The following is a 1,036,143-nucleotide window of genomic DNA, read 5'->3' on the forward strand; positions in this document are numbered from 1 at the left end:
AGGACATCACACACATCCATGCCCGAGGCAGGATTCGAACCTGCGACCGTAGCGGTCGCGCGGTTCCAGACTGTAGCGCCTAGAACCGCTCGGCCACCCCGGCCGGCTACCAATGACAGATAATTTGTTCCGTACAGGTATCATCAGAAATACCGCCTAAATTGTGATCCTTCTTCGAGATTGTCTGCTGCATTCGGAAGCTGTGCGCTAAAATGATAATCTTCTGTTATTAATATTAGAGTAACTAAACAGCGTATCTACTTGCATTTGAAATTAAAGCATCTCTCAGCTGCATGCTGTCATTCCATTACTTCACAAGTATTAATAACCAGACTATCTAAAAGCCAAAAGAAGGTCAATTAAATAACTATCTTACAAACATTAAAATGCATGATTCTAAGCTGCGCCAATGTTTTAATTAAAACCGTGAACAACATACACCTAAAACTATTCACTGCGCCGGCTGTTAAAGCTCTATATCAACCATATATTCATAAAACCGTCTGGATAAAAATCCGGTATTGAGAATAACTAAAAGAAACTGTGGGAACCTGGACAGAAAATTCCGGAAATCAATCCACAGCCACAACGGAAACGAGGTCTGACAAACTGAGGAAGAAAACCAACGAAGAATTACAAATACCTTTGAACTGTTTAGCAGCAAATAGAGCACAGCGTAGAGCGATGCGTACAAAGAATTGGCCTGGGCGCCAAACAATTGAGTGGTTTAACCGCAAACGGCACTGGAATTACTAAACGACTGATGGCGACATGCAGCTGAGCCAATGCAACTAAAGCACAGCAGATGGCGCTAGTGTTTTAAGTTATGGACAAGGCTAATACGGAACTGATTAACCTGTTAAGAAGGATAAAATTAGACTAAAATTAAAATTGTTGAACATTTAATGGTTGTACCTGTCAGTTCAAAGTTTCCCACAATACTGTTTAGTTATTATGAAGACGAGATTTTCATTCAAACGATTTTATGTTATGTGGTTGACACAAAGTTTTGTAGCCGGCGCAGTGAACTTCGTTTGTCAGTTTTACATAATCTGATGGTGCCTAATCACAGCGAAACGCATTATTTTTAAATAAAAATAACTTTGCAAATGTGACTTGTATTTTCAATATAATTAACTAATTGACCATTATCATGTTTATAATATGTCTAACTGGCGAATTGATAGATTGGTGTTACCCATGGAGGTTAAAAAGGAAGGGAGTTGTCATTACGTTACAAGTATGAAGCCGGCGTCCCCCTTCCTATATAGTCCAAAACATCAGGTTCACCTCATTTATACCGCCATGATTCACTGCAATGATACTTCCTCATGACGTCACATTGACACACCGGTGTCCAGTTTTAACCTTTGGGGATATCTATCGAGTTTTGTGGTCGTGTCATAAACAACATCTGGTGCTTTGATTGTGTGGAGACGTATTTATTTCATCAAAAACGCCACCTCACATCGTTTACAGATGTACTAATTGATCCGATCGTAATCTAAAGTTTATAGGAATCACATTTCATTGGTAAGTGGAGCCGTTCTAGCAACAATTTCATTTGTTTATATGGATTTACCTTTATTTTTTCCTCCGGCATCCGTGCCATACTGTATCAACGGTGTCGTCCCTGCATAACACACGGTCACCTAACCGCGCTGACTGTTGGTGCAGCATCTCATGCCCTAAATTCCTCCCACCAATAACTGTTCATTGTTTACATTTCCTTCCTATTTTTTAAAGGTTCTGGCTAGAACAGCCGGAGACATCGGTCGTGTGTGTGTGTGTGTGTGTGTGTGTGTGTGTGTGTGTGTGTGTGTGTGCGTGCGTGTGTGTTTGTGTTTGTATTTGTGGGCGCGCACTTTGCTCCCTTTCTTAAGAAATATTTGACCGAAAACTTATGTAGACACTCTTTTCGTCGTACCTGCTTGCTAGTTGGCCCGTGAGTAGCAATCTATCTACTTCAGGGTATAGTTATTCCTTCACGAAGTTTGTTGTAAATAATCCATGTCACTTCGACAGGAACAATGATGTACATAATTAATAAACCAGACGAAAAAAATGAGTATCATTAGCCGCATCAAGGCTCTCTGTAGCACAAACAAGGATCGCAATGCTGCAACCAAAAGTTTTGATGAGTTACCTAATGATATAAAATACTTGACAAAGAGTAAAGTAAAATTTGAAACTCAACTGAAGAGTTTTCCCTTTGACAACTCCTCCATTTCGCAGAGCACTGCCTGTTATTATAATCCGTAAACGGTAATGGGTAAGAATTACTGACTAAGGTCTGTATATCTTTAATTTAAAAACAAAAAACTGATAAATGATCAGCAAGGAGGCATATTTACAAAAAAGTAATGTAATTTAAAATTAGTTGTTCCACATAATTATGATTTATCAAGCAAGCGATGCATGTTACATGAAACTAACTAGCTATTGGCCGCGGGGCATAATGGGAATTAGTATGGTTTGACTTAGCGACGAAGCCCACTTTCATTTGGATGGTTTCGTCAATAAGAGAATCCGCATTTCGCGATGGAGAAGTTTCTTCATCCTCGACCGATGACTGTGTGGTGTGCAATGTCCAGTCACGGAATGATCGGTGCGATATTCCTTGTTGGCGCGGTGTCTCCCGAACGGTACGTGAAGGTTTTGGAAGATAATTTCATCGCCATTATCCAGCGTGACCCTGATTTCGACAAGATGTGGTTCATGCAAGACAAAGCTCGACCCCATGGCAGCAGGAAAGTATTCGATATCCTGCAGGAGCACTTTCGGGACCGCATTCTCGCTCTGGGGTACCCAGAGGCCACTGGCATGGGCCTCGACTGGCAGCCGTAGTCCCCAGATTTTAACACATGCGACTCCTTTTAGCGGGTCTATGTTAAAGACAAGGTGTACAGCAATAACCCCAAAACTGTTGCTGAGCTGAAAACAGCCATTCAGGAGGTCATCGGCAGCATCGATGGGCCACGTCATTCCCAATGATGGCAGGCCTATCGAACATGTCACAACCTAAATCCGAATATTAGTGACGATTAGATGTTGAATGAAGTGTGCACACTCCGTAGTTTGTAACTAATTTTCGTTTTTTGTCATATAATTCAATAACTGTCACCCTGTAACACGCACCATGTACAGACTTACAAACGCTGGAAAACTCAAAATGTAATTCCAATGTAAAATGAAGCAGATGATAAAAGTAGACGTACATTCCAATTGCGATACGTTTGGTTATTCCTGAAAAACGTACAGTTACTGGCGAGAAATATTCAGAGAGAAAGAAGCAAATACCGTACTGTTGGAAAAGCCGGCCTATATATTGCACTGATTAGGCAACCATTGCTAAATAACTGACTTACATACATGTTAAAGCAAAATATCCATTTTACAAGGTCTAAGCGTTTGAGACCATTCCCTTGATCACATTTACAAATACAATATTGCGCAATGTTGGAGCATGTTTAAAAAAAATTATATCTTTTTCATCACTGAGTGACACATAGTAGGTAAAATTTCAGCGTGAGAGGATGTGTAAACTACAGTGAGACTAATGCACTGACAGTCTACTAAACTGAAAACTCTATTCTGCATGAAGGTATTCCTTTACATAGTTCTGTTTCTTTGACATTTGAATAATCATTCATTTTGTTGACATGCGTAAGATACGATAGCATGCCTTGCTTCTTTCCTCGTTGCACACGTTTAAGGGCTAACAAAGAACACGTAGGTGTTTTTTTTTTTCTTCTTCTTCAAATGTGAACATGTGAACAATGTGCATACGAAATGAAAGCTGAAAATACAACAAACAAGAAACAGTACCAGCAATCAAGTAAGCATTGTTTCACAGTTCCAGCTTCATTTGCTATCGATGCAAATACAGTAGAAATGGAATTAATGATTACGAAAGCATGCGTCTCACATCACTTCCTTCCCTTCTTGGTTATCTGAAATATATAAACATAAGACAAGCTACACTAACGAGGTCAAATGTCTCGTATTACTTGAGCAAGTAAGCAATCAAGAGCAGAAAAAGGTTGAAAACTGCATTGAATAAAACTTCCGGGCTGAGAGCCCGTGGTCGATCCATAATTTTTTTCTTCCTGACGTTTCGTTGCCAACTGCGGGCAAAATCTACCGAGGTGAGTCAGCGATAGTCGCTGACTCACCTCGGAAGATGTTGCCCGCAATTGGCAACGAAACCTCAGGAAGAATTAGTTTTACAGATCGACCACGGCCTCTCAGCCTGGAAGTTTTAACTAATGAAGACGCCGGCCGTGAAAACCTACACGTTATGGTTGAAAATTGCGTTCCTGGCACTATGTTATTCATGCCAGCATAGTAATTTTCAGTGTTCAAAACAGTTGTTGCGTCCACACGACAGAAATAATGAAGAAGAAGCAATCGTAAACAGTGCTCAAAAATGTTCAAATGTGTGTGAATTCCTTAGGGACCAAACTCCTTAGGTCATTGGTCCCTAGACTTACACACTACTTAAACTAACTTTAACTTATACTAAGAACAACAAACACGCTCATGCCCGAGGGAGGACTCGAACCTCCGGCGGGAGAGGCCGCGCAGTCCGTGACAGGACGCCTCAAACCGCGCGGCCATTCTGCGTAGCGTAAACAGTGCTCCGCTAATGTTTTGGGCTATTTAAGATGGCAGCAGGCTCCGCCCACTCTGGCTGCAAAACAAATTACAGCGTAAGTCTACAGGGCCATCTCACTTCTTTTGTTTTTTTAACTCCATTTCGTGACGTTCAACCTTTAAACATGAGAAAGTTTATCGACGCCTTTAGATACGGTATAGTATACGATATTAAGCGGGTAAGATTAGAATATAAACCAAAATATATGGAATTTATTATAAGCTGATCAGAGGTACTAATTGTTCAGATTTCATTTGAAATTCTATATGTGATCTTTACGTGTAGGCGTGTACAATTTATTTTTGCTTTTATGCAGGTCTTCAAAGGAAATTAATCGAAACTGGATATAGGTCAGTTTTAATTCACATATATCCGTGTAGGCATACTACAGTATCAAAACGAAACAGTCACAAAGTGTGACAGATCAGTTATTGCTACGTATCGATTGCTTATATCCCATATACGAAAATTGTGTGTGGTTACGTGGCAAAATCTTATGAAACTGTGCCGGGGCTTACCACGGACCAGTACAATGTCTCGTTGCATTCATAAACATAAACAAGGAAGAAAATTTCGGGAACACTCCTCTCAAGTTGAAAGGATTTAATGCGGTAGTTATTAAATAATTATTGATGCAAAGGTAATCTTGACTATACAATTCCTTTAGAGGACTTTTCTTGCTGCATCTTTAGTGTTCAGAGAGTCTTTATAACAATTAAGAGCACTACGTTATGACAACAGTTCAGAGACCAATGCCCTCACGTAAGGCTGTGTATTTCAGAAAATTACCCACCTTCCTTTCATTTATGGTACAGCTGTAAACGATATTATAGGCGATATGAATGTGAGAAGGAAATTAACTTAACGCTAAAGGAGAATCAGAGATAAAATGATATACATAATTATCTGTAACTAATGTCCGGAATAGATTAAAAGCAATGAGTTGCTTTCTGGTGGGGAAACTTAAAACTCTTAGACAGTATCCTAATAATAGTGTTACAGCGTTCCCTACTGTTGTGTTATGACATTTCACTTTCACAATACCAAAGACTGTGAGAATTTGTGAACAGTTCCTCTTCAAGACTCAGTTAACCTCTTCTTTCAGTGTGATCATGCAGCAGCTACTTCCGTATGAAATCTCAACTACGGAATTTGTGGGTGAACTCTGCACACAATAGGGTACCTAGTATCTGACCTTGGGGGGCGCGGAATAGAACAAGAACTCGCATCACTTTCGCGTAAAAAAATTGTTTAGATCAATGAGAATGGCGCAGTAGGTTTGGTTCTGGATGCACTTCATAACAGCATCTATTACAGGCGCCGCATTCCTTCAAACGATGCAACACTGATACGTCTGTTTGTGTGGCAGATTGCGAGTTTGTCAAGGTCATTTTGTGACCCGCTACTAAGGGACGCTCATGGGTACACCACACGCCGGGTATACAGTCGTCTTCCGAACATCAGCCAGATATTGAATCATTTCATTTTATGACTGGACACACCCCTAAACCTCAATGAATACGTACATTAGTGTAGGAAACGTCCTCTATCGGGCTGCAAATCCCCACTAATTCGTCTGGATGCAGACCGAGGAACTTTGCGCCGTCGTTAGACGCAGTAAAATATTTAGAATTATTCCACTTATTACTGAACATACGAATCGTTGCTGCTTTTTCTGCGTCGACTGGCGGCTAGGTAATCCGGAGAAAAATCTGTTGATTCCATCAACAAAGTCTGCTGAGGACGCATCATCAGCTTGTAGTGGAAGTCGATGAAACCTTGATGTGGTGGTTGTGCCGCCCACTGGCGAGGTAGGCACACGCTGTCAGCAGCTCGGCTCTAAGATATGGACGACAACGACTTGTGTGTTTTGATTCATACGCCGTTTCGGGGAGTACTCATCCCTCCAAGATCACTGTCCGCGGTGTCTTCTCAGGTTGACAGAGATGTTGGATGCAGAGTAGTCGTGCTGGATGAACCTGGACTGCTGGTTCGGTAGCCATCAAGATCTTTGCGACACTGGAGTTCAGGTAATCTTCTGCCCTGGTCCGGAATCTTGTTGGTAGACCCATGGACTACCTATCAGCGCTGGATTCTGTGCTGACGTAAGTACCGTACTCTCTCAGCCGTGGCTGACCATCACACAGGGCAGCAAGTAGAAGATAAACACTGGAACAATCTCACACATAAGAGGTTGCCATACTATAGCGTGAGAATCGAGTGTAAACGTAAGAACGCCATCGATCGTACTGATCGAGTGATAAAAGCTAGTGGGGCGGAGTATTTATGTCGCCGCGGACAGGCTCTACTCTAAATCGCCATTCGTATTGGCCGAATTGATTCTACTCTTGGAGAGTTGTCAGCGGTCTTCAGTTCAGCTACATTTGCTGAACAAATTTTTTGCAGGGTCTTTGCTTCTTTGTCAAACTCCAGCTAGACGTTGCTGCGTCGTATTTAGTGCCTCTTATGCAGTGTTTCGGGTGTAACGAAGGCAGTTCGGTCTGCTGAGTTGTTCAGTCTCTCTTAAAAAGGTCGAGGTGGCCGTCTTCCTGACGCAATAACTTAAGCATTGTGTAACTGTAGATTTAGGATCCCCTGAGCATTTGATGTTCACATGCCCAGCCCGAGTGGAAGCTAGGAGACATAAACCCCCTGGGGCGAAATGTTACTAATTAATAATGTCAACACATTAAGTTTTCTCAACATAGTAACAAACGATATATGTAGGAATGAACCAAAGAAGTTCACAGTAGGTATTAGAGGCAGCTACACATTTGAGAGACTTCAGCAGAAGAGATCGCGTATGCTAATGATGAGGTATGAAAGGACGGCAGTAATAACGTTGAGAGAAAATTTCAAGGTCACAAGTATCGAAAAAACACTGTGCGATCAGTGCTATGTTGTGTTATGTCTGGTAATAAGAGCGTATGTAGTTTGATATGAATACTCGTACATTAGTTCTTACTGATAGTATGATATTGTAATTTAGAGTGAATCAGGAGAAGGTGGCAATCAATGAATGATGGCTGTTTGCTCGTGTTACTTCACTGTCTCAAGAGAGCAGGGCACCCAATGATCCACAACTTCCTTGAGTGCAAGTCTCGAGCGGCAGGTGCAGTTCTAAACGATATTTTTCGTCTTTGGGAGTAAAAACCTGTGGCAAGTATTAAAATTTATGTTGTAAAATAATCGCAGATGTATTTAAAAACAATAAATCTGACTTTTATGTTTTTTACCAGTTCTAATGGTGTTTTCAGCATGTACTCTATATCTTGAAGTTGAAGTATGCGTGTGTCCGGTTGCTTCCCGTTCTGTTTGGTGCCTTGCTGTATTGCCACTTGCATCCCCCCTCCCGTTATCTGGGAAAGAGAGAAGAAAGCCTCCATTCACCAATGGAGACACACAGAACTGGTGGCATTAACTGTTTTACAGCTTCTGAGGAGTATGGGAAACCATATTGGTCATTTGTAACGATTGTGCCGGCCGAAGTGGCCGCGCGGTTCTGGCGCTGCAATCTGGAACCGCGAGACCGCTACGGTCGCAGGTTCGAATCCTGCCTCGGGCATGGATGTGTGTGATGTCTTTAGGTTAGTTAGGTTTAACTAGTTCTAAGTTCTAGGGGACTAATAACCTCAGCAGTTGAGTCCCATAGTGCTCAGAGCCATTTGAACCATTTTTTTGTAACGATTGTGTTGCAAAGCAGTAAATTTCAACCACAAAACAGTAAGTACAATACAAACTTTTATTTTGTAATACTTGGTCATAAAATACATAATAAAATTGGTGATGATGTCAAACTTATTTTGCCATTTTCGGTGTGAGATGCAACTTGTAACAAAGGAAGCTACTACGGGACATAATTTGTCACATACGTAGGTTTTCAGTTTGAAGAAATCTTGCCAAACACTTGTGATTAATCTCGTTTTGAAAATCTCAAAATATTACGTCATAATTTTCTGTAGAAGCAATAAGTATGGCCTCTTCCGCCGAGACATATAAAAATAATCGTGATGACGCTATGTTTTGCCGAGTCGCTCAACAACTAGACATTGAATTATCAATACAATTTTAAATGCTTCAGCATAGACGTACAGGCATAATACGAGGGTCTTCCATAAGTAATGTAACACATTTTTTTCTCGTCCAATTTCATGAAGTTCGTTCGGATAGGAAAGGGGGGAGGGGGATATACGAGCCTTTAAAATGGCGTCTGCAACAGAGGTGCGTTCCAAGCAGAGAGCTGTTACTGAATTTCCTTTGGCGGAAAACTAAAGCATCGCAAATAGGCGCTTAGAGAATGTCTGCGGAGACCTGGCAGTGAACAAAAGCACCGTGAGTCAGTGTGTAAGGCGTCTGTTATCAACCCAAAAAGAATTACGTTCCTTTTACTTGCAGTGCACCAACTACGCGCACTTTGTCATTTCTCTCTTTCGCCCATGCTGCGATAGACCAGTGCGCGCTACTACACTCTCCCGCTCACCAAAGCGGTCTCTCGGTGAACATGAATTAATTGCATCCATAGGGGATCCCACGCGGAAGTGCGGCCGGGCCAGCGGAACTTGTCGCAGTCTGCACTCCCCCCCACTCCCCCGCGGTGGAGACGGAAGCGGCAGTTAATGGAATTGGAGAGCTCTTGTGCGCGCCGCGTTATCTTAATCCGCGCGACGGCGAAGAGGGGCCACGTATGCTGTTATCTCGTATCGAAGGAGCAGCCTGGTCTCAGCCGCGTGACATTAAACGGCGCTCAGGGGTTTCCACATGCGTCACTACGCTCGCCTGCAGACAACAGCCAAGACACTCTTCTAGAGATACCTGTGTAAAATCGCAGTACGGTGTGTTTCTTCCGCGAAAATGTGTCTTCAGTACCAATAATAAAAATGAAAAACCTTCTTGTCTGTCTACTCGAAGACACTAATCTCCGAAACTACTCTACGAATTTTCGTGTGTGTAGTTGTCACAGGTAACTTCACCGTAGCTTGGGGCAATGTATAGGTTTTGTTCATCAAATTCGGAAAAGAAAAAGACATCGTAATTTAAAATTTTGTCCACAGTAATATTACATAATACGAAACTTACTCTGTTACGTTTCCACGACTAAACCGCTCAACCAAATTTGGTGTGGAGACGAGGAAGAACATAGGCTACATTTGAAATTAAAAAATCGACAAAAAAAGTAAAAAAAAGATTCCACATCTAATAGGGTGAAGAATGGAATGGAACATTCTCTTTTGCGACAGTGAATATAAGCCATGTTAAAAAAATTGTTAAATTTACTGCATAACGCACAAGTTGTATAGTGTATAGTACTGTAATAGCACCATGCGCGCTCCTGCCCATGCCTCTGTGTACACATCGCTCGACAGCGACGCTGCTAATGCAGACTCATCGTGCATTGTGACAGCCTGTTGGGAAGGGGGTGGGGGGGGGGCGAGGGCAGAAGACACATCGCGTGCTGTGTTTGCCCGAACAGGCAGAAACATGAGGACCTACTTGCAATGATACTCGAGCTCAGCCATGGGTGACAGCTAGTACAACAATATGATATGCACCATTTTATTTTATGAAGGTGGTGTTCCAAATTTTGTAAGTACACTACTGCCCATTAAAATTGCTACACCAGGAAGAAATGCAGATGATAAACGGGTATTCATTGGACAAATATATTATACTAGAATTGGCATGTGATTACATTTTAACGCAATTTGGGTGCATACATCCTGAGAAATCAGTACCCAGAACAACCACCTCTGGCCGTAAAACGGCCTTGATACGCCTGGGCATTGAGTCAAACAGAGCTTGGATAGCGTGTACAGGTACAGCTGCCCATGCAGCTTCAACACGATACCACAGTTAATCAAGAGTAGTCACTGGCGTATGGTGACGAGCCAGTTGCTCGGCCACCATTGACCAGACGTTTTCAATTGGTGAGGGATCTGGAGAATGTGCTGGCCAGGGCAGCAGTCGAACATTTTCTGTGTCCAGAAAGGCCCGTACAGGACCTGCCACATGCGGTCGTGCATTATCCTGCTGAATTGTAAGGTTTCGCAGGGATCGAATGAAGGGTAGAGCCACCGGTCGTAACACGTCTCAAATGTAACGTCTACTGTTCAAAGTGCCGTCAATGCGGACAAGAGGTAACCGAGACGTGTAACCAATGGCACACCATACCATCACGCAGGGTGATACGCCAGTATGACGATGACGAATACATGCTTCCAATGTGCGTTCACTGCGATATCGCCAAACACGGATGCGACCGTCATGATTCTGTAAACGGAACCTGGATTCATCCGAAAAAATGACGTTTTGCCATTCGTGCACCCAGGTTCGTCGTTGAGTACACCATGGTAGGCACTCCTGTCGGTGATGCAGCGTAAAGGGTAACCGCGGCCATGGTCTCCGAGCTGATGGTCCATGCTACTGCAAACGTGGGCGAACTGTTCGTGCAGATGGTTGTTGTCTTGCAAACGTCCCCATCTGTTGACTCAGGGGTCGAGACGTGGCTGCACGATCAGTTACAGCCATGCGGATAAGTCATCTCGACTGCTAGTGATACGAGGCCGTTGGGAACCAGCGCGGCGTTCCGTATTACCCTCCTGAACCCACCGATTTCATATTCTGCTAACAGTTATCGGATCTCGGCCAACGCGAGCAGCAGTGTCGCGATACGATAAACTGCAATCGCGATAGGCTACAATCCGACCTTTATCAAAGTCGGAAATATGATGGTACGCATTTCTCCTCCTTACACGTGGCATCACAATAACGTTTCACCAGGCAACGCCAGTCAGTTGGTGTTTGTGTATGAGAAATCGGTTGGAAAATTTCCTTATGTCAGCACTTTGTAGGTGTCGCCACCGGCGTCAGCCTTGTGTGAATGCTCTGAAAGGCTAATCATTTGCATATCACAGCATCTTCTTCCTGCCGGTTAAATTTGGCATCTGTAGCACGTCATCTTCGTGGTGAAGCAATTTTAATGCCCAGTAGTGTAATTAAAAAAGTTACAGCTCCACCAGCAAGACCTGCTAATAAATAGAGCTTTATTACAGCCAGATCGTCACGAAGCAACTTAAAGTCGTTTATAACGACTTACGTGACAATGTCAAAACTTTGGCGTCAATACGTACTTTTTTTTTAATTTAATCTTCTGGCTAGGGCCCGCCGTCGGGCACACCGTTCGCCTGGTGCCGGTCTTTCAGTCTGATGCCACTTCAACGACCTCCAGTCTATGATTATGAGGACAGCACAATACCCAATCCCTGGGCGCAGAAAATTCCCAGACCCAGCCGGGAATCGAACCCGGGCCCAGAGGACTGACAATCCGTCATGCCTACCATTCAGCTACCGGGGGCGGACGTCAATAAGTACTGCAACAATTTTTTTTTTCTGAAAGCATGTTGGTTCTATCCAGAATTCCAACAACATATTATTTCCCATTATTTTGGCTACAAAACCCTGTATTGCAACATGATCTTCGTCAAATGCGATGGCCTTACGCCACCTTACTGGCCTGTATGCCCTCATGTTACCACTCTACTGGTCGACGTCGGATCCAATGTCTTGCTGTACCAATAAACTCCCCATCATCTACATACTCATTCCCACGCAGTGCGTTATTCATTAGGCCAAACAAATGGAAGTCGGAAGGTGCGACATGCGGGCTGTAGGGTGGATGAGGATGAACAGTCCAGTAAAGTTTTGTGATCTCCACTCTGGTGCGCAGACTTAAGTGAGACCTTACGTTTTCATGGAGACGGAGAAGTTTGTTTACATTTTTGTGGTGACGAACACGCTGCAGTCGTTTATTGAATTTCCTGAGGGTAGAACAATACACTTCAAAAAAATACACTTCAGAGTTGATCGTTCCACCTTGAGGGAGTACATCAAACAACCACTTCAGAGTCCCCGAAGGCCGTTGCCATGGCTTCAGACGTTGAGTGTGCTGCTTTGCACTTGGATAGTGTGGCGCCACTCCATGGATTGCCATTTTGTTTCTGGTTCGAAGTGATGAACCCATGTTTCATCGCCTGAGCTGACGTTCGACAGAAAATGGTGACGATCAGCCACCTAACGTGCAAGCAACACCGCAAAGCCGGCCGTTGTGGCCGATTCGGTTCTAGACGCTTCAGTTCGGAACCGCGCTGCTGCTACGCTCGCAGGTTCGAATCCTGCCTCGGGCATGGATGTGTGTGCTGTCCTTAGGTTAGTTAGGTTTAATTAGTTCTAAGTTCTAGGGGACTGTTGACCTGAGATGTTAAGCCCCATAGTGCTCAGAGCCATTTGAACCATCTGAACTCCTTCGTTGCTTTTTATGGTCTCCTATTAGGAGGCGAGGAACACAGCGGGGTCACACCCTGTGTGTACCCTAACTGATGGACGAGTGTGTCAGCACTACCAATAGTATTTGTGGAGCGAGGTGTTTGATTGTGATTCGCCTATCACCTCGAACGAGTGTATCCGCACGTTCCAACAATGCAGGAGTCACATCTGTATGCAGCGGCTGGTACGCGGGAAATCGGACAGGTTTGCGCGATGTTGTTGCGATGATAACACACGTCTCGCCCAACGACTCACCGTGCTTTTATTCACTGACACGTCTCTGTAGACGTTCTGCAAGCGTCTGTGAACATCTGCGATGCTCTGGTTTTCCAACGAAAGGAGCTCAATGGCAGCCGTCTGCTTGGAGCGCATCTCCTTTACAGACGCCATTCTGAAGGCTACATTTCGGATCGCGACATGACGGAACTTCAAGAAACTATAGGGGCTGGAACCAGAATATTCCAATATGAGCCACAACAAATTCCACATTTTTCCAACGTACACTGGCAGAGAAAAAGATGTTCCATTACTTACTGAACGCCCCTCATGCATTTGATCCATACTATTACACTGGCCGGCCGCGGTGGTCAAGCGGTTCTAAGCGCGACAGTATGGAACCGCGCGACCGCTACGGTCGCAGGTTCGAATCCCGCCTCGGGCATGGATGTGTGTGATGTTATTAAGTTAGTCAGGTTTAAGTAGCTCTAAGTTCTAGGGGACTGATGACCTTAGAAGTTAAGTCCCATAGTGCTCAGAGCCATTTGAACCATTTTTCTCCATCAAGTACCAATGCCGTCAGTTACCAGCTTTCCTTTCCCTCATAATTCTTCTACAATCCTCAGCCAACGGTAATTCCCATTCTCTTTTGTCCAGTTGTTTGGTTTTCTTGATCTTCTGAGCTGTAGTTCGATTGGTCAGCGTACATACTTATTCGGACACGAACCCGGCAATGCTTTGCAGTTGCCAAATATGTATGGCAAATGGATGAATGTCTAACCATCTACTCTCAACCCCGCTCCCCCTCCCATCTCTCTCTCTCTCTTTCTCTCTCTCTTTTTCTGTCAATATTCTTCTCTCCATATATTCTTGCATATCTCCACCTCCCTTTCTCTCTGGCCTCCACATCCTCCCCCCTTCTTCTCTACGTCCATCTCTTCCTATCCCTAACCCTTGCTCAATCTCTCTCTCTCTCTGTCTTTATCTCTTCGTTTCCTCTCTTCATTTCCTCCTTCCCCCACCCACATCTCGGTATATTATCTTCTTCCCTCCCTCTGACCTTCTTTATGGTTACTGCAACCAAAACCTTGATTGGGAACTGAAGTCACTTAGAATGAATAAGCAGCTGGCCGCATGTTGCCGAGCGGTTCTAGCTGCTTCAGTCCGGAACCGTGTTGCTGCTACGGTCACAGATTGGAATCTTGCCTCGGGCATGGATGTGTGTGATGTCCTTAGTTAATTAGGTTTAAGTAGTGCTACGTTCTAGGGGACTGATGACCTCAGATGTTAAGTCCCATAGTGTTTAGAGCCATATGAACCATTTTGAATGAATAAGCAAATAGGGGGACATCTCTGGTGTACTGGGTACCAGACAGTCCTGTCCAGCTGCTGGATCTGTGGGGATAGGAGCTTCAATGACAGTATTTCGCATGATTTTAATCTACAAACGGGTAGTATTACGAAATTTTGGACGATTCAGATTCGGTAGTAGTATTCATAAGCCGATGAGCCAGATATATAACTTCCCTTTTTTTTTTTTTTTGTTGAAATCGACTGTGTGGAAGAAAGCAAAACAGTATATAAGGAGAAAGAATATACAGGGTGAGAAGTATTTAAACCGACAAACTCTGGGAGGTTGTAGGGGACATCAAACCAAATATTTTCCCCTGTCATTTTTTCCTATGAGGAGTATTTAAATCGGTAGAGCAAGATTCTCTGGCGGCAAATTAATTAAACCAACAAACACTTTTCCATTTTTTTAAGACCAATAGACAACACATTAACACAACCCAATTTCAATTACAGTACATTTTCAGAACTGCCTCCATTGACAAGTAAACAAAGGTTACGCCGTCGGATCATGTTCTGCCTGACACGTTCAAAAACCCCAGGATTATCCTGAATTGTTCCTACTGCTGCTACTATCCGGACAACCAGATCCTCTTCTGATGCAACAGGAATTGTGTAAACAGGGTTGGGCATCTCTCCCCACACAAAAAAGTCCAGAAGGGACATATCTGGGGATCGAGCACACCAGGGTACAGGACCACCTGTGCCAGTCCACGTTACTGGGAACCGTAGGTCCAGGAATCGACACACACGATGACTGAAATGTGGCAGCGCCCCGTCATGTTGGAACCACATGCGTTGTCTTATAGGGAGCGGGACGTCTTCCAGCAATTCTGGCAATGCTCTGGGTGGATAATCAACTGGTTCCAGGTTGTGGACACGCTGTAAGTGAATTGGACGTAACAATTGCTCTCGAAGGCCTGTTCCTACATTCGTCTGGTTCGTCCCCATGTTACGTGCAATTGCACGAGTGCTGATTGAAGGATTCCACTCCACATGCTGCAAGACAGCTTCCTCAAATTGCGGCGTTCTTACACTGCGACGGCGTCCCTGTCCAGGTAATCTACTAAATGACCCGGTCTCAGGCAGACGTTGGTACACAGCAGCAAAGGTCGTATGATGCGGGATACGGCGATTAGGATATTGTTGTTGGTAAACCCGCTGTGCAGCTCGTCCGTTGTGGTGCGCTACGTAGTATGCACCAACCATATCAGTGTACTCACTCCATGTGTATCGCTCCATTAGTAAACAGGGACAGTGCACTACTACGCTGGTGGACAGCAGTTTCCTACAACTGAAGAGCGTAATACGCCCTCTAACAACTGAAGAGTGTAATACGGCCTCCGACGGTTTAAATAATCCTCATAGAAAAAAATGACATTAGGGAAAAATATTTGTTTTGATGTCCCCTACAACCTCCCAGAGTTTGTCGGTTTAAATACTTTTCTCCGTGTATATGGGAGAAATAATTTGTCTAATGATTCAACTGCCCCTTCATAGTAGTAAAAAGTGACTACGAGAGAGAAAACGAAACTGCACATTTTCACAGCACAGAATTTACATTTCGTAATCAGTTTCAACAAAAAACATGCACATTGATGTTTAAAAACATATATCGTCTGTGTCCGTGTGAGCCTAAATGAGAGTGTCGTGTAAAAATTTCAAGTAAGTTGGTCAAGAACTTTTCGAGATTTTTGGAAAAAAACTTTAAACAACGTCTTGTCTTTATATAGAGGTACAGATAAACATCCTAGATTCAGTAATGAAAATTTCACGCGTGGCTTCTCAAGGTGTTGTGGGTGCATAAAACTCAGTGGTAGTGGCAGCAGAATCACCCTGAGGCAGCTTAACTCGCGACGCACAAATTACTCAAATTATATTCGCTCAGTATTTGAGAATTAGAGCACTTAGCGACGTCCAGTAAACTCATCGCACAATTTCGAACCTTTCCCAAACGTTTTCTGGATGACACGCGCTAGAAAATAATGGAAAGGAAAAGTTAATCACTTACTACGTCTTCGGTGTTCATTCAGGTAAGCTTCGGCAGCAGACATAACGGTTTAATTTATTGTTTCTGTACTAGTGACTCTATTCGCAACACCTTTTGCAGACAGTATCCATTTATAATACAGGATGTATTTGCAAAATTATCTCATTGTACGAGACATACTTCTGGGGATATACCCCTTTGCATATGGGAGGGAGCATCTACATCAACATTTATACTCCGCAAGCCACCCAAAGGTGTGTGGCGGAGGGCACTTTACGTGCCACTGTCATTACCTCCCTTTCCTGTTCCAGTCGCGTATGGTTCGCGGGAAGAACGATCTGCCGGAAAGCTTCCGTGCGCGCTCGAATCTCTCTAATTTTACATTCGTGATCTCCTCGGGAGGTATAAGTAGGGGGAAGCAATATATTCGATACCTCATCCAGAAACGCACCCTTTCGAAACCTGGACAGCAAGCTACACCGCGATGCAGAGCGCCTCACTTGCAGAATCTGCCACTTGAGTTTGCTAAACATCTCCGTAACGCTATCACGCGTACCAAATAACCCTGTTACGAAACGCGCCGCTCTTCTTTAGATCTTCTCTATTTCCTCTGTCAACCCGACCTGGTACGGATCCCACACTGATGAGCAATACTCAAGTATAGGCCGAACGAGTATTTTGTAAGCCACCTCCTTTGTTGATGGATTACATTGTCTAAGGACTGTCCCAGTGAATCTCAACCTAGCACCCGCCTTACCAACAATTAATTTTATATGATCATTCCACTTCAAATCGTTCCGTACGCATTCTCCCACATATTTCACAGAAGTAACTGCTACCAGTGTTTGTTCCGCTATCATATATTCATACAATAAAGGATCCTTCTTTCTATGTATTCGCAATACATTACATTTGTCTATGTTAAGGGTCAGTTGCCACTCCCTGCACCAAGTGCCTATCCGCTGCAGATCTTCCTGCATTTCGCTGCAATTTTCTAATGCTGCAACTTCTCTGTATGCTACAGCATCATCCACGAAAAGCCGCATCGAACTTCCGACACTATCTACTAGGTCATTTAGGGGGAAGAGGTGGGAGGCGGTGTTTACTGGTTGATATATTAAAATAGTTACAAATTATACCGATTTGCCGCTTCCACGCGCAGACCAGTACAGGCAGACACGGCAATTCGGCCGTACGGACAACGGCGTTTGTAGTGGCAAGCGACGGCAACGTACTACGCCGTCGCCGTAACCCTGTTAAAACGCTTATCGAAGAGCGAGTGATTTGCCATACAGCAGGATCCGTAGCGTGTAAAACGAACGCGTGGGAAGATTACTACTGACTCGGGCCGAGTCGGACTCCAACAAGACAAAATTGTGAGGCCACTCTGTGTTTCAGATACCTTATTTGCCATTTTTCATGTTATATTTTGAACGCTATACGCAGGCTGAATCAGCTGATATCGTGAGCGGTAACGTAGAGAACTACTGCAATGCACCGGGAGGCAATTCCTACAATCGGCGGGCAGATAGTGAGTATGGCCGTAAGTTCTGGAGTTACGCTGGTGGTGTGAGAAACCGAACTATACGTGGTAGCGAATCTACCTACTGTAGACGCCGGGGACCACCCGACAGTTTGGCGTGAAACAACAGTTTTTTCTATACCAAATATTAATTATTAGCTGCATCCGGTCACGTTTTGCAATGGCTCAGTGGACTTAAATGGGAAACAAAGGAAAGAGAAAACACACGTTTTTAGTATACCCCTCTCTGGTGACCACGTTCTCCACCTTTCTGTGGCCATCTTCTCCTCTCCCCTCTCTCCATCTCCTCCTGCCTCCTCTTTCTCCCTCTCTCAGTCCATCTCCTTCTTCCCGTTTTCAACATCCATTTCTTCGCATTCCTTAGTATATCTCCTCTTCACCTTTGTCTCTGACTTTGAGCCTTGTTTATTGTTGTTGAAGATTCAGATTCTGTGGTATTATTCTCATTGTAAACCAATCAACCCGATACTGCTACGGTCGCAGGTTCGAATCCTGCCTCGGGCATGAATGTGTGTGATGTCCTTACGTTAGTTAGGTTTAAGTAGTTCCAAGTCTAGGGGACTGGTGACCTCAGATGTTAAGTCCCATAGTGCTTAGAGCCATTTTGAACCAATAAACCATAAAAGTACAACTTTTCTGTTTGCTAACAACATGCAATGGGTAAATAACTTTCAGAGAGTAACGATTCTGAAAAAAACATTTACATTTTCATAACTTTTCTCGTTTTGTTAATGTATACCATACGGCGTTCCAGAAGGTATATAAAAACACGTGAGTATTCGAATGCTATGCTATTTCAAAATTTCAATGCATTCCTTGAAGACCTTTTGGAGACTTGAGATTTTGGAGAAACAAACATCTACGTTTTTACTTATACAGAAATTATAAATGTTCCTAACCGCAAATCTTCGAAAGTTTATGCCTGAATGCTTTGAGACTTTGACACAGCGTTTTAATGTACCAACTTTTTTTAAATACATGTAATGTATAACTTTTAAAGGTACATGAAAACACGCCTGTAGTCTGTCTTACAACGTTAGGTCAAAATTTCGAAGTAATCGGTTAAAAACTTTCAGAAGAAACGAACATTTAAATTTTTATTTATCCATATTAGAATCCATTTATGATATAATAATTGCTAGGTGCAGTCGAACAGTCACTAAAGTTTCTTTACTGTTATAACACTGTCCAGTATTCTAATTACAATAAGAAATGATGGTGTGTTCGCTGTCGACAAAGCATCAATTCTTCCGATGTAGTACAAAGTTTGTTGGTGATCCTTGTTGGGCGACAAGTAAGTCACTTGGCGATGGGATGTGCTTCTGATCTGAATTTCGTGTCAGCCATACTCTCGGTTTTCAGTTTCCTACGAAATTAACTGTTATCTTACGGTCCTTAGCAGCAATAAAAGGTCCGTAACGACACCCCAAACTGGTCTTTGAAGTAGATTTGCTACTTTCAGACCGTTTCCAGTTCACTATTGTATCTGATGCGACAGATGACACCAAGTTGGTAGAGAAGATATAGGAGAAACGCCTACGCGTCGATTCGCAAAGGTAATCTGAGAAAGTTCGAGTAGCTGTCGTGGCACACATTTTCAGCTGTCCACATCGAGGTATAACATCAACACCTGTCGACTGCTGAGGGTTTCTATTAATTATCATTTATTCTAGAGAAGCTGCACGGTCATCAATGGTATCTGTTTTTTTTTCGAGAACAGTTGCTATCTTCATATGTATAGTTAAAGGCTACCCGGCCATTGACCTTCGTCTGTGCGAATGCGCACAGGTTGCCCGAACTCTTACGGCAATCGTCACCTTAGTTGGCGCGAGTATTGAATGGATGGGCAAATATCTATTAGGTACATTACGTATGTATATTGTGGACAGTTTGGGATGTGGGTCTCACGGAAAACGTACAAGGGATAAGTCACTACAGTCGCGCTATTAATATGTGTCCTCGGTGGTTCAGATGGATAGAGCGTCTGCCATGTAAGCAGGAGATCCCGGGTTCGAGTCCCGGTCGGGGCACACATTTTCAGCTGTCCCCATCGTGGTATATCATCAATACCTGTCGGCAGCTGAGGATTTCAATTAATTATCATTTAATCTGAGAAAGGTTTATCTTTTTCTTGCAGTCTCGGGGAAAACGCAGGCTCAGTGCTTCTGTACAGCCCCTACGTTACCTTCTACGGACTCGTGGCTATTCTAAGATCCGCGGAAGTTTAGTGATCGAATGGATCCTCACGATGTGCAGGAGGATTAGCCAGCCATAGTCAGGGGTGTTGCGAGGAAGGCTACATTTCCGGCGCGTTTCTTTTCGACCGCCTCTGACTGCGCTCCGCCCCCCCCCCTCCGCCCCCTGCTTTCATCAAGGTCGTCACGACCGAGATGCCGACACAGCAACGCTGGTTTCCGTAGGCCTCAGCATAACATCCTGTACACGGACAGGGACAGCGTCCGGGGAACGTGAAGCAAGCCGCTAGCCTGGAGGAAGCTTCAGTCGGCACTCGACGAGTTCCCGCGACTTGACGTGTAGCTACGAGAGCAGGGTGCTTTCACAAGTAATTGCATAAGACGTGCGATTACTCTCTTTGCCATAGAAGGGTTCTTCAACTTTTAATATGAAAAATTATTGGGCATATTGGTTAGATGACGATAAATTTCACTTTAGGGTAGGTAAAGTAACCATAGAGGCAATTCTGGCTTTGCAGTTGATACTGGAAGCAAGACTCACGAAAAATCGAGACACGTTCATAGGATTTCGCAACCTGGAGAAAGCATTCGACAATATAAAATGGTGCAAGTTGTTCGAAATTCTGAGAAAAGTAGGGTTAAGCTATAGGGAAAAACGAGTAACACACAATCTGTACAAGAATCAAGAATAACAGTAAGAGTGGGAGATCAAGAATGCTCGGATTAAAAAGGGTATGCGAAAGGGATGTAGTCTTTTGCTGCTCACTCTATACATCGGAGAGGCAATGACGGAAATAAAAGAAAGGTTCAAGGGTGGGATTAAAATTAAAAGTGAAAGTATATCCCTGGTAAGATTCGCTGATGATATTGCGATCCTAAGTGAAAATGAATGGTTCAAATGGTTCAAATGGCTCAAATGGCTCTGAGCACTATGGGACTTAACATCTCTGGTCATCAGTCCCCTAGAACTTAGAACTACTTAAACCTAACTAACCTAAGGACATCACACACATCCATGCCCGAGGCAGGATTCGAACCTGCGACCGTAGCAGTCGCGCAGTTCCGGACTGAGCGCCTAGAACCGCTAGACCACCGCGGCCGGCGTGAAAATGAAGAATTACAATATGTGTGGAATGGAATGAACAGTCTAATGAGTAGAGAATACGCATTGAGAGTAAATCTAAGGAAGACGAAAGTAATGAGAAGTAGCAGAAATGAGAACAGCGGAGAACAGCGAAAAACTTAACACCAGAATTGGTGATCACGAAGTAGATGAATTAAGGAATTATGTTACTTCAGCAGCAAAATAACACATTACGGACGGACCAAGAAGGACACAAAAAGCGGACTAGGAGGACATAAAAAGCGGAATAGCACTGACGAAAAGGGCATTCCTGGCGAAGAGAAGTCTACTGGCATCATAGGCCTTAATTTGAGAAGGAAATTTCTAGGAATGTATCCTTGGAGCATAACATTGTATGGTAGTGAAACATGGACTCTAGGAAAACCGAAACAAGAGAATCTCAGCATTTGATGTGTGGTGCTACAGACAGTAAACTACCCCTCCCTTTCTTGGTGCTGCTACTGTCCACGATGGTGAAGTCTTTTCAGAAGATTCGAGAGAAGTAAGATACAATAAACTTTTTACTTATCTCGCACAACTGGCTCCAGTTCTTCATGTCTAGGGGGTCTGACACTTGAAGCTGAAATTCTCAGATTTTAGGTTCTCATGGTTGAATTAATCCAAATAATTTCGAAGAATGTATTTGCAGAATTTTTGTTTTCGCGATAATTTATTGACTTACATTTTACTATATTGCACTGTCTTTTGAATTTTCATATTAACAAAGCCGAAATTACATTGTTCGTCCACACAACAAAAATAAGTCTGATCACATCAGGCATGCTTACTACTACTACACTCTGCGGTAATAATAATTTTTCTTGACAAATGAATTTCTAGTAGCTTAGATTATTATTTTGTAAATGACTCCAGAAATAAACATAATAAACAGTACTAGATTGCGTATTTAATAATAGAAATTTTAAGTGCACCATATATTTCGTAATTTTAAATGTTCCTAAAGAAAACAATTTTAACTGTACATTCGGTGCTTGTACATATCGATTGTAACAACGAAAATAAAGTAATTCTGTTTCATAAATTATAGCTTGAAATATGACGCATTGTGTGTAAAATTATATGAAATATTTCAGAAAAACAACTGAGATAATATTACCCTGCTCAAAATTCGAAAAATATTTCTGGTATCGACTACTACTGATCAGGAAAAATAATGCTAGGCGAGGATGTCCCTTTACAAGACGAATGATGAAAATAAGGGGGACTGATAATGTAAGGAATGAGGATGTTCTCCGCAGAATCGACGAGGAAAAGAATGTATGGAAAAAACTGACAACAAGAAGGATTAGGATGATAGAACATCTGTTAAAAAATCAGAGAATAACTTCCATGGTACTGGAGGGAGCTGCGGGGGGTAAAAACTGTAGAGAAAGTCACAGATTGTACTACAGCCAGCAAAGTGCTACTCTGAGAGAAGAGGTTGTCGCAGGATAGGAATTAACATCAAATCAGTCAGAAGACTGATTAAAAAAAATAATGAAAAATAAATAAAATAAAATAAAATAAAATTGATATCTATGCGTACGGAGTGGTTTGATGTGGAACGACCAAAGACAATGAAATGCGAGTAAGTCAAATGCCAGAGAGATTCACTGGAAGAAACTTCAGGAAATGTAGGCCATCAACATAGGAAGTAGAATGAAATTTTCACTCTACAGCGGAGTGTGCGCTGATATGAAACTTACTGGCAGATTAAAACTGTGTGCCGGACCGAGACTCGAACTCGGGAACTTTGCCTTTCGCGGGCAAGTGCTCTACCGACTGAGCTACCCAAGCACGACTCACGCCCCGTCCTCACAGCTTTAATTCCGCCAGTACCTCGTCTCCTACCTTCCAAACTTTACAGAAGCTCTCCTGCGAACCTTGCAGAACTAGCACTCCTGAAAGAAAGGATATTGCGGAGACATGGCTTAGCTTTCATATCAGCGCACACTCCGCTGCAGAGTGAAAATTTCATTCTAGAAACAACCCCCAGGCTGTGGCAAGCACGTTGCTTCTTCCTGCGTATATCTTGCCTAATGAACATGAACATAAAATTAGAGGTGCTCGAAGCCACACGGAGTCTTAGCAGCAGTGGTTCTTCCCGCGAGCAGTACGCGACTGAACTAGGAAAAAGGGCGAAGTGACACTGCTACACCATTTACCCTCCGCCACACACAGCAAAGTGTCTTACGGAGTATAGCTGTAGATGGAGATGCAGATAAGTTTTGACACCTGCCTAAAGAAGTGTAAACAGAGAATTTTTGTGCTGCACGCATTTTTACCTCATTCATTCCTGCTTTGACGTTGTAACATTTCTGTTTCTGGGAGCCATAATATTCAGTGTCGCGCATCACTTCTTAGTCGTGAGAAAACGCATTAACAGACTCATGGCGGCAGAGAGAGCGATGTGCGTACGATAGACGATGGGAGTACCACTTTCTTGAGAAACTGCGCCAGTTTGGTAGTCGTGCAGCCCGACTGGCTGCCGCAACAAAAGGTGAAAGGATTACCCTCGAGCCATTACACACACTTTGTTAAAGTGAATTAAGATCTCGTTGACGTGGGACAAATCCTCCACCCGCTCCACACTTCATTTAAATATGTATTTTTAACGACATTGGAATAAAGAAGATTACCTAACACTGTCAGACGTATTGGAGGCGATCTCAGAATGTAATCACGGTTGTCCTTCTTATTACAGCAGTTTATTCTTCCAGATCGCATAAAAATACACAGTGATTGCTAATTTCAGCAAAATGAAATCGCCGTTTTCAGATCATTTGTATAGGAAATTTTTTTACAGTGCCAATCCATTTTGTCGACTGTTCACATTAATTGGATACAGCTGTAATGTACATAAACAAACAATTAAAAAAATTATAACATCAAACCATCATAAAATGCACACAAATTCGTCATAGAATAAGAGAATAGCTGTGCGAACAGTGCATAATAGTCACAAAAAAATACATAAGACGTGTATAAAATCCTTCCATGTTGTGTCCTCGTTGACATCTGATAACAATCTTATGAGGCAATCAACTGAATACATTGTGTTTTGAAGTGCCACCAGATGGCGGCTATTTTTCACAACATGAGATTATATCTTCGAAACAGAATGTAAAGAATTTTATATTTTTTATATTCTTTATACATATGATAACACACCTGGTTTTTCAAGTATATATGTCAAGAAAATCATTACAAAAATATATATTTGTGTATCGTATATCAGTGTTATGGTTATTGTACCAGATATATAAAGTGGTAGACCGTTAATGTTACAACAACGAATTCTTGGTATATAGAGATTAAACGTATAAAAACTGTGTTGTGTGACTTTATTTCATGCAAGTGTAGAATCTTGTGTAATGTGTCTCCAATCATCACCTGATGTGAGCTGAGTAGGTTGAGGTCTAGGTTAAGGTCCAATGCATGAAGTCTGTTATGTGAATCATCGTCTAGGTTGCTATATATGTTACATATTGACTGACTGTACAAAAGTTTCGGAACAGACTCCATCTTTAAACTTAAAAACAGGGAGAAGGGCTGCAAGATAGAACCATAAAAGCACCGCAGGCGGCACGTCGTTGGTGAGCTTTATTTTAATCTAGTGCAGCACCTCCCAGCGTGATGTCATGGACAGTTATGTAACAGATAAGAATATATTTAAAAAACTGGCACTGCAGTACTCAAAAAGACCATTCCAAAGCTTACAATACCACGTTTCAGATCGTATTACTATCGATAAAAGTACCAACATCGTAGTATATGCCACATAATAATACTTACAAGTTGCGCTACGTTTTCACAAAGTACACTGTCCTTACCTCATTTGACGCGGTAGCGATAAAGTAGGCCATTGCATACAGCAATAGGATTAACATGACAAAATAACACCCTGCGTAGGTAATGTGAAGGTTCTACTGTGACTTTGTTTAAAAATCATTATTGTAAGCACAACTTCCACTAACGGCTTAACTTGCCCTATGGTAGGCAACATTTGTATTATTACCTCTCAGTTTTATAAAGGTTCGTTAAAATAACTTAGCAGGTATAACTACTGAAAGAGCACATTACAGGGGCGTGTACACTGCAGATCATAAATCTCTTAAATTGATTTTCAGTCTTACTACGCAGTATCATGTTACATAGTATTCAGCACAACGTCTTAGTTGAAGTTGCTATAACAAAAAATGTTTATTAAAAAGTCTTTTCTAGCTGACTGAATGTAATGTGAGAACACATAAACAGTAAAACTCTTACATAATATTCTAGCATTAATTTAGTATACTAGGATGATGTGATACATAGCCTGAGGTCCAAGTTGTACATAGTGGCACACCAACAAAGTGCAATACAGAGCCCAAGGTATAGGTTATGGTCCAGTGCATAAAATTCATTTTTCTGAGCAAATGGCTCTGAGCACTATGGGACTTAACTTCTGAGGTCATCAGTCCCCTAGAGCTTAGAACTACTTAAACCTAACTACCCTAAGGACAGCACACGCATCCATGCCCGAGGCAGGATTCGAACCCGCGACTATAGCGGTCACGCGGTTCCAGGCTGTAGCGCCTAGAACCACTCGGCCACTCAGGCCGGCTGTGATTAACATGTATCATATTATTACAACATTGATTTACAATACCTCAGTTTGACATGACCATAAGAAATATATTACTGGGCTGTGTGGAATGCAATCCTAAAACCTCTTATATCACATCAGGTTTCTAAACACATTCCATTATACTTAGCCTAAGGACTAAAATGTAGTTCTTTATGACATTTATTGTCTTATTGAAGAACGTAGTAAAATAGACTATAGCCTACAACCATCACTCATGTGATGATATTGGTATCATGTATGAGGATCATGCGATATGTAGCCTGATGTCTAGGCTGAATTTGTAGCATAATAGAAAAATGCTGTACATAACCTGAGGTCTAGGTTTAAGTAATCTCGCTAATACTGTATTACATGAAGGTTAAATGGTATAATATACAAGACCTTGATTATGGCAGGTAACACTACAAAGAAACTGCACATCTAGTAAATCGTACCAAGAAATAGCCACTCTGTAATTCGTACATAGCTATGTCTATGTTGTTCCTGGTACATATACTGACATTATTAAAATGTGAAACAACTCGTATGTTATGAGCATAAACGGAATACGTAGCAGACAACCTCTTGTCGTAAAATGTCCAGTGCTTGCTGCAGAAACATAAAACTGGCAAAGTGGTAATTTGTTAGAAGATGTCATCGAAAATACTGAAAAAAATTTTTTTTCATGGCTTCTAGTTGATCGTTTAATATTCTGATGGGCAGTCTTTTATTATTGCAATAAATCTGCAGGTTTTCTAATATAGTTTTCTATGTTTCGGAACTTTATGCAAAACTTTCATATTTTGTTTGATGTCTGTGATTTTATATTTCGTATTCTTCATGCGTAGTTCAGATACAGATTTAATTTGCGAATTAGTATGCTCTCGTCTTGTCTTTCGAATATAAAATTTATTGCTATTACCACATTCTAGTTTATATATACGTACGAGTCGTTGTACTTATTTTTACTATCGGTTGTGTGGTGGTTTGATCTCAAGTGTCTTACACGCCGTTTAAAATGAATTTTCACTGTTTAGAACATGTCCAGCTTACGGAAACAGATGTGTTACTGTATACTGCGATGTAACAAGCATCTGTGAGCGATATTTGTATGGACATGGCGTTTTGCACAAGGTGTATTATATTTTTAAATATTTTAGTTATGACAAATATGTGGGAAAGTGCTGGTTTTTATCCAGTTGCAATTAATACTGACTTAAATTCAGTGTCGAGAGTGTATAATAAACGTACACATGTGTTTTTGAGGATTTATCGCCACAACCTTCTTCTACTACTTCAATCCCTTCCTCTTTCTTCCTCTTGCCTTTCTTCGTCCTTCTGCCTTCTTTCATTTCCTCACCCGGCGAAGTGACACAGTTCCTAAGACATTGGATTCGCGCGCGATCAACCAGAATTAAGTTGTCCGCGCAGTTCCTAAATCCCTTAAGAAAACTGCTGTGTTGGCTTTTCGGAAAGTTCTTGTCCCGTTTCCTGCCTAGATATTATCCGAAACATGCTTATGGCTGTACTCGAATGATCTCGTCATCAATGAGATGTAAAGCAATAACTTTCTTTCCTCCCCATTCTTCTATCATTCGTCCATGCTTCCTTTCCTTCTTCTTCACTCCTTTTCCTTTTATCGTCTTTTCACGTTGTTCTTATTTGTGAGGAACTGTAGATAGTCAGTCTGTCTTTATTATTCGCGGTATTAAACAGTCATAAACAAGGAAATGTGCGATAATACTCTTCAAATTCCACTTGTTTATCGTTAGATCCTAACGCCAAGGGAAGTTTAAATGCGTGTGACAAACTGCATCTTTTAACAGTGAAACAAAGCACCAAACGAAGAGAACGGTGGAAGGGTGCATGATTGTTGCACATATACGTGTCTTGGATAGGGAAAAACATGCAACTCTCTATCACTAACACACCAGTAACAAAAAGGATATTAAACAACATATAATAAATAATATAAATAATTGGCAGTGCCTTACCCCTTACCATGTTAGCAAATGTTAGCATTACTAACGAGGTTGTCTCAGAACCAGTTTCCAAAAAGATGACTACATTAGTCCGCCCTAGGCTATTTTTACTTAATTTGGACAGTTGTTATTAACGTCGCACATAGGATGGTGAATACCTTTTGTCATGTAGATTCAAAATTTGAAATATCAGTTCTCATTGTGTACCACATAGTCCCAGCATTCCCCCCTTGCACTCAATTTGATAAAATAAATTATTAACTTCGATAGCTTATTAGATGTTCAAATGTTCAAATGTGTGTGAATTCGTAGACTTACACACTACTTAAAGTAACTTACGCTAAGAACAACACACATACCCATGCCCGAGGGAGGACTCGAACCTCCGGCGGGAGGCGCCGCGCAGTCCGTGACAGGACGCCTCAAACCAGAGGGAACTAATTAGATCATTGAATCATTGCTTCTCTACTCTTCCTGAGTCATTCACCATTTATTCAGCAACGTACCTCTTTCATCATTACAACTTCTAATACCGAGCGAGGTGGCGCAGTGGTAAGACACTGGAATCGCATTCGGGAGGACGACGGTTCAATCCCGCGTCCGACCATCCTGATTTAGGTTTTCCGTGATTTCCCTAAATCACTCCAGGCAAATGCCGGGATGGTTCCTCTGAAAGGGCACGGCCGACTCCCTTCCCCATCCTTGCCTAATCCGATGACACCGATGACCACGCTGTCTGGTCTCCTTCCCCAAAAACCAACCAACCAACCAACAACTTCTAAATACATACTGATATAAATGTGAACATAAATGACATTCAGACGTCATGCTTCTACATCTACATCTACATCTACATCTACATCTACATCTACATCCATACTCCGCAAGCCACATGACGGTGTGTGGCGGAGGGTACTTTGAGTACCTCCATCGGTTCTCCCTTCTATTCCAGTCTCGTATTGTTCGTGGAGAGAAAGATTGTCGGTATGCCTCTGTGTGGGCTCTAATCTCTCTCATTTTATCCTCATGGTCTCTTCGCGAGATATACGTAGGAGGGAGCAATATACTGCTTGACTCCTCGGTGAAGATATATTCTCGAAACTTGAACAAAAGCCCGTACCGAGCTACTGAGCGTCTCTCCTGCAGAGTCTTCCATTGGAGTTTATCTATCATCTCCGTAACGCTTTCGCCTAAATGATCCTGTAACGAAGCGCGCTGCTCTCCATTGGATCTTCTCTCTCTCTTCTATCAACCCTATCTGGTACGGATCCCACACTGGTGAGCAATATTCAAGCAGTGGGCGAACAAGCGTACTGTAACCTACTTCCTTTGTTTTCGGATTGCATTTCCTTAGGATTCTTCCAATGAATCTCAGTCTGGCATCTGCGTTACCGACGATCAACTTTATATGATCATTCCATTTTAAATCACTCCTAATGCATACTCCCAGATAATTTATGGAATTAACTGCTTCCAGTTGCTGACCTGCTATATTGTAGCTAAATGATAAGGGATCATTCCTTCTATGTATTCGCAGCACACTACACTTGTCTACATTGAGATTCAATTGTCATTCCCTGCACCATGCGTCAAATCGCTGCAGATCCTCCTGCATTTCAGTACAATTTTCCATTGTTACAACCTCTCGATATACCAAAGCATCATCCGCAAAAAGCCTCAGTGAACTTCCGATGTTATCCACAAGGTCATTTATATATATATATTGTGAATAGCAACGGTCCTACGACACTCCCCTGCGGCACATCTGAAATGACTCTTACTTCGGAAGACTTCTCTCCATTGAGAATGACATGCTGCGTTCTGTTATGTGGGAACTCTTCAAACCAATCACACAATTGGTCTGATAGTCCATATGCTCTTACTTTGTTCATTAAACGACTGTGGGGAACTGTATCGAACGCCTTGCGGAAGTCAAGAAACACGGCATCTACCTGGGAACCCGTGTCTATAAGTGTTAGAGCCCTCAGTGTCTCGTGGACGAATAGCGCTAGCTGGGTTTCACGTGATCGTCTTTTTCGAAACCCGTGTTGATTTCTACACAGTAGATTTCTAGTCCCCAGAAAAGTTATTATACTCGAACATAATTCGTGTTCCAAAATTCTACAACTGATCGACGTTAGAGATATAGGTCTATAGTTCTGCATATCTGTTCGATGTACATGCTTCAGACATGATTCGTATACCATACGTCTTACATCCTATATAAACTTCCATGAACCGATTCATAACTACCTAACTCAACATCTCAAATACATATTCCTTCGTCATCCATTAGTCACTTTCATTAATCACTGCACAAAAACCATCAGCTGTTGTTTAGCTACAATTCTATACAGTTTGCTTGCTGTTTCATTTGCTTAGAAAACATTCAACAGCCTAGCTCGCATAGAATATATCTTTATCAAAGACAACCGCTTTCGACAGACTTTGGTGTAATCATCAGGTCTTAAAAATCTTAATACCTCGACCTGTATGAGACAAAAGTACATTTATCTTTACGTAAGGGGATGCGGACCCCTTACAAATCTTTGTATTAAAGTTTATAATTTCAGAGTTATCAGGAGGCATAAAGCACAAATGTCAAGAGTAGCTGCTCGGAACAAAAGTAAGATAAAAGAACATCTGCAAAAGCATGAAAACCATTTTTCATAAATTGCAATGATACCTATGACATAAATCAGTTTTCTATTTTATCAAAAGAATCAATGATGTTTTATTGTAAAGACAAATATGGACTAAGGTTTTTACGAACTCATATAACAGACAGTCTTATCACATCATCCTCAGATTGTAGATAGCGTAACTGCTAGGTATTAGTCTTTTTTTGACAGTTCATATAATTCTATCGATGGTTTGCACTACAAAAACTCAAACTAGCCAATATTTGAAGTGTGTCACAGTATGAGTATTTACGTTTTAAAGTAATATGAAAGGAGAGGTACTTTTGGGCTTACAAACCAGCGAATAAATCGCATAATGGTGAATTAAGGAAATCTTGTTTCTGCTACAGATTAAAGCTAAGGCATAATTTGCAAATTAGCTCGCGCCAGTGCCATCTCTACGTGTTTTTAAACACCCAGGGGTAAATGCTAAGCATTAAAACTAGCTGTAGAATGCAAAGCAGCTTTCTTGAAAACTCTCGTGTCTTGCATCAGGCTAAGTACCGGCTTTTTGCAGCTGCCGCTTCTGATGCTATGGTATTCTCAAGATATTGCCTCGGCACCTAGCCAGATCGTTACTTTCTACGACTTGGCAGCTGACCAGCGCAATTTCTGTGCAAATTTTCTTTCCAATATCGTGCCAGATGCGCTTAATATATCTCGTATCAATGATTCCACTGGCCGTCTGATTTGACCTTTAGTTTGAGTAAACTTGATGCAGTGGCTCTGAGCACTATGGGACTCAACTGCTGTGGTTATCAGTCCCCTAGAACTTAGAACTACTTAAACCTAACTAACCTAAGGACATCACACACATCCATGCCCGAGGCAGGATTCGAACCTGCGACCGTAGAAGTCCCACGGTTCCGGACTGCGCGCCTAGAACCGCGAGACCACCGCGGCCGGCCTTGATGCAGTCTTCCAATTTAAGTGTCGTACTTATATGGCTTCATGGTTCTGACTAGTTCCATTCTGTGACAGTATAGGCAAGAAAATAATGTTATTTACTGTTACTATTGACACTTTCTTGGCGTAATGAGCGTTCTGTAAGGTTTGAAGTTTGCAACCGGATGACACAGACATCGTGCCGATATTTCGGCTGACAATCACACAGTCGTCTTCAGGTGAGTTTCACTCTGGCGTTTGCTGGTGCACGTCGCTGACTTTATACCAAAAATTGATGCTGTGGCTCACGCACGTGTGTACCGCTGCATGACCGCCCACTGTTGAGCTAGCACCGTCTGTAGAATATTGTTCTATCTGAGGGGAGCAACTGTGATATTCCATGTACGCCCTCGGACGAACTGTGGGCCCACCGAGTTTACATTCAGTGGTCAAAATAATAAAATCAACTGTCGCTAGACGTGTTATTAGCTGTAATGATTTTTGTCTTTCTGAAGCTATTGAAGAAGGAACCAAGTCTCGTGGCTTATCAAGTTGAAAGCGACTATCAAGATTAATAAGATCTTCCGCCAAACGCATTTCCAAAGGTTCCTTAATAATTACATCTCAGAAGGCTCTCGTCAAGACCATGATTTTCGTTGGAGAGAGATCCACATAATATCTTGTAAAGATACAGTGCTCGTCTATGGCTGGCTTACTCTGCTAAACAAACACCTTGGACAAATCACAAAAAATACCAGCTGGTCATATTTTATTATTTAAAGTTGGTAATCTTTGGTGAGTGATCTATAAATAGGATTCTTGGTCAAACAACTCTTCTGGAATTCAAACTGTGATGCGCTAAGTAAATTGTTCCTACTTAAATGTGAAACTGCTCTTGAGAACATTACTTTTTCAAATATTTTGAAAAAAAAAACGTAAGGAAATTAAACGATAATTATTTTAGCCAGTTCTTTAAAGGAGACGTGCTCCGCGCAGTCCTGCAAGCAGCGGGTACTGTACACCCTCCATCGTCATTGAGAAATAGGTGGGGAACCATGTGGAGCGTGTGTAAATGAGGAAATCGACCTTGAGGGAAATGCTAGGAGAAATGTAGACTCTTTATATTCCTTTTCGATTTATAGATCAGTTACATCAGGCCGCAGATCAGCGCAAACTGAGTACTGGAAGCTTTTTCATTTTCCCCTTCAGTTGTGCTACGGATCCAGATTTTTTCCCCAAAATGAGTGGTGCTCCACCTGTAGACACACAAACTCATAAATTCAGTAAGAAAGCTGTATTTTCCATATTTTCTTCAAGGTTGCTACGAATGTCACAACTCTATGCCTGCGAGATCTACACTTCCAATTGATTTTCTTGAAGTGGACATGAATATTCAGATGTAACTACCACGTATTCTTTTATTACATTTCTATCCGTGAAGGAACTCAGGCACTTTGTTAAAAATAATGCAGTTTTGTAGCTCAACGTAACGGCACACTCACTTGATTTTTCTTTGTCTCCAGAGAGGTTCCTTTTAAGATTTAAAACCACCTGTACAGACTCAAATCCTTCGAATTTTCCGTTTCCGTATTTTTTGACGTGGCAGGACGTTTAGTGCCTTCCTGAAAGTATTCAACTTCTTACAATGCACTAACAAGGGGAGGCCATGACGTTTGGAATACGGATTTACTTCAAACATTGTACGCCTTTAGTAGGCCATTAAAACAACATAGTGTGCAAGCAATAAGGTACACAACTCTGGTATTTCCGAGAAAATCTCGAGAGAAGTTTTACACATTTATTGTGTAGCTGATGTATCTGTGCTAAAAGGCCGGCTGTAAGGAGTACATGCGGTCAAGTAGTTGGCATTCGCGCTTTTCAAGAGGGTTGTGGAAGAGGCGACGGTTCGAAATCGTCATGTCATTAATTATTTGCAGTAGTCAAAGAACAGCGAGTCACCGTCATTTTTGTAGTCCAAGTGTAAATCCTGTGATAGTCAAAAAATTTGCACCTACACTATTCGTCCGTGCTACATTAGCAACGTATCACCTCCACGCAGGTTAACTGCCAATTGCGGCCTGCCTCGGTGTCTGCAGCTCGAAGCGTCGAAGTGCAAAGTAGCTCCGGGTGTCTTAAAATGTAATTAAAATATTAAATAGACAAATAAGATGAAATTCACTAAAAATTCATGGAAATACACGCGAATTTTTTAAAATTATATAACCTCCCATATGGCATATAAATTAAATAATCTGACCAGTGATGAAAAAAGCATAGATTAAAAATTGTTTGAGCGGGAGTCGAACCATTTCCTCATAGACGTTCGCCTTACGGAGTTCGAACGTTAACCACTTGTTCACTGCCGACTCGTACGTTCATCACCTACTCACATATACATAAGGAACATAACAGACGCGATTTCCTCGGAACTGCCGGAGTAGTGCACCTTACTACTTCACATTATGTTGTTTTAATGGCGTACTAAAGACGTACAAAGTTTGAAGTAAATCTGCGATCCCAACGTCACGTCCCCCCTTGTAAGTATCTTGCGAAACCACCGTTTTTTATGTAAAATGGTAAGAGTCCTCGCACGAATTTCACAGTTGCCACACTCCCCACCACGCCGCAAGTGTTCTGGCCGCGAACATAAGCAGGCGCGAGTGCAACGCTCAAAATCGGCAAGTTGTTAAGCCCTGATTTAAGCCTTTCTTGTCACCTTCCTTATAAAGATGATGATGATGATGTTTTATTTGTGGGGCGCTCAACTGCGCAGTCATCAGGGCCCGTACATAGTCCCAATTTTTATACAGTACAATTTTTTTACACAATTCAATGTAGCCACTGTCAGGAATGATGATGATGATATGATGAGAACAACACAAACACCCAGTACTCGGGCAGAGAAAATCCCTAACCCGGCCGGGAATAGAACTCGGGAGTCCGTGATCCAGAGGCAGCAATGCTAGCCACTAGACCACGAACTGTGGACTTCTTATAAAGAGCATATTTTTGTCTCATACACGAATGCATGGTTTCGCGGAGATGTGTACTGCTAAAATTCTCTTGAGCTTCCAGCCGCGTCAAGTGATCTGAAATCTACGTGGTTTTGGGCGAGTATTCCTCGACCGTTGTCAAGTGGTGACTGTCTTCTGGTTGCTGCTATCGTCCTTACCTAGCCGCGCTGCCTTTTGTGACGTTACTGGTGCTCGCTCCAGCACCATGTAAGACTCTCTGTTTTCCGCCGCGCCTGCTTCAACCTAACGGTGGTCTGGTACCATGCCATGCTCAGCTGCAGGCCGCCGCCTTTATTGAGGGTGTTGTGACAAATTGTCATCTAAATCGCTCTTTTTATTACGCTATCCCAGAAACTAATAGTTTCTATAATAACAGATGTCTCGTCGAATGATATATGATGTCCGTTTTCTAGAGCTTGGTTTGCTATCGCCGATTTCTCAGGGTGCCGTAGGTGAAAAAATCGCCCGTGTTCTAAGCACAGCCCGTCCGTCATAAAACTGTTCACACCTACACGACATTTTACATACTCTGGCGTCCTAAGGCCTATATCGTCTTTCACAGGCATCATAAGTTGTCGAAGTTTTGCTCATGTCATGAATACCGAGTTGATTTTATGCCTCTTTTATAGCCGGCCACTCTTTCCTGTTTCTGAGCCACGCCGCTCGGGGTAGCCGTGCGGTCTAAGGGCGTCTTGTCACGGTTAGCGCGGTACCCCTTCCCCCCCCCCCCCCTTCCGTCGGATGTTCGAGTCCTCCCTCAGGTATGAGTGTGTGTGTTGTCCTTATCTTACGTTAGTTTAAGTTAGATTAAGTAGTGCATCTAGGGACCGATGACCTCAGCAGGTTGGTCCCATAGTCCTTACCACAAATTTCCAATTTACTGAGCCACAGAATGGCAAAAATTCTAGCTGTTCCTAATACTTCTCGGGATCCGTTTGCTTACATGTTTTCGGAAAGATGGCTTGTGATATCTGGTAGCCGTTTTCATTGAATACTTTCCGTAAGTCGCTCAGTTCCTTCGGCAGGCCTTCAGCGTATGAGACAGCTTCCGCTCGATCCTACAAGGGCCTCAGAAAAGAACGTTCCTGCAACGGCTGGTGTTCGCTGTTAGCGTGTAGATATTTTTGTGTGTCTGGAAAAGTTGTTAGTTCTAATGATGCATTACATGTATGACTAACGATATTAATTATTGAGTTTGAAAAAGTTTTCAGGAGTTCTTGATTTTAGCCTTTGGGCAGCCGGTTGAATAACATATAGGGTAGCCTTCGGACAGGTTAGGTTTGAGACAGCCATTGATGGGTCTCAATATCTCTTAAAAGTGCGACGTTAACTCCCTCAGCACGAGCGGTTATGTACGAGGCAGGAGCAGCATACTCGCTAGCCGAATAGCGAACTACCGGGTGGTTAAAATGGTTCAAATGGCTCTGAGCACTATGGGACTTAACTGCTGAGGTCATCAGTCCACTAGAGCTTAGAACTACTTATACCTAACTAACCTAAGAACATCACACACAACCATGCCCGAGGCAGGATTCGAACCTGCGGCCGTAGCGGGCGCGCGGTTCCAGACTGTAGCGCCTAGAACCGCTCGGCCACTCCGGCCGTCGGTGGTTAAAATTAAGGTGCAATTACTTGTACAGGTCCATTGTGGGCTGTAAGTATCGTGTGGCAGTGAAACTTGGTGAATGCGCTATTGCGCTAATGCGGAACGATTTTACTCTGGAAAAAGCCCAGCTCTGATTTTGGCCACAAGGTGCAGATGTGGTACTGTACGGCATCTCGTTGACTTCTTCAGTGGTCATGTTGAGAAAATCACTAATAATACACTACTGGCCATTAAAATTGCTGCACACATAGACAACGTGCTACAGACGCGAAATTTAACCGACAGGAAGAAGATGCTGTGATATGCAAATGATTAGCTTTTCACAGCATTCACACAAATTTGGCGCCGGTGGCGACACCTACAACGTGCTGACATGAGGAAAGTTTCCATCCGATTTCTCATACACAAACAGCAGTTGACCGGCGTTGCCTGGTGAAACGTTGTTGTGATGCCTCGTGTAAGGAGGAGAAATGCGTACCATCACGTTTCCGACTTTGATAAAGGTCGGATTGTAGCCTATCGCGATTGCGGTTTATCGTATCGCGACATTGCTGCTCGCGTTGGTGGAGATCCAATGACTGTTAGCAGAATATGGAATCGGTGGGTTCAGGAGGGTAATACGGAACGCCTTGCTTGACCCCAGCGGCAGTCGAGATGACAGGCATCTTATCCGCATGGCTGTAACGGATCGTGCAGCCACGTCTCGATCCCTGAGTCAACAGATGGAGACGTTTGCAAGACAACAACCATCTGCACGAATAGTTCGACGACGTTTGCAGCGGCATGGACTATCAGCTCGGAGACCATGGCTGCGGTTACCCTTGACGCTGCATCACAGACAGGAGCGCCTGCGATGATGTACTCAACAACGAGCTTGGGTGCACTAATGGCAAAACGTCGTTTTTTCGGATGAATCCAGGTTCTGTTTACAGCATCATGATGGTCGCACCCGTGTTTGGCGACATCGCGGTGAACGCACATTGGAAGCGTGTATTCGTGATCGCCATAATGGCGTATCACCCGGCGTGATGGTATGGGGTGCCATTGGTTAAACGTCTCGGTCACCTCTTGTTAGTACTGACGTCACTTTGAACAGTGGACGTTACATTTAAGATGTGTTACGACCCGCGGCTCTGTCCTTCATTCGATCCCTGCGAAACCCTACACTTCAGCAGGATAATGCATGACCGCACGTTGCAGGTCCTGTAGGGCCTTTCTGGATACAGAAAATGTTCGACTGCTGCCCTTGCCAGCACATTCTCCAGATGTCTCACCAATTGAATACGTCTGGGCAATGGTGGCCGAGCAACTGGCTCGTCACAATACGCCAGTGACCACTCTTGATGAACTGTGGTATCATGTTGAAGCTGCATGGGTAGCTGTACCTGTGCACAACGCCATCCAAGCTCTGTCTGACTCTATGCCCAGGCGTATCAAGGCCGTTATTATTGCCAGAGGTGATTGCTCTGGGTACTGATTTTTCAGGGGCTATTCACCCAAATTGCGTGAAAATGTAATCACATGTCAGTTCTAGTATAATATATTTGTTCAATGATACGCGTTTATCATCTGCATTTCTTCTTGGTGTAGCAATTTTGATGGCCAGTAGTGTAAAATGAACATTATGCTTTTCTCACGTTGGCCTTTTCTGCCCACGTCCCGTTCCTAATCCGTTATATATTGACATTTTCCTAAAAGTCTTTCTTGCATTCTCAGCGCCACATTTTCACCTGCGGCCCAAAACTAGAAGTAATTTTTTTCCTGCGTAAATCGGTTCAGCATTAATGCACTAGAATATCTACCGAGTTTCGCTGCCATACCATAATTACAGCCCACACTGGACTTCAGTGAGTAGTACTTTAATTATTACCACGCCGTACCATTGCCGCTGTTTCTACCATTTTCGATGTAGCATCTCAATATGAGCCTACAACGTCGCAGAGGGTATTTTCACCACTGACTTTAGCGTTGGTTTTGCCGCAGTGCCGCTTATACGTCAGTGCTTTGTTAGCTAAGCTACACGTGGACACTAATGACGTGTGCTACTTGTTGCTTCTTTGTTTTTCTTTTAGGAAGTATGGCGGCCACGACGGTGCGTATGCCGTCTCGCAGCCAGACGCCACTCAAGACGCTCAACAGGGGGACCGGCTTCCTGCGGGCGCACCGCTCCGTCACCACAGGTGAGTACAGTGTGTCGGCCCAACGCCAGCTGCGCATTCTACTCTCTGTCTTCCAGCGACTGTCAAAACACCGACAAGGAGACGGCACGAGCGTGGGGTCGGGGATTTGTCCGAAATTTTGTGTGGTGATAGAGGACCCCGAACACCTCACGTGGTTAAAATATTAGGACGCACTAGCCGGAAAATCCCGGGAAAAATAGATCCAAAGTTTCTTAAGTGCCTTATGAGTATAAAATGTTAGTCCATTGCCGAGCCGCCGTCTGGCCTATAAGTTTAGGGCTCTGAGTCTTAGCCAGAGGTCTCGGGTTCTATTCCTCCTCTGGCACTTTTGTTTCTTCTATTTCATTTTCTTTTGTTATTCCACCAATTAATCAGAAAGTTTCCCAAACCTATATTATCTTTAACAAAGTAGATACGTTATTGAATAAAAATTATTTTCTTTTTGTCCGACAACACAATTCATGGCGGTGGGTTTTCCATTTTTCATTTTAAAGTGTATAAGGAGAATCATTGGGTTTTTAATCAGCATAACAAATTCGATTGCTAAACACTCAATTTTTATACATATAATAATTATAAACAAGAACCGCAGTGGTAATTATCGTAAAAACAAACAAAGCAATAATTTTTGCGACATCTTGCACAACATATAAAAGCGGATTTTTTACAATCACAGGGCGTTTGCAATAACTCTGTACAAAAAATATGCCCCATTAACATTTACGAAAATGTTTTGAGTTTCTGATAATTTTGAGGCAAACCAGTCATATTGAACCATGTCTCGGAATATTGGTGACGATAACTGATGGTGAATTATAGAATGAATTTTTATACAGTCTTCCCGGGAATTGATTCACGATTCTCCTGTGACAATGCGCTGCAATTTTGCAAGTAACAGAAGAAAAAAAATGTGCCGAGGGAGGAATCGAACCCGAGACCTCTGGGGTAATGGTCCGACCGCTAACCATGTAGACCAGACGGCGGCTCGGCAGTGGACTAACATTTTAAACTCATAAGGCACCTAAGAAACTTTGGATCTATTTTTCTCGGAATTTTTCGAGTAGTGCGTCCTAATATTTTACCCACGTGAGGTGTTAGGCGTCCTCTTTCACCACAAAAAATTTCGGACAAATCCCGAACCCCACGGTCGTGCCGAGATCTACAGGGTGGCTGTATAGTCGGTACCTATTCCTAACAGTGAATATTTCAGAAAGTGTACAACTTATCATAGCTTTATTTCTACTGAATACATTATTAGGGTGTATCATTTGGTTATCAAGTTACATTTCAACGTACGCACCCTCAGTCTTCTAGGAACAGAATCTATGGCTTCTCTTGGCACATCATCTGGGGCGTTTACAAACACTTTATAGATATTTTGTACAAGACTGTTAATATCTTTTGGTTTTAAATTTTACTGTTGTTCCTCAGCCTAACCCCAAATAAAGAAGTCGCATGGCGTTGGATAAGGGCAGCGTGCAGGCCATTCTGCCGGTGCCGGGCGGCCAGTCCATCTGCTAGGGAAATTATCACCATTCATTTGCTCACTGGTATTGCATAGCAGAAGGGAGGCAATTTCTACCAAAGAATAAAACAACTGATTTGGAATAATGAAGCTTCAGAGAGAGCAAAACTCCTTATGTATAAGAATTATTACATCCCTATTGTCACCTATGGTGGAGAAACGTGGACAATGACAGAAAGGGACTGGAGCAGACTGCAAGCAGGGGAAATGAAATTTCTCAGAGCAGTTAAGGGAAAAACAAGAATGGACAGAGTAAGGAATGTAGAGATTAGAAAGGACCTCAAACAAGAAAGTATGAGAGAAGAAATTGAAAGAAAGAGATTAAGATGGTATGGGCATGTTAAGAGGATGCAGAGACTCCCCAAAATTATGGAAGAACTAAAGATGGGTGGGAAAAGGCCTAGGGGGCGCCCAAGCACACAGTGGAAAATGTGAGTGAGAATATCGGTAGAAAGGACAGGTGTGACCTGGCTGGCAGCAAGTGGAGGAAGGAAAGTGGTGGGAGGACCGAGCCAAATGGAGAGGACTCATCAGCACCCAGACCCGGCAGTAGCTGGAGCGGGATTCGGATATAGATAGATATTGCATAGCGGGGCGGAGCACCATCTTTATGAACAGTTCAATTTCCCTATTCTTGTATCATGGGCTATACATGCATTCTAAGGATGTCCAAGTATCGTGGCCCCATTCATGGTGCGCGCAGCACATATAGGCCAGTGAATCTGTTTGCCGTCATCCCACACCAGGCGGTTAGCACCGGTCTTGACTGCATTTTACACCCGTTATATTTGGATCCAAATTTGGCGAATAAGGATAATTGTGACGGTTCACAAAATCTCTAGCATAAAGTACCGCTTCAGCAGACCATAGGATACTGTCGTACGGTTCGAGATAACCATCATCCCACCCAACCACAATCTCACAGAATTCTATTCTCCTGTCGTAGTCCTCATCGAACAGTTGTTGCACGTAATTTGCTTCCAAGGTGGAAAAAAAATAGCTCATTTTCAAAATGGTCATTACCGTGTGACGTGACAATCCCGTTTCCCTAGCAGCTTGTGTTGTTGACTTCGAAAGCTCTGTTCAAAGATGAACTGAACACATTCACATTGTCCTCAGTGTTGAGAGTTTTTCAGATCGAATTGCATGTCTCACACTAATAGTTGTCATTAATTTCTTATGACAGTTTTTATTGTCTTAGGATTGCATTCCTACCTCGCTCTTGCGTCCACTATCTCTGAACTTGCGTCACCGGCAGCGAAACATGGCGTCAATCTTAGTTCTGTCTTCTATCGTTACTGCACCAACCAAGTTTTTTATTTTACTCTATCATCCTTTGAAATCATAAATGGTGACCCTTACATTAACCAATGTTATTACACGCCTGCAGGGTCGTACCTAGATGTATCACGGATCCCACATCACTCCACCTGCACACACTGCACATCATTACAGAGCCTCCACCAACTTGAACAGTCGCCTGCTGACATACAGGGCACATGGATTCGTCAGGTTGTCTCCATACTAGTACACGTCCATTCCATCCTCGCAATACAGATTGCAACGAGACTCGTCCAACCAGGCAAGATGTTTCCAGTCAACAATCGAATGTCTGTTTTGACGGGTCCAAGCGAGGCGTAAAGCTTTGTGTCGTGCAAAGGATAGACGAGTTGACCTTCGGCTCCGAAAGTCCATATCAATGATATTTCGTTGAATGGTTCGCACGCTGACACTTGATGGCCCAGCATTGAAATCTGCAGCAATATGCGAAAGGGTTGCTGTTCTGTCACGTTGAACAATTCTCTTCTGTCGTCATTGGTCCCCTTGTTGCAATATGGTTCAAATGGCTCTGAGCACTATGGGACTTAACATCTGAGGTCATTAGTCCCCTAGAACATAGAACTACTTAAACCTAACTAACCGAAGGACATCACACACATCCATGCCCGAGTCGGATTCGAACCTGCGACCGGAGCAGTCGCGCGGTTCCGGACTGAAGCGCTTAGAACCGCTCGGCCACTGCGGCCGGCCCCTTCTTGCAGGATCTTTTTCCGGCCGCAGTGACGTCGGAGTTTTGATGTTTTAACGGATTCGTGATATTCAGGGCACACTCGTGAAATGGTCGTACTGGAAAATCCCGACTTCATCGCTACCTCGGAGACGCTAATCCCCATCGCTCGTGCGCCGGCTATAGCATCACATTCAAACTCACTTAAATCTTGATAACTTGCCATTATAGCAGCGGTAACCGATCTAACTACTGCGCCAGACACTTGTTGTCTTATATAGCCTTTGCCGACCGCAGCGCCATTTTCTGCCTGTTTACAAATGGTTCAAATGGCTCTGAGCACTATGGGACTTAACTTCTGAGGTCATCAGTCCCCTAGAAATTAGACCTACTTAAACCTAACTAACCTAAGGACATCACACACATCCATGCCCGAGGCAGGGTTCGAACCTGCGACCGTAGAGATCGCGCGGTTCCAGACTGTTTACATACCTCTGTATTTGAATACGCATGTCTATACCAGTATCTTTGGCGCATCATTGTAGATCCTTAAAGCTTTTGTTAGATGACTCGAGTAACCTAAACCTGAACGGTTTTTCCTTATCAAAATAATAAATAATACAGTAATTCGTAGACCTACTTCAATTTTAGATGAAGTGAAGTTTACGTCTTATGCGGCAGACTTTAGTGCATCTTGTAGAAAGTGAACTCTTCATAGAATCAGTCAAACGCTTGCAACACTGAATTTACGCACTGTACTGTGAGACTTAAAATGTGGGGAACGCCCAGGATGTAAGCTCGTAACTTCGTTGGGCGGTTAGCGGCAGGCCGGATCCCCAAGCAGTTATTTGCTTTAATAAACACTCGAAGCTGCTACGCCAGCCTACTGATTAAGCTGTAGGGGCGAGCCACGGAATTCCTGAAGTGCTGTTTTCACGTCTCGCGCTGCACACTCGGAATACTAATGTCGCACGTCGCCGGCGTGTCGTCTCGGTTCTGAACGTCGTTTCACGCCATGCTGTCGCTTCTAGATTGACTCCCTTTCAAAAACGAGCCGCCGGCCGCGGTGGCCGTGCGGTTCTGGCGCTGCAGTCCGGAACCGCGGGACTGCTGCGGTCGCAGGTTCGAATCCTGCCTCGGGCATGGGTGTGTGTGATGTCCTTAGGTTAGTTAGGTTTAAGTAGTTCTAAGTTCTAGGGGACTTATGACCTAAGATGTTGAGTCCCATAGTGCTCAGAGCCATTTGAACCATTTGAAAAACGAGCCCATGGGTCTCGCCCATTAAACTGGAGGTAGCACGTAGGTTGGTTGATCTGGGGGAGGGGATCAAACAGCGAGGTCATCGGTCCCATCGGATTAGGCAAGGATGGGGAAGGAAGTTGGCCGTGCCTTTTCAAAGGAACCATCCCAGCATTTGCCTGAAGCGGTTTAGGGAAATCATGGAAAAACCTAAATTAGGATGGTCGAACGTGGGTTTGAATCGTAGTACTCCCGAATCACGTACCATATTCGTAGTATTGATAGTGACTGTTGTCTGAGAAGTTCTGCTCTGCCTTACAGTTTATTGCATCGGCCGTCTGATTTTGCATCATTACTTTGTCTGGTGTCAAGGATCTGCAGAAAAATCAAATACGGAAAAAAATTCAGGTACCTTCCGACTTGGCTGCACTAATTGTTGTGAATATTTTCCCATTTTATTTTTTGCCATATTTAACTTCACAATATTAGAGCCATCAGGTTCTCCCTTGCATTTAGACAGGCATTTTACATATTTTGCATTACATGTGGGGACCGATGACCTCTGCAGTTTGGTCCCTTTCATCCCTAAACCAACCAACCATTACATGTGCGGGAGGTGGACAAAGATATGCAAACACCACAAATGTAGCACATTATTACGCCTAGTACGAGTAGGAATGCCGCTGACTTTGAAACCAGCTTCCAGTCATATCGGAATGGGTAAACACAGGGCCTGTGTAGTTTCCGAGGTAATCATATACCTTTCTTCCTGCAAAACAGTGCTAAATTTAGGTAACGCTGAAGAAGGTGAATAGTGATCATGCATCCTTATCTTCAGAGTAGAGCACGAAGTGTCAATAACATTGAGATCTGGCGACTCGGGTGGCAGGGCAGACGACAACTCACCCTGGTGCTCGAAACCAGTCCAGGACCATGTGAACTGTGTGAATAGGGCCCCGTTCTCTTGGAATACAGCGACGCTATTGAGGAACAAACGTTATGCCATGCAATGGTCCTGATGAATCAAAATGGTCGCATAACCATTTGCAGTAATGTGACCTTGTAGCATACCCATGAGGCCCATGAAGTACCACGATATGGCTGCCCAGATCATCAACGAACCCGCACTATGTTTCACTCTTGGGACCTAACTTCGGCCAGAAGTTGGAAACACTGTGAAACAAGGTTCATCTGGCCAAATTACTTTCTTACATTACGTCAGAGTCCAGGTTTTATGGCTCAAGCACCACATTTTCCTACGGGCGTTTGCATCACTGATGATTGGTTTTGTAATTTCTATCTCTCCGTGGAATTCTCTAGTTATGGAGCTCTCTTCGTGTTGCTTTGGTGGTGACACGGTTCGCGAGCGCGACCTTCAGTTGCGCAGTGACTTTTGCACGTGTCGTGTTCTCAGTCTTCGTCACAATCGTATTCAGTACCGATTCATCACGATTACGCACCACACACTTTCGCCCGCGTTGTGACTTTGTGTATGATGTTTTTCCGCTTTCCCTGTATGCGGTATAAATATTTAATACGGTGCCTCTTGAAACACCAAACACTACGGCCGCCTCGGCCACACAAGCACACTTCATACGAGCTCCAACGATTTGTCCGCGTGCGAATTCACTTAGCTCCGACGTAACGCACTCACAACTACACAGAACGTAGTTCCGACCTCGACTGACACTTGCAACCTATTGAGCACATCGCACCGATTTCATTAGTAGTCAGGTACAACAATGCAGGCTTGGCTAGCACCTTCATTTATGTTCAAATATGCATTTCTCGCGATGTGTCCCCTCCACCCTCCTGTATTATGTGAACCAAGTTTTAAATTACATTTCCAATAAAGGACAGCGTTCAAGAAATACAACAGTGCATAGAAACACAGGGTTTACATTCGTTCGTGAGAAATACAGCAATAAATACAGATCACCGAGCGAGGTGGCGACACTGGACTCGAATTCGGGAGGACGACGGTTCAATCCCGCGTCCGGCCATCTTGATTTAGGTTTTCCGTGATTTCCCTAAATCGCTCCAGGCAAATGCCGGGATGGTTCCTTTCAAAGGGCACGGCCGACTTCCTTCCCCGTCCTCCCCTAATTCGATGAGACCGATGACCTCGCTGTCTGGTCTCCTTCCCCAAAACAACCAACCAATAAATACAGATCACAGGAAGGTAGGTTTAAACTATGAGCGCTAGCAGCTATGGAGATGACAAAGTGGGAGAGAAACGTGATAGTGATAAAACGCTGTTGATAGAGATAGGGGAAAACGAAGTAATGTGACTGATTGAGAAATGAAAAAAAAAAGCGTAAATTGGAAAATATGAGAGCATTTGTTTTACGCTTTGACACAGGAAATAGTAGCGTTACACGTTAACCATTACAAATGGTTCAAATGGCTCTGAGCACTATAGGACTCAACATCTTAGGTCATAAGTCCCCTAGAACTTAGAACTACTTAAACCTAACTAACCTAAGGACATCACACACACCCATGCCCGAGGTAGGATTCGAACCTGCGACCGTAGCAGTCCCGCGGTTCCGGACTGCAGCGCCAGAACCGCTAGACCACCGCGGCCGGCTTAACCATTACACTAGGTGAAATAAATTATTTCCCCAATCGTACCCCAAACTACAAGCTGTGAGCTATAGCTTCGGGCATGGATGTATGTGATGTCCTTAGGTTAGTTAGGTTTAAGTAGTTCTAAGTTCTAGGGGACTTATGACCTAAGATGTTGAGTCCCATAGTGCTCAGAGCCATTTGAACCATTTGAACTGATGACCTTAGAAGTTAAGTCCCATAGTGCTCAGAGCCATTTGAACCAATCTGTGAGCCATAACATATTTCTGTGGATGCTGAGAGAACCCTGCCATTCTATGAATGATAGTATGCCGTGATGTACCAGTACTCCATCAAAAACTATAAATAAGTGCACAATTCTCTCGTAGGCAGATTGTTGTAATAATTAAACTATTTTACATAAATAAAGTTCCTTATTTCAGAATAAAATTCAGTCGTCAATTGCGCAATTAGGAAATCTGTTTCGTTTTACCGGTTTCAAGAGACTAATCTGTCGTCTTCAGAAGTCTACAAAATTTGAGATATTAGCACTTGGACTTACATGTATGTAGAGTATAAATGTATTACAAAAATTTACATAATATCATAATATTATTTTTTATTAATTATTATTAATCAATAAGTAATGTGACGCAATACTGATCCTACGACTTATCTTGGAAGATAGAAAAGGCAAAGCTACATTTATACCATTTGTAGACTTAGAGAAAGCTTTTGGCAATGTTGATTGAAATACTGTCTTTGAAATTTGAAGGTAGCAGAAGTAAAATACAAGGAGCGAAACGCTATTTACAACATGGCAGTTATAAGAATCGAGAGGCATGAAAGGGAGGCAGCGGTTGAAAAAGGAATGAGACAGGGTTGTAGCCTGTCCCCAATGTATGTTGCACAAGCAGTAAATGAAACTAAAGAAAAATTTAGAGTAGGAATAAAAGTTCAGGTAGAAGAAATAAGAACTTTGAAGTTTACTGATGACATTGTAAATCTGTCAGAGCCAGTAAAGGACTTGGAAAAGCAGCTGAACGGAATGGACAGCGTCTTGAAAGGAGGACATAAGATGAACATCAACAAAAGCAAAACGAGGATAATGGACTGTAGTCGAATTAAATCGGGCGATACTAAGGGAATGACGTTAGGAAACAAGACACTTGAAGTAGTAGATGAGTTTTGTTATTTGGGCAGCAAAATAATTGGTGGTGGCCGAAGAAGAGAGTATATGAAATATAGACCGGCAATGGCAAGAAAAGCATTTTTGAAGAAGAGAAATTTTTTAATATCGTATTTAGGGTTAATTGTTACGAAGTCTTTTCTGAAGGCATTTGTCTGGAGGTATAACCATATATGGAAGTAAAACATGGACTATACACGGGTTAGATAAAAAAGATAAGCTTTCGAAATGTGCTACAGAATAATGCTGAAGAGTAGATGGGTCGAGCGAGTAACTAATGAGGAAGTACTGAATAGCATTGAGGAGACAAGAAACTTGTGGCACAGCTTGACCAAAAGAAGGGATCGCTTGATAGGACGCATTCTGAGACATCAGGAGATCACCAGTTTAGTATTGGAGAGGTGGGTGGCAGGCTAAAAATCGTAGAGAGAGACCAAGAGATGAGTTCAGTAAGCAGATTGAGAAAAATGTAGGCTGCAATACTTATTCGAAGATGAAGAGGCCCGAACAGGATGTAGTAGCATCGAGAGCTTCATCAAACGAGTCTTCGGACTGAAGACCACAACAACACAACTTAATATTTTGACGCAGCAGACGTCAATATATTCTTCACAGAAATATAATGCGTCAAAAAATGTACATATTCTGTGAGATAGTTATAAATACAGACTGGTAATATACAGTAAGTGAAGCTCATTTATTGCATAGTCAAGCTGTGGTGCTAGCAGCAAGAAAGATATTAAAAAGGATATAAAAAGTATAACTAAGGTTTATAAAAGGATGCTGTGTATAATAAATACGAAAAACATGCGTCTTTGATTCACATAAGCTATTGCTGATATTAATGCCGAAATTATATTGGGTAATTTTCATCTTTTCATATGAAAGAGATGCTGTGCAACCAAAGTAGTGTCTATTTTTCGATGCTAGCTGATCTTTCAACGAAGCCTTGGAATTTAAGCGGGAACGTTTTTATACTACGAACTCTCCAAAGAGGTTGATTTTGGTGTCGTAGTCAGCTATATATGTTTCCTTATTAAGTAAAAATGGAGGAGGAAGAGTGTGTTTCTCGACTGTTCTGTGAAAGATGACTTACATGAAAGCAAGCGCTCAAGAAAACGGGTCTTAAATGCCCTTAATGTCTGTTCTACATAATATCTTCAACGTACATTACAATGAATTTTATACACCCCAGACATGAGAAATTTGTTAGTTGTAGGTTTTTCATTGTGTACAAAATGCAGCTTCATTTTATTATTGAGGGCAAAGAACACAGATATGTCATATTTTTCAAATAAATTAGGTATACGGTATGCAATGTCAAATAGAAATGGGATTGTGATCTATTTGTTAACAGTACGGTTACCTAAACATTATGCAGTGTTAACGCAAAATCGCAGGATCCTAGGGGTAATAGCTTGAGTAGTGTATTCACAGAGTATGGAATGAAAATGCTACCTGTTCACTTCTGGGTCCTTAATAACACAATTAATAATGTTGCACTTATGCAGTAGATGATCTATCAGTTTCTAAATAGATATTCGTCTACAGAATATCAGGAGTTGTCCAGAATGAACTTTTTCACCTTACTAAGAAAATTAGCTTTTATATGTCAGGCATTCAATATCAATTGCGATCATGGGTATTACTATTCCTTTTGGACTCCAATGGATTACTGACAATACATTTCACGAGAGAAAATGTGTAGTCTCATGCTGTAGTGAAAGTAAGCAGCATGACTCACCTCCCGCCCTGACAACCTTTTTCCTCCAGTACCACTCTCGTACCCTTCAAACTTACTTAAACAATTGTCTACATTGTGTGAGCACCAAAAATTGATCTTACGACTCGCAATTGTGCAATTAAGATTTTATTTCTTAAAGAATTTATGAATGAAAATAAGCAAAGCATGTTGGTTTACTGGTTTGTCTCTCCAAGGCTTGAAATAACACGAAGTGCAAAAATCGATGACCCGAGTTGTTGAAGCTTTATGTGCCTATTTACACATCGCTTACATCTTAGAAGAAGAGTTCGCGGATCTGCCGTGTGCCTAAATCCGCTACCCCCACACAGCTGCCGCATGCGCACGGCGTGCTGTACTGAAGGCAAGTCGAATGCGATGTCACACGAATGCTGCCGTTCGAAGCCGAAGCTATCACTCACACGTCTGGCTTCGAGTAATGAAAACGTCCGCGCGCTTCACACATCCCTCGGCGTCCTGACAAAGTGAGTTCTTGAAGAAAGAATGCGGAATATGGCAACCTGGCACAGTGAGCACGTCAGTCTTTTAACAAACAATGTTAACTGATACAGTGCCTTTTTGATATCATAAGTGAAGATTGTCACAGCAGGAACAAACGAGATACAGCATTAAACCAAATATGGTGTACGACGATGAATGTAGGTCGCAGAAAACGATGGAGGAAATTAAAAATAAGATAAAAATTCTGCATTTACAGAGAAAGACATGTCATTGAGATCTCAGACATAAGTGGCGCTGGCAGTGTCTGTGTTAACGTAGCTAGAGTATAGTGTTTTGACTGACCTCGAATGACAGCAGCATGAAATCTTAGAGTAGAAGATAACTTGTTGGAAAAGTAATCGTTTTTCTCATCGAAGTTAATTTCTGTCGCACTAGGTCTAGTAGCAACCGACAACTGTATGAGCTCCCCCTCAATTAATTACGAGATAAGTCCTCTGAAAGGTGCTACTTTCGAAAAAATGTCGAGATTCCTCTCTTCTCCTGCCCGCTCGTCCATTTCTTCACCCATACTGACCGTTTTTAGGTTTGCACATCTCAATCGATAAAAATGGAACCCTTATAGGACCACTTGGTTATCCGTTTGTGTGTCTACCTGTCTGTCCGACTGTCAAAAACTCTCCTTCTCTGGAACTGGTTGACGTAGCTGGCTGAAATTTGTGTCACATTGTCCTTCGGTCATGTAAAACACTTAAGCTTCTAAGTCATTGGACATACGGTTATTATGTCACACGTTTTGATACAAACTCACTCTTCAGAAGCTACACGGTACTTCCCGTTGGCCTAGAGTCATGAAATTTGGAAAAAAGCAAGGTTTCACAGTACAGCCAAAGGAAAAAATCCGATAACTGTAGATTTGTAAGTGTATCACATGAACAAAAAATTGTCGCTTTTTATCTGGCTGTCTGGCTCTCCATCCGACTGTTAAGACCTCTTCCGTGCAACATACACAATATTGTGTTTCTCATGTACAGCTATGAGGGTGTTTTGACAAGTCTGGAAAATTTCATTTAACAATGTAACATTTTTGTTGTACCTTTATGGTTGTTAAGCTTGATTATTCGACAGATCATATACAGAATTTCAACAATGTGCAACTTACAGTTCATTGTTGACAGCCGTCTAAATTGATCAGTGTGTCAACTGTGTCTGAAAATGAAGAAAACCGAGTTTCTTTCTGGTAGTAAACATTTTCATTTGGAAGGGTTGGCCTGCCGCACAAATAAAAACATAATTGGATGAAGTTCACTCGGACTCTGCCCCATTATTGAAGGCCATTTACTTTTGGAGTAGTGAATTTAAACGTGCTCGGACATGCACCGAAGATGAAGCACGCTCTGGCCATCCGATTGAGGTCAACACAAAAAAGAAATCATCGACAAAATCCATGATATGGTAATGCAAGACCGCTGAACAAATGTTCATGAGATTGGTGAGAGTATAGGTATCTCAGTGAGGGAGTGCATAATAGCCTGCATAAAAAATTCGCTACGAAGTGGATCACTGTCGATCAAAAGCGCGCCGACTGCGGTGGCCGAGGGGTTCTAGGCGCTTCAGTCCGGAACCACGCGGCTGCTACGGTCGCAGGTTTGAATCCTGCCTCGGGCATGGATGTGTGTGATGTCCTTCGGTTAGTTAGGTTTACGTAGTTCTAAGTTTAGGGGACTGATGACCTTAGATGTTAAGTCCCATAGTGCTTAGGTTTACATATAAGTCTAGGGGACTGATGACCTCAGATGTTAAGTTCCATAGTGCTTAGAGCCATTTGAACCATTTTGATCAAAAGTGCATCCAGCACATCATTTCAACACACTGTCTGGCGATGTTTGATCGCAGTCCGCAAGACTTTCTACGTGTATTTGTGTCTGTTGATGAAACCTGGATCCATCATTACAGGCCAGAATCAAGACGGCAGTCAGAACAATGGACAAAAGCTGGCGTAAGTGGACCGAAAATGCACCGAAGAAGGCAAAGATCATTTTGTTTGTTGGTAAGATGATAGTCAATGTATTTTGGATTTCCAAAGAATAATCCACGTAGATTACTTAAAAAAGGCAGAACCATAAATGAACACTATTATGCTTCATTGTTGAAACTAATGTTCGCTGAAAAAAGGCCAAGCTTGGCGTGCAAAAATTGCTCTTTCACCAGGATACTGCACCATCCCACACATCAAAGATAGCAATGCCGACAGTGTAGGAATTGGGCCTTGAATTGCTTCCTGATCCACCGTATTCAGCAGACTTAGCCCCAAATGAATGCCTCCTGTTTGCTAACATGAAACTTTGGCCTGGTAAGATGAAATTTTCATCAAATGAGGAAGTAATACTTCCAGTGACCGAGTATTTTGCAGAGTTTGACGGCACATACACTACTGGCCATTAAAATAGCTACACCAAGAAGAAATGCAGATGATAAACGGGTATTCATTGGACAAATATATTATACTAGAACTGACAGGTGATTACATTTTCACGCAATTTGAGTGCACAGGTCATGAGAAATCAGTACCCAGAACAACCACGTCTGGCCTTGATACACCTGGGTATTGAGTCACACAGAGCTTGGATGGCGTGTACAGGTACAACTGCCCATGCAGCTTCAACACGATACTACAATTCATCAAGAGTAGTGACTGGCGTATTGTGACGAACCAGTTGCTCAGCCTCCATTGACCATACGTTTTCAGTTGGTGAGAGATCTGGAGAATGTGTTGTCCAGGACAGCAGTCGAACATTTTCTGTATCCAGAAAGGCCCGAACAGGACCTGCAACATGTGGTCGTGCATTATCCTGCTGAAATGTAGGGTTTCGCAGGGATCGAATGAGGGTGGGTCGTAACACATCTGAAATGTAACGTCCACTGTTTAAAGTGCCGTCAATGCGATCAAGAGGTGACCCAGATGTGTAACCAATGGCACCCCATACCATCACGCCGGGTGATACGCCAGTATGGCAGTCACGAATACACGCTTCCAATGTGAGTTCACCGCGATGTCGCCAAACACAGATGCGACCATCATGATGCTGTAAACAGAACCTGGATTCATCCGAAAAAATGACGTTTTCCATTCGTGCACCCAGGTTCGTCGTTGAGTACACCATCGCAGGCGTTCCTGTCTGTGATGAAGCGTCACGGGTAACCGCAGCCACGGTCTCCGAGCCGCTGCAAACGTCGTCGAACTGTTCGTGCAGATGGTTGTTGTCATGCAAACGTCCCTATCTGCTGACTCAGGGATCGAGAAGTGGCCGCACGATCCATTACAGCCATGCGGATAAGATCCTGTCATCTCGACTGCTAGTGATGCGAGGCCGTTGGGGTCAAGCAAGGCGTTCCGTATTATCCTCCTGAACCCACCGATTCCATATTCTGCTAACAGTCATTGGATCTCGACCAACGCGAGCAGCAATGTCGCGATACGATAAATCGCAATCACGATAGGCTTCAATCCGACCTTTATCAAAGTCGGAAACGTGATGGTACGCATTTCTCCTCCTTACACGAGGCATCGCAACAACGTTTCACCAGGCAGCGCCGGTCAACTGCTGTTTGTGTATGAGAAATCGGTTGGAAACTTTGCTCATGTCAGCGCGTTGTAGTTGTCGGCACCGGCGCCAACCTTGTGTGAATGCTGTGAAAAGCTAATCATTTGCATATCACAGCATCTTCTTCCTGTCGGTTAAATTTCGCGTCTATAGCACGTCATCTTCGTGGTGTAGCAATTTTAATGTCTAGTACTGTATTTTCCAATGCTGTGGTAAGAGCTGGAGAATCGCTGAACCAAGTGTATATCCCTCGAAGGAGACTATATCGAGTAGTAAGATGAGTTGTTTACGAAACAAACTTCTTCCTGCTTTCTTGTCAGCCGCAGGAAACACGACTGACCCCTTTAGTGTGTGTGAGAGAGTGGTACAAGACGAGTAGAGGTGAACACTTGCGGGTGCAGGGCAGCCTCCCCTAACCCACTCCCTCTCTCCTCCAGCGCTGACGTAGCTCTCGTTCCAATCCAGTGCCCGCGCTGCGGAATAGTTGTCCCGCCAGGAGTTGGACGACGAGCTGCGGCCGCCTGCAACTTGGCCGGCACATCAAACGGCGGACCTACCCCTGTTCCAGAAACCAGATGCCTCATCGAGCGTGCGGATTGTTCCACGGAAACGGCGCGCACACCCTTCAAGTTTTCGCAGCCGCTCTAGCCAATCCAGCCTGGTATGAATACTGAAATACCTTCTTTCGGGTCCAAGACTAATTATCGAATTGACACTGTCAGTCATCCAATCCTTTTTTTTTTCACGCGCTTAAACGTACGCCACTGTTTCATACCTTAACAATACATTGATATTAGTTCAATTTTAATTTTTTCCTCAAAGTTTGCTACTCTGAGCTTTTGTTTAGTCTTAACACTGAAACAAATGATATTTTAGAATAACGAAGTAGCTGAATTTTTGCGTTCACACGCTGCTGACATTTTACACTACTGGCCATTAAAATTGCTACACCACGAAGATGACGTGCTACAGACGTGAAATTTAACCGACAGGAAGAAGATGCTGTGATATGCAAATGATTAGCTTTTCAGAGCATTCACACAAGGTTGGCGCCGGTGGCGACACCTACAACGGGGTGACATGACGAACGTTTCCAACTGATGTCTCATATACGAAAAGCAGTTGACTGGCGTTGCCTGGTGAAACGTTGTTGTGATGCCTCGTGTAAGGAGGAGAAATGCGTACCATCACGTTTCCGACTTTGATAAAGGTCGGATTGTAGCCTATCGCGATTGCGGTCTATCGTATCGCGACATTGCTGCTCGCGTTGGTCGAGATCCCATGACTGTTAGCAGAATATGGAATCGGTGGGTTCAGGAGGATAATACGGAACGCCGTGCTTCACCCCAACGGCCCGTATCACTAGCAGTCGAGATGACAGGATCTTATCCGCATGGCTGTAATGGATCGTGCGGCCACTTCACGATCCCTGAGTCAGCAGATAGGGACGTTTGCATGACAACAACCATCTGCACGAACAGTTCGACGACGTTTGCAGCAGCATGGACTATCAGCTCGGAGACCGTGGCTGCGGTTACCCGTGACGCTTTATCACAGACAGGAACGCCTGCGATGGTGTACTCAACGACGAACCTGGGTGCACGAATGGAAAACGTCATTTTTTCGGATGAATCCAGGTTCTGTTTACAGCATCATGATGGTCGCATCTGTGTTTGGCGATATCGTGGTGAACTCACATTGGAAGCGTGTATTTGTGACTGCCATACTGGCGTATCACCCGGCGTGATGGTATGGGGTGCCATTGGTTACACATCTCGGTCACCTCTTGATCGCATTGACGGAACTTTAAACAGTGGACGTTACATTTCAGATGTGTTACGACCCGTGGCTCTGTCCTTCATTCGATCCCTGCGAAACCCTACATTTCAGCAGGATAATGCACGACTGCTTGTTGCAGGTCCTGTACGGGCCTTTCTGCATGCAGAAAATGTTCGACTACTGCCCTGGCCTGCACATTCTCCAGATCTCTCACCAACTGAAAACGTCTGGTCAACGGTGGCCGAGCAACTGGTTCGTCACAATACGCCAGTCATTACTCTTGATGAACTGTGGTATCGTGTTGAAGCTGCACGGGCAGCTGTACCTGTACACGCCATCCAAGCTCTGTTTGACTCAATGCCCAGGCGTATCAAGGCCGTTATTACGGCCAGAGGTGGTTGTTCTGGGTACTGCTTTCTCAGTATCTATGCACCCCAATTGCGTGAAAATGTAATCACATGTCAGTTCTAGAGTAATATATTTGTACAATGAATACCCGCTTATCATCTGCATTTCTTCTTGGTGTAGCAATTTTAATGGCCAGTAGTGTATTTCTACCGTGTGAACGCCGTCATTTGAAATGCATAGTGTAATGTTAGCGTTCTGTTTTGTTTAATGTGAGACGACATTACTGGACGTAACGTGAAAGACACAGATGTTATCCGAATATGTTATTAGTGCAACGTGACGCATCATTTAGGTATTTAAGGGTAATATTACAAAGCAGTGTGAAATGGGATGAACGCCTAAAATCGGTAGCAGGAAAGGCTTATTTAAGATTTCGAGTTGTTGCGAAGGTTCTAGCAAAGTACGAGGTGCATTCAAGTTCTAAGGCCTCCGTTTTTTTTTTTTCTCAGGACTGGAAAGAGATAGAAACATGCACATTGTTTTAAAATGAGGCCGCGTTCATTGTCAATACGTCCCAGAGATGGCAGCACCGTATGGAAGATGGAATTTTACCGCCAGCGGCGAGAATGAGAACTGTTTTAAATACTTAAAATGGCGACGTTTTCCTTACTTCAACAGCGTGCAATCATTCGTTTTATGAATTTGCGTGGTGTGAAACCAATTGAAATTCATCGACAGTTGAAGGACACATGTGGTGATGGAGTTATGGATGTGTCGAAAGTGCGTTCGTGGGTGCGACAGTTTAATGAAGGCAGAACATCGTGTGACAACAAACCGAAACAACCTCGGGTTCGCACAAGCCGGTCTGACGACATGATCGATAAAGTGGAGAGATTGTTTTGGGGGATCGCCGAATGACTGTTGATCAGATCGCCTCCAGAGTTGGCATTTCTGTGGGTTCTGTGCACACAATCCTGCATGACAACCTGAAAATGCGAAAAGTGTCATCCAGGTGGGTGCCACGAATGCTGACGGACGACCACATGGCTGCCCGTGTGGCATGTTGCCAAGCAATGTTGACGCGCAACGACAGCATGAATGGGACTTTCTTTTCGTCGGTTGTGACAATGGATGAGACGTGGATGCCATTTTTCAATGCAGAAACAAAGCGCCAGTCAGCTCAATGGAAGCACACAGATTCACCGCCACCAAAAAATTTCGGGTAACCGCCAGTGCTGAAAAAATGATGGTGTCCATGTTCTGGGACAGCGAGGGCACAATCCTTACCCATTGCGTTCCAAAGGGCACTACGGTAACAGGTGCATCCTACGAAAATGTTTTGAAGAACAAATTCTTTCCTGCGCTGCAAAAAAAACGTCCGGGAAGGGCTGTGCGTGTGCTGTTTCACCAAGACAACGCACCCGCACATCGAGCTAACGTTACGCAACAGTTTCTTCGTGGTAACAACTTTGAAGTGATTCCTCATGCTCCCTACTCATCTGACCTGGCTCCTAGTGACTTTTGGCTTTTTCCAACAATGAAAGACACTCTCCGTGCCTCAGCGATTTTCCAGTGGTCAAAACAGACTCCTAAAGAAGCCTTCGCCGCTGCCATGGAATCATGGCGTCAGCGTTGTGAAAAATGTGTACTTCTGCAGGGCGATTACGTCGAGAAGTAACGCCAGTTTCATCGATTTCGGGTGAGTAGTTAATTAGAATAAATTCGGAGGCCTTAGAACTTGAATGCACCTCGTACTGTAAGTCTATAAAGACCCGGATCAGTCAAGTGAACAGACGGGGAAGGTGGAATGTTCGTACGAAACAGGGAATGTGGTTTGTCTACTAAGTGACAGTCACCAATTAACAGAAACGTCTTGTATTTTTCTTTGCCTTAATCCATTAATAACAATAAGCATCGTGTAACTTTAGTTTTCTGCCGGCGCGTAAAATGTTCAAGCAACTTGCGGCAGTGCAGCCGTACAGTCGTGCCTCTGATTTTCAAGGCACAGATTTCAACGAGAGATCATCGTGAAAGTAAATTCAGACTCTCTGAAGGCGGGGTGTTTTCGAACAAAACACCATAGTAAGGCATATGCAGAAAGACAACGCCCACAATTAAAGCTGATAAACGTCAGAAACTATCGATAGTGAATGCTAATTACCAATGTATGAGGAAGTAGCGTTAACTCTGACCCTCTGTTGTTTGACCAGGAAGAGAGCAAGATTCTAATCAGAGTTTTTCTGTAGTAACCTCCTCCTTTATTTATAAGGTCTCATGCTAATTTAATCTCAGCTTCTGTTTTAATAACACTGCTCCAGTGGTTGGAAGAGCACGCCTGAATCTGTGTGTTTTTACATTCCACAGTATTGTGGTTCTTAGTCAGCGCTGCCCCGCCTACCAACGGTTTAAATTTCGCCGCATAGCGATCTCTCGTATCATTTGTCGTTTTTTCACTGAAAATGACGGAGGGAGGGGGGAGGGGCGATGTTCGCACTTATAAATATCGTTTGCTTGTCGAAGACGTCATCCCTCCGGCCGGAAGTTATTTAAGTACTCAGTGAACTTGACTGTTTCCTATTACTTATTGATGTACCAGCCCCGAAAATTATTCACGTACATCTAGTGAGTGATACATCAGCACATTTCGGAAGAGACATATGCGTCAGTATGCGAAAAAGGCAGAACATGGTAGCTGATGACCTTCTGTTTACTTGCCAAATTATTATTAATTTTTAATGCTTACTCAAAAATATTAAATAATCGCTTGAAAGTGATAACATATGCATTTTTGGGAGAACGATAAAGTGGGTGTAGGAAAGGACGCTCGTGCAGGTGTAATATTTTAAGCATCAAGAGAATTTTAGAAAAAACTACATGAAATCAATTTAGAAATACTTGTTGCTTTCATTGACTTCGAAATAGCTTTTGACTCGGTCATTATAAATAGATTACGAGCAATAATGGACAAGCTAGGACACCCCATGCATCTTATACAGGTAATTAGAAACATATGTCAAGACACCAATAACAGATAATGTAGCAATAAAATGAGATTTCAGACAGGGAAGCACCACTTCACCGTCTCTACTGAACATCTATGTTGAAGATCTTATGAGAAACTGGAAGAAGGAAAGCCATAAAGGTGTACAGATAAAAGGAACTACCATCTAAATACTGTGCTGTATGCAGATTATGTAATTGCATTACAAAACGCAGGTGTATACTTACAACACTGTGTGTGTAAGTTACATCATTTGGGAAAACATTTCAATTTAAAAATATCTGCTGCTAAAACAAAACTTATGGCCTCCTACAGAAAATTTCCAGTTCGATCTAAGATTCCTGTCGAAAACAAGATACTTCGGCAAGTCCTCAGTTTGTTATTTAGGCAATGACATAAGTATGGACATAGACATAGAAACGAAAACTAAAAAATTTCAAACACATATGTGGAACTAAAAACAAAACTTTAAAAAATAAAGTTAGCAGGTACACAGAATTGAAACCCTATGAAACAATGGTATTGCCTGCTCTTCTTATGTCAGTGAATCTTGGATTGAGAGAAATTGAGATAAAAATAACATACAGTCAGTCTAAATGAGATTTTTAAGAAGTGTAAAATGTTTCTCAGGCAGGGACCACATAAAAATTATGAATCTCTGCGGAATTGGGAACTTATAATTTAAATGAGGAGATAGAAGAACACTGGGAAGAATGGAGACAACACCTCAAGCGAATGGATGAAGACAGAATTCCAGTCATTGTAAACAAGTGCTGGTCCTCAGCAAGAAGAAATAAAGGACGGTCGAGAAAGAGAGAGTATTAAGTATTTGTAGTCGAAAGAGGCATGTTGTCTAAAGACTGAAATGCAGGAAAAGGAGGACCTCTAATTCTGACGCATAATTATATCCGTTTTATATTCTGGAACAGTGGTTTGATGCATGTGTATGTCACAACGCTGATGTAACCAACTCTCGAGTACAGCACCAGAGTTTGTAGATGTTATCAAGTAGGCATAACAGCAGGCACTATAAGAGAGTAACGAGGCGCTGCTCGGATCGTAATGTGCCTGTAGAGTAAAACGAGGAATTGACAACTCAGGCATATTACTGAAAGATGCGGGTGAAGCACAGATAATCCTGAACATAAAGTGGAGGGTTGCAAAGACGCTGTGTAGTGCAGAAGGGGAGTGCAGGGAGAGCTGTAACGAGCGGCTTGGCGAGAGGGAGCGTCCCCACTTTGGCGTGAAACGAGTTGTGGGGAGTCGACCCCACGACCCTCCGCCTGGGGAGCCCTCTGTTTGAAGTCGGGACCCTGCCGACTGCTGCTGCTAGGGGCGGCCAGAGACGCTTACCTTGCTCGCTGGGGAACGCTTCCGTCGGCTAGACACGCCCTCCAGCCTACTGCAAGCTGTATCCAGCTCCTATTGGGAAGACGCGGCAGTCCAGGGAGCAGGAACCAAGGTAAGCAGGCAGTTCGGGCTGAGAAGCACGAATTCCTCTTTTCTCGAGCCATGGACGAGGGGAACACGCAGGAATTACGTAACTTTATTTTTTCATGGGTGTTAATTAAAACTTTCACTGTTCCTCATAGAGGCATATTTCATTCTCACACAGTACAAGCTGATTGATTTTATACTGCGTTAGCTGTGAAATACGAGGATGGTTTGATAAGTCTAGTAAAAAAGCAAGAAAAATTTTTGTTTTGTAAAGAACTCACTTTGCTTCTCGATATAGTGTCCTCTCAGGAATATACATGTGCTCCAGCAAGTCCCAGATATTTCTTCCCATAGGAGAAACAAATTCGGGCACTCTCTGCAAAACACTCATTGACAGCTTCTATCACGTTCTCATTTGATGAAAATTCCTTCCCAGCAAGCCAAAGTTTCAAGTTAAGGAACAGGAAGAAGTCACCTGAGACTAAGTCTGGTGAAGAGGGTGGGTGAGGAATCAATTCAAATCCCAATTCATGCACTTTCGCCACTGTTATCGCTGATGTGTGGGATGGTACATTATCCTGGTGGTTGAGCACATTTTAGGGTGCCAATCTTCGTCTTTTTTTCAACTAACTTTTCAAATGATCCAACAAAGAGACCAGTTATGATTCTGTCTTTTTCCAAGTAATCTAAGAAGATTATTCGTTTGGAATCCGAGAAAACAATGACCACCATCTTACCTGGTGACAAAACAGTTTTTGCCCGAGGGAGGACTCATACCTCCGCTGCCACAGTTCGCCGCCCGTCATGTTTGATCAATCTACACAGACTACGACGTTCGTCGTCTGTAATGAGATGTGGCCGTCCAGTGCCATGACGTCTGGACGTGGTTTGACGTTGGTTTCACCAAGCGTTGAAGACACTCACCACAGAACTCTTCGGACACCCGACAAATCGTGCAGCTTCCGAAATAATCGTACCGAGCCTTCGAACATCACAGTCTACCCTCGGTCAAAATCAGATAGATCGCGCGACTGCCCCTTCTACACACGGAGAGCACGCTCATTGATACTACATGCACTAAATTTGGAAATTTATGGTAATATCTTGTGGGACCAAACTGCCGAGGTCATCGGTCCCTAAGCTTACACACTACTTAATTTAACTTAAACTAACTTACGCTAAGGAGGACACGCACACCCGTGCCCGAGGGAGGACTCGAACCTCCGACGGGGGAAGCCGCGCGGACCGTGGCAAGACGCCCAAGACCGCTCGGCTACCCCGCGCGGCACTATTTGCACTGCGCAAGTGTCTGACTAGCACTCATTCCTCACCAAATGATGCTCCTGTCGCCTTGACGGGTTTATATCGACAACAGGTCTGTGGTTATAATGTTCTGGCTGATCAGTATATATACGCAGACAAATGATTGATTTAGTACGGTATAGATGATCTACGAAAGAAATTACACTTCAGCATTTTGAGCTATACATCGGAGAACATTTTCTTTGCCTGTTGCGCAACTTAACCCTTTTAGTTGAAATTAGCGTACTTAGTTCATGCGAAGCTTATAACGATCTAAATATTTTTATGCAAAGCCCCACTTCCTATCTAACTTCCACCCGCGCGCCGAGCAGAAATGCAAATAGCAGTGTACGAACCACAGCGTGATACATCTGGCTTAAGAGTCTGCGTAAACGCTGGTGGCTCCATTTTGAGTCATGAATACGTAATGTTTGTCTGGGGCTCTTAACTTGGCGAACGTGCGTCCCGGCTGGCACGCTATGCGTGCTTCGCGGGCTGTATATCAAAGCGAGGCTGTGGCACGCCCTGGAGAACGACAAAAAAGAAAATCTTTTCTTGAGTAATGAGGGGTCGTGGTTCCGTGGGAAACCGCAATGACAATATCTTGCCTGTTTAAGGGCTTCTTCAAAATGCAACGTTTCTGTGAGATTCCTGTTTGTTATTGACTGTCAGTGAAAGATTAGACGATGATGGGCAAGAAAGACGTTGATAAGTAGCATAAGAAGGACATCTTTACTTTGTTGTTCCTCCGCTATAAGGAGAAGTTTCGTCAATGTCTTACATATACAGGGTATTCGGAAATTCCCGTTACAAACTTCTAGGACTTGTAAGAGGGGAGTGAGTACACAATAATTTGGAAAGGAACTCATAACTACTGTTTCCGTTCTACGACGGTTTCAACTTAACTGTGTAACGAGTCAACGTCTCCTAAGGGAAAGAGAAAAGTCTCAGAGTTGCTTGTCCTGGTGGGCAGTAGTGTAGAAAATAAGACGTGTACTATGTGAGGTGTACTGTGTCAACGTCTGCCTTGCTGCGAAACCTATACAGTGCCTGTGCATCTCCGATAAACACGGCTCGGTACGCGTTTTCGAAATACATAGACATGCTTCTTGTTATGGCGAAGCGCGAGGTAACGGGAGAACTAGTAGTCGGCTGTATCACGAATGTTTTCAGCAGCGTAGCACACCATCGTGCGAACTTTTGCCCAAGTCACGCAGCGGCTCCGAGAAACAGGTACCTTCACCGTGAGGAGGTGGGACTGTGGTGCTCCACGGTAACGCCTAGCGCCGGAATTTGATGTACTGAATCGCATTGAAAACCCCGTCAACGAGTACTCAAAAAATTGTGCGTGCAGTGGGTGTTAGTCACAGTATCGTCTGGGACGTTCTGCATGTGCAACAATTACATTTATACCACTTACAAAGGCTGCACGCTATGGGTCCAGCCTATTTTCCTCAACGCGTTACCTATCGCACCGCTGCACCGACACACACCTTTTTCCACGTCGAGTTCTAAGAAAAAAGGAAGATAGGGGTTAACGTCCCGTCGGCATCGAGGTTATTAGAGACGGTACAATCTCGGATTGTGCCAAGGATGGGTAAGGAAATCGGTCATGCCCGTTCAAAGGACACATCGCGGCATTTGCCTGGAGCGATTTGGGGAAATCATGGAAAACCTAAATCTGGATGGACCGTAGTCCTCCCCAATGGCAGTCCAGTGTGCTAACCACTGCGCCACCTCGCCTGGATCGTAGAGTTCTGTTCACAGGTGAATGAATGTAAGTTCACTGGGGTCTGTGTTCTGAATTCGGGAAACAACAATGTCTGGGCAAACGAAAACCCTCGTGCGACGCATGTTCAGGGATTTCAGCATACCACCTTCCACTCAAGCTAACTGGTCCTGCATACAAAACGTATTGGATGCGTTCTTGAAAACTGTGTCACCGAATTTCCGTCAGGAAAAGTGGTTTCAGCATGATGGTGCACCATCACACTGCAAAACAGACGATATGATGAAAGATGGGCAGGCAAAGTTTAATTTCCAGACTCCTGTAGACGCAAAGGAAGATCTGCTGGCACTAATTCTGCCACTGCACTAGAAATTGAAGAGACACCAGGTGGGTGGAGAGAGTGTACCAGAACAAACTCCGTAGATACAATGTTTGTAACAACGTTGCTGTTCGCCATATCGAGCCATTGTTGTATTGCATCACTACTGTTCTGTACGTATATTATGCTTTTTTTTTTGTTTTGGAATAATGTAATCACGTAACGTTTAAGTGTTAGTACAAACAAATGTGCTCAAGTGATAAATAGGTGTTTCGTTAGGTTTCCTTTCTAACTTTTAGCTACTATTTGTAATGTGTCACGCCCAATTCTATTCCTCAAGCAGAAGTGTATGAATTAAACGTCTGAATTGAAACCGTTGTAGAAAATCAGAAAACTTGCGTTACACCTTAATTAGCACTGCCACCTCCTCATGCTTGTGTACAACGCTTCCAACGATTTGCCTATTGTTGGAAGCAGAGCTGGAAATCTACTTGCTGATTCGTGTTCAAAATTAGATGCGATTCCACGTGAATCTATTCTGTAGAGACAAAACGCCCTCCTTTAAACCTGAGTCATATTTTCTGGAAGAGGAAGAAATTGCTATGGGCTAGATCAGACGAGTAGGATGGCTGGGGGACAGCTGTCATGTTTTTGCCACGAATTCCCTCACAGTGAGGCGTGTAACATCTTCTGTCACTCTCAGCAGAAATTCCGTGTGACTGTTTGACCACATGGAAGAAATTCTTTATAGACAGTTCCATGAATGTCAAAAATAAATACATAAATAAATAAATTATTAGCGTTGACAAGATGCTGCGGCCTTGGCGCTCTTGTTTGGGCCACAGAGAGGACGAAGTCTCCCACTACAAAAATTGCTGTTTTATTACAGCGTCGTAAACTTACACCCATTATTTATCGGCAGTTACGACCGATGACAGGAAATGGAGATAATCTCGAAGAGTCGTTTGCAGTTCAGTGCACACCTGAACATCATAGTTGGTCGGCTTTCAAAAGTCGAAGAACCAAATTCGCTGCCATTCGTCTCATATGAGTTCATTGGCTGAATTGCGTTCAAACAGAGTGTAAAGTAGTAGCTATTTCACAAACATCATGCCTTCTATTGCTGTGGATCTCTTCACGCACTGTCGCTATCGTTTTCGGAGTTTTGCATGTACACGATCGGCCCGCTTAAACCACTCCAATGTTCTTTCTGGGCTCGAAGATTTCTCATAAAAGCCTCTCCTAGCAGACAGTGGGTTCCAGTTACAGATTTGCAGGGTGTCGAACAAAACTTAATGTAGATTCTTTTTTCCGTCCAGTCAGCCACCTATAACTTTGCAGACACTTTAGAAAACCATGCAAAGAAATCAGAACAACATTCACTCCCAGTAACGCCACGTGGCAGACTGGCCATTGAAAGACACAACTAGAGACGCCTAGCGGCAGAAGTTTGCACTGATGATTAGGTACCACATTCAAATTCTCGGAAATTTTGCTAAACATATATAGTGTCGTCAGGCGTATTTTCTCTGATGTTTCAGCAGATATTGGCAATTCAGCTTTTTAACTGTGTTAAGCCGTCGGCATACGGACCGTGCATCCGACGTTGAGCGTTGAGCGTGCCGAGGTTCTGACGTCATAGCGTGAAATAGCATGTTCGGGAGTCTTTCCGAACGTGCAGAGCAGTATCTGGCGTGTCAGATATTCTGAGCGTGCGTCTGAGCGTTGACCAGTGAGATGGCACAACGCCACCTACGTCACAAGCGCGAGAGTTGCGAGGCGCCATATTGGCATTCATTTCAATCCTATATGTATATATGCCGTTTCTGAGCACCAGCTAATTGAGAGTCACTGTAAAACCCGTTGTTAGTTGTGTGATTCGTTACAATAAAATAATGAGAAAAATCGAATTCGTGGCAAAAGAATTATTGTAACTTGCGTATTATGAGAGTAGGCTATTTGAAGGCAGCGACACACTGAAGATCCAGCCAAAACGCATTGTTCGTGGTACAATTTTTTATAATTAAATTTCAATTAGTAACGTAATTATCTACGATTAACGTTTTCAGCAAGGCGTAATACTATGTATGACAACTACGCGCGTGTTGTTTGTTTAGTGTAATGAGCAGCGTCTTTGCCCGATAATGAGTTTTTGTTGGGGCGGTGGTTCGCGTCCAAACACATCAAAATTTTTTTCCTAACATTCGCGTTTTTTTAGGTTCTGATACTCAATTATTACTTTAATATAAGTATATGCTATAATATTTGATGTTATGTAAATACAAGTTCACCTTTTTTTGAGGGGTGACTTTGTTCGATTGGCTTAATCTACAGGACAGCTTGCGCTACTTGTATAAAGATATTTTGCTCCTTTTTCTTTTACGCTTCGTAATTCACATGTTGCAGAGATTCTGCTACTGGGTAGGGACAGTGATCAAGTAAGACTGACCTTGGGGTTTTACTAAAATGTGGGAATGACGAAATAATGTTTACCTTATGCAGAGAAGTATTCCAAATTTGTACCGCACTGTTTGTGTTGTAACTTTTATAGGCCTGTGTCCTTACTGATTGGTCATGGTACTTTCCTTTTCGTGGACGATGGAGGAAATGTGCGTTTTAATAGAGCTAACGTGGGAATTTTACGCGCGCCCGTTGAGTAAACAGTGTCATTTACGAACAAGAAACATCTCTCAACTGCCGCCGGAGTGCGTTGCGATCGCGTACACCACGTTGGGGCCCACGTACCGTTCCTGAGCGTTCAGCAGCTCGTTGAACTTGGCACGCTCGACATTAACGTCCGACAGCACGGTCCGTGTGCCGACGGCTTAACTAAAGTCAGCACAAGCGAGCAGTGCTCATCAAGTCTTTCACTCGATGTCCAATGTTGACGGAAAGCGTCCGTTTGTTTCCCGTTACAAATAAAATTATATTTAAAGCGGAATTTACATCTGCAGTCGACAGAGCGGTCTCAAATTAGTCTAGTGCGATATTTGTTTCTTCGATATATATTGTCAGCGCCAGTAAAACACGAAAAATAGGCGTCAGTCCTGTAGTGACAGCAGCGCCGCATGCTTGGCGGTAGCAGCGGCCCAGGGCATGCTATCGCTGCAAGAGTACTGGTTATTCTTTGAGTTTTACTGTTTCTGTTAATAAACACCGATAAAAAACGTCGAACTAGAGTAATCTGGGACCTTCCAGTCGAATGGGCCTTAAAATTCCGCTTTAAAAATTACTTTGTTTGTAACGGGAAACAAGCCGATGTTTTCCCTCGATACGGGACGTCGCACGAAATACTTGATGAGTTTTGTTTTTATTGTCCAGCTGCACAATGCAACACCGAAATTGAAGTTATCTGTTGAAACACCAGAGAAAATGTATCTGAGGACTGAAGAGAGAAACCCTTTATGTGTGAAAAGTTACTCTAATTTTATAGGTCCCTTTTACGAAGACGGATGAAATGGCAAATACATTTGACAGCTGGTCTATTCGTGGACCTAAGAACTACTTTAGGAGAAAAAAGTCCTTTTAAAAAATTGTATAGTGTATTTGTTCTCGGATAAATGTATTTATCACATTCTGTTAATATATGTGCCACGTCCTCATCAATGAGTGAAGAATAGTAGCATGGACAGTGTTAATTTCAATAGCTGTCTCGTTTTATTAATATTCATGTGACATGATCTTACCTTTTAGTAGTAACATTATCTTTTCTCGTGGGGGCCGTATTCGGAAACCAAGGGTTGCGTGGAATCTGTTGTTGAATTTCCCAATACAACGTGCCTTTGATGTTACGGTCCGTGTCCCGTTTTGCATGACTGGTAAGTGTGGTATGAAAATCACTGTATGGTAGGGGTATTTCCATTAGACGTAGATGCTGCGCCATTCTTTGCCAGGTGGTCTGCACATTCGATGATCCTGATACCAACATGTCCCAATACCCGTTACAGATGAATCAGTTGACACTGCAGCTTTACTCTTTTGGGACTTCTCAGTATATCGTGTGCCATTGAATTTACAGTTTTTCATTCTGCTGCCAGCGGTATTACATAGCCGTCCATAATTGCGGAAGTGTTGCCGGCGCAGAATTTTGTGCAGGAACTGACGTCTCATAAATGTTCGATGGGATTCATGTTCGTCGATCTGGGTGGCCAAATCATTCGCTCGAATTGTCCGGAATGTTCCGCAAACTGATGGCAAAATCCGTCGTTTTTGGGAAGAATGGAGTGCATTAATGGCTGCCAGTGATCTCCAACTAGCGTCGTAATAGTGGAATTGTCAAATTGCTTTCACGTCGTAATTAACATTTAATTTTAACAACCTGATGACAACAAATGGTTCAAATGGCTCTGAGCACTATGGGATTTAACATCTGAGGTCATCAGTCCCCTAGAACTTAGAACTACTTAAACCTAACTAACCTAAGGACATCACACACATCCATGCCCGAGGCAGGTTTCGAACCTGCGACCGTAGCGGTCGCGCGGTTCCAGACTGTAGCGCCTAGAACCGCTCGGCCACTGCGGCCGGCTTGACAGCAACATTTACTTTCTTATTAAAACAGGGACAGTTACAAAACAGTCTATTAACGACGCAATATGGGCGTCACATCAATCTAGTCGTACCTGAAAATGGCGATAAAGCGAAAACACTGTGTCGTAATTGTAAATAAAGATTACTTGTTATAAGCAGCTATTTGGTGTATCTACTGTAACAATAATGACTGCTTCCAGTCAATCATCGGTTCAGTTGGACCAGAGGGTCTAGTCCACTGCATGTAAACACACCCACCCCATTATGAGGACAACACCGGCCTAAAAGAGCACCTTGTTGGCAACTGGGGTACATGGCTTCGTGGGATCTGCAGCATACTCCAAATCTACTGTCAGCTCTTATATGGCTTCGTGGGGTCTGCAGCACACTCGTATCCTGCCATCAGCTCTTACCAACCAAAATAAGGGCTCATCTGACGAGGCGACGGTTTTCCAGCCCACTTGGGTCACGCGCCCAGGATAGACGCTGCATACGATGTCGTACTGCTAACAAAGGCACTCGCATCGGTCGTCCGCCACCTCAGTCCATTAACGCCACATTCCACGGCACTGTCGTCACGGATACGTCGTCGTAAGTCTCACATTGATCTCTGCGACTGTCTCACGCAGTGTTGCTTGTCTTTTACCACTGACACCTCTACGGAAACGCCGCTGCTCTAGGTCATTAAGTGAAGGTCGTAGGGCACTGCGTTGTCCTTGGTGTGAGGTAATGCCTGAAATTTGACACTATGGATCTCGGAATATTGAATTCTCTAACGATTTCCGAAATGGAATGTCCCGTGTGCCTAGCACCAGCTAGCATTCCGCGTTCAAAGTATGTTAATTCCGGTCGCTGATAATCACGTCGGAGACCTTTTCGTATCAATTACCTGAGTATAAGTAATAGCTCTACCAATGCACTGCCTTTAAAACCTTCTGTACGCGATATTACCGCCATCTGTGTATGTGATTATCGCTATCCCATGGCTTTTATCAGCTCACTTTATTGTAGTGGTGCAGTGTATTTCGCCGACAAATTATCTCCTACAATTATTCACTAACCGTCATATACTTCGGTTATTTAATACAATGTGTTTTGTTATATAGGCAGACAAAAGTCTTGTTTGTTTCATTAAGTGTCATAACTGTAACTGGTGAAATGGGCTTTGCTTGTAACTAATAAAATAAAGAAGTAAAATATTTATTTAAAATGAAAAAAAAAATCATGCAAGAACATAACTTCTTTAAAAAAATGTACATCGGCTGTGGACCCAGGCACTGAAAAGATCTAGACTGGAAGACATGAACGAGCGAGGTGGTGCCGTGGTTAGAATATTAGACTCGCATTCGGGAGGACGACGGTTCAAACTCGCGTCCGGCCATCCAGATTTAGGTTTTTCCGTGATTTCCCTAAATCGCTTCAGGCAAATGACGGGATTGTTCCTTTGAAAGGCCACGGCCGATTTGCTACCCCATCCTTGACACAATCGATCGTACTTATTGACGGAAAGTCATCAAATAAAACAGAAGTGATCTCTGGCGTTCCCCAAGGTAGTGTTATAGGCCCTTTGCTGTTCCTTACGTATATAAACGATTTGGGAGACAATCTGAGCATCCTTCTTCGGTTGTTTGCAGATGACGCTGTCGTTTATCGGCTAATAAAGTCATCAGAAGATCAAAATAAACTGCAAAACGCTTTAGAAAAGATATCTGAATGGTGCGAAAAGTGGCAGTTGACTCTAAATAACGAAAACTGTGAGGTTATCCACGTGAGTGCTGAAAGGAACTCGTTAAACTTCGGTTACCCGATAAATCAGTCTAATCTAAAAGCCGCAAATTCAACTAAAAACCTAGGTATTACAATTACGAACAACTTAAATTGGAAGGAACACACAGAAAATGTTGTGGGGAAGGCTAACCAAAGACTGCGTTTTATTGGCAGGACACTTAGAAAATGTAACAGACCTTCTAAGGAACTGCCTACACTACGCTTGTCCGTCCTCTTTTAGAATACTGCTGCGCGGTGTGGAATCCTTACCAGGTAGGAGTGACGGAGTACATCGAAAAACTTCAAAGAAAGGCAGTACGTTTTGTATTATCGCGAAATATTGGAGAGAGTGTCTCAGAAATGAACAGGATTTGGGCTGGACATCATTAAAAGAAAGGCGTTTTTCGTTGCGACGGAATCTTCTCACGAAATTCCAATAACCAACTTTCTCCTTCGAATGCGAAAATTGTAAGTAGGCTGTTTAGGTAGCGCTCTGTATGAAAATCACTGACTGTGCTGTGTGCAGTCTGTGGCTGGTTTGCATTGTTGGAATATTTGCTATTGTAGTGTTTGGCAGTTGTATGTGAACAGCGCGTAGCGTTGCGCAGTTGGAGGTGAGCCGCCAGCACTGGTGGATGTGGGGAGAGAGATGGCAGAATTTTGAGAGCGGACGATCTGGACGTGTGTCCATCAGAAAGAGTAAATTTGTAATACTGGATATCATGTAGTGATGACTTTTGAACATTATTAAGGTAAATACATTGGTCTCTATCAAAATCTTTCATTTGCTAACTATGCCTTCAGTAGTTAGAATCTTTTATTTAGCTGGCAGTATTGGCGCTCGCTGTATTGCAGTAGTCCGAGTAACGCAAATTTTTGTGAGGTAAGTGATACATGAAAGGTATAGGTTACTGTTAGTCAGGGCCATTCCTTTGTAGGGACTATTGAAAGTCAGATTGCGTTGCGTTAAAAATATTGTGTGTCAGTTTAGTATTGATCAGATTAAGTAAAGAGAGAAATGACTGAGTACGTTCAGTTCTGCTCAGCTGTTTGAAAATCAAATAACGTAAGAGGTTTATCAGCACAGTAATTCATTAATTTCTCTAAGTGGATGTTTCAAAATATTTTGTTGACATCGACCTACATAGGGAGGAACTATCACCACGATAAAATAAGGGAAATCAGAGCTCGTACGGAAAGATATAGATGTTCATTCTTTCCGCGCGCTATACGAGATTGGAATAATAGAGAACTGTGAAAGTGGTTCGATGAACCCTCTGCCAGGCACTTAAATGTGATTTGCACGGTATCCATGTAGATGTAGATGTAGAATCCGAGCTTGTTCTCCATCTCTAACGACCTCGCTGTCGAGGTACGTTAAACCCCATATTCTTTCAATCGTTCTTGGAAGGTATTACGCCAGTAAAAAAACTGATGAGTTAGAAAAACGTCAGCGCTACCTGATGCCTCGAAGCAAGTTGGAGACAATTATCTGCGCCACACAATATACGACTGTCATACTGGAATTCCATCTAGAAACTGTAGCCGCCCCGGGTGACAGCCCCTTCCTTATAAGAGGGCCGCAGTCGCAGCTGACTTGGGGGCCCACGTCCTGTTCTGTCCTGGCTACACGGCGCCTAATTCAGCGACGTTTGCGTTCCCAAAAAGCGTAACTCCAGAGGGGGGCGACGCGACAATGCGCAGAAAAAAAATTATAATTTCCAGACTGCGAAGCGCGCCCATTGTTACTCCCCTGTATAGCTGGCCGTCTTCCTGTGTGATCACTACGCCTGCGGCCTGTTGTTTTCTTTTGTACGGCGGGGCAGAACTCATTTCGTACGTCGTGCGCGATGTGCGTCTCGTGTCGTTGCCCGGAGCTCTGTCATCTTTCAGCACTGAAGTAGTGTCTCAGGATTCTTCGTCCGGACGGGTGAAGAGCCTCGACAGTTCAGGGAGTTCTGATGTAAGGCAGGAGTGAGAAACACGGAGCATTTGAGAAAGTCGATCTCCAACGTCTTGCAGTCCATCGAGGGTAACAGTACTGGAAAAATGAATACACTGACGACATGTGGAGGACCCTCATGAGCAATGTGAGCGCAGGATAACAACAGTGGATAGATTTGGGGAAGCCCTCTGCGAAGGATGTTGTGTAACAAATTCTGGTCGACAGTAGCACAGTACTGTTGTCTATGAGAGCTCGCTATGGAACGCAGGCGTGTGTAAGTTTCCTGGTCAGTGTGATTTGTCGTATATAGGAAATACTTTACGTATAGTTGAAGAACATTGCGCGGAACATCCATGCTAGGGTTGGCCACTGCGTGCCAACCTGCACATGAGCACGTTGTGCTGCGAGCGTGCATGCCAAGACTCCGACTGCCTCAGCTTTGCTTGATCTTTCTAAGAACTACATGGTGCAGCACGACCTTTGATTTAGCATTAAGGTTCAGCGTTTTTTGACCGGTACACATTCTTCAGTTCGGCAGAATCATAATGTCATCAATGTTTGCTCTTCACTGTTTGTGGCTGCTAGCACAAAAAGTGGTAGTCCACGGATCTCTCACCACATGCCTTTAAAAATGATTGGGAATGGAAGAAGTTTGCGAATTCTTAGTATCTATTATGCACTAGCATAATCGACTGGTTCCATAAAGTTGCTTTGGAACGAGATTGCCACATCATACAGAAAGAATTTAAAGATTTAGTTGCCAATAGAAATGGAAATGAACGTTTTGCGTCATTGGCCGGGAGGCCCCTTACGGGGCAGGTCCGGCCGCCTTGGTGCAGGTCCTATTACAGCCGACGCCACATTGGGCGACCCGCGCGCTGGATGGGGATGAAATGATGTTGAAGACAACACAACACCCAGTCCTTTTTTATTCTTTTTTTACAATTCGCGACGATTACCACATTTTTATTCTTTTTTACTTTTTTATTTTTTTATTTTTGTATAAGTTTATTTTTTTGTAATTGTACATTTTTCTCTACCACCTTTTTTATATGGAAAAAGGCGTCGTTCAGTTACGACAAACAAAAGTAGAATGTACATCCGTAGCAACAACAGAACAAGAGTTCCTTCTAAACTATGAATAGAATTCGAAACTAATAGCATGATGATAGATAATAAAGAAAGAAAAATGTAACCAAATCCCGCACGCCATTCCATGTGCATGGCTCATCTGCGTACAGATTCCATGTTCCAAATTGATAAAACATTTCGCAGCGTGTGGAGCTCCATGGCGGCGGTCATCCTCTGCCCGGTACTCCCCAACTGTGAGGGGGGTTATCGAAGACACTGCGCAAATAGTTCGCAAATAGTTGTCGGTATCGGGGTGTACACTCAAGTGTGTTATGACTGTCCTGGAGAAATTGCCAGTAATCAAGTACCATTTTCTCATCATCTCGAAAGAGGTAGTATATGGACATGCCTTTAAACCATGTGTACCCTCTGGACAAAGGAGGAGCCGTGGCTCAACTGTGCGAGGCGCGATACGTAGGTAGCAGGCGAGGATCCTCTGCACTAGCAGCCATACCTCTAACGCCGATCCACATGTTAAGCGGTGTTCGTTAGTATCCACGAGGTGGCAACGTGGGCAAAGGGGGGAATCCGTCATCCCAATAGCGTGCAGCCTTTGTCGTGTTGCAACCTTCCCGTTCACCACCTGGTACCACGCGGCTCGTACTCGCGTGGGGAGGAACGGCTTGTGGACCGCTCTCCACACTGCAGGCCATAGGGTGGTCGGGCTTTTCCTCTCAATCATATTGCGAGGGATGGACCTTAGCAGCAGCCTGTAAACGTCTCTCGCCTTGGGAGTGCGAGTGTTGGGGAGGTATGGGTGCACGTAACTATACTGAAGAATAAATGCCGAGAGGTGCTAGAGTGAGGGTGTAATGTGCGCAATCGTGACAGGTGGCAGAAGAGACGCCGGCAGCAATTCCTCTAAGAGATGTCCCGTAAGGGAAGCATCTTTGTGGGTCCACAATTTCATCATTGTGCACAAGTATAACGCTGTAGCTCTCGCTCGTACATTTATAAGTCCCAGTCCGCCATCACGCGGGGGGAGGGTGAGTGTTTCGTAGCGGACTTTGAATAGGTGTCCGGCGGTAAGGTAATATCCAAACGCTGCTTGCAGTCTGTGTGCCATCGCTGTCGATATCGGTAGGACCTGAGCCATGTGGATCATCTTAGTCGCCACGTGAAGGTTGAGGTATTCCACACGCTGTAGGAGGTCCATCTGTCGAAGTAGGTTCCGGCGAACTTCTGTGCGTATTGCTTGTAGTAATCGTGCATAGTTCATGGCAGCCGTGCGGCGCACATCCTGTGTAAATGTTATGCCCAAGTACCGGATCTTGTTGACTAGAGGGAGTGGGGCTAAAGCGTCCTCCTGTAGACCTCTCCCAATGGGCATCGCTGCCGACTTGGTCACATTCATGAGGCTACCCGCTGCCAATCCATAGCGATTGATCCATTGTATCACCGGGCGTACCTCGTCACCAGATCGGACAAGTAACAGAAGGTCATCAGCATATATCCTGCAGTGAAATGTGTGATCCCTCAATGACATGCCCGAGAGCCTGTTTTTCAACCCTCCGACAAGTGGTTCGAGTGCGATCGCGTAAAGGATCATGGAGAGTGCGCATCCTTGGCGAACTGACCGTCGGATCGGAAAGGGATCCGCAATCCGTCCATTCACCAGTACACGGGATGCAGCTCCACGGAAAAGGCGCTGAAAGATGTCGAGAAAGTCAGGCGGGAAGCCGATGCGGGCCATAACGAAGGAACTTGTGGTGAACTCTGTCGAAGGCGTGGTCGAAATCAATGGAGATCAGAGCAGCTCGAAGGCGACAGGATGTGGCGATAGCTATTAAATCCCTGCATTCGCTAGTTGCCGTTTGAATGCTGGTCACTCCACCCTGTGTCGTTTGCTCCATGGAGAGGAGTAGGGGCAGAACCTTCTTTATGCGGCTGGCGAGTATTCGGGCGAAGATTTTATAGTCCGCGTTGAGCATTGTAATTGGCCTGTAGTCCTCGACCGTCCGACCTCTGGAAGGCTTGTGTATCGGTATGAGGAGACCTTCCACGAATCCAGGTGGCACGTGGGAACCGGGGGTCATCAGTTCTTGGTACATGGTGATCCATCGGGGCATCATTAGATCGCGGAAAGTCCGATAAAACTCGAGCGGCAGTCCGTCTGGCCCGGGAGATTTGTTGAGTGCTCCCTTGTTAAGCGCGTCCTCAGTGTCGTCCCGTGTAAGTCCAGCTAACAGCGTCGCCGCTGCTGCATCGTCGAGGGTGTGCGACACGTGCTGCAGTATGTCGTGCCCATCCGCTTCCTCTGTATTTACCTCGTCGTAAAACCGGCGATAGTGATCTACAAAGGCTTCTGTAACCGCCGCCTGAGTCATTACGACCGTACCACCTGGCAATATGAGGTCCGTGATCAGCTGCTGTCGGCGTCGGCGGCTGTCGAGCACGATGTGATGCATAGACGGGTTTTCTCCTTCCGCTCGGTCTTGACGTCGCGATCGCACGACGACCCCTTCCAAACGTTTCCTCGTAAGCGACAATATTTTACCTTTAATGCGGCGGCTTTCAATTTGTCGGTTTGGAGATGGTGGTTGGCTGGAGAGTTCGCGGAGCATCGTGTAATAAAAGTCCAATGTGTGACGATGCCACGCTGCGATATCTTTTCCGAACTGTGTGAGCACACGCCGAAACGCTGGTTTGGCACATTCCACCCACCATGCTAGAGTCGAAGGGTATCGGGGAAGACGACGTTCGCAATCCATCCATGTGTTGGCGATAATCTGACGGCATTCCGGGTCTTGAAGATGTGCCACATTCAGCTTCCAGGGTCCTCGGCTGCACCATATCCGCTGCTGCTGTAGAGTGAGTGTGCATATGAAAGCGCTATGATCGGAGAAGGCAAGCGGCCAAAGTTCGGCGTCCAACACTCCCGGCGCTAGAGCTCGTGAGACATAAATGCGGTCTAGGCGACTGGCTGAGTGACTAGTAAGATATGTCGGCCCGGGACGGTCACCGTGCACTGTCTCCCACGTGTCGGTGAGAAGCATATCACGAACCAGGAGCCGAAGTTCTTGACAAGTCGAGAAATGAGGGACTTGGTCTTTGGGGTGGAGCACACAGTTAAAGTCGCCGCCGAAGATATATTGATCGAAGCGACTGATAAAGAGAGGGGCGATATCCTCCGAGTAGAACAGCGATCGTTCGCGGCGTTGGTCAGTTCCTGATGGAGCGTAAATGTTAATGATGCGCGTGCCCAGTGCTGTGATCGCCAGCCCCCTTCCTGACGGAAGGTAAGTCACTTCTTCGATGGCAATTCCGTCTTGCACTAGTACTACCGTACCGCTGCCATTTCGGTCCGCCGGTGACATATACGTCACATAACCGTAGAAAACGGGGAGGACCGCTATATACACTTCTTGCAACAGGGCAATGTCAACATCCGAAGAACGAAGCATCTCACGCAGCAACTGGATCTTCACTGCCGTTCGTATCGTGTTGAGGTTAATCGTGGCGATACGATAAGCTTGTTGCCGAACCGCAGGTGCTAAGTTATCCATTAAGACTGGAATTACCTATGACGCTTCTGACTGTATTGACACCTCTGCATCCCCCCAAACCTCACCTGCAGTCCTTTCTAGAGAGCCGGCGCCAATGGCGTGGGCCCTGTTGGCGTAACTTGCCTGGTGCCGTCGTCGTCGTGGTCATCCGCCCACGTCGGGGAACTCAAAGCCAGATCGGTTTCCCTAGCTTCCTCAGGACACGGCATGGGTGCTTGCACTCCAGAAGGTGGTGGGCAACATCTGTCCTGCGTATCGGCATCCGATTTTGTCACTGTAGATAAGTGTGGTTTGTCCTCAGTTCCGTTCGGTGGTGCCACACTGCAGCAAATGGCGGCTGCCTCTGTGGTAGCGTCGTCATTGAAGGTGGAGTCTTCGTCCTCTGGAGGCTGTGTCGCATCCCGTTCGGAAGTTGCTCTACGCCTCCGCTTCCGTCGCCTCGGAGAGCGTTGCTTCCTGGTGTGTCCTTCTGTGTCAGACGATGGCAAAGATTCACGACGTTCCGGCACAAAGGCAGCCGTAGGCACAATAAGCGAGTCTACGGCCATGCTGTCGTCATGTATCTTGTTATCCGTCGACGGGGGCGGCTGCATCGGAGTTGAATCCGTAGCTTGTGGAACGGGTGTGTCGTCATCGCCCTGTATTGGAGGATGGAGCCGCGACCCAACAGTGGATGTCGGCTGTCGTGGTGAAGTGGTAGCTGTCGTGAGGGCTGCTGCATAAGTCACGGGAAGCAGCGTCGGCTGCGACGGCGGGTCCGCGGCAGCCGGCGGCAGTTGAGTGATTCGACGTTGGATACATTCGGATCTGAGGTGTCCCTCCTTCCCACAACCAGAGCAGGTCTTCGGTTGCCCGTCGTAGATGACGATGGCACGGCAGCCACCGATAGATATGAACGTACATGTCTTTTAAGTTCTATTCGGACCTTGCGGAATCCGTTCAGCACAGGATATGTCTGGAATTGCGTCCATTTTTCCGCAATATGATCATGCACCGTGCCGTAGGGGCGCAGCGCTGTCACGACGTCCTCCGCCGGTAGTTCGAAAGGAAGTTCGAAAATTCTGATCGTGTGAAGTCCCATGCCAGAATAATCGACGTGCACAGTTCCCACATTGCCATCAGCATGGCAGAAACGGAGGCCCTGTTTCGTTTCCCGAAGGATCCGTTCACATGTTGCGTCGTTGATGATCTTGACATATACGATACTGCTCACAATGGACAAGTGAATGCCGAGAATGTCGGTCGCCGGGATTTTAACTTCTTCTCGTAGAAATCGTTCGACTTCGAGTGCTTTGGGCCGTGCAAATTCGTTGCGGAACGTAAATTTGAGCGTCGATTTTCTGTACTGGTGCTCCATAGTGATCTATATGCTGAGAACGGCACGCGCGAAACGGCCGAGTACGATGTAAACAACACTAGCGCTCGCTCCGCGGCAGAAACACAAACAGCGCGTCCTCAGTGCAGCACAGCCAAAGGCCAACTATCCTTGAGCGGAGAAAATCCCCGACCCAGCTGGGGATCGAACCCGGGCTCCTTAGGACAGCAGTCCGTGACACTGACCATTCAGCTATCAGGGCAACAGGTGCCAATGAAAGAGCACGAAAACACAACGATCGACACATGGCATCCATTGTTCTGTATATCAAAAAACACGTTGTGTTAAATTTGCAGGCATGGAGCACATGACGAAATCGGTGGTATGTATAATAAATTTTCTAAAGTCGACGGCACTGTTTTGTCAGTTGCAACAGTTTTCGATGCAACAGAACGAAGAGTATGCACACTTTATATATATTACTGCGAAAAACGTTGGTTAAGTCGAGGAGCGTGCTTGAAACTATTTTTCGATTTAAAAACCTGTATTGTTGAATTTGTGAAGGAAAAAGGAGAGCAGGAACGAAAATTAGAACACTCAGAATGGATTTTAGACCTTGCCTTTTAAGTCGACTTGACTGCCCACAGTAACGTAGCAAGCTCAGAAGAAACTTGTTTCTGGTTTGATGGGGACGCATTTAAAAAGAAAATTGCTTTCTGAAAGGTAGAAATTCTGACAAAACACCACCTTCCATTGCCCTAAGCTCACTGGAATTAAAGAAAGCGCAAGGTCCGAAGAATTTATTGTGTCCTTGAAATAATTACAAGGACAGTTTCCTAAACGTTTTGAGGAAACTGTGAACCGAACATCTGTTTTCGAACTGTATTAGAGACCATTTGCCGTTTCAATTGAAAGCGCATCCGTGCAAATGCAGAAGAAACTGACTGGTCAGCAAAAAGTTTAATTCTTTTACATTACAACTTTCCAAGAGATCTACACTGTTTTCCGAAGGAAGAGTTTCCACGTCTTCATAATGAGGTAGCGGACGTGAAAAAATAGTTTGGTCAACACATTCGTGTGAAAGACTTCTTTCATATATGGAACTAAGTCAGTCATGTTTATACGGCAACCTGAGTACGAAAATGTGTGAAACTGTCTATCTCTGTCCGTGTGACAACAGTTTGTACCAAAGAAAAATTATATTGTGTGTTCAGCACGCAAAAAATAATGAAATAATACTGAAAATTTGTTTTGTTTCAGATCTGCTGCGAAATATGAAACCAAGTCATACGTGACAGCATTGCCATATAAATACAATGCATTCATAGTTCCCCCTTTTTCCCCCTCCTTACAATCAGTGGGTTTGACGTGCTGGTGTGCAGCCAAGCGAAAGAGCGAGGCACATGGGCAAGAGCATTGCTCGCATGCCAAATTCGTGGACGTCCCTATCTACGCTATATCCGCGAGCTACCGCCTGGTAAATTTACTGTGGTCGACCACTGTATATAAGCAAGCCATGTCGTGGTTCACAAGAACGTCCAAATTTTAACATTTGTGTTGCAATATTCACGATAGCCACTGAAATATGTTTGATGAATAATTCAGTTTATTGTGATGATGATTTGCACATTGACAAAATGTAGAATCTGGCACTGGCAGTGATTTTATAGACAAGAATACTGTCACCTAGTCGACCAGAATATTAAAAACAACCTCCACCACAGAGGAGTCACAGGAGTGTATATCTCAGCCGCGCGGGTGGTGTTTTTTCCACTCCATGTACTCCTACACACCTGACTTGCACTCACTGGTATAAAAGGTGCACCCACTTGCATGGGACCTATGTTAGAAATTGAAGACACACTGACAGCTGCGAACTACCGGGAACCCCCCATACTTGATGTCTTCCCCGACGCTAATATCATCTTTCAGCAGTATAATTGTCCGTGTCTCGGAGCCAGAACCGTGCTACAGTGTTTAGAGGAGCACTCTAGCGAACTCACGTTGATATCTCGGCGAACAAATTTGCCTGATTTATATCCTATGGAACCCATCTGTGTCGCTTTTGGGTGCCATCACTTCGTATGCAAATAAGCGGCTTGTTATTTACGCGAATGACATAACTTAGACTTCTAATTCCACATACCTCTACAAACCTACCTGTCGTATTCGTGATAAGCTGAATCAGTGATGTGTTTCATTCCAAAGGCGGACAACGAGCTATTAAGCATGTATCATAATGTTTTGGCTCATCAGTGTATGTGTACATCTCCTCCTAAACCACTGGACCGATTTCAACCAAACTTGGACACATATTTCTTACTGTCAGGCTACAATTGCTACGGGGGTAAGAACCGCCTGCCTATCATACTTCAGTAGATATTGCGTCATAAACAATGAGATGCGTGAAAAACTGCCACATCTTGCATGACTTCTAAATTTATTACTTCCATGGTACTAACTACATTTGCATTAAATTTCGCAGACAATATCCACATGTGCCGCTAAATGCATCTACAAAATTATGTCGTGGCCACACATAGTCCAAAAGATATGACATCATAAACACTGACATGCATGAGAAACTGCCGCTTTGTGTATTAGGTTTAAATTTGTTACTTCCTTGCTACTAAATCTATTCACAACATATTTCGCCGACAGTACACACATATGCCGCTGAATGTACCTATGTAAATATATCATTGTACAATCAAGAGATATGACGCCATAGACATAGAGAGCGTGAAAAACGCCGCGTCTTCCATAAGGTTTTAATACATTTATTCTTTACTACTGAGACACTCCTACAGTCCAGTCAACTTACGGAAATCTGTGACACCTGGCAGCGCATTAGAAAGCTTTCAACTTTAAAGCCCAAAATACTTTAGGCGAAAACAATAGCTGTGTGTAGAACCATGAAGAGGCCTTGCCTAGAGACGTTTACAAAATTGCATTTTAGACATGCGAAAAGCTGTGCCCAGAGTGCAGAAACTGTACACCACGCCGGCCACGGTGGCCGAGCGGTTCTAGGCGCTTCAGTCCGGAACCGCGCGACTCCTACGGTCGCAGGTTCGAATCCTGCCTCGGGCATGGATGTGTGTGATGTCCATAGTTAGGTTTAAGTAGTTCTAAGTTCTAGGGGACTGATGATCTCAGATGTTAAGTCCCATAGTGCTCAGGACCATTTGAACCTGTACACCACAAACACAGTTCATTTTTTACTTTCATTTCTAATAGAAAAATGCCAAAATGAATATCCAGACCATGACGAGTTTGTCAGCTAGTTTTAAAATAATGTACATCTACATCTACTCTGCAAATCACATTTGAGTGCCTGACAGAGGGTTCATCGAACCACCTTCACAATTCTCTGTTATTCCAATCTCGTATAGCACGCGGAAAGAACAAACACCTGTATCCGTACGAGCTCTGATTTCCCTTATTTTATCGTGGTGATCCTTCCTTCCTATGTAGGTCGGTGTCAACCAAATATTTTCGCATTCAGAGGAGAATTTTGTGAGAAGATTCCGTCGCAACAAAACACGCCTTTCTTTTAATGATTTCCAGCCCAAATCCTGTATAATTTCTGTGACACTCTCTCCCATATTTCGCGATAATACAAAACGTACTGCCTTTCTTTGAACTTTTTCGATGTACTGCGTCTGTTACATTTTCTAAGTGTCCGGCCAATAAAACGCAGTCTTTGGTTAGCCTTCCCCACAACATTTTCTGAGTATTCCTTCCAATTTAAGTTGTTCGTAACTGTAATAGCTAGGTATTTAATTGAGTTTACGGCTTTTAGATTAGACTGATTTATCGTGTAACCGAACGAGTTCCTTTTAGCACTCATGTGGATGACCTCAAACTTTTCGTAATCATTTTGCAGTTTGTTTTGATCTTATGATAACTTTATTAGACGATAAACGACAGCCTCATCTGCAAACAACCTAAGACGGCTGCTCAGGTTGTCTCCCAAATCGTTTATATAGGTAAGGAACAGCAAAAGGCCTATAACACTACCTTGGGGAACGCCAGAAATCACTTCTGTTTTACTCGATGACTTTCCGTCAATTACTACGAACTGTGACCTCGCTGACAGGAAATCACAAATTGAGTCACATGACTGAGACGATATTCCATAAGCACGCAATTTCACTAAGAGCCGCTTATGTGCTACCGTGTCAAAAGCCTTCCGGAAATCCAGAAATACGGAATCGATCTGAAATCCTTTGTCAATAGCACTCAACACTTCATGTGAATAAAGAGCTAGTTGTGTTTCACAGGGACGATGTTTTCTAAACCCATGTTGACTGTGGCAATAGACCGTTTTCTTCGAGGTAATTCATAATGTTCGAACACAATATATGTTCAAAAATACTGCTGCATATCGACGTTAACGATATGGGCCTGTAATTTAATGGATTACTCCTGCTACCTTTCTTGAATATTGGTGTCACCTGTGCAACTTTCCAGTCTTTGGGTACGGATCTATCGTCGTATATGATTTTTAAGTATGGAGCTAATGCATCAGCATACTCCGAAAGGAACCTAACTGGTATAAGTCTGGAGTCGTGAGTAAACCAAAACAGAAATTCAATTCATTCATTTTTGGTTCAAAATGGTTCAAATGACTCTGAGCACTATGGGACTTAACTTCTGAGGTTCAAATGGTTCTGAGCACTATGGGACTTAACTTCTGAGGTCATCAGTCGCCTAGACCTTAGAACTACTTAAACCTAACGAACCTAAGGACATCTCACACATCCACGGCCGAGGCAGGATTCGAAGCTGCGACAGTAGCGGTCGCGCGGTTCCAGACTGTAGCGCATAGAACCGCTCGGCCACTGCGGCCGGCCATTCATTTTTACCCCCAGTTTGGGAACCACTAGAGTCAGAAATGTCCAAGCTCCCTGGTGGAATAAAAACACCAAAACACGAACCGTAGGTGAGTGTAGAAATGTAAAGTGTTAGAGAGGACTAGGCTGTGTACAGCAGACCACTGTACAGGCGCGCTGAAATGGCAAGTGCGAGTTTAAAGTTGCTCCAGCCTGGCTGTGGGAGCAGGCAGTATTATGCCAGAGAGGCCCGTGTCAGTTGGCGGGCAGAGGCGCTTACGACAGGCTGGACGTGAGAGCGCAGCGGCAGTGCGAGTGCCAGAGTCGCTTCTGGCGAGATGTGCTGCCGCGGGCTGGCGATGAGAATTTAGGGCGGCCCTGGGAGCCGTGCGCCGCGGGTAGCGGGCTGCCAGGGGCGCGGGACATCGCGAGGCCCGGCGCAGTCGTAAAACGGCACTCCCTGCGGGCGGCGCGCAAGTATTGTAAGAAAGTACTAGCCAGCCGGCGAGGCCCTGTAAACTTCGTGCTGCATCCTCTCCATTATTCCCCACTTCCTTGTTGCACGCAAAACTCTCGGAATTGGATGTTCCCATTTGACGCAAATGTGCATCTCATCTACACGTGCGGGAAGTTCATCGTCACGGTTTTAACTTGAAATATTGCCTGTTGCACAAGCTTTAAAACTTGTTGTACTAGCTTAACCTCGTTCCTTGTAAATTATTTTCATTGACTTGATATATTCTTCTTCTACCTCCTCTCCTCTCTTGGCTTCTTCCGTTCCTTTACTTTGTCGGCCTTTTTATATAGATTTTATCAATTGGTGATAGCTGGTGACCAGATTCACTCCCTGACGCCACCACTGCTCCGGGAAGGAATTTGTTTACCGCTTCTGACTGCATCTAGAGTTAATGCTCCACTGAGCAAGTTTTGCAAACGTTTCCGCACCGTGTATCTGAAGCGGAACCTGAGTACCAGCTCGATATTCACCTAGTTGGATGCGGGAAACCGCCTAAAATCCACATTCCGGCTTGCCCTCATCGTTCATCCGTGAGGTACATTTGATCCAGGGAGGGCTCACCTCTCCGAATCCCAAAAGCGACACGTTAACGCTCTATGCTGTCTAGTAGGTTATTATAGACCTGTTATATGATTATTTAAAACCGTGGCCCGAAGACTGGTTTGACGCAGTGCTCTTATCTCCACTATCCTATCGCAGGCCTCTTCGTCTCTGGATAACTACTACAACCTACATCCGTATGAACCTGCCTGCATACTGTATTCATGCCTTGGTGTCCCTCTACATATTTTAGCCTCCATTACCAAATTAACTAGTTCTTGATGCCTCAGCAAATGTCCTCTCAACCAATCTCTTCTTTAAGCTGTGCCATAAATTTCTTTTTTTCTTCCCAATTCGATTCAGTGATTTCTCATCAGTTATTTGATTTACTCATCTACTCTTCAGCATTCGTCTGTAGCACCACGTTTCAAAAGGATTCAAACAAATACCTTAATAAAAGTTAAATGTATTTTGTTTTTTAAGATATTCCTCTTATATCCCATCTATTTTCCCGTCATTAGTTATTTTGTTCCTCAAACAGGAAAACTCCTGTACTTCTTCCACTTTCCTATTTCGTAACCTAATTCCTCCAGCGTCGCCTGATATAATTTTACTACATTTCTTTACCTTTGCTTTTCTTTTGTTGGTGATCATTTTGTAATCTCTTTTGGAGGCACATTAATTCCGTTCATTGTTTTTCCATGACCCTATTTGGTTCTCTAGCAGAATTACAAGTACCATGTCTTCCGCAAACCTCAGAGATTTTATTTCGTGTCCCTGAACTCTTAATTCCGGTGTTGGCGAGGAGTTGAGAGAAAGTAAAATGCGCCTTATGATCCGGGTAGTTCCTTCTGTCGTTAGCCGACTGATTCCTTGACACAACACGATTTTTCTTTCTATCTTCCCTGCAAATCCCATGAATTTCCCTACAGTCGGGACCACACTGCACTCGACGTTTATCGCGGCTCTTGGTGTGATCCTGGCGCCGTCGGATACCGCCAGACGACCGCCGCCGTGCTTTACTGCCCTCTGTTAATTGCGGACATGCTCTACGGTCGAGTCTCTCTCTTTAACGGCGAAGCCGCGTCTGGGGGTGCCGGCAGCTGAGTTTATGGCAGGGATGGTTGCAGCTATTAGCTGATTACCTCCAGCACTGAGCGGTCTGGAGTGCGCTTTACGGCGCCGGCACCTCGGTGTCGACGCCCGACGAGTCTGCACTGCGTCACAACAGCTACGGCAGTGGTTGGGGAGGTGACAGACGAGGTCGACATGGTCGAATGTCTGTCAGTTGCGTTCCAGGCTCTTTGCTCAGAATTAATAGAATGCTCCGGACTATTATGCCGTGGTAGAATGGATCTCACCTTTAAACCCCACGTTTCGTCCCCACATGCGGAGGGCATTTTCAAGAGGGATCGTAGTTTCTTTGAGTGTCTGATTCACACCTTGGCTGGCTACTGACTGCAGCAAAATTCCGTTTACGCGTGCGTCCGCGCAGTGGCGAGACGTCACATGTTTTCAATACCCGAGTGCAACTGGCCGTTGTCGATTGCCGTCGCCCGTTGTTGCCATTAATCCATAGTGGTAATACATACCTTCTTCAGAATCGCGATTCAAATTGAGCCGCAGTAAAATTTGCTGTTTTGAAGAGCGCGCCGCAGCGCGTAGTGTATAGCAGTCGCCTTCCGTTTCTGGCGGTGGCGCCGCTGTGGCAATCGCAGCTTTGGTGTCTCCCTCTGGTGGGAAAGGGGAAAAGTTGTCTGTTCACGTGCATTTAAGGGGCGCTATGAGCTCGGTAGTCTCCTACCTTACCCCCACAGGCCGTCCTCCTCCTCCGTGAATCCCGTCGTCTCTACCGTGCCTTCCTCCGCACGCGTGACCCGGACACACTACGACGCCACCGGCAACTCCAGCGACACATTCGTAATTTGCTCGCGGCTAAGAAACGCCGGGACTGGCGACAGACATGCACCCGTTTAAATGCTACCCTACCAATCAACTCGTCCAAGTTCTGGTCGGCCTTCCGTCGCCTTACCGGAACTAAACCCTCCCCCTATTATCCTCTTCTCCATGATGATCACCCTTTCCCTGACTCCCTTAGTAAGGCCAATCACTTTGCCTCCTACCTCTCCGATGTATTTTCCATCCCCGATGATCCCCAGTTCGATTACTCCCTCTTCCCGGATATCCGCGATCGAACTGACACCTCTGTCCCTCCCCTCGCTCCTGGTTTCCAGTACTTGGACAACATTGCACACACGGAACTCAATGCCCCTATCACTACATAGGATCTCATTGCTACACTCCGCACAAAACGCAACACCGCTCCTGGTCACGATCGTGTCACCTACCGTCACCTTCGTGAAGTTCCTGTCTCTTTCCTCTCCACCCTGGCCAGGCTCTACAATGTAGTCCTGTCCACCGGTTACTACCCCGACCTGTGGAAAACCTCCCGTATCCTCATGTTCCTTAAACCCGGCAAACCGCCGTCCGCCGTCTCCTCCTACCGTCCCATCAGCCTTACCTCGGTCTTCAGCAAGGTCCTGGAATCTATCCTCACCCGACGCATCCACCAGCATCTCCGCCAGCACCGCCTCCTTCCCGTTACCCAGTGTGGCTTTCGGCCGTCCTTCTCTTCCGACGACCTTCTCCTTCACCTCACTCATCTCCTTTCCGAACAGCTTAATTCCCGTCGCTCCGCAATCTTCCTCTCCCTGGACCTTGAACGTGCATATGACCGCGTATGGCATTCCGGTCTCCTCTTCAAGCTCCAAACCTTCGCCCTTCCCATTAACTACGTCCGTCTGATCGGCTCCTTTCTCTCCCGCCGTCCTTCCTATGTCACCGTCCATAACACAGATTCCTACACCTTTTTCCCCTCTGCCGGTGTGCCCCAAGGCTCCGCTCTCTCCCCCCTTCTGTACCTTTTGTACACGGCGGACATGCCGCCGCCGTCAGCCCCCGTCCACCTTCTCCAGTTTGCCGATGACACCGCCTTCCTTGCCCTTGCCCCACCCTACAGCGCTCCCAACACCTTCTCCAATCCCATCTTGACCGGTTCACCGCTTGGTGCAACCAGTGGTTGCTCAAGGTCAATCCCTCCAAAACCCAGGCGATCATTGTAGGCAAAACCACCCCTTCCTTCCGCCTTCTTGATTTCTACATCACCATCTATGGCCGTCCTATCGCCCTCACTCCCACCCTTAAGTACCTTGGCGTCACCCTCGACCGTCGCCTCTCCTGGACTCCCCACCTCCGGACAATCCAAGCCAAGGCACGCTCCCGACTCAGTCTCCTCAAGCTCCTCTCCGGCCGTACGTGGGGTCTGGACCCCTCCACCATCCTCCACACCTATAAATCCCTCATCCGCCCTATCCTTTGTTATGCCCATCCGGCTTGGATCTCCGCCCCCCCCTCCCTTTTATAAATCCCTCCAAATCCTTGAACGCCATGCTCTCCGCCTCGCCTATCGCATCCGTCTCCCCTCCCCCACGCGGATCCTGTATGATCTCATCCCCTTCCCTCACCTCCTCCTTTTCCTTGAAAGGATACGGATCCTGTACACCTCCCGTCAACTCGACCCTCCTCACCCGCTCGTCTCCCCGGTCCTCACCCACCCCCACCCGCTGCCGCGCCTGTATTCCCACGACCCACCCGGTCTCCATCTCTCAACCCTCCTTACCCTCTCCCAAGGTGGCTTCCGCCAGCTCCCCCTCCCTGATGATGTCCTCCTCCCCTGCATCTACCCCTCCTATCAACTTTGATCCTCCCCCCCCGACCTCCTGTGTCCTTTCCTTTAGGCACCCTCCCTCCCCCCTTTCCCTTCCCTTCTCTTTCCTTTCCCCCCTCCCTCCTACCCTCTCCCCCAGGCTTCCCCTCCCCCTTCCTCACTCCCCCTCTCTCCTTTGCCCATTGCATCTCTGCTCTCCCCTTTCCTCCTCCTCCACCTCCTCTCTTGGCAGGTCCCCGGACTCGTACACGCTCAGTGAACATTCGCGCGCCGGAGATCATCGCCATCAGTGTCTAGTGTGTGTGCATCGTTTTGTGTTTTGTGCAGTTACAACTCAACTGTTCACATGTGCCGTCGCCGTTCTCCGTGTTTTGTGCGCCGTGTCTACCAGTGTGAGTGTTTTTATCGTCCAACGTGAACGGCTTCTTGTTTATTGTTTTTTGTATCTCCATTTTTTGCCCGCCGTTTTTTGTATTGTCTGTATCACCTCTATGTCATGTTATTGTTCCACTTAAGGCTGAAGAGCAGCGTACTATGCTGCTGACAGCCCGCCTGTATAGGTGTTTAAAATTACAATAAAGGAAAAAAAAACTCGGTAGTCGGTCAGTCTGAGTCGCCGAGTCTGGTTAATTGGTCAGCCAAGTTAGTCTGGGTCTGTCTCTCGTCCGCATTGGTGACGCGGTTAGTGTCTGTCCGTCGTCCGGAGTGCTAGTATGTGTTAGGCTACCAGTCTGCTCGAGTTGGCTCAGGCAATGGTCGTTGGCGGTTGGATCGATCGGTTGGTCGGTCGCGTACTGGGACGCAAGATGACTTGTTGGCCTTGAGCGTCGGCGCATGTGAGGTCCCCACATGAGTCCAGTGGCCGCGCCGTATAGCGAGGCATAGTGGCTTCGCGGCCGACACGAGAGCAACAGGAGTCAACCCACAGCATCGGACTGGCCGAGGCGAGATGCGACGCCGTGAGACGGGAGATCGGCGCGCCTTCCTGCGTCCGTTGAAGCGGTTGACAGAGGACGGTTCGGGAGAGCGATGGGGGGTGCTGCGCCAGGTCTTCGCCAGAAATCGCAGTTTATTAGAAGTGATTGGAGATATGTTGTTTCATTTACTTGTTACATTCTACTTATTTTCTCGGTGAGGTCACCAGCCGCTTTTGGGGTCGTCCCACCATCCTTCTCCGTTGGCCCACCCGCGGGAAGGTGGTTATTCGTGAATTGGGTGGTCCGTTTTTCCCTTGTGGAGTTGGGGAGGGTTAGAGCAATCTGCGGTTCGGGTTGTTCAGTAATCCCCCTGTCAATCTGCCATACGTTAATAGCTGCCTCTGTCGTGTTTGTCGGATTCGGTGTTAACGAATTCATAGAGTTAGGGTGTAAAGGCCGAATTCCTGAAATGTTTTTATCTTGCCTATCACCTTGCGAGGAGGTATGTGTGTAATGTAGAGCATGTTGTACATTTTATGTGAGTCTGAATTTCATGGGTTTTATTTAAATAGTCTTTTTTGTAAAGTTGCCACCCTTCCACCGTAAGAGTCCTTTTAAAAACAAATTGCACTTTCGGTGGCAAATAATTTCTTGGTGTGAGTGTTTGTACCATTTCCATCCCTCTTATGGGGTGCGTAGTTAATGTGTTTGTGTGAGTTGTTAAAATTTTTAGTTTAAAGTAATCTGGCGTGTTGCAGATTTGCACCAGTGTAGTCTTTCAGAGGTTGTTGTGAGCGGTCGTGACTTCGGCCGTGTTGAAAGGGAGCGGCAAGGTTCTCAGCCCGAAGGCTCATACAGTCAATATTGTTCTTCCTGCCTCTAAATAAAATCGTAACTTGATATTTCGAGAGTGCTTTTCTGCTTACAAATTTTAAATCTGTGTTTGAAGAGGCTTTTATGAATAAAATTCCCATTTGTTAAAGGTAATTTCATTTTCATCAGTTACTCCCTGGCAACTACTTCCACGCTCACCTAGTGTGATTAAATGTGTTAATGTTCGTGATGGATCGCTAGTAAATAAAGTAAATTCTTTAAGAAATGATTTTGAAAGTAAATTCACGGTTCACAAATGTCATTCAGTTCCACGCCCTTTTCCTTCCTACTGAAATTCCTACGTGTTTTACAATCTGTATGGTCTCTCTGTGTAGTCTTGTATGGCATCCGGTTTTGGCTGTCAGTACTTGAGTTCTATAAAAATGAATGTGGTTGTCTTTTGGCTGCAAAGGATGTTCCGGAACAGCTGATCTGTCAGTCTCCTCTATTCTGCAATTGCTCCTGTGCTGTTTTTTTTTCCACAACTACAAGGAATCCTACAAATTCTTGTTTCTTCTGGCGGTTTACGAGCATCGTTGGCCTAAAAAGCAGGAAAATTTCTATTTCACCAGCGCTTGTGCATCACTATGATTAATGCGCGGTTGCCTTGACGCTCTTTTTACCGCTGCGGACGAATAACCATTTTTGAGCAATACATTGATGAGATGTTTTAATTTCGCTTCAAGGTGCTCTGGTTCGCATGTGTTCCTTCTCCTATCCGCCAGCGTTTTCATGATGCCTCGCTTTTGTTGTGGATGGTGGTTCGAATCCCGGTGTAGGTGTAGGTAACGGCTGGTGTACGTGGATTTTTGGTAAACTGTGTGGCTCAAGCTACCATGTTCTTCCTTGACAACATTTAATATTGCGCCTGCTTCCTCCTACATTGTAAGATTAATCCCGCTGAGACGGTTGTGAAAACGACCTAGTTGCTCCGTATCGTAACTCCACAACACAAATGTATCATCCACCTACTGGAACCAAATACTCGGTTTCTTGTTGGCAGTTCCTAGTGCCTGCTCCTCGAATTTTGCCATACATAAATTCCCTATAGCTGGGCCTAAGGGGACTCCCGTAGATATGCCATCCGTATGTTCATAGAACTTATCGTTTCATTTGAAGTACGCGGTTGTGAGGCAATACTTAAACAATTCTGCAATATCTTTGCTGTTTGATACGTTCATCCTTTCTAGTGCTTTGATGAAGACAAGCACAGCGTAGCGCACTCGTGTTGCTCGCATAGATGACCGTAAAACTTTATGTAGTCGGTGTACTACAACACATAAACTAATCTTGTTGTAATTGCTGGCCATTAAAATTGCAAAACCGTCAAGACTGCACACGACATTCGTGAAACTGGCATGGAGCTTACATGATTGGATAATGCATACGATTAGCATCTCTGCTCAAGTACATAAGATTAACGCTACCTGCGTTCTGTACATAACAGTGGCTGCGAACTTAGGGATAATAACCCCCTCAAGTGTAAAAGAAAACGTTCTAAGGAACAGAAACCAAAAGGATCCGTTTTGTTTGTCATGAAACTCAGATGTTTAGGACGGGTTGTAGGGACAGAGCATCGAGTGACATTATACTGAGTGCACTATCCGAAAATTACCTCGAGCAATTAAGCAGAGAACAGACTCGTGGAGATAACATCTTGGACCTACTGATAACAAACAGACCCGAACTTTTCGACTCTGTACGTGCAGAACAGGGAATCAGTGACCATAAGGCCGTTGCAGCATCCCTGAATATGGAAGTTAATAGGAGTATAAAAAAGGGGAGGAAGGTTTATCTGTTTAACAAGAGTAATAGAAGGCAGATTTCAGACTACCTAACAGATCAAAACGAAAATTTCTGTTCCAACACTGACAATGTTGAGTGTTTATGGAAAAAGTTCAAGGCAATCGTAAAATGCGTTTGACAGGTACGTGCCGAGTAAAACTGTGAGGGACGGGAAAAACCCACCGTGGTACAACAACAAAGTTAGGAAACTACTGCGAAAGCAAAGAGAGCTTCACTCCAAGTTTAAACGCAGCCATAACCTCTCAGACAAACAGAAGCTAAACGATGTCAAAGTTAGCGTAAGGAGGGCTATGCGTGAAGCGTTCAGTGAATTCGAAAGTAAAATTCTATGTACCGACTTGACAGAAAATCCTAGGAAGTTCTGGTCTTACGTTAAATCAGTAAGTGGCTCGAAACAACATATCCAGACACTCCGGGATGATGATGGCATTGAAACAGAGGATGACACGCGTAAAGCTGAAATACTAAATACCTTTTTCCAAAGCTGTTTCACAGAGGATGACCGCACTGCAGTTCCTTCTCTAAATCCTCGCACAAACGAAAAAATGGCTGACATGGAAACTGGAATCACTCAACAGAGGAAAGTCCACTGGACCTGACGGGATACCAATTCGATTCTACACAGAGTACGCGAAAGAACTTGCCCCCCCTTCTAACAGCCGTGTAACGCAAGTCTCTAGAGGAACAGAGGTTTCCAAATTATTGGAAAAGAGCACAGGTAGTCCCAGTCTTCAAGAAGGGTCGTCGAGCAGATGCGCAAAACTATAGACCTATATCTCTGACGTCGATCTGTTGTAGAATTTTAGAACATGTTTTTTGCTCGAGTATCATGTCGTTTTTGGAAACCCAGAATCTACTATGTAGGAATCAACATGGATTCCGGAAACAGCGATCGTGAGAGACCCAACTCGCTTTATTTGTTCAAGAGACCCAGAAAATATTAGATACAGGCTCCCAGGTAGATGCTATTTTTCTTGACTTCCGGAAGGCGTTCGATACAGTTCCGCACTGTCGCTTGATAAACAAAGTAAGAGCCTACGGAATATCAGAACAGCTGTGTGGCTGGATTGAAGAGCTTTTAGCAAACAGAACACAGCATGTTGTTATCAATGGAGAGACGTCTACAGACGTTAAAGTAACCTCTGGCGTGCCACAGGGGTGTTACGGGACCATTGCTTTTCACAATATATATAAATGACCTAGTAGATAGTGTCGGAAGTTCCATGCGGCTTTTCGCGGATGATGCTGTAGTATACAGAGAAGTTGCAGCATTAGAAAATTGTAGCGAAATGCAGGAAGATCTGCAGCGGATAGGCACTTGGTGCAGGGAGTGGCAACTGACCCTTAACATAGACAAATGTAACGTATTGCGAATACATAGAAAGAAGGATCCTTTATTGTATGATTATATGATAGCGGAACAAACACTGGTAGCAGTTACTTCTGTAAAATATCTGGGAGTATGCGTGCGGAACGATTTGAAGTGGAATGATCATATAAAATTAATTGTTGGTAAGGCGGGTACCAGGTTGAGATTCATTGGGAGAGTGCTTAGAAAATGTAGTCCATCAACAAAGGAGGTGGCTTACAAAACACTCGTTCGACCTATACTTGAGTATTGCTCATCAGTGTGGGATCCGTACCAGATCGGGTTGACGGAGGAGATAGAGAAGATCCAAAGAAGAGCGGCGCGTTTCGTCACAGGGTTATTTGGTAACCGTGATAGCGTTACGGAGATGTTTAATAAACTCAAGTGGCAGACTCTGCAAGAGAGGCGCTCTGCATCGCGGTGTAGCTTGCTCGCCAGGTTTCGAGAGGGTGCGTTTCTGGATGAGGTATCGAATATATTGCTTCCCCCTACTTATACCTCCCGAGGAGATCACGAATGTAAAATTAGAGAGATTAGAGCGCGCACGGAGGCTTTCAGACAGTCGTTCTTCCCGCGAACCATACGCGACTGGAACAGGAAAGGGAGGTAATGACAGTGGCACGTAAAGTGCCCTCCGCCACACACCGTTGGGTGGCTTGCGGAGTATAAATGTAGATGTAGAATTTTGTAAAACTCTAATATTGTTAGAGTAAGTTATCAATAACATTTTTTTTCTCGATTATAATGGCACTAGTGCGTGATAATGCGGTGGAGATGACAGCTAGTCAAACAAATGTATAAACAATATCATTCTCACATACTTCACCCACGAGAGACGTACGTTGTGTTTCATGCCATGCATCTAAGACAGTAAATGTAATATGTATACGTTACAAATTCTAAGCATCTCATGAAAATGTCTTCCGCAGATAGTAGATGGTTCCTGCAATATACCTTAAATTGCTTCATTATTGACGTCGCTATAGATAAATGAACTGAATGACAGCACCACACGACGGTAACTACATAATGGCACTACAATACTAGACACAGCAATATCATCATTATTATTATTAGTGCAGTGGTCAGACTCAAAACATTGACAGCGTACAGTTTCCCATTTTCTGACAGTTCAGAATTCAGCAGTCCAGCAATCAAGTGATTTATAAAAGCATAGTGCACACAAAATTTAACTTGGTTGTTTCTGAATGGGGGTGCAGGGTATGGGAGAGGCAAATATATCGCTAGGGTCAGGAGTGGTGCAGAGAAAACGAAAACGTGTTTTGTAGGAAGTGTCTGCACTCACTGAGGATAGTTAGCTGCTAAAAGAAGAGGTTTAGCTTGCGCGCGTGCGTGCGTGCGTGTGCGCGCGCGCGCGCGCTTGCGTGCGTGATCGCGCGCTTGCGCGCGTTCTTGCGTGCGTGCGTGCGTGCGTGCGTGCGTGCGCGCGCGCGCGCTCGCGGGTGCGGAATGGCGCGGAGGGGGGGGGGGGGTGAATGGGGAGGCGGGGGTCTGGCTAATGTTTGATTGCTCTTAGAAGTAGTGGTCTAGCAAAGGTTGGGAACCTCTGGTATATAAAGAATAATTAAGCGGTGCGTTTGTCATTCAGATATCACATATGAATGTTGGTTGTTTGTGAGCAGATCGTGTCAGAGCTGGCTGGCTTCGGGAATTTTGCCGCCCCGTGCGGAATTTTCAAGCGCCGCTCTCCCCCTTCCACATCAGCCTCGCCGCCCTCCTTGCTGTTTTAGGCGTAGTCAACCATTTTCACATCGTCATTCATCCATGACGTCTTCTTTTCAGACACCACACTTTATTTTCACATACCGTACGTACTCATAGGTCTTTTTGACGCGATAACTCTTTAAGACCAGAGTCAGGTATTGGGTACCAGTCAGTGAAACGGAAGTGAAACGTTTGCAGTGTTATACATTTTGAGTTATAACATCAAAATTAAGTTATGTCATTCACAGAGTTTATAACTAAAACCTGTTCACTTTTTATCGTTCCCTGAACAGAAGGGAGCGTGCTGTGCGAGACCTGCAGCACGGTTGAGTGCTCCATTGTCGATGGTATATCGTCGTCGCTTCTGCTGTACAGAGTCGAAGGTCATATGACAGAGTGTCACGAATGTATAAATGCTTGACGTGTTGAAAATCAATGTATTAATCGCCAGTACCTATTTACTACATAAAGGAAAAACGGCTGTGGTCGACTACCGATAAGGCGTGCTTTCCTACATGCCACGACCATGAATTACGGCTCAAAACAAGCAGTTTTGAAAGCACGTTCATTTATTGTAGCGAAAGTAACGGTTCTATGCTAAATAAAGTTGTTGGAACGTAAACAGTATGAAATACGATGATACTGGATAGACAGTTTGTACATTTTTATTTGCTTCAGCTTCAAAATAACGTGTGACAGGTTTCTCCGTATAATCTTAAATATTAATATCTACTGATTATGGCTTCGACACCTAGAAAATAAAGGGAGTGAGGGAAATCTTAAAAGAAGTTACAGACAAAGCAGAAAAATTAATTTAGAAGACCGTCAGAAGTAGGAAAACCATGTAAATCATAATCATGGCAGATCCAAAGGCGAGTAAGTGGTGGGGGAGAATGCAATGTATCTTCCCACATGTAAATGCCTCTTAATCACTACACCTTGGTTCCAAAGGTTGTCAGCCGACCAGAGTGGCCGAGCGGTTCTAGGCGCTACAGTCTGGAACCGCGCGACCGCTACGGTCGTAGCTTCGAATCCTGCCTCGGGCATGGATGTGTGTGATTTCCTTATGTTAGTTAGGTTTAAGTAGTTCTAAGTTGTAGGGGACTGATGACCGCAGCAGTTAAGTCCCATAGTGCTCAGAGCCATTTCAACCACTTTTTTGCCAGTACTGCAATTGCAGTCTTTGCTATTTTGAAAGGGCACGGCTGCAGCACGTCCACTGTTATCAAAATACTGAATTTCCAGACACAAAACACAAGATTGTATGGATGATTTGTATTTACAACTTATTCTCACACTTCATTTACACGAAACTTTCGTTGTCGTGTTTAATTCGTTCTTTTGGGGCCATTTTAAAATTTAAGATTTTACCGGTCATAAAACCTGCCATCCCATCCTGGGTGATGGCGCGGTTCCCCACGCAGCACTCCACTAAGGCCTGTATGTCGAGTGCTGTCGTCAGTAAATATTGACGAGATCCTGATTATAAAAAGGTTCTTCTTCAAATTAAATATAGATCGCTCCTTCCATTTTGTCAGCATCAGAAACTTCAATCAAATTGTGAGCCGTAATTCTCTAAATAGTCAATCATCAACATCTATAGCGATAAACACCGGAAATACTATTTTTCTTTAATTCGCTCCGTTTTGGCAGTGTACCACATTGTGCAGCCAGGTCTTGAAAGAAGGCTGCAGCGAGAAGTCTGAAACGTCAGACCAACAGATCCTACACGAAGTCTTTTTCCATCGACGATAACGGTCCTCAAAGCCTTCGTTCGTAACTGACAGTTTATTCTGTCGACTCACCGTCTGCAAGTGCGTTCTTTGCGACTGTTGCCTCCTCTGGCAGGTAATTAATCTCCTCTGCTTGCTACGGTCTCCCAACGGGAAGTGTCGTAGGCACGAAAAGAAATGTAACCGCGCCACGCACTCCTAAATACCTGACTCGTAAATCCTTCACTCCCCCTGGAGCACGACTGACACAGGAACAGCAGAATCTCTAGCGTCTCAGCCACGCGTCCCTCAGGACGCCCCAGGAAAGCTCTCAGCTTCTGTCCGCAGAAAACCTGCGCTCGAAACGTCTCCTCTTTATCCGAGCGACTCCAGGACAGTGTTAAATATTCATGCATTTCCACGGATCAACGCTGCCGACACGGTTTTATTGGGTTTTGCCTCCATCACGGAAATTCCCATTGGGTCGAACCACTGTTTTAGCATCACAGTCCTGTTGCCAGCCGTTGCGGAGAGTGTAATGTAGGCAGTCATTGATGTGCGGAAATAAGTGAGTAGTGTTGTACCAGCTTTTTATATTAAGAAATATTACGTGATTAGTATGTGCAATAACTGGTGACGGAAAGTGAGTAAACAGTGTAGCACTAACAGTTTGCGTTATTTGCAAGAATGTATAGAAAAGACAATATTGTACACTTGATATAAATCGAATAAAGCTGTGCCTTTTTAGGCACACTAGCCCCTTGTTCGGGAATGTAGAAGTCTCAATCACCATCCAACCATCTTCACTTAAATTTTCCGTGATTTCCCTAAATTACTTCAGACAAATGCCGGGATGATTCCTCTGTCTGCATCCTTGGCAAACTAGACCTATAACTATGTAAGTGCCCGTATGTATAAATTATGCCTTTTTGTGCTAACATTGTAATGTCACCCACTTGCCCAATATCCTTGTAAAAATGATCCTCACTACTACTACTTGTACAGGTGCGACTAAGGTCATCTGTCCAATCGAAAATCCGTACAATCCTGAAAATGAGAAAGAAATGCAATACGTGAATTACATTATATACACATGTATGTTATATTTATTTTGATATAAATATTGACTAAATTTTTTCTTAAAAAAAAAGAGGGAGTTTTAGGAATGAAATAATGTGTAAGTTTCTTCTGCGTCAGATTCGTATACCGTTGATGGGCAACACAATCGCGGAAGCGTTTCATCAGCATTAGTTCGGCCGGAATAGTTTCCGACTGGCGTTCCAGACAATTATTTTGAGTCACTGCCCCATTGCCTCCGTTTGTGTCATAATTTCTTCAGATTCGGCGCCAATTTCGTAGCTAATCCGTCATCACATTGTACACGAACAAACGGCTATAATTTCGTCAACGGGAATCACAAAGTAATTAGTGTCATTTTATTTCGCAGCCATTCATTGACATCTATAACACTTCAACCTCAGAATCTTATCCATCGGACACCCGTACTTAATGCTGAATTGACCACTAGATGGAGTAGTAACTGGGCGCCCGCGTCCCACCTGTCTGGCCCGTTGGTGTGGCCTATCGGCAAAACATTAGTAGAAGTGACGCAGTCTTATGACACAGTTGAGCGCGCGATGCCGAAGAGTGCGGACAACGGAACGCGCGCGTCCGAGCCAGCCGGCTGGGTCGCGTCGGGGCCGGCCGCTGGCCGGTCGGTGGGCCCTGCCCCGCCGGCCGTCCCGGCGGCCGCTCCCCACAGGACGGATACAACGGCGACGACCCCTGCAACGACAACGGATTCTGACAGGCAAGATAATGAGGACAGGACCTCGACGAGCGATATGCGAATGCAGAGCGGAGGACACCGTACGTCAAACCCCTGTGACGAGAGGAATCAGCTAACACAGAACGATCGGCAACAACGGGAACTAATACGTGAAATACAGCACATGATTCTGCAAAGTCAGGAAGTATACGACAACCGGACTAGTACGGTTCCCACTTCACAGCCTGAAGAACAAGTAGGCGACGTGGAACAATTTTCTCCACCGGAAGACGACGACGAAATGGAGGGAGTCTCCTCTGAAGAAGATTGGACCATGCAGCCCACCGACGGAGAGGGCGATTTTACACTAGTTCGCCAAAGAAAATGACTCAACGCTTCTCCTAAGCAGAACAACTCTCGGAAGCGACAACGTCCAGAAGAACTGAAAACTTCCAACCGTTATGCGGCTATTGCGACGGAAGATACTACGGATGCTCCAGAGTGTTTGGACCAGACGCGTGGCGTCAATCTCGAAGCAGATAAAGAGGGGACAGATGGCTCTGGCCGTAACTTACTACGCAAAGTCCCGCCCGTTACTATTTACCATACCAAGAACTACATGGAACTCAACAAGGCGCTGAAAGCGAATATTGACGGCAGTCTTAAGGCCATCTACCAACGAGACAGGATCAAATATCATTTTGACTCCTACGAAGATCAACGGCGGGCCATCAATTTCTTTGTGTCGAATGACATCCACTTTTGTACACATCAGGCCGCAGAGGACAAGGACCTCAAAGTGGTTGTCAAACGTCTACCTGCCGAAGTTACGGAAGAAGAACTGAAAGACGCACTGATAGAGAAGGGTTTTCCTGTCATCAACGTCCACCAGTTTAAAAATTGAGACGACAACACGAAGGAATTACGACCTCAAGATGCTTACTGTGTCACGTTGCCAGCCCAAAAGGAAAACTACAAGATTTACGACATCAAATACCTTCTATATACTAAAGTCGTTATTGAAACCTACAACAGACAGGAAGGACCTGTTCAATGTCGCCACTGCCAGCGATTCGAACATACGGCTAATTATTGCAGCTTGCCTGCTCGCTGCGTTCGCTGTGGAGGGCAACACCGATCTTCAGCCTGTACTCATCCCCGAGGGGCTCCGCCTAAATGTGCTGTGAAAAGGACCATCCTGCCACATGGCGTGGCTGCCAGAAGTACCAGGAACTTCTCAGGAAATACAGACAACGGTCTTCCCCGCAGCCCTCTCAACGGAGGACTCGTGTAATACGAAACTCCAACCTGACGCCACACCCTCCGCCCCATCGTCAGCAACCGCCACAAGAACAGCCGGCGGCGACACGGCAGCCAGTAACACAGCCTCCTCCTGAAGCACTTCCACCTCGACAGCACCACCAGCATTATTCATACGCCCACGCAGCATCACCACGCCGACCGGAACCGGAAACCTACGTCTCACCAGCTCATTTGATGGAATCCATAGCTCCAGCGCTCTCTGATGTCGCGAAACTTCTCACCGCCGTGCAGCAACAACTAGTGGGGATACTTTCTTTAATCGAAAGTGTATTGACGGCCTTTGGAACACCTTAAGATGGATCGCCCTGGGACCACGAGAAACCTGAAAATCTGTATATGGAACGCTAACGGAATGAAACACAAGAAAACAGAATTCACTGAATTTTTACAACGTCACAAAATCGACATCGCACTTGTATCGGAGACGCACCTTCGTCCAACAACTGAGCTCAGATTTCGTAACATGTACGTCTATAGAACGGACAGACAAGGCCAACGAGGTGGAGGGACCGCAGTTCTGCTTAAAAGGGAACTGCGGCACCATCATGAAACACTACCACACCTCCAACATCTGGAGGCAACAGCAGTAACGGTTCGATCGGCGACAGGCAACATCACTTTCATTGCGGCGTACAACAGCCCTGGTAAAAACCTGGTGCCAGACGACCTAAGGAGTATCTTCACCAATTTTGACAAAATATTCCTCGGAGGTGACCTCAACAGCAAGCACGTCGCTTGGAATTCCCGGCGTACGAACCCTCGTGGACGAACTTTGATTGCCATGGAAGAAGAACTGGGCATCACAGTCCATGGCCCACGAGAGCCGACACGGATTCCTTACGTCGATCGGCAAGAAGCAGACGTCCTAGATATTGCTATCATCAAAAATATTGAGACGAACCTCCAGCTCCGCACCGTCGACGATCTTTCGTCTGACCACCGACCTGTTATCAGCATAGTGGAACACGCAACGGCCAACCTTCCGCCCCCAACCTCACAAACTCTGAACTGGGGTCAATTTCGGACATATCTTGACAACAATATCTGCCCGACGCAGGACGTTTCAACACCGGAAGCCATCGACATCGCGGTACAAACTTTAACGCAGAAGATAAAGGCAGCCAAACGGAGGGCAACTACTCACACGGTCTACCCTTTAGTAGCTTTCGATGAGTTCCCGCCTCTACTCCAAGAACTGAAGACACAGAGAAACAAGAGTAGGCGACGTTGGCTCCGCTATAGAAACCAGATCGATCGACGAGAAACACACGTCTTAACACGAGAACTGCACAGGAGAGTGGCCGAGTGGCGACAGCAGGTCTGGGAAGATAAGATGGATGAGTTCTTACTTCGAACCAAGAACGAATGGCAGGTAGTCAAGAACATACGACACCAGCGGCCACCTAAACGAGCCATCAGAAGACCAGATGGCCTCCTCTATGACGAACTCGCCCAGGCGGAGCTGTATGCTACGACTTACCAAGAACAGATGTCTACACCAGCGACCCCCATGAACGACGTCCGCCTGCAAGAACAGGAAGCCGTCGTTACAGCAGAATGGACTGCTTTTCGTGCTGCGCCTGTGCAGAGCCGCCCACAACTCACCACACCAGCAGAGATCCGTAAAATTATCCGGAAGACTCGGAATAATGCGCCGGGCAACGACTCCATAAGCAACACCGATTTGAAACAGTTGCCCAGGAAGCCAACTGTGCTCCTTACCCGAATTCTCAACAGCTGTCTTCTGCAGGTATATTTTCCTACGGCATGGAAGACGGCTCGAGTAGTACCAGTACCCAAGCCAGGTAAAGACCCAGCAGAACCCAACAGTTACCGGCCAATTAGCCTCTTGCCGACCCTTGGCAAGGTGCTCGAGAGAGTGCTGTTGAAGAGGCTCCATGACACGCTTACAGCGCATGATGTTATACGACCTGAACAATTCGGTTTCAACGACAAGTTATCTGCCGAACTTCAACTTTTACGGATCACCGAACGGATACAAGAAGGATACAACAAGCAGCACTTCACGATTGGTGTCTTCCTTGACATCGAAAAAGCTTACGATAAGGTGTGGCGGCCCAACCTTATCGTCAAACTGCATCGCACTACCCCTATTGCGGATTGTTACATTAGACTCATAGACAGCTTTCTGCAGGACAGGAAACTGTATGTCCGAGTCGACGACAAAAACTCCGAAATGAAACTGATCTCCGCAGGAATTCCGCAGGGCTCTGTCATTTCGCCTCTGCTTTTCAACTTATATATAAATGACATCCCAACAGTCCCCCTTGTTACGGCGAGTTTTTATGCGGACGATACGGCTTTTCTGACAACTGGACGACACTTGGACCAGCTAATCGCTAGGATGCAACGGCAACTTGCTGTAATGGAACGCTGGGCGCTGCAAAATAAGATAACGATCAACCCGACGAAGACGGCAGCCATTCTGTTCACACGGAGGAAACCAGTTCTGAACGACAGACTCCAAATAGCTGACCAATTTATCCCGTGGTCGCCGGGAGTGAAGTATCTCGGTGTCTACCTTGACAAAAAATTACTCTTTACGCAGCATATTGACGACAAGAAGACGGCAGCCCAGAAGATGGCCAGGTCATTGATTCCGTTCCTGAAGAGTAAGGATCTCAAAATGGTTCAAATGGCTCTGAGCACTATGGGACTCAACTGCTGAGGTCATTAGTCCCCTAGAACTTAGAACTAGTTAAACCTAACTAACCTAAGGACATCACACACATCCATGCCCGAGGCAGGATTCGAACCTGCGACCGTAGCGGTCTCGCGGTTCCAGACTGCAGCGCCAGAACCGCGCGGCCACTTCGGCCGGCTAGTAAGGATCTCAACCCTAAGACTAAACTCCACTTGTATAAGGCAACAGTGGAACCCACAATGTTGTATGGCTCCACCTCGTGGGGAACTACATGCGTCTCCAACTACAACAAACTCCAAGCGCTGCAAAACATTTGCTATCGATGGATCACAGGAGCTCCATGGTGGACAAGAAACGTCGACATCCGCACCGCACTCCACGAGACCACTATACAAGAGAAGGTCCATGACAAGGCTCTAAGAGTTTTTGACAAGATCGATGCCCTTAGGGACGAAGTTCGACATTTAGAATCGGTAGGAACGGTAAACCCTGCAAGATGGCACAAGTATCGAGTACCGAAGTCAATAACGTTTCACCCCCCATAGGCAATCTGTCATAACACGAGGAAGCAGTCACACATAACAGCCTTGACACATTTCACCCTCCACAGGAGATAGACATCACCAAAGACAGCAGGCTAAAGGACCCATTGCGTGCCCAAGCCTAACTGAATGTGTAATAAATAAAGTGTTTTCCTTTTATCCTTACATCCCATCCTAGAAGAATAAGTCATCAAGGATGATCTCTTCAGTCCACACCACACACATATATATATATAAAGTCTTATGACTATGTACTGTAGTGCCAACATTTTAAGTTTGATAAGGCCAATATCTGGCATGTTTTAATTTAATTTTATATTGTGAAATTTATAAAGAAGGCTACATTACTATAGCCGAAACCTAGGTAAATTTTCTTTGCTTATGCAACTGGGGGCTGAAATTTAATATAATTGCTGTACAGTAGTTTCGGTAATTAGAGGAATGATCGATCATATCTTGAAGTTAGATGGAAAACAGTGGTGAGGTCAAATGAAAACGAGAACGTTAATCTCGATTCTTCTTTTGTGGTTTTTCTAGTAAGTCCATATTTCATTTTTTCCTTCCATTCACTGCATTTTATCCACAACAACACAAACTCAGTATCGCACTATGCAAGCACTTATTACAGCTATTCTACGCTATAGAGCAACTACTTGGTGGTAAGATCCACAGTTCGAAGAGACAATTGAAGTTACTTCCAGCGGAGAGTAGTTGGTGTTAGAACACAGCACCAGTGTTCCATCACTGGAAATAAGTTTGCACATTTCATCAGTATTGAATTTACCCTTCAAAATATCCTCCGATTTTAATCTCAGAATTAAATAAATCAAGTATATATGTTCGACTTTATCAGTAAGACGTTAAAGTCAATTACATTAACGGGTAAACTGACGTAATACAGTTTAAAGTTGCTTAAATGAGCAGTTGATGGAAATATGCAGTAGAGCGGACTGTTCTCAAGATAACTAGTGACGTTGTCGACTTGAGTCCTTGTTGCCCTGGGTTGCCCACCATTATTTTTAACGATGCCCCGGGAGCGCTTGTGAACGTGTCCCGTGTGTCTTTGCCGGTCCGTTGTTAGACTGTCTGGGTGCATAACAGCCAATATAATTCTGTGCACAACTCTTCTACGGAGCAGCAGGTTTGCCCATTTGTAACTGACTCGATTCGCAGTCAGGGCAGTGGAGCATTGACGCTACCGTGTTGCCTTAAAGGTAATTTATCTTTGGACGCATATACGTTATCAGCAGAGAGGTTAATAAGCAGTTTCCGTTAAAAAATTATCTGTATCTAGTGGTGGTTTACTTTCCATAGCTCCGTGTCAGTGATGTCATTTTTCGGTTTTTTCGTACTCCACTTTTCTTGACTTGCTCGCACATCGCACATAATGTCACGGAGTGCTAATAACGACTTGTTGTGGACATGCAGAACAATCTCCAGCTTGCATATAAAGGCCTGCAGGCGTATCAAAGGGCTTTGATATTAAGGTAAGTGTTCATCAGGGAAGCGTGGGAAGTTCCTTACCGTCATAATTTTGTAATGAATTATCGAACCGCAAAGAAAATTTCGATTACGCGATAAGTCATACAAATCTGAGGGCTGTAAATTCAAATAAATACTTCGGGATTACAATTACAAATAACCTAAATTGGAACGATCACATAGATAATATTGTGGGTAGAGCAAACCAAACACTGCGATTCATTGGCAGAACACTTAGAAGGTACAACAGGTCTACCAAAGAGACTGCTTACACTACGCTTGTCCGCCCTATTCTGGAGTATTGCTGTGCGGTGTGAGATCCGCATCAGGTGGGACTGACGGATGACATCGAAAAAGTACAAAGAAGGGCAGCTCGTTTTGTACTATCGCGAAATAGGGGAGATAGTGTCACATGATACGTGAATTGGAGTGGCAATCATTAAAGCAAAGGCGTTTTTCGTTGCGACGGATCTTCTCATGAAATTTCAATCACCAGTTTTCTCCTCCGATTGGGAAAACATTCTGTTGGCACCTACCTATATAGGGAGAATGATCATCACGATAAAATAAGAGAAATCAGGGCTCGCACAGAAAAATTTAAGTGCTCGTTTTTCCCGCGTGCCGTTCGAGAGTGGAACGGTAGAGAAACAGCTTGAAGGTGGTTCATTGAACCCTCTTGCAGGCACTTTATTGTGAATAGCAGAGTAATCATGTAGTAGTAGATATAGATGTAGAAACACAAACCAACACTGTGCAATCTTTATTAAGCTGATAATGTAGCCATTATATCCAATACACGTAGAAAATTCAACCGAACCTTGAAGAAAGGCACTAGAAACAAATTGCTTAGGCATTAATAGCCCACACTAGCCTTAGATATCAAGGTTGTGCTGCCACACATCCTAGAGTTCAACATTTTAAGTATCTGGGACCAGTAATATCACAGGACTGATCAGTTAAACATTGGTTGGAACAGTGAAGCATGCTTTCAGGAGTTCAGTGTAGAGCAAAACTGCTCACAGAAAGGCAAACTGTATAAAACAGCTGTAAGACCGGTGTTATTGTATGGCAGTGCGATCGGGCCATCATAAAAGATTCACGAACAGAAGCTCCATTCACCAGAAGTGGCGCATGTAGAGATGAGCAGGAGGAGTATAACTGAGAGACGGAGTGCGCAAATGGTTAGTTTCAAAGTCTTCCCCACAGTCGAGGCCGAAGTTGTAAGAGACATAACGCGAAGACGCGATGACTATGTTGCGAAGAAGTGCCTTCCCATCGCTAAAAAGAAACGAGGGAGTGTGGAAGAAATCAAACCAGCTGGTTGAGAGTTGTCCGAAGTATGAAGTATCTGAACGTTAGTGAAGATGATGTCTACAACATCGATAGATGGCGTTGCATGATTAGAAAAACCGACCTCAAGTTGTGGGAAAAGCCGAGGACAAAGAATATGTATACCAGGACATAGCACTCAGATGATTCCTACAATCGTTCTCTACATGAAGGTTAACATTAATCAGCTGCAAACAATGGCACCATTACCAGAATGAGATTTTCACTCTGCAGCGGAGTGTGCGCTGATATGAAACTTCCTGGCAGATTAAAACTGTGTGCCCGACCGAGACTCGAACTCGGAGGTACTGGCAGAAGTAAAGCTGTGAGTACCGGGCGTGAGTCGTGCTTCGGTAGCTCAGTTGGTAGAGCACTTTCCCGCGAAAGGCAAAGGTCCCGAGTTCGAGTCTCGGTCGGGCACACAGTTTTAATCTGCCAGGAAGTTTCAATGGCACCATTACTTTATCAGACTTTCATAATTCCAAAACTGAAATACGTGACGGAATAATATTGACGATGTTGTCGACTTATGTTATAATTGGCGAAGACGTAAGAACAATGGTTGCTACAACCTACACAGTACTAGATAAAGCAAACGTGAGAAACGTTCTGGAAAAGTGCATTGCTCTGTGAGGAAAGCGCCTACACCATACAGGGCGATCTCGTCCAGAGTTGTATTCCATCATTTGGAGTACGGAGTGATTATAATTAAACTTCCGTTGCTTTACCCACTGTAGACGACAAAACTATTTGCCATATGGGTACACAAGTTTATAGGAGTGATGTTCAGATTCTGCGCTGCGTGACTTGCCGTTAGGCGGCGGTTTCCGGTACTGGAACTCCCCAAGGACCAAGGGCATGCAGCGTGAACGGCACACGTTACTGTGATCTGCTTCGATAACATGTGATCCCTGCTCTACGGGAGAGAGGTACTTTGAACTCAACTTTTTTGGTGCAACATGTAGCTCCATAACACATTGTTTGTGAGGTCACTCGGATATTTCGTCAAACATTTGGAGATAAACGGAATCATTTCAGGATCGTTACAAACTGCGTGGCCACCAAGATCACCAGATTTAAACTTGTGTGATATCTGGCCGTGAGATTATCTGAACGACAATGTTTACCAATGGGCTTTAATACACGTCAGGCTGAAGATGAGAATAGTGAAGGGGAAGTAACCAACATACTGGGGGTGTTTCAAAAATGACCGGTATATTTGAAACGGCAATAAAACCTAAACGAGAAGCGATAGAAATACAGTTTGTTGCAATATGCTTGGGACAACAGTACATTTTCAGGCGGACAAACTTTCGAAATGGCAGTAGTTACAATTTTCAACAACAGATGGCGCTGCAAGTGATGTGAAAGATATAGAAGACAACGCAGTCTGTGGGTGCGCCATTCTGTACGTCGTCTTTCTGCTGTAAGCGTGTGCTGTTCACAACGTGCACGTGTGCTGTAGACAACATGGTTTATTCCTTAGAACAGAGGATTTTTCTGGTGTTGAAATTCCACCGCCTAGAACACAGTGTTGTTGCAACAAGACGAAGTTTTCAACGGAGGTTTAATGTAACCAAAGGACCGAAAAGCGATACAATAAAGGATCTGTTTGAAAAATTTCAACGGACTGGGAACGTGACGGATGAACGTGCTGGAAAGGTAGGGCGACCGCGTACGGCAACCACAGAGGGCAATGCGCAGCTAGTGCAGCAGGTGATCCAACAGCGGCCTCGAGTTTCCGTTCGCCGTGTTGCAGCTGCGGTCCAAATGACGCCAACGTCCACGTATCGTCTCATGCGCCAGAGTTTACACCTCTATCCATACAAAATTCAAACGCGGCAACCCCTCAGCGCCGCTACCATTGCTGCACGAGAGACATTCGCTAACGATATAGTGCACAGGATTGATGACGGCGATATGCATGTGGGCAGCATTTGGTTTACTGACGAAGCTTATTTTTACCTGGACGGCTTCGTCAATAAACAGAACTGGCGCATATGGGGAACCGAAAAGCCCCATGTTGCAGTCCCATCGTCCCTGCATCCTCAAAAAGTACTGGTCTGGGCCGCCATTTCTTCCAAAGGAATCATTGGCCCATTTTTCAGATCCGAAACGATTACTGCATCACGCTATCTGGACATTCTTCGTGAATTTGTGGCGGTACAAACTGCCTTAGACGACACTGCGCACACCTCGTGGTTTATGCTAGATGGTGCCCGGCCACATCGCACGGCCGACGTCTTTAATTTCCTGAATGAATATTTCGATGATCGTGTGATTGCTTTGGGCTATCCGAAACATACAGGATGCGGCGTGGATTGGCCTCCCTATTCGCCAGACATGAACCCCTGTGACTTCTTTCTGTGGGGACACTTGAAAGACCAGGTGTACCGCCAGAGTCCAGAAACTATTGAACAGCTGAAGCAGTACATCTCATCTGCATGTGACGCCATTCCACCAGACACGTTGTCAAAGGTTTCGGGTAATTTCATTCAGAGACTACGCCATATTATTGCTACGCATGGTGGATATGTGGAAAATATCGTACTATAGAGTTTCCCAGACCGCAGCGCCATCTGTTGTTGAAAATTGTAACTACTGTAATTTCGAAAGTTTGTCTGCCTGAAAATGTACTGTTGTCCCAAGCATATTGCAACAAACGGTGTATTTCTATCGCTGCTCGTTTAGTTTTTATTGCCGTTTCAAATATACCGGTCATTTTTGAAACACCCTGTACCATTCATATGTTTCGGGCTGCACTAGAGTAATCTCTAGCTCAGTTATAGACTGTCGCAGATGCAGACACATGGCCTCACATGACCGTTATCGGAAACATGCGGTGATGTTAAGGTAAACAAGTACCGTGGTGATTAAGGAAAACGCATCGCAGTGTGAATGCTTTCAGGACAGTAATGCATATACTATCAACCGGTTCGGAGTGTCCTTGTAAAATATCACGATAGAAACTCACGGTAAGCCAACCGAAGCGCCGTCACTCTCAGGTTCAATACTATCGTGGTCGACTAATAACAAGTCACAATGTGTGTTTGTTTCTTTCAGTGATTTATTCGTTATTTTTCCTCCGAATATCCTTCCAAATGTTTCCACAAAGTTTCATTGTACTAAGATTATCCGTTTACCATGGAGGCCCTCTGAAGTAGCGAAAGTTTTCTTCTAATCACCCTGTACTTAGGAAACAGAAATAACAGGATACACTGAAAGATCCAAGACGCGCTGCTAGGATCGTAAGCGCATGTGAAGTGTATCACAGAATCGCGGGAATTTTAGAAAAATGGAGACGCTGTTATCGCGGGATTTAGAAAAACTGGTATTCTAGGAAGGCTCTACTGCCGCCATGGCACATCTCGTGAAGTGATCGAAGGGATCATAGAGTAAGGTACGAAAGATGAGGCCGCCTACAGAGTCGTTTATACAGTTATTGCTAAAACATTGACAAAAATAGCAATACCAAAAAATAATTATAGTAGTGTAATTTGGGGAATACATTTAACATATTTAAGTGATTAACATTGTAAGATCACAGGTTCATGTAAGCGCGGATTGAGTCATTGCAAACGTGGAATGCTGGTACGTTAATAACCGGTGTAACCGCCATAATGTTGAATGCAAGCATGCAAACGTGCATGCATTGTGTTGTACAGGCGCCGGATGTCAGTTTGTGGGATGGAGCCCCTGCTTGTTGCACTTGGTCGGTCAATACAGGGACGGTTAAAACTCTTTCGTCCGATATGTGCTCCATTCGAGACAGATGTGGTGATCGAGTAGGACGAGGCGGCATGTCGATGCTCTGTAGAGCAGCGCCGGCCAATTGCTGCTCAATGCGCAAAAGTGTGAAAGTGTTGCACAGTTTTCCGCATCTCAGTCAGAGGGTAAAGCGGAACAGCGACATCCCTGACTAGACACGTATACCAAATGAGCATCGACGGTTCCGATTCGTAGTTTACTCAGTACCAGGAGGACCGAAGCACCTCCAGTCTTGCTTCCCTCTGGCGACTGTAGCCTTACCTCATACGTGCTGAGAAAAAATAACGGGATATGTGTTTTCTCAGCCATTTAAACACGGATGGGAACTGCAATTCTTCTTTACAATAGGCGAAAACACAGTGTTTGCTGTGTCTCTGAATGACTGGCGGCCAGCACAAGTTCACGGCTGAAAGACATTACAATTTATTTCATACAGAAAAGTGTAGCATAGAGAACAGTGAATAACGGTAAGCCAAATTAAGTGAGCCTAAGAAAGTGGATTGGGCACGTCACAGGTTTTTGATGTAAGCCTTATTAATTAATGCCTCTTGACCCTCTTGAACTCTTCGTTTCTTGTGTTGCAATAGTATCTATGTTACTCTACAACGTTCTGTGTTCAGTTTTCTAGAATGACAACCACCGTGCATCTGAACGGCGAGCAAGTTTCAAAATTATATTAAGAACAGCATGATCTGGGAAAGGGTTTTCTGAAGGGACGTTGGAAAAGACTATCTCACTGTTACTGAAGAACATTTTTGTCCCATGAACGTTAGCAAGTGTCAAGAAATCGGCCTTTCCAAAGAAACAGCGACACGACGTATAAGTGTTATGGACAGTGATGTGCACAGACAGTTAATAAATAAGGCTAAGGACTTTGTTGCTTTCGCTGTTGCGTCGGATGAAGCAACAGGTTTCACAGATGCAGCTCAGGTAGTGGTATACATACATGGTGTTGCTAAAGGTTAGGTTAGGTTAGTGTTGTTTAACGTCCCGTCGACAACGACGTCATTAGAGACGGAGCGCAAGCTCGGGTTAGGGAAGGATGGGGAAGGAAATCGGCCGTGCCCTTTCAAAGGAACCATCCCGGCATTTGCCTGAAACGATTTAGGGAAATCACGGAAAACCTAAATCAGGATGGCTGGAGACGGGATTGAACCGTCGTCCTCCCGAATGCGAGTCCAGTGTGCTAACCACTGCGCCACCTCGCTCGGTAGGTGTTGCTAAAGCTCTGCATGCAACAGAGGACGTTTTGGACTTGGTAGCTTTGAAAGGGACTACGACAGGTATAAACTTACTCCAAGCCATCGAGCAAGCGATTGATGGTGTCAGTAAGTAAAATCTTTTCAAAGGAAGCTTGCTCTTTGGGAGAGCCAACTATTGTCTAGAAACAATGTACATTTCCCCACCCTTGGCTGGTCCACGAAAGTGCTAGAGTTCAAGAAAACGTGGCAATAATTGTAAAAATTAAGGAGCAATACCGAGCGCGATTTGTAGATATTTCGAGTGTCTCCTATCATTCGTGGGTTTTCATCACTTTAGGGTGCTCTGAATGATCTAAAGATGGAACTGATCGACTTGCAGTGCAGTACACGGCTCAGGGACAAGTTCTTTGCAGTCCAAAGTACATTTGTACGACAGCAAGAATTTCCACGCCTGCATCACGAATCTGCGAGAGTTATGTCCATGTAGTGATCTACTTATGTGTGTGAAAAGTTTTTCTCCGTAATGGAAATGAATAAATCAAGGTTTTGATCGACTATTAGTGACGAAAAATCTTCGCAACTGTTAGCGTTTATCATTGTGCCGTGCTTTTGTACCTGGCAGTAACTTTATCATCAATAATAGACATCACTTGAATTTCTTAACACCAATAACAGACATGATTTGGATTTCTTTCTTTTTCTAATTTAAAATTGTTATTTACTAATTGTACCTCATCCTACTCAGAGTTACATGGGCAAATAGTGTTACCCTAAAAATTTAGTATTAAACCCATTGTTGACGGTATACTTACGTGCATAAAAATTATCCGTTAATTATTGTAAGGCATGTTTGATACCCTAGCCATGAAGGGTGTTTAGGTACCTATCGTGGGCGTAAAACCAATCCGGCATATTTATGCACCATTTGTTTTTAGTTCTTTTTAGAACCGTGACTTTCGTTGACTGGGTGATGGAATAACGCGATACGTTCCTATTGTACACAATGAAAAGAGCACATGTGCAGAATTTTCGGCCGGCCCTGTTGCAGAGCATGTGGGCGAGCGTTATCCTGTTGGAAAACATCCCCTGCAGTGCTCTTCATGAATAGCAATGCAAGTTGAATCACCAGACTAACGTACAAATTGGCAGTCAGGATGCATGGGAGAATCACGAAAGTGCTCCTAATGCCATACGAAATCGCACCCCACACCATAACTCCAGGTGTAGATCTAGTGTGTCTATCATGGCCGGCCTTAGTGGGCGTGCGGTTCTAGGCGCTACAGTCTGGAGCCGAGCGACCGCTACGGTCGCAGGTTCGAATCCTGCCTCGGGCATGGATGTGTGTGATGTCCTTAGGTTAGTTAGGTTTAATTAGTTCTAAGTTCTAGGCGACTGATGACCTCAGAAGTTAAGTCGCATAGTGCTCAGAGCCATTTGAACCATTTGTCTACCATGCAGACTGATTGGTTGCAGGCCCTCGACTAACCTCCTCCTAACCAACAGAAGATCATCACTGGTACCGAGGCAGAACCAGCTTTTGTCAGAAAACAGAACAGGCCTCTTCCTGGCCCTCCAACGACGTCTCACTTGACACCACTGGAGTCGCAAATGGTGGTGGTTTGGGGTTAGCTACAGGGCGTCTGGGTTGGAGCTGTCCTAGAAGTAACCATTTGTAACAGTTCGTTGTGTCACTTAGCTGCCAACTGCTGCTTAAATTGCTGCTGCAGATGCAGTACGATCCACCAGAGCTACGTGGCCGTCCGGAGCCCGGTCTTCTTGCAACTGTGCAGTCCCGTAACCACCGCTGCCAACCGTCAAATACAGGGGTACATTCCTGCCAAGTCTTCCTGCAATATCGCAGAAGAAACGTCCAGCTTTTTCCTCACGCTATTACATGATCTCGTTCAGACTCAGTGATGTGTTGACAATCGCTTCTTTGTTGCCGTAAAGGCGTGCTTGACCAACATCAGCTCATCACATCCAGTGTCGAATGTGACTAAAGCTCAAGCGCGCTACAGCGTGTACAGTGGTGGAAATATTTATTGTATCATCTCTTACAATTAACAATATTTGTTACAATCATTGAATAACTGAGCTAAATTCGCCTGATTTCTCTTTATTTCTGTCAGAAATGAATGTACACAATTTTTGTCAATTTGTTTTTATTCTTAATTTTTGTTTCTATAAAAATGTTTGTTTTTTGTAATTTAACACTTTCTTGAAATATGAGTGTAAGTGCATATGTCAGCTATTCTATTTCATATTCTGAAATATGAATAGTATTATTGAAAGAAACACTGCATATTAGTGTTGTATTGCCTCATATGAACAGACTGTTGCGTATAATACTTTGTTGCTCCACCACGCGCCTTAATCACCGCTTGGCATCGTGAAGGCATTGAAGGAATTAACTTTTTGATGTACTCCTCACTCAGTTGATGAAACCACATACGGACAAGGGTCTCCGACAGCTCCCGTTTATTCCGTGGCCTCTTTTTGGTGATAGCATTTACCACAATCATCCAACAGTTCTCAACAGGCCACTCTAATAACCGAACCCCATTTTGTCGAAGGAAAGATTTTACCTGAAATGTAGAAGTACGTGATAAATAACCAAGAAAGTAATCAGCTTTGTGTTTGGAAAAGCTCTATGGCGAGGAACGGAGTCATCGTGAAAAGTGCAACTGGAAACATGTCCTAACTGGTCTCTAATGGTTGGCATAAGCGTCCTTTCAAGGATGCTTATGTAGGCATTTGCGTTGACAGTGCCATTGATGAAGTCCAGACGACCCACTCCCTGACTGGAAATGCTTCCCCAGAGACCATCTGTCCTTTTGGGTGTTTCACTGTATGTGTTATGCATGAGGGCAAAAATTCTTCACCTTTTCTTCGACACACGAACACTTTTCCATCTGAGCATGCAGATTAAATTTGGACTCGTGTGAAAAGATTACTTTGTTCCACAACTCTGGTGTCCATGTCGCATGTGCCTTTGCCCATTGTAGTCGCTGTTGTCGCATTATCTTGGTCAATAAAGGCTTCCTTCTAGGACGACGGGCTGAGTGTCCAGCCTCCAGTAGTCTGTTTCTTACAGTTCTACTGGTTACTGAGATGCCGCACATTTCTTCCCAGTCTCGCTTTAGTTCAGTTGCTGACAGGCAACGATCGTTGAGCGAAAGCCTTTTCAATACCCTGTCCTGTTTGGCAGTAGACGGGCTTTTCCGACATCTTCCTTTCTCACGATCAACATTTCCTTTTTCCCTGTACTTTTTCAGTTACCTCGAAATCTTAGACTGATTAAATCCTGTCTTAGAGACTACCTCTCTGGTGTTGAGACCGACGGATAAGCAAGTATAACAACTTTCTTTTCTGACGTTAATTCAACTGACCATCCCGTATTCTCACTACAAAGTCTCAACTCAAAATGGCAGTATAAACACTGGTTTCAGTGTAAAACCAAACGACAACAACAAAGAGTTGTGTATTGTTGGAAAACATGCGCGAAGAAGTCAGATTATTAAGGCAAGAATATGTCAACAACGTTTAGCAACTGTATAACCTGAAGGAAACTGCTGCAAAAGACAAAAAAACGAAGTAATTCATGGCGATGCAATAAATATTTCCACCACTGTATTTAACACAAACCTGATTTGCACTCTTATGCGACTGGCGGGAAATTTGAACAGACAGCATCTTTCAGACGTAGAAACACGTCTACCAACTTTCGTTCACGTCGCACAACTCATTCACATATTTCGCAGGCCATTAAACGTATGGACCTTCTTTTCCCTCCTGGCTATGGTGCCGCAAGAAATTTCCTAGCTGCGCCGTAAAAAACTGCTGCTTTGTTTCCGCCACGAGCCCCTAAATCTGCGGCGCTCCGCGTTATCAGCTGCGAAGGCCGGCGGCCGCGGCATTTACATTTTGGAGCGGCGGCGGCGGCGGCAGTGCCTCATGGCCCGCTAAATCTTTCACAACTCTCCGCCGCGCGCCGGGCGCTGAGTTACGACCGCAGGCCGCGAGCTGTGGGCTTCTTCTCCCAGGCAGGCGGCGGGCCCTCGCCAGCCGTGGCCGGGACGCCGCGGTACATAATGCAGGCGGCGCGACGGGACGCAATCCTACTTTAAACGGGGCCCCGGCAGCCGGCGCCACGCTAATTAAAGCGCTTCGTCTTAATTAAAGAGCGCCTGCCTGCTTACTGTCCGGAAGTGGCTGAGGCGGGTCAGGACGGCCAGCGTGATCCCTGTCTGAGAAACTGTGTGTGTGTGTGTGTGTGTGTGTGTGTGTGTGTGTGCGCGCGCGCGCAAGAGATAGAGAGAGATAGAGAGAGATAGAGAGAGATAGAGATAGAGAGATAGAGATAGAGAGAGATAGATAGACAGAGAGAGAGAGAGAGAGAGAGAGAGAGAGAGAGAGAGTGAGAGAGAGAATAGGCGAGGGAACTCAACTGTGCAGTGGGCGACAAAAACCGGCCGGAGTGGCCGTGCGGATCTTGGCGCTACAGTCTGTAACCGAGCGACCGCTACGGTCGCAGGTTCGACTCCTGCCTTGGGCATGGATGTGTGTGATGTCCTTAGGTTAGCTAGGTTTAATTAGTTCTAAGTTCTAGCGGACTGATGACCTCGGAAGTTAAGTCGCATAGTGCTCAGAGCCATTTGAACCATTTGACAAAACTACGCCAATAGTGGGCCTCCGCGAGTGCTGCTACCTCGTAAGCTGGAGGTCACCTGTTCCAGTCCCTTCTCGTGTATGAAATCTAAATACACTACTGGCCATTAAAATTGCTACACCACGCAGATGACGTGCTACAGACGAGAAATTTAACCGATAGGAACAAGATGCTGTGATGTGCAAATGATTAGCTTTTCAGATCATTGACACAAGGTTGGCGCCGGTGGCGACACCTACAATGTGCTGACATAAGGAAAGTTCCCAACCGATTTCTCATACACAAACACCAGTTGACCTGCGTTGCCTGCTGAAAGGTTGTTGTGATGCCTCGTGTAAGTAGGAGAAATGCGTACCATCACGTTTCCGACTTTGATAAAGGTCGGATTGTAGCCTATCGCGATTGCGGTTTATCGTATCGCTACATTGCTGTTCGCGTTGGTCGAGATACAACGACCGTTAGCAGAATATGGAATCGGAGGGTTCAGGAGGGTGATACGGAACGCCGTGCTGGATCCCAGCAGCCTCGTATCACCAGTAGTGGAGATGACAGGCATCTTATCTGCATGGCTGTACGGATCGTGCAGCCAAGTCTCGGTCCCTCCGTCAACAGATGGGAACGTTTGCAAGACAACAACCATCTGCACGAACAGTTCGACGACGTTTGCAGCAGCATGGACTATCAGCTCGGAGACCATGGCTGCGGTTACCCTTGACGCTGCACCACAGACACCAGCGCCTCCGACGGTGTACTCAGCGACGAATCTGGGTGCACGAATGGCAAACCTTCATTTCTTCGGGTGAATCCAGGGTCTTTTTACAGCATCGTGATGGTCGAATCCGTGTTTGGCAACATCGTGGTGAACGCACATTGGAAGCTTGTATTCGTCATCGCCATACTGGCGTATCACCTTGCGTGGTGGTATTGGGGTGCCATTGGTTACACGTCTCGGTCACCTCTTCTTCGCATTCACGCCAGTTTCAACAGTGGACGTTACATTCCAGATGTGTTACGACACGTGGCTCTACCTTTCATTCGATCCCTGCAAAACCCTACATTTCAGCAGGATAATGCACGACCACATGTTGCAGGTCCTGTACGGACCCTTCTGGATACAGAAACTGTTAGACTGCTGCCCTGGCCAGCACATTCTCCAGATCTCTCACCAATTGAAAACGTCTGGTCAATGGTGCCGAGCAACTGGCTCGTCACAATACGCAAGTTTACTCATGATGAACTGTGGTACCGTGTTGAAGCTGCATGGGCAGCTGTACCTGTACACGCCAACCAAGCTCTGTTTGACTCAATGCCCAGGCATATCAAGGCCGTTATTATGGCCAGAGTTGATTGTTCTGGGTACTGATTTCTCAGGATCTATGCACCCAAATTGAGTGAAAATGTAATCACATGTCAGTTCTAGTATAATATATTTGTCGAATGTATACCCGTTTATCATCTGCATTTCTTCTTGGTGTAGCAATTTTAATGGCCAGTAGTGTATCTACATCATACTCCGCAAGCCACTTAATGATGTGTGGCGGAACCTACTCGTACCACTAACTGAGCCCAGCATCCCTGTTCCACTCTCGAATAGCGCGTGGGAAGAATGATTGTCAACAAACCTCGGTACAAGCTTTAATTTCTCGAATTTTCTCCTCATGGTCATTAACCGAGACGTATGTAGGGGCAAGTAGTATGTTGTCCGACTCTCCGGTAAAGTGCTCTCTCGAAATTTCAATAGTAGGTCCCTCCGCAATGCAAAACGCCCATCTTGTAACGCCTGCCAGTGGAATTTGTTTAGCAGTTCCTTAACGCTCTCGTACCAACTAAACGATTCCGTGACGAAACGTACCGCTCTTCGCTGGATCTTCTCTCTTCTCTCTCTCTCTCTCTCTCTCTCTCTCTCTCTCTCTTCCATTAGTCGTATCTGGTAGGGATCCCACATACATGAACAATACTCAAAAATGGGTCGAAAAAGTGCCTTATAAACCACTTCCTTCGTGGATGAGTTACATTTTCTTAAGATTTTTTTCCTCTAAATCAGAGTTTGGCGTCTGCTTTTCCCACTATTTGTTTTCTATGGATATTTCACTGAAGGTCGCTCCGGATAGTTACTCCTAGACATTTTGCGGCAGATACTGTTTCCAACGGTTTGTCATCAACAGTGTATCTGTGCAGTAGTGGAATTCTTTTCCTATGTATGTGAAATATGTCACATTTATTACGTTCATGGTCAAATGCCAGAGGCTCCACCATTCATCAATTTCTGGAGGTATTTCTGCAAATCGTTACGCTCTTCAACCGTTGCTACTTCGTTGTAGACAACCGCATCTGCTAACAGCCTTAGAGAGCATCCGACGCTTTCTACTAGATCATTTGTATGTGTTGTAAACAGTAACGACCCTGTCACACTTCCTTCTGGTACACTGGAAATTACCTTTACATCAGTCGATTTTGTTCCGTTTAGAGCTACGTGTTGAGTTCAGGATGATTCAGACGTAAAGGACAGATTTCCGTTATTTTTGACACACAAACTACAAAAGACAGAAACACATTGGGCATGTCACTGGACAGAGGGAGGTTTGGGAATGAGCGTATGGCGTCAGTGGCCGGGATTCCCAGGCGGGAAGTTTGGCCGCCAAGTGCAAGTCTTACTGAGGGCGACGCCACATTGGGCGACCTGCGCGTCGACAATGGAGATGAAATGATGACGAGGGCAGAACAACACCCAGCCCCTGAGGGGAGAAATTCTCCGTCTCATGCCGGGAATCCAACACGGGCTCCCGTGCGTGACAATCCAACGCGCTGACCATTCAGCTAATGGGGCGGACTCAGAGGGAGGTTCAAGTTTGTGACACAGTTTCGTTGTTGTTGTTTCTGCATAGCATCACGGTCTTTACACCGCAAGAGAAAACGTTTTGTATGTTGGAATTTTAGCGAAGTCAAACCTTTATTCAAGTGTAACGTGTATTCCACCGCCAATTTAGCTAGAAGCCGCCCCTGCACATTTATGACTGGGATAAAAAAATTTTTTAGAAGCTGGTTGCATATGCAAAGGGAGCAGCACTGACCGTCCACGCACGTCTGATGAAATTGTCCATCGTATCCGAGACGGAGCCCTATGAAGTCCACAAGACGGGCGAACCAGAAACTTCGACTTACTTCAACAACTGTGTGGCGTGTTCTGAAACGACGCCGACGCTTGCGTATGAAACTTTCCAAGTTGCAGTTAGTGCAACAGTTCCGTCCCGGTATCCTTAGCGGGAGGTACGAATTTTGTATTTCAGTTCTCCAGAAATTGCAAAACAGATTTAGATAAGTAATCTGTATGGTCCGAAAATTGCAAATGACCCTAAATAATGAAAAGTGTGATGTTATCCACATGAGTGCCAGATGAAATCCGTTAAATTTCGATTATACGATAATTCAATCGAATGTAAAGGCCGTAAATCCACCTAATAGGTAAAAATTTCAATTACGAACAAGTGTAATGTTTTATCCATCATCAGCAACTGTAGTCGTATATAATGAAATAATAAGCAACCAGTTGCATAAATAAGTTCATAAGCAACTGGTTGCTTATTATTTCATTGTATAAATCACGAATAACTTAGATTGGAAAGAACGCATAGAGAATGTTGTGGGGAAAGGGATCCCAAGACTGCGTTTTATTGCCAGAACACTTAGAACATGCAACACATCTACTAAATAGACTTCCTACACTACGCTTGTTCGTCCACTTTGGGAGTACTGCTTCGTGGTGTGGGATCCTCACCAGATAGGATTGACGGAGTACATCGAGAAAGTTCAAAGAAGGACAGCACGCTTTTTTTATTATCGAGAAGTAAGGGAGAGCCTGTCACGGTCATGATACAGGATTTGGGGTGGGCATCATTAAACCAAAGAGGTTTCTCGTTGCGGCAGGATCTTCTCACGAAATTTCAGTCACCAGCTTTCTCCTCCAAATGCGAAAATATTTAGTTGATACAGCCCTAAGTCCCTACTCAGGAGAAACTATCCTCATAATAAAATAAAAGGAATCACAGCTCGCACAGAAGGTATTTGTGTTCGTTTTTCCGTGCGCTGTTCGAGAGTCGAATGCCAGAGAATTACTGTGAAGATGATTCGATGAACCCTCTCCCACACACTTAAGTGTGATTTGCAGACTAACCATGTAGATGGCAGAGGACACTTTTTTCGAAGGAGTCATCTTTTCGGGCGAATCGAATTTTCATATCTCGGGTGAAGTAAATCACCATAATGTAAGAATTTGGTGGTCAGAAAAATCCTGGAGTTGTCGTCCAACATGAGGGAGACTCACCGGAACTAAATGTGTTTTCACCTTTTCCGGTCACTTAGTTATGGACCTTTCTTTGCTGCGCGGAGTGGCCGCGCGGTTAGAGGCGTCATGCCACGGATTGCTCGACACTTTCCGCCAGACGTTCGAGTCCTCCCTAGGGTATGGGTGTGTGTATTGTTCTTAGCATAAGTTAGTTTAAGTAGTGTGTAAGTCTAGGTACCGATGACTCTGCAGTTTGGTCCCTTACGAATTCACACACACACACACACACACACACACACACACACAAACTTTTTTTGTTGCGGAGGAAACTGTGACTGGAATGTCATACCATGACACGCAGCAAAATTGTTTCCCTAACTTCACAAAAATTCCAGTGATTTCATTTCTAAGCATGACCGCACCCTACCTCACTTTTACCTTGCGGTGCGGCGGTATCTTAACATCATCATTCCTAACCGTTGGATTGGGAAGAGGTGGATACAAGATCTTGTTCATTGTTTTGACCTCCCAGGTCACCAGACCACACGCCTTGCGATTATTTTCTCTGGGGATACATAAAACACAATTTTTTGTCCCACCTATGGCAGCTACTCTTCAACAAATGAGACATAGAATTGCTGAAGCTATCGATTCAATAAACAGCGAGCTGTTGGTTAGCGTGTGGAATGAAATTTACTATCGTTCCGACGTTTCTCGAGCAACGTACGGTGCTCATGTCGAGTGTATGGTATAGTGTATGTGCGAACGTAAAACGTTGAACCTCCCTCTATCCATTGAATGCCCCAGTGTGTTTCTATCTTTCACCGTTTATTTGTAATAAACAACTGAACTCTGTTGGTTTTTTTTAAATCACCTGTAGGTATTCAATGAGTGTGTGTCTGATCTATACATATTCTGCAAGCCACGTTGCAGTTTCCCTTTCCAGTAACGAATGATCCGCGAGAACAACAATTGTCGCTAAACTTCAATATGAGTTAGAATGTTCAAATGGTTCAAATGGCTCTGAGCACTATGGGACTTAACATCTCAAGTCATCAGTCCCCTAGAACTAACCTAAGGACATCACACACATCCATGCCCGAGGCAGGATTCGAACCTGCGACCGTAGCGGTCGCGGGGTTCCAGACTGAAGCGCCCAGAACCGCTCGGCCACACCGGCCGGCTGGATTAGAATGTCTTAAATTTAACTTTCATGTTCTTTTCCTCGGACATTCGTAAGAGGAACAAGGAATATATTGTATTAAGAAACTAAAATATTGCTTGACTCTGCAAAGAACCTACGCTGTAGGAATTTTAAGGGTAAAGGACACTGCGATCCACAACGCTTCTGTTGCAGCGTCTGCCACTGCAGTTGGCTGAGCATTTCCGTGTCGCGTTTGCACTTACTTAATGAAACTGCAACGAAACGCGCTGCTCTTCTTTGGATCTCCTCTGTTTTCTCTAATTGTTCTACCTGCTACGGTTGGTCCAACATGTGTTTTGTAAGGAACCTCCTTTGTGGATGGACTACACTTCCAATGACTAAATGACCTTACCTGTGATTACCTTTATGCGATCACTCCACAAATGGCTGATCGAATACACATCTCTTGTTTACAGTTGTTAGTTCAAGTTGGCGTCATAGTTGCTGCGCTGACGTCGCTTATACGCCTGGAAGAAAATTACTCTCGGAACTCTTTTGTACGCAAAGTAGATACAGCACGAAGAAAATGAGTACAAAATGCAAATTAACTTAAAAAGTACACAAATACTCTAGCACATAAAGTTCCCTGGATAAATAAACTTTAAAAATAGAGGAAATAAAATAAAACAAACAAGATCATGCAAATTTTTTAGTAGTAAGGTAAATGAAGAAGGAAAATGTAAGCAGATATAAAACAAAGAGTTAGATAAGAAAAATCAGTTTTCAGGAATAAAAGAATGCCTTTTTCAAAAATCATAAACACTGAAGAGAGGAAAAAGATGATTAAGAATTGCATGTGATGTGTAGCACTGTATGGCTGTGGAACATGGACAACAGATAAAAAAAATTAAATGAAATCACCTCAGTAATTTCAGATATTGTGTTGGAGAACAGGTTCACGATCATATGTAAAAAAACCACCATCAACCAGTAAGTCCTGCAAAGAACTGGCGAAGAAAGATGATACGGGAACAATAAAGCGTAGAGGACATGAGTGAATTGATCATACAATACGGCAAAAACAGTTCCTTATAAATGCGCTCGAAGGAACATTACACGGGAAGATAGCCCGAGGAAGACCACGGATGGCATTTTTAAATCGACGTGTACACAATGCATACGTCTCTAATTAAAAAAGAAGAAATTATCTTCTAATAATCTTGATGGAGTGCTGCCAACCAGTCGAAAGACTTATGATGATGAAAAGCATATCATAAAATACACTGATGGAAAAAACGTGACCCCAAGGAGTTGTGCGAGATGAATTTCGCGCCAGTCGCGTAAGAGTGGCGCTAGTAGCGCCACTATGAGGCTGAAAATTAGGTTTCTTTAAATACTCGCTGTAACGGTCGTGAGCTTTAGCTATCTTTGACATATGACGTAGACAGTTGATGTTAGACAAGAATGACTTTAACACGACGAAGGACGCCGTTATCGACGGCTTGGTGAGCTTGAACGGGGTCGTGTAATAAATAGGCTTATGAGCTGCTGGATGTTTCTTCTGCGATATAACAGAGACTTGCAGGAATGTATCCAGTGTACATGATCACCTGTAGCGGTGTTTACTCTACCATGAAGACCGGGCTCCGGACGCCCATGTGGCACTACCGAGAGGGAAGACCATTGTGTTCGGCACATGGCTATGGAGCATCATGGTGCATCTGCTGCAGAGATTTGAGCAGCAGTTGGCACCACAGTTACGCAACCAACTGTTACAAATTCTTTACTTCAAGAACAGCTCCGAACCAGACGACCGGTAGAGTGCAAACCACTGACCCCAAACCATCTCCATTTTCGTCTTTAGTGGTGTCAAGCAAGAGCTCGTTGGAGGGCCGAGTGGAGGTACGTTGTGTTTGCCGATGAACGTCAGTTCTGCCTAGATGCCAGTGATGGCTTGTGTTGGTTAGAGGGAAGCCAGTTAAGGACCAGCATCCAACTTGTCTGCTTGCAACACACAATGAACCCACACTTGGAGTTGTGGTCTGGGATGCGATTTGGTATGAAATCAGGAGCACTCTCGTGGTTATCCCAGCAATCTGACTACACATTTGTTCGTCAAGCTGGTGACTTGACCTGTCGTGCTGCCATTCATGAGCAGCATTCCGGGGGTGTTTCCGACAGGATACCGCTCGCCCACACACCGCTGTTGTAACCAACATGCTCTGCAGAGTGTCGTCATGTCGCCTTTAGCTGCTCGACTACTAGATCTGTCTCCAGTCGAGCACGTACGGGACATCATCGGACAAAAACTTCAACGTTATCCACGAACAGCATTAGCTGTCCCTGTGTTGACGGACCAAGTGCAACAGACATGGAATTCCATCCCACAAACTGATCTCCGACAGCTGTGTAACACAATGCATGCACATTTGCATGCTTGCATTCAACATTCTGGTGGCTACATCGGTCATTAATGTACCAGTATTTTACTTTTTCAGTGGCTGACCTTGCGCTTGTAACACGTCCGGGAGTACGAATGGGGGAAGGGGGACCCTTAAATTGGTTCTCGGTTCGGACCGTGCGCCCTGTTCACACCACGTACCTGATAATCCCGCTGCGGTCGTACTGTTCTGCCCCACAGGTGGCTGCTGGCTTGCCTGAAATTATCTATCGAACTATGCAAGCAGGTTTAGGGGAGCCACTCAACGTTAAAACACAACACTGTTCGACGTCTGGTATGAACAACTACACTCCTGGAAATGGAAAAAAGAACACATTGACACCGGTGTGTCAGACCCACCATACTTGCTCCGGACACTGCGAGAGGGCTGTACAAGCAATGATCACACGCACGGCACAGCGGACACACCAGGAACCGCGGTGTTGGCCGTCGAATGGCGCTAGCTGCGCAGCATTTGTGCACCGCCGCCGTCAGTGTCAGCCAGTTTGCCGTGGCATACGGAGCTCCATCGCAGTCTTTAACACTGGTAGCATGCCGCGACAGCGTGGACGTGAACCGTATGTGCAGTTGACGGACTTTGAGCGAGGGCGTATAGTGGGCATGCGGGAGGCCGGGTGGACGTACCGCCGAATCGCTCAACACGTGGGGCGTGAGGTCTCCACAGTACATCGATGTTGTCGCCAGTGGTCGGCGGAAGGTGCACGTGCCCGTCGACCTGGGAGCGGACCGCAGCGACGCACGGATGCACGCCAAGACCGTAGGATCCTACGCAGTGCCGTAGGGGACCGCACCGCCACTTCCCAGCAAATTAGGGACACTGTTGCTCCTGGGGTATCGGCGAGGACCATTCGCAACCGTCTCCATGAAGCTGGGCTACGGTCCCGCACACCGTTAGGCCGTCTTCCGCTCACGCCCCAACATCGTGCAGCCCGCCTCCAGTGGTGTCGCGACAGGCGTGAATGGAGGGACGAATGGAGACGTGTCGTCTTCAGCGATGAGAGTCGCTTCTGCCTTGGTGCCAATGATGGTCGTATGCGTGTTTGGCGCCGTGCAGGTGAGCGCCACAATCAGGACTGCATACGACCGAGGCACACAGGGCCAACACCCGGCATCATGGTGTGGGGAGCGATCTCCTACACTGGCCGTACACCACTGGTGATCGTCGAGGGGACACTGAATAGTGCACGGTACATCCAAACCGTCATCGAACCCATCGTTCTACCATTCCTAGACCGGCAAGGTAACTTGCTGTTCCAACAGGACAATGCACGTCCGCATGTATCCCGTGCCACCCAACGTGCTCTAGAAGGTGTAAGTCAACTACCCTGGCCAGCAAGATCTCCGGATCTGTCCCCCATTGAGCATGTTTGGGACTGGATGAAGCGTCGTCTCACGCGGTCTGCACGTCCAGCACGAACGCTGGTCCAACTGAGGCGCCAGGTGGAAATGGCATGGCAAGCCGTTCCACAGGACTACATCCAGCATCTCTACGATCGTCTCCATGGGAGAATAGCAGCCTGCATTGCTGCGAAAGGTGGATATACACTGTACTAGTGCCGACATTGTGCATGCTCTGTTGCCTGTGTCTATGTGCCTGTGGTTCTGTCAGTGTGATCATGTGATGTGTTTGACCCCAGGAATGTGTCAATAAAGTTTACCCTTCCTGGGACAATGAATTCACGGTGTTCTTATTTCAATTTCCAGGAGTGTATATTCTGAGACGATTAAAGGAAAATCGCAGGTTGCACTGTTTACATACTAAGTCAGAAGTGTTATCTCAATTAATGGATGATTAACAGTCCACAATACCACTCAGACGAGCGTACGCGTAACCGACACGACGCGGGTGATTGTTGATGATGCGGAAGCCGAATGATCGCACGAAAGTTCTTACGCTCGTCATGCATACACAGATATTTGGTACCAGTCCTCCTTGACACTAGTAATGATATGGCATTGTTCGTAAAGTTAATTTTTCAGTTCTCACTTGCACGAGCGTGCGCGTAACCGTCGCGGCGCGGTTGATTGTTGATGATGCGGAACGCGATGACCGAACGCACGTTCTCACGCTCGCAACAAGACACCGGCACTTGACTGCACTCTTTAGTGGTGACTAATTTCTTTCTGATTACATCAGTTCATTCTCGGAGACCGAACACGGCGCGGATGATTGATACTGTACGGTACGAGACGCAACGAGAGGACACACAAGTACGTTATCGGCGGCACTGCTCATCTTTTAATTACTTCTTGACTTACTTTCCTCTGAATCATTTGCTTATTTTATCACTTTACTGTAATAGCACTTGTAGCAACACTTCAATTTCCATACTAACAATGCCTCTCACATGCAGAGCTACTCACTACCTGGAACCGCGAGACAGCTACGGTCGCAGGTTCGAATCCTGCCTCGGGCATGGATGTTTGTGATGTCATTAGGTTAGTTAGTTTTAACTAGTTCTAAGTTTAATGACCGCAGCAGTTGAGTCCCACAGTGCTCAGAACCATTTGAACCTACTACACAACATAACAGTTCCGAGCCCCGCGCTCGTCTCTGCAGACGCGGCTGCCCGCAAAGATACTCCACAACTAAGCCAGCGATATGACAGTACGCTTACACGTTGACATTAAGTTGTGAATTTCAGCATTGAAACATGTTACCCAGTCAAATGCATTGCCGATTTTTTTTTATTCTGCTTTAAGTGTTCCTTGGTGGTGGGATTTTTGTTCCATCAGTGTATTCGCTATTTCCCTTGAAACTCCGTGTATAATTTCTAAGATGCAATAGAAACTTACTTTGAGCGCGAGGTAGGTAATTCTCCGCCCTGCCTCGATGTAGCGGCACGGACACCTGCGGTGGCTTCCATACCGAGAGCGGTGGCGTGCTGTGCCTCGGGGCAGAGTAGCCACCACCTCTGCGGGGAGCCAATATAAAAGCGGGCAGCCGGGCCCGGCTGGTGCGCCGCGCGAATTAATTACGCGGCCGTTCCCTGGGGGCTGTGTTTGGCAGGCACGCAACACCTGCTGCTGTCCCTGTCCGTTCCAGCCAGCGCTGGTACCACACCTCTCTGCAGATGCAGAACAAGTTCGTGGCAGATGGAACTTCCCATTCTGCCATTATTAGGGCTACGTCTCATTCCATCCACTTATGAGGCTCGGGAAGAACGATTCGTTAAAAGCTTCTATGAGCTCTGTGATTAGCGTGATTTTCTCCTCGCGATTCATACGGGAGCGGTGCGTAAGAGGGTGTAGTACACTCCTTCATTAAACACACAAAGCTGGTTCTTGAAAATTCCTCTGGATAGTTCGCGTCTACCTTCATTGATCTGCCACTTTGGTTTTCTCAGCATCTGGCACTCTCCTTTCGATCAAATAAACCGGTCGCCATTTGTGCTGTCCTTCTTTGTATACGTTCAGTATTTGGTACGGGTCCCACTCACTTCAAGACTATTCTAGAATGGGTCGTACAAGTGCTGTTTTTCATGTTGGTATTTCCATTGGTACGAGTTTATGTATCGATTGTCAGTTTTTATTTGTAGTTCACTGCTGCTATTCATGTTTACATACTGTCATTTTATAGTTTGTAGATAATGAATGGAACTGTGGACGCTAGAAAATGGAGCGCCAAGTGGAGAAATCGGAACATTCCTGTTTCAGTTCGGTAAAGGGTTGAGAGAAGCGGAGGCAGCCAGAAATATTGGCGGCGTGTATGGGGATAATGCCATCGGACAGAGCACGGCAAGGAAATGGTCTTCTCGTTTAATGAGGATCGTTTTGACATCGGTGACTCTCCACGTTCACGAAGACCTGCGGGTTTTGAAGAAGATTGTTTAAAGGCATTGATCGGCAATGATGCGCATCAGTGTGCTCGAGAACTTCTTGCTCATCAATAGGTATTCTGAGTCGTAGAGTACGGATGGCCCTCCTAATGAGTTTCAATGTTTAAGTTGAAGGTTCTTGGAGGGGGAAGTTTGGAGATGTAAAAGCTCTTGCAGGGGTGGAGATCAACTTGAACATCTGGTATCGGACTCCTTCCAGCACCAAGTTACTACTACTAGACACCGTAGAACGCGTCCCGCTGAGCTCCCCTCTATTGCGCCAAACTAATTACTCCTGGACCCTGTACCGCACGTCACGCTAAACTCTGCCTTCTGGTTAAGAACTTACAGAGACTGAACTCTTCCTTTTAGTCTACCTTATCTGTCCACTCAGTTTTTAAGAAGATGAAAATGGATTCGCCATTGAAATCATGGTGTTTCAAAAAAGATTTATGCAATTTCGCCAGACAATTACAAAAGTTTGATCAAAAGTAGTCACTATTTAAAAGTATGTTGTTCTGAATAGACAAGACGGGTTGCAGATGCAATAGTTCAATCTGAAGATGATCCAGAGCGATTGAAACATGTAATCAAATTTAAAAAATATGCAACTAAGACGGAACAATAAATGAAAATTATCTTACGTATCTTCTCGTATACAGTTGCTTAACTCTTTAAAGACGAGTCTATCGATTTAGTAAAATTACACACCTGTGTTGGGTGTACTTGGCGGGAAACAGGCATTGGCCAGCCATTGTAGCTGTGGATAGTAATCGAAAGTAACATATGAACCTCAGAGCGTAAGCAGTTTAAATCAAAAAGTGACTGTATTTTAAATTATAGCTGTTAAGTGTACCTGGTATTACTCCATTGACCACGCTGTAGCAGCTGTCTGTATGACATGTGGCGGGATCTCCAGAGAATCATTTGTAAACTGGTGAATATTCGTGCAAGAGCAGTCAACGGTGCGCCCAGTCTCCCAGTGACCCGTGGCCAGATATTGTCAGTGGGTAAGAGAGGCGGAAAACGCATTGGCTATTGCAACAGTCGAACAGTCCCTGTACGAGGCATAACACGTTAGAGCGGCCATCATACAGTTCTGCGTTATCTTGTTGAAGGGCAGCAGTTGAACACTAACTGCACAGATGCAAAACATTTTAGTGCGACCATCGTGCAGTTTTGTTATCTTGTTGAATGTCAACGTCGGGGAGACCTCGAAGATAGGGTAAAGCATCAGCCTTAAAACCTCCGAAACGAAACGGCTGATGTCCAAGTTACCAGCTATGCGAAGCAGAGGTGCTCACGTTATGTACCCTGCGGCATCGTAAACCATCAAACCAGTGCCGGATCCTTACGAGGATAAGGAGTGCAGTCTGCTAAAGTTATTTCTACTTGGAGCCTCCATACATGGATTCATCCATTGTGACGCTGTACGCGAAACTGGGACTCGTCTGAATAGACAATCTGGTGCCACTAAATTGAGTTATCGGCCGCCTTCCTCTATTGCTGCGTTAAGCGAAGCCACAACAATGGTTGTCGTACCGACGGTCGGTGGTGCACCAGGCGTCGTTGCACTGTACACGCACTAGCTTCGCTGCAAACAAGTTCATTTCCTGACAGCCGAGCGAACTATGTCTGTATCAATGTCTGCAGAGGTTTGAGGCTCTTGTCAAAGAAGGTAAAATAGAAATAATGCCATCTAAATTCTGTGTATTAAGGAAGAGCTGAGAAGACCCACGCGACTAGCGCCAGAGAGTATGGACACATTGATGGTAAAATCTTCTTGGATGGTCGGCCGTGTCATGTTTGTCTTCAGTTTCTTCTAGACAACTGACGTTTCCACCCCTTTGCTGGGACGTTCTTCAGGATCTGGTTAATATCGTGAAGAAGATTCTCATGATGCCCACGTAACTGTGAAGAAATTGAAGAGGACTATGACACAACCTAACAACATAGAATATTTTACATGAATGTGTCTACGCTCTTCGGTGCTATCGCTTGTGCTTTTTGAGATCTTCCTCTATACACAGAATGTAGATGCCGTTACTCTATCGACTTCGTTCGATTGCGCTGAACGTTTGATCATTTGCGTATCCAGGCATGTAGCACATTTCGCGCCAATTTGGCGCTTGTTGCAAGCTGCCTTCATGGAACTGCAATTTTAATGGCCAGAAATGAAGTTGTACGACAGCGCCTCTGTAATACCAGCAGCCACCAGTTCCCGCGGGAGCCTGCTCCAAGAAGCAAATCGTGCGTTCAAACGCAATTTGCCCGCCCCTCAGATGTCATCAGTGTAGTGGCTCTGTCTGCGGCTGTGGCCAAATTTGCTCTGCGGCTGCAGATGTTTGTGCTGGCTCTCCACAGGGCTTTGCCCGCCCGCCACGCTACCGTTAACTTGCTCGGCAGCCGCTGTGTTGCGGCGCAGTATCTCGTATCGACGGGAATGCCAGCGGCTGCCAGACGTAGGACTCGGAATACTTGAGCAAACTTCGCCAGAATTCCGTGCGGTATGCGGGGGCTTAGCCGATAGCGTGGCGGTGTTGTATCCATCCAGCGCTGCATTAAAGAATCCGCAGAATTTCACTTTTCTCGCAAGCTGTGCAGAACTAAGCTTCTGGAACATTTAACATAACCATGGTAGTCAGAAAATTTTGGCCTTATTGCCCTTTGTCACTGTCCCCACTGAGTCTCTTGCGTCAACTCCTTGATTATACAGGGTGGTCCATTGATAGTGACCTGGCCAAATATCTCACGAAATAGGCATCAAACGAAAAAAACTACAAAGAACGAAACTCGTCTACCTCGAAGTGGGAAACCAGATGGCTCTATGGTTGGCCCGTTATATGGCGCTGCCGTAGGTCAAACGGATATCAACTGCCTTTTTTTAAACAGGAACCCCAATTTTTTATTACATATTCGTGTAGTACATAAAGAAATATGAATGTCTTAGTTGGACCACTTTTTTCGCTTGGATGGCGCTGTAATAGTCACAAACGTATAAGTACGTGGTATCACGTAATACTCCGCCAGTGCGGACGGTATTTGCTTCGTGCTTCATTACCCGTATTAAAATGGACCGTTTACCAATTGCGGAAAAGGTCGATATCGTGTTGATGTATGGCTATTGTGATCAAAATGCCCAACGGGCGTGTGCTATGTATGCTGCTCGGTATCCTGGACGACATCATCCAAGTGTCCGGACCGTTGGCCGGATAGTTACGTTATTTAAGGAAACAACAAGTGTTCAGCCACATGTGAAACGTCAACCACGACCTGCAACAAATGATGATGCCCAAGTAGGTGTTTTAGCTGCTGTCGCGGCTAATCCCCACATCAGCAGCAGACAAATTGCGCGAGAATCGGGAATCTCAAAAACGTCGGTGTTGAGAATGCTACATCAACATCGATTGCACCCGTACCATATTTCTATGCACCAGGAATTGCATGGCGACGACTTTGAACGTCGTGTAGAGTTCTGCCACTTAGGACAAGAGAAATTACGGGACGATGACAAATTTATTGCACGCGTTCTATTTAGCGACGGAGCGTCATTCACTAGTAGCGGTAACATAAACCGGCATAATATGCACTATTGGGCAACGGCGGTCCACGATGGCTGCGACAAGTTGAACATCAGCGACCTTGGTGGGTTAATTTATGGTGCGGCATTATGGGAGGAAGGATAATTGGCCCCAATTTTATCTATGGCAATCTAAATAGTGCAATGTATGCTGATTTCCTACATAATGTTCTAGCGATTTTACTACAAGATGTTTCACTGTATGACAGAATGGCGATGTACTTCCAACATGATGGATGTCCGGCACATAGCTCGCGTGCGGTTGAAGCGGTATTGAATAGCATATTTCATGACAGGTGGAATGGTCGTCGAAGCACGTTCACCGGATCTGACGTCCCCGGATTTCTTTCTGTGGGGAAAGTTGAAGCACATTTGCTATCGTGATCCACCGACAACGCCTGACAACATGCGTCAGCGCATTATCAATGCATGTGCGACATTACGGAAGGCGAACTACTCGCTGTTGAGAGGAATGTCGTTACACGTACTGCCAAATGCATTGAGGTGGGCGGACATCATTTTGAGCATTTATTGCATTAATGTGGTATTTACAGGTAATCACGCTGTAACAGCATGCGTTCTCAGAAATGATAAGTTCACAAAGGTACATGTATCACATTGGAACAACCGAAATAAAATGTTCAAACGTACCTACGTTCTGCATTTTAATTTAAAAGTCCTACCTGTTACCAACTGTTCGTCTAAAATTGTGAGCCATATGTTTGTGACTATTACAGCGCCATCTATCACAAAGCGAAAAAAGTGGTCCAACTTAAACATTCATATTTCTTTACGTACTACACGAATATGTAATAAAAAATGGGGGTTCCTATTTTAAAAAACCCAGTTGATATCCGTTTGACGTATGGCAGCGCCATCTAGCGGGCCAACCATAGCGCCATCTGGTTTCCCCCTTCAAGGTAGAAGAGTTTCCTTTTTTGTAGTTTTTTGTTTGATGCTTATTTCGTGAGATATTTGGCCCGGTCACTATCAATGGACCACTCTGTATATTTTCCGTTTTCAGTAGCGTAGGTAGACCTGATCAAAGGTATTCTGAAACCTTTTAGTGGATATTAATACGTAGAGCTTCCACCCTTTCCCTTTATGATGGCTAGCAGTCTGGTGGGAACACTTTCAACTATCTATCTGAATGGCTCTAGAGGAATGCCAGTCCATTCTTCCTCACGAGCCAAAACGTCAGAAGCTAGCGATGTTGCACCCTGGGATCTGGAGCGAAGTGGGCATTATAACTCATCCTAGAGGTCATAAGGAATGGAAGTAAAATGAACTGCAAGGTAGCAGCAGTTGGTGATTTCTTTGTCACAACCGGTTTAGCTGCATTGCAACAGTGTCCACAGGTGAAAACAGTGTCACATCAGGACTTCAAGACGCGCCCAACGTTCGTAGTCAAATATCAAGACCGTGAAGAGGGTAAGCCGTCAAAATAAATAAAACAGGACATCGGTGCGAATAGTGCGATGGCGCAAACCACCGCTGGTGTACCATCGATCTTGCAGCTGTTGTCAACTGGGCTGGTGGGGGGTAGAACGTCCTACCACGAGAACACATTACTAACCTTGTGGCAAGCATGGGCGTAAGGTGCAAAGCAGGTACTGTCATTTCTTGTGATCGCACACTCTGTTAAAAACTAAGTCGGCCCCTTTGTAAAGTGCTGGAGACCATCGTGAATCGCGGTGATGTCAGTGTTGTCATTGTTTCTGAATAAAAGTGTCATTTCTGTTCGGCTCAAAGCGTATATCTTTCAACCGCCTTCTGTTCTGTACTGTACTGTAATAGTGCTTTCTACGAGGAGAAGTCAAAAAGTAAAGGGACTTTTGCAATTTCTCGCCGGAGGGCTTGGTAACGCTGCTAGTATCCAGGGCTGAAGTATTGTCGTCTGCAACAATTCTATACAACGTATCACTCTTATTCCCGCGTTAGTCGTTGTATTGCAGCAGACTGTGAAATATGTCAGCTCCATTGTCGATCTGCACCAAGGAGAAAATGAGGGCAGTGATTCGCTTTCTGTCCGCGGAAGGTGTCGGACATGCGGAAAGTGTTCATCGAATGCAAGCGCAGTATGGTGATAGCTGTTCATCGCGAAGCGAGATCTACGTATGGATAGAGCGCCTAAGACAGGGAATAGCTTCTCTATGTGACGAGGAAATATCAACAACTGAGGGCAATTTGGAAGTCATGGAGGGTATGGTTTTGGAAAAGAGACGAATTACAGTGGACGAAATCGCCAATACTTCACACATTAGTCATGGTCAGTGTATTGCACCATACAATAGAGGTTAAATTTTTGAAAAGTGTGCGCAAGGTGGGTAGCAAAGAATTGTCAGCGCAGAATAAGGCGCAAAGGATGTGTAAGTAGCCTGTTTATATGTTGGCAGCGCGATAGACTGCATTAATATCACTATAGCGCTGTGCGCCTTTTGTAAGAGACTCTGTGACTGGTCGGACTCGCAGTTAGAAGTTAATAGTTAGCAGTAATGGAGGTTAGAGGTCTGAAGTGTTTGCGCAAGCAGACGATCTGGACATGTGTCCGTCATGCAAATGTAGTATTGTTAAGGATCATATAATTTTTGAAACTGGATGTCGCGGACGATTATATATTTTTTTGAATCGGATGTCACTTTATTAAGGTAAAATTTGTTAAATACGTTGTTTGCTCTGCAACAAAATCTTTCCTTTACTAACCACATGCCTATTAGTACTTAGAAGCTACAGTAGCTAGTATCTTTTATTTAGCTGGCTATATTGGTGCTTACTGTATCTCTGTAGTTCGCGTAATGAAGATTTTCTGTGAGGTAAGAGTCCTACGCAATTTATAGGTTATTGTTAGGATTTCTTCTAATTCAGGATCATTCTTTTGTGTTACTTATTTGAGCAGTCAGATTGCGTTTGTGTTGTATTTGTCAGGAATAAAAAATGGTTCAAATGGCTCTGAGCACTATGGGACTTAACATCTACTTAAATCTAACTAACCTAAGGACATCACACAACACCCAGTCATCACGAGGCAGCAAAAATCCCTGACCCCGCCGGGAATCGAACCCGGGAACCCGGCCGTGGGATGTCAGGAATAATTCAGGTCAGATATGAAATGATAAAGACAAGCAAAGTGACAGTATGTTCGGTGTCACTCAGTAGTTTAACCAGGTTCACTTGCTTTCAATTTCAATCAGCAGTTTCAGAGTTAAATTAAGAAGTTTCACCTTCCTAGTTATTTCAGTATAATTAAAAATTTAATAAAGGAGTTTCAGATGGACATCTCTTGTAAATATTTGGCCTGTTATGATCGCGGGGGAGATGGATTTTTACAGCAAATCATTACTGTAGATGAATATTCGGAAAGTAAGGGTGCGATCATGGTTTGGAAACATCCATCATTACCAGAAGTTAAGAAATTTAAACATCAGCCATCAGCTGGTAAGATTATGCTAACACTATTCTGGGACATGGAAGGTGTGGTGGCCATAGATTTCACCCTAAGAGGCGAAACAGTGAACAGTGAGAACTATTGTGATGTATTGGAGATTAAACTGAAACCTGCAATCGGATCCAAAAGTAGCAGAGAACTGCAAAATGGTGTCATCTTGCAGCATGATAACGGTCGGCCACATTCTCCCAAACGGACGGTCGAATTAATAAAGGAGTTGGGACTCGAACTGCTGTAACACCCGCCGTACCGTCTGTTCTGGCATAAACTGTCGCCAGCACACCAGTCTGCAAAGATGAAGCGAAGATAGATTAGTTAGCCCTGGATCAAACACGGCTGTCACGAGAGAAGCCAGAGACACGTCCGCAAGCAACACGCCGCCAAAGCTCTCTCTACTGCAAGTATTTAGGCTGGTGCCGCTGACCGGAGGCCCTCACTCGCTCACTCGTGACTGACTCGCACTTCCAGTTTGGCGTCTGGTAGTTTCCTCGCCGAGCGGGCTCAGTTCGCGTCGCAGGTTACTACAGTACATAGCGACCAGATTAGTGCCTATAGCGAGGTTTATACTTACCATCATGAGACTGAAGTTTGTAACAGCGAGATTACCGATATTGTCTGCAAGAGGACTGTTGCTGCTGAGCTTACATTGCAACACATGAACGTTATTAAAGTAGATACTCTCAAGTTCATGTAAATAAAGAACCATATTAATCAACGTGTGCAATTGCATTGTATGAGGGCTATTCGGAAAGTAAGGAACGATAGGCCGCGAAATGGAAACCACAGGGAAAGTCAAAACTGTTTTATTAGCAACGGTTAGCTACAGCTTATAGCTACTTCTCTACAGTCTCCGTTCAGACTTAGACATCTGTCGTGGCGTCGTACCAACTTTTCAATTCTCTCGTTATAGAAGACAGCTGCCAATGCTTTTTGACAATTTTCTACTGTGGACTGCAGCTCGTTGTCTGTGTCAAAATATTGTCTTCATAGCCAGCAGTTCATTTGAGCAGGGATGAACCTCAGGGGTAGCCAATTACGGGCTGTATTGTGGGTGATCAAACAGTTACCATCGAAAACGCTGCAGGAGCATCTTCATTGCCCCTGCAGAGCGCCGCCGAGAACTGTCGTGTAGAACGAACTACATGACAGTTACGTTATGTGGATTGCATAGCTGCAGGCGGAATCTTTCGACAGGCCCTCATTCTTGGCGGGAGACGCTAATTTCTAGCCATCTTTACGTTCTCACTGTGAGTTCAGAACTTAAAAGAGCGATATGATGCGATCGACGGGCGTTCTACACACAGTGCCCATCGCATCTGTGCAAAGCTTCATCAGATTTTCACTGTATTTTCCATTTCGCGACCGATCGTTCCTTGCTTTCCGAATGACCCTCGTAGAAAGAGGATACCGGCTAACCATTGCAACACCCTCTTCCTTGCGATACAAGACTCTACACAGTCGACACCTGGCTCCAACGGTTTCCATGTGTTTGGGCCATTGAAGGAAGCGCTCAGTGGAAGATGATTTGCAACAGATGTAGCAGCCATTGTTGCAGTGCAAAGTTGGTTACGGATGCACCCAAAAACCTTGTGAAACGTTGGACATAGTGTGTTGAAGTGCAGGGAGGCTGTGTAGAAAAATACTGTATGTTTCAGTTTTCTATCATCAGAATAACTACTGCTTCTCTCAAAAGTCCTTTTACTTTCTGACTTTCCCTTGTATGTATTGTCCAACTTTCATTGAGCTACACTATGTGATCAAAAGTATACGGACACCTGGCTGAAAATGACTTAAACTGAACGGTAATGCTGGAATTCAGTATAGTGTTGGCCCACCCATGACATCGATGACAGCTTCCAGTCTCGCAGGCACACGTTCAATCAGGTGTTAGAAGGTTTCTTGGGGAATGGCAGCCCATTTTCATGAAGTGCTGCACTCAGGAGAGGTATCCATGTCAGTCGGTGAGGCCTGGCAGGAATTCGGCGTTCCAAAACATCCCAAAGGTATTCTATAAGATTCAGGTCAGTACTCTGTGCAGACCAGTCCATTACATGGATGTTATGGTCGTGTAAAGACTCCGTCATACACCATGCATTATGAACAGCTGCTCGATCGTGTTGAAAGATGCAATCGCTATCCCCGAATTACTCTTCAACAGTGGGAAGCAAGAAGGTGCTTCATCAATATAGGCCTGTGCTGTGATAGTGCCACGCAAAACAACAATGGGTGCAAGCCTACTCGACCATACCATAACACCACCGCCTCCAAATTTTACTGTTGGCACTACACACGATGGCAGATGACGTTCATCGCGCATTCGCCACACCCACACCCTGCCATTGGATCTCCACATTGTGTACCGTGATTCGTCACTCCACACAAAGTTTTTCCACCGTTCAATCGTCAAATGTTTACACTCCTTACACCAAGCGAGGCGTCGTTTTACATTTACCGGCGTGATGTGTGGCTCATGAGTAGCCGCTCGACAATAAATCAAAGTTTTCTCACCTCCCGCCTAACTGTCATAGTATTTGCAGTGGATGCTGATGCAGTTTGGAATTCCTGTGTGATGGCCTGGATAGATGTCTGTCTGTTACACATTACGACCCTCTTCAGCTGTCGGCGGTCTCTGTCAGTCAACAGACGAGGTCGGCCTCTTCACGTTTCCACTTCACTATCACATCGGAAACAATGGACCTACCCATGTTTAGGAGTGTGGAAATCTCGCGTACAGACGTATGACATAAGTCACACCCAATCACCTGACCACGTTCGAAGTCCGTGAGTTCCGCGGGGCGCCCCATACTGCTCTCTCACAATGTCTAATGAATAGTGAGGTAGCTGATATGGAGTACCTGGCAGTAGGTGGCAGCACAATGCACCTAATATGAAAAACGTATGTTTTCCGGGGTTTTCCGTGTACTTTTGATTACATAGGTATGTTTCTTGGCAGCGACACGTCATTCGAAAGTTACTTTCGATCTTCAGTTTTGCACACCCGTGTACTTTCAAAAACCTGACAGTGCACGTCGCGTTATGTGTTATTGCTGCAGTTTCCCACTTCCCGCAGCGCTGAGAGCGCCGGGAAGCCCTTGGTGTGAGTCGGCCCTTCCACGTCCTCAACGGTGACAGCGTCCCATGTCACGTGCAGGGAAGCACTGCCTTTCCGTCCTTCCCCCTTGCGAGGCGCGGCCTGCCGCAGAAGCGTTCTAATTAGTACCTCGCCCGCCTCCATTATCCCCCGCTAATTGGCTCCGCTCAGAAGTTGCAGCCATTCTTACGGATCTACTGAGGGCCAGATGGAGCCGTGAGTGCTAGCCGGACTGTGGGAGTGCAGCTGATAGCAATGAGAGCTAGGAATGTTGGGAACGGCCGAAGGGGGGGGGGGGAGGAGGAGGAGGAGGAGGAGGAGGAGGGAGGGGGAGGGTAGGGGATGGTAAGTGGAAGGGGAACAGATTATGACAGCATGTCGCATAGGTGCCCCCATCGTTCTCTGAGACGGGTTTGCATTGCTGATGTCTGTAACTGTGATGAAACATTTGTTCGGCAGCACTCCATCATACCTCCAAATATGACCTTTGTCTGCGAAGACCGAGACCTGTTTCCTGACATCGGTAATCAATTGTTGAAATGTGTCTGAATTCCTAAGGGACCAAAATGCTGAGGTGATCGGTCCCTAGTCTTACACACTACTTAAACTAACTTATGCTAAGAACAACACACACACCCGTGCCCGAGGGAGGACTCGAACCTCCGGCGGGAGGGGCCACGCAATCCGTGACACTGGGCCTCAAACCACAGGCCACTCTGCGTGGCAATCGGTAATCTGTCACGTATAGCCTGTCACTTTTCACAATGATATTTTGAGTAGGTTACTACTCTCTATTTGGTAAAGATATTCATTCATTAAGTCACTACAATTTAAGTTACATTCCACAAAAACCGCCGGCCGGTGTGGCAGAGCGGTTATAGGCGCTACAGTCTGGAACCGCACGACCGCTACGGTCGCGTTTCGAATCGTGCCTCGGGCATGGAGTGTGTGATGTCCTTCGGTTAGTTAGGTTTAAGTAGTTCTAAATTCTAGGGGACTGATGACCTCAGCAGTTAAGTCCAATAGTGCTCAGAGCCATTTGAGCCATTTTTGAACCACAAAAACCTACTTCTCTTTATCCATTTTTTTTATGTGAAGTAGCCGCTGTTACACTTTATCAGTAACAATTATTTGTATTCAAACACTTTGATAGCACTTAATACAGTTAACACTATCGAAGATACATGAGACATACGTCAAACTCAATATGTGGAAGAAATTTCTGAGAATTTTGTGCACAGAATTGTATGGTAGTGAATGATGGACTGTGGGGAAAGTCGGAATAGAAGAAAATGCAAGCGTTTGAGATGTAATCCTACAAAAGACTGTTGAAAAAAGGTGGATTGTTGAGGTAAGGAATGAGGAAGCTCTCCACATAATCGGCAAAGAAAGGAACATACGGAAAACACTGACAAGAAGAAGAAATGGATTGATAGGTCATGTGTTAACACGTCAGCGAATAACATCCTTGGTACTAGGGGGAGCTGTGCAGGGTAAAAACTGCAGAGGAAGACAGAGATTAAAGTACACTCAACAAATAATTGAGGATGTAGGTTGCAAATGCTACTCTGAGATGAAGAGGTTGGCACAGGAGGGCAATTGATGGCGGCCTGCAGCAAACCCCTCAAAAGACTAATGACAAAAAAAGAGAGAAAAAGCAGTTCAACTACGCGTTTCAAGGCACAGTGCTGTCATCATCAGGCTTCTGGCGTTCATTAAATAAAATGAAATAAATAAAATACATAGGACATTGAATCCACTTCACACAACGCAACCGCGGCCGCCGGTGGTGGTATTGTGCTATGGGGGACGTTTACCAGGGCTTCCATGGGACTTGTGGTTGTAATCAGAGGCATCATTATATCTGTAGACTGCGTGAACGCTATTACGGACCACTTGCATCCCTTCTTTCTTGAAGTCAGAATCGTGATACAGTGATTTTAGGAGCCTGATTTGAACCAGATGAAATACATCTAGGTAGTTATCAGTTGCCTACTCCCCTTCCACAAACAATCAGCCCGTGATTTACAGGAATTGCGTGACCTGTGCGTAGATATTTAGTTCAAAAATGTGTGTGAAATCTTATGGGACTTAACTGCTAAGGTCATCAGTCCCTAAGCTTACAGACTACTTAACATAAATTATCGTAAGGACAAACACACACACACCCATACCGGAGGGAGGACTCGAACCTCCGCCGGGACCAGCCGCACAGTCCACGACTGCAGCGCCGAGACCGCTCGGATAATCCCGCGCGGCAGACATTTGGTGCCGCAGACCTCCAGCTAGTTGCTGACGAGTCTTCAAAAATGGTTCAAATGGCTCTGAGCACTATGGGACTTAACATCTGTGGTCATCAGTCCCCTAGAACTTAGAACTACTTAAACCTAACTAACCTAAGGACATCACACACATCCATGCCCGAGGCAGGATTCGAACCTGCGACCGTAGCAGTCGCGCGGTTCCGACGAGTCTTCGGGGTTGTATGGTCGAGGTCGAAGAAACGTTTCGGTTTGTGACGTTTCGTCCAGAGCTGCACTGGACATCTTCGTAGCTGCTCCTGGCGACGGATCGCACATAAATACTGTGTAAACTTGGCGTGCTCGAGAATACACATGACCAGCAGAGATGATCTGTGCCAGAGATAAAACTTAACTAGCGCTTGTCGCCTAACAAGGATAAAAATTTAGCTATCGATTCTACACAACCACTAGTCATATACCATAGAGTTTCGTGGCTTCTTCTTTTCTATTAAAATTATCACCATGCTTTTGTAACTCGATGGCTTCTTTATATAGTCATGGAAAGATCTACATTGGAACAACCAAGCGATGTGTGAATACAAGACTGAAAGCACATACAAGTCCTTGCCCACTAGAGAAAACAGAAAAATCTGCGGTGGCGTAGCATGCTGTTCAACTAGGAATTTTGAAGTAAAGTTTGCCGAAAACAAAATTTTTATCTACTGTAACAAACTATTATCCACGACGATATAGAGAAGCATTGAAATTTATAGGCAAAGTGATCATTTTGACAGAAAAGAAAAAGCCATGAAACTTAATGATATGTCGACAGTGGGTCTGCAGAATCGATAAATAAGTTTTTATTCGTGGAGCTATGTTCTGTCTATGCAGCTAATTGAAGGCAGTTTGTTTATTACCATACGGGTTTTGCTTCTTTTATTTGTGAAGCATCTTCAGTGGTCTGTAATACATGTTTCTTTTTATACATACAATAAACGTATTATTTGGTAGTTACAGCATGTTGCTATTTACATTTTTTCGTGTTTTTCTCATGTTTTTAGGTTACAATAAATTTTTGTAGCAAAAATTTCATCATGTGAAATTATCGTTCGGTGTTAATTACGATTTCCAGCACTGTTAGCATATGTGTCTGGTCCTGGAGATGTATTAGTTAGTTTCCACGTTCCAGTGATCTAGTTTCCGGCGTTTTTTCACACACATTTCATTCAACACATCGCATAAACACTTGCACTTTCCATTTTGTGGTCAACATATGTATGTTTTAGGTGTGTAGTGTCGCCAACTGCCGTTGTGCTTTTATCTGTCGTCGTCGTTTGTTTGAATTGTGTGTGTAACCACATTGGTTGTGTGTGGGTGTAGGGGGAGGAAGATTCATTACTTATTTATTCCGGTTCCCTTTCGGATTTCTGTTTGTTATTGTTTTCGTGGCTAGCATGATCAGATAGTTATTGCTTGCATGGGTTTGGTTATTGAGTACCTTCTTTTCCATTACAGTGGCGCTTTGTATGTGAAAGTTTTCTTGCAATGTCAGGAGCTTTTTGTTGTGATTATTCACTCTGATAACTGTCATCTCACGTTCCGTGTTGGATGGTTCGTGTCCATGTCTTATCAGATGTTCGGTGAAGGTAGAATCGCTATTTTGATATTTCCAACTTCTTGTCTGTTCTTTATATCTGGTTTTGAAGTTCCTGCTTGATTTTATACTTGTCAGGCGAAAACCGACTGTTCAGTTTTATATCCGGCGCATACCATGTCTGCTGATCACATGTAAACTCGACCACGCCCATTTTACACAGTGTTTACGTCACTCTCCGACGTCCGACTCGTCAGTCGGCAAGACACAGCGTCGCCAGGAGCACCTTCGAAGATGTCCAGTGCAGCTCTGGACGAAACGTCAGGAGCTGAAAAGTTTCTGTGACCATGGCCATACAGCCTGGAAGATTCATCAGCAACTGTGCTTTCGCCTTCATTGTACGATACTTCCAACTACCATGGACTTGTCGAATCAAAGCCACGCTGAATCACACCTTTGTTTCGTCCCAAAGGTGAACCACTGCGCTGTTATTTTGGTTCTCAGTGTATGTGAAGAAGGAAAATCGTGCCCTCGGTGCTAGGCACTCTCTAGGGCGCAAATGATGAAATACACTGAAGAGCCAAAAAACTGGTACACCTGCCCAGTATCGTGTGGCCCCGCTCGAGCACGCAGAAGTGCCGCAACACAATATGGCATGGACTCGAATAATGTCTGAAGTAGTGCTGCAGGGAACTATGACTCCTGCAGGGCTCTCCATGGATCCGTAAGTGTACGAGGGGGTGCAGACCTTTTCTGAACACACATTGCAAGTCATCCCAGCTATGATCAATAATGTTCATGTCTGGGGAGCCTGTTGGCGAGCGGAAGTGTTTAAACTCAGAAGTGTGTTCAAAATGGTTCAAATGGCTCTGAGCACTATGGCACTTAACATCTGAGGTTATCAGTCCCCTAGGAATTAGAACTATTTAAACCTAACTAGTCTAAGGACATCACACACATCCATGACCGAGGCAGGATTCGAACCTGCGACCGTAGCGGTCGCGCGGTTCCAGACTGAAGCGCCTAGAACCGCTCGGCCACACCGGCCGGCTCAGAACAGTGTTCCTGGAGCACTCTGTACCAATTCTGTACGTGTGTAGTGTCGCATTGTCCTGCCGGAATGCACAATGGACGTGAATGGATATAGGTATACAGGTGATCAGACAGGATGCTTACGTACGTGTCATCTGCCACAGTCGTATGTTGACGTATCAGGGGTTCCGTATAACTCCAACTGCAGACGTCTCACACCATTACAGAGCCTCTACCAGCTTGAACAGTCACCTGCTGTCATGCAGGTCCACGGATTCATGAGGTTGTCTCCTAACCCGTACAAGTCCATCCGCTCGATACCATGTTTCCAGTCAGCAGCAGTCCAATGTCGGTGTTGACGGGCCCAAGCGAGGCGTAAGGCTCTGTGTCGTGTAGTCAGCAACGGTATACGAGTGTGCCTTCGGCTCCGAAAGCTCAGGTCGATGATATTTCGTTGAATTTTCACACGCTGACAGTTTGGCCCAGTATTGAAGTCTGTAGCAATATGCGGAAGGGTTGCACTTCTGTCACGTTGAGCGATTTTCTTCATTCGTCGTTGGTTTCCGGCCGGAGCGATATCGGAGATTTGATGTATTACCGGATTCCTGATATTCACGGTACATTCGTGATATCGTCGTATGGGAAAATCCCCATTTCATCGCTATCTCGGTGATGCTGTGTTCCATCTCTCGTGCGCCGACTATAACACCACGTTCAAACTGACTCAAATCTTGATAACCTGCTATTGTACATCTACATATATACTCCCGCTAGCCACCAAGCGGTGTGTGGCGAAGGGCACTATTCGCGCCAAAGTCATATTCCCCCCCACCCGTTCCACTCGCGGATCGCGCGACCCTTATCTTAACGTATTGTAAGCAATGGTGGTCGTATCGCGATTTGAAAGTTGGTGGTAGTAATATATGCTCTACATTCTCGGCGGAAATCGGATTTCGGAATTTAGTGAGCAGCCCCGTTCGTTTAGCGCGTCGTTTATCTGCAAGTGTGTCCCACTTCAAACTTTCAATGAGATCTGTAACGCTCTCGCGATGGCTAAATGTACCAGTCACGAATCTTGCCGCTCTTCTTTGGACCTTCTCAATCTCTTGTATCAGACCCAACTGGTAAGGGTCCCATACAGACGAACAACACTCTAAGACTGGACGAACTAACGTATTGTAAGCAATTTCCTTTGTTGAAGGACAGCATCGCTTCAGAATTGTACCAATAAACCGCAATCTGGATTTCGCCTTACCCGTTACTTGTGTAATTTGATCATTCTATTTGAGATCATTTCGAATAGTTACACCCAGATACTTGACGGATGTTACCGCTTCCAAAGACTGGTCATTTATTTTGTACTCGTACATTAATGGGGATTTTGGCTTTGTTATACGCAGCAGGTTACACTTACTAATATTGAGAGATAACTGCCAGTCATTACACCTCGCATTTACTTTCTGCAAATCTTCATTGATTTGTTCACAACTATAGTGTGATACTACTTTCCTGTAGACTATAGTCATCGGCAAACAGACTAATGCCGCTGTCAATACCATCAATCAGATCGTTTATCTGAATCGTAAAAAGTAGCGGACCTATTACGCTGCTCTGGGGTACACCTGAAGTTACTCTTGTTTCTGTTGAAGTCTCCCCATTGAGGACGACATACTGCTCTCTGTTTGTTATAAAACTTTCTATCCAACCGCGTATGTCATCGGATTGACCGTAAGGGCGTAGTTTTTGGTGCAAGCAACAGTGCGGAACTGAGTCGAACGCCTTTAGAAAGTCGAGGAATATGACATCAACCTGGGAGCCGATACCTAGAGCCTGTTGTAGGCCTATATCATGCACAAAGAGGGCCAGCTGTGTCTCGCATGACAGCTGTTTCCTAAAACCGTGCTGGTTTCTGCAGATGAGCTTCTCAGAGTCCGGAAACGTCATTATGTCTGAACACAACATATGTTCCGTGATTCTACAACAAATCGATGTCAGTGAAATTGGCCGGTAATTATGTGCACCCGATTTTCTACCCTTTCTACAGATTGCTATGACCTGTGCTTTCGTCCAGACCCGTGGGACTTTCCGCTGTTCCAGTGATCTCTGATAAATGGAGGATAAGAATGGTGCTATATTTGTAGCATAGTCAATATAAAATCTCACGGGAATACCGTCTGGACGACATGCCTTCCTGGCGTCTAAGGATCTTAACTGTTTTACAACCCAGATACACTAAACACTATGTCGGCCATCCTTCCGTTTGTTCGATAAGTGAAAGGGGGAATGGTGTTGCAGTCCTCTACCGTAAACGAGTTTTTGAAAGCTAGGTTTTGATTTTCGGCCTGCAGTTTATCATCATCCGGTACGTTATCCGTACTGTCAGCAAGAGGAGGTATTGAATTATTTGTAGCGTTCGTAGATTTTACGTACGACCAAAATTTTTGGGGTTATTTTTAGAATCTGCAGATAAAATATTGCTTTCAAATTCGTTAAAAGAATCCCTCATTGCCCTCTTGACAGCTGCTTTCATTTCTCATAATTTATGTTTGTCAGCGGGGCAGTGACTACGTTTAAAGCGACTGTGCAAAATTCTCTGAAATTCTGTGCTTTCTCAGCAACTTCCTAATATGTTTGTTGAAAGAAGGTGGATCCTTTCCCTCCCCGATATTTTTGCTAGGCACATATTTCTCTAGCACGTCGTGGACAATACCTTTAAATTCCGACCAAAGAAGCTCAATATCTTTGTGTCCCGCGGTGAATGCTTGGAGTCGACTATGAAGATATTCACTTTTATTTGCTTTCCCAAACAAGAAAACTCTACGCTGGTTTTTTTTTTTTTTTTTTTTTTTTTTTTTTTTTTTTTTTTTTTTTTTTCCAGCTTACGCTGACACAGAAGCCACAACGACATTATGGCCGCTAATACCTTCTTCTAGATTAACTTCCTGAAAAAGTTCAGGTCTCTTTGTTGCCAAGATATCTAGTATGTTCCCATCTCGAGTTGGTTTTATAACCAATTGCTCAAGGTTGCATGTTGAGAGCGCTCCTAGAATAACTTCACACGAGTAGCAGTAACCGATCTAACAACTGCGCCAGACACTTGTTGTCTTATATAGGCGTTGCCGACCGCAGCACCGTATTCTGCCTGTTTACATATCTCTTTAATTGAATACGCATAACTATGACTATACCAGTTTCTTTGCTACTTCAGTATAAAGAAGCGTGGCAATCCCATCATGTCTTGGCTGAAAAGAGCTGGAGCTTACAGAATAAACTCTGCAAGTACTCCAGTACCGTAATTTGTGGACTAAAGGGCAGCGTCCAAAGATAAACCCGTGAATTCCCATAGCGCCGGCGATGATCAACAGGTGATTGTCGTGGCTGAGCGGAGCTAGCGCCGGAGACCGTGAAGTCACGTGGCGGAAAGTCGCTGCCAATATCGTACAGGCTCAAGGACCATCACACTCTCAAAAAATATACAGTACTGTGCTAATCGTTTTACTGACTAAAGCTAGAGCTACATTTCGAGAAGGTGAAGAAGCTGTCCGAAAACGCCGCAGTTTCAATTACAATTACAGTGTAAAATAGTTTGTTCGGAGTTAGATGGGATACTATGTCATCCGGGTCAACGTAAGCCGAATAATACGGAAATTCAGAAAAAAGTGACGGAAATTCGTTAAATGCCATAAGCACATACGCTATATTTTCACGTAAACACACGAATTGCCGACCGCGGTGGCCACGCTGTTCTAGGCGCTGCAGTCCGGAACCGCGCGACTGCTACGGTCGCAGGTTCGAATCCTGCCTCGGGCATGGATGTGTGTGATGTCCTTAGGTTAGTTAGGTTTAAGTAGTTCTAAGTTCTAGGGGACTGATGACCATAGATGTTGTCCCATAGTGCTCAGGGCCATTTGAGCCAAACACACGAATTACAGATTAGTTTCCCATGTTGTGATTGAGGGGGGAAAAACAGCCAATTTTATAGTCTGCAGTAATCAGTAAATTCCTTTTCAGCGAGATTCGTAAGTTGTTTACATGCAGTACGATGATTCCAGCGTTTCACCAACGTTAGTTCGGCCGAAGTTGTTTTCGCCTGGTGTTCCATTTATCCCATTACTTTGTTCCATAATGGCTACAGGTTAAAAGCCAACTTCGTCAGTCAAGCCAGCAGTACCATCGTGTTTGTGTGCAGGTGAAAAACCAGCGATAATTACGTCAGAAATTATACCGGCATTTAACTCGCTAAAAACTATGTCTGAGTGTCGCTTCAGCGAACTCAGACTGGTTGGTATTGGCACCATTTTCGATATTCAGTGAGTAACTGCGTCAGTGGACTCACAAATAGCTCTCGATAGTGGGTCTAACTTTTTGTCGTGGGCTGTACCACCTCCTTCCCTTTCGATGTCATTATATACCCGCAATGACCTGGGCCAGTATAGGTACTGTGAAACTCAATGTTATGAAAACTGGACATGATGTCAAATGGAGATAAGTCCGCCACAATTAAATTATTATTCTAACATTTTTCTGCCTGTTGTCGCATTCGCATTGTTTAATTAATTACGAGAAATCTGCACTTTCTTTAACTTCTCAGTATTTCAGTAAATAATGAGTAATGCAACAATAAATGTGTTTTATTTATATTCATTATACAAGGTACGTGTTTTACTTATGAATCCTGCACATTCATGAAGAATTCTGGAGGCCCACGCTGTAAAGTCTAGCTGCATCGAAATTCTAAACAGAAATAAAATAACCGTCTCGAGGGGCCGCTCTAACACTGCGCTCAATTGCATTTCAGACATTCCAAACAAGGAAATAAGTCCCGTTTCAGCCGCTCACTCTGGCTAACCTACGTTCCAACTAATTACGCAAAAATGTGTAACTTCTATCCTAAGCAAACGACATTTATTTTCCTCTATTACTGAATCCACCTTCGATTCACTCGCACCAGAATTAAATAAAAGGTGAAAGTGATACAGTTTGTTAAGTAAGAGCGTGTTCGACATTACACATAGGTGGTAAAAGACATCGCCATAGTTATTTCATAGTCCAACAGAGGGAACCTTTGTCCTTCATGCAACGCCCATAAAGCAATAGTTTAATTTGAATTCTTAACTAAGATACACAAGAAGATTCATGACTGCAGCTTACGCGTCGCGTTCATAAAAAAATGTTTGATGCCGACTGTCAAACGTTGGTTCATCGACAAATATGAAGACTGGAAACTGGAGGAAGACTATGATCCGAAGCACCACAACAGGTTTTGCAGTGACTGTGAAAAAGAGAAAGCTAGGCGGGGACTGTATTGGCGCTCACAGTCACCTGACACTTATTCTGTTGAAATTGTATGGTCTTACATGAAAAAGAAGTTGCAGGGAAAGAAGATGTTCACTGAAACACCTGTCCACGCAAATTCGATGCATTTGAAGGTCTCTTCCACATGAATACGGGGAAAAGTTGGTTTCAAGCATGGCTCGGAGATCTCAAGCAATTATCGACGCTGCGGGTGAATGGACGTATTATTAATTTTAACTGCATTTTTTCTCTTGTTTATATATTATGTGTGTATATGCTTAATTTAGTGTCAGATATACTTTTTTGCTGACTAACCCGACCGCAATCTTACTTAACAGACTGTATATTGGCAAAGCACAAAGCTCTGCCTCGAATCAATTATAAGGAGGGTCTAATAGCGCTTTTGCGACCATTACAATGTTTATAACAAAGAAGCGGGCCGTTTCAGCGAATTGGAGGAAATGGTGGAAGTGCCAAACAACAAGAGCTTGTATTAAGACATTGCGTGTTGTATGCCTGGTTACATTCAAGGAGAGGAACAGAAATAAATTAAGACAGAACTGTATAGTAAGCGATAAGTATGGATCTAATACTTCCGACATGCGGTACATTCGAAAACACAGTAGATAAAAAGGTCAAACTATTTCTACCTTATTAGTGGGTAAGGACTTCCTTGTGGACGCTACTTCAGGTCTTCCCGGGCCTAAGCGTGTTTGTTCCAGTTTTTCTGTTCTCTGCAGGAGGCGCACATCTCCAATGTATTTGCTGGTCTAGCAATCTGCCATTGCTAGATCTTTACTCTCAATGAGTGGCCAGTGTGTACAACATGAGCCTTCGAACTCATTAAAGAGAAATATACGGGGTGTTCGAAAGGAAAGTGTAGAATACTTTGAGAGGTGGTAGTACTCATTCAAACAAGAAAGATAAACATGGGTCCGAGACGCACACTTTCCGAGATAAACGCTTGTTTATAGGACGGGCTGCGCGACGTTTGGGTGCTGATATTAGCACAGTCGTTGCACTGATGCTCCGTCAGATGTGTCGGCAGGGTACTACGATGTCTTACTCACAGTACTCTACCTACCATTAGGCGGTCTGCAGTCAGTTGTGTGGTTCGAGTCACGTTGAAGACTAAATCAGTTTTCGACGTGTTAGTGCGCACTACTGTACAGTACTGTGAAACCTGTACGCATTATGACGTTTTACCTTCTTCCAAACTGCGGATTCACGTATGTGTTCACTGCTATTGCGCTGTTTGTACGTACAGATGGTGTAGTACATTTAAATTTTCTCTCTTCCACCTCTTGTTAGCAATGGAAGCCCACTACTCGACGTAGCTTGCGAGCCCGTGCCCTCTACGCTGAAAAATATCCATAGCTCAGAGTTCCCCGTGATAAGCTGTTCGGTAGACTTTTGCAGCGTCTGAGGGATACAGGTAGCCTAGCACCTTGGAAGACTGACAGTGGAAGGCCCTGCACAGTCCGCAAGCCTGACATGGAGGAGCGTGTGCTACGATCGGTGAAAGAACCCCTGGGACCAGTGTGCGATGATGATCAGCAGCAGCAGATGATGATGATGTTCGGTTTGTGGGGTGCTCAACTCCGTGGTTATCAGCGCCCGTACAAATTCTCAACATTTGTTCATCCCAATCTCGCCAAGTTGATGAATGATGAGGACAAAAGAAACACCCAGTCATCTCGAGGCAGGTGAAAATCCCTGACCCGCCGGGAATCGAACCCGGGTCCCCGTGCTCGGGAGGCTAGAACGCGACCGCGAGACCGAGCTACTGACAGAATCAGTAGCAGAAGACGTATTTCACTCTTTTATAAGGGGGAGGGGGAGGGGAGGGAGGTACTTGACTAACAATTGCTGTGACCATATCATCTACGGAGTGCTCAGGCCCTAAGGCCACAGGGTCATCGCTACAGACGGCGGTTCTGTCAACGGCTGTTGCAGAAGTGTGCCACAGATCCACTGTTCACATCCAAGATATTATTTACCGATGAGGCAGGGTTAACAAGAGATGGTGTTGTGAATTTCCATAATCAGCATATATGGGCAGATGTAAATCCCCAAGTAATTGAGGAAAGAGGGCGTAAACACCGATTCTCAATCGACTTGTGGACAGGCGTACTTGGCGATAGATTAATAGGGCCATACGTGCCACCACGAAGGTTAACTGGGGAGCATTATCTGGAATTTCTCATTAATGTGTTGTCTACCTTTATCGAGGCTGAACCATTGCACCAACGAAAACAAATGAGGTTCATGCATGACGGCGTGCCTGCACACTTTCGTCACAATGTCCAGGAAGCAGACATTTAAGCAGGACCGCGGGATTACTCGGGGAGGGAGGGGGGGGGGGGGGGAGATCACTTTGGCACGCTAAATCCCCAGCCCTCAATCCGCTAGACTCTTAGTTATGGGGAGACTTGAAAGAGTTAGTCTACGCCACGCCAGTCAACGATGTGCGGACACTACCGGGTCGTGACTTCCATGCGTGCCAGCAGATACAACAACAACAACCGGACATACTTAAAAGGGTGCGTCATAGCTTACATCGGAGGGCTCAGGGGTGCATTGTCATGAATGGATGCCTTGATGAACACCTCTTGTACACACGTCTTTATCGCAGGAAGTACGCGTTTCTGGACCCATGTTTACTGGACTTTTTTTTAATTTGTTTCGATGAGTATTATCACTTTTTAAAGTATTAGACACACACACATTTTCGGATGACTCCAGGTTCTGTTTACAGCGGCCATTAAAATTGCTACACCACGAAGATGACGTGCTATAGACGCGAAATTTAACCGACAGGAAGACGACGCTGTGATACGCAAATGATTAGCTTTTCAGAGAATTCACACAAGGTTGGCGCCGGTGGTGACACCTCCAACGTGCTGACATGAGGAAAGTTTCCAACCGATTTCTCATACACAAATAGCAGTGGACCGGCGTTGCCTGGTGAAACGTTGTTGTGATGCTTCGTGTAAGGAGGAGAAATGCGTACCATCACGTTTCCGACTTTGATAAAGGTCGAATTGTAGCCTATCGCGATTGCGGTTTATCGTATCGCGACATTGCTGCTCGCGTTGGTCGAGATCCAATGGCTGTTGGCAGAATATGGAATCGGTGGGTTTAGGAGGGTAATAAGGAACGCCGTGCTGGATCCCAGAGGCCTCGTATCACTAGCAGTCGAGATGACAGGCATCTTATCCGCATGGCTGTAACGGATCGTACAGCCACGTCTTGATCCCTGAGTCAACAGATGGGGACGTTTGCAAGACAACAACCATCTGCACGAACAGTTCGACGACGTATGCAGCATGGACTATCAGCTCGGTGACCACGGCTGCGGTTACCCGTGACGCTGCGTCACAGGCAGGAGCGCCTGCGATGGTGTACTCAACGACAAACCTGGGTGCACGAATGGCAAAACGTCATTTTTTCGGATGACTCCAGGTTCTGTTTACATTATCATGATGGTCGCATCCGTGTTTGCCGACATCGCGGGTAACGCACATTGGAAGCGTGTATTCGTCATCGCCATACTGCCGTATCACCCGGCGTGATGGTACGGGGTGCCACTGGTTACACGTCTCGGTCACCTCTTGTTCGGCACTTTGAACAGTGGACGCTACATTTCAGATGTGTTACGACCCGTGGCTCTACCCTTCATTCGATCCCTGCGAAACCATACATTTCAGCAGGATAATGCACAAACCGCATGTTGCAGGTCCTGTACGGGCCTTTGTGGATACAGAAAATGTTAGACTGCTGCCCTGGCCAGCACATTCTCTATCTCTCACCAACTGAAAGCGTCTGGTCAATGGTGGCCGAGCAACTGGCTCGTCACAATACGCCAGTCACTATTCTCGATGAACTGTGGTGTCGTGTTGAAGCTGCATGGACAGCTGTACCTGTACACGCCATCCAAGCTCTGTTTGACTCAATGCCCAGGCGTATCAATGCCGTTACTACGGTCAGAGGGAGTTGTTCTTGGTGCTGATTTCTCAGGATCTATGCACCGAAATTGCGTGAAAATGTAATCACGTGTCAGTTCTAGTATATTTGTCCAATGAATACCAGTTTATCATCTTCATTTCTTCTTGGTGAAGCAATTTTAATGGCCAGTAGTGTATATTGGTGTTACACAAACACTACATGGTATTTGCTGCTATGCGCATTATCTTTTACTTGCGCTCAAACTCCCGTGCGCAAATAATACTTTATACTGTAACGCAACACTCCCCATCGTTCGAAGGATCTAACCCTGTTCGGGTTGGGGGATTGGCAAGATACGGACACTGCTCTGTAAATAACGCCGACACGTGGTGCCTGGAAATCGCTGCAGCGCCGCTGTCGCCGTATTTCATTACTGGCGTGCCATTTGCGGCGCTATTTTGTCGCGAGTCCTCCGGCCACTGTGTGTGCCAGTGCGACGCCGGTCATAACCACACGGCGCCAGCTGTCGCCACTCGTATATTTCGAATTATTGCCGCCAGGCGGCGTCGCGGATGAGCAGCTGTGGTGCGCTTCCGAGTCAGTGCCAACCGACTGTACTCTGTCGCACGCGGCAGAATGCTGAACGATGCAAGCAGTTTTTGACGTCTCTCCATAGTCAAAAACGCCGTTACCGTTCCCGTGTCGAAATACGCTGGAGGTATATTTTTGCCAGCGACATATAGTATTCTGGTTCGACGATTCTGATCTAATATTCACACGTTTCGTATATCTATTACAAAACGACTACCAACCCAATTTCATGTTATCTCTACAACGACTTACATGGGCTACAAAAATTTGATTTATCAGTATTTCATATAACTATTGACTGAAAAAATTCAGTAAATTGAAGGTGGAGAGGGGAGAACGGAAAGGGAAGGAATTTATGATGTCAGCAGCATCGGGACTTCATGCAGAATCAGCATTGACGAGACAAAATACGTACCGGACTTGGATTCGAACACAGGATCTACTGCTTACTATGCAGTTGCGTTAATAACTGCACCACCGAAACTTTCCTTCTTCATTGACACCTTCATGGATCCCCCCCCCCCCCCCCCCCTCACACACACACAGAATTGTGAAAAAAAAATTATCGCTTACTTCATTTTCACTGTTGATGCTGTAAACCTTCAGCTTCGGGTAGCGCGTTTTGATTCATTACTTCTTTGCTAATAACTCTATTCGTAACACATTTTACCGAGCGAGGTGGCGCAGTGGTTAGACACTGGACTCGCATTCGGGAGGACGACGGTTCAATCCCGCGTCCGGCCGTCCTGATTTAGGTTTTCCGTGATTTCCCTAAATCGCTCCAGGCAAATGCCGGGATGGTTCCTTTGAAAGGGCACGGCCGACTTCCTTCCCCATCCTTCCCTAATCCGATGAGACCGGTGACCTCGCTGTCTGGTCTCCTTTCCCAAACCAACCAACCGTAACACATTTTGAAGACGGTACTCACATCCACCACACAATGTACCTGCAAAATTAGGCCACTGTACAACATGGAGTTTAGGAAATAATCCGTCATAAACACTGAGATGCGTGACGAACTACGCTTTCTTAAATCTGTGCGTAAGTTACCCAGACTATATACGTCTACTGTCTGCCCCCATAGCCGAATGGTCAGTGTAGATGGCTGCCATACAGAGGACCAGGTTCGACTGGCAGTACTTCTAAGGACTTTTGGCTGGTGGGGACTGGTGATGGCAACTGCGGGTCTACTTGAGTGAGAAATAGCGGCTCCACGGTCAGGAGTCAGTAAAACGTCCGGGAGAGCGATGTGCTGACCACACGTCTTCCATACCGCATGCGCATTTCGCCGCAAGGGAGAGGATGACACGGCGGCCGGTCGACATCTGTAGGGACATCAAGGCCTGAACGAGGAGTTCGTTACTGTACATGCAGTGTTTGACAATGAGAGCACTTTTAGCGATTTGCTTCAAACCTGTAAATTTGTAAACTGACCAGACTTTTTAAGATGTTGGAGGCTTATCAGCTCGATTTCTTAAAGAATGGGGGTGGGGACGAGGGCGAATAGGGAGTGTAGGGGCAGTGGTCATACCCCATCCAGCCTGTCCAGAAACAAGCGTGAATCATCTAGAAGTTTTCCTCACGCTCAGAGTTGGATATACTGTTTTCCCGCCTGTCCCCCTCAACGCTGATGACGCGTCGGCATCAGTTTCATCTTCAGTTTCGGCATTCCGTTTCCAGAAAGCTATCAGTAAACTATTCTTCATCAACTGCTGCTAAGAGTAATCACTGTTAAGAGGAGGGTTTCTTGCAACTTTGGAGCGTTGTCACAGGTCCAAACAGTGATAGCCATCATCTACAGCAAAAAGATGACACATACAGTACCTGATCGAAAGTATACATACAGTACCTGATCGAAAGTATACATACAGTACCTGATCGAAAGTATATGGACATGTGTTAGTAGACACTTATATGAGGCGTGTCCATCCTTGACCTAACTGACGGCTTGAACTCTACTGGAGGCACTTTCCATGATGTGTCTGAACGTCTGTGGCCATTCTTCGTAAAGAGGCGAAACCAGAGAATATAGTGATGTTGGTTGCTGAGGTCTGGAGCGAAGTCAGCGTTGTAACAACGTCCCAAAGCTATTCCATTGTGTTCATACCGTGACTCTGACAAGGGAACCTCCCCATCGCACCCCCCTCAGATTTAGTTATAAGTTGGCACAGTGCCTTGAAAAACTGAACACAGATCAATCCAGAAAACAGGAAGAAGTTGTGTGGAACTATGAAAAAAATAAGCAAAATATACAAACTGAGAAGTCCATGTGCAAGATAGGCGACATCAAGGGGAGTCTGAGCTTAGGAGCGCCGTGGTCCCGTGGTTAGCGCGAGCAGCTCCGGAATGAGAGGTCCTTGGTTCAAGTCTTCCCACGAGTGAAAAGTTAACATTTTTTATTTTCGCAAAGTTATGATCTGTCCGTTCGTTCATTAACGTCTCTGTTCACTGTAATACGTTTAGCGTCTGTGTTTTGCGACCGCACCACAAAACCGTGCGATTAGTAAAGGACGTGCCTCTCCAATGGGAACCGAAAACATTTGATAGCAAGGTCATAGGTCAACCGATTCGTCCACAGGAGAACACGTCTGATATATTCTATACGACACTGGTGACAGCATGTGCGCCACATGACAGGAATATTTTGTCGACCCACCTAACTTCTACACTTTGCGAATGGGTGAAAAGATTCTTCTACCTTGCCCGATTTAGGTTTTCTTGTGGATGTGATAATCGCTCCCAAAAAAGTGATGAAAACATAAGAGTTTGTCACATAAATTGCGACAAATGAATTACCTGAAAATAAAAAATTAACTTTTTACTCGAGGGAAGATTTGAACCATGGACCTTGCGTTCCGCAGCTGCTCACGCTAACCACGGGACCACGACGCTCTTGAGCTGATATTATCCTTGTTGTTGCTATCTTACGCATGGACTACTCAGTTTGTATATTTTGCTTATTTTTTTCATAGTTCCATACAACTTCTTCCTGTTTTCTCGATTGATCTGTGTTCAGTTTTTTGAAGGCCTATCCACTGTGCCAACTTATAACTAAATCTGAGGGAGGTGCGATGGGGAGGTTCCCTTGTGAGTTGGCCGGTGCATTTCAGGACTGTTATTTTCCACAGACTGTTGCCTGATGGATGCTGCTTTATGACAGGGCGCACTGTCATGCTAACACAATCATTGTCTCCAGACTGTCACCCTGCTGTACGCAATACATGATGCTGTAAAATGTGTTAATAGCTTGTGGCATTTAGCGTTTTCGTAATCCCTCTGAGGGGACCGCACCCTAACTAAGAAAAACAGCCCCCTATCGTGAAATTATCTGCTCTTTACGTCACTGGCGCGACACATGATGTCAGGTGACGCTCTCCAGCTGTTTGTCAAACCAAAGTATTTCCTTACGAATGCCACAGGGTATTGCGTGATTTATCTCCCAAAAATTGTTCATCTCCAGTCGTAGTATCCAATCGCATTGCTCTTTGCACTATCTCAAGGATCGCTTAGCATTGATTGTAGAAGTGTGTGGCTAGAAGCTGCTCGACCATGCCGCCCCCTTTCTTTTTAACTCACTACACACGCACGCGAAAAACTTAACATCAGAATTGGGGACCACGAAGTAGACGAATTTAATGAATTCTGCCACCTGTGAGGCAAAATGACACACGAAGGACGAAGCAAGGGTGATGCAAAAAGCAGATTAGCATGGACAAAGAAGGCATTCCTGACCAACAGGAGCCTGGTAGTATCAAACATGCCTTTGAGATGTGGTGCTGTAGAAGTATGTTGAAAATTAGGTCGACTGATAGGATAAGGAATGAGGAGGTTATCCCCAGATCTAGCGAAGAAAGATAAATTTGGAAAAATGGACAAGGCGGAGGTACAGAATAACACAGCAGGGAATGACTACCGTCGTAGTAGAGGGTGCTGTAGAGGATAAACACTATAGGGGAAGCAACGATTGAAACACATCGCCCAAATAATTGCAGACGTAGCTTGCAGTTGCTACTCTTAGACGGAGTTGATACGAGTGATTGGCCGCTTCAAACTAGTCAGAAAACTGATGACCAGAAAAAACTAACTTACAATGTGCTAGTTGGACAGGCGGCACTCGGCAATCAGTCGCACTCGTATTAGTTTTATTACACTTCCATGTCTAGATTTCAGCTACAAACAGCTGTCTTCAAAGAATTTGAGTTACAATCCAACAAACTAGAGGCAGTGCATGTCACCATACGCTCTTACTGGTGTGTAGGCAGAAGGAAACTCAACTACACACCAGTAAGAGCGTATGGTGACATGCACTGCCTCTAGTTTGTTGGATTGCCTCTCGTGACATCTAGTGGTCAATTCCGCATTACAAATAAGTGTACCAACAACGTTTAATAGATAGTGTAAGAAAAACCTGCGAAATGTCATCACAGTTCTCTGAAATATGTCAGCTGGACCTGCGAAAGTCAAAATACTCGTCGGTGCGGCGACGCTGAACCGGCGAGTTGCCAACACAAAACGTCGTTGGCGGGGCTGCCTGTGTCACAAACTGGCTGGCAGCCTGCGGCTGCTGCAGCCGTCGCCAGCCCGTTGTGACGCTAATTGGGCGTGTGGCGCGCTGCACAGGGCTGCCAACGCGACAGCAACAACAACGACGCACTCGTGAAGGGCGCTCCCCCTCAGGGCGGGCAGCCCTGGAGGTAAGCACAGACGCAGACAACGGGGGGCGCCTCGTCTTGTCGCTTGTTATAGTTCCGCTCTCCGCCCTCATTTCGCCCCCACCCTCTGTGTAGTCAGTGCTCTAGAAGTTGTTCCGCGAGGGGAACAGGTGTTGTCTATAGCGTACCGCAGCTGCCAAGAGATCGAACTAACCTGACCTGATTGTGTTTACAATAGTTAGAAAATATTTATTGCTTCAAGTTGATTGTACGCAGCAAACTCCTAAAGCAAGCTTGTGGAATGTGGCGGAAGGTACCTTGAATACCACTGTCATTTCTCCTCTTTCCTGATCCAATCAAGAATGGTCCATGTGAAGAACGAATCGAATCCTGCCTCGGGCTTGGATGTGTGTGATGTCATTAGGTTACTTAGGTTTAAGTACTTCTAAGTTCTAGGGGACTGATGACCTCAGAAGTTAAGTCCCATGTTGCTCAGAGCCTTTTGCACCATTTGAAGAACGAATGTTGGTAACCCTACGCATGATTTTTACCTTCATGGTTTTTCTTAGAGACATACACTGCTGGCCATTAAAATTTGGTACACCACGACGATGACGTGCTACAGACGCCAAATTTAACCGACAGGAAGAAGATGCTGTGATATGCAAATGATTAGCTTTTCAGAGCATTCACACAAGGTTGGCGCCGGTAGCGACACCTATAACGTGATGACATGAGGAAAGTTTCCAACCGACTTCTCATACACAAACAGCAGATGACCGGCGTTGCCTGGTGAAACGTTGTTGTGATGCCTCGTGTAAGGAGGAGAAATGCGTACCATCACGTTTCCGACTTTGATAAAGGTCCGATTGTAGCCTATCGCGATTGCGGTTTATCGTATCCCGACATTGCTACTAACGCTCGTCGAGATCCAATGACTGTTAGAAGATTATGAAATCGGTGGATTCAGGAGGGTAATACGGAAAGCCGTGCTGGATCCCAACGGCCTCGTATCACTAGCAGTCCAGATGACAGGCATCTTATCCGCATGGCTGTAACGGATCGTGCAGCCACGTCTCGATCCCTGAGTCAACAGATGGGGACGCTTGCAAGACAACAACCATCTGCACGAACAGTTCGATGACGTTTGCAGCAGCATGGACTACCAGCTCGGAGACCATGGCTGCGGTTACCCTTGACGCAGCATCACAGACAGGAGCGCCTGCGATGGTGTACTCAACGACGAACCTCGGTGCACCAATGGCAAACCGCCATTTTTTCGGATGAATCCAGGTTCTGTTTACAGCATCATGATGGTCGCATCCGTGTTTGGCGAAATCGCGGTGAACGCATATTGGAAGCATGTATTCGTCATCGCCATACTGGCGTATCACCCGGCGTGATGGTATGGGATGCCATTGGCTACACGTCTCGGTCACCTCTTGTTCGCATTGACGGCACTTTGAACAGTGGACGCTACATTTCAGATGTTTTACCACTCGTGGCTCTACCCTTAATTCGATCCCTGCGAAACCCTACATTTCAGCAGGATAATGCACGACCGCATGTTGCAGGTCCTGTACGGGCCTTTCTGGATACAGAAAATGTTCGACAGCTGTCCTGGCCAGCACATTCTCCAGATCTCTCACCAATTGAAAACGTCTGGTCAATGGTGGCCGAGCAACTGGTTCGTCACAATACGCCAGCCACTACTCTTTATGAACTGTGGTATCGTGTTGAAGCTGCGTGGTCAGCTGTACCTGTACACGTCATTCAAACTCTGTTTGACTCAATGCCCAGGCGCATCAAGGCCGTTATTACGGCCAGAGGTGGTTGTTCTGGGTACTGATTTCTCAGCAACTATGTACCCAAACTGCGTGAAAATGTAATCACATGTCAATTCTAGTATAATATATTTGTCCAATGAATACCCGTTTATCATCTGCATTTCTTCTTGGTGTAGCTAATTTAGTGGCCAGTAGTGTAAATCGATTGACTCTTCCAGGGTCGTATCCCCTTGGAATTTTAACAGCAGGCCACACAGTATTGCATAATACCTCACTTGTAACGTCTTCCATTGGAATTGGATGAGGACGTTCGACACGCTTTACATCTTTCCTGTAGCGTATATTCTGTCTAGTACAGAGTCCTCTGATTCAAGAATTGGACTCCATAATCGTCAAGGTAACCTAATGGAGGGAAGTCCTGCTTGTGTATCATATTTTGTGAGTAGGAAATTGTGGAACACCCCAGCATTTGCCGAAACAAACGTGGGAAACGGCATAAAAGCCACAGTCAGGCTTACCATTATACACTAGCCAGTCACATTAATGTGAACACTCATCAAAAGCCTGAATAAGCACCTTTTGCAGTGCGGGCTGCTGCGATATGTGCGTACAGAAAGTCGATGAGAGTCTGGAAAGGGCCGGCAAGGATTTGGAGGCGTGGCGACTCTAGTGTCGTGGCGAGATGTGACAGGTTTCTCAGCTGAGCATCCATGGCGTGAACAGCCCGGTCGAGGTGGTCCTCCACATTCTCGACTGGGCTTAAATTCGGGGGTCGTGCGGTAGCGTTCTCGCTTCCCACGCCCGGGTTCCCGGGTTCGATTCCCGGCGGGGTCAGGGATTTTCTCTGCCTCGTGATGGCTGGGTGTTGTGTGCTGTCCTTAGGTTAGTTAGGTTTAAGTAGTTCTAAGTTCTAGGGGACTTATGACCACAGCAGTTGAGTCCCATAGTGCTCAGAGCCATTTGAACCATTTTTAAATTCGGGGAGGTTGGTGGCCAGGGGAGTAGAGAAAACTCAACTTGGTGCTCCTCAAACCATACACGTGCAATATGAACTGTTGCATTGTTCTGCTGGTAGATTCCATGGGACCGAGGAAAAAAGAGCTGCATGTAGGGGGGAACATGGTCCCAAGGGTGGACGCGTACTTGTGTTGATTCAGTGTGCCTTCCACAATGACGAGATCGCCCAGGGAATCCCTCCAGCCTGGACTCTTCCGACTAGAGATGGGTCGTTCGCGAACTAACGGTTCCAAAGGAACAGTTCACCAAGATGAACGGAACGAGCGAGGAGCGAATTCTAAGGAACGGTCTTTCATAGTTCACTTCGGTCGCGGCTACTACTGGTACTACTCTCCTGGTCGACGTCGGGGCCAACGTCTTGCTACAGCAATAGTCTCTCCATCCATTGGAACCAACAGATGGAATGTGCGAGATTAGGGCTGTAGGACTGGTGAGGAAAAACAGTTCAGTGAAGTTTTGTGAGCTTCTCCCGCGTGGTGGAGGAATATGTCAGCACTACCAATAGACGTCCAGTTGCGCACCGAGATGCTTCTTGTGATCCGTCGATCACCCCGAGTGAATGTGTCTGCACGTTCCAACACTGCAGGAGTTAGACATGTGTGCGGCAGGCCGCCACGCGGGAGATCACACAGGTTTGCGCAACCTCGTGGCGATGATAACAAAAGCCTCGTGCACAGACTCACCGTCTTTTGTTCACTGCCAGACATTTTGCAAGTGCTTGTGAGTATCTGCGATGCTCGAGTTCTCCGCCAAGAGGAACTCAACGGCAGCTCTCAGGAACGTATCCCCATTACAGACGCCATTTTGGAGGATAGATACAGTGTCGCCACTTGCCAAAACTTCATGAAACTATAGAAGCTCAAGCATAAATATTCCACGATGTCCCACAAGAGCTTCCGCATTTTTTCAACTGAAAATGGCCGAGAAAGAATACGTGTTGCATTGATTATTGAACGCCCCACGTAAAAATAAGTTTTTCATGAAAAAAAAGAGACAGCATTGGTCGTATATTTTAAAATCGATTTTCTGTCACTGAGTGACCATCTTCAGTGCTATATTGTATAACTTAAATTGGGATGCACTGTTGTCACTAAGCTTACGGCGATCATATACGACCAATGCTGTCTCTTTTTTTTTTTTCAAGTAAACCTGTTATCTGGTCGTGGTGCACAGGACAACATGGAGTCTCCAATCAATAAGTTTTTCAGTTGTTTGCATATCAACAGCAGACAGAAACGGTCAGTTTCGATGCGCATTTGTTACTGGTAGGTCTCTCAATCTATAAACAGAAAATCTCGCCAAGTTCACTGTCCTGTGCTATAATAGAGGAAAATCGGTCTTTTATCACGTCCGAGTTACTCTATGAAGACCAGACTAACGGTTTGTAACGGCTTTTCCTCTGACGGCTCTCTCGGAAAGTAATTTTTGGCGCATAGTTCGGTCTAGGGGTAGCGTCTTTGACTCATAATCAAAACGTCTTCGGTCCCGGGTTCGATCCCCGCCACTGCCTAAATTTTGATAAATAATCAGCATTGGCGGCCGAAGACTTCCGGCATAAGAAGTCAGCCTCATTCTGCCAACGGCCTTGTCAAATAGGGCGGAGGAGCGGATAGAGGTTCAGGGCACTCTCTTGTCCTAGGGGTGGGAAATTGCCCCTAAGGCGGAAGAATCAGCAATGATCAACGACATGAGGATGCAGAAGGCAATGGAAACCACTGCATTAAAGACACGTAACGTGTATCCACAGGACATGTGGCCTGTAATTGAAGAAGTGTCATGATGATCTCTCCATTGGCAAAAGATTCCGGAATAGTCCCCCATTCGGAACTCCGGGAGGGGAATGCCGAGGGGGACGTTACCATGAGAAAAAGATTGAATAATCTACGAAAGGATAACGTTCTACGAGTCGGGGCGTGGAATGTCAGAAGCTTGAACCTGGTAGGGAAACTAGAAAATCTGAAAAGGGAAATGCAAAGGCTCAATCTAGATATAGTAGGGGTCAGTGAAGTGAAGTGGAGAGACGGCTCATATACAATATGTACAACAACCAAGAGGGAATAATAAGAGTGGACGATCAAGAACGAAGTGCTCGTATTAACAACGGTGTAAGACAAGGCTGTAGCCTTTCGCCCCTACTCTTCAATCTGTACATCGAGGAAGCAATGATGGAAATAAAAGAAAGGTTCAGGAGTGGAATTAAAATACAAAGTGAAAGGATATCAGTGATACGATTCGCTGATGACATTGCTATCCTGAGTGAAAGTGAAGAAGAATTAAATGATCTGCTGAACGGAATGAACAGTCTAATGAGTACACAGTATGGTTTGAGAGTAAATCGGAGAAAGACGAAGGTAATGAGAAGTAGTAGAAATGAGAACAGCGAGAAACTTAACATCAGGATTGATGGTCACGAAGTCAATGAAGTTAAGGAATTCTGCTACCTAGGCAGTAAAATAACCAATGACGGACGGAGCAAGGAGGACATCAAAAGCAGACTCGCTGTGGCAAAAAAGGCATTTCTGGCCCAGAGAAGTCTACTAATATCAAATACCGGCCTTAATTTGAGGAAGAAATTTCTGAGGATGTACGTCTGGAGTACAGCATTGTATGGTAGTGAAACATGGACTGTGGGAAAACCGGAACAGAAGAGAATCGAAGCATTTGAGATGTGGTGCTATAGACGAATGTTGAAAATTAGGTGGACTGATAAGGTAAGGAATGAGGAGGCTCTACGCAGAATCGGAGAGGAAAGAAATATGTGGAAAACACTGATAAGGAGAAGGGACAGGATGGTAGGACATCTGCTAAGACATGAGGGAATGACTTCCATGGTACTAGAGGGAGCTGTAGAGGGCAAAAACTGTAGAGGAAGACAGAGATTGGAATACGTCAAGCAAATAATTGATGACGTAGGTTGCAAGTGCTACTCTGAGATGAAGAGGTTAGCACAGGAAAGGAATTCGTGGCGGGCCGCACCAAACCAGTCAGTAGACTGATGACAAAAAAAAAAAAAAAAAGTTCGGCTCGTGCGGCAATTTGGACAAAGTCGATACGGTCGGGGCGTTGGACGGCGGCGCTTGTGGCACGCACGTGCCGCGGTCACATTTAATAAGGGGCGAGTGCCCCCACGGTGCCATCAGCGCTTTGCAAATGCTGCCTGTGAACGTGGCTCCTGCACTGGGCAGCGCCTGTGGCAAAATGACGTCACGGCGTTTGCTAGCCGCTAGCGCACAGGTCCTCTTATTTACGCTCTCCTTTTGCGCTGCCTCTGGTCGCCCTTATATGCAAAAACTAATAACGCTGCTTCCGTTTATCTCTCTGCAACGCGTGCGCGGACATGCGACCGCCACTGACATTTGCAGAAGTCTGCGTTGCAGTCTCTTTAATTTCAAGTCTGTGCTGTTTCACACAGACAAAATCTGGAGGGTTGCACAGGGATTTTCCTCTGTATTTTCCGTGCTTTCCGGTGGTCCGTTGCAGAGTAATTTCATTTCTTTTGATTTTGTACTCACATTTATCTTTGTGTCTTCATGTCACTGAAAACATTTGCACAACAATGCAAATGACGTCAGTATGCGCTGCAATATTTACAGGGTGATTTTTTCCCACCGTGTACAAACTCTACGGAGTGATCGATGAGAGAATACGGGACAAAAAGGGTCTAATGAACTTACGTCCGGAAATGCATAGTTTTCAAGCTAGGGACCATTTATTCAATCATAGTTTCACTGCATCATGCAGCTGCAGTTACAGTAGTGTGTATCGTTTCCTCCTAGAGGGTGGTACTGTTCTTCATACCCTGTCATGCCCTAGCGCCCTCTCCTGCCATAGTAATTCGTAATGTTGTGTCCGATTCGCTTCTCTTGCTGACTCACCTTGTAGTGGATGTGGTACACCGTTGTATACAATGGTTCCGTATTCGAATCGAGAGCTTGCCGACATGCCGTTTGCTTACGGAAAGGCAAATCGCAACGTGCGGCTGGCAGCAAGGTTGTATTAGGAGACCTATCCCCGCCGACAAAAACCACAGCATTCAATGTTTGCAACAGCGTTTCGCCGTTTGTCTGAGTCAGGGTCGTTTTAGGATGCAGGAAATCATGAAGAACGTACCCCAAATGTTCGGACACCAGACTTGGAGGAAAATGTGGTTAGCCGGCCGCTGTGACCGAGCGGTTCTAGTCGCTTCAGTCCGTAACCGCGGTGTTGGTACGGTCGCTGGTCCGAATCCTGCCTCGGGCGTGGATGTGTGTGGTGATGTCCTTAGGTTAGTTAGGTTTAATTAGTTCTGAGTCTAGGGGACTGATGACCTCAGATGTTAAGTCCCACAGTGCTCAGAGCCATTTGAACCATTTGAAAATGTGATTAACACTGTGGGTGATGATGATGATGGTTTTTGGGGCGCTCAAGATCGAGGTCATCAGCGCCCATACAAGTTCCCAATCTTTCCAGTTCCAATCTCGCCACTTCCCGAATGATTATGAGGACAATACAAACCGGAGAAAATCCCCGACCCGGCCGGGAACACTGTGGAGGGCGACCACCGTATCTGTACCAGAGAGTTGGCCCTCCAGTGCAGGGTAAGCCAGATGACTTCGTGGAATATTATCCATGTCAGTTATTACTACGATTATCACAGCGTGTGCAGGGCTTACTAGCGACAGGCTTTCCACATCGGGAGCAGTTTCGTCACTGGTTTCTTCACCAGACAGCCACGATTCTGGGAGTTGTGTCATCCATCCTATTCATGGATGAGGCCACCTGTACACCGAGTGGTATCTTCAACTTTCATGACAGTCATCTGTGGGGTAGTGTGTAGAAACCTCATGGTATGGTACAGCGAATCATCAGCATCGGTGCCGGCAGAATGTGTGGTTCTCGATAATTGGACCGTATTTTGGGATCAGTCTTCCTTCCACGTCACCTAACAGGCCGGAACTATCGGTGTTCCTTGCAGGTGACTTTGCCTCCCCTGCTGGAAGAAGTGCCATTGATGATTCGATGGGTTATGTGGCTGCTACATGATGGTGCTCCAGCCCACTTCAGCGTTAACGACCGGACGCATCTCTATCGTGTCTTCCCTGGTCGATAGGTCGGACGAAGGCGTCCAGTTGCATGGCTTGCTCGTTCACTGGACCTCAGCCCGTGCGATTTCTGGTTATATGGCCACCTGAGAAGTATCGTGTATGCACAGCCCATTCCAGACGCGGAGACACTGGAGCAGCGTATCCATGCGGCCTTTGACACTGTTCGGATGCAGCCTGGCCGATGTGAACGTGGCAAACAGAACACGCTGCGGCGCTTATACGCATGCGTTGAGCATATGGTAACCATTTTCGACACGCCGAATACCTTTGTCCCAAAGAGAGATCTTTCCGTTGTTACCGTCTCTGTATAATGTTTGACTTTGTAGACGGAGCCACAACCTCACCTCAGCTTGCAATGCTTCATCACTATCAAAGTGGAGTCGTCAAAGGTGTTCTTTAATTTTTGGAAACAGATGAAAATCGAATGGGGACAAGTGGGGACTGTATGGAAGATGATCGATGACAATGAACCTAAGGCGTTGCATTGTTGCAGATGTTGCGGCTTTCGTGTGAGGTGTGGCATTGTCATGCTGAGAGAGATGGTGGACGTAATCTTCGAATTCGTGCTCTGTTTTCCTAGGCTTCTCTCACGCACACAAATACATTCATGCTCATAAATTAAGGATAACGCTGATACATGGTGAGACAACGCTCTGGTGGGCGGTTTGCGGGTTTCAATCACCTCGGGGTATGACCATGAGCTGCATTTGACCTGCAGTCGTCGCATGGTGGCTCTGGAAGCAGTCCACATACGCAGAGGTGTGTTGGTGCGTGTCAAAGTACGGTGCAGCGAGTAAGTGTGCAGGCGTTTTCAGACGTGCTAATGGTGACTGTGTGTTGAAAATGGCTCAAAGAACACATATTGATGACGTTATGAGCGGTAGAATACTAGGGCGACTGGAGGCTGGTCAAACACAGCAGGTCATAGCACGGGCCCTCCGTCTCCCACCAAGTATAATCTCACGATTATGGCAACGATTCCAGCAGACAGGAAACGTGTCCAGGCGCTACAGTACGGGACGTCCACAGCGTACAGCACCACAAGAAGACCGATATCTCACCATCAGCGCCGACAGACGACCGCGGAGTACTGCAGGTAGTCTTGCTCGGGACCTTACCGCAACCACTGGAACAGTTGTCTCCAGACACACAGTCTACAGACGACCGAACAGTCATGGTATATTCGCCCGGAGACCTGTAAGGTGCATTCTACTGACCCCTGGTTACAGGTGTCAAGAATACAGGACGAGTCCAGGTATAGTCTGAACAGTGATTCTCGCCGGTTTTTCATCTGGCGTGAACCAGGAACCAGTTACCAACCCCTTAATGTCCTTGAAAGGGACCTGTATGGAGATCGTGGTTTGATGGTGTGGGGTGGGATTATGACTGGTGCACGTACACCCCTGCATGTCTGTGACAGAGGAACTATAACAGGTCAGGTGTATCGAGACGTCATTTTGCACCAGCATGTCCGCCTTCTCAGGGGTGCAGTGGGTCCCAACTTCCTCCTGATGGATGATAGCGCACGGCCCCACCGAGCTGACATCGTGGAGGAGAACCTTGAAACAGAAGATATAAGGCGAATGGAGTGGCCTGCTTGTTCCCCAGACCTAAACCCCATCTAGCACGTCTGGGATGCTCTCGGTCGACGTATTGCTGCACGCCTTCAAACCCCTACAACACTTCAGGAGCTCCGACAGGCACTGGTGCAAGAATGCGAGGCTATACCCCAGCAGCTACTCGACCACCTGATCCAGAGTATTCCAACCCGTTGTGCGGCCTATGTACAGGTGCATGGTGATCATATCCCATATTTATGTCGGTGTATATGCGCAGTAAACAGTGGCGTTTTGTAGCACATGTGTTTCGAGACGGTTTTCTCAATTTATCACTAATACCGTAGACTTACATATCTGTGTCGTGTGTGTTCCCTATGCTATTAGCGCCAGTTTTGTGCAGTGCCACATTGTGTGGCACCACATTCTGAAATTAACCTTAATTTATGAGCATGAGTGTAGTTACGTTACGGACAGAGACGTTGACGCTACAATTCGAAGCCTTCTAGCGGCAGAGGGTTGCAACTTGCGTCGGCGAGACGGGAAGTCGACCGAGTAATTTTCATGACAGGTAATACCTGATATCGAGAATAGAATAAAAAATTCGGAGACATTACTGTTCAGCACACCTCGTAGGATGCTAACGAAACAACTGTTTAGTGAACTATGGTTGCAAAATACTGCCACGAATTATTTACAGAAGAATACGAGCCGACATCGGGGAAGATTAGTGTGGATTTGGGAAAATAGCGCTAGTAACATGTGAAACAATACTGACCCTACGAATTATCTTAGAAGGTAGACTAAGAAAGACAAACCAACATTTAATGCATTTGTAGAATTAGAGAAAGCTTTTGAAAATCTTTGCTGGAATATACAGCTCTAAATTCTGGAGATAGCGGAGAAAATACGTCGATTGAAAGGTTGTTTATAACTTGTACAGAAATCAGACTACAGCGGTAACTCAAAGAACACGAAAGGGAAGCACTGGTTGACAAGAGGTACACAGGTTGTAGTTTACCCCCGATGTTCTTCAATCTGTACATTGAGCAAGCAGTGAAAGAAACCTGAGAGAAGTTTCAAAAGGTAGTTAAAATTTAGGAAGAAAAAATCAGGTTTATGAACGACATTGTAATATACAAACGGTATCACCACCGTTTTTTTCCGACTACTTAGTAACTCATTGTTGTATGATATGTTTAAAAATAAGGAAAAAGTGGGTTGCTAAAATACTAGGAAACTTTTAATTTCCTTTCTTCGTATCTCCAACATGTTTTGCTCCTTGATACGGTATCTTTGATAAATAATTGTTCCCGTCCTAAAAGTATATATAATTTCATTTTCCAAGATGTTAAACTTAATACTTAATTTAATCTGAAACATCTCCTTGTTAACAAATAAATTCTCATGATATACATAACTGATTTCACATCCGATGAAATCTTTTATTTAGAGTTTTATTTTTATTCGGCCCCTACTAGCGTATATCATATACTCATAAACATTACTCTCTATATCATATAAAATGTATGTATGGTATGTATGTTCAACATGTCCCCGTAAAGTACTGTATCGATTCCAAACAAACTTGGTACTTATATCACTTGTTATCTGGAAAAAAATGCTGAGATATTAGGAACCAGCTGCCTCTCAAAGTGTGGGGGTGGGGATGAAATCGAGTGTAACGTACCGCACGCAAATCCCATGATTACATTCATCCAAATTTGAGAGTGAGACCACTTAGCAACTTCAATTTTAGACATAATTTCAAACCTTTATGATACGTTTTTCGCTGGCACCCCCCAAAAAATGATGAAATTATTTTATCGGTTACTATATTTTGCAGTTCATACAGTAAAATCTCCGCATTAGGCATGAATTTTTAATCTATTACTTCGTTATTACTAATTCTGTTCGCAACACATTTTGCATACAACATCTAGATACACCAATAAATGTGCCTGTAAAATTATATCATTGTACGACATACATTGCAAAATGGCTGAGCAGGAATGGCTAGAGAACAAATGTAAGCGTATAGAAGCATATATCACTAGGTTTAAGACAGATACTGCCTACAGGAAAATTAAAGAGACCTTTGGTGAAAAGAGAACCACCTGTATGAATATCAAGAGCTCAAATGGAAAACCAGTCCTAAGCAAAGAAGAGAAAGCAGAAAGGCAAAAGGAGTATATGGAAGGTCTATACAAGTGAGATGTATTTGAGAGCAATTTAAGAACTTTAAACATTTTTTTAGGGCAATATTTTGGAAATGAAAGAGAACGTAGATAAATATGACAAGGGAGATATGATACGGCGTGAAGAATTTGCGTAGTCGAAACAACGCCCCGGGAGTAGACAACATTCCCTTAGAGCTACTGATGGCCTTGAGAGAACCACCCATGACAAAATTCTTCCATCTGGTGAGCAAGATGTACGAGACAGGCCAAATACCCTCAAACTTCAAAAAGAATATAATAATTATAATTCCAAAGAAAGCTGGTGGTGACGTTTGTGAAAGTTACTAAACTATCAGTTTAATGAGTCACGGTTGCAAAATACTAACACGAATTCTTTACAGACGAATGGAAAAACAGGTAGAAGCCGACCTCAGGGAAGATCAGTTTGGATTCCATCGAAATGTAGGAACACGCAATACTGACACTGCGACTTATCATAGAAGATTGGTTAAGGAAGGGCAAACCTACGTTTATAGCATTTGTAGACTTTGAGAAAGCTTTTGACAATGTTGACTGGAATACTCTTTAGCAAATTCTAAAGGTGATAGTGGTAAAATACAGGTAACAAAAGTCTACTTAAAATTTGTACAAAAACCAGAGGGCAGTTATAAAAGTCGAGGGCCACGAAATGGAAGCAGTGGCTGAGAAGGGGGTGAGACAGGGTTGTAGCCTATCCAGATGTTATTCAATCTGTATACTGAGAAAGCAGAAAAGGAAACAAAATTTGGAACAGGAATTGAAGTCAAGGGACAAGATATAAAAACTTTCAGGCTAGCCGATGACATTGTAATTCTGTCAGGGATAGCAAAGGACTTGGAAGAGCAGTTGAATGGAGTGGACAGTGTCTTGAAAGGAGGATATAAGATGAACATAAACAGAAACAAAACGAACATAATGGAATGTAGTTGAATTAAATCAGGTGATGCTGAGGGAATAAGTGTAGGAAATGAGAAACTTGAAGCAGTAGATGAGTTTTGCTATTGGCGAAGCAAAATAACTGATGGTGGTCGAAAGTACGGAGGATAAAAAATGTAGACTGGCAGTGGCAAGAAATGAGTTTCTGAAAAAGAGAAATTTGATGACATCAAGTGTAGATACAAGTGTCAGGAAGTCCTTTGTGAAAGTATTTGTATGGAGTGTAGCCATGTATGGAATGAAATAGGGCCATAAGCAATTTAGACAAGAAGAGAATAATAGATTTTGAGATGTGGTGCTACAGAAGAATGCTGAAGATTAGGTGGGTAGATCACATAACTAATAAGGAGGTACTGAATAGAATTGGGGAAAAGAGAAATTTGTGGTACAACCTGACTAGAAGAAGGGATCGGGTGGTAGGACACGTTCTGAGGCATCAAGGATCAAAATGGTTCAAATGGCTCTGAGCACTATGGGACTTAACTACTTTGGTCATCAGTCCCCTAGAACTTAGAACTAGTTAAACCTAACTAACCTAAGGACATCACACACATCCATGCCCGAGGCAGGATTCGAACCTGCGAACGTAGCGGTCGCGCGGTTCCAGACTATAGCGACTAGAACCGCTCGGCCACTTCGAGGCATCAGGGGGTCATCAATTTTGTACAGGAGAAAAGCGTGTGGGGGGGAGTAAAAATGTAGTGGGCGACCAAGACATGAATACTGCATAAAGATTGTGAAAGATGTAGATTGCAGTAGTTACTCGGAGATGGAGAGTCTTGCACAGGATAGAGTAGCATGGAGAGCTGCAGCAGACCAGTCTTTGGACTGAAGACCCTAACAGCAAATACAACAATGACACACAGTTCAGGAACATCACTTTATAAACACTGATATGCTTGAAAAAATGTTTCCTTAAAATGGAGGAAAAATTACCCAGACTGTATTCATCTAGTGTTTGATAGCGAGAGGAACTAACTTGGAACATGATTTCAAACCATTCCTAAAATTTTTCTCGCTTAGTTGCTTAACGTCATATACTTAGCACCTTAACTCATTTGTAAAGTAATGAGAAGTTTGAAGCTTTTTCATACAGCGGAGTTCGATCCTTTAAAGAATCGTGGGTTTACTGGCTACTTACTATTCGGAAAGAAGCACTGTGAGACTAAAAACAGCCTACATCCCACAGGGGTGGGACTGAAAAGAGGGTGACATTGAAGTATAACGCAGGAGCACCTGGAGCAGTTTTAAACGCCTGCAGAAATTTTAACCAAATCTGTTAACGACGCGACTTATTGTCTATACAATAATATTGTGGAAGTGAGATTCCTCGCTACCGTTAGGGATGGGGTATGATGAGAAATGCTGACGTAAAAATGTTCGAAAATGACCTATTGGTATTTACTTCCTGTATTTAGTTGACTTTTTAAAAGTATGAAGTACAGTTTTCGTTCGTTGGAAGGGTGGGGGGGATATTGTGCAGTCCTAAATAATCAACTGCACACTAACCAGCGCTGCGCCGCGAAACGGAACAAAGAAGGCTGTTACCCTCGCGCCAATAGGAAGAGCAGGCAGCACCACACATCCAAGAAGACACGGTTCAGTGCCACCTGTCAACGCTGACTTAACCAACCGCCCATCGCTGGTCGGGTCGTAGTTCGATTGCAGACTTTGAAAAAGTCGCTACTGAGTAATATAAAGACGATACTTAACGTGCGTTCTGCGAGTAGTAGTAGTAGTAGTAGTAGTAGTAGTAGTATTCAAAAGTAATTTATGTAGGAGGCACCGGAACCACATCAAGCCACCTCATAAAGAGAAGTTACGATTCTTTCCTTTTTAGAAATAAAGTGTTTCAATAATCTGTAAATGTTACCTGCCATTGGCCAACGCAACGTCTTCCCTTCTTTGTTTGTGTCATTGCTGGCTCCCACAGTAGCCGACACAACATACATTATTCTTGAAAAGTGACGTCTGCCAAGATCGCTAGTAATTCTTTTTATTAATGTTACTAGATCCTACAGATCTATGTTGTCATCCTAGGATCTTGTAACAGTATTATATGTACGTACTTTTTACAACACTGAAAGTCACATATTATTATAAAATGCGGCAGCACGCTGGGGCATCAGTACAACATATTATATATTTTAATTGTGTGGTTTTTTCTCTGTAACATGCTGCTGTTCCCTGGCACCTTTTAATGTAATTTGACACAAAATGACTATGTGACTTTCAGCGTTGCAAAAAAGCACGTACAGCTAATAATGTTACAAAATCCGATGATGACAGCATAGATTTGTGGAAACCAGTAATCTCAATAAAAAGAATTACAAGCGACCGTGGCAAAGCTGATTTTTCAGGAAGTGCTGTTTGTCTCTTATTTGTGTTCAGTGTGTCGACCAGGTCGCGTGAGTGAGCAACACAACGAGCTAATAATCTTGTCAGTGTGTTTCGAGTCCTCAGATTAAGACACCTGAATACAACAGGTAAATATAACATCCTGTCTGGAGTTGTATGGTGTAAAACAGCAGACAATCAGACAATCAGACATATACGTGTGCAGCGTAAGTGAAATTCACCTATTTTCTTCGGAATCGCTGGATAAGTTTCAGCCAAAGTTGGTTGACATATTACTTAATTTGGAAAGTAATACTGTGGGAGTAAAAACCATCAACCTTGGATTTGGGTGCAGGTTAAAACGGTTCAGATGGCTCTGAGCACTACAGGACTTAACTTCTGAGGTCATCAATCCCCTAGATCTTAGAACTACTTAAACCTAACTAACCTAAGGACATCACACACATCCATGCCCGAGGCAGAATTCGAACATGCGACCGTACCGGTCGCGTGGTTGCAGACTGTAGCCTGGGTGCAGACAGCAGTGATAACAGGGTGGTGGACCGAGAAGGGGGGGAAGGAGGATGTGGACAGGAAAAGGGGGATTAGGAAGAGTGAGAAATGGGGTAGGAGATGGACAGATAGAGCGGTATGAGATGGACAGATAGAGCGGTATGAGATGGACGTGATAGAGGAGGAGAGGAGATGGACAGGGAGAAAGTCAAGGACGGAGGGGGAGGAGACGGACAGACAAAGGAGGGACAGATAGAGGAGAGAGGCAGAAGATGACTCCTGCCGAACAGACCATGGAGGCCCGGAAGTACCGACCGGCCGCCGTGTCATCCTCAGCCGACAGGCGTCACTGGATGCGGATATGGAGGGGCATGTGGTCAGCACACCGCTCTCCGGGCCGTATGTCAGTTTCCGAGACCGGAGCCGCTACTTCTCAGTCACGTAGCTCCTCAGTTTGCCTCACAAGGGCTGAGTGCACCCCGCTTGCCAACAGCGCTCGGCAGACCGGATGCTCACCCACCCAAGAGCTACCCCAGCCCGACAGCGCTTAGCTTCGTTGATCTACATCTACATGATTACTCTGCAATTCACATTTAAGTGCTTGCCAGAACCACAATCATACTATCTCTCTACCATTCCACTCCCAAACAGCGCGCGGGAAAAACGAACACCTAAACCTTTCTGTTCGGACCGAGCGAGGTGGCGCAGTGGTTAGACACTGGACTCGCATTCGGGAGGACGACGGTTCAATCCCGCGTCCAGCCATCCTGATTTAGGTTTCCCGTGATTTCCCTAAATCGCTCCAGGCCAATGCCGGGATGGTTCCTTTGAAAGGGCACGGCCGCCTTCCTTCCCCATCCTTCCCTAATCCGATGAGACCGATGACCTCGCTGTCTGGTCTCCTTCCCCCAAACAACCCAACCCTTTCTGTTCGAGCTCTGATTTCTCTTATTTTATTTTGATGACCATTCCTACCTATGTAGGTTGGGCTCAACAAAATATTTTCGCATTCGGAAGAGAAAGTTGGTGACTGAAATTTCGTAAATAGATCCCGCCGCGACGGAAAACGTCTTTGCTGTAATGACTTCCATCGCAATTCGCGTATCATTTCTGCCACACTCTCTCCCCTATTACGTGACAATACAAAACGAGCTGCCTTTTTTGCGCCCTTTCGATGTCCTCTGTCAATTCCACCTGGTAAGGATCCCACACCGCGCAGCAACCCCCCTGCGGGTCCGGGGATTAGAATAGGGCAGAGGTATTCCTGCCTGTCGTAAGAGGCGACTAAAAGGAGTCCCACCCCCTCAAGGGGGTCGTTAGCGCCTGCGTCCGGAGACGGACGGTTCCACGACCTCTATTTGCGGTCATTTTGCTTTTTCACTTCTCGTTTCTTCCTTCCTTTGGTTGGTTCCTTTCTTTGCTCTTCTCCACCTCACTGTCTTCCTTACTCTTTCCCTTGTCTTCTTCTCCTTGCCTTCTCATTGCCTTCTTCTCCTTGCCTTCTCATTGCCTCCTTCTCCTTGCCTTCTCATTGCCTTCTTCTCCTTGCCTTCTCATTGCCTTCTTCTCCCTGCCTTCTCTAGTCTCCGCCTCGGCGTTTGAGACAGTCTGTCCTCTCTCTCCCTCTCTCTCTTCTTTTTCCTCTTCTTCCTTCCTCCCTGTGCGTGCCTGAAGGCCGACCCACACGTTCGCACGCGTAGCCGGTGACGGGGTAACGCGTAATTCCCCGCCCTGGGTGGACATGTAAGGCACGCGCGTACCCCCTGGTAAAGGCCAGGCCCAGGGAGGGGTGATTGCCTGAGCTGATACCTTCTGACCATGCCGATTGGTCCCTCCGTCTGTTTCTCGGGAGGTGTGACCTGAGGTGTAAACATTCACCTAAGGCGGGAGTGCCCTCTGAGAGGGTCCCCACAAGGAAGGAGCGCGCCATCGGAGACGCTGGCAATCGTGGGGGATTCCTCCGCAATGGATTTCACTCCATCTCTCTCGACTTCTGCCCAAAAACGGAAATATGACCAGCCACCAGTGACAAAAGTACTACCGCCTGCCCCACAGTTCCTCGTCGTTTCTCGCTCTGAGGACGGAAAGGATTTTTCCACTGTCAACCCTTTCGTTATCCAGAAGGGCGTAGATGCCATAGCCGGATCTGTCAAATCTTGTACCAGGTTGCGTAACGGTACCTTATTACTAGAAACTGAGAGCGCCTTTCAGGCACAAAAACTGCTTCGGGCCACACTCCTGTACACGTTCCCTGTCCGGGTGGAGGCTCACCGAACTTTGAATTCGTCTCGTGGTGTAGTCTATACTAGCTCCCTCGACGGATTGACTGACGAGGAGATTCAATCTTCCCTCGCTGAGCAGGGCGTGACGGCTGTCCATAGGGTCATGAAAAAGGTCAACAATGACCTTGTACCGACCCGGACACTTTTCTTGACCTTCGATAGTGTTAAGCTGCCATCGCGCATCAAGGCGGGCTACGAGGTTATTTCTGTTCGCCCCTATGTCCCGACACCTACGCGCTGCTACCAGTGTCAGCGTTTCAATCACACTCGACAGTCTTGTTCCAATGCGGCTAAATGTGTCACTTGTGGCAGGGATGCCCATGAGGGTGACTGTCCACCTCCGTCTCCTCGTTGTGTGAACTGTCAGGGTGACCATGCCGCATCCTCCCGCGACTGTCCTGTCTATAAGGAAGAACGCTGTATCGAAGAAATTCGGGTCAAAGAGAAAGTGTCCACCTCGGCTGCTCGCAAGCTGTTGGCTAGTAGGAAGCCCACGCTGCTCCCAGCGGGGAAATACAGTACTGTCCTCGCCTCTCCTCGGACTACCAGGGGGAGGTGGCAACCCAGACATGCGATCTGACCTTCAGCACCACGGTCGTCCGTTCGGCCAGTGCCAAGATCGCGCGGTCGACGTCTCCTCTTCGTCCTATCACCCCACAGACACCAGCCCCTTCATCAGCTTCTGCTAAGACGAAGACCCAGAAGTCTGATGCACGGGCCTTCAAGAAGGAACCGTCCCGTGCAGACTTCCTACGTACCTCGACCTCCCAGCCTTCGACCGGTACTTCCACCAAACGTCCTTCCAAGAAGGCTCGTAGGAAGCACAGTTCTCCTTCTCCGCCACAGCGCATTTCTTCTCCTGCGCCACCCAGCGGTTGCCGCCCCAGGCCGTCATCCGTTTCGCCTGGCCGCACCGCTGGTAGCCGAACATCTGGCCGTTCACCGGCGGAGGAAGCTCCCCCTCCCGGCCATCTTCCCAAGATGGCCGATGAACCTATAGACCCAATGGACGATGACTGTCCGCCTACTGATAGCGGCGGCAGTGCTCGCTCGAAGCCAGGCCCTCAGCGCCCTTCGAGGTGACCCCTTCTTTCATCTTCCTTTTCTTCTTACGATGGCACTTATTCACTGGAATATTCGCAGCATTCGCTCCAACCGAGAGGACTTGAAGTTGCTGCTCCGCTTGCACCGTCCGCTCGTCGTAGCCCTCCAGGAAACGAAGCTACGCCCATGCAATCAAATTGCCTTGGCACACTACACCTCTGTGCGTTTTGACCTACCCCCTGTGGTAGGTATCCTGGCTCATGGAGGGGTTATGTTGTTGGTCCGGGATGATATTTACTACGATTCCATCACGTTGCACACCGGCCTGCAGGCAGTTGCCATCCGCATTACTCTCCCCACTTTTACATTTTCCATTTGTACCGTTTACACTCCATCGTCATCTGCCGTTACCAGGGCAGACATGATGCAACTTATTGCTCAGCTACTGGCGACTTCAATGCCCACCATCCCCTTTGGGGCTCTCCAGCATCCTGCCCGAGGGGCTCCCTGTTAGCAGACCTTTTCAACCAGCTCAATCTTGTCTGCCTCAATACTGGCGCCCCTACCTTTCTTTCGGACACATCTCACACCTATTCCCATTTAGACCTCTCTATATGTACTCCCCAACTTGCACGCCGGTTTGAGTGGTATGCACTTTCTGATACATATTCGAGCGACCACTTCCCGTGTGTTATCCATCTCCTGCAGCATACCCCCTCTCCGTGCTCATCTAGTTGGACCATCTCCAAGGCAGACTGGGGGCTCTTCTCTTCCAGGGCGACCTTTCAGGATCAAACCTTGACAAGCTGCGATCGTCAGGTCACACACCTCACGGAAGTCATTCTCGCTGCTGCTGAATATTCCATCCCTCACCCTACTTCTTCTCCACGTCGCGTACCGGTCCCCTGGTGGACCGCAGCATGTAGAGACGCTTTACGTGCTCGTCGACGTGCTTTACGCACCTTTAAACGCCGCCCTACAGTGGCGAATTGCATCAATTATAAACGATTACGTGCACAGTGTCGTCGTATTATTAAAGAAAGCAAGAAAGCCAGCTGGGCTGCTTTCACAAGCACCTTCAACAGTTTTACTCCTTCTTCTGTTGTCTGGGGTAGCCTGCGCGGGCTATCTGGCACTAAGGTCCACTCACCAGTTTCTGGCTTGACGGTCGCGAATGACGTCCTTGTGGCCCCTGAGGATGTCTCCAATGCCTTCGGCCGCTTTTTCGCCGAGGTTTCGAGCTCCGCTCATTACCACCCTGCCTTCCTCCCCCGCAAACAGGCAGAGGAGGCTAGGCCACCTAACTTCCGCTCCTCGAATCGTGAAAGTTATAATGCCCCATTCACCATGCGGGAACTCGAAAACGCACTTGGCCGATCACGGTCCTCCGCTCCAGGGCCTGATTCTATTCATATTCAGATGCTGAAGAACCTTTCTCCTGCGGGTAAAGGTTTTCTTCTTCGTACTTACAATCGCATCTGGATTGAGGGACATGTTCCCGCATGCTGGCGCGAGTCTATTGTTGTCCCGATTCCTAAGCCTGGGAAGGACAAGCACTTGCCTTCCAGTTGACCCATCTCGCTTACCAGCTGTGTCTGTAAAGTGATGGAGCGAATGGTTAACTCTCGATTGGTTTGGCTGCTCGAGTCTCGACGCCTACTTACCAATGTACAATGTGGATTTCGTAGGCGCCGCTCTGCTGTTGACCATCTGGTTACCTTGTCGACCTTCATTATGGATAACTTCTTGCGGAAGCGCCCGACCGCGGCTGTGTTCTTTGATTTGGAGAAGGCTTACGACACCTGTTGGAGGGCGGGCATTCTCCGCACCATGCATACATGGGGCCTTCGCGGTCGCCTCCCTCTTTTTATTCGTTCCTTTTTACTGGATCGACAGTTCAGGGTACGTGTGGGTTCTGTCCTATCAGACACCTTTCGCCAGGAGAATGGGGTGCCACAGGGCTCAATTTTGAGCGTCGCTCTCTTCGCCATCGCGATCAATCCAATAATGGATTGCCTCCCAGCTGATGTATCAGGCTCCCTTTTCGTGGACGATTTTACCATCTATTGCAGCGCGCAGTGTACACGTGTCCTGGAGCGCTGTCTTCAGCGTTCTCTTGACCGTCTTTACTCCTGGAGTGTCGCCAATGGCTTCCGTTTTTCTGCCGAGAAGACGGTCTGTATTAACTTCTGGCGCTACAAAGAGTTTCTCCCACCGTCCTTACGACTCGGTCCCGTTGCTCTCCCAATCGTGGAGACAACAAAATTTTTAGGTCTTAAATTTGACAGGAAACTTAGCTGGTCTCCACATGTCATATTTGGCTGCCCGTTGTACCCGTTCTATAAATGTCCTCCGTGTTCTCAGTGGTATGTCGTGGGGAGCGGATCGAACCGTCCTGCTTCGTCTATATCGGTCGATCGTCCGCTCCAAGCTGGATTATGGGAGCTTCGTATACTCCACTGCACGGCCATCCATCTTACGCCGCCTCAACTCCATACAACATCGGGGTTTACGACTTGCGATCGGAGCGTTTTATACTAGTCCCGTAGAGAGTCTTCATGCTGACGCTGGCGAATTGCCACTCACCTACCGGCGCGATATACTGCTTTGTCGGTATGCCTGTCGGCTACTGTCAATGCCCGACCACCCGTCTTATCGTTCCTTTTTTGACGACTCTCTCGACCGTCAATACGGGTTGTTTGTCTCTGTCCTGCTACCCCCTGGAGTTCGCTTTCGTCGCCTCCTTCAACACCTTAATTTTTCACTCCCTGCAACCTTTCGAGTGGGCGAGAGCCACACGCCACCTTGGCTCCAGGCTCAGGTCCGCGTTCACCTTGACCTCAGCTCGCTCCCAAAAGAGGTTACCCCCGGTTCGGTCTACCACTCCCGTTTTGTTGAACTTCGAAGTTCATCAATATGACCTTCATTTATACAGATGGCTCAAAGACCAATGACGGGGTCGGGTGTTCTTTTATTGTCGGGGCACAAAGTTTCAAATACCGGCTCCATGGCCATTGTTCGGTCTTCACAGCTGAGCTCGTTGCCCTCTACCAGGCTGTTCTTTACATCTGCCGCCACCGACATTCTGCTTATGTCATCTGCTCCGATTCCCTGAGCGCCATCCAGAGCCTCAGTGATCCGTATCTGGTTCACCCTTTCGTGCACCGGATCCAACGCTCTCTTCAGCAGCTGGTGGACGTCGGTTCTCCGGTTAGCTTTATGTGGGTCCCTGGCCATGTCGGTATCCCTGGGAACGAAGCTGCAGATGCCGCGGCCAAGGCTGCGGTCCTCCAGCCTCGGACAGCTTCTTGTTGTGTCCCTTCGTCGGATTGTAGCAGGGTAATTTGTCGGCGCATTTTATCGCTGTGGCATGCCGATTGGGCTGCACTTACAGACAACAAGCTTCGGGCCTTGAAACCTCTTCCCGCGGCTTGGACGTCCTCCTCCCGCCCTTCTCGGCGGGAGGAGGTCGTTTTGGCCCGGTTACGCATTGGACACTGCCGGTTCAGCCATCGCCATCTGTTGACGGCTGCGCCGGCTCCGTTCTGCCCATGTGGGCAATTGCTGACGGTCCGCCACATTTTAATGTCCTGTCCGGATTTTAACACACTGCGTATAGATCTTAACCTGCCATGTACTCTAGATGCCATTTTAGCGGATGACCCACGAGCAGCTGCTCGCGTTCTTCGTTTTATCAATTTGACAAACCTCTCTAAGGACATTTGATGATGCTGTTTTTTAATCCTTTGCCTGTCAGTCTGTCTTTTATCGTGTTTTCCCTTTTAGTTGTTGTTTTAAACTTGTGCCTCGCGGTGCATTCTTAACGTAGTCAGGGCGCTAATGACCATTGAAGTTGTGCGCCCTAAAACCACAAAAAAAAAAAAAAAAAAAAAAAACGCGCAGCAATATTCTAACAGAGGACGAACGAGTGTAGTGTAAGCTGTCTCTTTGGTGGACTTGTTGCATCTTCTAAGTGTCCTGCCAACGAAACGCAACCTTTGGCTCGCCTTCCCCACAATTTATCTATGTGGTCTTTCCAACTGAAGTTGTTCGTAATTTTAAATCGCAGGTACTTAGTTGAATTGACAGCCTTGAGCATTGTACTATTTATCGAGTAATCGAATTCCAACGGATTTCTTTTGGAACTCATGTGGATCACCTCAGACTTCTCGTTATTTAGCGTCAACTGCCACCTGCCACACCATACAGCAATCTTTTCTAAATCGCTTTGCAACTGATACTGGTCTTCGGATGACCTTACTAGACGGTAAATTACAGCATCATCTGCGAACAACCTAAGAGAACTGCTCAGATTGTCACCCAGGTCATTTATATAGATCAGGAACAGCAGAGGTCCCAGGACGCTTCCCTGGGGAACACCTAATATCACTTCAGTTTTACTCGATGATTTGCCGTCTATTACTACGAACTGCGACCTTCCTGACAGGAAATCACGAATCCAGTCGCATAACTGAGACGATGCCCCATAGGCTCGCAGCTTGAAGTTGCTTGTGAGGAACGGTGTCAAAAGCTTTCCGGAAATCTAGAAATACGCAATCAACATGAGATCCACTGTCGATAGCGGCCATTACTTCGTGCGATTAAAGAGATAGCTGCGTTGCACAAGAACGATGTTTTCTGAAACCATGCTGATTACGTATCAATAGATCGTTCCCTTCGAGGTGATTCATAATGTTTAAATACAATATATGCTCCAAAACCCTACTGCAAACCGACGTCAATGATATAGGTCTGTAGTCCGATGGATTACTACTACTACCCTTCTTAAACACTGGTGCGACCTGCGCTATTTTCCAATCTGCAGGTACAGATCCCCTCCATGAACCATGGACCTTGCCGTTGGTGGGGAGGCTTGCGTGCCTCAGCGATACAGATGGCCGTACCGTAGGTGCAACCACAACGGAGGGGTATCTGTTGAGAGGCCAGACAAACATGTGGTTCCTGAAGAGGGGCAGCAGCCTTTTTAGTAGTTGCCGGGGCAACAGTCTGGATGATTGACTGATCTGGCCTTGTAACATTAACCAAAACGGCCTTGCTGTGCTGGTACTGCGAACGGCTGAAAGCAAGGGGAAACTACAGCCGTAATTTTTCCCGAGGACATGCAGCTTTACTGTATGATTAAATGATGATGGCGTCCTCTTGGGTAAAATATTCCGGAGGTAAAATAGTCCCCCATTCGGATCTCCGGGCGGGGACTACTCAAGAGGACGTCGTTATCAGGAGAAAGAAAACTGGCGTTCTACGGATCGGAGCGTGGAATGTCAGATCCCTTAATCGGGCAGGTAGGTTAGAAAATTTAAAAAGGGAAATGGATAGGTTAAAGTTAGATATAGTGGAATTAGTGAAGTTCGGTGGCAGGAGGATCAAGACTTTTGGTCAGGTGAATACAGGGTTGTAAATACAAAATCAAATAGGGGTAATGCAGGAGTAGGTTTAATAATGAATAAAAAAATAGGAGTGCGGGTTAGCTACTACAAGCAGCATAGTGAACGCATTATTGTGGCCAAGATAGACACAAAGCCCATGCCTACTACAGTAGTACAAGTTTATATGCCAACTAGCTCTGCAGATGATGAAGAAATTGATGAAATGTATGACGAGATAAAAGAAATTATTCAGGTAGTGAAGGGAGACGAAAATTTAATAGTCATGGGTGACTGGAATTCGTCAGTAGGAAAAGGGAGAGAAGGAAACATAGTAGGTGAATATGGATTGGGGGGAAGAAATGAAAGAGGAAGCCGCCTTGTAGAATTTTGCACAGAGCATGACTTAATCATAGCTAACACTTGGTTCAAGAATCATAAAAGAAGGTTGTATACCTGGAAGAATCCTGGAGATACTAAAAGGTATCAGATAGATTATATAATGGTAAGACAGAGATTTAGGAACAAGGTTTTAAATTGTAAGACATTTCCAGGGGCACATGTGGACTCTGACCACAAGCTATTGGTTATGAACTGCAGTTTGAAACTGAAGAAACTGCAAAAATGTGGGAATTTAAGGAGATGGGACCTGGATAAACTGAAAGAACCAGAGGTTGTAGAGAGTTTCAGGGAGAGCATAAGGGAACAATTGACAGGAATGGGGGAAAGAAATACAGTAGAAGAAGAATGGGTAGCTCTGAGGGATGAAGTAGTGAAGGCAGCAGAGGATCAAGTAGGTAAAAAGACGAGGGCTAATAGAAATCCTTGGGTAACAGAAGAAATATTGAATTTAATTGATGAAAGGAGAAAATATAAAAATGCAGTAAATGAAGCAGGCAAAAAGGAATACAAACGTCCCAAAAATGAGATCGACAGGAAGTGCAAAATCGCTAAGCAGGGATGGCTAGAGGACAAATGTAAGGATGTAGAGGCTTGTCTCACTAGGGGTAAGATAGATACTGCCTACAGGAAAATTAAAGAGACCTTTGGAGAGAAGAGAACCATTTGTATCAATATTAAGAGCTCAGATGGCAACCCAGTTCTAAGCAAAGAAGGGAAGGCAGAAAGGTGGAAGGAGTATATAGAGGGTTTATACAAGGGCGATGTACTTGAGGACAATATTATGGAAATGGAAGAGTATGTAGATGAAGACGAAATGGGAGATAAGATACTGCGTGAAGAGTTTGACATAGCACTGAAGGACCTGAGTCGAAACAAGGCCCCGGGAGTAGACAACATTCCATTAGAACTACTGATGGCCTTGGGAGAGCCAGTCATGACAAAACTCTACCATCTGGTGAGCAAGATGTATAAGACAGGCAAAATACCCTCAGACTTCAAGAAGAATATAGTAATTCCAATCCCAAAGAAAGCATGTTTTGACAGATGTGAAAATTACCGAACTATCAGTGTAATAAGTCATGGCTGCAAAATACTAACGCGAACTCTTTACAGACGAATGGAAAAACTGGTAGAAGCGGACCTCGGGGAAGATCAGTTTGGATTCCGTAGAAATGTTGGAACACGTGAGGCAATACTAACCTTACGACTTATCTTAGAAGAAAGATTAAGAAAAGGCAAACCTACGTTTCTAGCATTTGTAGACTTAGAGAAAGCTTTTGACAATGTTAACTGGAATACTCTGAAGGTGGCAGGGGTAAAATACAGGGAGCGAAAGGCTATTTACAATTTGTACAGAAACCAGGTGGCAGTTATAAGAGTCGAGGGGCATGAAAGGGAAGCAGTGGTTGGGAAAGGAGTGAGACAGGGTTGTAGCCTCTCCCCGATGTTATTCAATCTGTATATTGAGCAAGCAGTAAAGCAAACAAAAGAAAAATTCGGAGTAGGTATTAAAATTCATGGAGAAGAAATAAAACCTTTGAGGTTCGCCGATGACACTGTAATTCTGTCAGACACAGCAAAGGACTTGGAAGAGCGGTTGAACGGAATGGACAGTGTCTTGAAAGGAGGATATAAGATGAACATCAACAAAAGCAAAACGAGGATAATGGAATGTAGTCAAATTAAATCGGGTGATGCTGAGGGAATTAAATTAGGAAATGAGACACGTAAAGTAGTAAAGGAGTTTTGCTATTTAGGGAGTAAAATAACTGATGATGGTCGAAGTAGAGAGGATATAAAATGTAGACTGGCAATGGCAAGGAAATCGTTTCTGAAGAAGAGAAATTTGTTAACGTAGAGTATAGATTTAAGTGTCAGGAAGTCGTTTCTGAAAGTATTTGTATGGAGTGTAGCCATGTATGGAAGTGAAACATGGACGATAACTAGTTTGGACAAGAAGAGAATAGAAGCTTTCGAAATGTGGTGCTACAGAAGAATGCTGAAGATTAGATGGGTAGATCACATAACTAATGAGGAGGTATTGAATAGGATTGGGGAGAAGAGAAGTTTGTGGCACAACTTGACTAGAAGAAGGGATCGGTTGGTAGGACATGTTTTGAGGCATCAAGGGATCACAAATTTAGCATTGGAGGGCAGCGTGGAGGGTAAAAATCGTAGAGGGAGACCATGAGATGAATACACTAAGCAGATTCAGAAGGATGTAGGTTGCAGTAGGTACTGGGAGATGAAGAAGCTTGCACAGGATAGAGTAGCATGGAGAGCTGCATCAAACCAGTCTCAAGACTGAAGGCCACAACAACAACAACAACAACAACAACAACAACAACAACAGGTACAGATCTATCGGTGAGCGAGCGGTTGTATATGATCTGACGGGAACCGGTATTACCACTGTGGGAAGGCCGTTGGCTGATGGAGGGGATGGACTAAAAGAAGACTGGTGTAAATTATTATTTGGGTAATATCTAGTTTCTCATCTAGACGTATGATAAGACACAGACTTTTAACTCTTAATTTCCCAACGAGAACTTTTTTCAGTTTTTGCCGCATTATCGACATATTAAATTAATAAGAGGAATGTCTTCTTTTACGAGAATCTGTTTCATAATCTTGCAAGCCATCGTCTGCTGTTCAAGATATACGCAACAGCGCTTAGGGAACGAGCTACTAATGAATGTTTGCACTGCGGTCGGGCCTCTCTCAGTGACGATGCGGGTAAAAAAAAATTGCCGTGCGCGGAATTTAACGGAGGGCTCTTGCAGGTGCGCCGGTAATTGCTGGAATCATTTTCGCTAACTACGGAGCGCAGAACGGGGGATGCCTGCGGCTGATACACGGCACGTCCGGCCGCACGTCGTGGCAATTAAAAACGGCGGCGGCGGCGGGCCTACCGGGCTGCGCGGTTTTACACGGGCCTGGCAGCGACGCGGCCGGGGACAGCGAGGCAGCGGCTTGAAAAAGGGACGCGGAAATTGTGCCGCGTTCCGCACAAACTAACCCTCCTAGCATCTTTTGGCTCGCATCTTTATAATTAAACTGGCTGTGCGCGGTGGGAAGGGTCCAGTCATTTATTTCTTCCGCCTTTTTTTTATTTATAAAAGCCAAATGAAATTTTCGCCACGTGGTGAAAATACGCTGGTGAACCAAAATATCATAGCCACTTGCTTAATAGAGCATTGGTGCACCTGCTGAAAGCAATACGACAGAGGTTCTACTTGGCATGGATTTGACAAATCCGTGGTACATTTACGGCTCGTGTCGGGCGATCTGGTTGGCCAGAGCACTCGCTCGAATTATCCAGAATGTTCGGCAAACCAATCCGAACAACTGTAGCCCAGGGACATGGCGCGTTGTTATCCATAAAAGTTTCATCGCTTTTTGGAAACAGAAAGTCCATGAATAGCTGCAGAAGTCTCCCATGTTGCCCAGTCCACTCCATGTAAACACAGCCAACACCATAATGCAGCCACCACCAGCGTGCAAAATGCCTTGTAGACAACTTGGATCCATGTGTTCACGGGGTCTGTGCCAAACTCAAACCGTACCATCAATTCTTACCAACTAAAATTGGGACTTATGTGACCAGCCCATACATCGAAGAAGCAGTGACGGAAATAAAAGAAAGGTTCAAGAGTGGAACTGAAATTGAGGGTGAAAGGGTATCATGATAAGATTCGGTGATGACATAGCTATCCTCAGTGAAAGCGAAGAAGAATTACAGCTTTTGTTGACTGAAATGAACAATGTAATGAATACAGAATATAGGTTGAGAATAAATCAAAGAAATAGTAATGGCAAGTAGCAGAAATGAGAACAGCGAGAAACTTAACATTACAATTGGCAATCAAGAAGCTGACGAAGTTAAGGACCTCTACTACCTAGGCAGCAAAAAACTCATGGCGTACTGAGCAAGGAGCACATAAAAAGCAGACTAGCATTGGCAAAAAGGCCATTCCTGGCCAAGAGAAGTCTGCTAGTATCAAACATGGGTCTTAATTTGAGGATGAATGTACGTTTGCTACTCAGCAGTGTACGGTAGTGAAACAAGGACTGTGGGAAAACTGTAAAAGATGATAATCGAAGCATTTTAGATGTGCTGCTACAGCAGAATGTTGCAAATTAGATGGGTTGATTACGTGAGGACTGAGGAGTTCTCCGCAGAATCGGTGAAGAAACGAATATGTGGAAAACGCTGACAATAAGGGATAGGATGGTAGGGCTTTCATTAAGACTTGACGGAATAACTTTTATGGTACTGGAGGGAGGTGTAAAGGGGGAAGACAGAGATTCGAATAGATCCAGCAACAAATAACTGAGGACACAGGTTGCAGGTGCTGCTCCGAGATGAGGGGATTGTCACAGGATAGGAGTTCGTGGCGGACCGCATAAAACCAGTCAGAATACTGGGGAAAAAGTCCAACCGATATGGTTATGTACGGCCCACACTGATTTCTGTGGGCAATTCACGTAGTGTTGCTTATCTGATGACACTGAAAACTTCTCAAAACGACATTGCTCTCGGTCGTTAAGTGAACCCGTCGGCAACTGCATTGTCCGAGGTGAGAGGTAATGCCTGTAATTTGGTATTCTCTGCAATTTCGTCACACTGTAGATCCCGGAATATTGAATTCTGTAACGATTTACGAAGTCGAATTTTCCATGCGTCTAAGACCAGCTACCATTCTGCATTTAGAATTTGTCAATTCCTGTAGTGTGGCCATAATGACGTCGGAAAGCTTTTCACATGAATCACCTTAGTACAAATAACAGCTTCGCCGATGCACTTCCCTTTTATATCTTGTGCACGTGATACTACCACCGTCTGTAAATGTTCCTTTCACTATCCCATGACTTTGTCAGTGTACGAGGGCTATTCAGAAAGTAGGGAACTTTATGGCATCAAAAAAACTTAAGTACAAGAAATACATCGGAAGTTCACTGAGACTTTTTGCGGATGATGCTGTGGTATATCGAGAGGTGGTAACAATGGAAAATTGTACTGAAATGCAGGAGGATCTGCAGCGAATTGACGCGTGCTGCAGGGAATGGCAATTGAATCTCAATGTAGACAAGTGTAATGTGCTGCGAATACATAGAAAGAAAGATCCCATATCATTTAGCTACAATATAGCAGGTCAGCAACTGGAAGCAGTTAATTCCATAAATGATCTTGGAGTACGCGTTAGGAGTGATTTCAAATGGAATGGCCATATAAAATTAATCGTCGGTAAAGCACACGCCAGACTGAGATTCATTGAAAGAGTCCTAAGGAAATGCAATCCGAAAACAAAGGAAGTAGGTTACAGTACCCTTGTTCGCCCACTGCTTGAATGCTGCTCAGCAGTGTGGGATCCGTACCATATAGGGTCGATAGAAGAGATAGAGAAGATCCAACGGAGAGCGGCGTGATCGTTACAGGATCATTTAGTAACCGCGAAAAGGTTACGGAGATGATAGATAAACTCCAGTGGAAGACTCTGCAGGAGAGACGCTCAGTAGCTCGGTACGGGCTTTTGTTAAAGTTTCGAGAACATACCTTCACCGAAGAGTCAAGCAGTATATTGCTCCCTCCTACGTATATCTCACGAAGAGACCATGAGGATAAAATCAGAGAGATTAGAGCCTACACAGGGGCATACCGACAATTTTTCATTCCACGAACAATACGAGACTGGAATAGAAGGGAGAACCGATAGAGGTACTCAAGGTACCCTCCGCCACACACCGTCGGGTGGCTTGCGGAATATGGATGTAGATGTAGATCTAGATACATTTTGTTATATACATCTGAAAGAGCGACTGACATACTATTTTTCCACATAATCACCAAACACCTTGAGGCACTTATCATTGCGGTGGACAAGCTTTGAAAGACCTTCGTCGTAAAATTCTGCCGCCTGAGACTTCAGCCAGTGAGTCACGCCCGCCTGGATTTCCGCGTAGTAATCAAAGCGCTGCGTTGCAAGCCAGTTCTTCATTTTGGGAAACAAGTGGGAATCGCTTGGTGCAAGATCGGTGCTGTAAGGCACATGAGGGAAAATTTCACATTTGAAGGAATTAAGGAGTTCTTTAGTGCGCTTTGCCGTGTGTGGTCGTGCAAAAACAAAATTTAGGACGTCAGGTTTCCTCGGCGTTTGTTTTGAACTGCTCTCCTAAGGCTGTGCAAAGTTTGACAGTACCGGGCAGAATTTATGGTTGCTCCACGTTCGAGAAAGTCAATAAGAAGCAAATCTTTCCTAACTCAAAACACTGTCGCCGTCAACTTCCTTGCTGACAAGGTTTGCAAACATTTTTTGGTTTTTGGGGGGACCTTGTGTGCCCCCACTCCATGGACTGTAATTTTGTCTCGCAATTGACGCGTTTCACCCAAGTCTCGTAACCGGTTACGATTCCATCCAGTAATGAATCACCGTGTTTGTGGTAGGCCTCCAGAAATGCCAACGTTGCCCCCATTCGCTCTTCTTTATGGTGCTCTGTTAGCATTTTGGGCAACCATCGTGCACAAAATTTGTGGTAGCCTAGCTTTTGAGTGATAATTTCAAAAAGAAAAGTCCGTGAAACTTGTGGAAAAGAAAGCAAAAGCTGCGTTATTGTGAAGCGACTGTTTTCACGAATCGTTTCATCAATTTTAGCGACAAGATCGTCTGCCACAATGCTCGGGTGTCCACTCTTCCCTTCATCATGACCGTTGGTTCGGCCAATCGTAAACCGAATGCACTATTTCTTGAAGGAACATTCACTCATTACGTTGTTTCCGTAACTTCACACAGTTCACCATAAATTTCTATAACTTTTAGGTTTTTTGGCTACAAAAACCGTATCACAGACCGCACCTCACAACTGGCGGGATTTGCGACTGCAGCGCACATTTCAAATTCGAATATCGAACAAACCAGACGCGCAGAGACGTTCCCGCTGTCACAGATGGATGCCGACTGAGCTGCCGAGCACGCACATACCAAAATATACGCGATCGGCGCGCACCTAGCGGCGTCAGACGGAAATTTTCCCTACTTTTTGAATATCCCTCGTATGTTAAGCAGGGTGGTCAATAAAGGACACCCTTGTCTGGCTGCTCGTGTCTTTCTTCTCATTCTTGTACTAATTGTTGATCTGAGACACATCACGATATTTTATCGACATACAAAATCTTAACTGACCTTACTAAATGCAGACGATCGGCATACTCTCCTAAAATTTCCCAATAACAAATATCTCACCACTTGTTCGAAGGCCTTTTCGTAATCAGCAAAATCTAGATACATTGGGATATAAATTCTCCATGCTTTTGTATTATCTTAGTTCTGAGTTACAGAGGAAACACAACCCATAAATAATCTACCGTGTCTAAAACCGTTTGGCGGTTCTATAAGAAAAGTCTCTGTTAGAGAATTTAATATTTTGGGTAATATCTTGGCATATATCTTACACCTTAAGTGTAGTAAGCTTATGTGTCTGTAGTTTCTGCAATCATTCCATTCTCCTTTTTAAATGTAGGTGACACCAGTGACCTCTGCAATCCTTCCGGAACAAGGCCGTTTCTCTAGCATAGATAATCGACTTCAAACTGTATGGTATTACTTTTCTTGTTTATGACTGCTAAGATTTTTCCCCTGTTATTAACTTATGAGTGCACGTTCTTAATAGACATGTATGCCACATGTTGTTTCGACAGATAAGCTCTCTGGAGCTGTCGTGTTTAACAACTATTTCTCATTCTACGTACGCGTTTAGGAACCTCTCGATATGAGGCCATCGTCACGTGTAGTTCCCTGTATGGCAGGCTTCAGCCTATCTTCCCCTCGCCCCGACAACACGCTATTCCCAAATGAAGACAGATGCTCCCCTGCTCCCTAGGGACTCCTCGTTTTAACATAATCAGTTAAGGGCGCTGCAGGTTACGCGGGAGATGTCAACCAGCATATTAACGTGACTTTGAGACCCTCTTTCCCTCGCTGAGCCGAGCTGCTACCCCCGCTGGCAACCTCGTAATACATTGCTCACCCTGTAATTAAATTTTGCCGGCCAGTTTCAGCACTACCTGGGGAGGAAGTACCGGCCGTAATTAATGTTTACGTCGTTTCCCCCGCCCCTCCCCATGTTTTGCTGATAAACATTGTCTTCACATTTTTTATCTAACCCCCTATGATATGGAATGGTCGACCACATTTCAACTTGGGATTAACAGGACGTTGTAACTTAAAAAACAGTTTCAGCTGTTATGTGAGTATGAAACATTTAGAATGTTATTACCAAACTGTGAGGATGGTGTCCTGTTAATATATTTCTTACCTGATGCATCAATTTGTGTTTATCGTCAGAAGCGCACAAAACTGAATGCTCTGCGCGCGCGCGCGCGCGCGCGCGCGTGTGTGTGTGAGACAGAGAGAGAGAGAGAGAGAGAGAGAGAGATATGCCTCAAATTTTACTGTTGAAACTCATTTACAAATTATCGCCCACAACGCAGAAGACCAATTCTCTAGTGAATAGATACTAGTGACCCTAGCGTTCAGAAACGGCTGAAATTGTTAAAATTTAGCAAAGCACACCACCCAATGGTATCCCCATCAGATTCTTCACCGAATTTGCTGCTTATTTAACCCCTCTTTAAACCATGCCATACCGTAGATCCCTCGAACAAGTAACCGTCCCCAGTGATAGGTCATACCTGTCTATAAGAAAGGTGGCAGAAGTGATTCAAAAAACTGCCAAACAGTATCCTTAAAGGCCACTTGTTGCAGAATCCTAGAATATGTTCTGAGCCAGAATGTAATTAGGTATCTCGAACAGAATGACCTCATCCATGCCAACAAGGCCGGCCGTTGTGGCCGAGCGGTTCTAGGCTCTTCAGTCGGGAACCGCGGGACCGCTACGGTCGCAGGTTTGAATCCTGCCTCGGGTAAGGATATGTGTGATGTCTTTATGTTAGTTAGGTTTAAGTAGTTCAAAGTTCTAGGGGACTAATGACCTCAAAAAAAAAAATGGTTCAGATGGCTCTGAGCACTATTGGACTTAACTGCTGAGGTCATCAGTCCCCTAGAAGGCAGGATTCGAACCTGCTACCGTAGCGGTCGCGCGGTTCCAGACTGTAGCGCCTAGAATCGCTCGACCACCCCGGCCGGCTGATGACGTCAGATGTTAAGTCCCATAGTGCTCAGAGCCATTTGAACCACTTGTAAAATTGTGTACTTCATAAAACGAAAAGACGTAGTATCCTGTGGCTACATATCAATGACTCACAGCTGAAATTGCTCTTCTCATTATACCTTAATGTAAAAATTTGTAGGCATATGGAATGGAACGATCACACTGCCTCATTCATAGGTAAATCGGGTGGCAGACTTCGGTTCGGGAACAGCGTACTGGAAAATGGCAGTCAATTTACAAAGGTGATTGCGGTCATAACATTTGTGTGTTCCGTTTTAGAATGTTGTTCCTGTGTGTGCAGCTCATACCAGGTGTGACTAAGTATGGGGTACTGAACACGCAAACTGTCCAGTCACATTAAAGTGACCACTACCTATGTTGGATATCAGTGTGCAATAACCGTTCACAGACGGAAATGGAGGGTGTGTAAAATGTATATAAAGCGTGTTGAGGGGACGTGGAAAACAGCTGTTGTTGTCGTAATGAGGAAATAGAATGATTTATATGACCTCCAAAAGGGCGTGATCATTGGCTTTCGTCCCAAGAGAGGTTTCCGAAGTGGCCAAGTTTTTAAACTGTTCACGTGCCGCCTTGGTTTAAGTATACCGCGCATGGCAAAATAGCGCTATCGAAAACCGGCGCTGAGGCAAGCGTGGTGCATCGGGGGTCAGGGTGATCGATGGCTCCAGAGGTGCGTGCAGGCGAATAGAAGTGCAGTTGTTGATCAACTCACCTCGCGGATCGTCGCGCACGCTCCAGCTGCTCTGAAATCCTCCTCACATGGTTTTAAAGAAACTATTCAGTAAAAAGATCTGATTCGTTCGCATCTTGTATCTACATTCGTCAGCTTTATGGTGAAGTGCCTTCATTTCGTTAATGGTCATAGCTATTGCCATATTTCACAATTAAACAAGATACTGCATCAAATTTGAATACGTCTTAATGAAAAATGGGAGTCGCTATAAGGTTATTTTTGGTGTGTATCAGATGTAGACAACATATAGAATTTTTTTTAACTTGGCAAGAGAGCTATATCTACCTCCAATCTTGAGCAAATAAATTGTGCGTAGCACATTCACTTCTATTCATGCACTCTAATCCTACTGTGACAATGAAATATTCATAAAATCCATTATATCTCCTAAACAGTTCAGGATACCGAAGTGAGTTTTTGCTAAATGATAGCATGCAAAGAGGAAAGTGCTTTGCAATATTGTTAAACACTGTGATCTATAGTTATATACGAGTAACTACAGACGTATTCAGTGGATCAGGCTGAAGTGGGGAAGGTCACTGAACCGATAGATAAACCAAAGAAAGGGGAAGACAAACGAAACGTAGAGCCAGCTACTCTGAGATGCAGAAGACTGGCAACAATGGAGATAAATAGTTAAGAGGATTCTGTGAGCGATCATCAAATTACAACTGTGAAAGGTGGATTATTGTTGGTGGTATAAGTGAAGTAATTACACGTTTATTTTTATACCAAGTATGTTCTTTTTCATGTGCTATTGACCTGACTTGTCCAATGTTTCAGGATTCTATCGTGACTGCAACTGCACAATAGTGGGGCGAAACTGGGAAAATTCCATTGTGTTTAAGAAAAAGGAACAAATTTTGACATCGAAAAAAGAGAAATGTTGTTACTTAAGATTGGCCACTGATTACGCTTCTCTGAAAGTAAAAAGGGTTAATGAAGTAGGTGGAGATAAATCGCTCCTTCTGTTGCCGTTTCAGCACGTTCCTGTAACTCAGTGTGGTTTCAATAACGAAGAGCTGGTACTGAAACTTATCAAAGTATCTACTTTCAACATAATTTACTTCCTACATCAGATAATAAAAAATCACATAGTTTTATTCATTAATACATCGTTAATTCCTTGTATAAGCCACTTGTAAGTATTCATAAAATTCAAAATGCATGTTTAACGTATCAAAAGATATTCGATTTGAAACGGTACAGGAGTTCACTTTGAATGGGGGCAGGAGCATAAAGATTGTGCACTATGTTGAGATACAGAAACAAAATCGATTGGCAAGTTTCATTTCTCGTTGTTCATTATTAGAAATGCCCTGGGTTACAGGACTCTGCCGAAATTACAACATGAGTAGCGATTTATTTGCCCCAGACTGCTTACCCTCTTTCTTCTTCAGAGAAGCTTCACTTGTGTCGAATTTTAAGCAATACCTACATTTTTCTTGTTGCCATCTTAAAATGTCCTCCTTTTGCCAAAACACAGGACTGTTTACACAATGTCATCTCAATAACATGCTAATGCTGTCGCAATTGCGATAGAATCCTGAAACAGTGGTTTACTAAACGAGAAACTGAGGATAACAACACAAAGCGTATCCTTGGTGTAAAAACAAACTTGTAATTTATTCACTTGAGTTGTTGTAATACCACACAAATTCTCATTTCACCGTATATCTGTGGCACTTAACAAAACAACATTGTTCTACTCAAAAAGTCTTTACTTACTTGTATACATAGAAAATAAAAAAGTTCTGGATATTAACCATACGGTGAAATACTCTCCCCTTTGTATGCTATCATTTGGCAAAAACTCGTTTCGATATCCCAAACGCTTAGGAGATACAATGGCTTTTATCAATATTTCAAAAAAATGTTCAAATGTGTGGGAAATCTTATGGGACTTAACTGCTAAGGTCATCAGTCCCTAAGCTTACATACTACTTAACCTAAATTATCCTAAGGACAAACACACACAGCCATGCCCGAGGGAGGACCCGAACCTCCGCCGGGACCAGCCACTACAGTCCATGACTGTAGCACCTAATACCGCTCGGCTAATCCCACGCGGCTTTATGAATATTTCATTCTCTCTTTATCGTTAGCATGTAGGCCTGCGAATATAAGTGAATGGACTACATACAATCCATCTTCACGAGAGTGAAGGTGGATATAGATTTCTTGCTAAGTTTAAAGAAAAATTCAATGTGATAGCTACATTTTAAACACAGTACTGCAACAAACATAAACTGATAGAGATCCCTGATATTCATTGGAGTCTACTCGAATTTCGTGGAGTTTCTTACTTAATTGTGAAATATCACAACAACTGTAACCATTAACGAAATCATAACCACTGAGGAATGAAGCTGCAAGATACGAAAGTATCATTTTTTTTTTACGTAATAGGTTTTGTAAATCCTTTGAGCAAAATGGCAGAACAGACGAGGTGACCATGCTGCCGATTTCACTGTGTAGCATATCAGCCACCTGCAGCGGTGAAGTTGGCAAAGAAAATTTGTTCCATTCTAGCTAGATAGCCGGCGATTCTCCGCTGGAGTCGGTGCTGCCACTGTGTACTGCTCCAACGGGTGACATGGAGATATTCTTTGCGCTGCTTTACGCTGCCTCGTGCAAATCAATTTTCTTGTGTGCACGCCCTTAATCTCGGCAGCCCCCTATGTGCTATTCGACAGGAGCAGGCAATGAGCCGACATCACATTTCAACCTCTCGCCTCTTTCATCATCATCATCAAAGAACACGAACATGACATCGAAGTACACACATACACACAGGCAAAAATTGTAGATACTAACACTTACGAGATACCTTTAAACACCCACCTTCATAGTAGGGCGAAGGAAAGATGCCAATGTGCATGAAAGACAAGAAAAACTTTCCCAATTCGGTAGCTAAATCTGCCCTTCGTGGTCTTCAGGCAGCCATACCACACGACCTTTGTTTTTACGTTCAGAAGGACTACATCGCAAAGATCGTATGATTGTTCAACTGGGTGACAAGAGCTGATACCCCGGCAGATGTTATAGGCAGAATATCACCACAAAAAACCAATAACAGGTTATTAAAAGCTGGGTTGATATCTTAGATTCCCAAGCATTGGCCATCATTACCATCTAGGCGCTACAGTCTGGAACCGCGCTACCTTTACTGTCGTGGGTTCGAATCCTGCCTCGGGCATGGATGTGTGTGATGTCCTTAGGTTAGTTAGGTTTAAGTAGTTCTAGGGGACTGATCACGTGCTCAGAGGCATTTTTGAACCATCATGTCACAGTCAACAGAGACATGCGTTGCGTATAGCCAAGGTCATCTGGAATACTACCATTCTGAGGTGTTCCGCAGTGAGTATTGCTTCTCCTTGCGGTAGTCAGATCGCCGCAAATGTGTCTGTAAAAAATATGCTGAGTGGTCATTATATGGAAACCAATTGCATATAATAACAGAACTGTTTCAAGCCGCGTCAAGTGGTTTATTGCCACGAGCTTTCGGCAGAGATCTCCTCTGCCATTGTCAAGTGGATGACTGTTATTTGGTTGTCATTGCCGTGCTTATATAGCCGCGTCGTCGCTCGTAACGTCACTGGTTCTCGGTCCCGCACCATATATGGTAATTGATTGGCGACTCCATGGAGTGTTCTTTGCACCACGACCAAATAGTGGATAGAATTAGAAGGATAATCAGCAATTGTCGTATTTTTTGTTTTGTTTTATTGTCCGCAAAATCGATTTTCGGTCACTTAGTGACCATCCTCAGTGCTGTAATATACAATTAAAATTGGTAGGCACTGGTATCAACAAGGTTAGAGCGATCACTCTAAGCTTGTTGACACCAGTGCCTACGAATTTTAATTGTATATTACAGCACTGAGGATGGTCACTAAGTGACCGAAAATCGATTTTGCGGATAATAAAACAAAGAAACAAAAATACGACCAGTGCTGATTATCCTTCCAATTCGATATATGGTAATGTTTTGGCCGCGCGACCGCCGGGCCCGCTTAAACTCCCTCAACACCGGATCCCACGCTGTACTCAGCTGCAATCCACCGTCTCTATTGAAGGTGTCAGAAATTCTAATCTCTATGGCCTCGTTTTATGCATTCGTATGTAACAGTACTGGTTTGGTAATTTTTGAAGGGAAGCTGATTTCTGGCAAGCATAACAAAGAGGTAGAGAAGCCTGTTGTGATAACCTTCATGACCAGAGCACCAAGTAGCATATGCCAATAACATAATTTTTGCAATTCACTCAATTACAGATTTTTACTGGCTTACCTGGCCCATTGAGTGTGTCTCGGTTGGGATTGGAAGGTATATACTTTCTTATAAGCATCCAGTCTTCTTGAAGAGATACAGACAGAGATACAGACAGAGATACAGACAGAGAGAGAGAGAGAGAGAGAGGGGGAGAGAGAGAGAGAGAGAGAGAGAGAGAGTGAGTGAGTGAGTGTGTGTGTGTGTGTGTGTGTGTGTGTGTATGTGTGGCTGGGTGGGTGGGTGGGTAGGTGGGTGGGAGGGAGTGGGGGTGTGAGTGTCCTTCGAATGGAAGGAAAGCTTAATTATTTAATACCTTTCATGTGAATGTCACCTCCACAAAGTGTAATCAGCATATGACGGTTTTTTTCAAGGTTTAACAGTTTGGGATTCCTCGAGGGTATGTACGAGGAAAATGGTGAACAACAAGAAATGATGGCCTGTGGAAGATGGAATCCTCAAACTATTTACTGTTTGAGCAAATACTGGGGCAGGTAGTGAGCGTCCTGAAGCAAATTACATCCATATGAATAAGAAGATAGGTTTCGATGTACACTACTGCCCATTAAAACTGCTACACCACGAAGATGACGTGCTACAGACGCGAAATTTAACCGACAGGAAGAAGATGCTGTGATAAGCAAATGATTAGCTTTTCAGAGCATTCACACAAGGTAGACGCCGGTGGCGACACCTACAACGTCCTGACATGAGGAAAGTTTCCAACTGATTTCTCATACACAAACAGCAGTTGACCGGCATTGCCTGGTGAATCGTTGTTGTGATGCCTCGTGTAAGGGTCGGATTGTAGCCTATCGCGATTGCGGTTTATCGTATCGCGAGATCCAATTATTGTTGGCAGAATATGGAATCGGTGGGTTCAGGAGGGTAATACGGAACGCCGTGCTGGATCCCAACGGGCTCGTATCACTAGCAGTCGAGATGACAGGCATCTTATCCGCATGGCTGTAACGGATCGTGCAGCCACGTCTCGATCGCTGAGTCAACAGATGGGAACGTTTGCAAGACAACAGCGATCTGCACGAACAGTTCGACGAAGTTTGCAGCAGCATGGACTATGAGCTCGGAGAGCATGGCTGCGGTTACCCTTGACGTTGCATAACAGACAGGAGCGGCTACGATGGTGTACTCAACGACGAACCTGGGTGCACGAATGGCAAAGCCTCACTTTTCCGGATGAATCCAGGTTCTGCTTACAGCATCATGATGTTCGCATCCGTGTTTGGTGACATCGCGGTGAACGCACATTGGAAACGTGTATTCGTCGTCGCCATACTGGCATATCACCCGGCTTGATGGTATGGGGTGCCATTGGTTACACGTCTCGGTTACCTGTTGTTTGCATTGACGGCACTTTGAACAGTGGACGTTACATTTCAGATGTGTTACGACCCGTGACTCTACCCTTCATTCGATCCCTGCGAACCCCTACATGTCAGCAGGAAAATGCACAACCGCATGTTGCAGGTCCTGTACGGGCCATTCTGGATACAGAAAATGTTCGACTGCTGCCCTGGCCAGCACATTCTCCAGATCTCTCACCAATTGAAAACGTCTGATCAAATGGCCGAGTAACTGGCTCGTCACAATACGCCAGTCACTATTGTCGATGAACTGTGGTATCGTGTTGAAGCTGCATGGGCAGCTGTACCTGTACACGTCATCCAAGCTCTGTTTGACTCAATGCCCAGGCGCATCAAGGCTGTTATTACGGCCAGAGGTGGTAGTTCTGGGTACTGATTTCTCAGCAACTATGTACCCAAACTGCGTGAAAATGTAATCACATGTCAGTTCTAGTATAATAAATTTGTCCAATGAATACCCGTTTATCATCTACGTTTCTTCTTGGTGTAGCAATTTTAATGGCCAGTAGTGTACTTTCTGGGGCTACACTTTGTCACTGTGCCGGCGTATAGAGTCTTGGAGTCAGGGCTAGCAGGATCTGGCTTGCTTGCTAGCCGTGCTAATACCTCGCTGGAAGTATGAGTCGGTGGAGGTAGGCGGTGCAGGCTGGTGAGATTACGGGCGCCGCTTAATTGCCTCCCACAGCTCCACAAACAGGTCGCGGCCGACGCCTACGGCACGACGCTGGTGGCGCGTGGAGCAGCGAGATAACGACTGACTGCTTACGGCGCTGCTGCTCTACCCATACACGTTGTTTGTACCACATTTCCCAAACACACTGACCCTCAGTACATTTTCGCTTACCGTCTCGAATGCGGAAAAAGTATAACAGCACAGGTTTGACAGATACACATAATTCCTCCTCCTCTTGGGTGAAAGGTTAAATGCTAAAAGGTGTACAACTTTGCTTCCACCGTTTGCCGATAGGTGGCGACAACGGTAAGTAGTGTGTCGAAAGAAACAGATCGCAGACGTCAGGCAGTTAGCTTGGACCTCTGTCAACATAACTTTCTTCAAATATTAGTCGATTTGTGTCTGCATCATAAATTTGTTCTTGATTGAAAATGTTTTGTTTCAATACGAAGAAAACAGCGGCTGAGTCTCATGGAATGCTCTCAAGTACGTATGGTAATGACGCTATTAGTGAAAGAACGTGTCGTGAGTGGTTTCAACATCTACATCTACATGACTACTCTGCAATTCACATTTAAGTGCTTGGCAGAGGGTTCGTCGAACCACAATCATACTATCTCTCTACCATTCCAATCCCGAACAGCGCGCGGGAATAACGAACACCTAAACCTTTCTGTTCGAGCTCTGATTTCTCTTATTTTATTTTGATGATCATTCCTACCTATGTAGGTTGGGCTCAACAAAATATTTTCGCATTCAGAAGAGAAAGTTGGTGACTGAAATTTCGTAAGTAGATCTCGCCGCGATGAAAAACGTCTTTGCTGTAATGACTTCCATCCCAATTCGCGTATCATATGTGCCACACTCTCTCCCCTATTACGTGATAATACAAAACGAGCTGCCCTTTTTTTGCGCCCTTTCAATGTCCTCCGTCAATCCCACCTGGTAAGGATCCCACACCGCGCAGCAATATTCTAACAGAGGACGAACGAGTGTAGTGTAAGCTGTCTCTTTAGTGGACTTGTTGCATCTTCTAAGTGGCCTGCCAATGAAACGGAACCTTGGGCTCGCCTTCCCCACAATATTATCTATGTGGTCTTTCCAACTGAAGTTGTTCGTAATTTTAACACCCAGGTACTTAGTTGAATCGACAGCCTTGAGAATTGTACTATTTATCGAGTAATCGAATTCCAACGGATTTCTTTTGGAACTCATGTGGATCACCTCACACTTTTCGTTATTTAGCGTCAACTGCCACCTGCCACACCATACAGCAATCATTTCAAGAACGGTGATTTTAACGTCGTAGACCGGCATAGTGGTGGAAGAGAGAATGTTTTCGAGGATGCAAAATTGGAGACATTGCTGAGTGAAGACTTGCGTCAAACTCAAGAACAATTGGCAGGATTAGTGGGACACAGAAAGTCATTTCAGGCTATGGGAATGATTCAGAAAGAAGGAACTTGGGTCCCCTGTGAGCTGAAATCAGGAGACGTTGAACGGCGTTTGTGGTCTTGTGAACAGTTGCTTCAAAGCCAAAAACGGGAGAGATTTATGCATCGCATTGTGACCGGGGACGAAAAATGAGTTCATTACGATAACCTGAAACGCAAAAAATCATGTAGATATCCCGGCCATGCTTCCACGTCGACGGCCAATCTGAATGTTCACGGCTCCAAGATCATGCTCTGCATTCGGTATGACCAGCTCGGCGTCGTGTACTACGAGGTGTTAAAACCAAGTCAAACAATCACAGGTGCCCGTTATCGAACGCAAGTAATGCGTTTGAGCAGAGCATTAAAAAACAAACGGCGCAATACAGTGAGAGGCAGGCTAATAGTTTTGCAGCACGACAACGCTCGACCCCACGTTGCGAAAGACGTCAAAACGTACATGGAGACGTTAAAATGGGAAGTCCTACCCCAGCCACCGTATTCTCCAAACATTGCTCCCTCGCCGGCCGCGGTGGCCGTGCGGTTCTGGCGCTGCAGTCCGGAACCGCGGGACTGCTACGGTCGCAGGTTCGAATCCTGCCTCGGGCATGGGTGTGTGTGATGTCCTTAGGTTAGTTGGGTTTAAGTAGTTTTAAGTTCTAGGGGACTTATGACCTAAGATATTGAGTCCCATAGTGCTCAGAGCCATTTGAACCATTTGAACCATTGCTCCCTCTGACTATCACCTGTTTAGATCAATGGCGCATGGCCTGGCTGACCAACACTTCCGATCTCATGAAGAAGTCACAAACTGGATCGATTCGTGGATCGCTTCAAAAAATGAACAATTTTTTCGACGCGGGATTCGTACACTGCCCGAAAGATGGGAGAAGTAGTGGCCAGTGATGGAAAATATTTTGAATGATACATGTGTAACCAATTTGTTTCGTTAAAGCCTCAAATGTTGGGGAAAACACGGTGGGAGCAAAGTTGTACACCTTGTATTTGTTTTATGTGATTAGCTAGGGGAGAAAGCGTGCGGTGGCGGCGAGTAGTCATCAGATAGTCGTTACTTCGTTTATTTCTTTGTGAAAAGACTCTTTAATTGTCTGTGCGTGCCTTCCACCTACCTTTGCCGTCTGCGAGAGCCTGAAAACTATTTTTGCGGTCAGCAGTAAAGTGTTGGAGAATATATTGACCATACTTTCCAGTCTCAAAGTCCACATTACTCGTTGTGCTTACTGAAAGACGATGTTCCTACTTGCTAGTTACCCAACAGGATCAGGATATATGACTATAAATGAAAGTTTTGGGCTTTAACTGATTGATGTATTCTGTGAAAGTTCACACACAAAAAATATAAGTCTTTGTATTGCAACTAATATCCCCTCCAGAAACAACATTATTAGTAGTTCAGAGGCGACCTCTGTGGTACGTTTCAACACACACAAAATATAAGTATTTGTATTGCAGCTAATACCCCTATCAGAAACAACACTGTTAGCAGTTCAGAGGCGACCTCTGCGGTACGTTTCAACTAAAATGGTCTATCGACCTTACTTCTAATAATCCGAGTTAATTGCTCGCCACAACAGTGGAAAATAATCTCACCACTTGCCACGCGGTTTTGTCAACACTACGAACGGCACACAGACAGTTACTTCCGTGGAATCTAAGCGACCCTGGACGGTGTACAGCCCTCGAGAGGTCACCACCTGCTTTTACCGAAAACGCCTTCAAGTCTGTTCAGTCCTGAGGTCATCCAAGCCCCAACACAAGTAGACATTTGACTGACGCGAACAGATTGATTTCTCAGTGCAAAGTGTCTCGTATTAATTAATATCACTGTCTCGATTGTTAATTTACAATCTTTTTAATTTTCGCATAAATAGAATCAAGCTTGCTTTAGTTACTGAAAATGTTTCAGCTCTACTGCATTTAAATTTTGCCGGCTAGAATTTTTAGAACTGAACCGACAGCAGAACATAAACTCTGAACTCTCTCTTTAAGACGTCTTGTAATCATTGTTATTTACAGTACAGTCTTGAAACATAGTACAGCTGTATTATTCCATGAATGTAACTGAGTGCTGTAATTAGAACTTCTTATTACAAATACAAATGATACTTAATCCACCATGAATAAGGACGTTTACGTTCCAAATTTGATTTTTAGTAAATAACTTGAAAACTAATAGAGGTAGCTTTTTGGTGTCACATATTTAATATTTTTACAAAAATTGAGGCTACAATCGAATTTTCACCTTTCTGAGTCTGATATTTAGCGGCTTCAATTTTTCGTGGAAAGGCCAATTTTAACCAAAATACTGCTCTGATCAAGTTGAGTCTTGTAACTTTTAACTGAGAAGTATATTTGCATGTTCTGGCCAGTTTTCAGCTTCAAGCGGGCAAAGGTTCCAAGTCCGGCACACAGTTTTAACCTGCCAGGAAGTATCATATCATCGCACACTCCGCTGCAGAGTGAAAAGCTCTTACTGGAAACATCCCCCAGGCTGTGGCTAAGCCATGTCTCCGCAATATTCTTTCCTCCAGAAGTGCTAATTCAGCAAGGTTCGCAGAAGAGATTCTGTGAAGTTTGGAAGGTAGGAGACGAGGTACTGGCAGAACTGAAGCTGTGAGGACGGGTCTTGAGTCGCGCTTGGGTAGCTCAGTTGGTAGAGCACTTGCCCGCTAAAGGCAAAGCTCCCGAGTTCGATTTTCGGTCCGGCACACAGTTTTAATCTGCCAGGAAGTTTCATATCAGCGCACACTCTGCTGCAGAGTAAAACCCTTATTCTGGAGTTTTTAGCTTTCTGGTTTTATTATTCAGCGCCATCTTTTTATGTCTAGCGCAAGAGCTCTTTGGTGACGTGGCGCTGGAATTAGCGAACTGGGGTAATCCCTGGGACACACGCTAGCCTCTGTACCTCTTACATAAAGCACTTGTTACGCCTCAAGTGGAATGACGGTAGCGGCGGTAAAATGGGCACAGTCAGTAATTGTTTGTCCGTTACTATCAGAGTGATTCGTAAATACAGGTATCACAAGGCTAATGTTTGCGTTGCATAGCAGTATTTATTGTGAAAGGATCGGACTTCGTGAAACGTATTTTAAATAAACGCAGGTTCTTTTGGTGTTCATGCAGTATGCATTTAAGGCAGCAGCTATGATAACTGATCAGTATCATCCCTGTAATAGTAACACCCATCTTCGTTAGGCGCTCGCCGTTGAAAGGCTGTGTAAGCATTTAACCACTTAATCAACAACCACATGTGAGACTCGTGTCCGGCCAGTGTGGCCGAGCGGTTCTCCGTGCTACAGTCTGGAACCGCGTGACCGCTACGGTCGCAGGTTCGAATCCTGCCTTGAGCATGGATGTGTATGATGTCCTTATGTTAGTTAGGTTTAAGTAGTTCTAAGTTCTAGGAGACTGATGACCTCAGAAGTTAAGTGCCATAGTGCTCAGAGCCATTTGAACCATTTGAGACTGGTGTACGGTATTCGAGCCTGGCCCGTGGTACATCGGTCAGGCGAAATTTAAACTTCACGGGTCTGACACGATTCGCCATTTAATTTTACAAATTATTTGAGTCAGAGTGAGGTTCTTGACTTTAAAATATATGCAATCCGTGATAAGATAAATTGGATGAAAACGCCTTCAAAAGTGTTGTGAAAGTGCTATAACTGTCTATGTTACACAGGTGACACGCTTTACACCTGGGCAACTGATACCCTACACCAAATCATTTATGAAACTATCGCAAAATTATAAAACAAATGGCATTGGTACAGTACGTGCAATAATCGCTGTGGTAATGGCACAGTACGTGCAACAAAAAGAACATGCAAAAATATTTGAATAAAATGAAAGAGGAGGGAATTCAGAATAAGGAGATGAAACCCTCTGTAAAATGGAAAAGTAAGCGAAGTGTCGATACTATGACGACAAAATACAAAAGAGTAGAAATTATTACACAAGGTTCCAATCGTACTTATAAATCGACTTGTGTTATTGAGTAAAAAAAGGGAAGGATTGGAACTGATCGGCAAAAGACCAAATACTGGCATGCGTCCCAAATATGAGAAAATATGTGAAAGAATACAGAAAAAATTTTGAATTTTATCTGTTAGATATTGGTGTTTTCCATTCGTACGTTTTGTGCGACAAAATAAATAACGGGAAAAAAACAAAGTTACGTTGATTATAGGATTGAAATAGCCGAATAATTACTGAAGAATATGACAGACTCAGATTACGAAGGACGAGGACGTATATCGTACTTAGATTTGCTAGAGAGACTGCACGCGGAACATTGGGCACATTTTACGAAGCACACTGACCCAACAGCATCAAAATAAAAGCCATCAAGACTCTGTAACGTTCACACGAAAAATGAAAAACGTAGTGAAAGAAGGTGGCAGTGCAAGAGATGCAAAGTTCCATTACATGTACCGTATATTTCGAACGATATTGCACCCTTGAAGGTCACTGCTTTGTGTTATTGCTTTTTGTAAGAGTGCTGATTATGTGAATTGATTATTTATTCAGGAATTGTAGATAAATGTTACTGATTTATGTTACAATCTACTGTCTGATAATAAATCTTTCGTTGTATTTGTAACACAATTAGTATTCGAAGTTGTAATTACTTATCAAACATTTCACAAAGTTAGAGCAGTTGGATTTTACACGTGTACTTGCATTCCGTAAGTCGTCCGCGATTGGTTCGGCGTCGGAGCGATTTGCCGAACTGTGGAATAGCTCGAAGGGCGGGCGGTCGTCTTTACATTTTGGGCCTAAGCTGTTGGAACTTAAATTTTAGGTTAAGGGGTTAAAACGATGTTAGGACAGAAAATATTAGTAATATTAAACAAAGATAATACAGCTCTGAATCGTATGTAGTTAATCTAAACTGTATAACAGCATCACCTTTTGCTTTTCGTGAGACAGAAAAGATTCTAAAAAGTGATACAAGAAGAACTGAGCCAGACCTATAAATTGTGTCAAAAGAAAATGTAGCGAAAATATTTCGCAGGGATTACAATTTCAACATCTCAGATCTTGGGAGACTGTGAATTCTTTTTCGTAAAGTTTCATTACACAAAGTAGTTACAGGGGTGTTAATTTAAACATGTTTGCAAAGCGCTCAACTGTGAACTGTGATGAAGAATAGCAGCTCAGTTTGTTAAAAAGTTCTTTACTTTGCTCAATGGATTTTATATTGAAACAATTTTCTAATGGAATCAAACTTAATGTTTCAGATACAACCATTAGTTGTACATAACGAAACAGTGATTATGTAAATACTGTACATAACGAGAATGTAGCAGTTAAGGTATGAGAGAAACTTCAAGTTTACCCAAGTACAATATAAGCACGGAGAAAAACATTCATTGTGCTGTGGTGAAGCAAAGGCTAATGATTGCCACAATAAAAGTCGGGTAGATTAAAAGTGATGTGTCGAATAAAACATGGTGCACTTTTATTTTCAAAAGTCCGTCTGGATCACACAGATTTCTTTACACTTTATTACCGGTTTCGGCATACCACCATCTTCAAATCTGTTGTAAATATAAATATTGTGTAAGCGACCAGGTTCAGTTAGTTAAGACTAAATCTATACGGTATTAGTGATGCATGAAATATAAAATATTTATACCCAGTGTAAAGAAATCTATGTGATCAAGACGGACTTGTGAAAATAAAAGCCGGCCGGTGTGGTCGAGCGGTTCTAGGCGCTTCAGTCTGGAACCGCGAGACCGTTACGGTCGCAGGTTCGAATCCTGCCTCGGGCATGGATGTGTGTGATGTCCTTAGGTTAGTTAGGTTTAAGTAGTTCGAAGTTCTAGGGGACTGATGACCTCAGATGTTAAGTCCCATAGTGCTCAGAGCCATTTGAACCATTCTTGAAAATAAAAGTACCAAAAATAAAATGATTACGGACTCATTTACAGACTTCATGTCTTCAATTGAAAACCTGATGCCTTTATCAAGTTGTTAAAAGTATTACGCCATTAGACGCATTCCAGAACTATAAGCAACCATAATACTTTTAAGAACGTGATAATGAGAACATGGCTTTTCGAAAAGTATTGTGTTTTTGAGTTAAAGAAATCCCGCAGTTGGACCACTGGTGCATCATAATCTGCGTAGATGACGATGACTTCACAACCATGACTTCTTGTTTTGTCCCAAGCCAGTTGTCATCTACTGTTATTGCCACCACTACTAGCACCATTACTACTTCAACTTGAACAATTTAAAAATGATTCCAACTATTTGTGTTACTACTGCTGCTACTTTTATTAATGTAGAATTAATACTTCTACTACGACTATAGTTACAACGATTGTATTTTTCTATATAATCAGTATTTGTAATCTCTCTGTCACTCAACATACTGTTGATCAAAATTGCCTATTTTCTAGCTAATATGGTTGAATGTACCTTTTAAATGCAAGAATGCATAAGCGTTCTTTTAAAAGGTGCTCATTTAAATTTACGAACAAAATTTCAGTCATATGGTGTATGAAAGAAATTTTGTGACTGGACTGAGGATTTCTTGACAGGGCGAACGCAGTATGTTATCTTGGATAGTGCGCCTTAGACAGAACTAGAAATAACTTCTTGTATAACTCAAGGAAGTGTACTAGGACCCTTCCTTTTTACCCGCAGACAATATTCATAGCAACTATGATATTCAGGGGGAGTCACTAACGTAGAATAACTCCGAAAGTATGATAGTAGCTGAAAAGTTTGTGGGACAAATGTTGCATGGGACAACGTGGGTCATAATATGACGTTGGTTTTTTATTGCTAAGTGGGGTTCCGTCAGAGATATGAAGGTCAACTTATTTTTTTAAATGGGATGCTATAGTTTGGTACTTATTTTCTGATAGCGGCTATCGAGACGAATTAGATGATGTGTAACAGTAAGGTCTTTGAAGGTCACAAAGGTGGCATGAACGACCGTTTACAGGAGGTGTTCGAAGTGATGACCATTGATATCAATGCAGTGATGCAATCTTCTTATCATGGATTGAGTTGTATTCCTTATCACTTCGGTACCTATCGAAGCACATGCTCTGACAATTCTCTCTCGTATTTCGTGCAAATAGTAAATAGTCGCCCTGCCATTGACATGTAAACACCATTCGACGGTTTTTCAATACAACACTAATAGGAACCGTAAATATCGTCGAATCAAGCGAATGTGAATGATGTATTCCTTCGAAGAACAAGTCGATATGCTTCTCATTTACGGAGAATGCCAACGAAATTCAGTGAGAGCTAGAGACTTAGACGCTGAAAGATATCCGCAACGTACTCACCCTACACGTCGCACATTTAGATATGTGTATGATAAATTGAGAACCACTGGATCTTTAACGCATCGGAAACATATCCGACAAAGGAAAGTTACTAACGAGGAAACGAAAATTGGTACTCTTGCCATTTGTGGTTCGAGATCCTTGTATTAGTTCGCGTCAAATCTCAAGGGGATCTGGCATGAGCCAGAGTAGTGTTGTAAGTGTTCTCCATCACCATAAATATAATCTTTACCATATCAAAATAGCTCTAAGCACGATGGGACTTAACATCTGAGGTTATCAGTCCCGCAGACTTAGAACTACTTAAACCTAACTAACCTATGGACATCACAAACATCCATGCCCGAGGCAGGATTCGAACCTGAGACCGTAACAGTCGCGCGGTTCCAGACTGAAGCGCCTAGAACCGCTCGGTCACCGCGGTCGGCCAGTAGAATGTTGCACGTCACAAAATGCAGGTTAAGTATTAGGTTGGTGCAAAAGTTCGTAGCGTCTTGTTTTGCATGTTGTTATTCCGGTTGCTATGGGTTTACTTATCGGTTAGAATTTATAAAATGTTCCAGGCTATTATTCCGTGGTCGAATGGATTTCACCTTAAAACCCAACGTTTCGTCCCTATCTGCGGAGGACATTTTCAAGGGGGCTAGAGGCTCCTTTGAATGTCCGATTCACATCCTGGCTCCCTACTGGGATAGCAGGGAGCCACCAGGGCGTGAACAAGAGATTCAAGAAGCAGCGGTCCCCTTTCTCCTGCATATACAAGAGTGGGTAAGCTCGCCTGTAGCAGTGACACGATTGTTGTCACTTCGTAGTCATATTATTTTTCGTCTTGGGCATAACTGTAAACATGACATGTAAAAAGCGACCACTATGCTTTCAAAATACGTGTCCATTGGAAAAAATGTAAACAGAACTGAATATTGGAATATACCTCTAAAAGAGATATTTGTACTCATCCAGCGAAAAAAGTCTGTTAATTGGAACTCTGTCGATAAAATGTGTAATTTCCGGTGAAAGTTACTGGCCGAACTATTAATTTGCTCTCGATATGTTGACTGAGATAGGTAGATGCGAGTAAACATGGTGGAAGGGCGGAAATTTCGTTTTAAAAACGAACTAAGTTTTTCACCGTTAATAAAGCTGGAATATAAATCACGGCGTACAGCGAAATCAACTTTTTGCTACGCTCCATTCACTGTATGTTCGGATGAACGATACACTGCTGAATGCAGCAGTACAAAATAACAGTTTTGAAAAACGGATACTGTGCAAATCTGATCTGAGAAGGGATTAAGAAAAGTTAGGGGATAAGCTTTGGACGGAAATACTATCTTCTAGAACAACAGTTTAGCCCTGAGAAGGAAAAGGGATGTTCTAAATAACGGCGCGAGAAATGAACGAGCAAATGGGAATACCATAGACGCTGGCGAAGGGGGAGGGGGGGGGGGCACAAGGAGGACCATAGAGCCCAGTTGGCGCTTGCAGACGACACAGCGATGGTGGAACGGAGGAAGATGCGGAAATAACTAAAAAACTCCAAGCGAGATAGTCTGAAGTTTGCGACTGTATTCTGCCCCACGCGCCGGCCGCTGTGGCCGAGCGGTTGTAGGCACTTCAGTCTGAAACCGGGCGACCGCTACGGGCGCAGGTTCGAATCCTGCCTCGGGCATGGATGTGTGTGATGTCGTTAGGTTAGTTAGGTTCAAGTAGTTCTAAGTTTCTAGGGGACTGATGACCTCAGAAGTTAAGTCCCATAGTGCTGAGAGCCATTTGAACCGAGTAGTACTTAATCGTAAAGACTAAAGGAGATGAGGCAACACAAAAGTAAGATCTTTAGAAAATTATTTTAACCTTAAGCCGTTTTATTTAACCTGTATGTCGTCTACCGGGTTCGGTCATAGACCATCATGACGGTATCTCTGTCAACAGAACATCTGAAAAAAAGTGAAATTCCAATTTACACGAAAATGACGTAACTCACCAAAAATATGGGTGCAAAATTATACCATGTGATTCAGAAGTTTCAAGACTTAACTCAGAACTAGAGATTTATTGGGCATTTAAGTGCAGCGGACTAATATTCTGCAAAATATGATCCTTCAGCATGAACACAGCGCTGCCAGTGCGTCTTCCACTGTTCGTAGCCCTTCTGGAAGGCCTCGGGCGTACCCAGAACAACCACTTCTGGCCGTAATAACGGTCTTTGTACGCCTGGGCATTGAGTCAAACAGAGCTTGGATGGCGTGTACAGGTACAGCTGCCCATGCAGCTTTTACACGATACCACAGTTCATCAAGAGAAGTGACTGGCGTATTGTGACGAGCCAGTTGCTCGGCCACCATTGGCCAGACGTTTTCAATTGCTGAGAGATCTGGAGAATGTGCTGGCCAGGGCAACAGTCGAACATTTTCTGTATCCAGAAAGGCCCGTACAGGACTTGCAACATGCGGTCGTGCGTTATCCTGCTGAAATGTAGGGTTTCGGAGGGATCGAATGAAGGGTAGAGTCACGGGTCGTAACACATCTGAAGTGTAACGTCCACTGTTCAAAGTGCCGAACAAGAGGTGACCGAGACGTGTAACCAATGGCACCCCATACCGTCACACCGACTGATACGCCAGTATGGCGATGACGAATACATGCTTCCAATATGCGTTCACCGCGATTTCGCCAAACACGGATGCGACCATCATGATGCTGTAAACAGAACCTGGATTCATCCGAATAAATGACGTTTTGCCATTCGTGCACCCAGGTTCGTCGTTGAGTACACTATCGCAGGCGCTCCTGTCTGTGATGAAGCATCAAGAGTAACCGCAGCCATGGTCTCCGAGCTGATAGTCCATGTTGCTGCAAACGTCGTCGAACTGTTCGTGCAGATGGTTGTTGTCTTGCAAACGTCCCCATCTGTTGCCTCAGGGATCGAGACGTGGCTGCACGATCCGTTACAGCCATGCGGACAAGATGCCTGTCGTCTCGACTGCTAGTGATACGAGGCCGTTGGGTTCGAGCACGGCGTTCCGTATTACCCTCCTGAACCCACCGATTCCATATTCTGCTAACAGTCATTGGATCTCGACCAACGCGATAAGCAATATCGCGATACGATAAACCGCAATCGCGATAGGCTACAATCCGACCTTTATCAAAGTCTGAAACGTGATGGTACGCATTTCTCCTCCTTACACGAGGCATCACAACAACGTTTCACCAGGCAACGCCGGTCAACTGCTGTTTGTGTATGACAAATCGGTTGGAAACTTTCCTCATGTCAGCACGTTGTAGGTGTCGCCACCGGCGCCAACCTTGTGTGAAAGCTCTGAAAAGCTAATCATTTGCATATCACAGCATCTTATTCCTGCCGCGTCTGTAGCATGTCTTCTTCGTGGTGTAGCAATTTTAATGGCCAGTAGTGTATTACAACATTATCAGAGCAAAAGATGGTATATTTTTACCGAACATCTTATTACAGACAGAAAACGTGGAGAACAGTGACTCTAAGTTAGAGTACAAAGTAGTAAAATAAAAGTGAATCCACGTAACAGCGAAACCAGATACTTTAAAAATAACAAAAACACATAAACCATATTCAAAGTGTACATTGTCTGTTTGTCTTGAAACATTGAGAGGTAGATGAACACAGATAAGCCAAAACACTATGACCACTGCCCACCGCGACGTTGGATGTCACCTTGTGGCGTTGTGGGCACGTGACGTGGTAACAGAAGGCAGTAAGCGGAGTTGACACGGTTCGGGGATCACCCTAGCGGAGATATGGGCTCCAAATGGGGAAATCCATCCAGATACGCGATTTTGACAAAGGGCAGATTATTATTACGCAGAGCCTGTGAAGGAGTATCTCGAGAACGGCGAAGCAGGTCGAATGTTCACGTGCTATTGCCGTGAGCACGTACGGAAAGAGATAGGACAGTGAAACTACCAGTAGGCACTAAATAGTTCGTTGTCCACAACTCTTCACAGAAAGCGGCGTTCGAAGGCTTGTCTGCTCTATAAAGTAAGATAAATGGAGATCTGTGACATCTCTGCCGAAAGACTACAACGCTGGTGCATGCATAATTTTCAGAGCACAGCGTTCATCTTACATCGTTGAACAGTGAGCTCCGCAGCAGACCACCCCTTCGTGTTCACATGTTGACCCAACGACATCCTCAATTACGAGTGCAGTGGGCGCGGCACCATCGGGATTCGACTGTCGAAATGTGTCGGTTGTTCGGGTACATCACACTTTTCTACATTACGTCGCTAGCGGGTCCTCAAACGCCGTCATCGAAATGAACGGTGGCTAGGAACGTGCAGCGCGTCACTGATGCAGGCTGTTGGGAGCAGTGTTATAGTGTTATGCTATGGAGACATTCTCCTGCGCTTGCATAGGACCTGTGGTAGTAATCGATGGCCGGACGGGGTGGCCGAGCTGTTCTAGGCGCCGCAGTCTGGAACCGCGCGACCGCTACGGTCGCAGGTTCCAATCCTGCCTCGGGCATGGATGTGTGTGATGTCCTTAGGTTAGTTAGGTTTAAGTAGTTCCAAGTTCTAGGGGACTGATGACCTTAGACGTTAAGTTCCATAGTGCTCAGAGCCATTCGAACCATTTTTTTAGTAATCGATGACACGCTGACAGATGCGAACCACATCCATCCCTTCATGTTTGATGTCTTCCCCGACGGCGATGCTATCTTTCAACAGTATAATTGTCCGTGGCTCGGAGACAGAACCTTGCTACAGTGATTTGAGGAGAGTTACAGACCAAATGCACCTGATGTAATTTATAGAATTCGTCTGAGTCGCTATCGGGCGCCATGATCGCGTACGTGAAACAGTGGCCCATTATTTACGCGATATACATGACCTGCGGATAGACATCAGATGCCACATACCTCCACAAACCTGTCAACAAATTGCTAGATCCCGGGTTACGTTAGTTGTTTGGGGGGTTCACTGTGATACCCTTGGCGTTGTATCGGCTTAAAAGGGCAGTGGGATATGTTTTTAACGCCATGATCGCGTACGTGAAACAGTGGCCCATTATTTACGCGATATACATGACCTGCGGATAGACATCAGATGCCACATACCTCCACAAACCTGTCAACAAATTGCTAGATCCCGGGTTACGTTAGTTGTTTGGGGGGTTCACTGTGATACCCTTGGCGTTGTATCGGCTTAAAAGGGCAGTGGGATATGTTTTTAACCTTGTAAGTATACATTTGTAATTTTGCGCCCACATTTTTGGTGACTTATGTCACTTTCGTTTGCATTGCATATTTTCAGTTTTTTTTTTTTTTTTAATTCGATGTTGAGAGACATCCATGATTATCGTCTACGACCGAAACCGGTAGATGATGCATAGATTAAGTAAAACAGCTGATGATTAAAATGCGTTTTATAAAGTATTTAACGGCTGTTGTTCTCACCTGATGAAAAAAGGTAAGAAGTTTCTTATCTGCACCTGTTCGCTTAGCCCTCTTTAAGCCCTTGAGGCCACGCCCGGGTTCCCGGGTTCGATTCCCGGCGGGGTCAAGGATTTTCTCTGCCTCGTGATGGCTGGGTGTTGTGTGCTGTCCTTAGGTTAGTTAGGTTTAAGTAGTTCTAAGTTCTAGGGGACTGATGACCATAGATGTTACGTCCCATAGAGCTCAGAGCCAAGCCCTTGAGGGAAGCACCGAGCAGGGAAAAACATCCAAGGGACTGCAGGAAAAGTATGTTCCATTTCGCTGGTGACAGTGCCCTAGGGGAATAGGGAAAACTGCTTAGCAGACAAGGAGACTGTGTTGAGTGATGGAATTGTGCCAATGGGAGGATGTGTCGCTGGAAGTGAGGGACAATGAGCTGCAGGTAACGGAATCAACAGTCCTGTCATAGCGCCCCTTAACTCAGTCACAAAGATGAGTTGATATCTTTCTCGTCCGTCTCTGTTTGCTACAGCCGAAGGATTCACCTTTTAAGTAGCGTCTACGGGGTACGAATTTCAGAACGCTTAAATTTCAGTGAGCGTATTTTGTTAAAAAATTTAAGTCTTGGTCGTAACGAAAAAACACAATATTACGGCTTGTGTATTTGTGTATTGTGTATTGAAACTGGGGACCTAGAAAGGACGGAGAGGCTTCGTCCTGCTGTAGGCCGCAGTGGTCCACAACCGCACATCAGTCCACCCACCCCACCGCCGCCCCACACCAAACCCAGGGTTATTGTGCGGTTCGGCCCCTAGTGGACCCGCCACCCCGGAAACGTCTTATAGCAGACGAGTGTATCACCAAGTGTTTGCGTGGTAGAGTAATCACGGTGTACGCGTACGTGAAGACATTGCTTGCGCAACAATCGCCGACATAGTGTAACTGAGGCGGAATAAGGGGAACCAGTCCGCATTCGCCGAGGTAGATGGAAAATCGCCTTAAAAACCACCCACAGGCTGGCCAGCACATCGGACCTCGACGTTAATCCGCCGGGCGGATTCGTGCCGGGTAACGGTACGCCTTCCCACTCGGGAAGCAGCGTGTTAGTTCGTGCGGCTAGCTGGGCGGGCAAAAAATTACAGCTTGCCTATTACAAATTAGAGTTTTCTGTTTACCATTTTCATTCGATTGAAAATTACTCTCAGATTATGCTTACTACAGAATCAGTACCTTATTATAATGTTAGCCACGTCGTCGTTACAAGGTGTAACATGTCAGCAGTAAAAAATTGATCAAAGCATGGCTATACAGTCTTACTTTGACCAACTTTTTCCCGTTGTCACGTTACTTCGTAAGGTTGATGTGGCCAACATTGTACTTAGGTACCGATTTTGGTGATCACAAATTGTAATTTTATACTTTTTGTTGCGATCAAGACTGTTAAAATTTTTAACAAATAATTCAGGTCGCTGTATCTCCTTGATCCGACGACGTTATTAGAAATGAATTCATTTCATATTCCGACATTAAGGCAACAGTAAATTTAACTGCGAACCTGCCCACCACTTTTACTGACGACAAGGTAATAAAATACATATTTACGCTTCTATGCATTAAATAATCTCCAGCCTTAGCTTTTATAGTGGAGATTTACATGTATGCTTCCGTTTCCTTATTGTGTGGTTGGTGATCAGGCATTCATGCAGTTCTGCTGTAGTCTTTTACACTCTACACCCTCTACATGACTGCAAAGTGATTAGTACTGCGCCACCGCCACCCTCCTCCCTCATTAGAGAATCCACATGTTCTGGATGAGGAAGTCCGGACAACTATAAACTGGCGGATCAAAAGTGGGTTCCTGACTGCGATTCGAACCTGGAATCTTTGCCTTTGGCAGGCAAGTGCTCTACCAACTGAATTATCGATGCACTACTCGCGACCCGCTCTCACAGGTAGTTCTGGAGTGTTAGTCCCGCAAGATATGCAGGATAACTTCTTTGTAGTTTGCACGGTAGGAGAGGAAGTGCGGGTATGTTTTCTCGTCCCAAACGATAATGCTGTGAGGTCGAGTCGTGAGTCGTGCTTGGATAACTCAGTCGGCAGAGCACTTGCCCGCAAAAGGGAAACGTCCCAGCTCCGAACCCGGTACGACTCGCAGATTTAATCTGCCAGGAACTTCCAAATCAGCGCACACTCAACTAAAACTTAAATCCACCCGAGCAGGCCATGGAGGCCCAACGGTACCGACCAGCCACCGTGTCACCCTCAGCCCACAGGCGTCACTGGATGCGGATGTGGAGGGGTATGTGGTCAGTACACCGCTCTCCCGGCCGTGTGTCAGCTTACGAGACCGGAGTCGCTACTTCTCAGTCAAGTAGCTCCTCAGTTTGCGTCACAAGGGCTGAGTACACCCCGCTTGCCAACAGCGCTCGGCAGACCGGGCGGTCACCCATCCGAGTCCTAGCCCAGCCTGACAGCGCTTAACTTCGATGATCTGACGAGAAGCGGTGTTACCACTGCGAGAAGGCCGTTGGCTGCACACTCCCCTACAGAGTGAAAATTCATTCTAGGAGCCTGCACGTGCTCTGCTGCCTCTAACAGTACCGACGTTTCCTAACTTGGCTGACTCCATCACAAGTTAAGAGGCAGCTGCACAGAAAAAAAATTTTCCATCGCGGCGCACATATTTCGTAGTGACTGTCTTGACACCAGAGTGTGTTGGTATACGGCGTTGAATAACTCTCCCGCTAGACCAGTTACCCCGCTTAGCGTAATTTGTGTGACACAATGTGTTTTTTTTAAACTGACAAGAATGTTCAGGATTTCCTCTATGCTGACCTGGTCCTCGCTCACTCCTGAAGGAGGGATACCGACAGTGTGAGTTAGGCAAACACTGTATAAAATATGGGGCGCTCTAGGTGCGGGGCGTAACCTCAGGCTCGAGACGAACGCCGGGGGCGGTAAGTGAATAATCGTGTAGCGGGCGCTCCATTAGCGGCCGGGCCGCGAGCCGCGCAGACGCCACCTGTACGTGGACAGGCTGCCTCGCGCGGCTGTCGGTTTACTGCCGGCGAGGGCCGTAAAGAAGTGGGGACTGAGGAAGAACTGCTGGCTACATTATTAAGCGCGGGCGCAGGCGCTGCGCTGCAGCGCGACAGAGACTCGCGCCCGTGCGGGTAGGCTACCAGTCACGCACACGGGGGCTCCTACCACAGTCTCGACTGAAGCCTAGTTTACACGCCGACACTAGGTTGCAGGCAACTGCGCTACCAGCCACTGCACATGCGCGCCGCGCGTTTGCGCAACTCGTCTGTGAAACTAAACAGTTTCGGCGCGTTCCAACTTTGGCGACACTAGTTGCATGAGTTTTGAGGTTATATGTGTTCGTAGGGTGTAGACAAACTGAAATATGAAGTGGGGAACGGAGAACCATGTTCGCATTTTGGATATAGGTGTTTGTGGGATTTCAGTGATGCTGATTACAAAAATAGGCAACATATTGCTGCTCCTGAGACCGTCATGTGCGAGCAGAACATAGTTTGACAATATCTGAGCTGCAGGGCGTAATTTATTGAATTAGGAGCTCATATACAACTGATTTAAGAAAAATCCAAGCAAATGTAATTCTAGATGTAGAAATGCTCTTGTCTACAAGACTAAAATCCCATCGTTCGAGTTGGCCCACTCTTTTTTAATGAATATTGTTGACAGGATGGAAGGCTACGCAAATCAAGAAGCTACATTCTTTATCCAATATTCGTCTAATTAAAACGTCGCAGCAGTGCTCCCCATTCGCAAATGTTTGAATTTTAAAATACTGCCACTGCACAGATCTATCTTCAAGAGAGTAGTTTGAAAACCATTCTCTTCTTGATGCGGCGTGCTTCGAATAATTACTGCTGTCGATGTTAATAATTATCACTGTTAATAATTATTGGTGTTAATGAAAAAGCGTCATCCCCAACTAAAACCGCATCTTATAGCATGCCGAGTGCTTGCAATGTGATATGTAATTTCAGTTCTGGTGACAGTGCTTCATCCATTACAAAACTTTATTACTTATTGCATAATTAACTCTATTTAGAAGAAACGTTAACAGTTCTGGTGACATTCTAAGAAGAACTTCTTGGGTCTTCCATTACAAATTATTTCAGCAAGGATGCTGAACAACCGAGCTGACCTCTTTTCTCCATCCAGTCATGAATTGAAACACGTTTCGTATGTTTTTCTTATGCAGCGATTCCACGCAACAAGCTTTAACCACATCACAACTCGTGCGCCGTGCAGCTGCCAAAACTTTCATGTCAGGAACGACTCAGGAACCCACAAAACAACAAAACTGATGTATATACTGGTTTCGCCGTGTCTCCATGGAAGACTCTGCAGGAGAGACGCTCAGGAGCTCGGTACGGGCTTTTGTTGAAGTTTCGAGAACATTTCTTCAGCGAGGAGTCAAGCAGTATATTGCTCCCTCCTACGTATATCTCGCGAAGAGACCATGAGGATAAAATCAGAGAGATTAGAGCCCACACAGAGGCATTCCGACAATCCTTCTTTCCACGAACAATACGAGACTGGAATAGAAGGGAGAACCGATAGAGGTACTCAAGGTACCCTCCGCCACACACCGTCAGATGGCAAGCGGAGTATGGATGTAGATGTCTACGGTCAAATATGAAACCATTTGCGTGCAACTCATTCCACGCAACGAGTGACGCAACCCAATGTCGCCGTGTAAACTAGGTTTAACACTGCTGTGGAAGTTCGTTCCGACCGACGGCTGCAGCGACACTAGCGCACCTAGCTGCGAGAAAGCCTGTCGTCTCTTAATCTCGTATGCGCCAACGAGAATATTGTTTGTTTTGGATTCTTTATCTTCGTAATGTATGAAGTTACGTGTTTGCGCACGAAGCGCTAGTAAAATATCAACGGGCATGAATGATCGTAAGTTAACGTGAACAGAGCAAAAACTCTTGAACGAAATGACATGAGCTAACTGCACCTTTCCTGGCGGAGAAAGAGAATTTTTAAACATAGTGAGGATCGACAGAGCATCTGGTGTATTATTCTGTTTTCTAGTCTTCAGGATGCCTGCTGCCAAAAAGACAAATCACGTCTTATCATTCTGTGTGAGATTGCATTCTTCCACCTACAGATAGAAGTAAAATTCAGACTTTGATGTAATACATAGCTTAGAACACATTAGCAGAGATCAAACTATTGCATTAACTGCATGAAGACTAGCAAAAACGGGGTGAGAATCATCTATAAAGCAAGAAAGAAGCCAGAAATAGAAACAGTTTGAATATATAACTAATAAATTAGTAACCAAAACCTTTTTCAAGTACCTGGAAGTAAAAGAGTAATAAAGAATAGTTGTTAGCACAACATTAGTTTCAATAGTGCTATAATAAGTGACAAGAATAACGGAGCAGTGTACACACACTGTAACCAAGATGCTTCGTGTGACTAGGGCCTCCCGTCGGGCAGACCTTTCGCCGGGTGCAAAGTCTTTCGATCTGACGCCACTTCGGCGACTTCCGCGTCGATGGGGATGAAATGATGATGATTGGCGCAACACAGCACCCAGTCCCTGAGCGGTGAAAATCTCGGACCCAGCCGGGAATCGAACCCGGGCCCTTAGGATTGACGTCCTGTTGCACTTAGCTACCGGGGGCGGACTGTAAGCAAGATATCACCACTACTCGTACCTATTCAGCTGCGAATCAAAATGTTCAAATGTGTGTGAAATCTTATGAGACTTAACTGCTAAGGTCATCAGTCTCTAAGCTTACACACTACTTAACCTAAATTATCCTAAGGACGAAAACACACACACACACACAAACACACACACACACACACACACACACACACACACACACACACACACACACACACACACATGCCCGAGGGAGGACTCGAACCTCCGCCGGGTCCAGCCGCTCAGTCCATAACTGCAGCGCCTGAGACCGTGTCGGTAATCCCGCGCGGCTGCAAATCAAAGGATAATAATATAAGTTATAGCAGTTCTGTTTTGAGGCGTTCACTCGTAATAGGTGAGAGATGGCTCAGTCGCTTCTTGCCACATTTTAGACTACTGTCCAGACTCATCACGTTTTGTTATATCCGTTAAGGTGCGCACGTGTTATCGGAAAAAACTGCATCTAGTTGACACAGGCCACTTTGCGTTAACCATGACTTGAAAGTTTTATTAATGACATACCGTGGCATAAGACTTGTACACTAGCAATATTTTAACACTTCTTTCTCCATTCAGAAAAAGCTCTTCGTCAAAGAAAATTTCTACAGTTCACAAAGGCGCAAATACATACTCTCTCTCTCTCTCTCTCTCTCTCTCTTCCCAAGCATTAGTCGCGACTAGCGGGGTCTGCTATTATGGTTAACCGGATTTGGCGCGTTAATTTTAAGGGGTGGCCGGATGCCCTTCCTGTCGCCATCAAATACATATACTACACCTAACAAAAAATTTGAAACAGCTCCCATCCCCTCGGCTCCAACCAATGTTTTCGCGAAATTTCCCACACAGGCAGAAACCTGACTGGGTAAAGCACCCCAAAATATTCCCGTGTTCCCCCACCCCAATCTCGATGGAATTATATAGATGAGAAGAACCGAAAGCTCTACAGCAGGTTGCACTGTCGACTTGACTAGCTATACTGAGACACATTCCACAAAGACCGTAGCCATCAACTGCTTCATTTGTACATCATCGTGTAAGACGCAAAGGACTTGGTACCAGACTTAGAATTTCATTGACACACACACACACACACACAGGGATCTTTCCTTTCTCCACATCGTGGAATATTTCCGCTTCAGCCCCTTAACACATTTCCAGTAGGCGGCAACACTGTACGTAGCCTCCAAAATGGCGTCAGTAACGGAGGTGCGCATCAACTACAGAACTATTATTGAGTTTCTTTTGGCAGAAAACGAGAGCATCGCAGATACTCATGGGCGCTTGCAGAATGTCTACGGAGACCTAGCAGCGACCAAAAGCACGATGAATCGTTGGGCGAGGCGTCTGTCATCATCGCAACAAGGTCACGCAAACATGTTCGAACTCCCGCGTGCGGCGGGCCGGCCTGCAGAAAATTGAAGAAACATCTTCAGCGTGTTCATCGCGACAAAAATGCAAACGTATTTCTCTTTTTCCACGACTACGCAAGGACTCGCCCAAATCTGTGCACCCGAACAGAGATCACAAAACTTCATTAGTCCGTTCTTCCTCCACCAACCCAAAAACCGGATCTCGCACCTTCCGACCTCCATCTGCTTGGCCTAATGACGGATGCACTTGGCGGGAGGCAGTATGTGGCTGATGGGGAGGTTACTGATGCAGTAAGACGTCGGCTCCGATGTCGACCAGTAGGGTGGTACCATGTGGACATGCAGGCCATCCCAGTAAGGTGGCGTAAAGCCGTCGCGTTGAACAGAGATTATGTTGAAAAATAGGGTTTTGTATCCTAAATAAAACCGACCTACTTTTAAAAAAATTTGTTGCTTTACTTATTGAACGCGCTTGGTATTAATTAATGTATTATCGCGCAGTTTTTGCAATGAAGCAATGATGGTTTTCGAACCTACTGAAAGGGACTTTCAGCAGTGCTTTAATAGAAAATAGTGTGGTTTTTCTTTTAAAAAATTTACTTCCATTTCTCCAGTCTGAGAAGTATGAATTTGGCATTTTTGTCTTTATTAATTTTATTGCGTTTCAACGTTCTATTTTTTTCTGTTTCATATTGTCAGTTTGCATGACAACCCAACATTATTCGTGTATTGCTGAAAATATTTCTTGCGGACCACTCTTTGAACAATCAGGGATGAAATATAAAAATGATGAAATTTCAGATCGTTAAATGAAATTTTGGCTTTCATATTCACATTAATAATACCGAGATATATACTTAGCTTACACTGAAAGAAATACGAGGATAATCTCAAAAGTAAGGTCTCCTTTTTTTTATAAGTACATAGACCTGTTTATTTCTGCAATGGTTTACATCAGTTTACAGCTTGAACATTTAGCTATTTTTCGACATAATAACCATTTCTGTCGATGCATTTTTATAGACGCTGTGGCAGTTTTTGTATGCCCATGTCATACCAGCTCGCCGCCATGCTGTTCAGACAGCTATGAACCTCTTCTATCGCCTCATCTTCGGAGCTGAATCGCTTTCCGGCCAAATGTTCTTTTAACCTAGGGAACTGGGCGCCAAGTCAGGACTATAGGGTCGGTGGGTGATTATGTTCCATTGAACCTGTTGCAGGAGAGCAACGGTTTGCCGAGCAATGTGTGGGCGAGCGTTGTCAAGGAGAATGTGTACGCCCTTGCTCAACATTCCTCTTCTCCGGTTCTGAATTGCACGTTTGAGTTTTTTCAGAGTCTCACAGTACCTGTCAGCGTTAATTGTGGCCGCAGCGATTCAGCTCCGGTGACGAGGTGAAAGAAGAGGTTCATAACTTGCACCCCGCGAAAGACTCGCACCCGGCGAACGGTCTACCCGATGGGAGGCCCTAGTCACACGACATTTCAATTTATTCTCACTAAAAACCGTTGGATGGATATCTATTAATCGTTAAAAATACTGTAAGTTTTACGTTATTACTGTCGAATTTAGTTCTTGCGGCAATTTACGCTGTCAAGCCAACCAAACCAGTTACATAAAAAGTAGCAAATCTACAGTATTGCCCCTCTTGGATAAATTTCCTCGAACGACCATGGCGTAAAATTATGTTTCATTGTCTTCGTAATGTAGTAACACTGCTGCAAAACTTTAGCAGTCTTGTAATTGTACGGTGTTGTACTAACTAAAACACTTGTTCTCTCTTCTTTCAGGTGAGTGCCACATTATGGTGGAATAACTCCGAACCATAGCCGTTTCACACACGTATGGTAAGCGCCCGTCTGGAGCTCGTTATTTTCTTAGCAAAAATTATAGTTTTAAGTGAATGTGATCATCTGTAAATTTTCATATTTTGTACTTCCTTCCACTATTCATCATGAAATTACACTGGTAAGTTACATTTTTTTGTCTCTACAAAATTACTCATCGGCTTAACCATAAAAACCAATTCCTTTCATGTACACCCATGCTCATAAATTATGGATAATTGCAGAATGTGGTGCCACACACCGTGGCACTACCCAAAACTGGCGCTAATAGCATAGGCACATAGGGAACGCACATGACACACAGCTTTAAGTCCACGGTATTGGTGATAGGTTGAGAAAACCGTCCCGAAACACATGTGCTACAAAAAGCCAATGTTTCCTGCGCATGTACCCCGACATCAATATGGGATATGATCACCATGCACACGTACAGAGGCCGCACAACGGGTTGGAATACTCTGGATCAGGTGGTCGAGGAGCTGCTGGGGTATAGCCTCCCATTCTTGCACCAGTACCTGTCGCAGCTCCTGAAGTGTCGTAGGGGTTTGACGAAGTGCAGCGATACGTAGACCGACAGCATCCCAGACATGCTCGATGGAGTTTAAGTCTGGAGAACAGGCAGGCCACTCCATTCGCCTATCTTCTGTTTCAAGGTACTCCTCCACGATGCAGCTCGGTGGGGCGGTGCGTTATCATCCATCAGGAGGAAGGGGGGACCCACTGCACCCCTGAACAGGCGGACATACTGGTGCAAAATGACGTCCCGATGCACCTGACCTATTACAGTTCCTCTGTCAACGACATGCAGGGGTGTACGTGCACCAATCATAATCTCACACCACACCATCAAACCACGACCTCCATAGAGGTCCCTTTCAAGGACATTAAGGGGTTGGTAACTGGTTTCTGGTTCACGCCAGATGAAAACCCGACGAGAATCACTGTTCAGACTATACCTGGACTCGTCCGTGAACATAACCTGGGACCACTGTTCCAATGACCATGTACTGTGTTCTTGACACCTGGTTTTACGGGCTCTCCTATGACCACGGGGTCAGTGGAATGCACCTTTCAGGTCTCTAGGCGTATAAACCATGTCTGTTCAGTCGTATGTAGGCTGTGTGTGTGGAGACAACTGTTTTAGTGGCTGCGGTAAGGTCCCGAGCAAGGCTATCTGCAGTACTCCGTGGCCGTTCAAATGGTTCAAATGGCTCTGAGCACTATGGGACTTAACATTTGTGGTCATCAGTCCCCTAGAACTACTTAAACCTAACTAACCTAAGGACATCACACACATCCATGCCCAAGGCAGGGTTGGAACCTGCGACCGTAGCGGTCACGCGGTTCCAGACTGAAGCGCCTTTAACCGCACGGCCACACCGGCCGGCTCCGTGGCCGTCTGCGGGCACTGATGGGGAGATATCGGTCTTCTTGTGGTGTTGTACACTGTGGACGTCCCGTACTGTAGCGCCTGGACACGTTTCCTGTCCGCTGGAATCGTTGCCATAATCGTGATATCACACTTGGTGGCAGACGGAGGGCCCGTGCTACGACCTCCTGTGTTTGACCAGCCTCCAGTCGCCCTAGTATTCTACCGTTCATAACGTCATCAATATGTGTTCTTTGAGCCATTTTCAACACACAGTCACCATTAGCACGTCTGAAAACGCCTGCACACTTACTCGCTGCACCGTACTCTGACACGCACCAACACACCTCTGCGTATGTGGACTGCTTCCAGAGCCACCATGCGACGACTGCAGGTCAAATGCACCTCATGGTCATACGCCGAGGTGATTGAAACCCGCAAACCGCCCACCAGAGCGTTGTCTCACCATGTATCAGCGCTATCCTTAATTTATGAGCGTAAGTGTACTTCGTGTTAAAAATATTTCAGTTATTTAAATACTTCCCTCGAAATTTCTCAAGACTTCTTCTGATATGTAACTCTTGTAAAAAAAAGTGCAATGTGCTGTTAATGGCTGCCATACACGTATCACTCTGGGACCTCCTGACTGCTCGCAACTTTTTATCCTTCACAATTACTTTCGCAATATTATTTCCTGTAAATATTATTTTACTGTCGCGACTCAAAATATGTATTTGCACTATTTGGACACCATTTATTCTTTAAAATTAACCTTCCGCACGTGTCTCTGAGCCATAGCCCGACCGCCACCATTGACCAATAGCTAAAGACTGACTCCAACGTGTCGAAACCGTGTGCAGTTTTCTTGGATTGCCCGACCGTTGGTACGAAACTGTAACGTTCAGAATCCTGTAGCACATTCTTGATGTCGCAGAGTATCGATAATGCTACCCTTATAATGTGCTTTTGGAATATTTGCAACAAATGCTGCCACGTTGCGCAATGTACGCCATGTACTTGCGCACGTTAGGTATATTGTTACATTTCGTATATAAGCATGTTTGACTGTGTAGAGCATAGAGATACACTCCTGGAAATTGAAATAAGAACACCGTGAATTCATTGTCCCAGGAAGGGGAAACTTTATTGACACATTCCTGGGGTCAGATACACCACATGATCACACTGACAGAACCACAGGCACATAGACACAGGCAACAGAGCATGCACAATGTCGGCACTAGTACAGTGTATATCCACCTTTCGCAGCAATGCAGGCTGCTATTCTCCCATGGAGACGATCGTAGAGATGCTGGATGTAGTCCTGTGGAACGGCTTGCCATGCCATTTTCACCTGGCGCCTCAGTTGGACCAGCGTTCGTGCTGGACGTGCAGACCGCGTGAGACGACGCTTCATCCAGTCCCAAACATGCTCAATGGGGGTCAGATCCGGAGATCTTGCTGGCCAGGGTAGTTGACTTACACCTTCTAGAGCACGTTGGGTGGCACGGGATACATGCGGACGTGCATTGTCCTGTTGGAACAGCAAGTTCCCTTGCCGGTCTAGGAATGGTAGAACGATGGGTTCGATGACGGTTTGGATGTACCGTGCACTATTCAGTGTCCCCTCGACGATCACCAGTGGTGTACGGCCAGTGTAGGAGATCGCTCCCCACACCATGATGCCGGGTGTTGGCCCTGTGTGCCTCGGTCGTATGCAGTCCTCATTGTGGCGCTCACCTGCACGGCGCCAAACACGCATACGACCATCATTGGCACCAAAGCAGAAGCGACTCTCATCGCTGAAGACGACACGTCTCCATTCGTCCCTCCATTCACGCCTGTCGCGACACCACTGGAGGCGGGCTGCACGATGTTGGGGCGTGAGCGGAAGACGGCCTAACGGTGTGCGGGACCGTAGCCCAGCTTCATGGAGACGGTTGCGAATGGTCCTCGCCGATACCCCAGGAGCAACAGTGTCCCTAATTTGCTGGGAAGTGGCGGTGCGGTCCCCTACGGCACTGCGTAGGATCCTACGGTCTTGGCGTGCATCCGTGCGTCGCTGCGGTCCGGTCCCAGGTCGACGGGCACGTGCACCTTCCGCCGACCACTGGCGACAACATCGATGTACTGTGGAGACCTCACGCCCCACGTGTTGAGCAATTCGGCGGTACGTCCACCTGGCCTCCCGCATGCCCACTATACGCCCTCGCTCAAAGTCCGTCAACTGCACATACGGTTCACGTCCACGCTGTCGCGGCATGCTACCAGTGTTAAAGACTGCGATGGAGCTCCGTATGCCACGGCAAACTGGCTGACACTGACGGCGGCGGTGCACAAATGCTGCGCAGCTAGCGCCATTCGACGGCCAACACCGCGGTTCCTGGTGTGTCCGCAGTGCCGTGCGTGTGATCATTGCTTGTACAGCCCTCTCGCAGTGTCCGGAGCAAGTATGGTGGGTCTGACACACCGGTGTCAATGTGTTCTTTTTTCCATTTCCAGGAGTGTAGAATAGCTGCGAGCTCAGAGACACAGTGCTCCCGATAGGGGCACGGAAAAAAAAGTATCGACACTTCTTTCTATCGAATGATCTTAGTGATGCTTTATTACATTTTTATTATTTACCTAAAATTTTGTCCGCGTCACTCACAATTTCAGCAACTGAACGTGCGAGCACTAACAGGCCAACATTAGGACGTGCAGTGTATAAATGAACAACATAATGAGTGTACGAAAACATTTGCGGTGCCTCGCCAACCTTTCCAACTTTTCGTTCCCACTTTCTTCACTTGGAATCTCGGTGTTTTTACGATTCGAGTTGACTAATGGTCACATGTTCAATATCACTGCGCCATATTTTGTCCGGAACGCGTCAGTTAGAACTTCGCCTTCACAGTGAACATTTCTTCATTCGACAATGTACGTGAGTCTTGCGACTGTTTAGTAACTCAGTTACTAAACTTGCAAAACACTGGCAGAAAGTATGGAGAACGGGCAAAACATTCCTGAAAAGCTTCCATTAAGATTTCAGTGGGCCACTCATAGCACCATTGATTCGTAAACGACAAGCAGTACTAATTAAATAAGTGAAATGTAAAATTCGTCATGTTAGTGGATTGTTTTCTATATATTTCTGTACTGCAACTACGGTTTATGGTGCTGTTGCAAGAAAAATACACATTTATGCTCACTGGACAACTGACGGGATCTTATGTAACATTGGTGAGAAGCGCTACAAATAAAATAAACAATTCTGTTAACTGTCGTGACACCACGACCTTCAATTTCCTCTGCTACGAGGGGTACTGGTAAGTCCGTGGCTTTTCAAAGTTAAAATGGATGTAGATTAATTCCGATGTTTTAGCATTAAACCCTGTTCTTTACATTATATGTGTAGTAACTCCGTAGCGGTAAGATTGGTTTCTTTTTTTCCGTGCTGTTTGAAGTGAATACAACGCAATAAAATAGAGAATTTAAAGTGAAAAAGGGAACACGGTCCAACAAATTTGTGATGATGTGTCTAGTATATTGGGTACTAACTGCCCTTCCTACTCCACTGTCAAGAATAAGGCTGCTACACTTAAAACAGTGCATTTCAGCACTGAAAAAGAAGGGCGTCCTCGGAGTCCAACTCAAGTCACCGGTTCTGGAAACCCTGGATACTGTTCATTCCAAACATGGATATACACTCGTGATCTAGATCCCAAGCACGGAGACACACACCCAAAGACCATCAAAACACAAATATCAGCAGACAAGTTGCTCACATCTGTCTTCTGAGATAAAGATGCAATCCTACTTATTGACTGCTTACGACATGGTAAAGCCATCACGGAAAAGTGCTATGTTGTACAACTGAAGCAATAATTGGGCTCCCAACGTCTAGGAAAGGTGAAAAAAAGGAATCGTGTCTCAGCAAGACAATGTCCCTCTTCAGAGGCGGCCATCACGCAACAAAAATTGGCAGATCTTCATTTTGAAATCTCAAACATCTACCCCATTCACCTGAGTTGCCCCCCTCACACTGTTGTCTGCTCCCAAACCCCAAGAAACAAAGAAAGAAGATTTCTGAACACAGAGGAACCTAGAAAGGCTTCGGATAATTGGTTTCCAACACAATCGAAATCCTTTTTGTAGATGGGTTAAAGAAGCTAGAACGAAGATGCCATAAATTTGCTGAGCTAAGGGGGAATACGTTGAACAAAAAAATTTTTCATACCCATAGCAGCCCACATCTACGTCTGCGTGATTATTCTGCAATTCATGGAACCACCTTCCAGCTACTTCTGTAACGTTCCGCTCTCGAGCGACGCGTGGGAAAAAAGAACACTTAAATCTTTCCGTGCCAGCGCTGATTTCTCTTACTTTCCTATGATGATCATTTTTCCCTACGTAGCTGGGCGCTAACACAACATGTTCACACTCTGAGAAGAAAGTTGCTGATCTGAATTTCATGAGAAGGTTCTGCTGGACGAAAAACGCCTTTGTTTTAATGACACCATCACAATTCGTGTATCATATCCGTGGCACTTTCTGCCTTATTTCGCGAGAATACAAATCGAGCTGCCTTTCTTTGAACTTTTTCGATGTTCTTCATTAGTCCTATCTGATTGGGATCCCACACCGCTTGGTGGTACTCCAGATGAGGGCGGACAAGCGTAGTGAAGCAGTCTCTTTAGTAGACCTATTACATATTTTAAGTGTTCTGCCAATAAATCGTAGTCCTTGGTTTGCTTTCCCCACAACATTATCTAAGTAATCGTGCCAATGTAAGTCATTAGCAATCGTAATCCCTAAGTGTTTAGTTGAGTTTACAGCCTTTAGATCTGTGTAATTTGTCGTGTAACTGAAATTTAGCGGATTCGTTTTAGTGCGCGTGTGATGACTGCACACTTTTCATGATTTAGAGTCTATTGCCACTTTTTGCACCATACAGACACCTTGTTTAAATGCAATTCGTTTTGATCATATGTTGACTTTACATGACGGAAAATGACACCACAAAAAAAATGGCTCTGAGCACTATGGGACTTTACATCTGTGGTCATCAGTCCCCTAGAACTTAGAACTATTTAAACCTAACTAACATAAGGACATCACACAACACCCAGTCATCACGAGGCAGAGCAAATCCCTGACCCCGCCGGGAATCGAACCCGGGAACCCGCGAATGACACAACAATTTACAAACAATCTAAGAGGGCTGCTCAGATTGTCTCATAAATCATTTATGTAGATGAGGAACAACAGAGGGTCTATAACGCTTCCTTGAGTAATACCAGATATTACATCTGTTTTACTGAGTGACTTTCCGCCAGTTATTAAGAACTGTGACATTCTTAACAGAAAATCACGAATTCAGTCACACAACTGAGGCGATAGTCCTTAGGCACGCAATTTAATTAGAAGTGCCTTGTGAGGAACGGTGTCAAATGCCTTGTGTCTGAAGTATGTGCCGTTTCCTTAGTAACTTCATGTCTTCGAGGTACCACACAGTGCTTTCATGTGCTTCTTCAGCCTACTTTATAATCTTTTTCCTTTTACATCTTTTAGTTCCCTGTAGGACACTCGTTCGGTGCAAACTGAATTTCTCTCGGTCTTGGCAGGAGCTAGCGTGTAATCGCGCAATACCACGCGTATATCGTACAATGTATTGCGCAACACATTGAACGGGTGTCAATATTTTTTGATCTGTAGTCTTCTTCAGTATATTACGCAAACCGTTAACACTGGTCCCAGACGGTGAACGTTATTGCGCAATTGAGAGTATCCTTTTTCCTTGTTTTGGTATTGTTGTTGCAAGCAATGTAAGTGCAAGAATTACTAAATCAGTAGATAGAATGGCGCCTACCAAAACTGAAACTTGGCAGTATTTCGATTATGGAAAATAATTACATGAGGGGTCCCACAAGGTTCCATTTTGGGGCCCTTACTTTTTCTCGTGTATATCAATGACCTTTCATCAGTAACATTACCAGATGCCAAGTTCGTTTTGTTTGCTGATGATACAAACATTGCAATAAATAGCAAATCAAATGTAGTCTTAGATAGATCAGCTAATAAAATATTTGTGGACTTTAATCACTGGTTCCTAGCCAATTCTTTGTAACTAAACTTTGAAAAAACACACTACATGCAGTTCTGAACTTGTAAGGGGTGTCCCACGAGTATATGCCTAACATACGATGACAAGCAGATAGAAGAAGTGGACATTGTTAAATTCTTGGGATTACAGCTTGATAATAAATTTAACTGGGAGGAGCACACCACAGAACTGGTGAAGCGTCTTAACAAATCTCTATTTGCAATGCGAATTGTGTCAGACATAGGGGACATAAAAATGAAAAATGTCATATGGGATTATTTTTTGGGGTAATTCATCAAGCCAAGCTAAAGTTTTCCGGGCACAAAAACGTGCAGTAAGAGTTATAGGTGGTGTGAACTCAAGAACATCCTGCAGAAGCCTGTTTAGGGAACTAGGGATACTAACTACTGCTTCCCAATATATTTATTCCTTAATGAAAATTGTCATTAAAAATATATTTCTTTTTCAAACCAACAGCTCAATTCATGGAATCAATACTAGAAACAAGAATAATCTTCACAAGGATTTAAAGTCACTTAGTCTTGTACAAAAAGGTGTGCATTATTCAGGAACACACATTTTTCAATAATTTGCCATCATCCATAAAAAGCTTAACAACCAATGAAATTCAGTTTAAGAGAAGCCTAAAGGATTTATTGGTGGCCAACTCCTTCTACTCCATTGATGAATTTCTCAGTAAAACCAACTAATATAACTTCTGCACAATTTCAGCGCAGTAATGTGTTCATTGTATTACAGTAGTTGTATTACACGTTTATTACCTTATAAATAAGAAAAAACTTTTTTATTTTGAATTCAGTGCATTTGTATTTGTAAAATGACTCTTTCATATAGTGTTCATTAAAAAATAACTATCATTCCACTTGGGTCCTGTGGAATGGTACATTAGCTTATTTGTTTTAGTTGTAAATATTTGTCATGTATTGTTGTTTTTCTGACATTTTCTACATCCTGGAGGACCTCCTCATTATGGATCAATTGGAATGAAAGTAAATATAATCTAATCTAAACTCGATAGTAATAAAATGAGGTCAAAAATCTGTTTAGAAAATTTTTAGTCTTTGGGAAATACTTCCAACGAGAAAGTGTTTAATAAAAAAACAATCATAACAGCAAGGTAGAATTATTTACTTAACAAGATAATAACAAATTACTTCAAGGTATCGATATTTTCATTTCGATATTTTTGATAGTACGACACTTTGCGTTCGATACCGTGTCTCTACCTTAGGAGCGGCACGGGAAACTAACAGTACACAGTAACATCTGTCTGGGACGAAGCGCCTTTAATCCCAGGGATCTCTCGAGTCGACCCTGCAGCGCCTCCTCGTCAGACTGATGGGCCAATTGGAGCGACGTGTTTTCGACTGAAGTGGAGCGACCGGCGATGGGGGCGGCGCGGCTGGTCGATCCGTCTTGCGAGGCGCCGCCGAGGCCGTGGCGGGCCGGCCAGCGGGCCTTTGTTTCCGCGTGGCCCCACTTTGGCAGCTGCCGCTCACAGAAGGATCTGCAGTTGGAGGCCTGCCCCCTTTCCTTATCAGCCGCTAGTCTATAAAACGTTTGCCTTACTAAGTTCGTATTATAAATTCACTGGTTTCCCACTTCTTTCCACAATTCAGCATCGCTCGTGGAAAATGATCTCGCCCATTTCTCGTATGATGTTCTGCGAGCCATGCATGGAGGACGACAGTTAGATTCAATATTCCTAGATTACCTGAAAGCGTTTGATACGGTACCCCACTATCGACTGTTAACGGAGGTAAAAAAAAAAAAAAATTAAAAAAAAATCCCCAAATGAGATGGAAATCGGTAGACATGTTGTACAAGTATAGAAAACCAAATTATTATAAATTCAGAAAAACTGGATGATTTATTCAAGAGAAATAGCTTCACAGACAGAGCAGCAATTCAGTAATGCACTGTTCAAATGGCTCTGAGCACTATGGGACTTAACTTCTGAGGTCATCAGTCCTCTAGAACTTAGAACTAATTAAACCTAACTAACCTAAGGACGTCACACACATCCACGCCCGGGGCAGGATTCGGACCTACGACCGTAGCGGTCGCGCGGTTCCAGACTGTAGCGCCTAGAACCGCTTGGCCACCTCCGCCGGCTGCGCTGTTCATCTCTGACCCTTATGCAAGCAGTTATTCGGCACAACATTGATTGACAGAATTGCTGGGTGTCTTCCTGATAGATATCGTGCCAAATTTTGTCCAATTGGCGCCTTGGATCGCCAGAATCCCGAGCTGGTTAAAGGGCCCTTTCCGTAATGCTCCAGACGTTCTCAATTTGGGAGAGATCCGCCGACCTAGCTGAGCGAGGTAGGGTTGGGCGAGCACGAAGACAAGCAGCAGAAAATCTCACCGTGTGCAGGCGGGCATTATCTTGTTGAAACGTAAGTCCCGGATGGATTGCAATGAAGGGCAACAAAACGGGGCGTAGAATTGTGTCGACTTATCCTTGTGCTGCAGTCTAATGTGATGACAACTAAGTGGATCATGCTATGAAAAGAAACGGCACCCCAGACCATCATACCTGGTTGTCGGGCCTTATGACGAGCAACAGTCAGGTCATGTACGGAGTCTCATTGACTGGAATGGTATTGTCTTCAGTTATGTTTCCCGCTTCGAACTGGGCCCCGATAATCAGCGAAGGCGCGTCTGCTGACGCCTGGGACAGCAGAGGGGTACCAACCTGTCGCCAGCCACACGGTCCGACAACCAGGACTGATGAAACTTCCTGACAGATTAAAACTCTGTGCCGGACCGAGACTCGAGCTCGGGGCCTTTGTCTTTCGAGGGTGGGTGCTCTACCATCTGAGCTACCCAAGTACGGACGAGTTTCGTTCCGACACACAGTTTTAATCCGTCAGGAAGTTTCATATTAGCGCACACTCCTCTGCGGAGTGAAACTCATTCTGGGAACTAGGAATGACAGTCTGAGTTGCCATTTCTTTTTATAGCAGCTCCCTTCTGGTTTCACCCTTAGAGCCTAGCGGTAGGTTAACGAAGTTCTGCGCCCCACTTTGTTGCCCTTCATCGCTAACCGTCGTAGTCTTACGTTTCAGCGAGATAATGCTTTCCAATCTCTACCTTGCCCAACAGGCTCACCGTATCTCTCCGCATTTGAAAACGTTTGGAGTATTATGAGCAAATCCGTCCAACCAGCTCGGGATTTTGACGCCAATTGGACAGAATTTGGCGTGATATCCCTCAGAAGAACATCCAGCAACTGTGTCAATCAGTGCCAAGCCGAGTAACTGCTTGCATAAGGACCAGAGGTGGACAAACGAGTTACTGACTTGCTCAAATTGTGAAGCTGTTTATCTTGAATAGTCATCCAATTTCTCTGAAATTGTGATGATTTTTTTGTGTACGTATGCATACCAGCTACAGATTTCCGTCCCATTCGGATAATTCCTTCGTGGCGCGCCGTATTTTTTTTTTGTCTTGTAGTGTAATGTCTCAGTTATAGGACAGTTCTCACTTAATAGAACCAAATACGTTGACCTCGACGGCGAGCGTTCATCAGAGACAAGGGTGTCGTCAGGTTTATCCCAGGGAAATGTCACATGACGACACTTGTTCTCTATATACATACCCTGGAACAAATGCGACTACGTACCACAGCGATGCTCGCCTACTTACGGAGCGGCTTGTCTGATATGGTCCATTAATTTGCGCTTGGGGTGAAAAATAGCAGCTTGCTCTAAATGTGGTAATATGTAAGTTAATACTTATCAGTAGGGAAAACAATCCTGTAATGCCCGAATAGAATATTAGTGTTCTAGTACTTGACACAGTTACACCGATTAAATATCTGGGCGTAACGTTGCAAAAATGGTTCAAATGGCTCTGAGCACTATGGGACTTAACATGAGAGGTCATCAGTCCCCCAGAACTTAGAACTACTTAAACTTAACTAACCTAAGGACATCACACACATCCATGCCCGAGGCAGGATTCGAACCTGCGACCGCAGTGGTCGCGCGGTTCCAGACTGAAGCGCCTAGAACCCTCGGCCACTTCGGCCGGCTGTAACGTTGCAAAGAAACATGAAATACAAGGTCGGTAGTAGAGAAGAATGGTCAACTTCGGTGTACTCAGACAATTCTAAGAAAATGTAGCTCATCTGTAAAGGAGACGTCGTGGAGAACAGTTGTGAGACTCATTGTTGAGTGATGGTCGAGTGTTTGATTAAAGGAAGACATCGAAGCAGTGCCCTCAGCACGCGAGTATTACGGAAATGATCCGTGAACTCGAGTGGGAACCCCTGGAGGGAGAACGACGTAATTTTCGGGAAAGACTATCGAGAAAAATTACGGAACCGCCATTTGCGGCTGACTGAAGAACACTGTTCGGCAATTATGGACATACCATCATATACCGAGACGTGGGAACACGTAATTCACTCAAGAACATTGTCTAGTGTCATCCTTCTAGTGGTGCAAGTGTTAAGGTGTGGAGACCCATAAAGCTGCATGGGCGTACTGACCTCCAAATCTCTGACCGCGGTACACTAACGGGTCAGTGTTATTGTGACACTATTCCTTCCCCATGCAGGTCTTTTGAGGGTGCATTCGGCCACGACTTCATTTTTATGGATAACAATGTGTGACCACATCGAACAGCGCAGGTCATGGAACTTTTTGAATCAGACGATATTCAGCGAATGGATTGTCCTGCCCAATACCGCAACTTAAAATTCACCGAGAACGTGTGGGATACGTTGGGAAGAAGTAGATCACGTCCACATGCAGCAAAGACCATCCGATTGTTGTCAACCGCGTTCGTGCAGAAATGGAACGCCCTCCCACAAAAACTCCTTAGCAACCTTGTAGCCAATATGGGAGTATGTTGCAGAGAATTCACTGCCGTCCATGGTGATCGTACACCCTATTAAGAACCATGTCTTGTCTTTTGTAATGTCCAGCGGACCATGATAAATCGCGGTGACTTCAAGGTAATTATAATCGTTGAATAAAAGTGGCGCTTCTGTTCGTTTTTCGGTTATCTTCTGTAGTATACTGAGCAATTCTTTCTGTGTATGGTCCAAGTATATGGAGCTATGGGTCACTTGGCAGTGACACTTTTGTCCTACGTTTTGCACACCAGTGTTCGTACCTACATCTATAACTAGCAGTTGACAGAACTTTTCAGTCCCTGAATCTACATACTCACATAACTTCTTGAAACAAAGGGTATCGTATATTTTTTAACTGTCTTTTGAATTCATAGGGATTCCCAATTTTTGGCTTGTATTGGACGGAAGCTTGTTAAATATTTTCCCCGTGAATCACAGTTTTAGATCAAACTGATTTTTACTGTCAGCAACAAAAATCTCTGAGAAGTAATTGTACTGAAAAAGTGGTCGTAATAAAATATGCTTGAAAAGGTTTCTGTGAAAGGTACAGTTATCCACTTTATGCAATATTCTTACTGTCCGTTTGCGATGATTACAGACGTTATTTACTTTAGGTGTCTTGTTCCAGAAAAAAATGGTCTTTAAGTGTTTCCCTGACTTGTGACCAACTTGCTTTTATCGAAGTGCACATTATGAGAACTAGCTATGCATTGACCGTACTGTTACTGCTGATTTGCGTATTTTTTTGCCTCGGATAGTACAGTCAAGTAAGTAAACTCTGTTACGGAGTGTTTAATGTCATATTATTGACCATTTGCCTCAGATAATCCATTCGTGTAATAAAACATTCATACTTACACTATTCTCATCGTAACTTTGACGACTGATATCTCCTATTCTAATAGTCGATAGCAGCTAAAATTTTTATGGCGTATGTATATTTTGTTGCTCTATTTACTGCGGTATGCATTAATATAATTTGCGCCACGACACATCGTGGCCGTCTCTTGTTAGCTTATTAAGATCACACTGTCAGTGACATTCACCAGAGCTGCGAAGCGCTAAGAGGATCTGCGTTTCACGGTTCTCGGTATGTCAGTTCGGTCTCTGAAAAACAGAGAGCTTAGTGAGTGTTAGAGAGCGAACTTAGCTATAAATAGTGGCGCGAGGCCAACAATATTTCACAGTTCGGTTGAAGTCCATTGAGCGAGTAGACATAGCAGTACAACTCTCAGGACTTGAAGAAGATTACTAGGCTGGTCGTTCAAATTTTGTACATTAAAGGAAATAATAACTAGGCTGAAGGCACCGAAGCCCACCATTAATCAGTCAGGCTGAGAAAACCTGAGACAAGACAGTCTCTATTAACCTTGTCGTCGACGCGATGTTAAATCGCAAACTTTCTTCCTTACTCCTTCCAGCCGAAAAAAAATGGCGCTGAGCACTATGGGACTTAACTTCTGAGGTCATCAGCCCCCTAGAACTTAGAACTGCTTAAACCTAACTAACGTAAGGACATCACACACGTCCATGCCCGAGGCAGGACTCGAACCTGCGACCGTAGCGGTCGCACGGTTCCAGACTGTAGCGCGTAGAACCGCTCGGCCACATCGGCCGGCTTTCCAACCGAGTTCCAGCATTCTGCCTGCTCCTGCCGGTGAAGATAAAATTGGTTTTATAAACATCGTTCTTCGAAGCACCATGCTTTTTAAGCCACCTCTTGTCCACCGATTGCTCGTTCTGTACTTCATTTGAATAAGACCACCACATACTCCCAGACCCTTACCCATTCCGGTTGCTCCCACCTTCATAAACTGGTGTAACCACACTCCCACTCAACCCTCCACAGCATCTCCAAACGTGCAGTTTGTGATCCCCACCACAAGCACGACGAGACCCTCTTAAATTCCTCGCCCCCACTTTCCTTTCCACAATCCCATTCCATTTTACTGTTTACTCCGAGCTGGTCATCAACTAGAGAAACGCAGTAGCTCCATCAACAACCTCTCCAGCGTATCACATCAACTTCACCATCGCAGTCATCGCCATTACCATTGGTCATTCTACTGACATCTGCATTTTTTCCTCCTTTATTCAATTTCAGGTTTGCAATTTTCAAAACCTGTTCCCCTGTCCCGATATGGCAATGAAAATCCAAGACAGAAAAAAATTCTGGTCACAGCCAGTCTTTATCAACATTTCTTCTATTGTAAAATTTTGTGCACTTACAATGCGATGATCGTCTAGGACACCAACCCTGCATCTAGAACATGGGCCTATTTTTTGTCTTGAAATTCAGTCCAATTTGAAACAAATAAGTGAAGTTATAGAACAGAGCGAATTAAAAATCCATTTACTACCTCCAGAAGCAAGTACATCTTTTCTTCCCGTAGCATATTGGTACCATATCCCCTGAAGCGTCCCCTTTTGTTTTCCATTACTTTATGTTTTCCATTAATTGATAACGAACCCTCGTATCCTCTACGGCACGGAGACGTTATTCGGGAGTAGTATTCCTAACACATACAGAGTGGCGCACGAAATGTGTTACCATTTTGTTTTTGAATATAAACTTTATTGTCAATACAATCTGAAAGGAACATAGACTAGAATGAAGAGCCGTCCATGGAGATTTGTTCTAGCTCAGCACATGCTCAATATGTCCACCATTTCGTTTCCTAACTTCTTTCAAACGAACACTGAAGTTAGTGATTACCCTACGGCACATGTCTTCCGTAATTTCACTGCAAGCTTGAGGAATAAGTCTTCTGAGCTCCATTAATCACGTGGACGTTTCGGGAAAATTTTTTCCTTTAGGTACCTCCAAAGAAAAAAAGTCACATGGATTGAGGTCTGGACTATTGGGGGGCCAATTTTGTCCGTCATTGAAGCGACCTGGAAACCTGAATGAAATGATCCACATGTCGAAATGCTCGTGTAAAAACTCCAACACAGTGTTTGCAGTATGTGGCCTTGCTCCACCTTGCATGAATCACTGTTTGTTGAAGGGCAAGACAGTAGCAAGAAGCTGTGGAATGAAGCTATTGCGAAGCATGCTCAAATAACGCTCGCTGTTCACAGTTTCTTCAAAGAAAAAGGGTCCAATAAGTCAGTGACTGGAAATTGCTGCCCACGCTGTAATCCTCGGAGCATAATGTTGTCGTTCATATTTTCTTTGTTAACCACACCGTCTTAATGAAAATGCGCATCGTGTGAAAACCAAACGTTGTTGAGAGTTTCTTGCCTGTCCTCCGTCCACTGAGCATACAGTAGTCTCTGTTGCTTGTGTTCTTCAGTAAGCTTCTGTGCACAGGTCATTTTGTATGGGTACATATGGAGGTCATTTTTAAGAATGAGTTGAACGGAGCTTTTAGATATTCCCAGTTGCACTGCTGCCTTTCTACACGATTTCCCGGCACTTCTCTGTACAGCAACACGTACCTCTTCAATATTCTCCGGCGAACAAACAGGCTTAGGCCGAGGTCGCTGCGCTTCCAATACTGTTCCTTCCTGTACAAATTTATCGTACAACCTGTGGATGGTCTTCTTGCAAGGGACCCATCGTGTGTTAAACTGTTGTCGAAAACGCCTCTGAGTCACAACAAGGCTTTTCGTTTCATAAAAAAGTAACACAATTGCCGATCGCTGCTGTGTCGTATGTCTTCCATTGTCAGCCATTGCTGCTTACTAGTCTGCTAGCGGCAGTATCGTGAATTACACGTCATTTCGTAACTCATTTGTTTTTCCAAGCTCTGCTGGTACTGCTGTAGAGATCCCAGCGGGATATCTAATGAGCGTCGTGAATTGTGAAAGAAACAATTGGCAACACATTTCGTGCGCCACCCTGTATAATCCTACAATCCTCCATTCCCCGGCTCACGTAAGATAAAATTCAATTTTAGAGTTAAGAAACATGTTTTCCTCAGCTGCAGATGTCAGTCCAAAACGTATCGAGACTGGATTAGGGGAAAAAAACAGCGCGTCACACTGGCTTGAATGTCACTCACGTAATCAGTGCGTTGACCCTTCATGTGAATTCCTGCACTTTGTCGTTTTGTGATAGGTTTTTATTGACAGTACCAAGTCTTGTAACCCATGATGATTTTTTTCCATATTGCCGGAGTTCTGCATTTCAGCTAAGTCGCTTCAGGCGTGCACGCTTCGTTGTTTTCTGTTCGGGGATCAAGGTATACGCGACAAACTTAGCAGACACTTTTCTCCAAATCATTCTGGAGAACGCGTTGAACACACGATTTACAGATATTGTTCCACTGCGATTTGTGACACAACGTTGACGCACTACCTGACAGTGCCGGTTCACAACTGCTTAGTCGAATGCACATTTGTTGTTTACAGTCGTTGGTTCAAGCTGCTACCTTAGTTACTGCGCTGATGTCAAGTTATACGCCGGGAATACGACAGCGTCGGAACTATTCGGACGTATGGTGTATGTATTCTTTCCCGTTTCGTTTCCTTAGTAACACCTCCATCTTCTAAAGAGACGTAAACTTGTGGATGTTTTCGCCTTTCGCCTTTTCCAGGAATGGAATTTCTGCCAACATGTGACACTGCACTACAAAGATGCCGCACAAACAGATCTCGCAAGATGTTGCGCAATGTCACTTCTCTGCGCCTTGTTTGTTCAGTGCTTTACGTGCTTCCTTAACAACGGCGCGCAGGTTGAGAACATGAGCTTGATAGAACTTCGTCGCACTAACACACGAATTTATCACCTCCAATGGGCGATAGACTTCGTGTAGAGTCCTGTACCACAAGGAAGCAAGGGAGTGTATGTTGTTCTTGGTGGCCGATATCCTCTTTCTGCAACACCAATGCACACGTGGATTAATGCAGTTCTTTATTTACACAAAATGGAACATTTACTTAAGTTGAACAGAGTCCATGTTTGTAGTAATAGCTCTTGAGTAATCGTCCCACTACAGTCACTAACCCGGTCGCTATGTACTGTAGTAGCCTGTGATGAACTAAGCCTGCTATGCGAGTAAACTGACCGATGCTAGAATGGATGAGTGAGTGAGTGAGTGAGTGAGTGAGTGAGCGAGGTCCTTTGGTCTGCGGTGGCGGCCTAAATGCACGCTGTCGAGAGGGCGTTGGCGGCAAGTTGCTTGTGGATGAGTCTCTGGCCTCTCTCGTGACAGCCATGCTTGATCCAGCGCCTACTAATCGATCTTTGCGCTTCATCTTTGCCGACTGGTGTGTTGGTGGCAGCTCACGCCACCACACTTCGTAATGGCAGCCTAGTTATTTTTCAAAACATTGACATTTTAACAAACACCTACTGCTAACACAAACTTTCATTTTCCATTTTGCGTCTGTTATTTTTGTTTGTTTTTTCGTGTCTTTCTCATTCCTCTAAATATTTTATTTTATTTTAATATTTCACTTATTTTGACCACATAATTATCGGTGGTTTAAAGCAGAAAACATCTAAAGAAAATTCCCCCATATGCTGGATAAAAGTGAGATGTCCTAATTGGAGCGACGTTTTGTTTGTTTTGCTTCCAGTGATTTAAGCAGTACTTACTCATGAGATTGCTCAAAAGGTGAACAACGTTTTAAGAAGTACGTTTACGTTTCGTGAAGCGAATACAGACTTATTTATAAATTGTAGTAGCACGATTATCCCTTCTTGGATGCTCCACAGGAATTTAATACTGTTCCTTTTATAAAGCAGCGTAACAATGTTTGGTAGTTACACTACACCCACTATTTCCACCTCTGCGCCTATAATCCACTAGCCACCTTGTAGTGTGTAGCGGAGGGTATTCTGCTACAACTATCCCCACCTCCCTCCATCTTTCCCTGTTCCTGTCAAATGGTTCAAATGGCTCTGAGAACAAAGCGATTCAACTGCTGAGGTCATCAGTCGCCTAGAACTTAGAACTAATTTAACCTAACTAACCTAAGGACATCATACACATCCATGCCCGGGGCAGGATTCGAACATGCGACCGTAGCGGTCGCTCGGCTCCAGACTGTAGCGCCTAGAACCGCACGGCCACTCCGGCCGGCCTGTTCCTGTCGATAAACCTCCATCTGAGCTCTGATTTCTCCGATTTTGTCGTACTGGACGTTTCACCAGTTGTGTTTGGTAGAAGTAACACGTTGCCTCACTCAACTTGTAACGTACGCTCTCGAAATTTCAGTATTAAAAACCACCGCAACGCTCGGCGCTTTCTTGTAGCGCCTATCAACGGAGTTCCTTTGAAAAACTGAAAGGCCCCCATGTTCTGATTAAACGAACCCGTGACGAAAAGTGCAGCTTTTCTTTGATCTTGCCTCTTTCTCCAATTAAACCGACCTGAGAAAGCTCCCAGGCTGATGAACAATAATCAAGAATGAATCAAACGTCTGGTGAATGGATTAAATTTCCTTGAGTTTCTGGACATAAATAATCAGGCATCTGCTTTTCGTACTATCTTCCCATATTTCGTCAGTCCGGATGGTTATTCCCAGGTATTTTATGGCTGCTATTGTCGTAATGCTACAAACTGCTATTCTGTCTGATTTCCTAACTTTGAAATGGGAACCGATACATAGATCGGAATTATGTAAACTTTTGCACTTACTGGCAGGCCGGGGTGGCCTTGCGGTTCTAAGCGCTACAGTCTGGAGCCGAGCGACCGCTACGGTCGCAGGTTCGAATCCTGCCTCGGGCATGGATGTGATGTCCTTAGGTTAGTTAGGTTTAATTAGTTCTAAGTTCTAGGCGACTGATGACCTCAGAAGTTTAGTCGCATAGTGCTCAGAGCCGTTTTAACTTTTTTTTTTTTACACTTACTGTAAACTGCGGTCATCCTCTAATTTCGATGTATCGTCTGTCTGAAATTGTAATCATGCTGAATACCGTATCATTAAACTTCAGATTATTATGTTCCAGATCAAACTTATTTCCAGAATATCTTGTAGCAACTTGAGATTAACTTAAAAATACTTACGAAATTTCAGGAGAACTTTTCTCTGTATAAATTTGTCAATATTGTAGCAAAGAGCCAGAGAGAATGTTGGCAGGTAAAACAACTGAATAATTGAAATGTAAATCAACTTTTTCGTGTTAACTGTTTACTAAATGTATTTCATTAATTTTTAATCTAAATGGTTCAAATGGCTCTGAGCACTATGGGACTCAACATCTTAGGTCATCAGTCCCCTAGAACTTAGAACTACTTAAACCTAACTAACCTAAGGACAGCACACACATCCATGCCCTAGGAAGGATTCGAACCTGCGACCGTAGCGGCCGCGCGGTTTCAGACTATAGCGCCTAGAACCGCATGGCCACACCTGCCGGCTTTAATCTAAAAATGCATTGTTATCGAAAGCCTGTTTACGCACAATTTCTAAGCATGTTTTACAATAACGACTTCTGTATTAGAATAAGATGAGATTTAAAACTTTTAAATTTAGCTCAGATTATACACTTATCTAAACAATACTGAATAATGTGGTGACTGGTATATGTTATTTATACTATGGAGGCAGCGCCCGCCAATTTAGTATGATTTTAGCCTCCATTGAGTCGGTAATATGTGTTAGGTGTTTCGAAACGTATCATAACGTATTCCTTTATCTGGTGAAAGTAGAAGCAATGAACGAAAAGTAATTTTAAAATGTGTTGCCTTAATCACTGCAGTTATCATGCAATCAGGCTATAAGCGAGTTACACTTCCCACACATGAGTAAAATTCTAAAACTGTTCTTATTTGTGCATTTGCCATTCGAAATTTTACTTCTCGGTGATGCACTTTCGTAGTTGCAATAGAATCACTTGTAGTTTTTTGATTTCGCGAATTTCGAATGGTAGATGCCACATTGTTTTTAGAGTGATTTGTCTCCTATAGAGTGATCGAACGCTAGTTATATTAAAATCACGAAAAGTTTACGAACTAATGCCTCCTCTCTGAAGTTCAGATTTCCTATTTACAACTCACTACAGAAAAAGTATGGAAAGGTGCTCACTATTAACTTTAATACGCAGTATTAATGTTCCATAATAATATTTATTTAATACTTCGTTATGAACAGGCTTTTGGCTTTTTAGTCCATGGTTAGACAACATATTACTAAAAAGACGACACAACTTTAGCAAGAATTCATAGCTGTACCAAGAGTGTAGTACAAAGATATGTTACATTTTATGACAACACCGACTTATAACACACTCATAATGTAGCACCTAAAGATGCTCTGAACAAATATATTTTATCGTACAGCATATTCAAATATTAAAACTATACGAAGCGGTATCAGCCAAATACGTTGTACTAGTGAGTAATGACGCAAGCTACTATGTCATGTGCACAAACCGATAGATGTGATGAACAAGCCGAAAAAAGGGGGAAGGGGGGAGAGAAAGAAGTCTACGGAATAAGGGTGTAGAACAGTTATAACAAGCTTATTATCTAGTGTTGAGAGAAATAATAACTGGCTGCTGCTACTTTAGTAAGTAATGGAACTGTGTTTGGTTATTAAGGACCAGGTCAGAATTCTTTGATTGGTGCTTATTAATGGCCAGAATTTCGAGTAATATTAGTTTTCTGCCTGTAGGTCGTCTGTGGAGAACATCACATTTCACATCATATGAATGACATTCATTCAGAGCATGTTCACCAGAGGTGGGATCTCTCTTTTTCTGTCTCCAGCTCCTTTCATGCTCAGTCAGTAAGTAGCTATGGCCCTACCTGATTGATCCGAACATAACACTCATGTTGAGGGAAAAAAAAAACAGGACGCCTTGAACGACTAGAGGTAGGACATCCATATTCACAGGACATGTACATTAGTATGTTGTGCAGAAATTATGAGCATTTGAACTATATCGGCCCGCGGGTTCAAGGTAAACATCGATATCCCGGCGCAACACCACCTACCGCTAAAATGCGCTTGCGGTTCTCGTTGTCGCTAAACGGAAGGTAATGGATGAGTGTGACTTGAGCAGATGTGCAGGTTGCCTTGTAGACATATTCGCGAACCCCTAGTTACTTTGAAAGAGGGCGCATTATTGGCATCAGAGAATGTGATGCTTCCATTCGGGAAATTGCTGCTTTTGTGGGAAAAAGTGTTTCGGCATTAGAACGGGTGTGTGCAGAATGGTTCGCGGAAGCCCGTAGAACACGATGAAATGGGTCAGGTCGCACTACCCAGATTACTTCCCGAGAAGATGGGCACCTCATACGAATGGCATTGCAGGACAGATATGCGTCCTCCTCAGCTCAGGCGCAACAGTGGTTCAAAAATGGCTCTGAGCACTATGGGACTTGACATCTGTAGTCATCAGTCCCCTACAACTTAGAACTACTTAAACCTAACTAACCTAAGGACATCACATCCATCCATGCCCGAGGCAGGATTCGAACCTGAGACCGTACCAGTCCCGCGGTTCCGGACTGCAGCGCCTAGAACCGCACGGCCACCCCAGCCGGCGGCGCAACAGTGGAACAGTGCATCTGTATCACATAGTATACTATCTGGGGTGACAGTCCATCGCCCATTATTACGGCATGAGTTACATACGCGTCGTTCACTTCACTGCCCACCTTTGACGAGTCTGCAGAAACATGCTAGACGGCATTGGTGCATAGAAAGTCGTCACTTGGGACAGGAATGTCATGAGATAGTGTTTTCGGACAAATCCGGGTTCTGTTTGTTTGAAAATAATAGCCGCATTTTGGTTCGCCGCAGACAGCCGGGGGGGGGGGGGGGGGGCGCGGCGCATCACGACAACTGCATTTCGCACTAGACATACAGCGCCAACTCAAGGTGATATGGTGTTAGGCACCATTGGGTAGAACTACAAGTCATAGTTGGCCGTGTCCAGGGCACTGTGACAAGTGTGACCTGCGTAAAGGCATCCAGCGACCCGTAGCCATATTGGCCACTCCTTCCTGCGTAACACGACAGACGCCATTTTTTCAGCAATATAAAGCACGACCACGTGTTGCTGCACAAACATGTGCCTTCTTGGTGTCACAGGATGTCAGCCTATTGCCCTGGCCCGTCAGATCACTAGACTTGTCGCAAACTGAAAATGTGTGGAATATGGTGAAACGACAGGTGCAGTGTTGTGACTGAATGCCAACCTCAGGTGAAAGCAACATGTGTGGCTACACCGCGGGACGCCATTCGCGCTTTATATGCGTCGATGCTATCACTCATGGGACAAGACATGGCGGACCCTGTGCCTACTAGGGAACAGGACACATGCTGAATCGACATGACTGAAACACTAATCATTTCTGCGGAACATTCTAATGTACCTGTCCTGTGAATATGAACGTCGTGTAGTCGTTCGAAATGTTCTGTTTTTTTCTGAACATTATTGTGATTTGCCACACTGATTGCAGGAAATTCTCTAAATTCCACTCTGTTCTAAAAGTGGAATCTTATTTTTACTGTTGATCAAACGGTAGGCAACAGTATTCCTAGTGGAAAAATCTGGAGTATATTCTCTGCATTTTATTTTCCTGTCACAAACCTGTGAATTGCTACCCACACATAGCACGGGTGTACTACGTCTGCAAGACTGCTTTGCTGTGTTTCAAGTCGGATATGGATCTAACACTGACTTGCATTAATAGAGGTTATGTCGTCTTTCGTCCAAATCTCGTAGTCTAATGATTAGCGCGTTCTGTCTGGGTTACGAGGTTCTGGGATCGATTTCCAACCGGGTCGGAGAATCCTTCGCTGATGCACTGTTTTTTTTGTGTTGTCTGTACCATTTGCCTCTCATAGAAAGACTTGCACCAGACGGCCGAACAAACGCAGCCGGGGCCTCCTGGCCAAGTAATGCCATACGATCATTTCCTTTCATGTTATGTTTGGTTGTGTTAATCAATTCTGCATATACTTACATCGTAGATGATTTAAATGCTACTAGCTTGTATAAACCATAACGACGGAAACGAAACAATAATTGATAATAGGTTTATGGATATTCTTAAATTTTTTTTCCTTTTTAATATATCCCCTGCTTGCATCGGTTTTAAAATAGGAGTAAAATGTGACTGTACGCATTGATCTACCGAATATATTTTTCTGGAAATGATTTTGCATCTCATTCCCGGAACTTCCCGTTTCAAATGTCAGCTCCGGATGGTCGCATAAAAAAAAGGAAGTAATGGTTCCGGCGGCCAACAGTTATCTGGAATCGGAACAAACAGAAACGACCCTGTAGCGACGTAGGGAGAGTCAAGCGGAATGGGATACCGAAAGGGGGGGAGGGGGCAGGGGAGGGGGAAGGGCGTGGCAGTGTAGAGGCGATGTGTGAGGAGGAAAGCGAACGGCGACAGTTTGCACCGGCGATCTCTGCTTTTGATTTACAGTGCGCGCAACTATTTATGGGACCAACACAGGACGAAAATGATACATCGTCTGTGATTGTTTTCACTGTGAGCTCCTAACTCGCCCTGAATTTATCGACTACTATATCGAAGCATCGTGTCCGCATCGCTATTCCGCTCTAAGAACTGCAGATATATCAAACCGCTTTGAACCGGACGTTCCGGCGAACGTAGCATATACTGTGAGTTCCATCCCTCCCTCCCTCCCTCTCTCTCTCTCTCTCTCTCTCTCTCTCTCTCTCTCTTCTCTCTCCTCTCTCCCCCCACCTCTCCCGTGCGCAAGCCATGCGTTATAATTGGAACGCACTGTAACTCGGCAGTTCGATTCGAAATAAAAATCACCCTCCTAAGCCTACTGAAAGCACACCACCTATCTCTGTTATCTACAACACAACGTGCAGAAACGTGCAGAATCTTTAATTTTGTCCCTGGTGGGCGTAATCGTAAATTAAAAAGCACCTATCGGACTGTCGTTGCAAGATTAATTACGTGCTCCAACAGTGCAGTCGTTCGGAAAAATACTGCCTATAATTTTAATAATGGATCCCAAAGTTCAGAAAAGCGTACTGAGAAGCCTAAATAACCTGAGAAGTATTCTTAATCAAGATTTTATTCTACAGTAAAAACGTTAAACGCGGAAACAAGCCCACGCCGGTTGTTACAACGCAGCTTATCTTGCAACACTGCCATTAACTTCATAATTTTGCCTACTAAAAATGTAGATGTATCCTAGGGATCCGCTCCGCCTTCGCACGGGAAGCACTAACGAGGGGAAAACCCCTTTGCACCCCGCTCAGATTTAGTGGTAAGATGGCCCAGTGGATAATCCGTCAAAAACTGAACACAGATCAAGCATGAAAACAGACAGAAGGTGTACCGAACTGTGAACAAGTAAGCAAAATACAAACAGTGAACGGTCCATACTCAACAAGTGCAACATCGAGCGAGACGGAAGAACCGCGGCGTCGTGGTAGTGTGGCCACGGTGTAAAGCGAGAGATCCTTGTCCAAAACTCCATCGTTCCCTTTTTTATTTTCACAAAACTATGAACTTTCCGTTTTGTTACTAACGTGCCTGTTCTCCTTCTGTAACCTTGACAGTTGTCGTACTATACACTGGTTATAGAATACGAGGATTGGAACTTTAATAGTGGCAACTATTTAATTACAGCTCGTACAAATTATATACGTGTTTCAAAGTTTTACTGGCCTTCAAAGTAGTCACCAGCATTGTGTATAACCCGTTGCCAGCGATGTGGAAGTCGTAGGCTACTCTTAGCAGTGCCAGTTGTGTTGACTGTTCGAGCGGCGCGGTCTATTTTCCGACGAATTTGTAGCAGTTCTGAAGCGAATGCTGTGAAGTGTTTCCTTCAGTTTAGAAATCGAGTTGGACTTACGAGGGGTTGCATCAGGGGAGCGCAGTAGGTGGTATAGCACTTAGCAAGCCCCATCAGTCAAACAAATCAGTAATAGCTTGCACCTTACGTGCTTGAGCATTGTCCTACAAAATGATGGACAGGTCATGCAGAAAGTGTCATCACTTCTGTCTCTAAACTGGTCGTAGGTTCCAAAAATGAACGTATGGAAATCACTTGGGGCAAGGTCTGGTGAGTATAGTGTATGAGGAAGACACTCAAAATGCAGGTCTGTGATTGTTACAACTGTTGTACGGGCAGTGTGGGGCCTTGCATTTTCATGTTGCAAGAGGACACCTACTGACAGCAATCTACGTCGCTTGGATTTGATTGCAGGCCGCAGATGATTTTTTAGGAGATCTGTGTATGTAATGCTCCAAAATGCCGCCTTTTTCGTCCCAGAGAGTCAGCATAACCTTCCCTGCTGATGGTTCTGTTGGAAACGTCTTTGTTTTTGGTGATGAGGAATGGCGCCATTCCTTGCTCGCTCTCTTCGTTTCCGATTGGTGGAAGTGAACCCAGGTTTCGTCCCCAGTAATGATTCTTGCAAGGAAGCCATCACCTTCTCGTTCAAAGCGCCGAAGAAGTTCTTCACAAGCATCAACACGTCGTTCTCTCATTTTAATCTGTAAACATGCTGCAATGTCATTCAGTGTCACTTGGCGGTTTTCTTTCACTATGGCTTCAACGACTGCAATGTTCTGTGGAGTCACAACTCGCTGTGCCTGACCTGGACCAGGAGCATCTTCCACTGAAGTCACACCATTTGCGAACTTCCTACTCGATTCGTAAACTTGCTGCTGTGACAAACATGCATCACCGTACTGAACCTTCATTTGTCGATGAATTTCAACAGGTTTCACCTCTTCACTAAGCAAAAACCGAATAACGGAACGCTGTTCTTCCCTGGTGCAAGTCGCAAGTGGGGCGGCCATCTTTATACTGATACTGCGACGGTACGTGTGCATCTACACTATGCTGCCACCTACAGGCCATTCTGCACGCTTTTTGTGGCACGCTTACCAACTTACAGGATAACGGCGCGAAATTTCGATTTATTATTACAAATTTAAGGTTTTTATTTGACTCACCCTCGTATTAAGGCATCAGGGAATAATCTGCATGGCATTAGGGCGAGCTGTGGAGCTGTGGATGGCAAAAAATTGAAATGCATCCAAGAAACAGAGGAAGTAGGGTACAAGTGCTACTCAGAAAGGAAGAGGGGTTGGCGCAGGAGAGAAATTTGTGGTGGACCGATTGCATCAAACCAGTCAGAAGACTGATGACTCAAAAAAAAAAAAAAAACCCATAGCCTTACCCACATCTTAAACTACTATTCCTTTCCCGTCTTCCCGACATCAATTGTTGAAATGTATGTGATTTCCTAAGGCACCAAACTGCTGAGGTCATCGGCCCCTAGACTTACACACTAAACTAACTTAGTCTAACTTATGCTAAGAACAACACACAAAGCCATGTCCGAGGGAGGACTCGAACCTTCGGCAGGACGGGACGCGCAATCCGTGACATGGCGTCTCAAACCACGCGGCCACTCAGCCCGGCCCCAACATTCACTCCAACACCTTCTCCATAGGTAAAACGCGACATCTATAGACTACTTTTACGTACACCCTTCTACACTACAGATCACCTAACACTTTTTCCCCTCAATAAAAAAAAATAATAATAATAATTTTTTCCCAGTGCAGTCGTTCAACTTGTAGTGGAAGTAGAATGAAACATTTTCTTCTTATATAGAAACCTTCGTATAATTCATTCATTTACAAAATTTTAAAATATTTGTAAGTATTTCACCTTTTCTGTTATTATTTTTCGTTTTTGTGTATGCATAAACCCTTTGGCTGAAAAGCGAGTTATTTTCTCGCTGACTGCGCTCTCCATCCGCCTGCATGGAGCGATGGAAATGAAACAGCACTAATGAAAAATAATACTGTCACGAATAGGCTGTGTTTTTCGTGTTCAGCAACCCCTTACATTGCTTTGCGCAAGTAAAGCAAAGCAGTGTATCGGCAGGAAGTTTGGTGTGAGCTTCATTGGCGACCACGTATCTGGCACGCACCGCTTGGCGCCGTGAATCAGAACAAGCGATTTAGCGCGTCCGTCTCCCTGACGTGCCTGCCGGCCGAATTGCGGGCCGACGTCCGCATGTGTCGGCGTTAGCGCCTTATCAGCACGTCGTTAAGCCGGCCGCGCTGTGTGCACGCTGACACACTTTCACGCCTCGTAAGCCGCGCCGCCACCGCCTCACGTCCCCTAACCATGAATCACTAGTTCCCCACGTCTCATTCAATTGCCTGTACTCTCACGTTCATAGCGTTTACCACTGCTATCACAGAGTGAAACTCGATGTAGCAAGTGAACAGCACAACATAATCGTTAAGATTAAAACCATAAGCGTATTCCGACAAACTGTGCGTTGGAATAGTGCCCAACAAAATCACAAAAAATATTTATTGACGCAAATTTTTATTTTTTCTACTGGCTAACCGTCTCCCACTGGTTAACCATCATCAGACCATCCCCTTGAGGACAGTTGTCGCGCTCAGGTGTGTCATGCTAGAACATAAATAAAATAAATCCCTATCAGTAATAATTAAAGAACAAATCCAAATAAATAATCGATACCTAAGTAATGTTTATGTATATTTGAAGCAGCATAATAATAAGCACAAATCATTTGAAAAAGCTATACATGGACATTAACTTTGGAAAAAGCATATTTGTGCCATTAGGTGTACAGCTGTATGTTTACTGTGAATAAAAATACAGTTGTACAGCTGATTCAAATGGTTCAAATGGCTCTGAGTACTATGGGACTCAACTGGTGTGGTCATAAGTCCCCTAGAACTTAGAACTACTTAAACCTAACTAACCTAAGGACAGCACACAACACCCAGCCATCACGAGGCAGAGAAAATCCCTGACCCCGCCGGGAATCGAACCCGGGAACCCGGGCGTGGGAAGCGAGAACGCTACCGCACGACCACGAGATGCGGGCTGTACAGCTGATGGCACAGATATACTTCTTTCAGATAATGTAACAACTATAAAGAGCAATCTATGAAAAGTTATAGAAACATCAATGGATGAACCAATCTTCAATAATTATATAACAAATAGAGAGGGATCAACGAAATAGTTACGTAATAAAGATAAATCAAAAGAATTAAAGAAATCATTACCATGAGGACAAAATATAGAAATCAAAACGGAAAGACCTAAAGCACCTTAATAGACAGGAAAAACGTAAAAAAGATTGAGTCAAAGTCAGTAAGAAAAACAACAGTTAATATAAATAGACAAACCACAATATATTCCAGTCTTAACAAAATTATTATTATTATTATTATTTGTTTTGACTAAAAAACGTGAGCTCCACCAAAATAAACCAATAAGGAAATAAAAACAGAAACAGTAAATATTAGCTTTAATAGTTCCAAAAAAGCCAGTATTGTAAATCGGAAATAAACTATCTCCCTCATTTAAAACAACAACAAACGGAAAATATTCATATCCTCTGCCTCCAAAGCTGATATTTTAATAAGTAAACCTCTGAAATGATTAAAATACTAATTATAGCACTATCAGATGTAATAAATATTAATTCTGTTACATGAAGACGTTCTGTGTCAGTAACAGTTTTCTTTATTATTTTACAAACATTTCTTATTAGTTTACTAACAGGAGCAATAATAGAAAGATTTTGATTATCATGTATTTTATTTCTAGCATTTCTTGGCTGTATATTTGTTCTATTTATCTGTATAACAAGATTTTGTATAAAGTGAAATATTTCAACAAAAATTAGTTATTATAATCTTCATTTTAACAGTAGTAATCATTATTGTATACACATTAATTACTGCAGATAAGTGTTGGAATAAAATACCGATCCAAAATTCTATCCTCAGTTGATACTAAGATCGTCTTAGGGCAGGTTGACTGGATTATTAACTCCGGAAAAATACATTGTGACACGGATTCCATGCTAAATTGCATGTCCCCTTAGAACTGATCGAATCAACCGGTTACTCATGCGTATAGGTTATCACGGATACCGGCAATGACATCCATACCCGCACTGCATTCACAAGCCCCTTAGCCATACCCGCAAGTCTTTAATCATCATCTTCGGATATTAAGGTATTGTAAAATAATTTAACCCATTCGGTACGCTGGAGCTATGAAGTTACAGGATTGCCTTTGCCCTATATTTTCGTCTACTGAAACTGGACTTCATGTAGGCTGAACATGACCACATTTTAATACAGAGTAGTCTGTCATATTCTTCATACGTCCCTCAACAACTTTCTGACGTAATTACTGAAGCCAGTTTACTGCTGTCTCTGCAGAATACTTCAACACTAGTAAATCAAATGAAGTCATGTTATAAGTCGTCACATCTTACGTAATGTTTAATTTTAGCCATATGGGTTCGTTTATTAAATGTACGTTAATCGCCGGCCGGTGTGGCCGAGCGGTTCTAGGCGCTTCAGTCTGGAACCGAACGAACGCTACGGTCGCAGGTTCGAATCCTGCCTCGGGCATGGATGTGTATGATGTCCTTAGGTTAGTTAGGTTTAAGTAGTTCTAAGTTCTAGGGGACTGATGACCTCCGATTTTGAGTCCCATAGTCCTCAGAGCCATTTGAATTTTTTGTACGTTAATCCGCGATGACGTTAAGTCCTTCAAAAGTACTTCACATACCAATGTGACACTATTGCGTTATACACTTGCAAATATTTGCAAGAGTTGCGTTGACAGTATCACCGAATTCGTACCGTATGTTATTGAGACATATGTGAAACATACATGGGAATCAGGCCATGAAGAGAAGATTCTAAGGGATTGTCCTGGAATAGCATTCGTACCGCGTTACGAGCTTGGCACATTGTTTTTTAATTACGTAAGTAACATTTGTTAATAGAAATGAATTAAGAATTACTAAGACGTAAGGCAGCTACTTCCATACGTAGCTACACTCCATACAAATACTTCCAGAAAGGGCTTTCTGACACTTAAATCTGTACTCGATGTTAACAAATTCCTCTTCCTCAGAAACGCTTTCCATAGCCAATCTACATTTTATATTCTCTTTACTTCGACCATCATCAGTTACTTTGCTGCCCAAATAGTAAAACTCATCTACTACTTTGAGTGTCTCATTTCCTAATCTAAGTCCCTCAGCATCACCTGATTTAATTCGACTACATCCCATTATACTCGTTTTGTTTTCGTTGATGTTCATCTTATATCCTCCTTTCAGGACACTGTCCATTCCGTTCAACTGCTCTTCCAGGTCCTTTGCCGTCTCTGACAGAATTACAAAGTCATCGGCAAACCTCAAAATTTTTATTTCTTCTCCGCGGATTTTAATTCCTACTCCAAATTTTTCTTATGTTTCCTTCAAACGAATATTACGGGATTCCGTCCGGAATGGGTAATAATACTAACTTAAACATTATTGTTATTATTATTATTATGTAATATCATGTTATTGTTTTCATTATTACTGTTATTATTACCGACAGCGTGTAATACATAAACAGACGAAAAATAATACTGACTGTCTTTTTATTTTCAATTACATTTTTTCTTGCATCTTTATTATTTTTTGAAGGTAGTTTGTGGTGACAGATTGATTTCTATTGGGGTGGAAAGTCACAGCTTGGTCGTGCATTGTCGAAGGCGAAAAACATAATTTAGATATTTCAGTTGTGGTAATACTGCCCTGTAGCGTTGCCCAAAGTCTAAGTTAGACTGAGTCACATTTAGTTTTGTTGTTAGTCTGTGAAGCGGTATGGAAGGCTTCAGTTAATCCGCGAAGACAATATTATTGCAGATATCTGCTCAGGTCTCACTACTCATGATCTTTCTTTATTGTCGGCTGCAGCTGAATATCACAAATAACCACATCTGCATAAGAAGTCTAACACCTTACGTGCTCGTATACTGCACACTGCATTTTTATCCTTCTTTCCTGCAGAGTTCACGAAACGCGCGAGGGAAAATATAACTCTACGTTTCTTCGTACACGTCGTAATCTCATTGATCCTTTTCTTCTGTTTATTTGCCGAGGTACACTGTGCCGGCAGAAGAGCTGTTTTAAAGTCCTCCAAGAACAATGGTTCCTTCAATTTTCCTAACAGCGTTAAACGAAAAAAAAGTATGATTTTCCGTCCAAACATTTCCACATAAGTTCACTTCGCATCTTCGGAACACTTCTATATTGAGCGACTGTTTACAAGATGTATCATTATGACCTTGTCGGAGTACCTGTTTTGGGATTTAAGACTTCATCTGTTACTCTACTACGATATTTATAAAAACAGAACTTTGATACTATAGAAAGCAAAGACATTGCAAAGAAAGTAGCTAAAACTAATGTGTTTTTTGTCTTTTTTTCATGAACCTAGTCCGAGCCAGCACAAAAACCCTATCTCCGATTTTCTAAGCAAATGGATGACAGATTTTTGCTTTCATACACTCATCCAGACGTTCCCAAATTCAAAAGGATAAACACTACACAACCTATTAAGACAGCTTTGTTATCTTTGGACTGCTACGGTCGCAGGTTCGAATCCTGCCTCGGGCATGGATGTGTGTGATGTCCTTAGGTTAGTTAGGTTTAAGTAGTTCTAAGTTCTAGGGGACTTATGACCACAGCAGTTGAGTCCCATAGTGCTCAGAGCCATTTGAACCATTTTGTTATCTTTGTTACAGTTTTTTATAACTTTGTAGTTACTGCTTTACTATAATCTGATGGAGAGATGATATATCTTAGTAACTCTGATAACCAAGTTTCGTTCAATCTACCGTCCGTGTTTCCTGTAGCTTTCCGCTCAAGATTTGGCAAACCTATTACCATGGTCACAACCTTCAAACTGTTCCATAATGAAATAGACATTCATGAAATGACAATTCATATGTTTTTGAGGACTTGTCATGGAAATTATGAATATGATTAATTTTAAAACGAAGGCTACAGCATGAGATATCGGTACTGATAAGGTTATTACAGACAAAGAATTTAATACTTTTAAACAACACTCCACTTGAACAGTAACAAGTAATGGCGTTTGTATTGTGGTTAGGATGCCGTATTTCACTAAACGTATCGGTAATAGAGCAAAAAGCACGCGTTGAGCTTTATCGAACATCGTTAAACCCCGCATAGAGGCTAGGAACTCGAGAAACAATGCTCGTTACGTAGAGCGTAATTAAATACCGTTATTAGTGTTATGAATGGATATCTACGACATGTTTCATTTTTGTTTTACTGGAAATACGCTCGCAGTATAGAGAGAAATAAAAGAACGGTTTTCAACGTTTGCAAGTGACAAGAACGTGCCGGTTCTCTTTCGCTTGCATCTGTTGTACGCTCTATATATACAAGTCCTAGATGAGGTGAAAGACCGGCAGACAACAACCAGGTGCAAGAGGCGAACACGAAGTATGAGAGCATAGACTTTCGTTGACGGAGACCATTCTAGTAAAATTCTTCTACCTGTGTGCCCGCGTCATGTCATAAAACCGCCAAAGTTTCGGTCGCTGTTACAAGCAGTCTTCATCAGAGCGTGGAGTCTGGCCACTGCTATATATTTATTAAGAGTTTTTTCCCGCAGCTTCATCCGCTTACAAGTATGTCTCATATATAGCATCCTCTCTTCTCTCCCTCTCATCCCCCCCACCCCTTCTCTTTTCATCTCCTTCTCACCCAGTCTCCGTTGGTTTCCTCCCACCCTCTTCTCTCTGTCTCTCTATCGATAATCATTTCTGTCCGTTCGCACAATTCCTTTGTCGGTCTCTTTATCGAAGGGGCACTTCTTCTGAACTGACCCGTAGACCTGAGTCAATATTTGCCTCTCTTGTTCTACTCCTTGATTTTCGTTCTTCCCTTACTACGTTTTTATTGGCTGACTGGATCATGGAATGGTTCAGAGGGCGAGCGGACACACTCGCCCAGCATCGGAACTAAACGGCTCCTGACGGGTGTACAGCCATCAGTATTGAAGAGTGGAGAGTTGTGTTCCAAAGACATACCAAGTTTATGCTAAGATACATGGTTTCAGTAAGATGCGGGAAATACTAATAGGTGATGGTATGAAGCAACTGATGAACGAAGAGCGAAAAGCCAACTGAACTTCCTTAAACTGGACGCAAAGTAATTTAAAAGGGATTTTTAAATTTACTTACGGGAAGATAAAGTCTTCTCGGATTGATAGCCGAGTCAACGCGTCGTTCTCTCACAATATTTCAGCAAGTTCAGGCGAAGATGGCAAGTAAGAAACTTGCTGAATCTGTGCCGGAGAACGACGCATTGACTCGGCTGTCAACCCGAGAAGATTTTACGATCGAGATTCGCCGAGAAAGCCGGCATTCTTACATACGGAACGTTTCTGGAGAAAGACAGTTTCATAAAACAGGAATAAGCTGTAACTGTCTCACATTACTAAAAACGAAATACACTAAACATAAAAATGAACCTCTCAGCTCGTTATGTATGTTATATGATGTATTCATTAATTTTGACATCAGTAGATTAGGAAAAAGGACTTAGGATTGCGGGCTTTCAAATACTAAATGAAATGGTGGCCCTCAACTACGTATCCTCCGACTCAGGGTCGAAACATTGGAAGTTTTGGCTGGTTTCGTCGTCAAGGGGCTGGGATACGTAGTTGCCGCATTACAAGCCAAATACTTCTGAGTGTACAGTATACAATATGAATATGCACAAGAATCGAATGATTGAAGGTTCCTATCATTTGGCAATTGCGAATTTTGAACGTTACATATACATTTACACATGAAACATTGTAATTAAATAAATTCTGCAGGTACTATTTTGACGACTTTAAATGATGAGTACGATAGCAGAAGTACCTTTAAGAATGCCCTTTATTACCGTAAAACACTTATTCTACATCTACATCTACATTTATACTCCGCAAACCACCCAACGGTGTGTGGTGGAGGGCACTTTATGTGCCACTGTCATTACTTCCTTTTTCTGTTCCAGTCGCGTATGGTTCGCGGGAAGAACGACTGTCTGAAAGCCTCCGTGCGCGCTCGAATCTCTCTAATTTTACATTCGTGATCCCCTCGGGAGGTATAAGTAGGGGGAAGCAATATATTCGATACCTCATCCAGAAACGCACCCTCTCGAAACCTGACCAGCAAGCTACACCGCGATGCAGACCGCCTCTCTTGCAGAGTCTGCCATTTGAGTTTGCTAAACATCTCCGTAACGCTATCACGGTTACCAAATAACCCTGTGCGAAACGCGCCGCTCTTCTTTGGATCTTATCTCCTCCGTCAACCCGATCTGGTACGGATCCCACACTGATGAGCAATACTCAAGTATAGGTCGAACGAGTGTTTTGTAAGCCACCTCCTTTGTTGATGGACTACATTTTCTAAGGACTCTCCCAATGAATCTCAACCTGGTACCCGCCTTACCAACAATTAATTTTATATGATCATTCCACTTCAAATCGTTCCGCACGCATACTCCCAGATATTTTACAGAAGTAATTGCTACCAGTGTTTGTTCCGCTATCATATAATCATACAATAAAGGATCCTTCTTTCTATGTATTCGCAATACATTACATTTGTCTATGTTAGACGTCAGTTGCCACTCCCTGCACCAAGTGCCTATCCGCTGCAGATCTTCCTGCATTTCGCTACAATTTTCTAATGCTGCAACTTCTTTGTATACTACAGCATCATCCGCGAAAAGCCGCAACGAATTTCCGACACTATCTACTAGGTCATTTATATATATTGTGAAAAGCAATGGTCCCATAACACTCCCCTGTGGCACGCCAGAGGTTACTTTAACGTCTGTAGACGTCTCTCCATTGATAACAACATGCTGTGTTCTCTTTGCTAAAAACTCTTCAATCCAGCCACACAGCTGGTCTGATATTCCGTAGGCTCTTACTTTGTTTATCAGGCGACAGTGCGGAACTGTTGCTACGGTCGCAGGTACGAATCCTGCCTCGGGCATGGATGTGTGTGATGTCCTTAGGTTAGTTAGGTTTAAGTAGTTCTAAGTTCTAGGGGACTGATGACCACAGATGTTAAGTCCCATAGTGCTCAGAGCCATTTGAAGTGCGGAACTGTATCGAACGCCTTCCGGAAGTCAAGGAAAATAGCATCTACCTGGGAGCCTGTATCTAATATTTTCTGGGTCTCATGAACAAATAAAGCGAGTTGGGTCTCACACGATCGCTGTTTCCGGAATCCATGTTGATTCCTACAGAGTAGATTCTGGGTTTCCAAAAACGACATGATACTCGAGCAAAAAACATGTTCTAGAATTCCACAACAGATCGACGTCAGAGATATAGGTCTATAGTTTTGCGCATCTGCTCGACGACCCTTCTTCAAGACTGGGACTACCTGTGCTCTTTAGCAATCATTTGCAACCTTCCGTTCCTCTAGAGACTTGCTGTATACGGCTGTTAGAAGGGGGCAAGTTCTTTCGCGTACTCTGTGTAGAATTGAATTGGTATCCCGTCAGGTCCAGTGGACTTTCCTCTGTTGAGTGATTCCAGTTGCTTTTCTATTCCTTGGACACTTATTTCGATGTCAGCCATTTTTTCGTTTGTGCGAGGATTTAGAGAAGGAACTGCAGTGCGGTCATCCTCTGTGAAACAGCTTTGGAAAAAGGTGTTTAGTATTTCAGCTTTACGCGTGTCATCCTCTGTTTCAATGCCATCATCATCCCGGAGTGTCTGGATATGCTGATTCGAGCCACTTACTGATTTAACGTAAGACCAGAACTTCCTAGGATTTTCTGTCAAGTCGGTACATAGAATTTTACTTTAGAATTCACTGAACGCTTCACGCATAGCCCTCCTTACGCTAACTTTGACATCGTTTAGCTTCTGTTTGTCTGAGAGGTTATGGCTGCGTTTAAACTTGGAGTGAAGCTCTCTTTTCTTTCGCAGTAGTTTCCTAACTTTGTTGTTGAACCACGGTGGGTTTTTCCCGTCCCTCACAGTTTTACTCGGCACGTACCTGTCTAAAACGCATTTTACGATTGCCTTGAACTTTTTCCATAAACACTCAACATTGTCAGTGTTGGAACAGAAATTTTCGTTTTGATCTGTTAGGTAGTCTGAAATCTGCCTTCTATTACTCTTGCTAAACAAATAAACCTTCCTCCCTTTTTTTATATTCCTATTAACTTCCATATTCAGGGAATTGGTGTCGATGGTCCCAGCAATTAATTAAAATATTTGAATAACAGGGAAACAATAGATTCCTACTTCACGTAATTAGTTATGAACAACAGCATAGCTCGCGAGGTATTCACTTCCAAACGCATACTACGTCTTCACTGCAGAAGCCACGGAAATCTCACAAGTGCACACGTCGGCACTACGAAATGTTTCTAACTCCCGCGACCACACGGAAACTGCTCCGCTCTCCAAGTCTTTCCTGCGACCGTGCGTCGCTCCTTCACGTCCAGCACTCCCCGTGTCCTGTGCGACTGTCCTTCGCGCCGCACTGTTCAGAAATCCCACTCCCATCCAGTCTCCCCATTTACGAGCGCTGTGATTGGCTAGAGCGCTCCCGCCATGTCTTCAAGCCAACGCACACTCACGAACATAATGAAACACATTCGAAATACTGGATTTACATTTAAGTAACTTGAAATTAAATAAATATTCCTACGACAGGACCATTAACACGCTCTAACACACGTTATTAAATACATAAACAAATGAAATAAAAATATATCAAAGGAATAGAAACAAAAGGTAGGCCAGTAGCCTAATGTCTCTGTGCTTTCTAAAACACAGTAAATATTTAACCAATTTATTCATGAATAGTATGTATCGGATGTAAACAAATATATTTACAAGCATGCTGATACCGTTTTTTTCGTGTAACTGTGGAGTACTTATGTACTCGATAGTAATCGGCCACTTTGACCTCCAATAATTTATGTACTATTCAAGTTACATGCCTGTAATTTATACCGATTTACGTTTACACTAATAGCTTTGTAAAGACACGTCGATCGACAAAATCGGATGAACCGTTTAGATTTTGGAAATTCGTTTCTTGGTGTTACTTGTATAATTTATCGTCAGATACTGAACTTTAAACTAATACAGATATTGAAAATCTGGTTACACCATCAGAATCGACGTGCAAACAATGGTAATGTACATGTTTCCTTTTGAGGTATCATGATTCATCTGGTTGCTATTAATTTCTGTACGAACTGCGAAATGTCTGCCATTAAGGTTTCACAGAGTCCGCCATCTTTGGCACTCTCGGCACATAGGTCTCTTTCATCGACACAGCCTCATCAAGGAATTCCCAGTCACGCGGTCGGCTCGCAACCACGTGCTCCAGCTATTGTGCGTCATCATGCTGTTGCTAACGAGCCGCGGCTTTGACGAGCGTACTGTGCGGCCGCCCCAACTCCGAACATGGAATATTTCCAGGGCGCCACAACTAGCCCGTTACCTCACAGGATCTTAATTGCGCAAAGAAACGAGTTGGCTTTAGAGTTAGGCACACCACAATAAACTACTCGCAAATTGTGAAATATTTCTTTTCTTCTTCTTGCTCAACGTTTTTTCTGCAGTGTAATGGGATCCGCCCTTTTGGCTCTACCTCCACTTGGCACGATCTTGCACTTGGTCGGGTTGGAGACCCACTATCTTGAGGTCTATGCGGAGAGCATCTAGCTACCGATGCTTCGGGCACCCCAGTAGCTAGTTTACCACCGACTTTCAGCGTAAACTAGCGTTTTGGTATTGTTTCTGGATCTGCCAGAATTACGTGTCCGCACTACTGTAGAGTGCTTTTCATCATCTTCTCAAGGATAGGTGGCACCCCGTAGCGCCTGCGAATTTCATCATTGCTCACATGAACATAAAGTGTCTGACCAGATGTCTACCGAAGTATTTTGGTTTCCATTACAGCAAATCGTTACTCTGCCTCTTTCGTTGTGGACGAACATTTTGCAACGTATGAGGCAAATGGGCGGATTGCATGTTGGTAATTTTTCGACCTGGTTCGGTCCTAGATCTTCCTGTCACAAAGCACACCGGTCATTGCCCGCCATTTAGAACCATGCATTGCTAACGCGATTTGTCATCTCGGGAACGAGTGAGCCATCGGCAGCGATTTATGAGCCGAGGTAATTGATGATATTTGCCTTCGCAAAATCTATACCGTCGCATCTGTTGACAGGAATTCATTTTTCTTTATACTGAGACACAGTCCCGATTTTTCGAGCCGGTGCTGTCATTAATGAAGTTTTTTTCTTTTTTTTTGCAGTAGCCAGTAGAACATCATCAGCAAAGTGTCCAAGATGCTAGTTTCTGATTATCTGTGCTGATCGTGCTCGTTATTGTGATGAAGAGAAGGGGGTAGTAGGGGCGTGGAGGGGGAGAGGGGGGGGGGGGGGAGAGCGGATCCTAGGTGGAAGCCACAGAAACAGGAAAGTCGCTCAGAGAATCAGGTAGCAGGCTTACGCGACGTTTAGGACTGTTGGAGAGCAGCCGGTGCCCTTGGGTTATTTCTTCAGATACTTCATGCTTTCTGAAGGGGAACCATGTGAGACCGTGCGCGATATTGTACAATGGAGCTATAAGTGATGCACAGTTCTTATAGATTTTGACAACGTAATTAATTCAGTTTCATCAAAAAACTGTACCTTTAAAATGCAAGACATTGATTTAATCTGTGTTACTACGTTTAAAAATACATTTATCAGTGCCAGTTTTTAGCAGACTGCACAGAGTACTGAGAAATTCTAAACTCATATCCTAGTGAGGCAAGAATTCTATGTAACAGCAACACTATTTTGGCAGTCGTAGAAGAATTTTTCAGATCACCAGTAATTTACAATGATTTATTGATAAACGTTTTACAGTATTTAACTTCAGAATGGAGACAGTCTGTCGCCATATCGATCAGTATTCACATCCTCGAATTTGTCTTTAAATCCTGGTGCAGTCATAGATTTAATAACCGAGAATCACCTGAATAATCTGTTTGACTATTCTTAAGAGGGAGGGGGAGGGGGGGGCGGCGGCACTGTAGTAGGGATCTGAGACACTCGCTGATACGTCGCGAGGTGCTACGTAGCTAACGACTTCGGAACTATTTGTGTGACGTATGGCAGATGTATAACATAGTTTATGTCGTGTGCTCACTCTCTAAGAGTCTAACCTTCACTAGCTTGTGCCTGAGTCTGACAGCTCGGCGCTATTCAGTAAGTGGGAGTCATATGAAGACGAAACAGATGAAAAAAAAACAGAAACAAAGTAAACTGTTTATTATATCAACAATAGTCTCCATAACCGTTATCCCACTGTGGAACAACATGGTAAATGCCTTCATGGGAAAATGTTTGCGGTTGCCCACCGAACAAAGATTGTACCCAGCCGTCCACCTCATCGTCTGAAGCAAATCGACAGCCACGAATTTCTTTCTTCAAGGCAATAGCATGAGAAGAGATCGGGACTCTACGGAGGGTGTGTAAGGCGTCCAGCGAAACTTCTGCTGTGTAGTCAAAACGACCGTGCCAACATGTGGGCCCGTTCTTCCGCACACTCCATACACTCCCGATCTCTGCCGACGCGATTTACATATTTATAGAGCCCTGAAGAAAGACATTCGGGGCCGTCGATTTGCTTCAGACGAAGAGGTGGACGACTGGGTAGAACCATGGTCCCATAGGCAACTGCAAACGTTTTTCCGTGAAAGTATTGATCGTCTTGTCTCACAGTGGGATAAATGTATTAACGGTTATGGATACTATTTTTTTTTTTTTTGTTAGTCATCAGTCTTCTCCTGGTGGTTTGATGCGGCCCGCCACGAAATTCTATCCTATGCCAGCTTCTTCATCTCAGAGTAGGAGCTGCAACCTACTTCCTCAATTATGTAGTGGATGTATTCCAATCTCTATCTTCCTCTACGGTTTTTGCCCTCTACAGCTCTCTCCAGTACCATAGACGTTATTCCCCCATGTCTTAGCAGATGTCCTACCATCCTGTACCTTCTCCATGTCAGTGTTTTCCATATATTTCTTTCTTCGCCAATTCTCCTGAGAACCACATTCCTTACCTTGTCAGTCCACTTCATTTTCAACATTCTTCTCCAGGACCTTCGATTCTCTTCTATTTCGGTTTTACCACAGCGCATGTTTCACCACCATAGAATGCTGTGCTACAAACATTTACAGAAATTTCTATCTCAAATTAAGTACTGTGTTTGATACTGATAGACTTGTCTTGGCCGGGAATGTCCTTTCTCGCCTATGTTAGTCTGTTTTGTATGTCCTCGCTGCTCCGTCCGTCAGGGGTTATTTTGCTGCCTAGGAGCACAATACCTCAACTTCATCTACTTTGTGATCGCTACTCCTGATGTTAAATTTCTCGCTGTTGTCATTTCTGCTACTTCTCATTAGTTTTGTTTCTTAGATTCACTCTCAGTCCATATTCTGTACCCATCTTCATTCAATTCAACACATCCTGTAATTCTTCTTCACTGTCACTGAGGTTACCAATGTCATCAGCGAATCTTATCATTGATATCCTTTCACCTTTAATTTTAATTCAACTCCTGAATCTTTTATTTCCGTCGTTGGTTCTTAGATGTATAGATCGAACAGTAAGAGGGAAAGCTTACACACTTTTTAATTCGAGCACTTCATTCTTGGTCTTCCGTTCTTATTGTTCCTCTTGGTTCTTGTACATAATGTGTATACCCCTCCTTTCCCAATAATCTACTTCAGTTTTTCTAAGAACGTCTAACATCTTGCACCATTTTACATTGTCGAACGCTTTTTCCAGGTCGACAAATACTATGAAGGTATCTTGATTTTTCTTTATCGTTGCTTCCATTATCAGCCGCAATGTCAGAATTGCTTCTCTGGTATCTTTCCCTTTTCTAAAACCAAACTGACCGTCATCTAACACATCCTAAATTTTTCTTTCCATTCTTCTGTGTATTATCCTTGTCAGCAACTTGGATGAACGAGCTGTTAAGCTGATTGTGCGATAATTCTCGCACTTGTCGACTCATCCAATCTTCGGAATTGTGTGGATGATGTTTCTCCAAAGTCAGATGGTACATCTCCAAATTCATACATTCTACACACCAACGTGAATAGTCGTCTTGTTGCCACCTTACCCAACGATTTTAGAAAAACTGATGGAATGTTACCTGTCCTTACTGCCTTATTCGATCTAAAGTCTTCCACAGCGCTTCCAAATTCTGATTCTAATACTGGATCGCCTATCTCTTCTACATCGACTCCTGTTTCCTCTTCTATCAAGTCCTCAGACAGGTGTTGGCCCTCATAGAGGCCTGCAGTGTACGCTTTCCATCTGTCCGCTCTCTCTCCTCTGCATTTGATGTTACCACCCTTGCTTTTAATTTCACTGAGAGTTGTTTTGACTTATCTGTGTGCTGAGTCAGTCCTTCCGACAATCACTTCTTTTTCGGGTGCTTCACATTTTTCATGCAGCCATTTCGTCTTAGCTTCCCTGCACTTCCTATTTATTTCATTCGTAAGTGTCTTATATTTCTGTATTCCTCTTCAACCGAACTGCGTACTGGGCTGTTCTTTATCGCAGTATCTACAGCCTCTCAGAACTTCAAGCGTATCTCTTCATTCCTTAGTACTTCCGTATCCCACTTCTTTGAGCATTGATTCTTCCTAACTAGTTTCTTGAACTTCAGCCAACTCCCCACGACTACTAAATTGTGATCTAAGTTTATATCTGCTCCAGTATTCGATTACGGAGTCTGACCTTGAAGTAATATAACTGGTGTCTTCCCGTATCTTCCGGCCTTTTCCAAGTGTACCTTCTCCTGATTCTTGAACAGAGTATTCGCTATTACTAACTGAAATTTATTACAGAACTCAATTAGCCTTTCTCCTCTCTCTTTCCTGGATCAGGCCAATATTTTCCCGTAACTATTTACTCTGTTCCTTCCCCTGCAACCGCATTCCAGTCCCCAATGATTCATAGATTGCCATCTTCCTTTACGTACTGAATTACCCATTCAATGTTCTCATGTACTTTCTCGATGTCTTCCTCTTCGGCTTGTGACGTCGGCATATATACGTGAGTTATCGTTGTCGGTGTTGGTTTGCTGTTGATTCCTATGAGAACAATCCTATCACTGATCTCGTCACATCTACATCTGCATCGCAAGCCACCGTTCAGTGTGTGGAAGAGGGTACGCTGCACCACTATTAGTCATTTACGTGCCTGTTCCACTCGAAAATAGAGCGAGGGAAAAACTAGTATCAGTATACCTTTTTAAGAGCCCTAATTTTTCGTATCTTATCTCCGTGGTCTTTACGCGCAATGTATGTTGGTGGCAGTAGAATCGTTCTGTAGTCAGCTTCAAATGCTAGTTCTCTAAATTTTCTCAATAGAGTTTTTCGGAAAGAACGTCGCCTTTCCTCCATAGATTCCCATTTGAATTCCTGAAGCATCTCCGTAACGCATACGTGTTTTTCGAACTTACAAGTAACAAATCTAGCAGTCCACCTCTAAATTGCTTCTATGTCTTCCTTCAATCCGATCTGGTACCGATCTCAAACATCGAGCAATACTCAAGAATAGGTCGCACCATCGTTCTGTATGCGGTCTTCTTTCCTAAAATTCTCCCAATAAACCGAAACAGACCATTCGCCTCCCCCACCACAGTTTTCACGTGCTCGTTCCATCTCATATCGTTTTGCGACGTTGCGCTCATATATTTAAGCGACTTGATTGTATCAAGGTGGACACTAATAATACTGTATCCGAACATTACAGGTTTGATCTTCCTACTCATCCGCATTAATTTACATTTTTCCATATTTAGGACTGGCTGCCATTCATCACAGTAACTGGAAATTTTGACTAAGTGGTGTTGTGTCTTCCTACAGCCACTCAACTTCGACACCCTACCGTGCACCGCGGCATTAACAGCAAACAACCGCAAGATTGCTTTTCATCCTGTCAATCATATCATTTATGTGTATATAGAACAACAGCAACTCAATGTCTGCCCTACCATCCTATTCATAACGAATACTACTCTCGTCACACCATTTCCTTCTGCTGTTGATAGTACCCTATACTCATCTGACCAGAAACTCTTGTCTTCTTTCAAGTTCACTTCACTGACCCCCACTATATCTAGATTGAGCCTTAGTAATTTCCTTTTCAGATTTTCTAGCTAGCCTAGCACGTTCAGACTTCCGACAATCCACGCCCCGGCTTGTAGACAGTTATTCTTTCGTTGGCTATTCAATCTTTTCTCATCGTCACTTCCCCTTGTCTGTCCCCTCCCGGAGATCCGAATGGGGAGCTAGTTCGGAGTCTTGTCCCAATGGAGACACAATCATGACGCCTTTTTAGTTACAGGCCTCATGTCCTATGGATACACATTATGTGTAGATAATGCAATGGTTTTCATTGTCTTCTGCATCCTCATGCCGTTAATCATTGCTGATTCTTTTGCCGTCAGGGGTAGTTTCCCACCCCAAGTACAAGAGAGTGCGCTGAATGTTTATCCGTTCCTCCGCTCTCTTCGACAAGACCGTTGGCAGAATGAGGGTGACTTCTTTTGCTGGAATTCTTCGGCCGCCATTGCCGATGATGTTTACTCGAATTTAAAGCGGTGGCAGGATTCGATCCCCGGACCGAGGGCTTTCTGTTTACTAATCAAATATGCTACCTCTAGACCACATGTGCTATTCTATTGCAGCATAGCAATAAAGGAAGCGTCCTCGTCAAAGTTGCATCCACGAAGAACGGAATTCTGAGAAACAATTGAGTGTCAAAACGAAAAAAAATACATATGTTTGTGGTTCAGACGAAAGTTACTAGAAGAATCTCATACTACATGGCTGTATGGCTAAGTCGCTGAACTGTTAATCGCACAGGAGAAGACACACATAGCTTGCAGAACCAGCCCGTTTGCTGCTCCCCTGACCCACTGCCAAGCGAACCCCTCTCCTGCAGACTGCTTGTCGCATAACCGGATTGCAGTTCGATCAAACGGCGAGGCAAGCAGAAGAGAGAAACACTCCCATGACGACGGGCAAACAAGTTGCGTCGTTAACGCTCCCGTCAAGAATCCGTTGCTGCTGAACGATAAACAGAATCTGTGTATTCTACACAGCAGTGTCCTGCAATAAGTGTGCATTGCGTAATATAGAAGGTGACATTTTTAAGAATAGAGTGATATCAGTCTTTGAACATTGTTGTTGTTGTGGTCTTCAGTCCTGAGACTGGTTTGATGCAGCTCTCCATGCTACTCTATCCTGTGCAAGCTTTTTCATCTCCCAGTACCTACTGCAACCTACATCCTTCTGAATCTGCTTAGTTTATTCATCTCTTGGTCTCCCTCTACGATTTTTACCCTCCACGCTGCCCTCCAATACTAAATTGGTGATCTCTTGATGCCTCAGAACATGTCCTACCAACCGATCCCTTCTTCTGGTCAAGTTGTGCCACAAACTTCTCTTCTCCCCAATCCTATTCAATACTTCCTCATTAGTTATGTGATCAACCCATCTAATCTTCAGCATTCTTCTATTCTCTTCTTGTCCAAACTATTTACCGTCCATGTTTCACTTCCATACATGGCTACACTCCATACAAATACTTTCAGAAATGACTTACTCCGAATTTTTCTTTTGTTTCCTTTACTGCTTGCTCAATATACAGATTGAATAACATCGGGGAGAGGCTACAACCCTGTCTCACTCCCTTCCCAACCGCTGCTTCCCTTTCATGTCCCTCGACTTTTATAACTGCCATCTGGTTTCTGTACAAATTGTAAATAGCCTTTCGCTCCCTGTATTTTACCCCTGCCACCTTTAGAATTTGAAAGAGAGTATTCCAGTCAACATTGTCAAAAGCTTTCTCTAAGTCTACACATGCTAGAAACGTAGGTTTGCCTTTCCTTAATCTTTCTTCTAAGATAAGTGGTAAGGTCAGTATTGCCTCACGTGTTCCAACATTTCTATGGAATCCAAACTGATCTTCCCCGAGGCCGGCTTCTACTAGTTTTTCCATTCGTCTGTAAAGAATTCGTGTTAGTATTTTGCAACTGTGGCTTATTAAACTGATTGTCCGGTAATTTTCACATCTGTCAACACCTGCTTTCTTTGGGATTGGAATTATTATATTCTTCTTTAAGTCTGAGGGTATTTCACCTGTTTCATACATCTTGCTCACCAGATGGTAGAGTTTTGTAAGGACTGGCTCTCCCAAGGCCGTCAGTAGTTCCAATGGAATGTTGTCTACTCCGGGGGCCTTGTTTCGACTCAGGTCTTTCAGTGCTCTGTCAAACTCTTCACGCAGTATCGTATCTCCCATTTCATCTTCATCTACATCCTCTTCCATTTCCATAATATTGTCCTCAAGTACATCGCCCTTGTATAGACCCTCTATATACTCCTTCCACCTTTCTGCTTTCCCTTCTTTGCTTAGAACTGGGTAGCCATCTGAGCTCTTGATATTCATACAAGTGGCTCTCTTTTCTCCAAAGGTCTCTTTAATTTTCCTGTAGGCAGTATCTGTCTTACCCCTAGTGAGATAGGCCTCTACATCCTTATATTTGTCCTCTAGCCATCCCTGCTTAGCCATTTTGCGCTTCCTGTCGATCTCATTTTTGAGACGTTTGTATTCCTTTTTGCCTGCTTCATTTACTGCATTTTTATATTTTCTCCTTTCATCAATTAAATTCAATATTTCTTCTGTTACCCAAGGATTTCTACTAGCCCTCGTCTTTTTACCTACTTGATCCTCTGCTCCTTCTTTGAACATACCGATCGCAAAATTCGCACGTAACCTTACACGTAGCGCTTAAATGAACATTAGACGGATGTGAATTCTTACCTGTAAAAAATAATGAATTATTATGTGAATATTTAAAAGATCGCATACTTCCATTTGGGCAATATATCACATTTTTGAAGAACATTAAACGGTTGGAAATAGTCATGAAAGCTTGCATGCACTACTTCATGTACAGGGTGTCCCCGGAGAAATGGCCAATACTCTGGGATATTACACAAACGATCATTCGAAACGAAAAAGACATGTGCTCAGAAATGTGCACCTTAAGAGCTACGACCACTGCTGATATTGTGAAACAAATCTTTGCTATGGCAATCTTTTTGATTTACATATTTTGCGAGTACCAGAGCAAGCCAAAATTGTCCAGTAAACATGGGCTCTGAGGTGCATTAAGAGTATGAACACTTGTTCGTCTTCTGAAACGCATGTCACTATTCTGAACAAGAGCTCATAGCTTTTCAAGTTTGCATGTTCCATGGACCTTTTTTCTTGTTTTGATTCGTACTGCCCTCTCCAAAAATATGGAGAGCAAAGAGCTTGCAACAGAAAAGATTTGTTTTACAGTATCGAAGATGAAGAAGTGATCAGAGATCTTAAGATATGCATTTTGGAGTCCACGGTAACTAGGCTTTTTTGCTTCAAATGATCGTTCTTGTCATACTCCTGAACACTTAACATTCCTCGTGGGACACCCTGTGTGACCATGTCCGGGCTTCATCCGCCCGTTAGGCTGGCTGCGGGCAGACATATTACATGGCTCTCGCACGCTGCGCCTGTTTCATCGGCTCTTCAGTACGAATGCAGCGCAGTACCTCGCAGCCGAGATTAAGTACCTGTCATCTTATCTTAATCGAAACGTAAGATCTCACTTACCTGAACCTATTCATAAAGCACTCACTAACTCTTCTGTTGCTGTCGCCCGCCTCAGGAATAAACTACCATGCAGCCTGCACACAGTTAAATGTCCTGCTGGTTTTAAGTACAAGCTGCAGCACCTCCTTCTCTCACTCTCGTAACATTTCCCCAAAACAGTAACCTATATGCCTAATTTTGCCCTCTGTCAAACAGTAAGGCCAGTTACGCTTCTTTCTCTGTTACTTTCTCCAGGAATCGCTTTGCTTTCTTTCACCTTAGCGTCCATAATATTCCACTTCCTCTCATTTCTTCCACCCTCTATCTCTCACGTCTATTACTGGTAGCGCTGATAGTTTACAATTGTCTTCAACTAATCTATTTTTATTGTTGTATACCCATCAACAAAAGCTTAGCATCACCTCGGTCCGGAAGTTCCGGAACGTATACAGAAAATTGGAATAGAATTTAACATAAACATCATTCCCGCAATTTTTATTGCTCATGAAAACCACACACTGCATGTTGTATCACCATACAGCGAAACCTTCAGAGGTAGTGGTCCAGATTGCTGTACAAACAACAAATACCCAGTAGCATGTCCTCTTGCACTGATGCGTGCCTGTATTTGTCGTGGCATACTGTCTACAAGTTCATCAGGCACTGTTGGTCCACATTGTCCCACTCCTGAACGGCGATTTGGCGTAGATCCCTCAGAGTGGTTGGTGGGTCACGTCATCCATAAACAGACCTTTTCAATCTATCCCAGGCATATTCGATAGCTTTCATGTCTGGAGAACATGCTGGCCACATTAGTCGACCGATGTCGTTATCCTTAAGGAAGTCATTCACTAGATGTGCACGATGGGGGCGCGAACTGTCGTCCATGAAGACGAATGCCTCGCCAATATGCTGCCGATATGGTTGCACTATCGGCCGGATGATGGCATTCACGTATCGTACAGCCGTTGCGGCGCCTTCCATGGCCACCAGCGGCATACGTCGGCTCCACATAATGCCACCCCAAAGCAGAAGGGAACCTCCACCTTGCTGCACTAGCTGGACAGTGTGTCTAAGGCCTTCAGCCTGACCGGGTTGCTTCCAATCTCGTCTCTGACGATCGTCTGGTTGAAGGCGTATGCGACACTCATTGGTGAGGAGAACGTGATGCCAGTCCTGAGCGGTCCATTCGTCGTGTTTTTTGGGACCACCTTTAACGCGCTGCACGGTGTCGTGGTTGCAAAGATGGACCTCACCATGGACGCCGGGTGTGAAGTTGCGCATCATGCAGCCTATTGCGCACAGTTTGAGTTGTAACACGACGTTCTGTGGCTGCACGAAAAGCATTATTCAACATGGTGGCGTTGCTGTGAGGGTTCCTCCGGGCTATAATCCGTAGGTAGCGGTCATCCACTGCAGTAGTAGCCCTTGGGCGGCCTGAGCGAGGCATGTTCGACGGTTCCTGTCTCTCTGTATCTGCTCCATGTGTCTGTGATACTACATCGGCAGCCAACGTCTATCTTCAGGGGTTCTGGGAACAGCGGTGATGCAAAACTTTTTTTGATGGGTGTATATATCACTGCGTCTTTTTTCTTCACTGAAGCAGTTTCTCGTTGTTGTATCCTATATTAGGTGTAATTTATATCACCGTTGTGGTGATATATATAACATAAAATATACTGCCTGACAAAAAACGTGAAGCACGCATGAGATATGGTCGGATGGCGTAACTTCTCACACGTACACACAGTTGGCGCCTATGTAAATGATGTGAATAATAGGCAGAACGACCGGAAGTAAATCGCAAGCCAACTTCATAGAGAAATACTTTTTTTAATCTTCAACAACGAAACTGTATAAATATATATATAAACATATGTATCACTATTTCCTGAATGTCCACAGAAGATGCTTCGTAAATAAACACGAAACGCGTCTGGTGTAAAAAACCTAAGCCGGAAAAACCAATAATAATTCATTAGAATTGCAGTTAACTGTGATAGGTAGAACGGCTACTACAGTGGATTCATGTTATTGTTATACCAGCCCTCGTAGCCTAGATAAGGGGCGTGAACTGCGTCACATGTTTAGTGATCGCTGTGAAGAACGTGCAGATGCCACGTACTCAACTAAATAAAAACGAAAATGTCGTGCGACTAGACCGTTCGCCCGGTGCAAGTCTTTCGATTTGACGCCACTTCGGCGACTTGCGGGTCGATGGGGATGAAATGATAATGATTAGGACAACATAACACGCGGTTCCTGAGCGGAGAAAATCTCCGACCCAGCCGGGAATCGAACCCAGGCCTTAGGATTGACCTTCTGCAGCGCGGACCACTCAGCTACCGGGGGCGGAGACGTACTGAACTGAGACAGCGTTATGAGCACCTGACAGAGTTTGTAAGGAGCCTTCTCGTAGGTCTCCGTTTGACCGGCTGTCGAATTGTACAGTAACCAGATTTGTGGATCATTCACATGTGACAGATTGGATTGACGTTGTGTTCTCATTCTTCTGCTTGAATGCATATGTTAGAGGGGCATGATCAGTAGCCGGCCGGAGTGGCCATGCGGTTCTAGGCGCTACAGTCTGGAGCCGAGCGACCGCTACGGTCGCAGGTTCGAATCCTGCCTCGAGCATGGATGTGTGTGATGTCCTTAGGTTAGTTAGGTTTAATTAGTTCTAAGTTCTAGGCGACCAATGACCTCAGAAGTTACGTCGCATAGTGCTCAGAGCCATTTGAACCATTTGAACCATGATCAGTATAAATAACAGTCTTTACCTTCTAACAGATATTGGAAATACTTGACAGCCATATATATACTAAGTGGTTCTCTGTCATATGTGGAATACTTCTTTTGTAGATTCGTGAGCTTTTGTGAAAAGAATCCAATAGGTTTCCATTGTTCATCTTGCCATTGTTGTAACACAGCAGCAGCTGCAGAATCGGATGCATCCACAAATAATACGAGTTGGCTATGCAAACCCGGAAATGTTAAAGGTGTTGCATTTGCGAGATCTTCTTTACATTTTTGGAACTGAGCAGTTGCCTCTTCTGTCCAGTCAATATGTCTTCTGTCATTTTTAGTTGTTCCTTTTAGGTAATCATTCAACGAGGCTTGGTTTTCTGCAGCATGTTCTAAATATCTACGATAAAAATTGATGGTTCCTGAAAATTTTCGTGCTCGTGGTTTCAGGTCGCTTGTAGTTCATTAGCGCAGACGCTTTTTCTGGATCCGGCTTAGTTCCCGAGAGTGCGATTAATTGTCCCAAGAATGTGAGTTCTTTCACCCCAAATACGGAGTTTGCAACATTTATTACCATACCATACTGATTCAATTGTTTAAAGAGTAAATTTTGATGCTCAGTAAGTTGTTCGGGAGATTCTGATGCTACTAAAATATCATCCATATAGGGAAAGCAGAAATCCAGCTCTCTCACAACTTCGTGTATTAACCTCTGAAATGCGCTAGGTGCATTTCGAAGTCCGAAGGGTATATAATTAAATTCATACAGACCAAAAGGAGTAATAACCACTGACTTTGGTTTGCCTTCTCCGGCTAAAGGAATTTGATAATACGCTTTTAGTAGGTCAATCTTGGAAGATATCTTCTTATTCTGTATCATCAAATTTACTTCATCTGCTCGAGGGACTATATACCGGTCTGGGAGAGTCCTGTCACTAAGACGACGATAATCTCCACACTCGCCACTCACCATTTGACTTCATAACAAGGTACAGTGGACTAGCCCTTTGTGATCGTGATGGACGTGTAATAAATACCATTATTCAGCAGAAACTGAAATTCTTTCTTAGCTATTTGCAATTTATGTGGGTCCAACCTACGAGCTTCACTATACACCGGTGTACCACTAAAAGTGCCGAGCGGGATTAGCCGAGCGGTCTGAGGAGCTGCAGTCATGGACTGTGCGGCTGGTCCCGGCAGATGTTCGAGTCCTCCCTAGGGCATGGGTGTTTGTGTTTGTCAAAAAAAAAAAAAAATGGTTCAAATGGCTCTGAGCACTATGGGACTTAACATCTATGGTCATCAGTCCCCTAGAACTTAGAACTACTTAAACCTAACTAACCTAAGGACAGCACACAACACCCAGCCATCACGAGGCAGAGAAAATCCCTGACCCCGCCGGGAATCGAACCCGAGAACCCGGGCGTGGGAAGCGAGAACGCTACCGCACGACCACGAGATGCGGGCTTGTGTTTGTCCTTAGGATAATTTAGGTTAAGTAGTGTGTAAGCTTAGGGACTGACGACGTTAGCAGTTACGTCGCATAACATTTGACACACATTTGAACATTTTTGAACCACTAAAAGTAGTAATATAATGCTATACCTTATGCTTTAACACCTTTGGTATTATAGATGGTTTTATTAGCTCAGGAAAGATCTCTTAACAGCTTTGAATACTGACATTTTGCATAGATTGAGCGTACTGAATCGTTAGCATCCACAGCGGTTACATCTGCTGAAATTTTTATCTTAGTAATGTTATCTATAAGATTTTTATTTTTCAGATCTACGAGTAAACCAAAATGATGAAGAAAATCAGCTCCCAATATTCCTTTTGATACATCTGCAACCATAAATGGCCATTCAAACTTAGGTTTAAGACTTAAATCAATGGTTAACAGCTTTGACCCTTAAGTTTTTATTTCAGAACCATTTGCGTCATAGAGACTAAAGTCAGAGGGTTCAAGCTTCTTAGTTTTTGCCAATGGTATAGCAGACAAATCTGCACCGCTATCTACCAGATAAGATCGTTCGTAAGTTCTGTCTTTAACAAATAATCGATGTTGGCGGCTTACTGTAGGAGCTAGGGTAGAACACTCAGCCGCTTATGACTCTACCCTTCCTTGTTTTCCTTATTTTTCTATTGTTAAGGTTGTACACACTTTTCAGGTTTACAGCGTGAGCCAAATTTGAAGTGATAATATTTACCATTTTTTTTAATTGTGTTCTGTTTCTACTTCTGCTGCACGACCTGGATCTATATGGTTCTCGGAGTGTCTTAACTTCGTTTTCTTAGTCTTTAATTTTTACAAGATCTTGGACTGATAATGATGTGGAAGGAACTGACTGCGCTGAGGTAATTTGAAGCTCCTCAGCATATTGCATCTCCACTATACGATCGGCCATTTGCGTGATATTGCCGTCGTTTCTTCCAATATCACTAATATACTTCAACTATTACTAGGACGTTTATCGAGCCACAATGTTTTTAAAGCGTTCTCCGACAAGTAGGTGCCAGCATAGTTTCGCATTTTTCGTAATAACTGGCTAGGTTTCATATCACCAAGTTCCAACCTACTCAACAGTTTTTTTGTTTTGCGCTCCTCACTTTCCTTGAAAATTGTTAAGAGTCGTTCTTTTGCCAGCGAATATTAATTATTTTATCACTGGTTACCAGATACCAGATGTTTTCGACATATTTCGGTTTGACCTGGGCTAGCAGGTAATTGAACTTAGTTGCTTCCGTTGCTATGGCAGCGATTGTGAACTGAGCCTCGGTTTGGCAAAATCAAATATCGGGCTTTTCTACCCAAAAGGGAGGAAGCTTTACGCTTACCTTATTAATTTACGGAGTACTCACAGGATTGTCCCCTTCAAGTCAACTTCCTGATTGCATTTTGAGTATTTTATTGCGCCGAATTCCAGTAGATTCCGCGTTGGACAATTCGCCGACAGTTACGTTGCAGGGTTTCTTTTGTTGTCTCGCCGATCACGTCGGGGTCACCGTCTAGCACAGGTAGACACACTCACAAATAAGAACTTAAAACTTCTTTATTATAACATTTTACAAGACGTGAATCGGTGTGTTGCTTAGGAAACGATACATTTTACAACTCTCAAAAACAATACAATCTTCTTTTTGTCTCTTGTGATATCACAGAACATATAGCTCTGAAGCCAACCTTATCCATGTCGAAACACTCACTAACACACCAAAGCAACCTGCTCCCCCATATGGTTTATGCTATTTTAAATTTTACGTCCGCTACTTAGCGAACAGTTGCTGACTATGAACGATGGGTCATCCTGTTCTCTTTTCTTGCTCAGAACATGACTTCATTATATTACACCTTATGGTGCAGCTAAAATGTTACGAAACCGGTCGTGCTTGTAAATGAAGTAATTACAGCTGAAGCGGTTTTATCCCCATGAATGACATATCCAGGCTGTGGCTGTCCCGACTACCAAGTCTTCCGCATAGTCTGCGTGATGTTGAGGTACCCCATCGCCAGCAATTTTGCCAGGTATGTTCGCGATATAGCATGTACGGGATCAGCTCGTACTTCAGCATCGTCCCAGTACCATTATCCAGGGTGTTAAAGACCAGTTTAAAATAAACTGCGGACCAGTTTGTCTCAGGAGAGAATAAGACTTAGCGACACCCTTCCTAAGCGAATCAAAGTATGCGACCGGGCCAGAGGGGTTGCGACGTCATACTGATAAGTGGGCTCATACTGCAAAGTTTTCGCAAATTTGTCTCGATTTTGTAATCACCGAAATAATTTCCTGTTCACTTTCCGGGTGCTTCCGTCTTTTGTCGGGCAGTATATGAAGAGTATCTGATCTGGTGTAAGAGAGGGTTTACTGGTCTTAATCTTGCCACGAGGAAAACAAGGATAATAGAATATAGTCGTATTGAATCAAATGGTTCAAATGGCTCTGAGCACTATGGGACGCAACATCTTAGGTCATAAGTCCCCTAGAACTTAGAACTACTTAAACCTAACTAACCTAAGGACATCACACACATCCATGCCCGAGGCAGGATTTCAACCTGCGACCGTAGCGGTCGCTCCATTCCAGACTGTAGCACCTAGAACCGCTCGACCACTCCGGCCGGCCGTATTAAATCAGGTTATGCTGAGGGAATTGGATTAGCGAATGAAACACTTAAAGTAGTAGATAAGGTATGCTATTTTGGCAGAAAAATAACTGATGATGGTCGAAGTAGAGAGGATATAAAATAAAAACTGGCAATGGCATGAAAAGCGTGTCTAAAGAAGAGGAATTTGTTTACATCGAGTATAGATTGAAGTGTCAGGAAGTCTTTTCTGAAAGTATTTATGTGGAGTGTAGCCATGCATGCAAGTGAAACATGGACGATAAATAGTTTGGACAAGAAGAGAATAGAAGCTTTCGAAGTGTGGTGCTACAGAAGAATGCTGAAGATTAGATGGGTAGATCACATAACTAATGATGAAGTATTGAATAGAATTGGGGAGAAGAGGAGTATGTGGCACAACTTGACAAAAAGGAGGGACCGGTTAGTAGGACATGTTCTAAGACATGAAGGTTCAAATGGCTCTGAGCACTATGGGACTTAATATCTGAGGTCATCTGTCCCCTAGACGTAGAACTACTTAAACCTAACTAACCTAAGGACATCACACACATCCCTGCCCGAGGCAGGATTCGAACCTGCGACCGTTGCAGCAGCGCGCTTCCAGACTGAAGTGCCTAGAACCGCTTGGCCACAGCGGCCGGCAGACATCAAGGCATCACCAATTTAGTACTGAAGGGAAGCGTGTAGGGTAAAAATCGTAGAGGGAGACCAAGAGATGAATACAGTAAGCAGATTCAGAGGGATATGGGTTGCAGTAGTTACTCAGAGATGGAGAGGCTTGCACAGAAGAGAGCAGAATGAAGAGCTGCATCAAACCAGTCTTTGGACTAAAGACCACAACAACAACACAATCTAGCCACTTTAAATAAATGATTTAACAAATTTAAGCAAAGGATAGGTATGTCACAGTTTACAACTAGGGCAGTAACTCGTCGTAATAGAGCCGGCCGAAGTGGCCGTGCGGTTAAAGGCGCTGCAGTCTGGAACCGCAAGACCGCTACGGTCGCAGGTTCGAATCCTGCCTCGGGCATGGATGTTTGTGATGTCCTTAGGTTAGTTAGGTTTAACTAGTTCTAAGTTCTAGGGGACTAATGACCTCAGCAGTTGAGTCCCATAGTGCTCAGAGCCATTTATTTTCGTCGTAATAGATGATATACACATTTTGAAATGCAGCTAAACAATCTACAATTGACGTCCGTGTCCTTACTGATCTTGCTCCGTCCATCGCCGCTAGCCGACATCACGCTGCCTACTGCCTGAAGATGGGCTAAATTATAGACCGAAACTGGTTGCAAACCAAAATAAATATTTGTTGCAATCGAGATTGTTTTAACAAATATTAATATATAAATCATTCGCTATTCACGCTCCACTGAAAGAAAGCTTTGTGAAATTTTAATCACATTTTGATCTACCCACATTGTATGTGTAAGGCCTGAGAATGAGCGCCGATGTATACAAGGATCTGCTGCCCCAGTCCACCCCACCCCACGCTCAGCCAAGGCTCCCTCTGTGGCGGTTGCTAGCTGCTAGTTAGTATGCATGGAGCTGGCTGGCTCTCCGTGTGCATCGGAGTCTGGTGCTCCGGGCTGGGGAGGTTTATTTAAGCACGTGTAACGTGCTACCTGCAATTCAAGCGCACGCCTGATTAACGTCGTCTCGCTGCGCCAGCCTGGGTGCTAACGATTTCACTCCTGGCTGCCAAGATTAGCGAGGACGGCACGCCGGATATAAAGCGTCCAATCTCTGCCCGGCCAAAGTGAAACGCATAGCAATTTTTACGTTTCGCCACGAAACACACACCAGTTAACCGTGGCGAAAAGTCGTTTTATTTTCAGATTTTCTGACTTCAGATACTGCGTAAATTATTGTCTGATACAGTTTCCATGTTGATCTGTCGGTGGCTTCGCAGTAGATGCGACCAATGTGAGAGCCGAAAGTAATGTACACTGACAGAAAAAGAATCACGACGCCGAGGAGGAGCTGTGCGACGTAAACGAAATTTGGTAGGCGTGTTTCTACATCTGATCATATCTATTCAAATTTCGCACCAGTCGTATAATAGTGGGTTGGTAGCGCCACTATGAGGGTGCAAATCGCCTTTAAATACACGCTGTAACGGTCGCGAGGGTTAGTTACTTTTGGAACTGGACGTGGTGAGTTGATGATAGTCAATAATGCCTTTAAGGGGAGATTTACTATCTTTTGGTTCAAAAAATCGATTTTTTTAATTGCAGTTTTGGATCCATGTAAGTGTTTAGAATCCACCCCTGAAACGGTTTTTCCGAATACGGAACGGAAATGTTTGTTCAAAAATGGTTCAAATGGCTCTGAGCACTATGGGACGCAACATCTTAGGTCATAAGTCCCCTAGAACTTAGAACTACTTAAACCTAACTAACCTAAGGACATCACACACACCCATGCCCGAGGCAGGATTCGAACCTGCGACCGTAGCAGTCCCGCGGTTCCGGACTGCAGCGCTAGAACCGCTAGACCACCGCGGCCGGCGGAAATGTTTGTTATTCGCGGTTGAACAAAAAAATGTATCTGACTGAAATCGGTCTTTTTCACGCACCAGTTTTTTTCTTTCGGAGCACAAGTTATTGTACCGGTGCTTGGGAGGAAGCACAAAATTCAATTGAAAGTTTGAACGGATGTGTCTGCAAGTTAGCCCCCCAAGCATTTTCATTCTGGTGCGAAGAGTGGAGATTGCCACTTGCAGTAAGCAGCTTCAACGAAGGGTACTCAGCAATTCTGAAGACCATGACAACGATGGACGTCACCCTTGGACTCTATTCGCCGCAGTTCGCCAAGCATTCGAACGACCACCGTTTTCAAGCGGCCGAAAACCGTTTGTCACCGGCCGTACGGGCGGCTCTGGAGCAGCGCAGGATGGCCCAGATCGAGCAGAACGCCCTCTATGAGGAAGAGGAAGGACTGGTTTATGGACCCGGAATAGCAGATTGACGTACGTTGCATAATATTTCATTTATATGTAGTCAAAACTTCAAACGCGTTTTTCTCGAAATGACGTTTTTTGTATCGCATGTTAAGGTAACTTCAAACGTAATGAACCGATTGGAATGATTCTTTCTTTCCGACGAAGCTAACTAAATTGTCTAGGAGTTTACCACTTTTATTCCGAGCCATCAACTATAAATATTTTTACTTGACCGACGAAGTCGGAAAATCGATGAAAAAAACCCTATTTTTTCCCGATGGCCGCCATTTTGTTTCCTATGGTCCAAATACCTTAAGCGAGGTACAACTCCTAAAGAATCTTATATACTTCGCTAACGTCAACTCAATTTTGATTTCAGACGAGCCGGCTGACCTGTGACATACCGCGCGTGCAGGTCTACATCGAAATTTTGTTTCTTTCCGACGGCACTTTCGCCTTTGCTCTTCCACATTTCCGGTCGACAAGATTCCAGTTTGTAGAGGAAATATCAATAAACATTTTGACCAAATTTGACATTGATATCTATAACACATCCCGAGAAAAAATCTCAAGGAACATGCTTTTTTCGGGCCAAAGATAGTAAATCTCCCCTTAAGACGACAAAGACTGAGTTTGAACGTCGACACGTTCCCTTGACCTTCTCGATTTGTCTCCAATCGTGCACATGTGGGACATCACCGGATGACAGGCTTACGCACTACTTAAACTAACTTACGCTAAGGACAACACACACATCCATGCCCAGGGGAGGACTCGAACCTCCGGGGGAGGGGAGGGGAGGGGGGGGGGGAAGCCGCGCGAACCGTGACGAGACGCTACGGTCGCAGGTTCGAATCCTGCCTCGGGCATGGATGTGTGTGATGTCCTTAGGTTAGTTAGGTTTAAGCAGTTCTAAGTTCTAGGGGACTGATGACCTCAGAAGTTAAGTCCCATAGTGCTCAGAGCCATTTGAACCATTTTTGAATCTGTACGACACACTTCATAAAAATTGGAAATTTGTAGTAAGGACTATGGAACCAAACTGCTGAGGTCATCGGTTATTAATGCACCAGCTTTTCACATTTGCGATGGCTTACCTCGCGCTTACACCAACCTGTGATCGTGTATTGTTAGTGTGTCAACGACACAAATGTTTTTCCAGAAATTCATTACTCTATATTAACGGGTTTTTGATGTTGCATTTCTTCCGTCAGAGTATTTAAGACAGCTGTAGCGCCTAGAACCGCGGCCGGCTACCTAGCGCGGCTGCATTCAACAGTCTGACGGTCTCTTTAATTTTGATAGGATCGTAGGAGTATTTCTCATAATATTTGATATTCAGTTATACGAACTGCGCCAGCCAATGTTCCTAGTTGCCCGATTTATGGTGAGTACGTGCTACTGTGGCTATTCTTGTTTCTGTCCTCGAAGTCAGACTGCTTTACAAAATTGTCTATTTGGTTACGAGTTTATTGACTGTAAGACATAGTTTCACAAAATCAGGGTTTAAGGATGCTACTGGCTATGTAGTTTACTTCTGAAAGCAGTAGCCCACTTGCTCTGTTCCATCATTAGCGGTTTCTTTCGTGGACTTTATCCATAGCCGATGTACGCTAGTGTCCACGTGCTCGATCCGAATAAACCTTTCTTGGATCCTTGCTTTGTTAGACATATGGTTATAAATGGGAAAACAGAGGTAGGATATCAGTTCCTTTCTTCAGCCGGAATATTCAAAGTCGTGCTGCTTTGTGGTTGTCTTTTAAGATTTCAGTTACAAGTTTTTAATCTTCTCGTAGCTCCTTTTTTTATTTGGGAAGTGGGGGCGTGGGGGGGGGGGGGGGGGGGCGGTGGGATGATCTTCTGACTTGTTTGATGTGACGAACCACGAATTCCTCTCCTGTGTCCACTTCATGGTTATAATTGCACCCAGTTCCCTCGGTTATTTGTCGGATATATTCCTCCAGTGTTTGTTTCCAGTTTTTACTCTCTACATCTCCGTCTAGTACCGTGGAAGTTATTCCTTGGTGTATTAATAAGTGTCTTAACACATGTCTTATCAACCCGTCCTTTCTTCTTATCAGTCCAACTTATTTTAGACTTTTTCTGTAGCACCACAGCTCAGACACTTTCTCTTCTCCTCCGGATTTTTCACAGTGCATAATTCTTTTCCATACAGTGCTGAGCGTCACAGGTCCATTCTCTGAAACCTGATCCCCTAATTAATGCCTGTGTTTGACATTAGTTAATTCAGTTACGAGGAATGCCCTCTTCTATGTTCAGATGCTTGTTATATGACCTTTACTTCATCCGTCATGCGTTACTTTTGGTTTGCAGATAGCAGCATTTCGCCTACTACGTGACGATTATGGAACGCTGTTCTCGTTCGAGTCTTCAACGACAGCAATTATGTTTAAATGCCGGACCTAAATTTTACGAGTGAGCACATGAAAATTACATATTGCCTATGAGCTGCTTGTGTGAAATAAATGACTGTTATCGCAATACAGCCACGCTAGAAAAAGGAATTATCTTTCAGAACGTGCCCCCATTTTTAATGTTAAGTTTATCGCTGATCTCATATCTGCTACTCCTCAACGCTTTTGTATTTCTTTGGTTTACCCTCAACACATATTCTGTGCTCATGCTACTGTTCATTCTATTCTGCACATCTCCAAGGCATCGCAGCTAATGAGCAGCACACTGTGATGCCATAACCTGGAGTTGGCGACACCGAGTATAAAATCAAGTCCTACATAGAATTTGGTAGAAGAAGTAATAAAATAAAAATGGTTCAAATGGCTCTGAGCACAATGGGACTTAAGTTCCGAGGTGATCAGTTCCCTAGAACTTACAACTACTTAAACCTATCTAACCTAAGGACATTACACACATCCATGCCCAATGCAGGATTCGAACCTCCGATCGTAGCGATCGCGCGGTTCCTGACTGTAGCGCCTAGAACCGCTTGGCCACTCCGGCCGGCTAATTAAAATAAAAATAAAAAATCAGTAATAAGACTCTGTTATTTATGAAGTACCAAAAATAGAATATAAATCTGACAATAACGTAATGATGAACTGAGGTATAGAGGTACTTTTCCCATTTTTATCACTAAATGATTAATGCATTAACAATTTACCAATTTTGCCAGTATGATAGTTTCTCTTGAAACAGAGTAAGTGTTGGTAAAACGGGTAGCGATACACCTGCAACGCAGAATTGGCAGTAAATTTGTAGCCGGAGCTTGACAGCGCAACATCCCAGTGTGATCTTTCAAGAAGACCAGTTAAAGTGATCATAGAAAGTAACGGCTCTTGGGTCAGACCTTCGTTTTTCTCTGGGCAGGGACTTTTAAACCGGACCGACGAGTACAGACGTCCTCAACTTTCGTCTGGCACTTCGAAGGAGCAGCACGCGTTTCCGTCGGAGGTTAGAGTCCTCCCTCGGGTATGGGTGTGTGTGTTGTTCTTAGCATAAGTTAATTTAAGTAGTCTACGGGCTGATGACCTAAGCAGTTGGTCCCTTAGTGATTCACACACATTTAAACGCCTTTCCGCGGTCGGCTTAGTGAGTCACAAGAACACACAGATCAACAATTTAGGCGTCGTGTTAGTAGCAGTCTACCTGAGTGCTGAAGCGTGAAAAGTTTTTGGGAAAAATTACCGTTTGAACGAGCGGTGATTTTAATCGTGTTATTACTCTTCGAGTCGTGATAACTAGTTGGCTAATAAAACGATAGTAGTATCATAATACCTATGTAAGACCGTTACCGACCCACGAGACTATCCTCGATGCCGCTACGATAACGCCGAATGCTTTGCTGCCATTGTATCGTTACATGAGCTCTCTCTCTCTCTCTCTCTCTCTCTCGCTCGCGCGCGAGGGCGCCCTTCTGTGTGTGTGTGTTTCCTCATTTGAGGCTTTTATTTAGCTGTGGTTTCCATTATCCAGTAATTAGGACAAAATCGGCTGGATATATTCTCGGAATCAAGTTCTGTGAAGTAGGCTCTCCGTGCATGTCATTTCGCTGCCATTAAATCAACCAGTGTGCTTTATCTGTATGCGCTCTAAAGCTCAAAAGCTATTTTATTCGCATTTGAGTACGACTTATCTGGGTATTTGTATAATCTCCTCTCGCGCCCTGTGTGCTCCTAAGAGGCATAATACAAGTCAACTGTGACCGAGAAGAAAGTGTCGCCTTAATTATAGCCAGTTAATAGGAAATAAAATCTGAATAGTGCGCCACGGACAGGGCAGGAAGCTACACTGTGAGATCAAAAATATCCTGACACCCCAAAAAACATACGTTTTTCATATCAGGTGCATTGTGCTGACGCCTATTGCCAGGTACTCCATATCAGCGAGCTCAGCAGTCAATAGACAACGTGACAGAGCAGAATGGGGCGCTCCGCGGAACTGACGGACTTCGAACGTGGTCAGGTGATTGTGTGTCAAATGGTTCAAATGGCTCTGAGCACTATGGGACTCAACTGCTGAGGTCATTAGTCCCCTAGAACTTAGAACTAGTTAAACCTAACATCCATGCCCGAGGCAGGATTCGAACCTGCGACCGTAGCGGTCTCGCGGTTCCAGATTGCAGCGCCAGAACCGCGCGGCCACTTCGGCCGGCGATTGTGTGTCACCTGAGTCATACGTCTGTACGCGAGATTTCCACACTCCTAAACATCCCTAGGTCCATTGTTTCCGATGTGATGCAGAAGTGGAGACGTGAAGGGAGACGTACAGAACAAATGCGTACAAGCCGACCTCGTCTGTTGACTTGACTTACAGAAACCGCCGACAGCTGAAGAGGGTCGTAACGTGTAATAGGCAGACATCTGTCCAGACCATCACACACGAATTTCAGACTGCATCAGGATCCACTGCAAGTACTATGACAGTTGGGCGGGAAGCGAAAAAACTTGGATTTCATAGATAAGCAGCTAATCATAAGCCACACACCACGCCGGTAGATGCCAAACAACGCCTCGCTTGGTGTAAGGGGCATAAACATTGGACGATTGAAGAGTGGAAAAACCTAGTGTGGTGTGACGAATAACGGTACACAATGTGGTGATACGATGGCAGGGTGTGGGTATGACGAATGCCGGGTAAAGGCATCTGCCAGCATGTCTAGTGCCAACAGTAAAATTCGGAGGTGGTGGTGTTATGGTGTGGTCATGTTTTTCATAGAGGGTGCTTGCGTCCCTTGTTATTTTGCGTGGTACCATCACAGTAAAGGCCTAAATTGATGTTTTAAGCACCTTCTTGCTTCCCACTGTTGAAGAGCATTTCGGGGAAGGCGATTGCATCTTTCAAAACGATCGACCACCTGTTCATTACGCACGGCCTGTGGCGGAGTGCTTGCACGAGATTAACACCCCTATAATGGACTGGCCTGCACAGAGCCCTGACCTGAATCCTATAGAACAACCTTTGGGATGTTTTGGAAAGCCGACTTCGTGCCAGGCCTCACCTACCGACATCGATAGCTCTCCTCAGTGCAGCACTCCGTGAAGAATGGGCTGCCATTACCCAAGAAACCTTCCAGCACCTGATTGAACGTATGCCTGCGAGAGTGGCAGCTGTCATCAAGCCTAAGGGTGGGCCAACACCATACTGAATTCCAGCAATACCGGCGCCATGAACTTGTAAGTCATTTTCAGCCAGGTGTCCGCATACTTTCGATCACATAGTGTATTAGGGAAGATACCATTTTTGGTAGAACTTTGTTGCATATTCCCGACATATTATCAATTGGAACAGCGAGCAAAACAATCAGGAGAAATTTATTTGCTTTGGCATCGAGACGCAATTTTTATTTTGTCTAATGGCTACTTCTTTGTTCGATTCCCGGCGGGGTCAGGGATTTTCTCTGCCTCGTGATGGCTGGGTGTTGTGTGCTGTCCTTAGGTTAGTTAGGTTTAAGTAGTTCTAAGTTCTAGGGGACTGATGACCATAGATGTTAAGTCCCATAGTGCTCAGAGCCATTTGCACCATTTTGCTACTTCTTTCAGTAACAAACTCATCAGGCCATCCGCTGGCGCGCAGTCGTTACGTTCGTTTATCTGAGTAGGTTCAGATGGTTCAAATGGCTCTGAGCACTATGGGACTTAACTGCTGAGGTGATCAGTCTCCTAGAACTTAGAACTACTTAAACCTAACCAACCTAAGGACATCACACACATCCATGCCCAAGGCAGGATTCTAACGTGCGGCCGTAGCGGTTGAGCGGTTCCAAACTGTAGCGCCTAGAACCGCTCGGCCACTCCGGCCGGCTCTGAGTAGGTCTTCAGATGCTAATATCTGTATGACATACGTCGCTGCCATGAGAATCATTATTATGCGTGTTAGAAAGTTAGTCTTTGTTATTTTCTTCTGGCCGTAGGGTCTTTCCCTTTCTGCCTTGCCTTGCTCAGTGTATACTCACCAAGTACCTTTAGCGTCAAACATAAATGTGGCAGAAGTCTACCTACCGCCGATAGTAGTTGGTGTTATTGAGGTGGCTCGCTTGCACGCAGCAGCTACAGCGCCTCGTCAGGGCGCCGAGTAGGTTTTAGGAAAACTGCAGCAAAACTGAAAGCAACATATTAGCAACAGTTTATAGTAATGTATTAAGAGAAAATGCACATAATGTATCATGCATGTGATGATAAAGTGTGGAAATGTTGCTGAAAGTTCACTTACACTGTTGTGACCTTGAACAGTGATCTAGTCGTGCATCCCCAGTTGGGCTCTTCTGGACGACGACCGTATATAGGCCTGACGCCGTCTTGAAGCGTGGTATTGATACTTTGAGTGGAGCTATGCGTCCATTTATATCTACGTTTGTCGGATTGACGTCCAATTGGGAATTATTGAATGGCGTATGGTGGAATCATAACGTAGTCCATGTTTTGTGCGTCTCCTGTGGTGTCTGACCATAACAATCGTGGAGCTTCACAGTGTGATTCATTTGCCCCTACCCATGGGTGTTATGCTACTACCCGCAAAGCCTTAAAACACCAGATGCAAGATTTTCATCTCTCTCGCACACTACAGCAAACTGTTAGTCCTACAGAAATTATGAAGATGACCTTTTTGAAGCAAATTTAATGAAGTTAAATTCTGTACTGGAGGCTCTAGTTTTCCAATTTCTCAAGAAAAACGTACAAATGTGACCCTCAACCGTAAACACTTAGTCGAGGGTTAACAGGTTTAGAAAGGCATTCAGTTTGCTGAGCTGAGCGAACTGTTGGATGTGAACAGCGTGTAGCGTTGGGCAGTTGGAGGTGAGCCGCCAGCAGTGGTGGATGTGGGGAGAGAGACGCTAGAGTGTTGAGAGGTTACTATGAATGTATGATCTGGACGTGTGTCAGTCAGAAAAAGGAAATTTGTTTAACTGGATATATATTATGACTTTTGAACACATTGTTTATCTATCAAAATCTTTCATTTGCTAACTATGCCTTTTATTTAGCTGGCAATATTGCCGCTCGCTGTATTGCAGTAGTTCGAGTAACGAAGATTTTTATGAGGTAAGTGATTCATGAAAAGTATAAGTTATTCTTAGTCAGAAAACTGTCTGAGTAGGTTTAGTTTTGCTCATCTGTTTGAAAATCAAATAACGTAAGTGTTTTTCCAGCACTGTAATGTTTTACATACAAAGGGGAAGTTTCACATTACGTTGCAAGATCTCGCTGCATATCGACGTTAATGATATGTGCTTGTAATTTAGTGGATTACTCCTACGACCTTGCTTGAACTGCTACGTAACAACATGAATTGGGAATTTCTGGTAAGTGCCTATGGGACCTAACTGCTGAGGTCATGGGCCCCTAAGTTTACACACTACCTAATCTAACTTAAACTAATTTATGCCAACTCAGACACACATCCCCGAGGGAGGACTTTAACCTCCGACGTGGGGAGCCGCGCGAACCGTGAGAATGCGCCCTAGACCACGCGCCGACAACTTGAATGGTGCTCAATACTAGGAAATGATTTGAACGTATGTATGACCTATGATTCAAGAATGGGAAAATGGAAGAGAACTGCTGTTTAGGAAATGGTTCAAATGACTCTGAGCACTATGGGACTTCACTTCTGAGGTCATCAATCCCCTAGAACTTAGAACTACTTAAACCTAACCAACCTAAGGACATCACACACATCCATGCCCGAGGCAGGATTCGAACCTGCGACCGTAGCTGTCACGCGGTTCCAGACTAAAGCGCCTAGAACCGCACGGGCTGTTGAGGAAAGATAGAGCTCCGCCCCACTACGCAGTACCAGTGAGGAAGTGCCTGGATGACAGTTTACACAGCCGGGGGCCGACAGAATGGCCTGCACACAGCCCTTCTATAACACCACGCGAATTCAGCTTTTGGGGTAGATTCAAGGTCAGTGTGGAAAATTCAAGTGCATATGTTGAAATCCATTGAGAAGAAATATAAACTTTGATGTTCGCCGATGACATTGTAATTCTGTCAGAGACAGCAAAGGACCTGGAAGAGCAGTTGAAAGGAATGGACAGTGTCTTGAGGGTATAAGATGAACATCTACAAAAGCAAAACGAGGATAATGGAATGTAGTCGAATTAAGTCGGGTGACGCTGAGCGAATTAGATTAGGAAATGAGACACTTGAAGCAGTAAAGGAGTTTTGCTATTTGGGGAGCAAAATAACTGATGATTGTCGAAGTAGAGAGGATATAAAATGTACACTGGCAATGGCAAGGAAAGCGTTTCTGAAGAAGAGAAATTTGTTAACATCGAGTATTGATTTAAGTGTCAGGAAGTCGTTTTTGAAAGTATTTGTATGGAGTGTAGCCATGTATGGAAGTGAAACATGGACGATAAATAGGTTGGACAAGAAGAGAATAGAAGCTTTCGAAATGTGGTGCTACAGGAGATTGCTGAAGATTAGATGGGTAGATCACATAACTAATGAGGAGGTATTGAATAGAATTGGGGAGAAGAGGAGTTTGTGGCACAACGTGACAAGAAGAAGGGACCGGTTGGTAGGACATGTTCTGGGGCATCAATGGGTCACAAATTTAGCATTGGAGGGCAGCGTGGAGGGTAAAAATCGTAGAGGGAGACCAAGAGATGAATACACTAAGCAGATTCAGAAGGATGTAGGTTGCAGTAAGTACTGGGAGACGAAGAAGCTTGCACAGGATAGAGTAGCATGGAGAGCTGTCAGGACTGAAGAACACAACAATAACAACGTGGAAAATGCAAGTGCATATGTTGAAATGTGACTTAATAAGCAAATGGTACACCCTAATAATATATTCAATGGGACTAAAAGTATGGTAAGTTGTTTATTTATGGAAATTTTTGTTGTTACAAATAGGTACTGGCTTTACAAGTACCCCGCATGCAACCCCGAAAAAGTACTCGCTCCGTTTCTGATCTCTAACGCTTACCCGCTCAGTTTCCATAAAGAATCTCATTCCCCGCGGTCGCAGTTGGAGAGCGGAGTGGCTGGGCGTTATCTGGGCTGGGAGAGAGGAAGGGCCGAGTTTGCCGCGTTTGCGTCCTCCGTCGGTTCCGCCGCGTCGGTGCGTCCACCGCCCACGCCGGCGCCCCGTGAGGCAGGTAGCAGCGGCAGCGGCGGCGGCGTCTGCGCAGCGAAAGGGTGCCGTGGGCGGAAGGGGTGGGGGGCGCCAGGCGACGCCGGCGGCGAGCGACGCCTGGGCAGCGCCGCGCAGTGGGCGCCGCGACGCCATGCCGTGACTGCCGCAGCCATGCGCGCTCTCCGCCCCGCCATGTTCTTCGCCTCCTCAGGTACGTGCGGCGCACACGCCTCCCGCCACTCTCCGGAATGTCGCTGCTCCGAGCTGCTTACTGGACGTGGCCTTCTCAGCTGTTAGCGCGTTATACGCACCACTGTGATCGCGTCGCACTGCGTTGTTCGTGTGGTTAGGAACGCACAAACCATCCACAGAACTGCACCGTTTTAGAAAGGACAATATATTTCACCTGGACTATTACTACCTGTGTCTCGTCTATTATGCCATTCTCAAGTGGCAGTTCGCTATGAAGTGCCTCACTACATTTCGTTTCTTGCCTTCGTGACAACAATGTTTACGTATTTCGCGTATACAATGACGCGGGAGTCTTGGCCGTTTATACGAGGCGTTTTTAGATTCCTGCTACAGGCTTCGAGGCGTTGTAGACAGTACGTGGTAGATACAGTTTTGATAAAGAACCCTCATCTGGAAATTTACTGTTTCGATGTATGAAGGTCGGATCACGATCAAATCTCTAGGTTCAGTGTACACACACAGCAGAGACAATGACCTCCGACCTGCGTGCTCTGCAGAAGTCCACGGCGTGGATCATATTTCGGATATTCGTCGTAGGACTCTATTCTGTGTGACAAAAAACGTCAAGCCGGGAATGCGGCCCGTCTGTGGAGCACCACAGTCAACCCTCTTTGTTGTGTACCTACCCATTTCTCGCAGTAGTCGTTGTAATCGTACGAAGGTGTTAGTTATTAAATGTCATAATTATAACAGCGGCGCCGAGCGGTTCTAGGCGCTACAGTCTGGAACCGCGCGACCGCTACGGTCGCAGGTTCGAATCCTGCCTCAGGCATGGATGTTTGTGATGTCGTTAGGTTAGTTAGGTTTAAGCAGTTCTAAGTTCTAGGGGACTGATGACCTCAGCAGTTATGTCCAATAGTGCTCAGAGCCATTTTTATAACAGCGGCTGACGACAGCACCTGCTCCTTAGTTTGTGTCCGTACAAAGTGATCCGATGTTCACACTTACTTTGTATCCAAACGGACATTTCCAGATACGGGTTGCTGATCAAAACTTCATCGACTAAGTCCCCTCTGTAATTCATAGAAGCCTGTAGTAACAACTCTGAAGCACCCTGTGTAAAGCAGCGTAACATTCTTGTTGTAATTACTATAGAACACATGTCAAACGTCACAGCTCCTGGACGCACAGTGGAAATTGTATGCGCAGATGAATGGATTCCATAATAATTATTACGTGACGTTCTACGTTCTTTTATAGAAATGACGACGGCTCATGTGTTTATCGTAATGGAATTTTGAAGCCCTGTTCCGTGCTTATAGAGAGTAATAGTGAATTAAGGGGGGTAGGACGTCAAACGGGCCGACTTGGAGCAGGAGAGGCATCACAGGGCATTTTAATTTCCAGTGTCTATACTTTTAGAAAAAAATTCATAAAACTTTGTCAGAATCACCAGGAAGGATTCAGAATTCACACTCATTGCAGTGGAAGTTCGAAAACATAACAAAATAATTTTTTTACGTGTGAAATTTCATCATTTTTTCATTTACTAATGGCTGCATTTGTTGCTATAGGTACACTTTTCTTCACAAGTTACAGAGATTCTTCGATGAATTTTGCACACCTTACATACCATACTTACAGGTGTATGAAACTCTAGAATTTATTTAATTCGTGAAAAAACGAATGATCTGTTGTTTTTTAAACTTCATGTTTAGAAAAAACACAAATTTTGTAGTTAATTACCTCAATATTTACCACAGTTTTTAATAGATTTCGAAAATTCTAGAGTTTCATACACCTTTAAGTATGGTTTGTATGCTGTGCAAAATTCATCGAACTATCTCTCTTACTTATGAAGGAAAGTGTACCTATAGCAACAAATGCTGCCATTAGTAAGTGAAAAAAATTATGAAATTTTACATGTAAAAAAAATTACTTCGTTATGTTTTAGAACTTCCACTGTTACGAGTGTGAATTCTGAATCCTTCCTGGTGATACTGACAAAGTTTTATGATTTTATTTGTAAAAGTATAGACAGTGGAAATTAAAATGTCCTGTGGTGCCTCTCCCCTGCTCCAAGTCGGCCCGTTTGACGTCCTACCCCCTTAAAGAGGTTTCGCCTTCTTGCAAGAAAACAAAGTTTCTTTCGTGTCACTGAAGTGTTTTCTTTTTCTTTCTTTTATTATTTCAGAAACAATAAAAGAAAAACCGCGTAGTGGATGCCATTACTGGTTCAGAGAATAAACAAATTAAATAATAATAAATAAATAATTAAACAAGACGCGGGTCTTCTGAGTTAGTTATTACTCCTATCTTACTATAAAAGGGAATTCGTAAACAAAGTTCACACAAGAACAGTGTCCTCTTAAAACGGAACGATATGCATTCGCACACATCACAGTGAGCTATGACTTGAGAATGACGCAACAGGCCGAAATCATGATCGTGGTGCATGAATAATTCTCAAAAATTGCTCGAACGAGAGTGTTTTTGCAAGCCATTTCCTTTGTTGCTGAATTGAGCTTGCTTAACATTCTCACAATGAATCACAATCAGGCATCTGCCTTTCTCACAACTTGTCTTTGTGACTATTCTAATTTACGTGGCTCAGAGTGGCTAGTGCTAGGTGCTTTACGGTAATTGCCTTTACCAGTGATTTCTCTCCAGTGGCGTAATCCAACAGAAACGGATTCTTTGCCTCTTTATGCGCAGTATTTATGTTTCCAGAGAAAGGAGCTAACATGTATCCTTGGAGCGAACCCACTGCAACCATCTTCCTGCACAAAACTACTTACGTTTCCCTGTACTTCTCACCAGCGCTGGAGTTCGGCTCATGCTTTCTCCTGTGAGATTCTAGTGTTAGCCCACTACATTCGGAACTATAGAGTAATGTATTTAACAACATTTGTCTTCGTATCTTAAGCGGCATTAAGGATACTTCCACGAATAGTGCATTTGGGGGGGGGGGGGGGGGGGGAGCAGATTTCATGGGTATCTAGCAACTTCGATGGTTCAGTTTCTGTGCTCAGTGTTTCCATGACGAATTAATTATGTCCTACAAGAAAATATAATTTCCTCAAATAGCTTGAAGTCTAAACAATAAGCAAATAAAAGAGCTTCACTCGAAGCACCTGACGTAGGTGACTTCTTCGTTAGCAGAAATACTGTAAGAAAAACACAATTACCGATTCAGACACACCGCTACCTCTGAGCATGTCGTTTGCAGTCCACTATCCCTGCAATATCGATTACTGAAATGTGAAGCATCTAGCGTGCACGATGTTGAAAACAGGCGCGTAATCACTGCAAGATATTTATACTCGTATTACTGTTTGACTACCTAGTGCTGGCAACCGAAATGCTGCAAATTTCTTTTTCAGGCAATGTAAATATTATTTTATTTCGTTTTTCTTGCTGACAGTACCACAGGTTGCCAACACTATTATGCACAAAAGCAGCATTTACGGTACACTAACATTACCTGAATCTATGTGATGGTGCAGGTATTGTACTTCGAAATATATTGTGAAATAGAAAAATAAATACGACTGGTTACATTTTCTTGTATGTTTGTTTTCCCTTATGGTCGTAAGATTTTTTAACTTCTGATAAGTCAGTTCACTCGTATTTCTATGTTTATTTAGAACAAAAAGCCGCAGAACTTCTGATGCTGTTGTATTGGTTTAAATATTGTCTATTCTATATTTCCGTGCTGCTTTAGAATGAAATAACCTGTAGTACAGGGATAACGTAAAAAGTCGTTTTTCAGCTTATAACCAACATCTCTTTATAAAATTTAGACAATTTAATTGTTCCCGTTTTTCTTATTGAAATGGCACAGACAGAAGCAACACATGTATTGACCAGACAGTCTAGATATATCAATGAATTTTGTAGCGCTGTTTGTGGAAAACGGCATTCGTTACGCTTTGTGTTGCTTCAAACATCTGCAATTACCAATTGACCATAGTTTCGACTGCACATCGTATTAGTGCGGGTAGCAGTCTTTGTTAATTAGTGGTTCACGTCTAGACGTCACCTGTTAGGGATAAATTAGACACTGATTTTCGCTCTTTAAATAACGCAGTGGTCCTACAGCCTGTAGGCCTCCCGTCTTGCGTTTAATTTATGCAAGCATTCCTTTCCATTCAGATATTTCTAGGTATCTATCCAAATCTGCTTCTAACAGAGTTTTTACTGTGTTGCAGTACATGACTTTTTCCATCGCTTTCATTATTTTGTGTGGAAAGAGAGTCAAGCATTTTCAGTATGGTATTGTATACAGTTAACATGCATTTATACTGGAGAAAGAATTCTTTTTCGCTGTCACGTCGTGCTTATGGTGAAAATTATTTGCCAATACTGGACATTTAGCTGGTAAAATATATCAAAGAAATATGCAGTGTGACTCAAAAGTCTGTTAACATTTGAAAATGCAGTAATTCAGTGAATAATGTAGGTAGAGAGGTGAAAGCTGACACACATGTCTAAAATTACATGGAGTGTTATTGAAACCGCCAACAGCCTAGCCTTAGTGGAAATACGGGTTTCAGTCAGATCACCGAAGTTAAGCGTGTCGGGCTGGGCTATCGCTTGGATGGGTGACCAACCGGTGTGCCGAGCACCGTTGGCTAGCGGGGTGCACTAAGCCCTTGTGAACCAAACTGAGGAGCTACTTCATTGAGAAGTAACGGCTCCGGACTCGGTAAACTCACATAAAGACGGGAGAACGGTGTGCTGGCCACATGCCCCTCCATATCCGCATCCAGTGACGCCTGTGGGCTGAGGATGACACGGCGGCTGGTCGGTACCGTTGGGCCTTCATATCCTGTTCGGGCGGAGTTTAGAATTTTTTTAGGTTTTACTCTTATTGAAACCACAAACGAGTGCAAAAGATGGCCAAGGGATGGCGCTGAGCGGCAACACGTCAGTGATACGGCATGATAATCGTGTGTAAAATGAGCTGTAGTGAGAGAGGGAGTCAGATGCGCCAGCAATCGCGGCATGCTGTCTTCACCAGAAAAGACATTTAATGAAGTTTACTATCAGAATAGTGAGTCTGTTGCTGCAACTTAACGATCCAAAGGGTATTCGAACTGATAAAGGTCCTGTGATAAGTGAGAAAAATAATCACGAAGTACGAAGCCCGCAGCGGCCGACCAGACACAAGGGCTACTGCTGCTCGGATAGTCCAGGAAGAAATTGGGACTTTAGCGGGTTCGTCTCCACAGGGTGAAGTCGCACGTGGCACCGGCATTCCGCGCACTACTGTTTGCAGAGCACGGAGGCGTAACACACACACACCAACCCCCTCCCTCTCTCATCCACTGCTATCCGTAAAAAATACCAGCGTCATCAAGAACTGTTAGCCACCGAATTTGTGAGCGAAGAGCATTTGCAGTATGGGTATTTCAGAATATGGGAAAGATGATGACTGGTTGTCTAACGTGTTGTGGACAGATGAAGCCCATTTCACACACCAGCAACACCAACAACAGCAGAATTAGTGCTACGGAAAATCCTAGAACTCTTGTGAAAGCCCTGTTTCATGACAAGGAAGTCACGGTGTGGTGCGGATTTAGTGTTTGTGCTGGTACCCTTTTTCTTCGAGGGAATGTTGGGTGCTGCTTCTCAAACTATCAGCGAGACGGGTGCGAGGTACGCCGATATATTATAGAAAAGCATCGTCCCTAACGTGGCAGATAAATAGTTGCTGGAAGGTACGACTTTTATGCAGATGGCGCTTCGTCCTAATTGCTACACATATGAAAGATCTCGTGTGCATATCTTTTGGTGAGGATCGCCCTCTAGCCACCACTTTGGTCATGATTGGCCCTCCAGGTACCCAGATTTCAATCCGTGTGATTATTGGTTATGGGGATACCTGAAGCCGCAAGTCTACCGCGATCGTGCGACCTCATTACAGTGCTAAAAGAAAACATCTGATCGCAGTTTCTCACCATATCTGCTGATACGCTGTACAATGTTGTTAACAACATTGTCCCTCGTCTACAGATATTGTTGATGAATGCTAAAATGTTGAGCACATGTTATAAAGAACATCGTCGTTGTTAAAAATCATTTGTTATACTTATTATTGCTTTTGTATCATGTGAAGCGCCATCTATAGGTCGTTTTGCGCACTTTTTTCGGTTTCAATAAAACCCCACGTCGTTTCAAGCACGTGTATCAGTCTGCACCTCCCTACCTACATTATTCTGTGAAGTATTGAATTTTCAAATGTTATCGGGCTTTTGGGGCGCCCCGTACTTTAAACGTCTCCTTTGTGCTACTGAAATGATCTCACTTTCTGAAGCGCTGCGTCTTCTTCACCTTTGATTACGTTTTTCTGTTTCTCATGGTCACCTCCACCTTTGATGAGAGGAAGAAGGGTTGGATGACAGGACGTTTGTTAAGACATGAGGGAATAACTTCCTTGGTACTAGAGGGTAATGACCATAAAAACGGTAGAGTAACACAAAGATTGGGATACATCCAGCAAATAATTGAGTACGTAGTTTGCAAGTGAGAATCTGAGATGAAAAGTTTGTCACAGAAGAGGAATTCGTGACGGCCCGCATCAAAGCATTTAGAAGACTGATGACTAAAATGAACCGCTTGCCCGCCATGGAGGCTGGCATTGGCACTATTTTTGAAGCCGTAATAGCATAGCAGAGGGTGGCATCAGACAGTCCTTCAAAGGTGAGGCGGTCGCCATGTCTAACTACTCGGTCAGTTCTTCCGGGGCCGGCCGCGGTGGTCTCGCGGTTCTGGGCGCGCAGTCCGGAACCGTGCGACTGCTACGGTCGCAGGTTAGAATCCTGCCTCGGGCATGGATGTGTGTGTGATGTCCTTAGGTTAGTTAGGTTTAAGTAGTTCTAAGTTCTAGGGGACTGATGACCACAGCAGTTGAGTCCCATAGTGCTCAGAGCCATTTGAACCAGTTCTTCCGGGACCGACCGGCAGCTGCCGGCTCGTCACTTGCGTATCCCTAAACTGCCCCAGAAATCCTGCCAGCAGAAGGTGACCTACAGTCCGCCGTGCAACCGGAACCACGTTTTGTTTCTGGCTAATCGGAGAGGTGAGGCTAGGTTAAAAGCAGGCTGAAATATTTCGTGGTGCAGCTGGGATTCGATCTCGCGGCCTTTCGGTTTCCAGGCACGCGCTTCACCACGAGATAAACAGGTCCGACTCGCTAAACTATTTTTCAGTACTTTAGATTGGAACTCACTGGGCATAGTGAACTGACAACTCCAAATATAATTTGCAGCCGATAGGCATACGTTAGTTTTTGCGCGGGATCGAAGCTAAGCAGAAAGAACCGTTTCTCCCAGTCCATTAGCAGAACCGAAGACACTTTTTTTTTCTACAATGTTACACGTACATTGTGGATACACTACATGCAAACTAAAAAGTCTTCAGCTAGCTCCATCTACGTAGTAAGCTGACATTTTATTAAATCTGCTACAAGTGTGTGTAGAAACGTAAAGGAATCATAGCATTATCTCACTGTCATCATTACTCTAACGAATGTTCCTTGTCTGTAACTGCCACTCGTACACCACGCACCGACTAGCAATTGTAGCAGACGGCGAAAGCAAACGAAGTTGAGTAATTATGAGAAACAAAGAAGCACTGACGCAGGCTCGTACACAAACAGTGTGGGTATCAAGCAGAGTTCCGGCTTGATATAGAACACAATCTAAGTTCCGACAAACTTTGCAGTGATTAATTCGCGCATCTGACTATAAATAAAGAATGACCTCCGTTCGTTGTTCATGTCTGGTTCTGAGTACACAATTGATGTGAGTGGCTGATTTAGAATTTTTCCATTGTCGAACAGTAATTTTTTGATTCAGTTCTAGCAGATCTAAAATTTAAAGCCTAGCTAAAATATATGGAAAGCGTGAGTATAGTGAGTTACTTCGCATATGTCGTCAAATATTCGTGTTATCAAAGATTAAATTATATGTAATATACAGTGTTTCCTGCACCGTATTTTACTCCGTACTTAGTTTATTTACTCTGTAGCCTATAGTAATATCCGTTCGGTAACGGTTCTTCCGTGGCTGTTTTCATGAACCTGTGAAATTCTAAGGAATACTTAACAAAAAATCAGTGCTTCGAGCCCATTTTACGAAGTAAGTACATAAAATATCAAACCTGAAAAAACAAGTTGCGACAGTGAAAGCAAGTGACTAGTAAATTCTCCACATGGTCTCCTTCGCTACGACACGTTTTCCCAGCCACTGATGGCGGAGACGTTGCAGTGGAAGTATGCATTTTGGCTGTCCAGAAAACACTCGGTCTCGAAAATCGCCTCACCTACACTACTGGTGAGCCCAAACGTTATGGCCGCCGCCCACGGCGACGTTAGATGCTGCTTGTTGACGTTGCGGGCCCGTGACGCGGTAACAAATGTGTGTAAGAGGAGCAGACTCGGACGGGGGAGCACCCTAGCGGAGATATGGGCTGCAAATGGGAAAATCCATTGAGATACTCGACTTTGACAGAGGGAACATTATTATTACGCAGAGCCTGTGAAAGAGTATCTCGAGAACGGCGAAGCAGGTCGAATGTTCACGTGCTACTGTCGTGAGCGTCTACGGAAAGAGATAGGACAGTGAAACTACCACTAGGCACTAAATAGTTCGTTGTCCACGACTCTTCACAGAACGCGGGGTTTGGAGGCTTGTCTGCTCTATAAAGTAGGATAGATGGCGATCTGTGACATCTCTGCCGAAAGACCACAAAGCTGGTACATGCATAAGTGTTTCAGAGCACACCGTTCATAGTACATTGTTGAACATGGAGCTCCGCAGCAGACCACCCCTTCGTGTTCACATGTTGACCCAACGACATCCTCAATTACGAGTGCAGTGGGACCATCAGGATTCGACCGTCGAACAGTGGAAACATTTCGGCTCTTAGGGGCATCACATTTTTGCTACATAGTTCGCTTCTCTCCACAAACGTTGTCATCGAGGTGAACGGCGAGTCGAAAAGTGCAGCGCGCCACGGACGCAGGCTGGTGGACAGTGTTATGCTGTGGGAGACATTCTCCTGCGCTTGCGTGGTACGTGTGGTAGTAAACGAAGACAAGCTGACAGCTGTGAAACACCTGCACCGCTTCATGCTTGACCTCTTTCCCGACAGCGATATCAGTTTTGAGCGGTATAATTGTCCGTAACTCGGAGCCAGGACGGTACTACAGAGACTGGAGGAGCTTTATAATGATCTCACGTTGATGTCTCAAAGACCAAATTCGCCTGATGAAAATGCTATGGAACCCTATCTGGGTCCCCGCGCGGATTAGCCGCGCGGTCTAGGGCGCTGCAGTCATGGACTGTGCTTCTGGTCCAGGCGGAGGTTCGAGTCCTCCCTCGGGCATGGGTGTGTGTGTTTCTCCTTAGGATAATTTAGGTTAAGTAGTGTGTAAGCTTAGGGACTGATGACCTTAGCAGCTAAGTCCCATAAGATTTCACACACCCTCACAATCTGGGTCGCTGTCGGGCGCCATCACCGAGCACGTAAATCAACGGCACTTTATTTACGCGAATTACATGACCTGTGCATAGATATCTAACGCCACATACCTCCAAAATCTTACAAACTGCCGGATCCCTGATAGGCAGAATCAGTGATGTGTTTTATTGTATAGACAGACAAACAAGCTATTAAGCAGGTTCAAAAATGGCTCTGAGCACTATGGGACTCAACATCTCAGGTCATCAGTCCCCTAGAAGTTAGAACTACCTAAACCTAACTAACCTAAGGACATCACACACATCCATGCCCGAGGCAAGATTCGAACCTGCGACCGTAGCGGTCGCGCGGTTCCAGACTGAAGCGCCTAGAACCGCTCGGCCACCAGCGACCGGCTATTAAGCAGGGGTCATAATGTTTTGGCTCATAAGTGTACAACAGTACTCTGCAGTTCACATTCAAGTCCCTGGCAGAGGCTTCTTCGAGACACGTTCAGACCATTTGGCTACCGTTTCACTCTCTAGCAGCACTTAAGTCTTTCTCTGTGAGCTCTGACTTCTCTTAGTTTATTACGCTGATCATTTCTCCGTATGTAGGTTGAAGGCAAGAAAATGTTTTCAAGACACAAGGGAATTAAAGACATTAGCTGGCAGTGGGCATTGGTTTATACCAACGTGTTGAAAATTCGTGCGAGACCGGGATTCGAACCCAGGCCTCACGTTTATCAGGCTGTTGCGCTGACCACTACGCCTTCCGGACACAGAGGTCACCACAGTAGTACGGACTACCCTAGCACGCCGCTCGTCGAACTCAAATTCTCAGCTTACACCACACACTACTGACTTATAGCTCCTGCTCATTAGCGTTTCGCCGATTCCTGTAAGGTTCGAGCTTCGAGTACATCTGCGCTGAAGGAATCAGTAGCCGTCATATCCTCATATGCATGCGAAATATTTTCACATTAAGAGAAAGGTGGTGGAGATCTTGTCGGAACGAGAAACGCCCGCCCCCTGTTGTAATGACTGCCATCTCGACTCGCTTATCATATCCGTGACACTTTCTTCTCTATTTCGCGATAATGCAAAACGAGCTGCCCTTCTTTCGACTTTTTCCATGCCCTCCGTCTATCCTATCTAGTAAAGATCCCGTACCGAACAGAAATCACTAGTAGAGGATGAACAGGCGTTGTGCAAACAGTGTGTATAGTCGGCTCTTCGTCATCAGAGAAAGGCCTTCTAAGCAATGGTTTCTTCATCCGTGGAAGATGTCATTGGGTGCTATGTCTGGTGAAAACGGGAATGAAGCAAAAGTTAATAGTCTAAAGAACAGTGTGTGTGTCTGTGATCCGTGAAGAATGAGTTAAGGCGTTGTCGTGGGGCAAAAACATCCGCATCGACAATTTGGCGTGGGGCTTCGAATTTACAGCTCTACGTAAACTCGTCGGGTGATTTCGATTGTTTTCTCCTGTGGAGGACTTAGAATTACGATCGTAATCTGTTGGCAGCACTCCAAGATAGTAGCAAAAACCGCTCAGCATTACCGAGCCAGATGATGATTGTGTCTTCACCTTTTTCGGAGGTTCGTTTTGCTCCTTTGGTTGCAGCCGTAGTGATGCACTCAGCTCTCGTCCACGGTGATCATGTGGCTAAGGAAGTTATCCGGACTGGCCGTATACAGCTGCAACATTTCCGCTAGTGCCTACGGTCGGCAGATTTTTTGAACGCATGAGCTGTTATGGAACCCAGTGACAGTGGGGAAGTAAATAACTTTGTATGTACATTTCTCTCCTTTTTTACGAGGGGTGTTCTCGACCTTACAACTGAATTTCTGTTTGCGAAAACAGTGCACTCTACCGCCAACTGTTAACTCCAGGGATAATCATTACTGTTGCTTGCAACGATGATATTTCAGTTATCATTCTGAAGCTTTGTGAGTGAATTGCAACTTGCTAACAGAAATGGCAAACTGAAGTAGACGCCAACAAATAAAGGGGAAAAGACAGTCATCGTGAATTTTTGTGCCATAATTTGAATAAAATATTTAGAGCGGGTAAGCGGCGTAACAAATATGCATGAAAAGACAGCGCGCAAAATAGGGGTTTGAGGATCTTGGTGCCTGGTCCTATTTGAGCTACGAACGGGAGTAAAAAGCGTTTAAAGGAAATGACACGATTTCAGAGACTTTAATGGTCTCATACAGATAAGCAGGAGATCTTGGTTTGATTCCCGGCCTTACTATAAGTTTTCACTCGCCGCTTCAGTCTACATACCGGATGATCAAAAAGTCAGTATAAATTTGAAAACTTAATAAACCACTGAATAACGTAGATAGAGAGGTAAACATTTACACACATGCTTGGAATGACATGGGGTTTTATTAGAACAAAAAAAAGTATTGCTAGACGCGTGAAAGATATCTTGCGCGCGTCGTTTGGTGATGATCGTGTGCTCAGCCGCCACTTTCGTCATACTTGGCCTCCCAGGTCCCCAGACCTCAGTCCGTACGATTATTGGCTTTGGGGTTACCTGGAGTCGCAAGTGTATCGTGATCTACCGACATCTCTAGGGATGCTGGAAGACAATATCCGACGCCAATGCCTCACTATAACTCCTGACATGCTTTACAGTGCTGTTCACAACATTATTCCTCGATTACAGCTATTGTTGAGGAATGATGGTGGACACATTGAGCATTTCCTGTAAAGAACATCATCTCTGCTGTGTCTTCCTTTGTTCTGCTAATTATTGCTATTCTGATCAGATGAAGCGCCATCTGTCGGACATTTTTTGAACGTTTGTATTTTTTTGGTTATAATAAAACCCCATGTCATTCGAAGCTTGTGTGTCAATTTGTACCTCCCTATCTACATTATTCCGTGATTTATTCAGTTTTCAAATTTATACTGACTTTTTTATCACCCGGTACATAAAATCCTCTGAAACTGTGCCATTTTATTCGTATAAATACCTGGACCTGGGTTCCCCGAATCTACCTCCGATACTGTGGTGCTATTCCAGAACATGGAGAGTCTCGTCACTTCTGTTTGTCTGTAAGGAAGAGTTTAAAGTTGACTGGGGCGGCAGTGGATCGAGGATGGAGGCGCGCCAGAGGAATCCGTGCAGTTCTGCGAACCGCTGTGACAGAGTGGCTTAGTGGTTGGCGAACCTGCCTAGTAAGCAGGAGCTCCGGGTCCCATTCCCGGTCTTGCTACAAATTTTCACTCGGCGCATAAGTCTATATACATAAAAAGTGTTTAATTTAACGTGGACCTGGGACCATTTGTGTGGCCATTCAAACATCTCGCTTACTGAAGCCATGTTATAGTATATTAAGCAATGTTTGAACGACTAACTGGGGCTGGCACACAGGCGGATTGTGCGAATCGATTAATTCGTGTTGAAAAAGACTGTAATTGGGCTGAAATTAATGCTCAAGTAATGGCACCGTTTGTATATGCATCGTTCAGATTTGCAAAAACACGTTTTTCTGGGAGGTTTTATGAGGTGCGCCGGTTCTGTAATTTAAACTCGTACGAATCGGTTCAAACTTTGCACGATGCTAGATAAGCATATAGTAACGAAACGAATTTTTTTCATCCGATAATCTTCATCCGTTGTCGAGATACGATGGCTTAAAGTTGAGCTAAATGTAGCACATAAAATACGTTCTTACATGAATTGAATGCGCGCAAGTAGTTTAAGGTCATACAGATAAATAAAAAATGCTTTCTTACTATTAAATTTAAAACTCGCTTCATTCGGATTTTACGTGCAAAAACCATTTTTGTGAGTTTTTACGCACGGCAAGATTCAAACTACAGCTAATCGGATCAACTTTTGGAAGGAGTTAGACATATATATGTAATTAGTGGTCGTCCTGTTGTTTTGTGAAAGCTTTATGCGTCGCCGCGATATAAGCACCATGATTCGAAAGACAATGAAAAAACCTATACCGGATCAGTCATCGGCAGAGATCTAAATCGGTTGTCAAGCTGTGGTGTCTAATGTCAAAGTTATGGTACAGTAACAGTTGGAAACCATGATGAAAAATGCTCCTGTCATAGCACAAAAAAAGGCGAATGTGTCCTGGACACTGATCGGCATGTAATAGAAGGGAATCGACTTACCTGGCAGATTCAAAGACATTTAAATCGAAATATTTTGACGTATGCGCGCTTTTACGAGTTAACCCTACTACCCCAACGCAGTGAACTCTCTCAGCTGCAAGGTGTTTGCACACCTGTACCTTGCAATTTGTAGGCCAAGGTCCCTGATTATTTGTTAAAATCCGGAAGATTCGCTAGCCATAGTAAACAATAACATATGGCTGAGGAGCATACATGTAACAGGTAAAAGCCGGTCGCTGTGGCCGAGCGCTTCTAGGCGCTTCAGTCCGGAACCGCGCAGCTGCTAAGGTCGCAGTTCCGAATCCTGCCTGGGGCATGGATATGTGTGATGTTCTTAGTTAGGTTTAAGTAGTTCTAAGTCTAGGGGACTGATGACCTCACATGTTAAGTCCCATAGTGCTTAGAGCCATTTGAACCATTTTTGACAGCTAAAAACGTTTTTGTAGGGAGATAAAATTTCTACGGGTGGTTTTGTTACAAGGGGCGGCGGGGCGGTTTAATTTTTTTTCCGAGAGGACCATTTTCCCTCAAACCTACACCCTGTTACGTGTATGGTGAGGGATGTGAGAACAAATACGTATAAATTTGTGCTCTTCTAGAGAGTGTGACGCATCTACAATAAGAGTGGGAGGTGCATCTGCAATGGGAAGTACCTCAGAATGGGGATACATGCATCTTAAATTTTAATGATACCATGTGTCATATTCCACGACATGACAAATTCCATGTTGATGTTGTATGCCAGGGCTTCCCAACCTTTTTAGCTGGTGGACCCCTTCTTCAGTCGAAAATCCATGGCGGACCCCTAGTCAGTCAAGAGCACAGTAACTTAAATTTCAGAGCGAAACTCATGGGAACTGAAACCTTCTTAATGCAAGTGCCATGTTCCCAATGCCCGCCCCTCTCTCCCCCCGCCCTCCCCCGAAGTATCAATAGTCTATGGTTTAGAGATGAATGAAAACAACTTGTAATTAATGATCCAATTTGAATTCCCACTGTATCCAGACTCTTACTAGTGGATTTACTCCCTTTGCTCAACACACTGTAGCCTGATTAAAGTTACTTGGTAATTCAAATTTCACACGATGGAGCTGTCGTCCTCCAAGAGCAATCAACGTCACGTCCACACTGTTCGCTGTTGACAAGCTGCCGCTTATGGTCTGTTTACTTCCACTATTTGGCTACTGTTGTGTAAGGAGCAGCCATATTTCGTAACAGTCGTGTGTGTGTGTGTGTGTGCGTGCGCGCGCGCGTGTGTGTGTGTGTGTGTGTGTGTGTGTTGTTTTTCGTGAAATCCGAAGAAAAATGTTCAAATGTATGTAAAGTCTTCTTTGGTCGTCCTCCCTCCTCATTCATTTCAATTGGAAACTTCCCTTGTTGTGAAGGCGATGGAGAAACTGTACCCTTCTTCAATGATCCTGACTTCAGCCACTGATCCATGTTAGAAGTAAGAAAATGCTAAAAAATCGACTTATGAAATAGGTAGTGCACTGACAAAGCAAGTTTGACATTTAATGATGCCTGGGGCCGCATAGGTGCCAGCGAGCGCTGTGATTGGTCGACGAAGCTCGCTCCGCGCATGCGTAAAAGGTTTCAGCGCATCTAGCGCCGTGAGCCGGCCCACAAACGACCCCCGTATTGTTGCTAAACAGTCGATCAGAGAAGCCGCATCCTCCGGCACTAAACTGTGTATACGTTCTCACTTAGGGACCGCAAAGGCTGCTTGGGGATACGACCTGAAATAAAAGTACACATGTTTTTCACACGAAAAAAAAAATAGTGATGAATTTGATTTTCACGTTTTTATTCAATAATTTTACTCATTATTTTACACGATTTGGTGGAAGGTGGATGCGGACCCCTAGAACCAGCCGTCGGACCCCTGAGGGGTCCGCGGACCACAGGTTGGGAAGCCCTGTTGTATGCCATGACTGTGTGTGTCATGTCATACGACGTGACACCATGTATCATGCTACTTTACTTGACGCGATTCATTATATTACATGACATTGGTGCTAATACTAACAAGTAAAAACGCGCGAATTTGTCAAGATGTTTTGATTTAAATGGCTTTGAAACTGCCATATAGGTCGAAAAGTTAGTTCCTTTCTTATGCATCTCTAAATCTGCATAGGACATATTCGCCTTTTTTGTGCTACGATAGGAGCATTTTTCGTAGTGATTTAACTTTGCGATTGATAGTTCGCAGTAGCGAAAGTCAGTGTTGCCGGTGTACAGCCAGTACGGGATATGGTGCCTCCACTTCTCGATTCGCTGAAACGTCAGTCACAGTCTTATTTGTACGTCTTTCATAAAATTATGACAATTTGTTGTAGATAACCGTTCATTTTAACCGAAAATCCCAGAAAGCTGAGAGTGGGAAATCTAGGAGGGGCATTTCCGGTTAGAGTATTAGCTTGATAACCAACATCTCGAAATTCGTGGAATGAACCGGACGATTGAAACTATGTTTGTATCTGGGATAATGGTAACACTGGCATGGAAAAAAAAGAAATTTTTTGCCCGAATTCAGAGAGGGAAATTGAAAATGGTTTTCACACCGAATGGAGGCAGCGGACACCCAAATTACGGCCTCCCGCTATGATGGAGTATCGATAAAAAATCAACACAAAAATGACATAAACTCAGAAAATGAAATGCGTACAGCCATTGCTTTTTTTAAATATCTCTAGGTAGGACTGGTTGTACGATTGCTTGTTTCTCCTTCTAGGGGCTCTGGATTTCTATTCTACATTAAGGCAATCGGACTTCCCTGGAAATTAAGAAAGGGTTTAGCTCTTGTTTCGTTGTTTTCGCTTGCTTATTGAAGGAAACATGCGGTCAGGCTTTGCTCTTTGCTGATATTAGAACATTCTTCTTTAGTGTATTGTCTTATGACAGGTTTCAACTGGAGGTCGTCCATCGTGCCCTGTTCTGAGCAGCTGCCTTGGTCACTTCCAATAATCTTCGTTCTTTCCCTGTTATCTTCATTACTTCCCCATTCTTAAGTTTGTTAGCTCACTTCGCAGTAGGATCTTCTCCAAAGCCACATTTCAAAACTTTCTACATATTTTTCTTCTTCCTTTTTGATATTAAAAGTTCTTTCAAAGCACATACAGACAACTGCTTCCCATCTCTAATTAAGAGACATTTTTAGTCAGGGTGTGAAAGTGTATTTGTTTACGTGTACACAGTATACAGTCGGTGACTTGTTCAACATGTCCAGTGAATTACTCGACAAAAGCGTGGACCCGGCTGTAGCGAAAAACAACTTTGCAGGTGCGTTTCAGTTTGAAGAGGTAACCTTGCAGTGCAGGTATGGAAAGCGATCTCAGATACGAGAAGGACAAGAGAGTGGCATTGCTGACAGACGTGATGTACCGCGCAAATGAGATGTTGAAGTTGAGTAAGCAGATTATGAGCAAATTATGATTGGAGGGGGTAGTGCTCAATGGAGTCGGATGCGTATAAAAAGAAACAAAGTGCACTAAATGTCACGCTGGTGATTTTCTATAAAGGTACTCTTAGCGACAATTTTTGCGATGCCGTGGCAATGCGAATGTATACAGAACTGGCTTTAAGGCCAACGAGGAAACTCTGAGAGGAATTATTCTGCCTTTGGAATTGGGTTGTAGAAGATCCCAAGACGTCAGACAAAAAAACAGTGAAGGACCCAAGAGGAGAGGAGAAAACGAAATGAAACTTCACGGGTTGAGAGTGTATATGGTGTTACTTCAGTGATTACAAAATTGAGTCAAATTTATAAAGAATTTGTCAGTATGAACCACTTATGAGTAGGGTGTCGCATTCCTCCTGACTCTGGTGCTTGCACTGATTCTCTTGTGAAGGGTGTCATAAAGACGTTGTATGCTCTCCTGAGGCAAGCTGGCCCACAACTGTTGTAAATTGTCATCGGCATCCTGGATATTGGCAGTAACGAGCTGGTCCCCCACGTTCGACCATAGGCAGAAGGGAATCTTGCTGGCCACGGGCGCACCTCAGCATCTCGCAGACATTTTATAAGACACACGCGTCGTAGGTGAAGGAGCTTTGTTGTGTTGAATTCGACACTCTCACATGACAGTTAACACATGATGACGCAGGATGTCAGTAACGTACCTTTGTAACATTAGAGTTCGCTCATGCACTACCGCCGTTCGAATCCTGCCTCGGGCATGGATGTGTGTGATGTCCTTAGGTTAGTTAGGTTTAAGTAGTTCTAAGTTCTAGGGGACTGATGACCACAGATGTTAAGTCCCATAGTGCTCAGAGCCATTTGAACCATTTTTGAACTACCACCGTGAGCTGTCGTCATATCCGAAGACACTCTCGCCAGGAGTAACACCGCTGTGCCTGTTCAAAACATTGCAAGTATGGCGCCTCTCGTCAGATCGCCGCCATGCTTGCTGACGATGGTCATCCCCGATAGTGCAGAACCGTAATACATCCCTGAACACAGTGCGATGTCGTTCACCAGCAGTCCGTGCTTCCCGATGTCAGCATCACTTCAAACGGCAGGCTACGCACGGTACAGATGCTGCTGCTACTGTGCGAAAAATAGTGTGAAGTGACGCAGGATGTTTGAGAAAGTCCACTGATTGTTCTGGGTTGGCTGGCGCTGATGTGAAGCGCTTACGACTTTCTTGGCGCACAATACAGCGAACCTCCCTAGTGAGCGTCGGACGTGGTGGAGTGGAAGGAGTATGCCTGCCCTTACGTTCCCATCCAGTTCAGCATCGGAGCACTGTCCCACAAATACAAGGTGTATCAAAAAGAATCATCCGATTAAAAAAACTCATAACTATTATGTTGTATTGGAAGCCTAGAAACGACGGTGAGGCTCCATCCCCGCCGCAGCTGCAGTGGTCCGCAACCCCACGACGACTACCACAGTCCACTTCACCCCTCTGCCACCCCACACCGAACCACTCTTTCAGGGTTATTATGCGGTTCGGCCCACGGTGCCCCCCCCCCTCTCCCCCCCCCCCCCCCCCCCCCAGGGAACGTCTCACACCAGACGAGTGTAACCACTATGTTTGCACGGCGGTAGAGTAATCGTGGTGTACGCGTACATGGAGAACTTGTTTGCGCAGCAATCGCCAACATAGTGTAGCTGAGGCGGAATAAGGGGAACCAGCCCGCATCGCCGAGGCAAATGGAAAACTGACTAAGATCCATCTGGCCGGCTCACCGGACCTCGACACGAGTCCGCTGGGCGGATTCGTGGTGGGGACCAGGCGCTCCTTCCCAATACGGAAAGCCGTGCGTTAGACCGAACGGCTAACCGGGCGGGCAACTATTATGTTACTTGAGATATGTGCGTGAACAACATACTGTTGGAAAGAGCAAATTCTCGAGTTTTTTATGGTTCTCGCTAGGTAGCAGTAGTGTGCGCCCACTTGAGTTCTAGTAGAAATGGAGTCGGGATAACAGAAAACGTTTCGTGTCCTACGTTTTGCGCAGTGCGGGTCTGTAATAATTGTCAGCGTGACTTCCGTACTAGGTATGGTGTGCATCCTCCAACAGCGCAGAGCACTAAACGATAACAGAAATTCGTTTGCAGTGCAGCTCGATGGCTCAACATGCTTCCTATGTCCGTCTGGCGTGTGTTACGTCGACGTTTACACATGAAACCATACAAAATTCAGCTACTACAAGCTCTTCGTGAAGGTGACAAACAACAAAGTGTGGAGTTGTGCAATTTCGTTCTTCGCAAGATGGAGGACGACTATTTTCTTCAACGCTTAGTGTTTAGTGACGAGACAACATTCCATTTAAAGGGAAATGTGAACCGTCATAATGTGGGAATATGGGGTACGGAATAACCATATGAGATTGTACAGTATGAGAGGGACTCTCCAAAATTTAATGTGTTTTGTGCAATTTCACGGGAAAAGTGTGTGGTCCACTTTCTTTTGCCGAGAACACTGTTACAGGAAGCAAGTATCTCGATATGCTTCAGAACTCTCTGTTCCCAAGTTGGAGACTGATTCGAACGACTTCAGTTACCAGCAGGATAGGGCACTACCACACTGGCGTCAGGAACTGTGGGAATTTTTAAATCAAAGTGTTACTGAATGATGGAATGGTCGCACTAGACCAAATGATTCAGCCTTACATTATTGGCGTCTAGGGTCACCGGACCTGACTGTAAGTGATTATTTCTTGTGGAGGTTTATAAAAGACTCTGTTTATGTGCCTCCGTTACCAACGACAATGAATGAACTGAGACATCGCGTTACACCAGCTGTTAAAGCTGTAACTCAAGACATGCTCGCTGCAGTGTGGGAACAATTTGAATACCGAATTGACATATGCCGTGCATCTCAAAGAGGGCATATTGAACAGCTGTTGAAAGGTATAAAAAAAGGACTTTTTAAGTTTCCCGTTCATCATAAAACGAAGTTCGTGGTATATGCTTGTCAGTTTCAGAAATATACGTGTGCCGAACCGGATGAATCTTTTTGACACACGCTGTACATCGCACGATTCGGACAGCTGGCCAAATGAAGACCCGCAGTGAGATGTCTTACAAAGTCGGTGAGGCGCTCACTGCGCTGTCTCACACGAGTGTGCGGCACCTCCGCGTCCTTCACAGTGATCACACAACATCTGACGCTGTTCGCGACCCTTACGTACCGTAACAGTCCTGGTAACAACACTAAACGGAATGTTCAAATGTGTGTGAAATCTTATTGGACTTAACCTCTAAGGTCATCAGTCCCTAAGCTTACACACTACTTAACCTAAATTATCCTAAGGACAAACACACACACATGCCCGAAGGAGGACTGGAACCTCCGCCGGGACCAGCCGCACAGTCCATGACTGCAGCGCCTAAGACCGCTCGGCTAGTCCCGCGCGGCCCTGCGGAATCAGCACCTGAAATACATATTACGTAAATTAAAGGTGGAGGGCGGAGAAAGGAAAGGAAAGGAACTATTGATGTCAGCAGCCTCGGGACATTATGCGTAATCAGCGGCGACGAGTGAAAATGTGTGCCGACCGGGATTCGAACCCGTGACCCCCTGCTTACTAGCCAGATGCGTTAGCCACTGCGCCATCCGGACACTGCGTTTATCACAACTGGGCGGACTATCTCGGTATGCCTCCCGATCGATCCACATTCCCACCTGGAGCCCTTACCTGCAGTCGCCATCCATGTTCTCCATGCTCGCTACTTTGAGATTCCCGCAGGAGGTCGGTAGTGCGATAGTAGTGGAAATACTATCGACGATTCTGCTGCCAAAGCAGAGTTAGCCTTCAGAAATTCCGTGACCAAAGAAGACGGATTAAATATTTCAGAATTCGAATCAAGAACAGCTGCAAATATGAGTAATTTTGTCGGAGTAGTGAGGCAACTTAAATCACTTAACAAACGCTTGTCTTCCGGTCCGGATTATGTGTTGGGTTCCTTTCAGACTATGCTGATACAATAGCTCCATACTTAACAATCATATACAATCGCTCGTTCGACGAAAGATCCGTACCCAAAGACGGGAAAGTCGCACAGGTCACACTAATATTCAAGAAAGGTAGTAGGAGTAATACACTAAATTACAGGCCCATATCGATATGCAGCAGGATTTTGGAACATATACACTACTGGTCATTAAAATTGCTACACTAAGAAGAAATGCAAATGATAAACGGGTATTCATTGGACAAATATATTATACTAGAAATGACATGTGATTACATTTTCACGCAATTTGGGTGCATAGATCCTGAGAAATCAGTACCCAGAACAATCTCCTCTGGCCGTAATAACGGCCTTGATACGCCTGGGCATTGAGTCAGAGCTTGGATGGCGTGTACAGGTACAGCTGCCCATGCAGCTTCAACGCGATACCACAGTTCATCAAGAGTAGTGAATGGCGTATTGTGACGAACCACTTGCTCTGCCACCATTGACCAGACGTTTTCAGTTGGTGAGAGATATGGAGAATGTGCTGGCCAGGGCAGCAGTCGAACATTTTCTGTATCCAGAAAGGCCCGTACAGGACCTGTAACATGTGGTCGTGCATTATCCTGCTGAAATGTAGGGTTTCGCAGGGATCGAATGGAGGGTAGAGCCACGGTTCGTAACACATCTGAAATGTAACGTCCACTGTTGAAAGTTCCGTCAATGCGAACAAGAGGTGACAGAGACGTGTAACCAATGGCACCCCATGCCATCACGCCGGGTGATACGCCAGTATGGCGATGACGAACACAAGCTTCCAATGCGCAGTCACCGCGATGTCGCCAAACACGGATGCGACCATCATGATGCTGTAAACAGAACCTGGATTCATCCGAAAAAATTTCGTTTTGCCATTCGTGCACCCAGGTTCGTCGTTGAGTACACCATCGCATGCGCTCCTGCCTGTGATGCAGCGTCAAGGGTAAACGCAGTCATTGTCTCCGAGCTGACAGTCCATGCTGCTGCAAACGTCGTCGAACAGTTCGTGCAGATGGTTGTTGTCTTGCAAACGTCCCCATCTGTTGACTCAGGGATTGAGACGTGGCTGCACGATCCGTTACAGCCCTGCCGATAGGATGCCTGTCATGTCGACTGCTAGCGATGCTAGGCCGTTCGGATCCAGCACGGCGTTCCGTATTACCCTCCTGAACCCACCGATTCCATGTTCTGCTAACAGTCATTAGATCTAGACCAACGCGAGCAGCAATGTCGCGATACGATAAACCGCAATCGCGATAGGCTACAATCCGACCTTTATCAAAGTCCGGCGCCAATGCCTCACCATAACTCCGAACATGCTTTACAGTGCTGTTCACAACATTATTCCTCGACTACAGCTATTGTCGAGGAATGATGGTGGATATATTGAGCATTTCGTGTAAGGAACATCACCTCTGCTTTGTCTTACTTTTTTATGCTAATTATTGCTATTCTGATCGGATGAAGCCCATCTGTCGGACATTTTTTGAACTTTTATTGATTCTAATAAAACCCCATGTCATTCCAAGCATGTGTGTTAATTTGCACCACCCTATCTACATTATTCCGTGATTTATCCAGTTTTCAAATTTATACTGACTTTTTGATCACCCGGTATGAATGCGTGGTGGCAGTTGTTTCGGACATGTTCGTATAACTGATTCACCTCGATGGGCAACGAATCCACCTTCTTCAGTCCGGATGCACAATTATGTTGGACCTCCTGTGGGAAAGCAGCGGGTATGTAGGACAGAGACTGCAGGTAAGTGGCGCCAGGTGGGGGGGGGGGGGGTTGGGTTGTTTGGGGAAGGAGACCAGCCAGCGAGGTCATTGGTCTCATCGGATTAGGGAAGATGGGGAAGGAAGTCGACCGTGCCCTTTCAAAGGAACCATCCCGGCATTTTCGTGGAGGGATTTTGGGAAATCACGGAAAACCTAAATCAGGATGGCCGGACGCGGGATTGAACCGTCGTCCTCCCGAATGCGAGTCCAGTGTCTAAGCGCCAGGTGGGAATGTGAGTCGTCCAGGAGGCGTGCTGTGACAGTCCGCACAACTGCATTAAACACTGTTCGAGATAGCGCAGTAGTTGACGTAATTGCCTAGTCGTCTGGAGATCCCGGATTCAAATACTGGTCAAGCACACATTTTCACTCGTCGTCGCTGGTTCCGCGTAAAGTCACGATGCATTTGATCAATAGTTCCTTCCCTTCCCTTTCCTATCCTTTCTCCCCCTCCACTTTTAATTAACATAATTCGAGAAAAATGTTCGGTTTGGTGTCCCTTGGAACCTCCAAGATACTGTCAGTTTAAATAATTTTCACCCTGCTGACGTAAGAATATTGGAGTGTACGCTGTGAATACTTCCCCTCCTTGATTCTCTGTGGTAGTCACTCCTATACCTTCACGCTGCGCAGGTGCTCAGTTTGCTTTGCCGGATAATATCCACGTCGCTAGGGATCGCATGTGATGCGAAGTAATTGTTGTCCGAGTGCGCACTTAACTGTAGTAGGGTCAGCAGGGCTTTAGATGCGAGTTACTAAAGAGCTTTCGGTTGAAGTGCTTGCGTTGGCGTCGCGGTCAGATTGCAGACGGCTTGTGGTGTGTGCAATTGGAAGCTCGTAACCAGGACAAAGACCCAAGGGCTTTGCGAGCTAGGTTGGTGTTTGTGCTTCAGTCGTATGTAGCCTGGCGCACGATTTCCAGTTAACGCGAAATGCTACAGCAGAGGCGGCTCGCTTGTAACGCCGGCCATTGCCGATAGATAATTCACGTGAGTGCTCTCACGAACGAGAGCTCGACTACAACTGAATTTCTGCTGGTGTAGCGGTTGCCATTTCCCGACCTGTACAGCCAAATACGGTTCGCAGACAACGCCAGTATTTGTACCACGTGTCTATAGTTCCGTAAGAGAGCATCTGCAGTGGCCTAACTTGCATGTAAGCACACCGCTAACCTTCACATGCGCGATGTACCCATTCTTCTGTCGTCGGTTCTCTTGAGCTGCAGCACAGCTAGAGTGCACCATAGGCATTCTTTGGAGTCCGTTGAGTTTGGAGATACAGTGTGGACGAGGGTCACGTCAAAGACGTAAAAGCGGATGTAATACAGTTAGTTAATAGGAGAGAGACGAAATAACATCGCCTGTGATTCACGCGGAATGTATCTTATGTTGGTTATTACAAATAACTGTGAGAATTATTGCTGGCAATGGACTTAAAATTTAATTTCCATAGAGTACGCGTAAGAAACAGAAATAAGAATTAATAATATTTGCTAATAAATTAGATACACGAAACTTAAATTGCATTAATTAGTATTTTCCAGCAATAAAGCGATTTACAAACTGTAATCCTAAGTATTGAACACACATTTTAATTTGGTTCATTTTAAATGGAAGTGTAGGGTATGTGTGAAGCAAATGTCGCTAGGAATGGATGTGGTGCAACGGAAGCATGTTCGCAACAAGCGTCTACCCTCAATTTGGGTAGTTAGGTTTCTTTCTTGAGAAGGAGCTTCAGTACCGCTAGCGATGTGTATATATAAGAAAGGTTGTTAAATAAGCAGTGCCAATTCTCCATTTGCCTCATTAGTTCTTGGTTTAATAAAACATCTACATAAACTACTACATATCATTTGTTTTTCGTGATTTTTTTTTAAAGTTCAAAGAAAATTCCCTCTCATTCTCAAGTTCACTTAGGCATCATGGTAGCGCGGGGAGGGGACGAACGAATACGTGGTGTGATTGTACTCGGAGGTAAAGGATGGGAACCACTGATCTAGAAAATAGTGAAATAGTTCCCTGTTTGCTTGTACTACGGTGCACATGTCAGTCGCTCTAGAAACACGATTTTCGTACATGTCTTTCTGTGCCAAGAACCCTACGTGGAGTACATGGTCCTCATGCAAAGGAATGTAAGCAGATAGGTTACTCATCATTAACAACAGACGTTTTGCTAATATTATTGTCCAGGTTGTTCATATACGTTACTGAATTTACACTATTGTTCGCGAAAATTGCAACATCAAGGATAGATGGCAATGCCCAAATAGGAATTACGGAACTGTACGCACACTGTGACCGTAAGAATTCAATACAGTGAGAAAATGAAATGATAGCGTGGCATTTTTGGCCGGGAGATCCCATCTGGAGTTGTTCAGGCAACTAGTGCACTCTTTTTATTTGACGCCACTTCGGCGACTTGCGCGTCTATCACAATGAAGATAATGACAATACAACGTTCAGTCCCCGAGCGGATAAAATCTCCTATCCGGCCGGGAATCTAACCGAGGTCCCACGCATGGCAATCAGCCGCGTTGCAATCAGAGTCTCTGGATGTCGTGGCATGGAGAGAAAGAGGACTTCATCTGGCCACAAATAACAAACTTCTGTCATCAAACTGGACCTTTTTGGTCTTGTTAAAAAAAAAAGTCTCTCTATCAAAGCTTTCTTACCCCCATGAACCATGGACCTTGCCGTTGGTGGGGAGGCTTACGTGCCTCTGCGATACAGATGGCCGTACCGTAGTTGCAACCACAACGGAGGGGTATCTGTCGAGAGGCCAGACAAACGTGTGGTTCCTGAAGAGGGGCAGCAGTCTTTTCAATAGTTGCAGAGGCAACAGTCTGGATGATTGACTGATCTGGCCTTGTACCACTAACCAAAACGGCCTTGCTGTGCTGAAAGCAAGGGGAAACTACAGCCGTAATTTTTCCCGAGGGCATGCAGCTTTACTATATGATTAAATGATGATAGCGTCCTCTTGGGTAAAATATTCCGGAGGTAAAATAGTCCCCCATTCGGATCTCCGGGCGGGGACTACTCAAGAGGATGTCATTATCAGGAGAAAGAAAACTGACGTTCTACGGATCGGAGCGTGGAATGTCAGATCCCTTAATCGGGCAGGTAGGTTAGAAAATTTAAAAAGGGAAATGTATGGGTTAAAGTTAGATATAGTGGGAATTAGTGTTCAGTGGCAGGAGGAACAAGACTTCTGGTCAGGTGAATACAAGGTTATAAATACAAAATCAAGTAGGTGTAATCAAGGAGTACGTTTAATAATGAATAAAAAAATAGGAATGCGGGTAAGCTGCTACAAACATCATAGTGAACGCCTTATTGTGGCCAAAATAGATAGGAAGCCCACGCCTACCACAGTAGTACATATGCCAACTAGCTCCGCAGCCAACTGATGGTCAAATCAGAGGCTCTGTGGATAGAAATAGCTGACTGGTCTTCCACCGCCATTCAACGGGTATGAGCTCTTAGCGGTACAATTAACGCACGTCTAATTGCCCGTGCTCACAAGCAGCAGACGAAATCCTTATGGCAACCGTGTCGCTCGCTCACACTAACCCCAGAGCTCTTCAGAGACTGATTCTTCTGTGCCTAGTAACTCGTACTGACTGAACCAAATTTATTTCCCGTTATTATGTTCAAGAGGTAGCAGCACCTGCTAATATCCTCCTGTTTCGCTTTGGATACTCTCATCGCGCTCAACTGGTTAAAACGGAGCAATTCAAAATGAATATAGAATTACGAACTGTTGTAACTACTAAAATGATAGCGATACATCTCTAAGATATACAGAAAATACAACAGAAAGCTTTTTTTTTTCATATACATACTTCACTGGTGTTATAAATGAGTCCCCTTCGTCATACTGTCAAAATATAAGCGGTAATCAATCTCATGCTATAAGTGCTATGTGTATATGGAATCACCACAACAAGAGTTTTTTTTTCTTATTTTATGTCATCACTCTTCTGAATAGTTTTATGCGGCCCGCCACGAATTCCTCTCTTGTGCTGACCTCTTCATCTCAAAGTAGCGCTTTCAACCTACGTCCTCAATTATATACTGGATATATTCCAATCTCCGTCTTCCTCTACAGTTTTTGACCTCTACAGCTCCCTCTAGTACCATGGAAGTCATTCCCTGAAGATGTCCTATTATTCTGTCCCTTCTCCTTCTGTTCTTTCCTCTCCGATTATGCGCAGAACGTCCTCATTCCTTACCTTATCAGTCCACCTAATTTTCAATATTCGTCCGTAGCACCACATCTCAAATGATTCGATTCTCTTCTGTTCCGGTTTTGCCACAGTCCACGTTTCACTACCATACGATTCTGTGCTCCAAACTTACAGTCTCAGGAGTTTCTTCTTCAAATTAAGGCCAATGTTTGATGCTAGTAGGCTTCTCTTGACCAGGAATGCACTTTTTGCCCGTGCTAGTCTGATGTCCTCCTTGCTCCGTCCGTCATTGGTTACTTTGCTGCCTAGGTAGTAGAATTTCTTACCTTCATCTACTTCGTGACCATCAATCCTGATGTTAAATTTCTCGCTATTCTCATTCCTGCTACTTCTCATTACTTCCGTCTTTCTTCGATTACCCTCAATCCATATTCTGCACTCATTAGACTGTTCATTTCATTTAGGAGATTATGCAACCCTTCTTCACTTTCACTCAGGATACCTATGTCATCAGCGAATCGTATCATTGATATCCTTTCCCCTTAAACTTTAATTCCACTCTTGAACCTTTATTTTATTTCCATTACTGTTTCTTCGATGTACAGTAGGGGCGAAAGACTGCATCCATGTTTTACATCCTTTTTAATCGGAGCACTTCGTTCTTGCTCGTCCATAGTCCCTATTGGCTCTTGTACATATTGTATATGACCCATCTCTCCCTATATCTCATCCCTATTTTTCGCAGAATTTCAAACATTTTACACCATTTTACATTGTCGAACGCTTTTTCGAGGTCGACAAATCCTATGAAAGTGTCTTGATTTTTTTTTAGTATTGCTTCCATTATTATCTGCAACGTCAGAATTGCCTATCTGGTGCTTTTACCCTTCCTAAAGCCAAGCTGATCGTCATCTAGCCCATCCTCAGTCTTCTTTCCCATTCTTCTGTGTATTATTCCAGATACTTACTTCGGCGCATGACGTGGACTCTTTTCGAACCCGGGACCGAGGACGTTTTGGTTACTAATCAAAGACTAGCTCCAGACCATTTTTTTTTTCTTTTTTTGTGTTTGGTCGTTGCGGACGTCACATGACATCCGTTCAAGTTCGTTGTCGATCCTTTCACTCAGTTTTTTACTAGAGGCCAACCAGCTCTCTGACCGAACACGCTGAGCTATCGTGCCGGCAGACCATGGGTGCACCACAGGATCTGTATTATGAATTCGTTGTGGAATAATTTTCGACAAAGGTGGCACCTACACAAGGTCCTACACGTAACACCATATAAGGAAATCCTTGGGTCTGGAGCCCTACTAACAAAATAGGCACGAAAAATTCATTGACATAACCTCATACATACTGATCGTGAAAAATTACAATTTCATCACTACCGTCTGTATATGTGCATATCGCTATCCAATGACTTTTGTCAGCTCAGTGTAGGTCTATGTTTTATAAAATTCTATATTAGACATATAATATGATCTTCAAAATGATCGTAATGAAAGATGTAGTGACTTTAGTCTAAACAGGTTAGATATCTATAAATAAGTACATTGTTCCTCTATATGTGCGGAAGCCACCTCTGTGTCCGAAGTCGCTGATGAACACATTTGCTGTGGCACTTGACTCGGGGGTTAGCCAGTTCTAATCCTGAAGGTGGCAGTATTTGGCCAGCATAAAGTCTCTCGTCACCAGTCTCTGCACCAATGTCCTGGATTAAATAACAAACCTCTCTGTAATCTCTCATGAAGTGAGGGCATATGACAATGTTGATGATGATCCATCCGTCTGTTGAGGATGTTAAGTCTGGTGGTCGCCGTGGTCCTGTGCCAGCACCAGGTTTTACCCTCTCCCTACCCTTCACTGTAACAACACAAATACAACACTGCACTGAACAAGCATTCATCACAGTAATCCACATAACACAGATACAAACTTGACACTTCATGACATGTCAGATTATGGCAATGCGTAACGTTATGCATGTGTAGTCGAATTATTTGGCTGCCTAGAATTGATAGGAGGTGAATTTGTTTGTGCGGTTGAACGCTAGCGGGCCAAGAGACCCGTGTGCGCTGTGGCTGGCTCTGTTAGACGCAGAGACCGTTGCTGGCTCGTCCGACCAAGTGCAAAGGCGAGGAGTGCTGTGCCTGAAATGCGTAACCCCCAGAGCATGTGGACAGCGTGCAGAAGATTCACTGGAAATGATGGAGAAGAAATCAGTCTAAAATATGGCTACTTACGGCTCCTATAAATTATATAATAAATCGCAGTTAAGTGAAAGAGCAGATCTAAATACATCTGCAGCCTCAGGAGGCTGAGCTGCAACCAACGAATCAATAATATTTGCAATATCTTAAAAACTGCAGCAGTTAATATTTTACAGTATTAAACATTTTCACCATAACTTTAGAGTTCACAATTTTTAAACGCTTCGTGAAATATCAAGAAACAATATCTCAGATCATAGCACTGCACTGTAGCTATCATCCGTGAAAGCTCTTCATCTGTATCCAATTTATTTGTGGATTTATTGTATACACACATCACAAAAAGTTTTGCATCACCTCGGTTCCGAGAGTTCCGGAACCTGTACAGAAAATTGGCATATAGATCAACATAAACATCATTTATGTCCTTCTTATTGCTCGCGCAAACCACACATTGGATGTTGTACCACCATACAACGAGACTTTCAGAGTTGATGGTCCAGATTGCTGTATACACCGGTACCTCTGATACCCAGTAGTAGGTCCTCTTGCACTGATCCATGCCTGTATTCGTCGTGGCATACTACCCACAAGTTCAAGTAGCTGCTGGTCCAGATTGTCCCACTCCTCAACGGCGATGCCCCGTAGATCCCTAAGAGTGGTTGGTGGGTCACGTCGTCCATAAACAGCCCTTTTCAATGTATCCCAGGCATGTTCGATAGGGTTTGTGTCTGGAGAACATGCTGGCCACTCTAGACGAGCGATGTCGTTATCCTGAAGGAAGTTCAAATGGTTCAAATGGCTCTGAGCACTATGGGACTTAACATCTATGGTCATCAGTGCGAATTGTCGTCCATGAAGACGAATGCCTCGCCAATATGCTGCCAATACGATTGCACTATCGTTCGGAGGATGGCATTCACGTACCGTACAGCCGTTACGGCGCCTTCCATGACCACCAGCGGCGTACGTCGGCCCCACATAAAGCCACCCCAAAACAGCAGAAAATCACCACCTTGCTGCACTCGCTGGACAGTGTGTCTAAGGCGTTCAGCCTGACCGGGTCGCCTCCAAACACGTCTAGGACATTTGTCTGGTTGAAGGCATATGCGACACTCATCGGCGAAGAAACGTGATTCCAATCCTGAGCGGTCCGTTCGGCATGTTGTTGGGCCCATCTGTACCGCGCTGCAAGGTCTCGTGGTTGCATAGATGGACCTCATCATGGACGTCGGCCGTGAAGTTGCGCATCATGCAGCCTATTGCGCACAATTTAAGTCGTAACACGACGTCCTGTGGCTGCACGAAAAGCATTATTCAACAGCGTGGCGTTGCTGTCATGGTTCCTCCGAACCAGAATCAGTAGGTAGCGGTCATCCACTGCAGTAGTAGCCTTTGGGCGGCCTGAGCGAAGCATGTCATCGACAATTCCTGTCTCTCTGTATCTCCTGCATGTCCGAGCAACATCGTTTTGTTTCACTCCGAGACGCCTGGACACTTCCCTAGTCGACAGCCCATCCTGGCACAAAGTAACAATGCGGACGCGATCGAACCGTGGTATTGACCGTCTATCCAAGTTTGAACTACAGATAACACGAGCCGTGTACCTCCTTTCTGGTGGAATGACTGCAACTTATCGGCTCTCAGACCCCATCCGTCTAATAGGAACGGCTCATGCATGGTTTTTACATCTTTGGGCAGGTTTAGTGACATCTCTGAACAGTCATAGAGACTGTGTCTATGATACAATGTCCACAGCAACGTCTATCTTCAGGAGTTCTGGGAACCGGGGTGACGCAAAACTTTTTTGATGTCTGTATTTGTATCTTTTTCATTATGCAAATGTTTGTCAGAACGTAGCAATCTCCACATTAACTCAGCAACTCACTACATGAATAAATCATATCTTCTCATAGTTGTGTGGTTATTTAAGGACAAGTCTACCATTTTGCCAATAGGATTATTTAAATTTTGATTACAACTTACAGTAAAAATCGTGATAATTTCAGTGGTCAGTCGCATGTCTTAGTTGACATCACTATTGAAAATAGAACTAAAAAACGCTTCTATCCAGCAGACATAAATAATTCCTTAAACAATATTTAATGACAATTTGTTTTCATTTAATGTGAGCATAATGACGCAAGAACAAACCTTAATTTATATTTACTGTGAATGATTTGAGTGTGACTGAATGTTTACGACATTTCGTTATTTAAATACTGTCAAAATGTATTAGCTTAGTGTGGAAAGGGGTCAAGTTGAGTCAAGTCATATCTCTAGAACATTAGAACGATGTATTTTTTGGTGGGAACGGCTTTCAGCCAATGGAGGAACAGACAATGACGGAATACCGCTGGACTCAAGTGGAGATTGAAACTTATTTAGTGGTGTGCTCCAGGGATCGATTCAGATCACTTTTATGTGATTTTGGTAATAAGTCAGACCTACCTATGGTACCCTACCGTATGTTAATCGATCTTGTACGATTTATATCCTAGACAGTGAATGGATGCTACAATACTTCAACTTTTTAAGGGATATATTTCGAGAGGTCCGAATGTGCCCATGTAGAACTCTAGTTTTTCCACTTACTTCAAGGAATTCAGAATAGACAAATCATGAGCTTCTGTTCGGTATATCTCTTGTGTTATTGAGCAAATCTTCATAATCAAGTCTGAATTATTTTGAGCTGGCGAGTATTTCATATATTATGCTCATGAAATTCACTTAGTTTTTCATGCTTCCTGGATGACTTGGGGATTCTGTTTTCATTCTCGTAATGTTCCTAACGCAACTTTACAGTATAGGACCACTTTCTGTTTATTTGAGATATACTTTCTTGAATAAACATGATTCTCTGTCGTCTATATCAATTATAGCTATTAGGAGAGAACCCTTTTTATTAATCAATATCTTTTGTTTAATATGTCTGTTTATTTAATTAATTCGCAATTCTAGGTAGTGCTTAGACTATATGACTGCAGGATCACAGGTTCAGAGTACAGCGAGTTAGCTGCTGGACATGCAAGCAGACGTGTGTGGCTCCATGTACGACATTATAGAACATTTTTTTTTTTTTTTTTTTTTTTTTTTTTTTTTTTTTTAAACAGAACGGTACATAGCCCAATAAAGTACGAGTGACCGCAGGTAAAATCTCATTTCGTTTGCTAATATGGGATGTTGTTTAGATAACCTATTGCTCAGCATAATAACCATTAGGTTAAGTCGAAAATGGGAAACCAACTCCACTAAGGCCTTGTCATGAACGGCGCTGCAGGATTTCTGCATATGTTTCCTCTCAAAATGTTCAAATGTGTGTAAAATCTTATGGGACTCAACTGCTAAGGTCATCAGTCCCTAAGTTTACACACTACTTATGCTAAATTATCCTAAGGACAAACACACACACACACCCATGCCCGAGGGAGGACTCGAACCTCCGCCGGGACCAGCCGCACAGTCCATGACTGCAGCGCCTCAGACCGCTCCGCTAATCACGCGCGGCTATGTTTTCTCTACACTCATTCCTTGGGTATGGGAGCATTTATTATTATACGTTAGGAAAACGGCCTGAAAATGTGCTGATTCTCTTCGTTGCTCCTCACACTGTTTTTCCATACTGAAAGGCGCCACCCAAACGGCTTCTCACACGGCCTGCCCCCGCAGCCAGTGCCCGCTGACGCTCGGAGAGCAGCGCATTCGCCGCCAACAAAGGTTGAGCCGCGGCGTTGTGTATCGCCCGTCTGAGGTGCACCTTCACTTTCAATTACCCGCCGCGTTGTACTGTTAATTACTCTGCCGCCTGTCAAAGCGGCGCTCATGAGCGCTAAGTTTCTCCGTCACTGCCATCTGCAAAGTGTGTGTCGTAAACGCGCTCTCCCCGAATAATTAACGGGGCTCCGCGTTTATCACGCCCCCTCCCTTTCACGTCCGTATTTCGTAGCTCGCTTTCGCCTCGTTGTGCTCTATTTGCTTGTTACTCAATAGCTTCCAACAAATTTCTCACTAGCAATAAAGTCTTTCCTAAAATTACTAGTTTAACAAAACATCTCTAATTAACGGAAGTAAGTGTATGTTCAAAGTAAAACATCTAACAGTACTTTTATTGTAGGTGATGTCATAGCGAAACTACTGCCAAGCCAAGGATTTTACCCTTTCTGTTATACTCTGGAAACAGCCACTATTACAAGATTTTAAAGATGCTGAAACAGCAACTGTTGAAAATCTTCACGGTAAAAGATAACGGTCAAGGATTTCAATAAATCTTTATCCTGCTACTGGAATACTCTCTTTCAAATTCTGAAGGTGGCAGGGGTAAAATACAGGGAACGAAAAGCTATTTACAATTTGTACAGAAACCAGATGGCAGTTATAAGAGTCGAGGGACATGAAAGGGAAGCAGTGGTTGGGAAGGGAGTGAGACAGGGTTGTAGCCTCTCCCCGATATTATTCAATCCCTATATTGAGCAAGCAGTAAAGGAAACAAAAGAAAAATTCAGAGTAGGTATTAAAATCCATGGAGAAGAAATATAAACTGTGAGGTTCGCCGATGACATTGTAATTCTGTCAGAAACAGCAAAGGACTTGGAAGAGCAGTTGAATGGAATGGATAGTGTCTTGAAATGAGGATATAAGATGAAGATCAACAAAAGCAAACCGAGGATAATGGAATGTAGTCTAATGAAGTCGGGTGATGCTGAGGGAATTAGATTAGGAAATGAGACACTTAAAGTAGTAAAGGACTTTTGCTATATGAGGAGCAAAATAACTGATGATGGTCCAAGTAGAGAGGATATAAAATGTAGAATGGCAATGGCAAGGAAATTGTTTCTGAAGAAGAGAAATTTGTTAACATCGAGTATAGATTTAAGTGTCAGGAAGTCGTTTCTGAAAGTATTTGTATGGAGTGTAGCGATGTATGGAAGTGAAACATGGACGATAAATAGTTTGGACAAGAAGAGAATAGAAGCATTTGAAATGTGGTACTACAGAAGAATGCTGAAGATCATATGGGTAAATCACATAACTAATGAGGAAGTATTGAATAGGATTGGGGAGAAGTCTGTGGCACAACTTGACTAGAAGAAGGGATTGGTTGGTAGGACATGTTCTGAGGCATCAAGGGATCACCAATTTAGTATTGGAGGGCAGCGTGGAGGGTAAAAATCGTAGAGGGAGACCAAGAGATGAATACACTAAGCAGATTCAGAAGGATGTAGGTTGCAGTAGTTACTGGGAGATGAAGAAGCTTGCACAGGATAGAGTAGCATGGAGAGCTGCATCAAACCAGTCTCAGGACTGAAGACCACAACAACAACAACATCCTGCAACTGTTTGGCTGTTACCATTTACCTTGAAGCTGCTATTACTTTAGGGGTTGCAGTTCCGCTGCAGTTACGGAACATGAAGTTAGCACTGAAGAACATGAACAGGGTGTCACGGAAATCATGCGACAAACATGTAGCGGAGATGTGACACCTATAAGGATTTGCTGCGAACGCCAGGGGTAACTGGTAGCAGAAGTCGAAGATCGGAAGGTTACAAGACAGTGATTCATTTGAAATATTTATGTTCGTAATTGGTACACGTGATGTATTTATTGGAAGAATCCTAAGGAATGCAGTCCGAAAACAAAGGAAGTAGGTTACAGTACACTTGCTCGCCCACTGCTCACCGGTGTGAGATCCGTACTAGATAGGGTTGATACGAGGATAATCCAAAAAGTAAGGTCTCCTATTTTTTATAAGTACATAGAGCTGTTTATTTCTACAATGGTTTACATCAGTTTACAGCTTGAACATTTAGTTATTTTTAGACATAATCACCATTTCAGTCTATGCATTTTCGTAGACGCTGTGGCAGTTTCTGTATGCCCATGTCATACCAGCTCGCCGCCATGCTATTCAGAAAGTTATGAACCTCTTCTTTCATCTCGTCGTCGGAGCTGAAAAGCTGTGACCACAATTAACTCTGACAGGTACTGTGAGACTCTGAAAAAACTCAAACGAGCAATTCAAAACCGGAGAAGAGGGATGTTGAGCAAGAGCGTACACATTCTCCGTGAGAACGCTCGCCCACACATCGCTCGGCAAACCGTTGCTCTCCTGCAACAGTTTCAGTGGAACATAATCACCCACCCACCCTATGGTCCTGACTTGGCGCCCAGTGACTATCACCTGCTCCCTAGGTTAAAAGAACATTTGGCCGGAAAGCGATTCAGCTCCGACGACGAGGTGGAAGAAGAGTTTCATAACTTTCTGAACAGCATGGCGGCGAGCTGGTATTTCATGGGCACACAAAAACTGCCACAGCGTCTACAACAATGCATCGACAGAAATGGTGATTATGTCGAAAAATAGCTAAATGTTTAAGCTGTAAACTGATGTAAACCATTGTAGAAATAAACAGATCTATGTACTTATAAAAAAGTAGGAGACCTTACTTTTGGGATTACCCTCGTAGAAAAGGTAGAGATGATCCAACGGAGAGCAGCGCGCTTCGTTACAGGATCATTTAGTAACCGCGAAAGGGCTACGGAGATGATAGATAAACTCCAGTGGAAGACTCTGCAGGAGAGACGCTCAGTAGTTCGGTACGGGCTTTTGCTGAAGTTTCGAGAACATACCTTCACCGAGGAGTCAAGCAGTATATTGTTCCCGCCTACGTATATCTCGCGAAGAGAACATGAGGGTAAAATCAGAGAGATTAGAGCCCACACCGAGGCATACCGACAATCTTTCTTTCCACGAACAATACGAGACTGGAATAGAAGGGAGAACCGATAGAGGTACTCAAGGTACCCTCCGCCACACACCGTCAGGTGGCTTGCGGTGTATGGACGTAGATGTAAGACATGCAGCTCTAATGTTACAACAAATGCTCGAAGTTGGCGCAATCAAAAGCCATGCTTGCGTGGCATGAACAGAAGACTGACTGCTGGACATGCTCGGACACACCAGGAGTTTCTTTGATTGCAGCAGCGGCGCAGACGATTCTTGCAATGAGAGATCCCACAGGATCGCGATACATGAGAGATTTCATGGCTCCCCTCAGAGGGAGATCAAGTATCGATAAACCCATTCTGTGTGAGGGCCAGGGAACCGGTGTAGGATCGACCTGTTAAAATATACAAGAACAGCCAGTCCAAAATGGACAAACCTCACATGCACTGCGATCCACTGGAGCCTGAAACGAATCTCGTCGCAAGAATCGTCTGTGCAGCTGCTACAATCAAAGAAACTCCCACTGTATTTGAGTATGTCCTGCATTTCGTCCTCTGTCTGTGTCAGGCATAGGGTGGTGTCAAATAGATACTGTTGCAAGATTAGTTCGTGCAGCTGTTACAATCAAAGAAACTCCTGATGTATTCGAGCATGGCTGGCAGTCAATGGTCCATCAGTGTCAGGCATGCGTGATGTAAAATACACTACTGGCCATTAAAATTGCTACACCAAGAAGAAATACAGATGATAAACGGGTATTCATTGGACAGATATATTATACTAGAACTGACATGTGATTACATTTTCACGCTATTTGGGTGCATAGATGCTGAGAAATCAGTACCCAGAACAACCACCTCTGGCCGTAATAACGGCCTTGATACGCCTGGGCATTGAGTCAAACAGAGCTTGGATGAGGTGTACAGGTACAGCTGCCCATGCAACTTCAACACTATACCACATTTCATCAAGAGTAGTGACTGGCGTGTTATGACGAGCCAGTTGCTCGGTCACCATTGACCAGACGTTTTCTATTGGTGAGAGATCTGGAGAATGTGCTGCTCAGGGCAGCAGTCGAACATTTTCTGTATCCAGAAAGGCCCGTACAGGACCTGCAACATGCGGTCGTGCATTATCCTGCTGAAATGTAGGGTTTCGCAGGGATCGAATGGAGGGTAGAGCCACGGTTCGTAACACATCTGAAATGTAACGTCCACTGTTGAAAGTTCCGTCAATGCGAACAAGAGGTGACAGAGACGTGTAACCAATGGCACCCCATGCCATCACGCCGGGTGATACGCCAGTATGGCGATGACGAACACAAGCTTCCAATGCGCAGTCACCGCGATGTCGCCAAACACGGATGCGACCATCATGATGCTGTAAACAGAACCTGGATTCATCCGAAAAAATTTCGTTTTGCCATTCGTGCACCCAGGTTCGTCGTTGAGCACACCACCGCAGGCGCTCCTGTCTGTGATGCAGCGTCAAGAGTAACCGCAACCGTGGTCTCCAAGCTGATAGTCCATGCTGCTGCAAACGTCGAACTGTTCGTGCAGATGGTTGTTGTCTTGCAAACGTCCCCATCTGTTGACTCAGAGATCGAGACGTGGCTGCACGATCCGTTACAGCCATGCGGATAAGATGCCTGTCATCTCGACTGCTAGTGATACGAGGCCGTTGGGATCCAGCACGGCGTTTCGTTATTACCCTCCTGAACCTACCGATTCCATGTTCTGCTAACAGTCATTGGATGTCGACCAACGCGAGCAGCAATGTCGCGATAGGATAAACCGCAATCTCGATGGGCTACAATCCGACCTTTATGAAAGTCGGAAACGTGATGGTACGCATTTCTCATCCTTACATGAGGCATCACAACAACGTTTCACCAGGGAACGTGGATCAACCGCTGTTTGTGTATGAGAAATCGGTTGGAAACTTTCCTCATGTCAGCACGTTGTAGGTGTCGCCACCGGCGCCAACCTTGTGTGAATGCTCAGAAAAGCTAATCATTTGCATATCACAGCATCTTCTTCCTGTCTGTTAAATTTCGCGTCTGTAGCACGTCATCTTCGTGGTGTAGCAATTTTAATGGCCAGTAATGTAGATCTCTTCACAGGAATGATCTGAACAACTGCTACAGTCAAAGAAACTCCTGGTATGTTTGAGTGTGCCCAGGAGTCAACGCTTCGTTGGTGTCAGGCATGCAAGGTCTGAAATGGATCTCATCACAAGAATCGTGTGCGCAGCTGCTACAATCAAGGAAACTCCCGATGTATTCGAGAATATCCAGCAATCAGTGCCCTGTCAGTGTAAGGCATACGTGGTCTTAAGTGGATCTTGTCACAAGAATTGTTTGCGCAGCTACTACAATCGAAGAAATGTTGGGTCCGTTCGAGCATGTCTGGCAGTCGACGCCCTGTGAGTGTCAGGCATGTGTCGCATCTGGTGGTGAAAACTTCTGTCTTCTGTTATAACATTAGAGCTGTGTTCATGTCGTACATCATGTATACTCACTATGTCTAATAAATATTTCAGATGAATCACTCTCTTGATTCATTATCGATCTGCGACCTCTGCTGCCATTTACTCCTGCTGTTTGTGTCCATGATTTGCTGTGCAATTCTTAATCCTTATGATGTACCCCTCCTCCCCTAGAAGTCTGTCGCAATATTTCTGGGCATCCTGTTTAAAAATAAAGAAATGTAATTTTGGTTTTATACTGGTGCCAAAACCATAAAATAGGTAAAGAGGAATTTTCTAACATTTAACATAAATTTAAATGTTAGGACCTATATCTTGAAGGTATTTGCCTGGGTAGTGGGCTTGTATGGAAATGAAACGCGGATGATAAGCAGTACAGACAAGAAGAGAATAGAAGTTTCTAAATGTGGTGCTATAGAAGAATGCTGAAGATTACATGGGTGGATCACATAACTAATAAGTAGGCACTGAATCGAATTTGGGAGAGTAGAAATTTATATGACACAATTAGACCAAAAGGAGCGATCGTATTTCAGTTTGACTGTGTAATATTGGTAAAGGAATCTGCGATATGCAAGATCTGTTCTGGAATACTGAATATCTTTTTTCTCATGTTGAACGTGTGACCTGACCTGTTCTCCAAGTCATGTTACCGGAACATGCCAATAATGTGCTATGTTAGGTTTATCAAAGCGGCGAACGCTGGTTGAGTGCGTCACTCCCATTATGGTGATGTCACTGTAAATTTTTGAAGTGATATTCCTGAGGAGATAATTATGTTAAATAAGAAGCCCACAATTTTATTTGTTTTGAGTTAAAAGTTATTATTATTACTGTTAGATTCTCGGCAGCAGCTAGAAGTGATTAAAGCATGTTGTCAATGACGGGTACGCAGTTCCCTGAGCACTCAGATGAACACAGTATTTTTGCCTGTTACTGGTTCGTGAATGTCTGACCTTTCTTGGTCCCTCAATATAATTTTTATAAGTGTTTAATTTTGTCAGTTCTGCGCACACATTTCCGACCGTAGCCACACGCCATCCGCTGTTGCCACTTCAGCCTTGCCTATCTTCCCTCTGTGACCTTCCGAATACTCTACTGGCGACCCTGTAGCATGCTCTGATGACATCAACACAACTCCAGGGTTCACAGCAGCAACAAAAAAATGTATTTCTCACGTGATAGATTGATGAGAACCATAGTTTTATAAACGCTTCATTTTTCCACAGTACTTTCTTAATCAAATAATGAAATCAAAGGGACACCGCTTTGGTTGGTTAACTCAGACATTAATTTACGTGTTAAAAACAAAAAAATTGTATGACAATAAAAATGTGAGGTGACATCTGAGCTACCCGTGAATGTGCTCACTTTGCAAACTGATGAAGCATAAGTCTTACGAGGTATATTATTTTTTATCAACTTCTAGCAGAAGCAACTGAATAAGTACCCACGTGGCTTGCAGCTATTCGGGCAGGTCTCCATTCACAACAGAATACTGTAGCGCTGGGACTGAAGCCTACCTGTTACAAAGACCTTTGACGCTTTTCGAAGGAACGTCGTCCCTCTTTTTCCATGTAGCACCTGCCAGTTCCGCTTATTCTTGGCCTTCTATGGAACTACGTTTCAAAAGTCGTCCGCTTTTCACGTTCATTTTTCCGCGGAAGCTCCTCGCTTGGCGCTTGCCGTCAAAGGAGGCGCCCCCGCACCACTTCTTTTTTTTTTTATGACGGATTTCAGAACTGAGCCCCGGGGCCGAGTTAAGTCGCAGCTGTGCTCGTTATTCTGCTCTATTTGGCGCTCTGGAAACTATTCTCTTCCGGCAGAGCAGCGGCGCAAATTTTAGCCTCCGGTGCTTCCGACGTGTACTCTTCCAGAAGTGCTTTCCCCGTTCTTTCTTTCTTTCTTTCGTTCTTGTTCTCTGCATACTTGCCTACAGGGCAGGCCACATCTGACGGAAGTCGAACATCGTCGCCGAGCGACAAAACTGTCTGTAGTGTAATGGCGTCTAAAAACAAATGTAAGCGTGGAGTGAAATTTTTTTAACACTGGTCGAACTCTCGGAGAGTTAAACCTACACCGTGGTCAACGTGGATTTAAATTCAGTTCCCATAAGTAATGAAATACTGACAAGTCTATATACAAAAGACAGTGTCCTCACTTACTGACTCACCATGTCTCAAACCAGACCGCTAAGGACGCTGTAGACGTCGGCTAAGAAGGTATTGGTTCAAATGGCTCTGAGCACTATGGGACTCAACTGCTGTGGTCATCAGTCCCCTAGAACTTAGAACTACTTAAACCTAACTAACCTAAGGACATCATACACATCCATGCCCGAGGCAGGATTCGAACATGCGACCGTAGCAGTCGCACGGTTCCGGACTGCGCGCCTAGAACCGCGAGACCACCGCGGCCGGCTAAGAAGGTATTGTTCGAAATTTCAACGCTAAGGGTGTGAAATAGAGGTTGAAGTTTTTTTATCGCTGTCTCTATTAAGACAATTTTGAAGCTAGACCTATAAAAATTGGTATTTGGTTTTTCAGCTAGAAATAAATAAATACATGTTTCAGCATTTTTGGAAATTTTGGGGTCATTAGTGGGTGAAAGCTTTTTTTGAAAATATATCGTTATTAACGATTTACCAAGCTTTTGACAGTGTTGACTGGAATACTTTCTTTCAAATTCTGAAGGTGGCAGGGGTTGAATACAGGGAGCGAAAGGCTATTTATAATTTGTACAGAAACCAGATGGCAGTTATAACAGTCGAGGGATATGAAGGGAAAGCAGTGGTTGGGAAGGGAGTGAGACCGGGTTGTAGCCTATCCCCGACGTTATTCAATCTGTATATTGAGCAAGCAGTAAAGGAAACAAAAGAAAAATTCATAGTAGGTATTAAAATCCACGGAGAAGAAATAAAAACTTTGAGGTTCGCCGACGACATTGTAATTATTTCAGAAACAGCAAAGGACTTGGGAAAGCAGTTGAACGGAATGGACCGTGTCTTGAAAGGAGGATATAAGATGAACATCAGCAGAAGCAAAACCAGGATATTGGAATGTAGTCGAATTAAATCGGGTGATGCTGAGGGTATTAGGAAATGAGACGCTTAAAGTAGTAAATGAGTTTTGCTATTTGGGGAGCAAAATAACTGATGGTCGAAGTAGAGAGGATATAAAATGTATACTGGCAATGGCAAGGAAAGCGTTTCTGAAGAAGAGAAATTTGTTATCATCGAGTATTGATTTAAGTGTCAGGAAGTCGTTTCTGGAAGTATTTGTATGGAGTGTAGCCATGTATGGAAGTGAAACATGGACGATAACTAGTTTGGACAAGAAGAGAATAGAAGCTTTCAAAACGTGGTGCTACAGAAGAATGCTGAAGATAAGGTGGGTAGATCACGTAACTAATGAGGAGGTATTGAATAGGACTGGGGAGAAGAGAAGTTTGTGGCACAACATGACTAGAAGAAGGGATCAGTTGGTAGGACATGTTTTGAGGCATCAAGGAATCACAAATTTAGCATTGGAGGGCAGCGTGGAGGGTAAAAATCGTAGAGGGAGACCAAGAGATGAATACACTAAGCAGATTGAGAAGGATGTAGGTTGCAGTAAGTACTGGGAGATGAAGAAGCTTGCACAGGATAGAGTAGCATGGAGAGCTGCATCAAACCAGTCTCAGGACTGAAGACCACAACAACAACAACAACAAAGATTTACTGAAGTATTTTTAAAGTTATATCTATGAACATTGGTATTTGACTTCTCGGGCACAAAAAAATGTTTCAGCGTTTTTGTAGACTGAAGCCGTAAGGGGGTGAAATAGGGGATGAGGTTTTTTATCAAATTATTTTATTATCAAAACATTTTGAAGCTAAATCTGTGAAGAACTAAATTTGGCTTCTCAGTTGGAAATAAAAAATACGTTTCATTATTTTTGGTAACTAAACCCGTATGGGGGTGAAACGGGGATGAAATTTTTTATGGAAATATTTCATTTTGCAAGCATTTTTGAAACTAAATGTATGAAAATTAGTATTTGACTTCTCTGCTACAAAACATACGCAAGTCACTGTTTTGGAAATTCCATCGGTAATGGGGTAAAACAGTGTTAGGCGGAATCACTGACTCATCATCGCCAGCCCAAATCGCTAAGGACAGAAACTTTAAGTTTGCAGTTGGTGTGGATCTTACGCTATAGGCATCGTTGAAGAAAAGACTGTCCGAAATTCCTCTCCTAAGGGGGTAAAAGAAGAGATGAAAGTCTTTTTGAAAGTACGTCGCTATTAAGGGAATTTTGAAGCTACTACGAAAACTGGTATTTGGTTTCTCTGTCAGAAAATAAAAAAATATGTGTTTCAGTATTTTTGTAAATTTAACCACTAAAAGGGTAAAATAGTGGGTGAAAGTTTTTGCAAAATGATTACTAAAGAAGTACTAACGGATTTTGAAGGCTACAGCTATGACAATTGGTATCTGACTTCAAGGTTAGAAATAAAAAAAATGCGTATATGAGAGTTTCTGGAAATTCAACCCTGAAGGGAGTGCAACAGGGACTGAAAATTTTTAAGAAAATATTTCATTAATTTAAAAAATTTTAAATCTTAATTTATGAAAATTGGTATTTCACTTCTCGGTTAAATAAAAAGAAATATTTGTTAGGGGATGAAAGTTAGTATGAAAATTCCTCCTCGAGAACGCGGAAGACATGATTAACAAAAGCTTTGGACTCCAGCTACCAGAAGCGCTTTTTGATCAGAAGTACATTCCGAAACAGACCATGCTTATATGGCATCACTTAGCGTGAAAAGCTTAGAAAGTGTTGCAATTTGTGAATAGCACAAAAATGCGATTAAATAAAAACAAAAAAAAATCTCTGCAGGCTCTACAGTATTCTCGAGCGGAGCAGAGGGCGCAAAGCTAGTAAATAGATAAGACCATCAGTATCGAAATTGTTTTCTTTATGCTTGGGTCCACAGCCAACAACCATTAATTCTCTCTCTCTCTCTCTCTTTTTTTAAAAAAAAAAAAAAAAAAAGATCGACGTAATGACATTTAGAGAGCACGCCATCATGATGATACTGTTACTACAGTTACACTGCCATAAAAAGAAGGGAAGCACCCAGAAGACATGATCTAATATCAATGTAGCTTCGTACACGTGCACACCATCGGCGGGGATATAAATGATGGGTGACAGGTAGAACGGCCATGAGAGCGTATTACGGTTGTTCGTGTTTAGTGTTGCTACAAAGCCTGTTAGGCTATATAACAAACTCGGGCGGTGTCATGTACTATTCAAATTACATGCCTGTAATTAATACCAAATTAGGTTTACACTAATAGCTTTCTAAGGACACGCCGATCGACGAAATCGGATGAGCCGTTTAGATTTTGGAAATTCGTTGCTGTTTGCTACTTGCATAATTTACACTCAGATCCTAAACGTTAAACTAATAAAGATATTGAAAATCTGATTCAACCATCGGAATCGTCGTGCAAATAATGGTAATGTACATGTTTCTTTTTAAGGTGTCATAATTCCTCTGGTTACTATTAATTTCTATACGAACTGTGAAATGTCTGCATGCTGGATTCACAAAGTCCGCCATCTTTGGCACTCTCGGCATACAAATCTCCTTCGAAGACACAAAGCACAGTCCTCGTCACAGCGTCAACATGGAGTTCCCAGCCACGCGGTCGCTCGACCCCTGCTACTCAGATAACGTGCTTGCTGAAGAGCCGCGCCTTGCCGAGCGGCCCCAGCGCTGGCCGCCAACTCTGAACTTTTCTATTTCCAGGGCGCTACAACTCGCCCGTTGCCCCTCACTGTTCAAACCCGCGTCTGACCATCCTCATTTAGGTTTTCAGTGATTTCCCTACATCGCTCCAGGCAAATGCCGGGATGGTTCCTTTGAAAGGACTCGACCGATATCCTTAACTACCATTCCCTAATCCGAGCTGGGGCTCCGTCTATAATGACCTCGTTGTGGACGGGACGTTCAACACTAATATCCTCCTCCCCCTCCACCAAATCGGTGTCGGTGATATGGATCTATAATTCAGAGGGTTATTCATATTTTCTTTCTTTTGTTTTGTATGACATGTGCAACTTCGCAATATTTGGGCAAGGAAGTTGCTGCCCACTGGGTAATGGAAGTTACATTAGAACGAAAAGGGTCGAAATGTTAACTGTGGACAAAGTGTATCCACTTATACACACAATACAACACGGTTGTAAAGCTATTATGGGAAGAATTATCTGTAAGGAATACGGTCGCAAAAGCAGTCTCTTACCAGTTAGCCACGCAATCCAAGTGTATTGCGACGCAATCCAAGTGTATCTTACCCTCGGCCGACTAGAGGGGGGTGAGGGTTTGGGGTGTCGATGACGGAGTGATGTGACTGGGAGCTCACATGTCGACCGTGAGCTTCCATCTCCCCTCCCGGTGTGTAGACGAGGCTTATGCAAACTCCTTGTACCTTCGTTTATGTTCTATTCCACACAGCATCTTGCTACTTTCTGAACCTGCATCTCCGTACATACTTCACAAATAGCCACGGAAAAAGATCCGCTGTTCCACCGCTAATTATTCCGTTATCTGTTACACACGCAAATTGATCGAGGGAGAAACGACTGTCTACATGGTTGAAAACGAGCCCCCATTCTCTTATCTTGTCTTCGATGCCCTTGCGCGATATGGAGGTTGGTGGCAATCAAACTCGTTTTGTAGACTGCCGCAAATGCCAGTTTTCTAAACTTTCTGCGTACTGTTTCGCGAAGAGAACCTCTTCTTCCCTCTGGAGTTTCACATTTGAATTTACGGAGACTTTCTGTAATACTCGCGTGTAGATGGAAGCTTTCAGTAACAAATCTAGCAAAATGCCTCTGAATTTGCTTCGATGTTGTTGTGGTCTTCAGTCCAGAGACTGGTTTGATGCAGCTCTACATGCTACTCTATCCTGTGCAAGCTTCTTCATCTCCCAGTACCTACTGCAGCCTACATCCTTCTGAATCTCTTGGTCTCCCTCGAGGATTTTTACCCTCCGCGCTGCCCTCCAATACTAAATTGGTGATCCCTTGATGCCTCAGAATATGCCCTACCAACTTCTTCTAGTCAAGCTGTGCCACAAATTTCTCTTCTCTCCCATTATATTCAAAACCTCCTCATTAGTTATGTAATCTACCCATCTAATCTTCAGCATTCTTCTGTAGCACCAAATTTCGAAAGCTTCTATTCTCTTCCTGTCTAAACTATTTATCGTCCACGTTTCACTTCCATACATGGCGACATTCCATACAAATACTTCCAGAAACGACTTCCTGACACTTAAATCTATACTCGATGTTAACAAATTTCTCTTCTTCAGAAACGCTTTCCTTGCCATTGCCAGTCTACATTTTATATACTTTCTCCTTCGACCATCATCAGTTATTTTGCTCCCCAAATAGCAAAACTCCTTTACTACTTTGTCTCATTCCCTAATCTAATTCCCGCAGCATCACCCAATTTAATTCGACTGCATTCCATTATCCTCGTTTTGATTTTGTTGATGCTCATCTTATATCCTCCTTTCAAGACACTGTCCATTCCGTTCAGCTGCTCTTCCAGGTCCTTTGCTGTCTCTGGCAGAATTACAATGTCATCGGCGAACTTCAAAGTTTTAATTTCGTCTCCATGGATTCCAATTCCTACTCCAAATTTTTCATTTGTTTCCTTTACTGCTTGCTCAATATACAGATTGAATAGCATCGGGGAGAGGCTACAACCCTGTCTTACTCCCTTCCCAACCACTGCTTCCCTTTCATGTCCTTCGACTCTTACAACTGCCACCTGGTTTCTGTACAAATTGTAAATAGCCTTTCGCTCCCTGTGTTTTACCACTGCCACCTTCAGAATTTGAAAGAGAGTATTCCAGTCAACATTGTCAAAAGCTTTCTCTAAGTCTACAAATGCTAGAAACGTAGGTTTGCCTTTCCTCCATCTTTCTTCTAAGATAATTCGTAGAGTCAGTATTGCCTCACGTCTTCCAACATTTCTACGGAATCCAAACTGATCTTCCCATAGGTCCGCTTCTACCAGTTTTTCCATTCGTCTGTAAAGAATTCGAGTTAGTATATTTTGCAGCCGTGGCTTATTAAACTGACAGTTTGGTAATTTCCACATCTGTCAATACCTGCTTTCTCTGTGATTGGAATTATTATATTCTTCTTGAAGTCTGAGGGTATTTCGCCTGTTTCATACATCTTGCTCACCAGATGGTAGAGTTTTGTTAGCCCTGGCTCTCCCAAGGCTGTCAGTAGTTCTAATGAAATGTTGTCTACTCCCAAGGCCTTGTTTCGAGTTAGGTCTTTCAGTGCTCTGTCAAACTCTTCACGCAGTATCATATCTCGTATTTCATCTTTATCTACATTCTCTTCCATTTGTATAATATTTTCCTCAAGTACATCGCCCTTGTATAGACCCTCTATACACTCCCTCCACCTTTCTGCTTTCCCTTCTTTGCTTGGGTTTCCATTTGAGCTCTTGATATTCATGCAAGTGGTCCTCTTTTCTCCAATTTGCTTCGATGTTTACCTTTAATCCGATCTGGCGTGGATCCCACACACTCGGGCAGTACATAAGAATGTGTCGCATAAGTATTCTGTACGTGGACTCCTTCACAGACGAGCTACACTTTCCTAGAATTCTCCCAATAAACTGTAGTTGAGCATTCTTATTCCCTACAAACGAGTTTACGTTACGCGTGGATATGTAATCAACGTGACTGTGTCAAGTGGAAGGAAACTAATACTGTATTCGAACATTACATGATTTTTTTTACTACTCACCTGATCAGCTTACATTACCCTCATAAGAGTAAGTAGCCATTTTTCACACCACAGAGAAATTCTATCGAAGTCAAGGTATATAGTTCTACATCACTCAAAGACGACACTGTGTCGTCTACTACAGTGTATTGATCTAACAGTCGCAGATTGCTGCTCATCCAGTGCATCACATTGTTTATGTATATATAGAACAAGAGAGGTCGTATCACATTTCCCTGGGGTATTCCTGACAATCTCTTTGTCTCCGATGAATAACGTGTGCGAAATCGATCTTTTAACTTCAAAAAATACTTGATTTCCTGAGACGATTACACGTTAGTAAAATAACCATAAAGCAAGAAAGTGCCATTGCAGAAAAACTATGCCAAGTAAGGTTTTCGGGAAATTTTTTTGCCAGGTAAATGCCTGAATTGGTAATTTACTCTCAAATTTTCCACTTTCCTCCACTCCAGGTTCGTTGTAGTTTATTTGAGACGAACCAAAATCTCTACAACAGCTCGCACGGTGACTTAAGCACGAAGATACAGATTTAAACGAAGGTATACGGAGATGCATTCTATTCCGGGAAATACCCATCTGTCACGCAACTTCTTTTGTATCAGCCAGTGTCAAAGTGATGTCATCATATTACACGCAATGGACTTTGCGCCACCCTAAAAATTCCATTGGGATACACAGAAGCAGTAGCATCATTCTTTCTGAATGTCATTTTTCCCAATTCATTTGAGTTGGTTTTAAGCTCTAGCAGTAGCTGTGTTTGCTGTCTAAATTATGGAAATTCACGTCTGCCCATTAGGCGAAAACTATTCTTTATAAACATTTATAAACAGTTGCTTGTGTAATAAGTGGGACCTGAATCTTCATAATTTAATACACAAATACGGCTATAGTAAGAGCTACAAAACCGAACAGTAATTATTTCATCGCTTAATCGTATAGCCTGGCATTTCGGAGAAATCTCAGTAATAAATACGGGAAAACCCTATCGAAACATCGGAAGACAATCCTCGACATAAATGAAAGTTGTCTGTACCATAATGTGACTCAGAATAGCATGCCACCTACAGAAAAGTAAAAAGGAAGGTCGACATAATGTGGTAAAAAAAAGAAATTTTGGAAATATTTGCCTAAAAACAGTTGATTAACATTGAAATTTACAAAAACACGCCCAGAATTGGCCGAGAAATTCAAAATTATAGCTTACTTTGAGCAAATTATAGAAAGAGTAAAGGTGCACACAGATAAGAGGTACTATACGAAAACAGGAGAAACAAAAGGAAAAACGCTCAGATATGTAAATAACATCAAATTCAAAGATATTTTCCACAACAATATCATCAAGCTGACATAAATATACCGAAACCAGAGAAGTGTTTTCTTGATAGAGGACCAAAACACAACAAGACTCAAAAGTAACGTAAACAATAGAAAAACATTATAAAACAAGAGAAAAACAGCAAATCAAATTTTAATGTAAACCTGACAAAAGAATTATTAGCTGTAGAAAGAACACAAATAATCAAAACCCACAAAACCATAATTAATCTCCGAAAGCAGAACATGCAAAGATATTACATCTAAGAAGCTAAGGCAAAAAATGAAACAGCTCAAAGCCAAATTGACAAAGTGGATAAAGTCAACGTAATTATGATCATGAATGAAAAGACTACATCTACAAAACATTAGTGTTTTTGGAGGGTATCGTCATCACCAAGATGGCAAGTGACCCAGTTCCAGGATACCAGAGAAACATTCACCAACTACTTAAAAACATTAAAACATATTTACCAAAGGCTGGATAATAATGACAGAAAAATCCAAAGACCTACTCTGAATTCCTTACCAAAAGTACACCAACAAAATATTCCTAGAAGACCAGTCATAAGTTCGATCAAGACCACAGAGATTCCAGACATGGTAATCACTGTATCGTTTGATGTCACATCAATTTGTACTTCAGTCCAATAGATGAAACCATGAGCCTCATCGCAACAATACTAAGACAGCAAGACAGCACAAATACGTAACTGAAAAAACTACTTTGTGTTCACAGCACTGCAAACGGGCTCACCAAGTAGTGGTCTCTTAGCTAATACAATCATATGCGTCTTAGAAAGTATGGTACTTAGACGCATAACAACAAATACGAAGTTATATATTGGTATAATTATATCGATGACATAATGTACCTGATTGACAAACCACATAGCCTCATGAAATAGCTACATGTCTAAATAAACGATTAACACCCTAAAATTCATTTAATATTGGAAACAGAAACAAACAACGTGCTAAATTTTCTATATCTCACCATAAAAAGAACCAACAACACACACAGTTTTGCAATATACAGCAAACCCATAATGTTTACAGTCAACCTAACCACACATTGACACACAAACTAGCAAGCAATAGGTTTAAGCACCCTCATTAACAAACAGTAAACTAAGCCATAAAATATGCAGACAGACAGGGAATGAACATGCCACATGAATAAAAGACCTTGCACAACTACACAGAGAAACATAACACACAAACAATGATCACACACAGAACAAAACAGAGCAAGACTCAACACACACAACAAAATCGCACATATTAAGCTGCAATAACAAAATAGTTCAGAGAATGCACAACATTTTAAAGAAACAGTGGAATCTGATAGAACACAGAACACACAACATAAACTAGATAAAATTCAGAACACATGAAATTCCCACATGCAAATTCAGCATATAAGGCATGTACCCAGTGATATGCAGCTGTTCAGTTGTTGACGGTCAGTAAACGTAGGGCGAACGTGCAGAAAGTTAAGAGAAAATATTGAGAACTCCAAAAAGTAAAACCTACCGTAGCACATTTGCTGACCACTTAATAGCCCACAACAACCGCCGAATAGACACAAATTTAAAACTGCTAAAATGCACCCATAGTCTATAACAAAAACAATATAAGAAAACTTCCACGTGTAGAAGGTATTAACAGATAGAAAACGACACTATGCAGTAGCACACTATTTGACAGATTAAAGGAAGTTAAGTCGCATAGTGCTCAGAGCCATTTGAAAACACACAAACACACACACACACACACACACACACACACACACACACACACCTCCGCGCGTGGAGAATTCGTAAACGTAGTTCGTTTAGCCCCAGATGTGAACATCAGCAGCGGCTGAAGATATACCAGCGACATTAACACTGTATTCTGTAAGACGCAAAAGTGTAAATTGCGACGAGAGTTCCTCAAAAACATGTATCGTGTTTCGAAATTTTCGAAATTTGTGGTAAGTTCCTATTGGACCAAACTGCTGAGGTCATCGGTCCCTAGGCTTGTTGTTGTTGTTGTGGTCTTCAGTCCTGAGACTGGTTTGATGCAGCTCTCCATGCTACTCTATCCTGTGCAAGCTTCTTCATCTCCCAGTACCTACTGCATCCTACATCCTTCTGAATCTGCTTAGTGTATTCATCTCTTGGTCTCCCTCTACGATTTTTACCCTTCACGCTGCCCTCCAATACTAAATAGGTGATCCCTTGATGCCTCAGAACATGTCCTACCAACCAATCCCTTCTTCTAGTCAAGTTGTGCCACAGACTTCTCCCCAATCCTATTCAATACTTCCTCATTAGTTATGTGATTTACCCATATGATCTTCAGCATTCTTCTGTAGTACCACATTTCAAATGCTTCTATTCTCTTCTTGTCCAAACTATTTATCGTCCATGTTTCACTTCCATACATCGCTACACTCCATACAAATACTTTCAGAAACGACTTCCTGACACTTAAATCTATACTCGATGTTAACAAATTTCTCTTCTTCAGAAACAATTTCCTTGCCATTGCCATTCTACATTTTATATCCTCTCTATTTGGACCATCATCAGTTATTTTGCTACCCAAATAGCAAAACTCCTTTACTACTTTAAGTGTCTCATTTCCTAATCTAATTCCCTCAGCATCACCCTACTTAATTCGAATACATTCCATTATCCTCGTTTTGCTTTTGTTGATGTTCATCTTATATCCTCCTTTCAAGACACTATCCATTCCATTCAACTGCTCTTCCAAGTCCTTTGCTGTCTCTGACAGAATTACAATGTCATCGGCGAACCTCAAAGTTTTTTTATTTCTTCTCCATGGATTTTAATACCTACTCCGAATTTTTCATTTGTTTCCTTCACTGCTTGCTCAATATACAGATTGAATAACATCGGGGAGAGACTACAACCCTGTCTCACTCCCTTCCCAACCACTGCCTCCCTTTCATGTCCCTCGACTCTTATAACTGCCATCTGGTTTCTGTACAAATTGTAAATAGCCTTTCGCTCCCTGTATTTTACCCCTGCTACCTTCATAATTTGAAAGAGAGTATTCCAGTCAACATTGTCAAAAGCTTTCTCTAAGTCTACAAATGCTAGAAACGTAGGTTTGCCCTTCCTTAATCTAGCTTCTAGGATAAGTCGTAGGGTCAGTAGTGACTCAAGTGTTCCAACATTTCTACGGAATCCAAACTGATCTTCCCCGAGGTCGGCTTCTACCAGTTTTTCCATTCGTCTGTAAAGAATTCGGGATAGTATTTTGCAGCTGTGACTTATTAAACTGATAGTTCGGTAATTTTCACATCTGTCAACACCTGCTTTCTTTGGGATTGGAATTATTATGATCTTCTTGAAGTCTGAGGGTATTTCGCCTGTTTCATACATCTTGCTCACCAGATGGTAGAGTTTTGTCAGGACTGGCTCTCCCAAGGCCGTCAGTAGCTCCAATGGAATGTTGTCTAGTCCGAGGGCCTTGTTTCGATTCAGGTCATTCAGTGCTCTGTCAAAGTCTTCACGCAGTATCATATCTCCAATTTCATCTTCATCTACATCCTCTTCCATTTCCATAATATTGTCCTCAAGAACATCGCCCCTGTATAGACCCTCTATACACTCCTTCCACCTTTCTGCTTTCCCTTCTTTGCTTAGAACTGGGTTTCCATCTGAGCTATTGATGTTCATGCAAGTGGTTCTATTATCTCCAAAGGTCTCTTTAATTTTCCTGTAAGCAGTATCTATCTTACCCCTAGTGAGATAAGCCTCCACATCCTTACATTTGTCCTCTAGCCATCCCTGCTTAGCAGTTCTGCACTTCCTGTCGATCTCATTTTTGAGACGTTTGTATTCCTTTTTGACTGCTTCATTTACTGCATTTTTATATTTTCTCCTTTCATCAATTAAAGTCAATATTTCTTCTGTTACCCAAGGGTTTCTACTACTCCTCGTCTTTTTACCTATTTGATCATCTGCTGCCTTCACTATTTCATCCCTCAAAGCTACCCATTCTTCTTCTACTGTATTTCTTTCCCCCATTCCTGTCAATTGTTCCCTTATGCTCTCACTGAAACTCTGTACAACCTCTGGTTTAGTCAGTTTATCCAAGTCCCATCTCCTTAAATTCCCACCTTTCTGCAGTTTCTTCAGTTTTAATCTACAGGTCATAACCAATAGATTGTGGTCAGAGTCCACATCTGCCCCTGGAAATATCTTACAATTTAAAACCTGGTTCCTAAATCTCTTTCTTACCATTATATAATCTATCTGAAACCTGTCAATATCTCGAGGCTTCTTCCATGTATACAGGCTTCTTTTATGATTCTTGAACCAAGTGTTAGCTATTATTAAGTTGTGCTTGGTGCAAAATTCCACCAGGCGGCTTCCTCTTTCATTTATTAGCCCCAATCCATATTCACCTAATACATTTCCTTCTCTCCCTTTTCCTACTACCGAATTCCAGTCACCCATGACTATTAAATTTTCGTCATCGTCCACAATCTGAATAATTTCTTTTATTTCATCGTACATTTCTTCAATTCCTTCGTCATATGCAGAGCTAGTTGACATATACACTTGTACTACTGTAGTAGGCATGGGCTTCGTATCTATCTTGGCCACAATAATGCGTTCACTATTCTGTTTGTAGTAGCTTACCCACATTCCTATTTTCCTATTCATTATTAAACCTACTCCTGCATTACCCCTATTTGATTTTGTATTTATAACCCTGTAGTCACCTGACCAGAAGTCTTGTTCCTTCTGGTTCAAATGGCTCTGAGCACTATGGGACTTAACATCTATGGTCATCAGTCCCCTAGAACTACTTAAATCTAACTAACCTAAGGACATCACACAACACCCATTCATCACGAGGCAGAGAAAATCCCCGACCTCGCCGGGAATCGAACCCGGGAACCCGGGCGCGGGAAGCGAGAACGCTACCGCACGACCACGAGCTGCGGACTTGTTCCTCCTGCCACCGAACTTCACTAATTCCCACTATATCTAACTTTAACCTATCCATTTCCCTTTTTTAATTTTCTAACCTACCTGCCCGATTAAGGGATCTGACATTCTACGCTCCGATCCGTAGAACACCAGTTTTCTTTCTCCTGATAACGACGTCCTCTTGAGTAGTCCCCGCCCGGAGATCCGAATGGGGGACTATTTTACCTCCGGAATATTTTACCCAATAGGACGCCATCATCATTTAATCATATAGTAAAGCTGCATGCCCTCGGGAAAAATTACGGCTGTAGTTTCCCCTTGCTTTCAGCCGTTCGCAGTACCAGCACAGCAAGGCCGTTTTGGTCAGTGTTAAAAGGCCAGATCAGTCAATCATCCAGACTGTTGCCCATGCAACTACTGAAAAGGCTGCTGCCCCTCTTCAGGAACCACACGTTTGTCTGGCCTCTCAACAGATACCCCTCCGTTGTGGTTGCACCTACGGTACGGCTATCTGTATCGCTGAGGCACGCAAGCCTCCCCACCAACGGCAAGGTCCATGGTTCATTGCTTATACACTACTTAATCTAACTTATATTAACTTACGCTAAGGGCAACACACAACCCATGCCCGAGGGAGGACTCGAAACTCCGACGGGGGAAGCCGCGCTAACCGTACAAAGCGTCATAGACCGCGCGGCTACACCTCGCGGCGTATCGTGTTTCTTTATGCACTTGAACAAAAGAAGAGCATACAAATAAGGGCGGATACTTTCACAAATAATTGTAAATATCGCGATATACACTCCTGGAAATGGAAAAAAGAACACATTGACACCGGTGTGTCAGACCCACCATACTTGCTCCGGACACTGCGAGAGGGCTGTACAAGCAATGATCACACGCACGGCACAGTGGACACACCAGGAACCGCGGTGTTCGCCGTCGAATGGCGCTAGCTGCGCAGCATTTGTGCACCGCCGCCGTCAGTGTCAGCCAGTTTGCCGTGGCATACGGAGCTCCATCGCAGTCTTTAACACTGGTAGCATGCCGCGACAGCGTGGACGTGAACCGTATGTGCAGTTGACGGACTTTGAGCGAGGGCGTATAGTGGGCATGCGGGAGGCCGGGTGGACGTACCGCCGAATTGCTCAACACGTGGGGCGTGAGGTCTCCACAGTACATCGATGTTGTCGCCAGTGGTCGGCGGAAGGTGCACGTGCCCGTCGACCTGGGACCGGACCGCAGCGACGCACGGATGCACGCCAAGACCGTAGGATCCTACGCAGTGCCGTAGGGGACCGCACCGCCACTTCCCAGCAAATTAGGGACACTGTTGCTCCTGGGGTATCGGCGAGGACCATTCGCAACCGTCTCCATGAAGCTGGGCTACGGTCCCGCACACCGTTAGGCCGTCTTCCGCTCACGCCCCAACATCGTGCAGCCCGCCTCCAGTGGTGTCGCGACAGGCGTGAATGGAGGGACGAATGGAGACGTGTCGTCTTCAGCAATGAGAGTCGCTTCTGCCTTGGTGCCAATGATGGTCGTATGCGTGTTTGGCGCCGTGCAGGTGAGCGCCACAATCAGGACTGCATACGACCGAGGCACACAGGGCCAACACCCGGCATCATGGTGTGGGGAGCGATCTCCTACACTGGCCGTACACCACTGGTGATCGTCGAGGGGACACTGAATAGTGCACGGTACATCCAAACCGTCATCGAACCCATCGTTCTACCATTCCTAGACCGGCAAGGAAACTTGCCGTTCCAACAGGACAATGCACGTCCGCATGTATCCCGTGCCACCCAACGTGCTCTAGAAGGTGTAAGTCAACTACCCTGGCCAGCAAGATCTCCGGATCTGTCCCCCATTGAGCATGTTTGGGACTGGATGAAGCGTCGTCTCACGCGGTCTGCACGTCCCGCACGAACGCTGGTCCAACTGAGGCGCCAGGTGGAAATGGCATGGCAAGCCGTTCCACAGGACTACATCCAGCATCTCTACGATCGTCTCCATGGGAGAATAGCAGCCTGCATTGCTGCGTAAGGTGGATATACACTGTACTAGTGCCGACATTGTGCATGCTCTGTTGCCTGTGTCTATGTGCCTGTGGTTCTGTCAGTGTGATCATGTGATGTATCTGACCCCAGGAATGTGTCAATAAAGTTTCCCCTTCCTGGGACAATGAATTCACGGTGTTCTTATTTCAATTTCCAGGAGTGTATGTATACATAATTTCATTATATTATATGAAATAAAACCTTTGTTTCTTCTTGTTTTAGGTGAGTGCTGTGCTATGGAAAAATGGCTACGAACTGGCGTGATATCACATTCATACGGTAAGAGCCCGTCAGGGGTTCCTTATTGTCATTACAAACGTTTCGTTTTTGTAGATGTTCACTTTCGTAAATTTTTGTATTGATTAAAGTTGAAAGATCACATTTTCTGTGGTTCCGTTAAATGGTCATCAGATATCAACTGTAAATTCCTTTCTTTTTGGTTTGTTTGTTGGTTCATTCCTCTCTCTCTCTTTCTCTCTCTCTCTCTCTCTCTCTCTCTCTCTCTCTCTCTGGTTCATATTCCTTCATCAGAGAGCTCCAACACGGGTTCAAGAGGCTAAACGCTCTTTCATACCACTACATTAGCCCTTCGTAGCACTCTATGTGCGCTGCCATAGTGGACAACGGAAATGTGTCAACAACACACGCATATACAGACTTAAAATGGCCAGTAAAGTAGTACCTATGAAAGTCTTCAGTAGGTCCCATCCTTTAATAATTTATTCCGGAGTTAAACGTATTCGTAGTTTAAACTTACTGGAAGATTAAAACTGTGTGCCGGTACGCGTCTCGAAGCCGGGATCTTTGCCTTTCGCAGGCAAGTGCCCTACCGACTGAGCCATCCAAGCACGACTCCCGTCCCGCCCTCACAACTTTACTTCCGTCGTTATCTCTTTCCTATTTTACAAACTTCGTAGAAATTTTGCTGCATGCCTTGTAGGACAAGCACTCCCGGAGGAAAGGAGATTGTGGAGACATGGCTTAGCCACTGCCTGAGGGGATGCTTTCCAGAATGAACTTTGTAAGGTACGAAATAAGGTCCTGGCCTAACTAAAGCTGAAAAAAAAGTGTGGTACAATGACCTGGTGCAACTCTTTCAATTGGACGCCAATTGGGCGACTTGCAGCTGTGGGGACGGGTCTTAAGTCGTGATTGGATAGCTGAGTCGATGTCCTCGCCTCGGCGGTATATACAGTAAAATTTAAATGATACGGTGAAGATTAGTATGTCCCCTGAGCAAGAATCACGTGCAAAATCGTGAAGTGTTCCACGTTTTCGGCAATGGAGGAACAAAAAGTAGCAATCACAACGTGTAATTCACAATCCACACCCGGCTCAAAATGCTTTCTGTTCCCGGACGAGTTCTTTTATCCGAGAATGAAAAACAACGCATTTTTCTGGTTCGAAGCCAGTTATAACTGCTACTGAATTAACAAGAAAACCGAAATGCGTCTTGAAGATTACTGTACTACCTGACAGTGGAGCACAAAGAACTGCTGTATTGCACGAAGTACAAAGATAACTTAGGCAGATTGTTTATTGCTGTACTATCACACTGATACATGCTATTCAAAAGAAGCACTCCGTCTTCAGGCCATAAGTGGCTCACAGGGACCATCCGATGGCCGTGCCATCCTCAGCTGAGAATGCGGATAGGAGGGGCGTGTGGTCAGCACACCGCTCTCCTGGTCGAGTAGCTCCTCAAGTGACATCACGAGGCTGACAAGGGAACCTCCCCATCGCACCCCCCTCAGATTTAGTTATAAGTTGGCACAGTGGATAGGCCTTGAAAAACTGAACACAGATCAATCGAGAAAACAGGAAGAAGTTGTGTGGAAGCAAAATAAACAAACTCAGTAGTCCATGCGCAAGATAAGCAACGTCAAGGATAGTGTGAGCTCAGTGGTCCCGTGGTTAGCGTGAGCAGCTACGGAACGAGAGGTCCTTGGTTCAAGTCAGCCGGCACGGTAACTCAGCGTGTTCGGTCAGAGGGTTAGCTGTCCTCTGTAACAAAAAAACTGAGTTAATGGATCAACGACGAACTGAAACTGGTGTCATGCGATGTCCGCTCCGAGCAGATACAAAGAACGCAGACGAAGAAAATGAGATTTAAAAAAAAAGTGAAAAAAAGTCTTTCATCGACTGAAAAGTTTAATTTTTTATTTTCAGACAATTATTATCTGTCCGCCCGTCCGTCCGATGCGAGGTAACTGCGCCGTAGTGTGGGTACACATGATCAACTTCGCTCTCCAGAATTCCGGGACATGTTCAGATTTGCTTGGACATATGCAGGATTTGACGGTCTACACACGGAAAAATTTGAAAACGTTAAAAACATATGTTTTGACAGAGCACAAGGAAAACTGTGCGACTGTGAAACTGTTGCAGTCATTTGTTGCAGTTTATGTGACAAACTCTTATCTTTCCATCACTTTTTTGGGAGTGATTATCACATCCACAAGAAAACCTAAATCGGGCAAGGTAGAAGAATCTTTTTACCCATTCGCCAAGTGTACAAGTTAGGTGGGTCGACAACATATTCCTGTCATGTGACGCACATGCCGTCACCAGTGTCGTATAGAATATATCAGACGTGTTTTCCTGTGGAGGAATCGGTTGACCTATGACCTTGCGATCAAATGTTTTCGGTTCCCACTGGAGAGGCACGTCCTTTCCTCTAGTAATCGCAAGGTTTTGCGGTGCGGTCGCAAAACACAGACACTAAACTTATTACAGTAAACAGAGACGTCAATGAACGAACGGACAGATCATAACTTTGCGAAAATAAAGAAAGTAAACTTTTCACTCGAGGGAAGACTTGAACCAAAGACCTCTCGTTCTGCAGCTGCTCACGCTAACCACGGTGCTCGTGAGCTTACACTATCCTTGATGTTGTCTATCTTGCGCATGGACTACTCAGTTTGTATATTTTACTTATTTTTTTCATAGTTCCACACAACTTCTTCCTGTTTTCTCGATTGATCTGTGTTCAGTTTTTCAAGGCCTATCCACTGTGCCAACTTATAACTAAATCTGAGGGGGGGGGGTGCGATGGGGAGGTTCCGTTGTGAGTGCACCCCTAAAAATGGCAACAGCGGATGGCGGCCCGGATGGTTAACCATCCAAGTGCCGGCCACGCCCGACAGCGCTTAACTTCGGGGATCTGACGGGAACCGGTGTATCCCCTGCGCTAAGGCTGTTTCCTTATTTAACAGCGCCTTTGGTTAGAAAATAAAAGAGGGGGGGAGGGGGAGTCAGCTCCTTAGAAAGTGTACACTTTCTTTCTTCCCTCAAGCAGAAACCTTTGGTTTCCAAAGAAACTATTCAATTTCCCAATAGTATACTGCATTTTTTAAGGACTACAAAATCTTCACTTTGCTGTTTTCCTTGCTGAAGAACAGATACAGATCGACAGAAGAGCAAGGATTTGTTTGTTCATACGAAATAAATTTTTACGAGTAGAAATTGTATCATTATTTTAAGATAGGAGGAACTTTTGGTTTCGCTGAAGGAAAAAATGTAGGTAGAGCTCTGGCCTCTTACGGCAAAGGTTCCGGGTTCGAGTCCCTCTCCAGTGCACAGTTTTGATCTATCAGGAAGTTTCAAATTAGCACAAGGGTCTCCAAACTACGGCCCGCGGGCCGAAACGGGCCCGCGAGGGCCGGCAAACCGGCCCGCGTTAGCTGGCCGGACATCCCCGGTATCCGGCCCGCCAAATATTTGAGGTGGTACCTCTACTGGCAACAATTGAGTTTCGAGGCCTGTCGCGACCAATACACCGCGACATTGTCGGAGCTCTATCTTTACAAAGCGGAAGGTGATGGTTAAAGTTGTGGCTATCCACAATAAACAGACAGACCATTCTTCGTGCGATAGTGAAAAAAAAAGAACGGTTAACAGACTAGTTTGGCGTAAACATTTTAAGTGAAAAAATTCTTTGCATTTTATTCTACTCACGAGTCTGTTGCAAGTCTTTCAAATGGACGCCACTTCGGCGACTGGCCTTAGTAATCAATCATTATGGAAGATGCTTCTTAAGCGAGGTTTCACTTTCTTTTGATTACGTTGTAAAATACATACCGAATGTGCAGTGACATACTTTTTTGTCGGTGGAATTCGTCAGAATAAAATACGCCAAAATTTCGGTCAGGTACGTCCACCAATCAAAATTATGTAATTAAATAAAAATCGTAGTTCGTTTCAGTGCTAGCTATTCCCACAACCTTAGATTTTTGCGATTTCATCTTTCCTTTAGCCTTACATAACGGTGATCATGGAGTGCCTGGGTGCTTTAATCCCACTAGGTAAATCTTGGCCCTTATGACTTCGTGGAGGAGTCAATGTGGCCCGCGGACTCAAAAGTTTGGAGACCCCTGAATTAGCACAAACTGCGATGCCTAGTTATTTTACTCTGGTACTCACAATTGATTAAGAATACACTTGTCTGATTGTGGAACAATGAGGTATCTGTAGGGAGACTTGTGTCTTTTTCACTGAGCTAGCTTTCGTTGCGCGTTTGGGAGGCTATGCGTGACAGCTCTGGAGCTGATTACTATGCGAAACGCAATATATTTCGGCGGGCTGCTGTGACAAGCGGGCTGATAAGACTAGTGACGAAGTAATTAGACGGCGTGGGGAGGCTGCGGCACATATTGCGTGTTCTGCACGCCGAAGTGACTGCACTTCTCTCACACTGAGGGATTGAATGTTTGCTTACGGCGGCCGTTAGTCTAAATTACACTGAGGTAGCAGACGGTCGGTTCTCCTTCGCAATGGTCTCGGTGCTGTTCGCAACCAGTCCTCCTCGTTTCGTTGTATCCCAAGTGAAAGTGACCACGAATTGCAGGACTTGTTTAATGGAATCGACAGTTTATCACACACTAAGGTTTGAAAGTAAAAAAAATACGAAAATAATGACGAGTAGTCGCAGAAATGGGGTCAGCGATAACTTTAATAAGAGAACGGGGGGCCGAGAATTAGACAAAGTGAGGTAATTTTACTATCTTGGAAGGAAAAGAACTCGTGATGGATGAAGCCAGCCGCGCGGGATTAGCCGAGCGGTCTATGGCGCAGCAGTCATGGACTGTGCGGCTGGTCGCGACGGAGGTTCGAGTCCTCCCTCGGGCATGGGTGTGTGTGTTTGTCCTTAGGATAATTTAGGTTAAATAGTGTGTAAGCTTAGGGACTGATGACCTTAGCAGTTAAGTCCCATAAGATTTCACACGCATTTGAACATTTTTTGATGAAGCCAGGATGATGTAAGAGGCAGACTAGCACACGCAGAGACGGCATTCCTGGCCGAAAGAGTTTACCAGTATCATGCACTGGCCTCAGTTTGAGGAAGAAAAGTTTGAGAAGGTACTTTTGGTATGGTATCGATAGCTACGATGCCACGGCGTAGGTGCAAGTTGTTAGGTTGGCACTACGACACCGACACCGACGACAGCGCCCTCTAACCGGCGCTGTAGAGCTCTACGAGCGTCGCTCCAGATTCTGCCCATTTGATCAAGAGCAGACGGCCGAGACACTTCGCTTCAGCATCGCTTCATATAGAGACTTTGCACTACTTACGACGGGTCTAAGACTTCGCACCTACGTGCTCCTCAGTGCAAATTTAGGTATTCACGTTATTATGTAGGCAACGGCCTTGCCGCAATGGATACACCGGTTCCCGTAAGATCACCGAAGTTAAGCGCTGTCGGGCGTCGCCGGCACGTGGATGGGTGACCATCTAGCCGCCATGCACTGTTGCGATTTTTCGGGGTGCACTCAGCCTCGTGATGCCACTTGAGGAGCTACTTGGCCGAATAGTAGCGGCTTCGGTCAAGAATACCATCATAACGACCGGGAGAGTGGTGAGCTGACCACACGCCCCTCCTATCTGCATCCTCCACTGAGGATGACACGGTGGTCGGATGCTCTCGGTAGGCCACTCGTGGCCTGAAGACTGAGTACTTTTACGTTATTATGTATTCAGTTGATATTGTGATATAGTAAAACCAGGTCTAAGAGCAGTACCGAGAGATTTTCACGTTTTCCTGCTCATACTCACTTCCTACATTCGGTCTACCCTTCAGTTTACAGGAACAGACTCATGCGCAGCCTTCCAGGCGGGATACAAGATTTGGAACACAGAATTACGTAGTAGTGAATCGTGGACTGTAGAGAAATCGGTAAAGAAGAGTGATGTGTACGGGTCGTCTTGGTGGAACAGCTCGCACACGTCGTATTACGTTTAGATGTTCCGAGGTGGACGGAGGAACTGTGATAGTGCACACAAATTAGTGACACACGAATATACACTTTACTGCACTGCAGTATTTAACTAAAGTTGTACAGCAACTCGTTAGATGTGCTCGTGGACAGATACAACTAAACAGTGGCCTTTCAAGGCGTACGTTACTGAATACAATGTCGACAAGAGTATGTCTGTCCTGGGTGAAACACTGTCAATCACTGTAGTAATCAATTGTCCCTATGCGAAGTCTGTAAGAGGTTCCAGTTGTAGACTGATCTCCACTGCGAACTGTAGATACGAGCAGCAACATTGGAACGCCGTACTGGAACTGTCGTACGGCAACGCCGAAGATAAACTGTGCATAGCTACCTGTGACCGTAGCTTATCACAGTACGAAAGTCCACCTCATTGGTGGCGGCACGAAGGTTGCTAATCGAGCCGTGCTCGTGGTTGTAGGCGCCGGTGACAAACTGTCTCAGTGCGCGAGGCGAGCTCTGGTTGCGTCCATCGGCGAGGACACTTTTTTTTTTCACTAGCTGCTTATATTTTATGACCCACCGTCTAATTTCTTATGGTGGGTCGTATATTGCCACTTAGCCACTGTGACCGGGTCCGGGGTCCGCAGTGACTGAAAGTAACACCACACCGGCTCCCGTCCCCACTCACACCGTTGCCCGTGTCCCGCCACGTGGAGGCGGGCTCTGTTTAGATCCATTTGATATCTTTTTTTTTGTGCAGAATTAGAAAAACGTATAACTAATACAAAATCAAGTAAGATATTAATAAACAAAACTAAATTAAATATTTAGAAAGAAGGAAGGAAGAGAACTGAATAGAACTGAATAGAGAAGTTACAGGTATAATATTGCCCGTCACCTGGTTGTGGGCGGCGGCCCGGGGTCTTGGAATGACCCTCAAGACGCTGGCCGTTGCTCACCATGCCTTTAACATCTACCATCCTAAAAACTACCTTAACTAGAAGAGATTAGGGTACGTTAAAGCTAGAAACTAAGACTAAGACCTCCATGTCCAGCCTGCTAAACTATTTACGATATACAATAGAGAGGTAACTGATTTTGTGCTTGGTTCAAAGTTGCTAATGAAAGGGTACTCGTGGTAAAAGTAATAAGGTAATGACGCTAACGGTTTGTGTTGAGCCTACAAGGCTCCTAGTAGAGTACATCAGGCGCAAGCACCTCCCGACCCCGCCGACAACACGACCTGAACGGTGGTTTTCCCCGATCTACCATAGGTATCCGTCGGGTTGGGCTCAAAAGAGAGGAACCACAATTAAGATCCTTCCATCCAGGACGTGCGCCGCCTCTTACCAGGGGGGCGTAGGTCCCTTGACGAGGTGCCCAACTTTAAGCTTCAGATGAGAACTTAGTATAGTGGAGGTTGAGGTATAGGCTGTGTAGGTTGGTTGTACAAACAGTTCACACTGAGCCAATGAGACTTACAATGATACGTGGTGTGGCAGTTAGCACCTTCCGGCCCCGCCAGCAACACAGCCTGAGCGGTGGTTTTCCCCGATCTACCATAGGTATCCGTCGGGTTGGGCTCAAAAGAGAGGGACCACAATTAAGATCCTTCCATACAGACTGTGCGCTGCCTCTTAACGGAAGGCGTAGGTCCCTTGAAGAGGTACCTAGCTTTAAGCTCTTACTGGACATGGAGATGCTGTTAACTATTTATATATAAGGTGCAATCTGTTTTTAGGATTGTGTGTGACTTGTGCACCTCTTGTCGGTTGTTCCACTCTGTTCTTTGAATTTGACTTGGTTGACACTATGGATCATCCGCGCTGGACGCTTCAATATCTGTGTTGGTGCCCTGGTCTGTATCTGTTTCTTCTTCATCACTCGTGGTGCTAATCATATCTGTGTCCCCCTGGGCATCGTGACGTCTGTTTGGACCGACTTGCCTTCGGTAGGGTCTGTTGCGCAAGTATTCTATTTGTTGGATCTTCGAGATTTCGTCCGTTAGTTTGTTGAGTTCAGTCCACCTTTCCGGGTCGCGTATTATGGCATGTAGTTCGTTCTGTGTGTTCAGGCGATTTATGTGTACTGTGTGTCTTATGTTCGTGCGTTGTCCGCAGAAGAAGACAGTATGTTCAGGGGAACCTTATTCCCCGCATGTGCATCTATTAGTCTGCTGCAGACTCACGCGGTACAGGTGCGTGGGATAAGGGCCATGTCCTGTGATGAAATGTACCATACCGCGGCTGGGATCAATATGTTTTAGTTTTAGTCTTTCCCGGATGTCAGGGAAGAAGTTGTATACACGGCGGCCCTTATCGCTGTTAGCCCACTCGCTCTGCCAGGTATCCACTCGCCATGCTCTGAGTTGGCGTGTTGTCTCAATCGGTACACCAGTGATCTGCCGAACCTGGTCTATTCTCCCCATCCTAAGCCAGTACATTGCTGCGCGGTACCTGATGGTGATATCTATGGGGAAAATTCCCATGACGACACATAGTGCGTCATTTGATGTTGTATTGAATGCCCCTGTTAGTCGAAGTAGAACACTTCTTTGGCCTCGACGTACAATGGTTCTGTTGGTTGAGAGATTTAACCTGTGGGCCCACGTACAGGCAGCAGAGGACACAACAAAGATAACTGAAGTGTTTGAGGTGTGGTGCAATAGCACTCCGTCTTCAGGCCACAAGTGGCCCATCGGGACCGTACGACCGCCGTATCATCCTCAACTGAGGACGCGGATAGGAGGGGCGTGTGGTCAGCACACCGCTCTCCCGGTCGTTTTGATGGTTTTCTTTGACCGGAGCCGCTACTATTCGGTCGAGTAGCTCCTCAATTGGCATCACGAGGCTGAGTGCACCCCGAAAAATGGCAACAGTGCATGGCGGCTAGATGGTCACCCATCCAAGGTGGTGCAATAGAAGGATCTTAAAAATCACATGGACTAATGAGATAAGAAATTAGGAAGTTTTCCAGAGACACGAAAATGTGGAAAACACTTACGAGAAGAAAGAGCAGGGTGATTGCACATACAGGAAATAATTGCCGTGGTATCTGGTGGAGCTTAGTAGGAAGGTAGAGACTGGAGTATATCCAATAAATAACTGAGAAGTACTCAGAGATGAAGAGGTTGGCGCAGGAGAGGAATTCATAGCATGTTGCATTAAACATATCGGAAGACTGATTAACTCTCTCCTCCCGCACAGACCACGAAGACCCAAAGGTACCGACTGGCCGCCGTGTCATCCTCAGCCCACAGGCGTCACTGGATGTGGATATGGAAGGGCATGTGGTCAGCACACCGCTCTCCCGGCCGTATGTCAGTTTCGAGACCAGAGCCTCTATTTCTCAACCAAGTAACTCCTCAGTTTGCCTCACAAAGCCTGTGTGCACCCCGCTTGCCAACAGTGATTGGCAGACCGGATGGTCACCCATCCAAGTGCTAACCCGGCCCGACAGCGCTTAACTACGGTGATGTGACTGGAATCGGTGTTGCCATTGTGGCAAGGCCGTTGACTGGAAGACTGATTTCTAGTCACAAATAACGTGAGGGAAACAGAAATTAGAACATTTCGTGGAGAAGAATTTTGGTTTAATAACCTTTCCTTTCTGCTTAGGCTGTATTTATTTGGACTTCCTTGTTTCATAACTGTTTGCGGCTTTTTTAAAGGTATTGTCGAGTGTTTAGCTAAGGTGCCAAAACTATGAAAATGACAGAGTTTTCATAATATTTGTTTCCATTAGATCTGATTTATAAATCGTATTATTCTTGGTGGCTTTACAGTACAACTTGTGTACAAAAGCTAATGGAAGGGGTTCCTGGTGTTTTGTTGCCATTTCCACACGTGTGGCATATTTCTCTAACTACACAACCTATCAAATAGGTTTTAAACGAAAAATATATCTGAATAAATACAGACCAAGTGTAAAAATAGCGACTTCATTTGATAAATTTATCGCTCTGCTTTCCACTATGTAGGAGAATTGCATTGAACTCAAAGTTCGACAATATAAAATTTCTAGTGGAGCAATATCCCTAACTTCAGTTTGCTGCAGAATCCTTGAACATATTCTCAGTTCGAATATAATAAATCTTCTTGAGACTGAGAAACTTGTGTCCACGAATCGGCGTGGTTTTAGAAGGCATCGCTCGTGTGAAACTCAGCTTACCCTTTTCTCGCATGATATACTGCGAACTATCGATGAAGGACAACAGGCAGATTCATTATTTTTAGATTTTCGGAAGGTGTGTGACAAGGTGCCCCATTACAGGCTGTTAAAAAAGGTACGAGCATATAGAGCAGGTTGACAGATATGTGAGCGGCTCGAAGACTTTTTAAGTTATAGAACACAGTATGTTGTCATCGACGGCGATTGTTCATCAGACACAAGGGTATCATAAGGAGTGGTAGGACTGCTATTGTTCTCAATATACATAAGTGATTTGGCGCACAGGGTGGACAGCAATCTGCGGTTGTTTGCTGATGATGCTTTGATGTAGGCTAAGCTGTCGGGTTTGAATGGCTGTAGGAGGATACAAGATGACTTAGACAAAATTTCTAGTTGATGTTATGAATGGCAGCTGGCACTAAATGTGGAAAAATGGAAGTTATTGCTGATGAGTAGGAAAAACAAACGCATAGTGTTCGGATACAGCGTCAGTAGAGTTGTGTTTGACACAGTCACGCCGTTTAAGTAACTGGATGTCTCTTTTCAAAGTGATATGGAACGAGCATGCGAGGTTTCAATAAGGGAAGCATGTGAGGTTTCAATAAGGGGAACGACACCAGAGAAACAACTCTGAATAGCGTTTAGTTTAAGAAGGAAGGGTGAAAGAAAAATCAGCATATCTTTGTAGAGTTTGTGGACCCATAGAATATCTGTGAGGTTATAGAACAAACTGTGGAGAGTGGTCACAGAAATGGCCATGATGGGCAGGCGCGACGATTTATTGTTAAGGTCATAAATTTAATGACGGTGAGACGGAGAAAGGAGTGTCAGTGCTGAAGGAAAACCTGACGCGACGTGCGAGCAAAACCTTAAAGTTGAGTAAGGCGGTTAGTGCAAACTACACACTAAGGACAGGAGACTAAAGACAGCGGGAGTCAGATATCTCTCTCGAGAACAAGAGGCAAAGTTCACACAGTAAATATCTATGGGCTACATGGATAAATGTGTTATTATGCACTAATTTCTTCGTTATTTCAGGAAGTGCAGAGAATAGACAACTGCGCGAAAACTTCGCAACCTCTATCGAATAGAAATGGAATTCAAGGCTAGAACGCAAAAAAATGGGAAAATTATGCTGTGGGATTTAGTTTTTAAAGGCGACAGAAAAAATACAGCTGCAGTAGTGGAAGGTCGGGTAGCATGGGACAGTGGATTCTATCGGCCATGAGCTGTTTGTAAAATTCAAGCGCAGGTGGAAGCACCTAAAGCACCACTCAGATGTGAACTGTGGAGAAAAACACCCTCACGCGATTTTGAATCAAAACGACCGTGCGCATCGGAGTGGCAACAAGGTATCTACTACTCGTACTTTGGCCGGCCGGTGTGGCCGTGCGGTTCTAGGCACTTCAGTCTGGAACCGCGTGACCGCTACGGTCGCAGGTTCGAATCCTGCCTCGGGCATGGATGTGTGTGATGTCCTTAAGTTAGTTAGGTTTAAGTAGTTCTAAGTTCTAGGGGACTGACGACCACAGATGTTAAGTCCCATAGTGCTCAGAGCCATTTGAACTACTACTTTGTTTTTAGCTGCACGACGGTAACTTCAGTGTTTTGTACCTTGTTTGCAAGTTAACTGATATTATATTTTTGCAGTATCTTTAGGTACAACTGACATTCAATATATTGTAGGCTGTAGCAATGCCAAGCCCAACTTGGTGCTGCGTTGTATTCGTAATCGTTTCATCCTCGTCGACACGCAAGTCGCCGAAATGGCGTCAACTAAAAAGGCTTGTACCAGGCGGCCGGGTTGCCCGCAGATGGTGCGCCCGGCTTAGCGACACTCATTATCATTGCAGTTACGTTGAGCATTTTTTGTACTGGAGAGAAGTAAAATGGAGGTTCCGTACTTTGTAAGTGCTCGGTCAGGGAGGGGTGTCAGCTGCGTCAGGAAGTGCCGTCGACGTGACGCCTCATCCCGGCTCGTCAGCCCAGCTCTCGCATCTGTATCGACCTTATCGACCAGCGCAGCCGCCATCTTGGTCTCGCATTAATTAGCCCTGCGCGCTACACTGGCCATTCCGACTGCAGTTATTAGCAAAAATATTAACCGCTTACTTTCTGCTGCAGGACCTTAATGAGTCCTATAAATTATTCCGCAGATATGAGCGAAACCTTTAATACACTACTGCTGTTCCGCAGGCTACTAAGGACAGCAAATGTATAAAATTGCGTTGTCCTCCAAAGACACGCAAGAAACGGTAGTTTGTATTTCTTTTTCAATGCAGAACGGAGGTCATTTTCCTCGTTCGTATGTCTGTCTCTATTTTGTACAACTATTCCTTTCATTGCTACAATTTAAAAACTCTGATTTGCACATTACACTTCTTTACAGTGGTTTTCAGTGCACAGCGCTCTTTCTCAGTAAGTGCAGAGGCAACTATCATAGCTATGAGCTATGAAACGAGGTGAAATTTATTAAATACACAAACAGAAAAGAAAGCCAACATGAAAAAGTAATTAATGTAGAGTAATGAAATTTCCGAATACGTTTCTCAAGGTTACACACTAAGGTGATCAACATTGCAAAATCGCAGGTTAAGTCGTTGGAAATGTCAAATGCTGGTACATTAATAACCTGTGTAACCCAAAATTGTTAATGCTTTCGTGGCCACCTGTTGACAAACTGCCTATTGGCTTCTGTCTCGGGTTCTTCGGCCGACGTTCATCTAATGATTTTTCTGACGTTTCGCCAGCACGAGTGGCTGGCATTGTCAAAGCTTCACCTTCCATTGCCGGTGGTGAACTGGAGCCGAGCTCGCGGGCGCAGACTATATGTATCTGGCGCGCCAACGTCCGAGGGCTTCTCCGCGGTCATTTCCGGTGCGGTTCTCCTTTTGCTACTTGCGACGGTCGTTCGCTGCAGTACGGGAAGCCAGGATCCGTTGACCTTAAGGCTTTCCTCTTTCTTGTTCAAACTGTTCGCGTGTTTTTGTACTTCTTGTTCAAACTGTTCGCGTGTTTTTGTACAAAAGCACGCGAACAGTTTGAACAAGAAAGAGGAAAGCCTTAAGGTCAACGGATCCTGGCTTCCCGTACTGCAGCGAACGACCGTCGCAAGTAGCAAGAGGAGAACCGCACCGGAAATGAGCGCGGAGAAGCCCTCGGACGTTGGCGCGCCAGATACATATAGTCTGCGCCCGCGAGCTCGGCTCCAGTTCACCACCGGCAATGGAGGGTGAAGCTTTGACAATGCCAGCCACTCGTGCTGGCGAAACGTCAGAAAAATCATTAGATGAACGTCGGCCAAAGAACCCGAGACAGAAGCCAATAGGCAGTTTGTCAACCTGTGTAACGGCCAGAATGTTGAATGCGATCTTGCAAACGTGGATTCATTGTGCTGTACAGGTGCCGAATGTCAGTTTGTGGGATGGAGTTCCATGCTTGTTGCAATTGGTCGGTAGATGACGCTGCAGTTGTCGTCCGATGACGTCCCATATGTGCTAGATTGGAGATGGATCTGGAGATCGAGAAGGCCAAGGCAACATGTCGGCACTGTGTAGAGCATGTCGGGTTAGAACAGCGCTATGTGGGCGAGCGATATCCTGTTGGAAAACACCCCCTGGAATGCTGCTCATAAATGACTGCACGACAGGTCGAATCACCTGACTGTTGTACAAAACTGCAGTCAGGGCACGTGCGATATCCACGAGACCACATCTTCCGTCATGCGAAATCGCACGCTAGACCAGAGCTCCAGGTGCCTAGAACACAGACAGGTTGGTTGCATGCCCTCAGCTGGCCTGCTCCTAACCAACACACGGCCCCCGCTAGCGCCGAGGCAGAAGCAGTTTTCATGAGGAAACACAACAGACCTCCGCCTTGCCTTCCAATGAGCTCTCCCTTGACACCACTGAAGTCTCAAATGGCTTTCAGAGAAATGCACGCTACAGGGCGTCCGTCTCGGAGCTGTCCGGAAGTAACCGATCTGTTATAGTTTGTTGTGTCACTGTGGTGCCAACCGTTGCTGTACCGTAGATGCAGTGCCATGCGCCAGAGCCATACGCCGAACACGATGCTCTTTGCTCTTGGTAGTGTCATGTGGCCGTTCGGAACCCGGTCTTGTTGCGACCGTACATTCTCCTGACCACCGCTGCCAGCCGTCATGAACAGTGGCTACATTCCAGCAGTAGCGCAGAATGTACAGCCACTTGTCATAGCCCTATCACACGACCTCGTTCAGACTCAGTCAGCTGTCGATAACGGCGTCTTTGTCGCCTTAAAGGGTTTCTTGACTAACATCAACACATCAAGCTGAGTTACAAAGAAAAGTAACGGTCACGACCGTACAGCATGTGTTTAAAGCAAACGTGATTTGCGTCCTCATACTGGTGCTACTGGCTTCACTCTAACGCGACTGGCGTGGTATTTGAAAAGACGTCATCTTTCAGATGTAGAAACACGCAACACGCCTACCAATTTTCCTTTATGTCGCACAACTCCTTCTTGCTGTTGAAATTTCTTTTTTTTCTTTTTTTGCCGTCAGTGTAATAGGATTTTTCATATACAAATAAAAACGAAACTTTTTTTTCTTTTACTTGCTTCTTTTACTTTACGATAATCACTGGGGCCGGCCGCTGTGACCGAGCGGTTCTAGGCGCTTCAGTCTGGACCGCGCGATCGCTACGGTCGCAGGTTCGAATCCTGCCTCGGGCATGGATGTGTGTGATGTCCTTAGGTTAGTTAGGTTTAAGTAGTTCTAAGTTCTAGGGGACTGATGACCTCAGATGTCAAGTCCCATAGTGCTCAGAGCCATTTGAACCATTTGATATTCAACGGTTTGCTTTTACAATTGCCCATATTGTGTGTGATTTATAGCCATCCTCGAATATATAAACAAGAAAATAATAAAAAGAAATCTAAAAATCAAAACGTAGGTTAACATTATAGATGGAGAAGATTAAAAGTGACATATAATTTTTGCGGCACTAGAATCCTCGTAGTTCAGCGGCACATGCCTTGTCATGCGGCTTAATCTAACGTGTACAAGAGCAATAAATGATGAAATCATTATGTATAGATGACTTATTTACACACTTGTCACCAGAAGTTTTGCATCACCCCGTTATATATCGTACATTTGTGTTGCTATTGTGACTGTTCCTGTACCGATAGGAACAACTGACGGTGTTTGTAAATATTCACACAGTTACCACGAGCGCTGCCTTCGGGTAGAATTCCGCACTCAAATGGATTGGAGCATTTGAGATGAAAGTAAAACATCAGTAGGACGTCTGTGGAAGAGTAGCGTGAACATCCGTCATGCCACGAAGGACAGTCGTGACAAAGGCCCCCACGTTCGACAAATGCACAGGACGATCGGTATCTGCGATTTTGAGTCACAGGAAACATACAGAGCACTCCAGAACCGAATTCGGCTACAGGACGTCATGTATCACATCAAATAGTAGACGACTACGTAATGCGAATATTAACTCCCCACTACCATGGCGAGCACCACGCCGTACACCAAAACACCATGGACCCCGCTACAGATGGGCAAGAAATCACGCAGAATTGACACCCCAGGATTGACATCGGGTGTTGTTTACGGATAAAACTCGGATCTCTTTGTACCTTGGTAATCACACACAATGTGTTTGGAGACAAGCCGGTGATCTCGGTCGCCTCGGACACTGTGCCTTGTATGTGCAAGAGGAAGGTGGTGGTTTGGAGTTCTGGAGTAGCATTACATGGAGCCATCATACGCATCTCGTGGTTATTGAGGGCACTCTCAGTGCTCTTCTGTACAGGGACTAGATTCTGCAACGAATAGTGGGACAATATCGCCAAGATTTTGTCGAGAATTTCATCCTGATGGATGATAACTCATGTGATCATCGCACTGTTGTCGTGATCACTTTCCTTCAGCATGCTAGGATGAGCAGAATCGAATGGCCTGCATGAACCCAAACGAAAATGAGGTTGGGGCGGGGGGGGGGGGGGGGGGGAATCGATTGAAACGAGCTGTTTTTGAACGTCGACAACGATCGTGTACCCTACGCGATATACGCAGAATCGCCATTGAAGAACGGGATAGTTCTCACCAAAGGTGGTGGCTTGATGATATCAACGGTGTGTCACGAAGGATTCAAACCTGCATCCGAGCAAGGCCACGTTCCACCACTTACTCATGTTGCTGAAGAGTATTGTGAAAAACCCCCCATGGGAAACAGCCACTTCTGTCGTTGCACATTTTTTGGTTTTATCTGGTGAGCTAAATACATTGCAAATGAATATATACGCATGCTTCAGAGCTAATTTTTGTTTTCTGTGCCTTGAATTTCGAAATAAAGGGGTGACGCAAAGCTTTTGTTTATGCGTGTATACGCACATCGGGCGAAAGATTCATCACCTCCTTCACACTGGTCGCTTTGGAGCCCTGCAGATGGCTACACCTGGTACCAGGCCTGTGACCCTTCACAGCTACCAACGAATCTCAACCTGGCATTTGTTTTGCCTACACCTTGTTTTATGTGGTCATTCCATTTTAAACTATTCCAGGTGATAGCTCCTAGGCGTTTTACGGTAGTTACTGTTTTCAGTGATTTGCCGCCAGGAGTGTAACCGGTCAATTTTGGCGTATTTATGAGCAATACATTAATTTACGTCAACAACCAGTCCCTGCATCAATCACTGATAGTCTGCAGGTCTTCCTGCATGTCGTTAGTGTGGCGTTGCAGCCTTTCCACAGATAACAGTGTCGTCCACGAATAGTATCATGTTGCCTGCAACGTTATCCATTAGGTCGTTAGTACATATTGTAAACGGTAACGACGCTATAATACTCCCTTGGGGTACTCCCGAAATCACCTTCATATCTTTTGATTTGGTTTTGTTTAGAACAAAGTGTCCAACTCTATCTGCAAAGATGATCTGAATCCAGTCAGAAATCTGGTCCCATTAATTGTCCCAAGTGGTTCCTCAGTGTGCTATAAATTTCCTAAATATTCCACGTCATTGAGCAAGACCAAATATTTGCGGGACCGGAAAGTTATAGCGTAGTTTTACATTACATTGAAACAGATTTTTTATTAAAAGCTTTTTATTTTTAATCAATGATGTAATGGCTCTGAGCACGATGGGACTTAACTTCTCAGGTCATCAGTCCCCTAGAACTCAGAACTACTTAAACCTAACTAACCTAAGGACATCACACACATCCATGCCCGAGGCAGGATTCGAACCTGCGACCGTAGTGGTCGAATGATTTAATCTCCTTCGTTATCAACAACATTTTGCCATCTAAGGTACAAATTTTCAATACCGAATCGATAAAAATGAACGGGTTTTTGAGAAAAATATCTGGCGATGGTTTTTAGACATCATCCACCTTTTCACATTTTTACCACTTAGAAAATGCTGTAGCGATGGGAATAAATGGAAATCCGACGGCGCAATATCAGGCGGATGTGGTGGGTGACACAATACCTCCCACTAACTGTACTTCGTAGCGATTGCTTCGGAGAGAGTGCTTTTTGCGTTTTGGATTATCATAAAGGACCCATTTTTCATCACATTTTTCATAAGTAGTATGTCGTATATTGATTAGCTTCGTTTGTCTCTACCAACCTGCTGCAAATCATCTTGGGTGGTTGACAAAGATCGGTGAAAAGTATTTGGACAAAGCTTTGCTTCCGCTTCCGCCGTAATCATGTCTTTGTCTAAAGTCGCTGGTCTTCTTGATCGAGATGAGTTGCAAAGGTCAAAATTACTGGATTTGAACTTAAATCCACCTTTGTCATTTACGAACGTCTAAGCCACTTGTATCAGTTTCGCAAGTATTTTTGGTAGCAACTGATGCATTACTACCCTTTCAAAACCCAAAAAGCATACAATGCCGGATATGTACTTCCCCTGGTAGTCGGCTGGCCATTTCACCATAAAGAAATAAAATTAATTATTTACAAGTAAACAAGTCACTATAACCTTAAAATCTCTTTGGCACGACTTTCTTTGATGTACAAAAATGAGTTGATGAATGACAAACGAATATCGAAATATATAGAAACGATATTACTTTGCGGTCCCCCTTGGCATGGATTGCGAATCACGATGCGAAATGCTGTTTTTTACACAAAGTGTTTCCACATTTGAATCATTTTAATGATTGATTTACGATAGACTTGTGATTTGTAGTCACACCCCGTGAGCTGAAGCCTTCCATTCTTATTATTGTCTTTCAGGTAAATTTATTACATGGTCGTTTTCTAGCTTGCATGTATCTAACTGACCGAACAAACAACTACGTACTACCTATTAACCTGCCACATACAATTTAACGAGACTATGTGTCACGGCATTTTAAAACTTTTGTCCAAAGATATGTATTTGCATGACATACTTGCAACAACACGGAGGGCGTTTACACTCATATTCGCAACGGAGCATTGTGCACGCATGTAAATTCCGTAGGCCGTAACTTGATGAATAATAAACAGTGTTGTACGTCGCTTGAAGCGTGCTCCGCTATTATTTTGCGCTTTCATACTCGTTACTATGCGCCATGCCGCTAAATAGAAATAATACGTGGGCAGGCAGTTGGTATTTCCCTCCTATAGTCTGCAGAACGAACTGTGCCGCTGCTAGAACTGAAGCACTCTTAACAGGCCGCGACCGGCACAACACTTTGTGCATCCGTAACAGTTGAGTTAGCACCCTAATCATATTTCCCTTTAGATTGCTTGCCATTCTCCTAAATATGTTCACATTGACATCATTCCGATCACTGCCTTTCACTGTTCACAGTATAGGCCTATAACGAGAATGGAGGTAGCCTAATTTTCAGCCCTTGTTCCATTACTCTTCGAGAACATCACATACCAACTCTTCTTTCTAGATTATTCTGCCATAACCCTCATACAGTTTCGATTTAGTGTTTTCATCCGTTGGAGCCGCAGAAACTATGCCTTCACATGATACTTCGGCCATACAACTTTCGGCAATTTTCCGAGTGAGCTAACATGCAGAAATAAGGCGATGTAGATATGACCTAATGTGGGCTTAAGCAATGGGAAAAACGAAGTAGAGAGATTTAAATCAATGGCTTACCTGCCATGTATGGGAAGCTTTCAAAAATAAGTCGATTGCCCGCCAGTTACACAGTTAAAGTGATCTGTCGCCTTCATCCGAACACAGCAACACTTGTGCTCCGTGAAGGACGGTTGAGTGCTCCACAAGGCAGGAGTGTACCTGATTCACTGAAGTGTGGCCTTTCATGTATCGGGCAGACGACGCGTACAGTCCAAGAGAGATGCGCGGAACACCGAAGGAACAGCAGGGGGTTCGGAGTAGGTATTAAAATCCATGGAGAAGAAATAAAAACTTTGAGGGAATTAGATTAGGAAATGAGACACTTAAAGTAGTAAAGGAGATTTGCTATTTGGGGAGCAAAAAAACTGATGATGGTCGAAGTAGAGAGGATATAAAATGTAGACTGGCAATGGCAAGGAAAGCGTTTCGGAAAATGAGAAATTGTTAACATCGAGTATAGATTTAAGTGTCAGGAAATCGTTTCTAAAAGTATTTGTATGGAGTGTAGCCATGTCTGGAAATGAAACATGGACGATAAATAGCTTGGACGCGAAGAGAATAGAAGCTTTCGAAATGTGGTGCTACAGAAGAATTTTGCAATTAGACGCTATCTTTACGTCTCCGACATTATTTATCGTCAAAATGAGGAGGTATTGAATTGGATTGGGGAGAAGAGGAGTTAGTGACACAACTTCACTAGAAGAAGGGATCGGTTGTTAGAACATGTTCTGCGGCATCAAGGGATCACCAATTTAGTATTGGAGGGCAGCGTGGTGAAAGTAGTAGAGGGAGGCCAAGAGATGAAAACACTAAACAGATTCAGAAGGATGTAGGTTGCAGTAGGTACTGGGAGATGAAGCAGCTTGCACAGTATAGAGTAGCATGGAGAGCTGCATCAAACCAGTCTCAGGACTGTAGACCATATATATATATATATATATTGTTATTGGTGTTTTGCCCTTAAAGAGCGCATTTGGACTAAACTACATGGCCAGTTCCTTTTGCTGCCTTCCTTGCTGCCCAAACTTCCCTCATTCGCTCGCTGTGTTTCTGTTTCCGGTCCTCTGTCCATGCTTCTTGTCGGCTTTGTGTCTTCGGCTTCATCTTGATTGCCTTTTTGGTTGCCCATATTTCTTTCATCTTCTGGCTGTGATCTTGCTTGCGTTCTTCGGTCCATTTTATGCCTGTTCGTTTGTCGCATTGTATCTCATGTAGTTTACTTTTCTTAATGATGTTTCTGAACTTTCTGTCGTTTATTGTGTCTGCTGTTATGTTGAGCTGGTTCAGGTCGTTTTCTACCTTTGCCACCCATTTGTTGTTTCTAGTGGTTACCCAGTCAAAGATCTGTTTGGTCAGCCTGTGTGATGGCATTCTGTATAGGTGTCCATAGAATTGTAGTCTGCGTTTTCTAATCTTTTCTGTGATTGTCTCCGTATGTTTGTACAGTTCCTCTGTAGGTTTCTTGATCCATATTCCATTGTTGTTAGTTGCGCCAAATATTTTCCTAAGTATTTTCCGTTCTACTTTTTCTAATTGTCTGATACGTGTATGCCCTAGGATTAGTGTGGTCTCTGCTGCATATAGTGCCTCGGGGAGCACCACCGTGTCGTAATGGCGTAATTTGGCTTTTTGTGAGATAGACTTCTTGTTGTAATGATTCCACACTACTTTGTATGCCTTGTCCAGTTTAGTCTTTCTTTCTTCGTTTGAGTCTCTGTTATGTCCACTCATTTGTAGTGTTTCACCGAGGTATTTGAAGTTTGCCGTTTTGTAAATCGTGCCATACTTTGTGTTCAGAGATGAGAGTTTCTTTGTGCTCATAAACTGTGTCTTTTCGTAAGAGATCTGTAGTCCAGTTTTGGCAGCGATTTCGTGCAGTTTTTCAATAGCGTCTTTTGTTTCCTTTATACCTTTCGTGACAATCGCCAAATCGTCTGCAAAAGCCAGGCATTTAATCTGTAGGTTTCCTAAGGTGATGTTTCCCATTCTTTTATGACCTTATCTAACACCAGATTGAAAAGGAGAGGTGAGAGGCCATCGCCTTGTCGGACACCTGTGCGAATTTCAAAGGGCTCTGATAGTTCCCCACAGAACTTTACTTGGGAGGTCGTGTTGGTTAAAGTTTGCTCTATGATAGCCCGTGTTTTGTTGTCTACTTTGTATTCTGCTAGAATTTTGAAGAGAGTTTTCCGGTCGATAGAGTCGTACGCCTTTTTGAAGTCAACAAAGGTAATGATCAGGTTCTGTTTGTGTTGTAAAATCATTTTCAGGTTCCAAATTTGTTCCGCACAAGACCGCCCTTTACGGAAGCCTGCTTGGTATTCCCCAATCAAGTGGTCGGTTTGGCATTCTAGTCTGTTCAGTAAAGCTTTAGAGAGGATCTTGTATGTGACCGGTAGTAGGGATATTCCTCTGTAGTTGTTCGGGTTAGTCTTGTCACCTTTTTTGTGTAGTGGATGTATCAGGGCAGTTTTCCAGTCGTCAGGAATTTTGATGGTCTTCCAGATGTCTTCCAAGATCCTGTGGATGTCTTTGGTGAGTTCTGGGTCTTGTAACTTCCAGATTTCCGCGATGATGCCATCTTCTCCTGGTGCTCTACGATTCTTGAGTGACTTTATTATTTCTTTAACTTCTTCTAGAGTTGGAGGTTCACTATCTGGATTGTATGTGCTCGTTTCTGTCATCATTTCTTTCATGGGGGGGTCCGTGTTGAGCAGTTTTTCAAAGTACTTTGCCAGAATGTCACAATTGTTTTTGGTATTGGTTTCTAGGGTTCCATCCGGTCTTCTGAAGCACAAGTTGGGTGGTTGATATCCAGTCATATTTTCTCTGAACGTTCTGTAGAAGTTTCTTATATTGTTCTTCATGAAGTCCGATTCGATCTCTGTCAGTCGCCGTTTGTCATACTGTCGTTTTTCACTGCGAATGATTTTGCTTGATTGCTTCTGTGTTTTCAAGAAGCTCATCCAATTCTCTTGGGATTTATGGCAACTAAATTTTTTCCATGCACTGATTCGTTGGTCAATAGCTTGGTCACATGTGTGGTTCCACCAACGGTGTTTCCGTGTTCGTGGTGCTTGTGCTAGTTTCATGGCCTCTCGGATTCTTCGTGAAAGTTGTGTCCAGTCTGTCGTTTTCTCCATTTTAATTTTGTGTAATATTTGTGTCTGGTTTAAAGTAACGTATTCTGGATCTGGTCTAACAATTTTGTTCTTCTGGAGCTTTTTCTTGGGCAAAAGGCGAATCCTGATCTGTAGTAGGTGGTGGTCTGAGTCGAAGTAGCCTTTACGGGTGTCTATGTTCAAAATTTCTTTTTGTGAGTCTTTCTGCACTATTACGTGGTCGATTTGTAGTTCTTGCTTTCCGCTGGGGAATTTCCATGTGGTAAGTTTTCGTGTTGGTTTCTTGAATTTTGTTGACATAATGGCGAGGTCGTGGCTTTTGCAAAAGTCTATCAGATGTTTTCCGTTTTTGTTGGTGTCCTTGTGTGGAGTATGTTTTCCTGTGATATGTCTGTATATCTTTTCTTTTCCGAGTTTGGCGTTGAAGTCTCCCAGTATTATTTTGACTCTATGTGCAGGAATTTTTCTGATAGTTTCTTCCATTGTCGTCCAGAAGTCATCAATTTCGTCCGGATTTTTCCTGTTGTAGTCATTAGTCGGTGCATGTGCGTTGATTATTGTGTAGGATTTATTGGCTGATTTCACTGTGATGGTGCTGATTCTTTCGTTTGGTGACGAAAAGTGGATTATGCTGTCCGTGATGGACCTGTGTACTGCAAATCCTGTGCCAAAAAGCCTTAGGTTTTTCAGTTGTCTCGATGGTTTTCCTTTGTATATTCTGAAATTCTCCGTGTTGAAATGGTCTTCGTCTGTGAATCGTGTTTCTTGCAGTGCACATATTTTGATTTGAAATTTTTCGAGAGTGTCTGTCAGTTGTTTCATCTTTCCTGTCTTCATCAGTGTGTTCACGTTGAGTGTGCCGATGTAGTGTTTGCGTTTGGTCTTGAGGGAGTTTGAGAAGCTCCGATTCTTCTCATGATGTCCGTGAGCCCTCGGAATCCGATGCTCACGACGATCCCAGTCTATTGACTGGGGCCCGGGGTAATGAGATTTTTCTCGTTGTACCATCATGATGTTTAGTAGTTGGATATATGGCATGCTGCCGACTACAACCTGACTTTCCAGATCAGGAGGTTGGTTGAGGCCGCCACTGACATGTGGAGCAGACGCCTTTTGTAGCCGCCCACTGTGAGAACAGACGCTACTAGTAGTTTTGGTCCGCCCCGAGTATTTCATTTCCTCGGTACCACCTATATCTAGGAGGCATTCCCCTATCCGCCACCTGGGGAGGCGCTCGGTTGCGGGTCTACTAACCGCCCCGAGATATATATATATATATATATATATATATATATATATATATATATACTGGGCAGTGGTTTTTATAAATACGAATTGTAATTAAAATAATATCCCTCCTTCTGCTAGTGCTGACATATAATAATAAAATCTCAGTGCAGTATTATGCAGTTCGCAGCAAGTATCATCAAAAATCCTTTAACGTGAGAAATGAATTGTGACCTGATGTCTCTAAGTTCAGAAGAAACTATTCGCTTGCTTGCCAACCGCTTTGTGATGCTTGGCGCCAACTGTAGTTAGTTTCGCTAATTTCTTTATGAACTTCAGACTCATTCTAATAATTTTGCAATTAGACGCTATCTTTACGTCTCCGACATTATTTATAGTCAAAATAGACATTTTGGCATAGTCTTTGCGTGTACTTATCAAGTTTCACTTTTCCGGCCGCAGCATGTCCGGCTCTAGCATGTCCATCATGTTTACATACGTATCTTAACCTACAGCTAGCCTATGTTCCATTACATTTAGCACAATACTCAATTTCTACTCACTGTCAGTTACCACTGCTGTATCATCAATGAGTCTTTTTGTGCTAATTTTCTGTCCTTGACAAACAACAACAGTTCTTTAATTTCCTTTTCAATGAACAAAATAAACTTCAATCGTGAAAATGAACTTCCTTTACATCTTTTCTGTCACTGCAGAATATTTGAATTCGCTTTGAAGAAAGAGTGAGTTTCCATCTCCCTGCCTAAAAAAGGAAAAACATTTTATTTCATCCCAGATTATAAACTGCCTTTCCAAATTTATAGCGCCACAATAAGCTCCAAAATCCGACCTGCTTTGCATTCTGAACGTCCTTCTGCACTCCATATACACAATACACTTTTTTTTTCCTTTATTGGTATTTCAGTTCCTCACAAAGGGCATGAGCTGACAGCGAATATAAACTGCTCTTTGCGTAAATTCTATTTAAAAGATGACAATAACAGATGATTTTGTAAAAAAAATCGTTGATAACGATATTTACGAATTTTTTAAAGAAAGACAGTAAATGAGGTTTTTGTAAAATACACAGATGGAAAATATTCATGGTTTTTAAAACCCGTTTGATAATTGTGTATTTTAGTTAAAATATAGTCATTGATGAATGTGAATGAATGATGTCATGGTGTAAGGATGATGCTAGGTGATACATGAAAATGAGTGCGACGATGAATGTGACTATGGGCCCTGTAGAACCAGATATCAGTAAGGTGGATGAAGGGACGAGGAAAAACTGGAAGGATAAGTACTTGTGTGAAGTATAGCTATGTATGGATTTGAAACATGGACGATAAATAGTTTAGACAAGAAGAGAATAGAAGCTTTCGAAAAGTTGTGCTACAGAAAAATTCTGTTTAGATGGGTAGATCACGTAACTAATGATGAGGTACTGAATAGAATTGGGGAGAAGAGGAATTAGTGGCACAACTTGACTAGAAGAAGGGATCGTTTGGTAGGACATGTTCTGAGGCATCAAGGATCATCAATTTAGTATTGAAGGGCAGCGTGGAGGGTAAAAATCGTAGAGGGAGACCAAGAGATGAATACACTAAGCAGATTCAGAAGGATGTAGGGTACAATGGTTGCTTGGTGATGAAGAGGTTTGCACAGGATCGAGTAGCATGGAGAGTTGCATAAAACCAGTCTCTGGACTGAAGACCACAACAACAACAGTTTGAGGTCGAGGATTCTGATTAGGGTTAGAGAGAAAGGTATATCTCGGGACGGATTTCGCTGTTGGGGAGTGGGAGTTGGTTAAAATTCAGGCAGAAGACAACACATCGTCGTTTAGCAGTGTATTTACATATGCCAGTGGCTTGCAGTAAACAAAGGACGATGTTTTCTTTGATCAAAGCTAACGCAAGGTACTAGAGTTGTAGAAATAAAATTGACGAAAGACATCATTTGACATTCATTCTTTAGTACACTACGTCAAATATATTTGACAAGATAACTTTGTCAAAGAAATTTGATAATGTAATATCGGTCTCAAACCAGCGTAAGGCATAGAAGTTATTAGATCGCGGGACGATGGAAATCTCGAGCAGAAGTCGAGATTTCTCGACTTTAGACGTAAACTGTTCGACCAGGTCTAGTCGCGCTCAAACGCACCGCTGCTACTAAGATGGGCACAGAAAAGTAAAGCCACCTTCTGTGGTCATCTGTCCATCGTAATGCCCGCAACAAAGCGCACGTCGGAAACTTCCTGTTATCTGGGCTGCGGCGGAGGTAATGTAGTGGAAGGTTATGGCGGCAGGCGGAAGACCTCGCAGCGCGTGGGCGTAATAATAAAGCCTGGAGAAGTGAGGCTGCAGACCAGCTCCGCCTTCCTTCTGCAGGCCGTAACGGCGAAGCTTCCAGAGAAACAACGCAGCGCCAGACAATATAAAGACAAATGACCGACAAGTCTGAAGAACTACTACCACTGCGGCCAACGTTTCCGTAAATCAAGGAGAAATCACGAAAATAATTAAGGCTCAGAAGTTCTGTGTACACTGCCGCAGAACGTACTCAGAGAGTACCGTACATGACGAAGAATAGATATAACACAGAAGGCAAGTTTCTGACAAAGACTTAAGTCCGTACCCGGAACCTGTTTCAGATGTGAAAAATATACGACAGGGTATTCCCGTGCCGCTGTTACACACGGGGTACTCGAGAGGGTTGTTCCGCATCCTACTTTAGTGTAATGCTGGTTGATTATGTTATGTCGTTGCCTGACCCAGACTAGACAAGACTCTTCAGAAGACAGTTCATCTTCCCCTACAAAGAGCCAAGGAACAGTATAAACGCAAACTTGGTCTCCTGCTCCTAGTCGATGTATTTATTGTAATTCTTGTCCGCAGCCCGTGGTCGTGCGGTAGCGTTCTCGCTTCCCACGCCCGGGTTCCCGGGTTCGATTCCCGGCGGGGTCAGGGATTTTCTCTGCCTCGTGATGACTGGGTGTTGTGTGATGTCCTTAGGTTAGTTAGGTTTAAGTAGTTCTAAGTTCTAGGGGACTGATGACCATAGATGTTAAGTCCCATAGTGCTCAGAGCCAGCCATTGTAATTCTTACTTTCTGAAGGCCTTGCGTAAGTGACTCAGCTCATGGGCAGGTTATCAGTGTCTGGTTTAGTAAACGAGAAAAAATTAAATCTATCTTGAGGCCCCTATCCGAAGTTGCATTTTCTATTTGTATCTGCACAGAAAATATAAATTAGCATTTTGGTAATGGGATAATGAAGTTATTTGAGATATCTTAAAGTACTGAGTGAATAGACTTAAACAAGGAACAAAATATTATGCATCTGGTTAGGGAACTAGGTGTCGACCGCACACTTCCCACAAAGAACGGACGTATACGTATTTAAAAAATAAGATTTGTAACTTCGTACGAAAGGCTGTGATATACTAAGTCCCGTCTGCAAACTCGAGAAGGATGTGACATGAATTGAATGAATTGAGAAACACCTTGTACATATGTAGTAGCTTTTGTTCAGCAGCTTCGTCCATGTATGCATATGTCACATACACTATGCGATCAAAAGTATCCCGACACCTGGCTGAAAATGACTTAAAAGTTCGTGGCGCCCTCCATCAGTATTGCCGGAATTCAGTTTCGCGTTGACACACCCTTAGCCTTGATGACAGCTTCCACACTCGCAGGCATTTCAATCAGGTGCTGGAAGGTTTCTTGGGGAATGGCAGCTCATTCTTCACGGAGTGCTGTACTGAGGAGAGGTATCGATGTCGGTCGATGAGGCCTGGCGCGAAGTCGGCGTTCCAAAACATCCCAAAGGTGTTCTGTAGGATTCAGGTCAGGACTGTCCGTTACACGGATGTTATTGTCGTGTAACCACTCCGCCACAGGTCGTGCATTGTGAACAGGTGCTCGATCGTGTTGCAAGATGCAGTCGCCATCCCCGAATTGCAATTCAACAGTAGGAAGCAAGAAGGCGCTTAATATATCAATGTAGGCATGTGCTGTGATAGTGCCACGCAAAACAACAAGGGGTGCAAGTCCCCTCCATGAAAACCACGACTACACCATAGCACCACAGCCTCCGAATTTTACTGTTGGCACTACACACGCTGGCAGATAACGTTCACCGGGCATTCGCCATGCCGACACCCTGCCATCGGATCGCCACATTGTGTACCATGATTCGTCACTCCACACAAAGTTTTTCCACTGTTCGATCGTCCAATGTTTACGCTCCTTACGCCAAGCGAAGCGTCGTTTGGCATTTACTGGCGTGATGTGTGGCTTATGAGCAGCCGCTCGACCATGAAATCCTAGTTTTCTCACCACCCGCCTAACTGTCATAATACTTGCAGTGGATCCGAATGCAGTTCGGAATTGCTGTGTGATGGTCTGGATAGATGTCTGCCTATTAGACATTACGACCTTCAACTGTCGGCAGTCTCTGTCAGTCAACAGACGAGGTCGACCTGTATGCTATTGTGCTGTGCGTGTCCCTTCACGTTTCCACTTCACATCGGAAACAGTGGACCTAGGGCTGTTTGCGAGTGCGGAAGTCTCGCGTACAGACGTATGACACTAGTGACACCCAATCACCTGACCACGTTCGAAGTCCGTGATTTCCGCGGAGCGCCCCATTCTGCTCTCACAATGTCTAATGACTATAGAAGTCGCTGATATGGAGCACCTGGCAGTAGGTGGCAGCAGCACCTGATATGAAAAATGTATGTTTTTGAGGGTGTCCGGATACTTTTGATCACGTACTGTGTACTCCACATACCTTGCCGTTTCCTCTCTCTGCCTCTTTTTTTAATTTTTTTAATCTTATTTTGTTCGTTTTCGTTCGTTGTATCTGCTCGTGGCGGACGTCGCAAGACACCCGTTTGAAAGTTCGTCGTTGATCCATTGACTCGGTTTTTATTATTATTATTATTATTATTACAGAGGGCAGCTAACCCTCTGACCAAACACGCTGAGATACCGTGCCGGCTAACGAATTCGCCCCCCGTGTGCGCACGAACCAATCTCATACTACACTGCTGGCCACCGTAAATGCAACACCAAGAAAGACAAGAGGTAGCACAACAAGATTTATTTTGTAGATAACATGTTGACCAAGTATCAAATGATTACGTTTACAGACGTCTGTGACATGTGGTTCCTGCCAGAATCAGTAGCCAGAGTAGCCGCCATTGTTGGAGATCACCGCTGCCACACGTCTCGGCATTGAGTCAAAGAGACGTTGGATGTGTTCCTGGGGTACAGCAGCCCAAGCAGCTTCCACACGTTGCCAAAGATCATCTGGTGTGGCAGCTGGGGATGTAATCTGGGTCATTCGTTGAGCAACCATGGACCACATGTTTTCTATCGGCGAAAGATCCGGAGAGCGAGCCGGCCAGGGAAGCAATTCAATCTGGTTATTGACGAACAACCTTTGGACAATGCGTGCCACGTGTGGTCGCGCATTATCCTGTTGAAATACGGCTGTGGCCGAGCCCTGAAGGTAAGGAAGGACAAGTGGCTCCAGCACCTCGGATATGTAGCGCCGGCTATTTAAAGTACCGGCAATGCGTACTAGAGGCGTGCGAGAGTAATATCCAATACCGCCCCATACCATAATACCCGGTGCAAGACCAGTGTGGCGGTGCATAATGCAGCTGTCCAGCATCCTCTCTCCACGGTGTCTCCACACTCGAATCCGACCATCGTGGTGCTGCAGACAGAAGCGTGCTTCGTCAGTAAAGACAACGTCATTCCATTCTGCCGTCCACATGCGTCTGTCATCACACCATTGGCGACGGAGACGTCTGTGGTTCTGCGTCAATGGTAGACGAAGCAATGGACGTCTTGCGGACAGACCACTCTGCTGTAAACGGCGTCGAATGGTACGCGCAGACACTGGATGATGCGTTACAGACGCAATGTGCTGTGCTATGGTTCGGGATGTCACTAAGCGATCCGTCACTGCCATGCGCACAATTTGCCTATCAGCACGTGCAGTGGTGCACCGAGGTGAATGCGATCGACCACGTCGGTCCGTCGTACCCTCCTGCATCCAACGGTCACATATCCGCATTACAGTTGTTTGGTTTCGTCCAACACGATTAGCGATTTCTCTGTATGATAATCCACAATATCGGTAAGTCACTATCCTTCCTCTGTCGAACTCGGATACATGATCAAAAGATGTTCGCTTTTGTCTACGAGGCATAACTGATCGTCTTGTGAAACAACCACAAGGTAAACACACGTGCCGAACGTACACTCGTCGAAATCGCCAAGCCTTAAATGGCGCTATGAGGTGGCGCCACAGGCGCGCGTGATGTGCGTCTGCGCTGAAATTCTAATCAGTTGCATATCTCATCGCTGCAAACCCATGGTGTAAATTTCACTTGATTCGGATGCTTCCTTCAGGGTGTTGCATTTACGGTGGTCAGCAGTGTATCAACACAACACACGGAACCCACAAGACAGCCGAGATGTCATGCGTTACCACCGTTTTCCAGCCTTACCCACCCCTAGCAAACAGACTGACAATACAATGAGTTAACATTGCATCATCATCCCGTTCTGAGCTAACAAAATTTCAAATCTCTACCTCATCAGGAAGTCTGTTTAAAGTGAATTGTACGTTTGTACCCAGCAGACACACCGAAAATGAAAGCGATCTAATACAAACATGTTAGGCGTTTCAGTATATGAAAAGAATAATTACCTCTATTTCACTGCAGAATGTAAAGTCCTTCGTAAACAGTTACTTATTGTCAGTGATGTAATTTCATTCTCTTTGTGTGCGCCGAGGTATGGGGAAGGGGAGAGCGGGAGGGGGCAGTTGAGTAGCATTATTGTGGATCGGTGAGAAATGCGCGCCCGCTGCGCTTCTCAGCAGGCAGGATGTTCTGCTATTGGCGGCGGTTGCGCGCTAAGCCGGGCAGCATTTTGCCGGCGACCGCACTGCCGTTATTCCGAGACAATGCGAGGCAAAGCCGCCCACGCCGCCGCCACCGCGGGCGCGCTGCCTGCCCGCCTGCCTGGCTGCTCCCCGCCGCCTCGGCTCCGCCACGTTACCCCTCGCCTGGCTAGGATTATTCCAGCCAGACATTTAGCAGCCGCGCGCACCGAATTTCACAGCAGCTGGCCGGATTATACGTCGGCTGCGATATTCGCCGCTACCCGGAGCGAATGCGCGGCCCCCTAGCGGCACAATTGCTTACCTCAAGCCGCTGTGCTCCCGCCATTATGGAGAATATCTTCTGTTTACGTCAGGGCCGCGCGGGCGAGGGATGTGCGGTGGTGGGTGTTTGAGGCGAGGGAATCTTACGAACGGAACACGTTGGTATACATAGCAGATGGCTCTTCGTGACTTGAGACAAGCCTTACCCAACGTAGTTGATGTTTGACAATAGTACACTAGTGGTCATTAAAATTGCTGCACCGAGAAGAAATGCAGATGATAAACGGGTACTCATTGGACAAATATATTATACTATAACTGACATGTGATTACATTTTCACGCAATTTGGGTGCATAGACCCTGAGAAATCGTAACCAAAACAACCACCTCTGGCCGTAATAACGGCCTCGATACGCCTGGGCATTGAGTCAGAGCACCCAGGTCCGTCGTTGAGTACACCATCGCAGGCGCTCCTGTCTGTGATGCAGCGTTAAGGGTAACCGCAGCCATGGTCTCCGAGCTGATAGTCCATGCTGCTGCAAACGTCGTCGAACTGTTCGTGCAGATGGTTGTTGTCTTACAAACGCCCACAACTGTTGACTCAGGGATCGAGACGTGGCTGCACGATCCGTTACAGCCATGCGGATAAGATGCCTGTCATCTCGACTGCTAGCGATACTAGGCCGTTGGGATCCAGCACGGCGTTCCGTATTACCCTCCTGAACCCACCGATTCCATATTCTGCTAACAGTCATTGGATCTCGACCAATGCGAGCTGCAATATCGCGATACGATAAACCACAATCGCGATAGGCTACAATCCGACCTTTATCAAAGTCGGAAACGTGATGGTACGCATTTCTCCTCCTTACACGGGGCATCACAACAACGTTTCACCAGGCAACGCCGGCCAACTGCTGTTTGTCTATGAGAAATCTGTTGTAAACTTTCCTCATGTCAGCACGTTGTAGGTGTCGCCACCGGCCCCAACCTTATGTGAAGGCTCTGAAAATCTAATCATTTGCATATCACAGCATCTTCTCCCTGTCGGTTAAAATATCGCGTCTGTAGCATGCCACCTTCGTGATGTAGCAATTTTAATGGCCAGTAGTGTAGCTTCAACACAAGTGATTCACATTTGTTTCAAAATAAATACACGGCGGGTTGGTCGAATAGTTTCTAGCACAACAAATAATGGATGACAAAAAATTCATAATACCAATCTATTTTTCAATATAATATCCGTTTACACTAATACACTTGCGGGCACGTTCAGATAACTTCCGCAACGAATCTCCCATTTCGAGTCCAACCAAGCATTCACAGCATCAATCACTTTATCATCAGTGTCAAATCGTCGTCCTTTGAGATCTTGATTTATGTTTGGGAAAAGAAACAAGTCAGATGGTGTCAAATCTGGAAAATATGGCGGATTACGTAACAATTCGAACCCGCAGTCACGCAGAGTTTCCAATGTTGCGAGGCCTTTGTGCGCCGGTGCGTTGTCCTGATCCAAAAAAACTCCGCGCGCCAATTTTCTGCGCCTTTTTTTGTGTCTTCTCTCAAACGGCGCAGGATGCTGTAATAGTGTGATGCATTCATAGTTACGGCCTTTTGCAAGTAATGCCCCAAAACTACCGGTTCTGCATCCCAGAAAACCGATACCATCACCTTACCGGTTGATTTTTTCACCCGGAATTTTTTTGGGGTAGAGGATGAAGGATGTTTACATTGTTGTGGTTGTTGTATACCTTGCGAGAAAGCCGTCTTCGTCCGCTTCAAACTGGCGGACAATTCCTTCTAACACTGTTTTTGTGCAGCCTTCCGGGACCAACCGAAATGAAAATTACCGCGTTCCCAAAAAATACATAACAATCTCATGAGCACGCCCATGGGCGATTCCAAATGTGTTTTCAATGTGCCTCAACTTTGTTCGACGATCCTGCAAAATTTTATCGTGAATTGCTGTCACCGTCTCATCAGTGGCAAAGGTGACAGGCCTTCCGTTCCTTGACGCATCTTGCACACTCGTTCTTCCACACCGGAGTGGAAAAATTATTACAAAATCGCGCCAGATTTACAAAGCACTTGGCAATACGAGTTCATGTGTCAGTATGACGTTGAACCACATCTGGCCCGGATGTGTGCACTCATTCGGTTGGGAACTGGGGAATGTCTCATTCTCTTCTGAGACAAGTTGGTCCACAGTTCTTGTAACTGGTTCAAAATGGTTCAAATGGCTCTGAGCACTATGGGACTTAACATCTGAGGTCATCAATCCCCTAGAACTTAGAATTACTTAAACCTAAGGACATCACACATATCCACGCCCGAGGCAGGATTCAAACCTGCGACCGTAGCAGCAGCGTGGTTCCGGACTGAGGCACCTAGAACTGCTTGTCCACAAAGGCCGGCTGACTTCTCGGTGCGTAACTTTTTTTGCAGGTGGTGTAATTGTGCTAGATATCACCAGTTCAGTGGAAGTAATTTTTATTTTGACATAGCTGGTGATGTCTCTCAAATATCTTAGTTGTCTTTTGTATGTTCCCGCGTTTTGCAGCTGCAGATGAGAATAGGTACTACAACGCGGTTTCGGGATTTTAAAATCCCATCCTCAGGTGTATGAAATTATTGTGTTTACTAAAACACATCACGCAGTCAGGCCAGTGTGTGCAGCAGTGGTTGCCGTTCCTACCAAATGGCTGGCCAGAGTGGCCGAGCGGTTCTAGGCGCTTCAGTCTGGAACCGCGAGACCGCTACGGTCCCAGTTTCAAATCCTGCTTCGGGCATGGATGTGTGTGATGTCCTTAGGTTAGTTAGGTTTAAGCAGTTCTAAGTTCTAGAGGACTGATGACCTCAGAAGTTAAGTCCCATAGTGCTCAGAGCCATTCGAACCATTTGAACCTACCAAACGACTCATGCGGGCGGACAGTTTCTGCAGTGATTGCAGCTCTTGCACTGACTGACCCGACTGCATGTTATGTGTTGCCACATAGAATAATTACATACACCTGAAGATGCGATTTTAAAATCACAAAACCTGTCGTGGTTTAAATAAATATTAGTACAACTGAAGTTGATCTCTGTTGTGCAATGTTGTGGTTGTGGAAAACATCTTTGATGGTGACTACACGCAATGCTGCGAGATGTTAGACGACACTAAATTTCAACATCGGTTTTTGTATTTGAAGTAGACTACCCATGTTAAGTGAATTACTCAACATCCTGTTGGATCTCGTCCTTAACTTTTTTCGCAGGATGCGTGGTAGCTTGCATTGGAGCTGAAGTTAAAAAAAAAAATAACGCATTACTAAATGCATTCAGAATGAATACGGTCTGAAAAGCTGTTGATGTTTTTCTTTTTTCAACTGTTCATAGATATCACCACCAACTTTAGAGCACTTTACAGGTCTTGTAGACAGATGATGTATCCATTGTTGAGTGGCAGCGAGGAATTGAAAATATGAGCGTCAGGATGAGGAATAGCTATTGCTCATTTGTTCACGCTATTTTCTCGTGGAGTTTTTTTTTAACCATCTCTGTGGCAGTGACGTATTGCAGAAAGTCGTAAGTTGCTTGTGCCTTAGAGTGGCCACATAGTAAATGCTGTTACTTTTAGTTTTAAATCATAGACTGTTGGTAATAAAGATGCAGGTTCTACCAGCTGAGAAATTTGGCTTAATAGATACCCTAGAAAAAGAAAGAGAGGAGTGAAATGATAAGAAGGCACCAAGGAATGGAAAGGAAAAAAGGGAATAGGGAAGCAAAAACTAGCAGTAAAGTAAAATTGCAGTTCCATCCATGTTCCGAAGAAGAAGAAAATAATTGTTTGATCTATGGTGAGAATGTACTACATGCAAATTATTTTCTCACTGGTCACCTGCAAATTATGTGATCCATGCTACGAGTGTGTAGAAAGGGACACAATGAAGACACTTCTCACATGTCAGACATTTCGAAGTGAGTACGCTATTCTCAGTGAAATTTTGGTATGTTACAACGTGCCCCGTTTTGGGGTAAACTGAAACACGTGCTTACCTCTCTTATATATTTTGTTGTAGCTATTCTAATGGTTGAAACGGACATTCTGTTAGTGATTTCTGTGTGTAAAAGTATTTAATTTCTCAAAATCATTTTCAAATTTCACCCGTTTAACGTAAAAAAGTAATAAAAGTTAAAAACTGTCTTTTGCTGCAACGTGCCCCTCCAACCCCACAGCAGACGTAAGGAACTCCGACTTTTGGCATGTCCATGGTATTTTTCAATGTGCGTATTGCAAAACAAATTTCGTTTACATTCATAAACGGTTCTCGGTACGACGCATAACGAAGCGTAGCACCGTTTATTAGCGCAGATAACTCACATAAAAAGTAGTACCAGCAGCGAGATTCGATGAAGAGACCTCGCGCTTATGGAATTAAGCACTTACTCTCTCGGCTGGGGACACGTTACCTACTGCCGACCATTTTTTTGGTCATCAGTCTACTGACTGGTTTGATGTGGCCCGCCACGAATTCCTTTCCTGTGCTAACCTCTTCATCTCAGAGTAGCACTTGCAACCTACGTCCTCAATTATTTGCTTGACGTATTCCAATCTCTGTCTTCCTCTACAGTTGTTGCCCTCTACAGCTCCCTCTAGTACCATGGAAGTCATTCCCTCATGTCTTAGCAGATGTCCTATCATCCTGTCCCTTCTCCTTATCAGTGTTTTCCACATATTCCTTTCCTCTCCGATTCTGCGTAGAACCTCGTCATTCCTTACCTTGTCCACCTAATTTTCTACATTCGTCTATAGCACCACATCTCCAATGCTTCGATTCTCTTCAGTTACTGTTTTCCCACAGTCCATGTTTCACTACCATACAATGCCGTACTCCAGACGTACAGCCCGCATCTCGTGGTCGTGCGGTAGCGTTCTCGCTTCCCACGCCCGGGTTCCCGGGTTCGATTCCCGGCGGGGTCAGGGATTTTCTCTGCCTCGTGATGGCTGGGTGTTGTGTGCTGTCAGGTTAGTTAGGTTTAAGTAGTTCTAAGTTCTAGGGGACTTATGACCACAGCAGTTGAGTCCCATAGTGCTCAGAGCCATTTGAACCATTTGAACCAGACGTACATCCTCAGAAATTTCTTCCTCAAATTAAGGCCGGTATTTGATATTAGTAGACTTCTCTTGGCCAGAAATGCCTTTTTTGCCATAGCGAGTCTGCTTTTGATGTCCTCCTTGCTCCGTCCGTCATTGGTTATTTTACTGCCTAGGTAGCAGAATTCCTTAACTTCATTGACTTTGTGACCATCAATCCTGATGTTAAGTTTCTCGCTGTTCTCATTTCTACTACTTCTCATTACCTTCTTCTTTCTCCGATTTACTCTCAAACCATACTGTGTACTCATTAGACTGTTCATTCCGTTCAACAGATCATTTAATTCTTATTTACTTTCACTCAGGATAGCAATGTCATCAGCGAATCGTATCATTGATATCCTTTCACCTTGTATTTTAATTCCACTCCTGAACCTTTCTTTTATTTCCATCATTGCTTCCTCGATGTACAGATTGGAGAGTAGGGGCGAAAGGCTACAAGCCTTGTCTTACACCCTTCTTAATACGAGCACTTCGTTCTTGATCGTCCACTCTTATTATTCCCTCTTGGTTGTTGTACATATTGTATATGTCCCGTCTCTCCCTATAGCTTACCCCTACTTTTTTCAGAATCTCGAACAGCTTGCACCATTTTATATTGCCGAACGCTTTTTCCAGGTCGACAAATCCTATGAAAGTGTCTTGATATTTCTTTAGCCTTGCTTCCATTATTAGCCGTAACGTCAGAATTGCCTCTCTCGTTCCTTTACTTTTCCTAAAGCCAAACTGATCGTCACCTAGCGCATTCTCAATTTTCTTTTCCATTCTTCTGTATATTATTCTTGTAAGCAGCTTTGATGCATGAGCTGTTAAGCTGATTGTGCGATAATTCTCGCACTTGTCAGCTCTTGCCGTTTTCGGAATTGTGTGGATGATGCTTTTCCGAAAGTCAGATGGTATGTCGCCAGACTCATATATTCTACACACCAACGTGAATAGTCGTTTAGTTACCACTTCCCCCAATGATTTTAGAAATTCTGATGGAATGTTATCTATCCCTTCTGCCTTATTTGACCGTAAGTCCTCCAAAGCTCTTTTAAATTCCGATTCTAATACTGGATCCCCTATCTCTTCTAAATCGACTCCTGTTTCTTCTTCTATCACATCAGACAAATCTTCACCCTCATAGAGGCTTTCAATGTATTCTTTCCACCTATCTGCTCTCTCCTCTGCATTTAACAGTGGAATTCCCGTTGCACTCTTAATGTTACCACCGTTGCTTTTAATGTCACTAAAGGTTGTTTTGACTTTCCTGTATGCTGAGTCTGTCCTTCCGACAATCATATCTTTTTCGATGTCTTCACATTTTTCCTGCAGCCATTTCGTCTTAGCTTCCCTGCACTTCCTATTTATTTCATTCCTCAGCGACTTGTATTTCTGTATTCCTGATTTTCCCGGAACATGCTTGTACTTCCTCCTTTCATCAATCAACTGAAGTATTTCTTCTGTTACCCATGGTTTCTTCGCAGCTACCTTCTTTGTACCTATGTTTTCCTTCCCAACTTCTGTGATGGCCCTTTTTAGAGACGTCCATTCCTCTTCAACTGTACTGCCTACTGCGCTATTCCTTATTGCTGTATCTATAGCGTTAGAGAACTTCAAACGTATCTCGTCATTCCTTAGTACTTCCGTATCCCACTTCTTTGCGTATTGATTCTTCCTGACTAATGTCTTGAACTTCAGCCTACTCTTCATCACTACTATATTGTGATCTGAGTCTATATCTGCTCCTGGGTACGCGTTACAATCCAGTATCTGATATCGGAATCTCTGTCTGACCATGATGTAATCTAATTGAAATCTTCCCGTATCTCCCGGCCTTTTCCAAGTATACCTCCTCTTCTTGTGATTCTTGAACAGGGTATTCGCTATTACTAGCTGAAACTTGTTACAGAACTCAATTAGTCTTTCTCCTCTTTCATCCCTCGTCCCAAACCCATATTCTCCTGTAACCTTTTCTTCTACTCCTTCCCCTACAACTGCTTTCCAGTCGCCCATGACTATTAGATTTTCGTCCCCCTTTACATACTGCATTACCCTTTCAATATCCTCATACACTTTCTCTATCTGTTCATCTTCAGTTTGTGACGTCGGCATGTATACCTGAACTATCGTTGACGGTGTTGGTCTGCTGTCGATTCTGATTAGAACAACCCGGTCACTGAACTGTTCACAGTAACACACCCTCTGCCCTACCTTCCTATTCATAACGAATCCTACACCTGTTATACCATTTTCTGCTGCTGTTGATATTACCCGATACTCACCTGACCAGAAATACTTGTCTTCCTTCCACTTCACTTCACTGACCCCTACTATATCTAGATTGAGCCTTTGCATTTCCCTTTTCAGATTTTCTAGTTTCCCTACCACGTTCAAGCTTCTGACATTCCACGCCCCGACTCGTAGAACGTTATCCTTTCGTTGATTATTCAATCTTTTTCTAATGGTAATCTTCCCCTTGGCAGTCCCCTCCCGGAGATCCGAATGGGGGACTATTCCGGAATCTTTTGCCAATGGAGAGATCATCATGATACTTCTTCAATTACAGGCCACATGTCCTGTGGATACACGTTACGTGTCTTTAATGCAGTGGTTTCCATTGCCTTCTGCATCCTCATGTCGTTGATCATTGCTGATTCTTTCGCCTGTAGGAGCAATTTCCCACCCCTAGGACAAGAGAGTGCCCTGAACCTCTATCCGCTCCTCCGCCCTCTTTGACAAGGCCGTTGGCAGAATGAGGCTGACTTCTTATACCGGAAGCCTTCGGCCGCCAATGCTGATTATTTATCAAAATTTAAGCAGTGGCGGGGATCGAACCCGGGACCGAAGACGTTTTGATTATGAATCAAAGACGCTACCCCTAGACCATACAAAGTATATAAGCACGCCAAAAGTTTTCAAACTCGATTTCCACGAAAACGGTTAAGAGTTGCGCCTTCCTGTTCACACGTCTTGAAGTCGTAGTTGTGCCCTACACACTCCGTCAACATGAAACAGATCGGTGAGAGGAAGTGCGCACGGTACCGTTTGAAGAGTATTTGAGTAAGAAGCAAATTATATTTCAGGATTACCTCCTGGCAGGAATAGCAGTTGCGTCGTTTCATTTGAGTTTGTAAATGTTTGCATCCTCCTCGTGTAATTATTCTCCTAACACTCCCTCTATGCAGCGCCCCTTGTCTCCATCCCTCCTCCCCCCCCCCCCAATCTCTCTCTCTCTCTCTCTCTCTCTCTCTCTCTCTCTCTCCCCTCTGTCGCTCTCTCTGACCCCTTCTTCCAGCCACCCGCAAACACAGGAAGCAACCGAGTGTCCACTGGATCTAGTGTAGGGTAGTCTAACTGACGCTGACAAATGCTGGCCGGCGGCTTTTGTTTTTGTTTCACTGGAAATTAGGTCGGCGTGGCGCGCTCATCAATTTGAGAGAGGAGACAGAAGGCGAAGAGTGGGGGTGGGCGGGGAAGGGGAGGGAAAGGGAGGGGAACCGTAGCAGGTTGCGAGTGTTTCCAGCAATCGCTGTCCCCCGTACAGAGCAGTGGAGCCAGCCCGCTGCGTCCGGGTGGGGGCGCTCTGCCAGACAAATGCCACCCACGCTCTGTCCCCGTTTCGGTCGCATTGAACAGCACTTTCATTCAACCGTGCAACAAGACTGATTGCTCTACAAAGCTATCTGTGTTTCTCTGATTTAATCGCGGCAAGTAACGAGCAGTCGCCGGCTGAAGTGGCCGAGCGGTTCTAGGCGCTACAGTCTGGAACCACGCGCCCGCTACAGTCACAGGTTCGAATCCTGTCTTGGGCATGGATGTGTGTGATGTCCTTAGGTTAGTTAGGTTTAATTAGTTCTAAGTTCTAGCGGACTGATACCTCAGAAGAATTTATCCAGCCTGGGAATGGGGACTTAGAGTTTAAGGTAGAATCCGAACGCCTTGTTGTTTCTGGCAGCTCTTCACATCCTTGATAGGTGAAGACAAGGTTAAGACGAAAATTGAATACCCCGTAGTCCGACCGTGACTCGATCCCGCGATCTCTCGGTACCTGGACACACGGTATATCTTTTTTTTATTTTTATCTTTTTTTCGCATAAACGAAATTCAGTTCTACCCCTACTTGGCACTGCCACATCTATCTTACCATAAAAGAAGTGAACTATCCCTCTTCAGGCGTTGCCCCTAACTTTTCCCAAAAATTCTTTCAATGCAATAGCATCCAAGTGTCTACACTTTTTTATTTATTTATTTTTATTATGAATTATACGAGGGTCACTCCAAAAGAAATGCACACTAATTTTGTAAAAATACAGTTTTCATTCTGCATGTGTGAAAGTTTTACAGTGTGTAGATACAGCCTACCCGCTTGTTTTCAAACTTAGTTCAACCTGTTCCCGTGAGTGGCGCCGCCACAGCATGTCTTCAGGATGGCTTGACGTTCGTCATAAGTAACACGGTGTCACAGAATTCCTGTGCTGTGAAAAAGAGACAGTGGGAAACATCCACAAGTGGTTGAAGAAAAAGGTGTATGGAGATGTTGCTGTCGATCGCAGTACAGTTAGTCGGTGGGCAAGCAGGTTACGTGATAAAAGTGGGCACGGCAATATTGAGGACTGTCCTCGCAGCGGCAGGCCTCGTGCTGCACACACTACAGACAATGTGCAGAGAGCTAACGAATTGGTGACTGCTGACAGACGCATCACAGTGAACGAATTGTGACGCTACGTTGGGATCGGGGAAGGAAGTGTTTGCAGAATACTGAAAGTGTTGGCGTTAAAAAAAGTTTGTGCCAGATGGGTTCTCGGATGGACAACACTGAAATACCCGCCTTACAGACCTGACCTGGCTCCATGTGACTATCATCTCTTTGGGAAACTGAAAGACTCTCTTCGTGGAACAAGGTTTGAAGATGATGACTCCCTTGTGCACACTGCCAAACAGTGGCTCCAACAGGTTGGTCCATAATTTTTCCGTGCGGGTACACAGGCGCTGGTTCCAAGATGGCGTAAGGCAGTTGAGAGGGATGGAAATTACGTGGAGAAATGAAAATATTGTTCCTAAACGATGTAACTACACACTGTAAAACTTTCAAACATGTAGAACAAAATATGGATTTTTTTATAAAATAGTGTGCATTTCTTTGGGAGTGACCGTCATAATTAGTAAATGTGAACTGGTAAAAATTCTGTAAAACAGAATACACAAAAAATTTGATTCAAAGCTTAAACTTAAATAACTTTATATATTGCTTGCGCTACTGCAGCTAAAAGAGTCTTTCTTCAAGGGATGGTGCAACTGGAGTTTTATTGTCCACTGCACTGGCGTTTTCTATCTCCAAGAATGTCTGCCGTCTAAAATATCTGCAGCAGACTCTTGCTGCATTTTAACGCCTCAGTGAAAGCAACGTTCATTGATCAGCCAGTCCCTTTCCTTCCTCAATGCTTGCAGTTCGGGTCATTCTGTCTTCGATATGGTGCTGCACGGAACGTCACACTGAGCCTGCCACTCCCCAACTAACGAAGGGGTTTACGAAAACACTGCGTAAATAATTTGCAACCAGCATACTGTACCTCGGTGAGAGTTCGAGATGGTTGTGAGCGTTTTGCAGGTACCACCAGTAATCAAGTTCCATTTTCCGCTAGACCACCAGCCCCGCGTACAGTTTACAATACACTTCACTAGAAGAAAAAGTCTCAGTAAACGTAGGTCAGCAAAAAAACCGGGCTACTTTGCGGCTACCAGTCACCACTGACTGATTTTGTGGAAACGTCATTAAAGTTACGATAAGGCAACAATGCTGCACAAAATTAAGAAAAACTATTAAAGATAATTTGGTAGTAGTGCAGGTTTTTTGAATGATAAGACTCTCTTCGTAGTTAAAGAATGTGTTCAAAGTGTCGTCTTAGTACGTTCATGCTGGGCTGCACCCGTTGCCGAAATGAGTTTCATATCCTTTCAAACACGCCTGGATCATTCGAAATTTTTGACAAGCATTAACAAGCGTGTGCTCCAATTACGTATTTCAATCGCGTTAACCGGAGTGGCGCATAATCTACCTTTAAGGTGACCCCAAACACAAAAATCCACGGGGCTCAGATCAGGTGATTTCGGAGGCCACGGTACAGATCCTTCTCACCCAATCCGTTTTGGCGATATTGACGCGGTTGATGGCAGCAAAATGTACCGGTGTTCCATCGTGCATATACCACATCCTGTTGCGTTGGTCTAAGGGAACATCCTCAAGCAATCCTGCAAGATGCTGCCACGAAAACCGAAAGTAACTGCGTCCGTAGAGTTTGTTTGGTGACATGAACTGCCCAATAAGACGATCTAATGGTTCAAATGGCTCTGAGCACTATGGAACTTAACTTCTGAGGTCATCAGTCCCATAGAGCTTAGAACTACTTAAACCTAACTAACCTAAGGACATCACACACATCTATGCCCGAGGCAGGATTCGAATCTGCGACCGTAGCGGTCGCGCGGTTCCAGACTGTAGCGCGTAGAACCGCTCGACCACCACTGCCAGGAATATGACGATCACCTAGCACCCGTGACTACACATTGAAAGTTTTTTTATCAAAGATTGTTTGTTTATTGTTAACCTGGTGAAAGACGTACAGAAATGTGTAAACTAACTCTCACAATGCTATCGTTACCTACATTTTTTCTCCAAAAAACTGCAAGGCAGTCTAGTGAAACTTAATTATCGTTATCATAAAATCTGATATGTAGCCGTACAACTTGTATTATGAAAAACATTTTCTGGAACCTCCTACTATCCGGCTGATAGAGAACAAAAACAGAAATTAATCACTCTTTCTATAAACCATGAAAAATCAATTCTCTACTATCTGAGTGCGCCTTTTTAAAAATATTCTTTAACGTCTCCAAACAATTATGTTGCAGTACAACTGCACGCAACAGACAACCTACCTCGTCTTGCTGCTGCATCTGCATAAATATATTGTAGCCAGCAACGTGCTAAAATAAATCAAAAGCAGTACTGCGATCCATGCAGATTGAGAAGCATGGTCCCAACTACTGATGCAGCTACTCCTTTGTTTTATTTTTATAGAATTTAAATCTACAGCTACATCTACATGACTACTCTGCAATTCACATTTAAGTGCTTGGCAGAGGGCTCATCGAACCACAATCATACTATCTCTCTACCATTCCACTCCCGAACAGCGCGCAGGAAAAACGAACACCTAAACCTTTCTGTTCGAGCTCTGATTTCTCTTATTTTATTTTGATGATCATTCCTACCTATGTAGGTTGGGCTCGACAAAATATTTTCGCATTTGGAAGAGAAAGTTGGTGACTGAAATTTCGTAAATAGATCTCGCCGCGACGAAAAACGTCTTTGCTTTAATGACTTCCATCCCAATTCGCATATCATATCTGCCACACTCTCTCCCCTATTACGTGATAATACAAAACGAGATGCCCTTTTTTGCACCCTTTCGATGTCCTCCGTCAATCCCACCTGGTAAGGATCCCACACCGCGCAGCAATATTCTGAGGACGAACGAGTGTAGTGTAAGCTGTCTCTTTAGTGGACTTGTTGCATCTTCTAAGTGTCCTGCCAATGAAACGCAACCTTTGGCTCGCCTTCCCCACAATATTATCTATGTGGTCTTTCCAACTGAAGTTATTCGTAATTTTAACACCCAGGTATTTAGTTGAATTGACAGCCTTGAGAATTGTACTATTTATCGAGTAATCGAATTCCAACGGATTTCGTTTGGAACTCATGTGGATCACCTCACACTTCTCGTTAATTAGCGTCAACCGCCACCTGCCACACCATACAGCAATCTTTTCTAAATCGCTTTGCAACTGATACTGATCTTCGGACGACCTTAAATTACAGCATCATCTGCGAACAACCTAAGAGAACTGCTCAGATTGTCACCTAGGTCATTTATATAGATCAGGAACAGCAGAGGTCCCAGGACGCTTCCCTGGGGAACACCTGATATCACTTCAGTTTTACTCGATGATTTGCGTCTATTACTACGAACTGCGACCTTCCTGACAGGAAATCACAAATCCAGTCGCACAAGTGAGACGATACCCCATAGGCCCGCAGCTTCATTAGAAGTCGCTTGTGAAGAACGGTGTCAAAAGCTTTCCGGAAATCTAGAAATACGGAATCAACTTGAGATCCCCTGTCGATAGCAGCCATTACTTCGTGCGAATAAAGAGCTAGCTGCGTTGCACAAGAACGATGTTTTCTGAAACCATGCTGATTACGTATCAATAGATCGTTTCCTTCGAGATGATTCATAATTTTTAATACAGTATATGCTCCAAAACCCTACTGCAAACCGACGTCAATGTTATAGGTCTGTAGTTCGATGGATTACCCCTACTACCCTTCTTAAACACTGGTGCCACCTGCACAATTTTCCAATCTGTAGGTACAGATACACCGGTGAGCGAGCGGTTGTATATTATTGCTAAGTAGGGAGCTATTGTATCAGCGTACTCTGAAAGGAACGTAATCGGTATACAATCTGGACCTGAAGACTTGCCCATATCAAGCGATTTGAGTTGATTCGCAACCCCTAAGGTATCTACTTCTAAGAAACTCATGCTAGCAGCTGTTCGTGTTTCAAATTCTGGAATATTCCATTCGTCTTCCCTGGTGAAGGAATTTCGGAAAACTGCGTTCAATAACTCCGCTTTAGCGGCAAAATCGTCGGTAACAGTACCATCGGCACTGCGCAGTGAAGGTATTGACTGCGTCTTGCCGCTTGTGTACTTTACATATGACCAGAATTTCTTCAGATTTTCTACCAAATTTCGAGACAATGTTTCGTTGTGGAACCTATTAAAGGCATCTTGCATTGAAGTCCGTGCCAAATTTCGCGCGTCTGTAAATTTTAGCCAATCTTCGGGATTTCGCGTTCTTCTGAACTTCGCATGCTTTTTCCGTTGCCTCTGCAACAGCGTTCGGACCTGTTTTGTGTACCACGGGGGATCAGTTCCATCTCTTACCAATTTATGAGGTATGAATCTCTCAATTGCTGTTGCTACTATATCTTTGAATTTGAGCCACATCTCGTCTACATTTGCATAGTCAGTTCGGAAGGAATGGAGATTGTCTCTTAGGAAGGCTTCTAGTGACACTTTATCCGCTTTTTTAAATAAAATTATTTTGCGTTTGTTTCTGGTGGATTTGGAAGAAACGGTATTGAGCCTAGCTACAACGACCTTGTGATCACTAATCCCTGTATCGGTCATGATGCTCTCTATCAGTTCTGGATTGTTTGTGGCTAAGAGGTCAAGTGTGTTTTCGCAACCATTTACAATTCGCGTGGGTTCGTGGACTAACTGCTCGAAATAATTTTCGGAGAAAGCATTTAGGACAATCTCGAAAGATATTTTCTGCCTTCCACCGGTTTTGAACAAGTATTTTTGCCAACATATCGAGGGAAGGTTGAAGTCCCCACCAACTATAACCGTATGAGTGGAGTATTTATTTGTTACGAGATTCAAATTCTCTCTGAACTGTTCGGCAACTATATCATCGGAGTCTGGGGGTCGGCAGAAGGAGCCAATTATTAACTTAGTTCGGCTGTTAAGTATAACCTCTACCCATACCAATTCGCACGGAGTATCTACTTCGACTTCACTACAAGATAAACCACTACTGACAGACACAAACACTCCACCACCAATTCTGCCTAATCTATCTTTCCTGAACACCGTCTGAGACTTCGTAAAAATTTCTGCAGAACTTATTTCAGGCTTTAGCCAGCTTTCTGTACCTATAACGATTTCAGCTTCTGTGCTTTCTATTAGCGCTTGAAGCTCATGGACTTTCCCAGCATAACTACAACAATTTACAACTACAATTCCGACTGTTCCTTGATCCAAGCACGCCCTGTATTTGCCATGCACACTTTGAGATTGCAGCCCACCCCGTACTTTCCCGAGGCCTTCTAACCTAAAAAACCGCCCAGTCCACGCCACACAGCCTCCGCTACCCGTGTAGCCGCCAGCTGAGTGTAGTGAACTCCTGACCTATTCAGCGGAACCCGAAACCCCACCACCCTATGGCGCAAGTCAAGGAATCTGCAGCCAACACGGTCGCAAAACCGTCTGAGCCCCTGATTCAGACCCTCCACCCGGCTCTGCACCAAAGGTCCGCAGTCGGTTCTGTCAACGATGCTGCAGATGATGAGCTCTGCCTTCATCTCGTAAGCAAGACCGGCAGCCCTCCCCAAATCAGATAGCCGCTGGAATCCAGAGAGAATTTCCTCAGATCCAAAGCGACACACGTCATTAGTGCCGACATGTGCCACCACCTGCAGCTGGCTGCATCCTGTGCTCTTCATGACATCCGGAAGGACCCTTTCCACATCAGGAATGACTCCATCCGGAATGCACACGGAGTGCACACTGGATTTCTTCCCCTCCTTAGCCGCCATATCCCTAAGGGGCCCCATTACGCGCCTAACATTGGAGCTCCGAACTACCAATAAGCCCACCCTCTGTGATTGCCCGGACCTTGAAGGCTGAGAATCATCCTCTGAAACAAGGCAGGCAGCTGCATCTGGCTCGCCAGAGACAGTGCCTGAAACCTGTTTGTCAGACGCACCGGAGAGGCTTTTTGATCATTCTCCGGGGACGTCTTTCGCTGCCTGCCACGCCTTGGAACGACCTCCCAATCAACCACAGGCGAGGGCTCAGCCCCACTGCGGGCAGCAACCGGGGCAACCACAGCGGCAGACCGATCTGGGGACAGACGGGACGTGGCTGACATCCCCGTGATACCCAAGTCCGGCTCCCCACAGTGGTGCCCATTGGCAACAGCCTCAAGCTGCGAGACCGATGTCAGCGCCGCTAGCAGCTGTGAGCGAAGGGATGCCAACTCAGCCCTCATCCGAACACAGCAATCGGGAGGGATTTAGTCAACAAGCTGTAAGAAGTGTAAAAAAATGAAAGAAATCAACAAAACCTTTTAATTTACTATATTCTAAAAATTGATGACTCATACGCTGAAAACTTTGCTCAGATCTTGGACATTTTGACTAGCAAAAACTTTAATTCTTCCACAATGTCTGTAATCAATAATCATGTGTATGATCACAACAAAGATACGAATAGTACCTTCAATGTATGCATACACAAATCTGACAAAATCTCTCCAGTGCGCAAGCAAGCAACAACTATGTGCAGCAGGAAGGCAAATTACCAAAAATCCTCGATTAATACCAAAATCTCCTCCGGAACTACTAGCACGGCTAGGAATGGCTGCGGACTTTCCTGGTGCGGCTTCTAACCATGCCATTCTGCGTCCATTCTGTTCGCTCGCTGCCACTCGCGATAATAACATCTTAGACTCAGAGATTGTGTATGCACGCAACAGCAGAAATAGTAGCCAACGTTCCGAAAAAAGGATATGAACGTCCAACATTCAGTGAGAGGCGGAGGTCTCATGCACAGCATGTGGATTGGAGCCTAGATGAATAGAAACGCGAGAATTGTGATAATTAAACACACCATCGCGACTGAACTCAACTTAATCCGTGAGTCAAATGTTATCGTCAAACTTAGGATTGCCTACAGCTTGTTGTTGCATCATTGACAGAACGAAGCCACTGGACTAGGTGGAGACCGTACGAGTACTCTGCAGTGCGAAGCATTATTCTCGAAACACTACTGCGGCTCATTCTAGGAACTTGTTTGGCAAGTCTCCTTGCCGAAATTCCTGGAGAGCGTTCCGTTGTTTCGAGCACCCCATCTTCAAGCACAGGTGTAATTGATGCAGGCCTACTCTCTCTCGCGGGGTGTGCAAAGCTCCCAGCTTCCCAGAGGCTGTGGTGCACCCTTGTAAACAGTAGATTCATTGGTTGTCTTCGGGCAGGGTATGCTTTTCGGTACAAGCGTGCAGCGTCCCGTGCAGTACCGTTAGTCCTGCCATACATGAAATGCATATCCGCATACTTCTCGTTACTGCTCCACGTTACCACCAACACTGGTACAACACAATTGACGCTCCGCAAGCAACTGATATGAGTGGTTCTCTGACTGTGTGTGTTGTACTGTCGTATCCTTTCCGTTTACAACTCAACCTCTCGAGATTGTATACAAAGACCACACCAAGTCCCGGTATTCGGTGTTAACACAGAATCATGTCAGTAGTGGATGGTAACGACAAAGTCGCAGTTATCTCGCAAACGGTTTGTTTGCCGATCTATCTTTACTGAGACATTTTTGCTTGTGATATCGTGTCCTTTGAACTGTATGCGATAATAGTATTAATTATGAGAAATCCTGTATTTGCCATTATTAGATATAATCACATGATGAAAGCCGGCCGTTGTGGCCGAGCGGTTGTAGGCGCTTCAGTCCGGAACCGCGCGACTGCTACGGTCGCAGGTTCGAATCCTGCCTCGGGCATGGATGTGTGTGATGTCCTGAGGTTAGTTAGGTTTAAGCAGTTCTAAGTTCTAGGGGACTGATAACCTCAGATGTTAAGTCCCACAGTGCTCAGAGCCATTTGAATCAACATGATGAAATGCATGTCAAAAATGTAATACTACAAACCTTGAAGAACTCCCAGTATGTGGCGGAGAAAGCGACGAGGTAACTGGGCGCACATGCTGACAAGTGGGTTGACTACAGTTTTGAACAACAGTACGATCGGTGGGGTAAATGAATGCACAAAGTTTTTAAAAGAAACGTAGCTAAAACAACGGAAGTACAGTAATAATTTTGTTTTTACTGACTCTAGGAACTGTGTTTGGTCGTACCTGGTCTGTTGCAAAATGCTGCGAAATGATTTCTACAGGTTCTGCGGTCTCGTCAAACTTCTGGTAGTAGATTATAGAAGTGATACGTCATGCGCTGGCAAGTATACTTGTGATTTAATAGCAGACTGATATGGAAACATTGTAAAGCAGCTAACATAGCCACGAGTTGGGAAATTCCGATGGTGCACGTGTTCTGCGTATTAAATTTCCGTTTCCGCACACAGGAAATGACAATGAAACATGAAATCCTGACGGGAACTCTTCTGAGGCAAATATTTACTGGCATGCATCGAACGGAGCACAAAACTGCGTGCTTAACTTTTTCAGTAAATGTGTGCAGCGAAAAATCAAAGGATGTGCACTTGCTGGTCTTCGCAGATGTTCATTTCTCTTGGGTCAGTGCAAAATCGACACACCACGCTACAAACTGAGGGAAAGCTTCAAAGTGAGGACACATAAATGCAATTATCTTGTACATTACTATTCGCCTTCTTTGGAAGTGGACTCGCTATAACTTGTATGAGGGAGAGCACAATTTCCCCTAGGCCTGATCTACCCTAAAGGTAAATTCAATTTAAGATCTTAACCTTTACAGTAACAGCAGTCTTGAGATTAAAGTGAGAGAAATTACTTGTAATAGTTTTTTTTTTTTACTTCTTCAGGCTTCTTCATCGATCCGAAGACGTTATAATGTAGGAAATTTTGTTATAGTTTCTTTCTACAGATGTACTCAACGAAACTATTGTTTTCTAAATTTACTGTAAAACAAATGTCCTCCCAGCATAGATAATGTAGTGACGATTGTCTTATTGTTTAAACTGGAAACACAAGGTTTATTTCTTTCGATCACGTTTGAAGGTGAAATGTAGCAGAAATACAGAAGTTTCACTGAATATGGATTGGGAAAGACATGGTAATTAAAACTGCTGTCTTAATTTAATTTGTTTATCCCCTTTCGTTTCGTCTTCTGGTATAACTAGTGTTTTGGGATACTTCGTCCTTGTGGAAAAAAGTATTTATTACTCTGGAACGTATAATATAGGCAGATTTTTACGCAGCTGAAGTTATTTATAGTAGCTTTACAGGTTATCCGCTTATGAAGTTTATTTGTTAAGAACATCCTTTTGGAAATATCTACAACGTTCATAAATCAATAAACACTATACATTTCTTAAGCTCAGAGCAACTAAGAACGAAGTGAGTAATGTAGCTAACAAATCACAGAGGTATGTACGGAATCTAGCAGCCAACGGAAAGAATTTAAACACTAATTAAAATTGTTCTGGTTGATAGATTCTCACATTCATCAAATTAGGTATAACATATGCGTGTTTGTTTTGCGTTTCTGTTATGTCAAATCTAGAAACAAATTCATTTATAGCAGTCATAAAACAAACATGGTAAACGACAAGAACATCAATAGGCATAATACAGCTGCAGAACCGCGTAAAAGATTTGTGTGGCATTTTCATTTTATATCATAATGACACGTTGTACAACGTGAGAAGTGTCGTGCACATGATCGAAGGAACCAGCAACAAGCTACACCATCTAAGAGAATCTTTAGGAATCAATTTTCATATCATTTTTAAGGATGCCTAATGACGGTCATAGATACCTCAAAAAAGTCAATCCAAATCATTTGTGAATAGGTTTTGCTATACCAGTCGACAGAGATTCAGATGAACAGTTACCTTGTATAAAGTTTCATTATACTGCAGCCTACCTCACTATTCTTAGAGTAAATAATTGCCAAAAACCAAGTAATTTTAAAATGGGTACTTTTGCAGAAACTTTTAATATCCAAGATCACGTTCAGTACCATTTATTTCACGTGTCCTAAGGGGATATTGAAAGAAATAAACAGCTGATGTACTTACCGATTGCATAGGTACACAATAATGTAATAAAATAAATGCAAATATCCAATCTGTAAAGCATATTGTAAATAAGAACCTTTTGTAGAAGTTTATAAATTGTCATTACATAAAAATCAGTTTAGTTTTCAAATGTTGAAGAAGAGCGGTCAAGGAAATTTGTAATTTCAAATGAAATGAAAATATCTATGTAAGGGCCTTCTAGCGGCGACAGTTATTTGCATGCCTTATCTGTGCCTTACTGTCAATCAGCTGAACTGTTTACTTCAAAGAAAGTGGATCCGTGATGTGTTTAACTCGTCTTGTAAACGTAAACATGTGAAGAAATATGCGCAGTTCAACATCTAACGAGTGTCTGTGGAAGGTCATATGTGTGGACACCTCTAACTGCGTAAGGTGCTGTATTGTTTTTATTTGTGACAAACCTAGTTTCATTTATCACAAACCGTTGTGGAAGGTGCTACATACTGTCTGCTATAATGTCAACATGACGTGTGTGATACTGTCATTACGGAACAGAACGTGTGGAAACAAATTCATTGACGGTTTCGAAATCCTCATTTGTAATGGCAAATGTAAATAATGGTTATACATGTGCTATACGTAAATGCATCACTTTACAGGTGAGAAGATGGCAGTCTTAATTGTTAAAACTGATCGTCAGGAATAAACAGCGGCCGGCCCGTGACACACAGTGATCAATTCCACATTACAAAGGACTGACCTGCTAGTTTTAATGAAATAGTGTACTAGATGTGTTCAAAAAGGATCGCAAACTTACATTTTTCTGAAATAATTTAATTTACTCGTCTTCAAAAATGGCTCTGAGCACTATGGGACTTAAATTCTGAGGTCATCAGTCACATAGAACTTAGAACTACTTAAACCTAACTACCTTAAGGACGTCACACACATCCATGCCCGAGGCAGGTTTCAAACCTGCGACCATAGCGATCGCGCGGTTCCAGACTGTAGCGTCTAGAACCGCTCGGCCACGCCGGACGGCACTCGTCTTCATTAATGCCATCACCTTCAAAGTAGTATACATCAGACATTATACACAGCGCTTATTCCAGTCCCCAAGACACTTCTGGAACTCGATCTTCGGGATTGCACGTAGCTTTTTCAGTGATGCCCTTTTAATCCCGCCTGAATTTGTAAAACGACGGTCCATTAAGGTTACCTTTATTTTAGGAAACGGAAAAAAGTCACACAGAGCCAAATTTGGCAAGTATTGAAGCTGGGGCATCAATGCAATATTGTTTCTCGCCAAAAATTCACGAACAACCTACTTGTTGTTGTTATGGTCTTCAGTCCTGAGACTGGTTTGATGCTGCTCTCCATGCTACCATATCCTGTGCAAGCTTCATCATCTCCCAGTACTTACTGCAACCTACATCCTTCTGAATCTGCTTAATGTATTGATCTCTTGGGATCCCTCTACGATTTTTACCTTCCACGCTGCCCTCCAATGCTAAATTTGTGATTCCTTGATGCCTCAGAACACGTCCTACCAACCGGTCCCTTCTTCTAGTCAAGTTGTGCCACAAACGACTCTTCTCCCCAATCCTATTCAATACCTCCTCATTAGTTATGTGACCTACCCATCTAATCTTCAGCATACTTCTGTAGCACCACATTTCGAAAGCTTGTATTCTCTTCTTGTCCAAACTAGTTATCGTCCATGTTTCACTTCCATACATGGCTACACTCTACACAAATACTTTCAGAAACGACTTCCTGACACTTAAATCTATACTGGATGTTAACAAAATTCTCTTGTTCAGAAACGTTTTCCTTGCCATTGGCAGTCTACATTTTATATCTTCTCTACTTCGACCATCATCAGTTATTTTGCTTCCCAAATAGCAAAACTCCTTTACCTCTTTAAGTGTCTCATTTCCTAATCTAATTTCCTCAGCAGCACCCGACTTAATTCGACTACATTGCATTATCCTCGGTTTTCTTTTGTTGATTTTCATCTTATATCCTCCTTTCAAGACACTTTCCATTCCGTTCAACTGTTCTTCCAAGTCCTTTGCTGTCTCTGACAGAATTACAATGTCATCGGCGAACCTTAAAGTTGTTTTTTTTCTTCTCCATGGACTTTAATTCCTGCTCCCTATTATTCTTTTGTTTTCTTTACTGCTAGCTCAATATACAGATTTACAGATTGAATAACATCGGGGAGAGGCTACAACTCTGTCTCACTCCCTTCCCAACCACTGCTTCCCTTTCATGCCCCTCGACTCTTATAACTGCCATCTGGTTTCTGTACAAATTGTAAATAGCCTTTCGTTCCCTGTATTTTACCCCTGCCACCTTCAGAATTTGAAAGAGAGTATTCCAGTCAACATTGTCAAAAGCTTTCTCTAAGTCTACAAATGCTAGAAACGTAAGTTTGCCTTTCCTTAATCTTTCTTCTAAGATAAGTACACACAAACTACTTGGGCTATTCGAAAAGTATGCTCCGATCGGTCGCGAAATGAAAACCGCCGTGAAAATCAAAGATATTTTATTGGCAATAGGTAGCTGTATCTTACAGCTACTTCTCTACATAGTCGCCGCTCCGACTTAGACATTTGTCGTAGAGTTGTACCAGCTTTCCAATACTGTGTCATAGAAGGAAGCCGCCCGTGTTTTCCGCAAGTTCTCTACGCTCGTCTGCAGCTCATTCTCAGTGCCAAAACGCCGTCTTCAAAGCCAGCAGTTCATGTGTACAAAGATGAAGAAATGGTTCTAAAGGCTCTGAGCGCTATGGGACTTAACATCTTAGGTCATCAGTCCCCTAGAACTTAGAACTACTTAAACCTAACTAACCTAAGGACATCACACACATCCATGCCCGAAGCAGGATTCGAACCTGCGACCGTAGCGGTCGCTCGGTCCAGACTGAAGCGCCTAGAACCGCTCGGCCACTTCGACCGGCTACAAAGATGAAACTCAGGACGAGTCAATTACAGGCTGTTTGTGGGTGATCAAACACTTCCCATCGGAAACTATACAGAAGCATCTTCATTGCCCCTGCAGAATGCGGCCGAGAGTCCAGAAGGGTGATTGGGTTGTTTTGGGGGAGGAGACCAAACTGCGAGGTCATCGGTCTCATTGGATTAGGGAAGGATGAGTAAGGAAGTCGGCCGTGCCCTTTTCAAAGGAATCATCCCGGCATTTAACTGAAGAGATTTAGGGAAATCACGGGAAACCTAAATCAGGATGGCCGGGCGCGGGATTGAACCGTCGTCCTCCCGAATGAGGAAGAGCGAAACGCATGACAGTTACGTTATATGGGCTGCACATCAGTCTAAATCTCTCACCAGGCCCTCATACTTGGAGGGAGACACTATTTTCTGGGCATCTTGACGTGCTCACTGTGCGCTCGGTACTGGGAAGAGCGACGTGCTGCGATCGACGGGCGTATGAGACACGCTGCCAACACATTTGTGCAAAAATGCATCGGATTTTCACAGTGGTTTCCATTTCGCGACCGATCGGAACTTACTTTCCGAGTAGCCCTCGCATGGTGGTGCAAAAGTCATGAATTGTTTCGCCACAAATCCGGGTGTCTTTTTCAGGTTGCTTTCCGCCAGTGGCATTGAACCTGTGTGATGTTCGTTTGACTTTTGTCAAAAACTCATGACGCGTTATGTTGTTAAAATCGAAGAAAACAGTGAGCACAACCTTCACATCTGACGTCATTTGCCGAGCTTTTTTCTGTCTTTGCGGTCCAGTGTGCCTCCACTGGGACGATTGAGCCTTACTTTCGACATCATACCCGTATACCTATGTTTCGTCACTTGTTAGAACACGTTTGAATAGTTCTTCATCGTTTTTGACTTCATTTAGCGACTCCTGAACATTTTCCATTCGCCGCTATTTTTGCTCTGAATTCACTTTTGGCACACATTTTTCTGCCACATATTTCATACGCAAATCACCCGAAAAGATTTCAACCTCCTGATGTCTCTGAGCACTAAGGGACTTAACATCGATGGTCATCAGTCCCCTAGAACTGAGAACTACTTAAACCTAACTAACCTAAGGACATCACACAACACCCAGCCATCACGAGGCAGAGAAAATCCCTGACCCCGCCGGGAATCGAACCCGGGAACCCGGGCGTGGGAAGCGAGAACGCTACCGCACGACCACGAGATGCGGGCCTCAACCTCCTGAGCAACTTCAATTCGCCACTGTTTTTGCTCGAAATTCACCTGCGGCACACATTTTACTATCAGACTTTTCATACCCAAAAATCCGAAACTTTTTCATGGTATGAGCCAATTATTAAGCCAGTTCATCAGCAACTACTCTGGTTGTGATTTGGCGATAGTTCATAGTCACTTCTGTCGCTTTTAACACGTTTTCATCGGGTCTTAATGTGTTGGGGCGTTCAGAACAATCTTTATCTTCCGCAACCGTATATCCTTGTCGTTCTCATAGCAGACTCACCAAAAGCAATATTCAACATTTCCAAACCTTATTTACTTTTTATTCCATTTTTATAGTCAAATTTAATGCAAATTTTCTGATCCACATTTAAAATTAATCAATAATCGCCATTCGTTTAGATTAGATTAATTATTCATTCTATAGACCCAGAAAAGAGGGAATCCTCCTGGGTGTGGAACATGTCAGATAAACACATTACAAAAATGTAATTAGAAAAACTTTAGTTTCATCCTCAGTCAATAAACAGTAAAATTATATACATGAATCAAATGTAAACTTCTAATGTTTACAGGTTTAATACTTACATCTGCTTTCATTAAATCCATCATTCAGACATTTGCTAGTTTCTTGGCCATCACAACCAAGTATTGTCAAAAATTAAAGTAAATTATTCATTTCAGTGATCCTCAGTTAAGAACAGTCAGATTATGTACAAGATTTAAAATTAAACTTCCACTATTTACAGACTCAAGACTTACATCTGCTTTCCATACATCCATCATTCACACAGTAGGTAGTTACTTGGCTGTTACAACCAAGTATTGTCAAAAATTAAAGTATAATAAATTTTCATTAAAATGGTCTACTGCGCTTGTTGAGAAACTCATGGATGGAATAGGAGTTGGCCACCAAAAATTCTTTTAAATTATGTTCAAATTGTGCCTCGTCTGAAACTAAACTCTTTAATGGTTGCTGGTAACTTATAGAAAATATACTTTGCTGAATAGTGGACTCCTTTCTGGGCAAGAAAGTAAACACATGTACTGTAAGACCTTCAGTACACACACCATCGGATTATTTGACTTGTCGCTCTAACGAAGTAGGCGAGTGTCAGTAATGTGTCTCGTGGTCTTATCGTGGCGTGTTTATCTTCTGCCGTTAGGTCAGACGATAGAAATGCCACTTGCCCGCTTAGAGTAGCAGATTGACGGTGACCAACTTTAAACAGAACTCGATTAATTTTCATACTTTTTTTTAATAATAACAAGCATAAAAATTACTTAACTTGGTTCTGGATGCTATTTACAATTGACAATCTGAAGTTCCTTTGGTACTGGTACGTTAATCTTATTCTGACATATATCTCTGATACTTGACAAAAGTGTCTATACATTTATCTTCATGGCTATGTAGAGGAATATGGTAATCTTATTGGGCGCAGACTGAAACTTGATTATGGACTGGTACAGACAAATGTAGAACTCGTACAGACTGGCACAGACTAATGCAGACTGGTACAGACAAATGCAGACTGACTAATCGGATGTCTTCACACTCGGTATAATACCACGCGCGTTCATGTATCACTGCGCGAGTGACCGAGCGAGGTGGCGCAGTGGTTAGCACACTGGACTCGCATTCGGGAGGACGACGGTTCAATCCCGTCTCCGGCCATCCTGATTTAGGTTTTCCGTGATTTCCCTAAATCGTTTCAGGCAAATGCCGGGATGGTTCCTTTGAAAGGGCACGGCCGATTTCCTTCCCAATCCTTCCCTAACCCGCTCCGTCTCTAATGACCTCGTTGTCGACGGGACGTTAAACACTAACCACTACCACCACTGCGCGAGTGTGATCCGCGAGGAGAAAAGGTTCTACGTTAGCAACAATCTCATTACATATTAATACGCGGATCGGCGGAAGCAGAATTTGGTTCGTCTCTATGGCAGCGCCATCTCGTAGTACGGAGACGGACGAGCGCTGCGCCTGCGCTGTTGTGCTTAGCGGGGCGCGCTCTAGTGGGAAAGTTGTGTACGCGCTGATTCAAATGGTTCAAATGGCTCTGAGCACTATGGGACTTAACATCTGTGGTCATCAGTCCCTTAGAACTTAGAACTACTTAAACCTAACTAACCTAAGGACATCACACACATCCATGCCCGAGGCAGGATTCGAACCTGCGACCGTAGCAGTCGCACGGTTCCGGACTGAGCGCCTAGAACCGCTAGACCACCGCGGCCGGCTACGCGCTGATTACGCGGAACTATGTACACAACATGTAACGTTCTGGACAATATGGTTACCAGTGTACAGATACGTTTACAATACAACGACGAAAAATCGTGCGAATCGGCCCAATACAACCCGTGAAATTATAGATTCCGATGCTTTTTGGACAACCCTCGTACCGAGAGAGAGAGAGAGAGAGAGAGAGAGAGAGAGGCAGAGAGAGAGAGAGAGAGAGAGAGAGAGAGAGATAGATAGAGATAGAGAGAGAGAAAGAGAAAGGTATGTGAAGTTTGTTGTCACCTGATATATTTCCTCTCTCGGTAATTTCATTTTTCCGTTGGCGATAAAATTCTGTGAAAAATTTCGTTCGTGAAAAAGTCGGCTGCTCGATGTAATTAGATACAACTGTGAAATGAGGGGGGAAAGAAATCGCCAGCAAACTTTCAGGAGAGCCAGCGTCCAGTGCGCGTTATCTCGCAGAACGCTCTCAGCCCACCAGACTTGGTAACTGGATTCCGAGCGTCGCGCCGCGTCCAACCGCTCTGCCACGGTTGCGATGGCCGTGTCTTTTGTTTTTTGGTACACAGGGGTCCGTGCCAGCCAGCCAGGCGCACAGCCGGCAGTGAAAGTAGTTCATAAGGCCGCCGGCGTTGCGCTGCGCCGCCAAGCGACGAGATAATGCGACGCTGGCGCCGGCGGCGTTTTCCGCTAAATTCAATTCCTCCGCGGAATTAGCTAAAGCGCGCTTGACCTGTTTCCGCCAGACAAGAATTTAATCAACGCTATATTGGGTTCGCCCATAAAATGCGCGGTAGCAGGTCACATCCGAGGACACGGTGTGCTCTCAAAGGGGTGGTGGAATGGCAGGGAGGAAGAGCGACTATCTATACCTCCGCCCTTTGTCTCTATTCTGGAACCTCACCTGTCTGAGAGTAGCCGTTGTCGACCTTTGGTGGCCCTGATTCCGGACGCAGCCCGGCATGAAAGCTTTGATGAACTAATATATCTCTCCCGGCAGTGGTACGTGTCGAGTTTCGAAGCCATAGTGCTTTTGCTGGAACTATACCTTCTCGATAGTATTTTATTACTAGCTGACGGCGTTGCCTAGATATGTATTTATTTCAATTTCCTTTAGTCCATCTTCTCCTCCCCCCCCCCCCCTCCCCATCTCCTCCTTTCTTTGTCCGTTTCCTCCTCTCCCCTTTCTCCGCTGATGGCCTCGCTGCTGGGCGCCCATAAGATCCTATCCTTCCCTTTCTCTCTATTTCCCCCTCCCCTCTCTCTGTCCATGTCCTACCCACTTCTCTCTTCACGTTATCACCCCTACCTCAATAGAGTGTTGCTTGTTCTTACTCCCATAGCATTTCTTTCCATACAGTAAGTAGTATGTGTACCAAATTTGGTTGAAATCGATCCAGGGATTTAGTAGCAGATCTGTACACGTGGTTTCGCCCGCGTATGCGCAAGTCACGTATATTTAACATATTTCACACATCGTTCATCTGCCTCTCTATCGAATTTCGGCCTGCAATTTCGTTTGCATGCAGTTCAATATTTGTGAAGTCAACTATGCGTCGTACATTGACATAAGATTCCGTGGTGAAAGGTAATGCCTCCGAATTTTGTTACGTAAAAACTCTTAATGGTTTTTTTAAATAAAACAAACGTTATTAACATTTTAAATCTTGATTCTTCATGTTTACATATTTGCAACCCTCTGCCGCTAGAGGGCTACGAGTTGTAGCGTGTAACACAGCGTTGTGCGACGTAGCTGTCGGTGCGTGAGAAACAGCGTGCTGTATTCGAGTTTCAAGTTCGGAGAGTTCATCCACACATGTCATTCACTATGATAATGCCAGAGGCAGGATTCGAACCTGCGACCGTAGCAATTTCGCGGTTCCGGACTGAGCGCCTAGAACCGCTAGTCCACCGCGGCCGGCGTACTAGTGTAAAAGGTATTACAGTTGCATAAATGAACATATGATCCTTTCCAAACATAGGACATCATCGTAAAATATTTCGATATATCATAGCATCTGTGATACTCATGTGTTTGTAAGCTCTTTGTATGTATCAAAACATGTGTTGCGTGTTAGAAATCTTCTCAGTGACAAATCTAAAGTGTTCAGTGAGAACAATTTACGTGTGCAACAATAAGAATGCAGTGGGAATGCAATTACATCTGTTGGACGAATGCTATGAAAACAAACACTCCAAACCGACGTTTCACGTGAGTCACATGCAACGAAAATCTGTAACGTAACCATCTGTGTGTGGCGTGTTTATAATTATGTATTATTTATATTTTAGGACAATTAATCTGTAGAAAACACACCACATGTCATAAAGAAAGCGTGTAAACCGCCTGAGGATGAATCACAACGATTCGAAACCGGCAACGGTACCCTTTAAATAAAGGAACTGAAAGTAAATTTGTGGCTGGTTGCTGTCCTAACACCATCAACATTTGTCTTCAAACAACAGCCACGGTCTCCATCACGTCATCATGTGACAAAACTACATTTCTTATCATTAACCTCCGTGTTAGAAAACTGTAATGATGCAACCCTTTTACTATAGTTCTTATTACAAGTGGCAACCTGTTTTCCAGCCATTTAATTTTTAAGTTATTTTCCACGTCTTGTTTCTCTTTGATATAAGCGATCACTTACGAACGTTAACGATTCGTCTGCAGAGAAACAATGGCGCCTTAATAAGAGGGTTGTAACTTTAATAGTGGAAACTATTTACTTACAGCTCGTACAAAATAGATACGTGTTTCAAAGTTTTACTGACCTTCAAAGTAGTCACCAGCATTGCGTATAACCCGTTGCCAGCGTTGTGGAAGTCGTAGGATACTCTTAGCAGTGCCAGTTGTGTTGACAGTTCGAGCGGCGCGGTCTATTGCCCGACCAAATGGTAAGTTCTGAAGCGAATGCCGTGACGTATTTCCTTCAGTTTAGAAATCGAGTTGAACTCACGAGGGCTTAAGTCAGGGGAGTGCAGTAGGTGGTATAGCACTTAGCAGCCCCACCAGTCAAACAGATCAGTAGCAGCTTGCACTATACGTGCTTGAGCATTGTCCTGAAAAATGATGGTCAGGTCCTGCAGAAAGTTTCATCACTTCTGTCTCTAAGCTGGTCGTAGGTTGTGTTCCAAAAATGAACAGCACAGAGACAGAAGTGATGACACTTTCTACAGGAGCTGACCATCATTTTGCAGGACAATGTTCAAGCACGTACAGTGCAAGCTGTTACTGATTTGTTTGACTGATGGGGCTGCTAAGTGCTATAACCTACTGCACTCCCCTGACTTAAGCCCTCGTGAGTTCAACTCAATTTCTAAACTGAAGGAAACACTTCACGGCATTCGCTTCAGAAATGCGACAAATTCGTCAGGCAATAGACCACGCCGCTCGAACTGTCAACACAACTGGCACTGCTAAGAGTATCCTACGACTTCCACATCGCTGGCAACGGGTTACACAGTAGGTCAGTAAAACTTTGAAACGCGTATCTATTTTGTACGAACTGTAAATAAATAGTTGCCATTATTAAACTTCCAACCCTCGTACGTTTTTGTACACAATCTAATTCACTGCAGTCGTGCAGCAGTCAGAAAACTGCTCTCGAATGCAAGTGGGTATTGCATCCATAGATATTCGTCTACGTTGTAAACGTAATGCCAGGTCTTCCGCGAGGAGTAATTGGTGTAATTGCTCGGTGCTATTTGGCTGCCAAACTGCCTCGCGCTGCTGTATGTTTTTGCGGTCCCTCCGCTGCGAATTGACGCATGTACGCGGCAAGAGCAGCATCGCTTTGTGCTCCCCGTTTGATGTTTGCCAACACTCACGAACGGCATTTGCGGGACCGCATATGGGAGCCAAACTTACCGAGACCGAAACCTGTCTGCTGCAACAGCTGCGGGTGTCGAGTGTGGCATTCATTTAGTAGCTGCCTCCTTCCGTGCACGTCTTTAGCCCTTCCTTCCTGACACAGCTGGCATTAAGGTACTCCATGAACTGTTTTCAGCGTTAATAAGCAAGTGAGAACACTTTACTACAGGGAGAAATTAATAGTAGCTGTAATAGCGTCTCAGAATGTTTACCTTTAATGTGACTAATTGTTTGCCAGTCTGTTAACTATTATATCTACTTGCTGCTTAGCTTTCACTTTGTTTGGCAGTGTAAATGATTTTTGAAGGTCTAGCAGATATCTTTTTTTTTTCTTTGTTAATCAAAACTGGACGTATTTGACAGTAGGAAGTAATCCACGATATTTATTTCTCGAAAATCTTCAGTCTGTCGATTGTTGTTTTGTTGTTGTTGTTGTTGTTGTTGTTGTTGTGGTCTTCAGTCTAGAGTCTTCAGTCTAGAGTCTCCATCCTACTCTACTCTGTGCAAGGTTCATCATCTCCCAGTACCTACTGCAACCTACATCCTTCTGAATCTGCTTAGTGTATTGATCTCTTGGTCACCCTCTACGTCTTTTACCCTCCACGCTACCCTCCAATACTAAATTGGTGATCCCTTGATACCTCAGAACATGTCCTCCCAACTGAGCGCTTCCTCTAGTCAAGTTGTGCTCCAAATTTCTCTTCTCTCCAATTCTATTCAATACCGCCTCATTAGTTATGTGGTCTACCCTATAATCTTCAGCATTCTTCTTTAGCACCACATTTCGAAAGCTTCTGTTCTCTTCTTGTGCAAACTTTTTATCGTCCATGTTTCACTTTCATACATGGCTACACTCCACACAAATACTTTCAGAAACGACTACCTGACACTTCAATTTATACTCGGTGTTAACAAATTTCTCTTCTTCGGGAACGCTTTCCTTCCCATTGCCAGTCTACATTTTAAATCCTCTCTACTTCGACCATCATCAGTTATTTTGTTCCCCAAATAGCAAAACTCATCTAATACTTTAAGTGTCTCATTTCCTAATCTAATTCACTCAGCATCACTCGACTTAATTCGAATACATTCCATTATCCTCGTTTTGGTTTTGTTGATGTTCATCTTATATCCTCCTTTCAAGACACTGTCCATTCTGTTCAATTGCTCTTCCAGGTCCTCTGCTGCCTCTGACAGAATTACAATGTCATCGGTAAACCTCAAAGTTTTCATTTCTTCTCCATGGATTTTAATTCCTACTCCGAATTTTTCTTTTGTTTCCTTTACTGCTTGCTCAATATACAGATTGAACAACATCGGGGATAGGCTACAGCCCTGTCTCACTTCCTTCCCAACCACTGCTTCCCTTTCATGTCCCTCGACTCTTATAACTGCTATCTGGTTTCTGTACAAATTGTAAATAGCCTTTCGCTCCCTGTATTTTACCCCTGCCACCTTCAGAATTTGAAAGAGAGTATTCCAGCCAGAATTGTCAGAAGCTATCTCAAAGTCTACAAATGTTAGAAACGTAGGTTTGCCTTTCCTTAATCTATCTTCTAAGGTAAGTCGTAGGGTCAGTATTGCCTCACGTGTTCTAACATTTCTACGGAATCAAAACTGACCTTCCCCGAGGTCCGCTCCCACCAGTTTTTCCATTCGTCTGTAAATAATTGCTGTTTTGTTACCTCAAAATTACAGGTTCCGGGTAGAATCGCCTATCTTCACATCTGTTAAGAAACGTAAAAAGAAACGACAATTGGGATTTAATCTTGTGTTTACGATAACACTGGGCTAAAAAGTATCTATCTACTCTGCGCAACGCAATTAAAGGGTCACTTTTTTGAAACACGGTAACTGTCTCTCATTACGACGCGTAAGTTTGTAATTTGGCTCAAAGATGCCTACAACCTTACTCTCTAATGGTGGGAGAACCATGGCTCCCTACGACGTCTTCCTAAGGCTCGATGACGCCTCAAAGATGCGGAAAAAGGCCGCAACTCGGAAGTTCATGTGAGGTGTAAGGTGGGTTAATGATGTCACAATGTCGCATTGTCGCCGGATTTCACCACAACTCTGCCCAAAGCCGCGGAAGACGTGTCACACAATGGGCAGGTCGTCACACCTTCCCTTGTCCATATTTCATCTGGTTTTTTTTTGTTTTTTGTTTTTTTTAGGCCTACGCGATGGAGATCACAACAGAAACATCCAGCGTTAAATTCACGCGGTTTTCTTATCAGTAGCCCAGGAAAACATTCCAGACACACTACAGCGCAGAATCGACTCGAAAAGGCCTCAGGAAATGGCAATAAGGGCGTCCATAAAGCCACCTCTTTTCTTGGGGCGTCCACTTCCACACATTTTGCGATAGAAAACGACAGTCTGCAGTTCGGTGTGCAAAAGGACGACGTTCTTCACAACCTTCGACAATACTGGCACGTCTCGGGCTATTCAACCCATAGGTAAGGACATCGCGGGGCTGCAGCCCTATTAAAAGTGATCTGATCCCTGTGAAGTGTGGCGCAATTGGAAGAGCGGTCGAATGACATGCATAGTGCCCGCGCGGTTAGCCGTTCGGTCTAACGCACGGCTTTCCGGATTGGGAAGGATCGCCGGGTCCCCGGCACGAATCCGTCCGGCGGACTTGTGTCGAGGTCCGGTGAGCCGGCCAGTCTGTGGATAGTTTTTAGGCGGTATTCCATCTGCCCCGGAGAATGCGGGCAGGTTCCCCTAATTCCGCCTCAGCTAGACTATGTCGGCGATTGCTGCGCAAACAAGTTCTCCACGTACGCGTACACCATTATTACTCTACCACGCAAACATAGGGGTTACACTCGTCTGGTATGAGACGTTCCCTGGGGGTCCACCGGGGGCTGAACCACACAATAACCCTGAAAGGGTGGTTCGGTGTGGGGTGGCGGAGGGGTGAAGTGGACTGCTGTAGTCGTCGTGGGGTTGTGGACCACTGCGGCTGCGGCGGGGACGGAGCCTCTCCGTCGTTTCTAGGCCCCCGGTTAACATACAATACAATACAATCCAGGACATGCCTTGACATTCTTTAGGCAGTTTTTGTACCCATTCCGACTTATTGTACAGTCAATTTGGTGTCCGTCGTCATTCAACCAAGATATCCATGTATATCTTAATCTTCTATTGTTTTCAAACAATGTGTTCCCAATCATAAGAGTATTTTCTCTGAATAAATTCTTGCTAATTGTAGACGATATCGCTTTATGAAGCATTACTGAGGATGGCGTGGCCAACAACCTGGAAGATGTGCGTTGGAGGAGAGGGGGCTTAAAATCAGCAAAAGTAGAATGGAATATTGTGCCTGGAGAGGGGTGAAGTTTAAAATTGCTATGTTGACATGGAGAATGGCTTTAAGTTTTGCGGGTCAACTGTGACAAATAACGGAAATCTGGATCCTAAGACAGGTCACAGAATGCAAGCTGGGTGGAGTACATCCAAACAATTTCTGGCATTCTATGGCTAAACTACTTATAGGATGAAGTATTTAATATACACTGCTCTGCAAAACATAAAGATAAGGCAGTATAAGTAAAGTATTTGTAACATATTAACTAATTGGTGGAAACAAATGAAAATGCAGTAGTATGTTCCCAGAGGTCTCCCAGTTGTCCACAGAGAGCTATACGTCAAGTGGCGCTAGTTCAGAGTGACTATGGCGCCAAAAGAAGCTGACATCACAACACAAGGCAGTTGAAAGAACGGCGAACGACAGTATGCGTTAGTGCTCGAGCAGATATGGTGCAGTGTGGAGTGTTCTTCATTACAACGTGGCCCTGAGAAGACATGTGCGTGAATTCACATGGGGGAGAATCATCGGGGAATTGGAAGGAGGACGAATTTGGAGAATGTAACCCAAGAATTTGGTAGGGCTCACAGCACGGTTTTAGGTGTATGAGGAGCGTTCCGAGCCAGAGACACGGCTGTCCGAAGGAGAGAAGGTGGTCGACGACGGTCAACTGCAGCAAGCAGAAAACCTCTGCAATGTACAATAGGCAAGAAGGGGTCCACGTCGAACAGTGGATGCAGTTGCAACCACGTTTAACAAGACCGCAAGGCACGGAGTCTTACGACCCACAGTGGTACTGTGGCTACACGGGAGTGGGCTCTTTGTTCGACGACCAGTGTGTTGTGTGCCGTTGACACCCGCACATCGGCGACACAGTTTGCGATGATGCCAAGAGCGTAGAGACTGAACCATCAAGGAATAGGGTAGTGTTCTGTTCTCGGGTGAGGGCGGATTTAGTTTGAATAGCGATTCTGGACGTACGCTCATAGGACGAGAGAAGGAAACACGCATTGCACCCAGGAACACAGTCAAACATTAGTGTTTCGGTGATGTAGGTGTTACGGTACGGTGAACATGCTTCATGGGCGTACTCACGTCCAAATATTTGAACACGGTACACTCACGGATCAACTTTCTTGTAACACTAGTGCTTCCGCCTGTGTGGCTAGGCCAACATGTGGGCATACTGCAGAGCACGTACTGCTGTTGTACTGATCACATGCCCTATTAACCTTTTGTAAAGTCCTGCAGGAAACCATCATCAATCACGGTGACTTCAGTTTAATTACTGTCATTGACCAAGTCACTTCTGACCGTCTTATTGCGTATTTCTTTCAGTTCTCTCTCTCTCTCTCTCTCTCTCTCTTATATATATATATATATATATATATATATATATATATATATATATATATATATATATATAGAGAGAGAGAGAGAGAGAGAGAGAGAGAGAAATAATGTCAATTATTATCCGCAAAGTAGTTATAAAATTTTATTGTTATCAAATAGGAACATAATTTTTTGACATAGTCTCCTCGCGTTTCAACGCTCTTGGTTCATCGTTGTACAAGCTTCCCGATGCGCCCATAAAAGAGGGTTCTCGGCTGAGCTGCGAGCGAGTAATGGTTCAAATGGCTATGGGCACTATGGGACTTAACTTCTGAGGTCATCAGTCCCCTAGAACTTAGAACTACTTAAACCTAACTAACCTAAGGACATCACACACATCCATGCCCGAGGCAGGATTCGAACCTGCGACCGTAGCGGTCATGCGGTTTCAGACTGAAGCGCCTAGAACCGCACGGCCACATCGGCCGGCTAGCCAGGAATGCACCGCTTCTTTCACTGCTTCGTCCGAGTCAAATCGACGGCCCTTTAATGCCTGTTTGAGTGGACCAAACAAGTGATAGTCAGAAGGGGCAAGATCGGGACTATATGGAGGATGATCCAGTACTTCAAATTTGAGTTCCTGGAGCGTTTCAGCAATATGGGCAGCAGTATGCGGATGGGCATTGTCGTGCAACAACACAACACCTTCTGACAGCAATCCTCGGCGTTTGCTCCGAACTGCAGGCTTTAGCGTGGCGGTAAGCATCTCACTATAACGTACACTGTTTATTGTTGTGCTCCTTTCCCCATAGTGTTCCAGTACTGGAGCTTGTGCGTCCCAAAAAACCGTAAGCATCCGTCTTCCTGCGTACGGTTGGGTCTTAAACTTTTTCTTGCACCGCGAATTTGGATGTTTCCATTCCATACTCTGCCATCTAATCTCCGGCTCGTAATGTTGGATCCATGTTTCGTCTCCAGTAACGATCCTGTTTAAGAGGTTGTCCCCTTCGTTACCATAGCGATCCAAATGGTTTATTTGCAGATGTCCAAGCGCGTTTGTTTATGCAATTGTGTGAGCTGTTTTGGGACCTATCTTGCGCAAACTGTATGAAACCTAAGTCTGTTGTAGATGATTTGGTAGGCAGAACCGTGACTAATTTGCAGACGATGTGCCACGTCATCAATAGTTAATCGTCTGTCTAAGAGAATCATTTCCCATGAATGCTGAATAGTTTCTTCATTTGTGGCGGGAAACGGTCGTCCGGCTCCTTCATCGTGCGTAACATTTGTCCGAACATTTTGGAATTTTTCAGTCCATTCGTAGACACTCCGTTGCGGCAAAACACTGTTCCCGTACTGTGCCGAAAGTCTTCGACGAATTTCGCCCTTGTTACGCCTTCCAACCACAAAAAACGGATCACTGAACATTGCTTTTCTTTGGTGCAGCAGCAATAACGAAACTAACCTAGCAGTTTGAAAATTGTAAAGATATAACAACAAATAAGCAAATCATGCGTCATCAACGTAAAACGACAGTTCTACCAAAATAAACAAAACTGTAACTAAATTGCGGATAATAATAGACTTACCCTCGTATATACATAGTCTAAGTTGCATTTTTTGGCTTTGATACATCATGCGAATTTTTCTTTCATCCTGAAGTTGCATTACAAAGCAGTTGCCGCTACCATACATCTAATAATCAGTTAACAGTATGAGATGTAGTATCTAATATTTTTATCTCTCTTTGCAACCTCGCATACTCCTTGTTACGTTTGAGAAGCCTGTGTGTGTGTGTGTGTGTGTGTGTGTGTGTGTGTGTGTGTTTTGCACGTTCGAGTTTTCTAGAAAATGTAACGTTTTAAATTTATTACAGTCGCTATCGTGTAAGATTCTCGGAAAGCTGGAGGTACACAAAAAGAACCATATCACATCCGTTGCGAGTTGCGTCGCCGAACATTGTTCCCCTTGCACTGACGGAAAGATGAGGTAAATTCGCTATCAAGTGCGTTCTTCATTTTTCAGCTTGCACGTACTTTGACCGGTACTGGCTCTGGCGAGAGTTCGCCGTAAATAAAAGACTACAACGTTAATAATCAATTAGTCTCTGCTGAAAGAACAGCGTCGAAGAGCCAATTAAAAATCCACATCCTTGTTCGTTACACGGGAGCTTGAGATCTCCTCACAGAAACGCTCTCCTCTATTCTCTCAGTTCTTATCTTCTTTTAACCTCTTCGTCCAATTAAAATCGGATTACACAGCCGAGACCAGCTATGTACTCAGAGCAAAACTCGACGAAAATTTCGAGGGAAGAGAGAATGTATCTTGTATTGCAAAATATTCGCAGAAAATCTCTTTCGAAATATTTATCTCTCTGTCCTCCAATATGAAAGGATAACCTATTGAGCCGCGATAAATACGATTCACTCGTATTTCTATAAAATTTAGTTTTCTGTTCACTATCCATCGAAATAATTTTAAATGAAACTAAAGAGATTATGACAATTATAGTTTAGTGAATTTTAACGTTTTGAGCGTTATCACAACTGCTTCTTTTTAGGATGAAGTATGTAATACGTAAGGCCTGACAAAGTGGCTGCCTGTTCCAGTTTCACAAAATTATCAGCAAAAGATGCACTGATACGCAAAACCAACTTGAAATATTGCAGGAAGAAGCAGAGAAAGGTTGACTACTAATTTCATAAAAAAAAAGTCTTATGTCAAAACACCACGGAGCGAGCTCAAAATTAACAACAAAATATCCCCTAGTAAAGCATGGGTTTAGGGAATATCGCTTCTGTATAATATATATCCTTCCACAAATCACATTCTCCAAATACAGGACTCACGAGTGGACGACGTGGCAGTAGGATTGTTGTGGTACGTGAAATACAGAACTCAATTACAAAGCCCTCAAAATTTTTCAATGCAGCTTATAATGTTAGATATCCCTTACATTCAAAATGTTCGTAGACGTACAGAAGGTAAACAGCCTACGTTGAACTAACTATTCTAGTGTTGTCAACGTTTACATATGATTTCATAAGGACAGCAACATTATGTTAGCACATAAATGTTGCGTATCTTGCTATGGCTGTCTTGTTGTCTGGAGTGTTGGTTCTGTTTATGCTTTCCATTAAAAGAATCCAAGGAATTTTGTTTCAGTAAAAGACGGTGGAATATTGTTGCTTTTTTTTACATCATCAGTATTTTTTCATAAATTCCTGGTACTTTCTACAACACTTCTTGTTAAGTAAATGCATTGTGCAACACTTCAACAGAACTCAAGGAACTTTATAGTTAACACTGACTATTTTGGAGCGTTTAGCTCCAAAAATTTCATAAGTATTACGCACATAGCTCGCAGATAATTCTAGAACAGAATGTAGTTAAAATGAATTTTATTATTGAAATTATTTTTCAGGTGTGATTTACATAATGTTTCTGTAAATAATTACTTATATAAAGATTTATGCACCTAATAATGAACAACGTAGATTGCAAATTTTGACTATAAAAACTACCAGCTTCGTGTCTTTGTATAATTGTCGATGAATTAGCGATAAGAAAATTAGGAAAAGAGAAATGAAAACAGAAATTTTGTTTACGTGAAAACTAAAGCATAATAATATTAGTTACACTGAAAAGTGTCTTTGACTCATTTAAGTTAACAGTTGTGATTACTAATTTTCGTCATTCAATATCGATGTTGCTGAATGGATCGATGTGTAAAATAAAACTATATTATGAGAAAAATAGTGTTTTAGTGGTCAAATGTATGCATAATCATCTCTAGATGTGAAATAAATAATTTAAGTATAAAAGTTAAGTCAGGCCAAAATTTATTTCAATTGTAGTACGAAAGTTCTGAGGAACAAGCTTCATTACAAATTCTTACAAATTCTCGAGAAAATCAATTTTGTAGTTTTCCGGCAGTCTTTAATATGTTAAGACAAGGTCGATTTTTCTAGAAAGGCCGTGTTTTACGTTAGATTCCCGGATGATACAAAATTTTAAACTGTGGTGCCTGCCCTGCTTGCAATTTTGTGAAGTGTAAAATACATAAATATAGGAAAAAATCAGTAGCTTTCGAAACTAGTAATCGTTGGTTCAAGTCTTACTTCGTTCATAATTTTTTTCGTTTTTTTCGCTCAGTTCTTATACCTACCTCTCTTAAATATAAATTCCTTCAAATATGTGCTGATAGATATTTAATTTATTGTTTTTATGAAAAGTACACGTCTTCTTACTTCCAATTACATTTCGCAAACAAAAATCCAACTTTCATTGAAAATATACACCCTTTATTACAGCTCTTTTGTAAAGGACTGTTTAAACTAAAAAAATAACAAACTAAATTCTTTTTCATCCTTATGTATTTTACCCTTCATGGAAATGTACATGGAGCATGCACGTTTGTTAAAAGCTTTGGCAGGGCTGGGAAATTAATCTGGCGGGTATTCTACCACAAGATCTGTCGACAAAAATTGACCTTCCTTTAGCTATAAAAGAAGGTTAGAAAATTTCAGTCAATTTTCTCGAGAATTTTTGAGAGCAGTATCTGAGTACTTTCGTGGAATAATGTTAGAGTACTGTCATAAATATAAAGAAATACAAAAATCCGATTACGATGTGGCCCGCTTGTCTAACAAACACTTTAATTCCGTCGCTCATATTTCCGAAATGCGTACGACACTTTACCACGTTTGGAAAGGAAATTTCTCGCGACATCATGATTGCATAAAATTTTGTGAGTATTCTCGCCGCATCTATGAGACAGTCGTCTGTCAGCCTCCGTAGCTGAGAGGTCAGCGCGGCTGACTGCAACGCGGCGGACCCCGGTTCGATTCCCGGCACTGCTGGGGATTTTTCCTTGGTGGGATGCTGGTGCGGGGTGCGCTCAGCCACTTGACGTCAGTTGAGGAGCCACTTGACGGGTAGTATCGGCTCCAGGTCACGAAACTGAACTCACACACCTCATATCACATCCAATGACGACATTACTGGAGGATGACACGATAGTCGGTCGGTAACAATGACCCTCCCCCAAGACCTGTGGACGGAAAGTTGTCGTTCAAATTGTTCAAATGGCTCTGAGCACTATGGGACTTAACTTCTGAGGTCATCAGTCTTCTAGAACTTAGAACTACTTAAACCTAACTAACCTAAGGACATCACACACTTCCATGCCCGAGGAAGGATTCGAACCTGCGACCGTAGCGGTCACGCGGTTCCAGACTGAAGCACCTAGAACCGCACGGCCACCACGGCCGGCCATTCTGTCTCTCTCTCTCTCTGTCTCTCTCTCTCTCTCTCTCTCTCTCTCTCTCTCTCTCTCTCTCCGACTTAGAATATTAAATCAACTATTGCCGAATTGTTCCAGCGAAAATAGCACCTGTTACGAGAACGACCTGGGCATCTTGTTTTACGTTTACATGCATTTCGGAGTATCAGTAAGGTATTATCAAATGAGTGCCATCATGATCATTGCACTAATGCCACAACAGTGGCTCGCTGACGCAGTTAGTGTAGGCGAAAGGGTAAACACCGACGACAGACAACTGTAAAGCACATGTACGGGGCAATAAAAGCCCGTTTTGTTTTACGGCCTGCTGTGATAACTGGCAGCGGGGCCTGCTAGGAACTCGGGGCATAACAATGTTCGTTTATAGCTGTATTAAGTGCTTCGATCCGCATTAGCCTCTCCTGGCGCGACTCTCGAATTCCGGTCGTAAACCCATAATGGTGTCGCTCGCTCACCGTCACGTGATGTTATCCACCCACCGAGATTGCTGTTCCCAGAGCTTTACTGTCGTGTATGTCACGCGTCCGGCTCGGAGAAATTTCGTCAGTTGGCAAGAGTGGTAATAAAGGTGCTGGTGAACCTTCCTCTCGCAGACTTCTTAGCTGGCAGTTCTTTTCTATATGTTTGCCGAGGGAAACATTGTGCTTCTTTGCTTTCCTTTTGCCTCCATAACCGGTATCTGTAATGTAATACACTGTTAGCGTTTAAAACTTCAACTGCAGGAAGGATAGCAGATATCGAATTTTTACTGATTGTGTGTTTACGATATGAGAGGGCTTGTTGAAAAGTAATACCGCCTATTTTTGTTTTTAATTCTGTTCTCGGTATCGCTTGAGGTCGACTTTCCCGATTCTCTGACGCAAGTTGCAACCCTCTGTCGCTAGATAACTCCGAATTATAGCGTGTAACATGGCGGTGTGCAACATAATGATGTCTGTGCGTGAGAAACAGCGTGCTGTAATCGAGTTTCTAATCGAGGGAAACGTGGCTACAGTTGCAATCCATCTCTCATTTCAGCAAGACAGTGCCAGACTACGCAAGAGCGCTGCGACATTTGCAACAATCCGACACCTTCGGTTCGTTGTCAGCGATCATCTTACACACAGTCCCGACTTGGCCCCATCCGCTTTTCATCTGTTTCTAAAATTTAACGAAGAAGTTCGAGGACTTCACTTTGATAGTGAAACAGCGCTGCAAGCAGAGGTGTGGCCGTGGCTTCGTCAACAATGTCACACATTTTACAGTGTCGTTATCAACAAACTGGTCTCTCATTTGGAGAAACATGTTAGTCGCGATGGTGATGATATCGAGAAAAAAATATGTAGTGGGTAATAAACTTTCACAAAATTTAGAACATGCAAAGGCCTTTTACAGGGCTGCCTCATGTCACCATCATTATTCAAAACCTATATAGATATTAGCCTTAGAACATGGTCTCGTAAATGTAATAGTACGGGATAAGAAATAATAGATGGAGTTTACCTCCATCATTTATTGTTTGCTGGTGATCAAGTAGTCATAGCACAAGATGGGGAGGATGCTAACTATATGTGCAATCAACTAGCAGTAGCATACAAAATTTGGGGTTTCAAGATTAATTACCAAAAAACAATACTTGACTAATGATTCAGACGAGCTATACATTGAAGGAAAGAAAATCAAAAAGCTAAACACTTTCTGTTATTTGGGATCCATTTTAGAAATCGAGGAAAAATCAGAGTAAGAAATCAATAAAGGAATTACCAGTTGATGGAAGGTCATTGGGATACTTAACTCAGTCTTATGGAGCAGGAATGTGATGAGCAGAACTAAAAAATTAATATACAAATATATACTAGAGAGTGTGGTTCTGTGTGGAACGGAGACCTGGATAATTAACCTGAAGCACATCAAAAAATTACAATCTCTAGAGATGGACTTCTGGAGAAGATCGGCAAGACTCTCCAGGAAAGAGAAGATAAGGAACACCGAAATAATAAGGAGAATGGAAATAAAAGAAAGAATATACGACGTAATGGATAGGAAGAAATTACAGTGGTACAGGCATGTACGACGAATGGAGGAAGCCAGAATACCAAAATTGATACTGGAGTGGGAACCGGAGGGGAGAAGAAGAAGTCGACCTATGACCACCTGTTTCCAAAATGTACAGCACACAATGAGGAGAATGGGTGCAGAGGACGAGGGCACACAAGATTGAAACACCTGGAGGAATATTTTGAAAATATAGTTTAAGAACGTTTATTCTTTGTATAGTCATTTCCGAGTAAATTATTATGTAATGAGGAAAATCTCAAATAATAAAAAAATAAATAAATATCTAGACGTGAAGACTAAATACGCATAATGTTAATAAAGTTTGTTTTATTTAAAAAGCTTCAACAGTTTTCATGCAAAAATTTCGGAGGCATTACTTTTCAGCAAGTCCTCGTACACAGTGCAACAAACTTAAAGGGACAATATTTAAAATTCCTAATTGTCTCCAGTTGCTGCGCAGGATTTTGAAAGTTGGCTTAAAGGGGGCTACAAGCTTCCTCTGTAATTGTGTAAACACGTGGCGCCCTGCGACGTCATCCTCGGGCTCGGGTATACTTCAAAAAGAAAATTATCGATACATGCGAACAAAAGGCCAGAGATTGGAGGTTCATATGATTTGTAAGGTGAGTTTATGATGTCACACTGCCACCAAATTTCGCCAAAATTCTGCCTAAAGTCACTGTTGACGTCTCACACAATGTGGAGGTTGTCGCATCATTTCTTACCGACATTTAACCCCTTCGTTTGACGCCCTTGCGGTGGTGGTCAGAACCGTGAGGCCCAACAGTTGAAATCATGCCGGTTTATTGTGGGTGCCGAAGGAAAACGTTTCAAACACGCCGCCGCTAAGACTCCCCAGTTCGGCAACACTATCAGTGTCACTTGCGGACCTCTGTTTGGCACTTGGAAAATAACTCTGTACACACACTCTGCGTCCAGTAGAAGATAGTGCGATTTACATTCGAGCCACATTTCAAACTTCTGAGTCGCAGTGCGGGACAAATATGGGATTTCAAAGAAGTGACGTAATATTTCTGTTGCTAGCTTTAGTACGAAGAGTACATTATTAAATTTGCTATCTCTAGTCATTCACGGTGTTCCCGTTTTTCTGAATATGAGTATATGTCAAACAGTACTAGGGAGAACAGCAGCCTTGCAGCAGTATCCTTGGTTCAAATGGCTCTGAGCACTATGGGACTCAACTGCTGTGGTCATCAGTCCCCTAGAACTTAGAACTACTTAAACCTAACTAACCTAACGACATCACACACATCCATGCCCGAGGCAGGATTCGAACCTGCGACCGTAGCAGTCGCACGGTTCCGGACTGCGCGCCTAGAACCGCGAGACCACCGCGGCCGGCAGCAGTATCCTTCCTATTGCGCTTTCCTCCAGCATCTCATTCACAATGTGTACTGCTATTTTCTGTTTTCTATCCCTCCAGACGACTCCATTCTTTCTTAGAATATGTATTAATTTGTTCCACTTCATCAAATGCATTCTCCAAACTTCTCTACATCCTTCAATATATCCATCACCCATATTTCTCAACAGTCTAATTGCATCTCTTGTACCCTTTCCTCTTGTAACTGAAGTGGGTCAAAAGACAGGGAGAGAGGGGCTAAAGAATGTGGACAGAGTGTGGGGAGGAGGATATGAACAGATAGAGGTGAGAATATATATAATCAGATCGAAAGTATCCAGAAACTTTTTTGTAATTTTGTAAACAGAAGGTACTGCAGAACGGTTGCTGAATAAACAATATCTATAAAGATATAAAGCTCTATAAAGCTTACTTCCTTCAGCTGGTGGAAACTGTAGGAATTAAAAGAATATATTACAAGGCTTGGGCAAGCAAACCTCAAAAAATCAGAAAGTAACGGATAAGCTATTATACACACTTAAGAATTCCTAAAGGAATCAATAAAAAAAAGTAGACGAGATGTTACTCACATAAAAAAACACTTAACCAACTGAGGTCATCTTCCACCCTTATGTTGACATGGGACAAAAGTTCAGTGTCTGAAGTATAAAAGAATGAAGTTGAGAATTTACTAAAACGACATCACAACGAGGAAACAAGGTCAACTGAATCACGCAGGATTTAAGATTAGATACAAAAGGAAAACGAATACATTACGTAGAAACACTTATATAGATTTCAGGAACAATTTTTGTGCTGCTCGACCGGCCCCACAAACAGGAAAACTGTGAAAGGTAAACAGTTCGGTGTGGACAGCGAGGGCACACGCCGTAATGACGCAGACACAGTATAAACTAGAGTGAAACTAGGAGAAAACTCACAACATAAGGAGGGTGGATAACGTGTACTTCAAAGCAACGAAGAACAGTACTGTGTAACGAACATATTTGTATAATCAGATACAGAGAAAAGGTAGGTGGCCTGGATAATGTGATAATTAACGAAAATATTTTATGATACTGGTCTCTTGCGTTCATTGATAGTATCAAGAGAATAAGAATGTACACTTCTTAAAATTTCAGTTCTTCCAGCACGTTAAGTATACGACCTTTCTCCGCAGTGTGTAAGACAACCAAACCATCGCTAACCCGCTGCAGATAATGCTGTTTGTCAGTCAAATGCTTGGCCAGAACTGACATAGAGTTGGCGGCTGCTCGAAAAGAAGAACTCTTTTTTCATTAGATTTCAACAAGATAATGCCCGCCCGCACACGACGGGAGTTTCTACTGCTTATCTTCGTTCTAGCTGAACTCTACCTTGGTAGCCGCGTGGTTTGAGGCGCCATGTCACGGTCCGTGCGGCTCCCCCCGTCGGAGGCTCGAGTTCTCCCTCGGGCATGGGTGAGTGTGTTGTCCATAACGTAAGTTAGTTTAAGTTAGAGTAAGTAGTGTGTAGGCTTGGGGACCGATGACCTCAGCAGCTTGATCCCATAAAATCCTTACCACAAATTTTCAAATTTCTCTCTCCAATTGAGAACGTTTGCAGCATTATGCGAAGGCACTCCAACCAGCTAACGTGCCTATTGGGCAGAATTTGGCACGATGTCCTTCAGGAGGACAACCAGCAACTTCATCAATCAATGCTAAGCCGAATAACTGCTTGCAGAAGTGCCAGAGCTGACCCGACGCGTTATTGACTTGCTCAATTAGTGAAGTTCTCTTGAATAAATCATCTAATTTTTCTGAAATTGTAATCATTTGTTTGACTGTGCTTGTACATCGCGTCTACCGATTTACTTCCAATTCGGAAAATTTCTTGCGTATGCTTTTTTTTAAAGGCCCACAGAATCCTGAATGGAACTAATAAGCACTGGTACCAGTCACCTGATGTTTGGCGCACCAAATGAACGCAGCGGCATCGCCGCCGAGGGCACATTAATAGAAAGTGAGTCTACTGGGCCGGACTTGTTGATTGCAGGCTTGGCGCGGAGTCTCCTGCCTGCAGTTTACTGGCCTTTTATGGGCGATCGGCAGTGTGGTCATCTGCAGTGAGCGTGAATAATTCGTGTCGCCGTGTCCCCGTGGCGTTGTAAAGCCACAGGCCGCGCAGGAATGCGAGGCCATCATTCTGAATGTTTCACGACGCCCGCTTGACAGCTGAGTAGTGCGACGCTGGAGTACCGCAGCTAGCGTGTTCATACGCGGGGAAGTTGCTCTCGTGTATAATACACGATGGCGCTCAACTATTCCGGTTCTATCACGCTGCTGACAAGTCAATAATGTACGACCCATTCGTTGCAGTAAATAACTGGCTCTGCTTTGTGAGGTACACGAAATGAATGTTATGAATGTTGCAGGAAAAGGCGCTACAGTCTGGAACCGCGCGGCCGCTACGGTCGCAGGTTCGAATCCTGCCTTGGGCATGGATGTGTGTGATGTCCTTAGGTTAGTTAGGTTTAAGTAGTTCTACGTTCTAGGGGACTGATGACCTTAGAAGTTAAGTCCCATAGTGCTCAGAGCCATTTGAACCAATGTTGCAGGAAACACATGCACAAACCCAACGGAGAGAGGGTGAAAACGGACTAACATCTGCATATGCATACACACTTGGCAAGCCACCATACGGTATTACATCTCGTACCACTGCTAGTAATTCGCTTTTCTGTTCCACTTGATAGTGAAGCGAGGTAAAAACGATTGTATACATGCTTCCATAGAAGCCCTGATTTCTCTCGTCTTCTCGTCCCGTACGACTATGGTAGCAATAGCACCTTTCGGCAGTCTTTCGGAAATGCCGATTCTCTATTCTCAACAGTGTTTCGCAAAAACAAACAAAAAAAAAACATTTTCTACCTTCCAGGATTCCCAATTGAGGTCATGGAGGATTTCAATAATACTCGCGTGCTGATCGAACCTATCGGTAACTACTGCAGCAATACGTCTCTGAACTGCTTCAGTGTCCTCCTTTGCCGCGCGGAATTAGCCAAGCAGTCTGAGGCGCTGCAGTCACGGACTGTGCAGCTGGGCCCGGCGGAGGTTCGAGTCCTCCCTCGGGTATGGGTGTGTGTGTTTGTCCTTAGGATAATTTAGGTTAAGTAGTGTGTAAGCTTAGGGACTGATGAATTTAGCAGTTAAGTCCCATAAGATTTCACACACATTTGACCATATTTTGTCTTCCTTTAATCCGACCTGATAGGGATCCCATACACTCAAGAATGGACTACAAGAGTATTCCTTACTCAGTCTCTTCTATAGATGAGCTACACCCCAATAAACTGAAGCCGGCCGTTGGTCTTTCCTACAACCGACCTCACGTGCTCATTCCATTCCATGTCGCTTTTCAACGTTACATATCCGAAAAACAACGATATCAGAAATTGGGTCCGCCTTGATGCAAAACACCTTGTCTTTTGTGATTCTTGAGTTTCTCCCGGCGTATTTGATAATCAAAATATCCACGGGTGTGCTGCCGGTCTATAGTGTCCAACGGGCACAATATTTCGGCGATCATACATGTCGCCATCATCAGGTGAACTGACGGACTGAGCTCCTGTGAACGTGCCGGCCCGGAGATCCGTACGCTATGGTTGCTCAGAGGGAACTGGGTTCAGTCGCGGCGGCGGCCGATTTAAATATCCTGCATTTATTCCATACACAGGCTCACTCTCGGGGAAAATCGCCCGCATTCTGAAGAAACACCGGGTCGGAACTGTGTTTTGTCCTCCAAATAAAACTCGTGCACTGGTGGGGAGCGCCAAAGATGACCTCGGTTTGAGGAAGGCCGGCGTGTACCAGATTCCGTGTCAATGTGGCAAGTCGTATATTGGTCAGACGAGGCGTACCGTCGAGGATCGATGCCGTGAACACCAGAGGCACACTCGACTGATGTATCCGAGCAAGTCGGCAGTCGCTGAACAGTGTTTGTCGGAAAATCACGCCATGGAGTATGACCGTACGAGGATTCTGGTACAGACGTCGAGATACTGGGACAGTGTTGTTAGACAGGCCATCGAAATTCGCACCAATGACGACTTCATAAACCGTGACTGTGGCTATAATCTTAGCAAGGCTTGGGAACCAGCGATTGGGTTAATCAAGAGTAAATCGAGCAAACGTATGGTTGTGACGACCACGGCGGACAGAGCCATCACACCGACGTCATCTCAGACGCCGTCGCTATCTGTTCCACCGCGCGACCGCGGCGCGGTGCGCGGACGGCGGAGGGAGCGCGCCGCGGGCGGAGGGTATTTAAATCGGCCGCCGCCGCGACCGAACCCAGTTCCCTCTGAGCAGCCATAGCGTACGGATCTCCGGGCCGGCACGTTCACAGGAGCTCAGTCCGTCAGTTCACCTGATGATGGCGACATGTATGATCGCCGAAATATTGTGCCCGTTGGACACTACAGACCGGCAGCACACCCGTGGATATTTTGAATACCTTGTCTTTTGTTTACTTCTTTATTTCCCAAACTAATTTCGGCGACAAATATCACCATCATCAGTGGTTTTTTAAAATCTAAAACATTCAGAAAAAGCATAGTTATACAAACACATTATTACATTTTTACTGTTCGTTTTTTGAAATATATTTTTCTGTGGATACTCTCATACTACCTTATTTATTGTATGTTATGGCATGTTTTTGAGAATTATTGTCGCTGTTTGCGACATATTCTTTGTGTTTTTTTTTCTGTTGCCGTTTTTTCTCAGCGAACATCATGTCATCTGCATCTGTGTGAGCGACTGTTAGTAAACAAAATACTAAAAGGTGAACTTAGTATGTCAGCAACATACTCTTGGGGTTGCGGTAGGGTTTTGGAATCCAGTTTTTGGTGTGTCCTGGGCTGTTACTTATTTATTCGTGTACTCACATTCGTTGGACGGCATGTAGCTGATTCAATACACAGAAAAACAAAACTTTCGCACTTTGTTTATGGCCAAGAACATTACGCAATCTTGCTGTTCGCGTGTGTCGCGAGAGGGTGTATTGCATGTTGCGAGAAAGCTATGAAAACTGTAGCGGGGGTTTCGACGACTTATGTTCCTTATTTACGTCTCTGCGTGTGACGGGGCAGTGGTTTTTTGCGTGTGTGCTTTATATTGTGTGTCCTTGGTCAGTTCTCTCACAGCGGTAAAGAGTGGGTTGTTGCAAAGCGTTGTGTTTTCGTTTATCACATTTTTCCCTTCCACTATAGCCTTTTGTATGTAATAATTTTATTATATTGTTAGTTGTCGGTATAACTTCCCTATCACAGAGACATAAATAAGGAACAGAAATGGTAATTCCCGCTACAGTTTTCATAGCTTTCTCGCAACATGCGATACACCTCTCGCGACACGCGCGAACAGCAATATGGCGTAATGTTCTTGACCATAAACAAAGGGTGAATGTTTTGTTTATCTGTGTATTGAATCAGCTACATGCCGTCCAACGAACGTGAGTACACGAATAAATAAGTAACAGTCCACGACACACCAAAAACTGGATTCCACAACCCTACCGCAACCCCAAGGGTATATTGCTGATATACTGAGTTCACCTTTTAGTATTTTGTTTACTAACAGCCGCTCACACAGTTGCAGATGACATGATGTTCGCTGATGTTGCTCATAAGCGATACGCGATAACTTGAACCTGTCCTGAGACATACTTTCCTCGTGTCTGAATTTTTGTCCGTTGCTCTGAGGAATATAATAAGCCGGAGTTATGTTTTTTGAAACCAGGCATTTGCCTATTCTGTCAGAAATATTTGCAAAGAAAAGGAATCATATGGTACTCTTTTCTACTGGAAGCATTACTGTTTATTGTTATAAGAAAGCTGATAGTCTATGGTTGGAATAAAAATTGCACCACATAGCGCTTCATATGTAGCCTACATGTGTTTTGCAGTAATTGTAGTGCTGTTTAACTGTGGACTATGTAGTCACCTGAACTGCTTGAGACTTTTGTACTGAAACACTCTTATGATTGTTTTTCTTTCGCATTTCACTTTCCGATGTCGATGCAGAGGTCAACAGAATCGTCAGTACAGATTCGCTATCAATGATGATGCTACACACTCGGCAAAGCGTCGTGCAGTTTTAAAGTAAAAAACGTGTGCGTACAGATGCATCATTTGACGTTTAATAGCTTGTTTCTAACTTATTCAGTAAAGCACGAAACATGTGCACACTGCTAGTTACTTTAGCCATACAGCAGCAATGGTGAAGTTCTGTGTGATGGGCAGAGAGCAACGCCATTTTCACTCTCTCTTGAGCAGCGTTGTTTTATTCGCTACCCCGTTCTTCATTTGTTCTCATATATAACCCTACACGTTTATCATATTCTCTAGCGGGCCGAGAGACAAATGGGCCCCAGAGGAGTGTCATGGTTATTACGACATGGTTACTCTCACCATTTGTCTTCGCGTTGCTTACTTCGTAGTCTGAAACATATTTCGCACCTCTGGGCTCCCAGGATTAAGGCGTGTTTTATAGACGAAAAACGGAAGATCCACAGAGAGCTTAACGCTAACTGCGCTACGGGTAACATATTTTCGCTCTGGGATTAGGCACACATTACGTTCAGAACACTACCCCCGTTCCACGATTTGCTGTTGGTTGCTGCAGTTATTAATCTAAGACAATGGAAATCGCTGCGTCGCAAAAATAACAGTGATACGAGGTCCAATTGTTCGCTGAGAAGCATGTCAACTACTTGCAAAAACTGAAAAATTATACTGGGAGGTCTCCATGCTTTAATAATTCCGTAGAAATATTGGAACACGTGAGGCAATACTGACCCTACCACTTATCTTAGAAGCTAGATTAAGGAAAGGGCAAACCTACGTTTCTAGCATTTGTAGACTTAGAGAAAGCTTCTGACAATGTTGACTGGAATACTCTCTTTCAAATTCTGAAGGTGGCAGGGGTAAAATACAGGGAGCGAAAGGCTATTTACAATTTGTATAGAAACCAAATGGCAGTTTTAAGAGTTGAGGGGCATGAAAGGGAAGCAGTGGTTGGGAAGGGAGTGAGACAGGGTTGTAGCCTCTCCCCGATGATATTCACTCTGTATATTGAGCAAGCAGTGAAGGAAACAATAGAAAAATTCGGAGTAGGTATTAAAATCCATGGAGAAGAAATAAAAACTTTGAGGTTCGCCGACGACATTGTAATTCTGTCAGAGACAGCAAAGGACTTGGAAGAGCAGTTGAACGGAATGGACAGTGTCTTTAAAGGAGGATATAAGATGAACATCAACAAAAGCAAAACGAGGATAATGGAATGTAGTCGAATTAAGTCGGGTGATGCTGAGGGAATTAGATTAGGAAATGAGACACTTAAAGTAGTAGATGAGTTTTGCTATTTGGGGAGCAAAATAACTGATGATGGTTGAAGTAGAGAGGATATAAAATGCAGACTGGCAATGGGAAGGAAAGCGTTTCTGAAGAACAGAAATTTGTTAACATAGAGTATAGATTTAAGTGTCAGGAAGTCGTTTCTGAAAGTATTTGTATGGAGTGTAGCCATGTACGGAAGTGAAACATGGACGATAAATAGTTTGGACAAGAAGAGAATAGAAGCTTCCGAAATGTGGTGCTACAGAATGATGCTGAAAATTATGTGGGTAGATCACATAACTAATGAGGAGGTGTTGAATAGGATTGGGGAGAAGAGAAGTTTGTGGCACAACTTGACTACAAGAAGGGATCGGTTGGTATGACATGTTCTGAGGCATCAATGGATCACCAATTTAGTATTGGAGGGCAGCGTGGAGGGTAAAAATCGTAGAGGGAGACCAAGAGATGAATACACCAAGCAGATCCAGAAGGATGTAGGTTGCAGTAGGTACTGGGAGATGAAGAAGCTTGCACAGGATAGAGTAACATGGAGAGCAGCATCAAACCAGTCTCAGGACTGAAGACCACATCAACAACAACAACATCAATAGATACAAAAACTTTTTGTCCTGGTTTAACTTCTGCTGTATGAAGTTGTTACTGACATAGTTGATTATCAAACAAATTTCCACGCAGCGGCGGCACTCTTACACTTTTTATTCTATTTTATGTGATCATTTAATAAGTCAAAATAATAATACTGACACGAATTATTTACAGAACAACTGGGAAACTGATAGAAGCTGACATCAAAGGTTAAATCTACGTTATAGTATTTGTACGAAGGTAATCCCAAAGGTAAGGTCTATATTTTTGCAAGTACATAGACCTGTTTATTTCTACAATGGTTTACATCAGTTTACAGCTTGAACATTTAGCTATTTTTCGACATAATCACCATTTCTGTCGATGCATTTCTGTAGACACTGTGGCAGTTTTTGTATGCCCATGTCATACCAGCTCGTCGCCATGCTGTTCAGAAAGTTATGAACCTCTTCATTCACCTCGTCGTCGGAGCTGAATCGCTTTCCGGCCAAATGTTCTTTTAACCTAGGGAGCAGGTGATAGTCACTGGGCGCCAAGTCAGGGCCATAGGGTGGGTGGGTGATTATGTTCCACTGAAACTGTTGCAGGAGAGCAACGGTTTGCCGAGCGATGTGTGGGCGAGCGTTCTCACGGAGAATGTGTACGCTCTTGCTCAACATCCCTCTTCTCCGGTTCTGAATTGCCCGTTGGAGTTTTTTCAGAGCCTCACAGTACCTGTCAGCGTTAATTGTGGTCCCAGCGATTCAGTTCCGATGACGAGGTGAAAGAAGAGGTTCATAACTTTCTGAACAGCATGGTGGTGAGATGGTATGACATGTACATACAAAAACTGCCACAGCGTCTACAAAAATGCACCGATAGAAATGGTAATTATGTCGAAAAATAGCTAAATGTTCAAGCTGTAAACTGATGTAAACCATTGCAGAAATAAACAAGTCTATGTACTTATAAAAAAATTGGAGACCTTATTTTGGGATTACCCTCGTAGACTTACAGAACGTTTTTGACAATGCTAACTGGAATACACTCTTTCAAATTCTGACGGTAGTAGGATAAAATACGGGGAGAGAAACATTATCGACAACATGTACAGAAACAAGATTGAAGTTATGAAAAGCGAAAGGCACAAAAGGGAAACAGCAGTAGAGGATGAGTGGTCCAGGATTGTAACCTCTCCCAGACGTTATTTAATCTGTACATTGAGCAAGCTTTGAAGGAACAAAAGAAGAAATTTTATGAACACATTAAGAGTAGTCAATGAGCTCTGCTATTTGGGCAGCAAAATAACTGATGATGGCAAACCAGAGGGAATATACGAGGGATATTTTTTGAGAAGCTCCGATCGGTCGCGAAGTTAAAACCACCGTGAATACCCAATGAAGCTGTACACAGATCTGTTGCACAATGTCTCTAGTACGCTCGTCGATCGCGTCACGTCACACTTTTCAGCTCTGAACGCACAGTGAGAACGTAAAGATGCCTAAAACACTAGATCTCCCGCCAATTGTGAAGTGCCTGCTGGGGCGTTCCGTCTGACTTCTTTCTGCCCACACAGAGTTAGTTGTCGTGATATTCGTTCTTCATAACAATTCTCGGTCGCACGCTGCAGGTGCAAAGGAGATGATCCTGCTGCGCTTTCGGTGGGAAGTGTTTGATCACCCACCACACAGCCCGAAATTGTCTCCCTCTGATTTTCATCTCCGCATTTTGTCACAGACAACCAGCTGCAGACCAGCATATGGAATAGGCGGATATCACAGGCGGATGCCTTCTATGACGAGGGTATTGGTAAGCTGGGTACCACCCTACGACAGATGTCTAAGTGGGAGCAGCGCCTCTGTAGGGAAGTAGCTGTGTAACACGCCCAGGGGTACAAATGGCGGCGGGGGGGGGGGGGGGGGTCCCTTAACTAATTATCTATTCGTGGCCGTGCGCCCTGTCCACACCACGTCACGTACCGGATAATCCCGCGGCGGTCGTAGTGTTCTGCTCCACACTGCTGCTGGCTTGCCTGAAATTATGTATCTAAATATGCAAGCGGGTTCAGGGAAGCCACTCAACGTTAAGCACAACACTGTCCTACGTCTGGTATGAACATCTACACTACTGGCCATTAAAATTGCTACACCAAGAAGAAATGCAGATGAAAAACGGGTATTCATTGGGCAAATATATTATACTAGAACTGACATGTGATTACATTTTCACGCAATTTGAGTGCATAGATCATGAGAAATCAGTACCCAGAACGACCTCCTCTGGCCGTAATAACGGCAACCAAGTTGCTCGGCCACCATTGACCAGACGTTATCAATTGGTGGCAGATCTGGAGAATGTGCTGGCCAGGGCAGCAGTGGAACATTTACTGTATCCATAATGGCCAGTACAGGACCTGCAACATGCGGTCGTGCATTATCCTGCTGAAATGTAGGGTTTCACAGGGATCGAATGAAGGGTAGAGCCACGCGTCGTAACACATCTGAAATGTAACGTCCACTGTTCAAAATGCCGTCAATACGAACAAGAGGTGACCGATACGTGTAACCAGTGGCACCCCTTACCATCACGCCGGGTGATACGCCAGTATGGCGATGACGAATACACGCTTCTAATGTGCGTTCACCGCGATGTCGCCAAACACGCATGCGACCATCACGATGCTGTAAACGGAACCTGGATTCATCCGAAAAAATGACGTTTTGCCATTCGTGCAACCAGGTTCGTCGTTCAATACACCACCGCAGGCGCTCCTGTCTGTGATGCAGCGTCAAGGGTAACCGCAGCCATGGTCTCCGAGCTGATAGTCCATTCTGCTGCAAACGTCGGCGAACTGTTCGTGCAGATGGTTGTTGTCTTGCAAACGTCCCCATCTGTTGACTCAGAGATCGAGACGTGGCTGCACGATCCGTTACAGCCATGCAGATAAGATGCCTGTCATCTCGATACGAGGCCGTTGGGATCCAGCACGGCGTTCCGTATTACCCTCCTGAACCCACCGATTCCATATTCTGCTAACAGTCATTGGATCTTGACTAACGCGAACTGCCATGTCGCGATACGATAAACCGCAATCGCGATAGGCTACAATCCGACCTTTATCAAAGTCTCATACGTGATGGTATGCATTTCTCCTCCTTACACGAGGCATCACAACAACGTTTCACCAGGCAACGCTGGTCAGCTGCTATTTGTGTATGAGAAATCAGTTGGAAACTTTCCTAATGTCAGCACGTTGTAGGTGTCGCCACCGGCGCCAACCTTGTGTGAATGCTCTGAAAAGCTAATCATTTGCATATCACAGCATCTTCTTCCTGTTGGGTGAATTTCGCTTGTGTAGCACGTCATCTTCGTGGTGTAGCAATTATAATGGCCAGTAGTGTATATTCGCAGTTGTGACGAAGGACAACCTTCTTCTGTAAAATGGAATGACGACAACGAAAATTTGTGCCAGATTGAGACTCGAAACCGGATTTCTCGCTTATCGCGAGCGGCAGCTTTACGTAAACTTCCATGTCTCGTCAACCATGTATCTACATCCTGCACTCGTACGTTCCTTATCTGCATTTTCGCACAGGTTGGCATTATAATTGAAAGTGACCCGCCCGGTGTCAGCGGATAAGTACGATAGTCCGGTGCTTGTTTTGTTCAGAAGAATGTTGCAATGTTGCCCAGGACATGGATGCATGACCGAAGGCTCAAATGGTTCAAATGGCTCTGAGCACTATGGGACTCAACTGCTGTGGTCATTAGTCCCCTAGAACTTAGAACTACTTAAAGCTAACTAACCTAAGGACATCACACACATCCATGCCCGAGGCAGGATTCGAACCTGCGACCGTAGCAGTCGCACGGTTCCGGACTGCGCGCCTAGAACCGCGAGACCACCGCGGCCGGCCATGACCGAAGGAACAGTTACTGCGGTGACTACAGCCATTATGAAATACACGAAATTTCCCCCTTTATCGCGAGCAGTCACTTTAACCGCTTTGGATTCCCGTGTAGAGCTCATTCGGGAGGACGACAGTTCAATCCCTTCTCCAGCCATCCTCATTTAGGTTTTCCGTGATTTCCCTAAATCGTTTCAGGCAAATGCCGGGATGATTCCTTTGAAAGGGCATGGCCGATTTCCTTCCCAATCCTTCCATAACCCGAGCTTGCGCTCCGTCTCTAATGACCTCGTTGTCGACGGAACGTTAAACACTAACCACCACCACCCGTGCACAGCTCACGGCCAGACAGACCCAAAAACACAGGCATATCGTATTTATCCACCGATATCAGGCATCGACTTTCAATTAAAAATTCCTCTCGCCCCCAGCTTGCACCGGTATTACAAGACCTTTTTTTTTTCTCATCAGTCTACTGACTGGTTTGATGTGGCCCGCCACGAATTCCTTTCCTGTGCTAACCTCTTCTTCTCAGAGTAGCACTTGCAACCTACGTCCTCAATTATTTGCTTGACGTATTCCAATCTCTGTCTTCCTCTACAGTTTTTGCCCTCTACAGCTCCCTCTAGTACCATGGAAGTCAGTCCCTCATGTCTTAGCAGATGTCCTATCATCCTGTCCCTTCTCCTTACCAGTGTTTTCCACATATTCCTTTCCTCTCCGATTCTGCGTAGAACCTCGTCATTCCTTACCTTATCAGTCCACCTAATTTTCACCACATCTCAAATGCTTCGATTCTCTTCTGTTCCGGTTTTCCCACAGTCCATGTTTCACTACCATACAATGCTGTACTCCAGACGTACATCCTCAGAAATTTCTACCTCAAATTAAGGCCGGTATTTTATATTAGTAGACTTCTCTTGGCCAGAAATGCCTTTTTTGCCATAGCGAGTCTGCTTTTGATGTCCTCCTTGCTCCGTCCGTCATTGGTTATTTTACTGCCTAGGTAGCAGAATTCCTTAACTTCATTGACTTTGTGAACATCAATCCTGATGTTAAGTTTCTCGCTGTTCTCATTTCTACTACTTCTCATTACTTTCGTCTTTCTCCGATTTACTCTCAAACCATACTGTGTACTCATTAGACTGTTCATTCCGTTCAGCAGATCATTTAATTCTTCTTCACTTTCACTCAGGATAGCAATGTCATCAGCGAATCGAATCATTGATATCCTTTCACCTTGTATTTTAATTCCACTCCTGAGCCTTTCTTTTATTTCCATCATTGCTTCCTCGATGTACAGATTGATGAGTAGGGGCGAAAGGCTACAGCCATGTCTTACACCCTTCTTAATACGAGCACTTCGTTCTTGATCGTCCACTCTCATTAAGACCTATGTGCGAGTATAGGTTGTGACGCAGGATCGACGACATATTGAAGTTAAGGTCTGGCCTTGAATCGTGCACAGACAGCCGAAGCGGCTGAGGTGACCGCTCGCGTGCAGGGAGAAATCCGGGTTCGAGTCCTGGTCCGGCTCAAATTTTCATGCATGCATGCATGCATATCCGAAGGAACATTAAAGCGTTCTTTTTACCAAAACAGGCACTGCAGTACCATATTTTCTAACTTCGAGCATAAATTGCCTTGAATACTTTTCTAAAGGATTTAGTCTTGTACCGAAGTGAACCAGTTCGTACAAGATAAGAACAGGGCTGTACCAAGGGCGTTGCGAGATAGTGCGAGTAGGGAGCAGGGAGAAGCTGCGGAAAAACTAAATGAAAAAAGAAAAGCAAGAAAGAAAGACGGTTTAAGTATTAACCGGGACAGGTACGCAAGTTTTCCAACCTCCTCCCGTCTTCCCCTTGCCCCCCCCCCCCCCCCACCACCAACCCCCTCGCTGCACGTGTTGCTGTCTTTTGCCTCCAAGAAGAAGCCTTTCCCTCAGCCCGCGACTGCAAACGCACTTTGTTGTCAACGTGCCATTTCTCTCATGTCATTTCGTCCACATTACATCCTATAGAAACGACTACTTCCGAACAGTTCGCATCAGTGCGTTTGGCTGACGCGTACATAGATCGCTCGTGTTGAACAATAACTTCTTCTTCCTCTCGGTCCACAAATATGGACCTTCTTCGTTCATTATTTTTTTTCTCCACAAATAAGAGGAGGGTGATGGTATGGACCTTCTCCGTTTTAACACTATAGCGCAGCTTGCTGCAAAGAACTATTCGTGTGTGAGTTTTGAGTTGGTCGTATGCTGAAAATGGCTGCTTCTACAAATCGAAAAGATTTGTAAATAACTATTATACCTAAACTTTAGAATGAAAACCTATGTTTTTTTGTCTAAAATTCGCTAACTATTCTAGATGGTGCGAATTACTTCACATTTGCATAAAAATAGTTCATTGCCATGAAATAACACATTTTCTTAACGTCCTCGTACCTGGACCTCAACTCATAATGCAAATAGGAGAAAAAAAAGTAGGATGTTTCAGAACCAATGATAGTTAAACTCTATCATGAAAACAGGAAGAATTTTGATCTTTTTGACAGATTTTTATCACATTAGAAGTGTTACATTCGCACTGAAAAACGGTCGGTATGAATTTTCAATCATTTTGTAGATCGTGTGATTGCCAATTGATGGGTGATATACCACAGACGGCGTTCAGTGAATCAAATACATGTTGGCAAAGTTATAATTATAGGTGTGGCCGAGCGGTTCTAGGCGCTACAGTCTGGAATCGCGCGACCGCTACGGGCATGGATGTGTGTGACGTCCTTTTAGTTAGGTTTAAGTAGCTCTAAGTTCTAGGGGACTGATGACCTCAGAAGTTAAGTCCATAGTACTCAGTGCCATTTGAGCCAATTTCAAATATGTCATGCTAGTTGAGAACATTCTATACAGTTAATCTCTCTGACAGTGAAGATATAGGTGATACAGAAAATCTTAATAAATATCCAAGCAGAGCTCTTTTGCGGAAGTTGAGTTTGACAATGTTGAGCACCGAACAGTCAAAGAACGTTTTGTATCCCGCCTGGGAGGCGGCGCGTGTGTAGGAACGGGCAAAGGTAATACAAGTCGGTACTGCAAGAACGTGGTTTACTGGTGCAAAAACAAGGTGATGAATGATTACATAACTTTGTACGTAAGTGTGATGCTGAAGCGAAGTGTCCTGGCTGGCTGCTCCTGATGAAGTGGCTGAAGCAGTCGCGGAGCTCGTAGTCCTCGACAGCACCGGCTGGAGGGCGCTGTCGTCGGTGTCTCTCGTAGTGCCAACTTGAGAAACTATTCCGTTGCATCGTTGCTATCGATACCTCAGAATGTTTCAAAATACAGGAAACCTAGGTGCAATTCCAAGATAAGAGTCATGTTCATCAAATGTGAAATGTATTTAGGTTTTGTGGAAAACAACTGTTTTCATCTTTGTACTACAAACTGAAGATTTTTTTAACAGCTGTACCAGATTATTGCTTGCCAGAAATTTTTGTATGATTATTACTTCCCTGCATTTATGAAGCTACATCACGGCATCAACAAAAACCCGTATTTGAAATCATGTATTTCGAAAATGTTAACATTAAGAAACCTATTTTCTGTATACTTTAGCTTATGCAGTTGACTGTTTAAAATTAAATAAGTATTTGACCGTAACAGGAAGAGAAAATACAAAGTAAAGGCTCGTACGTTTTTACGACAAGAGAGACTGGGGGTCCACACACATGGACTTCATTTTTACCTTAGTGAGTCTTCAAAAAAATAATTCCTCTGCATTTGTGTGTCATGCTTGTTAATTAGTTTGTTGGATAATATGAAAAAATTCCTGTGAATTTGTTAATCCCAGGTGTGGGGAGGATAATCTTCTTTCTTCTACTATGCTACGGTATTGTAGAACCCGAAAGGCTGGCGAGCTGTTGCTGAAGCAAATACGCTGTTTGACAGAATGATTCTGGTTTTTGCCGCTTTCTACCTACTGAGGGCTGGAACGAGTCCCGACCGTGCAGTTAGCAGGTAAAAAAGGTGAAGGACATATGAAATTTGTTTACCCCTCCCACAAGTTTCGATTCGTACAATCTGCTGTGCGAGTAAAAAATAATTCAATTATATGGTTCCTGAGGCTAAAGACAACGATACGGGCGTTGTTGCATCTAAAAACTGCTATAACGTGTCAATGTAAACTTTACCCGCAAGTAAAGACACATGTGTCCTGCAATTGGACACCAGTTGCAATGCTCAAGCACCTGGTGTCGGCCGGCCTGGGTGGCCGTGCGGTTCTGGCGCTGCAGTCCGGAACCGCGAGGCTGCTACGGTCGCAGGTTCGAATCCTGCCTCGGGCATGGGTGTGTGTGATGTCCTTAGGTTAGTTAGGTTTAAGTAGTTCTAAGTTCTAGGGGACTTATGACCTAAGATGTTGAGTCCCATAGTGCTCAGAGCCATTTGAACCATTTTTTGAGCCTGGTGTCGCAAGACCACTGGAAGTAGGAATTACTCATGGACACTGTCTACTCTCATTAATTTAACCACCTTTTGTCCGCCCCCGGTAGCTGAGTGGTCAGCGCGACAGAATGTTAACCCTAAGGGCCCGGGTTCGATTCCCGGCTGGGTCGGAGATATTCTTCGCTCAGGGACTGGGTGTTGTGTTGTCCTAATCATCATCATTTCATTCCCATCGACGCGCAAGTCGCCGAAGTGGAGTCAAATCAAAAGACTTGCACCCGGCGTACGGTCTACCCGACGGGAGACCCTAGTCACACGACATTTACATTTATCACCTTTTGCAGAGCGGATGTGAAGAAAAAATGACAGTGAGGTTCTGAAAGGTACCAACAGGGATGTGGTGTGGAGCCATGCCGTGGCCAACTGCGCTAGGGTAGTCGGTTGAGGTTCTATGACATGAACAGCCCGACCGAGGATCGATTGGATTTACATGCAGACAGTTTGTTGACAAGGGAATTACAATAAATTTATCGTGGTGCTCTTCGAGCCATGCACGTACGTTGCGAACTGTGTGACACGTTGCGTTATCCTGCTCAAAGATGACATCGTACCGAGGAAAAACAAATTGCATTAGCGGTGGACATGGTCCTCAACGATAGATGCGTTCTTGTGCTGATGCACTGGACCTTCCAAAATGACGAAATCACCTAGGAGATGCGCTACGGCCTGGAACCCTTTTGATGATTGTTGGAGGGTGTCTGCTTTGGTTCAAATGGCTCTGAGCGCTATGGGACTTAACATCTTAGGTCATCAGTCCCCTAGAACTTAGAACTGCTTGAGCCTAAGTAACCTAAGGACGTCACACACATCCATGCCCGAGGCAGTATTCGAACCTGTGATTGTAGCGGTCGCGCGGTTCCAGACTGAAGCGCCTAGAACCGCTCGGTCACAGCGGCCGGCCGGTGTCTGCTTTCAGACTTTCCTCACCGTACACGACAACGATCATTTGTGTGATTCATGATTCATCTGAAATGTCACCAGTCACCATTCAGTGGGCGTCCGGTTGCGGTGCTGGCGTTCAACCTTGGTCGCCAATGAACAGTAGTCAGCTTGAGTGCGTGAACCAGATACCTGCTGCCGACGTTCATGAACAGCAAAGTTCGCTGCCCGCTCGGTGAGGGAACACTTGGTAGCCCCGTGGTTCATCTAGGCGGTTATTTGCTGAATTGTCGCGCGTCTATTTGCTGTGCATACCTCCGCAACCGTCGTCCGCCCCTGTCATCTATGGTTAGTTCCCGATATTATTATTATTACGGTTATTATATGTTATATTAACTGTGTATTTCGCAAACTTGCCGTCAGCCAGACAGTTTAACCAAAGGTTCGCAAGTGTCTAATTTAGGGCGTGTAATGCGACAGGGTCGGTTCAACCCCTAGACGAGTTTGAGCCAAGACATTTCGACGAAGAGGAACCGCATGTGAGCCCGAACATCTATGGGATGTTAGCTCTCACCGGATACTTTTGATCAGATAGTGTAGTCTGCATAGATACGTTGTAGATTGAGTAGCCAAAACTCATGGGGTGGCACTGAGTGTAATGTCGCTCGTCGGTTGCTGTTTCCTAGGTGGTAGATTCTTTCCTGACGCTCTGCATTTAAATTCGCGTCGAGCTGATTCCTGCAAGACCGCCGAACGCCCCGTACTGCCATGCGGAGGCAACAGTCAGACGTTTGCGCGTGTGAAAACACGGTACATGTGACGTTGGAGAGCAACCTTATGTATTGCTGCCCTCGAAAACCAGAATTATTATGTCTGATAGGGGATGACCTAAGCATCTTGCACCCATTATCATAGCACGATTGGCTGACGATGAGCTGTCATGTCCTCTGCACACCTGTCTGTAACAAATTGCTCAGCTATCGCGTCTAGACTTGCGTCATAGGCAATGTCTAGTCGCAATAATCGGCTGTCATACAAGACACATCGCCAAATGGGACAAGCCTTCATGTGGCCAACCAGTTAATTCGGGTAGGCAGAGGTTTCCACGATAGTGACTCCTGCAGCCTTTGTTGTAAACTGCACGCTCATGATTGATGATTGTGTGATGATTCTCAGGTAGCCTTTAAATACACTTTTATTGAAGACTCACAAAATAAATAAAACGAATAACAATCGAGATGATCGTCTTTGATGAGATCTGAGTAACAGAATCAAAGTCCGTAGGGATGTCGGTGCAGTGATTCCACTAATACAAGTATGCAGCCAAAGTTTCACTGTAGCAATTTCAAGCCTGTAGGGGCATTTGGAGCGATGTCGTATGTATAGTGTCCTGTAGATATGAGACCCGAACCGGACTCAGCAGAAGCTCCGGCTGACGGGTAAGAAAGCTGAGCGAAGAGCTGAACAGGCGGAGGAATATCCACGTGCGCTTGGCGGACACATGACCTGCGGATGCAAGCCAATTCCCTCGATTGCACCGCCGCCATTGTTGCTACACGCACTGCTTACAGGCGATGTTGGTGCTCCTGGTAACGCCTGCTAGCGTTTAACCTGTGAACAAATTGCAATCAATTCGGTGTCCACAACAAGCAACGTACTGGCGAGGCGCCTAAACAGTCTCCGACAGAGGAGCGCCTGTAGCCCTGCAGCAGACTACCCGCTTATCAGCGCCGTTGTGCCGGAAGAAGGAGTGGCGGACGAACGGCCACATACTTGGTAACTAGAGAGACTCTCGCCCAGAAAGTAGCATGATGCCCTTCCACTTAGAGTGATTTCTGCAAGGAGAACTTAGTTTTCATCATTAATCCTTAACTGGTGTCACACGACTGTGACACGGCTGTCGTCCTTTCTGGTGATCACACCCTCCCTTACGGGGATGTTTCAACTTTTCGCTGCGTGTATCTTTCAGTTGCAGTGCCGGTTTCCCTCTGTGAAGGTGGGCTGTCGATCGCACTGCATGAGTTTAAGTTAATCCACAGTGAAGTCACCGTGACGTCTCGCAGACATATGATACCAGTTACGTGATTATAATTTGTCAGACTTGTTTTCGTGTTTATTGTTGTTATTCTGGTGTTGCATATTATGATTATTACTGAAAGCACCTCGCAATTAATTTTCTCAATATGGAGCCTCTACCAGGTCCAGCTCACTATTCAAAACAGCTTCAACAGATAATTATTCCCCATGATTTCTGAGGGTCAGTGAACCAAACTTCGAAATGCATTTGCAGGAATTGATTAATGAAGTTTTGGACGTCAGTGATACTGATCCACATTTCGTGATAGAAAGTGATATGAATCTAAAACGGGCAGTAGATGACGTATGGATGTGATGAATGCATGTGTAGTGTGGTATTTGTAGATTATGGAATGGAAGAAAGCAGTACACACCCTGCTACTTTCGAATAACACTGGAGTCGCCATTAATATTTTAATATTGTTGATCTGTCAATCTTTAGTCGCTATTAACCCTAGATTACTAAACCCTCCTAAAATTTACGATTGCATTTGGTATATCTTCATGGTTCCCGCCAATCTCGACACATTAGCGACACGTGCTCTTGAGCAATTTCACAAAAAAACGTAGTTGTTAACAATGGCTGAATTATTTATTGCCTGACTCCAGCGGTTTGCTGGCACTGGTGCCCTTGTCGTAAATAATACGAATGTTTAGTGATGGTGTGCCTGTTTTCTAATACTCGGCATCGCTTAGAATTTATCTCAGTTTGGCATCGTATGTGAGATATCAAGCAGTCGCATTTAGAAGAGTGTGTTAGCTTATGTCACATTGCCCCTTTTCAGTGCTTATCTCGTCTTTTTCTATTAAAATTAGCTCAATATGGGTGGTGCTGAGTTTGATTTTGACACAAAAATACCGGATGATTTCCTTCAAGAAGCTGATAAAGACACAGACAGTGGAGAATTTAACGAAGAGGAAGATTGTGTTGAAGAAAATCTTATGTGTACAAATGGCAGTGATGCAGACACATACGTTGAAGCAGCAAATGAGGAATCGGATGAAGAATCCCTTGGTGGCCGTTGAAGAGAGCAGAAGACTCTCTTTCCATTTTTTGTGTAAAATACTCTTGGAGACATGATAATTATAATAATTTGTAACTAGTGTCTATCATAAATTATGACTTCTTTCCCCCTAACATTTTGGACTGTGAAATTGTCATTATTAGATATAAAACAGAGCATTTTGTAATTATTTTGTATGTAAAATACCACTGGAGATCTAATAATTGTAATTAACTAGCGCATAACCTATAAATTATGTATCCCTTTGAAAAAAAATTTGTAGTAGTAAAATTTACCATGGTTTAGTGGTAACGAAACAATTCCCACCGCCCACCCCCCAGCTCTTTGGTGCTCTAGCATTAATATTATACGAATATTTTTTACTTTAGGATAGTATGCAGCATGCAGCAATTTCGCCTTACTTATTCTGTTATGGTATATGTAAATTACAAATGGTTCTGACCTAGGCACCTTTTGATCAATATATGTATTATTAGTTACGTTGGCTGTTCATATTGCTCCGCATACGGTTCTGCTGTACAGCTGCTAAAATTGTTGTGCTGTCTGTAGCACTGAACACAATTTACAGTTGAGGCCACAAAATGCACACACTCTTCCACCATGATAACATATTTAGTGTTACATAGTGTTGCCAACTGTGAAATGTATATTAGTGATGTATGTGTTCAAAGTCAGTTTGTGTGTGTGTGTGTGTGTGTGTGTGTGTGTGTGTGTGTGTGTGTGTATTTGTGCTTGTTTGTTTTAATCCCATCTTCATCTACATCTACATCTACATACATTCTCCGCAATCCACCATACGGTGCGTTCCGGAGGGTACCTCGTACCACAACTAGCATCTTCTCTCCCTGTTCCCGATCTACTGTGGATTTTCTTATGGATGTTTGGTAGGTATGGTTTCCAGATTTGTTTTTGATGCATTCCAAAGCATTTTAGTATTAGTCCAATGCGATAGACAGACCTTTGGACGTGTGTTGAATGCCAGGTAAAGATCTCTGATGTGGGATGCTCTGGTGGTTTTTCTATAATTGTTGCCTGGATTTTCGCAGGATTGAAGGAGCCTCTGGTTACAACAGCAAGTGAAGTTGGTGTGATGGAGTCGGGGAGGTTTCGATGAGATGGACGTGATATGGGATGGACTATAGGAATGCGGTGTCGTCAGCATATTAGAAGAGGTTGTGCTGTTTCTCTTACTTAGTGGCGTTAGCTGGAAACCTTAGAGTGACTGCTACCTGTTTCAGATCCGGTTCCTGAGCACGTGAATAATAATAATAAAGTTGTTGCTCAGGTGAAACATCCATCACATAACGGCCTGATACTCAAACTCCCGATTATGTTTAACAAAACTGTTTATGGCCCTAAATAAGCATCTCACTGCATGTTAAAAAAGAGCTCTTCCATACGTAAAAGTTTAAATGATACAATGAATTTCAAGGAATAAACGTCGTTTTCACGTAACATTCTTCGCAGTAATGAAACATTGCATGGCACTGTAAATTAGCGGATCATAACACTTCAACCTCATCACTCAAATATACTCATGAAATAAGTCTTCTCTTGAAGCAAACTTGTAAAATATGTTCCGAAACTTTTTATATGCACGCAGTGTCTCTCGTAATTCCATAGCTATTCTTTAGATAATTCCTGGCATGTAATGAGTTCTTGGAGACGTGTTGGTCATAGACAAATTTATTTATTCTGGCGCTTTTCGATACGCAATCTTCAGAAAACCGTGACAGTAAAAGACATAAATAGAACATGCAAGGACATGTGGCAAAGAAAACTGAAGTAGCAGCAACAACGAATCTCATGTTGATAAGTAAATACTTACAAATTGGTCAAACATACCGACGCTACAAGCAGTACAAGTAAAATATAGACTTTCATACAGACTAAAGTATAGACACTTTAAGTGCAGTTTTAGACGTCACATGCCAGACTGCCGTTGGCAGCAACCACGTGAACGTTGAAACTGAAGAAGACGCCAGTTGGCGTTGGTATCAAAGGCAGAAAAGATGACAGATCGGTACAATAAAGTTTACAGTTTTGAAAAATAATCATAAAAATAATTTTCCATGCTACATCATTTTTTTTACAAATAAAAAAACTTGATATGGCATACAGACACCGTATATTGTAAGCAATGAGGTACATCAAATTTCTTTTTACAGACATCACAACGCACGTCATGAATAAAGTTTACTATGGAATTCAGGCACCGTACCATGTAAAAATGCTGTAAGCACGACATCGAAGTACTCCAAAGAAATATCGTAACACATACTGAAGATCAGCAAGCTAGTGGAAACCAAATTGTAAGGAAATCGTAAATATTTCATTAAAATGAGCAAGTATCAACCGATTGTATGAACAAATGGGCTTCGATCGCGAATAAAACAAACAAAATTTCATTACGGATAACAGACACCATAAACGCACAAAGATACTAAAAGCAATGAAACAGAAATGTTCAATGGAATGTATTGTGAAATATATGCTGACGGACATTATCCTTACGAAAAGTAATAAAAAAATTGTATCATGAAGACTTTTGTATTGCACCATAAAGTATACGTACTAAAAGTCCACAATATACTTATCAGCATGAGTTTCGTTCTTGCTGCTAGTTGATATTTCTTTGTCACGTATCAAAGCATGTTGTATTCATGACTTTTGTACTGCTTTTTATTGCCACAGTTTTCTGAAGATGATTTATAGCATCGCGTCACAATAAATAAGTTTGTCTGCGACCAAGACGTCGCCAAGAATTTATTACATGCCAAATCTGAATGCTCGCGTACCTCAAACATGGATGAATTCGTCAGTCAAATGGGATTAAATAATTCCATCAATATTAACGAGAGGTTCATTCATACAAGCTGGCCTGGCACAACCAGTATCGTTACTCAGCTACCAGTGGTGCTTTACAGACTTTAATTCAATTGGTCTCCTTGTCCTTATACCCCATGCCGTGTTGCTGTCATCGTACACGCTATTATGGCCAGGTGCTATGTTTCCCAGCCGGTCTAAATACTGTGTGGCGGCGCGTTACTCTTACTAAAGTATTTTTCAGGCAGGGTACAACATTTATCCTCCGCTTGTAACTTAATCCTATCGCCTAGACACATTTTTCCTCATGGCCTTAGCCGTATTATTAAGCAGGAGGGAATATATCTGGACAGAGCAGATTGTATGTGTGTGGAACAGGATTTGGTGAAAATTGACACAGAAGAACGAGAAATAAAATCCTGGAGAAGCGTACAAATATTTGGTAAAAATAAAGGTAACTCCATTACATGTGACAAGGACATTAAAAATATAGTTCCCGAATAGCAATGTGAAAGAGGGCTACTAAAGCTTTGCGTGGGATAATATGGTATAACAACATTTGGTGGGACACAAAGAAAAGAACATTTCGCAGTGTGACGGTGTACATAATTGTTTATGAAGCTGATATATAGCATCAAACAAGGAAAGTTAGGGAGAAAATCAGAACAGTGGAAATGGACTATGTGTGAAGATGTCTGCCATTAAAAAGGCGAGATAGGATACGAAATGAGAAAGTATGGCGGCGAATGGAGACATTTTGCTTCATAAAAAAAAAAGAAGTGGAGAACGGGGCCTTTCAGGAGTAGGGATGGGGTTTCGCCGCTTTTTTTTTCACGCCAGTTTAACATGATTGTTAAAATTGCTGAAAGTAACCGGTTTCTGAAATAAGCGATTTTCGGTTTTTGATTCCTATTATTTCCTGTAATAAATATAGGTAGAAATCAAACAGAGACAAAATTTTTGACTCTTTCTGTTTCAAGATACATAGAATCCAAATGTTCAGTTAAATAAAAGAAAACTTAATCCGTCCACCATTCGATGCTTTACTCGAACAGTGATAAGTGACTGGATACTACAGAAATCGGCAGTGCTCCCTGGTGATTCTAATTTCTTTAAACGCTGCTAAAAAATCATACCACTATTTGCGCATTACAAATCGTTAGTGCTCAAGGATGAAAACTGAGGTTAGAATCTCTGTTTTTTTTTTTATTTTATTTTTTTTTTAAGTTGTCCGTTTCCGGGGCTACGAGCAAATAAAGGCATATATGTAGACACAGGCAGCAGATGAACTACTTTCTATTTTTATTGTATACTATGAATGAACTGTTGTTATTTTTTTAACTTACTTCTGTTGCCATAATTTGCTTCCTCTTTCATTATTTCATAGAAGTGGAATACAAATTTCTAAGCTTCTAAAGCAAATGAAGCATTGTAATTCAATGCTACGTCGCTTCATCACAGTATTCCCAGACTATGGATGGTGCCATTATGCAAAATAAAAGATGTCCGGAAACGAGAGCAAGGAACAGTGTGTAGACCAAGTGGGGCAAGCCTTGCTGACTACACATACACGCGTACCTTAAGGCATGACAGGGAGAAACAAGGTTCAGATGGTTCTGAGCACTATGGGACTCAACATCTGAAGTCATCAGCTCCCGAGACTTAGAACTACTTAAACCTAACTAACCTAAGGACAGCACACACATCCATGCCCGAGGCAGAATTCGAACCTGCCACTGTAGCAGCAGCGCGGTTCCGGACTGAAGCGCCTAGAACCGCTCGGCCACAAGGGCAGGCCAGAAACAAGGACGTCATTGTCACAGCAGTGATGTAGCAATTCTTATGCCATGTGTTGCTCGTTTCTGTCGGCATTGTAGATAGAACAGTACTGACCGCTTTTACCATTTACTGTAATAACGTAATATTTCAAACCATTTCAAAATTTAAGAGTAAAATTATTCCTTTTTACAAAAAAGGAATATTTAAAAACGAAAATTTTTTGCACTGTTGCTATGATTAATTGGTATTTCGGTATTTTACTCGCTTATTAATAAAAACTAAAAAGCATATGATGTAACCGAGACTAAACAAATACCAAGAAATACCGATTACTCAGAACTGAAATATCGGTGTCGGTTTTATCAGGTCGTTTTTTGCCCTATTTAGGGTACTTACGCGTACAGAGAATGTCTGTCCGTAGGTGGCCAAGAAAGATTTCCAACTGGAAGCCGCCTGGAAGAAGGAGGAGAGGAACGTCAGCGCTGTGGTGGAGAAAAAACATACAGGAAGCAATGGAAGACATAGAACTAGGACCGGATAACTTAGAACCAAACAGGCCTGTAGAAATCAAAAACTGTTAACTCCTTTTGGGAAACGCTGAAGAAGAGGAAGAAGAACAAGAGCAAGAAAAAGAAAAAAAATCCGCTGGACGGCCAATGTAGGCACAAAAAATGGCTCTGAGCACTATGGGACTCAACTGCTGAGGTCATTAGTCCCCTAGAACTTAGAACTAGTTAAACCTAACTAACCTAAGGACATCACAAACATCCATGCCCGAGGCAGGATTCAAACCTGCGACCGTAGCGGTCTTGCGGTTCCAGACTGCAGCGCCTTTAACCGCACGGCCACTTCGGCCGGCATGTAGGCACACCATCGCAAGATACACAGGAGGGGATGTTTTCAGAACGTCGCCTGTGCATAGCAGATAAAGGAGCGGTCATAAGAAGGATCTTTGAGGTATGCCTGCAGTTGAATGGGGAACGCGGTGTTTGTATATGTATATTTGTGCTGATCAGAGCAAGAGGAATGAAGAACAAAACGTTCCTCCGCAGTTGTAGCAGAGCTGCTGAGGCGATAAACTACTTAAGTCTGCGTGTTGGGGAGTTGCTGGGGTGGACAGGGAACTGCAGGAGTGGGGAGGGTGAGGAGGTGGGGGGGGGGGGGGGGGGGAATCCCGGGGTCTGACAGAGGCGCACCTACTCGGAATTATATTTGCAGGGCGCAAATTGCGGATCTGAGAAGACGAGGCGGTGAGATCAATAGGGCGCGCGACGTGTAGCGAAAGCACGATTGCCGCCGTGTCTGCCCGCGCCCACGCCGCTCCCGAGACGCCGCCGATCCGATGGGGTCCCGCGAATCAGGAAGACGGCGCTTTATATTTAGCGACGCCAGAAAGGAGACGCAAAATAAAAGGGACGGGCTCTGCAGCACCGTAGCGTGCGCGCCGGTCGTAAATTTTGTTCAAGGGTACGTCGTAAATTCTCTCGATTCGCTCGCTAACGTAGCATTCCTAACGATTCAGGAAATAAGCTTCAAAAATTATGTTGGACTGTATAATGGAACTGGCCAGTGACACACTTTTATTTTATAGTACACAATACGATACATAGAATAAATCAATTCTCGATCTAGTAACATTTTTATTTACATGCAAACAGGTGCGTAAGTGTCATTTGTTTATCTGCGGATGTAAAAAATACATAAACATAAATTATTATTGACGAAACACTGTAATACTAAAAATTTGGCAACATAGTCTGTGTTTTTGAACAACTAGTGACAGTGATATTAATACTACTACTAATAATAATAAAAATTATTATTATTATTATTATTATTACATATCGATATTGAATTTCGAAGTAATAAAAATAGTGAACTGTAAATGAAAAATATACGAATATAATTTAATTTTTATCTATGGAAGTGCGATGGCAGGACATGTCGTTTGGCAAGTACAAGGCTACAAACTTAAAATCAAATTAGGGTAACCTGCAAACCAAGGGGTCCGAGAAGGGTGTAGCTTACCACCCACACTTATAAAATATATACATTGACGATACGATTGAAACATGGAAACAACAACTGATCCGCACTTGATATTGTCATATGACTTATTTAGTAATACAGTTACTTTTTGCAGATGACCTTGCAGTTGTACAGGATAGCTAAACTTCGCTACAAAGATCCATCTATAAAATTAACCAAATTCGTAAAGAATATAATAAGAAAATATCCATTCCCAAAACCAAAGTGACGACTTTGTAAATGAAAAAACCGCTGAGGACTAAGATTGTCAGTCACTTTAGTTATCTGGCAAATATTGTAAGCTACCAGAATGAACACAACATTGACAACAAACAGCAGAAATATCAAACGATAGGTGGAGCAATCAATACAACATTGGGAAATAAACTGAGAAGAGACAGAAAAAATCAAATTTTATGAGGTACTGGCAGGGTCCACATTGCTAGTTGTAAGTGAAACATGACAACTGCTAAAAAGCAAGAAAGCAGTAACCGAGCGGCAGAAGTGAAATTTCTTAGAGGAGTGAAAGGCTGCACAAGATTAGATAGACTAAGAAATAAAGACATAAGAGCAGAGCTTGGTATATCTGCTGTAAATGAGAAGATCAAGTTTAATACACAAAACTGGCTACAAAATCTACAAAAAATGCCATATTCGAGACTACCAAAACAAACCATAAATTCCAGACCTTTAGATATAAGATCCATAGAAAGACCAAGAAAACTAGCACTGGACGCTTAGAAGACGTAACAAGTCTAAGGCATAGATCCTAGGCCTTGATGAATGAAGAAAAAGGAGAAGAAGAAGAAATTAGGTTAATGCAGGAGTAGGTCTAATAACAAGTAATAAAATAGGAATGAAGGTGAACTACTATGAATGGAACAGTGAAAGCTGAGTAGGAAAAACAATCCCGCAGTGTTCGAATACAGCATTAGTGGTGCGCTGCTTGACGCAGTCAGATCGGGTAAATATCTAGGCGTAATGTTGCAAAGCGATATGAAATAGAACGAACATGTGATAATTGTGGTAGGAAAGGCGAATGCCCGACGTCGTTTTATTGGAAGAATTTTGGGAGTGTGTGGTTCACCTGTAAAGGAGGAGGCGTTTAGAGTAGTGATTGAGTGTCTGGTATCCCCAGCAGGTCGAATTAAAGGAAGACATCGAAGCAGTTCAGAGGCGGATGCTAGATTTGATACCAGTAGGCTCGAGCGACGAGTGAGTATTACGGAGATGCTTGGTGAACACACATGTGAATGCCTGGTGGGAATATGGCGTTCTTTTCGCGATACACGATTGAAAAAAATGTAGAGAATCGGCATTTGAAGCTTACTGCAGAGCGACTGTACTGATGCCAATGTACATTTCGTGTAAAGGCCGCGAAACCAATATACGAGAAATTAGGGCTCGTGCGGGGCCATATAGAGAATTGTCTCTCCCTTGCTCTTTGTATGAGTGGAGCAGGGAAGGATATGATTAAAAGTAGTTCAAGGCATCGTCCGCCATGCGCCATATGGTTGCTTGCGCCGTATGTCTGTAGATATTGATGTAGAAATGTAGGAACACTCGAGACAGTACTGACACTGTAACTTGTCTTTGAGGATTGGTAGAACAGAGGCAAACCTACTGTCATAGTATACGTAGGTTTATGATCTTCCAGATACGAGGACTGGAACTTAAATAGTGGCAACTATTTATTCACAACCGATACACCTGTTACTGTCCTTCAAAATAGTCACCAGCGTCGTGTAGAGGCCGTTGCCAGCGATGTGAAAGGCATAATATACCGTTAGCAGAGCCTGTTCTGTTGATGGTGCGAATGGAGCGGTCTAAAGTTATGGTGAGTCTCGCGTACGACTGTGATAGTGTTAGCCTAATGAATTACGTTATTCCACGTCAGACCGTCAATGCACAGTATTACTGTTCGATTTTGGAGCATCACCTGCGACCAGCTTTGCGAAAGAAGCGGCGACACTTTCTGCGCAACCCACCCATCATTTTGCACGACAACGCGCGGCCGCATACAGCGCAAGCTGTGGCTACTTTGTTCGGTCGATGGGACTGGGAAGTACTGTACCATCTACCATACTCCCCGGATTTAAGTCCTTGTGACTTTGATTTGATTCCGAAGATGAAGGAACTACTTCGTACCATTCGCTTCAGAACTGTCCTAGAGGTCCAGCAGACAGTAGACCGCTCCATTCGCACAATTAAAAGAACAGACTCTGCTGACGGTATACTACGCCTTCCACATCGCTAACAACGAGTTCTAAACAACGCTGGTGTCTACTCTGAAGGACTGTAACAGTTGCAAACATGTAACTCTTTTGTATCGGTTGTGAAAAAATAGTTGCCTCTATTTAAGTTCCAACCCTCGTAGTAATTGCCTTTAGACACCTGAAAATGATCTGAGGCCGAAATTGTACGATAGTACGAAAGATAATCGAAGAGTTTACGGCTGCAGGCCGAAAGGAGTCATCAAAAATATCTAACTACTGTGGATCCTTGTTCAAAGAAAATGTCATCAAATATTGTATTGCGGGTATACACAGCTGTAGAATTGAACCATGATGAATAGCATAGTTTCAGCTGTATGACAAATCTTTATTTCTGATTCATTTAGTTCCGCGGCGGAAAAGCAACATCTTCAGGGATACAGATTTATAATTTATTCGACATGATAAGTAGTGGAGGACGCAACATTCTTTGTCCTATGGTGATAAAACTAACCGTCAATAATATAGGGGAAAATTCAGCTCTATATTTTAAATTATCAGTCGCTCGGCTCCACGCTGTAGCGCCTAGAACCGCACGGCCACTCCGGCCGGCGCGGTCTAATTCATCATGGATCGAAGAAAATAGCATTAGTCACACATACTCATAAGCAGATTATTTTGTGGCATGGCAAGAGTTTAACAAATGTTTTTTATTCCAGTCTTTGATCACAATATCCATTCTTTAGACGATGACCGGTTTCAGTCCGTAATGGCATCGTCAAAACATATAATCAGCACAGCATTGTCACATAGATCTAAAATAAGGTGTAGAATAGGCCGCATCGTCCACACAGTTTTGGATCACTGTTTGTATACGCGACCATGTCGCAGTTGGTGAAAAGAGTCTAACACGCTAACTGGCTATTTCTGAAGACGAAATCAGCGCATTCCGTGCCCACTTGCGTCAGTAAAGGGGCTCTAGTTGGTTGAGCCATAATTGCTGTATAAGCAAGAAACAAGTGGCTGCCGTGACGCCTGCACCTTCTGCACGATAATACGAAATGTTCTGTCGTGGGAACCTCCTTGCTGGACACGGCGCGAACACCTCCGCAGAAGCCTGTGAATCAGTGGTTGCCGCGGCTCCGTGCTTGAGGGCGCTGCAAGTTTCGGGTCAGCTCATTTTTCGGCGCCGGCAGACTTTGGAGGGCGGGTCCCTAGTCGCTGACGGCTGTCCTCGGGAAGCACCAAAACTCTGCCAAGTTTGCACGGAGTTTGACCGGCGGTGGTCCTAAAAGCGGAGGCTGTGCCAACCAAGTGCCACGGCGGGTCGTCCATCAGCCGCCCGACGCTTCGATCTGACCCACATGACGCGTTCATCCTTACACATTGTCCTAGTGTATGACGTCTCGTATTTTTCGATTACTTCCTCCTCCCCCACCTCATCTGTGTGAACCTAGATAACACGAAACAAAGTATTAGATACACTACTGGCCAATAAAATTGCTACACCAAGAAGAAATGCAGATGATAAACGGGTATTCATTGGGCAAATATATTATACTAGAATTGACATGTGATTACATATTCACGCAATTTGGGTGCATAGATCCTGAAAAATCAGTACCCAGAACAACCACCTCTGGCTGTAAAACGGCATTGATACGCCTGGGCATTACGTCAAATAGAGCTTGGATGGCGTGTACAGGTACAGCTGCCCATGCAGCTTCCACACGATACCACAGTTCATCAAGAGTAGTGACTGGCGTATTGTGACGAGCCAGTTGCTCGGCCGCCATTGACCAGACGTTATCAATTGGTGAGAGATCTGGAGAATGTGCTGGCCAGCTCAGCGGTCGAACATTTTCTGTATCCAGAAAGGCCCGTACAGGACCTGCAACATGCGATCGTGCATTATCCTGCTGAAATGTAGGGTTTCGCAGGGATCGAATGAAGGGTAGAGCCACGGGTCGTAACACATCTGAAATGTAACGTCTACTGTTCAAAGTGCCGTCAGTGCGAACAAGAGGTGATCGAGACCTGTTACGTATGGCACCCCATACCATCACGCCGGGTAATACGCCAGTGTGGCAATGACGAATACACGCTTCCAATGTGGGTTCACCGTGATGTCGCCAAAAACGGATGCGACCATCGTGATGCTGTAAACAGAACCTGGGTTCATCCGAAAAAATGACGTTTTGCCATTCGTGCACCCAGGTTCGTCGTTGGGTACACCATCGCAGGCGCTCCTGCCTGTGATGCAGCGTCAAGGATAACGGCAGCCATGGTCTCCGAGCTGATAGTCCGTGCTGCTGCAAACGTCGTCGAACTGCTCGTGCAGATGGTTGTTGTCTTGCAAACGTCCCCATGTGTTGATTCAGGGATCGAGACGTGGCTGCACGATCCGTTACAACCATGCGGATAAGATGCCTGTCATCTCGACTGCTAGTGATACCAGGCCGTTGGGATCCAGCACGGCGTTCCGTATTACCCTCCTGAACCCACCGATTCCATATTCTGCTAACAGTCATTGGATCCCGACCAACGCGAGCAGCAATGTCGCGATGCGATGAACCGCAATCGCGATAGGCTACAATCCGACCTTTATCAAAGTCGGAAACGTGATGGTATGCATTTCTGCTCCTTACACGAGGCATCACAACAACGTTTCACCAGGCAACCAGGTAAACTGGTGTCTGTGTATGAGTAATCGGTTGGAAACTTTCCTCATGTCAGTACGTTGTAGGTGTCGCCACTGGCGCCAACCTTGTGTGAATGATAAGCTAATCACTTGCATATCAGGGCATTTTCTTCCTGTCGGTTAAATTTCGCGCCTGTAGCACGTCATCTTCGTGGTGTAGCAATTTTAATGGCCAGTAGTGTATTAGTCACCCATTTAAAAGACCGCATCGTTTTCTTTGATGCTCTGGAGATAGTGCAAAACTGGTACCAGCGGTTGCGTGAAAATCAGATTTCATTTGAGATAATTCTCACTTATTGCTGTGTGTCACTCGCACATTTTTAATTAGATTACATGTTTCGATCATTCTGGATAATCTTCAGATCGAAGCAATTGGGCTGTTCAAATGGCTCTGAGCACTATGGGACTCAACATCTGAGGTCATCAGTCCCCTAGAACTTAGAACTACTTAAACCTAACTAACCTAAGGACATCACACACACCCATGCCCGAGGCAGGATTCGAACCTGCGACCGTAGCAGTCACGCGGTTCCGGACTGAAGTGCCTAGAGCCTCGAAGCAATTGTTTCAGCAATCCGTCTTGTCTACACAGAACCACATCTGATAAGTGGTTCTGATTAGACATGACGGGATGCTGACGCACTAGATCTGAAGATGATTTAGAGGGATCTAAACACTTAATCTAATTAAAAATATGCGACTGAGATGGACCAATAAATGAGAATTATCCTAATTATCTAAAAATATGCTAACTCTCTCAAGCCAATTTCGTCGACTGTAGTGATATTTCATGTGGCTAAAACACCGGTGCCTGGGTTTCAGGCAGGATTCCGCTTTTCATTCGACGGTGAGCTGCTATTCCGAAGGTGTCGTAGAGCCTCTGCAATGCTTTTAGAGTTTACGGGGAATACCAAGTGGGCTGCGGCGCGAATGGGAACTGCTATGGAAGAGAGAGGCTTGCTAGGTTAGTCCATGCAGTTGTGAAAAGCCACTGTGCAGGGCAGCGTGTGTCTAAAAATGGAACCACGACACAGGTGATGTTTTGGAGAAGGCAACTGATTTGATTTGACTTGATTTATAGTTCATTTACAGACCTGTTGCCTTACATTTTATAACAGGTAGCTCATTTTAAAGCTTTCCCTGTAGATTAAAAAACGTATTCCATATTACAGACTGCAATTATTATTTTCAGGAATTACAGTGAAAGTATTAATAAATTAAAAATACATTAGAAACTTTAAAAAAATGCACAGAAATTTTCAGATTTTAAGAAGATATGACGACAGATGGTAGGAAAGACTTGAATCGAAAGATAGAGAGATTTGTTATCCTATCTGAGCCAGCCTGGTCTGAAAGCCTCGAAACTACTCAGATCCTTGCAGTCCCGATTCGCTACAGTTTAATTTGCGAATTAATATTTCTGAACACTATTTACAAAAACACTATAACTATTACGTATATCGTGGAAAGCGTAGTGGTGTGTGAGTGTAAAGTATGTTAAAGTAACCATAACCCGGCTGGGATTGATATGGCTCAGTCTCAGACGTTCTGTGATGTCCGGAAAGAAGTGATATACCCTACGGTCCTTTGCCAAGTACTAACCCGCCATTTTAACGAGTTGGCACTTCTCTGTGATGTCCTGTCCAGTAATCTTGATTACCTTTTCCTGTCTCTCCCTCCTCAGCCAATACACTGCAGCCCGAAGCTGAATAGTTATGTCGATAGGGAAGGTTCCAAACACCACGCAGACTGACGTGGTGTTGAAAGCTCCTGAAATGCTTACCAGAGCACTTCTCTGTCGTTGCCGTACGATGCTCTTATGCGTCACCAGACGTACTCGCCGAGCGCATGCATTGGCTCCAAAACAGACCACAGACTCAAAGAGCCCATAATGGTAAGTTCTCAGTGTGTGTAATGGTTCCCTGAAGTGTGTTCTGTTGAGTCAAGCCAGCTTCTGCATGATCTTGACAGCCCTGTCAGTCTTTGTTCTGACGTGATCGTCAAAGGACAGACGTTCGTCAAGTTGCACACCAAGATATCGTGTTTTCCGTTCTCTGCCTATGCTAATGTCGCGTAGTTTTATGGTTGGATTACTTTGTAATGGTCCTTTGAGTACTATACAAATTGCTTTGTTTAGATCCATGTGAAGTTTATTGTGTTTGCGCCAAGGCGAACCAAAGAGTGTGTTTTATTGTCAGAAGACTTAGAAGATGTAACAAATCTACTAAAGAAATTGCTTACACTACGCTTGCCCGTCCCCTTCTAGACATTTAACTGACGAGAAGTGCTGGAATACTCTCTTTGAAATTCTGAAGATACCAGGTGTAAAGTACAGGGAGCAAGTGGCTATTTACAACTTGTGCAGCAACCAAACGGCAGTTATAAAACTGGGGAAAATGAAAGGGAAGCAGTGGTTGACAAGGGAGTGTGACAGGGTTGTACCCTACTCCCGACATTATTCAATCTGCACACTGAGCAAGCAGTAAAGGAAACCAAAGAAAAATTTGGATTAGGTATTGAAATCCAAGGAGAAGAAATAAAAACGTTGAGATTTTCCAGTGACACTATTGTGTGATCCTGCCCAATCGTGTAATGGGGGGGGGGGGGGGCGGATGATGCCTAGGAATCTGCTTTCTCGGACAGCTAGACAACATACAAGCAAATCATATCAATGGAGTTTATTACAGTAATTGAATTGACAATACTTGCGTATGTACAAGGTGGGTCGCAAGCAATTGGTGACATGCAAATAATCAATGTCCTTCGATAGATACAGTTTCCATGTGAGCTAATCACATAAGTTTATAAGCCACTGCCATCGTTAATATCACTGCTCATCTTCTGGTGCGGCTCTTGTAGTGCCGCCGAAGCTGGCAGGAGCGGCTCTTATTTTCTCTTCGGATAGAGGCCGCTGCTGTCGTGGTGCGGTCCTAGTCAGAGTGCTATTGGCTGACGTCGTCTTACAGCCATCTCTGCGGTTACGTTCCATGCCGACGTTCCGGCGTAACATCAGAGACATCAAAAGACTTGGAAGAGCAGAGGGATATAAGCTGCACATCAACAAACGCAAGACAAGGTTAATGGAGTGTAGTCGAATGAAATCAGTTGATGCTGAGGGGATTAGATTAGGAAACGAAACACTTAAAATAGTAGATGAGTTCTGCTATTTGGAAAGCAAAATAACTGATGATGGCTGAAGTATAGAGGATATAAAATGTAGGCTGGCAGTGGCAAGAAAGGCGTTTCTGATGACGAGAAATTTGTTTTCGTCGAATATAGACTTAAGTGCTAGGAAGTCTTTTCTTAAGTTATTTGCCCGTAGTGTATCCATGTATGGAAGTGAATCATGGACGATAAACAGTTTATACAAGAAGAGAGTGAAAGGGTACAGTACCGCCCGACATTGAAAATAGGTACAAAATACTTCATTATTCTTGTCAGAACAACACATTTTTTTGTGTAAAAATAACTCAGTTTCAATTAATGCAGCGAAGCCGGATACCAGTGTGGGAAAGAATGACAATTTATTTATTTAATTGATCGCATGTGCACTCCCACAAAGTAAATCCCTACATCTTGTTTGGTGAGATCTGTGAAATGAATGAATGTATGGTCGTCTGCTAACCACAGATAGTGAATGTGAATATATGATCATCTTTGAGTCGATCCTTTGGTGGGACCAAAGACATGAAATTTACCAAAGCTTTGAGCGCCTGAAATGTGGCTGACCAATACGATAGCAAGGTGCTTCCCCCACCTCGACAGAGATGGGACCTAGAGAACGGCCATATTTCAGCACTCTGCCGCTGGATCTTCTGCTGTTAAGACCTGTTTTTGTCGTGCTCCGTTATGACGAAAGAGTGGAGGCATGGTATGCATGTGGAATATTTAAGAGTAGTTTGAATTAATAATTTCTCTATCTCAGGAACTTTTGTGGGGAGAATTAAATGTCACGCAGGTAATATTAAGGGGATTGTAGTAATCTTAGGAAGTGACCAACGGTCACAATGAAACCACGTGTAGTTATAAGTTCAAATACTTCCGTGTGCTTAAGTTAAGCTGAATTACTAGCGTGTGTACAATAAGTTGAAATATTTAAGAAATAGCGTGTGTATCATAAGTTGAAATATTTAAGAAATTACGTGTGCAGGACTTGAAATTGGAGACGAGTACTTCCACGTGGTGAGTACTGTGTGAGTCTCAACCTGTGTATGAGACAAAGGATAAAGAGAAGTACTCGTCCATGGTATCAGTTGAGGACTCGCGTGTGAGCATAATATTAAACTGCATGATATGATTCCGTGTGACGCTGCCGGCCGCGGTGGTCTCGCGGTTCTAGGCGCGCAGTCCGGAACCGTGCGACTGCTACTGTCGCAGGTTCGAGTCCTGCCTCGGGCATGGATGTGTGTGATGTCCTTAGGTTAGTTAGGTTTAAGTAGTTCTAAGTTCTAGGGGACTGATGACCACAGCAGTTGAGTCCCATAGTGCTCAGAGCCATTTGAACCATTTTTCGTGTGACGCTAGATTTAAACTCTGAGAGAGAATCAAGGTGAGTCGGCCGTCTATCCAGCAACACCACTTGGCTTGCATTGCACAGGAAGACGTGCATTTATCTCCAGAGTTCACAGTAGGAAAGTAGAATTACAAAGTGGGCCAGTGTCGTGTGAAACTGGGATAAATATTGATTGAAGTGGGAAAGCTGAAAGTGATAATGTTGTGACTATTTAGTGTTTTGTATTTCTTGTCGTAGTGTGGTGTATGTCATGTAATTTGGGTATGTGTGGTTTGCATGGGAGAGTAGCGAGGTAGTTTAAAAAGATTTATGGGTTATGCTTGTTCCTTCTGTATCGCTCGATCTGGAGGAAAGTTTCGTGATGATTGTGAGAGTCGAAGTATGAGGTATAATAAAAGATCCACCATCCTATCCAGAAAGTGCACTGTAGCGTTAAATAAATTACGAGACCATAATATAGAGATTCACTAATGTAAAGACAGGCCCACTGGGCGGAATTTCTCACGTGATATTGTGTAGGTTATAGAATTTGTGTGTTTTGGAATAAATAATATAGTGAAAAGAAAAAGATTGGTGGATTTTTCCATTGAATTGCATGTTGTCATGATGCCCCGAATTTATAATGTGTGCGCCATTCACATTCAGTGCGGTGGCCACGTGTTAATAAAAGCCGTTAAATAAAAGACAAAAAAGAAAATGTGGTATTGCCAATGCGTAGTGTACAGTCAGAGTTCTGTAATTCACTGATAGTCAGATATGCGTTTCCGTTGTGTATTATTCATACAGGAGGATAATTTGTAACTAAATAGTAAGATATGAGAGTTCATGTTACTCGATAAATTAAGAAAGAATCCACTCGCTTGGCAGACCACACATCTTGCAGGCCTGACTGCTTGATGCCACAGTATGAGTAAGGTACGTGGGTGCCTCTCAAGAGTAGAAGTTTTTGAAATGTGGTGCTACAGAAGAAAGCTGAAGATTAGATGTGTGGATTACGTAACTAATGAGGAGATACTGAACGGAACCGGGGAGAAAAGAGAATTGTGGCACAACTTTACTAAAAGAAGGGATCGGTTGATAGGACCAAGAGTAATAATAGAATAATGTAGGTAAGGGAAGTCGGCAAATTGGATCCGTAACTTCGGGATAAGGATTGGCTCTGAGGATCGGGGCATGTCGGGCTTGGTCGGGAAGTGGGTCAGCGCTAACGTGCCGGGCCTGGGCGAGGTGAGTGCCGTAGGGGTGCCGGTAAGTGCGGGCGTTTAGCGCGGGCGTGGTCTGCTCTCACCGTTGGTCGGCCTCGTGCTGGCCGGCGGTGCAGGATGCGCGCGCCTGTGCGGCGTTCGCGCCCCGGTGTTTCAACCTGCGTGCAGGATCCGAGCTCGGTCCCGTGCCTTTGCCTCCCACGGATCTTTCTTGCTGCGAGGCCGCGTCCGCCTTAGCGTGCTCCTCCGGGGGCGCGCGGGGGCGCGGATTCTCTTCGGCCGCCATTCAACGATCAACTCAGAACTGGCACGGACTGGGGGAATCCGACTGTCTAATTAAAACAAAGCATTGCGATGGCCCTAGCGGGTGTTGACGCAATGTGATTTCTGCCCAGTGCTCTGAATGTCAACGTGAAGAAATTCAAGCAAGCGCGGGTAATTCAGAAAGATGAAGCCTTGCACAGGACAGAGTAGCATGGAGAGCTGCATCAAACCAGTCTTCGGACTGAAGACCACAACAACAACAACAACAAAATGGTGCAAATGGCTCTGAGCACTATGGGACTTAACATCTTAGGTCATCAGTCCCCTAGAACTTAGAACTACTTAAACCTAACTAACCTAAGGACATCATACACACCCATGCCCGAGGCAGGATTCGAACCTGCGACCGTAGCAGTCCCGCGGTTCCGGACTGAAGCGCCCAAAACCGCTCGGCCACCACGGCCGGCTACCACAACAACAAGCCAACGAGATAGCTAGATAACACTCACAAATTTCATTGTTCGGACTTCAAATTTATTTCAGTGAAAGACAAACAAGGCACGAACAACATATATGAATTGTGAGGCCTTGTTTATGATGGTTTAAATTATATTTAATATACTCAGCATTGTGCAACATACGGTTATACTCCATACCTTGGGGTAAAAGCAGGTACTCTGTGGGGCACAAACGGGAGATGTCACATTTTCCACTTCAGAGATTGGACCCACCGACACTGACGCAAGTCATCTTAAGTCCACCCTGTACAATCCTCAAGGGTCCACTTCTCGCACTTTAAATACTTTAACCAGTCACCTGATTTTCTTGTTAACCAGTACGTCTCTTTGCAAAGAAGACTCAGCGTTTCATCTCATCCTCATCTTCAGAAGAGCTGTTTGCCTCATACGTCTTCTGAGTCTTCTGACTCTTTTTTATGTTCTATACCCGCGGTTCTTCATCAGTTTTTTTAATCTGCAGGAAGGTGCTTTTGTTGCATTGAGTTCATTTTTGTAGGCTGGTTCCGTGTTAAGGGCTCATTTTCCTCTTAACATGGTTGGTTGGGATCTCTTGTAATAAGGAACTGGCTTTACACCCACCGGTGATACAGTGAATGAATACTGTGTTTACACGCCAGTCGACGGAATAGGATGTGGAGAAGAAGCGGTAGCTGACTGTGTTGTATTCTGGGAATCCGGCATTATTCTTTCTGTTGCTAATGATGCAAATTCCCCTTCACCAAGCGGAAAAATATCCGTCTTTTTTAACCCAAGTAGGTCATTTTGCACTGTTGCTGTTCTAGCATATGAAAGTCTGAACAACTGAGCTATTTGGTACTGGGCTGCCACTCTTTCTGGATGGCTCCTAAGCATTGTCTTAATTTCCTAACGGTATAAAGCGCTTAATGGTCCCATCTCAAATGATCAAATACCTCTTCAATAAGGGATAACTAATCAAGTTATTAGTGACAAAAAAAAATTGACGCAAAATAATTGAAAATTCTATATGGAATTATTACATTGTACTTATTAAAACGTGCACACGCAAGTAGCGCACGGTTTTAAAACATATATTTCTTACGTTACACATACGAGTTATAGGTTATTAACTCATGGGGCAATATTAGACAGTTCCGGTTTTACCCCACTCTTTCTACCTGGTTTTACCCCAACTGTACCTTATCTGTAAAATTGCTTCTGCATGAGAAAGAAGGTGAAGACTCTTTTAACATGGCATATATTCATAAAGCCTGTTAAAAGTATTATTCGTTGTATGACTAGTTTCAGCTTGTAATATGACGGTATAAGTTCCTAATCGAGCACGAAATATCAGAAAGTAAGATACACAACCATAAAAATCTAACAATTTTTTTTTTTTGCTCAACAACAACGCGTCTGACACTACCATGGTGGTATTGAAGTTGCCGATGTCGCCATAGGCTAATGGCCAAAACACAATGTTACTAACTCGTAAAGAGAAATATGAGGCTTCAAAGTTTCACCCCCTTACCCGATTATACCCTAACTTCCCCTATTGTTCCGCGGTATGGGATCCTTACCAGTCAGCATTGACGGAGTTCAAAGAAGGGCAGCTCTTTTTTATTATCGTGAAATAAAGGGGAGAGAGAGGCATGGATATGATAAACGAGTTGGGGTGACAATTAAAACAAAATAGAATTTCGTTACGGCGAGATCTTTTCACCAAATTTAAATCACTAACTTTCTCTTCCCAATGCGAGAATATTTTTTCACCCCACCTACAAGGGGAGAAATGATCATCTTAATAAAGTAAGAGAAATCGGAGTTCGCACGGCGATTCGAGAGTGGAACGTACTACAAATAGTGTGCATGTCGTTCTATGAATCCTCTGCCAAAAACGTAAGTGTGAATTGCAGAACAGCCATGTAGATGTACTTATAGATATGGCAATAAAAAGGATTCTAATGACATTGACAGCAGCTGCGAAAGCCTGTGTATGTGTAAGGATAAAATCCTTGCTTGACAACACAATATTTCGAAATTTGTGCTACTTTTCTCTACCAGTGTTACACCAATATTATTTCTCGGTTTGTTGGGCGCTTGAGGAAGCGCACGATACTCGCCACGCGCTGAAATCAGCAAGTAGTGAACAAGTGAACGTGGAAACATTGAAATATTTTATTTATTTATTTAATCTGATCTTATTAGGTCCATCAAGCTGTATCTTAACATCATACCAGGGTTTCACAAATACAGTACCTTTTTTACAGTTACCTAAGAAATAACAACTTTCATAGGACAAACGGCCTTTAAAAAAATTAAACAGCTTGAGGGCACAAAATGGCTCTTACCTTCAAATGTTGTATTGCGGTTATGGATCCAGCTACATCGGAATTAACGAAACATATTAATTTTGCCATACCATTAGATTTTAATTGTCGTCGAAAACATTAACGTAATCAGCATTGAATTGTTTGTTTGTTCGGTATTCCGCTCATCGCATCTGCTTCCACTTTAGTCGTTAATTATCATTGAAACAGTCTGTCAACAGGAGCAAAGAGCCGAAACAAGAGTATCGGCAATTTTCGACTGTTAAAAGGAATTTGACGAATGTGAGTCGTTGGTGCAAGCGCTGAACTTTTAGCGTTTCCATGAATTTTCATCGAAAACTCCGAACGAAGTAGTCCGCCAGCGGCGCGAGTTGCAGTATGTTAATCCTCCGGTTCGGAGCCGAATATGTGGGCGCGATAACGAAATTGCGTAAGTCAGTTCTACGGCACACGTTTTTCCATTTGTATTTTCAACAAATTCGGTGAGCACGGTGGATGGAATTTACGAAACGCCAGGGTATGGAAATGGTTTTATGCAAAGCTGGTGCGAATACCCGAAGAGCGTTATCGGAGTTATGGAGCGTGCTGAATTACGCGCAACACTGCTGTTTCCCGTTCGCTGTCACCCGCATTACTTGCTTACGTCGCTTGTGATTTCATTGAATAAGTAATTACTGGCAGGTCGTTCATTAGTGCATAGACAAACGGATTACTGAAGGAGGAGCTCACAGATGAACGGACTGCTTCGTTGTAAAAACATTTCAGATTTACGACGCCTTTCCCCAAATTTTTGACGTTAATATTAGGATGCTATGAAAACAATTCAGAATTCCTACTTGCTACGCAAATAAATCTTTGAAAATACCGGAATGTTATTTTATTTTAATATCAGTAATATGATGAGATCAGATTAGCTGGTGCGTAAGGCTGCTTGAGGAAATTAAGGTTGAAGCGCTCGTACAGGGTGAGCCGCAGTGACGAATTGCTTATAACTGTGAATAGCTGTTTTATTTATTTATGCGGGCACATGTCTGAGATTATTTTGCACATATAAGCGTAAGTAGTCTCTTATCCTTGGTCTTTAAGTCTCTAAAATATCAATGTAAATTAATGACAAATAAAAAAGTTATTCACAGTTGTAACCGCTTTGTTAAAAAAATGGTCCAAATGGCTCTAAGCACTGTGAGACTTAACATCTGAGCTCATCAGTCCCCTAAACTTAGAAATACTTGAACCTAACTAACCTAAGGACATCACACACATCCATGCCCGAGGCAGGATTCGAACCTGCGACCGTAGCAGCAGCGTGGTTCCGGACTGAAACGCCTAGAACCGCTCGGCCACAGCAGCCGGCAACCTCTTTGTGACTTTTTACGCACACGTATATTCTATTTCTTACCATGGGCAATGCATCGCACGGTATTGGAAACTTGTTTTGTATAACGTTATACTTGTGCTAATTTTCCCATAACGAAACAGTTTTACTAGAAGTACGAGATATTATGCCAGACTAATACATTTTTCCTTTGTCTTGCAGGTAAGCTCATGAATCTATTCGCGTATGGAACTGAACATAATCTACAGTGGTCCGATTCGCGGAGCTACTGAAAGTCATGAGGACCAAGTGCATTTCTGGGATAATGGCTTGAAAGGAAAATTTAACTATTATGGTAAGTTGTTTTCAGGTACATTGTCCTGTTTCAAGTAATCGTCAAATATAGTATCTAGCCTTGTGACTGATGACCATTCTGTCCTATTCTTTAAGTCTCTCTCCCTTTCTTGTGAGATATGAAAGTAATTACAAAAGTGCAACTGTAAATAGTGTAAGTAGCAAGATAACTTAAATGTACAGTCTGGAAACATTACATATATCACAAAAAAGCGTTTATAGTTAACTATTTGTTTTTGTCTCCTTAGAAAACTGATGGTGCCTAATACGATTACGCGAAGCGTGTTTGGCTGAAAAACTATTATAATAATTCGGTTGCGAAAGAGGGATTACATTCATTCGTGTCTCACGATAATTGTCATTGACCTAACACCTGAGGAAGAATAGCTGAAGATACTGGCAATATTTCTAACCTCTGTATTGATTTATCTGTGACCTCTCAACGTTTGCAATCGTCGGAATTGCAGACGCCAATTATAGCGACTCACTCACAAGTTTTCAGTCGGTTCAAATGATACAAATGGCTCTGAGCACTATGGGACTTAACATCTGAGGTCATCAGTCCCCTAGATGATTTAGAACTACTTAAATCTAACTAACCGAAGGACATCACACACATCCATGCCCGAGGCAGGATTCGAACCTGCGACCGTAGCAGCCGCGTGGTTCCGGACTGAAGCACCTAGAACCGCTCGGTCACAGCGGTCGGCTTGAATGGCTTCCTTGGCAATAGAGGGGGGGGGGGGGTGGCGATGTCATGTTGCAGAAGAACGCCCCGTGTTCGATGAGGTAGTTTTTGGTGGATAGCGTTGCTGAGTTGTTGCATTTGTTCGACGTCAAGTTCCGCATTCACAGTTTGGTTCCGATCAAGCAGTTCATGGTGGAGCATTGTTGTCTTCGTGGACTAAATTGCGTACTTTTAATTGCTTAAAGCTATTCTGAACCTTCCTAAGAGTCATCGCTTCTTCGTCGTACACTTCACAAATTTTTCGAGCAGTTTGTGTGACTTTGGCGCCTCGATTAAACGCAGGAAGCAGAAGGTGCCGAAAATGCTGCTTTCTGTCGACTTGACACTCAATTTTAACGACCTGAAAAGAACAAAGTATAGCACCATAATAAACTAAACTTACCATTTTTATGGGCACATAATTCTCTATTGAATAACATAAAACGCTCTGCCAAAACATATTATTTTTCGTGCAAAAGTTTCACTTATGGCCCAACGCAATATATCTGGTATTATAAACCAGCTGTGTTATTACAGAATATGGCTACATATATATGCACAACCTTAGCTTTATTATTTATCTTGATATGTATTCACATCCTGCTATGCGACGACCACACGTATGTTATTTCGACGGTAACATATCAATTAGTCATGTCGGACATTATGTTTCATTTCAACTTGCTCTTGACAATAGCTAGAAAGCCGAAAGCACGATTGTGTGAAATAAATGGATAATAATTTAAGTCAAATGGCGGAAATGTCTTTCTAAAACAAAGTCAGAGGCTCTTTAGGGATACCTTCTGAGTACTTTGGAATAAGGGACATGCTGTTTCCAGCGGCTTGCTATAGAGTTATTATGTTTAGTTTTGTTCTTTGCTTTGCTTTGCTTTGCTTTGCTTTGCTCTTTGCTTTGTATCTGTATTGCACTGAAAATTGTGCACAACGGTGCAGTCGACGGCATGCGAAGAGTGTCTTGTTCCCACTTTTTCGCAGTTATTACTGTTGATATCAGTAGTGCTAGTACGATCATTAACTCGTTGCCCACAAGTTTGTATTCAGTACTGATCTCTCCAGAGTTTTGTTTTCTGGTTTTTCTGGACTTACACCTCGAGCAATGGTCTGAGGTGCGATTTCGTATGACAGCGGGAGCCCTTCTGTGGTTATCCCACGCATCCTGGTTGCAAAATTGTACGTCACTCTGGTGGTTCGACCTGTTGTGCTGACATTCATGAACAGCATTCCAGGGGATAACGCTCGTCCACATACCGCTGTTGTAACCCAACATGCTCTACAGTGGGCCCGCATGTTGCGTTGGTCTGCTCGACACACGGCAGTATTATGGATAGGTTTGCTGGTGAAGAGGTGGTATATATGCAGCTCGTGTACGTATTCTCTGAGTGAAATGGGAGAGCGGTCCAACGACTCTATGCTGAGCTGTTCCTGCACAGTAAGTTTGCAACTGAGGTTTGTTGCTTTGCTATGTTGTTTGTGTTGTACGTTTGGTGATTGCGTATTACAGGCATTCCAAATATTCTGAAGCTATTTTCAAGTAAACAAGGACCATCCTGGTAACAAACCGAATAAAACATAATTACATCATTACTCAATAACGAGCCGCCGTAGACCGTTTGTCCCTTATACCCAAATATGCTGACGGAAAAAATATCGCAACACTAAGAAGGAGCTATGCGACATACACGAAAGTTGGGAGGCGTGTTTCTACATCTGAAAGTTGTTGCATATCCAAATTTCGCACCAATCGCGTAACAGTGGCGCTAGTAGGGCCTGCAACCAACTTACCTTTGAGACTGGACGTGGTGAGTTGCTGTTAGTCAAGAAAGCATTTAAGACGACAAAGACGACATTATCAACAGCTCTCTGAGTTTGAGCGAGGTCCTGTAACAGGGTTACGAGAAGCAGGATGTTCCTTCTGCGATAATCCAGAAAGACTTGCCAGGAATTTAGCCACTGTACATAATTTCTGGCAACGATGGTAACGGGAATGTACGGTCACAAGAAGACCGGGCTCTGGACGGCCACGTGGCACTACCGAGAGCGAAGACCATCGAGTTCAGCGTGTGGCTCTGGCGCATCGTACTGCATCTGGAGCAGCATTTCGAGCAGCAGTTTGCACCACAGTGACACAGCGAACTGTTACAAATTGGTTACTTCCTATACAGCTCCGAGATGGACGCTCTGCAGCGTGTATTCCACTGACCCCAAACCACAGCCGCTTGCGGCTTCAGTGGTGTCAAGTGAGAGCTCACTGGAGGGCAGGGTGGAGGTTTGTTGTGTTTTCTGGTGAAAGCTGGTTCTGCCGTGGTGCCAGTGACGGCCGTGTGTTGGTTAGGAGCAGGCCAGTTGAGGGCCTGCAACCAACCTGTCTGTCTTCAAGGCACACTGGACTTACACCTCGAGCAATGGTCTGAGGTGCGATTTTGTATGACAGCGGGAGCCCTCCTGTGGTTATCCCGCGCTTCCTGATTGCAAAATTGTACTTCAATCTGGTGATTCGACCTACAGTGATGACATTCATGAACAGTATTCCAGGGATGTTTCCAACACGATAACGCTCGTCCATATACTGCTGTTGTAACCCAACATGCTCTACAGCGGGTCCATATATTGCCTTGGCCTGCTCGATTACCAGATCTGTCTCCAATCTAACACATAAGGACATCATCGGACGACAACTCCAGCGCCATCCACAAACTGCGTTAACCGTCCGTCTGTAGACGGATCACGTGCAACGGGCGTCGAACCCCGTCCCACAAATTGACATCATGCACCTGTACAACGCAACCCATACTCGTTTTCATGCATGAATTCAGTGTTCTGTCGGTTACACTGTTTATTGTAGTAGCAGCATTTCACATTTGCAATGGCCTACCCCGCGCTTACATTAACCTGCGTTCTTGCAATATATCTTACCCAGAGCAATATATTTACGAAATTTCATTACTCTATATTAATCATCTCTGGTGTTGCGATTTTTATCCGTACGCAGAAGGTATCCATGAACAGTCTATGAAAGTTTGTCGGCGGAGTTTCGGCTCATGCTGTCCGTTGAAAGATTAAAGTAACTGCGACCAGTCAGTTTTTTATGTTAATTTATTTTGGAAGTAGTGGTTGGGAAGCGAGTGAGACATGGTTGTAGCGTCTCCCCGATGTTATTGACTCTGAGCACTGAGCACCCCGATGTTATTCATTTTGTATATTGAGCAAGCAGTAAAGCAAACAAAAGAAAAATTCGGAGTAGGAATTAAGATCCATGGAGAATAAATAAAAACTTTAAGGTTCGCCAATGACACTGTGATTCTGTCAGAGACAGAAAAGGACTAGGAAGAGCAGTTGAATGGAATGGACAGTGTCTCGAAAGGAGGCTATAACATGAACATCAACAAAAGCAAAACGAGGATCATGGAATGTAGTCGAATTAGGTCGGGTGATGCTGAGGGAATTAGATTACGAAATGGGACATTTAAAGTAGTAAAGGAGTTTTGCTATTTGGGGAGCAAAATAACTGATGATGGCCGAAGTAGAGAGGATATAACAGGTAGTCTGGCAATGGCAAGGAAAGCGTTTCTGAAGAAAAGAAATTTGTTAACATCGAGTATGGATTTAAGTGTCAGGAAATCGTTTCTGAAAGTATTTGTATGGAGTCTAGCCATGTATGGAAGTGAAACATAAATAGTTTGGACAAGAAGAGAATAGAAGCTTTCGAAATGTGGTGCTACAGAAGAATGCTGAAGATTAGATGGGTAGATCATGTAACTGATGAGGAGGTACTAAATGTACTTGGGGAGAAGAGGAGTTTGTGTCACAACTTGACTAGGAGAAGGGATCGGTTGGTAGGGCATGTTCTGAGGCATGAAGGGATCACCAATTTAGTGTTGGAGGGCAGCGTAGAGGGTAAAAATCGCAGAGGGAGACCAAGAGATGAATACACTAAGCAGATTCAGAAGGATGTATGCTGCAATACATACTGGTTCAAATGGTTCAAATGGCTCTGAGCACTATGGGACTCAACATCTTAGGTCATAAGTCCCCTAGAACTTAGAACTACTTAAACCTAACTAACCTAAGGACATCACACACACCCATGCCCGAGGCAGGATTCGAACCTGCGACCGTAGCAGTCCCGCGGTTCCGGACTGCAGCGCCAGAACCGCACGGCCACCGCGGCCGGCCATACATACTGGGAGATGAAGCAGCTTGCACAGGATAGAGTAACATGGAGAGCTGCATCAAACAAGTCTCAGGACAGATCACAACACAACAACAACAACATATTTTGCCTTTTCAGGTTTTAGGCTGGTTTCCCCATCTTCAGAACGGGGTCTATGTTGGGATGGAAAGTGACGGATTGGTTGTGATTTGGAGAAGGCAACGCATGTGAGAACAAAGAACTTGGTTGTTTTGAGACACTTATCTGTAACTGAGCCCGAGGTCTATGATAAGTTGAAGAGTGATAATATATTTGTGAGTTAGCGAAGCCAACGAATGTGAAAATAAGAAAAACCTGGCTGTAGTGACAGATTGATCCGAAGCATAGCCCAGGTCTAGATTAGGTTCACATTTCATCTGCGCACGACTGTCAGAAATTCCAAGTATGCAGCCGGATGCTCCCTGTGGAAGAAACACGAGTTGGTGTGGTGGGAGGGTGCAGAGTGAAGGCGGAAGAAAGGTGGAGGTCGGATGGACCAGCAGAGGAGGGCGCGGAAGGTGGGGGAGGGGGGGGGGCTGCTCCCTGAAGCACGTACGACCTGGATGGCCGCGTCCCTGGAGACAGCCACTGCCAGACCCAGCTGCGTGACCACTTTGTCTCTACCTCTAACGTGGAAAGCGTGCGGCGGAGGTCGATAGCCGTAACCCTCTGGTGGCTTTCAGTTTTGTTTCGACATTTCTCTTTCTTGTCTTCGCTCTGGAGGTTGGTTTCATGAAGCTTCTGCGCTTGGGGTAAAGGGTGCGTACCGTACAAAAGCATTGTGCTGTTTCAGTAGATATGTCGTTACTGTCTTATAAAGTCGGGATGTAGTCTAATTAAATCAGGTGATGCTGAGGGAATTAGACTAGGAAATGATACACTTAAAGTAGTAGGTGAGTTTTGCTATTTGGGGAGCAAAGTAACTGATGATGGTCAAAGTGGAGAGGATATAAAATGTAGACTGGCAATGGCAAGAAAAGTGTTTCTGATGGTTCAAATGGCTCTGAGCACTATGGGGCTTAACATCTGAGGTCATCAGTCCCCTAGAACTTAGGACTACTTAAACCTAACCAACCTAATAACGTCACACACATCCATGCCCGAAGCAGGATTCGAACCTGCGACCGTAGCGGTCGCGCGGTTCCAGACTGAAGCGCCTAGAACCGCTCGGCCACTCCAGCCGGCAGCGTTTCTGAAGAAGGGAAATTTGTTAACATCGAGTATAGATTTCAGTGTCAGGAAGTCGTTTCTAAAAGTATTTGTATGTAGTGTAGCCATATATGGATGTGAAACATGGACGATAAATAGTTTACACAAGAAGAGAACAGAAGCTTTCGAAATACGGTGCTACAGAAGAGTGCTGAAGATTAGATGGGTAGATCACGTAACTAATAAGGAGGTACTGAGTAGAATTGGGGAGAAGAGGAATTTGTGGCACAACTTGACCGGAAGAAGGGATCGGTTGATGGGATACGTTCTGAGGCATCAAGAGATCACCAATTTAGTTGCTTCAAATGGTTCAAATGGCTCTGAGCATTATGGGACTCAACTTCTCAGGTCATTAGTCCCCTAGAACTTAGAACTAGTTAAACCTAACACACAACCATGCCCGAAGCAGCATTTGAACCTGCGACCGTAGCGGTCTCGCCGTGCCAGACTGCAGCGCCTAGAACCGCACGGCCACTTCGGCCGACACCAATTTAGTATTGGAGGGCAGCGTGGAGGGTAAAAATCGTAGAGGGAGACCAAGAGATGAATACACTAAACAGATTCAGAAGGATGTAGGTTGCAACAGTTACTCGGAGATGAAGAAGCTTGCACAGGGTAGAGTAACATAGAGAGCTGCATCAAACCCATCTCTGGACTGAAGACCGCAACAACAAAAGTCAGAGGTATGATTCAGTTCTGTGATACAGTGAGGCAGATCATTTCAGTGACTGGTTTCTGCTACTGAAAAAACGCCATGATAAAGCGCTTGGGTGACGGTGTGGGACGGAGAAGATTCTGCTGTAATGAAAATGAGTGTTTCTGTTATGTTATTCAGACAAGAGCAACAAGATATAGGAGAGACTGCAGACTTTGATAAGACGGTAAAGGAGCCAGACTGTGTGGCAATCTCTGCACTTGTCTGCTGCACGTTGCCAGGATAGCTGTGCATAAAATGGTGAAATTTGATTGAAAATGGTACGCGCAGGCGTCCATCGCTAGTTCCAGGCATCCAGATCTTTAATGAGAAAGACCTTGTACGGTAACATTGGTGTAACCAACGATCAGAAGTACAAACTTTTGTACAGCTTCCTTTCAGGTCAAAAGCGATTTTACACTTTTTTAGTGTGTGAAGAGGATCTGAGTTCATTTTTACACATTGTAGATGTATCCTCAGTCGAGACTGGTTTTTCACTAAGCTATAACTGGATGTCTTCAGCATACGTATGGTACGACAGGTCATTAACGTGCAATGAAAATAGAACAGGAGCTAAATTTGAATCCTGGAGAACGTCTGATACTACCTGGTTGTATGGTAGCCGGTTTGCGCATTGGTATGTAAACTGCAGTACAAAAGTCAGAATTTTAACCGTGCTAGGGAAGCTAAAAAATCTTAAAAGGGAACAGCTAAAGCTCAATCTATACATAGTGGGGATAAGTGAAGTAAAATGGAAAGAAGACAAGGATTTTTGGTCAGAAGAGTATAGGGTAATGTGAGCAACACCAGAAAATGGTATAATGAGAGTAAGATTCGTTATCAGTAGGAAGCTAGCGCAGATAGTGAGTTACTGTGAACAGTTCAGTGACAGGGTTGTTCTCATCAGCAAACTGACACCTACAACTCCGCGCGGGGTAGCCGCGGGGTCTAGGGCGCCTTGTCACGGTCCGCACGGCTTCCCCGTCGGAGGTTCGAGTCCTCCCTCGGGCATGGGTGTGTGCGTTGTCCTTAGCGTACGTTACTTTAAGTTCGATTATGTAGTGCGTAAGCTTAGGGACCAATGTCCTCAGCAGTTTGGTCCTATAAGACCTTACCACAAATTTCCAAATTTATACCGACAACGATAGTTCAGGTATGAGGAGTTTCTCCACACAGTCGGCAAGGAAAGGAATATATGAAAAAGGTACGGGATGGTAGGACATCTGTTAAGACGTCAGGAAATAGCTTTGGGTACTAGAGGTTGCTGTAGAGGAAAAACTTGTAGAGGATGAGAGAGATTGGAATACATCCAGCAAATAATTGAGGACACAGGATGCAAGTGCTACTGTGAGATGAAAAGGCTGGCACGGGCCGCATCAAACCAGTCAGAAGACTGATGACTTAAAGATAGAAAAAAACCGTAGATTCTCTAACAAACGTTTGTTTGTCTTCTGTAACGTACGCTAGTGAAGATGGCATCTGATCCAACGTTAATCCTGATTGTTTACGAATACGTACGAATTTGTTCTCCTTCGCTCGATTTATGTATCTCAATGACGCTTTCACTATACTTCTAAGCCGAGAAGTATCAAACACACGTTACAATCGTTTATGTTTTTGTTTTCACTTGATAAGCCGTTAAGTTCGCCCTAACATGTAAGGATATAAATAGGTATTATACACATCTACATACTTTGGAATTACTAGTATTGAGATGACTTTGAGTTTACTACTGCTATGATAAGATAACAGATTTTCAAAGATTGAATGCACGACTTGTATGATTCACTGTGCTATGTTTGTGAATTTTATGCTTTTCTGTTGGAAAAAGTTACTCTAGAAAATAGGCTATGTGTTTTCTTATGTTTGTTTAAATTGCTTCCTGAATTTTTTAATGTAAACGTCTTTGATGTATTTCTAACAAGTGTAGTTCTTTTCCGTTTAATTTGTGTGTGATATGCGTTGGCAGTGAGGCTTACAAATCTCTTATTTCACCGCAGGGAAAATTTGTTTAACTTGGTAAACATACTATGTCAAACTACATGGAAAGTCGACCAGAGGATTTAACGTTACACTTTTAGGTCGGAAACATACGAGAACATGGAAGGTGTCGGCAGTTGTTAAGGACAAGAGTCTAAAATGCAGGCCAGTGTAATTACCTGACATTGTTGAAAGGAGAGCATCTCTGTATGAGTGTAAAAAAGCTTCCAAGATAGCTGTATTGCCGAGATCACATTTGATGCATATCCTAGTTATTAGTTTCAGCAAATTTATATTCCCATCTTCAGATCATGGAATGCTGAATCATAAAGGCCGCACGTACGACATATTGCCATTTGCCCATTGAAAACGTTGAGGTAAATTCACAAAAAAGCCACTCCCATGCCATAATAAGTACACTAAAATAAAAGCCACAACCATTGAAGTGAAGCGGACGTGCTCTATACGCACATCTGACAGCATTGGTTGTGGTCTATCTGATCTATTTGACACCTCTGTGCCTTTTGATACAGTTATTGGATACTTTCACCAAGTGAATCAGAACAGGCTAACAAAACAAGTATTCCTTTATTTCTGAAAAAAGAAATCAACAGTAGCGTTGATGACAAATCCAAGAAAAGGAAAGAACCTCAAATAATTGGAAATAACAGATACATTCCAGAATGAGATTTTCACTCTGCAGCGGAGTGTGCGCTGATATGAAACTTCCTGGCAGATTAAAACTGTGTGCCGGACCGAGACTCGAACTCGGGACCTTTGCCTTTCGCGGGCAAGTGCTCTACCAACTGAGCTACCCAAGCACGACTCACGCCCCGTCCTCACAGCTTTACTTCTGCCAGTATCTCGTCTCCTACCTTCCAAACTTTACAGAAGCCCTCCTGAGAAAAACATGTGTTAACCGATAGACAGACGATCGGACAATAAATTACAAAAAAATTATTTTGTTTGATATAAATACAGATTAATAGTTTTCGTACTTTTTCCTTTAGTTGTATTGTGAAACCTCGCTTTGCCAAATTTCATTATTCTAAGGTCAACGGGAAGTTTTGATGAGTGAGTTTGCGGTATCAAAACATGTTACAAAAAAAAATGGTTCAAATGGCTCTGAGCACTATGGGACTTAACATCTGTGGTCATCAGTCCCCTAGAACTTAAAACTACTTAAACCTAACTGCCGGCCGAAGTGGCCGCGCGGTTCTGGCGCTGCAGTCTGGAACCGCGAGACCGCTACGGTCGCAGGTTCGAATCCTGCCTCGGGCATGGATGTGTGTGTTGTCCTTAGGTTAGTTAGGTTTAACTAGTTCTAAGTTCTAGGGGACTAATGACCTCAGCAGTTGAGTCCCATAGTGCTCAGAGCCATTTGAACCATTTAAACCTAACTAACCTAAGGACATCACACACATCCATGCCCGAGGCAGGATTCGAACCTGCGACCGTAGCGGTCACGCGGTTTCAGACTGAAGCGCCTTTAACCGCACAGCCACACCGGCCGGCAAAACATGTTACCTAAATGGCCGTATTTTTTATCGCATTGACTTAGAAGCCTCAGTTTCTTACGCCTTCAAGGGAGCATAGACTTTAATATGTGACATAAATTTCAACATAATACGCCAACTCAAGCCTTACAAAAGAACAACAAACTGATCCTATAAGGGTCCCGTTTTTATCGATTAAGGTATGGAACAATAGAAAAAAAAGTAACCTCTACTGGAAATAATCTTAAACTATAATTACCTTCCTACATCCAATGACACGGATGAAACGTTTTTTTTTTTCCTCCTCTTTCTTAATTTCACATTGTTGCCCCCTCCAGGACATGTCTCCGTGCTGTTTCGCCAGTTTCACGTTGTAACTATCTCAGTGTTCCATTTCGTCTACCTGTTCTCTCTCTCCCCCCTTTTGTGTGTGTGTGTGTGTGTCGGAGCAGCCAGCTAATTCCTTGTTCCCTCTTTCAGGTGGGAGTTATTTGCTGCTAGTTAAACTTTTCCTGCTACTGCCCTTCCTCGACGCGCTTGCTTTGTTTTCAGTGTTGCCTACCGACCGGCGATTCTCTGCAAGACGTTGTACAGTTCCAATGAAAGTTTTAAGATTTTGTTTGTAACGCGCAAAAGCAGAATCGTAAATTGTTTGTTTTCTCCAGAAACTGGAGCGCGAAAACGCCGCAGTGCCTGCATTACTGGCAACGGGAATGCGCAGACTTTTTCTCTTATTTTTCAGCATTCTCCTCGGGTGAGTTAGCTTATTGCTGCTCTAGCTCAGCGCATGCTTATGCAGACTCTTCCTTCGCAAACAGCGCTTCTGAGAACTCACATCTTACGGTAGTTTTAAACATCAGTGTTGCTGTGATCCTGTGGATGAGCTATTGGTGGACAGGAATTTCCAATATTAATGGTAATATTTCTTATGCAACGAAATCATTACAACCACGATCGCCTTTACAGTGAACCCCAGTAACCTTATTCTCGTTCCTTTTTAGATTTTTTTTCTAAGGACATTCTTGCAATACTCTATCCATTCCACATTTTCGCTTGCTTGTATTGCAGGTAATGAGCGAGGTTAAGCTGTTTATAACAGACTGGCTTCATAATCAAGACTGTACTTGTCAGACTAGATCTGTAAGTACGTGAATGTCATTGTATATAAACAGCTGGAAAGGAAAATGATTGACTTCGCTTTATTATTGGCCGAAAGTGTAAGTCTGTAAGCGACACTACGTATAGAACATTAATGCGACGCATTCCTGATTACTGGTCGAGTGGTTAGGTTCCCCACCAGGTCGAATTAACGAAAGGCAACGAAGCTGTTCAGAAGCATGCTGATAGATTCGTTACTGGTATGTTCGATTAACACGCAAGTGAAACGGAGATGCTTCGGGAACTCTAATGGAAATTCGTGGATGGGAAAACGACGTTCTTTTCGCGGATCACTATTGCGAAAATTGAGAGAACCGGTACCTGCGACAGTCTGCAGAACTGTTCTACTGCCGCCAATATACAGGGTGTTACAAAAAGGTACGGCCAAACTTTCAGGAAACATTCCTCACACACAAATAAAGAAAAGATGTTATGTGGACATGTGTCCGGAAACGCTTAATTTCCATGTTAGAGCTCATTTTAGTTTCGTCAGTATGTATTGTACTTCCTCGATTCACCGCCAGTTAGCCCAATTGAAGGAAGGTAATGTTGACTTCGGTGCTTGTGTTGACATGTGACTCATTGCTCTACAGTACTAGCATCAAGCACATCAGTACGTAGCATCAACAGGTTAGTCAGTGCAATGTTTACAAATGCGGAGTTGGCAGATGCCCATTTGATGTATGGATTAGCACGGGGCAATAGCCTTTGCGCGGTAGGTTTGTTTCGAGACAGATTTCCAGAACGGAGGTGTCCCGACAGGAAGACGTTCGAAGCAATTGAATCGGCGTCTTAGGGAGCACGGAACATTCCAGCCTATGACTCGCGACTGGGGAAGACCTAGAACGACGAGGACACCTGCAATGGACGAGGCAATTCTTCGTGCAGTTGACGATAACCCTAATGTCAGCGTCAGAGAAGTTGCTGCTGTACAAGGTAACGTTGACCACGTCACAGTATGGAGAGAGCTACGGGAGAACCAGTTGTTACCGTACCATGTACAGCGTGTGCAGGCACTATCAGCAGCTGATTGGCCTCCACGGGTACACTTCTGCGAATGGTTCATCCAACAATGTGTCAATCCTCATTTCAGTACAAATGTTCTCTTTACGGATGAGGCTTCATTCCAACGTGATCAAATTGTAAATTTTCACAATCAACATGTGTGGGCTGACGAGAATCCGCACGCAATTGTGCAATCACGTCATCAACATAGATTTTCTGTGAACGTTTGGGCAGGCATTGTTGGTGATGTCTTGATTGGGCCCCATGTTCTTCCACCTACGGTCAATGGAGCACGTTATCATGATTTCATACGGGGTACTCTACCTGTGCTGCTAGAACATGTGCCTTTACAAGTACGACACAACATGTGGTTCATGCACCATGGAGCTCCTGCACATTTCAGTCGAAGTGTTCGTACGCTTCTCAACAACAGATTCGGTGACCGATGGATTGGTAGAGGCGGACCAATTCCATGGCCTCCACGCTCTCCTGACCTCAACCCTCTTGAATTTCATTTATGGGGCATTTGAAATCTCTTGTCTACGCAATCCCGGTACCAAATGTAGAGACTCTTCGTGCTCGTATTGTGGACGGCTGTGATACAATACGCCATTCTCCAGGGCTGCATCAGCGCATCAGGGATTCCATGCGACGGAGGGTGGATGCATGTATCCTCGCTAACGGAGGACATTTTGAACATTTCCTGTAACAAAGTGTTTGAAGTCACGCTGGTACGTTCTATTGCTGTGTGTTTCCATTCCATGATTAATGTGATTTGAAGAGCAGTAATAAAATGAGCTCTAACATGGAAAGTAAGCGTTTCCGGACACATGTACACACAACATATTTTCTTTCTTTATGTGTGAGGAATGTTTCCTGAAAGTTTGGCCATACCTTTTTGTAACACCCTGCATATTTTTACTGATAGTGAAACTTATTCCTCCCCTATTTCTGTTGTTACTTAGTTCTTTTCGTACTTAATTAACTGATTACTTTATTTATGCACTATCACTCTTAAGACAAAGAACGACGCACCACGAAGGAATTATCCGAATGGGACGGAAATCGGTACGTGTGATATACCTGTACAGACAAACATATGATTTCTGTTTTAGAAAAGTCAGCTTATTTATTCAAGAGAAAGAGCTTCACAAATTGAGCAAATCTATAACGCGTTGGTCCACATCTGGCCCTTACGCAAGCTGTTATTCGGCTTGACATTGACTGATAGAGTTGTTGGATATCTTCCTGGTCCAATTGGCGCTTAAGATCGCCATGTTCTCGATCTGGTAGGAAGGTCTTGCGCATAATGCTCCAAATGTTTTCAGATGGGGAAGAGAAATGGCTCAAAGCACTATGGGGCTTAACATCTGAGGTCATCAGTCCTCTAGAACTTAGAACTACTTAAACCTAACTAACCTAAAGACATCACACACATCCATACCCAAGGCAGGATTCGAACCTGCGACCGTAGCAGAAGCGCGGTTCCGGACTGAAGCGCCTAGAACCGCTCGGCCACAGCGGCCGGCTGGGGAAGAGCTGGTGACGTTTCTGGCCAAGGTAGTTTCGGCAAAAACGAAGATAAGCAGCAGAAACTCTCGCCGTGTGCGGGTGGGCATCATGCTGAAATCTAAGCCCAGGATGGCCTGCCGAAAAGGGTAACAAAACGGAGCGTTGAATATCGTCGACGTACGTCTGTGTTACAAAGGTGGCGCAAATGACAACCAAAGAGGTCCTGCTATGAAAAGAAATGGCACTCCAGACAATGACTCCTGGTTGTCGGGCCATATGGCGAGCGACGGTAGGCTTGGTATCCAAGCCCTGTCCAGACAGTCTCCAGACGTGTCTCCGGCCTGAAATCTCATTGACTGGAGTAGAATTGTCTTCAGTGATGAGGCCCGCTTCACACTGAGCGACGACAACGAGCGAAGACGGTCTAAAGACTGCCCGGGCAGCGGTGGGATACTAACCTGACCATCACCGACATTACGGCCCAACAACCAGCATTACATTTCAGCACGATGATGCCCGCCCGCCACCGGCGAGATTTCTACTGCTTGTCTTCGTGCCCGCCATCCCAGTAAGGTCCACTGATCTCCCTCCAATCGAGAACGTTCGGAGCATTATGGGCAGGGCCCTCCACCTAGCTCGAAAGTTTGACGACCTAACTCTCCAGTTGGACAGAAGTTGCCATTATATCCCTCATGAGGACGTCCAACAACTCCCTCGATCACTTTCAAGCCTAATAACTGCTTGCATAAGTGCCAGAGGTGGATCAACGCGTTACTGACTTGTTCTATCTCTTGAGTAAACAATTCAGTTTTTCCGAAATTGTAATAATTTGTATGTCTGTACGTGTCCATCACATCTACCGATTTCCGTCCCATTCGTGTAATGCCTTCGTGACGCGTCTTTTCTTTACTTGCAATGTATTTCACGTGGAAATATTACGCCCGTCAAGCCCACTCATAAAACCAACCAGAACTAATCTCGAATTAAAAATGATGTAAGACATAGATGCAGGCGTTCTGCTCTGCCATTCAATCTGTACATCGCAGAGATTGTGAGGGAAATAAAATTAAAGTTTGGGAGTTCAGGGTGAAAGATAATCAAAGACAAAATTCGCTGATTATGTTGCTATCCTCAGTGAAAGTGAGAACAGGACCTGTTGCGTGGAATGAACAGTCTAACGAATCCGATCTATGCATTGAGAAGAAACAAAAGTAAGACTAAAGTAATGAGGAGTATCAGAAATGAGTTTAACGATAAGCTAAATATCAAAATCCGGGACCACTTAGTAGACGAAGTAAAGGAATTCTAATAGCGCACGATGGCCGAAGGAAGAATCAGACTTCCATAGGCAAAGATAGTATCCCTTGCCAAAAGAGGTTTATTAGTATCAAACATCGGCCTTAATTTGAGGAGGAAATTCCTCAGAGTGTACGTCTGGAACAAAGTATTGTTTGGAAGTGATTGATGGACTGTGTGGAAGTAGGAAAAGAAGAGAAAAAAATGGTTCAAATGGCTCTGAGCACTATGGGACTCAACTTCTGAGGTCATTAGTCCCCTATAACTTAGAACTAGTTAAACCTAACTAACCTAAGGACACCACAAACATCCATGCCCGAGGCAGGATTCGAACCTGCGACCGTAGCGGTCTTGCGGTTCCAGACTGCAGCGCAAAAAAAGAAGAGAATCGAAGCGCTTAAGATGTAGTGCTAGAAAATAATTTTGCAGACCTGGTGAACTGATAGGATAATAAATAAGGAAATCCACTGCAGGATCGGCGAGAAAAGGAATGTCGAAAACGCTAAGAAGAATGAGGATCAGAATTACAGGACAAGCGTAAAGATGTCAGAGAATTACTTCCGTGGAACTAGACGGGACTGTAGTGGGGTAAAGACTTTAGGGGGTGGCAGAGGTTAGAATATACCCAACAAATACACCGTTAAAGAAATCAAAAACCTCCCAGTATTGTGCTCAGTGGCTCCAGAGTATGTCTGTACGTGTCCATCACATCTATCGATTTCCGTCCCATTCGTGTAATGCCTTCGTGACGCGTCTTTTCTTTACTTGCATTGTATTTCAGTGGAAATATTAGGCCCATATGCATACTGACGGGTTGTAATGTTGGTGATTCATTTTCACTGGTCACCAGCAAACAGGTGGCGCTTAGGAGAGCTGTCTGTGACCCTCTGTTCTGACCCAGCATGCAGTAACTATGCTAAGTTTAGACATGAACAGTGTTTGCAACATTCATTCTAGGGTATAACCACACTCCACCGACGATTAAATACTGCTGTTGAGCAGCTTCAGCCATTTGAATGTGATCCCAGTCAGGGCCTGCAGGAAGCTGGACGGACGTATATATCATTGGTGGTGTATCACTCCCTTCATCAGTGGTCAGTGGAACTTTCCCGCACCTGTAGATCAGGTTCTTAACGCCGCGTAGTACAGACATACGTCAAGATCGAAGCATTATGCGAGCAACGGCGGCCGACCGAACACCATCCAAGGACGAAATCGGGGCATCAGGGACCACTGGGAACTGCCTGCTAAGGTCACATGCGCCTCTGGCCAGGCTACCACTGACACCACACCACCAAGCGTGGCTACTCTGGTGTCGTCTGGAGAGTGGAATGGCGCTCTGTTGCCTTCAGCGATGAGAGTAGGTTCTCTGTCTGTGTGCAACTTACGGGCATGCACGTGGATATCGTAGACCTGGTGAACTGCCTATTCCAGAGTGGTTTCACTCACGACACACAGGTCCCATTCAGAAAAAACGGTGTGTGTGAGGGGAAAGGGGGGGGGGAGTGGCATCATGTAGAGTCCATGGAGAACGTGGCCACTAGAGGCACAGTTGGCAGGGCATGCGTTGGGAGAGCGGTAGTGGTGGGGGTTATGGGCACCTACAACTACATCTACATGGTTACTCTCCAATTCACACTTAAAGTGTCGGACAGAGGGTTCATTGAACCACTTTCATACTACTTCTCCACCATTCCACTCTCGAATGGCGCGTGGGAAAAAGGTACACCTAAATCTTTCCGTTCGAGCTCTGATTTCTCCTATTTTATTATGATGATCATTTCTCCCTACGTAGGTGGGTGCCAACAAAACATTTTCGCATTCGGAAGAGAAAGTTGGTGATTGAAATTTCGTAAGTAGATCTCGCCGCAAAGAAAGCCGCCTTTCTTTCAGTGAATGCCACCCTAACTCGCGTATCATATCAGTGACACTCTCACCCTTATTGCGCTATAACACGAAACGAGCTGCCCTTCTTTGCACTTTTTCGATCTCCTCCGTCAATCCCACCTGTTAAGGATCCCACACCGCGCAGCAACATTCCAGCAGAGGACGGACAACAAGGCTTTCTCTTTAGTGGGTTTGTCGCATCTTTTAAGTGTTTTGCCAACAAAGCGCAGTCTTAGTTTCTCCTTCCCCAGAATATTATCTATGTGGTCTTTCCAATTTAAGTTGCTCGTAATTGTAATTCCTAGGTATTTAGTCGAATTGACAGCCCTCAGATTTGTGCGATTTATGGTATACCCAAAATTTAGCGAATTTCTTTTAGTACCTATGTGGATGACCTCGCACTTTTCTTTGTTTAGTGCCAACTGCCACTTTTCGCACCATACAGAAATTCTCTTTATATCATTTTGTAATTGGAACTGATCATCTGGTGATTTTACTAGACGGTAAATTTCGGCGTCATCTGCAAACAATCTAAGGGGGCTGTTCAGATTATCACCTAGACCATTTATCAGGAACAGCAGAGGTCCTATGACACTCCCTTGCTGAACGCCGGATATCACTTCTGTTCTACTCGATGATTTACCGTCTATCACTACGAACTGTGACCTGTGCTGTAGGAGAAATGCTGAGCACTGGAGTTGAAGTGCCGTTCTAAACAGAAGCCTAAGCTCACATTTCTTGTAATCCGAGTTCGTGGTATCGCGGTCACGTTCTCGTTTCCCGAACACGGGGTCCCGGGTGCGATTCCCGGTGGGGTCAGGGACTTTCACCTGCCTCGAGATGACTGGGTGTTTGTGTTGTCCTCATCATTTAATCATCATTCACGTAAGTGGCGCGATTGGTCTGAGCAAAGGTTGGGAATTTGTACGGGTGTTGATAACCGCGCAGTTTAGCGCCCCTCAAACGAAACATCGTCATCATCATCACATTTCTTGTTAATAATGTCTGAAGCCCCTCCACGCTGACTATTGAAAGAGATCTGTCTCCTCTGCTTTGGTTGGTATCTAAAAAGAATTCCGCTGAAAACGCAGCGATTTATTTTCGCCTGGGTTATTAAACATTTGTAACCTTCAGACGAGCGCCATGAGTTGCAAAATTTGAGCAAAGCACACATTTCTCTTCTCTCCGTGTTAAAATTTGCCTCTTTTGGCAAAACACAGTGGTGTTTACACATTGTCTCATGATGAACATGTTGTGCAGGCTCAGCTGTGAAAGAATTCTGAAACAGTGGTTTATTGAGTCAGGAGCTGAAGAAAATTAAGGTCAGTAGCTTATGAAAAAGCATAGGCCTCGATACAAAATAAACGTGTAGTTTCTTCACTTATATTGTTCCAAAACCCACAGCATTCTTCTTTCACCAGCGATCGACGGCCTTTCAAAATTACATTCTTTCAGCGGAAAAGTCTGTAGTTAGTGGAATAACATGGTAGATAATGAACTTTTGCTTAATAACCACATGAAAAAATACTCTCCTCTTTGCGTGCTATCGATTGGTAAAATCTCCTTTTGATATGTCAAACCGTTTATGAAATAGGAGGAATGTTCTGGATGTTTAATTCTGGCTTTATAGCTGGTACGGCGCGATCAGAGATGAGTGAGCTACATCAGATAAATTTTCTTGAGATTGGTGACAGAGAAATGCGCCCAAGTCTAAAGAAGAATTCAACATATTAGCTAAATTTCATACGCACCAATATATTATGTAGTATGCACCAAACACAAAACCATAGCGACTCCAATTTTTCACTGCAAACTTTTTTGTATTTCGCGCGGCGTCTTACTTCCATGTAAATATCACAATAACTATGGCTACATCTACATCTACATGATTACTCTGCAATTCACATTTAAGTGCTTAGCAGGGGGTTCATCGAACCACAATCATACTATCTCTCTACCATTCCACTCCCGAACAGCGCGCGGGAAAAACGAACACCTAAACCTTTCTGTTCGAGCTCTGATTTCTCTTATTTTATTTTGATGGTCATTCCTACCTATGTAGGTTGGTCTCAACAAAATATTTTAGCATTCGGAAGAGAAAGGTGGTGACTGAAATTTCGTAAATAGATCTCGCCGCGACGAAAAACGTCTTTGCTTTAATGACTTCCATACCAACTCGCGTGTCATATCTGCCACACTCTCTCCCCTATTACATGATAATACAAAACGAGCTGCCCTTTTTTTCACCCTTTCGATGTCCTCCGTCAATCCCACCTGGTAAGGATCCCACACCACGCAGCAATATTCTAACAGAGGACGAACGAGTGTAGTGTAAGCTGTCTCTTTAGTGGACTTGTTGCATCTTCTAAGTGTCCTGCCAATGAAACGCAACCTTTGGCTCGCCTTCCCCACAATATTATCTATGTGGTCTTTGCAACTGAAGTTGTTCGTAATTTTAAAACCCAGATGCTTAGTTGAATTGACAGCCTTGAGAATTGTACTATTTATCGAATAATCGAATTCAAACGGATTTCTTTTGGAACTCATGTGGATCACCTCACACTTTTCGTTATTTAGCGCCAACTGCCACCTGCCACACCATATGGCAATCTTTTCTAAATCGCTTTGCAACTGATACTGGTCTTCGGATGACCTTGCTAGACGGTAAATTACAGCATAATCTGTGAACAACCTAAGAGAATTGCTCAGATTGTCACCCAGGTCATTTATATAGATCAGAAACAGCAGAGGTCCCAGGACGCTTCCCTGGGGAACACCTGATATCACTTCAGTTTTACTCGATGATTTGCCGTCTATTACTACGAACTGTGACCTTCCTGACAGGAAATCACGAATCCAGTCACACAACTGAAACGATACCCCATAGGCACGCAGCACGATTTGAAGTCGCTTGTGAGGAAAGGTGTCGAAAGCTTTCCGGAAATCTAGAAATACGGAATCAACTTGAGATCCCCTGTCGATAGCGGCCATTATTTCGTGCGAATAAAGAGCTAGCTGCGTTGCACAAGAACGATGTTTTCGGAAACCATGCTGATTACGTATCAATAGATCGTTCCCTTCGAGGTGATTCATAATGTTTGAATACAGTATATGCTCCAAAACCCTACTGCAAACCGACGTCAATGATATAGGTCTGTAGTCCGATGGATTACTACTACTACCCTTCTTAAACACTGGTGCGACCTGCGCAATTTTCCAATCTGTAGGTACAGATCTATCGGTGAGCGAGCGGTTGTATATGATTGCTAAGTAGGGAGCTATTAACGAAATGATGGACACGTCATCATGAACGTGACCTATAAAGCTGTAAGTAACGCAAAATGAATTTTTTTACCGAATTCTATCGCTATCTATCGCTTGCGACTTTGTCCCGCATTTTGCGCGGGGTCGGCGTGGTTAAGTCGGATTTGGCATGTTAATTGGAAGGGGTGGCCGAATGCCCTTCCTGCCGCCACCCTGTACCCCCTGGGACGGAATCAGAGTACCCCATCTGTCTGCGTCTAGTCTAAATCATGGAAAAGTGCGGATGTGATTCGAATGTCTGTGATTCGTGTAACTGAGGCGGGACATTGGGACCAGCGCGGTATTCACCTAGAGCGATGTGGAAAACCGCCCAAAAACCACATCCAGGCTGGCCGTTAATCCGGCGGACGGATTCGATCCGGGGCCGGCGCGCCTACCCGAGTCCAGGAAGCAGCACATTAGCGCTCTCCGCTAACCTGGCGGGTCAGTTTATTTACGGAATAGTTTCTGTGAAATTGTTTGAGAAAGGGGCGCAGCTCTGAATCCTCCCGCGGTCAGCAAAATGGTACCAAATCCTCCCAAGCCTGCAAGGGTCTGAAAAACGATGGAACCGAATCCTCCTGTTTGAAGCAGGTAGCAGTACTAAACGTTATGAATACTCCAAGCAGGCAAAGGAAAGCGTATGAAGTTACTGTAGAGGATGTAAAAAATTTTCACGTGTATTGTGAGTATGTTTAAACGTTTTATCTTTCGTCTTATTGAGATAAAGTCCAGCCGGCATAGCGCCAGCCAGCGACTGAAGTCCCGTTCAAGGTCACGTGCAAAGCGTGCATAAGTGAATCAATATTTTTTTGTTTAAAACATGGGAGGAGTAGGGGGAAGGAGATAAGGAACAAGGTAGAGCTAATTATATTATTGTCTATAATAAGCTTTTGACAACGTTAACTGGAATACTCTCTTTCAAATTCTGAAGGTAGCAGGGGTAAAATACAGGGAGCGAAAGGCTATTTACAATTTGTACAGAAACCAGATGGCAGTTATAGGAGTCGAGGGGCATGAAAGGGAAGCAGTGGTTGGGAAAGGAGTGAGACAGGGTTGTAGCCTCTCCCCGATGTTATTCAGTCTGTATATTGAGCAAGCAGTAAAGGAAACAAAAGAAAAATTCGGAGTAGGTATTAAAATTCATGGAGAAGAAGTAAAAACTTTGAGGTTCGCCGATGACATTGTAATTCTGTCAGAGACAGCAAAGGACTTGGAAGAGCAGTTGAACGGAATAGACAGTATCTTGAAAGGAGGATATAAGATGAACATCAACAAAAGCAAAACGAGGATAATGGAATGTAGTCAAATTAAATCGGGTGATGCTGAGGTGATTAGATTAGGAAATGAGGCACTTAAAGTAGTAAAGGAGTTTTGCTATTTAGGGAGTAAAATAACTGATGATGGTCGAAGTAGAGAGGATATAAAATGTAGACTGGCAATGGCAAGGAAATCGTTTCTGAAGAAGAGAAATTTGTTAACATCAAGTATAGATTTAAGTATCAGGAAGTCGTTTCTGAAAGTATTTGTATGGAGTGTAGCCATGTACGGAAGTGAAACATGGACGATAAATAGTTTGGACAAGAAGAGAATAGAAGCTTTTGAAATGTGGTGTTACAGAAGAATGCTGAAGATAAGGTGGGTAGATCACGTAACTAATGAGGAGGTATTGAATGGGATTGGGGAGAAGAGAAGTTTGTGGCACAACTTGACTAGAAGAAGGGATCGGTTGGTAGGACATGTTTTGAGGCATCAAGGGATCACAAATTTAGCATTGGAGGGCAGCGTGGAGGGTAAAAATCGTAGAGGGAGACCAAAAGATCAATACACTAAGCAGATTCAGAAGGATGTAGGTTGCAGTAGGTACTGGGAGATGAAGAAGCTTGCACAGGATAGAGTAGCATGGAGAGCTGCATCAAACCAGTCTCGGGACTGAAGACCACAACAACAACAACAACAATGTAACATACAATGTGTCAATTTGAGAGTATTCGGTCCTGTTACCTGCTTACCTACCTGGTTACGGGAGGATTCGGGGCTGCTCCCTGAGAAAGATTGCAGGGCTTGCACCTCGATTTTGTCATCGCCGACCGGCCGACAGGTGGCCAACACTGTCGCCCTACCCTTCCGAACAAACAAATGAACTCGCCCAGCGGTTTGGACGATAATTGGTGACTGTGCATTGGCCACCGTATTCTGCGTGGACTCTACACGTCGCGGTCACGTTTGGTGTTTCTGCGGGGTAAGAGAAACACTGCCCTCTACATTGCACAGACTGTTATACTTGTGGCGCTGCCATTTCTTCGGCGGAAAGATGAAGTGCTCTTTCAGCAGGACGTTACGCGTCCACTTACGGCTGCTGTGATGCGACGTGCTCTTCATGGTGTACACCAGCTGCACTGCCCAGCAAGATAACGAGATTTCTCGCCCATTGGACACACACGAGACGTGATGAGGACAGGAACTTACTCGTTCTCCGGGCCCTTCAGGAACCAATGCCGAAATGCAACAAAATTGGCAAGATGCTTGGTACAGTCGGCACTATTATGATCATAATTGCATAGTTCTTCTTAACAACATAGGTAGTACAGTATTGTATTTACCCACAGATATCAGGCAGCGACTTTCAATTAAAATGTCCTCTCCTCTATAGGAAATTTCATAATATGCGTGCGAGTATAAGTTGCGATGCAGGAACGACGACAGACGGGCGTTTGTACGAGGGTCACTCCAAACGAAATGCACACTACTTTTTTTTAATCCATCTTTTATTCTACATCTTTGAAAGTTTTACAGTGTGTAGATACATCTTATAGCAACAATATTTTCATTCCTCCACATAATTTGCATCCCTCTCAACTGCCTTACGCCATCTTGGAACCAGAGCCTGTATACCCGCACGGTAAAATTCTGGACTAACCTGTTGGAGCCACTGTATGGCAGCGAGCACAAGGGAGTCATCATCTTCAAGCCTTGTTCCACAAAGAGAGTGTTTCAGTTTCCCAAAGAGATGATAGCCAGATGGAGCCAGGTCAGGACTGTAAAGCGGGTGTTTCAGTTCAGTGTTATCCATCCGAGTTTTGTGATCGCTTTCATGGTTTTTTGACTGACATGTGTTCGTGCATTGTCGTGCAACAGCAAAACATCCTGCTTTTGCGATGTGGTCGAACACGACTCAGTCGAGCTTGAAGTTTCTTCAGTGTTGTCACATATGCATCAGAATTCATGGTAGTCCCACTTGGCATGACGTCCACAAGCAAGAGTCCTTCGGAATCGAAAGACACCGTAGCCATAACTTTTCCAGCAGGTGTGGTTTTGATTTTTTTTTTCCTTGGGTAAATTTACGTGATGCCACTTCACTGATTGCCTCTTCGTCCCTGGTGAAAAATGATGGAGCCATGTTTCATCACCTGTCACAATTCTTCCAAGAAATTCATCCCCACCATTCTCGTACTGTTCCAAAAGTTCACTCCATACCGTTTTTCTTGTTTCTTTGTGAGCCACTGTCAACATCCTGGGAACCCTCCTGGCACAAACCTTTTTTAACGCCAACACTTTCAGTATTCTGCAAACACTTCCTTCCCCTATCCCAACGTAGCGTGACAATTCGTTCACTGTGATGTGTCTGTCAGCAGTCACCAATTCGTTAACTCTCTGCACATTGTCTGGAGTGTGTGCAGTACGAGGCCTGCCGCTGCGAGGACAGTCCTCAATATTGCCGTGCCCGCTGTCATCACGTAACCTGCTTGCCCACCGACTAACTGTATTGCGATCGACAGCAGTACCTCCATACACCTTTTTCAACCACTTGTGGATGTTTCCCACCGTCTCGCTTTCACCGCACAGGAATTCTATGACAGAACGTTGCTTCTGACGAAGTCATGCTGTGACGGCGCCACTCACGGGAACAGGTTGAACTAAGTTTGAAAACAAGCGGGAAGGATGTATCTACACACTGTAAAACTTTCACACATGCAGAATGAAAACTGTATTTTTACAAAAATAGTGTGCATTTCTTTTGGAGTGACCCTCGTATGTGGCTGTGAGTCGTACACGGATAGCCAGAGCGGGTAAGGCGACCGCTTGCGTAAGTGGGGAAATCCGGTTTCGAGTCCTGGTCCGACATAAATTTTCATGGTTCCTTTATACAGATGATGGTTGTTAGTATTTGCAACTACGAGTACATTTCATGTACCTTTACGACCATTTGCATGCGAAAATACACACCTGTGTTGGCGCCAGAGGGGTTACACGGTGTACTGATGCGACTGTTTGGTCACTCTTCACTGTGAAATGTGTATTTATTTGATCTGAATTTATCATGTTCAATGATGAAGTACCTCTCACCTCAAATGTCAATCACCTTGTCCTTGACGGTATTGAATTTTTTTGGTCGTTATTGTAACTGAATGTTTTGGGTGGTGAATCGATTTTTGTGTTCATCTGTTTACTAAAGCAAAAAAAGCAGAAGTAAACTGGGGTGCAGAATGTTTTCTGCTGTGCTCTTCGAGTTTACCCTCATCTCGGCCGCTAGCGAACTAGTAATTTATTTTTGCTTGCACAGCAAGGTAGTACTTTTTTTGTAGTTAAAACATGTTTATTCTACCGTGTGAACTGTATCAGCCATCTGAACTCGTCACACAGGCGCTTCGTGCCCCGTTTGCTCAGCGAGTCAAATATTTGCTCGCACCGCGTCGTGTATGTGTCGGTCACACGCCGCTACACCTGCTGCCCGCCGCTCAACGGCATCTTTCTCTCCGGATGCCACGTGCGAATGTTTGCCACGCCGGACGCGCAACGTTAACTCTGGGTTGAAGCTCGTTCGCTCGGTATCGAAGCGCAATCGCCGAAGTAACTGTGCTATTCACGTATTAGGTCGGAATCGCGCTCAGTGTAAAGTAAATCCGACAGACGCAAGCGCAAATTTCCACGTCAGATCCAGCATTTCGCTCGACCGTCTGCTTATATAATTATCGTTATCCTTTGACATTTTCGCTGGAGAGATACTCGATCTGTTGATTTAAAACATGCGTGCATAAAATTTCTACGTCAAGATCGCAAATTTGCTTTATTCACTGACGATCCATATTCAGGTCTAAAAAACGGAAAATTGCATATAAAAAGTAAACAACACAAAATAGATTCAATATTTGAATTTCCATTATGCAGTACTTACCAATTTAAAATACTGTTCAGTGTGTGAAAATCAGCACACATCGTATTCTTGGAGCTGAGTCGCCTAAAGTCATATAGGCACAACAGAAAAAATATCAAAACATTACAATAAAATCATGCAAAAATATATGGTTAGTGATGTGAAATTCCTTACCCAACATGAAAAATCTTCGTTCGTTATGTAAATTGACACTAAACAATTTGGCCGGCCGTTGTGGCCGTGCGGTTCTAGGCGCTTCAGTTTCGAACCGCGTGACCTCTACGGTCGCAGGTTCGAATCCTGCCTCGGGCATGGATGTGTGTGATGTCCTTAGCTTAGTTAGGTTTAAGGAGTTCTAAGTCTAGGAGACTGATGACCTCATATGTTAAGTCCCATAGTACTCAGAGCCATTTGAACCATTTTAAACGAGGCGCAGCGTGGAGGAAATCCAGATTCATTTTAATTTAAACAAATGATTTCTGATTCTCCTTATGTTTACTCTCATACAAAATAGCAAAATACTTTATGTTTTAACTTAAGTGAATAGAAAGGATTTTAATTTTGTAAATACTTTGATAACTGACTCAACAAATTAATTAGAGTGTCCGGATGCCGCTGGTTTCTTATACAAAAATACTCACAAGGGAAGTGCGTGATCTCGAGCATTGAGAACCGAATGAAAACATGCATCGATTATAAATCGCTGATCCCAAAAACAGTGGTATGAGCTATTCTCATGCAAAACGCAACACCACAGTATCCCAGACAAGTGTTATAGGTCGTTACTTTTCATAAATCAGGTGAGGTGGTGTAATGGTTATCACACTGGACTCGCATTCGGGAGAACAACGGTTCAAGCTCCATCCTGATTTAGGTTTTCCGTGATTTCCCTAAATCGTTTCAGGCAAATGCCGGCATGATTCCTCTGAAAAGGCATGGCCGACTTCCTTCCCCATCCTTCCCTAACCCGTTGAGGCCGATGACCTCGCTGTTTGGTCCTCTCCCCTAAATCAACCAACCAATCAACTTTTTGCAGTATGTGTAAATGACTTAGTGGACATCAGAAGTTCCACAAGGCTTTTCGCAGATGATGCTGTTGTATACAGGAAAGTCGCAATGCTAGGAAATTGTAGCGAAATGCAGGAAGACCTGCTGAGGATCGACGCAGGGAGTGACAATGGACCCTCAACATCAACAAATGTAACGGATTACGAATACATAAACAGAAACACCCTTCATAGTAGAATTACGCGATTGCAGAACTATCTCTGGAAGCAGTTACTACCCTAGGATATGTAGGAGTAAGCGTGTGGAACAATTTTAAGTGGAACAACAACACGAAACTAATCGCTGGTAATGAAGATACCATTCATTAAACGAATTGAAACGAATTGCCAGGACATATAATCCACTTACAAGTTCGACCAATACTTGAATATTGTTGGGATCCGCGCCAGATAGGACTAATAGGCAAAATAGGAGAGGATCCAAAGAAGAGCAGCACCTTTCGTTACTGGTTCGTTTAGTAAAGGCAAAGTATGTGGAGATGTTGTTGTTGTTGTGGTCTTCAGAGACTGGTTTGATGCAGCTCTCCATGCTACTCTATCCTATGCAAGCTGCTTCATCTCCCAGTACTTACTGCAACCTACATCCTTCTGAATCTGCTTAGTGTATTCATCTCTTGGTCTCCCTCTACGATTTTTACCCTCCAAGCTGCCCTCCAATGCCAAATTTGTGATCCCTTGATGCCTCAAACCGGTCCCTTCTTTTTGTCAAGTTGTGCCACAAACTCCTCTTCTCCACAATTTTATTCAACACATCCTCATTAGTTATGTGATCTACCCATCTAATCTTCAGCATTCTTCTGTAGCACCACGTTTCGAAAGCTTCTATTCTCTTCCTGTCCAAACTATTTATCGTCCATGTTTCACTTCCATGCATGGATACGTTCCATACAAATACTTTCAGAAACGACTTCCTGACACTTAAATCTATACTCGATGTTAACAAATTTCTCTTCTTCAGAAACGATTTCCTTGCCATTGCCAGTCTACATTTTATATCCTCTCTACTTCGACCATCATCAGTTATTTTACTCCCTAAATAGCAAAACTCCTTTACTACTTTAAGTGTCTCATTTCCTAATGTAATTCCCTCAGCATCACCCGATTTAATTTGACTACGTTCCATTATCCTCGTTTTGCTTTTGTTGATGTTCATCTTATATCCTCCTTTCAAGACACTGTCCATTCCGTTCAACTTCTCTTCCAAGTCCTTTGCTGTCTCTGACAGAATTGCAATGTCATCGGCGAACCTCAAAGGTTTTATTTCTTTTCCATGAATTTTAATACCTACTCCGAATTTTTCTTTTGTTTCCTTTACTGCTTGCTCAATATACAGATGTAATACCATTGGGGAGAGGCTACAACCCTTTCTCACTCCCTTCCCAACCACTGCTTCCCTTTCATGCCCCTCCACTCTTATAACAGCCATCTGGTTTCTGTACAAATTGTAAATAGCCTTTCGCTCCCTGTATTTTACCCCTGCTACCTTCAGAATTTGAAAGAGAGTATTCCAGTTAACACTGTCAAAAGCTTTCTCTAAGTCTACAAATGCTAGAAACGTAGGTTTGCCTTTTCTTAATCTTTCTTCTAAGATAAGTCGTAAGGTTAGTATTGCCTCACGTGTTCCAACATTTCTACGGAATTCAAACTGGTCTTCCCCGAGGTCCGCTTCTACCAGTTTTTCCACTCGTGTGTAAAGAATTCGCGTTAGTATTTTGCAGCTGTGACTTATTAAACTGATAGTTCGGTAATTTTCACATCTGTCAACATCTGCTTTCTTTGGGATTGGAATTATTATATTCTTCTTGAAGTCTGAGGGTATTTCGCCTGTCTCATACATCTTGCTCACCAGATGGTAGAGTTTTGTCAGGACTGGCTCTCCCAAGGCCGTCAGTAGTTCCAACGGAATGTTGTCAAGTCCGAGGGCCTTGTTTCGATTCAGGTCATTCAGTGCTCTGTCAAAGTCTTCACGCAGTATCATATCTCCAATTTCATCTTCATCTACATCCTCTTCCATTTCCATAATATTGTCCTCAAGAACATCGCCCCTGTATAGACCCTCTATACACTCCTTCCACCTTTCTGCTTTCCCTTCTTTGCTTAGAACTGGGTTTCCATCTGAGCTATTGATGTTCATGCAAGTGGTTCTATTATCTCCAAAGGTCTCTTTAATTTTCCTGTAAGCAGTATCTATCTTAGCCCTAGTGAGATAAGCCTCCACATCCTTACATTTGTCCTCTAGCCATCCCTGCTTAGCAGTTCTGCACTTCCTGTCGATCTCATTTTTGAGACGTTTGTATTCCTTTTTGCCTGCTTCATTTACTGCATTTTTATATTTTCTCCTTTCATCAATTAAGTTCAATATTTCTTCTGTTACCCAAGGATTTCTATTAGCCATCGTCTTTTTACCTACTTGTTCGTCTGCTGCCTTCACTACTTCATCCCTGAGAGCTACCCATTCTTCTTCTACTGTATTTCTTTCCCCCATTCCTGTCAATTGTTCCCTTATGCTCTCCCTGAAACTCTCTACAACCTCTGGTTTAGTTAGTTTATCCAGGTCCCATCTCCTTAAATTAGCTCCTTCTTGTAATTTCTTCAGTTTTAATCTACAGTTCATAACCAATAGATTGTGGTCAGAGTCCACATCTGCCCCTGGAAATGTCTTACAATTTAAGACCTGGTTGCTAAATCTCTGTCTTACCATTATATAATCTATCTGATACCTTTTAGTATCTCCAGGATTTTTCCATGTATACAACCTTCTTTTATGATTCTTGAACCAAATGTTAGCTATGATTTAGTTATGCTCTGTGCAAAATTCTACCAGACGGCTTCCTCTTTCATTTCTTCCCCCCAATCCATATTCACCTACTATGTTTCCTTCTCTCCCTTTTCCTACTGACGAATTCCAGTCACCCATGACTATTAAATTTTCGTCTCCCTTCACTACCTGAATAATTTCTTTTATCTCATCATACATTTCATCTATTTCTTCATCATCTGCAGAGCTAGTTGGCATATAAACTTGTAGTACTGTAGTAGGCGTGGACTTCGTGTCTATCTTGTCCACAATAATGCGTTCACTATGCTGTTTGTAGTAGCTTACCCGTACTCCTATTTTTTATTCATTATTAAACCTACTCCTGCATTACCGCTATTTGATTTTGTATTTATAACCCTGTATTCACCTGACCACAAGTCTTGTTCCTCCTGCCACCGAACTTCACCAATTCCCACTATATCTAACTTTAACCTATCCATTTCCATTTTTAAATTTTCTAACCTACCTGCCCGATTAAGGGATCTGACATTCCACGCTCCGATCCGTAGAACGCCAGTTTTATTTCTCCTGATAACGACGTCCTCTTGAGTAGTCCCCGCCCGGAGATCCGAATGGGGGACTATTTTACCTCCGGAATATTTTACCCAAGAGGAGGCCATCATCATTTAATCATATAGTAAAGCTGCATGCCCTCGGGAAAAATTACGGCTGTAGTTTCCCCTTGCTTTCAGCCGTTCGCAGTACCAGCACAGCAAGGCCGTTTTGGTTAATGTTACAAGGCCAGATCAGTCAATCATCCAGACTGTTGTCCCTGCAACTACTGAAAAGGCTGCTGCCCCTCTTCAGGAACCACATGTTTGTCTGGCCTCTCAACAGATACCCCTCCGTTGTGGTTGCACCTACGGTACGGCCATCTGTATCGCTGAGGCACGCAAGCCTCCCCCCAAGGTCCATGGTTCATTGGGGGGGGGGGGGGTGGTATGTGGAGATACCGACACTGAAAAGGAGGCGTTCTGCGTCACGTTATGATCTACTGTTAAAATTCCGAGAGTATAGGTTCCTAGAAGAGTCAGCCAATATACTATTTCTTCCTGTCTGTATCTCCCAAAAAGACCATGAAGATAAAATAAGAGGAATTCGTGCCCACACTGAGGCTTGTATTGTATTTTATGGAACTGGGGACCTAGAAAGGAGAGTTTTTGTCCCCGCCGTAGACCTCAGTGGTTCACAGCCTCACAACAGGCCATGACTGTTCAAACCGAATCCTGATTTAGGTTTTCCGTGATTTCTTTAGATCGCTTCAGGCACCGCCGCCCCACACCGAACCCAGGGTTATTGTGCGGTTCGGCCCCCAGTGGACTCCCCGGGAACGTCGCACACCAGACGAGTTTAACCCCAATATTTGCGTGGTAGAGTAATTATGGTGTAGGCGTGCGTGGAGAAAGTGTTTGCGCAGCAATCGCCGACATAGTATAACTGAGGCGGAATAAGGGGAACCAGCCCGCATTCGCCGAGGCAGATGGAAAACCGCCTTAAAAATCATCCACAAGCTGGCCGGCACACCGGACCTCGACACTAATCCGCCGGGCGGATTCGTGCCGGGGACCGGCACGCCTTTCCGCCCGGAAAGCAGTGCGTTAGACCGCACGGCTAACCGGGCGTGCCCACGGAGGCTTACCAACAATTGTTCTTCCTGCCAGTCATACGCGGCTGGTACAGTAAAACGGGTAACTGACAGTAGTACACAAAAGTACCGCACACCACATAACGTAAGGTGGCTTGCGGAGTATAGATGTAGATGAGATACCAATATCATCATTTGAAAATGTAATAAATGTGGCGTTTAATACTGGGTTGCTTGAATGGAAAAGTGATATCGAATGCCAAACAGTGGCCTTAGTCAGATGTGCATATTGTTCTCCTCCACTTTGTTGTGGCCATTGAATTCAAATCACACACCATCTCTTTGATGACCGAATAGCTATGTAACACTATCAGGTCAGAAGAAAACTTCTGTTGCACACACCATCTCTTTGAAGACCGAATAGCTATGTAACACTATCAGGTTAGAAGAAAACGTCTGTTGCTGACCCGGCGTAACTATTTTAAGAAGAGCGAAATAAAGCAATAAGTCACGACCTAGAACTATGTGTGTTTTTGGTCCTATTCGATCGGTATTCTGCGGAATATAGCAATAACAAGATACAGCAACACGTCACGACATTGAAATATATTGTTTTTGGTCCTGTTATATCTATATTCTGTTTCTTCGCGTTACGAAAATCCCTCTCTTAGACCCTGAGTAGGTGATCATTCTAATGTCACTTTTTCATGCGAATGGCTCATAACACTGGTTTTGTGATGAGAAATTTATTTTGAAAGCACATTTTCGTGTGATTCTGAGCGTTCAAGGTCAGCCACTGCCCTTGCAGAAAATATCTGGTAGGGATTTTAATTCTGTTATTGCATTGGTACTTAAATCAGGAAATTAGAGTGGTTGAATTCCATAAGTGCCTTACACAAAAATACTTTAAAAACAACCTACGAAATTTGCAGACTTCGGGTTAGCCCAGTAAGTAATTAATAACGCGAAATTGTAGACTGTGGGTGGTTACGTAGGTACTGAAAATGGTGTCTGTGTGTGTGTGTGTGGTTCTCCCTCTATTCCCTGCAGTAGTCTTTTTAGTCATAAGTTGGTGAGACCTTCATTATGCAGAAATTCACACAAATGCAACACATCATTCACACGGTTTGTTTGTGTTAAATCATTAATTAAAAAGTGGCGTAATGTCCTCAAGGATCTCATGATAAGAGTGATGGAAAGTCGTTGGTGCTACGAAGTACGTGGACTGTTATTTACGAGGACTATTCGGAAATCAAGGTCCGATCGGTCGCGAAATGGAAACCACAGTGAACATCAAAAGTGTTTTATTTGGAACCGTTTGCTACTCCTTCCAACTGCTTCTCTACAAAATCACCGCTCCGACTTACATTTGTCGTAGGGTTGTACCAACATTAAAAAAAAAAAGAAAGTTCAAATGTATGTGAATTCCTAAGGGACCAAACTGCTGACATCATCTGTCCCTAGACGTACACACTACTTAACCGAACTTACGCTAAGAACAACACACACACCTATGCCAGAGGGAGGGCTCGAACCTCCGGTGGGAGTGGCCGCGCAATCCGTAACACGGCGCCTCGAACCGCGTGGCCACTCCGCGCAGCAACATTCCAATTCCCCAACTTCCCCAAGTTCGATGTTTGTGCCAAAATGTTGTCTTCCTAGCCAGAGTTTCATGTGAGCAGAGATGAACATCAGAAGGAGTTAAGTCCCGGGTGTAGGTTGGGTGATCAAATACTTCCCATCGAAAAAGCATCATTGGTATCCTCATTGCCACTGAAGTGTGCTGCCACGGATTTGTCACGAAGAAGAAAATGCATGATAGGTACGTTATGTGGGGTTGCATAAAATCAGGCGAAACTTGACAGTGTGCACCATAACCTGGTGGGAAGCACTATTGTTTTGGCATCTTTACATGCCAACTGTGTTCTCATAACTGAAAAGAGCAACATGACGCCATCGGCTGTCATACTAAAGACACTGCCCAACAAATCCGTGCAAAGCTTTGACGGATTTTCACTGCCTTTTCCATTTATCAACACATCACAACTTACTCTCCCAATAGCCCTCTTACCTTCTCAACTCTGCCTCTCTTACTAAAATTAGGAAAATAATAAATTCACTCAAAAGTAAAAGACTGCATGCAATTGATGGCATTTCCAGCTGGGTACTTAAAGCTTGTCCCCAACAGATAAGTAGGATTCTCAGCCACATATGTAGTAGCTCACTGAAATGGGACATTTTTCAGGATAGACTGAAATATGCTATTGTTAAAAAATTGCATAAAAAGGGGAATAGATCTGATGCTAACAACTACCGCCCAATCTCACTTCTGAGAGCTTTATCTGAAATTCTTGAAAAAGTAATGTGTTCAAGAGTAGCTTCACACAAGCTATTTGTAAAATGAAGTACTGACAAAATATCAATTTGCTTCTCAGACAGGCTTTCCAACAGCAAATGCTATATATGCTTCCTCTGACCCAATATGAAATGCTCTGAATAACCCAACCTCACCGATTGGATTTTTTGTGATCTCTCAAAGGGTTTTGACTGTGTGAATCATGAAATTCTTGTAGGTAAGCAAAAATATCGTGTTATAGGGACAGTGCACAAATGGTTATTCATATTTAACCGGAAAATACAGAAAGTTGAAACTAAATGCAGAAAACTCAAATGAACAGTACAAATAGTCTTAAAAAGTCAGCGGTGTCCTCTAATTGGGGAGATATAAGAATGGTACGCCCCAGGGTTCAGTCTTGGGCCCTTATTGTTCTTATATGTATATATATTACCATCTTCATAAAATGCAAAGCTAGTTCTTTTGGCTGGTGGTACAAGTATGGTAATCACACCAAACAAACAAGAATTAGCTGAGGAAATTGTAAATAATGTCTTAAAGTATTAAGTTGTTCTCTGAAAATGGACTCTCACTAAATTTTGAGTAAACACAGTCTACACAGTTCTCTACAGTAAATGGCATAACACCACTGATAAACATAGACTTTGAACAGAATTGTGTTGCTAAGGCAGAATAGCCAAAATTTCTAGGTGTGTGTATTGATGAGAAATTGAATTGAAAAAAAAAAAAAAAAAACACATGGATGATCTCCTGAAACGTTTGAGTTCAGCTACTTTTGCTGTTACGGTTATTGCAAATTTTAGTGATAAACATATCAATAAATTAGCCTACTTTGCATATTTTCATTGACTGCTTTCGTGTGGAATCGTATTTTGCGGTCATTTTATTATTAAGAGAATAAGTATTCATTGCCCAAAAGCACGTAATCAGAATAATAGCTGGAGCCCACCCAGGATCACCTTCCAGACATTTATTTAAGGAATTAGGGGAGTTCACAGTACCTTCACAATAAATATATTCACAAATGAAATTTGTTATTAATAACCCATCCCAATACAAAAATAATGGCTAAGTGCATTACTACACACTAGAAGAAAGGATGATCCTCACTATTTTTGGTTAAATCTGACTTTGCCTCAGAATGGGATGAATTTCTGAGTGACAACTCCTTCTACTCAATAGATGAAGTAGTAACTGTAAAAAAATTAATTGTATCACGTAAAGAGCTCCACATCATTACGAAATTTCGTATTTGTTATGTATGGAAGAAGTATGAATGTGATGTCATGTAATGTATTCTATCTGATGCATCAGTGTATTGGATAGAGACCGCTATTCTAATCCATCCTCCCCTCTGCCCCCTGCTTTAGCACGTGGAATGCCGTGACGTATCACAACGCGCTTGCAGCCAAACAGGCGTGAGGAACAGTGCTTGTAAACGGGTGCCGCAGCCGGGTTAGAGGTGCTGGCGTGAAGCCAGTAGGTCGCAGGGCGGCCCCTTGCACTGGGGATTCTCCCTGCACCCCCTCCCCTCCCTCTCTCTCTCTATCGTCCATTAATCACGCGCTTCCGGCGTGCCGGAAGTTCCGCAATCTCCCGGACCATCTCGGCGGTTTCTGCAGTGCGACGGGCCCGGTCCGCCTGTGGAAGTATCGTCTTGCACAGCTCCTATCGCTAGCTATCAGAAACGTGAGCAACACAAAGGTCTAAGGAAACGGGGGACATAAGGTACTAAGTTCATAGGCTAATGGGGGAGGCAAGAAGGACCCTTATGACATCTTCCAGCGCTCTAAAGTGCCTTTGTTGCTTCGTCCCATTACATCAACCTACATCTACTACTGCTCGAGCTACGTCGCTGTAGAGCCGGGGCTGGTTTATACCCCAAGCGACGCAAGCGGCCACTTGGGGCGTGTAATCGTACCTTCCCCACACATCACCAGTAAATTTTCAGTCTCTTCATTAGTTTCAAAAGCTTCGATAGGCGTAAGATATACAAAACCTTTTTTTAATTATCTTCATTTTCTCGTTGTTGGCTGCAGTACGTCTAGGGGTAGGTTCTTGAGGCAGCAATTTTGACTTTTTGGGTTTTAGTTGACATAATAATTGCTGAAGTACTTTCTGTTTCTATGTTTTTTTTATATCTCATTCTTCCATATCACACTGACTTCACAATCCTCATTTTCTTAAAACCAAAAATTACGTTATTATTGCCAAAATTAAAAACACATCCGTTTCCATCAAAGGTATGCCCACTATTCCTAACTCATTCTGCGACACTAACAGTATTCCAAAGAGTTTACAAAAACTTTCTTGGCAAAAGCAGAATCTTCACTTAATTATATCATTATTTCGTAAATGAATCCAGAAATGAATTTAATAATTACCATTAGATTGAACAATTAATAATATGAATTATAAGTATGCCAGAGATTTCATACTTTCAAATATTGCTAAAAGAAAATTGATTTTAAGTGTACATACTGTTATTACATATCGATTGTAATAAATTTATTTCTTTTTATATATCTACAAGATCAAATGAAATTAATTTAGTTAAACAGCTGAGATAGTGTTCACCTATAGAAGATTCGAAAATACGAGGGTTGGAACTTAAATAGTGGCAACTATTTATTTACAGCTCGTACAAAATAGATACGTGTTTCGAAGTTTTACTGACCTTCAAAGTAGTCACTAGCATTGTGGATAACCCGTTGCCAGCGATGTGGAAATCGTAGGATACTCTCAGCAGTGCCAGTTGTGTTGACAGTTCGAGCGACGCGGTCTATTGCCCGACGAATTTGTAGCAGTTCTGAAGCGAGTCTCATGAAGTGTTTCCTTCAATTTAGAAATCGAGTTGCACTCACGAGGGCTTAAGTCATGAGAGTGCAGTAGGTGGTATAGCACTTAGCAGCCCCATCAGTCAAACAAATGAGTTACAGCTTGCACTGTGCGTGGTCGGGCATTGTCGTGCAAAATGATGGGTGGGGTGGGGGGTGGTCAGTGTTTAACGTCCCGTCGACAACGAGGTCATTAGAGACGGAGCGCAAGCTCGGGTTAGGGAAGGATTGGGAAGGAAGTCGGCCGTGCCCTTTCAAAGGAACCATCCCGGCATTTGCCTGAAACGATTTAGGGAAATCACGGAAAACCTAAATCAGGATGGCTGGAGACGGGATTGAACCGTCGTTCTCCCGGATGCGAGTCCAGTGTGCTAACCACTGCGCCACCTCGCTCGGTCAAAATGATGGTCAGGTCGTGCAGAAAGTGTAATCACTTCTGTCTCTAAGCTGGTCGTAGGTTGTGTTCCAGAAATGAATAGCATAGAGACAGAAGTGATGACACTTTCTGCACGACCTGAACGTTATTTTGCAGGACAATGTTCAAGCACGTACAGTGCAAGCTGTTACTGATTTGGCCGGCCGGTGTGGCCAAGCGGTTAAAGGCGCTACAGTCTGGAACCGCGTGGCCGCTACGGTCGCAGGTTCGAATCCTGCCTCGGGCATGGATGTGTGTGATGTCCTTAGGTTAGTTAGGTTTAAGTAGTTCTAAGTTCTAGGGGACTGATGACCTTAGAAGTTAAGTTCCATAGTGCTCAGAGCCATTTGAACCATTTGTTACTGATTTGTTTGACAGTTGGGGCTGCTGAGTGCTATACCACCTACTACACTCTCCTGACTTAAGCCCTCGTAAGTTCAACTCGATTTCTAAACTGAAGGAAACACTTCACAGCATTCGCTTCAGAACTGTTACAAATTCGTCGGGCGATAGACCGCGCCGCTCGAACTGTGAACACAATACGACTTCCACATCGCTAGCAACGGGTTATACACAATGCTGGTGACTACTTTTATGGTCCGTAAAACTTGTACGAGCTGTAAATAAATAGTTGCCATTATTAAAGTTCCAAACCTCGTATTTCTGGAATCGGGCATTTCTATATAAAAAAGGTAAGTGAGAGTAGTGTGTCCCAATATAGGCGCCAAACTGAGAGGGGCGCTGGAGAAAGTCGAGGTGCAAAATTTGAATCGTAATCAGTAGCGACAACTGAAGCGGGTGAATGTATACGGTAAGATAAAAAAAATGTTCCAATTAACAATAGCCCGCAAGCGAGGCGTTTTCCAGATAATTGCAAAAGTGTGGTTACCAGACACCACTGAATTCAGTACCAAATATCATCTTAGTTGGTATAAAAGTACACTGGCGTGCAAAACTTAAGGACGAAAGCAACATTCACATGACATGCCACAACTAGGTAACACAGTTCGATGAAATTTGGACCATACCTCTAAATAACTGCTACAATATACGAATACAGAAGCTAACTGGAAGAAGTACGCAACGAGACAAAGAGAAATGTCACTTTTACTGAAAGACAGTAATTACCTGAACTCACCACGACTCCTGATGTTGCTGTGGACATTATAAAAAGCGTGACATGGATCTCTATAGGATGTGTGATCACTACGGATGACAATACATGCTCCCATGCTGGCCGTAGCATTGGTAAGGAGTTCGTGTTGCAGGGCATTCCATTTCCTCACCAGCGCAGTTGGCATCTGGTGGATAGTCGTTGGTGCACGTGGACGTTCTTCAGTACGTCTCGCCAACGCATCCCGCACTTATTCGAGGGAAACGACAGGCCAGTTTATTCGCCGAATATCCTCTCTTTCCAAAAGCTCTTCCACCTGCGCAGTTCGATGCCGTCGCGCGTTGTCATACATAAAAATGAAGTCAGGGACGATTGCGTCCCTGAAAAGAGGCGCTTGGGGAAGGAGTGTAGAGCCACAATAACGGTGACCAGTGAATATACCGTGTTCAAAGATTTGGAAGTCAATACGACCACGCAACATTATGCCTTTTTCCAGCACCATAACACCTGGAGTGCCAAAACGATTACGTTCGACAGTGTTCCTGGGTGCCCACCTCTCCTGGCATGAGAGCAGGTCCACCTTGCCGAACATGACCGTTTTAGTGGTCCAGGTGGTACGGTATGGGGAGGCGTAGTTTAGCACTGGCTAACCGGTCAACGTTATTATGACACTGAATTTGTTCACCACGTGCGTCTTTTCAGGACGCACTCGGCCCCGACTTCATGTTTATGTATTACAATGCACGACCGCACGGAACAGCGTAGGTGGAGGAGATATTGAAACGAGAGGATATTCGGCGAATAAACTGGCCTGTCCGTTACCCCTACTTAAATTAGATGGGACTTAACCGACAACATTACAGTTCAAATACATTTGTACCACCTAAGACAATATTACAAAGTAAAATCAATGGCGCCTCGTAACCAGAAATTCGCAGTTACCTTGTGGACGACTCTCCTGCAGACCTACGTTTATTGGAGCGCCACCGCTTTTAACATATACTTTTACTTGTGGCAGCTCTCTTTATTGATTGTGATTCACCCCACATATTTCTTCTTTTTCCTGTGTCTTTGTTCCGCGTCGACGAAGGATCGGCATGGATAGTAACGGATATAGTGTCCCTTTTGAAATATTCAAGCCGATATATTTGAAGTAAATGGTTCAAAAATGACTCTCAGCTCTGTGGGACTTAACATCTGATGTCATCAGTCCCCTAGAACTTAGAACTACTTAAACCTAACTAACCTAAGGACATCACACACATCCATGCCCGAGGCAGGATTCGAACCTATGACCGTTGCGGTCGCGCGGTTTCAGACTGAAGCGCCTAGCACCGCTCGGGCACTTCGGCTGGCTGAAGTAAATAATAAAAGGACTCTGAATAATATTATATGGACACAAACGACAAATTAATTATGAAAATGTATTAAATTAGCTTCAAAGAAATACAATATCGATTGCAATGTAATAAAAAGACATTATTTATATTAGATGAGATTATAGTGCATAACGTTCTCGAAACTAACATTATTATCTTTGTCATTATATATGAAAGAAAAAAGATATTTAAGACTTTGAGTTACATAATCTCTTCTTCTGTATGTAAGGTACGCTTGCGGTAGCTTTTGTTCTATTTCTTCTCGTACGTAGCGAATAATTCAAGTGTGTCTTCTGTGCTTAGTGGAAATATATTTACAAAAACTGAGAGCATTTTGTTACTTAAAGAACCCATGCAAAACAATTCTTCCCGAATTAATAACTACAAGAAGTTTTTTAGAATTTTTCAGTCTCTGCGAAGCGAGGAGCGGTGATCTTTGACTGGCAACAATTGGCCGCCATTACGTGGCGTATTTAAATTTATTTTTTTGTGTAACATATCACCACAGCTGGAGCAGAAACAATCATTTCAAGTTATTCAAATAACTAAGGAGGAAAGCTTCACTAATTTTATTTCGTCAAAAAATGCATACTTTCAAAGATACGATTTATTCTAGGTCAGTGAACTTAGCCTACACTACATTTCGCCGAAAGCGTTTGAAATAAGCTGTAGGGAGCCTGGGGATCATTTGCAACATAATTTAATATTTATCTTTGGCCACCTAGAAATCAATATATATATATATATATATATATATATATATATATATATATATATATATATATATATATATACACTATCCCTTTCTTGTGTTTCACTTAATAATGATAATAATTAATAACCACAGAAAGGAAGGGATAATATACGGACTTGCAATTGCTAATTTAAGGGGTGGCCAGATGCCCTTCCTGTCGCCAGGCCGTTACACCCCGGGACGGAATATGTGTTCCGTAATTGTCTTCGTGTAGTGTTGTTCATGTGAAAGTGAGCGAAAGTTTACTAAATGTTTGCGAATCGTGTAACTGAGGCGGGACTAGGGCATCAGCGCGGTATTCGCCCAGTGGGATGTGGAAAACCGCCTAAAAATCACATCCGCGCTGGCTCACACAGTGTCAGGTGGATTCGATCTGGAGCAGCCGCACCTCCCTGTCCCGGAAGCGGGGCTCTAACACACACGGCTATCCAGCCAGGTCGATTCACCCCATATATACATGGTGTAGTGATACAAGTGCAGCTACTATTATATATATGTACCCACATCACGCTATTGGTTGGTTTTTCTCTCCATCGAACATTCTTCCCTCAAACAAATCACAAACTTCAGGACCCGAAGTTTTCTGCATGGCTGTACCTGGGCCGCAAAGTGAACGACGCCTGGCGTTATAGACTAACCTTTTCGCGTTCACGCATCCACACTTCAATACCTGACCTGCTGCTCCGGGCAAAGTAAGCATTAATGGCCTGCTCTTGCCACATGTACTTGGAGGAACTAATACACTTAAAAGCAAACGACCTGTAATAAAATGGCTCTAAGCACTATGGAACGTAACACCTGAGGTCATCAGTCCCCTAGACTTAGAACTACTTAAACCTAACTAACCAAAGGACATCACACACATCCATGCCCGAGGCAGGATTCGAACCAGCGACTGTAGCAGCAGCGCGGTTGCGGACCTGTAATAGCTATAATTATTAGTCTACAAATGATGTAATTGCAGCTGTAATGCTATTCAGTACATCATCCTTAGTCAACAAGACAAATATCTGCACTTATAACCATTACACACTGTATAATATCAAAATTATTATAATTTTTGTAGATACTAAGTAATAAATCTCGTGTGGCTCGTAGCTTGGTGCAAATATTTTCATCTGACCCCATTTCAGTTTAACCCTTTGATTATCATTGCGACGTATGAGTCCCAGAAGACGTTATCATAGAATCATTGAAAATCTGCTTCATGTTGTTGCCATTTATTAGTGTCCCGCTGGTAAAGGGCAGTCCGTTAAAGGTCTGCAGAATTCTCATAGTTGCAGCTCACACCTCTATGTTGTGCTGTCTTAGAGATTCATTGTTAATCTTCCGCTACGCTCCGTTTTGTTGCATCGAATTAGTTCATTGCGTTGTAAATTGGGCTGCTCTCTCGCCTTCCCGGACAATTCGTGTAAATGAACTGCACGCATTTACTGACACCCGCTGTGTCACAAACGGTGCTCATACTGAGCTCGCGTAATGTGAGTTAAAAACTCGGGGGAGGTGCGCTATCCACTGATGTATACCTTGTATTTTTTGCACACCAGTCTTCTGAAACCTGAGAAGTACTTACCAATGACCCTCTACGTTCCAACACTACCAACATTGGAAAACGAAATGGCGCAAAATATTTTTTCGTACTGTTACTTCTGATTTCGACGTTAATTAAAAACCATACATTAATGTCTTTCACTCCAGAAAAGAAATAGGAAAGCGTTACATTGGTGCTGGCTCCAGACACCCACGTCCACCGCGTGCAAAGAGTGAATGTTATCATTCAGTTACGGAGGGAATGTATTGTGTTTATAACGCAAGTAAAACGGAGTAAAAGTGTAAGGAAAAGCAATTAATGTCGGAGGAATAGGACGCGCGGGGACGGGGGATGGGAGAGGAGGAGGGGCGGCCCGAAATGAGAAGTCTATTATTATCAGTACCCACTTCCCTGTTCCTTTAGCGATTGGAGTGTGGTAACGACGACTGTCTAGAAGCTTTCGTAACAGCTTCAATATCCCGTTGCAAGGAGTATAAGGCAGGAAGCAATACGGTACCTGACCCTTACAGGAATCTATGCCCTCGGAGTTTGTAATATTACTCCCATATTTAGGTTACTCGAATTTATAATATTTCGTTCTACAAGATCTCCAGTTATTATTGTATAGCTAAATAATTTTGAGAAAAACCGCCTACGTGGATCATGGTACGTGCATTTCTAGCGCATTTAACAACCTTCTTTGCACTGTGTGATTATCTGTAGGGAGTAATAATTATGACCAATAATTTTGACATTGTCTCGTTGATTATCAGCAGATCATTGCAGGCGTCGTCGTCTAAAAGGTATGATTTACATCCGTTATGATTGAAATGCATATTTCCTTTTCTAGTTTATTTTCTTGCAAAATATTTCTTAAAATTTCCTGCTGAAATTATGCAACACAAAAACAGTCTTTTATTAAACGATTTACTTTTGAACTAATAAAATTCCAGACAAAATAACACGTTTGATTAAAAGAATATATTAAGAGCTTTCAAATAAAGGATGATAATCTTAATTCAGATATAATTTTCCGTTACGTAGCTTTGTTTAAATCTCAGTTTTAATTATATTTCTTTAAGTAAACTGTCTGTAGGAAAATTAATTATGTAGTTAGACTCAGGAGATTGGTAACTAAGTACCGAATAATAAACATAAATCTGAAATATTGTAAAAAGAAGTTCGATAGTTTCTGAAATTTAAATATTCTTCGTTATATATAACACTGTATAAAAGAAAAATCTGGTGTTGATTGCATGTCTCCCACTTCTTTTCTCAGTTTCTATTCCTATTCCTAAAGAGATAATGGGCCGATGAACCTTCTTTACTGTGTCATAGGTACGAACTGTACATGAAAAAAAAAAACGAATGCAATTCTTCTGTTAATTCTGATCCATAATAATTCAAATAATTACATCTATTTGACCCATAAAATCGCGTAACTCGCAAACAAACTCGTTTCGGAAAGTGAAAGTGACTATCGACTACTTCATCAACGGAATTTTTTCTTTCTCACACATCCGTGATTCATTTCAGGTTTAAACCTCTCCGTGAAGTGGAATGTGTCTCTTGTAGCGTCTGCTACCGAGATTTGGTAGTCGTCTCCATATCGGTCTGGCCCCTGCTAAACGATCCCCTGACGAAACTTCGTAGCCTTTCCTCTGTAGCTTCTGCTAATCCCAACTAGTGATAGTATTTTATTATCAAGTATCCTAATTTCCTTTATTACACTATAATGCACAGACTGGCTGTTGCAGTGAGGCTAATAAGCTTGTTCAAGCGAATGCGGCTCCGGATTACAGTTGTAGTTCCAATTACGATGGGGCGACTGTAACAGGAAAATGCAGTCACACGTTACGCGTTAGCAGAACACAACGGACAGCGGTCTCTGTTGCCATCTGGTAACAGAGTTGTCCCGCTGTGAACATGACGGGACCTCTGTCCACTCGGTCTCCCTCCGTGAAACCGCCCAACCTGTTTACTTCCTGTTCGAATACCTGCTCCAGTGAGGCGACGTATACAGCCTAGATGGTGGGAGTGGTATTGTTATAAAAACTCTCGGCCTATGACGTCAGTACACACATATTCAGGGCGTAAGAGTACCAAACTAAGTAATGAAATTTGATACAGTCAAATTTCAGCATGCGATCTATTTCGAAAAATGCTTCTGTTGATCAGGATTGTCTTTTCGTGTTTTGTGGTATTTTGTTCTGTTACTGATTTCGTCCCTTAATAGCAGCCATCAGACCTAAAAATTCAGGTGAATCAAAAATGTAAAATTATTATTAGACATAAAAAGCTATTATGCATTATTAAAAAATGCAAAATGAAAATTTGACATTAAAATTTCCGCCCAAAAAGGTATCGCCCAGAACAGAGCTTAATTCGGAAACAAACTCTACAGACATCAAAAGATTTATAATAAAGTAGTTCACACATTCTCAGATTAAAAGAGCAGATTCTGAAAGAACTAAATCTGCTCCTCAAAAATATAGTAGTTGCTAGCGAAACAGTAAATGGTCCAAAATCAAAGATAAAATTCGATTGAGAAATTTGACACAGTGAAATTAAAATAGGGGTTAGACAAAGTGATGGACTCTCTCCATTACTTTTCAATTATGTCTTAGAAAGTTTTCCATGTACCTCGGCGAATGCAGGCTGGTTCTCCTTATTCCGCCTCTGTTACACTATGTCGACTATGTCGGCGATTGCTGCGCAAACATGTCTCCATGTACGCGTACACCATAATTACTCTACCACGCAAACATTTGACGTTACACTCGTCTGGTATGAGACGTTCCAGGGGGGAAGGGGGGGGGGGAGGGCGGGGGGAGGTCCACTGGGGGCCGAACCGCACCGCACAATAACCCTGGGTTCGGTGTGGAGCGGCGGTGGGGTGGGTGGACTGCTGTGGTGTTGAAAGGTGGCTACACTGAGCCACAGCGCCAGAGATCGCTAGAGAGCATTGTTCCGCCGCCTCCACGGGCTGTCATTATTGAGATGTGCTAGAGGTCACTGCTTGGGGAGAGCTCGTAGTAGTCAGTTGGTGTTCAGATGTGCTAGTAGGGAGTGCTTGCTGAGATGTGATACTGAAAGGTTCTTGTTCAGATGTGGTAATAGCGAGGCGGTGTGGAGATATATTGTAATTATGAGAGTGATTTTGGTCAATATATGAAGGTAACGAAACTTGATTTATTTTTCATTATTTCCATGTTTTAAATAATGTGTCATTACAGGTTCAGTCAACAAAGCATCTGGCTTGGGTTCTTGGATTAGAGTGTAATTGTGGTTCTCTTGAGTAATTATGGTATTTGTATTTTCTTTAATTAATTCAGTATAATGTTATTTAAAAATTGTTGTGTTGTTGAAGAAGAACCGTGCCAGATGCGTACGTTGAGTCACACTCCCACACACAGAACAGTTACTCTTGTGCTTGTTGTTGCGTTGGTTTTATAGTTGCTGGGGGCTTAATTAATTAACTGTGTTAATGAAAATTTCCATTTCATTCTTTGTTATTGTTCTAAGCAGTCAGATTGCGTAACAATAACAGTCAGGGCCAACCGTTACGAGACTTCGTAATCGGACAGACAGCTACTAAAGCAAAAAAAAAAAATTAAAATTATTTGCATTAATATTTTTATTAAGCCCCCATGCAGTGTGTTTTGGGGTTGTGAACCACTGAGGGCTACGACGGGACGAAGCCTCTCCGTCGTTTCTAGGTCTCAAGTTTAATACACACAGTGTCTTAGAAAATGTAATCCAGATGTGATATAAACTAAATAAGGCAAACCAATGAAATAATGAAGCATTAGTATTGGGAATGACTGCTTAATTTTTGCAGACGATCTGCCGTTGCTACGTCAGGACACTGAAATAGCCCAAAAACTAATGGAAATTTTTAAAGAAACATCAGAAATAGTAGTACTTCGGATATCTTTTGAAAAACGATAATACACTCCTGGAAATTGAAATAAGAACACCGTGAATTCATTGTCCCAGGAAGGGGAAACTTTATTGACACATTCCTGGGGTCAGATACATCACATGATCACACTGACAGAACCACAGGCACATAGACACAGGCAACAGAGCATGCACAATGTCGGCACTAGTACAGTGTATATCCACCTTTCGCAGCAATGCAGGCTGCTATTCTCCCATGGAGACGATCGTAGAGATGCTGGATGTAGTCCTGTGGAACGGCTTGCCATGCCATTTCCACCTGGCGCCTCAGTTGGACCAGCGTTCGTGCTGGACGTGCAGACCGCGTGAGACGACGCTTCATCCAGTCCCAAACATGCTCAATGGGGGACAGATCCGGAGATCTTGCTGGCCAGGGTAGTTGACTTACACCTTCTAGAGCACGTTGGGTGGCACGGGATACATGCGGACGTGCATTGTCCTGTTGGAACAGCAAGTTCCCTTGCCGGTCTAGGAATGGTAGTACGATGGGTTCGATGACGGTTTGGATGTACCGTGCACTATTCAGTGTCCCCTCGACGATCACCAGTGGTGTACGGCCAGTGTAGGAGATCGCTCCCCACACCATGATGCCGGGTGTTGGCCCTGTGTGCCTCGGTCGTATGCAGTCCTGACTGTGGCGCTCACCTGCACGGCGCCAAACACGCATACGACCATCATTGGCACCAAGGCAGAAGCGACTCTCATCGCTGAAGACGACACGTCTCCATTCGTCCCTCCATTCACGCCTGTCGCGACACCACTGGAGGCGGGCTGCACGATGTTGGGGCGTGAGCGGAAGACGGCCTAACGGTGTGCGGGACCGTAGCCCAGATTCATGGAGACGGTTGCGAATGGTCCTCGCCGATACCCCAGGAGCAACAGTGTCCCTAATTTACTGGGAAGTGGCGGTGCGGTCCCCTACGGCACTGCGTAGGATCCTACGGTCTTGGCGTGCATCCGTGCGTCGCTGCGGTCCGGTCCCAGGTCGACGGGCACGTGCACCTTCCGCCCACCACTGGCGACAACATCGATGTACTGTGGAGACCTCACGCCCCACGTGTTGAGCAATTCGGCGGTACGTCCACCCGGCCTCCCGCATGCCCACTATACGCCCTCGCTCAAAGTCCGTCAACTGCACATACGGTTCACGTCCACGCTGTCGCGGCATGCTACCAGTGTTAAAGACTGCGATGGAGCTCCGTATGCCACGGCAAACTGGCTGACACTGACGGCGGCGGTGCACAAATGCTGCGCAGCTAGCGCCATTCGACGGCCAACACCGCGGTTCCTGGTGTGTCCGCTATGCCGTGCGTGTGATCATTGCTTGTACAGCCCTCTCGCAGTGTCCGGAGCAAGTATGGTGGGTCTGACACACCGGTGTCAATGTGTTCTTTTTTCCATTTCCAGGAGTGTACATGTTCAGTAATAACCTGGCATCCAGAATTCTAAAAACTGGACTACCGAGAGTGTTTCCTAGTTCAAATACTTAAGCGAAACCATTCGGAAAACTACCCTGGAAAAAAAAAATTGTCAGAAAATTCGTTTTCACAAAATGAAAATACATTTCAGGATCAAAAAAGAAATGTATAACAATAATGCATCTCAAAATACACAAAACTGATACATTAATATACTGACATCAAACCAGAGTGTACTTACAGGGCTGAATCAAACAGTGAAGAAGTGACATTCAGATCTGAGAGTAAATAAAGAACTTGGAAAGTATAACAACATTTATTTGTACATGTAAAACACAGACTAAAATTTATGGGCATGTTAATACAATTGAACCACTCAGATTAAATAGACAGGTTGTGAAATTGTACTAAACTCGCAGTAAAGCTAAAATTTGAAACTATGAAATGAATTGCTGTAGTAAAATAAGTCATCAGGGAATAACACAATCTGATGTAACAAACAGAAAAATTGTAAGGGAAGTGGCTAGCACGCTGGACTCGCATTCGGGAGAACGACGGTTCAATCCCGCGTCCGACCATCCTGATTTAGGTTTTCCGTGATTTCCCTAAATCGCTCCAGGCAAATGCCGGGATGGTTCCCTTGAAAAGGGCACGGCCGACTTCCTTCCCTGTCCTTCCCTAATCCGATGGGACCGATGACCTCTCTGTCTGGTCTCCTCCCCCAAACAACCCCCCATTGTAAGGGAGAAAATTCACGACTGGACAGTTGGCGAGGCAGTAAAACACAAGAAACTTAGTCTGACGAGGGGAAAAGAGCCCACACAATCATCCAGCGAATATACTTTAGCTAACAATCGGACAGATCATGTCTGTAAATCGTGTCTGTGTATTCGGACCATGCCGCATCCCATGTTTCCTACGTAGCTTTTGAATGATTCTCTCATTCGGTTTTGTTAGCTAGGTCCTATCAGTCACATGTTTTTCAAGCCAAGTTCACCTTTGAGAAGATACCCCAGAAGATATGTTGACTGGTTAGCAACAGTTTGCTGCAGTATCGGACGTCTAGAAATCAAGGACGGAGTAAGTTATCTGCTCAAGAATCAGCAGTAATCTTGCGTTATTGACGTCTAGTGTCTGACTTTGTACCACAGACTATTTTATTCTCTTATCTAGCATCTTTCATTAACCATTTCTCATCATTTCAGTTATTATGTTCCGTACGACCGAAAAATCATTATTTCTACAGATTTTGTCGCCATTATTTAACATTGGGGTCAGTTTGCAGAAGTCGACCGTAAGCATGAAGACCCCAACTTTGCAGCATGCTATGCTGGGTATTTTCATATTAAACTGATGAAGGCAAAATAATTGTCTACTTTTATTAGTAACTCACAAACTGCTCGCAGACACTGTGACCAATTGAAGAACCGCAGACAACTGAATACGTCTTCTGATACAACAATTACGCGTATAACCAAGCACTGTCGTAACAAAACTGTACATTATTTTACGGCGGGCGAAAAATAAATTGGTATTAAGACAAATGTAGATGGTATTGAGACAGCAAACAGCCACAAATTTATTTTCAGTTCCTTTATTCCAAAGGTACCGTTACCGGTTTCGAATCATTACGATTCATCTTCAGACGATTTCATGCTTTCATTAGAACATGTGGAGCGTTTTTATTAGAGATTAATTATCCTAAAACATAAATAATACATAATCATAAGCACGCCACACAGATGGTTGCGTTACAGATTTGCATTGGATGTGACTTACGTGAAATGTCGGTTTGGAGTGTTTGTTTTCATAGTTCTCGTTCAACAGACGTGAATACATTCCCACTGCATTCTTATCGTTGCACACGTAAATTTTTCTCACTGAACACTGTAGGTTTGTCACAGAACAGATTTCTAACATGCACCACATGTTTTGATAGATAGAAAATTATTACAAACAAACGAGTGTCAAAGATGCTATGATACATCGTAACATTATAAAGATGTCCCATGTTTGGAAAAAGATCATATATTCACTTATGCAACTGAAACGCCTTTTACACTAGTACAAAGAGACATTGATTTTGTGAGTTTTAGAGAGAATACTGTTACATTGATTATAAAGATATTCCGTGTCAAAGATAATTTTTTTGTGAGTGCTGTACAGGTAAGACAGTGCATTATTTGTTTACGAGGGTGAGTCAAATGAAACCCTTAAATTTGTAATAACAAATCGAAATTTGGAGCCGTTATTCTTTAAGTTGGCAAGCGTGCTACAAATAGCGTGCAGAATGGTATGTAGGTGCAGCATAGTGCAGATGCACACATACCGTCGCAGTGTCAGTATAAAGGTGGCCGCTCCACTTGCGACTTGCACCAGGGAAGAACAGCGTTCTGTTATTCGGTTTTAGCGCAGTGAAGGTGTGAAACCTATTGAAATTCATCGACGAATGAAGGTTCAATACGGTAATGCATGTTTGTCACAGCAGCAGTCTACGAATAGAGTAGGAAGTTCGCAAATGGTGTGACTTCAGTGGAAGGTGCTCCTCGTCCAGGTCAGGCACAACGAGTTGTGACTCCACGGAACATTGCAGCAGTTGAAGCCATAGTGAAGGAAGACCACCGAGTGACACTGAATGACACTGCAGCATGTTTAAAGATTAGTCATGGGTCAGCACACCACATTGTGCATGATGTGCTCCAGTTTCATAAAGTGTCTGGAAGATGGGTGCCACGGCAGCTGACTCGCGAAATGAGAGAACGACGTGTTGATGCTTGTGAAGAACCACTTCGGCGCTTTGAACGAGAAGGTGATGGCTTTCTTGCAAGAATCGTTACTGGGGACGAAACCTGGGTTCACTTCCACCAACCGGAAACGAAGAAAGCGAGCAAGGAATGGCGCCATTCCTCATCACCAAAACCAAAGAAGTTTCTAACAGCACCATCAGCAGGGAAGGCTATGCTGACTCTCTTTTGGGACGAAAAAGGCATCATTTTTGAGAATTACATGCCTAGAGGGACCACTGTCACCAGTCTCCTAAAAATTATCAGAGGCCTGCAATCAAATCAAAGCGACGTGGATTGCTGTCAGCAGGTGTCCTTTTGCAACATGACAATGCAAGGCCCCACACTGCCCGTACAACAATTGCAACAAACACAGACCTGCGTTTTGAGTGTCTTCCTCATCCACCATACTCATCAGACCTTGCCCCCAAGTGATTTCCATATGTTTGGACCACTCAAAGACGCAATGGGAGGAAAGAAGTTTCGTTCTGATGAAGAGGTACGCCACGCGGTACATCAGTGGTTGGGCTGACTACCAAAATAATTTTTTTCTAAAGGAATTTATGCGCTTTGTAATTGCTGGAGGACTTTCATTGAGCGTGGGGAAGATTATGTTGAAAAGTGATACAGCTTTGTACCACTTCTGCACAATAAATAATATTTTAAAAAATATTTAAGTTTTCATTTGACTCACCTTCGTACATTAAGCATCATGAGAATTGTAGTAACATATAAATTTGCTAATTGATCTGCAGATAGGTGTAGGAATATTATTTGCTTTGTAGGGAGGAAAATAAATTTTGGAAATTTTTCAGGAATGGATGTTAGCTAACTCAGTTTGTTCGTTAAGGATGTACTCTGGGGTACTGTTTTTGTGTGTGTCATGATATGACAAAATTGCAAATTAGTATTATCTTGAGAAAGGTATTTAGGTGCCAGTTTCTCACATTTTTCTTCGCCATCACTGAAGCCACAAACATTAAAATATCCTAAAAGTGACGATAACTGGTCCGTGTATAGTGTCTGTAACCGCGGAAATGCAGACAGGAAAAACTAACAGCACCAAGAAAGTCTTGTGCTACATAAATGGAAGTTGTTAGGTGTATTTCTCCATTTGAAAGATGGCAGTGTCGCTAGTAGCGCCACTACGAGGATACAAATCAGGTTTGCTGTAATTACACGCTCCATCGGTCGTGAGCGTTAGTCACCTTTGAGATTGGACTTGGTGAGTTGATGTTAGTAAAAGAAAAGTTAGTACTGACACCCCACTGAATTTGAACGAAGTCATGTAATAGGGCTTTGTGAAGCTGGATGTTCCTTCTGCGATACTGCAGGAAGTATGGGCAGGAATGTAGCCACTGTACGTGACTGCTGGCAGCGGTGGTCACGAGGCTGTACGGTCGCAAGAACGCCATGCTCCGGACGGCCATGTGGCACTGTCGAGAGAGAAGACCATCGTCTTCGGCGTGGGGCTCTCTCGCATCGTACTGCATCTGCAGCATTTATTTGAGCAGCAGTTAACACAGTGACACAACAAACTGCTACAAATCGATTACTTCCAGTACAACTTCGAGGCAGACGCACTGTAACGTGCATTCCACTGACCCCAGACCACCGCCATTTGCGACTTCAATGATGGGGCTGGATGGAGGTCTGTTGTGTTTTCTGATGAAAGCTGATATGGTCTCGGTGCCAGTGGTGGCCGTGTGTTGGTTAAGAGGAGGCCAGTTGATGGCCAGCAACCAACCTGCCTGCGTGGTAGGCCAACACCGACTCAAAGGAAGGCCTCGGCGCTTGTTCGTGACGTCACGTCAGCTAGGCACGGCGAACGCCAGGTCTGTTGGAGGCTGAAACACCTCGGCGTGCTTATCAATATAAATCTCTTATTTTTGGACGAAATGTTTGGTATTGTTTTGGATTCTGCAGTTTTATTTAGATAAAAGATTTTCTTACTATCGTAAAGCTACAAATGAAGATCATAGTTCTGTATTACTGAATCCTGTCGAAACAAACGTAGATCAATATGAGAAGATGCTTTGCCCCATTGCAAGCTTCGGAAATTTTACATTCAAGTAACTATATTTACTTGATCCATTTTGCTATCGAAACTTACCCCAGCCCCCTTACAATGAACTCGTTTCTTTTATTTATTTATTTATTTTCGTTTGACATCGTCACTGGAAATGTGAACTAATTTACATGTGTAAATGTCCAACTGTTGCCAGTCATTAGATTACAGTCGTTTTCAACGAAAGGAATTCTAAACAGGAAACAAAATAGCTTCATACATCGAAAATACTGCTGAGCTTAAACTTTTTTAAACATTCCCCTCTTGCAACTGAAAGGAGAAACTTTATACGATAAAAAATTTTATTTGATAAAACAAGTATATCTCTTGCGCCTCTTCTTCTGTCCCCCCACCCCCTCCCCCAACGTGTACAATCGCAAGATATTTCATTAACATACAGTGCTCCTCACACTCTAGTCAACCAAGATACCTAAAGAACAGCACCAATATGTTCAAGTTTCTTGTAAAAGCAACCCAGCACAAACGTAACTTCCTCAGATTTACAAATAAGGTAAAGAAGCACGAATTCTGTTGCTGCTGGACCATGAAGTTGTTTTTTATGTCAATCCTTAAAACAGGTGGAAATTTAAGTTCAGGAGTACACTATTTGTTAAGAAGTGTAATGAATTGCACAATTGATTGATTGCAGAAATCTCTCAGAATAATGTGTGTTGGTCAACTACCGCCAATAATTTCACATTTTCCTGTGTCAGAGAGGGAGACACCACCATTATGAGTATGCCTGCAACAGACCTGGCGTTCGCCGTGCCTAGCTGACGTGACGTCACGAACAAGCGCCGAGGCCTTCCTTTGAGTCGGTGTTGGGTAGACACAGTAGACTTATATCTAGAGTTATGATCTGGGGTGTGATAGCATTCACGTGGTTATACCACGCACATTGACTGAAAGAGTGTATGTCAGTCTAGTGATTCGTCCAGCTGTGATGCCATTCATGAACGGCATTCCAGGGGGAGTTTTCCAAAAGTTTTCCGCTGTTGTAATCCAATTTGTTCTACAGAGTGTCGACATGTTGCCTTGGCCTGCTCGATCACCGGATCTGTCTTTAGTCCAGCACATGTCGGACATCATCGAACGACACTGCAGCGTCATCCGCAACCAACATTAAGTGTCTCTGATCACTCATCAGATTTTAAGCAAATGATCTTTAAACAGCTGCTATGAATTATGAACCTACTGTCATTCAGTAGACAGCAAAATACAACTGATTAGATTTTAAGCAAATGACATGTAAACAGCTACTATTAATTGTGAACCCATTGTCATTCAGTACACACACAAAGTACAGAATTGTAGAATAATTAACAACCACTGAATAGGCAGATACAGTTAGCCAAAATTCACTGATCAGTCTTTAACCGGGGGGGGGGGGGGGGGCGGGGGAGCGAGAGGTAATGACATACACGGAAGTTACTTACCTTGGACAGGATGGCCACCGTCCTTCCACTCCTTAAGCCTGCAAGAGACTGGGCGGCCTTCACTTGCCAAATAACCTCCCAGTCGCTGGTGTGTTTTCGAGAATATCACCCCCACTCACGGAAATGGTTTTGCAGGGCAGGTGATAACCGACAATCAAAACCAGGCTCGGCACCTTCACAGGAGCCGATTCTTTCTCTCGTGTACCAATTTGATTCTACACAGAGTACGCGAAAGAACTTGCCCCCCTTCTAACAACAAGTCTCTAGAGGAATGGAAGGTTCCAAATGATTCGAAAAGAGCACAGGTACTTGCGGTTTTCAAGAAGGGCGGTCGAGCAGATGCGCAAAACTATAGGCCTATATCTCTGACATCGATCTGTTGTAGAATTTTATAACATGTTTTTTGCTCGCGTATCATGTCATTTCTGGAAACCCAGAATCTGCTCAGTAGGAATGAACATGGATTCCGGAAATAGCGATCGTGTGAGACCCAACTCCCTTTATTTGGCTCCCAGGTAGATTCCATTTTCCTTTACTTCCGGAAGGCGTTCGATACAGTTTCGCACTGTCGCCTGATAAACAAAGTAAGAGCCTACGGAATATCAGACCAGCTGTGTGGCTGGATTGAAGAGTTTTTAGCAAACAGAACACAGCATGTTGTTCTCAATTAACAGACGTCTACAGACGTTAAAGTAACCTCTGGCCTGCCATTGCTTTTCACAATATATATATAAATGACCTAGTAGATAGTGTCGGAAGTTCCATGCGGCTTTTCGCGGATGGTTCTGTAGTATACAGAGACGTTGCAGCATTACAAAATTGCAGTGAAATGCAGGAAGATCGGCAGCGGATAGGCACTTGGTGCGGCAACTGACCCTTAACATAGACAAATGTAATGTATTGCGAATACATAGAAAGAAGGATTCTTTATTGTATGATTATATGATAGTGGAACAAACACTGGTAGCAGTTACTTCTGTAAAATATCTGGGAGTATGCGTGCGGAACGATTTGAAGTGGAATGATCATACACTCCTGGAAATGGAAAAAAGAACACATTGACACCGGTGTGTCAGACCCACCATACTTGCTCCGGACACTGCGAGATGGCTGTACAAGCAATGATCACACGCACGGCACAGCGGACACACCAGGAACCGCGGTGTTGGCCGTCGAATGGCGCTAGCTGCGCAGCATTTGTGCACCGCCGCCGTCAGTGTCAGCCAGTTTGCCGTGGCATACGGAGCTCCATCGCAGTCTTTAACACTGGTAGCATGCCGCGACAGCGTGGACGTGAACCGTATGTGCAGTTGACGGACTTTGAGCGAGGGCGTATAGTGGGCATGCGGGAGGCCGGGTGGACGTACCGCCGAATTGCTCAACACGTGGGGCGTGAGGTCTCCACAGTACATCGATGTTGTCGCCAGTGGTGGGCGGAAGGTGCACGTGCCCGTCGACCTGGGACCGGACCGCAGCGACGCACGGATGCACGCCAAGACCGTAGGATCCTACGCAGTGCCGTAGGGGACCGCACCGCCACTTCCCAGCAAATTAGGGACACTGTTGCTCCTGGGGTATCGGCGAGGACCATTCGCAACCGTCTCCATGAAGCTGGGCTACGATCCCGCACACCGTTAGGCCGTCTTCCGCTCACGCCCCAACATCGTGCAGCCCGCCTCCAGTGGTGTCGCGACAGGCGTGAATGGAGGGACGAATGGAGACGTGTCGTCTTCAGCGATGAGAGTCGCTTCTGCCTTGGTCGTATGCGTGTTTGGCGCCGTGCAGGTGAGCGCCACAATCAGGACTGCATACGACCGAGGCACACAGGGCCAACACCCGGCATCATGGTGTGGGGAGCGATCTCCTACACTGGCCGTACACCACTGGTGATCGTCGAGGGGACACTGAATAGTGCACGGTACATCCAAACCGTCATCGAACCCATCGTTCTACCATTCCTAGACCGGCAAGGGAACTTGCTGTTCCAACAGGACAATGCACGTCCGCATGTATCCCGTGCCACCCAACGTGCTCTAGAAGGTGTAAGTCAACTACCCTGGCCAGCAAGATCTCCGGATCTGTCCCCCATTGAGCATGTTTGGGACTGGATGAAGCGTCGTCTCACGCGGTCTGCACGTCCAGCACGAACGCTGGTCCAACTGAGGCGCCAGGTGGAAATGGCATGGCAAGCCGTTCCACAGGACTACATCCAGCATCTCTACGATCGTCTCCATGGGAGAATAGCAGCCTGCATTGCTGCGAAAGGTGGATATACACTGTACTAGTGCCGACATTGTGCATGCTCTGTTGCCTGTGTCTATGTGCCTGTGGTTCTGTCAGTGTGATCATGTGATGTATCTGACCCCAGGAATGTGTCAATAAAGTTTCCCCTTCCTGGGACAATGAATTCACGGTGTTCTTATTTCAATTTCCAGGAGTGTATAAAATTAATTGTTGGTAAGGCGGGTGCCAGGTTGAGATTCATTGGCAGAGTCCTTAGAAAACGTAGCCCATCAACAAAGGAGGTGTCTTACAAAACATTCGTTCGACCTATACTTGAGTATTGCTCATCAGTGTGGGATCCGTACCAGGTCGGGTTGACAGAGGAGATAGAGAAGAATCAAAGAAGAGCGGCGCGCTTCGCAATAGGGTTATTTGGTAAGCGTGATAGCGTTACGGAGATGTTTAGCAAACTCAAGTGGCAGACTCTGCAGGAGAGGCGCTCTCCATCGCGGTGTAGCGTGCTGTCCAGGTTTCGAGAGGGTGCCTTTCTGGATGAGGTATCGAACATATTGCTTCCGCCTACTTATACCTCCGGAGGAGATCAAGAATGTAATATTAGAGAGATTCGAGCGCGCACGGAGGCTTGCCGGCAGTCGTTCTTCCCGCGAACCATACGCGACTGGAACAGGAAAGGGAGGTAATGACAGTGGCACGTAAAGTGCCCTCCGCCACACACCGTTGGGCGGCTTGCGCAGTATAAATGTAGATGTAGATGTATATCCAGAACTCCAAATCTGTAGCGCACCTCGCCGACTCCCTCCGCACGCCACAGACTTAGCCCCAAATCCTTCCGGCTTCGCGGCTTTTGTCCCCACCAATGGCACCACCGGCGTACCCCCTAAGTTATCCAGACAAAGATCGCCAACGAGGGGCGAAATCGATACAAGGCCAAGCCCGTACGGCTTACCGATGCTTTCGCTACGGCTACATATCTACTCTGCAATCCATCTTACGGTGTACGGCGGAGGGTACGTAGGACATTCATTTCAGTTGCCAATAGTGACTGGGAAGAACGCTTCCGTATGAGCTATAAATGTCGTTGTCATTTCGCGAGACGTATGTTGAAGGAAGTGATTTGTTCCTAATTCTTCTCAGGGCGTGCGCTGTAGGAATTTTAACACTAAGAACCTCATTAATGGAGACCGCTCCTCTTGTAGCTTCAGTGACAGAGTTTGATGAGCATTTCCGTGGCGCTCTTGTGCTCATTGAACGAAACCGTGGGAACACGTGTCGCACTAGTTTCAGTATTACGTAGTGTTGGGAATAATGAACGGTACGTAATAATCAGGGCAACGAAGGTTTTGTAAGCAACGTCTTTGTTGGCTGAACGACATTTGCTCAGCATCCCTTCAATGGAAATGTCGTCAGTTTCCCGACTGCTTCGATGCTTCCAGCTACGAATTCCTTTCTTGAGCTAATGTCTTCATTCAGAGTAGCACTTGCACCCTACGTCTTCGGTTATTTCTTGGATGTATTCCAGTCTCAGTCTTACTCTACAGTTATTACCGTACACAGCTTCCTCAAGTGCCATGGACATTATCCCTCGATCCTGACGGTGTATTCCACATACATCGTTCGTCGCCGATTCTGCGAAGAATCTCGTTTCTTATCAGTCCACCTAAATTCAACATCTTTCTACAGCATCACATTCCTAACGCTTCTCTTCTCTTCTTTTCCTGTTTTCTCACAGTCCTTGTTCACTACCTTAGACTGCTGTGCTCTAAATGTACATGTCAGAAGCTTGTTCCTCAGATTAAGGCCGACGTTTGATACTAGCCGAATTCTCTTGACCAGGAATGCCCTCTTTTCACGTGCTAATCCGCTTTTTGTGTCCTTCGTTTATAATGTGATATTTTGCTTATACGGTAGCAGCATTCCTTAATTTCGTCCACTTCGAGATCCCCAGTTTTGATGTTCAGTTCGTGGCTAATCTCATTTCTGCTATCCTCATTATTTGCGTCTTTCTTCGGTTTATTTCAGTCCATATTCTATTCGCAGTAGCCTTTTTACTCCATTCAGCGCGCCGTGTTATTCTTTTTCAGGTTCTCTGAGGGTATCAGTATAATCAGCGAATCTTGCAACTGATATCCTTACACCCGGAATTTAATCTCACTCTTCAATTTTTCTTTTATTTCCGTCATTGCTTCTCGATGTATAGGTAGAATAGTAGGGGCAAAAGTCTACTTTCCTACCTTACATCCTTTTTAATCCGAGCACGTTGTTGTTATTCGTCTTCCATTCTTATCGTGTATTATCCGTCTTTGCCTATTGCTTACCCCTGTTTGGCTCAATATTTCCAAACATCTTCGACCATTTTACATTCTCGAACGCTTTTTTTCTCGACAAATCCAATGAACGTGTCTTAATTTTTCTCATGCCTTGCGTCCATTTCAGTCGCTGCCCTTATCTTTCAGAAAGCCAAACTGTTCACCACCTAACAGATCCTCAATTTTATTTTCCATTCTTCCGCATATTGCTCTTCTGACTAGTTTTATGTGGTCGTTTCTGTTTATGTCACTTCTAAAGCATATTCTCAAATCGTTCACTGTTTTTACTCTGTCCCTTGAATGATAGCCAATTGCGTAATCGAACAGTAATGGCTCTTTCCGCTTATTTATGTTCAATTCACATTTATTTATGAGCTGTCTCACAATATCTTTCCCTGCGGAATCCATTTTTATTCCCGTCTGGGAGATTTCCGGTAACGCATAAAACGTGTCCAATATTTTTACCACGAATGGACGGCAACGATGTGGTACTTTTTTTTTTATTTTATTGGCCTCTGGCGTTAACCATTTAGCCAGAGAAATGAGTAACTACATACTTATCATCCAATATCATATACAGCACAGATGTTAGAAATTACATTAATTCCAGGTTAACTTCATGCTACACTTTCTATAATCACACACTCAACACAATCCATACATCACAACTTCACACGCCGCATCCTTTGTGTCTGATTTATAAATGGAGCCGGGCAATACTGATGTATTCAACCGTGTACAGCTGTCCAAACAGGTCTATGACAGGTTGAGGTTGCGGAATTCCTGCTCTGATCAAGGCCTTAAGAAACTTGCGGCGTTGTTTGTCATAGCGTTGGCACCCTATATCGCACGGTTGAGGTATCAAATCTCAGTTGGATGGTCTTTGCAGAACGGAGATGGCTCAACTTAAATATTATAAATGTGTGAAGGATAACAGCTGTGACCCAGCCGGAGCTGCGATATAGTAGTGGTATGACATCTAGCTAGCCTGATTTGGGAGAACCAGGTTTTTCGTTGAATATTCGGCTGTATTGCGGCTTAACATCTTCTCTTAGATTGTTATGGGGTCACCACGTTTGTGACCGTTCTTGATAAATCTTTTTCCTTACGCCAGCAACAAAATCTGTATGTGGGAGGCACGTGTAGACAGTTCAGCCATCAGTCACACATTGTTTCACCAGGTGGTCCGCCATCTCTTTACATGAGATACCAGAGTGTCCCTTGATCTGTAATAACTGGACACGTTTCTGTTAACTTTCAACTGATAGATTAGCTTAATTACATCGAGCACATGGCGGTTAGTGTTGGAGCCCCATTGCTGCTTTTCCAGGTTTTCCAGTGCAATTCTCGTATCCGTCACAATAAGGATGTCGTCGCACTGATTTGCCGCATATCGAAGGGTCTCCTTAATTTTAAGGACTTCGGCAGTGAAGGTGCTGGCTCTCGTTGGAAGCTTAAACATAGCCCAAGACATTGACCCCTCAGAGGTAAGGAAAGCCCATGCACTCCCTTGTTTTGGAACCGTCAGTGAATATTTTGACCGATGAGGGCGACGTTCATTCAATCAGATGGGCAACGCCAGTAGAAGTACTGGAAGTTGGATCCGACCCTCTGGACTGATACAAAACTGTGTGTCAGTAGTTCAGGACTTCGTATTCCAAGTTAAATGCAGGAGGCAGAGAGTCTGCTAGAACGAGGGGTACCACATATCTCTGCTCTCTGAAACTTTGAACTAGTAGAGATGCCACCCTCCTTCGAATGCTAGCCGGCCGAAGTGGCCGTGCGGTTAAAGGCGCTGCAGTCTGGAACCGCAAGACCGCTACGGTCGCAGGTTCGAATCCTGCCTCGGGCATGGATGTTTGTGATGTCCTTAGGTTAGTTAGGTTTAACTAGTTCTAAGTTCTAGGGGACTAATAACCTCAGCAGTTGAGTCCCATAGTGCTCAGAGCCATTTGAACCATTTTTCGAATGCTATCGACGTACATGTTGTCCATAATGAAGCATTTAAGATTTTGAAGCCGTCCGCTGTGCCCGAGCGGCTCTATGCGCTTCAGTCCGGAACCGCGCGACTGCTACGGTCGCAGGTTCAAATCCTGTCTCGAGCATGGATGTGTGTGATGTCCTTAGGTTAGTTAGGTTTAATTAGTTCTAAGACTAGTGGACTGATGACCTCTGATGTTAAGTCCCATAATGCATAGAGCCATTTGAACCATTTAAGAGCCCGTGGTCTTGCGGTAGCGTTCTCGCTTCCCGCGCACGGGGTCCCGGGTTCGATTCCCGGCGGGGCCAGGGATTTTCTCTGCCTCGTGATGACTGGGTGTTGTGTGTCTTTCATCATCATTTCATCCCCATCGACACGCAAGTCGCCGAAGTGGCATCAACTCGAAAGACTTGCACCAGGCGAACGGTCTACCCGACGGGAGGCCTTAGCCACACGGCATTTCCATTTGAAGAGTATGATGTACTGTTTGCGCTGCTCTACTAAGGATGAATTTCTGAGCAAAGAAAGTCCTCCAGAATTGGGACTACACTTCCGCGCGTCCGTCCTACGACCCAAGTTACAAAGGTGGATGCATCACAGCTCACCCAATCCTCGTATAATCATACGGGTATCCCGTTAGATCCTCTTGTCTTCCTCTTTTAATCTATTTTAGTCGATTTTCTACTTCGCGGTAGCTTGTGATTTCGTGCAATGATTGAACGGAGGAGTAACCGTTTTTACCGAGCGAGGTGGCGCAGTGGTTAGAGACTGGACTCGCATTCGGTAGGACGACGGTTCAATCCCGCGTCCGGCCATCCTGATTTAGGTTTTCCGTGATTTCCCTAAATCACTCTAGGCAAATGCCGGGATGGTTCCTCTGAAAGGGCACGGCCGACTTCCTTCCCCATCCTTCCCTAATCTGATGAGACCGATGACCACGCTGTCTGGTCTCCTTTCCCAAACAACCAAGCAACCAAACCAAGCAACCGTTTTATAAGTTTTTTCAGTGGAACAATTTCGGAAGACCATATTCAGTATTCTGGCCGTCTCTGTACTATTCTCCGTTTTAGTGGCGGCACAATCGTTCAGTAACTATTGATTCTCGTACAACAACCCAGAACATGAGACCCAATCTCCATCCCGGAAGTCAACAAACAACCCCCTATCGCGCCTACGGTGCAAACATTGTTCTAGCGCATTATCGAAAGGGCGCGATTACCTGCCGTTAACTTTCGCGACCGCACCGCACCGCGCCGCGCTGCCTCGTCTGTGCCTTATTTACGGCTGCAGTTGAGGGGAATTAACGCGTCCGCGGGTGGTATGCCGGGAATTTATTGCCCCGAGCAACGAAACTGCGGGCCCCAGATAAGACGGCGGCGGCCCAGGAGGCCTGCCATCGGCGCAGACATCGCTGCACGCCAAGCCAAGCCACGCCGCCCCCACCTCAGACCAGACCGCCAGCCGCGCCGCGTTCTTTTAGTTAATGAACGCCAGTCACGGCAAGCCGACGGCCAAACAGTAAAACACGGGGCGCTAGCACCAGCCTCAAACGCACACCGCTGTGCCGCCTTCGGAAGCAGTTGGCGGAGATAACAGAATGCCCAACTGATAGCGTGCTCCTTTCCCGACGGAGCTCCGGAATTCTTCTTCCCTGGTTGCAAAACATTTTAGAAGGACGATACCAATATTAAAATAAATCCAACAGAGGAAATTGTTAATGATGTTTTTCAAAGAATTATTCTCTGAAGACGACTTGCAAATTGATTTACATAAGATATCTGTATGGTGCGAAAAGTGGCAATTGACCTTGAATAAAGAAAAGTGCGAAGTTATTCACATGAGTACTAAAAGAAATCAGCTAAATTTCGATTACGCGATAAGTCACACAAATCTGAGGGCTGTAGATTCAACTAAATACTTAGGGATTACAATTACAAGTACCCTAAATTGGAACGATCACATAGATAATATTGTGGGTAGAGCAAACCAAAGACTGCGATTTATTGGGAGGACACTTAGAAGGTGCAACAGGTCTACCAAAGAGACTCTTACACCACGCTTGTCCGCCCTATTGTGGAGTAACTTATTGCTGTGCGGTGTGGGACCCGCATCAGGTGGGACTGACGGACTACATCGAAAAAGTACAAAGAAGGGCAGCTCGTTTTGTACTATCGCGAAATAGGGGAGATAGTGTCACATACATGATACGTGAATTGGAGTGGCAATCATTAAAACAAAGGCGTTTTTCGTTGCGACGGGATCTTCTCATGAAATTTCAATCACCAGTTTTCTCCTCCGATTGCGAAACCATTCTGTTGGCACCCACCTACATAGGCAGAAATGATCATCACGATAAGAGAAATTAGGGCTCGCACGGAAAAAATTAAGTGCTCGTTTTTCCCGCGTGCCGTTCGAGAGTGGAACGGTAGAGAGACAGCTTGAAGGTAGTTCATTGAACCTTCTGCCAGGCACTTTATTGTGAATAGCAGAGTAATCACATAGATGTAGATGAACTGCCCTATTAATTTTGGGAAAAAAATAAAGATTCAGTTTGTAATGTAATAATCATTTTAAAGTCGGACAACTGTACCCAAAACTCCACATGGTGAACAAAATCTTCTGCACTAGCTGTTAAAATATTTTTAGTAAAAACACTCTAATGGTTTTGAATAAGTAGAGATACATCTTCAGGTGGTAGATTAAAAAGATGACGCAGAAAAGTGGTTGCTTACAGCCATGTCCCATATTTGATCATCCAGATAAAACCGGTGGGAGCCGGCCGCTGTGGTCGAGCGGTTCTAGGCGCTTCAGTCCGGAACCATGCGGCTGCTACGGTCGCAGGTTCGAATCCTGCCTCGGGCATGGATGTGTGTGATGTCCTTAGGTTAGTTAGGTTTAAGTAGTTCTAAGTCAGGGGACTGATGACCTCAGATGTTAAGTCACACAGTGCTTAGAGCCATTTCAACCGATGGAACACTAAAAGGGGTTGTCTATGATTAAAATGAGTGGTATCGCTCTTTTAGTGTGCTACCGGTTTTATCTAGACGATGAACTATGAGACTTGGCTGTAAGAAACCACTTTGCCATGCAATGATTTTTTAAAACTGTATCACCTGGAGATTCACCTCTACTCTTGCGGAACGGGTAGTGACCCTTTAATAAAATATTTAACAACCAATGCGAAAGATTTTATTCATCATATGTAATGTAATCGAGCCAGTGACACATTAGGAACCCTAATGTGTCGGTACCTGCATTTACATAAAAATAAATTCAAATATATCCATGTTCATAAAAATTAATTCTTTCATCCTTAAATACGTACATCTACGCATTTAAAGCAATGGTGAAGCACTTTACATAAAATTTTGTAAATTCATTTCTGTCAATTTTGTTACATATCTACCACCGCTTGTCTCTGAAGATGTAAATTTTTGCTTTGTGTAGGGTCTCGTTCTTCGTTCTTGGCGGACGTGGCGGGAGATGACTGTAAATGGAAGTCGAGACGTTTGTGAGGCTATAGAAGAAAATGTTTTACTGGTTGTATTTGAACAAATTGTGCGTCACAATGTGTGAAATTTTACCGAATACTAACGTTTAAAAGTTTAAATCTTTACTTCAGTTTATCGGGAATTATCCGATTTTCACAATCCTTTCGTCAGTTAAATTTCTCCATACTGTAAGAGGAGCTGCAGACATTACCATGCCTCTGAAGAAGACAACGAACTCTTCATCAAGATAATCAACTACGTAAAATTACATCTTTTCATATGTGGATGTGTCCTTCGATGCAGCTCACTCCGAAATAATTGTTTCAAGACAAGTAATTATTTTGCAGCATTGAAGAGGTACATTACAGATTCTTTCCAACAGATAGCAACTATGTAGTGTAGAACATGGGTCACTTAGGAAGAAAGAAGTGATTGCACCAAAGCGAGCAGTAAGTTGTTTTCTCACAGCCCTGTAGACGAACGTGTTGTCTATCTTCCGCGAAGGATAAAAGGGCCGCCATTCGCGATATGATTAAAAAAAAAAAATGGCTCTGAGCACTATGGGACTTAACATCTGTGGTCATCAGTCCCCTAGAACTTAGAACTACTTAAACCGAACTAACCTAAGGACATCACACAACACCCAGTCATCACGAGGCAGATAAAATCCCTGACCCCGCCGGGAATCGAACCCGGGAACCCGGGCGTGGGAAGCGAGAACGCTACCGCACGACCACGAGTTGCGGACAATATGATTCAATTCCGACCAGATTAGCAGTCTGCGTTTTCACGTCAAGATGACGGCCCGGTGGATCGCTGAAATGTTGTGTCTAGACTATAGTGTGATCCAGCTGCAGACCCGGCAAGAGCATCGTCAGTCAACGCGGCGAGAAAGTCTACGTAGTCCCACCCACCACGCTTGTCAAGGTGCGGCCCATACTGCAGCGCACACGCTTTATGCGCTCTCTTGGCGCCGGGCTGTCCGGAAACTTAGCACCCTTACACCTAACGGCCACAACTGGCGCCTTTTTTATTGCAGCGTGAGTTTCGAAGCAACTTTTATTGCGCATATTTCCAACTTAACGGTTGACAATAAAAGTGTGCCAGCGGTGTCGCACTTAACGGGATGCATGTAAAAATGGGAGAAGGTTTAGTGAGATGACTGAATTGTGTTTAATTGGCTGATTAAAGTTTGGTCATTTTTAATTAATTGCTCCCCATGGACGGATTCCTTCTACCCGATCTCCATTACTCAAGTTGGCTACATCCTATTAATTTGTAGGTAGGAGCTTCACAAGGTAAGTTCTTGTGCCGCGCTAAGGTCATTGCGTAACAAGAGTGACGTATTCTCAAAAGAGATTAAGTGTTCCAGATTTCCTGAAAGACACAGTTCTGCTGTGGTACTGGTAAAAGGTGCACCACAGTGTGCGACTGAAGTGGTGCGGCGACCAGAAACGCGGGACTATACGATTCTCGTGAGCGAAACGTGTAAATTCCACACGTATTCACTGTGAGATACTGCCCGTATATGCATCAAATACAATGTCGCGACCAGTTTGATGAAGGCCGCAGATATTTGAGGGATGCTGATCGGGAAATTGCAACATGCGATTTCTATCTTTTCGGAAAGCAGAAAGAACTTATTAAAAAAGGAAATGAATTTCCTGTATGTGTCCGCGATCGTTATGAATATTTTGTGAATAAAACCATTGTTAAAACGTCATAATAAATAAAGAAATTTTAATAACCGATCTATATAGTTTCATTCATTACGTTTCGGCCACTGCCGTTATCAGATATCAAAGAGCTTAGAACTGATAAAAGGATGTCCTGACCCAAAGCCTTCTTTTATAAGTTCTAAGCTTTTGATGTCTGATGATGGTAGTAGCCGAAACGTCGTAATGAACAAAGAAATTTTAATAAGTAATATATGTGGTTTAACACACTAAATATTCATAATGATCGGGTATTCATATGGGGAATTCCTTTCCTTTATTAATAAAAGTTCTTATTAGTTTCCTCAAAGAGCAAGCCGTGACCAAGGAGCGAACTTTTACCGTCGAGGAATTGAACGAACGGTAGATAGTTCCAAATGTGGTTTACCGAAACTTGCTGACTACGTTGTCAACATCTGTGTCACTTTTAACTGCGGCGCTGCGCTCAATAAAAGTTACTTCGCCTGCCATAATAATGTATAGCTTATTTTTTGAAATCCCCTCATATATTTCCGCTATGTCTTTTTAAATAGAGGAACGCAACTGCAGTTTTTTGTTTACACCATTGACAGCAACGACGACAAAAGATGACAGTAATTTATACCGTACCTGTCATCCAGATCTTCTCCATCGACAATTCCGCATGTTGTGTACACAACCAGTAGCAATCCTTTTTTGCTCTATCCGGGGTACAATCTAGCTGTATGTCTCAGGAAAACTGCGACAGCATCGCAAGGAAGCTATCTGCCACTCAACCGCAAATTGATAAAACACAGGTACTGAAATATGTACAGTTCGTCACAGCCACATAATACACATCACGGTAAAAACTATAGTAATCGCAGAGAATTCGTGTAGGTAATCCAGTTTCTGAAGCAGTGAATTCTAATGTTTACTCTTTTACAAAATGGTTCAAATGGCTCTGAGCACTATGGGACTTAACTGCTGTGGTCATCAGTCCCCTAGAACTTAGAACTACTTAAACCTAACTAACCTAAGGACATCACACACATCCATGCCCGAGGCAGGATTCGAACCTGCGACCGTAGCGGTCACGCGGTTCCAGACTGAAGCGCCTTTAACCGCACGGCCACACCGGCCGGCATACTCTTTTACACTTCAAGACCCTAGTCATACTCTGCTGTATCGTCAGTGTACATCTGTTCAACCACGTATGTTTCTTGATCTTAGTTCTTTTGTGACATTTCGTACAATATAATTAAAATTTCTCACGTTGAGAAATGAGAAGGAGCGATCTCTTTTATTCTGTAAAAAGCTTTCTGTAGCCAAGATCGCATAAATACATATTTATTTTCGACAACTGGTTTCGACAGGCTTTACTGTCATCCTTTGGTCTTCAAAATGATAGTTAAAAAACATGTTCGTTGTGAGTTATGTCCTCATGCCAAGATGTAATATTAGTGGATAAAATGCACATGCGAAGGTTTGAGGGAAATAAAACGTTTACAGTCAAAAAGCACCTTGTGCAGATAGCTATGTCCTATGTCCGTAAATGTAACGCTAACAGATGATTGTTAAGCCTTAGAAAAACACAGTATGCAGTAAAATGTACACTAACATATTTGTTTACGTTAGCGTGAATGTTCGATTCACTGATCATACATTTTGGACGGCGTATATAATCAGCTCAAGATTGCTACATACGAGGTTTGGAACTTTAATAGTGGCAACTATTTATTTACAGCTCGTACAAAATAGATACATGTTTCAAAGTTTTACTGACCTTCAGAGTAGTCACCAGCATTGTGTACAACCAGTTGCCAGAGATGTGGAGGTCGAAGGATACTCTTAGCAGTGCCAGTTGTGTTGACAGTTGGAGCAGCGCGGTCTGTTGTCAGACGAATTCGTAGCAGTCATGAAGAGAATGCCGTGAAGTGTTTCCTTCAGTTTATAAATAGAATTGAACTCACGAGGACTTAAGTCAGGGTGTAGTAGGTGGTATAGCACTTAGCAGCCCCACCAGTCAAACAAAACAGTAACAGCTTGCACTGTACGTGCTTGAGCATTGTCCTGCAAAATGATGGTCAGGTCTTGCAGAAAGTGTCATCACTTCTTCCTCTATGATGCTCATTTTTGGAACACAACCTATGATAAATGAGGAAGGAAATTGTGGTAACAGTTATAAATTAAAAACTTAATAACAATTCATACAGAAAGTATCTGATCTGCTGTCTCTGTCTACATAACGTGCCAGTATCTGCATGTAGCCATAGGAAACGGACAAATTGCAATGAAAACCAGATTTCTTCAACCTCAGTTTTCACCTATCGGCGTAGACTGTTCCTAATGCTCAAAGTTTTATGATCCCCGTTTACGACAAGATTTTTGAGCAGAGTTACAAATAATTAGGGTTAATAGGAGAATGCTGGTGATAGTAATATTCAATCACATTTCGCTTTTAGAGAAAAGCAGCGCGGTTCTAGGCGCTTTAGTCCGGAACCGCGCGACTGCTACGGTCGCAGGTTCGAATCCTGCCTCGGGCATGGATGTGTGTGATGTCCTTAGGTTAGTTAGGTTTAAGTAGCTCTAGTTTCTAGGGGACTGATGACCTCAGATTTTAAGTCCCATAATGCTCAAAGCCATTTGAACCATTTTTTTTTAAGCAGCGAAGGGTGGACGGACTAAATTTTATTTTATTTGCTTTTCAATTTAATATTTTAATTCTATTGCTCTTGAAACTGGGGAGTCAAAATTTTTCCTTCGCCCCATTTCTACTTTTATTACAGGAAACAACAGGAATAAAAACCGAAAATCGGTTGTTTCAGAAACTGATTATTTTGACCGGTTTTAACAGTGAGGTTAAATTGGCGTGAAAAAATCTGATAGCCGGCCGCTATGGTCGAGCGGTTCTAGGCGCTTCAGTCTGGAACCGCGCGACCGCTACGGTCGCAGGTTCGAATCCCGCCTCGGGCATGGATGTGAGTGATTGTCCTTAGGTTAGGTAGGTTTACGTAGTTCTAAGTCTAGGGAACTGATGACAGATGTCAAGTCCCATAGTGCTTAGAGCCAGTATCCTATGACTTCCACATCGTCGGCAACGGGTTATATTCAATGCTGGTGACTACTCTGAAGGTCAGTGAAACTCTGAAACACGTATCTATTTAGTCTCAGGACTGAAGACCACAACAACAACAACAACAACTAGTTTGATGCATCTCTCCATGCTACTCTATCCTGTGCAAGCTTCTTCACCTCCCAGTACCTACTGCAACCTACATCCTTTTGAATCTGCTTAGTGTATTCATCTCTTGGTCTCCCTCTACGATTTTTACCCTCCACGCTGCCCTCCAATACTAAATTGGTGATCCCTTGATGCCTGCCGGCCGGAGTGGCCGAGCGGTTCTAGGCGCTACAGGTTCGAATCCTGCCTCGGCCATGGATGTTTGTCATGTCCTTAGGTCAGCCAGGTTTAAGTAGTTCTAGCTTCTAGGGGACTAATGACCTCAGATGTTAAGTCCCATAGTGCTCAGAGCCATTTTTTGAACCTTGATGCCTCAGAAGTTTCCTACCAACCGATCCCTTCTTCTAGTCAAGTTGTGCCACAAACTTCTTTTCTCCCCAATCCTCTTCAATACCTCCTCATTAGTTATGTGATCTACCCATCTAAACTTCACCATTCTTCTGTAGCACCACATTTCGAAAGCTTCTATTCTCTTCTTGTCCAAACTATTTACCTATTTAGTACGAGCTGTAAATAAATAGTTGCCACTATTAAAGTTCCAATCCTCGTGCATTTAGTCAGCTCAGTTTCACACTATGGCACATTTCGACAGATACTGATATCAGTACTGCAGTAACTTGTCCGTGATCTGTGACTGCTACACTAATAAATAACTGCAGCCAGACTAACTAATACCGAGGGCAGTTGGTAGGACTATCAAAATTTTTTAACAGTTATTTATAAGCGTTGTACTTAGCTGTTACTGAAAAGCAGATTAACCGCCACAATTGATATCAAAAAGTAACCGTTTAGTCCGTCCCTAAAACACTCCAGGCGACGCTCTATACAGGGTGTTACAAAAAGGTACGGTCAAACTTTCAGGAAACATTCCTCACACACATAGAAAGAAAATATGATATGTGTACATGTGTCCGGAAACGCTTACTTTCCATGTTAGAGCTGAATTTATTACTTCTCTTCAAATCACATTAATCATGGAATGGAAACACACAGCAATAGAACGTACCAGCGTGACTTCAAACACTTTGTTACAGGAAATGTTCAAAATGTCCTCCGTTAGCGAGGATACATGCATCCACCCTCGGTCGCATGGAATCCCTGATGCGCTGATGCAGCCCTGGAGAATGGCGTATTGTATCACAGCCGTCCACAATACGAGCACGAAGAGTCTCTACATTTGGTACCGGGGTTGCGTAGACAAGAGATTTCAAATGCCCCGATAAATGAAAGTCAAGAGGGTTGAGGTCAGGAGAGCGTGGAGGCCATGGAATTGGCCCGCCTCCACCAATCCATCGGTCACCAAATCTGTTGTTGAGAAGCGTACGAACACTTCGACTGAAATGTGCAGGAGCTCCATCGTGCATGAACCACATGTTGTGTCGTACTTGCAAAGGCACATGTTCTAGCAGCACAGGTAGAGTATCCCGTACGAAATCATGATAACGTGCTCCATTGAGCGAAACTAAAATGAGCTCTAACATGGAAATTAAGCGTTTCCGGACACATGTCCACATAACATCTTTTCTTTATTAGTGTGTGAGGAATGTTTCCTGAAAGTTTGGTCGTACCTTTTTGTAACACCCTGTATAACGTGGAAATCAATCACCTGGGGAACGCTCCACGTGGCATTTGCGGACACTCAAAACTACCTTTAATACTGCAGTACACACCGCTACGCCACACCTTCCTTGATAACTTCTACAGTAGAGGCAGGACGCACTGGATCGGTTGCCAGGCAACTGCAACAAACGGCGGCACTCGAGCGACTTTGGGCAGAGTGCGGGTACAAGCACCACAGGGGGCGCCCTCTTGCTCGTGTTGCTTCCCTGTCCTCGCCCTGCCTTCCCTTCCGTTCCCCGGCTGGCGCACTCTCGTGCAACGCCCGCACTCGACGCGCAGCCAGCGGGTTCGGTGCCGGCGCGGTGCTACGGCCGCTGCGTGATCGAGTGCGTGCGTGCGTGAGCCGGGTAAGGCGCGGGGGCGGTCGATACGCAGCGCGCTGTGCCGTGGCGTGGTGCGGCGGGGGCGGCCGCGGCATTAGCGAGCGCGCCTGCTGCCGCGACACGGACGCGCCGGGGTTCGCCACCTGCTACTGCGCCCCTCTTCCCGCCGGCTCATTCCCACACCGACTTCTTAAAACCATCCTCGTCGATCTAAAGCACAAGTCGCAGGAACACCGGAGACAAAAAAAAACGTAAGTACCGTCCTGGAAAAGAACGCTACACATTGAAAAGTCTGTAATCGTTTAGGTACCAAGAAAACGAAATCTGTCGTAGGCTAATAATATGAGACGTAGTCAATGGCTCGTGATAGAAAAGGGAGTGATTTTTACTTACATGACAGAAGTGAAGTCAAGCCACAGTTGACGTAGTTCCGCAGAGTAAGTACACTACTGGCCATTAAAATTGCTACACCACGAAGAAATGCAGATGATAAACTGTTATTCATTGGACAAATATATTATACTAGAACTGACATATGATTACATTTTCATGCAATCCGAGTGCATAGATCCTGAGAAATCAGTTCCCAGAACAACCACCTCTGGCCGCAATAACGGCCTTGATACGCCTGGGCATTGAGTCAAACAAAGCTCGGATGGCGTGTATAGGTACAGCTGCCGATGCGGGTTCAACACGATACCACAGTTCAACAAGAGTAGTGACTGGCGTATTGTGACGCGCCAGTTGCTCGGCCACCATTGACCAGACGTTTTCAATTTCTGAGAGATCTGGAGAATGTGCTGGCCAGAGCAGCAGTCGAACATTTTCTGTATCCAGAAAGGCCCGTACAGGACCTGCGACATGCGGTCGTGCATTATCCTGCTGAAATGTAGGGTTTCGCAGGGATCGAATGAAGGGTAGAGCTACGGGTCGTAACACATCTGAAATGTAACGACCACCGTTCAAAGTGCCGTCAATACGAACCAGAGGTGACCGAGACATGTAACCAATGGCACCCCATACCATCACGCCTGGTGATATGCCAGTATGGCGATGACGAATACACGCTTCCAATGTGCGTTCACCGCGATGTCGCCAAACACGGATGCGACCATCATGATGCTGTAAACAGAACCTGGATTCATCTGAAAAAATGACGTTTTGCCATTCGTGCACTCATGTTCGTCGTTGAGTACACCATCGCAGGCACTCCTGTCTGTGATGCAGCGTCAAGGGTAACCGCAGCCATGATCTCCGAGCTGATAGTCTATGCTGCTGTGAACGTCCGTGCAGATGGTTGTTGTCTTGCAAACGTCCCCATCTGTTGACTCAGGGATCGAGACGCGGCTGCACTATCCGTTACAGCCATGCGGATTAGATGCCTGTCATCTCGATTGCTAGTTATACGAGGCCGTTGGGATCCAGCACGGCGTTCCGTATCACCCTCCTGAACCCACCAATTCCATATTCTGCTAACAGTCATTTGATCTCGACCAACGCGAGCAGCAATGTCGCGATACGATAAACCGCAATCGCGATAGGCTACAACCCGACCTTTATCAAAGTCGGAAATGTGATGGTACGCATTTCTCCTCCCTACACGAGGCATCACAACAACGTTTCACCAGGCGACGCCGGTCAACTGCTGTTTGTGCATGAGAAATCGGTTGGAAACGTTCCAGATATCAGCACGCTGTAGGTGTCGCCACCGGCGCCAACCTTGTGTGAATGCTCTGAAAAGCTAATCATTTGCATATCACAGCATCTTCTTCCTGTCGGTTAAATCTCGCGTCTGTAGCACGTCATCTTCGTGGTGTAGCAATTTTAATGGCCAGTAGTGTAGCTGAGAGTTTTCATGTAGGAAGTGATGTTCTACAGTAATCACGGTGTATAAAGTTATCTGTGTTTCACAGACGTCACTTACACCTTTTCAGATTGCTTTGAAGAGATAAGCAGTCTTGGCTCCAAAAGAGGCTTTTTTATATTATACTTTGCCAATAACGCATTTCGCCATTTTTAAGGCATCTTCAGATTGGCTGACACAACAGGTGTTAAATACATAGGCAGTCGTCCATGCAAATGTCTTAGCAGACAAACACCGTTGTCAATATTTTCAGAACACTGCGTGGTGTCCTAATGTGAAATAGTGTTGAGTACACGGGAAGTCACGTTTACAATACATAAAAGACGTCGGTAGGTAGTTGCCTTTGTCGATTTTTAAGATATTTTGCGTAGTATGTAGCGCAGTCCAAGAGACAACTGAAATGGGATCAGACCCGTGCCAGTGCTAGTGGGGCACGGTCAAATGGAGGGTGCCCCAGGGATCAGTGCTGGGGCCACTCCTATTCCATATCTATATAAATGACATCCCCTCTAGTATTACAGGTGATTCTAAAATATTTGTTTGCTGATAACATTAGTTTGGCAGTAAAGAATGTTGTGTGCAACGTTGCCACTGTTTTAAATAGCGAGGTTCATGAAATAAGTTTGTGGCTTGCAGAAAATAAACTAACGCTAAATCACAGTAAGGCTCAGCTTTTACAGTTTTTAACACACATTTCAACAAAACCCGACTTTTTAATTTCACAGAATGGTCTTATGATTAGTCAAACTGAGCAGTTCATATTTCTAGGTGTCCAGGTAGATAGTAAACTGTCTTGGAAAGCCCATGTTCAGGATCTTGTTTAAAGACTTAAAGTTGCCATTTTTACTATTCGAAGTGAGTAATAGTTCTACGTGAAAATTAGTCTACCTTGCTTATTTTCATTCCCGTATGACATGTAGTATTATATTTTGGGGTAACTGTTCCCATTCTCAAAGGATACTTTCGACTCAGATACGCGCAGTTCGGGCAATAAGTGGTGTAAATACGCGAACCTCTTGTCGACCCCTGTTCGGTAGTCTGGGTAACCTGACATTGGCCTCTCAATATATATATATATATATATATATATATATATATATATATATATATATATATATATATATATATATATTCTTTACTGTCGTTTCTTGTTAACAATATCAGCTTATTCCCAAGAATTAGCAGCTTTCATTCAGTTAATACTCGGCAGAAATCCAATCTGCTTTTTGATCGCACTTCCTTAACTCTTGTGGAGAAAGTGTGGAGAATACTGCTGCATCCATTTTCAACAAGCTACCACGAGAATTCAAAAACCTTAGCAATAATCCAAGAGCGTTCAAATCTAAATTGAGGAGTTTCCTCATGGGCCACTCCTTGTACTCTGTGGAGGAGTTCCTTGAAAAATTAAGCCGATTCCTGTGTTATATTGTTGATTGCGTTTAGATAAACTTATGGCTTGCCTTTTTTGGGTTCATAAACATTTTATTTTACATGTTATTACTTTAAGCTGGAATTTCATGTACTGGCATGTTCCATGGCCTTGGAGATTCGCTTCTCAACTTGGTCGTACAGAAGTAGACGTGTAAAATACAACCCAAAAAAAAAATCCATCACAAATGTAAACATGCAAGAAATGCTGTTGTACATGTTCTGGCCTCGCAGATAATATAAAATAATATAAATTATGTGTTTAACGCCTGTTGTGCCAGCCGATCTGAAGGTGTCTTAAACAATGCGAAACGTGTTATTGGCGAAGTGTAATATAATAAAGCCTGTTTTGCAGCCAAGACTGTTTGAGTCTTCAAAATATTTATCACTGGTTGCTGCATCATCCCGCCACGAATTTGAAAAAGTTCCATTGTCAACTGACTGTCACAGATTTAAAATAAATTAAAATTGCTATCCATCGCAAATTATTCAAGTGCTTGTCACAGACGGTGCAGATATAAAAATTATGCGTATACACATCACAAATTATGCACATCCCCTTCACGAATTATTCAGATATGCGCCACAAATTATTTATTAACTAGCGCAAATTATTTAAGTATCCATCATAAAGTATTCAAATACTCCTCACAGATTATCCAAACACACATAATAAATTAATCAGCTACTCATCATGTTATTCAAGCACCCACCACGAATTATTCAAACGGTCCGCCATTCGTGGTCTAATGGCATCCGGCACGATAGCTCAATGTATTCGGTCAGAGGGCTGCCTGCCGTCTGTAATAAAAACAACGTAGTGAAATATTCAAAGATGAACTTGAATGTGTCTTGTGAAGTCCGCCCAGACCAAATTCCGAGAATATTAACGCACAAAATGAAGGGGAAAATAAGCTTAGCGTCACTGCGTGTAGACTGATGGATTCCAAGTTAATTCCTGACCAGACCGCAGATTTTCTTCGTTCGGGGACTGGGTGTTTGTGTTGCCCTAATCATTTGATCTGATCTGCATCACATATAGGCGCAAGTCGCTGTGTAAAAGACTTACACAAGGCAGCCAAACAAGCCCAGATAGAGTCTCCCTGGCAGTATGATCATTTCATTATAGAAACACATATTTCAAATTAGTCAGTTACCCATCTTTCATTAGTCAGTCAGCCATCACATATTAGTAGTCAATTACCCTTAAGAAATTAGACAATTACCCATCACAAGCTAGTCAAGTATCCGTCTAAAATTATTGAAATTACTTTTCTTGTGCCTGTCACAATTCATTGAAATATCCTTTAATTATTCATTTTTAACCTACACATAAAGAACTTGTTGGGCATTATCCAAATGCTACGCCAAAATTATTCAAAGACGAGCAAAAACATGGGAAGGCTAGATCAGCATGGATGATCATACAGGATTTGAATCACATTCTTTCGGAATAAGAGTGCGACAAAATAACCACTAACTTACTTTGCTTGATCGAGAGACTGTTCACAAGACACCACGTCACGTCTTGAAACGTCACTTCAAAATAAATCCCAAAGTCTTTGAAACTGCATTACTCATGTTAATCTCCTTGTAAATGCCTCGTAAATTTCTTCTTTGTATCTGCAGTTACTTTTTGGCTGAATAAAATCTTAATAAATGCCACTACTCCTAATGCTAGTTCCTCGATGTCAAGACTAGACTAAAAACCAAATTTCATTGAGACCCATATGATCCGATACTTTTTTCCAGTGCTGGTGTTTTGGGCTTAAAATGACGCCGACGTTCCGTCCAGCGTGAACCAACTGTCATTTGTTGGGATATTTCGTGACGTGAAGTCCCATTCTGGACTGGTGTGAACTTACCCGGAAGCAGTTCTCTGTAAAGCAATTGTCTGTAGATGCGGCATGAAGCTTTCCCTAAATTAACGTCGAAAATATCAGATTAAGGTAGTCTCTTACTAACTTCTACTAAACGCTCACACAGTTTCAAACTGCAGCACTGCCTGATAGTTCTCCTACTATAGTAGCTTGGTAAAACTGGTCTTTCAGCGCTGCTCCTTAGTGACTTTGATGACTACATGTATAGGTCTTGAGTTCGTTATATTTGCCTAAAAGGTCAAAGGTAGGAATGGAACATTACTGTCAGTCATTGTATCCATTTTGCGTGATTAGCAGCAACTATGATTTAAATGGGAGGTTTATGTACGTATAATGTACAAAGCTTTTCCTATTTGATATGATGTGTTGTACCATCAACAAGTTTTCGAACCACTGTGTGCATTGAGCTGGCGAAAACGGGGGAAATTTAGGCACAATGTAGATAAATATGTATGAAAGATCGCTAGTTTCGAATCTATACGTCGAAAAGCATCTTCTTAAACCATATTGTATGTGTATTTCTAACGCATAAACACTCCTACAGCTTTCACTGTCACTTTCGCGGATGTTCTATGCTTGTTCTGTTCGTTTAGTGCTTCTCATGTCAAAGATGGAGATGTGCCAAACTGTAACATAAACTTGCATTGTCGTACTTTTTGTACATGCATTCAGTATTTGCTTTCTATAATACCATGTGCACCTAAATACTGAGTAAGTGTGTGTGTGTGTGTGTGTGTGTGTGTGTAAGATGGCTAAAATACACACTATAGGAATGAATTTTTCATGTAGACCAAGATGCAATGCAGCAACATAAGTGTCCTCCAAGAAAACGACTTTTTCTCTTCGCACACATTTAGCTAACATATGCCTAAAATGTGGCGCGAACCATTTACCGAAGAAAACAAAAACTGGTACCTGCCGACCTCGGGCAAGATCGATTTGGGTTTCGCAGAAATGTAGGACCATGCAAGGCAGTGCTGACCTTATGACTTAGATCAGGAATAGAATTACAATGAAATGAATACCCCTAGCTGCATACGGGCGGTGATATGTGAACGGGGACTGTTGAAAATGTGAGCCCCGACCGGGACTAGAACCCGGGATCTCCTGCTTACATGGCAGATGCTCTATCCATCGGAGCGAGCGAGGACACAGAGACTAGTGCGACTGCAGGGACCTATCTCTGGCACGTCTCCCGTGAGACCCACATTCTCAACTTACTTTCCCGCACTGTATTCATAGTGCCCCTGCCCATTATACTCATTACTCGCGGCTTGTTGCCGGTTCCCGTAAGAGTCAAATGGCCAGTGAGCCTTATATATATATATATATATATATATATATATATATATATATATATATATATATATATATATATGTTCTTTCGGACATGTTCTGTCGTCCGAAAGAACAAATGGTTCAAATGGCTCTGAGCACTATGGGACTCAACTGCTGAGGTCATTAGTCCCCTAGAACTTAGAACTAGTTAAACCTAACTAACCTAAGGACATCACAAACATCCATGCCCGAGGCAGGATTCGAACCTGCGACCGTAGCGGTCTTGCGGTTCCAGACTGCAGCGCCTTTAACCGCACGGCCACTTCGGCCGGCCCCGAAAGAAACAGATACCATCTTCATATAAATATATTTAAATAGCAATCCAGTCGCATTGCATACGAGTTGGTTTTATATTTCAATCCTCTCAACAGTATATATTGCAAATAAAACAAATTTTCAGTATTATTTAATTTTTTGAAGCACTGAAGATATAATTTTTATCTGGTACGAACTTTCGGCATACAGACAGACACAAACAGACGATTTCACAGATTTTTCGTACTCAGTTTGCCACGTAATCGTGATTTATTTACTTTTATAATAAAAAAACCTTTTACTCACATGTGTTGATCGAATTATCACGTCTGCGACCTCGTTATGGAGACGTGGAAATGCTTCCCGAGGAAAATAGCGTAAACCTCCTGGGCAATTTTGATGTACAAAAATTTGTCTTTTAAACAGGAACTGCATTGGAGATGAATCAGTTACACTTGCACAGGGGCGCTTTTAGTTGAAACAGCAACAGTCTTGAAGATAGATATAAGATTGGCAGTGCCTTGAATGAGCTTAGGGAACTGGACGTTGTTTGTCAGAATGTGTCCCTTCTATAACGCCGTTTTCTATTCAAAGGAATCCTCACCAAATTAGAAATAATTTTTTTCACCTTGCAGTGTCTTACTGAGGCCAGTTTGTAGTCAAATCCACTTAAAATTCGAAGTCTGCAGTTCATTCCGTATGTTTTAATTTTTGTTTCTACTCTCCTTTTTCATTCATAAAGTCAACAACAGTGGAATTTTAAATGTTCCATGCATGCACCTTCCCGTAAATAACGCACTTCGCAGTAATACATAAAGTTTCCATACTCATCGTTTAGTTCCATCGAAAAGTGTTTCAACTAGCAGTGTCTGTGTGTAAATTCCTAAGGGATCAAACTGCTGAGGCCATCGGTCCCTAGAATTACACACTACTTAATCTAATTTATGCTAAGAACAACACACACACACACCGCTGCCCGAGGAGGACTCGAACCTCCGGCGGGAGGGGCCGCGCAATCCGTGACATACCGCCTCAAACCGCGCGGACAACTAACAGTGGAATAACGTGTGCGACTTCAGAAAATTTACCGTTCGTACGTCCTCTATGCTTGCAAATTTAGCAAGTGTTTCTTGATGCGCATGACAATAAATCCCGTCAGTCGTATGTTGTAATTTTTTGCTCTTTAATCGGCAACTAAAGTTTTAAATTCTTTCTGCATGATGTTGTCATGTCCTTCCACGTCAAATTTGCGGTACCTGTCGATTGTGCAACAGTATATCGCATAGTGGGCACTGAGAACTCTTATCCTTTTCTCCTGTCATTGCCATTGATTTCAAAGGCTTGTGAAGATAGATCGGAAGGCCGCCGTTTTTTGTGCAAACAGCCACTTTAACTGTAAACTTCTTTTATACCACGAACAAATAGTGAAGGACAAACAAACAGTGCTCACACCACGGCTCTGTCGAATTTGAAGATAGTCGTGCCGACTGAAAAATGCCGCATCTCAGTCCTAAACGAAATGACGTGCTGTTCCAATTACTTCCGAGAAGTACGGAGCGAAGTTGGAACAGGTCGGGCCTCAGCCAACACGTGGTACGCACATCATGCTCGCGTGCTGTTTGGCATGCCGTGGCCGCCCCTGCCTTACAAGATAGATTACAGAAAGGCAAACCTCCAGTTACAACACTTGTAGATTCAGAGTTGTTGAGTCATATTGCTTGGAACACACTCTTTGAAATTCTGAAAGTAGCAAGGATAAAATACAGAGATCGAAAACATCAGACTGCAGTTATAAGAGTCGAAGGAGATGAAATCGAAGCAGTAGCTGAGACAGAATTCTCGTTGTTATTCACTCTGTGCATTGAGCAAGCAGTAAAGGAAATCAAAGAGGAATATGGAGAGGGAATTAAAAGTCAATGAGAACAAATGAAGACTGTGAGGTTTCCTGATGACACTGTAATTCTTTGAGAGATAGCAAACGTCTTGGAAGGGCAGTTGAACGCAATAACGTCTTGAAAAGAGGCTATAAGATGAACGTTAACAGAAGTAAATCAAGGGTAACGGAATGTAGCCGAATTAAATGACGCGATGCTGAGGAAATTAGAATAGAAAACGAGACGCTAAAAGTAGTAGATGAGGTTTGTTACGTGGGCAGCAGCGTAACTAATGAAGGCCGAAATGCAAATTGGCTGTAGTGAGAAAAGTGTTTCTGAAAAAAAATGGTTCAAATGGCTCTGACCACTGTGGGACTCAACTTCTGAGATCATTAGTCCCCTAGAACTTGGAACTAGTTAAACCTAACTAACCTAAGGACATCACACACATCCATGCCCGAGGCAGGATTCAAACCTGCGACCGTAGCGGTCTCGCGGTTCCAGACTGCTGCGCCTAGAACCGCCCCTCCACTTCGGCCGGCTGTTTCCGAAAAAGGCGAATTTGTTACCACCTAATATAAATTTAAGTATTAGGAACTATTTCCTGAAGGTATTTGTCTGGCGTGTAGCTTTGTATGAAAGTAAAACATTTAGATAAGCAGTTCTGACGGGGAAAGAATAGATACTTTTGTTATGTGGTGCACAGACCAGTGTTGAAAGTTATATGGGTGGAGACATAAGTAGTGTGGAGGTACTAAATCAAACTGGGAAAAATGTTATGGCACACTTTAACTAAAAGAAGTGATAGGTTGATAGGATATGTACTGAGGTATCAAGAAATAGTTTAATGGACGGAAGTGCATGGGGTAAAAGGGATAAGCAGATGCAAATGGATGTAGGTTGCAGTAGTTATTCGCAGATGAAGAAGTTTGCACAGGATAGACAAGCATGGAGAGCCTCATCAGACCAGACTTTGGACTGTAGACCACATCTACAACAATAACAGGCATAAATTTCCGCTGTTTCCGATATCACCACTAGCGTCTAGCTGCAGATGGCTTGGTTCAAATGGCTCTGAGCACTGTGGGACTTAACATCTGGGGTCATCAGTCCCATAGAACTTAGAACTACTTAAACCTAACTAACCTATGGACATCACACACATCCATGCCAGAGGCAGGTTTCGAACCTGCGACCGTAGCGTAGCTGCAGATGGTCCAGAAGATAATATTCCTGTAACATCTCCGTTTGAAGATGAGCCTACGGTAGCTCGTAAATTAGTTAACGCTACAATAAGCCGCATCAAACCCAAAAAGCGAATGGTCCCATATCATGTCTGCATCGATTGCCAATAAATTTCATTACACCGTATGCAGTGGCGCATTGGTTAGAGACGAATATTCGTGGGGATGCCGTTTCAAATCCGCGTCTCTCTATGCAGATTTAGGTTTCCCGTGATTCTCTAAACCGCTTAAGAGAAATTTACGGCCGATTTCCTCCCCCATCCTTCAAATTCCCGAGGTACTCCTCCGCCTGTAATAACATCTTAGTCGATCGGACGGTAGAACCTAACGTTCCATCCATTTATTACATTCAGTTTCTTTGACAATTACCTAATATGAAGTTCTTCGATATTACCAAGCAACATCGGACAATTATTATATTACATGCTTCCAGTTATAAGCACATCATGGTTCCTTCAGCGGTGTGAAAAGATCAACATTTAACTGCGTATCATTTCTGTCCAATGACGTAATATCGTAAAATCTCATATGTTAGTCTCCAGTTCGACGGAAATATTAATTCCTTGTGATCCAAACATAGAAAAGACTGTTGCTTCATTACAGCCTCATGTAACTTGACTAAGTAAAGGGATTGATACGACACGTCTTGAGGCATTAAGGAAGGGTCATTGTGAGGAGTAAAAACTTGTAGACGAAAAGCGAAGTCTTAGAACAGATCTTTTCCCTACAGTTTTAACCCTGTACAGTACGGTCTAGTGTAGGGAAGTTATTCCCAGATGTCTTAAAATATGTCCTATCATTCTGTCCTTTCTTGTAAGTGTTTTCTGCATACACTATGTAATCAAAAATATCCGGTCACCCCCAAAAACATACGTTTTTCATATTAGGTGCATTCTGCTGCCATCTACTCCATATCAGCGACCTCAGTAGTCATTAGACATCGTGAGAGATCAGAATGGGGCGCTCCGCGGAACTCGGACTTTGAACGTGGTCAGGTGATTGGGTCTCACTTGTGTCATACGTCAGTACGCGAGATTTCCACACTCCTAAACATCCCTAAGTCCACTGTTTTCGATGCGACAGTGAAGTGAAAACGTGAAGGGACAGGCACAGCACAAAAGCGTACATGCCGACTTCGTCAGCTGACTGACAGAGACCGAAATTTTGGTTTCATGGTCAAATGGTTGCTCATAAGCCACACATCACGCCGGTAAATGCCATATAACGCCTTGCTTGGTATAAGGAGCGCAAACATTGAACAGTGGAAAAAAGTTGTTAGGAGTGACGAATCACGGTACATAATTGTCGATCCCATGGCAGAGTGTGGATATGGCGAATGCCTGGAGAATGTCATCTGCCAGCTTCTGTAGCGCCAACAGTAAAATTCGGAGGCAGTGGTGTTATGATGTAATCGTATTTTTCATGGAGGGGACTTGCACTTCTTGTTGTTTTGCGTGGCACTATCACACCACAGGCCTACATTGATGTTTTAAGCATCTTTTTGCTTCCCTCTGTTCAAGAGCAATTCGGGGATGGCGATTGCATCTTTCATCACGATCGATCACCTGTTTATAATGCACGGCCTGTGGCGGAGTGGTTACACGACGATAACATCCCTGTAATGGACTGACCTGCACAGAGTCCTGACCTGAATCCTATAGAACACCTTTGGGATGTTCTGGAAAGTCGACTTAGTGCCAGGCCTCACAGACCGACATGGATACCTCTCCTCAGTGCAGCACTCTGTGAAGAATGTGCTGCCATTCCCAAAGAAACCCTAATGTACCTGATTGAACGTATGCCTGCGAGATTGAAATCTGTCATATTGAGTTCCAGCATTACCGATGGAGGGCGCCACGAACTTGTAACTCATTTTCAGCCAGGTGTCCGGATACTTTCGCTCACATAGTGTATTTCTTCACCACTTCGGCGATGAACCAACTAATTTTTTTGATCTTGTAAGTCCATTTAATTTTGAGCACCCTTCTGTAGTACTATATCTGAAAAGCTTCGATTCTCTCCTGTTCCTGTTTTGCCACAGTCCATGATTCACTACAGTACAATGCTGTGTTCTAAACATACCTTTTCAATGTTTTCTTTCTATAATTAAGGCCTTTGTTTGATACTGGCAGAATGCTTTTGGGCGGGAATGGTCTCTTTGTCTGTAATATGACTTTCTTCCTTCGTGTGCCATATGTTACTTTGCTTGGACGCCAAGGTTTGTGCTGTTTATCGCTAATTAATACCTCCTACTCCTCATTACTTTCGTCTTTCTTCGATTTACTCTTAGTCCGTATTTTGTACTCTTTAGACTAATCGTTCCATTCAACAGATCTTGTAATTCTTCCTCACTTTCAACGGGGGACTAATCATTGGAATTCTTTCACACTAAATGTTAATCCCACTCCTGAGCCTGAGTTTTATTTGCATCATTGCTTCTTCGATGATCGGATTCAACAGTAAGGAAGAAAAAAAAAAGTCACAGACCCGTTTTAATCCGTCCGCATCGTTCTTGCTATTCCATTCTTATTATAGTTTGTTGGTTGTTATAAATATTGTATATTACTTGTCTTAGTTAGCTTACTCTTACTTTCCTGACAATTTCGAACATTACACTGTTGAAAGCGTTTTCTAGATCGAAAAATACAGTGAATGTGTCGTGCTTTTTCTTAGGTCCTTCTTCAGTTATCAAGCGCATGGATAGAACTGCCTCTCTGGTAGCTTTACCTTTCCTAAAGCGAAACTAATCACCACCTAATACTTGCTCAGTTTTCTTTTCAATTCTTCTTTGTATTATTCTCTTCAGCAATTTCGATGTACGAGCTGGTATGCTGTTTACGCGACAATTGTCGCATTTACCAGCCCCTTGCTATCTTAAAAACCAACTAATTCTACAACAATGTTCAGAGTGCGCCCCAGTCGGCTCTTAGTGAAACTCTTGATGACGTTTCGTGTTGTTATTTTGGTTTTCAGTCCGAAGTCTGATTTGATGCAATTCGCCAAGATGGTAAACAGGTTCAAGTGGACATTGATTGCAGTAGTTATAAAATTACTTTTGCTAGAAATCCCTCTCTCTCTCTCTATCTCTTTCTCTCTCTCTCTCTCTCTCTCTCTCTCTCTCTCTCTCTCTCTTGCAGTCTACCATGGCGTTCCACGGCGGTAGTGCATTGCACCGCGACGCACGGCAGCTATCAGCGCAATTTATCGACGCTTGCGCATACATATACAAATGCAGCGGCTGCGGCCACTTCCAGGAATGAGAGCCGTGAAATTGCCCTGCGGCCGCTGCAGGTAAATTTTCCTGGAAGGCGCGGCTGTCGGCCAAGGACAGCAGGGGACAGACGGGCACGCCACGCAATACTCGGGAGACTTCAAGAAAGCTGCAGTGTGCAACGAACAGAGAATAACAGAACTTTGTCACTTTTGATCTATACAGTCGTAATACAGTGTTGCTAGGGTGTCAAGTGAGTTCAAACCCACGCACAATAACACACACCATACTGGATAAGAAATTGCTTCTAAACTGAAGCACAAGTCGTTTTAAAATTATGATAATAGATATAACATTTATCCAATCCTGAGCACTTTATTTAATGCTAGATTTTTCGCCACCGTTACGCCCACGTATGGATTCGACACATACACGGTGGTCCATTGATCTTGACTGGGCCAAATATCTCACGAAATAAGCGACAAACGAAAAAACTACAGAGAACGAAACTTGTCTACCTTGAAGGGGGAAACCAGATGGCGCTATGGTTGGCCCTCTAGATGGCGCCGCCAAGGTCAAACGGATATCCACTGTGTTTTTTAAATATGAACCCCCATTTTTATTACATATTCGTATAATACGTAAATAAATATTAATGTTTTAGTTGGACCACTTTTTTTGCTTTGTGATAGATGGCGCTGTAATAATCACAAACATATGGCTCACAATTTTAGACGAACAGTTGGTAACGGGTAGGTTTTATAAATTAAAATACAGAACGTAGCTACGTTTGAAAATTTTATTGCGGTTGTTCCAATGTGATAAATGTACCTTTGTGAACTTATCATTTCTCAGAACGCATGCTGTTACAGCGTGATTACCTGTAAATACCATATTAAGGCAATAAATGCTCAAAATGATGTCCGTCAACCTCAATGCATTTGGCAATACGTGTAACGACATTCTCTCAACAGCGAGTAGTTCGCCTTCCGTAATGTTCGCACATGCATTAACAATGCGCTGACGCATGTTGTCAGGCGTTGTCGGTGGATCACGATAGCATATATCCTTCAACTTTCCCCACAGAAAGAAATCCGGGGACGTCAGATCCGGTGAACGTGCGGGCCATTCACCTGTCATGAAAGATGCTATTCAATACCGCTTCAACCGCACGCGAGCTATGTGACGGACATCCATCACGTTGGAAGTACATCGCTATTCTGTCATGCAGTGAAATATGTTGTAGTAACATCGGTCAGAACATTACGTAGAAAATCAGCATACATTGCACCATTTAGATTGCCATCGATAAAATAGGGGCCAGTGATCCTTCCTCCCACAATGCCGCACTATACATTAACTCGCCAAGGTCGCTGATGTTCCACTTGTCGCAGCCATCGTGGATTTTCCGTTGCCCAATAATGCATATTATGCCGGTTTACGTTACCGCTGTTGGTGAATGACGCTTCGTCGCTAAATAGAATGCGTGCAAAAAATCTGTCATCGTCCCGTAATTTCTCGTGTGCCCAGTGGCAGAACTGTACACCACGTTCAAAGTCGTCGCCATGAAATTTCTGGTGCATAGAAATATAGTACGGGTGCAATCGATATTGATATAGCATTCTCAACAACGACGTTTTTGAGATTCCCGATTTTCGCGCAGTTTGTCTGTTACTGATGTGTGGATTAGCCCCGACAGCAGCTAAAACACCTACTTGGGCATCATAATTTGTTGCAGGTCGTGGTTGACGTTTCACATGTGGCTGAACACTTGCTGTTTCCTTAAATAACGTAACTATCCAGCGAACGGTCCGGGCACTTGGATGATATCGTCCAGGATACCGAGCAGCATCCATAACACACGCCCGTTGGGCATTTTGATCACAATAGCCATACATCAACACGATATCGACCTTTACCGCAATTGGTAAACGGTCCATTTTAATACGGGTTATGTATCACAAAGCAAATACCGTCCGCACTGACGGAATGTTACGTGATACCACGTACTTATACGTTTGTGACTATTACAGCGCCATCTATCACACAGCGAAAAACGTGGTCCAACAAAAAAATTCATATTTCTTTACGTATTGCCCGAATATGTAATAAAAATGGGGGTTCCTATTTAAAAAAAAGCTGTTGATATCCGTTTGACCTATGGCAGCCCCATCTAGCGGGCCAACCATGGCGCCATCTGGTTCCCCCTTCAAGCTAGACGAGTTTCGTTCTTTGTAGTTTTTTCGTTTGATCCTTATTTCGTGAGATATTTGGCCCAGTCACTATCAATGGACCACCCTGTATATTGAACGCACCTCCTCCCCCCTCCCCCTTTCTATGTCCATCTGTTCCTGCCTCTGTCCACCTCAGCCTATCTCCCCCTCCCCACTCTCTCTGTCTCGTCATCTCCTCCTCCCCGCTCGTTGTCCATTTTCTTCACCCACTCTCACTGACCATGACCTTACCTTCCTCCCCCCATCCCTGTGACCAATCTTCCTCCCCCTCTCTCTTTACATCTCCACCTCCCCCTCTTCCTTTCCTGTCTACCCGCCATCCCTCTACATTCACACATGCCTCATGCAACTCCCCCTCCTCCCCTCCTTGTCCATTTACTCCTCCCCTCACTCTCTCCATCCCTTACTCCATCATTCGCAACCCATCTCCTTCATGCTCATCGGCTCTTTGTCTCATCATCTCTCCTTCCCACTCATTGTCCATTTTCTTCACCCTGACCATGATTATACCTCCCCCCCTCCCCCCCCCCCAATCCCTGTGACCATGTCCTCCTCCCCCTTCATCTTTCCATCTCCAGCTCCCCCTCTTCCTTTCCTGTCTGCCCACCATCCCTCTACAATTCCCACCTGCATCACGCATCTCCCCCTCCTCCCTTCTCTCTGTCCATTTCCTCCTCCCCTCACTCTCTCCATCCCCTACTCTATCATTCTCAACTTGTCTCCTTCAGTGTTCATCGGCATGCGTAGTCCCTGCAGTACAGTTCAATAAAGCAGGCCGATGATAGTCCCACAACATGCGTATTGTGCGGGACAGGCTACACATCAGGGGCACATTAGCCCTAATGTACAGGCTGATATGCAAAGCAGGTCGATAAAGCAGGCCGATTGTACCCCAACACCACACACCTGTCATGCAGTGCAGCCTACTTGTCAGGGCGTGGAAAACTGTTCGTTGCCCCTGAAAAGCAGTTGATTTGGCAGACCGATACTGCTCCCACTTATTAACAGTTTCATTTTAACGTTGGAGAAAACACTTCTTCCAGTACGTGAATAATCATTATCGTATTGCTACGCCAAGATTATTGGGACCATTCTGTTCGTAGGATGAAAATGGTGATTATAACTATCCATATATACAAACTACAATTACATAAAAACAACTGTGAAACTGCGAGGTATTTGTGCTCAGTGTGCAAGCTAGCACACCAAATAGAAATGGTTTCTGAAAGAAGTAGATACCACATGCGACATGTCACACTGTTGTTCGAAATAAGAAGTAAGTGAAGCAGAAAACGTGTGACGTTTTGTAAATATAGGACAGTCGCAGACCTACCCCATTTCTATTTTAATATCCGTAAATGTAATTTAAACAATAATAATCACGCGTTAAAGAATCTCGTATGCTTGAAGTAGGACGAACAAATGACCATTTGAACTAAATCAAACAATTGAAACTCCATGTTGTAATCACAATAATGTAAGGAAAAGATAGATTGCTGCCTTCTGTAAAGATGACATATTAAGTTGCAGACAAGCAAAATTAAAAATACACTTGCACATTAGTTTTCGGGCACAGCCTTCGTCAGTAGCACACACACACACGTATGCACACAATTATTCACACAAGCTATCACATCTCACGCGCACCTGACCGCCGTCACCGGGAGTTTGGACCAGAATGCGTGTGTGAATGAATGTGTGTGTATTTCTCTTTCTGACGAAGGCTGTGGTCGAAAGCTAATGTGTAAGTTTCTTTTTATTGTGCCTGTCTGCAACTTACGTTGTCGACAATTTCAACAGCTACATAAAAAATCATGTGAATATCTTTCTATGGCGCTCTTTTGACATGAAGTGGCGCATGTGCTGTGACGTATGATTATGTGCAGGGATAGATTTGCAGACGTCTGGCCCTCCATTTCAGACCCCCCCCCCCCCACTCACACACACACACTCACACCACTACTATCGCTCGTTTGTTCAAATGGTTCTGAGCACTATGGGACTTAACTTCTGAGGTCATCAGTCCCCTAGAACTTAGAACTACTTAAACCTAACTAACGTAAGGACATCACACACATCCATGCCCGAGGCAGGATTCGAACCTGCGACCGCAGCGGTCGCGCGGTTCCAGACTGCAGCGCCTAGAACCGCTCGGCCACCCCGGCCGGCGCTCGATTGTGATAAGGGAAACTATAACTCAACGAGGGAAAGAACAAGATCGGCCGACGTTGATGAGCGAAGACATTGTGACCACTGAATGCCATTTGGTGGCTATGCGGTCTGCGTGAAGCAGTTCTGGTTCACAGATTTTCCTTGCTTAGCCATTCTTGAGAAATGCAATGGTGGGAAGTTTTAATTCTGCGTCAAGCAGCTCTGGTTCACAAATTTTCCTTGCTTAGCAAGTAAAAACTGTCAATCAGAGATGCTTGACGCAGAATTAAAACATCTCACCAGTGCATTGCTCAAGAATGGTTATTCGTTCGCTGAGGTGAAAAGTGCGTTAAGACCACGTGATGCTCAAGCGCCGGTGAAATCGAAAGCTTTCCTGTCATTCGTTAAGGACGTGACTGACCGCATATGAAAAAACTTGAGAAAGCGGAACATCACGGTAATTTACACACCCTCACGGAAGATACATCATCTAAAATCGGCCAAACATGTTCGCCAACCGCTGGAAAAAGCGAATAACTGTCGAAAAACGACTCGAAGAGCATAAAGGCAATTGCAGAAGGGGGAGACTGACAGATCAGCTGTTGCGGAACACGGTTTACAGACAGGATGCCATCACATTCATTTTGAGCGGACTCAAGTACTGCCAGCCACAAACGGATACCACGAAGGGCTATACAGAGAGGCCACAGAGCTTGCGAAACACCCTACGAATTTTAATACGTAGGAGGGCGTGAAACTGAATAAAATTTGGATTCCGGTGCTGCAGAAGATGTGTACCAGTCTTCCACCACGGGATGAAAGTAACAGCGGACGACGGCAGTCGACAACGGCCAGTTGCGCTCGCGTATTCAAAACATGTGACGTCACGCCACTGCGCGGAAGCTCGCGGAAGCGGAATCGTGCTGTAGTCAGTAGCGAGCCAGGGTGTGAATCGGATATTTAACAAAGCTACGATCCCCCTTGAAAATGTCCTTCGCAGATGGAGACGAAATGTCGAGTTTTGAAGGGAAATCCCTTAGACCACGGCATAATAGCCCGGAATATTTTATTAATTATGACAAGCCGTGCAAGTTACATTTTACAATTTAAAGCACATCGCTCAGCGCTCCTCGGTGAACAAGTGGCTCTGTAGCACGCTACTGGTTCCCATGTCGAATCAACGACGTCGTCAATCATGATTGCAGTGGGCGCTGGTGCCGGTCGGTGTGGCCGTGCGGTTCTAGGCGCTTCAGTCTGGAACCGCGTGACCGCTACGGTCGCAGGTTCGAATCCTGCCTCGGGCATGGATGTGTGTGATGTCCTTACGTTAGTTAGGTTTAAGTAGTTCTAAGTTCTAGGGGACTGATGACCTCAGAAGTTAAGTCCCATAGTGCTCAGAGCCATTTGAACCATTTTTTGAGCGCTGGTTCAACGAGATCGGACCATGCGTCAGTGCAAAACTGTCGTCTGATCGGATGAATCACGTTTCTGCTTATACCAGGTCTATACTTGTGTCTAGACATTCCGTGATCCAGGTGGACGGCTGCCCGCAACGTGCGCCACGGACGCAGGCCGTTGGGGGCAGGATTGTGCTATGGGGACATTCGCCTGTGCGAACTTTGATAGTAACTGGATGCACCATGATAGCAACAGACCACCTGAAGAACTTTATTGCAGATGACATGTATCCCTTCATGCACGATGTATCCACCTACGGTGATGGGTCCTCCAGCAGGATAACTATCCGTATCACTACATTGGTTTTAGGAACCTGATAGTGAACTGAACTGAAACTGATGTCTTGGCCGCCAGAGCCTGATCTGAACCCACTGGAACACATCTGTGACGCTATCGGGCCCCCAATTCTGCGTACACAAGCCACCGGCAGTGATTTATGGGAATTGCCCAATCTGTGCGGAGACATCTGTTGCCACATACCTCCGAAAACGCACCAAGGGTTTGTCGAATCCATGCCACGCAATCGCTGCTGTATTTTGTGATAAAGGCGAACCAACACTCTATTAACCAAGTGGTCATAAAGTGACCTAGCAATATACATTCTCGAGCCTCATTAGTGGGACTGAAGCACTTCCAAAATAAAACGAGAACTCGCTTCTCTAAAAGTTCAGTGTCCAAACGCATCAAATTTCTCCTCACCATTTACACTGACTGAGTTGGACGAGGCCTTGGAACAAATTAAACATGGTAAATCACCAGGTGTGGGTAAAATACACCCGGATTTTCTGATAAACATATGTAATGGTGGTCTTGCACAATGGATCGTTGCCCAACGAGCTAAAGAGAACAAAAATAGTGACAACTTTGAAATCGTGTAAACCGGCTGACCACCCTCAAAGTTTCAGACCAATTTCCCTTTCGAGCTGCACGTATAAACTCTTTGCAGACGCTCATTTGTAATAGAATTAGCGGCTTCCTTCTGGAACACATCCCAGATAAGCAAGCAGGTTTCAGGCCTCAGAGAAGTTGCTGCGACCAAATACTTGTCCTAACGACTTTTATAGTGTTGGCTTCCAAGAAAAAGCGAAGACACCTGTCGCGTTCATAGACCTAACCGCGGCATGTGACGCGGTCTGGAGAGAAGGGATGATATACAAATTTCTAAAAACAGTCTGGTGCCGAAAACAGTGTAACTCTCATTAGTACCACGATAAACAATAGGTATTTTCACATTTACTTGGGAGAAAATGTGAGTAAGGAGAGGAAATTAAGTAACGGTCTACCACAGCGCTCCTTCTTAGCCTCTCTATTATTCAACCTATATACGTCCGTTCTCCTCAACACCAGGTCAACAAAATTCTGCTACGCGGATTATGTCGCTCTTGCTTGTAGTAAACCAAAGATCTCGGATAATCGATGACAATTCTCACAAAGACCTAGCGTTATGAGCTCGTATTTTAGTATGTGCCGACTTAAACCCAGTACAAGTAGAACTGAAATATGTGCATTCCATCTCTACAACAAACAAGCTAACACAGAGCTTAGAGTGCAACTTATCAGAAACATATTTTGCCATAACAATTACCATACGTTCCTTGGTGCTACCCTTGAGCGCACTCTTTCATATAAAAAATCTGAAGGCATCGCTCCTAAGATAAAAACTCGTAACAAAATTATTAAAAAATTGTGTGGAATGATATGGGGAGCTTCAGCAATACCTTGCGCACATCATCCATTGCGCTCATCTACTGAGCAGGTGAGTACTGTGCGCCAGCGTGGCTAAACGGCCGCCACACCAATTTGAACAACGTCCATTTGAACCACATTATGCGGTTAATATCTGGGGCAGTCCGATCAGCACCCATTTATTGGCTTCCCCTGCTGAGCAACGTCTATCCAACCGCAATCCGTAAAAGCGATGCCCTGCATAGGGAATACCGCAAGCTGCAGAAGGACCTCAAATTAACCATACAGGAACACACGGCAAGTCTACGACGACACAGACTCCGTTCAAGACACCCACCGTTACGGCAAGCAGAACAGATAGATGCCAGTATTATCGAGGTGAGAGACCTGTGGGATCAGAACTGTCAAGTTATTGAAAATTCTGAAGAGCGTGAGTCGTTCCGAAAGTATGACTGTGATAGTGCTGGTACAGAACTCGACAGGAAACGGTAGGTCAAACTAAATAGAGTTCGCACTGGGCCTGGCCGATTGGCAGACTCACTGTACAAATGGGATGTTTACGAGTCTCTGGGACCGAGCGAGGTGGCGCAGTGGTTAGACACTGGACTCGCATTCGGGAGGACGACGGTTCAATCCCACGTCCGGCCATCCTGATTTAGGTTTTCCGTGATTTCCCTAAATCACTCGAGGCAAATGCCGGGATGGTTCCTCTGAAAGGGCACGGCCGACTTCTTTCCCCATCCTTCCCTAATCGAGACCGATGACCACGCTGTCTGGTCTCCTTCCCCAAACCAACCAACCAACGAGTCTCTGGTTTGTGACTGTGGGGCTCCGAACCAGACAATCAAGCACATTAGAGTCGAATTCCCCTTGCGTTCCTATCAGGGGAGCTGGAGCAACCTCATGAAAGCTGACGATACAGCTCTTATGTGGATTAATAACTTCGCAGGTCATCAGTCCCCCAGAACTTAGAACTACATAAACCTAACTAAACTAAGGAAATCACACACTTCCATGCCCGAGGCAGGATTCGAACCTACGACCGTAGCGGTCGCGCGGTTCCAGACTGTAGCGACTAGAACCTCTCGGCCACTCCGGCCGGTTCTGTCTAGGTAGTAGAATTCCTTAACTTTATCAACTTCGGGACCATCAATCCTGATGTTAAATTTATCGCTGATCTCCTTTCTGCTACTTCTCATTACTTTCGTCTGTCTTCGATTTACTCCCAGTCCATATTCTGTACTCATTAGGCCGTTCATTCCATTTAGCAGATCATGTAACTCTGCTTCATTTTCACTCAGGATAGCAATGTGACCAGCGAATCGTATCTTTGATATCCTTTCACCTTGAATTTTAATCGCACTCCTGAAACTTTCTTTCATTTTCATCGTTGCTTCTTCGATGTACAGATTGAACAGTTGGGGCGAAAGATTGCATCCCTGTCTTATACCCTTTTTTTAATCCAAAACACTGCGTTCTTGGTCGTCTACTGTTATAATTTCCTTTGGCTCTTGTACATATTGTATATTACCCGTCTCTCCCTATAACTTATTTTTCTCAGAATTTCGACATCTTGCACTATTTTACATTCTCGAACGCCTTTCCCAGGTTGGAAAATCCTATGAACGTGTCTTTATTTTTCCTTAGTCTTGTTTCCATTATCAACCACATCAGTATTGCCTCTCTGGTGCCTTTACCTTTCATAAAGCCAAACTGATTGTTCTCTCACACATCCTCAATTTTCTTTTCCATTCTTTTGTATATTATTCTTGTCAGCACCTTGGATGCATAAACTGTTTAACTGATTGTGCACCGAAAATACAAGGACCGATCGAGTTCTCTCGCAGCTCTAGGCACGGGCCTACTACTCGGTGCGATTATCAATCGTTATTATCACCGACTTTATTAACGTTGACACGAAGGGCACGACCCGAAGCGAACGCCTGTATGAAGCGGTTACCGTTGCCGGCACGCTTCCCGGGTGTTGCGGGCTGCCGCCAACGCCTTAAGATCCGATGTTTGAGCGTCAGCATTGGCTTCGCAACAGTGACCACCCACTACGTTCCTTTAAAGAATTGAACACGTGTGCCGGCCGCGGTGGCCGTGCGGATCTAGGCGCTTCAGTCCGAAGGTTTAAGTATTTCTAAGTTCTAGGGGACTGATGACCTAAGGTGTTAAGTCCCATAGTGCTCAGAGTCATTTTTTTAATACGTGTATACAACTCATATCTCCCAAAATATGTGTCGAAAAATACTATAATTTTCTAAGTACAGAATATATAAGCAAAAAAAGTTTGGATAAAGTTTCTAACTACGGCCAGAGGTGGTTGTTCTGGGTACTGATTTCTCAGGATCTATGCACCCAAATTGCGTGAAAATGTAATCACATGTCAGTTCTAGTATAATATATTTGTCCAATGAATACCCGTTTATCATTTGCATTTCTTCTTAGTTTAAATAGTGTCAATAAAAGTTTGAATAGTGTCAATATTTATAGGATTTATTGAAAATTAAATTTTTGTTGCCCCTTAAAGTTGTCTGTCAGGCAGCCTGCGAATTCGGTCGTACATACAACGTCATGACACTGCCGGACTTTTCTCTGCCGACCCGCGAACAAGTCTGTGGCGACAGAACTGTCACTGGCCGCTAGCTCTTGATATACTGATGTCCACTACAAGGTGAGACACAGAGCGATAGAGAAGTGAGGCAGAAAGAGGGGGGGGGGGGAAGGATATAGGACGGGAAAGGCAGAGTAACTATGAAATCAGTAGATCGCATGTGACAATAGCTTTGTCACTGATCGTCGCTGGCAGAGTGCAGCTGCAACACGACACCAGAGAATTATTTCGCTGGCTCGTCGACCCGTCAGCAGCGCTCTTATTTCAAGGCCGGTCTAGCGCCGCCTCCGCTTTTCATTACGGCGCCCACGCGTCGCGGTGTAAATCATTTCCACGGCTGTCCACGTCCACGTGGCGCTGTGACAAAAGCGACGGCCGCGATCGATATGAGCGGCAGCCGGCGGCGCTTAGCCCGCGTCCCGTCCCGTCCCGGATACCCGGACATCGCCTGCCGATGCCGGCCAATCAGCGCGCCCCACGTGGCGGGAGATACTCCGGAAACAACCACAAATCACCGGGAGTTTCTACAGGACGCAGCCCAACGCCACCGAGCAATTTTCGGAAATTATTCAGGAATATTTTCTCAGTACTTTCGAGTCAGATAACAGTGGTCTCAGGTGGCAAGTTACACACTGCTTACACGAAACCCCTGGAGTAAGAGGTCGCAAAAGGCCATTAATGTTTACGGAACGACCACAATATTGGCTGCTAATAGCAACAGGGGGCGGGACTGGAGGTATCCAATGGTGAGCGCAGCATGAACCTACCGAGCGTAGTTGAACTGCTTTGTCGGCGAATAAGGCACAACAGTGCCGCAGCGCTAATGGTGTTGATACAAAGCAGCAATGGCAACGACGAACTAAGTAAACTTTGCATTATATCTGCAACAACACTTGCCGAAGTTGACGTTTCATCAGGAGGAAATCCAAGGAATTTCGCAGAGTGAGACAGAAATTGTAGATGAAATATTAGCGTTTCTGCAAGACGAGTCGGTGGAATATGTGGTGTCGTATACGCTCGACTGTGCGTATCAGGAGTACAATGATGCCGATAGATGCTTAACAAGTGAAAGTGGTACTCTAACAGGTATCGAGCCATGCACACTACTAGCCATTGGAATTGCTACACCTAGAAGAAATGCAGATGATAAACTGGTATTCATTAGACAAATATATTATACTAGAACTGATATGTGATTACATTTTCATGCAATTTGGGTGCATAGATATTGAGAAATCAGTACCTTGAACAACCACCTCTGGCCGTAATAACGGCCTTGATACGCCTGGGCGTTGAGTCAAACAGAGCTTGGATGGCATGTACAGGTACAGCTGCCCATGCAGCTTCAACGCGATACCACAGTGGATCAAGAGCAGTGACTGGCGTAGTGTGACGAGCCAGTTGCACGGCCACCATTGACCAGACGTTTTCAGTTGGTGAGAGATCTGGAGAATGTGCTGGCCAGAGCAGCAGTCGAACATTTTCTGTATCCAGAAAGGCCCGAACAGGACCTGCAACATGCGGTCATGCATTATCCTGCTGAAATGTAGGGTTTCGCAGGGATCGAATGAAGGGTAGAGCCACGGATCGTAACAAAAAATGGCTCTGAGCACTATGGGACTCAACTGCTGAGGTCATCAGTCCCCTAGAACTTAGAACTAGTTAAACCTAACTAACCTAAGGACATCACAAACATCCATGCCCGAGGCAGGATTCGAACCTGCGACCGTAGCGGCCTTGCGGTTCCAGGCTGCAGCGCCTTTAACCGCACGGCCACTTCGGCCGGCCGGATCGTAACAAATCTGAAATGTAACGTCCACTGTTCAAAGTGCCGTCAATGCGAACAAGAGGTCACCCAGACGTGTAATCAATGGCGTTCCATACCATCACGCCGGGTGATACGCCAGTGTGGCGATGACGAATACACGCTTCCAATGTGCGTTCACCACGATGTCGCCAAACACGGATGCGACCATCATGATGCTGTAAACGGAACGTGGATTCATCCGAAATATGTTTTGCCATTCGTGCACCCAGGTTCGCCGCAGATACACCATCGCAGGCGCTCCTGTCTATGATGCAGCGTCAAGGGTAATCGCAGCCATGGTCTCCGAGCTGATAGTCCGTGCTGCTGCAAGCTTCGTCGAACTGTTCGTGCAGATGGTTGTTGTCTTGCAAACGTCCCCATCTGTTGACTCAGGCATCGAGACGTGGCTGCACGATCCGTTACAGCCATGCGGATAAGATGCCTGTCATCTCGATTGCTAGTGATACCAGGCCGTTGGGATCCAGCACGGCGTTCCGTATTACCCTCCGGAACCCACAGATTCCATATTCTGCTAACAGTCATTGGATCTCGACCAACGCGAGCAGCAATGTTGCGTTACGATAAACCGCAATCGCGATAGGCTACAATCCGACCTTTATCAAAGTCGGAAATATGATGTTACGCATTTCTCCTCCTTACACGAGGCTTCACAACAACGTTTCACCAGGCAACGACGGTCAACTGCTGTTTGTTTATGAGAAATCGGTTGGAAACTTCCCTCACGTCAGCACGTTGTAGGTGTCGCCACCGGCGCCAACCTTATGTGAATGCTCTGAAAAGCTAATCACTTGCATATCACAGCATCTTCTTCCTGTCGGTTAAATTTCGCGTCTGTAGCACGTCATCTTCGTGGTGTAGCAATTTTAATGGCCAGTAGCGTATTTCATCATCCTTGTCGAACAAGGAGCCACAAATACCGTCTCCAGTGAAACAGTGAAACGTAGTAAAGGATATTGTTGCCTAAGGAGCGGGTACTAAACACAATTATGTACATGGAAGATCATCCACATCATAGTAAAAAAACAAGTATGAATAGATGTCGAACAAGTCCGCAGCAATATGACCATGTAATTCATAAGAGAAGTTACCGATAATCAGGGGCGGATAAGACGTACTTGTTACAAAAATTGATTTCTGCGCGTTTCAAGGGTGCTCGATACAACTTACAGAATGTGCGTCATAGTGACCTACTACGTTATGCACATCAAATTGCGCGCGACATAGATTACAGTGATTTCAAGGGAAGTAGTGGATACGGCAGAACTTCAAACAGTGCTACAGAATTGGAGGAGGTAAGATAACAAAATTTAAAACAAAGCGTCAACTTGATGAGGCACAGCAATCTGCGGAATCAGTCCGAAAATTTTTAGATGACATACACAAACTTCTCCCATCGTTCAATAAAGAATTTGTTTTAACTCCGACCAATCAGGATTTGAAGATGAAATGCATTTGAAGGGAACCCTGGATATTATAGGTACCAGGAGAGTTGTATTAAGATCAACTAACATCAATGTCTTAACGCAAGCGTATACAATTATGCCGAATGTTAATCTAGATGGTAAAGTGGCTAGAAAATTATTCATTGTGCTGCGAGAAGTTGGAGGTGCTCTGGCCCCTACAAATCTTTCTCGTGTGCGTGATATTGCAAGGGCAGTAGGGAAAATTTACTTCTCAGCAAGCAAGTGTGGGAAAATGGGTGCAAGAGAACTACGACTATGGTATGAGCAATGTATTTGACCAATATCTGGTCAAAATAACTTGCTTTTACTTGATGCCTGGTCTACGTATTAAAATCATACTCCTTTAGAGCAAACTATCCCTAGTATGTGACACTGCAATTCATACTATCTGGAACCACTAGACAAATTCATCCTCTGGATTTATTTATTTTTTGCCTGCTTATAAAACATATCGCACTATCGGCAGCTACGCTTTGAAGGGTAGGCAGTTTCACGGTAAGTTCCATGAGACACTGTTTCACTTTCGGTTGCATGTCATCACATTGCATCAGTTCTCATCACCCCGTTAAACCCATGTGATTCTACGTGCGTTCCTTAAGAATAGATACCTAATTGAACGTCCTGCACGGTTTAAACTCCCAGCCGCGCGGGATTAGCCGAGCGGACTTAGGCGCTGCAGTCATGGACTGTGCGGCTGGTCCCGGCGGAGGTTCCAGTCCTCCCTCGGGCATGGGTGTGTGTGTTGGTCCTTAGGATTATTTAGGTTAAGTAGTGTGTAAGCTTAGGGACTGATGACCTTAGCAGTTAAGTCCCATAAGATTTCACACACATTTGAACATACAACTCCCAACGAGTTCGTCTTCGATCTTGATGTTGCGAACTTATGTAATCACTGTGGTGCGCAATTTTTCATTCAGTCGACGATGTCCATTTTGTGAAGTGTAGCCGGCCGGTGTGGCCGAGTGGTTGCAGGCCGTTTAGTCTAGAACCGCGCGACCGCTACGGTCGCAGGTTCGAATCCGTCCTCGGGTATGGATGTGTGTGATGCCCTTGGGTTAGTTAAGTTTAAGTAGTTCTGAGTCCTAGGGGACTGATGACCTCAGCTGTCAAGTCCCATAGTGCTCAGAGCCATTTGAACCATTTTTAGACCGCACGGCTAACCGGACGGGCTGCACCCACCATTACTTACACAGTCAGTTCCTATTTCGGGCTCATCTCGATATAGTACGAAACTTACTGCATCAGATGCAAAGCATGTATATGAAAAGTCACTTGTGTTTCCATAATTTCCTATGCAACCTTTTTGCCTCGCACTTAGCACAGGTTGGAAGACTTAGGTAATTTTTTATGGTCCATCAGCTATGATTCTGAGCTCATCGCCAACAGGTTCTGTTTTCAAATTACTTTTGACGTTCCATAGTCCTTTATATAATGTGGCCCGTGGCTGTGCAGATGGCGTGGGAGTTGATGGCAGGCCCAGATCTAGGGGTGCGGGTGGGGGAGGGGGGGGGGGCAAACCGGGTAACTGCCCCCCGCGCGGCAATTTCAGAGGGCGCCAAATTCAAATTCTTGAAGAACATAAACCTTGTTTCACAAAGCGCCTAGCATCCAGTGCACGTTGCTCTATCGATTATTCATATGATTTTGAAACGCATTCCTGTTGGTTTTTGAACATTTATGAACACTTTCTAAGTTGATTTCTGAACAAATCACAAGCTGAGTTTTGAATGTGAGCATAGTGTACGTGATGTCTCTGCCAGGGGTATCTTCGTCGTATCAAGAAATAAAAAACTTTCCCGCAAACAAAAGGAACGGGGCTATACGAGCTGACTTGAACAGGTGAATACCAATCGCTGTTTGCTTGTGTGGTTGACTGGGCTTGCGAATGATAACTGTTGTTGCAATTGTTATCGAAATCCATAGATTGAGAGTACCAGAATGGAAATAAACGACTAACGGGAACAACAGGTAAGAAAGATTACATATCATCTTCTCGGTGTATCCAACAAAATGAAATTATGAAAGAAATTTTTTTCCAGATCTCTACACTACTATGGGGCCATTGCACAGTCTACGGTTAGCAGCCGCTTAAGTTCTGTTCTCGGAATAGGACGGGAAACGCGTTGTTCCAACACGTAATAACGCCTAAGTGGAGAACAAATGCGGTATGACTAAACCGGTGATTCTGTCACTGTTAGTGAAGTTAACCGGAGAATAAATTTTGACATTGGCAGGAATAGTTTGTTAGAATGAGGAAGTAACCTCATGCTATGGAAACTGGAGCATATTAATGAAATGTGAAACTATTTCTTTAAATAAAACTTTTTGCTCGTAATAGGCCTAATAGGCATTTGATATTGGTACTGCGTGAATTATATTTTGTCTTGTTATTTATGTAAATGAGGTAGATAAAAATGACCATTTGTGCCAAAATAGTCTCGCTTATTTGACGTGTGCTACAATTGCTGCAATATTAGAAAGGCTTATTTCGTTTTATCTAGCAGACAGTGACAAAATAGACGTAAACAAATCGAGAAACCACACCAGTCTTGGGTATTATTCGTATTAACAGCTTTCTCAGTATTAGACAACGACATTTTAATTTGTCGTGTGGCAAAAACTGACGAACTTTGGTGAGGTAATAGATTCTTTCGCAGAAAGCAAAGCACGCCTTTAAATCTGTAGCGAGATTAGACAGAAAAAAATGCTGGGAACTAAGGATTGAAGAAATGTGTACTGTCTTGCTCGTGTCTTGTCCTCACTGGTTTTATGTTTCCTAAAAAAGAAAGTTATTAGCTAATAGGAAATAAAGAGAGCAACTTTTCCCAAGAGTTCTTATTATCCCGGTCACAAATAATCCCACCCAGTATTAATAGTGAGGTTTTTAAGGGGGGATAGGTTGTCAAACCGGTCGACTGGGTGTAGGGGAGGCAGTTTTTAATTTCCAGTGTCCTGAATATAGCTTTGGTGGCTTCCATTAGAAAATATACACACTCGAATTCCACAAAGGGAAATACAGTGACGTGCGATAGAAGAATGGTGTGCGAAGAGGTGTGGCAGTGCACTTTGACACAATTAAGCCCAAATAACATGTCTTACTTTTCCTCGAACATATATGCCTTATGTATCAAAAACTTCAGAAACAACAGTGCTACAAAATGAGCATATTTAATTTTTTATGTCCTGTCTCAGACGCTCGAGTGGCAGGAAGGGGGGGGGGGGGGCATATCGAAGATCCGGGGCTGGTGGAAGGGACAATGATAGTGGTGGGGGGTTCCTTTGTGTGCGGCCACTGCGCGGTAGGGAAGGTGCAGTTCAACAGCTGTAGCCAACTGACAAGAAGAACTTCTAAACTGCAGATAGTGAGTCTGGAAACGATCTTATTAACAGGCAATGCCGGTACGATCAATAATTCGCCAAGTCAGTATGCTCTGAGTAGAGCACCAAATAAAAATATCAGTGCATAAACAAGTAGGACGGCCGCTTCCAACAGACGGTGTATCAGTTCTTCAGGCGACAGCAAACTATGGTTGCAACACCTTCTGGACAAAGCAGTCGACTCGCTGAGAACAAGAATGCTTTTCTGCATACAGTCCAAATTATTTAGTGTTTTAGGGAGACGTACTTTAGCACTTCCACATGCTCCAACGGCCATCCACGAGTTGTCGACTGAGCTGGTTGAGGAATGGAACGCCCTTCCACAAGTCTTCCTTCCCAACTTTGTGGCGAGCATGCGAGCACGTCGCAAGCATACACTGCATCATTGACGATCACACAGCCCGGTCTTTTGTATCTCTAGGCGACCGTCATGAATTAGGCTGACTTCAGTACAGTTATTATCTTTGAGTGAAAAGTATCATTTTTCTTCGTCTCAGTTGCGTATTACCTTATGTACACTCCTGGAAATTGAAATAAGAACACCGTGAATTCATTGTCCCAGGAAGGGGAAACTTTATTGACACATTCCTGGGGTCAGATACATCACATGATCACACTGACAGAACCACAGGCACATAGACACAGGCAACAGAGCATGCACAATGTCGGCACTAGTACAGTGTATATCCACCTTTCGCAGCAATGCAGGCTGCTATTCTCCCATGGAGACGATCGTAGAGATGCTGGATGTAGTCCTGTGGAACGGCTTGCCATGCCATTTCCACCTGGCGCCTCAGTTGGACCAGCGTTCGTGCTGGACGTGCAGACCGCGTGAGACGACGCTTCATCCAGTCCCAAACATGCTCAATGGGGGACAGATCCGGAGATCTTGCTGGCCAGGGTAGTTGACTTACACCTTCTAGAGCACGTTGGGTGGCACGGGATACATGCGGACGTGCATTGTCCTGTTGGAACAGCAAGTTCCCTTGCCGGTCTAGGAATGGTAGAACGATGGGTTCGATGACGGTTTGGATGTACCGTGCACTATTCAGTGTCCCCTCGACGATCACCAGTGGTGTACGGCCAGTGTAGGAGATCGCTCCCCACACCATGATGCCGGGTGTTGGCCCTGTGTGCCTCGGTCGTAAGCAGTCCTGATTGTGGCGCTCACCTGCACGGCGCCAAACACGCATACGACCATCATTGGCACCAAGGCAGAAGCGACTCTCATCGCTGAAGACGACACGTCTCCATTCGTCCCTCCATTCACGCCTGTCGCGACACCACTGGAGGCGGGCTGCACGATGTTGGGGCGTGAGCGGAAGACGGCCTAACGGTGTGCGGGACCGTAGCCCAGCTTCATGGAGACGGTTGCGAATGGTCCTCGCCGATACCCCAGGAGCAACAGTGTCCCTAATTTGCTGGGAAGTGGCGGTGCGGTCCCCTACGGCACTGCGTAGGATCCTACGGTCTTGGCGTGCATCCGTGCGTCGCTGCGGTCCGGTCCCAGGTCGACGGGCACGTGCACCTTCCGCCGACCACTGGCGACAACATCGATGTACTGTGGAGACCTCACGCCCCACGTGTTGAGCAATTCGGCGGTACGTCCACCCGGCCTCCCGCATGCCCACTATACGCCCTCGCTCAAAGTCCGTCAACTGCACATACGGTTCACGTCCACGCTGTCGCGGCATGCTACCAGTGTTAAAGACTGCGATGGAGCTCCGTATGCCACGGCAAACTGGCTGACACTGACGGCGGCGGTGCACAAATGCTGCGCAGCTAGCGCCATTCGACGGCCAACACCGCGGTTCCTGGTGTGTCCGCTGTGCCGTGCGTATGATCATTGCTTGTACAGCCCTCTCGCAGTGTCCGGAGCAAGAATGGTGGGTCTGACACACCGGTGTCAATGTGTTCTTTTTTCCATTTCCAGGAGTGTATTATACTGTAGTTGTTCATCCTATGTATGGCACGACTTCATCGACCTATGTTACGTGGAAACGGCACATTGTAACATTACATGAGTATGTCCAATATTGTGGGATCTACTTTGCGTCACGTGAGTGTAGGGGAGTCGCAACAAGTAGTGACTCATGACGTCATATCAACTTAAAATTTTTTGTATACATGTAATTCATTTCTAAATTTTATTGATTAGTTACAGAGTAAAGAATTCAATTATGTACAACATTTAACAGGTAATGAGTTTTAATGAGATAGATATAAATGTGTTTTGACATAGCAAATCACTTTATTGCATTGTGCATGATATGTTTTCTCTTTGTAAGAACAAAAAACTTCCGTGTTGCTCAAGTGCACGATCAAGTAGTCGTCGAGTGCGGATCTGCGGTAACTTTCATGAATGGGCATAAAATTGTTAATTTACAACCCGGAGTTGTTTTAAAAATCATTCTAGGGAACCACGACCTGATTTTGCTGCAAGCAAATCGCGCACGAATTCTCAAATATCGGCGCGGAGTTTAAGATACGCGAAAGGATATCGGGCGTTACCGTCGCGTGTATGATTCAGAAGCATTAACCGCAATTTACGGACATTAGCTTGATAATAACTATCCAAGACTTATATGAGTGGCATAGTAATCGTCTTGATGCTTAAAGCAAGCGAGAATCGATTTGTACGATAAATATTAATCATTGAATAGTCAGCTTGTTGATACGTTGCTTAGCAACTCATAAACGGACGGTGAAAGATTTACTGAAACGAACTTTTAAGTATCAATGACCACTATATACACACCAGAAACTAATTACCCTAACTGTGACTTCTGGATTGGATGAGTCTTTTTTTATTTCAGCTAACTGGTATTAATAAACTTCTTTCGAAGTTGAAACTTGAAGCTTCTATGTACATCATTCCAAAGAAGACTCTTAGTTGATTATCATTGTATAACAGTAAATTAAAAATATAGGCAGCCATTAATAATATGTTCACGCGTCCATAATTTTCTCCTTGGTTGAAACCACACGGATTAGGAGCAGTCACTGAAAAGTCAGATAAAATATTATGCTTTAGAAAGGGCTCAAGTCAGGTATTAACGACAGTTATGAAATATGGAGACCTAACGGTGTTGACCATACACGAATATCGATAGCACGTGGGAGGCGATAACTATCGCCGCCACCGCGAAAGGATTAAATCCGTTTCATGCGCACTGAATCCGCTTTTATTGGCGTATTGAAAAGTGTCCCATATCGTACTTCATCCTTTATGTTTCTATTGCGAGCGTTCTAACTCCTAAATTTATTGCGACACCTTGCAGCCGACCGCGGAACGTATTTCTTCCAGCTTATTTCAGTATGCTCGGAGGGGCATTAGCGAACAATCGATACGTATTTGAGTGGTAGTTCAAGCCCGAGTCGTAGGAAATTTAGAAGATAAGAAGCATTATACAATCAAGCGTCTGAATTTTACATTACTTACAAGCTGATACAAAACGTATTGCCGGCCGGGGTGGCCGAGCGGTTCTAGGCGCTTCAGTCTGGAACCGCGCGACCGCTACGGTCGCAGGTTCGAATCCTGCCTCGGGCATGGGTGTTTGTGATGTCCTTAGGTTAGGTAGGTTTAAGTAGTTCTAAGTTCTAGGGGACTGATGACCTCAGCTGTTAAGTCCCATAGTGCTCAGAGCCATTTGAACCATTTGCCAAAACGTATTTTCTTCATTCTCAGATAAAGTCTCCTGTGTCTTGAGTATGTAGTAAGCCAAGGTGGTTTAAAAAAGTCGTGAACTTCCGAACAATTAAGTTTTTTTCCCACATTGTTTTACCTTGTCACGTAACTTCCGTTTCCACCTCAAGGTCCAACAGGCCATGTAGTAATTTCCTCAGAAAATTTGAACAAGAAATACTGTCTTATCCTGTAATTCCTTGTTTGTGGATAAGGTGAACAAGAATATTAATCAGAAATAGTCAGAGAGAGAGAGAGAGAGACGGGGGGGGGGGGGGGGGGAGAGATAACGAGCTCGTGAAAACGCTTAAATATCGGAAGCTCCCATTTCGTGAGTCGTTAGCTCCACTAACGGATATGAAAAGAGAATGGCTTTTTAGTTTGAAACAATTGTAATTAACCGGTGTTATTCAATCAAGTTTACGACCTTTTGCATACGCTAATTAATCTCCAGATAACCTATGTTTGTATCGCAAAAATTCATCTCACTCAACATTTGTTGTGTTTTTCTTGTTACTTCACGTGGCAAGGACTTTCCATGTGGTATAAGAGAAAATGCGTGTGGAGTTCACTGAATTGTCTTACACCTAATACTTCTTAACTCACTCTAACCATTTGTGTTTGATCGTTGGGTTTCATTGAAACCACGCGTGGTGTAACATTGTTTCAGGAAGAGATTCAGATTGTTTCACGGAGGTCTTCTGCACTTTTCCAGCGAATAAAGCTCCGTTTCTGAAAACTTACAGAGCATCCCTCCACCACTGCAACGACCAATCAGCTGCCCTGGCTCACTTTGATCGCAGCTCGCTTGACAGTCAGAGAACTTAAAAACCGTTCAAGTGGTCCCATGCTCCCGCCACCACCACTGACTATATACTGCCGCTAGGTGGAGCTGTTCTCATTATTTTTTCTTTTGTTCGACGGAACAGGCCTTCAATCGTTTATTTGTGTTCGAGAATAAATAGCCTATATGAGAAAAAAGGACTTCGTCTTCAACTTAGTAAATAAAACGTTTATAAAACAGCAAAATGTCTTAAGCTTTGTGATAGGAATCATTCTAGCGTTCAGAACTTCCTTATAATGACTTGGTTGTAATAAAATTACACAGGATCAAGAGACGCAACGTGTTCCAGTAGTGTTGCATAGACTTGCTGAGGCCCAGCTGCCGCGCGGGATTAGCCGAGCGGTCTGGGCGCTGCAGTCGTGGACTGCGCGGCTGGTCCCGGCCGAGGTTCGAGTCCTCCCTCGGGCAAGGGTGTTTGTGTTTGTCCTTAGGATAATTTAGGTTAACTAGTGTGTAAGCTTAGGGACTGATGACCTTAGCAGTTAAGTTCCATAAGATTTCACACTAATTTGAACATTTTTGAGGCCCAGTTGCTGCAGAACAGTCAGTACTGCAAAGGTATTTTGAATTCAATACAATGATTTTACTTTACTCGCCCAGATATCCGTGTGTTAAAGTGCCGCTTCCAGGGCGGTGATATGCGCCGGTCTCCGATCGTATTAACGAGGGCACTGTGCCAGACAGCCTGGTTGTGGTTTTTAGGCGGTTTCCCACATCCCACTAGGTGAATACTGGGCTGGTCGCCAAGTCCCGCCTCAGTTACAAGATTACCAAACATTTAGGAAACTTCAGTTCACTTTCACATGAGTAACACTATACACAGAGACAGTTTGGGTACACACATTCCTTCCTGGGGGTAACAGGGTAGCGAAAGGAGGGGCAGCCGGGCAGCCCTTTAACTAAATATTCCAAATCCGTTAACAAACACGTCGATCCTATACCGATGCGGGACAAACACAAGAAAAAACAGAGATGAAACATTTTTGCTTTAGTCATGGAGTGTAAATATTACGATGAAGTGGAAATAGTAGAATCTATATGTATCTTCAGAGATTTAAAGCTCTTTTTGACCTTATTGAAGCCCCATGTAAATACGGTAGTGTTCTTATTGGCGCAACCACTGAATTACGAACGTTCTGACCGGTGGTATAAAGAACCCAAGCCAACTCGGAAATTAAAAACAAAGCAGAACGGACGACACCAATGGCTCACTCTCCGATGCACCTTCAGGGTAACGTAAATAGCAGACAGAATTTCAAATAGAAGTTGTTCTTTTAGGAATGCAGTAAACATGCTATAGTGATAATAAAGAGACCTACAGTTGTCGGGTATCTCAAAGTTACTTGTTCATTTACACTGCTGCCCATTAAAATTGCTACACAACGAAGATGACGCGCTACAGAAGCGAAATTTAACCGAAAGGAAGAAGATGCTGTGATATGCAAGTGATAAGCTTTTCAGAGCATTCACACAAGGTTGGCACTAGTGGCGACACCTACAACGTGGTGACATGAGGAAAGTTTCCAACCGATTTTTCATATACAAACGGCAGTTGACCAGCGTTGTCTGGTGAAAAGTTGTTGTCATGCCTCGTGTAAGAAGGGGAAATGAGTACCACATGTTTCCGACTTTGATAAACGGCGGATTGTAGCCTATCGCGATTGCGGTTTATCGTATCGCAAGATTACTGCTCGCGTTGGTCGAGATCCAATGACTGTTAGCAGAATATGGAATCGGTGGGTTCAGGAGGGTAATACGGAACGCCGAGTCGGATCCCAACGGCCTCGTATCACCTCGAGTCAACAGATGGGGACGTTTGCAAGATAACAACCATATGCACGAACAGTTCTAAGATGTTTGCAGCAGCATGGACTATCAGCTTGGAGGCCATGGCTGAGGTTACACTTGACGCTCCATCGCAGACAGGAGCGCCTGCGATGGTGTACTCAACGACTAATCTGGGTGCACGAATGGCAAAACGTCATTTTTTCGGATGAATCCAGGTTCTGTTTACAGCATCATGATGGTCGCTTCCGTGTTTGGTGACATCGCGGTGAACGCACATTGGAATCGTGTATTCGTCATCGCCATACTGGCGTATCACCCGGCGTGATGGTATGGGGTGCCATTGGTTACACGTCTTGGTCACCTCTTGTTCGCATTGACGGCACTTTGAACAGTGGACGTTACATTTCAGATGTGTTACAACCCGTGGCTCTACCCTTCATTCGATCTCTGCGATACCCTACATTTCAGCAGGATAATACACGACCGCGTGTTGCAGGTCCTGTACGGGCCTTTCTGGATACAGAAAATGTTCGACTGCTGCCCTGGCCAGCACATTCTCCAGAGCCTCACCAATTGAAAACGTCTGGTCAATGGTAGCCGAGCAACTGGCTCGTCACAATACGCCAGTCGCTACTCTTGATGATCTGTGGTATCGTGTTGAAGCTGCATGTATCTGTAAACGCCATCCGAGCTCTGTTTGACTCAATGCCCAGGCGTATTACGGCTAGAGGTGGTTGTTCTGGGTACTGATTTCTCAGGATCTATGCACGCAAATTGCGTGAAAATGTAATCACGTGTCAGTTCTAGTATAATATATTTGTCCAATGAATACCCATTTATCATCTGCATTTCTTCTTGGTGTAGCAATTTTAATGGCCAATAGGGTAAGATGAGCTGCCATATTATGTGTCTAGCTCATATAACTCAAAAGAAATTAAAAAAAATAGCTTTACTCATTTATTTAGTTTTTGAATGACACTTCGTCCTCTTCCAACAACATTTTTGTTGGCGAATTTGATACCCACATATAATTTCTACGAGAAATAAATTATCGTACGCAATATTTGTGGCACCGTGTTCTTTTCTTTAAAGTTTCACGGGGTGTCAACGGAACGGAACGGGATGGGAGGGAATGGAATGGAACGGAACGGGGCGCCAAGAGCGAGATTTCTTAGGGAGAAAGCTATGACACTGACGGTGATGTTAACTTGTGCCCGCAGAGCCCAAGCTTAAGTAGTAGTCTATTTTGTGCTTTTGCGTCTTCTTTGTCTTTTTATTTTTCTGCGAGATATTGTAGATTATGCATGACGAGATATATACATTTTCCATTGAGTGTACTTCCACTAGAAAGGCCATATGTCTTAATGCGAAAAATGATTTAGGTTTTGCAACAATGACAGAGAAAAAGCCTAAATCATACATAAATAGAAACAAACTGATGAAGCAATTTTCATTAAATAACCTTTTTGACGGAGAAAACGTCAGTTCTGATGAGACAAACACAATTGCCTTTTGCGTTATTTGGTCCTTAGCAAAAAAAATCACAATGGATAAGCCGAAAAGGCGATATGTATTGCGTTTTAAGTACTTGGTGTGTTTGTATGTATACAGGGTGTAAAAAAATACGTATCCGCAATTTCAGCGTTTAGAAGAGTTAACTTTTAAAAAGAAACACTTTTTTGTGTGACAAAAATCTCTTATTTACTCCGTTTCCGTGCAAGGCGTCAATGAAGGTTTTAACCTAGTTCTGTTCAGAGACGGTGTTCAATCAGCCACATGAGAATACTGTTTTAGAGATGTTACTGACTTCTTTTTGTGGGAGGAGATGAATCGTCTGGTGTACGAGACACCGAAAGGCACTGCAGAATAGCCAGTTGTCCCTTAGACTGAAGCTGCAGCTGTTATTCATGAAACACCCGGTTGTTTTGATCATGTTGTCATTAGCGCGCATATGTCGGTCGTGCATTGACGAAAACAGACGGCAGTTTGAACACCATCTGTGAGCGTCACTAGCGTCTAAACCATCGCAGACCTCTAGCGTGGAAACGGTGTACATGTGACATTTTATCGAACAATTTTTTTTCATCTACTCGAAACATTTTAAATTTTGTGTACGTAGGTTTTTTTTCATATTTTTGCTGGCAATCAAATATCGATCGTTTCGCCGACACGTTTCCTATTGTTCCACTTGTCACCAGTTTACCGTACAGACTTTACCAAGAATATCATTTTTGAAGTTTGCTTTGGCGATTAACAAAACTTTAAAATTAATACATCCTAAATTTTGATACTACCAGTGAACCGAATCCCCTCCCCTACCCACCCCCGGTACTTTAAAAAAATCGGCACCCATGCATAAAGTAGCTTCAGAAGAATACTGTCTTCAAAATAAGAGCGAATAGAGTTAGTAATAAAGAAATAATTAGTGATGCAAAAGTTTTGCCACATGAACAACGAACATTTAGTGAGCGATAAACTGTTTTCCTTTCATTATTCTGTGGCGGTGTCGGGGAGATAAAGTTTCGTAAAGGTTCGAAATTATCTATTAAGTTAGTAGGAAGTCTTTAAGCGCTTTCATTCTCAAACACTGGATGAATATAGTTTGGGTAATTTGCGCGCCCTGAACTACGATGACCCTAGACGTTGACAGCGTTTCTAAATTTAGTATTTCATTTACTGTGTTAAATATTTAGACCAAGAGTGTACCTGTTAACGAGTAGATCGTGACGGTGTTTCAAACACGGTGTCGTTCTTATTACAGAAGTTTATTCGCCCAGATCGAATAAAAATAGACTGTGATTACTATTCTCAGCAAAATTAAATCGCCATCTTCAGATCATTTGTATACACTGTTCAGAATAATTGGGCACAGCTTAAAGAAACGATGTTCCATAGTACCGTCTCTCTTATTGTATGACGAGAGACGGACTACCGAATATCGTGTCTATAGTTTTGTGTATAATTGAACAGTCGACGTAATGGACTGGCACTGTAAAAATGTTTTCTATACAAATGATTTGAAGATGGCGATTTCATGAAACTAGTCATCAGAGTGTACTTTTATGCGATACGGGCGAATGTACTGATGTAATATGAGCAACAACCATGTTTAGATTCTGAGATAGCCTTCAGTGCAGCTGACAGTGTCTGGTAATGATTATAACAGTTACAATTGGAAGAAAATCAGCCCTCGGTCACTATTTTTAACAAATTAACCTGGTTTCGACACTGCTAGGAGTGTCCTCCTCAGAATTTAAAACAAAGGATGGTCTACATTCTATAACATGCTCACAGAATCATGACTAAAAATGTATGATAGAGTGTAAGTACGGAATCGTCGTGAAAGACTGGCAGTACTTATATGTCATTTATAAAATAATAAGTATGCCAAAAGGGCATTAGTCAGAAAGATATTTAAGACAAAGAAAACTGTGATGGCGAGCCACTAAGGGCTGCTCGTTACTTGCGTGGTGCAGGTTACAAAACGGACTTAGTGGCTCGTCATCACAGTTTTCTTTATCTTAAATATCTTTGTGAATAAAGCCCTTTTGGCATATTTAATATTTTATAAATGACATATAAGTACTGCCAGTCATTCACGACGATTCCGTACTTATACTCTATCATACTTTTTTAGTCATAATTCTGTGACCATGTTATAGAATATAGACCATTCTTTGTTTTAAATTCTGAGGAAGACACTCCTAGCAGTGTCGAAACCAGGTGAATTTGTTAAAAATAGTGACCGAGGGCTGATTTTCTTTTAATTGTAACTATTCACGGTCTCTGTGTTGTGCGTACTGTAAGACGTTCGGTACACACACTATCAGATTATTTGAATTGTCGCTCTAGCGAAGTAGGCGAGTGTCAGCAATATGTCTCGTGGTCTTATCGTGGCGTGTTTATCTTCTGCCGTTAGGTCAGACGATAGAAATGCCACTTGCACGCTTAGAGTAGCAGATTGACGGTGACCAACTTTGAACAGAACTTGATTAATTTTCACACACATTTATTAAAATAATAACAATCATAAACCTTACGTAACTTGATTCTGGATGCCGTTTACAACTGACAATCTGAAGTTCCTTTGGTACTGGTACGTTAATCTTATTCTCACATATCTCTGATACTTGACAAAGTGTCTATACATTTATCTTCATGGCTATGTACAGGAATATGATAATCTTATTAGGCGCAGACTGAAACTTGATTATAGACTGGTGCAGACTAATGCAGACTGGTACAGACTGACTAATCGGAGGTCTGTACACTCGTTATAATACCTCGGGCGTTCAGGTATCACTGCGCGAGTGTGATCCGCGAGTAGAAAAGGTTCTACGTTAGCAGCAATCTCATTACATATTAATAAGCGAATCGGCGGAAGCAGAATTTGGTCCGTCTTTATGGCAGCGCCATCTCGTAGTGCGGAGACGGACGAGCGCTGCGCCTGCGCTGTTGTGCTTAGCGGGGCGCGCTCTAGTGGGAAAGTTGTGTACGCGCTGACTACGCGGAACTATGTACACAACAGTCTCTGAACGTGTAGCCATGTACAAGATTTTGTGAGTATAACTGTGTTTTAAGTTCTTATATACTGTCAGTAATTGTGTGAAATAGTCAAACTTTTGTTGCCCCTGGAAGTCGTTCGGTAGGCAACTTGCAACTGGAAACTAGTGACACTTTCAGCCGTGTAGTAATATGAATATTCCGACTTTTTGTGTCACCTCATTTCCTGCTTTCGATACTGCGCTAAGTGCAGTGACGTTGCTTTCACGCTCCGCCTGGTGTTAACACGTCACCGTTTGAGGGTGATGTCGCCTGCCGTTCCGTTCCGTTGACGTCTATTGTGAACCGGCAAGCGCCGCAGCCAGCCCAGGCGTGCAGCATGCGCAGTGCAGTGTGACGCGGCTTTGTCATAGCGGGCGCCGGCGACTCTGTCCGGGCGCCGGGCCGACGTGGAGGCGAGGGTTAATCACCCCCGGCGGGGCAGTAACCGCCAAGTGCGGCCAACGGCACTCCACTCGACTCCACTAGCAGCAATTGGCGACCACTGACCGGCGACTGGCATCGACCCCTGGCACCCCCAAGGGCGAGCGCAACACAGCACACAGCCGCGCCGCAATGCCGCAAACACTCGCCGCGCCACACGTTATTGCCAATGCTCCGCGTTCACCTTTTTGGTGTCTACTATCGGGCTAAGGCCCTACCTATTTCAGAAAAACGCAGATTTTACTCTTAGTGGCAGAAGTTGTGATGCTGGAATTTCGTTAATAAAGGATGACTAGGGTAATAAAGCTTCGGCAACCAGGAAAAACGTAGGAGCCAGAAATGACGTTTTTTTCGTCAGTCTTCTGACTGGACTGATGCGACTCATCTCTTTCTGAATTTCATCCATAGTGGATGCTGTCAAACTCCGTGACTGTTCCTTTATGGGTTGTAGAAAAATATCCGCTACCAGTCACAATAAAACGTTATTTATCTATCACACAACCGTTTCGGACTTGCGCCCATCTTCAGGTGTTTATACATTCATGTACATAAAGTTTCATTATAAGATACCGTGAGCATATGGATGCCTTCCGGCTAAATAATTTTGATAAATCCACCTTTGCAATGCACCTAAAACACCATGGTCACTCAGCCACAGCCATTACAGAAAATCTACAAATACTACACACTGTGAGCAAAGGAAAGAAAATGAATCTGCTTGAAGAGCTAGAAATTTATATCCACAGCTCTAACTCACCATACCTTGTTCTCAACGAACAAGTGGAACTTGCAAACAAATCCTATCTTCACATATTTCGTGAAATATTCAAAAACAGAAAATAATTATCCTCTGATCGAATAACAAAGTAATATTCTATAGAAATTCGACGTATCAGTCATACAACAGTCCAAGTGTCATTATCGTAATTTTAACAGTCATATTGTAAGCACAAGCTGTAACTGGCGTTGTATAATGTGTAATAGCTTTCAAAATTTTCATGTGTGTAACATTATAGTACCTCCTAGATCTAATTTCTCTCACAACAGTGTGGCTCAAAACAGTTCTAGCTATCATTTTTTAATTTCTAATCGCTTTGAGTAATTTCATATATGTAACAACATTGTACTTCCTAGATCGAAGCTCTCGGACAAAAATGTGTGAAAAAAATTCATAATGTGTATCGAGAAACTTCGCAATCTATAATAGCTTTTTAAATTTCTATTTATGCAACACCCTTGCACTTCCTGTGGCTAAGTTCTTTGACAATAACCTACAAGTTTCTGTATGAGCAACATCTTTACATCTGCTACTTCTAAGTTCTTTTACCACAGCCCAAATGTTTGTATGAAAACATAGTGTATTTCACGAGTGCACATCATAATAGTGTAATATGAAGCTATCCTTGGTAAAACTGAAATATGGACGTGAAAATGACCATAATGTGTAACTAAGTGGCAAAACTATCACCACAGCATAACTGTAATAATGGTGCTTCATCTTTATGTAAGTACAGATACATTTTCGTCAAATGCTGCCTTACCACTTAGAATTGTCCCACTTGTATCTGTGTAGTCACCAGCAAATAATTTTTTTGTATTTATACAGTGATCTCCAAAAGTACAAACATGTACATGAATGTATAAACACCTGAAGATGGGCGCAAGCCCGAAACCGGTCGTGTGACAAATAAATAACGTTTTATTGTGACTGGTAGCGGATATTTTTCTACACCCTATTACTTATTCTCCTGCACCAAAAGCTCCACTTCAGAGTAGCAATTTCCCGCCATGTCCTCACTTATTTGTTGGATGTATTCCAACCCTTATCTTCCACTGCAGCTTTTACCCTCTGCACCTCCCTCTAGTGACACTGAAGTTAATCCCTTATGCCTTATCAAATGCCTTATACTCCTGCTCCTACTTCTTGTCACTGTTTTGCAACTATATCTCCTTTCACCGATTTCGCCCAGAGCCTCCCCATTTCTTACCTTATTAATTTTCACCAGTTTTCTTCACTGAAACGCCAAAGAAACTGGTATAGACATGCGCATTCAAATACAGAAAATGGTTCTAAGCACTATGGGACTTAACATCTGAGGTCATCAGTCACCTACACTTAGAACTACTTAAACCTAACTAATCTAAGGACATCACACACATCCATGCCCAAGGCAGGATTCGAACCTGCAACCGTAGCGGTCACGCGGTTCCAGACCGTTGCGCCTAGAGCCGGCCGCGGTGGTCTAGCGGTTCTGGCGCTGCAGTCCGGAACCGCGGGACTGCTACGGTCGCAGGTTCGAATCCTGCCTCGGGCATGGGTGTAAGTGATGTCCTTAGGTTAGTTAGGTTTAAGTAGTTCTAAGTTCTAGGGGACTTATGACCTAAGATGTTGAGTCCCATAGTGCTCAGAGCCATTTGTTGCGCCTAGAACCGCTCGGCCACCGCGGCCGGCCTCAAATACAATGTAAACAGGCAGAATACGGCGCTGCGGTCGGCAACGCCTATTTAAGGCAACAAATGTCTGGTGCAGTTGTTAGATCGCTCACTGCTGCTGCAATGGCAGGTTATCAAAATTTAAGTGAGTTTGAACGTGGTTCTATAATCGGCGCACGAGCGTTGGGACACAGCATTTCCGAGGAAGCGATGAAGTGAGGATTTTCCCGCGCGACCATTTCACGAGTGTACCGTGAATATCAGGAATCCGATAAAACATCAAATTTCCGACATCGCTGCGGCCGGAAAAAGATCCTGCGAGAACGGGACCAAAGACGACTCAAGAGAATCGTTCAACGCGCCAGCTGTGCAACCCTACCGCAAATTGCTGCGGATATCAATGCTGGGCCGTCAGCGTGCGAACTATGCAACGAAACATCACCGATATGGGGTTTCGGAGCCGAACGCCCACTCGTATGCCCTTGATGGCTGCCCGACACAAAGCTTTACACCTCACCTTGGTCCGTCAACACGACATTGGACTGGCAGAAGTAAAGCTGCGAGGACGGGGCATGAGTCGTGCTTGGGTAGCTCAGTTGGTAGAGCACTTGCCCGCGAAAGGCAAAGGCCCCGAGTTCGAGTCTCGGTCCGGCACACACTTTTAATCTGCCAGGATATTTACTTTTTGAAGTCTCCTCATCGCTTGTCATTTATGAGACCCTTAGCTTTGATGCTAGTTTATTCTCCGAAAGTCAGCTGTGAAACTTAGAAACTGATATGGGTAAAAATTCAAACGCTTCGACAGAAATGTGTGTTTGGGGATCGTAGGATGGGGGTCGGGATACGACCCATATGCAACCACCCCCACCACCACCCAAAAAAAATCATCCCCTAATCTGCGTCTGAATTTGATACCACTGAAATAAAATGTACCGACATTTTGCTCAAGCATAAGGTTAGAGAAGAGCAAATTTATTGCTTGTAGATTCAGATTTTCTCCAGTATAGAACTTGCATAAATTTACTGCTGGTATCAGGTGATACAACTTAGTCTGAGTTACTGAACAATGGATAGGGACGCGTGATGCTGAGTCTCCGCCTCGTTGAGGAGGGACAGAGAAAAATTACCAGCTAAATTGCAGTCCGGCAGCGGCCCTCCTCCCTCGCCACAATCAGGCCGCAATCTCACGGCCGCACTCACCCCTAGCCAGCTCCCCTCGTGTCAGATAATTCCCCTCACCAGGGGCCGGTAAGCGTCACGGGAAGGCCCACCTCCTTCGGCGCGCCACCAGGCGAGTGCCCCAGCTGCTCTACAGCCTAACAAGCAGCTTCTTGTGCTCGCGTCCTGGAGTGTCGCAGTCTGCGAGCAGCCATTTTACTTCTCTGAGAGAGGTTCCTGCCGTGTCGTCCCGCTTCCTCCGCTGGTCATAATGAAGCCTTTCTGGAACCGCGGCTGAATTTGCCCCCCTAATGGGAGGCGTCCCTCACTTCTGCAAGAAAATGAGCTCCTCCCGCATTTCGACGTGGCCGTGGCAGGTACTGAATCAGCAGCATTCCCTTCCGTGTGAACATACACTACTGGCCATTAAAATTACTACACCACGAAAATGACGTGCTACAGACGCGAAATTTAACCGACAGGAAGAAGATGCTGTGATGTGCAAATGATTAGCTTTTCAGAGCATTCACACAAGGTTGGCGCCGGTGGCGACACCTACAACGTGCTGACACGAGGTAAGTTTCCAACCGATTTCTCATACACAAACAGCAGTTGACCGGAGTTGCGTGGTGAAACGTTGTTGTGATGCCTCGTGTAAGGAGGAGGAATGCGTACCATCACGTTTCCGACTTTGATAACGGTCGGATTGTAGTTTATCGCGATTGCGGTTTATCGTATCGCGACATTGCTGCTCGCGTTGGTCGAGATCCAATGACTGTTAGCAGAATATGGACTCGGTGGGTTCAGGAAGTTAATACGGAACGCCGTGCCGGATCCCAACGGCCTCGTATCACTAGCAGTCCAGATGACAGGCATGTTATCCGCGTGGCTGTAACGGGTCGTGCAGCCACGTCTGGATCCCTGAGTCAGCAGATGGGGACGTTTGCAAGACAACAAACATCTGCACGAACAGTTCGACGACGTTTGCAACAACATGGACTATGAGCTCGAAGACCATGGCTGCGGTTACCCTTGACGCTGCATCACAGACAGGAGCGCCTGGGATGGTGTACTCAACGACGAACCTGCGTGCACGAATGTTTACAGCATCATGATGGTCGCATCCGTGTACGGCGACATCGCGGTGAACACACATTGGAAGCGTGTATTCGTCATCGCCATACTGGCGTACCACCCGGCGTGATGGTATGTGGTGCCATTGGTTACACGTCTCGGTCACCTCTTGTACGCATTGACGGCACTTTGAACAGTGGACGTTACATTTCACATGTGTTACGACCCGTGGCTCTACCCTTCATTCGATCCCTGCGAAACCCTACATTTCAGCAGGATAATGCACGACCACATGTTGCACGCCCTGTACGGGCCTTTCTGGGTACAGAAAATGTTCGACTGCTGCCCTGGCCAGCACATTCTCCAGATCTCTCAGCAATTGAAAACGTCTGGTCAATGGTGGCCGAGCAACTGGCTCGTCACAATACGCCAGTCACTACTCTTGATGAACTGTGATATCGTGTTGAAGCTGCATGGGCAGCTGTACCTTTACCCGCCATCCAAGCCCTGTTTGACTCAATGCCCAGGCGTATCAAGGCCGTTATTACGGCCAGAGGTGGTTGTCCTGGGTACTGATTTCTCAGGATCTATGCACCCAAATTGCGTGAAAATGTAGTCACATGTCCGTTCTAGTATAATATATTTGTCCAATGACTACCCGTTTATCATGTGCATTTCTTCTTGGTGTAGCAATTTTAATGGCCAGAAGTGTATTTCACTCCTTTATTTTAACGAGGACATTTCGACTCATGAACGTTAATGAAAAAGACATAGCTTGTTCTTTTTTGGGAGTACTGGTATCGCTCTTGGGTTGCTGGTGAACCCTTTATAGTGTTCCGCACCTCATCGGTAGAAACGGAACCCGTATAGGAACACTTTGTTGTCCACCTGTCTATCTTTCTGTCTGTCTGTTGTCTGTCCGGTTGTTAAGGACCCCCTTTTTGTGAGGAACGGATAAACCTATCAAGTTGTAATTTATACCACACAATAAAGTCTATGGTCCCTTGAAGGTATAAAAAATTTAAGCTAGCTTGCAAGTCAATGTAATCAAAGGATATGGCCATTGACGTCATATGTTTTGATACTTGCATACTCTCTCATCAGAATTTGTACGGTACTTCCCATTGACCTCGGATCGTGAAATGAGAGAAGAAGCAAGGTTTCACAGAACAAGTAAGAGAAAAAATCCGAATATTGGTAATTTGTAAATTATGTCGCCTGTCTGTCTGTCTATAAGACCCCATTTTCTCAGGAATGGGTAGTCGTACCATGTTATGGCCCATAATAAAGACTATGGTACCTTGGTGGTATAAAAAATGTAAGCTCTTACAGCAGTGCAGCCAAAAGATGCGGCCATTTCTGCGACATACACTCCTGGAAATTGAAATAAGAACACCGTGAATTCATTGTCCCAGGAAGGGGAAACTTTATTGACACATTCCTGGGGTCAGATACATCACATGATCACACTGACAGAACCACAGGCACATAGACACAGGCAACAGAGCATGCACAATGTCGGCACTAGTACAGTGTATATCCACCTTTCGCAGCAATGCAGGCTGCTATTCTCCCATGGAGACGATCGTAGAGATGCTGGATGTAGTCCTGTGGAACGGCTTGCCATGCCATTTCCACCTGGCGCCTCAGTTGGACCAGCATTCGTGCTGGACGTGCAGACCGCGTGAGATGACGCTTCATCCAGTCCCAAACATGCTCAATGGGGGACAGATCCGGAGATCTTGCTGGCCAGGGTAGTTGACTTACACCTTCTAGAGCACGTTGGGTGGCACGGGATACATGCGGACGTGCATTGTCCTGTTGGAACAGCAAGTTCCCTTGCCGGTCTAGGAATGGTAGAACGATGGGTTCGATGACGGTTTGGATGTACCGTGCACTATTCAGTGTCCCCTCGACGATCACCAGTGGTGTACGGCCAGTGTAGGAGATCGCTCCCCCACCATGATGCCGGGTGTTGGCCCTGTGTGCCTCGGTCGTATGCAGTCCTGATTGTGGCGCTCACCTGCACGGCGCCAAACACGCATACGACCATCATTGGCACCAAGGCAGAAGCGACTCTCATCGCTGAAGACGACACGTCTCCATTCGTCCCTCCATTCACGCCTGTCGCGATACCACTGGAGGCGGGCTGCACGATGTTGGGGCATGAGCGGAAGACGTCCTAACGGTGTGCGGGACCGTAGCCCAGCTTCATGGAGACGGTTGCGAATGGTCCTCGCCGATACCCCAGGAGCAACAGTGTCCCTAATTTGCTGGGAAGTGGCGGTGCGGTCCCCTACGGCACTGCGTAGGATCCTACGGTCTTGGCGTGCATCCGTGCGTCGCTGCGGTCCGGTCCCAGGTCGACGGGCAGGTGCACCTTCCGCCGACCACTGGCGACAACATCGATGTACTGTGGAGACCTCACGCCCCACGTGTTGAGCAATTCGGCGGTACGTCCACCCGGCCTCCCGCATGCCCACTATACGCCCTCGTTCAAAGTCCGTCAACTGCACATACGGTTCACGTCCACGCTGTCGCGGCATGCTACCAGTGTTAAAGACTGCGATGGAGCTCCGTATGCCACGGCAAACTGGCTGACACTGACGGCGGCGGTGCACAAATGCTGCGCAGCTAGCGCCATTCGACGGCCAACACCGCGGTTCCTGGTGTGTCCGCTGTGCCGTGCGTGTGATCATTGCTTGTACAGCCCTCTCGCAGTGTCCGGAGCAAGTATGGTGGGTCTGACACACCGGTGTCAATGTGTTCTTTTTTCCATTTCCAGGAGGGTATTTTGATATCCAGCTAGTATCGATAACAGGAAAGTATCGTCCAAATTCTCGAGTCCCGGTATGGGTGCACAATTAAGTTTGTACGGAAACCTGAATGCGCGAGTCCTATTCACACTTAACCAGATTTTTACGTACCACATCTATTCAGAACTGTTTTTTGGGAGAAGATCGGAGATGCCTGTTACAAGGTCATGAACTGAGTCTGGAATGTACCCTTATCAAAAGGGTCGCCACCAGGCGTGAAAACCTAAAAAGTAGGCCTAATGGCGTATCGAGATGCCCTCAGCGTTATTAATGCAACACTTACCGCTGAATGAATAGTATGGAGACCGGGGCGTCAGAACTCCATTGTGCGTCATGGAAGCTGGTTAGCAGAGGTCAGGAGGCGAGTAGTCCCGTTTGCGGGTAGCAGTGGAGCAGTGACAGTACGCGTAGTAGTAGACCGACGTGTTGTCATAGGAACGTCATTGTTTAAACATTCTTTTCTTTTCTTCTTCTTCTTTTGCTACTGCCTTTATCCCGCATTGTGCGCAGGGTCGGCAGGGTTAAGTACGAATTTGGCATGGTTAATTTTAAGGGGTGGCCAGATGCCCTTCCTGCCGCCACCCCGTACCACCCGGGACGGAATTAGAGTACCCCAGCTGTCTGCGTCTAGCGTAAGTCGTGAAATAGCGTGAATGGGCTTCAAATGTCTGCGAGTCGTGTAACTGAGGCGGGACGTTCGGACCAGCCCGATATTCACCTAGTAGGATGTGGAAAACCGCCTAAAAACCACATCCAGGCAGGCCGTCACACCGGCCGTCGTCGTTAATCCGCCGGTCGGAGAAGTCAATGCCCCAGGACGTAAGTTGTGTACGTGCTGCCGCGAGGCGCAGCCGTCAGCGGACGGCCTAACAACTTGCAGCATGGCGCAGCAGGCGGATGATGACGACAGTGAGTCTGCAAAGACACTGACTGCAGTAGCGGGCGCCAGCTCGCAATCCACACCTCAGAGACTGTCCAGGAACCCAGGACGGGACGTGCAGAATCACGCCGTGGACCCAGGGTGGATGAGATGGCTCGCAGCGGCAGTGGTGCCCGCCCACACGAGCAGACGCAGGCAGAGAGCAGTTTGCGTACGCAGTCTTGGCGACCGAACACCTGCATGGCCCCGTGCTCGAACTGTAGACGTCCAGGGTAGGAGAACACAGCAGCTGAAGTAGGCCTCCAGGTGGCCCGCCGGTTGTAAGGTTCACGGCACAGAACATGACAAAAGCAGCAGGGCCGCGTCGCAGCTATTAGTGGCAGAGACGGGAGGTGATGATTGGCTGATCCACGTACTCTTTTCAATGGTCGTCGCCCCCTCCCCTTCTCCCTAGATACTGGTGGCTGACAGACTGTAATACCGACTAAAAATGACGAGTATTTACATCGACCGGACCCATCCTTGTTTTGCTATAGCATCACTTTCTATCATGTAAACAACAACGAAGCCATGGTGGAATGCGAAGCATGAGGTCACTGACACTACAGTGACTCTGCCTTTCTGCTGTGTCGCTGATGTTACAACTGTAGTCCCTCGGCTTGCCCAATGTGGTGGTGATTTCTCGACGCCGTAGCTGTAGTTCTTTCTTGTATCAGCAGGTAGTCCCTAGTGTAACAGCAACTGATTGGCTACGGTGCTACCTGCTTCTGCGGTATCTTTCATTAGCCGTGGCAGGAGTCTCAATTTTACTCCGCTCTGCAATATTATTATTAAATCCATTGCCAGCGCTTAACAAGCCAAAAGGTAACTAATAGTAATTCGTGGCTGGAGACACATCGAAACTCACGATGCAAGTTAAATAACTACAATAATTTATTTTAAACATACACCTGCGAACAGGATTAAACTCACAGCACAATGGCTGATACAGTTGCGAGAGTTATAAACATGAGTTAAAGTTAAGTCACCTAACCTTTCTAAAACAGCTTGGACATAATTAAAACAGTAACAATTACTTTGCCTATACATCCTATCGCTTTTGTGAGCCTCCACACAGTATATCATCCGCTTATGAAGTCCACTACTGATCCTTCTGTGCTTGAAGCACAACCGATACGTCAGCCAGAACCTAACCGAGCAAGATCCGTCCTGCCTCCTTGAAGGTACCTACAATACCTCTAGAAGTGCACCCACAATGAGATCAACACAAGATATCACGTCCGCCCAGCTGTAACCGCTGATCTTTAAAGTTTAGGCCAATAGCGTTGGTGAAATCCCCCCCCCCCCCACTCCGCCCCCCATCCCCCCGCCTTCCCCTATCAGACAAGCTAATGTTTGAGCAGAGCGAAAACAAGACACCCTGGAAATTGTACAATGGATTTTTGTCCGAATTTTCATAGCCAAACGAAGTTCAAAGGTGCATCAAATGTTTCTCTAATATTTTATTTCATCCTTTTAGACAAATAATATTGCAAAACATTTGACCCTTTCCTTTTTCAACTTTATATCCTTCTATAAGTGTGTAATAGATTTGCTATCTGCTGAAAACTGATTCTGGTTGGTTCATTTAATTTACATGTCGCTCGCCAAGGATATTACTTATATAAACGTAACTGGCCATTTCTACCCACCTTTTGTTCCCGAGCGCTTCTCTGTTTCAAAACTCCTGCGCAAAAAGATGTTTGGTTTCCACGCTCTGTCATCCCTTGCCACTCGTCCACCTACAAAAAATCATCCATGACCCTCATGACCGAAATTATTTCGTGAGTCGTGCTTCGGTAGCTCAGATGGTAGAGCACTTGCACGCGAAAGGCAAAGGTCCCGAGTTCGAGTCTCGGTCGGGCACACAGTTTTAATCTGCCAGGAAGTTTCATATCAGCGCACACTCCGCTGCAGAGTGAAAATCTCATTCTGGAAACATCCCCCAGGCTGTGGCTAAGCCATGTCTCCGCAATATCCTTTCTTTCGGGAGTGCTAGTTCTGCAAGGTTCGCAGGAAAGCTTCTGTAAAGTCTAGAAGGTAGGAGACGAGGTACTGGCAGAAGTAAAGCTGTGAGTACCGGACGTGAGTCGTGCTTCGGTAGCTCAGATGGTAGAGCACTTGCCCGCGAAAGGCAAAGGTCCCGAGTTCGAGTCTCGGTCGGGCACACAGTTTTAATATGCCAGGAAGTTTCATATCAGCGCACACTCCGCTGCAGAGTGAAAATCTCATTCTGGAAACATCCCCCAGGCTGTGGCTAAGCCATGTCTCCGCAATATCCTTTCTTTCGGGAGTGCTAGTTCTGCAAGGTTCGCAGGAGAGCTTCTGTAAAGTCTAGAAGGTAGGAGACGAGGTACTGGCAGAAGTAAAGCTGTGAGTACCGGACGTGAGTCGTGCTTCGGTAGCTCAGATGGTAGAGCACTTGCCCGCGAAAGGCAAAGGTCCCGAGTTCGAGTCTCGGTCGGGCACACAGTTTTAATCTGCCAGGAAGTTTCAATAGAATAATTGTTTTAAAATAATAAACTTGTACTGAAAATACTGAATACCAATCACTGTGTTCAGTATTTGACAAAATGTAAATGCTACCACTTCTGCTTGGACGTGGAGTATATACATTTTCAGTAGTTTCGTAGAAGTAACAACGAAGTGACAACAAGAGAACAGCAAAGCGAATTCAAATATGTACAAACAACAGAGTAACTACTTTAAAACTTGCATAGAGAATTTGTAGATCTTATCAGTGTGTATAATTACTGCCAAGAAGCCAAATTTTATGTTTTTCCTTGTTTTCAGGTAAGGAACTCTGCGGCTTCTGCAGGAGACCCAGATGCTGTAACATAGTAAGACCACCACACTTACGAAAAAACAAAATCAGTTTATCAATTTCTTCTTTTATTGAATGTCTTTTTGGCATAATGACACTATGCTCATACTTAAAAATACAGACGCCAGTAAAACCCTTTAGAATATTATGTACCAGATAGAGAAAACTATGACTAAGGTTCGTAGTCACAAGTTGAAGATTACCATGTTTACAATTAACCGCTGTAATATTCTGACAGTAATTCATTCAGTGGTCTTTTATTTCTTAGCGTCACAGAAGGAGATGCATTCTTGTACTTCAACTGGGAAGCAAAAGATAATTTTGCCACAAAAGCACGTAGAAACGGACGGACATCATGAATGTATTTGTTATCAGTTGTTGCGCAGATATATCTATAATTTTACCGCGGTCGAATTTGTTCTTTGGGATACGTTCGATATGAACGGATACCTCGCTTTCAAAATACCTAAAATGTAAAAGCCGTCATAAGAAGAGTATATTCGCTCGTTGTTCAATAACTATGTACTGTGCAAAAATCGTTCGTACTCTATAGTAATTAGCAACGTTCATTAAAGAACAGATCTCAAAACTTAAACTGTTAAAATCCTTCATTGTAATACATTGCAAGACCAGTATCGCCATAACGAAACGGTGGGCAAGTAACCAAGGTTGGATTTCTTCTGTGAGGCGCACGATGTGTAAGTTTACAGTGATCTTCACAAAAGATGAAATAAGTTAGAGATTGGTCCGTCCATTCTCTTTGTCATCTGTAACAGCTGACAAAATACTAACTTGTGAGAATAATATTATTTCTTCTTGCATCTATTTAAGTTTGTGCAACAATACCAGATACCGCAGTACTTAAAGTAAATTAGCTGTATGATTACGAGGTAATTTTCTTTCATTTCATACAAATTTGAATAATTGTGTGTGTGAAATAAGCCCTATGCAATTTATTCTTTTGTGTATGAGGCATAACCACGGATAAACAGTAAGTTGAGGACAATAGCTACACTGCTGGGCACCGTAAATGCAACATCCTGAAGGAAGCATCCGAATCAAGTGAAATTTACACCATGGGTTTGCAGCGATGAGATATGCAACTGATTAGAATTTCAGCGCAGACGCACATCACGCGCGCCTGTGGCGCCACCTCATAGCGCCATTTAAGGCTTGGCGATTTCGACGAGTGTACGTTCGGCACGTGTGTTTACCTTGTGGTTGTTTCACAAGACGATCAGTTATGCCTCGTAGACAACAGCGAACATCGTTTGATCAAGTATCCGAGTTCGACAGAGGAAGGATAGTGACTTACCGATATTGTGGATTATCATACAGAGAAATCGCTAGTCGTGTTGGACGAAACCAAACAACTGTAATGCGGATATGTGACCGTTGGATGCAGGAGGGTACGACGGACCGACGTGGTCGATCGCATTCACCTCGGTGCACCACTGCACGTGCTGATAGGCAAATTGTGCGCATGGCAGTGACGGATCGCTTAGTGACATCCCGAACCATAGCACAGCACATTGCGTCTGTAACGCATCATCCAGTGTCTGCGCGTACCATTCGACGCCGTTTACAGCAGAGTGGTCTGTCCGCAAGACGTCCATTGCTTCGTCTACCATTGACGCAGAACCACAGACGTCTCCGTCGCCAATGGTGTGATGACAGACGGATGTGGACGGCAGAACGGAATGACGTTGTCTTTACTGACGAGGCACGCTTCTGTCTGCAGCACCACGATGGTCGGATTCGAGTGTGGAGACACCGTGGAGAGAGGATGCTGGACAGTTGCATTATGCACCGCCACACTGGTCTTGCACCGGGTATTATGGTATGGGGAAGTATTGGATATTACTCTCGCACGCCTCTAGTACGCATTGCCGGTACTTTAAATAGCCGGCGCTACATATCCGAGGTGCTGGGGCCAGTTGTCCTTCCTTACCTTCAGGGCTCGGCCACAGCCATATTTCAACAGGACAATGCGCGACCACACGTGGCACGCATTGCCCAAAGGTTCTTCGTCAATAACCAGATTGACTTGCTTCCCTGGCCGGCTCGCTCTCCGCTCCGGATCTTTCGCCGATAGAAAACATGTGGCTCAAAATGGCTCTGAGCACTATGGGACTCAACATCTTAGGTCATAAGTCCCCTAGAACTTAGAACTACTTAAACATAACTAACCTAAGGACATCACACACACCCATGCCCGAGGCAGGATTCGAACCTGCGACCGTAGCAGTCCCGCGGTTCCGGACTGCAGCGCCAGAACCGCTAGACCACCGCGGCCGGCAAAACATGTGGCCCATGGTTGCTCAACGAGTGACCCAGATTACATCCCCAGCTGCCACACCAGATGATCTTTGGCAACGTGTGGAAGCTGCTTGGGCTGCTGTACCCCAGGAACACATCCAACGTCTCTTTGACTCAATGCCGAGACGTGTGGCAGCGGTGATCTCCAACAATGGCGGCTACTCTGGCTACTGATTCTGGCAGGAACCACATGTCACAGACGTCTGTAAACGTAATCATTTGATACTTGGTCAACATGTTATCTACAAAATAAATTTTGTTGTGCTACCTCTTGTCTTTCTTGGTGTTGCATTTACGGTGGCCAGCAGTGTATTTAACAAACTCACTTATTGTGTGGACCATGCAGTACTTTTGCGTAAGTTAGGGCATTACGGCTTTATGGAGGAAGTTCGGCAAAGGTTCAGTTCGTATTTCTAAAGTAAGAAGCGGAAGGCTGTCCTCAAGTGTCAACAAGCAGCGAAGAAGTTTGAACCACACTCGGCTCGTGTAAAGTGGAAGTGCCACGGGGTTCCTTTCTGCGACCGTTGCATTTCTTGATACACATAAATGATCTGCCGCTAAACATAACAGATTACTCAAAATATTTCGCTTTGCAGACGACACAAGTGTTGTTGTAAAGCCGTGGGACGTAATGTAGATGTAGCTAAAAAGGTAGTCCGTAACATCAGCACATGGCTTCAGAGAAAAGATTAATGATTAACTGCACCGAAACGCGCGTATATTTGCTGACAAGGAAATCTCGAAATGCGAAATGTTACGGTCGCAAGATGGTCGAAAATGAAGTCAACCGTTTTATATTCTTAGGGTTGTGGGTAAATGGGACGTTTTCTTACAAGCACACATTCAAGATTTTGTGCAGAAAATGAATGCTACTTCATTCATGGATAATCTACATTGCAAAGGTTTGTTAATTTCCCTAATTTCAATGTATTACCTTGTACTGTGTTATATTTTGAGGTATGTCAGTGTACTCACTAAAAATATTCTTAGCCCAGAAAACGAAATTCAGACAGTGTGTTGTGTCAGCGCGCGAACTTCATGTAGCCCGGTGTTCAGGTGTCTCGGAATCCTAACTCCACCATCCCGGTACACACCTTCCATTGTGGGATTTCTGGTTTATAATATTCACGCACTCAGAAAAAACTGCAAAATTCCTACAGTGAGCACTAGACGGATAAACGATGTAAACTTGGATAATAATTCATTTAGTTATGTATTGATAGACGTGCACTATGCAGCAGGTTTTATTTTCAGTAGGCTTTAGGTAGAACTGAAACAAATTGAGTGATAAACATCTACTATTCCAACTAGGTTTCCTTTAAACCGAAAAATAACATTCCAACAGTCGTTATTTTTACACCTTTTGTTTTGACCACCAGTTTCGCCTCCGCAAAAGCCATCTTTTCAGAGCCTGTAGCATGAACAACAAAAAGCATCCAGTTGAACAGGGAACCTATATTTGCGCCTGATTTCCGTAGAAGGGAAGATGGAAGCCGTATTCGGCATTATTAAAGCGTATTGTTGAAGGTAGGCCGGCTACAGTTAACGTAAAGAATAGGCCCGGCCTAACAGTAACGCGTAGGGACTTAGTTATATTCAATAGTAACAGAATGGCTATTGGCGACGAGGCTGTGGTACTCCGTTTGCGTGTTATTGTAGCCGCAGGTCGTCGCGATAGAAGCGGATGTGGTCCCAGTTCCGGCAGAAACAATTGAAGAGCACAAATGTGCAGTAAACAGTGCCTTTATTTAGGATGTTGCCTTACCTTTTCTCTTACAGAATGTCATTTATACTAGAAACACCACATTTTTATATGTAAATGATAGGTCCTTCACTTTGATTTTTAGAATCTTTTTTAGACTCTAGGCGTGATCTGACAATGACTATGTAAAATGGATTTGCACCTTGAAATAGTTTATTTTCTGTTTTACACTGAGTTTCCAAAGTAGGCTGGTCTTTAGCTTTACGTAATTCCGCAGATTTTGTGGTTTACTATTCGCTATAAACTTTTACGGAATCCAGATGCCAATATGGTCTCCCTGTTATATACATGTACAACTGGATGCTTTATGTCGTTCATGTTAAAGTGCCTGAAGATGACTCTATTGAGGAGTTGACACTGGTAGCCTAAATAAGAAGCTATAAAAATAACGGCTGTTGGGATATTATTTTACAATTCCTCGACCAACCGCAGTCCCACACTCCATAACTGCAAGATGGAGTTATGTTTGCTGAAAGTTTTTCTTGCAGCACTTTCCTTCTAATGTGTACAGGAGTTCCTCGCAGAACTGTCCTCTGTAACCTATTATTTATTCTTGTACTCTGTTATAATTGGTTTTCGTGTTTATTCACTCTTTAATTTTTTGTTTGTGAACTTTCCAATCAGCATTCTGTAAACGGTTCACTGACTCCTTCCATGACCAAGTAGCTTTGGTTCATATGGTCCCACTGCACCTTATACAGTCGCTAATTGATTAGTTAAATAAAAATAAACTTTTAATATAACTAATGTTTATATTCGACTAACAAAATGAAGTAATTAGTCCTAGCCCCATATACAGATAGTAATGAAAACTTGTGCATGTGAATTTTTAACAGCTATAAAAATACTTGTGAGGTTCATTACGGAAAACATGGGACACATGCAATGGATAACAGGAGGAAAACTATTCATGCACCAGTTATGTATTACATGACCCCCACTTTTTCGTTACAGATCTTACAAGTATTTTCATAGCCATCAAAAATTCACAATCAGAAATTTCCAGAACTAAATTGTAGGGTTATGAATCTGTAAGGGCCTAGGAGAAATGATTTTTTACATTTTATTCCAGTATAAAAAGATGTTGTAGTAAACATTTATTTTTATTTAAATAATTATTTTCTGCTTTTAGCCTTGTGTGTCTGAAATTTTCGACTCGTTTCAAACATCTTGATGAGATTAAAGCAAAGACATACGGTTAATTTCAGGTTTATTTCAGTTTTGCTTCACTTGAGCCAAGCAATACATTGCCTCCTGCTGAGTAAATCTCGCTAAAAATAGTGAAGAAAAATTAGAGAAATAGGAGCTTACACGGAGGTTTATCAGCCACTGGTCTTCACCTGAACCTTTGGCTGCTGGAACGGGAAAAGTGTTAAGTAGCAGTGGTGCACAAAGTACCCTCTGCCACACCCACACAAGAAAGACTGTCAGTATTACAGTGTCATCCAGTTCTGAGCTATGTTGAAAGTTTCAAGTCCCTAGCTCATCGAGAAACCAGTTGCAAAATTTGTACCGAACTGATTAACAGACAAGAGAGCAAGTTAACAAAAGCTTCTTAAAATGGAATTATGTACACTACAAATTTTGCTGAAGTTGCCCCGGGCGCCCCTGGGTTACGCTTTTATATCACTGCTTTTCACCCTCAGCCGTAGGGGTGCTAGGGAGTCGTACTGTCACAGTAATTTTTTTCCAGGTTGCGAGTGGTACTGGTGCACAGTTTGGTGGAAATTGCTTCAGAGATTGCTACAGAGATGCACCCATAAATCAGTGAGTTGCCGCAGACTCTGCAGAAGGCAATTCACGCGCATTGCGCCTGTAGGGGCTGTGACGCAATCTGCCAAGCACAGTCGTCGTGCGGGAACTACAATTGGGCAGGCGGTGCTATGCGTTCTGCTTCTTTGTCTGCCCGTTTTCACCCTATCTCTGTCCGCCCCCGGCAGCTGAGTGGTCAGCGCGACAGAATGTCAATCCTAAGGACTCGGGTTCCTCCCCAGTCTGTGACCCTCAGCACCGTCACCAGCCACCTCACCTCTCACCACAAGAAGAAAGTGTGAAGTGAAAGTGGATAAGTGCACCATAAAAGAGAAAGTGTTTCTCCTTTCGCCTCAAAATAGTCAAGTATAGTTTCTAAAGTGATTCTTCTCAGTGTTTCTTCTCAGTGAAATCAGTGTCACAAAGTGCATCCCACTAAATCTCTCTCATGCTCACATCCAAATCACAGTCGGAAGTACGTCCAATAGTACTACCTGTGCTTCTAAACGTGTGTTCGTGACAAAAAAAAAAAAAAAGACAGCAGCTATTTCGGTTATGCGCTGTTGCATGGTATCCAGATACACTTCATTATATGTACTACATTGTTTAGGATACTAGCATTACTTAGTGAAAAGCACCAACTACTCATAAAAAAATGAAGTTTCCTTTACTATGTGCTTTATAAAATTTATACTCTCCTCTCTGCTTCTCTTATATTATATTACATTATTTTGCTTTCTTCTTCAATTTAAATTTAGTTTGTAGTATGTGTAAAAATTTCTCCCACTTCAGCTCCATTTGCCATGCTGGTGTTTTCTCTCATACTGTCCCACCAAACAGTGCTGACTTGAGGGAAGATATCATGCATATAGTGCCTGTAGCACCACAAAGTGCATAACATACACAAATCTGAACTCATAATCAATTTTTTGACGATAGATGTCAGAATTTTACACGGTATCCCTCAGGAGAACAACCAACAACCCCGTCAACCAATGCCAAGCCGAATAACAGCTTGCGTATGGGCCAGAGGTGGACCAACGCGTTCCTGACTTGCTCAATTTGTGAAGCTCTTTCTCTTGAAAAAAAAATCATTCAATTTTTCTGAAATTGTAATCATTAGTTTGTGTGTACATGTATACACCTACCGATCTACCGATTTCCGTCCCATTCAGGTAACTCCTTCCTGGTAGATCGTATGACAGGTAGATAGGCAGAGGAGGCTATCAGTTCCATGGCCTGCAGGTTCCGCTAACCTCAGTCTTTTGGACTGTTATCTCTGGAGGCACATTACATAATTGCCCTATGCAGCAGACCACCCGGATGCAGAAACTTTTAATCGCCATGTCATGGCAGCCTGTGAAACCTTTCAATTCCGTTAGGAAGTATTGAAAGGATGTGACAGTCCATGATTCGACGAGCGCATGCTTGTTTAGAGCAAGAGGAGGAGTATTTATTATGAGTTTATGTGTTGATGAGCTCCAATCACCTAAATTGTAAACCTCCATTAATACCTCAAAAACGAATGGTTTTCGGACATGTTTTTCTATGAACTTTTCTCTTCATTTGATGTAATGAAACTATTTCCATAGTTTTTAAAAGTATTTTTGGAACACCCGATATATACCAACTCTGAATTAAGATAAATTACATTTAGTTATGTGTAGGGCAGTGGTTCTCAACCGTTTTGAACTCAGTGCCCACTTGCTACCTTGAAATGAAATATATTTTAACAGGTTTAATAAAAGTTTGCAGAGATTACATTTTTAAGACCATATCATTGCTAATACTAGACATATTTCTGTAAAATTGTATGTTTGGAAGCGATCAGCATTAATATTGTAAATGTCCAAAAATATATTTAAAAATTTGAATAATGAAGAAGCTGTATGGAAAATAATAATTAAGTCCTAAGCGATAACACATGTAGTAAAGGAAGAAAAATTCAAGCTTTTATTATTATCTGCAGGAAACGTAGAGCGTAAAAAGAAAGTGGAAGAAATGTATAATCTTTAAAAGTCAAAACACCAGTATAAAGGACAAGTACAATGGAATTTAAATAAATGTAACATTAATAATAATCGTAATGTTTGTCACAATAACTCCATCAGTCTACGTCATTCAGTGGCTATCGTGGCCCTGTAGAGTCATTGCCAGCTATGCGATATGTGATTCCATATGTGGTTTCCATTTCACCTTATTCACATGTCTTCAGCTTGTTTCCTACTGTCATCACGGATTGCTGCACTATTATGTAACATCTCTCCACACAGTCGGTACATAGAAAAGTTGCAATGAACAACTTGACTTCCTCCCACAGAAAACGAAGCTTGTTCAGAAATTCCGAAGCTGACATACACGAAAATATAAAAGTTTCAACAAAAATTTCGCTTTAGTGGGTGGGGTCATGACTTCCGTAATTCCGCCTTCCCTCTCATTCTTGTATCCTCGCAATCAGTGTGGCGCTAATGCATTCCACAATATTTGCAGCCTGACACCTTAGACCACTGATCCAGCGTTTTACTCCAGGAAGGAATTGTGTTTTTCGTCGCCTTAGTAAACTGAACTACGTATGCGGAAATGCACAGTTATTACTCATTACGGAAGTGCATTGTCAGTATTTCTAATCCGCCTTCAATGCAGCTGCATATATGTATTTCAAGTGTAGGGCGCATGGCTCTCTATTAAGAACCTGGATTGTTTCCTAATGACCATTGTAATATTTCACTCGTTGCCGATCTTTAGACATGTTTAATGTCAATATAGTGATTTAAAATTGTTACATGTTGTTCACCATCTCTATCATGCACATAAATGGCACGTGTCAAGATGGACGAAATGTCAAGATCGATGAAAAAGACTGAAAATATTATATATAAATCGTTGTTTCTTTAAATTAACACACAACGGGGAGAAACCAAGTAGCCGTGACTGTAAACACCTGCTGCATTTCTGGGTGTGTCGAAAGAGAGGAAAAAACTACTATGCATTTACCTACAGCTTTCTTTCTCACAAAACTTTTTAATATGAATCGTTCCATTGCCGAATATAATGCCTACCGTTTCAGGTATAAATTGTTTAATTATGTTTCTAATGACCTGAGACAGAAAAAAATCCATTTGTGAATTTAACAGCAATTTCGCAGGAATTAAGAGGGGCCAGGAACAAAGAAGGAAGCTGTTGACTGAACGCAGATTGTAGTGTAATTACTTTTCATTTGCAGCCCGTCTACCGTAATTCATTTCAAAATTACAGAGCTTTAAATTAAAGATGTTTCTAACACAAATTCTCTACTTTTTCCTCCATTGCAGCTATTTGAGATTTTATTTTTCACTAATTCGCAGCCATTGTTCTTCAGAATTAACACGGGCTTCTCTTTTGTGCAAAGCGGATAGTTGCACGTATGCCGGAAGCACGAAAACATTCTTAACGCCGTTTTCTGATGCAGTGGTTGGAAGCTGTTGTAATTTTGGAGCGGTCGTTCATATTTGTATACTTGCGATGTCATTCAGTAGATGGCCCGTAAGAAGGGTGTGACGCAAGACGAATCACTTATTCCGTCCTGGAGTTGGGGCCCAGACTTCTTTTCCAGCGGCTACGCCCGGAGCTCTCACCAATGTATAGCAATGACTATTTGCGACTGTACTACACTGCATACCTAACAATGTCTATAACAACCGCAGCTCTTCTACACGGATACGTAGTCATGCACTTAAGATGGCGGCTACACAGCGTGTTATCTCGAACAGAAACGTGTTAGTTCCAAGATGCTACTCCAGGTGGATGTAAAATGATTATGCACAACAGAAAATACTGCACGCGAAAATGAAGATTTGGCCCTGTCTGACTACCCCCTGAAGCAGATCTTAGGATCTCTTAATGGTGATATTATCTCCTGCTTCTTGCTCTTTAACTTATAAATTACAACATAAACAAAAATAAATGATTAAGGGAACTAGTAACTACAAAATGATAAATGCTGTTTCTGCTTATACATTTATTGTAGATTAAAAACCCTTTACATATTACAAATGTTTATATATCAATGTCCCATGGGCATAAAGAGATACAAATGAATTTCCTAACTAATATGATCGATCAATTGCCCAAATCTGCCCCTTTTTATGGCTACGCGATCTAATACAAATAACGCGAGATGACTGACATCATCTACGTACCAAACACTAGAAGACACTATTTTCAAAGATGATCTACAGTGGTGTGCAACCTCAGTGAAAATAAAATTTACGTGATGACAGCTGTTTAGCTATATAGCCCTAATAAGCCAAAGCAATTAGCAGTATCACTCTGTGTACTGCGTCCGGTGCTTCGGAGTGATGGTTCTCGTACACGCGACGACGGAAGAACTCCAGTCACAAAATATAAAAAAAACCTCATTCAAACACTAGGACGGCAGAGGAAGGTCCTCTGACTAGTATAATCTAATACTGTCTTCTCCTCTCTGTGTTCTACAGATGAGCAACGCGAACTCCCGGCCACAATGACGGAGTTCAGATAACGTCTCAACGTGAGTATAGGCAGAAGAAGTGCTCTCAGTCACTGAACGGTGCGTACTCCATGACGACTCCCTACCCGGAGGTGAAGTCCAGTATAGTTCCTAACCGCTCTAACTATAAAATCTCCTGAGAGCAAAGATAGCTAGTCCGTCTGTACCTACAGAAGCCGATACTGAGCGACCATCAAACACGGGCCCTCAAAACGGAAGACCTCTTTCTCGCCACTGCTGGCTTCCCAGCAAAGCTCGGCTCCCTCATAACTGCAGACGGCGAATCGTATTCTCGAAACCACGGAATATTCTCCCTCTCTACAGATTCTTCCAAACGCCGACCAATCATATTTTAGTCTTTTGTCGTCCAGCGCGGAAAGTTTGCGGGGAAATACCTATTCTCGTTAATTAGGAATGCATACAAATGCATACAACGGTACGTATCTCAGAGTAAAAAACCTCGGAAATAACCCAGCCTGCGTGATTTCCGAGGTAACGCTTCCTCGTTCCTCTCTGCTGCATCCAAGATTTTCAGAGTTTCCGAAGTATTATCCGGGTATCCTTCCGGCCCCGCTACAAAACCGGCCGGCCGCCGCTGTGTTGTGCTTCAGCGCTCAGGTGCCCCGACCGTCATAATGCCGTTTTGATAATAAAGACAATCCGTCACCTTTAATGCAATAAGTGTCAACAACTATTTACAAGGTGTACGTGACAATGTCAGTCTTCTTTAAATATTCAGATACACTACGTACAACTTATCAAATGATACTTAATTCCGGTTCTAAATCACGGCAAAGTATGTAGATGAGTGCTTGTAAGGTGCGAAATTATAGCCACTTACATAGTGGCTAATTCCAACTCCCTCCGTAATCCTCGCTACTTACACAGGAGCTCGTTGCAGTACTAGAGGGCCTTAAGTGTACTGGCGGCTTAGATATATCCTGAGGTGACGTAAGTCGTGGGATATCTCCTAATATCATGTCCGACCTCCTTTCGCCCGGCTTAGTGCAACAACTCGACGTGGTATGGACTCAACAAGTCGTCCCGTGTCCCCTGCAGAAATATCAAGCCATGATGCCTGTGTAGCCGACCATGATTGTGAAAATGTTGCCGGTGCAGGATTTTGTGCACGACATACCTCTCCATTATGTCCCATAAATGGTCGATGGGATTCATGTCGGACGATGTGGGCAGCCAAATTGCTCGAACTGTCCACAATGTTCTACAAACCAATCGCGAACATTTGGGGCCTGGTGATCGGCGCATTGTCGTCCATAGAAATTCAATCGTTGTTTGGGAATATGAAGTCCATAAACGGTTGCAAATGCTCTCCAAGTAGCCAAACATAACCATTTCCAGTCAAATATCGGTGCAGTTGGACCCAGTCCATTCCATGTAAACACAGCCCACATCGTTATGGAGCTACCGCCAGCTCACACTGCCTTTTTGACAAGTTAGGTCTATCACTTCGTATGGTCAGCGCGACACTCGAAACCTACCACCGGTTCTTACTCACTTAGGACGCGTTTCACCAGGCCACGGTTTTCCAGTCGTCTAGGGCCCCTCTGCCAGGCACTTAAATGTGATTTGCAGAGTATCCACGTAGATGTAGATGTAGATGTAGATGTAGAACTGATACGGTCACGAACCCAGTAGAGGCACTGCAGGCGATGTCGTGCTGTTAGCAAAGGCACTCGCGTCGGCCGTCTGCTGACATACCCCATGAACGGCAACTTCCGCTGCCCTGTCGTAACGGATATGTTCGCCGTACGTCCCACACATTGATTTCTGCGATGTTTCACGCAGTGTTGCGTGTCTGCTAACAACGACAGCTCTACGCAGCCGCCCCTGCTGTCGGTTGTTAAGTGAATGGCGTCGGCATCTGCGGTGTCCTTATCAAGAGATAATGCCTGAAATTTGGTATTCTCGGAACACTAATGAGACTGTGAATCTTGGAATATTGAATTCGCTAACGATTTCCGAAATGGAATGTCCCTTGTGTCTAGCTCGGGTACCGCTCCGGGTTCACATGAATCACATGAGTAGAAATGACAGCTCGGTCAATGTATCGCACATTTTATCCTGTGTACGAGATAATACAGCCATCTGTATACGAGCATATCGCTATCCCATCACTTTTGTCTGCCCAGTGTACAATCTGGCGTTAGGAACTTGCTTATTCTGTATAAGAAATAATAGTAAGTAATAATAGTGATGCTGTAACTGTTGATTGGTAATATTTACTGACAAAATGCAACTAACGCTAGATTGCGTACTTTCGGCTATCCTATGTGGCCGTTTTTTAGTACAGCTTAAAAAGATCAATTATTAATTTATCAGCGATGCGTCGGTTCTCGATTGTGTTCAGTAGACGTACGTATTGATTATTCTAAGGGATTTTCTTAATTGACCTTTTGACCTGGATTGCCTTCACGCAATCAGAATCTTCGATGAAATACCTAAGGGCCCTATTTGAGTATAAACATGGAAATGAAAGAAAATTAGTGGAATTTCGTAAGAGAAAGATTAACAGATCGGAAGTTGAACACATTAGTGGTCTCCTAAATCGAGACACCGCCATAAACAGCGAACCTGTAACAAAGCTCACACACAATTTGAACATCATTTTCGGTTAGTGAAAGAAAAGAATAAGAAAAAAATTAGTGCATCGTAAAATATTAATATATTTTGAACAAACTGGCTTTAAACTTATAGACATTGACAAATACACAACAAATACATGACTTACATCTGATATTTCTTTTGTACATGGCGCAGTCCAATAATCGCTGCTTTATCAGTCCGTTCCTTCTTAAAAATTAAATGTCCTAGCGTGTGCGTAAGTACATTGTATCCTCACCCGAGTTACCGAAATGTTTGTTCGTCGTTTCTCATAGTTTTTACATCAAACAAACATACAACTTCCAGCAATGCTATGGTTCAAATGGCTCTGAGCACTATGGGACTTAACATCTGAGGTCATCAGTCCCCTAGAACTTAGAACTACTTAAACCTAACTAACCTAAGGACATCACACACATCCATGCCCGAGGCAGGATTCGAACCTGCGACCGTAGCGGTCGTGCGGATCCAGACTGAAGCGCCTAGAACCGCTCGGCCACGCTGGCCGGCAGCAATGCTATGTAGTACGTCTTAACATGTCGGCGACCAAAAGTACAAAGGATAATGAAGTCTGTAGAATATTTCTTAACAAAAGATAGATTGTTCTTTCTTCTGTTTCGCAGCTTCTTGCTAACAAGCGCTGCGGCAATGATTTTAAATATCTGCGCCCAGCGAGTCATAGTGTTTATTTAGAGTATTTAAACGCTGGACGCGCGTCTTGGTATAGGCGCACATTATAAAAAATATTTCTTCTCTTTACTCTCGCGCTGTGATGCTAAGCATTTTTACGAACTACAGCTCGTTGGCTGTCCTTTTCTTGTATGACAAATATCTCATATGGAAAGTGTAGTGTCGGCTGACTTGCCAACACTACGCACACTAATTGAAAGAGGCGGCCAAGATGCACGCGCTAACTCACGAAGGATGGAGTGAGGTCTGAAACAGGAGACGTAATGAATGCTATAAAGAAAAGTACGTAGCTTCTTGAATACTTAACTTTTAATCCATCCTTGTATACATCTTTCTTGATGAGCCATCTGGAGATTGTGGCGATACAAGTGAGGCTCTTTAGATACATGCAATGTTACAAATGGCGCCTTGCTAGGTCGTAGCCATGGACTTAGCTGAAGGCTATTCTAACTGTCTCTCGGCGAATGAGACAGCAACGTCGTCGTACAACTGGGGCGAGTGCTAGTCAGTCTCTCGAGACCTGCCGTGTGGTGGCGCTCGGTCTGCGATCCAGACAGTGGCGACACGCGGGTCCGACATGTACTAATGGACCGCGGCCGATTTAAGCTACCACCTAGTAAGTGTGGTGTCTGGCGGTGACACCACAGAAAGTATCTGAAATCCAATAATATTACAACAACCATTGTTTCGACGTACTCTTGATCGGCGTTATTGTTCATACGGAAATACGTTTTCAGTAATAACAAAAATTACCTGGTGCGGTATATTACAGACACGATTACAGAACTACAGCACCGTAACAAGAAAATCACCATGCTATGAGGAATTAGACACCATGCTATCAGGGGCAATATGAAACTGTCGACACTCCTGCTAAGAGGCATAAGATGATATGCCTTACACAGACCTTCTCCAAGGTGAGTTGTGGCAGGTCAGGACCTTGTAGAGAAATAAGCGGCCAACATAAAGAAAGACATTATGCAACTATATTACCAAGCATTTCTGCAAACATTCAGTTTTGAACAGCACAAGTGCTGGAGTAGGGTCTGAAGAACATTGCCATGTAGGTATAATGTAAGGGCCCAAGTGCTCAAGTCGAAGCAAGGAAATACTATGGCTACGAAGGGCGAAGCCAGTTTTCTAGTCTCAGTATTTCAATATGTCAGGAAGTTTCATTATAACGCACACTCCCCAGCGGAGCGAAAGATTCATTCAGTTTTGCAGTACCTTTGACGAAGCTTAGTTCGACAGGTGAACCGTCGGGTATGAGGCGGAAGAGGTTGGACAATATCACTTCACTCTCTGAAATTTTATGAAGCAGTTCCTGGCACCTCCTCTTTTTTAACTTCGCTTCCTTAAAAGATGGAATGCTAATAACGGCGAGACAGCCACCTTCATTTCTCTTCTTTCTTTCGCCGATGCAGCAATAATAGCCTCGAGCTGAGGCTGACAACTCTCCCCCCCCCCCCCCTCTCTTGCTACCAATATTCGTATTGCTTTTTACATTGCAGATCGCTTACGGTCGCTGTCTTCTGTACAGGCTGTCACGACGGAAACTTAATATAGGTGTGGACGCCAGAGCTTAGGAAGCGATTTGTCAAACGTCAGCATTTCATTTTAATCAACACTGCTTAGGTCGCTGCTGTTCTGTGAGAGGGTGAGAAACGTTCCTCCTCACTCTGGGCAACAATGCGGCCAAACAGCAGTAAACTGCAACGACGATGTGTCTTCTGTCTCCTAGGCGAGAACAAGGTCCCATCTCTCACCAGACACTTGCCGGGTGGGTAAGAAACTTGTATACATCTAGATATTTCAGATAATTGTCATTTATTGTTCCATCTCAGTTGCGCGCTTGTTTAATTCAATTGCATGTTTCGATCACTCTGAATCATCTTCAAATCTAGATGCAGTTTACTTAGACCTGAAGATGATCCAGAGTCATCGAAACATGTAATATAATTTAAAAAGTGTGCAACTGAGACGGAATAATAAATGAGAATTAATTTAAATATCTACTCGTATGTATACACATGCTCATAAATTAAGGATAATGCTGGTACATAGTGAAACAACGCCCTGGTGGGCGGTTTGCGGATTTAAATGACCTGCGGTCGTCGCACGGTGGCGCTGGCAGCAGTCCACATACGAAGAGGTGTGTTGGTGCATGTCAGAGTACGGTGCAGCGAGTAAGTGTGCAGACGTTTTCAGACGTGCTAATGGTGACTGTGTGTTGAAAATGGCTCAAAGAACACATATTGCTGACGTTATGAGGGGTAGAATACAAGAGCGGCTGGAGGCTGGTGAAACACAGCAGGTCGTAGCACGGGCCCTCCGTGTGCCACAAAGTGTGATCTCAAGATTATGGCAACGATTCCTGCAGACAGGAAACGTGTCCAGGCGCTACAGTACGGGACGTCCACAGTGTACAAAACCACAAGAAGACCGATATCTCACCATCAGCGCCTGCAGACGGCCACGGAGTACTACAGATAGCCTTGCTCGGGACCTTAGCGTAGCCACTGGAACAGTTGTCTCCAGACACACAGTCTACAGACGACTGAACAGACATGGTTTATTCGCCCGGAGACCTGCAAGGTGCATTCCACTGACCCCTGGTCACAGGAGAGCCCGTGTCAAAAACATAGTTCATGGCCGTTGGAGCAGTGGTCCCAGGTTATGTTCACGCACGATTCCAGGTATAGTCTGAACAGTGATTCTCGCCGGTTTTTCTTCTGGCGTGAACCAGGAACCAGATACCAACCCCTTAATGTCCTTGAAAGGAAGTCGTGGTTTGATGGTGTGGGGTGGGATTATGATTGGTGCACGTACACCCCTGCATGTCTTTGACAGAGGAACTGTAATAGGTCAGGTGTATCGGGACGTCATTTTTCACCAGTATGTCCGCCTTTTCAGGGGTGCAGTGGGTCCCACCTTCCTCCTGATTGATGATAACGCACGGCCCCACCGAGATGCCATCGTGGAGGAGTACCTTGAAACAGAAGATATCAGGCGAATGGAGTGGCCTGCCTGTTCTCCAGACCTAAACACCATCGAGCACGTCTGGGATGCTCTCTGTCGACGTATCACTGCACGTCTTCAAACGTCTTCAGGAGCTCCGACAGGCACTGGTGCAAGAGTTGGAGGCTATACCCTAGCACAGGGCTTAACAACTGGCCGCTTTTGAGCGCGAGTACTCGCGTCTGCTAGGCACGTGCTCGCGAGCAGGTGCAAGGTCGTGGAGTATGGAGGGAGGGGAGGGAGGGGAAATGCGCGCGCACGTTTGATTGTGATCTCGCGTTCTTAGCAGATTTAACCAGCCATCTGAATGCTTTGGACATTTTACTACAAGGTAAAGATCTGCTAATTACTCATTTCATACATCGAATACGAGCTTTTAAAATGAAATTGACACTTTGGGTGAGTCAGCTGGAAACAGGAAACCTAGCTCATTTTCCTAAATTATCATCCATGCAAGATGTTCACAAAGACTGTGAACGTTATTCGTATAGTTTAGTTGATCAGCGCTTTCAAGATCTGACAGCACTAGACAGTGATTTTGATCTGTTCTCTCCATATTCAGCGAATATTTAAGAGATTCGTCCTGGGCTGCAGCAAGAAATTATTGACCTGCAGTGTGACAGAGAATACAGAGACAAACTTCTGAACAACAAAAACATTTTGGAATTCTACAGACACTGCCCTAACGATAGATTTCCTCGTTTGCACAAACTGGCGGCTACAATAATATCAATGTTCGGTTCCACGTATGTTTGTGAACAACTGTTCTCTGCAATGAAATGTAACAAGACGCGCCTGAGAAACGCATTGTCTGATCGAAATTTAAACTGCACGCTGCGCCTACAATGCACAAGAACAATTACTCCGAACATAGACGCAATTGTAAAGGGCAAAAAGTACAAGATAACCGAGAATCCCACACTTCAGTGACACCTTTTATTGTGTAACAGTTCACAAATTAATGCGAATGTAGAGGCATACACTAAACTAATAAAATTATGTGGCATGTGTACATTCTCCTTTATTTGTTTCATTTGTCGCAGTAATAATTCGTGAGTGATATCCCTGCAGGTGGCCGCGGATTTACATTGACTGGCGGCAGCTGTTGTGTGCCCCACGTGACTTTCCCCACTCTCCGCTCTGGTCCGGTAGTGGGGGTAGCGTGCTCGCGCTGCTCCGTGCTCGCGCCTTGCTGCTCACAGCTTGCTCCGCGAGCACGTATGTTGTGAAGCCCTGCCCTAGCAGCTGCTCGACCACCTGACCCAGAGTATGCCAACCCGTTGTGCGGCCTGTGTACGTGTGCATGGTGATCATATCCCATACTGATGTCGGGGTACATGCGCAGGAAACAGTGGCGTTTTGTAGCACATGTGTATCGGGACGGTTTTCTCAACTTATCACCAACACCGTGAACTTACAGATCTGTGTCGTGTGTGTTCCCTATGTGCCTATGCTATTAGCTCCAGTTTTGTGTAGTGCCACGTTGTGTGACACCACATTCACATTATCCTTAATTTATGAGCATGAGTGTAGTTGCTGAATTTTCTGAAGAGGATTATGTCGACAGTACGTCTACCTATATATTCCGTAAGCCGGTGCATAATGAATGGTGGAGAGTACTTCGTTCCGATATTAACGATTATCTTTCCTATACCATTCGCGTACTGAGCGGCTAAAAAGTGCGGTGTGTCTCTGTACGCACCCTGGTATCTCCTACGATCTCTTTGCGATGCACAGAGTGTTGCATTTATTTAGATCACCCCCAAATAACTTCAGAAACAAAATAAAAAAAATGTCTCAAGCTACCAACCAGTATGCTGGATGGTCATAAACAGTCCGAAAAGCTTGTAAGGGTATTGCAGTTGGGGTTGAGTTGAGAAATAATAGTTAAGAAAAAAAATTCGATACATTGCGCCGTTCCGTTGGGCGCGCAAATGTAAGCTGCCCGCCAGGTACAATTAATGTCAGTTGTCCTCACAGCGGGCATCAGGCTTCCAACTAGTGGGCACCCGCTTAGTACACGGGCGGCGAGCTGGCGGGGCAAGCCGCATCTTGTCCTCAGTCTTTGCTGCGTAAACAAACCTATTAGCTCGCTGCGGTGACAGTTGGTGCTGTGAATATCGATTCAGCTGAGAAGCGACCAAGGTTCAGTGCAAATTGCGTGCAACATGAATCCAAAAGCGAATAGCAGTGCTTTTTTTGTGCATACTGGAGAACGTGCTACGTGTTTAGTATGTCAACATTTCGTTATACCAAAACAAATACAACGTTGAGCGATATTACAATTCCAAGCATTGTGGCGTGTATAACATAGTTCAGGGAGACGAGAGTCTGCAATTAATGGCAAAATTCAAAGAATCCTTCGTCAAAGAGGCAAGCTCAGTTATCTCAATTAATGTTACATCAACCGCTAATATCATTCAAGTTATATTACAAATGGGAATTTGAAGCTACAAGTGAAGGTGCAGTGAGGGCGAGCTTTAGAATTGCCCATTTAATTGCTCGGGAATTTCGACCATTCTACACTGGACGTTTGTGAAAGAATGCCTTGACATTGCTAGTGGATCCGTATGTCCTCTAAGTACAGGACAATCCCATGAGATTTGTCTATCTCGACACACAACTGCACGCCGTATAGATGACCTTAGTCAAGATCTAAATCGACAGCTAATAGTAAGAGGGCAACAATTCTTTGCATATTCTCTGTGCCTTGATTAATGTATCGACGTTACTGACACAGCACAATTGGTTACATTAGTCCGAGGAGTGGATAAGGATTTAAGTTTCACAGAAGAGCCTCTTGACTTAGTCCTCACATACAGGGTGTTTCAAAAATGACCGGTATATTTGAAACGGCAATAAAAACTAAACGAGCAGCGATAGAAATACACCGTTTGTTGCAATATGCTTGGGACAACAGTACATTTTCAGGCGGACAAACTTTCGAAATTACAGTAGTTACAATTTTCAACAACAGAAGGCGCTGCAAGTGATGTGAAAGATATAGAAGACAACGCAGTCTGTGGGTGCGCCATTCTGTATGTCGTCTTTCTGCTGTAAGCGTGTGCTGTTCACAACGTGCAAGTGTGCTGTAGACAACATGGTTTATTCCTTAGAACAGAGGATTTTTCTGGTGTTGGAATTCCACCGCCTAGAACACAGTGTTGTTGCAACAAGACGAAGTTTTCAACGGAGGTTTAATGTAACCAAAGGACCGAAAAGCGATACAATAAAGGATCTGTTTGAAAAATTTCAACGGACTGGGAACATGACGGATGAACGTGCTGGAAAGGTAGGGCGACCGCGTACGGCAACCACAGAGGGCAACGCGCAGCTAGTGCAGCAGGTGATCCAACAGCGGCTTCGGGTTTCCGTTCGCCGTGTTGCAGCTGCGGTCCAAATGACGCCAACGTCCACGTATCGTCTCATGCGCCAGAGTTTACACCTCTATCCATACAAAATTCAAACGCGGCAACCCCTCAGCGCCGCTACCATTGCTGCACGAGAGACATTCGCTAACGATATAGTGCACAGGATTGATGACGGCGATATGCATGTGGGCAGCATTTGGTTTACTGACGAAGCTTATTTTTACCTGGACGGCTTCGTCAATAAACAGAACTGGCGCATATGGGGAACCGAAAAGCCCCATGTTGCAGTCCCATCGTCCCTGCATCCTCAAAAAGTACTGGTCTGGGCCGCCATTTCTTCCAAAGGAATCATTGGCCCATTTTTCAGATCCGAAACGATTACTGCATCACGCTATCTGGACATTCTTCGTGAATTTGTGGCGGTACAAACTGCCTCAGACGACACTGCGAACACCTCGTGGTTTATGCAAGATGGTGCCCGGCCACATCGCACGGCCGACGTCTTTAATTTCCTGAATGAATATTTCGATGATCGTGTGATTGCTTTGGGCTATCCGAAACATACAGGAGGCGGCGTGGATTGGCCTCCCTATTCGCCAGACATGAACCCCTGTGACTTCTTTCTGTGGGGACACTTGAAAGACCAGGTGTACCGCCAGAATCCAGAAACAATTGAACAGCTGAAGCAGTACATCTCATCTGCATGTGAAGCCATTCCGCCAGACACATTGTCAAAGGTTTCGGGTAATTTCATTCAGAGACTACGCCATATTATTGCTACGCATGGTGGATATGTGGAAAATATCGTACTATAGAGTTTCCCAGACCGCAGCGCCATCTGTTGTTGAAAATTGTAACTACTGTAATTTCGAAAGTTTGTCTGCCTGAAAATGTACTGATGTCCCAAGCATATTGCAACAAACGGTGTATTTCTATCGCTGCTCGTTTAGTTTTTATTGCCGTTTCAAATATACCGGTCATTTTTGAAACACCCTGTATATACTGGCGAAGATAAATGTAGTGCTGTTCAATACGCAGTTACGAAATTGAATCTGCCCAGCAGTAAGTTCGTTTCCGACGCCACTGATGGCGTCCCAAATATGGCTGGCTGTAACGTGGGATTTATGGGAAGTGTGAAAACTAAGCAGAGCCCAGGGCAGAAATTTCCCTCAGTTCATTGTGTAATTCATCAAGAGGCACTTTGTGCGAAGACTGTGCAATTTGACAGGGTCACGAATGTTGCTGTTAAGACTGAAAATTTCAAACGGTCTGCAGGACTGAATCACAGACGGTTTAGGGACTTAAAGCATCCACTGGAATCTGATTTCAATAATATGCCCAATTTTTGTTAGGTACGATGGTTGAGTAGAGTAGAACTCTTGAACCTTCCCTCCTTTTACTTGCACATGTAAATCTTTTTATGAATATCTTTTTATGAATACCCACATATCGAGCCATTGGAGGAATAGCCTCAATACTTCGTTGCAGGGAAAAGGTCAGTTAACTGTTTCTCTTATTTTCTAAAATTTGCCGAATGCAAATGAAATTGGAGATATGGAGAGGTCAGTTTTTGGATCGTATTTCACGCGTTTTCCGAATGTGACGCGATTCGCAGCTAACATTAATAATGACCTTGTTGTGTCATTTGTTCAGTCTCTCGATAATTTGCATCAGCATTCGCTAAACGATTCGAGGATTACATTTCACTTGTGCCAGATTTTGGTATCTACATGTTACTATGCTCGCTGGACATCAGAACTGTGTTCGCAGGGGTGCAATTAGATTTGATAGATCGACAATGTGACCGCTTCATTAAGGAGAAGTTTGAAACGGCAAATGACGTCATTCAGTTCTGTTCTTTCCTTCCACAAGACAGATTCCCTCAAATACATGCAGAAGCAGTAGCTATAATGTGCATGTTTAGTTCTGCTTGTTATGTGAACAACTTTTATCAGCCTTAAAGCTTTGCAAAACGAAACACAGATCACAACTGACAGATAGCCATCTGAGGGCTGTTCTTAGATTGCACGCCACAGGTAGTACACTATATGTCCACACATTCCTTGGCTTACAGCAAATCTTGGGGAATATGGATCACAATATATATAAATGTAATATAACAATTTCCGCATTTTTGTATGTGATGTGATTATAAAGGGTGAGTCACTAACTATTGCCACCAAGAATAACTCCGAAAGTATGATAGGAGCTGAAAAGTTTGTGGGACAAATGGTGCATGGGACAACGGGGGCCATAATATGACGTTGGAGTTTTGTTACTAGGTGGGATCGAGTCAGAGATATGAAGGTCACCTTTGTTTTTTTTTTTTTAATGGGATGCTGTAGTTTGGTACTAATTTTCTGATAACAGCTATCGAGATGAATCCTATGATATGTGACAGTAAGGTCTTTGAAGGTCAACGAAGGTCAAAAAGGTTTCAAGAACGTCCATTTACAGAAGGTGTTCGAAGTGATGACCATTGGTATCAATACAGTGCTGCGATCTTCTTATCATGGATTGAGTGGTATTCGTTATCACTTCGGCACTTATCGAAGTACTTGCTCTGAGAATTCTCTCTCGTATATAGTGCAAATAGTAAATATTCGCCAAATACAGCGTATCCATCCAGCGTGCGACTGACATGTAAACACGATTCGACTATTTCACAATACAACACTAATAGGAACGCTAAGACTAGTATCATCGAATCAAGCGAATGTGAATTATGTATTCCTTCGAAGAACAAGTCGATGTGCTTCTCATTTGCAGAGAATGCCAAAGAAATTCAGTGAGAGATAGAGACTTATATGCCGAAACATATCCTTAATGTACTCACCCTACACGTGGTACATTTAAATATGTGTATGATAAATTGAGAACAACTACATCTACATCTACATCTACATCTACATCTACATCTACATTCATACTCCGCAAGCCACCCAACGGTGTGTGGCGGAGGGCACTTTACGTGCCACTGTCATTACCTCCCTTTCCTGTTCCAGTCGCGTATGGTTCGCGGGAAGAACGACTGTCTGAAAGCCTCCGTGCGCGCTCTAATCTCTCTAATTTTACATTCGTGATCTCCTCGGGAGGTATAAGTAGGGGGAAGCAATATACTCGATACCTCATCCAGAAACGCACCCTCTCGAAACCTGGCGAGCAAGCTACACCGCGATGCAGAGCGCCTCTCTTGCAGAGTCTGCCACTTGAGTTTGCTAAACATCTCCGTAACGCTATCACGGTTACCAAATAACCCTGTGACGAAACGCGCCGCTCTTCTTTGGATCTTCTCTATCTCCTCCGTCAACCCGATCTGGTACGGATCCCACACTGATGAGCAATACTCAAGTATAGGTCGAACGAGTGTTTTGTAAGCCACCTCCTTTGTTGATGGACTACATTTTCTAAGCACTCTCCCAATGAATCTCAACCTGGCACCTGCCTTACCAACAATTAATTTTATATGATCATTCCACTTCAAATCGTTCCGCACGCATACTCCCAGATATTTTACAGAAGTAACTGCTACCAGTTTTTGTTCCGCTATCATATAATCATACAATAAAGGATCCTTCTTTCTATGTATTCGCAATACATTAAAAAATGGTTCAAATGGCTCTGAGCACTATGGGACTCAACTGCTGAGGTCATTAGTCCCCTAGAACTTAGAACTAGTTAAACCTAACTAACCTAAGGACATCACAAACATCCATGCCCGAGGCAGGATTCGAACCTGCGACCGTAGCGGTCTTGCGGTTCCAGACTGCAGCGCCTTTAACCGCACGGCCACTTCGGGCGGCTCGCAATACATTACATTTGTCTATGTTAAGGGACAGTTGCCACTCCCTGCACCAAGTGCCTATCCGCTGCAGATCTTCCTGCATTTCGCTACAATTTTTCTAATGCTGCAACTTCTCTGTATACTACAGCATCATCCGCGAAAAGCCGCATGGAACTTCCGACACTATCTACTAGGTCATTTATATATATTGTGAAAAACAATGGTCCCATAACACTCCCCTGTGGCACGCCAGAGGTTACCTTAACGTCTGTAGATGTCTCTCCATTGATAACAACATGCTGTGTTCTGTTTGCTAAAAACTCTTCAATCCAGCCACACAGCTGGTCTGATATTCCGTAGGCTCTTACTTTGTTTATCAGGCGACAGTGCGGAACTGTATCGAACGCCTTCCGGAAGTCAAGAAAAATAGCATCTACCTGGGAGCCTGTATCTAATATTTTCTGGGTCTCATGAACAAATAAAGCGAGTTGGGTCTCACACGATCGCTGTTTCCGGAATCCATGTTGATTCCTACATAGTAGATTCTGGGTTTCCAAAAACGACATGATACTCGAGCAAAAAACATGTTCTAAAATTCTACAACAGATCGACGTCAGAGATATAGGTCTATAGTTTTGCGCATCTGCTCGACGACCCTTCTTGAAGACTGGGACTACCTGTGCTCTTTTCCAATCATTTGGAACCCTCCGTTCCTCTAGAGACTTGCGGTACACGGCTGTTAGAAGGGGGGCAAGTTCTTTCGCGTACTCTGTGTAGAATCGAATTGGTATCCCGTCAGGTCCAGTGGACTTTCCTCTGTTGAGTGATTTCAGTTGCTTTTCTATTCCTTGGACACTTATTTCGATGTCAGCCATTTTTTCGTTTGTGCGAGGATTTAGAGAAGGAACTGCAGTGCGGTCTTCCTCTGTGAAACAGCTTTGGAAAAAGGTGTTTAGTATTTCAGCTGGATCATTAACGCATCGGAGACATTTCCCCAAAGGACAGTTACTAACGGGGAAACGGAAACTGGTACTCTAGGCACTGTGGTTCGAGATCCTTGTGTTAGTTCGCGTCAAATCGCAAGGGAATCTGGCATCAGCCACAATAGTGTTGTTCGTGTTCTGCATGGTCATAAATGTCATCCTTACCATATCAGTCTCCACCAAGAATTAAATGGAACGGACTGTATGCGTTACATTGAATGCTGCCGATGGACTCAACTTCAGATTCAGAAGGATGACACATTTATTAATTTGATTTTATTTACTGACGAGGCTACATTCACGAACCATGGGAATGTTAATTTGCATAACATGCATTATTGGGCAACTGAAATTCCATCTTGGTTGCGGCAAGTTGGACACCAAAATCTGTGGTCGGTGAATGTATGGTGTGGGATTCTGGAGGACAGAATTATAGGCCCCTATTTCATCGAAGGAAATCTTATTGGCAGGGAGTACACCACATTCCTGCAAGAGACATTAGATTTGTTATTTGAAGAAATACCTTTTGGAACACGGAACAGAATGTAGTATCAACACGATGGGTGTCCGGCACATTTTTCACTGACGGCTAAAAAAGAACTGCAGAGACAATTTGCAAATCGTTGAATTGGATGCGGAGGAGATGTTTCGTGGCCGGCTCTTTCGCTAGACTCGACGCCGCTGGATTTTTTTCTTGTTTATAAAGACGTTCCAAGTACACCTGAATATATGCAAGTGAGAATTGTCAGGGCATGTGCTTCGATAAGTGCCTATGTGTTAAGTAATACCACTCAATCCATGATAACAAGATTGCAGCATTGCATCGATACCAATGGTCATAACTTCGAACACCTTCTGTAAATGGACGTTCATGCCACCTTCGTGACCTTCGTTGACCTTCAAAGACCTTACTGCTACACATCATTGGACTCGTCTCGATAGCCGCTATCAGAAAATAAGTACCGAACTATAACATCCCATTAAAAAAAAACAAAGTTGACCTTAATACCCCTGAAGCGACCCACCTAGCAACAAAAACCAACGTCATAATATGGCCCCCGTTAACCCATGCAACATTTGTCCCACAAACTTTTCAGCTCCTATCATACTTTCGGAGTTATTCTTGGTGGCAATAGTTAGTGTTCACCCAGTATATTGTAAGTAATAAAATAGTATTACTGAACATTTAACCTTATGCCAATGAACTAACCTGGTGCAACACATTTTTTTCTGAAAGCAGGATGGTTTTATTCGGGATTCCAATACGCTGTATTATTCTCCACTCCTTTGGCTACAAAAGCCTGTTTTTCAACACAATCATCGTTCAGCGTGACGGCCTTACGCCATTTTATTGGGAGGGACTCTATGTCCGCATGGTAGCACTTACTGGTCGACGGCGGAGCCCGCTTATTGCTGCATCAGTAACCTCTCCATTATCCAGCTGTTGCTTTCCGCGGAGTGCATCCTTCATTGGGCCAAACAGGTGGAAGTCGGAAGGTACGAGATCCGGGCCGTAGGGTGGACGAGGAAGAGCAGTCCAATGAAGTACTGTGAGCGCCTTTCAGTTTGGAGAGTTGTGTGAGGCCTTGCCTTTTCATGGAGAAGTTCGTTTGCATTTTTATAGCGACGGACACCCTGAGTCGTTCCTTCAGTTTCCTCAGGGTAGCACAATTCACTTCAGAGTTGGTCGTTGCACCATGAGGGAGGACTTCAAATAGAATGCTCCATTCAGACTCCCAGAATAGCGTCGCCATGACGGGACCGGCTGAGCGTGCGGTTTTGATGGTAAAATGGAAATGAGCGTTTGGCGTCATTGACCAGGAGGCCCCTTACGGGGCAGGTCCGGCCGCCTTGATGCAGGTCTTATTACATTCGACGCCACATTGGGACGGCGGATAGGGATGAAATGATGATGAAGACAACACAACACCCAGTCCCTGAGCGGAGAAAATCCCCGACCCAGCCGGGAATCGAACCCGTGCCCGTAGGACGGCAATCCGTCACGCTGACCACTGAGCTATCGGGGCGGACGTTTTGATCGTGCTATGTTGCTACTATATGGTTCCAGATTTGGTTCCTGTTCGAAGTGACGAACGAATGCTTCATCGCATGTGACGGTGTTCGACAAAAATAGTCACGATTAGCCTCTTAAAGCGCAAGCAATTCCGTACAGATGGTCCTTCGTTACTCTTTATGGTTTGTATTAGGAGCCGAGGATCCCCGCGAGCACACACCTTTGAGTACCCCAACAGGTGGACAAGTATGTCAGCACTACCAACGAGACGTCTAGTTGAGCAGCGAGATGTTTGTGATCCGTCGATCTACATCTACTACATCTACGTGATTACTCTGCTATTCACAATAAAGTGCCTGGCAGAGGGTTCAATGAACCACCTTCAAGCTGTCTCTCTACCGTTCCACTCTCGAACGGCAAAGTGGCTGCTTACAGCCAAGTCTCATCCTTCATAGTCTAGATAAAATCTGTAGCACGCTAAAAGAGTGATTCCAGTCATTTTAATCATAGACAACCGGTTTTAGTATTCCATCGGTTCAATAGGTTCAAATGGCTGTAAGCACTATGTGACTTAACATCTGAGGTCATCAGTCCCCGCCGGCCGAAGTGGCCGTGCGGTTAAAGGCGCTGCAGTCTGGAACCGCAAGACCGCTACGGTCGCAGGTTCGAATCCTGCCTCGGGCATGGATGTTTGTGATGTCCTTAGGTTAGTTAGGTTTAACTAGTTCTAAGTTCTAGGGGACTAATGACCTCAGCAGTTGAGTCCCATAGTGCTCAGAGCCATTTTTTTTTTTTTTGTCCGGCTTTAAAATGATGTAGATTACATTACAAACTGAATCTGTGTTTTTTCCCAAAATTAATAGGACAGTTCATCTACATCTAAATCTACGTGATTACTCTGCTATTCACAATAAAGTGCCTGGCAGAGGGTTCAATGAACCACCTTCGTGCTGTCTCTCAACCGTTCCACTCTCGCACGGCACGCGGGAAAAACGAGAACTTAAATTTTTCTGTGCGAGCGCTGATTTCTCTTATTTTATCGTGATGATCATTTCTCCCTATATAGGTGGGTGCCAACAGAATGTTTTTGCAATCGGAGAAGATCCCGTCGCAACGAAAAACGCCTTTGTTTTAATGATTGTCACTCCAATTCACGTATCACGTCTGTGACACTATCTCCCCTATTTCGCGATAATACAAAACGAACTGCCCTTCTTTGTACTTTTTCGATGCGGATCCCACACCGCACAGCAGTACTTCAGAATAGGGCGGACAAGCGTGGTGTAAGCAGTCTCTTTAGTAGACCTGTTGCACCTTCTAAGTGTTCTGCCAATGAATCGCAGTCTTTGGTTTGCTCTACCCACAATATTATCTATGTGATCGTTTCAATTTAGGTTATTTGTAATTGTAATCCCTAAGTATTTAGTTGAATTTACAGCCCTCAGATTTGTGTGACTTATCGCGTAATCGAAATTTAGATGATTTCTTTTAGTACTCGTGCGTACACTTTTCCTTATTCATCGTCAATTGCCACTCATCGCACCACACAGATATCTCATCCAAATCATTTTGCAATTCGTTTTGGTCATCTCATGACTTTACAAGATGGTAAATGACAGCATCATCTGCAAACAATCTAAGGCGGCTACTCAGATTGTCTCATATGTCGTTAATATAGATCAGGAACAATACAGGGCTTATAACACTTCCTTGGGGAACGCCGGATATTACTTCTGTTTTACTCGATGACTTTCCGTCTATTACTACGAACTGTGACCTTTATGACAGGAAACCACGAATCCAGTCGCACAACTGAGGCGATACTCCGTAGGCACGCAGTTTGGTTAGAAGACGCTTGTGATTAACGGTGTCGAAAATCTTCTGGAAATCTAAAAATATGGAATCAATTTGACATCCCCTTATCAACTCGAATGAGTTTGTCCGCACGTTCCAACACTGTAGGAGTCACAGTTGTGTGCGGTCGGCCGGCGCGCTAAAGATCGGACAAGTTTGCGCGACCTTATCGCGATGATGACAGAAGCCTCGCCCAACGACTCACCCTGCTTTTGTTTACTGCCAGGTCTCCTTAGACATTCTGCAAACGACTATAAATATTTTCAGTGTTCAGTGAGAGCTCTCTGCTTCGAACGCACCTCCGTTTGGGACGCCATTTTGAAGGCTAAGTACAGCGCCACCGCCTGTCATACTTCATGAAACTAAAGGGACTGAAGCGGGAACATTCCACAATGTCACACAACAAACTGCGCATTTTTCAACCGAAATTGGTCGAGAAAAAAAAAGTTGCATTACTCAATTAATCTTTTGTAAATCCATACTTGAAAAAGCAACATTCCCATCTGGCCTGCATTCTTTATCCTCCACATTTCGCTTTCATATAAAGCTGTATTCCAAAGAAATACTTTCAGAACTTACTTCTTAACATTTAAATTTCTAGTAGACTAGCTAAGAGCCCCATTTTGACACGTGTCGCGCCATCAACGATAACAGCGATATTAACTTGACATACACAAATTGTCCTCGTGAATCGGTCTGTTACTGAAGACCGTATGAAAACGCTTACATTAGCTCCTGAGGTTAGCCTTCACATACTGATAGAATAACGCGGAGGAGGACTTTAATTTGCAACATGAACCTTCACTGCTCTCTGAAATTGCGGCAGCTGTTTACTGCGTCTCCCGCCATATACTGCCCCCTCTGTAGCTTACTAGCTCCGATCATTGCCACGAGATGTCACTCCAAATGCCAATTAAGTGTGAATCAGATAAATAGTCATCGTTACTGTAATTATAAATTAAATACACAAACCTTCTTTCGTCAATCAGTCTACCTGGAAACCGTATCAAAATCCTTACAGTCGCTCCTGAGATTAGCCTTTCTTAATTCATATTATGTATAGATCCAGATGTTAACAAATTTCTGTATTCCAAGAAGGAGTTTCTTGCCATTGTCAATCTGTATTTTATACCTTCTTTAGTTCTGTCACGGCCAGTTATTTTTCTGCCCAGATATCAAATCTCGGTTTTCTGCTTTTAATGTCTTCTTTCCTAAGGTAATTTCCTCACCATACTTTCCAACCTCTGACAGAATTACAGTGCGAAATGAAAATCAAAACACGGCAACCGTCATGTGCATTTAATTTATTTACGCAACCAGTTTCGGTGTTCCATTACGCCCCCTTCAGGCTCCTTGAGTCACGTAAATTGTAAGGAATCCAGTCTTATGTGCAGTCATAACAGGAGCCAGTATTAAATAAGCGGTGTCCGTAGATCTCTAGCATACACGAGACTATCCCTTAGTTCGTCAATCGACAACTCACAGTTGAATGTTGTCTTGACAGTCGTCGGTTGATTAACGGAGGGACTATGTCGTGTAAACCACTGGTTATTTATCACTGTCCCCTGTTACGATTGCACACGAGACTGGATTCCTCCCTATTTACGTTGACAAAGGGTCCTGAAGATGGTATAATGGAACACCGAAGCTGTAATGGAACACTGAAACTGGTTGCGTAAACAAATTAATGCAGAAGTGACGGCTGCAGGTGTTATAATTTTAACTTGTAACCATCCACTACAAGGATGGACATTTGAATTATAATATCGTCGGCTAACTTTACAGCTTTTAGTTGTCTCTAGACTTCAATTCTCTTTTCAGATTTGTTTTTGGTTTCTTTTACTGCTTGCTCAGTGTGAAAACTGATTACATTGAGATAGGATGCAAATTTGTCTCATCCTTTTCTCAAACACTTCTACTCTCATAAACTGCAGTAGACTTTTCTATCGCCAAGACAAAAACAAACGAACTGGCTTGCCAGCGTCTGTGTCGTAATAAATACAGTTGGGAAGAACATCTTTTGCTAGGTTTGAAGGTTTTTTTCGCGCCTACGATGCGCGCTTCTATTTTTTTCTTTCTGCTGCGTTCACCAGATTTGCCAATCGGCTACCTGCTGGAAATTTTCCTCGTCTGTGGCTCGTCCTCTCCCTCTCTCCCCCCCCCCCCCCCACCACCCTCTCCCTCTCCCCACTGTAGGGGGGAATTTGGGATGCTGATGAGCCCCGCGAGTCTGAGTTACGGACGCCGCGGCTGGGAGAAAACGCATTAGGTCAGGCACCCTGCTGCACTCTACCGGTAAACCTCTGAAGCTCTCCTCGCAGTAGCTGTTTCAGGTGTTTTTTTTTTTTTTTTTTTCCTTGTTATCGGAAGACGTGTCCTCTTCCAAAATACGTAAAGGTGCTTCTGTCCTACACTGCTTCCTTTGGCAGAGGAAATTGCACTGTTTTTCTCACTGTGTTGCTGGTTCTTCCATATAAAATACGCCTGCTGCCTTATTTAGGTGATTTTACCATACAGCAACCTATCATTAACAAACTTGTGGTATGGTCTCGGCATAGTTTGGACTCTGGGTTCAACTGAATCTGCCAAGACCGGATGATGGCTGCACCCTGTAACGTAATGATGACACAAAAACGCAACATAGACTATAACTCTATTGTACCTAGATTGTTTTAGGGGGCCTTAGGATGTAATAACAGACTGATCTGTAGCGTAGTCCAAGTTTTGGATTAGGTCGAAAGGTGACAATTTTGGTTGTGAGTTGACAATGCCAGCCGGTTTCATATCAAACCTTAGATTTGGAGACCTACCGATCAGTAGCGTAGTCCGTTGTCTAGGTTAAACTGAAAGGTGACAGTGTGGTTCAGTCGGTGAAGTCAGTTAATTCGTATTCTGTACCACATTCGACATGTAAATCTATTCTCCGCAAGCTGTTCGATAAATCTTCGTATGAGCGTAATTCCTCTGATTTCCTTGTACTGGATATAGCATATTACCCGATTCCTCCCGAGACATAAGCTCTCGAAACTTCAGCATTAAACCTATGCGTGATGCATAACGCCTGTCGACATAAAAATATGTTCCGGAATGGATTTCAAGATAATGAAATGAAAAAGCTGTAGAAGTGAAAGAAGACGCAATTAAGTGAGAGCAGTGGTTATGAGATGACCAACTTCCTCCATGCGAGGGATTGTAAACACTTCGAAATTTAACAGTCAAAGAATAAATTTTTGCCTTTTGGTGTACAATATTTTTTTTTTCATCATGAGTCTTCTATCTGGTTTGATGCCGCCAGCTGCGCTTCCTGTGCTGCGACGCCACCATCTGACTGGCACTATACAGGATATCCCAGAGGAGTGGTCAGTATTCAGCAATATGACAGAAAAGCTCATTTCAAGCAAAAAATTTTATGTTTCCTATTCCGAATGATTCCCGAGGCAGAACACATTTAATACACATTTGTGTTTAGGCTAGTGGCACGCACGTATGTATCTTACCCACCCAACCTCTCTGACATTTTATTCTAGCCCAGCCTACCTCGTTGCTTTCTGACCGATGATCGCGCTGTCGTCCACGTTGTGATGTGAAGGAAGTAGTGTGAGGGACTGAGACTGTGTCAGAGAGAGGCATCGGTGTACTGAGTTTGTACAACGCAATACCCAAAACGCCACATATCTACATAAATGAAGAATATGCAGATATGGTGTGTATTTATGGCTTCTGCGACGGTAGTGCATCTGCTGCTGTCGAAGAATATCGTCGGCGCTTTCCGACATGTCAAATTCCTGATCACAGCGTGTTTGTCAGAGTTCACACAAGGGAACCTCCCCATCGCACCCCCTTCAGATTTAGTTATAAGTTGGCACAGTGGGTAGGCCTTGAAAAACTGAACACAGATCAATCGAGAAAGCAGGAAGAAGCTGTGTGGAACTATGAAAAAAATTAGTAAAATATACAAACAGAGTAGTCCATGTGCAAGATACGCAACATCAAGGAGCGTCTGAACTCAGGAGCGCCGTGGTCCCGTGGTTAGCGTGAGTAGCTGCTGAACGAGAGGTCCATGGTTCAAGTCTTCCCTCGACTGAAAATTTTACTTTCTTTATTTTCGCAAATTTATGATCTGTCCGTTCGTTCATTGACGTCTCTGTTCACTGTAATAAGTTTAATGTCTGTGTTTTGCGACCGCACCGCAAAATCGTGCGATTAGTAGACGAAAGGACGTGCCTCTCCAGTGGGAACCGAAAACATTTGATCGCAAGGTCATAGGTCATCCGATTCCTCCACAGGAAAACACATCTGATATATTCTATACGACACTGGTGATGGCACGTGCGTCACATGGCAGGAATATGTTGTCGACCCACCTAACTTGTACACTTAGCGAATGGGTAAAAAGATTCTTTTATCTTGCCCCTATTTAGGTTTTCTTGTGGATGTGATAATCACTCCCAAAAAAGTGATGAAAACATAAGAGTTTGCCACATAAACTGAAAATAAAAAATTAAACTTTTCACTCGAGGGAAGACTTGAACCTAGGACCTTTCGTTCCGTAGCTGCTCTCGCTAACCACGGGACCACGGCGCTCCTAGACTCCCAGTGTCCTTGATGTTGGCTATCATCGCATGGACTACTCAGTTTGTATATTTTACTAATTTTTTTCATAGTTCCACACAACTTCTTCCTGTTTTCTCAATTGAACTGTGTTCAGTTTTTCAAGGCATATCCACTGTGCCAACTTATAACTAAATCTGAGGGGGGTGCGATGGGGAGGTTCCCTTGTCAGCACACTGCGTGAAACACGTATTCTTTTAAGCCCCTTTTTATTTATAATTCTGAACGTGTAGTCCAACAACCGGTGCAGGAACGGCAACACGTTGTTGAAACGGTGCAGCGTGGTCATACTATGAGCATAAGGCGTCTTTCTGCACATATCAACGTCCCACGAACTCTTCTACGGCGAACAGTACATGCAGAAACCTTGCACCCACTTCACCTACAGCGTGATCACAGTTTTCGCATTGGCGACAATGCCAGCGGACTTGAATTTTGTCGCTGGTTACATGAGAATGGTCATTTGCTTGCGTTAATACTATTCACTGACGAGGCTATGTGGTCGCATTAATGTGACTTGACAGAGAATTAGTTAATAGCTTTTTCGCGCAACTTCGCCCGCGTACACATATGTCACATATACAGGATGAACCAGAACTCCACCATCAACCATCACACTTTCAAAGCTTTTTCTGGGATGCTCTTTGAATATTTTGCTATAGGGGACCAACGGTCTCCGGGGGCTCGTTACGGGGTAATAATGTAATTAAGATTTATTCGTTTTGCTATCGCAATCACCCTATGAAAATACTTCAGAACAGACGAAAAGCCCGTAATAACGTGCGACATAAGACACTAGTAATGCAACAACCTTCTTCTGCAAAAGGATTGCGATGTAGTCGCCGTCGCTGACGGAGGAGCCTCGTCCTGCCGCTCTTCCATGCATTCAGTGAACCCATATACGAGGTGCATATCGGCCAACTCTACAGCAGTAGACCTTACCATAGTACGGCTGTTTGTGGTCAGCGGACAAACAATGCCGGGAAACAAAACCGTCGATGAACCGAGCAGTACTCAATGCAAACTTGCGGGCAACGAGGAAAGGAGGGCATTACTATTCTCAGCAGCAGGTACCGTGAGCGAATGGAGACAAGACACACAGCGCATACCTCCGGCATTTACACTGTTGTGCACTATTTTCAGCACAATACGGATACATAGATATTTGCAGTACGAAACAAAACAAAATGCAGTAACTCAGGGGTCCCTTTCATCAAAGTACCCTCAACGAATTTCTGAAAAACCTCTGAAAGTTTGTCAGTGGAATTATGGTTCACCTTGTACATATTTCACATACGTATAGAGGGGGTCCCAAAAGACACCGAAAAGCTTTAGGGACTGGTTACTTACACCAAAGAAAGGCAAAAAGGTCTACTGAACATGCGCTCTCAAATGTATACCTTAAAGACCTACGAGCAATTGCTCATCTTCGATACTATGAATTACACCTCTCCTGTTCTCTGCACTCGGTAGCTGAGTGGTCAGCGCGGCAGAATGTCAATCCTAAAGCCGTCGGCACACGGACCGTGCTGTCGAACGTTAACGTTGAGCGTGCCAAGTTCAACGTGCTGCTGAACGCTCAGGAACGATGCGACTTGTGCATACGGTACGTGGGCCCCAACGTGGTATACGCGATCGCAACGCACTCCAGCGGCAGTTGAGGGATGTTTCTAGTTCGTAAATCACACTGTTTACTCAACAGGCGCGCGTAAAATTCCCACGTTAGCTCTATTAAAACGCACATTTCCTCCATTGTCCACGAAAAGGGAAGTACCATGTCCAATCAATAAGGACACAGGCTTATAAAAGTTCCATTACAAACAGTGCGGTACAAATTTGGAATACTTCTCCACAGTAGATAAACATCATTTCATCATTCTCACATTTTAGTAAAACCCCAAGGTCAGTCTTACTTGATCACTGTTCCTTCCCAGTAGCAGTATCTTTACAACATGTGAGTTACGAAGCGTAAAAGAAAAAGGACCAAAATATCTTTATACAAGTAGCGCAAGCTGTCCTGTAATTAAACCAATTGAACAGTCACCCCTCAAAAAAAGGAGAACTTATATTTACATAACATCAAATATTATAGCATATACTTATATTAAACTAATAATAAAGTATCAGAACTAAATAAAAACGCGAATGTTAGGAAAAAAAATTTTGAAGTATTTCGACGCGAACCACCGCCCACTTGGAGACTCATTACTGGACAGAGACACTACCCATTACGCTATACCAACAACAAGCTCCAATTTATTAAAAATATTATGTTTGTCCTTGCTAAAAATGTTACTCGTAGATAGTTATGTTATTAATTGAAATTTAATTATAACAAATTGTACGAAGAACAATGCGTTTTGGGTGGATCTTCAGTGTGTCGCTGCCTTCATAATACGCTCGTTACAATAATTCTTTTGCCATGAATATGATGTTTCACATTATTTTATTGGAACGAATCACACAACTAACAACGGGTTTTCCAGTGATTCTCAATTTGATGGTGCTCAGAAACGACATATATACATATAGGCTTGAAATGAATGCCGATATGGCGCCTCACCACTCTGTACTGAAGGGAGACGGCGTGCGTGTGGCGTAGGTGGCGTTGTGCCATCTCACTGGTCAACGTTCAGAGGCACGCTCAGAATATCTGACATGCCAGATATTGCTCTGCACGTTCGGGAAGACTCCCGAACGTGCTATTCCACGCTATGACGTCAGAAACGTTCGGATGCACGGTCCGTGTGCCGACGGCTTAAGGGCCCGGGTTCGATTCCCGGCTGGGTCGGAGATTTTCTTCTCTCAGGCACTGGGTGTTGTGTTGTCCTAATCATCATCATTTCACCCCCATCAATGAGTAAGTCGCCGAAGTGGCGTCAAACCGAAAGACTTGCACCCGGTTCGAATCCTGCCTCGGGCATGGATGTGTGTGATGTCCTTAGGTTAGTTAGGTTTAAGTAGTTCTAAGTTCTAGGGGACTGATGACCTCAGCAGTTAAGTCCCATAGTGCTCAGAGCCATTTGAACCATTTTTTGAACTTGCACCCGGCGAACGGTCTACCCGACGGGAGGTCCTAGTCACGCGACATTTATTTACCTCTCCTGCTTCACGCTCTTTGCTCTCCATATTTTTGGGAGGAGGTAGTATGGGCCAAAACAAGAAATAAACTCAAGTAAACATGGTCTCTAAAATGCATACCTTAAAGAGCTATCAGCACTAGTTCATCTTCGATACTATGAAATACATCCCTTCTACTTCAAGCTCTTTGCTTTCCATGCCTCGGGAGGAGGTGGTATGGACCAAAACGAAAAAAAAATCCAGTTAACAATGGTTCTAAAAAGCATAGCTTAAAGGCTACGATCACTAGCTCAATAGAAAAGAAGTGTTTCACTGAAGATGAAATAATGCTCATTGCTCTTAAAGTATGCATTTTAGAGCCCATATTTACCAGACATTTTTTCTTGTTTTGGCGTAAGGAACCTGTCCCTAAAGCTTCTCGGTGTCTTTTTGGAACACCCTGTATATATGAGAAATATGTAGAAGGTGAACCAGAACTCAACCAACAAACTTTCAACGATTTTCAGAGATTCCTTAAGGGTATTTTGATGTAAGGGACTCCTGAGTTACCGAAAAAAAAAGCCTATCGCAAAAGTCTGGCTTTAAATGAAAAGTTGAGGAGTTTTGAAAGCAATATTTATTTCAGCTTACAAAAGAATAATCCAAAAACAAATGATCTCGTTGCGTTTGTCAAGTACAAACAGGTCGTTTTCCAATAGTTTTTATACGTTACCTTCTTCTCACCTCAACCCCACCCCTAAGGGTAGTAAGTGTTTCTTATTCCCAGAGTATTTTTATACGAATAATTAAACTTGTGTGTACTGTATTTGGTTGACAATGCTACAGGTGTTTCAGAGTTACGCTTTTGTCACCCTTTTTCACACCCACCATCGGTGATAGAAGTGCTAGGGATGTTTTACCATCACAGTAATTTTTTCACTTAGCTTGTGATACGAGTGCCTAGTCTGATACAAATTGCTTCAGCATTACAGAGAGATGCTGATACGTTATAATCTTTGCACCTGCACCACCCCCCCACCCTTTTAGTGTGAGTGGTCACCAGGATCGTCACCCCGAAAACTAAGGTTTCGATATTAATATCGGTCGTTGACGAATATTTTTTTCATGTAACGGCTTCTCATCCCCACCGCCTTTTCTAGGGATGATAAACTTAGATAACCACGCGCTGAAGAATCAGTCCAATTTCTGTCAGCTACTAGTCCAACAACATCGTTGTGCTTCCCACATTCTTTGACTAAAAATTGAGTCCAAAAATCTGATTGCAGAGAATTACGATGAGGCATTTTCACTAATGCCTATGCTCGTGATTTCTGCAATTTAAAATGGTCATTAATGTTAGCTCAGCGTTCTGGTATAATCAGTTTATGACTTGTATTATTTGTATAAAAAATACTGTGTAATTTGGTTGGCATTCCTCTCGGGTTCCCAGAGTTATCCTTTTTTCACCCTTTTTCACACCCTCCCTCAGTCATAGGGGTACTAGGGATAATCAGAAATAATAAAAATAATTAGTCACGTATACACAAAATTTGCTTGAAATTGCTCGCGACGTTCCTGAGTTAGTAGTGATAGACGGTAAATCATCGAGTAGAACAGAAGTGATATCCGGCGTTCAGCAAGGGAGTGTCATAGGCCCTCTGCTGTTCCTGATTTACATAAATGATCTAGGTGATAATCTGAACAGCCCCCTTAGATTGTTTGGAGATGATGCTGTAATTTACCGTCTAGTAAAATCATCAGACGATCAATTCCAATTACAAAATGATCTAGAGAGAATTTCTGTATTGTGCGAACAGTGGCAATTGGCACTAGACAAAGAAAAGTGCGAGGTAATCCACATGGGCACTAAAAGAAATCTGATAAATTTTGGGTATGCACTAAATCGCACAAATCTAAGGTCTATCAATTCGACTAAATACCTAGGAATTACAATTACGAGCAACTTAAATTGGAAAGATCACATAGATAATATTGTGGGGAAGGCGAAACAAAGACTGCGCTTTGTTGGCAGGACACTTAGAAGATGCGACAAACCTACTAAAGAGACAGTCTACATTACACTTGTCCGTCCTCTACTGGAATATCGCTGCGCGGTGTGGGATCCTTACCAGGCAGGATTGACGGAGAACATCGAAAAAGCGCAAAGAAGGGTAGCTCGTTTCCTGTTATCGCGCAATAGGGGTGAGAGTGTCACTGATACGATACGCGAGTTGAGGTGGCAGTCACTGAAACAAAGGCGGTTTTCTTTGCGGCGAGATCTATTTACGGCATTTCAACCACCAACTTTCTCTTCCGAATGCGAAATTATTTTGTTGACACCTACCTACGTAGGGAGAAAAGGTCATCATAATAAAATAAGAGAAATCAGAGCTCGAACGGAAAGATTTAGGTGTTCCTTTTTCCCACGCGCGATTTGAGGGTGGAATGGTAGAGGAGTAGTACGGCTCTGAGCACTATGGGACTTAACTTCTAAGGTCATCAGTCCCCTAGAACTTAGAACTACTTAAACCTAACTAACCTAAGGACATCACACACATCCATGCGCGAGGCAGGATTCGAACCTGCGACCGTAGCGGTCACGCGGTTCCAGACTGTAGCGCCTAGAAACGCACGGCCACCCCGGCCGGCGAAGTAGTATGAAAATGGTTCGATGAACCCTCTGCCAGGCACTTAAGTGTGAATTACAGAGTAAACATGTAGATGTAGATCAGATATAGTTACGCTGCTGTGTCACTCTCTTTTCACTCCCGTCCGCAACTTTTGGAAAGCAGTGCTTCTTTCCAGTTAGCTAGTGACACGAGTACCAAGCTTCATTGAAATGGTGCTTTGGTTTAGGAGACGATGTGGTACATACATACTTACAATGATTTTTATAATTACATAAATAATTAGTTTTACGGAATGTTCTAATGCTTTCGACGTTGTATCAGTGAGAAAATTGCGAATAAATGCTTAGTTGTCCCCGGTGGAGCATCACGGTTTCTTAGGTATCGGAATACATACACTACTGGCCATTAATATTGCTACACCAAGAAGAAAGCAGATGATAAACGGGTATTCATTGGACAAATATATTATACTAGAACTGACATTCGATTACATTTTTACGCAATTTGGGTGCATTGATCGTGAGAAATCAGTACCCAGAACAATCACCTCTGGCCGTAATAACGCCCTTGATACGCTGGGCATTGAGTCAAACAAAGCTTGGATGGCGTGTGTAGGTACAGCTGCCCATGCTGGTTCAACACGATACCACAGTTCATCAAGAGTAGTGACTGGCGTATTGTGACGAGCCAGTTGCTCGGCCACCATTGACCAGACGTTTTCAATTTGTGAGGCTCTGGAGAATGTGCTGGCCAGGGCAGCAGTCGAACATTTTCTGTATCCAGAAAGGCCCGTACAGGACCTGCAACATGTGGTCGTGCATTATCCTGCTGAAATGTAGGGTATCGCAGAGATCGAATGAAGGGTAGAGCCACGGGTCGTAACACATCTGAAATGTAACGTCCACTGTTCGAAGTGCCGTCAGTGCGAACAATAAGTGAGCGAGACGTGTAACAAATGGCACCCCATACCATCACGCCGGGTGATACGCCAGTATGGCGATGACAAATACACGCTTCCAATGTGCGTTCACCGCGATGTCGCCAAACACGGATGTGACCATCATAATGGTGTAAACAGAACCTGGATTCATCCGAAAAAATGACGTTTTGCCATTCGTGCACCCAGGTACGTCGTTGAGTACACTATCGCAGGCGCTCCTGTCTGTGATGCAGCGTCAAGCGTAACCGTAGCCATGGTCTCCGAGCTGATAGTCCATGCTGCTGCAAATGTCGTCGAACTGTTCGTGCAGATGTTTGTTGTCTTGCAAACGTCCCCATCTGTTGACTCAGAGATCGAGACGTGGCTGCACGATCCGTTACAGCCTGCAGATAAGATGCCTGTCATGTCGACTGCTAGTGTTACGAGGCCGTTGGGATCCGGCACGGCGTTCCGTAATACCCTCCTGAATCCACAAATTTCATATTCTGCTAACAGTCATTGGATCTCGACCAACGCGAGCAGCAATGTCGCGATACGATAAACCGCAGTCGCGATTGGCTACAATCCGACCTTTATCAAAGTCGGAAAGGTGATGGTACACATTTCTCCTCCTTACACGAGGCATCACAACAACGTTTCACCAGGCAACGCCGGTCAAGTGCTGTTTGTGTATGAGAAATCGGTTAGAAACTTTCCTCGTGTCAGCACGTTGCAGGTGTCGCCACCGGCGCCAACCTTGTGTGAATGCTCTGAAAAGCTAATCATTTGCATATCACAGCATCTTCTTCCTATCGGGTAAATTTGGCGTCTGTAGCACGTCATATTCGTGGTATAGCAATTTTAATGGCCAGTATTGTATATTTACATCAACATAATCGACCTAAGTGTCGGATGTCATGAAAAGATCATACCACAACACTAAGCCAACATTAATGAGTAGTTGAAACGGCAGTAATCACCAGCATCGGGATTAACGAGAATGATTCATCGTAATTATCTGCAATCAGATTTTCAAACTCATTCCTTTTAGTCAAACTAAGTAGGAAGCACAGTGATTTTGTTAGAATAGTAGCTGACAGAAACTGTATTCATTCCTGCTGGTCTGGTCCGCTTAATTTTTACGGTTGTCCAAGCACGTGGAACAAAAACAGTTGCGATACTTCTTAAATGGAATCGTTGGTAGCTATCGTGACTGAGATTGTACCGCGACGTACCTAATTACGTGGAACCCTATGCGGACGAAAACAAACATCATCGCCCTGAAGTCCCATCGAGCTGTTTGCGACATAGGATTCGGCCTAATTGACGCTGACGCGCGGATTCGGCTTACTAGCGGAAAATGAGTAATTCGTATCGATCTGGTGCTGCACCGCTGTCCCGACGTCCTCTCCTCATTAACTGATAATCCGCTTTATTCGGCGTATCCGGGCGATGATCCGTAATTTGTACTGCAACGCGCCGGTGCCTCATCTGTGCCTGCAGCGGTTACATGCTGTCTGAGAGTAGGCAGTTTCACCCTGCGTTCTTTTTGTTGGCGATACAGAAAGAGCGAAATTAGCACAGCAAACAGAAAAAAAGTGTGCGCTGTGAAACTTGACTAGACGGAAGCCGCCGCACGGACATCCGAAGCTTAGTGGTTATTGTTTCTGTTGACTCGAAACACAACATATAAAGTACACCAGCAGCAAAACGCTGTCACTGTCTTCACTGAGCAGTAGCGATGGTAATTTTATCGATGGCGGCACCAGTAATTCGGAGTTACTAGATACGGTTTTCCGAATTTGCTTCACCAAAGAAGACGAAGTAAATATTTCAAAATTCGAATCAAGAATTGCTGCCAACATGAATAACAGAAGTAGATATCCTCGATGCAACGAAGCAACTTAAACCACTTAATAAAAGCAAGTCATACGGTCCAGATTGTTTTCCAATAATGTTTTGTTCAAATGTGTGAATTCCAAAGGGACCAAACTGCTGAGGCCATCAGACCCTAGACTTACACACTATTTAGACTAACTTATGCTAAGAACACCATACACACCCATGCCCTACCGAGCGAGGTGGCGCAGTGGTTATAACACTAGACTTGCATTCGGGAGGACGACGGTTCAGACCCGTCTCCGACCATCCTAAATTAAGATTTTCCGTGATTTACCTAAATTGTTTCAGGCAAATGGCGGGATGTTTCCTTTGAAAGGACACGGCCGGTTTCCTTCCCCATCCTTCCCTAATCCGAGTTTGTGCTCCGTCTCTAATGATGTCGTTGTCGACGGGACATCAAACACCAATCTCCCCGCCCCACGGCCACTCCGCGCGGCAGGTTCTTTTCAGAGTATGCTTATAGAACATCTCCATACTGAGCAATCGTATACAACTGCCCGCGTGACGAAACATTCGCACCTAAAAACTGGAAAGTTGCACAGGTCACCCCAATATTCGGGAAAGGAAATATGAGTAATCCTCTGAATTATAGACCATGTCACTGGCGTCGATTTGAAGCAGGATTTCGAAACATTACAAGCACTATGTTCGAATATTATGAATTACGTGGAAGAAAACCATCTATGGACACAGTCAGGCGGCTGGTCCCGGCGGAGGTTCGAGTCCTCCCTCGGGCATGGGTGTGTGTGTTTGTCCTTAGGATAATTTAGGGTAAGTAGTGTGTAAGCTTAGGGACTGATGACCTTAGCAGTTAAGTCCCATAAAATTTCACACAGATTTGAACATTTTTTTGACACAGTCAGCACGGATACTTTCTCTGCCTCGTGATGACTGGGTGTTGTGTGCTGTCCTTAGGTTAGTTAGGTTTAAGTAGTTCTAAGTTCTAGGGGACTGATGACCATAGATGTTAAGTCCCATAGTGCTCAGAGCCATTTGAACCATTTGAAGCACGGATACAGAAAACATCCTTTTTGTGAAACACAGCTAGCTCTTTATTCGTTGAATATTATCGGCAAGGGATCTCAAATTGATTCCATATTTTTAGATTTCCAGAAGGCAGTTGATACCGTTCCTTCCAAGCGGCTTCTAATCGAACTGCGTGCCCGGGGGATACTGTCTCAGCTGTGCGACTGTTCCGTGACTTCTTATGAGAGTGGTCACAGTTCGTAGGAATTGACGAAAAGTCATCGAGTAAAACAAGAGTGGCTCTAACGCACGGCTTTCCGGAGCGGGAAGGAGCGCCTGGTCCCCGGCACGAATCCGCCCGGCAGACTTGTGCCGAGGTCTGGTGAGCCGGCCTGTTTGTGCATGGTTTTTAGGCGGTTTTCCATCTGCCTCGGCGAATGTAGGCTAGTTCCCCTTATTCCGCCTCAGCTACACTACCTCGGCGATTGCTGCGCAAACGAGTTCTCCACGAACGCGTTCACCACCATTACTCTACCACGCAAACATAGGAGCTACACTCGTCTGGTGTGAGACGTTCCCTGGGGGGGGGAGGGGGGGAGGGGGGAGGCTCCACCGGGAGCCGAACCGGACAATAACCCTGAAAGAGTGGTTCGGTGTGCGGCGGCGGAGGGGTGAAGTGGATGCGGTAGTAGTCGCGGGGTTGTGGACCACTGAGGCTGCGGCGGGGACGGAGCCTCCCCGTCGTTTCTAGGCCCCGGTTAACATACAATACAATACAAAAGTGACGCTTGGTGTTACCAAAGAAAGCGTTATAGGTCCTGTGCTATTCCTAATCTATATAAATGACTTAGGAGACAATGCGAGCAGTCACCTTACACTTTTTGGATACGACACTCTCGTTTACAGTCTAGTAATGTCATCAGAAGATCAAAAACAAATGATTTAGACAAGATATCTGTATGGTGCGAAAAGCGCCAGTTGATCTTAAATAATAAAAACTGTGAGGTCATCCACGTGAGCACTAAAAGGAAACCGGTAAATTTCGGGTACACGATAAATCACACAAATGTAAAGGCTGCGAATTCAACAAAATACCTAGTGATTACACTCACGAAGTACTTAAATTGGAAAGATTGGATGATGTTGTGTGGAAGGCGAAACAAGGACTGTATTTTATTAGCAGAACACTCAGAAGACGCAACAAGTCCATTAAACAGAAGGCCTGCACTACGTTAATCCGTCATCTGACAGGGTACTGCTGTGTGATATGCGATCCTTACCGGATAGGATTGACGGAAGATATCGAAAAAGCTGAAATAAGACAGCTCGTCTTGTACAGTTGCACAGATATGATAGGCGAGTTGAGCTGGCAGTTATTAAAACAAAGGCGCTTTTCGTTGCGGCGAAATCTTTTCACGAAATTTCAATCACTAACTTCCTCCTCAGACGTGAAAATATTTTGTTGACGTCTTACTCCATAGGAAAATATTATCATCGTAATGAAATGAGAGAGCTCGCACGGAAAAAATTAAGTGTTCGTTTTTATCGCTCGTTGTTCCAGAGCAAAACTGAGAAACAGTGGGGAAGTGGTTCGATGAACCCTCTTCCAGAAACTTAAGCGTGAGTTGCAGAGTAATAATGTATGTAATTTTATGCAGACTTTAATTTTACATGAAGGCTTTACAGTGAGGTGAGAAAACTCATGGGATACCTCCAGCTTAGTGCAGCAGCTCGACGTGGCGTGGACTCAACAAGTCGTTTGGAAGTCCTCTCCAGAAATACTGAGCCATACAGCCCTATAGCCGTCCTTAACTGCGAAAGTGTTGCCAGCACAGGCTTTTGTGCACGAACTGACCTCTCGATTACGTCCCATGAGAATCGCGTCGGGCAATCTGGGTCGTCAAATATTTCACTCGAATTGTCTAGGATGTTCTTCAAACCAGTCGCGTACAATTAGGAGCTGGTGACATGGTGCATTGTCATCCATTCCGTCGTTTTTTGGGAACATGGCTGCAAGTAGTCTCCAAGCAGCCAAACATCCAGTCCATATTATGTAAGCACAGCCCACATCATTATGGAACGACCACCAGCTTGCACAATGCCTTGTTGACAACTTGGGTCCGTGGCTTCGTGGAATCTACGTCCCACTCGAATCCTACGATCAGCTCTTGGCAAAAGAAATCGGGACTCGTCTGACGAGGCCACGATTTTCCAGTTGTCACGAGCGCAAAAGAGAGGTGCTGCACGATATGTCGTGCTGTTAGTAAAGGTAATCGCATAGGTCGTCTGTCGCCAACTTTGCCACACTGCCCTGACGGATAAGTTCGTCGTAAGTCCCACATTCATTTCTGCGGTCATTTCATGCAGTGTTGCTTGTCAGCAAGAACTGAAAATGTAGTGGACTGACAAGGCAGCCAGTCCACAGTGACGGGTAACCGAAAGGCACGCGTACACACACGCCGACTGGCGTTAAGTCTGAAACAGGATACGTGATGAAAGCTATAAAGAAAAGAACGGAGCTTCTCGTATACTTGACTTTAATTCATTGTGGTACATTTCTCTTGATAATACAAGTGAGACTCTCTCCAGATATGGTTAATGCGCCTTGCTAGGTCGTAGCCATGGACTTAGCTGAAGGCTATTCTGTCTCTCGGCAATTGAGAGAAAGGCTTCGTACGTGTAGTCGCTAGCAATGTCGTCCGTACAACTGGGGCGAGTGCTAGTAAGTCTCTCGAGACCTGCCGTGTGGTGGCGCTCGGTCTGCGATCACACAGTGGCGACACGCGGGTCCGACATGTACTAATGGACCGCGGCCGATTTAAGCTACCACCTAGCAAGTGTGGTGTCTGGCGGTGACACCACAGAAAACTCTACGCAAATGCCGCTGCTCTCGGTCGTTAAGTGAAGACCGTCGGCCACTACGTTGTTCGTGGTGAGAAGAACGCAAGAAATTTGGTATTCTCGGGACGCTCTTGACGCTATTGATCTCGGAATATTCAATTCGCTAAGATTTCCAAAATGTAATGCTCCATGCGTCTAGCTCCAACTACCATACCGCGTTCAAATTCCGGCAGTTCCCGTTGTGTGGCCATAGTCACGTCGGAAACCTCACATGAATCGCCGGAGTACGAATGACAGCTTCTCCAGTGCATTGCCCTGTTATACCTTGTGTACACGATACTACCGCCATATTTACATGTGCATATCGCTACCGAAAGAAATGGTTCAAATGGCTCTAAGCACTATGGGACTTAACATCTGATGTCATCAGTCCCCTAGACTTAGAACTACTTAAACCTAACTAACCTAAGGACATCACACACATCCATGCCCGAGGCAGGATTCGAACCTGCGACCGTAGCAGCAGCGCGGTTCCGGACTGAAGCGCCTAGAAACGGTCGCCACAGCGGCCAGCCATAACGCTACCCAATGGCTTTTGTCGTCTTATTGTGTCTGTATAGTGCAAAAAGTGGCAACTGGTGTTAAATAATGAAAAGTGTGAGGTCATCCACATGAATACAAAAAGCAGTTCGTTAAATTTCTGTTACACGTTAAACCACAAAAATCTAAAGGCTGTCACTTCAGCTAAATGCCTAGTGATTACGAGTACGAACAACTCAAATTTGAATGATCCCATAAATATTGTTGCGGAGAATGCGAACCAAAGCTTGTACTTTATTGGCGGAGCACTTAGGAGCTGCAACAAATCTTCTAAAGAAACTACCTGCACTACGCTTGTCCATTCCCTGTCAGAGAATTGCTGTGCATTGTGGGATCCGCATCAGATACGATTAACAGAAGACATCTAAACGTTCATATGAGGGCAGATCGTTTTGTACTATCGCGAAAAATGGGACAGACACGTATATGATACGCGAGTTGCTGTGGAAATCATTAGAACTACGGCGATTTATGTCGCGGCAAGATCTTTTCAAAAACTTTCAGTCACCAATTTCGAATGCGAAAAGGGGGAAATGATCATCGTAATAACACAACAGAAATCAGAGATCGCAAGGAAACAAGTAGTACATATAATTAAATTTCTGTTCCTAACCCTTTTTTATTTCTTCCATCAACTGTCCATCATCAATTTCGCCTTAATCCCTCACTTTACCAGCGTAACTGCATCAGTATCACCGAGCGAGGCGGCGCAGTGGTTGCATACTGGACTCGCATTCGAAAGGATAACGGTTCGGATTCACGCCCTGTCATTCAGATTTAGGTTTTCCGTTATTTCCCTAAATCGCTTAAGGCAAATGCGGGGATGGTTCCTTTAAAGGAGGACAATCTATTTCTTTCTAAATCCTTTTTTAATCTGAACTTTTGATTAAATAACATTCATTTCAGTATTGCGAAGGGTGTGCCAGGAAGAATGGTCAATATTAAGGTGTACGACTGGAGCGATCATTCAGTGTTTAGTAAACATGGGTTCTAAAAAGCGTGCCTTAAGAACTGTGAACACTTTTTCAGTAGAAGAGATTTGTTTCAGAGTAGCAAAGATGAACAAGTGCTCATAGCTCTAACGATATGCGTTATGTGTATTAGACTGTTTTGTTTCGAGTGATCGTTCCTGTCATACTCCTGGATATTGGCCGTTCCTCCGAATGTAGTGTTTTCCTTGTTGGTTTAGGGTTTTATGTTGTTGCTGGCTCGCTCCTTGTAGTTGAAGCTGAGTCAGAACATTTCATGAGATCTGTCACCTGACTTAACAGCTGACGTTACCGATAGAGGTACTCAAAGTACCCTCCGCCACACATCGTCAGGTGGCTTGCAGAGTATGGATGTAGATTTATGTATCTTTTTTTTCTTAATTCGGTCACTGTAGTTGACTCTCTTGAAATAGAGGCCCCCAAATTAGTGCATCTGAAACTCACGTTCTGCAGCTGTTATTGGAGCGAAAGAAGGTAAGTTCTACTCAAATTACGAAAAAGCACGTCCACTATTTTCCTTTTACAAACACATGTTTCCTTGAATGGGTGTAGAGATCATTAGAGTGACTCGTGACATAGCTTTTCATATGACTTACGACACGAAGGCTCAACATGGCACCCAAGATTACCATGTATTTTATTTCAAAAAAAAAAAAAGTCTTGTCTTTTTCTTTTCATTCTTGGAGAGTGTGGTTACTCCTTGCTGGTCAAGTCAACGCGAAGACGAGACGCGAAAACGTAAAAGGCTCCGCCCACAGCAGGTGAAGCAGCTTACTTATCATCAAACATTGCCGTTTTCTCGTATTCCACACCTCCCCTTCAACGTCTGCACATGCGAAAACAAACACCCGCGCACAGTACAGGTTCCGCGGCTTACTCCCTACTTAATATTATTCTGTCACGATCATCTTTCCTTGTACTACGCAAGAGTGTGAAATGTCGTTTGCGACGATCCCTCCACGCTGGCGGCGAATGATCCCATTTACACTGAAGCGCTAAAGAAACTGGTATAGGCATGCCTATTCAAATACAGAGATATGTAAACAGGCAGAATACGGCGCTGCGGTCGGCAATACCTATATAAGACAAGTCTCTGGCGCAGTTGTTAGATCGGTTAATGCTGCTACAACGGCAGTTAGATTTAAGTGAGTTTGAACGTCGCACGAGCGGCGGGACACAGCATCTCCGGGGTAGCGAGAGGAAGTGGGGACTTTTCCGTACGACCATTTCACGAGTGTATCGTGAATATCAGGAATCCCACAAAACATCAAATCTCCGACATCACTGTGACCGGAAAAAGATCCTGCAACGACGACTGAAAAGAATCGTTCAGTATGGGAGAAGTGCAACCACTGCTGCAGATTTCAATGCTGGGCCATCAACAAGCGTTAGCGTGCGAACCATTCAACGAAACATCGTCGATATGGGCTTTGGGAGCCGAAGGCCCACTCGTGTAGCCTTGATGACTACACGACACAAAGTTTTACGCCTCATCTGGGCACGTCAACATCGACATTGGACTGTTGATGACTGGAAACATTTAGCCTGGCCGCACGGGTCTCGTTTCAAATTGTGTCGAGCGGCTGGACGTGTAAGGGTGTGGAGATAACCTGATGAATCCATGGACCCTACAAGTCAGCAGGGGACTGTTCAAGCTGATGGGGTGTGTGCAGTTGGAGTGATATGGGACCCCTGATACGTCTAGATACGGTTTTGACAGGTGACACGTACGTAAGTATCCTATCTGATCACTTGCATCCATTCATGTCCATTGTTCATTCCGACGGACTTGGGCAAGTCCAGCAGGACAATGCGACACCCCACACCTCCAGAGTTGCTACAGAGTGGCTCCAGGAACGCTCTTCTGAGTTTAAACACTTTCACTGCCCACCAAACTCCCCAGATATGAACATTATTGAGCATATTTGGGATGCCTTGTAACGTGCTGTTCAGAAGAGGTCTCCACCCCCTCATACTCTTACGGATTTACGGACATGCCTGAGGGGTTTATGGTGTCAGTCCCTTCCAGCACTACGTCTGACATTAGTCGACTCCATGCCACGTCGTGTTGCGGCACATCTGCGTGCTTGCGTGGACCCTATGTGATATTAGGCAGGGTAATAGTTTCAATGGCTCTTCAGTGTATATAATCTCACAAATCTGTGATGTGGTAAAGGTGGGGGGAAGGGCTGTGACGGAAAATTTAATTTTCTTTTTGTTTGGGGTGTGGGAGGGGGAGACAGTAATAAATCGTGACTTCCTCTTTTCCCCCCTCCACCCCAGAAAAAACGAACCCTGGAGGAGCGCTGTAAGTGTTCGTTCTTCCCGCGTGCTATTCCGGAGTGGAACGGAAGAAAAATAGAATGAATGTGGTTCGATGAACGTTGTGTCAAGCAAATAAGTGAGAACTGCAGAGTAGTCATGTAGATGTACAAATTTTGTGCGGGATTAAATTTAGCGTGGAGCCTTCTGCCCTCGTACAACCGCGAGTCCCGCAGCGCCTCTGAGGAAACGTGTCGGCCGTATGCTACCCGCAGAGCAGAGTGGAGCAACCGCCTTGAGCAGCCAGGAGGCGGGCGGTACGGAAATGAAGAGCTGGGACTCTGCTCCTCATCTCCGGAGGGCGCCGTCGCGCCACTTCCAGGCGCCACTGCGGCCGCATGTTAGATGTCGCTGTGGCACGTGGAACGAGATTCAGATGTGATATCTGTGGCGGTATAACGCCATCTCCCAGGCCATCGATCCAGGATATTGTAACTTCCCAAAAGTACTATTTACATCTGCATCTACAATGTCTGATCAGAGATATCCGGTCTCCCGTATGTAATGCGAATTTCACCATTTGATTCCCGAAAGGTGGACCCGCCAGTATAAAAATAAACAGAGAGTGTTGTTTTGTTAGTTGAGAAGCAGAAACAAACAACAGATTGGGTGGATCCGAAGAGCTCAGTGACTTCAACAAAGCTAATTAAAGAATGTGATTATCAGTTAAGTAACATATTAAGCTATCTGTGTAACCAGTCGTTTATCAGTGGAATATTTCCTGAATGGTTAAAATATGCTGAAGTTAAGCCACTGTTTAAGAAGGGAGATAAAGAAATAGCAGCAAATTTCCGTCCAATTTCACTTTTTCCAGCATTCTCAAAAATTTTAGAAAAAGTAATGTACAATCGGCTTTATAACCACTGTCAAAGTCACAGTTCGGATTTCTAAAGGGTTCTGATATTGAGAAGGCTATCTACAATTACAGTGAAAATGCGCTTAATTCAGTAGATAAAAAATTTCAGGCAGCTGGTATATTTTGTGATCTGTCAAAGGCATTTGATTGTGTAAATCACAATATCCTTTTAAGTAAATTAGAATATTATAGTGTAACAGGAAATGCTGCAAAATGGTTCAAATCTTGCATCTCTGGCAGGAAACAAAGGGTGTTATTAGGAAAGAGACATGTATCAAACTATCAGGCATCATCCAACTGGGAAATAATTACATGTGGGGTCCCACAAGGTTCCGTTTTAGGGCCCTTACTTTTTCTTGTGTATATCAATGACCTTTCATCAGTAACATTACCAGATGCCAAGTTCGTTTTGTTTGCCGATGATACAAACATTGCAATAAGTAGCAAATCAAGTGTAGTCTTAGAAAGATCAGCTATTTGTGGACATTAATCACTGGTTCCTAGCCAATTACTTGTCACTAAACTTTGAAAAAACACACTACATGCAGTTCAGAACTTGTAAGGTATGTCCCACGAGTATATGCCTTACATATGATGACAAGCAAATAGAAGAAGTGGACAGTGTTAAATTCTTGGGATTACAGCTTGATAATAAATTCAACTGGGAAAAGCACACCACAGAACTACTGAAGCGTCTTAACAAATCTCTATTTTCAATGCGAATTGTGTCAGACATAGGGGGGGGGGGGGGGGGGAAATGAGAAAGCTGGCATACTATGCTTACTTTCATTCCATAATGTCATATGGGATTGTTTTTTGGAGTAATTCATCAGGCCAAGCCAACGTTTCCTGGGCACAAAAACGTGCAGTAAGAGTTATATGTGGTGTGAACTCAAGAACATCCTACAGGAGCCTGTTTAGGGAACTAGGGATACTAATTACTGCTTCCCAATATATTTATTCCTTAATGAAATTTGTCATTAAAAATATGTCACTTTTTCAAACCAACAGCTCAATTCATGGTATCAATACTAGAAATAAGAATAATCTTCACAAGGATTTAAAGTCACTTAGTCTTGTACAAAAAGGTGTGCATTATTCAGGAACACACATTTTCAATAACTTGCCAGCAGCTATGAAAAGCTTAACAACCAATGAAATTAAGTTTAAGAAAAGCCTAAAGGATTTATTGGTAGCCAATTCCTTCTACTCCATTGATGAATTTCTCAGTAGAACCAACTGATTTGTGTGTGTATATATATATAAGTACAATATAACTTCTGCACAATTTCAGCGCAATAATGTGTTCATTGTAAATAAGTACTATAGTAGTTGTATTACATGTTTATTACCTTATAAATAAATAAAAAAACTTTTTTATTTTAGATTCACTGCATTAGTATTTGTAAAATGATTCTTTCATATAGTGTTCATTAAAAAATGACGATCATTCCACGTGGGACCTGTGGAATGGTACATTAGCTTATTTGTTTGAGTTGTAAATATCTGTCATGTATTGTTGTTTTTCTGACATGGTCTACATCCTGGAGGACCTCCTCACTACCGATCAATCGGAATGAAAGTAAATCTAATCTAATGTAATCTAAACTTTGAACGTGGACTAGTCATTGATACCCGAGTAACAGATCCATCAGGGACATTTCAACCCTTCTAAGGCTGCCCAACGGACTGTTGGTGATGTGATTGTGAAGTGGAAACGGAAAAGAACAACTGCATGCAGCTAAACAAGACCAGGCAGACCTCGTATAGTGACGGACAAGGACCTACGAGAGTTGAGGAAGTTGGTTGGAAAAAATCGCGTGAGATCAACTGAAGGAATCAATCGTGAGCTACCAGCAGTTAAGCTAACACAATGGCTCTATATAGCGAGCTAAAACGAATGCGTACAATAGAGAGCAGCTACTCATATGCCACAAATTTTCGTAGTCAACGTTATACCCTGCGACAATAAGATGGAATCGTTTGTATTTGACGAATGAATGGAAAATATTACCTGCCGTACAGAAAAGGTGGTGTTTCGGGATTGGGATGTTTTTCGTGGTTAATGAGTGGTCCCCTGATTGAGCTTAATAACACGCTAAATGTGAGAGGATACGAATAAATTTTACATCATTTCAGACTTTGATCCAGTCCGAAGTGTCCAATATGTCTACCTTCTCTGGTTTTCGGCTCTTGAGGAAAAACAGGCTACCATTCCTCCATATACATTCAAACATATCACTGAAAGTGTTCCCAACACAGTTCAAGCCGTTGCAAAGGCGAAGGATGGACAGACCTCATATCAGTGCCCAATAATTGGTGTCTGGAACCGCGTGACCGCTACGGTCGAAGGTTCGAATCCTGCCTCGGGCATGGATGTGTGTGATGTCCTTAGGTTAGTTAGGTTTAAGTAGTTCTAAGTTCTAGGGGACTGATGACCACAGATGTTAAGTCCCATAGTGCTCAGAGCCATAATTGGTGTTTGTACATCTACAAGCTAAAATCCACCTTACCTTGTGTGGCGGAGGTTACTTGGGATCCCACAATCATTTACTCCCTTCCAAGTCACAATCACAAATGGTACGTGGGAACAACGACTGTGGATAAATAAGATGCGGATCCAGGTTAGGTTTTGGGGCTGAGGGTCATGGTTTGTTACTGTCTCTGCGTCTCCTCCGTCCACAAAAGTCTTGCCGTCACTCCTAACTTTTAATATGCCGCAGATGTTGTATAGTATGTGTAATCTTTTAATACAGTAATAATAAATTGTTTAATTACGATAAAATACGTTAATAAGTTGTTTACATCAGTGCATAACGTGCAAGAAATAACAGTTCAGAAAAATATATCCTTTGAAAAGCATACATCCGAAAATTTGGGAAGTACTTGTGTCACACAATACAGCAATTGATTCATACAACATTTTAACGTAATATTTTGCACAGTATAATCAGACACCAAAGCTCACGTTTCGGGCGTGGTTTGAACCTCATGCACCGATAGCTAAATATAGCTCTCATCTGGCTACTGCGGGGAAAGTGATTCCAGCGGTCAGCTGCCCTGGGAGCCCGAAGCCGTAGCGGGCCATGCGTTTCCGCTGACGTCACGGCACCTGCGTCACTCCAATCGACAGCGATTACCGCAGGAACTCAATGGCAATAACAACACCACGACAACACGTGCAGCTGGTTATGCGGTTCCTATTCAGATCGCACCGTCGCAATATAAATGTTTGTCTTGCTTTGTGTACACCGGAAATCTGGTCTCTAATCTTTTTTTCAAAACTGTATTCAGTTTTGACTACGGAAAATATGTTAATCCTTCTCAGAGAGGAATTCAACAGATTACATCGTTGTATTGGCATAAATGTCTGAACTTCCAGGAAATAATCGCAAACACAATGGATATTAGAAAACTGTGTGCAGTCGATCGGTAACGGAAATCACTGCGATAATTAAGAACGAGTGAACATAACCATTGTACGTAGGTCCTAAAATAAATGTTGTAATGCGCAGTGACGTAACCCACGGTAGCAGCCTGCATAGTTTTTCACGAATTGAAGGTAATCGCTTCGTATCTGCAGAAAAGGAATTTGAAAGTTTTTATGGGATATAAAATGCTGTTGCTGCCATGGCACAGGTGAAGCAATTTTTAAAATCCGGATTTCGTATCTGAGAGATCAGACAACAAATGGCCATCAGTTTTGCACTTTAGTTTACTGTAGGGATGGTGGGTTCAGGAAGGCCACACTTGCTTCCTTTCTCCGTTCTAGTCTAATCTGCGCCCATAACCCGCTTTTAATTACCTCATCTAAACTTTTCCACCTACACAAGCATTTCTTTTGTTATACATTTTTGAATGATTCCTGGCTGACGTCCTGATATACCCTTGAGAAAAATGTCATCGTCAGTTTCAGAGCCGCTGATGAATGCACTTCCCACCTGAAAACATTATTTACGATACAAAGCAGTGGATGGAAACAATTATTCGTTCCAAATTAAAAGAAGTATAATTGATGTATTGAAACATCGAACTCACTAACTCGTTTAAGTACAAATATTTTGATATTTCAGATGGTTCAAATGGCTCTGAGCACTATGGGACTTAACATCTGAGATCATCAGTCCCCTAGAACTTAGAACTACTTAAACCTAACTAACTTAAGAACATCACACACATCCATGTTCGAGGCAGGATTCGAACCGTAGCGGTCGCGCGGTTCCTGACTGAAGCACCTAGAACCGCTCTGCCACACCGGGCGGCTTTTGATAATTGACAAATAAAATTTGTGCCTTACATTTGTCAAAATGCGACCAGTGCTCGTAACAAAAACTCGAAATTGAGGGCCTAACATGTGCGTCATATAAAAAATAAGGTGTGGAAATTAGTTTATGCTAATAGTAGAGTGTTCTTATGTGTAATTAGGGACTGCATACTCGTGGCAACTCCCACGCTTCTGAATTTTTTTGTAGATGCCACAAAATTTGTATATCAGTGACTGTCGTGAAATCTACAATAAATTTCATAACACTTTGCCGCTGTCACCTTCACAGTGACAGTCCTCCCTCATTTCCTCAGTATTGTATTACTTGCTCACCTTTCTCTACCTTTGCAACGGTTTGTGCTAATTAAATGAAAAGCACAAAATACAACGTCTCTGTGAAAAAGAACACCCCGCAGCAGCGGCTAGCCAAGTTACAGGCATGCGCAATCGCGCTGTGACGCGTACCCACCTGTTCGTTCGACAACTCGGCGAGTTCAGAGACATTGCAGCCTGTAAAACTCAGCTGCCTGGATTCCAGTGCACAAGCTCTGCCGCTGCGCTTCTTCGCCGGCTGGTATGGCAGAGCGGTTGTAGGCGCTCCAGTCTGGAACCACCCGACCGCTACGTTCGCAGGTTCGAATACTGCCTCGGGCATGGATGTGTGTGCTATCTTTAGGTTAGGTAGGTTTAAGTAGTTCTAAGTTCTAGGGGACTGATGACCTCAGATGTTAAGTCCCATAGTGCTCAGAGCCATTTGTACCATTTTTTTGCGCTTCTTCTAGCGACACATTCGAACACTTCGAATGAAATGATAGGTCAAGAATGAGGCTATTTCGCTAGTAAATAAATATCAAACTCTTCTGGTAAAAACTGACTATGTTGTTGAAGCCCTTAGTCCTCCAATTTATTTACTGTTTATTTAGCCTGACCAGATTAGGGCCTTGAGGACCTCTATTATTAAATTGGTGCATAAGTTCGTAGCATTTTTCTTTTACAAGATGGTTTTCGGTTGCTATGGCTTCATTTATCGACTGTCATTTTTTATTGTTGCTATTTGAGTTTACTTGTCATTTTGTCATTTGGAGACAGTGAGTGGAGCTGTGGACGCCAGAAAATGGAGTGAAAAGTGGAGAAATCGGAAAATTTCGGACATACTATTTTGTTTGAGATCAGCATAAGGATGACTGCAGCAAAGGCAGCCAGAAACATTTGTACCGCATAAGAGGTATTGTCACTGAACAGAACACAGCAGCCGGCCGGATTGACCGAACGGTTCTAGGTGCTTCAGTCTGGAACCACGCGACCGCTACGGTCGCAGGTTCGAATTCTGCCTCGGTCATGGGTGTGTGTGATGTCCTTAGGTTAGTTAGGTTTAAGTAGTTCTACGTTCTAGGGGACTGATGACCTCAGATGTTAAGTCCCATAGTGCTCAGAGCCATTTGAACCCTAGAGCACAGCAAGAGTATCGTTTTCTCGTTTCAAGGAGGACCATTTTGACATCAGTGACTCTCCATGTTCAGCAAGACTCTCAACGTTTGGTAAAGATTGTTTAAACGCATTAATCCACAGTGACCCACATCACTGTTCTCGAGAACTGGCAGATGTGACGAACTGTGATCATTCCACCATCGTGTGACATTTGCATGCAATGGGAAAGGTTCAGAAATCGGCCATATGGATTCCGCATGCTCTAAGCCAAAATCACAAAACTCAGCAGTAGCCATAGGTATATATCTGCTTACTCATAATCAACTGGCTGTAAACAATACGAACCGTTTCTGTCCTGTATCGTTACTGGTGACAGGAAATGGTGTCTTTTCGCTAACGCAAGGAAAATTAAGGAATGGTTCAGAACAAACACAGCAGCAACTCTTCATACAAAGACCTGCACGCATCCACAAAAGATAATGTTATGCATCTGGTGGAACATCGACGGTGTGGCGTACTACGAATTGGTTTCCTGAGGTGTAACGATAACGCCCGGCCGCATTCTACTAGACTGGAAAAAAAACAACAAAAAAACAAAAAAAAAAAAAAAACTTGTACGGGAGTTGGGTAGGGAAGTCATTCCGCACCCACTTATTTACCTAATCATGCCCCCTAAGATTTTAACTATTCACTCTCTCTGGCGAACAACCTTGAAGGAACTTCCCTTCTGGATGAAAATCCGCTCCGAACATGTCTTGACGAGTTGTTCGCCTCAAAACCAGGAGATGTCTGCAGTCGCGGAATCGAAAAGTTACCTCAGCGTTGACAGACCGTTGTAAATAGTGAACGAGAATATATTATTGATGACAAAAGTCTCTGTTACGTGTATCCGTTATGTTTATTAAACTTATGGGAAAACGCTACGAACTTATGCACCGACCTAGTACATCTGACAGGGAATAGCAAATGCGAAAGATTTTGTCATCATCATCATCATTTAAGGCTGATTATGCCTTTCAGCGTTCAGTCTGGAACATAGTCCCCCTTATATAATTCCTCCATGATCCCCTATTCAGTGCTAACATTCAAAATGGCTCTGAGCACTATGGGACTTAACATCTGTGGTCATCAGTCCCCTAGAACTTAGAACTACTTAAACCTAACTAACCTAAGGACATCACACACATCCATGTCCGAGGCAGGATTCGAACCTGCGACCGTAGCAGTCGCGCGGTTCCGGACTGAGCGCCTAGAACCTCGAGACCACCGCGGCCGGCAGTGCTAACATTGGTGCCTCTTCTGATGTTAAGCCTATTACTTCAAAATGATTCTTAACCGAATCCAGGTACCTACTCCTTGGTCTGCCCCGACTCCTCCTACCCTCTACTGCTGAACCCATGAGTCTCTTTGGTAACCTTGCTTTTCCCATGCGTGTAACATGACCCCACCATCTAAGCCTGTTCGCCCTGACTGCTATATCTATAGAGTTCATTCCCAGTTTTTCTTTGACTTCCTCATTGTGGACACCCTCCTGCCATTGTTCCCATCTACTAGTACCTGCAATCATCCTAGCTACTTTCATATCCGTAACCTCAACCTTATTGATAAGGTAACCTGAATCCACCCAGCTTTCGCTCCCGTACAACAAAGTTGGTCGAAAGATTGAACGGTGCACAGATAACTTAGTCTTGATACTGACATCCTTCTTGCAGAAGAGAGTAGATCGTAGCTGAGCACTCACTGCATTAGCTTTGCTACACCTCGCTTCCAGTTCTTTCACTATGTTGCCATCGTGTGAGAATATGCATCCTAAGTACTTGAAACTTTGTTCCTCCTATTTGGCACTCAATCCGTTTATATCTCTTTCCCACTGACATTACTTTCGTTTTGGAGATGCTAATCTTCATACCATAGTCCTTACATTTCTGATCTAGCTCTGAAATATTACTTTGCAAACTTTCAATCGAATCTGCCCTCACAACTAAGTCATCCGCATATGCAAGACTGCTTATTTTGTGTTCACAAATCTTAATCTCACCCAGCCAGTCTATTGTTTTCAACATATGATCCATAAATAATATGAACAACAGTGGAGACAGGTTGCAGCCTTGTCTCAACCCTGAAACTACTCTAAACCATGAACTCAATTTACCGTCAACTCTAACTGCTGCCTGACTATCCATGTAAAGACCTTTAATTGCTTGCAAAAGTTTGCCTCCTATTCCATAATGTCGTGGAACAGACAATAACTTCCTCCAAGGAACCCCGTCATATGCCTTTTCTAGATCTATAAAGCATAGATACAATTCCCTGTTCCACTCATAACACTTCTCCATTATTTGCCGTAAGCTAAAGATCTGGTCCTGACAACCCGTAAGAGGCCTAAACCCACACTGATTTTCATCCAATTGGTCCTCAACTAATACTTGCACTTTCCTTTCAACAATACCTCAGAAGATTTTACCCACAACGCTGATTAAAGACATACCTCTGTAGTTGTTACAATCTTTTCTGTTTCCATGTTTAAAGATTGGTGTGATTACTGCTTTTGTCCAGTCTGATGGAACCTGTCCCGACTCCCAGGCCATTTCAATTATCCTGTGTAGCCATTTAAGACCTGACATTCCACTATATTTGATGAGTTCCGACTTAATTTCATCCAACCCAGCTGCTTTATTGCACTGTAATCTATTGACCATTTTCTCCACTTCCTCAAATGTGATCCTATTTCCATCATCATTCCTATCCCATTGTACATCGAAATCTGAAACATTACTGATCGTATTTTCACCTACATTGAGGAACTCTTCAAAATATTCCCTCCATCTGCCCAAGGAATCCACAGGATTCACCAGCAGTTTTCCTGACCTGTCCAAAATACTTGTCATTTCCTTCTTACCTCCCTTTCGAAGACTGCTAATTACACTCCAGAATGGTTTTGCAGCAGCTTCACCCAAAGTCTCCGACCTGTTTCCAAAGTCTTCCCAAGATTTCTTCTTGGATGCTGCAATTATCTGTTTGGCTTTGTTTCTTTCTTCAACATAACTTTTTCTGTCTACCTGAGTTCTAGTATGTAGCCATTTTTGATACGCCTTCTTTTTCCTTTTACAGGCTGCCTTGATTGTGTCATTCCAACAAGCTGTTTGCTTCGTCCTACCTTTACACACTACTGTTCCAAGACATTCTTTAGCCACTTCTAGTACTGTGTCCTTGTACCTTGTCCATTCCTTTTCCAATGACTGTAATTGACTGCATTCAACTAACTGGTAAGATTTTGTATGAAATAATTTTTGGTATTGGGCTGCGTCGTTGCAAACACTAAACAACTACATTTCCGATGTTCGACCACGCAGAAAAATATAGTATCTGAACAACCCATTACATACTATGGAAAAACATAAAGCGATTAGTCAAGAGCATTTTTATTGATGAGCATAGCTGGTGTTCGTTTTCACAAATTATTAATTCTATGTGTCACCTGAACCGTGATATGTAATAATTTACAATTAAACAATGGAACAGGGTACGAACAATAATGTGTACTTCTAACTTAGCCAGTGCCGTTCCAAAACCCGAGCCAAAAGGAGGATAGGAAACATTTGTTGCTTCCCGTCTACTCACATTTCGCGCGTCCGTTCCGTGAGTTTCCACGTACAGTGCAGCTCGCCCGCGTGGACAACTCCGTACCACGCTAGGCCACGCCGAGCGGATATCTTCATCGTTAAAGGTTGTCCGCCCCTGGTAGCTAAGTGGTCAGCGCTACGGAATGTCATACCTAACGGTCCGGGTTCGATTCCCGGCTGGGTCGGAGATTTTCTCCGCTCAGGGACTGGGTGTTGTGTTGTCCTTATCATCATCATTTCATCCCCATCGACACGCAAGTCGCCGAAGTGGCGTCAACTGGAAATACTTGCACCAGGTGAACGGTCTACCCTAGCCACACGGCATTTCCATTTTCCATCGTTAAAGGGTTAAAGAAATTTAATTTTTTTTACAGGTCCGGGCACTTTGTGGTCTTCTTCAGAAGGTTATACCTTTCGCACTATTTGCTACCAATCAACAATAAGATAATATGGTAATGTGGTTCATGGTGTCTGTATAAAATTAGTATAAAGAAGTGAAACAACAAGAGCAGAAATCATGCCAGAGCAGGAGCTGGTTAGCTCCACTGCGAGTGCCCGTCTCGGTGTTCACAGTGGGCCATGTAAGGCGGCGTAGCTAAGGCGAAGCGCCGAGCAGCTGCCTTGCGGGCCACCGCAACCCCGCGGAACGTGCCTCAGACGGCGGCGCGCGTTACTAGCTCGGCAAGCAGCGCCGCACAAGGCGGCGGACAGTACGCGCCGTAACGCCGAATAATAAATGGCTCAAATGACTCTGAACACTATGGGAATTAACATCTGAGGTCGTCAGTCCCCTAGACTTAGAACTACTCAAAGCTAAGTAACCTAAGGACATCACACACATCCATGCCCGAGGCGGGACTCGAACCTGCGACCGTAGCAGCAGCGCGGTTCCGGACTGTAGCGCCTAGAACCGCTCGGTCACAGTAGCCGGTGCCGAATAATGCTAAAACGACACGCATATGAGCGAAGGGTCGTAGGCGATATAGCCATTATTACGAACGCCACCGTGTTGGGAAGTTCTGGTACGAACAATGAACTGGCATGTTTAGCAGAAGTTGCAGTTCATCTCCCAATCTCCAGGAATAGTTGAGAAAAAAAGCCTAAATCACTATTAATTTTTTTTATTTATTAAGCCGCTTCAGCTGCTTCCACTATAAGAGATCAAAAAGGTTAGATCTTGAAGAACAAGGTTAATGTCATTATTAAAACCTATACCCGACTCTTGTTCTGCAAATTCTAAGCTTTCTTTATCTCTGATGATCCAGCCAAAGCGTCGAAATAAATAAAAAATTGATAGCGATCTATACGGTTGTATTCACAAAACATTCACAGTTGTCGCCGACTCACGCCGGAAGCTAATTTCCTTTACTAAAAAAGAAATAAATAAAAAGTGGGAATCGAAATTTATTATACTTGTTTTAAACGCTTTTCTTAGGAATTATAGGTTACTTTACAGGACACACGCCCAGCGGGTTGTGTATATCTTTCCAGAGTGATAATAAATTCGTTTTTCATTTATTAGCCATCAGTTCCTTTTCGTTTCATGATTTTTGTAGTTTAACTGCAAGTACTTACAGAACGATTTTGCATTCTCGATGTTTTTATAAAAATTTTGTTAACAGCAGCACTGCTGGCTTTCATAACTTTTGTTATAAATTGTGTGAGAAATAGTTAAAGTATATGAAATGACAATGGACTTGAGTACAGCTGTAGAATAGATTATTCCTAACACATTTGAATTAAAATGTTAGTTTAACGCTCCAGCACGTCATTTTATTGAGGGGTTAAACGCTTTAATAAATCCTGTAGTTCTTTCGTGAATAACTCAGATCCTAGTAGATCGTGACTGAGCTCTACTTCTACAGCGCAAGCTCCAAAATGCTAATCACAGCAAACTCTGAGGGTGCTAATGTGTTCATATTTGTCGTCGTTGTTGTTGTTGTCTTCTGTCTGAAGACTGGTCCGATGCTACATCGTCCGCAGCTCGTGGTCGTGCGGTAGCGTTCTCGCTTCCCGCGCCCGGGTTCCCGGGTTCGATTCCCGGCGGGGTCAGGGATTTTCTCTGCCTCGTGATGACTGGGTGTTGTGTAATGTCCTTAGGTTAGTTAGGTTTAAGTAGTTCTAAGTTCTAGGGGACTGATGACCATAGATGTTAAGTCCCATAGTGCTCAGAGCCATTTGAACCATTTCGATGCTACATCATGTGCAAGCTTCCTCGTCTCCGAATAACCGATACAACTTACATCCTTCTGAATCTATTCGCTGTTCTTTGTCTCCCTCTACAATTTTAAGCCCACAGTACTGAATTGATGATCTCTTGACGTCTCAGAATGTGTCCTCTCAACTTATCTCTTTCTTTAGACGGGTTGCGCCAGAAATTTCTTGACTTCCCAATGCTATTCAGTAACTCCTCATTAGTTCTATGATCTACCCATCTAATCTTCAACATCCCTCTGTAGCACCACATTTCAAAAGCTTCTATTCTGTTTTTGTCTAAACTGTTTATCGTCCATGTTTCAATTCCATACATGTCCACACTCCATACAAATACCTCTAGAAAAGACTCCTAACTCTTAAATCTATACTCGATATTAACACATTTCTCTTCCTCAGAAACGCTTACCTTCCCATTATCAGTTTACTTTTTATACCCTCAGTCGTAATCAGTTATTTTACTGCCAAAATAGCAAAACTCATCTACTAGTTTCGTCTCCTAACATCATTCCCTCAGTATCACATGATTTAATTCGACTACTTTCCATAACTCTTGTTTTGCTTTTGTTGATGCTCGTCTTTTATCCTCCTTCCAAGACGCTGTCCATTCCGTTCAACTGTTCTTTCAAGTCCCTTGCTGCCTCTGCCGGAATTACGATTAATTTGTGTTACTCTTTTATATAAATAACAACTCCGGCCTCAACTTCATTTCTCAGAGTGGTTTGCGCTCCGATAGTAACTATAAATTGTAGCACAAAATGTTAACTCGACGTGGGCAAAGCGTAGCAAGACGAAACAAAATAGAACTACACAACTATGCTTAATAAGTAGGCAAGAGTCGCAGCCATATTGTCGTAAGTGACATTGTTTTTATCAGATTGGATGGGAATTCTAAGCGATCAGTAATGGATAGCTGCGATCTGCGATTTTCATACACACACGCCAACTGCGGACAGATCGCACGACCAGCGCAAGCTCCAAAATGCTAATCAGAGCAAACTCAGTTTACTCAGATGGATCGCTGTGCGGTTGCTCGTGTGTGGGTACTCTGAACAACCGTTTTGCTTGGAAAATCAGCATGCTCATCAAAGGCTACACGAAAATACTGACGTTATGTTTCCCCAGTAAAAGAAACCACTCATAACTACCAGGCGCGGAACCAGAGAAAGGGAAGGGGTTATCCTGACCGAACACTCCACCAACCTCCAAAAAAGTAAAAGTCTATATGTTTTTACAAATACGAACATCCGAAATTCTCGGTTAACTTTCGGAAAATGAAGTGGTATAAAAATTCGAAGGAATTGTAGAGATTAAAACTACATGTAACATAGGATGCATTTTAGTTTGTTGCCCTCATGAATACCCTTGCGTCTGGAGGATATTCCAGGCAGGCAAAGGCGCCCATTGACGGAATGATCTTACTTTGTGCTGACAACGGACAACAAACCCGACAAGATACTGGAGTCCACGCGCGGTGAACCACGGAAGTTCATTGTGACAACGCTGAACGGGAAAGAGCCCCCCCTTGCTGAGAAATTAATAACACAGGGACTGACTTCTCGAACGTAGGTGGAAATAACCCCAGCAAATATCATTCCAATTTTACACACACGTATGTCTACAGTTCGCACACCTGTGTTCACAGTCATGACGGTGGGTGAAATGTAAGACTGAATATATAATTAGACTTCATATCGTGTACACCTGATGTTTTCAAAATTGTGGGAGTTTCTTGCTATCATAGTTCTTAAATCACTTGCATGGCAAATTTAGTTCTCAAATTTTCGGATGCTTCCTTTTAAAATGTTGTATTTCTCTGAACTACAATGTATTTGAAGTTATCCCAAAAGAATGTAGTAATTGTTGAAGTCAAACATTTTTTTTTAATTTTCGCGTTGACGTACTAGCATCACTTAACAACTTCAATTCTTCCATGTATGTAGTGTCTGCAATTAAGGCGATGACGGCCAGTGACCCCTTCAGTGCAGATGCGCACCAAACTCGTTCTTAAGGGAATCGGTGAGACGCCGCGAATGATGAGGTTAATGAGCAGGGACGCTTCATAAGTAGTGTGTGGCATAAGCTGAGAATTTGGGTCTCACGGGAGGCATGCTCGTCTAGCCCGCGCGTTTGTGGTGACAACTGTGTCCGAAAGGCCTGGTGATCAGTGCATCTGCCTGCTAAGCAGGAGACCTAGGTTCTAATCCCGGTGCGACACAAATTTTCAATTTTCCCAATTGATATAAATGAATGCCCACTGCCAGCTGATGTCTCAATTCCTTTGTGTCTTGTTTCAATTCTTCTTTGTTTTTCCGGTACTCCGTATTTTCCCATACTGTCTTTCCTCTCTTCTGTCGATGCTGTTCCCGTTTTCTTATATCTCATGCCTTGAAAGCCATCTAAATTTAGTATTTTATTCTTAAAACGGTTTATTTCTGTTATTTGCTACTCTTTGAAGCTGTTCCTTTCTAGTTCCTTTCCAATTTCTGTAATCTTTACCATTATCGATTTCTTTTTTCAGAAATTCTGCGACCTTTATTTCGTTAGCTTGTTCTCATTAATTCTGCAGAGATGTTCAAAGACGATGAATCTTCGTTTTGCCATCATTTCTGACATTTTCTTTATACGTTCGTAGATCTGCTCATTATTTCTGATTTTCAACGATCTGTGGCTTGTATTGCACGCATTATTTTTCTAATAATCTGTACATTAAGACGTCAAAGAAGCGTTTTGTGCTCGATGTAGGATTACGGTATATTGATAATTTTTACTAATGGACCGTCTGACAGCAACTAAATAAAACACAATTTCAGTTCCGCATCATCAGTGGCAGGTTGCGTGGACAATTTCTTACATACTACGCTCCTGTTGCATTTTTGGTGTCGTTCTTCTTCTTATGAATGCAAATTTGCGGTTTTTTCCCAATGCACTATGAAGTGAACGCTTGTATCAGTGCAATGTTTTGGTTTCTGTTTCCGACTGGCAGACGGTCCATAAGTAAAAATTATCAATATACCGTAATATTGCACGCAACTGAGGAAGACAGGAGTACAAAAGTTGAAGATGTCTGTGTAGGATGTCTACATTTGTCGTAGAGAGCTTAGAAGTTGTCATAGTGCCTCAAACGCTGTTTGAAAGTATGTGCTCCCTGAATCGCTTTTCGAAGTTGCTCTCAGTTTGGCCTACGTACTATTTATTGCGGTCATTGCATTTTATCCGATACATATGTAAATGTCATCGCCCCATCCTCCCTAGCCGGCCGAAGTGGCCGTGCGGTTAAAGGCGCTGCAGTCTGGAACCGCAAGACCGCTACGGTCGCAGGTTCGAATCCTGCCTCGGGCATGGATGTTTGTGATGTCCTTAGGTTAGTTAGGTTTAACTAGTTCTAAGTTCTAGGGGACTAATGACCTCAGCAGTTGAGTCCCATAGTGCTCAGAGCCATTTGAACCATTTGAACCCATCCTCCCCTCCCCTCCAAAAACACAAAATTTTAAAGGAAAAGGTGTTTCACGGAGTAGTTTGAACGACAGGAACGAACTGTAGGAAATGAGTCCAGAGAGGGATATGCCGGAGCCATAGTCCGCCCTTGAAGACACGGAGGCCATGCCACATGGCTCGCAGCTCGCGGCAGGCCTGGAGTTGCTTCGCTTTCTTCTGCCGGATACCGTCCAGAGAGAGGAGAGAGGCGGTGTGTGCACTCAGGCCCGCCCTAATACAATACACCACACTACGCTCCAGCCACGGCACCCGTACGCTGGACTGCCGCCGTAGAGCAGTGGAGCGCTTAAGGACATTTCGTCACCTCAGGACGTAGCAGTGGATTGCCACTAAAAGCACACACTCTCTCTCTCTCTCTCTCTCTAACCAAGGCGCTGTGAATGCAAGAAAGACGCATAGAAATGTTTCCATACGTAATGGTTTAGGAACGGGACGTTGGCAGAAAAGGTAAAACAAGTGAGGAAGGCATAATGTTGATTTTATTATTAACCGCCAGTTAACACAATTTGTCCGACATGAGCACCTGAGACATCGACGAGATGGTGCATCCGTAAAACGACGTCATCAACAGTTCCTCGCAGCATTTCCAGTGGAATCTGAGCAGTGTGTTTCCTTATAAAGGGCATCAGGTCAGGTAGACACTGAACGTGTCCCCGGTAAACACGTTCCTTCAAATATCCCCAGAGTCAAAAGTCACATGGATTCAGGTCAGGTGACCTTGCAGGCCATGCATCTGGAAAACCTCTGGAGGTAACACATTCGTTGTAGGTTCCATTAAGCAGATCTTCCACTAGGCGAGCGGTATGAGGCGTTTGTCGCATCTTGCGTGAAAACACTGGTTTCCATTCAGTTGCGCTCTTCCAAGGCAGGAATCAAATACTGCACAAGAAGGTCTCGATAATGAGCAGCTGGCAAGGCGCGCCAGATAGGCCCTCTGGTTGCATTCTCTTCAAAGAACAACGGACCGAGAATGAAGGGGCTTGTGAATCCCCACCACACAGCCACATACGGTGAGAGTAATGACTCTTCTTGCTATAACGGATGTTTTACGTTGGGATAAATTTATTTTATTTTTTGTTAGATGTTTTCGTTAAATAGCTGAATAAATTGTAATTAGGAATAATTTAATTAAGCAGAGTAGAGAAGATAAAGTCAAAGAGATGTTCATTGGGCGGACATTGTCGTAATGTAACGTCATTGCGTTGTTCGGTTGTTAAAAGAAGTATTTGTGTTCCGTTCTGCTGTTCTGACGTGCGGGTATCTGAAAGGAATTAATTCAGAGACTAGAATAAACTTTCACATAATAGTTACGATTCGATGTTCCGACAAAAGGGGTTAACGTCAGTGTTAATTTGAATTGTGGGCGACAGGATTAGTTTTGACAGATACGTGAAAACGGACGTAACGGAAGTTGTTCGCATATCATCCTTGAACGTGACTTTTTATTTAATTAACGATTGCGGGCTCATTAAAAGCTATTATCTCATGATTAGGATCAATCCATCTTTCCTCCTAGATAGTGATCATTCATTAACATTTACGTAATAAGGAAAAGGATTATTAATGAAAGTGATGTTAAATGACAATTACGTGTTATTCAGTTAGTGTGGAACCGACGTAATATCTCTGAAATTACATTGATATATAATTTGTGTTAAATACTGAACTGAGATAGGAAGTAAATTGAAATTAGTGAACATTTGATACTGAGACTATAGAAGCAGAAGCGCTTAAGGTTTCTCTTCTCTAAAATGGCAAAATAGCTACGAACTTTAACTCAATAGTCGACTTTATGTATTGCAAAGACATTAGCATTTCATACTTATTTTGACGACGCGCTGTTAAACAAAGCAACGTTGAGTCTCTGTGCGAGTAATAAAATTAAATCTAAAAACATAATTAATAACGGCGAACTCCGCTTTAACAAACTATATTGCGTGCTGTCATCGGCCAATAATTGCTCAACCCTGGAGACTTGTGTGGTGAAATTAGAAGTCGGGCATATAAAACAAACATAAAAATCCATTCCAGCTACAGTGGAGTCGGCACAACACGACGTGGGCAGTTATAATGCGCAACCCACGGTTTAACAGTACCCTAAATTCGGCACTTCTGAGTGTTCACTGCAGCCTGTAGTGTAAAATGTGCCTCGTCGCTCCAAAGAATATTGTCCTGCCACATGTCATGAACTTCGATCTGTGCCAGATCGAAAAGCAAATTCAGAACGCCGCTACGGATTGTGAGGTTTCATCTGAATCTTGTTCGGCTACCAGTGTGAAATTGACCGCTAAACGTTATGTACTGCTGACCATGGGATGGACAATTCTCGTGACGCTGCACGAGCCCTAGCGCTAGCCGGGGCAAGTGCTGTGTGTTCAGTTACAGCAACAGCAACCTCGTCAATATTTTCCACCAGAATAGAACGCCTTCCTCTTCCAGGTGCCACACCAAACTCGCCAGTGTTTTTGAATTTCATTATCATCTCCTTTAAGCCATTTAATGGCATTGGGATTCTGCTCAGACGTTTCAGTCGGTGATACTCTCTCAGTGCAACACTGTAACTGCTGTCGTTCCCACAACAGCTTCATTAACAGTGCACAGGCTCTCTTCTCGATAGCCGTACTGTTCACTAGCAGCGCACAGTCCCTCTTCTGTTTATTTATTCACACGTCAGCTTCCGTAGGACCAAATTGAGGAGCAAATCTCCAAGGTCATGGAACGTGTCAGTAAATGAAAAGTAATGACAGACAAAAATAAATGTTTATGAATCCGAGAAAAGTCAGTCCATAAGTTTAAGTAAACGCAATCAACAATGCAACAAGAATCAGCTTAATTTTTCAAGGAACTCCTCGACAGAATAGAAGGAGTGACCCATGAGGAAACTCTTCAGTTTCGATTTGAAAGCGCGTGGATTACTGCAATGATTTTTAAACACTTGTGGTACCTTATTGAAAATGGATGCAGCAGTACACTGCACACCTTTCTGCACAAAAGGAAGTCCGAACCAAATGCAGGTTTGATTTCTGCCGAGTATTAACTGACTGAAAGCTGCTTCTTCTTGGGAATAAGCTAATATTGTTAACAAGAAATGACAGTAAGGAATATATATATTGAGAGGCCAATGTCAAAATATCAAGACTCGTGAACAGGGGTCGACAAGAGGTTCGTGAACTTACCCCACTTATTGCCCGAACCGCCCGTTTCTGAGTCAAAAATATCCCTTTAGAATGGGAAGAGTTACCCCAAAATATAATACCATACGACGTAACCGAATGAAAATAAGCGAAGTAGACTACTTTTCGTGTCGAATGATCACTCATTTCAGGTACCGTTCGAATAGCAAAAATGGCAGTATTAAGTATTTGAACAAGATCCTGAACTTGGGAGTTCCACGACAGCTTACTGTCTATCTGCACACCTAGAAATTTCTGTGAAATTAAACGTCAGGTTTTGTTGAATTGCGTGTTAGAAACTATAAAGACGTATACTGTGATTTAGCGTTAGTTTATTTTCTGCAAGCCATGAACTTAGGTCATGAATTGCACTATTTGGAACCGACCCAATGTTGCACACAATATCCTTTACTACCAAGCTACTGTCATCAGCAAACAAAGCTACTGTAGAGTAATCCGTAATACTAGAGGGCATATCATTTATAAGGAACAGGAGTGGCCCCAACACTGATCCCTGGGGCACCCCCCTCCCCCCCTCCCCCATTTGATCATACCCCGCTCAGACCCTACATCACAGCCATTCTCAACATTGTGAATAATGACATTCTGCTGTCTGTTGCTACAGTAAGAGGTGAACCAATTGTGAGCTACTCCCCGTATTCCGTAATGGTCCAACTCTGGAGCAATATTTTGTGATCAACACAATCATACGCCTTAGTTAAACCAAAAAATATGCCAAGCGTTCGAAAACTTTTGTTTAACCCATCCAGTACCTCACAGAGAAAAAAGAATATTGCACTTTCAGTTGTTAAACGACTTCTAAAGCCGAACTGTACATAGCCATACTGTTCACTCACGTTATGGCTTGTAAAATTACACTGTGGATGTCACATCGTCACAAGAACAGTATATCTCTCCAGATTTGCACCTGCGCCATATCTACCAATTTTCACTGCCATAGATAGCTACAACCGACGCTGGACCTGCGTGAGTGACTGAACTTTAATTATAACCACGTGGTATTTTTTTTATTTACAGCCAGTTTGTCTTCATATCCTCATCTTGTATCTTAAACTGATTCATAATACCTCTAACCTTTTCATCAATATTTTTTTTTCAGAGTGAAAGATGCTACTGTATGGGTACTATAATTAATGTATTAGTGAGAATTAACAATATAAAACAAAGTATTTCCCGTCAGTTTGGTTTCCAAAACGGAGAGAGTTGGAACATAAAGAGTGATTCGTAAGTATTTCTGGGGTTTCGGTAGACGGCTATGCAAAAAGTACAGCACGCACAGAAAATAGACATACATCAGTGATACAGCACCTCTCAAAGTTCTTAACAGATGCTCAGTGTGGCACAGTTTCTGACGTCAATGCGTGTGCGCAATTCATTGACTCGAACTATCCGGAAATGCGCGATAGCAATCTACAGTTGCAAGCTGTAATAAGATATCTGCAAACCATTTCCGGCCTTATCTTTGCCAGTGAGAATAACACGCAACAAGTACCCATTGTTTCTATTATAACCTTTCGTGGGACTGATGTGTCCCATTATTATGGTTTGATGCGGCCCGCCACGAATTCCTTTCCTGTGCCGGTCATTTCATCTCAGAGTAGCAATTGCAACCTTTTTGCTGGGTGTATTACAATCTCTGTCTTCCTCTACAGTTTTAACCCTCTACTGCTTCCTCTAGTACCATGGAAGTTATTCCCTGATTTCTTAAAAAATGCCCTATCAGCCTGTAATTTTCAACTTTCGCCTGTAGCACCACATCTCAAACGCTTCGAGCTTCTTCTCAGGAGTTTAAACATATGTCCTGATGGTAATGAAAAGCTAAGTTACCTGATGATGATCCGAAGACTGAAAACTGTTGCAAATAAAGAAGTATTTGTTAGCAGCTCTTGGCAGCTAAACTATGACGTTCTCGTAATTTCGTACGAACTATGAGCTTCAATTTGACAAAATACTCCGATGTTAGGCAGGATTCTACGAATGCGTTCTTGCATCACACCTCTTTCCGCGAACCACTTCACTGTTGATGGTGACAATACAAGTTAGTTTTTGTAACGCCGACTGCCCTTGGATCTTAAAGATGTCGTAGCAGTTCGCCTCTAGCTGGGCCGAAGACTTTAACAACTCTAGAGCTGTCTCTCGACCAGACAGTCACGGAGAAGTTCATTGTTGCAATTCTGTGCGTTGCAGGAAGTGTCTGGCAGCACTCCAAGAATCCCTCCACCCCCGATTCATTAAAGAATCTAACTCCGATGTATAAAACAGCATCAAGAGTCTCGTTACTTCACGAATGAGTTAATGTGTTAAATATTTGACGTTACACATATATGCGAGAAAAAGTTTGGATTAAGTTTCTAACTATGTTTAAAGTTCGTTAGAAGTCACCTGCTGCTGTCATTATGAAATACTAGATCAGTATAGCATTGGTAATTTGATTGAAAGCTAGTTTTTCACGTATATCAATGTTCATGATGCGACATCTCCCAAACTGGGTGTTGTAGATTGATATAACTTTACGGATACATGCTATGGGATATGTGGATACCGTCTGAAACTGTGTTCCGAATAGAGATAGTAGTAAACAAGTAATAAATTACAATGTCTTGCCTGACACTGAAGTGCTACTATATGAACAGCGAACATGCAGTAAGTAATAAACTTATTTCCTTTCAATACTTTTTGGGTGGTGTCAGCGAAGAAACTTCTAAAATAGTTTGAAATTATGTGTAAAGTATGTTGGAAGTCACTGTATGCACTCATTCTCAAAGTAACGCATGAATATAGTCTGGGTAATTTGCGCGCCGTGAGTTATTCTTTCTCTAGACGATCATGATAGCGTCTTAAAGTTTTAAATTCGCTCTCTAATCATAGGCACTACCTGACACTCAAAGTTTTGTTTCCCGTGGAATGCACTAGACAGACAAACTGAAAGTGAAGTTGGGTGACCGTTTTAACCACTAGGTATGAATTTCGCGATCCATACATATTGCCGCAGAAGAATCCGAGTAGTGCAGTTGCCGTACTGTAGTGGTTGTGATACTAGATTGTTGCATGGAGGGTCGTGAGTACAAGACTCACCTAAACTGAAGTATTTTAACTTCTATATTCAGTTCGAGAACATTCTAGAAGCATCCACAAATGGCAAGAATCATTGTACTGGAATGCTCTGTAGCTGTATATATACCGTATGTATTCTGACCGGAGGCAGTTCGCTCCGCGCTCTTGTACGTGCAAGTGCTGAATAAACCTTCGTTACGTGAAGATAGTGTTCATCATTCATCTACTTACACACACACAAACACACACGACGAACACTAACTTGACTTAACGAAGGTTTATTCAGCACTTGCACGTACACAGAATGTGTGTGTGTGTGTGTGTGTGTGTGTTTGTGTTTCCCACATCTGCTCCTAAACCACTGAACTGATTTCAGGCAAATTTGGTACACACACCCCTTAATGTCAGGCAACAATTGCTGTGAAGACATGAACCACCTGCCTATCATAGTAAGGAGTATGACGTCATAAACAACCTGCCTAACATAGGGGTTGTTGTTGTTGTTGTGGTCTTCAGTCCTGAGACTGGTTTGATGCAGCTCTCCATGCTACTCTATCCTCTGCAAGATTCTTCATCTCCCAGTACCTACTGCAACCTACATCCTTCTGAATCTTCTTAGTGTATTCATCTCTTGGTCTGCCCCTACAATTTTTACCCTCCACGCTGCCCTCCAAGACTAAATTGGTGATCCCTTGATGCCTCAGAACATGTCCTACCAACCGATCCCTTCTTCTGGTCAAGTTGTGCCACAAACTTCTCTTCTCCCCAATCATATTCAATACTTCCTCATTAGTTATGTGATCTACCCATCTAATCTTCAGAATTCTTCTGTAGCACCACATTTCGAAAGCTTCTATTCTCTTCTTGTCCAAACTATTTACCGTCCATGTTTCACTTCCATACATGGCTACACTCCATACAAATACTTTCAGAAATGACTTCGTGACACTTAAATCTATACTCGATGTTAACAAATTTCTCTTCTTCAGAAACGCTTTCCTTGCCATTGCCAGTCTACATTTTATATCCTCTCTACTTCGACCATCATCAGTTATTTTGCTCCCCAAATAGCAAAACTCCTTTACTACTTTAAGTGTCTCATTTCCTAATCTAATACCCTCAACATCACCCGACTTAATTCGACTACATTCCATTATCCTCGTTTTGTTTTTGTTGATGTTCATCTTATATCCTCCCTTCAATACACCATCCATTCCGTTCAACTGCTCTTCCAAGTCCTTTGCCGTCTCCGACAGAATCACAATGTCATCGGCGAACCTCAATGTTTTTAGGGGTATGACGTCATAAACACCGAGATACGCGAAGAACTGCCGCACTATGCGTGACGTTTAAATTTATTACTTCTTTGCTATTAACTCTATTTGCAACAAATTACGTTGACAGTATCCGCATGCGCCACTGAATGTTCTTACGTAAATATACCATTGTGTGACACACAGTTCAACAGATATGACATCATAAACATTGAGATATGTGAAAAATGTCGCTTAATGCTTAAAGTTTTAATACGTTTAATTTTTACTATTAAGCACTCGCACAGCCGAGTCAAATGGAGGAAATCCTTGACACCTGGCAGCGGTTTCGACAGCTGTCAACTGCGAAGCGCAAATGGTCGTAGGTGAAAACTATAACCGTCTATAGAGCCATGAAGAGGCGTTACCATAGAGACGTTTACAAAATCGTGGGGTAGAAACGCAAAGCAGCTGCGTCCAGCGTACAGAAACTGCTGGGATCGTCTTCCTTGATTTGGATACTATACTTGTACGTTATACGTATTTCCTTGTACGATGGTTTCATAATTTCAAAGAGATTATCAGGAATAAATGGAAATGAAACTTTTTCGATGCTTCACCACATACACAGTTCAGTTTTTGTTTTCAATTTCTGATAGAAATTTGGCAAAATGAATGCTGGGGTAACGCCGGGTTTGTTAGCTAGTTTGATATAAAGTACACGCACGAAACTCCGACAGTAACCAATCCACCGGTGCCGTAGCGAAGGGACGGCGAGATAGACCCCCGCCAAGGGTACAGACAGCAAGGACGCGGAAAGACTTACCCAAGAAAAGAAATACAACGGTTTAAGAATTAAGCGGGAGATGTATGATATCTCTCCGACCTCTAGTGGTCTTATCTTCTGCATACGAGAAGCTTTTCTCTCGGCCTGCGACTTAAACTTACGTTGTTGTCACATCGTAATTTCTACGGTGTCGTTTCGCCCAAGACGAATCACAAATAAATTATTCCTCTAAAACTGTGTTTCCGTGCCTAATAAATGTTCTGACAAGCATTTTTTACTTCGGCTAAATTTTATTACATGCGATTCAACTTCAGAGAGTGATGTTTATATTTTTCTTGATTTTTTTTTATTTTACGAGTCATCTTCTGGAAATTCGTATAAATTTTTAAATGAAAAAATGTCTCTTTGTGAGACCAGTAGTCTATGTCTCAGGAGTGAGGGTAAGAAAATTGTACATGATCAATGTATACACATATGGATAGCGACTCAAAATTATACCAATAGATTACATATGAAGAAATGTCACGTAGAAGGCAAAGCAGCATTAGACGTGAAGGTAATTTGTTAATCAGTATCGAACCTCCTAATGAAAGCCATAAAGTAGACATTTGAAATGAAAACTAAAGGATAGGAAAATCTGTTATGTACTTGTAGGACAGGGTGAAGGTAGCCATTGTCCCTAGCTAAAAGCTAGAATTTGCGATAAAACGTTGGACGCTGTCCGTCTATGGGGGACAGTCTTTATCTTCTCTGAAAGGGAAATGAAAAACGAAGTCAAGAAGCAAGGCGACATCTGTAAATGGCAGCCGAGCGTTTCAAGTTAGAATTCACGAGAAATGTTCCCAGCGGGGAAACAGAACACAAAAGAAGGGGTTGGCTGTTCCTAAGAAGTTCAACCGCTGTAGATATTTGCCTCCCGTCACACTGCGATCGTTGTCTTTCTGACGCTTCAATTTCTAGACTGGGAACTTCTCCTTTCGAATATCCAGCAGTAACTCACCCAGAATAATCGGGAAAAGGCACACATCCTCCGGCAGTAGCTCGAGAATATTGTTTTCGATATATGGTATTAAATTCTATGAAAAATTTTTGCCTTTACTGACAATGTTTGTTTATCAATATAGGTCTATTGCCGGAACTCTGATGTGGAGCAACTAAACGCTGTGCGATCAAGAATAAAATAATAATAACAATAATATTTCTCCAGGTGCCGATATCTGACAAAATACGAGTTATTTCGGAGATGACACGATACATAACAATTTCGCTTTAAGAATGGTGTAAAACAATATTCGATCATACCGTCACTGTTGCTAAACTTCTTAGTCGTAGTGGCAATGTGGACAGTATCTTCACGACTCAACTTCTCTCCGACGGCAAGCGACGTTTTCCAACAGGATAACTGTCTGTATTACAAGTTCAGATTTGTGCTACCGAGGTTTCATCAAGAGTGATAGTGAACTCGTTTTGATGTTTTTTCGCTGATTTACGGGAGTTGTGTGACCTGTGCTTAGACATCTGTTTCCATGTACGTTAAATGTACCTACCAAATACGGCACGTTGCTGTATTGCGTTCCAAAGGAGGACCAACATGCTATAAATCAAAGGTCAAATGTCCTATCATCCTACACCCCCATCTGGTCGGCTTCCTCCTCATATTCCTTAGCTTGCTTATTCTGTGGAAAACTTGGTTTCTTACTTTATCAGTATACTTAATTTTCAGCATTCTTATACACCACCACATCTGAAAAGCTTCGCATGTCTTCTCTTCTGGTTTTACCACCGCCCGTGACACACTTCCTTACAGTGATCTGTCCAAACGCACAGCCTCAGAAATGTTTTCACCCCTTTGTTTGATACTACTAGACATATTTTTGCGAGCAGTGCCCTCTTTGTGTTGTCTACTCTGATACTTGAACAGCAGGGAAGAAAGAACGTATCCAAGACTTACAGCCATCTGCAGCCTGAGCACTTGTCTCAGTTTTGCAATCTGTGTGTTACCTCCTGGTTCTTATACTTGCTGTAGAAGGCGTTAGCCGACGACTGAGAATGGTGTACTGAACAACGCTACATTGGTACGAGGGCTATTCAGAAAGTCAGATTGGTCACCAAATGAAAACCAGTGTGAAAATCAAAACTTTTTTTTGTAACACTTAGCTGCACATACCTGCTACTTCTCTACATAGTCGCCGCTCCGACTTAGACATTATCCTAGTGTTGTCCCAAATTTTCAATACTCTCGTCATAGAATGCGGGCGTCTGTGCTTTCCGCCAATACTCTGTGCTGGTCTACAGCTCGTTGACTGTGCCAAAACGTTGTCTATGTAGCCAGTGGTTCACGTGAGCAGAGATGAAACTCAGGGACAGCCAATTACGGGCTCTATTGTGGGTGATCAAACACTTCCCACCGAAAACACTACGGAGCATCTTCATTGCCCCTTCAGAGTGCGGCGGGGAATTGTCATGAACTGTCTGACAGCTGTGTTATGTGGGCCTGCATGGTGTCAGGGGAAATCTCTCACCAGCTGGTGGGAGACAATATTTCCTAGGTATCTTTTTGAGTGCTTACTGTCCACTCAGAAGTGAAAAGAGTGACGTGACACAACTGGTGGACATACTAGAGACTGTGCCCAACACATCTGTGCAAAGCTTCATCCGATTTTCACAGCGGTTTCCATTTGGCGACGGATCGGAACTTACTTTCCAAATAGCCCTTGTATTTACTTGATTTTCAGAAATTGGCAAATAGGAAATTTGTGGTAAGGTCTTATGGAACCAAACTGTGAAGTCATCGGTCCATAAACTTACATACTACTTAATCTAACGTAAACTAACTTACGCTAAGGACGACACACACTCATGCCCGAGGGAGGACTCGAACCTCCGATGGGAGGAGCTGTGCGGACCATGACAAGGCGCCTTAAACCACGCGGCTACCCCGCGCGGCTTTTCAGAAATAATTATAGCTATTACTAGTAGTATGTTTTTAGGTTGGTTAGTACCTCCAAGTACGCGTGGCTCAAACAAGCCGCCAATGTTTATTTTGCCCATTGCTGCAGGTCAGTTATTGAAATGCGGATGTGTGTGTACCAAACGAATAGTCTATACTGACAGGCGTAGCTATTAATGTGTAGAGAACGTCAGGTAGTAAATTACAAGATGTGTTCGCGGGACGACTGTTACACATGGAGAAAAAACAACTGACACACTACAGGGGGTACATATTAGGTTATGAATGATCACAATATCTGTACCTATACTCCTAAAATCCTGCATGTTACCCATATTTTCCCATAGCTCAAACCCATTTTTCTAAAAATATCAAAAATGATCTAACATCTTTCGTTGTCGAACGTTTTCTCTAGATCGACAAACGGTACGAATGTGTCTTGATATTTCGTATGTGTTGCTTCCATTGTCAATTTCAGCGTCAGAACTACATGTCTGCCTTCCCTAAAGCCAGGCTAACTGTCCAGTAAGAGAGCATAAATTTCTTATTCCGTTCTACTGTGTAATATTCTCGTCAACAACGTCCATGCATCAGCTGTTATTCTGATTATGTGATAGTTCTAGCATTCATTTGCCCTCGCTATTTTCGATTGTGTGCATGATCTTCTTCCGAAAACCCAATGTAATGTCTGCAGTATACCAGATTTTTCTTCCCAATGAATTTACAATTTCCGAATTAATGTTATCTATTCCATCTGGCCGGCCGGTGTGGCCAAGCGGTTCTAGGCGCTTCAGTCTGGAACCGCGTGACCGCTACGGTCGCAGGTTCGAATCCTGCCTCGGGCATGGATGTGTGTGATGTCCTTAGGTTAGTTAGGTTTAAGTAGTTCTAAGTTCTAGGGGACTGATGACCTCAGATGTGAAGTCCCATAATGCTCAGAGCCTTTTGAACCATTTTTTGTTCCTTCTGCCTTCTTTGCTCGTAAGATGTCCACAGCTCTGTCAAACTCTAAGATAGGATTCCATAGTTGTTATATGACCGTGAATAATTGCCAAAGTGAAAGGGGAAATCGGTGGCAACATACGTAATAAATAAATACGGTGCCCAGTAAGAGCGAAAACACGTTAGCTAATCTATGACCGTTCGCAGTCAGCGTAGTTAGACTGAAACTAAGGACAGCGAGCGCTGAAATTTTTCAGGTTGAAGTGGAATTTATTTGCTGTCCTGTCCTTTCCGTCACTCAGATGTAACAAGCCGTAGATGGACGTCAAACGTAAAACGCGTTAAATTCGGTTTGGAGCGGAAAAATATTTAGTGGCAGTACGTGTGAAGTACTAAGCAAATCCCTGTGTGAAAAAGAGAAAGCACATGGCGTTAGGTGGCGTGTAGAAATGCGCCCCAATAACGAGGAAATCCAGCGTGTGGTCGTGTGGGTCGAGGGAACACAGCAGATAAAGCGTTCGCAGTAATGGGTTTCGAGAGAGCCAACACGTCGCTTCCTGCTGCCGCCCGGCCAGCTACTCTACTAAACAAATGCCGTCATTAAAAATAACATTTCACGGTTATATTTTTTGTCAGGTGGAGCATTTGAAAAACTGACAGCTGTTGGCCGTGCCTCAGCAATTACGTGGGACAAACGAGAACTCGCCACGGGAAAGTGGTGGGAAGGGTGTTGGGGGGCGGGGGATTCTGATTTTGACGCACACGCCTGCTCGCTCGTAAAAGCGCGCACACTTTGTCCCTCTGAATGAAGGGGAAATTAAATCCAAATATAGAACGGTTATGTGCGTGACAGAAATCCGCAGCGCAGAATGCTTTTGAAAGCGCTCCATGATAGATCCAGAAAATAACTCTGTTCCTCATTTCTCTTTTGCGGTGTAGAAACTGCACAGTACTACTTTTTTTATCTTTTTGCTTGCTTATACGGAAAGAAGGGAACGGAGGTAACAGAAGAGGATTTGTGCGTCTGCCTACGGCAATCAATACCGCCTTCGCCGACTCACGGGGAAAATACAGATAGGCCACCGAGCTCTAACGAGCGGAGATGCAAAGAAGTCGTCGAGTAGGTTTTGCTGTGGAGAGACAGCGCGACCTGCATTCAAGTGCGAGACGTACGCCGTCCACGGACCTCTCGCCGCCCGCGCCGTGCGTAAAGGCAGTGAGGCAGGTTTTTTCCCCCTAATGTGCTTCTCCATTTCCTCCCTACGAAAACTCACTAGCTACCTGTACTTTTGATAGGCGTACAAAAAAAATACAGCAATGCTAAACTATTAAAAAAGTGCATTGCAAGTTTTACTTGAATAGCAAGATGACAAGGTTTGTACCCACACTAAACTGGACCACTGTATTCCAATGTGGACAGAGGTATTCTAGTGCATTCTTAAAAGCGCAAGGAAAAGTGAGAAAATAGTGCACATTTTGACACGTTCATAACAGGTAACTTAGAAGCAACTTTACGTAAGATTGTGTAGTTCCTCTACTGTTACTATACTAAACGCATTTAAACATAAGAAAAGAACAGTGTAGCACAATGAATTTCACCTGGAACTATCATGAAGATACCAATGTACATCTACATCCATACTCCGCAAGCCACCGGACGGCGTGTGGCGGAGGGTACTTCGAGTACCTCTATCGGTTCTCCCTTCTATTCCAGTCTCGTATTGTTCGTGGAAAGAAAGATTGTCGGTATGCCTCTGTGTGGGCTCTAATCTCTCTGATTTCATCCTCATGGTCTCTTCGCGAGATATACGTAGGAGGGAGCAATATACTGCTTGACTCCTCGGTGAAGGTATGTTCTCGAAACTTCAACAAAAGCCCGTACCGAGCTACTGAGCGTCTCTCCTGCAGAGTCTTCCACTGGAGTTTATCTATCATCTCCGTAACGCTTTCGCTATTACTAAATGATCCTGTAACGAAGCGCGCTGCTCTCCGTTGGATCTTCTCTATCTCTTGTATCAACCCTATCTGGTATGGATCCCACACTGGTGAGCAATATTCGAGCAGTGGGCGCAATTCATCATCCTACTGGGTGGTTATTCGCAGAGGTTGGGGAACTGTGCACATGAGAAGGGAAATTTATATTAAATATAGTGTACCTGAGTGAAAATAAGTCACTTAAATTATTTGTCAATTATTTTTCAGCGTTTACAGTACTGAAATGTACTTAAACAGTAACACTGGATGTGTAATCACTTTTATTTTCAGTTTCAACAATTTTTATAATCTTAATTCCTTGGATAAGCATACATTATAAACATTGTTCTTGGAGCACCTTCTCCAGTACATGCAAACGACTCCAAACGGAGCACCCAATATACTTTACCCCTGTATCTAATCCTGAATTCGCTACAGTTTCCTCACGTTGCGACCTCTCCATATACCATCCGCAAACAGGTTCATGGTGGCGTTATTCAGTGGTTCATTTATGTACATTGTGAATAGTAATGAATCTATAATACTCCCTCAAGATACCTCCGAAGATACTCCTGAAGAACTTCCATCGTTAAAAATGACCTGTTATGGATCATTTGCTAGGATCTTTTCAATCCAATCACAAATTTGGTCTGAAAGTCCGTAAAAATAATGATCTTATACCAAACTACATAAATGTAAAGCTCAAAAAGGTGGCGAAGTACTCCGAGAAGTTGCTCACAATATTAGGCGAGTCGTGAAATCAAATCGTTACATTCATCATCATCTCAGCCTTTCCCCACGTCATGTGGGGTCGGCGTTGCTTTGCTGGATCTTTCTCTTCCATAAATGCCTGTCCAGTGCTTCTTCTCCGAGCCATCCTTTCTCCCGTAGGTCCCCTGTTACCTTGTCTTTCCATCTCAGTTTCGGTCTTCCTCTTCTTCTTGATCCTTCGATTTCTAGGTCTTCAACTCTTATCCCCACGTAATACTCCCCTCTTCTCTGCACATATCCATACCATCATAGCCTACTTTCTTAGATCTTCTTCCCTATGGGCCCCACTTTCACTGTTCCCCTGATGTACTCATTCCTTAGTCTATCCTTTCGTGTCACCCCACTTATCCACCTTAAAATTCTCATTTATGCCACTTCCATCTTTTTCTCTTGGGCTTTTGTAATTGGCCAAGTTTCTGCACTGTAAAGCATCGCAGGCCTCACCAAAGACTTGTAAAGCTTTCCTTTCATTCTGCAGCTAACCTTCTTATCACACAGTACTCCGCTCAGTTTCCTCCAGTTCATCCATCCACCATTTATCTTGTGCTGTAATTCTGCATCCAGTCTCCCTCACTTTGCATGTAAGAGCCTACGTATTTAAATTTCTTGACCAGCGTCAGTTGTTCTCCTTGCAGTTTAAAATATAGATCTTTGGCATCCTCATTCTCCTTTCCTCTAGAGCTTTTCTCCACTGTTAAAGCATGTCTTGGAGTGCCTCCTGGGTGGGTTCACAGATTACAACATCATCGGCAAACATCATGCTCCGAGCTGCCTCTTTTTTCATATCTTTGACTAGTACACCCATGACAAGGTCAAAGAGATATGGGCTGAGAGCAGATCCCTGATGTAGTCCTACTCTCACTGGAAATGCCTTTGTTGCACCTGCACTGCTCCTGACTTGTGTCATTGCACCTTCATACATGTCTTCTACCACCCAGATATATTTTTCTGGCAGGCATTTACTTCTCAGACATCTCCATGTCTCTTGCCTCGGCACTCTGTCATATGCCTTCTCAAGATCGATAAAGGCCATATGCAGTTCGGCATATACTTCTCTGCGCCTCTCCATCAGTTACCTCGATGCAGATATTGTGTCGGTTGTTCCTCTTTCCGTCATAAATCCGAACTGTTCTTCACATACTTCAGTTTCTAGACGCAACCTCTTCTCAATTACCCTTTCCCAGATCTTCATTGTATGGGACAGCAGTTTTATCCCTCTATAATTGCTACAGTTTTGGATATCCCTTTTCCCTTTATATATATATGGGAACCAGTATACATACTGCTTCTCCACGCATGCGGCATTGTAAAATAGAATAAACTCCAAACTGAAAATTGCAGAAAATTCGCTTCATTTAATACTAGTAGTAAGCAATGCTGCTGTTTTTGCTTCTGTTATGGAAACATCTGAATGTTGCACACATAGACAATGAAACAAAACGCTTATTGTAAATATTCATTTCTGTTTGTAACATAGTTTTGAATTCCTTAATTAATTATACAGCAACTAGGGACACCGTGGCCACAAAAATGAAAAATTTTCTTTAATAGACTGAAATTAATCTACAAAAGTATATCTGCAAGCTTTGTTGTTCACGTAACTTGAAACTAACCGGAGTGAGACATAATTATCAATTTCGTTGCACCTTACAAATTCTACTAAATTGCAAAATATCCTTTTCATTTTCACAGCACTCTCAGATCAGAGTAGGTTTTAACTTGATCAGGTGCTTCGTTCTGTTGGTAGTCTTGTTGCCTGCTCTTTACCTATAATAGTGGCTTCTCCTTTCGCTTGAGAGCAGAATGATTTTCATGCTCTTCGAAAGAACCTTAAATGATTTTCGACCTTGCTACCCTGAGCTTCACAGAATATCGGAAATAAAAACAAACCAAAAATAGATCGTGCAGGTATACAAATGCAGTGCTTTGTAAGACAAAGAACATTACCATCTTACATTGCGAATCAAAAGATACAGACAACAAAGATATGGCTCTCCGTCTTTAAAACTTCCTCACAAAAAACTTAGCCTTATTGGGATTTTGTTCATAGCTGCTATTTTTTCAACAACTGTGATATATATTTTTTCCAAAATAAAATTCAATCTTAAGCTTCACAACTGGAATATTTTATTGCACTTAAACTGTTTCGACAGATTAATCGGTCATCTTTGGAAGTGTGCAAAATTTAGGAAAATATAAATCATTAAACTTATGCTATATTGGCCTCTAACACGTACAAGCAGACTCCAGTGAAGATGGTACAAATTTTATTTTAGGAAAAATAGTCTTATTAATAACAACATACATGGTATACAGAGACTTCAGCATATTTACCTGATAACGAATTGGTTTCGTGGATTTGGTACAGAGTTTTGGATTTCTTGATTCTTTAAACTTTACTTTTATATTATAAACAGTCGCAGTTTCCAACTCACAGTCCAATCAATATGGACGAGTTATCTTCAGACATCATGGCTCCACTAGCAGCTGTTGTAGTGTATCTATATTTACAGGTAAAAAGTTTTTCTGTAAGTGACCATATTCAAGGCACGGATTAATACTACAAATTAAAAAAAAATGGTTCAAATGGCTCTGAGCACTATGGGACTTAACATCTGAGGTCATCAGTCCCCTAGAACTTAGAACTACTTAAACCTAACTAACCTAAGGACATCACACACATCCATGCCCGAGGCAGGATTCGAAACTGCGACCGTAGCGGTTGCGCGGTTCCAGACTGAAGCGCCTAGAACCGCTAGGCTACACCGGCCGGCTACAAATTAAAGAAAGCTTCATTGGCGTTAGAAACATAATTCTTTCTAGTAGCAGCACCCGTTACACATACGTGCCTCCGTTATCTTACCATATATATTTGTCATCAGTCACTAAATGTAAACCTCGACAGTCCATTGCAGTGTTCCTTTTATTTCCTACCCAAAATCATATCAAAAACTGACAATTGTATCAAATGATTTTTGTTTTCCTGTCATCTAATTTAGTCATTATTTTTGATACGACTTTGGTCAGGCAATAAACGGAACACTGCAGCAGACAGTCGATTTCTTCACTTTGATTAAAAATGTGTACGTAACAAATGCCACAACTACAATCAGTTTTTTAATTTGAAGCGAAGGAAGCTTCCTAGTATTAATTCGTGGCTTGAATATGGTCGCTCTGAGCGAAACTGGTTGTCTCTGAATAAATACACACTACAACAGTTTTTAGCGGTTCCGTGGTGCAATTCTTCAAATACACTTAAGCTGGCCAGAACAATTTACAGACAATATTTTGTAGTAGTTAGCAAGAAAACACCTTTTTACTTGCTGCACATATGCACATCCAGACGCGGATTGCCTTTTTAACAAGCTTTCCTAAGTAGGCATCCTGGAATATTACGTGATTCGCATATTGTGTATTAGATTTAAAGAGTTTACGTAAATATTTTGTAGCAAACTGGAAAAGTACTTACAGTAAAACATCTAATCCATTACGTGAGGAGCATGCATTTTCTCCCCGTGGCAAGAACCGGTTGAAAGTTGCGCTTGTATATAGCTACTGTAATTTGGTAACGTAACATTTTTTACTACCATTTTCAGAGTCTAGTGTATCATTTGTTTCTGTAAGTGATGCTGATTTTCATATTTTCTTATATTCTCTCTCTCTCTCTCTCTCTCTCTCTCTCTCTCTTCCGTGTGTGCAAGTATAATAGAGGTTTTCTTAGTCCATAATATTATGAGTGGATTTGGATTTGTGTATGACTGCTGGGCTATTTCCCTACTATGTAATCAGTTAGTGTAAACAGTGAGTTGCTTACCGTACTCACTTCGTCATTTAGTCTGCCCTGATAGCTGAGTGGTCAGCACGCCAGAATACCATGCGAGGGGCGCAGGTTCGATTCCAGGCGCTCAGTGTTGTGTTTTATTCATCCTCATCGACAAGCAAGTTATGGAGTGGCGTCAACTAGACAGATTTGCACCAGGCGACCGGTCTGTCCGACGAGAGACCCTAGCCGCGCGCACATTTCATTTCACTTGGTCATTTAATATTAATTTCCTTTATGCCATTGTTTGGTATAGGTGACAGTTTTCCTCTGAAGTTATCAGAAGTGCTTCAATATTTAATCCATTTACGTGTCTTTTTCTTTTGTTGTTGGCCAATGTTTCCTTTCTCTTAAGCCTCCTCCAAAAGCTGAGTGGCTTCTCCTACACTTCCAGGCTCCGGTATCTTCTTTGTGTCGGGTATCGAATGCTCTGCCAATTTGTCGTACAGACTTCGCATGACTTATGTTACTTACTCTTGCTACATTCCTGCTTTGTGGTAGGTATGCGCGTCTTTTGTTAGTTTTTGTTTTAGTCGTGGACAGAATTGCCTGTATTGAAAGATACTCCTGTGCCGTGTCTTTTCATTTTGCTATATTTACGTGAACTGTGTTAAATCCAAAAACCAATAGGTGAAAATAAAAAAAATCGTGTAATATTACATACCACTTGCTGGGGATGCCTTGCTGAAAAGGCGAAATGTGCATGGGTGTATGTACCAGGTGTAGAAGTATGAAACATGAATTTGGTTGCAATAATTACATTTTGTTGTGTGAAACTAGTCAACAATGTTTTATTCAAAATAATCACCATTGCTATTTATACATTTCTCCCACCTCTCCGGCAGGTTATGAATGCCACGCCATAAAAACAGTTCTTCCTTTGAAGCGAACCAGTCAGCGAGCCATTTTCGTACATTTTCATACGAATAGAAGCGTTGTTCAGCGAGAGCGTGTCCCAGTGATGCAAATAGATGATAATCGGACGGAGGTTAATAAGACGCTTGCCCCAGAATTTCGCAACTGAAGGCCTCAATCGCTTCCCTGACCCGTTTTACTGTGTGTGATGGGGTGTCGTCATGGAGCAATATGACTTTGTGTTGCCTTTTTTCCATATTCCAGTAGTTTCTCACGTAATGCTCAATTTAAGTCGACCACTTGCTGCTGGTACCGATCGGTGTTAACGGTTTCATCGGGTTTTAGCAGCTCATAACAGAAGACATCCTTCTGATCCCACAAAACACAGAGCATTCTCTTTTTTCAAAGCGATTTTGTCTCGCAGTGGATGTCGGTGGTTTGTTTGGATCCAGCCGTGATTTACGACGCTTAGAATTCTCAAAATATATCCATTTTTCATCACCTGTCACTGTTCGATGGAGAAACGACTTTCTTTTGTATCTGGCGAGCAGCATTTCACAAGTGGTCTTTCGATTTGTCTGCTGTCTTTCATTCATGCGGAACCCATTTTCTCATTTTCTACACCTTTTCCACAGCTTTCGACCGAAGAGAAACGACTTTCTGCGTCACATTTAATTGTTCCACGAGTTCCTGTTTAGTTCGAATATCATCGTCACCAAATAAGGCCTGCAATTCGTTGTCGAACTATTTCAGTAGTTTCCCGCGCTCGTAGTTTCTCACGTCAAAATCACCACTTTAGAATTTTTTGAACCACTCGAAACACTGTATTTTCCCAAGAGCATGTTCACCGAAAGCTTCGACAAGCATTCGATGCGATTCTGCAGCAGTTTTCTTCAAATTATAATAGAAAACTAATGCTGTCCGCAAGTCGCAGTTCTTAGGCACAAAACTCGCCATGTTTACGGTTTGAAACAGGTACCGATGTATGGAACCTGGATTACTGTGTGTTTACATTCGCCATCAGCCGTTACAGGAAGCAGAATGCACTGCAGACGCGGTCTCACCCTGTACTGACGGCTAGCCCCATCTATAGGACAATTCCGGTTTCATACTTCTACACCTGGAAAGCGGCAGTCAAATGATGACGAAGCACATGGGAAAAAAGTAAGTTAACTGTTCATTATTTCAAAAGTAATCATCAACACTGCTAACTCCTTTACCACACTGTGATACAAGACGGGCAGTGCCTTCATGAAAAAAATGTTTGTGGTTGCCTACGGAACTATGATTGCACCCAGGCGTGCACATTTTCATCCGAATCAAATCGACGGCCGCGAATGGCGTTCTCCAGGCCTCAAACAATATGAAAATCGCTTGCGGAGAGATCTGGCTATATGGATGATGTGTAAGGGTTTCCCAGCGAAACTCCTGTGGCGTACTCGAAGAAAACTTGGCAACATGTGGGTGGGCCAAGATCTGCTGGCAAGCCCATACACATCTTCCATACAGTCCCGATCTGTCCGCATTCGATTTACATATTTTTGGAGCCCTGAAAAAAGACATTCCAGGCTGTCGATCTGCTTCGGATGAAGACGTTCTCGTCTGGTTACAGTTACGGCTCCGTAGGCAACAGCAAACATTTTTCCATGAAGACCATCTTGTCTCACGGTGGGATAAACATATTAACAGTTAAGGCGATTACTTTTGAAATAAGAAACAGTTCACTTACTTTTTTCCATCTGTCTAGTTTTCATTGAACGGTTCCTTATAAATAAAAAGTTGTGCGCAGTATGGAAAAGTTTACTTGTTAACTATTGTAATTTATACATAATTGCTGCGGATAATGGTCACCATAAGAAACTTGTTAATGGAAGATAGGAAATTTCGTTTTTAACGTTACGTCGGCAACTAGGTCATTACAGACCGAGCACAAACTCGGATTGAGATTGGCTCTGCTCTTTCAAAGAAACCATCCTGGCATTTGTCTTAAGCAGTTTACGAAAGTCACGAAAAACCTAAATCAGCATAGCCGGACAGAAATTTGACTGTCGTCCTCCCGAATGCGAGTCCATTGTACTCTATACTAACTCGCTCGGTGGAAACTTTAGAAAATACTGTGTCCCATTTGTAAGTAGAGTTTGGAAATGTTCGTCGAACAATAATAGTTACTTCTAAGGCACACACAAATTTCTGTGAGCAGTGGGCCAGCCTGTGAGTAGAGAACGAGTGTAGTTCTCTCTATCGTTGCTACTGACAGCGCAGCAAGTTCGCCTCAACTCACAAGTCGCTAGCCGTGGAAGGGTGTGTTGGCAACAACTCGTGAAAGTGAGAGAGATGGGCGTCGTGGGTGGGAGGGGGCGGGGAGAAACGGGTAGGAGGAAAACTATTGGAGTGGGTGGTGCGGGGGGGGGGGGGGGTAAACGGGCCGTCCAAGAGTAAACAGTTTGGTGCGGAGCGGAGGAAGAGTGCTGCACAGGAAGTAGAGGCGGCGACACGGCCGCCAACTTTACAAGCTCACCCCTACCTGCCTGCTGTACGACATTTCTGCAGGGCCCGCACGCTCGCCCATCCCTACCTCTCCACCCTTTTCCTGCCCCTCGGTGCGTCCTTCTGCCAGACACCCGTTGCCCCCGAGGGTCTCTCGGGCCGGGGTGTAAATGCCGTCTTAATGAGGCGCGGACTTTTTAAAGGCCGCACTTCGCCGCTCACAAGGTCACTGCGGCCAGAGCAGTCTTTGTGGAATAAACTACTTGGCGTCAGCTGCGGCGCATTCGTGTCTCTGACGCCGAGAGCGGCCGTCTGAGTACACTCTCCTTGCTTCGTACTTAAGGTCTCATAAAAATAATTATTTTCGTTAATATGAAAGAGACAGCCCTATTTTAGTCTTTTTTGGGTGAACTACTAAGGTTGATAGAGATGTATTTCAAAATTGTCGCAAAAAACGAAAATTCGTTCCATGTGCCAGCCTGACGGACGACCGTAACGTTTTGCTAACAAGGGAAACTCCTCATAGCACCCTCGTATGATAGTCCAGTGGCTAGTCTGCCAAAAACTGAACACAGATCAAGAATGACAACAGGAAGAAGGTCTACTGAACTGTGAAAAAAGAAGCAAAATCGAAACAGTGAACGGTTTAAACTCAAGAAGCCGAGTGGCCGAGCGGTTCTAGGCGCTACAGTCTGGAACCACGCGACCGCTACGGTCGCAGTTTCGAATCCTGCCTCGGGCATGGATGTGTGTGATGTCCTTTGGTTAGTTAGGTTTAAGTAGTTCTAAGTTCTAGGGGACTGATGACCACGGCAGTAAGTCCCATAGTGCTCAGAGTCATTTGAACCAATCTTAAGAAGTGCAACGTCGAGTGTATAAAAAAAATGCTTGATGACGTGGTTATGTGGTCACGGTGTTGAACTGCAAAGAGAGAGATCCGGGTTCAAATCTGTCTCATGTCCAATTTTTTTTTTTTTTCCGTCCACAAAGTTATGAACTGTCCGTTGTAACGATTCGTATGAATGTTACTTAAGTTTCTTCTGCCTGGTCCATTGATGAATGAATGCGAAATTTTAATGTTTCACAAAATTTATTCACATTATTTGACATCCGAACTGCACACTCGTCATGTAAACAAAACACGGACAGACTTCACTGATCTCTTTGACTTTCAAAAGTAACTTCAAAACTGACTTGTCGCAGCATCGCTGCATCGCTTTATGTAGAATTTTAACAATAACTTACAAAATAAAGCATTATTAATTTTGTACAATTTTGATGTTACAATTAAAATTTACAAAACGTAAGGAAACTGATATTACAGCCGAATAAGGTATAAAATACAATATTGAATGACAATCTTTAATAGTAATAGCCGGCCGGTGTGGCCGAGCGGTTCTAGGCTCTTCAGTCTGGTCGCTGGTTCGAATCCTGCCTCGGGCAGGGATGTGTGTTATGTCCTTAGGTTAGTTAGGTTTAAGTAGTTCTAAGTTCAAGGGGACGGATGACCTCAGATGTTAAGTCCCATAGTGCTCAGTGCCATATTTGAACCATTTGAACGATTTTTTTTGTAGTAATATCTTTATTTTCCATAAGAAAATCATTCTGAACTTTAATTTAATAATCTGTCTTGCATTAGTTACATAATTAATTACACTTTGGATTCAGTTACTAACATTCAGTGGTAGTACAGAGCTCGTGCTTTACCCGAATACATATATAAAATGCACAAATAAGGCCTCAAATTCTGGAAACTGGAAAACTGGGAGATGTAAACAATTGGAGAGTTAATTAAAAATTTAATTACAAAGAATATTAATTGCAGAGGAAGACATAAAAATAAATAACAAATGACATGAAATTTTCTTCATGTGTGATATGAGATTGATTGGTCCTGTAGTATGAATATTTTTGGTGTAATTATGGAGAGGAGCTAACGAGATATTTTTGCGAGTTTTTCTGGAATGTTGAGAGATTGAGGCAAGCACGCAAGTGCGTAGCATTGTTATGTGTTATTGAGGTTGTAGTAACTAACCCCAGACAGTAGGATTGTTATATAGATTTCCCTAATAGAAAGAGGAGATTCCACTTGTTTAAAGTTATTTCTTAAATTTATGTTATGTAAAAACTATTGTGAACATTCAGTTGACTTTCAAAGCATTACTTTTGAATATAGAGCTTCGTTAGGATTTTTTCAGAAGTCAAATTCCCCACCCTCCTTTCAGTTTATTATGTATGTCTGTACAGTGCACGCTGTGGTACGGTATTTTCAATCGTAGTTTTTTAATGTTGCTTTGCTGCTGTATGCTTTGCGCTGCTTTCGAGAAATCTGTAAAAATGTTTGTCAAGACACGAAGTAAGTGAAAATACAGTTTAAGATCAGAAATTTCATTGAGAGTTCAGTTGCGCATTTCAGAAGTAAGGTTACATTCAGTGTAGCACTGCATTTTTATAGAAACAATTAGCATCAATTTGTAGACAGCGTTGAGAAAATCATATTAAGTCTCTGTATGATTCAGGATAGTCAGAGTTTTGCACCGTGCACGAGTTTAAGTTAGGAGCTACTTTGTTTGGTGGTCATTTTTGAGAAGCTTTGGTACACAGTTTTAGGAAGATTCACTCAGGTAGAGAGAAGCAGACAAGCGGTCAAGTTACAAAGGAACACTACTCGATGCCGTCGGAGGAGGCGCGGGAGGGAGGGGGTTGTCTGTGTCACCCCTCGTACATGTTTTTTTGCCGCTCTGGTGTAAGGTCATGTACGTCGCAAACATATCGTCCACTGTGATATGATTCATCGACCGGGTGAAACCTGATGTTGCAAGGTCGAAAAACAGCCACGTACGCTACGACAAACAAACCCTTAATAATGCGAGCGGATCTAGTTTTTTTTTCAAGACTTTTAATTTCTATCCTAGATTGAAATCGGTTATGATTTGGTCTGTATTTCGGAAGAAACAGAGTCCAGCGTTCCCAAACGGAGTACTTTGAGGGAAGCGGCTATCAATGAAACAAACGGTTTTCGGTTATATCAGGTTTTTTTTTGGCCAATTTAACCTCATTGTTAAGATCGGTCACAATAATCGGTTTCTGAAACAAACTATTTTCCGGTTTTTATTCCTGTTATTTCCTGTAATAAAAGTAGAAATCGAGCAAAGAAAAATTTTTTACTCCCCAGTTTCAAGAGAAATAGAATCAGAATATTAAATTGAAAAAACAAAAGAATACTTATTCCGTCCACCCTTCGCTGCTTTACTCGAAAAGCGGAATGTGATTGAACATTACTAAATATCACCAGCATTCTCCTATTGACCCTATTATTTGTAACTCTGCTCAAAATCCATGTTGTAAACAGAGTCATAAAACTTTTTGAGCATTAGGAAGTCTTCGCCGATAGGTGAAAACTGAGGCTTAAGAAATCTAGTTTTCATTACAGTTTGTCCATTTCCTATAGCTACAGGCAGATAAAGGCACGTTATATGGACAGAGGCAGCCGATACTTTCTGTTTTAAACTATGCATGAATTGTTATTAAGTTTTTAATTTATTACTGTTACGATAATTTCCTTCCTCATTTCTTATGTTATGGAAATGACAGGCAAATGTTTAATCTGGAACGTGCTCTTTGCGTCCAATAATAAGACAGGAAGCAGCAGGGACATAATTATCAAATCTACACAGCTTGTGTTAAACAATGTTTATTAACTTGCGCAATTTAATACAATGAAACAGATAAATTTAACAACCTCACAGGAGCACAATAAAAATTTTTCTTAAACACCTGTTAAAATCTGCATAACAAATGCATAGAACATTAACAAAATTTATGTTGGTGTAAATACTTAATAAAATCAAACCTTATCGAACTCTAAACCCGCAAGACTATCCTGTATAATTTTTCTTTTGCAATATAAATTTATACCAATGTATAACATTAAGGCATAACATAAGGCACGCAAGTAATAATTAAAGCAAATTCTAAAACTTCAACGGTCGGCAATTAAGACACCAAGCACACTTACTGCTGACTAAGGAATAATCCAGTCGATGCCAGTACAGGGAGGCACTAATTAAAATAAATTAATAAAAAATTGCGCATCAGTATCTAAACATTCCCTGAGAACATATGCACATGAAACCCTCCTTATACAAATTAAACTTCACAAGCAGCACACAAGGTACAAATATTATAAACAAATGGCTGATAAGGGAATACAGAATTAATCAGGTGGAGCCTCCAGCAATCTGATCTGGCACTAATTACATAATGAAACCCAGTTTTTCAGGTTTAAATTCATATTTCGATCGAAAGGTGCATTCGCCAAAGCGGCGGAGGAACGAGCTACAAAGCTTAACGACCTGACAGAGCCAGGAAAAAAAAAGGCAATAGTTTAAGGACGAGATCGAGACAGAAGGCCAGGAACATGGAGCCCGGTCTAACGAATCACAGTTCCACTGGCAACGGCCAAGTCGTTAAGCCCATCGTACCGCACAGTTGAAACGTAAATCAACTAAAACAGTACACTTGCAATTGCACATTCATATTACATGAAAGAATAAAACGTAACATTAAAACAGGAAAGTTCGCTAAAAATATTTTAAGCCCAACGCTTAACACTTCATTTAAACACTATAATAAACGCGTAGATAAGATTGTTCTTTGAAATGTAATAGTAACAACTGAGTGTTATTTTAAACGGGCAAGAGACCACCAGAACTACACTTTAATGGGATCTGATGTAGTTTCACAAGACAGCATAGTATCTCGTTACTCGTAAACTAAGGTTCAATAATGAGCAGCTCACCCGGCTTCCTTACTTGTACCTGCAGATCCTTCATCAGCCGTAGGAAACTAAGCTGGAAAGCCCAAGCCCCGTTATCATGCCACGTGTGACATAACTTTGTCATCTCAGATTCGTCACCAAATTCACACTGAAGACAACGTTAGTTAACCATTAACAACTATAGATATCCAATGGAACCCATCTGGGTCGCTATCACGCGCCATCACCGTCTACGCAAATCAGCGTACCGAGCGAGGTGGCGTAGTGGTTAAACACTGGACTCGCATTCGGAAGGACGACGGTTCAATCCCGCGTCCGGCCATCCTGATTTAGGTTTTCCGTGATTTCCCTAAAATCGCTCCAGGCAAATGCCGGGATGGTTCTTTCAAAGGGCACGGCCGACTTCCTTCCCCGTCCTTCCCTAATCCGATGAGACCGATGACCTCGCTGTCTGGTCTCCTTCCCCAAAACAACCCAACTCTACGCAAATCAGCGGCCTGTTATTTGTGCGAATTACGTGACCTGTGCGTAGACATCTGATGCCACATATTTGAACAAACCAACCAACAAACTGTCAGATCCCCGATACGCAGAATCAGTGATGCAGTGCAAAGACGGACAAACAAGCTATTCAGCAAGTGGTCATAATGTTTTGGTCATCAGTGTAATTTGATTGGCCAGAAGTAGAACATGAGGTGGCCAATCGGGTGCATGACAATGCCCAGTAAAAGAGAACTCTGCAGAGAGATTGTCTTGATGTAGGTGACATGACTTCGACGCTGCACAGGAGACACCTCCCTCGAGACGCAATAGTATAGAGACTTCACATGGTGACGCCAGAGCAAGGAGACCTATGATGCCGTTGATGAGAGCTGGCTTCGGGTCATCACCGCCGCTAACGCCAGACATTCATCTCTGGCCAATGCCAGAGACACAAACCGCTCACTGCATCCAGCCGCCACGAGATGCTGCCAGTCGATTCGAGATCTCACATTCAGCCGCCTCGCCGGCAACCCGTCCATAGCCCCGTAAATGACTAGCACTACGGCACTCCTATCAAAGTCTGTCTGCCTGTTCGTCTTTCTCTTAGCTACCACGATTGAAAACGCGCTAATGACCCGAGAGTTTTATTCATTATTAATGAACACACACGCCAAACATACTCTGAGGTGACAAAACTCACGGGATACCGCCTGAAATCATGCCGGACCTCCTTTTGCCCGGCGTGCTGCAGCAACTCGACGCGTCATGGACTCGAACAATCCGTTGGGAGATCCCTGCAGAAAAAGTGATGGTTCAAATTCCTCTGAGCACTATGGGACTTAACATCTCAGGTCATCATTCCCCTAGAACCTAGAACTACCTAAACCTAACTAACCTAAGGACATCACACACATCCATGCCCGAGGCAGGATTCGAACCTGCGACCTTAGTGGTCCCGCGGTTCCAGACTGAAGCGCCTAGAACCGCACGGCCACACCAGCCGGCAGAAAAATTGAGTCATCCATAATTGCGAAAGTGTTGCCTGCGCAGGATTTTACGCACGAACTGATCTCTCGATCTTGTCACATAAATATTCGACGGAATTCATGTCGGGTAATCTGAGTGGCCAAATCATTCACTGGAATTGTCCAGAATGTTGTTCAATCCAATCGCGACACTTGTGCCCCGGTGACATGGCGGACTGTCATCCATAAAAATTCCATCGTTGTTTGGGAACACGAAGTCCATGAATGGCTGCAAATGGCCGCTAACACTTCTGCTTGTCAAAATAATCATTTCCAGCCTATGGCCCAGTGCCATTCCGTGGAAACGCAGCCCACACCATTATGCAGCCACCACATGCCTGCACAGCGCCTTGCTGATAACTTTGGTCCATGGCTTCGTAGGGTCTGCGCTACACTCGGACCCTACCATCAGCTCTTACCAACTAAAATTGGCATTCATCTGACCAGGTCATGGTTTTCCAGTCGTCTAGTGTCAACCGGTATGGTCACAAGCCCACGAGAGGCGGTGCAAGCGATTTCGTGCTGCCAGGAAAGGCACTCGCGTTGGACGTCTGCTGTCATAACCCATTAACGCCAAATTTCGCCACACTGTCCTAATGGATACATTCGTTGTTCGCGCTACATGGATTTCTTAGGTTATTTGATGCAGTGTATGTTAGCACTAACAACTCTACATAAAAGCCGCTGCTGTTGGTCATTAAGTAGAGACGGTAGCCCACTGCGTTGTCAGTGATGAGAGGTAATGCCTGAAATTTGGTGTTCTCGGCACATTCTTGACACTGTGGGTCTCGGAATACTGAATTCCCCAACAACACACGTCGGAAACCTTTTCATGTCAGTAAGCTGAACACAAATGACAGCTCCACCAATGCACTGCCCTTATATACCCTGTGTGCGCGACACTACGCCATTTGTGTTTGTGCATACCCGCAATCCCATGACTTTTGTTCAAATGCTCAGATGTGTGTGAGATCTTATGGGATTTAACTGCTAAGGTCATCAGTCCCGAAGCTTACACACTACTTAACCTAAATTATCCTAAGGACAAACACACACACCCATGCCCGAGGGAGGACTCGAACCTCCGCCGGGACCAGCCGCACAGTCCATGACTGCAGATGACTTTCGTCTCCTCAGTGTATGACAATGGAAAATAGAATGAAGAAGTAATAAAATAGTTTATGAAAAAATAGAACGAATGTTAGACACAATGAAGAAGAGACGAATTGTATTCTGTGGATACCTAAAGATGCTAAGATAAAAACAATTAGGAAAAGAATTTTTTAACTTTTTTAGCAGAAACCCTAAAACATCAATGACGTGGTTAAAGCATATCTAAGGGAAATGGAAGTAAAGGAGGAAGAAATAGGAGAAAAGCAAAAGTTGAGAGCAAAACTAAAAAGTTACAAGGGCTTCTAAGAGAAGATAAAGAAAAAGATAGGCGCAATATGGACAGATGGAAGCAGAGGTCAATATTGGGAAAGAATGAAAAACTACTGGAAAGAAAAAAAGAAAGAAAGAAGGTATAAACTATTTCATGTGGTCTTAAATAATTTAAAAAAATGAGCTTACTTTTATTTTATTTTACAAGTGTTCATGATTTGTAAAGCATTCAATAGCTGAGGTCGGTACCACTTTTTGTCATAATAAAATCTTGTGACAGTCTAATTACATTCTTGCGGCTATCGCTCCAGCCCTCTTATTTACTATGCTAATGTTGCAAAATGCAAGTCAAATTAGGTTATAATTAAAAAATTTCAACCCAAACTCCACTCACGCTAGAGGTAATTACCGGAACAACACCAAAATACAGTATGGCTGGTACCACCGCCCCCACCGGCAAGTGTCACTGACTTAACGGCGTCGCCCATCTATTGGCAGTGCGGGGGTGGGCCACGTGTGTAGCGAGAGCGTGAGCAGGTCCCTCGCTCGCCGCCACCATCGATCGGCTGCCTGAGGGACGCGGCCATGCACGTGTCATACACGCCGTGTCGCCGCAACGCACCTTAATTAAAATCTCGCCACCACCACACCCCCATCTCCGCGATAACGCGCATCCCTCCGGGCAAGTAGTTGTTTCTCAAAACAATGATCACCTGTTACGCCGTTTACAACTTTTCTCTCCCATTCTCTTCCTCACAATAATGGACCCGGTCATCAGAAATCTTCAGAAATCAGCACTTTGGCCACCTCTAAATGCTGATGATATTTTTAAGAGGATGTGGTACAGTGGTCGAGCAGCTCCTCATAAGCCAGTCATTTCGATAGTCAATGCTAAGCGATGCTTGAGATACTATGAAGAGTGACGCCATTGGATGGAGGATAAATGGGAAAAAGTGATCTGGAGTGATGAATCACGCTGCACCATGTGGTAGTCCAAAAAAATGTTCAAATGTGTGTGAAGTCTTATGGGACTTAACTGCTAAGGTCATCAGTCTCTAAGCTTACACACTACTTAACCTAAATTATCCTAAGGACAAACACACACACCCATGCCCGAGGGAGGACACGAGCCTCCGCCGGGACCAGCCTCACAGTCCATGACTACAGCGCCTAAGACCGCTCGGCTAATCCCGAGCGGCTGTGGTAGTCCGATGGAAGAGTTTATGTTTGGGTTTGGCGAATGCCTGGAGAAAAACTGCCATCGTGTGTGGTGACAGTGAAGTATGGAGGAAGTGGTCTTGCTCCATGGATGTGGTTTTCGTGGTTAATGTGTAATCCTCCTATGGCGAATAAGGTAATGCTATATGCGATAGAATAAGGACACGTTTTAGTGCACTGTCGACTGTTTACAATAGAAAAACAGTTCCACGACTGACTGTCTATACCAGGATGACACTGCACCCTATCATAAAGCAGAACCTGTGAGGTAACGATTATGACAACCCATTCATGAAATGGAATGGCCCACCGAGAGCCCCGACCTTATTATAATGTGACACTAATAGGAATGGGACAGAACGTAGACTTCGCTCCAAGCGTTCAACGTCACTACCTTGTCTGGTCTCCGCTCTTTGCGGAAGTCTGGGCTACCATTCCTCCACAGACATTCACGCACCTCAGTGAAAATCTCCCCAGCAGAGTTCAAGCCATCATAAAGGCGAAGGGCAGACAATGCCCCTATTAATGTCCTCTACTGAATTTCCGGATATTTTTGATCAGATAGTATATTTTCAGAGTTGCAGCAGATTTCGGTGATGTGTCATTTTCAATTCCTTACTAATTTCCTCGTAATTCTAGGTAGTTACCGAATATGCGTATACACAGGGTAATTCCAAGATGATGTTACGAACTTTCAGGGATGATGAAGACAGATAAATGTATCAATTTGAGGTAACAGACCCTGGTCCGGAAACGACTGAATTGAAAGTTCTAAGCGAAAATCGTTCTTGATGCCTATGACTGGAATATATGTAGCAGGCCGCTGTGGCCGAGAGGTTCTAGGCGCTTCAGTCTGGAACCGCGCGACCGCTACTGTCGCAGGTTCTAATCCTGCCATGGATGTGTGTGCTGTCCTTAGGTTAGTTAGGTTTAAGTAGTTCTAAAAAATGGCTCTGAGCACTATGGGACTTTACAGCTATGGTCATCAGTACCCTAGAACTTAGAGCTACTTAAACCTAACTAACCTAAGGACATCACACAACACCCAGTCATCACGTTAAGTAGTTCTAAGTTCTACGGGACTGATGAGCTCAGATGTTAGGTCCCATAGTGTTCAAATGGCTTTGAACCATCTGAATACTTGTACCGGTACTGTTGATGCTAAGACTGTAGGGTAGGCAAGTTTCAGAAGTGGTCGTATGAGCCAAAACAAGAAAGAAATGTCTTGTAAACATGGCCTCTAAAATTACTGTGAAACCATCTCTTCCACTACAAGCTCTTTGGTTTACATGTTTTGGAAGGGGGAAAAGAAGAAAAACGTCCAGTAAACAAGGGCTCTAAAGGGATGGGGGAGGGTAACGGGGTAATGAGAGGAATGGCACCCAGCCACCCCTTAAATTAACCCTGACGACTCCTGGGGCTGTATTTCATCACAACTCGTACTGTTTGAACAACTTACATCACAGTTCGTGAAATCTGGGCTTCTGTTCGATCTTTTAATCGGCATTCAATCTAGTGACTTTTGTTGGCACAATTACAACGACCTGTCTTAGCGATTTTAATGCACTGTGAATCTTAATCATAAAAATAACTCTGAATCATGGACTGAAATATCTTCTAGGGTGCAGGCAATGCGTAACAACGGCAGCTGTAGAAGAGTGCCATCAGGATTCTTTCGAATTTTCTAGCTTTCGCTCGTACCGCAAATTAATGAGGTCTTATGGCACTACCTCCACGATGGGTCTTGCCGCAGTAATTCCTTCTGGCGATAAAAATTACAGTTATTTTATTACATTTCGTTTGTTCTGTATTTGTTATTGATTAACTGTCTTGATTGTTTCGTCTGAATGTTGTTGTCTTGCTTTCAGACTGATTAAAATTTGGTAAAGTTTTTATCCGTTATTCCAGTATGTGAACAGGTATCGAATTGCTCATTTGCAGCCTTCTTGGTAATTGATTACATCCTCTCATAAATAAATAGAATATTATACTGGATATGTCTAGTAATGTTTTTCAGAGGACAGAGCTTGGTCTTTGTGACCTTACTTAAAAATCAGCATAAATATTTATATATCCATATACTGTATGAGAACTCGTATTGAAAATTTGTTCAAACACGATAGGAGTTTGTGATAGATTTGATGCTATTTCCTCCAGTGTCTTTCATGACAATGTCAAATTTTAAACAGAACCACATATTATTATGATTAGTTCGTAGTTTCTTGCGTATCCCTTGCATTCGCGCCGCTCAAGTCAGATGTCACTTGATTGTTCGAACAAACTCTATACTGTACCGAACGCTGCGGCGCATCGGGAAACCTCGTGCCCGTCCGAACGGCCGGCCGCTGGTGGCCGAGCGGTTCTGGCGCTACAGTCTGGAACCGCGCGACCGCTACGGTCGCAGGTTCGAATCCTGCCTCTGGCATGGATGTGTGTGTTGTCCTTAGGTTAGTTAGGTTTAAGTAGTTCTAAGTTCTATGGGACTTATGACCTCAGCAGTTGAGTCCCATAGTGCTCAGAGCCATTTTTGAACCCGTCCGAACGCGAATATCGTTTGCCAACCCCTTCCAGCTCCATTAACAACCGTGCCCACCTTGCGCCGTTGCGGGACAAAGGCACAAGGAAAAGAAGATGAAGAAAAAAAAAGGGTAAGCACGTTTGACTTAAGAAAGGCAGCGACGTAGTCTTTCGCCCCTACTGTTCGCTCTATACATCGAAGAAGCTATGACGGAAATAAAAGTTCAAGAGTGGGATTAAGATTGAAGGTGAAAGGATATAACAAGATTCGCTGATGAGAATGCTATCGTCAATGAAAATGAAGAAGATTTAGAGGAGCTACTGAATGGAATCAATAACCTACTAAGTACGGAATATGGCTTAAGAACAAACCGAAGGAAGACGAAAGTAATGAGAAATAGCAGAAATGATAACAGCGAGAAACTTAACATCGGATTTATGGTCACCAGGTAGATGAAGTCAAGGAATTCTAATAGCTAGGTAGCAAAATAACCAATGACGGACGGAGCAAGGAGAACATCAAAACAGGCTATCACTGGCAAAATGGGCATTCCTGGCAAAGAGAAGTCCACTAGTATCCAACATAGGACTTAATTTGAGGAAGAAATTTCTGAGAACGTACGTTTGGAGCACAGCATTTTGTGGTAGTGAAACATGGACTGTGGGCTAACAGAAACAGAAGAGAACCGAAATACATGAGATGTGGTGCTACAGAAGACTATTGAAAGACGCAGGTTGCAATTGTTACTCTGAGATTAAAAAATCGGCACAGGAGAGGAATTCGTGGCGGGCCACACGAAATGAATGAGAAGACTGATGACTAAAAATAGAAATTGGGTGCACACTGTTCGACAGGAGGAGGAATGCTGACATCGCATAAGAATTGAGAGAGAGAACCTTAACGATAAGATTAAAGAATACAGGAACAAGTGGAAGCGATTTGTGGAAGAGTGGTAGACGGCAGAATATCAAGATTAATAATGAATTATTGGCCAGTTCGCAGAATACCTTTAGGAAGGCCAAGGAAGAGATGGGAAGCTCAATTATTTCTACGAGGAAGGCGTAACACCCAAACACCTAAAAAAAATGCAGAAAGAAGAGGGAGATAATACACTACTGGCCACTAAAATTGTTACACCACGAAGATGACGAGCTACAGACGTGAAATTTAGCCGACAGGAAGAAGATGCTGTGATATGCAAATAATTAGCTTTTCAGAGCATTTACACAAGGTTGGCGCCGGTGGCGACACCTATAACGTGCTGACGTGAGGCAAGATTCCAACCGATTTGTCGTACACAAACAGCAGTTGACCGGCGTTGCATCATGCTGCGTGATGCCTCGTGTGAGGAGGAGAAATGCGTAACACCACGTTTCCGACTTTGATAACGTCGGATTGTAGCCTATCGCGATTGCGGTTTATCGTATCGCGACATTGCTGCTCGCGTTGGTCGAGATCCAATGACTGTTAGCAGAATATGGAATCGGTGGGCTGACGAGGGTAATACGGAACGCGGTGCTGGATCCCAACGGCCTCGTATCACTAGCAGTCGAGATGACAGGCATCTTATCCGCAAGGCTGTAACGGATCGTGCAGCCACGTCTCGATCCCTGAGTCATCAGATGGGGACGTTTGCAAGACAACCACCTGCACGAACAGTTCGACGACGTTTGCAGCAGCATAGACTATCAGCTCGGAGACCATGGCTGCGGTTATCCATGACGCTGCAACACAGACAGGAGCGACTGCGATGGTGTACTCAACGACGAACCTGGGTGCACGAATGGCAAAACGCCATTTTTCGGATGAATCCAGGTTCTGTTTTCAGCATCATGATGGTCGCATCCGTGTTTGGCGACATCGCGGTGAACGCACATTGGAAGCGTGTATTCCTCATCGCCATACTGGCGTATCACCCGGCGTGATGGTATGGGGTGCCATTAGTTACACGTCTCGGTCACCTCTTGTTCCAATGACGGCACTTTGAACAGTGGACGTTACATTTCAGATGTGTTACGACCCGTGGCTCTACCCTTCATTCGATCCTTGCGAAAACCTACATTTCAGCAGAATAATGCACGACCGCATGTTGCAGGTCCTGTACGGGCCTTTCTGGATACAGAAAATGTTCGACTGCTGCCCTGGCCAGCACATTCTCCAGATCTCTCACCAACTGAAAACGTCTGATCAGTGGTGGCCATGCAGCTGGCTCGTCACAATACGCCAGTCACTACTCTTTATGACCTGTGGTATTGTGTTGAAGCTGCATGCGCAGCTGTACCTGTACACGCCATCCAAGCTTTGTTTGACTCAATGCCCAGGCGTATCAAGGCCAGAGGTGGTTGTTCTGGGTAGTGATTTCTCAGGACCTACGCATCCAAATTGCGTGAAAATGTAATCACATGTCAGTTCTAGTATAATATATTTGTCCAATAATTTCTTCTTGATGTAGCAGTATTAATGGCCAGTAGTTTAGAAACTTCGAGTATCTAGCGTATCGCCGGCCGGAGTGGGCGAGCGGTTCTAGGCGCTGCAGTCTGGATCCGCGATAACGCTACGGTTGCAGATTCCAATCCTGCCTCGGGCATGGATGTGTGTGATGTCCTTAGGTTAGTTAGGTTTAAGTAGTTTTAAGTTCTAGGGGACTGATGACCTCAGAAGTTAAGTCCCATAGTGCTCAGAGCCATCTAGCGCATCAACATTGGAACCTCATGTGGGAGGACACGGTACGGGCCCTTAGTATTCTCCGCATATGGCAACACGGCAAGTATCTGCGTGTGACTGGTTACCCTGCACCCTCCTCGGTCACTCAGCCAGCACGTACTGCGGCTGGCCGTGCCTTCCGCGTTTCGCCCTGGAGGCACCGCGCTGGACGTCGCTCTTCGCTTTGGGAATCGATAGATCGCCAGCGTCCGGCCGCTCTGCGTCAAATCAAAGCCCGGCCCGGCTGCGCGCTGGCGCCAGAGCGCCGCTTTGATGTCCGCCCCGTCTTCGCATCCTGCATTTTGGAACTTCTCGCTGGTATCTGCGTTTTAGCCCGGCGGATAATGTCCCCCGTCCACGCGGGTGCGAGATCTCTGGGGCGTTACACATTCTAGCCTTCCTAGGGACTAATGTAAAAGCTGTGTCGTGGCGTAGGTAGCGGAGTTTAAAATTTCGCCAAGCAGACAACCAAGCGTCAGTCTCTGACTCAATATTCTGGGACTTTTCTTGTATTGAAACTGATAGAGTGACGTCGGCTAGAAGCAGCAATAATGCATACCCCAATCTACGTGCGCAAAATTAACTGCAAATTAAAATACATAATTTTTTCCGAGTCAATTAGATAGACGATAGCATCTTAAGAAAGGTCATCTGATAACATGATATTTTCATCGTGTACAGCAAAAGACGGAATAAACCAAAAATCTAGAAAAGAGATATCCAGCCACCAACTGCGAGGCAGTGTGGACAAATGTAACAGTTAACATACATACATGGCCCGCCCGGTTGGCCGTGTGGTCTAACGCACTGCTTTCCGGGCGGGAAGGAGCGCCTGGTCCCCGGCACGAATCCGCCCGGTGGATTTGTGTCGAGGTCCGGTGAACCGGCCAGTCTATGGATGGTTTTTAGGTGGTTTTTTCATCTGCTTCGGCGAATGCGGGCTGGTTCCCCTTATTCCGCCTCAGTTACACTATGTCGGTGATTGCTGCGCAAACGAGTTCTTCACGAACGCGTACACCACCATTACTCTACCACGCAAACATAGAGATTACACTCGTCTGGTGTGAGACGTTCCCTCGGGGGTCCACCGGGGGTCGGACCGCACAGTAATGCTGGGTTCGGTGCGGGGCGGCGGAGGGGTGAAGTAGACTGCGGCGAGGACGGAGCCTCTCCGTCGTTTCTAGGTCCCCGGTTAACATACAATACAATAACATACATATGTAAGAAGTTACATCAGGAAGGCACACAGCTGTCAATAATAAAATTGCGACGGACGGAAAGCTCCACTGACTATAGCTCAATGACATTTATAAATTCCCCGTATGTGGAGTATTTGATTACTTTCTTCATAGATTCACTTGCTGTGGTCATTTAAGCAACTGGAGATGGAGCATGAATGCACTACTGACGAACAGCTTCAGAAATAATCATTCGACAGACAACCTCCTTAGCCCTGACGCCAAATTTTTATCTCGCGACAAAAATAACACTGAAATGTGGTTACCAGGAAATTAGGTCAGCTACATAATTAATATCAGACGATCCATCATCACTATCATCATTGTATAGAGATGATAAAACGGAGATAATTTCATCACCAGAAGTCATAATTTTAAACAAAAATCGTCACTTTATTTTCGGTTATTCTTCTAATCGGACTTCATTAAAGTTCCAAATTCAGCAACTACTTTTTAAAAAATTTCTTCTTTATCCTCTTTCAACGAATCGGGCGAAGCAATACGGTACAACTCAGTGTTAACCTGCACTGTGGAGGATACATGTATGGCGATCGCGTAAAGTTCAGTTCATCTTTTGGCGTCGTCGATTGTTGCTACTATTGCTACTGGTGTATCAAATATAGCACAGTGACTGTACTTAAAAACGGTATCAGGATCAGCGGACAGTGAAGCCCACCCAGGCGCTTATAAATACCGACTGTCCTCCCAGCCAATGGCATTGAATCAGCAGTCGCCGCAGAACGGGACACTGCCATCCACTGGAGCAACTATACCTGTATGCCATCCTAAGGGACTGTCTACTCGGGGGTCCAGTCTCTGCATCTAGGGTGGCTCTCCCAGCAACTGATCCATTGGGCGTCCTCTGATTCCACATGCCACCAGCCAGACACGTGGCCAGGGTTTGTTGGTTCAAAATGGTTCAAATGGCTCTGAGCACTATGGGGCTTAACTTTTGAGGTCATCAGTCCCCTAGAACTTAGAACTACTTAAACCTAACTAACCCAAGGACATCACACACATCCATGCCCGAGGCAGGATTCGAGCCTGCGACCGTAGCGGTCGCGCAGTTCCAGACTGTAGCGCCTAGAATCGCTCGGCCACGGCGGCCGGCGCCAGGGTTTGTTCTCAGATGTTTCCATTTCTGACACATGTCACAGCAGATTTGCAGCCCACCCTCCTAACAGCTTAGGCAAGCTAGACAACCACACCAGGTCGTGGCAGGGCCGCGCACCGCCGCTCTGGAGTACTTGCCTCACAAGGTGGCCACACTGCTGGGCCACGCTGGACGTTGTGTCTTACAATTAATCATCGAGCACCAAGGACCGTCAATTCGACGCTCATCCCTTGCCCGCCAGCCGTGGACACGATTCTTCCTTAGTAACCTGTTGTAAATAAATAAATGAATCATCTGTCTCCAAGCTAAATGAGAATAGAACTGCGTCACTTACTGACTAGAGAACGCGGGTCCCTATACTGGCTTCGCTGTCAGGTGTCTACTGTAGCTGGGTGGAGGGCTGAGTGTCTACTGTGCCCGATAAATTACAAACCCCAATCTTAGTTTGGCGCAGTTCTCCATTTCCATCCCTTGTCAGCTGTCTCCTCAATTTCATTGTGAGGCAGTACTAAGAAAAGAATAAGTGACAATGCCAACAAGCCCCCACCCACAGGAGGATTTATAGGACTTTTCAGCGCTCATAGGCCCTGTAGACCCCGCGCTGCATCAATGATCTGCTTCCTTCTTCTTCTATCTCTCGCTGTCTCTTTCCAACCCGCGGGAATTTCTAATGCTTCGACGTCCTTCTCAGTGTCATCTTTCCACCGTGTGCGAGGTCAAACCAATGGTCTTGTTGCTTGGAGAGTGCCCTCAAGTGCCTTCTTAGGAATTCTCTTGGTTTCCATTCTGTTGGGTTGGCAGAAGAGCCAACACCGTGTTACTATGGGAGGCCGAAATGCACGCGTTTAGCTCACGCAGGCTGGCGTGAGGAGGTAAGGACTATACTGACGTGAGGTCTGGAACATGACAAGGAATTAGAATTCAGAAAGCGGACGTAAGTAGTTTGATACTTAACTTTAATCCATTAATGATGAACGTCGCTCTTGACGGTACATGATTCACAATATTATCTGTTAGTAACTGAATATGGCGCCTTGCTAGGTCGTAGCAAATGACGTAGCTGAAGGCTATGCGAAACTGTCGTCTCGGCAAATGAGAGCGTAAGTAGACAGTGAACCATCGCTAGCAAAGTCGGCTGCACAACTGGCGCGAGTGCTAGGGAGTCTCCCTAGACTAGACCTGCCGTGTGGCGGCGCTCGGTCTGCAATCACTGATAGTGGCGACACGTGGGTCCGACGTATATTAACGGACCGCGGCCGATTTAAAGGCTGCCACCTAGCAAGTGTGGTGTCTGGCGGTGACACCACACATTCTAGCCACATGCCCATCCCAATGAAGTCTCCTACTTTTCATTTTCTGGACGATAGTGGGTTGCTTCATTAACTGATAAATTTCAGTGTTCTTTCGAACTCTCCGGGTGTCATTCTCCAACACAGGTCCCCACATTTTTCTCATCACTTTTCTTTCGAATACATTCACTTTTTCTCTTTCTTTCTTGGTAGACGTCCAGCGTTCCGAACCATACGGTACTACTTGGCAGAAGATGCTGTTATATATCTTCATCTTTGTGATGATTGACAAAGCTGTACGTTTGTTGGGCTGCTTACACCGTACAAACATCTTGATCCTGGGGCTGTTCTCTCATGTATATCCAGTGTTACGATTTTTTACTGCTGAAGCGCGATCAAAGGTATTTAAACTGATGAATTTTCCTGGTTCTAGAATAGTTGCCAATTTAAAAGAGTGGATTTGGTATTATGACTCGATCTATTTCCATATATTTTGTTTTCTCTTGCTTTATCAGAAGTCCCAGTTTGCTAACTCTGTGCCTGAGAGATCTGTAAATGTCCTCCTGCTCTTCCTCTGTTTCACTGTGTAAGACTACATTATCTTCGTATGCCAGGAGTTTTACTTGGAATCGGAGACCATTGTATAGCTGTAAATTACTGTTTCGAACCAATTTCTCCAGTACAAGCTTGAGGAGAACACATGAAAGAGCATCTTCTTGTCGTAAGCCTGTTTTTATTGAGAAGTTGGTGGATATGGATCCTCTGGACTTCACTGATACCTGTAAGCAATCCAAGCACAGTTGTATCGTCCTAATTATTTTACTGCGTATCCCAAATTCTCTTAGTGTGTTGTACAGGCTGCTTCTATGAATACTATGATAGGCTCGCTGGAAATCAATGAACAGACAGTGAATGTTTTTGTTAAATTCCCAGTAATTCTCAAGGATCTGCCGTAGAGTAAACAGATGGTCATTTTTGGAACAGTTTAGTCGAAATCCAGCCTGATACTCTTGAATAATGTTTTCTGTGTAAGGCTTGATTTTTTCGAGAATGATATTGACAGAACTTTGTACGTTATGTTCAGAAAACTGATTCTTCTTTAATTTCCGCATTCCGTTTCGTTTCCTTTCCTGTGTCTGGTGCAAACTATTGCACTTTTCCAGTCTTCAGGTAGTGTTCCAGTTTTACAGATCATTGTGATAAGGTTATAAATTTCTGTTTGTAGTTTGATTTCATCCTCTTTTAACATCTCTGTTGATATCGTGTCCTCGCTTGCAGGCTTGTTGTTTTTCAGCTTTTGAATGGTGTCTACCATTTCCTATTCTGTAATGCTGTATTCGTCAGTATTACTGCTGTTACTCTCGATCATTGCTTAGTTAAAGATTATGTGAGGGTCAGTGCAATTTGACATTTCTGAAAAATACTCTTTCCAGCTCGTTAGAGCATCTTCCAGGTGTGTCGGCATGTTTTGATTTTAATCTTTTATGAATAGCTTTTCCCTTTTATAACCTCTCTTACTGTTCTCTGTATACTGAAACAGCTTCTTTGAGCCTGTGTTCCTGCTTTCCACTTCTATAGATTCCAAGACTCCAGTTAGATATTTCCTTTTCTTTGTTCGTAGAATTCTTGCTCTCTCTCTGTCTTCTCATTGTGTTGAAAGTATCTCTCTTGTCTTCACTCTCCATATTATACAGCCAGAGCATCGCGGCTTATTTCCTCTTTCCCACTGCTCTCTGACCCACAGGAAACACCACTCTAATACCGTGTAACACTGCCGCTAGTCTTTAAAATGGCTACAGTTCGCCTGGTGCGGCAGTCCACAAGTATCTTCAGACATATCATAAACAGTTGTAGCCGCTCTTTGTTGATAAGATCCTAAAGAGTTTCCAAATCACGGGGATTTTGACTACTTCGATTCAACTACTGTTCGAAAAAGTCCCAAATTTAGCGAGGCAATAAAGGTCCCTCAATATTCATCAAACAAGGAATGTATTCGTTCAACCCTGTGACCAACCTTTTCTGGTGGTGACTGATTACCAACGTCCAACGAAGCCCTTCAAAGAGTTGTTATTGAGTTATGCTCTTACGAAAATAGCAAAAAAAAAAAAATACTTCAGCTTCGCGTGAAATTTCCATTTAAATTGGAGTTGTTTAAAAAAAAGCCTTTTTTGCATGCTGCACATGGAAATTTTTATTTTTATTTATCCAAACAGAAGCGTTTCGCCTTTTTTACAAGGCATCTTCAGTGGGTGTCCTGAAATATTACATGATTTGTCCATTTTTACACATAGGTTATGGTTTCACATCTAGGTTATAGATTTAAAAACAGTTCCTTACCGGTTTTTTTTGTGAAGTAGAAAGGTACTTACAGGTAACTTCTACTTCATTGCATCTAAGCAAACTGCTTTTTCTCATCTGGCATCCAGGTGGACATCTTACAGTTCACTTTCAGTTCACTGTTTACGTTACACATCACTGTAACTGCCATCTTTTTGATTCAATTGCTATTTTTTATTCATTTATTTATTTTTTAAACAATAATAATTATTATTATTTCCATTTATTCACAAAAATTGTTTCTTTAAGCTCTTACAGGTTCTGAACTGCTGTTCTTTTTTAATGAAAAATGACAGATTTTTGTTTCCGTGGTTGTGAGACATCTGAGTCGTGCCATCTAGCGCTAGTTTGCAATAAATTAAAAGGTGACCCACGTATCCGATTCTTTCCCTCGCCCCACTCCAACCGGGCTAGCGCTCGGTCTCTGACCGTCTCTACTCCTTAACGGCATAAAAACTGCGACCTCGATTTTCAAATTGAAAGAAACCGAGACACGCGATGACGAACTTGCAGGATCTCCCTAACGACGTCCTCCTCCACCAGAGCGGACAGCTCGCCTTTCCACAGCACTGAGCGAATTAATTACCGCCGAGGCGGTGTTGGGCCGCCATGATGCGTAACGCAATCCTCCCTGCGGGCGGTCGTTAGTCGCGCCGCTGTCACCTGACGCGCCATCTCAGGACATGAGAGAAGGGGGGAAGGGGGGGGGGGGCAAGAGGGGGCGGGGGTTGCAGGAAAGGCCTTCCATCATTTCGTTGTGCTGAACTGCAAAGCTTTACTGTTTCTAGTGATCTGTGGCTCATGGTGTAATCGAACAGTAGTGGACCTGTTCGCCTATTTATGCTCAATACGTTACATTTATTTTCGTGAAATATCAACTACCAAACCCTGAATCCATCGTCGATCCTCTGCAGCTCTACCAGCATTTCGCTAGTGTCTTCTAGCATCGCAGTCTTTCTATAGACAACAACATCGTCCGTGAACGCCTCGCGAACCCTCCAACGTTATCGACTACATTATTTACGAGGGTTGGAACTTAAACAGTGGCAACTATTAATTTACAACCGATACAAAAGAGTTACATGTTTGCCCCTGTTACCGTACTTCAAAGTAGTCACCAGCGTTGTGTAGAACCCGTTGTCAGTGATGTGAAAGGCGTATTATACCGTTAGCAGAGCCTGTTCTGTTGACGGTGCGAATGGAGCGGTCTACTGCCTGTCAAATCTCTAGAGCAGTTCTGAAGCGAATGCCACGAAGTGGTTCCTTCATCTTCGGAACCAAATCAAAGTCACAAGGACTCAAGTCCGGGGAGTATGGTGGATGGTACAGTACTTCCCAGTCCCATCGACCAAACAGAGCAGCCACAGCTTGCGCTGTATGCACCCGCGCATTGTCGTGCAAAGTGATGGGTAGGTTGCGCAGAAAGTGTCGCCGCTTCTTTCGCAAAGCTGGTCGAAGGTGATGCTCCAAAAAAGAACTGTAATATTGTGCATTGACGGTCTGCCGTGGAGGAACGTAATGCGTTAGCATAACACCATCACAGTCGTACGCGAGACTCACCATAACTTTAGACCGCTCCATTCGCACCATCAACAGAACAGGCTCTGCTAACCGTTTACTATTCCTTTCACATCGCTGGCAACTGGTTCTACACAACGCTGGTGACTATTTTGAAGGATAGTAACAGGTGCAAACATGTAACTCTTTTGTATCGGTTGTGGATAAATAGTTGCCACTATTTAAGTTCCAACTCTCGTATATACAGGGTAACTCAAAATGAATGAGACAAAAAGAAAGTATTCCTGTGACTCGGTGACTACAGTAATGGCTTTATTTCAGAAATACACATACTGACTGAAAGGTTAACTCTCACACTTCAAGTTGGCAGCAATAAAACTGTTGCACCCTGGAATAGTATCGCAGGCTAACGCTAAAAAATTGTTAAAGTTCTTCAATGGCGACGCCAGGAGTCAAGCTGCCTGAGTCAGTGACTTCAGACTGCCAGCTAGGATGAAATGCTGAGGTGAACACTGAAGCAGTTGCTACAAGGGGACTCGCCGAGCGCCCCACTCCGCAAACTAAGCACAGTGACATCATGGCAACAGATGGATATCGTCGTACTAGTGACAGAGTGTCCGCAGCTCGTGGTCTTGCGGTAGCGTTCTCGCTTCCTGCGCACGGGGTCCCGGGTTCGATTCCCGGCGGGGTCAGGGATTTTTCTCTGCCTCGTGATGACTGAGTGTTGTGTGTTCATCATCATTTCATCATCATTGACTCGCAAGTCGCCGAAGTGGCGTCAACTAAAAAGGACTTGCAATACGGTGGCCTAACTTCCCCGCATGGGGCCTCCCGGCCAACATAGCCATACGATCATTTCATTTCAGTGACATAGTAGAGTGTCACAAGAAATCCCAGTTATAACGCAACAGTAACTATTCAGCCACTGATTCAGCAGAAAAGTGGCTCTGAAAGATGAAGTTGCGAAAGTCTGAAGCCACTAGGAGGGTTGACCAAACGAGAAATCTAGTATAAATGATGTCAAAGTTACCTCCGTTAAAGCACAGTGCACGGAACCGACTGCGTAAATACTACACCTTTCTTTATCTCACTCTCAGTTGTCCCCTCTGCGCGCCTAATCATATCGTCACGTAGAAGAAGGTGTAATTAGATGAATGACGAACATTAACTTCACTTAACGAAAGTTTATTCAGCACTAGCAAACACAAGAGCGCGTAGCGAACTGCCTCCGGCCAGAACACACACAGTATATATACAGCTACAGAACATTCAAGTACAATGATTCTTTACATTTGTGGATACTTCTAGAATGTACTCGAACTGAATATAGAAATTAAAATATTTCAGTTTAGGTGAGTTTTGAACTCACCACGGTGCTACTCGGCTTCTTTGCGACAATATAATCCATGGAGTAGTCTCCCTGAAGAGAGACTGCCACTGTGAGCTGCAGCTCCCACTTCCGTGTTACGGCTGATGGGATGTAGAGACTGCCATCATTCTACTCTCCTACTGGAGGTTTGACCGATAGGACAAAGAAGCTGTACACTAGCCGCCATTGTGAGGGGGAGCCAATGTTGATGCTCTCCCCATTCCTGCAGCCGACACTAATGCTCCCGGCCTCATTCTGCTAACTGGAGGCATCGGTCAAACTCCACACAGCAACGAGTACTACAGCCCGGGTGGTGAGCGAGTCTCCTGGACACAAGGCGTCAGTGGTAGTGCTTCGATCAACCTGCAAGGGCTATGTCCGCCCATCGAGGACCACGCCAGATGCGACTGCCCGTCACGTAACGGCTGCCCTGAGGACCTTCTGTCGACACCGCACTACTGCCGGCTGACGCACGCTCACTGCTGCTCAGTGGGACCACACTCTACATACCGCTGTCCCGACTGAGCTACCAGCACCTGGGGAAGACAATCATGTATTTCTGATTAATGTTTTCTTGACGCTCTCGAGCGTGAACAGATTCTCTCTCCTCAATGCACCCTGCACTCCTGACAACCGTACGGGTCTTGGACTGGACCCCTATAAAACAATGGAAAGTAGCTGTAGTTATTCATCGCTGGCGGTGGAATACAAAATGCTCGCATCCCCGATTGACAAGGCGTAATGTGGCACAAAAGATGCAAAAACATCACCTAGTTTGGTAAAATAGCACCACACCATCGCAATACACTAGATCGGCAAAGTGGTTCGAGGAGTCAAGATGTATATGCAATAATAAAATCATAGGATGACCACCGAGCGGGGTGGCGCAGTGGTTAGACACTGGACTCGCATTCGGGAGGACGACGGTTCAATCCCGCGTCCGGTCATCCTGATTTAGGTTTTCCGTGATTTCCCTAAATCACTCCAGGCAAATGCCGGGATGGTTCCTCTGAAAGGGCACGTCCGACTTCCTTCCCAATCCTTCCCTAATCCGATGAGACCGATGACCACGCTGTCTGGTCTCCTTCCCCGAAACCAACCAACCAACCATAGGATGACCATCCTTTGAGATTCGCGTGGTCTGCAAAAGAAGCCTGAGAAAATCCACACGTCGTGCCACTAAAGAAATGAATGTGTTGCATTCAACAGTGTGGCGTATGTTGCTCTTCAAGTATTGCATAATACCGTACAAATGATGCAGGCGCTAAAACGAGCCGAAAATCCGAAACGGAGACAATTATGCATTGTCTTCTTACATCCATATTTAAGGTGGAAGATGATGGGACACAGCTGGTATAATTTTTATTAAAAATGAAACTCCTCCATCTGTACTTAAGATTTTATATTTATTTGACTACTAGTTTCGGCGTTGCGTCAGCGCCATCTTCAGTCCAATACGTATTGGACTCACCGCGGACTTCTAGTTTTCAGCCACACTCAACTGATTTCGTCAAAGCTTACGGGCCTGAAGATGGCGTTGACGCAACGCCGAAACTAGTTGCCAAATAAATATAAAATCTTAACTACAGCTGGAGGAGTTTCATTTTTAATAAAAATTATGCGCTGATCTGTGAGCACGAATGGAGGTGGATGGTTTCGCAGACGGACTTGTGTCCTCTGAAAACGCCAAATTTCACGTAAGAATCAAAGTGAATAAGCACAATTTTGAGAATATAGGGTACAGAAAACTCGCATGCCTCTCTGGAACATGATAGCGATTCTCAGAAAATTTAAGTCATCTGTGCCATAACTAGCCGCAGAGTCTTTGGTCCTTTCTTATTCTCAGAATCTACTGTTAAAGGCATAACCTATCTCGACATCCTTCGTCTCTGGTCATTGCCTCAGATGACATAAGAAGTACTATACTTCGTTTTGAAACAGGACATAACCTCGTATGTAGTCGCCTCAACGAAAATCTTCTACAGAGTGGCGTGGGCGTGCTGGGTCGAAGTGAGTCATTCATGTTGTGGCACCCAGGTCACTTGGATTATTTTTCCTTTGGGGGGGGGGGGTGAAGGACGTGGTTTACGTACCTCCATTTCCGCAGGAGTTACAGCAGTAAGGCACCGGATAGTTGGCGCGGTTAAGTCGTTATGGGGCTACGATGGAACGGGTCTGGCAGGAAATGCAATACCCGATAGACATCTGCCGTGTCAGAAATGAAGCCAACATCGAACATACACTATGTGATCAAATGTATCCGGATACCTGGCTGAAAATGACTTACAAGTTCGTGGCGCCCTCCATCGGTAATGCTGGAATTCAGTATGGTGTTTGCCCACCCTCAACCCAGATGACAGCTTCCACTCTCGCAGGCATACGTTCAATCAGGTGCTGGATGGTTTCTCAGGGAATGGCAGCCCATTCTTCACGAAGTGTTCCACAGAGGAGAGGTATCGATGTCGGCGTTCTAAAACATCCCAAAGGTGTTCTGTAGGATTCAGGTCAGGACTCTGTGCAAGCCAGTTCATTCCAGGGACGTTATTGTCGTGAAACCACTCCGCCACAGGCCGTACATTGTAAACAGGTGCTCGATCGTGTTGAAAGATGCAATCGCCATCCCCGAATTTCTCTTGAACAGTGGGAAGCAAGAAGGTGCTTAAAACATCTTTGTAGGTCTATGCTGTGATGTGTCACGCAAAACAACAAGGAGTACAAGCCCCCGCCATGAAAAACACGACCACACCTTAACACCACCGTCTCCGAATTTTACTGTTCGCACTACACACGCTGGCAGATGACGTTCACTGTACATTAGCCATTCCCATACTGGGGCATCGGATCGCCACATTGTGTACCGTGACTTGTCACTCCACAAAACGTTTTTCCACTGTTCAATCGTCCAATGTTTATGCTCCTTACACCAAGCGGTCGTTTGGCATTTACCGGCGTGATGTGTGGCTTATGAGCAGCCGCTCGACCATGAAATCCAAGTTTTCTCACCTCCCGCCTAATTGTCATAGTATTTGCATTAGATCCTGATGCAGTTTGAAATTCCTGTGTGATGGTCTGGATATATGTCTGCCTATTACATACTATGACCCTCTTCAACTGTCGGCGGTCTCTGTCAGTAAGCAGACGAGATCGGCATTTACGCTTTTGTGCTGTACGTGTCCCTTCACGTTTCCACTTCACTATCACATCGGAAACAGTGGATCTAGGGATGTTTAGGAGTGTGTAAATCTCGCGTACACACGTATGACACAAGTGACACCCAAGACCGTGAGTACCACGGAGCGCCCCATTCCGCTTTCTCAATATGTCTAATGACTACTGAGGTCGCTGATATTGAGTACCTGGCAGTAGGTGGCAGTACAATCACTTAATATGAAAAACGTGTGTTTTCGGGGGTGTCCGGATACTTTTGATCACATAGTGTATGTGAACATCTGTAGGAACTGTGAGTCTTCACCTTTCATACTATATGTGTATTTCTGAAATAAAGTGATTACTCTACTCACAGGAATACTTTCTTTTTGATCAATTTATTTAGAATCATCTTGCATGCTGTAAATAGAGGCCATATCACATCTTCTTGAGATGCTCCTGAAATTACCTTTACATATGTCGATTTTGTTCGTTTGAGAACGAGATATTGAGTTCTGTCTGCAAGGAAGTCGTAAATCCAATCCTAAAGCTTCTTCTACGGTCGGTAAGCACGGATTTTTTTTCACCAAACGGCTGTGCCGTACCGTATCGTATGCCATCCGGGAGCGAAGGAACACGGCATCAACCTAGGCGTCTTTGTGTATAGCACTCTGGATGTCAAGGATGATAAGAGCTAGCTGATTTTCGCAGGATTCCTTTTTGCGGAATCCATATTGATTTTTACATAGGAGAGTTTCGTCCTCCAATAACGTCATAATGCGTGATCATAGGCGTCCGCAAGGGGCGAGAGGAAGCACTTGTCCCCTTCACTGAATTTGTTGCAGAATTCTTTTACGCTTCTCATATAATTCAAATCTTTGGGATATAACAAGTTTCCCAGCCACCTAAAATATTTAGTTCTTGTGGTGTGACAGGTCTCGAAACACTTTTACATAAAAAAGTGTTGTTGCCCCCCTTCCTCGGGATAAATTTCTGCGGATTCCCACACATCCCCAGAGCATTTGATACGGTGCCCCACTGCAGAATGTTAACGAAGGTTCGAGCATACGGAATAGGTTCCTAGAAATGTGAGTGGCTCGAAGACTTCTTAAGTAACAGAACCCAGATGTTGTCCTCGACGGCGAGTGTTCATCAACGACAACGGTATCGTCACGAGTGCCCCATGGAACTGTGATAGGACCACTGTTATTTTCTGTTGTTGTTGTGGTCTTCAGTCCTGAGACTGGTTTGATGCAGCTCTCCATGCTACTCTATCCTGTGCAAGCTTCTTCATCTCCCAGTACCTACTGCAACCTACATCCTTCTGAATCTGCTTAGTGTATTGATCTCTTGGTCTCCCTCTACGATTTTTACCCTCCACGCTGCCCTCCAATGCTAAATTTGTGATCCCTTGATGCCTCAAAACATGTCCTACCAACCGATCCCTTCTTCTAGTCAAGTTGTGCCACAAACTTCTCTTCTCCCCAATCCTATTCAATACCTCCTCATTAGTTACGTGATCTACCCACCTTATCTTCAGCATTCTTCTGTAGCACCACATTTCGAAAGCTTCTATTCTCTTCTTGTCCAAACTAGTTATCGTCCATGTCTCACTTCCATACATGGCTACACTCCATACAAATACTTTCAGAAACGACTTCCTGACACCTAAATCTATACTCGATGTTAACAAATTTCTCTTCTTCAGAAACGCTTTCCTTGCCATTGCCAGTCTACATTTTATGTCCTCTCTACTTCGACCATCATCGGTTATTTTACTCCCTAAATAGCAAAACTCCTTTACTACTTTAAGTATCTCATTTCCTAATCTAATCCCCTCAGCATCACCCGACTTAATTTGACTACATTCCATTATCCTCGTTTTGCTTTTGTTGATGTTCATCTTATATCCTCCTTTCAAGACACTGTCCATTCCGTTCAACTGCTCTTCCAAGTCCTTTGCTGTCTCTGACAGAATTACAATGTCATCGGCGAACCTCAAAGTTTTTACTTCTTCTCCATGAATTTTAATACCTACTCCGAATTTTTCTTTTGTTTCCTTTACTGCTTGCTCAATATACAGATTGAATAACATCGGGGAGAGGCTACAACCCTGTCTCACTCCTTTCCCAAACACTGCTTCCCTTTCATGCCCCTCGACTCTTATAACTGCCATCTGGTTTCTGTACAAATTGTAAATAGCCTTTCGCTCCCTGTATTTTACCCCTGCCACCTTCAGAATTTGAAAGAGAGTATTCCAGTCAACATTGTCAAAAGCTTTCTCTAAGTCTACAAATGCCAGAAACGTAGGTTTGCCTTTTCTTAATCTTTCTTCCAAGATAAGTCGTAAGGTCAGTATTGCCTCACGTGTTCCAACATTTCTACGGAATCCAAACTGATCTTCTCCGAGGTCGGCTTCTACCAGTTTTTCCATTCGTCTGTAAAGAATTCGCGTTAGTATTTTGCAGCTGTGACTTATTAAACTGATAGTTCGGTAATTTTCACATCTGTCAACACCTGCTTTCTTTGGGATTGGAATTATTATATTCTTCTTGAAGTCTGAGGGTATTTCGCCTGTCTCACACATCTTGCTCACCAGATGGTAGAGTTTTGTCATGACTGGCTCTCCCGAGGCCATCAGTAGTTCTAGTGGAATGTTGTCTACTCCCGGGGCCTTGTTTCGACTCAGGTCTTTCAGTGCTCTGTCAAACTCTTCACGCAGTATCTTATCTCCCATTTCGTCTTCATCTACATCCTCTTCCATTTCCATAATATTGTCCTCAAGTACATCTCCCTTGTATAAACCCTCTATATACTCCTTCCACCTTTCTGCCTTCCCTTCTTTGCTTAGAACTGGGTTTCCATCTGAGCTCTTGATATTCATACATGTGGTTCTCTTCTCTCCAAAGGTCTCTTTAATTTTCCTGTAGGCAGTATCTATCTTACCCCTAGTGAGACAAGCCTCTACATCCTTACATTTGTCCTCTAGCCATCCCTGCTTAGCCATTTTGCACTTCCTGTCGATCTCGTTTTTGAGACGTTTGTATTCCTTTTTGCCTGCTTCATTTACTGCATTTTTATATTTTCTTCTTTCATCAATTAAATTCAATATTTCTTCTGTTACCCAAGGATTTCTATTAGCCCTCGTCTTTTTACCTACTTGATCATCTGCTGCCTTCACCACTTCATCCCTCAGAGCTACCCATTCTTCTTCTACTGTATTTATTTCCCCCATTCCTGTCAATTGTTCCCTTATGCTCTCCCTGAAACTCTCTACAACCTCTGGTTCTTTCAGTTTATCCAGGTCCCATCTCCTTAAATTCCCACCTTTTTGCAGTTTCTTCAGTTTCAATCTGCAGTTCATAACCAATAGATTGTGGTCAGAATCCACATCTGCCCCAGGAAATGTCTTACAATTTAAAACCTGGTTCCTAAATCTCTGTCTTACCATTATATAATCTATCTGAAACCTGTCAGTATCTCCAGGCTTCTTCCATGTATACAGCCTCCTTTCATGATTCTTGAACCAAGTGTTAGCTATGATTAAGTTATGCTCTGTGCAAAATTCTACAAGGCGGCTTCCTCTTTCATTCCTTCCCCCCAATCCATATTCACCTACTATGTTTCCTTCTCTCCCTTTTCCTACTGATGAATTCCAGTCACCCATGACTATTAAATTTTCGTCTCCCTTCACTACCTGAATAATTTCTTTTATCTCATCATACATTTCATCTATTTCTTCATCATCTGCAGAGCTAGTTGGCATATAAACTTGTACTACTGTAGTAGGCATGGGCTTTGTGTCTATCTTGGCCACAATAATGCGTTCACTATGCTGTTTGTAGTAGCTAACCCGCACTCCTATTTTTTTACTCATTATTAAACCTACTCCTGCATTACCCCTATTTGATTTTGTATTTATAACACTGTAATCACCTGACCAAAAATCTTGTTCCTCCTGCCACCGAACTTCACTAATTCCCACTATATCTAACTTTAACCTATCCATTTCCCTTTTCAAATTTTCTAACCTACCTGCCCGATTAAGGGATCTGACATTCCACGCTCCGATCCGTAGAACGCCAGTTTTCTTTCTCCTGATAACGACGTCCTCCTGAGTAGTCCCCGCCCGGAGATCCGAATGGGGGACTATTTTACCTCCGGAATATTTTACCCAAGAGGACGCCATCATCATTTAATGATACAGTAGAGCTGCATGTCCTCGGGAAAAATTACGGCTGTAGTTTCCCCTTGCTTTCAGCCGTTCGCAGTACCAGCACAGCAAGGCCGTTTTGGTTAATGTTACAAGGCCAGATCAGTCAATCATCCAGACTGTTGCCCCTGCAACTACTGAAAAGGCTGCTGCCCCTCTTCAGGAACCACATGTTTGTCTGGCCTCTCAACAGATACCCCTCCGTTGTGGTTGCACCTACGGTACGGCCATCTGTATCGCTGAGGCACGCAAGCCTCCCCACCAACGGCAAGGTCCATGGTTCATGGGGGGTGTTATTTTCTATATACATAAATTATCTGGTGTACAGAGTGAGTAGCAGTCTGCAGTTGCCGGCCGGTGTGGCCGTGCGGTTAAAGGCGCTTCAGTCTGGAACCGCGTGACCGCTACGGTCGCAGGTTCGAATCCTGCCTCGGGCATGGATGTGTGTGATGTCCTTAGGTTAGTTAGGTTTAATTATTTCTAAGTTATAGGCGACTGATGACCTCAGAAGTTAAGTCGCATAGTGCTCAGAGCCATTTGAACCATTTTTTGCCAGTCTGCAGTTGTTTGCTGATGATGCTGTGGTGTACGGGCAGGTGTCGCCGTTGAGTGACTGTAGGAGGATACAAGATGATGCACACAAAATTCACAGTTATTGTTATGAATGGCAGCTACCTGTAATGTACGTTAATGGAGATGAGTATGAGAAACAAACCCTTAAAATTCGAATATAACACAAGTAGTACGCTGCTTGACACAGTCATGTCGATAACTATCCAGGCATGACGCTGAAAAGCTACATGAAATGAAATGAACATCTAATGATAGTAATAGGAAAGGCGAATGGCCGACTTCGGTGCATTGCGAGAATTTTAGAGAGTGTGGTTCATCTGTGAAGGAGACCGCATATAGAACACTAGTGCTCCCAGTCTTGAGTACCGCTCGAATGTTTAGGATTCGCACCAGGTCAGATTGAAGACATCGAAGCAATTCACAGGCGAACTACTAGATTTGTTATCAGTGGGTTCGAAGAACACGCAAGTATTATGGAGATGCTGCGGAAACTCAAACGGCAATCCCTGGATGGAAGACAACCTTCTTTTCGAGTAAGAAAACTTAGACAACCGGCATTTGAAATCAACTGCAGAACAGTTCTACTGCCGGCAACGTACTACAGTTGCAAAACTGCCGTAGGCTGGTACATAAGTAAGCGTAGCTACGGCAGTTTTCCTTGGTCAGTTAAAACCGTAAGCGTGTTACCTGTATGTTAGGTGTGTTGCGTGCGTATCGGGTGTTACCTCATTTCGATCGCTTTGCTTGCGTGTATGTACAGTGTCTTACTAGATTCTCCTAGAGATCGGAAATATAAAGGGCCGCATAACCTACAAAACATCTCCGTTCTACGTAGTTCTTCTCCTGGTATCACTTACGAATAAACAGTATTTATAGCAAAATTGAAATTGTCAGCGTTTGATTCCGGTTTTACTCGAAAAATGTTAATTCGTAACGTGAAACAGAGAGATGTCGAAATAAATATCATGAATTATATTATCATATAATGCTGGAAAACTCAGTTTCTTGAAACAAACGTAATATTAAAAGAAAAAAACGCAAAAAAAACATACCAAGCATCGCTTCAATACTTCGTCGAGCTTGTATAAAAGTTATTTCTGTTATTCATAAACAGCTTTCACACTTAGGAATAATAACAGGAATCTGTTGCCATTGACCATTGTGAAGAACGCTGTATTGAGTACAAAAGAACAATATTATTATTATTATTAGCGAATGTCCCCATGGGAGAACGATAAGCAGGTGATTAACATTTCTTAATGTTCTTCTTATTTTCCCAGTATTTCTTCATTGCCTCCCCAAAGGCCTTCTTCCTTTCTTCGGTCCACTTTGGTCGGAAAGGTTTAGATTCCGTCTCTGGAGTAAACTTCCACTTGTCGATTTTTCTTCTGAATGTATCCCGGTCTGATGTGTTTGTTATGTCAATTTTTGCCTTTTTCAAATCCTTCTTAACTTCAGTTACCCAGGGTATTGTTGCCTTAAGTGATGTCATATAGTCCAATAGACGTTTAGTTAACCTGTTTCCAGGTAATCTGTCTATATGTCCATAAAACTTCATCCGCCTCTTCCTGATATCTGCCTCGATGTTTGATATTTTTTCGGTTGTCTCGGTAGTCTGCAGCCTGTATCCATCTTGTGTGTATCGTGGTCCTAGGATTTTTCTAATAATTTTTCTCTCTACTTTCTTAATTTCGTGTAAATCTAATTTTCTATTCAGGGAGAGTGTTTCACTTGCATATGTGACTGTTGGTTTGATGACTGTGTTGTAGTGTCTGATTTTAGTGCCTTTTGATAGACATTTCTTGTTATATATATTTTGAATAAGTCCGAATGCTTTCTTGATTTTCTGTAATCGGTTTTTTTGTGCTATTTTCTCAAGTCCTGTTGGTTCAATAACTTCACCGAGATACTTAAAGTGCTTGACTCTAGTTATTTCACCATACTTTGTTTTTAGTTTCGAAATATCTAATTTTGAGCAGATGAATTCTGTCTTCTCAAAGGAGATTTGCAGGCCAACCTTCTCAGCACATTCTTTAAGTGTCTCAATTTGTTTTACTGCTGTTTCTTCACTGTCAGTTATAATTGCCAAGTCATCTGCAAACGCTAAATAAGGGATGTTCAATTTTCCTTTACCTCTTCCTAGTTCAATTGGCTTCCACAAGCTTTGTTTCCTTAGTGTTACTTCCCACTCTTTCATAACTTTGTCCAAAACTATATTGAATAATAGTGGTGAGATCCCATCTCCTTGTCTTACTCCTGTTTTAATTGAGAATGGTTCCGAAATTTCCCCTCTGAATTTAATTTTTGATTTGGTTTCTGTTAGTGTTTGTTCAATTAGTTTTCGGGTTTTAGTGTCTAGGCCTCGTTCTTCGAGAATGTGACATAGAGACTGTCTGTCTATGGAATCGTATGCCTTTTTGAAATCAACGAATGTGCAGATTATTGGTTTTGACCTGATTGCTTTAATCTTTAAAATAGTTTTAAGGTTGAATATCTGTTCCGGGCATGATCTATTAGGACGAAAGCCTGCTTGGTAATCTGAAATTGTATGTTCTAGTTGTTCTTGTGCCCTCTTTAGGAGACATGCAGATAGAATTTTGTAGGTAACTGGTAAAAGTGAAATGCCTCTGTAGTTGTTTACGTCTGATCTCTCTCCCTTTTTGTGCAATGGGTGAATTAGTGCACACTTCCACTCCTCTGGGATATTTTCTGTCTGCCAAATTTCTTGGATGATGCTAGTGATCTCTTTTAACGAATTTGGACCAAGGTTTTTCAGTAGTTCAGCTACAATTCCATCTTCTCCCGATGATTTATTATTTTTGAGTTTTCTAATGTGACTATAAATTTCTTCTTGAGATGGTGGTAGTGAAGTCTCATTCGTGTGTTCTGGTTGTAATCTGGGGAATCTTGTACTTGGTTGTGGGCAATTTAGGAGTTGTGAGAAATATTTAGCTAGTTCTTGGCAATTTTCTTTGTTAGTTAGTGCCAATTTTCCATTCTGTTTCCGGAAGCAGAGATTTTGTGGAGTGTATCCTTTGATTTGATTTGCGAATATTTTATAAAAATCTTGAGTGTTGTGGTTCTTAAAGTTTTCTTCAATTGTGTTTAGCTGTTCATTAAGGTATTTTCTTTTAGTTTGTCTAAGTATTTTAGCTGTTTGTTTTCTCACTTTGAAAAATGTTTGTTGTGTGGTTTCTGATTTGTCACAATTGTAATTTAAAAAGGCTTGTTGTCTCTCTTCTAATGCGTTATCACAATTCGAATTCCACCATGGATGCTTGGATATTTTCTTTAACGGAATCAAATCTCTTGCTTTCTGTATAATTTTCGTTCGGAAATCTTTCCAGTTGTTTGTTGGTTGTTTATCCCATGCTTCTGTAATTTCTGATTCCTTGATATTTTTCAAGTCAAATTTGGGAATTAGTGGTGATTTCCTTTGGCGTTTCCTTTTTGGAGTGAATTTAATTTTAACTCTGGTAAGGTAGTGGTCAGAATCTATATTTGCCCCTCTGCGGACTTGAACGTCGTGTATTTCTTTCTGGAAGTCATAGGAGATCGCAACATGGTCTATTTGAAATTCACCAAGCTGAAGGTTTGGTGATCTCCATGTTTTTTGTTTCTTGGGGTCTTTTCGAAGTGATGTTGTCACGATTTTTAGGTTGTTTTGCTGACATAACTCGATGAGTCTCATGCCGTTCTTGTTTGTGAATTTGTGTGCAGGGTAATTACCGACTGTTTTTTTATATTTCCTCTCTTTGCCAATTTGCGCGTTGAAATCCCCTAGAAGAATTTTTACATCCTCCTCTGGAATTTTGGACATTTCAGTTTCGAGTTTTTCCCAAAATTTTTCTGTCTTCTCCGGTTCTTTTTTGTTGGCAATGTTGGTAGGTGCATGAACATTAATAAATGTATATATTTTGTTGGTGTGCTTGATTCGCATGGTCATTAGTCTGTTACTGATTTGATTTATGTCTATAACAGAGTCAAGGGTGTCCTTATTTACAATAAAAGCCATGCCAAATATTGCAGCTCCTTTGCCAATTTTCTTGTCTGTTTTACTTTTAAAGATACGGTAATTGTTGTAGTCTATTGTTTCTGAATCAGTGAATCTGGTCTCTTGGAGAGCAAGGATTTGAATTTTCTGTTTGTTGAGTTCTGTTGTACGATTATGAAGTTTGCCTGTCTGAATTAGTGTCTGAATGTTAAAAGTGCCAATAAATGTATGGGACTTTCGTGGACGTTTACTAGAGAACTCCGACTTTCTCTGTCGTACGAGCCCAAGCTCCCCAGAATCCGATAGCTTGGTTGTCGCCACAGGGCGAGTGGATTGGCCACCTGGGGTAATATTAATTTTACTTGTACGAATCATACTGCTTGTAATTAAGTTCCAGCTAATGCTGGGTAGTTAGAACCAGGGATTGTTAGTTCCTGGAGCTTGGTGTTCAGCCGCACCTCACATGGTGAACAGACGCTGGCCAGAGTACCGGTGGTTGCCACACAGACGTGTCTGGGCTTTTCAATGTGCTTTATCTTGTTGATAATGCTTGCCTCTTCCGCCAGTTCCGCCGTACCGATGATCTTCATCTCCGTCTTCACTACCGTTGAGGTCTTCGCCGTATCCCTGGCAAGGGACCCTCACAAGGTACTATCACCCGGGCCAGGTGAACCAAGGTTTTTTTACGAGGTGTTACTCCTCCCCCTCCTCCTTTTACAACCGGGCTTGGGACCGGCTTAGGCGGAGTTAAAAGAACAATAATGATATAGACTTTTTTATGTTTGCACAAGTAGACTGTATTTGCACCAAAAGTAATTGCTTTGTTTAGAGAAAAGCGCAGAAGTTGCGCGATCAACTAAATTTTATTTCTTATAAAATGCAATTTATGTTTTGCAAGGGTACAGAATTCACAATGGACTGACCCTGACTTAAGTTCGGTTCTGATTCTGTGTAAAACAAGCACACAACCAAAGTCGTCGGCTCCCAGTTTCTCTCACACACATTCATTTATGTTTCTTTCCCTACCTGTGCTACAGGTAACCCTACCATTTGCTAAGTCATTTATATAATGTACGGAAACTGCCGAACCGTAATTGTGGTTGAACGCATTTCACGTAAGACTACGAAGACAACATAAGAGAAATTAGGTCTCGTACGAAGGCATAAAGACAGTCGCTTTTCCCTCGCTATACTTGTGAGTGGAGTAGGAAAGAAGCTGACTAGAAGTGGTACAGGGTATCCTTCGCCAAGCACAGTATGGTGGCTTGCGGAGTATGTACAGGGTGGCAGTTATTTAAGTATATGAAAAAACGTAAATTAGTTACAAACTACGGCGTGCACAGACTTTATTCAACATGTAAATGTCACTACAAATATTCGGATTTAGGTTATGACATGTTCAATATGCCTGCCACCATTGGCGATGATGTGGCGCAGACGAATAGCGAACTTGTGCATGACCCGCTGAAGTGTCGGAATATCGATGCTGTCGATGACCTCCTGAATGGCTGTTTTCAGCTCAGCAATGATTTTGTGGGTTGTTGCTGTATACCTTGCCTTTAATATAGCTCCACAAAAAGGAGTCGCATGTTTTTAGATCCGGGGAATACGGCTGCCAATCGAGGCCCATGACAGTGGCGTCTGGGTACCCCAGAGTCAGAATACAGTCCCTAAAGTGCTCCTGTAGGACATTACTCTCCTGCTTTGATGGGGTCGAGCTCCGTCTTGCATAAACCACATCTTGTCGAAATCAGGGTCACTTTGGGTAATGGGAATGAAATCATCTTCCATAATCTTCACGTACCGTTTGGTAGTCACAGCGTCAACTAGGAATGTCGTACCGATTACTCCGTAGCTGGGCATGGCGCACCACACAGTCACCCATTGAGGCTGGCCGGGGTGGCCGAGCGGTTCTAGGCGCTCCAGCTGCAACCGCGCGACCGCTACGGTCGCAGATTCGAATCCTGCCTCGGGCATGGATGTGTGTGATGTCCTTAGGTTAGTTAGGTTTAAGTAGTTCTAAGTTCTAGGGGACTGATGACCTCAGAAGTTAAGTCTCATAGTGCTCAGAACCATTTGAACCATTTGAAGAGACTTCTGGATCGGGAAACGCGGAGTCCCAGTCCCCCAAATGCGCCAGTATTGCTTATTGACGAACCCATCCAAATGAAAGTGGTCTTCGCCGCTAAACCAAACCGTACAGCGCATTCTAATTCACATCATGCCCCGCGGCCATTAGTGCAGTTTGAACGTACTAACGCAAACCATTCAGAAGTTATGACGATTTTATTTCATATAGTTCAATAAGTGTCACCCTGTAAGGGCATCTAGATGTAGAAGTGTGGCCACAAAACATGCTCCATAACTCCACAACAGATTGACGTCAGCTACATAGGCCTATTGATATGCGCGCTTGTCTGACGACGCTACTTGACTGTGTTAGATGTTTTGATCTCTGTCGTTCAGAACAGATTTTTGTTTTTATTTGAGCTTCGTAGTCTACCTCAGAAACAAAACCACGATGTACTCTTGCTGCTCAGAACAAAAGAAAGGGCGTGTTGACCACCGTTGTTGGTGAAAGCAGTGCCTGATTTGCCATTTCGAGCGGTCTTTGTCGGAGCCAGAAGCGGTCCGCTCTTTGTTAGTGCGAGTGTGTTCGCCAGAGCGAGGAAGCGCCACTCGTCACACGGCGCTGGCCGTTGTGGCTGCGCCGTAGCGGCCGAGGAGGCATCGGGCTATCGACCAGCCAGCTTTCGGCTCTCAATTTCAGTGCCTCTCAATTAAACCCTGGTGTTTATTGTGAAGCACTTAGCGAGACCCATTACCAAGATTCACGGTCGTTACTTCCCAGCTAGTTTTCAAGAGGAGAGAGAATGTGGTCACCTTCGGTCCATGCTATATCCAGGGTGTTTCAAAGTATTTGCATCAAATATGTGCAGATGATAAATCACGTCATGAAGAACAAGTTATGTTCGAAATCAAATGTTCGCTGGTGCTTCCCAGCCATGCAGAGTGTCCTGTAATATTCACCAGCCTCGGGTCACGAGATTTCACCGAACTAGCACCATGGTCTGTATGCTGCCTACCCGGTAAACTGACAGAATAATTTTCAACACGAAATCCTTAAGAATACGTGTGTCTAAGCGGAGAAACATATTTAAGAGTGAGTCTAATTTCATACGGAGCAGTTAGTAGTGGGACAAACTTCGTTGTGTCACATTTTGTTAGTGCAGGTCGCCTACTACATCAAGGGCAGGTATGCACTCAGGGGCAAACCTATTGTTCTCCTTTGACTGACAGGTACTTAACCTATTTTTCTGCTAAAAGAATCCTTCCTTTTGATTGACAGACACTTAACCTATTGTCTGCCCCCCCCCCACCCCCTCTCCCTCCACCAACCGCCACCCCCCTTGAAACGTCCCCTTTTAATAATTTTACACGACTGTGCTTAACCTGACACACAATATTTATAGCGCAACGCAATCTGACTTTCCACACACAATATTTTGTTAACGCAACGCAATCTGACTTTCAAAATTCTCTACAAGAGAATGGCCCTGACTAACATTAAACTATACGTCTCACAAATCACTTACCTCACCAAAAATCTTCGCTGCTCAAGCTACTGCAATACAGCGAGCGCCACTACTGCCAGCTAAATAAAAGATTCAAACTACTGAAGGCACTAACTACTGATAGGGATAGTTAGCAAATGAAAGATATTAATAGAGAACAAACAATGTATTTACCTTAATATCATATATAGCAGTTCATAACAAATTACAAAACTCCGCCATCTCTCTCCCCACATCCATCACTGCTGGCGGCTCACCTCCAACTGCCCAGCGCTACGCGCTGTTCACAGCCAGCTGCCTAACACTACAATGGTTGAGTATTACAACAATGCAAAGCAGCCACAGACTGCACACGGCACAGCCGGTGATTTTCATACTGAGGTGGCGTTATCAATAAAAAAACCTAAACAGCCTACTTACATAGCCCCCATGCTCCCCACAAAAAATTTTACAAATTGGGTTGGGCAGTGCCCAATACAGATTTGAAAAAATTTTTCATAATTACAATAACTAAGAAATCAAATGCACACACTTATTGATACAATGTTGGTCAAAAGCTAAAATTTTCTCACAGTCCATAAAGACAGTCCTGATCATTCATCACATTGCAGTGTTTTTCTCAAAGTCTGAGCAGTAAAAGAAAATGCACATAGACGTAGTGGATTTCCATGCAGTCTTGAAGAAGTATCGTTGTCCTTCCAACGGAAAGACAGTGCTGACTCTTGACATGCTGACACGTAATGGGCCACAACAGAGCAAACCCACAGCGTAGTCTATCGAAGTTTTGAAGAATATCGTTTGGTAGGTCATCACAGAGCAGACCCACTGTAGTCCTGGTAGAGATTATGGTATTGGTGGGCCACCAGAGGCGCAGACCCACTGCAGTCCTTGTAGAAATAATGGTATTGATGGATCATCAAAGATGTAGACCCACTGTAGTCCTTGTAGAGATGGCCAGCAACCATCTGTTGTGACTGTGCAGGTGCACAATCACCATCGAAGAGTCTTGCGGATAATGTAGCAAGTCCATAACCACCACTTGTGCACTCACAAAGTTTTTGGAATTGTCCTTAGAACCAGCAATGCTGTTATCCAGTCCCTTGCTGAATTATTAACACACATGCAAACACTAACAGTCCCTACTTGTCACATATTGTCCATATACTATGACCAACAAAAACGTGTGCAGTGAAATGTAACTTACAAGTTGCTTAATTTGATGAACTGCTGTCAATTACAATTTTATAACATAAGAATACAATTACAAAGGTACAAGATACATCATTAGAAACATAATAATACAGATAACATTTGTAGGACAGGCTTTACAACAGAATAGAAATAAACATATGCGTCAGTGTTGCAGGAAGTATGACATGAGTACATACATAAAAGATCAGAATAATTATTCAAACATCAACTTCACACATGAGCATTAAAACAAAATAGAATAAATGTCTAAGCATATTTACAAGTTAAATAACATATTATTAATACCAATTATATTTGAGGATAACAGTATTCCTCATCATAGTGAATAGTATTAGAAAAAAAATTCTATGAAACTACACAGAGACGGGAAGAAAACAAATACACAAGGGTACACAAACACATAGGGGGATAACACAAAAGGAAAGGATAGGGTTCGTTTTCAGTGTAACTTTTGGTACTACAGTATTTTGCGAACAAAACCTTTTTTGTTCTTGGAGATCTCCCTTCGTTCATCATTATTCCCAAAAAGTCCTATCTATACCTCTTTTCTGTATTCCAACCATAATTCTTTCAAAATAAATATGGCTCATTGTACAATACTCATTTAGGCCCAAATCTTTTTTTATATCTTCTCAATGCATTTCTTCCAATTCATCATAGTTAGTTTCTTATATAGTCTACCCCCTCTTAAGCTAACTTAAATCTACTGAGCTCAGATATATATATACCAAGGGACGAGGCAATGCAGCATCACATAAAACAATTAATATAAACAGCAATAAAAAAAAACGCAGATTTCCGAAGCAAGCAGCATTTTAGAAATTAGCAAAGCAATTGTAATATTACAACCAATCTAAGGCAATGTGCAACAAATAATAACAAGAAATCATTAGTAAAACTGGCTTAACAGAATAATACAAAGTCAAATTCAATAACACTATGCCTGGCAAACAGCAGCAACTTATACCTAAACATGACATAGCTCAAGCAGAAAAAATAGTACACTAAAGATAACAATGCAGATAAGGGAAATGTATAATCACATCTTAATGTCTAAGTAATTAAAGTGGTGCACCACAACAACTTATTGTAAAAAAAATATTACCATGTACTTGAAAAGAAAATTATGTGTGCAGTAACTGTTACTAGTCCCTTCTTATTGTTCTTTCCATTCCAAGAGCTCCTTTTTCGAAGAATGTGGGTCATAAAGTAATTATTTAATAGATCTGTTGACAGAAAGTGTTCACATTAGCAAATGATTTTTTTTTTTTTATGAAACCAATGCTGCAACACAGCTGGAAACTAGATATCAAATGAAATAAGCAACTATGTACAAAGTAAAGCATAAAATAATCATTCAGTAGTCATGTGACATTTCATAAGTTAGAAATTCTCTCAACTCTCGTAGAAAGACGCTTGTCGTAATCAGGTGTGCAGATGTAAAAATATTTCTCGTCATTTCATTAGGCATTTCTGTCGCCATATGGCATTTCTCTCAACTAGCACGACAATAGCCGTGAAATGTTGCGATGCTTTCTACAAAGGAACGTCAAGCGAGGATAATGGCCTCTTTTTTCTTCTACCTGTGCCGCTGGAAGGCTAATGGCTTTTTTTTGTTCGGGCGGCTGTCGCCCAGGTGTCTGACACAGCTGTGTGCCCACGACGTATTACGTGCAGGTGGTCACTTAACTTTCGTACGGAAATATTTACGACAGCAGTTTCCACTACAATGGCAGTCTTAAATATTTCACAGGTCAAGAATTAGCGTTCCAAATCTGTAAAAACAAAATCCTATGAATATATCAGTGTCCAAAACTTTTCGTCGGCATTGTGATACATTCACGCATTTACACACATTTCATAATTCTAAAAGTACGATTCTCGGTTTCCAACATACATCTTCACAAGGCAGAGTTCCTAACCGTTACTCATTACTCCTTACCTTATTATACATATATATATTCGTCGACGCTTCTTTAATATTTCATTACATGAAATACGTAGCATAATCAAATTCCTCATATAGCATCAGCTTCTTGACCATAAACATACCTCAGCAGCATAAAACACATCGTCGTCATCAAAATAACATCATAACACCTCAGTCAAATCTCAAAATCGTCGTAGCTTCCTCCAATAGTTTCAAAATCTAAAAAAAATTCTCTGCTCATTTCAAAAGTGTCATCTGCCTCAAACGTACTTTAAAATCATGATTCCATACCAAACACATCATTCAAAGCTCACATTGTATCACAATGGTTCCGAAAAAATATGAACAGTTTACAAAGTACAGACAAAATACAATTTCATACGTATGAAGTTATTCAACTGTGTAATTACGTAAACATCTGTCACTGACGTAGTAAAAAAAATGTTTGTCTCTCTCAGTTAAATGATCTGATAGCTGTGTAATACTGTGTTGGAGAAATATGGTACCGATGTGTAAAGTTGTATAAGCAAATACCATATTAGCTAGGGTTCCTTGTGGTTGCCACACACATGGTACACAAAGTAAGCGTGTACCCCCCTGAGGATTAATGTAATTATACCCTCAGGTGTTACAGATTACAGCAATGGAATGAAATGTATCACGGAAAACCTTCTTTGTAATTAAAAAATCTTTAAAAGTAAGTGTTTTAAGTATAAGATTAATCACTCAAATGCGTGTACTGTAGCGCTAAACTGTGCGTCTTGTCGCAACATATTCTCTGTGGAAGTGTCGTAGTTATCGTCCTCCGAAAGCTGAGTTCCACAAAAGTCAATGCACTTACCTCATGATACACAAAAGTGAAATGCTTTGTGTATAGATATCTTAGTTATTACGCTTATTGCCGTGATGAGGAAAGTACTGTCCTGTAACGTATTGTTGTGCCACGAAAAAGGCTGTCTCATTGTAGCTATACCACAAAAGTTACTACTAAAACATGTTTTAATTTCTTGAATAATGCCGAAAAACTGTGCAGATATAAAACAGATACACCGCAAAAGCAACAAGATGAATTGTGTCACACATTAGTAGCGTCGTGATAAAATCGTGTAGCTGTCACATAAACTAACCACTGTGTCACCTGGTATCTCTCAGAAACCACCTTGAATCCATAATGTATTTGCAAGTAAACCAAAATGTTGCATTAAAAAAAAGCAGATTATCTTTCAATAAACGGTTTTACGTGTGAAATGTGGTGTAAACCTTTACTCTTCCTAGTACGCAGAGTTTCAACTTCAACGCAATTGTCAAGTAATATACGTCGGTAAAGAATACTGGAATATTTCTCAAGGTTAGCGTCTATGTTATTTTTCCCTGAGCCAGCTGGCGCACGCGGCTGCCTGTTGTGTGGGTCATTGTCTGTCCCTCTGTTGGCGCGCATCGTTAATGGGATTCGGAGACCGAACCTCCACAAATTCGCCCCGACGAGATGGCCCAGTTCTGCCACAATCCCGCCAGTTCCGATGAAATTCAGGTCTGTCGTTATGTCGGTAGTTTCTGTGGTTTCTTTCTTGTCGGTTAAGTGGTGGAGAATTTCTCCCTGAATCGTAACTGCGCGCTGGACTGTTGCGTCTGAAAGTATTCTGTCTCCCTTGATAATAATAGTTCTGGTTACCATATTGTCTGTTTCTATGATTGTCCCTGTCATATTCATTACTACGGAAATGCGATCTTTCCCTGTAATTATTATTACTCTGCCAACGGTTGTTATACGGGTGGTGTCTGTTTCGGTCACGATTTGTGTTGTGAGAATAGCCTTGTCGCGTCCAGTTATTATTTCTTTCATCGCGGAATTGCGACGGATGTGATCTGTAATTGTTGTGCTCGTGCGTTCCGCGATTGTCAGTGTCAATTTCCAGTTCTTGTAACAGTCCCTGAAAAGCTTCAATGTCGTCTTTGCAACGTCCTGCCAAAATAATATGTCGTAAATGTTCAGGTAATTTGATTAAGCAAATGCGGATGAGTTCTGAGGGGCTGTATGGGTTTGACAGGTACTGATTCTTGTGCAACATGTCTTCAAAATATTTCACAAGACTGGAGAATTCAGATTGTTCGAAATGTTTCATCATTATGATGCCATGTTTTACTCGGTCTTGTGTGGCTTGAGACCAATATGCTGAGAGGAAGGCATGGTAAAATTCTCCTTCACTATGACAATCGTGAATGACCGAACGCATTCTTACAGCTGGTTCATTCTCTAAATAGCCACACATAAATTCTAATCTGTGTTCTAATGACCAGTTGGGGGGAAAACAATGAGAGAATTGATGAAGCCACGCTTGTGGATGAATGTCGTTGGCAGAATTCTTAAACGTTTTGAATTTACGTGTAGTAATGAACAGCTTATAGTCAAAGTCATCATGTCGGCGAATCGCATATCGGTCATTGTTACGTCGTGTCCGCGGTTCCATCTCAAAATTCGATGCGCATTGCCAGTTTCTTTCATAACTTCCGAAATGCCCTGTGTTATTATTTTGTGGCTGTTCCGTATTTCTAAGTCCCTCTTCCCGTATTGGGGCGCGAGTGTCCTCTGAAATACGTAATTCTTGTATTACCTGTGTCAGCTGATCTTGTACTTTGCGGATTTCTCTTTTGTGTTGATTCAGATTTTGTTTCAGATTCCTAATTTGTTCGCACTTTTCTGTGTCATTAAAGACTACCGGTTTTGTGTCGTTCAGATTATCATCTACCTTCGTAGATAAATTAGTGAACTGATCCGAAAGTTCGGCTACTTTCTCCGATAGTGTACTTATTTCCTCAGTGTATTTTTCTGAACCAAGTTTCAGAGTGTCCATTTGTGTTGAAATCGAATCTACTGTGTCCTTTAAGTTTTCTTGAGTTTTTGCAAGTTGCGTAACCGAATCGGTAAATGCAACTGAGTCAATTTTAGCCGACAAGGTCTCATGATTTTCATGAACAATGGTTTGCAGTTCTTTTATGGCTGCTTCGTGATTCTGTATTGCATTTTCATGCCGCGAAAAAATAGGTTGGAAATGCTCACAAATTTGTGTTTTTACATCATTACAGACCTTTTGACATTTCGATTCGATGTTATGTAACTCAGTAGTTAAATCTTCACGTGTTTGTTCAAGCGTGGTGTGAAGATTTTGTTCCATTGCATCTAACTGTAGCTGTGTTTGTCTCTGGTGTTGTTCCATTGCGTCTAACTTTTGAAGCTTTTGCTGTGTTTCTCTCTGTTTTTGTTCCACTGTGTCTAACTTTTGAAGATTTTGTTCCATTTGTTTCTGATTTTGCTCAATTGTGTCTAACTTTTGAAGATTTTGTTCCATTGTGTCTAATTTTTCAAGCTTTTGTTGTGTTTGTCCCATTTGTTGTATTAATTGTAATAACAATGCACTGGTGTCTGGAACATGTTCCTCAGTGCTTTTCGGCAGTGCATTTTCACCGGCAACATTCACATTTTGACAAGCAGAAAATGTGTCTTGACTCATTTGAGAAAACGGTGATGACCCAAAACCTGAATCTACAGTATTTGCGAGATCGTGTCGTGTCATTTCGGCTTCCTGAGGCGAGCTATTGCCGACCGATCGATCGATAATGCTTCCCTCTTCACTAATTGTTTCACTGTCCACGCCATTGTTTGAAACCCGCTCCATTTCCCTATGCGCAATTACCAAATTACTACTATTAACATTAGTTAATTCATTATTCTGCGGCGCTAACATACTGCTTTCGTCTTCGCTGTCATTTCTCAATTTACTTTGGAGCCTAGTGTTACGTTTTTCACACGCCATTATTGTCACAGTGTTTCACACGACAACACAGAAAAACACAATTTCAAGAGCAAAAATAAGAGAACACATTAACATAACACTGAAAATAATATCTAGTTAATTGCAGCTGCGAAATACTTGGTGCAAATCTACATGCATGCCACAACTATTTTACTGTACAACAATGAAAAACTACAACTACAATGGAAATTCTCTCTACAATTACGCGCTAGCAATAAACAAAATCTACACTAATTACACAAACTACACGAAAAAAAAATCAGAAGATTCCAGTGAGGTATCCTAGGCTAAGGGTCGACATATGAAACGTCCCCTTTTAATAATTTTACACGACTGTGCTTAACCTGACACACAATATTTATAGCGCAACGCAATCTGACTTTCCACACACAATATTTTGTTAACGCAACGCAATCTGACTTTCAAAATTCTCTACAAGAGAATGGCCCTGACTAACATTAAACTATACGTCTCACAAATCACTTACCTCACCAAAAATCTTCGCTGCTCAAGCTACTGCAATACAGCGAGCGCCACTACTGCCAGCTAAATAAAAGATTCAAACTACTGAAGGCACTAACTACTGATAGGGATAGTTAGCAAATGAAAGATATTAATAGAGAACAAACAATGTATTTACCTTAATATCATATATAGCAGTTCATAACAAATTACAAAACTCCGCCATCTCTCTCCCCACATCCATCACTGCTGGCGGCTCACCTCCAACTGCCCAGCGCTACGCGCTGTTCACAGCCAGCTGCCTAACACTACAATGGTTGAGTATTACAACAATGCAAAGCAGCCACAGACTGCACACGGCACAGCCGGTGATTTTCATACTGAGGTGGCGTTATCAATAAAAAAACCTAAACAGCCTACTTACACCCTCACTGCTACAGGTACACTTTCAGGTCTGAGTTATTGAAATAGCCCCCTCTCACTCTTATCAATTTGATTAACTACTTAATTAAATTGATCAATTAATTAACCTCGCCCCCTCTGGTAAACCACCCTCCCTCCCTGAAATTGGTGGGAAAAAGACTCAGTTGACCGGTCATTTGGAGAGAAATCGATTGTAGTGTATCGAATATTGTTTTAGGGGATTCAAGGCAGTGTATGGAATATATGCAAATTGGTGGAGAGGAAGGATCTCATAACAGGAAATTCAAGGGTATATTGTTTAATTACGAAAAATTCAGTTTGTGGGGGTTGGATTTCTCTTGCTCATCATTCTCTGCTGTTTGTAAACATGTAGGTCTTGCAAGAAGCAATTACATGGGGCAAACATGTTGCATAACCTAATGTTTGGCACTGTACTCCGGGTGTCTTAACATAATGTTTGGGCCTTTGTCGGCACTTAACCTGTTGTTCTGTTAAGTGGTTTTCCAATCATTCCCATTTCCTTAAACTATTGTACCGCCTTTGATATGGAAAACCACAGACTTATTTTTTTTGTAAATAAGCAATATACTCTTGAATTTCCTGTTATGAGATCCTTCCTATCCGCCAATACGTTCGATATTTATAGCACGGTACGGGTGCACCCTGTATTTCCTTGTCTTTTTCAGCTTGCTGAGCTTTAAATAATTATAATCCATAATAACATCCTCTTCAGAAGAGTTTACGATGCAACTGAAGCAGAAACGTGAATTGCGCTGTCTTGTCTCTTATCTTACCTCTTCAGTTGGAACAAGAGTGTCGTGAGATCTTCATTGGAACGTGTTGTGTCGCATATTGTATTGCAGATCAAAGCGAGGCTGGGTCCCTTATTTAAACTGATGTGATAGCGTAGCGGATCAGATAATTAATCCGGGTCTGGCAATAAACGTTTCCAATTAAATCCACGGAGCACTAAGCCGCGTAATTTGTCTCGCCTCACGCTCTGGACTTCGTGGATTCTGGGCATGGCCGTGAGTGTGAAAGGCACGGACGAAAGTAGTGTTTCACTTCATACAGTACTGTAGAGCGTGAAACTGAATTTGCGGAGTCAGTTCACGATACCATCTTGTCTACGCTACACTTACCTCAAGGGGTGGGTTTCAGATTCTCATCGAGCCACCCTTATTTACGTATCCCAGCTTGTGACATGGCGATTTCTTCAAACACACCACAACAGATCCCCTGCCCCGTTTTCATCGATACTAGTTTTTGAATGATCTAGTGACTATGTCGTCGATGGGATCATAAACTCCATTTACCTTTTATTATTTTATTCTCATTTAGTCCACAGTGGCTATAGAGTTTATTTCAATTGTTTTGACGGACGCTTCCATTGCATCTACGTGTTACTGGCGCCAAAGCCATCCGAGTGACGCAGCAGGACGACGTATACGAGGGTTGGAACTTTAATAGTGGCAACTATTTATTTGCAGTTCGTACAAAATAGATACGTGTTTCAAAGTTTCACTGCAGAGTAGTCACCATCATTGTGTATAACCTGTTGCCAGCGATGTGGAAGTCGTAGGATGCTGTTAGCAGTGCCAGTCGCGTTGACAGTTGGAGTGGCGCGGTCTATTGCCCGACGAATTTGCAGCAGTTCTGAAGCGAATGCTTTAAGTGTTTCCTTCAGTTTAGAAATCGAGTTGAACTCACGAGGGCTTAAGTCAGTGGAGTGCCGTAGGTGGTATAGCACTTAGCATCCCCATCAGTCAAACAAATCAGTAACAGCTTGCACTGTCCTGAAAAATGATGGTCAGGTCCTACAGAAAGTGTCATCACTTCCGTCTCTAAGCTGGTCGTAGGCTGTATTCCAAAAATGTACAGCATAGAGACAGAAGTGATGACACTTTCTGCAGGACCTAACCATCATTTTTCAGGACAGTGCAAGCTGTTACTGATTTGTTTGACTGATGGGGCTGCTAAGTCCTATACCACCTACTTGCACTCCCCTGACTTAAGCCCTCGTGAGTTCAACTCGATTTCTAAACTGAAGGAAGCACTTCATGGCATTCCCTTCAGAGCTGCTACAAAATTCCTCGGGCAATACACCACGCCGCTCGAGCTATCAACACAAATCCTCGGGCAATACACTACGCCACTCGAACTATCAACACAAGCCGCACTGCTAAGAGCATCCTACGACTTCCATATCGCTGTTCAGATTATGTTCAGATGTGTGTGAAATCTTATGGGACTTCACTGCTAAAGTCATCAGTCCCTAAGCTTACACACTACTTAACCTGAATTATCCTAAGGACAAACACACACACCCCTGCCCGAGGGAGGACTCGAACCCCCGCCGGGACCAGCCGCCATATCGCTGTCAACGGGCTATACACAATTCTGGTAACTACTCTGAAGGTCAGTAAAACCTTGAAACACGTATCTGTTTTGTACGAGCTGTAAATAAATAGTTGCCACTATTGAATTTCCAATCCTGGTATGTGTGTGTCACTCTATAGAACTGAGCGATCTTGCCGTTCTTTCCACTACCTCGCGTTCACAATCACTCCTGAGATGGTACAGAGAAATGTGTATACGGTGTCTACCTTTACACTGCAGAGCAGGGCTCAATTCTTAGGCGCGAAAAATTGAAAACAGCTCAGTTCCCTATTCGAGAAAATTCCCTCCAGGGCTGGCCTACAAGTATTCAGTCAACGAGACTCTGTCTGATTAATTTAACACTATACCTGTCTACAGAGCTCTTTTCTTCCCTCTTGGATTCTTTCGGGCATATTTTGTGCGCGTCTGGCGCACACTGGCGTTATTTTTTCAAAAGTAACTCACGACGAGACCATTACCCAGAGCGGAGGCGAGACACGGCGTCGTAAAATATTGGAAGATGGACTCTGGCGCTGGCGAATGTGCCGTTTGGGTAGTGGCGCGCGAGTAGATTGAGGTCGCAGACGCTGCCTGCCGTAGCGGCGGCGCCGCGGCGTGTTGCAGGGCTCTGCCGCACACCCATAAACACGGCGCGCCTTTCTCGTCCCACTAGGCGCGGCCTGCAGTATAACCTGGCCGGCCGTCAGCTGACGCGCACGTAACGAAATGGAAAGAAGAAACGCGGCAAACTTAATAATCAACGTAAGACAACAAACTTGCATCTCTATCACTACATACTATTGCACATTCAACGATACTAGTAAAAGTATGTGAACCGAGTTTCGGTTACAAAGAATTTATTATTATTTCTTTCCTTTCTCAGACGTTATGTCTGGTTAAAAATGGAAAGTGACGCGGACCTTGATCAAGCGTGACTTCCTTTTAACTGTACGGTATATGTTACGTTGCATTTAGGAACTTTCGGGTAATTTAACATGTATCAATAATTACAGATTTCTGTAGTTGTATATATAGTTTGGATGTAGCTGTATTGCGTTGATGTACTGGTGGATATTGTGTGGTATGACCCCTGTAGTTGATAGTGTAATTGGTATAATGTCAACTTTATCCTGATGCCAATGTCCTTGACTTCCTCAGCCACTTGGATGTATTTTTCAATTTTTTCTCCTGTTTTCTTCTGTATATTTGTTGTATTGGGTATGGATATTTCGATTAGTTGTGTTAATTCCTTCTTTTTTATTGGTGAGTATGATGTCAGGTTTGCTATGTGTTGTTTTATCTGTTATAATGGTTCTGTTCCAGTATAATTTGTATTCATCGTTCTCCAGTACATTTTGTGGTGCATACTGTTTGTGGGAAAGTGTTGTTTTATTAGTTTATGTTGTATAGCAAGTTGTTGATGTATTATTTTTGCTACATAGTCATGTCTTCTGGGGTACTCTGTATTTGCTAGTATTGTACATCCGCTTGTGATGTGATCTACTGTTTCTATTTGTTGTTTGCAAAGTCTGCATTTATCTGTTGTGGTATTGGGATCTTTAATAATATGCTTGCTGTACTATCTGATGTTTATTGTTTGATCCTGTATTGCAATCATGAATCCTTCTGTCTCACTGTATATATTGCCTTTCCTTAGCCATGTGTTGGATGCGTCTTGATCGATGTGTGGCTGTGTTAGATGATACGGGTGCTTGCCATATAGTTTTTTTCTTTTTCCAATTTACTTTCTTCGTATCTGTTGATGTTATGTAATCTAAACGGTTGTAGAAGTGGTTATGAAATTGCAGTGATGTATCCGATGTATTTATATGAGTGATTGGTTTGTGTATTTTGCTAGTTTCTGTTCATTGTATAAAGAATTTTCTTAAATTTTCTACCTGTCCATAATGTCGGTTTTTTCTGTCGATAAATCCTCTTCTTTTCTGCTTAATGTGAATCTTTCTGTTGCTGAATGTATGTGATGTATTCTATATTTGTGGCATTGTGATCGCGTAAGTGTATTGAGCGCTTTTAGGTCTGTGTTACTCCATTTCACTACAAATGAGTAGGTCAATATTGGTATAGCATAAGTATTTATAGCTTTTGTCTTGTTTGTTGCTGTCAATTCTGTTTTCAGTATTTTTGTTACTCTTTGTCTATATTTTTCTTTTACTTCTTATTTAATATTTGTATTATCTATTCCTATTATTATTATTATTTCTTCCTTTTCTCAGACATTATGTCTGGTCAAAAATGGAAAGTGACGCGGACCTTGATCAAGCGTGACTTCCTTTTAACTGTATGGTACATGTTATATTGCATTTAGGAACTTTCGGGTAATTTAACATGTATCAATAATTACAGATTTCTGTAGTTGTATATATAAGTTTGGATGTAGCTGTATTGCATTGATGTACTGGTGGATATTGTGTGGTATGACTCCTGTAGTTGATAGTATAATTGGTATAATGTCAACTTTATCCTGATGCCACATGTCCTTGACTTCCTCAGCCAGTTGGATGTATTTTTCAATTTTTTCTCCTGTTTTCTTTTGTATATTTGTTGTATTGGGTATGGATATTTCGATTAGTTGTGTTAATTTCTTCTTTTTATTGGTGAGTATGATGTCAGGTTTGTTATATGGTGGTGTTTTATCTGTTATAATGGTTCTGTTCCAGTATAATTTGTATTCATCATTCTCCAGTACATTTTGTGGTGCATACTTGTATGTGGGAACGTGTTGTTTTATTAGTTTATGTTGTAAGGCAAGCTGTTGATGTATTATTTTTGCTACATTGTCATGTCTTCTGGGGTACTCTGTATTTGCTAGTATTGTACATCCGCTTGTGATGTGATCTACTGTTTCTATTTGTTGTTTGCAAAGTCTGCATTTATCTGTTGTGGTATTGGGATGTTTAATAATATGCTTGCTGTAATATCTGGTGTTTATTGTTTGATCCTGTATTGCAATCATGAATCCTTCCGTCTCACTGTATATATTGCCTTTTCTTAGCCATGTGTTGGATGCGTCTTGATCGATGTGTGGCTATGTTAGATGATACGGGTGCTTGCCATGTAGTGTTTTCTTTTTCCAATTTACTTTCTTCGTATCTGTTGATGTTATGTGATCTAAAGGGTTGTAGAGGTGGTTATGAAATTGTAGTGGTGTAGCCGATGTATTTACATGAGTGATTGCTTTGGTATTTTGCTAGTTTCTGCTCGTTCTATAAAGAATTTTCTTAAATTCTCTACCTGTCCATAATGTAGGTTTTTTATGTCGATAAATCCCCTTCCTCCTTCCTTTCTGCTTAATGTGAATCTTTCTGTTGCTGAATGTATGTGATGTATTCTATATTTGTGGCACTGTGATCGTGGAAGTGTATTCAGTGCTGCTAGGTCTGTGTTACTCCATTTCACTACTCCAAATGAGTAGGTCAATATTGGTATAGCAAAGTATTTATAGCGTTTGTCTTGTTTGCTGCTGTCAATTCTGTTTTCAGTATTTTTGTTACTCTTTGTCTATATTTTTCTTTTAGTTCTTCTTTAATATTTGTATTATCTATTCCTATTTTTGTCTGTATCCTAGACATTTATAGGCATCTGTTTTTTCCATCGCTTCTATGCAGTCGCTGTGGTTATCCAATATGTAATCTTCTTGTTTAGTGTGTTTTCCCTTGACTATGCTATTTTTCTTACATTTGTCTGTTCCAAAAGCCATATTTATATCATTGCTGAATACTTCTGTTATCTTTAGTAATTGGTTGAGTTGTTGATTTGTTGCTGCCATTAGTTTTAGATCATCCATGTATAGCAAATGTGTGATTTTGTGTGGGTATGTTCCAGTAATATTGTATCCATAATTTGTATTATTTAGCATGTTGGATAGTGGGTTCAGAGCAAGACAGAACCTGAAAGGACTTAATGAGTCTCCTTGGTATGTTGTTGTTGTGGTCTTCAGTCCTGAGACTCGTTTGATGCAGCTCTCCAAGCTATTCTATCCTGTACAAGCTTCTTCATCGCCCAGTACCTACTGCAACCTACATCCTTCTCAATCTGCTTAGTGTATTCATCTATTGGTCTCCCTCTACGATTTTTACCCTCCACGCTGCCCTCCAATACTAAATTGGTGATCCCTTGATGCCTCAGAACATGTCCTACCAACCGATCCCTTCTTCTGGTCAAGTTGTGCCACAAACTTCTCTTCTCCCCAATCCTATTCAATACTTCCTCATTAGTTATGTGATCTACCCATCTAATCTTCAGCATTCTTCTGTAGCACCACATTTCAAAAGCTTCTGTTCTCTTCTTGTCCAAACTATTTATCGTCCACGTTTCGCTTCCATACATGGCTACACTCCATACAAATACTTTCACAAATGACTTCCTGACACTTACATCTATACTCGATGTTAACAAATTTCTCTTCTTCAGAAACGCTTTCCTTCCCATTGCCAGTCTACATTTTATATCCTCTCTACTTCGACCATTATCAGTTATTTTGCTCCCCAAATAGCAAAACTCTCCTACTTTAAGTGTCTCATTTCCTAATCTAATTCCCTCATCATCACTCGACTTAATTCGACTACATTCCATTATCCTCGTTTTGCTTTTGTTGATGTTCATCTTATACTCTACTTTCAAGACACTGTCCATTCCGTTCAACTGCTCTTCCAAGTCCTTTGCTGTCTCTGACAGAATTACAATGTCATCGGCGAACTTCAAAGTTTTTATTTCTTCTCCATGGATTTTAATACCTACTCCGAATTTTTCTTTTGTTTCCTTCACTGCTTGCTCAGTATACAGATTGAATAACATCGGGGAGAGACTACAACCCTGTCTCACTCCCTTCCCAACCACTGCTTCCCTTTCATCTCCCTCGACTCTTATAACTGCCATCTGGTTTCTGTACAAATTCTAAATAGCCTTTCGCTCCCTGTATTTTACCCCTGCCACCTTCAGAATTTGAAAGAGAATATTCCAGTCAACATTGTCAAAAGCTTTCTCTAAGTCTACAAATGCTAAAAACGTAGGTTTTGCCCTTCCTTAATCTAGCTTCTAAGATAAGTCGTAGGGTCAGTATTGCCTCACGTGTTCCAACATTTCTACGGAAACCAAACTGATCTTCCCCGAGGTCGGCTTCTTCTAGTTTTTCGATTCGCCTGTAAAGAATTCGCGTTAGTATTTTGCAGCTGTGACTTATTAAACTGATAGTTCGGTAATTTTCACATCTGTCAACACCTGCTTTCTTTGGGATTGGAATTATTATATTCTTCTTGAAGTCTGATGGTATTTCGCCTGTTTCATACATCTTGCTCACCAGATGGTCAGGACTGGCTCTCCCAAACCCGTCCGTAGTTCCAATGGAATGTTGTCTACTCCGGAGGCCTTGTTTCGACTCAGGTCTTTCTGTGCTCTGTCAAACTCTTCACGCAGTATCGTATCTCCCATTTCATCTTCATCTACATCCTCTTCCATTTCCATAATATTGTCCTCAAGTACATCGCCCTTGTATAGACCCTCTATATACTCCTTCCACCTTTCTGCTTTCCCTTCTTTACTTAGAACTGGGTTTCCATCTTGAGTTCTTGATGTTCATACAAGTGGTTCTCTTATCTCCAAAGGTCTCTTTAATTTTCCTGTAGGCAGTATCTATCTTACCCCTAGTGAGATAAGCCTCTACATCCTTACATTTGTCCTCTAGCCATTCCTGCTTAGCCATTTTGCACTTCCTGTCGATCTCATTTTTGAGACGTTTGTATTCCTTTTTGCCTACTTCATTTACTGCATTTTTATATTTTCTCCTTTCATCAATTAAATTCAGTATATCTTCTGTTACCCAAGGATTTCTACTAGCCCTCGTCTTTTTACCTACTTGATCCTCTGCTGCCTTCACTACTTCATCCCTCAAAGCTACCCATTCTTCTTCTACTGTATTTCTTTCCCCCATTCCTGTCAATTGTTCCCTTATGCTCTCCCTGAAACTCTGTACAACCTCTGCTTTAGTCAGTTTATCCAGGTCCCATCTCCTTAGATTCCCACCTTTTTGCAGTTTCTTCAGTTTTAATCTACCAATAGATTGTGGTCAGAGTTCACATCTGCCCCTGGAAATGTCTTACAGTTTAAAACCTGGTTCCTAAATCTCTGTCTTACCATTATATAATCTATCTGAAACCTGTCAGTATCTCCAGGCTTCTTCCATGTATACAGCCTTCTTTTATGATTCTTGAACCAAGTGTTAGGTATGATTAAGTTATGCTCTGCTCTCCCTTCACTACCTGAATAATTTCTTTTATCTCATCATATATTTCATCAATTTCTTCGTCATCTGCAGAGCTAGTTGGCATATAAACTTGTACTACTGTAGTAGGTGTGGGCTTCGTATCTATCTTGGCCACAATAATGCGTTCACTATGCTGTTTGTAGTAGCTTACCCGCATTCCTATTTTCCTATTCATTATTAAACCTACTCCTGCATTACCCCTATTTGATTTTGTATTTATAACCCTGTAGTCACCTGACCAGAAGTCTTGTTCCTCCTGCCACCGAACTTCACTAATTCCCACTATATCTAACTTTAACCTATCCAGTACCCTTTTTAAATTTTCTAACCTACCTGCCCGATTAAGGGATCTGACATTCCACGCTCCGATCCGTAGAACGCCAGTTTGCTTTCTCCTGATAACGACGTCCTCTTGAGTAGTCCCCGCCCGGAGATCCGAATGGGGGACTATTTTACCTCCGGAATATTTTACCCAAGAGGACGCCATCATCATTTAATCATACAGTAAAGCTGCATGCCCTCGGGAAACGTTACGGCCGTAGTTTCCCCTTGCTTTCAGCCGTTCGCAGTACCAGCACAGCAAGGCCGTTTTGGTTATTGTTACAAGGCCAGATCAGTCAATCATCCAGACTGTTGCCCTTGCAACTACTGAAAAGGCTGCTGCCCCTCTTCAGGAACCACACGTTTGTCTGGCCTCTCAACAGATACCCCTCCGTTGTGGTTGCACCTACGGTACAGCTATCTGTATCGCTGAGGCACGCAAGCCTCCCCACCAACGGCAAGGTCCATGGTTCATGGGGGAGGCTCCTTGGTATATACCAAGCATATACCTTGGTATATACCACTCCTTGGTATATTCCACGCTTAATCTGTATTGGCTGTGATGTGATATCATTTGAATTTGTTTGGATACTATGTGTGGTTTTCCAGTTTTTCATTACTATGTTTAGGAACTGTATCAATTTAGGATCTACTTTGTATATTTCCATTATTTGTAGTAACCATGAGTGGGGTACACTATCAAAAGCTTTTTGGTAATCAATGTATGCGTAGTGTAGAGACCTTTGTTTAGTTTTAGCTTGATATATCACCTTTGCATCTATTATCAGTTGCTCTTTACATCCTCGTGCTCCTTTGCAACAGCCTTTTTGTTCTTCATTTATAATTTTGTTCTGTGTTGTATGTGTCATTAATTTCTGCGTAATGACTGAAGTTAATATTTTGTATATTGTTGGTAGGCATGTTATGGGGCGATATTTAGCTGGGTTTGCTGTGTCTGCTCGATCTTTAGGTTTCAGATAAGTTATTCCTTGTGTAAGTGTATCAGGGAATGTGTATGGGTCTGCAATGTAACTGTTAAATAATTTAGTTAGATGTGAATGTGTTGAGGTGAACTTCTTTAGCCAGAAATTTGCTATTTTATCTTTTCCAGGGGCTTTCCAATTGTGAGTATAATTAATTGCTTGGGTGACTTCATGTTGCAAAATTATCACTTCAGGCATTTGTGGTATCATCTTGTATGTGTCTGTTTCTGCTTGTATCCACCGTGCATGCCTGTTATGTTGTACCGGATTTGACCATATGTTGCTCCAGAAGTGTTCCATGTCTGTTATGTTTCGTGGATTGTCTATTTTAATGTGTGTGTTAGCTATTGTCTGGTAAAATTTCTTTTGGTTTGTGTTGAATGTTTGGTTTTGTTTCCTTCTATTTTCACTTTTTTTGTATCTTCTAAGTCGTTTGGCCAGTGCTTGTAATTTCTGCTTCTTTTCATCTAATTGCTCTATCGCTTCTTGTTGTGAGATTTTACCTAACCTTTTTCGTTTTTTTCTGATATTTCATTTCTTATAAATTGTGTTCGCTGTCCGATGTCTTTTCTCAGTTTTTCTATTCTGATCTGTAGCCTGTGTTGCCATGCTGGTTTTGTGGGTTTCTTCTGTGTGTTGGTTGGTTCTCATCTCTGCCTAGTGTGTATATTTAGTGCAGTGAGTGCTCCTATATAAACCAGTAGTTGTAACTCTTCCATAGTTGTGTTTTCATTTATTTTGTTGTGTATGATTGTGTTGATAGTTTTTATTGTTGTTTCGACTTGTGGGTTATTTGGCGGTCTATGCAAGAATGGTCTAATGTCTGTATTTGTGTCTTTGTATTCTATATATGTCAGCTGAAATTTTTCTTCTATATCTAACATGTGTGTCACTTCGTTATTTGTGGTTGTTCTGGTGGCTGTCTTAATATTTCGTTTTTCTCTGATTGTTTAATTGATGCGTGTTGTTCTTTGTTTGTTTGCTCTGGGATGTTTGAGTCCATTACTGTATTTTCTTCTTCTTCTGATTGCACAGTATTTTGTTCCAGTATTCGTTGTACTTGTTGTTTGATGTTTTCTAATTCTGACTGGGGTATCCTGTTATTTTTGATTATTACACGGATCCAATCAGCTAGTCGTTGTTCTGTTAAAAATTTTAATTCTGGGTATCTGGTAATAAATGTTGTGTATACTTGTGATCTGTTTCCAGTTGTGTTGGTTCCTAGGTTTGTTGCTTGGTAATAACAGAACATGAGGTGTCGATTAACTTCATCTGACCATCTCATCCTCTGTCTTTGTTTTCCTTCTAGGGTGGTTGCAGGAAGCATATCCTGCAAAACACCTCTATTTGGATTTAAATCATTTTCCAGTTGGCTAGCAGTGTCGTTACCATTGTGGGCGGGCATAGGGTTCAAGCGTCGTCCCCGACCATGACGGCGCTTGTCAGAGGCTTCTTTAGCTCTGTCCTGAACCAACTAATCACACTAAAAGGGCGGTTAGCCCTATTGGTGGTTTGTTCTTTTCGTCGCCTTTTACGACTGGCAGAACATACCGGAGGCCTATTCTTTTCCCGGGCCTCCACAGGGTTCCCGTAAATTATTATTTCATCAGCATCTACGCCGTCTTGCAGAAAAAGGGAAAAATGCAAGAGGGAGGGCCAAAGGAAATGAAACGTCACAGCTTGAGAGAGTATGTGATGTTATTTCAGTAATCACACAATCGAGTCAAATTTACAAAGAACTTGGCCTTATGAGCCCTCTTATCAGTATGACATTTTACCCCCATCTAGCCTGGAGGCCTCCACTGATTCGGTTGGACCGCATGATGTAAATCCGTTGTATCCTCTCCTGAGGGAAGCTGTCCCGCAACTGTTCCCTGATGTCGTGGATACTGACAGTAGGACGGAATCAACGTCCTGGCTGGCTCCTATATAAACCAGTAGTTGTAACTCTTCCATAGTTGTTTACATTTATTTTGTTCTCTTCGTTCATCCATTATGGATCGTGGGACGACGGCTGGCATGAACTTCTTGATGCAATAATTTACCAACAGCCGTATGTATTGTAGAACTTTATTTAATTATATGAACTTCTACGTTCTACCAGTTTCGGCATTAGACTGATGTCATCTTCAGGCCCCACTCGTCATAGTCGTAAAATCTCTATACATGGAAGGAGCCATATAACTGGATCCGTGAATCAAATCATCCTGCAAGAGCTCTTGGTGGCCAGGCGACACAGACTGTGCCATCCACTGAGGCAACAGGGCATCGCATTCATAGGAGTGAAGGCCCTCCTACGCAGCAGCTGCCATCTTCTTCAGTGGCTACCGTTGCAATCAGTCGCGATCACTGAATAACTAGCAACACTCCGAGATGTTCCGCCTATGGTCCGTCAGCGTACAAAGTCACGTTCGCTGCCGAAGGGGTGGGCTAGTGGCAGGCTCTGCGCCTGTAACTTCGGCGCTCTGCAGAGTCGTTGGATGACGTTTCCGCCCACGGGTTCCTGCCCTCGATTTGTTGCTGAAGTCACCCTCTACGACCCCTCGAAGTTTATCGCAACATTTCTGGGACAACCTGTATAGACTTGCTTTTGGTTCCCTGCAAGGTGGGAAGAGTGAGTGAAGGCAGTCCGCGCAATTCTGCGACCAGTTTTAAAGTAATCAGGAAGATGACTTTAAACTACGCAGAAAAACAAGTGCACCAGCGTGCAAATTCGGCTGGTCAGCTGTTTCCTGTTTTTCGCACTACAAAGCGGAACCGTAAGCAGTGAACTGAAAGTACACTACTGGCCATTAAAATTGTTACACCAAGAAGAAATGCAGATGATAAACGGGTATTCATTGGACAAATATATTATACTTGAACTGACATGTGATTACATTTTCACGCAATTTGGGTGCATAGATCCTGAGAAATCAGTAACCAAACAGAGCTTGGATGGCGTGTACAGGAACAGCTGCCCATGCACCTTCAACACGATACCACAGTTCAACAAGAGTAGAGACTGGCGTAGTGTAACGAGCCAGTTCCTCGGCCAGCATTGACCAGACGTTTTCAATTGGTGAGAGATCTGGAGAATGTGCTGGACAGGGCAGCAGTCGAACATTTTCTGTATCCAGAAAGGCCCGCACAGGACCTGCAACATGCGGTCGTGCATTATCCTGCTGAAATGTAGGGTTTCGCAGGGATCGAATGAAGGGTAGTGCCACAGGTCGTAACACGTCTGAAATGTAACGTCCACTGTTCAAAGTGCCGTCAATGCGAACAAGAGGTGACCGAGACGTGTAAGCAATGGCACCCCATACCATCACGCTAGGTGATACGCCAGTATGGCGATGACGAATACACGCTTCCAATGTGGGTTCACCGCGATGTCGCCAAACACGGATGTTACCATCACGATGCTATAAACGGAACCTGGATTCATCCGAAAGAATGACGTTTTGCCATTCGTGCACCCAGGTTCTTCGTTGAGTACACCATCGTAGGCGCTCCTGTCTGATGCAGCGTCTAGGGTAACCGCAGCCATGGTCTCCGAGCTGATAGTCCATGCTGCTGCAAACGTCGTCGAACTGTTCGTGCAGGTGGTTGTCTTGCAAACGTCCCCATCTGTTGACTCAGCGATCGAGACGTGGCTGCACGATCTGTTACAGCCATACGGATAAGATGCCTGTCATGCCGACTGCTAGTGTTGTGAGACCGTTGAGATCCAGCACGGCGTTCCGTATTATCCTCCTGAACCCACCGATTCCATATTCTGCTAACAGTCATTGGATCTGGACCAATGCGAGCAGCAATGTCGCGATACGGTAAACCGCAATCGCGATAGGCTACAATCCGACCTTTATCAAAGTCGGAAACGTGATGGTACGCATTTCTCCTCCTTACATGAGGCATCACAACAACGTTTCACCAGGCAACGCCGGTCAACTGCTGTTTTTGTATGAGAAATCGGTTGGAAACTTTCGTCATGTCAGCACGTTGTAGGTGTCGCAACCGGCGCCAAGCTTGTGTGAATGCTCTGAAAAGCTAATCATTTGCATATCACAGCATCTTCTTCCTGTCGTTAAATTCGCGTCTGTAGGACGTCATCTTTGTGGTGTAGCAATTTTAATGGCCAGTAGTGTAAAATGCAGCGAACACGTGACGAAAAGCTTCAGTACGACGCACGGAGCCGCGGCCGCCGCAGATTTACTTGGCGAAGACAATTAGCTATGTTTACAGCGCGGAAGGAAATTTGGCTAATTGCTGGCGCGCATTAAATCGGGCGCAGTGGGTGGGCCGGCCTGAGGACCTGGCCGCGCCGCTGCCAACCTAGAAAACTGCAGCCGCGTTCGTTTATTGCATTTGCAAACTAAATGAGGGAGCACGCCGCGGCCGCCTCGCGAGCCAATTAGCTGATGCAGCCGGCTCGGCTGCGAGCCAGTGCAGCTGACGCGCCGCGCCGCGCCGCAAAAAGCCGACTGCCCTTCCCACCCGTTAGCCACACGTCACGTGACCGAGGATACCGCGGTCGAATGAACTGGTATGTACGGGTTTTGTCCCGCGCGTTGGATAATTTTTGCATATTTAACCAGATTTTATTTATAGCGTATACAGGGTGACTCAGCTGCCCTTACAGGTAGTTTTTATGCAACCCTCAATGCCTTCAAAAACCACCCGCGAGATTTTCATATTTTCTCCTCGTTACACCCCAACTGTTAGCACTATAGGTAAAATAAGTGGGACCTTTATGTACGAAATTTAATCTTGTTAAATTTTTTACTGGCGTGTGTTTAAAGTTACTCAAGAAAAACGCATTTGATGGTCACATTTGTATTGTAAGTACGCTATTTAGTTTTTCTGTTGGTAACGTCAGGTAGTGCTCCGTATGAAAATCACTGGCTGTGCTGTGTGCAGTCGCAGAGGCAAAGTGAAATTATAAAAAATGTAAATCGGATGGATTTAAAAAAAGTTATGTACCCAATGACATTACGAGAAAAGTGAGCGTGGTGTGATTGTCAAAACTGTACAGTTCGATACATTAAAAGTATTGACACGCCTTTAGCTCAAGAAGAATTATAACCTTTTTTTATATTTAATAAAAGTGTAAAATACTTGCATTGGACAGAATTCCTAATCGAAGTTATGTCTCTAGCGTGTAAATGATAAACCACAGGAAACTTTTTAAATAGATCTGACTTTTATTTTTTTATCATTCGACATTGCTTCTCTACCGGTCCATGTAAGTTACATATTTTTCCTGTACTTTTACTTTACATGTCAAAGCTTTGTTTTTTTAACTCCTTTTATGTAGAATATTTATGTATCCATCGTATTCTACACTAACAATGGTAGCTTCATATTCACTTGAAAATGGCCTGATTACAGACATAATAACAGCAGACGGGGAAATACCAATCAATCAATACCGATGAAATAGCTTGTCGATGCAACAACAACGATGACATGCATAGCGCAGCAGGACGATTCACAAGTGAACCGGGTCACAAAAACTCTTCAGCGCTTTAAGGAGAACTGCTATCTTTGATACTATGAGATAATGATATTGTACTTCTTAGTTATCGGTGGCCGCGCGGTATAGGGCGTCTTGCCACGGTTCGTGCGGCTACCCCCGTCGGAGGTTCGAGTCCTCCGTCGGGTTCAATAATGGCTCTAAGCACTATGAGACTTAACATCTGAAGTCATCAGTCCCCTAGACTTAGAACTACTTAAACCTAACTAACCTAAGGACATGACACACACCCATGCCCGAGGCAGGAATCGAACATGCGACCGCAGCAGCAGCGCGGTCCCGGACCTCGCTCGGGCACGGATGTTGTGTTGTCCTTAACGTAGGTTAGTCTAAGTTATATTAACAGAATCTTCCGTCGGTTCTTGGTAGAACAACATTATAATAATAAATGAAAAGCACCAGTTTGCTTTTGTTCTACTATATTACTTTTATTGGTAACCAGTTTTCGGCTTACAAGGCCATCTTCAGACATTTACTGAGTATTATCACCAAAGAAGTTAAATGTTAGCAGAGAACATTGCAAGAGAAGTAACACATCTAGAGTGAAGTAGAAACATACAGTAAGTAACATCTTTGCAATGAAATAGTAAAAACTGAACAATACATAAATAACAATGGAGTTGACAGGAAAACCTTTAGCACAAAATAGGAATAGCATGCCTACAAAACAGTTTCTATTAATAAACAAAACTAATAAAATAAGATAAAATTAGTACTAGACAAGGCTGCATCAAGAGGTATGAAACATGGAGAGTGATACACAATCAATTAAAAAAGAAGAGACAGTTGTCAATGTAAATACAGAATACATAAGGAACTTAAGCAATATCAATAAGATAAACAGAAATTAATAAATGCAGGAAAATGGAGGTGTTTGAGGGAACCTACAGTTTGAGAGTGTGGTGGCACTGCATTTTAACATTAACATTATAATCAAAGCAGTGGCTGTGCACCAGTTTTCATTAAATAAATGAGCAAAGTAAAATATGAACAGTATTTGATGAGACAACTACAAGGGGAGTTAAACATGGACAGTAATACAAGTTAAAAGGAAACCCGTAACTATTGAAACTACAGCCTACTTCACTCTGGATGTGTTACTTCTCTTCCAATGTTGCCTGCTAACATTTAACATCTTTGGTGATAATACTGAGTAAATGTCTGAAGATGGCCTTGTAAGCCGAAAACCGGTTAGCAATAAAAGTAATATTGTAGAACAAAAGCAAACTGGTGCTTTTCATTTATTATTAGTCTAAGTTAGTTTAAGTAGTGTGTAAGACTAGGGACCGATGACTTTAGCAGTTTGGTCCCTTAGCAATTCACACATATACACAGTTATCGGTGGTTTTTGGAATTTTCCAAGATGAGCGCGTCCTTTCTCTGGAGGGGAAAATTGTCTTGTCTTATATAAGAGTGAGTGGGCGAAGAGTCTTCGTTTGCCTTACATACCGAATGGTCGTGCGAAGTCGTTTCGCACATAAATAGTATAAAACATTTTCTGAAGAGTTTAATGAAGAACTGAATGTGTTACGTCGCGTAGCCGAATAAAAGTGATTTTTGAGTCGATTTATTCGCGGAAAAGCCCGCAGGATTATTTATGAAATAATGCAAAAGAAACAGCACTGTGGCTGTTGATTGGTAACTTTGCTATCGGAATATATTGCTGTTTAAACAGATTGAAAAACGCTGGCGTGATCAATGATTAAATGTTTGACGAATGTGGAAACGTAACGTAGCAATGTTTACTTCAGTATGAATGTGAAACGAACTTAACTGTCAATACAAGAGCTGATGCACTTAGACTGTCAGAGAGAGTTTTATTCGCCAGATCCATAATAAAACGAAGTGAGACTTATTTGTACTGTTATTATATCAGACAAACATTTTCCATTCCATAAGTGAAGTACTCTAACATATGCAAATTATAAGTGATAAAAGTCATGAGATACCTCCTAATATTGTGTCGCGCTCCCTTTTGCCCGGAGTGCAAAAACTCGACGGAGTACGGACTCAACAAGTCGGTGGAAGACCATTGCAGAAATATGGAGCCATAAGTGTTGCCGGTACAGGAATTTGTGCACGAACTGATCTCTCGATTATACCCCATTAGTGTTCGATGGGATTTATGTCGGGCGATCTGGCTGGCCGAATCATACTCTCGAGTTGTCCAAGAATGTTCTTCAAACCAATCGCGAAGAATGGTGGTCCAGTGATATGTCTTATTGTCATTCATAAAAATTTCGACATTGTTTGGGAATATGCAGTACATGAATGGCTGCAAATTGTCTCCAGTTCCAGTCCCGTCCAGTTGGGCCAGAGCACCCAGTCCATTCCATGTAAACGCAGCCCACACCATTATGGAGCCAATACCATTTGCTCACTACCTTGTTGACAACTTGGGTCCATGGCTTCGTGGGGTTTGCGCAGTACTCGAACCTTACCATCAGCTCTTACGAACAGAAATCGAAACTCATCTGACCAGGCCACGTTTTTCCAACCGTCTAGGTTGCAACCGACATGGTCACGAACCCAGGAGAGGCTGTCGTGCTGTTAGCAAAGGCACTCGCATCGGTCGCCTACTGCCAAAGGCAACTGACGCCAAATTTCGCCGCACTGTCCTAACGGATACTTTCGTCGCACGTCCCTCGTTGATTTCTGCAGTTAATTCACGCAATGTTGTTCGTCTCTTAGCACTGACAACTCTAAGCAAACGTCGTTACTCTCGGTTGTTAAGTGGTGAGCGGTAATGCCTGAAAATTGGTATTCTCGGCACACTCTTGACACAGTGGGTCTCGAAATAATGAGTTCCCTAACGATTTACGAAAAGGAATGTTCCATGCGTCTAGCTCCAGCTACCATTCCGCCTTCAGAGTCTGTTGATTCCCGTCATGCGGCCATAATCATGTCGGAAACCATTTCACATGAATAACTCGGGTTCAAATGACAGTTCCGCCAATGCAATGCATTTTTATGCCATGTGTACGCTGTACTAGCGCCATCTGTATACGTGCAAATCCATCCCATGACTTACGCCACCTCACTCCATATCTACATCTACATCTACATCCACACTCCGCAAGCCACCTGACGGTGTGTGGCGGAGGGTACCCTGAGTACCTCTATCGGTTCTCCCTTCTATTCCAGTCTCGTATTGTTCGTGGAAAGAAGGATTGTCGGTGTGCTTCTGTGTGGGCTCTAATCTCTCTGATTTTATCCTCATGGTCTCTTCGCGAGATATACGTAGGAGGGAGCGATATACTGCTTAACTCTTCGGTGAAGGTATGTTCTCGAAACTTTAACAAAAGCCCGTACCGAGCTACTGAGCGTCTCTCCTGCAGAGTCTTCCACTGGAGTTTATCTATCATCTCCGTAACGCTTTCGTGATTACTAAATGATCCCGTAACGAAGCGTGCTGCTCTCCGTTGGATCTTCTCTATCTCTTCTATCAACCCTATCTGGTACGGATCCCTCACTGCTGAGCAGTATTCAAGCAGTGGGCGAACAAGCGTACTGTAACCTACTTCCTTTGTTTTCGGATTGCATTTCCTTAGGATTCTTCCAATGAATCTCAGTCTGGCATTTGCTTTACCGACGATCAACTTTATATGATCATTTCATTTTAAATCACTCCTAATGCGTACTCCCAGATAATTTATGGAATTAACTGCTTCCAGTTGCTGACCTGCTATTTTGTAGTTAAATGATAAGGGATCTTTCTTTCTATGTATTCGCAGCACATTACACTTGTCTACATTGAGATTCAATTGCCATTCCCTGCACCATGCGTCGATTCGCTGCAGATCCTCCTGCATTTCAGTACAATTTTCCATTGTTACAACCTCTTGATACACCACGGCATCATCTGCAAAAAGCCTCAGTGAACTTCCGATGTCATCCACAAGGTCATTTATGTATATTGTGAATAGCAAATAGCTCTGAGCACCATGGGACTTAACATCTAAGGTCATCAGTCCCCTAGAACTTAGAACTACTTAAACCTAACTAACCTAAGGACATCACACACATCCATGCCCGAGGCAGGATTCCAACCTGCGACCGTAGCGGTCGCGCGGTTCCAGACTGAAGCGCCTAGAACCGCTCGGCCACCCCGGCCGGCTTGTGAATAGCAGCGGTCCTCTGACACTCCCCTGCGGTACACCTGAAATCACTCTTACTTCGGAAGACTTCTCTCCATTGAGAATGACATGCTGCGTTCTGTTATCTAGGAACTCTTCAATCCAATCACACAATTGGTCTGATAGTCCATATGCTCTTACTTTCTTCATTAAACGACTGTGGGGAACTGTAGCGAACGCCTAGCGGAAGTCAAGAAACACGGCATCTACCTGTGAACCTGTGTCTATGGCCCTCTGAGTCTCGTGGACGAATAGCGCGAGCTGGGTTTCACAGGACCATCTGTTTCGAAACCCATGCTGATTCCTACAGAGTAGATTTCTAGTCTCCGTAAGTGATACGTCCACGAGGTCAGAATTATTTTGTAATGAAGCGTGCCCTCTTGGTAAAGCTACAAAACTCGAGTTCGACAGCCGCGAAAATACGTTAACAAATCACATCAAATTTTCTTTACGATACCTTCGATTTAACATGTACAGAAATCTCATGCGAGTCCTTTTTTTAGTGCTCCACTGAGTTGGCTTTGTTTCCTTCTTTTGCGAGTTTTGTCCCGCTGACGGCACTAAAAGTAAAAAGAAAATCCGGTGTCCACAAATAGGTCGCAAAATCCGCTCTCGTGTTACCACGGATCGACTGCTGCGAATTTCACGGAGATGTGTGTTAAGCTCGGTGCCACACGGCTGTCGGTTGTCAGTTGTCTTCCGTGAAACATGGCGCCGAGGCGTGGCAGCGCTTTCGTTCGCAAGAGCAAAAGCAGACGGCGCGGAAGAAAAGGCCCCGGTACTCCGAGGCTAAAGATCTCTGCTGATGGAACAATGGCCCGCTTGTTTCTGCTACGCGACAGCGGAATAATCTCTCTGGGTGCGGGAAGAGAAACAAACGGGCGACATTACCGAGGGGAACCTTTTCCGTCGTTACAAACTAAAGAAAAGTTGCATATTCGAGTAGTTTGCTGTATGATCTCCCTCTTTCCTGATGTTGCCGAGAATAATTGGCCACAAATATGTTACACACTGCGTACCCGAACTCCACCGACATAATTTCGGTTTTTTTTTTTTCTTTTTCATGAAGATTCCTTGAGTATTTTGGTATAACTGACCTATAATCTCCATTGGCTCGTTACAGAGTAGTAAAACAATCATGCTTTATTCGGTTTATTGCCTCAATTACCTTAGATTCTGTCAAGATACGTTCACAACAGTGAAAAAAAACCTATAACATGCAAACATCAAGATGTACATCACAAAACAGAGTAATGCAACGACTTTCAGACGAAACAAATACATTTTCATCACACTGTGTTCAATCCGTTCTGTCAGTGTACAGTACACGTAGAAATGCAGAACTGTTCCCTTACAAGTGTTGCTCGAAATGTCGGTCACCATGATCACGACAAAGTGTACAGCGACTCCATAGACTGTCTTATATGCTCAGGAATCCCAAGATTTTGGCGTACCTCTTCTGCGACTGTGACAATCCTAGCAACCAAGTCCGTGTTAGTATTGATCGAATTCTCGCAGACTAGGCCCCCAAAGGCCCCCAGAAGTAGTTCATTGATATCATGTCTGGTGAAGACCACCGTGACCGATCCATTGTTGTCCAAACTGTTCATCAATGTGGTTCCTAGCATTGAATGTTTAGTGTATAAGCACCTCGTCATGGTGAAACTACATAAGCCGTCGAATTCTCAGCTCAGATCTTCTGGCAACTGTTGGGAGGACATTTTGAAAGAAAGTTTATCATGAAATATGTAAGGCTCAGTCACATACTCGTTGACGCATCACAGCGTACAGTGATAGTGACTGGTCGCGAAATGGCCATCTTGTCCAGCCGTTGTCTGTTTTGGTGTTCTTGTAGTGCCGTCACCTGTCGCTACAACAGACTGATCCGCCTTTTAATGTTCTGATCACAGGTGTGTCGCCAGTCTTTGTTCAACGCTTTCTCTCCCTGATGGTCAAAATTTCAGACGGTAGTGACAGGGTTTGGTGACCTGTTCTTCTCTGCTGTGGCGTCGGAAGTTGCAATGCATCCCCAGTGGCGTCGCTTAGGTTCAAGTCTTCACTGTTCCCGCCAGCGGTGTCGTCCAGTTGCTGTTCTTGCAGATGATGCGTAAGATACTGTGAGAATGATTCACAATTGATCTTCGTGTGTAAGGTGCATTGGCTCAGCGCCTATTTTGAAGACAACAGGTAGGTGGTGTGATGTCAAAGCGTGCACAACGCCCGCCTCGACAAAGTACTCGTTATGGTGGTGTCTAGGAAGTCCAGTGTTTCCCTATGGTGGGGGTAGATGGTTGCCTCCTCAGGTCCGCGGACTTGGCCGTTTGCTTGTTCTGCTGCTCAGGGGTGGTCGTGTGGGACTTCCATGCAATATGTTTCGCGATGAAGTTGCCTGCGGTAAACAACTCCCAGCGTCCCTTGCGTCGTTAGGGTCAAGTTTTAATTGTGGTGAGCGGTAGGCAGTTTTTAACGTCACGAAACCTTGGGAAGTCGACCGTTCGTAGTGCCGGTTTTCATACTGCATAGCGACGGAAGGCGCGCCCGACCCCGGCCGTCAGTTTGTCATGTCGGTGGCTATCAGTGCAGACTTAGTGTGTTTTCTTTACAAGGCATATGTCAATACTCTCGTCTTGTATCAACTGCCAGGATGCCACGAGTTATGGGTATTACACGTACACTATATCATGGCAGTTTTTGATGGGGAGTGCTTTGAACTGTAGTTGTGTAAGATACTGATAGATGTCAGGCCTAAAGTACCATTACCAACCGCAGCAAACAATTGCACCATAGACATTATCAAATGCTTTGTCTACTCCAGTTAGCTTTGTGTTGTAGATTGCTTTTTTTTCTTATTTTGTAATGAGTGAAGAGGCTAATCCTGGTGCACCAAGGGATTCAGATGCGCCTCTCACCACAACAAAAGGAATCAGCGATCCCACGACTGTAATGTCAGTTCTGCTTTCTTCTGGCAGGACATGAGGATTGAACCCCTCTGCCATCCTCCACACCTACAAATCCTTAATCCATCCCATCCTCTGTAATGGCAGTCCCGCCTGGATATCTGTCCCCCCCCCCCCCCCCAACTTCTATAAGTCCCTCCAGATCCTCGAGTGCCATGCACCCCGCCTTGCCTTCCATATACGCCTCCCATCCCCCAAGCGGATCCCCTACGACCTGATTCCTTTTCCCCATCTGCTTCTTTTCCTTGAACATATCCGCATCCTCTACACTTCCCGCCGCGTCGATCCCCCTCATCCCCTGGTTGCTCCTCTCCTCTCCAACCCCCGCCCTCTGCCTCGTCTTCACTGTTGTGTTCCTCTACCCTCCACCTCTACACCTTTCTCTCCTTTCCCAAGGTGGCTTCCATCGACTCCCCCCTCCCAGATGATTCCCTCTCTCCCTCTATTTATGCCTCCTATCAACTCTGATCCTCACCTCCCCCTCCCTTCCTTTATCCTTTTCCCGGGCTCCCTCTCCCCCTCATTCCATCTTGTTTTTTCCCCACCTACCCTCTCTCTGACTCCCTTCTCTCCCCCGAGTCCTTTTGTTCTCCCCTCCACTGCCTTTCCCACTCCTCACGTCCACCCAGCCCCCCCTTTTCTATGTCCCCTCCCTCCATCGGCTCCCCCTTTTTTCTTTTCCTCTCCTCCCCCTCTTTTCCCCCTCTTCGGTCCAGGTATTCCCTCCCCCGCAACTGCAGCCGTGTCACCTCTATAGTGCTGTTTTAATGTTCACTGTTGTTCGACCTGTGTCAGTATCGCAAACAGCCACCATACTGTCGCAAGTTGTGTTTTTTATCTCATGCGAACAGAAACCAGACTGTCGCCGTGTTTTTTAATTGTTCCTGTCTATTTACTTTGTGTTTTAAACCTGTCAGGGTAGCCGAGAGCGCTAACGCGCTGCTTCCTGGACTCAGGTAGGCGCCCCAGCCCCGAACCGAATCCGCCTGGCGGATTAACGACGAAGGCCGGTGTGCCGGCCAGCCTGGATGTGGTTTTTAGGCGGTTTTCCACATCCTTTTAGGTGAATACCAGGCTGGTCCCCACGTCTCGCCTCAGTTACACGACTCGCAGACATTTGCAACACATTCACACTATTTCACGATTTACACTAGATGCAGACAGCTGGGGTACACTACTTCCGTCCCGGGGGGTATGGGGTGGCGGCAGGAAGGGCATCCAGCCACCCCTTAAAATTAACTATGCCAAATCCGTACTTAACCCTGCCGACCCTGCGTACAATGCGGGATAAAGGTAGTAGCAAAAGAAAAAGAAAGATTTACAATGTGTTTTAATCAACATCACCGACAGTTTGTTTTTATATTTTCTTCGCATCTTTTTCCCCATGTTTCAGTTTTTAACAGTCCCCATTTTATCGCCTGCTTTTATTGTTCTCATATCTCCTAACTCTGTTTTTTAACTTTTCTGTAGGCTGCAGAGCGGTGTATTGTGCTGCTGCCAGCCCCCCCCCCGCCCCCCCTCTCTGGGGGGAATCGAATTCCAATAAAGAAAAAAAAATCTGCTTTCATGGAAGCACAGAACGCGGACGTAGGATGGCAGCCCTTCGACAGGGAGGTAGGGCCTATTCTCCCACACCGCTCCTCTCCCCTCGGGCAGCCTCAGTTTAAGTTCTCGTTTGTTTACGGTTGCGGCTGACTGCCACGATATACTGTCCAATATTCGAGGCTTCTACGAGTATAAATGGTACTTGCTTCATAAAGTCTCAGATATCAGACAATTCCGTACGTGCCTTCTTCTTCATGCTAGGAGTGTCTGGCTGCTCTACGGTTCTCGGCATTGCGTGGGCAGATGTAGTTACTGCTTTTGTCGTCTTTTTTTCTGCTGCCCTGTAGCTTCTGACTACATCTGAGGCTAATATGTCAGACTTCACACGTGCAGAGCGTCTTCCCATGAGCTGTTTCTTCAGCATATCGTCCGCTGATTGCCACTGGTGCGCGGTGAACTGGTTTTGGAACCGTTTTCTCTACTTCCAGCGGCGGAGGACCAATGCTACAGGACAATACGACAGGGAGCACAATGACTGTTTGAAACTAACATTTGCAACCGATAGAAAACAAGGGTCCATGTTCAAAATGGTTCAAATGGCTCTGAGCACTATGGGACTTAACATCTGAGGTCATCAGTCCCCTATAACTTAGAACTACTTAAACCTAACTAACATAAGGGCATGACACACATCCATGCCCGAGGCAGGATTCGAACCTGTGACCGTAGCGGTCACTCGGTTCCAGGCTGAGGCGCCTAGAACCGCACGGGCACTAACGGGCGGCGGTCCATGTTCAGTGCAACTAGAGTCCTGCATATCTCCTCCTCAGTATTACTTTGGATTACATTGCTTGCCCACATATGTAATATGAGAGCAGAGCATGGGAGGGTCCCTAGCTGTACTCTGCCGCATCAAAGCAGAACATGAAGATTCTAACTGTCCAGCCACCTGGTGTCTTGTACAGATGTCTCTGCTCAGAAGCACCTCCTAGGTCATTGTTTCATATCTCTTGATGTGTGGCAAGCAGAAAGTTACTAGCGAGTGGACCAAGGCTTTCAACGCTACTAATTGAAATATCAAATAGTGAAGCTAGTGACTTCTTTAATAAACAAAATGATGTAACAGACAACACCACAAATTGATAAAGCGGAGTTATTGAACGCAGTTTTCCGAAATTCCTTCACCAGGGAAGACGAATGGAATATTCCAGAATTTGAAACACGAACAGCTGCTAGCATGAGTTTCTTAGAAGTAGATACCTTAGGGGTTGCTAAGCAACTCAAATCGATTGATACGGGCAAGTCTTCAGGTCCAGATTGTATACCAATTAGGTTCCTTTAAGATTACGCTGATACAATAGCTCCCTACTTAGCAATCATATACAACCGCTCGCTCACCGATAGATCTGTACCTACAGATTGGAAAATTGCGCAGGTCGCACCAGTGTTTAAGAAGGGTAGTAGGAGTAATCCATAGAACTACAGACCTATATCATTGACGTCGGTTTGCAGTAGGATTTTGGAGCATATACTGTGTTCAAACATTATGAATCACCTCGAAGGGAACGATCTATTGATACGTAATCAGCATGGTTTCAGAAAACATAGTTCTTGTGCAACACAGATAGCTCTTTATTCGCACGAAGTAATGGCCGCTATTGACAGGGGATCTCAAGTCGATTCCGTATTTCTAGATTTCCGGAAAGCTTTTGACACCGTTCCTCACAAGCGACTTATAATCAAGCTGCGGGCCTATGGGGTATCGTTTCAGTTGTGTGACTGGATTTGTGATTTCCTGTCACGAAGGTCGCAGTTCGTAGTAATAGACGGCAAATCGTCGAGTAAAACTGAAGTAATATCGGGTGTTCCCCAGGGAAGCGTCCTGGGACCTCTGCTGTTCCTAATCTATATAAATGACCTGGGTGACAATCTGAGCAGTTCTCTTAGGTTGTTCGCAGATGATGCTGTAATTTACCGTCTAGTAACGTCATCCGAAGACCAGTATCAGTTGCAAAGCGATTTAGAAAAGATTGCTGTATGGTGTGGCAGGTGGCAGTTGACGCTAAATAACGAAAAGTGTGAGGTGATCCACATGAGTTCCAAAAGAAATCCGTTGAAATTCGTTTACTCGATAAATAGTACAATTCTCAAGACAGTCAATTCAACTAAGTACCTGGGTGTTAAAATTACGAACAACTTCAGTTGGAAAGACCACATAGATAATATTGTGGGGAAGGCGAGCCAAAGGTTGCGTTTCATTGGCAGGACACTTAGAAGATGCAACAAGCCCACTAAAGAGACAGCTTACACTACACTCTTTCGTCCTCTGTTAGAATATTGCTGCGCGGTGTGGGATCCTCACCAGGTGGGATTAACGGAGGACATCGAAAGGGTGCAAAAAAGGGCAGCTCGTTTTGTATTATCACGTAATAGGGGAGAGAGTGTGGCAGATATGATACGCGAGTTGGGATGGAAGTCAGTAAATCAAAGACGTTTTTCGTCGCGGCGAGATCTATTTACGAAATTTCCGTCACCAACTTTCTCTTCAGAATGCGAAAATATTTTGTTGAGTCCAACCTACATAGGTGGGAATGACCATCAAAATAAAATAAGAGAAATCAGAGCTCGAACAGAAAGGTTTAGGTGTTCGTTTTTCCCGCGTGCTGTTCGGGAGTGCAATGGTAGAGAGATAGTATGATTGTGGTTCGATGAACCCTCTGCCAAGCACTTAAATGTGAATTGCAGAGTAATCATGTAGATGTAAATTTAATAGAAGTTCGACTATAGTGTAATGCGTTGTACAGTTCCAGTTAGTAACAATGACAATCTTTGTTCATAAAATACTGTAAATAAATAACACAACATAATAAACTTGTTATTTACACACTCCAGCCTGCATTGCGTGCCGAGACACGCTATATAAAGGTAATTACATATGCGGCGCGCAATTAACATGTAGACTGTGCAGCTTACCGCCTACGCCGTATCATGCAACCGCTCCAAACGGGTGCGCCCACTCAACTACTATAGCCAGGCTAGAACACTTTGCTCGGCGCGCATTTTTGGCAAGTCGACGGTGCACTAAGTGCGTCTGCATTACAGGATACTAAAGTTATCACAGAATACAGGTGATGTGAAGAAAGTGTATGGCTTCTTACTACTGAGGATCACTGTGAAAACTGCCAGTCAGGTCTGAATATATATTTTAAAAAAGTGTCAATAAGTGAGAGCTGTGTCTGTACATCACCCCACCTCTTCCCTCATAATTGAACTAATATTTACTTTCTCAGTCACTAAGTGAAGCCAGAAACGCAACGGCGAACATCCTCGTTTTACCATGTTTCATATATTGGTTCAAATGGCTCTGAGCACTATGGGACTTAACATCTGAGGTCAACAGTCCCCTAGAACTTAGAACTACTTAAATCTAACTGACCTAAGGACATCACACACATCCATGCCCGAGGTAGGATTCGAACCTGCGACGGCAGCGGTCGTGCGGTTCCAGGCTGAAGCGCCTAGAACCGCTCGGCTAAAACGGCCGGCGTTTCATATATTGACAGCATCTGTAATTCACTGGGTGCTATTGTGAGCAGTGCAGCTGTTTCCTTGGCGAGATCGCTTGTTCTGTTGGCTCGCCCCTTGCCACACCTTACTCATCGTAGAGGTTCAAAAATGGTTCAAATGGCTCTGAGCACTATGGGACTTAACTTCCGAGGTCATCAGTCCCCTAGAACTCAGAACTACTTAAACCTAACTATCCTAAGGACATCACACACATCCGTGCCCGAGGCAGGATTCGAACCTGCGACCGTAGCGGTCGCGCGGTTCCAGACTGTAGCGCCTAGAACCGCTCGTCCACCCCGGCCGGCTCGTAGAGGTGTTGTGCAATGTCTTGCGACATGGTACAGTCCTTGACTCTGGTAGCACTGTGTCAGGCTGCAGTAATAGTAGATATTTTCGACCCTCACTATGAAAGCGTTGAATCATTTGACCTCGAAAATTTTGAGGTGCTCTTAGTTGTCTGGGAGGACAACTACCCTCCGTAAAGTATTTCTTGTGGCCCTGGCAACTGCATGCGATCAACGAACAAATGCTTCAGCAAGTCTGTAGTCATTGGAACGCCCTGTTTCATTGTCTTCAATAGCGTTGTGGGCATTACTTGTCTTAGCAATGGTTGTATGATGACGTGACTTGCTTTCACTCGTTCCTTCTTTGGTCGTTTCCTGAATTCAGCAGTGGCAGATGATTGCTGGACGTCGCTCGTAGCGGTTGTAGGAGCACTTTCTGTCTGTATCTTTTTTACGTTTCGCTAGATGAATCCATATTGCTGCCCAACTACGTAGAATGAGTGAATTCTAAAGGGACCAAACAGCTGAGGTCATCGGTCTTGCACAACTAGAGATCAATCTATACTGCTGCCTAACTCGAAATCTAAGTCCACTGCTACAATCGTCGCAGCTGGACCCCCATCGGACGGCAACTGTCAGGAGCCGAAGCGGCCGAGGTGCACGACGGTGAGTCTGCCTCTACGCCACTCACTCCTCATACCGTAGCAAGTGCCGTGAGCGAGTGGAACAAGTTTGTTTCCAAACGAGAGACGTACGTCGCATACCGTCGACCGTGTTCAGTCCATTGCAGATAGAAAGACAGGTGGAGATAAGAAATCAGTCGAAATGCAGTTACTCTGTAACGGTCTCTGCAGACCAGGGGTCCTATGCACCAAAATGATCAGAAACGATCCGTGAACAACATTAGAAATTCGGTCGTTGCAATTCGGGTTCGTCCTGTATATTTTTTTGTTTCGGAAGTTGGAGACATAAAGTGAATTTTTGCTCCAGAATAAGACAGTGAAGTGATAGCACACAATAACCGAGCGAGTTGACGAAATGGTTTAGACACCGGACCTAAACTATGTGATCAAAAGTATCCGGACACCTGGCTGAAAATGACTTAAAAGTTCGTGGCGCCCTCCATCGGTACTGTTGTAATGCAATATGGTGTTGGCCCACCCTTAGCCTTGATAACAGCTTCCACTCTCCCAGACATACGTTCAATCATGTGCTGGAAGGTTTCTTGGAGAATAGCAGCCCATTCTTCACGAATTGCTGCACTGAGGAGACATATCTGTGTCGGTCGGTGAGGCCTGGCACGATGTCGGCGTTGCAAAACATCCCTGAGGTGTTCTACAGGATTCATGTCGGGACTCTGTGCAGACTAGTCCATTCCAGGGATGTTACTGTCGTGTACCCACTCCGCCACAGGCCGTGCATTATGAACAGGTGCTCGATCGTGTTGAAAGATACAATCGCCATCGCCGAATTGCTCTTCAACAGTGGGAAGCAAGAAGGTGCTTAAAACATCAATGTAGGCCTGTGCTGTGATAGTACCACGCAAAACAACAAGGGTGCAAGCCCCCTCCATCAAAAACATGACCACACCATAACACCACCGCCTCTGAATTTTACTGTTGGCACTACACACGCTGGCAGATCACGGGCATTCGCCATACCCACACCCTCCCATCGGATCGCCACATTGTGTACCGTGAGTCGTCACTCCACACAGCGTTTCTCCACTGTTCAATCGTCAACTGTTTTCGCTCCTTACACCAAGCGAGGCCTTGTTTGCCATTTACCGGCGTGATGTGTGGCTTATGAGCAACCGCTCGACCATGAAATCCAAGTTTTCTCACCTCCCGCCTAACTGTGATAGCTCTTGCAGTGGATCCTGATGCAGTTTCGAATTCTTGTGTGATGATCTGGATAGATGTCTGCCTTTACACATTATGACCCTCTTCATTTGTCGGTGGTCTCTGTCAGTCAACAAACGAGGTCGGCCTGGGCGCTTTTGTGCTTTACGTGTCCCTTCACGTTTCCACTTCACTATCACATCGGAAACAGTGAACATAGGGCTGTTTAGGAGTGTGAAAATATCACGTACAGACGTATGACACAAGTGACACCCAGTCACCTGGCCACATTCGAAGTGAGTTCCGCGGAGCGCCCCATTCTGCTCTCTCACGATGTCTAACGACTACTGTGGCCGCTGATGTGCAGCAGCTGGCAGTAGGTGGCAACGTAATTCACCAAATACGAAAAACATATTTTTTGGGGTGTCCGGATACTTTTGATCACATAGTGTATCTTCTGTTAAGGTCCAAATTCGCGACCGGCCTTCTAGAGTTAGGCCTTCCGTGATTTCCCTAACTCTATGCATGATAATGCTGCGCTGTTTTAAAAAAAGCAGTTACCGATTCTTCTTGTCATCCTGCTGCAGTTCAGTCTATAATGACTTCGACATCGGCGAGGCGTTACACTTTAACCTTCATGTTTCTATCGTTCAAGAAACACTTCTAGAAACACCTGGAAAATGCCTAGCGTCATCACGTACTATAAATCTTTCATATTTCCTGTACTTCAGACATGTCACCCAAAACAGGTTAATTAACAACAAAAGTACAGTAGAATTTACTAGCGAAAAAGGTAAGGTATTCAATTAGCGAGTCAGCGCCATTCGATGCACAATGAGGAGTAGGTTCTATGTCCTTTTCTTGTGCCTTTGTCCTGTATCGAGTCAGGGTCGTCGTGGTTATTAACGGATTTGGCATGGTTAGTTTAAGGGGTGACCACATGTTCTTCCTGTCCCCACCCCTCCCCTTTCCCCACATTTGCAAATTAACATTAGTAATAAATATCGTTCTAAATATTAATTAATATCTCATAACATGAAGTGAGTATGTTATTTCTTCACACAAAATATAGGATGTCGACACTTCGGTAAAAATAATTAAGACGTCTCTGGAGACGCCCCGGACTAAGGCGAATTATCAACCTGAATGTCGTCTGCTTTACGGCTCAACAACCAGGAGTCATGGTCTGAGGTGTCAGACCAGTACCCCGTTGGTTGTCATCCGCGGCACCATTACAGCACAATAGTACGTCGACGATATTCTACGGCCCGTTTTGTTGCCCTTGATTGCAAGCCATCCTGGGCTTACATTTCAGCAAGATAATGCCCGCCCGAACACGGCGACGGTTTCTATTGCTTGTCTCCGTGCTTGCCAAACCCTACGTCGATCAGCAAGGGCCTCGTGATGACTGGGTGTTGTGTGATGTCCTTAGGTTGGTTAGGTTTAAGTAGTTCTAAGTTCTAGGGGACTGATGACCATAGATGTTAAGTCCTATAGTGCTCAGAGCCATTTGAACCATTTGATCAGCAAGGTCACCGGATTCTCCCCATTTGAGAACGTCTGGAGCATTGTGGGCAGGGCTCTCCAACCAGGCCGAGAGTTTGACGCTCTAACGCACAATTTGGACAGCATTTGGCACGATATCCTTCAGGAGGCCATGCAACAGTTCTGCCTATCAGCGCCAAGCCGAATAGGGTTGGGTTGTTTGGGGGAGGAGACACAGCGAGGTCATCGGTCTCATCGGATTAGGGAAGGACGGGAAAGGAAGTCGGCCGTGCCCTTTGAAAGGAACCATCCCGGAATTTACCTGGAGCAATTTAGGGAAATCACGGAAAACCTAAATCAGGATGGCCGGACGCTGGATTGAACCGTCGTCCTCCCGATTGCGAGTCCAGTGTCTAACCACGGCGCTACCTCGCTCGGTGCCAAGCCGAATACCTGCTGCATAATAGCCAGAGGTGGACTTGCTCAGTTTGTGAAGGCTTTTCTCTTGAACCAACCGTTCAATTTTTTAGAAATTGTGATCGTTTGTTTCACACAACTACCGATTTGTGTCCTTTTCGGATAATTCCTTCGTGGCGCGTCGTTTTCCCTGTCTTAGAGTGTACATTTGTAGTAACTGGGACAACATTTCATCAGTGGTGGCTCGTAACCACACATTCGCAGGCAATGTTTACCGACATGTTTGTTTTGCTTCTACTATCGTATACTTTCACCCGTGTTTAGTTTTCGATATTAAGTATGGTATAATCTGTATGTTAACATTCCTGTACGTTATTTCGCTGAAGTCCGCAGCTCGTGGTCTCGCGGTCGCGTTCTCGCTTCCCGAGGACGGGGTCCCGGGTTCGATTCCCGGCGGGGTCAGGGATTTTCAGCTGCCTCGAGATGACTAGGTGTTTGTGTTGTCCTCATCGTTTCATCATCATTCCTGAAAGTGGCGAGTTTGGACTGCGCAAAGGTTGGGAATTTGAACGGGCACTGATAACCGCGCAGTTGAGCGCCCCACAAACCAAACGTCATCATCATCATTATCTCGCTGAAGTTTTACATTCCGTACCACATAAACTTTCTATGTTTAAAAACATTTTTTGCTTGACTTTATTATGAATAAAATTGACTTAGCTCTTTCTTTGCCCTTATCCTTCAAGTGTAACACTGAGCCGAAAGCTTTTGTTTCGTTCCACGGTGGCAGCAGGTCGGTGGCGGAGGTGGCTGAAATTCGATCGCTGGGGATCGACGCAGCGCCCCTCCGATTTGGCGTTGCCGAAACGTGACACCGGGCCAAGTCCTTCGTGTCAGGTCTCTCCCTTCCCGCCGTGCCACGCAAGCACGCACGCCCACTCGTCCCGACCACAGCCACGCCGGCTCTCAGTACTTGAATCTATGCAAACTCTGTTCCGCGTCTCATGTAGGGTTTTAAAAGGCTAAGTCAGGCTTTTGGTCGTTCTCACAAGGTCCCTGCTGATGTATCTTGCAAGGAGACGGCACGACCGTGGTGTCCGGGATTTGTCCGAAATTTTGTGTGGTGAAAGAGGACCCCTAACACCTCACGTGGTTAAAATGTTAGGACGCACTACTCGGAAAATCCCGAAAAAAATCGATCCAAAGTTTCTTAGGTGCCTTATTAGCATAAAATGTTAGTCCATTGCCGAGCCGCCGTTTGGCCTACATGGTTAGCGGTCGGACCCTTACGCCAGAGGTCTCGGGTTCGATTCCTCTTCCGGCACTTTTTTTTTCCTTCTGTTGCTTGCAAAATTGGAGCGCATTGTTGCAGGAGAATCGTGAAATTAATTCCCGGGAAGACTGTATAAAAATTCATTCTATAATTCACCATCAGTTATCGTCACCAATATTCCGAGACATGATTCAATATGCCTGGTTTGCCTCACAATTATCAGAAACTCAAAACATTTTCGTAAATGTTAATGGGGCATATTTTTCTACAGATTTATTGCAAACGCCCTGTGAGTGTAAAAAATCCGCTTTTATATGTTGCGCAAGATGTCGCAAAAATTATTGCTTTGTTTGTTTTTACGATAATTACCACTGCGGTTCTTGTTTATAATTATTATATGTATAAAAATTGAATGTTTCCCAATCGAATTTGTTATTCTGATTAAAAACCCAATGATTCTCCTTATATACTTTACAATGAAAAATGGAAAACCCACCGCCATGAATTGTATTGTTGGACAAAAAGAAAATAATTTTTATTCAATAACGTAACTAATTTGTTAAAGATAATGTAGGTTTGGGAAACTTTCTCAATAATTGGTGGAATAACAAAAGAAAAAAAAATGCCAGAGGAGGAATAGAAACCGATACCTCTGGCGTAAGAGTCCGAGCCCTAAACATCTAGACCAGACGGCGGCTCGGCAAGGGACTACCATTTTATACTCATAAGGCACCTAAGAAACTTTGCATCGATTTTCCCGGGATTTTCCGGGTAGTGCGTCCTAATATTTTAACCACGTGAGGTGTTAGGGGTCCTCTTTCACCACACAAAATTTCGGACAAATCCCCGACCCCACGGTCGTGCCGTCTCCTTTTAGTGTCTCCAACAATCCTAAAATGTTAGCTACGTACAAGTGGCTGGTCAGCCCCTCGACATTACTTGAATTTCAGTGTCTCCTCTTTCAGTCCACAATTAGCAGTGGTTACGACGATCGTTGAAATTCTTTGTTCTCATGCAGAGGCACGCGCTCCCTCCGGGTACCTGCAGGTATAGACTTAGTAATTATTACCAAACACTCCTGCATTTCTAACAACGATCGTCTGAGAACTTATTGAACCGGAGATTCAGCATTGCGGAGAGTGATGAGATACTGTTTCTTTTTTTTTTTCGCTTTGTTCCTGTTGAGGTCTTCACTGTGGTTTGATACAGCTCTCCATGCTAGTCTATTCTCTGCAAGCCTCTTTAGTCTGAAAAACTACAGCAACGGATATGCATTTGAACCCGCTTAACACATTCAAACCTTAATCTTCCTGGCTGCTCACCGAAGGGGCTTGGCTTCGATTTCTCCGCTCGGGGACTGGGTGCTGTGTTGTCTTTACATTCATCTCGTCATAATACACATCCAAATGTTGAGAACGCTGTATGGGCGTGTACTGAAAACCGATAAATTAGAAAGAAAAAGTTTACTCCCCGCCGAAATGCGCACACACTTCCTTCCAGTACCAATTGACAATTCCTTGTCGTGTCCTTTTAACCAATTCCTTCTTTTAGTAAAACATCTTTTTTTCTGCCAATTAGATTCAGTACTTCTCATTAGTTAATCGATCTACCCATGCAATTTTCAACATTGTTCTGTACCACCACATTCCAAAAGCTTTTATTCCCGTCTTCTTTGGACTGCTTATCGTAGACGTTTCGATTCTGTACAAGACTACACTCCGTACAAATAGCTTCAGAGCAGGCTTCCTAACACAAATTAAAATTCGGTGTTAGCAAATATCTCTTTCTTAGAAATGCTTTTTTCGCTACTGCCTCGCTGCGTTTTATATCTCTCTACTTCGGCCATAGTAACTTATTTTGGCGACCAAATAGCGAAATTGATCGATTACTTTCAGTGTATCATTTCACAATCTAATTTTATCAGCATCGCCTGATTTAATTCGACTGCATTTCATGTTATTGTTCATCTTATAACTTCGGTTCAAGACTTGCATTTGTATGCATCAATGGGCTCGCCAGGATTGTGGGGAATGAGAAAGCTCACGAATTGGCAAACGATGCAACGAAGAATGGAATACAAGAGCGAAATATTCCAGCGATTGGCCTAATTGCTGTAGTCAGAGACATGGCCAAAACTGAATGGGGCAAGGTGTGGAAGACCGATCTCGTTAGGATCATTGTCAGGTTGACATTCAACCACTGCTGCCACCAATAACACCTCCGTAGACTACACGTCATATCATCACCAGACTGTGACTGTGGGGAGATCAAGGACGTCAACCACATACAGACTACACTCGTGTTTAGAAAAAAGTAGAACACCTTGAACAACTAGAGATAGGACGTTCATATTCACATGACAAGTACATTCTGCAGAAATAATTAACATTTCAGTCACCTCGGTGCAGCATGTGTCCTTTTGCCTAGTATGCACAGGGTCCGCCACGGGCCATGAGAACTTGTTACATTCGTGATGGCATCGACGCGTAAAAAGCACGAATGGCGTCCTTTGGTATAGTCATCCATGCTGCATTCACTTGGTTCCAAAGTTCATCTGTGGTGGTTGGCATTGCACCTATCATTTCACCATATTCCACACATATTCGATTGGCAACAACTCTGGTGATGTGGCTGGCCAGGGCAAAAATCTGACATCCTCTGACTCCAAGAACGCACGTGCTCGTGCAGCAACGTGTGGTCGTGATCCACCGCACAATAACCCTGGGTTCGGTGTGAGGCGGCGGTGGGGTGAGTGGACTGCTGTAGCCTGTTGCGGGGTTGTGTACCACTGAGGGCTACGGCGGGGACGAAGCCTCTCCGTCGTTTCTAGGTCCCCAGTTCCATACAATACAATACACTGGAAGAAGATAAGTTTCTGGCCGCACATTATATACTTAACACTAATAACAACACCTAAAAAATCGGGAAGAACTAGTGAAAGAATAGCATCGTGTGGTGGGAGATGCATATTAAAAATATTCAGTTTATCAGCATTTACATAAATAGATTATTTTTTGCCCGGTTGTGTGTTAGATGCTCACTTCCTGGGACGCAATGATACTTGCTTTGGGCCACACGCGCCCCGTGGCTTGGAGACATCTGCTTTACACAAAGCTAATTCGTAACACGCGCATGCGCCTACGGTGGTACGATGACGTCACAGTAAAAAGCAAATACTGCGCGACAAACACGTTCAGACATGATATATCCGTTGTAGGCTCAGACATTGTTTACGCATTATTAGTCTCGTAGTTATTAGCGAATCAAACCTGCCAGTATTTTGTCACACAGGAAAGTTCGACCGACGAGCGAATGAACATTTTCAAGCAAAAAGTTGCTTCGTCTACAGTTGCACTACAGAGCTGCCGATTGTCTCTTATAGTAGCTTAATATTCACATGATTGAAGAGATATTTTTTAAAGAAAATACGTATCTACATTGCCTAGAAGCTACGTTAACACTTTCTGTGTTACGAATTCACCAGTACTTCTCATTTGCAGGTGACTATAAGAATTTTAGATGGAAAAAAGAAAATGTGTTTGGTCTGAAATTCATAGCATTCTTCACGATATTTGACGAGATGCATCAGCACACGCGCTTGACGTCAGGGAGGAAGCGCAGGTGTATATACCCGAGGCATATGGCTTCTGTCAACCTTTCAGAAAGCTTTTAGCGGAACAGACTCAGCGAATGCAGTCCCCAGCCCTCTACTCTGGCATCCGCCAGTGAAGGGCTTTGCAGAGACGTCAAATGATTTCCACGGAGAACGATGGCGCTGTGAAAACTCCACCGTTTCTCTATCGGGCTTCTCGGATTCCCTCAGTCTGTGTTGACTCCACCAGAAACATGCGACACGCAGCTTACGGAATTTTTGTTTTAGTTTCTGTTCGTAATACCTGATGTATCAGACACATACATTCGGCCACTTATTCTGTAAGTTGCAGTCAGTGCAATGAACCATCTTCTTTGAACTCTTTGCTGCACAATCAGCTAACCTGAGGTGTGAATAAATCATACTCTGGATAATATCTAGTCATCAAAGTCTTTTATTTTTTAATTTTATATCAAATAATGGAAAAATTAGTAGGAACCAACCTCAGTGAAGATCAGTTCGGATTCCGTAGAAATGCAGGAGACTATACTGACTTTTTATGCTGACCTAAGACATATCTTAGAACATAAGTCGAAGGAAGGCAAAGCAACATTTATAGCACTTTTATGTTTAGAGAAAGATTTTGACAATGTTGGCTGAAATATTCTCTTCGTTATTAAAGGTAGCAAGGATAAAATGCAGGGAGCAAAAGTTTATCAATAACTTGTGCAGATACCTGACTGCAATTATAAGAGTACAAGCACATCCAGAAACGCTCCCCAATTGCTGAATATGCGTAGGAGCTGGATATCTGTTTCTCCTCCCTGTCTTTGTCCATCTCCTCCTTTCCTCTACGTCAGTTGCCTCCCCCCCCCCCCCACTCTGTCCATCTCCTCTCCCCCCCCCCCCCTCTTTGCTGACCTAGAGCCTCCTTTATACCAACGAAAACTTGATTGGGAATTGAAATCGCTTAAAATAAATGGATACATCGGTTGGGATAATTGGTATAATGGATGTGAGAGATTTCTCGTGCTGCCGGATCTGTGAGGATAGTTGCTGCAATGACAGTATTTTACGTAGTTGTAAACTGCGAACGGGTAGAACTACGTAAGTTCTGGTAGTTAAAGACGTTAAGCCACACATACAGACAGCTTCCGTGTTTTCTGTGCAAACCGACTGTGAAACAGCATATTGTAGTTGTGTATACAATTTTCATTTAAAATTATGTATAAGGAGGAAGAATATATACGGAAGAAACATTGGTCTAATGGTTTAAATGGTCAATAAAACTGACAGCGAGAAAGAAAAAGAAAGTGGACATTTTCACAGCTCAGCGTTGAACAGAAAAGCTGAACAGCGTTGTTAAAAAAAAAGTATCAAGTATGTCCGTCCAAATGTTTATTAAAATATCATGTAAAAATTTTAAATACTCGGCCAAGATATTTTCTAGATGTTTCTTCTATACACACATGGTAGCGCACATAAAATTAGCCGATGTAAATATAAATGAAATGCAGTAATTACAGAAACGAAGAACTGAAATGTACTTATCATTTATTTGCAACGAAAAATACAGTGAAAAATACATTTATGGAAGATGTTGAAAGTGATCCCCTGCTGCAACATCAGTACAAAGGTGTGCACGGCTAAGCATATTCAGGTACACCGGGCGTACAGTTCAGATATAGATGGCGACAGTTTCACTGCTGATGTTGTTTTTCAGTTCCTGTATTCTGTGTGAATTTGCGTCGTAGACCTTACTTTTCAAGTGCCCGCACAGGAAAAAGATCACATGTTGTTACAGCCGGCGAACGTGGCGGCCATAAATTTTTGCTAATAGTTCATTCCTCAGTGAAGATATTATGAACTCATCCCAATGATACCTTAGACGCGTGTCATGTTGCACCATCTTGCTGGATACGACACACATTCCAAGGCACGAAGGAATCGTTAAAATGGGAAGTGAGGGAAGTGTGGAGCACAAAATTGTAGAGGGAGCCTAAAGTTTGACTACAATATGCAGATTTAAATGGATGTAGTTTGCAGTAGTTAGCAGAAATGAAGATGTGTACACGGGTTCAAATGGTTCAAATGGCTCTAAGCACAATGGGACTTAACATCTGAGGTCATCAGCCCCCTAGACTTAGAACTACTTACACCTAACTAACCTAAGGACATCACACACATCCATGCCTGAGGCAGGATTCAAACCTGCGACCGTAGCAGCAGCGCGGTTGCGGTCTGAAGCGCCTAGAACCTCTCGGCCACAACGGCCGGCGTTTACACGGGATGGATTAGCTTGGAGAGCTGCATCAAATCAATCTTTGGACTGAAGATCACAACAACAACAAATAGCTTCGGTCCATGACCAGTACAAGTACAATACCCAAAAACGTAATACAAAATTAAAGTTACTCTTTGAAAAAGCGAAACCGTGTTCCCCGCTGCGTGGCTTGGAATCCAGCTTACACCCCTAGGGATGGCGGTTGTCGCTCAGACAATCGGTTTTCGGTTATATCGTTTATTTCTAGTCCGGTTTAACTTGTTAAAATCGCTCCAAATAACCGGTTTCTGTAATAACCGATTTTCGGTTTTTTATCCTTTTATTTCCTGTAGTAAACGCAGAAATCAAACAGCCACTTTGGTATCAAACCGGTGTCTCGGACGTCTTCAGACACGTCTGCGGGCTGGAGTCTCATTGACTGGAGTAGAATTGTCTTCTGTGATGAGTCCCTCTTCGAATCGAGCCCCGATGACCGGTAAAGACGTGTCTGGAACCGCTCCGGACAGCGGTGGTATATCAACCTCATTGTCGCCCGCCACACAGCACGACAACCAGAAATGATAGTCTGAGGTGTCATTTCATTTCATATCAGCACCTCTTTGGTTGTCATCCGCGGCATCTTTACAACCCAGTGGTTGTTGTTGTTGTGGTCTTCAGTCGTGAGACTGGTTTGATGCAGCTCTCCGTGCTACTCTATCCTGTGCAAGCTTCTTCATCTCCCTGCAACCTACATCCTTCTGAATCTGCTTAGTGTATTCATCTCTTGGTCTCCCTCTACGATTTTTAACCTCCACGCTGCCCTCCAATGATAACTTTGTGGTCCCTTGATGCCTCAGAACATGTCCTACCAACCGGTCCCTTCTTCTTGTCAAGTTGTGCCACAAACTCCTCCCCAGTTCTATTCACAGTGGTAAGCCAGCGATATTCTACGCCCCCGTTTTGTTGCCCTTCATGGCAAGCCATGATAATGGCTACAGCACTCGGCGAGAGTTTCTACCGCTTGTTTTCGTGCTTGTGAGACCCTATCTCGACCAGCAACGTCACTGGATCTCCCCATCTGAGCACATTTGGAGAAATATGGGCAGGGCCTCCGACAAGCTCGGGATTTTGACGATCGTAAGTGTCATTAAAGAGTGTGGACCGATATCCCTTAGGAGGACATCCAACAACTCTTTCAATCAAGGCCAAGCTTAATAATTGCTTGGATAACGGTCAGTGGCGGGCCAACACGTTACTGGCTTGCACAATTTGTGAAGCTCTTTCTCTTGAATAAATCATCCAATCTTTCTGAAACTGTAATCATTTGTTTGTTGTACACATGCATTACATCTGCCTACTTCCGTCCGATTCGGATAATTACCTCGTGGTTCGTCTGTTTTTTTATTGTCTTAGAGTGTATTAAAACAGGCAGCACATCGCTTTGTAAACGAGGAACAGAAGATAGAACACCTGCACTATGTAACAACCTCTTCTGACAAACGGCCAACTTAGAGTTAATAAACAGTATAGCAGTTGTGCCCCGTACCCTGATAACTCCCACAGATTACAACAATTACGCTATTATATTTTGCCGCGCAACATGCTGCTGTGACCGTGCGACGTCGTCCTTTGTGTTGCAGCCAAGAGGAAGAGCGCGGTGGAACTGCTTCAGGAAAGCAAGGCGTTCTACGTGAAGTCTGAGACGGTGTTGGACCGCCAGCAGCAGCTCAAGCACTCTGGCCACCTGCAGGTCACCGCGTCTCCGGGCGTCGATCCGCGGCTCCTCAGGGCTCCCAGGTGTAAGTACTTACCCTTTCTTATATGCCGAGTGATCAAAAAGTCAGTATAAATTTGAAAACTTAATAAACCACGGAATAATGTAGATAGAGAGGTAAAAATTGACACACATGCATGGAATGACATGGGGTTTTATTAGACCCAAAAAAAGACACCCCATATTGCTAGACGCGTGAAAGATCTCTTGTGCTTGTCGTTTGGTGATGATCGTGTGCTCAGCCGCCACTTTCGTCACGTTTGGCCTCCCAGGTCCCCAGACCTCAGTCCGTGCGATTATTGGCTTTGGGGTCACCTGAAGTCGCAAGTGTATCGTGATCGATCGACATCTCTAGGGATGCTGAAAGACAGCATCCGACGCCAGTGCCTCACCATAACTCCGGACATGCTTTACAGTGCTGTTCACAACATTATTCCTCTACTACAGCTATTGTTGAGGAATGATGGTGGACATAGTGAGCATTTCCTGTAAAGAACATCATCTTTGCTTTGTCTTACTTTGTTATGCTAATTATTGCTATTCTGATCAGAAGAAGCGCCATCTATCGGACATTTATTGAACTTTTTTTTGTTCTAATAAAACCCCATGTCATTCCAAGCATGTGTGTCAATTTGTACGCCTCTATCTACATTATTCCGTGACTTATTCATTTTTCAAATTTATACTGACGTTTTGATCACCCGGTATATATACACACATACACACAAGAGTCATTCTAAGGAAAAACTTAATTATTTATTGCTTTGCAAATGAAGTAAAATAGAAAACATACAGTTTTATAATTTTTGCATTCCACCGCTTCGGAAGTGCGTCAATACCTCGTGAGAAGCATTTTTTTATCCTGAGCAAAGGCACGTACGCACCACGGTCCTCACCTTTATCGCTTCTGAAATGTTGTTTCCGAGCTTGTCTTTGAGTCGTCGAAATACATGAAAGTCACTCGGGGAGCGTGTTCTGGTGAGATAGGCGAAACCTTCATATCCTCTACTGTTGGTACGGTTGAACGGCAGTATGGAGACTATCACTGTCGTCTTGGAACAAAACACCTGCATTCAGACAGAAGTCCTCATTGTTTACTCGTGATTTCAGATGGAAAGCAATTTCGTAGCACTGTTAATCCCATTTCCATGTAATGCTCCAAAATTACTCTTGTTGCATACACAAAGAGAGCGAGCGAGACTCCCTGCCGATAATTTTGTGCTGATTGTCATTATTATTGTCATCATCATCATCATCATCATCATAACCATCATCATCATCTTCTTCTTCTTCTTCGGCCTAGAAACGATGCAAAAGTTCCTCACTGGCACCAACGCGATGACCTCTCAGTTCAGCAATCAACTGACGTGGCGACTATCTTGTGGACACTGTACTGAATCGCAACACATTGTTGACAATATTGTATGTTGAACCAAAACTAATATTCTAATTACTGGTTATTTCGTTTACAGGAACACTCCTATTTTCTTTCATAAGCTTATCCATTGTGATAAGATTTTCGTTCCCCTGGTTATTCACAGCTTACTTGTTTTTAATGGATTTTCTGGATAACTTTCTTAGGAAAGAAACTTTCAAATATTGATAGAAATTTACTAAGGAATAAATTGAATTTCATAAAATGGTATAAATGGCTCTGAGCACTATGGGACTTAACTTCTGAGGTCATCAGTCGCCTAGAACTTAGAACTACTTAAACCTAACTAACCTAAGGACATCATACACATCCATGCCCGAGGCAGGATTCGAACCTGCGACCGTAGCGGTCGCGCGGTTCCAGACTGTGGCGCCGGCCGGCTGAATTTGATATTAGCATCCCTTTCTATATGTATCTCATCCACTACCACCTCTTTATATTGTTCTTAAAACATTATATCCTGTTGTCTTTGATAAGCCTCTCTGGTTTACATGTACCTGCCTCCGGGTTGAAAGGTGCTGTTTTGTTTCTTTCCATTATGGTCAGATATTCCATTAGCAATTGTGTGCACATTAATTGTTTCAGCCTGAGCACTGTCTATAAAATGCTATCAAACAGGGTTATACTACCTTGCACAAACAGGATTATACTACCTTGCACACGAGTTGGAAAATTAATAACTGAAATTATATTGAAACACCAGATAACGATTCCAGTTCATCTTTCTTATTTGTATCTTTTAAGAAATCTACACTGAAATCTCCATAAACCACTCTTTCTTCTTGAATGATAATGGGAAACGCTATGTCCAACTGCCAACTTTCTGGAGTTTACACGTTTTGCCGTTTAGGGTCAATTGCCACACTTTGCACCATTCAGATATTTTGTTCAAGTCATTTTGCAATTCGTTTCCATGTTGTGACGACTTTACTAGATGGTAAACGACAGCATCGTCTGCAAATAATCGAATATAGCTACTCAGATTGTCTCCTAAATCGTTTATACACATTAAAAATAGAAGAGGGTTAACTTCAAATACAACTTCAGGTTCACTAGATGATTTCCCGGCAGTTACTATTAAGCGTGATCTTTCTGACAGGAAATCGCAAATCCCGTCGCACAACTGAGACGACGATACAGGCATGCAGTTTGATTAAAGGTTGCTTGTGAGGCATGGTGTCAAAGCCTTCTGGAAATCTGATCCACTGTCGATAGCACTCAGTGCTCCGTGTAAATAAGGAGCCACTTGTGTTTCACAAGAACGATATTTTCTGAATCTGTGCTGGTTATGCACATTCCTCATTTAAGCTTTTTACGATCCAGGTGAAGTTGGATCCTTCCAGTGCATTAATTGGCGCTTAGTTTCTGGATCACAAGTGAAAAACTAAGATTCGTCACATGTTATCTCACTCTTACGTAGAAATTAGCATCATTTTCTGTGGTCTCAGAGTATCAGAACAAACATTTTCACGACCTTCGTTTTGTTCAAATGTGAGAATCTTCGACACCAGTTTTGCACACACTTTACTCATGTTAAATTGGTTATGCAAAATTTTCCTTACGCATTCTTTGTCAGTTCCTACAGTTTCAGCAATCGATCAAATACTCAACCGTCAGATCGAATCAGATTATCTACTTTTTCGACATTTTTATTCGTTTTTGATGCTGAAGGTCATCCGGGGCGTGAGTCATCTTGAACATCTTCTCGGCCATCTTGGGAACGCTTGAAAAACTCAAAACTCCTGTGCTCGTATGTGATAAGAAGTCTTCACCACACACTTCGTTTAGCAAAAGATATGTTTCAGTAGCAGTTTTTCCCAGTTTCATGTGAAACTTCACGACAATTCGTTGCTCTATTATTGCACTTACTTTTTTTCGGAAAAAAACAGTGCAACAACTCCTAAATCAAGGCCACTGCCAACCTGATTTGTCTACAGACACCGAGATGCCGCATTCGATTGAGGTTTCACGTCTCATGGCTTTTGGGCGTTGTTCTTGGGCGCATGCATACTTACTCTGTCGCAGCACCAGTCCCAATATTTTATAGCCACATCTGGTATCATCTGTACCGAAAGTCTCGTTTTTCAGTGATTAAAGATGCTTCGCTAAACCGAGGGTATACAATTACAAATTACTCATGTTGGCAGCTGTTTGATTCGAATCGCTAATATTTGCACAAAGCAGTGTACAGTGTCATGCGGAATATACACACTGATGAGCCACAACATTGCGACCAACTGTCTAACAGCGTGTTAGTCCACCTTCGAAACACAATACTACAGCGATTCCGCGTGGCCTGGATACGAAAGGTCATTGGTAGATTTACGGAGGTATGTAGCACCAGATGTTTACGCACAGGTGATGTAATTCCACTAGATTATGGATGGGTGGTTTGTGGGCGCTGGCGCTCGATAGCATACCAGACATGTTCCACTGGGTTCCAGTCAAGCGAATTTGGTGGCTCTGATCTTCTGACATGGGCTGTTATTTTGCTGGAAGATGCCATCACTGACGGGGAAGATATCAAGCTTGGAGGGTTGTAGGTGATCCGGAATAATGTTCACGTGGTCCACAGCTATTATGGTGCCATCAATTACTACCACAGGTGACAAGGAAGCCCAGATAAATGTCACGCATAGTATAAAGGCTCCTGTATACGATCAAACAGTCGAACAGTAGTATGTTAGCCAAACATATGACTATGTACATTTCTGTTTGACAAACATAGATCGTGTTTGGCGTGTTAGCGAGGAGTTGTGACTGACAGAAAGTTTGACGGGATCGCGAACGTTGTTTCTGTCAACTACAGAAACACGATCAGGCATAAAAACAAAACGGCACTAACAATTACTAAAACGGCAGAGATATCACGTCTTTCCCAGACATATATTACACAGGAAGAGGTTGTGACGAAAATCAGTATTTTACATATAGCATACACTGATCATCCAGAACATTATGATCGTGTACCTGATAGCCGATATGTCCACCTTTGGTATAGGCCTTGGTAGGTCGCTGGAGGTACATTCTGGAGATTGGAGGAGGGGCCATGAGCTCTGACGCCAAGTTCAATCACATCCCAGATGTGTTCGACTGAATTCGAATCTGGCGAGTTAGGTGGCCAGCACATCAATTGGAAATCGCCACTATCTTTCTTGAACCACTCAGTCACAATCCTGGCCTTGTGACATGGTTCATTATCTTGTTGAAAATGCCACTGCCGCCGGGAAACATTATCGTCATGAAGGGGTATACGTGGTCTGCAACCAGTGTACCATACTCCTTGGCCATTATGGTGCCTTGCACGAGCTCCTCTGGACCCATCGATACCCGCACGAATGTTCCCCAGAGCACAATGGAGCAACCGCCAGCTTGTCTCTGTTCAACAGGAAAAGTGTCAAATGTTGCTCTGGAAGACGACGAATTCGCGCTCTCCCATCGGCATGATGAAGAAGGTATCGGGATTCATCATAGTATGCAACGCTCTATCACTACGCCAACGTCCAGTGTGGATGGTCATGTGCCCATTTCAGTTATAATCGTTCATGTCGTGGTGTTGACATGGCATACGCTTGAGTCGTCGGCTGCGGAAGCCCATCATTAGGAGAGTTCAGTGCACTGTATGTTTAGACACACTTGTACTCTGCCCAATACGGAAGTCTCAACGCCACGACGTCTGGACGTGGATTCACCTTGGTTTCGCCACGTGTTGAAGACTCTCACCACAGCACTCCTGGAACACCCGACAAGTCGTGCAGTTTCCGAAATGCTCATGCCAAGCCTCCGGCCATCACAATCTGCCCTCGGCCACTCTCAGGTAGATGGCACGCCTTCCGAATTCTACTCGAGGACAGCACGCTCACTTATATAACATGCACCAACTGTGTGTCTGACTTGCAGTCATTCCTCGCCAGGTGACGCTGGTATCGCCTGGACGGGTTGATATCAATAGCAGGTCGGTGGTCATAATGCTGTGGTTGTTCGGTGTGCAAGCGTGAGTACCAAGTAGAAAAGAATAAATTTTCACATACTTGTGTTTTCGTTTTCAATGTGAGGGTGAAGTAACTCTAGTGCCGGCCGGGGTGGCCTAGCGGTTCTAGGCGCTACAGTCTGGAACCGCGCGACCGCTACGGTCGCAGGTTCGAATCCTGCCTCGGGCATGGATGTGTGTGATGTCCTTAGGTTAGTTAGGTTTAAGTAGTTCTAAGTTCTAGGGGACTGATGACCTTAGAAGTTAAGTCCCATAGTTCTCAGATCCATTTGAACCATTTGAAGTAACTCTAAAAGAGTTATTAAACGTTTCACTGTCCATCCGCAGGAAGTTGATGTAATCATCAGGTTCTGAGCGTAACATTTCAGTCAACAGGTTTTCATATGCGTATTACTGTCTCCTTTTAAAACATTGGCTGTACCGGCGTCTTATTTTCTTCATCCTCTTTAAAGACAGTGCCAGAGTCAATGTTAGAAATGCTTTATCTGCGTTTTTAGCTATTACCACTAGTGACAAAATACAAAACACACGAAAAGCATCTGCTTCGAAGTACGGTTAAATTGACAAGCTTGCTTGATACGTGTACAGGCTTGTTTGGCACATCCGTGGCTAGATAAGGGCGATTTTGTCAGAGAAGTGCGCTCTCTTACGAAAGTCTTAACAAGTTTTTAGAAGTTTTATTATTCAGTGGAAGAAAGTTAATGTAATCATCGGATTCTGAGAGTAATATTTCCTTTCGCACATGTTCATGGGTAAATCCCTCTCTGATTTGAAGCCATTCTTTGGACTAGCATCTTGGTCTTGTTTTCTTCGTCGTCCTTAAACACAGTGCCAAAGTCAGCGCTCGGACTGCTTCGCCTACATTTGGGGTCATTCTCATTACTGTCAAAATACTCACGAACACAAACAGCATCTGCTTCAAAGTAAGGCTAAACTGACAAATTTTGTTTGTGCGTGTACGGGCTGGTTTCAAAAATCCGCGGCTAGACAGGGGCACATTTGATAAAAAGTTTGCTCGTTTATAGCAGCCTTAATTCTGCCCCCACTGGCCTGCGCCCGTGGCGCGGTACGTCTTTCGAGCCTGGATGGTGGATATCTCGATAGATAACAGGAAACGTGATTCGTCCGACCAGGTGACATGTTTCCGGTGATCAACGGTTCAGTCTTGATGATCCCTTCCCTACTGTAATCGTAAAAACTGACAATGTTGTTGGGTCAACATGGGAATAAGTTTGGCTCACATATGTTTATATACTAAGATGGTATCGGACATGTCCGAAAGAACAGATACCATCTTAGTATATATGTAGTTAAGGCTCACCGGCCACTTGACCATCTTCTTCTTCTGTGCGAATGCACAAACACTGCCCGAACTCTTACGGGAATCGGCAACGCGCCGCGAGTAATGAGTATAATGGGCGGCGGCACTACGAATGTAGTGCGGGACAATACGTTGAGAATGTGGGTTTCGCGGGAGGCGTGCCAGAGATAAATCCCTGCAGTCGCGCTATCCTCTGTGTCCTCGGTGACTCAGATGGTTGCCGGCACGGTAGCTCAGCGTGTTCGGTCAGAGGGCTACGTGCCCTCTGTAATAAAAAAAACTGAGTTAATCGATCAACAACGAACTTAAACGGATGTCTCACGACGTCCGCCCCGAGCAGATGCAACGAACAAAAGCGAACAAAATGAGATAAAAAAAAAGATGGATAGAGCGTCTGCCATGTAAGCAGGAGATCCCGGGTTCAAGTCCCGGTCGGGGCACACATTTTCATCAGTCCCCGTTGACGTATGTCAACGCCTGTAAGCAGCTAAGGGTGTTCATTTCATTGTAATTCACATATTTTTAACAGTGTGTGCTGAATATTGAGGCTTTTGTTCGGCACCAGCGTTTTACTCTGTCGTTAGGTCTGCCACAGATCGCCGTCTGATTCACTTTAAAGAGTTGGCAAGCCACCGACCTCCACGTCTTGTGATGGGATGTGGGTGTCCAGTGTCTTGTTGCCGACTTGTGGTTCCACCGTCCTTCAATCACTTTTCATAGATGGTCACGACAGTAGAACGCGTGCGGTCGACCAGCTTTGCCTTTCCGAGATGCTATCCCCAAGTGCCACGTCAACAATCTGCCCTTTTGTAAAAGTCCTTTATGTCAGTACATTTTCCCCATGTGCTACCTGTATTGGCGCTAGCATGAGTCACATTCGCCTCTGCTATGCTTATGTACTTTACCTAATGCGCCACGTGTCCAAAATGCCACCAGGTGGAATTCAGCCTCACAGTCGGCCGTAGCATCAGTAGTTCTAGATGTTGTTGTTGTTGTTGTGGTCTTCAGTCCTGAGACTGGTTTGATGCAGCTCTCCATGCTACACTATCCTGTGAAAGCTTCTTCATCTCCCAGTACTTACTGCAACCTACATCCTTCTGAATCTGCTTAGTGTATTCATCTCTTGGTCTCCCTCTACGATTTTTACCTTCCACGCTGCCCTCTAATGCTAAATTTGTGATCCCTTAATGTCTCAGAACATGTCCTACCAACCGATCCCTTCTTCTAGTCAAGTTGTGCCACAAACTCCTCTTCTCCCCTATTCTATTCAATACTTCCTCATTAGTTACGTGATCTACCCATCTAATCTTCGAAAGCTTCTATTCTCTTCTCGTCCAAACTATTTATCGTTCATGTTTCACTTCCATACATGGCTACACTCTATACAAATACTTTCAGAAACGACTTCCTGACACTTAAATCTATACTCGATGTTAGCAAATTCCCCTTCTTCAGAAACTCTTTCCTTGCCTATGCCAGTCTACATTTTATATCCCCTCTACTTCGACCATCATCAGTTATTTTGCTCCCCAAATAGCAAAACTCCTTTACTACTTTAAGTGCCTCATTTCCTAATCTAATTCCCTCAGCATCACCCGACTTAATTCGACTACATTCCATTTTCCTCGTTTTGCTTTTGTTGGTGTTCATCTTATATCCTCCTTTCAAGACCATGTCCATTCCGTTCAGCTCTGACAGAATTACAATGTCATCGGCGAACCTCAAAGATTTTATTTCTTCTCCATGGATTTTAATATCTACTCCAAATTTTTCTTTTGTTTCCTTTACTGCTTGCTCAATATACAGATTGAATAGCATCGGGGAGAGGCTACAACCCTGTCTCACTCCCTTCCCAACCACTGCTTCCCTTTCATGCCCCTCGACTCTTATAACTGCCATCTGGTTTCTGTACAAATTCTAAATAGCCTTTCGCTCCCTGTATTTTACCCCTGCCACCTTTAGAATTTGAAAGAGAGTATTCCAGTCAACATTGTCAAAAGCTTTCTCTAAGTCTACAAACGCTAGAAACGTAGGTTTGCCTTTCCTTAATCTTTCTTCTAAAATTAGGCGTAAGGTGTTCCATCATTTCTACGGAATCCAAACTGGTCTTCCCCGAGGTCGGCCTCTACCACTTTTTCCATTCGTCTGTAAAGAATTCGCGTTAGTATTTTGCAGCTGTGTCTTATTAAACTGATAGTTAGGTAATTTTCACATCTGTCAACACCTGCTTTCTTTAGGATATTGGAATTATTATATTCTTCTTGAAGTCTGAGGGTATTTCGCCTGTCTCATACATCTTGCTCACCAGATGGTAGAGTTTTGTCAGGACTGGCTCTCCCAAGGCTGTCAGTAGTTCTAATGGAATGTTGTCTACTCCCGGGGCCTTGTTTCGACTCAGGTCTTTCAGTGGTCTGTCAAACTCTTCACGCAGTATCATATCTCCCATTTCATCTTCATCTACATCCTCTTCCATTTCCATAATATTGTCCTCAAGTACATCACCCTTGTATAGACCCTCTATATACTCCTTCCACCTTTCTGCTTTCCCTTCTTTGCTTAGAACTGGGTTTCCATCTGAGCTCTTGATATTCATGCTAGTGGTTCTCTTTTCTCCAACGGTCTCTTTAATTTTCCTGTAGGCAGTATCTATCTTCCCCCTCATGAGATAAGCCTCTACATCCTTACATTTGTCCTCTAACCATCCCTGCTTAGCCATTTTGCACTTCCTGTCGATCTCAGTTTTGAGACGTTTGTATTCCTTTTTGCCTGCTTCACTTACTGAATTTTTGTGTTTTCTCCTTTCATCAATTAAATCAGTATCTGTTCTGTTACCCAAGGATTTCTACTAGCCCTTGTCTTTTTACCTACTTGATCTTCTGCTGCCTTCACTATTTCATTCCTCAAAGCTACCCATTCTTCTTCTACTGTATTTCTTTCCCCCATTCCTGTCAACTGTACAACCTCTGGTTCTTTCAGTTTATCCATGTCCCATCTCCTTAAATTTCCACCTTTCTGATGTAGATACAGATATATTATTGTAAAATGAACGCCTTTCCCCCACGAATGCATCTGTATGTTGCAGATATCCACCAGCACCACCACCAGTACCAGCAGCAGCAGCACCACCACCACCACCAGCAACAGCAGGCGGCGACCACGCAGGTACTCGCGAACCCGGGCCAGGGCCCCCGGCCAGCTCCGCCTCCCGTGCCACCTCGCAGCCCCCGTGCCGCCGCCCCCGCACAGCGCCGCAGTGGGCCACACGCCACCGGGGGCGACCAACTACAGACCAAGCTGCGCCGCCTCCTCAATGCGGACTCCAAGGAGAACGTCTTCGTGCCACCCTCTACTTCGCCTCCGACTGCACCCACGCCGCCGCCACCGCTCTCGCCTCCGTGGGACGATTCCGAAGTCAAAACAGTAAGCCATTTAGACCTTTTAAGAGAAAATCTTGTAACTGGACCACATTCTACTGAAAAGAATCAACGCTCGACACAAAAGGAATGGTGTTCATCCCACATGGAGCAACACCACCTAGACTGCAGGCTTGCGCGCACGCTTGTGACGTCACATACTGATGGCCAGGTCTGTACCGGAACGCTCCTGTTAAGGACTCTGCAGCTATACGAACTTTACGAGTTTTGGAGCTGAGACCGCATAGAGATTCCCGTGCTTTCCTCTTCTACGTGTCCTTGTAATGAAAGTATGGAAATTTATATCATTGCGTAATGTAACTGAACAAAACTGTCCTATGTTATTTCAAGATGTAAAATTATTTTGACAATCTGCATTAAATACGCGTTTCTAGGCTTGAACACAAACTGTAATTTTAAATTCTTTCACCTCATGAGCTACGTTTTCTTGCAGTAAAAAATCGGCAATATGCAATAACGAGCAGACGTTTTCGGTTTTGAATAAAGCAGCTGGAGCTCCTACAGAATTTAAGAATTTGTTTCCCTGGTTATTTTCGTAGATTTTCCTCTCCACTTCAATATTTGCTGACCTCACACGAAACTCAAATCATTCGACGAAATGGAGCACCTCATGACAATGTTTAATAAATCAAAAAACCCGAAAAATATTTTATTTCCCTGTTTCTCCAGAACTTTAGAACCTTAAACCCGAAAAGATTGCTTCTCCTATATCCTTGACGTAAATTCGTGTCACAGAGTGCTGTTAATTTAATCACATTGCACTTACATCAAAATCCTGCTTTCTATACTGCTTAATCTGTCGAACACTGAATTCATTAAAGCAATTTTCTAAGGTAGTTTACTCAAATTGAAATTATTTCCGAATAGCTGTATATGTAAAACTGAACAAAATCATTCTGTAGCTCTTCCAAATACAAGTACTGGAAACTCAATAATCTGGTAGGAATGACAAGGAATACTAAACATTTTCGAGCCACACTAATTAATATAACTATTCTGTGCGACAATAGTTGCTTCGTATTAACCTCATAGCAATGGTCCAGAATTAAGAAACAAATTATACTGGTACATAATACATAACTGATTTTAAAAACAATTGGCAAATGTGGTGCAATTGAAACAAATAACACGTTATAAATTTTTTTTGTCCTTTACTTACCCTTGAATGATGCGTAGACTCAAATTCCTGCCTAGGAATAGCTGCAATCCAGCAATTTCTCAACTTCACACATTTGGGAAATCAAAACATGTGCACTTTCATGCCTTTTTGGGATTTATAATTTCCCTGGCAAAAGGGAACGCAACACTTGTATCACATACTTCGAAGAACTGTACACGAATATTGTATGAAATATATATCACTTTCACGTTGCACACACTTTCAACACAACATACACGCCAACAGGACTGACAACTACAGATAAGATGGCCAACAGTTTGTGACACCACGTGCCAATATAACCACTGTCCGTAGGCCTTGTATCTAGAAGGCTTTGCATGGAACACTCACAAAGTTTTAATTAATACCTCAAAAAATAAGTTATGTAATTAATTTTTTTGTTAGTTTGCAGATACATGCCTGCAGTCCTAGCATATATTGAAATCACTGTGCTTCGATTTCTAGACTACAGTAGTTTTTCTACTAGCTTTGGTCTATTAAGGTTGTATCCGCATTACCTGTACATTGGGTGTGTTGCATACCTATCGGGCGTTACCTCATAACGATCGCTACCTCATAACGATTGCTCTCTTTACATATGTGATCAGTGTCTTACCAGGTTCACCTAAAAACTGAAAGCGGTGAACTGGGTAACACCCCCTCCCCCCCCTCCCCCTCTCCCCCCCTCCCCCTCCCCATTGCGCACATTGTGTATCTTCCCCCAACTCCACTTAGACAAAGTGTTGATTCATCACTGAAGATGACACAATCCAGAAGATCTTCATCGTCATGCAGCAACATTTCATTTGCAAAGCTGGCACGTAAACTATAGTCTGTAGGCTTTAGAACTTGCAAGAACTGAAAACGATAAGGATGTAGCTTAAGTGTCTCGCTAAAAGTTTCTACACAGACTCACTGGAATTGCTAATTCACGACTAGCCTTCCGAAGGGGTTTCTTGGGTCTCCGCGTGAAAGACTCTCACTGGTTCAGTTCGTTCTTCAGTTACTCTTGGTTATCCCATTCTCTTCCCTTTGCGCAAAGATATACAAACAAAACTGTTTGAGTTGTTCCTTCATTTGATGTACAATTTATAGTCATAACTTGAATATAATAAATGCTACAAAGCGATTAAACCCGTATATTCATTTTGAAACACCCTGTATATTTTTAGCCAATGGCCTGGCCGCAGTGGTGACACCGGTTCCCGACATTAAGCACTGTCGGGCTGGGCTAGCACTTGAAGTCTTCCGAAGTAAGAGTGATTTCAGGTGTGCTGCAGGGGAATGTCGTAGGACCGTAGCTATTCGCAATATACATAAATGACCTTGTGGATGACATCGGAAGTTCACTGAGGCTTTTTGCGGATGATGCTGTAGTATATCGAGAGGTTGTAACAATGGAAAATTGTACTGAAAGGCAGGAGTATCTGCAATGAATTGATGCATGGTGCAGGGAATGACAATTGAATCTCAATGTAGACAAGTGTAATGTGCTGCAAATACATAGAAAGAAAGATCCTTCATCATTTTGCTACAATATAGCAGGTCAGCAACTTTAAGCAGTTAATTCCATAAATTATCTGGGAGTAGGCATTAGGAGTTATTTAAAATGGAATGATCATATAAAGTTGATCGTCGGTAAAGCAGATGCCAGACTGAGATTCATTGGAAAAATCCTAAGGAAATGCTGTCCGAAAACAAAGGAAGTAGATTACAGTACACTTGTTTGCCCACTGCTTGAATATTGCTCACCAGTGTGGGATCTGTGCCAGGTGGGGTTGATAGAGGAGATAGGGAAGATCCAATTGAGAGCAGTGCACTTCGTTACAGGATCATTTAGTAATCGCGAAAGCGTTACATAGATGATAGATAAACTCCAGTGGAAGACTCTGCAGGAGAGATGCTCAGTAGTTCAGTACGGGCTTTTGTTGAAGTTTCGAGAACATACCTTCACCGATGAGTCAAGCAGTATATTGCTCCCTCCTACGTATATCTCGCGAAGAGACCATGAGGATAAAATCAGAGAGATTAGAGCCCACACAGAGGCATACCGACAGTCTTTCTTCCCACGAACAATACGAGACTGGAATAGAAGGGAGAATCGATAGAGGTACTCAAAGTACCCTCCGCCACACACCATCAGGTGGCTTGCGGAGTATGGATGTAGATGTAGATGTAGAATGGGTGACCATCTGGTCTGCCGAGCGCTGTTGGCAAGTGGGGTGCACTCAGCCGTTGAGAGGCAAACTGAGGAGCTACTTGATTGAGAAGTAGCGGCTCCAGTCTCGTAATCTGACATATGGCCGGGAGAGCAGTATGCTGACCACATGCCCCTCTATATCTGCATCCAGTGACGCCTGTGTGCTGAAGATGACACGGTGGCCAGTCAGTGCCGTTGGGCCTTCCAAGGCCTGTTCGGACGGAGTCTGTATATTTTTATGCCTGTGCTTCTAAACTGCACTTGCATCTAAGTAATTGCTTTGGTTATATAAAAGTGCTGAAGTTATGTGATCAACTAATTTTTGTTAAGGTGGAAGTGGGACAGATGACGCGAGGGGACTGACACCGCGCTTCCATGAAATTCCTTATGTCGCGATGCTTGCAACGCTAACAAGAATCCATCCAATTTCATTTTACTGAAAAAGTCTGAGAAAACTCATTAGGACAACAGAAGATCTAACGGAGGCCATGAGACTAGTCGAAGAGAAAGGTAAGACTAAAAGGAAAGCAGCTCGAACAGAAAATACACCAGAATGAACATTAAGGAGTGGACTTGCTTTGTGCACTTCCAAGAAAAGATGGATGTGGACCATCATCATACTTGGGTGAAGCTACAGGAAGGAAATTAGTTCACCATGTAAAGAAACTGCAAGCATGTGGCTTTGCTCCCAAACTGTCATGTTTCAAGCAAATAGCTTTGAGTTTAGCTGATCAAATGGAACTGAAATATAACTTCAGTCAAGAAAGAAACATGCAGGGAAAGATTGGCATCTCTCATTTTTAGAGTTTAATACAGAGTCAAGCATCAGAAAAGAGCAAAGGCTTTATATTGCCAGAGCAATTGGAATGGGCAGAGACGAAGTGAACTCTTACTTTGATCTGCTGACAACAAACGTTGACAGAAAATTGGCTTTTGGATAAACCAAATAGTATCTACAACTTAGACGAAACTGGTCTCCAGTTAAACAAAGAGCATGGGAAGGTTGTGTCAGCCACAAGAAGCAGAGATGTTATTACTTCCGTTGAAAAAGGAGAGACAGACAATAACTGTTATTGCCTGCTGTAACACTGAGGGAGATTTCTTACCACCTTACTGTATTTGTGAAGAGTAAATAAAATAACAAGACATTGAACATAACAAGCCTCCAGGTTCAGTTGTTATGAAAAAATACTCTGCTAATGTCAACTCTGATATTTTCATGGATTGGTTCAAAAACAATTTCCTTTCTAGAAGGGCACCTGGCCCTGCTCTGCTTCTGGTAGATGGTGATGCCTTTTATATGAATTCCGTCGCCCTTTTGGATGTAGCTGCTGAAAATGAAGTATCAATAGTTTGTTTTCCTAGTCATATGACACACTTTTTACAGCCACTAGGCCAATCATTTTTCAAGTCACTAAAACGTTACTTTAAAGAGCCTTGTCATTCATGGATTGTAGCTAATGCAAGCAAAGACAGAAGAATTACAAGGCAGCAGTTTGGAGAGTTACTCTTCAATGCATGGACTCATGCTGCAATTATCCAGATTGGTGTATCTGTATGTAGAAATATTGCAATTATCTCACTTGATAGAGCAGTAATTCCTAGCCATGCCTCTGCGTCAGACATTAACAATACTGAGACTGAACTCCCAACTATTGAAGATGTCTCTAAAGACTTGACTCCCAGTCAGCCATCAACACCAATACCTAACATGAATTTGTTTACAGGACACCCTTCTACTTGCAAACATTGCACAAATTTGACTACTGTTCAACCAACTGCACACATCAGTTGCAGTGTAAATTACAACACAGTGGCTCCTCATGGAGAAACTCCATCAAAACTGCTGGAACAGATTTCACCTGTTCCTGCACTACTTCGGAGAAGTAAATCGAAAAGAAAACAGTCAGCAATGACTGTAACATGCAGTGAGTTTATAGCAATGAAAAGAAAGAAAATTACTGAAGGAAAGAAAAAAGGAAAAGTCTGTGCACAAAAAGATGTAGCAGCTGAAAGAAATCAAATCCCCAAAACCAGAGGAAAATAACTGTCAAAGAAGCTTCTGTTTGAAGACACAATTAAAGATGATGATGATGATGATATTTCCCTAACCAATAGTTGCCCTGATGGATTAAATTTTGAAGAAAATGAATGTGTGCAGTGCCTTGAACTTTATCAAGCAGTATCATCTATCTCTGATTGGATTCAATGTTTAGGATGTTCTGGATGACGTCATGAATCATGTATTCTATATGAGAACATGTGTTGTTTGTGTGGACAGTTTAAAAATAAACTTGAAAATCAAAAATCAAAGTGAATGTCATTTTCATTGTCTTTTGCAAGTGGCCATCTGTTACCCCCTTTTGTGACATTTTGCGTGCCATTCAATAGTTTCTTGAAATTTACAAGCCATTGTATAAGAATGTTCCTTTGTCATAAAGTCTTTTGTAATACAATAATTTCTGTAACAGTGTACAATTTTCAGACCACCAATCTTGGTTAAACTTATTGCAATTTAAGTGTTATATTGATAAAAATTAAAACTAATTTAAGGGTTATATTGATAAAAATTATACAATAAAAATTAATTTGAAAATATGTTCAGCATCTGTCCTGCCTTTACCTTACAGCCAAAACAAAACCTGCCCTCCTTCATAAAGCAATGTATCAAGTGATAATTGGTTTTCTGCTTCTGAATGAGAATAACACAGTAAAAAATCCATGCATAATTGGTGAAGCATATGGCAACAGTGCATCATCATATGATACAGTGGTTATGTGTCACGGACACTCTCAATGAGGTCAAAGAAATGGAATGACAAAGAATGAAGCAGCAGACTGTCTCTCTGTGAAGAACGGGGAACCTCAAGAGAAATGGAAGCCCAGGTGCTCAAAGGTCGCTGAATCACAATCGAGGTGATAGTGTAAAAAATATAAATCAGTCAGTTTTCAGAATCTTGCATGACATTACGAACATGACAAAGGTTGCCGTTCACTGGCTTACATCCATTCAGAAAGCCTGCCGAACCAAGGCAGCAACAAATATTGAGTCTGTGTCAGACCAGTCCAGATATCACCGTAAGATTTAGATCATAGATAAAGTGGCTAGTCACCTTCGATGAGTGCTGGGAGTATCAACATAATACCAAGACAAATGAACAAAATAGGTAGTGGAATCATATAGATTAATCACCACTAAAAATGGTGAAAATCCAAATATCATCAAAGAATGTGGTGCTAGTGTAGTCCTAATATATTATGTTCCTAATACACGAACTGTCACAGAAGCACACTACTGAAAAACGTCCTGACAGGTTACAGGAGTCTGTCATAATGAAGCATTGTGGAATGCTGCTCACAGGGGAAGTTTTTGCTTCACAGTAATGCCCTAAATCATTTTGCACATGACACAGTCACACATGCTCCTATCAAATTTTGCCATCCAATGACTTCTCCCTCTTCCCTCAGATAATGAAACCATTGCTTGGCAGGCATCTTCAGAATAGTCAGCACGGATTCCGAAAATATCGTTCTTGCAAAACACAACTAGCTCTTTATACTCATGAAGTAATGAGTGCTATCAACAGGTGATGTCAAATTGATTCCATATTTTTAGATTTCCAGAAGGCTTTTGACACCATTCCTCACAAGCATCTTCTAACCAAACTGCGTGCCTCTGGATTACTGCCTCGTGATTTTCTGTCAGAAAGGTCACAGTTAGTAGTAACAGATGGAAAGTCATCAGCTAAAACAGAAGTAATATCCAGTGTTCAAACAGAAGTAATATCCGGCGTTCCCAAGGAAGTGTTATAGGCCCTGTATTGTTTCTGAGTAGCCGTCTTAGAGTGTTTGCAGATGCTGCTGTCATTTACCATCTTGTAAAGTCATGAGATGACCAAAATCAATTGCAAAATGACTTAGATAAGATATCTGTATGGTGCGAAAAGTGGCAATTGACCCTAAATAAAGAAAAGTGTGAAGTCATTCACATGAGTACTAAAAGAAGTCCGCTAAATTTTGATTACACAATAAGTCACACAAATCTTAAGGCTGTAAATTCAACTAAATCCTTAGAAATTACAATTACAAATAACCTAAATTGGAATAACCACACAGATAATGTTGTGGGTAAAGCAAACCAGAGACAGCGATTCATTGGCAGAACACTTAGAAGGTGCAACATGTCTACTAAAGAGAATGCTTACACCATGCTTGTCTGCCCTATTCTGGAGTACTGCTGTGTGACGAGGGATCTGCATCAGGTGGGACTGACGGATGGCATCGAAAAAGTACAAAGAAGGCAGCTCATTTTGTATCATCACGAAAAAGGGGAGATAGTGCCACTGACATGATATGTGAGTTGGAGTGGCAATCATTAAAACAAAAGTGTTTTTTGTTGGGATGGGGTCTTCTCATGAAACTTCAATCACCAGTTTTCTCCTCCAACTGCGAAAACATTCTGTTGGCACCCACCCACATAGGGAGGACTGATCATCACGATAAAATAAGAGAAATCAGGGCTCACACAGAAAAATTTAAGTGCTCACTTTTCCTGTGTGCCATTCGAGAGTGGAATGGTAGAGAGACAACTTGAAGGTGGTTCATTGAACCCTCTGCCAGGCACTTTATTGTGAATAGCAGAATAATCATGTAGATGTAGACGTAGATGTAGAATGATGACTATATGATTTATTGAGATGGATCATTTTCTGAAAAACCAAAACAGACTTCTACAGCCAACATCTGCAACAAGTTACCCATAGTTGGGAAAATTTTGTCACATTGAAGCATGAATATGTACAGAAGGATGAACACCATTACCAAGTTTCAGGACTGTGCATTGATTTTTTTTTTTTTAGCGCACGCGCTTGTGTGTTTTGGTATATGCCCTGCAATTGATGTTTTAAATTTCCTTGCTCAGCATTCTCTTGTTGCAGTGTTCTTTTAAAATAACAGGGCATGCACCTGTCAAAATATCAGCGTTCATCAAAGGCCCCACCCAGCTGAATTGCTGTAAGTTGTTTGAACATATTACATGCTGGGAGAAACTAAAGTTTCGAAAGTATGAAATTCTTTTATAAGCTCACACATCTGTTACCTAATGGAAAAATTCATACAACTCTGAAGCATAAGGACCTTCAGCCCATAATGAACTTGATTCATGAGACTTTTACGCAGCCCAGACAGGAGATTCCACTGTAGAGGATGATGTGGAAGATTTTGAAACCAAGTATAATTCCAGTATAAAATATGTTCACCACAGTGCAGCTAAGTGTACATAACGGGAAAATAATTTAACTATTCAAATCAGTTTTAAAGACCTCATTTTGTGAATTAAACTTTCTTCAAAGAAGGAACCAAGCCCAAAATATATTGTCACATAGAAACCACAGTCAAACATGAAGACAGGGTCATCAACAAACTACAACATCTGCAGCTTTTTATACAAACATCGAATAATCCAGAAAGCTCTTATTTGTATAAACACTGAATATTCAGATAGTAATGAGATGTCATTCATTAAAGGTGTTGAAGCAGATTATCTGTCATACATTCAAAGGGCGAACTCATAAAGGCCATCAGGAGTTATGAAGGGTATCTCCCCCTGGTCACCTTGCCAACCTCCATATGTCAGTAGCCTGTCTGTATGTCCACAACTGAGAAATACTTTGCTCCTTTCAAACGGTCTAAGGCGTCACCAATGCACAGATAGACATCTTTCTTCGTGACTTTGTTCAATTATCAGTAGCAGACGACTGAACTTGTCATCCTTCTTCTTCACATTGACCGCCGGAGAGAACCAAGGACACTCTGAAGATTCATTGATATCATCTTACAGTATCTTCTCCACTTTCTCTGGGATTATCCGCATTCAGCTGGCAACACCTTGTACGAGTGCTGGCTAATTGGTGGATAGTACCCAATCTTGATACGTTTTTTTTATCGTGGGCTGTTTGGTCTGTCTTTTATCTGCTCGTGATTTGAAAGCATCCTAAATGGCTATTAATCACTGACATTGTACTTAAGCCATGTCAGATCCTATTGGCAGTTCCACAGCAGCTGCCTCCCTTGTGAAGTCTGTAGTGGTAGTGGAGCATGATCTTCAGTTTAGCTGTTTCTACTCACATACTTTTAGGGATGAGTTGTGGCTGCTCATGATGATTAGTGATCAAAAGTTCTCCTTGACCACATACAATGCTTATTATTGTTATTGACATTTTGATATCTATTATAAGCCTCAGTATCGAATTGACAACTGGAACTCATCTCATTGATGACAGCAGGATAATAATGTCTTCAACAATAAATAACCACCCAGAGAAATCTTTGTTATGCATGCTTGTTGGAATAGCTTTGTCAATTTGGAGCTCTTAAGTTCCACAGCCTATGATTGTTTGTGATGCCTGCAAGAATTCCCATTCAATAATAATATCATAGCTACATTCTGTTAAAATGATACATTCAGAGGGCTGTGCTCTATCATTGATAGTTATTCTTGGAATACTTGTTCCTGTTCACTGGACATATTTCACATTTGCAATATTCAGCATAGTCGCTTTTGTATCATAGAACACAGCCTTCTTTAACTGATAATGATAAGCATTCGATATTACAGAAAAAGAAGCCCTAGAGTCAAATATTGGGTGGGTTTGTTGGCTGTCAGTGATGACACAAGATTTTGGTGGCTGTTGTCTGAAGAATATTTCCATATGTACTGGTCTCATCTCCATTAATGGTCGCCTCGCTCAGTATTCCTGAATTTGGAGGCTAGGCTGCTCTTACCCCTGTACAGTGTGGGGGAATGGCTATAGCGTGTTGGGGAGTGATCTCATCCAGGGTATGATGATGAGCTTCATGCCGCAGGCTGACTATAGTCAGCTGCAGCTGACTGGCATGAATAGAACTATTGTGATCGTAGATGTTGATGTGGCACAGTAGTCATCAAACTCGCCTTCTTTCTCTGAAGTAGCGTACATGTCCAAGGCATCTGCAGTGGAAACACACGAGCATGTTGTTCTGTGTCCTCCAGATGTCTGTTCTCCTACAGGTCATTCTAGTTGGCACAGGAGGTGTTTGTACCTGTATTGGTCAGGTACTGGTTGTCATTTGACAGCTGTGGCACAACTCCAAATCCACTCTTTCTGGTGCATTCAGCTGGTGGTGAAGATTGGTGCTTACGACTGATACACTTGTTCTTCAGCATTCTCTATTACTTCTTGATGTGTCAGATTGACATTCAAGCATGTACTCTCTTGTGTACTCAGTCCAACATTTATGACTGCCATACATACTGCTGCATCTATCCTCTTACTGTCTGGCGTATGAAAGAGGGGAAGTCATGGTGGTCTTCCACAATTGTCTTAGGGACCACATTCAGCAGTCATAACTCTTTTTCTTTTCTGTTGCGTTTCCTCGATTCACTGGCATCACTTGATGATTTCCTATGTCATGATGTCCTTACCAGAAGAAGTTGTGGAAGATGAGGTTCAATTCTCTCTCTCTCTCTCTCTCTCTCTCTCTCTCTCTGTGTGTGTGTGTGTGTGTGTGTGTGTGTGTGTGTGTGTGCGTGTGTGCGCATTATTTTTCCCTGCGCATTTCTCATTTTTAAGACTAATTGACAAATAAAGAATGGAAAGTACAACATGGAATAACAGGGAACACGCACACACACACACACACACACACACACACACACACAGCCAGTTATCTCCAGGCAATGCACCTCAGCTACTTGATAATTCTTTTTTCTAACAGTAGTATAATAATGTGCAAAAACATTTTTTTCTTTTACACTTATAAGAGATCTTCCAATATGGTTTCACTTTACAACTTCATAGCTCTCAATGAATGCACCGTCAGTATCTTGTTAGTCAAACCATCATGCAAATGTCATGTGTATTGTGTAGTATATCATGTTCAACGTTGGAAATTAGTTCAACTTTTATGTAAACAGTACATAGAAGGAATTCACTACAATATCCAAGGATCAGACTAACAAATGAAACCACTGGAATAAAAAAAAAAAACATTCAAATTGGGGAAAAGATTAAAAGTCAAACAATGGAAAATTCAGGATGGAATGTAATAATACGAGAGAAGGAAAGTTGCTACTCACCATATAGCGGAGATGCTGAGCCGCGATAGGCACAATAAAAAGATTCACACAATCATAGCTTTCGGCCATTAAGCCCTTTGTCAGCAGTAGATACACACACACACAAACACACACACACACACACACACACACACACACACTCACTCACTCACGCAAGTGCAACTTGCACACATATCTCCTGTGATACACACACACACACACACACACACACACACACACACACACGCAAGTGCAACTTGCACACACATCTCCTGTGTGCAAGTTGCACTTGTGTGTGTGTGTGTGTGTGTGTGTGTGTGTGTGTGTGTCACAGGAGATGTGTGTGCAAGTTGCACTTGAGTGAGTGTGCACAGGAGATGTGTGTGCAAGTTGCACTTGTGTGTGTGTGTGTGTGTGTGTGTGTGTGTGTGTGTGTGTGTATCTACTGCTGACAAAGGCCTTAATGGCCGAAAGCTATGATTGTGTGAATCTTTTTATTGTGCCTATCGCAGCTCAATATCTCCGCTATATGGTGAGAAGCAACTTCCCTTCTCTCGTATTGAAAGATTAAAAGTGATATCCGATGAAGTTAGTGCTTGGCCGTTTCGTATTTTTGACCTACATAAATGATTTACCTGAAACTTTGCAGAACTCTTAAGGAACTGCGACATTGGACACAACTATACTGATAAAGGGACCAAATGTATCCATACTAGCCATAGGCAGGAGAAAATGGGAACAGGCTGAGAACCGATTTGCAGCAAACGGCTTTACCATTAATCTTTCAAAGAATTGTGCTATGCAGTTCAAAACAAATATGAAATAAAGAACAGTAACCAGAAGTAGAGATCAATGAGTACAAACTAGATTAAGCTCATTTTGTGAAGTTATAAGGAATCATGATATATAATAAACTGACTTCATGACAGCAAATGGATAAGTTATCAAAAAACTCCTTTCTGTCTGGTATGCATTTCTAAACTGCTCACTGTGTTGACCTACAAAAGGGATTGCTAGCATTATTTGCAAAGTTTCATTCAAGACTATCCTTCTCAGGAAATGCAGGTAAGTAAAAAAAAATAGTTATTTTACAGAAGTGTGCAGTAAGAATATTAAATAAAGTTGAAAATTAAACTCCTACAGAAGCCTCTTCAGGACTTTGGATTTTTATACTTATGTGCCAACACTTTTACAACCAAGTAGGATTTGTGGTTATCAATAAGAGTGAATTTAGGATGTGTTGTGAAGTTCGCAATCACAATACTAAAAGTAAAAGGAATTTCCGTATAGAATATGCGTATCTAACCAGTATTCAGAATGAGCTTTTTATTCTGAAGTAAAAGTCAGTAACAGAATTGCCAGCAGACACCAGGCAGGAAATAAGAAATCTTCAAATATTCACAACTTAAGTAACAAACTATCTTATTAGCCATTGCTTCTATACGTTATTAGTGTGTTTTGACGCAGGGATATAAATTACGATCAACACATTAATGTTTTTAATAAACAGGTTTTAACCTTACCAGTATATAAACAGCTGATAAGTGTTCTATGCTAAGTTTCTCTCTCTCTCTCTCTCTCTCTCTCTCTCTCTCTCTCTTTTGTACAAACTCATGGGATTGATCAATGAGAGGATATGGGATAAAAAAGGTCTAATGAGCTTATCTCGAGAAAAGTATGGTTTCCATGCTGGAGGCCATTTATTTAATCATACTAGACAGTGGTCTAACAGGCGCTGTACCATGCAGCCATAGTTACAGTATGCACAGCTTCCTTCTAGAGGGTAGTGCTGTTCCTCATATGTTATACCCTAATGCCCTCTCCTCATAGTAATTGGTAATGTTGTGTCCAATTCCCGTCTCTTGTTGACTCACCTTGTAGTGGATGTGATGCAAAATTGTACACAATGGTTCCATATTCAAATCAAGAACTTCCTGACATGGTGTTTACTTACGGAAAGGCAAATGGAATTGTGCAGCAGGCAGCAAGGTTGTAACAGGAGACCTATCCCCACCAACAACAGCCACAGCGATCAACATTTGCAACAGTGTTTTGCCATTTGTCTGAGACAGGGTCATTTCAGGAAGGATGTACCCCAAATGTTCGGACACCAGACTTTGAGGAAAATGTGATAAACACTGCGGAAGGTGACCTCCGTGTCAGTACCGGGCAGTTGGCCTGCCAGTACAGGGTAAGTCAGATGACCATGTGGAACATTCTTCATGACAATTGTTACTACCCTTATCACTTAGTGTGTGCAGGGTTTACTAGTGACAGACTTTCCACATTGGGAGCAGTTTTGTCACTGGTTTCTTCACCAGGCAACCACAATTCTGGGATTTGTGTCATCCATCTTAATCACAGATGAGGCCTTCTTTACATGGAGTGATATCGTCAACTTTCCTAACAGTCAGTCAGTAGGATAGTATGCAGAACCCCTATGGTATGGTGACAGTGAATCATCAACATCGGTGCAGCCGTAATTTGTGGGCCGCCATAATTGGTGACTGTATTTTAGGACCAGTCCTCCTCCAACATTGCATAGTAGGTCGCAATTAACGGTGTTTCTTGCAAGTACTTTGCCTCCCCTGCTTGAAGAAGTGCCATTGCTGATTCATAGGGTTATGTGGCTGTTACATGATTGTGCTCCAGCCCCCTTCACTGGTAATAGGCGGATGCATCTCAATCGTGTCTTCCCTGGTCGATGGATCAAGTAAGGGGGTTGACTTGCATGGCCTGCTTGTTCACCATATCTCAACCCATACGATTTCTGATTATGGGGCCATGTCAAAAGTACTGTGCATGCAGAGCCCGTTACAGGTGTGGAGCCACTGGAGCAGCATATTCATGCTGTCTTTGACACCGTTCAGATGCAGCATGGCTGATGTGAACATGTGAGACAGAACATGCAACGCAGTGTGTACATGCATGTGTTGAGGCAAATGGAAATCATTTTCAATGCATAGTGTAAATGTGGCTGCATGGTACTGTGCATATTAGACTGGAGACTCTATAACAATGCATAATTGATATAGGGTGTTTTAGAAGTGATGGTCAATATTTCACACATGGAAAGTACAGGACAAAAGTAGCTATAAAGCTCCAATATACATGGGCCCGTAAAACAACTGTTGCCAAGGTATCGCATTAATTCGAGTTGGGAACCAACTGGGGGGGGGGGGGGGGAGGAAAGATCCCTGGATCTCAAGGTTTGGGATCGACTATCTGATCTGTTTGTTTATGCATGCACAGCTACTTCCTTTTCCCCCTCCATGGACCTATGAATTCGAAGGCACCATGGACAGAGGTTACACCAATCAATGAGGAGTATGCTGACATGCACTTCATGCATGGCAAAGTGAATGGCTGTGCCCTTGAGGCTGCACAAGTATATGAAGGAGCTTTTCCTCTCTGCAGCAGCCCGACAGGCATACAGTTAGCCGGTTACATCAGTGTTTTAGAGAAATCGGGAGTTTCGTACACCGTATACGAGAAGGTAAACCCAGATCCATAACACACAATGTTGAGGAAAGAGTGTTACGCATTGTACATGAACGTCTGAGTGCTTCAACAAGGAGGATTGGTACCCATGAGCATGTCCTGAGTCATAGCAGTGTATAGCAGATTTTGTATCAGCAAGTACTCTATCTATATCATTTTCACCGAGTGAAAGCCCGCAACAATGCAGGCTTCCCTCCTAGAGAGAATTTCTGCCAATTGGTGCAAAAACAATGTACCCTGAATCCCCTGTTTGTAAGCAGTATTCTATTCACAGTTGGCTGGATTTACCTGTGACAGTATTTTTCACTACTATAACCATCACATTTGGGCCAATGTCAGTCCAAATGCAACACAAGTATCACAAAATCAGTAACATTATGCATCGAACATCTGGGCGGGACTGCTCAGAGACTGCATAATTGGAACACACTTCCTACAACAGAGACTAACAGGACAGCAGTACATGCGGTTTCTGCAGACTATACTTCCAGATGTACATAATGATGTCACACTGAACCAGTGCCTGCCTGAACATGTGGTTCGTGCATGATGGTGCTCCAGCACACAGGAGTGCACTGGCTTCGAACTCAGATTTTTGATCAACATTGTATTATGAATGGATTAACACTAATCATATTTGGCTGCTTTACAGAAAAGCCTGCAGTGGTTGCTTCTGGCAGTTAATATATGATTTATGGAAGATGGTGCATGAATGAATGAGTTTGGTGCATTTTCTTCAGCAAGAAGGAAGGTTTAGGGTATAATATTCCGTTACCAAAAAGGTCATTAGAGGCACAGTGTAAACTTGGATAAGACAAAGATGAGGAAGGAAAATAGTCATGTATTTTTCAAAGTGACTATACTTCAATTCAGTAAACAACGGAAAATTTTATTCTGGTGTGACTGACAGTGATTTGAATCTCAGTCCTCCCAAACCTAGCAAATTATTTAAAATCTTTGATGTTTTAATATGTATATCCACATACAAATTAATACATACTGGTATCAAATCTCTTTATTTCTTTGCATCTTGGGTATTAATTTTTTATATTTACTGACTACAGGTTGCCGGGGACGAGCACTCTCTGTCTTGCAGAACATCTGGCTGCAGCAGACATCATAAGTCCCTTCCAGATCTGCATCAGGCTGCAAATACTACTGGTGGCACACAACATTCACAGACTCCAGTACATCCTCAGCCACATGCCACCAGCTCTGGATCTAGCAGCAGACACTCAACAAGGTGATTCATTTTATATAATAATGCTTGCAATTCTAATCTGTCACAAAATGTAATGACAAACATTGGAAAATCTAGGATGGAATAACAGCAACATGAAATAGAATAGATTGCTACTCATCACACAGAGGTGAGTAGTGGACAGGTACACTGAGAGAAGACTGTTAGGTACTGTAAGCTATCAGAAAAGAGCCCTCTTTCAGATGTAGAAGAAAACACGACAGTGGCCATTTGTGTGTAAGTTGTGTGTGTATGTTTGTCTACATCTGAAGAAGGATTCTATACAATAGTTGATAACACCTAACTATCCTCTCTCAATGTGCCTGTCTGCTGCTCAATGCCTCCTCTATGTGGTAAGTACCAATCCATGCTGTTTCATATGGCTGCAGTATGGTACTGCTGCAAGTGTGTAATATCTATAAGGGCAAACATATGTGAAAATGTAAAGAAATCTAGCTCTTAAGCCAACAGCAAGAGGAAGTTCATGGCCCAATGACATCAGAGAAAGAAAGCGAAAACTATTCCAAAATACATTATGCAGACAAATGTTTTATATCTACACCTATAATTTGTAAATCACTATAAAGTAGAAATATAGAGTTAAGAAACAAAGAAAGCAATGAAACAATCAATAATTACAAAACACAAATACACATATGCAGACTGAAATGATGAATAAAAATTTACACCAAACCCAGGTCTCCTGCGGATTACGCAGGTGTGGTAACCACTACATCACCCTGGCACAGGGATTGTGCACAACTGCCATGGACTACCCTAGCACACCTTCCTGCTCAATCCAAATTCCCATTCACGCCTCAGTCCACTTGATATTCCTCATAAACTCAAACAGCATTGCAGAGGCACCAAGCGAACACAAATGTGCAAAAGCAATCTTTTTGAAACTGAAGCAAAATTCAAACAATGGAAAACAACAGAGCTCCAATAATATTAATACTAATGAAAGGGCCATTATCTGTATTACTAAGCAACTATCCCAGAACCATGTACCAGTTTCAGGTTGCCTATCTAATGGCTTCCAGGGCAACAAAAATGTTATTTTCAGTATTTTGCTTTGTTTTTAACTGAATTTTAAATTTTTAAATGCTGTTATAATCTACACATTAAGAGATATAATCTTATGGCAAAATTTTAACACAGTATATCTAAAAAGAAAGATGATGAGACTTACCAAACAAAAGCGCTGGCAGGTCGATAGACACACAAACAAACACAAATATACACACAAAATTCAAGCTTTCGCAACAAACTGTTGCCTCATCAGGAAAGAGGGAAGGAGAGGGAAAGACGAAAGGATGTGGGTTTTAGGGGAGAGGGTAAGGAGTCATTCCAATCCCGGGAGCGGAAAGACTTACCTTAGGGGGAAAAAAGGACAGGTATACACTCGCACACATATGTGTGCGAGTGTATACCTGTCCTTTTTTCCCCCTAAGGTAAGTCTTTCCGCTCCCGGGATTGGAATGACTCCTTACCCTCTCCCCTAAAACCCACATCCTTTCGTCTTTCCCTCTCCTTCCCTCTTTCCTGATGAGGCAACAGTTTGTTGCGAAAGCTTGAATTTTGTGTGTATATTTGTGTTTGTTTGTGTGTCTATCGACCTGCCAGCGCTTTTGTTTGGTAAGTCTCATCATCTTTCTTTTTAGATATATTTTTCCACGTGGAATGTTTCCCTCTGTTATATTCATATCATTAATTTTAACACAGTATGACAGATATCATGGTTAGATACTATGTGTCTGTCCTAAGGCAGCGAAACTGAGTGTGTGCAAATACCCAGACTTTATTTTTTTTATCATCCAGTATTTGAGAATGAGAGCACTTAGCAATTCGCAGCAAACTATGAACATAATTTCAAACCTTTACGAAATTTTTTGTCACTGACAACCACATCTCCCACTCCCAAATGATGAAAGGAAAAAGTTTCTTGGCTACTACATTTAGCACTGTTCATGAAGTAAAACTTGAGCGTCAGACATGACGTTTTAATTTATTACTTCTTTATTACAAACTCTTTTTGTAATGCAGTTTGCAGACAGTATCCACATATTCTTCTAAAAGTACCTGCAAAATTATATCATTGTATAACACATATTTCAGGAGATACATCTTCATAAAATTTGAGGTGTATGAAAAACTGGCTTTTGCTTAAAGTGGAGTGCAAGCGACCCAGACTATATCCATCCAGTGTTTCATAATGAAAACACTTTTCGAGTTCCAAAAAACTTTAAGCATAATTTCACCTTTTCCAGATTTTTTCCTTGCTTATGTACTTATTTCAAATATATAACACAGTAGCTTATTTGTAAAGGTATGTGACATTTGAAGCTGGTTTATACAAGAGAGTTTGATTATTTAAAGTATCTGGGGTTTACTGGTATACTGTAATTGTTAAATCTTCATAGTGGGTTGTAGTTTTTTTACTGATGAACCATGTTACAGAGCTTCATCCTTGAAAGTGTGTATGCATTGCAAATTAATTCCAAGACCTGTGCACATAAGAAATAAAATTACATAAAAAATGAGAATGGTTACACCAGTTTAGAAAAACTGACAAAAATATTTACTTCAAGAATGGGAGATCAGGATAAGTGGCTATCACTTTGGTTGCTCTTAAATTCATGCATAATTACATATTTTCTGGTAGTATTAATATTCATTATGAATTAAGTAAAAGACATCAGTTTCAAAATACAGCACACTGTCTCTTTATTTCATTGAGCATCATTATTATTTGTGCAGTAGTAGATTATATGTTCCTCTCATTTATTTTTCCCAGAAACAAATGGTAATAAACTGTTATGTAATTAGATGTACTGTTAATTAACTTTCTTTCATTACCATCATGATTTCCATTTAGCGAAAAAAGGTAGCCAAATGAAACAATTAAATTCAATTTGACTGTATGCTGTTAGTAGTAATTGTCTCCATAAAACAATATTTGTACTGATTATATTGTTACTTCTGGGGTATCCCATAACTAATACAATGTACAGCATGAACAGACTGAAGTGTTGATAGATCTACACCTAATAAATTGCATTTTTGCACTCACTAAACAGCTGATAATAATTTGACATTAAAAAGACATTGAAATGTCTCAAACATCCTCTCACTATCTTATTAACTATTTTCATGATAAGTTGCCACAGCATAAGACTGTTTACTGTAGCTGATTCACTGTGCTGTTAACATGGTTGAGCTGTGAGGAATTGTGGGTAGTAAGTAGTTCAAAATTCCATTAATTTCTAAGTAGCTGTAAGTGAGAAACTCCAGTTAGTAGCAAGCTAAAGAAGTAATTAATTATTTGAGTACACTTGGGAAGTTAATTAATAGCCTGTTACATTTCCAGTCCCACACAAAATCTTGCTTTCTGGCATAATCTCTATCATTTCCCACTCATGTGGAAACAAATTATGAAATTCAGCTAATAAACCATACTCTGAAGATGTAATCAAACAATGCAAGTTCTTTTAAGAGTTTATTCTCAAATATTTTATGTATATTTTTCATTGTTATCTATCCTCGATGCTTATGTTTTGAGAAGTAGGCTATTTTTATTTTATTTGAGTGCCTCATTTCCAATTTGAGTTTTATTTCTGAATTTTCTTTTTATACACTGTTTCATATATCCATATAATTTGTTATCCTTGTTATTAAATTAATTTAGCAGGTTGTGTTCTCCTTGTACATATTTCTGACTTCTATACAGACAGAGGTGTAGGCCAGGAATTGCAGGGAGTGTTCGGGAGTGAATACCAAGTCATCAACATTGTGAAGCCTAGTGCAGGGTTGGTTCAGGAGACTGTAAACATAGCAGAATTATTCAGGAATTTTATGAAAGAGGATCAGATAATGATTGTGAGTGGAGCTGGAAATGGTCTTGATAGGAACAGGGAGTATTATGTAGGTGGTGACCTAGAAAAGATAGGTAATCACCTCCTTGACTCTTGTGCAGAAAGGCATGCACTATTCTGCTGCATCCATATTCAATAAGCTACCACAGGAATCTAAAAATCTTAGCAGTAATCCATGCACTTTCAAATGTAAACTGCATAGTTTCCTCTTGGAGCTTTCTTTCTATTCTGTTGAGGAGTTCCTTGAAAAATTAAGCTGAATCCTGTGTTATATTGTTGATGGTGTTTATATAAACTCACGGATTGTCATCTTTTTAGGATTCATAAACATTTTATTTTATCTTTTGCTATTTTTTGTTGTAATTTCATGCACAGAGATGTTCCATGACCATGAAGATTTGCCTCTCAATTTGGTTCTACAGAACTAGATGTGCACATTAAAATTTAAAAAAAAGCAACCATATCTTGGGCATCCCACATATCACAAACAGCACCATACGGAAGTTTATTACCTCATTTTATGATTAAAACACAAATTTCTCATTATTGTAAGTTCACAAATTAGATTGAACATACACCCTTTAATAAATTTCATACTTCATTAACTCATCAAAATGAAGTTATTTTAAAAGGAGATGCATAGGAGATTTTCCTTTAAATTTAAAATTACAAATATTAATTTTGCATAATTACATTACTTTACATAACATATTTAATTACTTTCAGAGACTTTAAAATACTTACACTAATATTTATATTTTATTTTTGCACTAATTATTGCAATGCCTTACACCATGGACTGCTACATACATTTTTTTAAAAAAAGTTGAGGTGATTTGAAATATATGTGGTGTAATTTTTGAAGAGAACATGTTCAGTATGACAGTTTGAATGGATTTAAAGTAATGTAAGACATTAACTTCTTGACCCATTGAGTCAAGAAGTATTGCCTGCAGGATGTTATGACAAAAATACTCACTCCATCTTGGCTTAAATCAGTGCTCATCCTGTAATTACAGTAACAGCACTTTTGCCTTTATTCCAATAACTAAGACAACAGCTTTGACATTGTCACTTACAAATTACATAATCATCAAAGACAGTTTCCAACTCCCTATGTATTATGAATGAGCATTTAACATTTTAGACATCAGTATTCTTTGTTTGCAGCCATCCTACTCCTCTTACAGACAACTTTTTTCAGCTACTCAGATCTTTTTTTCATATACCAACAACTAGGCCTCCTACCTGCTATTCTCCTCTGCCATTTCATATGGGTACTGTTTCAGCCATTGTTACAGTCTGAAACAAGTTTGATAGCAGTGGTAGTGGTATCAGTCATAAAAAAAATTTCTGTAGTTGTGGGCACAATAATTACTAACCATATTAATAAAATGAACACAATGTTATACAGATGCTGCACAAGAACTCAGTCTATGGGTTCTGCTATGAGTACTACTTCATCTGGTGGTCGAAATCAAGGTCAAAGGAACAGTTCAAGACACAGTTCACCTTCCAGGAACAGCATTAAAAAAAATAACTGTGAGTTGTATCAGATTTTACTGCACTGTTATTTCTTAACACTTTTAGTGCCAACAAATGTGTTAAATAATTACAAATCAATAATCTTCATGGTACTAGGTTTTGGTCGAATAAATTTTCTGTTTTGTAGATTTTCATATGAAAGACACTGCAGATCTGCAATAAATTTGATTTTAGTGGTGTAAGATATAATATGTATTAAAGCACATCACAAAAAAAGTGACCTTGAAACTTCAAAGGCATCTCTAGGATTAATACTCTTCACCTACAAAAGGTGAGGATAGAATAGAGACGTTTAAGGTTCTATAGAAGTAATTAACAAAATAGCCCAAAAATTTAGCATCTGCCAAATGTTAATTAGTTTTGCTTCAGAAAAGATAAAGGCACTAGAAAGGCAGTTCTGACATAATGATTGATAAATGTAATAAGGCTTAGTCAAAATCAAGATACTTACAAGCAATTCAACAACTCAGGGAAAGTAGTCGACATTCTAAAGTGGTGCCATAAGTTTGAAATCCTTAGGCAAATGGGGACAAGAGGGAACAATAAGAAGGAAGACCAATAGATTAAAAACAGTGTAAAGCAGCTAGGCAGTCTTTCTCCTGTATTCTTCTATTTTCAGATAAGAACATAAAACAATGAACAAAATTAAAGAAACAATTAGAAATCGGATTAAAACACGGGGTGAAAGGATACCAGTAGGATTTGCAGATATTGCAATCTTTTGTGAAAGTGGAGAAGAACTGCAGGACCTGCTGAATTGCTTTGATTACCCACCAAGCACAGAATTTGGATGGAATGTAAATCAAAGAAAGCTGAAAGTATTGAGGAGCAGCAGAAATGAGATTAGCAGCAAACCTGACACAAAATCTGATGACTATAAAGTAAACATAATGAAATTCTGGGAGCAAAAATTACACAATAAACAAAGAGAGAAGGAAACAAAAGGTAGACTAAAACATACAAAGAGATGCATTCATTCATTCAGTCATTGACATATCATGCTCTGTAAATCCTATAATGAAGGAAGGCCTTCAAGAATGTGGAGCGAGTCAAGTTATACATTAAGAGGCTCAAGGAACCATTGCTGGCTACTTCAGTAAAAAAAAAGTAACAGTCGTTTATGACTAGTGACACTCACTTGAAACTGATATCTTGCTATGTTAGAACAACAACTAATTTGACAAAAAAAAAAAAGTTCATCTTTCTATCCACTTGGTTGCCATTATTATCTATTACTTCAAACAAAGCATTTTAACTAACAAAATCAGTATCTGTCTGATACAAATATTAGTGTTAGGAAGAATTTACTTTTCTGGGTCCAAATATTCAGATATATTGTATATTTGGTGAGTTTCAGTTTCCCTCCTAATGTCCACTGCTGACCTGTTAGACTTTCACACCACAGTATAAAATGGTATTCTGAACTCTGTTGTGGGATGCATAGTCTATAGGGAAATTGCATCTGTTTTTAGTATTGTGGTTGTGAATTTCTGAGTTCATACTAAATTCACTCTTGTTATTGACAACAATTTTAGGGTTTCTATGTATTAGAATTGGAGTGTAAAAATCCCTGGAGCCAAAAGGAGTTTCTGCAAGATGTTTGGTTATCAAGCATTCCTTCTCAAAAAAAGGTCTACCAGTATCACATCTAGGCCTCAGTTAGAGAAAGAAATTTCTGAGATTATGTGTGCGGAGCATAGTGTAGTATGAAAGTAAATCACAGAGTGTGGGAACACAATAAAAACAACAATCAAAACATTTGAGATGTGGTGTTAAAGAAGGTTGTTTAAAATTACATGGAATGGTAATATAACCGGAGCTCATCTGTAGAACTGATAACAAAAGGAATATAATAAAACACTAACCAAAAGTAGGGATAGGATGATAGGACATGTGTTAAGCTATCAGATTATCATACAGAGACTGGAACAAATACAACAAACAAATGGGGAGTTTCTGAGGAGGTAGCAGCTTTTCTCAAAGTAGCAGCTTTCTTAACAATTTCTCAATTAAATTTAGAGTTAATAAGTGTGAATAACATTAAGCAGTATAATGATGGATTACTGTTAATACTGTGTACAGATTAAGTTTCTATGATGTTATTGTCTTATGTTAAATGTATACCTTGACATATTCCACATCTCTGAAGGTTCTCCTGCTTGATAGGATCTATGAAATACAGTGAATGAATGAATGAATGACTAGGTGCTACTCCGAGATGTCACATCAAACCTGTCAGATGACTGATGAACCCAAAGAAAATGTTCTCTGCAGAGTACATAACAGATCAAAGCTGCTGAAGTAGTTCAGCATGATTTGAAGTGAGTTTGTGCTATCAGCAAAATTCTATATAGAAAACTCACAAATTCAATAAGTGAAAATACAGAAGAGTATCACACATCATATGAAAGATTAATTTTGAAATTCTGAGATTTAATCTTCTCAGAGTAAATGAAAAAATCTTGTCCAAGGACCATGCTCATATATTTAGAGAAACTGAGTGCCATAAGGAAGTGCATCTGTGTACCTAGGACGAAGAAAAACTATAACTGGTACCATTCCATCAGGAGCTTGCTTGGTGTAAGTAGAGTTTCATACATTTTATGAAGGATGGTGCCAATGGGGGTTCATTATGTGTGTGTGCTGTGTTGCCATATAAAACATGTATCATTAAGACTGGAAAGGGAAGAACTGCACTGAAAAACAAAGAATGGAATATGTACATGAAAAGGACAGAGAGAGAGTGTGTGTGTGTGTGTGTGTGAGAGAGAGAGAGAGAGAGACAGAGAGAGAGAGAGAGAGAGAGAGAGAGAGAGAGAGAGAATACATTTGTACTAAATCAGTCATACTTACTAACTGGAATGCTAAATATACACTCCTGGAAATTGAAATAAGAACACCGTGAATTCATTGTCCCAGGAAGGGGAAACTTTATTGACACATTCCTGGGGTCAGATACATCACATGATCACACTGACAGAACCACAGGCACATAGACACAGGCAACAGAGCAATGTCGGCACTAGTACAGTGTATATCCACCTTTCGCAGCAATGCAGGCTGCTATTCTCCCATGGAGACGATCGTAGAGATGCTGGATGTAGTCCTGTGGAACGGCTTGCCATGCCATTTCCACCTGGCGCCTCAGTTGGACCAGCGTTTGTGCTCGACGTGCAGACCGCGTGAGACGACGCTTCATCCAGTCCCAAACATGCTCAATGGGGGACAGATCCGGAGATCTTGCTGGCCAGGGTAGTTGACTTACACCTTCTAGAGCACGTTGGGTGGCACGGGATACATGCGGACGTGCATTGTCCTGTTGGAACAGCAAGTTCCCTTGCCGGTCTAGGAATGGTAGAACGATGGGTTCGATGACGGTTTGGATGTACCGTGCACTATTCAGTGTCCCCTCGACGATCACCAGTGGTGTACGGCCAGTGTAGGAGATCGCTCCCCACACCATGATGCCGGTTGTTGGCCCTGTGTGCCTCGGTCGTATGCAGTCCTGATTGTGGCGCTCACCTGCACGGCGCCAAACACGCATACGACCATCATTGGCACCAAGGCAGAAGCGACTCTCGTCGCTGAAGACGACACGTCTCCATTCGTCCCTCCATTCACGCCTGTCGCGACACCACTGGAGGCGGGCTGCACGATGTTGGGGCGTGAGCGGAAGACGGCCTAACGGTGTGCGGGACCGTAGCCCAGCTTCATGGAGACGGTTGCGAATGGTCCTCGCCGATACCCCAGGAGCAACAGTGTCCCTAATTTGCTGGGAAGTGGCGGTGCGGTCCCCTACGGCACTGCGTAGGATCCTACGGTCTTGGCGTGCATCCGTGCGTCGCTGCGGTCCGGTCCCAGGTCGACGGGCATGTGCACCTTCCGCCGACCACTGGCGACAACATCGATGTACTGTGGAGACCTCACGCCCCACGTGTTGAGCAATTCGGCGGTACGTCCACCCGGCCTCCCGCATGCCCACTATACGCCCTCGCTCAAAGTCCGTCAACTGCACATACGGTTCACGTCCACGCTGTCGCGGCATGCTACCAGTGTTAAAGACTGCGATGGAGCTCCGTATGCCACGGCAAACTGGCTGACACTGACGGCGGCGGTGCACAAATGCTGCGCAGCTAGCGCCATTTGACGGCCAACACCGCGGTTCCTGGTGTGTCCGCTGTGCCGTGCGTGTGATCATTGCTTGTACAGCCCTCTCGCAGTGTCCGGAGCAAGTATGGTGGGTCTGACACACCGGTGTCAATGTGTTCTTTTTTCCATTTCCAGGAGTGTACTTTCAATATGTTATATAATATTCTTTTTTCTGATTGGTAGAAACATCTGTAAAAAAAGAAGTAAACTGCAAAATTATTAAAAAGCTATGGATTCCTAGCTAAAGAAGTTAATGTTTGCACAATCATACTTTCATCTGTATAGAAATGAAATATTATTCAATTTCATTAGTGGTTATGTGGTGTGCTAATCCTCATCTATTATTTTTAGCATATGAGGAAGAATCTGCTGATGATGATGTAAGGCACCCACCAACACCAAACTGCAAGGAAAGGTCAGTAATTCAAAGTCACATAGCACAGCAAGAACTTACATCACTGTCCACACACTTCATTTTATTGAAACAATTATTGTAACTTTTCAGAAATGTGAAAACATAGCTGCTCATGAAGGTTTTGACAAGATCTCAGTCAAAAACAACTCATTAATTGGGTAAACATATCAATTTAGTATTCAAAATAGAGGAGTATAAAAGATGCAGATTGCTTAGGGCCACAGAAAGCTCAAGAACCTGCTGCCTCTTATAGATCAGCTTGAGAATGGAGTCCATACTTATTACAGACCAGTAATCTACATTAGTCATTTTCAGATGTGACAATCTTAGTAAAATATCATTATGTGGACTGTTAATCAACACATCACTAATTGGTATTCATTTCCAAGCATTTTCATGACTACCATTTCTACTGATCCTAAAGGTTTCTTGACTGGTTGTATGTGAGAGTGTGTTCATGATTCCATTAGATAGTCCCTTTCTTAATTCCAAAGCTGACCCCTCGTCATGATTGCATGTGAAACTACAAGCTGAGTACTCAAACAAAGTCTGAATAAAAAGTAATATTGCTTTTTTGAAGTAAAACATAATGGACAGGTGGGTGATTTCATCTCAAGTCATACAGGTCATGTCAACTCATGGTCATGAATTTCTCTGCAAAAAATATATGTTAGACCTCTATACATAAGTGTAAGAAATAAAGTATTTTGATTTTATCATAATTTTTGTAAATGGTACTGTCCTTTGAAAAATACGTATTTGGTAAATGACTCTTAAAACAACAGAGAGCAAAATATATAGAAACAAACATTCCACATCGGAAAAATATATATAAACAACAAAGATGCTGTGACTTACCAAACGAGGAAGCACTGGTAGATAGACACAATAAAAACACACAGACACACACACAAATTTCAAGCTTTTGCAACCCAAGGTTGCTTCTTCAGGAAAGAGGGAAGGAGAGGGAAAGATGGAAGGATGTGGGTTTTAAGGGAGAGGGTAAGGAGTCATTCCAATCCCGGGAGTGGAAAGACTTACCTTAGGGGGAAAAAAGGACAGGTATACACTCGCGCACACACACACGTATCCATCCGCACATATACAGACACAGGCAGACATATGTAAAGGCAAAGAGGTTGGGCAGAGATGTCAGTTTAGGCAGAAGTACAGAGGCAAAGATGTTGTTGAATGACAAGTGTAGCACGAGGACACCCTTTTAGTCCAATGACATTCCATTTTATATCCCCACCAATAACTACATTTGGGTATTTGTATGAGTTGGCTGACTTCAATTGTGATTCGCTGAGACTGTAGTCATAGAATACTAAATTTTTTTCATTTTAAGAAGAGCACAAGATTACACTCCTAGCCATTTAAAGTCTTTGTCGTCTTTGAAATCTCATCAAGATATGACTGAAGATTTGTGCAGCTTTTTTTTTCAGGTATACTTTAGAGTAGATAACAGCACCATTTGCAAAAAACATATGAGGTTACTACTGATATTGCCAAGTCAATAATATACAGTGTGAAAAGCAAGGGCCTCAATGCACTATCTATCATAAAAATACCACATTCTGCTTGGGCTTACACAGGCTGTATTCTCAATTATAATAAGTAACTGTTATTTTAATGATCCTGCATGCTTAAATTTATAATCTGAAATGAAGTATCCCAACAGATAGGCAAATGAACATGGGTTTTATTTCCATCCGTTTCATGTCAAATTCATGTATATACTGTATATAAACTATGCAGTTACATTTAAGGTGTTTTACAAGATTTTAATAAGGTTAGTGTTATATTTATTAAAACAAATAAGCAAGTCATAAGTATGTTTGCAGCTGTGATTGAGAGATTTGTATTCTAATGTAGGTGACTAGTATTTGGATACCAGTCAGTCAGTATTTTTCAAAGATCTTTGATAAGTTGCAGCTCTGTATCACATGTGGTTTTCATGATTTTAAATATAAGAATTAAACTAACAGTAGTGTTATGAGCTCGGACTAGACATTTATGTTTGTTTTGAAACAAAAGTTGCCTTTTCTCATTTTTCTGTCTTGTATTTTAATCACAGAGTAGCAACACGGAGACCTGTAGAGGGACCTCCAAGTGCTAGTAGCTGGAGTGATAGCGGTCCAGAGGAACCACTTTCTCCGACAAGTCATCACAGGTACATTATTACAATCTATCTTAAAAGTCTCTTTGTGTGTACTACTTTCTATTGCACATCAGATTGTCCAGTTCAATTATGATAGAAGCTATGATACCTATGGACACTTTCAAAAAATGTTTTGTACACTGAGTAGCTCTCTATCAGTTAATGTTGTGGCCTCAACTGAAGTTCAGTTAAGTTTATTGCAATGTTCTGAATTATGTGCTTGTGCCAAATTTGGTCCTAGATGAATTTATGTTGTGTATTTCTATTTGTTTGATATGTAACAGTGCACAAGAATAAGAACAAATAGAGTTACTCTTCAGTCTAATGCCTGGATACTCTACTCATGAATAACTGTCTTCAAAGCTTACACACACACAAAGAAAAAAAATACTGTATGTATGTTGCAATCATACATTAAACACCTCTTTACTTTTTATCGAAAGAGACAAATCAAGTGAAAATGTGTAATTTTGATTCTCCCATAAGTCAGACATGCCACTCATGGGGAAAACAACTTAAAATCTCTGGGACAAACAACAGTCTATAAACATATGATGACAAAAGATATAAACCAATAACAATGCTAGAAAGTTACTATAAAAGCAAACAGAAAGCTTCATCACACATTCAAACAAAATTGCAAACTTATTGAATAAATAAAAGCTGGATGAAGTCTAGGTATGCAAAAAGGACTAATATATGAGAAGCCTTTAACACATTCAAAAGCAAAATATTATCTGTCAGATTGTGAGCGTATGAAGTTTAAGTACAACATAAAATTATTCATGGGATCAAAATCATCTATTTCACCCAAGACAGGGCAACTGAAGAACTGGCTGAAGGAACATTTCCCACCTATCCAATTCTGAAAGGCTGGAGGGAGCGGGGCTTTAGACAGTAAGAGTTGCAAAGCAGCCACTGAATAACCATATGGTGTTACACACCTTTCCATGGTTTGGTGGTGGCTGTTCACGGAGGAAGCAAGGGGCTGAAGATGGGTTGTATGAGCAGTAAAACACATCTTTGAGAGAAGTGGGAAGTATTTGGCAGGAGGTTTCTCCTCATTTTTTTACAGGATGATACATATAAATTGTTTACTTATTAATAAATTTCATTCAATAAAAATTTCCACACTGACTCTGCCAAAGCTTTCACATGTTTTGAATTACACATTAAAGGTTCCATACTCTTGCTGAGAACTAGTTAATGAGTTTGTAATATGTTAATCAACTGTCATCATTAACATGCTAATGAATATATTACTGGTATCAGGTTTGATGATGTATATTACTGGTATCAGGTTTGATGATGATGAATGGCGAGCAGAACGTCATCACAGGCCAATTCTCCGATCGAAGTCTGACATCAGTCATCGATATTCCCGTGGGCCACCTCCACTTGTTCCAAGGCCTGAGCCAAAAACCATTGAACAGCTTGAGAAATTTTTTGAGCAACTGGGACTTGACACAAGAGATTACAGGTAAATAACTGCAAACACTTCACACTGTGTTTGCAGGTAGTTACATTAAGACAACTAAAAATCATAATCCAATTAAACCAAATGTTCAACATTTGGTCTACAACTTTAACAGTCAGCAGAGTCAAAGTATGCTGGCTGTAACTAAAATTGCAGCACTACTGCCTGTTTTATTTTGAACTAATTGATTACCCAGTCTTACCTGAATACTTACTTATCTCCAAATTATCTATATGCATATAAATGCTCTCCTTTTTCTATGTAATAAGTCACACTTGTACCAAGTTTGGTCAAAATTGCTCCAAGTAATTATGATTACATTTTGGTTATAGTTTGTGTGTCACCTCTAAGCAATTATGGTTACATTTTGGTTATAGTTTATATGTCACCCCTTATTACTTGCCCACCCCTTCCTATTCAATGTCACCAACACCATAACCAATCAGCCCAGCAACCTTGAAAATTATACATTCAACAGTATTTTTGCTCATTTTCTATGCTTTTACATGTCACCCACTTCACAGCACCACTACACGCCCAAATGTGCTAGGGCTGTCTAACCTGAACAGTGTGAAATATTGTCAGCAGTTATTACTGGTGAAGTATGACATTCAACAGATCAGATGAACCCAAGGCATGCTACTTCCAGTGCTTAGTGATACACTGGTTTTCAAACCAGTCTTCATGACAGTGATAGAGTTACTGTTAACCAAAAAGAGACATTATTAAAAACTTTCTGAAGTCTCACTCTGAAAAGCATTTGCACTACTATAAACAAAGATAATGCTGAAAATTAGTTTTCTATCTTTCTTTGTAATAAAATCGAGATGACCAACTAATTGATCTTTGTGCATAAATTTCTTATAGTTTTTGGTCGAGGAAGGACAAACTGAAGGAAAAAGAAAACTTCTATCAAGAGTTATATGGCAGGAAAGAACTACTGCAGTGAAATGTGACTTTGTATTATGAGTGTCATAATTACTCAACATTACTTATTTTTACCACAAACACTTATGTCTGAAAACTCAATGCATTATGTACAATACTAGTATTTTGATCAATAATATTACTGATACTGCTTATAAAGACACATTTCACCACCACATTTTTTTTCAGATTTCACCATCTGAGGTTTCCTTTAAGTCTAACAGGTAAAGCAAACACAAATTATGTTACATGTATTGTTCTGTCATGTCAACAGATCAATGTCAACACCTATGTCTGGTTCGTCATCACCAGTCTACTTTGAAAGTGTCAGCTCTGTAGACTCTGCTGTTGCATGGGGTCCATGGGGAAGTGGAAGCACTAGTGGAAACACACCACGTCAGGCTGAGCAGCCTTCCATCGTTGAACGAAATGCGAGAATTATCAAATGGCTGTGCAACTGTCGTAAAGCTCAGCTCGCAGTGCGGACTTCCAGCTGACTGTCTTGTGTAAGGCACAGAAATAACTTTACCTGTTTATTACATTTCATTAAAAAAAATCTTGATTAGTTGTGTACGTTTTATTACTTGCCACCACTTTTGAGCTGCATCCTCCAAATATGTTACTCACAACATGCGTTCAGGTTAGTGTAATGATAAAGTCTGCCAATTAGAATCAGTTTGAGGAATATCAATGAACCAGGATGATGAAAATCTGATGCAGTCAAACCAATCAATTTATTTATTTATTTATTAGTTTATCCGTCCCTAGAACATTGTGAATTTTATGGATGTTGTTAACACAGTAGATTATATAACTATATGTAATAAATAGATTAATACATTATTTGCTTTACTATATTACATGTTTTTACATCATATTTCATTATTCTGTTGGATGTATTGTAAAATGACTCTAATAATTAGCACAGTTCTCAAGATTACTTACATCTCATTTCTGGTGATCCTTGATGTTATAAAAACACTTTGCTAGCAGATAATTTTTTGTTATTTCTGAAAGCATCTATTTCACTTTCAGCTTTGATCACTTGTGGAAGGTTTTTTGTATAATTTAATTCCATTGTATGAAAGACTGTCCACCTCCATAGTTGAGTGAACAGCACAGCAGACTGCCATGTGGGAGACCTAGGTTCGATTCCTGCTACTGCCAGGGAGGACTGGTAAAGAGAGCACTTGACCTTGTGAAGCCAACTGCCCTACTTGACTAGTACTGCACCTAATAATGCCATTGGCGAAGGATGACACAGCGGTCAGTAGCACTTGATTGGCCCAACAAGTCCAGAACACAGTACTTTATCAATCCATACAGCTCACTATTCTGGCTTTTTGTTTTGTCTTTCGTACTGAGATGTAACTGCTGGTTGGATCTGGTTCCACATGTAGTAACCAAGTAATACATGAAACTGAGTCAAGTAATATATGAAACTGAGTCAAGTAACACAAATATGGCTTTATTCATAAACTCTGAACAATAACAGAATGAACCCTCTCATGGCCCCATACGTAACAAGACAAAAGAATAATACAGAAGGTGCAACGTAAGCAATACACAAAACAACTGATGTAAGCAGTATAACTAAAAGAACATAATGAGAGTGAGTCAGTACTGCTCTGTGTGAATATATAGGTGCAAGTCACAGGTAGATGGCATGGAAAATACTGTGCCATGTGCACACTTCCTATAGGTGGCCTTTAGTGGCTGCTTGCTGATACAGTTTGCAACTGATATAAGTACACTAGTGTGGCAAAGCTACACTCAGCGCACTCACACTGACCTACACTAGTAGCAGGATACCTGTTCATTTGGTACTGGTCAATGTCTTTTATGTAGATCACTATTTGCAAAATGTATTCACGTGGAACAGTCAAGAAACTCATCGATTTAAGCAACTCGGTGTAGTGAGTTCTCTTGCTCCTTTTTGTGACAATTTGTACAGCCCTTATTTGCAGCTTAAAGATGGTTTGTACACTCTGCTCATTTGTTCCACAGAAGTTTACATCACAACTAATTATGGAATGAACACATGCAAAATAAGTTACTCTAGTGCACGAGCTGCTACAACTGAATTTATTATTTTTAGTACATACCGAGCTGAAGCTATTCACTTCCCAAGGGCAGTAATATACTCAGTTCACTTTAACAGCGAGCCGCCATGCATCCGAGAAATTCTGTTCACGGTGCTCATCCTATTAACTCTTCTACTACTTTAAGAGGATTACCATTGGGTTTTCTGCTTATGTGGAAACTAATACAGTTATTATTTTTTTACATGTAGGGTTGATTTGTTGCTTTCTGTTGACCTTCATGAGTGCTTCTTTAGCTTTTTTGTTTAGTACACTTGGTGACTCATCACCGATTAGAATGTGACTGCTGGCAGAAAACAGTATGTTGCATCACGTTTTACATTTTGAGGAAAATCGCTGATATAGATCAAGAAGAGTATTGAGCCAAACACACTTCCTTAAGGCATCGAATATTAATGTACCCTGAGTTATAAAGGTATTTTGTGCTACTACAATAGTGGTCATATACAACAGAGGGAAGGAAAACATAATTTGATTTCCATGTGAACTATTTCTTTCATTAAAACAATGGAAAGTCCACATTGGAATATCAACAATAATATGAAAATGACTAATTGCTACTCACTGAAAAGATTACACGTTTAGCAGCATCCTGGCTGTAGCCGCTGGAGTTAGTGGTTATGTGCGTGTGAGGTGTGCCTGCTTGTGTGGTTGTGCGTGTGTGTTTCCTTTTCTGAAGAAGGCTTGTGCTGAAATCTTATATGTAACAGTATTTTCGCTGTGCCTGTCTCCAGTTCAACATATCGTCTTTATGGTGATAAGTAGCAATCTATCCTTTTGTAACATTGTTGATATTCTTTCATTACATAATTTATGAAGGTGATAAGGAAAAGAACACTGGTATTGAGAGGAGAGAAACACTATATGAGGAAATATAGAACATCTAGTGGGGGTGAGATAGATTGATAAGCAACTAGAAATTGCACAGCAACAGATTCCGGACACAATATGAAAGTTTGGTGCAGGGCTCCTTAGACAACTATCTGTTACTGACATATGCAGTGTGGGGAAATTTAATAGTACCAGCAAATGAGAAACTATGTTATTAGTGCACATCCATGAAGGACAAGGATAACCTAGAAAAATGCATTTGTAGTGGAATTAGGGCTGGCCATCAAGCTTCCAAATAAGTTTGTTCTCATGATACTGTATGCCTTATAGAACAAAGAAAATTTTATTTGTACACAATAATAGAAGCAGTTATTGAGCTACTGTGCAATCAAGAGATTGTGCTCATTTTTGTCCTATTAAATGTCTTGATTTCTGAATAATCACTAAATGACAAGAAACTGAACTGCAGTTAGGCAGAAACTGTGTATGTAAATTCTTTATAAAGCAAAGATATGAAAGCAAGTGGAAATAAATTTAGATGTGGTAAAATATGTGTGAAGTACCTCTGAGGAAAGAGGTATTGGCAATTAAACTACAAGAAATAAACAAAACAAAAAGGGCCGGGCGTGAGTCGTGCTTCGGTAGCTCAGTTGGTAGAGCACTTGCCCGCGAAAGGCAAAGGTCCCGAGTTCGAGTCTCGGTCGGGCACACAGTTTTAATCTGCCAGGAAGTTTCATATCAGCGCACACTCCGCTGCAGAGTGAAAATCTCATTCTGAAAACAAAAAGCTTTAGCTTGTCAGGAAGCAGCAGGCAAGCTCCTGACAAAAGCAGTCATACACTAACAGTCAAAGTTGAGCTTCTCTCATCTAGCATAATTGATAACAGTGGTTTAGGAAATGAGATTGTTCGCAGTAGAAAGGTAACAAAGGATCCTGAGGCAAGGGAGATATAGGACAGAGAAGAACTGAAACTGGAATATCACATTACACGCTGATGGCAGAAATGGAGAAATCTCAAGAAGAAACAATGTCTTGTAAAGCAAAAAACTAATTTGATGCAGAGGCAAGTGGAATTAATGAAAAGAGCCACACAAAAGCATGAACTATTAGTGGTGGTAACTAATGGAAGGAAGTGTAGAGAAAACTAGATGTAGAGCATAATTTTTTTCTCGAACACTTGGCCCCTTGTACTAAATTGGCAGAAGCTTAAAAGACTTAAGATTGCTAGCATTATTACCATAAGTACTGTAAAATATTCCTGTCTGTTATCAATAAAATTAAATACATGTACTATGCACATAGACAAATGACAATAATAGAAATAATTAAAAGAAGTGACTGAAATTAATTCTCAAGTGCTGCCTGTATGATTTTGTGAAACCCAAGTTTTGTTCCAATACATCCAGGTCTATTGGCCTCTATATGCAATAAATGCATAGTCTGCAAAAATGTAGCACTCTAAATGGCAATATTTCTTGCCACTGATCTATTTGTATGTCTGCTTCTCAATTGTGAAGTAGCTACTGGCAAGTATGCAGTGTATTAATGTAAGAAGCAAGGAGGAAACACGTGGGCATTGTGGAGTAGCAAGATTGTGTACATGGGAAATGTTGATCTCAAGAGAGGCAGAATTTGAAGTGAGAGATGGGTGTCAGATAAGCTGTTATTGCAGATTAATCAAGAACAGTTAATGTCTTTAATAGATGAATGAAGCTTATGAGCAAAGGGTTGAACATAGAAATATTCAATGGTAAACACTCTTTCAGTGGGTGGGTGATGCAGACCAATAATTTTGGGATGCCATGATGAAAAAGTTTGAGTGGCTTAGTAAGGTAAATGTGGAAGTACACAACATATTTGATCTGATTGACTCTAGATATATTTTTAATCTTGCTTTTACCTACAAACTCAGAAACTAGTACTAAGTGTGACAGTAACTCATGGATTAGAACAATCTTGCTAAGTACCCAGATAGTGAATATGCTATTACCATAAGTACTGTAACATATTCCTGTCTGTTATCAATAAAATTAAATACATGTACTATGCACAAAGACAAATGACAATAATAAAAATAATTAAAAGAAGTGACTGAAATTAATTCTCAAGTGCTGCCTGTATGATTTTGTGAAACCCAAGTTTTGTTCCAACACATCCAGGTCTATTGGCCTCCATATGCAATAAATGCATAGTCTGCAAAAATGTAGCACTCTAGATGGCAATATTTCTTCATTCCATAAGAAATTTGCATTCACTGTCACATTTTCTGGACTTAAACCAATACAATCTGAAGAGGAAGAAAGAACATTTCTGAACCCTCATGCTCAATTTTGTATTGTATGGACTTTAGTGGATGTAGGATACTACCTTCTATTATATTAATAAAAATAGTCCTGCAGACCAGTTCTTTATCAAATCATCCATTTCTGTAAATCTACTTTACTGTTTCCATCTCTCTTTCATGGCAAATGGAAGACAGTAATCACACCTACAACCTCTGACGAAGATACAATATCACTTACACAATGCAGGTCCTTCTGCCATTAGTTTTTATGTTTGGGCAAAGTAATGTTCCATCCAGCATTGTCAGGAGCAAATCCATTAAAGTTTAGGACATTACATATTTAGTTTGTTTTCTAAATGTCATGGAACAAAAAAAAAAAAAAAACTTGTCACATGGAAGTAGTAAATACTGACACAGCAACACTGCAAGGCCAGGAGCAGACAGGAATGGGGCATAAGTCGCAACATAGAGCTGTCTACTTTTGTGACCACAACTTCAGGGTGCGCTCTCTCTCTCTCTCTCTCTCTCTCTCTCTCTCTCTCTCTCTCTCTCTCTGTCTATCTATTTGTCTATCTATCTATCTCCCCTCCCACACACACAAAATATTGTACACTGTTTGGGCAAGATGGGAGACGTGTTTGGGGGAACATATGTAGCTATCTGACCTGTTGCAAACTATTTCTGACATTGATGAAAGCAATACTTAATTTGAAAGAAATTTTAATTTCAACTGAATGCACAAATATTTTAATTATATTTTATCAATTGTTTCAGGTGAAGCTTGGATGGCTTTGAGCAAACCTGGCTTATGCCACAAGTGACAATACTGCATTGGATCCTGCACAGTGGGATGGACCTCTGACAATATTTAGCGAAGCATTATTTTGTTTCTCTCCTGTAACTTACATGAAATGATTGGAATCTCTTTCACAGTAAAAGCAGTGATGGTGCTTTAGAATATATCGTTACTTGTCATTTAGAAGAATATGAAATGTCAAGTAAAAGCTCTCTTGGGTCAAAAATTAGATACTTGTGACTGCAAATACAATGTGATGTGAGAGAGACGTACCAAGTTAATGAAGTTCTGTTACACCTTGAAAAATAATGAATCTTAAAAAATTATTTAATGAAGTTTATAGGACTGGTTCCTTTGTTTGTTGAAGATTTGCTTACATCACTGGAAGTTTAAAAAACTGAAAGAGCAGCTTTAAAAAATAGGAATGGAAATGTTTAGAATGAACTTTTGCTGAAATAATTTGCATTGTGAAATACTCTGGCAGTTTTATTGTAATTTTTATTACACTTTATTGTACTTGTAAAATGACAATATCACAAATTTGCAAAAATTGTAATTTTAATAATAAATTATAATTTTTGACTGAAAATTAAGAGCTGGACTGGACAGTAATACGAACAACAAATTTTACATTATTTTTATGTATGCTGTAACTTTTTTTATATGTAGGCTGCGGCTAAAGCTATTTTACTCAAATTTTAAGTAAAATAAATTTCATTTTAGAGAATTTTAACAGACTAGTTCTGGTAAATAAGTGATTGTAGTTTAGAGGATGACATATTGAATGGTTGACAAGTGTGGTGTGATATAGGACTCTATACAACACACTTCATTATTTGTTCAGAATATTTAAAAAAATATACCAAAGAATACAATATGTAAATAAACTGTGGCTATGAGAAATTAATTAAATTTCCTGAGCTGTCTAAATGAGCTCCAGGTGTAGTTTCAGTGTATGCTGTGACTTTGATTGTAGGTGTTGTAATTACCTATTTCTAAGGTAACTCTATGATAGAATTTTTATGCTGTGACTATGAGGTATAGATTCTGTAATCACAAAAATGTTAAAATTAAGATTAATGAACTGGAAAGCACTCTCACTATTGGAGATTAGACCATTTTCTCTATCTTTTGCTGTTACTGTGTGTAGTTATTCAATATTATTAATGTACTACCAGTCAAAACTATGTTTGTGCGCTCTATAAATCTAACACAGACTAGAGTCGAATGAAATGGCAAACTAACACAAATGGCATTACAGAATAACTCGGAGATTAACAGTGCTATGGCAGGAACCTTTTCAGAGTTACATGAATTCAAAATGATACTGGTCACTGTCATGACATTGTACCGATAGAGCAATTTATTGTTTCCCGGTGATGTAAACGAGTTAAAAATACTTTTCATAATGTGTTAAAATGCAAAGTAAATCCATAACTCAATCTTAAGAGTTTTTATATTCTAACTTATTACAAAACCAGCATTATATAACATCACCAATCCATTGTAAGGAAAACTGAAAAAAAGATTACTAATAAATGTTAATAAGTATGTGCAGATTTGTTGAGAATAATTTAATATAAAGCAAACAGGCAGGACAGTTTCCTGTGCTTTCTGGTACTTCAACTTTTACATCACTTTTTCAAGGCAGCATCACTTGTTTCAGTGTCAAAATATCATGTGTGATTGCAATTTAGATCATGGGCTGGTATGAATTCACTAATATGATTTTCAAATACCAATTATTCATTATAGTCATTATCAATTTAAATGTACTTCGTATTGTTCAGCTTGACTGCTTCTTCTATACAACATCAATTTTAAGAACATCTACAATCAAAACTAACTGCTGTTGGTCCTATGAATGCATGTAAATGCGAAAAGCTTAAGTGCATTGATATATAAATGAGACAGAACATTAACATGACTTCAGCACTATTAAAAGTTGACAGACTAACAGTGCCACATATAACAGTGATATTAAGAAACTGGATTTTTTCACAATGCATAGATCAGATCTCAGTTGTTTTTAGACAAATAAAGTAATGAATTGGTATGTAATTTTTTCTCCTTAGTGGCCTCTAAAAGTGCCAAAAATCACGGTGCTGAGTGAAAGATTAAAACAAACATACATTTCAGACCAACGTCTATAAAACTGTTTCATGCAAAGACTCCATGTTGAGTGAATGATAGTTAAAACAAACCTACATTGCAGACCAACGTCTATAAAGCTGTTTCATGTAAAGATTTTTTTAATTGTTGAAATGTGACTAATATTAAATGATTTATCATTTTATGTGATCATCATCTCCTGTAGGTGATTCAAGTGTTAAAGTAATGTAAGCAAGGGAAAAAAATTATGATTTTTTTTCTTAGCTTTATTGCATTATTCCTGTTATTTCATATATATCAATATGATTATTGTTCTGTTAAGATGTAATGAGGTGCATAACTGTATACAAAAGTTACTGTTATATTTCTGCAACTGAGAGCAAATAAAAGTGTGAATATATATATGTATTCTTTTTCTTCCTTAACTTCTCCCCCTCACTTATATGTTAACCATGATGACTAGAGGTATGATTTTCATCTGAAGCTTTGGAAATTTATATTTGGAGAAGAGCAAATACAGAAACTGACTCTCAAGTATTTTCCATACTGATAGAGGAAGAGGAGAAAACACACAAATATTGATTCAGACTCCAACTATAAGTGACAGTTCGAAGTAACCAGCCTTAAAAGTGTTGATAACTCATGTTCTATCATAATGCAGATCGGTATCAGCTATCCCAAGCAGCAGACAAAAATGTTTCATGAAATTTTGGCACACACACACATACATACTATCTCTCTCTCTCTCTCTCTCTCTCTCTCTCTCTCTCTCTCTCTCTCTCTACAGTACCACACATAACTAAAGTAAACATAATAAAAGGATACACATGGTAAAACAACATAAGTGATACAAGATTTCTTCAAATGGTTAACAGTTAAATATGGAACTAAACATTGTTAAGTTACTTACTAAGTTTCACATAATACAAGACTAGAGGGATTCACAAAAATTTCCCATTATGGCTAACAGTAAACTATGAACTCAACATTATTTAATTACACTAGACTCTTGCTAATCTTGCTGTTATTTGCATATATGGGTGCCAGATTAATAGAAGTGCCAGAGTATTGAGACTGTCTCAAATTTAGTTTAAACACATGCCTTATTAAATCCAAAGCTACATTCATTTGCCTAGAAAACTTTGTTCTTGAGTGCATGCGTGTACAGTAGTATCATTCACTGGGAAACATGTCAGGAATTTTTAGTTGTCACAATGATGATACATGACGTTGGTATGCTTTATCACACAGTAGCTTTAAAAGCATTACATCAATACCTCATGTATGTGGTTGTTGCATAATGTCTCTAGGAAAATGTCTGCAGCTTCAGCAACAGCAGTGTGAGAAATCTTCATGCTCTCTATGTCCTTTTCTATCACTTTCATCATTACATTCCCCGCTTGCTTTTCACTATTTCTTCAGCTGTTAATGTTTGGTCTCTCACACAGTTTTCCACATTCAGTCACTTAACAGCATCATCATCAGTTCCTCCTCCTCCTAGAAACTTGCAGAACATGTCAATGTACAAAGTGTCAGCAGTTGATGGTTCCAAATTAAAAGGCTCATTACTGTCAGTCAGTGCTGGTCCCAGCTGCATCTGTGGGTGGCTACACTTTTCTCCAGTTTCATTATGGTAGGGTTCTCCACTTTATCCCATGTTTCTGATGTTTGTAAAACAACATTATGTAAGTTGACTGCTGTCCTCACTTTTGACTAGCCTTGGTAAAGCTATTTACACTCTGCAAGAGATGCATGATGATTATGAAATTTTATTGATTCCAAAAGTCCAGGGGCTGAATCAAGACTGCACACAGGGCGGAAGAAAGAGTGTTTGTATACCATCAGACATTGGAATCACACCAGAATGATCATTGGGAGCACTGTCAATTATAAGGATTGCTTTCAGCAGAAACTTTTTCTTCTTCAGCTATCCTCCGCAGCAGGAATACACACTTTCTTCTGAGCTCAATTTTGCGTTGTGATGAAGACAATGTGGATGTTGGGGTCTCCCAATCATGATGAGTGGTAATTTATGATTCCATTTGTGTTACAATATGCCATTAATGTTGGTTTACCAACTAGCTTCCTTCTCATTTTTGGCAGCTAGTTTTTTTTAAGGAAGTGTCTTGTAGAAGAGGGCCATTTCATCAGCATCATACAAGGCATCAGCAGTTAAATATTCTTTCTCTTTTACCTTCTGTATCTTCTTTACAAACCCTTCTGTATCTTTTCTGATAGCTGTGCGACTTTTCCGGTTGACTACCAGCTGCCACATGCCATGACATTTGTTTCAGTTTAGTAGGCAACCATCACCGGCTGCAGCCAAGTTACTTCCATGGAGCTCTTTGTTAAATGCAGCTGCTTTTTTCTTTAGTATTGGGCCACTGACTGGAATTCTTTCACCGCATTGTTGTATGAACACCTTCAAACAGCTAAGTCCAGTTCTTCATTCTCATTCTTTTACATAACCTTCCATTTTCTCAGCTCACTCTCCATTTGGGTTGCATACTGTTGAACAATATCTAATTTTTTTAATGTTATAAATAGTTTCTTGTCTAACATTATACATAGCAGCAATTACTTTCTGTAAAGAACCTAGGTTCAACTGATCTAAATTCTCAAGCTTTGCTTGAGACCTAACATATTTTCTTTTAGAAGCAGTAATACTGAACTGCAAATAAAGCCACAATTTCAAACATGTATAGCATTGTTTAACATGGTAATTAACTAACAGCATTATTGCACACAATAATTCATTGTTGTGCATGTCATTTCTGCTTGAGTCCCTAGGGGCTAGATAGCATCTGGATTACTGAGAGGCAGGGTCACTAAGCTTTCCTCAGCCAAAGTTCAGTGCATTTGCATATTCATTATATACATAACACAAGGTACCAGAGGGGCCATAAAAGCATAGGAAGAAGGTACAAACAAAACTGTATTATGGATTACTTACCAAATCAAGTCTACTTTTGATGAGTTTTCAAATCCCTTAAGAGTGTAAAAAGCTTTGTCTTTCAGCCATTTTTGGGTCTTATTTTTAGAGATATTAAGAGAGGCATCATGTGCCTGTACAGGTAGTGTGTTGAGAAGGTTTATTCCTACATATTCGTAACTGCCTTTTGTTTTTTAAGTCGAGTTGTAGATATGTCAATCTCTAATCCCTGACAAATGTTATATGAGACGTGGGACTTCGGGAAAGGCAGGATTCGGTGTGGACTGGGCCTGACTCAGTTACTGTTGGTTGCTCAGTTTCCTTTTTTCCTTTTTTTTTTTTTTTTTTTTTTAATCACGTACACTTTACTTGGAACCAACTGCAAATGAGGTTCACAATAAGGAGAACAATTATCAAATTTGACTACTAAGACACAATGTCTAATAAAAAATCCTTAACCAAGTTGCACTCATGGCTGAAGGCCTTATTGACCAGAAATTCAAATTATTTGTCAGCTGAAGGCCCAAACAGTAATAACTCAAAAACAATTTGACGGCTGAATGCCTGGATAGCAATTCTTAAGAACAGTTAAACTTCTCCAAGAGATACTAATATATTTTTTAAGAAAAAACAATCATCAAAATTTCACTATTAAGAGACAATATCTAATTAAAAATTCTTAAGGCAAATTGCATGCACTGCTGAAGTCCTTATTGACCAGAAATTCAAATTATTTCTTCGCTGAAGGCCCCAATAGTAATAACTCAAAAAACAATTTAATGGCTGAAGGCCTGGATAGAAAATTCTTAAAAACAGTTAAACTTCTCCAAGAGATGGTAAAATATTTTTTAAGAAAAAACAATCATCAAAATATCACTATTAAGAGGCAATATCTAACTAAACATTCTTAAGACAAGTTGCATTCATGGGTGAAGGCCTTATTGACAAGAAATTCAAATTACTTGTCGGTTGAAGGCCCCAATAGTAATAACTCAATATATAACAAAAAAAGAACAATAATCACAATCTGATCGACCTCAAGAGACAGACAGTGCTCGAAGGATCAGCCTGGGAAAGTCGCTCAACTTCATAACCGATGAGACAGGCAACCAAGAGTTGTATTAGCTTAATTGCATGGCAACTCAAACTAGTGACAGTTTAAACACAGACCAACACACTTGCAAAATCTACATAATGTCTGGTAACCAACACAACGATGGAATAACCCAGGCAAGGCGGAACCGGCGGACAGCATTGCATCTTCAGAATCCAGTGTTTAGAACATCCAGAAGCAGAAGGAACCACTACAACCAAGGTAGTCCAAAAGAACTGACAGCAGTGGCAAGGTGAGGAAAGGTACACTGCCGCAAAAATACGCTAACCTCCAGGGCAGGTAACTGGGGCGTTAGCGGCCACCAGACAGAAAAATACCGCTGGTTGAACTTCATCAATAAACACAAGGAATTCAATGATTAATAATAAGAAGTGGAGGATGGCTAACTAAATTCGCCAACTCCAAACACTCCACTCGTTGCTCTTCATCTCAGCGACCCTGTGAGCAGCAATGTGTGAACAAACGGCATTATCTCAAAATAGTGGAGCTTTCACCACTGGGTTAATGTTCACTCAACTGAAACATCCTGGGTCTGGTGGACAACGGGGCTGTGGCCCTCGCAACTACAGCCCCTTGGTAAGGCAGGGCCTGTGTGCCACCAGTGGTCCTGGGATGTCCTTGCACTGCTGGACCTCACTGCTGCTCCGCCCCAACTGAACTACCCGACACACTCCGACTCAGAAAACACTTGACGCCCTTCCAAAGGGTACTAAATATCGATAACCACTGCTGCTGCCACTCGCAGACAGACAATGCTAGCAAACGTAGTAGCACCAGTAAACACAAGAAGAAAACAAGACACCACTACCCCTATTACACGATGCCAACCTACCAAAGGGGCCAACGCGAGCTGCAGCATCATTACACACAATAATTCTGCTTGAGTGACTAGGAGCTAGATGGGGGCTGGATTACTGACATGCAGGGTCACTGAGGGCTGAATTAGCAAATGTTCAGTGCATTTGCATATTCATTATATACATAACACAAGATACCAGAGAGGGCAAAAAAGCACAGGAAGAAGGTACAAACAGAACTGCGTTATGAGTTACTTACTAAATCATGTCTACTTTTAATGAGTTTTCAAATCCTTTCAGAGTGTGAAAAGCTTTGTCTTTCAGCCATTTTTTGGATCTTATTTTTAGAGATATTAAGAAAAGCATCATGTGCCTGTACAGGTAGTGTGTTGAGGGGTTTCTTCCTAAATATTCGTAACTGCCTTTGTAGATATGTGAATCTCTAATCCCTGACAAGTGTTATGATTATGAATCAACTGCCTAAGGTTGTAACCATTAAGGTTTTCTTTCATGTACAAAAGGCAGCTGAATATAAAAAAGATGGGGCTGTAATTATCTGCAGTTCCCTGAAGTAAAGCCTACATGTGTTATTTTTGGTAATTCCAGAGAAGCTCCTGATAGCTTTCTTCTGCCAAACAAATTTTCTTGGTCCCTTAAGAATTACCCCAAAGAAGAATGTCATAGCCTAGATGGCAATGACAGGAGGCATAACGGGAGTTAATCAGCAGTTTTTCAGAAACAGGGGTGTGTAATTGTTTCAGTAGATAGATAACTTGTGAAAAGTTTCAAGATGTGCTGCTCCCAAGTTAATTTTCTAACGAGATACACTATGTGATCAAAAGCATCTGGACACCTGGCTGAAAATGACTTACAAGTTTGTATCGCCCTCCATCGGTAATGCTGGAATTCAGTATGATGTTGGCCCACCCTTAGCCTAGATTACAGCTTCCACTCTCGCAGGCATACATTCAATCAGGTGCTAGAAGGTTTCTTGAGGAATGGCAGCCCATTCTTCATGGAGTGCTGCAATGAGGAGAGGTATCGATGTCGGTCGGTGAGGCCTGGCACGAAGTTGGCATTCCAAAACATCCCAAAGGTGTTCTATAGGATTCAAGTCAGGACTATGTGCAGGCCAGTCCATTACAGGGATGTTACTATCGTGTAACCCCTCCACCACAGGCCATGCATTATGAACAGGTGATCGATCATGTTGAAAGATACAATCGCCATCACCGAATTGCTCTTCAACAATGGGAAGCAAGAAGGTGCTTACAACATCAATGTAGGCCTGTGTTGTGATAGTTGATGTAGGCCTGTGCTGTGATAGTGCCGTGCAAAACAACAAGGGGTGCAAGCCCCATCCTTGAAAAACACGACCACACCATAACACCACCGCCTCTAAATTTTACTGTTGGCACTACACACGCTGGCAGATGACGTTCACCGGGCATTCGCTATACCTACACTCTGCAATCGGATTGCCACATTGTGTACCATGATTCGACACTCTGCACAATGTTTTCCACTGTACAATCGTCCAATGTTTACGCTCCTTACACCAAGCGAGGTGTCGTTTGGCATTTAGCGGCACAATGTGTCGCTTATGAGCAGCCACGTGACCATGAAATCCAAGTTTTCTCACCTTTCACCTAACTGTCATAGTACTTGCAGTGGATCCTGATGCAGTTTGGAATTCCTGTGTGATGGATAGATGTTTGCCTATTACTTGTTAGGACCCTTTTCAACTGTCGGCAGTCCCTGTCAGTCAACAGACAACGTCAGCCTGTACGCTTTTGTGCTGTACTTGTCCCTTCATGTTTCCACTTTACTATCACATTGGAAAGAGTGGACCTAGGGATGTTTAAGAGTGTGGAAATCTCGCGTACAGACATATGACACAAGTGACACCCAGTCACCTGACCACGTTCGAAGTGAGTGAGTTCCGCGGAGTGCCCCATTCTGCTCTCTCACGATGTCTAATGACTACTGAGGTCGCTGATATGGAGTACCTGGCAGTAGGTGGCAGCACAACGCATCTAATATGAAAAACATATGTTTTTTGGGGTGTCAGGATACTTTTGATCACATAGTGTATATTCTCCAAGAAGTTTGGTAGAAGTGGATTCAACAATAAGACTGGATAAGCTGAAAGAAATATCTGCAGTCTTTTCAGAGTTAATAGCTAACTCATTGGCTTCAAACCACATACTGGACAATCAGAGGAAATTTTTACTTTGCTTCTTCAGTTTATTTATGTCTTTCCCAGTATTGGTGAAAGTTGTATAATCTGCATAAAGCACAGATTTGCATGGAACATTGCTAGGCAGGTCACTTATAAATAATATAAATTAAGCACTGATCCTTGGGGAACACCTCTAGTAACATTCATAAACTGTGACTTTTGACCATTTGAGCTTACAAGTTGTTTTTGCTGTTACTGGGACAGGACTTTGTGAAGGAGGGTTCAAAGTCCCTAATGCTGTAACACCATAGTTTCTCCAGTAATATTATGTGGTTTACAGAATCAAATACCTTGCTCAAGTCCATTATTGTGGCTTCAGCAGACAATTTGAATTCAAAAGAGAACTGCACAACAGAAACAAGATTTTCATTTTAACTGGTGATAACTGTAACAAATTTATGCAAATTTGCTTTTGTATACTATATTCAATTATTTTTAAGAAAATGGGTATCAGAGAAAAATATCAAATTTATAAGGGTGCAGAGAGGGAATGATATTAAGTCAAATTATTTCTTTAATTGCAAAATTTGAGAGGCCATAAATATCTTCTGATGTAGAGCCACTTAATAATGCTACTGATTTAATTACATCACATACTTCCACTTTTCTTCAGTTACAATTTTGCTCAGTACCAGCAAAATTTTGTAAAAACTGTTTTATATAAGCAGCTTGTGAATTAGGTTTCAGTGCAGGTTTCAAATTCTCCTTATGAGGAGGTGAGGAATTAGGGCTTGTAGCACTGATAAAAAACAATGGTAAATTCATTTGGAGTGACAGATTCTACTTTAAATGATCCTCCACACAGCCTTACATTTATTACTGGAGTTTCCAATGAAGTTCACATTTACTCTATATTGGCTAATCTGATTTGTGATCTTTAATGTCTCTTGAGGCTAATGTATGCTGATTTATCATCACTACCACTTTTTACCTTAGCATGAAAAAATATTGAGCTTAGCTTCTTTAAATATGGCATGAATCACTTATGTAGAGTTGTTTAGCTATGCTTGTTTGCTAGCTTTAGTTTTGTTTCATTTGGTAACCATTGAACAGGATGTACTGAAAATTTCAAGTACTAATAAACCTGTGATAAGCCTCCTAAACTTTGCTGGAAGCATATATTACATTACCCTAGTTTAGTACCTTCAGCTTCTCAACTGAGTGCCTGACACACTGAGTTGATTCATGATCACCTTTGAGTCATTAATTACTAGTTTTGACCATAAACTTTTGTGATCTGTCAGGTGGTCAACAGTAAGTAGCCCCCTGGTTCAAAATCATATTTATTTACATTTGTAATAAAATTATCAAGACAAAGAGTTGTCTTGTGGGACTTTAATTTGCACACAAGAGATTATGAGATCTTAGTATGTTAAGAAAATTAGCATATCTGGGTGTCTGTTTCTCTTACACAAAAATTTGAGTCTCCAAAAATTAATGTCTTGTGTTTGGCATATTTTTCTACATGGATAGCAAGTTTACCTAAGCACTCTACAGACTGTTTGACAGCACTATCAGAAGAGGGGTGTATTGAAATAACTGTGAGTTTTAATGTTGGTAGTAGCATGACAGCTGCTTCAAGAATACCTTCAACACATTAGACATAGCATAACTTAAATCATCTATTATTCCTCATATACACTGAGGAACCCCCATAACCTCAATTGGGTCTGCAGAAGTTTGCAGTTAAAATACAGCGCTACACACAGTTCTATCTATTTTTCTCTTAAACAGTGTTCGTAACACACAATATTATTCTTTTGTTTCCATTCAGTATAACACCAAACTCATTGGCTTAATATTTCGGACACCTAATATTTATATGCACAAATAAAATTAAGTTTTCATGGTGAGGAGGAAGATTCATGGTGTCCTGGGGGGCAAACTGGAAGCACACACAGTGGTCCTCCTTGCCCTGGTACATTTATGTTCTCCGAGGTCTCACCTAGTCATGTCCTAAGCATTGTAAAACGGATGAAATCTTCAGACAGTGTAGATATATATGACATATCCTGTAATTTACTAAAGAAAGTAATAGACTATATTGTGTACCCCTTAACATTCTGTATAAATAAATGCATATCTGAAGGATATTTTCCCAAAGAACTCAAAGTGGCTAGGGTAATTCCAATATATAAAAAGGGAGATATGGACTCACCTTGCAGTTACAGACCAATCTCCATAGTCCCAGCTTTTCTAAAATACTGGAATGTGTAATTTACCAACAGCTATCTGTCTATTTTGAAAAATTAGGAGTAATTAGTGAATCTCAGTATGGTTTTAGGAAAAAGTTGTCTACTGTGGATGCTATAGACTTTGTAGTCAAATACTTACATCAAGTGTTTGAGGATAAGGGCTATGCTCAACTCACATTTTGTGATCTAAGCAAAGCTTTTGACTGTGTAAAGCATAAGCCACTCCTAGAAAAACTGGAATTCTATGGCATTAGACATAACAGCCTTAAATTAATAAAATCATATCTTCAGAATCGTAAGCAAGTTGTTTGTGTAGGGAGAGAAATGTCGAGTATAGAGCAAGTCAAGGTAGGTGTTCCGCAGGGATCTGTGCTGGGCCCCTTTTTGTTCCTGATAATGATAAATGATCTGCCGTCATTTATCAAGTCCACCACTGTGTTGTATGCAGATGATACAACATTTCTTCATGCTAGTGGGGATTTCAATAGCCTTCAAACTTGTGCAGCAAAGACAATTGACCAAGCATCCTATTGGTTCAAGGCAAATGGATTCCTGCTGAATGAAAACAAAACACAGCAGATGGTCTGTAGTCTTAGAGACAAGCTTCTGTCAGATGATCCAAGTTATGTCAAATTTTTGGGGGTATACATTGATGATAAATTATCTTGGGGTCAACATGTACAATATATTAGTGGTAAATTGTCAAGAGTTATTTACCTGTTAAGGCGACTTATGGATTGTGTTCCTGAAAAATATGTTAGAACATCCTATTTTTCATTCTTTCAGAGTATAATAACATATGGAATTATTTTGTGGGGGAACTCTAGCTGTGTACATGACATATTAATACTGCAAAAAAAAGCTATTAGGATAATTACTGGTTCTGCATATAAGGCACACTGTAAACCATTGTTCTGTGAACAGAAAATCATGACTGTTATAAACTTGTACATATACTATGTTCTAATTTATACGAAGAAGAAATTACCAGAAACAAAAACCAGAGAAAATTTACACAGCCGCAATACAAGAAGGAATAGGTGCCTCTATATTCCTTACCACAGGTTGTCAAAGTCACTCAACAGCTACGAAATCATGGGGTACAAATTATTTAATAATCTTCCTCAATCTGTTCAAGAATTACCTGAACAATTATTCAAACAAACAATTCATGACTGGCTAGTCCTCCACCCATTCTATGACATAAGAGAATTTATCAACTGTAATATAATACTATAATGTTAACAAGAAACCTGTTGTTTCTTTCAAACTATTAATTGTATTTTAGTATGTATATGACATTGTCTATTGCTGTAATGGCCAAATGACAATAAAATTATTATTATTATTATTTCTTTACTTTCTCAGACGTTAAGTCTGGTTGAGAATGGAAAGTGACACGGACCTTGATCAAGCGTCACTTCCTATTAACTGTACGGTATGTGTTATATTGCATTTAGGAACTTTCGGGTAATTGAACATGTATCAATAATTACGGATTTCTGTAGTTGTATATATGTGTTTGGATGTAGCTGTATTGCATTGATGTACTGGTGGATATTGTGTGGTATGACTCCTGTAGTTGATACTATAATTGGTATGATGTCAACTTTATCCTGATGCCACATGTCTTTGACTTCCTCAGCCAGTTGGATGTATTTTTCAATTTTTTCTCCTGTTTTCTTTTGTATATTTGTTGTATTGGGTATGGATATTTCGATTAGTTGTGTTAATTTCTTCTTTTTATTGGTGAGTATGATGTCAGGTTTGTTATGTGGCGTTGTTTTATCTGTTATAATGGTTCTGTTCCAGTATAATTTGTATTCATCATTCTCCAGTACATTTTGTGGTGCATACTTGTATGTAGGAACTTGTTGTTTTAAAAGTTTATGTTGTAAGGCAAGCTGTTGATGTATTATTTTTGCGACATTGTCATGTCTTCTGGGGTATTCTGTATTTGCTAGTATTGTACATCCGCTTGTGATGTGATCTACTGTTTCTATTTGTTGTTTACAAAGTCTGCATTTATCTGTTGTGGTATTGGGATCTTTAATAATATGCTTGCTGTAATACCTGGTGTTTATTGTTTGATCCTGTATTGCAATCATGAATCCTTCTGTCTCACTGTATATATTGCCTTTTCTTAGCCATGTGTTGGATGCGTCTTGATCGATGTGTGGCTGTGTTAGATGATACGGGTGCTTGCCATGAAGTGTTTTCTTTTTCCAATTTACTTTCTTCGTATCTGTTGATGTTATGTGGTCTAAAGGGTTGTAGAGGTGGTTATGAAATTGTAGTGGTGTAGCCGATGTATTTATATGAGTGATTGCTTTGTGTATTTTGCTAGTTTCTGCTCGTTCTATAAAGAATTTTCTTAAATTGTCTACCTGTCCATAATGTAGGTTTTTTATATCGATAAATCCCCTTCCTCCTTCCTTTCTGCTTAATGTGAATCTTTCTGTTGCTGAATGTATGTGATGTATTCTATATTTATGGCATTGTGATCGTGTAAGTGTATTGAGTGCTTCTAGGTCTGTGTTACTCCATTTCACTACTCCAAATGAGTAGGTCAATATTGGTATGGCATAAGTATTTATAGCTTTGGTCTTGTTTCTTGCTGTCAATTCTGTTTTCAGTATTTTTGTTAGTCTTTGTCTATATTTTTCTTTTAGTTCTTCTTTAATATTTGTATTATCTATTCCTATTTTTTGTCTGTATCCTAGATATTTATAGGCATCCGTTTTTTCCATCGCTTCTATGCAGTCGCTGTGGTTATCCAATATGTAATCTTCTTCTTTAGTGTGTTTTCCCTTGACTATGGTATTTTTCTTACATTTGTCTGTTCCAAAAGCCATACTTATATCATTGCTGAATACTTCTGTTATCTTTAGTAATTGGTTGAGTTGTTGATTTGTTGCTGCCAGTAGTTTTAGATCATCCATGTATAGCAAATGTGTGATTTTGTGTGGGTATGTTCCAGTAATATTGTATCCATAATTTGTATTATTTAGCATGTTGGATAGTGGGTTCAGAGCAAGGCAGAACCAGAAAGGACTTAATGAGTCTCCTTGGTATATTCCACGCTTCATCTGTATTGGCTGTGATGTGATATTATTTGAATTTGTTTGGATATTAAGTGTGGTTTTCCAATTTTTCATTACTATGTTTAGGAACTGTATCAATTTAGGATCTACTTTGTATATTTCAAATATTTGTAGTAACCATGAGTGGGGTACACTATCAAAAGCTTTTTGGTAATCAATGTATGCGTAGTGTAGCGACCTTTGTTTAGTTTTAGCTTGATATGTCACCTCTGCATCTATTATCAGTTGCTCTTTACATCCTCATGCTCCTTTGCAACAGCCTTTTTGTTCTTCATTTATAATTTTGTTCTGTGTTGTATGTGTCATTAATTTCTGTTTAATGATTGAAGTTAATATTTTGTATATTGTTGGTAGGCATGTTATGGGGCGATATTTAGCTGGGTTCGCTGTGTGTGCTTGATCTTTAGGTTTCAGATAAGTTATTCCATGTGTAAGTGTATCAGGGAATGTGTATGGGTCTGCAATGTAACTGTTAAATAATTTAGTTAGATGTGGATGTGTTGAGGTGAACTTCTTTAACCAGAAATTTGCTATTTTATCATTTCCAGCGGCTTTCCAATTGTGAGTAGAATTAATTGCTTGGGTGACTTCATGTTGCAAAATTATCACTTCAGGCATTTGTGGTATCATCTTGTATGTGTCTGTTTCTGCTTGTATCCACCGTGCATGCCTGTTATGTTGTACCGGGTTTGACCATATGTTGCTCCAGAAGTGTTCCATGTCTGTTATGTTTGGTGGATTGTTTATTTTAATGTGTGTGTTATCTATTGTCTGGTAAAATTTCTTTTGGTTTGTGTTGAATGTTTGGTTTTATTTCCTTCTATTTTCACATTTTTTGTATCTTCTGATTCGTTTGGCTAATGCTTGTAATTTCTGCTTCTTTTCGTCTAATTGCTCTGTCGCTTCTTGTTGTGAGATTTTACCTAACCTTTTTGGTTTTTTTTCCGAGATTTCATTTCTTATAAATTGTGTTAGCTGTCCGATGTCTTTTCTCAGTTTTTCTATTCTGATCTGTAGCCTGTGTTGCCATGCTGGTTTTGTGGGTTTCTTCTGTGTGTTGGTTGGTTCTGATCTCTGTCTAGTGTGTATATTTAGTGTAGTGAGTGCTCCTATATAAACCAGTAGTTGTAACTCTTCCATAGTTGTGTTTTCATTTATTTTGTTGTGTATGATTGTGTTGATAGTTTTTATTGTTGTTTCGACTTGTGGGTTATTTGGTGGTCTATGCAAGAATGGTCTTATGTCTGTATTTGTGTCTTTGTATTCTATATATGTCAGCTGAAATTTTTCTTCTATATCTAACATGTGTGTCACTTCGTGTTCTATTTGTGCTTGTTCTGGTGGCTGTCTTAAGATTTCGTTTTCCTCTGATTGTTTAATTGGTGCGTGTTGTTCTTTGTTTGTTTGCTCTGGGATGTTTGAGTCCATTACTGTATATTCTTCTTCTTCTGATTGCACATTATTTTGTTCCAGTATTTGTTGTACTTGTTGTTTGATGTTTTCTAATTCTGACTGGGGTATCCTGTTATTTTTGATTATTACACGGATCTGATCAGCTAGTCGTTGTTCAGTTAAAAATTTTAATTCTGGGTATCTGGTAATAAATGTTGTGTATACTTGTGATCTGTATCCAGTTGTGTTGGTTCCTAGGTTTGTTGCTTGGTAATAACAGAACATGAGGTGTCGATTAACTTCATCTGACCATCTCATCCTCTGTCTTTGTTTTCCTTCTAGGGTGGTTGCAGGAAGCATATCCTGCAAAACACCTCTATTTGGATTTAAATCATTTTCCAGTTGGCTAGCAGTGTCGTTACCATTGTGGGCGGGCATAGGGTTCAAGCGTCGTCCCCGACCATGACGGCGCTTGTCCGAGGCTTCTTTAGTTCTGTCCTGAACCAACTAATCACACTAAAGGGGGGTTAGCCCTATTAGTGGTTTGTTCTTTTTGTCGCCTTTTACGACTGGCAGAACATACCGGAGGCCTATTCTTTTCCCGGGCCTCCACGGGTATTATTATTATTATTATTATTATTATTATGTCTAGTGTGGTGGTGGCGGGGTTACATTCTGATAGTGGCTGGACTTTCTTGATCAAATTCATGACAAAAAACAACTTGGGAGAGACAGGAAAGATTTTGTGGAGGGTGTTCCTTATTTTAGGCCACAATTTAAGATAGTGAAAGCCCTGTGGCTCACTTGCTCATTAATGACACTATCATGCTAATCTTCTGAGACACAATTCAGTCATATTTCAGGCATAACTGTCTTCTGCCTATTCTGACATCTGATGTACTTCTGTTTAATATCAGTTCATTTAAACTTCTTACTTCCCCATTTCCACTTGCCAAAGATCCCATGTTTTTCTCATGTGCAACTGTCACATAAATGTTTCACACTGAATGCAGAATACAGAATTATTCTTTCTCTTTACTATGAAAAAGAATAAATACTGTGTTACAATCTCTCATATTTATTTACTTCCCAACTCCAGTTCCTAAGTTCACATCTTGCATTTCATCAGTCTTTATCCCCACTGTCCATTTCCTGAGATCATTTATATTCTCTTTCTCATCTTAAAAATAATTTTCCATTCTTAACATGATCATGGAAATCTTACCCACCTAACCACATCAGTTCAGGAAAGTGTGATACTCCTAACCAAAACCTAATCCTGCATTCTGTTTCCTTTCACACCTCTTTAACAATTTCCTGCTCTGGGTGTCACCATTCCTTCGAGAAAGACCAATGAAGACCTCCACAGCCTTCATATTCTGCCAGCCCCTAATCCTCACAAACCTAGTCCCACACTAACAGATTTCAAGGCACAGGAATATCTAAAGTATGTCTGCTTCCTCTACAATAATAACTTTGTACACCTCACCTTCCAGGAGGAACCCTTACTATCCCACACATGGAACATCACCCCAGGCACCTGCTCACAAAAACAATACAATCTATTGTCTTCTTACATATTTCCAAAGATCCCATGTTTTTCTCATGTGCAACCATCACATAAATGTTTCACACTGAATGCAGAATATGGAATTATTCTTTCTCTTTATTATGAAAAAGAATAAATACTGTGTTACTATCTCTCATATTTATTTTCTTCCCAACTCCAGTTCCTAGGTTCACATCTTGCATTTCATCAGTGTTTATCTCCAGATAATCTAGTAGATTAAAATTGTGTGCCAAACTGAGACTTGAACTCAGGACCTTTGCCTTTCACGGGCAAATCTCGGAGATGTTCCCAGAATGAAATCTTCCCTCCTCAGTGGAGTGTGCACTGATATGAAACTTCCTGGCAGATTAAAAGGCAAAGGTCCCAAGCTCGAGTCTTGGTGCTGTGCACAGTTTTAATCTTGCAAAACTGCCCATGTCATTCAGTTGTATTCTGTAGTCCAGCCAATCTACAATATATCCCAGTCTTTTCTTATATCACATCTACTTCCAATCCTTGCCCCATGGGTCATATCTTTGTGAAAGACACAGATGCAAGCTCAGTCTGATGTTTCTCAACTGAGTCGAACTGAGAAAAATCTCAACCACAAATTGTTACTTTTACATCTCGCTACTGCACTCGCTTGTCAGTGGTAGCATTGCAACAATGTAACCAATCTTATGTATTAATAGGGTTTACATTACATGTAAATTTAAATGAAAAACTAATACAAGTAACTTTATACGTGACATATAGGCCAAAAGGGAAAAGAGACACCTTTTAAATAAATTGTTCCATAAAGTATAGGGGTTTTGAGTGTCAACCGTAACATGATGAGTATTTGTAACATTTAATATCACAATATGCAAATTTGTATTAGAATTTGCCATGAATCGTGGAAGTTCCATTCATCAATACTAATTAACACATACACAGTCCATTATCCCATTTGTGCTTAAAACTAGTAATAAATTAATACATTTGCTAGATGAACAATAAATCTTGAAGAAAATTCTATTGATGTATTTTCTATATTGTCTCAAATGTCATTAAACAATAATTAATGTAAGCTGAAAATCCAAGACATGACAAAAGCGTATCTTCTCTCATTTTTTGTTCATGATTATCTAGTTTTTTGTTCAAATTTTTCTCAAGATCATTTAGTTTTTCATTCCATTTTTGGAGAAACTGCATTAACATGTCCACCTTTCCCACATTATAACTTTGATTACTGCCTAACACTACTAATTATGATTCAACATTTATGTTAAATTTGAACTATCAATTTCAGTTGCCTCTACAGTGTGAATTCTATTAATTATTCCTGATTCATCAAGGCCATCCATATCTACACTGTTCTCACACAAATTATATCATCATTCTCAGATGGGCTCAACATTGTTATTCAAAACTGCACATGCAATTAATAACCACTGTCTATATTGTTTTTCCTGTTAATGATGCTTGAAAATTTGAGGCACTGTTGACAAACTCAAACTTACTCACCATACATTTCTGTTGGCAATTGAGCTCCAGGTCTGAAGATTTCAGGACATGATGTCCTTGTTGAAAGTCATTATATAACACGACCAACTGGGGTGTCATATTAACAGATGCTATCTCTCTCCTTTCATATTCAGTGTTCTAACAATATATTTCAGAAAGCAGGCAATGATGGGTTCGACTCAGAACAATTATGGACTATATGGTTTGTCACCAAAATTATTACTCATTTCAAATTATTTAACCACACTCAGTTGTAGCAACATGCCACCACACGACACGAATCACTTCACATTGAAACCTTAAGAACATCAGAATATGGTATGGATAATTATACTGGATCTATTATTTCTAAAAATGCACACTTCAAATCAAGACATTTCACAAGTGCGTCTCACCACAGCTGTTTCATGCACACAGTCCTTACTGAACTGAATGCCAAGCATGCATTCAAAGCAACAACAACCACTATATAAGAATGCATTGTCAACAGGCAATTATTACTCTAAAATGCAGGACACTGGTTAACCAGTGATAGCTGCAGTAACAGAATGCCTAATCTGGGATGAAAGTAATCAATGAACATACAAAAATGTCACAAAGAGTAAGAGGATACAGGATCCTCACATGATGCAGAGGTTATGACTAATCTGCTTGGAGATCAATACAAAACAAATTACTAGCCATAATTACTTGATACATTATTTTTGAAGCATTAGTAACTATTTATTTCCAACTCGTCACTGTATTTTCTCAATTGTGTTGAACAAGTTGTTAATGTTTGATGGTACACATTTGAGGAGTAGGTAGATGATGTATGGAGTAGCCAAGTTAAGGAATTCTGAAGAGTTAGTTCATCTGGTGAAATGAGTACTTAGAAAGCATTAAGCTGAAATTGCAATTTAGCAGTGTGCTTTTTGTTTCAATAGAGGCATGGCAAATTGTACAAAGGTGCTATTCCAGGTCTGTTGCTGAAAAGCGAGAAAAAGATGTTTAAGTTATACACAGAAGTTCTAAATAATTGGTGGCTCTAAAGTTTGCATTCTCTACAACATAAGCTTATCTGCCATGTAGTTGTGCCAAATATCGAGAGCTGTATCCTCCGCTTCTAATAGCAGAGCATTGGCCAATGTTGAAGGTACTGCTTCAATGCAGAGTCTAATGCAAAGGTACTGTATTTTGTCTAATTTTGTGAGTGCTTAATTGGTGCACTTTCGATAATCAAATTGAGGCTTCACCAACTATCAATGCAGCACACTGTAGCAAGATCTGTGTCCCGCCAATTATGAGTCAACACATGGAGAACATTTATCAGTTGTTCTAGCCATGGAACTTGATGTATGACGCTGACATATTACATCAGTTATAACTCATTAATTAGTCCCATGAGTCGTGCAATGGAGATTAGTAACATCGTATGCTCTCCTAACTTCATTCAGGTGTGTACAAGTCTGTGAGAAAACACTACTATTTAGGATTAGTGATATGCAATTCTAGCCCTTTTTTATCAACCAATATGCAAGTTATTTATTTGTCCATCCATAGACAATAAATATTGTATGTATGTTGTCCAAAAGTAGATGTAAATTTATGGGCAACAATTTATGGAAAAGGAACATACAAAATTTTACATTAAGTAGTACAAAGAATAATACGTACAAACACGGATGCCGATTTATAAAAAATATTGGGGGAGGGGGCCCATACTGGGGGTCTTGCGCCTGGAAATTTTCTAAATGTTAGATGAAAAATAGTGAGTTTTAAAGTTTTTTAACCATTTTTAGAGTCATATGATCAACATTAGAACCCCGAAAACTGGACTCTTGATAATTTGACACTCTGGGAAACTCGACAAGCCTGACACATTTTTTGGCTTTGAAAAAATAAACAAAACAAAAACACGCACGATATTTTCATAAAAAGCTGATTTAATTTACAGTAATAATCATGCTTATAGACTATTACAGTGCAGTGAATATATAGCTCTGAAAAGCATGGAATTATATTTAAATAAATCCTAAACTATCATTAAAAGAATAAAACATAAAATATTGCTGTCGCACAGTAATAGCATTTTGATTAATAAGTGAAATAGCTAATTTAAGCTTACTTTGAATAAGGCTCAGGGTTCATTAAGTTAAAACAATATCTCAAAGTTAATGCTTTAATACAGTTAATAAAGTTAATACAGTATGCCTAATACTTACAGTCAAAAAGTATGTAAACAGGGGGTTTTAATTGGATCTTACACTCTAAAAATATTTGTTGTTGTTGTTGTGGTCTTCAGTCCTGAAACTGGTTTGATGCAGCTCTCCATGCTACTCTATCCCGTGCAAGCCTCTTCATCTCCCAGTGCTTATTGCAACCTACATCCTTCTGAATCTGCTTAGTGTATTCATCTCTTGGTCACCCTCTACGATTTTTACCCTCCACGCTGCCTTCCAATGCTAAATTTGTGATCCCTTGATGCCTCAGAACATGTCCTACCAACCAGTCCCGACTTCTTGTCAAGTTGTGCCACAAACTCCCCTTCTCCCTGATCCTATTCAATACCTCCTCATTAGTTATGTGATCTACCCATCTAATCTTCAGCATTCTTCTGTAGCACCACATTTCGAAAGCTTCTATTCTCTTCTTGTCCAAACTATTTATCGTCCATGTTTCACTTCCATACATGGCTACACTCCATACAAATACTTTCAGAAACGACTTCCTAACACTTAAATCTATACTCGATGTTAACAAATTTCTCTTCTTCAGAAACGCTTTCCTTGCCATTGCCAGTCTACATTTTATACCCTCTCTACTTCGACCATCATCAGTTATTTTGCTCCCCAAATAGCAAAACTCCTTTACTACTTTAAGTGTCTCATTTCCTAATCTAATTCCCGCAGCATCACCCGACTTATTTCGACTACATTCCATTATCCTCGTTTTGCTTTTGTTGATGTTCATCTACTAAAAGCAAGCACTCTTGTTCAACTGCAATGACCTGTGAGAGTCCAGTTGAAGCTAACCACTCAGTAATGCAAGATTGCACTGTTTCACAAATTTCAATGTAAATAGCTTTGTAATATTCCTTTGGGGTTTTGAAACTGTGTGGTGAGCTGGCTTCATTGTTTTCATTCGTCTTTGGAATACTTCGATTCCGAGGAAGTGAAGAATCATCAATTTGTGAAGGTTTTTCTCTTAAACCCAATTCCCAAAAGTGTTCAAAACTATCATGCCTTCTATTCAATATACAAATCAAGCCCTATATATTTTTCCAGATCAGCAACACTTAGATAAGGGCATTGAATTTTTTCATTGACATCCTCTACTGGGTTCACTGCATGGCAATAAAGACGTAAAAAGAAATAAATCTTGAATTGCAACATTGACTCAAGGTAGCCTGCACATTTGTAACCTGCCTCTTTTTTGTCCTCAGCAGAAAATGTTTCAAAAAACTCTAGAAGTTCTTCAAAGTTTTTCAATATTCTCAAGATACTAGAAGCTCGCATAGTCTATCGAGTCAGGCAAAGGGGTCGTAGACCAGCTTGGTCGTTGGTCCTCTCAAAGCGTATGCTTCTGAAAAGCCCCTTACGGTGTTTATTAAGTCCTTGGCTAAAGCTATAATATCCGTCATGGACATAAGATGGCGGAGACTGTCTACAACTGCCAAGTCTGAACTGTGAGCAGTGCAGTGCACATAACGTGCTTTTGGTTGTATATCCGAAACTACTTTTTTTAGTCCTTTGAACTCACCTCTCATATTCGAGGCACTGTCCTCTTAAGTTATCCATTGACAAATCAAGACGACCAAAAACATCTTTTAAAATACTAAACAGAGTTTGTGATTCAGTGCTGGTGGTCTCGTATAAGCCATAAAGTCTTCGTTGATGATTAAGGAATCATCACCAGTTCGAATATAAAATGACACTTGTTCGTGAATCAAAGAATCACTTGTTTTGTCAACCATAACAGAAAAATGTTCAGTCTTCTTGATTGAAGCCAATTCCTTTCTCAACACAGACTTTTGTAGTAGATCCATGATCTCATTTTCAATATCGTGGGACATCCACTTATATCCCGAATGCCCAAACCAATCTTTAAACTCAGGTATGTCATTCTTTCAGAGTTCCAACAACTGAAAAAAAATTTGAGTTTACATCTTTGTGCCCTCTAATTGCTAGCCCTTGACAACATAGAAATTGCATGGTAGTAAAAATTGTCTCAGGAGTTAAATGGCCTTTCTTCATATCACTATCTAACTGTTCATTCAATTAGGAGGCCAAACTTCAGTTAGTGATAGAATTTAGTTTCAGAACACCCTCTTTATGCGTAAACATATTTTCATGAATGCGGAAGTTTTCCAAGGCCTTTTTCCAGTTGGAAAACCCTATGGAAGTAAATGCTTCTTCTTTTGTTACAGAAAATTGTGACAGATTTTTAGCATCTGCCTCTTTGCAGGTTTTGCAAAAAACTTTTTGGTAGATGTTTCATATTATAGCCATGTATATTTGATCAACCAAGACTTCTGAAATGATCCTCCCTTCCCAGATTGTCCAGGTTTTGGCTATGAACGGTTCTCGCCTGAAAACGACGAAGCAATTGTTGGAGGTTGACTTGCAGTATCACCAACTCCCAAACGTGCCTTTTTGGTAACAAATTTATTGATTGCAAACTTAATTCACAATATACTAAGAGACTAATTTAACCAATAAAATATAGTCATATAAAATATTCCACTAGACACTAAAGTTGGAACTCTAATCACTTCTGCAGCATGCACTGAATGAAACTATCCACACTGAATGACTGTTACAGTAGGGTGGGCTTTATATAGCTGCGGCATCGTAATGTCTCATAGCGTCAAGACGATGTGAGGCAGCCAGTCCTTCTGATGTCACGACGTCCGCAGCGCTGGCGCGCCGGCACCAGACTTTACCTGAAGGTTTGCGCACTGGGACAAATTCTACGTGTGCCCACAGCAAAGCATAATATAACTAATAATTTTCTTAAATTATTGGGGGCGGGAGGGGGGGGGGTTCTGCTCTCCCCCCCCCCTCCAAATTAATTTTTGAGGGGGCTCAGACGCCCTCAGGCACCATGTAGTCGGCACTTGTGCATACAAAATTGTACAAAAAATGTACAAAGAATAATACTTGGTCATACAAGACACAGTAAAATAACTTTTTACACAAGTATACTAACAGTATTGTAACTGCATCGTCTGTTTGCCCTAAGGCTTCACTTTTGTCTTCCCTAAACAGGAAGCTCTTATATTCACTATAATAAATCAGTAAAGATTTTACGACACTCAACAGCTGTCCATCAGATATACAAAATTAACAGAAACTTTAGGGGATGAAAGACAGTGTTTTCAGTTTTGCCTTAATAAAAACATCATCAGAATGATTTATTGACCTAAATAGTCATTTATCGAGTAAAAACATTGTTCAGGTAGAAATTGTTTAAATTCTACTTTAAATTTGTTTTCATCTTCTAACTTTCTAATGCTAGCTGGGAGTAGGTTGTAGAGTTTTGTACCAATATGGCTCATGTGCCCTTGTGCATGTGTTCTTTTTGATTTCTGAGTATGGAATGCTGTGCTCTTTCAAGTATTGTAGTTATGCAAGTCTACATATGTCTGAAAATTCTGCAAGATGGGCTCTAACATATAAAACACATTTGTATATAATTAAGGAAGGTATTGTTAGAACTTCAAGCTTGTCGAATAAGGGTTTACATTGGGTCTGTGGATGACTGTGTGTTGTTATTCAGTCAGCCCTCCTCTGTAACAGAAAGATTTGTTTTAGATGGCAAGTGGTGGAACTCCAAAATATTATTCCATGTGTTGCAAGAGACTGAAAATAGTCAAAATATGCCATCCTGGCGCCCTTTGCAGTACAAACATTTGCAATAATTCTAAGAGCAAAACAGGCTGATTTAAGTTTCTGCACAAGTTTCATTAAATGGTCATTAAAATTAATATTTTCTCTACACAAATCCTCTGCAATTTTGCTGATGCCACTCTGTCTATGGCCTTGTTACCCAACAACGGATCAAGATTTATATATTCTGAAACTGCATATAATTTGTTTTATTTGCATTTAATGTCAACCAGTTTGAATTGAACCAAGAGTGGACATTCTTTATTACTTGATCAGTAATTGTTTGCAGCATTTACTTTGGTGCACCTATTATCACACTAAGGTCATCTGCAAATAGTATGGCCTTTGCTGCACAATCTGAGGTGTGGATGTCATTTATGTAGACAATGAACAATAAGGGACCTAGAATACTGCCTTGTGGCACTCCTATTTCCACTTTATTTGCATCTGATACGAAGTTAATTTGGTAGGTGGGGTTATCTGACATCAGTCCTACAATCTGTGTTCTGTTTTGTAGGTATGATTCAAACCACTTTTTCTCTGTACCATGAATACCTAATGCTTCCAGTTTTTCTAAAAGAATGCCATGATTGACAGTGTCAAGTGCTTTGGAAAGATCTAAATTTATTCCTACTACACTTTTTCTAGATTTTTGATTGTTCAGGGTAGCACATTAGTGCTGTTTCTGTATTTTTACCTGCCTGGTAGCCATGATGATTCCTATTTAGTAACTTATGGTCATTTAGATATTTGTTGATTCTGTGCTTCATTAATTCTTCTATTATTTTGGAAAATGCCAGGAGGATGAATATTGGCTGATAGTTTTCTACCTTATGCTTGTCACGGTTTTTGAATAATGGCTTCACTTTTGACATTTTCATCCTTTTCACAAACACTCCTTCACTAAATGGTAAGTTGGCTATATATGCCAAGGGTCTTGCAATTTGTGCAGCTGTCATTGTTATGATATAAAAAGGCACTTCATCTACACCTGCTGACATTTAAGGTTTCAAGCTTTTTAGTACTCTGAACATTTCATGTTCATCTGTTGGATCTTTCCTCATGCAACATGCAGCTTTAGGAAATTCTGGTTTTTCTTGGTTTGTAAATTTTGAGCTTAATGAAATTGTTGCATTTAAGAAATAATTGTTGATCTAATTTGGCAAATCTTGTTTTTTAATATTGACATTTTATGTGTTTTTGAGAATGATATCCTGGTCTTTGCATCTCTTTCCTGTTTTAGTCTTCAGAATACCCCATGTGGCTTTTGATTTGTTAACAGTCTTATTAAGTTGTCATTACTCATAAATTTTGCCTTGGCAATTACTTTTCAATATACCCTCTTATAATTCTTAACATATTCTATGAACTGTGGATCTGTAGATGTCTCCAATTTTGAATTTAGTCTGTTTACAGTTCCACAAGAAGCTTTGATGCCAGCTGTGAACCAAGAACTTGGCTTTGTATTGTGATGTGATGTGATTCCTGACAGCTTCTTTGGAAAGGACAATTCCAAATATTCCATGAAGATTGAGGAAAAAGTGTTACATGCATCATTCATATTTTATAGGTGCAGCATTTCAGCCCAGGACTCACTAGTTAGGATATTTGTAAATTCTACACAGTTTTCAGTGGAAAATTTTCTGTTATACATGAAGTATATGAACCATGGACCTTGTCGTTGGTGGGGAGGCTTGCGTGCCTCAATGATACAGATAGCCATACCATAAGTGCAACCACAATGGAGGGGTATCTGTTGAGAGGCCAGACAAACATGTGGTTCCTGAAGAGAGGCATCAGCCTTTTCAGTAGTTGCAGGGGCAACAGTCTGGATGATTGACTGACCTGTCCTTGTAACACTAACCAAAACGGACTTGCTGTGATAGTACTGTGAACGGCTGAAAGCAAGGGGAAACTACAGCCGTAATTTTTTCCTGAGGGCATGCAGCTCTACTGTATGATTAAATGATGATGGCGTCCTCTTGGGTAAAATATTCCGGTGGTAAAATAGTCCCCCCATTCGGATCTCCGGTCGGCGACTACTCAAGAGAACGTCGTTATCAGGAGAAAGAAAACTGGTGTTCTACAGATTGGAGCGTGACATGTCAGATCCCTTAATCGGGCAGGTAGGTTAGAAAATTTAGAAAGGGAAATGGATAGGTTAAAGTTAGATATAGTGGGAATTAGTGAAGTTTGGTGGCAGGAGGAACAAGACTTTTGGTCAGGTGAATACAGGGTCATAAATACAAAATCAAATAGGGTAATGCAGGAGTAGGTTTAATAATGAATAAAAAAAATAGGAGTGCGAGTAAGCTACTACAAACAGCATAGTGAATGCATTATTGTGGCCAAGATAGAAACGAAGCCCACGCCTCCTACAGTAGTACAAGTTTATATGCCAACTAGCTCTGCAGATGATGAAGAATTTGATGAAATGTATGATGAGGTAAAAGAAATTATTCAGGTAGTGAAGGGAGACGAAAATTTAATAGTCATGGGTGAATTCGAGAGTAGGAAAAGGAAGAGAAGGAAACGTAGTAGGTGAATATGGATTGGGGCTAAGAAATGCAAGAGGAAGCCGCCTGGTAGAATTTTGCACAGAGCATAACTTAATCATAGCTAACACTTGGTTCAAGAATCATGAAAGAAGTTCGTATACATGGAAGAACCCTGAAGATACTAGAAGGTTTCAGATAGATTATATAATGGTAAGACAGAGATTTAGGAGCCAGATTTCAAATTGTAAGACATTTCCAGGGGCAGATGTGGGCTCTGACCACAATCTATTGCTTATGAACTGTAGATTGAAACTGAAGAAACTGCAAAAAGTTGGGAATTTAAGGAGATGGGACCTGGATAAACTGACTAAACCAGAGGTTGTACAGAGTTTCAGAGAGAGCATAAGGGAACAATTGACAGGAATGGGGGAAAGAAATACAGTAGAAGAAGAATGGGTAGCTCTGAGGGATGAAGTAGTGAAGGCAGCAGAGGATCAAGTAGGTAAAAAGACAAGGGCTAGAAGAAATCCTTCGGTAACAGAAGAGATATTGAATTTAATTGATGAAAGGAGCAGGGTACAAAAATGCAGTAAGTGAAGCAGGCAAAAAGGAATACAAACTTCTCAAAAATGATATCGAAAGGAAGTGCAAAATGGCTAAGCAGTGATGGCTAGAGGACAAATGTAAGGATGTAGAGGCTTATCTTACGAGGGGTAAGATAGATGGTGCCTACAGGAAAATTAAAGAGACCTTTGGAGAAAAGAGAACCACTTGCATGAATATCAAGAGCTCAGATGGAAACCCAGTTCTAAGCAAAGAAGGGAAAGCAGAAAGGTGGAAGGAGTATATAGAGGGTCTATACAGGGGCGATGTTCTTGAGGACAATATTATGGAAATGGAAGAGGAGGTAGATGAAGATGAAATGGGAGATATGATACTGTGTGAAGAGTTTGACAGAGCACTGAAAGACCTGAGTCGAAACAAGGCCCCGGGAGTAGACAACATTCCATTAGAACTACTGACAACCTTGGGAGATCCAGTCCTGACAAAACTCTACCATCTGATGAGCAAGATGTATGAGACAGGCGAAATTCCCTCAGACTTCAAAAAGAATATAATAATTCCAATCCCAAAGGAAGCAGGTGTTGACAGATGTGAAAATTACCAAACTATCAGTTTAATAAGTCACAGCTGCAAAATACTAATGCAAATTCTTTACAGATGAATGGAAAAACTGGTAGAAGTCAACCTCGGGGAAGATCAGTTTGGATTCCATAGAAATGTTGGAACACGTGAGGCAATACTGACCCTACGACTTATCTTAGAAGAAAGATTAAGGAAAGGCAAACCTACGTTTCTAGCATTTGAAGATTTAGAGAAAGCTTTTGACAATGTTGACTGGAATACTCTCTTTCAAATTCTGAAGGTGGCAGGGGTAAAATACAGGGAGCAAAAGGCTATTTACAATTTGTACAGAAACCAGATGGCAGTTATAAGAGTCGAGGGACATGAAAGGGAAGCAGTAGTTGGCAAGGGAGTGAGACAGGGTTGTAGTCTCTCCCCGATGCTATTCAATCTGTATATTGAGCAAGCAGTAAAGGAAACAAAAGAAAAATTTGGAGTAGATATTAAAATCCATGGAGAAGAAATAAAAACTTTGAGGTTCGCCGATGACATTGTAATTCTGTCAGAGCTGAACGGAATGGACATGGTCTTGAAAGAAGGATATAAGATGAACACCAACAAAAGCAAAACGAGGATAATGGAATGTAGTCGAATTAAGTCGGGTGATGCTGAAGGAATTAGATTAGGAAATGAGGCACTTAAAGTAGTAAAGGAGTTTTGCTATTTGGGGAGCAAAATAACTGATGATGGTCGAAGTAGAGAGGATATAAAATGTAGACTGGCAATGGCAAGGAAAGCGTTTCTGAAGAAGAGAAATTTTTTTACATTGAATATAGATTTAAGTGTCAGGAAGTCATTTCTGAAAGTATTTGTACGGAGTGTACAGTCACTGTGGAACAGGATGTGTAACAACAAATTTTTTGAAGACCATAGGTTGACAGTCAACTGCTGAAACCAAATGCAATCTTGGCTATTAATAGCTTCTTCAAAGCAAATACAGACTGCTCCTTTCAGTCTCTAATTGGGAGACATTTCAATAATGTATATTGCTCACTATAATGGCATTATCTTAAATGTACAAGTTATTTAGCTGCTTGGAGCATTAAGTGGCATTATCGTATCAAATAAAAATGCACCATTACATTTATGGTTAGCCTTATTATTTGCAGAAAGATAATTTAATACAGGGAATCCATTAACAATATGAAAATATTTTTGTAGAGGAATAAAAATAAACCTGATTAGAAATTTATTGCTGCTGATTTAGAGAACGAACACTACTAATTAAATGAGACATATTTTTATAGCTTTGAAAAATTAATGTCTTCTGGGAGCTCCTTCCCACCTGATTTGTCTTCAGATTGGAGTTTTGTTTGATACAAGGAAGATCTTGATAATGTATTTCCCCTTCGTACGTTTCCTGAAACAAAATTGAAATATTATCATAGTACTTAAAAATAATAATAATTAAAATAATAATAATAATTATTATTATTATTATTAGAAATAATATTAGGAATTAGGAAAGATGGTAGACAAACAAAAGATCCTGAAATTGGCAAAGAGAATAGCATAACAGATGACAAAACTATTAATCTGTGGTAAGTACAAACTGTTCAACAGCGAAACAGACCGGAAAACGGGAAAAGGAGCTCTAGTCTCGGGAATGGCTTTTACAGTCAACAAGAAGATCCTCCGATCAGTAACACAAATGAAACCAATAAATAAGATGTGACAATGAGGCTCAAATAGGCTAAGTCTTATATGATAAGTGACACACATGTACCAGTAAACCAAGATTAACAAGAGAGAAAAGGAGGAGTCAATAACAACTGGCATGAACTAGAGAAAACCACAAAAAAATCCCTAATGGAGATGTTAAAATTTTATTAGGTGATTTAAACACACAATTAGGCAGAGAAAAAGAGATTCGGAGGACTGACAGAACAACATCCAGGTCACAGACTCACTAACAAGAATGACCAGAGACTGATCATGCTATGTTACGACCACAATATGAGGATAATATAGTCAACACACTTCAAGAAAGGCATGAAGAAAACCAAGATATGAAGACTGTCAGTCAAATCCTTACAAGAACAGCAAATCAACCATGTAGCTTTACACACAAGAACTCAAATGGTTCAAATGGCTCTGAGCACTATGGGACTTAATATCTGAGGTCATCAGTCCCCTAAAACTTAGAACTACTTTAACCTAACTAACCTAAGGGCATCACACACATCCATGCCTGAGGCAGGATTCGAACCTGCGATCACAGCAGTCGCGCGGAGCAGGACTGAAGCGCCTAGAACTGCTCGGCCACTGCGGTCGGCACACAACAACTATAAAGAATTCAGGACCATACAAGTTAGAAGAGGAGCTAACACAGACTACAATCATTATCTCACCAGAATAAAAATTAGTCACACCAAATGAAATGAATAAGAAGATCACAGTGATAAAAAAGTTAAATATGACCAAATTTATATAATCAAGGAACAAAGAGAAATGTGAGTAAAGACAGCCTGGTCTGACAAAAATGAGATCATCAGTCAGGCAAAAAAGAAAATTCATCTAATCCAAGAGAAGAGACAAATGGTTCAAATGGCTCTGAGCACTATGGGACTCAACTGCTGAGGTCATTAGTCCCCTAGAACTTAGAACTAGTTAAACCTAACTAACCTAAGGACATCACAAACATCCATGCCCGAGGCAGGATTCGAACCTGCGACCGTAGCGGTCTTGCGGTTCCAGACTGCAGCGCCTTTAACCGCACGGCCACTTCGGCCGGCTGAGAAGAGACATTTGTAGTGGAATGACACATGTGTTAAAGCACGAGAAAGCAGTGAAAAGGAATAGAAGAGGATTTCTGAAACTGTAACATGAGAGACTTTTACAGGGTCTGGCAAAAAGACCTCCAGTATTTCAAAAGGTAGCTACAAAGAAACAAAAGATACAGAGATAATATTTTTATCTGTGAACAACAAGTACTGTGCTATTTTACATTAGTTGGTTTTAAAATTTATGTCTGGTGAATGACGTCTCCCAATGTTGACACATGACAAAGCCTTTCCCTGACATTGTCAAGAATTCCTCTCAAAATATCTAGAGAACACTGAGAAATGTGAGCTGTGGCTCTGTATTTTTAGAATAAGGCTTCTCCCTCTTCATGGTCCCCAACAAACTGTCACATGACAGCTGTGAAATGGTTGTTGGTAAAGTTCCTAGGGGTTTTCTGCTACCCAGTAGTGGAAATTTTGTTTCTTACACCTCCTCCCACGTGGAAGTGGGCCTCACTGAAGAAATCAAAACAATGCCAAGGGAAATGTTCTGAAGAATTTTCTCACATACAGCTCTGCAAGTTTCAAAATCTCTCTTAACTCTTCGGCAATCACCATTTTGTATGGGTGCATGTGAAGATCTCTGTGAAGGATTTTTCTTACAGTCCTATCAGACAATCCAAGGGCAGCTGCATGTTTACGTGCTAAACATTTCACGGTGGGCACACTCACATATGCTACATTTTCTGGCATTCTTACAGTCCAAGGTTGGCCAGTAGATTTTCTTCTCAGTGCACAGCCTGATGTTCTAAAGTTTGATACTAAAACTAGAATAGTTCCTTAGAATCATGTCGGGCAAGGAAAACCAAAGGACTAGAAATCTGTCTGGCATTCACTGATGATTTGGCAATACAGATAATACAGAAGTCACAGTAAAGCAAATTGAGGTCCTGGAAAAGAAGGCTGAAAAGGTTGGATTACATATCTCCTTCCAGAAAGATAATACATGTCAAACCAAAAAGATGCACCAAAAAAGATTATGACAGAATTTGGTGAGATAAAGAGAGTTTACAAACTCAAGTATCTTGTGGAGATGATACCAGCAAATGGAATAGAGAAATAAGCTCATGAAATGAGATTTCCAAAGATGACTGGAGCATTCTGGATGACTGGAAACATCTAAATTAAATCAAGTCTACCATGTGATGTAAAAGTGAGGCATTACAACACTGTAAGAAATCTTATATGCATAAGAAACACTGGTCATAGATTGGAAAGGTGCACAAGAAAATATCAGGAAACTAGAGAGAAGCATCATTAGGAAAATCCTAGGGCCCAGTAAAATAAAAGAAAGCTGCAGATTGTGGGGTAGATAAGAGACTCCACAGGTGTCTAATATAGCACATGACACGAAGAAACGTTGCCTGAAATTTTAGGGGCTCATCAAGTGAATTCCAGTCACCTGACAAATTAAACAGATCTTGGAGTACACAAAAAGCATTATGAACATGAAATGGATCACCAAAGTCAGAAAAGACTGTTACGATGCTGGCATAATAGACAGAAAATCTCACATCAAACATGTTTGGTGCATGGTCCTCTAGCAGCCTATAAGTGTATGATAATAACAGTAATAATAGTAGTAATAATATTTAGTTGACCATAATAAATTTACAGTCTTGTACAACATTTTTTGAACATTTATAACAATGATATGATCCCATAAATATAATGAATATATGCAATGAATAGCACAGAAAGACATTTACCAGTAGTAACATACTGCAATACACAAAATTATTTCTGTAAGTAATTGAACTCACAAATATTTTTAGTGAGTGCAAACATTTTTAAATAACAGCTGTTTCAAATTGCCCTTAAAAAGATTTTCATGGAATTCTTTTACATTACTTGGAAGGCTGTTACAGAACTGTATTTCAGCAGCAAGTGAGCTGTGATCGGTACCTCATTATCCCGTATCCTACATCTACAACTACATCATTATTCTGCAGTAAACATCCAAGTGCTTGACAGGGTTTCACAAAATCACTGTCAGACTATTCTGTGGCCATTCCACTCTTGAACAGTATGTGGCAAAAAATGAACACCTAAATTTTTCTGTGCAAGTCCTGATTTCTCCCATTTTATTACAATGGCCTTTTCTCCATATATACATGAGAGTCAGTGAAATATTTACACATTTGGAGGAGAAAGCTGGTGATTAAAATTTCATGATAATACAGTATGAGCTGCCCTTCTCTGAACTTTTTCAATACCCTCCATCAATCCTATCTTGTAAGGATTCCATACCATGCAGTGATACTCAAGAAGAGGACTTACAAGCATAGTGTAGGCAGTCTGTTTAGTAGATCTGTTGCATCTTATAAGTCTTCTGCCAGAAAAACAATGTCTTTGGGTTTATAACGTAATTTGTAGATAAAAAATCTACTCGCCAAGCAATGGCAGGAGAACGCACATGTAAAACGTATTAAGATTTGCCAGTTTTCTGAGCCAGCGGCTCCTTCTTCTGGCAGAAGCATTGAACGGGAAGAAAGACGGGTGAACAGGTGAAGGAAAAGGACTGGTGAGCTTTAGGAAATGTGGTAGAGTTTGGGAAAGTTGTCCAGAACCCCAGGACAGGGGAGACTTACTGGACAGGATGAGAAAAAAAGACTGATTGCTGGAGACTGTATCAGATTTGAAAATCTGAGAGCTTAAAGGTGGAAGATAGGGAAATACGCAACACAGATAGGTGGAAAAAAAAAAAAAAAAAAAAGGAGAGAGAGAGAGAGAGAGAGAAGAAGAAGAAGAAGAATAGTGTAGGAAACGAAACGGGAGTGAAGAAAGAAATAGTTACTGTGAAGAAATGGCAAGACTAAAGAAATTAATGTAAATTAAGGCCAGGTAGGTGGCGAGAACCAAGGACATGCTGCAGCACCAGTTCCCACCTGTGGAGCTTTAAGAAACTGGTGTCTGTAGGAAGAATCCAGATAGCACATGTGATGAAACAGGCACCAAGATCATGACTGTCATATTGTAGGGCTTGCTCTGCAACAAGATATTGGATGTTGCCAGTATATACCCTCTGCCTACGCCTATTCATTTTAACTGATTACTTGGCAGTTTGTCTTCCACATATTTTCTGTCTATTGGTTCCAATTAAAGTTGTTCATAGTTGTAATATGTGGGTATTTAGCTGAACTGACAACCTTTAAATTTGTCTTGTTCATCATGTAACTGTTTTAGTACTCATGTGGAGGACATCACACTTTTTATTGTTCAGTGTCAATTGCCACTGTTTATACCTTACAGATATTTTGTCTGATTTATTTCGTAATTTTTGATGATTTTACTACACTGTATATCACAGCAATATCTGCAAACAATCTAAGAGGGCTGTTTACACTGACTCCCAAATCGTTTATATAGATTAGAAACAGCAGAGGACCTTGGGGAATGCCAGATATCACTTCTGTTCTGCTTGATGTCTTCCTGTCAAACACTACGAACTGCAATAATAACATCTGATTCATGTATTGTAAGGTGAAAGTCTCTATTCATTCTACTTATTCCTTCATTCTCATTTACAAATATAATTGTCTTAAGGACACGTAAAGAACACAAAGTCAGTAAATTATATTTGATGAAATAGTTTCTACAGGAATGACATTTGACTATATTGGAAATTATTGTAACTGCTCTCCTCTGAAGCCTGAACACCCTATCCATGTAGACTGTGGATGCCCCACTGCAAATTTGCAGATGTCTGTGGATTAACCTATAGTATAGTTGTTTAAAGATGTTAAGATATGTAAATTGATATCGACAGTTTTTCGTTTACTCCACTGTGTTATAATTACTTGGTGGTTATTATGTGTTCTGGGCTGTGTAGTAGTTGTTATGCACATACTGATTAATTAAATAAAACATTGTTTTGGAAATCTTTCGCATGTATATTGAAAAATGCTCAACAAAAAGTTACGGGCCCAGGCACAGGTATGAAAGCAAGGTTTTATAAATGTTAAAATCGAAGTTGTGCACAGAAATCCAGAGCAGGTTTGGAAGTTATGTGTATGCTGACCATTTGTATTTTGCTGATTGATCATTCTTGCATACAGACTCAAAGCTACAAAATGAGTAGTACAGCATCAGTATGGCTTCCAGTGGATGAAAAGTTGATCGGGCGTGAAAATTACTCAATGAGGAAATTTGCCATAAGGAGTATCTGGTCCATGGTGGGGTGTGGGATGTTGCTGAAAATGCTCCTTTGGATCCAACAAAATGGGACATTTCTTGGAAGAAGAGAGACAAAAAGGCACATTCCTGGATTATACTTTTCACTGACAATATGAATTATTCCCATATAAGAGGCACAAAGATGGCAGTAGAAGACTGGACAGCCTTGGAAAAGGCATTTGAAGACTCAGGATTCACATGTAGAGTGGACTTGCTTAGATCATTAATCACTACCAAATTAGATAACACAAGTTGGTAGATGACTACAGTAATAACGACCATGTGTAGGTTAAATGAAATAAAGTGTGTCATGAGTGAAGTGTGGATGGGAACTTTGCTCCTGGCTGGATTACCTGATCATTATCAGCCTATGATCAAGGCACTTGAAAACAGTGGCACACATATCATGGGAGTTTCTATCAAAGTGAAACTGCTGAAGATGCAAGTGGAAATGAAGAATCTACTCTATATACAAATAAGAAGAGGCCAACAAAATATATTATAAAATGCCACAAGTGCAATAAATCAAATCATATTGGTAAATATTGTTCTAGCAAGGACAAAAAAGGAGGAAGCTCATCAAAAAATGACGGATATGTATTTAGGAAACAGACACAGCAAAAGAAAGCTTTTCTTGCTGTCAATGATAAACAGTCTCTCAAAAAGGATATGTGCTTCGACTCACATTACTAATGATGAAAACAAGCTTCATAATGTCAAGCTATGGTGGAAAAGCAGACAGGCAGAAATATAAAGAAGTTACAGTTTGACAATGGAAAGGAGTGTGTCAACAATGAACTAAAAGGATTTCTGGCTTCTGAGTGTATCATCAACCAGCTTACAGTATGTTACAGTCCACAGCAAAATGGTGTTGCTGAGAGAGCTAATAAAATATTGGTTGAAAAAGCTCAATGCTAACCTACCAAAGGAGTATTGGGCTGAAGCTGTGTCTACAGCTGTGTACCTGTCAAATCATTCACCAACACCACACTCGGAGATAAGACTCCATATGAACTTTGGCGTAGGAGAAAGTCTTGTGTTTCTCACATATGAGAATTTTTGGCTGCAGTGCAATGGTTCATACTCCAAAACCCCATTGCAAGGTGAGGGATAAGAAGTCACAGAAGTTGTTATTTGTAGTGTACTGTCAGGCAACCAAAGGCTGTTGATTCATCAACAGGGAGACTGGCCAGAAGGATTGTCAGCAAGGATGTCAAATTCCTGGAATATGGGAATTTTTCAAGTTCAAGGACAAAGGAACCTAAGACCACAAATGCATTAGGATTGAAACATGAAGCAGTTCTTCAGGACATCAATACTTCACAAACTGAAGAAGTAGTTAAATCAGAAGACAGTGATAATGAACACATTTATGGCTTTGACAGTGATTCAATAGAAACTGAAGCTCAAGATGAGGGTCATGAGAATGAAACATACCTTGAAAGTCAAACAGAGAAGCAAAACCCAAGAGGTAGCCTGATCATGTTACTTACTATTTGAAAGAAGGACTTCCAAGTGAAGATATTGATGTCAAAGAAGCTTTGGAAGGAGCAAATAATGAAGAATGGAAAAAAAGCAATGAAGAAAGAATTCTCATCTCTAGTTCATAACAACACATTTGAAGAAGCAGAGCTACCCAGAGGACACAAATCACTTAAGTCAAGCGTGTATTAAAAATAAAGCCTAAGACTAGCAGTATACCAGAAACATTTAAGGCACGATTAGTGGTAAAAGGATGTGCTGAAGTTCAAGATGTTGATTTTCAGGAAACCTTTGCACCAATGGTCAAGCATGTATCAATCAGATGTCACTTTTCTGTGGCAGCTCAAGAGGAACTGGAGACTGACCATGTTGACGTCACTGCTGCTTATGTCTATGGATACTTAAATGAAGAAATTTAAGTCATTCCACCAGAAAATTTTGCAACTCTTGGAAAAGAATAGAAGCAGAAGAAAGCTGTTTATGGACTCAAACAGGCTGGTAGGAACTGGAGTTAAAAAATTGATGACGTGTTAAGAAAACTGAAATTGAACAGATCAAACACTGACCCATGTATCTATTTTCACAGAGATGGCACCAAACTAATCATAATAGCTTTCTTTGTTGATGATATGCTATTACTCTCAAATGCCAGAAGAAATGTTTTGGATCAACTCAAAAGTTCTTTGAAGAGATTTTTTGAGATAGAAGATTTAGGACAGATAAGCCATTGCCTAGGCATGTAAATTACACAGGATTGTGATAAAGGAAAAATTTGGATCTCCCAGAAACCCTATGCAAAAAAAGCTCTGGAGAAATTTGGAATGAGTGAAGCCAAGCTGTTGTCAACACCACTTGAATGTGGTTTGGACTTTGAAGCAGTTGACTCAGGTGATATCAAGGTACTATATCAAGAAGCAATAGGAAGTTTTCTATATTTATCCCAAATCTCCAGACCTGATATGCGTATCGCTGAAAGTCTCCTGAGGAGATATAATCATTGTTTGAAAAAGATACATTGATTGCCAGTAAAAAGATTGATTAGATATTTAAACAGAACCACAGATTATACGCTAGAAAATTTGGAAATTTATGGTAAGGTCTTTTGGGACTAAACTGCTGAGGTCATTGGTCCCTAAGCTTACACACTACTTAATCAAACTTAAACTAACATATGATAAGGATGACACACACACACACACACACACACACACACACACACACACACCTGAGGGAGGACTCGAACCTCTGATGGGGGAAGCGGCGCGGACTGTGACAAGACGCCCCAGACTGCGTGGCTACCCGCATGGCGGATTACATGCTAGAACTGTCTAGAGATGGTAACTGTGAAATAATGGCCTTCAGCGATGCAGAGTGGGGAAATAAAATCAATGACAGACATTCTGTAACTGTTTCATGCATAAAATTGGAAAACTCTTTAATTTCAAGGTCTAGTAGAAAACAGAAAACTGTTGCACTTTCTATTTGTGAAGCTGAGTATATGCCCTTGGCATCAACTGTTCAAGATTTACTGTGGTTAAGATAAATTATGTTTGAAGTAGATCCAAACAGTGACATAAAGTTATTTACAGTGTATTGTGATGATAAAGGATCTAATGACAAACTCTAAATCAAAGCATATAAATATAAAATATCATTTTATAAGAAGGCATGTTGAGTCAGGTGTTATTAATGTTGAACATCTGCCTTCTGAAGAAATGTTAGCCAATGCTTTCACAAAACCACTTAGCAATGCCAGACATGAAACATGTGTAAGAAGCTGTGGCTTTGTGAAATACATGAAGGAGTGGCTGTACATTTAGGCGTCATACTGTGTGTTGATGTCAGTTTAAGGGGACATTTTAAGATATGTAAATTGATATCGACAGATTTTTTGTTTACTCCATTGTGTTATAATTACTCTGTGGTTACTATCTGTTCTGGGGGGTATAGTTGTGGTTATGAATGTACTGAATAATTAAAGAAAATGTTTCAGATAGCTTTCACGTGTATATTAAAAAATGCTCAACAGAGGACAGAAGAAGTTGTTACAATTTCGTCTGCAAGATGTTTGAATCAGTATGTATAAGAGATAAACTTTTTACAGGTATAGCTGAATGCTCTTACAACATAAGATGTTCATCCATCATAATACCTATAAATTTGTGTGTATCAGATGTTTCAGCACTAGACAGTGATTCCATATTTATGTCCTCTTGAGACTGGTTATAATCTAACAATAACTTCATCGCATTTGTCTTAGCCTTTTTTAATGAAAGCTTATTCTTGATAACAATATTACGAAAGGAAAGTCGCTACTCACCATATAGCAGAGACGGTGAGTTGCAGATAGCACAACAAAAAGACTCCCATAATTAAAGCTTTTGGTTATTAAGGCCTTCGTCAACAATACACACACACACACACACACACACACACACACACACTTGTTTGCAGTCTCAGGCAACTGAAACCACACTGTGCATGATAAGCTAGGCAGCTGGGTGGAGATGGGGGTTAGGAGGAGGCTGGGGTGAGGAGGGGGACAGATAGTATGGTGGGGGCGGTGGACAGTGAAGTACCACAGGTTAGACAGAGGACAGGGGAGAGGTGGGGAGGAGGGGGTGGGGGGGGTGGGGGAGAAATGGAGCTGTGTAGTGTTGATAAGTTATATGTGATCCAACTAAAGATTTCTCTATTGTTTTGCAATGCTAGTTGTTCAGTGCAGCCCTCGCTAATAAATTATGTATTGTCAGCATAATTCACTAACTTCAAGTTCGTGGCCATGTTATGTCACTGGCATACACATGAAATAAAAATGGACCAAGAATACTTCCTCGTGGAACTACATGGCTGAGAGTCTTGCATTATAATATTACTGTTAGGGTCTTCCCTTTATTCTTACAACATACACTCCTGGAAATGGAAAAAAGAACACATTGACACCGGTGTGTCAGACCCACCATACTTGCTCCGGACGCTGCGAGAGGGCTTTACAAGCAATGATCACACGCACAGCACAGCGGACACACCAGGAACCGCGGTGTTGGCCGTCGAATGGCGCTAGCTGCGCAGCATTTGTGCACCGCCGCCGTCAGTGTCAGCCAGTTTGCCGTGGCATACGGAGCTTCATCGCAGTCTTTAACACTGGTAGCATGCCGCGACAGCGTGGACGTGAACCGTATGTGCAGTTGACGGACTTTGAGCGAGGGCGTATAGTGGGCATGCGGGAGGCCGGGTGGACGTACCGCCGAATTGCTCAACACGTGGGGCGTGAGGTCTCCACAGTACATCGATGTTGTCGCCAGTGGTCGGCGGAAGGTGCACGTGCCCGTCGACCTGGGACCGGACCGCAGCGACGCACGGATGCACGCCAAGACCGTAGGATCCTACGCAGTGCCGTAGGGGACCGCACCGCCACTTCCCAGGAACTTAGGGACACTGTTGCTCCTGGGGTATCGGCAAGGACCATTCGCAACCATCTCCATGAAGCTGGGCTACGGTCCCGCACACCATTAGGCCGTCTTCCGCTCACGCCCCAACATCGTGCAGCCCGCCTCCAGTGGTGTCGCGACAGGCGTGAATGGAGGGACGAATGGAGACGTGTCGTCTTCAGCGATGAGAGTCGCTTCTGCCTTGGTGCCAATGATGGTCGTATGCGTGTTTGGCGCCGTGCAGGTGAGCGCCACAATCAGGACTGCATACGACCGAGGCACACAGGGCCAACACCCGGCCTCATGGTGTGGGGAGCGATCTCCTACACTGGCCGTACACCACTGGTGATCGTCGAGGGGACACTGAATAGTGCACGGTACATCCAAACCGTCATCGAACCCATCGTTCTACCATTCCTAGACCGGCAAGGGAACTTGCTGTTCCAACAGGACAATGCACGTCCGCATGTATCCTGTGCCACCCAACGTGCTCTAGAAGGTGTAAGTCAACTACCCTGGCCAGCAAGATCTCCGGATCTGTCCCCCATTGAGCATGTTTGGGACTGGATGAAGCGTCGTCTCACGCGGTCTGCACGTCCAGCACGAACGCTGGTCCAACTGAGGCGCCAGGTGGAAATGGCATGGCAAGCTGTTCCACAGGACTACATCCAGCATCTCTACGATCGTCTCCATGGGAGAATAGCAGCCTGCATTGCTGCGAAAGGTGGATATACACTGTACTAGTGCCGACATTGTGCATGCTCTGTTGCCTGTGTCTATGTGCCTGTGGTTCTGTCAGTGTGATCATGTGATGTATCTGACCCCAGGAATGTGTCAATAAAGTTTCCCCTTCCTGGGACAATGAATTCACGGTGTTCTTATTTCAATTTCCAGGAGTGTAGTTTTGCACACAAGCCATTCCTTGATGAGTGTACACTTAACTTTCTAATTTGGATAAATGCACTGAATGATTCACAGAATTAAAGGCCTTGCATAAATCTACAAAAGTTTCAATGACTTTGTTACCTTGATACAGTCTGTTTAGCAGTTCAAGGAGAAAAGCTGCTACTGCTATGTTGTATTTACAGAATAAATGTTCTATGAAGGCCTTACGTAGAGTCTTTGGCTCACTCACCAACATGCCGTTTTCTCCTAGTGCTACATTTCTGAAACCCTGGATACTCTCTCTTTTTACATTCATTGTTTAGTATATTCCACAGTGTTTATTCACATTACTTGATTTGCTTCTCTGGTTAGCATAATAATGTGCTTTCAGTGTCTTCAAGGACTGCCTGAATGTTTTCCTGTTACTTTTGTATTCTTTTGGAGAATATTGTAAATTGGTCTCCCTGAACAGCACTTATATGTCTTTCATATTTTTTTTTTAATTTGTGAAATTTTGAAGGGGTTTTAAGATTTTCTGTATAGTCTGATTTTCATACCATTTTTACCAAGAGCTCTATGGTCTGAAAGAGAGTTTTCAATAGTTTTCATCACCAATTATTCCCTATTTAAATTCATAATGACATTGTCAAAGTAAGTCTATGAATCAGGTGTTACTGTTGTTGGTGACAAATTTATATGGATGTAGTTATAGAACTATAACAAGTCAGAATGCCTAATATAATTTACATTATACCTTAAAGAGTCTATGTTCACATCTCCCATTATTATAACCTGTTTTTGTTTGTCGAGAGTTTGTCCAGTAGTTCTTCTAAATGATACAAGAATTCATCTACATCACTGTTTCGTGATCTACATAGACCAAGTGTTATTAAGCTGTTTCTGCCTCATTTTGCTTTTACTGCTGCTGATTCAAAGGCTATGTCCACTGCAAGTTCATCAATGCAATTAATGTTCTCCACAATGAATGTGACATCTAACACAAATGCGTACATCAGCACAAATGCGTGCATCACCATCCTTGTTTATCTTTCTGCAGTATACAGTCACAATTTTATAATTATTTACTTAAAAACTATGGATCTTTCCAGTTCATTCACAATATACAGCAATTCATAACTTACTCTATGTTATTTCTACTACACAATTATTGAAAGTATCACAGCATATGGTGCAGAGTTGTGGCAACTAACTCAGAGTCAGAAAGATTGCCTGGTGGCTGATGAGATGGATTTCTGGAGACAGAGTTGTGGATATTCCAGGCTTGATCATATTAGAACTGATAGGATCAGAGAGGTTATGAATATCGATAGCACAATCCCAGACTACACGGAAAGGAAGCACCTACTCTGATATGGTCACTTACAGCTTATGCCAGACACAAGATGGCCAAAAGGTGTATGGCAATGGACTCCACATCAAAGAAGAAAGTGCGGTAGACCTGTGAGATGCTGGAAAGATGATATCAGTGAAGCAATGGCAGCGAGAGGTATTAATGAAGGAGACTGTCATGACCATGAACGATGGAGATTGGGATGTGAGAGGTAGCGCCAGCCATAGAAACATCACTCATATATACACTCCTGGAAATTGAAATAAGAACACCGTGAATTCATTGTCCCAGGAAGGGGAAACTTTATTGACACATTCCTGGGGTCAGATACATCACATGATCACACTGACAGAACCACAGGCACATAGACACAGGCAACAGAGCATGCACAATGTCGGCACTAGTACAGTGTATATCCACCTTTCGCAGCAATGCAGGCTGCTATTCTCCCATGGAGACGATCGTAGAGATGCTGGATGTAGTCCTGTGGAATGGCTTGCCATGCCATTTCCACCTGGTGCCTCAGTTGGACCAGCGTTCGTGCTGGACGTGCAGACCGCGTGAGACGACGCTTCATCCAGTCCCAAACATGCTCAATGGGGGACAGATCCGGAGATCTTGTTGGCCAGGGTAGTTGACTTACACCTTCTAGAGCACGTTGGGTGGCACGGGATACATGCGGACGTGCATTGTCCTGTTGGAACAGCACGTTCCCTTGCCGGTCTAGGAATGGTAGAATGATGGGTTCGATGACGGTTTGGATGTACCGTGCACTATTCAGTGTCCCCTCGACGATCACCAGTGGTGTACGGCCAGTGTAGGAGATCGCTCCCCACACCATGATGCCGGGTGTTGGCCCTGTGTGCCTCGGTCGTATGCAGTCCTGATTGTGGCGCTCACCTGCACGGCGCCAAACACGCATACGACCATCATTGGCACCAAGGCAGAAGCGACTCTCATCGCTGAAGACGACACGTCTCCATTCGTCCCTCCATTCACGCCTGTCGCGACACCACTGGAGGCGGGCTGCACGATGTTGGGGCGTGAGCGGAAGATGGCCTAACGGTGTGCGGGACCGTAGCCCAGCTTCATGGAGACGGTTGCGAATGGTCCTCGCCGATACCCCAGGAGCAACAGTGTCCCTAATTTGCTGGGAAGTGGCGGTGCGGTCCCCTACGGCACTGCGTAGGATCCTATGGTCTTGGCGTGCATCCGTGCGTCGCTGCGGTCCGGTCCCAGGTCGACGGGCACGTGCACCTTCCGCCGACCACTGGCGACAACATCGATGTACTATGGAGACCTCACGCTCCACGTGTTGAGCAATTCGGCAGTACGTCCACCCGGCCTCCCACATGCCCACTATATGCCCTCGCTCAAAGTCTGTCAACTGCACATACGGTTCACGTCCACGCTGTCGCGGCATGCTACCAGTGTTAAAGACTGCGATGGAGCTCCGTATGCCACGGCAAACTGGCTGACACTGACGGCGGCGGTGCACAAATGCTGCGCAGCTAGCGCCATTCGACGGCCAACACCGCGGTTCCTGGTGTGTCCGCTGTGCCGTGCGTGTGATCATTGCTTGTACAGCCCTCTCGCAGTGTCCGGAGCAAGTATGGTGGGTCTGACACACCGGTGTCAATGTGTTCTTTTTTCCATTTCCAGGAGTGTATAATGAACATTCTGGAACATTATTTCATGGTTTTCTCTTTTTTATGCTGTCAGTGGGTGTTTTGGCTTCATGTGTGGCCTGAGCTCCCAGTTGGTGCACATCGACAGTGCAGAAATATACATATATAGCTTCTTTTCTGTGTTTACTTCATAGATTCTTACTTAAATTGCATGTGAGTTTCATGTAGGAGGTGTAATTTCGAGTTTTAGTTACTGTAATTGTAAATTCAGGCGGATTGTAGTGCAGTCATTAGGCATTTGTACGGTTAGTTCATACATTCTTTGCGTGTTTCCCTTGCGTTATCTAGGCAGGGACTCGTGTTTCAGTAACTGTTGTTCAACATTGATTAGAATGGACAGGGACTGTGATTGCTGTGTTCAGATGAGGGTTGAGTTGGCATCTCTTCGCTCACAGCTGCAGGCGGTGCTGACTTCGGTCACGCAGCTTGAGGCTGTTGCCAATGGGCACCACTGTGGGGAGCTGGACTTGGGTATCATGGGGATGTCAACCTCGTCCCGTCTGTCCCCAGATCGGTCTGCCACTGTGGTTGCCCCGGTTGCTGCCCGCAGTGGGGCTGAGCCCTCGCCTGTGGTTGATTGGGAGGTCATTCCAAGGCATGGCATGCAGCAAAAGACGGTCCCGGAGGCTGATCAGAAAGCCTCCCCGGTGCGTCTGACAAACAGTTTTCAGGTACTGTCTATGGCTGAGCCAGATGCAGCTGCCTGCCCTGTTTCAGAGGATGATTCTCAGCTTTCAAGGTCCGGGCAGTTGCAGAGGGTGGGCTTATTGGTAGCTGGGAGCTCCAATGTTAGGCGCGTAATGGGGCCCCTTAGGGATATGGCAGCTAAGGAGGGGAAGAAATCCGGTGTGCACTCCATGTGCATTCCGGGTGGAGTCATTCCTGATGTGGAAAGGGTCCTTCCAGATGCCATGAAGAGCACAGGATGCAGCCAGCTGCAGGAGGTGCAACATGTTGGCACTAATGATGGGTGTTTCTTTGGATCTGAGGAAATTCTCTCTGGATTCCAGCAGCTATCTGATTTGGTGAAGACTGCCGGTCTTGCTTACGAGATGAAGGCATAGCTCACCATCTGCAGCATCGATGACAGAACCAACTGCGGACCTTTGGTGCAGAGCCGGGTGGAGGGTCTGAATCAGAGGCTTGGACGGTTTTGTGACCGTGTTGGCTGCAGTCTCCTTGACTTACGCCATTGGGTGGTGGGGTTTCGGGTTCCGCTGAATAGGACAGGAGTTCACTACACTCAGCTGGCAGCTACACGGGTAGCGGAGGCTGTGTGGCATGGACTGGGCAGTTTTTTAGGTTAGAAGGCCTCGGGAAAGTACGGGGTGGGCTGCAATCTGAAAGGGTGCATGGCAAATACAGGACATGCTTGAATCAAGGAACAGTCGGAATTGTAGTTGTAAATTGTTATAGTTGTGCTGGGAAAGTCCCTGAGCTTCAAGCGCTAATAGAAAGCACAGAAGCTGAAATCGTTATAGGTACAGAAAGCTGGCTAAAGCCTGAAATAAGTTCTGCAGAAATTTTTACGAAGTCTCAAACGGTGTTCAGGAAAGATAGATTAGGCAGAATTGGTGGTGGAGTGTTTGTGTCTGTCAGTAGTGGTTTATCTTGTAGTGAAGTCGAAGTAGATACTCCGTGCGAATTGGTATGGGTAGAGGTTATACTTAACAGCTGAACTAAGTTAATAATTGGCTCCTTCTATCGACCCCCAGACTCCGATGATATAGTTGCTGAACAGTTCAGAGAAAATTTGAGTCTCGTAACAAATAAATACCCCACTCATACGGTTCTAGTTGGTGGGGACTTCAACCTTCCCTCTATATGCTGGCAAAAATACTTGTTCAAAACCGGTGGTAGGCAGAAAACATCTTCCGAGATTGTCCTAAATGCTTTCTCCGAAAATTATTTCGAGCAGTTAGTCTACGAACCCACGCGAATTGTAAATGGTTGCGAAAACACACTTGACCTCTTAGCCACAAACAATCCAGAGCTAATAGAGAGCATCATGACTGATACAGGGATTAGTGATCACAAGGTTGTCGTAGCTAGGCTCAATAATGTTTCTTCCAAATTCACCAGAAACAAATGCAAAATAATTTTATTTAAAAAAGTGGATAAAGTGTCACTAGAAGCCTTCCTAAGAGACAATCTCCATTCCTTACGAACCGACAATGCAAATGTAGACAAGATGTGGCTCAAATTCAAAGATGTAGTAGGAACAGCAATTGAGAGATTCATACCTCATAAATTGGTACACAAAACAGGTCCGAACGCTGTTGCAGAGGCAACAGAAAAAGCATGCGAAGTTCAGAAGAACGCGAAATCCCAAAGATTGGCTAAAATTTACAGACGCGCGAAATTTGGCACAGACTTCAATGCAAGATGCCTTTAATAGGTTCCACAACAAAACATTGTCTCGAAATTTGGTAGAAAATCTGAAGAAATTCTGGTCGTATGTAAAGTACACAAGCGGCAAGATGCAGTCAATACCTTTGCTGCGCAGTGCCGATGGTACTGTTACCGACAACTGCGCTGCTAAAGCAGAGTTATTGAATGCAGTTTTCCGAAATTCCATCATCAGGAAAGACAAATGGAATATTCCAGAATTTGGAACATGAACAGCTGCTAGCATGAGTTTCTTAGAAGTAGATACCTTAGGGGTTGCTAAGCAACTCAAATCGCTAGATACGGGCAAGTCTTCAGGTCCAGATTGTATACCGATTAGGTTCCTTTCAGATTACTCTGATACAATAGCTCCATACTTAGCAATCATATACAACCACTCACTCACCGATAGATCTGTAACTACGGATTGGAAAATTGCGCAGGTCGCACCAGTGTTTAAGAAGGGTAGTAGGAGTAATCCATCAAACTACAGACCTATATCATTGATGTCGGTTTGCAGTAGGGTTTTGGAGCATATACTGTATTCAAACATTATGAATCACCTCGAAGGGAACAATCTATTGGTACGTAATCAGCATGGTTTCAGAAAACATTGTTCTTGTGCAACGCAGCTAGCTCTTTATTCACACGAAGTAAAGGCCGCTATCGACAGGGGATCTCAAGTTGATTCTGTATTTCTAGATTTCCGGAAAGCTTTTGACACCATTCCTCACAAGCAACTTCTAATCAAGCTGCGGGCCTATGGGGTATCGTCTCAGTTGTGCGACTGGATTCGTGATTTCCTGTCAGGAAGGTCGCAGTTCGTAGTAATAGACACAAATCATCGAGTAAAACTGAAGTGATATCAGGTGTTCCCCAGGGAAGCGTCCTGGGACCTCTGCTGTTCCTGATCTGTATAAATGACCTGGGTGACAATCTGAGCAGTTCTCTTAGGCTGTTCGCAGATGATGCTGTAATTTATCGTCTACTAAGGTCATCTGAAGACCAGTATCAGTTGCAAAGTGATTTAGAAAAGATTGCTGTATGGTGTGGCAGGTGGCAGTTGATGCTAAATAACGAAAAGTGTGAGGTGATCCACATGAGTTCCAAAAGAAATCCGTTGGAATTCGATTACTCGATAAATAGTACAATTCTCAAGGCTGTCAATTCAACTATGTACCTGGGTGTGAAAATTACGAACAACTTCAGTTGGAAAGACCACATAGATAATATTGTGGGGAAGGCAAGCCAAAGGTTGCGTTTCATTGGCAGGACACTTAGAAGATGCAACAAGTCCACTAAAGAGACAGCTTACACTATGCTCGTTCGTCCTCTGTTAGAATATTGCTGCGCGGTGTGGGATCCTTACCAGGTACGATTGACGGAGGACATCGAAAGAGTGCAAAAAAGGGCAGCTCGTTTTGTATTATCACTTAATAGGGGAGAGAGTGTGGCAGATATGATACGCGAGTTGGGATGGAAGTCATTAAAGTAAGACGTTTTTCGTCGCGGCGAGATCTATTTACAAAATTTCAGTCACCAACTTTCTTTTCCGAATGCGAAAATATTTTGTTGAGCCCAACATACATAGGTAGGAATGATCATCAAAATAAAATAAGAGAAATCAGAGCTCGAACAGAAAGGTTTAGGTGTTCGTTTTCCCCCCGTGCTGTTCGGGAGTAAAATGGTAGAGAGATAGTATGATTGTGGTTCGATGAACCCTCTGCCAAGCACTTAAATGTGAATTGCAGAGTAATCATGTAGATGTAGATGTGTGTACATGGAAAACTGCTATACATTGCAAATGGGACTCCACGCAACTAACTGATTTAAAAGCACCTTCATTCTGAAATGACATTCATTGGTGCATTATTATAAGACATAGAGGATAAATGTACTCTAATTTATACTTAGAAATGAATGGAATATTTAATGTATAATTGTCTATAGGCATCTGCTCAAACAGCTGAGGATATTAACCACAGCCTGATGGTGTATTTATTCAGTGATGAAATTTGTTGTCAACAATCCATTACAGTTTGAGATATTCAAAAACAGACTAGAAGGAAAATGATCTGCACTCCCCTCTAATCTAACTCTGCCATAAAAGTAGTTAAATACATAGGTATTAAACTCTTTCACACTCTGCCTATGGAAATAAAATGTCTGACAGAATACAGAGTTGTAACAATACCAGAGAAGGAAAGTTGCTACTCACCATATATCAGAGATGCTGAGTCGCGATAGGCACAACAAAAAGATTCACACAATTGTAGCTTTTGGCCATTAAGGCCTTTGTCAGCAGTAGACACCCATACACACACGCACACACACACTCACACAAATGCAACTTGCACACATGTCTGCAGTCTCAGAGAACTGAAACCACACTGCAAGCTGCAGCACCATTGCATGATGGGAGTGGTGACTGGGTGGGGGTAAGGAGGAGGCTGGGGCGGGGAGGGGAGGAGGAGTGATAGTATGATGGGAGTGGCAGACAGTGAAGTGTTGCGGTTTAGACAGAGGGTAGGAGAGAAGGTGCAGAGGGGGTAAGTAACAGAAAGGAGAGAAATAAAACGAAATTAAAAGATTGGGTGTGGTAGTGAAATGACGGTTGTATAGTGCTGGAATAGCAACAGGGAGTGGGCTGGATGGGTGAGGACAGTGACTAACGAAGGTTGAGGCCAGGAGGGTTACAGGAACGTAGGATTTATTGCAGGGAAGTTCCCACCTGCACAAGTCAGAAAAGCTGGTGTTGGTGAGAAGGATCCATATGGCACAGGCTGTGAAGCAGTCATTGAAATGAGGGATATCATGTTTGGCAGCGTGTTCATCAACAGGGTGGTCCACTTGTTTTATGACCACACTTTGTCGGTGGCCATTCATGTGGACAGACAGCTTGTTGGTTCTCATAACTACATAGAATGCAGCACAGTGGTTGCAGCTTAGCTTGTAAATCACATGACTGGTTTCACAGGTAGCCCTGCCTTTGATGGGATAGGTGATGTTAGTGACCGGACTGCAGCAGGTGGTGGTAGGAGGATGTATGGGATAGGTTTTGCATCTAGGTCTATTACAGGGGTATGAGCCATGAGTTTAGGGATTGGGAGCAACGGTTGTGTGAGGATGGATGAGTATATTGTGTAGGTTTGGTGGACGGCGGAATACCATGGCAGGAGGGGTGAGAAGGATAGTGGGCAGGACATTTCTCATTTCAAGGCACAACGAGAGGTAATCGAAACCCTGGTGGAGAATATAATTCAGTTGCTCCAGTCCCGGATGGTACTGAGTTACTAGGGGAATGCTCCTCTGTGGCTGGACTGTGGAACTTTGGGAGGTGGTGGGAGACCGGAAAGATAAGGCACGGGAGATTTGTTTTTGTACAAGGACGCGAGGATAATTATGGTCAGTGAAGGCTTCAGTGAGACCCTCGGTATATTTTGAGAGGAACTGCTCGTCACTGCAGATGTGATGACCTCGGGTATAGAATTGTTTTCAAATTCGGGTTTAAACTGATTCACCTTAACAACTTCTATTCTTGGATAGAAATAAACAGACTGTTACAAACATTAATAGGCCAGTAAGTAGCTATATAAATAATTTTAAAACTTTTATGCACTCTTTTTTCAACTGATATTGTAACATTAATCATAAATATGATCTGCTGGTCACTGATTTAATTACCAAACTAACTGCTCGTATTACAACTACCCATCTGACAGGGACTGAATACCTAACAGAGTACAACTAATGGACGTCCCTACACTATTTTTGGTAGTTACACATTGAAAGTTGTGACAATACACTAATGCTGTTATATACCTAGAAGAGTTATGATACTAATGGTATGACCCTCCCTCTTTGCTTGGCTGGAGTCTTACTTCGTGACAGAAAGTAGAAGGTTGTATTACCAGGGTTGAGATAAACCCTGCTCCAGCTCTCAGCTATGATACGAGTATGTCCATGTTTTCCACACAGCAAATTTTGCTTTGTGAGAAGCAGATTCTTAAGTTCCTTTCCCTTCTTCTATATTATTATTATTATTATTAGCAGCTTGGAAGCATGACACATTAAACTGATTGTGTGATAGTTTTCATACCTATTTACCCTTACTATCTTCAGAATTGTGTGGATGATATTTCTCCAACAGTCTTGTAGATTCTTCACACCAACTTGAATGGTCTTTTGTGATTTCCTCCAATAATTTTAAAACTTCCAATGGAATGTAATCTATTTTTTCTGCTTTATTCGATCTCAAGTCTTCCAGAGCTCTTCTAAATTCTGACTCTAATACTAGACGCCCAACATCTTCCTTATTGACTCCAATTTCTTCTTCTGTCATGTCATCAGACAAAACCTCCCTTGCATAGATGCCTTCAGTCTACTCTTTCCATGTAGATGCTCCTTCCCTGCGTTTAACAATGGCATTCTTGTTGCACTCTTGATATTAACACCTTAGTTTTAATTTCACCAAAGACTGTTTTGACTTTTCTATATGCTGAGTCACTTCTTCCAACAATAACTTTTTCAGTTTTTCCAAATTTTTCCCACAGCCATTTCAGCTTGGCTTCCCTGCACTTCCTATTCGTTTCACTGCTAAGTGAATCACATTGCCATATTCTCGTCTTTTCCTGAACATTTTTGTACTTTCTTCTTTTGTTGATCAGTTGAAGTATTTCATACAGTCTGTGGTCTAGGGCTAGCAACTTTGACTAGTAATCAGAACGTCATGGGTCACAGGTCTTAACCCACTTACTGCTTAAATTTTGAATAAAAATCATCAGAAATGGCAGCTGAAGACTTCCGGCATAAGAAGTCACTCTTGTTCTGCCAATAGCCTTGTCAAAGAGGGCAGAGAAGGGGACAGAGGTTCAGTGCACTCTCTCGCCCATGGTGTGGGAAACTACCCCAAAAATATGGTAGAATCAGCAACTACCAACGACGTGAGGACGTAGAAGCCAATGGAAATCACTGCAGCAAAGGCACATAATGTGTGTCCACATAACACGTAACTGAGAAAGTGTCATGATGATGTCTATTGGCAAAAGATTCCAGGTTAGTTCCCCATTCTGATCTTGAAGAGGGGACTGCCAAGTGGGAGGTAAGCATGAGAAAAAGAAGGAATAATCAACAAAGGGATAACTTTCTACAGGTAGGAGCATGGAATGTCAAAAGTTTGAACATTTAGGAAAGCTAGAAAACCTGAAAAAGGAAATTTAAAGGCTCAATCAAGATACAGCAGTGTCAGTGAAGTGAAATGGAAAGAAGATAAGGATTTCTGGTCAGATGAATATAGGGGAATATCAACAGCAGTAGAGAATGGTACAATGGGAGCGGATTCAATATGAAGAAAAACGTAGGGCAGGGTGTCAGCTACTATGAATAGTTCAGTGACAGGGTTGCTCTCATCAGATTCAAAAGCAAACCAACGCTGACAACAATAGTTCAGGTATACATGATGATGACACAAGCAGAAGATGAAGAGGAAGAGAAAGTATACAAGGATACTGGACAGGTAATTCAATATGCAAGAGGAGATGATTATCTAATAATCATGGAGAACTGGAATGCAGTTGTATGGGAAGAAGTATGGTTTACAGGAAAATATGGCAGTAGGAATGAGAGACGAGTTCTGCAATAAATTTCAGATGGTAATAGTGAATACTCTGTTCAAGAACCCATAAGAGGAGGAGTACTTGTAAAAGATGCAGAGGCACTGGAATATTCCAGTTGAGTTGCATCATGATCAGATAGAGACTCCAAAATCTGATATTGGATTATATAAGGCATACCCAGCAACACATACAGACCCAGACCATAATTTAGTAATGACGACGAGTAGACTGAAGTTTAAGAGAATCATGGAGAAGAATCAGTGTGGAAGGAACCGGGGTACTGAAATATTGACGAATGACATGACACATTTGAAGTTTGTTACAGATGTGGATACTGTGATAAGGAATATCACAGGAGGCAGTTCATTTGAAGAAGAGTGGACATCTCTAAAATGGGCAAATCATGTCACTGTATAGAAGGTTTCCAAAATTTGGTCCCACCCCTTGGGGTCTCTCCTTGTCAGTCTTGCCATTATTAATGCATGAATCATTGGATTTTAAAGTTCAATTATTTAAGTGTTGTAAAGTGTGAGTTAAATATAAAATTTTTGATATGAATGGAAAAGAATATAATAATTAAATCATTTCTGTTGTGTGAAAGCAGTGTTGCTATCTGCAGCTTCTGACAGAAGTGATTATGCATTTTGTCTTTTTTAGTCTGACTGTTTTTCATAACAAAGCTGAGGTATATTGTTATTGGTCAGGTCACTTTCATACATGCTAACTGCATAATTCATACAGGTAGTGTAGTGTGTGTAACAGATTTTTTAGTAGTAGATAAAAAAATAAAAAAGTAATAACGAAATTATATAAAAGACTGACACTTCATACAGTATGGATTCATACCTACAAATTATTAATACTTATGCACTAACTGAAGAACACTACTGAACCAACTGACTTACCACTTGGCCATGGTGGAAAGAATGTGTCCAACCCAGAGTGACCCGACAGGCTGTCACCACCAGGCATAACATCACGCAAAATAGAACGAGAGACTGATTTCATAACATATGGGGACACAGCATTGGTCAAATCTGAAAAATAAATCAGTATTTAGTGGAAATGTTTAGGTAAAAAATTACAAGTTTCAGATGACTCACACAGAGAGAAATTATTTTTTATTTGTATACGTGACTTTTTTCTCACAAAGCACCTCCCAAAATTACTGTATTTATTTGCAAACTGGTTTTTGAATGTTATAAATCCATTGTCAATGCAACAAACTGTCAGTTCATTTTCATTTCCATCTCAAAAACTGTTACATTCATTTATTAACTTGCCACTTCAGGTAAAGGATGTAAATATCTTTCAAAATACAACCTGAAGGTCACTTGCTGATGTCGGCAATTATTTTGGCTTGGGGGCTGTTTTGTGAGAGGGGAGCTTAGCAGATAGCCCTACCTTTTAAAATGATTATATTAATTAACTAACAATGTTGTAATTTGGAAAAGGTGTAAATTGTACCACAAAAGTCAATAAATCTCATATATACATATAATATTATTAATTATTAAATATCAATATCAATTATTAAATGAAATAGTGGGAGTTGTCCCTATTTATTTATTGTACTAAATAAATGTTATGTGACTAGAGCCTCCCATTGGGTAGACCGTTCGCCAGGTGCAAGTCTTTCGATTTGACGCCATTTCAGTGACTTGCGCGTCGATGGGGATGAAATGATGATGATTAGGACAACACAACACCCAGTCCCTGAGCGGAGAAAATCTCTGACCCAGCCGGGAATCGAATCTGGGCCATTAGGATTGACAATTTGTCATGCTGACCAATCAGCTACCGGGGGCGGACATTTATTGTACTAATTGGATATAATCTGCAGCTGTAAATGCATGTAATTTTTCCACAGAATGCTATGGCCTCCTCTGTTGTAATGCTTGCCATTTTGTTCCAAGAAGGCCATTTTCTTCCACACCATTCACAGCACACTCAAGCAATTCCCAATCAGTGGGTCTACCTTTCACTGATCCTAGAACAAGTAACTCCTCTGTGATGATGAAATTTTCAGTAACTCTGTGGATAAAGATGAGTAATTGTACAGTATCTTCATTATCTGCTCCCTTGTCTATTGCCAAAGAAAACCAACAAAAGTTTTTGTGCACAATCTTTAGCTGTTTTGTCACTAACTGAGTCAAAGCACCTCGCTACAGTCCTTTCTGGCAATAACAAGCTCTCAATTTTGCTTCTAAGATCAGGACATATAAGTTTGCGCAGTATCTTACACTGCTTATTACTTAGGCCTTCTGAAAAAAAGGCTTCTCGTGTTTAGCAAGGTTGTTGTTGTTGTTGTGGTCTTCAGTCCTGAGACTGGTTTGATGCAGCTCTCCATGCTACTCTATCCTGTGCAATCTTCTTCATCTCCCAGTACCTACTGCAGCCTACATCCTTCTGAATCTGTTTAGTGTATTCATCTCATGGTCTACCTCTACGATTTTTACCCTCCACACTGCCCTCCAATGCTAAATTTGTGATCCCTTGATGCCTCAAAACATGTCCTACCAACCGATCCCTTCTTCTAGTCAAGTTTTGCCACAAACTTCTCTTCTCCCCAATCCTATTCAATACCTCCTGATTAGTTACGTGATCTACCCACCTTATCGTCAGCATTCTTCTGTAGCACCACATTTCGAAAGCTTCTATTCTCTTCTTGTCCAAACTAGTTATCGTCCATGTTTCACTTCCATACATGGCTACACTCCATACAAATACTTTCAGAAACAACTTCCTGACACTTACATCTGTACCCGATGTTAACAAATTTCTCTTCTTCAGAAACGCTTTCCTTGCCATTGCCAGTCTACATTTTATACCCTCTCTACTTCGACCATCATCAGTTATTTTGCTCCCTAAATAGCAAAACTCCTTTACTACTTTAAGTGTCTCATTTCCTAATCTAATTCCCGCAGCATCACCCGATTTAATTTGACTACATTCCATTATCCTCGTTTTGCTTTTGTTGATGTTCATCTTATATCCTTCTTTCAAGACACTGTCCATTCTGTTCAACTGCTCTTCCAAGTCCTTTGCTGTCTCTGACAGAATTACAATGTCATCGGCAAACCTCAAAGTTTTTACTTCTTCTCCATGAATTTTAATACCTACTCCGAATTTTTCTTTTGTTTCCTTTACTGTTTGTTCAATATACAGATTGAATAACATCGGGGAGAGGCTACAACCCTGTCTCACTCCTTTCCCAACCACTGATTCCCTTTCATGCCCCTCGACTCTTATAACTGCCATCTGGTTTCTGTACAAATTGTAAATAGCCTTTCGCTCCCTGTATTTTACCCCTGCCACCTTCAGAATTTGAAAGAGAGTATTCCAGTTAACATTGTCAAAAGCTTTCTCTAAGTCTACAAATGCTAGAAACGTAGGTTTGCCTTTTCTTAATCTTTCTTCTAAGATAAGTCGTAAGGTTAGTATTGCCTCACGTGTTCCAACATTTCTACGGAATCCAAACTGATCTTCCCCGAGGTCAGCTTCTACCAATTTTTCCTTTCGTCTGTAAAGAATTCGCATTAGTATTTTGCAGCCGTGACTTATTAAACTGATAGTTTGGTAATTTTCACATCTGTCAACACCTGCTTTCTTTGGGATTGGAATTATTATATTCTTCTTGAAGTCTGGGGGTATTTCGCCTGTCTCATACATCTTGCTCACCAGATGGTAGAGTTTTGTCATGACTGGCTCTCCCAAGGCCATCAGTAGTTCTAATGGAATGTTGTCTACTCCCGGGGCCTTGTTTCGACTCAGGTCTTTCAGTGCTCTGTCAAACTCTTCACGCAGTATCTTATCTCCCATTTCGTCTTCGTCTACATTCTCTTCCATTTCCATAATATTGTCCTCAAGTACATCGCCCTTGTATAAACTCTCTATATACTCCTTCCACCTTTCTGCTTTCCCTTCTTTGCTTAGAACTGGGTTGCCATCTGAGCTCTTGATATTCATAGAAGTGGTTCTCTTCTCTCCAAAGGTCTCTTTAATTTTCCTGTAGGCAGTATCTATCTTACCCCTAGTGAGACAAGCCTCTATATCTTTACATTTGTCCTCTAGCCATCCCTGCTTAACCATTTTGCACTTCCTGTCGATCTCATTTTTGAGACGTTTGTATTCCTTTTTGCCTGCTTCATTCACTGCATTTTTATATTTTCTCCTTTCATCAATTAAATTCAATATTTCTTCTGTCACCCAAGGATTTCTATTAGCCCTCGCCTTTTTACCTACTTGATCGTCTGCTGCCTTCACTACTTCATCCCTCAGAGCTACCCATTCTTCTTCTACTGTGTTTCTTTCCCCCATTCCTGTCAATTGTTCCCTTATGCTCTCCCTGAAACTCTGTACAACCTCTGGTTCTTTCAGTTTATCCAGGTCCCATCTCCTTAAATTCCCACCTTTTTGCAGTTTCTTCAGTTTCAATCTGCAGTTCATAACCAATAGATTGTGGTCAGAATCCACATCTGCCCCTGGAAATGTCTTACAATTTATAGGTTATAGGTTATAGGCTACTTTTTAAATGAGTGTTGCCTCTTCAGCTTTTCATATAGTCCACATTTAATGTTTTGTGTTCTGTCTTGTAAAGTTTCCTGACAAATTCACTGTGTTTGTTTCATAATGTACGCCTTGTATACATCATTGCATGACACAACACACACACTCCTTTGTTCACAGTAGTAACACAGAAATAAGGGTATGTTTGATCTTCATTAAACAGATGAAATTCAGCATTGATTTCATGATTTTATAGAGGGTTCATAATTTCAGTAAAGTTGTAAATTTATATATTTACTGTTGCACATACAAAGTATATACCAGATCAAACCAGAAAAACAGTGTGTATTGTACTATACATGCAAACCAAGTCAAAATTAGGTGTGGGGGCTGATGGGGAGCCTCCATAAATGGCTTGGTAAATGGTAAATGTCTCCTCAGTTGCTCCCATCAACCACTGCACCAAATGTCAACTTGGTTTGCGCAAATAGTATCTACACTGAATATGCCTGATGACATGCCCATCCTACAAGAAATCAGTCATGCATGGCACAAAAACCTCAGTTCAAGATGATTTTTCTGACTCTTGTGGCAGGCCGCACAAAAACCCTTAGTGGGCCACATATGGCCCCAGGTCTAGACAGTCCTTTAATGCACCAAGCAAACTATGCCTCAAAATACAAAGTAACAACCATATTAAAGCTATGGAAGCATTTCAATTAAATGTTCTGTACTTTTAGAATGTTTTGCATGGAGTGCAGTAACTCATTATTTTTGGTGAGAATTGCTATGCAGATGGGACTCATAACCCTACTGCACAGCCAATACCATGGTACCATGTGTTACTGGATGGAGGTGAGGGGGCGGAGCACAATGACAATTTTTGTCTTTCACTTCCAATACTGAACACAATTTGGCTCCAGAGGAATAACAATACCTGCTGTTACTGTTCAATGGCCTCACAAGTTCATGTAATACTTACATTTCTTGTCAGTGATAGTACAACAAAGTAAGACGCACACACATACATTGTACGGTGTGTTATCATCAAGCTCCAACGCAACTTTTAGATGATGTCAGTCAGAAACTGACAATGGTAGTAGTCACTTCAAAGTACTTGCCAATGTGGTTGTCAACGCCTTTGCTCAATATTTACAAGAAAGTAGTTGCAACAGACAAACTTATTTTTGACTGATTTGAGGCATTAATGAAAACATCTCACATACAAGATTAATTTCCTATGGATGAACTCACATTTCAATGAAAGTTTTAAGTGTGTGATAAATGCTGATGCTCTCTCTTAGATAACCTACAATGCATGATTAAACATCCATCCATCCAATAAAATGGCTTTTCCAGACAAATGATGTTAATATTTCCACATTTTACAGTATGTGTAATGATATGAATGTGTGAGTGAATATTAGTGAAAATGGGAGAAAGTAAGTGTGTTTATAAGTAAGTCTACTTTTACCCTTATTTAATTTTAAAGATCTTAATCACATTTGCCATAAGCTGTTTTCACTATTGTGAATGTTGAATGGACTGTTTCTGACTCCTCTAAGTGTATTGTTACAAGAAGATATCCATTAAACTGTGTGTGTTGTGGGAGAATCAATAAACTTGTCCTCCGACTAAAAATATATAAAATAACAAAAATAAAACTACTCTGATCCCAAAGGACAGTGAAAGAGCTTTATTAGACACAGTCCTGTTTTTAATGGTATATTGTTGTCTTCCTCTAACCTGTAAACTGATTTACTCAACCAGTTATATACAAGTGTAATTATGTATGTGTGTAATGGGGGGAGTTTCAGGGTGTTCAGTGGTGAAAACAGTTTGAGGCATATGTGTTTAAAATACATAAAATTAAAAAACAGTTGAAAGAGGATTAATCAAAAACCACTCACTTTTTCCTATTTTTCATTGATATTCAGTCACACATTCACATCATTACACACACTGTAAAAAGTGGGAACATGGCCATTGGCCTAAAACCCTTATAAAATGTAAATACAAAGGGCAAAGATTAGCTAGCAGTTCCATTAACTGAAAAAAAGTAGTACTGTTTCTTCAAAGTAACAGCTTTTCTGCCAATTTGAGTGGGTTCAATTTAAATTTAGTCTGTGGACACACATATAATGAAACAGTGGAAACTTCTGGATGGAATAATAACAATATGGAAATGATAGGTTGCTATTCACCACATAAAGAAGGTTCTGAGTCGTAGGCAGGCACACTGGAAAAGATTGCTCATTTCAAACTAGAAAACAGCCACACATCCACACAAGCACAACTCACAAACACATATGGCCAACATCTACAGGCACTGGAGACTGATTGCGGCAGCATCTGATGTGAGTAGCAATCTGCTGGGGTGAGTGGTGGGGGTAAGGAGTAGGCATGGGATGCAGGGGGGAGGGGTATCAGGATGGAGATGGTTGAAGATGCTGCTCTGCCTGTGGGAGCATGCAGGGACATGGTGGGGGCAGGATAGAGGTGCTAGTTCAATGTCAAGATGCTGTGCTTTGGGAGGGGGGGGGGATGAGGGGTGAAAATGGAGGGGGGGGGGAGGAGAGATGGAGAAAAGATTAGTGGAATGTTGATGTGATAGAAGGCTGAAGCCAGGGGAGTTATGGGAACAAAGGATATAGGATATGTGTTAGGTTGCGTTCCCACCTGAGCAACTCAGAAACGCTGGTGTTGGAGGGAAGAATCTATATGGCACAAGCTGTGAAGTAGCCATTAAAGTGAAACAGGCCATGCGGTTAAAGGCGCTGCAGTCTGGAACCGCAAGACCGCTACGGTCGCAGGTTCGAATCCTGCCTCGGGCATGGATATTTGTGATGTCCTTAGGTTAGTTAGGTTTAACTAGTTCTAAGTTCTAGGGGACTAATGACCTCAGCAGTTGAGTCCCATAGTGCTCAGAGCCATTTGAACCATTTTTGAAAGTGAAACACATCATGTTGGACAGCATGTTCAGCAAGTGGATGATCCAGTCTTTCTTGATCATAGTCTGGTGGTGGCCATTCATACAAACAGCTTGTTAGTTGGCATGCCAACATAGAAAGTGGCTCAGTGGCTGCAGCTTATTTTTTAGATCACATGGCTACTTTCACAGATAGCCCTTTGTCATATGGTACGAAAATGTCTGTAATGTCTTGTAATGATCCTAAAACAGCACTGAGAATGGTATCCAACGAAAACACTTCAATTACAACAAAACTGTAATGCCCACACAACAAAGTGGCTGTCGAGGGGAATATGTAAAGCAGATTTTTGCTGCCAGAAATTGCCTTCAGTGGCTGCTTGAGTCTGTTAACATATAACGTCATTTATTCCATACCCCTGAAGGCTCTCCTTTCCAATAAGCTTCAAGAAGGTGACGTGTAAACAAATGAATCCATGTTATTAACATAACAAAGTATATCAATATAATTTTTACACTTTGAATCTGCCGTATTGATGACTGTTGCTTTCTGATACTGGCCTCCTAACAGATGAAAATAACCAACTAATATTTTCTGTCTGCCATCCTGCAAGTCTGTTTTTAATACCTTATGATTAATTCCAGCCTTCTGAATTCTGGTTCCTTTACACACTCCCACAGCCATTCTTTGTGTCATAGAATTTCTCCTTTCTATCTCTCTCTCTCTCTCTCTCTCTCTCTCTCTCTCTCTCTCTCTCTCTCCCTCAATACAATTATTTAATTTATATACTAAATCCAAATCATAGCATTAACTAGATCACTATAACAGATAAAATATCATTATAACATGGAAGAAAGTAAGAAAATCATATTCTTATGGCACTGTGCTCGAACTATCAGCCCAGGATTTTCACAATACTGTGCAATTATGTCATATCAAAGTAAGCAAACTTGCATTATAACTTTAAGTAAACTTTACACTTACGAGCTATATTGGCAGCTGCAGTCAAGGCTTCCACATCTCCGGATTTTTGTACGGCACCTTCACGCTCCAGTCTCTGGTAATATGCAGTGTTTTTCATAAGATGTTTTACAAAAACCCGTGTTGTTTCAGGAACAAATTTACCATCCAGTAGAGCTGAAGCACACAAAAATTATTGTTTAAATTTCTGTTTCACTCATCAAATAGTTATTGTTCGAGTTTAACATGTGCAAAATTAATCAAACATAACAATAAAAATAACAGATTAGTAAAAATGTCATAAAAACAGGAGTGGTACAACCAAAAGAGAAGAGTTTGTTGGTGACATCAACTTGAAGACAGGTTAAAGTTTTCTTTCAAAAAAAAAAAAAAAAAGTGAACATTAAAACAGTCATCAATCTGCAGATTGTTTTGAACACAAAGTATTTCACCAGGTACAGTCCTATCAAAGTTGATGCTATTTTTCCTCCAATCTTTGAATTGACTTTCCCAGCCAGTTGTGGGAATATTGACATCAAAAATGCTTCTCCAGAAACATAAGCATTGCCGGGTAGACAGAGTATGGCTGCCAAACAGAAATATCTGAGCAATATACAAAGACTTCAGTGTACTGTGAAACATGACTGTGCAGTCAGACTTTTGTATTATTTGATTGGAATAAAGTAGTTTTTACTCAGTATCATCTTGTCTTCATTATTGGAAATTTTCCATACTGGTGGCCTCATGTCAACTGTGTGTTGCTTAACACAATTAGTAAATGTTCGTTTCATTTCAGTTAACGTGCCTCTTTTGTTGGACATACTGCTTAAATCCCTTTGTGACTCCACAATATGGATGGACGTAAGTGAAGTGTGTCAGCAGTGCAGTCAGTGTGACAATCACCGATCGGTAGTAAAATATGAGTGCATAGTGGTTACAAGTTCTGTGTTACATAATGAGCTCAGTCCAAAGCACCCTCAACAGTGCAACAACCAAGCAATCTTCTGTTAGGCTTTGGGCATTAACTACCTCAATATACATCACTGTGTGAACCAGTACGACAAAGAGAACTACTTTCAAACTGTGACACATTTCACAATATGAGCAGCAACTGTGTTGCAAACAATGGCTACCTCCATATACATCACTGTGTGAACCAGTATGACAAAGAGAACTACTTTCAAACTGTGACACATTTCACAATATGAGCAGCAACTGTGTTGCAAACAATGGCTGCACATATGATCACTTTTCATACGATTGCTTCACATGTGTCTCTACAACTCGCCACCCAAGATATGATTAGCAGAGTCACAACCATGCTGAGTTACAACCACACTGCAAGTACCGCACGTCACCTCGTCTCTGATGCCATTCCACTCGACCGCAGTTAATTCTATTACCACATGGCCACCACGACACACACTGACTGCACTCTCACCCTAAACAATTGCCATTTCATTAAGAACAATCTGCCCTCTGGTTTGCAACTGTGGAATATGTTTCCAATACCACAGGCATTCTGGGTACTGAGATTTATCAATAAATAAATGTCATGGGGAACTCCATGCCATACAATGCACTACTAAGGCGAGTACACCGTTTGCTTCTTACATATTTTACAAACAGCAGCGACTTATTTTCAGTTATCTGTGTAATTACTAGTTTATTTTTGTAATTTCTTGCGTGTTCGAGTGCTTACTAGGTAGAACCTTTTATTTCAATAACAGTGTTTTTGTACTTATTTGCTGCGCTTAGCTTTTAAATAGTTTTTCTGGGAAAACCTAGCGTAGTTTTCGCGTCTCGTATTTCAGTGAGTGTTTCTTGATTATCAGAGTAGCTCATCAGAAGATTATCTTGGGAATTTGTCACCGTATAGAGTAGGGTAAGCCGGCCGAAGTGGCCGCGCGGTTCTGGCGCTGCAGTCTGGAACCGCGAGACCGCTACGGTCGCAGGTTCGAATCCTGCCTCGGGCATGGATGTGTGTGATGTCCTTAGGTTAGTTATGTTTAACTAGTTCTAAGTTCTAGGGGACTAATGACCTCAGCAGTTGAGTCCCATAGTGCTCAGAGCCATTTTTTAGAGTAGGGTAAACATAGTCATGTGTAGGGACTGTGGTTGTTGTGAGCGGACGCAAGGAGAATTGGCCACTCTTCGGGGACAGGTGGAGGCTTTGTCTGTTAGGCTCATCGAGCTCGAGGTGCAGGCGTCGGCTCGTAGTGGCGTTGGGGCAACTGTGGTGAGACCTATGCCTACTTCGGTGGCCTTGGAATCACATGGAACCCCTGATGTCGCTGCGTCTTCCGGCAGTGAGCATCTTACCGGTCAGCCATCACTCCAGGGTGAATGGCGGACAGTGGTGGGCTCGCGCGTGCCTGGCCGAAAGGCGAAGGTGGGATCTGGCCGCGTGGCGGCTGCCTTACCCCTTTCCAACAGGTACGGGGTGCTTCCTAGTGGTGATGACATCGTTTCCGAGCCACCACAGGATGCCTCGCCTGTTGGGCCAGTGGCCGATTCTCCGGCAAGGTCCCGACAGTCACAGAGGGCGGGCCTATTAGTTATAGGGAGCTCCAACGTTAGGCGGGTTATGGAGCCCCTCAGGAAAATAGCGGGTAGGTCGGGGAAGAATGCCAGTGTGCACTCGGTGTGCTTGCCGGGGGGTCTCGTCCGTAATGTGGAGGAGGCCCTTCCGGCAGCTATTGAACGCACTGGGTGTGACCGGCTGCAGATAGTAGCACATGTCGGAACGAATGACGCCTGCCGCTTGGGTTCTGAGGCCATCCTTGGTTCCTTCCGGCGGCTGGCTGATTTGGTGAAGACAACCAGCATCGCACGCGGAGTGCAAGCTGAGCTTAATATCTGCAGCATAGTGCCCAGAGTCGATCGCGGTCCTCTGGTTTGGAGCCGTGTGGAGGGTCTAAACCAGAGGCTCAGACGACTCTGCGACTATAATGGTTGCAAATTCATCGACCTCCGTTATTGGGTGGAGAACTGTAGGGCCCCCCTAGACAGGTCAGGCGTGCACTACACACCGGAAGCAGCTACTAGGGTAGCAGAGTACGTGTGGCGTGCACACGGGGGTTTTTTAGGTTAGAGGGACCCCCCCTTGGGCGAAACGATAAAATACCTGACGGCTTACCAGAGAGAACATTATCATCGTTGATAAAGAACGTCCGTCCTCAGAGACCAAAAACAGGAAAAGTTAACGTAATATTGGTAAACTGCAGGAGTATCCAGGGCAAGGTTCCTGAATTAGTATCTCTTATTGAAGGAAATAGTGCGCATATAGTATTAGGAACGGAAAGTTGGTTAAAACCGGAAGTGAACAGTAACGAAATCCTAGACACAGAATGGAATATATACCGCAAGGATAGGATAAACGCCAATGGTGGAGGAGTATTTATAGCAGTAAAGAATTCAATAATATCCAGTGAAGTTATTAGCGAATGCGAATGTGAAATAATCTGGGTTAAGTTAAGTATCAAAGGTGGGTCAGATATGATAGTCGGATGCTTCTATAGGCCACCTGCATCAGCAACCGTAGTAGTTGAGCGCCTCAGAGAGAACCTGCAGAACGTCGTGAAGAAGTTTCGTGATCATACTATTGTAATAGGGGGAGACTTCAATCTACCAGGTATAGAATGGGATAGTCACACAATCAGAACTGGAGCCAGGGACAGAGACTCTTGTGACATTATCCTGACTGCCTTGTCCGAGAATTACTTCGAGCAGATAGTTAGAGAACCAACTCGTGAAGCTAACGTTTTAGACCTCATAGCAACAAATAGACCGGAACTTTTCGACTCCGTGAATGTAGAAGAGGGTATCAGTGATCATAAGTCAGTGGTTGCATCAATGAATACAAGTGTAATAAGAAATGCCAAGAAAGGAAGGAAAATCTATTTGCTTAACAAGAGTGATAGGGCACAAATCGCAGAATATCTGAGTGACCACCATCAAACGTTCATTTCTGAGGAAGAGGATGTGGAACAAAAATGGAAAAAATTCAGAAACATCGTCCAGTACGCCTTAGATAAGTTCGTACCGACTAAGGTCCAAAGCGAGGGGAAAGATCCACCGTGGTATAACAATCATGTACGAAAGGTGCTACGGAAACAAAGAAAGCTTCACCATAGGTTTAAGAGTAGTCGAATCATAGCTGATAAGGAAAAGCTGAACGAAGCGAAAAAGAGCGTAAAGAGAGCAATGAGAGAAGCATTCAACGAATTCGAACATAAAACATTGGCAAACAATCTAAACAAGAACCCTAAAAAGTTTTGGTCATATGTAAAATCGGTAAGCGGATCTAAATCCCCTATTCAGTCACTCGTTGACCACGATGGCACCGAAACAGAGGACGACCGAAGAAAGGCAGAAATACTGAATTCAGTGTTCCGAAACTGTTTCACTGCGGAAAATCGTAACACGGTCCCTGACTTCAGCCGTCGCACGGACGCCAAAATGGAAAATATTGAAATAAACGATATCGGAATTGAAAAACAACTGCTATCACTTAGTAGCGGAAAAGCATCCGGACCAGACGAGATACCCTTAAGATTCTACAGTGATTATGCTAAAGAACTTGCCCCCTTTCTATCAGCAATTTATCGTAGATCTCTGGAAGAACGTAAAGTACCTAGCGACTGGAAGAAAGCACAGGTCGTTCCCATTTTCAAGAAGGGTCATAAATCAGATGCGAATAATTATAGGCCTATTTCACTTACGTCAATCTGTTGTAGAATAATGGAACATGTTTTGTGTTCTCGTATTATGACGTTCTTAGATAATACAAATCTCCTTCATCATAACCAACATGGATTCCGCAAACAGAGATCATGTGAAACCCAGCTCGCCCTATTTGCCCAAGAAATTCACAGTGCCGTAGACACTGGCGAGCAGATTGATGCCGTATTCCTGGACTTCAGGAAGGCATTTGATACGGTTCTGCACTTACGTTTAGTGAAAAAAATACGTGCTTACGGAATATCGGACCAGGTTTGTGATTGGATTCAGGATTTCCTAGAAGAAAGAACACAACATGTCATTCTTAACGGTTCAAAATCTGCAGATGTAGAGGTAATTTCGGGAGTACCGCAAGGAAGCGTGATAGGACCTTTATTGTTTACAATATACATAAATGACTTAGTTGACAACATCGGTAGCTCCGTGAGGCTATTTGCAGATGACACGGTTGTCTACAAGAAAGTAGCAACATCAGAAGACTCGTACGTACTCCAGGAAGACCTGCAGAGGATTAATGAATGGTGCGACAGCTGGCAGCTTTCCCTAAACGTAGATAAATGTAATATAATGCGCATACATAGGGGCAGAAATCCATTCCAGTACGATTATGCCATAGGTGGTAAATCATTGGAAGCGGTAACGACCGTAAAATACTTAGGAGTTACTATCCGGAGCGATCTGAAGTGGAATGATCACATAAAACAAATAGTGGGAAAAGCAGGCGCCAGGTTGAGATTCATAGGAAGAATTCTAAGAAAATGTGACTCATCGACGAAAGAAGTAGCTTACAAAACGCTTGTTCGTCCGATTCTTGAGTATTGCTCATCAGTATGGGACCCTTACCAGGTTGGATTAATAGAAGAGATAGACATGATCCAGCGAAAAGCAGCGCGATTCGTCATGGGGACATTTAGTCAGCGCGAGAGCGTTACGGAGATGCTGAACAAGCTCCAGTGGCGGACACTTCAAGAAAGGCGTTACGCAATACGGAGAGGTTTATTATCGAAATTACGAGAGAGCACATTCCGGGAAGAGATGGGCAGCATATTACTACCGCCCACATATATCTCGCGTAATGATCACAACGAAAAGATCCGAGAAATTAGAGCAAATACGGAGACTTACAAGCAGTCGTTCTTCCCACGCACAATTCGTGAATGGAACAGGGAAGGGGGGATCAGATAGTGGTACAATAAGTACCCTCCGCCACACACCGTAAGGTGGCTCGCGGAGTATAGATGTAGATGTAGATGTAAAAAGTCAAACACCGCGATTACTGACTTACAACCAGCTATAATAACACCTGAGGACAATGTCACTGTGCCTGCTCAGAAGCCAGCCCAGTCAAACATTCACACCACTGCACTGCCAGCTGGAAATGAGGTGTCCAGCATGGCACCACATCAAGGTCATTGCTCTGCTGGTATCTTTGTCAGTTTAATGATGCCACAAGGAATTGCAGTCAGCTTTCTGAGTTCTCAAAGTCCACACATGGGTGCACAGATTCACTGGCCGGCACTGAATCAATAAGTCACCAACAGCCATCGCATGTGTGTCAAATATGCATCTCGCCACCCCCATCTACAGGGGGACAGATTGTAAGTTCTGTAAATCTATGATCACAACACGCCCAACTACTTACTGGTGCAAACAGTTTCAGACATCAGCACAATGCCGAAGAAAATTACTTCCACATTCAGCACTAGGCAGTGCTCCAACTCAGTGCCACTAATGATTGATGGATCACGGTGTACAAAACTGTTGAATGAACCTTTCCCCACACCAGAGTGGCACTCAGACAATGCATAAATGACATATGCATTGCTCTCACACTGGCACTTGAGCACTACAAATGCCACTGGCCACACTCAGTGCATCACCCATCAGAGCTCATGCTTAATCTCTGAGCTAAGGTCAAACTAGTGGAGCTACTTGGAGCCACGAGCAGTCTTCGTACTCGCTACGCTGAGTCTTGGCATCTTGACGCTCAGCCATCCCGGACTATGGAGTCTTGACCTTCTACTGTGACTGTATTCAGAGACTGTTATCTCACCTTACAGTTCAAACTATTTGTGTTCTTGTTAATTAATGCTCCAGAATGTACAACAGTAAATTTATGTTGTTATTAATAACCAATATTTCTTTTTGTCTATCTGGGTGTAAGTTGTTCCACAATGAATCCCACGCAGGACACATCATCCCAACCTCTGTAAGAGGTGACAGATGAGTTCCAGCCACAGACAAGTGCATCAAGGACAATGTTGGGCAATCACCTGGTACTTCCCACCACAGCACTGGAATGCTGCCTATGGTGGTGAACTGTAGGCCTTCCTGACCACCAGCTATTCACTCTAGACCACTACATACACAATAGACAGCATCTGCAGGTGAGTTCTCATGTAGGATGAGCAAACTGTATGTCAGAAGTCAGTGCCAAATATGGAGACAAGTTAAGATCACTTCATGTCACCTCTATGGCTGGAAGGATCCAGTATTATGGCTTATTGCCAGGTTTCACTGACTGAAATTTTTATCTCTCACTTCCAGCCACTCATTCTCCCAGTGATCCTTGGAACTGTGTCTACACAATGAGCACACTGTGTTACTGTAGGTATCGTATACACCTTCTGGGATCCAGTACCTGCTAAATCATTTCTCCAGATTCCTACACATCTTTGTATCCAACAGAATGCATCCCCTTTCTGTAAATAAGGAAGCATGTCCGTGAAACTAGAATAGTTTCTCTGTTGGATATATGCTGTGGATAGCTTGGGAGTCCACACAAGAAACAAGAGCATATGGATGATGAGGATTATGGGTTTAAAGAGACTACACATCTAAGGTCATCAGTCTCTTATTCACCCCCCACCCCCCAGGCACAAAAACTGTGTTCTTTTTGTTTGAAAACAATTCAGAATCTCATAATTAACAATTTTAGCGGCTGTTGGCTTCAACTTATAGAGTATGAAATGGCTTTAGGTTGCCACTAAGTGTCATCACTGTACTTTGTACAATCATTGGAATGGCTTTTTCGTAGAAAGGTTATTGAAGAATGCCATTTCCATGGATAGGTACTTAACCAGATAGAATAGAATTGATTGTGGGTCTGACAAGAACCTGTATACCTCACACATCATGAGTTATTGCAGAAAGAATAGAGGCAGCTCAACAATCTCAAGTGCAGAGACTTGAGTATGGGCTGCTACAGTAAGCGTCTCTGAGCAGCCTAATCACCTCATGCTGTAAGGTATCAACTATCTTTTGTCTGTTGGACTTACCAATCCATAATTCAGTTGTAATCGCTTGAGAGATTCATAAAATTTGTATAGACGTATTCTATTCACTCACCAAGATGGTGACTATGGCTCTTCTGGCTATTTACTGTCGTCGGAGTTTGGATGTGTATAGCCTTCTGAAGTGGCAACTATGTCGGTTTTCCATCATAATTGAGGCCTAGTAGCATCACAGCTTCCTAGGAACTTAGAACTGTGTCCCTCATTAAAAAATACATAATGTAATCCTCGACCCAAAGGTTCAACTGAACACCAGAATGCTTCATTACGAATGATCCTAATGTAGGTGCCATGCCCTTGCCTTCATCTGATCTCTATACAATTTATACTGCCATTTAAGTGAACTCTGTTGAACCATGGTACAACTTGGCATTTCTGACATTAACAGATCACTGCCAGAGGTAAAATAACTGATAAGTGTCAGAAGAAATCAACTGGGAATAAAACACTGAATCTTTGTATTTGTGGTCTGGCATTTACCCACTGGGCAACCACACTAGTTGGATTTTAAAATGTTTAAACAATTAAAAGGCATACACACTGACTTCTCTAAGTAGAATCTAAGGCCAGTGCTCTCTGCCCATACCTCAAAACACTATTATCAGATGCAGGTGAGAATTAGTCATTATAAGGCTGGAGGAAGAACAGAAGATAGCAAAGTGATCTACAAGCAATGAACATTGCAAATCAGTAGTGTCTTCAATCAGTCAGAAGTTATAAAACTTTAAGGATTTCTTTCAGTTCATTCCTTAAATGATGCAGCATGCTGCAGTACATTAAGTCGATTACAAGAGACAATTTACAAATATCAGACATTGTTTAGTCAACCTCCCACAGTGATAAAAAAAACTGTAAAACTGTATTCCTCTAAGTTAATGTCAGCAGAAAGCTGAACCTGTGCTTTTATGGAAGAAACTGAAATAAAATATTCTGTGATAGTCTGGGCAATCTTTTGGACATTGTTTGTAGATATCACTGTCTGTGTGCATCTGACAGAAATTATTTTGTTGGTATTTGATAGTTTCTTGGAGCTAGTGGAACAATTTAGCAAATCCAGAAAAACTTCTCATTACCCCTTGTTGTTGTCTCAGTTTGTTCTTCATGTTTTTGTCCTCTGGAGCCAAAAGTCAGTGAGATCCTATGGAGACAGTCACTATTTGAACCAGTGCAGAGCCATGTGCCTGCATCTTGTAACTACTGATTATCTAACTGTTAATATCATTCATCATTCCACACAGGACAGGCTACCATGTAAGATGGTTTCAGAACTTTGGGATGTGTGTTTCATCTCGTAAAATGATCTACTCAGTCATGGATGCTGCCCTGGTGTTCAAAAGCAACCAGTTGGCTGAACAGAATGTAGCTTGCTCTGCCGTGCTCCCATTTTGATTGGTTCTTTTCAGAGTAAGGAATGTGGAAGTTAAAGAATGTGGAATTAAGTATGTGTAAATTAAAATCTGAAATGCACAGTATGTTAAAGGCAATGTCCCTACCGATTGAGTCACTCATTGACTCATAATCTCCAGCCCAAACCTCCAAGGATAGAAACTTGATCATATACTGTAGGCATTGTTTAAGATGGGATTTTTCAAAATTCAGCGCTAAGAGGATGAAATAGGGGATGACAGGTTTTTTGAAAATATGTCACTTTCTTGAAGCTAGATCCATGAAAATTGGTATTTGGTTTATCAATCAGAAATAAAGAAATGTGTGTTTCAACATTTTTGTAAATACACTCCTGGAAATGGAAAAAAGAACACATTGACACCGGTGTGTCAGACCCACCATACTTATTCCGGACACTGCGAGAGGGCTGTACAAGCAATGATCACACGCATGGCACAGCGGACACACCAGGAACCGCGGTGTTGGCCGTCGAATGGCGCTAGCTGCGCAGCATTTGTGCACCGCCGCCGTCAGTGTCAGCCAGTTTGCCGTGGCATACGGAGCTCCATCGCAGTCTTTAACACTGGTAGCATGCAGCGACAGCGTGGACGTGAACCGTATGTGCGGTTGACGGACTTTGAGCGAGGGCGTATAGTGGGCATGCGGGAGGCCGGGTGGACGTACCGCCGAATTGCTCAACACGTCGGGTGTGAGGTCTCCATAGTACATCGATGTTGTCGCCAGTGGTCGGCGGAAGGTGCACGTGCCCGTCGACCTGGGACCGGACCGCAGCGACGCACGGATGCACGCCAAGACCGTAGGATCCTACACAGTGCCGTAGGGGACCGCACCGCCACTTCCCAGCAAATTAGGGACACTGTTGCTCCTGGGGTATCGGCGAGGACCATTCGCAACCGTCTCCATGAAGCTGGGCTACGGTCCCGCACACCGTTAGGCCGTCTTCCGCTCACGCCCCAACATCGTGCAGCCCGCCTCCAGTGGTGTCGCGACAGGCGTGAATGGAGGGACGAATGGAGACGTGTCGTCTTCAGCGATGAGAGTTGCTTCTGCTTTGGTGCCAATGATGGTCGTATGCGTGTTTGGCGCCGTGCAGGTGAGCGCCACAATCAGGACTGCATACGACCGAGGCACACAGGGCCAGCACCCGGCATCATGGTGTGGGGAGCGATCTCCTACACTGGCCGTACACCACTGGTGATCGTCGAGGGGACACTGAATAGTGCACGGTACATCCAAACCGTCATCGAACCCATCGTTCTACCATTCCTAGACCGGCAAGGGAACGTGCTGTTCCAACAGGACAATGCACGTCCGCATGTATCCCGTGCCACCCAACGTGCTCTAGAAGGTGTAAGTCAACTACCCTGGCCAGCAAGATCTCCGGATCTGTCCCCCATTGAGCATGTTTGGGACTGGATGAAGCGTCGTCTCACGCGGTCTGCACGTCCAGCACGAACGCTGGTCCAACTGTGGTGCCAGGTGGAAATGGCATGGCCAGCCGTTCCACAGGACTACACCCAGCATCTCTACGATCGTCTCCATGGGAGAATAGCAGCCTGCATTGCTGCGAAAGGCGGATATACACTGTACTAGTGCCGACATTGTGCATGCTCTGATGCCTGTGTCTATGTGCCTGTGGTTCTGTCAGTGTGATCATGTGATGTATCTGACCCCAGGAATGTGTCAATAAAGTTTCCCCTTCCTGGGACAATGAATTCACGGTGTTCTTATTTCAATTTCCAGGAGTGTATAACCACTAAGGGAGTAAAATAGTGGATGAATGTTATTTTGAAAATAAATCGTTATTAAAGAACTACTAAAGTATCTTTAAAGCTACAGCTATGAAAACCGGTATTCAGCCTCTTGGTTCAAAATAAAAAATTGGGTGTTTCAGTGTTTGTGGAAGTTCAACTCCCTAAGGGAATTAAATAGGGGATGAAAGGTTTTATGAAATTATTTCATTATGAAAGCTTTTTAAAAAGCTAAGTCTATGAAATTTTGTATTCGGATTCTCTGTTAGAAATAAAAAAATTATGTGTTTCACTGTTTTTTGGCACTCAACCCCTAAGGGCATGAAATAGAGAATGAAGACTTTTACAAAAATATTTTGTAATATTTGCAAAATTTAAAACTAAATCTATTAGAACTTGGTATTTCACTTCGTGATTAGAAATGAAAAAATAAGTGCATCACTGTTTTTAGGAATTCAACCCCTAAGGGGGTGAAATAGGGTCAGAATGACTTACTGACTCATCATCGCTCAGCCCACTGAAGTACAGAAATTTAATTTTTGGAGATGGTGTGGACCTAATACTGGATGCATGTTTTAAGAATGGATTGCTCGTAATTTCACTCCTAATGGGGTGAAATAGGAGATGAAAGGCTTTTTGAAAATATGTCACTATTAAGGCAATTTTGAAGCTACAACTACGAAAACTGGTATTTGGTTTCCCAGTCAGAAATTTAAAAAAAATATATGAGTCAGCATTTTTGGAAATTAAACCTTCAAGAGGGTAAAATAGTGAGTGAACTCTTTTTGCCAAAAAATCATTATTAAAGAACTATTAAAGCATTTTTAAAGCTACATCTGAAGGCTGGTATTTGACTTCTCACTTAGAAATAAAAAAAAAATATGTGAACAAGCAATGGTGTGGACATGTGAAACAACTGCAGCATTGACAGGCACTGACATGGATGTAATGGCCCTGCAATGGCTGTGGGACAATAGGCAGTGACATGGACAGGTGTTGATGAGGACAGGTGGGTTGGTATGGATGCAGCCCCCCAACAAAGAAATTGCAGCAATGGTAGGCAGTGGCATGGATAGCTGCAGCCCTGCAATGACTGCATCATGGACATACAGAAGCCTTTTGTTTGTCACCAACGGCACTCTTACAGCACAGTGGTATGTCGATGATATTCTATGCCCAATTTTGTTGCCCTTCATGGCAAGCCATCCTGGGCTTACATTTAAGGAACATAATTCCTGCCAGCATACAGCAAGAGTTTCTACTGCTTGTCTTCATGCTTGCCAAACCCTACCTTCCAGCAAGGTTGCCGAACCTCTCCTCAACTGAGAATGTTTGGAGCACTATGGACAGGGTCCTCCAACCAGCTCAGGATTTTGACAATTTGATGCGCCAATTGGGCATAATTTAGCAAGATATCCCCCAGGAGGACGGCCAACATCACTATCAATCAATGCCAAGCTAAATAAATGCTTTGATAAGGGCCATAGGTGGACCAACACATTATTGACTAGCTCAGTTTGTAAAGTTCTTTGTTTTGAATAAATCACCCACACCCATTTTTTTCTGCAATTGTCATCATTTTTTGTGTTTGCATGTACATCACATCTACCAGTTTCCATCCAATGTGGATAATTTCTTCGTCATCGACGTGCCTTCACTCATGATACGCATAATTTCAGAGAACACACAACCGTACAGTTCACACGCCCACTTATAGGGGCCACCTTGGTCAGCTCCCTGGCATGCTCTGGAGAGCTGCCAAAGAAATAGCATTATTTAAGTGATTGCAAATGAGTGTTTGGCCTATTCTTTACACTGTATTATTACTGTTGTCCAATCAACGTCTTGTTGCTCTATAAAGTAATGTGTTCCATAAATTATGTTTGTTCTTGCTCTAACAAACTTGGCGACAAGTAAGGGTTACATTTTCTCCATGTGTTAGTGTCAGTGCTCAGTCACCTGACAAACATTTCTATGGAAGAAATACTCCAACACCTCATTGCCCAGCAGCAGACTCTCGCCATCACTCTCAATCAAGTGGCATCTGTGTGTTCACAGCAGTTTACTTTCCCATCAGTGCAATGGTTGCCCTTTTGGGCATACGATGAATCAGCTGGGACTCCAACGAGACACAATTATGCCAACATTTCGAGGATTTTTGTGTGGGCAATGCAAACCAGTGTATGGTTTTCTTTCTTTCCTGGCATTTGCCATGCATGTATCAGTTGTTGTGCCAACTGGTGCCTTTGCAAGATCCAGCCAATTTATCATTTGAAGAAATATGCAATCTTCTATCCATCTATTACTGTACAAAATGCATGTCATTGCAACACATGTAGAATTTTACCATTGTTGGAAATGCTCACACCAATCCTACAAAGCCTGTGATGCAGAACTACGCTGGTTGAGCCACCGTCATAAATTTGTCACTAGTACCCATCACAAATAATACATGGATGACATGGTGTGTGATAATACACTACTGGCCATTAAAATTGATACACCAAGAAGAAATGCAGATGATAAACGGGTATTCATTGGACAAATACACTCCTCGAAATTGAAATAAGAACACCATGAATTCATTGTCCCAGGAAGGGGAAACTTTATTGACACATTCCTGGGGTCAGATACATCACATGATCACACTGACAGAACCACAGGCACATAGACACAGGCAACAAAGCATGCACAATGTCGGCACTAGTACAGTGTATATCCACCTTTTGCAGCAATGCAGGCTGCTATTCTCACATGGAGACGATCATAGAGATGCTGGATGTAGTCCTGTGGAATGGCTTGCCATGCCATTTCCACCTGGCGCCACAGTTGGACCAGCGTTCGTGCTGGACGTGCAGACCGCGTGAGACGACGCTTCATCCAGTCCCAAACATGCTCAATGGGGGACAGATCCGGAGATCTTGCTGGCCAGGGTAGTTGACTTACACCTTCTAGAGCACGTTGGGTGGCCCGGGATACATGCGGACGTGCATTGTCCTGTTGGAACAGCAAGTTCCCTTGCCGGTCTAGGAATGGTAGAACGATGGGTTCGATGACGGTTTGGATGTACCGTGCACTGTTCAGTGTCCCCTCGACGATCACCAGTGGTGTACGGCCAGTGTAGGAGATCGCTCCCCACACCATGATGCCGGGTGTTGGCCCTGTGTGCCTCGGTCGTATGCAGTCCTGATTGTGGCGCTCACCTGCACGGCGCCAAACACGCATACGACCATCATTGGCACCAAGGCAGAAGCAACTCTCATCGCTGAAGACGACACGTCTCCATTCGTCCCTCCATTCACGCCTGTCGCGACACCACTGGAGGCGGGCTGCACGATGTTGGGGCGTGAGCGGAAGACGGCCTAACGGTGTGCGGGACCGTAGCCCAGCTTCATGGAGACGGTTGCGAATGGCCCTCGCCGATACCCTAGGAGCAACAGTGTCCCTAATTTGCTGGGAAGTGGCGGTGCGGTCCCCTACGGCACTGCGTAGGATCCTACGGTCTTGGTGTGCATCCGTGCGTCGCTGCGGTCCGGTCCCAGGTCGACGGGCACGTGCACCTTCCGCCGACCACTGGCGACAACATCGATGTACTGTGGAGACCTCACGCCCCACGTGTTGAGCAATTCGGCGGTACGTCCACCCGGCCTCCCGCATGCCCACTATACGCCCTCACTCAAAGTCCGTCAACTGCACATACGGTTCACGTCCACGCTGTCGCGGCATGCTACCAGTGTTAAAGACTGCGATGGAGCTCCGTATGCCACGGCAAACTGGCTGACACTGACGGCGGCGGTGCACAAATGCTGCGCAGCTAGCGCCATTCGACAGCCAACACCGCGGTTCCTGGTGTGTCCGCTGTGCCGTGCGTGTGATCATTGCTTGTACAGCCCTCTCGCAGTGTCCGGAGCAAGTATGGTGGGTCTGACACACCGGTGTCAATGTGTTCTTTTTTCCATTTCCAGGAGTGTATAGTATACTAGAACTGACACGCGATCACATTTTCACGCAGTTTGGGTTCACAGATCCTGAGGAATCAGTACCCAGAACAACCACCTCTGGCCATAATAACGGCCTTGATAAGCCTGGGCATTGAGTCAAACAGAGCTTGCATGGCGTGTACAGGTACAGCTGCCCATGCAGCTTCAACACGATACCACAGTTCACCAAGAGCAGTGACTGGCGTATTGTGATGAGCCAGTTGCTCGGCCACCATTGACCAGACGTTTTCAATTGGTGAGAGATTTGGAGAATGTGCTGGCCAGGGCAGCAGTCGAACATTTTCTATATCCAGAAAGGGCCATACAGGACCTGCAACATGCGGTTGCGCATTATCCTGTTGAAATTTAGGGTTTCATAGGGATCGAATGAAGGGTAGAGCCATGGGTCGTAACACATCTGAAATGTAACGTCCACTGTTCAAAGTGCCGTCAATGCGAACAAGAGGTGACCGAGATGTGTAACCAATGGCACCCCATACCATCACGCCGGGTGATATGCCTGTATGACTATGACGAATACACGCTTCCAATGTGCGTTTACCGCGATGTCGCCAAACACAGATCCGACCATCATGATGCTGTAAACAGAACCTGGATTCATCTGAAAAAATTACATTTTGCCATTCGTGCACCCAGGTTCGGCATTGAGTACACCATCACAGGCGCTCCTGTCTGTGATGCAGCATCAAGGGTAACCGCAGCCATGGTCTCCGAGCTGATAGTCCATGCTGCTGCAAATGTCATCGAACTGTTCGTGCAAATGGTTGTTGTCTTGCAAACGTCCCCATCTGTTGACTCAGGGATCGAGACGTGGCTGCACGATCCGTTACAGCCGTGCGGATAACATGCCTGTCATCTCGAATGCTAGTGACACGAGGCCATTGGGATCCAGCACAGCGTTCCTTATTACCCTCCTGAACCCACCGATTCCATATTCTGCTAACAGTCATTGGATCTCAACCAATGCGAGCAGCATTGTCGCGATACAATAAACCGCAATCGCGATAGGCTACAATCTGACCTTTATCAAAGTTGGAAACGTGATGGTACACATTTCTCCTCCTTACACGAGGCATCACAACAACGTTTCACCAGGCAACGGTGGTCAACTGCTGTTTGTGTATGAGAAATCGGGTGGAAACGTTCCTCATGTCAGCACATTGTAGGTGTCGCCACCGGCGCCAATCTTGTGTGAATGCTCTGTAAAGCTAATCATTTGCATATCACAGCATCTTCTTCCTGTCGGTTAAGTTTCGCGTCTGTAGCACATCATCTTCATAGTGTAGCAATTTTAATGGCCAGTAGTGTATTATTGTCTGGCCCTGGATAGGGAAGTGCACAAAGAAGCACTTCAGTGTGGGAATCCAACATTTACAGATGTGCTCAATATAGTACAGTCCTTTGAAGCTTTGAAGTGTAATGGGCTGCAGGTGATCAGATTGATGCATGGGGGAGAGGTATCAGAAGTTGCTCAGTCAGCCCGTATAAGCCACAATGCGAGTGCTCAGGATGACCGGGAAGCCATTGCAGAAGCACAATCTTCAAATCAGCATCGCATGGGTCAGTTTCAGTTATGGCTACAGCAACAACAGGCCATGTCACAGCAGTGGCCACACACACTCCGCTTCTATCTTTCTCATACTGCTTCATTGAACACACGCATGCAGTGTGACCTAAGCATTGGATGGTCTGCGGACCTGTTTGAGTTAGATGCGTTTAATGATTTTGGTCTGAAAGGAAGGCCACATTTCATCAGTGTGTAACTCCTCTTCAAATATGGTAGACAAATTAGTACCACTGGACATAACCTGTATCTCCACAATGACTGGTTCCCCAAACAAATTGTTCATTGACTTGTGTGTGTGTTTCATAAACCGCTAAAGTGGACAGAGGAGCTCCAGTGGCTTTAGTAAATGTACAGAAGTTGGTTAGCTATAATAAATAGCAGATTCCGATCCTAAGTCAGTTCTCTTCTCCTGTATCTTACAAGTCTGTTGTTTGCCCTCCTGCCTTCCTGGTTGTCGATCATTCTTATACTGCAGACCTGTTTGGGTTAGACGTGTTTAAAGATTTTGGTTTCTCCATTGCCAATGAAGTAAATTTAGTGTCAGATCAAGTTCTGTATCAGCAATTGGAGTCCATCTGCTCTGAATTTTCACCCTGTTTTCCTCTGGGCTAGGTTGTGCTACTGGTTTTTAGGCCCACATTCCCATGAAAGAGTCTGCCTAAGGTCCTCTGCTCTGAGTTTTCATCTCTGTCTTCCCCTGGGCTAGATTGTGCAACTGCTTTTTCAGCTCACATTACCATGGAAGAGCCCACCCACCTTCATTTTTTTCATTTTTTCTGGGTGCGACAGTTGCGTGGTGCATTGTGTGACCCTGTCAAGGCCAAATCAGAGCATTTAACTTCACTTGATGTCATTCGGCCTATTTCTTCCAGTGAATGGGATACACCACTGGTCATGGTTAGGAAGCCAATGGGTAAACTTCGTCTCTGGTGACATCAATGTCACGAATAACACACAATCCATGTGTTGTGGTCTTCAGTCCTGAGACTGGTTTGATGCAGCTCTCCATGTTACTCTATGCTGTGCAAGCTTCTTCATATCCCAGTACCTACTGCAGCCTACATCCTTCTGAATCTGCTTAGTGTATTCATCTCTTGGTCTCCCTCTATGATTTTTACCCTCCACGCTGCCCTCCAATACTAAATTGGTGATCCCTTGACGTCTCAGAACATGTCCTACCAACCGATCCCTTCTTCTAGCCAAGTTATGCCACAAGCTCCTCTTCTCCCCAATTCTATTCAATACCTCCTCATTAGTTATGTGATCTACCCATGTAATCTTCAGCATTCTTCTGTAGCACCACATTTCAAAAGCTTCTATTCCCTTCTTGTCTAAACTATTTATCATCCATGTTTCACTTCCATACATGGCTACACTCCATACAAATACTTTCAGAAACGACTTCCTGAAACTTAAATCTACACTCGATGTTAACAAATTTTTCTTCTTTAGAAACGCTTTCCTTGCCATTGCCAGTCTACATTTTATATCCTCTCTACTTCGACCATCATCAGTTATTTTGCTCCCCAAATAGCAAAACACCTTTACTACTTTAAGTGTCTCATTTCCTAATCTAATTCCCTCAGCATCACCCGACTTAATTTGACTACATTCCATTATCCCCGTTTTGCTTTTGTTGATGTTCACCTTATACCCTCCTTTCAAGACACTGTCCATTCCGTTCAACTGCTCTTCCAAGTCCGTTGCTGTCTCTGACAGAATTACAGTGTCATCGGCGAACTTCAAAGTTTTTATTTCTTCTCCATGGATTTTAATACCTACTCTGAACTCTTCTTTTGTTTCCTTTATTGCTTGCTCAATATACAGATTAAATAACATCGGGGAGAGACTACAACCCTGTCTCACTCCTTTCCCAACCACTGCTTCCCTTTCATGCCCCTCGACTCTTATAACTGCCATCTGGTTTCTGTACAAATTGTAAGTAGCCTTTCGCTCCCTGTATTTTACCCCTGTCAACTTCAGAATTTGAAAGAGAGTATTCCAGTTAACGTTGTCAAAAGCTTTCTCTAAGTCTACAAATGCTAGAAACGTAGGTTTGCCTTTTCTTAATCTTTCTTCTAAGATAAGTCGTAAGGTCAGTATTGCCTCACGTGTTCCAGTATTTCTACGGAATCCAAACTGATCCTCCCCGAGGTCGGCTTCTACTAGTTTTTCCATTCGTCTGTAAAAAATTCGTGTTAGTATTTTGCAGCTGTGGCTTATTAAACTGATTGTTCGGTAATTCTCACATCTGTCAACACCTGCTTTCTTTGGGATTGGAATTATTATATTCTTCTTGAAGTCTGAAGGTATTTCTACTGTTTCATACATCTTGCTCACCAAATGGTAGAGTTTTGTCAGGACTGGCTCTCCCAAAGCTGTCAGTAGTTCTAATGGAATGTTGTCTACTCCCGGGGCCTTGTTTCGACTCAGGTCTTTCAGTGCTCTGTCAAACTCTTCACGCAGTATCGTATCTCCCATTTCATCTTCATCTACATCCTCTTCCATTTCCATAATATTGTCTTCAAGTACATCGCCCTTGTATAAACCCTCTATATACTCCTTCCACCTTTCTGCTTTCCCTTCTTTGCTTAGAACTGGGTTTCCCTCAAAGCTCCTGATATTCATGCAAGTGGTTCTTCTTTCTCCAAAGGTCTCTTTCCTGTAGGCAGTATCTATCTTACCCCTAGTGAGATAAGACTCTACATCCTTACATTTGTCCTCTAGCCATCCCTGCTTAGCCATTTTGCACTTCCTGTCGATATCATTTTGAATGTTTGTATTCCTTTTTGCCTGCTTCATTTACTGCATTTTTATATTGTCTCCTTTCATCAATTAAAGTCTATATTTCTTCTGTTACCCAAGGGTTTCTACTAGCCCCCATCTTTTTACCTATTTGATCCTCTGCTGCCTTCACTATTTCATCCCTCAAAGTTACCCATTCGTCTTCCACTGTATTTATTTCCCCCATTCCTGTCAATTGTTCCCTTATGCTCTCCCTGAAACTCTGGACAACCTCTGGTTCTTTCAGTTTATCCAGGTCCCATCTCCTTAAATTCCCACCTTTTTGCAGTTTCTTCAGTTTTAATCTACAGTTCATAAGCAATAGATTGTGGTCAGAGTCCACATCTGCCCCTGGAAATGTCTTACAATTTAAAATATGGTTCCTAAATCTCTGCCTTACCATTATGTAATCTGTCTGATACCTTTTAGTATCTCCAGGGTTCTTCCATGTATACAACCTTCTTTCATGATTCTTAAACCAAGTGTTAGGTATGATTAAGTTATGCTCTGCTCTCCCTTGACTACCTGAATAATTTCTTTTATCTCATCATACATTTCATCAATTTCTTCGTCATCTGCAGAGCTAGTTGGCATATAAACTTGTACTACTGTAGTAGGCATGGGCTTCGTGTCTATCTTGTCCACAATAATGCGTTCACTATGCTGTTTGTAGTAGCTTACCCATGTACTCCTATTTTTTTATTCATTATTTAACCTGCTCCTGGATTACCCCTATTTGATTTTGTATTTATAACCCTGTATTCACCTGACCAAAAGTCTTGTTCCTCCTGCCACCGAACTTCACTAATTCCCACTATGTCTAACTTTAACCTATCCATTTCCCTTTTTAAATTTTCTAACCTACCTGCCCGATTAAGGGATCTGACATTCCACGTTCCGATCCATAGAATGCCAGTTTTCTTTCTCCTGATAACAACATCCTCCTGAGTAGTCCCCGCCCAGAGATCCGAATGGGGGACTATTTTACCTCCGGAATATTTTACCCAAGAGGACGCCATCATCATTTAATCATACAGTAAAGCTGCATGCCCTCGGGAAAAATTACAGCTGTAGTTTCCCCTTTCTTTCAGCTGTTCGCAGTACCAGAACAGCAAGGCTATTTTGGGTAGTGTTACAAGGCCAGATCAGTCAATCATCCAGACTGTTGCCCCTGCAATTACTGAAAAGGCTACTGCCCCTCTTCAGGAACCACATGTTTGTCTGGCCTCTCAACAGATACCCCTCTGTTGTGGTTGCACCTACAGTACGGCTATCTGTATTGTTGAGGCACGCAAGCCTCCCCACCAACGCAAGGTCCGTGGTTCATGGGGGGGGACACAATCCATAATAGATACATACCCTTTGCCCTGCAGTGACGAGTTGTTCACAAAATTGTCAGGGGGCCACTACTTTTCCAAGATTGATTTGTAAGAAGTGTACATCCAGATCCCCATGGATGAGGCCACCAGGCACCTTCTCATTGTCAATATGAGGTCTGTTAAAAAAATTCCTGAACATTCATAATTTCACGCCAATGGCATGTTGGAGCAAAATGCAGTTGGCATTCCTTTACACGCCTGTGTTTAACGTGTAACTGCTGGAAATTTCATTGCTGCATAGGTTAGTTATTGTTCAGTGCTGTAGTGAGAAAAATGTTACGTCGCACTGTTTGCGAATTTCGAGATGGCAGAATTAGAGGAGCAATGCGTCTGCATTAAATTTTGAATGAAACTCAACAAAATCTATACAGAGACTCACTAAACGACACTGGAAGCCTATAGTGTTGAATGCTTAAGCAGTACTTGATATTAGGAATGGTTCACATGGTTTAAAAATGGCCAAACGGAAGTTAAAGATGACCCTCATTCAGGAATGTCAATTAAATTGTACGTGCCAATCGAAGACTGACTGTCCAAGAGATTGCTGAAGAATGTAACATTTCAGTTGGATCAGGTCATGAAATCATGCATGCAGTGTCTTGTAATGCATCATGTTGGCCCCAAGTTCATCTCACGGCTCATGAATCAAGACCAGAAAGACCTTCGTCTCGCAATCTGTGAAGAGCTATCGGATTGTGCAAATGAGAACAAGCTGTTCCTTAATAGACTCATATCTGGTGGCAAGATGTTGGTCTATGGTTATGATGTTGAGACCAAGGTTCAATCTTCACATCAGAAAAGCTTCTCCAAGACCAAGAAAAGCTTTTCAGATCAGGTCAAATATCAAAGCGATGCTGATATTTTCATTGACTTTGAAGTATTGGTTAATCTTGAACTCATGCCACAGGGACAAACTGTTAATCAGTGGTACTATCGGGACATGTTGCATTACCTGTGAGAGAATGTGGGAAGGAAACAGCCTGAAATATGGCAAGACAATTATTGGTTCTTGCACCACGATAACGCACCTGCACATTCATCCCTGTTGGTGTGTAACTGTTGTACAAAAAACAAAATCAATGTGCTTTCTCATTTTCCATACTCTCCATACCTGGCCTTTGTGGACATTTTTTTATTTCCGAAGTTGAAAATCCCATTAAAAGGATGAATATTTGCAGCAATAGACAAGATACAAGAAAATTCACAGAAGCCACTTCAAGCAATGCAGCAAGAGGCATACTAAGACAGCTTCTGGAAGTGGTGTATCAATTGTGGAGGAGAATAGTTCAAAAGAGACCATGCACGAAAAATTGTGTGGACAAAGTTCATACACCTTTTGCCTTTTGTCGCCACTAGTGTGCCACAGTTTTGCAGCATTTTCTAGAACAGCTGACAGCCCCTGTACCCGGCTGCATCAACAACCCGACGATATTGTTGTTTCGCTTTCTTCCATCAAGGACCATCTTAGCAATGTCTAATCATTGTTTTCTGTTTTGCAGTCTTTGGGTCTCAAGTGCAATCTTGCCAAATCTGAATTTTTTCAGCCATCAATTGAGTATCTAGGTTTTAAGGTTTATCACACAGGGATCAAGCCATTGCATTACCACATTGATGCTAGTGCAACTTTGCCACAGCTGACCTCTGTAAACAAACTGCTGATATTTCTAGGGAAAATTGTGTACTATCATAACTTTTACCAGGCACATCCACTATTACTCAGCCACTGCACTTGCTTTTGCACCAAAATGTGCCTTTTTCCTGGTCCCCAGCTTATTTCCAAGTGTTTGCTTTGCTTAAATCTAAGCTTCAATCTGCCCTGTGTCTGACCACCTTTCAGTTGGGTCAGCATCTCGTGTTGGCTACCAATGCCTCTCAGCATGGTCTTAGTGTGGTGTTGGTGCACAAATACACGGACGGGTCTGAACAACCTACTGCTTATGCGTCTAAGACTTTAACTATTGTTCATCAGTGGTATTTTCAGATTGAAAAGGAGGCTTTAGTGATTGTGTTCACCCTCAAGAAATTTCATATCTTCTTGCATGGTTCTGATGGGGGAGACCCGCACCCCAGAACTAGGCAAGGTCCTAGTGGAGGTGGTTTGCCATTGCCTTCCTCCGACTGTATGGTTCTAGGTTGCATTTAATCATGGATCACAAGCTGTTGATTGCTCTTTTTAACCCTTTAGCTTCTGTGCCAGGACAAGGCAGCACATCATTTGCAACAGTGGGTGCCCTTCCTCTCCCATTATCATTATCAGATCCATTACTGGCCGAAGGCGCAACACATCAAAGTCGATACCCTGTCTCGCCTTCCAATTGGGCCAGATACAGTATTCAATCAGGATGAGTTGCTTTGTTTCTACTTATGTACTGAAAACCAGAATAGAATAGAAACTTTATTGTCACATAGCATGTCATATACACTCAGATGATTGGGACATAGGTGGCTCGTCAGTTTAAAGCTACTTCTAATTGTAAGTATACAGAATAATTAGGGGTATTTTGAAATTTTAAGTATCACAAAATGATTGAAAATAATTATGTTGAAAATAAAGTAAAATTAAGAATAAGTCTTTACTTAAAATACTTTTTTACTATGACAGAATAAAATGTAACACCAGGAACAGTTATTTGTGACAGTCATAAATTTTTCTACACTGCAATAATATTTACTTGCTAGGTATTTTTTAAAATGATGACCAATTTTTCACAGACTTTATTTCTCAGCCTCATGCCCATTAGCAAGGTGTCTTCTCCAGCAGTTTTAGCCTATGAGTTGATAACTTATATTGATATTTGTTTCTTGTTTTGTAATCATGCTTAAACAGTCTATCCTCAAAAAGTTGTGGGTTTTGTTTAGCAAATTTAATTGTTACATATATATAGAGGCCAGGAACAGTCATAAGATCAAGGGCCTTGAACAGAGGTCTGCATGATTGTCTCTTTTCTGCACCTGCCATGGCTCTAATGATTTTTTTCTGTAGCCTAAAGACTCTCTGTAAGTTTGTTTTCTCTGATCCTCAAAAAATTATACCATATCTAATCACAGATACAAAATATGCATGATATACAACTTTTTTGACTAGTGTTTTTATTATACTGCTTATAACATTCATTGCAAATATTAGACTATTTAGACGGTGACACTTGGCATCTACATGGTCTGTCCATGAGAAATTCTTGTTTAGCATTACACTTAGAAATTTGGTACGGTTTGTGGTGGCAAGGTGATTGTCCTCATATGGTATTTCTAGTATATCCCGTACAGCTTATTTTGTTGTAAAGTGAATGATTTGTGTCTTTGTTAGATTTAATTTCAGACCATTATTTCTCACCCAGGCCTCAATTTCAGCCAGAGACTGCTGAAGATGACTAATTAAATTTTCACTTTTCTTGCAACAGACTATTGCTGTAGAGTCATCCACATAAAGAATAGTGTCTGAATTTATGTTAGTCAGCAGGTCATTTATATAATACAAGAACAATATTGGTCCAAGGCTAGATCTTTTGTGGCACACCTTGTTCTGTCTTTTCCCAACTTGAGAAGTATCTCTTACCAGTTTCTTCTAGTACTATTCTTTGTTTCCTGTTTAAAAGGTAAGATGACACCCATCTCAGCAAATTTTCACTAAAACCATATGCTTGTAACTTGTGCAGTAGTAGTTTGTGATCTATTGTGTCAAAGGCTTTACTTAGGTCACAAAGGATGCCTGATACATTCATATTTTTATCTAGACTACTACTAATTTTTGTAACAAGTTCATTAATGGCTTGCATAGTGCACTGTCCTCTTTGGAAGCCATGCCGATTGTCCTGGATAACATTATGCAGATTATTATAGTTAACTATCTGGTTACATGCAGCTCTTTCACATATTTTTGAAAATATTGATAACAATGAGTTTGGTCGATAATTACTCACTTCCTCATGTGCCTTTTTTGTGAATGGGTTGCATTTCAGCATACTTCAGTCTAGCGGGAAAACATCCTTCCTCAAAAGATTGATTCATTATAGGGACAGAGAATGTGCAATACTATGGGTGACTGCTTTTATTATTTTTGTAGGAATTTCATCCCAGCCTACAGAATTTAAATTCTTCAAGGACTTTATGATATCAGCTACTTCAGAATAGGATATATGGGTGAATTTAAATTTAGTGGGGTTACATAAACTGGAAACAGGGTGCATGTTTGGCGGTGAAAGTTCATCAGTTTTACATGGATTTATGAAGTGGCTGTTAAATGCTTCACAGATTTGTGTAGGGTCCCAAATAGTCACCTATTTCATTCTTCACAATGGTCCATATTGCTTTAGAGTTATTTTTAGTGTTTGAAATTTAATTATTATTTGCAAATTTTTTTGGCTTGTCTGACAACTTTATCAAAGATTTTCTTATATTGCCTTATATAATTTAAGAATTCTGGGTCTCTATTGACTTTTGCCTCCATATGAAATTCTCTTTCCCTCATGCTTGAAATCTGAATACCCCTTGTTATCCATGAACCCTTCTTTGGTGTGTCAGTTTTTATAGTTATAAAAGGAAAGCATTCATCAATCACCATCAAGATGGCCTCCAGAAAGTTATTGAAATTTTCATTTACTGAGGACTTAGCAGTAAATGGACATCAGATGAGTCTGATTTTATTGACCAACATTTTTATATTTTCTTACCTAAAATTTCTGATTTTCTTATTTGTGTGCTTTGGGCTAACACAGGGTAATGGTTTGCCGATGCCTCTTCTTTCTTCTTGTTTGTCCCCGCTTCCTGAGATATCTCAGTGAATAGACATGGTAAATATAACAAGTTCTGAAGTGGTACAATGAAATTATCAACAGTTAGTAATCTCATGGTCTGTTTATTCGTATTTATGGGAAAGAAAAGAAACTCTCTCATACTATCACGCATCATCAAACTTCATCGAAGATTTCATTGTATAGGTAAAAATTCTATACCTTTTTTTATAAGAATTGCACTGCCACTGTAGTCATAACTCTGACCTTTTCTTATCATTCCATATCCTGGAAATGTGATACATTTGTTCACCTGGCTGTATCCACAATTTTGAACTGACACAAACAGATATATTTAACGTTATAATAATTTTAAGTAGACTGCCTTTGACCTTAATGAATAGGCATTCCACTGTATAATACCATTAATGAATCTTATCATTAGTGCTGGTAATGCTGCAAATGAATTCATGATTAAATCTGTAATAATATTGCACTGTGCTGGTGATTCTAACTGCTTGGCAGGATTGACTTGTCATAATACTAATAATTTTATTTCTTGGATGTTGTTAGTAAATTTATCAGTCATTTCTCCTATTCAGACACCTGGTGTGTTTCAGGCAAATGGGATTGCTGCAAGTTGGAGTCACATTGTGCTGGTTTGGTATGAAGAATTTCTTATGCATTCTGTACTGTGTAGATCCAGAGACATTCCCTCTTTTACCTCCCTCTGCTTGGAGATAGTGTTGCAGTTGTTACAGCCTGTAATATGGAGGCATCTGACAACCTGCTACTGAAGCACAGCAGGTGATACAGGGGCATGTGCTAGCTGAGTCAATGGCACTTCCACATGAATGTGCATACCTTTAGATGATAATGTCACCGATGTGCTATGTTCCAGATTAATTTTAGCAGGTTGAGTGTGCGGTGACAGCAGGTATGCCTCATCACTCCAAACTTCGACTCCCATAATATATTTACTATGTATTTGCCTAGCATACTCAGTGCAGTAACCAACCAGAGCAATTTCAGAAATTGCTGGGATTAATTTGTCATAGTCTACAATACCGTGTGAATCTGCACACTGTGCACATTTTTGCTGGCTATGGCAAAGTTTGCTGCCATGGCCATAGTGCAAACATTTGCAGCATTTCATAACCCAGTTGATGTATTGACATACTGCTCTGTGGGGTAATGAACTCCAAGAATGTATATACACTCAGGTAACATCCTACATTTAGAAGCAACTACACATTCTGGCATTGATTTGTTCCTGATATCCTCATTATTTTTATTTTCTTGTGGTATCTTCTGACTGACACAACTTTAGCCTTGTTCTGACAGGTTCATCAAGACATTTCAAATAATTCCTGATCTTGTACTCATAAATCATGGAATACACACCTCTAGATTATTCACTAAAAATCTGAGCTTTGTACTAGATTATTCACAGCTAAGGCAGAGTGGGCTTCAATTTTGATTTTGTTATGCCCGGCAAGAGCTGCATTGGTGACCCTACAGCTAATTCCAGCACTGAACCAATAAAGGTTTGCTGACTCACATAGCTTCTCGTGTTGCCACTGGAATTGTACTGAAGGCAGAGATGGCATGTTCAGCAACCTGTTTCTCATGCTCCACACTTACTTCTTGCTTATAATTTGTCCTTCCAGCACTTTTGGAATTTTCTTTGTACTGAGTGGTTATTATTATACTGATGGTGTTCCGTTGCTGCAGTATGGGATGTATACATCACAGGATGCTGAAACATCATTGGTATGTTAATTAATTGGTGTGGTCGTGGAGTATGATGAAAAAAATGATAGTTCCACTTCTGCCACCGGATGAAAATATAGTTTTGTAAGCAGTCAAAATGTGAAATGTTTCTTGTTTTAACATCAGTATGCTATTGGTGTAGAGCAGTGGTTCTCAACAGGTGGTCCACGGACCCCCATGGGTCCACGAGCTATGCCAGAGGAGTCCGCAAGATGGACTCAAAGATCAGATTGAATTCATCTCATTAAGAACTGAAAATTAAAACTAACTGTATACTGATGGAGTACTCTGCAGTAACTGTATTTTTTCAAATAAATAATACCTTGTATGAAATAAGGGTTTTCTTATTTTTCACATGTCTACTCAATGCAATCTCAAGTGTAGTCCACTTGAAAGACCAATACACTCAGTTTTAATTTTTTCCTATCATTTTCAGTTCATACTCAATTTTTATTTTTTTAAGGAGTTTGTTATACTAAACACCCAGATCTGAAGACAAATATTTTGAGCAATAATCAAAAATTTAACAATAACTATGATGGCTAAATTGAAAAAGTTTTAAGCTCAATATTTTTTAAATAATGAATATGTCAATGTTTTTTCTAAGTACCAAAAATAGAAAACGTATAAAAAGACTCTTAATTTGGCTTTTTTAGGTACAGTATACTGTGATATGACAAGGTACCAACCATGCTCGATGAAAGGGTCCTTGAGAAAATTTTGTTTGGAACCCCTGGTGTAGAGGGTTAAGAAGGTTGAAGTTTTCCGTAAGAAACGAGATGGCTATTGAGAAGAAAGACCATGCACTGATGGTTAATTTGTTTCATCAGGACAGCAGCAATAGCATCGCAGCATTGCGACAAACTCACTGACGGAAAGAGCTGCAAGGAGCCCCATGTCAATAAATGAGTTACAAAATGTAATTAATAAATTTGAAGAAACAGATGAATTAAGTGGAGCAGCAGGGAGAGGGAGGCGGCCCAGTCCAGTGGCAGTTGTTCTTTGGTTGGTTGGCTGGTTGCTTGGTTTAGAGAGAAAGGTACCAAACTACAGGGCCATCAGCCCCTTTTTCCACATTCAAACAGCTCACGAAGTAAAACCAGTCAGTCCCCAAAAGAGTCTGGGAAGTAAAAAAGGCAGAAAACTAACTGGGAAACACACTGAAAGAGAAAATGAAAGAGGTAAGACAAAGGGGAAAAAACTGGTAGAAGGGCTGGCTGATCGCAAGAAGAAAAAAGGATGGGCCAGCCACTCTGCAACACACTAAACTCTTCAGCTTAAAAGACAAGGCTAGAAAAATGCAGTTAGGGAAAAGACGAACACCAAGGCGAACAAACAGCAATGAGAGAGTGAGGAAGAGTTAAAATGGAGGGAGGGTGGAGGTCTGGGAGAGAAGCCCATACACCCACCCTTACATTGTATGATAACCCCCCCCCCCCCTCCACACACACACACACACACACACACATGAATAAAATGTAAAACAGTATCAGCTATTGGGGCATTGTCTCCAAACACCATTGGAAGTGTGGCAGGAAGGAAAAAAGTCTGGCACAGGGTGACTGAATTGGACAGTCCAACAAGACGTAGACAACAGTCGTGTATTAACCACAGTGACATGGAAGTTGGTCTTCGCGACAAACAAGATGACCATGATTCAGCCAAGTAAGGCTGATGTGGAGCCGGCAAAGGACAACCAAATCCTGGCGAGTGGTTCGCATGGATGACAGCCACACATTCGTTGTCTCCTTGATAATACTTAGTTTATTTGGTGTACCGAGGGTGAACTGTCCAGTACCCCAGTTCCCGAAAACTATATGGCATAAGACTGATCAGAGATCAGTCTCTAGTGGGCTAATTTACAGAGTTGGTTTAGTGGTAGCCTGTTTGGTCAGCCTGTCAGCAAGCTCATTGCCCAGGATCCTGACATGCACTGGGGTCCAAACGAAGGACACTGAATGTCCACTGTTTCCAAGGGCATAAAGAGACTCCTGGATATTCAAAAGATGGCAAGGAAAGCACTGGTGAGAGCTTGTAGGCTGTTTAAGGAGTCACTACAGATGACGAAGGACTCACCTGCGCAGGAACGGATATGTTCAAGAACGCAAGAGAGCAAGAGCTCTACATTGAAAACACTGCACCCATCCAGCAAGGAGTGCTGTTCAGTATGTCCAATGTGAGCATATGCAAAGCCAACATGACTAGCGACCATTGAGCCATCAGTGTAGACTATTTCTGAGCTCTGGAACTGCCGAGAATAGAGAAAAATTGCGAGCGGGAGGCCTCAAGTGGAGCTGAGCCTTCTGGGCCTTGTGGTAGTCCAGACAAAGCTGTGACCGAGGCACGAACTGTATGTGAGTGGACCTGCAGGAAAGGTGGTAGAGAGAAAGTGTCAGGTGCAATAAGAAGTGACCAGACATGGACTGCAATTGGAATCCCAGATCTCGGCCACTGTTGTCAGAGATGGATCACCGTGTTAGGGAAAAGGACATGGTAAATTTTGCAGTGAGGTGAACTATGAATGTGGGTGGTATAATTCACCAGCAGTTGTTATCACCTGATCCACAACAGATGAACACCAGCTTTCATGAGGAGGCTGTTCACTGGGATAGTTCGGAATGCTCCTGTCACAAGCCAAACTCCACAGTGGTGTATAGTGTCCAGAAGCCACAATGCTGATGGTGATGCTGAACCATACACCAGGCTCTGATAGTCAAGACAGGACTGCACAAGGGCTTTGTACAGCTGCACCAGTGTAGGGCGATCAGCACCTCAGTTGGTGTGGCTCAGGCATCGAATAATATTAAGATGCCACCAGCACTTTTCCTCAAGCTGAGGAAGATACAGAAGCCAAGTTAAGCGGGCATAAGTGCATGATGCAAGTCTTGGCAGCTGAAACTGAAAGCTGTAAGTGAGGGCCCACGGCTGCACCTTTTGTATGGCTCCATGCAGTCGACATTCAGCCACACCACTTCACCACTTACCTGGGAAGGAGATGTTCGTGTTCCAATGGTGAAGACATATCGTTCCCAACACTCCTGCTTCAATCATTTGATGAGCAGACAGACCCAGGCACGGAGGCGTTTGAAGACATGAGGTGCTCCAGAGATGGATGGCACTTACAGCATTGGAGGACCTGCCTATGGTCTCTAATGGCCACAGCAATTTCCACCAATCACAAAGGCACTGGCTTCCACTGGGGAGGGAGGGGGGGGGGAGGGGGTGCAACCTCAGGAAGAAGGAATTGCCTACTCAGCTGCAGAAACAATGGTAGTGACGTGGTGTGGATCACCTCATCGATGCTGTCATGCAACATGCAGGTGAAAGCCTTGGTAAGAGGCTTTCAGCCTTGGTAAGAGCCCTTCTGGGCAACTGGGCAAGCTGCCAGGTGAGTGATTCTGGAGGAGGGACAGAAAGATTGGAAAGTGGTCCCTACCACATAAGTCGCCATGCACTCTCTCCAATGGACAGATGGGACAAGACCCGGACTGCAGACCAAGAGATCAATGGCCAAGTATGTGCCATGTGCCACACTGAAATGGGTGGGACACTTGTATTTATGAGGCAAAGATCAGTTTGAGTTAGTAGATCCTTGACATCTTTACCATGGCCAGAAATCTTGGAACCACCCCACAAAGGATTATGGGTGCTAAAATCACCCACAAGTAGAAAAGGTGGGGTAGTTCAGAAATTAATGCAGCCAATACATGGTGTGGCACTTCACCATCCAGAGGAAGGTAGATGTTACAGATGGTAATTTACAGTGTTGTCCTCACTCTGACAGCCACAGCTTCTGGAGATGTTTGAAGGGGCAAAGGTTCACTACAGATATAAGTAAGGACATAGACACAGACTCCACCTGACATTCTGTTACAATCATGACCATTTCTGTAGTACCCCCAATAGCCACAAAGGGTAGGAGTACACATTGCTGGAAACCAACAGAGATAGGTAAGGACATAGGCACAGACTCCACCTGACATTCTGTTACAGTCATGACCATTTTTGTAGTGCCCCCAATAGCCACAAATGGTGGGAGTACACATTGCTGGAAACCAAGTTTCCTGAAGGGCAATGAAAAAGCAGGTGTAACGTTTAAAAGCAGCAGTTCCATTGGAGGATGACACTGTCAGTCATCTGGGAAGGCATGACAAGCCCAAGGAGGCATTTTACACCTCAGGGTCACCTGTCACCACTGCTGATGCTGATAGCTGGGACTATTGCGTCTGAAGCGTCGGCAAGATCTATGTCCTCAGGGGATGCTAGAATCTCCTCCTACAGATGTGGGACTGTTAGGGAGCGGTGGTGTGAGGAAGACATTCCTTAACAGTCTCCTTCTTGGGCTATTTGCCCTCTCACTTCTCTTTAGGGGCATGACCAAAAGGCTTCTGGTATGTAGCTTCAAGTATGGATGAAGACCGCAAAGCCCTTCGACCAGCAGCTTGTGTCTCCTTCAGCCACTGGCTGGTGTCCACTTTTTCACAGGGGGGAGACCTTGGAGGTCCCCAACAGCACGAGAGGAACTGGAGGAGGCTGTTGCTTCCCCAGCTGGAGTGAGAGGACCAATGTCACGGCATTTTGGGGTGGTATTGCTCCCAAAATAGGTTCTTTGGGAGTAACAGAAGAGGAGATGCCCTCAACCACCAAGGTGGCAGAAGTATTCGAGTGGCCCTGAGGGCCCACTGTATGAGGCAGAGATGTGGCGACTACCATCACCAGTGAGAACGATGTTAATGTAGTATACAAAGACATCAAGTGAATGGGGTGCAACTATTCATATTTCCATTTAGCCTCCCATTAAGTCAGCCTGTCCAGTGGCTTGTACTCTATAATTTTCTGCTCCTTTTGGAGTACCGTGCAGTCCAGCGAACAGGGTAAGTGGCGCTCTTCACAGCTGACACAGGTAGGAGGAGGTGCACATGGAGTATTCAGATGCAGCAGATGTCCGCAGTCTCTACACGTGGTGCTGGAATTGCAACAGGAAGACGTGCCTGAATTTCCAGCCCTTAAAGCATGGCATAGGGGGAGGGACATATGGTTTGACATCACATCAGTAGACAATCGCCTCGACCTTGGCCCTCAAAGGCAAAGATGAAGGCAACTATGGCAATTATCTTTTGGTCTCCAGTAGATGCACCAGACAAAGTGAACACCCTGCCATTCTAAATTGGCTCTTTTTTGGACAGCAAGAGAAGGTCACAATGGAAAATAATCTCCTGGACCATGTTGAGGCTCTTCTGGGGGTTGACAGAAATGGGAATATCACTCAGCTTGTCACAGGTGAGCACTGGTTTTTTTTTAATTTTTCGGTGTAATTAATTACTTATTGTTTATAACATCATTCTTAACAGCAACTTTTAATATGATCTGTATACATATATCCAAGGTGCGTGGGAAAATGTAATTGTTACATAATATCTGACATATGTTTCCAGGATATTTCCTAAGTGCTACTTCAATAACAAATTCTAGATAAATCATAACCACAGATATGATTCGATTGTTTACCATTGTTAAAGCAAGTTTTACAAAAATGTGTAATATGTATAAAAACTTTGTAGTAATAACTAAGAATAAGGCTGTCAGTAAATACATATCAAGAATCACACACTCTCTTCCTCCGGAGAATCTCTGCAATCATTACATGTAACAACATTGTGGCAATGTTGCTTGCAAACGAATCTTTTGCAGCTATTGCAAGTGACAGTAGTTTTATCATTTTTTTTTACCACTACAAAGATGGCACTTCCCACACCTTCTTACAGTCTCATCGTGATTGGCAGGAAATGATTGATGAGGTGACAGAAATCCTTGAATATCTCGTGGTAGAGTAGAGAGCTATGCTAAGGGCCATCTTCTTGCGGTTCTTTGTGTAGAGTAGGATGTATACATATAATCCACAGTATCAACTCCACCTTTTGTTGCATTGTAGCCCAAATTTACAACAGACTTGCCTGTAGCGGTGTCGATTTCAGCAGTTTCATGCATTGACGATAGGAAAAGCACAGTCTTGTTCCTTTTTGTTTGGCACGAAACAAGACAGAAGTCATATTGAAATCTGGGAAGACAATTTCCAATTTCTCGCGATCTGTTGGGCAAAAATTCCGCAGCAATTTCCTTCTTGTTCTTTTTCAATGTTCCAATGAATGTTAGCCCATTTTCTAAAAGATGCTGGGCTACAGGGTAACTACTGTAGTAGTTGTCCATAGTTACATTCCTGTGAGTTCCCTTGATTGGCTCAACCAATCTCTTTACAATATCCATTAGCTGGTTAGATGCAACATATGGTCCAGGATTCTGTCTGCCGCAATATACTTCAAAATTAGAAGTACAAAATGTCTTGCTATCACGCAGTGCATACAACTTCAATCCATACTTAGCGGGCTTATTGGGCATGTACTGAACAAAACCACAACGTCCGCGAAATGGGACAAGCATTTCGTCTATGGTTGTGAACTCCCCTGGACTGTAGTTATTTCTGCAGTTGTTCAGAAATGCTGAGTGGAGATTGCGGATGGCAGCAAGTTTATCAGTTGCTAGTCGTTCTTTTCTTGTAGAAGTATCGTCAAACCTGAGTGTCCGGAGCAAGAACAGAAAGCGCTTGTAGCTAAATGCTGCCCTTAGAATAATCATTCCTGTCCCATTTGATGCCCACAGTTCTAATACATTTGTGCGTCCTCCTTTTTGTACAGCAATGAGAAACAGTGCTCCTAAAAGAGCCGTTATTTCAGAAGCAAAAGTAGTGTTGCAATCTCTAGCCCTTGAGTAATTAAAAGATGATCTCTTGTTATTTATGTACTTGTTTGTGTTTGCAACGACATAATCAATTATCTCAGGATCAAACAAATTGAGAAAACTTTCAATTTCAGTTTTAGCTTCTCTGCCATTGCGTTTCAGGCCAGCTAGGACTTTGATTATATTCTTACGCTTTGGTTTCCCTGGTAGTGCTAATGGATTATTTATCCACAAAGTTTCTTGGTCCTTACCAACATAAAAATGGCAGTCATATGTGGCATTCCTTTCACTTCATTCCCATCAACGCATGACTGCTCAGATTCGCTGGAATGATCTGCAGTTTCAATTATTTCTGCTTCCTCATTGCTGTCAGAGAAATCTACATAATCTTCTTCGTCAGATAATGACAGAAGAAGACGCTCAATTTCTTCTGGTGTTAGTCCTTTCCTTTGTGTGGACCTGGGAGACAACAAAATAGTTCTAATACCAAAGCAATTTTAATAACTAAATCATCATTCACCCACAGAGTTTAAAAACCAAACTTGTAACCATCAAAACATTCGACAGTGGTACGGCTACATGTACTTACATTACTGGGCGTGAGCGGTACGCAAGGCCGTCTCGGTGCAGTCGGCCACTTCACAGGTGAGTCACAGCTGTTATGGTGGGTATAATGATGGCACAGTAATGCAGTTTGGCGAGTGACTAAACAATCGAAGCATATCTAGCACCACTGTTCTGTGCTCGACGCGCTGATGTAATTATTGAACGAAAACAAAATTGGCGGCATTGTATGCTGCCACGCGCCTGCCCCAGGGTTAATCAAGACCGACCCATCACTCATTTTGGACAGTGCTGTCACTTCCCCAAACTTATCCTCCAGATGTTCAACAAAAAATAGGCTTCATAGCCAGAATGGAGTCCTCATCTGTTCTGCTGCGGACTAAATACATTGTCAAATAAGGCTGTCTATTTTCCATAGTCCTCCATTCTTTCCATGTTGTAGGTAGGGAGGGGAACAATTTGGGGTCATATTTCTCAGGATTAAATTCAACTTTTGCTTTCTTAGAGACAGCTTGAGCCACTCGGTCCCCAGAAAAAGATGGCCAGATCCACTTCATTGCAGGTCATCCGCCCTGATGCCACCCACTCCGATCAGGAGCTCTCCCCACAGGCGCCACCCAGCCACAGCAAAGCCCACGTAGTGCAATGGCCATTGCTAGACTCCTGATGCCCCAAGAAGACTGGCATCTACTCATTGGAAAACGTGGGGAGTTTGCAGCTGACGCATCAGGGTAAATTACGGCCCCACCACAACGGACTCGCTACCATGCTGGATGTTAGGTGCACGGAAATCCTGCATTGTCATGGGAGTAAAGGAGGACAGTGGACAATCAATGGAGATTATGTGCCACATACGGTGTCCTCATCCAAACAGCTGGAATATGGGTGGAGTTGTAATGCCATGTCACTAATAGGTGCAGAAGACCATAATGCATGAGAGATATATAGTGCACCACATAAGACGTCCATCCCCAAGTGGCTCTAATTTCAGAAAAATTTGGAAAGATGGAGGTTAAACCTGCAAAGGAGACCAAATTCAGTAAGCCAAATGGTTGGAGACTCAGGAATACCTCAGGCCTATTCTAACCCCTGAACCCTGGTAGATGTACAGTGACATCTGAATGTTATAGGGGCCTCCTTGTTCTACACTTGATTCCAGCTTTGCAAGAACTTAACTGTGTCCACACTACTATTTTTAAGCAAGATGGGGTGACATCACATGTCACTTGCCAGGTGAAAGGTTAACTTTGAGAAACCTACAGTAAAGACATATGGCCTTCCATATTCTCCAACCTAAATCCATATGACTTCTGACTGTCATGTCTATGAGTGATGTATCCAAACTCTTCCTGATCTGAAGAATAGTATATGACAACATATCACTCTGATTACACCAGAGGCTGTGAGCAACTGTCAAACATGCCGTGTTATGGATGCAGCATGTTGCTGAACCAGGAGACCATACTGAACTCATTTTAACTTGTGATCACATCCTAATTAATGTGCCAGAATTACGGTTATCATGTGTTTGATTGTTCCTCCCCTTTTCCTGCAACCACGCCACATTCTAACTGCTTAAAATACCATATTTTCGCCTGGTGACAGAAAGTGAAACCATTATTTTCTCAGCATACTCCACAAGTGCACTCGTTGATGAATACACCTACGATGTTTCAACATCCTGCAATATATACAACCCACACTGCAGCACTTGGAATGCCATCAATGTAATTACAACCACCCAGTATTTCTGTCTTCATCAGACACAAGTTGTGTTATTTCCACAGATTACTTTGGAGCAGCATGCCCTCTTCATTTTCCACTGCTCAACCAACTGCAGATGTCCTGTGACATATACAACCCATAATGCCACATTCGAAACACAACCAGTTTAATATAACCGCCCGGTATTTCTGTCTTCCTCAGATGACTATGTGTGTCGTTTTTGTTGATTCTATAGATCTTATAATTAAATTTTCCCTGAGACATTCAGCTTCCAACATTATCATAGATATTTTGATTCTTTTTGAGCAGCACATCTTTGTTTACCACTACTAAAACAGCTCCAGATGTTGCCACTGGTACTCATAAGCCCACAGATTCTTGATGTGATTCATTAATGAAATTTATAGTCCAGGAAACTGTTTCAGAAATAGAGCTTTTCTCCTGATATAGCCAGTGAAAGATGTAATGATTTGGGCATAAAAGCATCCCTTCCCCAGACATGCCACTAGCCATAACGGCTGACTTTTAAATTGCTGCCCCACAAATCTGAGTTGCACCGGCTCGAGCTTCCTTGTGGCACAATCAGTCTTCTTCTTCTTCTTGCATTACAGCCTCTGTAGGACCACGGGTAGCCCCTTCATGGACTGCATTTCCTCTTCTTCTCCCAGAACCTCTTCATTCTCTCTCTTCTTCTCTCCCACTCTTCTTCCGAGGTCTTCAGTTTACGTTTCTCCTGGCGGCTCCACTGGCAACATTCTAATCTTTTCCTGTATTCTTCTCTGTCATTGATCTCCGGCATATTTGTCGGTATGTATTTGTTCCTCCAATTTTCCTTTCCTTTGACCTTGATCCCCAATTCAAACCAGTCGTTCCAAAGTTCAACAACCCACTTTGTTCCTGTCTTTCCCCATGTCCTCCCTGTTGTTTCCCACACTCTCTTCGTCATTCTGTCCATACTCATCCTAACTACATGCCCAGCAAACCTTTCCCTTTTGAGTCTGATTTCCCCGGATATTGTTCTCATGTTCCGGTACAATTCTTCCCTAGGTCTTTGCATCCATCTCTCTCCACCTCTTTTGGGATCTAGTATTTTTCTCAGTATTTTTCTCTCTTCTTTCTCTAGTTGTTCTGCCCCATTTCTTCCTAGTGTCATCGTCTCAGCAGCATATAATACTGCATTCCTCACTGTTGCCTTGTAGTGGCTTATCTTTGCCTCTGTGGATATATTCTTTTTATTGTATATCTCTCTCGTCATAGGAAGGCTGACCTCATTTTCTGTATGCTCTCTGTTATTCCCTCCTTGCTCCTGTTCCTTCCTGTTATAAATTCTCCCAGGTATTTAAATTTGTCCACCATTTGCACAGAGCCTTCCAGTGTTTCCCAGTCTGCAGTGGTGTTTAATGTCTTTCTCTTGTTATAGGCAATCCTCAGTCCAACCTTTCTGGCTACCTTACTTAAGTTGTCGAGTTGTGTCTTTGCATCTTCTTCCATCTGACTTACTATTGCTATGTCATCTGCAAAGGCTAGGCAGTCTACTTGAGCCCTGTTGTCCATTTTTGTCCCCCACATGGGTCTTTGGTATTCCCATTTCCTCGTTTATTGCTCTCCACTACCTGATCACTTCGGCAAGTGCTACACTGAACAACAATCGTGACAATCCACAATCAATCACTTCAAGGTATGCACCTGACAGCTGCTTGAGAAGAAGAAAACTAGTTTGAAAGTCTCAAATTGGCAAAACAATTAAGAATGATTTCAGCCTCTGTTCTCATTTACATTGCCAACACAACACTGATTATAATTCATTATCGCTATTTGATATCAGTGAGACAGCAGAAGTTTTATTCAACGTTGCTATATTCCTTTCTAATTTCATTTGGTTGGAATAAGCACATTTAGTATTAAACAGTAGAGTGACAGTTTACTGTTAATACACTGTACAGATTAAGTTTATAATGTGCTTGTCTTCTGTTAATGTATACCTTAGCTCATCGCACATCCCTGAAGGTAATATTTCTTGATGCGATGTAAGGAACATGATGAGTAGGTGAATACTACTTCTCAAGGGCAAGGAACTCAAATTTAGTAGTTTTAGTCTGAACTCTTTCAGTTTATCCAACCAAACAATTATGCTGCACCCCCAAAATTTGTAAAGTAAGCTCAAAAATGTAGGAGGAAAGAGTATTGTCACTACAGAAGGAACTTGGGGAGCACAACATGAACTCAGAACAAAATGTCATTCCATGGAATAAAGGTCAAACTACTACCCACAGGGGATGGAAAAAAATAAACACACTGCCATCATCACAGAAAATTATGGCATAATTGTTCTGAAATGCAAATGATATTATACATTTAAATTTTATGGAACAGGATACAGAGAGTAATGTAGTTAACACTGAAATATTCAAATCTTTGAAAAGTCGTTTAGGAGAATTTGAAGAGACAAACTGAATGTGTTGTTTCAAGGTTAGATCACTCACTTCATGCAGCACAGTGGATGAGCTACACCACACAGTTTTACATGCAGAAGTACATTCAGTTATTTCATGACTGTATCTTCTAAAGTGACAGCACTTTGTTGATGGCAACAATCTCTGCATTTCACTTTTTTAACTACATAATGCTTAATGAGGCATTACTTTTCAGTTAGCTCCCATACTGTATAACTAGAGATCTTTCGATACTGCCCAAATAATAGAAATCAAATTAAAATGTTCTAAAGTATAACAACTATAACATTCTCAAGTAAAAACAACATTCTACATTTACATCAACACATATACTCTGCAAGCCATTGTACAGAGCATGGTAAAGCATACACCATACAAATATTATCAATTTTCTTTCCTGTTCCCCGAGCATATTGCATGTATTCATTGTAACCAGCAAATGGTTTATTCTCTTTTCTATAGTACTGTTCATTCCCCAACTGTGAGCTCTACAATAACAATTGGCCTCTGAAGATTCTTACATTACATCTTCTACTTGCATTTTTCTTTTACCCCTTTGTATTCTGCAACATTCATTTTCCTTACATCTGATATTGCTCACATTAAAGAGAGGCTTGCACTAACGTTTTTAAAATTGCAAATACTATAATCTATCAAATTTAATTAACTACAGCTATGTATAGCTCACTGACCAGATAATAATTGAAGGGGTCAACAAAAGAAAGTGTTATCCAAAGAGTGTGTATTTCGAAGTACTGCAAGTTTGATTAAAGAAAAAGATGGGGGTGTAAAACCAATAAGACAAAGTACCTTATATAGTAGACAGTTCTTCCTAGTGGTGCAAAGGAAACTACTTGTTTCCAGAAAGTGGTGCATTCAAAAACACAATATATTATGTGGTCAGTCTAATCCTTACTAAACTGAGGATTAGAAATTTCTTTCACTGACCTCTTCAGTTCTCACTTGATACTTCCTGACTCAAGTCCTATGAGCAAGCTGCTGTCAAGCTCACAGTTTTAATCTGCAAGAACATTTCAGCTCAGTGTAAATGCAGCTGCAGAGTAAAAATTTATTCTGGAAACAATCCCCTAGGCTGTAACTAAGTAAATTCTCTGCAATATCCTTTCTTCCAGGAATGCTAGTTCTGCAAAATATGCAGGAGAACTTCAATAAACTTTAGAAGGCAACAGAGAGGTATTTGAGGAAATAGGGGCTGGTCATGAGTGATGCTTGGATAGCTCAATCAGTTGTGCACTTGCCTAAAGAGCTTAAGATCCCAGGTTCAAGTCACATTCCAAAGTACAGTTTTAATAAACCAAGAAGTTTCATTGGTGCAAATTCCATGGCAGAGTGAAAATTCATGTTGTAAATAATCCCCAACACAGTGGTTGATTCAGTTCTCCACAATATCCTTTATTCCAGAAGTGCCAGTCCTGTAAGGTATGGAGGAGAATTTCTGGGAAGTATGGAAGGTAGAAGATGAGATACTAACAGAAGTAAAGCTGTGAGGGTGGGTCATGACTCATACTTGATTAGTTCAGTCACTAGAGCATTTGCCCATGAAAGGCATAGGTCCTACATTCAAGTCAATTTAACACACAGTTTCAAAAATGGTTCAAATGGCTCTGAGCACTATGGGTCTTAACATCTTAGGTCATCAGTCCCCTAGAACTTAGAACTACTTAAACCTAACCAACCTAAGGACATCACACACATCCATGCCCGAGGCAGGATTCGAACCTGCGACCGTAGCAGTCCCGCGGTTCCGGACTGCAGCGCCTAGAACCGCATGACCACCACGGCCGGCACACACAGTTTCAACCAGTTAAGAAATCAGTGTTCACTCTGCCATAGAGTGAAAATTGTGGCAATGCATAATGTATCAAAAGCCTTCCTAAGTGACATCGAAGAACACAGCATCAACCTGAGAGCTGGTATCTACTACTTTCTGGGTCTCAAGCATAAACAGAGCAAGCTGGGTTTCACACAAGTGTTGTTTATGGAACTCATTTATTTCTACAGGAGAGATTTTTGGTCTTCAAATTGTCATAATATGTGAGCATAAAATAAGTTCCAAAATTCTACAACAGACTGACATCAGATACAGTCTACAGTTTTGTGCATCTGTTCTTTGGCCCGTCTTGGAAATGGGAATGACCTGCACTTTTTTTCAATCATTAGGAACACTTCACTCTTCCAGTAGCGTACAACATGCTAGTGCTAGAAGAGGAGGAAGATCTTCTGCATAGTCTATGTAGAATCATATTGATATCGTCTCAGGCCCAGTGGAGCGATTTTAGTTGTCGTTCGATCCAATGGTCACTTATTTTTATATTTGTCATTCTGATATTTGTGCAATGATTTCAAGGAGTAACCGCAGTGCCGACTTCCTCTGTGAAACAGTTTTGGAAAAAGAAGTTTAATATGTTGGCCATTTCTGTGTCATCCTTTGTTTTGTTGCCATTATGGTCAAAGAGAGTCTGCAGATATGTCTACAAGCCATTTACCATTACCAGAATGAGATTTTCACTCTGCAGCGGAGTGTGCGCTGATATGAAACTTCCTGGCAAAGTAAAACTGTGTGCAAGACTGAGACTCGAACTCGGGACTTTTGCCTTTCGGTAGAGCACTTGCCCGCGAAAGGCAAAGGTCCCGAGTTCGAGTCTCGGTCTGGCACACAGTTTTAATCTGCCAGGAAGTTTCATTTACCATTAGTTAACTACGCACTGAAACAGCTAGTTTATGGGGTTTTTTTTCTTTCAAATAATTAAAGAGCAGTATTAATATGATTAACTGAGAAACATGTTTTTATTAAGTTTGTCTTGATCATACTAAATGTGAAGACACAGTTGATCAGTTTCCACTCCTTCACAGCTATTATTTTAACTCCTAAAAAATATACAAAAATATAATAAATACTGTTAAATATAACACTGAAAAGTGCACAAACATGAAAAATAATGCATCCATGTGACCTGTTACAAGTTACTGTGCCACTGGCATGTAATACAAACAGCCATTTCTCCTTTTATGTCATGCTTGTAGGAATGAGTATAACTCTGTCAGCAGAAGGTGCAGAAGCAGGATCTGCAGTTTGTATTACATTACTAGACATACACTCTATGAATCAACAGAAATCACATAAGCAGTTCATATTATGTGACTGAGATACACTGAAGTGCCAAAGAAACTGGTATAGGCATGCATTTTAAAGTACAGGGATATGTAAACAGGCAGAATATGGCACTGTGGAGTGCAGTTGTTACAGATCCTGTTCTGGAATGCAGACAGGATCAACAACAAAAGGGCGGAACTTGCCATGCTCATGAAGCATAAGGGTATGCTTATTGCACTACTAAGTGAAACTAAGCTCAAACCCCACAACCACCTAAACTTCACTGACTACTGCGTATGTCATGCCAATCGACCGGATGGCTCCGGTTTCAGTGGAACAGCTATCGTCATACACAACGACATTGAACACACAAACATAGTGCTTCCTGAACTTGAAAAACTAGAGGCAACCGCTGTCAGGGTCACGTTCAACGGAGCCTACACTACACTGTTGTCAGTATACAACAGCCCTAAGAACATCAAGACACTTGACATCAGCACTTTACTCAACATATCACTGTGAGTAATTGTCACTGGAGATCTTAACGCAAAACACCCTTACTGGAACTCACACACATGAAACTCCAACGGAAAGAAACTGTACAAACATGCATATCCTGGGCCTTATCTCAATGAGGAACCACCTCAGGAGACATTGGCAGCGTACCAGGTGCCAGAACTTCAAACAGCACATGAACAGGCTCCAGGGAATAATCTGGCACTAAATACAAACATTTAAAAAGCAACAGTGGAACCAGAAACTCGAAGGGCTGGACACCATGCAACCTGGTGTGTGACAGTTGGCCCGTCACTTCAGGGCGAAACTGTACACACCCATGCTACAAGGGCCAGATGGACCAGCATATTCTGTGGAAGAAAAATTGGAACTGATGGCCCTCACACTTGCAGCATCGTTCACACTGAACCTGAATTCCTCAGACCCAGCGTTCACACTTCCGACCAACCAGATAATTACACGCATCTTGGCACAACCATCCCGCAATGACATCTGACAGGCTAGCACAGCTGAAGTCAAATGGGCCATCATGCATATCATAGCTAGGAAAGCCCTTGGTCACGATGGCATTCAAAACCGTGTCTTCCAGGAGTTTACAGATAAAGCAGTAGAATACCTCACACACATCACGAATGCCATACTTAAACACCAACACTTCCCCGCCTTTTGGAAGATGGCCAAGGTCCTGATGTTCAGGAAGCCAGGGAAAGACCACACCCTCCCACAAAATTACCAACACATCAGTCTGCTGAGCACACTCAGCAAGATCATTGAGAAGGTAATAATAAAATGACTCACTAGGCACTGCATTACAAATGACACCCTGAGGCTGGAGCACTTCAACTTCAGGAATCACTACTCGACAACACAACAACTCCTCCGCATCGTTGAATACATAATACACAGATACAACACAAACAAAGCAACTGGGGCAGTGTTCCTGGACATCGAAAAGGCCTTCGACCATTTGTGGCACAATGGCCTCATATGCAAACTCAGCGATGCAGGGTTCCCCCAATGGGCTCATATGTCTCATACACTCATCTCTCACTGACAGGAGTTTCAACATCGACATGCAGGGCAAACATTCAACACGACATGGTATCCAGGCTGGAGTACCCCAGGGAAGCATCCTAGGGCCCATATTGTTTAACCTCTACACTAATGACCTTTCAGCTACAGGCAACACGGTGGTGGCAATCTACAAGGATGACACTGCCATCCTCGCGCAAGATTGGAAACCGTTGAACATTAACTCATGACTGCAGACTGCATTCAGAGTGGCAGCACCTTGGTTGATGAAATGGCATGTTAGAGTAAACGTCAACAAGTGCTAAGCCATTCTGTTCACTGTTGTTGTTGCTGTGGTCTTCAGTTCTGAGACTGGTTTGATGCAGCTCTCCATGCTACTCTATCCTGTGCCAGCTTCTTCATCTCCCAGTACCTACTGCAACCTACATCCTTCTCAATCTGCTTAGTGTATTGATCTCTTGGTCTCCCTCTACGGTTTGTACCCTCCACGCTGCCCTCCAATGCTAAATTTGTGATCCCTTGATGCCTTAAAACAAGTCCTACCAACCGATCCCTTCTTCTAGTCAAGTTGTGCCACAAACTTCTCTTCTCCCCAATCCTATTCAATACCTCCTCATTAGTTATGTGATCTACCCACCTTATCTTCAGCATTCTTCTGTAGCACCACATTTTGAAAGCTTCAATTCTCTTATTGTCCAAACTGGTTATCATCCATGTTTCACTTCCATACATGGCTATACTCCATACAAATACTTTCAGAAATGACTTCCTGACACTTAAACCTATACTCGATGTTAACAAATTTCTCTTCTTCAGAAACAATTTCCTTGCCATTGCCAGTCTACATTTTATATCCTCTCTACTTCGACCATCATCAGTTATTTTGCTCCCCAAATAGCAAAACTCCTTTACTACTTTAAGTGTCTCATTTCCTAATCTAATCCCCTCAGTATCACCTGATTTAATTTGACTACATTCCATTATCCTTGTTTTGCTTTTGTTGATGTACATCTTATATCCTCCTTTCAAGACACTGTCCATTCCGTTCAACTGCTCTTCCAAGTCCTTTGCTGTCTCTGACAGAATTACAATGTCATCGGCGAACCTCAAAGTTTTTATTTCTTCTCCATGAATTTTAATACCTACTCCGAATTTTTCTTTTGTTTCCTTTACTGCTTGCTCAATATACAGATTGAATAACATCGGGGAGAGGCTACAACCCTGTCTCACTCCTTTCCCAACCACTGCTTCCCTTTCATGCCCCTCGACTCTTATAACTGCTATCTGGTTTCTGTACAAATTGTAAATAGCCTTTCGCTCCCTGTATTTTACAACTGCCACCTTCAGAATTTGAAAGAGAGTATTCCAGTTAACGTTGTCAAAAGCTTTCTCTAAGTCTACAAATGCTAGAAACGTAGGTTTGCCTTTTCTTAATCTTTCTTCTAAGACAAGTCGTAAGGTTAGTATTGCCTCACGTGTTCCAACATTTCTACGGAATCCAAACTGATCTTCCCCGAGGTCCGCTTCTACCAGTTTTTCCATTTGTCTGTAAAGAATTCGTGTTAGTATTTTGCAGCTGTGGCTTATTAAACTGATAGTTCGGTAATTTTCACATCTGTCAACACCTGCTTTCTTTGGGATTGGAATTATTATATTCTTCTTGAAGTCTGTGGGTATTTCGCCTGTCTCATACATCTTGCTCACCAAATGGTAGAGTTTTGTCATGACTGGCTCTCCCAAGGCCATCAGTAGTTCTAATGGAATGTTGTCTACTCCCAGGGCCTTGTTTCGACTCAGGTCTTTCAGTGCTCTGTCAAACTCTTCACGCAGTATCTCATCTCCCATTTCATCTTCATCTACATCCTCTTCGATTTCCATAATATTGTCCTCAAGTACATCGCCCTTGTATAAACCCTCTATATACTCCTTCCACCTTTCTGCCTTCCCTTCTTTGCTTATAACTGGGTTGCCATCTGAGCTCTTGATATTCATACAAGTGGTTCTCTTCTCTCCAAAGGTCTCTTTAATTTTCCTGTAGGCAGTATCTATCTTACCCCTAGTGAGACAAGCCTCTACATCCTTACATTTGTCCTCTAGCCATCCCTGCTTAGCCATTTTGCACTTCCTGTCGATCTCATTTTTGAGACGTTTGTATTCCTGTTTGCCTGCTTCATTTACTGCATTTTTATATTTTCTCCTTTCATCAATTAAATTCAATATTTCTTCTGTTACCCAAGGATTTCTATTAGCCCTCGTCTTTTTACCTACTTGATCCTCTGCTGCCTTCACTACTTCATCCCTCAGAGCTACTCATTCTTCTTCTACTGTATTTCTTTCCCCCATTCCTGTCAATTGTTCCCTTATGCTCTCCCTGAAACTCTCTACAACCTCTGGTTCTTTCAGTTTATCCAGGTCCCATCTCCTTAAATTCCCACCTTTTTGAAGTTTCTTCAGTTTCAATCTGCAGTTCATAACCAATAGATTGTGGTCAGAATCCACATCTGCCCCTGGAAATGTCTTACAACTTAAAACCTGGTCCTAAATCTCTGTCTTACCATTATATAATCTATCTGATACCTTTTAGTATCTCCAGGATTCTTCCAGGTATACAACCTTCTTTTATGATTCTTGAACCAAGTGTTAGCTATGATTAAGTTATGCTCTGTGCAAAATTCTACCAGGCAGCTTCCTCTTTCATTTCTTCCCCCAAATCCATATTCACCTACTATGTTTCCTTCTCTCCCTTTTCCTACTGACGAATTCCAGTCACCCATGACTATCAAATTTTCGTCTCCATTCACTACCTGAATAATTTCTTTTATCTCGTCATACATTTCATCAATTTCTTCATCATCTGCAGAGCTAGTTGGCATATAAACTTGTACTACTGTAGTAGGCATGGGCTTTGTGTCTATCTTGGCCACAATAATGCGTTCACTATGCTGTTTGTAGTAGCTAACCCGCACTCCTATTTTTTTATTCATTATTAAACCTACTCCTGCATTACCCCTATTTGATTTTGTATTTATAACCCTGTAATCACCTGACCAAAACTCTTGTTCCTCCTGCCACCGAACTTCACTAATTCCCACTATTTCTAACTTTAACCTATCCATTTCCCTTTTTAAATTTTCTAACCTACCTGCCCGATTAAGGATCTGACATTCCACACTCCGATCCGTAGAATGCCAGTTTTCTTTCTCCTGATAACGACATCCTCTTGAGTAGTCCCCGCCCGGAGATCCGAATGGGGGACTATTTTACCTCCAGAATATTTTACCCAAGAGGACGCCATCATCATTTAATCATACAGTAAAGCTGCATGTCCTCGGGAAAAATTACGGCTGTAGTTTCCCCTTGCTTTCAGCCGTTCGCAGTACCAGCACAGCAAGGCCGTTTTGGTTAATGTTACAAGGCCAGATCAGTCAATCATCCAGACTGTTGCCCCTGAAACTACTGAAAAGGTTGCTGCCCCTCTTCAGGAACCACATGTTTGTCTGGCCTCTCAACAGATACCCCTCCGTTGTGGTTGCACCTACGGTACGGCCATCTGTATCGCTGAGGCACGCAAGCCTCCCCACCAATGGCAAGGTCCATGGTTCATGGTCCATGGTTCACTAGAAGACTGAAACTACTGTGTAAACATCAACACTGCAACCAAACGACACTACATGCATGCCCAGTACATTTCCGTGAGAAGGTCAAATACCTTGGTGTCTGGCTGGACCGGAAACTACTCTGGGGGGACCACATTCAACACATGACCAACAAAGCAAACATGAGGCTCAAACAACTCTATTCTATGCTTAATAGGCGTAGCACACTGAATAGGAGGGTGTCCAGGTCCACGTACACCACACTTATTAGAATTCTGATGATGTACGCTGCTCCCGTCTGGGGATACGCTGCGCCCACATGCCTGCACTGTCTGCAGCTCATACAGAACAAAGTACTAAGAATCATAAGCAATGCACCGCATTACACACAAACTGTGGATCTTCCCCGGGAATATTGGTTAGATACCCTCTTGCAGGTATTCCAAAAACTCTCCACACGACTGTACAGAAACACAACACATTCATGTAACACATTTATTCTTTCTCTGGGGAACTATGACCACAACCATAGATGGACCATAGACACTATTAGCAAGGAACTAAACATCTATGGTCCATAGCATGCTAACACAACAGTACTGGTGCGCCCCTACAACACAGCTACTACTGGCAACCCCAGATGCTCGACTCGCCGAAAAACAGACAATAACAGGGAAGCCATACTGTACACAACATGCAAACCAGCCACACACACACGCTACACTGTGAGCTGATCTATGGCCAATCAACCACTAATGTATGATGACCTCAGACTGTTATAGGGACGCAGCTGCTACAGCAGGCCCTACAACGAGCACCCACAACGAAAAAAGTAACCATGCACGATACCTCACACCAACATAACCACACCTGGCATGCACTGTCACAGCTAGCAAGCCGCTACTGCCCTTACTACCCATCCTACTGACGCAGAGATTTTTTTCCCTTGGCACTTGCCTTGACACTTTTTTTCCTCTGGCCTTACAAACCGCTACCCTTCGATCGCCTTTGTCAACTTTCTGTCTCCTGATGGACCATGGATTCGAAAACTAACATGTTATACGGAGGTGACAGTAGAGCTTTTGGCTTGGTCACCACGTCAGTGTGGGCGTGGAGGGGGCCCATCCAATATGGTGCAGTTGTTAGATCAGTTACTGCTGCTAAAATGGCAGGTTATCAAGTTTTAAGTGAGTTTGAACATGGTGTTATAGTCAGCATATGATGGGACACAGCATCTCTGAGGTAGTGATGAAGTGAGGATTTTCTCATGCGACCATTTCACGAGTGTACTGTGAATATCAGGAAAGCAGTGAAACACCAAATCTCCAACATCGCTGTAGCTGGAAAAATATCCTGCAAGAACCTACTGTGGATACCAGGAATCCGGTAAAACACCAAATCTCCAACATTGCTGTGGCCGGAAAAAGATCCAGCAAGAACGAGGCCAATGGCGACTGAAGAGAATCATTCAATGTGACAGAAGTGCAACCATTCCACAAAATTCCTACAGATTTCAATGCTGGGCCATCAGTTAGTGTCAGCATGTGAACCATTCAATGAAACATCATTGATATGGGCTTTTGGAGCCAAAAGCCCAATTGTGTACCCTTGATGACTGCATGACACAAAGTTTTACACGTTGCTTGGGCCTGTCAGTACCAACATTGGCCTGTTGATGACTGGAAACATGTTGCCTGGTCAGACAAGTCTCACTTCATATTGTATCAAGCAGGCGGACATGTATGGGTATAGAGACAACCTCATGAATCCATGGATCCTGCATGTCAGCAGGGGACTATTCAAGCTGGCAGAAGCTCTGCATTGGTGTGTGGCATGTGCAGTTGGAGTGATATGGGACCCCAGTACATCTAGATATGACTTACAGGTGGCACATACATAAGCATCTTGTCTGATCTCCTGCATTCATTCATGTCCATTGTGCATTCCAATGGACTTGGGCAGCTCTAGCAGGCAATGTGACACCTCACCCATCCAGAATTGCTACAGATTGGCTCCAGGAACATTCTTCTGAGTTTAAACTCTTCCACTGGCCACCATCAAACTCCCCAGACATGAACATTATTAAGCATATCTGGGATGCCTTGCAACATGTTCAAAAGAGATCTCCACCCCCCCCCCCCCATACTCCTACAGATTTACGGATAGTCATTTACAGATAGTCCTGCAGGATTCATGGTATCAATTCCCTCCAACACTACTTCAGACATTAGTCGAGTGCATGCCATGTCGTGTTGCAGCACTTCTGCATGCTCATGGAGGCACTACACGATATTGGGGAGGTGTATTAGTTTCTTTGGCTCTTTAGCGTATATACACCATTGCTCAATAAATGGTATGGAATTGGAAATAGCCGTTCACATTATACGACTGAGATGTACACATCATGGCTCTGATATGTTACAGTGTAATGTTTTTTTTCATATTTAAGGACTTTTCAATTTCATATTTAATCTTTTTTTTATCTACTGCATTTTTTAGAGTTCTGCTGATTTTTAGCAAACAAAAGCAGTCAGCTTTGTCATTATGTTTAACTTATTCAAGACAATCTTAATAAAAATATATTCAAATAAATCAGTTCTCCAAGTGACACTGTAACCTTCATGTAACAAAGAAAAGTTTTTATTTTGGTACTGATGAAACAACAATGTCAGTCCTTTGGAGTTAATCATGTCTATTTGATCATAAGACAGCAAGAATTGTGGAAAATAATTTCATCAGTATGTAGGATTTCATTATTTACATATCAGAGACTGGAACACACACACACACACACACACACACACACACACACACACACACAAGAAAAAGCTACCTCAAAGCTACACTTACCAATCCTATTGGCAGCTGCAATTATATTCTCACGATAGTGGTGGCATTTGCAAACAGGGTTACCCTGTAGCTCAAGTGAAGAAAGAATAAACCACCCACTTACAACATTTGTGATGTCACCCACATCCAACAACCTGTTATCCTTTGCTGAAAGAAATGTCAACTTACGAAGAGGAGCCAAGTCCAGTAAGGAATTTAAACCATTGCCAGAGACATTCAGCACTTTCAGAGTTGACTAGAAAACAAAAAGCATATTAAATTGAAATCATCCTATTTCAAAATGAACAGTAACTGATGGAAACCAAATAACTACAATAAAAAAACATGTTTCTACTCACAGCAGTTCTTCTTTCTGTCATGACATCTACTCAAAGAATGTTAATAACTGTCAAAGACAACTCTTCCTATCTGGTGATTTTTATAGTTTGAAGTCTATATTACAGCATGTGAAACTCACCCGATCCATATTTGTCTCCTGTGGCACCTTCTATAATTTTTGTTGTACCTTACTTTAAAAGACATGCTATAAACAACCTGTCTCCTTATTAGTTACTTTATCTTTGTATTGGATCTTCAGTGTTGTATAACATGAAAAGGTTCTGAATATCTCAATCAGTTTATCTAAAGAATCTTTTTGTGTTTGTCCTCGCTACATTGCATCAATGTTGGCAGCATTTCTTACATGCTAGTGAAATTTCCACTTATGAAATATCTCCTTCTTCATCTCAATTTTGATACTGATTTCACTTTTTCAAACTTATTTTTCTATTACCTGGAGTTTTAGGTGCTATAATCCCAGAATTCATTCAATTATTATTCTGCCAAAAGTGACTGCAAAGAAAAAACAACATTTTCTCCGCTTGCTGATAAATGATGCTTTTGTTTCCCAGGGATCCTTCTGAACATAGACTGCTTTGTTACAAGTATATCTACATCTACTTTCATATTCTGCAAATCACTGTGAAGTGCATGGTAATGGATACATCCCCACTCTGCAACATATTATGGTTTCTTCCGGGTATACACTCGCACACACACACATATCCATCCACACATATACAGACACAAGCAGAGATATTTAAGGACAAAGAGTTTGGGCAGAGATTCAGTCGAGGCGGAAGTGAAGAGGCAAAGATGATGTTGAATGACAGGTGAGGTGTGAGTGGCGGCAACTTGAAATTAGCGGAGATTGAGGCCTGGTGGGTAACGGGAAGAGAGGATATATTGAAGAGCAAGTTCCCATCTCCGGAGTTCGGATAGGTTGGTGTTGGTGGGAAGTATCCAGATAACCCGGACGGTGTAATACCGTGCCAAGATATGCTGGCCGTGCACCAAGGCATGTTTAGCCACAGGGTGATCCTCATTAGAAACAAACACTGTCTCCCTGTGTCCATTCATGCGAATGGACAGTTTGTTGCTGGTCATTCCCACATAGAATGCATCACAGTGTAGGCAGGTCAGTTGGTAAATCACGTGGGTGCTTTCACATGTGGCTCTGCCTTTGATCGTGTACACCTTCCAGGTTACACGACTGGAATAGGTGGTGGTGGGAGGGTGCATGGGACAGGTTTTACACCAGGGGCAGTTACAAGGATAGGAGCCAGAGGGTAGGGAAGGTGGTTTGGGGATTTCATAGGGATGAACTAAGAGGTTACGAAGGTTAGGTGGACGGTGGAAAGACACTCTTGGTGGGGTGGGGAGGATTTCATGAAGGATGGATCTCATTTCAGGGCAGGATTTGAGGAAGTCGTATCCCTGCTGGACAGCCACATTCAGAGTCTGGTCCAGTCCCAGAAAGTATCCTGTCACAAGTGGGGCACTTTTGTGGTTCTTCTGTGGGGGGTTCTGGGTTTGAGGGGATGAGGAAGTGGCTCTGGTTATTTGTTTCTGTACCACGTCGGAAGGGTAGTTGCGGGATGCGAAAGCTGTTGTCAGGTGGTTGGTGTAATGGTTCAGGGATTCCGGACTGGAGCAGATTCGTTTGCCACGAAGACCTAGGCTGTAGGGAAGGGACCGTTTGATGTGGAATGGGTGGCAGCTGTCATAATGGAGGTACTGTTGCTTGTTGGTGGGTTTGATGTGGACGGACGTGTGAAGCTGGCCATTGGACGGGTGGAGGTCAACGTCAAGGAAAGTGGCATGGGATTTGGAGTAGGACCAGGTGAATCTGATGGAACCAAAGGAGTTGAGGTTGGAGAGGAAATTCTGGAGTTCTTCTTCACTGTGAGTCCAGATCATGAAGATGTCATCAATAAATCTGTACCAAACTTTGGGTTGGCAGGCCTGGGTAACCAAGAAGGCTTCCTCTAAGCGACCCATGAATAGGTTGGCGTACGAGGGGGCCATCCTGGTACCCATGGCTGTTCCCTTTAATTGTTGGTATGTCTGGCCTTCAAAAGTGAAGAAGTTGTGGGTCAGGATGAAGCCTGGCTAAGGTGATGAGGAAAGAGGTTTTAGGTAGGGTGGCAGGTGATCGGCGTGAAAGGAAATGCTCCATCGCAGCGAGGCCCTGGACGTGCGGAATATTTGTGTATAAGGAAGTGGCATCAATGGTTACAAGGATGGTTTCTGGGGGTAACAGATTGGGTAAGGATTCCAGGCATTCGAGAAAGTGGTTGGTGTCTTTGATGAAGGATGGGAGACTGCAAGTAATGGGTTGAAGGTGTTGATCTACGTAGGCAGAGATACGTTCTGTGGGGGCTTGGTAACCAGCTACAATGGGGCGGCCGGGATGATTGGGTTTGTGGATTTTAGGAAGAAGGTAGAAGGTAGGGGTGCGGGGTGTCGGTGGGGTCAGGAGGTTGATGGAGTCAGGTGAAAGGTTTTGCAGGGGGCCTAAGGTTCTGGATTTCTTGAAGCTCCGCCTGGACATCGGGAATGGGGTTACCTTGGCAAACTTTGTATGTGGTGTTGTCTGAAAGCTGACGCAGTTCCTCAGCCACATACTCCCGACGATCAAGTACCACGGTCGTGGAACCCTTGTCCGCCGGAAGAATGATGATGGACCGGTCAGCCTTCAGATCACGGATAGCCTGGGCTTCAGCAGTGGTGATGTTGGGAGTAGGATTAAGGTTTTTTAAGAAGGATTGAGAGGCAAAGCTGGAAGTCAGAAATTCCTGGAAGGTTTGGAGAGGGTCATTTTGAGGAAGAGGAGGTGGGTCCCACTGCGACGGAGGACGGAACTGTTCCAGGCAGGGTTCAATTTGGATGGTGTCTTGGGGAGTTGGATCATTAGGAGTAGGATTAGGATCATTTTTCTTCGTGGCAAAGTGATATTTCCAGCAGAGAGTATGAGTGTAGGACAGTAAATCTTTGACCAGGGCTGTTTGGTTGAATCTGGGAGTGGGGCTGAAGGTGAGGCCTTTGGATAGGACAGAGGTTTCGGATTGGGAGAGAGGTTTGGAGGAAAGGTTAACTACTGAATTAGGGTGTTGTGGTTCCAGATTGTGTTGATTGGAATTTTGAGGTTTTGGAGGGAGTGAAGCTGGAAGTGGGAGATTGAGTAGATGGGAGAGAGTGGGTTTGTGTGCAATGAGAGGAGGTTGAGGTTTGCTGGAAAGGTTGTGAAGGGTGAGTGAGTTGCCTTTCCAGAGGTGGGAAACCAGGAGATTGGATAGTTTTTTGAGGTGGAGGGTGGCATGCTGTTCTAATTTACGGTTGGCCTGTAGGAGGATGCTCTGAACAGCCAGTGTGGATGTGGGAGAGGAAAGATTAAGGACTTTTATTAAGGATAGGAGTTGACGGGTGTGTTCATTGGCTGAGTTGATGTGTAGGTGAAGGATTAGGTGGGTGAGGGCAATGGATTGTTCAGTTTGGAACTGGTATAGGGACTGATTGAAAGAAGGGCTGCAGCCAGAGATGGGAACTTTAAGTGTGAGGCCTTTGGGGGTAAAATGAAAACGAAAATAAAAATATAAGGGGGGAGATAAAGGTGAACTGGAGAGTAGCTGGAGATCTGGTGTGAAAAAAGGCGAGAAGGTGTTGGTTACAGCTGGGCTATGTTGGACTCGGGTTGGTAGAAAGGTTAGGTGGTTGTGTTGCCGCCAAAACACGTTAAAGGATGGAGAAATTCGGGAAAATTTCGAAAAAACTGCGTGTAATGTATTAAAAGGAGTGGTTTTGTGGTGGCAGATTATGAAAATGAGGCTAACAATTGTCTGACGAAGAAAAAATGATGTTAAAACCTGTGGGAAGCGGATAAAAATTATCAGTGATGTGGGAAAAAACGGAAATGGAAATAAAGCGAAAGTTATTAGAATTAGCCGAAATGGTTGTTTAAAAGGTGAAAGGAACTGTTTGTGAACTAGAAATGGTGGATTTTATAGCGGCGGTAGTGGAGAAAATAAGACTACAGAAAAGATTTCGAAATGCACAGGGACTGTAAAAAACGTAATTGTTGGGTTCAAATTACTGATATCAATATAATAGAGGGAAACATTCCACGTAGGAAAAAATATATCTAAAAACAAAGATGATGTGACTTACCAAACGAAAGCGCTGGCACGTCGATAGACACACAAACAAACACAAACACACACACAAAATTCAAGCTTTCGCAACAAACTGTTGCCTCATCAGGAAAGAGGGAAGGAGAGGGAAAGACGAAAGGATGTGGGTTTTAAGGGAGAGGGTAAGGAGTCATTCCAATCCCGGGAGCGGAAAGACTTACCTTAGGGGGAAAAAATGATGGGTATACACTCGTGCACACACACACACATATCCATCCACACATATACAGACACAAGTAGACATATTTGAAGACAAAGAGTTTGGGCAGAGATTCAGTCGAGGCAGAAGTGCAGAGGAAAAGATGATGTTGAATGACAGGTGAGGTATGAGTGGCGGCAACTTGAAATTAGCGGAGATTGAGGCCTGGTGGATAACGGGAAGAGAGGATATATTGAAGAGCAAGTTCCCATCTCCGGAGTTCGGATAGGTTGGTGTTAGTGGGAAGTATCCAGATATCCCAGATGGTGTAACACTGTGCCAAGATGTGCTGGTTGTGCACCAAGGCATGTTTAGCCACAGGGTGATCCTCATTACCAACAAACACTGTCTGCCTGTGTACATTCATGCGAATGGACAGTTTGTTGCTTGTCATTCCCACATAGAATGTGTCACAGTGTGGCAGGTCAGTTGGTAGATCATCTGGGTGCTTTCACACGTGGCTCTGCCTTTGATCGTGTACACCTTCCAGGTTACAGGACTGGAGTAGGTGGTGGCGGGAGGGTGCATGGAACAGGTTTTACACTGGGGGCGGTTACAAGGGTAGGAGCCAGAGGGTAGGGAAGGTGGTTTGGGGATTTCATAGGGATGAACTAAGAGGTTACGAAGGTTAGGTGGACGGCGGAATGACACTCTTGGTGGAGTGGGGAGGATTTCATGAAGGATGGATCTCATTTCAGGGCAGGATTTGAGGAAGTCGTATCCCTGCTGGACAGCCACATTCAGAGACTGATCCAGTCCCGGAAAGTATCCTGTCACAAGTGGGGCACCTTTGTGGTTCTTCTGTGGGAGGTTCTGGGTTTGAGAGGATGAGGAAGTGGCTCTGGTTATTTGCTTCTGTACCAGGTCGGAAGGGTAGTTGCGGGATGCGAAAGCTGTTGTCAGGTGGTTGGTGTAATGGTTCAGGGATTCCGGACTGGAGCAGATTCATTTGCCACGATGACCTAGGCTGTATGGAAGAGACCGTTTGATGTGGAATAGGTGGCAGCTGTCGTAATGGAGGTACTGTTGCTTGTTGGTGGGTTTGATGTGGACGGACGTGTGAAGCTGGCCATTGGACAGGTGGAGGTCAACATCAAGGAAAGTGGCATGGGATTTGGAGTAGGACCAGGTGAATCTGATGGAACCAAAGGAGTTGAGGTTGGAGAGGAAATTCTGGAGTTCTTCTTCACTGTGAGTCCAGATCATGAAGATGTCATCAATAAATCTGTACCAAACTTTGGGTTGGCAGGCCTGGGTAACCAAGAAGGCTTCCTCTAAGCGACCCATGAATAGGTTGGCATACGAGGGGGCCATCCTGGTACCCATGGCTGTTCCCTTTAATTGTTGGTATGTCTGGCCTTCAAAAGTGAAGAAGTTGTGGGTCAGGATGAAGCCTGGCTAAGGTGATGAGGAAAGAGGTTTTAGGTAGGATGGCAGGTGATCGGCGTGAAAGGAAGTGCCCCATCGCAGCGAGGCCCTGGACGTGCGGGATATTTGTGTATAAGGAAGTGGCATCAATGGTTACAAGGATGGTTTCTGGGGGTAACGGATTGGGTAAGGATTCCAGGCGTTCGAGAAAGTGGTTGGTGTCTTTGATGAAGGATGGGAGACTGCATGTAATGGGTTGAAGGTGTTGATCTACGTAGGCAGAGATACGTTCTGTGGGGGCTTGGTAACCAGCTACAAGCGGGCGGCCGGGATGATTGGGTTTGTGAATTTTAGGAAGACGGTAGAAGGTAGGGGTGCGGTGTGTCGGTGGGGTCAGGAGGTTGATGGAGTCAGGTGAAAGGTTTTGTAGGGGGCCTAAGGTTCTGAGGATTCCTTGAAGCTCCGCCTGGACATCAGGAATGGGATTACCTTGGCAAACTTTGTGGTGTTGTCTGAAAGCTGACGCAGTCCCTCAGCCACATACTCCCGACGATCAAGTACCACGGTCGTGGAACCCTTGTCCGCCGGAAGAATGACGATGGACCGGTCAGCCTTCAGATCACGGATAGCCTGGGCTTCAGCAGTGGTGATGTTGGGAGTAGGATTAATGTTTTTTTAAGAAGGATTGAGAGGAAAGGCTGGAAGTCAGAAATTCCTGCAAGGTTTGGAGAGGGTCATTTTGAGGAAGAGGAGGTGGGTCCCGCTGTGATGGAGGACAGAACTGTTCCAGGCAGGGTTCTGTGGCTAAACATGCCTTGGTGCACGGCCAGCACATCTTGGCACAGTGTTACACCATCCGGGTTATCTGGATACTTCCCACTAACACCAACCTATCCGAACTCCGGAGATGGGAACTTGCTCTTCAATATATCCTCTCTTCCCGTTATCCACCAGGCCTCAATCTCCGCTAATTTCAAGTTGCCGCCACTCATACCTCACCTGTCATTCAACAACATCTTTGCCTCTGCACTTCCACATCGACTGACATCTCTGCCCAAACTCTTTGTCTTCAAATATGTCTGCTTGTGTCTGTATATGTGTGGATGGATATGTGTGTGTGTGCGAGTGTATACCCGTGCTTTTTCCCCCTAAGGTAAGTCTTTCCGCTCCCGGGATTGGAATGACTCCTTACCCTCTCCCTTAAAACCCACATCCTTTTGTCTTTCCCTCTCCTTCCCTCTTTCCTGATGAGGCAACAGTTTGTTGCGAAAGCTTGAATTTTGTGTGTATATTTGTGTTTGTTTGTGTGTCTATCGACCTGCCAGCGCTTTTGTTTGGTAAGTCTCATCATCTTTCTTTTTATATATATATATATATATATATATATATATATATATATATATATATATATTTGATGACAGATAATGTTGTCTGTCATCAAATAAATATGATCAAATCTAGAGCCTCACTGTAGATTTGATCATAAAAGTCGCCTGTTTTCTGTTCACTGTAATGTGAAATGTTACCACCTGCAGCATTCTGTCACCAGTAGTGTGTTTGTAAACATGGCTGCGATGTTTAATTCACGTGTGCCATCAACTACAGTATTAATAGAAAGATATGAAGCTGATGAGATGCTTTAAAATGTGAGGCACCCTGAGTACAAAAATGGATTAAGATGATTGGAAAGCTACAAAAAAAATTTCAGAGTCATTATTTTTTGTACTCAGGATGTCTCACATTGTAAAGCACCTCATCATCAGCTTTATACATTTCTATTAATTTTAAAGTTGTGGGACAGAAAATGTAATTATTACTTTGAGCTACAATAAAAATAGTTCTTAATGCACATAAAGTGTATGGAACATTTATTTACTTTCGGATATTGGTCCTTTAGTGCTTTATAAATTGCTTTCACACATTTCAGGTATTATTTTAGTTAATGTGCACTGTGGTATTCAAGTGCTGTACTGTAAACTAGAGTAAACTGTGGTCATCAGTCCTCTAGAACTTAGAACTACTTAAACCTAACTAACCTAAGGACATCACACACACCCATGCCCGAGGCAGGATTTGAACCTGCGACCGTAGCAGCAGCGCGGCTCTGGGCTGGAGCGCCTAGAACCGCACGGCCACCGCGGCCGGGTAAATCATAGTGTTACTGTGAGCCTGTCTTATGCAGATATATCAGTTCTTAAGTGAGTATTGTGCTTTGTGATATGGCAAGACACTTCACTGAGCAAATACTGAAATGTATGCTCATCCATTCTTAAGTAATTTATGTACAACTTGACGTCCTTCACTAGAAGCTCATGTAACAAATTTTGTTGAATGCTTTTATCGTATTGTCACAAAATCCATGGTTTCACCGAGGTAGATTTCTTTTTCCCCCGTGCTTTTCCTCCAACTGCACACACAGTGCAATTGTGGTACATGCAACTGCCGCGCATAATAACAAGTTGTTGTCAGCCATATTGAACTTTGACAAAAAATATGATGACAGTGTAATATACCCCTTTATAGTGCCACGTCAAATATCTTTGTCAAACATATTTGACCAATATTTCATCATTTCTTTGATCAAATCTTTGTCAAAGAAATATGATAGTGTAACACCAGCCCAAATGTGTGATACTGGCAAGGAAAAGTCCCCAGTGATGGGATCAACTTTTTGAAACCATGTACTCACTGATGTAGGTTTAAGTCCCAGGTATGACACCAAAATTTTGTGTAATGTTCTACAGCATTAACAAAGGACTGTTTTACAAAGTGGTTGCATAGGTTTATGGTTAAGGTAGAGTCCTCAATTTGAAAGGTTATGGGTTTGAGTCTTGGCAGGTGATTTGAAATTTTTTCTTGTATCTTTTTAATTAAACAACTTGAAGTTTATTTTTATCAGTTAATTGTTTCTAGATACATTTCTTTTATTTCTATTCCTCTGTCATATGATTTTAACTATTGTATTAACTTTTTCAACTGCTCTCATATTTTCTTCATATCCTTCTTTTACCTCTTGGAATCTTTGTACGTGTGAATTTTTTTGTTTATTTATCTGTCATAATATTTAAATATCTGAAAATGCCAATGTAGTAGTTAAAGAACAAAAGATGGCATACTATATTTATATTGACTGTGGTATGGCATCAAAAATGTATTTTTTGTTACAAGATGGACATTTTTTCGATGGTAATCATCACACAAACATTTAAAACATGAATTCTTATTGCATTATGGACAATACAATGCAGATGAAGATTTAAATGAAGGAAGGGAGTGTAAGTAAAATGAAATTCAAACAAAATGAGGAATAGAAATAATGAATGCATTAACATGGACAAAAATGTGGGATGATAAAATGACAGAAATTAAATCGAAGGTAATACATAAAACAATTACATTTAGAGCAATTAATCAAATAAAAATAAAGATCAAAGTCATTTTGACAACAATTTAAGAATAAAAAATTTCACAGCACCTGATACGACTGGAACCTACAACTCTTTCTACGTGAGGACTCTACCTTAACCATTACACTGCACAACTAGTTTGAGAAAAAGTCCTTTATTAAAGCTGTAGGGCATCATGCGAAATTCTGAAATTTTTTAGCCAATTACTCATGAATGAGAGCCCATCAGTTTGAATGGCTGCATGGTGTGATACTTGGGACCTACATCACCGTATAAACGGGTTCCAAAAGGCGATCCCACAACTGGGAATCTCTGCTTGTCGGTAAAATGCTTTGAAGTCTAGAAATACTGCATCTATCTGACTGCCTTGATCCATGGCTTTCAGGATGCCAAGTGAGAAAAGTGTAAGTTTCACATCTCTCAGAGTTTGGGATACATGTAAGTTAGCATGAGGCTGCGCAACACATCACATTTGTGCTAAGAATATATTAACATTTTACAACAGGTGGATGTAAAGTGATATTGTACAGAAGTTTTGTGGATCACTTTTTGTAAACAGGTGTGACTGCTACACTAAAACAGTGCCCTGACAAGGAACTTGTCATGATGTGATGGTCTAAGATTTCAGACAGGAGTAGAAAAAACTCAAACTTTACTGAATTACTCAATACATTGTGTTAGCATATATTTACCTTTGTGTTTATTCTTACTTATTTATTGTTCATTATCTAATAATATTTGGAATTACTGAATGACCTGTAAATAAGATGTCAATTATACAGTTCCATTTGCAAAATTATGATTATTTGGACTTCCACTCAAATGTAATTTCATTCTCTTAAAGCCATAATTTCAAACCCAAGAAGATAATTCACCCATGTAATACAACCATTATACAAAATAAGCAAAATTATCAAACAGAAAGTCCTGGAAAAACAATGCATAATGTCATGACCAGTTACTGAGATTGTAAATAGTTCAGTGGATCATAATCTTTAAGGTGATTTATAAGGTAGTTAGTTAAAACAAATAATGTAACTTTAGCACTGAAAGCCTCTGTAAAAGGTAGTAATCAAAATAATTAAGTATGTCAGTAGCAATTTGCATACATCAAAAACAACTATTCAATATCAATACTTTATGAAATTTTGTATAAAAAATAAACTGTACAAGAAGACAAACAGTGTCAGATATTATCTTCAATACTGTAAAAGTTACAGCACACTTAAGTTTTTGTGTGAAGAAGTAATTTTTCATCATAACTGTATGAAAGTGTTAAAACTAATAAAGAATTTTATCATCATGGATAGTTGCTTTATTATGCTGGGCCTGTGTCAAGCCAAAGCAGTTGGTTGTTGTTAGTAGAAAATAGTGATTAGTTGTTTGGGAGCTGTTGTTGAGTTGTAAGAAGTTGCTGCTTGTCTGGAATGAATAAATGAAGAAAATGATCGGGCTATGTATGTTTGATTTTCGTTTCAAAAAGTAAACATAGCATATTTGTTAAAGAATGCAGCACAATCCAGAAAGTAAAAAACCTAGGCCATCTGCTGCAAACAAACAGCTCATTCTACCTCATACCAGATAGGGTTGATAGAAGAGATAGAGAAGATCCAACGGAGAGCAGCGCGCTTCGTTACAGGATCATTTAGTAATCACGAAAGCATTACGGAGATGATAGATAAACTCCAGTGGAAGACTCTGCGGGAGAGACGCTCAGTAGCTCGGTACGGGCTTTTGTTAAAGTTTCGAGAACATACCTTCACCGATGAGTCAAGCAGTATATTGCTCCCTCCTACGTATATCTCGCGAAGAGACCATGAGGATAAAATCAGAGAGATTAGAGCCCACACAGAAGCATACTGACAATCCTTCTTTCCACGAACGATACGAGACAGGCATAGAAGGGAGAACCGATAGAGGTACTCAGGGTACCCTCCGCCACACACCGTCAGGTGGCTTGCGGAGTATGGATGTAGATGTAGATGTAGATTCTTCAAGATAAATATACACAATAAAAGTTTCATTTGATGCTCTAAAATTCTTATTATTAGAAAAACTCCTCAACCAGCTATTGAAGAAAATTTTGAAATAATTTATATCTTGACAGAGGTCAGGAAAATAACTAGCTATGGTGACATGAACTTTAAAAACTGACAGCTAATTATCTCCACATGTAGATAAGGCATGTCACATGTTTCAGCAGCCCTTATTTTTGCAGATGATTTATGGACAATTAGGAAATATCTCTGGTACTATTGTGGGTGAAGAGCAAAGATGTGTAAACCATTTTCTGTAAACAACAGGAGACCATGTAAGTGAAATTTGTAGAGCAACCTTAAGTGGATGTTGTCTGTACTGATAGTCAGAAAGGGAAAAAGTTTTAGAAGATGAATATCACTGTTCTACAAAAAAAAACTTTTTTTCTATTTCTGATAAAAAGTATTGTGATCCTAGTTGTAATTTGAGTGCTGAATTGAAATCTGTTTTGGGTTTTTTTCTGTCAGGGATAGTTTATGAGTAATCGCAATTTTATTTCTCTTTTCAGTTTCTGATATAGTGCAGCAAACGTGAGGTGAAATTCGACAAACAAATGCACATCTTTATGATGTTATAAGTTCATCACATTAATGGAGGGTTGGATCTAACATATAACACAGTAACCTTTGTGTATACACTTTGAAGCATTTATTTGACATGAGAAATTACAGAAAATTGACAAACAATGAGCCACTGCCTTATAATGCACATCACTTTTTTCTCTTGTATTGTGAATCTTTCTTCTCTCGAATGATATTCCAGCAATAATCTGCTAACATAGAAGGTACCCACTTCCCTTCATAGTGCCTTTCTATGGTAGAAATGTCTTTATGGAATCTTTCCGCATGTTCATCCGATACGTCACTACAACTCTCTGTGAAGTAGTCCAGATGAGAGTCCATCATATGTACCTTTCAAAGACATATTGCACCCCAAATCCTGATATGCTTTGATCATATCCTTCACCATTGCTTTGTAGTTAGTAGCTCTTCTTCTTCCGAGGAAGTTTTCCGACATCATCTTGAAACAGTCCCATGCGGTTTTTTCTTTATCAGTCAAACATGCTTCAAAATTTGCACCTTTCTGCAGCTCTCTGATTTGTGGGTCCACAAATACACCTTCCTTTATTTTTGCAGCTGAAAGACGGTGTAATTTGGTAGCTAGATATGCAAACCCACAGCCTGTTGGATCCATGGCCTTCACGAATTGTTTCATCAGGCCAAGTTTGATGTGAAGCGGTGGAAGTAGTATATATTCAGGAGCTACCAGACTTTCACGTTGTACATTCTTTTTGCCAACTTTCCCCCTTCGCCTAGGCCATTTCTTTTTCACGTAGTGAGAATTTTGGTCTCGACTATCCCACTCGCAAAGAAAACAGGCATACTTTGTGTAGCCTTGTTGCATTCCCAGTTCCATAGGAATTACCTTGAAATCTGCACATATTTTCCATTTGTGTTCATTGTACTTTAATGAATTTAGCATCCTTTGTACGAATTCGTAATTCTCTTTTGTCAGACTAGCGTAAGATACTGGAACAGAGGGTATTTTATTTCCGTTATGGAGCAAAACACCCTTCAGACTTGTTTTCGATGCATCTATGAAAAGTCTCCACTCCAGTGAAATATACGTGAAGTTCAGCACTTTCATCAGGCCAGCAACGTCATTGCAAAATGTCAGTGCTTCGTCAGTTGAAAAATAAGAAATAAACGCATGGTCTCTGTGCCTGAACACACTGATTTTAGTACTTTGGTGCAGTAGATTATACTCTTGTAATCTTGAACCAAGCAGCTGCGCCTTTTGTTTACTTAGTCCTAGATCACGTACTAAATCATTTAAATCTGCCTGTGTTAACAAATGTGGCGATGACTCACTTGTGCAGTGATGTAAAGAATCATCATCTGTGATTTCTTCAGTACTACTTATTTCACTGTCACTCAGAATTTGACCTCGAGCTCTTGAAGGTACTGGAAGGTTGTCGGAATGCTGAAGTGGCATTCTCGCTGAAGGCAGATCTGGGTAAACAATGTGCCTCTTCGACTTTTTGCTTGTAAAACCCTGAATTTTTGTTAGACAGAAATAACAATCAGTAACATGGTCCTTAGGCTCCCTCCACACCATGGGAACAGCAAACAACACCACATTCTCTTTACCTTTCCACCACTGAATTACTTTGCAGTAACATGTAGCACAACAGAAATGTGGTGCCCATTCTTTATGTTGGTCTCCTACCTCTACTCCAAAGTAATGTTTGTATGCTTTCTTTATGACTGAAGAAATTTTCTTCCTGTTTCTGGCAAAAGTGAACTTCCCACAGATGTAGCAGAAGTTTTCCGGCTTATATCGACATCCACGATGACGTGGCATTTCTGCAAATTTAAAAATACCACTTTGGTAATACACCTGTATTAAATTAATAGTAGGGAACTGGAGGAACGCTGATGTGTAAAAACAAGCAGTCGTTTTACCTTCAGCACCAGGCTCAATCAGTTTACACACAGGGACTAAAAAATTCAACCGTGCTCAGAAATATGTCACTTGTCAGCCAAAACACCCACTTGTTAAGACTGACACAAATTGCGGCTAACACCTCTGTTGTAAACTCGATGCAACTGCCCCTAGGAGGCGTGAAGCTTTACTGCCGAGGCAGCGACCGGCTGTCGCCGTTCGAGTTAATGAGATGTTTCAGGAGGTCTTAATGACATAGGTGTATAGGTGTGGCAGCGGTAACCTAATGATGTCTGAATCTTCCCACCTGCTGTTGCACAAGAAATTATCACGTTCTATCACTACTGGATGCGACAACATAACCGTATTTCTCTATAACGTCTCTGTGTTTACCATGAATTGTGAATATACATATACATACTTATTACATAAAAAGTACCCCTGACAACGATATTTTGTTTACATATTTGAATTTCCCACGGTAAAATGGTCTAGAAGCACATACTTCAATATCAGAAATAGAACCCATGTCGAACAGTGTATTTTATTCATGTGCCACATTCCAGGTAACATACTGATAGGTGTGATGCCATGGAATGTCAGAAGCAATGAGGAGACAGTTCTGAATTATGAGACCTGTATCATAACAGAAATTAGCCACAGCAATTTGACATAGTAAACTGTACAGCATATGAGTGCTGGATGAGAAATGTATTTTACTATGTTTTAGATTGGTCAACATTGAAGAAGCCGAAGATTTCAACAACACCAAAATAGGCAAATAGCCATGTTGGTATCACTTTGTGACCTGAAGAAGTAGCACTGTTATTGAGGAAACATCTTTAATCACCCTCACCAAATGAATTACCAGTAGTGATTTATAGGAGATGGACAGTATTTTGTCAATGCGGTTTAAGGGAAAAAAGAGTATCATTAACACTAATAGGTTGAGAAACCACTATATTTCTTATAGCGAAAGAAGAGCCATGACAGCTGAGAATGGTGTGGTCAGTTTTCAAGTGTGTACCGAAAAAAGACTGCTGGTGGTATCAAAGTCATTTATAGAGCTGCAGCTCCATTGAGAGACTCCCACAGAAGCGTACACAAAATAATGTTATGTGATTGGTTGTGCCAGACATGCTAGGTAGCTGTACCAAACCCATTTTAACTGTCAGGACTTGTCTTTCACTGTCCAGATTATACCTCAAGTACACATACCATACCAAGAATACAAGATATTGATTGCTATGGACATCAACCACATCATACAGTCTACACAATCAGCAGCACTTCCTCATTAACAGGCACAAAAGTGGTTGCAAGCATACTCCAGTGACATAGCACTGCCAACTGCCAATATTTACGGTCCACAGTTTACTGTACTGAGGGAAAATAAAAAAAAAAAAAAACTCAGCACCCTCAAGGGCAAGGTCACTTTATTGAATTGATCACTGTAGGATTATATGATGACAAATTCAGGCCAAATGAAGCACATGTCCCAGTAAAGGGTGCCCAAACAATCACGCTGATACACAGTGCACCCCTTCTTGTGACAACGGAGACATGTATTTTCACATGCAACCACTCAAAAAGGTGTCAAATGGCATCCAGACTGTCCCAAGCATCTTGTGTTTTTTGCTGCAATTCAGCAATGGCTCTTGCCAGTTCTACAAAAGGAGTTAGTTCCTACTTCATCATGTGTAATCTAGTGAACACAATGAAGTTCCTTCTTCACTATGTCTCATATGTTTCTAACTGGTGAGAGATCTGGTGATTTTACAGGTCAGGACAGTCGTTCTACTGTGTCACAGAGCCATACGTGGATGTGCACTGTCCTGCTAAAAAAGAACATCATGGGGATAACAGCCTGTGTAATGTAGCAGTCAATGGTTACTGTACCCTGCAGAAAAACAAATGTGACCATGAGTTGTAATTAATGCTCCCCCATTGCATGAATCCTGGAATGGGATGTGTGTAATGTGGGCAAGTGCATTCTGGAATAGGTAGCTCATAAAGTACATGCCATAAATGTTTCACCCATCATTCACATTCAGGCAGAACCTACTCTCATCACTGAATACAAGAGACTGCCTTTCCACTCTCCAATCAACTCTTCCACAACAGCAAAGTAGCCACACTTGGCGTTGTCATGATGTCAGTGGTAGCTGGGCCAGAAGCACCACGATCTTAATCCTGCTGCAAGCAAATGACTCCCAATAATACCTAACAACACAGCAGGTGCAACCTAGGCCCAGATTTTGTTCCTGTATGATATTTGGTTGGCTACCGCTGCTCGACAATGTGTCGATCTTGATCTGCATCCATATTATGCCTATGTCCAGAACCTAGTCCACAGGTGTGGGAATGCTCCAAAGACCACTGCTGAAAGCAGTGCCCTGAATGTGTAGTAATTTGCTGATTCGTCCATCCAGCTTCCTGCAAACCTGCAATATAATCCTGTTCAAACGGCCAAAACTTTCAACACGAGTATGTGCTCATCAGTGGGGCATCATTGTACCTTACAATGAATGCTGCAAACTATGTTCACCTCTAACTCGGCACAGACACTGCCTGCAGAGTCAGTACAGAGACTGCACAGGCAGGCCGCCTGAACACCGTCTGATATCAGATGACTGTGATGAATCATTAATACCACAACCCATCAGTATGCACATATTATAGCCTGAAGCCACTGAACACAGTCCTTGAGGCTGGAGCATTTTTTTTTTTCTGGCAGTGACTGACTGACTGACTGACTGACTGACTGACTGACTAACTGACTAACTAACTCACTAATTCACTCACTAACTCACTCTCTCTCTCTCTCTCTCTCTCTCTCTCTCTCTCTCTCTGGTCCTTCCCCCTTCCTTTCACTTATGCTCTTGTGTTTGCTGTCTAGAACTTCAAACTGACACACACAAATCTTGTACATGCAGTCTCCAAAGGAAAATTCTGAAGTCTGCTTTTATATATAAATAAATGAGTGTATAGCACTGATTTTTCACTTAGCTGATTCTGTGCACATTTCCACACAGCAGATGCATGTGACTATGGCTTGAAGTCCATTCTTGAAGTCCATTCTTTCTCACAATGTTGATGAAGTTGAGCATCCAAATGCATTTGTTTCCAAGTTGTTAACAGGCACAATGAAATCAGTCAGGCTGAAAAGGAAGCATTAGCTACCATTTTTGTACTGAATAAATTTCACCATCACATGTATGGACAGCAATTTATCCTGTTAACTGATCATAAGACTCTTTTAGCACTGTTCAGCACACATGCTAATATTCCAACCACGCGTGCCTTATGCCTACAGCGATAAGCACTGTTCCTCTTGAGGTATGACATCCATTATTGGCCCACAGCGCAACATTTCAGTGCAGATATATTATTACATCTCCACTGGGATAATACCCTGAGTTTGATGTGGCTCCTGAAATCTGCTTTTGTACCAATGCAGAAGACAAGGTAGCGATGGCCAGATTACCCACTGACTAGAGGAGGAGGAGATTAGGGTTTAACATCCCATCAGCAATGAGGTCATTAGAGATGGAGCACATGCTCAGATTAGGGAAGGTTGGGGAAGGAAATCAGCTGTGCCCTTTCACAGGAACCATCCCAGCATTTGCCTGAAACGATTTAGGGAAATCACGGAAAACCTAAATCAGGATGGCCAAAAATGGGTTTGAACCATCGTCCTCCCGAATGTGAGTCCAGTGTGCTAACCACTGCGCCACCTCACTCAGTCACAGACTAGAGAGATACTCCAAAAGAAATGCACACTATTTTTGTAAAAATACAGTTTTCATTGTGCATGTGTGAAAGTTTTTCAGTGCGTAGATACATCCTTCCCGCTTGTTTTCAACCTTAGTTCAAGCTGTTCCCGTGAGTGGCGCCGTCACAGCATGTCTTCAAGATGGCTGCTACACTTGCCATTCGCCAGAAGCAACGTGCTGTCATTGAATTTCTGTGCTGTGAAAACGAGACAGTGGGAAACATCCACAAGAGGTTGAAAAAGGCGTATGGAGATGCTGCTGTCGATCGCAGTACAGTTAGTCGTTGGGCAAGCAGGTTACGTGATGAAAGCAGGCACGGCAATATTGAGGATTGTCCTCGCAGCGGCAGGCCTCGTACTGCACACACTCCAGACAATGTGGAGAGAGTTAACGAATTGGTGACTACTGACAGGCGCATCACAGTGAACGAATTGGTACACTACGTTGGGATAGGGTAAGGAAGTGTTTGCAGAATACTGAAAGTGTTGGCATTAAAAATGGTTAGTGCCAGTTGGGTTCCCAGGATGTTGACAGTGGGTCACAAAGAAACAAGAAAAACGGTATGCAGCAAACTTTTGGAACAGTACGAGAATGGTGGAGATGAATTTCTTGGAAGAATTGTGACAGGTGATGAAACATGGCTCCATCATTTTTCACCAGAGATGAAGAGGCAATCAATGGAGTGGCATCATGCTTGTGCACACTGCCAAATAGTGGTTCCAACAGGTTGGTCCAGAATTTTACCGTGCGGGTATACAGGCGCTGGTTCCTAGATGGTGTAAGGCAGTTGAGAGGGATGGAAATTATCTGGAGAAATGAAAATATTGTTCCTAAAGGATGTCTCTACACACTGTAAAGCTTTCAAACATGTAGAATAAAAGATGTATTTTTAAAAAAATAGTGTGCATTTCTTTTGGAGTGACCCTCGTATAATATTTTTGGCATGTTTCAAGTAGTCTAACCCAAAGTATAAGGGAATTCTTATACAAACTGTGTAATGATATTCATACTATATAAGCACCATTCACTGGTTCTCTTCCTGCTGGAGAAAGAATGCATGCATCAAGGGACAGTACTCAATCTTGATGCACTTCGTATCATCTCAATGGCTGGAAAAAGTTGTCATGGCAATATGGTTGATTTCAATGCCCAGAACATATTATCCCTCACTTCCAATTTTTGTTCCTCACATTGTGCACTAGCAGTGTGGTAATGATTTGCACAACAAATGCAAAATGTTTTGCCATTTTTGTTTCATTTCCCTGAATTCCCATGTGTCTTTGCACTATGCAGAATGATGCCTCCTTCCTCTGCTTTTGTAAACAAATACAGCACTCTCGAATGTTATGGATTTCCTGTTGTATGGAGTAAAAGTGCTGACTAGCCTGAAGAGCAGTCAGGAAATAGGAACACGTGAAGTATTTCTTGGAGTGCTGCTGTACCACCTGTTTTGGTCCCATCAAGATCAAAGACAGCTCAGCAATATATGCCGTAAATTCATTTGCTTGCTAATTTTTGGGGGTAGATTCACTAAATACAGCTGGCTAGCCCCTATTTAAAACTTAAGTGTATATGAAAAAAGAAACAGAAGTTTAAGGTTTAACATCCCACTAGTGACACAGTCATTAGAGATGGAGCACATACTCCGATTTAGAAAGAATGGAGATGAAAATAATCCATGTTACATTTTCATAGGAACCATCTCAACATTTATCATAAGCAATTTATGGAAATTATGTAAAACCTGAATCTGGATGGCTGGATGAAGTTTGAATGATCACATTCCTGAATTTCAGTCCACTATCTTAATCAATGTGGCACTTCACTTGGTATGTATACACTGACATAACTACAGTCAACACTTAAAATCTGGATGAAAAAAAACTTAAAAAATTAATTTTGGAAAATTTTTATTCCAGCACTCTAGTAGCTGTGATACAATTCTTGGCTCCTTAGCAACCAAGGTGGCGTTAAGTCCCATTTTCACTTATGAGTATGAATTTCATCTGCAACTGATGCCACTAGGTGACTGGTCACACAGAGCACTGTTGGCCTCATTGCTCATATACACTATCAGATGAAAAGTATCTGGATCCCTATTAATGTACACTAAACGGGGTGTGTCCATCCTTCACCTTTACAATGCTTTGGGTCTTGGGACACTTTGAATGGGGAGTCTGAATTTCTGTGGAGGAATGGCAGCCTATTCTTTCTCAAGAGCTGAAACCAAGAAAGGCAGTGATGTTGGACACTGTGGTCTGGCGAAAAGTCAATGTTTTAACTCATCCCAAAGCTTCTCAATTGAGCTCAGGTCAGAACTTGGGTAGTCGACGGGACATTAAACACTAATTGTCCTTCCTCCTTTTTCAAGTACAATAAAAGGATCATACCCTAACCATGAAAAACACCCCTATACCATAACACCATCTCCTCCATACTTCACTGTTGGTACTACACTTAACACCAGGTAACTTTCTCCAGGCATTCGTCGAGACCCAACCCCTCCATCGAATTTTCACAGATTGCAGCGTCACTTGTCATTCCAAATTACTCTTTTCCAGTCATCCACTATCTAGTGTGATTGCTCTTTACACCACTTCAAGTGTCATTAGCACTTGTTCAACAAGAGAAATGTGTCGCTTATGAAGAGCTTCTTGATCATCACACCCACTTTTTCTAATTCCTTATGCACAGTCATTGCGCTAGATGAACTAATGGTAGTGCTTCAGAACTCATAAATGATTATTTCTGTTAATTTCATGTAATGTTTTACAACCGCTCTCCTTGTCCATCATTAGGTGACGTATGCTTGGTCTTGATTTAGCTTTGGTTGTTCACCGTCACATCACGGACTGTTGACTTGGGCACTTTTAGAAGGGTTGAAATGTCCCTTTTTGATTTGTTATTCGGGTGATGTGTTATGACTAGTCCACATTAAAAGTCACTGAGCTCTCCTGACCAATCCACTCTGCCTTTACTTTTCTCTACTTAAAATACAATACTCCTTGCCTCCTTTTTATATATATATGAGTCTCCCTCTCACAGTGTATAGTGGTCAATTCCACATTACAACAGGTGTCTGGATACTTTTAATCAGATAAAAGGTGACTCACAAAAGGTCACTTCATAGAAGGGTGAGCACTGTATAGAATATTGGTGACAGGATAAGTGAAAGGATGCTTTATGCTTGGCATAGCATAATAAGATCAGCTTGATGGCAGTACAAAAGTTAGGAGGATTAGTCCTAAAACTCTGCCTGCTGGCCTGGTCCCCTCATGGTAAATAGTGTTAATAATGAATAAATATAACTGCTGATGTGAATCATTTACAGAGAATCCATAATCCAGCAGGGGTTGCATAAAGCTTTTAACACTGTAGATACATAAAACTGCAACCAGTCACTTTTTTTAATAGTTATCTATTATTCCATGACCAGTCTTTGAACCTTTTCAGGTTCATCTTCAGATGGTTTTTTGGAAGTTACATCACTATCACTAGCATAATGCTGGGTGCTGACTCTGTAACAAAAAGATGGAACATGCTTTAATATATCGCCATGAGTATTGTTTATCTGTCGATATGGATGCAATGACAGTATGGGCAGCTTTTTCCTATTAGTATCCATCTGTCTGCTTCGATCTTGATGGCCAGTTGGTACATCACTTCACACTCTTTTTCACAATCTGTATACATTTACACTGTGATAGTGAAACTTTGGCAGCATCCAGCATGTGCTATACAACTGTTGCTTGTTACAAAGATCTTGACGTATAGATTTGACATAGGCCTACTTTGCTCAGAGATGTGTTTGTTTTTGTTAGCATGTATTACACTCAACATATGGACAAATACTTTAATTAGATTGTCATAACATGAGAGCTTAAAATAAAATTAATTAATTAATTAATTAATTCAAGAACAAACTTCAAGTGATCTGATGACTTATCTTTAAACCGAGAATGCCCTCACTGTCAGAGCAGACAAATGTGGGACAGCTGTTGTCATATATGAATCAGATTATATTAACAAAACTTATGAATTCTTCAGAAATAATAACATAAAAGAAATAGTATATGAACCTACTCCTAAATTCCAAGATAAAATTAGAAAGTTACTTAAAAATTGCCCTTCTTGACACCAACAGAAGCAAAGCATTGCACAGTGACAAACCTATCAGCACCAAAATTTACTTCACAACCTAAGATCCATAAGGCAGAATGTCCGATACATTCCATTGTGAACTCCATCAATAGTTAGCTATAAAATCACCAGGAAACTTAATGACATTACCTGCAAGTCATATGTATTTGAAAATAACTTCTCCATGTGAAACAGTTATGAGCCCATCAGTAGAATAATAGAAATCCCCATCCCAGCTACAGCTAGATTTGCATCTCTTGACATAGTCAACTTATATACAAACATACCTGTCAGGAAACAATCGGCATAATAGGAAATAACTTACTCAGACATGTAATAATGGGTACAGCTGAAATCTACGAATTCGTAGAGATCCTGGAGCTTACATTATCACACAACTACTTTCTGTTCAATAAGTTTTACATTCAGGAAGATGGATTGGCAATGGGTAGCAGTCTTGCACGCTTGCTAACTGACACATATATTAACAACCTTAAAAACAACTTTTTTAGATCCAAAACCCAAATGAAATATAAACTGCTTTATTACAAATGCTATCATCAAGATTCGAGAGAGTTTTGTATGGAGTACCCCAGGGATCTGCATTAGGGCCATTACTGTTTTTAATATTTATCAATGACCTACCAAGTCAACTATCTGAAGCAGAGGCAGTACTGTTTGCTGATGTTACAAGTTTGTTTGTTAAAGCAAATAGTGAAGCTGACTTACAGGAAAAAGTCACATTAGCAACAGACGAAGCAGACAGATGATTTAATGAAAACAGACTCATTGTGAATGCCAAAAAAACAACGTGGATCAACTTCAGACATATTACAAATAAAATAAAAACTAACCTTACAGTAGAACTGGGTAAGTGTAAGATTGAACAAGCATCATACACTAAATTCTTGGGAGTATGGTTTGATGAACACTTAAGATGGGAAAAGCATGTAATATCATTGAACAAAAAATTAAGTCAAACATGTTATATACTTAGAATGCTTAAAAGCTCATGTAATATTAAAACAGTGTTATGTGTTTATTTCTCATTCATGCACAGTTTATTAAGATACAGCATACAGTTTTGGGGGAACATCAGTCTAACAAAACACTCATTTAGACTACAAAAGAAGGCAGTCAGAATAATAAAAGGTATAGGATATAGAGACTCTTGTAGGCAAGCTTTCAAAGAATTAAAAATCATGACACTACCATCTTTATACATACACTCCTGGAAATTGAAATAAGAACACCGTGAATTCATTGTCCCAGGAAGGGGAAACTTTATTGACACATTCCTGGGGTCAGATACATCACATGATCACACTGACAGAACCACAGGCACATAGACACAGGCAACAGAGCATGTACAATGTCGGCACTAGTACAGTGTATATCCACCTTTCGCAGCAATGCAGGCTGCTATTCTCCCATGGAGACGATCGTAGAGATGCTGGATGTAGTCCTGTGGAACGGCTTGCCATGCCATTTCCACCTGGCACCTCAGTTGGACCAGCGTTCGTGCTGGACGTGCAGACCGCGTGAGACGACACTTTATCCAGTCCCAAACATGCTCAATGGGGGACAGATCCGGAGATCTTGCTGGCCAGGGTAGTTGACTTACACCTTCTAGAGCACGTTGGGTGGCACGGGATACATGCGGACGTGCATTGTCCTGTTGGAACAGCAAGTTCCCTTGCCGGTCTAGGAATGGTAGAACGATGGGTTCGATGACGGTTTGGATGTACCGTGCACTATTCAGTGTCCCCTCGACGATCACCAGTGGTGTACGGCCAGTGTAGGAGATCGCTCCCCACACCATGATGCCAGGTGTTGGCCCTGTGTGCCTCGGTCGTATGCAGTCCTGATTGTGGCGCTCACCTGCACGGCGCCAAACACGCATACGACCACCATTGGCACCAAGGCAGAAGCGACTCTCATCGCTGAAGACGACACATCTCCATTCGTCCCTCCATTCACGCCTGTCGCGACACCACTGGAGGCGGGCTGCACGATGTTGGGGCGTGAGCGGAAGATGGCCTAACGGTGTGCGGGACCGTAGCCCAGCTTCCTGGAGACGGTTGCGAATGGTCCTTGCCGATACCCCAGGAGCAACAGTGTCCCTAATTTGCTGGGAAGTGGCGGTGCGGTCCCCTACGGCACTGCGTAGGATCCTACGGTCTTGGCGTGCATCCGTGCATCGCTGCGGTCCGGTCCCAGGTCGACGGGCACGTGCACCTTCCGCCAACCACTGGCGACAACATCGATGTACTGTGGAGACCTCACGCCCCACGTGTTGAGCAATTCGGCGGTACATCCACCCGGCCTCCCGCATGCCCACTATACGCCCTCGCTCAAAGTCTGTCAACTGCACATACGGTTCACGTCCACGCTGTCGCGGCATGCTACCAGTGTTAAAGACTGCGATGGAGCTCCGTATGCCACGGCAAACTGGCTGACACTGACGGCGGCGGTGCACAAATGCTGCGCAGCTAGGTGGGCAACACCGCGGTTCCTGGTGTGTCCGCTGCGCCGTGCGTGTGATCATTGCTTGTACAGCCCTCTCGCAGTGTCCGGAGCAAGTATGGTGGGTCTGACACACCGGTGTCAATGTGTTCTTTTTTCCATTTCCAGGAGTGTATATGAAAGCATATGTTTCTTAAAAGAACACGAGGAATTTTCTACATTAAACAGAGAATTTCACAACTACGAAACAAGGAATAGGAATGATTTCCACAGAGAAATTCATAAAACAGCTATGTATCACAAAAGTGTACTATACCAACCCAAAATCCTCTACAGTGCTCTCCCCAAAGAACTAAAAATAATACCAAAACTGTACATATTTAAAAGAGAATTAAAAAACATGTTATTGAGCAATAGTTTTTACAGTATTGAAGAGTTTATGAATCGTTGACAATAAAAGCGCAGTTAATATTTCCCTGATATAATAAATATGTGTAATTGCTCACATTTAAATACTTGCTGTTTCTATGAAAGTGTGAAACAGTGTTAATGTAAGAATGTAAATAATCTTTGATGTGAGAATCACCAACTTTTTTTTTTTTTTTTTTTTACGTTGTTATCCTACTTGTATATTTTTATGTTAATGTTCTAAAAGTTCTATTAAAATTGTAATGTCTAAGTGACAAGTAAATTCAATTACAAATTTTCATGTATATGTATTTTAAATTGTAATGTTTATTGACAAGTCCTATGTCATTTCGATGATGTACGCTAATAAATTGAATTGAATTGAATATGTTGATGACACTCTCATTCTGTTCAATGGAACAACAAAAGAAATAGAAAATCTAGCCAAAGAACTTAATAAATTACACCACAAAATTCAATTCACTGTGGAATATGAACCACCATATGGCATTAACTACCTTAATTTAATTATCTCAAACAAAAATCAAAAGCATAAATTTCAAATTTACAGGAAGGCAACAACCACCAATATTACCATAAATAACTCATCTTGCCATCCAGGCCAACATGAAAAAGCATTCTTCAGAACAATGGTTAATCGCAGGCTTAAAATCCCAATGGACACAAGTGGAAGACAAAAAGAAATGGAAATTATAAAATCAATTGCTTCCAACAATGAGTACAATCTTGGTATAATAGATTAACTAATCCATACAACGAAATTAAATCAATCAACTGCTCAACAACCACCCACAAACAAGTAGACACATTTATAAGCCTGCCTTTCCTAGGGAAGATTTCTCACCAAATTGCCAACCTCTTCAAGACATACAACATAAAAATAAGCTTCTTCACCTACAACAAAATACAAAATAAAATCATGCACAGTATCAAAACCACTATAGAACAGTATCAAAAGTCATATGTATACAAACTCATTGGCAGCTCATGTCCAAGCTTCTACAATGGACAAATGTAGAAGCTTCACAACAAGATTTAAAGTACACACTGAAGCACTCTGTCTTTACAACCTGAACATATCCAGCTTTGCCTCAACATCTTGCCCAACACAATCATTTTACAAACAACGTAGAGCAAAACCTGCAAATACTCCATTTTTCCAACAAAAGGCATGATACTTGACCTTCTTGAAGAAATTGAAATCTTTATCAATACGCATATAGCAGCTGACAACTTACTCAATGACCAAACTGAACTAAGAAAAAAATTTTTCCTTCAGTACTTCAAAGGCTTACTAGTTCAAAACAAGTAATCAATCAACCATCCCTATACTGCCTCAAAACCCCATCCCATAAGCCCTCCTTCCTCCCCCCCCCCCCCAACCCCCCTACCCCTTCTCTTTACAGCCCAACTACACTGGTGTCAATGCAAATATCCTACCACAGAATAAAACCTGTATTATATTTCTAAATGGTGAAGCCCTCTACTGTTAACATAACATCAGCACTTGTATACATATTACCTGTAGCTGAAATAAACAGAATCTACCTTTACTACTATTCCAGATCATATTAATGCAGGAACAGAAATAAGTCAGCAGTTCATTTGAAATTTTGTTCTTGTTTTAAATTTAAAGGTCATGGTCATATAAACAGCTGCAGTTCATTAAATAGTATAACTTTTATACATATTATCTTTAGCTAAAATAAATAGACTCTACCCTTACTAATATTCCAGATCATGTTAATGTAAGAACAGAAATAAGTCAGCAGTTCATCTGAAGTTATGTTATTGTTTTAAATTTAAATATAAAGTTCATGGTCATGCAAACAGCTGGATCTCATTGCAAATACTATAACTCTGTATTGTTTTATTCTTGGGCATTCATGTTAAAGCCAATCTTCATTAAAGTATTTGCTCATAAACTGAATGGATTATACATTAACATACAAATAGAAATATGACATCAGATTACTTGAAATTTGTTCTTGTATTGATTCATTCATTTATTTATTTTATTTTGTTAATGCAAGTCTAATTAAAGTCTTTGCCCATTTATTGACTTAAGTACACACAAACAAAACAAACACGTCTCTGAGTAAAGTAGGCCTATGTCATATCCATATGTCAAAATCTTTGTAACAAACAACAGTTGTATAGCACATGCTGGATGATGGCAAAGTTTCGCTATCACAGAGTAAATGTGTACATATTGTGAAAAAGTTTGTGAAGTGATGTACTGACTGACCATCAAAATGGAAGCAGACAGATGGACACAAACAGAAAAAAGCCGGTCATACTGTGAGTCACAGTAAGTATAAAACCAAAATTTTGCATCCATATTGACAGAGAAACAATCCTCATGGTGATACATGAAAGCATGTTCCATCTTTTTGTCACAGAGCCAGAACCTAGAATTCTGATAGTAATGGTGATATAACTTCCAGAAAACCATCTGATGATGAATCTGAAAAGGTTCGAAAATCGGTTCATGGAATAACAAATAACTATTAAAAGAAAAGGACTGGTTACAGTTTTATGTATCTACATTCAATTAACAGTCACAGGTTCTAAAATATCCATAATGAATAAGCTTAAGTTTTGAAGAATATTATCACGTACACTCAGTTACTGTCCATGGTTTGTAGCTGAGACTAATCAAGAAGTTGAGTGCACTGTGGTCTTTAGCTCCGAAATGCCTCGTGTGTTGTAATGACATTGATCTTTCATCAAGAAATATGGTCAAATACCTCACTGTATTTTAAACAAAGAGAGTAGCAATCTTCATCCACAGTTCAAATGTACTGAAAATTCCATAGAATGGTTTGCATTTTTCTCTGATGAGAACTTGAAAGCACACTGCTTGGCCCATTCCTCCAATGTGTCAATCATCAGCTCATGAGCTGTGGTTATTAGGATGGAGATCTATTATAAGATGACAAAACTATCTGAAAAGTGTAAATATTAAACATTTTACTCAACAGGGCTTTGCACTTTTGGTGAAACATTATTAACTGCCATTGAAAACATGATTTCATCTGAAACAGACATTCAAAAGACTTTGTGCTCTTGCTCAAATAGTCAGATATTATGTGAGAAATCTAATAGCTATGGAAATTTTTATGAAGAAAGAACTGTAAACAGATATTAATCATCCTCAGAAGCTCTATTCATGTATGTATCCAAGGACATTACCTACTGGTTATATTGTTTGCTCTCTCATGGTTTATCAATAGTAGTATGATATCTCCTAAGCCACGATGGATGCAACTAATAGACTTCTTTGCTTCAAGAAACAGTGTTAGTTGGTAAGTCACAATATGCTCTAAGATCTCCTTGTATTTAGAAACATAAGCATACTCTAAGATCTCCTTGCATTGTAAACATAAATATGACAAAAATTCCCAAATATTTACTATCATAGCTGTTGTTTCATAGGGAGACAGCTTATACATGCCATCATCTCCAGGAAATCATACCTTAGTTCTCCCAAAAATATTTTACAAGATGAGCAAAAAAACACAGTATGAGCAAAATACATTGATTTTTAGGTGTCAATTCAATCTAACTGATGGAGCAACATTAAATTGCATGATGGAAGTAATTGCACCTCTTCTGGGGCCACAAAGTCTTCAATAAATCTCTTCAAGCAGGTTACATAAACTATCAAAACCGTAAGTCACAATACACATGATTTACTACAGGGTGAGGCAGTGAAACGGCACGATTTTGTAAAACCACCAAAGATTTATTTACAAGTAAAATCATAATAGTTGAACATGGATCTCAAGTACAAGAGTGGAAATTAAAGATTTAACTTAAAAACAATCATTTTTTAAATATGGTGTCAGTGAGGTGTCGTCCTTGGTTTTGCACACATTGTCTAAGCCTGAGATGAAATTGTCCCATGACGTTTCGTAGCATCTGTACTGGAATGTTGTTAATTTCCTGTCGAATTCGCTCCTTCAGGTCTTCTTTTGTTCTTGGTGGATTTTCCTGGAAGACTTTTGTATGGATGATAGTGAAGGTCACTCTTCAAAATCCGTCTTACTGATCGATTGCTGAGACCAAGTTCTGCGCTGTGCCGTCTCGCGGATTTTCGCGGACTTCATCCCAACGCTTCGCGCACACGATTAATGTTCTCGGGTGTCCGGATTGTTTTTGTGCTGCCGCCTCTTTTCTTTGTTGTGCTAGCAGTAGCTTCAAAGGTTTTAACCCAAAGGAGAATGGCTTTCCTTGATGGCACGGGAGCCCGTGGCGGCAGGTTGAATTCACGACGAAAGGCGCGTTGAGCACCAACCACACTATCCGCGTTTTTGTAATATGCCTTTACGGCATATGCACATTGCGCACTCGACCAACGCTCCATGGCTACTGAAACTTCCACCACTCTAGACGCCCAAGGTCACTTCCCCCACTCTCGCAACCACCCTCCGCGCCCGACAACCACTGTCGAAATCGTGCCGTTTCACTGCCTCACCCTGTATATGCTATGCTTAATGATTTTCGAGTGTTTTCTTGCTGCAATATAATATAATAATGTTTAAAAAACAAGATACTTAGCATACTGTTGGTAGAACTATTCTACACTTTATATACAGGGTTACATAGCAAAGCCATCTGCTGGAAATGGCAAAAGTTCTTGTGAACAAAAAAATGTCAGGTTGCACCATGCTTAACTTGCCATATGAAACTAAAAATGTCTCCATAAGTGGCAGTGGAAACTTTTTCATATTTTGAGATAAGTGTATATTATGCCCATATCATGAGTTTGTGAGTCCTCGTAAAGCATAATTGTTTTCAATGGAAGAAAGGAAGATTAGTTTCTTTTTAATTGACTGACAAAAGCATCATTAAGAGACAAAACACAAGCTCAGGCTGAAGGATGGTAAGGAAGGAAATAATTGTTGTGCTTTCTCAGGAAACCATCCCAGCATTTGTCTTAAGCAATTTAGAGAAACATAAATATTTTTAAATACAACCATTAATATTAGGAGTGTAAGCCTCAGCTATGCATTCCCCGTATGGCTGTCTAAGGTAGTCACACAGAAACATGTATTTCAGAAGCACACGTGGTCAAAATACAAAAACAAATAAAGTTATTTGGACATGAAGTCCTCGTCTTACTTTAAAAATGGTAACACCAGATTCTCTCCTCCACTTATCCACACTACCACTCACCTACCAAAGCTTTGCTTCCATAAAGTGGTAAGATCTGGCCATATCAGCTCCCTCTCCATGCACCACTAGTTCATAAATGTGTACAACTCTGACAAACTGCACTAAGCCATCAGCCATTCCACAGCATTCTAAAGATGTTACAAAGAACATAGACAGACATCCTATCAAGGTTATCCACAGAAAATCATTCACATTTATCCCACTAATGCCAATCTCAAAAAGGATCTACAAAAATTATTGGAGAAGGCATTACCATTCTCATTAGTTAATAAATTAAGTGCATTATCGTACTTAACCCCATGGATTGCTGTTTCAAGCTCTTCAAGCAGGTCCAGTTTATTTTCTTTCTTATTTACATGTATCACCTCTAATCCTCTTCTATGTCTTTTAGGGGATGGCTAGCCCCAAATATATGTTTGGCAACCACCAATCTGCTGTAGTTGCCCAATTTTATGAACTAGTGGTGCATTACTTCACTATTTCACATTGTTAATGACTTCAGTTAGTTCAATAGTTTAGGAAATCATGTACTCATGTGAACAGTTGAATTGATGCCAAAAGGAAGAATTTGTGTAAAATATATTAACAGGCCCATTGTTATAATTTTATACATAGATTTCTCATCCAGGTGTTGCTCCAAGATAGGCTAGTATCTCTATCTTAATAAATTATTTTTGTACTTTGAAACTGTCATTTCTGATTTTTTTCAAACCCAAATTGAATTCCTTATGCTATATGCATACCTGGACATAACATTCTCCTTGTAATTAATGACAGTGGTCTAACATCTTATTAAGCTACTCTTTTAAACATAAAGACAAAAAATTAAGGTTGTTGATGATGATAAAACAATAAATAAGTCTCCAAAGATAGATGCAAAACAATACATAACACAGTTATGAAAAGCAAAGTTGCTGCTCATCATATAGCGGAGATGCTGCGTCGCAGATAGGCACAACAAAAAGACTGTCACAAATAAGCTTTTGGCCAACAAGGCCTTTGTCAAAAAATAGACCACACACATACACACACACACAAATGCAACCCACACACACAACTACAGTCTCTGGCAGCCGAAGCCACAATGTGAGTGTGGCTTCACGTATCAGAGACTGTAGTCATGTGTGTGTGAGTTGCTTTTGCATGAGTGTGTGCCTGTCATCTATTTTTTGACAAAGGCCTTGTTGGCCAAAAGCTTATTTGTGCCGGTCTTTTTTTTTGTGCTTATCTGCGACTCAGCATTTGCACTATATGGTGAGTAGCAACTTTCCTTTTCATAATACTGTTACATTCCAAACTGAACTTTCCATTTTTGATTAATACATAATACAGCTTACGTTAAGGACACAGTCACTTACTGAGAGTGCTTCAATTGACTGAGGATGGAAGTAGAGCGTTTCTCCTTCTGGCAAATGCTGTCTTTCGACATGCAGCTCCTCAAGACTTGAGAGAGACTCGAGGCCTTCAACTACCGATATACAATTATTCCCCAGGTACCTTCAGTCAAAAAAAAAATTATTTCCTTGATGGAGATTTGCTGTATGACCTTAAAAACTGTGTGTTTCATTTAACATTTAGACAGACAAAAAAATCTATACTCATCAAAGAGATCAAAAAAGCATAGTTTGCCACTGCATTCAGCTCAGGAAAAAATATTAACTCTTTGGCTTTACATCTTCAAATCCTAAATTATCGAAAGAGAAATGAGTAAATAACTTAACGAGTAGAAGCAACAACTCACTGAACACACTCTCTCTCTCTCTCTCTCTCTCTCTCTCTCTCTCTCTCTCTCTCTCTCTCTCACACACACACACACACACACACACACATATGCCTGTACAGAAACACTGTCCTAGTTAATTACACTGTGCTGGCACTGCAGCTCAGTTGGGGTATGAGGTTGTGTCAGATGAACTGTGTGATGGGAGAATAGCCACAGGGAGTGGGAAGGATGGATATGGCATACTGGCTGACACCTGGCAGGGGGAAACAGCAGATGTTGCATCAGTGAACTCATTCTGGTTATAGGCAGTGGGAGCTGTGCACATGGGAGGAATTGTTTGGTAGGGACAAATAGAACAAATGAAGACGGGGACTGCATGTTGAGGGTGTGAGTGCAGGATAAGGGAAGTGAGCATCTTGGAGCAGAGATCAAAAAGGCTGTGCAGCTTGGTCTATTGTAGATTGTGGCAAGGAGGATTACACGATTGAAGGAAGTATTGTAAAACTACCCCAATCTACATCATTCATAGAATTTGGTATTGGGAACAAGGGTCTAGATGGAACAGTTTGTGAGGCAACCATTCATTCAAATCAAGCATTTTGTGCTCAACACTGGGTGGGCAACTCTGCTCTCGGACATAGTATAGCAGTGACCATTCATTCATATGGAGAGTTAGTTTGTGGTCATGCTCACATAAAATGCAGTGTAGAATTCACAGCCAAACTGATACACAATATGATATTGATTTTACAGATAGCCCTGCCTCTGATAGGATAGAACAAGCCTGTGATGGTACTGTAGTAAGATGCACTGTGAGCCTGCATCAGATGGGTCTTGTACCTCTGTCTTCTGCAGGGTATGAACCTTACTGCAAGGGGTTGGGGGTAGATGTGGCATAAGGATGTATTAGGGTATTGCATATATCAGGTATATAATGGAATACCACTTTGGGAGGAGTGTGTTGAGTTGTGAGAAAATATTACTCATTTCTTGGAAAGATGATAAATACTCTAAACTCTGTCAAAGGATATGATTCAGTTGTTCAAGTTAAGGATGATATTTGGTGATGAGAAGGGGAGCTCCTTTGCAGCTGGTTTCTGGGTATGGTCAGTGGATTAGAAGTGTTCATGACTATGGCATGGGATATCTTTCCCCATAGACACTTCCTCTCTCCCAGTTGTGCTGCAGTGCCAGCACAGTGTACTTTGCCATGAAAATGTAGCCGTACAGGTGTGTGTGTGTGTGTGTGGGGGGGGGGGGGGGGGGGGCACACACGCACGCGTGCACACCCGCACTTGTGTGTGTGTGTGTGTGTGTGTGTGTGTGTGTGTGTGTGTGTGTGTGTGTGTGTGTGTGTGTGTGTGTGTGTGTGTGTGTGTGTCACACATATAATGGTAGAAAAGGAGGGAGCAACTTATTTTTAAAAAATGTGTGGGGAAGTGGAAAGGGATTTCTCTGGACCTAGCCTTTTGTATGAGCAATACACCATCATTCAATTAATTATCTATGCTTCTCCTTTTTTTATTGCTTCTCCTTTGTTTATTCCTTTATTCTGTTGCTTGCCTACACTTCCAGGTGATGCAGTAGAGGATAGCTCAGTATGTACTGCTTGTTGATATCTGAATTTGTCTTCTGGCTAGTGATCATGCTGTTATCCATTTGTAAAGCTTTTTTTTCTTTATTTGTATTGAATACTTTGTACTGATACAGTAGTACCGCTTTCAGTTTTTTCCTTGTGCTATTGTCCCATAATTTAATAATGATTCATCAGACAATGTTATCAAAATTAATAAGAGAAATGTTTACAAACACTGACATAAGAAGATAAGTGTGTTAAGTGAAAACTAAACAGTTCATCCCAGACGCACACATGTTCTCTCTCTCTTTCTCTCCCTCTCTCTCTCTCTGAAGAGCCAAAGAAACTGGTATACCTGCCTAATATCATGTAGGGCTCCTGTGAGCATGCAGAAGTGCCACAATACAATGTGGCATGGACTCAACTAATATCTGAAGTAGTGCTGGAGGGAATTGACACAAAGAATCCTGCAGGGCTGTCCACAAATCTGTAAGAGCATGAGGGGGTGGAAATCTCTTCTGAACAGCATGTTGCAAGACATCCCAGATATGCTCAATAATTTTCATGTCTGGGGAGTTGGGTGGCCAGTGGAAGTGTTTAAACTGAAGAAGAGTGTTTCTGGAGCCACTCTGTAGCAATTCTGGATGTATGGTGTGGTGTGGCATTGTCCTGCTGGAACTGCCAAAGTCCTTTGGAATGCACAATGGCCATGAATGGATGCAGGTGATCACACAGGCTGCGTACGCTTTTGTCACCTGTCAGAGTCATATTTAGACATTTCACAGGTCCCATATCACTCCAACAGCACAGATCCCACACCATTACAGACCTCCACCAGCTTGATCAGTCCCCTGCTGCAGGGTCCTTGGACATGAGGTTGTCTCCATACCCGTACATGTCCATCCGCTCAATACAATTTGAAATGAGACTCTTCCGACCAGTCATCAACAATCCAATGTCGGTGTTGATGGGCCCAGGCGAGACATAAAGCTTTGTGTCATGCAGTTATCAAGGGTACACAAGCCCATATTGATGATGTTTTGTTGAATGGTTCACATGCTGAAATTTGTTGATGGCCCAGCATTGAAATCTCCAGCAATCTGCGTGAGGGTTGCACTTCTGTCACACTAAACAATTCTCTTGAATTGTTGTTGATACTGTTCTTGCAGGATCCTTTACCGGCCGCAGCAGTGTTGTAGATTTGATTTTTTACCAGATTCCTGATATTCATGGAACACTCATGAAATGGTCATACGGGAAAATCCCCACTTCATCGCTACCTCAGAGATGGTGTGTCCTGTCTCTCATGTGCCAACTATAACACCATGTTCAAACTCACTTAAATCTTGATAAACTGCCATTGTAGCAGCAGTAACCAATCTAACAACTGCTCCAGACACTTGTTGTCTTATATAGATGTTGCTGACTGCAGTGCCGTATTCTGCTTTTTTATATATCTCTGGATGTCCAAAGTAAGCACAGTTACACATTAAGAAACACACTTCCAATGTTTTCAACATGTTTACTAAAGTTTCATGAAGAATACATCTGAACACAATAAATATATTCTGCCTATTGACCACAGGGAAATAAACATTGGTCCATTAATATGTTCCTCCTCTGACAGACTTAAACAAACATTAACATTTTAAAAGGCGAATGTAAAAAGTATTTCTGCAGCATTTAACAGTGTAACTCAAACAGGTGTCTTTCAAGCATGACTAAAAATGGATTTGGTAACCTCAGCTTTAAGAATTAAACATTTCAGGCAAATCTCCTTCAGGGTAACAAAATACATGATCATAATTTTCTACAAAAAAAAAATTTAATTTTTGAAAACCAAAATGGCTTCTTAAGAAACAAATCCACTATTACAGTAGTTGTGTAGGTAATAAGTAGCTTATAAAAAACAGAAGATGTAAGAAGCAGACACCTAGATCTTGAAAAAGTGTGTGTTTATCAATTTTATAAAATTATTACATAAATTATGGAAAACTGATATAAGTTATTGGCTTTGATTTTATAAAATATTATCTATCTAAAAGGTAATAGTTCACAGTTCTTATAATTACAAATTATGTATATATTACATGCACCATGTAACTTGTCACTTTCTGCAGGAGCTTCTGGGAGTGGTGGAATAGATGGAATACCTTAGACTCACTCCTAGCACCCTCAACATAATCTGCAAAATTACACTGCCCATATCGTACATCTGAAACAACTATCATTAAAAATGACACACCGCAAGGTTGTAATGGGGCCACCACACTCTCTTATATATGGTAATGATATTGAATACTGTTCTTTTAGGTATAAAATAGTCTGATACACAGACAGTCCCACTACTGTTTGCAAACACAAAACCTATGACGAAACAAAGATCTAGTATAATTATATAGTAAATACTTCACCTGAATGTACAGTATGTAAACAATGAAACAGAGGTAATATTGCAAGAATATAAGTCAAACATTCTAGTAGTCATTGAACATGGGCTAAAAGAAAATCTAATGGAGGTCTACAACCTGAAAAATTACTCAACTGTAGCCAGTTTTTGCAGAACATTGCATAAAGTTAGTGAGGCTGGCGTTTTCTTTAGCTGCACATCAACTAAAGTTATCCAAAACAGCACAAAATATGCTAGAGAAATGAGCTTTGGAACTACTGTAGTGGAAATAAAAACTGCAGAGAAGTCATGCTGTGTGTTAGGCCTGTACTGATCATCAAATGGTGAAACAAAAACATTCTTGAAAGAGTCTGTGGTACAATTCAAGAACTTTAAAATAAATAATTATTGGGGAGTTGAACACAGATACCAGGAAAAATACAGAAAAAACTTTGACACTAATGATTTTACTGCATCCTTTCAACCTAAAAATAAACCCGCCAGAGTATCTACCCACAGTGAAACTACTATTGCTCTTGTAATAACATACAGTATATTCCCTCATGCTACTGTGAGATCCAGGTAATAAACTTCGCGTTAACACACCATTTGCCATCACGATAGATATTAACATAAAGACTGCTGGAAGTGAGCAGGAGATACAGGAGCGAAAGTCGAAGATAAACATACAAAACTTAATCCAACTAAAAAAGATGTTAATGGCAGAAAAATGGGAAGCAGTGATTGCAAACAATGATCAAAATACTAAATAGCACCAATTTTTATATTTGTTTAATTATAACCCATATGGCACCATCCCATACCAACCTATTCATGGGCCATCTACAGGAATTCTTCTTAAACACACAGAATCCTAAACCCCTCACTTGGTTCAGATTCACTGAGGACATCTTTGCAATCTGGATCAAGGGTGAGGACACCCTATCCACATTCCTCCAGAACCTCAACAGCTTCTCCCCCATGCGCTTCACCTGGTGCTACTCTATCCAACACTCCTAACATGCACTACTGCTGTTGCTCACAATGTGGCTTCAACTGCCAGAGAATGCAGTCATGTGTGTGTGTGTGTGTGTGTGTGTGTGTGTGTGTGTGTGTGTTTTCCTGAAAGGCCTTGTTGGCCGAAAGCTTACATTATGATAGTCTTTTTGTCATGTCTATCTGTGACCCAGCATCTCCGCTATACGGTGAGTGGAAACTTCCTTTTTCATAATATTCTTATATTGCCAAAAATCCCACATATAGAACATACCATTGCTTTCATGCCAACTGCTGATATAGATGTTTCAAAACTAATAAAGAATCTAAAAGTCAAACATTTATCTGGCCATTTGATGGGGTTAATCACATCTCATAAAAGAATGTAGGAAATGCTCACTACAACCCTTAACACATGTTCTGAATGCTGCAACAGAGGAAGGTGCATTTCCAGATTCACTAAAAACAAGCAAAGTAAAGCTATTCTTTAAGAAAAGAAATAGAGGTGAATTAGCAAAACACAGAACATAACATTGATCTCCACTTTTGCTAAAATATATAAAATGATAATAAACAATAGAATTGTAAGTTTTATACAAGGCGTACAACTTTGCTTCCACCATTTGCCGATAGGTGGCGACAACGATAAGTAGCAGTCAAAAGAAACAGGTCGCAGACATCAGGCAGTTAGCTTGGACCTCAGTCAACATAACCTCATCCAAACATTAGTCAATTTGTGTCTGCATCATAAAGTCGTTCTTGATTGAAAATGTCAGTTTACGAGTCTAATTCTCGCCATTTGCGGGAGGTATTACTGTTTGAAATATGGAGAAAACAGAGGCTGAGTTTCATCAAATGCTCTCAAGTACATATGGCAAGGACACTATTAGTGAAAGAACATGTCATGAGTAGTTTCAATGCTTCAAGAAAGGTGGTTTTAATGTCTTAGACCGGCATAGTGGTGGAAGAGATAATGTTTTCGAGGATGCAGAATTGGAAACATTGCTGAGTGAAGACTCACATCAAACTCAAGAACAATTGGCATGATTAGTGGGAGTGACACAGCAAGCCATTTCAAAACGTCTCAAGGCTATGGGCACGATTCAGAAAAAAGGAACTTGGGACCCGTGTGAGCTGAAACCAAGAGACGTTGAACGGCATTTGTGTGTTTGTGAACAGTTGCTTCAGGGGCAAAAATGGAAGGGATTTCTGCATTGCACTGTGATCAGGGATGAAAAATGGGTTCATTACAATAACCCTAAATGCAAAAAGCATGGAGATATCCCAGCCATGCTTCCATGTTGATGGCCAAACAGAATATTCACAGCTCCAAGATCATGCTCTGTATTTGGTGGGACCAGCGTGGCGTCGTGTACTATGAGGAGTTAAAACCAAGTGAAACAATCACAGGTGCTCGTTATCAAACACAATTAATGCGTTTGAGCAGAGCCTTAAAAGCCAAATGGCTGCTATACAGCGAGAGGCACGTTAAAGTGATTTTGCAGCATGACAACGCTCAACCCCACGTCGCAAAAGAGCTCCAAATGTACTTGGAAACATTAAAATGGGAAATCCTACCCCACCCACTGTATTCTACAGACATTGCTCCCTCTAACTATCACCTGTTAAGATCAATGGCGCACAGCCTGGCTGACCGTCCCTTCCGATCTCATGAAGAAGTTACAAATTGGATCGATTCGTGGAACGCTTCAAAAGATGAACAATTCTTTTGACGTGGGATTCGTACACTGCCTGAAAGATGGGAGAAAGTAGTGGCCAGCAATGGAAAATACTTTGAGTGATACATGTGTAGCCAATTTGTTTCATTAAAGCCTAAATGTTGGGGAAAAAACGGTGGAAGCAAAGTTGTACACCTTGTAAACAAATTTAAAATAACACACACATTTCAACATGGTTTCAGAGAATGGAAAGCAACAATAACTGCATCAACAGATTTATCGAAGATATTTTGAGTTTACTCGATAGGAAACAGAAGACCTGCAAGATCTTCATGGACCCGTCTAAAGCATCTGATTGCGCAAATCATTCCAGGCTAATGGATAAACTCTATCAGTATGGAATTCGAGGGAAATGCTGTGACATTGTCAAATCATATATTACAAATAGGAAACAGTGCACAGAAATCGAACATACTAGTGGTTGAAATATAATTAATTACAGATTATGCTCAGGCCAACACTGTTCATTCTCTATGTAAATGAGTTTCCAGAATATATAAAACAGAAACTTACAATGTATCCCAATGACACTAAAATTATATGTTTAGCTGATAACAAAGGAGTAACTTGAGAAGGAAGCACCCCTGAATATTGAAACTGCAAATAAATATATAATACAAAACAATCTTTTTATAAATTTATCTAAAATAATGTATGCAGTACTCCAAACCAAACAGAGTGAAATGTAAAAAGTAAATATTAAGTTAAATAGTGAGGCAATTAAAGAAGTATCACAAAATTAGAAGTATAATAGATAAACATTTGACATGAGGGGAGCACAAAGATGTTCTGTGTAATGATATTATGAATATTGTTATATATTGTTACATTTGTCTTGGATTTTCCAGGGGTTATGTGTAAAAAGATAAACACACAGATCTTCATCTTACATAAAATGGCAAAGATTGTGGATGATAAAGTACTCAGGACAATGTATTATGGACTTAAGTTCCCTTAAGCATCCTATTCAATTCATGTATGGGGCAGTGCACAAGATAGCCCCTAAAAAGAATATTTTCAGAGAAGAGCAGTGAGATTGTGGCGAGTGCAGTAGTCAACAACCAAGAAGTTGAACATTATATTATGTGTTATATCTTTTGTATCTTCTTTGTACTATTGTCTAGCTGTGAAAATGTGTCTCTGCTTTGCTCTTTTGCTTGGAAGCAAATTGTGGCAAATAAAAAAGGATTCATTAACGTGCACACTTGTTATCTGTAAGATGCATAGCCAAAATACCACACAGACAAACTTGTAGACAAGCTTTTTTACAGTATAATATTATGAAATTATTCACTGTATACCGGTATATATCAGAATATTATAGCAGTGACATAAATGCCTCAAAAATAATGATGTACATGACCATGCCACAAGAGGAAAGGAAAATTATTACACAAAACACTGAAATCTGAAACTGACAATAAGTGCTCCCGATGGTGCACCGAAAGGGTTTATTAACAAACTTCCAAAATCAGTTAAAGAAGTTAAGAGATTAAATTCATTTAAAAATCATTTAAAAGTGCATCTTAAAGATAAATGTATATAGAGTATGAGTGAGTATTAAAATGTCAGAGCAAATATTAGCTGTTGTATTGTAATAGGAAACACGTAATAACTGCATATGTACCTAATACAGTGTATCCTATTTTCTTTACTGTAGATTTATGGCATATATAAAATTGTATGACATACCCTATAGTCTCAGCTGAAAATTATCAGCTTAAGTCCAAGGGCAAAGACTAATTAAATAAATAAAAATAACTAAAGTCTTTTAAATGTAATCACCCTCAACATTTGTTCATCCTGTCACTATGGGCCAGTCGTCTTTCAAATGTTCAGAAGTTTTTGTGATTCAGGTTCATTTCTGGTAGTTGTTCAGACACAAACTTATGAGAGTCAATCTTTTGCCTGTATTTCATGTGTTTGGTTACCAGTGGGCAACAGCAACTTTTTCGGTTCTTTCAGATGTAAGTTAGCTATTGTACTTTGATTTTTCAAGTCCTATGTATATCACAGAGTAGTTTTTTTGGTTAATTGTGAATTGTCCGCTTGCACTATATGTCTACAAAATTTCAGACATCTTTTTTTTATGCAATGGAACTCCATTCCTTCACAGAATACAAATACTATGAACATTAGCACAACCAAATATGATTTGGATCTGAACATACTCTGCGATATTGGTAATTCCATTTTCTTGAAGACACTGATGGATAATGATGATGTCTTAATTCCAGACAGTGCTTCTAAGAGAATGACTGTTTGTTACTGGCAAAGTATGGAGTTGATGGAAAGGGAATTTTGTTACAAATATTTAAGATGACCGTGTATGTTTAACATCATTTTTCTACATGGTTTATTGTTCATTTTGTCAATGCCAGTGTAATTTCATCTACATAACTAGTGTTGATCCTGAGTGATGTTGCCATATCTTGTCATGAGGATCCCAAGTCCACATTTTTGGAGTGTCTTCTCATAGTAAATTTGGAGACCAGTTTTGACAGTGCCCTCATGAAATTTCTCTAAGGTACATCTGCCTTCAATAGCAGTCCTAATGATTAATACTACATCAACAGCCAAGGTGAGGCATTTGATATTGATTTGTTTACTTTTTGTTAGAATATTTATTCTGGGTATTTCTTTCTACCATGTTCTGATGAACTCATCTGGCACAAGTTTCATTTTCTGATGATATATTTATACTGTATTAAAATACATATTCAGTGTTCTCAAGTATCTTAAATACTCTATATAACTTAGGTACCTGACTTAAATGAAGTAAAATTAATCATACTGTATGTTCAAAGTGAACAATAAGTGGGGAGACTGGAGAAAACTGACTGTAGGGACAAAAAAATGTTCAAAACCACTGGAGACACAATGAAAGGAAATAAATTGTCTCACAAGACTGTGCTACAAAATGGTAAACATGGTGAACAGTATAGGCCTACTTCAAAGACCATTGTGCATTTAAAGCCCACTGTGAAAACATCTGAAAACATTTGTATGTGCCAAAAACAAAAATAAAGTTGTAATACACTGGCCAGTAACACTCATGAGACCACCTAGCAAAAGCCTGAGAAACCACCTCTTGCATCAGAGATCACTGCAAGACATGCAGGAAGAGTGTCACTGAGGTTCTGAAAGGTATCTACTAGGTTGTGGAGCTATGTCGACTCCAATGTTGTCGCCAGCTGCACTAGATTTTCAGTTGAGGATCCATGGCACGTACAGACTGCATACAGACTGACTGAAGTGGTTCGACAGATTGTCAATTGGGTTTAAGTATGGGGTGTTTGGTGGACAGGGGAGTACAGTATACTCATCCTGGTGCTCTTCAAACCGCACATTTACACTGAGAGCTGTGCAACACATTGAATTGTCCTACCGGTAGGTGTCATCGTGCAGAGGAAAATCGAACTGAATGTAGGGTTGGGTATGGTCCTCAAGGATAGATGTATATTTGTGTTGATTCATTTGGCCTTCCAAATGATGACATCACCCAGGAAATGCCATGAAAACATACCCCCAGACCAAAACGCTCCCTCCTCCAGCCTCAACTGTTCCAACGATTATTGCTGGTTGTTTGCTTTCAGTCATTTCATGCCATACACACCAACAGCCATCCATTTGGTGAAGCATAATATGTAATTCATTTGAAAAGGCCACCTGTCATCACTCACAGGAAATTCAGTTGCTGTACTGGCATGCAACCTCTAGCCTTTGTCACTGGTGAACAGCAATCAGTGTGGGTGCATGAACCAGATGCCTGCTGCAGAGGCCCATAAGCAGCAACTTCCACTCAACAGTTGTTGAGGAGACACTGTTGGGAGCCCTTGGTTCATCTGGGCAGCCTTGGATCATCTGGGCAGTCAGTTGCTCAACCGTTGCGCATCTATTTGCCTATACACATCTCTACAGCCATCGTTCACCTCTTTCATCTACGGCCCATGATGTACCATAGTTGCCTTGGCACTGGTTTTGGATAGTGACATTTTGCCATGCACAATATACTTTAACCAGGGCAGCAAGCAAATAGTTACATACTTAGCCATTTCAGAAATGCTTCCACCCTTGGCCCAAAGGCCAATGATCATGCCCTTTTGGATGTCATATAAATCAGTCCATTTCCGCATTACAACAATAACTGTAATGTTTTCCAAGTCATCTCAACACACTTCATATATCCTCCACTGCCAGCGCTGCCACCTACAGTCTGTGAGAGGTTATTGCATGTTGATGTCGAATTCTTGCGGTTGCACAAAAATGTGAGTGAACCATGTAGGTACTGACCACAAAAGGTGAAAAGCAGTCTGGTTCCACATTATAAAAATAAGAGGTAGCACCACAACTAAAACTGTAACTAACTTCTTACAAAACACTTCCCCAAGTCACAACAGTTTTAGAGCTGAAAAACCGGAAACTACAGGATAAAATAATAACTTCAACACTTGTGTTGATTTTGACTTAAAACATAAGATAATTAAAGAGAATATACAGCCCAAGGACATTGCAATAAGATGGTGTTTTATTCCAGAGGATTCCCGGTGCTCCAATGCGATAAACTTTCAAGACCAAGAATATTCCAGTACAATGAAAAGGAATTGGCAGCACTGCAAAAATATGGAGTCCTAGTTATAACAAGTACAAAGATGTAATGCCTTCAGACAATTTTGATACATTATCAGCATGAGATTTTCACTCTGCAGCTGAGTGTGCGCGGATATGGAACTTCCTGACAGATTAAAACTGTGTGCTGGACCGAGACTCAAACTCGGGACCTTTCCCTTTTGTGGGTAAGTGCTCTACCATCTGAGCTACCCAAACACAACTCACGACCTGTCCTCACTGCTTTAATTCTGCCAGTACCTCGTCTCCTACTTTCCAAACTTCACAGAAGCTCTTCTGCAAATCTAGCACTCCTGGAAGAAAGGATATTGGAGAGACATGGTTTAGCCACAGCCTGGAGGATGTTTCCGAATGAGATTTTCACTCTGCAGCGTAGCGTGCACTGATATAAAACTTCCTGGCAGATTAAAACTGTGTGCTGGACTGAGACTCGAACTTGGGACGTTTGCCTTTCACGGGCAAGTGCTGTACCATCTGAGCTACCCAAGCAAAACTCACAACCCGTCCTCACAGCTTCAATTCCGCCAGTACCTCGTCTCCTACCTTCCAAACTTCACAGAAGCTCTTCTGCACATCTAGCACTCCTGGAAGAAAGGATATTGCAGAGACATGGTTTAGCCACAGCCTGGGGGCTGTTTCCAGAATGAGATTTTCACAGGTTCGCAGAAGAGCTTTTGTGAAGTTTGGAAGGTAGGAGACGAGGTACTGGCAGAACTGAAGCTGTGAGGACAGGTTGTGAGTCGTGCTTGGATAGCTCAGATGGTAGAGCACTTGCTCGCAAAAGGCAAAGGTCCCGAGTTTGAGTCTCGGTCCGGCACACAGTTTTAATCTGCCAGCAAGTTACATTATGAGTGTTTTCTGAGGAAGTGAGAGCCAAAGTATTAGCTCTAAGTGAACCCTTGTTAGCCCAACCAGAAACAGAACACTACAGACATAATGAACATCTGTAATTATTGAATGCTTGATGCAGAGAAACTACTATCCATGGTGGTGGTGGTTGGTGTGTGTGTGTGTGTGTGTGTGTGTGTGTGTGTGTGTGTGTGTGTGTGTGTGTGCGCGCACATAGTACATTCAGCATCAAGAAAATTGACTTCTCTACAGGGTGTTACAAAAAGGTACGGCCAAACTTTCAGGAAACATTCCTCACACACAAATAAAGAAAAGATGTTATGTGGACATATGTCCAGAAACGCTTAATTTCCATGTTAGAGCTCATTTTAGTTTTGTCAGTATGTACTGTACCTCCTCGATTCACCGCCAGTTGGCCCAATTGAAGGAAGGTAATGTTGACTTTGGTGCTCGTGCTGACATGCAACTCATTGCTCTACAGTACTAGCATCAAGCACATCAGTACGTAGCATCAACAGGTTAGTGTTCATCACGAACGTGGTTTTGCAGTCAGTGCAATGTTTACAAATGCGGAGTTGGCAGATGCCCATTTGATGTATGGATTAGCACGGGGCAATAGCCATGGCGGGGTACATTTGTACATCTACATCTACATGACTACTCTGCAATTCACATTTAAGTGCTTGGCAGAGGGTTCATTGAACCACAATCATACTATCTCTCTACCATTCCACTCCCGAACAGCGCGTGGGAAAAACGAACACCTAAACAGAGACAGAGACAGATTTCCAGAACAAAGGTGTCCTGACAGGAAGATGTTCGAAGCAATTGATCGGCATCTTAGGGAGCACAGAACATTCCAGCCTATGACTCGCGACTGGGGAAGACCTAGAACGACGAGGACACCTGCAATGGACGAGGCAATTCTTCATGCAGTTGACGATAACCCTTATGTCAGCATCAGAGAAGTTGCTGCTGTACAAGGTAACGTTGACCATGTCACTGTATTGAGAGTGCTATGGGAGAACCAGTTGTTTCCGTACCATGTACAGCGTGTGCAGGCAGTATCAGCAGCTGATTGGCCTCCACGGGTACACTTCTGCGAATGGTTCATCCAACAATATGTCAATCCTCATTTCAGTGTAAATGTTCTCTTTACGGATGAGGCTTCATTCCAACATGATCAAATTGTAAATTTTCACAATCAATATGTGTGGGCTGACGAGAATCCGCATGCAATTGTGCAATCACGTCATCAACACAGATTTTCTGTGAATGTTTGGGCAGGCATTGTTGGTAATGTCTTGATTGGGCCCCACGTTCTTCCACCTATGCTCAATGGAGCACGTTATCATGATTTCATATGGGATACTCTACCTGTGCTGTTAGAACATGTGCCTTTACAAGTACGACACAACATGTGGTTCATGCACGACGGAGCTGCTGCGCATTTCAGTCGAAGTATTCGTACGCTTCTCAACAACAGATTTGGTGACCAATGGATTGATAGAGGCGGACCAATTCCATGGCCTCCACGCTGTCCTGACCTCAACCCTCTTGACTTTCATTTATGGGGGCATTTGAAAGCTCTTGTCTACGCAACCCCGGTACCAAATGTAGAGACTCTTTGTGCTCGTATTGTGGATGGCTGTGATACAATACGCCATTCTCTAGGGCTGCATCAGCGCATCAGGGATTCCATGCAACGGAGGGTGGATGCGTGTATCCTCGCTAACGGAGGACATTTTGAACATTTCCTGTAACAAAGTGCTTGAAGTCACACTGGTACGTTCTGTTGCTGTGCGTTTCCATTCCGTGATTAATGTGATTTGAAGAGAAGTAATAAAATGAGCTCTAACATGGAAAGCAAGCGTTTCCATACACATGTCCACATAACATATTTTCTTTCTTTGTGTGTGAGGAATGTTTCCTGAAAGTTTGGCCATACCTTTTTGTAACACCCTGTATACATCTGGACCTAGACCTAGAATTGGTTGCTTTGGGACTGCCAGATGCTAATTGAATTGTTGTTTCTGTGTACTGTTCCTCAGACAACTATTTTGAAAACTTCACCCACCAATTGGAAAGTTGTATGTGACATCCAGTGCACCTAGGATCAAAAACTGCCCTATGTGGAGATTTCAACATCATATGGGGGGAGGTAGTAACGAAGAGAGTGTTTTTATAAACTTAGTAAGCAGCTATGGGCTATATGTGACAAATTAACTACCAACATGAGGACATATCTATCTCGATATAACTACCACAAACCTAAATTGCTGGAACTACGAAGTGTGGTTGACCACATGTTTGCCGATCACAGTGCAAAAATCATGAAGCTATGGGCGAACTCAGTACGTACACAACAAATTTCCAGATGGGATTCAAATTATCTCTTGATCCCAAAATCTGGAGCAGTATTCCAGTTTTCTTTCCCTTTTACTTATCTGTATTCTGATGAGATTCTGAAATGTTGAAAATTAACATATTTTTAAATCTGTATGTCTTTCACGTTGCTACTTCAGCAGTTGAGAAGAAGACACTCCTCTTCGCCAATAATATGGTTAAAAAATGTGGCTTCCAGGTGTAACATGCATAAAATAATTCATAGTGACATATTCATACTGTTCAAAATTATTGCAAGAAACTATGAGAACTAACGCCTTTCATGAAAATATGATCTGCTTCCGCAGCCAATGACATTAATGCAATAGCACTCGACTCAGATTTGAACTGCAGAAGAAATTTTCAGTATCATGAGTCGGCCAGTAAGGAGGAAGGAATGCGACAGTACGTACAATGTTCCTGATCACCACATCTGGAACCAGTTTCGTAGGGCAAATTTCAGACATCTCTGTAGTGGCAAGAACACTAAATATTGTTGATGATAATCCCACGGGGGTGAAATCTATATGGGCGAAGAGGCAACAAGCCACGTAGTTCCATTCCACACCACTAGAGGTGCTATGGGGTCAAACGAAGCTGGAATTGACCAATGAGAACTGTCTAAACTCCAATGGGGGTTGTTTTGAAATATTCTATCATCTTGCCCTGCACTGAAGTCTGTGGTCCACGGTTACAATCGTCTTTGTATTTGTTTCATATTTACATACTACTCAACTTCATTATAAGCAGATTTTTTACTTTAAATTAATAAAGCTCACCGTGGAATTGAAGAAATGTCCACAATTAATTGTAAGGTAAGACATTTAATTTTTCATTAAAAAATCTTGTAGCTTATAAATGAAATGTATCCTCATCTATCGTGAATTAAGCAGTGTGGTTTCCATTTGTTTATTTAAATAACTTTGATTTGTCTGTAGTAGTTTTATTTAATGAAGACGTTTATGTTTTTCTCAGAATATTCAACACAACAGATTTACATTAAAATACTCCTGCAAGTTCCCCGGTTGTTCATCTGGCTATTACGTGGGTTCAATGGAGGAAATTTGCAACAAGCATTTCTACAGGCTTCCAAAACAACCTCAAGAGTTGCTTCTAAAGGGGAAGAGTGTTTGTAAACTGTCACCAGATGTGAACTGTGCTTCTTATTTTTTTTTTTTTTTTTTTTTTTTTCGAAGAAGATTTTATGAATAAAAGTAGGCATAGGCTAAACAGGGGTGTGTTTCCAAAACATGTGACAGGTGATCCATGTGAAATTGCCAAAATCGGTAGTGAATCAGGTGACACTGTGGTCAATAGTGAATTGGGCCTACCAAGCACTAGTGGTGCTATGGCAACTGTTCATTTTACAGCTGCTAATACCAGGAGTGAAACTGGTGTTAATGATCTACAAAGCCTTAGTTGTGCTGTGGAAAGTAGTTCTCATGTAGGTGTTTGTACCAGAAGTGGATCAGGTGAAACTGGTGTTAATAGTGAATTAGATTTACCAAGCACTGGTGGTACCATGGAAAATCTTTATTATACAGATGCCAATACCAGAGGTGAAACTGGTGTTAGAGAATTAGCTAGCACTAGTTGTGCTGAGCAGAGTAATTCATCGAGTGATGCACCTCTTAAATTTTTTATCTTCCCTCAAAATGAATCTGCAGATAGTGACTACACATTCTTATCTGAAACATTTTGTAATGAGGAAAGTGGGGTTTTAGGTACAGGGGTTTCAAAAGCAGACTTAACTCCAAAAAAATCAAAAATGTACAAGATTCATAGGAATACTCTAACAAGGCTATCAAAACTGAAAGCAAAGCTACATCATGAAAAATCAGAACTGAAAGCACCTAAAGATTTATATGACAGCAATACTTTCTATGTCATAGAATCTAATTTAAACTCTGTTGCCAAAGATTTCATAAACAGCCAATTACGAAATGCTCATCGATCAGCAAATGCAAGGCGATGGACACCCGAGGACAAAGTATTTGCTTTATTCTTATACAAACGAAGTCCCCGCCTATACAAATATTTGTCAGTTCATTTATATCCTCCTTCTGTGAGGTATCTGAAATGTCTGTTGTCTTCTATACCTTTTGAACCAGGGTTGAATACTTCGGTCATGAATGTAATGAAAGCAGAAGTTGAAGTAATGAACAACAGTGATAAATATTGTGCTTTGTTGTTTGATGAAATGTCTTTAGAAAGAGGGTTGCATTATAATGCAAGCAAACAAGAAATTTCAGGGTTTCAAGATTTAGGTCATTTAGGGAGGTCAAATGTTCATGCAAATCATGCATTAGTTTTCGGGTTAGAGGCACACATAAAAGCTGGAAGCTGGAATTTCACTCACAATTCAGTTTCAAGCATCACTTTAAAAAGTCTTATTATCTAGGAAATACGGAAGTGTCCGATCCCGCCCGTCTGCTTTGACGCATGACGTCACAAATATGGTGGAAACGACCATAAATCATGATTCCAACATGGCGCATATAAAGTCGTTATGTACACATTATGAGGACGAAAATACATCGAAAAACAAACACACACACTTTCCACAAAAAGCCTAATGACACTAACAGGACGACGCGGGAAATGGGGTGTTTTTGTGGGGGCAAACTCAATATAAACAAATTTAGACTCCCACCCCATACAAAACCACACAAAAAGACGAAAAAAACCGACATCACAAAACTCCCCAAATACCACTAAACACAATATCATCTGGAATCGGACACTTCCCTTGACCTGTATAGTTCAACAGCAGCTCCCGATCCCATAAATTAGGATCAAACCCTCCCCTTGGCCTATACAGCTCAAAAACATCTCCCGATACCAATACCAACATACACAGCTACACATTGGGATCAAACACTTCCCTTGACCTGCGCACTGCTAATTTTATCCGTCATATCCATTCCTGAACAAAAACAACAGCCGATTAATTTTACTAAAATTACCACACGACGTACAGGGAACAACACTTACATTAACCTTCACACAAAATCGTTAACTTACTAAAACGAATTCCAACCCTGAACATACCACCAGAGAGCATAACAAACCACAACACGACAACATCTATAAACACGCCACACTCACAAACCAAACTCCACGCCGTCATGACGTCACACACGACAACACCCTTACGTCACGGGTCAAAGCCGACGCATGGGATCGGATGCTTCTGTCGACCCTATTACCTATGTCATAAGGCAATTGCAAGAAATAGGGCTAAAGGTAGTTTGTACAGTTTGTGACCAGTGTGCAACCAACCAGAGAGCACTGAAGGAACTCTGCTGTGAGAAATCTACTGAGTCCAGTCCATTTCATTTTGTAGTCAGAGATGAACCTATTGCAGTCATTTATGATTTCCACATCTATTAAAAAATACTAGAAATGCTCTGCTAGGAAATAAAATACAGTTTGGATTTAAAAAAGAGGCCAGTTTTGAATATATTCACAGGGCTTTTCTTCTGGATCAGCAGAAGATGTTTAAGACATTGCCAAAACTACATAGGAATCATTTTGAATTAAAGGATTCTTTTACTAAAATGAAAGTCAGGGTAGCTGCAGCCCAGCTTAGTCATACAGTTTCTGCAGTTATTGAAACTTATGTGGCATTTAATATCTTACCTGCTGAGGCAATATACACTGCAGAATTTGTTGAAAAGATGGATTGTTTATTTGATTCACTGAACAGTTCCTATTGTTATCCACAAGATGGCAAGTCCTATAAGTGTGCCCTCTCTGCAGAGTCCCCACATATTGAAATGTGGTACACTCTGTTAAAGGAAATGGAAAATTGGAAAGTGTTGGAGCTAGGCACAGGGAGAGATAAGACAAATATGTTCAGTTTCATAAGTGGGTGGCAAACTACAATAAGATCACTGATGTTCATTTGGAACAGATTTAAAAAATGGCTTTAATTTTTTAAGCATGAAGGCTTTCAATCAAGACCCAGTGGAGAACGTATTTTGTTGTGTGAGGCAGCATGGTGTTGCAAACACCAACCCAACTTGCTTTCAGTTCAATGCAGCATTGAAAACAGTTATAGTCAATAACATGTCCTTCCCTACAAAGTCACTAGGTAATTGTGAGGATGATAGATGCATGCCATTAAGCAATTTAAGGCAATTTTTGGGAGCTAGTGATGACAACTTTCTTGACTCCACAACAGACCATTCCATTATGGCTCAAAGTGCTTTATATTCTGCCCTTGCTGATAATGAAACTGCTGCTGGTAGTGGTGGGGCTGATGTAAGAAATGACAGACAAGCACTGGCATATGTAGCTGATTACATTCTACAAAAGATCGGTGTAACACCTGAAACCAACTGTAGTGACTGTAAAACAACTCTGTTCTCACCAACACCCACATGGCATAATTCATTTACAAGTTTCAAAGAATATGATGCTTTAAACCCAAAATTATTGTATGCTAGTGACAGCTTAATGTCCTTTGTAGCAAATGTTCATAGTCAGTTGTGTACATTCTTAGATAAATGTAGACACCAGGAACAACTGGAGAATACATTCTATTCACTGTTTAAGTTTCCAGAGGAAATAACGTTTTGCAAGGCCCACTTTTCTGAACAGTATATTTTAAGACAATGTGTACCTCTATTGATTTACAAGTATGTGAAAGATTGGAAACACACCATCAGTAATAAAAGACTTGATATTGTTAAAGACAAACTCAGTTAACGGTTTAAAGCTTTATAACAGTTAAAAGAAAATTTGTCTTGTGTGCTTGAGAAATAAAAAGTAAGTTTTGTTTTCATTTCACTGTTTTTATCCACCTTTCCTGCTTTTGGTGCTTGGTATTGATGTTTTCTTTTTTGTGTTGAGGCATTTATAGTAGTAAGATGTAGGAACCTTTTTAAGAAATTAATGGTCAGAAGTGCAAGTTTGCGGGGCAGTTACTCAGAACTTATAGTCCTGAAACATAGTTGTAACAAATTTTAGAATTCTTCATTCAAAAAATGGCTCTGAGCACTATGGGACTCAACTGCTGTGGTCATAAGTCCCCTAGAACTTAGAACTACTTAAACCCAACTAACCTAAGGACAGCACACAACACCCAGCCATCACGAGGCAGAGAAAATCCCTGATCCCGCCGGGAATCGAACCCGGGCGTGGGAAGCGAGAACGCTACCGCACGACCACGAGATGCGGGCAGAATTCTTCATTAATTAATACTGTGATATTTCTTAATTGAACCTCTTTAACTGCTGCTCATTCTCTTAATAATAGGCTTTTCTTCTCCATTGATCCAGCAGCTTGTATTACGTAAGAATTGTGGCATTATTCAGGAATATTTGTAGTCCAGTTTAGCTGCTACAACGTTATTTTTCTTTTGCTTCAATTATTTACACTACAAGCTTGTTTCGACTTACTCTCAGTTTCAAGTGTTGCATCTAGTTCTTATGAGCCATAAAACATGCTGGAGCTTTTTCATGTTGATAGATAACAATATAATCATGTCAATTTAAAAGTCTATTTTTGACGTTTGCGTCTGACTGACAAGAAAACATGATATGAGCAGCGACTGTCAGAATAGGTTTCTCTCTGCTGTAGTAAGTGTGCTATAGCTGTGTTTCAATTATTTTATTATGATGCCAGCCAAAATAATTACATACCACGCCCAGAAAAATAAGGTAATAGAATTAAAAGAAAAATAAAAACCTACAACGTAAGTAAACGGGGTGGGGGGGGGGGGGGGGGACGCAACCAGCAATGTTCGCATATTTTAGTTAATCTCCATACCACGTGAGGCGCTGCTGTCGGTCTGTGTTTCCCACTTTTAACACGGGAGTTGCATTTCTCTTTTTTCATGTTATGTAGATAATCCTTTACGGGATTGGGGCGTTATAGGCGCCGTTTACATTGCTGCCATTCAATAATAGGCTGTGTGTCAATCTCTTGTCATTATCAGTAATTCAAACTGACACGTAACAATCTACATACACTCTTTACAGTTACCTGTTGCACTGATGACATCTGTTATGCAATCTTGCAAACTCACTGATTTTATTGTGCTGAGACAAGTAGATGAATTCCTTACAGTCAGAATTTGAATGTTATCTCGACAGATTGTGGACCGGTACCCATACAAAAAGACAGTGTCTAATAAAGAGATACCTAGAACAAACTGGGTAAAGAATTGGATGAAATTAAAAAACGTATACACTAATATCAAAGACAAAGTTTATACTGTACCATTTACAGAATGCGAAGCTGCCCTTAAATTACCACTTACGAACTGCATTTTTCATCAATCTGTATCTTCATAAACCTGGTTTTGTAAAACTTTTTATTTGAATAAGTGGACATAATTATCAAACTCAGGATCTCTTTGATCTCTCTCCAATTGTAAAGGAGCACTACAGTGCTGTACTATTTTCTGAATACTTTCTTAACATGATATCTAGGCAGTTTTAAAATAAAGAGAAGCATAAAGCCACTACTAATAATACAAGCTTCAAACTGTATTTCACGAAACCGTTGTTTCCAGTACTCACAGTTTCCTTAATTTATTAAGGTTGCCAAGGTTTTCTATCTTGGATATTTTGTTCCTCTGGAGGTAGAGATGAGTTAAATTTGTAGCCGTTTCCAGATTTTCAATTTTAGTAATGTCATTGTTATGCAAATAGAGAACGGTCAGTTTTCTGTATTTGGATATATTACCCTGCACAAAAAAACAGTGTTTTACGGCGCTTCTTTGTCTACAAATCGCTAAGGACTGTTTAACAATTTTCTTACAAAATGCTGTACTTACAATGAACTTCAGAAATTTGTCATGCAGGTAAAGATGGGTATTTTTCTTTTGCTGCTCCGACTTGGAAATTCCGTAACTTTTGGAATCATCTTTTTCCGATTTGATAAATGACGCCCCTGTTAATTTCACCATTTCCCTTCTCATTTCTTATTTTTGTAAGGATGGATGTTAGTAGTGCTCAAGAGCTATAAACTTCCTCATTCCTACGAACATCTGCTACATAGTGCGACACGTACACGCCCGAGGATGTTGCCATAGCAACGATCGCGGGACGAAATTTGAACGATTGAAAAGCGCAACAAGTTACTAATTTTCATATTCCATGGATCATGTTTACAATATTCGCTGCAATGCGTAAAGCGGATTGCAAACGCTTATTCTAAAGCTCCCTTTACACCGATGAAAACATAGCGAATGCGCATTAGCAAGCAATGCGCAGGAAGTTCACTTGCGCGCGCCATCATTGACTTGTACCTGCCAATAAATATTTAGTACACTAGAGCGAACGGAAGAGATAGTATATGATGTATTTTGGCGCTGTACCGTCAATTAACCTGCATTCAGTACAGCGTGGTTGAGAAAAGAAACACAACTTCATTTATTTTGTATAGCGTGCCAGCTGTTGGTCATGAAAGGAAAACGGCTTCTGAATTTTTGCGCAAACGCTCTGATTAATGATTTGCGGCTGCAGCCATAGCTTGTTTTATTCCAAAATTTCAACTACATGTCGATGGACTATTTTCGCCTTCTTCTAGCCGCCACTTACAAAAGATTTCAAAGTAAGACTCGAAGTATCGATGATCCATATCAGCAAGATAGGCTAGCACTAACGCTGCGCTTCTTAGCAACAGATGACAGGCTGCTTTTACAGTGGCCACCGACAAAGGCCACCAGAGGCCGTCCGTTACGCTAGCCTCAAAAATCTATTTCGCATATTAACCGCACCTGTTTCCCAAATAATTCCTGAAGCATGTAATGCGATATTCGAAATGCTCGTAGATTTTAAACGTAAATGCGAGGGAGATACAGTCATTAAAAATGAGGAACGTAATGTAAAAATATCTGTGGCTTGGTTCTAAAAGGGCCAATGTCAATACTTGTCAAAACTGGTTTTATTGGTGTGCTCCATATTGTTTCACGTGCTGTTCATAGTGTTAAAATGGCCAACGTCTAAGCCACATAGGATGAGAGATACTGGAGTTTTAAGATGTAAGCCCCAAAGTGTTTTATCAAGTTTCCAATCAGCATAAATGGGCCAATCCTGACAGTGGCCGTCCCTATTATTTTACATTTCTTGAAAGAAGAGCCAATGTCGACATTAGCCTTCTTTGCTGACAGATGGTTTCAACAATTGAAACAGAGCTGTGACATTGGACTTAAATCTGGCGGGAATACACAATAATAAGAGTTGTTGCTTTAACAATTACCCTAATCGTTTGGCGCATTGTTAGTGAGGAGTATTGACAGTCTTGGTGGGCACAAACATAATGTTTCGCTGAAGTCGTCACTTTGCCTTGAAGGTAAGTTTATTAAAATAAACTGGTATCATGAGCATTTATCCTTAATTTTTCCAAAACAAGACCATAAATTGACTGGTACCTCTACTTAATGCCAGTCTAAAATATTACCAACCGCCTATTAAATTTATCTAATTTTTATTTTCTTTAATATCATCCCAGTACCAGTACATAAGGAAATGCATGTTCGTCATTGTGAAGGGAGACGAAAATTTAATAGTTATGGGTGACTGGAATTCGAGTGTAGGAAAAGGGAGAGAAGGAAACGTAGTAGGTGAATATGGATTGGGGCTAAGAAATGAAAGAGGAAGCCGCCTGGTAGAATTTTGCACAGAGCACAATTTAATCATAGCTAACACTTGGTTTAAGAATCATGATAGAAGGTTGTACACATGGAAGAACCCTGGAGATACTAAAAGGTATCAGATTGATTATATAATGGTAAGACAGAGATTTAGGAACCAGGTTTTAAATTGTAAGACATTTCCAGGGGCAGATGTGGACTCTGACCACAATCTATTGGTTATGACCTGTAGATTAAAACTGAAGAAACTGCAAAAAGGTGGGAATTTAAGGAGATGGGACCTGGATAAACTGAAAGAACCAGAGGTTGTACAAAGTTTCAGGGAGAGCATAAGGGAACAATTGACAGGAATGGGGGAAAGAAATACAGTAGAAGAAGAATGGGTAGCTTTGAGGGATGAAGTAGTGAAGGCAGCAGAGGATCAAGTAGGTAAAATGACGAGGGCTAGTAGAAATCCTTGGGTAACAGAAGAAATATTGAATTTAATTGATGAAAGGAGAAAATATAAAAATGCAGTAAATGAAGCAGGCAAAAAGGAATACAAACGTCTCAAAAATGAGATCGACAGGAAGTGCAAAATGGCTAAGCAGGGATGGCTAGAGGACAAATGTAAGGATGTAGAGGCTTATCTTACTAGGGGTAAGATAGATACTGCCTACAGGAAAATTAAAGAGACCTTTGGAGAGAAGAGAACCACTTGTATGAACATCAAGAGCTCAGATGGAAACCCAGTTCTAAGCAAAGAAGAGAAAGCAGAAAGGTGGAAGGAGTATATAGAGGGTCTATACAAGGGCGATGTACTTGAGGACAATATTATGGAAATGGAAGAGGATGTAGATGAAGATGAAATGGGAGATACGATACTGCGTGAAGAGTTTGACAGAGCACTGAAAGACCTGAGTCGAAACAAGGCCCCGGGAGTAGACAACATTCCATTGGAACTACTGATGGCCTTGGGAGAGCCAGTCCTGACAAAACTCTACCATCTGGTGAGCAAGATGTATGAAACAGGCGAAATACCCTCAGACTTCAAGAAGAATATAATAATTCCAATCCCAAAGAAAGCAGGTGTTGACAGATGTGAGAATTACCGAACAATCAGTTTAATAAGCCACAGCTGCAAAATACTAACACGAATTCTTTACAGACGAATGGAAAAACTAGTAGAAGCCGACCTCGGGGAAGATCAGTTTGGATTCCGTAGAAATACTGGGACACGTGAGGCAATATTGACCTTACGACTTATCTTAGAAGAAAGATTAAGGAAAGGCAAACCTACGTTTCTAGCATTTGTAGACTTAGAGAAAGCTTTTGACAATGTTGACTGGAATACTCTCTTTCAAATTCTAAAGGTGGCGGGGGTAAAATACAGGGAGCGAAAGGCTATTTACAATTTGTACAGAAACCAGATGGCAGTTATAAGAGTCGAGGGACATGAAAGGGAAGCAGTGGTTGGGAAGGGAGTAAGACAGGGTTGTAGCCTCTCCCCGATGTTATTCAATCTGTATATTGAGCAAGCAGTAAAGGAAACAAAAGAAAAATTCGGAGTAGGTATTAAAATCCATGGAGAAGAAATAAAAACTTTGAGGTTCGCCGATGACATTGTAATTCTGTCAGAGACAGCAAAGGACTTGGAAGAGCAGTTGAATGGAATGGATGGTGTCTTGAAGGGAGGATATAAGATGAACATCAACAAGAGCAAAACCAGGATAATGGAATGTAGTCGAGTTAAGTCGGGTGATGTTGAGGGTATTAGATTAGGAAATGAGACACTTAAAGTAGTAAAGGAGTTTTGCTATTTGGGGAGCAAAATAACTGATGATGGTCGAAGTAGAGAGGATATAAAATGTAGACTGGCAATGGCAAGGAAAGCGTTTCTGAAGAAGAGAAGTTTGTTAACATCGAGTATAGATTTAAGTGTCAGGAAGTCGTTTCTGAAAGTATTTGTATGGAGTGTAGCCATGTATGGAAGTGAAACATGGACGATAAATAGTTTGGACAAGAAGAGAATAGAAGCTTTCGAAATGTGGTGCTACAGAAGAATGCTGAAGATTAGATGGGTAGATCACATAACTAATGAGGAGGTACTGAACAGGATTGGGGAGAAGAGGAGTTTGTGGCACAACTTGACCAGAAGAAGGGATCGGTTGGTAGGACATGTTCTGAGGCATCAAGGGATCACCAATTTAGTATTGGAGGGCAGCGTGGAGGGTAAAAATCGTAGGGGGAGACCAAGAGATGCATACACTAAGCAGATTCAGAAGGATGTAGGTTGCAGTAGGTACTGGGAGATGAAGAAGCTTGCACAGGATAGAGTAGCATGGAGAGCTGCATCAAACCAGTCTCAGGACTGAAGACCACAACAACAACAACATGTTCGTCATTATTGGCAGACGTGATTTCAAGTTCTGATGAAGATGTATTTGAAGATTCTGATGAATATCCAAGTGGTAGCGAAAGTGGTGATGAAAGCAATGACAGAGGGAATATAGCTGTACGAAAGACAGTTGAAAGATTTTCATGGATTGAAGAAATCGATCTAATTCAACAGCAGTCTGGCAATGAAACAACAAAGTTCAGTGGAAGGGGAAGGAAGAAATGTGATTCACAAGATTCCTCCAGAAAAAGAAAGCGAAACGAAAAATTATGAAAGAAAAATCGGAGGAAAGAATTGAAAACTGCAGGAAAGGACTATGTGACATCGAACGGAAAAGTTGTACCTGATAAAGTTCTGAAATCATCGTATAAGTCCAGGAAAAATTGCAGAGGAAAAGAAAATGACGATAAGAGAGAGAAAATGTACATAGAATATTACAAATTGTCCCCAGAGGCTCAAAATTACTTCATAGCTAATCATGTGTCTGAGGAGAAGAAACATGCGGAGCGTTTAAGGGACAAAACTGAAGGAAATGAAAGCAGGCGAAAATATTCCAGGAAGTACTTTCTTTACAGACTAAGATAGAAGTATGTCAGAATATCTTCCTTAGTACATTTTATTTAACACAAAAGAAGGTAAGAATAATTGTGGAGAAAAGACGGAGCTCTGAAGGACGAGTGTGTTCTGAAGATGGACGTGGTACACATTCTGATCATCGAAAGTTCCATCTGATGGCATTGATTTAATAAAGGAACACATTAACATGTTTCCTTCCTACGTAAGCCATTATTCTCGATCTCATCCTTCTAAAAAATATTTATCGCCAGAGTTGCGTGTTTCAGCAATGTACCGGCTCTACCAAGAATTTTGCCAAACCAAAGGTATGAAGCCAAGAAGTAAAGCGTGTTATCAAAGAGTTTTTGTGACCTGTTTCAATCTTAGCTTCCATAAACCGAAGGCTGACACTTGTGCAAAATGTGACAAATAGGTCATGTTACTCAAGAATTCTACTGAGGATGCTGAACATTGTAAGGTAGAAGTGGAACGACAGCAACATTTGGATTTGCTTACGATCAGAAAGACAGCGATAAAAAGAAAGCTGAGCAAAATTCCAATGTAGCAACCCTTGCCTTTGATTTGCAGAAATGTCTACACTGTCATGTGGCATTTTACAAAACACAACTTCGGACCTTCAACTTGACTATCTACGTAAAGAGACATAAAGAATGTTCTCCAGTATGCAACGTTGCAATGAAAGAGTGGCAGGAAAAGAGGTGGTCAAGAAATAGCTTCTTGTCTATATGATTATTTGATTAAACTGACCGACGAAATTGTTGAGGTATACCTTTACAGCGATTCGTGTACCGGACAAAACATATATTTTTATTGCCATCATGTTTCTGCGAGTACAGGAAGAATTCACGATTCAGGGAAGACGTTTGGAAATCAACCACAGGTTTCTTGAAGTTGGACATACTCACTTGGAAACTGACTCAATTCAAAGGCCACTGAGAAGAAAAAGAAAACAACAACTGTTGAAGTAGAACTGCCAAGAGACTGGGCCAAATTAATATGCATGGTTTCCCAAAAGCCACCCATAACTGCAATAGAGCTGGAACAAAAATACTTCTACAACATTAAAGACTTGATGAAAAGTCATTATCTGCACAAGAACATTAACACAGAAGGGAGTTGTATTGTTTGGAACAAGATAAAACGGAGAAAGTGTCACTCAGGTATGCCAGGAATTGTCTCCTACAAACACAGTTACTCCACAGAAGAACCATTCAAGATGATAGATCTGAACAGAAAGAAAACTTGACGCTTGTCTATGCCAAAAATTGCACCTATTTCTCATGCCATTCCCCTGATTACGAGAGCAAACAGTGTTTTCATTATCTATGGTGATAAAAAAAGTGATTTTTGGAACATGAAACAGTTGCTATCAGTTATTCAATTCTTGAGGAATGAATACAGTGATTTAATTAATGAGTACAAATAAATATTTATCTTAAAATTACCTGTTTCTGGTTATTCGGTGTATCTGTCCGTAATGTCCAAAGGGCCAATGTCAAATAATTTAAGTGTGTTCATGATGTTAAAAAGGGCCAATGTCCTCTTAAGTCTTTTAATTTTGAAGTTGAAAATTCTAGAAATTTATTGTTTAAAATAAGCTTTAGTTAAGCTGATGTACAATAATGATCGTAACAAATAGCACCAAATATATTGTTAATAGTTGTCAGAAAATATTTGAAAGCTTATAACTTAAAACTAAGATTCTTGACATTGGCCCTTTTAGAACAAAGCCACAGATATACGAAAGACCAGCCATGTATTTAGGGAAGGAAATGATTTTACACTATTCAAAATAGTAGCTAAACTGTGACATTAAGACAGAAACCTTGAATGTAACACACAATTCATTCGTGCATCTTTTTTTTCATTAATCTACATTATCCATTTTGATGACAATCATTTACTTACAGAAATTACATGAAACAACGTAAATTGTTCTGTTGACACTGCCAGCACTTCGGTAATTTCTTGCCGAGCATCATTTTATTTTACTTTAAGTACAAGTTTTTCGTTGCACTATTTATTTATTTACTATTAATGATACAATTTAGACAACAAGCTCGTTTTGGCGATTTGCTATTGTCAGCACATCTTAACTGTATGTGAGTGCAGGCTTTCTCGGCGAATTTCATATATCAAGTATTCACGGGTTGTCAGCTGAGTAGCATCGTCGTCTCGTAGCAACGTTTCAACGGAATGCGTCTCCATCATCTTCAGCTGAAGTGTTGGGATATCGCACTCACTCTCATTTGATACTTTCCCCTCTTTTGGGAAGTGTTTTGGGGAGTTTGTAGCCTTGCGGCTTTTACTCGACTTGGTACTTGTGTGTGCAATTATTTATGTGATTTTGGTTGTCTGTGTGATGTGATGATTGTTCTGTATGTGTTTGGTAGTTGTCTGGGGTTGGCGAGAGGATTGATATTATGGGGGAGGGAAGAGGATCGGGAATTGGCTATAGGGATTTTCTCTTCGACTTAGTCGTCGAAGATCGTCATTGGGCGTTTGTCCTCGTCACGTGACATGTCATACCGACCTAGGGAATGGATGAGGACGTTTGCTGACCTAGAAGAGCTTTCATAGAAGGCCCTTGCCAGATCTTGGAACCGCTGTTTTAGGAGTGGGATTTCAGCAGCGGCGTGCAGATCGTCAATAGGGAATCTGAGGGGTAGGCACAGTGCCCTCCTGAGGGCGTGGTTCTGCAACCGCTGGAGTTTTCCAGGTGCTGCTTCGCTGCAAATCCCCAGACAGGGCATGCATACTCCATTACTGGCCGTAGCAGGGCCTGATACACGTTCACTCCCACTGAGAAGGGAAGAGAACTGGTTGAGTTGAGGATTGGGTATAGGATGGTCAATCTGGCACAGACCTTCCTGTGGACCTCGTCTATGTGGGGTTTCCACGCACATAAGACGACAGTCCAAGGTTACACCAAGGTACTTGGCGGTTCTGCGCCAGGGGAGTTGGGTTCCGTTTCAGTGAAGGTGGAGGGGAGCGTTGAGGAGATCCGCGCCTTCCGAGCCTCCAGGTGATCAGCATTGCCTGCATCTTTTCAGAATTGATGGTAATGCTCCAGTGACGGGCCCAAGTATCTGTGTCATCTAAAACTCTTTGTAGGCTACGGATGGCCAGGCCCTTATTCGCATATTGTGTAATGTTTCGATGGAATGCGTCTCCGTCATCTTCAGCCAAAGTGTCGGGATATCGTCGGTCGCGGGCTGATATCTCTGCTGGACCGCTTTCCGCTTCCCGTCGCCGGCCAATCTCGCGCCCACGGAACCACCTGATGCGACTGGAGCGGCCGGTGGTGGAGGGTGGTGGAGGGGGGTGCCCTGTGCAAGGGGTTCATGTCCCGGCGTCCGACTCTGTCTGCTCCGTCTGTGGCCCTTGGTGGAACAGAACATTCTTCCCTGATAGCAGGCTCCCAGGCTGTGCTGAGATGTTAGCCAGTGTCGCAGTTGATTAGTTTGTCGTGTAACCGTATTTCTAAGGACTCTTTGGTTAGTGAGTCCCAAAATCCGTTTGTATTGCGTATTTTCTTTGTGTCCTCAAAATCGAAAGTGTGCTTCTCGTCAATACTGTGTTCCACCACAGCAGATTTGTTGGTCTGACCCAAGTGTACATACCTGATGTGTTCATTGCGGTGCTGTGAAATGCAACGCTGCGTCTGTCCTATATATTGCCTCCCACATTCGCATCTGATCTTGTACACACCAGGTGCCGTCAGACCTAGTGGATCCTTGGTGGAACCGAGGTCTTTGATTTTTCCCGCTGCGCGGAAAATGGTCTTCACTTTATGTTTCTTTAGAATTCTCGCAATCTTGGCCATTGGAGGACTCGCGTATGGCAAGAACGCACAGCCCATTACTTCTTCTTCATTCGGTCTCTCTTCTGTCTTCCTGTGGTCGGTCTTAAGAGCTCTCCTTATTTGTGTCTCACTGTATCCATTTTTCTTGAAGGTGTCCTTGAGGTGTTGTAATTCTCCTGACAAACTTGCCTTATCACAGATGGACGTGGCCCTGTGCACTAAGGTGTTGAGAACAGAATTGCATTGTGCAGGGTGGTGGCAGCTGTTGGCATTAAGATAGAGGTCCGTGTGTGTTTTCTTTCTGTACACTGCGTGTCCCAGTGTGCCGTCCATGTTTCTTGTTATCAGGATATCCAGAAAGGATAAGCTGCTGTTCTCATCTATCTCCATGGTAAATTTGATATTTCCATGTAGACCATTGAGGTGCTGATGGACCTCTAGCAGTTTGTCCCTGCCATGTGGTCAAACTACAAAAGTATCCTCAGTGTACCTGTAGAAGGCTTTTGGCTTCTGTTTAGCAGCATCTCACAGTGCCGCAACAAACACATCAGGCATGTACACTTGGGTCAGACCAACAAATCTGCTGTGGTGGAACATAGTATTGACGAGAAGCACACTTTCGATTTTGAGGACACAAAGAAAATACGCAATACAAACGGATTTTGGGACTCACTAACCAAAGAGTCCTTAGAAATACGGTTACACGACAAACTAATCAACTGCGACACTGGCTAACATCTCAGCACAGCCTGGGAGCCTGCAATCAGGAAAATCAGAGAAGAATGTTCCGTTCCACCAAGGGCCACAGATGGAGCAGACTGATACGTACGGCTGGGCAAGAACCCCGCACACGCGTCGTCCCCACCACCGGCCATTCCAGGCACATTGGTCAATTCCGCGGGCACATGATTGGCCGACAGCGGGAAGCGGAGAGCAGTCCAGCAGAGTTACCAGCCCGCGATTGACGATATCCCAATCTTCGGCTGGAGATGATGGAGAGGCATTCCATCGAAACATTGCTACGAGATGACGACGCTACTCGGCTGACAACCCGTGAAGACTTCATGTATGAAATTCGCCGAGAAAACCTGCACTCACATATAACATACCTCTACGGGGAGGATATACATCGCAGTTACAAGATGCTGCAGAAGCTACGGAGCAAGAAGGGGAAGCTGCTCAGCAGGTTGGCCTTCTTACTCTGATGTCAGGATAAAGAAGTGATGTCTAAGTTTGCCAACTTGCGGCATCCTGTCAATACCAACAGGATGAGACACATCTTATGACGGGCAAGCGCGGTCCTAGTACGAGAACATATCAGGGTCACAAGACTGGAACTTGACAAGAACGCTAGAAGACTGCTTTCTCTACACCTCCGATTGGCTTCCTGTCTCCCAGAACACACCTGGACCTGGATAGAAGGCAATACCTTTGCCAATGGTGAATGGTCCAAGAAGAAAGCCACCGAAAGGCAGTGTAAGAAATTCCTTTGACTTCCAGAACTGCGACAACAGAAAGAAAAACCATCTTCCTACAATTTGGTCATTAATCTAACAAACAAGTAACTGGATGGGCCAATACAAGAGGTGCTGTCCAAGGGCCTAAACTTCGCACCGGTTCCAAGGACCCTGCCGAAATGGGACATCATAAGTGGGGTAGAGCAAGCCATAAGGAGACTACCTGAAGAGGCTGCAGAAGAAGTAAGAAGAGACGTCTTCAAAGTACTAGACAAAGCAAAGATGCCAAAGAATAACATTTCGGCGGCAGAGCACGAGGCACTACGGGCACTCAGGGAGGACCAGGACACAGTGGTCTTGGCAGTGGACAAAGGGAACATGACGGTACTGCTTAAATCAGAAGACTATTGGCAAAAATAGACTCGCTCCCGCAGGATCCTGCCCGCAAACGACTAGGGAAGGCCCCCACCACAACAGTGACTCGCAAGACCGTTGAGATGCTCAACAACTAGGGACTAGAGAAGAATATCATCAGGAAGCTGTACCCGAGGGCACCGGCATCACCATGTCTCTATGGCCTCCCAAATGTCCACGAAGAAGGGGTCTCATTACAACCTATTTTAAACACTATTAGCTCGCCGACATATGGTATTGCTAAGCATTTATCACAGATGCTAAAACCTTTGGTGGGTTACGGTCCATATCGTGTGAAAAACTCGGCTGAGTGTGTGAAGGTACTACAGGGCATGCGGCTGGAAAATGAAGACCTACTAGTCAGCTTCGATGTGACATCCTTATTCACACGAGTACCAATAGAAGACTCCCTGGCTTAACTCGAAGAACACTTTGAGGAGGATATCATAAAGCTCTCTTGCCATGTGCTAACCACCACCTATTTCAAATGTGGTGGGAAGTTCCACAAACAGATAGATGGTGTAGCTATGGGCTCCCCCCCCTAGCACAGGCATAGCCGACCTATACATGGATCATTTCGAAAATTTAGCACTGGACACTGCTAAAAACAAGCCAAAAGCCTTCTACAGGTACATTGACGATACTTTTGTAGTTTGTCCACATGGCAGGGACAAACTGCTAGAGTTCCATCAACACCTCAGTGGTATACATGGAAATATCAAATTTACCATGCAGAAAGAAGAGAACAGAAGCTTACCCTTTCTAGGTATACTGATCACAAGAAACATGGGCGGCATGCTGGGACACGAAAGAAACAAGATGAAATTTTGATCCATAAAGAAAAACACCAAACTTATGAAGAGCATAAATAATGGCAAAAGCTTCTTTTTCAATTTGAGAATATTTTCGTTGGGCATCCATGAGCAAGGGGCCTGTTTCAGCATAGTCTTCAATTTCTGGAAAGCCACATCGCATGACGTGGAGCAGTGAAAAGGCACGTTTTTATGCAACAGGCGATGCAACCGCTGAGCCACTGAAGCAGCAGATGGTAAAAACTTGTGATTGCATGCTATTTTCCCCAAGAAGGCCTGCAGTTCCTTAACAGATGTAGGGCGAGGAAGGGCATCGATTGCAGCGACAGTTTGCTGAAGCGGACGAATACCATCCCGAGAAAGTTGAAACCCCAAGTACGTGATAGATGCCTGAAAAAATTGTGATTTCTGAAGATTACACTTAAGACCGGCAGTCTGTAAGACATGAAAAAGTGTGCGGAGATTTTGATGATGTTCTTCAATGGTGGAGCCAGTGACAACAATGTAACTGATACACGCAGGGACAGGGAGCAATAATTGTTCCAAGAATTGCTGAAAGAGAGCAGGGGCGCTGGCAACCCCGAATGGCAATCGTTAGTATTGATAGAGGCCGAAAGGCGTGTTAAGGACCAGAAATTGCCGGGAAGCAGCATTGACAGGAAGTTGATAAGTTTCTCACAGGTCAATTTTAGAAAAATACTGGCCTCCAGCAAGTTTAGTGAACAATTCTTCAGGTCGGGGCATAGGGTAAGTGTCGATTTGGCATTGAGCATTTACAGTGGCTTTGAAATTGCCACAGAGACGAATATCACCATTGGGCTTAGCAACGACAACAACAGGAGAGGACCACTCACTTGAAGTGACAGGAAGCAACACCCCTGAAGCAGTGAGACGATCCAGCTCCCGTTTGACCTGATCACGAAGGGCCACAGGAATGGGCTGGGCCCGAAAAAACTTAGGCCGAGCAGTGGGTTTGAGCATGATATGAGCTTCAAAGTCATTTGCACGGCCTAACCCAGGAGAAAAAAGGGACAGAAATGTCATCGACAAGGAATCCAATTGAGCATAAGAAATAGCATCAGAAACAATACTGACAGAGTCATCTATGGAGAACCCAAAAACGTGAAAGGCATCGAAACCAAAAAGATTTTCCGCGTTACTATGGTCAAACACAAATATGGTAACAGTGTGAATGACGGATTTGTAAGATACCTCAGCATTAAATTGGCCCAAGAGAGAAATCTTCTGTTTATTGTACGTCCGTAATTGCCGAGTGACAGGTGATAGGATTGGAGAACCCAACTGAAGATACGTCTGAGAATTGATGATAGTGGCAGCAGAACCAGTATCCACCTGCATGCGAACATCCCGACCACGGATTTGGACAGTGAGGAATAACTTCCCTGAAAGGGAAGAAGTACCATTGACACACAACACAGAAGCAGAATCAGCGTCACGGTCATTAACATCAGGTATGCAGTCAGATTTGCAAACGGATGACACATGACCCTTCTTTTTGCAATTGTGACACACGGCCCAACGTTGCCGACAATCCTTCCGTGAATGTTTCGTAAAACACCACGGACATGAAGGAAGTTGCCAGGGGTTTTGCTCCAGTTTCTTAGAGGTTTGTTTACGGTTAGGCCGAGGCTGCACTTGAGAGCGTACTGCGGCCATGTCGGCTGGTGGGGACACGCCGCACGCGTCGTCAACAGCACACATAGGTTGTATTTCCCCGACGTCACCGCACGCCTCTATTTGTGCTCCAGCGGCGCTAGAAATTTCAAACGACTGCACGATGGATAGGACTTTATCTATAGTCGGATGTGCCAACTGAAGGGCATGTTGCCTAACTTCTTTGTCGGGCGCCGATCGGATAATAGCATCCCGTACCATGGAATCGGCGTAGGATTCTTTGTGAACTTCAGTAACAAATTGACACTCTACTGAGGCCGTGAAGTTCAGCAGCCCAATCGCGATAGGATTGATTCGGTTGTTTTTGACAGCAATAAAAGGCAACACGAGAGGCTATCACATGCGTTTGCTCTTGAAAATAGACAGACAGAAGTGAGCACATTTCAGCAAAGGACAAAGACGAAGGATCTTTCAAAGGAGCCAATTGCGACAACAACCGATACATTTGAGGTGAAATCCATGAAATGAACAGAGACCTTCACGTTTGTTCGTCCGTGACATGAAATGCCAAGAAGTGCTGTCGAAGATGTTTTTCGTAATCAGACCAGTCTTCCGCCATCTCATCGTAAGGAGGAAAAGGAGGTATAGACAACGACGAGAAACTCCCTGCATTTTATGCCGCTACGAAATCGCGAATCGCTGATGTGAGAAGCGTTTGCTGTTCAATGAGACCTTGCAATAGTTGCTCTAAAGTAGCCATGGAAACCTGTGGGTCAACGATGAAAAGGAAAAATCCACTACCTCGTCGCCAGTTGTTATAATGTCAAGTTGAACACATATATTTCAAAAACGACACATCACATGTAAATCACAGAGCAAGTAGACAAAGTAAGACATGTGACCACGGTAACATTCAAATCAGCACTGAGTCCAAGTCTACCGGCCGCTGGCTAGCTGGCCGCTCAGGTGGCGCGGCTGCTGCATGGCTGCAGAGAGCGCCGCATGCAGAGGACGCACGTAACTGCGCGGCGGCACTTTGAAAGATCGGCGAGTCACAACACAATGGCTGTTTGTGAGCAATTGGCTACCCTTGCGGGGAACTTTACAGTGGGAATTAAGTTGAATGATAGTGTTACTAACTCAAATAAGTTCTTATTGGGAGAGTCTTTAAGGGGAGCCGGAGGTGCCTATGCTGCCCATGTTAAAATCACTGAGTTTGAGGAACATTTATGAATAAACTACCAAATAGAAAAATTTGAATTTTTTTTTACATATAGAGTGGTTTAGTATTGCAGTTATGACAGAGGGATTTTGGAGTATCTTTTCTAGTTTCCTTCCAATTATTTCTTTTATTAATGACCCAAATTTTTTACAAATAATAGCTTTATAATTAAACTGAAATGAAACTACTGAACATATTGCAAAATGGCTGTGTTACAATGTAAGTTTGACCACTAGGAGTGCTGTATAAAAATTTCATCTCTCTAGCTTGAGTGGATTTTGAGAAAATGTTCCTTATATTCGAAAAATTCTAATTTACGGGAAATGGCTATCAAAGTTTCTCAATACATTCCTGCACTGTAGGATGGATTACCAGGGTCTTCTTCGTCATCCTCCAAAAGCTTCCTCTTCTGTCTTCTTTTCTGGCCTGTTGTTCCATCATACTTCATATGCCTTTCTCTTCTTTCTGCTCCTCTTATCCTTTCTCTGTCAATATTTCTTAGTGCTCGTACAGTGTTCACCCCAGCTGTAAATCCTAATGCTTTCAGAACTTCACACTGTTCCCTTGGTTGTAGGTTGCTATTGGATCATAAATGCCAAAGTGCAGTGTTTTTATGCTTACAAACACCCTTTTAGGAATCACTTTCCAAATCAAATTGTTTACGCTCTCATTAGGATTCTGCGTCTTTCCGTGTAGACATTTGTGTAACAATTCTGGCTGTGCTAAGTCATGAAAAATTGGTTTTATTGTTCTCTCCTGATTCTTGTACATACTGCACATTACCCGCTCTACACAAGAAGTATAATACTACCAACAACAGGCGCAACACTGAACTAATTCAAAACGGTAAACAGCAAAGAGACGATGTTCCGCGCTCTTATTCATTATAGTATCGCAACTTGGTATTAGTGTTAATTTTCTTTTCCCTACATTCTTCCTCTTCTTATATACACGGTTACTAAAAAACCACCTCCAGCTCCCCTTAAGGAAATCTGCATTGATGTCACCAGCAACCACTATTTCTTTGTTTTTGGTTGTTAAATGGGGCAGTACAGTTTCAAGGTGGTTTATGAACAGATTAAAGTTACCTGCAGGTGCTCGATATACACTTAATATTATGAAGGATTTTTTATGAAATTCTACTTCTGTTGCACACACTTCCATAAGCTGTTCTAGGCAAAATTTATGAATGTCTATGTTCTTAAATTTATGACAGTTCCTGATGAATGTGGCAACTCCTCCTTTCTCCATTTCTGCTCTACATAAGTGAGATGCTAACCTAAATCCTGCAACACTTAAAAGTTCTATATCAGTGGTCGCATGGTGTTCAGAGAGGCAGATTATGTCAGCTGGACTTGAGGACACTATTTCATCTATGCAAATAATTAATTCATTAATTTTATTTCTCAGTTCCCAAATATTTTGATGCAATAAAGATAGCTGACATTTCACATTGACTGAGTTAAAATTGGGCAGAGTTGAAATTTCTGCTGATTGTTGAAAATTCTTAACCAATAGCTGTTTATGCTGATGTAACAAGCTAGAATTATTGCCTTTGGTTATTGTCTATTGGTGACAAAGGTTCTAATGGCTGAAAACTATAACTGTGAGAGTCTTTTTGTTGTCCCTATCTGCAACTCTGCATCTCCGCTATATGGTGAGTAGCAACTTTCCTTTTCATAATATTGTATGAGAATTCTGTAATGAATGAAAACTCTATACTCCAGATTCCGGGGGTAGGGGGATTAAGTGCCCCCTCTTGCGCCTGCCCTCCTTCCGTACGTGTAAGATCATCATAATTTCCAGTGAACATCTACATTTACATCTACATCAGTACTCCGCAAGCAACCTGCTGGTGTATCGCTGAGGGTACTTTTGTAATATAGAGGGTGTTTCAGAAGTGACCTGGGAAGTACAGACGAAAAGTGGCTAAAAACCTCTAATAAACATGGGTCTGCAAATTAACCATTATCACAATACAACACATTTTCTATTGTGATTCATCATGCCACCCATATAAGATTTCAAAATGTGGTGCTACAGAAGAATGCTGAAGATTAGATGCGTAGATCACATAACTAATGAGAAGGTACTGAACAGAATTTGGGAGAAGAGGAATTTGTGGCACAGCTTGACTAGAAGAAGGGATCAGTTGAAGGACACATTCTGAGGTATCAAGGTATCAGTAATTTAGTACTGGAGGGCAGCGTGGAAGGTAAAAATCATAGAGGGAGACCAAGAGACAAATACAGTAAGGAGATTCAGAAGGATGTACGTTGCAGTAGTTATTTGGAGATGAAGAGGCTTGCACAGGCTAGAGTAGGATGGAGAGCCACATCAAACCAGTCTCTGGACTGAAGACTACAACAACAACAACAACAACATTACATATATATGAGATCGTTAATTCCACATTTCTCATTGGGGCAGCAGTGTTAAACCTACAGTTCAGTAGAGGTCGATAGCTAAAGTAATTTGTAATGACTAAAAAGTGTGTTGCCAGATTCAAAGAGGGAGCAAGTGCCCCCTCTTGCCACCACATCAATCCTTTGTGGTAGCCCATGTACGGTACTCGACACACGTTCACAGAGCACCTATAATGCAACTGTCTGAAGGTTGCGGCTGACAACAGTTGAAAATAGAGTGCTGTATACTAGCAGCTGAACAATCCACCATTTTGAATCCCATGCTGAAAGTGCTCGTTTAAACTCTACAGAACACTTACACTTTTTAATATTCTCTTAAGGGCATCAAATGTACATTCCTTGCGCAGAAAATATTACAGTGCAGTAAATGTATTGGCTTACATTTGACTCTAAGAGGCAGGCAAATGTAAGTCGGTGATTAGACAAGTATTTCGAGATGTGATACATTCACATATGTTCCGTGTAAGTCATACGTTGCTTTTATAAATATTTAACAAATACAGTTAAAATGAGTTACCGGTATCATATTTTCTGGTCTACATATGGTAAATCCACTTAAGTTTATGATAAGTAAGAGTCGCATACATAAACAATTATGGGGTAATGATAAAATGGAACACAACAGGCATAAAAATTTCATGTCAGCACAAGAGGGAATTGCATATAGCTGATCCCAATTTTATTGACAGTTTCAAAACCTTTAAAAGAAATCTTCAGAAGTTATTTAAAAAGTAAAAATAAATGGAAATATTTTGTTATTACCAACAAATTGTGGTAAAGTATTGTCAATTTACTCCTTTTACAAAGTGACCAGCTCCTTATGATGACATGTGGTTTCATACAGCTGCTGTAAATAAAATCAAGAACAGTAGCTTATTTCAAACTTAAAATGTTGCGTTATGTTATGTAAATATAATCTGCAACAACATCAAAATAAACATATGTCTAACATATTTCATTTCATTACCACCTCTCTGTGCGCACATCTAATACTAAAACAAACAAAAAAAGCCTTTTCACTTGCATGACACCGGTAGTTGCTTGATTTTGGTGTACAGTCTTTGCTCCCTTGAATTTACAAGCCACCTTTTAAGCCGATCTATATCTGAAGGAAACAGATAAAACTTTTAGCAACCATGTCTCCTATTGTTTGAACAGTTTGGAGTTGCCAGAATGAGATTTTCACTCTGCAGCGGAGTGTGCGCTGATATGAAACTTCCTGGCAGATTAAAACTGTGTGCCCGACCGAGACTCGAACTCGGGACCTTTGCCTTTCGCGGGCAAGTGCTCTACCATCTGAGCTACCGAAGCACGACTCACGCCCGGTCCTCACAGCTTTACTTCTGCCAGTACCTCGTCTCCTACCTTCCAAACTTTACAGAAGCTCTTCTGCGAACCTTGCAGAACTAGCACTCCTGAAAGAAAGGATACTGCGGAGACATGGCTTAGCCACAGCCTGGGGGATGTTTCGAGTCTCAGTCGGGCACACAGTTTTAATCTGCCAGGAAGTTTCAGTTTGGAGTTGCATACCCAACCATTTGACGCTGTGGAACAATAAAACAGCAAAATTTACTAATTAATTTCCCTAAACCATGCAAAGCATACAACAATGTCCTCTGATTGGGATTCAAAATGGCAGATTGTTCAGCTCAGTATATGCAGTGCTTTAGTTGACAACATGACATTATATTCAACAAGACCCCCGACCACTGTTGTCAACTCAGCTGATATTTGACCCATTCTCGCAGATTCATATTCCTTGAAGCCGGAAAATGTTCTTCTCAGCCAACAGCTGAAAATCTGGTGGATTTCTCCTATTGCTGTATTTTAATAAATTAAATACAATTAAATAATTTATTTCACTTGAATGATGATGTTATTAAAATATTAACATTGAAACAAAAAATTCCATTGAGATGACAATGGTATTAATATTTTGGTTGGCCTGTCAGAACAAATAGCTTAAAACATCATTAAACAATCAGTTTTCTTATTATTGTTGCATACTGTGTGACATCTCAAGCCCTCACCATCCTCAATCCCCTCCTCACCACCCACCTCTCTGGGAAATCACCAAGTCCTCCCCCCTCCCCCCTTTGTCGATACAAGCACACTTTTGGTATCAAATTGACTAATTACTTAAATCGATAAATAACCATCCCCTCTTGAAAATCCCCTGTCCTCCCCTCCCCCACTTCCCCTAACCCCTCCTCCACCAGAAAATTGGCGGGAATAAGACTCAATCTGTGCTGGCGAGGAAGGATTTCATGACAGGAAATTCAAAACAATGTCAATAATATATTGATGCATATTCTTTATTTAATCAATTTGTGGGAGACAGGGCTCCCCCTGCGTCAGTCCAGGTCACGTTTGTACTTCTTCTTTTCCCCACTTCTCATGATGTAACAACTGGATGCACCAAGGAATGGAATGAAGTGTGGTATGGTAGCCGCCATTTTAAGTCGCCTGCACATGTGTCTATCATCTGGGCACCACCACGGAAGTCAAAAACCACCCAATGTCCTCAATAGAGACTACGACACTAAATACCACAGGCTACGGACCAGATGTAGGCCTCCTTTGACCTTGTGCACCCGAACAAGGCATCAGTGCACCCGAACAAGGCATCAGATGGTGGAATCCCTTTGATATTTGATACCTGGGGAATTCCTACTGAACCACCACTGCTCACTCTCAAGTGGCTACTTCTGATCGGTGCATGAACTAGTGTCTCCAGACATGTAGATGGAGGTTTTCGTCCCTCCTCAGAATCTTGTGTTGCTATTGGCTAATACTGGGGACAAAGGGAGAGTTCGTGCAATTGTGATATAAAAAAAAAATGGTGTGAAATAGACAATTTGCAATATCTTGTAAAATAAATTGTTTAACAATTTACAGGAGTGAACCAGATCACATAAACACTCACCACCACCTTATGATGATCCTTCTTCATAATAAAACATATTTTCAGTGTTAGAGTATCACATGGAAACGTTATACAAGTCAAGTAATGAAATTTACGGCACATATAGAGTGTAGTGCTAAATTTATATGAAATATTGTATACAACGACATTTGAGAACATAAGCAATCTCCTCCGCCACAACGTTTCCACTAAACGTATCTGCCAAGAAAAGCTTACCGATTGTGATTGCAAGCAGAAGAGTTTGCATCCACCATCTGCCAGGCCACACCAAGCACTGTCCTCCAGCGGGCTCGCAACCGCAGCACACTGTGCAGAAACATCTGTGTTGTGTGCATTGACCGCATTGACAGTTAAGTACCAATTTCCCAGTGTTTGCACGCCTGTTGTACCAGACGGTCATGGGCGACAGAGCGAATCACTGTGACCGCCTAGCCTTCAACTGATCGATCTATACGAGAGGGAATAATCTTCCAGCAAACACTCGTGACATTAAATCTTCTCACACAACAAAAACATCCACTTCTGCTGCCACTCTATCAGCATACTGCCTACTTCAGCATTCAGCTATCCAGATGGCGCAGCGAGAGCCACCGCCAGCACTTAGCCCCGCAGCTGCAGGCAGGAGGCAACTAGCTGGTAGCTGGAATCTTTTCTTTGTACTTGCTGGTCAAGCAAAGCTAGGCCGAAACTACCGGTCTGCCACTGGCCGCAGACATTATGACACAAACAGGACTGTCTTGGGCATATACGGTAGTTCTAATTGCAATTCCACAACAACATAGACCCCTAATTTAAAAAAATCCACTTTACCCAATCCAAAACAGGGATGTTGTTGTCCATACACCTCGAATGTCTCACATGAAATGTAGATTCCTTCCTTTTATACGAGTTATTTTCAAAGACAGAAGAAATCTGACCATATACACGTTTTCCCATTGCTCAAGTATCATTACATGTTGTGAAAATCCAGTACAACAATAAGGCATAGGCTATTTCCTGTAAGTGTTTTATCACCTGGTAAAAAATCTGTTCTTATCAGCTTAACATCTGTTACATCCTATGTCACAGCACTAGAATATTAAACACATTTTTGGCTCATGACAGAGTGCTAATAGCATGCATTATGATATACATCTCTCCCTGAATAGGTGGGAGATTAACATTTCACCAAAAGATCTCGCCTCACAATAAAACACCTGACTACTCTGGCCCATGAATTACATCTGTGGTACTCTCACACATGCTTCCACACACTTGGCGGCATGTCAATGAAATCAGGTGATTGACTAATTAATTAAATTGTTCATGAGAACCCTTTTGCATGGTGGATAACTTCTTTTCCTGCAGTTGGATCACTGCACTCGCCAGGTAATTCAAATGTGAATCCTTGGAGGGAAGGTGACGTTCTTTTTGAAGAACACTGTTGAGAACCAACATTTGAAGCTTCCTTCAGGAGGATTGTACTGCTGCCACATACATTTCTCACAAGGATCATGAAGATTAGATATGAGAAATTAACGCTCTTACAGAGGCATATAGACAGTCTTTCTTTCCCTTGCTATATTTATGAGGGGAATGGGAAAGGAAATTACTAGTAGTACTACAGAATACCCTGCGCCATGCATCATAGAATGGTTTTTGAAGTTTGCGTATCAATGTAACTGTACATTTACTCTGTCCATTATGATGTCAGCCCATCCATTTTTAAAGCACACAAACCTCACATAAAAATATTGTCTCTTATTTATCGAGAAAACGAAAGACAGAATTCTCTCAAAAGTGCATCACATTCTGACAGCACTGTTCCATTAGTTAGAAGTCCTCAACCTGTCACTGACTAGGTAGAGAGCTATCACAAAAAGAAAACTAGTATACTGATGTTCAGGAGGGAATTCACATCTGTGCAGAGCACACATGGACTGCACAAAAATATTCAGAAGCATAACACATGCAATTCATTGATATCAAATGACTGTCTATAAATATCTCCCTGTACAATACCTAATTTCGTTTTCTCATATTCCTATGATTACTACAATAGAAATACGACAAGGTAATAAATAATGGTGTCAGAGTCTTCGTGGCCAGCATAGTCACTCTCTCTCTCTCTCTCTCTCTCTCTCTCTCTCTCTCTCTCTCTCTCTCTCTCTCTCCCCCCTCCCCCCCCCAATGTTTTTTTTTCCCCTAACACCCAAATATCCAACAGAGTAAACCTACAAATTTTAAAAACTTTGCTAATGTCACATGGTAGATACCTCAATAACATTTTACCACACTGCTGTCTTCTGATTTGTCAAAAAGAAATACAGTATGTGTTTTGACATTAACAAAATGTGGTGAGCCCATGAAATCTTTGTATTAGTCCATTAGAGCAGATGGCCAGTGATCAAAGTCACTTCCGTGGAACTAAGTAAAGTTTTGTCACCTGTGCTGCAGAGAGGCCATATTCCACAGCCTATAAGTCTCAATAGAGGGTCCTTGTCTTGTTGTTTCATAAGCAGTTTGATGCATTGTTTTTGCTGTAACACATGAAAACAGTGTATGACTACAGCTGTGTGCACAGCCACACATTTTATTTTTCTACCATGACTTGAAGGTCTGTGTAAGGTGATAAACTGACATTAACATGTTTCGATTCGCTGTCTTTCACAGAAAGCTGGACATCCCATGATGTAAGGTAAGCTGCTCCCACAACACACAGGATGGTTCAAATAATAGACAGGTAGTGTTTAACAATGACAAAAATGTTGAAGACATTGCAACATATGGAAACTGGAAGAGTTTTTGGTATTGTTGAGCATTTCCAAACAGCTGTCTGAAGATACAGACCTCTATATTAAATCTCATCTTCCACAGTAGCAGGATAGCAGATGTTTATGTGTTCTGTTGCTGAAGAGACCAAGAGCACTGACTACTCATATTGGTGGATCACATGCACCCGCATGTATCATCACTGTTTCGGTGTCCAAGGTGGTGGTCGTCCTAACCTCCAAATCTTTGGACATAACATCTTTTATTTTTGTGGATTAAAATGCATAACTGCATGTGGCACAAGGGGATATTCAGCATGACTTAAAACCACAGAGCACAGATAGTATGCACCATCAATTGTCAGTCCCACCAGTGGATGAATGGAATGATTTCAGATGAACATGTAAGTACCCTCATTCCTCCATATTTTTGTTGTATTTTCATCAATTTTATGTATTTTGCATGTATTTTCTTAATTGTACCAGGTTTTCTGTAACTTCAACGCGTTTTACAAATTACTCGAGGTCCAAACCACCACGCTCAACGAATTGTCATGGCAACAAAACATCTCATCGCGTCAATCTCATGATGCTATCAGCCAAGGACACTGCAGCGAAGTTCTCAATTTCTGCATATTGGTAAACCACCCCCTCCATTACTTTGCAAGTGTCATATACATGTTGAATATCTCAGACCATGCAGCACTGCATACATCACATGACACAAATACTGTTTCTCAGTGTATGAAATAGCCATAGGTGCAGAAGCAACCAAAACATAAATTCAGAAAGATTTTATTACAATTTGCCATCCCCCCCCATGTGGATGGATGCCACGAAGTATTCACGCATTCATAGGATGAAGTCGGAGATTGGCAGATCTTGTCAACACAGTTTATATTAGCAGCCTGTCCTCTATTTCAAGCGAGCTGCTCCTTTGTTAAACATATTGGCTAAGGATCCTGAGCAAAACTCTAGATGATCTCTCTATGCATCTTGTAATTGTTCCTGTCTTTAAGAAACCCTCCCTGCATCATTGTCTCTGATTTAATTTGAAACTGACAAAAAGTGGGATGGCACTATACCCACTACATTTGACATCTCACAGAGAAACAGAACAAGCAGAGTTAACAGAATTCCACGTAATCAATACATTCTGATATTTTGCTTTCAGACAGAGTATCACACGTGTTCCAGACTTGTACAACTGACCAATGACAGTGATATAGACCAGTATTCTCATTCCAATACTGTACCTGCCATTCTGCAGAGACTGTTCTGTACCAGTCTTACTCACATGACCTGTCCACTTACATACAATCTCTTTAGCTGCATGCATACTGAGTAGGTTTGCATTCCTTATAGGTGAATAGTAGATAAGAGCCTGATGTTTTGAGACTGTTGAGATGATACAACAGACAATTAAGAAGAAGAAGAAGAAGACGAAGAAGAAGAAGAAGCAATGTATGGTTTATGCATGATGGAGCTCCGAACAGAAGGGCTTGAAACATTTTACATAATCCACTTGTGCTACCAATTCTGTAGTATTGTTGTAGTGATTGGATTCCATACCAAGAAGGTAATGGAAAGAGAGAAATGATTGTGGAACATAAAAACACACTCCTAAGGTGGAATGGTTCTTCATTTAAGCATGATAAAATGTTAAATCAGTATGGTTTCTGCTATATTAGTCACATGGAATGAAATAGTGTTAATACTCCAATGCAGGAAATACATTTCCAACGCCTGACATACATCACCCTGCAAGTTTTCTATCTAGAAAACTACTACCTTTTACACCAAAGGTGGAGAAAAACAGTTTCTTTTTGATACATGCACTATATAACATTCTGGAGGTGTATAGTGCCCACTGATCACATCCAATAAAGGTTTGTGAAATTATGATATGATATGCTAGCATCAGTCCTATAAAATGATTGTCAGCAACAGAAAATTCATGAAACGGATGTCTGATGAGGAAATAGACAGATGCACAGCAGCCGTGTTTGACGTGTGCAATCACATGCCATGCTACCCTAACTATGTAACAGAACACAGTCTCTTCCCCACACAACATCTGTCAAGCAAATGTATACACAGGGGTTGCAGAATCTCACAAACCTCCATCGCTGACTTAGAATCACTGCAGTTATGAAACTGAAGACTAGATTTATGTCCAAGATTTGGCAAGGAAATGGAGTACTTCGTGTACATTTTCACTTGTCTAAAGGAGGGTGCAGAAATAGGTTTACCTTTGGTTTGATGGACATGATTCATCTCACATGCATTGGAAGCCCTTTGCTGACTGTGGTATGGGGAGGTTTGCTGTTAACGATTGCATGTAGACTCCAAGTCACACACAGAAAATGCAATTATATATGAGTCGAATGCACATTATACCACACAGCTGCTTCCATCAGAGAGAACAGTAGGAAAAAAATGGTTAATGTCCAATACATGACCTACCACAACATCTCTTGCTCTCTAGAATTCATCATCAGTCTACCATTAAATCATACCTTATTATGACGACTCCAAACCGATTACTCCATCTACTTTCTATCATCCTTTAATGCAGATCCATGTCAATTTAGAGGCAGATGGTTCTCTTTTATAGAAAACCATCTAAGACAGCAGTCAACTTGCTTGTATTCCCAGTAACTCAGTAGACATACAGAAGGATGTTGTTAAAAACCAAGCAGCAACAGTTCTGTAGGGTATTTGTTAGCTGATGCTGCCTAGTTGTGATTGGCAGATAGTATAGAGAAGCACATTGTAAATACTGTTTGTTACAGTTTAAAACATTTAAACAGTTTTGTACAGGGTAAAACACATCATCCATTCAGTAGTTATATACTACAGTCCCCAAGCTGTCAGGCAAAAAGCAAACAATGGAAAATCCAGGATGGAATGTAACAGTACCAGAGAAAGGAAGTTGATACTCACCATATAGTGGAGATGCTGAGTCGCAATAGGCACAAAAAAAGATTCAAGCAATTATAGCTTTCGGCCATTAAGGCCTTTGTCAGCAGTAGACACACACACACACACACACACACACACACACACACACACAAACCAACAAAAACTTGCACAAGTTGCGTTTGCATGAGAGAGAGTATATATATATATATATATATATATATATATATATATATATATATACAAAGATGATGTGACTTACCAAACGAAAGCGCTGGCAGGTCGATAGACACACAAACATACACACAAAATTCTAGCTTTCGCAACCAACGGTTGCCTTGCCAGGAAAGAGGGAAGGAGAGGGAAAGACGAAAGGATGTGGGTTTTAAGGGAGAGGGTAAGGAGTCATTCCAATCCCGGGAGCGGAATGACTTACCTTAGGGGGAAAAAAGGACGGGTATACACTCGCACACACACACATATCCGTCCGCACATATACAGACACAGGCAGACATATGTAAAGGCAAAGAGGTTGGGCAGAGATGTCAGTTGAGGCGGAAGTACAGAGGCAAAGATGTTGTTGGTGTGTGTGTGTGTGTGTGTGTGTGTGTGTGTGTGTGTGTGTGTGTGGGCACGCGCGTGCCAGTGTATACCTGTCCCTTTTTCTCCCTAAGGTAAGTCTTTCCGCTCCCGGTATTGGAATGACTCCTTATCCTCTCCCTTAAAACCCACATCCTTTCGCCTTTCCCTCTCCTTCCCTCTTTCCTGATGAAGCAACCATGGGTTGCGAAAGCTTGAATTTTGTGTGTGTGTGTGTGTGTGTGTGTGTGTGTGTGTGTGTGTGTGTGTGTGTGTGTGTGTGTGTGTGTGTTTGTTAGTGTCTCTATCAACATACCAACGCCTTCGTTTGGTAAGTTACATCCTCTTTGTTTTTAGATATATTTTCCCACATGGAATGTTTCCCTCTGACGAAGGCCTTAATGGCCAAAAGCTATAATTGTGTGAATCTTTTTGTTGTGCCTATCGCAACTCAGCATCTCCGCTATATGGTGTGTAGCAACTTTCCTTCTCTGGTATTGTTACAGTCCCCAAGCTGTGTAATATAATGCTCTGTAACTACAAGGTGGTTGCTGACAATTTTGGGGTCACACAGGACTTGTGATCTGACATATATACATTTAATACTCTCCATTTGGTGGTCATCCACATTAAACAATCTATTCCAGCCATTTTATCACTGTACACAAAAAATGACTGTTTCCCTGGTTGCCTGTGCTTCCATGTCAACTTTTTCTTGTATTTCTCTTACTGTCACGCACTCATTCCCATGTACAAGAATTCTCCTGCACCAAGCACACATGTAAGTACTCCCTCATCCTCCCTCAACTTCCCCACATTTTGGTGGACTTTACCTCAATTTATTCATATTTTCCATCAATTTTTGTAATTTTAATGGATGTGTGTTACAGTGCGGTGGATTGTTCTCTCACTATCCATTAAAACAATCAGTCCACCTACCTGGACAGGCTTCAGGTTGTCTGCACCTTCACTCTGTTTAGCCAACAAAGGCCTCATAACTTGAGTCCATGGGCAGTACCCGAAATTTAGTTCATAATTGTCTAAAGGTAAATTTCCCCAAACATGAGCTTATCTCATAAGATTAGATACCACAAAGCTTATGTTCTGTTTCTCATTCCATGACCTAGGCAACGCATCCTCAAAATTCCTCCAGAACTCTTTGAGATGCACACACGTATTGGGATCAAATCTCAAAAACTGTCTGTGGTTAACATATGCAATTTCAGAGCATTCTGCAATATTGTTTATTATTACATGACCACTACTGTTAGTAATTCTCTGTTCTACATTTGTTAGCGTAATTTCATGATCTTGTAGGTTAACATTCACTGCTGTACTAAATTCTGACAAGTTAGTTTCTGTGACAGTTATTCTTACACACAGCTGCCCTCCACAGAGTTTACATTTGCACTTTCCTTCTTAATTTAGTCAGCCAGAATTTTATGATCCTCATTACACTGTTTTTCAACATGATATACTTGGGCCTGCACTTTATTCAAGTCAGCACTTAATTGTTCATCTAACTGTTTACTACCTTCACCGTTTACTGTTAAGATATCATTCTTACATTCTTATTTCACATGGCATATTTTTCCTTTCACACTTTCATTAAGCTGTAAAATTCTGTGATCCATTTCCCCCTGAATTTCCTCTTTAAAATTTTTCAATTTGTTATCAAATTGTCCTTGGTGTTTTATAAGCCCCTGATTAATTTCAGAAATTAATCCACTTATTTTTCTATCCACATCAGACTCAAGTTCATTTATTTTTGTATTCATGTTACTTATATCAATACCCAGCCCACTTATTTAACTATTCATTTCATTAACCAGTCCATTCCTTTCATTACTTAATCCATTTATTACAGATCTCACTCCATTCGTAATGCAATAGCTAATACCACCCATCTGTTTAATAATGTTTTGGAATATGGTTGCAGTGCTAACTTTCTGCTCACTAGCCTCCAATGCTGGCTCTGTTTTCACTTTAGTAACAGTTAATGGCACTAATTTAACATTAGGACCAGGTGTCTGTTCCCTACTTATTTCTTGAATAGGAGTACTCATATTTTTTTCATCAACTTCAAAACATGACTCGCTTTTTATTTCCTTCACAAGGCCTGGTACCAACTTAACATCAGCTTCCACTGTGTCTTGCTCATTAATTTACCCATAAGTATCATGTACTGAATTTGGATAATCACTGTCATTAATTTGAGACTTATCAAAACTAAAATTTCCTCTCGCACTATCATCTGCAAGTACTGAATCATCAAAACCCACATCCTCCTTCCTTTCACTTATTACAGGCTTATCACTTTTCTCCATGATGACATGTTTCTTTTCACACTCACATACCAAATGAATCAAAACACTGTTTAGCTTTTTCTCCACATTGTTTCCATGGCAAGATGCTACTGTGAGTCCATGCCCCAAAGGCTACCAGCTCCAGTCCAGTTTCTGGGGCCCAATGGCACCATTCACAGCCACCAACTGCTTCTGCTGCTAATCTGCTACTGCTTGCTGCTCCCAGCTGCTTCCGTTGGCATTCCTGTAGTTCACTGACCTCTCTACCTGCTGTGTCTTGACCCTTGCTAGTACTGTTCACAGTATCTGCACTGCATATAAGTCCTCCTCCTATTGCTTCAATTAAAAAGCTTTATCTGCACATGCATGGGTCTTTCTACCATTGGTTGTACACTGCTGCTTTTAAATTTCATTTGACACTGAACATTACTTTCCCCAGCTGCTAAATGCACCAAATGTGGCGGAGCAGGTTGTTCTCTCTCTATCCATTAAACAATCAGTCGACTTACGTGGATAAGTTTCATGTTGTCTGCTCCTTCACTCTGCGATGGTAGGTACTAGTTTAGCTGACAAAAACAGTGTTGATAAAAATTCAACTAAATACCTACCATGCAGAGGCCACATAACTCCATTCCATGTGCAGCACCTGAAAGTTAGTTAACTTATTCAGCATTTGGGATTCTTATATGACCCGTTTGAAAAAATATCTAAAATTTCTTTTAAGTTTATTTGCTGTCTTTAAAACACAGAAAATAGCTATCAAGACCGTATTTAATATCCCGACATCAATTATGCAATGTTACTGACTGTCTGTTACAAGTTTAAACTCAAAAGCAGCCAGAAGTTATTTAGTCTGACCCAATATTTTGAATGTCCTAAACAGTCACTGACCCACGGTCACTTGCAGTTAACACATTGAGTCATTCTGTAGGCTTCTTGTAAAAAAGTGCTTGTTGTAATGTCTCATAATCTGCACAAAACATGCCATGCAGAGTTTATGGACAACATGATATGATCACAAGTGAATATCTCCTAAAAGAAATCACCCACAAAGCTCAAACTTCCACATAATTCTAAATACCGTAATTTGTTTTCATCAATGACTTGAGAACCAATCACGCACACAGATTTCTTCATTTTGCTACAAATTTAATCAGTGCAATTTAACATAGGCATTTACCAGAAGACTGCTTCTGAGTGACTCTCTCGACTCATAGGTCTGAGGCACAAAGCCCTACTCAAACACGTGGGAAGCGCTAGTATGTTAAGCAACCAATCAGATCATCTTGAGCACTTCTCTACTTGCAGTATTTCTAATGTCAGCCAATCAGATTACCGCATGTAATTTAGACACAAAATCTCGTAATTCTGAAACTAAATAAAATTTAATGACAACAAAATTTGATTCCTTTCCACAAAATAAATTACTAATAAACTTAATACTCAATGCCCCATCTGGTTGCCTTTTACAAAATCAGGCTCAATCGGACATACTTCACAAATTCCCCTATTGAACAACAACTTTCTCAAGCATACATTTACACAGTTTTAATAAAATATCACATTCTCCCTTTACATACGTTCTCCTTCACTCGCTCAGTCTCTTCAAAACACTCACATAACCAAAATACAATGAAACAATAATTTTCCGAAGTACTTTTAATTAAATCTGTGGTAACGAAGCTAAAGAAAATTCCAGGAAATTAGATTATATGAATCTATTCTCTTTGTTGTAGTTTCAGTTGACACTATACATGAATCGATTACAGTCCCTAAGCTAGTTTCACAATGCCAGCGCTGTTATTATGCGTTTCAGGAAAAAATTTATATCTCCGAAAATACTGAAGTTATTGATTCGAAATTTTAACAGTATTGTTATGTTATTCATAGAATATGGTACACTAGGTATGATAAGGATTGATTAATATTTAATATTACTTCTTCAGATTCATAGAGAGTACGTGTAATGTACTACATGCAGCATTAAACAAGTACCCAGCTCACACATGGCTCAGTAAAAGTCTGCTCTCCTCCCGGCTCCCTGCCAAGCAATGCCTCCAATACAAGGTGACACCTCATAATAATTTACTGTGTTACAGAGGGAGAGGGAGGGAGAATGAAGGGGAGAAAGAGGGGAAGAGAGAGGGGGGAGAGGGAGGGGAGGGGAGAGGGAGGGGAGGGGGCAGAGAGGGGGAGAGGGGGGAAAAGGGAGGGGTAGAGGGGGGAGAGGGAGGGGGTAGAGGGGGAGAGAAAGGGGGAGAAGGAGAGGGGGAGAGGGGGGAGAGAAGGAGAGGAGTGAGAGAGGGGGAGAGAAGGAGAGGAGTGAGAGAGGGGGAAGAGAGGAAGAGGGGAGAGAGAAAGAGAGGAGGGAGAGAAAGGGAGGAGGGAGAGAAAGGGAGGAGGGAGAGAAAGGGAGGAGGGAGAGAAAGGGAGGAGGGAGAGAAGGAGGAGGGAGAGAAAGGGATGAGGGAGAGAGGGGGGAGAGGAGGGAGAGAAGGAGAGGAGGGAGAGAGGGGGGAGAGGAAGGAGAGGAGAGAGAGATGGGGGAGAGATGGAGAGGAGGGAGAGATAGGGGAGAGAGGGAGAGGGAAGAGAGGGAGAGGAGGGAGAGTGAGAGAGGGAGAGGAGGGAGAGTGAGAGAGGGAGAGGAGGGGCAGAGGGAGAGAGTGGGGTAGAGGGAGAGAGTGGGGGAGAGGGAGAGGAGGGAGAGGGTGAGAGGGGGGAAAGACCATTTTGATATGTTACAGCAAAAACAATGTTTCAAATTGCTTATGAAACAACCTTCTGTTGTGATTGATAGTCTGTGGGATTCAGCACCCCCTCCCCCCCGACCCCCCCCCCCCCCCACACCCCTCACCCCCCCCTTCACCTATTACAGGTGACAAAACTTACACATGTCCTTGGAAGTGACTCCAATCACTGGTCATGTGCTCCAATGGACCAACACCTAGATTAATTTGATCTCAACATATGGTCGATGTCAAAACACACACTGTATTTGTTTTGATATGTCAGAAGAGAGCAACGTGACAAAATGTTATAAAGTTCTCTACGAGATGACGTTAGCAAAGATTATTTAATTTGTAGTTTTACTCCATTGGATGTTTGGGTGTCAGAAATAATAACAGGAAAGAGAGAGAGAGAGAGAGAGAGAGAGAGAGAGAGAGAGAGAGAGAGAGATACTATGCTGTGGGTGAAGACTCTGATACCATTACATTGTCATATTCTAGTGTAGTAATCATAGGAATATGAAAAGGAGATTAGGACTTGAACAGGGGGATATTTATAGACAGTCATTTGATATCAATGAATTGTGTGTGTTATGCTTCTGAATTTCTTTGTGCAGTCCATGTGTATTCTGCATGGATGTGAATTTCCTCTTGAATATCAGTATGCCAGGTTTCTCATTGTAATAGCTCTCTTCCTAGTCAGTGACAGGTTGAGGACTTCCGACTAATGTCAGAATGTCATGGTTTTTCTAGAGAACTGCCATGTAGCTGTGGCTTGGTGTGGGACACCTCTTACTTGCTGAAATCAGGTGCATTCAAACGCTGTATATTTTGAAGGCTGGAGGATTCGTGAGAATATGGTGGGTAGGCAATACTCTGATGAAAAGGGAGTTGAAGGGTGAGCTCTGTTCCATTTCTTTTAAGTATTGTGGACAAATGTATTACAATCTCCCACATACATCTCAGGAAGTGACTTCAATGGGAAAATTAAGGGCTAATACGAAGGTTTTTATCGAGAGGCAATCAACAGCAGAAGTTCTGTCTTTTGTTTTCTTAATAAATAAGAAAGAATATTTTTATGTGAGGTTTGTGTGCTTATAAATGGTTGGGCTGACATCATAATGGGTAGAGTAAATTTACAGCTACATGGATATACGAGGGCTATCCACAAAGTACATTACGTTTTCGTTTGTGTCCGCTAGGGGCGGGGCTAGAGCGGCCATCTTGGTGTCATGGCATTCCGCCGCTCAATCGGCATCCTGCCGTGCTAGTGAGAGGTTCGTGCCAGTTTGAAATGTCAGCGTTAATTGAAAATGCCGCGAAGTGTGAAGTGCATCCTGTAATAAGGTTTCTGACTGCAAAAAACTGTACAACGATAGAAATCTATTGGCAGCTTTGTGAAGTGTATGGGGACAACATAATCACTGAAGGTGGAGTGCGTCAATGGGTCATAAAATTTAAAAATGGCCAAACTAACATTCATGATGAAGAGCGAAGTGGAAGACCCAGCATAGTGACTGCCGAACTTGTCGAAAAAGTCGATGCCACAGTCCGTGAAAACCGTAATTTCTCAATAATGGAACTCCTATGAGTTTTCCACAAATTTCACGAAGTTTGTTGCACGAAATCATTACCGAAAAGCTTGGTTACCACAAGTTTTGTGCAAGATGGATACCAAAAATCTTGACAGAGATTCACAAAAATCAGCGAATGGCTGCAGCGTTAACGTTTTTGGATGCTTATGAGAAAGATGGCGACTCATTACTCGATCGCATCGTTACTGGTGACGAAACATTGGTTAAGCATGTGCACTGCAAGACAAAATTGCAGTCAATGCAGTGGGGGCACACAAATTCCCCCCAAAAACCCAAGAAATGCATGCAGACAATGTCGGCAAGGAAGGTGATGGCGACTGTCTTTTGGGACAGAAAAGGTGTGATTTTTGTGGATTTCCTGGAAAGAGGCACTACAATAAACTCTCAAAGGTATTGCCAAACTCTGCACAACCTCAGAAGAGCAATACAAAACAAGCGCAGGGGAAAGTTGGGCTCAAAGATCTTGCTGATTCACGACAACGCCCGGGCCCACACGGCAAATGCCACTCGTGAAGTTCTCGAATCTTTTAAGTGGGAGTTGTTTCCTCATCCACCGTACTGTCCCGACCTGGCACCGAGCGACTTCCACTTATTCCCAGCAATGAAGAAGTGGTTGGCTATGCAGCGTTTTGATGACGATGCACAGCTTCAACAAGAGGTAACCACGTGGTTGAAGGCGCAGGCGGCCGAATTTTATGACGAAGGAATTTCCAAGCTCGTCCATGGCTACGATAAGTGCCTTAATTTAAATGGCAACTATGTAGAAAAGTAGTATTTAAGTGTGGCTTTCATCTGTATATAATAAAAAAAATTTCCAATACTTTATTTATTTTTAATTCCAAAACGTAATGTACTTTGTGGATAGCCCTTGTACACACTTCGAAAACCATTCTATGATGTGTGGTGGAGGGTATCCTGTAGCACTACTCGTCATTTCCTTTCCCATTCCCCTCACAAAGACAGCAAGGGAAAAAAAGACTGTCATATGCCTCTATATGGACGTTAATTTCTCGCATCTTATCCTCAGGTCCTTACAGGAAATGTATGTTGGGGGCACTAGAATCCTTCAGCAGTCAGCTTCAGGTGTCGGTTCTCAACAATGTTCTTCGAAAACAACGTTGCCTTCCCTCCAGGGATTCCCATTTGAGTTACCTGGAAAGCATAATCTGGCTACAGGAAAAAAAGTTGCCCATCACGCAAACGGTCTCTCATGAACTATTTAATTAATTAGTCAAGCAATTGATTTCAATGACTTGCCACCAGGCAGATGTCAGCAACTGTGAGAGAACTACGGATATAATTCGTGGGCCAGAGTAGTCAGGTGTTTTCTTGTGCGGTGAGTTCTTTTGATGAAATGTTAATCTCGAACCTATACAGGGAGAGATGTCCATCGTAGTGAAATCAGCTATATTACTGAGTTTATAAACGGATATTTAGTATTAATTTTATAGCAGAGCATGACATGAGCCATGTTCTTAGCACTATGTCATGAGCCAAAAATGAGTTTAATATTCTAGTCCTGTGATGAAGGATGTAACAGATATTAAGCTGATAAGAATAGATTTTTTTACCAGGTGATAAAATACTAATAGGATTCATGTAAATTGATTGGTTGAAGGCCTCGTGGTCATGGCGATACTCTCTCTGGCCCCTGAACACTTGGTACAACGGGTGTGCGAATACTGGAAGATTGGTGCTTAATTGTTGATGCGGTCAATGCATGAAGCATGTCTGTTTCTCTGCAGTGTGCTGTAGTTTCGAACCTGGCGGCTGACAGCATGTGGTGTGGCCCAGTGTGGACAGCGCATAATTCATGCTATCCCCTGAATCTGTTTTTTCGCCAGATATGTTTGGTGAAAACACTGAAGTGGAGGAGGATGCTTGTGTTCTCAAATGGCGGTGCATACAAGACCTCAGATATATTTAGTACTAAATTTAATTAATTGATTCGCATAATGTTTGCGTGTGATACTCAAACATTGAAAATATGTTTTTTTACAAAGAAGGATCATCATAAGGTGATGGTGGTGAGTGCTTCAAGTGATCTATTTTATTCCTGTAAATAGCTAAACAATTTATTTGCAAGTGGACTGTATTTTTTTATATTGCAATTGCATGAGCTCTCTGTTTGTCCCCCACATTAGCCAATAGGAACACAGTATTCTGAGGAGGGATGAAATCTTCCATCTGCGTATCTGGAGACACTGGTTCACACACAAACAGGAAGTAGCCACATGAGAGTGGGTGATGGAGACTTGCTGGGAATTCCCCAGGTATCAGATATCAAAGGGATGCCACTATCTGATGCTTTGTTTGGGGCCGTGAGATCAAAGGAGGCTGACATCCGGTCCATGGTATTTAGTGTCATGGCCTGTAATTAGGACCTCTGAGGAGGTGCCCAGATGGTAGACACATGCACAGGCAACTCAAAACAGCGGCTGATATATCGCACTTCATTCCATTCCTCGGTGCATGCATTTATTACATCATTGGAAGTTGGAGTACAGACATGAGCTATACCCCATTTGGGGAGCTTAGTCTTCCGCATCCTGATTAAATAAAGAATATGTATCGATATATTATTGACACTGATTTCCTTCCTCTCCAGCACAGATGGAGTCTCTTTCCTGTCAATTTCTTGGTGGAGGAGTGGATGGGGCAAGTGGGGAAGGGGAGGGTAGGGAAGGGATGGGATGGGGAATATCCCACAGGGGAGGGGTTAATTAATTTATCAATTAGTCAATTAATTTAAGATAAAAAGTGTGCGAGGGGAAGGTGGGAGGGGTTGGTGATTTCCCAGAGAGGTAAGGGAGAAGGAGGGATAGAGGCTGGGATAGGGGGCCCGACAGGACGGATGATCCCCAGGGAATCATAAATCAATTAGCATAACAGTAGGTTAAGGGGAGCAGGAGGGATGGGGTTACATGAAAAACCACTTAGCAGGACAACAGGTTAAGGTAATAAATCAACCAGATTAACAATTTAGTTAATTTGCATAACAATTTGATATCACAAGTGCACCAGAACATACATTACCTTATTACTACCGTGCAGATATATAAAATGTATAGAGGCAATAAGAACAAATTGTTTTTCATATTTTTATGACCAATTCTGCGACAATGCATGAAGTTAATAAGGTGCTCCATTCCAGATCTGCCGACCCCACCAAGCCACGTCAAGATCTCACTGTTTTAATCAGAACATTAGTACAAATGGTAATCTTAAAATCGTGTTAAGAGGACTCACTTTTTGTAAATGTTAAGAATTTTCTTCACCCAAAGCTACATTCGTGTTTTGCTTTTGAAAAGCATGTAAGAATTTTGTGTAGCAGTGGTAGAATGACTGTGGATACTGAATTGGGAATACAGAAAATTTTCATTAACTTTATTGTCAGTGAGCTCCAATCCCGACTCCTTAAGAATGTTGAAGTACTACACAATGTGTCATCTATAGCACCAGAAACAGTTTAAGAAGAGTAATGGACAATATCACATTGTTAGCTTTGGAAATAGGTATCAGATCAGCCATAGTGTGTGACGTGAAACTCCAGTGGCAGAACATCAACTCTGAGAACTGTGGGAATGTAACGGAACGGCTGGATTTTGATCTCAAGCATCAAAGTATGAGAGTGCAAATAAACAGAACCTTTTGGTGAACTCTGCAGTTTGGCTAGGCTACTTCTAGTGCTACCTTCATCAAATGCAGAAGTAGAGAGGCACTTTAGCAAAATGAATATTGTCAAAAGATCGCATAGGAACAGGATGGGGAATGTCATGCTCATTTCTGTTCTGATGATTCATGCTGGTCTTCAGCACCTTAGAATGTGCTGTCACAACTTTCAATTTTAAGATGCAGTTCTGAAAAAAATAAGTAAGATTCGAAATGTTTATGCTCTTCATGGGTATGCTGCCGGATATGATCGTCTTCACTGCACAATATTTCGGCAATCCATCTGGCTGGCATCTTCAGGCGCGATCGCTGATTACAGAGTCGCGGCGGAATTGAATGAACATCAGAAATGGCGGCTCCTTTATACCCCAGGTACAGGCCACTGTACCTGTGCGAGAAGCGGAAGAGCTGCCCCCTGCGAAGTGAAGACAAAATAGGGTCTATTATTAATAGAGATAAAGGTTTTCCTTTAAGCAAGATAAGTTACCCTATTTTGTCTGATATAAAACAACATGGTCTAGTTTTTGACTCGCTACATCTTAATTTGCGATTTATCACTTTCACCAGTTTCTACCACCAGTGGCAATGCAATTCTTGCTTCGCAGGGGGCAGCTCTTCTGCTTCTCACACAGGCGCAGTGGCCTGTACCCGGGGTATTAAGAAGCCACCGTTTCTGATGTTCATTCAGTTCAGGCACGATTGTATACTCAGTGATCACACTTGAAGATGCTGGCCAGATGGATCGCTGAAATATCGTGCAGTGAAGATGATGGTACCCAGATGAATACCCGTGAAAACCATAAAAATGTAAGAGGCCGGGAAAATCTACGGAATCACAAAATTCGAAATAATAGAATGAATCCATAAATTTATACAAATTTCAAGTTTACTGTCTTTACAAAATGAATATTGTTTGTTTCATAGGTACTATCCAAGCTTACAGTAAGAGTAGTGGTGTTAAAAGCAGCAACCCAGGACCCTCAACATTAACAAAATTCATGGAAGAAGAAATGGATAACCTTGACATATCTGTTTTTCATAAGGAGTGAATTGTTGCAGTCAAAATTTGTATTATACTTAGGAAAAATATTATTATGATAGGGAAATGTTAAAGTTCAGTAGCCAGGAGAAAGAAAGATTATGCAAATAAAAAAACAGTGTACCTTTAATATACTGTGTTTATATATAAAGCATGTTCCTCACAGATATATTTTTTTCTGGGAGATTTATAGTAGATTTTGGAAGTTGATTAGCCAAAATACATGTGACAAAGTTGGCGACACTGCCAACAACTTAGGCCGACATGTATTGAGCAGAGCCACGGAGCAGAGTGACACTGATACAGGGCAGGATGGTAGCGCCTGTATTTATTTTAAATCTTATGATTTTATTGTTTAGATTATAAGGAATTATTTTTTCACAAATCTCAATTTCAGAACAGTATTTTGTAAAAACTGATTTGTCACTGTAAGTTTTATCACAAGTTTTCAAAAATTGAAACTTGTGATTATTATGACTATTGGGCGGTCGGCCAGGGGAAAGGTTGTGTGGTTGAAGAGGTGCACTGTTCTGCCTAAAAGATTAGAAATTGAGCACATTACCCAGCCATGAGAGAATATGCTTCCTGGCAACACATCGAAAAGATGTTGTCTCTGCAACAAACTGAACTTGCATACTGCCTTACTACATGGATGTATCAATTCAGTATGAATAAATTCAAAGCATGTAATGGATATAGCAGCTTGAGTATGCTGCGGAATTTGTTGTGAAACCTCAAGCCTATTTTCCTATAAGCCACACCTTATGGTTTCAGTCTCTGAAGGCTTCCAGTGGCCTTGTACCTTCAATTCAATTCAATTTTTTTTTTTTTTTTTTTTTTTACAAGCCAACATCAACAATTACTAAAGTGTTAGTATAAAAAGTACTCATATATATCTGAACGTTACATGCCTGATGTAACGTTCAGATACACTCCTGGAAATGGAAAAAAGAACACATTGACACCGGTGTGTCAGACCCACCATACTTGCTCCGGACACTGCGAGAGGGCTGTACAAGCAATGATCACACGCACGGCACAGCGGACACACCAGGAACCGCGGTGTTGGCCGTCGAATGGCGCTAGCTGCGCAGCATTTGTGCACCGCCGCCGTCAGTGTCAGCCAGTTTGCCGTGGCATACGGAGCTCCATCGCAGTCTTTAACACTGGTAGCATGCCGCGACAGCGTGGACGTGAACCGTATGTGCAGTTGACGGACTTTGAGCGAGGGCGTATAGTGGGCATGCGGGAGGCCGGGTGGACGTACCGCCGAATTGCTCAACACGTGGGGCGTGAGGTCTCCACAGTACATCGATGTTGTCGCCAGTGGTCGGCGGAAGGTGCACGTGCCCGTCGACCTGGGACCGGACCGCAGCGATGCACGGATGCACGCCAAGACCGTAGGATCCTACGCAGTGCCGTAAGAGACCGCACCGCCACTTCCCAGCAAATTAGGGACACTGTTGCTCCTGGGGTATCGGCGAGGACCATTCGCAACCGTCTCCATAAAGCTGGGCTACGGTCCCGCACACCGTTAGGCCATCTTCCGCTCACGCCCCAACATCGTGCAGCCCGCCTCCAGTGGTGTCGCAACAGGCGTGAATGGAGGGACGAATGGAGACGTGTCGTCTTCAGCGATGAGAGTCGCTTCTGCCTTGGTGCCAATGATGGTCGTATGCGTGTTTGGCGCCGTGCAGGTGAGCGCCACAATCAGGACTGCATACGACCGAGGCACACAGGGCCAACACCCGGCATCATGGTGTGGGGAGCGATCTCCTACACTGGCCGTACACCACTGGTGATCGTTGAGGGGACACTGAATAGTGCACGGTACATCCAAACCGTCATCGAACCCATCGTTCTACCATTCCTAGACCGGCAAGGGAACTTGCTGTTCCAACAGGACAATGCACGTCCGCATGTATCCCGTGCCACCCAACGTGCTCTAGAAGGTGTAAGTCAAATACCCTGGCCAGCAAGATCTCCGGATCTGTCCCCCATTGAGCATGTTTGGGACTGGATGAAGCGTCGTCTCACGCGGTCTGCACGTCCAGCACGAACGCTGGTCCAACTGAGGCGCCAGGTGGAAATGGCATGGCAAGCCGTTCCACAGGACTACATCCAGCATCTCTACGATCGTCTCCATGGGAGAATAGCAGCCTGCATTGCTGTGAAAGGTGGATATACACTGTACTAGTGCATGCTCTGTTGCCTGTGTCTATGTGCCTGTGGTTCTGTCAGTGTGATCATGTGATGTATCTGACCCCAGGAATGTGTCAATAAAGTTTCCCCTTCCAGGGACAATGAATTCACGGTGTTCTTATTTCAATTTCCAGGAGTGTATATCATGCCTGATCCCCCCCATGAACCATGGACCTTGCCGTTGGTGGGGAGGCTTGCGTGCCTCAGCGATACAGATGGCCGTACCGTAGGTGCAACCACAACGGAGGGGTATCTGTTGAGAGGCCAGACAAACATGTGGTTCCTGAAGAGAGGCAGCAGCCTTTTCAGTAGTGCAGGGGCAACAGTCTGGATCACTGACTGATCTGGTATTGTAACACTAACCAAAACGGCCTTGCTATGCTGGTACTGCAAATGGCTGAAAGCAAAGGGAAAACTACAGCCGTAATTTTTACTGAGTGCATGCAGATTTACAGTATGGTTAATGATGATGGCATCCTCTTGGGTAAAATATTCTGGAGGTAAAATAGTCCCCCATTTGGATCTCCGGGCAGGGACTACTCGAGAGGACGTCGTTATTAGGAGAAAGAAAACTGGAATTCTACGGATCGGAGTGTGGAATGTCAGATCCCTTAATCGGGTAGGTAGGTTAGAAAATTTAAAAAGGGAAATGGATAGGTTAAAGTTAGATATCGTGGGAATTAGTGAAGTTCGGTGGCAGGAGGAACAAGATTTTTGGTCAGGTGATTACAGGGTTATAAATACAAAATCAAATAGGGGTAATGCAGGAGTAGGTTTAATAATGAATAAAAAAATAGGAGTGCGGGTTAGCTACTACAAACAGTATAGTGAACGCATTATTGTGGCCAAGATAGACACAAAGCCCATGCCTAATACAGTAGTACAAGTTTATATGCCAACTAGCTCTGCAGATGAAGAAGAAATTGATGAAATGTATGACGAGATAAAAGAAATTATTCAGGTAGTGAAGGGAGACGAAAATTTAATAGTCATGGGTGACTGGAATTCGTCAGTAGGAAAAGGGAGAGAAGGAAACATAGTAGGTGAATATGGATTGGGGGGAAGAAATGAAAGAGGAAGCCGCCTTGTAGAATTTTGCACAGAGCATAACTTAATCATAGCTAACACTTGGTTCAAGAATCATAAAAGAAGGTTGTATACCTGGAAGAATCCTGGAGATACTAAAAGGTATCACATAGATTATATAATGGTAAGACAGAGATTTAGGAACCAGGCTTTAAATTGTAAGACATTTCCAGGGGCAGATGTGGATTCTGACCACAATCTATTGGTTATGAACTGCAGATTGAAACTGAAGAAACTGCAAAAAGGTGGGAATTTAAGGAGATGGGACCTGGATAAACTGAAAGAACCAGAGGTTGTAGAGTGTTTCAGGGAGAGTATAAGGGAACAATTGACAGGAATGGGGGAAAGAAATACAGTAGAATAAGAATGGGTAGCTCTGAGGGATGAAGTAGTGAAGGCAGCAGAGGATCAAGTAGGTAAAAAGACGAGGGCTAATAGAAATCCTTGGGTTACAGAAGATTGATGAAAGGAGAAAATATAAAAATGCAGTAAATGAAGCAGGCAAAAAGGAATGCAAACGTCTCAAAAATGAGATCGACAGGAAGTGTAAAATGGCTAAGCAGGGGTGGCTAGAGGACAAATGTAAGGATGTAGAGTCTTGTCTCACTAGGGGTAAGATAGATACTGCCTACAGGAAAATTAAAGAGACCTTTGGAGGGAAGAGAACCACTTGTATGAATATCAAGAGCTCAGATGGCAACCCAGTTCTAAGCAAAGAAGGGAAGGCAAAAAGGTGGAAGGAGTATATAGAGGGTTTATACAAGGGTGATGTACTTGAGGACAATATTATGGAAATGGAAGAGGATGTAGATGAAGATGAAATGGGAGATATGATACTGCGTGAAGAGTTTGACAGAGAACTGAAAGACCTGAGTCAAACAAGGCCCCGGGAGTAGACAACATTCCATTAGAACTACTGATGGCCTTGGGAGAGCCAGTCGTGACAAAACTCTACCATCTGGTGAGCAAGATGTATGAGACAGGCGAAATACCCACAGACTTCAAGAAGAATATAATAATTCCAATCCCAAAGAAAGCAGGTGTTGACAGATGTGAAAATTACCGGACAATCAGTTTAATAAGCCACAGCTGCAAAATACTAACACGAATTCTTTACAGACGAATGGAAAAACTGGTAGAAGCGAACCTCGGGGAAGATCAGTTTGGATTCCGTAGAAATGTTGGAACACGTGAGGCAATACTAACCTTACGACGTATCTTAGAAAATAGATTAAGAAAAGGCAAACCTACGTTTCTAGCATTTGTAGACTTAGAGAAAGCTTTTGACAATGTTAACTGGAATACTCTCTTTCAAATTCTGAAGGTGGCAGGGGTAAAATACAGGGAGCGAAAGGCTATTTACAATTTGTACAGAAACCAGATGGCAGTTATAAGAGTCAAGGGGCATGAAAGGGAAGCAGTGGTTGGGAAAGGAGTGAGACAGGGTTGTAGCCTCTCCCCGATGTTATTCAATCTGTATATTGAGCAAGCAGTAAAGGAAACAAAAGAAAAATTCGGAGTAGGTATTAAAATTCATGGAGAAGAAGTAAAAACTTTGTGGTTCGCCGATGACATTGTAATTCTGTCGGAGACAGCAAAGGACTTGGAAGAGCAGTTGAACGGAATGGACAGTGTCTTGAAAGGAGGATATAAGATGAACATCAACAAAAGCAAAACGAGGATAATGGAATGTAGTCAAATTAAATCGGGTGATGCTGAGGGGATTAGATTAGGAAATGAGACATTTAAAGTAGTAAAGGAGTTTTGCTATTTAGGGAGTAATATAACTGATGATGGTCGAAGCAGAGAGGATATAAAATGTAGACTGGCAATGGCAAGGAAATCGTTTCTGAAGAAGAGAAATTTGTTAACATCGAGTATAGATTTAAGTGTCAGGAAGTCGTTTCTGAAAGTATTTGTATGGAGTGTAGCCATGTATGGAAGTGAAACATGGACGATAACCAGTTTGGACAAGAAGAGAATAGAAGCTTTCGAAATGTGGTGCTACAGAAGAATGCTGAAGATAAGGGGGGTAGATCATGTAACTAATGAGGAGGTATTGAATAGAATTGGGGAGAAGAGGAGTTTGTGGCACAACTTGACTAGAAGAAGGGATCGGTTGGTAGGACATGTTTTGAGGCATCAAGGGATCACAAATTTAGCATTGGAGGGCAGCGTGAAGGGTAAAAATCGTAGAGGGAGACCAAGAGATGAATACACTAAGCAGATTGAGAAGGATGAAGGTTGCAGTAGGTACTGGGAGATGAAGAAGCTTGCACAGGATAGAGTAGCATGGAGAGCTGCATTAAACCAGTCTCAGGACTGAAGACCACAACAACAACAACATGCCTGATAGCAATATGTGTACGTTTCTCGTACGAATCATATTTCACACTTGCTGAGGTTGTTTCAAATATGTTGCAGAAGTTTCTTTGGGAAGCTCTTATCACATCCTCCATACAATCCCATTCTCTCCCTATGTGATTTCCATATTTTTGGAATCCTGAAGAAAGACATTCGTGGCTGCTGACTTGCTTCCGATGAAGGGGTACACAACTGGGTGCAATCATGGTTCTGTAGGCATATGTAAACATTTTTCCATGAAGGCATTGAACATCTTGTCTCACGACAGGGTAAAAGTATTAACATTTATGGCTATTAATTTTGAAACAATAAACAGTTTAATTACTTTTTTCCATCTGTGTTGTTTTCACCCAGCTGCCCTTTATACACTACATTCTCAATGCAATGCAAATCACTACTCCTCTGCATCAACTCAACAGTAAAAATATTCCTTTCCAATAGACTGTGGAATGTGAACAATCATTTCAGAAGTTGAGAAGTGCACTGCTTAATCACCCAGAAACTGACAGTGCTTGCAGTTGTTGCATCACCACATTGAGTAAGGGTAGTTTTATCCCACAAGGCAGAAACACTGAACACCCCATAGCATTTGTGTCAAAGACGTTGAACAAGGCCCAAGTCAAATACAGTCAGCTGGAAAAAGAAGCCCTAGCTATCAAATGTGGTGTCGAAATTTTGTCAATACCTGTATGACGGACAATATTTTCTCATGACTGATCACAAGCCACATGCTGTTCTCTTTCATTCAACAAAAAATATGCCTAATAGTACTGCACAGAAGATGCAGTGATGGTCACCTTCTTCTTCTTCTTCTTCTTCTTCTTCTTCTTCTTCTTGTGCCTTACAACTGTGCTTATGTCATGCCTCCTTAATATTTTCCTTCAATTTGGCCCTCTCATTTACTTTCCTTCTTTATCCTCTGGTTCCTAGGTTTCTAATGTTTCCTTCCACGTTGTCCAGCCCGTTTACTTTGCCTTCCTTTTATTCTTCTTCTTGTAAGTTTTCTATTGGAAGAGCTTCTTTGTAGTTTTTGTGTCCTTTATCCTTAGGATGTGCTCCAGCCAGGCTATTTTTTTTACGTTTAATTAGTCTTACAATATTAGCTGCTAGTATGAAATGATGCAGCTCATAAAGGCTCTCCAAGTACAATCATCATTTTCGATCCCCTCAAATTTTCGTAGTATTCTTCATTCAAATACTGTGGGTTGTTCATCAGTGCTGGTTAGCGTCCTTGCTTCACATCGATGTATAACCACTGGTCTAATCATAACTTTATAAACTCATGAGCCAAAACATTATGACCACCTGCTTTACAGTTTGTTTGTCCATCTTTGGAACAAAATACATCACTGATTCTGCATATCAGGGAGCCAACAGTTTGTTGGTACATTTGTGGAGGTATGTGACATTAAATTTTTATGCAAGGTCGTGTAAATCATCCAAATAATGGGCCGCTGGTGATAGCGCCTGATTTCGACCCATATGGGTTCAATAGGATTTCCATCAGCCTGTGCCCATGGCAGGCTGCTAGTTTTGAACTGCCTCAATCATAATTAACGAAATCATTTGGTCAACATGTGAATGTGTAGGAGTAATCTGCCACAGAGCTCCATGTTCAACAATATACAATGAACGGTGTGCACTCATGCGTGCAATAGCATTGTGCTCTTAGAGCAGAGATGCCCCAGATCACCATCTATCCTACTTTACAGAACAGACAAGCACCCGAACCACACATTCTGTGAAGAGTCATGGACATCCTACCATTTAGCACCTAGGGATACTTTCACTGTCCTTTTACCTATTTATGTAGATGCTCACGATAGTACCACATGAACATTCAACCAGCTTTGCTGTTCTCTAGATACTCATTCACATACTCTGCATAATAATAAACTGCCATTTGTCAAAGTTGCTTATCTCAATGGATTTTCCCATTTGCAGCCTATATCTTAGGTAGGGTGATACTATGTCTGTGCCTGCTCCACTTACATACTTTTGTTGCCATGTCACATGCCCATAATGCCACCAGGTGGTTGCCAACGTTGCAGTAGGCAATGGTCATAATATTTTCGCTTATCAGTGAATATAGTCATTTCGAACTGTTGTTTTATCATCCCAGATATCATTAGCTTTCAAAGTGTAACAACACCTATTACCACTTAAAATGTGGGCTTTTATATCAGTGGACATGGAATTTGCTTTATTAATATTAGCCCCTATGTGAGCTGGTACAGCTCGCTATTTAAATTTGTTTTGGTTTTGAAATCACCCACCTCTCAGTACTCCCCACAATGTCAATATCGAGATTGGATTGAAGTCTCTGGTTGCCGCATATCTTTGGCGAGTTGGCTTCCCACATGCCGCGAGGTGACAGAACAAGGTAGAAGGGAGTTGCTGTGAGTTAGCTCTGGACTGTAAGTGAGGAGTAATGTCGGTGTCAGAGGGCAAGGCTGCTCGGTCGGTGGGCCCCGCAGAAGCAGTCGGTTGGGGACAGAACGCCGCAGGCTCAAAGATGCTAGTGTGGAGGGCTGGTGTTGTCCCAATGGCAATCATCATGTGGTCATTCAAGGGCTGAGAAGTTATTTATTGGTTCTGGCCTTGGATTCCAATGAAGAATTACAGCAACTTTGGTGTATGAGGTGAACATAAGAATTCTAAATAGGTGCACATTGGTGGCGCATATATCAGACCTGTGTGAATGGTGTAAGTTTTTCTCCAGTATTGCAGTCTCCAGTTAGAGCGCTGCTTGGGAGGAGGGCATTGATATCAACATTGTCATCCCTTTAGCTGCTTTAAAGTAAATTACTGTGTTGGATCGAAGATGGAGCCAAGTGAGGGACCGAATCACTGGTGATCTTATTATGAAACGTAAGTTGATCCACCACATGTTAAACTCTTATCTATAGTTATTACGAGTAATATGACATTCTGGTATTGTCAACGAGTGAACTTTGGAGGTACTGTTCAGAGTTTGTAGTAATGGAAGATTAACTGTGGAGCTATCAGTTGGACGATTATTAATCGTGTTAATTGCAGCTCACTTCTTATGGTATTATACAGTTCTACTCGTCATGGCGAAACTGTTGAAAGTATTTTCATAATTTAGCTTGGGACGTCAATCTGTGGTTTCGTATGGCGCTCCCAAGAGTTAAAGCCCCAAATATTTTCTTACTGTCTCTGCTGAGGTTGCCTTGCAACAGTTGTTGATTTGTCTCTAGTCAACCCCACCCTACTGCTGTTTGGTGCGGTGCAGTATAGTCGAAGAGTTCAATAATAATACATTTACTCCCTCATCCATTTTGAGATTTGCAAGCCACATCCATATCGAAATATAATCCCAGTATGTAATTTGTGTATGTTGGTTGCACCCTGTTAATGTTTTGTGCACCGTGGAAAATCTTTCCCATGCCGCATGTGATCCTGAAGAGCAGCAGGGTGCATAACAGCGCATGACTACAACGAAATCAAAAGATATCTATTGTATATATATATTTTTAACAGATGTAACCATTGAGCTTAAGAGTTGATTTGTGTGTTTTTTTATTTATTTTGAAAGGAAAAGATTTTCATATCTAGTTAATTATAACATCTATGCTTAATTATTTGTTGTAATTCATTGGGTGTAGTATGCATCACATTTAGGGAGGTTTACAGTGTAAAGTGTTTAAAAGAAAGGACAGTATTTTGTGATACAGTGCGTATCATAGAGGCTATTGGGTTTGAGTGTACATTGCTAGTAATCAGATTTTATTGCTTTTAAGTTGTTGTTTTAATTCAAATTTTGTGGTCAATATTTTATTGCCTTTAGAGATCCCAGGTAATATCTACGAAAATTTTGGTATTGTCATGTGGCATTAGAATCTTTTATTTAACTTTTCATTATGCAATTTGTCTTTTTTTCCTTTGCTTAAAAAGGGATTTTGATTTTTAAGCATTGTAAATTGATTATGAGAGCTATTGTTTGATCTATTATTATTCAAGAGCTTGTTGATTAAATAATTCTTCAGGAACTTTAATTAAGAAACTATATTGAGGATCTTGCTGTTCATAATAACGAATGTTCACTTACTATTTTAAAATCAAGTTAATAAAGTTGTAAAATTTTAAAGGTAAAAAAAAAAAACTTTTATCAGAGAAACGATGCCTGCCCATACTCCCCACAACTTCCACGTATTCGAGGTATTGGCAGTTGGGCTTTGTATGTCGTTTTCCCCAGTATCTATCCCAGCTAACGCCTGAGGAGCCATGTCACTATGTATTCAAAATATTATACATGCTCAAAATTAAAACCTGCTGCAGCCCAGTTATCCAGGTTATTGTCTTCTGTTGTCTCTCAGTTTTTGATTTGTTAATTTCCAGTGATATAAGCTGTGCAACTTCTTTCAGTTCCACCACTACTCTCTCCGATGACATCCTTCATATACTAATAACTTGAATATCAGCTGTGTGGTCCTTATACCTGTGTGCCCAGATTTTTGCAGTTTTCATATAATTGCTTCTAAGCTCAAATTGAAAAGCACTGTGGAAAGAGCATCGTTTTGTCTAACTCCTTCATTGATATTGAAACAGTTCGTTAATTCCCCACTCACTCTCACCATTACCTTAGAATCAGCCCAGGTTGCCTTAATAACCAAAATATATTTGGATGGTGCGCCAAACAGTTTTATATCTTCTAACGTCGCTTCCATACACTGGCTATAGAGAGCCTGCTTGAAGTCTATGTAGCCTAGATATTGCTGAATTCTAGATTATATGCCTATGTATTTTCATGTTTTTTCTCAATATGAATATATAGTTCATAGTTGATCTATTAATCCTACAGCCACAGTGATAATCACTCAGTATATGAGGGCAGTCAAATAAAACTGAACACAGGGAACAATGGGACTATGGAAAGATTCCACTCAATAGCAATTACCACTTGCATTAAGATGTGTATCCGATTGCGAGATGAGATGATTAATCCCTGTTTCCCAGAATGCCATTGGTCACTGACGGATCCACAACCACACTCATTCTTGCACTTCCTCGTCCAACTCAAGCTGACGTCCACGCACGTCTTTCTTCAGGTTGCAAAAGACACAAAAATCACATGTTGAAACATCTGAGCTGTACAGATAATGTTACATTCTTCCCCAAGCAAATCACTGAAGCTTTGCCTTCACCTGATTGGCAGAGTGGGGGCTGACATTATTGTGCAACAGAATGATTCTGTCCAACAGCATTCTGACAGCCCTAGAGCAAACAGCAAAGCCAACAGTGGAAACATCCCACATCACCCCTGTCAAATGAATCCAAAGCTGTTTACACAAATTCCAATGATGTCATGATGACCTCCTTCTTGGACTGCAGAGGCCCTGTGCTCGTCGAGTTCCTCGAACATGGAACCACAATTAATGCACAGTGTTATGAAGACACTTTGCAGAAACTGTGATGAGTAATAAAGAAAAAAATGCCCAGGAATGCTGCTGTGTGATTTTCACATCATTGGTGATCTGAAGAAAGACATGTGTGGACATTGGTTCCAGTTGGATGAGGAAGTGCAAGAGTGGGTACAGTTGGGGATCCTCCAGCAGCTGATCGTATTCTACAAAACAGGGATTGATTATCTCATTTCCCAAAGAGATAAATTTTTTAATGCATGTGGTGATTACTTTTGAATGGAACCATTCCTTAGTACTGTTGTGGTGGGTGTAAAGTTTTCATTTGACTGCCCCTCATATCTTCCAGATATGAGACTTGTCTACAGTATAGGGTTCTGGATAAAACCTTATATGCCACATTCAACAGGGTGATCGTTCTGTATGTAGAACAACATGCCTCGTCACCTTTCTTATTTGTGAGCTGGATTACACCTATAGACCATTCTTCTGGACTCCTTTCTTCGCTCTGGATTAAACAGAGAAGTTTATGTATCCATTTGTGTAATGTAATGCCTCCTCTCTTTAGCATCTCAGCAATTATTTCATCATTTCTTGGAGGTTTGTGAAGATTTTGATAGTTCACCAGCCCCTGCACTTCTGCAAGAGTAGCTTCTTGTGCTTTTGTTTATACCGTGTATCCACTGCTCCCCAGCAGGGTGATCACCCTCAAGTATTTCTTAAAAATATTGATGCCCATGGTGCTCATCCCTTGACTAAGCTTTCAGAGGTCACCTGGAGATAACCTTCTCCTAAAAGTGTACGGGAACTACAGTTCTGGGGAGCCAATATAGACTGTCTGTGGGATGGCATAATTACTGTTCCAGTAATGACTACCTCCAGTTTGTTACTGTATTATTTCATGTATTATTCTTGTGTTCTCTCGTGTTTGCTTATGGCGAACAATTAAAATGAATTCTGATATGTCCAATGAATATGCCAATGTGCCAGAATTTACAGAAAAGCCAAGGAAATCTGAAAGACCTGTAAATATGTGGAAGTGGAGTGTTTTGAAACATGAAAAACAATGCTGCTGCAAATGCAAAACCTCGAATCAGGTGTAAATATGATGACAACTTTTGCAACGCATTATGCATATCAGAAGATGACATGATACATAAAAATAACAGCTATTGGAACAATACAGATACTGTGAGTCAGAGAAACTTTTTTATCAGGTGTATTGATGCAAACTTTCCTCAAAGCGGAAGGCGTAATCAAGGTAAGAAAGAATGTGCAAGCAAAAAGAAAACTATAAACTACAGCATGCACACTGCTCTTCAGTGGAAGGTTCCAGTTTGTAGATCTACTTTCCTGAGTATTTTTAATGTTGGAAGAAGGAAGGCTGAGTGTGCAGCTGATGAGAAAATGAATAGGGGGCAGCAGTTTCTGAAACAAGAAGTGGTGCAAGACTTGGTGGTGATATGAAGACACTACGGCCTGAAATTATAGCTCACATACTAAGGCTCAAATGCACAGAATAGCACTGGAGGAGAAAAAAGACACCATTATGAAAAAATTTGCCTCCAGAATTGACTATACGTAAGATGTAGAATTTATTTTGAGATGAGCGTAGCTGGTAGTACAACTTCAACAAATCTACTTAAACATTGTAAAGTGGGCACTAAATTAATTATATGGAAGATGTGGTATGATGAATTGACAGTAAAAGTTAAGATTCATATTTTATGTAAAATTTATGTTAAGATCCCTGCATACTACAAGGGAATTTCTAATCACTTTTTTTTTTATTTTCTTCAGATTTTTGTCACCAAATTCAATTTGGGGATTGCCAACATAAAACAGGACACCTACAATGACTCCCTAGTATTCAATGTTCATTTTAAGGCTGCTACTGATTAGGATATCAAGTAACAGCTTGTTGTGCAAAGACTTGTCCATAAAATAAAAGCAAATTCTTTTTTTCAGAACCTTATTAAATTTTCAGATGGCAGTGTAACAGTGAACTTTGATTTGATTTAGAATCAGTCTTTACCAAAGACACAAATTAATAGTGTGTATTATTCACACTAATTATGGTATCATGTGTTGGGAATAGTTCTTCATGAAGAGAGCAAATTTATTTCACCAAACATGACACATTTTTATAGGTAGCTCGACAGTGAATGTGGTAGTAAATCCAAAAGAAACTAGTTCATGTCTGTGACATTTTTTCAAGTCAGTCTTACAGTCATACTGTTATGCAAATAATATTAAGTGTATTCAGTTGTTTTGTGGCAGTTTTGCAACTCAAAACAAAAATTATTGTGTTTTATTTCGGGTCTGTGTGACAGCATGACAATATGGATTTCAGAGTGGTTCTTCCTTGTCTGTGGTCATTCATACATGCCTGCAGATAGGTCTTTTGGTATTATAGAAAAGAAACTCCAGATACTTGAAACTGTAATGCTCGCAGAGGAATAAGACAGTGTATTTGAGATAGCAGGAACACTTCACTCCCTGAATTCTGATTTTTCCTGGGCCTGTTGGTAAGAACTCAGTCAAATATCAGTTCCAAAGTGAAAGACCTTCAAATTAGTGAAGCTTAACATCTCACTATTCATTATATCGGGTGATCAAAAAGTCAGTATAAATTTGAAAACATAATAAACCACAGAATAATGTAGATAGAGAGGTAAAAATTGACACACATGCTTGGAATGACATGGGGTTTTATTAGAACAAAAAAAAAAAAAAACACAAAGTTCACAAAATGTCCGACAGATGGCGCTGGACAGCAAAACGTCAGTGACTGTGCATGACTATCGTGTATAAAAGGAGCTGTAATGAGAGAGAGAGAGAATCAGATGCGCCAGCAGTCGCAGCATCTTGACGTTACCTGAAAAGGCGCTTTTAGTGAAGCTGTACTATCAGATGCGTGAAAGATCTCGCGTCGTCTGTTGATGATCGTGTGCTCAGCCGCCACTTTCATCATGCTTGGCCTCCCAGGTCCCCAGACCTCAGTCCATGTAATTATTGGCTTTGGGGTTACCTGAAGTCACAAGTGTATCGTGATTGACCAACATCTCTAGGGATGCTGAAAGGCAACATCCGATGCCAATGCCTCACCATAACTCCGGACACGCTTTACAGTGCTGTTCACAACATTATTCCTCAACTGCAGCTATTGTTGAGGAATGATGGTGGACATATTGAGCATTTCCTGTAAAGAACATTATCTTTGCTTTGTCTTACTTTGTTATGCTAATTATTGCTATTCTGATCAGATGAAGCGCCATCTGTCGGACTTTTTTGAACTTTTCTATTTTTTTTGGTTGTAATAAAACTGCATGTCATTTCAAGCATGTGTGTCAATTTGTACTTCTCTATCTACATTATTCCGTGGTTTATTCAGTTTTCAAATTTATACTGACTTTTTGATCACCCGGTATATGAGCACTAATCGATCTGCATGTTCGCATATGCAATGACACCAGAGTGCAAATACAAAATGGTCAGAAGTAGGGTAAGGTATGACTATATTTTGCCTCAAGTACAAGGCATACCAAATAGTAGTTATGTAGAACATGGAAAAAAAGACTTGGTAACCTTACTTTCTGCAGTGGGCCATGAATTGAACCAAATCCCTTTCTACAAAGGTGTGGTAGAGGATAATGAAGGACTAGAAGTTAATGATGATGGAGACAATGATAACATAGACTTTCATTATCATAACTGATTTTTGAAGCAGTTATCAATAATACCAGGAATAATTAGATACTGTTTCTATAATCGGTATTAATACAGTATCTCTTAGCAACTTAAGCAAAATAATTCTGTAAGACTTAAACTAAATCCCAATCTAGAAGGTATAGTATGGATTTAATATAAGTTCTAAAGTTTTTGATTGCTAAACATATCCTTTAAAGTTGTTTGCAATAAATGTCACAAAATATATTAGTGCTGATTGTTATTTGTTTATGAAGAACAGTATATACACTTTTTAAAATAATTTTTACAACAAAAAGTACCAAATCCAAAATTAAAGTCCTAATAACTGCACAATAATAATAATAATAATAATAAGGAAAATCTTAAATTTTCTAAAAGACTATCAGTGTGTCCCATACAAACTGTATATCAACTGTGGTTTGTATATGAGAACTGTTGTGGCTACAGGAAATTTTTCTGCTCTACTGAAAAATCTGTCCTGCTGGATTTGGTACTTTATGGAAATGAGCTCCACAAATATTCCTGACAGGCAGAGTGTGTTAGTTTGAGTGCTATGTCATACATACCCAGTAGCATTGGGGCTCTGAAGTAGTTCACTCAATTGAGGCTGCACGACATATTACTGGTTACATCGACAAGGAGCCCCACACATTCCTTTTCAGCTCAGAATTGCTACTATCAGGCCAAGCAAGTCACAGTTCTCCCTACAAAGCTGATAGATGCAATCAAATATCAACCAAACTTAACCTGCTCTGCACAGAGAAACATGGTATAAGTGTCTTTGGGAAGTGAGTACAAGTAAAACTGAATACCTCCAAATGGTAGGCTCACACTGACTCTTCTCAGTGACAGATGCAGTAATTATGACCTGCACATGCTATGACCAAGAACACTTAAGCAACACATTGGTTTTGTCCCTCTTTGAGACTATTGTAGTGATTTGAGAATTTCCGTGTAAATTCTGGAACCACTCGATCTTCTGCCACCTTGAACACGCGATGTTTCAAAGATAAGTGTGTGTGTGAGAGAGAGCTTATTTACTGTGCAACACATGTCTGTGTGTGCAGGATGGACGTTTATCGTGGGAAGACAGGAGCTGAGTCAGACGAGCGACGCCGACAAGTGTTTGCCACTCGCACCATAGAACCTGTATGGAGGATGCAAGGAGTAACTATGTATTATTCCTTAGTGGTCGAATAATTGTAATTGTGACAGACAATTGAAACATGACGTGTCTAGAGACTCTTACTTAATCTTGGTGTTAGACTTGCTAGAAGCAAGACATGTTTTTGAATTTCCGAGTGGTTCTAAACCCAAACCTGTTTGTAAATGTTAATTAAGTGTGTCTGTAAAGCTCAAAGTACTAGTAAAATACAAGAAGATGGAGATATTTATGTCTAAGAAGAGAATTTTATGTGGTATAAATACTTGGTGAATTGCCTACTTACTTAACAAGGACGGCAACCCAACTTTACATGTTCTGTCGCCAAAACCATCAGAACATGGCAACCGTAGTGATCAGGACTCGAAGAAAGAGGAATTTTGAAACGAAATCAAGATAAAAAGATATTGTGAGTTGCCATAGCAACCATTAGTAACAAGACAGGGAAATTGTTTCGCAGAGTTGGATTCTGCATAAACAGTAAAAAGGGGTGAAAATTAATAAATACCATACAAGAAAAGGCGCAAGAGAAATCTCAACAGTTTAGACTAAGAAGAGTTATGATGAGATCTATTCAACAGCGAAGATCCAGAGTGGAGAGTAAGCAGCCGTCACACACATTGCGGGGGCGTGGACCCGTAACCAGCAACCGACGCCAACGACACCAGCTGCTGCTCACCAGAGCTGACTACAAATCCGCTTCCACTGACACCAACACTGAAACCAACCTTTGACGCTGCCAGTGCCCATGTTGTTTACCGCTACTGATTCCACACCTGCTCACCGATGCAGCCTAAAACTCTACGTCGGGTGAGCGAAAGACAATTATTTAAGTGTGAAGTTAAGGATACTGTTTAAAACAGACTGTTAGTATAGTTATTATACTCAGAGGTGAATTTTTTTTAATGATAACTCAATCTAAGAGAATGAAAAATATGGATAATACTAAAAAAGAATGGGGAAACACCAGAACCAGCCATGGCCATGACAGCGACAAAAGAAATGCCAGCCTGAACAGAGGTAGCAAATTTAATTAAAGCACTAAGTCTTTAAATTAGATAACCGAAGAACAGGGTCAAATGTTCAAATTGCAACTTTAAGTGAAAAATTAGATGCACAAAGTAAATAATTCACTTCCCAAAATACTTCTTTAAGAAAGGAACTAAATACAACTCTAAATGCTCAAAGTCTTACATTAGATTCAGTGAACACTCAATTAAATAATAAATTGGATGTTTAGAATGAGACTTTAGGATTGTTAAATGCTAGAATAGATGAGCAAAGTAAAGAATTCAGTCAGTTATGTGAAGGCGTGGGAAATTTGAAGACTGAATTTGACATTTTAACTACTAAAGTAGAGAATTTAAAAATAGATTGGTTCGTTAAGTAGTCAAGTAAACCAACCGTTCACAGACTTGACTCAGACACAGAGTAACCAATTTCAGGACTTAGCTAAAAAGTTAGAATGTGATATTGAAGATAAGTAAAATAATGTAGAAGCTGAACTTGATGAAAACTTAGGATGATTTCGGAGTGTCTGTAATGTTACATTTGACGCTTTAAAACATAGATTACACACTTTAAAGGAAAGTGCCGAGAAACAGGAAAAGCTAATTTCTGTAGCCCAGTCAAAAATTGCAGGCGTTAACACTCGAGTAGATAACTTGGAATACAACTTTAAGGAGAAACTAGTCACTTCAGACTTAATAAATATAAGTAATCTGGAGGAACAGTAGAGGAAATAATCGATCAAAAAGCTGCTGTGAGGATAATCTCCGGAAACGTTTTGACTGTTGCTTTTTCCAAACTTAATGATGGCTCTGAGCACTATGGGACTTAACATCGATGGTCATCAGTCCCCTAGAACTTAGAACTACTTAAACCTAACTAACCTAAGGACAGCACACAACACCCAGCCATCACGAGGTAGGAAAAATCCCTGACCCCGCCGGGAATCGAACCCGGGAACCCGGGCGTGGGAAGCGAGAACGCTACCGCACGACCACGAGATGCGGGCAAACTCAATGATAATAGCAATGTTACAGACGACTTGTGCGAAGAATTCAAACTTATCCATAGCATAGAAAGTAGAATAAATTTACTTAATGTTGTATTTCCTAGTAAAGCGGTAATTGTTTTGTTATGGGGAGGCTTTCACACAAAATTTAATGACAAGTAATGGTCCATAAGCAATCGAGTGAGGTTAATGTCAGATCCATGGGAAGCAGGTTGAGTCACACCTGTCCCCCAGGGACGTTAACATTCTGTGTTAACAGGCGGAACGATGACCGTCGGATCCCGAGTTGTTTTCAGTGTTTCTTCTGTACTGTATTTCTTGCACTGAATTCCTTTCAAATCTGTAATTTTAGCATATAGAAAACCGGGTATATAAAAACAATGATCCCTAAACATGAAATGAAATGAATAGAATGATATCCAGATGACATGAACTGAACCTAATCTTTTATGTGTGTATAAAAATATAGTATAAGCTTAATGACTAAACAACTATGTTATCGTAGTGTATGATTTTCTATTTAGTATAGAATATTTTATACCTTTTATGAAATGTGATATAGATGGGAGGGTTTGTATTGGTTTTGGAAGGGATGGGTATTATAGATTAAAGCGTGATATACACTAACAAATAAATCATGGGTCACACTAAACACACATCACACCTTCCAGACAACCCTCACAGGCAAGTCTAACTGGTTCTTCACCATTTGCCATTCCATAGGTGTTTTTCTTCAGCGACTTCAAAGACGAAGGTGAGAATGTCCGTTCTGTAGGAGACATTTAACACCATACCTCCTCTGGCTTCTCACTCAAGTATCGGCGAAGTAGGGATCCTGGGGAAGGTGGGTTGGAAGGGTTTCCTGTCTTTGGGGCTATCCTCTTTCTCTTCTATGATCTTAGCCACCATTTCTACTTTTTCCTTTCTTACTTCTCATTCGAGGACTTATCTATCTTTCCCTCTTTCCATATTCATATACTTCTATTACAGAAGTACTCCTCATTTTCCATGGTTTGTAATAACCTACAACTTATTTTATATAAGTAGGCCGAAGAATCAGGCTACACAAACACACTTACGCATACACAAAAAAAAAACAATTACACAAACAATGATCTTACACGTCAAAAGGGAGTACCATCAAGTGTTGTAGGGGGGGGGGGGGGGGGGAAGGAATGTATACATCGGGAAAGGATGCAGACATTGTCGTTTACTGTGATGGTTCTACATTGTACATATCATTATATAAGAACACTTTAGGGAGATATGCACACATTGTCATTTACTGTAACAAAGATGATGTGACTTACCAAACGAAAGTGCTGGCAGGTTGATAGACACACAAACAAACACAAACATACACACAAAATTCAAGCTTTCGCAACCAACGGTTGCTTCATCAGGAAAGAGGGAAGGAGAGGGAGAGACGAAAGGATGTGGGTTTTAAGGGAGAGGGTAGGGAGTCATTCCAATCCCGGGAGCGGAAAGACTTACCTTAGGGGGAAAAAGGGTCAGGTATACACCCACCCACACACACACACACACACACACACACACACACACACACACACACATCCATCCGCACATATACAGACACAGACAGACATATGTCAACAACATCTTTGCCTCTGTACTTCCGCCTCGACTGACATCTCTGCCCAACCTCTTTGCCTTTACATATGTCTGCCTGTGTCTGTATATATGTGTGTGTGTGTGTGTGTGTGTGTGTGTGTGTGTGTGTGTGTGTGTGCGCGCGTGCGCGCGCGCGCGCCAGTGTATACCTGTCCCTTTTTCCCCCTAAGGTAAGTCTTTCCGCTCCCGGGATTGGAATGACTCCTTACCCTCTCCGTTAAAACCCACATCCTTTCGTCTTTCCCTCTCCTTCCCTCTTTCCTGATGAAGCAACCGTTGGTTGCGAAAGCTTGAATTTTGTGTGTATGTTTGTGTTTGTTTGCGTGTCTATCAACCTGCCAATGCTTTCGTTTGGTAAGTCACATCATCTTTGTTTTTAGATATATTTTTCCCACGTGGAATGTTTCCCTCTATTATATATATATATATATGAAATGAGATCCATCCTTCATTAAATCCTCCCCACTCTTCCAAGAGTGTCTTTCCACCGTCCACCTAACCTTTGTAACCTCTTGGTTCATCCCTATGAAATCCCCAAACCACCTTCCCTACCCTCTGGCTCCTACCCTTGTACCTGCCCCCGGTGTAAAACCTGTCCCATGCTCCCTCCCACCACCACCTACTTCAGTCCTGTAACCTGGAAGGTGTACACGATCAAAGGCAGAGACACATGTGAAAGCACCCACGTGATTTACCAACTGACATGCCTACATTGTGAAGCCTTCTACGTGGGAATGACCAGCAACAAACTGTCCATTCACGTGAACGGACACAGGCAGACAGTGTTTGTTGGTAATGAGGATCACCCTGTGGCTAAACATGCTTTGGTGCACGGCCAGCACATCTTGGCACAGTGTTACACCGTCCGGGTTATCTGGATACTTCCCACTGACACCAACCTATCAGAAATCCGGAGCTGGGAACTTGCCCTTCAATATATTCCCTCTTCCCGTTACCCACCCTCCGTTAATTTCATGTTTCCGCCCTCGTACATCACTTGTCATTCAACAACATCTTTGCCTCTGTACTTCCGCCTCGACTGACATCTCTGCCCAACCTCTTTGCCTTTACATATGTCTGCCTGTGTCTGTATATGTGCGGATGGATATGTGCGTGTGTGCGTGCGCGAATGTATACCTGTCCTTTATTCCCGCTAAGGTAAGTCTTTCCGCTCCCGGGATTGGAATGGCTCCTTACCCTCTCCCTTAAAACCCATATGCTTTCGTCTTTCCCTCTCCTTCCCTCTTTCCTGATGAAGCAACCTTGGGTTGCGAAAGCTTGAAATTTGTGTGTGTGTTTTTTATTGTGTCTATCTACCAGCGCTTTCTTGTTTGGTAAGTCACAGCATCTTTGTTTTATATATATATATATATATATATATATATATATATATATATATATTCCTACGTGGAATATATTGAAAACGTCTGCTTGTGTCTGTGTATGTGCGGATGGATATGTGTGTGTGTGTGTGTGTGTGTGTGTGTGTGTGTGTGTGTGTGTGTGTGTGTGTGTGTGTGTGTGTGTGTGCGAGTGTATACCTGTCCCTTTTTCCCCCTACGGTAAGTCTTTCCGCTCCCAGGATTGGAATGACTCCTTACCCTCTCCCTCAAAACCCACATCCTTTCGTCTTTCCCTCTCCTTCCCTCTTTCCTGATGAAGCAACAGTTTGTTGCGAAAGCTTGAATTTCGTGTGTATGTTTGTGTTTGTTTGTGTGTCTATCGACCTGCCAGCACTTTCGTTCGGTAAGTCACATCATCTTTGTTTTTAGACATATATATAATAGAGGGAAACATTCCACGCGGGAAAAATATATCTAAAAACAAAGATGATGTGCCTTACCATACAAAAGCGCTGGCAGGTCGATAGATACACAAACAAACACAAACATACACACAAAATTCAAGCTTTCGCAACGAACGGTTGCTTCATCAGGAAAGAGGGAAGGAGAGGGAGAGACGAAAGGATGTGGGTTTTGAGGGAGAGGGTAAGGAATCATTCCAATCCCGGGAGCAGAAAGACTTAACTTAGGGGGGAAAAAAGGACAGGTATACACTCGCACACACACACATAACCATCCGCACATACACAGACACAAGCAGACATTTGTAAAGAGCTGGAATTTATGATTGGAAAAAGAGCAGAAAACAAAAATTTTGGTCCTCTCGATTTTTAGACATTGAAAGAGCTAACTCCAACATTGTTTGAAAGGTTCACATTTTATAATTGTAGTAGAATGGATAAAAGGAATGACCAAGCAATAAGAACAAGAGTATTTACGTTTATTAATAGAAAAAGATGTATTGTTGAAAAATGAAGTGTTATCAGATGTGATATTAATGTACATGATAATTATGTATAAAATATCGCGTGTTCGATCTAAGGAGGGGGATATGTAGCGATTCGACAATTTCCACGTAAATTCTGGAACCACTTGACCTTCTGCCGCTTCGAACACATGATGTTTTAAAGATAAGTGTGTGTGTGTGTGTGTGTGTGTGTGTGTGTGTGTGTGTGTGTGTGTGTGAGTGAGAGAGAGAGAGAGAGAGAGAGAGAGAGAGAGAGAGTAATTACTGTGCAACACATGTCTGTGTGTGCAGTATGGATGTTTATCATGGGAAGACAGGAGCTGCGTCAGACGAGCGATGCCAACAAGTGTTTGCTGCTTGCGCCAAAGAACCTGTATGGAGGGTGCAAGGCGTAACTACATATTATTCCTTGGTGGTCGAATAATTGTAATTGTCACAGACAATTGAAACTTGATGTGTCTAGAGACTCTTACATAATCTCGCTAGAAGCAAGACATATTTTTTTAATTTCTGGTAGTTATTAAACCCATCACAATGTAATTATATTTTAATTGTATCTAATGGGTATTGGCGTAGTTGACTTGCAAGAGTTTGTATGCTTGTATGTGAAACTTGTGGAGATGAAAATACACCTGAACTGAACCAAAAGTATGAGGGTACCGAGTTATTTCTATTGAGAGAGAGAGAGAGAGAGAGAGAGAGAGAGAGAGAGAGAGAGAGAGAGAGAGAGAGAGCATGTTTAGTTCCTCTACCCAGCATTATTTCTTCAGAGAAGAAGTTGTGGAGACTGACGCAGCAGCATATCCAGAGAAGAGGATCGGCTAAACGTTTCAATTAAGTCAACTGTAGTAAGAGAAGGGTGAAGTTTGCAATACAGTTCTGCACCGCTTCTCTCGTCGCCAAAACCGTTAGACTACAATTATTGAGCCACATCATTAAATATCATCTATTCATTACTCTACCTACCAGACCTCCATTACAAAATTTTTATTACATGAAACCTAACCTATCTGTATCCTACCCTCGACTTGATACACTTCTTGCCTCCTAGGACCAAATGCTACCTGTCCAGAAGAATTGGATTTGAATGGCGCAACTGTTTGGGCATATAAGGCATTGCTATAACGACCATCAGCAATGACTCATCAGACTGGGAACCTCCATAGAACTTGCACTCTTAACTTTGTCGATAAAAGGCATTGTCTATTGCTACCTCAAACATAGAGTCACACAGATACCACCTTGCTGACTTTCGATCCGCAGGCCCATAAGAACAGCATTGCTGCCCATGAGCAAGCAGTACGGCTACTAAAAAGTTTTGAGGCAACTGTAAATAGTGGGAACCAAAGACTCAATAGAATACCTCTCAAATAAATAGTGTAAAAGTTGACCAGTTTTAGGTTCAATCACAGCAAAAAAATTCAGAGGGCCAGAATGTTCTAAAATAGGAAGAATGTAATGGTGTACCCAAATCAAAAGCTCGTTACCATAATCCTACTACTTGCTGTAACCTCCTGGTGCAGCATTTCACACTGCCCATCTTGGAGCTGCAGCATGTACAGTCAATGACCAACAAAGTTACTGCAACCTGAGACAATTTAGCAGTGATGCAATAAGTGGCATGCATGACAACTGTGCCACCACTAAACACGCCCGCCTGGATAGGCTGACACCATATTGGCAAGTCACAGAGTTGACATCTACTTTGTGTGGGCTTCCATTGTGAGGATGACATCGTGCAGAAATCATCCTGATGAGATCACCTGTCTGGGGGCCCAGCTGGAGCACTAATGGGCTGAGGATTGAACTGAGGCCCTTCCACCCACTGAGCCAATGGGAGTCTGTGGACACCAGAGGCTGCCAGCTAGATGTCGAGGCTAGGGTTCGCAACCCAGATGTGCATACTTCCATCATTCAGCACAGCTGGGCAGGTCCTGCAATAACCCTACTAGCAGCGTAATCGGGCTAGACTGCTGCACCAGCATCTGACATAGTAGAGAAGTTGTCCTTGAAAGCATGCTCCACAACATCATTCTGCTCTTGAGATGTGCTTAATGTAACCCCTGCGGGCATTTTCGCGACTACACATCGGGTTTGCCACCCACCACCTGGGAACACCTGATGTGGCCAAAAGTCGAATGTAATAAACTATTGGGGAATAAACACAGGTTTCAACTGCCTTTGAGGTGCCCATGACATATCATGTCCACCTACATTAAGTTTTTCATTTTAGGCACATTGTGCTGCCACCTACTGACAGGTACTCCATATCACCGACCTCAGTAGTCATTAGACATCATGAGAGAGCAGAATGGGGTGCTCCGCAGAACTCATGGACTTTGAACATGGTCACGTTATTGGGAGTCACTTGTGTCATACGTCTGTATGCGAGGTTTCCAGACTCCTAAACATCTCTAGGTCCACTGTTTCCGATGTGATAATGAAGTAGAAACGTGCAGGGACACGTAAAGCAAAAAACCACACAGGCTGACCTCATCTGTTGACTGACAGACCACACCGACAGTTAAAAACAGCCGTAATGTGTAATAGGCAGACATCTATCCAGAACATGACATAGGAATTACAAACTGCATCAGGATCCACTGCAGGTACTGTGACAGGCAGGAGATGAGAAAACTTTGATTTCAGAGTCGGGCGGCTGCTCATAAGCCACACATCATGCTGGTAAATGCCAAAAATGACACCTCACTTGGTGTAAGGAGCGTAAACATTGGACGATTGAACAGTGGAAAAACATTGTTTGGAGCTATGAATCACGGTACACAATGTGATCCAATGTCAGGGTGTGGGTAAGGCGAATGGCCAGTGAACGTCATCTGCCAGCATGTGTAGTGCCAACAGTAAAATTCGGAGGCAGTGGTGGTATGCTGTGGTTATGTTTGTCATGGAGGGGGCTTACGTCCCTTGTTGTTTAGCATGGCACTATCACAGCACAAGTCTACACTGATGTTTTAAGCACCTTCTTGCTTCCCACTGTTGAAGAGCATTTCAGGGATGGCGATTGCATCTTTCAATATGATCGAGTACCTGTTCATAACGCACAGCCTGTGGCGGAGTGGTTGCACAACAATAACATTCCTGTAATGGACTGGCCTGCACAGAGCCCCGACCTGAATCCTATAGAACACCTTTGGGATATTTTGGAATGCCGACTTCGTGCCAGGCCTCACTGACCAGCATGAATACCTCCCCTCAGTGCAGCACGCTGTGAAGAATGGGCTGCCATTCCCCAAGAAACCATCCAGCACCTGATTGAATGTATGCCTGCAAGAGTGGAAGCTGTCATGAAGGCTAAGGGTGGGCCAACATCATATTGAATTCCAGCATTACCGATGGAGGATGCCATGAACTTTTAAGTCATTTTCAGCCAGATGTCCGGATACATTTGATCACACAGTGTACATCCACAACAAGACACCCTCACCTCTACAGAACGAAACTGAACATCCAATATAGCCGTTACTATACAAGTGTTAACAAGAAAATAAAAATAAAAAAAATTTCTGTGTGTGCATCCCGAAGTGTACACTGCGGACAGGCACGGCACACCAGTGTTACTGGCTCTTGTGTCACATGGTACACTGCCTTTTGCTAATGCACACCAAACGACCATCTATCTTCTTGTACTGACATCACTCTAGGATTTCCAGCTTCAGTGTTCCCTCACTCCAGGAAACTACTGTTGGGGGTTAAGGGGTAGAAGGGCGGGAGGTGGGGGGATGCTCAGCTATTGACTGCCCACACATAGTGACCAGTAGCATACAACTGCTTGAGCACAGATGCCATGAAAAACCAGAAAATTTTGTTGGTCATTGAGTGAGAGATATCAGCAACTTACTTTCAACTCAAGTTCATTTAATCTTAGTTTGTCAATAAATATCCATAATGTTGTGAGAGTTGTGTGTTGTTCACATATTCCTAAATTAAGCAAGAATTAGCAAGTGTACCATACAAGTACCATACAAGAATAGTCTTTGGTGCAATGTGACTCACAGACTTAAAAGCGTTTTCTGAGTGTGACAGTTCAATTCTGCCATGTCACTGTGCCATTTTGAACATCAGCCTCATGGCTCTGGCACTTCCAGTGTGCACTGCCAGAGAAATACACACACTCGCCACAACTGAGGAGGGTGTTGCAGGCTTGACATCGGTGATGCGGTGGTCTGAACATGGCCCTTCCTCTCCAGCAATCAGGAAGAAAATGTGATCTGCCATCATACAGGTGGTGGATGGGTTTAGTGTCATGTGCCTCAACCAGATGACAAATTGGATTCATCAATTGGATTTGCCACCAGCACATTAGCCAGCTTGGATCATTATTGGCTCAGTTTAGCATGTATGAAGGAAAGATTCATTATATAGGATGAACATGTCTATTCCAGGGCCCTAGGAGCCTAAACTATTGTGTTGCAGTGGAATTTGGATATGAACATTGTGTAAACCGGGTTAAAAGGGGGATGAAGTGACTTGTATTATTATCTGAACTGTGATGCATGCCTGTGCAGGTGCTATTGATTGGATTAAGTGTATTTGTATTTACCTTAATCTGTACATATTTTTATTCATTACTGACTAATAATGATAGTCTCAATTTTAGTTAACATTACTGATTGAATGCCAGTGCTTCTCTTTTTTTCCAAGGGCATTTGTGGTAATTTGTAGCCTTTCTTACTGCTCATTTTTTGGCTGTTGACTGTTTTGTGATGGTCCCATTTAGATAGTAGTGTACTTTTTAAACATCTGGTGATTAATGTTTGGTGCTGATTTTGGGAAAGAGCAATCTGGATTTCAAATCATAACTAGTGTGCAGAATGAGATTTTCACTCTGCAGCAGAGTGTGCGCTGATATGAAACTTTCTGGCAGATTAAAACTGTGTGCCGGACCGAGACCCGAACTCGGGACCTATGCCTTTCGCGGGCAAGTGCTCTACCAACTGAGCTACCCAAGCACGACTCACGGCCCGTCCTCGCATCTTTACTTCTGCCAGTACCTCGTCTCCTACCTTCCAAACATAACAGAAGCTCTCCTGCGAAACTTGCAAAACTAACACTCCTGAAAGAAAGTATATTGCGGAGACATGGCTTAGCCACAGCCTGGGGGATGTTTCCAGAATGAGATTTTCACTCTGCAGCAGAGTGTGCGCTGATATGAAACTTCCTGGCAGATTAAAACTGTGTGCCAGACCGAGACTCGAACTCAGGACCTTTGCATTTCGCGGGCAAGTGCTCTACCGACTGAGCTGCCCAAGCACGATTCATGCCCCGTCCTAACAGCTTCTTTCAGGAGTGCTAGTTGTGCAAGTTTCGCAGGAGAGCTTCTGTTAAGTTTGGAAAGTAGGAGACGAGGTACTGGCAGAAGCAAAGCTGTGAGGACGGGGCGTGAGTCGTGCTTGGGTAGCTCAGTCGGTAGGGCACTTGCCCGCGAAAGGCAAAGGTCCCGAGTTCAAGTCTCGGTCCGGCACACAGTTTTAATCTGCCAGGAAGTTTCATAATTAGTGTGTTGTAATTTATTTAAATGCTGCCAACAGTGAGCGATATTTAGAGTATTTCTTTCAATTGTGGTATTGTCAGTTGGGTAGTGTAAAATCTGACAGATTTCTATTGAAGTCATGCTGTTCTGTATTTTTTTTAAATGGCCATATGTGTAATAATACAGGAGTACACTGTAGGACGCAGAGGTAGGTTAGTTGCACCACCAATTTCATGGGGGACAAAGTAGCTTTGTCTAAGGAAGTAGTGCACAGTGGGCGAACTAGCCATGAATTTTGTGCTGGTTTTGATGTGCATTTTGCCAAACTGCCTAAGCCTCTAGCGGTATTGCTGTAGGAAGGGGAAATAGTGTCTGTGATGTGCTCTGAGGAGGATGCACAATCACTTTACTGTCCTTTGAATTTGCAGGATTGAGAAGTCTTCAATCTGAGTGACAAACTGTTTTACTGACTTGTGTGTTCCTTGGTTAATGAGTGTTCAGTGCAATCTTTAAAGGAGGCGATACAGAATAACCTGTCTCTTCTGGAATTTAGGCAGTCAACATGTAGGGATTATTTATTGCCCTGGGTACGCAATCAATTGAGAGAAAAGATTTACTTTGGTACACATCTGCACAATGAGCTATTGGAAAAATACATAAAGAGAGTGAAGGACACTGTTTGGAGTATGTGATTAGAATATCAGGAGCATGAGACTATTTGTAATATTTTGGAGAGAATGCATTCCAGCGACCAGTCTAGAGTCACTTTTAGTGAGCAACCTAGGAGCTTCCATTAATTGGAAAAATTTATGTCAAAGGTGGAGGCTGTACACCACCCACTGGCACTCTTGGAAGGGTGAGTTAGTTAGTGGCCAAACAAGACTTTCTTTCTTTTGCTTGTGCCGTTTTTCCCGTGGATACGCAGGGTCGGCATGGTTAATCGGATGTGGTAACATTAGTTGTAGGGGTGGCCAGATGCCCTTCCTGCCGCCACCCAGTACCCCCCGGAAAGGAATTAGTGTACCCCAACTGTCCGCGACTAGTGTAATCCATGGGATAGTGAAAAAGTGTTCAGATGTCTGCGAGCCGTGTAACTGAGGCGGGACGTGGGGACCAGCCTGGTATTCACCTTGGGGGATGTGGAAAACCACCTAAAAACCACATCCAGGCTGGCTGGCAAACCAGCCCTCATCGTTAATCCGCCGGGCGGATTCGATCCGGGGCCGGCGCGCCTACCCGAGTCCAGGAAGCAGGGCGTTAGTGCGCTCAGCTAACCTGGTGGGTTAGTGGCCAAATGAGACTGAGGTGTCAAATAATACAGCACGCTTTTTCGATGACAAGTGTTATAAGCGTCAGGTTAGGGGTCACCTGGGGAGGTATGCCCACAGCCGAAGAACAATTCTAGTAAATGACAAGATGTGAAGAGTATTTAGCCTTGAATCCCATTTGTAAACATACTCAGCGGTGCCCAGTTCGAGGGTCCTATTCATGTGTGAAAGAAGAATCTGTAAGTGCACTGGGGATTCTGGAAGTTTTCTGGGCTTAACGAGTGAAGATTGGTGCCCTGCGTATTGTACAGTACGCAAGTTTCTTCTCTTGCTGGTAGTATAGAGTCCAGCAGGTTAGCAAATTCTGGGGAAATGCAATTTTTGGAGATGTTCCCATTACGGTTCAGACTCAAAATTATACGTAGATGGTTAAAGCTCAGGTGGCTCAGGATTTGTTGGTTCCCACTATTTTAGGGTGGTGGTTGTTGTTGCTGCATCTGGACAGCACTCAGCATCGCAGTCATCAGTGCCCGTATGCTGACTGTGTGAGGCAAATGGGGCTATAGCACACAAAATGAGGATAGCCTAAAATACAACATAAGACCACATATGCTCCCTTGTACTCTTTTTTTACATGAACACAAATGACTCGTCTGAGCAGTACAATGGAGCAAATGAGTCAAGGCAGACAATTACAAACAATGATACCTGATCTGGACAGCCACTAAGAGGCAAGTCCAGAAAAGAAGATTAGCGGACCATAAAAATAGCAATTAGATGAGTCAGTCGTTCTCTAACATACTAAAAGCGTCTACCTAAGAGCTCAGGTAGAAGTGAAGATAAAATATAAAATCTTAAAACACATGCCTCATTCAGTTCATTATCACCTAGAATTGAGGGCCAGTCTGTCACTAAACCAGCTTGAATCCTCTCGTCATTATATAAAATACAGTTGGTTAAAATGTGGCGAACTGTAATCAGCCCAACACATGCATCACAAACAGGTGGTTCTTCACGTCTAAGATGGGAGGCAAGTGTCAGGGGGCTGGGTCCCATTTGAAGTCTCATTAAACAGACTTCATCAATTCTAACTGGGCGGAAGGAGGTGCGCCATGGCCTCACAGTCTCTTTTATTGACTGCATGTTATTTTCCATCATGCCCAGCCACTCTTCCTCGCAAAGACTCATGACAGACCTTCGCAGCAATGACAGCGCAGCGCACAGAGGGATAGGGCAGTCAGTTAAGTAGGGAAGGGTACATGCCTCCTTGGCCACGGTATCGACCAACTCATTCCCATGGATACCCAAGTGTCCTGACACCCAGCAGAGTGAGACCTTTCTTTGTCTGTGCAAGTGCACGATGGTGCCATGGATGTTCTGAACAGTTCTATCCACTGGATACTTGTCTGCAGCACACTGAGCGAGTCAGTAATTTTTAATGCAAATTTTGACAAATATCCACAATGCCTGATTCACTGTTAAGCCATCAAAGGTGAGCTTTGCACAACCCCAGATTTCCTTCTTAAGTCACCAAGTCTCCACTCAGGTTGTCAAGAGTAGACCAGAGCTGCACGTATGCCATCCAGTCACTCTCACCTTCAAAGAATATGGAAGGAAGTAACTCGATTTAATGCCACAATCAACTTTTTCTGGAAATTTATCTCCAGCCTTATTTAGACCATGGCACTCTTTACTGACTTCAGTAGAAAGGGGAGGAAATTTGAATTGGGCTCTTTTAAGCAAACAGAATTCCAAGTCCTGTAAGTAGTCTTGGTAAGTGGCCCCCTGTTAGTAGTGGCTGACTAACAGAAAATTCATTGTTCAGGCCAACACACTGATGGCAGTCCTTTAAGAAGATGATGCTAGTGGGACATGACTGATTGCATACGCTTCATATGTCCTTTCTTTAATTGAAGATAAATATTCTATTTACGAGCTAGAGACTCTAGACATTTTGTCTGTAGTTGAGAATTTCAAAATCTATCTTGAACATTATCCATTCTTGTTACAAACAGATAACCAGATCCTCAGCTGGGTGTTGGCTAGACCATGATCTACTGGCTGTATAGCGATGTGGGGAGTGAGTAATTCTGTCTTCCAGTTCCAGATGTCTTACTATTTAGACATTGGGGAACAGCAGGATACTGACATGTAGCTGGGCAAATTGAAGAGAATGAATAAAAGGAGAAACTGATAGGCAGTATTTTATGAAGGGGAATATTCTGTGCTCCCCCGGGAAAGCCGCATTCATGGGTAGTCATTTTGGGGTCTTTATGATGACAATGAAAATTAGGCAACACTTCAGATGGAAAGCTATGGAAAAGCGGATCAGAGCCTGATATCGGGAAGTAAGACATATGACACTAGCAAGCCAGCATTAAACACCTGTCAGGGATTACTGGCATCAGAAGTCATCTTAGGAAGGTGGATGCTTCCTAAGCAAGGCCCTACACTATAGATGATGAGTTACAAATAATACCACTTCCTTCACCTCAGCATCCTTCCACAATTTCTGCTTTGAAGCTGCTACTGTCAATAACACATTACCGTATTACCTTAATATCTGTCATTTGCAGGACAAGGAAACCACATAAACCACAATTTACACGGTGCCCTAATTGTACTCCATCACATGGACCCCCCACTCCCAATAGTTCCCTTCTGTGGTTGGGATGTACCTTCAATATGGCTGAATCAGGTTCACATGCATACTCCTACCATCCTTATGTTAACTATCAGACCGAAACCCCCTTGTCCTACTTGGGGTCTTTCAACGCTCTTTTTTCTGGAGAAAGCTGATGCTACACAGATTTGTGCTAACTCAAAACAGACAAAAAATATCTTGTAGTTCACCAATCTGAAACTGGAGTGCCAACATAATGCAGGGAGGTGGCCAATCTAATTAACAATGGGTGACAAGATTTGGGTAGGGAATTTTGAGGTAGCAAGACAGAGTGGGGGGAGGGGTGACGGGGGCGGGGGTAATGGGGGGGGGGGGCGCAGCAGGTGCAGGGGATTTGGCTTCATACAATGTAATGAGGAAACTTTTGCCCAGGTTTGGAGGTCCAGTCTAGGTCCTCCGCTTCATGACGCTGGTCACCCTGTTTGAAAGAAATTCAGACCAGGTGGATTTTTAGGGATCATGTTTCCCAGACTACACCGTTTCACGAGGGTGATATTTCCCTGCGAGTCTGAACTTTGTAAAATGACCACTAAATGTGGTCCTTTTGTTGGAAACTAGAGGGGCAAGTAATCCTTGATGTGTAGATGTATAGATTGTAATCATATGCTTAATAAGTGACAATTAGGACTCTGTGTTTATCACTGAACACTCCATGAAAGCAACCTATGGCCTCTCTATTGGCGTATAATGAGATTCCCACATGGAATATTCAATCAATTTCAACTTTGTGTATATACTGGAATATGGTGTCACGATTCCACAACCATATTACTAATGTGTGCATGTGCGAGTCCCAGTGTCTCTCTCTTCCTGGGCTTTAGAGTTGGGTGGGCGGGGATTGGGGAGAAGTGATGGTTCAATTACATTATGTCACCATGCCACAGTGAACATTTGTCAAACAACCGTGGCGTATCCTGCCTGTGCCACCGGAGAAATATACATGCTCGCCACAACTACTTGAAGCATTGCAGACCTGGCTTTCGCAATGCGGTGGTCCAAGTGTGGCCCTCCCCATTGAGCCATCGATGAAGAAAAATAACCTGCTGTCACATTGGCCGTGTAGGGGGTTAGCATGCCTCAGCCAGATGAGAAATTGGATTCATCAACTAAATCTGCCACCAGAATATTACTTTGGGTCCTTATTGTCTCAGTTTGGCTTGTGTGAAGGGGAGATTCATTACATAGAATGAGGGATCCTAGGAACCTATAAACTATTGTGTAGCAGTGTAATTTGGGTATGGACACTTTGTTAACTGGGTTAAAAGATGGATGAAGTGAGTTGTATCGTCATCTGGACTGTGATGCATGCCTGTGCAGGTGCTATTGACTGGGTTAAGAAATCAGTATGTTTTTTATTCATTACTGACTAGTAGTCATAGTCTCAATGTTAGTTAACTTTGCTGATTGAATTCCAGTGCTTCTTGTTTTTGCCAAGGGCATTTCAGATAATTTGTAGCCTTGCTTATTGCTTATGTTTTGGCTATTGCTTGTTTTGGAATGGTCCGTTTTGGACTGTTGTGTGTTTTTTAAACATCTGGTGACTACTGTTTGGGATTGATTTTTGGGATGGAGCAATCTGGATTTGAAATCATAATTAGTGTGTTGTAATTGTTTTAAATGCAACCAATGGTGGGAGATATTTTAGGTATTTCTTTCAATTATGGTATTGTCAGTTGGCTAGTGTGAAATTTGATAAATATCTGTTGAAGGCATTCTGTTCTGTATTTGATCGTCACTATGATTTGGTATAATATGTTGTAACTACTTACTGGAGGTCAGCCTCTTCATTTTTAATTGTTAGTTTCCATCTAGCTTATGAAGATGCTGATTAAATATTATTGCACACCTCTCAACCCAGCACCATAATTCTTAACTACCACATGATGCACACTTTTCATGGAATATCAAGAGTGAAACACAATAACATCTGTTAAAATACAAGTGCAACTGCCAATTATGATATAATCTACCTTATATAGGTAAGCGTGATATGTCACAGTCACATTGGCTCTGTCACTCCCTCAATGAATGGTACTTTTAATAAATCTGTCATATATTGCTGTTCTTGTGGTCTGGCTAACCCACCCCCGCAGCTGTGTATGAACTACTTCTTATGGGCTTTGTTTCTTGGCAGTGTGGTGCTGTAAGAAAGTGTTAACTATTGTGAGATACTAAATAAATTTGACTCTTCCATATAAAATCTTTTAGTAATTTACAGATAAAAATTCTACTCACCAAGCAGTGACAGGAAAACATGCATATAAAAGATATTATGTATACAAGCTTTCGGAGCCAGGGCTCCTCCTCCTGGCAGAAGGGTTGAAGGGCAAGGAAGAGGAGTGAAGGTGAAAGACTGGTGAGGTTTAGGAAAAAGAGGTTGAGTTCGGAGAAGTCACCTAGAACCCTGGGTCAAAGGAGACTTACTGGACAGGACGAGAATGGGAGACTGATTGTTGGGACTGCACCGGGCAAGATTTGAAAACCTGAGGGCTTAAAGGTGAAAGAAAGGGTAATATGCAAGACAGAGATAACTGATAAAATATTGTGCACAAGTTAATAAGAGTGGAAAGCCAAGTGCACTTTATGTGATAGATATGGGAAAGGGACAGTGAAAAACAGACAGGTCAGAAAATGAAAGATGTAGAAAACTAAACTGGAGTGAAGAAAGGAATAGTTACTGTGAAGAAATGCTGAGACCCAAAAAATTAGTGTAAATTAATGCCAGTTGTGTGGTGAGAACCAAGG

At 43.0% G+C, this 1,036,143-nt stretch overlaps 2 protein-coding genes and 1 non-coding gene across 3 annotated transcripts; 2 read left to right on the top strand and 1 right to left on the bottom strand.

Moving 5' to 3' along the window:
• Window positions 1-285,011: 285,011 nt before the first annotated feature.
• On the top strand, window positions 285,012-803,784 carry LOC126194870 (protein FAM110B). The gene is made up of 10 exons (XM_049933214.1): window positions 285,012-285,075; window positions 754,216-754,374; window positions 764,179-764,516; window positions 780,550-780,728; window positions 786,015-786,142; window positions 790,646-790,709; window positions 792,787-792,882; window positions 794,171-794,350; window positions 795,549-795,780; window positions 801,267-803,784. Exons 1-9 carry the CDS (start codon window positions 285,036-285,038, stop codon window positions 795,769-795,771), a joined length of 1,407 nt encoding a protein of 468 aa, XP_049789171.1. The 5' UTR covers window positions 285,012-285,035; the 3' UTR covers window positions 795,772-795,780; window positions 801,267-803,784.
• Window positions 341,843-341,951, top strand: LOC126196841 (U6 spliceosomal RNA). Its single transcript, XR_007539273.1, has one exon. It is a non-coding gene; the product is annotated as a U6 spliceosomal RNA (small nuclear RNA).
• Window positions 803,785-830,965: 27,181 nt separating the features above from the next.
• LOC126195203 (protein phosphatase 1 regulatory subunit 42-like) lies at window positions 830,966-965,227 on the bottom strand. The gene is made up of 7 exons (XM_049933717.1): window positions 965,026-965,227; window positions 964,769-964,935; window positions 943,311-943,449; window positions 911,997-912,231; window positions 862,007-862,159; window positions 854,489-854,620; window positions 830,966-831,144 (listed from the first exon to the last, which is right to left on the bottom strand). Exons 1-7 carry the CDS (start codon window positions 965,167-965,169, stop codon window positions 831,026-831,028), a joined length of 1,089 nt encoding a protein of 362 aa, XP_049789674.1. The 5' UTR covers window positions 965,170-965,227; the 3' UTR covers window positions 830,966-831,025.
• Between the last annotated feature and the right edge of the window lie 70,916 nt (window positions 965,228-1,036,143).

The sequence above is a fragment of the Schistocerca nitens genome, chromosome 7 (assembly GCF_023898315.1).
Source record: "Schistocerca nitens isolate TAMUIC-IGC-003100 chromosome 7, iqSchNite1.1, whole genome shotgun sequence".
NCBI classification, from domain to species: Eukaryota; Metazoa; Arthropoda; class Insecta; order Orthoptera; family Acrididae; genus Schistocerca; species Schistocerca nitens.

Coding starts and splice junctions, on each gene's coding strand:
- LOC126195203 (XM_049933717.1), bottom strand. CDS start 965,169: ATGAGAAGGGAAATGGTGAAATTAACAGGGGCGTCATTTATCAAATCG. Junction 943,450..964,768: donor CTTAATAAATTAAGGAAACT/GTGAGTACTGGA, acceptor TTTTGACTGAAG/GTACCTGGGGAATAATTGTA. Junction 854,621..862,006: donor TGCAGCTGCCAATATAGCTC/GTAAGTGTAAAG, acceptor TTTATTTTTCAG/ATTTGACCAATGCTGTGTCC.
- LOC126194870 (XM_049933214.1), top strand. CDS start 285,036: ATGCGCGCTCTCCGCCCCGCCATGTTCTTCGCCTCCTCAG. Junction 754,375..764,178: donor GCTCCTCAGGGCTCCCAGGT/GTAAGTACTTAC, acceptor TGTATGTTGCAG/ATATCCACCAGCACCACCAC. Junction 794,351..795,548: donor CTTGACACAAGAGATTACAG/GTAAATAACTGC, acceptor TCATGTCAACAG/ATCAATGTCAACACCTATGT.